At 37.6% G+C, this 1,153,433-nt stretch overlaps 5 protein-coding genes across 7 annotated transcripts; 4 read left to right on the forward strand and 1 right to left on the reverse strand.

The window, feature by feature from the left end:
* Window positions 1-30,671: 30,671 nt before the first annotated feature.
* LOC150081704 (voltage-dependent anion-selective channel-like) lies at window positions 30,672-211,227 on the reverse strand. The gene is made up of 9 exons (XM_090379569.1): window positions 211,038-211,227; window positions 182,140-182,212; window positions 148,237-148,371; window positions 144,034-144,154; window positions 138,018-138,128; window positions 99,728-99,844; window positions 82,618-82,768; window positions 43,499-43,556; window positions 30,672-31,133 (listed from the first exon to the last, which is right to left on the reverse strand). Exons 2-9 carry the CDS (start codon window positions 182,201-182,203, stop codon window positions 31,042-31,044), a joined length of 849 nt encoding a protein of 282 aa, XP_090235695.1. The 5' UTR covers window positions 182,204-182,212; window positions 211,038-211,227; the 3' UTR covers window positions 30,672-31,041.
* Window positions 211,228-226,511: 15,284 nt separating this feature from the next.
* LOC150081705 (tachykinin-like peptides receptor 86C) lies at window positions 226,512-372,634 on the forward strand. Of its 3 annotated transcripts, none has more exons than XM_090379572.1 (5): window positions 226,512-226,738; window positions 364,477-364,692; window positions 365,109-365,259; window positions 370,120-370,316; window positions 372,420-372,634. In XM_090379572.1, the coding sequence occupies exons 2-5, from the start codon at window positions 364,511-364,513 to the stop codon at window positions 372,616-372,618; spliced, it is 729 nt and encodes a 242-aa protein (XP_090235698.1). In that variant the 5' UTR covers window positions 226,512-226,738; window positions 364,477-364,510; the 3' UTR covers window positions 372,619-372,634. The 3 variants fall into 3 exon arrangements, with proteins under 3 accessions (XP_090235698.1, XP_090235696.1, XP_090235697.1); XM_090379570.1 differs by lacking the exon at window positions 226,512-226,738 and adding an exon at window positions 307,192-307,351; XM_090379571.1 differs by lacking the exon at window positions 226,512-226,738 and adding an exon at window positions 363,786-363,838.
* Window positions 372,635-376,019: 3,385 nt separating this feature from the next.
* Window positions 376,020-458,098, forward strand: LOC150081706 (zinc finger BED domain-containing protein 5-like). The gene is made up of 2 exons (XM_090380291.1): window positions 376,020-376,080; window positions 457,371-458,098. The coding sequence occupies exons 1-2, from the start codon at window positions 376,020-376,022 to the stop codon at window positions 458,096-458,098; spliced, it is 789 nt and encodes a 262-aa protein (XP_090236417.1).
* A 3,636-nt stretch (window positions 458,099-461,734) lies between these two features.
* Window positions 461,735-899,897, forward strand: LOC150081707 (protein strawberry notch homolog 1-like). The gene is made up of 30 exons (XM_090378817.1): window positions 461,735-461,896; window positions 529,475-529,625; window positions 537,358-537,621; window positions 567,904-567,997; window positions 581,413-581,622; window positions 598,518-598,602; window positions 630,966-631,056; window positions 637,105-637,266; window positions 637,448-637,583; window positions 641,141-641,286; window positions 653,338-653,451; window positions 677,361-677,543; window positions 682,515-682,612; window positions 697,410-697,561; window positions 712,663-712,884; window positions 730,189-730,269; window positions 761,865-762,022; window positions 768,449-768,580; window positions 783,572-783,707; window positions 796,627-796,739; window positions 813,269-813,340; window positions 835,182-835,281; window positions 839,956-840,030; window positions 852,736-852,882; window positions 864,852-864,940; window positions 877,487-877,579; window positions 878,344-878,505; window positions 879,441-879,517; window positions 895,732-895,928; window positions 899,649-899,897. Exons 1-30 carry the CDS (start codon window positions 461,856-461,858, stop codon window positions 899,732-899,734), a joined length of 3,867 nt encoding a protein of 1,288 aa, XP_090234943.1. The 5' UTR covers window positions 461,735-461,855; the 3' UTR covers window positions 899,735-899,897.
* Window positions 899,898-972,548: 72,651 nt separating this feature from the next.
* LOC150081708 (tachykinin-like peptides receptor 86C) lies at window positions 972,549-1,147,367 on the forward strand. The gene is made up of 5 exons (XM_090379573.1): window positions 972,549-973,379; window positions 1,115,164-1,115,370; window positions 1,134,398-1,134,548; window positions 1,135,836-1,136,032; window positions 1,146,974-1,147,367. Exons 1-5 carry the CDS (start codon window positions 972,865-972,867, stop codon window positions 1,147,215-1,147,217), a joined length of 1,314 nt encoding a protein of 437 aa, XP_090235699.1. The 5' UTR covers window positions 972,549-972,864; the 3' UTR covers window positions 1,147,218-1,147,367.
* Window positions 1,147,368-1,153,433: the final 6,066 nt, after the last annotated feature.

Here is a 1,153,433-nt window from a genome sequence, read left to right on the forward strand (position 1 = left end):
TTTAAAATGCTTCAGTCAAACATACAGTATAATTCAATACGTTATATTTCTTTGAAAATGTTCGCCACTGAAAAGTTTTTTTTTTTTTCCTTCATAAGAAACCAAGCAGCAATCTCCCATCATGGCAGTATGTCAGCGACCGTGGTACCGCTTTTCCATTGTGGATATGGTCAGATAAAAGCTTTCTCCTTACTCATCATTTCATCCCACAAATTCTGAGGATAAAAATTGAGATGAGAATGGAGAAAACGAATTTTCAAAGGTATTCGGTAGCCAATATCTTCTTAACATTGGCGTAAGGATCACACGAGATTCATAATTATCTTCTATCATTCTTCCAAAAAATCAGTGCACAACTGCTTTAAACGATCGCCAAGCTGATAGTTTAGTCCAGTGGTTTTCAACTGGGGTGCCGACACAACATTCCAGGGGTGCCACGTAATTTGGGTTTAAGTTACTTAAACTTATTATTATTTTTTAATTTATATGTTTATTTCATTATGAAAAGGTGTACAGTATCTTTTTAATTTTGTGGTGATCTATTGACGTTTACTTACTACTTCTAGGTAAAGAATAAAATTATACACTGTAATATATAATTTGTATTATAAAATGTAATTTTTATAATTATATTATTGTAATAAATATCATATAACATATATATTTTTTAATATTTTATATATATATATATATATATATATACAGAGAGAGAGAGAGAGAGAGAGAGAGAGAGAGACAGAGAGAGAGAGAGAATCGGATCAAACAGGCAGAAAATTGAGTAGGGGTGCCGCAAAATAAAATAAATTACTTAGGGGTACCGTTATTAAAAAAAGGTTGAAAACCACTGGTTTAGTCCTTACAAAACTAAAATGATGTTATTTAAAACAGCTTTGGATATAAATCGACCTTCTCAGATCAAGTTGAATGGTGTACAGCTCCTATGGTCCCTGATACCATATACCTAGGAATTATTGTGGACAGTAAGTTATCATTTCACCAGCACTTATTATATTTAAGCAATAAAATCAGGAAATTTTCTGGTGCTATCATTAGAATTTCAAAGTCTGACTGGGGCCTATCACATAAAACACTGTTTCTGTATTACAAGGCAGTATTCCTTCCTATAACTACGTACGCTGCAGGAGCCTGGTTCCATAGAGTTAAAATAGCTACGTTTCGAGCTAAACTAAATTCCACACAGCGCATCATGCTTCTTGGTATTCTAAGAGTGTGCAGAACGGTGTCCACTGCCGCGATGCAGGTGTTGGCCGGAGAGCTACCCTTGGATCTACATTTGTTGTATCGTGGTTTTTGCTGCCGTATTAAGAGGGAAATTCGTACAGAATTTTTTGGTATCGAAATCAATATTCGCTCTGACTGTAGAAGAGAAAAGATGTATGAATGAAGTAATCAATTTATGGCAGATAAGATGGGATACCATACCTACTGGAAGAGTGACCAACTTTTTTTATTCCGAACGTGACTTTTCTCAATTATAAAAAAAAAAAAAGTTCCCAATTGGTTTACACCTAGTTTACAGTCGCCATTTTTGTTAACACGGCACGGGTCAATGAATGAGAAATTATATGCATTAGGACTAAGTTTGTTTGTTATTTGGTTATTTTAGGAGCATTAGCAACTAAGGCCATATTTTTCCGGGGATATGCGGTCATTCTCTGACCTTTCCGCATCCTCCGTATTTGGAGGGCACGGGCTCGAACCCCGGTCTAATCAAGAAGCGTGTGCTACGCACTGCTGCTCCTGCCCACCTGTCTACGGAGGCGCCATTAGGACCAAGTAACACGGACCTTTGTTTTTGCGGGACCATGGAAGGCTGGCAGCACACATACTATATGATTGTCGAATATATGACAATGCCAGGACAGCGATACGTGAAATTCTTGAGAGTATAGCTCCAGGAGAAGAAGCTATATTTTTAAGAGGCCGTAGTAAGTTTCAGATGCTCCAGGTATTTGCTAAAGAAGTGTTTGAACTAAGAAAAAGTAGATTCCAGTGATACGAGGTTGATCAAATCCATCTGGCTGATGCTGCCGTTCTAATGGTTGCACAGCTGGAAGATCTCTTTTCTTTATCTCTCTCTCTTTTTTTTTCTCTTTTTTCCTTTCGGTTTCTTTCGGTTTTTATTATATATATATATATATATTTTTTTTTTATCTTAGTTATTTATTTATTTTTATTCTTTTCTTTCTCCTCCTTTCGGGGTTCCCCCCCCCTCTGGAGTGGGCCCCCAGAGAAGGAATTATTCTTTTTTTTTCTCATATTCTGAGACCATAGGTGTCCCACCTACTGGAACTGGCCTACTTTCCCGTGGTGTGGACGAGTACCCAGAATCATCTGTCCAGGTGACTGATGCTTCTGGGTAGCCAAGCAGCCAGAAAATTACAATAGAACACACACATAATACATACAAACCTAGGTCACACACATATCTGGCCTATTTGTAGTGATATTGTTCTTCACAGAGATACGAGGCGGAGTTGAACTGACGTTCTAGGAGCTGCCCCTTACATAAATACATGATAGTTCAGTATCTGTCTCCTACTTCAACAAACAAAGACTTGGCTGGTTCTTCTCTAATTTACATACTACCTTTCTTCTGACAAGACATGGGTCATACAAAAAGTCTTCAGGACTTTGGGCTTGTAAACGATGTCCATTGTGTATGTAGAGAACTGGCACCACGTAATGCACTCGTGTAACATCTACCTGGATCTAATCAACTGTTACTGGATCTAAATTTAACCACACTTAGTCCGGAGAGCAACCTGTTAAAATCAAAAAGAAAATAGCTTTTAGCAGTTATGACTCAGCAGTCTTCAAGAGGCGGTATTCAAGAGATGGTATCATCTCTCCATGTCTGATCCCACAACACAGACATCCAGACTAGACGTTCCTGAAACCGCTATGATCTCTCCTCGTACGTGCTCTTCCATCATCACCAGCCACAATCAGAACTGAATGAACTTGGAATGACGGCACTGAACTGAAAGCAATCAAATTCACACACTTCCCATTGCACCTACCCAAATTTGCAGACCTCCCTTGTTCTGCAAGATGCCTTCGGTGGGCTCCCAGACCAGGGGTGATTCCTACTTCTCCCTGCCCACCTCTTATTTCAGCTGGAGGATGCCTTCTTTCCTCATCCTCCTCCTTTTGCCTCCTTTGACCCCACTACTTGTACTATTTCCCCACTTCTTCTCCCCCTCTTTTTATTTGGTTTCCGTCCAGAAAGTTCAGGCGACCTTGACGGAGATCAGCCAGATGAGGACAGCCTGGCTCATCTCCCAGTGGTAGAGGCGAGCAACGTAGGGTCCCACTAGGGGCCCTGCGGTCAAGTAGCCAGACACAACAACAGGACATAACACAACACTTCATAAATCAGACACTACATTTTTTTCTGACTTATGCAGTAGTTCTGCATTCCACTGCAGAGTACATACGGCGCAGATGTGGGACACCACAGGTGGCGCCTAACCCTAAGTACTATGCCACTATGTTAGTTCAGTATCCTGTGGCTTTGTTTCAAATACATTATCTTTAAGATATTTCTTTATTCGAGGAGCAATGAAAATTCCTTCAGTTTTGCATCTGTTAAATTGGAAACCCTTCCCTTGATATGTTTCTAAGGTAGTAGGCTCCACGCCCTTCTTTATCAAGAGCCTTGACATAATTATTCATTAATCCAAGCTTTATATATCGAGGTGGAAGGAGAACCTTTTTTGGTTTAACTGATGGGAGGTATTTTAAAGTTATTTCTCCCATTTTTTTTTCCTCTCTTTTTTTTCCTCTCTTTTTTTCCCATTGCTGCGCAATATATTTTTCAGTTGCACGACTGTCCAACTGAAACAGCGCATAATCGAATTTGGTGCCAAATTATAAAACTCACTAAATCGAACTTTTGTTCCGTTTTCTTTCAGTTCGGAAGAGACAATGTTTTCGCGTTGACTATCATAATGTTGAGTCGATTTCGTTCACAATCTTCGATCCATATAGATAAAATCTAGGCGTGACGTAGCCGAGTGGTCAGGAGCAAGAATGCATAACATGCGTTTCTTGAGTGGACCGGCGTTCAAGCCCGCGACTACAAAATACGATAAAATATTTGTCATAGCCAAGCAAAGTCATAGTACTCTTGTCTAGTGCATAGTTTTTCAAACTATGCTCCGCGGAGGTCTTGGGCTCCGCCGTAGTTATTTGGGGGCTCCACGAGGAAATTTTAGAATGTTAATATTTTTTTATAAAATTTTAAATTAATAAAATAATAGGAGTTTACCTCAATATAGTGCGTAGAACACTTCCGTATGATACCCTCCAGAAATTAAAACGGAAAAAAACGAAAAAATGTTTTCGTTTTTTCCGTTTTAATTTCTGGAGGGTATCATACGGAAGTGTTCTACGCACTATATTGAGGTAAACTCCTCTTATTATTTTACTAATATTATTATCAACGTAGAACATATTGAGTAGTACAACTCTGATTCATACTATCTAAATAAAATTTTAAAATAGAATCAGAATACGCTGTGCATAAAAGTAAAAAGTAAATCTGGCATTTTCTGAGTGACCGTCACCTTGGGCTATCAATGTCAGTGTTATACAGTATATGTAAAGAACGCACGCGTGCTTGCTACATGTGACCTTGAAAAATATACCTCATTTTTCAAGGATTTCATACTCTTTTAACGTTAAAATAAAGGCTTATTGGTGTATAATACACCAATAAGCCTTTATTTTAGCAATAAATACACCGTGTATATACAGTGAAATAAAACAATTTAGATCACGAGATAAAATACCGAAGCTTTCAGAGGCGTCCGCCACCTTAATCACAACAGCTGCTTGGAAGAAAAGTAACGCCGAGAGTGAAAGAGAAAACCAAGTTTTTTAGATGCAGAGGAAGCAATATTTGTAATATGCTTTTGCCAAGAGAGATTAGAAGTCAGGGTAATCCCCAAAAGAGATATATCATTTTGCCTAGAAATCGGAGTGTCACCAAAGATAAGCATAGGAGCAGATGAATCCTTTTTGCGAGATATAAGACAAGACTGAGTTTTAGGATTGAAATCAACTAAGTTATCTTTGCCCCACTGGAGAATTACCTCGAGATCGGCATTTAAGGAATTGGTAGCGGATATTCGAGAGGTTAAAGCTGATTGGGCAGGGCAAGGTTTCTCAAAATGGAAGGTTTTTTTTTTTGATTTTTTTTTTTTTTTTTTTTTTTTTGATTTGGTAGTTGTTGGCGCATCGGCTTCTGTGGCCATATTGCACCTCCCAAGGTTTTTGCAGTACTTTGATCCAAGCCCGAGGCGGGAATCGAACCCGCGACCTTTGGGTTGCCGGGCAGGTACTTTACCCACTCGGCTAGCCCGGTCGGCCCAAAATGGAAGGTGGAATGCAATGTGCTATCATCGGCAAAACTATGGATAGGATTTCCAGTCAATGGAAGAAGTTCATTAATATAAAAGAGGAAAATAGTGGGGAAAAGAAGTGAACCTTGGGGGACACCAACATTAGTAGAAGACAGAGAGCCATCTAACATCACCCTCAGTGAGCGATCAGAGAGAAAACTGTATAACCAATTACAAAAAACAGTTGGTAAACCATAAGATGGAAGCTTGAGATGTCAAGAGCAACTGCTTGTGTTTCCCAGAACTTTTCCATTGAATTTATCCATAAATGGGTAACATAAGCCAGAATATCACCAGTGGATCGATACTGACGGATTGCATACTGGCGATCATTGATCAGACGGAAGGTTTCTAGGTAGTTTAAGAGTTGGCAGTTAATTGATTTCTTCATTACTTTAGAAAGAGTAGAAGTAATTGCAATGGGACGATAATTGGGTGCGAGGGATTTGTCACCCTTTTTAGGAACTGGCTGGATATTAGCAAATTTCCAAGCAGAAGGAAAAACACCTTTGAAATAAGAAAGTGAAAAAAGGCGGCAAAGAACAGAAGTAAGTTCAGGAGCACAGGTTTTGAGAACAAGTGGAGAAATACCATCAGGACCCGGAGCTTTCTTAGCATCAAGATTTGTCAAAATCCTTCTGACATCCTTTTGATGGAAGACCATAGGAGGCATTGAATGGAGCATGTTGGGAATGGTGGGAGGTGTTTTACCAAGATCATTAATACAGGAGGTGGAAGAAAAATGGGATGCTAGCAGGTCAGCTTTATCCTTGGCTGAAGTGATAACAGAACCATCTGGTTTGGACAGAGGTGGGGGTAGAAATGGGCAAAAGTTGCGGCCAATAGCTTTGGCAAGAGACCAGAATTCTCGGCTACCATTAGGGCAAGAAGCAAGTTTTCTACTCTTAGCCTGTTCAAAATCTAGTTTGGACTGATTATAATTGCTTTACAATTGTTGCGAGCTTTGGTGTATGCAGAAAATGAAACTGAATATTTGCAAACAAGCCAATTACGATATGCAATGTTCTTCTCTTGAACCGCCTTAGCACATTTATTGGAAAACCAAGGTTTAGATAAAGGACGAGATTTTAAAATGCAGTGTGGAATAAAGGATTCCATTCCTACAAGAATAATTTCGCTGACACAATCTGAGCAAACATCGACATCAAAAGTTTTGAAACAGTAATCCGATCAAGGAAAAGAAGAAAAGAAATCTAGCAGGTGATCCCATTTTGCATTCTTGTAATGCCAAACAATACGAGGTTGGGAAATGCCATAAGATAATGGCTCCATTGGAGAAGAGACAATCACCAAGTTGTAATCTGAGGTGTTTAACGGACCACACACTTCGACCGTGTACTTAGAATGGTTGTTTGTGAGAAAAAGATCAAGCGTGTTGGCTGCATGGTTAGGATTGTCCGGTATTCTTGTAGGTAAATGAACAATCTGTGCAAGGTCATTAGTAATTGCAAAAGCCTCAGCATCTCGACCAGCTGGGTCGGTGTTACAAGAAAACGGAAACCAGCTGGAGTTGTGAACATTAAAATCACCAAGGAAAATTACCTCACTGTTAGGAAAGTTGGACTGGAGAAAGTCAAGTTCCAAAGAGAAGAAGTCAAAAGCTCCAAGTGATTAGTGAAGTCGGGAGAACGGTAGAGACAACAGATGAATTTGACACAATGAGGTAGAGAGATTTTAAGTCAGAGACGATCGAAAAGAGGAGATTCCAAATTCCCAAGTTCCGACAGGGAATATCGGAACGGAGATATGCGGAAGTACCACCTTTGAGACGAAAGGAATCATACAGAGAATAATTTGGGAAACTGAGATGAGCAGTGGTTGAATCAACTGATAACTGAGATTCTGTCAGAAAAAGTACATGGGGTTTGGCAAACTGCAAGTGGAAATGGACATCGTTGAGATTAGAATTGCGACCACGTATATTTGTGAAATGGACTAGGAATTGTTTGGGAGGTTTAGAGCTTTTCGCCGATAAGCTTACTCTATTAGTTTCACAATTCATGGTGTAATATTGTCTTGACGCTTATATTGTTTGAGGAGAAATTATGAAAAGAAGAAGAAGACATCTTTATTGTACAGTAAAGGTACAAAAATGTGCCCGCCACAGGGGCTTGACAAGGTTATGGGGTAATATAAAAACATGTACAGTATTACATAGATAACATGACATGAAATATATGTCATGTTATCTATGTAATACTAGATAACATGACATAACATGACATGAAATTAAATTAAAAACGTGGCATTAAACCATTCTATAGACATATCCAGATATATAGCTAAGAGTATATATATAGTTCTGAGGCAGACAGTACGCCAAGATATATATACACGTTCATATGTACAAAGCACATACTTCGACAGTATGAACCAGAGTTATAATGCTCAGTACGTTCTACGTTGATATCAATATTTGTAAAAGAATAAGAGAAGTTTACCTCAATATGATACGTAGAACACTTCCTTATGATACTCTCCAGAAATTAAAACGAAAACAATTAAAAAATCGAAAATCTTATATTATAGCTTGAAAAGGCTTTGCTACCCACAATCACTCAACAAATCCTCCAGACGAAACCACCTGAAATCCACTATGCCATCGCAGGAAAATCATCAATCACTAACTTGGCAGCCACCACTGAACGCATTCTCTGAGCATTCGAACAAAGAGCTGAGCTAGCAACCACGTATCTAGACATAAGCGCAGCCTTTGATGCCGTGTCAATCCCGGCTTTGCTCCTCCTACTTAAGGAGAAATTTCACATTCGAGGTGATATGCTGTGCTTTTTGGAATCTCTTCTCTGTCACAGGGTACTTATTCTCCATCGGCAACAACACACCTTATCCTGCGACATTACTGCTGGAGTACCGCAGGGGGGTGTCCTATCCGGTGTCCTGTTCACAGCTATCATCGTGCCCATTATTGCCTCAACGAATGGTCTCCTATGCTATGCCGATGACCTTAAACTGCTGACTCAAATTAACCCTGGCGACAATCCCGTTCATCTCAGCAACAAGATCAATTCCCAACTTAAGGATCTAGAATTGTACCTGGCAAACTTCAATCTAAAAATCAATCCAGTGAAGTGCCCACGTTATATTCTCCCGTAAATCCATGCCGACAGTACTCAACGTTTCACTCGCAGGGGTACGAATACCAAATGTACCCTCGCACACAGACTTTGGCGTTTTGTTTGACCAAAAGTTGTCCTTTCTCAACCAGATCAACAAAATCAGTACCAAATTCTCTCGTCTACGGTGGACCTCAAAGCAGCAGCTGCTACACGTCCGACATCCTGTCACTGTTAAAAGGTTCATCATCTCCACCGTCTACCCCGCCATTCTCTACGGTGCAGAAATATGGGCCTCTGCTGCACCTACAAACCTTAAGCGGGTGTACACCGCCGAATACTGGTTACTGAAATGGGCCAATAACAAGCTTCGTCTACCTCCCGCTACCACAACCACCATGATGGCACAAGCACTCGACATCCCGAGGTTGAAGTTCCTGATCGTGGAAAAGAGGCTGGTCTTCACAGCCAAACTCATCACAGACTAGATATCATCTCCAAATATTTGGAATGCTTGCTCTTGGAGGATTCCACAGCTAAGTCTGAGGTCGGTACCAGCACTCGTGGCTCACCACAACAGGCTTGCACTCACTGAGAGATTTCTCTCCAAGCAGATGCCCCCCCCCCCCGCCCTCAACCGTGTAGACGCCGACATCGACAGCATAATAAGTAAGAAGGACAGACACAACTTTATCAAAGCCCTTGAACCCTGATGTATTGTAAAGTTGTATTTACTTCTGTATCTAGCTCTGTGTTTTTATGCTCTATTTGTATTTCTTTTGCATTTGTGATCGGTATTTTGTAGCCTTTTTGTACGAGTTCGCTGTATTTTGTAGCTATTTGTATTTGTACGCCGTACTTATCTTATTTATATGTGAACCCCTGGCGCTTGTCGCCGTGATGGGATATTGTGCTGTAACTCTACTTCACAATAAAGATTTATTTATTTAAGAAATAATTGACAATAATTAAAAATCGAATGAACACATTAAATATCAATTTTACTTAATAATGAAAATACCAATAAGAGCTTAATTAACGGTACTCACCTCAATTGATCTGCTTAGTTACATGGTATGGAAGGGGAAATGAAGTTTAAAATAAGTTAAACTAAATAAATGCGGAATTGTTAAAACCTATAATTAAAATTTGCTCAAGGAAGAAGAAGTGCACTACCACGTCCCTGGTTATTATTTATAAAATATTAATATGAGAACAAGGTGAAGCCAAATTAAAATATTAATATTTTATAAATGACAACCAGGGACAATGTAGTGCACTTCTTCCGTGAGCAAATTTTAATTACAGGTTTTAACAATTCCGCATTTATTTATTTTAACTTATTTTTTAAACTTCATTTCCTCTTCCATACCATACAACTAAGCAGATAAATTGAGAGTACAGTACCGTCAATTAAGCTTATTGCTATTTTCATTATTAGGTCGATTACATAACGGTACATTAAGAAGCTCTATAAATCATCTAAATATCAATTTTACGGATCTATAAATCATCTAAATATCAATTTTACGGAATTAAAAATTAAGTAAAAAATTAATTTAACGAAAAAATTTTTATTGCAAAACGATTTTCCTTTCTGAAGCTGACAATGCTTTTCGACCGTATTTCGTGATCACAGGAATGAAAATTATCGAAAAGGGGTGAGCGTGGAACTTAAATAGGGATTTGTCTTCGCACATGCCCGTAACGGACCACGAGTCGGAGATTAGATATGGCCGGCGTATAATTACGTTGGACACTTAAGTATTTTGGCCTATGTTTTTCTCTAGCAGCATGAAAGGCTAATTCTGACGCTACTGAACGAGAAACACGAACTGAGGCCGCGTGTTGGTTAACACGAAAATTCAGAAGAAACCGTGTAGAACCCTGATGAGACGAGTCGCAATCACCGCAAGAAATGTTGTATACTAGGTAATTTATTTGTGTTCCGAACGAGGAAAGGACTGAGCGATTGTTCAGTATAGTGTATAATTTCCGTATTGGCCTGGCTACAATTTTAAATTCGGTATCTTTAATAAGAAGCTTCGTATAATTAATCGGTATCGAGTTATTATTTAACATATTCCAAAAAAACATGTAATGTGTATTCAACGTTTATATTCGTATATAACGGGGTAACATCTAGTGAGAATAAATTATTATTACCGCCAAGTCTACAGTCCTTGAGGTTAATTAAATAGTGTATCGTAGTTCTTAATCCCAAATTGTATCTCCTATCTAAAGTGTTTTATAATGCTATATGCATTTGTGGCCAAGGATGAAAATGCCGAATTTCTGTAGGAAACAATAGGCCGAATAGGAAATCCGGTCTTATGTACTTTTACCTGACCGAAAAGTGCAGGAATATTGCATGTTATGGCCTTCAATTGAGCCATAATAATGTAGTCGTTTTTTTCCGTACGCGGTTAACGTTTTATTGTATTGATTGACCAAATTGGTAAATAGTGCTGGGTCTACTTCAAGATAAGTGGAGGTATCCGATACAACTGACTATAACTTATTAATATAATCAGATTTATTGAGTATTACCACTGTATCTCCTTTATTAGCTCTCCGAATAATAATGTCTTTATTTTCCCGAAGTTCACGTAAAGCTGAACTGTCATGAGTATTCAATTTAGGAAGTCGCGTTTGTTTTATGTTATTCACCACCTGGTTTACTTGTTGAATAAATAAATCTTTTTGTGGAACATTACGAAGTCCAAATTCAATATCAATTACGCACTGTTTTTTAGGTAGTTTTCGAGGTGGTAAATTGTAATTTAATCCTTTGGATAAAAGTGAAATCTGCTCCTGCGATAGCGTATACGAGGAAAGATTTGTAACGTTGATACGTCGGTTCGTTAAATGTTGGGCGAGTGTTCGCGAACTAGTAATCTGCGGTAGACCGTTGTGCGTATGTGGTGGTGAGGGGGGGGGGTCGCCACACAACTCGTATGCATTTGGTCGCGAGCTCGCGACAATGTGTTGGAACTCGTATGAACGTGTCTTGACCCTCCCGATGATGTATTCAATTTGTGAACGTGCCTTTTTTTTTTTTTCTGAGGCCTGTGCTTCACGTCGCAAATCTATGGAGGTATTCAATACAAACCAATCGTTAGGATGCAAATATTTTTTAATTTGTCGCGAAGTTTCCTAACTTGGGAAAGATATTTTTGTTTATTAGAATACCGAATCTTAAGGCACACTTATAACTACATTACGCGATGTGGCAAGTGCTAGTTGCTTAACGCCCGAAATTTTATGATTTAAATTGACCCTGCCAAACTTCGGAACAATGTTGTTTTGAAGGCAATACTTTAGAAAAGAAATATGGTAACTTTAGGCCGAGTATCTTAGTGTTAATCTAATGTAATTTTGCACAAAGGTATTCAAAAAATCCCCCATACTTGTATGTATCGATAAGTTATATATGGAGAAAAAAAGAAGTGAATGAAATAGTCAATAGGGGTTACCCACTTGCTAAATAGACAGAATTAGGGTATAAGCTAAGGATAGAATACAAAAAAAAAAAAAAAAAAAAATACACAAACCAACAATAGTAATATAAAAAAATACTTTATTTGTCCCATATGTTGAACAGTGGCACAAACAGCTTAACAGATTCTTTAAGGAAATTTTTCATTTAATTAAACTCTTAGTTGAAGCCAACTATAAACTATATCACCTTTCAAGACAAAGTATACAAACAAATTTTTGGTTGGCCAATGGGATTAAGCCTAAGCGGCCTAATATCGAAGATCTATCTCTCAACGATTGAACGTATACATTTGATGCCTTTTCTACCCCGTATCACACTATGGGAGGTATTGAAATGATGTTCTAGTCATTACCGATAGTAGCACTATCCAAGACATTTTACATTCGTTTAATAATATTCATTCTAGACTCAAATTTACATTGGAAGGGGAGAATACGGATACTAAATCATTAAATTTTCTAAATTTCACGCTTAATCTGGACGCGAATAAAATCCAATTTAACGTCTATCATAAACCCTACAAACACCGGTATGCTTCTGCATTGACAGCTATCATCCGCACCCGTTCACCTACAAAAGATCGATTATCGTTAATCAATTTCTCAATGCTTACAAATATTCAACGACGGAATCTGCTTTGGGCTCAGAAATACAAATATTAACCAGCAGATTCTTAAACAGGGGTTACCCATTTGCTACAACAAACAGAATTAGGGTACAAGCTAAGGATAGAATACAAAAAAATACACCAACCAACAATAGTAATGTCAAAAAATACTTTATTTCTGTCCCATATGTTGAACAGTGGCACAAACAACTTAACAGATTCTTTAAAGATACCGAATTTAAAATTGTAGCCAGGCCAATACGGAAATTACACACTATACTGAATAATCGCTCAGTCCTTTCCTCGTTCGCAACATAAATAAATGACCTAGTATGCAACATTTCTTGCGGTGATTGCGACTCGTCTCATCAGGGTTCTACGCGGTTTCTTCTGAATTTTCGTGTTAATCAACACGCGACCTCAGTTCGTGCTTCTCGTTCAACAGCGTCAGAATTAGCCTTTCATGCTGTTGAAGAAAAACATACTTTTTTATTTAACGAGGCCAAAATACTTAGAGTGTCCAATATATACTAGACTATTAATTACATGAGAATTCTGTTAATGTTCGCCGGCCATATCTAATCTCCGACTCGTGGTCCTTTACGCGCATGCGCGAAGACAAATAATCTCTATTCAAGTTCCATGCTCTCCCCTATTCGGTAATTTTCATTCTTGTGATCACGACATACGAAAAAAAGCATTGTCAGCAACAGGAAGGCAAATCGTTTTGCAATTTTTTTCGTTAAATTAATTTTTTACTTAATTTTTAATTGCGTAAATTTGATTTTTAATTATTGTTAATTATTTCTTACTGTAATGTAAGATTTTCGATTTTTTAATTGTTTTCGTTTTAATTTCTGTAGAATATCATAAGGAATATCATAATTTATGCTGCTGCAACAGGATCTGGAAAGGTAGAGCAGATGGGCTGAGAGGTGGCAAATGAAGTTTAACATTGACAAATGTAAAGTACTACACATGGAAAACAGCAACCCCAGAGCAACGTATCAACTCTGTGGTACAACACTGACAGTGGTAGAGAATGAAAGGGACTTGGGGGTGGTTGTGCAGGCAGATATGAAGTTCTCTGAGCAGTGCAGACGGGCTGCAAGATTAGCTCATGGAGTATTGTCAATGATATACAGGAATTTTTCCAGCAGGGATAAGGAGGTGATTATTCCATTGTATAAGGCGATGGTCAGGCCACACCTAGAGTACTGTATACAGGTCTGGAGGCCTCATTTCAAGAAGGATGTAGAGCTGCTGGAACGAGTACAGAGAAGGGCAACAAGATTAGTGAATGGAACAAAGGGGTGCTCTTACGAAGAAAGGCTTAAGTTTTGCAAAATACAGTGTCTGGAGACTAGGCACCAGCGAGGTGATCTGATAGAGGTGTATAAAGCCTTGAATGGTTTAAGCATGCTCAATGCTGATGGGATTCTTCCTCTAGCTCAGAAAAATCACCTGAGAGGGCATAAATTCAAATTGAGGAAAGACAGATGTAGGATAGACGTGCGGAAATTTGCCTTTAGCCAGCGGGTGGTTGGTTGGTGGAACAGACTTCCATCCCTTGTGGTGGAGGTTGATAGCCTAAATAAGTTTAAGGCTCAGCTGGACAGGTATTTTGAACGAACAGAGGGGTGAAGTGGAAGTGGTTTTTTTTTTTTTTTTTGGCTGATGCTGCATAAGCTTGCTTTCTTGCATCAAATGCCTCTACTAATGCTAATGCTAATGCTAATCACAACGCAACGCCGTTACAGAAATATGGAAGTGTTCTACGTATCATATTGAGGTAAACTTCTCTTATTCTTTCACAAAGCACACTGTATATGCTTCTAAGTCAGAATATTTCACAGGCGTGTATTAAGTTGTTCCGTATACAGTTTTGCATTTTCTTGTGAAACCATTCGTCGGTGTACTTGCGAGGTGCCGTTCTGTGCATCATAGCAGATGGGGATATGAGTATGAGTCGACATCAGCGGCCATACAATAGCGGAACAAGTTCGGCCAGCGAGCACATGTAATTGCGATCCGAAGCGAATTTCTGGGGGTCTAGTCCGATCATTAGTAGGGCTTGTTTTGTAGGAAGTACTTGTTCAGGTAGAAATCTGTCACTGATCTTCAGCCTGTTCGGCTGTAGCTGAAGAAGAGGGGTGGCTCTTAGGGAAGGAAGTGGAACATGCCACTGACATATATCCTAGAAATCAGGGGGAGTTGATCTTGCCAACCAGCATTTTAATAGTGGTCACAGTTCTCCTCATGCGGATTATTTGAGGCAGCCGTGGGATTTGAAGTTGGTCGGCCATGCTGGTGGTCCTCTGGGTAGGAGGGGGGCAGGGGGTTGCCCACTTTAGTATCCAGTATTCGCTGGCGAGGATGGGCTTCATGAGAAAAGGTACCACGGAGGCCCATATTTCAGAGGCATACAGAAAAGTAGAATACACAACTGTTTGCATATATCTAATTGTAGTTCTCGCATCTGTGTTATGAAGAGGATGTTGACGGGCAATCCAGAGCATTCGGCTGATCTTGCGTAGACCACATTCGATGTGATAGTTGAACTTAAGGTTTGGGTCGAAGGTTACACCGTGATCTTTGTGTTTAGTTACACTTGGAATAATTGCACCCTCCAGTAAGGGTTGTATGAGAAGACGTTTGCAACCGAGAAATTTATTGGTGAGGTGGAAATGAGGCCTGCCTTGTACAACACAGCATTAAAAGGATTACCCCAGACGATTAACAAAGGGTTTTACTGAAATTTATTATATGCGAGGGAAAGTAGTAAATAATATAAAAAATCTATTGATTGCTACATACATTTAATTGAAATTCGTTGTACATAAGTTTATTTTTCAGAATTTTAATTTTCTACTAAATACTAATATTTATTTTAAAAAAATAGAATAAATTTTATTGTAATTATATTCTAGTATTTTGCCATGAAAAGGGGACGACACCGTTGAAATATGTAGAAAAGGAATCCCTTATTGACACGCCTGAAGATCACTCTCCAACTGCCATCGTTTCCATTCCCTCTTCAAAAACATATCCATTCCTTCATACAAAACAATGCATGCAACAATTTTTTATTACGTCGATAGCAAAATGAGGATTCAGTAATATGCTAGAGTGAAAAACGCGCAACTTATTGCTCAGTATTCCGAACGTGCATTCTACAAGTCGCCTTGATCGAGTTAATCTATAACTGAAAATTCTTTGCTCACTGCTCAAATTTTCAGTCAGTCCAAATGCTTTGTCCCTTACCAAAACAAATCTGTACCAGGAAGAGCTGTATTTAAAGGCCAATTAAGTTGTTTCATTAGATCTTCTTCCAAAATTTGAATTTTTAAAAATGTTCGAATCTCCATCGCGTCCATAAGCACTAATGTCTATTGCAGTGAAACAGTAGTTTGTATTGATTTCCACATCACGATATCAAAATTTGCGATTTTTCACTAATTAACATTAGAAGTTTATCAAAACTCTATAGAGAGAAAAAAAAAACAAAAAAAAAAAAAAAACCTTCTCCGGAAACTTCCTATGTGTTTCAAACATAATATAAAACTGTCCTGTTTTTTTAATCTATTTGAATTTGCTGGATGAATCCACCATCGTCGTTTTCTCTTTTTACTCGCTATCAACTGTATACGTAAATGCCCAATACATCCAACTTGAACAACATTCATCTTGCAACTGAAAAGGTGAGTATTCAATGAAACGTTAAAAACGCCCCTTCTAGTGTAAAACGATCAGACGTTAGAAATGCTAAGTGTACTTCGCTGTTTAGAAGGCGTTTACAAAGGCAGCCAACGCCGGCGCTTTAAGCGCCCGTCTAGTATAGCCCTGGGGTTGGAGGAATATGTTGAAACTGAAGATATCGAGCGACTGCCGCGTCCTGCACCATAATTAGACTTAAAACCGATCGAACATGAGTGGGACGCCTTCGGACTTCGCATTGCACGCCAACAGCCAACTCCTCGGTTACTTGATGAGCTAAGGTCTGCGCTGGTGGAAGAATGGGATTTGTTGCAACAGAATTTTATAGACCCTCTTATGTCGAGCATGGTTCACTGCTGTCAGGCTTGTTTAGCTGTTGGAAGGTATCATACGCCATACTGATGTCATGTGACCATATTTCGAGCATCTTGTATCGACATCTGTAATGTGACCTTTTTGGTAATTCTTATATACCTATATACGTCCCTTATACCAGTCCGGAGTTATTATTAGTATTATTAATAGCCATATGGTGCAAGAAAGCCTGAGGCTTATGCTGCACCAGGAAAAAAAAAAGTTCCCGAGTTACCCTGAGAGAGAGAGAGAGAGAGAGAGAGACAAAAGTAGAAGGGAATCACCAAGAAAGAGAAGAATGATGATACCCAGCTCGGGATATCATCATTCTTCTCTCTCCTTACTTCCTAATTTCAGCGTTATTCTATGGTACACAAACATACCAAATTTTGTGTAGCTTCATCGCAAGCTGTTACACCACGTTTTCCACTCGTTCTGTTTTTGTCGAGCAGTGTATTACTATTCCGGAACAAAATAACCACTGAGAAATAGACCCTTTGCTTTTCGTAAGTCGTCCAATACGTAATCTTGTTATTAAAATTAAATATTAATTTAAATTATTAAATTAAAATGTAACTGGCACAGACGGCAATCTTCTTTTTTTACCAGGGCACTTATACTTTTGTTCCGCCCTTCTGTATCCATATTCACAAATTAAGAAACAAAGTTCCACAGCACTAAGAAATTATGGTAGTGTTAAAAAAAAACGTTTGACCTTCAGTAAAGTCAATTAACCGTATTTTTATCTGCTCGGGTAGACGATATATGCAGACGATAAATAGCTACAAAGTGATAAGCTTCAACGAATATAATTTCCGCTTTCACAGAATATTGCAAATACGTACATATTTTCACTTTCGCCTGAGTTATATAAGTTTAGCCGACGTCTAAAGCAATATTGCATAAAAGGGCATTAAAACTGTAAAAATCAAACCTTTACTTTTTAATTTACCGCCTGTTTTCCAAAATTTCTAGTTTATCTGATATACTACATCAACATACAAATGCCATTGCAGCATTTAATTAAGAGAGAATCTACTACTATTATAACATACTAAATCAATAAAGTCGAGCTTACCAAAACTGTATATATATATATATATATATTTTTTTTTTTTTTCATCTTAGCTGAAACAAAAAGCAAACACCTGTGCACTTTGAAACTGAAGAAGCTCGCTACTTGAACACCAAAATACCGAATATCTGCGTTTTCCAACTGTGAGGTGAGCGCCACCTTAGGAGTCGAAAGTTATAATTTAGTAGGAGGGACTGTTTACAATAAAAATAATTTTTAATTGCACTTTTTACTGCAAATCACATTATTTCGAAAGCACAGTATTTTATATCAAAATTAAACGAAATTATTTTCATATACCTCCGAATTAACTGTACATAATAAATATGGTGGTGGAATTTATAAAATAGATTAATTTGGATAAGTTGAGACAGAAGTTTAATAAAGCTGATCTTGTGCATTACTTTCAGGAATAAAAAATCAAATGATAAGAAATATTCCAGTGATCTGAGTCCACTGACCTCCTCCTGTTTGACCAGTGGTTTAATACACGAGTAACTGCGAGGGAAATTTCCTTGCTTGAACATAGGGACTGTTCCCAAATTACATAATTTTTTAAAAAAATGTTTTCAACTGAACAGCAGCATTCATCAAGTGGTTCAATTAATGCAGCATACAATTCATCCACATCCAATGGCGAATCTGAGTTGTGAAAACCATTTAGTAAAAAATAAGGATTCCATGTTCTGTACAGAATACCAAGTCCATAGTTTGCATTAAAGTCTGGAGGAAAAACAAATTGTGGCTCAAGTTCATTCACTTGACTTCCCACTTTGTACTAATTCCACAAAGAGAAGGCCTAGTGAGTGATCTTGAACTGCTGTTGTGTATCTGCTATAGCATAGAATGGTGGATGAATTTGTGAATGCATAAAAAATTGGCAATTTATTTTTAAAATAACCATTTTTATTTATTAAAATAATAGAAAAGTAGCATGTATTATAAATTATAGACTATTAACAGTGTATTAACACTTTGTTCGGTACACCTGCCCTTTCAATGAAATGGAGCAATTCTTCTGCAACAGCATCACATATTCGTACGATGCGACATAAAGCAGGTGGACAGTTTCTTTTACGCCGACAAATAATCATGTTGTTTCGCGAAAGTGTGTTATCCACATTTTTCCAATCTCTGTTTACACGATCACAGTACCTGAATATCCGAATGACACCGACATTTTGGACAGTTTCAAAAAAAAAAAAAAAAAGAAAAGGAAAAAAAAAAAAAATCAAATTTAAGAACTAGTGAAAATACCGATGTCGAAAGAAGGAAAAGAGGACTATGAAGGTATTAATTCTTCTAAACATGAATTGTTGGCATTTGGTGAAAGTGAAGTTAGACAATTGTCAATTAGGTTACACTTAAATGAAAGAGATGCAATTCGTTTGTTGGTTTGGTTTTTATGACCATTAGCCATATAACCATATTGTTCTGGGGGGGGGGGGAGATGCGGTGGTCATTCCCTGACCTTTCCGCATCCTCCGTATTTGGTCACGGGCTCGAACCCGGTCTAATCAAGAAGCGTGTGCTACGCACTGCTGCTCCTGCCCACCTGGCTACGGAGGCACCCATGCAATTCGTGGATACCTAATCGATAAGAAGGTTTCAGAAGAATTGAAGCATTTGATGAACTCTGAGTACGATACCAATTTCATCGAGTGAATGTTAACGATTTTCACAAATGAATCTGATCGGCAACCCAACCAGCGCTTCGTTGATGACAAAAACAGTTTCTTCACTACTGTTTCTTAAAATTGTAGGCCCACGGCTGACCCGCTTCGATCCAGCAAAATACAATAGACTTGATTTTCCAGGATAGGTGGTAAAAAACAAATCCCGGATAATCGATTTCCCGGTTAATCCAAAAGTCCCCAACATACGTAAGAGATACGTTCCAGGACTCCTTACTTCGTTGAGTTTTACGTAACTCGGGAATGATTGATAACATATTGCTACTATATTATTATTGACAAATCTGAATTCCGCGCGATACTTGTTAATGTTTGGCCATTTCGATACATCCTTATTATAATGATTCCTTAGAGATATAAGATTCACCGCTTTCAAACTTTTGAATAATTTCAAGTTTTTTTTAACTGAAAACGCAACTCTTTTGCGTTTACCCATCATTTTCATGATTTCTAAACAAAAAAAAAAAAAATACTATAAAAAAAATTCCGACATCCCTGACATAAATAACGAAACAAAATTTGTCCTTTTGCGCTACACCGGAACACAGCAATCGACGTGACGCACTAAAACAAACTGAACATTTGGTCTCTCTTTTTTTTTTTTTAGTGGCGGGTGTGTGGCGGGTTGCAAGATAATAGGTACACTAATCTCCCTATGACGACTTATAATTCCGCTTGTCGTTTATTTACGACTTTCAAAATCTGTTTATACATATTCTATCATTGATTCCTGGACAAACTTTTCTCGACCAGACGTGACACATCTCATCAAGAAGAGGCCTAGCATCGATCCCTGGACTTGACCATTAATCTTGGACTCCCGGTTTTGACCACCCCCACTGTTCGTTCTGATGGACTACTGGACCAGCCTTCAGTCTGGATGCGACAAAGACTCACCAAATGGAGTCCCAATGACGGCACCTGAACTAGACCTTACTGAACATGACCCATCCACCATAGCAGCACTCACACTGCTGGATTTCCAGCAAGTTGTCGGCTCCAACTGACTGGCCGTGCTAGCTGTACCTACCCTGAACTTGCGGGGTATATCTCTCTCTCATTTTTTTTTTTCCGGCTTTCTTCTGTTTCCTGCCATCCGTTCTTTACTCCCCCCCCCCCCTATTTTTCTCTTACAGAATGATTTTTTTTTTTTTTTTTTTATTTATTATTATTATTTTTTATTTTTATTATTTTTTTTTTTTTGTGGGGAGGTGGTTTTCGTCCACCCGCCACCCCACTCTTCTCTCTGGTGAGGCGTTGGGCATGCCACACTGTCATCAGGGGCCATCTTCCCTATTGGCCCCTTTCTTCTGTTTCCTACCCTCCAGTCTTTTTGCCTTCCTCCCTTACTTTTCTCTTGCACAACGTTTTTTTTTTTTTTTTTTTTTAGTTTATATATATATATATATTTGTGTGTGGGTGTGTGTGTATATATATTTTTATATACACACACACTCATGCCCCCACAGGTCTAAATCTAAAAACATCAAAATTACTGCCCGACCTATTTGGCCCTAGAACAAGTTATCAGCGAACAACCCTACGCTCTTAAAATTACAACCGTTGCTCAAGAAACAGCGATCATCTCATTCTTAAATCTGGTCCTAGCCACTGAAATCCCAGGAAAGTAGGTGGCAGGACCCGCCAGAGTACTCTAGCTACAGTGGTACACCCGGTCAGCCTCCCCGTGGCATGGTGTGGTAACGTCGGGTCCCACTAGGGGCTCGGCGGCTAATAGACCGGAGGAACAAAGGGCACAACACAATATACAGCACATGACCCCCACACACTTCAAATCTCTGGCCCCGATACAATGTACACCCGCGGAGATGGGAGAAATCCCAGGAGCCGTTAGACACTAACATACCTTATACATATTCTAGTTATTACTTGAATTTTTTGATTTCTGGTTGATTTTTTTTTTTTTTTTTTTTAATTTGGAGTCTTGAAGTGTCCCGGTTAATCGAGTCTGCTGTATGTCGATTCGTGGCTGCTTCGGAAACGTCATTCAGCAACCGACATACAAAGAGGAAGAAAAGAAGTCGTCACAGGACAGGAGGAAGGCCTCCATAGCCGAGTGGTCAGCAGCGGGAGTGCAGTAGCACACGCTCTTTGAGTAGACCGGGGTTCAAGCCCCTGACTGCTGAATACAGTCGATCTGCCAACCCGCACTGGACCAGCATGGCAGATTATGGTCCATTTCCCTCAGCACGAATTGTTGAGGAGGCTTCCATCCTGCAGTGGGTTGATAATGGCTGCACTTTACTTTTTTTTTTTTTTTTTTTTAACCATAGGACAGGAGTCGGCAACCTGCGGAATGCAGCTCTTTTAACATGTAGCTTCGGTTCTTTAACTTTACAGCTCACATGACGCACAATTTGAAATGGAGTTAGAGAACTTAAAAATCAAGATGTGGAGTGCAATGCCTTAAAACTGAAATTGGGGATTTGGAGGCAAAAGGGCTGCCTTGCAATTCTACACAAATGGATGGCGATAGATGAGTTTAAAATGCAGACCAAATTGTGTTCGATGCGTAGAGTAGCTTACTGGACCCATATATAAATTTGAAAATATTTGCGTTTCGACTTCTCTGTTTTTGGTTCGACGTATTTCTGCCAGCAAATATTTTTGAACATTAACTATATTAAAAATAAATCAAGAAACCGTCGTCTGAACAATGCGAGCATGTTTAAAATTACAACATACTCGCATGATGTTCAGAGACTAGCTCAAGAAGTTCATCAGCAAAAGTCACATTAATCTGTACCTAATTGGATGTTTGTTACGTTTTTTCAGTATTAATAAATATTTCAAAAAGAAAAAAAAAAAAAAAAAAAAAAAAATATATATATATATATATTTTTTTTTTAATAAACACCTTCCCACTCTATTCCATTTCTTAAAAACTTTTGCCTTCCCCTCCTCCTCCCAGCTTGAGCTGAGGTGTGGCTCTTCGGATTCTCTCTTTTTTTTTTTTTTTTTTTTAATTAGATCAAAAATGGCTCTTCACTCAAAAAAGGTTGCCAGCCTCTGGCATAGGGTGTCGATGAGAACATAAAATATTCCACAAAAGCTTTTATTATGAAATTATTTTTACTTATGTTATTATTTTTTACTTATTTTATTCACATTATACTTATTTTTTTATATACTTAATTTGTTGTTCTTATTCTAAAAACATTACTACTAAAGTAACAATATCAGGAGAAAAAAAAATTTAGAGTACTTTTCATATCTTTTTAATTTTCAATTTTTACTCATAGCAAAGAATGAGTACTGGCACCTTTTTTTTTTACAAAAAAAGCACTGGTTATTACATATTATATAAGATTAGAATATTAGACTAATAGCTACTTATATACACTGAGTAATCACTGAATTATGACCACCTACGTAATACAGGCAGTTCTCGCTTTAGGAGTTCCCAGGCTTACGAGTTTTTTTTTCTTTTTTTATTTTATTCACAAAAAAAGTATCAAATATCAACAAAATCGAAAATATGAACATTAATTGCAAAAAATGAATGTTAAACATTCATAAATATCGCATTTCAAACCACGCACGTAGCTATACAATACAGTGTACCCAGCTTTACGATATTAATCTCTTCCTAAGACACCATCGTATCATGATGGTAATTCATTCTAAGACCTTGGAAGTTGAAATTTACGCTATATAACTGTTTGTTTGTTTGTTATTTGGTTTTTAGGAGCATTAGCAACTAAGGCCATATTGCTCCGGGATATGCGGTGGTCATTCCTTGACCTTTCGGCATACTCCGTATTTGGTGGTGACGGGCTCGAACCCCGGTCTAATCAAGAAGCATGTGCTACGCACTGCTGCTCCTTCCCACCTGGCTACGGAGGCGCCCGCTATATAACTCTCTAAAAGGTCGTTTTTATAGTGTAAATTGTATTAGTTACCAATTCAAATCACTAAAATGCACTACACTTTCATCGTTATCATATGTTCTGTTATAAGACCCAATTTTGAATGTCTTTGTGACATTTTTCTAAAGCACATTTCTGGAAGTCACAACCATAAACAATAAAAATAATTTGCACTTTCCTATTGGGCTTTTCTAATTATAAACGGGTAGTAAACTCGATGTTATACATTTGCAAAAACACCAATAGCTGGAATTGTGTTTTTTTGCGTTATTATGGTGAAATGTTTTCCCCTTTACTGAAATCTGATATCATATAAAAAACATAAATAAAATTTCAGAATCTTCTCTTCTTTCGTTTTTTTAAGCTTCGTAAACTTCTTACCTTGCACAAATCGTGTTAGTTGCAAATTGTGCATTCCGTTAAAAAATGATTATGCACCTATTGAAACTTATAAAGAAAATAGAAGATTATTTTGGAAACAAATGCCTCTTGAAGCACTTTTGAAGACGACTTCTTGCGCAAAAAACCAATGAGTGCCGAGCCAATAATAAGTGATCGACAAGTGTGCATTTAGTCGATGATGAATAAATATTCTTTAAAATTTGTAAGTCATAAATAATTTCTTTATTATAATTTGCTTGATTTTACAGGCTACGTTTTAATTTCTTTGTATAAATCAATCATTGTTTAACCAAACTAATTAGCTAATTTCATTGTTGAGATCATAACTCCTATTTTTAACATTATGTATATGGGATTTAATTCACGCTTTACGAGCGTGCGCTACGAACAAATTAACTCAAGAACTACCTGTACTTTGTAGGTCCTCCTTTTGCCCTCAGTACAGAAGATATCCGATATGGCACTGATTCAACAAGATGTAAGAAACGTTCGGGAGGTATGACCAACCAAGCTGTGTAATGCGACTAGCAATGCAGGTATAGAGGTGATTGGTGTATCCAGACGCCTGATATGCCTTTCCACAGTGTTCCACAAGCACTCTATGGGATTGAGATCAGAGGGCAATCAATATGCTGGAAGTCAGAACTGTGTTCCTCAAACCATTCCTGCACATCAAGTGCCCGAAGGTTGTCATTGTCCACTGTCATCTTGGAAGACACCATCGCCTTCGGACAAAAGTGTAACATAGCAGGGTGTGCACAGTCAGCAAGCAGTTGACGATAGCGGAGACCAGTGATACGTTGTTACACATGCACTAGGGGTCCAAGTTCCTGCCAGTGAAACATGCCTCTCCAACTTTTGATACCGTGCATGATGGATCAAGAGCCTCATGTTGTTGACACAAAATCCGTACATGATCATCCACAGTGTGGAGTAAATAACGTGACTCACCCGACCAGCACACCTTCCAGTCTTCTAACATCCAACTTGCATGCTCTTTGCACAAGGCATCTTTTACACCGATGAACCCTGGTCAGGAGAGGATGCCATAGGGGTCATCTGCTGGTATAGCCCATAAGTGCGACACATGGTCATGCCAGATATTGTTCCATGTTGTATTGGGTAGTCAACTCTTCAATGGTGCTGCACCTGTTCACTTGTACGAGTCGTTGGTGGTTATTTGGTTTTTAGGAGCATTAGCAACTAAGGCCATATTGCTCCGGGGATATGCAGTGGTCATTCCCTGACCTCTCCGCATCCTACGCATTTGGTGGGCACGGGCTCAAACGCCGGTCTAATCAAGAAGCGTGTGCTATGCACTGCTACTCCTGCCCACCTGGCTACGGAGGCGCCACGAGTCGTTGGATCCGGCGCTCACCTCTAACATCAACCTTTCACTGACCTTTGTAGTTTTGCCGTTGGGTCATTGTTTGACCATTTTGATGCCAGTCCTGGTACACTTTAACAACGGCGGCTCTCTAACACCCCACCAGTTCAGCCGTTTGGGAAATCGAGGCACCAGCTCGTCGAGCTCTCACAAACTGTCCTTTATGAAAGTCCGATAAATCCTTCCTTTTACCCATCACGCTTGGAATTTTACTACCCTAAACCCACTGACACCTTCCATTCAACTTCCGAGGTCTTGGAACGAATAACTAAAAAACAATGTTATTAGGTTCACATTACGATACGATGGTGTCTCTGGAACGTATTAATATTGTATAGCCATATTGTATTGCTATGCGTGTGGTTTGAAATGTGGTATTTATGAATGTTTGGCATTCATTTTTTTGCAATTAATGTTAATTTTTTGATTTTGTTGATACTTGAAAAAAAAAAAAAAATCTCGTAAACCTGAGAACTCGTAAAGCGGAAACTGCCTGTAATGATGAACAAGCATCCCACAGAAAGAGATAGAGTCATTGAAGGAGCAGACAAATCTTGGACAAATCATTAGCTTTACAGTTAATGACTTGTCCAAGAAGTGAAACTTCGGCACTCACCAAAAGAAGAGAAGCTGAAAACTAAGCAGTGATGAATGGAACGAATTATATTAGGAATCAAAACTGTTGGAGAAGAGAAAACTCTTGTAATTTGAATGTATGCTCCCTAGTTCTGGAATCCTTTATAACAGTGAAAATTCTGCCTTCATTAATTTTATTAACCCTTCTCAGAGCCTTATAAACCTCAATCAGTTCACCTCTAAGGTGCCTCTTGCTAAATATGCTCCAACAATAACATCTTTCTGAAAATCAGAAAGATCAATGTTCACTTGTCTCCCCATAATCAGATTGATTAAGAAGTTTCAGGAAAGTATAAGAGTATTTATCCAGTACCTTGGAACTTGTAATCATATAATGTGACAATTTACATACCATACTTAATTATCTGTTAATGCCCATTGCCAATGGTTTGTAATGTTTCAGCCAGTGAGGGTTTATGATATAAAATATCATTTTCATGTTTCTAGCAGTTTTTCTTTCCTCTCAAAAAAAAAAAAAAAAAAAACCCCTTGTAAGGAAGGTTTTCTGATAAGGTGCAATTTTTTGGCTTCAGCTTAAAGCAAATAGTATTAAAATAAATATTTTTGTCTCCCCCCCCCCAGGTAAAGAATAGCTTGATCTCTAAGAATTTGAATACCTCATATTTACAATAATTATTTTTAATGGAAGTTTTAAATTAACAATAGTAATAGCCATATAGCACAAAGAAACCATAGGCTTTTGCTGCACTGACCAAAAAAAAAAAGAAAAAAAGTAGATAAGAAAATACAAATTATTTGCATCTCTCAAAGGTCAACTATTCAAAGGTTGGTCCCAACTGCCTGCAAAGGAAAACATGTTCTAGCAATCAACAACTTGCAGGGTACTGAAACTTCCTACAATCTCGTCTAAACCTCTTCCCTTGTAATTTGAATGTATGCTCCCTAGTTCTGGAATCCTTTATAACAGTGAAAATTCCACCTTCATTAATTTTCTTAATCCCTCTCAGAGCCTTAGAAACCTCAATCAGTTCACCTCCAAGGTGCCCAGTTGACAAGCTCTACAGCCCACATAATCGAAGTCTTTCCTTGTATGGTTGCCCTTTTGCTGATCTCACCATGCAAATTGCCTGTCTTTGGACCCTTTCAAAAAGCTCAATATCTTTTTTCAAATGAGGTCTCCATATGAACACAGTATTCCAGATGGGGGTCTTACAATTGCCTCATACAGTGAGACTATGAACTCTATCTCTACAGCATAATGTTTGACAAATCATTGATAGGATACCACAGGCTTTCCTGGCTGCTTGATTACACTGCTCAGAAAACTTCATATCTTCCCATATTATAATTCCTAGATCCTTTTCTTGCTCTACTGTTTTTAATTCAATCCCACCAAGTGTATAATTTATTTTGGTGTTGCTATTCCCCAAGTATAAACCCTTGCATTTTGCTGCATTAAAACATAGCTGCCACTTCTCTGGCCATTTTTGAATCCTGTTCAATTCATCCTGCTTGGTACTGATCATTAACTACTCTATCAATCTTTATATTTTCTGCAAATTTTGGCATTACGCCTTCTATCCCTTCATTGTTGTCGTTTATGAAAATCAGAAATAGTGGTCCATGAATAGATCCATGGGGTATCCCACTTCTGACTTTACACAAATCTGAAGAAGATTCATCAATAACAACCCATCTTAGAATTTTTCTAATAATCCCAAAATTTTCCAGCTTATACAGTAACCTCTCATGAGGGACTGAGTCAAATTCCTTGCTAAAATCCAAATAAACTGTCAAAATTGTTCCCTACATCCAGCTTATGAGTCACTGTCAAAACAGCCTATTAAGTTAGTTAAACATAATTTTCTCTTAACAAAACCGTGTTCTGTGTTATTCAGAAAGCCATAATTAATGTATCTGGATTGCACCCTTAATCACTGTTTCTAAGATTTTCCCTTACCACTGAAGTCAGACTAACCAGTCTGTAGATACCGACTACACTCTTAGTACTGCCTTTATGTATTCGTGAATCTTTTCCGAGTCCAAAAATGCTCTCATAATTAACTTCAATGTTTCAATACTCTCCCTGAAAATTACTGGGTATATGCCATCAGTTCCAGGAGCCTTCCTTGCCTTTATGCTTATAAGTTTTTCTAACAAACAGTCATCTGTAATTTGGAAATCATTAATTTTATATGACTCAGCCTCACTTGCACAGCATCTTCTCAGTATGAAGTCTTTCTTCAGTAAAGACAGATGCAAATTACCTGTTCAATTCATCTGCAATATCAGCTGGGTTGTCTAAGACATACATGAAAATTGTCTTGTCCCCATCCTTTGCTCTCTTAACCAGTGCTTTCTCATGTGAAGCCTGAACCTCTCTACCCTTATCTGTGGTACTATTACAAACCAACTTGTAGCTGTTGTAGGTTTCAGTACTTTTCATTGCTAAAACTATCCCATGATATCTTTATTTGACTGGCCAACTCTGCATTCATCCATTTTGGCATCCTCCTCCTGTAATATTTTCTTAATTTTATGCATTTTTGGCCTTTGTGATTTTTTCTTTAAAGGTATTCTATAATTCAAGTGTATTCACCCTCACCCTCACTCTGCAATTCACCCAATTCATCCACTTGCCTACCCCTAACAGGTACCATATAGCATCTAAACTGTCCAAATCCCCTCTTCTGAATTAAAAAATCGTGCCTTTACCTTTTAACTGCTGCAACATCTTTCTTCATCTTCCAACTGACAGCTGCATGATCACTACCTGCCAATGGTCCTCATATTTTAACCCCTGTAATATCATCTAATTTGTGAGAAATTATGAGGTCAAGAATATTCTTACCCCTAGTATTTTCTCTAATACACTGGTACAAATAATAATCATCTAGTTTACTTAAATTGTTTTCTCCAAGGTGAGTTCCCCTCCCATTTATTTCAATCAATATGGGGCAGATTTAAGTGACCCATAATAAGATATTTGTGCTTGTGGTTGCCCATTCCACTTGCATGTGGGGAGACTCATCATACCCTTCATAATCTTCTGGGTTTCATGCTGGGCTTGTCACAATTTGTATTACTGGCTTCTGAAAAATTGTGGGATTAACAAGATAATGGCTTCTTTCAAAGCAACCAGGACTTATCAAAACAGTGTGTTGATTATTTCTGACTACATTTTGCTGCATAGTGACAGAAGATATGATGGCACTCTTAAGAAAAAAGTTTAATATAATTTATTTGAGTTTATCAGCAAGTTAGGAATATTCTTTCTCTGTTTTCAAAATGCTCTGAATAGCATTGGAGAGACCATTTCTCTAGGTGCCTAATTGATGGTTAAAGGAAACTATATAATCAACTGATAAGGTCAAAAGGAAATATTTTGATTTAATTTACCTTGACAGAATAAAAAAAAAAAAAAAAAAAAAATAGTCCTGTCATTTGTGGAAGCAACCATGGTAAACTTATTCTGAGGCAACATTTAGTTCATACGTTACATTCTGAATGAGTGAGGCATATGATTTTTTAGGATATGTTTGAGTCAAGAATGGACAAAAAAATAATCACTTAATACAACCAAAACTGTCTTCACATTTCAGCTCATCTCATAATTTCCAAGCATTCTATAGTCAAAGTGATGAAAGGATCTTAGACAGATAAAGTGAAGAATCCAAGTCATCAACTATGGCAACATTCAACAGAAAGTTAGCATTTGCTGCATGAATAATGTGTAACTGAGATAGTGTGACATTCCTTCTGTTCCTAAGCAAGATCCCGCAGGAATTCTGCTAACACTTGCCTACCCCTAAAACCTTTAGTCAAAACCACCATATGGCACAGGCAACAAATTTCCACTACAAATCATTAGTCTGCCATACAAATAACTACTCCCTAGCTTACGTAATACTTGATACGGAAATTCGACTTTACATAAGTTTTTGCCAGCCTGTCCAAACTTAACAAAAATTTTCAGAATCTTCTCTTCATTCTACCCAGGGTCCTGAGCTGGATATCACCATTCTTTTTCTTGGTGATTCCCTTCTACTTCTCTTTGTCTCTCTCTCTTTCTCAGGGTAACTCAGAATTTTTTTTTTTTTTTTTGGCTGGTGCAGCAAATGCTTCCTTGCACCATATGGCTAATATAATAGTAATAAAAATAATTTACTCTTTATAATGGTGAAGGGAAGGGGACAAAATAAAGATGATTAAAATTTTGTGCACTTTCGTAATTTTTCCTGTGCATGAGATAAAAAAATTTAATAAATAATTCTATTTACATGTTCGTCAAACATTTCTTTTTTGCTTCAATTAAATTCGCGAGTGCTGCATAAGCATTTAGAGAAATTCCAGCTTACATAGAGTTCCACGGAACGCAACCCTTAAGTAAGTCAGGGAATGGCTGTACTTTCTCACAGTGAGCCTAGACAGCTGTAGCATAAATAATCATTGGTGAAAGTTGGGTATTTGAACCAAGCAACCCACAGAAATGTTTTAATGTTTTTCAAATGGCTGAGACATCTTTGTCCCCAAATACAGTTCTGAATACTTCAAAAGTTTCTGATTCTGTCTTGTCAAGTATTGTAAACAATTCATTGCACATATGATGCCTTTAATGATACATTTTAACAGAAGAATAAACATGCCTATACAAAGCAGTGTCATTCAGGATTGAAACAAACAGTGGCATCATATAAAGAATATAATGTCTCTAATTGTTGCTAACCATGGCTGCTGTTCAGTATCCTTGTAGTAAACCAGATTTTGCTACGGTACATTTAGTCCTCAAATTTAATTAATAAACATTCATTATTTTGTTTTTTACTCTTAGATTTTATACAATTGAATGTTTTTACATTTAGCAGCATAAAATAAAAAATTGTGTACATACCGTTACTACATAATAACAAGCAAACACAAAATAAATTTGCCTCTCTCTCATAAGATACAGTTATTTAATTAACACCTGAGTAGTACATTTTGTCCACTTCATGATTGGCTTTATTAAGCCTACAACCTCTTATCATGGAAAAAAATAATAAATAAAATAAAAAGGAAGAATGCACTTGATCACCAGAATAAAAATATAAAGCAGCATTAAAATATCCAGCCTACAAAAAAATTCTATCTTCCAATCATGATAATAAATATATAACTTCCCATTCTCATATTACTAAAGGAGCACAATGTGAACTAATGAAATACTAATATCTCAAATGTTTCTGTACATTTTTTCAAAAGCTAAAATTATATTAGTGCTTAAATATTTCAATCTATGATCTTTGTTCTGGGCTAGGCTTCAATTTCTAGTCCAACCCCTACTTTATGTCCACCTTGGTTAAAGTTTTTGCCATCAATAAGGTAAGATAAGGTCATCTGGATACCTAGAAAAGAAAAAAATAATGTATTTTCAAAATTCAGTCCAGTGAAAAAAGCTATGAAAGTTGTTGATGTGCATGTCAGGCATAGCCTGTTCATATTTATATGCAAAATGGGTTTGCTACTGAGTGCATTGACCTCAATATGGTGGAGATACTTCACCACAAGTTGATTTGGTATTGCACTACTCCAAAGGAATGGAGAAGTATACTGCTTTTTATTTAAAGTGCATGACACTACCCACACCTGGGTTTTAACTGTGACTGAAGTCTTGTAGATGTGCAGGTAAGTACTGTGAAGAACACTGCTCTGCCCATCATGTACAATGACTTTATGCATCTCTCGTAGCTTGAGGCTTTTTCCTTAGACTCATCAACACTGTATGTATTAAATAGGGTAGTAACCAATTGTGCAAAAATAATAGTTGTACCTTTATTTCTGCATACCCAGCGGTGATTTTCAAGACTACATTAAATGCATATCATGCAGAATACATGTAAAGTTCTCATAACATTGATTTGAATTGTTTTACTGTATGATACAGTTAAAAAAAAAAAAAAATTCACAAACAAAGGAGAGTTGAAGTCATTATTAACATTGCCATAAATTTCATTCTTAATTCTATAAAAAGAAGAAAAAAAAAAATTATGCACCAAGTCCATAATGAGTTGCTGCTGCTCTACTCTGAGATTGATGGCATCACAGCGGCAGCCGTTAAAAACATGTTTACTACAGGAACTCATTATGAAACTGGTACAGTAAAATAAAACATTATGAAACTGTTACAGTAAAATAAATAAAAAAAAGTATTGCTGCATTATTTTTATTGAAAAAATAATTTCAGTATAATGAAATACAATGAATGAAATTTTTCACTGTACTAGTGTAAATTGAAATAATTCACATAAAATATATATTGTAATAACACTAAAATAATTGGTTTATGGTAACTAAAATAAGATATATATTTTTGACACTCAAATGATTTTCATCTCCGAGTGAATACTCCATCGACTGTCGTTCCATTACGTGTAGTATTTACTAAAGTATTTGACTTAATATCTAAATTAAAAACATCTTTCATAAATTTACAAAACTTCTTTCCAGCCTCAGAATTTAATTCTAGATTGAAATCACCAGCGAGAACTATAGGTATACAATCCAGTGGTTCTTCCAATAATTTTGCAACTTCAATGAAATATGGCATTGAATTCTTGTTTATGAATTTTTTAATTATATCTAATGACATCCCTGGAGTGATGTCATTAGATATAATTTCATCGTTGTGTATATGGCAACGATGAAAATAGATTCACTACTGAATTTGCACAAAGATCCACAGATGTCTCCAATTTCATCTGATACCGCTGTCGCATTGCTGCTATTATGTTGTGTAAAGATATGTGTGTATTGATGATAGTTGAACCTTCACATTGATATATCACAACACCACAACTACGGACATCTTACCTTTTAAATTGAGTCACACATTGGAATGGTTTAAGTAATATATGTTCAATATTTTGGATTGCTGTACGATTGTGTTCGTTTCGATATCTCGAACATCGGATCGTAAACTTTGTACATTCATTGACGATATAGATATACCACTTTGTATGAAATCTTGCACTTCATCCTGTAGAGATGGTAGCTCATTATTTTTCAAGCGATCTAGTTCAGCACGAAATCGTTGTGGGGATTTGTAATATATAAACCTTGCAATGAGGTCACTCGAGATAATGCAATGTATACAAGTTGCTGTTGATGATCTTTTTCGTAATTATATACAACTTTGTTGAAGGTCCCTCCTTAAGATTTATGTATAATCAAAGCACAAGCACGGAAATTGTGCACGTCTACATGTTAATTTCCTATTGTTCTTGAATGGAATCGTAGTTGATCATTTTATAATAGGTACGGATTGACTAGGTAAATGTTTATCTTTCACATATTGTTTATAATGAGACTGAAGGTTATGTCCTTTTTTCGACTCAAGGAATTTCATCCATACTCATTTAACTGTTTCATCGTCCTAAAATTCGAAATATACTAAAGTAACGATTGCACAGTTTACCAATCCATCGACCAGATCTACATTTGTAGTAATCATGTACGGTTTTCTTTTCAATAATGGTAGAATGTATGGAAGTCCTGCAGTTTCAGTCACTGACATTTCATGAATTTTATTTCGCATACTTGCTAATTGTTCTTCAGAATGATATCCGTGGTATAAATCTTGTGCAACCATTTAATGGGTTTCATCTGCAACTATAGCATTTGTATTATAGGCATTTACATTGCTATTTCTTAAAAATAATTGAATCCCTTGCAGACATAAATTAGTAGCATCTTCTTTGGTAACAAATTGATTCTATAATTTTAAGTTGTTATGTTGTTGTTATTTGGTTTTTAGGAGCATTAGCAACTAAGGCCATATTGTTCCTGGGGGGGGGGGGTATGCGGTGGTCATTCCCTGACCTTTCCGCATCCTCCGTATTTGGTGATCACGGGCTCAAACCCTGGTCTAATCAAGAAGCGTGTGCTATGCACTGCCGCTCCTGCCCACCTGGCTATGGAGGATACTTCACCACTAATTTTAAGTTCATCTGGCAATAACACTTCTCTGTTGCCTATTTTTGTAACAATTTCAGAAAACGTACTATCGGACTGTTGAACAACTTGTACTAATTCATGAAGTTGTAGTGAATGTCATAATTCTGAAGCAATCAATGAGTTCTTCAGGCGTTTATATATAGGTGTAGCATGCACTGGAGGCAATTGCCGTAAATTTCCAATGAAGTATATATTCATACATCCAAATGGTATTTTCCTGGTGCACTATAACCTTGCTGTTTTTGCACCACAAAAATCAAAATCAAATCAATCCAAATGGTATTTCATGTATACTAGTTATCTGCTTTAAACGCATATCTATAATCGATAATAGTTCTGCACTAATCATACTAACTTCATCGATTATAATAGTATGTACATGTTGAAATGCAATTCTATATTGTTGAAGAATTTCGTTACTGAGATGAAGATTATTTGATAGACATACGGAAAGCAGAATGCACTGTTGTACCATCGATTGCCACAGCAGCATTGCCTGTGGAGACACAAGTAACATATGCGTTGTGAATATTTGATACATTACAAAAGCAATTATACATTTCCATCAATAATTCAAAAGTAAATGTCTTTTCACATCAGCAGGTCCAGTGAGAAATACTTGTATCGGTTCATGTATCTGATTATCAATTTGACGATAGATAGCTTCAAGTAATAATGCGCATTGTTCTTTATTAGTACTACTCATCAAACGACAGTATTCTTCAGATCGTAAGACATTCTCTCGCTTCCTAATGACAGATGATAATTTATCCATCATTGCCATTTTCATCTCTTCATCAATAGTTTTCTTGTCGTTAAAGAAATCATCATTAATTTCTTTTGATTTAAGAAATACTTCATTTTTTCCCACTGCCAGTCCATTTTCATCATTCTCATCAAGTTCGATACAAAGTTGCCCACAAATTGCTAGCGTCTTTTCAATATGAACATCAGATTCAAACTCTTTTCTTCTCAAGGTAATTATCTCTTTGTTGGTTTCATAAAGTTCAAATATTTATTTTCATTCTCCTCACTGATAAATGGTATGTGTAAAGTTACCATTTCGTGTATATGTTCATGAAGACATGTTGTATTATAATTCCGATACTGAATTGTTTTAGGTAATTGTCTTTCACCCATCTCCCATTTCCTTTTCGATAATGAGCAGTAAATTGTGCAAGAATCTTTTAATGTTTCGCCCCATTTTTCATATTTATCAAAAATACTATCTTTCGATATATCCAAAGACTCACTATCAAATTGTTGTTCATCCAATTCAGCTTTTCATTTATGTAATTTCTGATGCTCATATGGCCATACCGTCGGCACGTATTCAATTGCTCTTGAAGACACGGACATTGGGTATCATAATAAATACCAAGCTGCTTCTTGTGAACTCATCTCCACAGAATTCAATACATCTACACTTAATGGCTGTGTTAGATCAGTTATACCAATATCGGGATATTCTTCTTGTAGCTCTATAATTTTCCTTTGCAGGTTGCTTATTCCTCTGTTAGTTTTATTCACACATTTAACTACATATGCTGCACACGAATATTCTTCTACGATAAATTGCAAATCCGAATTAGACTTGAGCACTTCTAAAATCCAAGAATTGTAATTATTCATAAATTTCTCTTCTATCTTGCATTTAAGAAATATGCACGGTTGTTTGATCAGCCCTCAAAATATTTAGATATTCTTCTTCTGATTGGCATTGATTTGGTTTAAGGAATTCTTTGAAATTAACATGATTATCCAATTCTAATGAGTCATGCATTTTACGATATTTTTTGCAATAAGTTAATCTTCTATTGTCATCTGTGGCCATCGGTACCAATATACGAGTTTGCGATATTGGTCAAAAAGGTGCTTCAAGTCAACATCCGTGTCAGTTTGCATTATTATTTTTATAATAGGTAAAAGTATGTTTATGTTGCTGTAAATCTGAATAATCTTAAGTTTTCTCTATAGAACATAATGCATCTATCATTTGGATAGCTTCTTCCATCCCACCTTCTTTTTCTTCTAATGGTGCAGAGGGTGCATTGTTCATCCATAATAATATAAGTGCATGTGGACTTCCTCGAAGTTGAAATTCAATGCATTTAAAGAAATTCACAACATAATATTTCTCAAAAGGACTATACAGTAATACCCCGACTTACGCTACCCCGACTTACGCGAACTCGGAGTTACGCGGTTCTTGATTTTTTCGTTTGGCAATGCTGCCGCCCACTATCTTCAAGGTCGTTTTTCATATGTTATCGATATACGGTGCGACGGCGGAGAATGAGAGCGAAAGATGAACAAAATTCAGCTTTGCTGCTTTTATGTTTTTTTTTTCAGTGAAGGGGAAACACATTTCACCATAATAACGTAAAAACCAACACAATTCCAGCTATCGGTATAATCGCAAATGCAATTAGATCGAGTTTACTACCAGTTTATAACAGATTTCACTAGCAGAAACGCAACTGGATTTTTATTGTTTTATGGTAGTAACCCCTAGAAATGTGAGGTGTTAATAGTGTATCTCTGCCTTTATGGTGTTGTTTATTCAGTTGCTACATGCGCGCAGCTTTGTTTATGCGTATCAAGCGTGCCTCCTCGTTTTGTAATTGCGCTTTATTCCCTAAAAATGAGTAAAATACTTAATTAAAAGGTGTGAAAAGGAAGCGTCCTGGTGAAGACACTGCAGATTCAGAGAGAAAAAGAAAAGCAATTATCTATGAACAGAGGCGGACTGGGTCAAAAATTCTTACCCGGGAAAATTTATAGTGGCCTCATACTACGGTTTATGGCCAAAATCACACTGGCCCACCTGGGTTACACTGGCCCCGGTAAGGCTTATGGCCAGTCCGCCTCTGTCGATAGAGAAAAAAATATGAAATTGTGAAACGCTTTGAGCGAAAAGAAACACCATGTGATATTGCACGTGCTACAGGCCTAAATGAAGCAACGGCAAAAAGCACATGACAATTGCAAACTTGAGAGGTTGAAAATTGAAAAGGGCTCAATTGTAAAGGGCTTAAAAATTTTAGAAAACATAGACTCCAACGAAGAACGCGTTATAGCTACAAAGCAAGGAATAAAAAAATTATTAGCTTGCTACGAAGAAATTCTGCGTGAAAAAAAGAAGGCGCTGTGTAGTCAGACGAATTTGTTAGATTTTATGAAGCCATCGACATCGAAATAACTTTTTAACGTAAGTGATTTGTTTTTTTAATACATATTTTGTATTAATATGTATAAAGAACTGCAATTTTATTAATATTTTTCTTCTAAACTAGTGTTTTTGTTAGTCCTTGGTCCCAATTAAGCAAAATTTATATGTATTTATATGCAAAGTTGTACCCCGACTTACGCGATTTTCGTCGGACCCACCTATCGCGTAACTTCGGGGTATTACTGTAGTTTTTAGATTTTAAAATTTTGAGTATACTCTCAACAATTTTATTAAAATATATGGCACAAATTCTTCGGTCTTCATTTATTAATGTAGCTCTTTCAATGTAAGGTAGATCCATAACTTTATTAGTTGTAATTTCTCTTTTATATCTGAATTTGTATAACATACATAGTAATATGGGCCATGTTGGTTCGCATGCACCCAACTCAAGGACATTGTAGGTTTTCCTAACTGACGAATCATGGCAAAAACATCTCGTATGTTGACTCCAATAATATGCTGAATTGGGAATTGATTTTAGAAATGCCAAGTTAGACTCTAATGACTTGTTTATAAACTCTTTCAATTCCAATATAGAACGAGTAATGTTAGCTGTTATTCCTACTGATTTAAACTTAATTTGCAAATTTTCTGCAGTACACATTCGCATAATATTCATTGCCATATATAGCAAATGTTGGGGAGTTACTCCACAACGATTAAATCTATGAATTTCACTAGATGCCATCATAAAGGGAGTAATTTTCAATCCATTTTTAAATTTTCATGCATGTCCCAAATATATAGCTGGAAAAGAAAGTTCGGCATGTATATCAAATATGAAACTTGTTGGAGATGATTTCTGACCTGGTGCTATACATAAACATTTATCTTCAGACCATGATAATGTTTGTTATTGAATTAACAATAGCTCATCATCATTGTTGACAGGTTCCACAATTTCATCTGAATGTTTGTGTTCACTATCATCATTTGTCCCCAAGAAATCGGCACTCACTTTTATGCCGTAGAATTTATACAAAGGTGAATTTATCAAATACCGTAACCATATTTTCACTATTTTCTTCTGCACACATCCTTATAAATATGATGATTTATGTACAAGTCTTCATTTTATATGTACATTAATGGCATAATTGTCATCTAATTCTCTAGGTAATTGATGAACTATCGTATTTATGTTAATTGGTACATTCATTACTTGTCCATGTTCATAACGTAAATGACAAATTTGCATAAAGGGTAATTGTGGTGGTATCAAATGCTCAGTTACAACATCTGGTGGAAGCAAATGAGTAGGATATGTTGGATACATAAATCCATTTGACGTGGCCATAGTTGTTATCCGTCCCTCTTTTAATGAAGTACGACATGTATTACACATCATGAAAGTACTCACTTCTTGTAAATGAAATTCATTTTGAAGTAATTCATATGAAGTTGTTGGAAATGGTTTCAAATCTAATTGAAACCATAAACGATCACAAACATTATAGCTAAATCCAAATGGGTTTTTGTATATTAGTTTTACAACTCACTGTCAGTTCATATAGACACTATAGGGATGAAATCAGGAATCTCATTATTAGCCTTTTCTAATTTCGCTTTTTTTCATGCACAATATTCCTTCGTTCTGCTGGAGGTTTAGATTCCTGATAAGTATCAGGCATAGTAGAACTCTGTGGCTGAATTTCATTATTATTCAGAATAGTTTTAATTTCTAATTTCCTTTTCTTCCATTCACGATTTTCTTCATTATTTCAGTTCGAGTTTTTTTGGGTGCTGTTTGAGAACTCCCAGACATAATGAAACACTCTTGTTGAATTTCATCTGGATTAACATTTCTGTCCAACTTCCCTTTCTTTCTTTCTTTCTTTCATGATATTCTTTCGAACTCTGGGCTGTAGATTTTGGCACAGTCACTCGTGTATTAATCATTATGGTGATATAACGGTATAACATAGCGTGTCACTGCTCAATTGTACTTGTTGTGGCACTGCAGCAACAAGTACAGCGCATGTGCATCGGGTTTCGTGACGATTTCTAGGTAACGTAATGCTCTTTCCCAAATAACACCGGTAAAAATATTTTTAATGTAAATACATCTCTCATATTAGGTGGAGGGGGATAAATCACCTGAAAAACTGTTGACTTTCTGTTAGAAAAGATTATAATGAAAAAGAACAGAACGGTGTAGCCATCTGTAACATTCAGATGCAAGATACCACACTGACTGTTTATTCTATTATTGTTTGATCGCAACAAAGATTAATACTATAATAGATGGAAATCAGATGTGAAATATACTATCAATTTCTGTTACTAAAAGAAATGCTGTTTTAAGAAAATTTTCACTATTATGGAAATATTTCTAGTTTACAACAAGAGAAATGTTTCACAAAAAAAACAATAAATAAATAAATAATAAATAAATAAAATAAATTTAAAAAATGATGAGTGATTACAAATTTTATTATTTGTAGAATTTTTTATTTTGTAAATTTTTAAAATATAATGAAACAAGTCTTCTTTTTCAGTGATTTTAAACTATTCTGCTTACATGTCTTGTAAGCAGCTCACTTGATGGGTAAAAAAGAAAAAAAAAAAAAAAAAGAAGGTATCAGAAGTAGTAATTTAATTCAACATGGTGCTTATTGAATTGCATATTTTCAATTGCACTAAAGCTGGATTTCCATAATAATGTGGGGATAAAAGTTTTCAAAATTAAAAGCAAAATCTGATGTACCGCATTTCCATATCAATGTGACATTTCTTATAAATAAATTTGCATCTATATTGTTCGATGATACTTTCTGGGTAGGGGAGTGAACAATTTGCATTTCTAATAATGTGTATTTTGTCATTTTATTTATTTATTATTGATTTTAACTTGGCAGTGATGATGGGGCACCTCACAGGTGTTGCATTTACTGTTAATTAATAATTAAAATTCTGCAATTTTTCTACTTTCCTAAATATAGTCAAACTTTTATGCAAGTTTCTGAAGTGCTTTTCTTAGTTTTCATATAGAAATTTGGCAAGAGACCATGTCGGGTGCCTCTCCACTGTTTTTGTAACTATTTGGATTTTGCTTGAATAATGGCAAGTTACCAGACAAGCACTAACATTGTGTTTGTTTAAAGTTTCAGGTTACTTGTTTTTCCTCTTCCACTAGATCAATAAAAAACACAATAAACATCTAGTATCTTGCCCTAGCTCAGGGGTGGCAAACCCATGGTATGCGTACCCAAAGTGCCACACACAAATTTTTTGGGCACGTGGAATTCAGTGTCTCAAAAAAATTTCAAACTTCGAAACAACATCACTACAAGAATCCATGCCGACCAGGCTAGCCGGGTAAAGTACTGCAAAAACCTTGGGAGGTGCATTATGGCCACAGAAGCCTATGTGCCAACAACTACCAAAAAAAAAAAAAAAACAAGAATCCACCTTGAATCACGACCTGTGCACTCCGTTCTCTCTGCCAGGCATGTAGTGAAGCCACAAAATTTATTAAATAGCTGTATTCATGCAGTTACTTGTTGAAGTTGGAGTGGTGACATATACTGACAAAACTGTGAAAAAATTGAGTGATCAAATGCCTTGAATATTGCCTTCCGAAAGGCACGTGAGGTAGTTTTTTTAAAAGATTTATCCTATTTTGGCACCCATGCTTAAAAAGGTTTGCCACCCCTGCCCTAGTTATTCTTGAAAGATTCATTGTTTTCACAGCATAAATACAATAATACAAAGAGATTATTTACAATAATATAAAATAATATATAAATTTATTTACAATACAAAGAGATTAAATCAGGTTTTCTCTCAAAATGGCTACTACTCTTCAGAAAGCAATATGCATAATTTCAAATTTCACATGCTGCGAGGGGAAACAAATTTGAAGTAAATGTTGAAATAGGCCTGAAAATGGAAGTAACTAACAGTATTGAATATACAGTAGACTCTCAATTTTCAGGGATAGATAGTAAAAAACAAATCCCGGATAATCGATTTCCCGGTTAATCCAAAAATACAAAAGTCCCCGACATACATAAGATACGTTCCAGGACTTCTTACTTCGTCAAGTTTTACATAACTCGGGAATGACTAATAACATATTGCTGCTATATCATTATTGACAAATCTGAATTCCACACGATACTTGTTAATGTTTGGCCATTTTCATACATCCTTATTAGTTTAATTTTCTGAACCAAATTGATGGCTTTCCTTTTGTTGGTAGATTTACTAGCTGTCACTTATTCTCTTAGTCGGCACCATGATAACGGTCAAAATGAAATTTTCTGAAAAGAACTTCACAGGGTTAAGGGGCAAACACACTATTATCACCTTACGCGAACTCACATTTTACTAAAGCACATTTCTGGAGGTCACTGCCATTAAACAATTTGCACCTTCCGGGTTACTGGGCTTTTCTGTTCGGGCATCTAATTATAAATGGATAGTAAACTCAATCTTATTGCATTTGCGATAATACTGATAGCTGGAATTGTGTAGGCTTCACATTATTATGGTGAAATGTGTCCCCTTCACTGAAATCTTCAGTCATATATATATATATAAAAAAAAAAAAAAAAAAACATAAATAAATTGTAAGAATCTTCTCTTCTTTCCTATTTTCCCCCCATTGTCATTATTGATTGCTTATTTTATTTATTTATTATTTTTCTTTTAAATTTTACAATCCTAAAAAAAAAAAAAAAAAAATTGGGTAAATACTTGCGTAAGTCGGGGACAGTAAGTCGTCTTACTGTATCCGTAAGTTGGATACAGTAAGTATCAAAAAATGTTCAGCAACCTATGTAAAAAACATGACAATGGATGAAAAAAGAAAAAATTTACCACGCAATACTCGCGTATCCAATACGATGTGTCCCTTTATTTTTTGGGATGTCGATTTTAAGTCTAATAACGTTCCTATATTTTTTTTACGATGTCGATTTTATTCTAATTATATGTCGATTTATATCTAATTTTATATCTAATAGCTTCCTTTTATTTTTTACGATGTTGCATATTGTTTGGTCACCAACATCATAATGGTTTTTTAGAGATTTAACGGATGCACAGTTTTCAAACTTTTGAATAATTTCAAGTCTTTGTTTAACTGAAAACGCAACTCTTTTGCGTTTACCCATCATTTTCAAGATTTCTAAACAAAAAAAAAAAAAAAAAAAAAAAATACTATAAAAAAAATTCTGACATCCCTGACATAAATAACGGAACAAAATTTGTCTTCTTGTGCTGCAACGGAACACAACAATCGACGCAACGCACTAAAAACAAACTAAACATTTGGTCTCTTTTTTTTTGAGCGGAGGGAATTGCAAGATAATAGGTACACTAATCTCCCAATGACGACTTATAATGTCACTTATTTATGACTTGCAAAATATCTGTTTATACCTATTCTAGTTATTACTTGAATTTTTTGATTTCTGGTTGATTTATTTTTTTAATTGGAGTCTTCAAGTGTCCCGGTTAATCCGATCCTGGTTAATTGAGAGTCTGCTGTACATGTTTTAATCTTTCAACAATATTTACATATAATAATAAGCAGAAATATATGTGCATGTGGAGTTTGAAATTTGACATACTTTTAAATTGGAAAATGAAAGAGACTGTGAGGTTGATGTTTCTATTTTATGTCTATGTTTTTTTCTAATTTTTGCAAAATTAATATATATGTAGCCAGGGCATAAATTTAAATCCAGTTTTAATCTTTGACTGCTGGCATTACTAAAATTTGAAATTTATGTTAGTTAATGTAAAGGCCAGACGTGGTGTTCTGAATATATATACATTCCCACAAATGAAAAAAATAAAATAAATAAAAGAGTTGATTCCTTGAAGCATGTTTATCTTAGTGTGGTTTAATAGTTTTAGTTTAGCAATAGCTTTACTAGAAGCATATGATGCAAGAAAGCAAACTTATATAGCATGTCAAAAAAAAAAAAAAAAAAAAAACACACCTTCCCGTTTATATATTTTAGTTCATTTTCTTATCTTGTTGTTGTTATTATTTGGTTTTTAGGAGCATTAGCAACTAAGGCCATATTGCTCCGGGGATATGCGGTGGTCATTCCCTGACCTTTCCGCATCCTCCGTATTTGGTGGTCACGGGCTCGAAGCCCTGTCTAAGCAAGAAGAATGTGCTTCGCACTGCTGCTCCTGCTCACCTGGCTACGGAGGCGCCTCTTATCTTGTAAATGCAGTTTCATCAACATATTCTGATTTTAATTTTCATAAATAATCCTGAAGTGGAACCATTTTAGCCTTTTCTAGACAGTATATTTGTGATACTTATCCAATGTTATTAACTTATTTAAATAATAAAGCTATGGGCTAATTTTCCAATTATTGTAAAGCCTTATCATCATTAATTAATAAAGTTATATTAAAATTATAAAAAAGAGAATCCATTAACTGCATAAAACCTCAAAAAAACTATTTCAATATTTTAAAAAATAATTATCCCACCTAATATTAAATTTCTTCCTTTCATTTTTTTATATTCAATATGACATATTTGATTCTTACCTTGTCGAATTCTATGACTAAAGGAAAGGCCTATCTGGCTGGAATTGTTTATTTTTGCCTACAAAAAAAAGTTATGTTAGGAAGTTATAAAATGACTAGGAGTTCATATGCAAAAAATGCAACTCAGTATTCTCAAAGGACATTGAAGTAATATGGAAGAAAAGCTATTCATAAATAAGAATGTACAATAAATTAGGAGAGAAATGAAATAAGCTAGCATAGAAATGAAGATAATCAAATAATCAATGATGATATAAGTAAGCAAATTATAAACAAGTAGGGCATTCTACAAAACAGGATAGTTTTTTTAAAAGTAAGTAGCAGAGCAATTAAGGCCATGAAAAATCAGTATACTGTTATGTATTATATGCTTTGAACATACTGATGAATTACTGGATAATTATTATTAGCCATATGGTGCAAGGAAGCCTGAGGCTTATGCTGCACCAGCCAAAAAAAATTCCCCGAGTTACCCTGGGAGGGAGGGAGGGAGGGAGGGAGGGAGGGAGGGAGGGAGGGAGGGAGAGAGAGAGAGAGAGAGAGAGAGAGAGAGAGAGAGAGGGCGGGGGGAGGGGATCATCAAGAAAGAGAAGAATGATGATATCCAGCTCAGGACCCTCCTCTGGTCTCTGGGTGGATATTGAACTCAAATCATATATAGGAAGGGACATTTCAAAAAAAAACTTCATGGAAATTACGGGTAAGAAAAGATGACCAAAAGGAGAAAAGCTACAAAATGGTAGAAAATATATTACTTTTGCAGCACAAGGGAAGGGATAATTTGATATGTCATTATTCAATCACATCACATCCCATCTTCTAACCAGAAAGGATTTTGATTCACTATTATAACCTCAGGGGCTCACATGTGGTGAGTATGGACTTGGCACACCCAGGGTTCCGAGCTGGATATCATCATTCTTCTCTTTTACATTTGACTCTCTCTCTCTCTCTCTCTCTCTCTCTCTCTCTCTCAGGAATTTTTTTGGCTGATGCAGCATAAGCCTCAGGCTTCCTTGTACCATCCAGCTAATAATAATATTAAATAATAAAATTACCTTGAAATTTATATAAAGTTATACAGGTTTCTTTCTTTTTTTTTTTTTTAAGTGTGCTAAACAGATTGCTCATGTTTAGCACACTAAAAAAAAAAAAAAAAATCAATGTAAACTGATGAATATTCTTTGAAACTTCAATTTAAAAACTGTACATTATAATTATTTCAATAACAAGAATAGAATTTAAACTGGGTGCTGCTATCCCTGAACTAATATTAATATTGAAGTCCCCCAGGGTTCATTATATACCCCTACTATTTTAAATATTTATCAGCAATACTGACAACTGCACATCAAGCTTAATGTGAATTCTTGCAGAGGATATGAAGGTTGGCAGTGTGGTTATGATAGAAATCAAGGCATGCTACTGAAACAGACCCATAAAAACTGAGTTTTAAAATTCATAAATCAGGGTGCTACTTATGAATAGCAGTAATCCCAGAATAACATACCAACTGTGTGGTACCACACACAAAAAAAGATCAAAGTTAATTGGATAGTCAAACATGAAGTTCTGTGAGAGGTGCAGACAAGCTGCTAGGATGGCTCACGGGGTTCTATCAATGATATACAAGAATTCTGCCAGAAGGGCAAAGAGGCAGTTATAATATTATATAAGGCAATGGTTATGCAGCATCTTGAGTGCTGAAAACCTCATTTTAAGAAGATGTGGATCTACTGGAAACAGATGCAGAGAGGAGCAATAAGACGGCAGGATCACAAAATAAGATTAAATAAGAGTTATGGATCAAAGACAGTACCTCTTACTGAAAAAGAGGTACTGTCTTTGATTTTCAATTTTGCAAATTTCAGTGCCTGGAAACTAGGCACCTGCAAGAACTGATTGCTTAAGGTTTTAAATGGATTGATTCTAAAGGCTGATAGAACCTTAATGCTTTCTTGAACAATACATATAATGGGACAAAAATTTAAATAGAAAATACTGGTTGCAGGCCAGATCTGTTAACATATGTTTTCAGCCAGACAGTAACTGATTGTTGGAATAAACCTCATCTTGTGTTGTGGCTTGAATAAACCACATTTTTGCTGATGCCATCAAGGAAGTAATAAGGGTTTGGGGGAACTGCTTGTTTGAGGTGGGGAAATCAGGAAAGGGCTGACTCAGGTCAATGGCATGGGAACAAATGATACTTACATCTTACATGGGAGTATGACCAGTATGACCTTAAATTACCCTAACCACTATGACCTTAAATTACCCTAACCACTGATCAATCCTCATAGGTCTACAGTTGCTCATCACATCCTTCCTACTTCCTCCATGGATTGGAGATATATTAGCACCTCTGTAGTCCAAGTGGAATTGTCCACGCATCTAATGATGTTCTCATTAGCATCCCAAACAAGATGATGCACTCACATGAAGCATTTATTTTAGTTCAACAGGATGTATACAAACAACTCTGCAAACCTTACCTTTGTTCAAAGAATATATTGTTGAAACATGCCTATTCAACTGTAAAGATTGTTGCAATATAGTTATTCAACTCATCAGTCAATTTTGTTGTGCTTTCTATGATTCTTCTACTGCAATCAAGTAGGAAGACTAAGAGGACTCTGATTGACTCCTTTTTGTATTGATGTATAAAAATAACTTTTTTAAAAATAATATAATAATATTTTGCAAAAAAAAAATATTCTTTTTGCAATTTTTTTTTATAAATTGAAAGTTTAAAATCGCCAGACAAAGTTCACATGAACAAGAACAATCTGAGCCAATCAGTGATTAGCACATCCGTATCACAGCCAATCAGAGACAAGAAAACTTCCAGCCCTCAAAGTAGCCACTGTGGATGCGGCTTGTTGTTGTTCAGTTGGTTGTTGCTTATGCCATTTACAAGTGTTTGGAAATTTATTATGCTAACATTTTTATTAATTGTGCTATTAATAAATTAAATAACAATGATAGCCATGTACAGTTTTTGTCAATTGTGTTATTAAGTTTTTAATTTAATAGAATAAAGAGATGCCATGTCTGGTAAAAGAAGTTCAATGAATCCTAGTGCAAATGAAAGAGTGAAAAAGGCCAGTCAATCTTTCACATTGGAAAATAAGATGGAAGTTATTAGGAGGATGGAAGCTGGTGAAAGTGGCCCTAATGTGTGTAGGGCTACGAATATGCCTCCATCAACTATTACTACAATTATGAAGAATGCTGATAAAATAAAATCAATGCAGTGCTACCAGAGTAAGTATTACACAAGCTAGTTACGGCAGAAGTAAGCTTTTAGAAAAAGGGAGCAATTGCTGACACTTTGGATCGATGATTTGAACAAAAAAAAAAAAAAAAAAAAAAAAAAAAACATCCCCTTCACTGCAATAACTGAAAAGGCTAAGTCAATTTTTGAAGACTTAAAGATGAAGGAGGGAGGTCAGTGCAATGAAATATTTTTGGCTAGCAAGGGTGGGCTCATGAGATTTAAAGCAAGAACCAAATGCAGTTGTTGTTGGAGTGGGGTTTAATGGCGCAAGAGCTACTATGGCCAAATTGCGCCTGTTATTTTGGTCTAGAACTGACTGTATAGGTTATAAGAAATAGGCCTAGAAGTGACTGTAAATGTTGATCTTTTTCAGGTAAGTAAAAAGTTCTGAGAAATTGCTATCATCTCCAAGTATATGGGTCAGTTGCAGAGGTTTTGTAAGTTAAGCTGTGATTTTAAACATGCTATTCTAACTGAATGATAATGTGCACTCTCAAATTAGAATGCTTAATGGTAAGTAGGGAGCCACAGTGTAAGCAAAGTGGAGGATCTTCTCCTAGCAGTAAAAAGAGAAGCGTTAGATGCGTATGGCCAATTTTGCTCTTGCAAGCACGACTTCTTTGTGCCTGTTTAATCTGAAACTGGATCTCCACAACTGTGAATTGTTTTATCTCAAGAAGCTTGTTTCCTGTTTGGGTATGCCACATTTCAGACCACATCTCAGTACATATTTGTTGTATGAGTGGTTTGAAATCAGAGTAAGGAACTGATATGAAGTCAAAGCAAGCAGGGCACTTTGCTGCTTTGTCTGCACGCTCATTTAGTGGAATTCCAACGTGGCTGAGTATCCAGAAGAATTTGACAGTCAGCTTCTTTTCATCGAGGTTCCATAACTGTGATCTCATTTGTGTGAGAAGTGGATGGGAGTTTTGTGATTTATTCTGTAAGGCACTCACTGTACTTAAAGAGTTTGTATATATTATGACTTGAGTATTTAATAGGTCATTAAGGCGATTCAAAGCCACTTTTATAGCATAGAGTTCAGTTGTAAAAACACTGCATTCAATTGGTAACTGGACAGAGACAGTGCATGTAGGAAGGATTAGTGCAGCTCCTATGGATATATCAGTTTTTGAGCCATCTGTACATATATGAAAGCTATGAGCATTGCCCAATGCATAAGCCTCATGTAACTGTCTAAGATTTTGATTTGATAGGGAGTATTTTCTCCACCAAAGAAAGGAGTTATCACATAGAGGTATATACATTGCCCATGGTGCTTGTGCTGCATCTTCAGCATGAGATATATTTCCAAGATAGATGTTGCAGCATTGCATTAGCTCCTGTAGCTGGATGCCAGCAGGTTTGTTTTCATTGGGTTTATTTTTTTTTTTAAGTTTGCCCATTGAGGTTCAAAGAGATATGTCCAGATGGAGTGAGAAGGGATACTATGTAATTTGGCTGCATAGCTAAGAAGCAATACTTTTCTTCCAAGATGTAGTGGAGGTTCATTGGCATCTATATACAGACTTTGCACTGAGGATGTCTTAAAGGCTCCTAAAACAATCTTGAGAGCACTATGTTGCACTGGATTGAGCCAAGCCAACGCTGTCTTCAGTGCGGAATCATAAACTGGGGTCCATAATTTTGCATTTGCATTATATGCACCAGAAAATTAAGTTTAGTGTTGAGTACTAGGCCCAAGAACCAGATATTTTTGCTAAGTGCTATTGGTTGAGTTCCTAACCTTAGCTCAGGATCTGGGTGGAGCTGATGTTTTTTGCAAAAGTGGATAGCAGTTGTTGCAGAGAGGCAATAGCCATTGTGGGATGCCCATGATTCTATTTTATTTATTGAGAGCTGCAATTGATGTTCGATAGAGCACATATTTTGTGAGTGGCAGGATATTGTAAGGTCGTCTGCATATAGATAAGTGTTGACATTAGACGGAATATTGTCTGTAGCACTGTTTAGCCTAACTTCAAAGAGTGTTGCACTAAGAACTGATCCTTGTGGGACCCCTCCTTCTTGGACAACTGTTTGGGATAGTGAATTGCAGTAACGCACCTGAAAGGTTCTATTTTGGAGAAAGCTCAGTATGATTAATGGCAACTGACCTCGTAATCCTGTGGCATAGAGATTTTTAAGAATGCCATAGTGCCAGGTTGTATCAAAGGCTTTTTCAATGTCCAGGCAGTTCTTTATGGATAAAGGCATTCTGTTATTTGTAATTTTTTTTTAGGAGTATTAGCAACTAAGGCCATATTGCTCGGGGGATATGCGGTGGTCATTCCCTGACCTTTCTGCATCCTCCGTATTTGGTGGTCATGGGCTCGAACCCTGGTCTAATCAAGAAGCGTATGCTACGCACTACTGCTCCTGCCCACCTGGCTACAGAGGCGCCAAGACATTTCGTATGTTGGATTCTGCCTTGATCTAGAGTTCACCGATTTTTTCTAAAGCTGTACTGGTTCATTACCGAATGAGATTCTAGGTACCATACTAATTGAGCATGAATAATTTTTTCCAATGTCTTACCAAGGCAACTGCTAAAAGATATTGGCTGATAGTTTCGTGGATGTGACTGATCCGTTTCGGGTTTAGGAAAGGCTAGGACTATTGAGTGGTACCAAGAACGAGGGAAGTAACAGAGAATATCCGGTTGAAAAATATCAGTAGTGAATTCAGTGCTTTCTTGTTTAGGTTTTTAAGCATCATATAGTATATTCCATCAGGCCCGTTTGTCCGAGTAAAGGAGAACCACAACATAAGTTGACAGGGGCTATTATCCGTGTCGGAATCTTCTTAATCCTCTGACTGACTATGGAAAGCATATTGACTAGTGCGACTTCTTGGTATGTGACCGCGTAGATTTTACGAACACCACTAACATTGTGAAACGGTAATCCCTCTCACCCTTAATTCGCACTTTCTAATTATCTAAATTGCCTAAAGGCCAGAGGTGAGAACAATGCATACAAAGTTGTCTCTCCTAATCCGTTCGTTACATGGAAATTTTCTTCATTCAACAGAAACTATTTTAAATGTAATTACCAAGGGGGAATAAAAAAAATTCGCTATAAAGAAGTTCGTTAAACAGAAGTCCGACTAATTAAATAAAAAATGCAGCAATTTTAAAATGCTGGGAATGGGCCTCCCTCGCCCCACCGTAGTTTCGGCTCTGGATATTCGATAATTGCATTCAGGATTTCATTTGTAAAATAAATGATTATCTCAACAATGGGCTCGCAAATTTAAAAAAAAATAACAATGGGCTCTCGCGAGCCCACTATAGCTCACCACTGCCTCCTTGTGTTGAGTTACCATTGTTTCTGTCTTGTTGATAACACTACAGTTTTTAATCACTGGAGTCACCTGTGGAGTTAGATTGGTTTCCTGCAGGCAGAAGCTTATTGGACTGTACTGTTCGATTAGGTCATAAATATCAAAAAGTTGCTTCGTAGAACTCTACAGTTCCATTGTAAAATGTTTTGCATTATTTAGATTTAGATTTAGCAGTTGTGTATGGTTCTGTCTGTTTTTTGTATCCAGCCTGTTTGTATCTATCTAGGTTCGACCTTCCTTTTTTTTGAAAAGGTAGGTTATTCAATGTCCATGTCATCTTCTACATGTAAATCTAATATAGGCTCATCCTGTAGGATATCAGCATCGGTATCCATATTTGCTGAGCATGGTTTATCTTCAATGTTTGGGGCTGATGCTTTTAGTTTTACAGTTTCTTGCCGAGTATCAGAAGCAGTTGGTGGGACTGTTAGAGGAGAATTGCTAGTGCAAGTTACTTTGAGTTGTTCTGTAGGCGATTTCTGTGGGGATGATAACACTGTTGAGTCCAGTCGGCTATTGAGATGGATGGGGACAGTGTGATTGCTCCCGCAGCATAAATAACTAATGGCATGGTGAGCGTAACTTGCTTCCTAGCTTCCTGGTAGGTAACCTTTTGTTTGACTTTGTATTTTTGAATCTTTTTTTCTATCCTCCAGAGTTTGTTTGCATGCTTTTGAATATGCTGGATGTTGGCCTTTAAAATGTGGGCATCGTGGCATTTCTGTGGTGCAGTCTGTTTGTGTATGGACTTTAGAGCCGCAGTTCAGGCAGACAGTGTCTCCTCGACATACTGTTTGCGAGTGTCCAAATTTAGGTATCCAGCTTCGACACACGATGGTTAGGTTGGTGTGTCAAATGTTAGAATAATACTTCTAGTGGGAACAAGTTCACCATCTTTTTTAATCATTATTCGTTTTGCTTGGACGACTTTTTGCTCTTTTAGTTCTTCAACTAGCTCATCTTCAGTGACATTCATCAGGTTCCACTCTGCGATTACTCCTTTCGAACTATTTAACGTAGCATATTGGGTGACCTGTATAGGTATTTCGCTAAAAGTTGATATTTTCAAAAGGGCCTGAGAATGCTGATGCTTAACTATTTCAACTAGCACAGCTAAAGATAGGAGTTTTTTCACCATTTTTGGTGAACCAGCCACACTTTCTAAACATTTCTGAATTATAAACAGTGAAAGTGCACTCATAGATTTTGTTGAAAGAGAATGGAGTATAAGGAATGTTGGATATTCCTGCTAATTCTCATTTTTACGTAGTCTCTTGGATTGTGATATGTCATGACCGGTTTCATTCAAGTGATGAGATGAGCATCTGGGCTTAAGAGCTGAGCATTTGTCAATATCCATGGTTGCTCCTTTTAGCCCCGGAGGATAACTTTTCCCCCATTTTACCAGCCCTGCCACGTGGAGGCAGTAGCAGCACCACCAGTGACCAAGCGATAAGAGGTTAGTGTGTTATGTAGATTTGTTCTACAAACAAGAACAAAGATATCTTTCCTTTCTTTTGGAAATCTCGCTTCTTTATTCAGAAGAGCAGAAAAGAAATAATTTTTGCAAATAAAGACTTGAAAATTCTCAGTAATCTGCTGATTCCAGAGAACCATGTTGCCTGTGTACTGGAAATCAAACAAGAAGACTTGGGGGAATCAGGACGTCTTCTTGGATTGGTATATGCCAACTATTTTTGCCCAACTGTTCTCAAATTCAGCAATGACAAAAATTTATCAACCAAGGCTATTCTTCTTTTGGACATCCAACAAATTTGAGTGAAGTCAGAATGCCTCTTAAAGTTAATGTTGTCTACATGCCTCCTAATACAACATCAGTTTTGCAACCCATGGACTAGGGGACACCTTTAAAGCTTATTACCTATGGCAAACATTTACAGAAATGGTAAAAGCTTTGAACATTAGTAGTGGCATATGATGCAAGAAAGCAATCTTATACAGCATCAGCCAAAAAAAAAAAAAAAAAAAACCCTTCCCATTTCATCCATCCATTCAGTCCAAATGTCTGACTTGAATTTATTTAAGCTGTCCACTTCTACGACAGATGGAAGTTTGTTCCAGAAATCAACCACCTGCTGGCTAAAGGCAAATTTCTGCACATCTATTCTACAAATGACTTTCCTAAATTTGAATTTATGTCCCCTCAGACAATTAATCTGGGCAAGAGGAAGAATCCCATCAGCACTGAGCTTGCTCAAACCATTCAAGGCCTTATACATCTCAATCAGATCACCTCACAGGTGCCTAGTCTTCAGACACTGTAATTTGCATAACTTAAGCCTTTCTTTGTAAGAGCAACCCTTTGTTCCATTCTCTATACTCATTCCAGCAGTTCTACATCCTGGTGCCTCCGTGGCCAGAAGCAGCAGTACATGGCACACGCTTCTTGGTCAGACCGGGGTTCGAGCCCGTGACCACCAAATACGGAGGATGCGGAAAGGTAAGGGAATGACCACCGCATATCCCCGGAGCAATATGGCCTTAACTGCTAAAGCTCATAAAAAATAAAAAAATAAAAAAAAATTTCTACACCCTTCCTAAAATGAGGTCCCCATATCTGTATACAGTACTCAAGGTGTGGCCTGACCATTGCCTTATACAAGGGGATAATCATCTTCTTATCCCTGCTAGAAAAATTCTTGTATATCATTGACAAGACACCATGAGCGACTCTTCAGACCATCTGCACTGCTCAGAAAACTTCATATCTGACTGCACATTACCCCCAAGTCTTTTTCATCCTCTATCACTCTGAGTGTAGTACCACACAGTTGATATGTTACTCTGGGATTACTGCTACCCATATGAGTACTTTACATTTGTCAATAATATAAAATTCAGTTACCACCTCTCAGCCCATCTGCTCAACTTTTCTAGATCCTGTTTCAGTAGCGTACTGTCATTAGTGTCATTAACAACCCTGCCAACCTTTGTATCATCTGCAAACTTAAGGCTGCTACACACGTTCAGGTAAACCTGTCAGTTATGCCTGCACAGGCACGCTACAGGTCTACCAGATGCCCATAATGCATCCACATGCCATTCATTCGGTCAGCTGACCATGGCAGTGCACTTGCCACATCGCTACACATGCTCCGGTCTGCCTGCAGTTGTTACTCTGTTCAGGTAAATCGAATGATTTTTCATATTTCCTCTGGTCGCCTGTACAGGTCAAAATAACTGTGCAGTTTTATAATCCACACACTCCGGTAGACCTGTACAGGCAACTGGAGCATGTGGATAACTGACAGGTTTACCTGAACGTGTGTAATGGCCTTTAGACATTAAACCTGATATACCTTCATCAATATCATTTATAAATACAGAAAACAACAATGGACCCAACACTGAGCACTGGGGGATTCCACTATTAACATTAGTCCATGAAGAGGACTAATGTCCTTTTTACTTCTTTAACCAGTGACTCCATTATTTTCCATGGAACAGAAGTTAATCTAACAAGTCTGTAATTACTCATGTCACTCTTTGATCTCTCCTGTAAGAATTGGGGTCACATTTGCACATCTGCAGCCCATGGGTACCTCCCCTGAGTCCAACAAAGCACTCATAATTATGGCTAAGAGTTTGTTTACTTCCTTTGCTGCTTCCTTTAATATAACTGGATAGATCCCATCCACTCCAGGTGCCTTTCTTATGTTTATCTTCAACAGTTTCTGCTCCACTTTGCTCTAGCACTCTGTGTAAATGTGGATGCAAAATACTCATTCAGTTTGGTAGCTACCTGAACAGGATCATCAACGGATGAACCATCAATATCAAGTGTACCAATCTGATTTATCCCCTTCCTTCTAGAGTTTAGATAAGTAAAGAACTCTTTGCTGATTTTATTTGAATCCTTTGCCAAAGATTTCTTGTAATCTGCCTTTGCCTGGCATGTCCAACCATCAGAGAATATTGGCAGTTGTTTGATGTCTTAAAGGGCATCAATCACATTAACACAGTCTGGCAAGAAGTGATTGTCAATTGTCTAAATGGGGTGTGGTGTAAACTTCTCCCAGATTTCATGCATGACTTTAGAGGATTCGAGCCACAACAGAATGTTGTAGAAGACATCAGCAGGCTGGCACATGAGGCAGGGTTAGAAGAAGTTATAGCTGAAGATGTAAGCTCTTGAAGTCATGCAGAACTTCTTTCAAATGAAGACTAAGCTGCAGAACTTAGCCGATGACAGCAGGAGGAAGAGAAAAAAGAAGTCTCTCCTCTAAAAATTATGGAGACCAGAGTTCTAACAACAGATTCTTGCAAGTGTAGGGTCCCTCACTAATGAGCTATGTGACAATGACCACGACTGGGAGAGGAGCGCCACAGTTACAAGGGGTGTCATATCAACCTTGAGCCCTTATTTTGAAATTCTTAAAGAAGGAGGAAGAAATCCTGGCAATCAACACTTGATCCTTTCTTCAAAAAACAGGAAATCTTCTCAACTAGGACTGTCAACAGAAGATCCTCAACCAGAACCTTCAAAAGCCAACTAAAACTTTAGCATTATGCCACTGTCAAAATGTTTCATGTATGTATTAATTTATTTTTTATTTACATGCACATACTATTATATTTATGTAAGTTAAAAATAAACACTTTTTTAATTAAAAAAAGTTTATTTCTGAGCTTTAAATACTCCAGTATTGAAAAGGGTAGGTAAAATTTTTCGTGCCCGGAACCTAACCATGTGAATTCCCATTGACCCCATGGTATAAACTGTGTTCCATTTGCACCTGTCCCCCCCCCCCAGGAAACTAATCCTGCTGTAATTCAATGGCTACTTTTACTTACTTTTTCCATTGACCACAGTTTTGGACAATGTTCATTTTATGACAATATGGTCACTACCCGTTATTGGTTTCTGCACTTTTTTTTTATATATATATATATTCCGGTTATTTGGGCCACCGGTTAATCGGGTCAGCCGTTTATTTGGGGCAAATCTTAAAAAACAGAATCCAATCGAGAAAATAGCCAGGTTTTATTTTGTTTAATTCAGACAACATGCCGCTTAATTGGGGCAAGAAACTGCAGCACTGGAGATTAAGCTACAATTGTCTGTGACCGTACCACATAGTTCAATCGGATTTCTGGAGATCACAACCATAAAACAATTAGCAGTCACCTGTTTATTGGGCTTTTCTGTTAGTGCAATCTATCATAAACGGGTGGTAAACTCGATCTTATTGAATTTGCAATAATACCGACAGCTGGAATTATGTGGGTTATTATGGTGAAATGTGCTTACACTTCCATGGAACCTTCAATCATATAAAAAAATTTATTTTCATAATCTTCTCTTCATTTCTATATTTATAGCTTCACAACTTGTTACTCCATTCTCACTTGCACGTATCATGTTACTTGCAATTTGTGTGTGCCGTGTTCTTTGTTATTGATTGCTTATCTTTTTACTGTTTTAAATTTTAACCCCCACCAACAAATGTCAGTGAACAGAAATGTCAACTAGTTAGTATGTACATATTAATTATTCCAATTATCACGTATATTCTTCCGATTTTCACATATCATTTAATTTTTTAATTGGTGAGGTAATAAAGGGTAAATTTGTGATTAATATATCTTTACTTTTATAGCCTGTGGATAATATTCCTCCTATTTTCACTCATTAGAATCGCTGTTTAATAGAATTAAAATTAAATTCACAAACCTGATCACAATGACTGGCGCTTACTACACACGTCGTATAGTGAACCAATTGTAAAGCAGGGGTCCATTGTATTTTTAACTATTTATGTGAAACTTCGGATAATTGGGGCAGCTGCTTAATCAGGCCAAAACGCACTAGTCCCGATGTGTCCCAAATAACCAGAATCGACTGTTTTTATTATACTAGGCATTTCCTGCCAAAAACTGGCATCCTCGCCAATCATACAATACCATACTTAGAGACATAGATATATGAATCCACTTATACAATATACATAAATACATATATTTAAAACACAGATCTAATTAGTCCAGTCCAGTAAAAGATGCTCAGGAACTACAACCCCACTAGATAGGAAGCTCATTAAAATGCCATCAGTCCATCAATTATAAAAAGTGCACACTGATGAATTTCAGACTTAACGAAGATGCCACCACAAAGAAGAATCCATGTTAGCTGACTTAAGTCTAAAAGAAGTAATGGGTTCAACAAATGGGTTCTTGTGCTTTCCACAAGAGATACATCTTGGCAGACTGTAAACACTGCTCTTGCACTGTCAAATTCTGGATGCAGCATGGATCCTTGGCTATTAGAGACCCTTGTACTTTCTCTAGCATACGTAGAAACAGTTTTCAGCCGTGGCAATCAACACTTGGCTGCTCATTCAAGTTGCCTAAAGAGATTTTTGTCACAATCCTCACAATATCTGGCTTGTAACATACCCCGGCTATCATTTTCCCTTTACTGTAAGTCATCTTCCACCATGCAAACTCAACATCCATCTGAACTTCATTTGGCTTTGGTGAGAGTCTGGTTCAGTCTCATTGCTTTCAGATATATTTTGATAAGAAGCATGACTCCTTTCCCCTGCAACCCTCTCTATCTCTCTCCTGAACATGCATTGCTCATCATAATGAAACCCTTTACCCCTCATCTCTGGATGGTGCCACATCTCCATTATTCCCAATATATCAGCAATGGGCGACCTAATCAAAATGATCATGTTTGTTTTTTATTTACTCTTGGCACTACAAAAAATAGATATTAAATTTTGCATTTTTTGGCTTTTTAAAACTGATGGATTGGATTCCTTTATCTCTTCAAGGATTGAGTGGGTTAGTAAATATGAGTAAATAATGGTTCTTGAAATCACTCATCTCATTATGAGTGATTTCAAGAACCATTTCCAGCATTTCAGAGAGAGAGAGAGAGAGAGAGAGAGCAAGGGCCCCTAATATCCTAGATCTTGGTTTTCACTGAGGAGCCTAACTATATCAAAACCTTGATAGTGGTGGGTACTAATAGTGGGCAGTGATCACAACCAAAAACTGGGTCATGTGTTAGAAGCCTACACGGGAAAAGGCAAAAGTTTCAATTTCTAAAGAGGGACCTATTCTGTGGTTTGATTAGTTAAGGAGAGACTATTGTATGCTGTTGGATAAGAAATTTATCTTTGAAGACACAAAAGTACTTGTTCCAGTAATAAAATTCTGTAAAACATAAGATGTCAAAATGCATGACAGGTGAGGTTAACAGTTTAATTGAGCAAAATAAAGAAGCATGGACCAATCACAGACTTTGCATAATTCCAATTTATATTATGCATTATAAGAGAACATGTAACAAAACCACTGATGGGTTAAAATGGGTGAAAGCTAATTACAAGAAAGAAACTAGCAACGATAGTTTAGTGGGGATTTAAAGAGAAGCTTACAACAGAGTGGACATTTATGAATATTTCCAATTAATTTATTTTTTACAGTATACTGGTTTTATAGTCTATACTTTATGATGCCAGTATTTCAGCTTATGCTTACACTGACTATAAAACTACACCAATCCAAACTCCCTGTAAGAATTAATATAAAATAGAATATATGAATGAAAAAGTGATTTAATCTTCACTTAGTTCAAATAAAGAGCTTCTTAATTTCCACGAAACAAATGGCCCTCAGTCCCCAGCAGCTTTCACTCTCCCTCTTATGGCAGTGAGAGGATCAGAGTGGAAGCAGAGGGTGCTAAGAATCTCTGGGTACGACCAGGCTCCCATACACGGAAACTGAACTTGGCCTGTTATAACGTAAGATCACTCATCGGTGAAGACAGGATATTAGAGCTGGAAAAGGAATTAGAAAATATGAATTGGAATATCATTGGTTTGGCTGAAACAAGAAAAAGAAATGAAACACTTATAAGTTTATCAAGTGGAAATCTGCTGTACACCAATGGAAACAGTGAAAGGAGTGAAGGTGGAGTTGGGTTTCTGGTCCATAAAGATTTTAAAAACAACATTTTGGAATTCAAAAGTACATCACAAGGGTGTCAAGACTAATACTCAAGATTTCTAAGAGGTACAAGCTAAAGATTATAATGATTTATGCACCAACATCGAGCCATGATGATGAAGAGGTTGAAGAAATGTACATCGAAATTGAGAGTCTTCTAGATGAGCAGAAAACCCACTATACTATTATTATGGGAGACTTCAATGCTAAGGCTGGAAAAAGACAAAACGGCACAGAAAGGGGAACTATAGGAAATTTTGGAATTGGTGAAAGACTTGTGGAATTTGCAGAGTCAGTAATGAACACTTTTTTCAAGAAAAGGGTGAACAGAAAGTGGACATGGAAGAGTCCAAATGGATTAACTACTAATGAAATCGACTTCATCCTCACTAACAGAAGATATATTGTGAATGATGTTACCGTCCTAAATAAGGTAAATGTTGGAAGTGATCACAGAATGGTAAGATGTACACTTGATATAGATGTAGGAAAGGAAAAAACTGACTCGAGTAAATAATACAAAGGCCTTTGAGATAACAGAAGAGGAGAAAAAGCAGTATGTACAGGAACTTAAGAACAAGTTTGAGCTTCTGCAGACTGCTCAGGACCAAGATATCGACGAGGAATATTACAACTTTTTGAAAGTGATAAAGCCCAGGAAACCTATAGGGAAAAAGAAATCCAAAGAAGAAAAAATTAGTCAAGAAACACTTGTCGTGATGAACCGAAGACAACAAATGAAAAGCAAGAAAAACACTGACAGGGAGAAAATTGAGTATACTGAGTTATGCAAAGCCATTAGAAAGAGACTCAGAGAGGACATAAGAAGATTTAACACAAGAAAAGTAGAACAAGCATTAAGGGAAAACAAAGGATTTAAATCAGCAGGCATGAGCAGTAATACAGAAAGACAAATGATACTGAAACTGAAGAATAGCGATGGTGTACTTATAAACAGCAGAGAAGGCATAATTCAAATAGCAGAAGACTACTATTGAGAATTATACAAGGAGCAGGGGAATGATGCCAGCAGTGGGGAAGATGGATTGCAAAATAGCAACATATACAACATACCCGATATTCTTCCTGATGAGGTAGAACATGCATTGAAGAAAATGAAGAATCAGAAAGCCCCGGTGGAAGATGAAGTTACTGTAGAGTTGTTAAAATTGGGAGGAAGAGACATAACACAAAAACTGGCAAGGCTCTTCACAAAGTGCATTAGAAAAGGTGACGCCTAAGCAGTGGAATAATGCAATCATAGTTTTGCTGCATAAGAAAGGAGATAAATCAGAAATTGGAAATTATAGACCAATTAGCTTGTTATCACACATCTACGAGTTGTTCACAAGGGTCATTACTAACAGATTAGAAAGAATACTTGATGAGAATCAACCGAAAGAGCAAGCTGGCTTTAGGACAGGATTCTCAACTATGGATCACCTTCACGTAATATCACAGCTAATGGAGAAAGCAAATGAATATAAAACACCATTATGCCTGGCGTTTGTGGATTATGAAAAGGCATTTGACTCCATACAGCATAAGGCAATGTTTCGGGCACTGGAAAGACAAAGCATGATACCCCATATATTATGATTTTGAAGAAAATATATGAGAGTGCTGCCTCCTTTATTAGACTAGACAAAGACAGTAGGAAATTTAAAATTGACAAAGGAGTTCGACAAGGAGACACAATATCTCCGAAGCTGTTTACTGCTGCCCTTGAGGAAGCTTTCAGAAGATTAGACTGGTCGCAGAAAGGAGTCAATGTGAATGGAGAGTACTTAAACCATTTACGATTTGCAGATGACATTGTGGTCATAAGCCACGATCCCAAAGAATTAGAGGAAAATCTTAATGAGTTATGCACAGCTAGTAAGGATTTTGGACTAAAGATGAATATGGCTAAAGCAAAAGTAATGATGAACAAGTATGCCACAGAAAAGGATATAGTAATTGAAGGAGCAGTAATTGAAAAGGTGGAATCATATACTTATCTGGGACAAGTTATTAGCTGCAATAATGATAAATGGCTGGAAGTCAAGAGAAGAATAAATTTTGGATGGATAGAATTCAGGAAATATAGTCACATACTGAAGAGCAATATCCCAGTTTGTCTGAAACGTAAAATAATGAACCAGTGTATACTCCCCACCACGACTTATAGAAGTGAAACTTGAGCACTCACCAAAAGAATGGAAGAGAAGCTGAGAACTACACAGGGAAGAATGGAACGAATCATATTGGGAATCAGACTGTTAGATAACAAGAGAAACACATGGATTAGGCAGCAAACTCAAGTAAAGGACATTCTTATCAAAACTAAAGAACTAAAATGGTCTTGGGCAGGACACATAGCTCGAAGACATGATGACATATGGACTAAGAAAATAACAGAATGGTATCCAAGAGGAGCTAGAAGAAAACCTGGAAGATAAAGGCGGAGATGAATAGATGAAATTCATGAGTTTGTGGATAGTAAATAGATGGCCAGTGCTCAGAACAGAAGGAACTGGAAAGTTGCTGGAGAGGCCTTCATCCTGCAGTGGATTGAAAATGGCTGATGATGATGATGATGATGATGAATTTCCATTTTGTAAAGTAGAAATGCTCAAATATAAAACTTTATGTCACTCATTCACTGGATATCAAAATCAAATCTGTCAAAAATTTTCTTTCTTGCATCTATTTTAGAAGCAATAATACATATGGCTAAGTGCATTTGATTAGAGTAAGGATTATTAGTGCAGATTGCCAAAGTAAAACTTGTTACAATAGCAATAAGAGAAGTGTACGGTATGCATTCAGTATGCAACATCTACATAATCATGATACATATACACTACAGTTCATTTCAAAATCACATCCCCATACCAGTCTGTATAAGTAATGTCAAGATTAACATCCCTTGCAACCAATATACAGATATAAGATTGATACTTTCCATAATTTCCTGAAAACATTCAGAGTCAAACAGCTGTGTAACAGAATCATTTTTAGGTATGGGCACAAAATAATCATATGCTGATAAATTTGAGGAGGTCTTTAAAATGACATGGTATATTCCTTGATAATTAACATGTGGTCCAGGAGAGTATAACCTTCAAACTTTCAATTGTTGCAGAGAGGCACTTGGTAGCAAAATGGTTACCATTCAAAACATAGGGAACCCACTTTACAGATTGTCTTACTCAACTTTTCCCACAGGTACACAATATGCATTGCTAAGAAATGTCAACTTTATAAACAACAAATGTGCAAGATCATTTGTTAGATTTTGGAGCATTGTCATCAACTCTGATCAATACACTTTCAAGAATCCTATTGTTGATAATAAGATCCTCAGTTTTTAAAAATAAAAAACTTTTTTAAATTATTAAAAAAGCTTCTCAAAGGTCAGCAGAGTTACTTATACATTAGCATTAGTTGAGGCACATGATGAAAGAAAGCAAGAAATATAGCATCAGCCAAAAAAAAAAAAAAAAACACTTTTCTATTTCACCCACACGATCACATTTTTGTCTAATTCAGCCTTAAATTTATTTAAGGCTATCAACTTCCACAACAATAGATGGAAGTCTGTTCCACCAATCAACTACCTGCTGGCTAAAGGCAAACTTCTGTACATCTATTCTACAACTGTCTTTCCTCAATTTGAATCTATGCCCCCCCCCCCCAGGTTCTTAATCTGAACAAGCGGAAGTATCCCATCAGCGTTGAGCTAGCTCGAACCATTCAACACCTTACACACCTCAATCAGATCACCTTGCAGGTGCCTAGTCTCCAGATGCTGCAACTTGCAGAATTTAAGCCACTCTTGGTAAGAACACCCCTTTGTTCATCTCACAAATCTTGTTGCCCTTTTCTGTACTCGTTCTAGCAACTCTACTTCCTTTCTAAAATGAGGCCTCCAGACCTGTATACAGTATTCAAGGTATGGCCTGACCACTGCCTTATACTAGGGGATAATCACCTCCTTGTATCTACTAGCAAAATCCCTATACATCATTGACAAAACTCCATGACCTTCTCTGGCAGTCCATCTGCACTGCTCAGAGAACTTCACATCTGACTGCATCAGACTACATTCAAGGAGGTGGAGAATGAAAAAGACCCCAGGTCTTTTTCATTCTCCACCTCCTTGAATGTAGTACCACACAGTTGGTACATTTCTGTTGGGTAATTGCTACCCATATGCAGTACTTTGCCAATGTTAAACTTTAGTTGCCACTTCTCAGCCCATCAGCCTAATTCTAGATCTGTTGTAGTAGTAGCATACTACACCTTTACTGTCATTAACAACCCTGCCAACATTTGTATCATCTGAAAACTTGGACATCAAGCCTGATATACCTTCATCGATATCCTTGATAAATACACAAAACAACAATGGGCCCAGCACCAAATCCTGGGGGACTCCACTAATAACATTAGTCCACATACGGCAGTGTCCATTTATTACCACTCTCTGCCGTGTCCCACTCAACTACCCCCTTATCCATTGTAGCAACTTACCCTTAATGCCATATTGATCCAACCTGTAAAGCAGTCTTCCATGTGCAACAGCATCAGAATTATTTTTTGCATCCAGTTCCTTTGTGACCACATTGTAGTATCCAATCAAATTGGTCAGACAAGACTTCTCCTTTACAAACCCATGCTGTTTCTGAACTATTACTGCAGTCTTGTCTAGGTGATCCTGCATCACTTCTTTAACCAGTGATTCTTATTTTCCCCAGAACAGAAGTTAAACTAACAGGTCTATAATTATTTGTGTCACCCTTTGAACCCCATTTGTGAATTTGGGATACATTTTCACATCTCCAGTCCATGGGGACCATCGCTGAATTTAAGGATGCTCTCATAAGTATGGCTAAGGGTTTGCTAACTCCCCTCGCTGCCTCCTTCAATATAACTGGATAGATTCCATCTGCCTTTTTTATGTTTATCTTCAATAATTTCCCCTTCACTTTGCTCTCAGTTATTACAAAATCATTTAGCTCCCTGTTAGTTAGAGTTTAGTAAACTTCTGTCCTCCCCCTTCCTTACAGAATTCCTCATGTGTGCATGTAGATGCAAAATACTCATTGTTTGCTAGCTACCTAGCAGGATCATCAATAGCCGAACCACCAACATCATAAAGAAGCCTTTGTTGTTTTTCTTTGCATCCTTTGACAAAAATTTCTCATAATCAGCCTTCACTTGCCTAACCTCCTTTGTGACTTGATTACAGACCAGCATATATCTGCCATAGGCTTCTGTGTCACCTGATAATTTATATGCATCTCACACATTTTTATTCTCTGCCACGTGCCTCATTAGTTCATCTGACATCCATTTAGGTGTAAATCTTGAACAGCATTTCTTAGTTGGTATGAAAGCCTAGTAAGCTTCTAAGATTAATTCCTTGAAGGCTTCCCATTTAGAATTTGCTGTTTCAAACATCATCAGTTGTCCCACTGTATAGAATTTAAAAACTGTCTGAGACCATTGTAGTCACCTTTACAAAAACAAAAACCCTTCCCTTTACCCTTGATGGTAGTTACATCTTTAAGTAAATCCCACATCAGTACACTGTGATCAAGGTTCCCTAGTGGTACCTTTATCTGCAAATTCTTAATGCATGAATAATCACTGCTGATAATCAGTTCAAGAGTATTACTTCCTCTGGTTGCATCTAGAACATGTTGCTTTAGAAAAAAATCCTCCAATAAATCCACAAAAGTTTTGCTAGCATGTGTGAATGACCAACTCAGAAGTTCCAGTCAATATCTGGAAAGCTGAAATGTCTTGTAACAAACATTCTAATTTACCGGCCCACTATTTCTCTGCACAATTGTTCATTGTACTCATCAGAGTCATTAGGCCTATAACACACTCCTGCTCTCATTTTCCCTTTCCCAGTGCTTATGTCACACCAAACAGACTCAATATTTCACTGTCCATCCATATCAACTGGATGCACTCTCTTAGATTTTATGTGTTTCTTAACTAACAGCATAACCCCTCCCCAAATTCCAATTCTGCACTACTTATATCTGTGTGACACCATGTCTCTGATATCCCAACAATATCTGCCTTTGAAGTCTTGATCAGCACTTCAAATTTATTTACTATACTTCTGCATGCAATATATATGCACCTGTTCTTACTCTTAGTTACCCTAACACAGCCCATGTATTTACTTGTTCCATGATGACTCCCAGCAGCTCTTGAAATTCCCAGCAATCTACTCTCTAGGCTGCTGCTCTTTACAATAGAAGCAGTGCAAGAATCACTTTCGCCTCTGCCTCTGGCTACCGTTAATCTTTTAGTCTGTAAATCCCCCCTCAAGCTAGCAGTTTTCTGACCCACCTAAGACTGCCTCAATAACATAAGGAAATATTCTTGCACCCTTTCTATTTAAGTGTATCCCATCCCTGTAGAAGCAGTCTCTCCTGTCAGCAAGCACAGACCACGCTGAAAAAAATTCTACCCTACGAGCCTTGCACAATCTCTCCAGGGTCAAATTGATTGACAAGGCTTTCATCATATAATACTCCCTCCTTTGGTGTCTGGGCAGAATTTCAGACACTTTCAAATTTAACCCTAACTCGTGACTTTTTTTCAACATTGACGTGTACTTGTTAAGTAAATCTGCAGATCTCTTAACCTTAAGGTCATTAGAGTCAAAGTGTACAACAATATCACCTTTTGCCTCTGGCAGACATACCCTGGTCCTGTAGCATTTAACTCAGCAGCTCAGTAGCAGCAAGGCTTTACAAGTCCATGTGACATATCTGTTGCACATAGTGGCGCATACTCTAACTAGTTTTTTAAATATATAGTTTTACATGAGTTGTTTTGGAAATAATGTGTTGTTTACTTGGTTATTCAGCAAAAATTTCAAAACATAAAGGTGTGTGTGTGTGCGCACACGCATGTGTGCACGCAACATCTGTTTGTTTGAATTCTTTTCATTTTTAATGGTCTTATGAACTTAAAAATGGACACGACTAATAGCTTCATTTTTATATTTTAAGTTTATATCTTTCCCTAACAGAATTAATAAAAATTATTTAATAAAGTATTTCAATTCATTAGGAAAAAGTCAAGCAGTAAAGCAAAGTTTTATAAAAACAAAAATCTTTTTTTTTTTTTTTTTTGCTGATATCCAATGAGCAATATAGAGGTAACTGACTCTGGAAAACAGTGAAAACAGCGAAGTTCGAGTTGGCTTTCTGGTCCATAAAGATATGCAAAACAGTGTTTTGGAATTCAAAAGTACATCACCAAGGTTGTCAAGACTACTACTCAGGATTTCTAAGAAGTACACACTAAAGGTTATAATGATATATGCACCAAAATTGAGAGACTTCTAGATGAACAGAAAACTCACTACACCATTATTATGGGGGACTTCAATGCTAAGGTTGGAAAAAGACAAAACAGTGCAGAAAGGGAAACTACAGGAAATTTTTGAATTGGTGAAAGAAATGAGAGGTGAAAGACTTGTCAAAACATATGAAATGATTTTTGCAACAAAAAAAAAAAAAGAAGCGTTTTCTGAAGAAAAAAAAAAGGAACAAAAAATCTTCATATGCTGCTGTTATACACATTTTGAAAGTTGTATTTTTAAAAGTTCTTTTAACTACTGTAGATATAAATACAATCCATTATACATTATCAAAACTGTTCCTGAAAATACACCAATAAGCCAAAACATTATGACCAGCAAGTCGTTATGCAAATTGAAGCAACTGCATGTGAACTACGGTGTGTGTGTGCGCGCGCAGGTCGGGACACGGTATAAAAAAACAAGTGATACTGAGCTCCGTTAATCAGTGTAACTCTTGTTCTTCAGATGGGAAAGGCCGCAGACTTAAAACTGTTCCTGAAAATACACCAATAAGCCAAAACATTATGACCAGCAAGTCGTTATGCAAATTGAAGCAACTGCATGTGAACTACGGTGTGTGTGTGTGCGCGCAGGTCGGGACACGGTATAAAAAAACAAGTGATACTGAGCTCCGTTAATCAGTGTAACTCTTGTTCTTCAGATGGGAAAGGCCGCAGACTTAAGCAAGTTTGACAAAGGCGAAATTGTAATGGCCAGACGACTGGATCAGAGCATATCCAAAATGGCACAGCTCGTGGGATGCTCACGGTCAGCCGTGGTTAGACCTTATTGAAAGTGGTCCGAGGAGGGGAACCCACAAACCGCCAGTGAGGTGTTGGATGACCACGGCCCATTGATGCTTAAGGTGGGCAAAGGCTCTCCCAGATGGTACATAGCAACAGAAGGGCCACTGTGGCACAACTTGCCAGTAATTTGAATGCTGGTGATGGCAGTAAAAAAAAAACAAAAAACACAGTACATCAAATACTGCTGAAAATGGGGCTACACAGCTCCGTTTTCAGCAGTATTTGATGTACTGTGTGTTGTGAGTGCCCATGCTAACCACGGTGCGACAGTGCCTACAATGGGCACGCGAGCATTGAAACTGGACCTTGAGTGATTGGAAGAAGGTTGTTTGGTCTGATGAGTCGTTGTTTGTTATTTGGTTTTTAGGAGCATTAGCAACTAAGGCCATATTGCTCCGGGGATATGCGGTGGTCATTCCCTGACCTTTCCGCATCCTCCGTATTCGGTGGTCACGGCTCGAACCCCGGTCTAATCAAGAAGCGTGTGCTACGCACTGCTGCTCCTTCCCACCTGGCTACGGAGGCGCCTTCTGATGAGTCACGTTTCCTGTTGCGCCATGTGGACGGCCAGGTACATGTGCGCTGTTTACCTGGGGAAGTGATGACGCCTGGATGCACCATGAGACGAAAACAAGCTTTGCCGATGTTCTGCTGGGATACCCTAGGTCCAGTCATCCATGTGTGGGCACTCTAACGTCTACCACCTACCTAAACATCACTGCTGACCAGGTACACCCTTTCATGGCAACGGTCTTCCCCTCTGATGGTGTGCCGTCTTTCAGCAGGATAATGTGCCAATCCACACTGCCCAGATTGTTTGAGACTGGTTCGCGGAACAAGAGAAAGACTTCCAGGTATTGCCCTGGCCTCCAAATTTCCAGAACATCAATCCCATTGAGCATCTGTGGTTTGTGTTGGAACAGCAACTCCGATTTGCAGCATTTCAACCATGGACCTTACTGGAGTTAAAGGATCTGCTGGTTACATGTTGGTACCAGATACCACAAGACACATTTAGAAATCTTGTAGCATCCATGCCTCGCCGGGTAAGAGCTGTTTTGGCTGCACGTGGAGGACCAACATCATATTAGGTAGGTGGTCATAATGCTTTGGCTCATCGGTGTATGTTTCTCCACTATCTCACCAAAGCTTTCTATTCAAATCATATATCATTCAGAAAGTTCTTGATAAGGAATCAAGTTTATGATAATAATTAAAAAAAAAAAACTTCATTATAAAATTATACAATTAAATGAGATGTATAAAATGCTCTGGAATGGCAATAAGAGTTCTGCAAGTTAGCTGAGTATTATGGCATGGAAATGTATAGCAATAAGCAGTGCTTTTTTGAGATGGTATGCAATGGTACGGTGTACTGGCACCTTTATTAACAGTGACTTGTGACATTTGGATGCTGTACACTTCGAGATTTGTAATATTCCGTAAATTTTTTCGCATGTTTATCTACTTCTCAAATAAGCTTAAAGTTATTTAACTAGATTTGCATCTCACTGTCTACTGTTAAGATAAAACTTTATAACCATTTTTAGAATTCTAAATTACTCAGTCGGACCTCTGTTTAACAAGCTCCTTTTAGAGCAATTTTTTTTTGAATCCCCTTGGAAATTACATTTAAAAGTTTCAATTGAGTGAAGAAAATTTTCATATAACGAACGGCTTAGGAGAGACTTAACTGCATATACACTGTTCGCACTTTTGGCCTTCAGGCAATTTAGGAAATTAATGCTGCTGCTAAGCAAGAATTGAGAGAGCTAAAGGGATTACCATTCTACAACTTAGTGGTACCTAGTAACTTCTGAGTGATAAAAAGAAAAATTAGTGTGTCATATTTTTTTCCATATCTTGTTACATGTAAAAGGAAGTTTCTGTTTTCATGTTACCGTTTTTTATTTTCAGGCTATATATAAAAAATGCAAATTCCCAATCCTTTTATGTGTAATAAATCTATGTCACTAATTTATTTTTTAGATTTTATTAAAATTATAAAAATATGACTTTCTTTTGTTTTTCAAAAAAAAAAATACCTTACTTTTGCCTTTAAATGCTCACTTAATGAGAATTTTTTGATAATTAGCAAAATTTAAAATGCTGTTTTAATTCATTTTCTGCATGGGCCATAGGTTGGACACTGCTGGGAATCAACTGTAAGCGCCCCGTTCGAGAATTAGGAGGGAGTGATTTTCTTTTACCTCGACAAATAATCATCTGTTGTTTCGCAGAAGTGCGTTACCCACATTTTTCCGTAAATTTTCTCTATCTCTGTTTACATGACCACAGTAGCTAAATATCCAAATGACACCGACATTTTGGACAGTTTCAAAAAAAAAAAAATTCAAATTTAAGAACTAGTGACAATATCGATGACAAGATAAGGAAAATTAGGACAACAAAGGTATTAAACCTTCTAAACATGAAATGTTTGCATTTGGTGAGAATGAATTTAGAAAATTGTCAATTAGGATTAAGTTAAATGAAAGAGATACAATTCGTCCATTTTGGGAATACCTAATCAAAAATACGGTTTTTGGAAAAATTTAAGAGCATTTGATGAACGCTGAGTACAATACCAATTTCATCGAGTGAATGTAAATGAGGATTTTCACAAATGAATCTGCTCGTCAGCCCAACCAGAGCTTCATTGATGACAAAAACAGTTTCTTCACTACTGTTTCTTAAAATTGTGGCCACCGCTGATACGCTTCGATCCAGCAAAATATGTCGATTCATGGCTGCTTCAGAAATGTCATTCAGCAACAGACAAACAGTAAGAAGTCGGCATAGTGTGTTGGATGAGAATGCAATAAAATTTTGCAATATTCTATAAAAACTATTATGAAATTATTTTTATTTATTTTTTAAACATTTACTTATTTTTTATTTACTTGAATAATAAATTTATGCTTAATAAATTGTGTGTTAATATACTTAATTTGTTGTTCTTATTCCAAAAAACATTACTACTAAGTAACAATATCAGGAAATTTTCAATTTTTCCTGATAGCAAAGAATGAATACCAGCCAGTGGCGTAGCTACAATGTAGGCAGGAAAGGTAATTGCCTCCAGGCCTGGACCCTGGCACCTCTGTAGCCAGGTGGATAGGAGCAGCAGTGCATAGCATGCTTCTTGATTAAACCGGGGTTTGAGCCCGTGACCACCAAATACGGAGGATGCGGAAAGGTCAGGGAATGACCACTGCATATCCCCGGAGCAATATGACCCTAGCTGCTAATGCTCCCAAAAACCAAACAAAGAGCCTGGACCCTTTAGGGGCACAGTGTCTTTGACTGTCTCCTGTTTTTGCAATTTTAATTAATTCAGTAGGGGCCCGAACATGTTCTTTGCCCAAGGGCCCGGAATAGAGTAGCTACGCTTGTGGTACCGGCACCTATTTTTTTATTTAAAAAAAGCACTGGAAATAAGTATTTTAACCAGTTTAGTAGCATCTCCTGTTGTGTATATTAATGAGTGTAGTGCTCTTTATTGACAGACTGGATGATATCCATCTATGAATGCATTCCCCCTCCTGAAATGACTTTTTTTACAAATAAATTATGCACACAATACATAAAAATGATAGGCTGAATTTACATCTGAAAGTCCTAGAACTGCCCTCCCAGTAATAAATGTTGTTTGCTGAGTATTGCAAGATGGTAGCTGATGTTGGTTGGTTACGTCCAGGCAGATGCCACATCCTTTGACCTTATCAGCAGCCACAGAGTGGTGTATAGCCGTGTTGTTTGCAAATGAAGTTGCCATAAAGTACATTTATCATTCCTAAAACTGCCCTCCCAGTAATGAATGCTGTTTGCTGAGTATTACAAGATGGTAGCTACGTGTAGTGGCACTGCATGTAGTGGCTGTGTTAAAATGTACTCTCAATTATATTAAAATTTGGTGGTTGAAGTATAAAAAATTAAAATATATCTTACCATACAGAAGAAGAGGTACAACAGATTCATTAGACATTTATTTCATATCTGTGTGGTAAATATTAAAATAACAGTTTAACGGATAGTGCATTCGAAGAATACAGAAGATTACGCAGCAGTTAATGCCATACGAAAGGAGTGTAAATTTGAAATACAGGAACGAATATTTTAAAACGTAAGAAATGTATTCATTGGGGGTTAAGACTGTGCGAATCAGCATGTAAATATGTTTATGGTAAGGAATGTTGCATTCTTTATGATTTTGGAGAAAATTATTTTAAAATATATTCAACATAATTAATTATAAATATTGGACATTAATTGGACATCGAAGAAGGAAGAAGAGGGTATAATAGCGTCACCTTATGAATAAATTCATTGACTGTATATAATAACTACTGGTGCAAATCTAATGAATAATATATATCTGTTTATATACATAGACGACCTCTGGAAACCAGACGAAAACCAGTTGTAATCAGCCTTCTGCACTAAGTGGGGCTCTGCTGTAGTCACCTTTCCTCTTCAAGAGCATCTTGTGGGATGCATGATGACTCTTCCTATGATTAAAGCCGGCCCCTTTCAAAATCGGCCATGTGGTAGGCAATGGCATACCACCACATTATCTGATGCCACAAAGACCATAACAAAACCAACTCCAAAAGCTGCTGTTAAAGACCTGCAACTAGGTGGAAGGATGGGATCAGTGAACTTTTGGGTGTGACATTTTGCAATGCCGCTTGTATAGCATATGATTGATGCAGTTGGAGGGTTTTGTTGGTGGCCACAACAGCTCCTCAGGTGATTATGTGACTGGAAGAAGAAAGCTGAAATTGCCTGTTTCAAAGGAAATGACTGATGTCATTGCCTAGTGTATAAAGAAGTGTTGTGTGATTTGTTATGTTGTAATGTAGAAGTGTGATGTAAAAGTGTTGTAAGGTTTAATATTGTTGTTACTTAAATGGATGCACAATGTGCATGGGCAATGCTAGTATTATAAATTCTCCAAGATTCTTTACTCTGTTCTTTATCAATAGAAAAAAAAAATTCGACAAGAAATATTTTTCACTGCTGTGCTACTGATTTTTAATTCTGAGGTATCAAAATTTCCCAAAACACCAACCTGGTCAGGATACTGTATTATCAAATGCAAAATAGCTAATAATAATGATGAAATATATTAGTAATGAAATAAATAAATAATAGTAATGAAAATGATATTTAACCATTAGATTCATGAGTATCAGTGGCCAATTATCCTGATGCAGTAAATGCAGCTGTTATTTCTGTAGCATAAACTACTACATTTTCAGTCAATATCTGTTGAGATATAATGGGTAGGATGGACATTATCTCCACAACATGTGATTATTCTTGGATCCATTTGCCTATATAGTAAAACATCATATGCTGATTTTTTCTGAGATGAGACAAGTTCAAAACTGTACATCTCACCAGGGCCAATGCTAGAATTTCTGGCACCTGAGGCTAAACCTTGTCACGGCACGTAATTCATATTGTATCTTAACATGCATATATATGCAGTAGCGCATCTAGTAGCATCTATGCAAGTGCCTCACTTGCGCACCCCTAGCACGAATCCTTTGTCTCACTTTGAAGAGTTAAGGCCCAGAAGGAAGGAAGAAATATTGTTTGGTATATCTGCAATATTACTTTAAAGCTATTGTTTACTAAATGATACATTTAGAGCTCATAATAGTTGCTTAACTTGTATTTTAAATGGGCAGAGAACATGGGGATGGCTAAATCACATTTTAAGTTTTCAAGTACAGCCATTAAGCGTACAGGCCAGTTTGGAGATTCAGCTACAAACAAATTTTTCAAATATATCTTTCTGGGGTGTAATAGTGTACCTAGAATTCATCTCCAGTTGCTGTGCATTCTAAGAACACAGACTGGAGATGAATGCATCCTAAGTGCATTATTACACCTCAGAAACAAGAGGTACATGATCAGAGTGGCCCCAGACAGACTCATCATGACTGAAGAAACACCAAAGTGTATTTCTGAATCATAAAGGAGTGATTCTGGAACATCTGGAGGGAGGGAGGGAGGGAGAGAGAGAGAGAGAAATAGTGATAAGTGAAAAATGCTGTGACATGCTTCTGAACTATTTAAAACCAGAAATTCAAACAAAAGAAATGTAGTTTTCTGTCCTCAGATGTGTGGACAGCAAACTAGGAGACCTGTATGCCTACAGCAAGACAACACCTATTCTCACCACATACATTCAGGAAAACAGATATAGGATATGAAGTTAGAGGTATTACCCCAGCCTCCACATTCATCAGGCTTCATGTGATCAGGGCTGCTGTGACCCTATATGTCGCCAGTAAACAAAATCAAATTTGCCACACCAAAATATTTGGATTAAAAAATAAAATAAGGCGTAAATTATTATTAATTTATTGAAAAAGAAAAGAATTACAACATATTTCATATATAATATAATGAAACAACAAACAAAAATAACAAAATCGTTCTGAAATTCTGGAAATAAACTTAAAATTCTAAATCATGATAATTGTACTCACAATAATAAAATAAAAGGAAAATTATAATGTTAAAAAAAGTATACAAATTTATATTTCCTAGCTTTAAGATGTGCAAATTTATTAATTATTTAATTTATATTTATTCGTTCAAAATGATCATTTTCAACTGAAATTATTGTGAATTTAGAGACTCGTTGCTGAGACATTGTCGATCATAAATAATTTTTGATTAATTTTAATTTTGAGAAACTCCGTTCACCTGAGGCAACTGAAACTGGTAAAGTTAGAAAAAAATTCTTAATGCAACTGCTATGCTTGGAAAAGTATCTGTAAAATCATTTTTAAAAATATACTGTAAAACTTCAAATGGAGTAATATTGTCTTTAATATAAATTTGAAGTACTCTTAAGTTCTTCAGATAATGCTAAACCATCAATATCGGACTCATTATGATCAATGTCACTTAACTTAATATGTAAATATTTGCAATGATTTCACAAATCATCATCTGACCATTTTTTTAATTCAGAAATATTATAAAACATTTTAAATATTTCTACATGTTCTTTCATATTTGTAAACCTTTCAGTTAACAAGAAAATTGTTGTGTCCATAATTTGAAATAAAAAATTAATTTTGAAATTTTGTTGAGGATCCTGAATAGCTTCATCTCTACTTTCATATTCGAAATGATGTTTTTTCAATGCCAATAATAGTAGCCATATTATTAGCCAAATCGAGAATTTTTTGGGACTGCTTTCTCTGTTCTATTTTCTTTAAAATATTCTGTGATATTTTATAAACATTCAAGAGCTTCACCTATTTCAGAATTCTTCTTCTTCTTTTTTTTTTGGAGTATGTTACTTACCAGATTAATTTTATTTCAAATATCATGCCAAATTATAACTGAACAAAGAAACTTATAAGATATTATTTTTAAGGCTATTGATTTAGCATGATTCCTTGTATCCATATCTTTGTTTTTGTCATCAGTGATTATAGCAAAATCACAGCGAAATATTTAGCTTCCCTAGTCATTTCCAGTATTTTATCTGTAATATTTTGTTAAATTATTTCAATAATTTAATTTTGTATTTGATCACCCAAATAATGCACGATACTTTTTGATTCAGATTTCTGAATACGGCAAATATGTTCGGCCTTAACTGAATCAAATTTAGCAATTGTTTCAGCAAGTTTTAAAAAGTTATCATTGTCATTTTCATATAAACTTTTTGAACATCCCCTGAACGCTATACATTGCCTTGCTAAAAATAGTATCATATATATTATTCTGGCTGAACTCTAGAACATGGGTATCTCCACTGCAGGAATGGCCGTAGAATAGAGGATTGTCCAGTCGAGTTCTGTGATTGGCTGAATATTGGGAATGTGTAATTACCTCATTTATTTGATTGGATACAAATTCACTTCTGATTTTACCAGCAAATGTGAAAGTATCATGCTGTCATTTAGTCGATGTCTCAGCTGTCCTCAGTTATTGTTATTCCATTTGAAAAAGGATAGATGTAAGACTGTAATAGAATGGTGTACGAGGTGAATTTGATAGCTTCAGAATACAAGTGTTTTCAGTTGGGATGCTTGATGAAGTTTATCAGCCGGCATGGAAGGACTGATGAGCCGTTTTTTTTTTTTTTTTCAAGTTTCTCTTCAATCTGATGTTTTTTGCAGTAATTGTGCGAGTCATTAGTATCAGGTTCTCTTTATATCATTTCTGTGCTGTGGGCTGCTGCCCCACAGGATGTGGGGCAGCAGCCCACAGCACAGAAAAAAAAAAAGAAAAGAAAAGAAGTATTTCTGTTGATGTGCACAAGCAATTCTCATTATTAATGCATGTGAAGCCATCTAGTAATGCAGTCAGGCAAGAAGAATCAGTGGATGTATGTGGTGTTAATTTTTGTAGGCTGTTTAAAAAAAAAACAAAATTACTGTTTATTTTTCTTCATTTCAGCTCCAACATATCATGATGTCACATGAAATCCCCCACTAACATGCAGGCGAGGAGGAGAGGGGGAAAAGCAGTGAGTGGAAGGTGCCTTCACATCCTATCACTGCCTTATTCCTCTCTTTCTTGCCAAAGTAAGGGGTTGTACTCATGTTCTGGAGTAAAACCCTGCAAAATATAAATATAACACAGGGATCCAGATAATAAGCAAATTAACATAAGCCTGCAATTTGATGTACTGTATTTATTTCAAATGAATTATTTGCCTGCCGTGTTGAATACTGGTAAACGTTTAACCAATCAGATGACCAGCGCGGCTTCTGAGTATGTGGGACAGGCAACTGGATAGGTTTGTTTGTTTGTTTGTATTGAGGTTTAATGGCGCATGGACTACGGGGGTCATAATGCGCCAGTTCATACGGTGTGATGTGTTTCAAGGGTGTTTACTTTCGATTTCAACTGTTCATTTTAACCTGATTTATACGTTCTTGTGTTAGTCTGTTGCTTATATTCACTTCCTTAGAGGAGGTGGTATAAATTGATAGCTTTAAGAAAGTTGAAAACATCTGTGCAGTCATGTTTATTTTTCAAGAGATCTGTTAGTGTAATGGCGTCATGTGTCTCATAAATATCTTTGAAGACTTGTTTACGTTCATTTGTATATGTAGGACAGTCTATTAATATGTGTTTTACTGATTGAACGGTGTGACAAGTCTGGCATCGTGGTGGTTGCTCTGCTCGCAACAAAAATGAGTGCGTAAGATGGGTATGGCCGATTCTTAGCCTGGTGAGTGCTGTTTCTTCTTTTCTCGACCTTCGACTGCTAGAAATCCAGTTTTCAATATTCGGCTTTATTTGGTATAATTTGTTTGCAGTTTGCTGATTCCAGGTTTCTTGCCATTTCAACTGGCAAATACGCCATATCGCAGGCTTGTAATCGGAATACGGGACTGATATATCCTCTCCGATCTGTAGCACGGCTTCTTTGGCTGACTTGTCTGCTGCTTCGTTTCCCGCAATCCCTGTGTGTCCTGGGATCCAGCAGAAAAAAATATCCTGTTCATTTTTGGCGCAGTTAGTTAATATTTGCCGTATGTGCCAAAGGATTGGGTGTTTGGATGTACCTATGTTTTGCATGGATTGTAAGGAACTCAAGGAATCTGTATATATTACACTTCTCGTGTAATGTTTATCTAATACATGAGTTAAGGCTATTTTTATTGCGTATAATTCTGCTGTGTATACACTGCACTCTTTCGGTAGCTGTTGTGTTAAAGTTATATCTGGGAATACCGCTGCTGCTCCCGCTAAAGTGTCTGTTTTTGAACCATCTGTGTATATTGGAATATAGCCAGGAAATTGAATTCTGTGCTCTGCATGTAACTGTTGGAAGATTGTTGACGGTATCGCTTTTTTATTCCATTTCTGAAAGGAGAAGTCGCATATCGGGATATGCGAATCCCATGGTGGTGGGATATGAACTGGCATGTGTGCTATTTTGTCTATATTAAGGTTATGTACTGCCAGAAAGTCTTGCATTCTAATTCCCAGGGGTCGGTTTGCTTGTTGGCGATTCTGATATATGTTTCTGCATCGTGGATCAAAGAGGGTCTCCCAAGTAGGGTGTCCATGCATAGATTTTATTTTAAATGTATAATACAATGCGAGTTGCTGTCGCCTAAGAGTTAAAGGTGGTTCGTTGGCTTCAGCATAGAGACTATATATGGGAGAGGTACGATAAGCGCCAGTAGCTATACGCAGTGCATTGTGATGAATTGGATCGAGCCATTTCAGAGCTGTTTTCCGTGCTGAATCGTAAACTGGGGCTCCATAGTCCAATTTTGATCTAATTAGTGCTTTGTATAGGTTTAGTAAGGAATATCTGTCTGCTCCCCATGCTGTTGACGAAAGGATTTTAAGTATGTTCATGTGTTTTGTACAGCTTTTACGCAGCTCTCGGATATGCTCCACGAATGTGAGTTTCTTATCTAAGATTAGTCCGAGAAATTTTGCCTTCGGCTGCGTTGGTATATTTTTGCCTTCTAATTTTAGTTCGGGATCAGGATGGAGATTTCTTTTGCGACAAAAATGTACACATATTGTTTTTTGTGTTGACAGTCTGAAACCGTTATCTAGTGCCCACTTACTTATATTGTTGATTGCGCATTGCAATTGTCTCTCGATAGTTCTCATGTTCTGTGCCTGACTAGAGATACTAAAGTCATCAACGTAAAGTGCATGTGAAACCAAAGGAGGGAGTTGATTTGTGATCGAATTAATCTTTATGGCAAACAAAGTGGCACTCAAGACTGAGCCCTGTGGAACACCTTCTTCTTGTTGGTAGATTTTAGAGAAAGAAGTTTGTACTTTGACTTGGAAGGTTCTGTTCATAAGGAAGTTCTGGATAAACACAGGGAGATTGCCTCTCAGTCCAGCATGGTGCATATCTCGCAGGATCCCATATCTCCAAGTGGTATCGTAAGCTTTTTCGATGTCAAAAAATACTGTAACCATATGTTGTGATCTGATAAATGCATTTCTGATGTTGGCTTCTATTCTGACTAGGTGGTCCAGAGTAGATCTATGATGTCTAAAACCACATTGCGTGTTTGTGTAGATGTTATTTTCCTCTAGATACCAAATCAGTCTTTTGTTTATCATTTTTTCTAATAGTTTTCCTAAACAGCTGGTGAGGGCTATTGGTCGATAGTTGCATGGATTTGTCAGGTCTTTGTCAGGTTTCGGGAAAGCTAGTACTATTGCATGGCACCATGTGTTTGGAAATACATTTTCTTGGAATATTCTGTTATACAGTTTCAATAAATTTTCTAATTCAGTCTTGTTAAGGTGCTTGATCATGTCGTAATGTATATCGTCTGGGCCTACTGCACTTGGCCTGGCTGTGAACAAAACTTCGTGTAGTTCGTTTATTGTGAATGGTTGATTGTAGGGTTCATTACCTTTTGATTTAAATTTGATCTTATGCTTTTCTGCTTTTTCTTTTTGGATCAGAAATTCCGGATGGTATGAATCTTTCGCTGATACTTTGGCGAAGGTCTCGCCTAATGTGTTTGCAATAACGGTAGGTTCAGTCAAACTATTTCCATTGCAGATCAGTATTGGTGATGGCCTATTTCTATATTTACCTGTCATTTTTCTTATCTTATTCCAGACTATATGTGCATTTGTTTTTTTGTTTATTGTAGATGTGAATTTTATCCATGCTGCTTTTCGACTCTGCTTCCTGGTAAATTGCGCTATAGCACGCATTCTTTTGAACTGAATCAGATTTTCTGTTGTGGGATACCTGCGAAAACGGTTCCATGCCCTATTCTGTTGTTTTCTTGTTTCAGTGCAGTCATCATTCCACCATGTTTTCGGACAGTTTGGAAAACGTGATGAAGTCTTAGGGATTGTTAGCTTGCCTGCGTTTTGTATGGTTTCTGTGACATGTGCTAGTGCAACAGCTACTGTTTCCTGCTCAATGATATTGGTGTTGAAAACTGCTTTCCTCCTGAATGCTTCCCAATTAGCTTTTTCTATTTTCCAACGAGGAGTCCTGCTGGTATGATATGGATATTCACTGACCAGTGTGGAAATTACTGGATAATGATCACTCCCAAGAGGATCCTCAAAAACTTCCCAATTAAATGCTATGTAAAGTGTAGGGGTACATATGGTAAGATCTATAGCTGTGGTGGTCCGAGTTGGAAAATGGAAGTAGGTGTGGTTACCCCTGTTAAGAAGTAAGAGGTTATGATTATCTAGCAGTTGTTCAATGATGCGTCCTCTTCTGTTGTAGTCGGAGCATCCCCACAAAGGGTTATGTCCATTCATATCTCCCATCAGACAAATTGGGGGTGGTAGTTGTTGTAGTAATGCGTCTAGGTCTTCATAAGAGACATCATCTCCTGGTGGAATGTATAATGAACGTATGGTTAATAGGGACCTTGCTATTGTACGAATTGCTACCGCTTCTAATGGGCTATTTAAATGCACCTGTTGTGTTGGTATTCTGTCATTTACTAATATAGCAACTCCTCCATGTGTTATACTTTGAGTTATTCGGTCTCTTCTGTACATTGAGTAGTTCCTGATATTCAGGGTATCTTGTTGTTTGAGGTACGTTTCCTGGAGACATATACAGATTGGTGTGTAATGGGTGATCAGATACAGTACGTCATCAAAATTAGTACGTAATCCACGACAGTTCCACTGGATAATTTTATCCATTATTTATATTTGCTCAGCCCCTCAAGCTGTTTTCGTTGGGTGACTGTCTTTTGTTTTTCTGTCCTTACTCTGTCTCTTTTGGGAAATATCGGTTTTCCGGTATCCATATCTTCTTCTGATTCTTCGGCATGGATTTCCAACGTATGGATTTCCCGTTTTCTCAAATTCCATAAATTCTGAGTTAGGTTCGTGATTTTGTGGTCTGCTATTACTCTTACACTGTTGCAAGGTTGGAGAATCTGAGGGGATTGAGATGGGTGTGTTTACTGTTTTCTCTTGTTTATCTTGTTGCTTTGCTTGGAGTAAGTGTTTGACTTGTGGAGAAAAAGATTCATTTGGAGGAACTGAGATTTCAGTTTGACATTCCACTGATTTAAATTTAGTTGTTACTTGTGCGTACGTTGGTCTATTGGTTATGGTTGGCTGGACCATTTTTCTTGCTTCTTGGTATGTAATATTGTGCTCTGTTTTGTATGTCTGTATTTCTTTTTCTTTTTTCCATCTATCACATGCTCTGGCGTATGCGGGATGTTCTCCTTTACAATTTGGACACTTTGGGGCTGTGGCTGGGCACTCGTCAATCTGATGTTCTTTGGATCCACATTTAGCGCATGTCGGTGTGTTTCTACATGCTGTTTGCGAGTGTCCAAATTGTTGACACTTGAAACAGCGCAAAGGATTTGGAATATATACTTTTACTTGGCAGTTCAAATATCCTGCTTTTACAGTGCATGGGATTTTTGGTGTGTTAAATGTCAAGATTAAGGTTTTGGTAGGTATTACATTTCCATCTCTCCGAATAGAAATCCGTCTTACATTTGTCACTCCTTGATTTTGGAGTTCTTTGCTGATTTCCTCTTCAGTAACGTGTAAGAGGTCCCATTCGGAGATTACTCCCCGCGAAGAGTTTAAAGTGTTATGGGGGGTGACCACTACTGGTATACCTCCAAAGTTTGATACATTCAGCAGCTTTTCTGAATGTCTAGTACTAGACGTTTCGACTAATAAATCCCCAGATCGGAGTCGCCTGACCGTTTTTGGTGTTCCGGCTAGTCCTTCCAAGACTTTTTGGATGAAAAATGGGGATTTCTTTCCTAGTGTCTCCTCTCCAGTGGAGTGGATGATTAGGAACAAAGGAATCGGTGATGGTTTGGAGATGTCTGTTCTTTGCCTTTTGGCAGTATTTTCTGGTTCTTCATCAAGCCGATTTGGTGGGATCTTTTCTGAAGTCCCTTGGGAAGTAGTGACTTTACTACTCATGATTTGCTCTTTTAGCCCTGGGAGCGTACCTTCCAACTCCCAGGTTTCCAGCCCCGCCACGAGGAGGCAAGAGCAGTGCCACCAAGTGACCAAGCAGCTGCTATAAGTTAGTAGGGTTGGTGGTTAGTTTGAGATAAGAGAAAAAAGAAAGGTGACTTTCCTTTCTGTTAGTTTGCTAGATCCTTTTAGCAAAACTTACTTATGGAGCACTAAAAAATTAAGATCGCTATAAATATAGTAAACTAAGTATAATTGAGAAGCGCACTCTAGAATCACTTTAAATCACTTGATCACTTGGAAAACGCTTGGCACTCGGGGCCCTGGATAGGTTTTATGATTAACAATAAGTTGCAGAATGGTAATCCCTTTGACTCTTAATTCATGCCTAGTAGCAAGCATTAATTGCCTGAAAGCCAGAGGTGTGAACAATGTATTCCCAGTTAAGCCTCTCACAATCCGTTCGTTATATGGAAATTTTCTTTATTCTATGGAAACTATTTTAAATGTAATTACCAAGGGGAATTCAAAAAATATCACTAAATAGAAAAGTTTGCTATAAAGATGTTCATTAAAGAAAGGTCCAACTTGTATAGGTCAAAAATTTATTTGCTGCCCTCCTAAACTGCCATCTGTAAGAGACGCTTACCTTGACTACGCGCTTGCAGCCGCCCTGCATGTGATTATCACCTTTTGTTGCCACTTTGTTTTGTTATTGATGTGACCAAGAGAATTTAAGAAATCCCTTGGGAAGTAGTGACTTTACTACTCATGATTTGCTCTTTTAGCCCTGGGAGCGTACCTTCCAACTCCCAGGTTTCCAGCCCCGCCACGAGGAGGCAGGAGCAGTGCCACCAATTTAAGAGAATTGCAGAATGGTAATCCCTTTGACTCTTAATTCATGCCTAGTAGCACGCATTAATTGCCTGAAAGCCAGAGGTGTGAACAATGTATTCCCAGTTAAGCCTCTCACAATCCGTTCGTTATATGGAAATTTTCTTTATTCTATGGAAACTATTTTAAATGTAATTACCAAGGGGAATTCAAAAAATATCACTAAATAGAAAAGTTTGCTATAAAGATGCTTTTCTGAATGTCTAGTACTAGACGTTTCGACTAATAAATCCCCAGATCGGAGTCGCCTGACCGTTTTTGGTGTTCCGGCTAGTCCTTCCAAGACTTTTTGGATGAAAAATGGGGATTTCTTTCCTAGTGTCTCCTCTCCAGTGGAGTGGATGATTAGGAACAAAGGAATCGGTGATGGTTTGGAGCCGTCTGTTCTTTGCCTTTTGGCAGTATTTTCTGGTTCTTCATCAAGCCGATTTGGTGGGATCTTTTCTGAAGTCCCTTGGGAAGTAGTGACTTTACTACTCATGATTTGCTCTTTTAGCCCTGGGAGCGTACCTTCCAACTCCCAGGTTTCCAGCCCCGCCACGAGGAGGCAAGAGCAGTGCCATCAAGTGACCAAGCAGCTGCTATAAGTTAGTAGGGTTGGTGGTTAGTTTGAGATAAGAGAAAAAAGAAAGGTGACTTTCCTTTCTGTTAGTTTGCTAGATCCTTTTAGCAAAACTTACTTATGGAGCACTAAAAAATTAAGATCGCTATAAATATAGTAAACTAAGTATAATTGAGAAGCGCACTCTAGAATCACTTTAAATCACTTGATCACTTGGAAAACGCTTGGCACTCGGGGCCCTGGATAGGTTTTATGATTAACAATAAGTTGCAGAATGGTAATCCCTTTGACTCTTAATTCATGCCTAGTAGCAAGCATTAATTGCCTGAAAGCCAGAGGTGTGAACAATGTATTCCCAGTTAAGCCTCTCACAATCCGTTCGTTATATGGAAATTTTCTTTATTCTATGGAAACTATTTTAAATGTAATTACCAAGGGGAATTCAAAAAATATCACTAAATAGAAAAGTTTGCTATAAAGATGTTCATTAAAGAAAGGTCCAACTTGTATAGGTCAAAAATTTATTTGCTGCCCTCCTAAACTGCCATCTGTAAGAGACGCTTACCTTGACTACGCGCTTGCAGCCGCCCTGCATGTGATTATCACCTTTTGTTGCCACTTTGTTTTGTTATTGATGTGACCAAGAGAATTTAAGAATTACATTATTACCCATCAGCTAATGAAGTCAAGACAGCGGTGCACAAATGGCTTCAACATAAACCACAAAACTTCTCTTGAGGAAGTGTTTCTTTGTTCTTTGTGAAATACAACTTTTATTTACATTTAGCCGTTTTATTTTGAAATAATCTTGTACATAAAAAAAAGACAATCAATTACAAATCAGAAAATTTAATACATTCTAAAAATCTAAATAGCATGCTCTAGAAAGTTTTCTCACAGAAAATTTTTAATTCTAAGTGAAACTATGATTCCATTAAAGTTACTTACTCTGACAAATGTGTCATCATCCCATTTATATACACACCCCATACCAATTCTTGTAGTATTGGAACCTGCAGCCCATGACAACAAAACTCCAGTTTCCAGTCGGTCATTAACTTGCTGGTAGAATGATCCTCCAAATTCTTGTCCATCATTGCTAGAAAGATATTAAAATTGCAAGCATTTATTATTACTGACACATAATAACCAACTTATCTGTATTCAATAAATATATATTTGTTGCTTACAAACACTATTTTCAAGATAAATGAAATAATTAGAATTACAAACTCAAATGTGCATACAGTAATCCTGTTCAGCTGGGCCCTGATTGGCAGCAATTTATTATAAAGTAATGTTTGTTTTTTTTTTCGAGGTTTATTTATTCTATTTTTTAATGATGACAAAAATCAAAAACATTAAAACAAGTGCAAAAAACTGCACTGTATCTTGAACCATCCTCAGAATGGCTAATTGTCCAGGGAATAACAGAAGAACAGAGGGTTGAAGAAATAAACCTAGTGTTGTGAAGTGAGTAGTTTGAATAAATTTAAAGGAGGATTAAACAAACTGTCAGAATTTATGAAAAGTAGTGGGTAACCTTAGGCTTTTATTTTTGCTTAGCTGATGTATCATTTGGCGTGTGTGTGGTATGGGTGTTTATTGGCGCATCAGCTGCTATGGCTATAGTGCGCCTATTCGTAGTTATATCAGAAAATAATAAAGAACGTAACAATTCAAATTCATTTCAGTTCTGAGAGCTATTCATAAAAGATTATACACTCTAATTTGTTTCAGAAAGCAGAAAAGTTCCTTAATATTTGCCTCCTCTCCTATGATATGATGTAGTGTCAGCGGTTCTTGAAGATTAGCCAGATTTTGAAGTGTTGAAGTACGATGTGGTTGATAGTGTGGACAGTCAATCAAAATATGTTTGACTGTTAGATGTTCAGAGCAGTGTGAACACTGCGGAGGATCATTGCCGGTGAGTAAATGGAGGTGAGTCAGATGGGTGTGCCCTATTCTTATCCGTGAGAGTACCACTTCTTCTCGCCGAACTTTCTGGGTGCATGAGTGCCATAATTTTGGGTCCTGTTTCAATTGAAAGAGTTTGTTATTTGTTTCTTTATGCCATAGCGCTGTCCACTGTGCATGGTATGCTGTTTGAATTATGATATTATAATCAGATGCTGGAATGAAGGCAGAGGTTAAGTCTAAGGTTGATGGATTTTTAGCAGATATATCAGCTATTTCATTTCCTTTTATGCCTGAATGTGCCGGAATCCAGCAAAACTTCACTAGTTGTTGACGGTGGTCAATTTGCAAAAGCAAACTCCTGATTTTAACTAAAATATGGTGATTCTTTTGAGAGGGATTCTGCAGTGCTCTGATTGAGCTGAGAGAGTCAGTGTAAACTATATATTTTGCAGATGGGTGTAGAGTCAAATTTTCTAGAGCTAATTGTATTGCATACAGTTCTGCTGAAAAGTTGGTATACTCAGGTGGAAGAGAAGCTGATATGATAGCAGAGGGAAACACTGCTGCTGCTCCAACAGTTGAAAGAGATTTGGAACCATCCGTATATACCGGCAAGAAGTCAGCACAGCTTTGAAGATGGCTAGCATGGAGTTGTTGCACATTCAGTGTCGGTAGGCGATTCTTTCCCCATTGGAGAAAATAAGTATCACAAGTTAGTTGAGGAAACGGGGTCCACGGAGGATGAGAGTAATTCTCTATCTGTTGCCTATTGTGGAGAGGAACATTCCAGTTCTGTGATATTTCAAGAAGCCGTAGGCCAGCTGGTCGGATTTTACCTGGTTTATTTCTATAGAGATTAACTAGTGGTTGATTAAAAAGGTATGGCTGAATAGGATGCAAAGAGCAAGTCTGTATTTTGGCTGCATATTTAAGTAACAGCATTTTTCTGCGGAGATGCAGAGGGGGCTCATGAGCTTCAATGTATAGGCTATGAGTTGGAGATGTCCTATGCGCACCAATTGCAATCCGCAGTGCATTATGTTGAATAGGATCCAGCCAGCGTAGTACACTCCTTCGGGCAGAATCATAAACTGGAGCACCATAATCTAAACGGGATCTGATCAATGCTCTATATAAGAGCAGCAAAGTTGTACGGTCTGCTCCCCAAGAATGGGCAGATAAAGCTCTTAGCATGTTGATCTTTTTGAGACAGGTAGTACGTAATAATTTAACATGCTCAAAGAAGTTCAGCTTACTGTCCAGGATTAGTCCCAAGAATCTGATATTGCTGGCAATCGGAATGGTTGTATTTGATATCCGAAGTTCAGGATCCGTATGCAGTTTGCGTTGATTGCAAAAGTGGATTGCAACTGTTTTTTGTTGGGAAAGACGATATCCATTGCGCTCAGCCCACTTTTGTACTTTATTGAGAGACATCTGCAATTGCCTTTCAATAGATCTCATATTCTGTGAATGGCAAGAAAGAGAGAGATCGTCAGCGTAAAGGTACGCCTCTACAGTATTTGGAAGTTCTTTTGTGATAGAATCAATTCTGAGGGCAAACAGGGTTGCACTCAAAACTGACCCTTGTGGTACTCCTTCTTCTTGCAAGAATGTAGTAGAAAGGGAATTTTGATATCGCACCTGGAAAGATCTGCTCTTGAGGAAGTTCTTAATGAATATAGGCAGGTTGCCACGGAGACCATGATTATGGAGGTCACGGAGAATTCCATAACGCCAGGTAGTATCGAATGCCTTCTCTATATCTATGGAGACCATAACTAGGTGTTCGTTTTTAACAAAGGCATTGCGAATTTCGGATTCAGCCTTGATCATCAGATCAAAGGAGGACCTGTTTTGGCAAAAGCCATGCTGACTATTAGTAGATGTTCGCTTTCAATGATCCAAGTGAGTCGACTGTGGATCATTTTTTCAAGAATTTTACCGAGGCAACTGGATAGAGATATTGGTCTGTAACTATTAGGATTGGAGGGGTCTTTCCCAGGTTTCAAAAAGGCCAAAACTGTAGCATGGTGCCAAGAAGTGGAATAAACATTTCCCAGGAAGATTCGGTTAAAAAAGGCTAGCAGCATTTGTAAGTTTTCCTCATCAAGGTGCTGTAACATAACATAATATATCCCATCTGGCCCAGCGGCACTGTTGCGTGTTGTTCTGATGGCTTGCATAAGTTCACATTTTTGGAGTGGCTGGTTATATGGAAGTAGCAGTGAAGTTCGAAAGTTGATGTGTCTCTGTTCTGTGGTGCTCTTGGTTTTCTGAAATTCCGGAGAGTAGGTGGAAACAGCTGAGACGTGAGCAAAAGTTTTGCCTAAGGCATTTGCTATATCCAGAGGAGCAGAGACGTCTAGACCACTGCAGGAGAGAATTGGGGAAGGAACAGTTGGAAACTTCCCGGAAAGCTGCCTAATTTTCTTCCATATTAATCGTGGGTTCGTGTTTCTATTGATAGTCGATGCAAACCGAATCCAAGAATCTTTCTTCGCTTGTCTTTGAATGAGACGAGCTTTTGCCTTTAGTTTCTTGTATTTAATAAGATTAACTGTAGTTGGAGTTCGACGAAATAAATTCCATGCTTTATTTTGTTTTTTTTTAGCTTTTGTGCATTCCTCATTCCACCAACAGTTGAAATGGCATCGAATCTTGGAATTTGATATTGGAATTGAGCTTTTAGCTGCAAATAAAAGGCAGGAAGTGATATAGTCGGTAACTTCATCTATGGGATGTAGTTGTATAATTTTTTTGTCCAGTGTGATTGCTGACTGAAATTTGTCTCAATTAGCTTTAGAGAATTTCCATTTCCTGCAGGGTTCATCTAATGGTGGTTGAGTAGTCATCAGATTACAAACAATTGGAAAATGATCGCTGCCAATGGGATTATCCAGAGCGGACCATTGCATGACTGGAAACAGTATCGGGGAGCAAATCGATAGGTCAATGGCAGAAGTCTGTCCATTTGGTAACTGTATATGGGTGTGCGAACCACTGTTAAGAAGAGTGAGGTTTTGTTTTTCCAGTAAAGTTTCGATCAGTCGGCCGCGTCTGTCTAATTTAGTTGATCCCCATAAAGGGTGGTGGCCATTGAAATCCCCTAGCAGGCAGATAGGGGAGGGTAGCTGTAATAATAGTTCCTTAAGATCATTATAAGAGTAATGATCTTAAGGAACCATGGGGGATGTCTTTGTGTGTGCGGGATGCAAGGAGTGTATCGATATCAGGCAACAACTCGGCGTTCTTGTGGGCCTCTATGAGAGCTTGAAGGACAGGGTGGATGCCCTCGAAGAAACTAAATTGAGGGGCCCATCAAGCTCTCAGCTGCCCACATCAATGCCAGAGCTTGCACTTGGGCATTGCGTGACACAGAGGCAACCCCCAAGGCAGAATGCGCTGGTCCCGAAGGAACTAGTAGTTGTTGGTGACTCTATTGTCAGGGAAACGGGGAACATACTTTGTAAAAAAGATAGGTGGAACAGGACCAGGGTATGTCTGCCAGGGGCAAAGGTTGATGACGTTGTAGAGCGAATATCATCTTTTAAGGGCACAAAAGGTGATATAGTTGTACACGTTGGCACTAATAATATTAAGAGTAGGAGACCGGCAAAATTACTTAAAAGTACAGGTCACTGCTGAACAAAAGCCGAGAATTAGGGTTGAATTTGAAAGTGTCTACAATTCTGCCCAGACACGATAGGAGGGAGTATATGATGAGAGCCTTGTCGATCAATTCGGCCCTGGAAAGATTGTGCAAGGCTCAAGGGGTAGAATTTTTTTCAGCCTGGACTGTACTTGTTAACAGGAGAGATTGCTTCTACAGGGATGGGATACACTTAAATAGAAAGGGTGCAAGAATATTTGCTGATGCTATCGAGGCAGTGTTAAGTGGGTCGGAAAACTGCTAGCTTGGGGGGAGACAAAGACCAATAGATTGACAGTAGCCACTGGCAGAGGTGAAAGAGATTCTTGCACTGCTTCTATTAGAATGAGCAGAAGCCTGAAAAACAAGATGCATGGTATTTCAGAGACTGCTGGGAGCCATTGCGGTACAAGTAAACACATGGGTTGTGTTAGGGTAGCTAAGAATAGAAACAGGTTAGGTTAGGTGCAGGTATACTTGTGTGTACACCAATGCTAGGAGTTTAGTAAATAAATTTGATGAATTTGAGGTATTGCTCAAAACATCAAAGGCAGATATTGTTGGGATATCAGAGACGTGGTGTCACACAGATATAAGGGATGCAGAACCGCAATTTGGGGAGTACAACGTCTACAGAAAGGATAGACAGGATAGGAAGGGGGGAGGGGTTATGCTATTAGTTAAGAAACTCATAAAAACCAAGGAAGTGAAGCCAGTCGACATCGCTGGACAGTGCAGTGTTGAGTCAGTTTGGTGTGACATAAGCATTGGGAGATCAAAATTGAGAGTAGGAGTGTGCTATAGGCCTAATGACTCTGATGAGTATAATAAGGAACTGTACAGAGAAATAGAGTGGGCCAGTAAATCAGAGAGTCTTATAATGGGAGATTTTAATTTCCCATATATTGACTGGAATTTGGGGGCTGGTTACTCACGCACTAGCAGGGCTTTTGTGGATTTATTGGATGATTGTTTTCTACATCAGCATGTTCGGGATGCAACTAGAGGGAGTAATACTCTTGATTTGATTATCAGCAGTGATTCTTCATCCATTAAGAATCTGCAGATAAATGAACCACTAGGTGGCAGTGATCACAGTGTGCTGAAGTGGGATTTACTCAAAGAGGTAACTACCATTAGGGGTAAAGGGAAGGGTTATTGCTTCCGTAAAGGTGACTACGATGGACTGAGACAGTATTTAAATTCTATACAGTGGGACCAACTGATGATGTTACCAACAGCAAATTCAAAATGGGAAGCATTCAAAGAACTTATCTTGGAAGCTACTAGGCTTTACATACCAACTAAGAAATATTCTTCAAGGTTTAGGCCAAAATGGATGTCAGATGAACTAATGAGGCATATGGCAGAGAAGAAAAATGCATGGGATACTTACAAATTAACACATGACACAGAAGCCTATGATAGATACAAGTTGATATGCAACCAAGTTACAAAGGAGGTTAGGCAGGCAAAGGCAGATTACGAGAAATCCTTGGCAAAGGGATGCAAAGAAAAACAGCAAAGAGTTCTTTACTTATGTAAACTCTAGAAGGAAGGGGATGAATCAGATTGGTCCACTTGATATTGATGGGTCAACTGTTGATGATCCTGCTCAGGTAGCTAACAAACTAAATGAATATTTTGCATCGACATTCACACATGAGGAGTTATTCAGCGAGGGGAATGCCAGAGGTGTATTCAACTCTAGCAGTAAGCTACAGAATCTGCAAGAAGGATCTTTAAAATTATGCCGCTGCTGATTTTAGCGGCATAATTTAGGAGAAGAATTTGTCGCTCAGCACTGGGGAACTCCCTCTTCTTGAACATATGTTCCAGAAAGTAACGAGTGGTAGAGGACTTGGAAGAATCTGTTAGATAGGAAGTTCTGAATAAATTTCGGGAGATGACCCCGAAGACCAGATTTACGTAAGTCCTGAAGAATCCCATAACACCAAGTTGTATCAAATGCTTTCTCGATGTCAACACATATCATAACAAAAGTGTTCATTTCTTAGAAAGGTGTTAAGAATATTTGCTTCTGCTTTGATAATGAGATCAAGCGTCGATCTACTTCTCCGAAAACCATACTGGCTTGGACTCAGAATATTTTGAGTCTCCAAATACCACGCTAGTCAGGTGTTAAGTATTTTTTCCATTGTTTTTCCCAAGCAACTTGTTAGGGAGGTAGGTCGATAGTTTAATATAGTTTACCTCAATATAGTGCGTAGAACCCTTCCGTATGATACCCTCCAGAAATTAAAACGGAAAAAACGAAAAAATCAACAACTTACCGGTACATTAGAGTAAAATATAAATAATTAAATAATCAATTTAACACAATTCAAATCAATTTAAAACTCAAAAATCAAATTAACGCAATTAAAAGAATCTAACGAAAATATTCAAAACGATTTTCCTTCCTGAAGCCGACAACGCTTTTCGACCGTATGTTGTGATGACAGGAATGAAAATTACCGAATCAGGTTTAACCTGATACTTAAATAGAGATTATTTGTCTTTGCGCATGCACGTAAAGGTCTATGCATCGGAGATCAAATATGGCCACCGAACATTAACAGAATTCTCGTGTAATTTAATTTCAACGGTTTCTGCAATTAATAGTCGCGTATAATTACGTTGAACATTAAGTATTTTGGCCTCGTTAAATAAAAAAAGTATGTTTTACGTTAATGGCACGAAAGGCTAATTCTGACGCTGCTGAATGAGAAGCACGAACTGAGGCTTCATGTTGATTTACACGAATATTAAGAGAAAATCGGGTCGAACCTTGATAAGACGAGTCGCAACCACCGCAAGAAATGTTGTATACCGGATCCTTAATTTGTGTTGCGAATGCTGAAAGAACCGAGCGATTGTTCAGTATAGTGTGTAACTTCCGTATTGGCCTAGCTACAATTTTAAATTCAGTATCTTTAAAGAATCTGTTAAGCTGTTTGCACCACTGTTCAACATATGGGACAGAAATAAAGTATTTTTTGATATTACTATTGTTGATTGGTGTAGTATTTTGTATCTTATCCTTAGCTTGTACCCTAATTCGGTTTATTGTGGTAATGGAATAACCCCTGTTTAAGAATCTGCTAGTTAATATTTGTATTTCTGAGTCCAAAGCAGAATCAGTCGTTGAATATTTATAGGCATTAAGAAATTGATTAAAGATAATCGATCTTTTGTAGGTGAACGGGTGATAGCTATTATAATGTAGAAGCATACCGGTGTTTGTAGGTTTTCGATAGATGCTAAATTGTATTTTATTCGAGTCCCGGGTAAGCGTGAAATTTAGAAAGTTTAATGACTTTGTATCTGTATCCTCCCTTTCCAATGTAAATTTGAGTCTAGAATGAATATTATTAAACGAATGCAAAATGTCTTGGATAGTATTACTATCGGTAATAACTAGAACATCATCTAAATACATCCCATAGTATGTGATACGGGTTCGAAAAGGTGTCAAATGTATCTGCTCAATCGTTGAGAGATAGATCTCTGACATTAAGCCACTCAGGCTCAAACCCATTGGTAATCCAAAAATTTGTTTGTACACCTTGTCTTGAAAGGTAATGTAATTAGCCTCAACTAACAGTTTAATTAAGTGAAAAATTTCCTTAATAGGTAGCTTCGTATAATTAATCAGTGTCGAGTTTTTATTTAACATATCCCAAATAATATCTAATGTGTATTCAATGTTTACATTCGTATGTAATGAGGTAACATCTAGTGGGAATAAACTGTCATTGTCGCCGAGTCTACAGTCTTTAAGCTTATTAAATAATGTATCGTAGTTCTTAATCCCAACTTGTATTACCTGTCTAAAGGGTTTTATAATGTTATATACATGTGTGGCTAAGGATGAAAATGCCGAGTTCCTGTAGGAAACAATAGGTCGAATAGGAAACCCAGTCTTGTGTAATTTTACCTGACCGAAAAGTGCAGGAATATTGTATGTTCTGGACTTCAATTCCTTTAACTGAACCATAGTAATGTAGTTGTTTTTTCGATAAGTGGTTAACATTTTATTGTATTGATTGACCAAATTGGTAAACAGTGCCGGGTCTACTTCACGATAAGTGGAGGTATCTGACAACTGAATCTAACTTATTAATATAATCATGTTTATCTAGTTTAGATATTTTCATTAGATTCTTTTAATTGCGTTAATTTGATTTTTAATTGTTTTAAATTGATTATTTAATTATTTATATTTTACTCTAATGTACCGGTAAGTTGTCGATTTTTTCGTTTTTTCCATTTTAATTTCTGGAGGGTATCATACGGAAGGGTTCTACGCACTATATTGAAAACTCCTCTTATTATTTTACTAATATTATTATCAACGTAGAACATATTGAGCAGTACAGCTCTGATTCATACTATCTACTTTTCTGTACTGCATTTTAGCATCTGAAAGGCTGGTTCATAGGTGGAAACGGCTGGGAGTGATTCAAAATACGAGCCGAATGCATTAGCAAGTTCCTCAGATTCAGAAATTTCCTTTCCTTTCAGAAATAGAATCAGAGAAGTAGCAAGTGAGTATTTGCCATTGATACGTTTGATTTTTTTCCAGACTGTAGCAGTATCTGGGAATCTGTTTATTGTGGCAGCATAGCATGCCCATGCTTCTTTTTTACTCATTCGTCTTACATGACGAGCCTTAGCCCTTGCTCTTTTAAACTGTAGAAAGTTGGCTGTGGTTGGATGTTTTCTAAACTGATTCCAGGATTTATTTCTTTCTCTTTTAACAATGCTACATGCTTCATTCCACCACATTTTTGGATGGAGTTGGATTTTAAATGATGATTTCGGGATAGTGGATTCAGCTGCTGTCATTATTCGTTGTGTAATATAGCTTACTGCAGAATCATTGTCAGTTGCAATGAAAGTGGAATCTAAATGAGCTATTTCTTGATATTTAGCACAGTTGGCCTTGTCAAATTTCCAAATTGTTCTAATTCTGTTGAGCGGAGGAGAACTACAGAATTTACAGATGATCGGAAAGTGATCACTACCAAGAGGGTTGTCAGTAACTGTCCAGTCTATGAGAGGAAATATTGTTGGAGAACATACTGTTAGATCAATGGCAGAGCTTGAGCCAGATGGTACATGAACATATGTGTGATCACCGGTGTTTAAAATAGTTAGATTGTGTTTATCCAAGAATTTCTCAAATAGTTGTCCTCTGCAGTCAAGTTGTTGAGAACCCCATAGGGGGTTATGGCCATTCCAGTCACCCAGAATACAGAAAGGAGAGGGTATTTGTCCTACTAGGTCATCTAAATCAGCAAGGGTGTAAGCGTGGTTTGGTGACAGATACAATGAGACTAATGTTATCGTTATGCCAATGGTGGTACGGGCTGCAACTGCCCCCAATGATGTTTGCAAGGGAACAGGTCTGGAGGGAATTGAAGAGTTTACTAACAGTGCTACTCCTCTGTGTGCTGCATTAGAGCAGTTTCTATCTTTTCTATACATGGTGAAGTGTTTAATTGTTATAGATACTGCATTCGTCTGGTTTGTTTCTTGTACAAAGGGTACTAGGAAAGTTTTGCAATATGACGCAACAATGAATCACAGGAAGCTGCTTGTTGCTGCATGTTGAGACATGTTCATATGTGCATAGTAGCCGCCGCGCCAAGTCGATGGGCTCAGTTATTCATTAGTAGTGAGAGTGTAAAGTGCTTGCGATGGCATCGTGGTCACGAAATGAGATAAGGACAGTTTTGCGGTATAATTTAGTGCGTGGTTTAACCATAGACCAGTGCTTACAAGAAATGACTCTTGCACTAGATGATGATTGTCCACATCGTACAACGATATTCAGGTGGTATAGAGAATTCCAAAGGGGAAATTTCACTCTGGAGGATTCTGAGAGGCCGGGAAGGCCACGAACATCAGTTACGGAAAAAAACGTTACTGCTGTGAGGAAAATGCTTGACGAAAACAGGCGAGTGACCTACCAACAGATAGAGGATACTTTGGGCCTAAATGCACCAGCAATTCGTTCAATTCTGCAAGATCATTTGCACGTGAAGAAACTTTGTTCTCTCTGGGTGCCGCATCAACTGACTGAAGAGCAGATGACACAACGTGTGACTTGGTGCCGGGAGATGTTAAAAAAGTTTGATAAGGGACAATCTCGGTATGTGAACAACATCGTGACAGGTGATGAGACTTGGCTGTACTATTACGATCTGCCGACCAAGGCTCAAAACAAAGTTTGGGTCTTTGATGATGACGACACACCCGTAATTGTCAGAAAATCCCGATCTGTAAAGAAGAAAACGATAGCTGTATTTTTCAAATCGAGTGGAATTGTGGAACGTGTCATTTTGGACACGCAGAAGACAGTCACAGCTAAGTGGTATACTGAACAATGTCTGCCTAAAGTCATTGGATCTATAAAGAACCTGCGGCCAAAGTCAAGAATGGACACCTGGTACCTCCATCACGATAATGCTGCAGCTCACCGCACCAAAGCCTGCACCGAATATTTGACCACGACAGGACTGAAACTTCTCGAGCACCCTCCCTACAGTCCAGACCTTGCTCCCTGTGACTTTGCACTGTTCCCGCATGTGAAAATGAAGCTAAAAGGGAGGCGGTTTTCCAGTGATGAGGACCTTCTACGGGCTTGGGACAACGAGTGTGCTTTACTCCCTAGCGAAACTTGGCAGAACTGGTTTAAAGATTGGTTTCGGAGGATGGAGAGGTGTATTGAATGTAGAGGAAATTACTTTGAAAAAATTAAATAAACAAAGCTGTACTGCAAAACTTTCCTAGTACCCTTTGTATGCATGCTGCGACAGGCTTATATTCACTTAGGAGATCGTAGAGGTCATCTAAATTTGCACAAAATCCGCGACAATTCCATTGAATCACTGTGTGCATTGTTTGGTTTTTTACGGCGGATTTTTTTGTTTGTGCTTGTCTACTTTTGCTTTTTCTTTTTTCGGGAAGATTGGCCTACCTGTGTCAATGTCATTCTCTGGATGAATCTCAAGAATTGAATCATCTTCATCTATCTTTTCATCAATATCCATGGTATCAGATATAAATTTAGTAGTGTTGCTTCTTTCAGGGGTCTTGGCTCGTTCATTTGGTTTCTCATTAGGCTTCTTATCCGGAGGTATTGTTAAAGGAGTATTTGCTTCTCGAGCAGCATATTTAGGAATAGGTTTTTTCTTTGATGAGGAGAGAAGTGATTTAGCCCAACCAGATATAGAGATATTTGGAGAGACTGAGCAGTCTGTCTGAATTTCTACTGAGCATAGCCGTTGGGTAACTGAAGCATATGTAGGTGACTTAGCAGGTACTGCAAAATGTTTTTAGCTTCTTGATAGGATACTTTCTGCTCAATCTTATATTTTTGAATATTCTTTTCTCTTTTCCATTGAGGGCATTCCTTAGAGAAGGCAGAGTGGTTACCATGGCAGTTAGGACAAATTTGAATTTCAGTGTTACAGTTTGTGTGTGTATGCTCTTTTGATCTGCAGTTGGCACAAGTGGCTACACCTCTGCAGACAGCTTGGGAATGACCAAATTTTTGGCACTTAAAGCACCGGACTGGATTTGGAATGTATGGTCTTACTTGGCATCAAAGATAACCAGCTTTAATAGAAGTAGGTAGATTTGGTGTTTTGAATGTTAGTATCACCGTCCGTGTGGGGGGCAGGCTCTCCATCTCTTTTAATAACAATTCTTTTGGTTTGTACCACATTTTGATCTCTTAGTTCATGCACAAGCTCATCTTCTGTTACGTTTAATAGATTCCACTCTGATATTATCCCTTTAGAGGAGTTTAAGGTGGCATGTGGGGTAACCTTCGTGGGAATTCCACCAAAAGTGGATACATTCAATAGCCTCTCAGCATATGTTCGGTCATTTCGATTAATAAATCTCCGGATCTTAAACACTGAACCATTTTTGGAGGGCCAGCCACATTTTCGAGACATTTCTGTATCAAAAATTGGGACAGCTTACTCAATGGTTGGTCTGTGGAGGAGTGTAGTATTAAAAAGAGAGGGGTGGTCTTATCCGTTCCTTCTTTTTTTTGTCTCTTAGCACGGGATACATTTGTGTCGTCATGATCTGGATTATGCTTGTCTAATTCTGAATCATAAGATCCACACGAGGACTGTTTATTTTTGTCCATCGTTGCTCCTTTTTGCCCTTGGAGGATGTCTTTCTTCTCCCAGGTTTCCAGCCCCACCATGTGGAGGCAGGAGCAGTGCCACCAGTGACCAAGCGATAAAGTAAGGTTATTTGTTAGTGCATTAGTAAGTTAGTCCTATGTACAAGAAGAAAGGTGTCTTTCCTTTCTGTTAGGTACGCTAGCTTCTTTACTTTAGAAGACAAAATTAAATAACTCTGTAAAAAATGAAAAATAATATTATAAGTATCTGCTGCTCTTTACGAAAAACGCTATAATCACTCGCTTGGCACCCGGGGCCAGTAGTAGTAGTAATGGCAAATGATGCAAGAAAGCAAGCTTATATAGCATCAGCAAAAAAAAAAAAAAAAAAAAAACCTACACAGTTCACCCATCCATACCTTCCAAGATTTGTCTAGTTCATCCTTGAATTTATTCAATCCATCCACTTCCACAACAGATGGAAGCATGTTCTAACAATCAACCACCTGCTGGCTGAAGGCAAACTTCCACACATCTATTCTACGACTATCCTTCCTCAACTTCAATTTATGCTCCCTCATCTGTGTAGTCTCAGCAAGTGGAAGAATGCCATTAACATTCAGGTCACTCAATCCATTCAAGGCTTTGAGCACCTCAATCAGATCTTCGTGCAGGTGCCTAGTCTCGAGACATTGTAATTTGCAGAAATGAAGCTTTTCTAGGCAAGATCACCCTTTTGTTCCCTTTACTAGCCCTTCTATGCACTCGTTTGAGCAGATCTACATCCTTCCTAAAGTGAGGCCTCCAGATCTGTATACAGTACTTAAGATGTGGCCTAACCATTCCCTTATACAAAGGGATAATCACCCCCTTATCCCTACTATATATCAATGACAAGACCCAGTGAGCTGTCCTGGAAGCATGTCTGCACTGCCCAGAGAATTTCATATCTGACTGCACAATTATCTCCAGGTCTTTTTCATTCTCCACTTACCTGAGAGTAGTATAGTACCACACAGTTGATAAGTTACTCTGGAGTTACTGCTATCCATTTGCAGTAACTTGGATTTGTCAATGTTAAACTTCAACTGCCATTTTTCATCCCATCAACCCAATTTTCCTAGATCTTGTTGCAGTAGCTCACCCTGATGACTGTCGTTAACCACCCTTTATATTGGCATATGGGTTAGTGCAATTTGTATCATGTTTATATGTGTAGGTATAAAATAACCTACCCAGGTAGATGAATTGGCATAATTTTAATTATATCTCACATTGTAAACACCTTCACAAGTTGCCATGGTATTTCATTAACTCGAATAAGTAACGCTTCACCAATGGACAATGGCAACCCAGTTACGAAATATAACTGGGTTGCCATTGTCCTTCATAATAGTTTGGTTGCCCTTCTCTGCACCCATTCCAGCAGATCTACATCCTTCCTAAAGTGAGGCCTCCAGATCTGTATACAGTACCATTTCAAGACAACCCAGTTATATTTCATAACTCGGCTGTCACTTTTGCAACACCAGGTACCTGTCCACCCACTGAAGGGAGGCCAAAAAGCCTTGAAACAGTGCAGTCTGGGTGGTGATATCCACTGAGAATAAGTAACTATATGAGATATAATTAAATTATGCCAATTCATCTACCTGGGCAGATGATCATTTTACACCTACATGTATAGAAATGATGCAAAATACGCTAACCCATATGTCAGTAAGCTCTCCTTAGCAGTCTAGAAAAAATATCCTTTAGGCACCCTTTGTATCACCTGCAATATTAGACATTACCTGCAATATTAGACATTAAGCCTGATATACAGTCAGTTCTACTATAACTTGGTACATGTGTTCCTAAAAATCTCCACGTTATGGTATTTTGAGCATTAAAACAACAGGGCTTATGGGAAAAATAGGGATAGGTACAGAGCAGTCAAAAAAAAAAAAAGAAATAAAAAAAAAAGAAAGAAAAAAAAAAGTTCCGTGTGGTAACATTGTAATATATGCATACTACTTGATATTTCTGTTCACTGACTTTTTTTTTTTTATTGTAAAATTTAAAACACTAAAAAAGATAAGCAATCAATAACGACAAACATGGCATGCACAAGTTGCACCAGTGAGATACAGAATAACAAGTTTACGAAGCATAAAAATAGGAACGAAAAGATGATTCTGAAAATTTATTTAAGTATTTTTATATGACTGAAGATTTTATTGAAGGGGAAACACCATAATAACGTAGAAACCCACAGAATTCTAGCTATCGGTATTATTGCAAATGCAATAAGATTGAGTTTACTACCCATTTATAATAGATTGCCCTAACAGAAAAGCCCAATAAACCGAGAACTGAAAATTGTTTTTATTATTTTATGATAGTGACCTCCAGAAATGTGCTCCTCTGCTCACACCTCACAAAGTTTCTTTCGAAGAGAAAAATGTGAGCTCTTGAAAACACAAGTCGGCCTACAATATAACCTGTTATCTTGTGAATACAGTGAATGACAACAGTGTGTCTCTGACCAACACAACTACAGTAAATGGAAAATATAGCTCTCAAACATTTGACATTTTTAAAGCTTCATAAGCTTGTATATATTGCTGTGCAAGTCACTATGTTAAGCTTGGTGTTACTTGCAGATGAAATCCTGCATGAGGCAATGTGAAAATTGCGTTATACTTGCATTGTTCCCTAATATATCAAGTTGCATTGGAGCAAATTCACATTGCCAAAATGCACTTTATAGCAGAACTAACTGTACTTTCATCAATATCATTGATAAATACTGAAAACAACAATGGGCCCAGCAATACTAAACCTTGGGAAACTCCACTAATAATATTAGTCCACAAAGAGCAGTGCCCATTGATAACTACTCTGTCTTCTTCCACTTAACCATCCCTTTAACCATAGCAGTAACTTCCCTTAATGCCACACTGCTCCAGTTTGCACAGCAGGCTTATGTGTAATGGTATCAAAGGCTTTCCTGAAATCCAAGTATTTGATTCAAAATTATTTTCTGCATCCAGTTCCTTGGTCACTGCATCACAGTGACCTATCAGGTTGGTTAGACAAGGCCACCCCTTAACGAATCCATGCTGTGATTGCAGTATAGTTGCATGACTGTCCACCAGATGGTCCTGCATTACTTCTTTAACCAGTGATTCCATTATTTTCCTGGAACAGACATTAAACTGACAGGTCTGTAATTACTTGCGTCACCTTTTGATCCCTCTTTATGGATTGGGAATACAATCGCACATCTCCAGTCCAGTAATGTGCTATACTGCATTACATTTCAGGCCCGTTCAATTTTTTTCTTAAATTAAATGATTTTTACCATTTTCTCTGATAAATAGAAATGAAAAGTAAATATATTTATCTCTTTATCAATTAATTACAAAGATAATAATTTTATAGAACACTTAGTAAAACTTTACAGCTTTTGAAGGTTTTACATTCTCTAAAGTTAGGCATTTAATTTAATTTCAATTGTATAATATTTATTACTCTCCTCCTCCATTTTTTTTAAGTCTCTTTTCTCTTTGTATATATGTATCTTTTCACAAGCACTGTCACATTTATGAGGTTTGTATTTATTTCATTAAAACTACATTTAATCTATGAATTAAATGTAGAAATACAAACACCGTACAAACTCTATGAAAAAAAAATAATTGTCAGATTTCTATTTGTTCAATTTTAATGTAATTTAGTTTGGAAAATATTTTTAACAAGCCAAAATACAAAATTTCCGTCTACTGAAAGTCCCTCTGTTACACCTGGTTGTTGTTATTTGGTTTTTAGGAGCATTAGCAACTAAGGCCATATTGCTCGGGGGATATGCGGTGGTCATTCCCTGACCTTTCTGCATCCTCCATATTTGGTGGCTCACGGGCTCGAACCCCGGTCTAATCAAGAAGTGTGTGCTACGCACTGCTGCTCCTACCCACCTGGCTATGGAGGTGCCTGTTACACCTGGATGGATGGACCAATGGACATGGCGAAGACAATAAGCACTTAGCATACATACTTGTGAACGTGCTTAAAAAGAGAGAAAAAAAAAAATGGATACCCTGAAATTTGTATTAAATGCCACATCCCTCTTATGTTATCTCAATAAGTGGGAATAATGTAAGCATTTTAATGATGTTACTTTTCTTCTGAATGATCTAATAAGAGCAAAATTATTACTTTTCTGCAATGTATACTTTCAGTACCATAGAGTAAAGGCATTTATTAAAGAACTTGGACAATTCATAATAGTATATATGGAATATACAGAATATTAAGTAATACAGTATGTGATTCAATGAATTAAAACTTACACAGTTGCAGTAGCAATAAAATCATGTTGCTGGAATCCAACAGCAAAATTTGATTTGGAAATTTTTTTGTTATTTGTATCAAATGAAAGCTGGGCACCTGCTAGCCATCCTTCATAACTGAAAAAGAAGTTATTAATTTAACTTGTATCTGAGACATCAAGTTTGTAATATATAACAGTTTTTATATAACAAAAATTCTTTTACATTTTTTTTGAAATACAATAAAATATAAACTAGTAATGAGCTTTAAGTATCATTCCTAGTTCATATTTTAATATCTTTTTATCAAAAAAAATTAATATATTTTATCTTATTTAATAAAATAAGATTATTTTATTTCATTAGTATATCTTAACTTCCAAAATATGTTAACAAATCCAGTGAAGTGTAACTGTAGAATAAATGAACATAAAATCAGAAGTAGAGTGAACTGAGAGAATAAAATTAAGCACAATATATTGTAAAATAAGCAGCTTACACTGCATTAGAAGGACAGTATTCATACAAAAGTGCGATATGTTTATTTTACAAATTATTCAGCCTTGTCTCGTTATTGATCTTTTAGCTGTTTCATACCGAATAAACAGAATACTTATAAATTAAAAAACAACATAAGTACATCATTAAGAGTGCAAATTACTAGTAATGCTAAATAGGAGATAAAATTTTTCAAAGCTAATGTTTGGAAAGAAATGCCTTGGAAAATGCAAAAAAATAAAATAAAATAAAATAAAAAATACTAATGAAGGGGTATTGTGATTTTTCACAGTGGATTTTCATCTAAGGCCATAATACAAGTTTATTATGGCCTACAACAAAGTGTGTATCCATGACATGATTTGCATATTGTGTGGTCAGAAAAACCTGGAATGGCTAACTACAGCCCCATTTTTATAGGCCATAGAATTCCTCCTGTCTCTGATAGGATACAAACCTGGATCTCTTAAAACAAGTGATGACACCACTATACCATTACGGAGGATGCTACAGAAAGAAAATTATCTTAATAAAGTTGGAAAATGGAAATTCCTGTTAGAGAACAATAATGATATTAATGTGTGAATTAGATTTAAAGAGATATCACTTGAATCTGCTCAATAAAATCCATACAGAAGGCAAGTTATATACTGAATCTACATCCAATCAAAATATAAAGCTAAGATTTTTTTTTTTTTTTTTAATGAAAACTACAAGCATAAAGGGTATTAGAACCTATACTACTTAGTACCATGTGCGACTTGAAGGCTGAGAAGATGAAAGAAGATATTTGTTGACATTAGACATGAATTTCTTTAGTTTGTAATTTTAAAGAAATACACATAAAGGGAAGCTGTTTCAGAAAATGGAAGTTGAAGGAATAAATGAGGAAGAAGAAAAGCAGGTTCTGTGAGTGTGAAGTTGGACAGTAAAAGGATGCTGACAGGTTGTGGCACATGTTCAGACTGGTTTGGAAGAGAGAGCAGGAATTTTAGAAGCCAATTTGTAAAAACAGTGCCCATGGAAGTATCTATAGAAAAGGCAGCAGAAACAATGTCTACAAGACAAAGAGTGGAGAGACTTTGTTAGAGATGGGTCATTAATTAACCTAATTGCCCTCTTTCGAATAGTCTATAAGCCTGAGAGTATTTTGGGGATACCAGCCCAGGTGTGGGAATGATACTCCATAGTAGAGTGGATTTCAGATGTGTACTGAGAAAGCAGCTGTTTGGAAGAAAAGTAATGTCAAGGGCGAAAGATAAAACTCATTTTTTTAGATACAGGGGAAGCAATATTTGTGATGTGCTTATGCCAGGAGAGATTAGAAGTGTAATCCCTAATAGAAATATGCGATCTTGTCTAGAAATCTGAGTGTCATCAAAGATAAGCGTAAGAGCAGACGAATCCTTTTTGTGAAATATAAGACAGGACTGAGTTTTTGAAGGATTGATATCATCAGCATTAGTAGCGGCAAATGATCCAAGAAAGCAGACTTATACAACATCAGCAAAAAAAAAAAAAAAAACCTCCCATTTCACCCATTCATTCCTTCCAATAGTTTGTCTAGTCCTTCCTTGAATTTCACAACAGTAGATGGAAGTTTGTCTCAGCAATTAACCACCTGCTGGCTAAAGACGCATTTCCGAATATCTAATCTGCAACCATCCTTCCTCGAATTGAATTTATGGCACCTCATGTGTGTAGTCTGAACAAGAGGAAGCATCCCATCAGCACTGAACTTCATTAATCCATTTAAAGCCATAAACACCTCAATCAGAATACCTTGCAGGAGCCTAGTCTCCAGATGTTGCAATTTGCAGAACTGAAGCCTTTCTTGGTAATAGTATTCCTCTGTTCCCTGCACCTATCTCATTGCCTTTCTCTGTACTTCTAGCAGCTCTACATCCTTCCTAAAATGATGCCTCCAGACCTGTATATAGTTAGTATTAGCAATAGCCACATGGTGCAAGGAAGCCTATGCCATATGCTGCACCAGCCAAAAAAAAAAAATAATAATAATAATAATAAAAATAAAATAATAATAATGATAAAAAATAATAAGAGAAAAGGAAATTGACAACCTATGCATTTCCCTCCTCCCATAGGTAATTATCCAGCCAACCTTTGAATTTCCCCAAACTGTCAGCCTCTACCACACATGTAGGTAACTTATTCCAGTAATTTATAACTCGCTAGCTAAAATAAAACTTCCTGCAATCCAATCTAAATATCTTCCTCCACCTCAGTAACTTGAAATTATGGCCCCTAGTTCTAGAATCATTTATAACTATGAAAATGTCATCCTCATTCACTTTACTCATGCCTCTCAAGTCTTAAGCAATTCAATCAAGTCTCCTCTAAGGTACCTAAGTTTCCAAGCTCTGCAACCCACATATTCAAAGTCTTTCCTCATATGGATGCCCTTCTGCTCATCTCACCAGGTGAGTTACCTGTCTTTGGACTGTTTCAAGAAGCACAATGTCTTTCTTTAGGTGCAGTCTCCATACTTAAACACAGTATTCCAAGTGTGGTCTAACATTATATACTGGGATTATGACGTCCTTATCTCTACTAGCAATTGTTCGATAAATCATCGACAGGCCACCATGGGCCTTCCTTGCAACCTGTCTACAATTCTCTGAGAACTTAAATGTCTGACTGTATCGTAACACACAAGTCCTTTCCTCCACTACTCATGCCCACACAACTCCACCAAAAGTGTATAAGTTATTTTGAGGTTACTGTTCCCCAGGTGTAATACCTTACACTTTTCTGGATTAAAGCATAGTTGCCATTTTTCTGACCATCCCTGAAGTCTATCTAGGTCACTCTGAAGAAGATCTACTTGGTGGTGATCATTAACTACGCTACCAATCTTTACGTCATTTGCAAATTTAGACACCACGCCCTCTATCCCTTCATCGATGTCATTTATGAAAATCAAAAACAACAGTGGCCCTAATACTGATTCTTGGGGAACCCCACTTCTTACATCAACCCAATCTGAGGAATAACCATTTATTACAACCCTCTGCCTCCTGCCCTGAAGCCATCCAGCAAGGAGTTTCCCTGTGATTCCAACCTTTTCTAGCTTATAAAGAAACCACTCGTGTGGGACTGAGTTGAATGGTTTGCTGAAATCCAAATAAACAATGTCGAAATTATTCCCTAAGCTCTTGAGTGACCCTCTCAAAATAGCTAACCAGATTAGTTAAACATGATTTTCCCTTTACAAAATCATGCTGAGTATCCTTTAGAATTCCATTTCTACCTAAATGATCCTGAATTCCACCCTTGATTATTGTCTCCATGATTTTCCCTACTACTGAAGTTAGACTGACTGGCTGGTAATTTGCCATTTCACTCTTAGAACCACCCTTATGTATTGGAGATACACTGGTGCACTTTTCCAATCCAACAGCATCACTCCTGAGCCAGTGATGCTCTCATAATTAGCCACAATGGTTCAATGCACTCACTTGCCGCCTCCCTTAAGATTATACTCAAGATGTGACTTGATCCGTGCCTTGTACAACAGCATAATCACCTCCTTATCTATGCTAGTAAAATTCCTGTATTTAATTGACAAAACTCCAAGTGCTGACCTGGCAGCCAGTCTGCGCTGCTCAGAGAACTTCATATCTGCACAATTATATCAGGTCTTTTCATTATACAGTTTTATTATACATTATACTTTTCATAATGCCACACAGTTGGTACATTAATCTGGAATTACTGCTACCCATGTGCAGTGCTTTGGATTAGTCAATGTTAAACTTCAGTTGCCATTTCTCAGCCCAACTGCCTAATTTTTCTAGATATTGTTATTGTAGAATACTGCCATTATTGTAATTAACCATGCTGCCAAGTTCAGTCATCTGCAGACTTAGACATTAAGACCGATATACCTTCATCAATATCATAAATAAATACAGAAAACAAGAATGGGCCCAGCACTGAAACTTGGGGTACTAGACTGATAATTTTAGTTCACGAAGAACAGTTCCATTGATAACACCCCTCTATCTTCTCCAACTCAACCATCCCTTTATCCACAGCAGAAAGTTGCCCTCGATACCACACTACTCCAGTTTGTATAGCAGTCCATTGCACACAAAAAGTATCAAAAGCTTTCCTGAAATCCAAGTACAGTCCATTCCGGTTATTTGGGACACATCGGGACTAGTGCATTTTGGCCCAATTAAGCGGCTGCCCCAGTTATCCGAAGTTTCACGTAAATAGTTAAAAATACAATGTACTCCCCTTTACAATTGATCCACTGTACAATCAAATCACATTACGAAGAACTCGCCATAGTAAAGTACCGTTCACTATACGATGTGAGGGTAAGCGCCGGTCATTGTGATCATGTTTGTGAATTGCTTAACTTAACAAGTACAGGTCACTGTTGAAAAAAAGCCGTGAATTAGGGTTGAATTTGAAAGTGTCTGCAATTCTGCTCAGACACGATAGGAGGGAGTATATGATGAGAGCCCTGTCGATCAATTCGGCCCTGGAAAGATTGTGCAAGGCTCAAGGGGGGAGGTAGAATTTTTTTCAGCCTGGTCTGTACTTGTTAACAGGAGAGACTGCTTCTACAGGGATGGGATACACTTAAATAGAAAGGGTGCAAAAATGTTTGCTGATGCTATCAAGGCATTGTTAGGTGGGTCGGAAAACTGCTAGATTTGGGGGAGACAAGGACTAATAGATTAACAGTAGCCACTGGCAGAGGTGAAAGTGATTCTTGCACTGCTTCCATTGGAATGAGCTGCAGCCTGGAAAATAAGATGCAGGATATTTCAAAGACTGCTGGGAATCATTGGGGTACAAGTAAACACATGGGTTGTGTTAGGATAGCTAAAAAAAAGAACAGGTGCATGTATACTTGCGTGTACACCAATGCTAGGAGTTTAGTAAATAAATTTGGTGAATTTGAGGTATTGCTCAAAACATCAAAGGCAGATAGTGTGAGGATTTCAGAGATGTAGTGTCACACAGATATAAGGAATGCAGAACTGGAATTTGGGGAGTACAATGTCTACAGAAGGGATAGACAGGATAGGAAGGGAGGAAGGGATATGCTATTAGTTAAGAAATACATAAAATCCAAGGAAGTGAAGCCAGTCGACATTGCTGGACAGTGCAGTGTCGAGTCAGTTTGGTGTGACATTAGCATTGGGATATCAAAATTGAGAGTAGGAGTGTGCTATAGGCCTAATGACTCTGATGAGTATAATAAGAAATTGTACAGGGAAATAGAGTGGGCCAGTAAATCAGAGAGTCTTATAATGGGGGATTTTGATTTCCCAGATATTGACTGGAGATTGGGAGCTGGTCACTCACACACTAGCAAGGCTTTTGTGGATTTATTGGATGATTGTTTTCTACATCAGCATCTTCGGGAGGCAACTAGATGGAGAAATACTCTTGATTTGATTATCAGTAGTGATTCTTCATGCATTAAGAATCTGCAGGTAAATGAACCACTAGGTGGCAGTGATCACAGTGTGCTGAAGTGGGATTTACTCAAAGAGGTAACTACCATTAGGGGTAAAGGGAAGGGTTATTGCTTTCGTAAAGGCAACTACGATGGACTGAGACAGTATTTAAATTCTATACAGTGGGGCCAACTCATGATGTTACCAACAGCAAATTCAAAATGGGAAGCATTCAAAGAACTTAGCTTGGATGCTACTAGGCTTTACATACCAACTAAGAAATATTGTTCAAGGTTTAGGCCTAAGTGGATGTCAGATGAACTAATGAGACATATGGCAGAGAAGAAAAATGCATGGGATACATACAAATTAAATGTGACACAGCAGCCTACGATAGATACAAGTTGATCTGTAACCAAGTTACAAAGGAAGTTAGGCAGACGAAGGCAGATTATGAGAAATCTTTGGCAAGGGATGCAAAGAGTTCTTTACTTATGTAAACTCTAGAAGGAAGGGGATGAATCAGATTGGTCCACTTGATATCGGTGGATCAACTGTTGATGATCCTGCTCAGGCAGCTAACAAACTAAATGAATATTTTGCATCGACATTCACACATGAGGAGTTATTCAGCGAGGGGAATGCCAGAGGTGTATTCAACTCTGGCAGTAAGCTAGAGAATCTTGTAATAATTGAGAGTAAAGTGGAGGAGAAATTGTTGAAGATAAATACAAGAAAGGCACCTGGGGTGGATGGGATCTACCCAGTTATATTAAAGGAGGCAGCAAAGGAAGTAAGCAAACCCTTAGCCATAATTACGAGAGCTTCCTTGGACTCAGGGGAAGTACCCATGGACTGGAGATGTGCAAATGTGACCCCAATTCACAAAGGAGGATCAAAGGGCGACACAAGTAATTATAGACCTGTTAGTTTAACTTCTGTTCCTGGATAATTAATGGAGGTACTGGTTAAAGAAGCACTGCAGGATCATCTAGACAAGACTTCAGTTATAGCTCAGACACAGGCAAAACTTCCCCTGAACAAAACCATGGTTTTGTTCAGGGGAAGTCTTGCCTGACCAACTTGATTGGATACTATGATGCAGTCACAAAAGAACTGGATGCAGGGAATAACTTTGATATTATATACTTGGATCTTAGAAAGGCTTTTGATACTATTGCACATGGAAGACTGGTGCACAAATTGGAGCAGTGTGGCATTGGAGGCAAATTGCTGCTATGGATAAAGGGGTGGTTGAGGGGGAGAAGACAGAGAGTGGTAATCAATGGACACTGCTCATCGTGGACTAATGTTATTAGTGGAGTCCCTTAGGGTTCAGTATTGTGTCCATTATTGTTTTCTGTATTTATAAATGATATTGATGATGGTATATCAAGCTTAATGTCCAAGTTTGCAGACGATATGAAGGTTGGCAGGGTTGTCAAGGACACTACTGACACTATGCTACTGCAACAGGATCTGGAAAGGTTGAGCAGATGGGCTGTGAGGTGGCAAATGAAGTTTAACATTGACAAATGTAAAGTACTACATATGGGGCCGACCGGGCTAGCCGAGTGGGTAAAGTACCTGCCCGGCAACCCAAAGGTCGCGGGTTCGATTCCCGCCTCGGGCTTGGATCAAAGTACTGCAAAAACCTTGGGAGGTGCAATATGGCCACAGAAGCCGATGCGCCAACAACTACCAAATCAAAAAAAAAAAAAAAACTACATATGGGAAACAGCAACCAAAGAGCAACGTATGTTTGTTTGTTATTTGGTTTTTAGGAGCATTAGCAACTAAGGCCATATTGCTCCGGGAATATGGCGGTGGTCATTCCCTGACCTTTCCGTATTTGGTGGTGACGGGCTCGAACCCCGGTCTAATCAAGAAGCGTGTGCTATGCACTGCTGCTCCTTCCCACCTGGCTACGGAGGCGCCTACAGAGCAACGTATCATCTCTGTGGTACTACACTGACAGTGGTAGAGAATGAAAGGGACCTGAGTGTGTTTGTGCAGGCAGATATGAAGTTTTCTGAGCAGTGCAGATGGGCTGCAAGAGTAGCTCATGGTGTATTGTCGATGGTATATAGGAATTTTTCTAGCAGGAATAAGGAGGTGATTATTCCCTTGTATAAGGCAATGGTCAGGCCACACCTAGAGTACTGTATACAGGTCTGGAGGCCTCATTTCAAGAAGGATGTAGAGATGCTGGAATGAGTGCAGAGAAGGGCAACAAGGTTGGTGAATGGAACAAATGGGTGCTCTTACGAAGAAAGGCTTAAGTTTTGCAAATTACAGTGTCTGGAGACTAGGCACCGGCGAGGTGATCCGATAGAGGTGTATAAAGCCTTGAATGGTTTGAGCATGCTCAGTGCTGATGGGTTTGTTGTTATTTGGTTTTTAGGAACATTAGCAACTAAGGCCATATTGCTCCGGGAATATGCGGTGGTCATTCCCTGACCTTTCCGCATCCTCCGAATTTGGTGGTGACGGGCTCGAACCCGGGTCTAATCAAGAAGCGTGTGCTACGCACTGCTGCTCCTTCCCACCTGGCTACGGAGGCGCCAGTGCTGATGGGATTCTTCCTCTTGCTCAGAATAATCACCTGAGAGGGCATAAATTCAAATTGAGGAAAGACATGAGGAAATTTGCCTTTAGCCAGCGGGTGGTTGGTTGATGGAACAAACTTCCATCCCTTGTCGTGGAAGTTGATAGCCTAAATAAGTTTAAGGCTCAGCTGGACAGGTATTTCGAATGAACAGAGGGGTGAAGTGGAAGTGGTTTTTTTTTATTTATTTATTATTTTTTTTTGGCTGATGCTGCATAAGCTTGCTTTCTTGCATCAAATGCCTCTACTAATGCTAATGCTAATTGAATTTTAATTCTAATTAGCAAAAATAGGAGGAATATTATCCACAGGCTATAAAAACAAAAATATATTAAGCACAAATTTACCCTTTATTACCTTACAAATTAAAAATTTAAATGATATGTGAAAATCGGAAGAATATACGTGATAATCAGAATAATTAATATGTACTGTAATATGTACATACTAACTAGTTGACATTTCTGTTCACTTGACAGTTGTGGGTGGGGGTTAAAATTTAAAACAGTAAAAAGATAAGAAATCAATAACAAAGAACACGGCACACACAAATTGCAAGTAACACGATATGCGCAAGTGAGAACGGAGTAACGAGTTACAAAGCTTTAAAAATAGGAATGAAGAGAAGATCTGAAAATTAATTTTTTTATATGATTGAAGATTTCATGGAAGTGGAAACACATTTCACCATAATAACCCACAGAATTCCAGCTGTCGGTATTATCGCAAATTCAGTAAGATCGAGTTTACTGTCCATTTATGATAGATTTTACTAACAGAAAAGCCCAATAAACAGGTGACTGCTAATCGTTTTTATTGTTTTATGGTTTTGACCTAAAGAATTTCAACTGAACCACGTGGTACCGTCAGAGACAATCATAGGGTAATCTCCAGTGCTGTGGTCTCCTGCCCCAATTAAACAGCATGCTATCCCAATTAAGCGAAGTAATTTTCTCGATTGGGTTCTGATTTTTAAGATTTGCCACATATAAACGGCTGCCCCAATTAACCGATGGCCCAAATAACCGGAATCCACTGTATACAATATCAAAATTATTTTTTGCATCCAGTTCCTTTGTTACTGCATCATAGTATCCAATCAAATTACTCAGACAAGACTGCCCCTTAACAAATCTGTGCTGTGACTGAAATATATAGCTGCGCTCCTGCCTAGATGGTCCTGCATTACTTCTTTATTAACCAGTGACTCCATTATTTTCCATGGAACAAAAGTTAATCTAACAAGTCTGTAATTACTCATGTCATTCTTTCATCTCTCCTTTGTGAATATGAGATTCATTTGCACATCTGCAGTTCATGGGACTTCCCCTGAATCCAAGAATGTTCTCATAAATATGGCTAAGAGTTTGCTTATCTCATAGGCTACCCTCCCTTAATATAATTGGATTAATCCCATCCTCCCTGGGTGCCTTTCCTACATTTAGCTTTCAGAAATTGTCTCCCACACTTTACTCTCAGTTATTACAAAAACATTTAGCTTCCTGATAGAGTTTTATATAACTTCTTGCATCTCTTCCGCTAAAGAAAATTAACTGCAGGGGCTCATATCTGGTGAGTATGGGCTTAGCACACCCAGGGTCCTGAGCTGGATATCATCATTCTTCTCTTTCTTGGTGATTCTGTTCTACTTCTGACTCTTGTTCTCTCTCTCTCTCTCTCTCTCTCTCTCTCTCTCTCTCTCAAGGTAACTAAAATTCTTTTTTGGCTAGTGCAGCAAAAGCCTTGGGCTTCCTTTGCACCATATAGCTATTAATAACAATAATAATTCCTTGTATGAATATAGATGCAAAATACTTATCCAGCTTGTCAGCAACCCGAGTACAACTGTCAACAGCTGAACCATCGACAAAGTAGATCTATGTGATTCATCCCCTTTCTTCTAGTGTTTACATGAGAAAAGTGTTTGCTATTCTTCTTTGAATCCTTTGCCAAAGATTTCTCATACTGAGCCTTAGCTTGCCTAATCTCCTTTGTGACTTGACTGCAGCCTAGTTTCCATCTACCATAAGTTTCTATATCATTTGACAATTTATACGCATTCCATACATTTTTCTTCTCTGCAACAAGGCTCATCATTTCATCTGAAATCCATTTAGGTGTAAGCTTTGAACAGTATTTCTCAGTTGGTATGAAAAGGTAAGTAACCTCTATGATTATTTCATTGAATGCTTCCCATTCAGAATCTGCTGATGGAACATCATCAGTTGGTCTCATTGTATAAAATATAAAAACTGTCCAAGTCCCTGTAGTCAACTTCATGAAAGCAAAAAACCTTACCCTTCATGATAGTTACCTCTTTATGTAAATCCCACATCAATACACTGTGATCACTGCCACTTAGTGGTTCTTTTATACAACTGCAGATTCTTAATGCATGAATAATCACTTCCGATAATCAGATCAAGAGTCCACTTTTTTTTTTTTTTTTTTTGGTAGTTGTTGGCGCACTGGCTTCTGTGGCCATAATGCACCTTCCAAGGTTTTTGCAGTACTTTGATCCAAGCCCGAGGCGGGATTCGAACCCGCGACCTTTCAGTTGCCAGGCAGGCACTTTACCCACCTGGCTAGCCCGGTCGGCCAAGAGTCCACAAAAGCCTTACTAGTGTGTGAGTGACCAAACCACAAGTTCTAGTCAATATTTGGAAAAATAAAATTCTCTGTTATAAGACATTCTGATTTACTGGCCCACTCTTATTTCTCTGTACAGTTGATTGTTGTACTCATCAGAGTCATTAGGCATATAAACACACTCCTACTTTCATTTTTGCTCTCTCACCAAACTGACTAACATTGCACTGGCCTCTCATATTAACTGGATGCACTGCCTTAGATTTTTATGTGTTTCTTAATTAAGAGCATAACCGCCCCCCCCTTTCTGTCCTCTCTGTATACGTTGTACTCCCCTTATTCAAACTTGGCATTCCTTATATCTGAGTAACACTATGCCTCTGATATCCCAACAATGTATGCATTGTTGACCAGCAATTCAAATTCATCCAGTTTACTAACAATGCTCCTTACACTAGTGTACATGTAAATATACATGCACCTCTTCTTACTCTTAGTTACCTTAACACAGCCCATGTATTTACCTGTTCCATGATGACCCACAGAAGGCCCTGAAATCTCCAGCACCTTACTTTCCAGGCTGCTGCACATGCCAATAGAAACACTGTAAGAATCACTCTGAACTCTGTCTGTGGCTATTGTTAATCTATTAGTCCGTATATTCTCCCAAGCTAACATCTTTTCTGTCAACATGTATTGAAGATAATATCTGATGCAGAATTCAGTTAAGTTAAATATTATATAAAAGAGAGAGAGAGATTAGCCTATATGATGATCTGAAGAAAAATCATCTAAAAAAAAAAAAAAGTGGAACCATTTAAAACTAGTAAGGGCTGGTTGAATAGATTTAAAATCCAGGGAGAAGCCGCAAGTCCAGATCAAGAAACCGAAACTTTCAAAAAATAACTTGTTAAAATTATTGAAGAGGGGTATTATGTGTTATACCTCTCAACAAGTTTTTAACATGGATGAAGCAGGACTTTTTTTGGGAAACGAATGCCTAAAAGAAGTTTCATATTGAAAGAAGAAAAAAAACACGCCAGGTTTCAAAGCGGCGAAGGAGCGGTTGACTTTATTGTTGGGTGGTAATGCTGCAGAGATTTAAAATTAAAACTCCTTTTAGTTTACCAGGAAGAGGGCCAAAGTATAACCCAAAATCGACACATTTTTCATGTTTAAATTCATCAATTCAATCCATGATTTTCATTGGAATTTTAAGTCCAATTTTGATATGTAAGTAGTTACCACATAATTATATACGTATATAATGCAGAATATTTTATATGTACAAATATTTGAATATTAAATATTTTAACCGACATTTGTACATCTTTTCACTAACATTTATTATTGATTAGGAAATATCCTATGGCACTGACTGCAACTCATAAATACATATGTTACCTTATAGGAATGCGGCGCTCACTTAGCACGGATTCATTTAGTGCTCTGTGTTTCCGGAACAAATCATCAGCGTTAAGCAGAGTCCACCTGTACTTGGATTTCAGGAAAGCTTTCGATACTGTTGCACATGGAAGACTGCTGAACAAATTGGAGAGGTATGGCATTAAGGGTAAGTTGCTAAAATGGATAAAGGGATGGTTGAGTGGGAGACGACAGAGTGGTAATCAATGGACACTGCTCTTCATGGAGAAATGTTACTAGTGGAGTTCTCCAGGGTTTGGTGCTGGGCCCATTGTTGTTTTGTATATTTATCAATGATATTGATGAAGGTATATCAGGACTTAATGTCCAAGTTTGCAGATGATACAAAGGTTGGCAGGGTTGTTAACGACAGTAAAGATAGTATGCGGCTGCAAAAGGATCGGGAATAGTTGGGTAAATGGGCTGAGAAATGGAAACTGAAGTTTAACATTGACAAATGCAAAGAACTGCACATGGGCAGCAATAACCCAAGAGAAACATACCAACTGTGTGGTACTATACTTAGGGAAGTGGAAAGTGAAAAAGACCCGGGGGTAATTGTGCAGTCAAATATGAAGTTCGCTGAGCAGTGCAGATGGGCTGCCAGGGCAGAGGTCATGGAGTCTTGTCAATAATATATAGGAATTTTGCTAGCAGGGACAGGGAGGTGGTTATCCCGTTATACAAGGTAATGGTCAGGCCACACCTAGAGTACTGTGTACAGGTCTGGAGGTTTCATTTTAGGAAGGATGTAGAGTTGCTAGAACAAGTACAAAGAAGGGCAACAAGACTGATGAGGGGAACAAAGGGAGGAACATAAGCCTTACCAAGAAAGGCTTAAGTTCTGCAAATTGCAGTGCCTGGAGAGTAGGCACTTGCAAGGTGATCTGATTGAGATGTATAAGGCCTTGATTGGGATGAGCAAGCTGAATACTGATGGGATTCTTCCTCTTGCTCAGATTAAGAACCTGAGGGGGCATAGATTAAAATTGAGGAAAGATAAATGTAGAATAGATGTACGGAAATTTGCTTTTAGCCAGCGGATAGTTAATTGGTGGAACAGACTTTCATCTTGTCTAACAAATTTTATTCGATACTATGATGTGGTTACAAAGGAACTGGATGCAAAAAATAATTTTGATATCATATAATTGGATTTCAGGAAAGCTTTTTATACTATACTATACTGTTGCATGTGGAAGACTGCTGTACAAATTGGAGAGTAGGGCAAGTTGCTACAATGGATAAATGGGTGATTGAGTGGGAGAAGACAGAGAGTTGTAATCAATGGATGCTGCTCTTTGTGGACTAATGTTAGTGGAGTCCCCAGGGTTTGGTGTTGGGCCCACTGTTGTTTTGTATATTTATTAATCATTGATGACGATATATTCGGCTTTATATCCAAGTTCGCAGATGATACTAAGGTTGGCAGGGTTATTAATGACATAATGGTAGTGTGCTGGTGCAACCGGATGTAGAAAAGTTGGGCAGATGAGCTGAGAAGTGGCAACTGAGGTTTAACACTGATTTTTTTTTTTTTTTTTGATTTGGTAGTTGTTGGCGCATCGGCTTCTGTGGCCATATTGCACCTCCCAAGGTTTTTGCAGTACTTTGATCCAAGCCCGAGGCGGGAATCGAACCCGCGACCTTTGGGCTGCCGGGCAGGTACATTACCCACTCGGCTAGCCCGGTCAGCGTTTAACACTGACAAAAGCAGAGTACTGCATATGGGTAGAAGTAACCCCAGAGAAAGGTACCAACTATGTGGTACTACACTTAGCGTGGTAGAAAGTGAAAAAGAACTGGGAGTAATTGCGCAGTCGGATGTCAAGTTTTCTGAGCAGTGCAGACGGGCTGCAAGAATAGCTCATGGCATCTTGTCAATGACATACAGGAATTTTGCTAGTAGAGAAAATGAGGTGATTATTATCCCATTGTATAAGGAAATGGTCAAGCCACACCTTGAGTACTGTGTACAGGTTTGGAGGCCTGATTTTAGGAAAGATGTAGAGTTGCTTGAGAGAATACAGAGAAGGGCAACAAGATTGATGAGGCGGAACGAAGGGGTCCTCTTACCAAGATGTTATTTTTCGTTATTTTCGTTTTTAGGAGTATTAGCAACTAAGGCCATATTGCTCCGGGGATATACGGTGGTCATTCCCTGACCTTTCCGCATCCTCCGTATTTGGTGGTTACGGGCTCGAACCCCGGTCTAATCAAGAAGCGCGTGCACACACTGCTGCTCCTGTCCACCTGGCAACGGAAGCGCCCTCTTACCAAGAAAAGCCTAAGTTCTGAAAATTGCAGCATCTGGAGACTAGGCACCTGCGAGATGATCTGATTGAAGTGTATAAGGCTTTGAATGGGTTGGGCAGGCTCAATTCTGATGGGATTCTCCCTCTTGCTCAGATTACAAAACTGACGGGGCATAAATTCAAATTGAGGAAAGACAATTGTAGAACAGGTGTGTGGAAATTTGCCTTTAGCCAGCAGGTAGTTGATTGCTGGAACAAACTTCCATCTGTCGTTGCAGAAGTTAATAGCTTAAATAAATTCAAGGAGGAACTGGACAAACTTTTAGAGGGAATGGATGTGTGAAATGTGTTTTTATTTTATTTTTTGGCTGATGACACATAAGCTTGCTTTCTTATATCAAATGCCTTTACTACTACTTGCGGTGCCTCCATAGCCAGGTGGGAAGAAGCAGCAGTGTGTAGCACACGCTTCTTGATTAGACGGGGGGTTCGAGCCCGTCACCACCAAATACGGGGAATGCGGAAAGGTCAGGGAATGACCACCACATATTCCCGGAGCAATATGGTCTTAATTGCTAATGCTTCTAAAAAAACCAAATAACCTTAATGATAACTACTACTTGCCTGTTTTGTTATCTTTACAGTAACTGAGAAGGTATTACAGGAGTCACCACAAAACATCTGACAAATATAATCATTTTAATTCTGTAAAGGTAGAGGCCCTTCATTGTCCTAAGGATTAGAGTCAAGTTATTATCTGCAAAACGGTTGTTTAAGGTGGCTTCATTGTCTTGAAAACTTGTATTTTAGCTGTGTGCTAGAAGATCTACTCTTTCTAGTTCCAAACTGTTCATTTCTTTCTATTGATGAAAACAGCAAAGCAGATAACAAGGACAATCAATTTTGAAGTGATTTATGAGTTGCCTGTCCATTTGATGGATTCTTGTAAGATTGTTCTTAAAATAGTCTCTGTATGATGTTATGCTTGGTATTTATTGGCTTATCCTGAATTAAAAGATTCAGCAGCTTTGGGTTCTTTGGAAAAAAGAGAGAGGGAGGGAAGGATAAGATGAGCTGACTTGTTAATGTAGATAAAGATTTCAGGTTTGTAGATACTGACTAAGTTGGCAATGGGACTGTTTGATGGAGATGAAGATTATGTCATCTGCATAAGTGATATTTTGCTGCACTAGAGGGGAAAAAAATAAAATAAAATAAAATAGATAGGAAAACAAATTATAAGCTTCCCTCCAGTGACCTTCAAATTTATTCAAACTGTCAGCCTCAACTACCTGCAAGGGCAACTTGTTCTAGCAATCAATGACTCACTGGCCAAAAAAACTTCCTACAATCTAATCTAAAAATTAACCCCTGATTGATTTATGGCCCCTAGTTCTGGAATTCTTTATAACAGTGAAAATTCTACTTTCAATCATTTTACTACAGCTTGAGTGATGCCAAGAATATTGTGCCAGATAGTACACCAGTGGAAGTTGATACTTGGAGATATGTTGAAAATGTTAGAGAGACCAATATTCTTTTATTATGGTTATATGAAATTAAAGGCAGATTTTTCTTTATGTAGGCTGAAATACTCAATTTTCTCACTTATCTCCATTTCATTTTACTGTAAAAACTTTTTTACCATTAAAAAAACAACTGAGATATGTGTATTCAGTTTAAACCATTCTTAATTGGTCTCTGGTAGAGAGTAGGTGACAGTTGCATTTCTTTAAAACAGGCAGATTTGGCCCTAGACTGTGCATGATTCACATGATACAATATTTACCAGCAATGGGCTGTGCTGTTAATATAATGGAATGTTTTTTACAGGGACTGGACACACTCAAATAGAAGAGTGTGTAAGGAATATTTGTGGATCATGTCAAGGTGGTGTAAGGTGGGTCAGATAACTGCTAATTTGGGGTGGATGTTACACAGCCTAACATTTTAGTAGCAGCTGCAAGCAGAAGCAAAAAAAAAAAAAAAAGCAAAGTGAAGGGTTATTACAAGGCATGGCGGGGAGTGGGTCCTAATGGGATAAGCAATTATATGGGCTGTGTCAAATTACTAAGAGCACAAATAGGGTGCACATTTACTTGCTTAGACATTTATTGCTAAGAGCATAGTAAATAAATTTGATGAATTTTAATAACCAGTTAAGTCATCAAATGCAGATATTATAATAATATCAGAAACAGCAGTACCACTGTGACATAGGGATGCAGCGTATAAATAGTCAGTACAACATATACAGAAAGGTCAGGCAGGATGGAGTTCGGGGAAGCAGATTATGCAATAGTACACACAATTAACATGGATGCCAGTGTAATTTTGAGTCTGTGCGGTGATATAAACACAGGGAAAACAAATATAAAAGCAGGAGTATGTTATAAGGCCAAATAGCTATGACAAGTATAATATAATGAACAACTGTACAGACAAACAATATTGGTAAGGAATTCAGAACGTCTTATACCAGGAGTTTTAACTTTTCAGATATCAAAAGGAACTCAACAATTAGTCACTCACTAAGTAGCAGAACATGTGCTGAATTTACTGGAGCTGTTTTCTATGCTAGATGCAACAAGAGAAAGCAATGCCCTTAATATGATTATCAGCAGTGATTCTTCATGTATTAAGAATCGTCAGGTAAAGGAACCACTAAGTGGTAGCAACCATAATGAATTGGTGTGGGTTTATATAAAAATTACTGCTATCAAAGGTAAAAAGAAGAAATTTTGCTTTTGAAAAGGTAAGAGCATTTGAATTTGTTAACAAATGCAAAGGGTTCAGGGAAGTAATCAATCAATATCTATTTACTCTCTAAAAGGGTGACACAAAACAATTAGTCACATTACAGTCTCAAAGCCAGAAGCACAGATCAGACAACAGCAGTCTTGCCAAAGTGTGCCTAAAAGCAGAGAGAGATAATGAAACTAAAGTGACAAACTACAAACAAAAGATAAGCATGCAAGCCTTGATACAGCCACAGAATAGCAATAGGAGCTAACAAAGGTGCAAGTGGAATTGGAAAAAAAAGAGAAAGGACTAGTAATGATAGTAATAAATAACGAAATAAACAACACACCAAATTATAAACAAACAAATATGAAACAATATGAATAAAAATGTACTAGCAATCTAAACAAAAATGATTATACATAAACACTTAAATGAAATTTAAGTGTTTATGTATAACAATATACAGTACTCGCACATCATTTGCCAGTACTGCTACTACTACTAATAATAACTAGCTGTACCCATTGCAAAAATTTTGCAACTGGTAGCAGAGTTTTTCTCTAGCTGTCCAAAAGAAATGCAGTCGGTGTTTTGTCATGAGCAGGTAAGCCAGTATGCGTCGAATTCTTTCTCATTCCTTGTATCTGAGGAAACAAATTTTCTTTCGTTTCACCATCATTCCGATTATTCAAAATGTGCACGCTGCGTAACAATTTCACACATACAAAATGTAGTGTCTCTATGATCTGAGACATTGCTACATACAATTGGCTGTGACTAAATACAGGGTTAGTAAGTGAAATTTCCACTCTATCAAGCATTTGTCCTTGACTTTTATTTAAAGCCAACCAAATAGGAAACTGCTGTGTCTTAGCATTAGCATTTAGCATTAGTAGAGGCATTTGATGCAAGAAAGCAAGCTTATGCAGCATCAGCCAAAAAAAAAAAAAAAAAAAAAAAACCCACTTCCATTTCACCCCTCTGTTCGTTCAAAATACCTGTCCAGCTGAGCCTTAAACTTATTTAGGCTATCAACCTCCACGACAAGGGATGGAAGTCTGTTCCACCAACCAACCACCTGCTGGCTAAAGGCAAATTTCCGCATGTCTATCCTACATCTGTCTTTCCTCAATTTGAATTTATGCCCTCTCAGGTGATTTTTCTGAGCTAGAGGAAGAATCCCATCAGCATTGAGCATGCTTAAACCATTCAAGGCTTTATACACCTCTATCAGATCACCTCGCTGGTGCCTAGTCTCCAGACACTGTAATTTGCAAAACTTAAGCCTTTCTTCGTAAGAGCACCCCTTTGTTCCATTCACTAATCTTGTTGCCCTTCTCTGTACTCGTTCCAGCAGCTCTACATCCTTCTTGAAATGAGGCCTCCAGACCTGTATACAGTACTCTAGGTGTGGCCTGACCATTGCCTTATACAATGGAATAATCACCTCCTTATCCCTGCTGGAAAAATTCCTGTATATCATTGACAATACTCCATGAGCTACTCTTGCAGCCCGTCTGCACTGCTCAGAGAACTTCATGTCTGCCTGCACAACCACACCCAAGTCCCTTTCACTCTCTACCACTGTCAGTGTAGTACCACAGAGTTGATACGTTGCTCTGGGGTTGCTGTTTCCCATGTGTAGTACTTTACATTTGTCAATGTTAAACTTCATTTGCCACCTCTCAGCCCATCTGCTCAACCTTTCCAGATCCTGTTGCAGCAGCATAGTGTCAGCAGTGTCCTTGACAACCCTGCCAACCTTTGTATCGTCTGCAAACTTGGACATTAAGCTTGAAATACCATCATCAATATCATTTATAAATACAGAAAACAATAATGGACCCAGCCCTGAGGGACTCCACTAATAACATTAGTCCACGATGAGCAGTGTCCATTGATTACCACTCTCTGTCTTCTCCCCCTCAACCACCCCTTTATCCATAGCAGCAATTTGCCTCCAATGTCACACTGCTCCAATTTGTGTAGCAGTCTTCCATGTGCAACAGTATCAAAAGCCTTTCTAAGATCCAAGTATATAATATCAAAGTTATTCCCTGCATCCAGTTCTTTTGTGACTGCATCATAATATCCAATCAAGTTGGTCAGGCAAGACTTCCCCTTAACAAAACCATGCTGTGTCTGAGCTATAACTGAAGTCTTGTCTAAATGATCCTGCAGTGCTTCTTTAACCAGTGCCTCCATTAATTTTCCTGGAACAGAAGTTAAGCTCACAGGTCTATAATTACTTGTGTCAGCCTTTGATCCTCCTTTATGAATTGGGGTCACATTTGCACATTTCCAGTCTATGGGTACCTCCCCTGAGTCCAAGGAAGCTCTCATAATTATGGCTAAGGGTTTGCTTACTTCCTTTGCTGCCTCCTTTAATATAACTGGATAGATCCCATCCACCCCGGGTGCCTTTCTTGTGTTTATCTTCAACAGTTTCTCCTCCACTTTACTCCCAGTTATTTCAAGATTCTGTAGCTTACTGTTAGAGTTGAATACACCTCTGGCATTCCCCTTGCTGAATAACTCCTCATGTGTGAATGTCGATTCAAAATATTCATTTAGTTTGTTAGCTACCTGAGCAGGATCATCAACAGTTGACCCACCAATATCAAGTGGACCAATCTGATTCATCCCCTTCCTTCTAGAGTTTACATAAGTAAAGAACTCTTTGCTGTTTTTCTTTGCATCCCTTGCCAAGGATTTCTCGTAATCTGCCTTCGCCTGCCTAACCTCCTTTGTAACTTGGTTGCATATCAACTTGTATCTATCATAGGCTTCTGTGTCATGTGTTAATTTGTAAGTATCCCATGCATTTTTCTTCTCTGCCATATGCCTCATTAGTTCATCTGACATCCATTTTGGCCTAAACCTTGAACAATATTTCTTAGTTGGTATGTAAAGCCTAGTAGCTTCCAAGATAAGTTCTTTGAATGCTTCCCATTTTGAATTTGCTGTTGGTAACATCATCAGTTGGTCCCACTGTATAGAATTTAAATACTGTCTCAGTCCATCGTAGTCACCTTTACGGAAGCAATAACCCTTCCCTTTACCCCTAATGGTAGTTACCTCTTTGAGTAACTCCCACTTCAGCACACTGTGATCACTGCCACCTAGTGGTTCATTTACCTGCAGATTCTTAATGCATGAAGAATCACTGCTGATAATCAAATCAAGAATATTACTCCCTCTAGTTGCCTCCCGAACATGCTGATGTAGAAAACAATCATCCAATAAATCCACAAAAGCCCTGCTAGTGCGTGAGTAACCAGCCCCCAAATTCCAGTCAATATCTGGGAAATTAAAATCTCCCATTATAAGACTCTCTGATTTCCTGGCCCACTCTATTTCCCTGTACAGTTCCTTATTATACTCATCAGAGTCATTAGGCCTATAGCACACTCCTACTCTCAATTTTGATCTCCCAGTGCTTATGTCACACCAAACTGACTCAACACTGCACTGTCCAGCGATGTCGACTGGCTTCACTTCCTTGGTTTTTATGTGTTTCTTAACTAATAGCATAACCCCTCCCCCCTTCCTATCCTGTCTATCCTTTCTGTAGACGTTGTACTCCCCAAATTGCAGTTCCGCATCCCTTATATCTGTGTGACACCACGTCTCTGATATCCCAACAATATCTGCCTTTGATGTTTTGAGCAATACCTCAAATTCATCAAATTTATTTACTAAACTCCTAGCATTGGTGTACACACAAGTATACCTGCACCTGTTTCTATTCTTAGCTACCCTAACACAACCCATGTGTTTACTTGTACCGCAATGGCTCCCAGCAGTCTCTGAAATACCATGCATCTTGTTTTTCAGGCTTCTGCTCATTCTAATAGAAGCAGTGCAAGAATCTTAAATGAGAATGGCAAAGTCAAATCTACACGCAGTACGAGTACCCATTTTTGTATAGCTTCTCCTGTTATTATTTCAAGATCCAAACAATTCTGATTCATAACTTTGACTACAAGTCTCGTACCACTGATCAATCCTTCTGAAATTGCCATATTCTGCAGTAAAATAAAATGATCCCCGATTTTTCCACACTTAAAATGTAAGGCTTGATAATGAATACACCTTTCACTAAGAAAGCCAATACTATGACATATTAAATCTTTCGAATCCTTAAATGCACATTTCAGACCAATCCTGGATGCATTTGCAGGATCACGAAAACGTGTTTCTTCTTTGCCACAAAGTACGTTCAACACAACCATTGTCTTAGACATTGCGGGAGAAAAACAGTCACAGAGGTGGCTAAAGAATACAGTGTGACATTTGAGAAGTTTGTTAATGACAATAATTTTATGGCTAATCAAATATACAATGCTGACAAAACCGGTCTCTACTGGAAATGTTTGCTATGAAAAACACTGGCAGGTTGCAAAAGAGAAAAAAAAAAAAGTGCAAGTGGTTTTAAAAAAATAAAGGAAGAATGACAGTTCTTACTATATGCAAATGCATCAGACCAACACAGAATTAAACCTTTAGAATTGGTAAATATATCATCGTCCACTAGTCTTGAAGGGAATTATGCATTTGCAAGTGACTTTGGCCCAAAAAATTATTATTATTATTATTAATATCCATATGATGCAAGGAAGCCTGAGGCTTATGCTGCACCAGGAAAGAAAAAAGTTCCCGAGTAACCCAGAGAGAGAGAGAGAGAGAGAGAGAGAGAGAGTCAAAAGTAGAAGGGAATCACCAAGAAAGAGAAGAATGATGATATCCAGCTCAGGACCCTGGGTGTGCCAAGCCCATACTCACCAGATGTGAGCCCCCGGGGTCAATGCTTGGGTGGATAAGCAAATTTTTCAAGATTGATTCACTCCAGAATTCGTTCCCAGAAGTTCGAAAGAATTTATGTGATATGGGGAAGAGTCCATATGACTCTTCCCCATATCACGACCATTGTAGTCACAAGAGTCCATGTGACTACGATGGTCTTAGAGAGTTTTAAAATCTATTCAGCATGACCAACTGGTGTTGTTACGAACAGCAAATTCTAAAGTAATCATAGAAGCTAATAGGGTTTTGTCCAATTAAGAGATACTGTTCAAGGTTTAGACCTAAATGGATGTTGGATGAAATGATGAAACTAATGGCAGAGTACAAAAATGCATGAGATGCTCATAAATTATCAGGAAATACAAAAATCTACAACAACAGATATAAACTAGTCTACAATCAAGTCAAGAAGTGCACAGGAAGCTAAGAAAGATTATGAGAAATCTCTAGCAAATAATGTGGACTTTTTAATTATGAGATGAGATGAATCTCATTGGCACAATAGACATGAATGGTATAACTGTTGATGATCCTGCTCAGGTTGCTTTCAAACTGAGGCATTTTTCATCTTCATTTAGACCCAGGGAATTTTTTAGGAATGGGGATGCAGCAGTAATGTAACAGTACCACAGAAAAGGTTAGGCTGACAAAGGCAAATGAGAAATTTCTGACTCAGAAAGAGAAAAGAGCAGGTATAAGGCATTTTTAACATATGTGAATACAAAGACACAAACATAAGAATGAATCAGATTGGATCCTTTGTGTAATAGGTGTGGAAAATTCTTGGATAATTGGCTGACATTGTGGATGAAATGAACAGGTATTCTGTATCGATATTTACAGATGGAAAGCCCTTTGTGGTATGGAGAAACTGTGAGAGTAAAACTGTAAAAAAAGCATGAAATTAACAATATGGAAATTTCAGAAGATTATTTATTAGAGAAACATTTGAGCCTAATGGTGAGTATTGCCTCCTGGAATTAGTATTAGTATTAGTAATGGCCTCATGGTGCAAGGAAGCATATGGCTTATGCTACACCAGCCAAAAAATAAATAAAATAAAATAAAATAATAAGAATAAAAATGCTGCACCAACCAAAAAAATAAAAAATAAATAAATAAACAAAAAATAATAAAAATAAAAACATATGAAGTGTTTTTAATATAAAATAATAAGAATAAAAACAAATTAATAAAATAAAAAGAATAAAAAACAGATTAATAATTAGAGTTGATGGCATACACCCAGTAAATCTGAAGTAAATGACAAGAGCATGCATTGAATCATTAAGGGCATCACTGGACTTGAGAAACATTCCCTTATATAGGAGAAGTGCCAATTTATTGCTAATAAATCAAGGAGTTCTAAGGGTGAAGTGGGTAACTACTGACTGGTCAATCTGACTTACGTACTACACAAAATCATGCAGAATATGATCGAGCTTGCATTACAGGATCATTTACACATAAATGAAATTTTGACAGAAACAGCATGGTTTTATGAAGTTATGTTTAACCAACCTGATTAGATATTTTGGCATAGTTATGCTGGAAATCATTTCAGCCTTGCTTATTTGGATTTCAGCAAAGCTTTCACTCAGTCCCACAGGTCAAAGCTTTTTTTAATCCAGCAGTAGTGCCAGGTCACCTGACATGTAATAATCTTCAAATATAATGTTTCTGCATTAATTGTTAATTAGCATTAGTAGAGGCATTTGATGCAAGAAAGCAAGCTTATGCAGCATCAGCCAAAAAAAAAAAAAAAAAAAAACAATAAATAAATAAAAAATAAACACTTCCACTTCTTCACCCCTCTGTTCGTTCGAAATACCTGTCCAGCTGAGCCTTAAACTTATTTAGGCTATCAACTTCCACGACAAGGGATGGAAGTCTATTCCACCAACCAACCACCTGCTGGCTAAAGGCAAATTTCCTCATGTCTATCCTACATCTATCTTTTCTCAATTTGAATTTATGCCCTCTCAGGTGATTATTCTGAGCAAGAGGAAGAATCCCATCAGCACTGAGCATGCTCAAACCATTCAAGGCTTTATACACCTCTGTCGGATCACCTCGCCGGTGCCTAGTCTCCAGACACTGTAATTTGCAAAACTTAAGCCTTTCTTCGTAAGAGCACCCCTTTGTTCCATTCACTAATCTTGTTGCCCTTCTCTGTACTCGTTCCAGCATCTCTACATCCTTCTTGAAATGAGGCCTCCAGACCTGTATACAGTACTCTAGGTGTGGTCTGACCATTGCCTTATACAATGGAATAATCACCTCCTTATCCCTGCTAGAAAAATTCCTATATATCATCGACAATACACCATGAGCTACTCTTGCAGCCCGTCTGCACTGCTCGATCTGTCTGCACTGCACTGTCTGCACTTTAATCGATGATTAAAATCTCAAGTTTTTCCTATCTTTCTAAATATAGTTGAGCTTTTACTGCAATAGTTTCTGAAGGTTTTTTTTTTTTTTTCACAATTTTCATACAGAAATTGAGTATAAGAAGCTGTCAAGGGATTTGTCCTGCTGTTATCTTTGCAACTACAGCTACTCCCCGACTTTATGTAAATTTTTACTTTGTAAAATAATAAGAGAAGTTTACCTCAATATAATACATAGAAAACGTATGATACTCTCCAGAAATTTAAAACAAAAAAATCGAAAATCTTACATAACAGTAAAAAATAATTAAAAATCAATCTAACACAATTAAAAATTAAATAGATTAATTACAAAATATATAATGAAAAAAAAAATGCAAAACGATTTTCCTTCCAGAAGCTGACAACGCTTTTCGACCGTATGTCTTGATCACAGGAACGAAAATTACCGAATAGGGGTGAGCACGAAACTTAAATAGGGATTATTTGACTTCGTGCACCCGCGTAAAAGGCCATGAATTGGAGATTAAAAATGGCCAGCAAATATTAAGAGAATTCTTGTGTAATGTAATTTCGCAGTTTCTTTAATTAATAAAAAAAAAAAAAAAAAAAACCTGCAGCCATTATCAACCCACTGCAGGATGGAAACCTCCTCAACAATTCATTAATAGTCTGGTATAATTACATTGGACACTAAGTATTTTGGCCTCATTAAATAAAAAAGTGTTTTTCATTAACGGCATTAAAAGCTAATTCTGACACTGTTGAACGAGCAGCACAAACTGAGGCCGCGTGTTGATTAACACAAAAATTCAGACGAAAATGCGTAGCACCTTGTATGACGAGTTGCAATCACCATAAGAAATGTTGTATACCAGGTCATTTATTTGTGTTGCAAATGAGGAAAGGACTGAGTGATTTTTTAGACTGAGTGACTTTAAAGATACCGAATTTTAAATTCGATATCTTTCAAGAATCTGTTAAGTTGCTTGTGCCACTGTTCAACATATGGGACAGAAATAAAGTATTTTTTAATATTACGATTGTTGATTGAAGTATTATTTTGTATCCTATCCCTAGTTTGTACCCGAATTCGGTTTATTGTAGCAAGGGGATAACCCCTGTTTAAGAATCTGCTGGTTAATATTTGTAGGTTTACGACAGATGCTAAATGGATTTTATTCGAGTCCAGAGTAAGTGTGAAATTTAGAAAGTTTAATGACTTTGTATCAGTACCCTCCTTTTCCAATGTAAATTTGAGTCAAGAGTGAATATTATTAAACAAATGTAAAATGTCTTGGATAGTACTACTATCAGTAATAACTAGAATATCATCTAAATACATCAAATAGTAAGTGATATGGGGTAGAAAAGGTGTCAAATGTATATGCTCAATCATTGACAGATATAACTCCGATATTAAGCCGCTCAAGCTCAATCCCATTGGCACACCAAAAATTTGCTTGTATACTTTGTCTTGAAAGGTAATATAGTTGGCCCCAACTAAGAGTTTAATTAAGTGAAAAATTTCTTTAATAGGAAGCTTCATATAATTAATCGGTATAGAATTATTATTTAACATATCCCAAATAATATCTAATGAGTATTCAACGTTTACATTCGTATATATATATTTTTTTTTCTTGTTAGTTGTTGGCGCATCAGCTTCTATGACTATAATGCACCTCCCAAAGTTTTTGCATTTTACTGTGATCCAAGCCCGAGGCGGGAATCGAACCCACGACCTTTGGTTTTCCAGGCATGCACTTTACCTACCTGCCTAGCCTGGTCGGCCCACATTCGTATATAATGAGGTAACATCTAGTGAGAATAAATTATCATTATCGTCAAGTCTACAGTCCTTAAGGTTATTAAATAATGTATCGTAGTTCTTAATCCCAAATTGTATAGCCTGTCTAAAGGCTTTTATAATGCTATATACATCTGCGGCCAAGGATGAAAATGCCGAGTTTCTGTAGGAAACAATAGGCTGTATAGGAAATCGGGTCTTGTGTAATTTTACCTGACTGAAAAGTGCAGGAATATTGTATGTTCTGGCCTTCAATTCCTTTAAATGAGCCTTAGTAATGTAGTCAATTTTTCGATACGTTGTTAATGCTTTATTGTACTGATTGACCAAATTGGTAAATAGTGCCAGGTCTACTTCAAGATAAGTGGAGGTATCTGAAACAACTGAATCTAACTTATTAATATAATCATGTTTAGTGAGTATTACAACTGTAACTACTTTATCTGCCCTCTGTATAATAATGTCTTTATTTTCACGAAGTTCACGTAAAGCTGAACTGTCATGTGTATTCAATTTAGGAAGTCGCATTTCTTTTATGTTATTCGCCATCTGTTTAACTTGTTGAATAAATAAATCTTTTTGTGGAACATTACGAAGTCCAAATTCAATATCTATTATGCACTGTTTTTTAGGTAGTTTTCGAGGCGGTAAATTATAATTTAATCCTTTGGCTAAAAGTGAAATCTAGTCCTGCGATATCGTAGACGAGGAAAGATTTGTAATCTGTTGATATATTGGTTCATTCAATGTTGGGCAGGGGGTGTTCGCTAACTAGCTGGTGTATTCTGTGGTAGCATGTTGTGTGTATGCAGGGGGGGCATCCAACTCATATGTACTTGGTCACAAGCCTGCGACAATGTGTTAGAATTTGCATGAACGTGTTTTGACCCTCCTGATAATGTATTAAATTTTTTAACATCTGTTTTTTTTTTACTTCTGAGGCCTGTGCTTCCCATTGCAAATCTAAGGAGGTCTTCAATACCGACCAATCACTAGGATGTAGATAATTTTTTTTATTTGTTGCCAAGTTTTCTAACCTGGGAAAGGTATTTTCATTTATTAGAATAACAAGATCTTAAGGCAAGTTTAACTACATTACGCGATGTGGCAAGTGCTAATTGCTTTATGCTGGAAATTTTATGATTTAAATTGACCTGACAAACTTTGGAACGATGTTGTTTTGAAGACAATATTTTAGAAAAGAAATATGGTAACTTTGGACCGATTATCTTAGTGTCAATCTAATGTAATTTTGCACCAAGCTGTTCAAAAAACACCCCATAATTGTGTGCATCGATAGGTTATAAATGGAGAGAAAGGAAGTGAATGAAATAGTCAACCACATATGACCCCCCTGCGCATACACACAACATGCTACCACCCAACCTTCTACCACATTGAACGTCAGCTAGTTTGCGAACACCCTCTCACCCAACATTGAACGAACTGACATATTAACAGGTTACAAATCTTTCCTCGTATATGCTATCACAGGACCAGATTTCACTTTTAGCCTTTCCTAGTTTGCAACACAAATAAATCACCTAGTATACATAATTTCTTGCTAACTCATCGCACCTTGGTATGATGAGTTGCTAACTGAAATTTTCGTGTTAATCAAGATGCAGCCTCAGTTCGTGCTTCTCATTCAACAGCGTCAGAATATGATGAATATGAATACAACTCTGGTCCATACTAGTAAATTTTTACTGGCCAGTGCAAACTTAAAAAAAATCATGGAAATATATTTTGCTTCCCATAGGAAATAAATCGAGGAACTGGCTAGGACAGCAAAAATATGTAGACAGCATAACTTCATTGTGCGTATATTCATTGTGTGTATATTGTAATTCATCTCTGTTTTAAACGAAATGCTGAATACGCTCCATATGATACTCCTGTCCTGTCAGCAGTTCACCAGTAGTTGGTGCCTCTTGGTGCCGATAATGAATTAGTCGAATGAATGCTTACTTTACTACTGTTTTGGATTGGAGACCTGCCTTTGTGCCATCAGTGTTCTTTTTATTCCCATATACTATATGGCATCCCAAAGGATCTCACTAAAGATGACATTCTAAATACCTTTACCATAAGAACCTCCCTGCATGACTATGGTTACAGTTTTTAAGAAGTAAAGAATGCTATTAACCTGAGATTCCACACACGATCAAAGGCAAACTCCACCAACTGGTTATAAGCATCTCAGCCAAATTAATAAAACACATAATAATAATAAATAAATTTTCTGTTTATACTCCAGGACGACCAAACGGTCAGAGGAGTTCACAAGATAGATAGAATACAAGAAACAGCACCGTATTCAGTAGTCACGGGCTTGAACCCTGGTCACTCAAGGTACGTGTACTTATGCACCCACGTGCCTGACCACTAGGCTACGGCTTCCTACATCTTGGAAGGGGACAGAATCTATCTGGAATACTCAGCTCACAAGTTCTGCAAATTCACCATAGTGAACAAATGCTTTCGGTGCCTTGGGTATGGACATTCATCCCATACCCATATCTACACCGATTGCCCCAACAAGCAAACAGCCCCAAATGCATCGACTGTAAGAGATGCAATAAAGACCACAATCACTCTGCCCGGGATTCCCACCTGTCCGGAATACCTGAGAGCATTGGACCAGGCAAGAACAAGGACCATCAATGAATAACTCACCAAATCCTTCAATGACCTCTGCCCATGCCAAGGTCATCACAACTGCTGCTGATCTTTCTGTTCTACAAATGAATGCTCAGTGCTCCAGAGCAGTTACCAACAAGGCCAGAGTTATCATCAACGAACACTCCTACGACATTTTATGTCTACAGGAGCCTTATTTCTCCAGACAAATCCATGGATGAAATTCAAAGACCATGGTATTTCCAATTTCCTCAATATTCATACATTTAGCACAGGGTCTTCCAAAAACAGCCATCGTTGTCTTCAATGATTCTCTCGATGTTACTGCAATATCCTCCCTATGCACCCAGAATGCTACATGTGTTCACATTTCATCCACTTCCCATACCTTCTATATAATCTCTCTCTACTGCCCACCATCTGATGACATTGAAAATTCCCTGAACTATCTAGAACTTGCCTTTGATAAACTCTGCTGTCTCAAATAGTAATCGCAACAGATCTGAACGCCAAATCTCCACTATGGAACAGCAAAACCTATGATCCCCGTGGGTGTAAACTGGAAGAATTTATCCTTACTCGCAACCTGCACATCCTGAATCAACCCAACCAACGAAGCACCTTCTTTACCATTCTAGGCGAGTCAAACATTGACCTGACAATCTGTACACCAGGATTAACCAACAAGATTTCAGACTGGACTGGACTGGACTGTTCATGAAGATTACAGGTGTAGTGACCACAGGGCCATCTCTTTCAAAGTTTCTGCCAACCAGCCTGCCAGGATTCCACTTCCTCAAGAATTAAGATTTTCCATTAAACACAAAATGGACATCTTTCAGAAACTCCATAAAACACGATTTCCATGAAGAACTGATTGACTCCTTAAATCAACTAAATACAGAAGAGTACGCATTTTACGTACAAGCAGCACTAATAAGGGCCACAGCCAACTCAACCAAACACAATACACCAAGGAATACATATGTCCCCTGATAGAATTCTTACCTGACAGAGCTGAGAAAAAGAGTACATCAAGCTAGAAAACTCTACCAATGTAGACATTCCTGGCCTCAAGCTGAAGTTGACAGATATAGGAATGACTACTGTACCTTGAAACATCAATGCAATGCAGAAATCACCCAGCAAAAAGCACCATGAAGCACCACTTCGCAGACTTTTGTTTCTTCTGTTGGTAACTCACATCTCTGGGGCCTTCTCTATAAAATTAGTAAAGACAAACTATCCACCAATGAAATCTACAATTCCATTGAGGACAACAACACTGAAAGGACACAGTCAATACAATCCTGGAAAAACTGTTTCTTGCTAAACCTATTCAATAAATGTCTAATCAATGGCAATTTACCCCGCCTATGGAAAAAAGTCCTTGTAAAACTAATAAAGAAGCCGAACAAACCACTACCAGATCCAAAAGCTTTTAGACCCATATCCCTTCTTCCCAACTTGGGAAAACTTTTTGAAAGTTTGTTATAAGTCAGAATTATGGACCTCTTCCAAAATCAGAACCTACTCTCATTGCAGCAGTTTGGTTTTGTCAAAGGCAAGTCATGTGAGAATGTTCTTCTTACATTCAGAAATCATGTCCAAGACTCTAAAACTAATATGAACTGGCTATTTTTATAGACTTCGAGGATGCCTTTGACTCCCTCTGGTGGGAGATCGTTCTTGATAGCCTCCGCTGTACCAACTCCCCCCAGCTATACCAAGTAGTTTGTGAATACTTCAGACAAAGATATATACAGGTCCTAACAAAGAACCACAGCATCGCCCAATCCATCTCAAGAGTGTGCCCCCAAGTATCTGTATTGGGACCCCTCTTCTGGAAAATCGTACTGAACTCCTGGCTGTCCAAAAAAATTGAATATACCTATCCTATAGCATATGTGGATGATTTGGTTCTCATATTTCCTGGGAACTCAGGATCCCAATTAGAAGTAAGAGCTTCTTCAGTACTTGGAAACTTTATAGAATGGGCAATCAACAATAAGTTAAAATTATCAACTGCCAAAACGCAAATGATGACCTTTAAGGGACAACTCAATCTACAGCATCCCCCACTCATGAAAATTTACAGAAAACAAATTCCCTACGTCAAGAACACTAAATACCTGGGCCTGATGTTAGACAACAAAATGAACTTCATGCTCCACATAACCCACCTAACAGATAAAATTAAAAAGTTCACCATGGCCATCATTAGAATTACAAAAACCGACTGGGGACTAGGGCGCAAAACCCTTATGCTCTACTATAAGGCAGTCGCTATCCCCACAGCAATCTACGCTGCCTCAGTACGACAGAACTAAAAATACAAAAATTCAATCTAAACTCCTCTCGCTTCAACGAATGACAATCCTAACCATGCTTAGATCCTTCAGAACTGTCTCAACCGATGCCCTACAGGCCATCGCAGGGGTCATGCCTCTAGACCTCCATCTAGCATTCTGTGCATTTTGCTATTCTATCAAGCATGCGAAACCCATGACTTTCAGAGGAATAACAATTAACACTCTTGCAGATATAAAATCTGAGAAGACCCGAGTCTGGACAGAATTGATGAAACAAGGGCAAACATGCTGGAACATATCAACCAAAGGCAGAATGACTTTCAACTTCATCCCAGAAGTCTCTTTCACTGCAAACCAAAGAACATTCTCCTGGTTCACTACTACTAACATCTACACATCATTTCTCCTCACTGGCCATGGATCAATGAACTCAAAACTGTATCAGTTTAGATTAGCTAACACTGATTCCTGCATATGTCAACAAACAGAAGATTGGATCCACATCCTATACCACTGCACCCTCTACACAGAAATTAGAAACATTGTGAGGGCACAAATTGCCAGCCTTTCTCCAGGGAACGAGACATTCTTAGTAGAATCCATCACCAATTTCAAAGCCTTCCAGCAGTTCTCAACTGAGCTATTTTCTAGAAGAAAACGACTTCTGGCAAACCAACCAGTCACAAATTCAAATCAAGATGCCCAGAATAACAGAGACCCTTTCTACCACTGTTTGCTATGAAGAATCTAAACTATGGACCTTTAAGAACCTTTTGCCTTCAATTCATAGGGGATCTCATTTCTCTAAAACACGAAGATTGTCACTCTGTGGAAGACAGAGTCAGAAAAGTGAGGTGGGAAGACTTCCATCTTCCCACCTCACTTTTCTTTTTTTTTTCAAGCATATATATATATTATTTTTTTTTATTATTATTATTAATTATTTGCATTTATTTTTCCCCTTTTTGTTTTATTTTTTTAATTTTAATTATTATTTATTTATTTATTATTAGTAGTATTTTATTTTATTTTTTTTATTTATTTTTTAATTATTTTTTTATTTGCTTTTTTATTTTTCCCCCTTTTTTGTTTTATTTATTTATTTATTTATTATTATTATTTTTTTATTATTATTTATTTTTATTTGCTGGTACCCTCAGCTTGGGCAGCTGTGAGTATAAGATTTTGCTGGCACCCACTGGTCCACTACCTCCAATGGGTGTGGGACTTTGCCCTTCCTAGGGCAGACCAAGATTGCAATGAGCAACCTCCATGGGACGAGGGACATACATAGTTGTCCCTAGTCCCATGGATGGGCACCGGGTAGGCTCTCCAGGAGATCTGGCTATCCTGGTGGCAAAGTGGCCAGAAACAACTGAACAACATAACACACAGACTAACAAACATAACACTACACACGTTTCTGGCCATTCTTGTATCTTCACAGAACACAATGGCGGAGCTGAACTAATGTTCCAGAGCCACTGTACAGAAGATATTATACATGTTTACATTCCCATGTACTTATTAAAATGAAGGGAAAGTGACCAAAGGAAAGTGAAATTGCTAGGAAACAAAAAAAAAAAGTGATTTAGAAATGCAGATAAAATGATTAAGAAGTATGAAGCAGGACAAAGTTGGTCATTTACTGCATGGGAATTAGGTCTCGCTGCTTCAACAGTGAATATTTAAAGGACAGAGTGTGTATAAAAGAACATGTTAAAGGATCAACACATTTAAGATCAACAATAATTTTTCAATAATTCAAATTCAGCATGCATAGTTGCGAGTGCTGCATAACCATTTAGGGAAATTCAAACTTATGTAAAATTCGACTCGTGTAAAGTTCTGTGGAAAGGCTGTACAGTCAGTCCTTGTATAACACGTGTTTACACTACACGAATTCGATCATACACGATTTATAAATAGGGGAATGATATCGTATATAACACGAACCGAATTCGCTTATGCATAATTCGTCTTTGTGTTTACAAGAAATGACAGCCAAACGCGGAATCACCCGAACTGAACGCAACACAATAGGAATGAAGAGAAGATTCTGAAAATGTATTTATGTTTTTTTATATCAGTGAAAGAGAAACACATTTCCCCATAATAAGGTAAAAACCCACACATTTCCAGCTATCGGTACTATCGCAAATGCCATTAGATCGAGTTTACTACCAGTTTATAACAGATTCCACTAGCAGAAACGCAACTGGAAATTGTTTTTATTGTTTTATGGTAGTAACCACCAGAAATGTGCTTTAGTAAAATGTATCTCTGCCTTTACAGTGTTGTTTATTCAGTTGCTACACGCATGCAGCTTTGTTTATGTGTATCAAGCATGCCTTCTCATTTTGTAATTGTGCTTTATTCCCTAAAAATTAGTAAAATACTTAAAAGGCGTGAAAAGGAAGCATCCTGGTGAAGACACTACAGATGCAGAGAGAAAAAGAAAAGCAATATCGATAAACAGAGGTGGACTGGGTCAAAAATTCTTACCTGGGAAAATTTGTAGTGCCCTCATACTATGGTTTATGGCCAAAATCACACTGGCCTCTGGTCCACTGGGATTTTCACGGTAGGGCTTATGGCCAGTCCGTCTCTGTCGATAGAAAAAAAATATGAAATTGTGAAATGCTTTGAGTGAAATGAAAGACCATGCGATATTGCACATGCTACAGGCCTAAATGAGGCATCGCTGAGAATTAGAAAGAATGTGCAGAGAAAATAAAAACAACTTTCATAGGAGGAACAACTCAAATCTAATTAAAATCCATTGGATCAAGACACAAAGAATTGGAAGAGATGGAACAGCTGTCATCTGTTTGGATAGAAAATCAAACAAAAAATAAGTTTGCTTACGGTAGAAGCAAAAGTATTAGCAATATTTTATTACGTAATAGTCGTAATAAAAGACAAGTATTTTATTACGATTATTTATTGTGTTTGTTAATGTTTTGGTTACAAATGTGTATTCAATCTTGGGTGGTCGGCACCTAACCCTATTTTTCCCATAGGGCCTGTTTATATTGCACAAGGGTTTCCAGGAACACAACTATCGTGCTATACGAGGACTGACTGTATTTGGCTTTTTGCTAAAAGCAAATGACAATACTGTTCATTTAAGGTTTCAGGTTACTTGTTTTTCTTCTCCACTAGTTCAATAAACACCTCTTACTTTAGTTGTTTTTGAAAGATTTATTATTGTTTTCACAGAATAAAGAGAATAATACAAAATCTGATATTTTCTCTAGATGGCTGCTAGCTGCAGGAAGCAAGATACATAGTTTCAAACTTTGAAATAAATCTGAAGGCATAAGTAACTAACAGTATCAAATATATATAATATACATTTTTTTATGTTTTTAGTAACATCTGTATACAAAATAAGCAGAAATATGTGCATGTGCACATTTAAAAATTTTTGCACACTTAATGGTCTTTTAAACTGGAAAATGGAAGAGAATGAGAGATTGATGTTTCTATTTTATATCTAATATGTTCTTTTGCAATTTTCAGCAGAATTATTTTATTTTATTTTATTTTTTTGAAAAGAAAAGCACAAAACATACAGCTGATTCATTAAAACTTAACTGCAATCCATTAAGAAAATATGAAATACTGCCATATTTAAGCAAAATTCAAAACCCAGAATACTTTCCAAAAATTAAAAAGAAAGTTGGGCCACCACTGGGTTAAATAACATTGATGAAGGAACAGAGTGAATGTATGATATCAAAATTCACAGATGATGTAAAGATTGGTAGAGTAGTTAATGATCAGTGCCAAGCAGAGCTTCTTCAGGAATGACCAGAAAAGTGGCAGCCATGTTTTAACACAGCAAAAATGCAAGATCTTAAATTTAGGGAATAAACAACTTCATAGTAACTTATACACCTGCAGAGTTGAACTGAAAACAACAGCTGAAGAAAAAGATTTGAATTTAGACACAATATGACACATTGTGTCTAAATATCAAAAAGAATATGATATTTAGACACAATGTTCTCCAAGTAGTGTAGACAGATGGCAAGGAAGGGCAGTGGTGTTCTACTGATGATTTATTGAATATTTACTTGTAGAGATGGGGAGGTTATAATCCAATTGTATAAGGCAATTGTAAGACCAAGCTCAGTTATGGTGACTGCACTTAAAAAAAATCATTGCAGTTCTTAAGAGGTCTAAAGAAGAAACACGCTTGATAGGATAGGCAAAAAGCTGTCCATATGAAGAAAGACTTCAAATAAATATATTCAAAGAAAGACTTCAGCTTTGCAAACCACACCTCTTAAAGTATTTTTTGTATGGACAGAGCTTGGAAACTAGGCACCTCAGAGGAGACTTGACTGAGATGTAAAGCTCTGAAAAGTGAAAGTAAAATGAATGAGAAATGAAATTTTTACCATTATAAGTAATTCCAGAGCTATGGACCATAAATTTCAAATTACACAAGATGGTTAGACTGGATTGCAGGAAGTTTTCTTTTCGCCAGTGAGTTGTTAATAACTATAATAAATTGCCTCTGTGGGTGGTTGAGGTTGATACATTGGGGAAATTCAAAGGTCGGCAAAACAGATACTTACATGAGGAGAGAGTCAAATAGGTAGTTTATTTTATTTTATTATTTTTTTTTAATTAACTAACTTATTATTTTTAATTCTTTTGTTTCTGGCTAGTGCAGCAAAATCTAATGATGTCTATGCTGATGTCTCTAGATACCATGACAAAATTTTCAGTTCACTTATGGATTACAGCATATTGTTTGTACTTGCTATTGTATGCACAAGCGATATGCTAAACTTGAGTTGATAGCAATTAATTTCTATACTTGATGCACAAAATATGACAACATGAAATAAAAAAGCCTGTGTACCATTAGAAAAGACTCAGTTTTCCGAGAAATGAGCTGATGCTCTAGTTACATCTAACTGGGGCCCTCAACGGACTTAGATGTCTAATTTCACATTTCATAATGATACAAGCCTGAACCCCAAGAGTGGATATCAATCACTGCAAAATAACCTGGTTCTGCAAGAAAATCATTTAGAGATTCAACTGTAACAGAAATAGGAATATATGCTGCAATAAGGGTAAATGGATGGCATCTCTTAGATGTCAGTTGCAAGCTTTGCAAACCACACCTCTTAAAGCACTTTTTTGTACGGACAGCATTTAACATTTCTTAGCAATCTGGACACTCTTCCTTGACCCCTCTAGAAGTTACATCATTTTTGGTGTGCAATCCAGACCCGAATATGTACAATATTCCAAGGATAGTCTCACCATTGTCATATACAGAGGAATAATAACGTAGTTCTCCCTACTTGCACAGGTCTAATAAATCATTAATAGGACACAATGTTCTTGCTTGCCACCTGTTTATGCTGCAAGGAAAACATCATGGAAAAGACCCTTCAGAATGGCAATTCTGTTCTTTCTCTGCACATCATAATCACCATCTTCAAATTCTGCATCTCTAATGTTGGAATTACACCACAGTAAAAACATGCCTATTTGCATTGTAATCTATTAAGTCCTCATCCTGAACTATTTTCACCCCTCCCCATTCTACAGGTTATTTTTAGGTTTTGTTCCCTGGGTACAGGACTACATTTAGTACCACTAAACTTTAGCTGCTGTCATTCAGACCATTCACTTTGAGGACTATCAACACATGCTGAAGGCATCTCCGTAGCCAGGTAAGCAGGAGCAACAGTGCGTAGTACACGCTTCTTGATTAGAACGGGGTTCGAGCCCGTGACCACCAAATACGGAGGATGCGGAAAGGTCAGGGAATGACCACCGCATATCCCGGAGCAATATGGCCTTAGTTGCTAATGCTCCTAAAAACCAAATAACAAACAAACACATGCTGAGTTCCAACAAAGAAGAGACAAATATTGCGTGTTCAAAAACAATTATCCAGAACAAAGATTAACCAGTTACACCAACAGCCCATTCTACATCCATAGGTTGAAGAGTACCTAAAATTATAATAACTGTCAAAGTGAATAACTACTCAGAATCTTGTGATCTAAAATAGTTAGGGAGAACTCCCATGCTCAATACAGACATGATAAAAGAATTTTAATAGGATAAACAGGCCATCCATTATATACATGTATTGATGATCAACACACATGATATATAGAATGAAAAGCAAACAGATTAAGTGAAAAAAAAAAAAAAAGAAAGAAAAGAAAAAGACTAGTAAATTCTTGCAAAAACAGGTAGACAAAAAGGGACAGCTTATCCAAGAGAGAGCACAATAACCTCCAAACTCAATGCTTCCTAATTTTGCCATCCTGTTTGTTTTTAATCCATTTTCAGTAAATATACATAATAGAAAAACCACAGCAGAATCAGCCCAAAATGTCTTATAGTTTGTTCTGCTCTGTAAACCTACATACAGAAATACACCTATCTTCTTTTAGATAAATCTATAAAACAGAATAAGTTTTTTTTAGATTTATCCATATCTCATATATTTTAAGGAAAATAAGAAATCTGTTTACTTGCCAAAATAGGAGAGAGAGTACAAAATGCTTATAATTTGCATCTCAATCTAGAAATTGATTGAACTTCATTTCATAGTGAGATTATCCAATTTTTAATATATCATATGAACCTATACAATATATTGAAATTAAACTTCCCCATATGTAAACTAAATCAAGCAGAATTCATATGAAATGTATAAGAATTTCCACAATAATTCACTGACCATGACATATAGAAAGATCCTTTTAATATATTTTTTTTATATATAAAAGAGTAACTTACTGAAGAACTGCTGCATTGTGGATGACTGGCTTAATATCCTCGAAATCAAAGTCACTGTTAAAATGAACATTATCACTCTTCAAAGCTAATTTCAGTGCACCTGTCTTTTTCCTGAAAGAGAGAGAGAGAAGCATATTGTCAGTCTTAAAGACTGCTTTTAATGCTCCAGTAAGTTTCCTGAAAATATAAAGTATATTTTATATGAATTACAAAATTAAGTTTGTTTCAGCAAGAACTAAAATGTGTAATATGTGTAAACTGTGTGAATTTGTTTCCCTTGAAATTTATGTTTTAAATTTCAGAATAATATTTAATTAGCGTGACATTTACCAGGAAAATGTCACAGTTAAGTGAAAGAAAGTAATATCATCAAAAATTAATACTTATTTTTCCACATAGTCTCCTCTAATATCAGTACACTTTTTTATAGTGATTTTTCAGCACTGTTATCCCTTGTTTGCAGAAAGCCACAGCTTGGGTCACAGAGTTCCACAGACTGATGACATCATCATCACTTTCAAAATTTTGCACCTGGAACTAATTCCATTCCTTTCAAAAATTTTTCATTAATATGAACAAAAAAAAAAGTCAGAGTGCTAAATCCAGTAAATGGGAGAGGGGGGGGGGAAGTTGCTAAAATTCAAAGCCATGATCAATGATAAGTCACTGCCAATGTGTGACAGATTCTAAATGTCCTAATAAAACAGAATATTTTTCAAAAGTGCTTTCAACTTCACTTTTTCGACTGTTAAAAAAGAGGGGGGGGGAAATTCTTTTCTCTTGAAATTTTGTAAACATATTTAAAAGGAGGCTATTTAATTACAAAAACCATATGACAGACATCATTATTTCACACTTAGACCATCCCTTATATTTTTAATTAACCCACTGGAAGTTCCATACAAGTAACATAAGCTAAATAATAAATTTATGAGTACCACAGTTCTAAGTTTTACCACCATTTTAGATGTAACTTTTAAAACTGAAACATGAAATTGCATGAAGTTTTAGGTACATTTTAGTTCAAAAATAAAGTTTAATTTTTTGGTAAAATACATATTGAAGAAAGGTTATGTATTAACAATGTTTTTAAAAACTTGTTTAATTATGTAGTAAATGACAATAGAAAAGTTGTGTTCTGCTCATGTGCAAAACTCTTAAAATAGACCCTTGTGCTCTCTACTGCTGCAATAACAAGGAGAAAAAACTCAGAAAAGCAATGAGATAAAGAACATGAAATGACTTCAGAGGTAATGAAACATGGAAATAGTCTCTAAGCATGTAATTTGTCAAATAAAAATTTAAGCAAATAAGAAAATCATTATTAAATATTGGTTACAGGCACTAGCAGTTTATCTCTTCCAGCAGATGAATGCTGGAAATGTGGATATTGGCGAGCAATTCAAAAAAGTCAAATGGATGGAATGACAGACTCAAGAAGCAAAATAATATTACCTACAAGGTGTATAGAGAGATTAGAAATTTTATCCAGGGAACTACTGACTGCTGAAAAGAATAATTGTCTTGCTTCCTGCAAAGATAATCCAATGAGCATTGTAAACAAATGAAAATGACTTGTTATATAGTCTGTTAAACAAGACAAAACCAAAAGTATAAAAAAATTTATCATGACAGGGTGCCAAGACAAGTAAAGAATCACTAGTTCAGCAAGGAAGGTGCACAACATTTGAAATCAAGGATTAATTTCTGCACCACCCTACTTTATTTTATGGCAAAAATTTGGGGACAGAAGGTAATTTTGAGCCTGCTTACACAATTATTCCTATGAGCAGTCTCCTTTCTGCCCAACTACTATAAACAGCAAACAAAGACTCATAGTCTAACTTCCCCACAAATTCCAATGGAAATGAAAAAAGTTAAAACCGTACCTGCTAACTTTTGACTTTTGAAAAGCTGGAGATTAGGTAATCGTAGGCAGGAAGAAAACAGGAGATTTTTTTGGAGAGAGGCAAGTTTTTAAAATCCAGATTTTGGACACGAAATTAAATTTCACTGACAACATACATTTTATATTAAAATATAACCTTAAGGTTGTTTACCAGTAAACTATGCTTTCCATCAGTAGCTTACCTGGGATGTTTCTGTCTGTGGATTTTTGCTTGGATTGCATATTAGACATCAACTGATTATGATTGCTTTAAGAAAGATACTGTTGCAGATGTTATTCTCTTCAGAAATGCTAAATCAAAGTTTTCTTTTAACAATGGTCCTGATTTCTAGACCTGGCTGTCAAGAGCATTTCAAAGCTTTACTAAAAAGAGAATTCAGTGTTTGTTTTTCTCACCTGGCTGAACATCCTCTTACACTCAGCACTGTTATAAGGAATTGTTAAAAATGCCAAGTACAATTTGGGAAAGTTTTGTATTTCTTTCATAACAGCATCTTCTAGGTTCTCTCATGAAACTGGCAGAATTGATACTGCAAATATCTATTACTTCACATATTTATCTTCAATAATACTGAGAGGTACTGGAATCTTCCCCACAAAAATAGTTTAAATTTGAAAATGATGCATTATCAATCAATGAAATTTGTGCTACCTCTCCATTTATAAGAACATCATTTTTCAATGGGAACTTGTGAACCATAGTCACATGCAACAACAAATTCAACAACAAGGGAAGAAAATTCATGACAGAATTTTCTTCCCTTGTTTTAGTCCTTCCACAACCTTGGCAGAAGAAATGTCTATGACTAAGATTCCTTCACCTTGTGGGGTACCATAGGCTGCTATGGCAATCCACTTCAAAATGGAAGTGGAATATTTAATACCTACTGGCATAACAAATTTGCACATAATATTCTTCAACACATTTAAGATGTACATGGATGATGTGAGATATACTGAATTGAAGAGCTGTGTTCAGATTTCCAAACTTTGGCATACCATTTAAAAGAAAGTAGCAAATTGCTTTATTCAAGCCAAAAGAGAGAAATATGAACAGACTTTCTAAACAAGTGAGGATAACAAGCTTGGCTAGGTTAAGAGCATTCCAAGAAGATTGTGACTCAGAAATTCTTTTTCTTGATTTCATCAATTTGTCTTCTTTCAGATCTTTTTGGATCACAAAATGGATTCAGACATGAGTTGAGCCACTCACTAGTGATCACTTGTTTTACTTTTCAATTTGGTAACTCTGAAAAGTGTTCATATGGCTTTTCAAAAATTGCATTATTCTGGTCTAGTTATAAATTTAACTAGAGACAGCCAACCAACACACACACACTTCAAAATCTTTTTTACTTCACTGGCATGCATCAGTCAAAATTGTTTAAATCTATTTTTACTTTTAGCACTTCTTTCTCAATAGTAGTAAATGAGCAGAAAATATTCATTCACTTTTGCTGGAAGGCATGCAGCTTCCTTTTAAGCAAAAAAAATAATAAGATGACAATGATAGCCTAGTACTACCAAGTGATAATCTCCACTTTTAATACCTTTGCTACTCCAATTTTTAAACCTACCATAACAGTGCATTATTATTTTTATTCTTCCACAGTTTTTTGAGGGAGTCCTACATGCTTAAAGGTTTCAAGAGAAGATGCCATTGGGCATTTTCTCTTGCAATTTATCAATTATAGATCTGCACCTGCCCCAGAGTACTTTTATAGAACAGCAAGAGTGTTGTTCAATCGTGATCGTGCATGGTCACATTGTGAATACTTTACTGACAGGGTGGCTGAGATTGCCAAATCAGGATGGATCTGTGTTGTTATTTGGTTTTTAGGAGCATTAGCAACTAAGGCCATATTGCTCCGGGGATATGCGATGGTCATTCCCTGACCTTTTCGCATCCTCCATATTTGGTGGTCACGGGCTTGAACCCCGGTCTAATCAAGAAGCATGTGCTATGCACTGCTGCTCCTGCCCACCTGGCTACGGAGGTGCTGGATGGATCTTTCCAGATACAGCTACTCTCCCCATCCCATTCTGGATAGATTTCAATTATATGATAATGGAGCTGGTTCTCATTCTAGTCAGGGCAATGCATTTATTGTTACAGCTTATATGCCTCATCATCCAGGGTGTTGCACCATCACATGACTGTACTGGTTGTGTTCAGCTCCCTGGTAGGAGTTACAGTTGATGCTGTCTAAAGTTAAACCAACTGTTCCATTATTATGTTATGCAAATGTGGTTTATTGTGTTACTTGTCAGGATTGTAAGGTTAATTTCATTGGTGAGTCTGAATGTAGACCCTGTGATCGTGTTTCTGAGCCAGGCTGATTTTGCCTGCTCAGCCCATTGCAGAGCATTATTAGTGTGGGCAGCATGTCAATTACAATCCATGACCCAATGTTGAAATATTAGATTGTGCCCGTGATTCTCACCATCTCTCATGGCTGGAGGCACTCCATATAGCTGTGGCGGGTTCCACCATTAATCACAATGCTGGAACCCACATAGATCCTATTATGGAAGCCATTATCTTGCAACTTGATGAGGATGGCAAGTGAACAATATGGCTAATGTACACTGCACTGTTTCTGTAGCCTGACAATTGTCTTCATCTTTCTTTCCTTTTACCTCCTCCCCTTCCCATTTTTATTTTTGATGTCCACGATCTGCACCTGGTTAGGCTTTGCCTCTGCATAATATAATGACTTGGTGTTGTATATCTTGTTGACAGAGGCACACCGCCTCAAAAGCTACTTGATGTATTTTAACGATTTAATTTTCTCGGTGCATTTATTTATTGCTTTTATTCTTTCTTTGTATAAATAGGTTATCATTTTTGTCTATTGATTTTAGTATATTAATTTTTCAGTTTTAATTGTATTTTAAATGTTCCATTGGTTGTTGCATTATTTATTTTAACATGATTATTGCTAAAATCAAGGCCTTTTTTTAATATTATTGATTAATTATTAAGCTTATAATAATTAATCATTACATTAATGATTTAATTAACTCCACAAATATGCAAAAGGGTTCAGTTAAACAGTTCAATGACAAAAAAAAAAATAAAAAAGTTTAATAAAAGGCTGTTTTGATGGGAGCTAATCACAAAAATATCAAGTTAACAACAACTGCATTTCAAGTTATCACCAAGTCTAGTTCAAGTTAATGAGAATTTTAAAGCATTATTCATGAGATTTAAAAGGGATTGTTGGATTTCAAGATAGATAAATTCGACATATCAATGTCCAAATTATTGAGGGTCTACTCTATACCCAGGTTGCCCCTAGGTGTTGCCTGCCAGTATTCATGTATACTCATGAACTTCCACCATATGTAGCCTTGAATATAACCAGTGGAAAAATGCTTCATGGACAAGACTCTTGTGTATTTCACATTCAAACTTGAAATTGAAATCAATGACTCAAAAGCAGGACTAGGTGAGTGCAGCTCTTGAACTTGCCTAGAGTTAATCCTGAAAATCAGATATCACAATGTGCCCTTGAAAAAAGGTTATAAGTGGTGTTCATGAAAACAGGCACAAAGTTAATATGGTACTCTGCATTATTGGTAAAGCTCTATTTACCTTTTGGGAAGTATAGTAATTCCTTGGCAGCACATCTGGAATATCCATCTGAAAGAAATGAGAAAACAATTCCATTTACGAAACAGGTTGCATAATATGAACAGGCTTGAGAGAGCAGATGAGATATGCAGCCATTTGCAGGAGTGTTGTTGGTGTTGACACTGCTGTGCTCGATAATGAAGTATGCAATCAACAGGCTTTGGTTAGTGAAAGAGCAGTTTCACAAAAACTCAACGTTCTATGATCCCCTGCTCATTTGAAGTGCTATGAAAATGCTTACAGAGATCTGAATATATACTGTTAGAAAATATTGTTGTTGTTGTGAAACAAATGTAATGTTTTAAACAGGGTTAGCTCTACTGATATATATGAAAGGAAGTTGAATCATTTCACTTTCATGGTCATGCACCAGAAATAGTGAATGTTTTCGCAGCCATTTTATGGTGACAAATTGATGCTTTAAAGTTCAAAATCTATGCTGGGTCATATAAGTTATCTACATAACATACCCAGTTTGAGGAATGAAACTCGAATCCAGAGTCAGCTTCAAGCCCTTAAGTAACTGGTCTTCAATAGTTAGCTGAGTAGCCAGAGTATTGTCAGTGTTCCACTTTTCCTTTAAAGTTAATCCTTAATTAAAAAAAAAAGTTAAATATCAGAAAATAATTTAGCAAATACAACAAATATAAACCCTCAATTTTATGGACTTATAAGGGGTTCAGTAAAATCAAAAGTATTTTTCAAAACCAAAAATAATTGAAAATTTAAGCAGTTACTCCGTATATATATATATATATATATATATATATATACAAATTAGAAATAAATTTAAACAGTAAAATAGTAACAGAAATTAAGCTTTTATTTGTTGATACATAGTACATAGAAGATGATTTAACATAACCATGATTAGAAAAGCTTTATTCAGTCAGATCTAAGAAGCTAAAGTTGAGATACTGGTGAATCTACAGTCAGACTACTTAAGTTTGGCCTTGTTTTTTTACAATATCTGACACTGGTTTTTCAAATAATATTCCTCACAGACTGTGAGGTGTACTGTGAGGTTATAATAAAGAAATAGGGCATAAAGAAATAAACAATATGCTACTGAGCATATCTATAAACCAACTGGATGCTGGCTGTTTATCATGACACATGAGCTCTGTTTTCTCTGTCAACCGAACACACTCAAAATACACACTCCGGTGGCAGTCAAATTTTTTTAGTCAGTTGGATCCAAAGTCCATAAAATCAAGGGTTTACTGTAACTTGAAAGAATCATGTATTTATTAAATTAAATAGAGAATATGATGTTTAACTGTTACCTATGCTGACCATAGCAGCAATTGTGACTACGTGATGGAAAACTAAAATTTTAAACAGGACGTGAATAAAACTATAATACTAGATGCAAAAAAACAAATGGCTGTAAAAATAAAATAAAATCTGCTGGATTATATCTTAGAAATTATGAAAATGAAAGATTATGTATGCAACATTCAGAAAAATTCAAAATTAGGGATGAGCCAGGAACCACAATTTGAACTGCAGATAACTTTTGTGCCATTAGCTCTAATTCTTTTATCTTTCTTTCATGTTTGCATCTTTGTTTCTAGTTTTGGATGTTTTAATTGTGATGAAATACTTGGTACTTACTAGAAAGAAATAAAATTCTATTGTACTGTGGATACTCAATGCAGCGCTGGCTGTGGTCCTATTACCCCAAGACCACAGCCAGTATTGTACGTTTACTGCTATTTTTCAGAACTAAATTTATCCATCTTGATTACTATGCCATTAAGCCTGATGTTTGCTAATAATATCATTAGCAAACATCAGAATCAACAAAGACTGCAGCACTGCTCCAAGTTAAAACATCAAGCACATTATCATCATCGTATAAAATCTGCCCGAGCGTACAGGACTCTGGTAGATGTTCAAAGTGGTAAAACATGAACAGTGGCCACTGATAAAATGCTGACAATCAATAAGTAAATGTTGAATAGTTAAAGGTTGCACAATATTCAAAAGAAGGGGAAAATCGGTAACCCTAAACAAAAAAGGAATGATTATGCCCAATACAAAGTCGGGCTAGAACAACCTCTTTTTAGGTGTATTAGCATATGCACATGGATAGAATCTCCAGTGGACAGATTTCATGAAATTTTATAGGCTTCTTAGAAATACCTGTTGGGCAATCCCAAATTTCATTAAAATTGGACTAATATGGCATTTTTTTTTTTTTCCTGAGATATCACATTGGCTATCCACATACTATTATGTAATAAAATTTAATCTCAACATTGTTTATTTTTTATATATAGATAAGTTTTTTAACCTATGACAATATTATTATTTACTTTTGTGCCTGTTGTTTGATATCTAAGAAGGAACTGTCTTATACGATTAAAAAAAAACAAGGAAAATATAGACTGTTTGCACACTGGACAATGTGAGAGATGAACAGAAACAATATTTCCTTGGTTCACACACAAATGTCATTGCTGCTTTTTTTATATATTTTGCCCTTAAAAGCAGTACTGCTCCAATCTGTCAGTTTTTTATGTACAATAGTATCAAAAGCTTTCTTGAAGTCCAAATATATGATGACAAAATTATTTTTTGCACTCAGTTCCTTTGTTACTGCATCAGAGTATCCAATCAGACTGGTTAGACAAGGTCATCGCTTAACAAATCCATGCTGTAACTGCAGTATAATTACATTACAGGGTCTGTAATTACTCACGTCACCATTTCAATCCCCCTCTATAAATTGGAGATACAATTGTGCGTCTCCAATTCATAGGGACCTTCCCGAATCCAAAGATGCTCTCACAATTATGGTTAAGGGTTTGCTTAACTCCTCTGCTGCTTCTCCTAATATAATTGGACAGATCCCATTCATTTCAAATGCCTTTTATGTGTTTAGCTTCAATCTCTTCCACTTTCCTCTCAGTTATCAAAAAATCATTTAGCATCCTTTGAGTTTGATAAACTTCTGGCATCCACTTCTATAAAGAATTCCTCACATGTGAATGTAAATGCAAAATACCTATTCAGTTTATCAGCAACCTGACAAACAGAAGAGCTGGATCACCAACATCAAGTGGATCAATATGATTCAACTCCTTCCTTCTACTGTTAATATAAGTAAAGAAACCTTTGCTGCTTTTCTTTGCATTCTTTGCCAGAAACTATTTGTAAGTGTCCTTAGCTTGCCTAACCTTCTTTGTTGTTGATTACAGCCTAGTTTATATCTACTATAGGCGTCTGTATCATGTGATGATTTATATGCATCCCATGCATTTTTATTTTCAGCTACAAGCCTTATCAGTTCATCTGACAACCATTTAGGTCAAGCTAGTCCTGCACTACTTCTTTAACTGCTCCGAACAGCATTTCTTAGTCGGTATGAAAAGCCTAGTAGCTTCTACAATTTCTTCCCTGGATGCTTCCCATTTACAATTTGCTGTTGATAACATCATCAGTTGGTGCCACTGTGTAGAATTTAAAAACTGTATGACACCACTGTAGTCACCTTTACAAAGGCAAAAGCCCTTACCTTTATCCTTGACAGCAGTTGTCTTTAAGTAAATTCCACATCAGTATAATGTGATCACTGCCATCCAGTGCAAGAACAACAATATCAAAAAAGGGGCTCACATCTGGTGAGTATGGGTTTGGCACACCCAGGGTCCTGAGCTGGATATCATCATTCTTCTCTTTCTTGGTGATTCCCTTCTACTTCTGACTCTCTCTCTCTCTCACTCAGGGTAATTCAGAATTTTTTTTTTTTTTGGCTGGTGCGGCATAAGCCTGAGGCTTCCTTGCACCATATGGCTAATAATAATTATAATAATAATAATTCAGGATGGTCTGCAGATAATGCTATAATCTCTAGTAAGCCAAAGCCAAACGCTTGATGACTGAAAGTCTGTGTCCTTCACTTGAGTGACTAAAGCATTCAAAGACAGAAACTGAATGCAGAGATGCATGCAATTTTAAAATTTAGTGTATGCACTGAAATATAACATGTAACCCTTGTTACTGTACTGTATAGAGAAGGGTTAATTTTTTCTCTATGCAGTACAGAGAAAATTAGTGGTTAATTAAAATTAGCCCAGCATTAAGGATTAAAGATACATATATTTCTTATAACTTTCATTACCCATTTATTTGGAAGTTTAATTTCAATAACAGCTTGTGTTGAATCTATGCTCACAGATTCAATACATTATTGAAGTTTCATGAGAAATTTGCTATTAGCAACCACCTTCATTACAGATGGTCACTAACAGAGATCACCTATATGAGAGACCAGCAAGATCTGCTACAGTCACATCCATTCCCACTTCTTAAAATTGAATATCCAATAGCACTACACATCTCAATGTCATGTATCAGTTTATGTTTATATTCTGGAGCCCGGATTGTTCTATGTCACCAGTGGCGTAAAACATAAAAATTACAAGTTAAATAAATAGCCACCATGAAGTGTGCTGGGAGATTTTCTCTTCATCATGTAATTTTTAACTGAAATATAAATAAATGAAACAAAGGTGGGATAACTGTTATCCATCTTGCTATCCAGATTATTAACAGAACAAAAATTAGTAAAAAATATAAACGATTATTTAACAATGTTTATATTTAACTATAAGTTAAATGACTTTAAATTTAACTATAAGTTAAATTTTAAAAAATTCACTTACCATATTCACTACATTTATACTTAGATTCCAAGGAACCTGTCACTTTTCCAGTGTCATTGTTAGAAATTCCAACAGCATTCAGTTCTACACCAGTACTAGTTTTGGACTTGCAATCAAGTTTCAGCAGTGAATAAACTAAAAATTGAATGAAATTATCTAGTTATAGACTAAATAAAAAAAGAACTTAATGAAGCAGAAACATTAGGTATGGAAAAAGTAATACAATTATTTTTATTATTTTTTATTAATCTGGAACTCTATTCTTTTTATTTTTAATTTTTATGGATGGTTATATGGACCCTTATAGTAAGTCCATTCAATAATGTTCTGTCATGGAATTCTACACTAAAGATGGCTCAGTACCACTGTACCATACACAGTTTTAAAAGAATACTTCATTTATTGAGATGCACAATTATCTGAAAAACGATTCTTTTCTGTACCTACTGAATGAATGTGCCAAACAGTCCAAAGAAACTGACAAGAAAATGTTTGATATTTTGATTGTCAAAAAGATCTTTTGTCTTGAAAAATGACAAATTGTTTTATGTATAAAATTCAGTTAGTTCAGAAGTTGTAACCTACTGATAATGACAGATAAGTATATGTTTCATGGAATTTACTAGAACTTCATGTTATGCATGCTAATGAGTGATGGTTACTTTAAACCTTAATGATTACATGAGTAAACAAGGTTACTTGCTGTAAAAATCCCAGATTACATCCTTTGCATCTACAAAGATGTAACTGTTTGGTAAAGGATTTCAGCTAATTGGATCTTGCTGTTTTTTGAAAGCAACAGCAACAATTCGTATGTAAATAGAGAAAGTTAAGAAACACAGAACTTCCTAGGTTTAACTCTCAAGGATAAAGGCCTACAGAATTCTTAGTTTCGGCAGAATCATGCCACTTAGCATATATGAAATCCATGATACAGATATTGGAAAGTAATTCTGAATTTAGCCATAATTATGAAAGCTTCCTTGGACCCAGGGGAGGTCCCCGTGGAATTACCCGTGTCAAAGGGTGACAAACGTAATTACAGACCTGTTAGTCTAACTTTTGTTCCAGGGAAAATAATGGAGTCACTAGTTAAGGAAGCGATGCAGGATCACCTAGGCAAGATTGCAGTTATAGTTCAAACACAGCATGGGTTTGTTAAGGGGAAGTCTTGTCTGACAAATTTGACTGGATACTATGATGTGGTCACAAAGGAATTGGATGCAAAGAATAATTTTGATACCATATACTTGGATTTTAGAAAAGCTTTTGATACTGTGGCACATGGAAGACTACTGTACAAATTGGAGGAGTATGGCGTTAAGGGCAAGTTGCTACAATGGATAAAAGGATGGTTGAGTGGGAGAATTATCAATGGACTAATGTTATTATTGGAGTCCCCTGTATTGAGCCCATTGTTGTTTTCGGTATTTATCAATGATATTGATGAAGGTATATCAGAGTTAATGTCTAAGTTTTCAAATGATATGAAGGTTGGCAGGGTTGTTAATGACAGTAATGATAGAATGCTATTGCAAAAGGATCTGAAAAAGTTGAGCAGATGGGCTGAGAAGTGGCAACTGAATATTACTGCATATGGGTAGGAGTAACCCCAGAATAAAGTATCAACTGGATTATACTAAAGTCAAGGTAGAGGAGAATGTAAAGGAACTGGGGGTAACTGTGCAGTCAGATATGGGACGCCTCCGGAGCCAGATGGGCAGGAGCAGCAGTGCGTAGCACATGCTTCTTGATTAGACTGGGATTCGAGCCTGTGACTACCAAATACAGAGGATGCGGAAGGGTCATGGAATGACCACCACATATCCCCAGAGCAATATGGCCTTGGTTGCTAATGCTCCTAAAAACCAAATAACAACAACAACAACAACAGTCAAATATGAAGTTTTCTAAGCAGTGCAAAAAAGGCTGCAAGAGTAGCTCATGGTGTCTTGTCAATGATAAACAGGAATAAGGGGGTTATTGTCCCCTTGTATAAGGCAATGGTCAGGCTGCACCTTGAGTACTGTCTGGAGACCTCACTTTAGGAAAAATTTAGAGCTGCTGGAATGAGTACAGAGAAGGGCAACAAGATTGGTGAGTGGAACAAAGGGTTGGTGTTAACAAGAAAGGCTTAAGTTCTACAAATTGCAGCTTCTGGAGACTAGGCACCTGTGAGGTGATCTTATTGAGGTGTATAAGGCTTTGAATGGATTGAGCAAGCTCAATGGTAATGGGATTCTTCCTCTTGCTCAGATTACTCACCTGAGGGGACATATATACAAATTGAGGAAAGACGATTGTAGAATAGACGTGTGGAAATTCACCTTTAGCCAGTGGATGGTTGATAGTTATAACAAACTTCCATCTGTTGTAGTGGGGGTCAGCAACTTAAATAAGTTCAAGGCAGAACTAAACAAACATTTGGAGTGAATGGATGGGTGAAATGGGAAGGGTGTGTTTTTTTTTTTGACTGATGCTATATAAGCTTGTTTTCTTGCACCATATGCCCCCGCTAATGCTAACTAAGTGATTTCCCATCATGTAGACAAATGAGCCAGCAAGGTCAATGTCACATGACTTCTGACTGTTGACTGCTTTTAAAATTTCTAAAGAAAAGAAGTTAACCAACCAAAATGCACTTAGGCAATATAGAGGAAGAAATGTAAAGTAATAATCAAGACACATGATTGGACGTAATGTAAAAAGTTCAAGATGTTGCAAATACTAAAGGTGAGAAGATTTAATGAAGAACTTAGTACATATATATATAATTTTTTTAAAAAGAAACCAATGAAGTTCACCTATTTTCTTGATTTATCCTTGATTTTCTTTCAGATATTATTATATAAATTTCAAAGCACCATTCTGTCAGTGAAAGTATGTCCTATGAGAACTGTAGTTCTGTGAGCAGTTGCTCTCTTTGGCTATAGACCTGAAGTGCCAAAAAAAAAAAAAAAAAAAAACTGTGGAAATCTCTGGGCTTTTCTGCTTTGTGCAGGAACTTGCTGGGCTGTTATGTGTTGGTTGGTTTGCTTGCTGAAAAGGCCTGGAGCTAGAGTTCTATATCAGTATGAATATCCGTAGTGGAGGTTATTTTGGTTATTTTTTTATTTTTTTTTTTTAAGGAGCATTAGCAACTAAGGCCATATTGCTCTGGGGATATGCAGTGGTCATTCTCACCTTTCCGAATCCTCCGTATTTGGTGGTCACGGGCTCAAACCCCGGTCTAATCAAGAAGCATGTGCTACGCACTGCTGCTCCTGCCCGCAGAGGTGCCCAGAAGTGGAGAATCATTTGCCCTTATTTTTATTGATACAGTGACCTCTTACTTTATCTGTGTTTAAATTACACAAATTTAAAATAACACACAGAACCATTAATCATATTTACAGAAAGTGCCACGAGAGGGGGGGGGGAGTACATACTCAAACACATATTCAACCTCGACGAAACAGGTTTATATTGAAAAAAGAAAAAAAAGAAAGAAAAAAGCCTGATTGCACATTTCTTTTGCTGAAAATACTGCGCCTGGCAGAAGATCAGCTAATACTTCTGTTTGGTGCTAATATGGAGGGTCATAAACTGAAACCTGTGTGCATTTACCGCTATCAAAACCCTTGTGCCCTTAAAGGTTATGACAGGTCATACATGCCCGTGTACTGGTACTCAAACTCTAAAGGGTGGATGACTGCTGTTATTTACTGAAGTTATCTTGGATCTTAATTATGGCCAGAATTGTATTGCAAGGCAGAAGTATATTGCAAGGCAGAAGGAATTCCATTCAACATCTTACTTATTCTTGATAATGCCACAAGCCATCCACTCAGTATTGCTGATGACTGTTCTAATATAAAGACTGTTTTTTTTTTTTTTGACAAATGCAACCTCAATACTCCAGCATATGGACCAACATGGATTTAAATCTTTTAAGACTCTTATTTAAAGCACATCCTGGCTGATCTAATTGACAAGACCGACCATGAACAGATTGTGCAACAATATTGGCAAGCCTTCAATATAAAAGATGCTTTAAAATTCATTGATGCTGCATGATGTGAAGTTCCACATAAATGTATTCAAAGTTCGTGGCATAAGTCATGTCCAGATCTTAGCAATTCTGTCAAAGGCTCTGTTACCAATGAAGATTATGCACAAACTAATGACCTTTCAAATTATCTTGATATATTTAAATTGATTCTACATTTTTTTAGCAAAAAAAATAAAATAAATAAAGAACCATTTTTTATGTTAACATCGGCATAATTATACAGATAACTGCATAATGGCATCATGTTTTGGACTTCTGCCAGTCCCTTGATCCTATGAGCAATTCCCAATGATCAGAATGACCAGGAAAAAAAGATGAGGGAGATGTGAACCGACTCTTCCCTGATCGGTCATTTAGAGCATAGTTTGAAAAACTAGGCTCTAAATTTTAAAATTTCCTCCACAGATTAACATTCTAAAAAAATATTAACGTTTCTAAAATTTAGTCCACGGAGCTCTTGGGAATTTTAGAATGTTAATATTTTTTTCTAAAACTATAAAATTGAATCAGAATACGCTGTGCACAAAAGTAAAAATTGCCTTTTCTGAGTAACCCTGGACTGTTAATGTGCGTTTTATATATGCAAAGATCACGCACATGCTTGGTACACGTGACCTTGAACCAAAACACCTCATTTTTCAAGGATTTCATACTCTTTTTAATGTTGAAATAGAGGCTTATTGGTATATTTATTGCTAAATTTCATATAAATATTGGTCACATATTTTCAGGTGTTCGTGAAAATACTTTCAAAAGTATATTCACGGCAGTTTTGCTCAAGTATTTGCACTAATGGGGCTGCAACTATGATTGAAAAAATTTCAGGTGCAGTGGCACGCATAAAAAAGAAAAACCCAGAAATCGAAAGTAACCAATGCTATCTTCATCGTCATGCACTTGCAATGAAACGAATGTCAGAAGACTTGAGGTAATGGGTAATGTCATAAAAATAGTTAATTTTATAAAATCAAGACCACGCAATGCGAGAATCTTCAGGAGAATCTTCAGTTTACTCTGTGAGGATATGGGAAGTTTGCATAAAAATTTGCTGCTTCATACTGAAGTCTTGTTTTTCACCGAGTTTTACGAACTGCATGAAGAGATAGGTTTCTTTTTATCTGAATGCCATTTTGAATTTGCATACAAATTAAGGGACAAATGCTGGATACAGAAAGTGGCTTACCTTTCAGATGTCTTTGCCTATTTAAATGAAGTGAATGCTACAATGCGGGATACCAGGGTAATGCACTTCGAAGCTCAGAGTAAAATGGAAGCGCTTCAACATAAGCTAAAACTTTGGGGTGAATGTATACTTAGGGAAGAACTTGATTGCTTTGAAAATTTCAGTGATTTTTACTTATGAATGAAATTTCCTTAAGTGAAGATACAAAAGTTTGTCTTGCAGCACATATCTGATTTGTGTACAACTATTGGGGAGTACTTCGCTCCTCATTTAGAAAAATTACTGTAGATTCAAAATCCCTTTGTTGACTCTGCAAATAACAATGATTTGCCTTTGAAAGAGAAAGAACAGCTTATAGAAATTTCAACTGATTACACTGATATAAATTTTGCAAGCCGAAATTTTTGAACAAGAAGCAAAATTTTTCTTTAAATATTGATATTTTTAATGAATTTTTATTCTAAAAGTTTGATGTAACCTTTATCTGGTGCTAGTGACCAACTATTTCCGTTTTTAGTGTATTTTTTTTTATTAAGGCGCCAGAATGTTTTTTCTTTCTGATGTGGGGCTCCACATGTCTAAAAAGTTTGGGAACCCTTGATTTAGAGGAACCTGATAACCGGCACCCTCGCCTCAAAAGATTCCATTGTATTTATATACGTAGATTTTAATCCCTAAACAAACAAACAAACAAAGATTTTATTTTATAAATTATATTCTGTTGCCAAATAGATATACCCATAATGCCTCTATATCCCTATATTTTTTAGTCCTATTTAAAATTTAAAGTCCTATCTTTAAATTTTTTTATATACAGGCAACCCCCATATAACATGGTACTTCTACAACACAGTTTCACTCTAACACGATTGATAAATTGCAGCAATCCTCACACAAAACAATACTTCTACAAGGTTTCGCTCTAACAAGGTTTGAGAATTGCTGGAAACCTCGCATAACATGGTATTTTTGAGCTTTTGTGCTGGGGAAAACCCTGTTATTATGTTAGACGTAATTTTCAACATTTTCATTCCTTTTTTTGTGAATCGCTGCTGTTGACTTGCTAGTTGTTATCGCCTTTGTGATATTTTTCTAAAGCACATTTCTGGAGGTTGCTACCATAAAACAATACAAACAATTTGCAGTTTCTGGTTTATTGGTCTTTTCTGTTAGTGTAATCAATTATAAACAGGTAGTAAACTCGATCTTCTTGCATTTGTGATAGTACCGATAGCTGGAATTCTGTGGGTTTTCACGTTATTATGATGATATGTATTTCTCCCTTGCATGAAATATTCAATCAATCATACAAAAAACAAATAAATTTTCAGAAACTCATTACTCCATATCGTATTTGTTGCAACTTGTGCATGCCATGTTCTTTGTTATTAATTGCTTATCATTACTGTTTTAAATTTTAAAACCAAAAAAAAAAAAAAAAGTCAGTGAACAGAAATATCAATTAGTATATACATTATTACAGTACGTATTAATTACGCTATGTATGTAAGCGTAAATTTATTTTTATTTTCCTACCTGGAAAATTCTTCAGATTTTCACATATTATTTAAAGTGGGGGTCCACTGTATTTTGTTGGTAGATCCCTGCATTAGGTTCTGTGCTATTGAGCTTGTTTGAGACCATAAAAAATTGTGACTTCGAAGAGTGCAGTTTGTAACTTTTAAAGAGAGCAGAAGGTACACGAAATCTAGATGCTGCAGAAGAGATATGCTTAGCAGTGATGAGGAGGAATAAAATTAAATGAATGTAGATTATCTCACATATAAGTATCACAGTTTGTAAGGCAAGATATTTGTTCAGTTGTTACTATTTAAGTTATTACTACTATAAAAATTACGTTTCCGATAGTTATAAAAAAATGGCTTATTTTTGTTAGCTGCTGGAACGTAACCCCCCCCCCTTTTGTACTGGTTCTTAGTCCCGTATAACACGGTTTCACATTACATGAGATTTTGTAGGAACAAAACTACCATGTTATACCTGTATAGTAGCTTCTTTTAACTTTTATTCTGATAAAATTCCTTTCCTCCCATTTTTAAATTAATTATACTGGAGAATTCTTAGGCATTTCTCATTTCAAATAACCTCCCTCTCTCACTGAGATACATTTTCCTGCACCTTCATGTGTTTTTATATATAATACATCTTTCCTTAGTTGGGGGAATCGTGTCACATAAGATATTGCTCATTTTGTTTATTTGTTTGAAACCACAGTCTGTATTTGTTACAAATTCTTAGCTTTCTCCCCCTTCCCTTTTAGTCTGTTTTTTTTTTTTTTTTTTTTGTCTGTCTCTGTCCTACACTTTTTTTTTTTTCCCCTGAAGAAAATTATGAGAATACCATAATTTTCCTCTTATTTGTATATGATTTTGTTGACCATTCCCCATGGAAACCCACTGTTAGTAAGGATTTTGAGGTTGTTTAACTTCATCCTTTAATTTTTCCAAATTGCAAAATTTATTATTGCCCTGCATGTTAGCATTTTAAATTAAATTAAATTTGTCTATTGTTCATGTTTTCAAAAAAAATTGTTTTGTGATTTCCCATGCACCCATGTCAAAAAAATATTATCCACATATCTGATCTATATGGAGGGTCTTGTAGTGACCAAAGTAATGGCTCCTCCTTAAAAATATTCTACAAAGATATCCAACAATGAGTGGGTTCCCCATACTGAACCTGTACGTCTGTGTGCAAATTTTACCTTCAAATTTGAAATATCCAGGTTCTAAAGCTAATTGTAATTAATTATCATAGTGTTAGAGAGAGTACTTCATTAATTTGTGAAATTCTAACCTCCCACCCTCTTATTTTTACTATCTCTATTGTTTCTCTCACTGGGACATTCAAAAACATGTATTCTACATGGAGTTTTGTTGATGATATACAGAAACTTTGTTAGCAGAGATAAGGAGGTGTTATCCCTTTGTACAAGGACATGGTTAGGCAGCAATTTGAGTACTGTATACAGGTCTGGAGGCTTCATTTTAGGAAAGATGTAGATCTGCTTGGAACAGGTGCAGAGAAGGACAACTAGACTGGTGAAGAGAACAAAAGGCCACTTTTACCTAGAAAGGCTTCAGTTGTGCAAATTACAGCTTCTGAAGACTAGGCACCTGCAGGGTGATCTGATTGAGGTGTTTGTGGCCTTGAATGGACTGAATAAGTTAAATGTTAATGGCATTCTTCTCCTTGCTGAGACTACACAAGAGGGGACATAATGGCTTAAGTTGCTTCAATATTGATTATAGGACAGATGTGCTGAAGTTTGCCTTCAGCCAGACAGTAGTTGATTGTTGGAACAGACTTCCACCTGTTGTTGTCGAAGTGGATGGCTTAAATAAATTCAAGCGAGAATTAGACAAATTCTTGGTGGGTGTGGATGGGTGAAGTGTGTAGCGATTTTTTAAAATTTTTTTTTACTGATGCTATATAAGCTTGCTTTCTTGCATCAGTCGCCACTACTACACCCGTACTTGCCATGACAGTGTTATTAAATTTCTTTCTCAATAATGTTAATGAAGTCAAATGAATTTTTTAAGTGATTATCTTTGAGTGTGTTCAAAATGGAAACTAACCCCAGGGACTTACATCTGGCGAATATGGACTTGGGACACACAGGGTCCTGAGCTGGATATCATCATTCTTCTCTTTCTTGGCAATTCCTTTCTACTTCTGACTCTTGTTCTCTCTCTCTCTCTCTCTCTCTCTCTCTCTCTCTCTCTCTCTCTCTCTCAGGGTAATGCAAAAAAATTTTTTTTGGCTGGTGCAGCATAAGCCTCAGGCTTCCTCGCACCATATGGCCAATAATAATAATAATAATAATCTGCCTAAATTTGTGCTGGGCTGTATTTATTGCTAATGATGGGCCTAATGAACTTTCTTTGGGAATTTTTATGTTAACAGTGCTTCAATATTAGTAGGTCCGATAAAATTGCATGTTCTTTCATTAATGATCCTGTTGTTTGGTAACTGTTTTGTAGCCTTTGCAACTTTACTTTCTCTACTAACAGTTGGATCTTTCTTAATTTATGATTAATAAAGTTACTAAGCTTGTTGTCAATTTGTCAAATATAATAATTGTTATTTAAAACCAGCACTGTATTGCCTTTATCTGCTTTTATAACAGTGATGTTTCTATTTAATTTCAATTTATTAACAAATTTTGTTTATTAGCAGTTAAGTTTGGCTTATACAATTCAGAATGGTTATAATTTTTAAGTGCTGCACTCATCTCTAATATAACATTAGCTGTGTCTTTAGCCATATCGCACTCACATTGTGTTCACATTAAAGTTTAACTGTAACGCTAAAATATTATTTTCAGAAGCTGCCTATCACTCAAATTAACTATAGAATCAATCACTCACTCACTCTCACTCTCTCTCTCTCTCTCTCTCTATGCACAAGAATAAACTGTTTAGACAGGCTGCCACTCCATAACTGAAAAGAGTTTCTTCTCAAGTGATTAAGATTCAGCAATTTTCTTCTTAATCCTGTCCAGGTATATCCTACATATCTGTAGCCACATCATCACATTTCCTACCTGTGAAATCATTCTTAAAAATTTATGTCCTTCCCAATATTGTTTATGGTAAATTCTAATATCGTTCTTTTTTGCATTATTAACCCAGTAATGACTGTGCTGACATACATAAAATGCGAAAAAAAAAAAAGAAAATTTAAATTGCCATCAAAGTGAGGTAACTGTGGATTTTAATATTTCTGTAGTACAGTTTGACTTTCAAATTGCATCCCTGATTTTGTTAGAATTTGAGAAGTATGTCGATAAAAAAACAAAATCTGAATATTAAGCATTCCACACATGCCTATGCACCAGATCATATAACAATGGGCATAAGCATTTATTGAGAATTCCATGTTTGTAATAAAAATTATTTCTATAGGGATGTAAATGTCTATTAATTTATTTTTGGTTTTGATTTCATATTTTACATGTCACTGTTTCAGTCTGAAGTATGTTAATTGGATTTAATTTTCTGGTGGATAATGCAATCCCAATTACACGTGTTTGATCAACTGTTGTTAGTGGACTTCATATTCTCTGCAGCTGATCTTTATTTTTATGCCTTCTTGTGATTTTTGCTGATTTGTTTCTTGCTGATTTTTGTCTTCTTGCCATTTTTTTAGCATGCTAGCCAGGACTGTGCCCAGCCAATTTAGTACCTGAGGCAAGAATGAAAAATTGTGCCCTCCCCTAAAAAAAAAAAAAAAATATATATATATATATATATATATATATATATATATAAAAAAAAAAAAAAATTAATTTAAAAAAATATGACTTATTTAAAATACATTTTTGGTACACGTTTTAAAAAAATAAATGGATGACAAAAAAAATAAAATAAAAACTTATTTTTTTAAAATCGAAAACATTGGCAATTATTTAATCTTTCTTTTGGCACCCCTTTCAGCTTTTAACCTGACGCAAGAGCTTCATTTGTCTCACCCTCGGCGTGGCTCTTGTGCTAGCATTTGCCTAGCACAGCTTTCACGCAAAATACAGATGTCACTAATGGGTTGCTGATGAGACATGAAATTTCCAAATGCATTAGCATTTCAATTCCGCATGAAGCTGTCATTATTGTCCACAATACTAAAAAATAAAATTATTTTGTTACTACCTCATCATACAATATTATCGGTATCATTTGCAGATTCATTATCAACTTTTATTTGCAATATGATACACATACCATATGTACTTGATTGCGGAAATTCAATCAAGTGCAGGAAAGTGGAGACTAGGTACTCGCAGATTCCAACTCTGAAATGCTGTATTTTTAAAAAAATAATTTTTTAAAATATTTCATGAAATTTCCAAATGCATTAGCACTTCAATTCTGCATGAGGCTGTCACTACTGTCCACAATACTAAAAATAAAATAGTAAACTTTTATTATTACATTAACATAAAATATTATCAATTTCATTTGTAGATTTATTATCAATTTCATTTGCAATATTATTCATATATGTGCTTGACTTGCAGAAATTTAGTCAAGTGCAGGAAAGTGGCAGATGCAAATATGCCTAGCTCTAAATTCTTTATTTTTTAAAAAAGATTTACATTTAAAAAAATTAAAACAAAGTTTATAAGCCTTTTAAAATTTTTATTCTTAAAGTTTAATTTAAAACTTTTAAAAAAGTATTTTTGTCATATATATATATATATATATATACACTTAAATGATAATATTCCACAGGATATCCTTTGTGCATTTATATGCTTATGAAGTTATCTACTAGCTATTACAATGGTTTTTATTCTTGGTTTAGTGTTAATTTAAAAAAAATAATTTAAATAATTATATATTATTTTTTCTTACATCTACTATACTGTTAAGATAATAAATACATTAAGTGCCCAATTTTTATTCATTTACTGCTTTTATTACAAACATCTCCATGGTATCCTGGAGGTCTCACATGCACCAACTAGAGATTTAATCTCCTAATGAGTTCAAGTTCTGCACTTTTTAATATGCAATTTGATTTGTTCTTTGACAGGGTTTTCTTCAACATTTGGGAGTGAGTTTTCTGTCTCTACCCGCTTTAAAAAATTCTACTTGAAGATAACCCTTAACATCCTTCTCACCAAGCCTATCTTCTTCTATAAAAGTTCACACTGTTCTGTTCATACATTTTCCTAACTATATAACATTAAAAAAGTATATCCTTCACAGGTTGTTTCCATTAAGAGTTTACTAATTAAGGCACTGCTGCACCATGATTATCATTATTTTTTAAGGGCATCACGTTCCAGAACTTCTGCCAGTAATCATATGCACAATACCCCTATCGTTTATCACCCTGGTTTAAATTTTCACGTACATATAGATTTCTTTACCTTTTCATAATTTTGAATTTTTTACAATAAAAGTGCAGGAGCATTCATACACATATTCTGCTACTGTCAATTTCATTGTATTTCCCTTTTCTGCATGTTCACAATGTTCGGCAATTCTCATTTAAAATAACCTCCTTATCAAGTCAACATACATTTTCCTGCACCCAGTTTTCACGTGAATTCCACAAACAGAACATTCCATAATGCTATGATAATTATATTATTACAACTGGCTTTAAAACCCAGGAATTGCAAATTTAAAGGGAAAATTTACATACAGGTTTTGACTTTGATTTCATATCTTGCATGTCACTATTTCAGTTCAGTCTGAAGTATGTTAGTTGGATTTAATTTTCTGGTGGATAATGCAATTCCAATTGCAAGTGTTTGGTCAACTGTTGTTAGTGGACTACATTCTCCACAGCTGATCTTTATTTTTATGTCTTGTGATTTTTGCTGATTTATATGGGAACCTACTCTCACCACTCATGACTGATATCTTTATGGAAGATTTAAGAGAGAGAGAGAGAGACTAGTTTAATCACTACAGGTCATAAAATATTACCGATCACCCACGTGGATAATTTTTTTTTTGACACAGAAACACAGGAAACCAATTAAAACGATTCTTTTGAGGATATTAACAAAATTAAGCTCAAAATGGAACTTGAAGATGGGGAAAACTGCCATTTCTTGGATGCCTTAGTGGAGATGGGACAAAATTATATCATTATAATAATAATAAGATCCTTTATTAACATAAATTGTATACAATAATAATTCCTTACACAGAAAGCCAGAGGAATCTTACAATTCGTTGTTTATATAAGTGATTTTATTTTATAATAGAAAAAAAAAAAAAAAAAGAAACAAAATAAAATAATAATTAATAGATAAAAACAAAGATGATAATCAAAATGCAAAAATTAAGTAGTAATTACAGCGAAAAAGAAATACAAGTTGAGCAGAACGTGAAATGACATCGGCTAACTAAGATCGGCACTTAAATGTTCTTTACAAACAGCAAGATAGGACAAGATGCCATCGCGATATGCCTTGTCTATAGTCCACAGGTCGATGTTGAGCAAGTTGAGTGTCAAGAGTCACATTAGGGAAGTGTCTCTTGAAATTCTGTAACCGTTGGAGCCTTGAGCACAAGGAGGGGGTACTACGGAGATGTCTGCCTGGCAAACACCAACCAACTGTGTTCGTGATCCTGCTTAGCTGAGCACAGATGAAGGAATGACTATTTTTAGCACATGGGCTCTGTGAACCATGGGCATATATTGCAGGTTGCAGCAGAGAGTAGATCTGGTGCGACCACAAGTTGGCCCACTTCAGCACCCAGAATTCGAGGCCCCACAGTTTCCTGAGGCTAGTGGGTGGTGCCGCCAACCAAACTTCCACGGCATAGGAGAGCACACTATAGAAGTAAGTTGTAAGGTATTTCTTGATTATTTGCTTATTGTGCGTTTTGCACAGATCAATTTTCATTCCCCAGAACGCTCTCAGGGTAGGCGCCTCTGTAGCCAGGTGGGAAGAAGCAGCAGTGCGTAGCACACGCTTCTTGATTAAACCGGGGTTCGAGCCCGTCATCACCAAATACGGAGGATGCGGAAAAGTCAGGGAATGGCCACCGCATATCCCAGAGCAATATGGCCTTAGTTGCTAATGCTCCTGAAAAAAAACAAAAAAAAATCAAAAAAAAAAAAAAAAAAAGCTCTCAGGGCTTTGGAATACTGAGCTTGGATTTGTTTTTTATAGGTGGTTGGCATCAAGGATTACTCCTCGGAATTTGACACTGTCTGTGGGAGTCAGAACATTTCCTGTCAATTCCGGAAGTAGAGAAGATGCAGTATCAGCAGAAGTCATCTGACTTGGCGTAAAGATGAGATAGTTTGACTTCTCTGGATTGACTGACAGGCCAAAAAATTTGGCATACTTACAGAATGTATTTAGGTAGCTGTTTACAGATTCAGAGGAGGTTTGTCTTTCTTGTGAATCACCAACATGGCGTTTGCATGGCAAGCATACAATATCATCAGCATACGATAGGAAAGCTGGAATCTGATCCATTAGTGGAACGAATATTGCTGCAAATAGCAAGGCTGAGAGAGAACCACCTTGTGGGATCCCTACTACGACACTTTTAGTGACTGTAATGCCATCGCCTTTGAAGTGAAGCATTCTCCTAGATAGCAAATTACTGAGGATCTCAAGCATATTTCCGGATATCCCGTAGAATCTCTCAAGTAAGCAAGAAGGAGTGTTATTTGGACTGAGTCAAAAGCAGATTTCATGTCCAGAAAAATGGTGTGAAGATCTTCGTTGTCATTCCAGGCATAAAGTATTTTCTGTGATAAGGACTGTATTTTCTGTGATAAGGACTGTAGGCACGTTACAGTAGATCTATTAGGCATGGCATAATTGGTATGTTCTGGCCTATGCGCAAAGATTGTGAGTGCTACATCATTATAGATGCACTTCTCGAGGCATTTCAGGAAGGGAGAGGCAATTGATATTGGCTTGAAGTCAGCTGGTCTATTCGCACGAGGCTTCTTCGGAACTGCCACTACTCTGTATGATAACCAGCTTGAAGGCACCTGTGCAACTTTGAGTACTTTGCTATAGAGTTGAGTGAGCTCTTTGCTGATGAAATAAGAAGCAATTTTTAGACTAAAAAGAGGTATTGTGTCAATTCCTATGGCAGACTTGTCAGGTAGTGAATTTATTATTTTTATTAGCTGTTCTTCGGAATTTTTTTTTACTAGCAGGTGAAGAAACGTTAAATGATATGCTTCACACGGTGATCTCGCTTAAAATGCAGCACGTGCTCACACCATTCCTGGACATCTAAAGATAGAGGGGTGCAAGTATGACTTGTGGACCACACACGTTTTCCCCTGGATAGCCGGCCGTTCATGAAATTGTCAATAGCAAATTGTTTACTCTTCTGGAAATCCATCCTTGCTTTGGCAAATTTGGTGTATGACTCTCGTGAAGGCAACTTCTTGTAGGAGGCAAGGGCTGCCTGTTTTTCCCTAAAGGCCTTAGTCAGGAGATCATTCCACCATGGCTTTGAGTGGGGACTAAGGATGCAAGTTTTGGACATTGCAGACCTTGCAATGAATTCCATCCATCTCGAAAGCCAGTAGTTGATGTATTTTGGATTGTACACTCTCCTGACAGTGTTTGTAGTTGGTACTTGTGTACGTTCATTCTTAGGTGCCTGCAGAGATATCATAGCAGCAATCGGAACGTGATCGGATGGGAGGAAGTTCTCAGTTATGGTCAGGGTTTACTTTACTAAACAGTTTGAGAAGATGCGCTGCAGGGTGGCATCGCCATGTGATGGAGGAACATGAATAAGACCAATGCCCGGCCGACCGGGCTAGCCGAGTGGGTAAAGTACCTACCCGGCAACCCAAAGGTCGCAGGTTCGATTCCCGTCTCGGGCTTGGATCAAAGTACTGCAAAAACCTTGGGAGGTGCAATATGGCCACAGAAGCCGATGCGCCAACAACTACCAAATCAATAAAAAAAAAAACCAATGCCCATTTCCGACATGTTCAATGAAAGTGTATCTAGGAGCTTCTTTGTGGCTGGTAGTTGAAGGTTAGTCCCTAAGGATGATGAGTGTTTGCCGATGATTGATTGTGGATGACAGCCATGCTGTCAGATTCCTCAGAAACTGGTGGAGGGAAATAAACGGCACACACAGGGATCGAAAAACCAGCAATTCGGTAGATTCCAAGAAGAGCTTCTATGTCACCTCCTGCATAAGTGGATGCCTTAATCAGGGGGAATGAACTCCTTTGAAAGATTGCTACACCACCACCTCGTCTCTCCCAATTCTATTAGCAGCCAGCATGTGATAGCCAAGATTTGAGGCGAAGGCGGCAATTTCCATTTCATCTCTAAACCAGGTTTCAATCAGAATGACGAAGTCGTACTCTGCACAGGAAAGCAAATCAAGTAGGCCATCTAGTTTGTTTTTGACATTGCTGATATTTTGTAGGAAACATTGAATATTTACTTCGATAGAAGGTTGTACTATGATGAGATTACTCTCGGAATAGTATTTGCTTTTCATATAATGATCTGAAATCTCGTCCCAGGATTGATGTTGCGTTCGATGTGCCCTCTTACTGGATATTCTAACTGGAATGCGACCGGTCAGATTTTCGCTCGTCATCTCCACGTTAGACATCCACAAATTGCACCTGCTCTTGGATATAATTTGGGAGACTCCGCTAGAGAGGACAGGTAGCTATGCTGGCATAGTTATGCATTGTTGTGGAATGGGGTTCAGGCTTGATAAGTTCTTGGCCTTTAGTGTTCCACAGTATGGCATTACCAACAGACCTCTGGGCCAGGTTTGGTTTTTTTTTTTTTTTTTTAGGAGCATTAGCAACTAAGGCCATATTGCTCCGGGATATGCGGTGGTCATTCCCTGACCTTTCCGCATTTTTCGTATTTGGTGGTGACGGGCTCGAACCCCGGTCTAATCAAGAAGGTGTGCTACGCACTACTGCTCCTGCCCACCTGGCTACGGAGGCGCCCCTCTGGGCCAGTATTCGGCATTGAGGTATTGTTGGTAATTAGGCCCATCAATCTGAATCCTGAAGGAAGCATAAGATGGATGCTGAATTATCTAGATGTATATGAAAAAATGTTCTGGACATTAAAAAGAACAGGAAAAAAACAAGGTAGTTCTTATTGCTTGCAATACACGATCAGCTGCACAGAATGTAAAGTTGACTAACATGAGTTGACCAAACACTCGTAATTTTCTGTCAAAATTTTTTATTACAAGTAAAAAAATGAATGGAGAGTCAATGTCAAAGTCTGTTATACTGAAATTTCCATTACATTGAAATCAGTTTTACTGAATTATTATAAATATTTGATAGAGCACTGGGAAAAAATTCATTATACTGGAAATTTTGTTACAACAGTATTTGTTATACCAGCCAAGATTTCACATATATATTTTTTGTTGGTTTCGTACAATAACCAAGGGGAAGAAACAACATTTAAGCATCATGGTTTGGCTAATTTTTCAATAACTATGGCCTAGCTTTTCAGTTCTCTTAATATTACAACAAAATAACAGTTAACCATTTCTTAGAACTGTTTCCTCCTCTGTACCTATTTCCTTTAACAGCAAAAGTGAATGAAACTAATAAAACATGCTCATGTCATCAGTGGGCATGTCACAGGTGCACCTCGAAAATAATGTTGATGCATTAACTGTTAATCGATGATTAAAAATTATCGATTAACAGTTAATTTTTTTCTACCTTCCTAAACGCAGTCAAACTTTTACTGCAATAGTTTCTGAAATGACTTAGAGTTTTCTTGTAGAAATTGGGTATGAGAACCTGTCAGGTGCCATGGCACCATTTTTGAAACTATTTGGATTTTGCTTGAAGAATGGAATCGTACAGGATAAGTGATGATGCTGTGTTTGTTTGATTTTTGATTTGTTTTTTGTTACTTGTGTTTCCTCTCCCACTAGGTTAATAAAAGTCTACCATCCTACCCTAGTTGTTTTTGAAATATTTATCATTGTTTTCAACATAAAGATAACAACACAGAATCTAGCATTCTTTCACTACTCTGCAGGAAGCAACAAAATGTAATTTCATATAAGCCTGAAAATGGAAGTAACTAATAGATCTGAATATGCAAAATATATTTTTTTTAATTTGTAATAATATTTATGTATATAAAAAAGAGAAATGTGTGCATGTGCAGTTTGAAATTTCATGCATTTAATTAATGGTCTTTTAAATTGGAAAATGGAAGAGCCAAGACTGATGCTTCTATTTTGTCTAATAATTTTTTAGTAAAATTATTTTTACTTCATTTTTTTTTTTTTTTAAATCAGGAGTAAAACATGCTGCTTATTTAAAAATTTTTAAAAGTTACATACAATAAGCATTGCATTGTATGTCACTTTAAGAAAAGTTGATATATTGGCACTGTTCAAGCAGAATAAAAAAAAATAAAAACATGAAAAACAATTTTCAAAAATTAAAAAGAAAATGGGCACTCACTGTTTAGTTCCCCTGTTTTTGATACAAATAAGATGCTACCACTGCCAGGTTAAAATTGTTGTCGTTATAATTAGCTACTAACTTTTTTTATTTCTCCTGCTCTCCGTTCATACCCTGCTCTGTGGAGCATTATTTTCTTCTCCACAGACAGCCATGATGTGGAGAAGAAAGATTGATTGTGAAATCTTAAGTCAGTCAATGTTTCCTTGGAAATTATCACATCCAAGCAATCTTGTTAGATTCACTGATTTTTTTTCAGACAACAGAAGTATTACTTGCTAAAACATCTTGCAACTAAGAAACAATAATCATGTCTACATCACACATTGGACTATGAATTTTTATTCATTTTGTCCCATGACAGCATCTTTTATTTTGCCTTTAATTTTGTAACAATCTGAAAAGACTGTATATAATGTTGAAGAAGGAATTCTAAACTCTTGTAACTTTACAATTTTCTTAATAGAATCTACCCCCAAATTCCCAACCAAACCATTCCAAAAAGTTGTAGGACACTCCTTTCTTTTCTCCATACAGTATACTATTATGTAGCAATGTTTTAATTATGTCCAAAACAAAAATAAACTGGCTGACTTAAAATTACAGTACAGTATAGTAGAGAATTTAAAGAAACCCAACATAACATCAACAATCCAAATGAACTCAGGAGTTTATTAAAAGTCTGTCAATTGATCAGAGTGAGCAAGTTTGTCTATGCAGCATTATTCCTCTCCCAAAATTTTTCATTACAGGTAAAACAGTTAATGGAGGCCTAATGCCAAAGTTCATAATAGTTAGTTTTCTGTTATAATGAACTGATTATATTGAAATCGATTTTACAGAATTCTTATATTTGATTGAGTACTGAGAAAAAACTTATTATACTGAAAATTTTGTTATAACAGTATTTGTTATACCAAGATTTCTGCTGTATAATATCTGTTACCTGTATGGAAAAAGCTGTATGTCATGTTTGTGGCAGCAATACAGGTAACCCTCTTATAACACGGCAGTTAGGTGCCTTCAAAATATTGTGTAGTGCGAAACCGTGTTATATGGCACTAAGGACCAGTACAAAAGGTAGGGGGATTACATTCCAAAAGCTAACAAAAATACACCATTTTTTTTTATAACTATCAGATACATAATTTTTATTAAAATAGTAATAATTGAACAAACGTCTGACAAACTGTGATACATATATATGTCAGATAATGTATATTCATTTAATTTTCTTCCTCTTCATCGCTGCTAAACAATCAAACAACAACGTTTTCTCTGTTGCAGAATGTTCACCTTCTGAACTTTCTTCTGTGGCATCTAGATTTCATGTATCTTTTGCTCTCTTTAAAAAATCAGTAATCTGGATTTGTTTGGTTTTGCTTGATAAATCTTTGGAAATTTCATGATAAGGAGCTAAACATGTTTGAAGCTCCCTTTTGAACTTTGTTCTCCTTTCAGTTGAAGGATCTGCATTCAAAAAATAAGATTCTAATTGCTCGCCTAAGTTTATGCTTTCCCATATGCTTTTTAGTGTAAAATTTGGAACTTCAGAATTTTCATCTGTGCTATCATCCTCTGAATTGATCTAGTTTACCTCTGATGCCATTTCCACCTAATCCGCTTTGCCAGCCCCTTTTTCTACCAGTAATTCTTGAACATCTTCAGTAATCACATCATCAAAACCTTCTCCTACCGACTTAGCAAGTTGTACTATTGCACCAATTCAGTTTTCTGCCAGTTCGACCATATTCCCTGAATGAACTGGCTCTGGCCATACATTTTTCCAACATTCAGTTAATGTTGACGGTTGGTTTTACTTCTTTGAGTGATAAAGCTATGATTCCGATACAGTCCACAACTGAAAAATGTTTCAGTGCCTCCAACACTTCAATAGATTCGGAATCAATTTTTTCCAAAATCCATTGTAATGATTTTCCGTTTTTATTTACACCTTTCATTACACAAGGAGTAGAGCATCTATAAATTAACATAGGAGTTATCATGCAATCGTCTGATGTGTTACTGCATATGAGTACCATTACACGATCTTTTGATGCCTTTAAACCTGGTACGGTTTTCTCTCTTTTTGAAATATGAAATAAACGATTTTTTGGGCATTTCCACCAAACGCCTGTATCATCAGCATTGAAAACTTGATGTGGTGTGTGTCTGTGCTTTTCAATAATTTTTTGAAATTCCTCTACATGCTTCTTGGCAGCTTCATTATCAGACGATGCACTTTCCCCTTGAATTCTTATTTAACGAGAAGGGGTTTTTAATGCCCTCATCGGTAGGATGGTTGGTAGGATCGCCGTTTTGAGTTCGAGTCCTGTTGATGATGGGAGGAATTTTTATGGGCCTTTTTCACAATGTGGCTGAGTTAGTTAGTCTCAGGCAAGGATAGTGGTTTTTATCCCAGAAACTTGGGTTTTTCGTCCAGCAAACAGAAAATCGACCTCAGAACACATGCAATTTATAGATACACGGACAATATACACGGAGCAACATGGCCATAGTCGCTGATGCTCCTAAAGCCCAATAACAACAACAGCAGTTTTTAATTCACCTTTTCTCCTTTTTTAAGACTATCCAAAATTGGTATCTTTGATTCTAGAGAAATAAAGTTTCTTTTGAGCAGTGCATTTTTACTTTCCTTAGGCATAATTTAGGGCTGGAATTTAATTCACAACAAAGAAATTATTCAAAATGCGGTTCTTGACAAAGTTCAGTAATACATACCTGGAAAACTTTATAAACGATCAAATAAAAACCAAAATAATCTTATAAAAACCTTACAAGTCACAAACTGCATGTTTCAAAGTAACAATTTTTTAAGGTGTCAAACAAGCACAAGTTCAATATCACAGAACCTAACACCGGGATTTCCCAACAAAATAAAATATGAGGATTCACAAAAAAAAAAAAAAAAAGTTGAAAAATTACATCCAACATAACAGTTTTACTCGCACAAAAGCTCAAAAATACTGTGTTATGCAAAGTTTGCCACAATTTTCTAACCATGATAGACCGAAACTGTTATATAATTACCGTGTTGTGCAAGGACTTCCGCAATTTATCAATCATGTTAGAGCGAAACCGTATTGTAGAAGTATCATGTTATATGGGAGGTTGCCTGTATATTATTCCGGTTAGCAAAGTAGTTAAGGATATGAGGCATCCATATATAATATAACCTATATTAGTGGGCTGCATTGGCCCAATGAAGCAAATTGGTAAAGAAATGGACTACTATTTCATTGCAGGTGGCAAAATAATGATACTCTGCATTATGTTTTCCTATCTTTACTCTAGGGACACTACTGTACGTCTAGTGAAACAGCTTGGGATAGCACTCACTTTAAAAATAATTGCATTTATCCACAAATCAGCTATGAATATCATTTTTAATCAAATAACAATGCCAAGAAACAACAAACAGCTATTGTACAAAGGTACTAGGGAAAGTTTTGCAATACAGCTTTGTTTATTTAATTTTTTCAAAGTAATTTCCTCTACATTCAATACACCTCTCCATCCTCCGAAACCAATCTTTAAACCAGTTCTGCCAAGTTTCACTAGGGAGTAAAGCACACTCGTTGTCCCAAGCCCGTAGAAGGTCCTCATCACTGGAAAACCGCCTCCCTTTTAGCTTCATTTTCACATGTGGGAACAGTGCAAAGTCGCAGGGAGCAAAGTCTGGACTGTAGGGAGGGTGCTCGAGAAGTTTCAGTCCTGTCGTGGTCAAATATTCAGTGCGGGCTTTGGCGCGGTGAGCTGCAGCATTATCGTGATGGAGGTACCAGGTGTCCATTCTTGACTTTGGCCGCAGGTTCTTCATAGATCCAATGACTTTAGGCAGGCATTGTTCAGTATACCACTTAGCTGTGACTGTCTTCTGCGTGTCCAAAACGACACGTTCCACAATTCCACTCGATTTGAAAAATACAGCGATCATTTTCTTCTTTACAGATCGGGATTTTCTGACAATTACGGGTGTGTCGTCATCATCAAAGACCCAAACTTTGTTTTGAGCCAAGATTGTCCCTTATCAAACTTTTTTAACATCTCCCGGCACCAAGTCACACGTTGTGTCATCTGCTCTTCAGTCAGTTGATGCGGCACCCAGAGAGAACAAAGTTTCTTCACGTGCAAATGATCTTGCAGAATCGAATGAATTGCTGGTGCATTTAGGCCCAAAGTACCCTCTATCTGTTGGTAGGTCACTCGCCTGTTTTCGTCAAGCATTTTCCTCACAGCAGTAACGTTTTCCTCCGTAACTGACGTTCGTGGCCTTCCCGGCCTCTCAGAATCCTCCAGAGTGAAATTTCCCCTTTGGAATTCTCTATACCACCTGAATATCGTTGTACGATGTGGACAATCATCATCTAGTGCAAGAGTCATTTCTTGTAAGCACTGGTCTATGGTTAAACCACGCACGAAATTATACCGCAAAACTGTCCTTATCTCATTTCGTGACCACGATGCCATCGCAAGCACTTTACACTCTCACTACTAATGAATAACTGAGCCCATCGACTTGGCGCGGCGGCTACTATGCACGTATGAACATGTCTCAACATGCAGCAACAAGCAGCTTCCTGTGATTCATTGTTGCGTCATATTGCAAAACTTTCCTAGTACCCTTTGTACTATATAGAAGAACCGTGCATTGAAGACCCTAGCTTCGAAGAAATTCGAAAAGTTATTAAGTGCTTAAAACTTTACAGCACAGGGAGCTGATGGAATAACTGCAGAGTTGCTCAAGAACGGTGGAGTGACACTATGGGGAAGAATACATAATCTGATACTATAAATCTAAGAGCAACAACAGCTTAATATATTTTTATTCATATTTGAAAAATTACAAAAGAGTTACCTCAATATTTCTTCATAGGGTGACTTCTATGCTCAACTCTCCAGCACCGATTTTAAAAAGATTTAAAATATATAAAAAACTTCTTTAAAATTATTAAATGCGTTCAATAGTCAAAAGCCTTAACCCGATCCATCAAACCCTCCGAGAAATCTCAAGTGACTGAAGACATTAATGTCAGCTATTTAAAAATAGACGCTGATAAAATATATCACGTAATAAACTGCTACATAAAAAACATGATGAAAATAAATTACGAAATAATTTCCAAAACTTTCGTTCCTTAATCGGACCAAGCTTTGACTTCCATCACGTTCACAGGTCAGAATACTAATGTGCGATATGCATGCATACATACAATACGATTATATTAATTAACTGATGCAGCATGGTTTTTATGAGCCATGGTGTCAGAACTGTCTTTCCATGCCATAAATGAGAATCATACTTTCCTGTTCAATGAGGCTAAGGTTTTAAACATACAACACAATTATACAAAATTACTAATTGCAGAAACCTTAGAAATGAGAATACAAAATAACTCAATTAACATATGATGTCCATTTCTTATCTCGGATTCATGGGCTTTTACACGCATGCATATTATCGAGTGATCTCCCATAAATATTATGGGGAACGTGCACATATCACCCATTAGTATTCCAACCTGTGAACATGACAGAAGTCGAAACATTTGGTCCCCTTAAGGAAGGAAAGTTTTGGAAATTATTTCGTAATTTATTTTCGTCATGTTTTGTATGTAGCAGTTTATTACGTGATATATTTTATCAGCAACTATTTTTAAATATCTGACATAATGTCTTCAGTCACTCTAGGTTTCGTGGATGGTTTGATGGCTCTGGGGTCGGACTGGGGCTTTCAACTATGATCCTGGGGCATAGGATCAATTGTGTATTAAGAGTATTAAACACATTTGATAATTTTAAAGAAGTTTTTTATGCATTTTAAATATTTTAAAAATCGGTGCTGGAGAGTTGAGCATAGAAGTCACCCTATGAAGAAATATTGAGGTAACGTTTTTGTAATTTTCATAATCTGATACTATTAATATGGTCTGAGAAAAAAATCCCAGATGAATGGACACTTAGAATCATACAGCCGATTTACAAGAAGGGTGATAAACTGCTTTGCTGAGCGTTACTTACAAGGTTTTGTCGGGAGTTATTTAAAACAGACTAGCAGCATATTCAGAAAAAATCACTGGAAAATATCAGTGTGGTTTCAGACCCAATCGCTCAACTGACCAGATTTTCATCTTGAGGCAGATACAGGAAAAAAGCATTTAAGTACAATATACACTTATTTAACCTACATTTCAAACAAGCTTTTGATTTCCTCAATGGAGGGGAAATGATAAATGATCTCCTTCTCTTAGGCATACCCACAAAGATTGTTAGGCTCATCAAACAACCCTGGCTGGTTCTAAAGCAGTGGTGAGAATTGACGAGTTGACGACTCCCTTTGACATTAACGCTGATGTTAAACAAGGCAATATTTATCAAAGGTATTGATAAAGTTATATCAGGCTTAAGGTCCAAGTTTGCAGATGATACAAAGGTTGTCGGGGTTGTTAATGATGGTACGCTATTGCAACAGGATCTAGAAAAGTTGGGCAGATGCACTGAGAGGTGGCAACTGAAGTTTAACATTGACAAATGCAAACTACAGGTAACCCTCAATTTACGTTGGAGTTAGGTTCCTGGGGGGGGGGGGGGGGCAGGTGCAAATGGAACCCTTTATATAATGGAGTCTACTGGAAATCATAGGGTTAGATTCCGGGCACCAAAAATTTTACCTACTATTTTGCATCGATTGTTTTATTTTATTAGCATTCTTCATAGTTGTAGTAACAGTCGATGGAGGCGTATTCATAGTCCTACACACAAAGGGTGACTCATCAGATTCTATCCTCCGAATATTGCACTAGGATTCAATTACTTTTACCAGACACGGCGTGTCTTTATTCTATTAAATTAAAGACTTTATAACACGATTATAAAAAACTGCACACAGCTATCACTATTATTATTATTTAATTTATTAATAGCACAATTAATAAAAAAAATGTTAGCGTAATAAATTTCCAACACGTGTAAATAGTGTAAACAACAACCAGCTGAATGCTTCACTGCATGGACCTTTACTACCCACATCCACAAGTGGTTACTTTGAGGGTGGGAATCTTTCTCGTCTCTGATATGTCTCTGTCCTAAATCACATGAACTGTGAGTGCACGATACATAGCACAGTATGATGCCGATAAATTTTGCCTGACGATTTTAAACTTTCAATTTATAAAAAAATTGCAAAAATAAATAAATAAAAATGGCACTGTGGTTAGTGATCGGCACAAATCGGACCAGTGCAAAACAAGGGCTACCTGTACTGTATATGGGTAGCACAGAGTTACCAGACACCCCTTTTTCAGCCACTGATCCCACTGTTCCAAGATAACGTAAACGGGACACCAAATGTCCCATTTTTTTAAAAACGCATCTCATATTTCTTTTCTTTCTTCTCCACACAAACGTTGAAGTTTGTGTGTAGCATGTCCGACAAATAGACATGTGAGAATAAATTCTATTATTTTCTGTGGTGTTTTTCAAAGTATTGATGTGTTGGTGATAATGTAAACTCTGTAACATTATTTGAAGGGTCTAGTAATTAATTATAAATTCGATTTGTTGACAGTAGGTTGTGAGATGCTCAAGTGAAAGTGTAGTTTCACAGACACATTTAAACAAAAATTCCCTTTCCTAACTGAAAGTCAATGTTTAATGGTAAAGTTTTACACAATGTTTGTACAGCTGAATTTTCTGTTGAACATGATAGTGATTCAGATATTACACAGCAACACAGCACACTGCTAATTAGAAGCACAAGGAAGCAGTTGCAGCAAAAAGTGCAAGCCGTAAACTAACCTCTTTCATGACAAAACAACAAGATGTAAATGGTGAATGGAAATGTCTTGCTGCACAAGGATTGCTACCTTTCCAAAGTATCAGGTATAACCATTTGTTTAGATCAGTAGATTGAACATCTACCATCATACGAAACTACTCTCAAAAAGATTCTCATGTGCAAGAACAAAATGTGGAAATATAGTTGTGAATGTGCTGGCTCCTTTTGCATTTCGAGAATTGATATGTGACTTACACGAGGCAAAATATGTATCTGTTATGGTAGAGTCATCAGATCACTCAAGCCTGAAGTTGGTCCCAGTTTTGGTGAGGTATTTTATACCTATGAAAGGAATACAAGTGAAATTGTTGGAATTCCAAAATCGTATAGGAAAAATGTCTGAGATATTAGTGGATCACATTCTGCCATATTGGAGAAATATAAATTAACCAACAAGATAATAGCATTTTGTGGTGACAGCTGCAACACCAACTTTGGTGGCATTGCGAGAAAAGGCAATAATGTCTTTCATAAGTTAAGCAAGAACATGAACACCTTAGGAGTAGGCTGAGCTGTACAAATCATGCATAACACTTTGCAAACAAGTGCAGATAGGTTGCCAATTGATGTGGAATCAATTATTAACAAAGTGTTTCAACATTTTCATGTTTTCACTATTAGAGTTGAGGCACTGAAATCCTTCTGCAATTTTGTTGAAGTGGAATACAAGCAACTTTTAGGAAGTGTGAAGAAGAGATGGCTTTCCTTGCTACCTGCAGTGGAAAGAATGATTGAAATGTTTGATGGTCTCAAGTCATATTTTCTATCACAAGAGATTTGAGATTGCTGTAGTCACACCTTTATAAAAGCAAAAGTCCTTTCCCTTCCTTTTCACAGTAGCTAAATTTATTGACTTAGCCTCAAAGGAGTTCTTGTTCATAAAGGAAACAAGTAAGCTTCCATTCCTGTAGCCCATTCAGCACACTTTAAAAAAAAAAAACATTAAAATGTTAAGCTTCTTTTGTAAAAAATTCAGTACAAAAATCATGGTTGGTTATTGTGCAGAGATTTTAAAGTTATTGGTCTGCTACTTCACCAACAATTTTATTACACGAAACAGCCTTGCTTTCTGTGATTCGGATAGTCACGAAAGAAGTGAACATTGGGAAAGGAAAGTGTGATCACCACCACAACATTCTCTAACTCCAGATTCAAAGAATACTAAAGACAAGCCACTAGTAGATAAAAACAAAGTACTGTTGTCTCCTCTGAATCTAAAGCTAGGTTTAATGAACCTAGTTCTTCCAAGCCGTGAATAAAGAAGGAAATTGAAGTGTGTTTGCACTAAACTCCCATTGTATACATATTAAAAAATTAAAGCAGGAATTTTTGTTGGACATAAAATCCACAAGCTACTGCTAGATTCTTCACAGAATCCATGAATGAAACTGAAAGAGATGCTTGGACTGGTTTTAAAAATGTAGTATACAATTTTTTGGGAAACAATATACATCCAGATTTTGAAAAGATTGAAGTGATATGATGGAGTTCAGAAAACTAGGCTGCAACATAAGTGTTAAAGTACACTTCTTGCACTCTCATCTGAACTATTTCCCAGAAAATATAAGTACAGGTGGTCCCTGGTATCTGAGTCCCCACAGTTACGGGGATTGATTTCTGAAACTGATACAAGCAATGAAAATAACGTGGAGGATTTTTGGAAAAGTTTTAATAATATTCTGCACATTATAGAAATGATTGGAGAAGCTTAGAAAGAAATGTAGATTAATGAATAGCTCGCAGAAGCAGTTATATCTTAATGCTGTTCGTGAATATGAAGAATGTAATGTGACCAGGTTACAAAATGAAATTGTAAGTCTTGCAAAAGAAGCAGGATTCCATGAAGTTGTTGAAGGGGATATTGCACAATTGCTTGAATGTTGATATGATGGCTGACTACTAATGGGTACTAAGAAGATGCACAGCCACCAAAACTAGCTGCATCGAGAAACTCTAGAATATAAGAGATCCAGTTTGCAGGCATCTATGCTTGACAGGAGAAAGTTGGGTTTGATATTTCAGTTTTTATGTTTTTTTTTTAATATAAAAATAGCCTATTTGTAAAATATAAAAATAGAAAATAAACCAGAAGCACTCCACCAATATTTGAGAATTTTTAACCAAAAAGAAAACTGGAGATCTTTCTGTGCACTATTTTATGAAATGTTTGTTGTTGTTTGTTATTTGGCTTTTAGGAGCATTGGCAACTAAGGCCATATTGCTCCGGGGATATGTGGTGGTCATTCGCTGACTTTTCTGCATCTTCCATATTTGGTGGTCACGGGCTCGAACCCCGGTCTAATCAAGAAGCGTGTGCTATGCACTGCCGCTCCTGCCCACCTGGCTACGGAGGCACCATTTTACGAAATATTAGCATTGCAAACATCAGATTGTCCTACCAAGGATGATCCAGAAAATACAAAGTAGTAAAAATTACACACCTGTGCTTTTTTAGATAGATCCAAAAAATGTCTCTTCTTCAAAGTGCATTTTGTCCTGATTTTTTAATCAAAAGAATTCATTTTGTCCTGATTTTCATCCCTGAAGATCTAGTCACCCTATCTATGGTCGCCAGACAACTTAATATTATTGTCTGTAAACCTGGAAAAATAAATTTAACCCATGACCTGCAATTCAGTATTAAAATATTGTTTTCAACAGCAGCTGAGTAAATATCTGTTAAAAAAATAAAAAAATTGGCTGACACACCTAGGCCAACCAGGAACCCAAAAATCTGTTTAAATGTTTGAACCACATTTGAAACATTTAGCTAATAACAGGAAAGAAGTGTAAGGTATTAGTAGTGACAAATGAAGCAAGAAAGCAAACCTACAGCATCGCCAAAAAAAACCAAAAAGAAAAAAAAAAAAACCTCCCACATCACCTGACAATCCTCTCCAAAAATATGCCTAATTGTTCCTCGAATTTATTGAAACTACTCACTTGTATAAACTGCATTGTATATAATATACATTAGATAATTTACAGTGGTAATTTATAATATATTAACTGAAATACTGTGACTATAGTGAATACAATTTTATGAAATTTTATTAAAAATAATACAATATAAAACCATAGTAAAATAAAGTAATTATAAAAGTAGAATTATAAAACATGTTCACAATAAAATTAGATAGCAGGGGAGGAGCAGCACAATTGTGAATGTTGATTGCATTGAGATTCTGGGCATCTCACAACTTCTCCCACAGATGTTTGTCAGGAAACTCTATACAACCACTCCCTGACTTATGTAAGGGTTGCATTTTGCAGAAATCTACATGTCGAAATTTCCCTAAATGCTTATGCAGCACTCGCAAATTTCATTGAATTTGATTGAAGTAAAAAAGAAATGTTCAACAAACATGTAAGAATTATTTATTAAATTTTTTTTATCTCATGGCAGGAAAAATTACAAAAAGAGAGAGGAGACAGGCATAACATCAGCAAGTTTTACCTTTTTAGCATTGTTGCCAGAATTAACTCCCCAGCTCATAAGCACGCTGCTGTGGAAGTTGAGGGCTGTGGAGATTTAGAAGGGGTTTTCTCAACACATCACAAAATTTCTCTGCAGCTGCAGAATCAGCACTGGTGACTTCACTGCATACTTTAATGTTATGGAAACCAGCACAATGCTCAAACCTATTAAATCACCCATTGCTTGCCACGAACTTGGCTTGGGGTTCACCGTACTTATCCTTAATATCTTCCTAAACACTTCTTGCTTTTGCTTGAATAGCCATTGGACTTGGAGCACTTGCTTGTGAATCTGATTTTCCATCCATATTATTAATAGCTTTTCCATCTTGGACAAATCACTGTTGATCATTTAACATGCTTTTTTATATGTGTACTGTCCCTTAATATAGTATTCACTGTTGAAGCAGCAAGATCTAATTCTGTGCAATAGATGACAAACTTTGTCCTGCTTCGTACTTATTAATTAATCTTAATTTCTAAATCAATTTTATTTTGTTTCCTAGCACTTGCACTTTCTGTTGAAGATTTCAGTGAAGGCAACACATTCCAGTTATCCGTATTATCGCAAATACAATAAAATCGAGTTTACTACCTGTTTATAATAGATTGCGCTAACAGAAAAGCTGAATAAATCGGAAAGTGCAAATAATTTTTATTGTTTTAGGTAGTGACCTCCAGAAATGTGTTTTAGAAAAATATCGCAAAGGCGTTCAAAATTGATTCTTACAACGGGAACATATGATAATGATGAACGTGTAGTGCAATTTCCATTATAAAAATGACCTTTTAGAGAGATAAATAGTTTAGTTATGTAGTGAAAATTTCAACTTCCAAGGTGTTGGAATGAATTACCCAAAAAAAAAAAAAAAAAACACAATGTGTTATTGGGTTCACATTAAGATATTTTCATGATACTTCCATTTGTTCCTACGGGATGCACAATACGTTTCCACGATGTTTTTTTTTAAGTTTGCACCGGCCAGCAAAAACTTACGTAAAGTTGAATTTCCTTAAGTCAAGTATTATGTAAGGTAGGGAGTGGCTGTATTTGAGAATCATACCCAATATCATCAGTCCCATTCAAGGATTGTGCATTCATCCTGTGTTGAAATAACTGATTATGCAAAAGGATCCACGTTGACCTAGATTCCACAGTATTACTCATTCCAGTCTGAGTTTGTTAACCATAATGTTGGCTGCCTGTGTTCTTTCGTTTTTTTTTTTTTTTCTCTTTCCTTTTCTTCCTTTGCTTCTTGCATGCATGTCACTTCACATGGTTTGTTTCTATATAACTACCACCATCACTTTAAAGTTTCACATATTCAGTGTTTACAGCATTTTATTTAATACACATTTTAGTCTTTTTAGTAATTTTATATTTAATTGAAACGATTTTAATTCAGAATAATTATAGTGATAACTATATAGAGTGCCACCACAATTACTTCCACTAAAATTTTTGGCAATAACTACTTTAAAAGAAATAAAAACAGTTGTTTATAACAAAATTTATTAACTGATATACTAGCAAACAAAATTCAAAAATTACTTGAAATGGCCACCCTAACCATTTCAACTCTAATTGCTGAATTCTTTACATAGTGCTTCTTCAACTTACCATCTTAATCATCTATTGCAGTATATACACTATCCAATGAAATACTGCCATCTACTCTCACTAGTCAGAGTATACTGGCATGTACTTCCAACTAGTGATTATTTCAGTCTGTAAATATTAGGATAATGTCTTTTGCAGCATGTCATGGTCTACAATTATGGTAAAAATGTGTAACCTGGTGGGTTCAGATCAGGGTTCCCTAAAGATCATTCTGAAGACAAGCAAACCTGGACATGGTTAAAAAGCCACACCTGTGATATCTTGGCCTTATCAGCAGCAGCTCAATTCTTGCTGAAAGGATCAGTGGAATATGGTATGGTTAAGAGCAGGACATGAAATGGAAAATGTTATGAAATAAAATGCCTGTCAGGATGACAGAACTGAAGACAGTTAAGCATATACTTGACATTACCAATGCTTGACAAATCAGAAGAGCATCCTGGTTTGTCATATGCATTGGCATATTCCCATCCATTCCAATTCTTAGTTAAAAGCCTTTACAACCTTCTTTGAAATGTTTCCAAGGTACACTTTTGCAAAAGTTATAACTCTTTGTAGATGCACGACCATACTTTAACTCAGACACGACCATACCATCAATGATACAGATTGATTACCATTCTTCACCTTATGCATAATTCCAACAACATATCTCTCTCAAAAAACTTCATTTTTATCATTACATTTATTTCTGTCTTTAAAAATTTGTTAGAGAGGATCATACCATGTTTTTGCACAATACTACAGTAATTATTAGTAAACTCTGGTTGTTATTATTTCTTTAGAATAGAAGTTCATATCTACTTTTCCCCTTTTGGAAGGGCACATCCCTAGAGTTATTTTATTATGTCTTTGAGTAATAACAGCTTTTTTGGTTGTTAACAGCTTTGACCACATTTGGAGTTCTGGATCTGTTTGAACAAACAGATCTATACTCTATTCAGAGAATGGACATTACACAAAAGTAGGTGAACATCTAAGAAAATCATGTTACAATAAAGGCATTTTCTCTAAAATTCGAACATCTTATGGTCTTCAACAAGTGATCAATATTAATTGTGCACTGTTGTTTATATACAGCTATGGCCTTCTTTCCAAGAGTTAATCAAAGAATAGTAGTTATTATCTGATTATCATGTCTGAATAATGCTTAACAGCTGGACCGATTTGAAAAGATATTTTGTGCGTTTATAGCTACTCTTTTTTTTTTTTTTTTTTTTTTTTACCCCACTCCGTATTAATGTATACAATACGTGGCCAACATAATTAGTACTAGTTATTTTGATATGCATCACACAAAGAATATTCTACATATTCCATAAGTTTAATTTTGTTTAGGTAAGTAACAGCACATACATATACGTGTGTGTATATATATATATATATATATATATATATATATATATATGTGCGGGCCAAAAGTAGGTATACAGTACTGATCACGTCATGGTATTTTTATTTTTCATTATTATTTCTTTTTAGTTTACAGGTAATATAAGAAGGATATTTTATTTTTATTTTTCATTATGATTTCTTTCATTTTACAGGTATTGAGAACAATGGCAGGGAGTCTGGGTGAAGAACAAAGAAAGTGGATTCTGAAGCAGTACTGGAAGACTGAAAATGTTGAAAAGGTGCGCAGAGCATGGCAAGAGACATTCGACACTGCTCCACCAACATGTCTGACAATTTATCGTATCAGAGATAAATTTGATGCAATGGGTTCAGTGGTTAATGTACTGAAATCTGGACATTCTCGGACATCTGTGACAGAGGAGAATGAGATGAGAGTCGTCCTGACATTCGTGAACAGTCCGAAAAAGTCCACACGATGTGCGTCTCAGGAACTATCCATACCGAGAATGCCCTTGCAACATTTAATGTGTAAACTGAAATTGAAGTCGTACCATCCAAGACTCTTACATGGCCTTTTGGAGGACGATTCACATCATCCGTTGCAATTCTGTGAGATAATGTGTAACCAAATTTCTGACCAACCAGACCTTGATAAGATCATCTGGTCAGATGAAGCCTGTTTCAAGTTGTCAGGACACATGAACAGGCATAACTCTGTGTACTGGGCAGATGAAAATCCTCATGTGACTATAACAACTGAACTGAACCAGCCAGGCATCACTGTATGGGGTGGACTGTCCAGCGATGGTATCATGGGTCTGGTTTTTTTCAATAAAACTGTGGATGGTAACAATTACCTAAACATGTTGCGCAATGTGGTGGTGCCACAACTCGCAACCAGGGCTGACTTCGCCGAACTGTTCTTTCAACAAGATGGGGCCCTCCTCATTTTGCTTTGATGGTATGGAGCTACCTTGACACAACCTTCCCACAATGTTGGATTGGGCGATGTGGCAGCATTGAATGGCCACCACGTTCACCCGACTTGACACCTATGGACTTCTTTTTTTGGGGCGTAATTGAAGGAGTTCATCTTTCAAGCATTTATCGACATTGGTGCTAACCAGAATTTGTGTTACTGTGTGTCACAGTGTTGAGTACAGGTTCCAGGAATGTTGCAACGTTGATGGAGGACATTTTGAGCACCTAAGAGATTAAACATGACCTGTTCAGTACTGTATACCTACTTTTGCCACCCTGTATATATGAATATATGAGAGAGAGAGAGAGAGAGAGAGAGAGAGAGAGAGAGAGAGAGAGAGAGAGAGAGAGAATATTCTCTTTCCTGTATCTCACTTTCATTTTATATTTTTGCAAAAACATATTTAATGCCTACTTACAATAGTTTTTATTAAATATGTCTCGTGCTTGTTTACCAAGGTCTGCAAAACATGGTGGAGCCATAATAAGAATCTGAAATGAAAAATTTTTTGATGAAAAATTTAATATGTTTACAACTTCTAATAACTAATGCAGTACAGAAATCACTGGATTATGCTGACTGAATAAAAGGTTTAATTTACTAGATTTAATTTACAAAAAACAAACTAATGAAAATTTCTTATCTGCATTAGAAATAGAAAGGGCTTAATTTGCAATCTAACTAATAATGAACTCTCTATTTAATCAATAATAAAATATTGCAAGAGTGGGTTATTTGAGCTTTTAACATTAACAAAGTTAACAACACTTACACATCCAGTTTTCCAACTGTTTCCTTTTCATCTTTCCAAATTTACTATGAAGAAACTCTGCTTCCTTCCTATTATTATGTTATCACAGATTACAAAAGCAACTAAGTAATGAAGCAACTCTTCATGAAGAATAAATATAACATTTCTAAACTTCCTTTAGCCAGATAAATTTCACATTGCAATTGCTCAACTGTAATACAGAAATTCCAAATAAAACTGTGAAATACAGCCCCTGTGTATATGTATTTAATTAACACCAACAATAACAATGTAAAGTACTTTATTAAGAAATTGAGTTCTTGCTATTTATAAAACTTGCTCACAAAGTTTTATGAAAAACAGTAAGTACACAGTATATTAGTAATTTTAAGTCATAAAATACTTTAATATTAAAGTATTTTGTGTTAATATTAAAGTACTTTAAGTTCTCACAAAGTTTATAAATGTTTTTGTTCAAACCCTTAATTGAATATGAAACTTGCAAATCTACTTACTGAACCAAGTCCAACAAGCAAATTTGCAAGATACAGTTGTTTCAATACATAACGAATTTATTTTTGTGTCATCATATATAATAATTACAAAGTTAAGTTTGCATATGGCATTGCATATCTCCCTCTCTCTCATCCTTTATATTTGTTCAATTCAGTTAATGTTAATTGGATATTTGTGTCTCAAGGTTTTTTTTTCCCCCCCTTATTTCTCATCATCTATAATGCATTCTTGCCATGGATTCCATTTCATTTCTGAAAATTCAAATTTTGGATCAATCCCTTCATTTCCTGCCTCTCAGCTCCACTTATTAAAACAGGCATTAAAATATAAATATGTTTTATAAATAGCTAATTTTGCCTTTTTGATAATACCTCTTTTGTTCCACATGAATCTATTTAAATGACTTTTGACATATTCTGATTCATTTAGTCTATTGTTTATTTTCATGTCTAGCCTTCCATATTTAAAGACTTTCCTGTATACAAAAAATTACTAACTTGTTCCAATTTTTGGGTATTTATGGATAAACTGTGGGTAAAATCTACACTAAATTTTCTATGTCTTTCCCAACTTTCATAACTTTTTGTGTAACTAAATTTTCATGGCAAATTCCTCTATCTAATTTATAGTCTTGAAGCTCTTGCAAGCAACTATTTAACAGACAATATCATTCACATCTAAATTTTGAAAATTCCTGCACTAAATTATGTCAAATTATAAAGAAAAGTGATGAGATGCATGTGTACCAAAAGAGATTTATCATTTTTTCCCCCTTTAAAAGATTATCCTTCACAGAACTGTAAATTAAAGTGGACAAAAGGGATACTTGCCTTGACTATCAAAACCGGGGTGTAGTACTAAAAATAATACATATGTTACTATAAAAGCCTGAAATCCAATAAACCTTAGGATTTACTAACCTGCTTTGGTAAAATCCCAAAATTTTTCCTTGGTAAAAAAAAAAATGTCCTTATTCAAAAATTAAAAAAAGTGAATGAACCAAGAATTTATCATTGCTTCCCTTCACATTTACGCACCATCTCATTATCACTTTTCTGATTTTTAAACATGGGCACTGGGAGTGTATATTCCCTATCCCAAAAGATCGTTGGTAATAGTACAGAAAGGGAAGCAATGATAATTTCCTAATAAATAAATAATTTACATAAATAATTAAATAATTTACATAAATAATTAAATAATTTACATAAATAATTAAATAATTTACATAAATAATTAAATAATTTACATTCATAAATAATGAATAATATTCATAAATATATATAGAATCACATATATAAAATCACATATAATTTTAAAAGATTACAAAAGATCACAATCTAATTTGATGCAGAAATACAAGACAAAACGAAATTAATGTACAAAGTGGTATTCATCAAATCAACAGTATTTTTCAGCAGGAAAAAATGTACTTGAATATTTTTCATTATTGAGGTGTATCTTGGTTTCATATTTTGGAACACAGATACCCGAAGATCTGGTTCCAAGTAAAGTTTATTTCTAAACATGGTTTTAATAATAGTCATTGCAGAGAAAGTCACCTCATATAGGTACGTTGATCCAAATGGAAGGATTGCATCGCTCACCCTGCTTACCAAATCACCTCATGGATTATCCGCGCACCCCCATGGATCATCTCGTGCACCCCGCTTTGGAGACCACTGACCTAGATAACTCTGGAGGGATAGCAGATATATCCCTACATGCCCTTGCTTAAAAATCAGAAAAGTGAATGAAGCACTGATATTGAACATTCTTTGATATTTAAGTCTTGAAACTGCAGACTTTTACCAAAACAAATTGTAAAAGTAAAAATAATTTTTCATTATTTTTCCATCATTTTCAAGATGAAAAAAAATCTAAAATATGGGTTCTTGCTACTATAATTACAATGATTTTTTTAAGTGAAGGTATCCGGTGTTGTGAAGTGAGTAGTTTGAATAAATTTAAGGAAGGATTAGCTAAATTATTAGAGAAGATGAACAGGTGATGTGGGAGGTTCTTTTTTTTTTTTTTTTTTTTGGAAGTTGCTGCATGAGTTTACTACTTCCTTGAATTATCTTCCACAACTAATGCTAACAATATTTGATCCAGGCACCTGATTTCTCCTCCAGTGCTTTTTCACTTATCATGAATTCATTTAATGCTGAATAATAGTTAAACTATATGAATTCTCTTCACCCCTTGAAAAGTACATTGTGCATGAATACAGATGCAAAGAACTTGTTCAACTCACCAGCCAACTGTTTGATGTTATTTACACTGATTCCACTACTATAGTATCTGATAGCACAGTTTATTTCTTTCTGTTAAGTGATTGCACATGAAAACATTCTGTATTAACTTACATGAACCTCTTTGCCAACACCTTTTCATAATCTGCTCTAGCCTGTCTCAGCCTCTCCCAAGTAATCTGATTACAACCTGCTTTTATGTATTACACAATGAACAGGTTATCTTCATAGCTTCATTAAATATCTGAAGTGACCTTTTTTTTTTTTTACTAATACCACTTTCATCAATTCTTCAGTGGTGCTACATCATTTTAAAAAGATATGAAACGGTATGTAGCATTACATTATCCTTTTAACATGTATATCACAGGAATTTTGGCCGCTCGTAATGTTTCCAACTTCACACTTTTTTTTTTTTTTTTTTTTCTGCCTCTTTCCACTGAAAATTATTTAAGGAGGGGGGAAGACAGAGGGGACACATTTTTTCCCTCTTAAAATTCTAAAAGAAATGCATAAACCACAGCCAACAATTTAGCAATTCAAAATATCCCCTGCAAGCTGTGTCTGGATCCATCACTGTTATTGAGCTACTTTACTCAATAGCAGTGTTACTGGAAAACAATAAGGTAAATTTGGAACAGAAGACACTTCCTTGAAAATACAAACATCAAGGCGCCTCCGTAGCCAAGTGGGCAGGAGCAACAGTGCATAGCACACGCTTCTTGATTAGACCGAGGTGCGAGCCTATGACCACCAAATACGGAGGATGCGGAAAGGTCAGGGAATGACCACCGCATATCCACGGAGCAATATGGCCTTAGTTGCTAATGCTCCTAAAAACCAAATAACAACAACAAACATCAGAACTTTAAGAAAAATGTTGATTTAAGAACAAACTTTTAAGAAATCAATATTTTCAAAAATATAATAAAACATTCATTTTCAACAAAGTAAAACTAACAAAGCCCCTCTAGATATATACAATAATTTAAAACTATTTTTTCCACTTATGTTACATGACGTACTGGAAAGAAGTAAAAAAGATCCATTTGAAATAGCAAAAATTTTTTTTATCACATCCTTCCTAAAATCCATCATTTTAGAAAGGATATGTATCTGTCAGAATAGGTGCAAACAAGAGTAGTGAGGGGAACAAAAGGGGTACTCTTAACAAGAAAGATTTCTGTTCTGTAAATTGCCACATCTGGAGACTACACATCTGCGAGGAAATCTCATTGAATTGTTTAAGGCTTTGAATGGATCAAGTAAAATCAATGCTGATGGCATCCCTCCTCTTGCTCAGACCACATATGAGAAGACAAATTTAAATCAAGGAAGAATAGTTGCAGGACAGATGTGCAGAAACTTGCCTTCAGCCAGCCTAGTAGTTAGTTTTTGGAGCAAACTTCCATCTTAGCATTAGCATGGCATATGATGCAAGAAAGCAAGCTTATATCTTCTTGTGGAAGTGGGTAGTTTGAATAAATTCAAGAGCTAGACAAACTGTTGGAGGAGATGAACAGGTGATGTGGGAAGGTTTTTTTTTTTATTTTTTTTTATTTACTGCTGCTGCATAAGCTTGATTTCTTGCATCATTTTGCCACTACTAAGATAATAAACAATAATTACATTTTTGTCTACAACTTTCTTAAAAGCCATAGTTTTTTTTCTATCTTTGGGAAATCTCACCATAACGTATAACATACTAATTACCATTTCTCATCCAAAATGTATGACACATAAAATACATAAAAACTGCAAAACTATTAAAAATAAGTTCAGTTAAAGGTATAAATTGAACCTTGGCATTTCAGTTGAAAGCCAAACAGTTGACAAAATTGCTGCTCCCATGGAATAAGTTTCAAATAAAGTCCAAGACTAACATACTTCCTTTTAAGAAAATTAGAGCTTTTAACCTTAATAACAGTAATTTCCTTGAATACTTATCATATCATTCTAGTATGGTAAGTATCCAAGGAAATGTCTTGTATGTTCTATACACTGAAAGAACAGAATTCATGGGATATCTGGCTCCTGGGGAACGTGACGCTGTCACCCCCTCTTGCTATTGGACGAACCCACCATTTGGCAGGTATATAAGTACATTGCATCACTGCATTCACGCAGACGGTAATTCAATGTCAATACGGATAAATGTTGTGAGTTAACCAACTTTGAAAGAGGAATGGCAATGTGTACCCAATGCATGAGTCACTATCGCAGAGGTGGTACAGAAATTGCACTATCTGTATTGTATCAAGAGTGTATTAGGAATATGCCATTTCTGGGATAACATCTCATCGTAGACAACACTGTGGGTGGAGAACATGGTGGATGAACTTTGCCGTTGATATCAGTCTCGCATTGTTTCAGCCAACCAGAGAGCGACAGCGGCACAAATCACCACCCACTTCAATAAGGGAAGTGCCAGAAACGTCTCCACCAAGACCATCAGGTGATCATTAGCTGCAATAGGTTATGGGAGCTGCCGACCCACCAGAGTCCCATTGGCAACATCACAACACAGGACTCTACGTCTCAACTGGGCAAAAGAACATCAGCACTGTACCTTGGATGATTGGATACGGGTCTCCAAGTCCGATGAGTCCCGTTTCCAGTTATTTCAAGCAGAAGGGAGGGTGCATGTCTGGTGGAAACTGCACAAAGCTATGCACCTGTCATGTCAACAAAAAACTGTTCACACAGGTGGATGGTTGGTATGGTCTGGGGCATGTTCAACTGACATGTGTTGGAACCACAGTCTAGATGCATCTCTGAACGGTCCAGGTTATGTGTCCATCCTTGCAGACCATCTGCATCTCTGCACCCACTGGGCAATGGACTCTTCCAGCAGGACAATGCACCTCCCCACAGAGCCATGGTGACTAGAACATGGTTTGAAGAGCATTCTGCAGATTTTACCACCATGGAATGACCTCCAAGTTCACCAGACATGCACCCTGTGGAGCATCTTTGCAATGCTGTAGAAATGTCTGCTCGTGTTTTGGACCCTCCACACAGGAATGCGACGGAATTATGGACAGCGGTGCAGCAAACATTGATGGAAATACCTGTGGAACGCTTTCGTGAACTAGAGGACTCAATGCCTCGCCATGTGACTGCCCTTATCCAGGCAAAGGGTGGACCTACCTGCTACTAGGTAGGTATCCCATGATTTCTGCCCACTCAGTGTATAAAAGTCCCAACAGTGTCCAAACAGTTGAAGCTCACCCCCAACCACCAATAATAAGGGGTCATGATTTGCTTGCCCATTTACACAAAGAGCTAATCATCACATTCAACAAGTTTACACATAGCATACTTCTATTCTCAGTTTTATCATTCCACTCTATATCCCAGACTGATATGATGTTAATTTGATGTCCAGTCCATTCCCTATCTATTGAATAAACGCTTCTTGAATCTATAAGCTTTATGAATAGAACATAAGCCCTTTTCTACTGACCACATTCTTATATTGTATTTGTTTGGTACAGGAATTTCAGTGTATGTGCCCGAGTAATTTTTTTTATCAACTACTGTATTTCGTCAGTATATTCTAAAACTGATATAATGACATTATTTTTTACATTGGTTTCAACACACAGTTTATATATGGATTAAGCAATTCACCTATTGCATTCCGTCAGAATAAATAAATAAGGCAGTTGACCAAAACACAAGATAACATTTTCTCAGTTGTGTGTTGGCCACACCTTTTTCCCATTTCTCTTTGAAGAGATTTTAGTATTTTATCAGACTCTTCATAGTTTGGAAATTAATTGGATTCATTCATTGATGTTTTATTGTTTTCTAAGTATCATTTTGTCACTTCAGTGGAAACATGGTTGCCTGCTCACAGAATGGAGTCTAATTTTCAATTCAGTTGGTCAATTGAATAGACAGTAGAGAGGAGAGGAGGTACTTTGAATTTAACTAGGAAGAATATGAGAGTGATGACTGTTTTTAAGAAATAGCTCTTTTTAATTGGTAACGTTTGTGTTTTTTTTCTGTTGCACGAGTGCAATAACTGCTGCTTGTTTTGATGATCTTACAAATTGGTAGTTGTCATTAATTTCATCTTCTGATGTCTTTTTAATGTTGTGGGGATTTTGAATTTTGGATGTAATCCCTCTTCTAAGATTGAGCATTTTGGATTACAATTTTCGGTTATTAACAAGGTAGCAATTTTCCTCCTATGACTTGTAATAAGGTATGGCCAACATATTCAAATTACAGTGATTCTTGTGTGAAGTTAAATGCTGGTTCAATTTGATTAATGGAGAATGATGAATGAAATTTACAAAGTTGATCATTCAATTCCATAAATTTCGGAGGTTGAATTTTTGTTATATTCAATTAGGATATCAGATTCTAGGAAGTCTGTTTGGAAGAAATTCTAGACTTTAAAAAAAAATACATTAATGCAAGGGGTTGTACATTTTACGTTTGATTTTTACACTTGGAATATTTGTTTGACTTTGCTTCTACACAGTGCTTGATATTGGATGATTTATTGGCTTAGATTTATTTCCAAACTGGTTATGTACCAAATGTTCAATATTAGCATTAGCATTAGTAGAGGCATTTGATGCAAGAAAGCAAGCTTATGCAGCATCAGCCAAAAAAAAAAATAAATAAATAAATAAAAAACAACCACTTCCACTTCACCCCTCTGTTCGTTCGAAATACCTGTCCAGCTGAGCCGTAAACTTATTTAGGCTATCAACTTCCACGACAAGGGATTGAAGTCTATTCCACCAACCAACCACCCGCTGGCTAAAGGCAAATTTCCTCACGTCTATCCTACATCTGTCTTTTCTCAAATTGAATTTATGCCCTCTCAGGTGATTATTCTGAGCAAGGGGAAGAATCCCATCAGCATTGAGCATGCTCAAACCATTCAAGGCTTTATACACCTCTATCAGATCACCTCGCTGGTGCCTAGTCCCAGACACTGTAATTTGCAAAACTTAGGTCCTTTCTTTGTAAGAGCACCCCTTTGTTCCATTCACTAATCTTGTTGCCCTTCTCTGTAGTCATTCCAGCATCTCTACATCCTTCTTGAAATGAGGTTTCCAGACCTGTATACAGTACTCTAGGTGTGGTCTGACCATTGCCTTATACAAGGGAATAATCACCTCCTTATCCCTGCTAGAAAAATTCCTATATATCATTAACAATACACCATGAGCTACTCTTGCAGCCTGTCTGCACTGCTCAGAAAACTTCATATCTGCCTGCACAACCATCCCCAGGTCCCTTTCGTTCTCTACCACTGTCAGTGTAGTACCACAGAGTTGATACGTTGCTCTGGGGTTGCTGTTTCCCATATGTAGTACTTTACATTTGTCAATGTTAAACTTCATTTGCCACCTCTCAGCCCATCTGCTCAACCTTTCCAGATCCTGTTGCAGTAGCATAGTGTCAGTAGTGTCCTTGACAACCCTGCCAACCTTCGTATCGTCTGCAAACTTGGACATTAAGCTTGATATACCATCATCAATATCATTTATAAATACAGAAAACAATAATGGACCCAAAACTGAACCCTGAGGGACTCCACTAATAACATTAGTCCACGATGAGTAGTGTCCATTGATTACCACTCTCTGTCTTCTTCCCCTCAACCACCCCTTTATCCATAGCAGCAATTTGCCTCCAATGCCACACTGCTCCAATTTGTGCAGCAGGCTTCCATGTGCAACAGTATCAAAAGCCTTTCTAAGATCCAAGTATATAATATCAAAGTTATTCCCTGCATCCAGTTCTTTTGTGACTACATCATAGTATCCAATCAAATTGGTCAGGCAAGACTTCCCCTTAACAAAACCATGCTGTGTCTGAGCTATAACCGAAGTCTTGTCTAGATGATCCTGCAGTGCTTCTTTAACCAGTGCCTCCATTAATTTTTCAGGAACAGAAGTTAAACTAACAGGTCTATAATTACTTGTGTCGCTCTTTGATCCTCCTTTGTGAATTGGGGTCACATTTGCACATCTCCAGTCCATGGGTACTTCCCCTGAGTCCAAGGAAGCTCTCATAATTATGGCTAAGGGTTTGCTTACTTCCTTTGCTGCCTCCTTTAATATAACTGGATAGATCCCATCCACCCCAGGTGCCTTTCTTGTATTTATCTTCAACAATTTCTCCTCCACTTTACTCTCAGTTATTACAAGATTCTCTAGCTTACTGCCAGAGTTGGATACACCTCTGGCATTCCCCTCGCTGAATAACTCCTCATGTGTGAATGTTGATGCAAAATATTCATTCAGTTTGTTAGCTACCTGGGCAGGATCATGAACAGTTGACCCATCGATATCAAGTGGACCAATCTGATTCATCCCCTTCCTTCTAGAGTTTACATAAGTAAAGAACTCTTTGCTGTTTTTCTTTGCATCCCTTGCCAAAGATTTCTTGTAATCTGCCTTCGCCTGCCTAACCTCCTTTGTAACTTGGTTACAGATCAACTTGTATCTATCATAGGCTTCTGTGTCACGTGGTAATTTGTATGTATCCCATGCATTTTTCTTCTCTGCCATATGTCTCATTAGTTCATCTGACATCCACTCAGGCCTACTATGTAAGCCTAGTAGCTTCCAAGATAAGTTCTTTGAATGCTTCCCATTTTGAATTTGCTGTTGGTAACATCATCAGTTGGTCCCACTGTATAGAATTTAAATACTGTCTCAGTCCATCGTAGTCGCCTTTACGAAAGCAATAACCCTTCCCTTTAACCCTAATGGTAGTTACCTCTTTGAGTAAATCCCACTTCAGCACACTGTGATCACTGCCACCTAGTGGTTCATTTACCTGCAGATGACTTTGCTTCTACACAGTGCTTGATATTGGATGATTTATTGGCTTAGATTTATTTCCAAACTGGTTATACTATAAATATACATACACACTTTTGAAGTGAATATGTCATTGTTTTTATGGAGTTATACTGTTATAAGTGAAAAGGGCCTGACAGATCAGGCACCACCATTATACAGCTTTGACAAATTTTGCAACAACAGCCTTCAAGAGAAGGATGTCACTCCTCCAAGGTCATAAGTGTAGAGAACTGTGGAAGAAAACTAGTGCCAAGACACAGTAATGCAAGAACAGAGTAGGTTACTAGCAAAGGAAGAAAAGAAAAGACAACATGCACAAAAAAGGAAGAAATGAAATCACTGACTGCAAAACTTGCATCTGCACATAAAAGGCAACAAGAAAGTAACCCTAACTGAGGAACAGAGACAAGAATTGAGATTAAATACAAGGGCTTAAACAGATGGAGGAAGAAAGAAACAAACAGGCCAGACATAACATACAGTCCTATGATAAGTAATACAGTATAATGCTGCAGCCACAAAAGATGTCAAACTCATGACAAAAAACAAAGACAACAGGTAAGAAAAGTAAATGAAAAGAAGCAGAAGTGATACATTACTCATCACTGTGAGAAATCACTATTTTAGCACAAAACAAAGACATCACAATCAAGAAAACTAAGTTTAGACAGAAAGCAAGAAACTAAATTTCAAGGGAAGATATAGCACCATCAAAACCAAAGACAAAAGAAGAAACTGTGACCCCAGGAAATTAATAGGAAGCAAGACCATCTGCTGTGCACTTACATCACAGTAAGCGCACAGCAGATGGCCCGCCTTCTTGCGGAAAGACAGGTGCTCAGTGAGTAATCATCTGGTCATCCAGGTGATTTCCTCCCCCCCCACAATGGCTAAAAGTCACTGGGAGGGCAGCCAGTCCACAACAGGACATGACACTACACAGACTACTATTGACACCACATCTGGCTTTGCCTTAAGGATGGACCATAGGAATCATGCTGCATCCTTAAGACAAAGGGAGTCAATGGGGTAACCCTGTGTACACATGCAATTTACATGTCCTCAGTTTAGTCTAAAAATATCATCGGTGTACTTCTGAGGAAAGGAAACCAATTTTATTTGAAGAAGAAAAAAAACAGAAAATACAACAGCTGTAGCATGAGAAGGTGTGATACAACTGTACTTTTACAGCCAGCAATCTGTTCTACCCAGCTAAACATTCCTCCACCTCCCCCAAATTAAAGAACACATACGACCATTTCAAAAGTATACTGGTGACATTTTTAGACTAAATAGACCAACTTTAGCACTAAACTCAAAAAATTTAGCCCAAATATGAAAAAAATATACAGAAAACCTAGAGCCGCAATCTAAAAATAAGTGAGATAGACCCCAGTGCCTTTAAACTGAAACACCTCATATACAGACTGAAACAAGTATATAAACAAAATTATTTTTTACATTTTTACTCTGAAACAACCACACAGTCAGAGGAGTATCCAAGACAGATAGCTTGATAGATATGAGGGAGAGTAGTCTCACACCACAGTCACTCAAAGCATATGTATTTATGTGCCCTGGAACCTGACCACTTGGCTATAAAGAGATACTGATTACACAAATTATGAGCATATGCCAATTAAGTAGATTTTGAAAATTACAACCAACGCAATGGTCAATAATATGATAGAATTTCACTTTTAATCATTAACCTTTTCGATGGTACAAATGCAGAACTACATTTTCCATTTATAGGCTCTGGGGAGCATATATAATCAAACTTGATTAAAACAACATTGAAAAAAAAAAAAATTATAACCAACTATAACATCACAAACAAGTCGGTTAGGAAAAATCTCCATATAAATTGTACTATTTTACGTTGGTTACAGCATCATTTCAAAATTGCAGACCCTGGCTGTAACGTTAACTGCCCAGCAATATGTATTCGTTATACAAGTTGATTCACTTTTCTGATCACCTTTCACATCTTACATAGTGGTGTGTATTACAGTAAAATGGTATTTTATCATTATTATTATTATTATTATGTATTACAGTAAAATGGTATTTTATCATTATTATTATTATGTATTACAATAAAATGGTATTTTATCATTATTATTATTATGTATTACAATAAAATGGTATTTTATCATTATTATTATTATGTATTACAGTAAAATGCTATTTTATCATTATTATGTATTACAGTAAAATGGTATTTTATCATTATTATTATTAGTGGTGGTAGTGGTGGTAAATGAGGCAAGAAAGCAAGTTTATATTATATAGAATCAGCCAAAAAAAAAAAAATAATAATAATAATAAATAAATAAATAAATAAACCCCTCCTATTTCACCTATTTATTCCCTCCAACAGCTTGCCTAGTTCTTCCTTGAATTTATTTAAAATATCAACTTCCACAACAAAAGATGTAAGTTTGTTCTAACAATCAACCACCTATGGACTAAAGGCAAACTTCTGCATCCTGCAACCATCTTTCCTCAATTTGAATTTATGCCTCCTTATCCCTGCTGGCAAAGATTCTGTATATCATTCACTGTCCCTGTGGGCTGTCCTGACAGCATGTCTGCACTGCTCAGACAATTTCATATCTGACTGCAAAATTACCCCCAGGTCTTTTTCTTTTTCCACTACCCTGAGTGTGCACCACACAGTTGATAAGTTACTCTGGAATTACTGCCACCCATATGCAGTACTGTGCACTTGTCAATGTTAAATTTCAACTACCATTTTTCAGCACATCAACCTAATTTTTCTAGATCTTCTTGCATTAGTATACCACCGTTAACCACTCTACCAACCTTTGTATCACTGCAAACTTAGACATTAAAGCCTGATATGCCTTCATCACAATAACATTAATAAATAGCAAATAAATAGTAAATAAATAATAAACAATATTAGCCAGATGCAGGGATACTTTTGATAAACCAGCTAAAAAATAAACGCAAATAAAAAAAAATAATAAAATAAATGTGCAATAAGAATTATAATTTTTGATGAAATTATTTCTGCTTTCTTTTAAAAATTTACATTGATATTTAATTACAGTGCACAGTCAACTGTGAAGGAAGCAGTTACAAGTACACATTACATGTATTTTCTTGCATAGAAGGTCATGAAACCAAAACCTACAGATGAAGATGTAACTGTTCTTACTGATGTTACTGTTTACACAGGAGGCTTTATCACATAACCAATCCATCCCTTGTGGCCCATTTAGTAATATACTGCAAACTGGTTTCTCTCTAAACAATGTCTTATTATGGCTTCCATAAAGAGGCTCTGCTACACTGAGGCATATTTGCTATAAGAAATTGATCGTTTGAAAGTTTACTTTAAGGGTAAATTTTCAGATATTCAGTTTCAACTACATGCATAATTAACCAGAGGGTAACCTCTGGTCAAGAATTATTTTCATTTTGATTTCCAGTTCATTGGCACCATTCTGTTGCAAAGATTAATAAGTGGTTTTCACAGCATACAGTTTGGTACTTTTACAATGCACAGTAAGTAAAAGGTTAAGTGCTGAGGATAAAATGAAACTTATCAGAGCAGAGGTTCCCAAAATGTAAGCAGTAGGCTACTGCTTACATTTGGGGCACACTTGTTTTCATGAAGCACTTTTTTAATTAAACATGTCATCCCACTAATCCAGGTACAAAGTGTTTTTGTATTTATTTCTATTATTTACATTTTTGAGATTAAATGTATTGAAGAATATATTAATTTATAAAAAATACGTATATTCATAGCTAAATTATGTCAATTCTGTTTATTTGCTCTTGTTCTGGAACTTGAGAGGCACGTGAAATTTATGAAAACTTTTAAGGCTAAGGTATAAAAGTTTGGGAACCTCTGTATTGGTGAAATAGAAGTGATGCTGCTCAAGAATTTAACTTATTGAACAACAGTGCACCGAATTTAGAATTCAAAACAAAAAAATGAGTCATTTTAAAAGAAATGTATCAAAATGAAATGCATACATAAGCTAATACATTAAAGTCAAACATTTTGCCATATCATTTGGAACTGAAAACTTTGTGTGTTCCACTGGTTGTTGGATAGATCAATAGTTTTGATCTATCCAACAACTCTTTGTTGTTTTTCTTTGCATCCTTTGCCAAAGATAGATAGTTTTTCACATGGAATAGTATCAGAAGCTTTTGATACTATTGAAACAGTATTAAATATTTTCTGAAATTGAACTACATGATGTCAAATTTATTTTTTTTTTTTGCATCCAGTTCCTTTGTTATAGCATCCAATCAGATTGGTACAACAAGAATTCCCCTCAACAAATCCATGCTGTGATGCCATATAACTGCATTCCTGTCTGAATGGTCCTGCATTACTTCTTTAGCCAGTGACTCCATAATTTTCTTTGAAAAATAAGAAAAGCTTACAGGTCTGTAATTACTCTTATCACCCATCTGATAAGATGGACTGGAGATCCAGTTGTACATCTCCATATGGACCACCCCTGAATGGAAATAATGCAAGGAGATAATGCAAAAATTTACTGTTTTCGTGGATGAATTTCAGTGCTTAAGGCAAAGAGTTGATATCCTTGAAGGAATTAAAACAGGACCCATCAAGTGCTTAGATGCCCAACTCAATGCCAGTGCATACATTTGTTAATCAAGCAGCACAGCAGAATCTTCAAGGGTAGAGAGCACTGGTCTTATAGACAGTAACTATTCTTGATGATTCTATTGTCGGGGAAATATGCCTTAGAAAGAGAATAGGTGGAATAACAACAGAGAACATTAACTTTTGCCAGAGGCAAAAGTTAATGACACTGTACAATAGTTATCATCTAGGGCACAAAAGGTTGTATAACATTAGTATACATTAGTAATGCCGTATATTACTGTTAGTAATAATAATACTAAGCATAGGTTTGTTATTCGTTTTTAGGAGCATTAGCAACTAAGGCCATATTGCTCCGGGGATATGTGGTGGTCATTCCCTGACCTTTCTGCATCCTCCATATTTGGTGGTCACGGGCTCGAACCCCGGTCTAATCAAGAAGCATGTGCTATGCACTGCTGCTCCTGTCCACCTTGCTACGGAGGCGCCCTAAGCAAAGGTGATCTAAGGACTTAATTAGCAGGTATAAGGCAGTGCTAAGAAAAAGGCATGATTTAAGGTTAAATGTGAAGGTGTCTGGAATTTTTCCAAACACAATAGGAGGAAGACATGATGAGAGCCTTGTCAATCAATTTGACCCCAGAGAGGTTGTGCAAAACTCACGAAGAAGAATTTTTCTCAACATAGATCTGTTTTTTATTAAATGGAGGGACTGTTTTTTTCAGAAATGGCATACACTTAAATAAAAGGGATTTTTTTTTTTTGTTTTTTTTGTTAGTTATTGGCACATCAGCTTCTGTGGCCATAATGCACCTCCCAAAGTTTTTGCATTTTGTACTCTGATCCAAGCCCGAGGCGGGAATCGAACCCGCGACCTCTGGGTTGCCAGGCAGGCACTTTACCCACCTAGCTAGCCCAGTCGGTTAAAAGGAATGTAAGAATATCTGTTTACGCTATCAAAGCAGTTAGGGGTATGTGTCAGGGACTGCCTCAATATCATTTGCTGATACTACCAAGGTAGTCTGCATATCCCCTTCCCCACAAACTAGCAGGAGATATGCAAAAATTCAGTGTTTTCATGGATGAATTTCAGTGCTTAAGGCAAAGAGTTGATGTCCTTAAAGGAATTAAAATGGAACCCATCAGGTGTTCAGCTACCTGGCTCAATGCTAGGGCTTTTTTTTTTTTTTATGTAAACCTCAAACATGAGAGGTATTAGAACCTATAGTACTTAGTACCATGCTTGGGTTGGAGGTTGAGAAGACGATGTTTTGTTTGTTTGTTTTTTATTGGCACATTAGCTACTAAGGCTATAATGTGCTTGAAAAGATGAAAGAAGATATTTGTTGACATTGAACTTGTGTAGACTGTAATTTTCAGGAAATACGTATGAAGGAAGGTTGTTCCAGAAAACGGCAGTTGAATGAACAAACGAAGAAGATGAAAAGTTGGTTCTGTGAGTTTGAAGTTGGACAGCAAATGGATGTTGGCTGGTGGCAGCACGTGTTCGGACTGTTTTGAAAGAGAGAGCGGGAATTATAGAAGCCAATTCAGAAGAACGGTGCCCATGGAAGTATCTGTAGAAGAAGCATGCAGCAGAAACAGTACGTCTATGAGACAGCGAGTGAAGAGACTCTGTTAGAGATGAATCATTAATTAACCTAACTGCCCTCTTCTGAATGGAATCAAGAAGCCTGAGAGAGGTTTTGGGGGCACCACCCTAGATGTGGGAACAATATTCCATGACAGGGCAGATTTGCAATTTATACAGAGTGAGCAGCTGTTTGCAAGAAAAGTAAAGGCGAGAGCGAAACAGAAAACCACGTTTTTTAGAAGCAGAGGAAGCAATATTTCTAATGTGCGTGTGCCAAGAGAGATTAGAAGCCAGGGTAATCCCCAAAAGAGATATATCATTTTGCCTAGAAATCGGAGTGTCACCAAAGATAAGCATAGGAGCAGAAAAATCCTTTTTGCGAGATTTTAGAAGGGTTGAAATCAACTAGGTTGTCTTTGCCCCACTGGTGAATTACCTGAAGATCGGCATTTAAGGAATTGGTAGCAGATTTTCGAGAGGTTGAAGCTGATTGAGCAGGGCAAGGTTCCTCAAAATGGAAAATGGAATGCAATGTGCTATCATCAGCAAAACTATGGATAGAATTTCCAGTCAATGGAAGAAGGTCATTAATATACAAGAGGAAAAGAGTGGGGGAAAGAACTGAACCTTGGGGGACACCAGCATTAATGGAGAAGTTAGAAGACACAGAGCCATCAACCATCACCCTCAGTGAGCGATCAGAGAGAAAACTGGATAACCAATTACTAAAAACAGTTGGCAAACCATAAGATGGAAGCTTGTTTAGAAGACCTTTATGCCAAACATGATCGAAAGCCTTTGAGATGTCAAGAGCAACTACTTGTGTTTCACCGAACCTTTCCATTGAATTAGTCCATAAATGGGTAACGTAAGCCAGAATATCACCAGTGGATCGACACTGACTGAATCCATACTGGTGATCGTTGATCAGACGGAAGGTTTCTAGGTAGTTTAAGAGTTGGCGGTTAATTGATTTCTTCATTACTTTAGAAATGAGTAGAAGTAATTGCAATGGGACGATAATTGGATGGGAGGGATTTGTCACCCTTTTTAGGAACTGGCTGGATATGAGGAAATTTCCAAGCAGAAGGAACAACACCTTTGGAATAAGAAAGTGAAAAAAGGCGGCAAAGAATAGGAGTAAGTACAGAAGCACAGGTTTTGAGAACAAGTGGAGAAATACCATCGGGACCTGGAGCTTTCTTAGCATCAAGATTCGTCAAAATCCTTCTGACATCCTTTTGACGGAAAAAACCACAGGAGGCATTGAATGGAGTGTGTTGGAAATGGTGGGAGGTGTTTTACCAAGATCATTACTACAGGAGGTGGAAGAAAAATAGGATGCTAGCAAGTCAGCTTTATCCTTCGCTGAAGTGACAACAGAACCATCTGGTTTGGACAGAGGTGGGAGAAGAGATGGGCAAAAGTTGCGGCCGGCCAATAGCTTTGGAAAGAGACCAGAATGCTCGGCTACCATTAGGGCAAGACGCAAGTTTTCTACTCTTAGCCTGTTCAAACTCTAGTTTGGACTGATTAATAACTGCTTTACAATTGTTGCGAGCTTTGGTGTAGGCAGAAAATGAAATTGAAGAATCAGAAACAAGCTAATTACGATATCCAACATTCTTCTCTTGAACAGCCTTAGCACATTTATTGGAAAACCAAGGTTTAGATAAACGATGAGATTTTAAAGTGGAGTGTGGGATAAAGGATTCCGTTCCTGCAAGAATAATTTCACTGACACGATCTGAGCAAACGTTGACATCAGAAGTCTTGAAACAGTAATCCGACCAAGGAAAAGAAGAAAAGAAGTCTCGCAAGTCATCCCATTTTGCATTCTTGTAATGCCAAACAACACGAGGTTGGGAATAGCCATGAGATAAAGGTTTCATTGGAGAAGAGACAATCACCAAGTTGTGATCTGAAGTGCCTAAAGGACATCTCACTTCGACCGTGTACTTAGAAGGGTTGTTTGTGAGAAAAAGATCAAGCGTGTTGGCTGTATGATTAGGATTGTCCGGTATTCTTGTAGGCAAATAAACAATCTGTGCAAGGTCATTAGTAATTGCAAAATCCTCAGCATCTCGACCAGCTGGGTCGGTGTGCCTAGAAAACGGAAGCCAGCTGGAGTTGTGAACGTTAAAATCAACAAGGAAAATTACCTCACTGTTAGGAAAGTTGGACTGGAGAAAGTTAAGTTGCAAAGAGAGGAAGTCAAAGAGCTCCAAATAATTAGTGGAGTTCGGAGAATGGTACAGACAACAGATGAATTTGACACAATGAGTTAGAGAGATTTTAAGCCAGAGAAGATCGAAAAGAGGAGATTCCAAATTAATAAGTCTCTAACAGGAAATATCGGAACGGACATATGCACAAGTACCACCATTGAGGCGAAAGGAATCACACAGCGAATAATTGGGCAACTGAGATTAGCAGTAGTTTAATCAACCGATAACTGCGATTCTGTCAAGAAAAGTACATGGGGTTTGGCAGACTGCAAGTGGAAATAGACATTGTTGAGATTAGAATTGAGACCACGTATATTTGTGAAATGAATTAGGAAGTGCTTGGGAGGTTTAGATATTTTCGCAGATAAGCTTGCTCTATTGGTTTGACAATTCATGGTGTATTCAATAGTAAGAAAAAGTGGGTGGGACATGCTGTACAAAGTAATGAAATTTTTGGATATGGCGTACACGTGGTAACAATATGCCCAGATCCTTGTCAAAGCATAGCCTCGACAATGCTCCCCACATACACACTACTCGGATTCCCTCCGGTCACTATCTGGCAGAGTAGAGGTAGCAAGATTATACACTAGCTGATCCGGAAGCCTCCTAGAGAGTTTTTTTTTTTTTTTTTTATTTGGTAGTTGTTGGCACATCGGCTTCTGTGGCCATATTGCACCTCCCAAGGTTTTTGCAGTACTTTGATCCAAGCCCGAGGCGGGAATCGAACCCGCGACCTTTGGGTTGCCGGGCAGGTACTTTACCCACTCGGCTAGCCCGGTCGGCTTCCTAGAGAGTTACCAATAGGTTCGGCCAGGTGTACTAACTAGTGGCCGGCCTGCAAACACCGTTTTAGAGCTGTACCCTCGAAATGTAAGGAATATTGGATCTCGCCACGATGTTCATCATAACCTCATAAGTCATCAATCATACTGCATGATGGAAGAGATAGCGAAGGGTTGACCGGAACTTAGCTCTAGAGACTAAACATGGGTTCCCCCACTTCAAGCCTCCAATAAGCAAAGTGGTATTGCACCGGTTGATGAGAGTTATCTACCACCTAGTACTGCCTGGTAACAGAGGGGCGGCATTCCTCCATGTGGTGTGGGCACCACACCTCGACCCCTGCTTACGTTGGTTCACACCTGGGTGGTCACCCACCATGTACTTGTGCATGGAGGTTATACCCAGGATTACTAACAGTCCCACCATCGTGAAGGTGTAAGCAGAGGGTTTGGCTGTCACAGACTGTCCGGACTTCGCCGAAATTGGGTCCACTTGACTTGAGTGTCACCCGAATATCAGTTCCATCAGCGTTTTAGACTCCCAGGTAGCAAGTACAGCTTCTCTAGCATATCTGAGAGAATGTCTGTGACAACCTCAAGGCCTACACTTGTGCATCAATGAACAAATGCCAGAGGCAAATGTTAATGACTCTGTACAATAGTCATCATCTAGGGCAGCAGTTCCCAACCTTTTTTGACTTGCAAACCCCTTTCAACATAATATTTTTATCGTGAACCACTAAGCCTATATTCTCTGAAGTCATAATAGTTCTGAATTTTTAATATAAAATATTTAAGTACTACATTGTTATAAGCAATATTGATACTTATGCTATATTGCACGCATAAATAAAAATTATAAATAAAAATAACTGAATAATAAACTGTCACTATTTGAATACAATTAATTGCACCTCATAGGCTACTAGTGTAAAGAATGGTGTTATTTTTTCATCTGACAGAGTCCATTACATTTGGGAATGATTGTAGACAACTGAACTCTCATGTCAGGTTCACGACATCCAGTCTGGAACGATATTTAGAATTTGTTTAAAAAAATAAGTAAAATTCAAGCCATTACAGGAATTATCCATGGATCCCCTGGGAACCACTGATCTAGGGCACAAAAGGTTGTATAACATTAGTATACATTAATAATATACATTACTGTTACTAATAATGTATATTACTAATAGTAATATAGTATAATATAATACATGTATAGTATATTACTAATAGTAATATTAATAATAGTAATAGCAGTGTGGAAAACAAGGTAACACAAACCATATCTTTGCTTGCCTTTATGGGATAAGCAAATATATGGCTATGTTAGGATTACTATGAGCAAAAACAAGTATGTATACTGTACATGGCTTTACACTAATACTAGGAGTATAGTAAATACTATACTCCTACAATAAATAGTACAATATTTACTATATGTATTAGTGCACAAGGTGTACAATATTTCTTATGCTTCTACTATTAGTGTAGAAGTATGCATATTAAGAGCACAGTTAGTAAATTTCATCAATTTGGTGTACTGGTTATGTCATCAAATGCACACATCGGAAACACATCAGTATCACTCAGACATGCAGGGGGGACATATGAATATGGTGAGTACATATATAGAAAGGATAAAAGGGGAGGGGGAGTTTATGATCTTAACAGAGAAGCACAGATTCCAAGACAGTTGTTGTTGTTATTTGGTTTTTAGGAGCATTAGCAACTAAGGCCATATTGCTACGGGAATATGAGGTGGTCATTCCCTGACCTTTACGCATCCTCTGTATTTGGTGGTGCCGGGCTTGAACCCCGATCTAATCAAGAAGCATGTGCTACGCACTGCTGCTCCTTCCCACCAGGCTATGGAGGCACCTGTTTTTCTTTGCATCCTTTGCCAAAGATTTCTCGTAATCTGCATAACCTCCTTTGTAACTTGGTTACAGACCAGCTTATATCTATCATAGGCTTCTGTGTCACATGTTAATTTATATGTATCCGATGCATTTTTCTTCTCTGTCACATGTCTAATTAGTTCATCTGACATCCATTTAGGCCTAAATCTTGAACAATATTTCTCTGTTGGTATGAAAAGCCCAGTAGCTTCCAAGATTAATTCTATAAATGCTTCCCATTTTGAATTTGCTGTTGGTAACATCATCAGTTGGTTCTGCCGTATAGAATTTAAATACTGTCTCAGACCACCGTAGACACCTTTACGAAAACAAAAACCCTTCCCTTTACCCTTGACGGTAGTGGGATTTACCTCTTTGAGTAAATCCCACTTCAGCACACTGTGATCACTGCCACCTAGTGGTTCCTTTATCTGCAGATTCTCGATGCAGAAAGAATCACTACTGATAATCAGATCAAGAGTATTACTCCCTCTAGTTGCCTCCCAAACATGCTGCTGTAGAAAACAATCATCCAATAAATCCACAAAAGCCTTGCTAGTGTGTGAGTGACCAACCCACAAATTCCAGTCAATACCCAGGAAATTAAAATCCCCCATTATAAGACACACTAATTTACTGGCTCACTATTTCTCTGCACAATTGCTCATTATACTCAAAAGATTCATTAGGCCTATAACACACACCTACTCTCATTTTTCCTTTCCCAGTTCTTATGTCACACCAAACAGACTCAACATTGCATTGCCCACCCACATCAACTGGATGCACTTCCTTAGATTTTATGTGTTTCTTAACTAACAGCATAACCCCTCCTCCCTTCCTGTCCTGTCTATCCTTTCTGTACACATTGTACTCCCCAAATTCCAGTTCCGCATCCCTTATCTCTGTGTGACACCATGTCTCTGATATCCAAACAATATTGCCTTTGATCTCTTGACTAGCACTTCAAGCTCATTGAATTTATTAACTATACTCCAAGCATTGGTGTGCATGCAAGTATACATGCACCTGTTTCTACTCTTAGTTACCCTAACACAGCCCATGTATTTACTTGTTCCACTATGACTCCCAGCAGTCCTAGAAATTCCCACTGCCTTGCTCTCCAGGCTGCTGCTCAATTGCATTTCAATAGAAGTAGTGCAAGAATCACTTTTACCTCTGCCAGCAGCTACTGTTAATCTATTAGTCCATGTATCCCCCCAAACTAGCAGTTTTCCAACCCACCAACTCTGCCTCGATAGCATCAGCAAATATTCTTGCACCCTTTCCATTTAAATGTATCCCATCCCTCTAGAAGCAGTCTCTTCTGTTAACAAGCACAGACCAGGCTGAGAAAAATTCTACCCCTTGAGCCTTGCACAATTTCTCCAAGGCCGAATTGATCAACAAGGCTCTCATTGTATACTCCCTCCTATCGTGTCTGGGCAGAATTACAGACACTTTCAAATTCAACCCTAACTCACGACTTTTTTTCAGCATTGTCTTGTACTTGTTAAGTAATTCTGCTAGTCTCCTACTCTTAATATCATTAGTGCCAACGTGTACAACAATATCACCCTTTGTGCCCTTAAAGAATGATATCTGCCCTACGTCATCAACCTTTGCCCCTGGCAGACATACCCTGGTCCTGTTACATCTATCCTTTTTGTACAATATGTTCCCCGTTTCCCTGACAATAGAGTCACCTACAACAACTAGTTTCTTTGGGACCAGCTGATTCTGCCTTGGGGATTTCCACTGTGTTGCGTGATGTTCAAGTGCAAGCTCTGGCATTGATGTGGGCAGCTGAGAACTTGATGGGCCCTTCAATTTAAATCCTTCGAGGGCATCCATCCTGTCCTTCAAGTAAGCCCATAACAATGCCGAGTTGGTGTCTGATTTCCTAGCACTCCTTACATCGTGTGCACACACACACACACACAAAGACATTTCCCCTGGCAATATCATGTCCCGTTCCTGATTGCTCCACAAACATCAAACAAGCAGTGCATTTCACTAGACTGTGATTCAGAGGACAACCCCCCCCAGTTCTCCCCTGAGCCACAGCACTTCCACTAGTTTGAGCCTTTTGTTTGCTGCTGTGGTCTGAGTCATGATTTCTATTGAAGTTCAATAAAATTCCAATACAAAATATAACCCTAAACCTATATCTCAATGCAGTTTTAACACTATATATATATATATATATGTGCATTTCGGTATCGAATATTATCTCCGAATTACGTTATATGACTTTCTTATCCCCTTATATGTATTAATTTGAACCCAACTACTTTATAATATGATCATGAGACATCCAGAAAGTATAAAACAATGCAGGTATATAAAAACATGATTCCTTCACAAAATATACAAATTCAATGAGAGGTGTGAGCCTGTTTTTGTTGGATAACCTCATTTATATTAGGTCTAATTTGAGACAAACAAACTCATCAACACAAATAAGCCATTATCTTTTCTGGTCTTTAATATTTGTCAGAGCTGAAAATCACTGTTCCCAACAATATGTCATAGAGAACTGTAGAAGAATGCATAATGCTCTTGAAGAGATGCGTGGATACTGTGTGCAATCACTAGAAATGCGGGCCATTCCCTACTCCTCATTTAATCTGGTACAGTTTCTTTGTGATTTGGTTTTTAGGAGCATTAGCAACTAAGGCCATACTGCTCCGGGAATATGCAGTGGTCATTCCCTGACCTTTCCGCATCCTCCGTATTTGGTGGTGACGGGCTCGAACCCCGGTCTAATCAAGAAGCGTGAATCTGGTACAGCATAAGCCATATACTTCCTTGCACCACATTGCCATTACTAATTCTAATGTCAGATCTGAATGGTCGGAATTCACAAAGGGATCTCTAACCCAGTCAAATTTTTCTGTACACAACAATGGGAAGTACTGATCAATCTTTTCTACCAGTGTTGCAAGATATGACTGTACAATTCATTGCTCGTTTTAAAACTTTTACCAGTAGGAACATTGAGGTTATGTTGCATCGGTCTTTCGAGCCAGAGCTGAAGTTTTTTTTTTAATGCAGTTAGTTTGTCTGTAGTCATGAGGATATTGTCATCGTGGCCTTGCATACTGGCATTGAGCACATTCAACTGGGAAAAGTTATTGGCCAAATATGCCAGCTTTGCACACCAATCAATCTCTTCCAAATGGCAGTACAATGGGTTCCCTTCTTGTTCCAAAAACGCTCAACTCTTTCTTCAGTTCCAAAACCCGACAAAACTTTTCCCAGTGACAGCTAGCAAATCTCTGTGTGCAGAATTAGGCATTAGTGTTCTGATTCCATGTCTTTGCAGAGTTGGGCAAATAAACAAACCTTTAGTGGTTTTGCTTTGATGAAGTTCACAATGTGCACAGTCTGATCTAGAACCAACTTCAAATCAGCTACAAGGGTCTTGCTGACTAATGCCTCTCTGTGTAAAAAACAGTGAGTTTATATTATACTGGATTTTTCTGTCTGATGAGTGATACCAAGCCTCTCACATTCCTTATCACAGATGGGACTCCATCTGTACAAATTCCAATACAAGAATCCCATGAAATCTCAACCTTTTCCAAATATTCAGACAAGGTTTGGAAAATATCTTGTCCTCTGGTATGTTTTTCAAGTTCCTTGCAGCATAAAAACTGTGATTATTTCATCATTGTGAATGAATCTGATATAGGCAAGCAACTGCTTTTCCACTAATGTTGCCTGATTCATAACTTGAATGGAAATTTTAGAATTCTTTATACTTTCAGAAACACACATTTTAATATTAGCTGACACATCAACTATTCTTCTGCAAATTGAATTATCAGACAAAGGAATTTTCATAACTTCTCGCTCAGCATCATTACCAAAGTTTTCACAACCAAGTGCATCTGGCAGGCAGAATCAATTTTTCAGCTATTGTACAATGTGGTTTTGTCTGTTGAGCAATCAATTCAGCCACTTCGTAAGATACAATCTGCGTCTTATCTGAGACTGACATTCATGTTTCAAAATATGATCGTTGGAATATCTGCTGTTCCAAAATTCTTTCAAAAATAGTGAACATCCTTGTTTGTCTGATTTTTATGTTTTAACAACAGATGTCTTTTCATCTTGCTTGGCTGAGGTATGTTTTTATCTCCAGTCCATGTGAAACTGAGACAGACTCAACTATTCATATATTGTCGACAAACTTTCTTTTCTGGAGGTTTGCTTGGGCCTGCTACTGGCATCGAATTCAACGAGTCTCCTTCAGTGCTCTGTTCAACCTGCTGGTAAAGTTTTAAAGACAACGATTCTGGCTCACAACATGGGCTCGAATCATTCTCATCCTCACTTAATGCTGTTGCTCTCACTTTGGAAAAATATTTATCCATGATCTGCTAATAAAAAATTGTTGTTTTATTCTTAATTCTAAATATAAATATTACAAATAAATGCAAAAATAACACACTATATTTAACACTGCACTTAACACAGAGGGAGATGACACCTTTGCACTGAATTAGTGCAAATTAGTGATTTAATAAATAAATTACTAATTCTCACCTTAATTTAATCACTTTTACACCACACTAATTATAATACTTGACATTAGATTAATTATATAATTTTACATATAATTTTAATATATTCATGAAATGCGTAGAAATTTCTAGAAAAGATCGGCAAATTCTCTTTTTTAAAAAGGTTAAAAACATTTTAAATAGTATATTTATAATTTACATTATTTTTAACTATTTTTTATTATTATTAAAATGTATAAATTAATTATATTATTAAATAAAATCTCGAAACTCATGGAAAATTCTACAGGTTTCTATACATATATTTACCATATTATATCACATGTAACAAAATAAATAAGAAAATTACTTTCTGAGTTATAGGGAACAAATGGGTCATAAGGCTCTGTCAATGATATACAGGAATTTTGCCAGCATTGACAAGGTGATTATCCCATCACATAAGGTGCAAGCTCAATGCTGATGGGATTCTTCCTCTTACTCAGACTACATACGTAAAGGGGCACAAGTTCAAATTGAGGAAGGACGGTTGCGGAATAAATGTGCTGAAGTTTGCCTTCGTTGGAACAAGATTCCATCTGTTGTTGTGGAAGTTGACAGTTAAATAGAAGAAAGAACTAAACAAACTGTTAGATGAACTGGGACGTGTAGGTTTTTTTTAGGCTGATGCTGTATGAGCTTGCTTTCCTGCATCATTTGCCACTGCTAATGCAGAATTAAAGATGTCACATTTTGAATACTGCAAAGAGACTTGGAAGCCTAATTTTCAAAAAAGGACACATCTGTTGGAACAGTTGCAGAAAAGAACAAGACTAGTCAGGGGCATGGAATTTACGGCACACAGTAGGGGACATAAACAGGGTACAAAGTGGAAAAGGATTATATGATAAATGTGTGGAAATTTGTTTTCAACAAAAGAGAGTTATTGATTGTAAGAAGAAACTTTTGTAAGATTGTAAGATTGATTGTAAGAAGAAACATGGTCTTGTGGAAGTGGGTAGTTTGAATAAATTTTAAAGGATTTAAAAAAAAATTATTAGAATAAATGGGTAAGAGATGTGAGGTGTATTATTTTCCCTTGCTTCTTTGCATAATTTTGCCACTACTAATACAAACCTCAACACAGATCTGTACAGATACTGCAACCTTGCCATAATCAATACCTGGCTAGTATAATAACTTCGTGCAGGCCACCAGCATCTGCCAAAAATGAAACATGCCTAGGGCAGATGCTACTTCATCCTTTTTAATGGTGTCTGGTAGGCAGTTTACATATCTTTTTTTCATTCTTTATTCATTATTTAATATATAAATAGTAACAAATTTATACTGATATTAAATATGAACTCTGTATAGTATCATTATTCAGTGCTTAACTACTAGCCATGATGGGCTATTGTAAACCTGTTTTTGGTGATGATAAAGTATTTATTTATTAACAAAGCCCCAAATTAGCATCCCTGATGGAATGTGTTCTGCCTCCTCATTATAATGTGGCAAATTCAGAAATAAACCTTCCTGTTCCAGGTGCTCTGATAAAATGAAAAGAAATATCTACAATGTTGTGAAGAAATTTTGAAAATGCTGCAATTCTGTTTTCCATGTCTTCATCACTTAGCTCTGATGAACACAAGCTTGAAGAAGTTTGAAAATCATGTGTACATGTTTTTGAAGAATTGAACTGAATTAAAGAATTATGAAGGTCATGTCCATTGGGGTTTTCTGAAATACATAGTGGCATTTTTGAGGGGATCTGGGCACTAATGCTCCCATTGGTAAACACACTGGTTTCCTGTCAAACTTACTCTTATTCAAGTTCTTTATTACTGTCATTTATGTAGGGATTGTTTGTTAAACCTTAGAATAGTGCTGTTTCACATCTTTCACACTTTTAGTGTGATGTCTACGAGCCCGTACCCCCACAATGATCTATTCTTCCACCTTATAGGAGCTCATGTTGGCCATCTGAAACAAAGAAGAATCTATTACTGTCCACACTTCCGATAACATACTATTTCAAAGAAATATGAGGGGCAACAAGACTTGCTGACCACCCTGCACACAAACAGGAATAGATTTTCATAAACATCACTGGCTACTAAAAGTAGTTTGGATCATTTCTACTCAGCTCTAATCATAAACACAAGTCTCTTCTCAGTAGCACTCTTCTGTCTATACATGAATCATGGTATATACACTTACCTCTAATGTCAACTTGTTCACTCACATTAACTATTACCACTACATCTCTCATCAAAGATTACTATGACCTCTGCAAGAAGTTCTGTTTGTTAACATTCAACATATGTAAGCAAAAACATGCACTGTGATTTACCTACAGCGCGATTCATTTTAAGTAGATTCACTATCTGAGCTTCACTTTCTTGTAACCCATTTTTCTGTCCACTGGCCCTGCTGTTGTAGTTATTCCTTACAGTACTATAAATTTATTTCATTACAACCCCATTGGATCCCTACAGAGACTAATCATTTGCATTCATTTAAACAGTTTTGCCATGTTCTCTCATTAACCCCAGGGGCTTGCATCTGGTATGGGATTGGCACACCCAGGGAGCTGGATATCATCATTCTTCTCTTTCTTGGCGATTCCCTTCTACTTCTGACTCTTGTTCCTCTCTCTCAGGGTAATTCAGAAATTTTTTTTTGGCTGATGCAGCATAAGCCTCAGGCTTCCTTGTGGCTAATAACAATAATAATTTCATCAGTAAAGCTGATGATGAAATTGTTGGTTAATGGATAGCTGATATGCTACTCAAATCCATTCTGCAATGTATAATCTTTTATGTTATTCTCACCCTGATCATTATTTACTATATGTGTATTGTACTATTTTTTCTTGGTATACTTAATCATGTATATAAACCGTATATCATGTATATCTCTTACTTTATATGGACTGCAATTGCAGGTTATTGCTACACTGTATGTTACAATCTAATTCTTTAGAACGCGTGAGGTCTTATTTGCCATCTCCTTCGACTAATGAAATGTGTTTTCTTCTGGGAGAACCAAAATTAAAAACATTTTTAAAAAATAAAGGGGGGAAAAATACAAAATTCTGGAGCTTCTCTATATAATTCAACAAAATCAGGTTTTTGCCCTTAAATTTATATGTTCGCTTTAAAACATAAGAATGACTTAAAACTATAGAAAGACATTTTGCATAATACTATATTTTTTTGAGATCTTTTTTCAAAAATTTGGTGTATGTAAATATATAAAGGGTACGTAATATATGAAAAAGTTTAAAATTAATCAATGCTTTTTTACCTAGTCTGAAAAACGGTTACTTCCTATTTACCCGCGATAAAAGAGAAACCAGTGCACACACCAGGAAGCACACACGCAAAAATCCAAAAACACGCGAACCTTATTCCACTTTTTCACCCCTAAGCAAAGTAGAATAACCTGGCCACTCCCACACCGAAAACGTGATATCGGATATAAAATTCAGAAGTAAGCCATTGTAAAAACCTGAAATACATAAATTAAAAAGTACTCACAAATTAGTAAATACTCCAACGCAAGAAACGTGTATTATATTATATCACGTACTTGTTTGAAATGAAATATGAAAGAGAAAAATATATATAATTTTTAATGAAAATCCCAAAAGGTACTAGAACCTATAAGTACGGCGTACTCAGCTTCGATTATTTATGGTTGAGAAGTGAGAAAGCACTTCATATTAGACTTCAATTTCTCTAGACTGTAATTTTCAGAAATTACATATCAAAGGTTGCTATATAGAACAAAGGAAGAAGGAATAGATAAGGAAAAAGGAAAGTTAGTTCTGTGAGCTTGAATTTGGGCAGTTAATGGTTGCTTGCTGGTTAAGGGGGGGGGGGGTTGGTCGAGGTGCCTTCAGTCAGCGGTGCAATTACAGATGTTAATTCAGACGAACAGTGACCATGCAAGTACACTTCATTCACAGGTTAAAGATGTAATGCAGAACCATCTGGACAGGCATGCAACCTGCGCGTGTAGCACAGTGGTATCGTCACTGTCCTCCCCATGCCGGGTGGAAAAGGCACGGGTTCGAATCCCGTCGATGACGCAAGGAACGTTAATGGGCTTTTTTCACTCCGTGGCTGAGTTAGTCGGTCTCAGACGTAGATAGCAAGGTTTTCTCGCCCAGCAAAACAGGCAGATAGACAAGAGAAAACACGCAATTTACAGACAAAATTTAAAGTGGATGTAAATATATAATATACGGGTAGATGTATTCATTTACGGGAGACCCTAATATCATAATTTTGTTTTGTTTTTTTTGCAATTATACTGCAATCACAGCATGAATTTGTTAATTGACCATCTTGTCTAACCAATGTCATAGGTTACTATGATGCAGTGACCAAGGAACTGAATGCAAAAAATAATTTTGTCATCATATAGTTGGATTTCAGGAAGGCCTTCAATATTGTTGCACACAAAAGACTGCTCTACAAAATGGAGCAATGTGGCATGAATAGCAGGATACTGCTATTGATAAAGGGATGGGTAAGTGGAAGAAGACAGAAGATTATCAATGGGTGCTGCTCATCTAGACTAAAGTTATTAGTGGAAATCCCCAGGGTTCGGTAATGGACCGATTGTTGTTTTTAGTATACCTGATATACCCTCATCAATGATATTGATGAGGGTATATCAGGCTTAATATCCAAGTTTGCAGATGATACAAAGATTGGCAGGATAGTTACCATCAACAGTCATCAGGGTGAGCTACTGAAACAAGATCTAGAAAAACTGGATCGATGGGCTGAGAAATGGTAGTTGAAGTTTAATATTGACAAATTCAAAGTACTGCATATGGGGAGCAGTAACCACACAGTAACTTATCAACTGTCTGGTACTATACTCAGGACAGTGGAGAATGAAAAACAACTAGGGGTAATTGTTCAATCAGGCATAAAATTCTCTGAGCAGTGCAGACATGCAGCCAGGACAGCTCAAGGGGTTTTGTCAATGATATAAACTATAAACTTTGCTAGCAGGGATAATAATGTAATTATTCCTTTCTTTAAGGCCATGGTTACGCCTTATCTTGGGTACAGTATACAGGTATGGAGGCCTTATTTTAAGAGGATGGAGATCTGCTGGAACGGGGGCAGAGAATGATAACCAGACTGGTGAAGGGAACAAAATGATGCTCTTGCCTAGAAAGGTCTCAGTCTGCAAATTGCAGCGTCTCGAGACTAGGAACCTGCAGGGAGATCTGACTGAAGTAAAGGAAAATTAATGGAGGCACTGGTTAAAGAAGCACTGCAGGATCATTTAGACAAGACTTCAGTTATAGCTCGGACACAGCATGGTTTTGTTAAGGGGAAGTCTTGCCTGACCAATTTGATTGGATACTATGATGCAGTCACAAAAGAACTGGATGCAGGGAATAGCTTTGATAGTATACTTGGACCTTAGAAAGGCTTTTGATACTGTTGCACATGGAAGACTGCTACACAAATTGGAGCAGTGTGACATTGGAGGCAAATTGCTGCTATGGATAAAGGGGTGGTTGAGGGGGAAGAAGACAGAGAGTGTTAATCAATGGACACTGCTCATCGTGGACTAATGTTATTAGTGGAGTCCCTCAGGGTTCAGTATTGGGTCCATTATTGTTTTCTGTATTTATAAATGATATTGATGATAGTATATCAAGCTTAATGTCGAAGTTTGCAGACGATACAAAAGTAGGCAGGGTTGTCAAGGACACTACTGATACTATGCTACTGCAACAGGATCTGGAAAGGTTGAGCAGATGGGCTTCGAGGTGGCAAATGAAGTTTAACATTGACAAATGTAAAGTACTACATATGGGAAACAGCAACCCCAGAGCAACGTATCAACTCTGTCGTACTACACTGACAATGGTAGAGAATGAAAGGGACTTGGGGGTGGTTGTGCAGGCAGATATGAAGTTCTCTGAGCAGTGCAGACGGGCTGCAAGAGTAGCTCATGGAGTATTGTCAATGATATACAGGAATTTTTCTGGCAGGGATAAGGAGGTGATTATTCCCTTGTATAAGGCAATGGTCAGGCCACACCTACAGTACTGTATACAGGTCTGGAGGCGCCATTTCAAAAAGGATGTAGAGATGCTGGAACGAGTACAGAGAAGGGCAACAAGATTAGTGAATGGAACAAAGGGGTGCTCTTAAGAAGAAAGGCTTCAGTTTTGCAAATTACAGTGTCTGGAGACTAGGCACCGGCGAGGTGATCTGATAGAGGCGTATAAAGCCTTGAATGGTTTGAGCATGCTCAATGCTGATGGGATTCTTCCTCTTGCTCAGAATAATCACCTGAGAGGGCATTAATTCAAATTGAGAAAAGACAGATGTAGGATAGACGTGAGGAAATTGCCTTTTGCCAGCGGGTGGTTGGTTGGTGGAATAAACTTCCATCCCTTGTCGTGGAAGTTGATAGCCTAAATAAGTTTAAGGCTCAGCTGGACAGGTATTTCGAACGAACAGAGGGGTGAAGTGGAAGTGGTTATTTTTTATTTATTCATTTTTTATTTTTTTTGGCTGATGCTGCATAAGCTTACTTTCTTGCATCAAATGCCTCTACTAATGCTAATGCTAATGCTAATAGCAAATAGAATATCACACTGTACCAGGAGTCCTGGAGAACTTCGGAACACATGGTGATTACCCTCTCCTTGACTCGATCTGTCGAACGCACAGTCCCAATACCAAGAGATATAATTCTTTACAACACAAAAAAAGACAGCGGATTGGCAGCGGTTCTAAGCAGAACGATCCTAAAGACTTCCTGAGGATGACACAAAATTCTTGCCTGACGCCTGTGTGCGAGACCTCACCAGGATTACCCGAGAACCATGTGATCTTGCAATCCCACGCATGAGGCCATACAAGTATGTAATCCCATGGTGGAACCCAATCCTCGGAGACCTACGAAAACAGGTACACCAAGCTAGGAAGTTGTTCCAATGGGCGAGAGCTAATCTTCCACCGTGCGAAATAGCCCTTGATAGGGAGGAATACTGGGTGATTAGAAACTTATAGACTAATGTAATCAGAAAATGTAAGAAGGAATCTTGGCAAGCATTGGTCGCCCTTGCAGAACTTATGGCCCTCACACAAGAACAGTAAAAAATTGTTGATGATAACCAAGCTTACGAAAAACATACCATTGAAGTAGCTTTCACTGCAACAGAAATGAATCTGGCATTTCCTAAAACAAAAGAAGGCAAAACCCCAGGAGCAGGCCTCCTTAAATTCGATGTCGTCAAGAGATTGACCGAGTGTCAACCTACAACCCTGCGAGGCACATGTTAAGTAGGCTTATAACAGGTGCCTTGCTTCTGGAACATTTCCAATACCCTGAAAAAAACAGCCAAGCTAAAACTAATACTAAAAAACTACAGAAAGCCACCCTAAATCCCTTCTTCATATAGGCCAATTGCCCTACTCTCAGTGTTGGCAAAAGTGCTGGAACGTCTGGTGCTGTTTCGACTCACCGCGCAATACGCAGAGGAGCAAATGGCATCTCCATGTTAGTTTGGTTTAGAAGCCGGTCATAGTACTGATAACGCCATTCACAGCCTGATATCATAAGCTACCAGCTGAACAGAAAATTACTTCCTAGCAGTTATGATCGATTTTGCGGTTGCATTTGACCACTTGGTGGCCCAGCGTCCTACGAAGGCTCCGATTAGCAAAAGTCACAATGAATCTGTATAATATTTTAAAATCATACCTCCAAGACTGGAAGATACAGATAGTGAATAAATTCCAGATCATCTCCAGGCATGTTCAAAGGGGCTGGGTCCTGGGCTCTGTTTTGGGATCCTTCCTTCGGTCGATCATTCTTGACGAGTTTCTGGGTATGGACCTGGAGCCTTCAAAAATGACCTCGTCCTTACAGTGGAGGCAGACGCCATAGTGCTACCCTGGTGCAGAAAGCAAAAACCACCCTAGGCAAACTGCATGGGTGGGCAGCCACTCATAACCTAAGTTTATCTGGAGAAAAGACCAAATCCATACTCCTAAAGGGAAAATTACAGATCAGAAGACCCCCAACCATCAAGCTCAACAATATTCCATTATGAAATACCTAGGAATTCATATAGACTCGGGACTCACCTTTCACCCTCATCTAAAGTACCTGTCTACCAAAGTACAAAAATAGGCAGCAATTATCAGACAAGTCAGCAGAGAGGATCGGGGCCTTAAACATAAAGCCCTACTTATTTATAAGTCAGTATTCTTATCAATTGTCTGCTACGGAGGAAGGATACTGGGTGATTAGAAACTTATACACTAATGTAATCAGAAAATGTTAAAAGGAATCTTGGCAAGTATTGGTCGCCCCTGCTGGAAACATGCTTGACCCTGTAGAACTTATGGCCCTCACACAAAAGCAGTAGAAAATTGAAACCAATCAAAAACCAAAATCCAATTCTTACCAATTGTCTGCTACTGCTCATCCGTGTGGTATATTAAGGCGATGATGGCAATGAATATGCAGAAGTTGGGTACCTACAGAGATTTATGCTGCTGTCCATAAGTAGGGCGTGTCGAATGGTCAGCACTCTGGCCTAACAAATTATCACAGGATGCATCCCAATACACCTCGAGGTTGTTAAAAGAGGACTGTTCTCCCGACTGAAGTGAGGCATACCAACGTAACTATGTGACCTGCAACCTGACTTAACAAAAGACATAAGACAAGAGAAAAGAATTACTAACCACCTTAGTTTATGACAACAGGCATGAGGAAACAGCCCCAAAGAGCAAAATCACAAGGCGCTTCCTTCCTCATATAGGTATGATGCATTCAACAACCCCTCCCTGGGACTGCATGTTACCTATATAATTATAGGATATGGACTATTAAGACAGAAACTTGCAGCCTTGAGGATAGAAGAAGATCCACACTGCCACTGTAAAGAACTAGAATCATGGGTGCACGGCATGTGCGAGTGCTCTACATATGAGGACAACAGGCCAAATTCTTCACATCAATACAAAGTAACCCTCGAAATCAGGAATACTTTCTCCTTCATGAAGGAAGTACGTAGAAAGCCCCACGTGGTCTTCACAACCAGAAAAAATAATTCGGCTCAAGGGACTGACAACGAAAGGTCCCTTAACTTGATAACTCAACTAGAATAGGAGCAATCATGATGCGATTGGCATGACCTGAACAAGGGTTTAAACTGTCTGCACCGTCTTAATGCACCATTGCTAGCTCTCTGTGGACTGTTCTACAGACAAGCAGGATACATGCAAAACTGTAGGGGTAGGATAATGCTGGCACCGATATGATGCGAGATAACTGGCTATCTGTGGTCTCCCTGCAGACAGCGGGATTCAGTGCGAACCAACAAGGGTACGATTCTGCCGACCCCGTCACTGCCTCGATATTGCTAGCCCTCAAGACTCCTCTGGAGGGCGGATGCTACGCTAATCCGTCTGGGTAAGATTCTGCTGGCACCTTCTTGTGAAGGAGGCTGGCGCTCCTCGGTGAGTGGGATTACAGGGTGCCATTGGCATCTGCGCGTTTAGCACAGTGGTATCGTCACCATCCTCCCCACACTGGGTGAAAAGACCGGGGTTGGAATCCCGTGGATGACGCGAGGAAGTTTAATGGGTTTTTTTCACTCCATGGCTGAGTTAGTCGGTCTCAGGCGTAGATACAAGGTTTTTTTTCTCCCGGCAACTCAGGTTTGTTGTCCAACAAAACAGGCAAATTGACCATAGAACGCACGCAATTTACGGGCCGTAGCCTAGTGGTCAGGCGCGCGGGTGCGTAAGTACACGTGCCTTGAGTGACTGGGGTTCAAGCCTGTGACTGCTGAATACGGTGCTGTTTCTTGTATTCTGTGTGTCTTGTAAGCTCCTCTGATCGTTTGGTCGTCCCGGAGTATAAGCAGAAAAATTTATTTATTTAATACACAATGCATGGCAGATGAATTTAATTATTCGGGTGACATAAATATAATAGTTTTTTTCTAGGGTGCCATTGGCCCCATAAACAGTTTAAATTACATATATAACAGTTTAAATTCTTAGCTAACCAACAGAAAAGTACGAGTTACTAACAAATATCAGACAGTTACCAGATTCACCAAATGGGGCTATGAGTGCAGGGCTCTGTGCTTTGCCAGTTCCTCTGTATTGTCCTGGGCTTGGATCTGGGGGGGGGGGGAAGGGGCTGAGCTCTTGGCCTTCAAGGACGACCTTGTCCTGCTGGTGCGTGCATAAATTAGGGCATCCCTGGAAACAATTGCAAATGGAGCGCTTGTGAAGCTCCAGATCTGGCAGCCTTGCAGAACCTTACGATCTCTGGAGAAAAAACAAAATCCATTCTCCTCATAGGCAGACTAAAAATTAAAAGACCACCTACAATGAAAGTAAACTGCACTTCCATCTCCGACTGCACACAGAAGTTAAATTCTTAGGTATTTACATTGACCTGGGTCTTACTTTCCATAACCACCTGAAATATCTAGCCAGCAAAATCCGGAAGTACACCACCACAATCAGGAGGGTGAGCAGGGGAGACTGGGCCTGCAGCACAAAGCTCTGGCCCTCATCAAATCAAATCAAATCAAATTATTATATTAGGGCCACCCATTATTTCTAATATATACCCATATATGTATTTTGTCGGTAACTTGCGTATGTTCTCTGGTCGATTTGCCTGTTTTGCTGGACGAATAACCCTAGTTTCTGGAGAAAAAACCTTGCTATATACGCCTGACACCAATAAACTCAGATATGGAGTGAAAAAAAAAGCGCATTAAAGTTCCTCGGGTCATCGACTGGAGTCGACCCTCCCTTTTCCACCCGGTGTGAAGAGGATGGTGATGATACCACTGTGCTACACGTACAGACGCTCTGACCCTCATATACAAAAACGGTCTATGTCCTAATGATTTGCTATGGTGCCTCCATTTGGTACAGACAAGGCACACTAGCATGAAACAAATGGAAGCGAGATACAATTCAAAGGTTCATGCCGCTATGGTGCTAATTGATAGCACAACCCGCTATCAATTAGCAGGCCGTGCTGCACTGTTAGCACCTCTGCCTTGCAAGTTCTTAGGAAAGGAACACCGGAAATACTAAATCTACAGCTTGTTCTTGCAAATTACCCCAAGGTAGAGATGATGTGAATCACCCAACACCTACAAGCAATATCACAACAGAGCTGGGAAACTGCGCAGAAAGGGGACATGACGAGACGATTCTTCCCAACTATAAAGGAAATACACCAAGAGTCCCCTCCCTGGTTCTCGCCTGGTTTTGCAGGTGACATTTATCATCGTGGGACACAGCCCCTTCCGTCAGAAACTTACTGCTATGGGGATTGAAAGAGATGCGCGGTGCCATTGTGGAGAAGAAGAGTCCTGGGGGAATTTGGAACAATCTGCAGCTTGTTCTTGCAAATTACTCCAAGATAGAGACGATGTGAATCACCCAACACCTACAAGCAATATGACAACAGAGCTGGGGAATTGCACAGAAAGGGGATATAACAAGACGATTCTTCCCAACTATAAAGGAAATACACCCAGAGTACCCTCCCTGGTTCTTGCCTGGGTTTTGCAGGTGACATTTATCATCGCCGTACACAGCGCTTTCCGTCAGAAACTTACTGCTATGGGGATTGAAAGAGATGCGATGTGCCATTGTGGAGAAGAAGAGTCCTGGGGGGGGGGGGGATCTCGTGTATGAGTTTCCTGCCTATGACAACAGCAGGCTCAAATTCTTTGCTACAATTGAAAGGAACCACGTAACCAACAGCCCTTGCTAGCGCTAGTGCTGGTGCTGCTGCTTGATGAAAACACCTACAAGGACCTAATCATGTATGTGCAGGAAATCTCACTGAGGCGAGCAGAGATTTCTGAAATCAGAACAACGTTGGACTATGCTCCCCAAGTCCTGAATCAGCCAGACGACTCTGACCTGACAACTTGCTACCCTTTAAGGATAGGAACATTACTGGCAGCGTTCTGGTGTTGGATGCTGGCACTACAGAGAACTCCTGAATGGGGATTTAGACTCCAACCCACAAGGGTTGGATACTGCTGGCGCTGTACAAGTTCAGGATACAGAATCCACTGACCTCTGTTTATCATGCAGGGGCACCCATCCCCTGCAACTTTAACTTCCACCCCAGATCCCTATTTTAGCGTCATAAAGGGCGGATTCCTCCTCAGCTTTCAGTTCGACCTCCTTTCCTCTCTTTCTGTCCCGTCTTACCTATACCCTTCTGTTCTACCTTTCTCTTTGCTTTCTTTTTTTTTTTTTAATTTGGTATCTGTCAGGAAGCTCAGGTGATCCTGGTGGAGGCCAGCTAGAGTATCATGGGCAACCTGCTTCACCTCGCAGTGGTGCAGATGGACAATGCAGAGTCCCACTAGAGGCCATGCGGCAAGTAACTAGAAGCACAACAACAGAATATAAGAGTATTTATTCTGACACAAACCAGCCATTACACTTTTCTGACTTTTACAGAGATTCTGTACTTCTTTGCAAAGTACTCTGGTGCAGATGTGGGAAACCACCGGTGGCACCTTACCCAAAAGACTATGCCACAATGTAACAGCTCGACGCCAAGTGGACAGAGTTTCGTTACGTTTTATATTTGGGCCTTTTAGAAATATTTACTGAATCATTCCACAATGCATTAAAATTGGACAAAGAGAAATCCTGCAATTATTATTATTATTGTTCCACATAATTTAGCATTAGCGTTAACAGAGGCATATGATGCAAGAAAGCAAGCTTATACAGCATCAGCCAAAAAAAGAAAAAAAAAACTTCCCATTTCACCCATCCATTCACTCCAAAATTTTATCCATTTTTTCCTTGAATTCATTTAAGCATTATCAACTTCCACAACGACAGATGGAAGTTTGTTCCACTAATCAACTACCCACTGGCTAAAGACAAATTTCCGTAAATCTATTCGACAACTACCTTTCCTCAATTTCAGTTTATGCCCTTTCAGGTTTGCAATCTGAGCAAGAGGAAGAATCCCTTCAGGATTGAGCCTGCTCAATCCATTTAAAGCCTTATACACCTCAATCAGTTCACTTCGCAGGTGCCTAGTCTCCAGACGCTGTAATTTGCAGAACAATCTTCGTAAGAGTACCCCTTTTTGCCCCTCACGAGTGTTGCCCTTCTCGGCACTCGTTCCAGCAATCGTTGCCCTTCTCGGCACTCGTTCCAGCAATCGTTGCCCTTCTCGGTACTCTTCCTAAAATGACGCTTCCAGACCTGTATGCAGTACTCAAGGTGTGGCCTGACCATTGCCTTATACAAGGGATAATCACTTCCTTATCCCTGCTAGCAAAATTCCTGTATATCATTGACAAGACCCAATGACCTACTCTGGCACCCTGTCTGGCTGAACAATCCCCCTCCCCCCAGGTCTTTTTCATTCTTCACTACCCTGAGTATAGTATGCACAATACGTTGATTTTTCTTTTCTTCGTAACTTAAACAAGTTGGTACATTTCTCTGTGGTAACTGCTACCCATATGCAGTACCTTGCATTTGTCAATGTTAAACATCAATTGCCACTTCTGAGCCTATCTGCCCAACTTTTCTAGATTCTATTGTAGTAGCATATTATCATTATTGTCATTAACAACCCTGCCAACCTTTTTTCATCTGCAAATTACAATAATAAGCATGGTATGTTTAACTTTATCAAAACATTTGTTAGCAACTTGCCCTTAATAATATACTGCTCCAATTTGTACATTGGTCTTCCGTGCGCAACAATATCAAAAGCTTTCCTGAAATCCAAGGTGTATGATATCAAAATTATTTTTTGCATCCAGCTACTTTGTGACCACATCATACTAGCCAATCAAATTGGACAGACAAGGTTTCCTCTTAACAAATCCGTGCTGTGTCTAAATTATTACTGCAATGTTGTCTAGATGATCCTGCAATGCTTCTTTAACCAGTGACTCCCTTATTTTCCTCAGAAGAGAAGTTAAACTAAGAGATCTGTAATTACTCTGTCACCTTTTGATCCCCCTTTGCGAATTGGGGATACATTTGCGCATCTACAGTCCATGGGGACCTCCCGTGGGTCCAAGGATGCTCTCATAATCATGGTTGTGGATTTTGATTACTTCCTTTGCTGCCTTCTTTAATATAACTGGATAAATCCCATACACCCTAGGTGCCTTTCTTATGTTTAACTTCAACAATTTCTCCTCCACTTTGCTCTCAGCTATTACAAAATCATTAAGCTCCCTGTTAGAGTTTAATTAGCTTCTGTCCTTCACTTCCCCAAAGAATTCCTCATGTGTGAATGTAGGTGGAAAATACTTATTCAGTTTCTCAGCTGTCTGAGCAGGATCGTCAAAGCTTCAACCATTGATATCAAGTGGACCAATCCGATTCATCCCTTCCTTCTAGAGTTGATATAACTAAAGAAGTCTTTGCTGTTTTTCTTTGCATTCGTTGTCAAAGATTTCTCGTAATCTGTCTTCGCTTGCCTAACCTCCTTTGTGACTTGATTACAGACCAGATTATGTCTACCATAGGCTTCTGTGTTGCCTGATAATTTATAAGCATCCCATGCATTTTTCGTCTCTACCACAAGCCTCATTAGTTCATCTGACATCCATCTGGGACTGACCCTGAACAGTATTTAGTTCGTAAGAAAAGCCTAGTAGCTTCCAAGATTAATTCCTTGAATGCGTCCCACGTAGAATTTGCTGTTGGTAACATCATCGTTTGGTCCCACTGTATAGAATTTAAGAACTATTTGAGACTACTGTATCCACCTTTAGGAAAGCAAAATCCGTTCCCTTTACCCCTAATGTTAGTTACCTCTTTAAATAAATATCAGATCAGTACACTGTAATCACTGCCATCTAGCGGTTCCTTTATCCGCAAATTCTTAATGCATGTATAATCACTGCTGATAATCAAATGAAGAGTAGTATTCCCTCTGGCTGCCTCTCAAACATGCTGCTGTAGAAAACAATCATCCAAGAAATCCACAAAAGTCTTGCTAGTGTGCGAGTGACCAAACCGCAAGTTCCAGTCAATATCTAGGAAGTTAAAATGCTCCATTATAAGATATTCTGATTTACTGGCCCACTCTATTTCTCTGTATAATTATTCATTGTACTCATCAGAGTCATTAGGCCTATAACACACTCCTACATTCGTTTTTGCTTTCCCAGTGCTTATGGCACACCAAACTGATGCAACATTGCACTGTCCACCAATGTTAATTGGATGCCTAAGATTTTATATGTTTCTTAACTATCATCATAATCCCTCTTTCCTTCATGTCCTATCTATCCTTTCTGCACACATTGTACTCCCCAAATTCCAATTCTGTGTTCCTTATATCTGTGTCACACCACGTCTCTGATATCTCAACAATATCCACCTTTGATGTCTTGACCAGCACTTCAAATTCACGAAATATATTTACTAAACTCCTAAAATTGGTGTACATGCAAGCATATTTCCACCTGTCCTTACTCTTAGTTACTCTACCTAACACAGCGCATATACAGTATTTACTTTTTTTTTTTTGCTGATGACTTCTACCAGTCCTTGAAATCCCCAGTAACTTTCTTTCCAGGCTACTGCTCAGTCCAATAGAAGCAGTGCAAGAATCACTTCCATCTCTGCCTGCGGTTAACTGTTAGTCTATTGTCTGTGAATCCCCCAAGCTAGCAGTTTTCCGACCCACCTAACACTGCTTCGATAGAATCAGCAAATATTCTTGCACCCTTTCTATTTAAGTGTATCCCATCCCTGTAGAAGCAGTCTCTCATGTTAACAAGCACAGGCTATTTGTATGTAAAAACGAAATTCGTAGATTGAATGCAGTTTTATTTCAGAATTGTTAGATTTAGACAGTCTGTGCACGCTTCCCGTGTATTGTTATGTAAGGCTGGTGAACGCGGTGTCGCTTGTGAACAGATATACACTGGTATTAAAAGAAAGTGCATCACCTAGGAATTTCACATTTCTAACCCTTTTTCGCGATGGTATGTTACATTAATGACTATCATCACAAATAGAAATATAAACAAAAGATATTTAATCAAAACAAAAGAAAATAAAAGATAGTTAAGGTAAAGCTCAGCAATATTTGACAGGTGCTCTCAAATCCCAGGGGCTCACATCTGGTGAGTATGGGCTTGGCACACCCAGGGTCCTGAGCTGGATATCACCATTCTTCTTCTTCTCTTTCTTGGTGATTCACTTTTGACTCTGACTCTCTCTCTCTCTCTCTCTCTCTCTCTCTCTCTCTCTCTCTCTCTCTCTCTCTCTCTCTCTCTCTCTCTCTCAGGGTAACTCCGGAATTTTTTTTTTTTTTTTGGATGGTGCAGCATAAGCCTCAGGCTTCCTTGCACCATATAGCTAATAATAATAATAATAATAATAATAATAATAATAATAATAATAATAAATATTTAAAAATGAGCATTTTCAACCTTTATACAACAGTTTTGGTAAACACGACAATTATGGCTGAAATGTTATCAGAAGCCCTCAGTTTGCTTCAGTTTATCATTTTAAATAAACAAAATGAAAAGTTCACCAGGTGCAAACTAATATTAATTAAACCTCTTCTGGCCCTGATGACAGCAGCACACCGTCGAGGCATTGACAAGATCATATTCTGAAGATAATTAACTGATAGTTCGTGGTTCCAAACACGAATTATGGCTTCCTGAAGGTCACAAAGGGTCGTTGGTTTCTTTCTGGCAAATACTGATTCCACACGATGCCAACAGTTCTCTATAGGATTCAGGTCCACGCTGTTTCCTGGCCAGCTATCAGTTGTAATGGACCGTTCTTCCAACTATTTTTTCACCTGTAACAAATGTAAGCACATTACTGTCGAACGTCTAATGCAGAAATGAAGCTAAAGTAACTACAGAAGTGCCTACGGGAAGAACATTCTTCCTCACGTGAAGCAACAATAGCACTCTCTCTTCGTGGCGACAACTGCACGTAACTCGCCATCCTGACACAAGCAAGGAATGACTGCAACTCATGCACTTTTCGCCTGATGACAAGGAGCAGAGTCGTCCTGAAAGATGCAGTTGCTTGGAAGGTTGAAATGGTCTTTAATGGTTGGCAGCAATTTGCCTTCCAATATAGCCAGGTATCCATTGGCATTTACGGAACCTTTTATAAACTGCAGGTGACCAACTCCGCCATAGATACGGCATGCACCTCCCCATATCATTTGGCTGGTAGGCAATTTCGCTGGAGACACCATACAGTCTGAATGCTATTCTTCACCATGTCTATGGAGAATCGTAGACATGGTGAAGAATACCATGTCTACGGAGAATCGTTTGTCTCCCATCAGAGCCATGCAGGTTGAATTTCTTCTCATCCGAGAAAATAACTGACTTCCACTGCTCGAGGGTCCATTTGACATGCTCCTTACATCAAATTAATCGGGCCTTTTCAATTTTTTGTGTGAGGAGGGGCTTCTTCTTAGGACGACGGGCTATAAGTCCATTTTTGAAGAGGTGTCTTTTGAATGTTACTACACTTGCTACCACTCCTGTATGTTCTTCCCATTCTCTTTTCAGCTCAGACGAAGAAACTTTACGGTTTTTAAGACATAAGCGCTTCAAAACGCGGTCCTGTTTCTGCCTAGAGACTCGTTTGCATCCGGTTCCTTTTTCCTATCAGCAGAACCAGTATTCTTGAGTTTGGACAGAAATCTACTCACTGTCGTCTGATTACAAGACACTCTATGAGCAATATGACGGGAAGAACATCCTTCCTCACGTAAAGCAACAATAGCACTCTCTCTTCGTGGCGACAACTGCACGTAACTCGCCATCCTCACACAAACAAGGAATGACTGCAACTCATGCACAGCGTGCTTATATAGCTGAAAGTAACAGCTGATGCAATATTACGTTATCACCTACGCGTGTAAATCTTATCTAATACAATCTGTAAGAAATATTGCCATATGCTTATGTTATTCGGACGACAATTATAATTTTAAGCGGTGATGCACTTTCTTTAAACACCAGTGTATATAAATATAAAGTAACTTTGATAAAGAGCATACGGGAGCAAGAGGGGCTCACATCTGGTGAGTATGGGCAAACCCATGGCGCTAGATATCATCATTCTTCTCTTTCTTGGTGATTCCTTTATACTTCTAACTCTCTCTCTCTCTGTTTCTCTCTCTCAGGGTAACTCGGGAATTTTTTTTGGCTGGTGCAGCATAAGCCTCAGGCTTCCTTGCACTATATGGCTATTAATAATAATAATAATAATTATAATATGCTGGACAAATGTCTACTTTGTCCCGAAAGTATTCTTGTCTTTAAAACCTTTACTGTTAATAATGAATATTTATTTTTCTGTAACTCAAGGAGAGGGAGGGTGGGCTTTAAATTTTTCAGTTATCCTCTATTGATTAATTATAGCCAATTGTGTACAATAAAATTATTTATTTGTGTTTAAAAAGAATCATAACCCGCTAGGGACACTGATCACGAATGTCATATGATTTTTTTGTTTCGCCAATCTAGCTAGCGTAAAGCGTGAGTATTCTAAAATTTTCGTTGGGCTGATGATAAGTAATGTTACCAACATTGAAGCGTAAATTCGAGGGTAGAACTATCTGTTCGCTTAACTTAGTATTAACCTCTAGCATGAGAAATAAAAGTGTGAACTGATTATACGAGTGGAGGCTAAATCGAACTACTCTCAATTGATGGTAGTAACCTGATATTTCTGTGGGGTGTAAAGATAGTTCTCCTCAGCGCGGTGCATTCTGGATAACGCTAAATGAACTAGTCCAATCTGGCAGCCAAATAATCCTAGTGATCTCCTGGTTACGTATACGCTAGTTATTTAATTTTGTGTGTACTATACAAGCCATACGATAAATAAATGTGACTTGACTTCTTGTGAAGCGATAGAAATTAGTGCGACCTTGCATGAATGATATCGCTCAAATAACAGGTATTATTTATATTTATATTGGATTTGCGTTTATATTTTTATTTGATTTTTTTAATAAAATTATTATTTTACTCAGAACTCGTATTGGAATATAGCGATAATTTGTAACAAAATAATAATAAATAATAATATTAAGATAAATATAATTTTTGTCAAAAGTTTATCCGACTCATGCAAACTTTATTCGCTAATTCTATTTGTAAGTTACAACATTTGGGCATCCAGTTAAAAATAAACCGAACCTCTAACTGATAATGACTCTAGAATTTTTTCGAACACTTAATCAAATATATATATACAACAAAATAAATTTATCAACCTGAGACCGACCATTTCGAGCACTGATCCCATTATTATTTTATTTTCGGAAATTTCGGTCATTCCCCCACTAGGTTTTTTACCTCCAGCGTTCCGCTACTGAACTGTACGACTACAGCGATGTCCGTAATGCATTCCGGAAGTATACTTGGCAGGTAAGGATTCGATCTGTACTACTACTGTCCTTTCAAGCATTGATTTGCCAAAGAAATTCCGAGTTTTCCCCCAGATTGCGTCAATGCCTTTTGACAAATAACTTAATAATAAGTAATGCGGATGTGAGATTCCTAACGGATCGGCAACATTATGGAGAAAAAATATATTAATTGGGATGATATTAAGTGTGAGTTAACAATATAGTTTGTATAGAATCCATTTTTGTCATTTGTATTTTCAAATCGTTTGAAAGAAAAATTTTTAAAAGAAAAATGTTTAAAAGAAAAATTAGAAAAACCATTGATTTTTTTTATAGGCATAAGTTACGTTCATTAACCCCAGGGGTTCACATCTGGTGAGTATGGACTTGGCACACCCAGGGTCCTGAGCTACATCATTCTTTCTTTTTTGGTGATTCCTTTTTACTTCTGACTCCTCTCTCTCTCTCTCTCTCTCTCTCTCTCTCTCTCTCTCTCTCTCTCAGGGTAATTCAGACTCTTTTTTTATTTTTAAACTGGTGCAGCGTAAGCCTCAGGCTTCCTAGCACCATATGGATAATAATAATAATAATCAAAGGTAGCCTAAGTTATATTAATAATCAAATCTTACGCTGATTATTGTTGTGGTTTTAGAAATGCTTTCTTTTTAATTTTTGTGTTACGATGAGATAATTATCGTCTGATGAAAATATTTTATATTTTCATCAAAGTCTTTGAAGATGTTGCACGAAATTCAAATACATGTACTTGTGGTTTATTATTTTATGCCCCTCCTCATTCCGTTTCTCTGCGATTTCTATTCTCGTTGTTCATCATCTAAATCTTACTGTTCAGTGATCAAAATACAGCTGAATTTCGAAAAAAATATTTCTGGATGGACGCCATATATTTAGAATACATTAAAATATATTTTTTTTCGTTTTTTATTTATTTACACAATATACAGGGTGTCTCAAAAATATTGGTACAAACGTTTAGGGGAGGTAGGTAACATTTAAAGGAATGTGAATCGCATAGGAACCCATAACCGGAAACGTCACCGTAAGTCGGTAGACGGCGCTGTTCATCAGTTCGCGAGAGAGAAAATTTCTGGTTTACTCATTTAAGCAGTAGTCGCCGCACGAAGAGCATGCATCGATATACGAACTGTGAGTTGGCAGACATGCACCTAGTGTATGGATTAGCAGAGTGCAATGGACGAGCCGCGCAACGAATTTATGGAGAACGCTTCCCAGACAGACAGACAGACATGTACCGGACCACTGTTTGTTTGCACGTGTGCATCAAAATTTGTGCGATTATGGGTCATTTAGAGGTAACAGGAGTAGTGCGGGCAGACCACATTCGACCCGAACTCCCGCCATGGAAGAACGTGTGTTGAATGCCGTCCAGTATAATCCTACTACCAGCACACGTGCAGTTGCCTCTGCCTTAGCAGTGTCTCGTTGCAGTGCACAGTGTGTCTAGCACGACGATTCCTTACACCCCTTTCATCTCCAAAGAGTTCAATTACTGTTCCCCCAAGATCATCCTGCACGTGTGGCTTTTGCGCAGTGGTTTCTCCAAGAAAGTGTTCAAGACTTGAATTTTCCAGCCTATGTTTTGTTCACGGATGAGGCTTATTTCACTCGGGAAGGCTTATTCGATCAGCACAATGCTCATGTGTGGGCTCACGACAACCCACACGATGTGCGCCCACATGGGGCACAACATCGCTTCGCAATAAATGTGTGGGCAGGTATGGTCGGTGACTGCTTAGTCGGCCCATACCTGTTACCATCCCGCATGAACTCCGCTAAATATCGGATCTTTCTTGAACAAGTTCTACCAGGGTTACTTGACGCTGTTCCAGCAAATGTGAGACGCAACATTTGGTTTCAACATGACGGGGCGCCTGCCCATTATGGAAGGTGTGTTCGTGACCATTTGAACAGGCGTCGATGGATTGGCCGTGGTGGACCAGTTGCCTGGACCCCACTCACCTGATTTATCGAGCTTTGATTTCTGTCTGTTGGGGCCCTCAAATCTATAGTGTATGAATCGCCTGTGGAGACGGAAATGGATCTCGTGGCGAGACTCGTCTGCGCTGCTGCTACTGTCAAAGAAACTCCAGGTGTGTTCGACCGTGACCGCCAATTCATGCTGCATCGGTGTCACGCATGCATCGCGTCTCATGGTGGAACCTTCGAGCATCTGTTGTAACATCATGAAATGCATCCATCTCGTACCGCATTGTTAATACAAATTATGTCAAATAAATGTTTGCCACTAATTACTGTCTTGTGTCATTTCTGCTTCTTGTGCCTCTGCTACTACTTTCCCGTGACGTTTCCGGTTATGGGTTCCTATGCGATTCACATTCCTTTAGATGTTACCTACCTCCCCAAAACGTTTGTACCAATATTTTTGAGACACCCTGTGTATTTCAGATTGCTCCAACAAATTGCGTGTTATAGAGACAGGATGTGATGGTGATAACCGACCATGAATGACAACATCTGCAGAGCTCCTTTTCTGGTTCGCTACTCTAATGTTGCTGTGCCCCTAAAACCCTGGTAAGTTCTTAAAAGCAAGAACATTTATTTATCTTCATATTGTTTGCATTACTCTTATTATTCTACAATTATTTATTGTTGTTTGAAATAGGTTAATTGTATATATTTTAAGCTATTCACGCTGCTTAAATTTTGTATTCTTAAGAATTTTACAATGAAGAGAATTTTTTCTGTTTTCCATAATACAGATTCTAGGGTTTGTATTAAGGAAAATAGAATATCGTAGACAAAAAAACATATAATAATCATTATGACAGTACTTTACCCAGCAATTTTTACTACAACAGCCAAAAAGTAATAGTGAAAAGGGTAGAGAGATGAAGAATATTAAATTAAAAAGAGAGTATAAATCCCTTTGAAGTGACGTTGTTTTTGTGTATCAAGTATTTAGACAATATTGCACCGTATTATACAGGGTGTTTCAGTTAAACGTTTCAGAACTTCTAAGAGGGGTAGGGTACATCCTGACAACTCGAAATCATATAGCAATGTGGGGTCGGAAATGCTTTCCTGAAGCGGTGTTGTACACAGAAGCACCATAAAAAGAAAAGAGACCGTAAGTGAGAAATCGTTTTAATAATACATGAAAAGAAGCAAAAGGTACATGGATTAAAGTAAGTGTTCGAAGTTTCTTCCACGGGCTACAATGCACGCCTCACATCTCCGACGCATGGACATCCGAACATTCTGGAATACTCCAGGCGAATTTCGAATTTCTTCGGCAGCTACTGCGATTCTTGCAACCAGCTCCTCAGCATTGTTAACAGGGGTGTCATAAACTAGCGATTTCATATGACCCCAGAAATAAAAATCAAGACATGATAGGTCGGGTGACCGAGCAGGCCAACGCACGGGACCACCACGTCCGATCCACTGTTGACCAAATGTGACATCCAGGTAGTTACGAACATCTCCGCTATAATGGGCAGGAGCTCCATCGTGTTGGAACCACATTGTCTGTTGCGTCGATGCAGAAATCTGTTCATCTCTCAAAAGTTGTGGCAATACTTGCTGCAGAAAGATCAAGTAGATAGGTCCGGTTAGACGACACGGTAACAGGTAAGGTCCGATGAGGTGATCTCCCATAATACCGGCCCATACATTGACCGAAAATCGAATCTGTGCTGCACGACGTCGTATTGCATGCGGGTTCTCGACCGCCCAGATATGGTCGTTATGCGTGTTGAAAATTCCTTCCCTTCTGAAGGAATTTTCACGGTCATATGAAATCGCTAGTTTATGACACCCCTGTTGACAATGCTGAGGAGCTGGTTGCAAGAATCGCAGTAGCTGCCGAAGAAATTCGAAATTCGCCTGGAGTATTCCAGAATGTTCGGATGTCCATGCGTCGGAGATGTGAGGCGTGCATTGTAGCCCGTGGAAGAAACTTCGAACACTTACTTTAATCCATGTACCTTTTGCTTCTTTTCATGTATTATTAAAACGATTTCTCACTTACGGTCTCTTTTCTTTTTATGGTGCTTCTGTGTACAACACCGCTTCAGGAAAGCATTTCCGACCCCACATTGCTATATGATTTCGAGTTGTCAGGATGTACCCTACCCTTCTTAGAAGTTCTGAAACGTTTAACTGAAACACCCTGTATATCATGCCGTATGCATTTACGAAACTTCTCTTGTTGTAGAGCTTGTGAGCTCGTTAAAAACTGAAATAGTGAGTTCAATTAATGGCAAATTTATTATTATGGCAAGTTTAATTAATGGTAAGATAGAAACTAAATTAAAACAGAAAAAATTCCAGGGCCATGCAAACTTATCTCAAGGATCACGCGTGCTCGGCGGACACGAGTCGCTATAAGAAACCATTCATATTAATTACAGTAATCAATTAATTCAAGTAATCCTTGTTTTTTTTTTTTTTTTGAAAACCCACAACATGACAGGTATTAGAACCTATAGTACTTAGTACCGTGCATGGGCCGAAGTTTGAGAAGATGAAAGAAGATACTTGTTGACTTGAATTCCTGTAGACTGTAATTTTCAGGACATACGTACGAAGGAAGGTTGTTCCAGAAAATGGAAGTTGAATAAATAACTGAGGAAGAAGAAAAGTTGGTTCTGTGAGTTTGAAGTTGGACAGTAAATGGTGTTGACCGGTTGCGGCACACGTGTTTGGACTGCTTTGGAAGAGAGAGAGAGAGCGGAAATTGCAGAAGCCAATTCAGAAGAACAGTGTCCATGGAAGTATCTATATAAAAGCCACGCAGCAGAAACAGAAAGTCTATGAGACGGAGAGTGGAGGGACGCTGTTAGACATGAGTCATTAATTAACCTAACTACCCTCTTTTGAATGGAATCTAGAAGCCTGAGAGAGATTTTGGGGGCACCTTCCCAGATGTGGGAACAATATTTCATGGTAAGGCGGATTTGAGATTTGCATAATGTGAACAGCAGTTTGGAAGAAAAGTAACGCCGAGAGCGAAAGAGAAAACCTAGTTTTTTAGATTCAGAGGAAGCAACATTTGTAATGTGTTTATGAGAATACAGATTAGAAGTGAGGGTAATCCCCAGTAGAGATCTTTGATCTTGCCTGGAAACCAGAGTGCCATTGAAGATAAGCATAGGAGCAGAAGAACCCTTTTTGATAGTATAGGAGACTACGTTTTAGAAAGATTGAAATCAACTAAGTTATCTTTGTCCCACTGGAGAATTACCTGGAGATCAGCATTTAAGGAATTGGTAGCAGATATTTGAGAAGTTGAAGCTGTTTGTGCAGGGCAAACTGGAAGGCGGAATACAATGTGCTACCACCAGCAAAACTATGGATATGATTTATGGTCAATGAAGTAGGTCATTAATATACAAAGGGAAAAGAAGGAGAAAGAATTGAACCTTGGAGAACACCAGCATTAGTGGAGAAGTTAGAAGACAGAGCGTTATCTACTGTCACCCGCAGTGAGCGATCAGAGAGAAAACTGGATAACCAATACATACAAAAAAAAAAGTTGTTAACCATAAGATGGAAGCTTATTTAGAAGGCCATTATGCCAAACACGATCAAAAGCCTTTGAAATGTCAATAGCAACTGCTTGAGTTTCACCAAACTTTTCCATATAAGGATAATTCAGATTTCTTATATGAATTAATCCTTGATATAAGTAATTTTACAGCAAAAATACCTTAAAGAATGGGTTTTTTTCACAATGTCTTTGCGTTTACATTCGTAGAGGATATAAAGATTTAAGTTTAGGATACCTCTCATTACTGCTGTATTGTCTTTCACGAAATTCAAAAGAGTGCTTATTTGTTTTATGACTTCAGTTCAGCCTTTAAGCTCGTATAAACATACAGAGACACACAACTGTAAGTGAAGAGAATATTATGGTCCAATTGCGAATCATGTAATTCTCCCGCTCTGTTTGTGTTTATTACCCAGTGGAATGCAATACATCCTCTGTAGGAGTGACAAAGTAAAAGTACGTTCGAACAACCTAGGCGATACTCTTGAGTTCCATTCGTTGATGTCGTCTGGAGAAAGACATTAATTTCTGTAATTACATGCTCTCTTTTGGAGGAGAAAGTATTTGCGTGTAAGCAAGTGTTTGTCCCTTTTGGCGATCAACCACGTCACGACAACATCGGCATTCTCCCATGTGCCTTGTATTACTCTGAATATAGCAAATGAGTATTGAGACAGATAGAAATCCCACTTGGTTTTCAAAAGTACACTATCAATACGCACAAAGTACAGAGAATTACAGAATTACCCTTACATGTATTCATAACATTTTCGAAAACATTAATATTAATACAAATTGTGTATTTCATACATGCAGTACCGTATATGTATATTAAATTTAAAAAAAAAAAAACTTAATTAAAAATCTATGAAACAAAGTACGTGATGATTATTCAATGAATCAATTCATGATCATTCAATGGTTTTCAACCAGCTATCAATGTTTTTTGTTTTTTTTTCCCCCAAAGCTAACGGGGACTTTCTAAGTACATAATATACATTTTAGCATATTTTACCGAGTTTTGTGTGCTGCAAGAAATCAGACTATCTCGGTTCTGCATTCACACTAGGAACACGTGTAATAATTTTTATATTTTTATCTAATATTTTTAATTTTCTTTTTATTTTGAACAAATGCCAGTTTTTCATCTTATGCTAAGCATGAGATGGAAAAACTAGCGCAATGTTTGAATATACTCGTATTTTATTCGTGGTGGAGCAGATTATTTTTGTTTTATTTTTTCTTTTATCTTCTGAATCTGTCCAAATATCCGCGTTTTTCTCTTTTTAAGCTTTAGCTAGTATATATGGAAATTGGCCGAATTTATTCACAATATACAAATTATGTGATGTTGAAGCAGTTTTTTTTTATTTTTTTAATATTACTACTCGGAAGAATTCCATGCTGATGGGATTCTTCTTCTTTGCTCAGACTTAACCTGAGGGGGCACAGCTTTTCAAATTGAAGAAAAATAGTTGTAGAATTGATGTGCGTTAATTTGCCTTTAGCCAGCGTGTAGTTGATTGGTGGAACAGACTTCCGTCTTTTGTTGTGGAAGTTGATAGCCTAAATAAATTTAAAGCTGAGCCGGACAGGCATTTGGAATGAATGGAGGGGTGAAATGGGAGGTGTCTTTTTCTTTTTTTTTTTTTTTTGGCTGATGCTACATAAGCTTGCTTTCTTGCATCGTATGCCTCCACTAATGCTAAGTCGAACTTGCTATGCAGGTTGAATTTTCACGGGACAGATATCATACCTACTCAATTAATCATTTCGTTGAAGCTATAATTTCGTGTCCCGAGTTCTTCTATCCTCCCCCCAAGACTAGATTTAGTGAGGTAGAGTGGTACACTCGCTCCAAGATCGCAGGGATCCAGGAAAAGTCCTAGTGCTTCAGGACCCTCTAATCTAAATTTTAGAGCCTCTAAGAATGTGTACGCTAGGGCTCCACACTTAAATCACTCCCCTTCCCATATGCACAAACACACATTGGTTATTCGAGAAAGCGCTTGGGTTTTTAGTATAACCTTAAAATTGGTATTACCCATAAAGCCTTGATTTCCGTTCTAGTCGACGTTAGATAGATCTTACTCCCGAGCCCATAAAACCATTACATTTTATGAAGGTTGCATTAATCAACACTTAAGTATTTCCCAATGATGTATACCAAATTTCGTCACTCCTCTATTATACAAATAATGATATGCACACGTTGCAATCATGCAAATTGTTTATAAATAAATATTTAATAAATTCTACTTACTTGAAACGTTCATCACTTTGCAGTTTTATTTCATGATTTTTTTAAACATCCGGATTGTGGTAACTTTCATTTTACTTAAAGATTAATAAATTTATTTTTCTGTACTTATAATTCGCTAAATCAGGAACATAACTCGCCTTCATCATGAAACAGGAAATGGCAAAGGACACGGGATCTAGCGGACTACCAGCTGTATAAAATTGGGCACGCTTCTTACGCATTCGGAGGATGGCACAGAACGACTGGATTGCACACAGAATGAAACTTGGGGAAAAGAAGCTACACCAATAAGAACCAACAGTCCCCCATGACCACTGACATCTTGCTCGCGTGGGCTAACTCGCTCGAAACTAAGCCCCTGCCTGCCCCAATCCCTTTATTCGGGTTAATCCACCAGCTAACCAAACATCACTGGATAAAGTAACCATCACAAAGGAAAGCCTTACTGAGGTCATCAACAGTCTTCCCAACAAGTCTACCACTGGCCCGGATGGATTCCCTGTTTTCATGATTAAACTATGTAGTGTATGTCAGGAGGTTTATTACAGACCTCCTGCTTGACGCATTCAACTCCATCCTCGAAACAGGAGTTTACCCTACCATCTGGAACACATTTTTCTCCCTTTCCAAAAAAGTCTAACCCAAAATCGCCTAACTACAAACTACAGACCAATTTCCGTAGGATGCATCTCCCTCAAAATCTTGGGAAAAGCCATACTCCCTGCTCTCACCGATCACATGTTCGGCCACAAACCTCCATACCTTCATAGTGTACTACCTAGACGATCCACGATCACCAACCTCGTGGACACAGTGTTCAGAATTGAAGGTACATTAAGCAACAAAGAGCAACTGGATTATTGTGTTCCTCGACATTAAGGTGGCCTTTGACAATCTGTCCACCCATGCAGTATGTGCCATACTCTGCAACTACTTCAAAATCTCTGGCCACATTCTAGTTCTTAGGAAACTACTTCAGTCCAGGACCCTATGCATCAGAAATAAGAACCATAATCACCGCATTCTCTGCTCCAGAGGGCCCCGCAAGGGAGTGTTCTCTCTTCCGCCCTCTTCGCCGCATTTTTAGAACCCTTCCTAGCAAATCATGCTAATTTTACCACTTATGCAGATGATACTAAGTTCTTCATCATCATCACAAAATGCCCCCAGTCTCTCCAGTCTATTACTGTGAGCTCCAACCGACAGCTACATGAACTGGAAAATTACCTTCATGCGATTGGGCTCTCCATTAACAAAGAGAAAATTTCACAATTCTCTATCACTAAGAATAAAAATACCAACAATGTGAACATCATTATAGCGAACTCTCCAGTTAAAAAAAGTCACCCAAAATAAGGATTTGGGTGTCGCCTGGACAAATACCTCACCTTCTTGCCTGACTTTAATGCCGAATGAAAACGTATTCGGCTTTATGGGCAGTAAAACAGGAGATCTCTAACTTCCATAACCTGCACCTTATCATCAAATACACATTCTTCAATGCATAATCCCAATTCCTTTATATGCCTCAACTATATGGTCCTCAGTACCCTTTTCATACTAAGCCAGGTTCCTTTCCCTGGAATACTGGATTTTGAAATGGCTAAATAGGGTCGCCGGGCTAACACATACAATCTCAAAATCTGTTCTGGCCACCAATCTTAATACGCTTCCTTGGAGGTATCAAATCATCTCTAGGAACCTCCTTACCCTCTCTCAGCTTCCATCCAGAAAACTGAGCTCACCTGATATATGGGATATCGCCAGACAGGAAAAGATGGCAGACCAACACATCCCCATACAGATAGAAGCTGCGTAGCATGTCCTTCCTGGACAACATGTTTCCACATAACTCCTTCCAAATATTGAATAGATTAGCCATAGACGTTGAGAAGCTCTGCAAGGACAGAACCTATAGATCATCCATTCTTGCAGACATGTATGCCCTCGTCATGCTCTAGGTGGACTCTCTGAGATGCCGCGTTATCCTCGCTCTGTTGTATATGTATGTACTTTTATATGTGGTATCTTTATGTTTATGTATCTTCACCAGAGGCTGTTTAAGGCCGTGTATTGTATCTGGACTCTGTACACAATGCATTTGTCTGTCATTTATATTTAATCTCTGTATGTAACTCGTGTCCTCTAGCTGCATAGCTGTAAACGGACATTTCTTCGGAAATAAATTGATATTAATAATAATAATAGAAGCGAAATCGTCCTCCCCACACCGAGCTTTTTCCACCCGCTGTGGGTAGGATGGCGATTATAACCATTGCTGCACGCGAGGACGATTCCTCGATGACGCTAGCAAAAAGTCTTGCATCCCCTGTTCAAATGAATTCATCTTGACAAAAAAAAATTGCTTCAATTAACTAGGGCAGACCGCGCTGTGAAAAATTTTCTTCTTCTATAAGGTCCGTCAAGTTTACGGTTAATCCACAAGGATTTCACCACATTTATTGCCTCTCTTCGTGTCTAGGCAGAATTGCAAAGAAGAACATTTTTCCAGTGTGACACCAAATGTTTCTTAACCAAGCCATCAGTTCGTTTATGTTCTAAGTCATTAGAATCCATATGCATCACTATTCACCCTTTATTATCCTTACAAGGATAATAAAGGGTGAATTTACACTTTGGTTCCACCAAAGTGTCCTGTACTGAAAGATTCAGCCCTGGATCCCGACTCAGGATAGTGCCATTCCGTATAGAGTCAGACACTTGGGTCCTTGTAAGTCCTCCAGCTCGTGAGGGCTGATGACCCTCCTATGTGCGAGCAATGCGACACCGTTTTATCTGTCCAACACATTTTATGCGATTGTTTTATAAATGCTCGTTTTATAAATGCTCCAGTTTTATAAATGCCAGTTTTATAAATGTTTTATAAATGCTCGTTTTAGCGCTTTTACCCATCTGACTGAGCCGTATACACTCAGTCAGATTTTAAATGACAACGACAATGTGTCAGCAGTTTTTAAATTTTTAAAATCGATCAATATGTATACACTCATATGAATTATACAATTTGCTTTTATGTATTGATATGTCTGTATATGTATATATACACATGCAACTTTAGACGGAGTAACCTTTTTTTAAAACTAACAAGTCTAATCTTTTTTGAATTTTATTCTTTCCATGGCGCACTATAATAATAATATAGTGCGCCATGGAAATTCTTTATTCTTTCCATGGCGCACTATAATAATAATATAGTGCGCCTTGCTGTTTTTGCGCCACAAAAATCAAAATCAAATCCTCCAGCTCGAATTTTCACTATGGCATTATCTCGTGTTTTCGGAGAGTCGGTCGTACCTAACAGTGCATACAGTTCTAATTTAAGGTCGTAGCGCTTTCTGTAAGCACACAGAAAGGAATCGCCATCAACTAAAGGAAGTTCTGCCTATGTGCGAGTGCGACAGTAAGTACGAAGAAAAAGGTACGCAATTCACTGACGGTGGAACAGTCAGTGACGATTTCCCCTTCAGTCATGACATCCTGTGGCATGTTATGTTTTTAAATCATAATTTAAGTAAAAACAATAAAAATTCAAATAATAAATATATCAAAATAAACACCTTTTGAAAAGTTCCTCCTTAAAAATTAAATTAAAATTACTAAAATTATCACAATATACTAATTGATAGAATCCGTCTAATAATATTTGAGTAAACTGAATGGTAATTGGTATTCTTCCATTTGCTGAGACTACACACATGAGGGGACATAAATTCGAGTTAAGGAAGAACGGTTGCAGAATAGATGTTTGGAAGTCTGCCTTCAGCCAGCGGGTGGTTGATTATTGGAAAAGGCTTCCATCTGTTGTGGAAGTGGACGGGTTGAATAACTTCAAGGATGAACTAGAAAAAATCTTGAAGGGCACGGATGGGTGAGCGAACTTTTTTTTTTTTGCTAATGCTTGCTTGCTTTCTTGCATCATTTGCCATTATTACTACTTATAATAATAATAATAGTCACAATAGTCACACTAATAATAATAGTGTGTTGGTATATGGCGTCAACCAATGCAGAAAAAACGTGCGAATTTTCGAAAAAATATGAAAAATTTAGTATTCCTCAAGTATGGAACCCCCATCACAATTTGAATAATAAATTATTTTTTCAGTGGAGAAGTATAACCATAAATTCTTTAATTTTTTGCAGTAAAAATTCAGGCTTATTAAATGATAGGGTTTATTTTTGTATGGAGCTGTCAGCTATTGATGTTTTGTATGTTTATGTATCTTCACCAGAGGCTGTTTAAGGCCGTGTATTGTATCTGGACTCTGTACACAATGCATTTGTCTGTCATTTATATTTAATCTCTGTATGTAACTCGTGTCCTCTAGCTGCATAGCTGTAAACGGACATTTCTTCGGAAATAAATTGATATTAATAATAATAATAGAAGCGAAATCGTCCTCCCCACACCGAGCTTTTGGTCGAGAAGTGACCAAGAACTACATTAAGACAGTTAAGGTAAATAATTTTTTTGGATAATAATTAAATTTTTTAAAGTTTCTCATTTTCAGTTATTTTTTGTCGTTTATTACAAACACCTGAGTGGTAAATTCTGTACACCAATGAACCGCAGCTGTGACTCTAAAAACGCACCCGGAAAATGTTTTAAAAGCAGCAGCAAATGAGGTAAGCGAACATCCAACCACAACTATGAGAGCATCCTTGCATTTAGAGGACGCCATTAGAGATCTCAGACGGAGCATCTCTCACCCACAAGGGGGTGATTGATCAAAGCGAGCAACCGCAAACCATAAAGCTTGACAACCCCGGCTGTTAAAAATAACTGAGTCAGTAGTCAAACAGGCACTCAGCAATCAACAACATGGATTAGCTAAGGGAAGGCCCTGCACGACCAATCGAATCAGACACCACGAGACAGGCTCAATAATGCTTATTAAAAAATATTCCAAATGAAAGATCTTGAGCACATGGATATAATCTCTCTCTCTCTCTCTCTCTCTCTCTCTCTCTCTCTCTCTCTCTCTCTCTCTCTCTCTCTCTCCCCATCCTCTCTAACAGAGATTGCTACTATGCCTCCGGTATGCGCGTGTGAAGGTCCAGGCTTCGTACAGTCGGATTCAAGATAAAATAACGATAGGCCCAAATGTTATAGGACAATAAAGGTTAGAACTGTCAGCATATATCACAGAACGAGAGGTACTTCAAGAGATGTTATGGAACCAATCAAGAGCTGGCCTGCGTCGACTATCATGTGAGATATAACTTCGCTCCAGACACCCAAAATTTATCATCGTTTCTTGGATCAACATGCAACTAAGGGGAGGTTTTGAAGGATGCGGGTGACACTCCCTGGTGACTTGATAATATAGCACTGGTAATATCAAGGAAGGTAATACAGTAGAAAAAAAAGAAAGGAAAAAGGACAGCAGTAAACCATGCAGTAATATTACCTGCATTCAGCAATGACAGATTTTACCGGCGTAGATAAGAGACTTCGATTAGTTTACTTTTTTGCTTCATCTTTGTGGCAATCCATAGAACCAATTTTTTAAATAGTATATATATATTTTTATTATTCTTATTATTAACAGAAACATAGGGAACAAGTCGCCTTTGAATTAGGGGAAAATAAAATTAAAAATAGGGCTTTCATGCAATGGATAACTGTACCTTTTCATTATTGACTATTACAATTTATCAAATGTTTTTCTTTCCACTGCAGAAGGTGTCCGCAAATCGCCTTTACAAAATTTAATTAAAGTAATTGCGTGAATTGGGCATATGATAAAAACATGTAACCACTTCCAGTTACTAGAGAATATCTTCAAGTTTTTATTCATCAACGGAAAATGTGAGCGCTGCAGTAGATTGTGACATAATCGCAAAACTGTAACCACGGCCGAATTTTTCGACAAAATTCCAACCTCTTAGTTTTGTCGTAGATGGACAGCTTCTGCAGGAGTAACTTGAATGGTTTCTTCCTCAGACGGCGGTGTAACACAAATCTGTTGACCTGGGCGTGTTAAGCTTACGACTAGCACATCGTATGGATTTACTTGGCTTTCGAGTAAAACTTCTTAGAACCAGTTCCACTGCTCCGTCACTGACTTTTGTTAGGCCACCAACCATGACCGGGATGATTGCCCAAAAAAGAATCCTTTATGAATATTCTGCACCATTGCAGAATTGTAGGTCTACTCGGTGGCTTTCTTTTGAACCGTGTTAAAATAAATAAATAAATAAAATATATATATAAATGTCACACTAAGCCACCAGAAATATTAATTCAACTACCCAAGTTTATTATATATTCGTGAATTACGTGTGTTCTCGAGTCGATTTGCTATATGAAAAACCCGAGTTTCCGAGGAAGGGAAGGAAGGAACCTTGCTATCTACGCCTGGGACCGACTAACTCAGCCACGGAACGAAAAAAACCCATAAAAATTTCTCGCATCATTGACCGGATTCAATCCCGGTCCTTTTCCACCTGGTGGGAGAAGGACAGTGACGACTCACTTAGCTACCTGCGCAGACCTTTAAACCCTGTTCTAAATTTGCTCAGGCTATTCGCTTACTTTAACAAATTTGTTGCTGATGTCTTTTAGAGGAGGATCAGACTGAGGCTAGTTAGTTAATACCAACCAAAGCCTAATTCCTCTGGAAGGGATTAAGTGGTGATGTTCCTCCTAAATTGTGTTAACAGTTAAAGTGTAAAGTGTGTTAGTTGTCTGACAGCACCAGGGATTTCCCCCATCTACGCATCGTATTCTTTGTACGTGTGACACAGAACTCTGTGGAGGCCAGAGATTTTAAAAGTGTGTGGGGAGTGGTTTGTTGTGTAGTGTTATGTTCTGTTGTTTCTCTGACCATTTAGCCGTTTTGGCCCTATTGGGACGGACCCACCGTTGCCCACACTTTTCCACGAGGAGGCAGGTCAGGCACCCAGTAGATTATTTAAGTACTCTGGCAGGCCCAGCCACCTAATTTCCGAGGATTTCAGTGGCAATGTCTGAGTTGTGTTATGAGTTGTATTAATTTTAACTAACAAATGTTTTATACACGGCATAGTATAATTTAAGCTTGTGTTGCAAACTACGTATAAGCTTCGACTTAGACAGTGGGGCAGCATGAGGTATCTTGAATGAATGTGCTTTCTCGGGGTTGGGAAATCCCGCCATCTACTGTAGCGTTCACATTTTCCGGTAGGTGAATAAATCCTTGAAATTATCCCTATCATCTGGAAGATATCCTTTTCGCCCTGTTTACAGAATAAAGTTTTAATTTTGTAAAAGATATTTGTGGACGCCGTGTACTTTTAAAATGAGAAATATTGATTTTAAATATAAATGTTCTTTTAAAATGAGAAATATTGATTTTAAACGTGGTCATAAACTAACAACGTCTTCAGAAATTTCATAGCCACTATAATGTTGCTAATTTGCTTTATCCCCTTTTGTTTCTAATTTGAAACGTAACCTATCCTATCCGTCACTGATATTGGGAACCAGTAGGCAAAGGAAGATTTTTTTTTTTTTTTTTGGAACTGGCCGTGCCAATAGGCAAAATAGCATGAAAGGTAGTGAATGTGGTAAGGCTGATGATGGTAAACTGATATTCAGACAATTTCCATAGGTATGTAATACAATTTCTACTCAGAACAATGTCCAAGGGTAATTTTTTAGCAAAGGGCTTGCTCGAGAAGAATTTCAGCTAAGGGTCATCCTCGGTTAAAATAATCTGTTAAATTTTATTCAAACTTTTTTTTTTTAAAGGACCCGGATAATTCAAAACCCCCTCCAGCATACAAGCCCCCTCCAGCACACTCACCCCTGATAATTTCCTTATCTCCTGGTAACTTGGATGACCTCCCTATTTATGAGTCGATATGCCATTCAACCTATCTTTTTTTTTCCAAATTCGGTACGGTAGCTATTATTAAAATCGATGCTAGCCTTCTTTATTGATTTTTCAGTAATATTTAGCCTTTATTTGGAATTTTGTAAGCTATAATACAAAACACAAACTCGAAAAGATTATTTTACAATAAATTATGCTCGGAATTTGTGAGGATTCTGCGGCCCATGTACTTATTTTCACTTTAGGAGTTTAGACTGTCAGAGCTCAGAATTGCTGTCATTCAAGGATGTGAAATGTCATTGAGGTTTCAGTTTGTTCAATTAATTTAAATTTGTTTTTATTTGTTGTTCACCTACTTCAGTAACTTAATGCTGTGCGTTGACAGTCCATCTGAAGTCATTCTGCGCTCACAGAAACCCCGACGAATGGCATACCATCCTCCCCTTCCGTTCTACAACACATGTCCATCAATCGGTTATATTCAAAAATCGGTTTCAACAATTCAATATAATCTGTTATATTCAATTACGTTGCACAGTCTAACCTTCGAGAACTTCTAACCTCTGACAAACTTGTAACTTTCTTGCCGGTCTTGAAGTTTTGCGGATTTCGGGTGGTCTATCATAATTAAAAAGGAAAAAAAAATTATTTTGGTGCAGAGTATGTGTTAATGAGATCAGTCTATCCAATGACTGAACGTATTCTATTAACATCACTCTCTCGACCTCGTTGTAGGTTCTGGGTTTGGCTACTACTCGTTTAAATATTCTTGGAGGAGAAAATTTACAGCGAACAAGTATTTTCTTACATGTTTTCCATCCGCACGGAATGAATACTAGAATGAATACACGGGTATGAATACTAGAATATGCTGTAAGACTATTGCTTTTCAACATAAACTTATTTTATTTATTAGACTTTAAGTAGACTATGCAATAAGATGTACAAAAATTTCAATGAAACACCGACTGATCAATATCACGCATGCAAATGTGAATTTAACAGGTTTTTTTTTTTTTCAATCTTGAGCATAAACTATTTACAATTCTTTGCTTTAATATCTTCCTAATTCTGTACTTACTAGTAATGATAATTGTGTATGCTGGACTTACCGAGGAAGGACAAATTGCGCTTTAGCTGTAGTACAAGTTATTAACAATTATGCCACCCACCATAATTTAAAAAAAAATTGATTGCACTCAATTTACCGGCTGAACAATGCATTGTCACACCTTGGCCTGAGTTTTTGAAGCATCGTTTCATCTCTTTCGCTTGAAGTTTGTAAATTTCCAAATTTTACTTTAGAGAAACTACTTAAGACTTTCTCACCGTCATTCTTTTTGATTTAACTTTCTCAAAATATCGACAGTGAAGAGTAAGTACACCTCAGCAGCAACTAATGATAAGGCTTTCCCTTATCAAAACGTGCAAACCTAAAAACGTTGTGGCGTTATAGTTTTTGCTATCCGGTATTGAACGTTATTAATCTTTGCTACCGAAGGGTCTCCCCTCTTCCCAACAAACGAAACTAACCGAGACCACGCGATGTTGCATCTATTTCTTTATTAAGGCACACCCTCATTTTGCACTCCAAAATATGCTATAGAAACTTCCATCGTGGATCTCCTTCCTTGATAAATGTTCTACTTGGATGCTTTCATTGCTGATCACAGTGACTGCCACTTTTTTGTTGGTGATGGTTTTGGAATGGGAAAATTGACTAAGAATTGAGCTGATGAAAGTATTTCTTGAATACAAAAAGAAGTTTGTTCTGTGCTTTGAAAAGATATCTCTTTTCAAGGAACGATTCTAATATTCATTAACGTGTACAATAGTTCATCACCTTTACCAGCCTTTTTTCTATATCCCCAACTAATAAAAAAATTAAAATAAAAAGAAGTCAGGTAACAATTGGTAATTACGGTAATGTTCACGTCACTCTCTGATCAACCAGTCAACGACGTTATAAGAAGATTGGTCAGCTGTACTCAATTAACACTTTCTTTATACTCAAATTACGCATGGTAAATTCGTCTTGACTTTCTAGTTTTCATGGAGCAGACATTGTTTACCCCTTAACATTTTTATTCCTCTGCTTTCCTATTCTCTTTTAACTCTTGCAGACCTAATTCGAAAACAGGAGGCTGTCGCTGGCAGCACAGCAGTTATAAGCACCCTCTCCCCACATCGGATAGAAAAGAACTACGTTCGAATTCTGTCAATGATGCGAGGAATTTTTATGGTCTTTTTTTCTCAGCGTGGCTGAATTAATTGGCCTCAGGCAAGGATCGCATTTATTCTACTAAATTCGGGTTTATTGATCGGCAAGTTGACCATACTTTTTTATTTCAAGTAGCCTCTTAGGCACATTAACGATTTAGACCATATGCGCAGTACATATTATGTCCGTAAAACCTGCGCGAGTTCTGCCTGTTTTCTAAAAGAGTGACTTGATTAGCCACGTTTTGGAGAAGGCCCATAAAAATTCCTCCGTCATAGACGGGATTCGAATTCGAATCTTTTCCATCTGGTAGTGTTGGGAAGGACTGGCAAAGAGACCAAAGAATACACGTAGTTACAGGCAAGATATACTAATGCCTCAGAGCCTTAGTTGCTTTGGTTGCATCTAACACGCATCTTACTCTTAACTTAACCAAAACAGATAGAGGAGGGGGACCGATTGCAGCCGAAAGAATCATCCCAAGGTTTTGGAATGCCTTCTACGAACACCGACGACTGCGACATCCATTATGGTCTTAACTGTCAAACACAGTTAAGAACATAGATTATTATTATTATTATTATTATTGCTCTTATATTATTTTTCCTTGATTGGGGGATTCCACTCCTTAATGGGTACTGCTACTAAGTACACAGGGTGGTTGTAATGTCTGGTGTTACTGTTGGTCAAGGAACTCTCTGACTATCCTACAGGTGTTCAGGATTGCGACTTTCTGGAGTTCCTTGTAGGTGTTCTCTGGGAGATCTATTGCTGCTAGGCTGCTATGTAGAGTCTTTGGCACCATACCGATGGTTGACACAATGATCGGCATGATCGTTACTTCTTGCATATGCCACATCTCCTTGACATCATGTCTTAGGTTAGTGTACTTCCTAATTTTTTCCTCATGGGTTTTCTGGACATTGCTAGTGTTGGGCACCGCTATGTCAATCAGGTACGTAGCCTTTTCTATCTTGTCCACAAGGATTATGTCCGGTCTGTTGTGCGGGATGGTCTTATCCGTTATTATGGCACGGTCTCAGTACAGCTTGTGGGTTCGGGTCTCTAGTACTGCCTGGGGTTCGTACTTGTAGTATGGTACATTTTCTTTCGTCAACTAGTATTTCCTCGCTAGCTTCTGATGTATTATCCTGGCTACCTGGTCGTGTCTATGAGTGTACTCAGTCTGGGTGATCACATTGCACCCCGCGGTGATGTGTTGGATCGTTTCAGAAGCTAGGTGGCATCGTCGACATGTGTTATCTGACACTCCCTGCTCCTTGGCGATATATTTTCTGTAATTTATGGTGCTGATTACCTGGTCTTGGTTGGCGAGCATGAATCCTTCGGCCTCGGGAAAGAGTGCTCCACTTGTGAGACATGCTTTGAAAGCAATTTCAGCTATGTAATCTTGATGGAGGTCATTATAGTGTCTGCCTGGAGTGTCTTCTTTGCCCATCTTTCTAGCTTCGTTTGTGCTGGCTGGGTAGGAGGGCACTCCTCGCTTAGGTTGAGTGGGGTATACCGCTTGTCTATCTTCCTGTTGGAAGATAGACAAGCGGTATACCCCACTCAACGTAAAAGTGCTGCTGTATGTTTCTGGAAGTATTATTACATTAGAACTTCGATTATCCATCACCCTATTTAAGGTCAGTCTCTGTTAACCGTCACTTAACCCCACTACACTGTAATGCATTGTTATATTGGTGCCATGTGTCACTTAGTCTTTGTTTACAACTCACTGTATACGGTTGTACTTTAGCTTCTTGTTTCATATTTTAATAATTTTTCTTTTGTAAACCCATTGAAATGACAGAGAAATGTAAGTGGCCAAAGTTGCTGATGAACCTAAAAAATTCCTACAACTACCCTAATTATCCGTGTAAGAACTGCGGCAGTCACAAGTCAGATTTACCGATGGGATTTTTAATTGAGATTGTTAGGAGATGGGGCGGTTTTCTAAGAAGATTTTAGAGCTTGCCTACTTGGCGAATTTTGAGTTTCTTAGATGTCTTGCTATTTTCACTATTCTCGAAGTCTGTCTATGCGATGATTATAGATAGTTGGGTTCTTTAGCTTTACTTCCTTCATGCACTATACCCCCGTGCTCTACTATAATTATTATTTTTTAAAAAATATATATATATTATTTTTATTATTTATTTATTTTTTTATTTATCTATTTTTTATTTTTATTTATTTTTTATTATTTTTTTATTCTATTATCATCATTTATTTTATTTATTTATTTTTTTTTCACTTCGTTTCCGCTCAGGAAGCTCAGGTAACCCTGACGGAGACTAGCCAGAGAAAAATGGGAATCCTGGGTACCTCCTAGTGGTGTGTGTGTGCTGGCAACGTAGGGTCCAACTAGGAACCATCCGGCCAAATGCCAGGACACACAACAGAACCCAACACAAAACTACACATTCATCAACACACACCTTTCTGGCATTTACAGGAGTACTGTATCTCTTCACAGCGTACATATGGCGCAGATGTGGGAAACCACAGGTGGCGCCTGACCCTAGCAATATGCACACTATGCACTAGTCAAGAGGGAATGACTAGAAAGATGTGAATCCTCTTATCATTATAGATTTTATGGTATTTTCATAATTGTATTAATAATATTATGGGGATATTGTTTATTTCTAAACGAGTTTTGATGTATTTTTGTTTATCCTGTTTGCCGTCTACTCTAAATAACAAAGAGTGCATTTCAGAATGCACTCCTCGCCCTACCCTATGACGGCACATCGCAGCCGACGATCGAACCGGGTTCCAGTCCTGCCAGTCGAGAAAAAAACAAAACAAAAAAAAAAAAAAACAAGAAAAGATGGTTACAGTGAGCTGAGGAACATCAACACTGGACACTTGAAGCTTCGAAACACGTTAATCGATCTGACGAATCCCGACTTCTGTTGTTTCATGCCGATGGGAGGCGTAGAATATGGGAAGCGAAAACAACATGAGTCCATGGATCCAGCCTGCCAGGTGTCAAAAATGCAGTGGTGGCAGCATATGGTGTGGGGAGTGTTTTCGTGAGCTCCACTGGTGTAATTAAGCAACAGTTAGATGCCACAGGTTATCTGGAAATTGTTTCCCACCAGTCAGATCCCTTCATGGCTGCAGTGTGTCCTTCTGTTCTTTCAACAGAATAAATCTCACAAAGTCATAATTGTAAAGAACTGATTCTAAGAACATGAGAGCGAATCCAGCCCAGTCAAATGATCGAAATTTAATTGAGAGCCCATGAGTTGAGGTGGCACTAGATGTTTGGAGTAGGAACTGCGACCAACCAATTTCCAACAGCTAAGGGCGAAAGGTTGAGCCAACATGGAGCAGCATGTCCGTGGCACCGCTTCGGCACCTAGTTGAACCCATGCTTGCTATTATGTACCTAATAATGTGGCCACTCAGTGTTTAAATCGAACAGTATCTGCTTACGTTGCTTTCATTAACTTACGTTATTTAATTTTTCTTTTAAGTCCAGACTGAAATTGTGATATCAGTAAAATAAGTTAATACAACTAACATTAATTTATAAATACATCTGGTATTTAATAAATGCTTTCTTCTTCGTTGTTATTATTCGTACGGGCTTAATTACATTTGTTTTGGTAGTACGATAGCATTTCTAACGGTTTTGACGAGTTTGTAAATGAAAACGGGAGCGTCTAATCATAGATAGCGACAGTGTTGTGTAAACCAGCAGCTTTCAATAACAACAGCATTAATTAGTGTAATTTAGAATGAAGATTTCGCTATTACCTGGTTAGTTGGTGTTCTGTACTAGTGATTGTTAGGGAAGTTGTTAACCTTTGATTTTCTGGCAATCAATTTTACTTAGATGTCACCTTGGAGCGGCTCTTTCGACTTCCTTTTCTCTAACCAGGAGATAATTTAATATCAGGGTAGAAAATGTTTAAAGTTTTGGGTTTCATTCTAAGTAAACATACAATAACCTATCACTGCCGCACTGGGAGGCCAGAGATTCTCTTGTAATAATGCTTCCATTAAGGCACTCTCTGAAAGGAGGCTCATTGATGAAGTGTAAAAGGTTTTTGATCTTGGCTCCACTGTTGGTTCAGAAGTCATTCAGGACATTTGAATATGCTCTGCAAAGATGGAATAATGCTTAAGCCCTTTAGTATCTACATAATCATTAAAAACCTCATCTTCAAAGAAGTTTCTCATATTGAGAAGCATTCAACACGAGTTGTTTCAGTTTTACTCCATCACTGCTCTTCAAGAAGAAGAATGTTGCTTTTAGCGTAATAACAATAAACTGAGATTATTACCCATTAACTATCAGAAAACCTTGCAAACCAAGGTTTTCGAACAGTTAATTATATAATGAGGTGCTTAAACACTATACTTAGGCACCTCGTTATATAACCAATAGTTGTTTATATAAGTGCAAACTATAAGTTTGCATTTATATAAGCCTGAAAATATTCCGGTATGTACTACTTAGATTTTAGAGTTAAACACGTTTCGGCATCCTTAATATCGTGCAAATCGAGTTTGTCAGGTCTTACAATAATGATATCTATTAGTGCCGTTTATTTGTGCTGTAATGAATGAGGCGAGTCGTGGTGAGCATGCCACAATATGACAAAGTGATTTTAGTTTCATTTCTTGAAAGCTGAGGCTTATTAATAGCTAAGTGCTGTATGAATGTATAAGTGCTTAAGCAGTCTAGTTATAAAATAAACAGTAGTCAGAAGTTATTAAACTTTGAACTACTTAGGCTTTAGTGTAGTTCTCTAACTTGGTTGTTTTTAATTATATGATGTTTGTACAGAGCTTTCCAGCAGTAAGTTCTGTTATTACTTACAGTTGTTGAAAGCGTAAAAGCAATCTTCACGTAACTTGACCTTCTACTTCACATGAATATTCTGTTGTGTTCGGAGAGTCTTACACGCTCGGCAATATCCCTTACCGTGTCCTTAAGTCATTAATATCGAGTAGACTACTTTATAGTAAGTGGCAATACAGTAATCGCTAATGCAGCAAAACCGATGTTAAGGATCTCTTCTCATTTTTGAGTAATACTCCAAATTCCAAGAAAATCTGTTGTATATACTCAAGGGTGCGCTCTGACAAATATTCCATCTACCAAAATCACTAAACAAGACTCACTGTATATTGGTAAGTCGTATAAAAAGGTGTTTTTTTTCTCCAGAATGCAATTATGCGCAACTTTGTAGCCTTTCTTGTTTGCTAAGCCAAGGTTTACATTAAATGTTGTCAACTTCAACTTTAGATAATTTAGATAATAACAAGGAGCAAAAAACCATTATTTTTTTTGCTCCTTGTTAAAATTCAGGGTAGTTCTTGTAGATTTGACGTTGCTGAATTCAACCATATTGCTGTAACGCCCACCAATTTTGAAGGAGAATTGATTAAAATCAAAAACTAAGTTTCTAGTAAAAATGATTTCGTCTATTTTAAGAAAACGTTACGTACAGTATTAAATATTGTAAAATGGGTCTATTAACTTTATTCTATTTACAAAAATGTTTATCTGATAATAAAACATTTATTTTTTTATTTAATGCCTTGTATAATCGTCCATTGATGTCTGCCGTACGAGATTCCAAACAGTAGTTGTTTGCCAAAATATTTGGACTCCATTTTCCCTGCTATCTTTTTTTCCATTTTAGAAATATCTTGGTGAAGCCTTTCACCGTGTTCATCGGAGACCGCTTCCAAGTTTTCAAGAAAAAAGTCTAAATGAGAATGTAGGAATGAAGCTTTAACGACAGGCCTTGTTTTTTTTGGCATTAACTTAAGATTTTTGAAAACTGAGGACGGTGAGAACTTTTTAAGCACATATCTGAGTTGAACATATTTCCTACTATAATCTGTCGAAATTATTTCAGGGAGGAAATTGATGCCGACCATAATTCATCATTTCTTATGACGCTCCGCGCTCTAGCAGTTCTTAATGAAAGTAGAAGATAGCTAGAGAACTTCCTTCGATTTATTGGCTATGGATATTAAGAAACAATCTGATCGGGCAAATTTCACTGAAATGGGGATTAAGATTTATATCAGAGTTTTTTAAGAATGCGAAATTAGAAGGATAATATCCTAACACTGATCTGGGACCTAATATGGGCTGAGAATTTCGCGAAAAAAGCGAAACGATTGGGTATTCACATTCTGATTTGGCATTCACAAACCAGACACAAACATAGACTTAGCGTTCATGAATATCTCTCAATATTAAGAGAGAAAATACATTCATTTCTTATATTCCTTCGTGGGTATTTCAATTTTCTAACCGATGATGTAAACGAGGTGCAAAAGTTGTGCATTGGTTCACTTGGATCCGCGTTTAATTCCTTCAGAGGATTGAGATAATGATCCTAGGAAAAGTACCCTGTAGCTGGGGAAAGTTTTCCGACCCATGTTCCAGGCGGTCATCAAATGTCACACATTTATTTAAGTTCTCTCCTTAAGTGATCGAATGTAACTAGAATATCCTGCCGATCTAAACATATCATTTCAACCAGTAATATTAATTTTAGTTATTTAAACTACACTGAATTCTATCTTATTAATTTTAGATATTAGCAGAAGGAAGGTAATAGATGATGCATTTCGAAATCGCGAAGGAAAAGTTACAAAAATAAATGGGCAACAGAATCTGTGTTAAACAGCAAGAACTAAAAATTTCGAATTATCAGCATAAGAGAAGAAATATTTCAAATCCAATCAGGAAGAAATTTTTTTTTTTTTAATAAAAAAAAATTAAATTTCCTTGTTAACCCACAGATAATTCTGCTTTAATAATGCTAAATAAAGATAATTATTAGCCATGATAATATATATGCGCTACTTAATTCTGATCTATACATCAGTAGCGCACCGATTGGACTAGATGAAAGTAGTCGTTAAGTCTCGCGCTTTGTACCTAAGAGATGAATCGCTGAGAACTTATTTCAATAGAATTTCCACTTTTTACTTTTTAAAGTCCGGTCTCAGAATTTTCTTTAAAACAATATACAGTAGAATCTCCGGTTTTCGAAACAGTTGGGACCGAGTGTAGTCAATTTTTTTGGATAATCGATTTTAAATGCACAATTGAAAGGGAAGCAGGAAAAAAAATGAATAAAAATAAATAGCCAAAGAAAATTAAAGAACTTGAGTTACTTAAAAAGAAGCTCTTGTTATTTTAAATAGTACTATACGAAAAACCCAGGTTTCCAGGATCAAAAACCATGCTACCCTCCCTTGAGACCGACTAACTCAGCTACATTGTGAAAAAAGACCCATAAAACTTCCCATAAAGGCGTCATTGATGGGATTCGAACTAATTCTTTTCCACCCGGTGCGCGAAGGACGGTGATTATACCAAATGCCTCGGCATGCTCACTAGGGCATGGGTTTTCGTTTCCATAGTGTATATTCTATTGTTGGTATCCGTTGTATCATTGAAGCTATAATGTTACAGATTTGATCATACTTTTCATCTTAAGAATACGCACATTGAATGGCTACTTTATTAGGTACACATACCCAGTAGGGAGCAGATGCCCTTTTTGTCGTAAGAACAGCCAGGATTCGTCGTGGCACGGACTAAACGAAGGGATGCTGGTCCATATTGATTCAATTGCTTCCCACTTTCAGTTGCTTTGTTGTTGCAAATTTGATGGTTGCGAGTCTCTCTTCCAAAGAGCTCGTTCCACCTCATCTCAAGAGCTCAAATGAAATGAGATCTGGTGACTACGGCAACTACCTCTGTAGACTGAATCACTCTCTCATTTTCGTGTAACTGCCCCCGTGGGTAGTACGATTGGTATAATCACCGTCCTCCCCCCCCCCACCGGGTGGAAAATACCTGAGTTTGAATCCCATCAATGAAGCGAGAAATTTTTATGGGTTTTTTTCACATCGTGGCTGAGTTAGTCGGACTCAGGCGAGGGTAGCATAGATTTTTCTCCCGGAAACTTTTTTTTTTTTTTTTTTCAAGCAAACATCAAATCGACTACAGAACACACGCAATTTACAGACATAATATGTATGGTGCAATTTGACCTAAGTTACCGAAGCGCCTAAAAGTCTACAAAAACCAACCAACCGACCAACTAACTAACCAACCAACCAGCGTTCCTGTAACTTGTTGTGTTCAGTTCTGTCCTTGTGACATGAAGCATTATTGTTGGAATAACCCATTCGCAGATGAAAAGAAGCACCTGGTCGGAAACAATGTACAGGTAACCTGTGGCATCCAGATGTTTCTCCATTCGTATAAAGTGGACCCAATTTTGGTCTTCGCATCAGCTTGAAACAGCAGGGATCCGTCAGATTACGCTACCTTTTTTTACATTCTGAAATCGCCACTGTCGATGTTCTGGAACATACTGTAGTTGTACCTTCTTGGTCTTTGCTGATAGAAGTGGAACCTTGATATGATATCCGTGATATGATATGATATCCGTGATATTATAAGAGTAGTTGTGCCTTCTGAAATGTCTCTTTAGTTAACACTTTTGTAGTGAGTTATTTGATTGTAGTTTTTGCGAGTGGCACACTGGTTATAATCACCATCCTTCCCACACTGTGTGGGAAAGGTCTAAGTTGAAATCTTATTAATGATTTCTTTAAAATCTCTGCTTAGAGTATTAAGAAAAAGTAATGATATCGGTAAGGAGAAACATTAAAACAGCGAACTTTTTCGGCTGTCTGCCAAAAATAAGTTGAAATTAAAATACAGTATAACAATTTTCTTGTTCCACAGGAAACAATGGCTAAAATTAATAAATACTCTTTATTGATAATACCATACAGTATTTGAAAGTTTCTAACGAGAGTTTTATTGTTGTATAATTGTGTGTAAGCTAAGCTAAAATTGTGTGTAGACCATAAAACAGATGCATAAAACTTATTAAAAAATATATAAAATCAATTTTCTGTTTATACTCCGGGATAACCATACGATCAGAGGAGTTCACAAGATAAAGAGAATACAAGAAATAGCACCGTATTTAACGGGCTTGAACCCTGGTCACTCAAGGCATGTGTACTTATGCATCCTTGCACTTGACCACTCGACTGCAGCGGCCATAGGGGTGGATGCGTGCCACCCATATGGCCGCTCCCTTGTGTGGGACCTCGCCGAGCCCTCCCGACTGAGAGAGCAGGCTCTCTAGCAGGCGTCCTTCAGTGACCGTGCAAAACGTTCAACCTGCCATTGGTCATCATCGCCGTCCTAAAAATAGAACGAAACCGATATAGAAAGAAAAACAGAAAAAAGGATAATCTAAAAAAATACACACACACTCGTGTGTGTGTGTGTGTGTGTGGTATGGATTCCGGTAGGTGTATAAAGGAGTCTTGCTGCAGATTTGACCATTCTTCCATCAGGATATGTGTCAGTTGCGGTATAGAACTTATAGCTTGTAGAGAACCACTACGCCGAATTTCCCTTCTAATATATCTCGGACATTCTCAATTGAATTTTGATCTGGAGAATTAGGTGGCTAGAATAGATGTTGGAAATCTTAAAAATATTCCTCGAAACATTCAAATACAGTTTTAGCACGGTGAATAGTTGCGTTGTTGTCTTGAGATAATTCATCGTAATTGGTGTACAAATGAAAAAAAAATGAAGCATTGCAGGGTGAAGTTGGTCCGACACGACACAAAGATATTCATTACGGGTAACACGACCTTCCAACGGTATGAGCAGACCCAATTCGTACCTACAGAACATACCATGGTATCCAGCCGTTTGAGTGGTAGATATGAGACAGTTTGGATGCATGACTTCATGAGATTCACACCACACTTTCAACTTACCATTGGCGAAAGAAAAATGTAAATAGAAACTCGTCAGACCACATGGTCTTTTTCACTGTTCACAGTCCCCTCTTAATATTAGTGGCACCATTTCATTTCAGTCGAATCTTTTCGATTTTTTACGCAAAGAAGTGGTTTTTTTGTATAGGCACTCAACTACCTCAGGTTCTTCAATTCATTGCTGCATTGTTCTATTGGAAATAGGTTTTTCTTTGCCAAAAGTGAAGTTTCAGTCATTTAATATTAGCGATATAGTGCAAGACAGCTACAGGCTTTTGTTGCACTGACAAAAAAAAAAAAAAAAAAAATAGATAAGAAAAACAAATTATCAGCTTCCCTCCTCACGTAGGTAACTGTCCAGTTGACATTTGAATTTCTTCAAATTGTTAGCCTCAACTACCTGCGGAGGCAACTTTTTCCAGTAATCAACAACTCGCTGACTAAAAGAAAACTTTTTTACAATCTAGTCAAAACCTCTTTCCACCGTAATTTGAATTTATGGCTGCTAGTTCTGGAATCCTTTATAACAGTGAAAATTCGCTTTCATTCATTTTACTATCCTCTCTTACCTTCTTATAGATCTCAATTAGGTCCCCTCTAAAGTGCCTCGTTGCCAAACTCTGTAGTTCACACAATCGAAGTCTTTCCTTGTATGGTCATCCTTTTGTCAATCTCACTATGCGAGTTGCCATTTTTGGACCCTTTAAAGAAGCTCAATGTCTTTTTTAGATGAAGTCTCCATACTTCAACACAGCATTTCAAGTGCGGTCTTCCATGGGCTTTCCTGGCCACCTGTTTACACTGCTCAGAACACTTCATATCTGCCCATAGTGTAACTCCCTGATCCATTTCTTCTTATATATTCAGTGTATAAATTATTTCGGATTTGCTATTTTCCAAATGTAATATCTTGCAGTTTGCTGCATTAAGACCTAGCTGCAATTTTTCTGGCCATTCTTTGAAGCCCGTTCAAGCCAACTTGAAGCGCTGATTCGCACCATTCATTAACGATTCTCCCAATCTTTTCGTCGTCTGCAAATTTTAAATCACGCCCTCTATCCCTTCTTCCATACTGTTTATGAAAATCAGAAACAACAGTGGTCCAAAAACCGATCCTTGGGCAACCTCACTCCTGACGTTACACCAATCTGAAAAATATCCATTAATCACAACCCTCTGCCTTCTGCTTTCAACTACCCTGCGATACATTTTAGAATCTTTCCAGTAATTACAACATATAGCAACCTCTCACGAGGCACTGAGTAAAATGCCTTGCTGAAATCCAAATAAACTGTCGAAATTTATTCGAAATCCCTACATTCAGCTCATGAAGAACTGTGTCAAGATACCTTACCAAATTAGTTAAACATGATTTATCCTTAACAAAATCATAACATGTATCCTTCAGAATGCCATTTATATCTATTTGCTGCACAGTCGACTACCTATTCTGACGCACAATTCGTTTTAAAATCCTGAGGTCTCGTCCTTTTTGAGTGTCGAATTTCTTCGTTTTTGAGCTGCAGTTTCCTTTCCTCTTCCAATCGTTGTACACTTTTGAGATGGTTGCTTTCAACACGCCAATGAATTCCTTTGTTTTGTAATTTTTTTCTCCTGCTAAACGTTTGATTTGATTTGATTTGATTTGGGTTTTATTGGCGCATCAGCAACTAAGGCTATAATGCGCCAAACCTGCTAAACGTGTATCAACAACAACAACAACAGCTTTCTAAAAATTGGAAAGGTCACCTGTCATCCCCATGACGGGATCGGCTAAGAAGTCCAAAGAAAGTGTTCAGTATTTATCTGATACTAAGGAACTTTTGATATACTATTGACAACTTTAATTTTCTTACTGCGCGTTTAATCATCTGTTGAAGCCAATTCCAAAAGATTTGTAATTGTTTGGTCACTAAGTGACCAAAAAAGTCACTTGTTACGAAGGCTAGAAAACTAATAAAACAACAATTCAGAATGAAATTCTGCCTTAATGAACACAGGAACTAAGCAAGTTGAGACCAACGACCCCATAATGAAATCAAATCAAATGTTTAAAAGGAATGTTCAAACTGAGCAGTACATGTAATGGATAGCAGAGAAGTGAAGCACAATCAGCTAACCTCAGTCTCGTCCTCTCTTACCATAATTGATTATTAAGCTGGTGCCGCATTCTCGCAATATATTACCAATTTTCTCAGTAACGCCCGGGTACAATGATGCATGGACTATGTTTAGTGGTGGTTATTATCAAGTTTCGCTTTCCTGTCACTATCTGCATATATCCTACAGAGACCTGGTACTCTTGTTTGACGACCACCTCTGAACAAACCCTCTCAATTTCTAATTCCTTTTCGTCGCAGACGCTACGTGTGCTGGTGCGTGCACTTTTATACAGTTTTATACAGTAATCAGTAAACTAACTGGCGCGCTTTTAGTTTAGGTTAACCCGAGCAACAAAACTTTCACTGTATATCTGGTTTTTTTTATACAGCACCGTGTACAGAAACATCCTTTCCATTAATCATTTCGTCCATAAACCCCAGGATGAACTAAATATATGCAAACTATTCAAAGATATTGTATTCTTGTTATTTTTAAGAATACCTTGAAGAATACTAACTGTAGCTATAATGCACTAGTTTCTATGCAACGCCAGGTTATGTAGTTTAATAATCGGAATAACTGAAAGGGGGGGGGGGAACTTGTTCTCTTTGCCCAAGATCTGTTAACTACAATCCTAATTGAAAAGGCCTTTAAAAGTTCTTTTAGTCATAGACACAGAATTAGAACCCAACTAAAAGGAAAAAAAAGGTCTGTTTTGACTCTCCTGCACGGCTACCAGGTCAGAGGAGTTTATAATTAATTATTTCAACAATGAATATAATCGTTAACCGTATTTAGGAGTATATAGGCTTGAACCACGGTTTCCCACACTCCTATTTTTTTCCACATTAGACTAGGTCGGGACAGTATCCGTCAGTTTAGCATTGACGTTATTGTCGTTCACTTTTATAGCGCGTCAGTCCTTCCTTTGACGGACCGCTGCAAATACTTCATTCTCCTGGATAGGCTTTTCATAATGAACGATAGACTGCTGGAGGTACAGTCCTCCATCTTTCCTGCAGAATAGTGACCAATTGAGCTGCTGAAGGGGCATTATCTTGTGGAAAAATAACACGAGTCTAAATAAAGAACTACCATATTGTAGGGAGCACGGAATTGTCCGTAATATTAGGGTAGCCGTCAGTGTTCATGGTTCCTCACACAACCATTAAAAGTCCTGGACCACACCATGAGAAAGAGCCCTATACCGCACCGAACTTCATTATTAATGCAATACACTTCAGCAGTAGATGTTCTACAAGCATCTTGCACATCCACACGTCACTTCTGCTCATCTGATTGGCAGAGAGTGCAGATAGATTCGTCATTCCACAGAACGGATTTCCATTGATCTATGGACTAATTACGGCGTTCTTTACACCATGCATGTCAAGACCTCCGGTTGTTGGTGTTTGACTAATGCGCTGCCGCTTTCCCATGAAAACCGAGGACGTGGAACTCCGTACATAGTGTTTTCGTGAAGACGCACTAAGTACAACTCCTGTTGACAACTTCAACACCAGGTTGATATTTTGCAGGTATGTCTGACGAGATGGTCCAACTACTCTTACGAATACCCTTTGGTCATGTGGAGTGAGTTTCTGTGGTCTTCCTGTGCGTTTCTGTATGGTAGTGGACTGTCATGCTTTTATTTCATAATAACATCATTGATGGTTGAACCTGGATGATTTTGGCTATCAGAAATTTCACATATCGACAAGCCAGCAATGTAACAACGTAACATATAAGGCACATTTTGGCCTAAGTTGCCCTTGTGCCGATAAACATTTCCACCACCACCACGTAACATATAATACATCGTCCGCATTTTATGAATAAATAGCATTAGTAGAGGCATATGATGCAAGAAAGTAAACTTATGCAGCATCAGCCAAAAAAAAAAAAAAAAAACGCTCCCATTTCACCCCTCCGTTCGTTCCAAATACCTGTCCTCCTCAGCCTTCAATTTATTTAGGCTATCAACTTCCGCACATCTATCCTACATCTGTCTTTCCTCAATTTGAATTTATGCACTCTCTTCCTCTGAGCAACAGGAAGAGTCCCATCAGCATTGAGCATGCTCAAACCATTCAAGGCTTTATACACCTCAATCAGATCTCCTCACAGATGCCTAGTCTCCAGATACTGTAATTTGTAAAACTTAAGCCTTTCTTTGTAAGAGCAACCCTTTGTTCCATTCACTAATCTTGTTGCCCTTCTCTGTACTCGTTCCAACAGCTCTACATCCTTCTTAAAACGAGGCCTCCAGACTTGTATACAGTACGCAAAGTATGGCCTGACCATTGCCTTATATAATCACCTCCTTATCCCTGCTAGAAAAATTCCAGTATATCATTGACAAGACACCATGAGCTACTCTTACAGACCGTCTGCACTACTCAGAAAACTTCATATCTGCCTGCACAATTAACCCCAGGTCCTTTTCATTCTCTACCACTGTCAGTGTAGTACCACAGAGTTGATACGTTACGTTACTCTGGGGTTATTGCTTCCCATATGTAGTACTTTACATTACATTTGTCAATGTTAAACTTCATTTGCCACCTCTCGTCCCATCTGCTCAACTTTTCTAGATCCTGTTGCAGCAGCGTACTGTCATTAGTGTCCTTAACAACCCTGCCAACCTTCGTATCATCTGAAAACTTGGACATTAAGCTTGATATACCATCATAAATATCATTTATAAATACAGAAAACAACAATGGACCCAACACTGAACCCTGAGGGACTCCATTAATAACATTAGTCCACGAAGAGCAGTGTCCATTGATTACCACTCTCTGTCTTCTCCAACTCAACCATCGCTTTATCCATAGCAGCAATTTGCCTCCAATGCCACACTGCTCCAATTTGTGCAGCAGTCTTCCATGTGCAACAGTATCAAAAACCTTTCTAAGATCCAAATATATAATATCAAAGTTATTCCCTCCATCCAGTTCCTTTGTGACCACATCATAGTATCCAGTCAAATTGGTCAGGCAAGACTTTCCCTTAACAAAACCATGCTGTGTCCGAGCTATAACTAAAGTCTTGTCTAGATGATCCTGCAGTGCTTCTTTAACCAGTGCCTCCATTAATGTTCCTGGAACAGAAGTTAAACTCACAGGTCTATAATTACTTGTGTCGCCGTTTGATTCTCCTTTGTGAATTTGGGTCACATTTGCACATCTCCAATCCATGGGTACCTCCCCTGAGCCCAAAGAAGCTCTCATAATTATGGCTAAGGGTTTGCTTTCTTTCTTTGCTGCCTCCTTTAATATAACTGGATAGATCCCATCCACCCCGGGTGCCTTTTTTATGTTTATCCTCAACAATTTCTCCTCCACTTTTCTCTCAGTTATTAAAAAATCATCTAGCTCACTGCTAGAATTTACTTCACCACTGGGATTCTCTTCCCTGAATAACTCCTCATGGGTGAATGTAGATGCAAAATGCTCATTTAGTTTGTTAGTCACCTGAGCAGGATCATCAACAGTTGAACCATCAATATCAAGTGTACCAATCTGATTCATCCCTTTCCTTCTAGAGTTTAGATAGGTAAAGAACTCTTTGCTGTTTTTCTTTGCATTCTTTGCCAAAGATTTCTCATAATCTGCCTTTGGCTGCCTAATCTCCTTTGTGACTTGGTAACAGACCAGCTTATATCTATCATAGGCTTCTGTGTCACGTGTCAATTTGTATGTATCCCATGCATTTTTTGTATCCCATGTATTATGTATCCCATGCATTATGTATAGCATGCATAAATAAACAGATAATAATATCATCTAACAATAATACTCCCTCGAAATTAGTCAGCTCGACTTTATGTAGAATGATAAGAACGAATAACGCGAGTGGCTGATGCTCGTTCCGCATATGTACTGATCACAGCATTTATTTGGCTTTTCTCAAGGAACTATGAAAGTAGATAAGATATGGACCTGAAAAAAGGGGGTCGCATAGGGGGGGGGATCCGTGGAGATTGAACCAAGGGACCAGGTCTGTAGGATTCCCAGACATGGTGGGAAGAGTGCCTCATCATCAACTTCAATTGACTATGTTTAATAAAGTTGCTCGTGCAAATCTTTAGGCAAATTTTTTAAGGTGGTTTGAGTTTTATCATTTTCAGTAACAGAACATTATTTTTTTACAAGCAAAGGAAAGAGGAGAAAAGTGCGTAAACCATTTACTACCTGGCATTTCTTTCAAACACATTCAAATTTAGTTGTGGGTTCGCGAGAGCTACCTTACCTTAGGGTGCTTACACGTAGAACGCAAGTGGCCGCTTACCGGAAACCAGCAGCGACATAAAGCGAAAACTTCTCATTGGCTATGGACACATAGAAAGCAGTTGACCACCGCAACTTCTCGGTATGAAATGGGGTAAAATTTTGCATTGGTGAACTGCTTTCCATTGTGTTCATAGCCAGTGAGAAGCTTCACCTGCATGTCGCCGCTGGTTCCAGGTAAGTGGCTACCTGCGTTCTACGCGTAAGTACCCTAGGGTGCTTACACGTAGAAGTTGCATTGACCAACTGCTTTCTATGTGTTCATACCGAGAAGTTGTACTGGTCAACTGCTTTCTGTGTGTTCATAGCCAGTGGGAAGCTTCCACTTTATGTCGCTGCTGGTTTCCTTTAAGCGGCTACCTGCGTTCTTCCTGCGGCATCCTCAGTGAACGCCCTTACTGAGGATGCCGCAGGAAGCAAATTAGTCCCTATACATGCTATTACTGCTAGTACAATGGTTGTTATCGCTGTATTTTCACATCCCTTGTACAAGCCTGGATTGGAGCCTCATATTAGATGGGAGAAACTTTTTTTTTTCCGGCTTTTTTCACACCAAAGCGGAATCAGTCGGTCTCCGGCGAGAAGGTTATGCTTTTCTCTTTCTCCCAGAAATTTATGGTTTTTGATCCTACAAAACAAACTGACAATGGAATTATCAGGAGTCATATACTGACACCCCGACTTCAGTTGGCTTGCGGAAATGTAAAAAACGATCAAACAAGAAAAAAATAGCTCTATCGACAAAACGTAGTATTATTATCACAATTTACAGCAATAAAAGTAATAATACGGGTGAGGTAAGAAATGAGTTGTTTCTTTAGACTTTGCCCAGAGACAATTAAGGCCATGAGTACATCTTGTTTGTTAATGAATCCATGTATTCCATGATCAGTTCACCAGTTTGCTGTATAAAAAACTAGAATTTCCTGGAAAAAAAACCAACCATCCTCCCCTGAGGCGCACAGTAGGACAGCGGAGAATGGAAATCATATCAATCAAACAGTGGAACTGGACTCAGCAACCATTTTCCTTCTGAGTGCTATTTTTTTTTTTTTTTTTTTCATTTCATTGCCTGACACTTGGACAGGTGTATCCGAAATAGAGAAATGCCTATTTTAAGGCTATTTGAGCATTCAAGAACACAAACAGTAAGCAATTCGATATACAAGTATTGATATTGTAGTAAAATAGTACTTTCTTGGTTGTAAATTAATAAAATGTGTTATTTATTGTAAAACAGGTGAGAAAGTAAGTGTTGTAATAAACAACAAAGAGCACCATACGCTGTGCAGTGAATCCACCTCACCAAGATGGTTTCCGGTAAGCGTTGCACGTGTGAGCGCCCTTACTGAAAAGGCCTGGGTTCGAATCCTGTCAATAACGCGAGGAATTTTTATGGTCTTTTTTTCACAACGTATCTGAATTAGTCAGTCCAGTCTCAGGCGAGGGTTGTACCATGGGTTTTCTTCCGGAATCTCTGGTTTCTCGATTGCCAGCAAACAGGCATATCAACCACAGAATGCACCCAATTTACAAACAATGTCCGATGCCTCCATAGCCTTAGTTTCTTTGACAGGTAACACACACAAACGTGCTTAAGACAATAAATGAAAGAATAATAAATAAATGAGAAATCTGATTAGAAAAAAGAAAATTATGACATTAAGCATGGACTTTAAGCAAGTGCCATAAGATTTAAGTTTCAAGGCTCTGCAATATCTATGAATCGTGCAATGGATATTGTCGTTAGAAATTACAAGTGCATATTACATAAATTATGTAATTATAAAAGCTATAAAAGTAATTAAAGGATTAACGGGGAGAATATATTCACAAGGCAACCTTCTTGTCATTGTGAAGATCACGAATTCCTTGAAAATATTAAGGATATTTTGAATACTAATATTATCGCGATCTCTATATTTTTGCTGGAAGTATTTTTGACAACGGTTCGGGAAGTAATAGATGGGTTTTTATAGGCAAGGATCGTATATCAGTTACGAAAGCAGCAGCTGGTTTCCAAGGGATTCTTAAACCCATTTCGCTGACGAGAATTATCCAATTTACGAGGACATTTGAGCTTCTTTCATTATTGGGAAACGATGCTGTACAAGCGTTATATGAGAAAGCTCATTCAATCATAGTCCTAACTGTCTGCAAAAAAAGTTGCAAACAGTAGAACGTTACATTATATAGGATTATTTTTATAGATAAAGTGTACTTGGCTTCAGTAAGGGATAAATTTATTATTAATTTAATCTTAATATTTTATATTATTTCATTATGTTAATTTTTCATTAAAAAGAACAAAAAATTATTGAGGCGAACAGTATTAGTTCGTATTTCTGCACTATACAATACACGCAATTTACAGATACGTCTGACGCCTCTTAGCCTTAGTTGCTTTGGCGTTTAAAGCGCACACGCTGGTATTCGTGTGTGTTGATAAAAAGCAACAAAAATAACTGGTAAATTTAACTGCTAGTTTTGAATGAAAGAACACACGGAAGGTTAGGTGGGGACTCTCGATGGGGAATTCAGATTTTAGATTTGATTTATTTTTATTTTTGAATTTATAAGAAATTTTAATCGGTACACACAAATTTTATTACGATATTCCAATTTCTATTAAGACTTATTATAAAATTTTACTATTAATTTAATCAAATTAACAAAACATTCTGAGGATAAAGTCGGAAAATAATTGTGTGCTCAATATCTGTTTTATTTTGGATCACCGAGAATCAATGACAGTTTGATATATTCGATCGTATGTTGCCATTATCTGTTTCATATCAGGGAGCCTTCTCGACGAAATTCCTTACCCCTTCTTCCGAAATATCACGCTTGTCACATCGATGTGGGAGTACTAATATCCCTGCAGCGTAAAATCCTTTAGGGAGGAGGGTCGTACCACTTGGAGAAGAGACTTCCACTGGCGCCCTGCTGTCAAACTCTTCACTCCGAAATATTCTTAACACTGAAGCAATGGAAATCTGAAGGCGACGTGTTGGAGGCGAGTACATCGTCTTTACTCATACTGATGAGTGTTGCGATGGTCTTATCGCATTTCTATAACTTTTATTCATATTAGTACTGGTTGCAGTAAATAACTATTATTTGTTATCAGCGCTACTATCATGACCTTTCTTTGTAAGAAGGCAGAAATAATACTGGGAATTTATTAGTTCTTTGTGCTCACATTTGAACTAACGGTGATTGTAATCACTATGCTGGCGGTTGCGATCACCGCCCTTCAACACTGCATGGAAAAGGGTGGGTTCAAGTCGCGTCTCAAGTGGGGGGTGGATAACTTTTATCGGCTCTTTTCACACATAGCTCAGGTTTATGTGTGTTTTTCTGTGTTATGAAAAGTCGATCTTGAGGAGGGTCGCATGATTATGCCTTCTATAAACTCTTTTGTCCAGCAAACAGGCAAAATCAAGCGAAGAATATACGATATTATAGTTACAATAAAGTAACGCCTTGCAGCCTGAGTTGCCTTGGCGCTTAACATACACCCGCTTTGTTGTTTGTGTTTGCAACACAGGCTATGAGGACTCAGTGTATTGTATCTGAGAATACTGTCTATCTGTGGGCAATATGCAGCTTTGTTGGATGAAAACCCGAATTCCGGAGGCAGGGGGGGGGCAGCGTTCAACCTTGCTCAAACCGATTTACAAGGGGGCTGAGAAAAAAAGTCCACTAAAATTGCTAATTCCTTCCATCTTGATGACATTCGAATCCAGGACTTCTCCGCACTCAATAGAGCACTGTTCCACCTGCGCGGTGCATTTATTGAGACACAATACTTCTGATACTTTAGGTTTCCATAAATCCATCGACAAGTTCGCTCAAACCAGACTGATGAATTCTGGTTTTTTTTTTTTTTTTTTTGTTTTTTTTCATATTTCATTTTTCCCCAATTATACAGCTCAAGCTGAGATATATCTTAATCGTGTTATATCTCTTCTCTTCACTTCCAAAATTTTCGCTATATCTCGTCTTCTGAATTCTCTACAGCTTTAATTCTTTAATTAACTACGTTGGGTTTCTCATCTACTTCGGACTCTTCGGCATCTTCAACAAGTGCTAATCTGGATTAAACAGTTTGTGATAAATCAGATGGCTGGTGGTTTTCCGTCACTGTCGACGTTTAGTGCTGAACTTTTCAATGCGTAAGGATTCGACTAGTCAGGCTGCATTGGAATCTGCTTCCTATTCCACTGATAATTGCCTTTCTCTCACTCATTCACGCTTAAATTTACACTTCATTGAAAAACACGCTTTTCCTAATAGAAAATGACAACGAGTGAACTGATTAGTGATGAATATTTCAAACTTCTGGTTCTCTGTTATCTTCTAATCCTACTGCGTCGATCGACTTGGAATTAAGTGACACCAACTTAGAAAAGCAAAGATCGTTTGTTGAAGTAATAAAAGCTTCTAAGCCTTCTAAATCCCTTGATTAGAAACATCAACTTGCAGATTTATTTTTATTTTATTTAATTAAGAATTCCGAGACTACTTCAAAAATATAATTTTGTTCAATCTTTGTAAAGCATACATATACTGGTGAGCAAAAGTTATGGTATAAATAACAGAACTACAATAATTTGCAAAATATCTGATTCGGGTCAATGAAATTTGGAGTATTTATAAAAAAAAAAAAAAAAAAAAAACAGTTCACTCATCTGTACCCTCCAAGAATTTGTCTAGTTCTCCCTTGAATTTATTCATTTATTCAGCCCATCCGCTTCCAGAACAACAGATGTAAGCCTCTTACAACAATCAACCACCCGCTGGCTGAAGGCAAAAGACATCTATCCTGCAACCACCCTTCCTCAATTTGAATTTATGCCCCCTCATCATGTGTGTAGTCTGAGTAAGTGGAAGAATATCTTTAACATTCAGCACACTCAATCCATTCCAGGCTTTAAACACCTCAATCAGATTAGAGTAGATCATAGTTTTAATGATCTCCTTCGCTCCAATAGGATCAGAATCTCTCCAATATGTGGTTTTTCATATTTAGTACCTAGTAATATCAAATGATGCAAGAGAACACAGTCGACAGAACTGGGATAGGTACAGGACTGACTAACTACCACTTACACCAACAATGAAGTTCTATAGTGATGGTGTGATGGTATGGGAATACTTTACGCAGTTTGCATCTGGCTCACTGTTGTCATCGGTGAAACCATAAATTCAGCTACGTGTTGTAACATTCTGAACAGTTATGCGTTACCTGCATTGTGGTGATGATTTAGAGATAGGCCGTATATGTATTGGCATGAAAATGCTCCGATTCACAAAGCTGGGCCAGTGAAATGGTAGTTTCAGGAGAATAAGTTGGCGAACTTACTATTTCCCATTCACAGCCCAGATCCGAATCCCATTGAACATCTTTGGGATGGTTTGTAACTGAGAGCTAGAAAAAGACATCCTAATCGAAGTAGAGAACTAGTCGCTGATTTACAGAAGGAGGGGAGCAAGTTCCCAGCCTCCACGTTCCAAAAACTTGTAGAAAATGTTCCTCAGATGGTTATTGGTAAAACCCGTGGTGGTGACATCTTTTTAAAAATTTCATATTCCTGATCAGTTACTTTTTCAGTTAGCATCCAATTGCATATTGGAGTGAGATAACCATGTAAATATTTTAGAATTGTTGACGTTACATGAAGACACGCTGCTGTCTTCAGTATTTGCAGTCATTTTGTTACTCTTTACTATAACGTACACTATTTTCTATTAAGATAATTTTTTAACAGTTTGTAATGTATTACAAACTGTTAAAAAAGTAACAGCACAGGGACTTTTCAATGGTATTTGCTGCCGGTGTGACAGTAAAATTTTGCCGCCCCTTGTACCAATTAAACTCTAAATAAAAAACCAAAGGAAAGTCGAAATTTTTGCCACCCGGGTACTGCGTGTACTCCCTGTACCCTCTGGTCCAAAAATCCCTGAGTCAGCACTATTTAAGTGCTGACTCAGGGGCGTTTGTATTTTTTTTTATAAAATAATAAGTTCCAAAACAATTCAACAGCCTAACTCAGAATTTCGTAATTATTTGACACCAAGTGTCAAATAATTACAATGGTAAATGCGATGATACGCAACTTCCTTTGTTTCTGGTCAAAAATGTGACAAAAATATCAAAAAAAGATTGAGACAGGGAGAAGAAGTGTGGTACTAATTTAATTATTATTATTAAAATCAGTTTATTTCCCAAGAAACTTTGGGTCACCCCGGGATGGCTCTGTGCCAGAAGGGTGATCTTAACCAAAGCCATCTAAAAATCGACTACGTCAGTTATTAACAGAAAGAATGTGCCCAGATCTGCAGAGCACGAAGCGCGTGAACAAATAAATGTAAAATTTTAACGTATTAATTAATAATTGTATTTTAAACAGTCTAATACGCCAATATATGCAGTGAAAGTAAAACATTGCTCATATAAAAACAATCTTTTGAGACTAAAATAATACGACGCCACCACCACTTAATATGGAAAGTTCTGGTTTATAACTTCGTTGTAATTTTAATATTAAAAATAGCAAGAGCTTCTTTTTAATATTAAATTAGTAGGACGCAGTAACTAGCAGCCATTGGACTATACTTAATATCAATATTAACTCTGCTGTAATTAAAGTATCAGCGCCAACATGAACCGTGACGTATTTCGATGTTTACATGTATACGATACGTAACACATTAAACGTACATTATGTACGCTCTACTGATTTTCACTAGGCCAAAGATTCCAAATAAAGGGTTAATTGAAGCATTTCCAACCTTGACATTACTTTATAAGCTGTAGATAGCTTCGAAGCAATGGAAATTGTCCGTGAAATCTTGCTAAAATACACGTAGCTGGTGGTTAACTACTTCAGGAATATCCCAGATTTTACTGAAAGGTCCGCAAACTAATTAACTGGACAGCGTCTTTTGAAATCAAATCTAATTAAAACGATAGTTATGTTCCTTTAGGTAAACGTAATTTCCTGTGTTTGCGGAATAACAGATAACTCGTACTTGAGAAATGAATCCTCGCTTTCGGAGACTCTTTGACTACGTGCTTTAAATTGGTTGTCCTTTGTACAGACACGAGCACTATGTTTAAATTTCGTTGTTTGCTTCGTTCAAAGGCAAACAGCAACCACGGAAAGGATTTTAATGCATATTCGATACACTTTGATGCTGTTAGCTGTAATGGTTTGGCATTGGTAAAAGAATGCTGTTGGTTTTGGAAAGAATTTTCCAGAATATACGAAGGACAGTGAAAGTATGTGGCTGTTGGATAAATACCGGAAAACAGGATTCGATAAATGTCAAAAAGAGCCTTGTAATATAACGGGGGAAATATCTACCTAAATATACTATACCGTATACCAAAAAACTGAATATACATGAAACATATTTTACGTTTCATGAGCTGAAACAAGCTTTTACATGTTTCTGAGCGGCTGTGGTAAAAGCTTGGTAGTAACGTTGGTCTCTTATCAAAACGTGATCTGTATCTTGTGGAAAGTCGTGTATTTCTGTGATTAGTTGGCTACGATGGTCCTCAGGTCCTCGTAGCGAGGGCAGATGTAGACTAAATGATGTCAGTTTTCTGTCTGGCCGCAGTGACCGTAGGATCTGCAGTAACGCCCAGAGATGTTAGTTTTCAGTTGATGGGACCGTGTCCTCTTAATAGGAAGGTAGTGTATAGACCCGGAGAGAACCATATTGGAGGCTTGTGATGGACAATTGTGCTATTTCTGGAATGAAGAACCCATCCTTCTCTATGATGGGTCTCTTGGTAGAATTGGTCCATCGTGCTTGCCAGATTTAGTTCAGTTTGCTAAAGAGAATCTACATTTCTTGTTTGATAGTATTTGAAGTGTTGATGGTGTGGTCATAGATGGTTGTGGGAATATCACGAGGAGGGACGGAAGTGAACTCCTCGACGGATAACCTCTAGGTCTAGGGGAAGAACTCCAGCAAGAATTTGGAGAGCTGGGATAGTCACTGTGCAGCACGCCAGGCTCTAGCGATTTCCAGCAGGATACACCTTTGGATGGTTACTAGATTTTTACGGTTTCTGAGAAGAGTAGTCTTGGGGAGCCAAATGGGTTTGGGGAACGACATTTAGGCTCATTCTCTCCTGCTAATAAGAGATATCATAGACGTGTAATTTCTTACTTTAGTATGCAGATAGGCTAGATGAGGATGGAAACATATGTATTTGTATGTATTTATTTGTCTTGGGCGGCACCTGGAACGTTAGTTCATCTCCGCCTCGTTAACTTATACAAATATACAAAGATTAAAAACTGTACAAAAGAAAACCTCAACAGATTGAGGTAAACACAGATAATTTCAAAGTAAACAATGAAAGTAATCTCATGCATATTAACCTAAAAAAAAAAAAAAAAAACAAGTTCAAAGAAAATAATTAAGGATAACAGTACCCATTCAACCGACAAAACTTTGCACAAGCCCAGAAGTCTTAAACAAACCTTAAAAACAGTTGAGGTTAAATCCAGTAAGTCCTGCAGTCATTAGTAGCAAGTCACAGTTAATCACCAATAACAAAGTCACAGTCAGTTAACAGCCATCCGAACAAAGGAGCACAGGAATTTTCATCGCCAAATTGAGTTTCAGTTGTAGGACACTTGTAGAGTTTCAAAAAAAAAAAAAAAAAAAAAAAAAAAAACACAACACACACACAGAGCACAAGTCCAGAGCGGTAGATCTTGTTGAGAAAATGGACGTCATTGCAGTGAAGGTGAAGAGTCTTGAGCTGAATTTGAAACATTCGCATGTGTAGTCATTGCAGAAAGAATTGCGAGCCTTTTATTGAAGGTTGCCTTAGCAAAATCCTGAAGAGCGCGGTAACTCGTGGCATTTGATACAAAATTAGGTTCCAATCCTGATGAAAAGTTGGGAATTGCATTCTGCAGAATTACTCGAAATTCATTGTATGAGGGACAAGAGTACAACACGTGCTGCCAATCTTCCACACCGCCACAATGGCAGAGTTCCGTAGGAGACAAGCGAAATTTAAACAGTTTCTTATTTAATGATCCGTGTCCTGATATCAAATAGGAGGTAAACAAGTCAAGGCTAAACCAGACTGTAGATTTTTTATCCGTAAGAGAGTCAACTTCAGGAAAAAACTTACGCGTTACACTGCCCAGTGTTGTGCCATCCCACCCACTCTGCCACAAGTTGATCAACTCTTGCCAAATTCTTTGTCGTTCGGCTTTAACATCGACTTGAGTGTTAATAGAAATACCAAGGATCTCAGTGGGAATCTGACGTTTCAGGCGATAACATAAGCCTCTGAAAATTACGTAGAGATCGAGTGGTAACGTCCCGGCTAAAACCTGTAAAGCAGGTGTTGAAACTGTTCGACAAATCTTCAAAATACAAAGTAACATTGTACGCTGGATTGTCATCAATTTTGATTGAAATTGTACAGTCCGCACCCTATGGAACCAAGCGCCAGCAGCATAGGTAACCATAGGGAGAAACACAGAGTTATAGTAGATTCTTAAACATCTTCTAGAAAGACCCCACTCAGTTCTAGAAACTCTGACAAGAGCGCCGGTGAAATTTCTGATCTTAATTCGCAGATTGGATATATGAGGGAGAAAGTTTAACTTGCTGTCAATAGTTATTCCCAAAAGTTTAATTTCCGTTATTAGAGGTATTTGTCTGTTGTTTATTTTAACTCTTGGTGGTCGACGAACATCCAATTTAGAGCCAAGGATCATAATTTTTGTCTTGGTAGAACTAATTTTTAACTTATTTTCAACTGTCCATTGTTGAAGATCAGATAGAACTTTCTCAGCGGATATTTCAATAGAAGACCTTGAATTTCCACCAACAAGGACTGTCAAATCATCCGCATATGCCATGATCTTCACGTTGTCAAAAGTTCGGGTAATCCAACCTTGCAGGACAAAGTTCCAGAAAAGTGGTCCCAAAATGGAGCCTTGAGGACACCCTCGATAGACCTGACGCAAAATTTATCTGTACTTAGATCTGGCGGTGATAAATCTGTTAGAGAAATAGCTCTTAATTAGAAGATAAAGTTGCTGGGAACATTCGGCATGACGTAAACGTTCGAGGGCACTTTCCCACCAAAGGGAATCAAAAGCACCCTCGAAGTCAATAAAGATAGCAAGAGTATACTTGAAACTGGAGTGTTCAACAGAAGAAATGAAGTCTACAAGGGCGTCCTCGCAGGACCTTCCAGGAGTGAATCCGTATTGATTAGGCGCAATTAATCCCCGTTCCAATAACAAGTTGTTTAATCGCAGGGTAATTAAACGTTCTAATAGCTTACCAAGGTTGGCCAATAAAGCTATAGGCCGATAAGACCTCGGTTCCTGGGGGGGCTTGTCAGGTTTCCTAATCAGCTTGATAAGGGCTGTCTTCCACAGATCTGGGAAAGTCCCAGCATCTAAACATTTGTTGAAAAGTTGTAGAAGTATACTGGGCTTAATCTTGGCGAGCCGTACTATAAAGGTACTCTCCAGCATGTCCATCCCTGGGCATTTCTTAACTTTCACTTGTTTGACAGCTGTGTCCAACTCGATGGCACTAAAAGCCTCAGTCTTAATTGAAGAAACGTACAGAGAGTTGGCAGAACGAATATTAGTGTGAAAATCAGAGTCGGAGCTCACATTGTCCTGTAGAAAAAGATTATCTAGAATAATATTTACAGAATCCGTCCAGTTAGTGGTCTCCAGACCATTGTATATGATCGATCCATACACTTCTTGTGTAAATAATTTATTTCTTACAATTTTATAAAGTAGCCCCCACGGGTCTGCAATACCAGAGTTGTGCACAAATTCTGTCCAAGTTTGCTTCTTCCTGGTAGCAATTGCCTTCACATAACGTTTCTTGAGATCAACGTAATTATTATAAAAGATGCGAACATCAGCCTGAGATAAATGACGATTGCGCTGATAGGTGCGTCGAGCGTGGTGGACCTGTTTCCGAAGCAAAGATAATTCTGACGACCACCAGGAACAAGTTCTGGAATTGACACGTTTTTTCCTTGATGATTTATATGATGCATTAATCAAAATTTTTTGAATCTATATCGCAGCTTCAGACACAGACATGGCGTCCAAATGAGAGTTAGTCAGTTTGGAGAAATCAGCATTTACAGAATGTTCAAATATGTCCCAATTAATGTTATTAATTGAGAAGCGAACGTACTCAGGCACACAGATACTCGAATCTGAGGGAGGAGAAGGTATGGAGACCGAGAAAGAAATTGCTCGATGGTCACTTGTTGTCCAGTTAGGTTGTACAGTCCAATCGTTGATAGCTAGATTACAGAAGGAATTTGAGAAGGTGATATCAATATTTGATTCTCCGGAGAAGCTGAAGAACGTAGTGAACTGTTGAGGTCTGTTAAAAATCTTCATATTATTATTAATAATAAATTCTTCCAGTAATTGCCCTCGAGCATCAGAGCGTGCACTAAACCAAAACTTAGACTTGGCGTTTACATCCGCTGAAATAAGGACATTATGAGGACCCAGAAAATTCAATGTGGATTCTAAATAATTTAATGAGTTATTTAAGTCTTCAGATGGAGGGCAGTATATTGAGATGATATAAAAGGTCATGGTAGAATATGTGACAAGGATACAAGTTGCAGTTTGGTGACAGAGACCGTTAATGACAGTTACATCAATTTTGTCGTTTAATACAACAATACAAGTCTTCGGTTGCTGGTGAGCAGGTTGGATTACTCGGGTGGAAAGAGAATAACCTGTGATCTTTGAACAATCTCCCATTCGCCCTTTAGCAAAATATGGCTCTTGAATAGTGATGATGTCGATTGAGTTTTGTTCTGCTGTTAATCTAATCTCGTCCGAAACAACTCTAGAATGATGCCCGTTGATCTGCATAAATTTCAGATTAATAGACTGAACACTAGGCAAGTTCGTACTATTAACATCACCAGCAGGGGAATTATTTACACTATATACACTGGAATTGGGTGTGTTACTCATCGGCAATCCTCAGTCGTGCTGTTTCCAAGGCCTTTTTGTAGACTGGACAGTTGCTATCTCTCACCGAATGGTGAAAGTCACGTTTTCCTCTCTTACAATTGGTACACGATGGCTCTTCGTTTTTATTAGGACACTCGTTAAACACATGACCACCCTGCGCACAGTGACTGCAAGACGGGGACTCGCGCGTGCAGTACTGAGCGGTGTGACCGTATCCCAAGCAGTGAAAGCATTTCGTCACAACAGTATAAGGTCTGTGTCTATGGGAACTCCAGACAAGAAATATGCGCTCCAGAGTAATTATATGTTTGTAAATCTTGGGAGAAAAACTAACAGCCCAGTTTACAAATAAATTTGACCTTGCTTTAGTTGAGAAACGAAAGAAAGTTCCGTTCTTAACCTCCTCAAATGTAAAATCCGAATCGCCAAGATTTTTGTTATATAAATGTTCAAGTATCTCGTCACGTGTCAGTTCCTTTGGGACATCATAAATCAGTACAGTGGGGTTTCCCTTTCGAGGAACACCTGAGCTGATACCTGCAGATGTAAAAGACTCCGAGGAGGACAAACACTCCAGATCTGCTTTAGAGGCCGTTTCCAGCAAGACTCCTTTGTTCCTCACTAGCCTAAGAGACTTGATCTTAACATTTTTTAAATCTGATTTAAGACTTTTAGCCACCAATGTCTTAACGTCAGCACCTGACTTACAATCACTGTTTTCAGAAGCTCTAAGAATTAAGACATTGTCAGGTTTCACTTTAGGAACATTTGCAGCGGAACTGACAGCATCAGCAAAGGTCCTGACAATAGAAGTGTCAGTAGCAGTGTCTTCCTGCAAAGTTGAATCATCCGTGACAATCGGGGAAGGGGATGCATCATGTCTTAATGTAGGTCTGTCTGTAGAGGAACTGTCACTAACAGATTGTTTGGCCAAACAAGCCTTATTTGTTGTTGTTATACCGGAAAATGTATTTATAACTCTTTCCAAAAGATTGGTACGTGTATTATGGAAACATATAAACTCAAACTGGAAAAAAATTAAAATGGAAATAGAATAAAAAAGAAAACCATAATGCTGCTTACACGAGTCTTAAAAAGACTCGCCGTTTGTAGGCGCATTAGCTAAAGCGTTTATTGCCTTCACCATGTCCGTTTGTATACTCATCTGTCTGTCCATCCGCATAAGTCGACTCACATTCTTGGATCATCAGTGGATAATTTTCATGAAAGTTTATATTTAGCGCTTTTAGAATGATTTGTAGAGCCTTCCCAAATTGATTAAAATTGGACCAGCAGAAATCCTAATTTTTTTTTTCATACGTATCATATTAATTATCCATATACTGTATATTGTAGCTGAAGTAGTAGATAGATCTCTTTAAGCAGTTCAGTGTGTGTGTGTGTGTATACAACAAACTCAAACTTTCATTATCTGATAAGATGGGTATTTCGTAGCAGTGAAGACCTGCATTTTACGTACACTTCTCTTCGTCCGTTCTGGTTCTGTTTCATTATAAAGTTAGATTTGGATTGTTTAGGATATTCATTGAGGCATCTAAGGCCAAGGTGTGTCACTATATCACATGTAAATTTCATATGGGCGGTTTTTCCCTTTTTTGCAGGAAGAACGACCCGATTACGGTCGACAATGTTAATTGAACCCCGAGGCCTTTTCCACCACTTGATTTAAAAGAGCAGCGATGTTATTTCTGCACAACTTGCAAGGATCGTTTCAGATGCTGAAAGCACATTGAAATAAGTCATAGTATGAAGAAAAACAGCACCAGTTTCGGAATCGGTCGAGGACACACAAGTTAAAAATGAAGATTGGTCTTGGAGCTGTAAATGTGATTGATCTGCCTGCATCTTTCCTATTTTATAGCAATAATTATCCTCGATGTTACTGCACGCGTTACTACTCAAGTTTAATTGATCAATTAAGTTCTCGCATGAGTTCATGCAACCTTGTAAATAAAATTTATGCTTAGTTTGTTTTTATTTTCTTTTAGAATCTAAAAATTCGCAGTGTAGTGGAAAGGGCACGGAAATGTTTGTCTCGCTTTGCCCTTGCAGGTTGAGTAATGTGTCCCGTTTTGTGCATGCCCACCGTTTGTGCGCTTCTTAAGACAAAACACCTCCCATTGTTTTGTCCGAAGGAAAGCACAAACTCGGGGCATTTAGAGGGGGAGGGAACTAACAGTACCTAACCTGGAAGGGGAGAATGAGTTTTTTCTGGAATTCGGATACAAGCAGCTTATACCTTCAACTGAATTCCTGGAAATTCTCAGGAATTTCCCGGTATTCAAATTAAATTATTATGAGTTAAAGAGAAACATTTCAGAATTAAAATTATCCACCATAACGTAGCTAATTTTAAGTAATATGCTTAAAACATATTATTCATATTTATAGTTTCGCTTCTGAAACCATACACAGTAGAGATTATCATGAAAAATAATAAAACATTGGCAATTTTCCTCCAAGGTATGAAACACTTAAAGAATAAATCCTTTAACGGAGCAATTTTTCTTTTAAATATGAATTATTTAGAGAATAAATTGTTACTGTCGATTCATATTACGCGGAAGAAGATTTTTGGGGTTTGTTCAAGATTTTTGGGATTTATTCGAGTTCCCATAAATGGGGTCATCTCTTTATAGAAATATAACTATTATTTCCTTTTGTTAGAAAGTAATTATTTTTATATATGAAGCAGCATGAATGTAGTTCTTCTTTTTTTTCCCGATGGCGCCATTTTCCTTTTTCCAAAGTTTTTGCAAAAGTTTATTTGCGTTTAATATTCATCTCCTGACCTTCTTCTTCCCACTTCACAAGTAACACAATACAGCCAGTGTACTATTATTCATGTGTTGCTTTTACTTTTTTTTTCTTTTTCTTTAATGTTTCATAATTTTAACTTTTTCTCTCTCGCAGACCGCTCCATCCATTGTAGTTGGTTCTGGTCTCTTCATAAACATTTCACTCTTTATGTTTAAGGCCAAGACGTTCTAGCAGATTGTTTGATGCTTTTTGATTTTCTTCTTAAGTGTTTTAAATTCTTAAGTATTCAGAAATTACGTTTTTAGTTGTTTTTTTTTAACTTTTAACTTTGCATCGAACGAAACTGTTCTCTCAGGAATACTTTATCTTTTCCAGCACATTAGACTGAGCCGCAGATGCATGAAGGAATTTCACGCCACTCTTTCTTCAAAGAGCTCTCCACGAATATCACGCACCATCAAGAAATAAACAAATAAAAAAGGAAAACGCTCTGATCACGACACTGTGTGACTCCAGTGAGCTGTGAAACATGCCGGTCACCTCTAGATCCTGGTGGAAATGCCTTAAGTTTGCAACAGCAGTAGCGATACGGATTCAGCTACATTTTTTTTTTGCTTATCTTTGCCTTGTCGGTTCTCTCATTTGATGTTGTTGTTCTTGGTGATCTCATATACGAAGAACTTTATTGAGTCTGTCTCTATTTAAGAAAGTTTATTATGCAAATCACATTTATAAGTAGAACACTCCTTAGAATTAAATGAGTTTCATATATCATAAAAAAAATTCTGTTTATAGTCCGGGATGACCACATAAGGTCAAAGGAGTTCACAATATAGAACAAGAACCTTATTGTATTTAGTAGTCACGCGAGTGTGAACCAGCATCACTCACAGCACGTGTACTTTTGTGTCCTCGCATCTCTGGGGCGACCACACGGTCAGAAGAGTTCAAAAGATAGAGAATACAAGAAGCAACACATTATTTAGCAGTCATGCAGCTAGAACCACGGTGTTCTTGAAATTATGCGCCCTCACGCTTGACCACTCAGCTACGGATTAGATTGCACACTGCAAAATAGAATCATCAAGGCAGCTGAGATCATGAAGCTTCAGTGTATTCTATGGTTGATTTGCCTGTTTTTGACAACAAACCCGAGTTTCCGAGAGAAAATGCCAGTAAAGGAACTTCTTTATAAGAAACCTTCCTTCCTAATAACGATAACTTTACCATATACGTTGACGACTTGAAATACTGTGTAGTCACGAAAGACCATTTCTCTAACATCTTTTCCATCCTGCAGTGTGTAACCAACAGCACAAGATCTCGAAGATTGTTTTTATGCTAATGGGCCCTCGATAAACAAAGAGATAAGCGCTCAGATTATTTTTACCAGGTAGAGAAACATCAGTGACATTAACAATTATAATGAGAAACTATCCGATCTAACAATTCATTCAACATAATGATTTAGGCATCATCTGCAACAAAGATCCAATCTTCTTGCACAGCGGTGTAGCGCACCGATGAAATGATCTTGGTCTCCAGTCAAAGGGGATATCTAACGCCCTTGACATTCTTATATTGAATCGATAAAATTAACGATAGGTGCATCAGAATCAAATTTTGAATTGCGGCCTCACAAGAGCCGCTGCTCTTGTCCCACTTTTTTTTTTTATGAAAATCCCAAACATGAGAGGTATTAGAACCTATAGTACTTAGTACCGTGCATGGTTGGAGGTTGAGAAGACGAAAGAAGACACTTAATTATAGCCAATGGAACTCACCAGAAAACAACCTATGAAACGAGGGGTGTACCTCAAGGTGGGGTGATGTCGACAACCCTCTTTGCAATCCTACTTGAACCATTCCTCGCAAAAAATCCAAATTTTAGTTCCTTCGCTGATGATCTAAAATTCTTTATCAATTCAAAAGACCCCAAACAGATACAAGAAATTAATAATGACACCTCCAAGCAAATTCAACAGTTAATTGACTTTTTACAGCGAGCTGGACTCCAACTAAACAATGCCAAGTCAGCCCACATGATAATCACGAAGAGGAAGGTCAGGAATGACATTCGAGTTACAGTTAATGGTGAGACAGTCCCCAAATTTTCATCTCATACTGACCTGGGACTAACGTGGGATGAGGACTTAAATTTCAAGGAACACTTCCTAAAGGCAAAGAAGAAGACCTATGCTTTTTTCTGGGCTATCCGCCAGGAGCTCGCAGGCTGTCACAACATCAAACTGATCGGACAATACATGAATAGCTGTCTCACACCTATACCACTATATACTTCAGAAATCTGGTCTTCTGCATCTACCTCTCGATGTAACAAAACAATTTTCTGTCAATGGAAAATTGAATTCTGCGGTGGCTGAACCGTTTGGGAGGGAACTCGTTCACCATCTCGAAAGCCATTCTCCTAGTCAACCTAGGCATGACCTCCTGGAAGTTCACTATGCTCAAAAAAAATTTGTCAACACTCACCAAGCTGCTAACTCGCCAGATTGATGGCCCATCGGTAGAAGATATCGCCGACCGGGCTAGCCAGGTGGGTAAAGTGCCTGCCTGGCAACCCAAAGGTCGCGGGTTCGAATCCCGCCTCGGGCTTGGATCAAAGTACTGCAAAAACCTTGGGAGGTGCATTATGGCCACAGAAGCCGATGCGCCAACAACTACCAAAAAAAAAAAAAAAATTAGAAGATATCATCGCACTAACAAGAGGAAGAAATAGCAGGCAACGTGGTTTAAAAAATACTGGGCTTTTATTTGGCTGATTGTAGCCTTTCTGTTACCCTGCGCGAAGCCTTGTCAACCTCCGTTGACCTCTCGCACCAATGATCTATTTGCGAGGGCGGGATCGCGGCTGGATAGATGTTTCCTGAGAGTGATCCTCACAATTCCAGAGAAACAAGAGAATGAACTTGGTTCGTATCGCCGTATCGTTTACTTCTTGTTCTTTGAAAGATACGCGTATATGAAAGACCTTTAATTAAAAGGTTGATGAATAGAAATAATGTTAGAGGATTAAGTTCCGAATTTTGGTGTTCGGTTTCAAGAAAGGGAGATCTGACGAGAACTGTGCTAAGTCAAGTAGAAATGAATGATGAGCTATATAGCTGGGTTTGTTCATCGATTTTAAAGGAGTTTTTGATAGCCTGTATCAAACTTTCCTGCGAATTTATACTAATTTATAAGTGATTACTTTTCTTTGTTAGGACCTGTTTTATGGAAGAAGCCCTGAGAGCTGAAACCAAATCTTGCAGTAGAACCGAACCCTACAGACAGGATTCTGTTCTCGGGCCCACTATTTGGAGTATAATTCTTGACGAGTTTCTGGAGTTAAGTATCTAGAGCTTAGATGTAATAACATATGCAGATGACCAAGTTCTGTCATCTATGGTAATCCCAGAAAAAAAAATTTAAGGCAGATTAAATGCTGTTATGAATGGTTTGGAAGACTGGCAATTTTACTCAAAAACAAGTTCAGTTTTACCAGATCTCCAGGAGTTTAATTCAGGGATACCTCAGTTAAGTATGTCTAACTTGTGAGGTGCCTCTGCGTACGTCTAGAGGAGCGACTGTACTTCACAGACAGAATATGTTAAGTACTTGAAGAGTGGAGTTTGGAATGAAACTCTGCCCGTTAAATCTACGAATGTGTAATTGTGCCTATTAGCACCTATGCCTCCGGAACTTGGTGAACAGAGCTGTTATAGTCCAGACCTTTATTATCATCACAACCTTTCGCTCATTTAGTTGTTATCCTGACGTATAGAACAGTCGACTACTACACTGCAGACTTTTGCAGATAAGATGCCTGCTGAACTTCTTGTGGTTCGGTCAGAGTTATGCTATAAACTAAAGAAGAATATTCTTTATGAGGTACTAGGAGTGCGGTTGTGTCCGATTGTTGAATGTCGCCAGAAGATGCTAACATTAAAGTTGAAAGGGAGAGAAAGCATGATGAAAGTGAAATTATGACAAATAAAGTGGAACAATTCTGATCTGAAAAGAGAACTACCTTCTCTTTTCTTCCTCATGGAACAACAGTCGATTTTAAGAAGCCGTGGTTGCAGTTTAATTTGGCTGTTTGCTTCCTCCTGATCGGACATGGCTTAAGCCTCAGGTTGTGGGAACTGGGTCTGTTTCTTACTGATCTATGTGTATGTGTTAAAACCGAAAGCTGGCCTTCACATCATGGGTCCAAATTATATGGATCTAAGGGCACGACTTGAGCAGGAGATGAGGCAAATTTATAATTTAAAAAAATTTTTAACAATATATTTAAAGACTTAAGGACAGCTCTGCTATCATAATTATGTAACTTCGAGGTTGTTTTATTTGTGGGGCTTTGCCTTTGAATTTTGTTTTTTCTATAATTAATCCATTATCACTAAAATTAAAATAAAATAACAACTAGTACAACGCTGACTACCTAGATTAGGCACGAATAGGTTTAAGAGGAAAGCCAACTCTTTTGGCTTCTGCATTTCTTTAATTTTATAATTGAATTCGCCCAACTGTTCGTTTATACATCTATTTCTGTAAGAATTCGCCATTGCACAATTTTTTGAAATAGGCGGCGCAACTCTACAAGCTCTCAGATTGCGTTTAGTTCTTGGGATATTTGGTCCATTTTTAAGTTTAGATTTTTTTTATACGTAAGTGTGATTATTTTGAAACCCTCATAAAAATGCAATTGATTATTCGAGCTGCAGCCCAATTACTCGTAAGTTCGTTAAGCTTTTATTTGATATTCAAGTTATACCAAATTTAATTTTTCTTTCTGTTAAAGTAGTGTGCTTCGTTACTATGATTGTATAATTTCATTTTTAAGGTCTCATAAATTATTAATAATAAGAACGTCTGTTTGTTGGTTTTGTAATTTATCCATCGACGAATCTTTATAAACCCCATTCATACACATGAATATGCATTATGTAACGACCCAATGATTCATTCTCGAATCACTGGGTTGATTCATTTCGAAGACGTTCCCCACACTTATTTCACTTGCAAATTATTTTTAATGAGTTGAAAGAGCTCAAAGAAAGACAGACCTAGATTTAGATACCTTTTTTACATAACGTATTTTTCTGTGTTATAAATAGGACGAAATAGTCTGAAAAGTATTCTGTAATGTTAAGTCATCCAAGTCTTTTTATAAAATCGAAATATTCATTGGAAAATCTTTTAAATGTAATTTATAATTGTTGTAATGACACATATTGTAAGTAGGGTTAAGACCATTTTATCAGCGTTAATAAAAATATCTTCTAGCCTCCTCCACTTGAGGATGAAGACGAATATGAGTAAACTTTGTCCATTGAGAGTTAATTTGACATACGAAGTGGGTTGCCTTTTCATTTCTTGCTCATGATATTAAGATTCTTGTGGTACACTATTTAAATTAAATGATTTGTATTCTTGTCAAGGAGAAAAGGGAATTCGTTGGAAGAGATACGGCTTATTTGAATAGAAGTCAATGTTTAATTGCTTCTATTAATTAAGCACATTTCATTTCATCTTTAATGCTTCATTATGACGCTTTGTTCCTGCAGTCGCAGGCCTGAAAAATCATCCAATATGTTAGCGTTTTCTTTGAGAAAGGGAAGTCCACGCTCCTGTCAAAATATTCAAGGCTGCAGTGCTGATATCTGGTTTATTGATTAACATTTCACGCCTCATTAATGAAATAACATTTAACATTCTGCTACGTACTTTCTCAACTTACTGAATGATTGAAAAGCTAGAAAAGCAAATTTATTGTAGCGATATCAGTTTACACTGCTGAAATGGTGCCGTAATTTAAAACTGGAATAAATTACATCGTTTGGAAGAATTCGAGTCTGCATTAGGGGTTGTACAGTTTCGGGAAATGTGCGTTGGTAAATCGTATTTTACTAACACGTCCAGTTTGCCATCTCTTCGGTTTTATTTTAGGACAACCAGTCAACTTTATTTTTACGTGTTTAAAAAGATACTGAGATTACAGTTGTTTGAATGTAACAGCTTGCACTTTCTATAATTGTTATATGAGCATCGAACCAGAATTGAACGAGGGAAGAAAATAATATTGTTGGTCAGAGTTAAGCTGAACTATAACCGAAAAAAAATCTGCATCAAAAACAATACTGAAAACGTTTATTTTATTTATTCAGCTGTGTGATGGTTCAAGATTACAAAAACGTTCCATGGGGCTAATCATTACTTTATTATGCGCGTAGCATATATGCATAACAAGCCTATTGTCTTTACCATGACCGTTCGTCCGTTTGCATGTAATAAATCAACTCTCGGTGGGTTGGTGGATGGATTTTCGTGAACTTTTATATTTCGATCTGTTAGAACGATTTGTCGAGCGTTTTCGAATTTTTTAAAATCCCACCAATAGAAAGCCGGAAATTAATAGGAAGGCTCTCCAGCTACTGCATATTATTGCCATGCGCTGATTGGAGGAATAAATGAGCAGAAACAAAATGTTCTTAGTTCGCGCATAAGTCGTTGCACTTTGCTTTTTTTTTTTTGTTATAAATCATCAATTATTACTTTTTGCTAACGCACCTGAAATGTAACGCATTAAGTAGCTCGTTGAGAATTGCATTCACCAAGTGTTTGTCTTTTACTGTGGAAGCTAAAGCTGTAACATGATCTATGACGCTATGAAGCCCAGAAAATATGATCGCATTACAGAGCTTATGAGAGTTTGTATGTTGTGTCATATGAGCCAAATTTAAAATAGCGGCCATCTTTTGATTTAAGTGATGCCATTATTGTTGCAGTAAATGGTCAAAGACACTCGGAATTCCAATTTCGGGTATGTGAAATCCAAGAATTTTCTGTGGTGTTTATAAAGTTCAGGATGCATTTTAGGAGAGTGCACTTTCGGCACTCTCCTTGTTGATAAATTACTCTAAATGCAAGCGAGCAGCATTCGTTCAAGGTGAAAGTTTCCTGATTTTTTTCCCCCTGTGAATTTCTTTCCGTTAAAATTGCACAAAAAATGTCTCCAAGCAATTCTCATGGGAAAAAAAAAAAAGTTGAATGATGTGAACTTTAATGGATCAAAGAATTTATCTTGGAAATTCAGATCGAATTTTAAAGAATTTCGTCGATTGAAGGATCATTATTTCAAATCTATGGTAATAAACCATCATTTGTAGAATTGGTAGATATCCTAAAGTATTAATCAGTTCCTGGCTTCATCAGAAATAGAAATCGCGTTGGCCCACGTGCGATCTGTTGATGTGAGAGTAATAAAATGATTTAAGAAACCTCTGAAATAAAGTGGTGCCATTTCTGTCTCAGGAATGGATTGTTATTCAGATTTTCTTTTTATCAAAATTTAATGAGGTACTTCATTAACTCAGAGATCGTTTTTCAGGGAAAACTAGTTATACAAAAAAGAATAAAATAAAGTGAACTGCAGCGTGATAGTTGGCTACGATGCTGAAAAAAAAAAAAAAAGAATGAAAAATTGAAAAGTAAGGCGAATATTTCTTACCTAAGAGTAATTGGTTATGGCCATAATCCAAACCAGTGTTTTTCAACCTTTTTTTTAATTATCGCCCCCCCCCCAAAGGGCTTTTTTTTTTTAGACAATTTTTTTCCTAATCGTCCCCCATGAAATTTTACACAAGAACACTCTCTATACGTACTCTTTTTATTCAATGGGATCCATGAGACTGATGCTCAGCTAAAAGTTCAGTGTGATGTTAGTAAGTTTAATTCCAACGTCTCCTCTTGAACATATATATCATTTCTGTTTCTTTCCTTTGTTAATATTTTATTTACTGAACTAAAACCACTTTCAACCATGTAAGACGTTGGAAAACAAAGAAGTACATTGGCCATATCAGACCACATTGTTGGATAAAGAAGTTTATTTGTTTTTGATCCCCACAACTCAGAAATTCTACCTTTTTTCGAATTAATATTTACAATCTTCGGTACATTTTAATTCAATGAGTTCTTGAATTTCTTCACTAGCAGACCCGGCATCGCATCCAGTTGGATCTAGCATCCATGGCTTCACTTCAAAAGAAAATAAATCTGAAAATCTATTTTTCATTTCACCTTTTAAAGAACACAAATGATCTGAACAACTTTTAAGATCATTCTCGGCCAGAGATTCATTGATTTCAGCTAACTCTTGCGCATACCATGAAATTTTCTCATTAAACTGCTTTCAAATATTTTAAATTTTTTACTGGAGGCTTTTAATACGCGTTTGTAGTGTATCACCGTAATTAATTTTCCTTGACGTTGAAGTGATACTTTATTAAGTTTTCAAAAAAATCCACGCTATATAGTATATGTTGTTTTTGTGTTTTGTATCTCCTTCGCTTTCTAAAAAACTAATTAACCTATCAAAAAGATTTACGAATCTTGTTACAGTTTCCTTTAGAAAGCCATCTGCCTTCTGTATGTAAAAGAAGCCTCGCATACTGTTCTCCATTATCAAAACAAAAATTCTGAGAAGGCGATCATATCTGCTATGTGGCTTTATTTTATTGATGGTTTTAATAACTATACTGAGAGATTGATGAACTGGACTAATATTTTTTGCAGCCAGATGATGTCCGTGCACAATGCGGTGTATTGCAAGAACTTCGAGACATACTTCCTTTCGGTGGGCTCTAAAACCATTGTCTTCCATCCATGGAGGTAGCACCATCAGTGGCACAGGATACTAAATTTTCCAATGGTACTTGTTTTTTATCAAACCATGTTTTTACAGCAGCAAAAATGGATGCTCCAGTACAGTCAGTTTCTATAGATTTTGCAATCTCTTCTTGCAATTTGCAATCATCATCGAAATAACGAACGTAGGTCATTAGAAGGATCTTATTATCAGTAACTGTGGATCCATCAATCTGAATAGAAAATTTTCTCGTTTTTAGTTTGTCAATTAGCTGCTCTTCAATGTTAACTGAAATCTCATCGACTTATTTTCGAATTGAATCGTTGCTCAATGGCAATGCTTTTAAAATACTGGAAACATTTTGATGCATCACTGTTGAATTTACAGTCTCTAATGCAGGTCTCAGCAACTGTATGAGCACTACCAAGTTTTGCGATGATTTCTGAAATTTTATAAAACGCAATCATTCCATCGTCATTTGTTTGTGTGTTCTTCTTAAAAAAGGAAGTAAGTGTTACGTTGCTCAAAATTCATTTTTAAATATTCGACATGTTTACCAACTTTATTAGGATGTTTCCTTTTCAAGTGCTCTAAAAGCCTTGATGGTTTCATAGCCTCATTTGAAAAAAAAAAAAAAAAAAAAACCTATTACACATAAGACACGTGGGCTGTCTTGAATAGAATGGGCTTTCAATAAAACCATAAGCTAGATATTCATCCAGGTACTGTTGACACTTTTTCTTTCCAGCACTTGACATGGTTGATGTTGGGTTGAATAACTACAAAGAATTAAATAATAAAATATAAACTATTTTTATTTAACTCTCATAGCCCACGTCACTCACAAAAGCCCTGTGAATCAAAAATAAACAACTTCCACAACGAAACAATAAATCAATACTAATTGTCCCTTAGAAAGTAGAAACAATATTATTGTTATTATTATTATTATTATTATTGATGCTCTTATGTTATTTCTCCCTGATTGGGGGATTCCACTCCGTGACGACTACTGCCATCAAGTACACAGGGTGGTTGTAATGTCTGGTGTTACTTTTTGGTTGAGGAAATCTCTGACTATCCTACAGGTGTTCAGGATTGCGATTTTCTGTAGTTCCTTGTAGGTGTACTCTGGGAGACCTATTGCTGCTAGGCTGCTATGTAGAGTCTTGGGTACCATATCAGTGGTTGACACGATGATCGGGATGATTGATACTACTTGCATATGCCACATCTCCTTTATCCATGTCTCAGGTTCGTGTACTTCCTAATTTTTTCCTCATGGGTTTTCTGGACATTGCTAGTGTTGGGCATTGCTATGTCAATCAGGTAGGTAGCCTTTTCCATCTTGTCCACAAGGGTTATGTCCGGTCTGTTGTGCGGGATGGTCTTATCCATTATTATGGCGCGGTCCCAGTACAGTTTGTGAGTTCGGGTCTCTAGTACTGCCTGGGGTTTAGTATGGTACATTTTCTTTGGTTAACTGATATTTCCTAGCTAGCTTCTGATGTATTATCCTGGCTACCTGGTCGTGTCTATGGATGTACTCAGTCTGGGTGATCATCTTGCACCCCGCAGTGATGTGTTGGATCGTTTCTGAGGCCAGGTGACAACGTCGACATGTGTCATCTGACATTCCGGGCTCCTTTGCGATGTATTTTCTGTAGTTTCTGGTGTTTATTACCTAGTCTTGGATGGCCAGCATGAATCCTTCAATCTCGTGGAACAGCGTCCGGCTTGTGAGCAACGCATTGGAAGCAATGTTATCGATGTGATCTTGATGGAGGTCATCGTAGTGTCTGCCATGGCGTGTCTTCTTTGCCCATCTTTCTAACTTCGTTTCTTGTACCGCCTGGGCGGGAGGAGGTTCCTCGCTTAAATTGAGTGGGGTATACCACTTATCTATCTTCCTTATGGCCTGGTGGAGTGGTGCTGTGTTGTTCTCGAAGTAATCCTTCAGGTTAACTATTACTGTTTTCTGTTGCTCTATCAGGCCCCTTCCTCCCTCCCTCTTTCCGAGCTATTCTTAGTCTATCTACTGCTGACTTCGGGTGGCGTTGGCGACTCTTGGTCATCATTGTCCTTGTCTTTCGCATGATATCTTCTAGCTCGGTGTTAGTCCAATTTATGACCCCGAAAGTGTATGTTAGTACTGGAACTGCATAGGTGTGTATGACTTTAACTGCGTTCCCTCCGTTCAATTTTGATTTCAGCAGGCTTCTGAGTCGCCGATGATATTTTTCGGTCAGGCACTTCTTGATTTCCTTGTGTTCTAACTGCTCAGTCTGTATCATCCCTAGGTATTTGTAGGTCTCTCCTTCTGCCATAGCTTCGATCTCTTTACCAGTCAGAAGCTGGTAGTTTTGGCCAACTAATTTTCCCTGGTGTAGTATGTTGGTCTTGCATTTTTCTAGACCACATTCCATCCTGATGTTCTTGTTGAATTCTTCGGTGATCCGGAGTAGTTGTTGGAGTTGCTTCTCGGTTGTTGCGTAGAGATTGATGTCATCCGTGTACATCAGGTGGGTCAGGGTGTACAGGTTCTTTCTTCCTTCTTTGAGGTTATATCCATACTTGCTGCCGTTAAGCATGGTGGAGAGCGGGTTGAGTGCTAGACAGAACCATAGTGGGCTCAGAGCATCTCTCTGAAAGATTCCTCTTCTAATGGGGATTGGCCTGGTTGTGATATTCTCGACCTTAATGGTGGTACAGTGCTCCATTTCTCCATTGTTGCTCCTAGGAGGTTTGTCACTATCGGATTGACCTTGTAGATCTTCAGGGTCTCTATTAGCCAGCTATGAGGTACGGAGTCGAAGGCCTTGCGGTAATCGATGTAGGCCGTGCTTCTTGCGGTGCTTCTTAAAGGTTTGCTCCATAACTGCGGCATCTATAGTTAATTGATCCTTGCATCCTTTGCTCCTCCGCTTGCATCCTTTCTGCTGTTCGGCCATTATGCTCTGACTCTCTAAGTGGTCTGATATCTTCTTGGTTATGCAGCTGGTCAGGATCTTGTACATCGTTGGGAGGCATGTGATTGGCCTGTATTTTGCCAGGTTTCTTGTATCTTCATCTTTAGGCTTCAGTGAGAAACTTCGGAATTGTCTCCAGGTGTCTTATCATTCGAGTGAACTGCTCTGCTAGGAGCTTGTGTGTGCAGGTGAGCTTCTTGTACCAGTAGTTGTGGATGTTATTAAATTCCCGGAGTTCGCCAGTTGTGGGTGTTCCTGATCGATTGTTTTACTTCTTCTCGAATCTCCCACTCTCTCATCTCTTGTATGTCCTTCGTTTTCTTCCGTTCTACTTTTATCCAGGGTGCTCCGCTGTTATGTCTTACTTCACTGCTCCAGGTATTTCCACAGAACTCTTCGATCGTCTTCTTCTCGGATAGTCCGTTTCCTGCTTTCTCATCTTCACCCAGTACCTGTAGTAGGCTCTTAGGTCCTCATCAAAGATTCTGTTTATTTTCCTTTGGGAGCTCTCTTTGTATCGGTGTAGTCTCTTGCTGAGTGCGAGGAGGTTCTGCTTCAGTGTGTCCAAGTATGCTGTGATGGGCTTGCTGTAGTTGCAATAAATGAAAATTTATTATTTATTTATTTATTATTCTCTGATTTCTGGTCTCATGTTTGCCGTGGACGCTGTTATTATTATGATATTAGGGTTACCGTAATTGATTACATCAACCCGTATTTGTGTCTGTAAATTGCGTGTGTTCTCTGGTCGATTTGCCTGTTTTGGGTAGAAACAGACTGAAACATTTCCTCGTCCCATCCATGCTTCATATATTCCCAAGAAACAAAAGAATAAATAAATAAACCACGCCACACCCCTGCCAAGGTCGCAGCTGTCGGAAAGGTGCAAACGTGAAAGATTGCTGAGACATTGTCTGAAAGCACTTAGGCATTTAATGCCTAAGCAAAGGTGGTTGAATTTAATCACGCCCACTATCTTCGTTTTACAAAAATTCTCACTTACTCCTAATATACTTACCTAAATGTTAAAAATCAGTTGTCTCAGGAGAGAAAAAAATCCAATGAGAGAAATTAAATATTAAGGAATAAAATGTCGTTGGGTAGGGTTGAACTTTGGAGGACCACAAACCATTGTAATACCCATGATTTTTTTCTCCCTCATGTGGGGACAATATCGCTCCCATTGAGAATCCCTGATCGAAACTAAAACTCCCCAATATCGATGGCTTCCAGTTTCTCTTCTCTTCTCTTCTCTTCTCTTCTCTTTTGTATCGTCACATTCTGCAAGCAATCAGTTCGAAAATTACTTTTATTCCTTGGCTGTCAATATATTTCACGAATATGCCTATTGCAAAATATATGTATTTTTTATATATTTTTTCGCTGTTTCTATTAAACATTTTCCTGCCTTGTATACATGATGTTTTTTACCTCTTAGTGACCTAAATTCGCCGAGATTGACGATCTTTTACTGACAGCCTAACGCCGTTGCATAGCTTCTTTTGTAGTTTCTATTGAAACTAGAAAAAAGGTTGATTTATGTGTTTTTAATTGTTTCGTATTGAAAATAAAACGCACGATAAATACATAATCATAAAATTTGCCTAAGAATCCCCCACTCCTTCGAAAAGGGATTACTTTAGTCCATTTTTTAAAAAAAATTTTCTCTCTCAGAAGAATGAATTGGTTCGTTCATTCTCAGAAGAATGAATAATTCGCTTAGTTGTATGGTGTTTAACACCATACAACTAACCCGATTATTTTGAGGTGAGTACCGTCAGTTTTTAAGCTTTGATATTATTTTTATTAAGTTGAATTTCAAAAGAACGGTACATTAAGTACGGTACAACGGTACAACCAGTAAGGCTCCTGGAGTTGATGGAATATACCCTATAATCTTAAGAGAGGCGGCAAGCGAGTGCATTGAACCATTGAGGCTAATTATGCGAGCATCACTAGACTTTGGGGAGATTCCATTGGATTGGAAAAGTGCAAATGTATCTCCCATACATAAGGGTGGCTCTAAAAGTGAAGTTGGAAATTATCGACCTGTCAGTCTGACTTCAGTAGTAGGGAAAATCATGGAGGCAATGATCAAGGGTGGAATTCAGGATCATTTGGATCGAATTGAAATTCTCAAGGATACTCAGCATGGTTTTGTAAAGGGAAAATCATGTTTAACAAATCTGGTTCGCTATTTCGAAAGGGTCACTGACGAGCTGGATTTAGGGAATAATTTCGACATTGTTTATTTAGATTTCAGCATAGCTTTTGACTCAGTCCCACACGAGCGGTTGCTTTATAAGCTGGAACAGGTTGGAATCACTGGGAAAATCCTTAGATGGATAGAAGGATGGCTTCAGGGCAGGAGGCAGAGGGTTGTGATAAATGGCTATTCCTCAGATTGGGTTGATGTAAGAAGTGGGGTTCCCCAAGGATCAGTATTAGGACCACTGTTGTTTTTAATTTTCATAAACGACATTGATGAGGGATAGAGGGCGTGATGTCTAAATTTGCAGATGACGTTAAAATTGGTAGAGTAGTTAATGATCACTGTCAAGCTGAGCTGCTTCAGAGAGACCTAGATAGACTTCAAGAATGGTCAGAAAAATGGCAGCTGTGCTTTAATCCAACAAAGTGTAAGGTATTACACCTGGGAAACAGTAATCCCAAAAAAACTTATTCACTTGGTGGAGTTCAACTAAACCCAGTACTGGAGGAAAGGGACTTGGGTGTTACGATACGGTCAGACATGAAATCCTCTGAGCATTGTAAACAGGTTGCAAGGAAGGCCCATGGTGTCCTATCGATGATCTATTGAATTTTTGCAAGTAGAGATAGGGACGTGATAATCCCATTATATAAGGCTTATGTTAGACCACACTTGGAATACTGTGTTCAAGTATGGAGACCGCACCTAAAGAAAGACATCGAGCTTCTTGAAAGGGTGCAAAGATGGGTAACTCGCCTGGTGAGATCGGCAAAAGGGCGTCCTTATGAAGAAAGACTTCGAATATGTGGGTTGCAGAGTTTGGAAACTAGACACCTTAGAGGAGATTTGATTGAGGTGTTTAAGGCTCTGAGAGGCATCAGTAAAATGAATGAGGACAAAATTTTCAAGATTATAAATGATGCTAGAACTAGGGGACATAAATTCAAGTTACGGGGGAAATGTTTAGATTGGACTGCAGGAAGTTTTATTTTAGCCAGCGAGTTATAAATTACTGGAATAAGTTGCCTTCATGGGTGATAGAGGCTGACAGTTTGGGGAAATTCAAAGGGCATCTGGATAGTACTTTCGGCTAAGGGAAGCGCATAGGATGATAGGTTTAATTTCCTTTTTATTTTATTTTATTTTATTTATATATATATATATTTTTTTTTTATTTATTAATTATTATTATTTAGTTATTTATTTTATTTATTTATTTATTTTTTGTTTTTATTATTGTTTTGTTCGGATTTTTTTTTTTTTTTTTTTGGCTGGTGCAGCATAAGCCATAGGCTTTCTTGCACCATGCGGCCGTTACTAATACTAATTAAGAAGTTTTATCAATTAATTAACTGTTTAAAAATTACATATTCCAAATGACCTCCGGAGCAGTCTATACATCGTTGCAGTCTTCTCATAAAACTATGCATTACTCGCTGTAACAAATTTAAAGTAATTCTTCCAGTTTCTTCTGTAATCCGATCTTTTAGTTCTTGAATTGAGAGTGGTTTTGTTTCGTAAAATTTCGCCTTTAGATATCACCAAAGAAAATAGTCGGTGGCGGTCAAGTCGGGAGATCTTGACGGCCAGTAGATGTCGCTAAACCTTGAAACAAAGTGTCAAGGAAAGATTCTCCTCAAAATGGCCATCCTTGTTTTGAAGTGTGCGGTGTTGCTCCGTCTTGTTTGAACCAGACATTGTTTTATCTGAACTTGTATACTTCCTCAACTAAAAACGTTTTCTAACATCGTATTGGACGTATTGTATTGATTAGCAGTCACTGTTACAGCCTGATTGTTCTTTTCAAAAAAGTATGGCCCGATTACTCCAAAAGCAGATACAACCCACCAGACGGTTACCTTCTCACCATGTAGGAACTTTTTTGTGGAGTTCCATTAGGTTATTCCCCGACCAATAGCGAAAGTTCTGCTTGTTAACAAATCCGGAAAGGTGAAAATGGCATCGTTTGACATAATCAAAACATTTGCATCATTTTCCAAAATTTGCAGAAATTTTCTTCAGAATTATACTCGAGCAATGATATCCTGATTTTTCTACCTCATGTGCAGGTGCCTCCGTGGCCAGGTGGGAAGGAGCAGCAGTGCGTAGCACACGCTTCTTGATTAGACCGGGGTTCGAGCCTGTGACCAGCAAATACGGAGAATGCGGAAAGGTCAGGGAATGACCACCGCATATCCCTGGAGCAATATGGCCTTAGTTGCTAATGCTCCTAAAAACCAAATAACAACAACAACCTCATGTGCGACTTGAATTTTGTATGGATGAAACTGAAGATCATTGTGCAAAATTCGTCTTAGACCTCTGTTTGACATTCCTAAGGGAATCGCTTGTCTCCTCTCTCTGAGAAACTCAAGGTGGCGCTTGAGAGTGACAGTTATGCTTGTTTGAATTCTGGCTTTAAAGGTAAATTTATAGAGTAAAATGGTGTTAAAAGTTAAAACAAGTATATGGATCTAATTCTTGAAGAGGAATAATATCTACGATGATATTTTGTATATTGAAATTGGTATTTTTATAGCCAGTATAACAATGACGACATTATAGTCAAAGTAGCTTATGCGCCATCAAACCCCCATAATAACAACAACAATATCAAAGATGGTTGGAAAGTTCTAAATAATCTTGTGTTAACGGCTGCCTATGCTATAGCATAGGACGTCCGTTGGGCTACATTTTTGCTCATATAATTTGAAAGTGGGAGACTTAAGCATTTGGGGAGATAATTTCTCTTAAGGAGTTACTGGTAGCAGTTATGAGGTTTTCAGTTTCCATAGGTATATGGAGAGTTTGAATTCATTTTAGAAATCAATACAGTTTGCTCATATAGAACATGAGTAACCATAACAGTATTTAAACGGTAGCAGTTAGTAAGAAGCTAGCGCCGCCTCAGCTACTAGCGACGCTGGAATACTGTGTTCAAGTATGGAGACCTCATCTGAAAAGAGACATTGAGCTTTTCGAAAGGGTCCAAAGACGGGTAATTCAAGTGGTGAGATCGGCAAAAGGACAACCGTAGGAGGAAACACTGATTATGTGGGCTACAGAGCTTGGCAACCAGGCACCTCAGAAATGACCTGATTGAGGCTTATAAGGTTCTGAGAGCGATTAGTAAAAATGAAGGTGGAATTCTCACTGTTATAAAGAAGTCCAGAATTAGGGGTCATAAATTCGATTTATGGGTTGTGGTTTAGTTTAGATTGTAGGAAGTTTTCTTTTGGGCTGCGAGTCGTTGATTGCTGGAACAAGTTGCCCTATTAGGTAGTTGAGGCTGACAGTTTGAATAAATTCAAAGGTCAAGTGGATTTATCTGTGTGAGGAGGGAGATGGCCGCCAGGTGGCGTCTAGTTATATACCTTGTGAATTTCGTGCTCCTAATTAAAGGTGATTTATGTGAATTACAGTGAATGCTCGACCGTTCAAGTGATACAGAGGTCATCAGTGAGTACCTGTCTACTGGTGCATGAAATTTCAGCTGCGTTGCTCCAGCCAAAGATAAGTATTTTAAAATTTTCCTTTTTTGGCCTGCGACAATGAATTTTTCCAAGATGGACGATATCTTGTCATTTCTTATACAGTATAGCACGATGGCAGTTAGTGGACACTAGCACAACTGACCAACAGTGTTTTCCCTCGCTCTCGCCCTCTCCGTGTCACCTCCCTGCCTGCGGCAATCACTGTACAGCAGGAGGTCCCTTTCACATTTGGGGAGAGCCTCGTTTTTGCAGCAGTGACTAACGGGATTATGTTGAGTGCGCGCGCCATATACTGTACGTAGTTCCCACTCTCATTCATACCGTTCTCTATGGAAGGGGAGACTCGACCGAAAAATGCAGACAACTGCAAATTATGTAAAAAAGAGGTTAATAAAGACTGCAAAGGAGTCTACATCAAATGTTCGAAGTGCAAATGCCAAATTTGCCAAAGCTGCTCAGGTCTGTCCCAGATAAGCCTGAAAAAATTATCAAGCGCAGCCCGCGCGAAATTCGTTGCTTACTGCTGTCGGAAAAAGCCGACGAATGGACAAGGGAGCCCTTTCCAATCAGTACCGGATTCCTCCCCCCCGAAATTGCTGCTCGACTCCAACCTGGCGTCGCCCTGCCCACTGCAGCATAGTAGAAGGCGGCACGTCAGTGACAGCCAGGTGTATTTCACCCAACTTGATCAACACGGCCGCGCTGAAGCTGTTTCTGTTCAAGGAGAGCGAACAGACCACGAAAATGGAAGTTCACACCAAAACGTACACACTAATCCGGAAGATACAAAGTCTAAAAATACAGTACAGAAAGATACTGGCACAGTTGGTGACAAAACTGAACCAACAAATCCAGAAAATACTGAAAATATTAGCCCCTCCCAGACAACAGGGGTTCAAAGCACGTCTTTCACCGATACCTTGGATCTTGGAGCTTCTTTGGATCCAACTATTGTACACGCCACAGTTATAAAAATAAAGAAGGCGCTCGGAGATTTTATGTCAGCAGATACCAGTATGGTAACGAAAATTGCATCAAACTTCATTCACAGCCTTTGGGCTGACATGGAGGCACTAACAATGTCTCTAATAATAGATAATGAGAGGCTGAAGGCCAAGACGACCAGCACAGAATGTCGGGCAGATATTTTTGATCAACATATACTCTCCCCAGGAGGTTCCCATGGAGGAAATCAATCGTTGATGAAAACGACTTTTGCAGAGGCTGCAAAATCAAATTGGGGCCGACTTGATCCTGAGCGATCCCATCCATTGGAGAAAGTTAATTCCGGAAGACGGGGCGAAAAGCCTAGACAACTATCAACAGAAATGTCAAATGAACCACAGAAGGTGGCCCATTCAGAGCCTGCCAAAACCCCCTGGATCTCTCGACCTGGTGATCCACGCAATATACTAATCCTAAGACCCACTGCTAACTCAGTGATACAGTCCAGTCAAGACATTAGGAATGCGGTGACAAACACACTCAAAACCGAGTATAAAGAAATGAAAGTTAAGAACATCAGACTCCTCCGGAACAAGGGTTTGTTAGTAGAGACTACAAACTCATCTGATGCCACCAAAATCTGTACTTTGCCTGCACTCAAGAATGCAGGACTTTCAATAGAAAAGCCAAAAATGTCAAACCCAACAATTCTAGTCTATGGAGTTCCAAAAGATTATAGTAAGACAGATATCTTGGACGACCTGTATCATAAAAATTTAAAAGATTATTCCTTCTCACAACAGGAGGTAAACGAGGGTACAACATTTAGGTTCAGCTCAGGTTCTGGAAACAGTATTACTAACTGGGTGATTGGATTCAATCCTCAACTTCTCCACTGTTTACTTCAAAACAATCGAATATATTTAGGCTTTACATCGCATAAGTTCAGAAAATTCACCGTAGTTAACAAATGTTTCAGGTGCCTGGCCTACGGGCACTCTGCACAAAATTGCTCTCATAAAACCGTGTCATGTAGTCACTGTGCCAATGGGGGTCACATCTTCGCAGAGTGCCCCAACAGAGAAGAATCACCAAAATGCATAAACTGTAAACGCAAGAACAAGGACTCCAATCACTCAGTCAGGGATGGAAAGTGCCCCGAGTTTTTAAAAGCGATGGAACTAGCAAATAAGCGTATCGTTGATGGATAATACAACTACAAGCAGAAATAACTTTGGCTACTCTCAAAATACAGATACAATTAGAATTTTACAGATAAACGCACAGCGCTCTCGAGCCGCAGCTGATGAGATCAGAAATGTAGCCATAGAACATAATTATGATATTGTCTGTCTACAGGAACCATATTATTCATCCCAAGTAGGTGGAACAGCGCATAAAATCATGGGCTACCCCAATTCCACTAGAATCATAGCAACTTGTGATCCTCCACCCAAAACTGCAATTGTTGTGTTTAATAACGAACTAGTTATTACTGCGATTACAGGAGAATGCTCAGCGAATGCTACCTGTATCCTCGTATCTTCTAGTTCCATCTCTTTCTACCTAACTTCACTATACTGTCCCCCCTCAGAAGATGTGCATATAGCATTGCACCTACTGGACAAGATCTGTGATAAATTCGCAAATAATAACTTGGTGGTGGCGGCGGACCTGAACGCCAAATCGACGTTCTGGAACAGTGGCTTCACTGATCCTCGGGGAGCCCAATTTGAAAATTTAATTATGGCTCACAGCCTTTGTATTAAAAATGTACAAAATAAACCATTTACTTTCTCCACTACCAACGGAGAATCAAACATTGACGTCACACTTACTTCCATAAGGATGGATGACAAAACTGGAAACTGGGACGTAAAACCCTCCTTGGTGAACAGCGATCACAGGGCTATCACGTTCAACATATCAAAGAACTCCCAACACAATGACTTGACTGTCCATGACTTAAGAAGATACCGTACGGATAAAGTCAACTGGAAAAAATTCGAGGATTATCTGCGTACAGTATTTAATGGAGAGGATGCTGAAACATTAAACCAACTATCGGCTTCAGAATATGTAGACACTGTTCAGCAACATCTATATATAGCTATGTCAAACTCAAGTAAAAGGAAACATATAAGAAAGCCTTCAGTGCCATGGTGGAACGCTCAGCTTTCTGATTTGAGGCTTCAAACTCAACAAGCCAGACGCTTATATCAGCGTAGTAGACATCTTTCTAACGAGGACGTTGAAAGGCTGAAAAACAGTTATAGAGAGAAAAGAAAATTATTCCATCGAGCCATATCTGAAAGTAAGAGGACCTGCTGGCAAAACTTGGTCAAAGATGTTGGGAATACCAACCCCTGGGGGATCATATATAAAATAATGAGGAATAAACTGATAAGTGGAGATATCTATCAGACTGTAATTAGTAATAACCTAGAAACAACAGACTGGCACTCTACTGTCGGAACGATCGTTGATAATTTGTTTCCAAAGGATCTACCTCACTGTGATACTCCAGAACAGGCAGAGATCAGGAGAAAAAACCAGAATTATGTTGGATCTACCGATGTTTGCCTTTTCACTCTCGTGGAACTAGGAGCTGCTACTGCTAAACTCAATAAGAAAAAATGCCCTGGCATTGACTTGCTAGAGAATTTGGTAATTGTGAAATTTTTTAAACTGTTTCCCAATATACTACTGAATATGTACAATAAATGCTTCCTCGAAGGACTTTTTCCCAAACCCTGGAAACTAGCTCTACTGAAAATTTTATATAAACCTGGAAAAGTCAAAACAAACCCAAGGGCGTACAGACCAATATCCCTCCTGGCTAACTTAGGGAAACTATTTGAGAGATTAATTTCTCCCAGAATTGCAAGCATGTTATCGGACCAGCAATTGTGCTCAGATCATCAACACGGATTCAAAAAGGGTCACTCGACCGAAGATGCTATAATTTCTCTTCTGAAATACATCCAGGATTCTCACAGCAAGTATGTCTTGGTGGTGTTCGTGGACTTCGAGGGCGCATTCGACTCCCTCTGGTGGGAGAGCGCCCTCGGGTCGCTACGATCAGCCATGTGTGATAATCATATCTACCAAATTATGAGATCATACTTTCAAGACAGACAGATCAAGGTTTGTGCCAAACACCTGACTTACAGCACGACTGCTTCCAGAGGGTGTCCGCAGGGTTCAGTCCTGGGGCCTCTCCTCTGGAATGCAGTCTTAGACCAATGGCTGACAAAGAAAAATGGAGATTGCAAAAAAATTGCATATGCAGACGACTTGGCGGTTGGCGTTACTGGAATGTCGAGAACAATCTTAGAACAAAAGATCCAAACAATATTGGATGATTTATCCAACTGGGCCAATCTAAATAAGCTCAAAATTTCCCCTACAAAAACTAATTTCATGGTTTTCCGAAAGCAATTCAATTATGGCAGACCTCCCAGAGTTATCCTAAATGGCTCACAAATCCCCTACGTATCCAGCACCAAGTACTTGGGACTTACAATCGATGACAAACTAAACTTTCATACTCACGTATCCAAAATTTCTGAGAAAATTAAAAACTTCACGGCTGGAATTGCAAGGATTTCCAGAAAAGAATGGGGCCTCTGCAAAAAGACGTTGTCTTTATACTATAAGACTATCTTCCTACCAATTGCTGCGTACGCAGCAGGTGTTTGGTTCTGGAGGGTCTCAAAAACTAAGACCAGGACTAAACTTCTTTCATTACAGCGTTCGGTGTTGCTCACACTTCTACAAGCTCCTCGGACGGTGTCGAATAATGCTCTACAAGTTCTAGCAGGAACCCTGCCTCTGGATCTTTATATCTCCTACAGGGGTATGATCTACAATCTCAAAAAAGGAATTTCTGTAAATATTTTTAACATTGTAACAGACCCTACGAACAGAATAAAAGAGGAAAAACGAAGACTCTGGAAGGAACTCACCGCTGTTTGGCAGCAAAGATGGGCTGAAAGTGAACACGGTGAGGTTACACGAAGATACATTTCAAATGTTGAATTCGCATCATTACCCACAGTCTCAAAATGGTTTGTGCCTAGCATGACTACATCATATCTAATGACTGGCCACGGATCGCTCAGGGCTAAACTTTTCGAAAGGAGCCTTGAGCCTGATCCTTTCTGTCACTGCGGAGAATCTGAGACATGGCAGCACGTTCTCTTTGAATGTAATGATTATTCGAATGAAAGACAGGTACTGCTGAGTAAAATAAATAATCTCTCAGAAAATAATGTACATTTGCTCATCGAAAATTCTGATGTCTTCACTACATTTCAACAGTTCTCTGCGGCAGTTTTCAAGAAAAGAATTGCGGCTAGAAACTCTACTGTGGTGTCATAATGATCCGGATTAACTCACTTTTGGGAAGAACATATAGGAAGATAGCCATCAACGCAACAGGAAATAGCAGGTAGACCCCTTTCTCCTCTAAGTGATGCTGGATGGGATTCCAAGAAGCTTTGTGTATAAACGGGCCTAAATTATTAGGAAGCTAACCTCGAAGAATTGTAAATAATTGCTTAACGTACAGTTAAGAATACCCATACTTCTGCGCACCCCAACACGCTTCTCTCTCATGAAATCTTATTTAAAAAGGGGGGGAAAAATAAATAAAATAAGATCTTCTCCCCATAGGATGAATCCTGCAATAATCTGAAATGCCATCAAGCCAATTGAACACAAAAAACTCCAATTTCTGCTCTCTGACTGATGTAATGCTACACGTATAGAAAAACCTTCTGCAAGGACGCTAGTGTTACTCCGAGTGCTTTAATGCATGCTGGGAACTTCCTCTCCTGCCTCAAGCTCAGGAGTACTATGTGAACTATCTACATGGAAATCGCCTTGAGGAACTTCTATAGCCCTACTCTACAAGCTCAGATTCTACCGGGGAAGAAATTAAATGAGACTATATTTCCTGAACAGTTGAACTACTGGACAGTCTTTACAATTGTATAAAACAGAAATAACTATTGGTAAGTAACAACTAATGTTGCTGTAAAAACGACTGTAAATAATTCTCAAATTCTGTTGCTAGAACTGTCAAACAGAGAGAGAGAGTGGTAAATCTCACTGTAATGTAAATAGTGAACAATGTTAACAGTTTATTTCCTTGTTAATGCTAAACTTAATAGGATAACTGATATATAATGCTATTGAAAATTGCAGTTCTTTAAAAATGTTTGTCTTGGCTGTGTGACTTCAATGGGTTTTTGGAGCTCCAGCCTTGTTTTTTTTTTTTTTTTTTTTTTTGCGGGCTCTAGGCCTGGGCAGCCTGTGAGCGGGATAGCGGGCACCCACTGGTATTGCACTACCTCCAGTGGGTGCGGGATTTCGTGCACTTTGGCATGTAAAAGGTTTAAAAAAAAAAAAAAAAAAGCCTGGCTACTCGCGCCTGGGGACAGGCACCAGACAGCAGCTGCCCAGGTGGTGGCTGCTCCTTTGCAGAGGTCCTACATTCAATACAGATCCACTAGGTGGAGATGGGCTATGCCTAGGGGCCACCCTTGATACCAGGACACACACACACACACGTGTTTTGTACTGTGTTTCCTCAACTGTATTGTGAACAAAATATATATATGCTAGGGTAATTATATATATGAGAATGAAAATGTACATAAAATTGTATATAGATTATTGTTTATGTTTCTTGAAATTGTACATAATATTTGAGTGTGTAAATAAATGAAAAAAAAAAAAAAAAAATGTGTGAGGAGGGAAGCACATACGTTTTATTTTCTAATCTATTTGGGTTGTTTTTTGGGGTTTTTTTTTTGCCAATTCAGCAAAAGCCTGTGGCTTCCTTGCACTATATGGCGAATACTATTACTGGAGATAAAAAAAAAAAAGTTTTACCTATTTATCGATAGTATAACATATTGTGTGTATACTATTTCATTGCTAATATAAGAATTTTACAACTAATTACGTCTCACGTATAGAAGTAGCCATGTTGCATTTTTGTACAACATGGCGACTCAAGGTAAACCAAAGCCACATCAGGAGAGGGATTGTTCTGTTGAACGCCACAGCGTTGATGATCTTCCATTAACTCAGGACACCAGTAATGACACGGTAACGAAGAAAAAAGAATCTGAGGAAGAGAGAGAGAGAAAGTCAAGGTGAAAACTAGGGATGACAACAAAAGTAAGACCCCAACCGACAGAATGAGGTTATTGTGGCTGATTAAATACCCCCTTCAGGTAAGGATTGGGAAGACATTGTTTCCTGGGTAGCATTAGAGGACAGCCCTCTGTGTATATACGAAAAGATCAAGGAGGATAAAATGTAGAGAACTATAACAATGAAAGGAAATGACGGAGTTGAGTTGGATGGCGATAGTGTTGTCGGTACTCCAGATGAGCACGTTATCGAGAGATGTGAATCTCAGTGTGGTGCGTAATGCTGGAAGTGTGACTAGTAGAAAACTCTGTCATTCGCAGGATGAGGGGTCTGATCTAGAGTGGATTGCTGGAACCGTTGAAATGGATTTGGCACTATTGGAGAGTGGTCAATGTATTGATCGACCAGATGCGGTTAGTTAAAGTGGGGTTGGCGATTCTGAACCCGTACAACGACCCTCGTCTCCAGTGGAGGAAGTTAATGCCAAATTTGAGCCAAACTTAGAACCAGAGAAGACCCAGGTGATGATCACAGTCCTACAGGTAGTGGAGACGGCTGTGACAAGACATCTCTGTATGTACTGCGACAGAGATTACTGCTATGCTGATCTAGCATAGCAGTAATCTGATATGAGATCTAACATCCAGGTTTTCCTCTTTTATCAAATAAATGCCGTGAGTATAAAGGCGATGAAAGGAATTTTTCACGTTGGGGGCTTTTGAAAGTGCGTCTAATCAACTGGCTGTCCAGAATGAAAATTTGAAGGAGAAAATCTCTTGTTTTGATAGCGTGGTCAAAACTTATCAGGCTGAAATAAGTGATTTGCGGAATTTGACTTTCAAAAGACAGTCAGATATGAATGACAAGCAGGATGGAAAAAAGCTGCACAGTGATACAGAGACAGGTATAAGACCCGCAGAGTCATTGACGGGCAATAAAAATATTAATGATGGGAATCATTGCATTGTTATCAAAGCCACAAATAATTCGACTTTGAACAGTAGTAAGGATGTGAAGAACGCAGTGGGAAAAGGAATGCTGAAAGTGGCAGAGTAAGAAAAGTGCAACAGATTGCTGAGAGAGGGATTGTTCTGGAAATAGACTGAGAACGGCATAGAAGAAGTGAAATATCGAAGTCATACAGTATATTATGTCCTGACGGTGGAAAAAGGGAGAAATGATTAGTGAGATATACAGTATGCTAGAAACCTTAGTCACATGGGTATAAGTAGGCTGGTGGTGTAGAGCGAGGTTTTACTCCGGTTCGAAAGTATTAACAAGTCAAAGAAGGGGAGAAACTGGATATTTGAGATCTCCGGCCACATCTACAGATATCTACTGAACCAGAGCAGGGCTTTTATGGGCTTGATGTCCTACAGGTTTAGCGCTTTCCATTTAGTTAATATCTGAAAAAGGCTGTTTAAGCATGGATAATGCATCTCCATCATTTCTACTACCCAGGTAGTAGAAATGATGGAGATGCATTATCTCTATCTATTATATGAGTACCTCAGGAAGGGCTGTGTAAAGACAGTTTCAACATTGCCAGCCTTGGAACCTGGATATGAGGAACAACTTATGGCCATTAAACAATTTCAAGGCCTTTCAGTGTTCTCTATTAGGATTTTAATAGATGGCGTGTGCTATTAGAGTTGGAGCAGCACTTGTGAGAGTATTATGGCACATCCACATAACAACTGTATTACTACGGAAATAATGATTAGTGACTCTCAAAGGTAGCAACGCATCTGTTTATATTACAGTCTTGGCTGTTTAGGAGTATGTGCGTTAAATGTCTGACTTTGTCTTCTTCTCTTTTGTGTCCTTGTCAAAATTGATCAATTGTGTGATTTATATATAGGAGCTTTATGCCTGACTGGCATAAGTTAAAGTTACTGAAAGTAGAATGGCCACCATGGATATGCATCTCCTAGTAGTGCATATGACCTGATTTTTCCCACATGATCCACGATCGCTGCCACTGAGTCTCTTTGTGGCGCAATGGGATGCATATCCTAATGGTTCGTTACTTCCAACTATTCAAAGGTCATCCTTGTGGTGCATGATCACTCTTACCCCTGTGTCTCCTTGTGGCGCAGTGGACTTTTATCTTCTCAAACCTACTGGGGCATCACATCTATCTTCTCTCATGATCACTGATCACGAGAGAAGTAATTCATCCCTTAGAGTATTCTCTAAGGGATTAATTACCACTATCTTAGTGTTCTTTGTTGCACCTCCTTGTGGTGCATTGGACTGTCACTCTTTTACTTACATCTGAACAGCAGCCGGATGGACAGGTTCTGTGATTCAGAATTGCATTCTACGGCTATATGTGTGTAGGGTGCAATTCGTCTTTGGGTATGCAGATATGTCTGAAAACTGTACTGTATTGTAAATAGGTGGTGGTGGGATGCCAGAAAAACTGGCTTGGATCGCCTGGTTTAAAATATAAAAAAAGAAAAAAATGTCTTGCTGACTGGGATGAACTTCATAACACTGCATCTCTCTCTACGTTCTCAGGTGTGTGAACTGTATAGGCAGTCTCGACAAATCGATTGTTTACACACCACTAGCCGAAGAAAAGCTTCAACCCACATTAATATTGTGTTACTAGAGGGAATTCGGCCATGTGTCGGTAATTAAACTGAAGTTGAAACCTTCTTTGTGTCTGCACACTAGATTTTGTTGTAAAAAAAGTTTCTACTGCAAACATGCGATGGTTCACTGGCCAATTAACGATGTTTACTGAACTGCATGGATACACAACTCTAGTCACGTAGCTACTACCGCAACGCCCCCTCTGCAGTGCACTAAAGGCATCCAATCCTATTGCCCCACCCTATATATGCAATTTGTGAAATACTGCGGTAATGTTCATATAAAGTAGGTAGTGGCAACCGAAATCTCCAGTGGACCACTTTTTGAAAGATAAATGTTTTCAAGGGGCACTAGAAAAGTTTCTGCAACAACCAACTTCATTTAAATTTAATCAAAATTAAATTAAGTTTAGTAAAGTTTCTTCAAATAAAGCTTTTAAAATCACAGGAGGGTCTTGTGGGCACACCAATGTGGCAGTACTGAACGAATTTACAAAATATTTTAGCATATTGACCTTTCTACGAGCGTGCTCGATTTTCTGACTAGAAAGATTTCAACAATTACGCATTTTATTGAAATGGTATCGAATCTTTGGTTTCGCTCAAATCGACGACAAGCGCAAACCAATCAAAGAAGACCGCAATTACAGACACAATATATTGACGCCTTATAGCTTTAGTTCTTTGTTGCTTAACACACACACAAGCACACACCTAACAACAGCCCGCTACCAATTGCATGATTGAATCTGAAAAGAAAGAAAAAACAATACATGTCTTCGGCATAAGTCGTATTTGGACCTTAGAAAAGGAAACGATATTACTTCAGAAAATAACAAATAAAGAAAGAACACACCACCCTGAGGAAGTTCTAGACTAGTACATCGAATGACACTTTCAGACTTATTAAGAGGAACTTTGTTCTATGATAAAAAAAAATGAAGCAGTTTGAACAAGAAACCTTCGATTGCAAGGACATGATGAAATAAAGACTCAAAGACCATTCTATCAACGTATCCACAGTATCAAGAAATATAATGTGCAGATTTTCCCTTGAATTCCTGACCGAATAAACTTCAGTTAATAATAAGATTCAGTTGAATGAGACGCAGTATCATAGCAAACAGATTTACTTGAGGGAAAAGGAGGTAATTATCCCTCTGTATAAGGCAATGGTCAGGCCACGCCTTGAGTACTGCGTACAGGTCTTGAGTACAGGTCTGGAGGCCTCATTTTAGGAAGGATGTAGATTTACTTGAGCGTGTACAGAGAAGGGCAACAAGATTGGTGAGGGGAATGAAGGGATCCTCTTACCAAGAGAGGCTTAAGTTCTGCAAATTGCAGTGGCTGGAGACTAGGCACCTGCGCGGTGATCTGATTGAGGTGTATAAGGCCTTGAATGGGTTGATCACGCTGAATTCTGATGGGATTCTTCCACTTGTTCAGATTACGAACCTAAGGGGGCATAAATTCAAATTAAGAAAAGACAGATGTAGATTAGATGTGCGGAAATTTGCCTTTAGCCAGCGGGTGGTTAATTGCTGGAACAAACTTCCATCTGTCGTTGTGGAAGTTGATAAGTTGAATAAATTTAAGGAGGAACTGGACAGGCATTTGGAGGGAATGGTGTGATTTTTTTTTTTTTTTTTTTTTTTGGCTGATGCTGCATAAGCTCATACACTTGCTTTCTTGCATCAAATTCCACTGCTGCTACTACTACTACGGCTTCACATGAAAGAAATACGAAGACAGCACATTTCACTAGAAAGTCATTGGAAATATCGAGGTAGATCGAAAATCTGTGAGCAGCCAGGCTGGTTTCTCTTAGGTTTGAGCCGAATATAATTCCTCTGTAACACTTTAAAGAATCCTGGAACACGCCAGTTGTGGTGTCCAGCACAGAAAACTTGCCAATTTTAGTAGAAGCTGGACACCATCTCATTATCAATGGTGGAAAATATTCTTTAAGGAGTCACAATATCTTTAAACTGTTTCTGAAAATTAAAACCTGATTCAGCTGATCAGAGGATAAGCCTGTCTAAAAAATACCGGTAAGAAGGTGGACTGAGTTGGATTAAACCATCACTTGTTGTACTCAATGTTCCAGTCCGCAAAATGGAGTCCCTTGCGAGCTCTATTGAATGTATTCATCGATCACTGTTAAGTGGTACTTAATAAGGGTTGTTAGGAATAGCGGTACTAGTTGTCCCCCCCCCCCTTTAAGTATTATTATTTGACTGGTATGACCGCACTTCGTTGGGTGATACGTACGGTCATCGCCAATTACTATCGCCTTTTTTCTACATCGTGTGGAAAGGGTTGGGTTCGAATCACGTGGAGATCAGAGGAACTTTTATAGGATTTTTTTGCATGCTGAATTAGTCAGCCTATGGCAAAGGTTGCACGGTTTTATCTCCCGGAAATGGATTTTTCAGGAGGCAAACAGACCAAATAATATATACAGTTACAGGAAATACACTGACGCCTCATTGCCTTTATTGCTTTGGTGCCTAACACGCGATTTCGAATCGAATGCGATACTACAGAATGTTTAGTGTGATATCTTATAAGAGTTGTCTCGTAAACTTTTCTCCTCCTTTGCTGTCCTAAAGTACAAACAAAAGATTTCTTTTATTTATATCGCTATGAAACTGTAAAAGTTGCCAATACCTGAGTTACGTGTGCTTTCGAGACTCGCTGAACTGGATGTTGGCCTTCAAAGAGCAGTTCGAATGTTGTCCAACACATACTCGTACTTCAGGTAATATTAATCGCTAGATTAACATAAAAAAACTGAGCTACTATAAAACTACTAGCCGTTACTTTAATAATTTGGAGCATCCACATAAGAGAAATCTGCTTGTGGTGGTTCACAAAAACTTGAACAATAATTTGTGAATATGCATTAAAATATTTATTTTTAAAGTGTGATTTTATACAGCACCACACTTATTATTTTGGTTCAGTTTCGGTTCAAATTAACGCGTTATTATAACGACAAGAAAGTCCGATCAGTCCAACCCCCAAATACACGTAATTCACCAATTCCTTTGAGCAGTTCAGAAAACATGTAAAAGTATTTCCATCAGAAAACCACTTACGTTGCAGTTCTGTGCAAGCTGTTAGCAAATTATTCATGGTGATTTGGCACTAATTAGTCTCTCCATTAACTCAAGGGATAAATCTGTGTAAAACAACCTTCACTGTTTTACACGGGATAGTTTTCTTTTTTAAAAGACCATCTCCAGTGGTTTAAGGGTCCGTATCGCGCTACGATAACCAACATTCCAATCAAAAGCATGACGTACAGGCGCGCGACACACGAGGAAGGGAACTGCGCGTGCGGGCGCCGTTCACTCGCGTTACACCGGCGAACTGGCTAAGTTCTTACACCGCTTGAGAAGACGTTTGTTGCTGAGTATCGGGGATACTACGACCATCGCTTCCGTCAGCCCTTGTGGAGTGTTGCTGATGGTTGGATATGGCACTTGTAACTTTTAACGGAACTGGAAGACCAGAATTGCTGTCGAAGTACACGCGGCGTTGTTGGGCTCGAAGTTCTCTAAGAAGATAAAGAGTTATTTCAACGTTTGGGACTGCTAGTGATGTCTTAAATTAGAGCGCGTAGGTTTCTTGTTATCAAAACGAGCAGGTGGAAATTGGACACATTTTTGATTGACTTCTTTGACGCTAAGCCATGGATAATTACGATTTTTACTCCAACGGACTGCTTTCCGCAGACAGTAACTACACGAATGGAACGATTCGCCTTCTCACGACAGCAGATTGTTTGGCCATGGTGGAGAACTCGGGCATAACCCCCAGCGCTTTCAATATGAACGAAAACATAACGTATTGTGTGCGACATCTTCAAAACCTGCGACTTCTCAGCCGACCTTACGTTCTGCCTTGGTGGCAAAAGTTGAGTTGGACTATCGCTTTTGGAGCCATGGTTACGGTGGCAGTGGGAGGAAATGCCATTTTCATCTGGATCATAATATCTCACCGGCGTATGCGAACCGTGACTAATTATTTTTTACTGAATCTCTCCATGGCTGACTTACTTACTGCAACGTTTAATGCAATTTTTAATTTTGTTTTCATGTTAGATAGTCATTGGCCTTTTGGCGGGGAATATTGCGTCTTCAGCAACTTCGTAGCCAATCTCACCGTGGCTTCTTCTGTGTTCACGATGTCTGCCATGAGCGTGGACAGGTAAGTCAAAATTGTGCGCTGTTTCCTTTCCTCTAGAAAGTTCAGAAAATGAGTTTCTTAAAAGGAGCCCCATTTAGAAGCACTTGTAATTCGAGTAGTCAGGCTTAAGCCATAATCTTACCATCATAAGTTTCTTAAATGATTCGTTCTGCCTTGTGTCTTTGACTACTACGAATATGCAGCTATTATAATTATCATAGTATTATATTAGTATATAACTTTCTGCTGAATTTTTGTGATGGTGAACTGCCATCTGAGTTGGTATTATTATGTCGGAGAAACCGAAACTCAACGAGGAGAAACTCAGTTGCCAACCGAGGCCGAGTAAATTCCACAACAAGCGAAGGGAGAATTGATGTAGGTATTCGTATTACGCACCTGTTGACGTATGACTTGTGTTATAATGATGTATGTTATTACTCTTTGATCCGTTGTTGTTATTGGGTTTTAGGAGCATTAGAAACTAAGGCCATGTGTATACTGTCTGTAAATTGCGTGTGTTCTGAGGTCGATTTTCTGTTTGCTGGACAAAAAACGTTCCGGGAGAAAACCATGCAACCCTTGCCTGAGACAAACTCAGCCACGTTGTGGAAAAGAGCCATAAAAATTCCTCTCGTCATCGACGGTACTCGAACCCAGGTCTTTTCCAACCGGTGTGGGGAAGACAACGATTCTATCAACTGTGCTACCCACAAGATTTCGATCAAAAGAGAATGTAAAGCTTGGTCAGTAAGCTTTTTTAACAAATGATATGCTTTTTCACTAGGCCTTTGCGTTAACCTAGTAGTTATGACTGCTGCTCTTTCTCACGGGGGGTGGAAAATTCCTGGGTTCGATTTCTGTTACGAGGAGATGCGCTGTTATCTTTTCGTTATTTTTTCATTAACTTGCTTAGTTAACCCTGTGGTCAAGTTAACTAAGCAAGATTTCCTTGTCTTTTTCCCCCCTCTTTGGGATCCGTGCTTTTTATCCCGCTAACAGGAAAACTAGCCATAGAATACATGGAAAATGCACAATACGTCTAGCTCAATATCGTATTAGTTGCCTGGGAACGTGTTTACATCTTTTTTTTTTTTTATATTCCAAGAGTTGTCCAAATTAGACAGACGCTTTTGGATAAAAATAAGGACTGCGTTCGGACATTTAGTCCCATCGTCACTAGGCGAGACACATCTTCATAAAACATCACCAGCCGCTTCACTTCACTGTTCGAATGAAAGTGACGACCTCTCAGCTTTCTTCGGTGAGGAGGAAGTGATGAAGTAGTTGCAGGGCGACAGGTCAGGACTGTAGGCTGTATATTGCAGCACTTCTTCCTTCCACACCGAGTAATACCAGGCGTATCAAGTTTCTGCCTGGCCGCTTTGCTTTTATGGCAACTGCGGCTGCTCCATAGTTTGTCTGTAGCGATGGGCATTGACTGTGGCAACATCGGGAAGCTAGGCTATCAATAGTGGTCCGGTGTGAGGAGGACAGTGATTACTATTACTGGAATACAGTGATTGTAATCACTATCCTCCTCACACCGGGTGGAAAAGTATCGGATTCGAATCCCGTCAATGACACCAGAACGTTTATGGAATTTTTTTCACTCCTCGAGTTAGTGAATTGGAAAACATGTTTTTTTTTCCCTCCCAGAAACCCGGGTTCCTCCAGCAAAGAAGGCAAACTGACAAGAGAACATCCACCCATGTGTATTTTGGACATAATAATCGAGTAACCCAAAGCTGGCAAGTTCTTATTTATCAATAGCGGTTTCGTGTGGATTAAAAAGGATGTCAACACAACCTTCCTTACTATAAGTATGAGAAAAACTGTTTTTCCATGAGTGAGTGTGTTCGAGGTGAGGGGGAATTGGAATGCTCATTTTCTGGCTCATGCGTTTGGTCTCTATGTCATAATATTGGCACGAAGAAATTCAATCCTGGAAATGTTCACGGGATTTCAACATTCACTTAAGAATGGTGTGGATTGAGTGTGCTGGCCATCTGTAGCACATCTGTAGCTTGGACTTATCCTTTATTATTACTAAATAATATGTAAATAATTATCTTTAATAACTTTCAAGCTGAGTACATTGTATCAGTTGGTAGACTGCAGAACAGAAGAGCCCAACGAGGCTTTTACACAAAGGCAAAGTTGAAATTAATAGTTATAATCGGTAACAGAATTTACAATTCACAGTTGAATCCTTTTTTTTTTTTAATGAATCAATTTGTATTCTTGGTGCTTTGGCGTAGAGTTCGAAGACACTGATTAGTGTCTTCGTCTTCATCAGATTTCAGTTGCCTATTCGGGTCTGAAGCTAACTTTGTGAATTTTAAGCAGTCTTGTGGAATTCTAACAACCAGTGAAATCGTCAACGTGATGTGCTCCTCCTATCGATTGCTTCATCAGAAATTTACTTATTTAAAAAGTTTTCTTATATATGAAGCAGTTCACCGGGAACGGAGTACTTTAAATTCCTCAAGCAGTTGGAATCTGAGTGGAGTGTTAGGAAACAGAACAGGTTTCCAAGATAATTTAAAGATGCAGGGTTCTGTAGTGAATACGCGAATTCCAGAAAATAAATAAATATTTACGTATTTTAAAATAGTCTTCATACTTTAATCATTACTCCATCTAACTTCACGATCCAGAAGCTCTTTAGTAATCTTTTTCTAAGATTCTTTTAACAAATTAATGAAGTTTAGTATTATTATGCAGGGCATCATAAAAGTCCGTACTCATAGGGTATATTGTGTTATTACTGATGTCATTAATAAACTCACAGAATTCCAATCAACAGACGGTTGGAATTCTGGGAGTGGGAATTACACACCTATCGTGTGCACCCCACTTTGCTATCAAATATTATGTTCAGTGATGAGGCCTGCTTTTACTTGAATGGTTCTGTTAATCGGCATAATTATTGATATTGGAATGATACTACCCCAACTGGATGGTCGAAGGCCACCACAAACTAATCCTAGGGTTGTAGATTGGTACGCCATCTATGACTGCAAGTTTGGATGACCTTTCTTTTTTGAAGGAAATGTTACAGGTGAAACGTTACTTGCATATGCTCAAACAAGTTTTAGACTCCTATGCTGATGATTTTCCTCTAGAAAAACGCAGGCGCAGACTATGGCACCGAACAACCACCAATCTACGCAAGCGGATAGATCTATGTATGAATATACAAGGGATTCATATTGAATATCTCAATAATTAAGAATAGAAGTCAGTGTGGAGTTTAGTGCCTTATAATGACAGCAATTTGTGGAAATGGGCAACATGAAGAGGACATCGTCGGCGTATGAGATAAATCCATGGTATTTATTTAAAAAAAAAGTACAAAAGTGACAGTCAAGATCTGAGCTAATAAGTAATTACTTCGTTAAATCCCTGAGCGTCTCTAGTTAATTGATCCATAAATATGAAATGAAGTACTTTAATGTAGCAAACTCAATGAAGGATTACACGGGACTTCTGATGATAAAGGATTATTAATTCTTTAGGGAAATTAATGGAAACTGAGTCAAAAGCAACAACTTTCAGGGCAAATATTGCTATCAGTCAGACTAGATACATAAACGAGTGAAAGAGTTCCTTTAATTACAAATCCTTATAAATAAGGGTAATTTTTACAAGAACATGAATAATTTGTAGTATCGTGTGATTTCACACATGTAGCGTAAGTTACTCTATACAGTAATTATTTACAGTAATTATGCAGACCATTTCCCTAAACTTGGTTGTTTTAAACAGAGATATCGTGAAATGTATATTGTATGAAATATCAAATGGTTTTACGTTGTCCCTTTTTATACTGTTAAATTTCGAGCATATTGTTTTTTCTACATTATTACTTTTGATATGTCATGTAATGTGATCTTTTATTGGAGTGAACATCCTTTAATGTACGTTGGTTGTTAAATAAATATTCTAATCTGGCACATCGAGAGTGATTGTAAATCTCTGAAAAGGATAAAACCAAAAAGTGCTTTCTCTAATACGTAGACCTATATATTTTATATTTTATGCAAGCCGGGGGAGATCTTTGTTTACTGGGGATGCCACCAAACGGCTCCTTGAATTCAGCGCTGCCTGCGGGCTGTTGATTATGGCTTGTGCTACGTTTCGGAAAGTGAGTCGAAGTACAAACGTGCAGCTAGCCTTGCTGTTGTTTCAGCATAGAACTCGATGGAAGATTCTTTACTGTAGTAATGGATTCTAAAATCCTGACAATAAAATATGGGAAAATTTATAAAAGTGGAACATATTCATACATTAAATCATGAAAAAGAACACCCTGGAGTTGCAGAATATGCTGCTGGATGGGAAAGAAGTCGTATCGAATTTTAAAGTCAGAATAAGAATAAAGGTTAATAGGGGTATAAACAAAATACAGCCCACTGGAACTGATGAAATTGAAAACGATGTGTATATTGTTTTTAAATCAGTTGAGGAGGGTTTAACCAAGCAGGCAGCGAGAATAATAATTTTAGTTGGGTTAAGGTGAAGAGAGCCGCAGCATGAGTGCCAATTTTAGAAATATTTAAAAGCATTGATTTTCAAGATTATGAAGTGCGATTCTGGCAGAATATTTTTATTTCTGGTGTTCATTTTTAAGATTATCGCAGCTGGCAAGGTAATTATGATCACGTGTTCTAGGCTATGCACATGTCTTCTCCGTAGTACAGTGGTTATAATCACCGTTCTCTCCCATAACGGGAGAAAAAGGGCCGGGTTCGAATCCCGTCAATGACGCGAAGAACTTTCATGGGCTTTATTATTCATTCCATGACAGAGTCAGTCGGTCTCATTCGAGGATAGTGTCCCCCCCCCCGGAAACTCTGGTTTTAAGTTCAGCAAAACCGACCAGAGAATGCATGCAATTTATACATCATACACACAGGTAGAGGAAGTAATCCTCTGCCCCCCCCCGTGTATGATGATTTAATGATGATAATAGGATTTAAAATCAGATACACTCACCAGTTCACGTAGTTAATTGTGTCAGTTCAAGTGTGCGTATGCCTGTTCATGAAACACCCATAAAAGGTTTTCCCCATTTTGACGGAATTTGAACCTAAGCCTTTTTTGCTCTGCGTGAAGGAAAGGCCTGTGTTGTTACTATTAACCCAGTGATAATACACAATGACACAATAGTAATTATTGTGCTACATGTTAGGGAGGCCTTTAAGAATTGCTGGTTTCCGACAGGATATGAACGAATAACAAATAGCGATCCACCACAAGGTCACAGTTTTAGGTCTTCGGTGAATAAAATTTAATCGTTTTCCAGTGCGCGACTCAGAAACTTGTCATTTTATTCCTGCCCAGAATGAAATAATTGAACCGTACATCCACGCACTCCTCGTGCTCGAATAAGCATCGCGTGACAAATGTTCCAAAGACAAAAAATAAATTGAATTGATCAATCGGTTGTGGTATACATTACCACACATTGCTCATTCTAATACATTATTCATTCTCTATGGCCGCTACTTCGTAGACTATCTCATCATTCCCTATTTGTTTTTCACTTTTTTTTTATAAGGAGAAGACACTTCTACAGCTAGTCTGCCGATTAAAATTCACGACTACGTTTTTTTCTCTTCCTCTTCATTCACACCAATCCGACCTCTGAACGACCATACCTTTTAAGCGTAGGAACTGACTTTGTCAACATCGCCGTTCCAAATAAGATCGTCTTGCCATAAAAACTGTTTTAAATGTGTATTTTTTTTTTTACTTTTTTGTCAGCTGTATCTGCAGATATCTGATCTCGTGCGCACTTGTCTCAATGTTAAGCTTTCGGTCTCTTCTTTCTGTCCAATAGAATCGGTTTAGTACAGATTTCAACGGCTTTGTGAGTGGATTTGTACTCTCGGTATAAATCCTCCTAATAAATATGAATGAGATTTTTAAAATAAGATTTTGGGCTAAATATAATAGTCAAAGTTTTCTGTATCTAAACATTTTTGCCATCTTTCTGCTAACTTCGAATTGCCTTTCTAGAGAAGCATTGCAGTTGTTGTTGGAACCACGGTGGTACAACTTCAAAGACTTCCTCATTATTTAGAATTTTTTTTATACCTAAGCACTCTTTTAAAGTCTGAAAAAATACAATCACAAAGTGCTTACGTGTACAGAAATTACTTGCTGTTAGTTTGCAAAAAAATGGACGCACCTCGAGTGTATAATAAAACAGGCAAACCGACTAGAGGATACACGCGATTTACGAACATAATGCACATGGGCGGATGAATTTGTCCTCGATTAACCCTAATACGAAGTATTTACTTATTACCTTCCAATCATTTCTAATACGAATCCCCGTTGACCTCTGCGTTTATTCTTCAATCGTTTGAAATATTAATCTGCGTTGAAATTACTGAAAATTACACCTTTTTCTTTCCATCAAACACTGAGTTCGTTTGCTACATTATAATATTCACTGAAAGCTTTACAATAATAATTACGCACTTGCAGTTGTCAAAAGCACTGGTCGCCATATTGTTCAAGTCCAGTAAAAATTTCTCTCGGTTTTTGTGTTTCGGTTTGAAAGAAACTTTATAACAATTCGCTGGGTTTCAGAATCTGGCACTTTTAGTCAAGACTCCGAGAGTTAATTAAACTTGCCTTGCACACTGGCTATAATTATATTTCATAATAAACTGTAATGTTAAAAAAGAAGCTCATATTTGAATCACACCGTTGAATTTCGTTTAATTTAAAATTTTCCAAAAGTGGCACTGCTGTTTCGAATAAATTCAGTGATATTATATTAAGCTAAATATAATTCAGCCAAGGAGTTTGGTGTTGTTATCAAGCCCGTATATTTGGTTGAAGAAGCGTTATTTAAAATTTTAAAAAAATCAAAAAGAAATCATGGAATGCTTAGAGGATCTCGATATCAAAGCCCATCAAATACCATTGAATTGCCAAGAGCAGCTGACATTTCAGTGACAGGCGTTGTACCCCAAAAACGAGAGGAAAGATATAGAAATTGGCAGTTCAGTGATGGTCTCTCAGTATTCTGATTCAGACAAAAATAGTGAATAAAAAGCGAAAGGCGGTCACAAATATAAATAATGAAATTAATGCAATTATTAACATTTCTGTATAATATGGCATTCGAGATAATTGAGATTTATTATAGAAATTACAATTAACCAGTTATCTTACCTTTAGCCTGAATATTTAATTATTAAAAAGGCAGGCAAATGGATGAAATAAGAATGCAAAGTAGACTCTGAAAGCTCAGAAAACATATCGATCGTTCATGTATGAAAATATTGTTAAATACACGAAATATTGTTACCACATTCTTAATCAATGTGCAGAAGCAAATAATTATATTACACATATCAACATTTTATTAAAATTTTGAAAATTGAAACATTTTTACTTCTATCAGAGAAGGCATGGTTCGTGAGAGGGATGCACGTTCTTTCTATTTCAACTGGGGTGACTGCAGAATACTTAAAATGTGCTACATTTGCGAAATTCAAGCGGATTCAACAGAATAATCTTTAAAATCTTGCAAATGTTCTTTTTCTTTCTAGGCTTTGTTTATCAGAACACACTGCACGTTTTTAACATATCAACATTACCCTTATCACATGGGACACAACTAATTTCAATCGCTATCAGTGATCATTTTGCAAAGATTTCACCGAAATCTCGCGTCCCCTTTGAGTGTCCTGATGGTATCTGGTAAATCTGAAAATTCAGCAACAGTAGATAAAAAGTCCATTGCGGATTGACTTCTTCAGCAGCAGTTATTTCATGATACGTATTGAAATCACATCCTCTACAGGCTTCTGGTAACACGAGTCCAGGTTCCATTTCCTTGAACACCTGAAGAGATGGAGTTTTTACAAAAATCTTTGGAAATAAGATTTTACACAATTGGACACCGGTTGGTAGAGGTCAGGTTCTTCTTCAACTCTAAAGTGTGCACGCGTTAAATAAGTCGCGTGAAGCAATCAGGAAGAAGAGAATTTAAGGTCTGTTGCCTATTTATTTATGGAACTGTGTAAGGAAACAGCAGGACGTTATTATGATTAATTCCCCGTCCATTTCTAAAGAGTTGAGCTCTTTTTAAATACTTTCGGGATTCACTTGTCATTTGAAAAATATGATCGTAACAAATGTCCTAGTCATTTTCTTAACATATACTTACACTGAAAGTGTTCCTTTTGCGTAATTATCAAAAACGTACAAAAAGAAACTTTCAAGGTGGTGTTTTCAAATTACAACAAAGGAATGCCGACATCAGCAAAAACTCCGTTTTCTTTTGATTTATTCTTGGCATAAATCAAACCGCTGCTGGAATTTATGCGTATAAACATGCGAGTTAATTATCATATGATAAATGTCTCGTACAAATGAATGCCTTAAAATTCCGTTGGAGGGAAGGAATTCGTAAAGTTCTCTTCAGTCGGGCTGCAGTTAGCCATACTGAGAGAAAGGAGTAAGTTTTTTCTACTGAGTTACTCTTTTCAGATCGCACAACATTTAAATCTACGAAGAACGCGTTTGTACTGGCATAATACACAATAATGATCATGATTTTGGATATATTCCTTGTGGGTGGCACAGTTGGTAGAATCTCCATCCTCCCCACACCGGCTGGAAAAGACCTGAGTTCGAACCCCGTTGATGACGTGAGGAATTTTTATGGAACTTTTTCACAACCTGGCTGAGGTAGTCGGTCTCGGGCGAGGGTTGCATAGTTTTTTCTCAGAAAATCGACCACAGAACACACGCAATTTACAGATAGTACAAAGAGCAATATGGCCTTATTCGATGATGCTCCTAAAACCCTGCTTAACATATAGTAATCCTCCTCGACCGTCAATTTAAGATAAGGTTTTATATTTGTATCGGAAAATTTTATATTCTTTTTAGATCACTGAGATGAGTCCAGTGGATGATGCACAGGTGGGGGGATAGAGTTTGTTTACACTCTGCCGCAGCGACTCAACTTTTGTCACTCGAATTAGACATTGAGTTAAAGATGGTATATTCCCGGCACACCTAAAGAGTGATTGCCATTAAAGTCAATGGTTTTATCTTAGACTCGCGGCACATTTTAAGAAAGTCCCAGGATACAGTTTGAGAACTACTGCAACTATCCTCTCAATGATGTACTTACTAATATCACATATACAATATTGCGCGTGGAAATGTCGCTGCTTCTCTAGATTTTCGTGTTTTTGACTAACATTTATGTTTTGTATTATATTTTACATTTGCTTTCGTAATTCCATAAAGATTGCCGTATCAGAGAAGCACGACCAGGAGAATTTGTTCCATAACCATTTCCCTTACTGTATTGTCATTTATATCATTGTGCTAATGTTGGTTAAATTGAAAGCGAAATTTACTGTGTTTTTTTTTTTTTTTTTGTTTTTCATACATTTTATCGGCACGTTGAGCGAGAGAGTTTGACTACGATTACGTTAAGCCCACCAGGGCGGGTATGCTAAGGGCTTACAAGATATATTGAAAAATAAATAAACATGTACATTGGGCTTTCTTGGATATAATCTAAAAAATGATAAATAAAGCAAGATAATTTTTATAAGCTAATCACCATAAGATATAGAGGATTACTTGACGTTATTAAATTAAATGAGGTTTAAATTTACAATCTTCAGGAATTACACATTTATTAGGACCTGATCAATGTGGGCAGTTCGTTGAGAGGCACCACAGAATCAGCTGCGTTTCACTTGGAGTTTTTTTCGGTTGTCCATTAAACTAGACTCCAAGGGTACGTGATTAACCATTATTAACATGGAGTTCGGAGAGCCTCTTTCTTCCGTTGGAGTAGTGGTGGGTCCAGGTGTTAATAAACTTTCTGTAATTGCGGTCACAGGCAAACTTGATGGGCTCGAAGTCGAGGCTTTGAAAAATATTCAGCATTTATCATGGGATGAACTGGTCTGTAAAGTTTACATCGATTGCGATAATTTCTAGTATGGGAATTATTGTAGGCGTGGAGAGCGGATCTTACAGCACCACGTTACTCATATTGAGGGTGATATGAGATCTGTCTGATGATCATCTACATTGCAACGGAGAGTTGCTTTGTCTTTCAGCTAAGGCGTCCGATTAATATTTGATCCCATATTTGTAGGTGTCTCCAATACCTCTCTGTCTTCCAGACTCTATTCAAAAGCAGGCAGTCAGATTAATTAATGGTCCTGCAAAGCCACTCCACTGAGTTAGTCTGTATTACCTCCACTATCCTCCAAACCAGTCGGCATCCATTCATTGTCCAACTTCACACTCACAGTACCAATTTTTCTTCATTTATCCCTTGTACTTCTGTTTTCTGGATAAACCTTCCTTCACATGTATTACCCAAAAATTAGACTTATTGTCAAAAATAATTGGAATTTTCAATGTCAACAAATATTTTATTTTTCTATTTTCTCAGCTATGTAGTTCACCGTTCATGGCTATGAACGGCGCTAAATTGGCTGTTCTTTACCAATGGTGCCATTATAAAGGTAAACAGCAATCCAGTTATCACTCCAACTTGAAGGATACCCGTAGCCTCTACTCTCTCCCATATCCAACCTGGGGTTTGGAGTCGGCTTATTTGATTTCGAAAGAGAGATGATATAAAGTTCAAAATATTTCCACTGAAGCTGTAATGCAATTTCAGAAGTTGTAGGAGCATTGGTACTTGGACTGTAGCGACAGATTGTGTATCTAGATATGTTGTCACAAGTTCTTTTACCTAGAAAGCAGACAATATCCTATAGATGGTAATGAGTAAATTTGTAATAGTTGAGCGTGGAGCTCTGGGGTTCTGGTCTTCAAATAGCTGTCAAATAAGGACAGTCAGCAGTGTTTTCTTTAATAACTTTAGCATGCTCGATCGAAAGTTTTTAATATCAACCGAATTTTGAACTTTCGAATGAGTTGTTGTGTAGTATTCCATTCTGTAGGAAAAATTTTATTTTTCAGGACGTTATTAAAGTTGAAAAGGAGCGGTTCGGTTACATACGGTGACGCTTAAATTTTTCCTACTCCATCACGTAATTGGTGGCAGTTAATGTCTTCGGCTGTATTAACTGTTGTCTTTAAATTATGTAAATATTGAGAATTTCATTTTATTCAACGTGTGGTGCTATTATTATCACTTTTCTTCTATTCTATTATTTTCTATGTGACATTAGTCTTGCCAAACGCACGCCCTTGGGTTGCACAGTTGGTATAATCACCGTCCTGCCCACACCGGGTGGAAAAGGCCTGAGTTCGAATCCCATCAGTGACGCGAGGAATTTTCACAAATGTGGCTGAGTTAGTCGGTCTCAGGCGAGGGTAGCATGGTTTTTTCTCCTGGAAACTCTGATTTTGTCCAGCAAACCGCAAATCGACCACAGAACACGTGCAATTGGCCAGCATTATAAAACCCTACAACAACCAACCAAACGATGTTTTCAGGAACTTATCGGCGAGAACGTCCACTTCAGGGAAGGAAGGTCAGGCCAATTCCCATCAGTGTAACGTCTAGCTGCTGAGTCACGATTTCATTCTCAAGATGAGAGATGCAAAATAGTGCATACGTTAAATAGAGAAATTAACTATTTACGATCTGAATGTTTTAAAACTAATTGAAATAAATAAATGAAAAGTTTATAAAGAATTTGGGACTGTACATTGCAAAGAGTATTATATTTCTCTTCGGAGAACTGTTATTTGTATGTGGTGCTAATGCCATGGATACTTGTAGCGATAGCATCGTATCTTTAAAACTCAACCTGTTAACTGGATGTGTCCTTTTCTTAGTGAATTTATTAATCTGGCATTTCACTCATTATTACAGAACTGCTGAAGTCCTGAACTCGTTAATCTATAAGGGACAACTGAAGTTGTTGTTGTAGTAGGGTTTTAGGAGCATCAGCGACTAACGCCATGTATACTGTCTGTAAATTGTGTGTATGTTCCGTGGTCGATTTTCTGTTTGCTGGACAAAAAACCGGAGTTTCTGGGAGAAAAAACCATGCTGCTGAACGACTAACTCAGCCACTTTGTGAAAAAGTGCCCATAAAAAAATTCTGATATCACCAACGGGACTCGAACTCGGGTCTTTTCACCCGGTGGGGGGGAGGATGGCGATTCTACCAACTGTGCTACCTACCCACGTGGGCACAACTGAAGAAACTGAGTTTTATGTATCATCAATTGGTTAACTAAAAAGAGTGAGTAGTTCATCTACTCTAGCAGCGTGCTTGCGTATTGAAATTTTCGGTTGAATTCTTTTAGCCTAATATCGCAGCCTGCAGTTAAATTTATGTAGCCCGTGTTACAAATTGGGATAGCACATTACAAATAGTATTGGTTTGTCAATCGTTTCGTGTAAAGTGTGGGCGCAGAAAGTTGGAATTATCTAGAAACTAAATCATTATGATTATCGCGATTGGTTGTGGATATAAAGTTTCTGGAAAGCATTTTCTCTCATATGCATCCTGGTAAATTCCTATTTATTTTTGCTTTCAGTGTTAGCGCTAGCCTTTGTGATATTCCTTTTATAACAGTTTTAAAAACAAATAGTGTTATTCTTTGTTTTATAAATAAATAAAAATAAACTTTTTTCCGTTTCATCACAAGCAAGTTCACTGAAGATGTTTTTCAAGATTCTTTATTGTTTGTTTCGAAATCTTTTGGAAGTTTTTCGTTTTCAGGTAAGTAGTTTCAAGTATTCTCAAGTCGAGAACTCCCTTTTCGCTTTTATGTCATTGTATAGAATGAAACAGCTGGGAGATGGTATTTCACGAGCAACATGTTCCCCATGGGAATGAACTGTGCGCATCAAGCCATTGACATGAAATATCCTAAAGCTCGCTTGAATTTATTCGGTGTGTGTGTGCATGTGTGGATAAACGGCAATAAAATGAACGAAGTCTTGAACAGGGATTGGTAGCCATTTCAAATAAAGACTTTGACTTCATTTTGGTATTTTAAACACGTCCATTGCCCATCTACCACATCAAATTAAAAATCAAATTTTGATAAAATCAGGCTCAGTAGATGTAAATTTAATGCTGCATTGGTACTACAATAGGTTCACGTTTAAATGCCTCTTAATGCTGCAATTGTTTGATGCTATGTCTGGTTGATATAATCTGTCTGCTTTCAGATGTGTAGTGAACAGTCGAATCTCTCTCTCTCTGCTACTTGTAAACGATTTGTTTCTTTGATCAGAATATGGCTGACTGCACAGAATTTCTCAACCATACTCATGCAAAAGTTCCCAAAGCATGTCATCCATAAAAAGGATTCGAAGACCAATTGCAACTCGAAAGAGTCACGTTCACCTGCATGATCTTCTCTGTGCCGCCTTGCAGGCAAGGTTCCTTCCTCGACGATATGGATGATTGCGTGGCTCTTAAAGGCGATGCGTCCTCGTCACCATCAAAACTGCCCTTTATTCCACATGTTGGATAGCTGATTTAACAAAATCGAGAGGCACTATTGGGATTCTATTCTGCTCAGAGAATGGAACTTGACTCTGTTGTTTAGGATCTCAATTTTGTTGCTTCTACTCTGTGATAAACGGGGTCTCTTCTGTAATTGGGTTAGAGAATGCAACCCGCTAGTTTCTGGTGTAGTCGCCTTCCTCACTTTTTAAGCTCTAGGTACGGTATAAAGCTTAAAATAGCATGACTGCGGCCGATGAGTAATCCAATGTAAGTTTAAATGCAAACGTTTTTCTGTCGCGTTTGGCAGGAGAAAAATTAGTCGAGTTTCGATTTGTCGTTCGTGGTTGCTTTTACCCTTACTGTAGTTGCACTTACCTCTCTCCTGAAATTCTACCGTCGTGAGCTGACACTTTCAAATACACCGAAAAAACCCCCGGCTCCATCTGCCAATAAGAACATCACAGCACTCTGGATCAACAGAACCTGGACATCTTCTTCCTCATCAGTGCCGAAATGGCCTTCAGATTGTCACCTCTTCGGACCGTTAAGGTTTTCTGGGAAGACAGAAGTTTTGATAGCAACGTGCTGCAGTGCATTGTGTTCTATAGCGGCTAAGAAACTGTGCTTATTTAGTAACCCTGCAGCATAGGAATTCTATGCTGCAGGGTTACTAGCATATATCAAGAGGTAAATCGATTTGTTCACTCCCTGTGATCAAAATTCCGATTCAGGTTTGAATCCCTCCCGATTGTAGATACTCTTCAAAACACCACCGTTCTCTATACCGTTATGATTATCTAGTGAGTAAAAACGAATCATCGCCATTTTACACATCCCTGGACTGAAAGATTTTCTGATCTAAGGCCAGTTTATTTAGGCTGTGGAGAGAAATCTCTACAAATTCCTTTAGATAACGGATGCCTCGGAGAGTGGAAAAGAAACTACGATATTCTTTATAAGGAAAAATGATACAACCTTCTGATATTAGTTCTTAACGACATTACCAAGGAAGTTGCAACCAACTTAAGATAGCTTACTGTGTTGGATGCACAATTATTTTAATACATTGAAATTTCAAGATTTATAATGCAAATTCTCTTCGCCTAAATGGAACTGCAATTTCAGTCGGGTTTTTATGATAACCACAAACACGAAAGTTATAAAAACCTGTAATACTTTAGTACTGGGTATGAGGTGTAAGGAAGATGCTGGTTGACATTATCTTGAATTTTTGTGGATTGTGATTTACCCGTGAAGGAAAGTCGTTTGAAAGAGATAAATGAGGAAGAGAAAAATTTGGTCCTGTGAGTTTGAGGTTTGTCACTGAATGGATGTTGATTAGTTGTGGCACGTGATCTTAATGGTTTGGAAAAGAACATTGGAGTTTCAAGAGCCATGCCAGGAAACCAGTTCCCATAAAAGCAACTACAGGAAAGACAGAAGCTGGGTGTCTATATCCAGAGAGCAGATAGAGTTCGTAAGAGAAGACTCGTTAATTGACTTGACTGCCTTCTTTGGGATAATCTCGCGGATTAAGAGAGCTTTGGGGGGAACCAGCTCAGACGTGGTAAAAATATTCCACAGTAGGGTTGGTGGATTTGATATTTATTCAGAGATATCAGCTGTTTATAAGGAACCTAACGCCGAGAGGGAAAATTTGAGGCAATATTTGTGATGTGCTTATGCCAAGAGAAAGATCAGAAGTCAGGGTAATCCCTAATAGAAATATGTGATCTTATCTAGAAATCTGAGTGTTATCGAAGATGAACATGAGAAAACGGGTTCTTGTTTTTGATAAAAAATAAATAAAAAAACACGAGACTGAATTTTGATGTAAGTTAACTAAGATTTCTTAACCCCGAATTACCTGGAGATGAGCATTTAAGAAATTTACAATTTATATTGGGGAAGTTGAATATACTCTTCTGAACAGGTTTCTCAAACTGGAAAGTGGAATGTCACATTCTGTCTTCTGAAAAACTATGGGTAATTGGAGAAAGCGCCATCTATCCTTGCCCGCAGTGGCCTATCAGAGAGAATTCCAGCAATTTGTACAAAGCAGAAAGCAAAAAAGATGGAAGCTTGTTTAGAAGGCTTTTATTGATAATTTATTTATCCCTATTTTGTGTTACAATTGTTGGGAGATAACAGCAAGAAGGGAGGGAGAACACATAAGCCAGAGGCTTTTTAGGGGGTGTCCCCTTTGAAAAAGATAACAATAAAAACATATCTGAAATTACAGAGGTGTTATTTAACAGATACATCAATTAATGAATCGGACATGTTTCTACATTCCATTACAGGGACTTCGTAAACCAACCACACATGTCGCGTGGTTAACAACAGTACTTAAAATTTCATTGTGAGTACTTTTACAATAAGAAGTATGAAAGAAAAAAATTATGAAATAATTGCGTAGAGTGTTACAAACTTTTGACAATTATTCCTTCAACTTGTTTACGCAATTTCCAAACTGGTATGCATTGTGGAAAGTTCAGGAGTTGAGTGGAAGGTGATTTAGATCAGACATCCCTGGCGATGTGTTCAGTTAGGAGCTTCTTGAACCTGTTTAGTGAAATGGCATTTTTGATATTTTCAGGAAGATTATTCCAGGTTTTTGCGCCTCAATGTATTTTATATTTTTCTGACCTATGCCTTTTCTAAAAAGAGGAACCTTCAGGTTCGCTTCATTTCTTACATTATATGTTATTTCTTCTTCTATTGTTATAAAAAGGATCTAAAGAGTGGAGGAAAGTTTGGTGTTTTCAAAGAATTGTATACAAAGACCGCCTCAGCTTTTTGTATCAGTTGGTAGATGCTTAAGTCTCGCTTCCTTATATCTCGAAGTCACCGATGCATTCCAGGGAAGGCCTAAAATTGAACGAACACATCTTCACTGATGAATTCCATCGATTGACAATTGAATTGATTCTCGCAAGGTTATCTTGACTGGTCGTACTCCATGAGATGATTCCACATGTGAGGTGAGGCTGTATTAAGGAAAGTAATACTAGTCTGAGAAGGGAAGGAGGTACCCAGGCAGAAGCTCGAGCGAGTATTCCTGCTAGTGACGAAATCTTCTTTCGTAAGGTGACCATTTGTTTATCCAAACTCAGTTTATCATCTAGCCAGATTCCTAGAAACTTGGTATCATTCACCCTTTCGAGTTGTTTTCCTTTGTATGTTATTTCAAAATCAATATTTAATGGTTTATTTTTCGTCCTAAACACCATATATTTGGCTTTTTCTGGGTTTAGTATAAGTTAATTCTTTTGAAGCCGACTATGCATTTCAGAGAGTAGAGCGGAGATCTTGCGTTGAAGCTGATTAGGGTCTTTATCAGTGATTAGAATGGAAATGTCATCGGCATACGCTACTAGGTGGGAAGATGGAAGAAGAGAGAGAAATTCATTAATAAGATCTGTTAAGTCCAAAATTTTCTGTAGTAAAATATAATTTATTTCGCGAAGTTGGGCGTTTTCTGACCTGATTTTTTTTGTTTCATCAAGAAGAGAGGCCATCATGGATTTTTGAGTGTCCAGGATTTGAAAAATTATTTTCGTGGTCATCTCAGTTGGCTTTTCAACTTGTGAGACTTCGTGGTTAAAAAGATGAGAGAAGAAGCAATTTGTCTGCTCTGATACCACGTCTTGAGGTATGTCCTCAGATAGCCCACTCTGTTGAGTGCCATTTGACGATGAGTGGAAGCACTGAGATTCACCGTCGGAAAGTCTTAAAAAATTCGTTGGGCTTGATCCTGAGTTATTTTCATTTTTCTTTTGCTTTTTCTTCGTCTGCCTGTAATTTATGCAACATGGACCCTTCTACGAGTCGATAGCTGCCTGTGACATCTTTTTCCAGTTTACCGTTGAAAAATTTATGCATTTTATACAAAACACTTTCAAAATCCTTATAAATGTCAAGAGCAACTGCTTGAAGTTTTCCATCGAATTTATCCAAAGATAAGTAACATTGACGGAATCTGTATTAGCAATGGTTATTAGATGGAACTGTTCGAAATAGATTAAAGAGTCAGCGGTTGTTGGATTTCTCCATCCTACTTTGGAAAGAAGTGTAGTTAAATGCAATAAGGTGATACCTGATGAATAATGGATTGCTATATTTGAAAGGTTCAACTTCATCCCGTAATTAAATATCTAATGTGTCCAACAACGATTTTATAAACCGGTTCTTTAATACATATAAAGAAAGAAATAAAATCGGTTATGATCATACGCATTATTTAAAGAAATAGCACATCGTTTAAGAAACTGTTCGGCATACTCATATTTTGAGTATGCCCCGGAATTTAAAAGAAATTAGAATGTAGTAACTGCTGTTAATGAGGAAAACTTGAATCAGTGCGCCCGAAAATTAAACTTGTCAAGGTTTTCTATGAAAAATGATTCTTTTGGAAACAAGACCGTAGGTTCGCACGATAAGATGCTTTGACACGCCATCTAGATAATAAGACAGTCTTTCATTTCAGAGTTTCACATATACGCGTACATCATAACTTAAACTTATCATAAAAGAGAGAGAGAGGTTCTGGGAAACACATGTTTAAAGTGTGGTGATAACATCTGTGACCATAGATATATGGAGTAACTGATTTACTGCTCTTCTCCCAACAGGGTGGGAATCTCACTCTTGAGCAGGATTTATTGGCTCTCAGAGACTGAAGGAGTAGAGTTTTCTCTCCCAGTTATCCTTGCTCGTGATGGTTGAGTGGATATGCTTTAAAGTATTGAAAATGTAATTTTTGTGGATTGTCCTAGAGGGAGCCTTTCGTTGCTGTGTTCTTTGCTCTCTTTGCGGTTTTCTACGGACAAAGTTACAAATGAATTTTTTGTGGATTCCTTTGGTTTACTTTTTTCTCCATCCATTAAGTTTTCTTTGTTATAGTATTTCAGTATCAAGTTTCAGTCAAAATTAACCATGTTATTTATAGATTATTACTTAACTTTTCATATTCCTTGTGTTGGAGGCAGTCTAAGGCCAGACGAAGACAATCCCGCTGTGTGTTTTCCATTTTTTTATTTCATTTTTACTTTCCAGAAACGCACAAGTTTACGATATTGTTTCTAACTGAATATTTCTTATTAATAGCACAGTATGTTTTTCATAATAAAAGTTGATCATCCTTCTCTTCATTCCCAGTCACGCAATGACCAGTGATGAATTAATTCTGGTATTAAAGTCCTTGTTTTAATATCATAAAGAAATATTAGAAGTAACTTAATACTTCACTCTCTTTTGTGCAAGGGCCAGTGCAGCCAGGATGTGCTTTCGTAGAATATACAAGGGTATCAAAAAGTTCGTATTCTTACCTATACAATAATAGCCCTAGAAAGGTGAAACTTCACAGGAACTTTAATCCTTTTCTATGTACTCTTCTTGTATAGTAACAATTTCTCCCATCAATAGATCAGCTGTTTAATGCCTTGATCATAGAAGTCCGCACTTTTGCCTGAAACCACGATTCCACTTCACTGATGACTTCCTGAGACGCTTTGACATGTTTTTAGTCTCCGGATCATACTGGTACACCCAGAATTCGTCATTTTTCACCAACCGATCAAATTCTCAACATCCGCATTACACAAATACAACAGTTGGCGAGAACGTTGCATTCGACATTGCTTCTGCAAAGGCGTCAGCAATCTTGAAACCCATCGTGAAAGATACCTTAGACATGTGCAGATGGTAATGTAAAATGCTGTGGGCAGACCCCATAACTAATTCCCACTGCATTTACGATGAAATGAATTGTCACACGTCTGTCACTCAGCACCAGCTGCTCAACCTTTGCAACCGTCTCACTGTCTGTGGATGTTGGTGGCCTTCCTTCTCTTAGCTCGTCAAAGACACTTGTACGACCGCACTGGAACTCTCGTTTCCACTCTTATAAAGTGTCATAGGATGGACAATTCTGCCCATACACGGCTTTCATTTCTTCGTCAATTTCCTGAGCTCTCTTGCTCCGCAAATTCAGCAACTTGATCACTGCTGGATACTCCACTTTGTTAACCATAGCGTCCTTCCTCAGATTCCGGGCTCCACTCTGGTGTACGATCACCTACGGGAATGAAAAATGACATGTTATTTATTGAATATGTAGACAACGTATATTAAAAACGGCTGATGTTTTATCCAGGTCAGGGTACAAACTTTCTGATACTCCTCGTATATTACAGTTTATATATGAAGTTACAGTCTTACATAGTTTTTGACTTTAATATATAGAAAGTTTTGGAGTAGGTTCTTGAATTGATTACCGTCGGTTTCACACATGATCTGAGAAAGAGAGCTCTACATCAGTTTACCTGGAGTCTGTGAGGCTGTGCTATTGCAGTCTGCATTTATTGCCAAAGAATTCACTTCGCCGCACTTCTTTGGCATGCACAGAGCCCTTCCATCTATAGACAGCTTATTTACAAAATTATATATAGTTCGACCTGCTTTGCTACATATAAAGTAGAATTTCATTCGCGACTGGAAATAAAAATACATGCACGTTTCTTGAGTCAAGGACAGCCCACGTACATGTTGATTAATTTAAATGTTTAAGAAAGCACAATTTGCAGGCTATTGAACCTTTTGAATTGCCTTGATTATTATAATCGTGGCAATTTAAATGTATAACAAACTTAAATGTATAACAGAGTGTATATCCGGCTGATATGATACGCTCTACTGAATTTTAAACTATTTGAAAAATTAAGTTATCACTCTTGCTTTCCCTTCTCTCTTGTTGGTGAATTCCAAATGTATGCAGACAAAGGATTTCATTTCCGAAACTCAAAGCGAGTTGCATTCATAATAATGTTTCTTGGTGTAAAGGCGGCTTTCCTGTAAAGCTCTTATGTTTGCAGGGAAGTATCCTTTACAGTATAAAATTATTCGAAAGCTATTTTTTGCACAAGCAAATCACATTGCGGTCAGATGTGTCATGAGGGCCACAACATGGAAATCTTAAATTTAGAGGGCTGCACTCTGAAATGTAAGTGTGAATAATGCTTGGTTACTGTCCTCACTTTCTAAATTAAGAAAATTTAATATTACAAACTATGTTGTGCTTATTTAAGCGTGATACTGATATTAATAATAATAAGAACAGAAAGATAATTATCGCAGTAACAAGTAGTTTTCCAAATACTGATACTCATCGTAGTAGTAAAATACTTCCTCCAACTACTGACTCTCCCCTATTATCTTTGGACTCGTCTCTACCTTCCGCTACTCTTAAATATCGATAATTATTAGTACAGTATAATGTTGCTATGCCAAAAAAAGTTTTTATATGAAGATTGGAACCTACTGCGAAATAATGAAAATTATCTGGTTCAACCTTTAATATTATGTTTGTATATTACATTTTTATTTTTCATTGTTTTGGGAAGGAAGGATATGTGAAACGTTAGAAGAAAGATTAGGCTTAGTTTAAGGGGAAGCAGTCAGCGGAGCCCTCGTTACTTTTTTCCAGAAAAGGAAGAAAATTAGTTTATTTCTGGTTGTTGAGGGAATGCTGTCGATAGAGAACGCGTAACAGGGACGACTTAAAGGGGGAAAGAAAATAAGTACTTTGGGAGTAAACTGCGGCGTACGTAGTAAACACGAGAATTATAATCGTTGGGCCAAAGAGTACCAAGTGAGGATATTCAAGCAAGGAAATGGGAGGGAGTATTGGAAAAACGAGATGAAAGAGACCGAGCAATTCCGGATCATAACGTAAACACGCAAAAACCCTACTGCACTATGAGAGAGTGGAAATCTGGTACAGGCCTCCAGTGGGGGGAGGGCTTTGTTCTATAGTTGTGGAAGGACAGTATGACGCGTCTCAATGGCGGATGTAAGGTGCCGCTGACGAGTTCGCCCAGCAGGTGGCGCAGATAGAAAACACCCGGTATTTCCTTGGGAAAAGGGTTCCGGAAAGAGAGGGTAATGTGCGAATTAAAAAAAAAAAAGGCCTAGGAAAGAAAAGAAAATAAATAAATAAATTGTAAGAATATTCTATTGGCAAGGGATGAGTTATGGAAAGGAACAGAGTTTCCAGTGAAAAAAAGAAAGAGGTAAAAAGGTGATGTGAGGCTGGGAGTCGAGATGGTCAAGTTAGGTTGCAGTGCAGTATAAAGTGATGGAGAGAATAAAAAGAGTAAAGTTTTAGTGAAAGCTCGCACGAGCCGCTAGTGCTCGCTGTACGCTGAAGAAGGGAGAAATAAAGTCCGTCAAGAAAACTTGGCGCAAGATGGACGAGATGAGCGCAGTGACAGAGTAGTCATAAGAATATGACAAGCATGAGTATGATACGCGCGAGTTGTATGGAAGCATAGCTGGCGCAGAAGAGTGCCCGGAAATCTTTCGCAGAGTGACGACGTTTCAGAGGAGCACATATCATGAACACCAGCAGAAGTCAAACAGACCAGAAAAATGGAAGTAGCCTTGTGTGAGTACGCCGACTACGCCGCATCCAATACGTTACGGAAGCTAGATACTTTTCTTGGAATAGTACACATTCTCGGAGAGTTCCAGCTAAGAGAGAAAGAAAGAAGATTGTCTTCAATGACCGTGAGAAGAACCAGAGGAATAGAAAGAGAGGCTTTCGGCGGAATCAGCTATGCCGTTCGACTGGATAAAAGTAAATCTCTAAGTAGAGGAGCTGATTAACTTATCATTCCCAATGATAACTTATAATAAAGAACTTCTAATAAAATAAAGAACTTCTAAAGAACACTTCCTGCAGGAGTTGTATGAAAGAAATCTAGAAGATTGTGGGATTTCGCAGACTCAAAAGTGTAGTGAAGTGGTTGTATTGCACTGGCTTTAACTTTATTGTTGAAACTTCAGGTTCTATCAGAAGGCTTCTGGTGGCCCGAGAAAGAGTTTGTTAACTGGTCTTCGCACAGGGTGAGGGACCTTGTGATGCCGACACAGTGCTACAAATGTATGAATTACGGCCATGTGGCGAGGTACTGTGTGGCTAATGTTTCCTGTGGTTACTATGGTGAGGGTGACCATTCCTTCAGGAGCGCAGAAGAAAAGATGAACCGCCAAAGTGTGTTAATTGTGACGGGATGAATGTCATTCTGGGCATTCCGCAGTGGCCAAGAAGTGTCCTGACTATCTTAGAGCTATTGACATCATTAGACGTAGAACGGACTATGATGCCCTGGTAGATCCTTCAGATTTGGCTGGTTTGATGAATATCGTGTGTACTTCGGCACGGCTGAGGGATGACTGCTCTGCCCAGTACCCATATGTATGTATGTTCCCTGTTTATGGCGGCCCGTAGGCATGTACCTATCTTCACCTAATGTTTCTCTGAAGAGAGAATCTCTGTACAACGGGCCTGACACAGTATTAACACACACTACAATACTGCAGTATGTGTTATCCGTGTCAGGCCACTTTGCCACCAGGGAGCAGCTGCCTTCTGGACAGCCGATTCCTGTTGCCCGTTTGGCGGCATGTGGAGCCGGGCCTGTTCCAATAGTCTGTGCTATAGCACAAAGTCCCGCATCCACCGGTGGGTGTGTGTACTAGTACTCAGGGTGCCCAATCCTGAGTACTAGCAAATATATATATATATAATAAATAAATAAATTTAAATTAATTAAAAAATAAAATGATAATATTAAAAATAACTAAAATTAAAATAAAATCCCAAATTATGGGTTAAAAAACCCCCCAAACTATGGGTACGAGAAAAAAAAATAGAAGAAGAGAAAAAAAAAAAAGGAGTGAGTATTACTGAGTGGCTTGCAGAAATTGTCTTCTTTTCCTAAAGACACTAAGACAAAATGTTGAAAAGCATTAAATCTCTCTCTATCTGAGACAAACAAGCGTAAATCAATATCATTACGTAAACTGTTTGAAACAACAGAGATCTTTCTTCAGTAAACAGATTACAATCTAATAATGCGTGTTTCCAATCTTCTTCAATCCCACAAATACAAAAACTATCTGTCGCTATACACAACTGAAACAGTTTTGCGTTTAATGATCCATGCCCTGTCAGTATAAAAGAAGCCGTCATAGCTGGAAAAAACCAATCTAATTTTTTGTTTAATGACAAATAGCGAACATCTGGCAAAAAGCATTTGGTGACTAGACTAGTCGTACTGTCGTTCCAACTACATTGCCATATATTAAATAATTCATTTAAAATTCTTTTTGTCTCAATTTTCACATTAACAGATGTATTAGAAGTTATTCCCATAAAGCTAACTTCCCTACCCTTCTTTAAATGATACACCATCCCTTTATATATCACATGCAAATCCAGGGCTATCACCTGAAGGGCATTCTTCGAAACCATCCTACATGCTTGATTCGTTGCTAATAACATCACTCTCTGTATAGAATTTAATTTATTTTTTATTCTAAGCAATATTTTCCCTCCTATACCAAATACCAGCAGTATATGAAACAATTGGCAGGAATACAGCCTTATAATATAATCTATGTTATATTATAAGGCTGTTTCTGTTCTCGTTATCCTAATCATAGCAGCACTAAAAGTTCTTACTTTATTAGCTAAATTTTCTACATGTTCTGTAAACTTATCATCTATAGTTATTCCTAAATACTTACTGGTTTTAACATACACTATTTGTTTATTATAAATACGTGCAGTAGGTGGACGATCATAATTGAAAGCCCCTTTAAAAACCATCAGCTTAATTTTTGTTATAGGGGTATTCAACTTACGTAATGTAATCCATTGGGTCAGATCCTCCAAGATTTTCCCAATTCTTGTCTCCAAGACCAATCTTGAAGACCCTGGAACACAAATTACCACATCTGCGTATGCTATAGAATGACAGTGTTCAAGACTCCGAGAGAGCCACTGATCTAATACAGGATTCCAACACACAGGCCACAATACGGAGCCTTGGGGACATCCGCGGTATACCAGTGTGTCGTAAACTAAATGACGTGCCCTTACTGATTTGTAGAATAATTTCTTATTACTTTGTATAATTGATACGAACTCATCTTTACTAACACATTTAATACACCATCCCACCACAGTGAATCAAACGCCACCTCGAAGTCTATGAACGCTGCCATAACATATTTATCTTCCTAGTCTTCCCTAGGTTGGCCAATATAGATATTGGCCGGTATGCTCTAGGCTCCGAAGGATTCTTCCCTGGTTTCAGGATCATCTTTAAAATGCGAACTTCCATATTTCTGGAAAAACTGATTCTAAAAGGCATTTGTTAAACATATTTAACAATATTTCAGGATAAATTTCAAACATCTTAACGATTACTGTATTTTCTACTAAATCCCAACCAGGACATTAATTAAACCTAACCTGTTTCATAACTGATTGTAACTCAGTCATATTAAATAGCTCAGTTTCAATAGGCGTATTATATAAACTGTTTTCCATTCTTATTCTAAGCTGATCAGCAGTGTCTTGTCTGATATCATCACACTTATAAAGGCTGTTCACAGTTCCTTGACAAACTTGGCGCACATAATATGGTTCTTGCTTACATATTATATCATACTGACTAAGAAAAGGAAAGAAATCTTTATTGTACAGTAAAGATACACTCTCATTCATAACCACTTTGACTTCATCCATTACTATTTGAGAACGTTGACAATTTATCTGCATAATTTTCAATGTACCCATCTGCTCAGAAATCCTCCCACCATCTTCCCTGTAATTTAGATTACTCATTGTTAATATTCAGATTACATATTTCAACAGCCCTCTGGTACTCTGGACAGTTCTTGTCCCGTACCGAATGATTGCAATCGACACAGACTTATGTTGACAGTGGCATTTAACCCAAATATCCAATTTGTAGTTTTTGCTTTAATTCCTGACTGAAAAGTAGTCTGTAACTTAAGCTGTGTCGTGTGTCGGGGGCCCCTTGCTTGTGGTGTGATCACTATGAGGTGCCCTCCATGTTGGAGGATGAAATGGTTATTATTCATCTTGTTGATTAAGTCGCTTAGTTGTTATCAAATTGTGGTAACTGAGAAATTAAAGGGAAGCGAGACTCCCCTTCCACTTCCCCGAGTGGGCTTCGGGTTTGTGGAATGGGGTTTGTTCCACAGGTCAACGTGGTATGAGGTATGAGGTATTGAGGGTCTAGCGGCTCCTGGGATTCCTCCCATCTCCGCGAATGTTCTATGTATCGGTGACAGTACCCTGTCAAAGCCAGAGATTTAGAAGTGTGTGGGTCATGAGTAGTGTTATATGTTGTGCCCATTGTTTATCCGGCTTATTGGCCGCCAGGCCCCTAATGGGACCAGACGTTGCCCATACCTCGCCACGTGGAGGCTAGCCGGGTGTTACCATTGAGTCAATTGTACTCTGGCAGGTCCTGCCACTTACTTTCCTGGGATTTTAGTGGCTAGGACCTAAAATAAAATTGGAACGACCGCGGTTGATTTTAAATCACTTACATTAAAGCACTGATATGGGGTTTGACGCTGAAAGCCTGTTACGTTTTGTTGATCAACGGATTGTTGATTATAGCATAAAATTTCCTGGATGGGGTGACCTACCTCCTCGTGGTAGGGGCGGAGACGCCGTCCCAGCCGCGAGGCCAAAGTTCATTGCTTCCAAAAGTTTATTTGTGTTATTTTGTTTGAATTCAGAATAGCCAATAACGGTTATGATGCAGTTAAAGCTGAGCAACATTGGCATATGGGCGAGAGCTCAGGTGGCCAATTGACAAAGTTCATTCAAATGACAAGTCTATAGAGCAGGGCTCTACCATAAGGAAAAAGGGTTGATTGATTGATTTAGTTTAAATAAAGTTAGGGATAAGTTTACTTGCGAGTGAATGGGAGAGATGAAAGAGCAGAAAGAGAAGTTCTGTGAGGTACAGGCATCGGTATTAGATATGGTTTTGATATACTGTAGTAGTTAACCGTAATTCTGATTTTCTAAACAAAAATAAGAAAATTATTGTAATTGGAAAGGGAATTAATTTTTTCCTGAATATCAGTTGCAGATTCTCAGATTGTTTAGATCCACTTATACATAAACTATGATGATTTGTAGAATTCCTCCGGAAAGGAGATTAGAGAAATACTGTTAATCTATAGTTGGGTTAAGAGTCTGTATGATATTGTGATTAATTCTGAGGATTGAGAGGATTGTTTTCTTGTGAAAAACACTGTGATGAAAATGTTTCATGAGGAAGATTCTGTATTTAACACATATGGGTAGATGTGTGTATATTTAGAATTGAGGATTTCACGAGAGAGAGTATATAAGGAAGTGGTAAATATAATCGTGATAGTTGGAAATAATCAGGATTACGCTGTGGTAATTAGATTATGTGGAAATTTCAAAAGAAAGTGTTCTGTTCATTTTTCATATTATTTGTGTTATTCATGTAGATAGTGTTTGTATTGAATAAATAAATTTAAAATTAATACTGATACTGTCCTGTTCAAGATAACGTACGCTCCCTCTTTTGAGAACTTAGGTAGACCCTCGGGGTAAAAGAAAATAATCTTCCTTATCTGGAATTCTGAAAGTAATTGATAACTGCAGTAAAAGAATTCTGATAGTAACTGCAGTCAGATGACTGAGAAGTGGGCCTTGGAGACTCTTAATAAATAATAAATCTTGTTAGAAATTAACTAATAATTAACTTATATATAAATATGATTGTTTTTCCCTTCATGGATCTTTTGTGATTCAATAAAATAAACAAATAGCAACACCTACCCTAGATATTAGTATGCAGTCAACATTTTTGTAATGTGCTTTATTTATTTCCTCTTGAATTTTAATAACATTTGAAAGAGAACACTTATTTTAGTTTTTGCTATGATTAATATAAGAAAATGGTAATAATTCACGCTTTATATGTTTAGTAAACAAAAAAGGAACTCCAAGTTTCATATGCGCGAAGAATGTATGAAATTCATTTTATGCGCATCCCACCATATTGGCTATTCATTTCTTCCAATCGGCGCACAGCAACAAGCATAATGTCCAGTGCTTCAGCTATAATATATAGTATATAAGCAGAACAAGTGTGATGTGTATGATTAAAAAAATCTGAATTTCTATTGGCTTGATTTTAATGAAATTTGGGATTGGTTCGTCAACTCTTTCTAAGAGATCAGTTCGCCGTTTTTTACTCATTTCGAAAGGTCTACGTTCCACTGAGGAGTTTAGAAATCTCGAGAAAAGAGCGTTGTCGGTCGATTGGTTTTTCTAAGGCTAGAACATTGCATGCGCTCTACGGAATCAAGAACACATTAGATTTCCATGGAGAGGGCGATTTAAAAGTTGAGACGAGTTTTTATTTGTTTGATTGAAGGATAAGTTGAAAGATAGCGAAAGGACACGCAAGTAATAAAATCGGAAAAAGTTGAGCACAATGCAGTGTGCCATCGATGTTCGAGAAAGAATCCGTCTCTAATAACGTATTAGCGTGTTAGTGGTCAGAAGCTAATCTTTCCAAAGAGGGCACGATACGTCTGAGAGAATTATCCCCAAGCCACAGAGTTTCTGAATCTCGTCGAGAAGATTAAGAACAATTTCATAAATTTTGAATTACAATTCGTTTCTTGATGAAATTTCCTTGACCTTGAAACATATTCGCCATCTGATGAGGCACAATCTTTTCCACCAAAAAAGAGAGTTAAAGGCAGATTCACTAAATATTTCGTTCTGGTTGCATTTTACTTTGAAAGACGTGCGTAATTTCGATGGTGACCAGTCTCATTTCATTGGAGAGAAAGAATATAAACTAGCAGAATAGAACAGGCGATGTGGTATTAGTATTCCTTGCTACGAAGTCTCTTGGGACCATTTGGTTACTTCCAGGCTAATATATCTGTTACTAACTCTTCAGGCGCTTAATTGCTACTACAAGAAGTTTCTGTCGCACAAAAAATCCTGGACAGCCTTTCTTTTACCGTAACATAATCTTGTCCGTGACGGTAGCAGTTCCTCTTCTGTATTCAATATACTATAATCGCTACCACTCTGCTCCCCGAAAAGATTTTTTCTTATCGCTGTTATTATTATTGTTTTAAAATTTAAAATGATGTCTACCCAATCTCTGACATGAAAATGACAAACAGTCTGTGCTGCAAATTTAATTTATTATATTATACCTGACAGACTGTTGCCAATTATTCAGATGTAGGCCCTCATCTGTCAGGTCTGTATTTTGTTTTGTGAAATCCCTGGCGTACTGCAGGCGTATTTATTATCTCTTCAATAAAGAGTATTCATTTGAACATAGTAATATCAATTGTTCATATTTATCCATTTCTGGCGAGACAGGAAGCAGTCCAAGATCTTATGTGATTTTCTCTTTGAATTTTTTAAGTTGTGTATTGGAACGCGAATTTTAATTTCCTGTTGAGTTCCGCTCAGGTTTTTCTGTAAACGTTTTTGTAGCGTGAGTGTTTATTTAGGTGCCGTTTGTGGCGATTACGTTTTAAACTGGTTATCTGTTTGTATCATTTAAGAATACGTCTACTCCTAATTTCCGATTTATATAATGAGATTACATCTATACCAAAATTAAAATAAGCTCATGAAAATTGTTATTAAAGCGCTAACGACGTAATCGTTTTGTTCAGATTACAAGCGTTGTGGAGAAAGTTATTCAGCATACATCAGTGTCTGAAACTTAAGAAAAGAACAAGAATTTAAATAAATTAAAAAGCTTTTATTAGATGCACAGACTGGACAAATTTCGATTTGAAATTACAATTATCCTTATGTAAACGAAATATGCCCTAATAAGGCGTGTAATTTCCGGGACTAGGGACTAGAAGTACAGTTGCGAATTGGCTTCTCTTCTTGAGAACGAGGCTTTGTGCTAGAGGTGACAATTCTTGTCGGTTCTTGGCAATTCTCCTGACTATAATATCCTGCCCATTTTGGATTAAGGTCTACGAATCTAGTCGGCCGTTCGATATGAGCTGCACTTTTCTTATGGAGTTACTGGTCCTCCAGGAGAGCTCTGTGAGGACATGATTCCATGACCCGGAAAATTTTCCATTCCCTGAAAAGTTGCATTGTTCATTCCTTCAGACAATGAAAACTGATTTATAAAAGAAAGTCTGGAAAAAGTCTCGCTCATACCTTACAGATGCGAAGGGTTCTTACTGGAAAACATGGAAATCTGTACACTACTGGGAGTGATTCAAATCTACGCTATTAAACGACCACCGCCAAACGCCTTCCTTCATGCGATGTTATTGAGATGGAATTATTTCTCCGTTCCTTCCAGTTGAAGGCGCTTAGAGAATTTGATCGAAAGCTGCATCTTTTCAACGAAGATCCACACGGCCCATTGCTCCTCGGTCCACTCGACATGCTGTTGCTAAAACTGACTGTTTCTAATGACACTGAGTGGCCACTTAATTTGATACACCTGCCTAATAGCAAGTGACGTGATTTTGAAGGCTAAATTAGATTAATATATAAGTAAGCTCGCAGAACAGTTTGGATTCGTTGTAGAATGGACTTAGCGAAGTATCGAAAGCATGCCACAGAAATACTGGTCCATGTCGATTCACTTTCACTCCGAAGTTGTTGCAAACTGAATGGTTACGGATCTCTGCACCGAAGAGCTAGTTCTACTGTTGTGCTCCTTCCACACCGAATCGTACTGAGTATCCCGTAGGTGCTCAATTCGATTCAGATCGGGTGACTGGTGGGAGGCTACTGTAGTACGCTGAATTCACTTACATGTTACTGAAACCAGTTCTGACTTTGTGTTGTCCTGTTGGAAGAACACATCGGCAGTTACACTCCAGCCATAACTGGATGCGTATGGAAGGAAACCATTTTCAGATAACCTGCCTATGGCATCCATTGCTCCATTGGAGTCAAGCGGCGTAGTGTGCACAGCGAAAAAACTCGTCTCACAATTATACGCCACCACCAGCTTCATTGTTGACATCTGGCGGAATGGGTCCGTTGAGTCTTCTTCATATTCCGGTCTTCTTATCACCGCGAAACAAGAGAATCTGGAATTCATCAGATCAGGTAACGTTTTTCTAATCCTTCATTGTTCAACATTGATGTTCCTAAAAGCATTGTAACTGTACCCTTCTTGCTTTTTGCTAACAGGAGTGTTTCAGTCATCCGCTGTGATACCCCATCCATGACAATGTGTGGGTAGCAAGTTGTGCTTTCAGAAATGTCTCTATGGTTACCATTGTAGTCGTTGTTGTTATTTGCATAAACCTCATTGTCTTCTGACATAAATTAGCTGTTTCCTGCCATAGGATCGCTATTGGCCGGATGTTATTTTGTAATTGTGTGTATGTGTTAGACGGTGGCAGTGGTTCCTCAGAAAACTACTAATAATCGGACTAATCTCGGCACACCCGAGACCCAGTCATGCATGAAAACTCCAGAAGGATTGTACTTTTCGAGATACTCATACCGGTGCTCTGATGCCAACTACCATTCCACGTTCAAAGTCAATTAAGTCTTTCGTCTCGCCCATTCTCGCACAGATTTGCACCCATGCATCATCCCTACATCTGCCCATCTGCTTTATATCGCATGACACAGACATTTGATGCTGTTACTAAAGATGCGTTCCATTTCATAAAAGAGTAGGTGTACCTAACGAAGTGGCCACCCAGTTTATAGGAAGTAGAGTAATAGAGGCAGCTGGTTATTGTGCATAAAGACGTACTCCTCTCGTACGGCCTGTTAAATATGCCCGCAATACAAGTCTTCTTGTACATCAAGCATGAAGCGAATTGATTTGCTATACTGAAGTCTTTACGACACCTTGCAATCAAGGTCAGATAACGGTCATCCTTGGTTGAGATGATAAGTGAACGGCCTTGGGCAGGTTTTCAAGAAAGTTCGCATTTTTTGGAAGTGATTCCACAGTCTGTTGCAGCGCTGTTGGTGGCAGTCAACTAACCACTTGACAAATTTCGTCGATGACGCGAGCGATTTTTATAGGCTTCTTTTCACGTTTACACCATGACGCTGATAAGAGTTCAGGAGCTGCAGACATTGTTTTTCCGATTTTTCTTTCTTGGATGGCTTAGTCAGTCTCCCGCCAAAAAGTTGTACGGTCCCCCCCACGCCCCCGAAACGTGTTCTTTCAGCAAACGGGCAAATCAACCACAGAATAAACGCAATTTACAGATACAATGTACTGACCTTTTATAGCCGGCTTTGGCACTTAACACGTAATATTTTGACTTAAATCCTCCATATTGCTTTCTACCCCAAAAAGTGGACTTATAATAATAAGTTCACTTTTGTCTCACTCCCAGTGGACGGATTTGCATGAATTTGAATTTGGATGATATTTGGATTATACGCTTATGAAGGGATATATATATATATATATGAGAGAGAGAGAGAGAGAGAGAGAGAGAGAAAATAGACAAAAAATCAAAAAATGAGTAGTTGTTAAATAACGAATCTTTCAGGAAAGCTATTTGAATGATTTGAAATGCCAAATCATTTTAGGATTCATGAAGAAAGCGAAAAAATATTCTAAAATCCTTGCTTTAAACAAATGCCCAAATGGTTTAATCGATTCCTCATTGGATAAAACGGCACTTCTGCTAAGGCATTTTATAGTCTAAAGATTCTGTCATCACAATCATTGTATTTGATTATCATTTGCAAGAATGATTCTTTAAGGACTCCATATTTTCAGAAAAGGGTAGACATTTATTTTTTCAAGAAATGCAAGAGGATTTTAGTTCCTGTTTTAACAATTTTTTTTCCTGAGCTTCGCCTAGTCTCTAGCCTTTGCAACTAAAGGTTACAAGCATGATCCCAATCTTTAAAGAAAAAGGCGAGAGACTTCTACAGCTACCGAATGAGTTAAGTAACATCGACAGCTTCGAATTTAATCATTAATGCATCGTGTGCTATGGGACCTACTTGCTGGTAAGTAAGAGTTTAGCCCCTCGTATCTTGGCCTTGATAGGAATTTGAAATTGTTTCTTTCCGAAGAAAATAAAAGGTGCTTTTATCTATGTCAAGTTCCTTTGATCGGGTCAATAGTTCATTTATAAATTACGGACTTACAATGTACTCCCGCCCTTTTCAAATTAGATTTCTAATTGTTTAGCGAATACAAGTTTGGTTTCCTTACTTGATGGAAGAAATGTCATGTCCATTTGCCAGGCCCACGAGAGCTGAACGCGAGCGACTATATTTAGTCCCAGTTCTGTGTACGAATCAAGTGGAATGGAATTGTTTGCTGCCTTTTGGTACGAAGCACTGTCTACCATCGAAGTTTGCAAGAAACTTTATTTGTATGTGGAAAACATCTTCCATATAGCGTAATTGAATTTTATTTCCTCCAATATCTTAATTAATGTGTCTTTACAGCGATGAAGTTGCAAATCGCTGCGTTTTGGGGTTTATATAGTGTCTCTTTTTTTAGTAACTTTTCGTTCTGTTTTCATCGCCGGTTGAAGGATTTATACTTGTCTGCCACAAAAAAACCCTATTATATATCAGAGTCACCTGATAATTTCTTACATATACCCATCTATGTATTATGTCTGGAAATTGCGTGTTTTCTGGTCGATTTGCCTGTTTTGCTGGACGAAAAACTCCGGTTTCTGGGGGGAAGAACCTTGCTATCTACGCCTGAGACCGACTAACTCAGCCACGGAGTGAAAAAAAGTCCACTGAAGTTCTTTGCGTCATCGACGTGATTCGAACCCGGACCTTTTCCACTTGGTATGGGGAGGACGGTGATGATATCACTGCCACGCAGACACTCCTCCGCTACAGCAAGAGTTTCTAATGGGTTGCTTTGAACTCGGTCTATTTAGTCAATCTCATCAGATAGGAGTGTGGGATCACGATTCCTCACACGCAAACTCTCGTTTTTTATCTGGGAAACAGGCAAACACGCCAAGAGAACACTATGAAACAAGAGAAAGAATTATAAACACCACTGCTGTGGTATTTTATGATTAACGTGATATTAAAGACAAATACTAAGTCAATGTTAGAAATAAAAGCAGACTGTGAAACATCCAAACTGCCTATCTCTTGAAGAGCTTAAAATAGCCGTTCTCGTATTACCCCACGGAAGACCGTTGTCTGGCCCTTAATGGAAAGTGTTATAGAAACTTAATAGCATGGAAACTTGCTTCGGATCTAGCTGGACCTACAGGAGGGCTTGTGAAAAGGCATGCCATCTGTTGACGGTGCTTTATGAGAAGAGTGTTTATGTACGACAACCACTGCTGTAAATGTGTTGTTCCCTTAACCGCTATGCATAAGATCCATTGCGTCCTGATGTACTGTATATACGAACTGTATCTCTGCTCATCACTGAAGAGCAGAGATACAATTCTATTCTCGATGTATTTTTACTCGGAAGAAGAAGATAGAACCAGATTTAATTCCCACTAATATCGTTGCAAAAGGCACATTTTGAGATGATAATTTAATGGTGTGGCGTAGGATGGATTCACTATCAGTGGCCATATGATCTTCATGGGTTCGGAAAGTAACTATCGCAGCTGTAAAGTGTCCAATGAGATCCTTGAACTTTATTTTTGCTGGAGTAATTGGTCCAGACTTTCCTTTAATGGACGATAATTCATATCCTCGCGGAACTCTCCTGATGAACTGCCTTCAGAGGGAGAGTATAACTTATATGGATTGATCAGCCATATCCCTACATCCCAATTCAGTAGAGTATGAATATGCCTAGGATGCACTAGCCCGTAAGATTGTTAGTCGCAGTTCCCCCACACCCTGCAACTTGATTGACGATTGACCTTGCGTTGGTTCCTACCTTAGAATGGGAACAGATACCTCTAGCACTGAAAAATAATCTCGTTTACACTATGAGGATTCGATATCACGCCAGTATTTCTACCCGAAGGATTGCTCGCGTTATCGGGAGGGGGGGGGGGGGTTCGTGAATTATCCGACGCGCCCATTTTTGGCCGTTGTTGAACTTATCCACATAGTTTCAGATTGAATATCGTCCGGTATGCACGTTATAACCAATGTCTTACTAATCTAATAAAAGATTTTTGGTCTATTTATGCTGTTAGAATTGCCTCTTATCATCTGAGCACCAGTGTATATAATAAAGTATCTTGTCTTATCTCATCATAATATTAATCGATCCTCTATGGAGAAGCGGTTGATCTTGTTCTTATTTTTTGGCGGATAAAGGCCGGATGTTATCCTCTAAAGCATTCATTGATCCTTGACCATTTCCTGGTTGTTGCTACCGATCCAGTACATAAAAATCACGCCTCTTATAACAAGCAGTCTCTGCGGTCCCTTAGATCTTCTCACGAACTAAATTGAGCTTCCATACTGAAGAACTGCGCAAGACTTTTTCTGCTTAAAACATTTAAAATGCCAACGCTATCGCTTTTGTTTTTTTTAGATCGGTGATTGAATAATTTAACAGTGATATTCTCACGCGCGCCCACTTTAATTCAGAAATTTTCGTGGTTTTAAAGAATATCCTTTGTTTTTGCTCTTCCTCACGATTATAAGTAACTTTGTTTCTCCAATTAGATTACTTAGGTGAAAAGGCATGTTTGGTTACTCATTAATGGTACACATTTCTTAAGCCGATAGTGATGGCCGATTCCACTAGAAATCCTTATTATCACATCGCACCTTCTGTTCTTCATCCAAGTCAATGTTTACATCCTTGTTAAAAGGGAAATTAAATTAGCATACGAGCGTGCGAGCGCTCTTATTTTTCTACGTGATTGGAATTGAAACTATTTTCTATGGGGTATAGCCAGTATGTAACGATGTTAGGGGGGGTGTTACACGGATTTTGTAGCTAGTAATGCGCGTTTGATAATCGTCTGGAACATTCACTGATCTTAAGATGTGGTTGATAATCCATTTTGAGGATCACTGGAAAACATTAACCTACGTCAGTGCCGTCTCGCCGCTGATATTTGAATTTGAAAATGCACGAGGGAAAGAATGGTAAACAAGAGCAGCGAGAGGAGTGGGTAAATGTTAATTACTTTCATTGCGGTTTCGAGGTGAGAAGGAAATAGGAAAATATATTCGGCAAAGGTTTAAGCAACACAATCTAATAGCCTACCGCGAGAGGTCCCGTACGTTTGAGGCACTTGTTCTTCTTATATTCGACGCAAAATTTTATAAATAAAAGGAAATGCTTTATAATTTCCTATAGTCTCTTTATTACTTAAGCCTTTTCTTTAATGAACATTTTAAACGTTTCATATTAAATAGGGGAAAAAATAAGACTTAAAATGACTTAAGGTGGTGTTTGAAAACGTGAGAACTGCAATTGAATTCTGTGTTGAATCCAAAGGATTGCTAAGAGTCGTATTTCGTTGTACAAAGATGAAAAATGACTGTTAGCAGTTCTTTTCTTTTTGAAATCCTATTCTTAAATTTCTGCCGAATGTCTATTCACACCAGAAACATTTCTCGATGTATTGCTGAAGGAATCATTGGATCCGCCTATTAAGGTTTTCCAATTAAGTGGCTTCCAGCTCGCACAAATGCATCCCAGATTAAGATCATCAGGCCCCTTTCCACGAAACGTGCTTGTTGGTAATAGAAAGGAGACTCAACATTTGTGCTAACCGCGAGGGAGAGCGACTCCTTTTAGGAGGAATCTCCCCACAAACAAATAGACCAATAATGAATAATACCATGAATATGCATCGCACAGCGACTCTCTCTCCAAAGCCTGATCAACAAAGATTTACCATATTTTGCATGGATCGACGAAAACATAAGGGCTTAGGAATCGCGCTTAACACGAAGCTGCATTTTCATTATCTTATTGATATGTTGCCTAAGAGATTTTAAAGGACCCACTAAATTGCGATACGATTTATACAAACTATTCGCATATTATATTACAAAAAAAGATTATATAATATACAGAGCATGGAACATTCACTGAAGTCCTGTGGTATCTTCTAGTGAGGTGGCAAGTTATCGACAGCAGAAGGACATCAGTGCGGCGGTTTCCCTAAGGAAAGGAGTTATGGATGACCTTCATGGTTGGTGCACTTTGGCCTCAGTTGCCATTGCGCCATTAAATGTCAAATTTTCATGGTTGAGTTCATCGATGATCCTTTTCCGATACTTTAGCTCTTTGGAGAATCTGATGGAATCACAGTTCAGTTGCTGGGCCAGCCTCAGCAGCTGAGTTGGGAATTCACGAGAAAATTCTGATCGGGAGGGGAAGTTTCAACAGAAAAAATTGGTAATGGCATCTTTTTGAATTTTTGGTTCTACAGTTCTTACTATTATTTTATTTTTCTTCTAATTCATTTAAATATTTGCTAAAGGAAAATGAATGTTATCATTTTCTGAAGAAACAAAGTTATATGTCTCATGGCTGATCCCTTCAACCAAGATTTGAGAGAGATTAAGCTCGTTTCAGATACCAAATATGAAAATAACTGGTACTGTACTCGGTTTCTAAATTAAAGTTTATACTTTTTGACATTTAAGGACAGGCTTATCCCATTAAAATAAAGCCAACGAAATATTATTAAAATTTAAAAACAATAACTGTTCAACTTGCTTGCGTAACACGTGTAATCGATGAACTCTACGAAAAATACGTTCGTCTATATTTTGCTTCTGTCTTACTTGGTATCTTTGGCCTGATTTGGATATTGGATTACTGAATGTCTCTCGTCATTGCAAAAATATTTCAATGTAAGGTAATGTTCCAAAATAAACAAATTCTTCTCGAGAAGCACGTTACAGTGTTCCTCAATTACCACTGCTGTTACCAGGAAATTGCCTTCTGTCACTTGCCTTAAAATATCCCTCTCCTTATCCAGTGGCATCATATGCTCCGTTCCCATAGTTACCTCGGTGCACACCGTTGACCATTGCTTTACACGATTAAATGGATAGCACCGTATAGTTTTGTTTGACACACATTGGTGTTGATCGAAAACTGGCGGTGTTAGGAAGACGCTACCGAAATGAATATTCCTTGCGTAGACCTTGAGTGCGCGTTACAAATTCGCCAGAAGATGATTGTAAATCAAACGTGAATTGAATTTGGTGAAGTAACAAAAAAAAGCATGGACCTTTAAGAAAAAAAAGTGATTATTCTTATTTTATTATTTACTGGGTACAAAGACCACTTTCAACCCTGGTGTTGTTATCCACGGAGAGGTATTTATAAACGGCATCACGAAAGCTTTTCTTCTCTTCATTTAAGAAACTAAACTGAATTTAGTGTAAAAAGAAAATTTGGCAGATATTTCAGCTGATTTTGGGTTGGAAATGTCATTCAAGACTAAATCTCCAATGAAGTTTTGCTTGTGTTGGAAGCAACGTAGGTGAAAATTCCTCAAAAACTTGATACTGAATCAAGCTTGAACTTGATTCTGACTTGAGTCAGAATTAAGATGTGTTTGCTGCTCAGCTGAACTTCGTAGCTGTACTTTAAAAATGATCTAGGAGTTCCATTAGCTTTAGTTTAATATTTGTTTTAATTATATATATTTTTTTCAATTTATTTTTAGTCTTAACCCAGTTACAACACGAAATGATGGAAATATCATAATTCACATTGTGTTATAATTTTTTTATATTTTTGGACACATATGTTCAAAAAGTTTATTTTAAAATTCTATTCGCTATTAAAAGAGATCTCGTGCAAAAACTATCACTCAATGGGTTCGTGAAGAGCAAAACAGGTTTATAACCACCGTTTTCTAAGTAATATTCTTGGCATAATACAACACGCTACGCAAGATGTGGTCCATTGCAGCTCGCAAATTCGGAAAAGGCCTGGGTTCAAGTCTCATCTGGACAGGGCGAAGGTTTCATGGATTTTTCAAATTTCTGGCCGAGTTAGTCAGCCTCAGTCGACGGCTAGAATTTTTTTTATCTCAGGAACTAAGGTACTACCCCTTCGTTCCCTTAATCGCCTTGGAGCAGAATTAACCTGCCAACCAGCTAGTATTGTATACTGTTAAGGAGGACTGCGGTCCTCCTTAACAGTATAGTGGTTTCGCCACTTGGGATTCGTTTGGAGAAGTCTGGGTGAGTTGGATTTCCATAGTTTACTGGAGGAATATTTAAAGTTCTCTCCAATAGAGACAATAGTTAGCCAATCTCAGGTGCACGATTGTACTACTGAAATACTTTTTCTCCAAAAACTATACTTAAATTCTTTATTAAATAAAAGATTTAATAAACATTTATCCAAATATTAAATCAATTTGTTAAAATAAACGGATTTAATAGCAATTTCAATTAACTTCCGAAATCAGCAAAAACCCGAACGGTCTTGTTTGTTTTTTATGCATCTGTTTATGAAAAATAAGAAGGAACTTTGCTATCTATAAATTATAATATGCTTCTCAAAACATTAAGCGCTAATTGCGAGAGAAAACTGTGCAAATTAGTAATTTCAGAAATTACTAAGGGCTAATCTGAAATATGATAATTTTCCGTTCTTAATTCTAAGCAATTCAAAGAATATGTTGTGTAACTGTCTGTAGTGCAGATACTATAGCAGGAGGATGAGATAAGCGCAGAAAATTTATTAATAAGCAGAGAATGACAGTTCTTAACGATGCTATCAGTGCGTCCAGTCCACTGAACTCATAACACCACTGCACTTCGTAATTGCGCACGAATTTAGAGAAATGCCTTATTTGATTACCTGTAAGTTATATTGGATTTGAAACACGTCGACGTGTCTTGAAGTTTATATAAAATTATAGCTCAACAGTTAATTGCTTTATGCACGAAATCATTACCCATTAATAATGCGGAATTACTTTGGTATTAATAATTTATCTCGCTGTCATTCAAGCCTGTTATTTATTTAAATAAGAACATTCTTCACTCATTAGACTAACCTAATAGCAAATCTAATGGTTTATCTGCGCGTTTTGGTTTATAGGCTTTTGTAGAGTCTCCGTATTTCGTCATATAATGGACGCATCATGGCCCTTGGTACCTCCATTATATGAGCCTTTCAAAATTCAATTACTATGCCCTTTCGAAACCAAAATATTTAAAACTATGCGACACTGGATATTTATCCGTTAAATTTAACATTCATTACATTTTAAGTGGGAAAAAATGCCAGGTCACTTTGGTTCATTTGCCGGGATGGTAATATATCTTTATGTCCTTATTACAATGTCTTATGTGATTAAACAGTTAACTTATAACGGGTTACGTTTCAACAAGTTGCCTCACTATTGCGCCGCTCTGAATTAATGAGATGGGAATGCAGATCAGATAAAATGTCAGCATCCGGGCACGAAAAATTGTTCATGAGATGGGGACGGCGTGTAAATCTGTTGTTTTTGATGTGTTACAGTGGAATGGGGAATCAGAAAGTTACGAGTGAAAGTGTGTGAAAGTCTTTAATTTAAATTAAAAAAATTCCATAATTTTCTAACTGAAAACAAGGTTCCGTTGTACCCAAATCAAACACTAAACGAAATTTGAATTCAGTTTTCGTTCAGAGTTTGATTATGTAACTTTGAGACCAGTTAGTGCTGTTATTTTGTATTCGTGCGTGGAACTGAGCTGATATAGATTACTGCTTTAAAATTTTCAGTACTCATTCATTCTTTGCCCCAAAGTTAACCCGAAACGTATTGAGAAGTTTAAAAATTGAGTATAACAGATATATATTTTCATGAGTTAAATTTCTTAACGTGTACAACGTCTCTTAGTAATGATATTTGCTGTTATTTGTCTTCATTTGTTTGAGAAAACATAATCGAGATTGTGTTCTCTACAATTTTAGATGATTTTTTTTTGTTTTATATTAAGCAATTTAAAAAAAGTAGAAATATCTCTTTTTCCGAGGCCATTTTGTACCTTAGAATGCGCAGATAATGCAATTATCTTTTGTTTTGTAGTAAAATAAAAGATAATTGCATTATCTCTTCATTTATTTTAATGAAAAATTATATTATCCAAGTTTAGTTTTCTTCGTGTCACCGGAGACGAATTTCCGGCAACGAGAAAATACTTAACTTAAACTTAATACTTGACTTAACTAAAAAGTAATCCAATAATATAGTTTTCGTCGTGTTACAGATATTCTATAAATCATTGAAGCACTACTTGTAACAGATAAACCAATTTAACTTTGAAAATCGAGGGGGCAGATACTGGCTGCCTATTTGCTTATTTTGTTCTTTTAAATCATTAATTTCGAGCTACTCGTTCGCCACTGTATAAAAATCCTATAACAACACGAGGTAGAGGCCAAAATACTTTAGTGCCAGCAGCATTTCTCTTTCCAGTACTTCACCGCAATGTGCGTGCTGTTATATAAATTCCTCTCCTATCACCATTACAACCATTTCTCTCGTCTTTTTTGGTTTGTTATCCGTGGAGTGCACCCGACATTCTGTACAAAATCTGTGTTAAGGTGATGTTAAGTTGCCGTCTATAAGAATCCTCTTGAACCGTAATAATGTTTAACAGAAAGAAAAAGCGCCAGGAATTAAATTCCATTCGAAACAAAGTCGTACTGCTGATGGTAGTTAAGCTGGAAAATATTAGGTGGCCGGCGAAGGTGATACTCTTAGTTAATTTTATCTATTTCAGAGCCACATTATTTTGTTTAAACTGGTGTCACGTACTTGTACCGAACCTAGGCAGCAGTTGCTTAAGAATTGTGCGCAACAGTAATGAACCATTGCTTAATTAATAAATACAAAGTAGTCATGAGATCGTATAATTCCTGAACAATTTAAGAAACGAAATTAGCGGCTGCTGTTGAATTCAATTTCTCTATTTAGGCTCTAAGCAGCTTTCGCCAAGTATAATTATTAGAAGAATCGCACCAAGTACTAACTTTATTTTATAGCCAACTGCAAAATAACGGTTCATAATTTTTAATATCACTCTTGTACTGTTAAGTATAGCGAATGTAAATGCGAAAGTCAGTATTACAACATTGAGCTCTGCATGAAAATGTTCCCATCCCTACCAATGGCATATTAATGAGGTCGATTCTCTATTTCAGCACAAAGAGACGAGCTGGACCCCACCGACAGCATTACGCGGTGACGCGGAAGATTACAAATTAGATATGAGAGAAGTTGAAACGTTTAGGGAGATTGAGGCAGTGGTTGGGAGGATTGAGGCACTCGCCTTCAGAATACAACCTCGGGCAGTCCTGACCTTCCAAGAGAATATGCATCATATCTTTCCTAATTATAACTTTAAAAGAGTCTTTTCCCTCGCTTGATATTTCCGTCAACACTATTAAACCGCGATTATTACTTTCTTTTTTTAATAGCATTAAATTCTGGAACTTCTTCCAGGTCGCATTCACTCAATGGTCAGAATATCCTCAATCTGATCAGTGGACTATCTTGTAATGATTACGCTATTGTTCGGAAAACTTTATTTCTCCTATATTTTCTCTTCTTAATTTAAGAAATTTATATTGATGTTCTGTCATTCGTAAAAATCTTTTCACTTACGTTTTTCGACTGTCCAGACACGATTTCGTTTATTTAGAAGCCCTGTGGTATTTCTAAACAGTTATGACACGATCTCTGCCTCAACAGTTCGTCCTCTGAAAAAAGCTGAAGCGTTATTCAGCGGACGAACATTATATTGCAATATCCAATAAAGACTAGTACCTATTCCTGTGCCCACACTTATGTTGTTATTGTACATGGATGATGTGATCCCTCGAGGTGGGAAAGGTGAACTTTTAACAAGAAGATAAACGTCTCATTTCAATGCATGATTAAAGTAAAATGAACCTCCACCATATTTTAATAGTTCTTTGGGGATATCTAATTATTTACCTCTTAGACTTAAGTGGTATCGCCTTGCCTTTAAGGAGTTTCAGGAGGATTAGCTCGTAAATTCGAATAGAAAGTCGATAGTCTACTATCACGGCGCTGATGAACAGGACATGGTCATACTTTAGTGTCTCGAAGGATAAGTGTGTGGAAAAGAAGATAATGTCGGATCTTCGAGTGCATGGCTTCCCTCGGGGGGGGTGGATATTGGGGAGGTGAAAAAGAGGGCTGAGGTTAGGGGAAGTGGTTATTGAGGTTTGTGCTTGGATTTGGCCAAGGTGATAACTCTGATAACCCTTTTGATATTTGAAACCTCTCGACGTTTTGAGAAGGTTAGCCTTTTAGGTGTCGGTGTTTTGAGGTAGTTGGAATTCTGAACTGATATTATTCCACCTATGTACGCTACTGTCATTATCTAGATTCGATCTTTTGAACGGTATTTTGAATTTCGGTGCTTTGACCTATGGCGTTTTTACTTTCAAGTATTTTGATTGTCGGTAATTTTAACCACACCCGTTTCACTTATTCCTGTAGAATATTTATTGTGTTGCGATAAAACATTCTTATCCTAATAAAAAAAAGTCTTAGGCTTTGAAAAGCTCCGGAATTTTTCATTATTTTTAGTTTACGTTATCTCTTTTATAAGTTTTGCTGCTTCTAAATTATACTGTTTTATTAAAGTGCCATTTTAATTTTATGCTGGGTGTTTTTTTTACTTTTTATATTTACTCATATTAGCATACTCCGATGCTAATGTCAGTTTCTTTAATGACTGCGTTTTAGAATATCGTTAACACGTGAATTCCTCCATAAAGAACATGTACTCCATAGAAACCAGGCTGTAAATTCCATAGGTACATTAATCTTGAAGCATCGAGAGATGTCAAGACGGTATTATGAAAGCATCCAATTCAGTGGTGGTGATGATATTGAACCTATTTTCGCAGTGTGCTCCTTGTCCAGTTACTAGTGGGATACGTGTGCTAAATGACAAATACAGTACTTTGTAAAGTAATCGATAAATGCCAGTTAATTTTGCTGTGGAAGTACGTTATATGATGAAGCAGCAGTACCGTATATAAATTTATGGTTAAATCGCAAATTAGCCCATGTGCTTCCAGCACAGGAGGTTGTAGATCTTAATCTGGGATGTGATTACCCCCCAACAGCAAAGCAACCCTTGCAAAAGGTCCCTTGCTGTTAATGGGAGTGTACAAGAATCCTGTTGACGATGAAGCGCGCTCTATTAGGAGAGTATTGCTAACTGATGTAAGGGTTTGGGAGGGAAGGGGGAGTTGACAATTCGAAATTTTCTCCGCAGAGTATCCCACACACGCACAGTGGGATTCGCGTTTGGGAAACTTTAGGGGGCACTCCATTCGAGAAATATCTTCGCTGTGAAGAAAATTCTCCACCAGCTTCGCCATTACATCTCACGGCAACCAATTTTCTCTCTCAGAATTCGTTCGATGTTTTTCGTGCTCGCTTCTTCCGTAGCTGACCCTTTCCCCTGATATTTACTGGTTGGTTTTGGAGTTAGACATGAATGCATAATCAAACCGTAGTAGTTTCCAGATAAACCCTTTGAAGACCCCCACCGGGTTCCTTGTTTTCAGAAGCTTTATGAAACTAAACATCTCTGCTTAGGAGGATGGTTGGTTAGATTTCAGTATGATATTATATTTGAATTTTCACCATATCTTATTTGTTAGTATTATCTGTATGTTATATATCCGTATTATTTGATGTATATATTTGTATTTATATATATGATTTGTATATTTATTATTTACTGCAACGTGCAAATGTTTATAGTCACCCCACCCGCAGCTTAAATATGGCTCTTCTCAGAGCCATATTTAATCCAATATCCAAAATATCTTACGAGCTACCAGCAGCTAATGAAACTGCTAACTATTCATCCATCCTTTGCCCTTGTATTTGTTGAAGAGACCGCATTTGAGAAAAGGCTGCGTTGTTCCATTCAGAATAATGTAATGAATTTAAGAAAGCTAAAAAACTTGACAAGTTAGAAGATTACAGAAATTGGCCGCCGAATTACTTTTAGACTCGAACACACGCAGTCATTGAAAAGTGACAGCGCGTGGGTGGGGGAAAAGTTAGACGAGAAGCAAGAGCACTCAGTCAATATTGATAATCGTACACAACTCGAATGCTGCACTCGAGCGGATATATTCGCTGATGGATAGCGGAGAGAAGACAATCTAAGGAAGCGCTTTGCCTTATTCTTATAATAAGACAAAGCTCTTCTTTACATTAGCAATAGTATTCTCTAGTGATTTCTTTGGTAACTTTCCTAAAAAGAAAAATTGCTTAGAAATGGGAACATGGTGTTCAGTTTAATGGATTTATTATTACAAGCGGATTAAGAGATAAATATACCGACATGCTCTCCGAGTGAACGAAGGGAACCGGCATTAATATTAAAGTATGAGCAAAGCATTAGTTGGCAAAAATAGCTCTTGGTACAGAATCGTTCAGGGCTGGAAACAAAGCTCAGTCCTTCCTTCTGTTTCGCGGATCTGAAAAGCTGCCTTTTGACCGCGCACAAAAAGTTGAGACAGAAAATCTTTATTGCAACCAGATGAATACAATGTAGATAACTGTAAGTAAAGTAGCAACTGTCCCGGCATGCCCAAAGGCTGCTAAGACTTCTTTTCTATAGGTTTTATTGGTGAAAAACTTATTCAAGTCAGCATCGAGGTGCTGTACTTCCTTTGAGTAGAGCTTTGAGCTCTACTGCTCTGCTCAGACTGATACGACCAGCAAGAAAGGCTGCTGCCACTGTCTAAAATATCTTGTAAAATTCGTGAAGTTTTGAATTCTGTTTTGAATGTTTTCAGTCCTTGGTTAGTGATGGTTCTGTCATCATTTTGAATGAACACTAAATTCATTTTATAATTCTCTAATAGTTTATTGGCGCCTTTGTTTTTTCAGTAATACATTGAACATTAACTGCATTGAAGATGAAATCCAAAAATCATTACAAATATTGATTGATTTCAATGATTTAAAATATTCTTTTTTCATGGTATTCTTTACTGGGTGGGAAGGATGATGTCACTGCATAAGGGCTACGGTGACATCTGATTTGTCCCCTGTCGTCTGACAAAAAAAGGTTGTCACTGGCCAAACAGTGCTCCGTATTTACCACAACATATTTATTCAGCTGACTCCATCGATCGCATATGTGTCTTTCTCCTCTTCATTGGTGGCTCTCCTAACTGAAAGCTTGTGAACCCTTTGTTCTATCCCGAACGGCGAGAATGTGATCGTCGCTGCTGACGCATGTCATGGTGTCCACTGCAGGCAGCAATAAGTGCCAACGGAACTACAAAGAATGCTGCTGGAAAGTGTTTCTTAGAGTGCAAGAGGAATTAAGGGAGGATTGAGTGCCTTGCTTGAAAGTGTTAGACTATGGTTAGAGATGAGTAATTTATCTAAGAACGGTTGACAATCCCTTGATATCGTTTTTCTGTAAATAAAATTACAATTCCACTACAGCACTGTATTTATTTCTTTCGCACACCGATAATTATACCTTCCTTATTTAACTTTCGCAGGTTTTCAGTCTAAAAGAATGCAACTTCAGCTAATTAAATTACTTTTGTTAGGCAGGCTGGCTAAACTGTCGGATATTTGTAGATAAATTAGCGTTGCAATAATATCAAATTGCGTTAATTAGTTAGCAGAGCAAACAGATTACTGTGCAGCTTAAATGTAATGAAAAATTGAGTAAATTCTCGAAGGGTAGTTGTTTGAAACGTGTTTCAATATTTTAACTACCCTATTGTTTCTAGACTACCTTCATCTGTAAACAATTCTGAACACGAATTGTTTCTAGATGAAGTCTAAAATGCCGATACGATGCGTGCTTTAAAAATAACAGGGCCGGATTGGCATGCTTCGACCCCGGCAACTCAAAAAGATGTTTAATCCTATCTGAATCCCTTATTTTATGAATATTAATCGATGACTTAAATTTGCTGTTTGCTCAAGCCGCGATCGCTGCCTGGCCCAGTTCATAACCCCTTGAAGACGAGGTAGTAGTAGCAGCGTGTTTTCCATCTTCACAAATACACGCTGTCAATGACTGCGTGTGTTCGAGTCTAAAAGTAATTCAGCGGCAAATTTCTATAATCAAGGGTCAACCGCTAAAATTGAGAGGAGATAAATTACAATAAGAGGGTGTCTGTTTCTGCGATAAACTATATTCTGTATAGCCAGCAGTTTGCATAACGCTATATCAAGAAGAATTAGTCCAACCTAAATATTAAGGAATATGTATATATTATTTATAATTTAAAATTTTAAATGCATGCATACTAATTATCGTGTGTGTGTGTGAGAGTGAGTGAGTTTAATGAGGATTAAAGGATCCACTTGCTGAATATTTTCAATTAAAATATATAGCAAGTGGAGTATCAGACTACGTTTCCCCATAGTTTGTTAGATACTTTAATAATGTTTTTATTTCTATAATTTAGAATTTCAGTGTAATAATGATATATTCACGCAATAACTCATTATTACCCCCGTTTTTAATTTCTCATTTAATTAAACTCAATGCAATTTAACTTATTACTGTAAAACCCGGATAAGAAATTGCCGCATAAGAAGTTTTCCCCTGTAGTAGGGTTGGTTTCTTAATTCCCAATTTAGAAATTTCTACTCTATATATTGTAATGTATTATTTTTCCGCGTATGAAGTTAAAAAGCTTTCCCGCATAAAAGTACGTGATAAAGAATACACAGAGTATTATTATAATGACGTTTCCCACTTTTTTCAAATATAAAAATTCTTTATTTTTGTATTTGATAGTATGAACCAGAGCTATAATGCCACATTGAGGTAAACTTCCATTATTCTTTTACAAATTTATTTTCATATTTAAAAAAATAAAACAATATAAACATTTTGGTAATCGAACGAGTTAGTGCCAAGCATCATTTTAGTTTGTAGTAAACCACCGAAGTACGTGAAATGGCATCGTTTTTTACATCTCAAATTAGAAGAAATCTTTATTGTACAGCAGAGATACAATAATGTGCCCGCCACAGCCAGGAGGCCAGGGGCTTGACAATGATATATGGGGGGAAGTCGATGTTTGCGGGTTGCCCACTTCAATATCTAGTATTCTCTGGCGAGGATGGGCTTCATGAGAGAAGGTGCCGCGGAGGCCCATATTTCAGAGGCATACAGAAAGGTAGGATACACAACGGTTTGCAGATATCTGATTGTGGTTCTTGCGTCTGAGTTATGAAGATGATGTTGACGGGCAATCCAGTGCATTCGACTGATCTTGCGTAGACCATATTCGATGTGACAGTTGAACCTAAGGTTTGGGTCGAAGGTTACACCGAGATATTTGTGTTTAGTTACACTTGGAATAAGTGAGGGTTGTATGAATGTGGGACACTTCTTCAGAGAGAAAACCATAACGGATTTTTGTGGGTTCAATTTAAGGCCGAAATGGTTGAGATGGCTAGAGAAAGCTGTGATCTTATTACAGATTTCCCATGTGATCACTCCTCTATCGGCTGATGGTGGTATTTCAGTTAGGAACTTTATATTGTCGGCGTAACTAATAACATCATCTCTGTTACACACAAACGGAATAAGGAGGGCGGTGAAAAATAGCCCCGATTAAACGCTACCTTGCGGCACACCTGCATTGATGGATCGGGTATAGGAGAAGTTGCGATGAGTGAGGTACAGTATTCTATTCCAGAGGAGTGAGTAAGAAATCCGAAAGAAATTGGTTAGGAGATTCAAAAGGGCTGTGATGTTGAGGCTATCAAAGCAGCTTCGATATCAGCATAAACAACCGCCATTTCTGATATGGCCTCAAATGCATTTAGAATTGCCGTTTGGACTGCCAGAAGGTTAGAGACAGTTGATCTATTAGGGAGAACATAATGGAGTTGCTTTGGTGGTTGTGGAAAAAGATGGCGTGTTATATACGGAAGGACTTTTTCCAATAGCTTTAGGAGCGTGGATGCAGTGGATATCGGTAGGTAGTGGGAGCATATTTGCTCCAGAATGCAAGAAACACTCTGTGAGAGAGGATGGAGTTGAACAAGTAGAGCAGAGGATCAAGGATATATGGACTGAGGCACTTTACGATGAAATGCGGGACTTTATCGACGCCAGCGGTGCATGACGGACGCAGCGAGTTGATGGCTTGAAGGAGCTGCTGTCGATCGATTTGAATGGAAAACAGCTCATAATCTGAACCAGAAATGGGGTCTGGTTGGTAATCATATGGTTGTGTGGTGTCTTGGAATCTGGCTACATAGTTGATCCATTCAACTGGATTGAAGTTGGAATCTGGTTCAGAGTTACGGGTAGAGTATGGCACTTTGCCTTTGGATAAGGTCTTGTCAGGATATTTTTTTAATGGCTTGAGACTTCAGTCTGTTAAACAGTGCTCTAGCCTTGGAATACTGAATTCGGTCATATGTTGTACCAGACTGTTTCCATTGTTTATAGAGGGACTGTTTGCAATTGAAACTGTAATTTAGCTCCGAAGACCACCAAGCATTAGTTCTAGCAGAGATAGCGACCTGTTTAGCTGCTGAGAACATGGTTTAATGTCGGAGTTATAGGAAACAGACGATAATGAGATCGAGGCGATGAAGACCTCTAGTTGGGCCTTCATTTATGATCCTGAGGCCGCTAGGTGCAATCTTAGTCATAAGTGACTCATGAAGATTTTGGAGACTTGGTGGTTAGTTAAAATCTCCGCAGATGAGATGGATGGCAGATGTGTGGAGCGTATTTATTATCCAGGACGCAATATCATTGATTGTCTAAGCATCGGGCGTTGGGGATATATATAGTGCACCGAGATCTAATAAGCAGGAGTTGATCTTGACCGTTACAATCAATGCTTCGAAAACAGATTGGAATGATATGAATGCCTTTGTTATGCATATGCGCCTGCTAGCACCAAATTGGTACATGACTGCTAGAACCAAACATCTGTTTAGCGTGAGACCATTTTATATTGCATTTTCCTTCCTTATACTTTCATTTCTTCTCCATGTGATGTGGGTTATTCTGGCACCTATAAGATTTGCGCTACCGCATGTGGGTGTGCTAGTTTTTTTTGTTTTTTTTTTTGACCATTTTGGAAGTACGTGTATAGGTGGCCTACCTCCTTGTAGTGTGGATGTGTACCGAGAAGCAGCCTTCCTGGTGATCGCTGCTCCCGGGTAGCAACGTGTCCAGAAAAAAAGACACACCCACAAACATAGACCTATACTGATTTCTGGCCTTTACAAAGTTCTGTATCATCACAAAAAAAAAAACTAAACTATTATTTTTAGGCCACCTGAATAATTAAATTCATCTGCTATGCATTGTCTATTAGGTCCGTAAATTGCGTCTGTTCTATGGTCGATTTGCCTGTTTTGCTGGACGAAAAACAAGAGTTGCCGGGGGGACCTTGCTATCTACGCCTGAGACCGACAAACTCGGCCAAAGAGTGAAAAAAAAAACCCATTAAAGTTCCTGGCGTCATCGACGGGTTTCGAACCTGGGATTTTTCCACCCCGTGTGTGGGGAGGGCGGTGACAATTCTGTATCAACACAGAGTAACATGGCGAGTGGAACTAGTTAAAGAGTCGCCCTACATAAGATACACCACATGTTCACATTCACTCACTATCCATCGCTGTTAGAAGGTATAAATCTCAACTTATGCTGTTACTTAATCCACTTAAACCGATTTCCACTGAGGAGCTTTAAACCTCACTCTAGCGAAACGGTGTCTTTGCTCATTATCTTTATTTTCCTTAAGCACAGATATAATGGATATTTCGGTGCTAGTTTATTTGCTTCTGACTTTAATGTTTCAGCGCCACTCGCTCGTGGCTGTCTTGGTGTATTGTTTCGACTTCTAATAGGCGCCGCTGCCTTATGCTATCTTTTGTTCTAAAAGGCTTAATTCACTCGATCGATTAGACTAAGTATGCTGTCCCAAAATATTAACAGAATTACAGTCGTTTTCAATAACAATACTTCCAGCTCTCGATACAACCCGGCCATCTGAACATTTACAAAGAATTTCCTTCAGCACCACTGCTAAACACTGCTCGACAAAATTAACAGAACACGTAGAAACCGTGCAGCTTGAGAAGTGCGACAAAATTTGATATAGTGGTGTACCTAGAATAACAATGAAATGAGGAGACATCGAGAAACTTCGGACAGGTATAAGGAATTGCCACATTTTTTGTAAAAGAATTACAAAAAATGTGGCATTAGAGAAGTCCATGACAAGACGCTCGAAAATATGGTCACATGACATTAGTACAGGGTATGATCCCTCTAACGGTGAACAGGCCCAACAGAGGTGAACAATGCTCAGTGTCCATAAGATTCTGTGGCAACAAATCCCTTTCTTCCACCAGCGCAGACTTTAGCTCACCAAGTGACCGAGGAGTTGGCTGTCGGCCTGCAATGCGATTGTGATTTCCAAGGGCATACCACAAGTCTGCTAATCGTGCTGGCCACGGCACTCATTAGACATCTTCACTTTCAAGATATTCCTCCACCACTTGAGCTCCGTGTGTAGGGGCGTTCTCGTGCATGAAAAGAAAATCTGGGCCAACTGCACCCCTAAAGAAGTCGCACGTAGGGTTCGAGAATCTGTTCTTGGTACCTCTACGCAGTTACGGTACCCCTAACAAAAACACGAAGAGGAGTGCGGTCGTTGATCATTATTCCGCCTCACATGAGAACACCGCCTCTACCGTAGGTGCTGTTACACCGTAAGTGTCCTTTTCTTCTATGTTGTAGGGATGGTACCACATTTCTTGTTGTGTTGTCTCCAGATGAAATAGCGTCTAGAATCTGTTTGTAGGCTAGAAGACCCATCAGAGAACAGAACTGTACCCCATTTGTCAGGGCTCCAAATCACATGTTCGTGGCTTCAGTTTCGATAAGCACTGTGGTGGTGGTTTGGGATTAAAAGAATTCGAACCACTGGCTTCCTTGTGTAGAGTCCACTTGAACTGAGCCTTCTTAACACAGAACGGTTGTAAATGTTTTTCACCTGTGGGCGCAGCAACCAAGAGACAGTTGATGACAGGACATTGTAGGGTTCCGTCTTGCTGTCAGAACTAGACAGCGGTCTGTTCTGGTTGACGTAGTCCTCGAGCCACCTTTGACTAGCTCTTGTAATGGTTCTTGTCTCCTGAAAGGGCTTCCATAGTGCCGAGAAGACACTGCGTGAGACTGCCTGAGACTGCCCGGCTTCAAGTCGTTCATCGACCTGCCATCTCGAAGAATCATCTAAACGACGATGACTTGCAATCATGAATACTGGAGATGTAGCTATCCCACTGAGCAAGCAAAAAAAACGGCAATTAAGTGATTTTGTCGCAACCTGTGTTTTTATAGGCATGAGTAATTTGCATAATGTGCGGCTCTGTAAGTGGTAGATCGATTTGTGTTGGATACTCGGAATTTACATGGCGGGATGCCTAATATATCAAATATTCACCTTCGACGACGTTGTTCACAATAAAATATTCATGAAAAACATTTTACATTTTGTTCTTTTAATTTTGTCGAGCAGTGCATTTCAGATAGTTTCAGTCGTAAGGAACTTCTACATATATTGTCTCTGAACATAACCTGGTACCCAAATGACATTTTAAAGTAGTTTTCAATAACGCCATGAAACCATTCATTCAATGAGTTGTTGAATTTGAAAAATATGTAAATAGTCACGTAGCAAAAAAACTATCGTATAGTCGTCAACTGATATGTCCTCTATTTCTAAAGAGGCTATATTTTTTTGGTCAATGCGTGTATTAACCAAAAACATATGGCCTCTTTAGAAATAGAGGACATATTTTTTGTGTGACATTCAAGTCAAGTGGACCCAATTTCTCGAAGTCCGAACGGTCTGTGACAGCCAAATCCTCTGCTAGCACCTTCACGATTGTGGGACCGTTAGTAATCCTGGATATAACCTCCATGCACAAGCACACTGTGGGTGACCACCCAGGTGTGAACCAACGTAAGCAGGAGTCGAGGTGAGGTGCCCACAACACATAGAGAAATGCCACCCCTCTGTGTTAACAGGCACTACTAGGTTATTTGGTTATTTGTTATTTGGTTTTTAGGAGCATTAGCAACTAAGGCCATATTGCTCTGCGATATGCGGTGGTCATTCCCTGACCTTTCCGCATCCTCCGTATTTGGTGGTGACGGGCTCGAACCCCGGTCTAATCAAGAAGCGTGTTCTACGCACTGCTGCTCCTTCCCACCTGGCTACGGAGGCGCCCACACTACTAGGTGGTAGAAGACTCGTCAAACGGTGCAATACCACCACTTTACTTATTGGAGGCTTGAAGTGGTGGAACCCATGTTTAGTCTCCAGAACTAAGTTCTGATCAACCCTTCCCCATCTCTTACATCATGCAGTATGATTAATGACTTTTGAGGTTATCATGAACAGCATGGCGAGATCCAATCTTCCTTATATTTCGAGGGTACAGCTCTAAAACGGTGTTCGCAGGGCGGCCGCTAGTTAGTACACCGGACCGAACCTATTGGTAACTCTTTAGGAAGCTTCTGGATCAGCTAGCGTATAATCTTGCTACATCTACTCTGCCAGATAGCGATGGAGGTAGTCCGAGTAGTGTGTGTATGCGGGGGGGGTCATTGTCGATGTCACGTTATGTCAAGGATCTGGGTATATTCTTACCATGTGTACGCCATATCCAAAAATTTCATTAGTTCATACAACTCGTCTCCCCCCAACTTTTTCTTACTAATGAATACGCCGTGAATTGTCAAACTAATAGAGTAAGCTTATCTGCAAAAAGATCTCAAGCTTCCAAACACTTCCTAATTCATTTCACAAATATACGTGGTCTCAATTCTAATCCCAACGAAGTCCATTTCCACTTGCAGTCTGCCAAACCCCATGTACTTTTTCTGACAGAATCTCAGTTATCAGTTGATTCAAATACTGCTCATCTCTAGCAGGTCAGCTAGCATCCCATTTCCGGTATTCCCTGTCAGAGATTTGGTAATTTGGAATCGCCTCATTCTGTCAAATTCATCTGTTGTTTCTACCGTTCTCCCAACTTCGCTAATCACCTGGAGCTCTTTGACTTCCTCTCTTTACAACTTGACTTTCTCCAGTCCAACGTTCCTAACAGTGAGGTAATTTTCCTTGATGATTTTAATGTTCACGACTCCAGAGAGAAAATGAAGAGATATTTCATTTACCTACAAGAATACCGGACAATCCTATCCATACAACCAACACCCTTGATCTTTTTCTCACAAACGACCCTTCTAAGTACACGGTCGAAGTGAGTGGTCCTTTAGGCACCTCAGATTACAACTTGGTGATTGTCTCTCCTACAATGGAGCCTTTATCTCATGGCTATTCCCAACCTCGTTGTTTGGCATTACAAGAATGCAAAATGAGATGACCTGCGAGACTTCTTTTCTTCTTTTCCTTGGTCGGATTACTGTTTCAAAACTTCTGATGTCAACGTTTGCTCAGATCACGTCAGTGAAATTATTCTTGTAGGGATGGAATCCTTTATTCCATACTCCACTTTAAAATCTCTTCCTTTATCTAAACCTTGGTTTTCCAATAAATGTGCGAAGGCTGTTCAACAGACGAACGTTGCATATCGTAATTGGCTTGTTTCCAATTCTTCAGTTTCATTTTCTGCCTACACCAAAGCTCGAAACAATTGTAAAGCAGTTATTAATCAGTCCAAACTAGATTTTGAACAGGCTAAGAGTAGTAAACTGGCTTCTTGCCCTAATGGTAGCCGAGCATTCTGGTCTCTTGCCAAAGCTATTGGCCGCAACATTTGGCCATCTCTGCTCCCACCTCTGTCAAAACCAGATGGTTTTGTTGTCACTTCAGCCAAGGATAAAGCTGACCTGCTAGCATCCCATTTTTCTTCCAACCCATGTGTTAATGATCTTGGTAAAACACCTCCCACCATTCTCAACACACTCCATTTAATGCCTCCTGTGGTCTTCCGTCAAAAGGATGTCAGAAGGATTTTGACGAATCTTGATGCTAAGAAAGCTCTGTGAAAGGTTCGGAAAAGTTCGGTGAAACACAATCAGTTGCTCTTGACATCTCAAAGGCTTTCGATCGTGTTTGGCATAAAGGTCTTCTAAACAAGCTTGCATCTTATGATTTGCGAACTGTTTTTTGTATTTGGTTATCCAATTTTCTCTCTGATCGCTCACTGAGGATGATGGTAGATGGCTCTGTCTTCTCTCTTTTCCACTAATGCTGGTGTCCCCCAAGGTTCAGTTCTTTCCCCCACTCTTTTCCTCTTGTATATTAATGACCTTCTTCCATTGATTGGAAATCCTATCCATGTTTGTTTGTTTGTTTGTTATTTGGTTTTTAGGAGCAACTAAGGCCGTATTGCTCCGGGGATATGCGGTGGTCATTCCCTGACCTTTCTGCATCCTCCGTATTTGGTGGTCACAGGCTCGAACCCCGGTCTAATCAAGAAGCGTGTGCTATGCACTGCCACTCCTGCCCACCTGGCTACGGAGGCGCCTTCTATCCATAGTTTTGCCGATGATAGCACATTGCATTCCACTTTCCATTTTGAGAAACCTTGCCCTGCTCAATCAGATTTAACTTCTCGAATATCCGCTACCAATTTCTTAAATGCCGATCTCCAGGTAATTCTCCAGTGGGTCAAAGACAACTTAGTTGATTTCAACCCTTCTAAAACTCAGTCTTGTCTTATATCTCGCAAAAAGGATTCTTCTGCTGTTATGCTTATCTTTGGTGACACTCCGATTTCTAGGCAAAATGATATATCTCTTTTGGGGATTACCCTGACTTCTAATCTCTCTTGGCACAAGCACATTACAAATATTGCTTCCTCTGCATCTAAAAAACTTGGTTTTCTCTTTCGCTCTCAGCGTTACTTTTCTTCCAAACAGCTGCTCACTCTGTATAAATCACAAATCCGCCCTGCCATGGAATATTGTTCCCACATGTGGGATGGTGCCCCCAAAACCTCTCTCAGGCTTCTTGATTCCATTCAGAAGAGGGGAGTTAGGTTAATTAATGATTCATCTCTAACAGAGTCTCTCCACTCGCTTTCTCATAGACGCACTGTTTCTTCTGCATGCCTCTTCTACAGATACTTCCATGGGCACTGTTCTTCTGAATTGGCTTCTATAATTCCCTCTCTCTCTCTCTCTCTCTCTTTCAAAACAGTCCGAACACGTGCCGCCCCCAGCCAACATCCATTTACTTTCCAACTTCAAACTCATAGAACCAACTTTTCATCTTCCTCATTTATTCATTCAACTGCCGTTTTCTGGAACAACCTTCCTTCATACGTATTTCCTGAATATTAAAATCTACAGAAGTTCAAGTCCAATGTCAACAAATATCTTCTTTCGTCTTCTCATCCTCCAACCCAAGCACGGTACTAAGTACTATAGGTTCTAATACCTCTCGTGTTTGGGGTTCACATAAAAAAAAACGTAAAAAAAATTGATCTGGATATGGACTAATGAACAGGCTTGAAAAGAAATGAAATGACCAAAGCCATTTTAATTTAAAAGATTAAATAAATCAAATTTTATTTATTATTAATTAATAAATAGCTATAAGGTATTCTGCCTAAAATTAAAGTGAAGTAGAGTACGCTTATTTTTCTATTGTCTGTGATAGTTATCATAATTTAGCCGCCACGTATTGCGAAAAGCATTTTCCAATGCACACTCTTCTGAACTTAAATTTCAAGAACAAATAACGAACTCGCATTTCGTGCCTCTGACACCCCCAAGGGATGCAATAACAAGCTTAGCAAACAGTGAAATGAAATGAAAGGGGAGAGAAAGTTTGTCCTCCTTGCTTTGATCTGTTATTTGTTTCCCTCTCTGGCAGTGCCGCGTCTACAAAATGAAACATTCCACAAGATTGCTCCATTGATTAAAAGCATTTCTTAATTTATAACGGATAAAACTTTGTCTTGCTTATGAAGGAAGTATTTTAACATCCTATTCTATTCTAGCCTCAGTTTTCAATAGCATTATTTAAACTGTATTGTAGTATGCTCAAAATTAATGCTCTGTATCTAAAACAAGATCTAAAACCACTCCTGTTTCTGGTGGTAAAGTTGTGCATAAAATCGCTAATGGCAAATAGCGTATTCAGATATTGTTTAAGTTAGCCAAAACATTAATTTTTTTCTATAACGTCAGTGCACATGCTCGGAATTAACAATTGTAAGAATTGTGATATGTTTATATTTAATGTATTTTTACAATATTTCCATAGCCATTTTATGATAGGTTATACACTAGTTTGGTAAACTTAAAATAAAAATAAAATATCTCAAGTATTCTCTGATTTATTCAAATATAAAGTATTTTGATGGCTTTAGAAAAGAAACGTTGTTAAAAGGGTTGATTTTTCTACAAGCTATTTTAGGTTATTATTTGCTCACTTTTGTGTCCATTTAATCTTAATAATATTTGCTTAAAATATTGTCATGGGCCTGGAGGAACGGGTCCCTAGATCCCCAGATTTAAATCCATCAGACTTTAATTTCTGGGACGTCGTCAGTTATTGATAAATACAGTTCATCTTCAAAATCGAATTAGTCTGGATCCGTCAACGTAGAGAAGTGGAAAAAACACGCTTTTTCTCCTGCGAACACGTTCAAGTATAAGTGGTGGACATTCTGAACACTTACTTAAATAGAGCTTTAAATATATGAACGTAATATTGCAAAATATGATTTTCCACATTTTTGTAAAATAAGTCAATTCCTTCATCTACCAAAGATTAACGCTATTGATAACTGGTAGAGTAATTTACTGAATTATAGTGGTGTATAGTTTTCAATTAATTGTTTCAATAGGTACATTGCTGTGGTGTGTCCTTTGAAACCTCGCATGCCCAGGAAAACTGCTTTGCTAGTGATCGGATGGATATGGTTATGTGGAGCAGCATTGGCCTTTCCCACCTTGCTGTATTCCACAACGGAAGAATATATCTACCCCGACGGTGGAAAACGAACTCTGTGTTACCTTATTTGGCCAGATGGACAGTCTTGGTCGTCTAAATCAGATTACATGTAAGTATTTTGTTGATTGTTCCTTAGAATGGATATCATGAGATTTATCTCGGAAGGTGGGAAGAAAAATTTGGTATCTGCTGTATTTTTTGGAGATTGCAGATACCTACGCGTCAGTTACATAAACAAATTACAATGATTTAACTTTGATTAGCGTGTAGGCTTTCTTCATGTTGCGGCCAAGTTAAACGATATCAAGAGGGCTGCTTTTTACAATACTTGGAACAGTTAAAGTATGACCCTTGAGGTTAGTGATTTGCTTATAGTATGAACAGAATGCCTTTAAGTTTTTACTGGTAACTGCATTAGATCTTTTCTGAATTTATAATATTTCAGGAAAAATAGTTTGAGATTTCTATGAGTTTTATTCCATTGAACCATCTAATTTCTAAATACTGTACTCCTTTTATTTGCAGATACAACATCATATTTTTGCTCATGACTTATGTAGTCCCGATGATTTTCATGGCTGTTACCTACACGTGGATGGGCCGCGTACTGTGGGGAAGTAAAGGCATTGGCGAGTTAACAGATCATCAACTGGAAGCAGTCAAATCCAAGCAGAGGGTAAGAAAATACCCAGTTAGCTAATAAACTAACTGTATTTCAAATCGTTCCATTCATATGGAAAAATGTCTCGTATTTTCATGAACGCAAAGAAATGAGATGGTGTTTTCCAAATAATAAATGCATACGTCACATCATAATGTCGTACTATAAACCAACTGTTTTCAACTAAAATACATATCATTAATCGTATCAAAAACAAACAAATTGGTGTCAGGAGAATTTTTCTTCCTTTCTTTGCTATATTTTAAGTTAAGTAACACGCATGCGTTACTTTTCAAGTTCGATTTATTTTTTTGAAATTACTTTTAATTTTTCCTTTTAGAATATTCTTAACAGACACGTTATGAAACTTAATGGAAATATGTATTAAACATGTTGCGATGTTGTAAGCATTAATTTACATTTCGGATGCGTTCGATTATCAAATTACGTATCTCATGGGTTCAAGAGTTGTTGAAGGTGTGAAGTTGTGAGGTGGAATAACTGTAGAAATACTTCTTAAGAGGAAGTGGGTGCGTCAGAACAACTAAGGCTATGAGGCGTCAGCATATTGCACGTTTGATGGACGAAAAGTCAGCTTCCTGGAGAAAACCGTCCAACCCTCTTCTAAGATAGACCAACTTACCAAGTTGTGAAAAAAATATCCATAAAAGTTCTTCGTGTCATTTATAATCATTGGAGGACCGTTGTTATAACCACATGTTACCCACGAGGGACTTAAGAGGCCGGTACACAAGGGGAAAATGGTTTAACCTAACCATATGAAATTTGGTACACAATTCCAGAATAATATTCTGAAAAATCCTAAAATTTTTAAACTATCGGAACCATCATTCAAAATTGATAGCGATGTTTCAGTAGGAATTATGAGGGGTGGAGGGGGAGAATTGGAGTGACCTGTGGAATCGGAATCAAACATAAAATCGGGTACGACTTTATTTTCTTTTCCTTTCCGTCTGACCTTCTTGAATAATGCCTGAACATATTTTGATACTTGGAGGAAATAGGCATATACCTTCTCAGGAAACAAAAAAATAATAATAAAAAAAGCATAAGGTGAAAATTTTGTGTCAGTCGAATTTTTTCTCTTCGCTTGAACATCGAAAAGTAGTGTCATTTGTTTATGCTCATTTATATTGGGGCATACTGAAGTAGAGACCACGGAATTGATTCTAAAATCTTCCACACATCAGAAAAATACATCTACTTTGAAAATTTGATATCGATCAGACTCTACATGACCCTACTTTCCCATGTCGAATAATGTCCGAGCATACTGAAACATGTATGCATATACAGGGTTGTTAAAATTAAAGTATCCCTGTGCAGAGGGCTCTGGAGCGAGTTCTAAGGCTCATACTGAAGAGAAATTTGGACAACAGGTACAATGAAGAATGCGCTCGCCATTTATTGGAAAAAAAAATAGTTACACAATTTGTCACTATATATGGCGCTGTGGCAATAAAAATCACTTGAACAGCGCTACATTGTTCATTGTGTCCTCCATTTTGGTCAACAACAGTTTCTATTCGAAGAACAGCATTTTCTACAGCAGAACGTAACATGTCAACTGGAATAGCCAGCACATGACGTATAATGCTGTCCTTCAGATCTGCCAGAGTTTGACATCCTTCCCGATACACCTGGTTCTTCAAAAAACCCCACAACCAGAAGTCGCATGGGGTGAGGTCCGGTGATCGGGGTGGCCAAGATGTCTGGAAACAACGGCTGATGACCCGTTCGTCTGTAAAGTGTTGCCTTAGCAATCTTTGGACATAACGGTGGATGTGGGGTGGCGCACCATCTTGCATGAATATGGTATCCTGAAGGCACCCATGTTGTTGCAGCTTTGCGAAATTTGCCAACATTTCATAATATCGCTGTCCAGTGACGGAACAGGTGCGGGGTCGGGTCGGTGTTACCAGCTCAAAAAAATATGGCCCAATCATGAATGTGGCCGTAAATCCACACCACACTGTCGCTTTTGGAGAATGCAACGGAACCTCTTGGATAACTCGAGGGTTTTCTGTTTCCAAAATGCGACAGTTGTGCGTATTCACTTGTCCATTTAAGCAGAAGTGGGCTTCATCGCTCCAAAGGATGTTCCATGGCCAAGTGATATCCACTGTCATTCGCGCCAGAAACTGAAGTGCCTATGTGAAACGAATATCTGCATCACCATGCTTTAGCTGCTGTAGCTTGTTTGTTTGGGGATTTTTTTTGGCGCATGGGCGTCTATGGCCATAATGCGCCATACATAGGTTAGTATTTATGCTGTTTCTTTATGGATCGAGAGTCAGGAAACTGATTGTTGACTAGCTAAAGGAGGTGGTATACATTGATTGATTGCTTTGAGAAAGGTAAAAATCTTTGAGACATCTGTTTTATTGCCCAAAAGTGAACTAAGCGTTAGTGGGTCTTTAGTTGTGGCTGGATTGAAGTGATTCTGGCGTTCTATTGCAAATTTTGTGCATTCCACAAGGATATGTTTCACTGAAAGCACTGTTTTACAGTGATCACACTGGGGGTGAATCTCCCCTCTTAAAAGGTAACCATGAGTAATATTAGTGTGACCTATACGGAGACGAGCTAGTATTACCTCCTGTTGTCGAATTGCACTGAGACTTGAAGGCCATTGCTCAAGATTTGGCTTGATACTTCGAAGCTTATTTTCAAGTTGGTTTTGTCATGTTGATTGCCACTGGTACATGCATTTTTCCTGTATTATTCGTCTATAATCTTGATGTGGAACTCTCCACTGTACATCAGGTGGTAAGTCGGCCGCTTTTGCGGCATTGTCCGCTAATTCATTTCCTGGAATTCCCATATGTCCTGGGACCCAACAGAAATGTATGGTTCTTCCAAGCTCAGATAAGGTATATAAAGAGTTTGTTATTTCTTTTACGACTGGGTGGGTGATGTTCATGGTGTTTTCCAGGGCTTGAAGTGCACTTAGAGAATCAGAGAAAATTATACTGTTTTCAATATTGGAGGTCTCGATATGCTTCAGTGCAACCTGAATTGCCAATAATTCGGCAGAAAATATACTGAACTCGTGTGGCAGTTGGTAGGCCAATGTTATGTTCGGGAAAACTGTGGCGATTCCAACGTGGGTGTCATTCTTTGACCCATCTGTATGAACTACAACAAAGTTTGGAAACTGCTCCACCACTGCAAGGTACAATTGCAAGAAATTTTCTTTATGTAGTGCAGATTTATCCCATTTATTAAGGTATTTATCACATAAAGGTGGAGTAATTCTCCACGGAGCAAGGAATAGTGGAGGGGTATTTGAGATATTATCAAAACTCAGATTAAATTCTTCTAGAAGATGTCTTATTCTTATACCTAACGGTCGGTTAGCAGTAGGGCGGTTATGGTATAACCTGCTGTGTTGGGGGTGAAAAGTAATTCCCAATTTGAGTGTTCAGGCATAGATCTTATTTTATATGCATAGCGTAATATAAGTTGTTGCCTTCTGATAGAGAGAGGGGGTTCGTGAGCTTCGGCATATAGACTATGTATTGGAGACGTGCGATATGCTCCTAGAGCAATGCGTATTGCACTATGATGGAGAGGATCAAGCCAGCGAAGGATACTAGGCCTTGCTGAGCTATACACTGGTGCCCCATAGTCAAGTTTTGATCTTATTAAAGATCTGTATAGCCGTAATAAGGTAAGGCGATCAGCTCCCCACTTTGTTGCTGAGAGAACCCGGATGATATTTAATTTTTGTTGGCAGGATGTTCTTAATCTTTTAATATGTTCCAGGAAGCTGCTGTAGCATGTGCATCTTGTAAGGATAGTACCGCAACACCTGACGCATTACAGTACTAGCCTTACAGTGGAATATGGCATGTCCACTTCACGAGAAACACTTGCGCTGCCACATGGACATTGACTTGATAAATCTACGACGGCCACAGCCACATCTTCAACACGAGAGGAGTCCACTCGTTTTCGACCTCTACCTGGTTGAATACCAAGATATTCTGTCGCTTCAAATTTCGCAATCATTTTGTGGACAGCACAAACAGTCATAGGTTCACGTGGGCCTTATGTGCCTCTGACGCCGGAATTCTCTGATAGCCGCAGCTGCATTGTTGCTGTTTTGATAGTACAGCTTCACTAATAGCGCCTTTTCCTGTAACGTTGCTTCTGACACGAATTCCCTGATAGCCGCAGCTGCACTGTTGCTGTTCTGATAGTACAGCTTCACTAATAGCGCCTTTTCCTGCAACATTGTTAACATTGCTGTTGTAGTGCAGGCAAAAATCTACAGTACTGTATGCTTTTGAAGAGATTGCTTTAAGATTGCAAGGTTTTTACTTCCGAGAACTCGGGCGTTTCGTCCAGCAAGACAAGCAAACCGACCAGTGAACACGTGCAATTTATGGCCATAATATACTTGGGTGGATGAGGTTGTTCTGGGGTAACAATCCTAATATGTCAATTTTTTTACTTATAGATCTGTAACTTTCACGAAATCTGTATCTTTTCTCCAAACTATTCTCAAGAATAGAAGTAGAAGGAATAACGAAGAAACACAAAAAGTTAGTTCCGCGAGTTTGAAGTTGAGCTGTACATGGTTGTTGAATAGTTGAGGCACGTGTTAAGACTGGCTTGTAAGGTGGAATTATATATTGTAATATTTAAGGTCGATGGCATATCTTTTTTTGTTCTTTATTAGTTGATGTTTTGCAAAAATGCATTTTATCTTAAAAGATGTTAAAACCACACATTTATCGCAGTATTTAATGTTTATAAATGATATATCCTTTGAGACCCATCTCATCTATGCTTATAATTACCGATCTTTCATTATGATTATTTGAAGCACTTTCTCTTCTCTTTCAGGTTGTCCGCATGCTAATATCAGTCGTCTTGATATTCGCTATCTGCTGGCTTCCTTACCACGTTTACTTTTTGTACACGTACCATGATACAGAATTCGTGAATTCAGACTACGTGCAGCACGTGTATCTTGCGATGTACTGGCTCGCGATGTCTAACTCTATGTACAATCCTCTTATCTATTTTTGGATGAATGGAAGGTAGGTACAAATTCAGAAACTATTAGCACAGTTACTATCATTCCAACAGTTTGTAAAACTTCATAAGGAATTCTAATAATTATTCGATCGTGAAATTTTACTGTACTGTTTGTCATTTGTATTCCTCAAGAGGAACAAAAACAGAAACAACCAGAAAATAAGATGTTTAATGATCCCTCTCCAACCACAAAAATTGATTTACGACAAACTTTGTAGCGCAAGGATTTTATTGTCAAGTTGTTTCCAGAGGAATTGACCATAAAAATACCACTTTCCTTTCGAAGTACTACGTTCGAGAGAAATCCTATAAGCGCTTCAAGGCCACTCATTCTACAACGTACTCTTCCAGCGACCTCTTCTTGTCATAATTCAGTGTGTGGTGTGTCAAAATGTATAGATCGAACATTTTGTTCTGAAACAAATACAAAAGCAGCAGAGGAGCGTAGTGACAACGTTAGACCTTTCCAGTCCAAGGAAAAATCTCACACGAGCAGTATGTTACAGAATTCGTCGTACAGTTCAGAAATTTTATGATCGCGGATTATATACCACAAGGTGGCTACATCCAAATATTCCCAGTGATGCAATTTTAAGAATTATGTGAAGAATAAATTGTGAAGTTTATTTATATTGTGTATATATAATTTACAGAATTATGTTGCACTTTAACAATCCATAATTTGTGAATATGATAATAAATTATATTTTCTTTTATTTAACAGCTGAACTACGTGTTTGGCTTGTATTTAAAAGAAAAAAAACTCATTTAAGATGTTCAAAATGCCCTCTGGCACGCATGCATAAAAGATATCTTTTTCCAAAACTCCTACATACTGTGCACAAGTCAGTTGAAATTTTGAGTGTTTCTTGTTGTATCGTCTTCCACAAAATCTTCAATGTTTTTGAGAGTACACCTTAACTTTCAGGTATCCCCATGCAAAAGAATCTAACGGACTAGGGTCTGGAGGCCTTGGAGGGTATTCAAAAGCACTCCCCCTGCGATCTGTCCATTATTTATAAAATATAAAGTTATGCATTTAAGGAAGACAAATCATGGAATTTCTCAGTGTTATGATTCAATCTGACATGAAACTTTCCATGCGATGTAAAACAGGCGGCCAGAAAGGGAAGTGGTATCCTGTCCATGATTTGTAGGACCTTTGCCAAGTAGAGAGAAGGGTGTCGTTATCCCTCTGTACAAGTCGATGGTTAGATCGCATTTGGGATATTCTATTCAGGTCTGAAGACTGCACCTAAAAAAGACACTGATCTTCGGGAAAAGGTCGACCAGATTAGTGATGACTGTAAATCGATGAACAACGACTTAGGTGTAGACTGCACAGTTCGACGAGAGAACTGATTGAGTTGTATAAGGCGTTGAAATGGTTGAGTAAAATGAATGAGCAAGGTCGGACTTTTTCCCTCGAAAGCGAAACAAGAACCAGTGGGGCACAAATATAAAATCGCAGGAAGATTGGATCTTATTATGCTCATAGGCAGCGGACTCTTGAACACTTGAATAAGTTCTCTTCCAACGTGCCAGAGGCATTGAATTACCGTGTAGGAATGCTAATAGTATGAATATTTGGAATTTTTTTTCCTTTGGCAGATGCAGAAATAGCCTACTTCTTTTAGCTATTTTTTTACTAATACTTAAAATCCGATTGAGAAAAGCCTTTACAGAAAATTTCGCCGAATGTAATCAAGTACGAATGTGCTTCTACTTTTAGTCTGAAAAAGAAGAAAGAAAAACGTTTAGTAGTTAAATTCAAAAAGTAGTAAGATATCCAAAATTGATTTACATTATAAGTGTAACTTCAAATAGTAGTTTATTCTAGAACTGGATTACAATTAACAAAATAAGGTCTCTGTATCAAATTTCCTATTTCGGTTGATAACATTGGCCAACAAAAAAATCAATAAATAATATTTTTCGTATTTCTGGAGATTAAAAAGGAAACTGATCCGCTGATTCCAAAAATGACAGAATTATGTCTTGATCACGTCTCCATTGAAAGATATACTGAAATCATACTAACGTGATAATATAATTTAAAAAGCCACAGGCTGTTACTTGTAATTGTTTTGTTTTTTCTTGAACAGGTTCAGAGCTTATCTGAAAGCCCTTCTGTGCTGTTGTATTCTTTCCTCCGATCGTCAGCTCTCCCAATCATCACTTAACAACAAATCGCAACCGTACAGCACGCGTTTGACCACGAAGACAAAATCCTCTTCAGTGAATGGGGTCCGGTATCGTGATCAAAAGGTGACAAACGGAGAACAAGCAGTTCACTGTGTGTAATGAAGTACCACGATTGTACGAGGTCAGCAGATTGTATGTTTAAACTTTTACCTTTTGTCACTTTCTGAGGATGTAAATGTAAAGTATTTGGTAATTAGATCAACAATTGGAACATACTTACACCTAAAAACTGTACTTGAAAAAAATTAAAACGTTTTGTTCTTAACGTAGTCCTTACTGACAGTTCAACATCGTGGAGAACCAGATTCACAATCTCTAAAATAAAAGAATTAGGTTTTATTGTCGAAAAGATGAATCTTTTGTATGCCTCAGTATTGGATCGGCTACACGATTTTCCTAAAGTTTCATAAAGTAAAATTACGGCCCCTAGGCAGTTAGTTGCCTAGGCCAAAATCCGCCCCTGACTTAGTGAACTACGCCTTGGTTCACATTTGAATTAAAGTTTTTTTTTTTTTTTTTTTTTTTGGTTAAGATTTAGAGACGGGTGCACCTCCAAAATGGCGGCGAGGAGAAGGGCTATTTTAAAACAGTGGGAAGAGGAGGATAAATACCCTAAGACTGAGGCAGTCTGGACGGTACACACCTAAGTAAATTTCAGCCGGTTTTTTTTTTAAAGGTAATATATTTAACTTCATTTTATGCATAAACGTTTTCTCCTCAAATTTAATATATAAATTATAATTCTGTTTTCCAATATTTGCTGTCTGACTGTAGACAGCAAATACTGGAAACGTACAATTCTTTGGCAGTAAATTATTATTTTATATGTTTGTATTAACTTCCTAATAGCTTTTCTTTTTTGACTATAATTGATCAGACAAGCTTAAAACGGCCAGCAAAGAAATAAAGCGTACATCAACTTAGAGTATAGTTTGTTCGCCACTTCTCATTCCACTGGAGAGGTCTGGGTTCAAGTCCCTTTGGAGACTGGGAAAATCCTTAACAGCTTCTTAAATCGAGGTTGTAATTCGATGCTTTCAGGTAGAAGAGTAGCCTCTTGAATATTTTTGGGTTTTTCAACCCGAACTTGGTGCAAATCGATTCGCAAGCACTCGTATAAGATAATACACAACGAAAGACAGAATATCATATGAATTTGATCGTAGTTGATCTTTTAAGGAAATAACAACCATTCAGCTACTGGAAGAAAATGCGTCATACTGTAGCTTTTGGTTAAATTCAACACCCAGATGAAGCTAACTATTTAAAATAAAATTCAGGAAACCCTCGTCGAGTGTATGCAGCCCTCAAGAGTTCAGCTAGAACGATTCATGTTGGGAGAATTGGACCGTAATGGACCAGGATAGAAGCCTCCTCAGCAATTCATGTTGAGGAGGACCATAATCTGCACGCTGGACCAGTGCGGGTTGGCAGATCGACCGTATTTAGCAGTCAGGGGCTTGAACCCAGGTCTAACTCAACGAGCTAGAATATTAACTTGGTTTTAAATTTGAACAGCTATTTTTATAACATTTATTGAGTAAAATATTCTTAAAGAATAAACATATGTCCAGGCAGACCTCTCTAACATTTTCTTTGTGAACATTATTACAGTGGAAAAGTGATGCACGAGTATTATTTTATCCAATATGTTTGAATGAATATATGTTTTCTGTTGTCTCGATGCTCTTTAGTTTTTTACGGCTGAAATTCAGTATACGGTACCACTGGGAGTGGCAAACGAGCAGTCGAAGTGGAGGATATGATTGATTCTGTCGAAGTGAATGAAGTGATTGCTAGCCAGTTGCGTGGTCTACGAACTGAAGGACGAGAAGTGATTGCGCCTCCCTTACGCGTGATATGTGAGGAATTACAGGGAAAGATTGCGTGGTGAACAGAAACGTGTGTACACGTTTGTGTGTTCACGTCTTTCACGTGAAAGACGTGAACTGAGAATAATAGTTGGAATTAGAAGATAATAAAACAGTTATAGGAAGGGTCATGTTTTGGACTTTCATTTTTATTTAGTGAAAAAAGGTTATGTTTTTGCACGACTTTGGGACGGATTCAAGCAAAAGAGGTGTCAGTTTTTTTAATAGATTTTCATTTTATTTAAAAAAAGGATTTGTTAGTGTATGGCACTAATTCGGAACGGATTCAAGCAAAAATCGATCGTTGGCCACGGCCAGGGGTACCGGATACTAAAATTGTATCGTTTGGAATATTATAAGGAATCCGTTGGAAAAAGTTGTTTTTTTTTTTTTTTTTTTATTTGGTTATTGTTTTTTTTTTTAGTTTGTTTGTAATTGTAACGGTTTTTTGTTAGTTTAGTTGTGTCACGTGATATGTTTTTCGCCATGATTTTTTGTGTGACTTGTCACGTGAAAGGAGGGGGAGAAGCTATCGTTTTATTCATTTCGACTATTCGTTGGCCACGCCCAGAGTTACTGCACTCTGAATTTTTACCTTTTTTTTTCTCCCAAACTTCATCCATTAATCAATTAAATTGAGTTCAATATGATAAGCCCTCCAATGATAAAATCAGATATTGCGCACAACTTGTTTGGCCCTTGTTATCATACTGCGTTGCAAAATTAGAGACCACATTAAATTCAGGGCTACCTTTAGTCTTATCCAAAAGTGATATTCGACTCTTCGGATCGTGTTTCTAGGAAATAAATTCTTCCCTATGTCACCAGTAAATGATCGATGATAGATGGATCTCGTACGCTCGTCAGAAACAGTAATGAATGTCTTCTGGTGCTGTGAGACTCCGATACTTCTTCTTTAAGACCGTCGAACACTGATACGAGCTATTATTTCAAGATGCACCCTGCCAGAAGTGTATGGCATAGCTGTGTTTCGATTCCTAATGCTTTGGAAAACCTAATTTGTCTACTTTAATGCTACCAAAAGCACCCGTGTTTGGTGATATGCTGCTATCTGCTGGTGCGCTGCAAATTCTGCTTTCAGAAATGGTACTCAAATTACAGAATGAAAAGGAAGTTCGCGTTTTTCACAAAAGATTTTTAATAGTACATTATCCTTCGATAAGTAATAAACTGAACTAAAAACTCGTCATAACTGTTGGTTTTATCACCTGGAAAATGACTGCGGGAAACATAATACGTTAACTTTAGAATATTTTAAACTACAGCGAATAGTTTGTTGGACACACACACACTATGATAAAATGCTACTGTGAATTGCCTTGAATAGTGAACTTTTAAGTTGTTGAAAGATAATCGATGAAATTGGAGTTTCTTGAGTTTCCTCTTTGTAGTTTTTAAATGCAGAACGAATAAAACAACATCAAAGCTCCACGTCAAAGTGAAGCAGAGTTTGCTACTGAGCTTTAGCCACTCGACTCCGGCTAACAACCCTCGAAATAAGAAAGATCACGTTAAGTAGACTGAGAATCGCAACAACTCTAGTTTTGCAGCCATCTTATGGCACGTAAATAGGTATGGCCATCAGACGAAAGCTGGTTATAACTTATTATGACGATGAGTAAGACACCCCAGCCGACTATGAGAAGTGATAACGGTGACGTCTCAGAAAGTAAGTGGTATAGCAACGGTAAGAAGCGAAGTGGCACCTTCACCTTGAGCTGCCCACAACAGAGATTCGTTTGCTGCGTGTAGTGCGCATGCTTTAAGAACTTATATACTGAACAGCAGTCAGCACGGTTTATATCACTTAATCTTCAATGTATTAGCATATTTCACGAATCTGAGGTTGGAGGAGGGAGCGACAGCTTGGCTAGGAATCTTTCCTTCATCATCCTTTGTCCTATTTTTTTCCGACTGCGTAGCAGACAACCATACAACATAAAGAAACAAAAAAGGTGTGCGCGGATTATTGGCCAATGATATCTTGGCATAACATCCCTCACCAAAAGGGTGGGGTACCTAAATTGTCATCCCGAATTCAAGCACCATTGGCTAAGTTTCTCCATTAGCCCATTATGTAATATCGGCCCATGGTACTTCAACTGAAATTGTGTTAGTTTCCATTATTTTTGTAGGTAGTGTAGGTTTAATAGGTAGCAGCACAATTGGTACTTATTAACACTGAAAACAGCATCACTAAGTCTAATAGTTTTCGCATATATTAGGGTATTACTGATTGAAGAATCGTTTGAATTTTGACGGTGAGAGAAAGGAATAAAATGTTTTCTACTCTAAGAGCAGGTGCACGTAGTTTCGTTCTTATTTATGTACTCAAGAAGACATGTTACGTTCTTTCTAGGCATTAACGATTTGTTTTATTTTCCAGATTAGATGCGAAAGATTCATTTTGTGTATCAACGAGAATTGCTTTAATAAGAAAGTTTGCATGATGGTATTGATGAAAAATTGTAAGATTTATGTTGGATGTTTTTTGATTTTCTTAGATTTGATTTTCTTAGATCTTTCCTGAAGATAAGAGTAGGTCTTCGGGAATGTTTCATAAGTTTTATGCGAAGGTCGAGGCTGTGTTGTAGTATCGATTTGATCCCCGGTGCAATAAACCATTGTTTCTGTAGGGACAGTATTTTTTCCTCATTCTTTCGCTCTAGTGGAACCGGTGAAATGCGTGTGTTAGCTTCTAAGATGAGCCCGTGAACTCGCATCTTAAAATTCAGATTGCCGTTATTTTTAGTTCGTCATCCAAATGACTGTACTTCTTTACCAATGTCAAGTAAAGTAATTTGTAAACTAAATAAATATTCGTATATAGCCTGCAAAACCGGAAAAAAAATTCCTAGTTCTGAAAGACAAGGCAAAGTGAAAATGCATTTATCGTACAAGAGGGCTTTTTATTTAGTATGTAGTTCTAAAAGGTTTTTATTTTAACAGTGTACGTTTTACTGTAAAGTGCAATTGCAGCCACTAATATTTGCTCAACTAATTTTTTCTATTTTTTTTCAATTAAAAGCGTTTTTACTGGCATTATTCCAAAAATTTTGTAACGAAAAACCGTCATGCGAAAAGCGTGACGGAAGTGACGTTATCTTCAGCTTCCGCCAGAAGCGAATTATTGTAACTTCTATTGTTGCAATCACAGTTGTATGATGGCCACAATAATTTATCTTCTACTAGACTAAATTTAATGACATTTTGCACGGAGCTTCATCCTAACTTGAATGTGATTTTTTTTTCTTTACAATTAAAATCTGAGGCTGGAAAAAGAGTTCTGCACATTTATGAAAACATTCTTCCAATTGGACATGTCATCGGATCTTTCAATAAATACTACACGTAAGGGAACAACTATAGATGGCGTATTTATTCGTGAACTTTTCAATATAAAAATTATATACCCTAATTTTGTCATCACAGATATCCTACTTTAATATCAATTATTAATATCCTAATTAATATTAATATCCTACTTTAGTCATCACATTACTTTCAGTAACCGATATGTAATTATTATTAATAAAATAAAAACATCGCTATATTATTATCCATAAATTTTATTAATATCTGAAAATTAAAACGTTTCTAATTATTTTAAGAGCGTTCTTTTCTGCAATACCCTTTATCTTGATACTTCCCCCCCCCCACTCTTCCCTTTTTGTTTCGTTCTATTATGTATGGTTAGGTTCATTTTTACTTTCGCTCTACTGGCACTTATTTTATTTATTTTTTATCTTAATTTATTATAAGCAGCACGCGGTGGATTATATATTAATACCGCCACTAACGTTTGCGGTACTATTTTCTTTTTATCATAATTAGTTAAAGTTTTCAATTTATTTATATATATATATACACGAACGCCTATTAATGCAGGATGTTTATTACTCTTTCGTGCCAATTGCAGTCCAATTAGCTCATGAGTCAGTTGATTCTGTTAGCTGTGCATGGTTAATTGGTTTGATTCCAGAATAGGATACGTAACAGGTAATTAAATATGGTTTATTGTTTAGAGAAATTCAGAGGGTATTTAGCATTATCAGTAAGGTATAATGAGAATGGTTGTGTGAGTTAAGTACGAATGATCGATTTAATTAATCCTCTTATATTGTCGAATAACTTGGTTACTATGTGCAATTAGAACTGCAGTTTTCAAGGCGGGGGGAATACTCTAAAATTTAATTCTGGTAATCGTTGTTTGATAAACAGTTTGAGTAGTTTCCTTTCCATCATCAATGCCAATGTTAGAGCGTTGCATTTTGTTCCAATCCCTTTCAATTACTCAGGAATTAGATTTCTCAATGAAGAACAAATGCAATCTTAGTGGAATTTATTGAAGATGATAACTTGTAATGATTAGTAATCAGACATTATTATCTATGACTGCGCCAGCATTGACACCACAGGTCATTAATAAAAATGGAGATTTAAATAGGGTCGAGGAATCCTCGGGATCTCTACTTTGAAGAGAAAATTCTCTGTAGTGGTCGTTCTAGTATTATCCTGAGGAAATAGCACGCTATGAAAACCGCTCTAACAAGATCGACGAAGATTCGGTCAACTTGCTTTCCCCCTCCCCCTTTCTGTTGTGATATGAGAAGTAACGTTGTCAGAATACATAGAAAAATTTTGATCCAACTTTGATGCTCCTTAAATTACCTCAACCAGCAAGTTACCTCAGGTACTGCACATTTGGTAACCAAGGGTTCATGCGCTGCATCTCAACTTGCCCTCGCGTTGTAGCACAGTTGATATAACCGCCGTCCTACACCGGGTGGGAAAGATCTGAATTCGAATCCCTTCAATCAGGCCGGTAATTTTTATGGGCCTTTTTCACAATGTGGCTGATTTAGTCGATCTCAGGCGAGAGTAGCATGGATTTTTCTCCCCGAAACTCTGTTTTTCGTCCAGCAAACAGCAAATTGACCACAGAAAACACAATTTACAGACATATTCTCCAGGGTGCAATATGGTCTACGTTGCTGATGCGCCTAAAACCTGCAACAACTACATCTTAACGTAGAAATTTATGGCGTGCGGCTGTCTACCATCTGCGGAAAGCCCTTATAGGACTACCTGTGGCGCCTTGCTTCTCCAAAATGAGGATTTTGAATCGTTCGGTTTGTTTCTTCACTGCGTTGTACATTGAAAACAATTAAATTGGGGATGTAAATCCTTGCGCAATAGTACGCATTGATATTTATCTAATACGAAACGAGCTATTACTCCCCCCCCACCGTCTGAAAGTCCATTAACTCTTTCGTGGAAATATTCAAAGCAGTTGCACGACGCAGATAGCTTTTTTGAGCAACTGTTTTGCATATTTCTGTCCAATTCACTTTCTTCCAATCAGATGGGTGTTCCTTTGCATTAACGAAGTGCCATCTGTCGCCTGGGTAACGAACAAATAGCAGTATAAGCCTACTTTTCCTTTGTGAACAGCGTATATTAATAGAGTAAAACTGTCATTTTGAATTGGTGTATTTTGTTGCTTGTAGCGAACATTTGTCTTTCTTGGTAGTGTACAGACCCATACAATTGTTCTAATAATATAAACAGGTTAGTATATTATATATAAATAGTTTTTTATATACATTTTAATAGATGAACGGACTGACATTGACCTTCATAAAGCAACGTGTCTTCCCCTTTTGCACAAACTTCGCTGATATTTTAAATTTTCATTCTAATTGGAAATTTTCAATTTATGCTTTGGTTTTTACTTTCTCTCGAGAAAAATTTGTTGATGCCCATATCTACCAGGTTAAATATCACAAATAATGCTGTGGGTACTGTAGCCCTGTCTACAACAAAGTGTTGAAAATGGATGCGGCCACTGTCTTCTGCTCCAGACAGGACTCGGTTGAATGACCTGGAAAAATCTAAAACATCCCCGAGCTAGAAATGACTTGTGTGTCTGGCTTCGTTGGCTACAGTGATTAGTGAGTTTGCATTGTAACAAGCCTATGGTTATACAATAAGCTTTTCGCATATTTCTTTAAAAAAAGAAAGTTGCGCATGCCTGTTTGGTATTGATTTTTTTTTTCTTTCTTAATTAACCAGTGAGGTCTGCCCTTATGTCTTACAGAAGGTTGTTAAATCAACTACGTTCAGAATAAAATAAATGTATATGGATTGAAAAATAACGAGTTAATAATGGATTAAAATAATCATTGCGCAATATACTAATGAAAAGATATGAAAATTACTTCAGGGTATATTACTGCGTAATAAAATGTTTATAATAATGTTAAATGTTATTATGTAATAAGACTTTTAAATTATGAGCCTAAAATACATATATTATTTTACGCAAAACTTTAGCATTCAAAGCTATCTGTTGGTCTAGCTGTTGGTCTACCTAGTTAAACAGGCAGATAACAAATAGAAACAGATAGCCTTGATAATTACTGATTGGATATATTGAATGGTGCTGGCCCTTGAAAAAGTGCCATTCAAGGTTTCTCAATAATTAGCCTCATAAGCATTATTTTATTTTATTTTATTCTATTTTATATTCTTTACTTTATTGCTAATTATATGTTTATTTTTAAGGTATAGTGAAGTTAACCAGCACATGCCATCTTTGTTTTTAGGGGTTCTTTTTGCCTAATGGCCTGCATATTATTTTTATGCTAAAGTTTTATCATATGATACAATTTATACTCTTACAGTAATATTAGATTGCAAACTGATGTAATGTTTAATCTATAATTGATGGCATTAATCTGATCTGAAACACATTTTAACACTCTTACTTTCATTCCATAATTTCATAATATATTATATGTTATATATATCCATGCGTGCATTTTTAAATTTTTAGCCATTTTAATTTATTGGACTTATGTCACTAGTGAACATCCAGAATTTACGAGTATAATTATATTGAATATAGCGAGCAGATTTATAAATTCTTTGAAACGTAACTCAGATAAACATTTAAATGGATTAAAATTGAATTCGGCTGAACTCCAGATTATGGGTACACTTTGTCATCACGTTGCGGGCATGGTCAAATTCGGGACGGATTCAAGCAAGAAAAGTGTGTTTTTTAATAGACTTTCAGTTTTGGCTAGTGAAAAAAGTTAGGTTAGTTTACGCCAGTAATTCGGAATGGATTCAAGCAAAATAAGCCACTTCCTCCGGAGGTGTATCCATTATCAGTAACCTTCAATTTTTTATTTCATCTTTTAGAGAAAATGCACACAATGTTAAGTATTTTAAATAAATTAATTAAAAAGTATACGATTTCAATAAGAAATGTGTTTATTGTTGTATTCATATTGAGTGAGAATTAAAGGTGGCATAAAAATGTGAACAATGTTGAATTATTTCTTGATGATTTTTAAGATTATAAATAGATTAATTTTTTTGAGTGCGCCAGTGAACCCTGAAAAATATTAACGCTTCCGTTGGAGGGTTACAACCTTTTACAGTGATCTACAGCACGCTGCACTTTACCTTTTAAATGAGAACAAATGTTAGTAATATAGTACAACTCAAGGAATACAAACTAATTAATGACACGTGAAATGGCTAATACATAATATTGCAGATTTTAACATTGCTGATGCAATCAATGTAGTTCATGAGCACAAAAAGTCGGATTTACATAGTATAAGGAGTCAATTGCTGTTCTTGAGTCAGACGACAAGATCATTTGTTCATTGCTGTAGCATTATGGTCTTTGAAGTAGATGATTCCAGTAATTCTTATTCCGCCTTAAGACTGTAGATTTGAATTTGAGATTTTCCTTCAGCAATACGCAATGTTGGTTCTCTGGAGAAGAGCTTTCGCAGAGTGGTTGACAGTTTGCGAGTCAGCAGAGTCTGGCTCGGCAAGATTTGTCAGAAGAACGCTAGGCTTAGAAGTTTTAGGATGAGCATTCCTTTATATTTCAAAACAGTACTTATATTATTTCGCCGTCGACTTACAGGGTTAAATTGAGATTTGAGCAGTCAGATTAGGAAGTCACTTGTAAGGAATATTGGATCAGATATACTCATAAATACCCAAATACTGCTTTTACAACGAAACTGAGACTACTCAGTGGTTTACTCGTAAAAATATTATTTATAATATACATTTTACGTAATATTCAACAAATGCAATAAATCAAAATAAAAAAATTAATATAAATTTATTATAAGATCCATTTAAAACTGGTTCTTTTATTATTTTTAATTTACAAAATGACCTTTCAACACTTGTCGCCATGAAATTATGTATGTTGCTCTCTATTATATAATAATATATTATTAATAATAATAATTTATTATTATTTGGTTAGTAAACGATTTGCCCTTCTGATTCAAACAATTACGCATTGCGAGTTGCTTATTATACTATTAAAAACGAACCAAAAAGGATATGAAATACTAGTTGAAGCGTATTTAACAGAATTATTATTTAGGAAGCGAAGTGAGGAATGAAGCATTTCAAACGATACATCGATGAAAAAAAAAACCCATAAATACATAAACAACCTGGATGCAATTTCCTTTTACCACGCAAAATATGCAGTTCACGTTTCTCAACTTTTTAGCAGCTTTTCACAAACACATTAAATTACTTTTTCCTGCTGAAAAACTTTAATTTTCTTCCGCAGTTAAGTTTACAGCGGCATTAGTAGAAAATCGATAAATGTCTCATGCAACTGTTGTAATATCTTGTTAACAGTGCGAAGGTAGAACTATATGAGGAGTGTGCTATGTAGAAATTTCATCGGAAGGCCTTAGGATTGCAGTCAGCCTTTTCCACTCAGTTACAGAAGGAAAAAAGTGGGAGTAAATGTGAATTCCTACAGAACATAAGGAAATAAAAGCGTAAAACTATGCAAGGTCATTATGAAGCAATAAAAGGAATGCAAAACCGTAGTTCTCAGCGGCCTGAGGGTGAAACTACGTAGCACCTCACGAACCTTGTGTGAGACTAGAAGGACGTGTCACATGGGCGTATTTCTAACTGATAAAATTGTGAAAAGAGTTCTTCGCTATGATAGCAGGATTTAAACTGCCTAATACATCGCAGACAGTAAAAGAAACTTTGCTTCACAACGATTTGCCCCGCTGCTGTCTTACTACTGGATAAATGGAATCGTCAAAAGGTTAAACTGGCATTTCTTTAAAAGAGATCACCTGTTGTCTGAAGAGGGCCCAGCAAATACTGAAATAGGCTATCATAGAGGTGTCTCATCCTTTAAATAAATAGCAAATTAGCCATTTGTTTGAAAATAACACAATTCCAAGACAACTCGTTGCAAAACTAAACTTTTTTAAGTATATCAGCAATTAGGCAATATTGAACCATGTTGTTATTGTAGGGTTATTAGGAGCATGAGCGACTAAGGCCGTATTGTTCCGTATATAAACAGTATATGCTACATTCGCCTGAGATCGACTAACTCAGCCACTTTGTGAAAAAGCCCCTTAAATTCCTCACGTCATCGACGGGACTCGAGGTTGGGTCTTTTCCACCCGGTGTGAGGATGCCGGCGATTCTACCGACACACACCTTACAAGTGTGTGTGTGTGTGTGTGTTCATGGGCCTATCTGCATGTTGTGCTTGCCTAAAAACTCACGGGGAGAACCCCAAATCCTCTGGCTGAAATCGGCTAATCACAACTTCGATTGAAGAAGGGTTGGTTCTCAATTGTTCAATGTGTTTGAGGAGGGTCAGTTTATGAAACATACCAGTCCCTACTACGAACTAAAAAATCGAATGTTTTTGTTGCCACGTATTGGTATTCGTTGACCATTCAGTTTCGAGATTTGGATACTGCGAGCGATAAAACCGTTGCATTAAGTAGGCAATTTAAATCTTGTTGACCACAGAAACAAACGAAAGGAGAAGAGAGTCCTCCAAACTTCACGTAAGTCCAATAAGGTCAAATCACATTAGCTGCCTTATAATTTCACTTTGCATAGTTAATTTTAAAATAATAGTGAACTTTCTATACCTTTATAGTTTTTTTTTTATTTTATTCAATAAAATAATATCTAGATTAAATCTAAACTAAATAACATACAGAAAGACAAATACTAAAAATTTTGGGTTGCTTAAATAAATTTTTATCAAATATTCTAAATAGTTTAGCAACATTCGGCTGATAAGATAAGAAACCCTTTTGACCTAGATGTAACCAATACTTTTTCTTCTTAGTGCAGTTATGGGATTTTTAGCTCTCTTAGTTCTGAATAAGCTTAACTTGTTCGTCTAGTGGTATTATCTGACAACATTCCTCTCTTATATTCGTTTAGTGGTATAGTAAGACAACAATCTCGTACACCCTCAGCATAGAAAAGGAAAACTTCACCCCCTCTGTACTGCAGTTTGGATTTCACGCGTTGTGATTAACATGGAAGGCATTAGGTTTTGTGGCCTCCCATGCCGCAGTAACTTCTTTAATTACATTTTAACACTAACTATGTTGCTTTCTGGGTGACTGAGAGTTTTTGGCAGAGAGAGAAACATCTTAAAACACAACATCATTTATTAACAGGAAGAACAAACATACTCCACATTTTCACCATACATGATTTACCATAAACAAAATAACATTTATGAGAGTAAGATATCAGAGTAATCTATAATAATAATCTTTAGCTTGTGTCTATACTATACTACTCCCTTCCAAAATAATTTAATTCGTTTTTATCCTTGCCCGAAACTCTAGGTTATTAATAGGTGATATTTTGAAGGTATCCGGGGTGATAAGGATATGGTAATTTCAGTCATTACTTTACGGTAATCAGGTTGAAGGAAGGGGGCCAAAATTTTAACTATAACAATATCGAATTCTCTTGATATTCAAATTGCAGGCTTAAAAGTGATATACGCTGAGGAAATTGAGAAAAATCTGCTGTATAGCCACTCTTAATATCCATTAATTATAAGAAAAAGTATTCTTTGTCACGCTCTTCAAAAGTTTCAACTCTCCAATGAACGTATACACGATTACGTTATCAAAAAAAATCGATCGCCAACTTTTCTGCCATCAACCTTTCATTCCTATTCTCATCATCTCTAGACGTACAGAAACAGACTTGTGTTTCAAAAATAACTTATTGTGCCTGCCGAGATGCGAAAGCGCAATATTTGAGGACAATCTAAACTTAAAAGTTCTTTAAAGAATTTGGAAAGGCTTTAGTAAGTCTGCTTCTTAGTCCCTCTTTTCGAAATATGCGGATGTCTCGATGAAAGAACCACAAAAACACTGCGGTCGATAAGTATTGAAGTGGACGATGTTTTTAAAATTCCCAGTCTTTTCACGTAACAAAAGACGTAAACGAAATATATATCCTTTTGATTAAAATTTCGGTTTCTAGGATTCCGTCTGCGTGTGCACCGTCTTTTTATTAACTCGAATTTAGTGCGATAAAAAAAAACAAAACAAACAAACTTACAATGCCATATTATATATCAGCAACACCTGTTATCCAGCTGCAGCTTCTGGTAGTACGTCGTTGGTGTATGGAACGTGAAGATGAAAACACTTGGCAAACAGTTAAGTCAATATCGACTGGTGTTTCCTGGTAAGTGAAGGCGACAAGTGAAAAATAAAGTGTCGTTTCGTGCTGACACGCGACGAATTGAAAAAACGCTTTAATGGATGGCAGGATTTTGGAAAGACTCAAGGAAGGAAGAGGAACGTTTTCGAAGATAACGTTGGCAGAATCGTTTACACTTGAAATATTTCAAGTTAAGTTGTTTTACGTTACTGCGCAATCGTATCATTTTACATTCACAGTCAATTTTCGCTCACTTTTTATTTATTGCCTATTTTAAATTTGCTTACATTAGTCTAGACGCAGAAATAACTCAAAGTGAATTAAAATCATCCCAGAACAAAGGATAGTCACGTTCTTTTCATCTTGTCCCTCCGCATGTAACAACTGGACTTTCAGAAGACGGATTTTTGCTAAATTTTATATTTGGATACCCGAGGAAGATTTTATGGACTGGTCTCCAAAAATTGGATTAATCGAAATGCGTATTTTTTTTTTCAGATTGGGCATTACTCGCTAAGTAAAAATGGATCAACAATAAATTTCCAGTGTATGTCGTGTCCCTGGAAGAACCTAAGATAAAATCCTACTTCCAGCGTATGTCGTGTCCCTGGAAGAACCTACTTCATGTCTGTGCTCCTACAGAAATCTGTAAAGTATGTTTCAAAAATAATAAAAAAATTTCCTATAAACATATGTTTCGAAACCGGGAAATTATAGCGAATTAAATGCGTTGTTAAAGCAAATGAGAGATAAAAGCCATTAATTATTCGCAGTAGTACATCTATCAATCAGCGAGAAGCTGTGGACAGAGATTCACGTGCTCATCACTCCTTGTCGCACAGATCCATGGGCAAGCACCATAAGTTTCATTTCTTCCTGGAAGCTTTTAAGTCTAATTGTAATTACATAGCTCCCGTTTCTTTCCGCCCTCGGATTTTGTTGGTCCCTGAGATTTTAAGTTCCACCATTCCAGAGTTTCCTCCCAAAAGCAATATTGCTATAAATACAGAACAGCAGCAACCATGGCCTTTATCAAAATGTCAAGACTTATTCAGAGCATTCTTAGAGACCGTTGTACTAAATTTCATGCCGATAAGTTAATCTATTTCCCCCCTGTTCGATGTCCTTAGAAAATTTAATTAAGATAAGTCATGTATTGAAAAAGTGTAAATTGTATAAAAACCTTTTTAAAAATTTAAGTTTAAAGTTAAAAATTCACGATTTGTTTACCATTCCTTAATAAACAAATTTGTCAAATTTATTTGATATAATGCGTACATCGATAATCAATAAATAGAATTTTTACTGAGATACGCGACACTGTTTACAACTACTACTCCTTATTAGACTTTATAGAATCAGCCCAAATTACCCACGAAACATCAACCATGCCATGGTTAATTAATTTCATAGCATAAAATACTCGATCATAGAAGACCAGTTCGTTTAAAGAGGCAAGGCAAACGTAGATTTAAGACGAGAATTTGCACCGAGAAATGCTATGAAATAAGATTTAGAAGAAGAGGAGAAACAATAAAATTGTGGACTAAATTGTAAATAAAATAGCGGTCGGAAACTGAACGAAATTAAATGAAAACCAACGCACAGCGTATTGTAATCTCTACGATGGAACTTTATGCATTCCCTTGAAACAGAAGAAACAAATAAATTTGATTCGAATTCGTTAAAGCTTTAGGAACAACGGTATTTATATTAACGAATGAGTGAAGATCGTGTTGCAATAGCAACGCCAACATCTTTGAAGTGATCAACTCTGTTCCTAAGCAACGTAATAACCCCTATGTATTAAAGGCCTTGGTCGACGTCTGTCGGAAATACAAAGGACAAGCCGACATAGCTTGCACTTATTTCACAACTTGTTTCCAAAGCGCCAATATGAAATGAAGCCAACTGCGTTTTAAAAGATGAACCCCGGAGATTGAGTCAATAACTTGTAAATTAAGATCATTGGTATACAGTTGTCATTTGACACGGACGTTGACGCGCTAGTGTGAGATCCCTGAAGTGTACGGTGAGCAGTAGCGGGCCCAGAGGAGAATGCTGAGGCACTCCGCAAGGCAAAAAAAAAAAAGTGAAAGATGAATCCTCTCCGAGAAAAGCATTTGCTGTATTGGCATTTAACGACTTAATTATACAGTCGGATAAAGGATGTGGCACTCCGTAGCATATTTAACCCCAGGGGCTCACATCTGGTGAGTATGAGCTTGGCACACCCAGGGTCCTGAGCTGGATATCATCATTCTTCTCTTGCTTGTGATTCCCTTCTATTTCTGACTCTTTTTCTCTCTCCCTCTCAGGGTAATTCAGAATTTTTGTGTTTGCCTGGTGCAGCATAAGGCTAATAATAACTTAGAATGAAACACTTCTCGTGATTTAAGTCAATATCTAAGGCTGTTTTTTCATCCCTTCTTGAGTAAACGACGGTTTGGAATGAGTGAGAAATTGGTAGAAGACCAAATAAAAAATACCGTATTTTATTCATTCACTTATAGTTAAATGAAAAAACAAACAAAAAAAATACACCACTGTCTTCAAAACTAGAAAGAAAATAATGAAATTAATTGCATCACGAGAATTTGTTTTTAAGTGTAGATAACCTCGGTGATCACTGAACTGTAACCACCTACTAAGACAGTGTTAGGCAACCGTTCGCACGGATAACAGCTGCTATTCGGCTAGGCAATTGACTCCACTACATGTCTGAGACGTCATAGGGATGTGCTACCTGCAAAACTTTAACACATAACGGTTGCGTGTCCCCACGCCTCAGTTCCCACTCCAAAACAGGTGTTCAACTGGATTGAGGTCAAGCGAATTTGGAGGCCAATCAAGATGGGTGATATCTTCACGGTGTTCCTTGAATCACTCGTGCACAGTGCGGGCCCCGTGACAGGGTGCGTTATCATCTTGGAAGATTTCGTTTCTCTCTGGAAAAAATGCAACATGGCTGGCAGGGTGTACATGGTCTTTAAGATCTATCCCTGATTAAACTATGCGGTGACTGAATGAATGTATTGTGATTTGAGATAAAAAAAAAAGTGCAACTGTCAAAGAACTGTTCATTTAGGTGGCAACTGCGTCCCGTTTATGAGCATCTAGATCAAGGCTCTCAACTTTTTGGAGTCGCGAACCCTTAATGAAATCCTTTATATTTCATCGACTCCCAACCATTTAATAATAAAAATAACAATGTTTTATGGACTGTTTCTGAGTTTAATCGCAGTGAAGAAGATGTGTTCCTTAATTTATATCGAAAAATTCTGGAAACATTTAATGTTTCCCCCATTTTATGGGGGTCTGATTTGATGTATATATCATTTAAAATTAAAATATTTCAAATATTTTTTACGTATTTTAATATAAAAATCTACTCTGGAAGTATTTGTTATTGTTTTTTTAATTTATTCCGCTTTTTTCTGAATTCTTCTGTAAAACAAAACATTAAAATAAATTAACATATTCTTTACTGAATTTTATATAAGAAGAACTTTTTATTGCATACAAAAGGCACACGTGGTACACAATACCCTTCACAGCTACAAGCCAGGGATTTTTTAATAAGTTCTTTAATTTGTGAGTTTTTATCTTAACTGACCACGCTCTTCCAAGTTTAGTCGGTTCCTCCCTTTTGTAAAATGCCATTTATATGATTAAAACCGGCTTCGACCATGCAAGTGCTGGGAAACGCAAGTAAAACTCCCTCAACGGTTGCATAAGGTTTGGGATATTTTGTTGTAATGTTTATATTTTTCCAATAATCGCTGATACTTTTATTATTAAATAAAGATTTAGCTTCTCTGTCAACACACATATCAATAAATTCATTGTTCAAGTTATCTGGTTCAACTCCATTTTCGATATTTATATCAAATGACGTAATGATCCAATCAGGTACATTCATTTCCTCCAGGTCTTTGAAACGGATTTTAAAACTTCCTTTTCAAGATGCTCTATGATCAGTGGGTCCAACCTACGGCCCGCGAATAATTTTTATAAGACCCGCGCGGAAAGTGAACTAAAACAGCATTGATCTCCACTGTGTGTACAGGGATGCAAGTGTCCAGCTCGACTGTATCAAACAGGTACATGTGGTTCAGTACAGTCTACGCTAAATACAGTTATGTATTTTGATATAGCTTGTTCATTGCATTGAATTAATTATTAATCTGTACTGAATTTAAAAAAATCATTCTTAAAAATGTTCTAAAAAAGGAAAATCGATTTGGAGTTTCGTGTTTTTGATTCAAGGTGGACTGAAGACTATTTCTTCATTGATTACGACGAAAAAGCAGCGTGTTTGGTGTGTCAGGAGACTGTGTGAGTTTTTAAAGAATATAACACTGATTCCAATCATAAATCTTATGATCAACATAAAGGACAGCCGAACTCCTCATCTTCATACTTGGAATTAATGATAATTTTGTACCAGTTGAAGATTTTGCTGATCTACAGAGTATGCGCGGAACAACTACAGGTGAAAATCTTTTGGAAAATTTTTGCCAATCTATCGAAAAGTTAGGATTAAATATTAAAATCCTGGTAGGAGTCACAACTAGCGGTGAAACAAATAAGATTGGTAAAAACATTGGGCTTATGGGTAGAATAACCAAGAAAATGATAGATATCGGAGCTGAAACTCCGATTGGAATTCATTGCATTGTGCATCAAGAAGCTCTTTATGGAAACGTATTGGATCTCCAAGACGTTACGAATGTGGTTATTTCAGCTATAAATTTTACAAGATCACATGACCTTAATGTGGCTGTTAAAACATCACGGAATGTTTCAACAGAGAAAAAGGGAAACCAATAAAACAACTATCAAATATGGAGTGTCTGTTTGATCTTGCGATTCATACATACATTTCTAGTTATTTAAATGCTCTTAATTTAAAACTACAAGGGAAAGAAAAATTGGTCTGATTTGTTTGGTGACATCAAATCATTTCAGAATAAGTTGTTATTATTTAAATCCCAGTTGAGCAAGACAATTTAGTTCACTTTGAACGTTGTACTGAGCTAAAGGAGAAACATTTCCAAAGAATAGTTGCCTTTCGTTATTACAATTACTTTTTGACAAGTTTGAAAGTCGATTTTCTGATATAAAATTCCATTAAAAAACATAAGCTTTTGTTTGAAAACCCATTTACTTCTATGGCTGAAAACTACAATCCCAGATTGCAACTTGACATTATTGATCTTCAAGCCAAAATATGATTCAAAAATAAGTATATAGACTGCAAAAATAAACTATTTGAATTCTACGAGGCTTTCCCATCTGAAGATTTTCCTCTAATAAAAGAAAATGCCATGAAAATGGCTACTTTGTTCCGATCAACGTACGTTTGCAAGCAGATTTTTTTCACTCGTAAAATCAAATAAATATTGAAAAAGAAACAGAATAACAGATGAGCATTTTTTTTAATGAAAACCCCAAACACGAGAGGTATTAGAACCTATAGTACTTAGTACCGTGCTTGGGTTGGAGGTTGAGAAGACCAAAGAAGATATTTGTTGACATTGGACTTGAACTTCTGTAGATTGTAATTTTCAGGAAATACTGAAGGAAGGTTGTTCCAGAAAACGGCAGTTGAATGAATAAATGAGGAAGATGAAAAGTTGGTTCTGTGAGTTTGAAGTTGGACAGTAAATGGATATTGGCTGGTGGCAGCACGTGTTCGGACTGTTTTGAAAGAGAGAGCGGGAATTATAGAAGCCAATTCAGAAGAACAGTGCCCATGGAAGTATCTGTAGAAAAGGCAAGGCGGATCTATCTGTCGGATATATTCACAAAATTGAATGATGTCTTTCAAGGGAAAAATGTAAATATTTTCAACACAAAAGATAAATTACGATTAACTATTACGAAAGTTACAATACTGGATCATGGCTGTTGAAAAAAATAATATGGATCCATTTCCAAATTTAAATGACTTTTTACAGGAATCCAACTGTGAAATTGGCGAGGAAATTCGAAAATAAATTATTTCTCATCTAAAATCAATAACTGTGGCATTAAATGAATTCTTTCCTCTTCTAAAAGATGACATTTGACTATTGGGTTTTCAATCCTTTCAATATTAAAGAAAACCAGAGGAACTATCTACTTCACAATATGAAAATCTCATCAAACAGCCAAATAAAAGTTAAATTTAATGAAGTTTCATTAAACGAGTTTTGGTGTGTCCAAATTTATTCGAAAAGGCAATTCGTTGTTTGTTGCCGTTTAGTACCACATATTTGTGTGAAAGCGGATTTTCGCTCAACACTGCGACAAAAACGAAATACAGAAGTACGTTGGATGCTACTCCTGATTTTAGAATTCAGCTGTCCACAATTAAACCAAATTTTGAAAGAAAAGAAGACGTTTAATCCTTCGCATTAATTACCAGTTTGAAATAATATTTGCTCTTCCATTATTAAGCTGTTTTTTTTTGATTTGTTGTTTTATTTATAATCAGTAAAAATTGTCCAAAATTTTTTATCAAGGTGAAAAGGATTCGGCGATTAAAATAAGTTGGGAACCGCTGCCCTAGATAATGGTAAGAACGCTGAAAATTACAGAGAATCAATACAAATCTAGTATTAAAATATATACAAATTTTGGATCAACAAAGCAGAGTGAAGAGCAATTTCTTATACATAGACTAAGTTAAGTGTAAAATCAATATTGTGGTTATTCAACACCTGAAGGAAACGGAAAAAAAGTAGGTGTTGAGTAAGATGGACAGGCAGGGAAAATTAATTTTATAACGAGAATTCAAGCGGGATATAGTGAAAGGTATGTGTTCAAGACGAGATGAAGAATCGATAATAGAGTTTATGATATTGTAGACAAAAAGACCATTACAGTTGTTCGTCTGGAGTGAAGAGGAACGATTCTTTAGCAACGACAAAGAACTCCATAGTTTCGACGATGAAAGCATAAGAATTTAATGAACTTAATTTGAATTCTATCAAGTCTGTGAGAAAGATATCCCTGTTGTGGGGACCAAGTAATATGACAATGATCAAAAATGGGAGGTTTAAGTTGCTTGTAGAGAAGAATTATGACTTTGTTACTCTTGAAAATAGAAGAAGAACGTTAGATTAATCCAAGAAGTTTGAAGGGGTCGCAGAAGAGAACAGTCGGTGCATTTTTGGCTGCTGTAAAGGGATAAGTATTTTTAATTTTTACCGTATTCTTCCTTAAATAACATTGTGTTTTACAGAGATATTAAATAGGTTTAGTAGCGTTCGTTAGCTTCTTATTTTGAATTTAACTAGTGATTTTTGGAGGTTATGACTCCCGGTGTTGGCGCAATATTGCTCAACTAGCCGCCATATTGTAGTCGATAAGAAATAGCTTAAGGTATATATGTTTGGTTGCCTTTGTGTGTGCTAGGTGTCTAGAGTGTCAAGAAATTAGGCGCCAACTGAGCGTTCTGATGGGAGTCTATGAGAGTTTGAGGCGTAGGGTAGATGCCCTCGAAGAAATTAATATGAAGGGCCCATCAAGTTCTCAGCTGCCCAGCTCACCGACAGAGCTCACTCCTGTGCATGAGGCAAAACAGAGGCAATCTCCAAGGTAGAATGCGCTGGTCCCAAAGGAACTAGTTATTGTTGGTGATTCTATTGTCAGGGAGACGGGGAGAAGGATAGGTGGAACAGGACCAGGGTATGTCTGCCAGGGGCAAAGGTTGATGACATTGTAGAGCAGATATCTTTTAAGGGCACAAAAGGTAATATTGTTGTACACTTTGGAACTAATTACATTAAGAGTAAGAGATCTATAGATTTACTCAACAAGTACAGATCAATGTTGAAAAAAAGTCGCGAATTAGGGTTGAATGTGGAAGTGTGTGCAATTCTGCCCATCACGATAGGAGGCAGTATATGATGAGAGCCTTGTCGATCAATTCGGCCCTGGAGAGATTGTGCAAGGCTCAAGGGTAGAATTTTTTTCAGCCTGGTCTGTGCTTGTTGACAGGAGAGACTGCTTCTACAGGGATGGGGTACACTTAAATAGAAAGGGTGCAAGAATATTTGCTGATGCTATAGAGGCAGTGTTAGGTGGATCGGAAAACTGCTAGCTTGGGGGCATACATAGACTAAAAGGTTAACAGTGGCCGCAGGCAGAGGTGAAAGTGATTCTTGCACTGCTTCGATTAGAATAAGCAGCAGCCTAGAAGGCAAGGTGATGGAGATTTCCAGAACTATTAGGAGTCATAGTGGAACAAGTAAATACATGGGCTATCTTAGGGTAACCAAGAGTAGGAACAGGTACATGTATACTTGCATGTACACCAATGCTAGGAGTATACTTAATAAATTTGATGAGCTTGAAGAGCTAGTCAAGACATCAAAGGCAGATATTGTTTGGATATCAGAGACGTGGTGTCACACAGATATAAGCAGTGCAGAATTGGAATTTGGGGAGTACAATGTGTACAAAAAGGATAGACAGGACAGGAAGGTACGAGGGGTTATGCTGTTAGTTAAGAAACGCATAAAATATAAGGAAGTGCACCCAATTGATGTCGGTGGACAATGCAGTGTTGAGTCTGTTTGGTGTGAAATAAGCACTGGCAAAGGAAAAATGAGAGTAGGTGTGTATTATAGGCCTAATGAATCTGATGCGTATAGTGAGCAATTGTGCAGAGAAACAGAGTGGCCAGTAAATCAATGTCTATAATGGGGGATTTTAACTTTCCAGATATTGACTAGAACTTGTGGATTGGTCACTCGCACACTAGCAAGACCTCTGTGGATTTATTTGATGACTGTTTCTACAGCAACATGTTCGATAGGCAACCAGAGGGAGTAATACTCTTGACCTGATTATCAACAGTGATTATTCATGCATTAAGAATTTGCAGATAAAAGAACCACTGGATACCAGTGATTACAATGTACTGATGTGGGAATTACTTAAGGATGTAACTACCATCAAGACTAAAGGGGGAAGGGGTTTTGCTTTCGTAAAGGTGACTACAGAGGTCTCAGACAGTTTTTAAATTCTGTACAGTCGGATCAACTGATGATGTTACCAACCTTGAATTCTAAATGGGAAGCTTTCCGGGACCTAATTTTGGGAGCTACTAGGCTTTTCATTCCAACTAAGAAATACTGTTCAAGGTTTAGGCCTAAATGGATGTCAGATGAATTAATAATGCTTGTGGCAGAAAAGAAGAAGGAAGGGGATGAATCAGATTGGTCTACTGGATATCGATGGTTCAACTGTTGATGATCCTGCTCAGGTAGCTAATAAAGTGAATGAGTATTTTACATCTACATTCACACATGAGGAGTTATTCAATGAGGAGAGTGCCAGAAGTTTATCAAAGTTTATCAAATCAGATGAAAGGTTGAAAAGCAGAAGATCGATGTATACAGAATCGAATGCCTGTGAAATATCAAAGAAAGGTGAATCAATTTCCATCGTTCAAATTAGTTTGTAGGAAATGAGGAAATAATGCCAGATTTGAAACTGATTATTATTGATAAAAGGGTAAAGGCAGGAACTAAGATATTTACAAAGTAGGAGTTCAAAAATTTAGGCAATTGTATTCAGTATAGTAATAGGTCGGTAGTCATTAGGCATAGCTTTCTCCACCCTGTTTTTTTTTTTTTTTTTTTTTTGTATTGTTATAATGATAATTGCTAATCCAGATTAAAACGACTGAAGTGAGGGAAAAAAAAAGAAAGTCAAATTGGATCAGCTTGTTCTGCTGGGCATAAATTCGCATTGAAAATCATTACTATTAATATGGGCGTACCCCAGGGACTCACATCTGGTGAGTATGGCTTGGCACACCCAGGGTCCTGAGCTGGATATCATCATTCTTCTCTTTCTTGGTGATTTCCTTTGTACTTCTCTTTCTCTCTCAGGATAAGTCGGGAATTTTTTTTTTTTTTTTTTTTTTGGCTGATGCAGCATAAACCTCGGGCTTCCTCGCACCATATGGCTAATAATAATAATAATGTTCTCAGATTCCTGAAGATAGCAGTTTAAAAGATCGTACTAAAAGCTGATAACCGAGACGGGTTGCTAATTTGAATAACCATAACACTAAAGTACAGAACGGATTGATACCAGGACATGCGCCCATTTTCTCTAATAGCCTTGGTTCCAGAATGCGAGAGAATCGAAATGAGGCTCTCCAAGTGTTTGTTATCATTGCTTCGCTATGACTTGCCTTGACAATACATTCGGAATAAAGGGTACGTACTTTACTTTCCCGAAGTGTTATTACTTTATTTTGAACGGGAAGCTACCTCTTAAGAAGTAGAATGCAATGTTTTCAGACTCACCTTTTTGTGGTATTGTGGCGTGAATATGTTGCAAGTTTCTGAACTTGCTTTGTCGTAGTTATACAATTTGCTGCAAACGATTGTGTTGAAATTAAATCAAGGTCTCTTCACCTGTTTTCGATGGTAAGGTTTTCAAATATAACAACAAATAAACTATCTAAATACTAACATTAACCTAACAAATATACCACCTAAAATGTTACAAAATCTAAAACGGAGTCTTCAACCTGCTGACACTGTAGCTATTATGTGAGGCCAATATTAGGACTAGGTTTATAACGAACATTGTGAGGTTAAGCTTAAATAGTGTCTGTAATAAGCTAGAAACATTACGGCGTTAACTGCGCTAACGTAAAGCGAAGCTGGATGTGCGCATCCGTTATGTTAGTGATAGATCCTTTAATTATTATAGAACAGAATCTTTAAGTGCAGTAAGACGTTACACAATTAATCTCATCGGCGCATGGTAGACTGTACATGTTACGCATGCGTCCCTCTCGAGCTGCATAGGGGTTAGCAATCCCGCTCTCCCGTCCCTAGTCATTTCTCTGTCATGTGTATTATTTGTTATTAGTATTTATTTAAAAACCACTTTGAATACGTGGTTTCGCTCATGATAGAAATGGGCTGGAACTAGGACATTTCAAGAAATCGATAATTCAAATTTCCGAGACAGTCGTTTAACTGGCACTCATTAGAGATGCGGGTAGCAGTGATCATCACTTGCTCAAATTGCGCCCAACAAATGGCGTTACTGCCATTTGTTGTAAATACCACACATGAAAATAATTTCGAAAGCTTCTTAGAAAAACAGCATTCAGAATACCTCGCCTCAATTTTTTGATACTTTGGAAGTTTCGTTGATCAGTGAATCCATTTCCAAGCCATCACATCTGAAATCACACATTGAAGTTCATTAGGGTCTTCCAGTGTGTTCTAGATCTCTGTTATCTTTTGTTATCATTTCCACTTTATGGAAAAGTATTGGATCTCCAAGACGTTACGAATGTGATTATTTCAGCTATAAATTTTACAAGATTACATGACCTTAATGTGGCTGTTAAAACATCACGGAATGTTTCAACACAGAAAAAGGGAAACCAATAAAACAACTATCAAATATGGAGTGTCTGTTTGATCTTGCGATTCATACATACATTTCTAGTTATTTAAATGCTCTTAATTTAAAACTACAAGGGAAAGAAAAATTGGTCTGATTTGGTTGGTGACATCAAATCATTTCAGAATAAGTTGTTATTATTTAAATCCCAGTTGAGCGAGACAATTTAGTTCACTTTCCCCTTTGAACAAAGAATCGTTGCCTTTCGTTATTACAGTTACTTTTTGACAAGTTTGAAAGTCAATTTTCTGATGTAAAATTCCATTAAAAATCATAAGCTTTTGTATGAGAACCCATTTACTTCTATGGCTGAAAACTACAATCCCAGATTGCAACTTGAAATTATTGATCTTCAAGCCAAAATATGATTCAAAAATAAGTATATAGACTGCAAAAATAAACTATTTGAATTCTACGAGGCTTTCCCATCTGAAGATTTTCCTCTAATAAAAGAAAATGCCATGAAAATGGCTACTTTGTTCGGATCAACGTATGTTTGCAAGCAGATTTTTTTCACTCGTAAAATCAAATAAATATTTAAAAAGAAACAGAATAACAGATGAGCATTTTTTTAATGAAAACCCAAACACGAGAGGTATTAGAACCTAGAGTACCGTGCTTGGGTTGGAGATTGAGAAGACGAAAGAAGATATTTGTTGACATTGGACTTCAACTTCTGTAGACTAATTTTGAGGAAATACGTATGCAGGAAGGATGTTCCAGAAAACAGCAGTTGAATGAATGAACGAAGAAGATGAAAAGTTGGTTCTGTGAGTTTGAAGTTGAATAGTAAATGGATGTTGGCTGGTGGCAGCACATGTTCGGGCTGTTTTGAAACAGAGAGCGGGAATTATATAGTAGAAGCCAATTCAGAAGAACAGTGCCCGTGGAAGTATCTGTAGAAGAGGCAAGGCAGATCTGTCTGTCGGATATATTCACAAAATTGAATGATGTCTCTCTCTCCCTTCAAGGAAAAAATGTAAATATTTTCAACACAAAAGATAAATTACGATCATTACCTACTACGAAAGTTACAATACTGGATCATGGCTGTTGAAAAAAATAATATGGATCCATTTTCAAAATTTAAATGACTTTTTACAGGAATCCAACTGTGAAATTGGCGAGGAAATTCGAAAAGAAATTATTTCTCATCTAAAATTAATAACTGTGGCATTAAATGAATTCTTTCCTCTACTAAAAGACGACATTTGACTATTGGGTTTTCAATCCTTTCAATATTAAAGAAAACCAGAGGAACTATCTACTTCACAATATGAAAATCTCATCAAACAGCCAAATAAAAGTTAAATTTAATGAAGTTTCATTAAACGAGTTTTGGTGTGTCCAAATTTATTCGAAAAGGCAATTCGTTGTTTGTTGCCGTTTAGTACCACATATTTGTGTGAAAGCGGATTTTCGCTCGACACTGCGACAAAAACAAAATACAGAAGTAAGTTGGATGCCACTCCTGATTTTAGAATTCAGCTGTCCACAATTAAACCCAATTTTGAAAGAAAAGAAGACGTTTAATCCTTCGCATTAATTACCAGTTTGAATTAATATTTGCTCTTCCATTATTAAGCTGGGTTTTTTTTGATTTGTTGTTTTATTTATAATCAGTAAAAATTGTCCAAAATTTTTTATCAAGGTGAAAAGGATTCGGCGATTAAAATAAGTTGGGAACCGCTCTCCTAGATAATGGTAAGAACGCTGAAAATTACAGAGAATCAATACAAATCTAGTATTAAAATATATACAAATTTTGGATCAACAAAGCAGAGTGAAGAGCAATTTCTTATACATAGACTAAGTTAAGTGTAAAATCAATATTGTGGTTATTCAACACCTGAAGGAAACGGAACAAACGTAAGTGTTGAGTAAGAGGGACAGGCAGTGAGAATTAGTTTAATAACGAGAATTCAAGCGGGATATAGTGAAAGGTATGTGTTCAAGACGAGATGAAGAATCGATAATAGAGTTTATGATATTGTAGACAAAAAGACCATTACAGTTGTTCGTCTGGAGTGAAGAGGAACGATTCTTTAGCAACGACAAAGAACTCCATAGTTTCGACGATGAAAGCATAAAAGAATTTAATGAACTTAATTTGAATTCTATCAAGTCTGTGAGAAAGATATCCCTGTTGTGGGGACCAAGTAATATGACAATGATCAAAACTGGGAGGTTTAAGTTGCTTGTAGAGAAGAATTATGACTTTGTTACTCTTGAAAATAGAAGAAGAACGTTAGATTAATCCAAGAAGTTTGAAGGGGTCGCAGAAGAGAACAGTCGGTGCATTTTTGGCTGCTGTAAAGGGATAAGTATTTTTAATTTTTACCGTATTCTTCGTTAAATAACATAGTGTTTTACAGAGATATTAAATAGGTTTAGTAGCATTTTTCATTCATTCATTCATTTATTAATTACACACAATATAGTCTCAACATTATGTACATAAAAGTATATACATGATTTATATACAAGATATATTTACATATAATTATATGCTCTTACAAACATTAAACTCTCATGTGTGTGTGCAAGTGTGTTCTTATTCAGGGTAGCTCCCAGGCATAAGCCCAAATCTACCTTGAGAACTTGGGAATATATAGTCTTTACAAAGCAGTCCTTAAAAAGTATGTTAAATTACTTGAGTCTGATTTTACTGTAGCGCTATTCGCACTTGAAATCCCGCACCCACTGGAGGTAGTGCAATACCAGTGAGTGCCAGCAATCCCGCGCCCCGGGTTGGCCATACCAGGGAGCCAGCAGGGAAAAAAAAAATAATAATAAAAAATATATATATATATATAATAAAACAACAATAATATTCAATAGTCTGGATGGCACAACTATAAACTCCAAAAATCACAGTTCAATTGAATATTTCCTCAGCTGCTGTTTCACATGCACTGGAACCTCCAAAACCAATAACGGTACTATACAGCAATCTCCAACTGTACGCCATGGATAATAGACGCTTTAGACCACCAGACCCGACGCAATGAATCTGATCCAGCACGGCAGAATCCAGAATGGAGTATTCATGATTGCAGCACAAAGACAACCAACCAGAGCACCAGACCCAACACCATGAATCAGGTCCAGCACCCCAGCCGCCAGCCAGATGCAGAAACCAATAGTGAAACTCCATGAAGACAATTAAGACACGACACTAGGTTTGCCTCTGAAGAAAGGCTCTGAGAACAGTTCTTCTTGCAAAAACAGCAGCTGAAAACTCCTGAAATAAATTAAAACAGTCACGATTTGCAATAAGCAAATGCACTGTATCAAATGATAAGTCAGGAATATGCGCAATCAAAATCCGCCTTTGGTCTTTATACTCCCGACATAAAAAAATTACATGCATCCAAGTCTCCTGCTCGCCACATGTACAGAAAGGATCTGTCTCCAACCCTCTCTCATATAATTTGGCCCTAAGTGAGCCGTGTCCTGTTAACAAATAAGAAGTGTACATAGAAGGCGTAAACCAAGATGCCACGGTTTTTGCCAATGCATAGTTCACCTGGGGAATATATTTCCTCGTCACAGCTCCAACATCACCACTTTCCCATCTGGTCTGCCATAAATCCATTAATTTGTTCCATATTCGTTGTTTTTCTTCTTTAACTTTATTCTCCAAATCAATTGTAATATCCAAAAACGTTACTGATGTACCCTTTTTCAATTTGTACAAAAACCCTCTGTAGACAATAAATAAATCCAATGGCATGGTACCAGCAATTACCTGTAGGGCGTTTGTAGACGCTGTTCTAGGTACTTTCAATAAAGTTAATAACATAGAGCGCTGAAGCGATAAAAGTTTCGATCGAATCCTAGTTTTAGTTACCACAGAAAACCAAACAACAGCCGCATATGCCACTATCTGGAGAAAAATAGTCTTATAATACAATGACAACACTCTCTTATTCAATCCCCACTCCTTACGAGAAATCCTAGCAATGGAGCCTGTAAAGTGTCTTACTTTTACATTTAGGTGTGAAACATGTGGGAAAAAGGAAAGTTTGTCATCTATGATTAATCCCAAATACTTAGTTTCAGCAACATAAGGAATTTGAACACCACCTAAAAGAACTCTTGGAGGCCTGCCGTAATCAAATTGTTTCTTAAAAACCATAAAACAGGTCTTACTTGCAGAGATCTTCAATTTGTTCAAATTGGCCCACTCCATTAAATCATCTAAATCTGACTGTATTTTTCTTTCCAATATAAGTCTGGAGCGCCCAGAAACTCCAATCACAAGGTCATCAACATAAGCTATCTTACCAACCTCTGTACTCTACTTAACAAGCCACTGCGTTCGTTATCTTCTTATTTTGAATTTAACTAGTGATTTTTGGAGGTTACGACTCCCGGTGTTGGCGCAATATTGTTGAACTAGCCGCCATATTGTAGTCGATAAGAAATAGCTTAAGGTATATGTCTGGTTGCCTTTGTGTGTGTGCTAGGTGTCTAGAGTGTCAAGAAATTAGGCGCCAACTCAGCGTTCTGATGGGAGTCTATGAGAGCTTGAGATGTAGGGTAAATGCCCTCGAAGAAATTAATATGAAGGGCCCATCAAGCTCTCAGCTGCCCAGCTCAACGACAGAGCTCACTCCTGTGCATGAGGCAAAACAGAGGCAATCTCCAAGGTAGAATGCGCTGGTCCCAAAGGAACTAGTTATTGTTGGTGACTCTATTGTCAGGGAGACGGGGAGAAGGATAGGTGGAACAGGACCAGGGTATGTCTGCCAGGGGAAAAAGTTGATGACATTGTAGAGCATATATCTTTTAAGGGCACAAAAGGTAATATTATTGTACACTTTGGAACTAATGACATTAAGAGTAAGAGATCTGCAGATCTACTCAACAAGTTCAGGTCAATGTTGAAAAAAAGTGGCGAATTAGGGTTGAATGTGAAAGTGTGTGCAATTCTGCCCAGACACGATAGGAGCGAGTATATGATGAGAGCCTTGTCAATCAATTCGGCCCTGGAGAGATTGTGCAAGGCTCAAGGGGTAGAATTTTTTTCAGCCTGGTCTGTGCTTGTTAACAGGAGAGACTGCTTCTACAGGGATGGGGGTACATTAAAATAGAAAGGGTGCAAGAATATTTGCTGATGCTATCGAGGCAGTGTTAGGTGGATCGGAAAACTGCTAACTTGAGGGATACATAGACTAAAAGGTTAACAGTGGCCGCAGGCAGAGGTGAAAGTGATTCTTGCACCGCTTCCATTAGAATGAGCAGCAGTCTAGAAGGCAAGGTGATGGAGATTTCCAGAACTATTAGGAGTCATAGTTGAACAAGTAAATACATGGGCTTTCTTAGGGTAACCAAGAGTAGGAACAGGTACATGTATACTTGCATGTACACCAATGCTAGGAGTATACTTAATAAATTTGATGAGCTTGAAGTGCTAGTCAAGACATCAAAGGCAGATATTGTTTGGATATCAGAGACGTGGTGTCACACAGATATAAGCAGTGCAGAATTGGAATTTGGGGAGAACAATGTGTACAGAAAGGATAGAGAGGACAAGAAGGTAGGAGGGGTTATTCTGTTAGTTAAGAAACGCATAAAATATAAGGAAGTGCCCCCAATTGATGTCGGTGGACAATGCAGTGTTGAGTCTGTTTGGTGTGAAATAAGCACTGGCAAAGGAAAAATGAGAGTAGGTGTGTGTTATAGGCCTAATGAATCTGATGCGTATAGTGAGCAATTGTGCAGAGAAACAGAGTGGGCCAGTAAATCAATGTCTATAATGGGGGATTTTAACTTTCCAGATATTGACTAGAACTTGTGGATTGGTCACTCGCACACTAGCAAGACCTCTGTGGATTTATTTGATGACTGTTTCTACAGCAACATGTTCGAGAGGCAACCAGAGGGAGTAATACTCTTGACCTGATTATCAACAGTGATTATTCATGCATTAAGAATTTGCAGATAAAAGAACCACTAGATACAAGTGATCACAATGTACTGATGTGGAATTATTTAAGGATGTAACTACCATCAAGGCTAAAGGGAAGGTCTTTTGCTTTCGTAAAGGTGACTACAGAGGTCTCAGACAATTTTTAAATTCTGTACAGTGGGATCAACTGATGATGTTACCAACGTTGAATTCTAAATGGGAAGCCTTCCGGGACCTAATTTTGGGAGCTACTAGGCTTTTCATTCCAACTAAGAAATACTGTTCAAGATTTAGACCTAAATGGATGTCAAATGAACTAATGAGACATGTGGCAGAGAAGAAAAATACATGGGATACATATAAATTAACAGGTGACACAGAAGCCTATGGCAGGTATAAACTAGTCTGTAATTAAGTCACGAAGTAGGTTAGGCAGGCAAAGGCAGATTACGAGAAATCTTTAGCAAAGGATGCAAAGAAAAACAGCAAAGAGTTCTTTACTTATGTAAACTGTAGAAGGAAGGGGATGAATCAGATTGGTCTACTGGATATCGATGGTTCAACTGTTGATGATCTTGCTCAGGTAGCTAATAAACTGAATGAGTATTTTACGTCTACATTCACACATGAGGAGTTATTCAATGAGGAGAGTGCCAGAAGTTTATCAAATCAGATGAAAGATTGAAAAGCAGAAGATCGATGTGACAGAATCAAATGCCTGTGAAATATCAAAGAAAGGCGAATCAATTTCCATCGTTCAAATTAGTTTGTAGGAAATGAGGAAACAATGCCAGATTTGAAACTGATTATTATTGATAAAAGGGTAAAGGCAGGAACTAAGATATTTACAAAGTAGGAGTTCAAAAATTTAGGCAATTGTATTCAGTATAGTAATAGGTCGGTAGTCATTAGGCATAGCTGTCTCACCCTGTTTTTTTTTTTTTGTATTGTTATAATGATAATTGCTAATCCAGATTAATACGACTGAAGTACGGGAGGAAAAAAAGAAAGTCAAATTGGATCAGCTTGTTCTGCTGGGCATAAATTCACATTGAAAATCATTACTATTAATATGGGCGTACCCCAGGGACTCACATCTGGTGAGTATGGGCTTAGCACACCCAGGGTCCTGAGCTGGATACCATCATTCTTCTCTTTCTTGGTGATTCCTTTGGACTTCTCTCTTTCTCTCAGGATAAGTCGGGAATTTTTTTTTTTTTTTTTTTTTTGGCTGGTGCAGCATAAACCTCGGGCTTCCTCGCACCATATGGCTAATAATAATAATAATGTTCTCAGATTCCTGAAGATAGCAGTTTAAAAGATCGTACTAAAAGCTGATAACCGAGACGGGTTGCTAATTTGAATAACCATAACACTAAAGTACAGAACGGATTGATACCAGGACATGCGCCCATTTTCTCTAATAGCCTTGGTTCCAGAATGCGAGAGAATCGAAATGAGGCTCTCCAAGTGTTTGTTATCGTTGCTTCGCTATGACTTGCCTTGACAATGCACTCGGAATAAAGGGTACGTACTTTACTTTCCCGAAGTGTTATTACTTTATTTTGAACGGGAAGCTACCTCTTAAGAAGTAGAATGCAATGTTTTCAGACTCACCTTTTTGTGGTATTGTGGCGTGAATATGTTGCAAGTTTCTGAACTTGCTTTGTCGTAGTTATACAATTTGCTGCAAACGATTGTGTTGAAATTAAATCAAGGTCTCTTCACCTGTTTTCGATGGTAAGGTTTTCAAATATAACAACAAATAAACTATCTAAATACTAACATTAACCTAACAAATATACCACCTAAAATGTTACAAAATCTAAAACGGAGTCTTCAACCTGCTGACACTGTATCTATTAAGTGAGGTCAGTATTAGGACTAGGTTTATAACGAACATTGTGAGGTTAAGCGTAAATAGTGTCTGTAATAAGCTAGAAATATTACGGCGGTAACTGCGCATCCGTTATGTTAGTGATAGATCCTTTAATTATTATAGAACAGAATCTTTAAGTGCAGTAAGACGTTACACAATTAATCTCATCGGCGCTTGGTAGACTGTACATGTTACGCATGCGTCCCTCTCGAGCTGCATAGGGGTTAGCAATCCCGCTCTCCCGTCCCTAGTCATTTCTCTGTCACGTGTATTATTTGTTATTAGTATTTATTTAAAAACCACTTTGAATACGTGGTTTCTCTCATGATAGAAATGGGCTGGAACTAGGACATTTCAAGAAATCGATATTTCAAATTTCCGAGACAGTCGTTTAACAGTTTGAAGAAACTGATTCACTTACAACGCTGATATAAACTATTTTACATTTCAATTCGCTTGTGGTGTCTTCGGAATAGAAGCAAATATTCCAGAATTTATAGGCTGGTTGATATGAACAAGAACTGCATTCCAGGGCTGAAGATGTTTATATTTCGGAAATATTTATTTTATACCGCCCTAAAATGATCAACAGATAAAACTTTTCTTTGATAAATTTTAAATAACGGGAGAGTAACAGTTATTGTATAACTGGCACTCATTAGAGATGCGGGTAGCAGTGATCGTCAGTTGCTCAAATTGCGCCCAACAAATGGACTGCTGCAAAGAAGGTATGATTTAAAAGTGTACCACCTTAAGCTTTCAAATAAATACCACACATGAAAATAATTTCTAAAGCTTCTTAGAAAAACAGCATTCAGAATACCTCGCCTCAATTTTTTGACACTTTGGAAGTTTCGTTGATCAGTGAATCCATTTCCAAGCCATCACATCTGAAATCACACATTGAAGTTCATTAGCGTCTTCCTATGTGTTCTGGATCACTCTTATCTTTTGTTTTCCTCCACCAATAACAGAGGGAAAACTAAAAATGAGCTATCTTTTAGTTCATTGAATTCTCTTTGTGGGTTGCACAGTTTTTCCGTTCGTCACCGAGTGAAAAAGACCTGAATTCGAATCCCATCAATGAAGCGAGGAATTTTTATGGGTCTTTTACCAACTTGGCTGAGTTAGTCGGTTTCAAGCGAGAGTAGCATGTTTTTTTTCTATCCTGGAATTTCGGGTTTTTCATTAACAGCAAGTCGCTGATGCGCCTAAAACCCCACAACGACCAACCAATCCAATTCCTTGAATAAATGTGAATTCTTAAAGGTTCCTTGGACAATTTGTTTCACAATAAGTAATTGAAATGGACCTTGAAACGAATTCTGTCCCCAGTTTGTTATGCCATTCATCAATATCAGCATGCATTATGATGATATTGATGATAATGGAATAAAATACTTTGGAAAAGTCGACAGTATTTAAAGATATTTAATAATATGTATGATAAATATTAAAATTAGTATTATAAGTTTAAGTGGTGCATTGGGTTGTGTGATGGACTTGCACTGATCTGTTAGTAAAATGATCTTGTAATACCTGAGCTAAAATGAGCAGTCGGACAATCTGGCCCTGACCAAACCAAAAAACCATCAGAAATGGTCAGATGCACTTGGAAAGTCTGTAAATAACCAATAACACGTCTGTTTCCTTTATGCTGTATTTCATTCAGACAAACAAATTGTTTAAATACAATTTTTTGCTTTCATTCTGACAGCAGTGATATTTCAGGAGATTAGTACAGTGAGTAAATTGGTTTTTCCAGAGGAAAAACTTGTTTATTCTGGAATATTACCTTGCATCCAGATAATCTTTTTTTTTCAGCGATAAATATCCAAACAGGCCTGAAACAAATAAGACAGCAGCAAAACATTAGAAGCGCATTAATGCCATTGACGAATGAATACATAGTTCTTGAGATTGCGTAATAAAAACCACCTAAACAAAAAGAGTGAACGCGACCTACAAGCAAGGTACACACTTCCGGCACATTCTGCAACAGTTTTAATTAAATTCTGTATTTTTTTTAACTAATTTTTGTTATACCGCAAGCTCGGCTGCATTTTAATTATTATTTTTTTTTTAAAACCCATCAGGAGGAAATAAGTGAAAGGTGAGTGAATTCAGGTACGGCGTTTCGGTGAATGAAAAAAAAATTACCTTTTATACATTATTAGTTCTTTGATCAGTAATTTATTAATTGGTGAAATGTTAATTAGTTATTTACTCTATACCTCTATTAATTACAGAAAATGGAAAAATTCAATTTAGTTGAGAAAAAATTGAATACTTCTGAAGCGTAATGCAGTGCTTATTATTTAACCTCACTAATGGTTTCTAATGTGTAAAATTCATAATTTATAGAACTTTTCTAATGCAGAATTCCATACAATATTGAAACTGTTAATAAATTCACTTTTCTTGTCTGCACTTTCGCAATTAAATCGCACCACTGAAATAAGTTTACCGAATGCTACAATTCACATACTTCGTATTTATGGTGATCTCAAACGCGAATGGTTGCTGAAACATAAGAAGCTTTAGTTGGATTGAGTATTGGGCCGCAGACAGGAAAATATGGCTTCAATTTCTGCAAATTTCTGATCATTTTCAGGAAATGCACATGAAGGAAGAGTGTTCCAGATTAATATTTCTGAATATTTTCTAGTTGTATCCCTTAACATTTGTTAAACCCTGTTAAAAGTACTGGAGAAAGCTCTATTGCCAAAGTTGTTGAATCAGATACTGGCTGGGCAGCCTCAACAAATTCATTATTCAATAACTGCAAGATCAACAATTACTAACCTCCTCGCAGTTTAAGCCGCGATACTAAATGCTTTCCAAGCCAGAAAGGAAATTGCAATAATTTATGCCGATATAAAAACAGCCTTCGATAGTCTGGATGTACATGCCTTACTTCATCTGCTCCAACACGCCTTCCAAATAAAAGGAAATTTGCTGAAGTTCCTACAGGCCCTACTTACTTGTCGGTCCATTTATTACCGCATAGATAGTCAGATCCTCCAACGCCAACTCCATGCAGGAGTTCCACAGGGTGGAGTCTTATCTAGACTCTTCTTTACCGCCACGATGATCCCGTTCTGCAAGGGTAGGTATGATGTATGCACTTATGCAGACGATATTAAGATCCTAACACCCATCTAACCATCCATGACCAATAGTGCATTGTGTGAACAGATTAATTATAAGCATCTGAACTTATTCGTGTACTTAGACAAATTTGGCTTGGCCCTAAATCCGCAGAAGACTGTAATCATGGCGTACTCGCTCAAAAAATCGCCTACGCTCGTACACCCGAAACTTAATGGCAAACCTATCCCAGTTGTTGAGACGCATAGAGATCTGGGAGTAACATTTTATACTAAAGAAAATGAACTACTTACGTTGGGCAACAAAACAGCACCTCTTGCACGTGAAACAGACTACAACAACCGCACGATATTTAAGAACCACAGTGTATTCGGCCATTTTGTATGGCGCCGAATTGTGGGCGTCAGCCACCCCTACCCATATTAGGAGAATATATGCGAGTGAATTCTGGCTGCTGAAGTGGGCAAACCATAAGCACCATCTCCCTCAACAGTTAAGGACCACGCAGCTCTCTGAACAGCTTAAACTGCAGCGTTTACCAGACATCATTGCCTGGAAACGATTAATAATCACAACCAAAATGATGACTGGCATGATATCATCACCACCATGCTTCTGGCAGCTTTGTGAGTGGCATATCCCGCCATCTGCATTAAGAAGCACAAAATCCTTGAGAATGAAGACCAACAGACTGAAGATGGCCGACATGTTTATACCCGCCAGTGCGTTAGAATCAATTCAGTGCCCAACACATATCGGAACTGACCTATTAAGGCTCATAGAAGATCCGAAATATAGGAAACAAACCGCAGTGTGGCTCGCTGAGACTACTGTTGCCTAGTAGTTGTGTGAATTTCTGTCAAGAACTGTGTGTACGCAAATTGAATAGTGTATATCTCGCACAAGTTGATCAGTGGATGTGATGTTAAGATGAATGAACTTTTGTATTACAAGTGCCAGGACTCTAGACAGAAATGTAGTGATGAGTAATTCAGTTTAAATGTCATATTTTCGTGTATATTTAACCTTTCGTGTATATTTTAGACATTCTTTTATTCACATTTTATGGTAATCTCCTGGCATTTTCTGCCTTGAAGGGAATTTGTCACTTACCAATGTACACCTATATTTTAAATTTGGTAGGACAAATAAAGATTTATTTATTTATTTTCTTATCGATTTCTATGTACCTTAAGTAATCCAGTTTTTTAGCATACCCTTCCAAGAGTATGCGTACCCTAAATGGGGTACACATACTGTAGGGGTTACGTACCCTAGAAGAGAAACCTTGTTTGCCGAGTTTGCAGTTGAATCCAGAGTGGATACTAGAAATTTGACTTAGATGCTTTCTAAATCCTACACTTGATCCTTATTTTTACCTAAATAAATTACACTCCTTTGGGACTACCTTGTCCATACTGTATTAGAATATGCTAATTTCATTTTCGTTGCTTTTTGGCCTATCTCTTTTCTTCTACTTCTATGGACAAATATAGAAACGCAGTTCTTGATACATGGTCAGGTGTAGTCCCCTGATGAAATACCTGATCATGTATCAATATTTATTTATTTTAGCTGACATCAGATCAAGCATATTTGCCTTACCTATATTCGACCATTTTCTAAATATGTTTCCCCCCATATCTGATGACAGCTATAAAACTATCATTTTTTATTTTCTATTTATTTATTTGCATTTTTATTTTTATTTTATTAGTATTTTGATGTACAGTACTAATTTTACTTTACAGTTCTCCCACTTTCTATCGGCTTGGTAATTCAGCTCATAATTCACTTAATTTATCATAACTTTCAGAATATTAACATTCTTTCACCTTTCACAAATCTACTACATTTCTTTTTCTACTTTTCTCACCCTTCGAATTACTGGCACTTTCTGTAACTTTCGCGTCCATTTATGTATACTTTATTCAATATATTAATAAAAACTTACTGTATGTATACTCTTGCATCCTTTAATGCTGCTTTGCGCTTTTAGGTGCATCTGTCATACCTGATTTATTAATCTTTTATTTATTATTAATCAGTCAAGATGACTGGCTTCTAATTCCATCGATGGAAAATCCTCTCTCCTGACTCTGAAGCCCCTCTCTCTTAGTTCAACTTTAGTTCAACTTTAGGAGAGAAGATGCAAGGATGCAATGCTTATATCTCTGTTTGCATCTGCCTTACCACATCGTATATGATTTCAGGAGAGATTACAATAAAAGTAAAAAAGAATAGTAATTGACAAGTTCAAACAGAATGTTGGTATGTAACTTGTCTTCAATTTACATAGCAAATGGTTGCATTCGTATGAAAATAATTATATTCTAATACAATCCGAATAAATTACCCCGGAAAAAGTCAGTGAAATTGGACACTGTATAATAAGTAACCTAATGAGATGCCCCAGGAAAATCTACTTAAATTTCAGACTTCTGTGATGGCTATATTATTACGGTTTCCATGCATAATTTATAATCTTGGGATTTTCATTAGCGACATAGCGTAAGACCAATAAGTTCCAACGCACCTTAATCGTTCAGTCTCATTTTATGGCCACTTAAACTGCTAATGTATTTCAGTTAGTTAAGTAGCCGGCGTTTTGTTTCTCATGACTACTTTAGTTCATGTTCAGTGGAAATTTCCAGTTCGCTAACAGATTCACTAATTATCTTGCAAATTTGGTGACTTGCCCACTAATTACAGGGCTCAAGAAATCAATTGATTTCGCCAAAAACAACAGTTAATGATTACGTGTAAAACTGTGCTGTATATGCTTTACAACTAATGAGCAACATTTTAATTTAAATGTACATTAATTTAACTAAGCACACACACATGCTAGAAGCAAATTGATCAACCAAATACAGCAGAAGGGTTGAAGCGTCGATCTTAGAAATTTTCAACGGCGAGTCATCATTGGACGCCATATCTGCAATCACTGTTTGAGCCATTGGAACAAAATGAGCCACGGTATATGCTTTACAAATAATGCGAAACATTTTAATTTAAATGTACACTAATTAACTAAACGCACACATGCTAGAAGCAAACAGAGATCAACGAAGTACACTAGAAAGGTTGAAACGTTGATCTTAGAAATTTTGAACGGCGAGTCATCGTTGGATGGTATATCTGCAATCAATCTGTTTGGACCACTGTAACAAAATCCTAAATTAGGCAAGTCCAACCATTTTGACTATGGATCAGAACAGATAAAATGTTGAAGGTCGCGGCCCGGGAGGACAGCGAACTGCACTAATTATGCATTCTTCAAAATAGAATTTAATTTTTGTTACTAATCACCTATTTACATTTTATTATAGTCAGTTCATTTTTTTTTTTCGTTTGTTTTTTGTTTTCTAATTATCAGGAACTTTTTCCAATAAATTCCCAGCAGTGGTCTGCAAGTATACTAGTTTCGACCTTTTCGTAACGTTTCTTCATAGTAGCAATATCTTGATGAAAAATGTTCACCGTGTTCATTACCAATGTCCAAGGTTATCTTGGAAAAGTCTCAATGGGAATGGAGGAAGTGTATTTTAAAGACATATTGCAACCGATATTTTTGTAGTTTCTTTTTAATAAATTCTCAATCAAGATAAAGTCTGCCGTTTGTTTCTCAAAAAATGTCCACAAACTTTCTTAAAGGATTTTCAGGCTTTCAGTTCCAAAGGGTTTAACCCTCTTTCGAAATGTTAATTTTTCAATAAACGAATGCACTATCTTTGATTTTTCAGTGCAATTATATGACACACAACGTTCTTTTTTTTTTGTGGTTATAATAATATTGTTGAGTACTGGTACTGATGAGTATCAGTGATGGGTGTTAAGGCGTAAAGGAACTGGGGCTATGAGGTGTCAGTATATTGTCTGTAAATTGCATGCATTACGTGAATCAATCAATATTTATTTGTCCTACCAGGATAAATAAGTGTTACAATTCCCTTCACGGCAGTATATGTCAGGGGATTTACGAATAATACAATATAAAGGAATAAAAACATGTAAATATTGATCAGATTTACATATAATACAATATAAAGGAACATAACAAGACCACCACTGAATACACTATATACGTGATACACTTGTTCACATAAGCACAACTGTTAGGAGACAGTAGGCTGAGCGAACCACATCGCGGTTTGTTTCCTGTACTTCGGATCTTATATTAGCCTTTCGAGGTCAATTCCAATTTGAGACAAGCTGTGGATTGATTCCAATGCCTTGGCTGGTATGAACCTATCGGCCATCTTCAGCTCATTAGCTTTCATCCTCAGGGATTTGGTGCCTCTTAAGCCAGATAGCGGGATGTATCACTCACAAAACTGCCAGAAGCACGATGATGTTTTATCACTCCAGTCATCATCTTGATTGTGGTTATCAGGCTTTTCCAGGCAATAATGCCTTGTAAACGCTGTATTTTCAGGATTTCAGCAAGCTGCGTGGTCCTTAACTTGGGGGAGATGGTGTTTATTGTTGGCCCACTCCAGCAACCAGAATTCAGTCGCACATATTCTCCTAATATGGGTAGAGGCTGACACCGACAATTCAGCACCATACAATATGGCCGAATACACTGTTGTTCTTATATATCTTATGGTCGTCGCAGTTTGTTTCACGTGCAAGAGGCGTTGTTTGGTTACCCAATGTAGATAGTTTAATCTCTTTACAAGCACGTCAACATGGGCAGTGAACATAAGTTTGGTGTCAAATATTATTCCCAGATCTCTATGAGTTGTGACAATTGGGACAGGTGTCCCGTTTAGATGCATCAGTTCCATAATCTTATGATTGATCTGGTCACACACTGAACTGTTAGAAAAGGCCGTTGGATGGTCGACAGTATCTTAATACACTGGCATGAAAAACTTAAGGACCAACAGGGTTTCTAATGATTACAACCACAAAATCAAACGAAACAGCCTGTGACGATTTGCATAACTGTGGCCGTTCAGTAGAAAGCTGGTGCACCTGCAAAAATTTGAATCATGATGAGAGGGCTCACATAAACAGATAAAAGCAGTAGTTATGTGCGAATTACCGAATGGGAGCACGATTGTTACAGACTTTGGATTGGTTTCATACAGCGCTACAGACAACGAAATGGCCAGTAGACAAGACATACAGATATTAACGCAATTAACCTGTTAATTTCCCAACAGAAATTTCAAATTTTCTTACCTATAGATATATTAGATCCAAATATATCTATAGGTGTAGATATATTTGGATATAATGGCTAAAATATGATGTTTGGGTAGTTGGTAGACGTCGGAGTACCTAGCACATGGATGACTGGACCCAGTATATCCCAGAAAAACATCGCCCAAAGCATGACACCGCCGCAACCGGCTTATTTTTGTCCCACCGCGCATCCAGGCGCCATCACTTCCCCAGGTAAACGACGCACACGTAGCCGCCCGTCCACATGGTGCGACAGAAAACGTGATTCATCGGACTAGACGACCTTCTTTCAATCACTCAAGGTCCAGTTTCGATGCTCGCGTGCCCACTGTAGGCGCTGTCGCCGGTGAACCGTGGTTAGCATGAGCACTCGGAGCGGCCAGCGGCTACGCAGCCCCATTTTCAGCGGGGTTCGAGGTACTGTGTGTGTGTGTGTGTTGTGACACATTACTCCCGTCACCAACATTCCAATTACCGGTGAGTTGCGCCACATACCATCCGGGAGAGCCTTCTCTTATCCTCGAGCATTGATAAGCCGTGGTCGTCCAACACCTGGCCAGCGGTTCGTGGGTTTCCCCTCTTCGGACAACTTTCGGTAGGTACTAACCACGGCTGACCGTCAGCATCCCACCAGCCGTGCCATTTCGGATATGCCCTGACCCAGTTGTCTGGCCATTACAATTTGGCCTTTGTCAAACTCTCTTAAATCCGCTGCCTTTCCCATCTGAAGGACAAGAGAAACGCTGATTAACGGAAATCAGTATCAGGTGTTTTTTATACCGTGTACCGACCCGCGCACATGCCGTAGTTCACCTGCAGTTTGTTCGATTTGAATAACGACTCTCTAGTTATAATGTTTTGGCTCATCGGTGTAGGCCTATAGTGCTCCATGAGGTTAGGGTTTGAAATTTTTGGCATAGGGATGACGGCATGCTTATTCCAGTTTTCAGGGAAAATTCTATTAACAAGTATAGAGTTATAAATAGCTTGCAGCGGTTCAATAAGGTATGGCCTGAGACACTTTACCATGAAGTGAGCAACCCGATCGACTCCAACTATCTTAGTGGCCCTGAGGGAGTTAATGCTCTGTATCAGCATTTCTTTTGTGATAATAACAGACTCCAGCTCATTATCAACCAACGAACCCACTTAATCTCCATGATCTGCGACTAATGATGTATATTGGAGAATCTACTGATGTGGTCCATCCAAGCTTCACCGTAAATTCGCTGATATGTGTCATTCCTACACCGAGGTAGCTTTCCCTCGTCAAATATGTACCTTCATGTCGCAGTTGATTGCTTTAGATTTTTTCCTATTAAATTTTTTAAACAGGACAGTTAGGCTCGTGTTGCACCAATCTCTCGATCTTGATGAGATCCTTACAAGTTTGGAAGCCGCAAATTCTTCAACAGAGTTGATCCAGCGGGTTAGGAGAGATGTTACGAGTAAGGCGTCACATGTGAGTAGGCGATTCCATGGGATACAGCTAGCAGCATATAGGCATTTATTCGGGTCCAGAAAGGCTGGCGAAGTCACAAGCTGGCTCTTGCATTTTTCGTTAACATTGAAGTCAATGTAGGGTAACATTAATAGGACAGCGACTGCAGTGTGATCGGATAAAAAAAACGTTTCTGGAAGTACATCAATTAGACATTTACCAGAAGACATAATCAGGTCTAGCCTATTTTCACCTCTTGTAGGTTGGTCATTGATAAGAGAAATGTAGCATGGCTGCTGCAGCCTATTTAACATGGTGTCCAGCAGGTTATTGAGTTGTGGTGGAAGATTGAAATCTCCACATATTATATGGGTGGCTGACACATGTAGTTTGTTGAGGAGCCAGTCTACTACGTTATTTATCACTTGTAGATTAGGGACAGGAGGGATGTAGACGACTGCTATATCCACGAATGCAGTGTGAACTTTTAATGTGACAAGTACAGCCTCATAAAGCTCTGAATCCGAGTAGGGAGCAGAGATCATCTGAAACCCGTTGTCACGTACAAACAGGGCTACTCCTCCACCCTTCGTACTAATCCTCTATTAAAAGTAGATGTGACTGTAGTTGATGTGACTGTAGCCAGGTCTTGGTGAGACAGACAACACCCGCAGAACACAAGAGTATTTGTTCTAATGTGTCTAACTTGTTCCGAATGTTTCTAATATTTTGATAGAAAACTTCCCCATGGCCGCTGGTTTTATATGTACCCTGGTAGGTCTTCTAAGGGGTATAGTCTTGAGATGTATCATATATCGTGTTGTGACTATTGTCGGAATTTTACTGACAATCAGACAGAGGCTGATCATCCTTCATAACTGACAGAGCATAGATATTCTGTGATGGCTCAGTTTCATGCCTGTGGTCATTCTTGCGAGTTTATGGTGGATTTACTGGGAAATACATAGCGTGATGGTTTAATTCCTGGTGGGGGGGGAGTGTGATTAAATGGCCTGATGAGAGATTCCTCCGTCCAGAAGGAGGGGGCGGCGGCGGCAAAATTATTAATATCTTTTGCATCACAAATAATTTTGAAGGACGCGTATGTGGATGCCCTCTTCAGTAGGGTGACTCTTATATTCATGAGTCGCAGACATTCTGACCTAATTTCTTCTGGAGTCGTCTGAGGGTTGATTTGGGATTCAAATATGGCTTTAGTTATCCGGATGGGTCTTGAGATCATTGGCTTTATTCGAGAGGCGACGATGCGCCTGACATCCTACTGCAGCTCCTGTTGGTAGGGTGTTGGTTATTGGTTGTAGAGGCTTTTCTCTCTTCGCTAGATGAAAAGGGAGGCACGGCATATCCTTTGCTCACATGGTGTGTGGTCGATTTGCCAGTTTTCCGAACGAAAAACCCAAGTTTCGGAGGAATGGGGGTGGGGGAATCATGCTCATGCTGAGTTAGTCGGTCTCAGATGAGGGTTATACGGATTTTTTTTATTTTTTTTATTTCAGAAAATCAGGGTTCTGGTCCAGAAACAGCAAACTAATCGAAGAATACACGCAATTACAGACGCAAACATTGATGATTAATTGTTTTGGTGCTTAACACACATAAAAACGTTTTACAAGAAGGTTTTATAAAATGAATAGTTTGGTGACGATGAATATTTCATTCATTTTTTTGAAAACGAAAAACAAAAAACTTGTATTGTGTTATTATTTAATTCCCCTCCGACTTTTCCAGTGATATAAATATGGTAATTCCTCAGTTTCTGCCCAGAAAAATGTCTTCTTCCGAAAGCGCATTGAATTATTTGCTCAATACCTATATAGTACTGTTTATTGACGCAAAACAGAAACAAACTAAAAAAAAAATGTTTTTTGTTGGCTGACGGTTGCATCCAACAAAACCCAGGTTCTTCTGCATTCGTATTTCAGAAAACATCGGTTGGCATGCGGGAAAGTCACGTGCGGTAATCGTCCGCATGTCACTCCCCTTGTTTGGATACTTCTGACAAGTTATTGACCGACTCTTCCGGAGCATTAGTTCATCTAACCCCCCCCCCCAGGGGCTCACATATGGTGAGTATGGGCTTGGTTGGCACACCCAGGGTCCTGAGCTGGATATCATCTTTCTTCTCTTTCTTGGTGATTCCCTTCTATTTTTGACTCTCTCTCTCTCTCTCTCTCTCTCTCTCTGGGTAATTCAGAATTTCTTTTTGGTTGGTGCAGCATAAGCCTCAGGCTTTCTTGCACCATTTGGCTAATAATAATAATAATAATAATAATTTCACTTGCCGATGTAACCGTAGCCTTAATTCCCGCTGTCCAAGGGGTTTGAATTTCATTCTGTCCTCTGTGAATATCAAGAATAAAGCTAATTTCATTCTTCCCTTTTGAAATTCATCACTACAGGCCTTCCTTTTCGTTTATTTTAATGAAAATTCTTAAAATTATATATCAAGCATACTTTTTGGAAGCATCGACACGCATGCGACATTTAAAGGTCTATATTTTTCGAAGCCCGTTTAACTCAAGTAAAGAGAGAATAAATTCCACCTAAACATCGATTCAAATCATGTTTCCTGGCTTTTATAAACCATGCTGTTTCTTCTTCTTCTTCTTTCCATAAATTTGGGAGCATATAATATTTTATAAATAATAAATAAACGATTGATTAATTATAATAATGAAAATAATAGTTGATTAATTGCAAAATTAAGTATGCAATTTTGAATAATGTTCCATGAAAGTCGACACCACCTGTGACTGCAAGAAACTGCGCATGTGTGACTATGAAATATGCAAATATTTTTGCCTATAAAGTGATCAGGTGATTAGTGGAGAATTCATTTCGAACGATTGTGCTAAACGAAGTGGATAAGGAAAGAGATAAAAGAGTTGCGCAGAGTACAAACGAATACCATCGATTGCAAAGTACGAAACACGCTGACCAGGACTAGATGATTGAAAATCGGTCTTCTGGAGCGACTAGTCAATACACGCTCTTTCAATCTGATGGAGGTTTTTGGTGCTCACTACCTACTCGTAAGTGTGTTGTCTTAACTGAGTATTTGAGAGGAGGACATATCGTGGTCTGAGGGAGTTTCTTGTGATATAGCCTAGGTTCGCTGGTCAAAGTTTGTGTGGAATAACGAATACTGCGTCGTTTTCTAGATAATCGCGTGTGGCAATTTTGTCAACACGACAACGCTCTATGTCTCAAAAAAGCAAGGACTTTGAACGCGTGGTTTGAAGAGAATACCATGGGAACATTGCAGTGGCCAGCACAGAACTCGACATTAGCTCAATTAGATCAATCTAAGTTAAATTGAACAAATCTGAAGCTGATGCGAAATACAGACGGTCAATCGGCACATATTTCCCCCAAGCGTGAAACATTCAGCAAAGGACTGAGTCAGCAAATCGTAAATGAGAAAAATTAGAATATAAATGAATTTACAAATTGTTCAGAATGTGACACGAAATGTCGTAAACCAGCTAGTGTGCCTTGTGACTTCGTCAGTGATGTGATGACATGGCAAAAATTATCTTTATATTATCCTACTTGTAATTATGACTTTCCTCTAAGTTAGGGATGTGTGTGTGTGTGTGTGTGTGTTAAGCGCGAAAACAAGGCATCAAGTACTGGTACATTATGTCTGTGTGCTGAAGGAAAAGTCTGAGTTTCCGGGAGAAAAAAATCATGCAACCCTTGCCTGAGAAATTAAGGTATAATGATTATAATCTACTGCATTCTTTATATGATTCGACTTTAGTTGATTAAACATACTATTTGTGTTCAAAGCTATAATAATCTCCATATCGAACCCTTGGCAGGAAGGTATCATGTTTTTCTATAACTATACAGTGTCTCAAAAATATTGGTAAAAACGTTTAAGGGAGGTAGGTGACATCTAAAGGAATGTGAATCGCATAGGAACTCATAACAGGAAACGTCACGGGAAAGTAGTAGCAGAGGCAGAAGAAGCAGAAATGACACAATACAGTAATTAGTGGCAAACATTTATTTGACATAATATTAACAATGCGGTACGAGATGGATGCATTTCATGATGGTACAACAGATGCTCGAAGGTTCCACCATGAGACGCGATGCATGCGTGACACCGACGCAGCATGGATTTGCGGACACAGTCGAACACACCTGGAGTTTCTTTGACAGTAGCAGCAGCGCAGACGAGTCTCGCCACGAGATCCATTTCCGTCTCCACAGGCGATTCATACACGATAGATTTGAGGGCCCCCCACAGAAAGAAATCAAGGCTCGATAAATCAGGTGAGCGTGGGGGACAGGCAACTTGTCCACCACGGCCAATCCATCGACGCCCAAAACGCCTGTTCAAATGGTCACAAACACACCTTCCATAATGGGCAGGCGCCCAGTCATGTTAAAACCAAATGTTGCGTCTCACATTTGCTGGAACATTGTCAAGTAACCCTGGTAGAACTTGTTCAAGAAAGATCCGATATTCAGCTGAGTTCATGCGGGATAGTAACAGGTATGGGCCGACTAAGCAGTCACCGGCCATACCTGCCCACACATTTATTGCAAAGCGATGTTGTGCCGCATGGGGGCGCACACCGTGTGGGTTGTCGTGAGCCCGCACATGAGCATTATGCTGATTGAATAAGCCTTCCCGAGTGAAATAAGCCTCATCCGTGAACAAAACATAGGCTGGAAAATTCAAGTCTTGATCACTTTCTTGGAGAAACCACTGCGCAAAAGCCACACGTGCAACCACACGATCTTGGGGGAGCAGTAACTGAACCGTTTGGAGATGAAAGGGGTTTAAGGAATCGTTGTGTCAGACACGCTGTACACTGCAACGAGGCACTCCTAAGGCAGAGGCAATTGCACGTGTGCTGGTAGTAGGATTATTCTGGATGGCATTCAACACACTTTCTTCCATGGCGGGAGTTCGCGTCGAACGTCGTCTGCCCGCACTACTCCTGTTACCTGTAAATGACCCATAATCGCACAAATTATGATGCACACGCGCAAACAAACGGTGGTCCGGTACATGTCTGTCTGTCTGGGAAGCGTTCTCCATAAATTCGTTGAGCGACTTGTCCATTGCTCTCTGCTAAATCCATACACTAGGTGCATGTCTGCCAGCTCACAGTTCGTATGTCGATGCATGCTCTTCGTGCTGCGACTACTGCTTGAATGAGTAAACCAGAAATTTTCCCTCTCGCGAACTGATGAACAGCGCCGTGTACTGACTTACGGTGACGTTTCCGGTTATGGGTTCCTATGCGATTCACATTCCTTTAGATGTTATCTACCTCCCCTAAACGTTTGTACCAATATTTTTGAGACACCCTGTATATCAGTTACAACTTGTGGAACCTTTTCTAGGAATGCAACCTTCTGAATTATATCCATGGATATAATAATGATATGACATGGATATAACGCAGGAATCCTCGATCGTTAAAGATAGAATTCGAGTTCGCCTACCTAATTTCCCCCCTCCCACACACACATTTATGAGATTATCAAGCTGGCTTCCGATATGCTCTAATATTTTTTTTTAACACGGGGCAAGAATCGCCATAGTCACTCATATTTCGAGAACATTTCAGTATCATTTTGTTTTTTCCACAATAAAGTTTTGTCTTCGCAAGTTCAGCATACCGAAATAGAGTTTATCAGTCTGCTACGAACAATGAAACGTCATACAAGTAATTGGTTGTCGAATATACTCAGTTATTCATTTCTATTTGTCTCTTATTTTCCTGTTACTAAAAATTGCGTTTCCAGTTTGGGTCCCTTCTGGAATGACTTGCATAAATTTCTAGAGAACCTACAAATGAAGAGAGTGAAAGTTAAATTAAGAAATGACAGCGCTGCTGAATATCGGTATGATAATCACGAAACATATTTGCAATACTATAATCTTTATATACTTCAGTACATATTTCATAAATGGGCTTCATCTCGTGCGTGGGACCTTGCACAACGGTATTTTAAATGGGCATTTATTACATTGCACTGAGGAGCCAATTTATTAGGTATACCTACCTAACAGCCTGGGCCTCCTTTAGCCCTTAGAAGAGCCTGAATTCTTAGTGGAATAAACTGAATTAAGTGTCGAAAAATGTGCGACAGGGATGCTGGTCCGTGTGGTGCGGATTTCTACTTGGAAAAGTTCGTTCCACCTCATCCCGCAGGTGCTATTTTAATTGAGATCTTTTGAATGGGGAGGCGAACGCAGTAGTCCGAGTTCACTCTTAAGTTCCTAGAACGAGTTCTATACAATTCTGTCCTTGTTGGTTGATTTGTTGTGTAATGGCACAATGGTCTGTTCTTGTGACATGGGCATTATCCTGTTGGAAGGACCCATACACATATGGACACACTGCATCTATAAAGGATGCGCCTAATCCATCTCGATGCGCACGAGATACATCGCACGTGTAAACCACAGCAGAGTCTGAGCTACTCATACTGGCACGTTTGAAGTCGCGTTTCGTCTCGCCCAGCCTCGCACTAAATTGCGTACATTCACCGTCCCTTCTTATCTTCCCACCTGCTTTAAATTGCACGGTACAAACACGGGAGGGTGTTATTAAATGAGCTACGTACACTACCCTTTTCATGAAAATGGTAGGTGTATCTAAGTACATCTACTTAGTGGGTACTCGATGTATTTTACTTCATATATTCCGAAACTATACAAGAACAAAAGATATTTCTATTACTGTTGCTGACAGTTAAGGACAGACAGATCCTGTGTACAAAGTTTTAAATAATTTGATAACACGATACTGATATTATATTTTGCAGTGATTTGCGCTCAGTTGCATATATCGTTGTTAATTTTATTTCGGTTTTAAAAGTTTAAATTATTTTATTGTTATCATTTATTTCTTAAGTCTTCCGAGGAAGGCGGGGTTTACTCCATATAATTCATACATATACTAACTTTTGCGTTAATTGTTTTACTTTTAGACCATAAGATGAGTTTGCAACGTTCACTTTCAAAGATTTAAGAAATATTGTATTGTTACTATTATTTTGGTTAATGTGAATATGATTTATTAATTCGAAGTTAGTATTAGTATTAGTAACGGCCGCATGGTGCAAGAAAGCCTATGGCTTATGCTGCACCAGCCAAAAAAAAAAAAAAAAAAAATCCGAACAAAACAATGATAAAAACAAAAAATAAATAAATAAATAAAATAAATAACTAAATAATAATAATTAATAAAAATATATATATAAATAAATAAATAAATAAAAAGGAAATTAAACCTATCATCCTATACGCTTCCCTTACCCGAAAGTACTATCCAGATGACCTTTGAATTTCCCCAAACTGTCGGCCTCTACCACCCATGAAGGCAACTTATTCCAGTAATTTATAACTCGCTGGCTAAAATAGAACTTCCTGCAATCCAATCTAAACATTTCCCCCCGTAACTTGAATTTATGTCCCCTAGTTCTAGCATCATTTATAATCTTGAAAATTTTGTCCTCATTCATTTTACTGATGCCTCTCAGAGCCTTAAACACCTCAATCAAATCTCCTCTAAGGTGTCTAGTTTCCAAACTCTGCAACCCACATATTCGAAGTCTTTCTTCATAAGGACGCCCTTTTGCTGATCTCACCAGGCGAGTTACCCTTCTTTGCACCCTTTCAAGAAGCTCGATGTCTTTCTTCAGGTGCGGTCTCCATACTTGAACACAGTATTCCAAGTGTGGTCTAACATAAGCCTTATATAATGGGATTATCACGTCCCTATCTCTACTTGCAAAAGTTCGATAGATCATCGATAGGACACCATGGGCCTTCCTTGCAACCTGTTTACAATGCTCAGAGAATTTCATGTCTGACCGTATCGTAACACCCAAGTCCCTTTCCTCCAGTACTGGGTTTAGTTAAACTCCACCAAGTGAATAAGTTATTTTGGGATTACTGTTTCCCAGGTGTAATACCTTACACTTTGTTGGATTAAAGCACAGCTGCCATTTTTCTGACCATTCTTGAAGTCTGTCTAGGTCTCTCTGAAGAAGCTCAGCTTGACAGTGATCATTAACTGCTCTACCAATTTTAACATCATCTGCAAATTTAGACATCACGCCCCCTATCCCTTCATCAATGTCGTTTATGAAAATCGAAAACAACAGTGGTCCTAATACTGATGCTTGGGGAACCCCACTTCTTACATCAACCCAATCTGAGGAATAGCCATTTATCACAACCCTCTGCCTCCTGCCCTGAAGCCATCCTGCTGTCTATCTAAGGATTTTCCCAGTGATTCCAACCTGTTCCAGCTTATAAAGCAACCGCTCATGTGGGACTGAGTCAAAAGCTTTGCTGAAATCTAAATAAACAATGTCGAAATTATTCCCTAAATCCAGCTCGTGAGTGACCCTTTCGAAATAGCGAACCAGATTTGTTAAACATGATTTTCCCTTTACAAAACCATGCTGAGTATCCTTGAGAATTTCGATTCAATCCAAATGATCCTGAATTCCACCCTTGATCATTGCCTCCATGATTTTCCCTACTACTGAAAGTCAGACTGACAGGTCGATAATTTCCAACTTCACTTGGTATGGGAGATACATTTGCACTTTTCCAATCCAAGGGAATCTCCCCAGAGTCTAGTGATGCTCGCATAATTAGCCTCAATGGTTCAATGCACTCGCTTGCCGCCTCTCTTAAGATTATAGGGTATAAGTTATATTAAATAAGTTATCATTAATTAATCAATTGATGATAACTGCCAATTAATAAATCATATTCACATTATCTCTGTGCAGCTACCACATTAAGTTAGCTGCACAGAGGTTCCCAAACTTTCTCGGTTCACGGCGCCCTTAGTGTCCTCAGTAATTTTGTTCACGGCGCCCCTGGGCAAAAAGAATTACCTACCACAGTGGTTTTCGAACTTTTAATAATCCGATTCACTCTGTGTATATGTATAATATTAAAAAAATACGTTATGTGATAGTTATTATAATGATATAATTATAAACAAAATTACAATTCATAATACAAATTATATATAATAATTTCATTATGTACATAGGGGTAAACCTCCTCACAATGGAATGTAACGGAAGTTTAGCAGTGACGTCACACTACCCACGCAACTGTTGAGAAATGTGATTTGAAATAGTAAAATTAAAGTGATAGCATACTGGGCCACGGTAGCCTTGTGGCAACGTTGCCGGCTTGCTGAATAGCTGATCGAGGTTCGATTTCAACCGCTACCCTTATGGGAATTTTCCCAGGGGCATTCAGCATTGAGTTTGGCGGTCTCAAACCGTGGTCGTGAGGTTTCTCACGGATTGACTCCTGTTTTCCTCTTACAACAGACAAACCATCCTTCGCGTTGAGGGGGTACACGAAAATTTGATAGGGCTAGGACCACGCGTAGACTGAACTGCGCAGCATACTTTTTTTCACTGCGGTTTTTACTCTTGAGGGAAGGGTGTTAGTGGGGGAAGCCGCTCTACCACTATAGGGTGGGTTGCGGGCAGTCTATTTAACAGACATTCTGCTCCTTACTTAAAAGAATGAACTACATGCACTAGCTTCTGCTGTTCAGCAAAAATCGATTGCTGGGGTGTGCACCTGCTGAAAAATATAAGTTCATTACAAAAGAAAAAAAAAAAAGGTTAATGTGCGCAGAGCATTTCATTTCAGGAGCGTTAGCGCATAAATAGTTCGCACTATTTATGCGCGAAAGTGAAAATTTCGTTTCTGCGCATGGCAACAAGCATAATATACAGTGCTTCAGCTACAGTATATGGATAGCCCATGTGATATATATTCCAAAAAAAAGAAAATAATTGCTAGAATTCTATTAGCGTGATTGAGAAATGTTATTACATGCGGACGGACAATAGAAATAATAATTATAGCATTGAGAGAAGGTTAAGTGGTAAACCAGTAACAATTTAATTCCAAATAGATAGAGGATAACTTTGAATATAAACAGATACTGTAGCTTTCGAGACAAATCGTGTCTCTTTTTCAATAAAATTTGAACTAACGGATAGTTACGCAAGCAGTGAGGCGTGTGAAGGCATGTTATTCAGTCATTAAACTGGCGTTTATTGTTGCTGCACGGACATGCGCAGTTCTTTTCCAGCGCTTGTCGAGGCATAAAATGGTTGTCTCTAAGAGGGAGGGTGCAATTTCATGCTTTTGCAACGGTTCATGGCTCTCGAATTGCTCAATATATTGAGTGACACTTTAACCATAGGCGGTGGCGAAAGTGCCGGGAGTGGTCTGTTATTTCATAGTCTCGCTTGGGATTGAGGTCGTGGTGGGTAGCCCAGAAGTGCTCTGCGATTGCGGACTGGTCGGTCTCAGCAAGGCGGATTGCTCTGTCGTGTTCTGCAAGACGGTCTTGAAGGCGTCTTGACGTGTCTCCTATGTAGCAGCTGTTACAGTCTCTACAGGTTATGCAGTATATTACGCTGCTGCGTAAGGAAGGGGTGACAGGGGTCTTTACATTGGAGACCAGGGAACGTAAGCTTCTGCCAGACAACTGTACGCATTTTATGCGGTATTCTCTGAGGATTTTTGAGATCCGCCCTGACACGCCTGGACAGTAGGGAACGAAGGCAGTAGGTATATTTTCCTAGGTTGGTGGTCTCGGGTGGACTGTGAGCTCCTGTGCTTGCAATAGGCACTTGTCTAGTACGTGCGTTGGGTAGCCACAATTGATTAAGTCTGTCCTCACACGAGAAATCTCACTGCGCCTGCCTGCATCTGTGCTGGAATGGCTCCAAGCTCTGGAGAATAGAGTGCAGGCAGTGCTGTTGAGATGACTGGGGGCATGGCCGGATCTGTAGTTTGTGAACTGTCCGCATCACATAGGCTTACGGTACAGGTATAAGGTATAAGGTATGTTCGTGTCAGACGGCACCTGGGATTTCTCCCATCTCCGCGTGTGTTTCACTGTATCGAGGACAGTACACTGTCAAGCCAGAGACTTGAAGTGTGTGGGTCGTGTCTGTGCAGTGTGATATGTTGTGCCCATTGTTTATCCGGCTTATTGGCCGCCAGGCCCCTAGTGGGGCCCGACGTTGCCCATACCCTGCCACGTGGAGGCTAGCCGGGTGTATCCAGTATCACAACAATTTGCTCTGGCAGGTCCTGCCACCTAGTTTCCTGGGATTTCAGTGGCTAGGGCCTATTTAAAAAAAAAAAAAAAAAAACAATTTTATGCATTTGACATTAATGCTTAATGGGATTGCTGTTAGGAAATCGCTGGTTAGGGTTGAACACTAAAGAGATGTGTTATAGGCCAAATAGGTCGGGCAAAATTTTGATGTTATTAAATTTAGACATGTAACGTTAGATAAAAGCTGATAGTGTTAGATATCTTAGAGATTTGCACAAAACCGGTAGAATTTAGACGTTGGTTATAATTTGGCGGCATTGTTAGGGGGTGTACTAGGTCGATTTAGTGAGAGAGAGAGAGAGAGGGGGGGGAGATTGAAGACTGGGGAGGAAACAGATAGAAGAATAGGGACGGATAGAGTAGGCATCCCCAAAGAGGTCAGTGGAGACGAGCCCCACCAGGCGAAATATGGGGGGTAGGCAGGGAGGAGAGGAGACAGAGATCCGTCTCCTCCATTCCCTGCCTGGGGATGGGGTTTTAAAGGGAACCAGGTTAGAGTACCCAGTTCGGATCGCCAGTGGCGTGTTGGCAGCAAAGCCGCAGAATGTCTTCGTCGGTGTCATGTCCAAGGAGTGTCGAATCCGGTATGAAGGTCCAGCTGCCCATCCCGCTCTGGGGGTGGGATATGTTAGCTGGCAGTGGGGAACCTACCAGGCTTACGGTACACTGAGGTTTCCAGATGTGGGCCCACGCGGTTTACTAGGACATCTAGGAATGAGAGTGACCCGTTAACCTCTAACTCTAGAGTGAACTGGATGAACCCAAACAGGGAATTGAGATATTCTGGTAATGTTGCTTCAGAGCCACGTGGGATGACTGTGAAGAGTGTGTCCTAGTAAAACGTGTGCCCACATCTGGAAACCTCAGTGTACCGTAAGCCTATGTGGTGCGGACAGTTCACAAACTACAGATCCGGCCATGCCCCCCAGTCAACTCAACAGCACTGTCTGCACTCTATTCTCCAGAGCTACCCACCACGACCTCAGTCCCAAGCGAGACTGAAATAATAGACCACTCCTGGCACTTTCGTCACCCCCTGTGGTTAGAGTCACTCAATATATTGGCAAATTCGAGAGCCATAAACCGTTGCAAAGGCATGAGATTGCACCCCTCTTACAGACAACCATTTTATGCCTCGACAAGCGCTGGAAAAGAACTGCGCATGTCCGTGCAGCAACAATAAACGCCAGTTTAATGACTGAATAACGTTCCTTCACACGCCTCACTGCATGCGTAACTATCCGTTAGTTCAAATTTTATTGAAAAAGAGACACGATTTGTCTCGAAAGCTACAGTATCTGTTTATATTCAAAGTTATCCTCTATCTATTTGGAATTAAATTGTTACTGGTTTACCACTTAACCTTCTCTCAATATGGACCCCAGTACAACAGGCCCATTTACTTTCAATTATAGCATTTCTATTAGTTCGTTTTTAATGATATTTGGGATGCTCAACAAATCTTTCTAAAAGGTCCAAATATAAATTTCATAAAAATCCGTCCCGAGAGTTGAGTCGTTACATGCTAGGGGGCAGCAGGCGTGGTGAATGCAATAGGCGCATGTATGCTAACTTTCTTAAAAAGGGGACTATATTTTACAAATCGGGCAGTTAATTGCATGGTACGTGCTTACTTTTATTTATTGATATGAAAGCACCTATAGCGACACCTATCAATGGAATGTAACGTTGTGGACACATATTTGTATTCTTGCAATCATACTTCGAGCAGTAGTAACTGCAGGAAGTATGATTGTGACGTCATACTATTATACAAATGCATTTCGCTAACCTCTTCCAAGCCAAGGACGTTTTCACAATAAACACCTTTCGTGAGTACAGGATACACACGCTTTAATTTTTTTTAAGTGTGATATTTTATTTTATAAGTTTAGTTCAAAGAAGTATTTAATTTATACTTTGTACGTGAATATTTTTTTATAAATAAAAATAAGGATCTGGTCGCTTTACATTAAGCTTTTTGGCACGAAGAATCCACTTTTTTTTTATATTTTTGTAACAATTCTAAATTGGGATTTGTATTTTACACAGAAAGTTTTATTTCAATGTTTATTGAAACGAAACATTGGGCGAAGAAGGCTCAAATTAATGCAGAAGATGAAAAGGCAGTTCCATCAAATAAAAGAATAGAAAGGGGGCGCGAGTTTACATGCTACTGTTCTATTGGACAGCAATTTGCAAAATCTGGTGAGTGAAAATGGTAACAATTGTGCGAGACTGTTGACCTACAGGATTAATCATGTTGTCGAAGTGCAGAAAAATTAATTTGGCGAAATGAAGTGCATATTTATTTCATATTAAAATGTTATCGAAGAACTTGTTGCTCCACTTTTTAATTATTGGGCAGTTTTAAATGTGTGACAGTTATGAATTTTGTGGTGAGTAGATTTATTCTAGAGTATTGCTTTCAACCTAAAGTATAAAAATAATTTTTGATTAACGTATCTTCTGATTTATGCTATTTAGTTAATAAAACGTAAGATTTTTAACTATTTTTTCTTACGCACATTTTTAACTGTAACTTCTTTGGTGTTTTGAATCGGTTGGCTTAGGAAAGTGCCCCTACCTGTGAAATATCTCGTGGTTCATACTGTATTCGCTTTCAAACAAAAATTTGGAAGAGAAAGTGTGTTTAAAGAAAGTTTCGCACTCAAGAGTTTTTAGAAAAGCTTCCTTTTTCTAAGATTACATCTGCGGTCTCTTACCAGGCAATTAACTAACAGAGGTCTCACTTTGTAATTATCCACAGGTCGTTAACTGTGACTAACAGCTTATTATCCGGTTAATTAGTTTAACAGCAAGCTTAGCAGACCATCCGAAAATCTAACGATAGGCCTCAGGGGCGCAGTCTGTTCAATGGCAGCATCCCCTCCCCCCGATTTCACCGAATTGTTAACATTCTCATAGCGTGCTTCATATTCAAAATGGGAGGGCCAAAATTAATTTGAGGGTAGCTGACGAGTGTTTGATATTATCTTTAGTCCGTTTCTGTCAAGGGTGAACATTAATATTATTATTTTTTGCTTTATTTTATTTTATTTATTTTTATTCAGACATCTGAAAGAAGCATGTATTCATTACTCATGAATAGCTGACGTTAATTACATTTCTAAGTAACTGATTGATCATTTAGTTATTGAGTAGATTTTCCATTAATTCTCTGTCATTTTAATTAGGGATTTTCGTTTCTTTTCAAGTTATTTGTGTTTCTGGATCGGTAAGGTAACACTACAAAATCAAGTAGAAACCCTCTTTGAATTAATGAAAAAACATTTCCGTAATGTGCATTTCAAATTTTGGGGTCACCAGTGTGATCATCCGGGACTAAGAACCAATATAGTCTCCTATTAGAACTTCATTCCACCTTTCTTCTCTTTTCCATTGACTGTATACCGAGGTGGAATATCTTACTCGTGCTGTTCATTAATATCACCCAGATATGGTGTGAGGTCCTTGTGTATAATCACCGTCCTCCTCACACTGGCTGTAAAACGACCGATCGATGACGTGAGGAATTTTTATGGGCCTTCTTCGCAGTGTGACTGGTTTCAGGCGAGGGTAGCATGATTTTTCTCCCGGAAGCTCGGGTTTTTCGTCCAGCAAACAGACAATCCGCCACAGAACCCACGCATTTTTTTACAGACAGTATACATGAAGCAATGGCCTTAGTTGCCTATGCTCCTAAAACCCTACTACCAAAAAAGCCATTCAAAATGCGAAAGACTGCTAGGCATTTTACTCGGCATCAGTCACTTTGCTTTCCAGTTCTTTTGAAGTCAATATCTCCGTATTTTGTGGACAGATAACTATGCCCCCTTTCACTTTCCCGTAGGACAGCTTTGGAAGCAAATATTAAATATATAAAAATACTAGGGGGATTCGTCCCTGCTCCCTTTGCTCGCCCCCCCACTTTTATATGTAAAATGTAGAGGTATGACGGAGTAAGTCAAATCTTTTCTACATAAAAGACACGCATGTCGAAACGCATTGATGTTTCTTCCTCCCCTTTTTACTCCCATCCTTCAGCTATCTCCCTCACTCATACTTTTTTTTTTCTTTTGTTCTCATCAGGAAGCTCAGGCGACCCCTAATGGAGAGCAGCCAGAGTACTGTGAACAGCCTGGCTCACCTCTCAGTGGTGGTAACGGGGAGTCCCACTAGGGGCCCTGAGGTGAGGCCAAGAAGCCAGCACAAACAACAGAACCCAACACGAACTGTGCATGCAACACACACAGACACACACACACAACACTTTTCTGGCTTTTACAGAGGTTCTGTATTCATCACAAGATGGCACAGATGTGGGAAACCACAAGTGGCGCCTTACCAAACACTATGCCATTATGATCGATATCTAATCGGGAAATGATCTATGTAATTATTTACCTGTGCATTTGTAGTGATGTAATTGCCCTGCCCACTGTACTACGTAACCCTCAACCCTCTTCTCCCATTGGCTATCCCACCATGCGGCATTCTCAAGATGTAATTATTTACTGGCATTAGGAAAAGGCCTTTTGCTTCGGGTACCATAATGCATATGATGGCAAAGTGTGGGCAACGGTGGGGCCCGATAGGGGCCCAACAACTAAATGGTCAAAGAAACAACAGAACATAACGCTACACAACAATACATACGCCACTCTACACACACTTTTTAAATCTCTGGCCTCCACAGAGTTCTGTGGAGGCCAGAGTTCACAAAGAATATAACGCGGAGATGGAGGAAACCCCTGGTGCCGTCAGACAACTAACACACTTTGCACTTATCATAATACATGAGGAATATTGTTGCATCCAAAAGAACAGGACTAAAATATTTACAAACTATACAAATATGAAAAATTTATAGTAGACCTTAAAGTACAGTATTAATTACTCAGATCAATAATATAGCAATGGTTTAATTTATCAGTACTCACCGCAAGACCTTCAAGTACTGTATTAATTACTGGTAAATTAAGCCATTACTATATTATTCATTTGATTATACAAATATTTAAAATACAAAATGCTAAACTATTTACAAATATACAAACTATATCGGGTCCCTTCATCAGCTGACATTACAATGGAACATCAAATGATGCCGTGCGTTGTCATGTATTACAAAGTGAAGCACGTGCACGAGGTTGGTGAACGTTATGGAGGCAGTTGTCTTTCAATGGAAGACAATGTAATTATTTACCTGGGCATTTGTAGTGACGAATTTGTCCCACCCTCATCTCCCATTTGGCTCAAATAAATATCAGTAGGAGGAAAACCTTTTTTTAATGTATAGAGAGACTTATATAAATAAGTGATATAGCTGTCCGAGAAGATCTCCTTGGACTAAGGAGACGTTAATGACATCTCCAATGTACAAAGAAGGTGCGAAAGACCCAATGGGCAACTATAGGAGTTATTGGGTTTTGGGAACATCAGCGACTAAGGCCATGTTGCACCGTGTATTATTGGCTGTAAATTGCGTATGTTCTGAGGTGGATTTTCTGTTTTCTGGACGAAAAACCCGAGTTCCCGGGAGAAAAAAACCATGCTACCCTCACTTGAGACCAGAGGCGGACTGGGTCAAAAAATCTTACCGGAGAAAACTTGCAGCAGCCTCGGAATGTATCGGAGGTCCAAGTGTGATATTGAAAATCACATCGGTCTCCGGCCCACCGGGGTTTCCCTGGTAAGTCTTATGGCCAGTCCCCTCTGCCTGAGACCGAATAACTCAGCCACGTTATGAAAAAGACATAAAAAATTCCTCCTGTCATCGACGGGATTCGAACTCGAGCCTTTTCCACCCGGCGTGGGGAGGACGGTGATCCTACCAACTGTTCTACCCGCGAAGGCACAACTATAGAGAAACAAAAAGGTACTCTTACAAAGAAAGGCTTCAGTTCTGCAAATTGCAGCGTTTGGAAGCACCTGCTAAATCTGGTTGAGTTTTTAAATTGGAACAAAATTCCATCTGTTGTTGTGGAAGTGGGTGGTTTGAATAAATTCAAGGAAGAACTAGACAAACTATTGGAGGTGATATGGGAAGTTTTTATTTTGTTGTCGATGCTGTACAAGCTTGCTATCATGCATCATTTGCCATTAGTAATGTTAATATACAAATCAGGTTGACTTATATCTTTAATCAATCGCAGCATAGATTTGAAAAGGGGAAACCTTTCCTGGTGAATTTTGTTAATTTTGACGAAATCATAAAAAAAATTGTACACAAAAATATAACTTTGACCTTGACTTCTGTAAACCTCATAATAGTCTGTTATATAAATTGGAGAAAATTGGGATTGCCAGTAAATCTTTCGTCGGATCAGGATTACCTAAAAGATAGAAGACGGAGGGTAGTCATAAGTGAACATTTTTCAAGTTGGACCAGTAAAGCAAATGGAGTCCCTTCCAAGGATCAGTTTTGTCGCCCTTCCTCTTTCTGATCTTCCTTAATGACACTGATGGAGTAGACGGGAAGCTCTCAAAGTTGTCTGATGATTTGAGGGTGGTAAGAGTAATTACTGGAACTAAGCCATGTTTGCTTCCAAATGACTTGGTTCGGTTGCACGAAAGGTCGCAAAATGGCAACTGATATTTAATGTTTCTAAATGTAAAGTTTTGCAAGTACGAAACAAATTTAGGAGCTATTTTTGTACGAGGATGTGGAAGTTAAGAGTTATTCACGATGAAAGAGACTTCCTGTTATAAAACGATCAGATATGAAATTTACCATACAATTAAAGTGTAAACGGGCGGTCTGAAAGACACATATGGTCGTTTCTGTGATTTATGGGACCTCTGCAAGTTGGGAGAAGGATTATCATTGTCCTTCTGTATAACACGATTGTCAGTTCACATTTCAGATTTTGTATTGAGGTCTGGAAGCCACTCCTGGAGAAAAACAACTACTAGAAAAGGTCAAAAAATCTTACCGGGGAAAACTTGCAGCAGCCTCGGAATGTATCGGAGATCCAAGTGTAATATTGAAAATCACATATGCAATAAAGAGTTCTTCTTGAAATGTTGGTAATCAGATTGACTCGTGCTAATCGATGTCTGTATGAAGAATGGCTTAGAACGTACGGACCGCAAAGCTTAGCAACTACATTTTTGTTGGGGTGTCTGATTGAAGTACATAACACCTGAATGGGATCAGGTGTTATGTACTTTGGAATTATTGAACTCTGTAGTGTCTTAACCAGACACTACAGAGTTCAATTTGCAGCATATCTGGGGCTTAAAATTGTTGGGGAAGTGTCTGTTGAAACTAGTCAGCCTTTTCAGGCTTGAACACAGTGTGGGAATATTGTGGATGTCAAAAGCTGGGATTTGCCGTTCTGCGGTGCTCCATATGTGATCATATCTCGTTGTACGTAGGTTGAGAAAAGCTTTTATTTCCCTTGACATGAGTTCTGTACGCAATGAGCATGTAGTTCAGATTTGCACATAGTGCTGGCTTAGAAGTAGTATAAGGAGCTTGGCTCATCTATTTGCCCATTTAAGAACCCAGAATTCAAGGCTCTGAATTTTCCTTATAGTGCGCGATTATATCTCCACTTCATAGCACAGTAAGAGAAGATATACTTCTTCTGTGATGCGTTTTTGCTCAAGTCCAGTTCGATTCCCCAAGAATGCCTTTAGTGCTTGTAAATCGTGGAATCTAAAATCACGTCTAGGAATTTAACTTTGGTGGTTGGTTGTAGCTCTTGTCTCGCTTGACACGGGCTTAACGAATGAGCGGTGTCCAGCAGTAAATTCTTCTAATCTGGATTGAGGGAGAGAGAAAGCGGGCGAAATAGTTGGATATTCAGTGCCAGAGCATCGCTTGGCTTGTGTGTCAATATTTGGCAATGTGCAGAAAATGCAAGGATGATAAGGAATCTTCTTAAAGAATTTCCACTTCATCTTCCCAACTGATAGTTTTATTATTAAAGTGTAAGTGCCTATTCGTATGTTTGAAACTTGGAACAGTTCAGAGAATTATTCAAACTGTGGCCTGTATATGCTAAGTTTTCTCAACTGCAGTTGTTATTCTTCAACAAACCCAATTAAAAAAAAAAATAGAAAAGAACGATACATAGTTCTAAAGAAAAAAAAATTACTTTCTTTTTTATTTACTTTAATTTGGCATTTTTCATTCCGCGAGAATTAATTAATTATTCTGCAAATAACTTCTTGCAAAAATGACTACTGTATTTTCGAAATTTTTGATGCACTTTAAAAAACAAAACTATACTTTTAAGTTGATTTATTTTGGCTTTAACCATGTCTTTAAACGAGACTTTTTATATTTTTTTTGCCAGTGATATCTATCGACATTCCGATTACAAACCCAATACCCCTTTCGTGTTCACATGGACAATCCCCTTAAACCGGTTTTTTAGTCCAACATACGCAAATCGGCCACAGAACACGTGTAATTTACAAACATAATCCGCAATATGACCTGAGTTGCTGATGCGCCTGCATCTCACCAACGTGCACAATCAGTAAGAACAAGGAGTATAAAATTTGCCTTTCTCAAATTGCTGACGTCATGTCGTAAGAGGTGTCTCTAATTCAGTACTGTATCCATCTACCCCCCCCCCCCCCACACACACCCCAACTCCATTGTGCTGGGATGCAGTAGGCTGTGACCGCTAGACGCTGGTTTAGAGACGCCTCTTACAACATGAACATGACGTCAGTAGTTAGAGAAAGACAAATTTGTACTCTGTTTTTATTAATTATGCATTTGAACAAGAACCTGGTAAATGGTTTGTAATGTGGTGCCCGTTTATTAAATATTTGTCGTGGTGTATCGAGTGTTGGATTGATTTATTTCTTGTTGAATTATTGAAGTGTATCAGGTCAATAATTTTCACTTAAAGTGTATGAACGAAATAAAGCTTATATAGATTTTGTGCCTCAAATACAAAACGGTATATCGTGTTCCCCAATATTTTACTCATTTCAAAGTGTTCCATTATTCAAGCACGGTTTAAAAACACCGGGCTAGGATATATTGTACCTAGAATAATATTGTAAAAACATTTCTTCATATTACACGAGATGGCAGCACCACACTGCTAAGTGGCACACAGTATCAAAATAATCTTCAGAAAAACTAATGCATTTGTTCTTATTTTTAAGTCTTCTGAAAGTTCATATAATCTATGAATTGATTAAACATTTAACTTTAATGCTTTGACTAAAATAGAAAAATTTCAGGTCATTCCTAGTGTATATCTTTATGCAATTTGGTTATATATATAATTGATGCCAAGTATCAGAGAGAATTTCCCCAATAGGCCACAAGATGGCAGCATCATGTTATTAAATTCTTAAACTTCGATTAGTTGGTTTAAAATACTGTACTGTATTTCCTTTTCTCTTCGATTCCGGCCCCGGATTAATTGTATAGAGTGGCGCGCAAACTTATTTCCCTCGCGACCTTTATAAATGAAAAATTGACGCGCCCCCTCAATGTAAAACCCGAAGTAGGATGATCAGATTTTTAACAAGCAAGAAAAAATAGCTTTTATAAATTATGTAGTACAAAATTTTATTCGACTGCTGAGAAAAAAAATGTTTCCATTTTAATTTACACATTAAGATAATTGTTTAATATTTTAATTAAATGTAGCAAAAACAACAAATCAAATTCTTATAAGCTTCTTTTTTAAAGCTTTTATTTTATTACTGAGTATTAATTTTATTTATTTATTTTAATATTCAATAAGTCCCTGTTCCCTTGTCCCTGAAGACTTATATTTAAATCATTAAGTTTTTCAAATATATCAACAGGGTAACTAAGTTCTCCAAGCCATTTTTGATTTATAAACAGTTGAGCAAGATTCTGATTTTTATCCGATAAGAACAATAAAACTTCATGTTTGGGGTCAAAAAGATGTCGCAACACTTTACCACTGGACAACCCCATCTCGTATATAAAAGAAGCGTTTCATAAGCGGATCCCATTTCGTTGCGAAGTATAGTGAAAAGTCTGCTATTTAAGCTTCTACTTTTAATAAAGCTGATCACACTTACTGCATCTTTCAAAACTTTGCAGGGAGAAAAAGAGATTCATATTTCTTCATGAAACATTTCAGATCTTGTGGCGTCGTCGCGTCTTTTGAAAAAGGATTCAGTTTTTTCCAATTCAGCGTGCTCAACCCATTCAAGGCCTTATAGACCTCAATCAGATCACCGCGCAGGTGCCTAGTCTCCAGCCACTGCAATTTGCAGAACTTAAGCCTCTCTTGGTAAGAGAAGCCCTTCATTCCCCTCATCAATCTTGTTGCCCTTCTCTGTACATGCTCAAGTAAATCTACATCCTTCCTAAAATGAGGCCTCCAGACCTGAACGCAGTACTCAAGGCGTGGCCTGACCATTGCCTTATACAGAGGGACAATCACCTCCTTTTCTCTGCTAGCAAAATTCCTATATATCATTGACAAAACCCCATGACCTGCCCTGGCAGCCTGTCTGCATTGCTCAGAAAACTTCATATCTGACTGCACAATTACTCCCAGGTCTTTTTCATTTTCTACCACCTTAAGTGTAGTACCACGCAGTTGGTACGTTTCTCTGGGGTTATTTCTACCCATATGCAGTACTTTGCATTTGTCAAGGTTAAACTTCAGTTGCCACTTCTTAGCCCATCTGCCCAAATTATCTAGATCCTGTTGCAGTAGCACACTGCCATTACTGTCATTAACAACCCTGCCAACCTTTGTATCATCTGCAAACTTTGACATTAAGCCTGATATACCTTCATCAATATCATTGATAAATATACAAAACAACAGTGGACCTAACACCGAACCCTGTGGGACTCCACTAATAACATTAGTCCACGGAGAGCAGCACCCATTGATTACTACCCTCTGTCTTCTCCCACTCAACCATCCTTTTATCTATTGTAGCAACTTACCCTTAATACCATTCTGCTCCAATTTGTACAATAGTCTTCCATGCGCAACAGTGTCAAAAGCTTTCCTGAAATCCAAATATATGATATCAAAATTATTTTTTGCATCCAGTTCCTTTGTAACCACATCATAATATCCTATAAAATTTGTCAGACAAGACTTTCCCTTAACAAACTCATGATGTGTCTGAATTATTTGTCTGAACTGTGTCTGAACAAACCCATGCTGTGCCTGACGTTAAACTTCTGGAACAGAAGTTTAACTTCTGTTCCAGGAAATATAATGGAGTCACTGCTTAAAGAAACATTGCAGGATCATCTAGACAAGACTTCAGTTATAGCTCAGACGCAGTATGGGTTTGTTAAGAGGAAGTCTTGTCTGACCAGTTTGATTGGATACTCTGATGTGGTCACAAAGGAACTGGATGCAAAGAATAATTTTAATATCATACATTTGGATTTTATAAAGGCTTTTGATACTGTTGGACATGGAAAACTGCTGTACAAATTGGAGCAGTATGGATTTGGAGCCAAATTGCTGCTATGGATAAAGGGATGGTGGAGTGGGAGAACACAGAGTGGTAATCAATGGGCATTGCTCTTCGTGGATTAATGTTATTAGTGGAGTCCCCCAGGGTTCAGTGTTGGGTCCATTGTTGTTTTCTGTATTTATTGATGATGGATGATATGTCAGGCTTAATGTCTAATTTTGCAGACGATACGAAGGTCGGCAAGGTTGTTAATGACGCGAATGAAGTTTAACATTACAAATGTAAAGTACTGCATGTGGGAAGCAGTAACCCCAGAGTAACGTATCAACTGTGTGGTACTACAGTGATAGAGAAGGAAAAGGGTTTTTGGGGTTAATTGTCAGTCAGAGGTGAAGTTTTCTGCGCAATGAAGATGATCTGTAAGTGTAGCTCATGGTGTCTTGTCAATGACATACAGAAATTTTTCTAGAGGGATAAGGATTATCCCTTTGTATAAAGCAATGGTCAGGCCACACCTCGAGTTGCTGTATACAGGTCTGGAGGCCTCATTTTAAAAAGGATGGAGAGCTGCTGGAGCGAGTATAGGAAAGGTCAACAAGATTATTGATTGGAACAAAGGGTTGCTCTTACGAAGAAAGGCGTATGGTTTGCAAATTACAGTGTCTGAAGACTAGGCATCTGCGAGGTTATCTGATTGAGGTGTATTAGGCCTCGAATGCTTTGAGCATGCTCAATGCTGATGGGTTTCTTCCTCTTGCTCAGAATAATCGCCTGAGAGAGAGAGCATAAATTCAAATTGAGGAAAGACAGTTGTAGGATTGATGCGCGGAAGTTTGCCTTTAGCCAGGGGTTGGTTGATTGCTGGAATAACCTTTCATCTGTCGTTGTAGAAGTTGATATTTTAAATAGATTCAAGGCTGAACTACACAATCATTTGGAGCGAGTGGATGGGTGAAATGAGATCGGGTGGTCTTTTTTTTTTTTTTTTTTTTTTTTTTTGGCTGATGCTGCATAAGCTTGCTTTCTTGCATCATATGCCCTTACTAATGCTAATGACCACGTATAGCCGTTTGAAGACGTTCTATGATTATTACTGGAACTTTTTTTTTTTCTTTTCCCCGTCGGCGTAGTGTACATGTAGCGAATTGGAGCAAGACGCTAGGACTTTCTACCCCTCGAACACAGACAAAAGTGCGAACTGTACCATTCCCAGAGCTTTCAAAAGCCCTTATTTCTTTAAAAACGTGCCTTAAACGAGGTTCGGCGACTTACCACAACGAGTTTTTTTTTTTTTTTTTTCTAATATTATATTTCTGTTTTCTGTAAGAACGTGCTTGGAACCCTCACAGGTAGCGCGATTATATCTATGATATAATAGCGATTATATCATAGATATAATCACTATTTTCCCCACACCTGATGGAAAATGCCCCTGTTCGAATTCCGTCAATGACGAGGAATTTTGTGGCATGTTTTTTTCACAATGTGCTGAATTAGTCTGTCTCAAGCGAGGGTTACAAGGTTTTATTCTCCCTGAATTTTTTTTTTTCTTTATCCAGCAAACAGCAAAATGGAGCACAAAATACACACAACATGTACACGCGTTCTTGAAAATCCATTATAATCTTTTCATAGACAACAAAAAAACTTATTTATTTTTAGGCCACCCGAATAATTAAATTCATCTGCCTTGCAGTGTGTCTTATTCCCGTTAATTGCGTGTGTTCTATGGTCGATTTTTCTGTTTTGCTGGACGAAAAGCCTCAGAGACTGGCGGGGAAAACCTTGCTATTTACGCCTGAGACCGACTAACTCAGCCACGGCGTGAAAAAAAGCCCATTGAAGTTCCTCGCATCATCGACAGGATTCGAACCCCTGGCTTTTTCCACCCGGTGTGGGGAGGACGGTGGCGATACCACTGTGCTTCTCGCGCAGACAGTTTCATAGACTACAAGATGAAAAATAGTATTTTCTTTAAGACCAGACAAAAGGTGTGCTACAAAGTTTCCTTTGACAGTCTAAATAATGGTCATGAATCCCTGCACCAAAATCCAGTTTTGTACTGGGACTCTACAAAAGCTTGACACGATACGGTATACCTCTCACCTCATGTCAGAGTGAATTATATTTGTATCAAGTAGAACTATCACACTGGTTTTCTCCCATTCGTTATGTCATGGCTACTAGTAGAGGGGGAAAAACAACCAACTAGAAAAGTTAAATCCTTTAGTGTAATATGAGACACCAGTTTATCATTCACTTGAAAGTACTGAAGGTGTTCAGGGCAGTCAAACTGGATCATGTAAAATTCAGTTATACGAGGCCATAGGAAATACATTCTCTCTTTATTCGGTATCCTGCTTCTGTTCCGTAGAACACACCAAGAAAACTTTCGTGGTCTTCAGTTCTGCCTGCGTAAATAGAAAAATATATGAGCTCACCTTGCACTATACCATATTTTCTTTCGTTAAAAGCCAAAGCAGCTACGGCTGGGTATATTGTCTCTAAATTGCGTGTATTCTGCATTCGATTTGCCTGTTCGTTGGATGAAACCTTCGCCTGAAACCGACTTACTCTGAATTAAGTATGATAGTTCTACTTGATACAAATATACTTAGTCCGACTTACTTACTTTTTGAAGTCTATAACAGCTACAAATTGATCTGTAATAGTGCCACTGAAAAGGTTAGGCTGGCAAAAGCAGATTATGAGAAATCGCTGGCAAAGAGGAGGGATAAGGAATTCTTCACATATATAAATGCAAAGAAGAGAAGGACAAATCTGATCGGACCCTTATGTAATGGACGTGGGACAGTATTAGATACCCCAGCTGATGTTGCAGATGAACTCAACAGTTACTTTACATCGATATTTACAGAAGAAAAATCCTTAACGTCAATGAAAAAAATGTAATTAATGATGTTGAAATTTCCCACGTTTATTTAATGAAAAAACTTACGAGCCTGGAGGCAAGTAAGGCTCCTGGGGTTGATAGAATTTACCCTATAATCTTAAGGGAGGCTGCAAGTGAGTGCATTGAACTATTGAGGCTAATTATGAGAGCATCACTGGACTCGGGAGTGATTCCGTTGAATTGGAAAAGTGCCAATGTATCTCCATTACATAAGGGAAGTTCTAAGAAATTACCGGCCGGTTAGTCTAACTTCAGTGGTATGGGAAATCATGGATACTATGATCAACGGTGGAATTCAGGATCACTTAGATAGAAATGGAATTCTGAAGGATACTAAGCATGGTTTTGTAAAGGGAAAAATCATGTTTAACTAATCTGGTTAGCTATTTTGACTGGATCACTGGTGAGCTGGATTTAGGAAATAAGTCAACATTGTTTTATTTAGATTTCAGCAAAGCATTTGATCCAGTCCCACATGAACGGTTACTTTATAAGCTGGAACAGGTTGGAATCACAGGGAAAATCCTTAGATGAATAGCAGGATGGCATCAGGCAGAAGGTTGTGATAAATGGCTATTCCTCAGATTGAGTTGATGTAAGAAATGGTCCTAATACTTAACCATTGGGGATCAGTATTAGGACCATTGTTGTTTTTGATTTTCATAAATGACGTCTATGAAGGGATAGAGGGCGTGATGTCTAAATTTGCAGATGATGTAAAGATTGATAGAGTAGTTAATGATTGCTGCCAAGCAGACTTCTTCTGAATGACCTAGAGAGACTTCAGAGATGGTCAGAAAAATGGCAGCTATGATTTAATCCAGCAAAGTGTATGGTATTGCACCTGGGGAATTTAACCAAAAAATAACTTATGCTCTTGGTGGAGTTGAACTAAAGCCGGTAGTGGAGGAAAGGGACTTGGGTATTACGATACGGTCAGATATGAAGTTCTCCGAGCATTGTAGACTGGTTGCAAGGAGGGCCCATGGTGTCCTATTGATGATTTATCCAACAATCGCTAGTACAGATAAGGACGTCATAATCCCATGTATAAGGCTATTGTTAGACCACTTGAAATACTGTGCTCAAGTATGGAGACCGCACCTAAAGAAGGACATCGTTCTTCTTGAAAGGGTACAAAGACGGGTAACTCGCCTGATGAGATCGGCAAAAGGGCGTCCATATGAGAAAAGACTTTGAATATGTGTTGCAGAGCTTGGAAACTAGACACCTTAGAGGAGACTTGATTGAGGTGTTTAAGACTCTGAGAGGCATAATCAAAATGAATAAGGACGAAATTTTCATGGTTATAAATGATTCTAGAATTAGGGGCCATAATTTCAAGTTATGGGGGGAGTTATTTAGATTGGAATGGATTTCAGGACGTTTTATTTTAGCGAGCGAGTTATAAATTACTGGAATAAGTTGCCTACATGGGTGGTAGAGGCTGACAGTGGGAAAATTCAAAGGTCAGCTGGATAATTACCTAAGGGAGGAGGGAAATGCATAGGTTGTCCATTTCCTTTTCTCTTATTAATTATTATTATTTTTTTTATAATTCTTATTTTATTTTGTATTTTTTATTTTATTTATTTATTATTATTACTTTTTTTTTTTTGGCTGGTGCAGCATAATTCATAGGCTTCCTTGCACCATGTGCTCATTACTAATATTCTGGTACGTTGAAAAACAAAGGAAAAACTGGAAAAAAAAAGTCTTACGTCACTGATTCAAACCTAGTGTAAGGAGGACAACGATTATATTCACTGTGCTACATGTGAAAGACTATACTACCTATGCAGCACTAAGTGTGTATCTCTTGTCACAATAGAATGAGAGTTTCTTGACCTATGCACAGCAAGACATGATCACTTGAACATCTGAACCTCCGAAATTCCCTGGCATTGTGTTCTAGCCTTAAGTGGCCGTCTACACATTTCCCAAGTGCAGTACTTCATATACCTAACCCAGAGAAATTAGGCAAATAGGCTGACAATTGTCAACTGAGGTTTAATATTCATAAATGCAAGGTTCTGCATATAGGTAGCAATAATTTCAGAATAACATACCAATTGGATGGCACCACACTCAAATTAGTGAAGAAAGAAAAAGACCTAGGAGTAATTGTAAAGAATGAGATGTATTTCTCTGAGCAGCACAGACAGCCTGGTAAAATAGCTGCAGTATTCTGCCAATAATTCTCTCATGGGTAGCACAGAGTTCGAGTCCCGTCGATGATGTGAGGAATTATAAGCCTTTTTCACAACCTGGTTGAGTTAGTCAGTCTCAGGCGAGATTAGCATGCTTTTTATTCTGGAAACTCGGGTTTTTCGTCCAGCAAACAGAAAAGCGTACAGAACACAAGCAATTTATAGACAGTATGTACGGATCAATATGGCCTTAGTCACTGATGCTCCTAAAACTCTGCAACAACAACTACTGTCAATAATAATAATATACAGATAATATACACATTCATATGATATTCAGATAATAGTACACAATGAGAAATGTAAAATTAATTTCCATTCAAATCTCTTTTCACCGTAACCGGCCGTTTGGGATATCAGGACTAAAACAGTTCATAGACAAATCTCGCAATTGTACAGTTGATCCGGACGGAATTTTCAACTCAATGCTACGACACATCAATGAAGAAAATGTAGAAAGAAATTACTAGAAAACTGCTACAACTGTACTTCTCTGAAAAATGTTTATGCGATGTTTTGGTGCAATTCAATAATCGTAGCCTTTTTAAAAACAGGGAAAGACCCTTTAAATCCTCTGAATTGATCCCCGATATTGCATTCCAGCTGTCTTGCGAAAACTCTTGAAAGAATGATTCATTGAAAGATGATCAAAATAGAATCTAACATTCGCAATGCATTCATTAAAAAAAAACATGGTTATGGGTGAGTCTGGATATAGAAAAAGCATTTCGCACTACTTGGCGTTATGGTATTCTGTAGGATCTTTATAAGCCAGGACTTCGAGGCACCCTTCCCCTCTTTATTCAAACTTTCTTCAAAATTGATCCTTCCAAGTACGATATCAAAATACTCTTCCTAAGCATTATACACAGGAAGTAGTATCCCACGAATCGGTACGAAGCCCCCTCTTTTTGCTCTAAGACTTAACTAATTAATGACCTTCCGAATTCAGCGCAAACATCTTTTTGTACACGACCTATCAATATCATGTCACTCTCTAGATATGGCATATGTAGAAAGACGACAGCAAATGACAATCAATGGAATCAATGCATGGGCAGACTGCAATGGCTATCGTCTATCAAAACAAAAGAACAGGAGCCTTACATTTCTGTAAAAAACAATCTACATAATGGCCCTCATTATATTCACATGATCATATCATCACATTCACTAGTATCATGCGTTTCATTAGATTAATACGGTTCCAATTTGTACTCCTATTTTAATACTGCTGCTCCAGTCCTTCGTGCGAAAACAGTAATCAAAAGGTTTATTACTGAAATCTAAGAATATGATCTCAAGATTATTTTTTTATATCGAGTTCCTTTGTTACTGTATCACAATAACTAATCAGATTGATCAGACTTGATATCTGTTGCCAAATCTGTGCTGAGTGTCATATAATTGCATTAACCATTGACTCCATTCTTCCTGACATAGAAATTAAGCACATAGTCTGTAATTATCCACACCGCACTTTGACCCCCCCATCTCCTGAACAAGAAACACATTTGCACATCTCCAGCATGTGGAGAACTTCCCTGGCTACAAGGATGCTTTCTGCATTATAAATGTTAAATCTCAATGTTCAACATAATTGTTGGTAAAGGTGTGCTTTCGTCTTTTAATATATTTGTATTCATTTCATCATCCTCAGGTGGCTTTATAATTTTACGTCTACAATTTCTTTCCTCTTGGATATCGTCAAATCGTTCATCTTCAACATAAAATACTTCTGTGTGTTCCTATCCCTTAAAAATTTTGAGCTTTCATGTAGATGCAAAATATATTTATTCAGTTGTCGGACCTCTATACAAGGTTATCAATAGTTATGCCATTCATATCCAATGGGTCCTCGTTGGTAGCACTATCCTACCACAGAAAGTGGAAAATGCCCGGGTTCGAAATCCAATGACGCGAGCTTTTTTTTTTTTTTTTTTTTCTCCCCACAACGTAGCCGAGTCAGTCGGTCTCAGGCGAGGGTTGAATCGCTTTCAGCTGGAAACTCGGATTTTTCTTCAGAAAACATAAATTGACTAGTAATTTACAGATATAATACATATGGCTCAATATAGTGTAATTCTCTGATGCGCCTATAACCCAACAACAAAAAATTTTCTGTGTCCTCTGATTAACCATAAGCATCCCATGTGATTTTCTTCTTTTACAGTGGCGGACAAAAAACTGCATCACTTGTGAATTTTGCAAATACAGTAATGTGTTTTGCGTTGCGTTGTGGGTTGCAGAAATGTTCGAAATCTGGGCCGTTTTAACGCATGGGCGCACCCGCGAATGCGACTAAGAGAGACCCAGAAAAAATTAAAATTTTAAACTGAATAGGGGCCACATTTGGAAATTCGCCTGGGGGGCCCGAGAGTTCTTAAAACGGCCCTGTTTGAAATGCATTCTTTAGATGGGATATATATATATATATATATATATATGTATATGTGAGGAAATCCAATAAAAATACTCCACCTGATATACCTAATTGCCATAAATATCTTCTCAAAGGGTAAAATGCGTAATGAATGGAAATATGAGACATCATGCAAATGGCAATCATGACAACCAAACATTACGTGGACAAACTGAAATGAAAATTTAACATAACAGTATTGTGTACTGTAAATCAGCAAAATAAGTCCAAAATGAAACAACAACGAGGAGGAACAACAACATCAATATGTTCTTATTCCTCCTAGAGCTGCAATTACAGCCTTGCAACGATCTGCCGTAGAGTTAATCAACTTCTGGATATACGGTTGCCCAATTTCGTGGTCCACACCCTTACAATGCTTTCCTGCAGCTGAATCTTACTTGTTGGCTTCTTCTGAGCAATTTTAGACGACGTTATTTACCAGCAATTTTCAATATGGTTCAAATCTGCACTGTTGCTGGGCCAGTTCAACATTTCTGAGGTATGAGTGCACCTTAGGGGAGAAAAATGAGGGAAAACATTGGTGTAAGTATGTTTTAAGCCTTGTGAGACAAGAAGACAATCTCATCATTAAACCTAAATAGCATAAAACTTACTAATTTTGCTGTGTGGTCAGGTGCTGAATCCTGTTGAAAAATGCAGTTTTGGACTTCTGTGTGGTGATCCCTAATAACGGGTTTCAGGCACTCCTCCAAGATAGCAGTTTAGGTTTCTGCATTTACCGTTTCGTTAATAAACTTAATTCGTCCCAGACCATCTGACCAGCGGGGAACTTTGCAGTCGTTGTTATGCACTAAGGATGATATGCCTCCAATTTTCGTCTTCTGACATATCGCTTCCCATTTGAGCCATGCAGGTTGAATTTTGGCAACCTATCGGGTCTGCCGTGCAGTCTCCACAGCTGCAATCCAAATAATGTCAGGCATCCTTCCATTAGACTTATACATAATCTATAGAGGTCTTTGCTACCGACTCGGGAAAGGCATTCCTGCCTTTATTCTTGACATAGAACTCTCCTTAAAAACAAATGTTAAAAGAGAGAAGGCTCGATGCTTAAATGAGTTTATTAATGTGAGGCAGACCAGACTGGACACCTCCGCCGTGGGGGTGGTGACCAGAAATTTTCTCCTGGATGTGACCTTTGTGATGCTCAAAATGAATAGACTCTGGTTTCCCTCAGTCTCGAATCCTCATTCCTTATAACTGGACATGGATCACTTAATGAAAAACTTCAGCAATTTGGGCTTATAAATACTAACTTATGCTTCTATGGACCGAGCGAAAATTGACACCACTTAATATTTGAATGTGTCCAGTATCAAGAATACAGAGATTGCCTCAAGAGCAAAGTTACACCGGAGTTCGAGCCCGTACCCACCAAATACGGAAGATGCGGAAAGGTCAGGGAATGACCACCGGATGATCCCCGGAGCAATATGGCCTTAGTTGCTAATGCTCCTAAAAACTAGATAACAACAACAACAAGAGCATGATCCCTGACTTCTCCCCAGACCAAGTCCATCAGCTTATCTTATCAGCACCTCAACTAATTTCGCTGCTTTCCAAGCCTTCACCGCCGACATCTTTGCCCGGCAGAAGTCACTGATTGCAAACCATCAACAAACTAACTCCAACTAAACCTCTCTTTCTTTGTTTGTTTCTTTTTTTATATACAGGGTGATTCACTACCAGTGGGACAAACTTGCAGGAGGTGTAGGGGGCACAAAGACGAATCGGAATCACATAGCATTGCAGGATCCGAAATGCCTTCGTCATGCGGTAGAGGACGTTGAACGGGAGGTCGCGTGAACAGCGATCCCGCTGGAAGTCAGCGGGATCGCTGGAACACATTTGCGAACCGGTTCCCGAGGCAGTAGGATGGACGAGTATTCAAAAGTTTAACTGGCCGACATGCACCTCGCGTATGGAGCTGCGGACTGTAACGGGTGCGCCGCTCTGCGCTTGTACCAGGAACGTTTCCCGCACAGGCGTGCTCCTCATCATACGATTTTCGCCCGTGTGCACAGAAGGTTACGTGAGACTGGTTGTTTCACGAGAGGTACCATGAATCGAGAGCGAACGACGAGGACGCCAGACAATGAGGAGAATGTCCTACGTCTTGCAGAAGGCAGTACGAGTACTCGAGCGATAGGCCAACGATTGGGTATTTCCCAATCCACTGTATGGAGGATACTGTCAACAAACCAAATGAGTTCATACCATCTGCAATGCGTCCAATCATTGGAGCCTGCGGATTATCCACTCCGGAGGACTTTTGCTACTTGGTTTCTTCAACAGAAACGGTTCGCAAATGCTGACTTTCAGCGGGATCGCTGTTCACGCGACCTCCCGTTCAACGTCCTCTACCGCATGACGAAGGCATTTCGGACCCTGCCATGCTATGTGATTCCGATTCGTCTTTGTGCCCCCTACACCTCCTGCAAGTTTGTCGCACTGATAGTGAATCACCCTGTATATAAACGCACAATGAGAACAATTTTCCCTTTTCTTCTCTTTTTTATTATTTTTTTTCCCTCTTTTTCCTTCATCTTTGTTTTTCCTTTTCCCTTTTTTTTTGTTTCGTTTTTTTTTTCTCTTCATCTTTTTTTTTCTCACTTTTAATACACCACGAGAACTTATTTTTATTATAAATACACCACAGGAACTTTTTTTATTTATTTTCTCCTGTGGAGTGGGCCCCTGGAGGAATCTGCCCACCTTTTGGCAACATCAGGTGGGTCAGAGTCTCGAATTGAGACGCTACGAGCACAATTTGGACTGGTCCACCTTCCCGTGGTGTGGACGAGTACCCAGAATCATTTCTCCAGGTGATTGATGCTTGTGGGTGGCCAAGTGACTAGACACAACAGAGCACGCAAATAATACACACAAACCTACGTCACACATAACTGGCCCATCTGTAGTGATACTGTTCTTCACAGAGATATGAGGCAGAGTTGAACCGACGTTCTAGGAGCCGCCCTTTACAAAAATACATGTCCACATGCAGGTTGAGTTTCGATTCGTCAGAAAAGATGACGGTGTCCCGTTGCTCCTTTGTCCATGAAACGTGCGTTTTAGCCCAAACAAGTTGCTTCTTCCTCATTTATTGGGTCAACAAAAGCTTCTTGGACCGATAGGCACGCAGACCACATTCCGAAAGCTGTCTTTCGATAGTTCGTGCATTTGCTTCACAGGCCATCTCAAAGTCCAGTTTTAGATCAGGAGCACTAGCATGGCGATTACGAAAGCATAGCCGTTTCAAATATCAATCTTGGGAAGGCGTAGTCACTCTCTTACTGCGTGATCTAGGTCTTCTCTTCACATCACCGGTTTCACGCTTTAATTTCAGCACCGGGGATACTGTTGACTGGTGGCAGCCTACTTTATCAGCGATAGCACGTGTAGAAAATCCTTCCTGAGACAGAGCAACAGCTACACTTTTTTTTTCTTGGTGTCAACTGAATATATGAAGCCATGCTTACACATCCGCAAAACAGGATACTAATGAGCGTGTATTCCCTTCCAACGCCGCATTTATAGAAATTGCTGATGCAATACCTTGCAATTACTGTCTGATGCAATAGAAGCATTATCTGACGCAATACCTTTGCTTTGCGACAAACAAAATGACTGTAATCAAACAATATCTTATACGTTTCACTACAAATGTTACTTTTTTTTTAAGGTGATGCAGTTTTTTTGTCTGCCACTGTAGATAGTCTCATCAATTTATTTGGCATCCATTTGGGTCTAAGCCTTTAAAAATGTGTATGTGTTTGTAGATATCTTCTTTCGTCTTTTCAACCTCCAACCCATGCCCGGTACTAAGTACTATAGGTTTTTACCTTGTGTTTGGGGTTTTATGTTTGTTATTTGGTTTTTAGGAGCATTAGCAACTAAGGCCATATTGCTCCGGGGATATGCGGTCGTCATTCCCTGACCTTTTCCGCATCCTCCGTATTTGGTGGTGATGGACTCGAACCCCGGTCTAATCAAGAAGCGTGTGCTACGCACTGCTGCTCCTGCCCACCTGGCTAAGGAGGTGCCAATGGGTTTTCATAAGAAATAAAATGAGGCCAGATAGGTTGGTCTGTCCTAACTATGCGTTCTGCAGAAGAATTATTATTATTCATATGGTGCAAGGAAGCCTGAGGCTTATGTTGCACCCGACAAAAAAAAAAAAATGTGAGTTACCCCGAGAGTGACAGAAGTAGAAGGGAATCACCAAGAAAGAGAAGAATGATGATATCCAGCTCAGGACCCTGGATGTGCCAAGCTCCAACTCACCAGATGTGAGCCCTTGGGGTAATTAGATATATCAAATTTTAATTAGATTATTGACGAATTCGTTAAGGAGCGAGTGATTGCTTTTTTTTTTTTTTTTTTTAAAGTAAGTAAGTTTCAAAAAGTGTTTTATTTTTCATTATTTGATATTCCATAATTAGCGAAAAAACTAAAGTTGAAAAACTCGAAACGCAAGTTGCAACCCCCATTTCTTATCCAACATCTGTCACTGGTTTTGACTAGTTTCCGTATCACTGCGTTTTGTCATCTGTACAAATATTTAATATGAACGAGAAAAATCATTTACATTTACACAAAAGTGTTATTTGTAGGAGTTAATGATCTAACTTAATTTTTATTTAGTACATGTATTAGTAATGGCTATATGGTGCAAGGAAGCCCAAGGCATATGCTGGCAAAATAATAATAAAATTAGAACTAAAATAAATAATTAATAAAGAAAATAAAATAAAATAGACAACCTATGCATTTCCTAAACAGGTGTTAAGACCTTGCATTTTGCTGAATTAAAGCATAGCTGTCACTTTTCTGACCATCCCTGAAGTCAGTCTAGGTCACTCTGAAGAAGCTCTGCTTGGCGGTGATCATTAACTACTCCACCGAGCTTTACATCATCTGCAGCCCCTGTGAGTAGCACAGTTTGTAAAATCGCCGTCCTTCCCATGGCTACCAACACAGGGTAAAATCTCAGAATTCATCAGGTTCTCCCTCAAGAAGGTGGACTGGCAGCTCTTTGACAGATCCACAGATCCATTAAGGAGGATTTCCCGGAACGCGAGGATTAACCCCCTCCCAGTGTTCACTCCTGAAGAGTTAGGAACAAATATTCAAGACGCAATTATCAAAATATCCTATAGATCAGCCAGAAGGAGAAAATTTTCCCCAAAAATCTGTGCTTGGTGGAACGTTGAGTTCACAAACCTGCGTCGAGAGGTTCACAGAGCCAGAAAGCAATACCAAAGCCATCGGGACTGCCCCCCCCCGATGTTGAGGCGCTGCACGCAGATTATATCCGCAAGAAAAATCAGTTTACCAAAGCCATAGCCACCAGGAAAAGAGAAACTTGGAGGAAGTTCGTCCAGGAATCAGGCAGTGCCAACCCATGGGGACTACTCTACAAAATAGCAAGAAACCAGATCTACTCCACGGAGGTATACAGCTCAATCCAATCAGACCAAGGAGAGACAAAAAGCTGGAAAGACTCAATAAACACTATCCTGGACAAGGTCTTCCCTCCAGATGACCCAACCGAGGACCAAGTGGGGCACAGGATAATCAGGAAGAGAAATGCAACCTACAACCCACTGCACCAGGCAGAACCTTTTACGCTACAGGAACTCGAAGGCGTGATGAAGAAAATCAACGTCAAGAAGTGTCCAGGAATGGATCTGGTTGAAAGTGAATTCACAACAGGTTTTTTAAACTAAGACCAAAAATCCTACTGACGTTCTATAACAAATGCTTAAGGCATTCCACATTCCTCAAAGCTTAAATTGCCCCGATCCGTTTGATACCTAAACCAAATAAGTTGCCAACTGATCCTAAATCTGTAAGACCCATTGCCCTTGCCCTGCTAGCCAACATGGCCAAAATATTTGAGAGGCTGCTTGCCCTTAGTTTCAGCCCTGTTCCAGATGGAGGACATGATTTCTCTATCACAGTATTTACACCGGGGCGGTCCTGTCAGATCTGATCTTGCGTATCAAATCATCCGCTTCTAAATACTAACTGGCAATTTACATACATCGACTTTGAGCGGGCCTTTGATCGAGTGTGGTGGGAGAGCACACTGGAGTGCCTCCGAGTTGCTGACTGCCCAGCCAATCTCTACTGGTTCCTCAGAGACTACTTCGCAGATAGGCATATCACAGTCAAATCTAAACACCAATCAACCAATAGACTCCACCAGGGGGGTCTTCAAGGATCTATACTGGGACCCATAATATGGAATATTGCACTGCAGGACTAGTTGAAAACTCATTCCACAATTCTAAAATCATAGCTTTTGCTGACCATCTAGCACAGAGAATCCTTGATAACCTAACAGATTGGACAAAGAAGAACAAACTCCAGATCAATCCCTTGAAAACAAATTTGATGATCTTTAAGTCGAGCCTCGACCTCAGAAGGCCCCCCCAGATCAAAATTGCTGGGATCCGGCTGCCGTTGGTAACACAAACCAGAGTCCTTGGAGTCATTATCGACCATAAGCTCTCATTCCTCCAACATCTTCAACACCTGTCTGCAAAAATCAAAACATTTTCAGCTTCCATCGTCAGAATTTCTCGGAACGACTGGGGATTATCCAGACGAACAATATTCCTCTATTATAAAGCGCTTTTTCTCCCCATTGTTACCTTTGCAGCCGGGGTCTAGTTCCACAGGGCGACAAAAAAGCCAGAGAGAAACTAAATTCATTACAGAGATCCATGCTGCTGTCCACCCACCGAATCTGCAGATCTGTCTCAACAGTTCTGCAGTTGCAGCCTTACAGGTAATTGCGGGGGCACTGCCCCTTGACCTGTACCTCATTTTTCGAGGAATTTCCTACGGAATTAAGAAGAGAATACCTACCATAATGCTAGAGAAAAGGATTGACCTGGACGCTGACACTAAGAAAGAAAGAAAGAATTCGCTGCTACACAGAGCTAATCAAGAGATGGCAAGAGCGATGGGATGCGTCAACGACAGGAGTTGTGGCGCGAAGGTTCCTCCCTGATGTGAAATTCACAACAACCAGAACAGTGAACTCTTGGTTTTCACTGTTCCTTGAAGCTTCATTTTTAGTGACAGGACATGGATTAATAAACGCAAAACTTCATCAACTTGGTTTACTTAACACAGATCAATGTTTCTGCGGGGGTCGCGAGGACTGGCAGCATATAATCTTCACATGCTCAGAATATTGTGATCATAGAGAACGGCTGTTTAGAGAGTTTCCCAATCCCACCCCGGCCACACTTGGCAACTACTTCTAACTCCACAAACCCTTGAAGCATTCCAGACTTTTGCTAAAGATTTCTTCACGAAAAGAAAAATGCTCTACCTCGCAGCGAATATCAATAACCAATAAGACACCAATCACTAAAGCAGAAGTAGTCGCAGCAGATTATATCACTGTTATGGCTCTCTTGCCATACTAAACACTCTTTTTCTTTCATTTTTTTTTTTTTTTTTTTTTTTGCGCTCTGCCGCGAACTGGGGCTCCCCAGTTCTGGACAGCCACATTCTCTCTCTCTCTCTCTCTCTCTCTCTCTCTCTCTCTCGCACTACACCCTGGTACGGGACCCTCTGAGAGGTTCCCTCCTCTCTCATCCTACCCCTTTTTTCCCCAGTAAGTAATTCCACCCTGGGGAATTCTTCTCTGGGGGGAGCTAGTTGCAGGGGAGGCCTTGCTTTCCCACGGCTAGGGACGATTTCCTGGAAGTGGATGTCCTGGTGATTGCACTTCCAGGTAGCAAAAAGGCCGGAACACACCATTATACTACAGAACACACACACACATAAGCTCACTAACAAAATTCTTTTCTATCCTATCACTTTCTCCCGAGTGAGGATAAAAATCTTTTTTTCCCTCCTCTATTTCCCCCCCCCGTTCTCCTCTTATTTTTTTCCCCCACTACACATACATTTGGCCTAGCCTTAACGAAGTCTATAAAAATGAACAGTGGAACAAGGCGGATATGAACTTTGTTCTAGGAGCCGCCTTTATATAAAACATATACAATACATACCAAAACACTTGAGTTCGAGTCCCGTCGAATTTTTATGGGCCCTTTTCGCAACGTGGCTGAGTTATTCGATCTCAGAGAAGGGTAACAGACTTTTTTTTTTTTTTTTTGCCGGAAAATATCGTCTAAACAAAAAATCGACCTCGGGATACGCGCAATTTACAGACAATATACACGGAGCAATATGGCCTTAGTCGCTAATGCTTCTAAAAACGCTACAACAACAACATCATTACATGCAAATTTAGACAGCATGCCTTCTATCCCTTCATCGATGTCATTTAAGAATATCAAAAACAACAGTGGTCCCTATACTGATCCTTGGGAACTCCACTTCTTACTTTAACCCATCTGAAGAATAACCATTTATTCCAACCCCCTGTCTCCTGCCCTGAAGCCATCCTGCTATTCATCTAAGGATATCCTCTGTGATTATAACCTGTTCCAGCTTAAATAATCGCTTATGTGGGACTAAGTCAAATGCTTTGCTGAAATCTAAATAAACGATGTCGAATTAATTCCCTAAATCTAGCTCATGAGTGACTCTGCCAAAATAGTTAAAATGATTTTCCCTTTACAAAACCAAGCTGTGTATCCTTCAGAATTCCATTTTTATCTAAACGATCTTGAATTCCACCCTAGATCATTGCCTCAGTAGCAGATTTTTCCTGCTACTGAAATTCTACCGACTTCAGTAGTAGGAAACTACTATCGACTGACCGGTCGGTAATTTCCCACTACATTCGTAGAACCGCCTTTATGTATTGGCGATATACTGGCACTTTTCCAATCCAACAGAATCTCTCCTGAGTCCAGTGATGCTCTCATAATTAGCATTAATGGTTCAATGCACTCACTTGTCGCCTTCCTTAAAATTATAGGGTATATGCCATCAACCCCAGGTTGATGGCATATACCCTATAATTTTAAGGTTTACTTATAACTATAATTTTATAATTTAAGGTTTACCTATAACTATACCCTATAATTTTAAGGCTCGATTGTACGCTCTAAAGTTTTTTCATGAAATAATCATGTGAAATTTCAATATTATTAATTACATATTTTTCAACTTCACTCTCATAATTTCTCATTGACATAAAGGGATTTTCTTTTTTAAATACCGATGCAAAGTAACTGTTGAGTTCATCTGCAACATCAGCTGGGGTATCTAATACTATCCCACGTCCATTACATAAGGAACCGATCTGATTTGTCCTTCTCTTCTTTGCATTTATATATGTGAATCATTCCTTAACCTACACTTTGCTCTCTTTGCAACGATTTCCCATAATGTGCTTTTGCCAGCCTAACTTTTTCTGTGGCACTAAAAGTAAAGTGCAGCCATTATCAACCCACTGCAGGATGGAAACCTCCTCAACAATTCATGCTGAGGGAAATGGACCATAATCTGCCACGCTGGTCCAGTGCGGGTTGGCAGATCGACCGTATTCAGCAGTCAGGGGCTTGAACCCCGGTCTACTCAAGGAGCGTGTGCTACTGCATTCTCACTCCTGCCCACTCGGCTACGGAGTCTGTGGCACTATTACAGATCAATTTGTAGCTTTTGTAGGCTTCAGTACTCTTTATTGCTCTAACTTTTCCATGCTACCTTTTTCTCCTCAAGTAATCTGGCAACATACAACCTGAAATCCTCCTCGTGGAGTAAAAATTTAATGGTATATACGGATTCAAGGCTTCTGTAATTAATATTTTAAAGGTACAACATAATTTCATTGTATTCGTTCTCTGTGAGATATCTACCCAGTTAATAGAGGCCATGTAGCACCTTAAGCTGTCGTAATTTCCTTTCCTGAAATTATAACCTATTCCTTTGCTTTTAAGTACTGCTACCTCTCTTCATCGTCCACCATAGAACTCTTCCTGCAACTGGTTCCTGGGCGCCTCCGTAGCCAGGTGGGAAGGAGCAGTAGTGCGTATCACATGCTTCTTGATTAGACCGGGGTTCGAGCCCGTCACCACCAAATACAGAAGAATCAGAAAGACCGTCACCACCAAATACAGAAGAATCAGGGAATGACCACCGCATATCCCGGAGCAATATGGCCTTAGTTGCTAATACGCCTAAAAACCAAAACAACAACAGCAACTGGTTCCTGTATGTCAGCCCTATTATGTCATCTGGTTCATGAGTGATGATCAGGTCTAGAATATTATTTTCCGTAGTACTTTCCCTGACATGATATAAATAATCATCTAGTTGATTTAAAAATTCGTCCCCATGTATAGTTTCCTTCCCATATGTTCCAATCAATTAGAGGCAAATTAAAATCACCCATAATAAGACATTTACGCTTACTTGCCAGTTCCATTTGAACTAGAGGCTCTCATCATAATCTTAACTAGTTAATACAGCATCACCTAAAAAAAGATAACGCTGCACATATCCATCCCGTCTAACATTTTGTCTAGTTATTCACTGAATTTATTCAAGCTATTCACTTTTGCAACACCAGATAGAAGTGTGTTCTAACGATCCACACAAACCGCTGGGTGAAAGCAAATCTGCACATCTGTGCTGCAACCATCCTTCCTCAATTTGAATTTATGCACCGTTGTGAGCAAGAGGAATGGTGCTATCAGCATTTAGCTTACTCAACCCATTAAAAGCCTTAAACACCTTAATCAGATCCCTCGCAAGTGCCTAGTCTCCAAACACTGCAGTTTGCAACTGAGCCATTCTTGGTAAAAGCACCCCTTTTTTCCCCTCCTCACTAATCTCGTTACTCTTTTTGTTCACTCTTTCCAACAGATTTACAACTCTCCTAAAATGAGGCTTAAAGACCTGTATGCAGAACTCACGATATGGCCTAACCGCTGCCATAAACAACGGGATAATCTTCGCCTTATCCCATCTGCAAAATCCCTGTATATCATTGATAAATCCCAGGAGCTGACCTGGTAGCCCGTCTGCAGTTAATGTCATTCATTGGTAGTGAAACTACTCTCTAAAGCCTAGATTCCCAACCTGTGGGTCGCGAAGTGTTTTCTGGGGGATCGCCGCGGTTATTTTTAGTTGCTATTATTTTTATAGGAAATTTCACCACTTATTTATTTCAATACGACATATGGCTACACTGCAATTCTAATAGTGGTAGTAACAGGGATTTTTGATAAATGAAAGGAAGTGACTTAAGGTCCACCTCAGCGGATACTTAAAAAATATTAAAAGCCCGCCGTGTTCATACATATTAAACATTTTATATTATTTTAATTATTTGCTATGGCAGGCCTTAAATATTTTTTCAAATTTTCGCCGCGGCAGACCTTGATTTACTTTGTAAAAATAAAATGTACAAATACAGTATTATCATTCGAATAAAATTCTGTTACAGATAGCAAACGGGAAAAAAATATTCGCTATAATGCAAAATTCAATATTAAAATTCATTTTTAATCGGTGTCTCGATGTGTGAATAACAGACCGTCGAATAAAGATGGGTTGCTCTCTTAACGCACTTGAAGATCACCCCGTAAGTTTTGCTGACGCCACCATATTTGCAATGATATAATTTAATAATGTCAGCGATGGGAAAATGCAAACTGGCGCGAACTTAATTCGCCAATAGTCAACCACCTTTAGTTGGCGCCATGATAGAAACCAGCCACTCGCTGTCGAGCGCGGGTTAGCTACTGCTTACACTTTCTAAAATCTAAAGAGCGTCAGTAGGTCGTCATCAGTCCGTGCTAAATCGGTACCCATGGAGAAAAAACGTAAATATTCAGAAAACTATCTAAAATTTGGTTTTACTATCTTGATCAGTAATGGCATAGGGAAGCCACAATGCGTTTGGTGCAATGTCGTTCTCAGTGCTGAATCTATAAAACCTTCAAAACTGAAACGTCACTTAAAGACAAAGCATTCAGAACATACAATACTAAAAAAGGATTTTGAGTTCTTTCGGCCCCATGAAACTGGTCTCAGATGTCAGAGACGTGATCCTACAGGACGTTTCCAGCAACAGAGCACAGCAGCAGTGCAAGCGTCATATGAAGTCGCATTGGAAATTTCCAAACAAAAAAACCCTTACACGATTGGAGAAACGGTCATCAAACCCTGCATATTGAAGATGGAAGTCCCCAGATGTGAAGTTAATTCTTCGGGAAGCCAGCGAGATAAAGATGCGACAAATATCTCTGTCCAATAACACTATTCAGAGGCGCATTTCAGATATGTCTGCAGATGTGAAAGAGCAGGTTTTGAATGAAATCAAAGTTTCTCCATTGTTTTCTTTTCAAGTTGATGAAACGGACGTAAGTTCATGTTCCCAGTTGCTTGTCTTAGTGAAATATCTTCATTCAGATGATATCAAAGAAGAGTTCCTGTTTTGTAGTGCACTTGAAACTACTACAAAAGGTGAAGATATTATGGATAAGATAAATACCTTTTTTGAAGGTGGACTACACTGGGAAAACGTCTGTGGGGTTTGTACAGATGAAGCACCAGCTATGTTAGGGTCAAAGGCCGGGTTTCAGACAAATGTGAACGAACTTGCTCCCCAAGCAAAAGGCATTCACTGCATGACTTACCGATATGCTCTTGCCAGTAATACTCTCCCAGCTAATCTGCAAGAGGTACTTGATTCTCTGATCAAAATTGTGAATTGCATCAAGTCTGGAGCTCTCAACACCCGTTTGTTTAAAGAACTCAGTAAAGATGTGAATTCTGATCACAAGGTTCTTCTTTTCTATACTGCTGTACGCTGGTTGTCGAAAGGAAATGTTGTCAATCGTGTCTTTGAGTTGAAAGATGAAATTGAGTTGTTCCTGGAAGTGCAAGGGAAACATGACCTTGTGGCTTACTTTAATGATGAAGCTTGGAAGAAAAGAGTTGCTTACTTATCAGACATTTTAGACCAGCTAAATAAGCTGAACCTGAAACTTCAGGGAAAGGAAAACACGTTATCCAATTTCAAGATAATCTTCAGGCATTTGTATCCAAGCTGCAAAACTGGCATCGGAAAGTAAATCTTGAATACATTGCCATGTTTGAAAAACTCCGCAGTGTGGTAGGAGGAATCGGAAGGTGAACTGGATGAGAATCCGAAGGAGGAGATTACTAGGCACCTTGAATCCCTTGAAAAGGAATTTCAGCGGTACTTCCCTGAGCGTACAGAAGAAGCTGCTGCACTGGTACGAAACCCATTCTCTGCTTCCCTGAATGTAGGCAGCATTCCCGATGAAGTGCAGGATGAATTCTTGGATCTGCGGAACGATTCCTCGACACGTGATTTGTTTTATGGAAACTTGGTGATTCATTTGTGGTGTGCTATAAGTCATATCCAAATGTCACCATGCTTGCCTTTCGAGTTTTACATCTATTTGCCTCTACACATCTCTGCGAGAGTGGATTTTCAACGCTTCTTCATATCTAAACAAAGGCAAGAAACAGACAATGTTGAGGATGACATGAGGTTGGCTTTAACAAACACTCGGCCGCGAATTTTGAAGCTGGTTGCCTAGATGCAAGTACAAACATCGCATTAAATATTAGGTTAATTAATATCAAGCTAGAATTATATTCTGAAAAATCTATTTTTAATGTGTTTTCTTTACCATATTAAAATGCCTTTTTATGCAAATGTAGCGGTGGTCGCAGGTTAAATGGCTATTATAAAAGGGGGCGACTCGAAAAACTGCTCTAAATCCTTTGGGAAAATAAGCCAAAAATAAGGTTGGAAAAAACAAATGAAAATAAAATAATGAGAGGCGCACACATTAATTTAAATTAATATATCTAGAAAATTTTCCAGCATGCGACAATTTCATTTATTATTTTTTGATAAATGTTCTTTAAAAAACTTGAATAAGCTTCGTGAAAGAGAGCCTACTCCTGCCTCCTGCTCAAATACCTGTAGTTCGGAATCCGGGTCTGGATTCCGAACTACAGGTATTTATTTCCAACGCGAGTTGAAAAGTGGGCGCATTTACTCTAGCTGGATAGAAAATGCAGGGCTGTAGTGGAAAAAAAACGGGATTGTGTCGGATAATAGGAAGAAATATTATCTTATTGCTCTTTAAAAAAACCAAAATAAATCTGGTTGGCTTGTTGACAGTACCATGGCAGTACTGAAGGGGAAATTTGGGAATTTAACCAACTATCCTTCTTCTCAAACTTTTGACTATGCAAAAAAACTGATAGATATTTCATACTGTTTCAAATGCGGAGAGATATTTTGTGAGACAAAGCAATTTTAAGTTTCATCAATAGACCAGACATGGGTGTCAAGGCACAGTAAGCTGTTCCCAGCTCCGTGCTGACGCTCGACATTGTTGACTTTAAGAGTAATCAAACGCGAGGGTACAGACATACACCCGCGCTTGAATGATTGGTTCACGCCCACGTGGCTACAAAATATACGGCGCTGTTCTTGTATTCAGCTTATTTTGTGAACTTCTCTAGTCTTATGTGGTGGCGCCAGAGTATAACAGAAAATTTATTAATTTTTATATATCTCAATACTCTAGGATGATGTGTTTTTCTTGCGGTTGATATAGTGTGCATAGTATTAGGGTCAGGCGCCACCTGTGGTTTCCCACATCTGCGCTATATGTTCGCTGTGGAGGAATACAGTACTACTGTAAATGCCAGAAAAGTGTTGTGTGTTGTATATGACATATTGCGTAAGGTTCTGTTGTATGTCCTGGCATTTGGCCGCAGGGCCCCTGGTGGGACTCCACGTTGCCTGCACACCCCACTAGGAGGTAGCCAGGCTGCCCATTATTCTCTGGCTTGTCTCCGCCAGAGATATAGTGAGGTTGTGTTCTTCAAGTCAAACTGTGAATTGTTAATATTTATTATTTAAAACCATTATGGTATAGTTTAGGGCTAAAGCCTCAGGTTACGTAAATAGTTTAACTAATGTACAAGTTAGTGCATTTGCATCATTTCTGTACATAGCCAACTACACAAGTAATAAATTGGGATTATTAAGTATATCTTATATTGTGAATACCTTCACAACGATTTGCCATGGTATTGCACTACCTCAAATAAGTAACGCTTCACCATAGGAGAAGACTATTTTTACTTATTGTTGCTTATATTTAATGATGCCAATTTATAACTACTTATGTAGTTGGCTATGCACAGAAATATGCAAATGCACTAACTTGTACATTAGTTAAAACCATTATTTATTTAAAATAAAAACTGCTGCATAGTTTTTATTACTTTTTAAGTAATCAGGTATACTACTGCAAAAAGATCAAGACAAATTAGGTAAATGGGCTCAGAAGTGGCAATTGAAGTTTTACATTGACAAATGCAATTTGTCAATAAGATTAAGGAAGTGATTATCCAGCTTGATAAAGCAATGGTTGGACCATATCTTGATTACTGTATACAGGCATGGAAGCTTCATTTGAGGAATGAGTGTTAACTTGAAACATGTGCAGAGAAGAACAATAAGATTAGTGGGAGGAACAAAAGGGATCCTCTTACCAGAAAAGATTTCCGTACCTCTTGCTCGGACTACACTCAAAATTTAAATTGAGGAAGGATGGTTGCAAGATAGATATGCGGTTTGCCTTCGGCTAGCGGGTAGGTGGGTGTCGGAAAACAAACTTCCATCTGTGTTGTACAGATGCGTATTTTGATAAATGAAAGGGAGAGCTAGACAAACTCTTAAAGGAGATGGATAGATAATATGGGAAGTGATTTTTTTTTTTTTTTTTTTTTTTTTGCTGATGTTAATTGGGAACATCTTTTGAAAACCTCGCTACTGGCCAAAACTAATTAATTGTAAACTACATGTGTATTTGAATTTTTTATTTTCTTTTTTTTTTTTTTTGCGGAAAAACTTCAATAAAACAAATAACTGATTCCAAAAACACTTTTAATAATGTAAAAAAAAAAAAAATCTTGTTTTTAAAAATGAAATATTATTTTTAAAATTAAACATTGAGTCAGCAGCAGGATTTTTTTTTAAATTAATATATGGCCCTTATGCCATATTGCAGTGGGATACTTTTCAAATAATTGGTCGATTATATTTGATGATTGCTGTTGTTTTCCTTAGAAATTTATGGCGCAAAAGCAACAAAGACTATATTGTGCCTGTAATGAAGAATGCGTTAAATTGATTTTGTTTACAGTGATATATTCTGCAGTGTCTTCTAAGTTTCAATGATACTTTAATAACCAAAAGTTAAACAACAAAACAAAAAAAAAAAAAAAAAAAAAACAGGCTATAGTTTTAATTAATATCCCGAAAACAGCATTTTGAAGTCATTTTCAGATCTGCACGCACAGTTGCATGTGTTATTTACTTCGGTTTTTTTTTGAGATTATATATATATAAAAGCAATCAAGCAAATACAGTACTTCTTATTTTGGTTCACGATTTTAACATTTTAATTTTTTTAAAAATTACATTCATTATTTTGGGCATTAATCGATATGCTTATTGATTAATAATGTAGCATTTAACACTGTCTGATTGCATTTAATTTTATTTTTGCATTAAAGTGATGATTATGTGAAATCTGTATATGATTTTGTAACGAAAACCATTATTCTCCTTCCTTCTGCACAGTTAGACCAAACCGCACTGGAACTAAGCGAACATCTTGAGGCTAGCATAGACGCATTATGGGATAGCAGAGTTTTGATTTTTGCCTGATGTTGCTGTCGCTCGCTTGTACTCATTTCTGTCGAAAGAGTGTGCAGGCTCTGTAGCAGACGTGTGTCATTTTTTGAGCGAAAAGTGACTTTCGTAACAATATGAAAAAAAATACCCGAAGAAAGGATTCTCATAACCGCAGGTAATACCACAATTACTTGTAGTAAAATATTTGACGTAGTGTCATTATATATGCATACTGTTTGTGTCTGTGTGTTTATATATATACATCTATATCTATGTGTGTGTGTGTATATATATGTATTCACACATGATATAAAAAGAGATGTATATATTGACTATTTCTTGTTAAGTAATTCGAAAGCTTATTACCATATATTGGGAAAGTTAAATGTGTAATTCGGTAGCACCCATTTAAAATCTGTATTGCATTTTGTAAACTATCGTTTACCTTATTGCTGGGGATTGATCGTGTTAGCTGTAAAACTTCCAGCCACGGGAAAGCAAAGGAAAATATTTTCATTACTGTGTAGATCGTCATAAAATGTTTATCAATGAATGATATAATTCAGTGTTAATTAAAATTTAATATTCTTCCATTTGTGAAATATACATATCACTCCAAGTAAAGAAATAAAATTTTTAAAATGAAAAAAAAAAAAAAAAATGTCATTGTACTGGTGTCGTGTTTGTGTATAAGAAACGTCCTGCATCATTCATGCACGTGCCGGCGATTTGGAAAAAGTGTGTCAAAATATTACCATGAGGGAAAATTATCTACCTTGGATTTTCGAAATATATCTTAACACAAATATTTCATTTGATCTAAAAGCTATGTACAAGTAGGTCTATAAAGGGAGATTGAAAGAAGACAGAAATGAAGACAAAATACGGGTATTAAATATAATTTTTCTATGTCACGTTTCAACCCCCCCTTCATTTCACATATGGGCATGGGGACTTCTCACCCCATAATATTTGGGAAAAACTGAAGGATTATTAGGTGATTATTGTACATAGTAATATTTCCTGTAATAATTACCCAGCCATCGCTTGCTTAAACCGGTTAATCGGTATTGAAATAAAAGTAAGTTTTCACCGATAATGCGTTTTTATTTTTTATTCGGAACAATTAACATTATATAAAATTATATTTTAATGATTTTTTTTTTTAAATTAAGGATACTGTAGTAGTTGTAATTAAGTTCAGAATCAGCACAGTGATTAGTCTGAAATTTACTATGCAAAAATGTACCATAAATTAATGATGAAAACTTGGAAAGATGAGACAAAAATTACATGCTTTTTGTGTGTGTACTTAAATACAGTGGTGGTCCTAGAATTTTCCAAAGGGAGCTAAATCAGTGTTTGGAGAATCATTAAGCTTTAACCATTATGAAGCAGAAAAAATCCACATTATTTTGACAGGGGAGTGCTTAGATGTATCTAACCTCTTGATGAATTAAGAATAAACTTTTTTTAAAGTTTCGTCTTTTTATTTTATTAGTTGTGCATACTTGGGATCACCACTATTAAAATATAATTATAATCCCAAGTGGTAAGGTTCTTTTTAAGGGTTATCTAGAACTGCACATTTTTGTGGATGTATGTGTTAAAAAGAACCTTGTCAGAGGGGTAGAGCTTATCTCCATGGATTGTTTATGCTTCTGCACACACATACATATACTCTCTCTCTCTCTCTCTCTCTCTCTCTCTCTCTCTCTCTCTCTCTCTCCATTCCTTATATTTCAGCTTGTATTTATTGTTTTGGTTTATAATAAATGTTTGGGTACTGTAATAGGTTGTTAAATTAAAGTTTAACAATGTTATGTATGAAATGGAGTCATTGAGAGATGTAGAATTACTGCAAAATATTTAAATTGGCTAAAATTCAAATTTATATGCATATATTATTTTTTTTGTTTCAGATATTCCCTTCAGTGTTTTTGAGTTTAGAGTAAATCAAGAATTCTGCTATTGATTGCATAATTGAGTATGTGTATCTGGGGTAGTATGTTATGGTATTCTCTGAGAAAGAAACAGTAGGGCGATTTTCATTGCTTTCTCTGTATCTGTAAGGTATGTGTTCATAGGCAGGTTTGCCTCTTGGCAATATAAACAAACGTTCAGTCATCTTGAGCAAATGCTGGGCCCCACTTTAGACAGCAGAAAACCAAATCCAGTATGTAAAAGCAATTAGAAATTTTGGTCAATGATTATGATTTAATGTAGATCTTTCCAAATGGTGGCAGTTGAAATAGATATTACGGTTGCAAAGAAATAGACTGCCAAAATTTATTTCACTGGCTGGTTCTACTTTTTTTTTTTTTTCTGCTTTCATCATGTTTGATTGATGTTCTTAATACTGAATATGAAGCTTTTAATTTTTTTCTATCCACCTAAATGCATGATGTGAAGCTCTAAATTGGAATATAAAGGAAAATTTGGGATTTATTCTTTTTATACAGGATAGAAAATGTATGAAAAGCTTTTACAACAGCTGAAATTAATCATCTAATGAGCATGATGTTGAAAATCATATGCCAAGAACAGAAAAACTGAGTAAGGGTTTGAACAAAAAGTGTGAATTTTAGTATTCCTGAAAAGTAACCACTCTCTCACATCTTTTAATTTTTTATAGTTTTGGGTGCTATTACATTCTGCCCATTTCGTTAAACCCCACGATTTGAATATAAGATAGTTGGAATCAGTTTTTGGATAACAAGACTTTCTGAAGACAATTTTTAATCTTTTATCCATTATAGTGTCAGAATTAAGAATAAACTTTTTTAAAGTTTCATCTTTTTCTTGCCTTTTATCTCCAAGGTATAGATTGTAATAAAAGGCAAGGAATTTTTTTTTTTTTGTTGGACTTGTTACAGTTAAATTTCAAGCTTGACTTGCACTATCAATATTAGATGCAATAATGCTACAATTTTATTAACTTGATATTTATGCTTACTTGTATTATGCTGTATATTAAACCTGCAGAAATAAAATGATATTTTGATTAGGTTTAGTTTGCTGAAATGGATAAAAATTATGCAATTTAATTTTTTTTTCTTTTTTTTTTCACAGAGTGATTTCCTTAACATGTCTAGGCCCCAGCCTAGACATGTTAAGGAAATCACTCTGTGAAAAAAAGCATGTTAAGGAAACTTGTTAGGTAGATTCTATGGAGTAAGTTTCTTCAAGAAATTTTGAAATTCATAAATATGAAAACATTCTACATAATAGCGTTTGAATATTAATTTGTTCTTATTTTGACTCTGTTGCCCAGTGTAAGAGTGAAATTAATTCAAAAATCAAATCAGAATTAAAAAAAAAAAAAAAAAAAAAAAACATAGAAAACACATAATTACTTTTTTTTTTATTTTTGATATAATACCATCTACATCTGTTTATATATCATCCAGAGCTAGTATACACTACATTCCAAAAAAAAAAAAAAAAAATATGTGGACCCCAGGACATATTGAATGGGCGCACTACCCGTGAATTTAACCGATCACATGGGTAAAATTTAATTGCTTCTCGGGGTTATCGTATGTTCTCACTGTTCTTGATTAATATTAATTCGAACGTATAATGTTAAATTATGCAATTAATTTTTGCTCTGGATTGCTTAAGTCACATTTAAAAATAACAGAAAATTTTATAATATTGCAGAGTATTACAATTCCCGCCCGGCTACATCATAATGCCATCTGGCTGGCAAATGTTTCTGGGGAGAACACTGTGTTGGCTTGTCTTGGATAAACAATTGATTCAAACTGTGTGTGTGTGTGGTTATGGGAGTTGAATAGTGCACAAGTTGCTGTGGCTATAATGCTCCTTTGATTCAAACTGATGTATGAGGAAAGCATTATGAGCCATATAAGTTAAATGTCCTTATCATGCTAGTGTAGAGGCTGGGCTGGCTAATTTCCAGAGTGGTTTTATTGTCAGATGTCGTATTGCTGGCTTGTCTATTCACACAATTGCTGACAGGCTACAAAGTCAAATTAAAAAAAAAAAAAAAAAAACTTGACCTACCAAATTTCAAAGAGTGCATCAAACAGTAGCCCCTCAACCTCCAAGAGCAAGGCCTTGAAAACAGTACACGGTTGAGAGAAGTTTATCAAGATTAGCGGTGGTAATAGCAATAATTGACTGAAGCAAATTAGCGAGTGTGCATTCTGTTATCCTAAACCAATTTTGAAAATCAGAACTGCTTGTGGGACATCAAACAGTTCTTGAGGAGGATAGTGGGCCACAGTAGTGTGCACATAACACATCAGTAGCATTCCTGAGATAAATATTAAATGTTTTCATATGTATTTATCCTTGTACAAAAATGCACAATCTCATGACCATCAACATTAATGAAGATTCATGTAAGTTATGAATTTTATTTAAATTTTATACAGTAGACTTTCAGAATAATGGCGCCTTCGGGGATTCAAGGTGCTGTTATTTAGATTTTTCCATTATCTAGAAAGTTTTATTTTTAATGTATATAATGCAGAAATAATAAAGTCAAATAAGAGATTAAGAATGCAACTTTAACTGCACATAAAAAAAACATAAGCATGTTGACGATCCAGTGTTATATTCTGCAAATACACTTCTGCTTATGCCCCATTCTATTTTCTTTCTTATACCAAGTTTAGTCTGCTCAGGTAGCACAGTGGTATCATCACCGTCCTCCCCACACCGGGTGGAAAAGGCCCAGCTTCGAATCCCGTCGATGACGCGAGGAACTTTTATAGGCTTTTTTCACTCCGTGACTGTGTTAGTGGGTTTCAGGCGCAGATAGTAAGGTTCCCCCCCCTCCCCCCAGAAACTGGGGTTTTTCGTCCATCAAAATAGGCAAAATATGAATTAACATTCTAGGTGACCCTAATGTAATAGTTTGGATTATACCAAGTTTGTCACTAAGCTTTAATGTTGTTTTTCTTTTCTTCCCTCTATAAGGTTTATTAACGTTAGGAGCCATAGTGAGAGGTTTTTAATTTAAAATAAATGTAAAACAGTAGTATAATCAGTGATATCAGTACAGAATTCACTTTGAAAATGGTGAGTGTAAACAAATACAGTAATTATGTGACTTGCCATTTTCTTTTCTTGGCACCACAAAACGCTGTGCTGGATGTATACATCCGATCTCATTGTGCCATTATTTCGACAGTCTACTGTATTAGTGTACAGTATTCCTTTGCATATCGAGTATCCCTATGTACTTTAATATAGGTTTAACACTAACCTGTGAAATTTGATAACACTTAGGGCCACATAACAAATGTCTGAGAGTTGCAAGTGGTCCACAAATCACCAAACGATCACACAATTTCTGGTAGGTTCCGGTCAGCTGCAAAATTAATACAATGCACCAAGAAATGTTACTTTAACCATCTGTTCATTTGACTGCTCCAGAAATAAACAAATGAATTGATAATCATATCATCTTGCTCATTAATAATGTACAGATATTTAGACACACACACACGTGTTTTTTTTTTTTTTTTTTTTGCCTCCATTGAATGATTTCATTCACTGCATAGAATCATTCATTTACATAAAAGTACTTAATTTCCCTTGGCCAGGTTGTGTATTGAATCTCTTGGACATTCAAGGATTCAGATCAGTGATTCAGTTAAATTCCTCACCAATTGGTTACTGCTCTTCTGAATAATTTATTTCGAAGTGACTCAAGTAACTATTCTGTAATGACTCAAATGAACAAAATCAGCTAAGTGAGTTATTTTTCTCATCACTAGTAGCATGATTAATTAAGAGGAGTGGTGTGTGTATATATATATATATATATATATACATTATATATACACACCACATTATATTGTATATATATACAATTGAATATATATACATTAAATTTCTATAAATTATAACATGGAGATCTACTTAAAGTGTTTAAGGCATTAAAAGGGCTTGACAAATTAAATGCCAATGATACCTTACTCTTTTTTAAGTAACACGCACGCACAGATCTAAGTTGAAAAGGACATGCTGAACTTTGTAGGGACAAAGTCAGAAATTAATTGATTGTCAGGATAAATTTCCACAGTCTTGTGGATATTGGGAACAACTATTAGAAAGAATGGACAAATGAAAATAGGTAAAAGCTTTTACTTTTTTTTTTTTTTTCTTTAGTACTAATACCCAGTAGAATGAGTGTAAAAAGGAAACAAAAGAAGTAGTAATTCTGGAGCATAGATTTTAAGGAAGTGGAGAAAATGCCATCAGGAAGTGGTACTGAGAAATGTACCAACTGTGTGGTACTACACCACTCAGGGAGGTGGAGAGGGAAAAAGACCTGAGGATAATTGTGCAGTCAGATATGAAGTTCTCTGATCAGTGCTGATGGGCTGCCAGGTCATGGAGTTTTGTCAGTGATATGTAGGAATTTTGCTAGCAGAGACAAGGTGATTATCCTTTTGTATAAGGCAATGGTCAGGCCACACCTTGAGTACTGCATACAGGTCTGGGGGCCTCATTTTAGGAAGGATGTAGAGTTGCTAGAATGAGTACAGAGAAGGATAACAAGGTTGGTGAGAGGAACAAAGGGGTGTTCTTACCAAGAGAGGCTTAAGTTCTGCAAGTTGCAGCATCTGGAGACTAGGCACCTGTGAGGTGATCTGATAGTGTATAAGGCCTTGAATGGTTTAAGTAGGCTCACTGCTGATGGGATACATCCCCTTGCTCAGATTAAGAACCCGAGGGGGCATAAATTCAAATTGAGGAAAGATAGTTGTAGAATAGACATATGGAAGTTTGCCTTTAGCCAACGGGTAGTTGATTGCTGGAACAGACTTCCATCTGTTGAAGTTGATAGCTTAAATAAATTTAAGGCTGAACTAGACAAACATTTGGAGTGAATGGATGGGTGAAATGGGAAGGGTTACTTTTTTTTTGGCTGATTCTATGTAAGCTTTCTTTCTTGCATCATATGCCTCAACTAATGCCGATGCTGTGAACTAGTAGTTTCTATTTTGCAGTGTCTGTTGAACAAACTGATATATTTAATCCCAGGGGCTCACATCTGGTGATTATGGGCTTGGCACACCCAGGGTCCTCAGCTGGATATCATCATTCTTTTATGTATTTCCTGAAAATTACAATCTACAGAAGTTGAAGTCAACGAATATCTTCTTTCATCTTCTCAACCTCCAACCCAAGCACAGTATTAAGTACTATAGGTTCTAATACCTCTCGTGTTTGGGGTTTTCATAAAAATAATAAAAAGTAAAATAAAATGTGCAATCAGTACATGGAATGCACAATGGTTGTTTTCTACAGAAGGAAAAAGGGTGCATAATCCAGTGGTGAGCTGCCACACGACCTTGGGCTCAGGAACATCGTAGAATGAAATGAAGAGATTTTGCTGGTCAATAACACTTTATAGAACAAGTTCGTGATTATATGCTATTTTGGTCGGAATAATATCAGATTATTCATAATGCTATATTAAAAGTTCACATGATGTTAACTCATCCTGTCCTCATCTGTTAGCGTATCCTTTGATTTTCCTGCAAGTCTGGCAACTCTCCTTGTGCATTAGCCAGCAATGCAGCAATCTTCAAGTCAGAATGTGCTATTCCCACAGGAGCTAGTTATTGTCAGTTTCTCAATTGTCAGGAAAATAGGAAATATATTGCGCAAAAATGATAGGTGGAATAGGACCAGTGTATGTAATCCCTGGGCAAAAGTTGATTATGTTTTACATCAGATATCATCTTTTAAGGGCACAAAAGGTGATATTGTTGTACAGATTGGCATGAGTGACATTAAGAGTAAAAGATCCGCAGACTTAACAAGTATACATCAATGTTGAAAAAATGTTGCTAGTTGGGGTTAAATTTGAAAGTGTCTGCGATTCTGCCCAGACACGATAGGCGGAAATATATGATGAGTTTACAACAGTATCACCTTTTTTGCCCCTAAAAGATGATATATGCTCTACAATGTCATCCATCTTTGCTTCTGGCAGAAATACAGTGGTGGTATTTCACCTATCCTTCTTGCACAACATATTTCCCTGACAAGAGAGTTGTCAACAATAACTAGCTGCTGTGGGACTAATGCATTCTGTCTTGAAGATTGCCACTGTGTTGTCTAATGCACAAGAGTAAGCTCTGCATTGAGTTGGGCAGCTGAGAGCTGGATGGGCCCCTATTTTTATTTCTTCGATGGCATCTACCCTACTCTTCAAACTATCATAAATGCCCATCAGAATGCTGAGTTGGTCACTCAGCATTCTAATTTCATCACACTCTTTGCACCTTACACACACACACACAAGGACAACCTCCTTGCATGGATCATGTCCTCTTCCAGAAAGTCTGCGAACATTTCAGAAATTGCACATTTTTTTTTTTTTTTTTTTTGTAGACTGTCATCCATTGAGAATCTCCCACTTTTGGTTCTGCCCCAAGCCATAGCACTCCTGCTATTTGTGCCTGTTTTTTTACTGTTATTACGCTATCTAGTTTTACATTATACCTTACACTATCAAGTTGAAGATATACATTACGCTATACCAGCATTTCCCAAATATGGTTCTGTGGAACCCTGGGGTTCTGTGAGGTAAAATTAAGGGTTCTGTGAAAAAATAAATTTTACACATTAAAAGTTAAAAATATTGTAGGTACGTTTATACCTGGCAGACAAGACGATATTTGTGTTAGGTCGCTTTTACTGCACAGCTTGTGTACTAAACTGACTTTACTGACTTTGTAATTGTAATCCAGAACTTGCACATTACATTGACTGTATACTACCGCACCTACCTACCTAAATACTAGGAAACAACTCACAACCGGCTGTGATTGGTTATGCTCAGTGTTTTGGATCCGCATTTCACATGGTGGGAAACCGTCCTCAGTGTCAGTATATGTAGTAGTCGCAATGTGGTTACACGCGCTGTAAGCACACTTGTATAAACCTGTTCGATATTTTTATCAATCTGTGCATTTCAATCATCCGCTTTGTAAAAAAGTTCAACGTTATACACAAATTTTAAATTATTAATGACATTTATATTCATCATGAATTTGGACATTTGGTTAAAAGAAGGTACTTAAAATCAAGGAATCAGGGCCAAAGCAGTTGAATCTGCTGTTCCTGAATTTGCAGAGAAAAGGGACAAGTTGAAGAAAAAGCGAGAAGCACCCAGTTCTACCCGATCTTCTTCTCAAACTAAGAAACAAAAATATGATGACAGCTATTTTTCATATGGATTCACAAGCGTCGGAAATGAACATTGTCCTGAAGCATAATGCCTACTTTGCAAGAAAATATTGCCAAACAGTTCGTTAGCACCCGCTAAATTAAGTCATAATTTTTAGCAAAACCACTTGGAGTACCAAGATAAAGCTTGAGGAATATGACAAGGCTAAATGATTCGTGACAAAAAAATTTAAAACTGAAAAAAAAAAATGCCACAGAGGCTTCTTACAGAGTGAGTTATCGCGTAGCACTCACCAGAGAAGCATACACAATTGGGGAATTGCTAATAAAACCATGTGCAAACGATATAGTATCGTGTATGTTAACTGAGGAGTCGTGTAAAAAAGTTGAAGCTGTGCCACTTTCCAAAAACACAGTTTTGTATCGTATTCGTGATCTTGCTGATGACATCCAGACAGAACTCATTTCTTGGCTGTATCAATGTGATGGGTACTCACTGCAATTAGACGAGTTCACTGATGTTGTAGGTCTTGCAAATTTGCTGGTTTTTATAAGATATGATTTTGACAAAGGGATTGAAGAAGACTTGCTTTTATGCAAAAGTTTAAAAACTTATACCACTGGTGAGAACATCTTGAACTGTATCCATAATTTTATGAACACACACAGTATATGTTGGGACAAATGTGTTGATGTGTGCAGTGATGGTGCCAAAGCAATGGTCAGAAAAGTGGCAGGCACTGTGACACGAATAAAAAATGTAGCAAAAAACTGCACCAATAGTCACTGTGTTCTTCACAGACATTCACTGTTAGCTAAAAATATTTCAATCACACTTAAAACTGTGCTAGACGAAGCGGTCCAAATTATTAATTTTATTAAAATTCAACCATTACAGTTAAGATTATTTAAAATTATATTTGAAAATATGGGTAATCACCACTCGGCCCTGCTTTTTCATTCAGAAGTTTGGTGGCCATCACGAGGTAAAGTCCTCGTTAGAATGTTTGAATTGCGGCAAGAGCTGTTGGCATATTTTCTGGATATAAGAAAAATTTGCCAAAAAAAGAAAATATTACTCTGCTCATTAAAATGTATGTTGACGTTTTTTGTATTTTTTTGTATACTAATAATAATAAACAAAATCTGATACCTTAATTATCATTTAATTAAGAGTAAAACCTTATTTTTTTCCCTGACAGGCACGTATACAGGGTGCTGCACTTATTAATGGGATATGAAAGAGGACAAAACATGCAGTTGCCTTCCCCCTGGAAAAATGTAATTTTCAATTTAAAGGTATTTGACCTTAAACCAAGAAAATTTTTCGACTGCGACGCATTTATTTATTTTTATGTGCTAGAGAGCAAGTTGCTGGGGATTTCAAGAGCTACTGGAAGTTATCATGGAACAAGTAAATACATGGGCTGTATTAGGGTAACTTAGAGTAAGAACAGGTGCATGTATACCAATGCTAGAAGTATAGTAAATAAATTTGATGAATTTGAAGTGCTGGTAAAGGCATCAAAGGCAGATATTGTTGGGATATCAGAGACATGGTGTCACACAGATATAAGCAGTGCAAAATCGGAATTTGGGGAGTACAACGTGTACAGAAAGGATAGACAGGGTTGGAAGGGAGGAGGGGTTATGCTGTTAGTTAAAAAATACATAAAATATAAGGAAGTGCATCTGGTTGACATGGGTGGACAGTACAATGTTCAGTCAGTTTGATGTGACATAAACACTGAAAGGGAAAATGAGAGTAGGAGTGTGTATAGGCCTAATGACTCTGATGAGTATAATGAACAGTTGTGCTGAGAAATAGTGGGCTAGTAAATTAAGAATGTCTTGCAATGGGGGATTTTAACTTTCCAGATATGGGTTGGTCACTTGCATGCTAGCAAGTCTTTTGCGGATTTATTGAAGGATTGTTTTCTACAATCCTTCAATACTACAATTTTCAAATTGGAGTAGTATGGCGTTAAGGACAAGTTGCTGCATTGGAACGACCAGAGGGAATGTTTGCGGAACAACCAGAGGGAGTAATACTCTTGATCTGATTATCAGCAGTGATGATTCATGCATTAGGAATTTGCAGATAAAGGAATCACTAGGCGACAGTGATCACAGTCTACTGATGTAGGATTTACTTAAAGATGTAACTACCATCAAGGATAAAGGGAAGGGTTTTTGTTTTTGTAAAGGTGACTACAGTGGTCTCAGGCAGTTTATATATAGTAGTATCAACTGATGATGTTAAAAAAAGTGAATTCTTAATGGGAAGCATTCAAGGAAATAATGTTGGAAGCTATTAGACTTTTCATACCAACTAAGAAATACTGTTCAAGATTTAGACCTAAATGGATGCCAGCTGAACTAATGAGGCTCATGGAAGAGAAAAAAAAAAAAAAAAATGCGTGGGATGCATATAAATTATCAAGTGACACAGAAGCCTATAGCAGATATAAGCTAGTCTGTAATCAATTCACAAAGGAGGTGTAGACTGATTTCGAGAAATCCTTGGCAAGGGATGCAAAGAAAAACAAAGTCTTCTTTACTTATTTAAGCTCTAGAAGGAAGGGAATGAATTAGATTGATCCACTTGATGTTGGTGGTTTGACTGTTGATGATCCTGCTCAGATATCTGACAAAGTGAATGAGTATTTTGCATTTACATTCACATATAAGGAATTCTGTAAGGCAGGGGAGGACAGATGTTTACTAAACACTAACAGGGAGCTAAATGATTTTGTAATAACAGAGAGCAAAGTGGAGGAGAAATTATTGAAGTTAAACATAACAAAGGCACCTGGAGCAGATGGAATCAATCTAGTTATATATTGAAAGAAGCAGCGAGGGGAAAAGGCAAACCCTTAGCCATAATTATGAGAGTATCCTTAGATTCAGGGAAGGTTCCCATGGACTGGAGATGTGCAAATGTGATCTTAATTTATAAAGGAGGATCAAAGGGTGACACAAGTAATTACAGACCTGTTAGTTTAACTTCTGTTCCATGGAAAATATTGGAGTCACTGGTTAAAGAAGTGATGCAGGATCACCTAGACAAGACTGCAGTAATAGGTCAGACAAAGCATGGGTTTGTCTTAACAAACCCATCTTTTCTGACCAGTTTGATCGGACACTACGAGTGGTCACAAAGGAACTGGATGAAAAAATTAATTTTGCTATCATATATTTGAATTTCAGGAAAGCTTTTGATACTGTTGCACATTGAGGACTGCTGTTCAAATTGGAGTAGTATGGCGTTAAGGGCAAGTTGCTGCATTGGATAAAGGGATGGTTGAGTGGGAGACGGCAGAGAGTGGTAATAAATGGACACTGCTCTATATGGACTAATATTAGTGGAGACCCCCAGAGTTCCTTGCTGGGCCCATTGTTGTTTTGTGTATTTATTAATGATTTCGATGAAGGTATATCAGACTTAATGCCCAAGTTTGCAGTTGATACAATATACAAAGGTTGGCAAGGTTTTTAATGATATTAAAGACAGTATGCTAATGCAAGAGGAGCTAGAAAAGTTAGGTAGATGGCCTGAGAAGTGGCAACTGAAGTTTAATATTGACAAATGCAAAGTTCTGCATATGGGTAGCCGTAACCAAGGGAAATGTACCAACTACGTGGTACTACGCTCAGGGAGGTGGAGAATGAAAAATAACTGGGGGTAATTGTGCAATTGGATATGAAGTTCTCTGTGTGGTGCAGATGGGCTGCCAGAGCAGGTCATGGAGTTTTGTCAATGATATATAGGAATTTTTCTAGCAGAGACAAGGAGATGATTATCCTTTTGTATAAGGCAATGGTCAGGCCACACCTTGAGTACTGCGTACAGGGTCTGGGGGCCTCATTTTAGGAAGGATGTAGAGTTGCTAGAAGAGTACAGAGAATGGCAACAAGATTGGTGAGAGGAACAAAAGGGTTCTCTTATCTAGAGAGGCTTTAATTCTGGAAGTTGCAGAATCTGGAGACTAGGTACCTGCAAGGTGATCTAATTGAGGTTTGCAATGCCTTGAATGGTTTGAGCAAGCTCAATGCTGATGGGATACTTCTGCTTGCTCAAATTAAGAACCTGAGAGGGCATAGATTCAAATTGAGGAAAGACAGTTGTAGAATAGATGCGTGGAGGTTTGCCTTTAGCCAGCTGGTAGTTGATTGCTGGGAGAGACTTCCAGCTGTTGTGGAAGTTGTTAGCTTAAATAAATTTAAGGCTGAACTAGACAAACATTTGGATAGACCAAATGGGTGAAATGAGTTTTTTTTTTTTTTTTTTTTGGCTGATGCTCTATAAGCTTGCTTTCTTGCACCATATGCCTCAAGTAATGCTAAAGAACAAGAGCTTGTAATTGAGAAAGAAGATGATCAAGATTCAACAGATGAAGAACCAATAAAGTCGCTGACTGCAAAAGGTCTTAGTAAAGCCTTCAAACACTTTGAAAAAATATGTGATTATTTCTGGGAGAATGATCCTGGAAAAGAGTTCCAAGGTAATAAGAAACTACGATAAGAATTACCATGGAACCGAAGTTCCAAGGTAATAAGAAATTTAAAGAAAGAAATGAATCCCTATACGATTTTGTACAATGAGAGGAAGAGGACAAAGTTACCCTTCCTCTTGTTGTACAAAATCTTTCACTTTGTACAATCCAAAATCGACACATTTTTCAATCCATATATACGAAAACGCGACAGCTCAAGGCCATCTGATTAATAAATTCATGATTTTAAGTTTAATTTTGATACGTAATGTAGTTTATTACCACATAATTATACATGTATGTAATATAGAATATTTTATATGTACAAATTTTTGTATATTAAATATTTTGACCAACATTTGTGCATCTTTTCACTACTATTTATTATTGATTAGGAAATATCCTATGGCATAGTAGACTGCAACTCACAAATACATATGTTACCTTATCGGAATATGCCGCTCGCTGAGCACCAATTCACTTAGCACTGTTTTTCTGGAACAAATTATCAGTGTTATTAATCATCCATATTTTGAAATCATCAAAATATGGATGATTAATAAAGGTATGTTATAAAAAAAAATTGATCATTCATTTTTGAACAGCCTTCATATGATGCAGTGAGAAAGGAACTGGATGCAAAAAATTGATATCATATACTTAATTTCAAGAATTATTTTGATACTGTTGTGCATAAAAGACTGCTATTCAAATTGGAGCAGTGTGGCACAAAGCGTGGTTATCAGTGGACTCTGCTCTTTGTGGACTAATGTTATTACGAATAACATGCTGTGCTGGGCCCATTGTTGCTTTTGTATTTATTAATGATATTGATGGTGTATCAGGTTTAATTTCTAAGTTTGTAGATAATATGAAGGTTGGTAGAGTGGTTAATGACAGTAATGAACATATGCTACTGCTACTTTATCTAGAAAAATTAGGCAGGTCAGCTGAGAAATAACAATTGAAGTTTAATGTTGACAAATACAAGATTACTGCATGAAGGTATCAGTAATCCCATAGTAATGTACAAACTGTGTGGTACTGCACTCAGGTACTGGAAAATGAAAATGACCTAGAGGCAACTATGCAGTTCCGAGCAGTACAGACACACTGCCAGGACAGCTCATGGGGTTTTGTCAGTGATATACAGGAACAAATAATTATCCCATTGTATAAGGTAATGATCAGGCCACATCTTGAGTACTGCATTACAGGTCTGGAGGCGTCGATTTTTTTTTTTTTTTTTTTTGAGACAGGCTTCAGCTGTGCAAATTGTAGCATCTTCAGACTAGGCACCTGTGAGATGATCTGATGGAGGTGTTTTAGGCTTTGAATGTTTTGATGTTCAGTGCTGATGGGATTCTTCCTCTTGCTCAGATTACGCACTTTGAGGAGGCATAAATTCAAATTGAGAAATGACAGTTGTAGAACAGATGTGTGAAAATTTGCCTTTGGCCAGTGGTCAGTTGATTGCTGGAACAAACTTCCATCAGTTGTTGTGGAAGTTGATTGCTTAAATAAATTCAAGGAAGAACCGGACAAACTTTTGGAGCAAATGAGGGGGTAAATTGCAAAGGTTTTTGATTTTTTTTGCTAACTCACAGGAAAACAATAGCTCAATTAACATGACCAGAAGCTCAAGTTAATTGAGGCATCAACAAGAGTAAAGGTGTGTCAAGGGTCAACAGTGTGTATAAAAGTACATTTTGTATACACTGGCTGTCTTTTTGTAAATCTTAAAAACTAGAATGGGAGAAGAGCACCAGCCTTTGAGAAATCTATTTAAAGAAGAAACTGTGAAAAAAAGCCACATGAGTATTCCTTATACAGTAAACCCCCACTATTCGTGAGGGTTACGTTCCTGAGAAATTCCGCAAATACTGAGTTATGGCTCCCATAGTAATAAAGGGGTTCCTTTCCAAAGTATGAAATGCTGTATATAAGAAAAACTAGTCTAAAATTTTGTCTATGTATGTATTATATGTACCTTCATAATATGACTATGTACATAGACAGTACATAGTGAAATGCAAGCATATGTCATCGAAATGAAAATAAGAAACAGTTTAATATTAAATGTAATATTTATTAGAAATTTCAAACCAGCACCTTTGCTAGCTAAAAAAAACTTATCCTGCCAGGGCTATCACCAGTTTCGGTAAAGTGTTGTAAAGGAGTTTTGCCTTTTCACGAATGATGAGTGAACTTAACGGAATTTTATTTTGAGTTCGGTCTTCTATCCACAGATTTAAAGCTTTTCCATTTTTTCTAATTTAACATCACGAGTTATAGAGCAAATTTTTGAAGCAATTAGCGTGTTTTCACGGACACTATGGCGGATTTTTTCTTCCGATTTCTTGATTGATCGTACTGTTGACTCATTGATTTTATAATGTTTTGCCACTGAGAAGACACTTTCACCATTAGAAATTTTGTCTAATAACTCAATTTTATTCGCTAATGTCATCACCTTCTTTGATAATTTCACATTCACATTTCCCTTATTATTCGTAGCCATATTTTTGTATGGGTTAGAAAAAATTTGTCCAAATAAAGTCACTTTCTTCCGTTAACACATTCGAAAAAGTCTGTTTTACACTTCAAAACGGTAGATTTATCAATTTTGTAAACATATCAATTTATAAATTGATAAATTTATTCAAATTTAAAAGCATATAAATTAAAAACAAACAACGAAACCTTCCATGGCAAGCGCATAACACATACCGAACAAGGATTAGCGAGAAACATCCACGCTAGCGATTTTGTCACCCATCTCCCTCCACCCACTGACCGCTGTTTTGACTGGGAAAGATAATTTTAGCCACTCCCATGTTTTTTTTTATGGCGGAAAATGTTCACGGCGCTTTAAAATTCACATTTTTTTAGGTTTCATTTTATGTTAAATCAGCGACCGCGAATACGTGAAACTGCAAATACAGATAGCGGGAGTTTACTGTATTTATCAAGTTGAAAAGCTTATCTCTTCTGCTGTCTCCCTTAATATAATTGGATAGATCCCATCCATCTGAGCTGCCTTTTTTATGTTTACTTTCAATAATTTCTTCTCCACCTTACCCTCACTTATCACAAAATCATTAAGTTCCCTGTTAGAATTTTACACAATTCTGGCACCATTCTCATCCCTAAAAAATTACTTGTGTGTGAATATAGATGCAAAGTGCTCATTCAGTTTGTCAGCAACCTGAATAGGATCATCATCAGTGAACTATCCATATATTGTGGACCAATGTGATTCACCCCTTCCTTCTAGTGTTTACATAAGTAAAGAAGTCTGCATTCTTTACCAGAAATTCTCATAATCTGCTTTAGCTTACCTGACCTTTGTGAATTGATTGCAGACTATTTTATATCTGCTCTAGGCCTCTGCATCACCTGATAATTTGTATGTATCCCATGCATATTTCTTTTCTGCCACAATTCTCCTCAGTTCATCTGACATCCATTTAGGTTTAAGCCATGAACAATATCTCTTAGTCTTTATAAAATGCCTAGTAGCATCTACAGTTGCATCCCCAAATATTTTCCATTTAAAATTTCCATTGGTAACTTCATTAGTTGGTGTCCCACTGCAGAGAATTTAAGAATTGTCTGAGACCATTGTAGTCACCTTTACGAAAACAAAAGTTTCTCCCTTTGCAATTGACAGTAGTTACTTGTTTAGGTAAATTCCACATCAGTATGCTGTGGTCACTGTAACAGAGTGTCTTTGATCTGCAGATTCTTAATGAGCCAGCAATGATCCTATATACATTAAGAGTAAGATCAAAATTCAGATCAAGAATATTTGTTTTCTCTTGTTGTCTCTAACTTGCTAGTGTAGAAAACAGTAATAAATCCATGTCTTGCTACTATGTGAGTGACCAATCCCCAAGGTCCATTCAATAACTAGAGAGTTGAAGTCCCCCATTATAAGACATTTTGATTTACTGGCTATATGACTGTACAATTGTTATACTCATTACAGTCATTAGGCTGATAATACACTCCTACTCTCATTTTTATTTTTCCAGTGATTATGTCCACTGGGTTGCCCATGTCCACTGAATGCACTGCCCTTGATTCTGTGTGCTTCTTAACTAAGAGCATAACCCCTATCCTCTCCTTTCCCGCTTTTATGTTTTTTACACATTGTACTCCCCATATTCAAATTCTGAATCCCTTATTAAGAGTTGGAGATTAGAATATTAAGATTAGGAGACCGGTGGAATTATATAACGAGTACAGGTCAATGTTGAAAAAAAGCTGTGAGTTAGGGTTGAATTTGAAATTGTCTGCAATTCTGCCCAGACACAATAGGAGGGAGTATATGATGAAAGCCTTGTCAATCAATTTGTCCCTGGAGAGATTGTGCAAGGCTCAAGGGGTAGAATTTTTCTCAGCCTGGTCTGTGCTTGTTAACAGGGGAGACTGTTTCTACAGAGATGGGATACACTTAAATAGAAAGGGTGCAATAAAATTTGCTGATGCTATTTGAGGCAGTGTTAGGTGGGTCGGAAAACTGCTAGCTTGGGGTATACACGAACTAATAGATTAACAACCACTGGCAAGGTGAAAATGATTCTTGCACTGCTTCTATTTGAATGAGCAGCAGCCTGGAAAACAAGGTGCAGGGGATTTCAGGAACTGCTGGGAGTCATTGCAGAACAAGTAAATACATGGGCTGTGTTAGAGTAGCTAAGAATAGGAACAGGTGCATGTATACTTGTGCGTAGGAGTTTGGTAAATAAATTTGATGAATTTGAGGTGTTGGTCAAAACATCAAAGGCAGATGATGTTTGGATTGCTGCTTACAATACTGGTCAAAATCTTAATACCGGTATTTCGGTATTTTTAATTTATGAAACCGGAATACTGGAATTCCAAAAACAAGCATTTTTCTCAATAAATATTGATGACAATTAGGTACAATAAAGTGTGGGGGGGAAAAAAAAAAAAAAAAACTGTAATTACTTGAATTGATGTTTATTTAAAACTTTTATTACAATAATAAATATGCTGAAAAAAATTATTAAAAATGCAGTTAATCTAAAAACAAAAAAAAAAATACATATAGATACTACAAAGTTTAGTTATGTTTAAGCATCCATACTACTTGTCCAAATAAAGTGAGCTCTTAAGAAACATAAGCAGTCAATAGTGTTATCGTTTAAACTGGATCTAATTTTGGTACATATTTGATTAGCGCAGAAAACGTTATATCGGGTTCTATGATGGATGATGCTATTGTACTGAGATAGTCGTAGACGATCTTAGTCCATATTTTCTAGACTTTGAACTTTTTTTAGCAGGAATAGTTAAAAGTATTTCATTCATTGCCGATTCAGTTTATCTTTTAAAATCTCGTTAGAATCAAGCAATTTCTTATTTTTGGAAAGAATTTGCAGAATGCTGACGTTCTGTTTCATGTTGGTCTTCCAAGGTTGAATTCTGTTCATTTTTTGAAGCAGAAAGATGTTTTATATTAAGCGAAGTATAATTTTCACTATACTATCTTTACTGAGTCTGGGAGAGAGCAAAGAGTGGGGATAAGAAATAAAGAAAAGAGCAAAGAGTGGGGATAAGAAATAATGAAAAGAGCAAAGAGTGGGGATAAGGAATTCTTCACATATATAAATGCAAAGAAGAGAAGGGCAAATCAGGTCGGATCCATATGTGTGGGATTTTATTAGATACCACAACTGATGTTGCAGATGAACTGAACAGTTACTTTGCATCCATATTTACAGAAGAAAAACCCTTTGTCAATGATCACATGGGAAGAAGTGGAAAAATATGTAATTAATGATATTGAAATTTCACATGATTATTTAATGAAAAAATCTTCGAGCCTATAGGCGAGTTAGGCTCCTGAGATTGATGGCATATACCCTATAATCTTAAGAGTGGCAGCAAGTGAGTATTGAACCATTAAGGCTATTAATGAGAGCATCACTGGACATGGAGAGATTCTATTGGATTGGAAAACTGCCAATGTATCTTCAATACATAAAGATGGTATGAAGAGTGCAATGTGAAATTACCGACCAGCCAGTCCACCTTCAGTAGTAGAGAAAATCATGGAGGCAATGATCAAGGGTGGAATTCAGGATCATTTAGATAGAAATGGAATTCTGAAGGATACACAGCATAGTTTTTTAAAGGGAAAATCATGTTTAGCAAATCTGGATAGCAATTTTGACAGGGTCACTCGTGAGCTGGATTTAGGAAATAATTTCAACATTGCTTATTTAGATTTCAGCAAAGAATTTGACCCAGTCCCACATGAACGGTTACTTTATAAGCTGGAACAGGTCGGAATCACAGGGAAAATCATTAGATGGATAGCAGGATGGCATCAGGCAGAGGGTTCTGATAAATGGTTATTCCTCAGATTGGGTTAATGTAAGAAGTGGGGTTCCCTAAGGATCAGTATTAGGACCAGTGTTGATTTTGATTTTCTTAAATGACATCGATGAAGAGATACAGGCGTGTTGTTTAAATATGCAGATGATGTAAAGATCGGTAGAGACATGAAGTTCTCTGAGCATTGTAGACAGATTGCAAGGAAAGTCTATGGTGTCTTATCAATGATTTATCGAACATTTGCTAGTAGAGATAGGGACATCATAATCTCATTATATAAGGCAACTGTTAGACCACACTTAGAGTAGTGTTCAAGTATGGAGACCACACCGAGAGGAAAAAAAAAAAAAAAAAAAAAGACATCAAGCTTCTTGGAAGGTCCAAAGGACTGGTAACTCTCCTGATGAGATCGGGAAAAGGAGTACCAGATGAGGAAAGACTTCAGTTATGTGGGTTGATGAGTTTGGAAACGAGGCAACTTAGAGGAGACTTGATTGAGGTATTAAGTCTCGGGCCAGCAAAACTGAAGTGAATGAGGATGAAATTTTCACGGTTATAAACGATTCTAGAACTAGGGGCCATAAATTCAAGTTACGGGGGGGGGGGGGAAGAGTTTTTAGAATGGATTGCAGGAAGTTTAATGTAACCAGAGTTATAAATTATTGGAATAGGTTATCTACATCAGTGGTTGAGGCTGACAGTTTGGGGAAATTCAAAAGTCAGCTGGATAGTTACCTACAGGAGGAGGGACATGCATAGGTTGTCTGTTTGATTTTCTTTCATTGTTTATTAATTATTTCTTTTATTTAATTTTATTATTATTTTACTCTTTTTTTTCTTTTTTTTTTTTAATTGTTTGCGCAGCATAAGCCCTTAGGCTTCCTTGCACCGTATATGGCTGTTACTAATACAAAATAATTTGTTATCACATTGTGTCCCACTTCACAAATACTGAAGAACCTGTGATAGATGTGTATGCCTCTGTGAAATACCGAATTTAAATGCTGTATCCAATTCTCTTGGCAATCAGAATTTTGATTGCCAAGAGTTTCATCATAAACTTTATGTTAGTGTCTGCAGTTAAAAGATTTGCTTCTTTGCAGCATAGCACATATACCGCTAACTTTGTAGGCGTTAATGTAGATATAACTGCAGATAATAAATTAAATTCATCCTTACAAAAATAAATACGTGAATCTAAATCAATTAAAGCTTTCTGCACACAATATCTCAACGCAAAAATGCTTTCAAGCATGGATAATAAACTGTTCCAATGAGCTTTGGAATCTAATTGCATGAGAGTTTATTTGCAAAATTCTGCTGCAGTATACTTTTGTAAATATTGATCATTTTTGTTTAGTGGTTTTAAAATCACCTTTATGAGGTTAAATCATAAACAATTATTTTTTAAATTAGTATTGAAAAATTGGTATTTTTGTATCAATACCGGTATTTGAATACAGAAAAATAAATTTACTGGGGTCCCAGGATCTTGGTTTTGTAAGCCCGAGTTGGGATATCAGACACATGGTGTCACAAAGATATAAGGAATGCAGAACTGACTCAAAACAGAGCAGTTTTGAGTCAGTTTATTGTCACAAAAAAACACTGGGAAAGCAAAATTGAGAATAGGTTATAGACCTAATGACTCTGATGAATATAATAAACAAATGTACAGAGAATTAGTGTGCCAGTAAATCGGAGTGTGCTATAAAGGCGGATTTTAATTTCACAGATATTGACTGGAATTTGTGGGTTTTGTGGATTTATTGGATGATTGTTTTCTACAGCAGCATGTTCGGGAGTAATATTCTTGATCGGATTATCACTAATGATTCTTCATGCTTTAAGAATCTGCTGATAAAGGAACCACTAGGTGGCAATGATCACAATGTGATGAAGTGGGATTTACTCAAAGAGGTAACCACCATCAGGGGTAAAGGGAAAGATTTTTACTTTCGTAAAGGTGAATACAGTGGTCTGAGACAGTATTTAAATTCTATACGGTGGGACCAACTGATGATGTTACCAACAGCAAATTCAAAATGGGAAGCATTCAAAGAATTAACCTGGAAGCTACTAGGCTTTTCATACCAACTAAGAAATATTGTCCACATCAATGCCAGAACTTGCACTTGGTCATCGCCCAACACAGCGGCAACCCCCAAGGCAGAATGCGCTGGTCCCAAAGGAAGTAGTAGTTGTTCGTGACTCTATTGTCAGGGAAACGGGGAACATGCTTTGTAAAAAGGATAGGTGGACCAGGACCAGGGGATGTCTGCCAGGGGCAAAGGTTGATGACGTTGTAGAGCAGATATCATCTTTTAAGGGCACAAAAGGTGATATAGTTGTACACGTTGGAACTAATGATATCAAGAGTAGGAGACCGGCAGAATTGCTTAACAAGTACAGGTCACTGTTGAAAAAAAGCCGTGAAATAGGGTTGAATTTGAAAGTGTCTGCAATTCTGCCCAGACACGATAGGAGGGAGTATATGATGAGAGCCTTGTCGATCAATTCGGCCCTGGAAAGATTGTGCAAGGCTCAAGGGGTAGAATTTTTTTCAGCCTGGACTGTACTTGTTAACAGGAGAGATTGCTTCTACAGGGATGGGATACACGTAAATAGAAAGGGTGCAAGAATATTTGCTGATGCAATCGAGGCAGTGTTAGGTGGGTAGGAAAACTGCTAGCTTGAGGGGAGACAAAGACGAATAGATTAACAGTAGCCACTGGCAGAGGTGAAAGAGATTCTTGCACTGCTTCTATTGGAATGAGCAGCAGATTGGAAAATAAGATGCAGGATATTTCAGAGACTGCTGGGAGTCATTGCGGTACAAGTAAACACATGGGTTGTGTTAGGGTAGCTAAGAATAGAAATAGGTGCATGTATACTTGCGTGTACACCAGTGCTAGGAGTTTAGTAAATAAATTTGATGAATTTGAGGTATTGCTCAAAACATCAAAGGCAGATATTGTTGGGATATCAGAGACGTGGTGTCACACAGATATAAGGAATGCAGAACTGGAATTTGGGGAGTACAACGTCTATAGAAAGGATAGACTGGATAGGAAGGGAGGAGAGGTTATGCTATTAGTTAAGAAATACATAAAATCCCAGGAAGTGAAGCCAAGTGGACATCGCTGGACAGTGCAGTGTCGAGTCAGTTTGGTGTGACATAAGCATTGGGAAATCAAAATTGAGAGTAGGAGTGTGCTATAGGCCTAATGACTCTGATGAGTACAATAAGAAACTGTACAGGGAAATAGAGTGGGCCAGTAAATCAGAGAGTCTTGTAATGGGAGATTTTAATTTCCCAGATATTGACTGGAATTTGGGGGCTAGTCACTCGCACACTAGCAAGGCTTTTGTGGATTTATTGGATGATTGTTTTCTACATCAGCATGTTCGGGAGGCAACTAGAGGGAGGAATACTCTTGATTTGATTATCAGCAGTGATTCTTCATGCATTAAGAATCTGCAGATAAATGAACCACTAGGTGGCAGTGATCACAGTGTGCTGAAGTGGGATTTACTCAAAGAGGTAACTACCATTAGGGGTAAAGGGAAGGGTTATTGCTTTCGTAAAGGCGACTACGATGGACTGAGACAGTATTTAAATTCTATACAGTGGGACCAACTGATGATGTTACCAACAGCAAATGCAAAATGGGAAGTATTCAAAGAACTTATCTTGGAAGCTACTAGGCTTTACATACCAACTAAGAAATATTGTTCAAGGTTAAGGCCTAAATGGATGTCAGATGAACTGATGAGGCATATGGCAGAGAAGAAACATGCATGGGATACATACAAATTAACACATGACACAGAAGCCTATGATAGATACAAGTTGATCTGTAACCAAGTTACAAAGGAGGTTAGGCAGGCGAAGGCAGATTACAAGAAATCTTTGGCAAGGGATGCAAAGAAAAACAGCAAAGAGTTCTTTACTTATTAAACTCTAGAAGGAAGGGGATGAATCAGATTGGTCCACTTGATATCGATGGGTCAACTGTTGATGATCCTGCTCAGGTAGCTAACAAACTAAATGAATATTTTGCATCGACATTCACACATGAGGAGTTATTTAGTGAGGGGAAAGCCAGAGGTGTATTCAACTCTAGCAGTAAGCTAGAGAATCTTGTAATAACTGAGGGTAAAGTGGAGGAGAAATTGTTGAAGATAAACACAAGAAAGGCACCCGGGGTGGATGGGATCTATCCAGTTATATTAAAGAAGGCACCAGAGGAAGTAAGCAAACCCTTAGCCATAATTATGAGAGCTTCCTTGGACTCAGGGGAGGTACCCACAGACTGGAGATGTGCAGATGTGACCCCAATTCACAAAGGAGGATCAAAGGCTGACACAAGTAATTATAGACCTGTAAGTTTAACTTCTGTTCCAGGAAAATTAATGGAGGCACTAGTTAAAGAAGCACTGCAGGATCATTTAGACAAGACTTCAGTTATAGCTCGGACACAGCATGGTTTTGTTAAAGGGAAGTCTTGCCTGACCAATTTGATTGGATACTATGATGCAGTCACAAAGGAACTGGATGCAGGGAATAACTTTGATATTGTATACTTGGATCTTAGAAAGGCTTTTGATACTGTTGCACATGGAAGGCTGCTGCACAAATTGGAGCAGTGTGACATTGGAGGCAAATTGCTGCTGTGGATAATGGGGTGGCTGAGGGGGAGAAGACAGAAAGTGGTAATCAATGGACACTGCTCGTCGTGGACTAATGTTATTAGTGGAGTCCCTCAGGGCTCAGTGTTGGGTCCATTATTGTTTTCTGTATTCATAAATGATATTGATGATGGTATATCAAGCTTAATGTCGAAGTTTGCAGACGATACAAAGGTAGGCAGGGTTGTCAAGGTCACTACTGACACTATGCTGCTGCATTAGGATCTGGAAAGGTTGAGCAGATGGGCTGAGAGGTGGCAAATGAAGTTTAACATTGACAAATGTAAAGTAGTACACATGGGATGACACCAGAGTAAAGTAGTACACATGGGATGACACCAGAGTAAAGTAGTACACATGGGTAGTACACCAGAGCAACGTATCAACTCTGTGGTACTACACTGACAGTGGTAGAGAATGAAAGGGACCTTGGGGGGCGGTTGCGCAGGCAGATATGAAGTTCTCTGAGCAGTGCAGACGGGCTGCAAGAGTAGCCCATGGTGTATTGTCAATGATATATAGGAATTTTTCTAGCAGGGATAAGGAGGTGATTATTCCCTTGTATAAGGGCAATGGTCAGGCCACACCTAGAGTACTGTATACAGGTCTGGAGGCCTCATTTCAAGAAGGATGTAGAGCTGCTGGAACGAGTGCAGAGAAGGGCAACACGATTAGTGAATGGAACAAAGGGGTGCTCTTACGAAGAAAGGCTTAAGTTTTGCAAATTACAGTGTCTGGAAACTAGGCACTAGCGAGGTGATCTGATAGAGGTGTACAAAGCCTTGAATGGTTTGAGCATGCTCAATGCTGATGGGATTCTTCCTCTTGCTCAGAATAATCACCTGAGAGGGCATAAATTCAAATTGAGGAAAGACAGATGTAGGATAGATGTGCAGAAATTTGCCTTTAGCCAGCGGGTGGTTGGTAGGTGGAACAGACTTCCATCCCTTGTCGTGGAAGTTGATAGCCCAAATAAGTTTAAGGCTCAGCTGGACAGGTATTTTGAACGAACAGAGGGGTGAAGTGGTTTTTTTTTGGTTTTTTTTGGCTTATGCTGCATAAGCTTGCTTTCTTGCATCAAATGCCTCTACTAATGCTAATGCTAATGTTTAGGCCTAAATGGATGTCAGATTAACTAATGAGACATGTGGCAGAGAAGAAAAATGCATGGGATACATATAAATTATCAGGTGACACGGAAGCTTACGATAGATATAAGCTGGTCTGTAATCAAGTCACAAAGGAGGTTAGACAGGCAAAGGCAAATTACAAGAAATCTTTTGCAAAGGATGCAAAGAAAAACAGCAAAAAGTTCTTTACTTATGTAAACTCTAGAAGGAAGGGTATGAATCAGATTGGTCCACTTGATATCGATGCTTCAACTGTTGATGATTCTGCTCAGGTAGCTAACAAACTGAGTATTTTACATCAACATTCACACATGAGGAGTTATTCAGGGAGGGGAGTACCACAGGTGAATTAAATTCCGGCAGTGAGCTAGATAATCTTGTAATAACTGAAAGTAAAGTGGAGGAGAAATTAAGATAAGCACAAGAAAGGCACCCGGGGTGGACGGAATCTATCCAGTTATATTAAACAGGGCGGCGAAGGAAGTAAGCAAACCCTAACCATAATTATGAGAGCTTTCCTGGACTCAGGGGAGGTACCCACGCACTGGAGATGTGCAAATGTGACCCCAATCCACAAAGGAGGATTCAAAGGGGGAGACAGAAAATTACAGAACTGTTAGTTTAACTTCTGTTCCAGGGAAATTAATGGAGGCAATGATTAAAGAAGCATTGCAGAATCATCTAGACAAGACTTCAATTATAGCTCGGACACAGCATGGGTTTGTTAAGGGGAAGTCTTGTCTGACTAATTTGATTGGATACTATGATGTAGTCACAAAGGAACTGAATGCAAAGAATAACTTTGATGTCATATATTTGGATTTTAGAAAAGCCTTTGATACTGTTGCACATAGAGGACTGCTGCACAAATTGGAGCAGTGTGGCATTGAAGGCAAATTGCTGCTATGGATAAAGGGATGGTTGAGTGGGAGAAGACAGTGGTAATCAATGGACACTGCTCTTCATGGACTAATGTTATTAGTGGAGTCCCTCGGGGTTCAGTGTTGGGTCCACTGTTGTTTTCTGTATTTATAAATGATACTGATGATGGTATATCAGGCTTAATGTCCAGGTTTGCAGACGATACGAAGGTTGGCAGGGTTGTTAATGACAGTACACTGCTGCAACAGGATCTTGATAAGTTGATTAGATGGGCTGAGAGGTGGCAACTGAAGTTTAACATTGACAAATATAAAGTACTGCATATGGGTAGCAGTAACCCCACAATAACATATCAACTACTGGTATTTCCCCATGTATAAGACTCACCTTAATTTTGGGGCCTGAAATTTGAAAAAAAATGTATTACATCAAGTTATTGAACTCGTGTTTTATTCATTATAAAATTCATACAACTCCTCATCACTGTCAAAACTCCCATCCATTAGCTTGTCCTCATCTGTGTCTGATGACGAATCACTGTCTTCATATATTGCCTCGTCCTCAGTTCCATCTATGGCATTTGAAATGCCACACTTCTTAAATGACTTGACAACGATCTCAATCTTGATATTATCCCAGAATCTTTTCACCCAGGTACAAACTTCTCCTATACTTGGTTTCTTCACTCTTCCTGCTGGTGTCAGATTGTCCCCAGAAGACTTCATCTATTGGTTTTCATGGCAGCTTTGAAGGGTTTGTTAATGCTGACATCAAGTGGTTGGAGCTGGGATGTCAAGCCTCCAGTTATGACGGCAAGTTTTGTTTTTTGCTCTGCAGCAATCTTTTTTGTTATGTGTGTCCTGAACTGATCAAGCACCAATAGGGCAGGTTTGCGTAAGACACACCTGGTCTCCTGCTCCAAACTTTCTCAAACAAGATCTTCATCCCATCCTGATCCATCCACCCCTTGTCATGAACGTGGGCAATCACTCCTCGAGAAGTGTCTTCTTTTGGCATTGTTTTGCGATTGAAAATCAGCATAGGAGACAGCTTCCGTCAGCACAACAAGCTAGAACAACTGTATAATGGCACTTTTCATGTCCACTTGTCTTCAGTTACAGTTTTCACCCCCTTCTTATCAACAGTTCTGTTTCTTGGGACATCAAATTGAAGGGGGACTTCATCCATATTTGCAATCTGTCCCAAACTGATATGTCTTCCGACATTGAATGACAAAACAATGAAATTCAAGGACCTCCTGCTCATAGCTTTCAGGCATCTTTTGGGCAAGTCTGGTGTATGTACACATTCTTAGTCCATTCCATTTCATGAACCTGAAGTACCAATTGTGTCCTCCTTTGAAATCAGTAACTTCATTTTCATCAGCAATTTCTCTTGCCTCATGCTGAACCATCTTTGTGGACACAGGAATTCCAATTACCCTTTGCTCTTTAATCCATATCTTCAATTGCCTCTCTAAATCAGGCCATTTTGCTGACTTACCTCTCATGGCATTCTTCTGCCGTGGCATTTTCAGTAGGGTTTCTTCCTGTAGCCAGTCTTGGATTGTTTTCTCAGTTGGAGGAGGACCAAACTTACGTTCAGCAGCACAATTTCCATTCACTTTTGCAAACTGGATCACTTTTAACTTGAATTCAGCACTGTACGAAAAGCTTTTCTGAACCATGTCTGAGCAGAACATGGCTAAAGATAACCTAATATACTTGTAACAAGTGCAAAACAATGAGCGCAAAGACAACAAGTGGGAAATGCAAGTAAAAAAAATCTACAACCACTGTATAAGACGCACCCAGTTTTTAGACCCCAAATTTTTTGAAAAAGGGTGCATCTTATACATGGGGAAATGTGGTATGTGGTACTACGCTCAGGGAGTTGGAGAATGAAAAAGACCTGTGGGTAATTGTGCAGCCAGATATGAAGTTTTCTGAGCAGTGCAGATGGTCTTCAAGCGTAGCTCATGGTGTCTTGTCAGTGATATACAGGAATTTTTCTAGCAAGGATAAGGAAGTGATTATCCCCTTGTATAAGGCAGTAGTCAGGCCACACCTTGAGTAATGTATACAGGTGTGGAGGCCTCATTTTAAGAAGAATGTAGAGCTGCTTGAATGAGTACAGAGAAGGACAACGAGATTAGTGAATGGAACAAAGATTTGCTCTTACGAAGAAAGGCTTAAGTTTTGCAAATTAGTTTCTGGAGATTAGGCACCTGCAAGGTGATCTGATTGAGGCGTATAAGGTCTTGAATGGTTTGAGCATGCTCAATGCTGATGGGATTCTTCCTATTGCTCAGAATAATTACCTGAGAGGGCATAAGTTGAAATTGAGGAAAGACAGTTGTAGGATAGATGTGCAGGAGTTTGCCTTTAGCCAGTGGGTGGTTGATTGCTTCCATCTGTTGTTGTAGTTGATAGCTTAAATAGATTCAAGGTAGAACTGGACAAACATTTGGAGTGATTGGATGGGTGAAACCAGAAGGTTTTTTTTTTTTGGCTGATGCTGTTTAAGCTTGCTTTCTTGCATCACATGCCTTTGCTAATATTAATGTCACACCAAACTGACTTGGCATTGCACTGATTGCCCATGTCCACTGGGTGCAATGCCTTTGATTCTGTGTGCTTCTTAACTAAGGGCATAACCTCTACCCTCTCCTGTCTTTTATTTTTACACACATTGTACTCCCCACATTCAAATTCTGAATCACTTATATATGAGTAACACCATTGCTAACCTCACAATATCTGCACTTGATAACCTGATCAGTACTTCAAATTCATTGGTATCTTGTATTTCTTGGTGTTGTTAAAGATAAAGAAATGAATGAAGAACTAGATGTTATGCAGTTATTAATTCTGTCAATTTCATTATGTGACCCTGCCAGATGTTATTTTGAAAGAAAAAGGAAGTTGAAGGAAGCTTGTAATACATTAAATTATCCCAAACCTTGTTTGACATTTTAACAATTCCTCATAGCAATGCTGTATGTGAGAGGATGTTCAGCCAGGTGAAAAACACAAATATTGACTAGTTCAGATATTCTCTTTCTGCTGAAGCTTTGGAAATGTTCTTGTTAGTCAAGCTATACCGTCTGGCCAAAAAAGAAAAAAATTAGACATATGGGCAGAGAAATGGCAGCTGAAGTGTGGTACTACACTCAGAGTAGTGAAAAATGAAAATGACATGGGGATAATTGTGCAGTCAGATATGAAGTTCTCCAAGCACTGTAGAGGGGTTGCCAGGACAGCTTATGGGATTTTGTCAGTGATGTACAGCATTGCTAGCAGGGTTAAGTAGTGATTATACCATTGTATAAGGCAGTGGTTCCCAGACTACTGATATCTATGGACCCCTTCAAAAATGAAAAAAAGTTTATGGACCCCCCTTAAAAAATGAAAAAAAAAAAAAAGTTCACTAATCCCTTATATACAGGGTGTCCCAGGAGGAAAGGTCATTATTCCAGGAGGTGAAAGGATAGGTCATTTTAAGCAAAAAGGTTGATATATACATGTGCCCTATCCCGAATGGTTTCCGAGATAGAGCTACTTTAATGTACATTTGTTTTGAAATTGGTGTGCACTATTTTCCTTCCCTTCCATCAGACTGTGCCATTTGATTGTCAGTTGACAGTTATTAGTTGATTGTTGTGACTGTAGAAGTGAATCAGACTGCGAGTGAATCAGTGAGTAGCGTCAGTTGTCAGTTCTAATTGTAGAAGTGTTTGCTAAAAATGCCGCACATTTTACTAATGCCGAATATGCAGATATGCTGTATGTTTATGGCTTTTGCGATGGTAGTGCCCTTTCTGCTGTTGAACAATACCATCGGCGCTTTCCTACACATTGAATTCCGGATCGTAGAGTGTTTTCAACACATTGCATGAAAGTGGTATGCTTCCCAGTGCTCACGTTTCATCTGAACAAGGACATCAAGAATATGTGCAGGAATGGGAACACATTCTGAACGTGGTTCAGCGTAGTCCTACAATTAGTACGTGAAGACTTTTACGGTCTCGGTGTTGTATGGCGAACACTACATAAAGAAAGCTTGTACCCTTTTCACCCACAGCATGTGCAAAATTTTCACATAGGTGATAGTGCCACGAGTCTTGAATTTTGTCATTGGTTAAATGCCAATCGTGAAGTGCTTCCATCAATACTATTTACTGATGAAGCCACGTTTACCTGGAATGGAATCAACAACAACACACGTAACACTCATCGATGGTCATACGAGAATCTACATGGTACAGTAGAAACAAATTTCCAAGTTTGTTTCTCAATCAATGTGTGGTGCAGTATGATCGATAACCTGTTGATAAGTCCCGTTATTTTAGAACATCAAATGACAGGACACAATTACCTTCAATTTTTGCAAAATACATTAGGTGAACAACTAGAGGATGTTCCTCTGGCCACATGGTGTGCTATGTACTTTCAGTATGACGGGGCCCCTTCCCATTCTACCAGACGTGTGAAGCAACATCTGGACCAAATTTTCACTAATTGGTGGATTGGTCGTGGTGGTGGTGCCATTAACTGACCACCAAGATCTCCCGACCTAACACCATTAGATTTTTGTTTATGGGGTTGGATGAAGAGTGAAGTGTACAGAAGAAAGGTGGATACAAGAGATGATCTGCTAGCTCGCATAATGGATGCTGTTGCCCATATAAAGGAACATGAAGATACACTTAGACAAGCAACCATGTTCTCATGAGAGTAGAAAAGTGCATTGAAGTTGGTGGCATTTTTGAAAATTTATTATAAACTATTCCAAATTTGTCACTTGAAAAATAAATATTCAAATGCTTCTATCTCGGAAACCATTCGGGATAGGGCACATGTTTATATGAACTTTTTTGCTTAAAATGACCTATCCTTTCACCTCCTGGAATATTGACCTTTCCTCCTGGGACACCTGTTTATATGCATGTGTGTGCATGTGAGGGAGTACCGAAAAGTTCATACCCTGACCTAGATAAAACATCAGTAAGAAGATGCTGTTTTTAATATAAGTTGTCTACATATTCAGGTGAAATTTCATTCCCATTGGTGATTATACACCAGAGGTGGAGCCCGGAATCTGAGGAAGGACGCTATGGTTGATGAAGTGGAGTATCGAGCAGTGAACAAGTTCCTATATTTAGTGTAAATGCAGGAACTTGATCACTGCTCAATACTCCACTTCATCACTGCAAGAAAGCTCAGGAAATTGAGGAAGAAATGAAAGCTGTGTGTGGGCAGAATTGTCCATCCTATGACACTGTGAAAAAGTGGAAACAGGAGTTCCAGTGTGGTTGTACAAGTGTCTTTGATGAGCCAAGAGAAGGAAGGCTATCAACATCCACAGACAGTGAGATGGTTGCAAAGGTTGAGCAGCTGGTGCTGTGACAGACATGTGACAATTCATTTCATCGCAAATGCAGTGGGAATTAGTTATAGGTCTGCCCACAGCATTTTACATGACCATCTGCACGTGTCTAAAGTCTCCACATGATGGGTTCCAAGATTTCTGACACCTTTGCAGAAGTAATGTTGAATGCAATGTTCTCGCCAACTGTTAGATTTGTGTAATGCGGATGTTGAAAACTTTTGACAAATTAGCATTAGCATTAGTAGAGGCATATGTTGCAAGAAAGCAAGCTTATTCAGCATCAGCCAAAAAAAAAAAAAAAAAAAAACACGCCACTCCCATTTCACCCCTCCGTTCGTTCGAAATACCTGTCCAGTTGAGCTTTAAATTTGTTTAGGCTATCAACTTCAACAACAAGTGATGGAAGTCGGTTCCACCAACCAACCACCTGCTGGCCAAAGGCAAATTTCCGCACATCTATCCGACATCCGTCCTTCCTCAATTTGAATTTATGCCCTCTGAGGTGATTATTCTGAGCAAGATGAGAATCCCATTGGCATTGAGCATGCTCAAACCATTCAAAGCCTTATACACCTCTATCAAATCACCTCGCCAGTGCCTAGTCTCCAGACTGTAATTTGCAAAACATAAGCCTTTCTTCGTAAGAGCAACCCTTTGTTCCATTCACTAATCTTGTTGCCCTTCTCTGTACCCGTTCCAGCAGCTCTACATCCTTCTTGAAATGAGGCCTCCAGACCTGTATACAGTACTCAAGATGTGGCCTAACCATTGCCTTATACAAGGGAATAATCACCTCCTTATCCCTGCTAGAAAAATTTCTGTATATCATTGACAAGACACCATGAGCTACTCTTGCAGCTCGTCTGCACTGCTCAGAGAACTTCATATCTGCCTGCACAATTACCCCCAGGTCCTTTTCATTCTCCAAATGATGAATGCTGGGTGACCAGTATGATCCGGAAACGAAAGACATGTCAAAGCAATAGAAGCACACCTCCCAAAAAGGTAAAGACCACTCCCTCTGTGAAGGTAATTTTGTCTGTGTTTTGGGACAGAAAAGGGGTTATCCTGACATGTTACCTATCTTGTGGTTTCACACTTATCAGAGAATACTACAGAAATCTTTTGAGAAAGTTATGTGATGCTTTGAAGGTGAAAAGGCGTGGAATATTAACCAAAAGTGTCGGTCTTCTGTCAGACAATGCACCAGCTCACACGGCCATTGTCACCACCAACATTGTTGCCCAATGCAATTTCGAACTAATGCAGCAATTCTCCTGACCTAGCACCACCAGATTTCTTGTTTTGCAAAATGAAGAAACCATTGGGTGGATGCCATTTTGATTTGTCTCAAAGTCAGGAATGAAGTGGAATCGTGGTTTCAGACAAAAAGTATGGACTTCTATGATCAAAGCATTAAACAACTGATCCATAGATGGAAGAAATGTGTTATTATACATGTAGAGTACATTTTTGTTAGTATACATTGAGAGTACATTGAAAAGGATTAAATTTCCTGTGAAGTTTCACCTTTCTATGGCTATTATTTCTTGTTAAGGGTACAAACTTTTTGATATCCCCTGCTATATGTATGAACACTGGCTATTTTGAAAAGAAAATTCAAATTTTTACATTTAAAAAAACAACTTTATTCTAATTTTTACATAAATATATAATAATAACTTTATTTATCATGAAATTGCTATACATAGAACAAATAATTTGACCAGTTCCAGAGGGTTGTTTCGTGACCCCCCCCCCAGAACTGGTAAACGGACCCCCAGGGGTCTGTGAACCACAGTTTGGGAACTGCTGGTATAGGGCATGGTAAGGCTGCAACCTTGCTAATTGCATACAGGCCTAAGGTCTTGTTTTAGGAAAGATATAGAACTGCTGGAATGGGTGCAAAGAAGGGCAACAATATTGGGGAAGTGAATGAAAGGGTGGTCTTGCCAAGACAGACTTCAGTTCTTCAAATTGCATCTGGAGACTAGGCACTTGCAAGGTGATCTCATTGAAGTGTTCGTGGCTTTGAAGAGATTGAGCAAGCTCAGTGCTGATGGCATTCTTGTTGTTTGGACTACACAGATGAGAGGGCATAAATTAAAATTGAGAAAAGTGCTGATGGCATTCTTGTTGTTTGGACTACACAGATGAGAGGGCATAAATTAAAATTGAGAAAGGATTGTTGCGGGATAGATGAGCAGAGGTCTGCCTTTGACCAGTGGGTGGTTGATTGTTGGAACAAATTTTTCTGTTGTTGTGGAAGTGGGCAGTTTAAATAAATTCTAGGAAGAAGTAGACAAATTATTGGAGGGGCGGATGGGTGACATGGTAGGTTTTTTTTTTTTTTTTTTGGATGTTACTTTTATAAGTTTGCTTTCTTGCATCATGTGCCACTACTAATAATAACAATAAAAAAAAAAAAAAAAACAGGCCATTATTATTAAAAATACTTTTGACTCATTTCTGAAGAAAGCAAAGAAAGTCTGCATCTTGAAGCAATCATAATCAGTTGATATATCACACAAAATAAACAGAAATCCACAGAGACAAAAATCCTAAGTAAGCTAATGTTTAAAGCACATATGGGCAACCTTGGGCCGACCGGGCTAGCCGAGTGGGTAAAGTACCTGTCTGGCAACCCAAAGGTCGCGGGTTCGATTCCCGCCTCGGGCTTGGATCGAAGTACTGCAAAAACCTTGGGAGGTGCAATATGGCCACAGAAGCCGATGCGCCAACAACTACCAAATCAAAAAAAAAAAAAAAAAAAAAGGGCAACCTTGGGCCCATGGGCCTCATCTGGCCTGCATCAACCTTTCATGTGGCTCACAGCCAATACAGACAATATATTTAATATACCATCATGCGTAAATTCTGCTATGAAAGATAATTTTGTAGAAGTATAATTGTTTGGTTAAATAAAATAAATAATATAATAATGTTAATTCATATATATGCCTAAAATGAAATAAAATTAAGTTAGCTATTTAGACAAAATTGACTCCGTTCTACTTGATGCAATTTTAACATTTACAAGTCCAAATTGTTGTTTTAGATAAGTTTACCCTCATATCCTTTCTCTCAGCCATTTTTCTCTTATTTCCATTAAACAGCTGACATGTTTTCTACTTTTCTCCTGACAACTCATTCAGTTGGGCCGGAAAAGTCTTACTTTGTTCATATTTTCACCTTTTTTTTTTTACCTAAAATTTTTGCAAAATGCAAAGGTCTTTGCTCTGAGCTATTTTTAAGTAATTAACTTAATTAACTAGCATTACAGGAATGTTTCACTTTTGTGGATGGTAGTTTGTGGCATTTCATGTTTTCTTGCAAACTGTAACTAATCTGCAACTGGGGTAAATGTATTTAGACTGGCAACTGCAGTCCTGTTGACTCCTGGAGTCATAATATTTTTGTTTGTGGTACCTAGTTCTTACTTCATTGATTTTTGATGAACAATAACCCTTACAATGTCTTTGTCAAACAAAAGAAAGCTATCCTATGAGAGAGTATTTCAAGAAAGAATGGTGGACAAATGATTATTTTTTTTTATTGAATCAAAAAACAAACCAGTGTGCTTATTCTGATCTGAAACTGTTTCTGTCTTCAAGGAATACAGTATTAAGCATCATTACAATGCGAAATACAGTGAATATCATAAACTTCAAGGAGAAATTAGAAAGATGAAACTAGAAAAATTGATGAAACAGACTAAGAGCCTGGCTACATTCTTTTTGAAAAAGCAGAAATTTTCCGACAACATTTTGCTTGCAAGTTATATTGTATCAGAGAATTTCCAAGCACTCAAAAAGTTACTCTGATGGTGAATTTGTCAAGGAATGCTTAACCTCGGTTGTTAATAATCTTTCAACATGTTTCTGTATTGGAAATCTATGCCTCTCTTCCATTAGATTGTGTTCCAGGGATGATAAAATTTGCTAGAAAACATGCCACAATTTTTGGCTGTACTACCTATAAATGTGAACAGCTATTTTCAAGAATGAAATTCAGCAAATCTAAAGCAAGATCAAGATTGACAAACACTCATTTAGCAAGCAAGTTGAGAGTAGCAACAACTTCTATTCCCGCTAACCTTGAAAATTTGGTAAAAGATTTTCAAGCACAAGTATCTCACTAACTGTAAATAAATTGGTTAAATTTTTTTCCTAATAAACTTTGTTTCTGTAATTATACAATTATCATAATTACAATACAGTATATATTTTTGAAAGTTGATGAATAGCAATTAGATGTATGAAAATATTATTGCTTCAACTGTATCATTTCTTAATATTTCTTAATTCATAATTTTTATGATTTATTTATAATAAATAGTTGCAATTTTATTATTTTATGTTACAAGTTACGACTATTAGGTAAATTTGCCCTTCTTTTAGTAGTGTGACCCAAATCAGGATAGACTTGCCTGTTGAACAAAAAAGGTTGCCCATGCCTGGTTTAAAGCATCCTCTGCTGGTAAACAGTCCTATGGCTGTATTTTAATATAAAGAGCATGTGTTGTCAGTGTAACTTAATTTTAGCCCTGAAGTCTGTATGTGAAGAAATCTCCCACTGTTTTTTGTTTTCCCCAAAAATTTGCTATCATTTGACTTTTGAAAGTCAGACATTTGAAGGTGCATTATTGATGTAGGAGGGATGACCTGATTGAGCTCAACTTTAGTTCTTATGGTTTTTATATACTACACCATAATATTTTTTGTATTTCATACTATTTATAGTATTACTGTTATTGTTCATACTTTTGCATGCTGTATATTTGACTGTCTCTTCTTCTTTGCCTGCCCCTCTAATCATCTCTTTTTACCCTGCCTGACAGGTGTATTAGCATTAGTAGTGGTATATGGCGTCTCCGTAGCCAGGTGGGCAGGAGCAGCAGTGCATAGCACACGCTTCTTAATTAGACCAGGGTTCGAGCCCGTGACCACCAAATGTGGAGGATGCGGAAAGGTCAGGGAATGACCACCGCATATCCCCGGAGCAATATGGCCTTAGTTGCTAATGCTTCTAAAAAACCAAATAAACAAACAATAGTGGTATATGATGCAAAAAAAAAAAACAAGCTTATATAGCCTCAGCACAAAAAAAAAAAACCCCACCTCATTTCACATATCCGTCTTTTCTGGTAGTTTGTCTAGTTCTTCCTTGAATTTATTTAAACTATCAATTTCCAAAACAACAGATGGAAGTTTCTTCCAACAATCAACCTCCCTAGCTAAAGGCAAACTTCTGCACATCTATTCTGTAACTGCCCTTTGTCAATTTAAATTTATGCTCCCCTCGTGTGTGGTCTGAGCAAGAGGAAGAATCATATAATCATTGAGCTTGCATAATCCATTCAAAACCTCAAACATGTCAATCAGATCATCCTACAGGTGCCTAGTCTCTAGATGCTGCAATTTATAGTACTGAAGCTCTTTTCTTGGTAAGAGCACTCCTTTGTTCCCCTCACCAATCTTGTTGCCCTTCTCTGTAGTTGTTCCAGCATCTCTACATTTTTCCTAAGGTGAGGCTTCCAGACTTGTATGCAGTACTCCAGATGTGGCCTTATGCAATGGGATATTGCATAAGTCCACATCAGCAGTCTTTTATGTGTAGTAGTAGTATACACAAATGATGCTAGAAAGCAAGCTTATATAGCATCGGCCAAAAAAAAAATAAAAAAAAAACCAGTTCACCCATCTGTCCCCCTCCAAGAATTTGTCTAGTTCTCCCTTGAATTTATTCAGCCCATCCACTTCCACAACAACAGATTGTAGCATATTATTATTATTATAATTAGCCATATTGTGCAAGGAAGCCTAAGGCTTTTGCTGCACCAGCCAAAAAAATCCTGAGTTACCTCCTCTGTGTGAGAGAGAGAGAGAGAGAGAGAGAGAGAGAGAGAGAGAGAAATAGAAGGAAATCACCAAGAAAGAGAAGAATGATATCCAGCTTGGGATCCTGGGCGTGCCAAGCCCATACTTACCAGGTGTGAGCCCCTGAGGTTATTCCAACAAACAACCACCCATTTGCTGAAGACAAACTTCCACACATCTATCATGAAACCATCCTTCCTTGACTTGAATTTTTGCCCCCTCGTGTGTAGTCTCAGCAAGTGGAAGAATACCATTAACATTCAGCTTACTCAATCCATTCAAGGCTTTAAACACCTCAATCAGATCCTGTAATGCCTAATCTCGAGACACTGCAGTTTGCAGAAAGCCTTTCTATGTAAAAACACCCTTTTGTTCCTTTCACCAGTCTGGTTGCCCTTCTCTGCACATGTTCCAGAAGATCTACATCCTTCCTAAAGAGAGGCTTTCGGACCTGTATACAGTACTCAAGATGTGGCTTAACCAAGACTTTATACAAAGGGATAATCACCTCCTTATTCCTGCTAGCATAGTTTCTATATATTATTGATGAAACACTGTGAGCTGTCCTGGTAGCATGTCGGCACTTCTCAGAGAATTTTGTCTGACTGCACAGTTATCCCCAGATCTTTTTCATTCTCCACTGCCCTGAGTGTAGTACCACACAGTTGATAAGTTACTCAGGGATAAGTAATCCCAGAGTAACTTATCAACTGTACACTTATCAAGAGTACTGCTAACCATGTGCAGTACCTTGCATTTGTCAATGTTAAATTTCAGTTGCCCCTTCTCAACCCATCTGCCTAACTTTTCTAGATCCTGTTGCAGTAGCATGCTGTCATTACTGCCATTAACAGCCTTGCCAACCTTTGTATCATCTGGACATTAAGCCTCATATACCTTCGTCCATATTATCGGTAAATAGAAAATAGCATTGGGCTCGATGCTGAACCCTCAAAGACTCCATTAAGAAAATCAGTCCACGAAAAGCAGTGTATAATGATTACTACTCTCTCTTCTCCCACTCAACTATTCCATTTTCCATAAGAGCATCTTGCTCTTAATGCTACCCTGCTCCTGTTTGCACAGCAGTCTTTTATGTGCAACAGTATCAAAAGCCATCCTGAAATCCAAGTATATGTTGTTAAAATAATTTTTTTGCATCCAGTTCCTTGGTCACTGCATCATACTAACCTATCAGATTAGTTAGACAAGGCCGCCCGTTGACAAATCCGTGTTGTGATTGCTGTTTAATTGCATGCCTGTCCAGATGGTCCTGCATTACTTCTCTAAGTAGTGATTCCATTATTTTCCCCAGAACAGATGTTAAGCTAACAGGCTGTAATTACTCATGTCGCCTTGTGATCCCCTTTATGAATTTGGGATATATTCACACTTCGGTCCATAGGGACCTCCACTGAATTCAGGGATGCTCTCATAATTATGGCTAACAGTTTGCTTACCTTCTTTGCTGCTTGCCTTAATATAATTCAATAGATTCCATCTGCCCCAGGTGCCTTTTTTATATCCATCTTCACAAATTTCTCCTCCACTTTCCTTTAAGTTATTACAAAGTCATTTAGCTCCTTGTTAGAGTTTGAAAATCTTCTGGCATCCACCACCCTCAAGAATTCCTTGTGTGTGAATGTAGATGAGAATACCTATTCAATTTGTCTGCAACCTGAGCAGGGTCATCAACAGTTAACCCATAAACATCAAGTGGCTCAATGTGATTCAACCTCTTCCTTTTACTGTTAATATAAGCATAGATGTCTTTGCTGTTTTTCTTTGCATTCTCTTCCAGAGACCTCGTAATCTGCTTTAGCTTGTCTAACCTCCTTTGTGACTTTATTACAGACTAATTTGTATCTACCATAGACTTCTGTATCACCTGATAATTTATATGAATCCCATGAACTTTTCCTCTCTGCCACGTGTCTCAATAGTTAAAATGACATCCATTTAGGTCTATGCCGAGAACAGTATTTCTTTGTTGGTATGAAAAGCCCCATAGCTTCTTTGACTACTTCCCTGAATACTTTCCATTTAGAATTTTCCGTTGGTAACATCATCAGTTGGTTCCACTGCACGCAATTTACAAACGCTGAGACTGTGTGTTCATCACAATCATAGGCCTCTAACACACTCTTAATCTCAATTTTGTTTTCCCAGTTCTTATATCACACCAAACTGACTCAACGTTGCACTTGTCACCCAAGTCAACTGGATGCACTGCTTTAGATTTAATATTCTTAACTAAGAGCATAAACCCTCCACCTCTCCTGTCCTTTCTGTATACATTGTACTTCTCATCTCAAATTCGGCATCACTTATATATGAGTGACACCCATGTCTCCACTATTCCTATGTCTGCATTCAATGACTTAGTCAATAATTCGAATTTGTCAAATTTATTTGCAGTGCTCCTGGCATTAGTGTACATGCAAGACTACATGCACATTTTCTTACTCTTAGTTCCCCTAATGCAGACCAGGTATTCATTTGTTTCATGATGACCCACAACTGTGCCTGAAATACCAGACACCTTGCTTTCCAGGCTACTGCACATACAAATGGTAGCAATGCAAGAATCACATTCATCTTTTCCCGCAGTTCTAGTTAAACTGTTAGTCTATCAAAAGCTTTCAGAAATCCAAGCGTATGGTATCAAAATTATTTTTTTTTGCATCCAGTTCCTTTATTATTGCATTATAATATCCTATAATATTGGTCAGATAAGATCACCCCTTAAACTCATGTTGTGTCTGAAGTATAACTGACTGAAAGTCTTGTCTAGATGATTCTGCATTACTTCTTTAACTAGTTAACCCGTTATTTTTCCTGGAACAGAAGTTAAACTGATAGGTCTGTAATTACTTGTGTCGTGTCAATCTTTGATTCCCCCCTTTTTGAATTTGGGATACATTCGCACATCTGCAGTCCCTGGGGACCTTCCCTGAATCCAAGGATGTTCTCATGATTATGGCTAAGGGTTTGCTTAATATAATTTGATAGATCCCATCCACCCCAGGTGCCTTTATTATAAATAAGATCTTTATTGTAAGGTTCACCGGTACATGCAGGTGGCCCCAGGGGCTAATCTTGGGGACTTGACTAAGTGACTTATCAGAAGTGTAATTAGTGAAGTTTGATTTAAATTTCTTTATTGATTTGTTACGTTTCAAGTTTTCTGTTGCACGAAGTGCATAGATTAGCTGCCCTACGTTCTCGACGTCTGGGGTGAGCGGTTAGGGGTTCATCCCCCTAACCGGCTAAACGGGTATTGAGTTGGTGGGGCAGAGTGAATTTGGTTAAAATTGTATTTTGTATTGTAAAGTTAAAGTTGTAAATAGTTGGCAATTACAGCCTTTTAATATGTTCGGTAAAAAGTCGAGCGCTGACTCTCTTTCCAAGAGAAAAGCACATATTGAGAGGAAAGTGGATAGTGATTCAGAAGATTCAGAGAGTGGAAACTCTGAAGTTCAGGAAGAAGTGGAAGAAATAGTTCCTGAAAGGACACCACAGGATACAGCTTCTAAAAAGGGAAAGCAGGAGAATTGGACACCAGAAAAGAAATTAGAAATGATACACAGTATGAAGAAGTTGTTGAACTCTATGATAAAAAGTTCAGGACAAGGACCAGTAGTAACTAGTTTAGAAAAAATAGTGGAGGCACGAGAGAGATTAAGGACTCTCCTATTACAAAGAGAACATCGAGTAACGGGCAATGTAGCAACCAAGATCATGGAAATATGGGATGATCTAGAAATGGTCATAGTAAAGTTGGATATAGACCTACAAGTGAGTAGGGTTGAAAAGAAAGATACTCAAGAACAAAATAAAAAGGAATATGCTACGGTGGTAAAAGAAAAGTGTGTTGCAAAACCCAGGGTAGCAATTATTACTACCAAGAACAGTAAACATAAATGTAGTGAAGATATTAAAAAAGATCTAATTAGAAATGTGAGACCTGAACTACAGAATGTTAAAGTCCAAAATCTAAGAACTGTTCTGGATAATAAGATCGTCCTTGAAGTAGAGTCAGAAAAAGATATAGATATGCTCGCTGATTGTCCAAAGTTTAAAGAACTAAAATTATGTGTAGAAAAGGTACCGAAGCGAAATCCTAAAGTTTTGATTTACGATGTGGAACTAGATGTGAATAAAGATGAATTGAAAGAACAATTATGGATTAAGAACTTAAAAGATTATGGAGTAAACCAAGAAGTATTCCAAGAAAGTTTCAACGTGATATCTGTGAACAAAGCAAAGAGCAAGAATTTGAATAACTGGATAGTGCAGATAGCAGGTCCTGTCCATAAACAGTTGATCAGAAAAGGAAAAGTGTTCGTTAATTGGTCTGCCTGTCGGGTCCGTGACATTGTCACGGTAACCCAGTGTTACAGATGCATGACTTTTGGCCATATCGCAAAGTCCTGTAAAATGAAAGCGTTCTGCGGACATTGTTCCACCGAACGACATTCCTATAAAGATTGTGTGAACAAGGAAAAGCCACCTTGTTGTATAAACTGCAAATGTAAAAAACAGACAGCAGAACATAATGCTGTAGACCATACTTGTCCCGAGTATGAAAAGGCAATGTCCTTAAATCGAAGAAGAACAGATTATGATTAGAGATAGTGCTGTGCTTGGAGAGAGACTCAGTGTGAGACTACAATTTTTTCATGATTAAAAATTTTTTAACCGCCGTACGAGTAGAGGTCTTCCTCCACGAGGAAGGGGCGGTAACTGTGGTCACACGGGATATTTGCTTATCTCTGTGACCACAGGCTAAAGACCGATATAATGACCTGTTTAATCAACAGAAATGTTTAGAATAATTTTGGCCTAATAACTATTGCAGTGATGGTAAATCACACAAATAAATTTGTAATAAAAACAAAAGATTAAGACTTTTGCGCAGATCGGCAAATTGCCTGGGTGGCGCACTGAAGGTTCCGTTGTTGAACTCTATGATAAAAAGTTCAGGACAAGGACCTATGGTAACTGGTTTAGAAAAAATAGTGGAGGCACGAGAGAGACTAAGGGCTCTCCTATTACAAAGAGAACATCGAGTAACGGGCAATGTAGCAACCAAGATTATGGAAATATGGGATGATCTAGAAATGGTCATAGTAAAGTTGGAGATAGACCTACAAGTGAGTAGGGCTGAAAAGAAAGATACTCAAGAACAAAATAAAAAGGAATATGCTACGGTGGTAAAAGAAAAGTGTGTTGCAAAACCCAGGGTAGCAATTATTACTACCAAGAACAGTAAACATAAATGTAGTGAAGATATTAAAAAAGATTTAATTAGAAATGTGAGACCTGAACTACAGAATGTTAAAGTCCAAAATTTAAGAACTGTTCTGGATAAGAAGATCGTCCTTGAAGTAGAGTCAGAAAAAGATATAGATATGCTAGCTGATTGTCCAAAGTTTAAAGAACTAAAATTGTGTGTAGAAAAGGTAAAGAAGCGAAATACTAAAGTTTTGATTTATGATGTGGAACTAGATGTGAATAAAGATGAATTGAAAGAACAGTTATGGATTAAGAACTTGAAAGATTATGGAGTAAACCAAGAAGTATTCCAAGAAAGTTTCAATGTGATATCTGTGAACAAAGCAAAGAGCAAGAATTTGAATAACTGGATAGTGCAGATAGCAGGTCCGGTCCATAAACAGTTGATCAGAAAAGGAAAAGTGTTTGTCAATTGGTCTGCCTGTCGGGTCCGCGACATTGCCACGGTGACCCAGTGTTACAGATGCATGGCTTTTGGCCATATTGCAAAGTCCTGTAAAATGAAAGCGTTCTGCGGATATTGTTCCACCAAAGGACATTCCTATAAAGATTGTGTGAACAAGGAAAAGCCACCTTGTTGTATAAATTGCAAACGTAGAAAACAGACAGCAGAACATAATGCTGTAGACCAGTGTTTCCCAACCTTTTTTTTACCATGCCCCACCTAAGTCTTTCTAAAATTCTGATGCCCCCTATGTAACGTTGGGAAACACCGATATACATATTTTTTATATTCAAAAATTGAATTATTCCCTAAATGAAGCCTAATTACAACTTGTTCAGGACACAAAACTTAGGTTTTAGGAAGAAATCATTAGGAAATTATTAAGAAAAAAACTAAGTAAATTTTCAAAACATATAATGGACAACTAAAATTCAAGTACAAAATAATTTATATGAAAGATTTTTTTATAATATTTTAATTTTTAGTAATTATTATTTAATTGTTTAATAATTTCAACATTCCATGTGAAGTCACTTCTAGATGAGTGCACTAAATTTAGTGAGACCCTTGTGCTTGATGCTTGCCGCAGAGAGATTTTATATTGGGCTCCAATTTAGTCAGCTTCAGTCTCAAGTCTCCCCGTTTTGTGATATCCAGTCGATTTCTTTTCTTTAGGAACAAATCATTTATGGCACTAAATCCACATTCAGCTAAATATGAAGATGGAAACGGTAACAATAGCTCTCTTGCAAAGTTGGTTGAATTTGGGTATTTAATTTCTGTTTCATCACAAAGCCATGCCATCGCTCCTTTTATATTGAATAAAGTTTTAACTGACTCATCATTTTGCATTTCTGAGAGTTCTTCTTGGTACTGCATTGATACATCAGACAAATCCACTAACATTGGTTGCATCATCCAGGTTGGAAAATCAATTTGTTTTAAATCAGAAAACCTTTCTTTTAAATCAGCGGACAGAATTTTCAGATGATCGACAATAACAAGTACAGCGGTATCAGTCACTTCACATTTTTGCAGCCAACGAAACTGTTCAAAATTTTTGTTACAAATATATTTTTGACATAATTCAATAAATGTAATGAAACCAAATATCTTCGCTTTTGCATCGACGAGAGTTTTATTTGTTCCTTGAAGTTGTTTATTTAATATATTTAGTTTTTCAAAGATATCGGCTAAATAACTCACAAATGCTTTACCATCGACCGTTAACAGATGCTTCATTTCAGGTTTGTCACTTAAAAAGTCACTAATAGTATCAAATAGTTCCATGAATCTTTTCAAGCAGTTCCCTTTCGAGAGCCACCTTACTTCAGTGTGAAGTAAAAGTCTCACATGGTCTCCATTTTGTTCTTCACAAAAAAGCTTGAAGAGACGCTCACATTTGGCATTAGCTTTAATAGCATTGACACATTTTATAACTGATTTTAGTACTTCATGAAGAACAGGCGAAATATTTTTAGCTACCAAGTTTTCCCTATGAATAACACAATGCACAAGAAGCATTTCTGGATTCTCATCTTTCATCAATTTTAAGCAGCCATTTTTCTTGCCCATCATATTAGGAGCACCATCTGAAGCGCAAGATGTTATATTTTTCATTGGTATATTATTGTCATCTAAGTAATTTTTTAGCTTATTATATATATCTTTGGAGGTAGTGGTGCTCTCTAATGATTTACAGAATAACATTTCTTCAGCAAAATTACCTTTATCAATATATCTCACATAAGTTATCAGTACGGCTTCACTGTCTCTCAAAGTTGATTCATCCATTTGCACTGAGAATTTTCTTGTTTTCAGCTTTCCAACAAGTTGTATTTCAATATCTTCACTCATTTCATCTATTCTTCTGCTAACAGTATTGTTATTGAGTGGCATAGCTTTCACGTCTTTGTCATCTTTTTCCAGAACTGTTTTAAGAAATGCTGATATTGATGGTTTGATTAAATTCTCTCCTATAGTATGATTTTTCCCAGATTTAGCAATGAGTAAAGAAATTTCATAACTAGCCTCAAGAGTACGATTGACAGTTGCAGTATGGGCAATAAACAGAGACTTTAATGTTGCTCTTTTTTCAAAATTCTTCTTTAAAGTTTGAAAGTAATCTAAATCTGAATTTACATGAGCATTATGTTTCGCCTTCAAATGCGCCTCAAGACGACCTCGCTTCATTGATTCGTTGGTCAAGCATTGTTGGCATAAAAGACAAAAAGGTGACCTTTGATCGTGGATAGCGGGTATGAAACCAAATTTTAAGTATTCCTCTGAATACTGACGAACTTTTTTTTTACTTGCACTACTCATTTTACTGCGCAACTGAAAGAAATAAATATAAGATAAATCAAAAACTAAAAATAAACTATGCATTAAAGTTAATTTAATTTTATTTTAATATATCAAAATTAATTATTAGTACGCTTTTTGAATGAATAAATCACACGAATTACTGAATTCGGGCTATTAAATCTGTGGTCTCTGTGAACAAGCAGATAAGTCTAATTTGTCAAAAATGAGATAAGTGCACTATAATAAAGTATTTATTATTTACTATTATGTGACACGCAGCTATCTTCGTTATTGTAGTTTTAGCGTGAGTAATAAATATTTGTATATTCGAATATATGCGTGTTTATATGAGAGTGTGAAGTTTATTTTTCCTCTCCTGCAAATTCGAGTTTTTGGACTTATTTGCTTATTTACTGAGACCACAGAAATACATATATGACAAATACATACCATTGTATATCACGGTTCTTCATTAATAATAATTCTGTGCGTGGACAAAGTAATTTTTATTTTAATCTGAGATCGTCAAACCTATCCAAATGTACAGTCACGATGCCCAAACGAGCGTTTGTATGAAAGGAATTACCTATTTCATATAACATGCTGAGTTTGCGGTAGGCTACAGTAGACAACCACTTTGCTTGCACATTGCATATGCCATAAGCAATCGTCCAATACAGTATGTACTATTCCTTCACTAGGCATAGTAAGCAATACTCTCCGAGCAAACTGTAGTTGATATTACTCCAAACTTTCAAGTGCAGCTCTATAGAAAGTACAACATTTAACGAATGCTTATTTAAAATTGAGATACCAACAATTCTTCTTTTGTACAAGTTAAATCATAGTAGGCGGTTGTTTTAAACTCTAGACGAGCAATTTTTGAATTGCCCCCTTGAACAATCAAATTGCCCCCATGTGGGGCGTGGGACCCACGTTGGGAAACACTGCTGTAGACCATACTTGTCCCGAGTATGAAAAGGCAATGGCCTTAAATCGAAGAAGAACAGATTATGATTAGAGATAGTGCTGTGCTTGGAAGGAGACTCAGTGTGAGACTACAATTTTAATATGGTTTAAAATTTTTAACCGCCGTACGAGTAGAGGTCTTCCTCCACGAGAAAGGGGCGGTAACTGCGGTCACACGGGATATTTGCTTATCTCTGTGTGACCGCAGGCTAAAGACCGATATAACGAACTGTTTAATCAACAGAAATGTTTAGAATAAGTTTGGCCTGATAACTATTGCAGTGATGATAAATCACACAAATAAAATTGTAATAAAACAAAAGATTAAGACCTTTGCGCAGATAGGCAAATTGCCTGGGGGGGGGCGCACTGGAGGTTCTGTTGCTTAAATGGTACATGCAGGTACCACGACTCTACAATACCCTTCATGGCATCATGCCAGGGGTTAACAAGCAGCAGAGATAACCTCGCCGGGAGTGTAAAGGTTAAATTATAGCCAGATTATATATATATAAAGTTCTTATAGCAGATAATATTGACTTGGAAGGAAAACTAATACAAATTATAAATAACTAAAATAATACAAATTGCGATAACAAAAGAGTTTCCTTGAGTACGGTTTTCTGTGAGATTCTTGCCCAGCCATAATGATCTGAGATCAGTTGGTAGTTCTGGAGACCACATGCAGATCTAGGATAAGCTGTCTATACTTTTTATCATCTATTATTTTAAACAAATCAGCATCCAGGGATTGGATTAGATGGAGCTTCTGATAAGGGAGGAACCAGTCTTTAAAATCTAACCTTGAAGGAAGAGCAAGAAGCTTAGGAGTGAAGCGGAGAGCTGGTTAGGGGATCTGCCAGCACACAGTGTCCCAAATGTTGGGCACTGAGACTCTTCCTGTGATCATTTTTACAGTGAAGGTGAGTCTTGTCTTGTTCATTAATGCTGAAAACCTGGTTAAATTCAGCGCTTTGACCATCGGTGTTGTGTGCTGCTGTGGTGGGAGATGGCACTTCCAGATTGCCCACTTCAGGAGCCAGTATTCTGTGGCTTTCGATGGTTTAATTGTGGTGTTTGCAGCCGAGCCCCACAACTCTCCATACACTACACCTCCGAAAATCATCCCGATGTACATTTTTATCAGGTTTATGTTTTGAATGTGTAGCAAGTGCTGCTTGGCAACCCACTGTTTCTTGTTGAATTTAGCATAGAATTCTTCTATATAATGATGGAATCTTAATTTTTTGTCGAAGATCACACCCAGACCTCTTTGCTTTTCGACGTAGGGGATCAGGACTCCATCAATCGTAGGCTGAATTATGGTTGGTATGGGTTTAAGTGAGAATACCATGATGGCAGATTTCCCAGGATTCACTTGCAGGTCAAATTTCGTGAGGTACTGCTGTACTTCTGATAACATTGTGTTGATGGTTACTGTGGTGTCTTTTGCTTCATCGGTTGAATTTATTTTTGTTAAGATCTTTAAATCATCTGCATATCATATCATATCTGTTCTATTGTGTGTTAGTGCGTAGATTATATTTAACTTCAACAATTTCTCTTCCACTTTCCTCTCAGTTATCACAAAATCATTTAGCTCTCTGTTAGAATTTGATAAACTTCTGGCTTCCACTTCACTAAAGAATTCTTTATGTGTGAATGTATATGCAAAATACTCATTCAGTTTGTCAGCAACTTGAGTAGAATCATCAACAGTTGAACTATCAATATCACATGGACCAATTTGATTCATCCCTTCCTTCTAGTGTTTACATAAGTGAAGAAGCCTTTGCTGTTTTTCTTTGCATTCTTTTCTGAAGATTTCTCATAATCTGCCTTATTTGCCTAGCCTCCTTTGACTTGATTGCAGACTAATTTATCTATACCACAGGTTTCTGTGTTGCATGATAATTTATATGCCTGATAATTCATATTTTTTGTGTTGAAACTTTGGTTACATCTAACTATATTGCTTGAGGAGTGAGCTCATTTCTTTTTCCACATTTTCTCTATATTACCTATTATATTGTATATTATAAGATAAGACATGTTGTTGGATATTGTGTATGGAGCCCTTAGGTTCATAGTCATCACTATTACTTTATTATTATGCTTTATAATAGTTTTTTGATTTTTTTCTCATGGATGTAATGAACACTATTTGCTTTGCATTGCTTATACTGTCCTGTATAATGAGTTTATTTTCTGTTACCTACTTCATTTCTCTCTCTTTGGCGGCAGCCTGGTAGCCATGAGCATTCCTGTTTTTCAATTACTGCATTAGGGTCCCCATGATGTGATATTATTGATTTGGCAGGCTCGAATTTGAGTGAATGTCTGTTTCAGTAATTTGCATTACATTAGCATTAGTAGAGGCATTTGATGCAAGAAAGCAAGCTTATGCAGCATCAGCCAAAAAAAAAAAAAAAAAAGTAACATAAATAAATAAAAATAACCACTTCCACTTCACCCCTCTGTTCGTTCGAAATACCTGTCCAGCTGAGCCTTAAACTTATTTAGGCTATCAACTTCCACGACAAGGGATGGAAGTCTGTTCCACCTACCAACCACCCGCTGGCTAAAGGCAAATTTCCGCACATCTATCCTACATCTGTCTTTCCTCAATTTGAATTTATGCCCTCTCAGGTGATTATTCTGAGCAAGAGGAAGAATCTCATCAGCATTGAGCATGCTCAAACCATTCAAGGCTTTGTACACCTCTATCAGATCACCTCGCTGGTGCCTAGTTTCCAGACACTGTAATTCGCAAAACTTAAGCCTTTCTTCGTAAGAGCACCCCTTTATCCCATTCACCAATCTAGTTGCCCTTCTCTGTACTCGTTCCAGCAGCTCTACATCCTTCTTGAAATGAGGCCTCCAGGCCTGTATACAGTACTCTAGGTGTGGCCTGACCATTGCCTTATACAAGGGAATAATCACCTCCTTATCCCTGCTAGAAAAATTCCTATATATCATTGACAATACACCATGAGCTACTCTTGCAGCCCGTCTGCACTGCTCAGAGAACTTCATATCTGCCTGCACAACCACCCCCAGGTCCCTTTCACTCTCTACCACTGTCAGTGTAGTACCACACAGTTGATACGTTGCTCTGGGGTTGCTGTTTCCCATATGTAGTACTTTACATTTGTCAATGTTAAACAACTTCATTTGCCACCTCGAAGCCCATCTGCTCAACCTTTCCAAATCCTGTTGCAGCAGCATAGTGTCAGTAGTGTCCTTGACAACCCTGCCAACCTTCGTATCGTCTGCAAACTTGACATTAAGCCTGATATACCATCATCAATATCATTTATAAATACAGAAAACAATAAAGGACCCAACACCTGAGGGACTCCACTAATAACATTAGTCCACAATGAGCAGTGTCCATTGATTACCACTCTCTGTCTTCTCCCCCTCAACCATCCCTTTATCCATAGCAGCAATTTGCTTCCAATGCCACACTGCTCCAATTTGTGCAGCAGTCTTCCATGTGCAACAGTATCAAAAGCCTTTCTCAGATCCAAGTATATAATATCAAAGTTATTCCCTGCATCCAGTTCTTTTGTGACTGCATCATAGTATCCAATCAAATTGGTCAGGCAAGACTTACCCTTAACAAAACCATGCTGTGTCCTAGCTATAACTGAAGTCTTGTCTAGATGATCCTGCAGCGCTTCTTTAACCAGTGCCTCCATTAATTTTCCGGGAACAGAAGTTAAGCTCACAGGTCTATAATTACTTGTGCCAGCCTTTGATCCCCCTTTGTGAATTGGGGTCACATTTGCACATCTCCAGTCCATGGGTACCTCCCCTGAGTCCAAGGAAGCTCTCATAATTATGGCTAAGGGTTTGCTTACTTCCTTTGCTGCCTCCTTTAATATAACTGGATAGATCCCATCCACCCCAGGTGCCTTTCTTGTATTTATCTTCAATAATTTCTCCTCCACTTTACTCTCAGTTATTACAAGATTCTCTAGCTTACTGCCAGAGTTGGATACACCTCTGGCATTCCACTCGCTGAATAACTCCTCACGTGTGAATGTCGATGCAAAATAGTCATTCAGTTTGATAGCTACCTGGGCAGGATCATGAACAGTTGACCCATCGATATCAAGTGGACCAATCTGATTCATCCCCTTCCTTCTAGAGTTTACATAAGTAAAGAACTCTTTGCTGTTTTTCTTCGCATCCCTTGCCAAGGATCTCTCGTAATCTGCCTTCGCCTGCCTAACCTCCTTTTGTAACTTGGTTACAGATCAACTTGTATCTATCATAGGCGTCTGTGTCACGTGTTAATTTGTATGTATCCCATGCATTTTTCTTCTCTGCCATATGCCTCATTAGTTCATCTGACATCCATTTAGGCCTAAACCTTGAACAATATTTCTTAGTTGGTATGTAAAGCCTAGTAGCTTCCAAGATAAGTTCTTTGAATGCTTCCCATTTTGAATTTGCTGTTGGCAATATCATCAGTTGATCCCACTGTATAGAATTTAAATACTGTCTCAGTCCATTGTAGTCGCCTTTACGAAAGCAATACCCCTTCCCTTTACCCCTAATGGTAGTTACCTCTTTGAGTAACTCCCACTTCAGCACACTGTGATCACTGCCACCTAGTGGTTCATTTATCTGCAGATTCTTAATGCATAAAGAATCACTACTGATAATCAAATCAAGAGTATTACTCCCTCTAGTTGCCTCCCGAACATGCTGATGTAGAAAACAATCATCCAATAAATCCACAAAAGCCTTGCTAGTGTGCGATTGACCAATCCACAAATTCCAGTCAATATCTGGGAAATTAAAATCCCCCATTATAAGACTCTCTGATTTACTGGCCCACTCTATTTCTCCGAACAGTTTCTTATTATGCTCATCAGAGTCATTAGGCCTATAGCACACTCCTACTCTCAATTTTGATCTCCCAATGCTTATGTCACACCAAACTGACTCGACACTGCACTGTCCAGCGATGTCGACTGGCTTCACTTCCTTGGATTTTATGTGTTTTTTAACTCATAGCATAACCCCTCCTCCCTTCCTATCCTGTCTATCCTTTCTGTAGACATTGTACTCCCCAAATTCCAGTTCTGCATTCCTTATATCTGTGTGACACCACGTCTCTGAAATCCCCACAATATCTGCTTTTGATGTTTTGAGCAATACCTCAAATTCATCAAATTTATTTACTAAACTCCTAGCATTGATGTACACACAAGTATACATGCACCTGTTCTTTTTCTTAGCTACCCTAACACAACCCATGTGTTTACTTGTACCCCAATGATTCCCAGCAGTCTCTGAAATATCCTGCATCTTATTTTCCAGGCTGCGGCTCATTCCAATAGAAGCAGTGCAAGAATCACTTTCACCTCTGCCAGTGGCTACTGTTAATCTATTATTCCTTGTATCCCCCCAATCTAGCAGTTTTCCGACCCACCTAACACTGCCTCGATAGCATCAGCAAACATTCTTGCACCCTTTCTATTTAAGTGTATCCATCCCTGTAGAAGCAGTCTCTCCTGTTAACAAGTACAGACCAGGCTGAAAAAAATTCTACCCCTTGAGCCCTGCACAATCTTTCCAGGGCCGAATTGATTGACAGGGCTCTCATCATATACTCTCTCCTATCGTGTCTGGGCAGAATTGCAGACACTTTCAATTTCAACCCTAATTCACGGCTGTTTTTTTCATCAATGACCTGTACTTGTCAAGTAATTCCGCCGGTCTCCTACTCTTAATATCATTAGTGCCAACTTGTACTACTATATCACCTTTTGTGCCCTTAAAAGATGATATCCGCTCTACAACGTCATCAACCTTTGCCCCTGGCAGACATACCCTGGTCCTGTTCCACCTATCCTTTTTACAAAGCATGTTCCCCGTTTCCCCGACAATAGAGTCGCCAACAACTACTAGTTCCTTTGGGACCAGCGCATTCTGCCTTGGGGGTTGCCGCTGTGTTGCACGATGACCAGGTGCAAGCTCTGGCATTGGTGTGGGCAGCTGAGAGCTTGATGGGCCCCTCACTTGTAATCCTTTGAGGGCATCCACCCTGTCCTTCCAGCTCTCATATAGGTCCATAACAACGCTGAGTTGTCGCCTTATCTCCTTACACTCCTTGCATCGCACACATACAAAGACATCCCCCATGGCAGTATCATGTCCCATACTTGACTGCTCCGCAAACATCAGGCAAATAGTGCATCTTAAAAGGCTGTGATTCAGAGGACAACTGCCCCCCCTCAGTTCTCCCCTGGGCCACAGCATTCCCATTAGCTTGAGCCTTTTGCTTTGCTGCTCTGGTTTGAGTCATGATTTAGATTTACTTTCAATAAAATTTCAAATTCTGTACAAAATTAAATCCTGTGAATATTACTGCATTACATTCGAAATGCAGTAATATTCACAGCTGTTGTCCAGGGCCTGCTGATGAGATTGGATACAGTGGTCATTTAATATTTGTTCCTTGCTTTGTTTGTCCTGTTTCTGTCTTTATTTCGTAGTTTGTATCATATTTGTGATATTTCACATTTTTTGGCCTCTGTGCTGTTGGGTGGCAACAGCCTAAATTTATTTTTTATGGGCTTGTAATTTTGGTTCTATTTGCCTTACATTTAATATTTTCAAAATTTTTTAGATATGTATTCCTTCCACTTTCCTTCCTTTATCTACTTCCATCCTTAGTTATTTGGTTTTTTTTGCTCTGTTTTCTGCACTTTTTGGCACCTCCGTAGCCAGGTGGGAAGGAGCAGCAGTGCGTAGCACACGCTTCTTGATTAGACCGGGGTTCGAGCCCGTCACCACCAAATACAGAGGATGCGGAAAGGTCAGTGAATGACCACCACATATCCCGGAGCAATGTGGCCTTAGTTGCTAATGCTCCTAAAAACCACATAACATAACCGTAGCCAGGTGGGCAGGAGCAGCATGCGTAGCACATAGCTTCTTGATTAGACCGGGGATCGAGCCTGTGATCGCCAAATATAGAGGATGCGGAAAGGTCAGGGAATGACCACTGCATATCCCTGGAGCAATATGGCCTTAGTTGCTAATGCTCCTAAAAACCAAATAACATAACATAACTGCACTTTTTCCATATTGTCTCTATATTACATATTATAATTGTAAAAGAATAAGAGAAGTTTACCTCAATATGATATGTAGAACACTTCTGTATGGTACTCCCCAGAATTTAAAACAAAAACAATTCAAAAATCAAAAATCTTACATTACAGTAAGAAATAATTAACAATAATTAAAAATCAAATGAACACAATTAAAAATTCATTTAACGAAAAAAATTGCAAAATGATTTTCCTTCCTGAAGGAAATTAATGAATTAATTTTTTACTTAATTTTTAATTGCGTTCATTTGATTTTTAATTATTGTTAATTATTTCTTACCGTATTGTACGTTATCATTAGTAGAGGCATATGATGCAACAAAGCAAGCTTATACAGCATTAGCCAAAAAAAAAAAAAACCTTCCTGGTTCACCCATCCATTCACTCCAAACATTTGTCTAGTTCAGCCTTGAATTTATTTAAGCTGTCAACTTCCACGACAGATGGAAGTTTGTTCCAGCAATCAGCCACCAGCTGGCTCAGGGCTGTCTGAGACCACTGTAGTCACCTTTACAAAAGCAAAAACCCTGATGGTAGTTACATCTTTGAGTAAATTCTACATCAGTACACTGTGATCAATGCAACCTAGTGGTTCCTTTATCTGCAGATTCTTAATTCATGAATATTCACTGCTGATAATCAGATCAAGAGTATTACTTCCTATGGTTGCCTCTCAAACATGCTGCTCTTGAAAACAGTCATCCAGGAAATCCACAAAAGTCTTGCTAGTGTGCACGTGACCAAACCACAAGTTTCAGTCAATATCTGTAAAGTTAAAATCCCCATTATAAGACAGTCTGATTTACTGGACCACTTTATTTCTCAGTATAGTTGTTCGTCGTACTCATCAGTCATTAGACCTATAACACACTCCTACTCTCAGCTTGGTTTTCCAGTGCTTATGTCACACCAAACTGACTCAACACTGCACTGTCCATCTATGTCAACTGGATGCACTTCATTAGATTTTGTGTTTCTTAACTAACAGCATTACCCCTCCTCTCTATTCTTTCTGTATGCATTGTACTCCTCCAATTCTACATACCTAATATCTGTGTGACAACACTTCTCTTATATCCCAAGAATATCTGCCTTTGAGGCCATGCACCTCAAATTCATCAAATTAATTTTCTATACTCCTAGCAAGAACTATGTACTTTAGTCAAGGCTTACTAAAATGACACTCACCTCAATGTTCCGTAGTAGTTACATGAATTGTGAAGGGGTATAGAAAGTCTCTAATTAAAAACTAAGATCAGAAATTAAGAATCATGAACTAAAATTGTGGATAGAAATTAAAAATGTAAATTAGAAAATTAAGCTTAGAGGAGGGAGAGGTGCACCATGTCATCCTCTAGTTGTCAATTATAATACTGTGAAAGTTATGATATATTAAAAATGGGGATAAGGCCAATAGTTGTGAATGAAGGACTTTTGCTAAGATCATCTTCAGTTGGCACAGGGGGAAAGATGAAGACAGTGTTGCTGTAAATTTTAAGTACCAGAAATGGCTTGCTAAACATGTATTTTTAATCGTGCGAGATTCCAAATAGGGGAAAAGGAGACTGGAAGTTTGGTGTTTAGGACATAGAGGTTGGTGTTAAGACAGCACCATTCTGTTATGAGGGTTTCATATTGAAGGAGCTTATAGCTTAAATTTAATTTAATAATAGTAATTTCAGCATCAACTGAAGGGTTATGGTTGTAAGTATATATGTGCTGAGAGAGCTGAGTGTTTCCTTGATGTGTTCAAAAACTGTTAACATGATAGTATGCATGCATATTTACAGTGGTGGATAATCCAAATTTGTTGGTAGTGCTCCCGATGTAACATGCGTTGCAATCAGACTGGCATTTAATTAAATAAACTATGTTATTAATATCTTTCATGTCATATATGTGGGTTTCTTTGTATTTATTAAAGGGGTTTCCTAATTTGTTATAAGTAGAGAAAATTAAGGAAATATCTGTATTAGTGAAGATTGGACGTAGCCGTCTGGTGATCTGACAATGGTAAGGAAGGACAACATGAATATTTGAAAAATTAGATTTTTTTTATAACAGGATTGTTTAGAATATTAATCTTGTCCTTGGCTATTGAAATAGCGTGTTGAATTAATTTGATGGGATACTTCCTGGCTGTAAATTTTTCTGTAAGATATTTAATCAAAGGCCAAATTATTTTGTGAATAATTTGGTATTTTAAAGCACTGAAAACTTGATTATAGAGGACAGATTTTTTTACACTAAGGGGGCAAAGCGAATAAAAGTGTAGATATTTACCTGTGTTTGTTTTGTTCCTGTAGATTTTCGTACCTAGCCTGTTATTTAGCTTATACAGTGCATTCCGGTTAATTGGGGCACCGGTTAATCGGGGCAGCTGCTTATTTGGGGCAAATTATGAAGAACAGAAACAAAATAAATATTTAGCCTGAATTTGTTCTGCTTATTTGGGCCAACTTGCTGCTTAATTGGGGCAACGAAGGTCATGATTGAACAATAAACTATATTTAGATGGCGCACACAAACATCTAAATATATTTTATTGGACAATAAAGTAATTTAGATGGTTCGTAACAAAGATATCATGCGGGCAGCAGCCGAGTCGGTTATTGCGAAGTTGTGCTGTATAGTAGTTGTTTTACGTTTGTTGTGTGTCGTGGTAATCGGATTCTGAAGAAATTTTGCTTGCAGTTGTTTACGATCCCACTAGGTACGTATGTATACATCTTGTGGGTTAGAATAGATTAAAAACTGTACCAACAGTTCACAGATTTTGGTTTCTCCCTCCCCTTTTTTTCAGTACATTTAGGACCCCTGTCAAGATGCCACGTAAAGATTTGTCGCTTTCAGAAAAAATTACTATTCTTGACAAGATAAAAAGTCACCCTTCTAACATCAGTCATCGTCAGCTAGTGGAGATAATAAAGGTGCCAAAATCTACAATTTCACGATGCTACAGCAACAAGAAAAACTTAGAAGAGTGGATTTAAAGCCACATTGCATGTGGATTTAAAGAAAACATCTCATAAGCGAAAGAGGGAAGGCAAAGATCCAGATGTCAAAGATGCTTTGAATCAATGGTTTTCCACTGTATCTAAATGAGGAGTGCATGTAAGCGGCCCTATGCTAAAAATCAAGTCAGAAGAATTGGCCAAAAAGCTAGGTCACGTAAATTTCAAAGCGACGGATGGTTGGTTGTCTCGATGGAAGTGTAGACATGACATTAGTTACAAAAAAGCACATGGCGAGAAGGACAGTGCTGAGCAATGGAAATCTGAAAAACTGCTAGTGCTGCTGAAAAAATTTAGTGGGGATGACATTTACAACGCCAATGAACAGGTCTGTATTATCATGCTACACCGGATGGTTCCCTCAGGTATCAACACATAACACTGTCCGGTTCAAAGAAAGCAATGGATCATGTAACAGTGTTGTGCTGCTCAAACATGTCAGGAAATGATAAACTCAAACTTTTGGTTATTGGTAAAAGTACCAAACCTCGTTGTTTTAAGGGGCTTACAATAGGCAGTTTGCCAGTTTCGTATTATGCCAATAAGAAGGCGTGGATGACCACATATATTTTTATGTAATGGCTAAAGAACTGGGATGCGGAACCACAACGGAAGGCCAGAAAAATTCTGTTGATATTGGACAACTGCACCGCACACTCTATGTAGCTGGTTTAAAAAATATTGAACTGGAATTTTTACCCCCTAACACCACATCCCTGATGCAGCCTATGGACGTGGGAATTATAAAAAAAATTGAAGACCTATTATCGCGGAAAGCTGGTTAATCACATCCTTGAAGCAATTGAGAAAAATCTGCTGCCATCATCTTCGAAATCAATAAAGGTTAGTGCAAAAGTTTCAATGTTAAAAGCTGTACAATTTATCGCTGATAGCTGGCGAGGAATAAGCAGCAAAACAATTCGGAACTGTTTTGCTAAATGTGGCTTCATGAGTAATTGTGATTCAGACACAGTAAGCTGTACAGAAAATGAAATGGCTTTGGAACTGCAACAGGTCCAAAATTGCGAAGAATTTTTAACGATTGACAATAACCTTTGATGCCACGATGAAGATTATGAGGAAACAATTATTGAACAAGTTGCAGCAAAACACTCAGAGACACCAAAAGACCAAGAAAATGATGACGATAATATACCTAAGCGAGTGGCTAACCAGGATGCCAGGAAATGTATCGCTGAATTGAGATGCTATTTCATGCAGGAAGGCAATGAAGGCAGTCCTTTATCAGCATTAGATACCTGCGCCGACTTTGTTCAGTTGCAGTCCATAAAGAGAACAAGTCAGGGTACACTTCATAATTTTTTTCAAATTAAGAACCCTTAAGTAATGTGTAACCTTTGCTTGACACGGACATTATTCTGTACTGTATCTTCATTTTACATATGTACATTTTATGTACATACGTACATTTTATTTGCTTTTATCTTTAGTTATTTTTAAATAAATGTTTGTACCAATATAATTTAAATACAGTGTGCTTTCTTTAAATACCACATTCCCTTTATTTTATTCAAACCTTTTTGCCTCCGTTAGAATGTGCTTTACAGCTCATTAAAATTTTGCTTGATTGGGGCAGCCGCTTAATTGGGCCAAAATGATCTGTCCCGATGTGTTCCAATTAATCGGAATCTACTGTACAGTATATGGATAGGTTAAGAAAATTAATTGTGTTATTTTTCTAGTTCCAAGGTGTATTTTAATCTGGGGTGTATTGAATTGAACTTAGTAAAGAGATTGATGATGGCAATCTTATTTCCGATTATTAGAACATCGTCAGCATAACAGATATAAAGTTTAATACCTGCTGGGAATGGTTGAAGGGTTTGATGTTCTACAGTAGCCAGGTATATTTCAGATAGGGAGTTCGAAAATTTGTTCATACACCTGATCTTGAAAATAGAAATGCTGTCTCTAATTAACACAGTGATGAGTTCTAAAATACTATCAATGTTAAGTGAAGTGCAGCTGATTAAAGTATTGTCCAACTTTTATCACGTAAGGCTTGTGAAGTGTAATCTAAGTCAACATTAGTATGTAGGAACACTACATCGAAGGAAGCCAACAAAACATTTTCAGAGATCATAATGGGGTTTATACATTTAAAAGCTTGACATGTTATAAACTCGAAATTTAGAAAATTTCATAAGGGGAGAAATGATTTTTACTAGGAAGCAAGATAAATTTGCAGAAGTAGATTTGCTATAGGAAATAATCGGACATAAAGGGTGGTCTGGTTTTTAAGTTTGATAATGGCAAACGTATGGAGCAAGATGTTATTACGAATACCTATTTGTTGTAAGGTGTGTGAGTTTATTTCATGATTTGCTCTTAGCTTCCTGGGTATGGTCAGAGCCGGCCCAAGGGGGGTGCGAGCGCACAAGGGCCCCGCGCCGCTGACTGATTTTGCAAAATAAAAATGGTTTCTTTTTTTTGTTTTAATACTGTCGCAAAATCTAGCGACATCCCCATAAAATGGCCATATTTTTAATATACATAAGAAATAAAATGTCAATAATCATGTTATTAACATTATCTAAAAGCCCGCCAAAAATTCTCCAAAGAACACGGAAAAATATATTTAAAATATCTCTCCTTACAAGTCACTCAGACGTACGATTATATGTTGCCAGCGTTTGCATAGTTATCGTACTCTAAAGGCTATATATACCACCGACTAGGTTTTCTCGGCCCTTTTTCGCTTTCTACCTTTGAGAGATCGAGTGAATTTGAAATTATTCAAAAAGTCGACTTAAATTTTCTTCTGAGAAAATTTTAAGTTAATAATACTGGTTTGACCAAAGCACTTATCCTGCAAAAGAATTCCAAAGCACAGTATATGCCCTGCTGAAGTCATAATTTGAATTTAGTTCTTGGAGACATTTCAAAATTATCTTCTCTTGCAAATTCATTTTGTGGGACTTTACAAAGCATATATAATATTTTTGCAAGTTCTGTGATACGCTGGGATATATTAAAAGAGCATGCCAAACATCTTACTCCAAAACCACTGTCAGCAACGAGGTGGGAACGTCACCTCGAAAGTGTGAAATGTGTGAGATACCAAGTACCACAATTTTCTCTAGCTTTGAAATACCTTTATGAACATACCAATGACATGAAAACGAAATCCAATCAATCGAAAATAAACTTACTTCATTTGAATTTTTATTAAGTTTGGTCATTTGGTATGACATACTGAATGAAGTAAATATTGTGAGCAAGATATTTCAAAATTCAAATATAGATGTCGGTACTGCAAATTCACATTTAAAAGGCCTTTTAATTTTTTTTGAACAGTATCGTGAATCGGGATTCAAATCTCTTTAATAACTGCAAAGGAAATAGCTGAAGAATTACAAGTGATATCTGAATTTAAGAATCAAAGAACTGGACGAAAAACAAAGCAATTTTGTTATGAAGGAACCGATCAGCCTATTTCATCAGGCGAAGAATATTTCAGAATTCAATATTTTCTAGTCATAATCGATAGTGCGATTATTTCTTTTAAGAAAAGATTCGAAATTTATAATGAACATGAGACATCATATGGTTTTTTATATAATTCGGATAATATTCAAAAACTGACTGAAAACGATCTTCTTAAATGTTGCAAAGACTTAAATGCTACCTTGCAAGACGATATTGATTGCATTGATTTATTTAATGAAATCAAAATTTGTCGTCGTGTTTTGCCTTCCAGGATCACAATATTACAATATTTACTAAAAAATAATTTATTTGAATTGTATCCAAATTTTGTTACTGTTCTGAAAATTATATTAACCTTATCAATTACCGTCGCATCTGCAGAAAGATCCTTCTCAAGATTGAAAATAATAAAAAATTACTTGATCTAGCATTAGTCAAGAACGATTTACCTCCTTAGCCATTTTATCTATCGAATCCGAAATAGCCAAAAAACTAAATTATGATGATATTATCAACAAATTTGCTATAAAACATGTAAGAAAATGAAACAAAAATCACATATTGTGACCTTATTCGATTAAGTCGCATACCAAATTGTATTTTGTAAGTATATGAAGCAATTATTTTTCTTATTTGATTTATTAAAGATTTTTTGCGATTGAAATATTAAGTTTATTAAAATAATTTAATTATTTATAATTTTCATGTAATCCTTACTAAACCAATTTGTGCAATGTAATAAATATCAAAATGCAATAAATTATTTTGTTGTATGAATTTATATCAAGCCCCGCAAGTCAACTTTGCACTGGGCCCCGCTTTTGTTCGGGCCGGCCCTGGGTAGGGTATCTAATTTATTTTTTAACTTTGAACTAGTATAATTGTCAATTTTATAGGTTTGGGTGTTGGAGAGAATTTGTATGTTTTTTTATGTAAACCTGTTTATCTAGAATAACAATAGTGTCGCCTTTATCGGCTTCTTGAATAATGATGTTATGGTTGTTTTTTAATTTACATATATTAATTTGTTGTTGTTTAGGTATGTTGGATCGAGATGTGAGACGAGAGTTTATGATGGCATTAGTTACTTGAAAAATGCGATTTTTTTTAAAATCTAGGTGGTGTCCAAGTTTGGTCTGTAGTTCTATAATTATTAAATTAAATCCAATTACTATTATTAAATTAAATTCAAGCTATAAGCCCCTTCAATATGAAACCCTCATCAACTAGAGGATGATGTGGTGCACCTTTCCCTCTAAGCTTAATTTTCTAATTTACATTTTTAATTTTAATTTCTATCCACATTTTTAGTTCACGATTCTTAATTTCTGATCTTAGTTTTTAATTAGAGACTTTCTGTACCCCTTCACAATTCATGTAACTACTACAGATCATTGAGGTGAGTGCTGTTTTATTAAGCCTTGACTAAAGTACATATTTTTCGTCATAATTCTTGGCATTTTAAGCTCTTGCTAATTTAAATCAACATCATATACTCCTAGCATTGGTGTACACGCAAGTACAATTCATGTGTTAATGATCTTGGTAAATCACCTCCAACCATTCCCAACACGCTCCATTAAATGCCTCCTGTGGCTTCCGTGAAAAGGATGTCAGAAGGATTTTGACAGGTAGTTCCCGACTTTACGAGTTAATTCGTTCCTGGCACGCACTCGTAAAGCGGGAATTTATTTCCCATAGACTATAATGCTAAAAATAGGAGTTACATTATCAACAATGAAATCAGTTAACTAATTAGTTTATGTTTAAACAATGATTGATTTATCCAAAGAAATGAAATGTAGCCTGTAAAATCAAGCAAATTATAATGATAGAGAAATTAATTATGACTTACAAATGTTAAAGAATGTTTATTCTTCAACATCATCATTGACTAAATGCACACTTGTTGATCACTCATTATTGGCTCGGCACTTATTGGTTTGTTGAACAAGGAGTCATCTTCAGAAATTCTTCGAGGCGTTTATTTTCAAGATAATTGTCTCTTTTCTTTTTAAATTTCAATAGCATGCATAAGCACTTTTTAACGGAAAGTACAAATTGCAACTAACACAATTTGCACAGAGTAACAAGTTTACGAAGATTTAAAAAAAAAAAAAAAAAGCAATGGTGAGAAGATTCTGAAAATTTATTTGTTTTTTATACAATTGAAGATTTCAGTAAAGGGGGAAACACATTTCACCATAATAGCTTAAAAAACCACACAATTCCAGCTATCGGTATTTTTGCAAATGTAATAACATCGAGTTTACTACCCATTTATAATTGATTGCACTAACAGAAAAGCCCAATAAACCGGAAAGTCCAAATTGTTTGTATTGTTTTATGGTCGTTACCTCCAGAAATGTGATTTAGAAAAATATCACAAAGCCATTCAAAATTGGTTCTTATAACAGAACATACACTGAATGATCACTGAATTATGACCACCTACCTAATACTTCATAGGTCCTCCTTTTGCCCTCAGTACAGCAGCTATCCGACGTGGCATTGATTCAATAAGATGTCTGAAGCGTTCGGGAGGTATGGCCAGCCAAGCTGTGTGTAATTCAGTCAGTAATGCAGGTATGGAGTGATTTGTCCAGACGCCTGATATGCCTTTCCATAGTGTCCCACAAGTGCTATATGTGATTGATATCGGGGTGGTTAAGAGGCCAACCGATATGCTAGAAGTCAGAACTGTGTTCTCAAACTATTCCTACACAACAAGTGCCTGATGGCTTGGCACATCTTGGAAGACACCATCACCATTTGGGAAAAAGTGTAAAATAGTGGGGTGTACACAGTCAGCAAGCAGTTGATGATAGCGGAGACAACTGATATGTTGTTCCACATGCACTAGGGGTCCACGTTCCTGCCAGTGAAACATACCCCACACTAAACAACTGCCTCCACCGGCCTGCAATTTTGATACCATGCATGATGAAACAAGAGCCTCATGTTGTTGATGCCAAATCCGTACACAACCATTCATTGTGTGGAGTAAATAATGTGACTCATCTGACCAGCACACCTTCTTCCAGTCTTCTAACGTCCAACTTGCATGATCTTTGCACCAGGCAAGTCTTTTACGCTGATGAACCTTGATTAGGAGAGGATGCCATAGGGGTCGTTTGCTGGTATAGCCCATACGTGCGAGCAAGTGACACATGGTCATGCCAGATATTGTTTCAGGTTGGCCTATGTTGTATTGGGTAGTCACCTCTTCAACAATGCTGTGCCTGTTTGCCTGTACAAGACTTCAGACCCAGTGCTCACCTCCAACATCAACCTTTCACTGACTTTTGCAGTTTTGCCGTCGGGTTGTTGTTTGACCATTTTGACGTCAGTCCTGGTACACTTTAACAACGGTGGCTCTCAAACCCCCCACTAGTTCAGCTGTTTGGGAAATCGAGGCACCAGCTCGTCGAGCACCCACAATCTGTCCTTTATCAAAGTCCAATAAATCCTTCCTTTTACCCATCACATTCGGAATTTTACTACCTACTGAACCACTGACACCTTATCTATGGTATATAGGTCGACTAACTCTGCACTCTTGTACCTCACGTGGTCAATGGGTTCATTCGGTTTTCATAGGGGTGGTCATAATTCAGTGATCACTCAGTGTATGATAACGATGAAAGTGTAGTGCATTTTAATGATTTGAATTGGTAACTAATACAATTTGCACTATAAAAATGACCTTTTAGAGTTATATAGCAAAAATTTCAACTTCCGAGGTCGTTGAATTACCTTAAAACATGTTATTGGGTTCACATTACGATACTTTCACAATACAAGTGTCTCTGTAACGGATGAATATCATAAAGTGGGGGTATATAGCTACGCATGTGGTTTGAAATGCAATATTTATGAATGTTAAACATTCATTTTTTGCAAATAATGTTCATATTTTCGATTTTTTTGATACTTGAAAAAAAAAAAAAAAAAACTCTCAAACCCGGGAACTCGTAAAGCGGGAACTACCTATATACATGTACCTATTCTTACTCTTAGTTAACCTAATACAGCACATGTATCTACTTGTTCCATGATTGACTCCCAGCAGTCCTTGAAATCCCCAGCATCTCACTTTCCAGGCTGCTGCTCATTCCAACAGAAGCAGTGCAAGAATCACTTTCAGCTCTGCCTATGGCTACTCTTAATCTATTAGTCTCTGAATCCCCCCCTTAGCTAGCAGCTTTTTGACCCACCTAACGCTGTCGCGATGGCATCAGCAACTATTGTTGCGCCCATTCTGCTTAAGGGTATCCCATCCCTGTAGAAATAATCTCTCCTGTTAACAAGCACAGACTACATCGGGAAAAATTCTATCCCATGAGCATTGCACAATCTCTCCAGCACCGAATTCTTTCACAAGGCTCTGATCATATACTCTTTCTATCGTGTCTAGGCAGAATTGCACACACTTTCAAATTTAACCCCAACTCACGACTTTTTTTTTTTTTTCAACATCAATCTGTACTTGTTAAGTAAGTTCGCAGATGTCCTACTCTTAATGTCATTTAGTGCCAATATATATAACAGTAATCACCCTTTGTGCCCTTAAAAGATGATATCTGCTGTAAAATGTCATCAACTTTTACCTCCGGCAGACATTCCCTGGTTCTATTGCACAATATATTTACCGTCTCCCTGACAATAGTCACTGACAATAACTAGCTCCTGTGGGACCAGCACATTCTGCCCTGAAGATTTCCGCTGTGTTGCCGGATGCACAAGAGTGAGCTGTGGTATTGAGTTGGGCAGCTGAAAGCATGATGGGCTTTTCATTTTAATTCCTTTGACGGCATATATCCTACTCATCAAACTTTCACAGATGCCCATCAGAACGCTGAGTTGGTGCTGAATTTCTTAACACTCTGCACACCTAGCACACACACAAAGACACTCGATCACATCCTGTTCCAGAAAAGTCTGCAAACATTTCACAAGTTCCGCCTTATTTTATGCTGTGATGTGTTGGAGAATTGCCTCTTCAGTTCTCCCCTGAGCCATAACACTCTCGCTACTTTGTGCATGTTGCTTTGCTGCTCTAGTCTGGGGCGTGATCTTATGGTTTAATTAATTAACAATGAAAATTAATTAATTAATTAATTAAAATAAATAAATTTAATTGATTAATTGACTATATTATACTGTACTTGACTATACTAAGCTAATGCAGTGATACACTATCAAGTTTTCTATACCATAATGGTCACAATGTTAAATTAGTTATATCCTTAGCTAAATACAAAGGATATGTGCCCAAAATGTGATTGAAACCTTCAAACTACTTATTTATTATAATTAAAACCGTACATTCTTCTGCACTGTTGGTTATGTGCCATGATATTTGTGCCAAAACACCAATACGGTAGTGAGTCGTAACTTACAAAATCCCCAGCTAAATTTTAAAAAAATAAGCTAATGAATACCACTAAGCCTATTTAATCTATTTGTAAAGCATAAATTAATATGTTAATTAATCAAAAATACAATAAAATTTCTAAGAAAACTTATCCGTTTGCAGGGACTCAAGAAGTCTACGTATTTGCACCTATATTATGCAACATGTTGTTGGATATTGCATATGCAGCAACTTGCATTTGCAGTCATCTCTTTATTTTTACTCTTCATAATAGTTTTACAGTATGTTTATATATATATAAACAATGAACAATAGTTGGAAACAGATAATGAAGAAAATTTAAAATAAAAATATATATATAAAGCATTCATCAGGGGCAGCATAATGCAAATTCCCCAACACGATGCCTAAAATATAATTAATGTGAATTTTAACTAAAAAATAATATCAAATACATGCCAGTAGCATGGAAAAACAGTAGGAACCAAAATATCAAATTAATCTAATAAAAAACCAGGAAGGGAAGAGAAAAGGTAACAAGACAAAACCTATTGTAGCTGAAACCCTCCTAACTAATTTAGAAATTAAAATTACAATTATAAAATAATAAAACAGGCCAATTATGTAAAAAAAATTAGCGGCACCCACCTGACGGGTGCCAAGTCCAAATTGTGTGAAATATCACAAATAGATATGTATTCTGACTATAATAAAACAAATTAACCAAAAATACTGACCATTATGCCCCATATCTTCGGAGGACCACAAGGCAATAATGGTCAGGGAATCACTGCATTTCGGTCACTAGTCAAATCGCGCAACGGTCAATCGATCAAAGGCTCAGCCCCACACCGATCGAACCGCCGATGCAGAGGATTTGAATAGCAGTGGTTCTTATGCAGTGAAAAATAAATAGAATGGACAAGCACTCCAAAGTAAGGCCATACCACTGACTTGCCCATCAGTGGGGTGCCCCTAAATTTTTACATAATTGTCCTGTAGAGTTTATAATTGTAATTTTAATTTCTAAATTAGTTAGGAGAGTTTCAGCTACAATAGGTTTTGCCTTGTTACCTTTTCTCTTCCCTTTCCGGTTTTTTATTAGATTAATTTGATATTTTGGCACTGCTGTTTTGCCATGCTACTGGCATGTATTTGATATTATTTTTTAGTTAAAATTCACATTAATTTTATATATTTTTATATATATATAAACAATTTCTTTAATTTATTAAATCATAGTGTGAAATTAGTGTTGCATTTCAGTTTTTATTAAAATCCAGAATGAAATAAGTGAAGTAAAGTACATTGCAAAAAAAAGTGAAGTGAATATTATGTTGAGGTATATGTAATGAAATGAACGAAAATTACATTTATATATTATTAAATTACTTAGTAATTAACCGGCAATAAGTTAATTATATACTTTTCACTTCTGTTAATTACAGAAAATACTCAGTTAAAAAAAAAAAAAAAAAATCAGTGCACGTGATAGGTTGTGTGCGGTGCAAACATTACTTGTTCCTGTTTTAATACTTCACCATAATGAATGTTTTGCCACATGCTTTCCACTCGCTATCTCAGCTGCCACTTAGAGCAGTATTAGTTAGAGAGGAATTTTATTTTATAATGTGTAGAGAAATAGTATTGCATTTAAATTGGAAAAAATATATATATATTTATACATTATGTGCAACTTATTCTTAAGATTGATTAGTAGTTATTACTTTTGTAGGTCTTCGAAAGCAGCAGCAGCAGCGGTAGAAGCAACACCAGTAGAAGAGGTGCCAGATTTATTGTCAGCAGCTCTGGATGAATCTGGTATAAAACCAGATGAAATTACTGCAAACCCTGAAGGAAATAATTTCTCTATTCAGAATGAACAAGTAAGTTTTAAAAGAGGTTCTGTGTGTGGGAAGGGATATCATATGTAAGAAAAATATTTGTTTACCACATGGAGATTTCTTTGTATAAGTTTAGTTAGTTTATTACACTTTAGTAGTAATTACACCTGCAAGTCCCACTAAAATTGTAAACTGGTGACATATCAGGATTCTTACCAGAGTCTATCTTCAGACCACAAAGGGTTCCTTTAAAACCTGCATACAGCTACTATTCTCACCAGTTGTGGAAGTAGAAGAACAGCAGTGTTACATGAATGACAAAACAGCAAGTACATAGTAAGTTGGAAAATACAGAAAGGTAATATTTAACAGTACAAATAGGAAGAATTTGTAATATAAGATATACAGTGTGCAAATACTGTAAATTCTAAACTTACCAGTAAGCCAAAGAAGACATTCAATGCAGAATTCACGTTAAACAACTGCAAAACAGTGAACACTTGCCCAAATTTTATCTTAGTCAATTTTGATAAAGCAAATATTTGATTTGTTAGCATCATATTTATATGGAAATGAGGAAGCACTATTTAATTTACATACTATTTAATTTAATTTACATATAGTGAAATTACTGTAATCCAAACTAATTAATGCAAGGTGCTTACATTTTTAATTACAGAAATATTTGGATTAGCAGGATTAATATGTCAGTTTATTGGTATGAAGAAATGTTACAAAAGACGCACTTTAAGCACACACATTATGTATGGTCGAAGGGGATTCATGTGATCATATATGACATGTCATTTCCAAAATAAATTTGATTGCACAGGTTGATTTGATTAACATAAAGCAAAGTTACATTTAGTACTGAACACATATATTTAATAAACAATAAACACATTTCATTATGGTAATACAACACTAGAGGGAAGCCATGAAGAGAGAAATGAGTTTTTATGCACTGTGTGGCCACTGAAAAGTGAGGTTTTTCAATATTTAAACTTTGAATAAACTTTGAAAGTTCATAAAAATGAAAACTTTGTACATAAATGCTTTAAATATTAATTTGCTTTTATTTTGGCTTGGCTGCTCAATATCGAAGTGAAATTAATTCTTTCAAAAATCAAATCGATTTAAAAATTGTAAAAAGAATTTGAAAAATTCAAAAAAACTAATTGTTACTTCTTTTTTAGTGTAATACAGTAGAACCTGGATAAGAAGTTTTCCAAGGGACTGGAGGTTTGGAACTTCTTACATGGGAAAACTTCTTAGAAGGGAAAATGACCTAAGGGTATGATATATTAATTACACAAATCAAAATGAAAAGATACACATACATAAGATAAAGATGATTTTTAAGTACTATTTCAGAATTTATAAATATTTTACTCTATCTATAGGAAACATTTTTAAACTAAGGATTTCTAATTGCTTAACATTCTGTTCATTAAACTCATTACCAAGTTGGAAGTATCAGCTCCTTTGGAGTTTCAACATACCTTAAAAGGTCACAATTATAATAAGACAGAGAACAATCCACCAAGTAATTCAGAAATGTTCAGAAAAATTAGAACTTAACAGCAAATACTTCACTGTGCTTCACGTCGTCAAATCTGTTGAATAATGTATATCAATGAAAACAATTGCAATATGTCACTTCTATTATATCCAAATTTTTATACTAAAAAGGTTTTAACACTGGAAGCCTCTGACTGTGGGAAATTCACTAACCCGCACAAGTTAGTGCCAAGCATCAGTTTAATTCGTAGAAAACCACAAAAGTAGGTGAAATGGCATCGTTTTTTATATCTCATATTGTGAATGCCTTCACAAGTTACCCTGATATTGAACTACCTAGAATAAGCAACGTTTCGACACTGGATTGATTCTCAAATAGGAAACACTTCGCCAATGGATTCTCGGCAGATACCACCACTCAGGGGTGTTGGTATCGGCTGAGAATAAGTAACATTAGTCTTCTCATTGTGAAGCATTGCTTATTGGAAAAAATGCAATATCAAGCAACTCTTCATGAAGGTATTCACAATATGAGATGTAAAAAATTATGCCATCTCACCTACTTCGGTGGTTTACTACGAACTAAAATAATGCTTGGCAATAACTTGTTCAATTACCAAATGTTTATATTGTTTAATATTAAAAATAAAGAATTTCTGTATTTAAAAACATTAAGTGGGAAAACATCATTATAATAATACACTGTGTATTCTTTATCACAAATTATTTATGCAGGAAAACTTCTTATGCGGGAAAATAATACATTACAATATACAGAGGTGAAATTGGGACTTACGAAACCAAACCTAGTATAGGGGAAAACTTCTTATGCTGGAATTTCTTATCTGGGTTCTACTGTACTTCTTCATCTATTTATGTATCACTTGATTCAGTTTCATCAGATTTTGGTTCTGTATTCTAGACAATTTTGGTTGTCATATACCAGAATTGGACAATAGTGGTTGATGGGTGCAACTCCACCTCTAATTTTAAAGTTTACTTTAAAAATAATGCCATCTGTTATTAACTATGTGAGCAACATAGATAAGAGAAGAGATGGAAGCACCTTCTAGAAGATTTGTAACATTATTTGGCATGACCTTGAAAAATGTATGCATATGTGTGATACTCCTCGGAGTCTGTACACATAAAATGTGTAATAAAATGCATAAAATGTGTAAATAAAATGTAAATGCTCAAGGCATCATATATTGTGAGTTTAAAATACACTATAAAATATCAGTGTAAATACACCATAGTGAGCTCATAAGGAAAAACTACCTAAGTAGTGTAAAGGCATCGATTTGATTGTATCTAATATTGTGACTACCTTCACAATGAGTTAGCATGTTAGCATTGCACTACTTCGAATAAGTAATGCATCATTAATAGAGAAGACTATTGTTACTTATTTTCAGTGGGAACCACCACCCAGACTGTGCTGCTTCAAGGCTGGTTGGCCTATTTGGTGGGTGGGCAGGTACTCTGGTGTCACACACACACTGTGTGTGTGTGTGTGTGTGTGTGTGTGTGTGTGTGTGTGTGTGTGTGTGTGTGTGTGTGTGTGTGTGTGTGTGTGTGAGAGAGAGAGAGAGAGAGAGAGATAGGTAAAATAATGGGTTGAAAAGTGAAGTGGTAATGAAGAGATAAAGATGATATGACAAATGTGCATCTGAGTGCACAAAGCAGCAATAAAGGATACATAAGTTTATATAGTTTATATTTGTGAGATAAATTGCTAAGTCTGTTAAAATGTGCTAAGATGGATGTGTAAATTACACAAAATGCCATAACTAATAGGAGAAGGATAGCAGAAATTAGAGATATTGTACTTTTTCAACCTACATTATCTCCAATTTCTGCTATCCTTTTCCTTTTAGTTATATCATTTTGTGTAATTTATGTATCCATCTTAGCTTTTTAACAGACTTGTCAATTCTAACACACACACACACACACACACACACTTTTTCTCTCTCTCTCTCAGGAAAAGGTTAAAAGTGTGTGGATTGCCAAATAGAAAAATTTTATAAAATAATTTATTTTGCCTAAGGAAAGTTTTTTTTTTTTTTTTTTTATAATTTAATTTTTAACTGATTAATCAGTTGCAAATTAAATTTAAAAAATTTAGAATGAAAACAGAAGTTTACGTCAAGGAATGCACCTAAACCTTTAAGTTAAGACATCAGTGGAAGAATTTTAAACAAATTTTTTTTTTTTTTTTTTTTAAATATAAAACACATTTTATGTCAATTTACACATTTATTATGCAGAACATATTAAATAATTGAGTATTCACTTTTTAATAGGCACCTTGGTGGGCAGGAGCAGCAGTGCATAGCACTCACTTCTTGATTAGACCAGGGTTCAAGCCCATAACTACCAATTACGGAGAATGCGTAAAGGTCAGGGAATGACCACCGCATATCCCTGGGGCAATATGGCCTTAGTTGCTAATGCTCCTAAATAACAACAACAACTTTTTAATATATACCTTTAGTCATCTTTGCTGCATAAAAACCAAAATCAACTTGAACTTTTTAATAATAAAATTACAGATTTTTATCTGTTTTAGTTTGCTTAGAGTCTCAATTGAAAGTACATATGTAGAGTTGACATAAAAGCAGGATATGGTTAGTGGTATTTCATTATCTGTAGCTTATTCAGTATATGTGCAAAATCATAAAACAGCATCTTCATGTTTTATCAGATTTATTTGAATGTCTTCTATATTTTCCATTTTCAATTTATCTGAAATTCAGAATAATTTTCATTGTTGTTGTTAATCCAATATCTTTTTGATTTATTTTGGCTTATCAGGTCAACAACTGATATCAGTTCTTTGATTCCCTTAACTTAATTTTGGAAAATCACCACATTTCGGCTATAATTTTTTTCACTAAGAGTGTTACAGAGAGTTACAGATGCTGCAATGGAATTTATTTCCGACTATTTCCCCGTTAGAGTTTGGTGCTATGACCATCACCATATGCCCACCCACTCGCCTTCCTCTTGTTTATCAGATATTAAAGAAACAAGTGCTTTCACTTAAATTTGCTTTTTCAAGATCTGGTGGTTTGGTTTAGGTATACTTTCTGGTCTGTCTTATCCTTCCTGCCTCAGATGCCTTGTTCTGGCTTACTTATTGGCACTGCTTTTATAACCCTCAATAAAACCCATCATTATCTAAGCTGTTCAAACCTACCATAAATCTTACTTAGGTGTTTCTGTCCATACCTGGTACAGTCACCATAGCCAAACTAATTTACATCTTCAATGTAAGCTCAATTTGTGCATAGCTATGTCTGTATGCATTGCTCTAAACTTAGAAAACATTCCTCTTGATCACCAATGTAATGGACTTATAAATAATGGACAGCATTCATACTTGTGAGGATTTGCCATCATTTAAAATATTTTGCAATAAAAGAGTGCCAGAGAGTCAGAATTTTGCCCACCATTACCTTACATAAGCCTGCTGAGTGGGTTAGAGATCACTAGGGAATCATCCGAACTCCACTAGTGAGGGTACTAGAGTTCAGACTCTGAATCAGAATAGTCAGAATTTACACTGCTATTGATGTAACATGGCAAAGTTTTGAGGTTTTCTGCTCCAAACAACTGGTAAGTGCAATAAAATGTAGTATTACAACATTTAATGTTTTTATTTCACAATACAGCCTTTTTGTTTTACTGTGAAATAAAAAATAAAAGTATTCTTTATACATTGCATGCTTTGTTGTTTCTTATGCATTCATACACATTTCTTTCAAGTAAACAGACAATCTGATTTAAGGATTGGTCTTTCCCCCACCTCCTCCCCCATATAGTCTGTTAAATCTAGATTTTACTATAATTCCTTGTTGGGGGTAAGCAAATTTTGAAGGAAGTAAAATGTTGTACAATATCAGCATTTATAGACTTTGAATGCAAAAAGGTGTATTGCATTTTCTCTGTTCAAACCAGTCTACCATTTTATAATGTAGATCTCGAACTACATGCAGGTTATGTCATGATGAGATGTAACTGTTGACCTTTGCATTTATATCCCCCTACTTGACTACATGCACAACAGCAACAAGTTAAATACTTCTAATTTATGTGTTGTGCGAAGGTATATTACACATGCTGGTATCATAACCCTGAAGGGATAATTGCAGGTGCATTTCACATAACACAATCAACCAACTCAGAAAAAGAAAAACTTAATTTGATGTGAATTTAAGGCTTAAAAAATTTATATATGGATAACAAGACTGTTTTCAAAGATGTTTTTAAAACTTATGGTCCAGTATATCATTAGAATTCATAAAATTTATTTTAAAGCTCCCCATTTTGAAAAATTTAAAAACCTGACCGGCAAGGTTTGCTGCTGTAACTCTTGATAGGCCTGCCAGATGGTTAAGAATGGTTGCTTTGGTGTGGAAATACTGTGTCCCATCATTCTACATGTTATTGTAATTGATTTATGGCATATTGGAGTTTTTTAGAAGGCCATGAGATTGTTCTGTTCATTACCAAGATTAGCAACTCATTGATAAATTAGCATGCAAAGTAGAGTTTCTTAGTTCTCTAGTTATTACCTAAAGCACTAGTCTGATATAGTGCATTTACAGAATATGCTAAGCTGTTGTTTTCGTAAACAGTAGTATCATTTGCCAGTAGAAATCAACAATGTAGATTACCATTTTTCTACAGCAACTTTAATTCATTTCTCTTTGGCCAGGGGAAAAAAAATCACTGATTGTTCATTCAGGGCAGCATTACATAAACTACACAATTTGGATCGTTGTAAACACTTTGTACTAACATTGGTTGAAGCAGTGTTTCCTAGCAGGGACAGCATCACCCCCTGGTGATGATTTTTAAGATTGAGGGGATGGTGAAACATAAGAGGACTTGAGTAATGTTGAGAAAAATATAGTGTTTAAATCTAATATTTGGAAGTGGCACTATCCACTGAAAATAGCAACCCTGCTAACTTTTCAAATCATATTTAAAGTCATGTGAGCCAGTCAGATTTTCATTGCAGCCTTGTTTAATAAATTTTAACCAGTATTTAGTATTAATAATATTTAATAAACTAAATAAATAACATTGCAAAACTACATTCCCATGATCCATAAAAGCTCAAGAATCTTATGCTTTCAAATGCTGGGAAGGGTAGCACATTTTAGATGTTTTGCTTAAGTCTCAAATCTTCAAGAGTTATGTTAAGCTTTCAGTCTCTTTCTTCAAAATTATAATAGATATGAACTTATTAATTGATTTATAGATCAGGACTTGTGAAGAAATTGATTAAGATTGTAATAAAAATTATAATTATTACTAAAATAGTGGATGCTTGTAATAATTATTGTTAACATTTGGAGAAGATTTGGATAAGCACGTTTTGTCTCCTAGTGGGTTTTTACCAAATATTTCTCCTTATATTTGTACTCATAATTCTCTAATAGCCCATAATATATTAAAAATTAATGTTTACCAACTAAAATAAGTTTTCCCTCTGCTTGTTATAAGGGGTTCTTTATGTATTATAAGGAGTTATTCATAATTCCTTACTATCTTAATGCTTTTAATATTTTAAAAATGACTCTCCATGAAAACAAAAACCAGATAAAAACAAGAAATCAAATTGTTAGTTTAGCTTTTCCAACATCATACATAATCAAAAAAAGAGTGTAGTACAGTTGTACAGCTGTTACTAAGTAACTTAACAGACTGAAAATTACTGGTGGAGTAATTCAAGGCTGTTTTTCAAATGTGGAACTAAACATAAATTAGCATGTTGTCAAATTCACTGTTTCAGGGATTCTTCAGAATTCATGCCCATTGTTAAGATTATTCAAAGGGGAAGAATATGTTACTGCTGCAGAATGGTTGGGAACCACTGGGTCAGAAGGACTGTCCTGTTTGTCAGCTTGTATATATTTTGTAACTGAGACAAATTTATATATTTTTAATATATCTCTTATTTACAGATGGTACTGTAGTGGGAAATATAAAAGGATCTCATACTGTTTGGTTAATAAAAACAATGTGAAGCAGTGCAGCTAAATTAATGTAATTAATTATTTTCCAATAAAATGAAAACAAGCAATTTTTTTAATTATCAACTTTTTTTTTTTTTTTTTTTTTTTTTTTGAGCAGTTAATGTGAAACTGATTACTTTATTTGTGCTGTTTATACTTATATATTAGTTCAGAAATATTTTAATGATTACCTTTTTGATAAAGTTTTTATTTTTATTTAGAGATATATGCACCCTTCCATGGGTCCCTATTCCCATATACCATGGGGTGCGTATGGCTTTCCTCCAATGGGATCAGTGCCATTTCCATATTTTGACAAATCAATTGCCAATTTGATGAACTCAGCAGAGTTTCTTGCTCAAATGGGAATGGCATATCAACAATTTGCCAATGGAACGGGAGGTCAGATGCCACCAATGTTTCCTCCAAAAGATTTTGCAAATTTTTTAATGAATGGAGATAGTATATACAGAGGTGTCAATCCAGTAAGTATTTCATTTTTTAAATTTTAAATCATTAAGTGTGCAGAGAAGACGTAATTTTTCAAAAAAAAAATTTTTTTTTTTTTTAAATTTCAGAATAATAATTTACAGACTACTTAATTAAATCGATACATTATTAGCTATTAAACACAATGTGATTGTTTTTTGTAGTACATTTTGCCATTCAGAACTGTAGTGTATTATTTTGAATAAACAGAAACATCATCTGCTAGTGATCTTAAGAGGAGATTAAATTTGTTTTCAAATGTCTTTCATTTGTGTTAATTAAATTTAAAGGACTATAAAAATATTTTAGTAAAATTTTTAGTAGCTTGGGACAAATTTGCTCTATAGGCTTATAATTTGCCTTCCTGTTCTTGAAGCTTTATTTTTGTATTTGATGAGTAATAATTAAAAAAATAATTTACACAATTACATCACTTGCTTTCTCTCTTCCTCTCATCAAAACCCTCTTGTGACCACTCTTTACTCCATTTAATTTAGAAGTCATTTAGCATATCCCTCTCTAATTAAAGGTAAAAAAATTTATTCTTAAATTTACTTGTAATATCTTGATGATATGTTTTCAAGGATGGCATGTAATCTGTTAAATTAAAAATAAGAAAAAACATATTTCAGTTGTAAAGGTAGCAATTGAGGCATTCCCTTCCCACATCGACTTGCCTTGCTAATTAGAATTTCAGATGCCTGACTTCTCCCTTCCTCTCTCCCCCATGGGTGAAAAACCTAACGATATGGAATTTTACTGCTGGGTTGCAACATAATATTTTAATACAAACTTAGCAATTTGGTGTGAATTTAAGGCTCAAAAAATTTATATATGAATACAGACTATTTTTAAAGATTTTTTTCAAACTTATTGTCCAATATATCATTAGGATTAATAAAATTTTAAAACTTTCCATTTTGAAAAAAAACTGAAAACTGATTAGCAAATTATATACACCAATGTTTTTGCTGTAACTCTTTTGATCAGCCTGCTAGTTGGTTATGAATGGTTGGTTTTGATATGGAAATACCTTGTTCTGTCTTTGTATATGTTAAGGTAATTAATTGATTTATGGCATTGAGGATCTTTTTAGAAGGCCATGAGATTGTTGCTGTTCATTGGCAAGATTAGCAAATCATTCATAAATTAGCATGCACACTTGAGATTCTCAGTCCTCTGTTTATTACATAAAGCACTAGCCTGACATATTGTATTTAGCGAATATGCTGTGTCAGTTGTTTTTGTAAACAGCAGTGCCATTTGTCAGTACAAACCAGCAAAGTTGGTTCCTCTGAATTGATTTTAAAATTTGTTTCTATTTTCTGAGGATGCATGTCTGTACAGTGATGGTAACTAAAATTCATCTATCAAAGCTTGGGTTACTGCTAACACTACAAATGACTCTGTTATTTACAATTCAGTATATGCTGCTATTATCTTTTATTAGTAGATCTATTATAAGATATATTTATTATAAATCTTATGTTAGTAGCAGTAGTGGCATATGATGCAAAAAAAAAAAAAAAAACAAGCTTATAAAGCATTGTTCAAAAAAAACCACAACCACTTCTTACATCCCCTCCAAGAATTTGTTTAGTTCTTCCAGGTGGAAGTTTGTTCCAACAATCAACCACCTGCTGGCTGAGGACAAATCCCTTCACGTCTATCCTGTAACCATTCCTTCTCAGTTTCAATTTATTGTCCCCTGATGTGTAGTTGGAGCAAAAGGAAGAATTCCATCGGCATTGAGCTTACTCAATCCATTCAAATCCTTAAATACCTCATTTGGATCACTTTGCAGAACTGAAGAGCACCTTTCGTTTCCTTCACCAATCTCGTGGCCCATCTCTGCAGTCATTCCAGCAGATCTACATCCATCCTAAAATGAGGCCTCCAGACCTCTATGCAGTACTCAAGATGTGGCCTAACCATTGCCTTGTACAATGGGATAATCACCTCTTTGTCCTTGCTAGCAAAATTCCTGTATATTATTGACAAAATCCCATGAGTTTCCTGGAAGGTTGTTGGCATTGCTCAGAGAATTTCATATTTGACTCCACAGTTACCCCAGATCTTTTTCATTTTCCACTTGCTCTGAATATAGTATCATGCAGTTAGTACATTAATATGGGATTAATGTACCATGGAAGCGCCCAATGCACAAGCTCACACAGCCATGCCCTTTTGAAACTCAATGATATCTTTACTACATCCCATAACTGCTACCTTATCACTTTGATTTGCATAATCAGATGCAAATTGCCACTGCTGTAGCATATGCTGTTCATATTTTTATACTGTGAGCTATGAGGCATAGTCCATTATGGATGGGATGGTAACAATTCAGTGATCACTATGTGTATTTCTGCTATTATGTATATAAATATTTTTAAAATTTTAAAATCATAATTATATATATTCAGGACCATTAGTTATTTCCATTTTAGCATTAGCATTAGTAGAGGCATATGATGCAAGAAAGCAAGCTTATATAGCATCAGCCAAAAAAAAAAAAAAAAAAAAAACCTTCCTGTTTCACCCAACCATTCACTCTAAAACTCTGTCTAGTTCTTTCTTCCTGGAGAATACCCGGTTTCATGTTATTGTCTTTAAGCTGTGAAAGCAATAAATATTTCAAAAACAACTTAGGCCAAAAATGGCAGATGTGCATTGACCTAGTGGGACAAGAAAAACACAGCATGGGCACTTGTATGGTACTATGCCATTCTTCTAGCAAAATCCAAATATTTTCAAAAATGGTGGTGGGGGACCTGGCAGGTTTTCCTGTCCAATTTCTGTAAGGAAACCTAAGAAAATTATTTAGTATTAGTATTAGCTTCACAGATGAGTTTAGTATTAGCAATAGCCATATGGTGCAAGGAAGTCTATGGCTTATGCTGCACCAGCCAAAAAAATAAAAAATAATAAAATAAAATAAAAATAAGAAGAAAATTTAAAAAAATAATAATTAATAAGAGAAAAGGAAATGGACAACATATGCATTTCCTTCCTCCTGTAGGTGTTTAATTATCCAGCTGACCTTTGAATTTCCTCAAACTGTCAGCCTCTACTACTCATTAGGTAACTTATTCCAGTAATTTATAACTCGCTGGCTAAATTAAAATTTCCTGCAATCTAGTCAAAACATCTCCCCCCCCCCGTAACTTGAAATTATGGCCCCCACTTCTAGAATAATTTATAACCTTGAAAATTTCGTCCTCATTCACTTTACTTATGCCTCTCAGAGCCTTAAACACCTCAGCTAAGTCTCCTCTAAGTTGCCTAGTTTCCACTCTCTGCATCCCACATATTCGAAGTCTTTCCTCATATGGACACCCTTTTGCCAAACTCACCAGGTGAATTACCCGTCTTTGGACCCTTTCAAGAAGCCTAATGTCTCCATACTTGAACACAGTATTCCAGGTGTGGTCCAACAATAGCCTTATGTAACATAATTATGATGTCCTTATCTCTACTAGCAACTGTTCGATAAATCATTGATAGGACACCATGGGCCTTCCTTGCAACCTGTCTATAATGCTTGGAGAACTTCATGCCTGACCATATCATAACACCAAAGTCCCTTTTTATCAATTTTCATAAATGAAATTGATAAAAGGATAGAGGGTGTGATGTCTAATCTTTACATAGTCTGCAAATTTAGACATCACGCCCTCTATCCTTTTATCGATTTCATTTATGAAAATCAAAAACAACAGCAGTCTTAATACTGATCTTTGGGAAACCCCACTTCTTACATCAATCCAATCTGAGGAATAACCATTTATCACAATTCTCTGCCTCCTGCACCTAAGCCATCCAGCTATCCATCTAAGGATTTTCCCTGTGATTCCAACCTCTTCCAGCTTATAATGTAACTGCTCATGTGGGACTGAGTCAAATGCTTTGCTGAAATCCAAATAAACTACGTTGAAATTATTCCCTATGTCCAGCTCTTGAGTGACCCTGTCAAAATAGCTAACCAGATTAGTTAAACATGATTTCTCCTTTACAAAACCATGCTGAGTATCCTTCAGAATTCCATTTCTATCTGAATGATCCTGAATTCCATGACCACGTAACTTGATCATTGTATCTATGATTTTCCCCGGTTGGTAATTTCCCACTTCACTCTTAGAACTGCCCTTATGTATTGGAGGTACATTGTCACCCTTCCAATGCAAAGGAATAACTTCCGGGTCCAGTGATGCTCTCATAATTAGCCTCAATGGTTTAATGCACTCACTTGTCGCCACCCTTTAAATTATAAGGTATATGCCATCAACCCCAGGAGCCTTACTGGCCTGTAGGCTCAAAAGTTTTTTTTCATTAAATAAACATGTGAAATTTCAACATCATTAATTACATATTTTTCAGTTTCACTCCATTAATTTCTCATTGACACAAAGGGTTTTTCTTCTGTAAATATAGATGCAAAGTAACTGTTGAGTTCATCTGCAACTTCATCTGGAGTATCTAACACTATCCCATGTCCATTACATAAGGGTCCAATCTGGTTTGTTCTTCTCTTCTTTGCATTTATATATGTGAAGAATTCCTTATCCCTCCTCTTTGCTCTTTTTGCCAGTGATTTCTCATCTGCCTTTGCCAGCCTAACCTTTTCTGTGGCACTATTGCAGATAAATTTGTAGCTGTTAGTTAAAGGCTTTAGTACTTTTTATAACTCTGTAACTTTTCCATTCCTTCTTTTTCTGCTCAAGTATTCTGGCAACTTCCTTATTCATCCAAATTGGAATCTTCTTCTTGCAGTATTATTTTAATGGTATAATAGGGAGCTTAACCCGCTTACTTCTTTTGATAAAATAAAATACTTACAGAAGCTTTTGACACTGTGTGTGTTTTTTCCTGAGCTATGAATACATAAATACATTAATTAAATATGGATATAAAGAATGGTACCGTGTGGTCATGCTAAATAAACAAAGCATGTGCACGAGGTTTATCTAGCATGACCACTTAACAGAAGCTTGTTTTACTATGGTAAAGCTTCTGTTACGTATTTTAGTATTTGTTATGTATTACCATGTAACCCACATCCCTCTTCTCCCATTGACTGAATAAATATCACTAGGAGTAAAATTATTTTAATGTATAGAAAGATAAGCATGGAGTATTTTTTTTTTTTAATGATATATATGCATTGAAGGCTACTGTGATTAATGTTTTAAAGATGTACCATAATTCAATTGGATTCGCTCTCTGTGAGATATCTACCCAGTTAATAGAGGCCATGTAGCATCTTAAGCCTTCGTAATTTCTTTTCCAGAAATTATAACCCATTCCTTTGCCTTTAACTACTGCTACCTCTCTCTTCATCATCCACTGTAGAACTCAGTGATTACTTCCTGCTGCTGGTTCCTGTACTCTTAGTCCTATTGTGTACTGTATACAGTACACAGTACAGTACACAATAGGACACAATACTATATACAGGTCTGGAGGCCTCATTTCAAGAAGGATGTAGAGCTGCTGGAACGAGTACAGAGAAGGGCAACAAGATTAGTGAATGGAACAAAGGGTTGCTCTTATGAAGAAAGGCTTAAGTTTTGCAAATTACAGTGTCTGCAGACTAGGCACCAGTGAGGTGATCTGATAGGGGTGTATAAAGCCTTGAATGGTTTGAGCATGCTCAAAGCCGATGGGACTCTTCTTCTTGCTCAGAATAATCACCTGAGAGGGTATAAATTCAGATTGAGGAAAGACAGATGTAGGATAGATGTGCGGAAATTTGCCTTTAGCCAGCGGGTGGTTGGTAGGTGGAACAGACTTCCATCCCTTGTTGTGGAAGTTGATAGCCTAAATAAATTTAAGGCTCAGCTGGACAGGTATTTCGAACGAAGAGAGGGGTGAAGTGAAAGTGGTTATTTTTTATTTATTTATTTTACTTTTTTTTTTTTTTTTTTTTGGCTGACGCTGCATAAGCTTGCTTTCTTACATCAAATGCCTCTACTAATATCACAAAATGGAAGCGGTTTTTTTTTTTTTTTTTTTTTGGCTGATGCTGCATAAGTTTGCTTTCTTGCATCATATGCCTCTACTAATGCTAATGTCATCTGGTTCATGGGTGATGATGAGATCTAGAATATTCTTTTCTCTTTACTTTCCATGACATGTTGATACAAATAACGATCATCTAGTTGATTTAAAAATTTTGTCCCCCCATGTGGAGTTTCCTTCCCATTTGCTCTAATTAATTAGAGGCAAATTAAAATGACATATAATAAGACATTGATGCTTACTTGCCCATTCCATTTGCATGTAGAGGCTCTCATCATAATCTTCACAGTTATGTGGCCTGTAGATTACTCCCACTCTTATTATAATACCCTTGCTTACCAACTATCTCGCACCATACAAATTCTATACTAGCATGCGAAACATCTGAATCCAGGAAAGCTTTCATTGCACTCAGACTGCTTTTGATAAGAAGCACGACCCCAGCACCCCTTCTATTTTCTCTGTTCTTCCTAAATACATTATACATACTGTACTGAAACTCATTATCGCCTCTCTCTGGGTGGCATCACATTTCCGTAAGCCCTATTATGTGAGCGTTACCTGTTCTAACTGGCAGTAAGAATTCACTCATTTTATTGACTACACTTCTGAAATTACTGTATAAACAATTAAAACTTAGTTTTATTGTAGCTGACTGGGCTAGCCGGTTGGGTAAAGTTCCTGCCTGGCAACCCAAAGGTTGCGGTTTCGAATCCCGCCTCGGGCTTGGATCAGAGTACTGCAAAAACCTTGGAAGGTGCATTATGGCCACAGAAGCCGATGCGCCAACAACTAACTAAAAACAGAAAAAACAGAAACAGTGTTATTGTATAGTTAACTACTGTGACACACTCCTTAAAGTTATTTAAACTGTCTTCTCTGGCGTTTGAAACCCACTCGTTTGAAATGTTTCTGCACTCAGAACATCTTGCTAATATGTTCTGTTGCAGTAACAAACAAGAACTCTTGAGGTATGTGCAAGCGTTACTTTGACCAATATTATCAGATAAACACGTATTTACAGTGAAACTTCTAACGGACACCTCTCTTTAACGGACATCTCTCTACAACGGACATTTTCAAATTCCCCAAATCTCCTCTATTGGTTTTAACGTGTTTTCAGCTTCTGTCTAGCAGACATTCTCTGTAACGGACACGGACAGGCAATCTGCACTGTTTTGTTTAGATTAGCACTTAATTTGATCTCCCCATAACGGACAGCGGGTGAGCTCACGGCCCTTTTTCTAGGAACGTTACTTCTACATATTGCCTCAATCGTGTGTTTATTTTCTATTTCCGATTCTCTGAATTTTATCAAGGTTTACGTTGCGGTTCTAAACCCTTTTTCAAGAATTTTAAGGCATGTGTAAAACTTCTGATGAATTCGGTGTGTGCAGGGGGGGGGGATTTGTCGGCCTTTCGTCTTTTGAGTTTCAGTTTTGTTCAGTGTCGTGTGAAGTGCACAATTGCCTTCTCTTAAACATTTAACTTTAAAAGATAAAGTCGAACTCGTTAATGCGTATGATCGGCAAAAAAATAGTGTTCGCGATCTCGCTGCAAAATTCAAAATCGGGAAGACGCAGGTAAGCGACATCCTGAAGAAAAAAAATGAACTGCTCAAACAATTTTGGCAACACGGAAATGATCAGGTTCAAAAATCATTCTCGTAAACTGTTGGACTCCAAATTGACAATGTTACGTATGAGTGGTTTTGTCGCGCACGTGCTAAAAAAATTCCCATTAATGGGCCTATTATTAGGGAAAAGGCTTTGGAGGTTGCAAAATCTATGGGTTCAAAGCTTCTGTGGGATGGCTAGACAAGTTCAAAACTCGGCATAAAATTTCTTGGAAAACCGTAAGTGGTGAAGGTGGATCTGTTGATACTGGGGTTGTAACAGAGTGGACCATCAAATTGGAAGATTTATGTCGTGATTTTGAAGCTAAGGATATTTACAACTGTGACGAAACAGGGTTGTTTTTTAAAGCTCTTCCGGAAAAAACAATGAGTCTAAAAAATAAAAAGTGCCAGGGCGGAAAAATTTCTAAGGAATACTTGACTGTACTATTGTGTACAAATATGCTGGGAGACTTTGAACAACCTCTTGTTATAGGAAAACCACAAAATCCTCGTTGTTTCAAGGGCATAAAATTGAATCTTTTGAATGTTGACTGGAAGTCTAATAAAAAAGCGTGGATGACACGAGATATCATGAGCGAATGGATAAGTCACTTTAACCAAAACATGATTCGTCAAAACAGAAAAATTATTCTTTTCATGGATAATGCTGCATCTCACCTGCACATTGAATTGTATTATTCAAATCGTTTTTCTGCCAAATTATTCAAATCGTTTTTCTGCCACCAAACACATCTGCAGAGTGTCAGCCCTTGGATCAAGGGATAATAAAAAAATTTTAAACTTCACTACAGAAAACGTGTTTTAAGACATCTCATTGTAAACATGAACGATGTAACATGTGCGAGTAACCTTGCAAAGAAACTCAGCATCCTAGATGCGATTCAGTGGATTTCCTCTTCAGTAAACGCAATTAGAAAACAAACTGTCGTGAACTGTTTTGTAAAGTCTGGCTTCTCAAACGCAAAAATTGAAGTTGTGAACATCAATGTGGAGCACCAAAAAGAACAAGAACTTCAACATCTATTGATAATGTACGATACTTCCGCTACAAGTGACCCTGGCTACAAAGATATAGACTCGAACCTCACTACAGAAGATGGTGGTCTAGATATCAACGACATTATCATCGATATTTTTCAAGAAGTTCCTCATAAGGATGAAGAAATGGAAGGAGGTCATTCTGTCGAAGAACACATTAACGACGAACCACCGATGAAAATAGAAGAAGCGCTCATACAAATCAATTGTTTAAAAATGTTTTTTGCCGCTGAAGAAGATACTGAAGGACTTTTGATGGTTTCTTCACTCCAAACAAATGTTGAAAACAAAATTATCAGCAGGAAGAAGGTGCAGAAGAAAATAAGTGATTACTGTATGTATTTTTCTTAAGATAAAGTCATATGCATAGCACAATTGTATGTATATTATTTACAAAAATATTGTGCAAAATCTGTATATAATTTAATTTAATTTTACATTAAATGTTTAACGATTTTTCTTTATATCTTGTATATGTAATTGTATATTATTTACAAAAATATTGTTCAAAATCTGTATATATTTTAATTTAATTTTACATTAAACGTTTAACGATTTTTCTTTCTTTCTTTTTTTTTTTCTCCCTCAGACTTCTTGTTAGCGGACACTTCTCTCTAACGGACACGTTCTCGTTCCCCATGGCTGTCCGTTGAAGAGAAGTTTCACTGTATATTATCCTTGTCCCCCCCAAAGTAGCAGTTTCCCCCTGAACCTTTAATGTATCCTCAATAATACTGGCAAAAACTCTTTCACCACCTTTGTTTAAATGTATCCCATCTCTACAAAACAGATTCCTTCTCAGTGTTCTCCCCGAAAAATTTTGCCAGCCTGGTAGCATTATGAAGTAGCCAGGTGAGGAAGTGTAATACTTCACAATATTATAAAATTTTCTGTTATTTATAACTGTGACTTAAGTGACCCAAAGAGAAAATTAACTGCATAATTTAACTTTATATACTGCTGTCACATTGACCTCGATCACATAGTATGTTCAAATTAATATCGATAGAGATCAGTGAGCAGTACCATACGGTACCGCGAGAATCGCTTAAATTTTAGCTGGGCGGGCGGTGTGTTCATTCAATAGGTCCTGGGGAGAAAACTGCTTCTACCTACAAGTGCGGGCCAAACTGAGAAATTTCTCCCCAAAAGCCTTGCAGAATTCAAGTTTTGAGTTAATCCACATAAAGCATATAATCTCCCCTATCATGCCTGGGCAGAATTGCAGACACATGGACATTGTGACCTAACTCATGGCATTTCTTAAGCATGGTCCTATATTTGTCTAACAAATCATCAGATTGTGTATGCTTAATGTCCTTAGTCCCCACATGAATAATAATAATATTCTTTTAAAATTTGACAGCCTGTTGGTGACATCATTAATAGTTGCTCCCAGCAGACATGCCTGGTTCTGGTCCACCTATCCTTATTACAAAAAATGTTTCCCTGACAATGGGAGTCTCCTAATAGAACTAAGTCCTTTGGAACTAGAGTAGTTTGAGTTTGCACTTGGTTATTCTGTTCTGGGGCCTTAATCAGGAGTGCATCAGTTGGTAGATTACTAGAGTTTTTGAGTCCCTGACAAGCTCGCAGTTACATTATTCTCGAGGGCAAGCACCCATTTTTTTCAGTGACTCATTGTTCTAGCAATGCACCAAATTTTAACTTAAGATCGGTACACTCCTTACAATGGTGACAAAGAAAAGAATCTTCAGGTGAGCTATGATTAACTAGGTTGATCTTGGAATACATGCCACAGGTTCTGCAAAGGATAAAATCATGACTCACCCAGAAATCGCCATTGGCTATTTCCGTATGAGTCATGGTACCCTCTGACGAAGTGTTCAAGATGGATTTTGTGATAACCATTGTAAAATTTACTAAATATTAATGGCCCGGGTGCCAAGTGAATCTTGAGGCCAAGCAATCTTCCCTGCAACTTCTACTACGATTATATTAGAGAGATAAGTTTATCCCTTTGAGTTCACACGTTTTTTTCTTCTGTTATTCAAATATATAATAAGAATTTTCTTAAAGCATAAGGAAGGAGTTTCAGAAAGGAAAGTAACCTTTCTTAATTTTTCTGTGTACTAACCTTCTATTTTACTCGCTTGGTCACTTGGTGGCACTACTCCTGCCTCCCCATGGCGGGACTGGACCTGGGTGAAAAGACACCACCCAGGACTAAAAGGAGTTTAAAATGGACCAAAAAACTAACAACACAAGATTGGAGAAAGTTAACTTCAACAAATCTGATGACATACAACTGAACATATCTCAGGCTAAGAGAATAAAAATCAGCAGCTCTCAGCCTAATGTTCCTTTCTTTTTTGGTTATACATTTGTTATCAACACAACCTGTTGGGAAATTATCCTCATTCTTGGTCCAGAAGACTATAGAGTCCATGGTTGGATCACTAAAAATGATGAAACGATTACAATCAGGTGATCTCTTAGTAGAAACCTCACTAAGTCATCAATCTGAGAAATTGCTAAAAACAAAAACCTTTGCAGGATTGCCAGTTGAAATTACCCCACATAATTCCCTGAATACATCGAAAGGTTTTATTACCAAATGGGACCTTTTGACTGTTTCAGAGGAAGAGTTACTGCGCGAGCTAACAAGTGATACAAGTTAGGAGGATAATGATGAAGAAAGAGGGCATTCTCGCTCCTACCCGATCAGTTATTCTCACCTTTAACAATCCTTCTCTTCCCCACTCAGTTAAAGCAGGATATTTAAATTGCAAAATCTGACCGTATATACCGAATCCAATAAGGTGTTACAACTGTCAGCGATACGGACACTCTCAAGCAACATGTTGCAGTGATCCCATCTGTCTGCTCTGTGTATCGAAAGAACATAATCAAGCAAACTGCACCTCCTCTACATCACTCTGTCCAAATTGTCACGGAAATCATCCTGCTTTTTCGAAGACATGCAAAATGTGGATATTGGGAAAACGAATACAAAAATACAAAGTAGAAAATAAAGTGTCTTATCTGGAAGCAAGAAAAGATACTTGCAACCAAACCTTCATGTTCCTATGCTTCAGCAGTTAAATGACAGCAAATATAGCCACTCAAATGGAGGTGGTAATACCTATAAATCAAATTATAGACTGAAGTAAAGTAATATTAATGACAAAAACAGCTTCACAAGAAACATCCAGTGCTAACGAGCAGGATACTTCCATGCCTGGAAAGCAGAAATCAGAAGTAACATCTTCAAAAACAAAGCAAACAACATCAACAAACCGTGTGAACAGCAACAAACAAACATAGACGAAATGGATACTGATGAACAGAGAGAAAACGTACTAGAACTACACCCTGCGGAAGATGTTGATACATCCTGTCCTAATTTTCCCAAGAAAGACAGACCCAAATACGATAAACGAAAAAACTCAAAAGTGCAGTCAGATTCAACAAATAGTTTTGAGACCTAGATAATGCAGTATATTATTATACAATGGAACTGTCGTGGTTTACATGAAAATTGGATGAAATAAAAGATATTATTCAGCAGTTTAAACCAGTCTGAATTTGCCTTTGGGAGACCCATCTAACACCTCAATCTTCACCCACATTTCAAAACTATACACTTTTCCGGAGAGACAGAAATAACAGAACTGCCAAAGGAGGAGTGGCAATTTTGATGAATACTAATATACCAGCTAAGCAAACAACATTAAAAACCAACTTAGAAGCAGTAGTAGTGAGAATAGCCATCGGAATTTCTATCACAATCTTATCCCTTTATCTTCCACCAAATATTCCTCTCTCCAGATTGGAATTAAACAATCTTACTATGCAGCTTCAACCTCCCTATTGCCTTATGGGAGATATGAATGTCCATCATCATCTGTGGGGATGTTCTCACACAGACAGTAGAGGTAACTTAATCGAAACTTTCCTAGACGATCAACGACGAATTTACTGAATACGGGATCTCACACTTATATCAGTTTTGCTACAAGTATCACTTCTGAAATAGACTTGTTCAATATGTTCTCCATCAATTTATCCCAGTATGGAATGGTTCATATTAAATGATTCTTACAACAGTGATCATTTTCCTATAGTATGTTCCATACAGACACAATTGACTCTTGCAGAAGAAACCAGAACAATATGGAATTTTAAAAAAAGCTAATTGGAGTAAATACATGCAATTAATCAAGCTGGATGAGCAATTAATAGAAACCCTGCCAATAAATGATGCTATTATATATATATATCAACGACCAACTGCTAGAAGCTTCGAAAGTTACAATACCTCAAATAAGTAAGGCAAGGCAGGCACGGTACAACTCTTCGTGGAATGCAGAATGTGCGACGGCAAAAACAAAACAAAATCTTGCATGGAATAGATTCCAGAAATATCCAACTACCCTCAATTTGATTGCATATAAAAACCAAAGCTGAAGCGAGGAGAATGCAGAAAAAGGCAAAGAAAAATTCTTGGATCATGTTTGCTTCCACACTTACTAGGAACTAGAGTCCTGGTTTGGTGTGGAAAAAAATTCGGATTTTAAGTGGAAGATATCCAAGCATAGAATCTCCAATCTTCCATTGGAAAGGGCAGGACGTTTCTACAACAGACAAGATATCAGAAATTCTGGCTGAATCTTTTGTTTCTACATCAGCAGTTATAAGCTACAGCACTGACTTTCAAAAATATAAAGAGCAAGCTAAATGGAGTAAGTTGAATTTCTCTATGAAGACATCTCATTCCTATAATCTACCATTCCTAAAAGAGGAATTACTTAAAACCATTACAAAATTGCCTAATAGCGCACCAGGTCCCGATGGCATTTATTATACTGATACAACACCTAAACTCTGATTGTCTGGATATCCTACTAGCTGAACAACCTGTATCTGTCCATATGGGGGCATGCAATTGTCCTTGCATTTCCCAAACCTGGAAAAGATCCTTCCTAAACATAATTATCGCCCTATTTCACTTCCCAGCTGCTTAGGGAAAATCCTTGAATGAATGGGTGCACAATAGACTTACATGGTTGCTGGAAAAAGAGAATGTTTTATCACCCCACCAATTTGGATTTAGGAAAAATAGATCAACACTTGATCTACATGTCAATGTTGTAACAAATATTAGAAACTCATTTATAAGAGGCACCTCCATAGCCAGGTGAGCAGGAGCAGTAGTGCCTAGCACATGCTTCTTAATTAGACCGGGGTTCGAGCCCATGACCACCAAATACGGAAGATGTGGAAAGGTCAGGGAATGACTACTGCATATCCCCAGAGCAATATGGCCTTAGTTGATAATGCTCCTAAAAACCAAACAACAACATTTATAAGAAAGCAGCATATGGTGATGGTAAATCTAGATCTTGAAAAGGCTTTTGACACAACATGGAGATTCGGAATCCTAAGAGATCTATTTCAGTTAGAATACAGAGGACAACTCCCACAATTTATAGAAAAATTCCTTACTGACAGAACATTCCAGGTACAATATAAATGCTGTTTATCTACAATATATATACAACAGGAAGGGGTCCCCCAGGGCTCAGTATTAAGTGTAACCCTGTTTGTGCTGTGGGTGAACAATATCACAAAGGTTATACCACCTTCAGTGGAAATATATATATATATATATATATATTTGAACAACAGCTCCAATTATACATAAACAAAATAGAAGCATGGACTGAATATAATGGATGTAGAATATCTGAGAAAAAATCAGCTGTTATACACTTCTGTAAAACGTGTGGTCTTCATCCTGAATCGGTATTATACTTAAATAAAATTGCTCTACCTGTTGTTCAAAATTTCTCCTTCTTAGGCTTAACATTAGATAGAAAACTATACTTTCATGAACATATACTAAGACTTTGAACTAGTTGCCTCTCAAAACTTAACATCTTGCGCACAGTATCCTTAATGGCCTGGGGAGCCGACTGGTACACATTACTACAATTATATAAAACTTTGATTAGATCTTGTTTGGATTGTGGATCTCCTATATATGCTTCAACAAGAAGGAGCATGTTACATTGCCTAGATACCATTCACAAAAATGCTCTCTGTATAGCCCTAGGAGCATTTAGAACTTCACCGATTTACAGCCTGTATGCAGATGCATCGGAACCCCCGCTGCACCTTCGATGAGATTATCTACTGTGCATGTATATGGCAAAAATATAGTCAGCCCTCACATCCAAATTAGTCCATTATTCACGATCCATTATGGACGAGTAATTATGATTGCAGTTTTCAGTGCCAAATGAAAATAAACCAGTAGGACTGCGTCTCAGACACTTAGCTCGAGTTTGGAAAATACATTTCTGTAGTAGATATAAACTCAGACCCTCCTTGGATTCCAACTGTGCCTTTGTCCATATCACTTCTTACAAACAGGAATAAAAAAGAGATCTCTCTAATCGTTATACAGAAGCTCTATGCATTGCACAGTTTTGAAAATAGAAACAGTCATCAGATTTACATGGATGGATCAAAATCAAACTCAGTAGGTGCCGCAGTAGTTTTACAGGAATATACTATATCTGTCTCCTTGCCTCATGTTTGCAGTATTTTCACAGCAGAATTATATGCTATTAAACCACTGGATGATATTACTGAGCACCAAATTCTATCTGCTCTAATCTATATTGACTCCCTTATTGCAGTAGCAGCTGTACAGAATAGCAAATATTCCTTGATTCAGCATCTCAACAAACAACTCAGAGTTTTGCATAAAGCAAGAAAACAAGTGTCTATCTGTTGGATTCCCAGCCATGTTGGAATCCCAGCAAATAATCATGCAGACCAAGCCACAAAAAATCCAGATCTTAATATACAAGGTAACTTTCAGTTTGTACCATTTACAGATTATAGCGATGTATTTTGTACCAAATATACTTCATTTGGAAACAACTTTGGAGGGACCAACTGTGCAATAAACTCCACAGAATAAAAAAAAAAGATCTATGTTCATGGCGTTCTAGCTCACGTACAAATAGAAAGGAGGAAGTTATATTGACAAGACTGCTCATTGGGCATACCTTCCTCACTCACAAACATTTACTTCTAAGAGAAGATCCCCCACTCTGCTCTGTCTGTCAGATACAACTTACAGTAAGGCACATCCTGACTGATTGTCCATCCTATTCAGCCATTCGAACCACTTCCTTCCAATCATTAGCAAACTTACAAGCTTCTATAACCCTCTTTCATGTACTTGGATACAAAGCAAACCTAAGTGAGCTCTTTATATATATTAAACATCTTGGAATAATAAATACACTTTGATATACCCATAAATCATTAAAATGAACATAGTGACTCTGACAGACACATATTGACCATAGTTGCCCTTGTGTCGTGAAATTTGCATAACAACAATAACCAAATATTAATAAAAGAAACTTTCAAAAAATTATATTTATAATATTAAAAAAAATCAAACTATTACAGAAAAAAAAAACTTATCAAAATAAACTTTACTATATACTGAATAACTGCTTTGGGCGCCTCCGTAGCCAGGTGGGAAGGAGCAGCAGTGCGTAGCACACGCTTCTTGATTAGACTGGGGTTCGAGCCCGTCACCACCAAATACGGAGGATACGGAAAGGTCAGGAATGACCACCACATATCCCGGAGCAATATGGCCTTAGTTGCTAATGCTCCTAAAAACCAAATAACAAATAACATAACTGCTTTAATCCTGCTCTAATCCCCTCTTATCTATACTTCTTTGCTATTGCTTTGAACAGTTCCCCAACACACCTCTACTCACCACGAATGCCAACAGTCGAATTTATCATCAGTATTTTCAGAAACTATTGCAGTAAAAGTTTGACTGTATGTTGGAAGGTGTTTTCTGTGACAGTATAGTGGTTTTGCTGCTTGTCACTTGTTTGGATGAGTGTGGGTTCAAGTTCCATTGATGATGGGTGGGGGAATTTTTGAAGTCCTCTTCAACGAAGGCTGTAGTTAGTCAGTCTCATGTGAAGGGATTAAGCTTTTCATTTTGAGTTAATTTATGTTTTTCATCCCATTTATGTCAAGGATTGTTAAAATAATATAATAATAACATCACTCTGCATGGTTTACAACGTTTTAAACTAATAGCTGTTTTTAACTGTTTTTTTACGCTGATTTCAGAAATGTTATTCCTTTTTTTCCATGTCATGTACCATTTTTTCACAAATCACTTAATTTGATATTATGAGTTCTATTATTGAATACAGCAAAGCCTCAATTAGTACGAATTTGAATAATATGAAATTCGATTTAGTATGAATTATAAAATGATACCAGACTTATTTAAATGAGTCAAAATTTGGCTAGTAAGAGTTTTTATTCCAAATGGAGCAAAAATTACACATTGGTTATCAGTAACTCACGCTGTGTTGCTCCACCACTCACTCGTCAGTCCACCTCTGCCTATTGTTGTTTGCAGATGTGCTGTTATTCTATATAGGTGTACAGTACTTCACATTTATATTACATTTATTGTATAAAGCAGTACCTGCAAAAGCTTTTGCAACACCGCTAGTCACTTTAGAGAATTTATGTGTACAGTACTGTATTAATATATTTTAAAATTTGATAAACTGCCCCTAGCAAATATGGAGAAATGGAAGAAAATTTGTAGTGCAAACAATTAAAGCACAAAATTACCCCTACCACTTTGGGAGGGCTTCAATCTCCCCTGGGATTCAACTTCTACTCTACTCTAGACCAATAACACCCACCACCTGTTTACCGAGCGAGCAACAATACAAATGCCGTTATGGCAAAGTACTTTTACCGGTAAATTTCATTGAACTTTTGTTGTGCTTCTCGTGCAGGCTTTCTTTACCTTAGCCGAATATAGTTGAAAATATGTTGGCAAACTTCAATAAGCTGGGCTGCAACATGAGTGTCAAGGTATATTTTTTGCACTCCCACATAGACTACTTCCCAGAAAATCTAGGATCAGTTATACTGAACAACAGGCTGAGAAGTTTCACCAGGACGTTAAAGACATGGAGGTGAGGTAGGATGTCAGTACGATGGCTAACTATTGCTGGATGCTGAAGAACTGTAAAGTAGAAGGATCTGCAAGAAATTCAAAGAAACAAAAATTTAACCCATCGTAGATCAGTTTTTAAAATGAAAGGTGAGTGTTTGGTGGACTTTTTACCACACTGCTCTTTTTAATAGTGTTTTCAACACTTATTTAAATATAAAAGTCTGGTAATTTGTTATAATTTCAGTGCACAAATTCTGCCAAAATTAATAAAGAATTGTGCAAAATCAATTTCATTATTTTTAACCTCTGACGGGATGGAAACATACAGAAGTCATATTTGAAATCAACATTAGAAAATGATTCCAAAATGCCCTTTTCTGAGAAAACATCAGTGAATTTTTTTCAAAATGCAGAGTAGTGCAATTATTATTATATATTTAGGAAGGTAGAAAAAATTTGAGGGCACTGACTCTATTTAAAAGTTACAGCTGACAGTTACAGGCTCCGCAAAAACGATAAGTGTTTGCCTTTTATTTCCATGATTGTTGTTTTATATTGTACTTAATACGTAGTCATATAGTTATAGTTACGCTGGTTATTTTTTATTTTAATTTAGATAAAGAGTTTTGTGGATTTTACTTACGATAGGTAAAACCGTTATTTTTGTTCGATTTTTGTAGCCATTGTTTTTGTATATAGGGAATTCAAAGTTTTTGTAGGGAATTCAAATTTTTTAATTGAGGTAGCTCTAACGCATAATTATATAGTAATACGCTTCACTGTTTCTATTTCATAGTTTCTATTCAAATACTACTGACATTTAATTTATTGATTTTATTAATTTAAACTACCATGCCCCGAACTAGAGCAGCAAAGCAACGGGCACAAAGTGGCAGGAGTGTTGTGACTCGGGGGAGAACTGAGGGGGGGCGATTCTCCAACGCGTCACAGCCTAAAAAAATGTGCAACTTGTGAAATGTTTGCCGAACTCTCTGGAACGGAACATGATATTGCCATGGGGGATGTCTTTGTGTGTGCGCGATGTAAGGAGTGTAAGGAAATCAGGCGACAACTCAGCGTTGTTATGGGCCTACATGAGAGTTTGAAGGACAGGGTGGATGCCCTCGAAGGAAATAAATTGAGGGGCCCATCAAGCTCTCAGCTGCCCACATCAACGCCAGAGCTTGCACTTGGTCATCATGCAACACAGCGGCAACCCCCAAGGCAGAATGCGCTGGTCCCACAGGAACTATTAGTTGTTGGTGACTCTATTGTCAGGGAAACGGGGAACATGCTATGTAAAAAGGATAGGTGGAACAGGACCAAGGTATGTCTGCCAGGGGCAAAGGTTGATGACGTTGTAGAGCGGATATCATCTTTCAAGGGCACAAAAGGTGATATAGTTGTACACGTTGGCACTAATGATATTAAGAGTAGGAGACCGGCAGAATTACTCAACAAGTACAGGTCACTGTTGAAAAAAAGCCGAGAATTAGGGTTGAATTTGAAAGTGTCTGCAATTCTGCCCAGACACGATAGGAGGGAGTATATGATGAGAGCCTTGTCGATCAATTCGGCCCTGGAAAGATTGTGCAAGGCTCAAGGGGTAGAATTTTTTTCAGCCTGGACTGTACTTGTTAACAGGAGAGATTGCTTCTACAGGGATGGGATACATTTAAATAGAAAGGGTGCAAGAATATTTGCTGATGCTATCGAGGCAGTGTTAGGTGGGTCGGAAAACTGCTAGCTTGGGGGGATACAAAGACTAATAGTTTAACAGTAACCGCAGGCAGAGGTGAAGGTGATTCTTGCACAACTTCTATTAGAATAAGAAGCGACCTGGAGCGAGGGGTGTTGGGGGTTTCAGGGACGGATGGCAGTCATCCTGGAATAGTTGGGTATATGGGATGTGTTAGGGTAACAAGGAATAGGCATAGGAGCATGTATGCTTGCATGTATACCAATGCTAGAAGTATAGTAAATAAATTTGATGAATTTGAAGTGTTGGTCAAGACATCAAAGGCGGATATTGTTGGGAGAGCAGAGACGTGGTGTCACAAAGATATAAGGAATGCAGAACTGGAATTTGGGGAGTACAATGTGTACAGAAAGGATAGACAGGACAGAAAGGGAGGAGGTGTTATGCTGTTAATTAAGAAAAACATAAAATCAAAAGAAGTGCATCCAGTTGATATAGATGGACAGTGCACTGTTGAGTCAGTTTGGTGTGACATAAGCACTGCAAAAGCAAAGATAAGAGTAGGAGTGTGTTATAGGCCTAATGACTCGAATGAGTACAATGAACAATTGTACAGAGAAATAGAGTGGGCCAGTAAATCAGAATGTCTTATAATGGGGGATTTTAACTTCCCAGATATTGACTGGAACTTGTGGGTTGGTCACTCACACACTAGTCAGACTTTTGTGGATTTATTGGATGATTGTTTTCTGCAGCAGCATGTTCGAGAGGCAACCAGAGAAAGTAATACTCTTGATCTGGTTATCAGCAGTGATCATTCGTGTATTAAGAATTTGCAGATAAAGGAACCACTAGGTGGCAGTGATCACAGTGTGCTGAAGTGGGATTTACTCAAAGAGGTAACTACCGTCAGGGGTAAAGGAAAGGGTTTTTGCTTCCGTAAAGGGGAGTACAGTGGTCTCAGACAGTTTTTAAATTCTGTACAGTGGGATCGACTGACGATGTTACAAACAGTAAATTCTAAGTGGGAAGCATTCAAGGAATTAATCGTGGAAGCTACTAGACTTTTCATACCGATGAAGAAATATTGTTCAAGGTTTAGGCCTAAATGGTTATCAAATGAACTAATGAGACTCGTGACAGAGAAGAAAAATGCATGGGATGCATATAAATTATCAGGCGACGCAGAAGCCTGTAGCAGATATAAGCTAGTCTGTAATCAGGTCACAAAGGAGGTTCGGCAGGCAAAGGCGGATTACGAGAAATCTTTGGCAAAAGATGCTAAGAAAAACAGCAAGGATTTCTTTACTTATATAAACTCTAAAAGGAAGGGGCTGAATATGATTGGTCCACTTGACATCGATGGTTCGACTGTTGATGATCCTGCTCAGATAGCAAACAAACTGAATGAGTATTTTGCATCTACATTCACACGTGAGGAATCATTACAGTTTGAAAATGGAAGAAGGTTATCAAATTGTAGCAGTGTGCTTAATGATTTTGTAATAACTGAGAGCAAAGTGGAGGAGAAATTGTTGAAGTTAAACATAAGAAAGGCACCTGGGGCGGATGGCATCTATCCAGTTATATTAAAGGAGGCGGCAAAGCAACTAAGCAAACCCTTAGCCATAATTATGAGAGCATCCTTGGATTCAGGGGAGGTTCCCACGGACTGGAGATGTGCAAATGTATCCCCAATTCACAAAGGAGGTTCGAAGGGTGACACGAATAATTACAGACCAGTTAGTTTAACTTCTGTTCCGGGTAAAATAATGGAGTCACTGGTTAAAGATGCATTGCAGGATCATCTAGACAAGACTGCAGCAATAATTCAGACACAGCATGGGTTTGTTAAGGGAAAGTCTTGTCTGACAAATTTGATTGGTTATTATGATGTGGTCACAAAGGAACTGGATGCAAAAAATAATTTTGATATCATATACTTGGATTTCAGGAAAGCTTTTGACACTGTTGCGCATGGAAGACTACTGTACAAATTGGAGCAGAATAGTATTAAGGGTAAGTTGCTACAATGGATAAAAGGATGGTTAAGTGGGAGAAGACAGAGGGTGGTAATCAATGGGTGCTGCTCTTCGTGGACTAATGTTATTAGTGGAGTCCCACAGGGTTCGGTGTTGGGTCCACTGTTGTTTTGTATATTTATCAATGATATTGATGAAGGTATATCAGGCTTAATGTCGAAGTTTGCAGATGACACGAAGGTTGGCAGGGTTGTTAATGACAGTAATGGCAGTGTGCTACTGCAACAGGATCTAAATAATTTGGGCAGATGGGCTAAGAAGTGGCAACTGAAGTTTAACCTTGACAAATGCAAAGTACTGCATATGGGTAGAAGTAACCCCAGAAAAACGTACCAACTGTGTGGTACTACACTTAAGGTGGTAGAAAATGAAAAAGACCTGGGAGTAATTGTGCAGTCAGATATGAAGTTTTCTGAGCAAGTAGACAGGCTGCTAGGGCAGGTCATGGGGTTTTGTCAATGATATATAGGAATTTTGCTAGCAGGGAAAAGGAGGTGATTGTCCCTCTGTATAAGGCAATGGTCAGGCCACGCCTTGAGTACTGCGTACAGGTCTGGAGGCCTCATTTTAGGAAGGATGTAGATTTGCTTGAGCGTGTACAGAGAAGAGCAACATGATTGGTGAGGGGAATGAAGGGATCCTCTTACCAAGAGAGGCTTAAGTTCTGCAAATTGCAGTGGCTGGAGACTAGGTACCTGCGCGGTGATCTGATTGAGGTCTATAAGGCCTTGAATGGGTTGAGCACGCTGAATTCTGATGGGATCCTCCCACTTGTTCAGAATACGAACCTACGGGGACATAAGTTCAAATTAAGAAAGGATAGATGTAGAATAGATGTGCGGAAATTTGCCTTTAGCCAGCGGGTGGTTAATTGCTGGAACAAACTTCCATCTGTCGTTGTGGAAGTTGATAGGTTAAATAAATTTAAGGAGGAACTGGACAGGCAATTGGAGGGTATGGTGTGATTTTTTTTTTTTGGCTGATGCTGCATAAGCTCCTACACTTGCTTTCTTGCATCAAGTGCCACTACTACTACTACTACTACTATTTCAGATTTTAATCATTGATTAATGGTTCACATGGGAAATTTGTTTTCAAGGGACACCTGTGAGGTGTTCCACTTCTGCTGGGTTAATGAGTTACTGAAATGATGCTAGAAGTAGTACTTATGCCAATGCTTTGCAATTAGACATTACTCGTCATGTATAATACATATTTGTGTTTTAATTTAATGGAAAAATTTTGATAGCCTAAATACTTTTAATATATTTTAATATTAATCTGTAGCACAGCTGAGAAGTTTCACCAGGACATCGAAGAAGCTTTGTATTGTCTATGAACATAGAATTTTCTAAACGCAAAGTTATTATTAAATAGGAAAAAAGAAAGCAAAGCCTATGAATTTTAATCATTCCACCCTCTTCCATTACCATATCTTTGGTGCTTTTTACCACATTTTTGGGGTCCTTTGATTGGATTAATATTCAATCAAAATGAATAATATTTCATGTATATATGTGCATTTCTGTTAAACTTATTCGGTTTTACAAAGTTATATTCTTTAATACATATAATTTTATAAATGAATGTTTAGTTGTTGATTTTGTATGTGCATTATAATGCCGAACAGCCAAATTATATTTCACTTCTACATTACATTTACAGTTTGAATTATTTGCCATACTCCTATTACAGTGAATAATTGAAGCAGTTCATTTTCATTTGGTCCTGCTGGAGTGAAGGTCGAAAGGTATTAGCATTAGTTGAGGCATATGATGCAAGAAAGCAAGCTTATACAGTATCAACCAAAAAAAAAAAAAAAAAATCCCTTCCCATTTCACCAATCCGGTCACTCCAAATGTTTGTCTAGTTCAACCTTTATTTAGCTTAAATATATATAAATACAATAGCTCTATGCCCCCCACAGATTCTTAAACTGAGCAAGCAGAAATATCCCCTCAGCATTGAGCCTGCTAAAACCATTCAAGGCCTTGTACACCTTGCTCAGACCACCTTGCAGGTGCCTGGTCTCCAGATGCTGCAACTTGCAGAATTTAAGCCTCTCTAGGTAAGAAAACCCTTTTGTTTCTCTCACCAATCTTGTTGCCCTTCTCTGTACTCTTTCTAGCAACTCTACATCCTTCCTAAAATGAGGCCCCCAAACCATGTACACAGTATTCAAGTGTGGCCTGACCATTGCCTTATACAAAGGGATAATCACCTCCATGTCTCTGCACAAGAGACATGGAGGTGATTATCCGGTCTAATCAAGAAGCGTGTGTAGCACACGCTTCTTGATTAGACCGGGGTTCGAGCCATCACCACCAAATACGGAGGATGCGGAAAGGTCAGGGAATGACCACCGCATATCCCAGAGCAATATGGCCTTAGTTGCTAATGCTCCTAAAAACCAAAATAACATCCATGTCTCTGCTAGCAAAATTCCTATATATCATTCACAAAACTCCAAGACCTGCTCTGGCAGCCCATCTGCACTGCTCAGAGAACTTCATATCCGACTGCACAATTATCCCCAGGTCTTTTTCATTCTCCACACTCCCTGAGTGTAGTACCACCCAGTTGATACATTTCTCTTGGGTTACTGCTACCCATATGGAGTACTTTGCATTTGTCAATGTTAAACTTCAGTTGCCACTTCTCAGCCCATCTGCCTAACTTTTCTAGATCCTGTTGCAGTAGCATACTGTTTTTACTGTCATTAATAAATCTGCCAACCTTTGTATCAACTGCAAACTTGGACATTAAGCCTGATATACCTTCATTGATATCATTGATAAATACACAAAACAACAATGGGCCCAGCACCGAACCCTGGATGACTCCACTAATAACATTAGTCCGTGTAGAGCAGTGTCCATTTATTACCACTCTCTGCGGTCTCCCACTCAATCATCCCTTTATCCATTGCAGTAACTTGCCCTTAATGCCATACTGCTCCAATTTGTACAGCAGTCTTCCATGTGCAACAGTATCAAAAACTTTCCTGAAATCTAATTATATAATATCAAAATTATTTTTTCCATCCAGTTCCTTTGTGACCACATCACAATATCCAATCAAATTGGTCAGACAGGACTTCCCCTTAACAGACCAATGCTGTGTCTGAACTATTACTGCTGTGTTGTCTAGGTGATCATGTATCACCTATTTAACCAGTGACTCCATTATTTTCCATGGAACAGAAGTTAAACTAACAGTTCTATAATTATTTGTGTTAGATGTGCAGATGTATCTCCTTTGTGAATTGGGGATACATTTGCACATATCCGGTCCATGGGGACCTCCCTTGACTCTAAGGATGCTCTCATAATTATAGCTAAGGGTTTGCTTACTTCCCTTGCTACCTCCTTCATTATAACTGAATAGATTCTATCTTCCCCACGTGCCTTTTTTTTTTATGTTTAACTTCAACAGTTTCTCCTCCACTTTGCTCTCAGTTATTACAAAATGAGTTAGCTCCCTGTTAGAGTTTGACAAACTTCTGGAATATTCCCCTTCTTGAATAATTCCTCACATGTGAATGTAGATGCAAAATACTCATTCGGTTTATCAGCTACTTGAGCAGGATCATCGATAGTCGAACCATCTATGTTAAGTTGACCAATCTGATTCATCCCCATCCTTCTAGAGTTTACATAAGTAAAGAACTATTTGCTGTTTTTCTCTGCATTCTTTGCCAAAGATTTCTCATAATCTGCCTTCGCCTGTGTAACCTCCTTTTTGACTTGATTCCAGGCTAGTTTATATCTGCCATTGGCTTCTGTGTCACCTGATAATTTATATGCATCCCATGAATTTTTCTTCTCTGCCACGAGCCTCATTAATTCATCCGACATCCATTTAGGCCTGAACCTTGAACAGTATTTCTTAGTTGGTTTAAAAAGCCTAGTAGCCTCCAAGATTAAGTCCCTGAAGGCTTCCCATTTAGAATTCATTGTTGGTAACGTCATCATTTGATCCCACTGTATAGGATTTGAAACTGACCGAGACCACTGTAGTTACCTTTATGAAAATAAAAACCCTTTCCTTTACCCTTGATGGTAGTTATATTTTAAGTAAATCCCACATCAGTACACTGTGATCACTGTCACCTAGTGGTTCCTTTATGTGCACATTATTAATGCACGAATAATCACTGCTGATAATCAGATCAAGGGTATTACTCCCTTTTTGTTGCCTCTCGAACATGTTGCTGTAGAATGCGGCGAAGGTAAAGAAAGCCTGCACTAGAAGCACGTAGAAGTTCGATGGAATTTACTAGTAAAAGTACTTTGCCGTAACAGTATTTGTATTGTTGCTCGCTCAGTAAACATACAGTGGGTGTTATCGGTCAGGAGTAGAAATTGAATCCCATGGGAGATTGAAACCTTGCTGAAGTGGAGAGGGTGACCTGACCTTTTTTCTTTAGAATCACTGGTGGACTAATGCAGTGATGTGCAAACGTATTTCGCTTGAGACCCCCTTTATTAAATATAGAATTGACGTGACCCCCCCCCCCCCCATGTAAATACAGAGGTGGGATGACCAGATTTTTAGAGAAAGAATAGCGTTTTATAAATTATAGAGTAGACAATTTTATTCGAGTACCGAGAAAGGAATAAAACATTTCTTTCTTTTTAATTTACACATTAAAATAATTGTTTAATTGAATACAGTAAAAACAACAAATCAAATTCTTATTCTTCAATTAAAATTACAAACCAATAAAAATTAACAATTACAAAACAAAATAAAAAAATGAATAATAGCAAAACAAAAAAAAATTAACAATAAGAAAACAAAACAATTAATGAGAAGGATGAGCCTGAATAATCGATAATATTTGGTCCCTATTTGGCTCAATATTTGAAATTGCTAATCTCATGTCATCTTCTGGATCAAGTCTGGAACGCTGTTTTGTTTTTATAGCTGTTAATTTTGAGAAACCAACCTCACATAAATATGTAGACCCGAAAGATACCAATATTTGTATCGCCGTTTTTGATAATTCTGGATACTCGTCTCGAAGAGAAAGCCAAAATTTTTCACAAGTTGTAATGTTGAAACGAGCACGTAATGCTTCGTCACACGACTGGTCAATAAGATCTTCCTTTTGCTCAATGGTAATTTCGGGGCATGAAGAAATATCAAAAGCAAAGGAATCACAAATCCAATACAACTTTTTTTCTGGAGAAACATGAAATCGTTTGGAAAAATTCTGAATTTGCATTGTCAGGTGGGTAGCAGCGATATCTCTAAATTGTAAAATGTCAATATTACTGCTATTAACAAAATCAGAAAAACGTGGGAACATTTCAATGTTATTACGCTCAAATTCAGTTTTCCAAAGATTAAGCTTCTTTTTGGGAGCTTCTATTTTATCACTGAGTATTAATATATTTGTTCCCCGTCCTTAATGACTTAAATTTAAATCATTAAGTTTTTCAAATATATCAACAATGTAACTAAGTTTTCCAAGCCATTTTTGATTTGTAAACAATTGGTCAATGTTGTGATTTGTATCTGATAAAAACAAAACTTAATGTTTTGAGGTCAAAAAGACGTCGCAACACGTTACCACTGGACAACCACCTCATTTTCGTATGTAAAAGAAGTGTTTCATAAGCAGATCCCATTTCATTACAAAGTATAGTGAAAAGGCTGCTATTTAAGCTTCTACTTTTAATAAAGTTGATCACACTTACTGCATATTTCAAAACTTCGTACAAATCAGTTTGCATTTCCTTCGCTACTAATGCTTCCCTATGTATAATACAATGATTAAAAACTGTATTTGGAGCAACTTCCTTTACTTTGCCCTTTAAACCTTTATTTTCTCCTGTTAATGCAGCTGCACCATCAGCACAAATCGCAACACAATTCTTTCCCATCAGATTATTTGTTTGAAAGAAAATATTTATAACATCAGAAATATTCTCACCCGTCATTCTTCCTTCCAAAGCTTTGCAAAATAGAAAATCCTCCAAAATATCTCTCTCGTAGCAGTATCTGACTAATATAATTAGTTGAACTAGGTTTGAAGTATCTGTGGATTCATCTAACTGCATTGCAAAAATTGGACTTTCTCTCAATCTATTTAATAAATTGAATTTTATGTTGTCCGCGATAACTGGCAATATGCCGCGAGACTGTCTCTGGACAGAGGAATGGTTTTTAAATCGTTGATGTACTTTTCTTCGTGCATAATTGAAATCATTTTTATTGCAGCAGGGAGAACAAGGGATTCAGCAATAGTATGTGATTTCAAATTTTTTCCTATTAAATACGAAACTTCTAATGATGCTCTTAAAGCTTTACAAGGAACTGCCATATGTTTCTTCATGAAAGATTTCTGACCTTGTATGGCATTGGCACGGCTTTTGAAAAAGGATTCAGTTTTTTTTATTAGCTCTGGATGTTTCGTATGGAAGTGTCTTTTTAATTTAACAGGTTTCATGCTTTCATTAGCCAGTTTTTTCGTAGTATATTACGCACAAAGGACGTTGCTCATCATCAACAACAATGTAGGTGAAGCCGTACTTCATAAATTCCTCTTGATATTTTCTATTCTTTTTCGTTCCTTTTGATTTGGAATATGATGGCTCTCTACCAGAAATTGGTGGTTGCACTTCACTTGAAATAACGTTAGTGTCCAAATTTTCACATGATATGATATTTCTTACCTTCGGAAGTACCTGTAGCAATATTATTGTTGTCACTCCTCGGCCTTTTTGTTCTGATTAGCCAGTTGTCCCTGGTAAAATATATATTTTTTTTCTTCTTAAAAACAACGATAATAATAATGAAACATGCGATAGAAAAAGTAGCAGAAGAATGAAAAACATCCAAGTTATATGAAGGCACAGAATTATGAAGCAGAATAAAGCCCGTGCGCAACATTAGCAAATAAATATATATAGCAAGTATATACACTTGCTATATATATTTACTGCTACTGCATATTTGCACCCCTGGCCTTTAGGCAATTTGAGAATTTGTGCTGTAGCATAGCAAGCATGAATTAAAAGCCAAAGGGATTACAGTATTTACTTCTCGATACTACTCGTTGCTGAGTTGTACTGAGAAGCTGCATCAGTCAGCCACTTTTTGTGTCCATGGTCAGTGAGCAAATTAAGGCAAATTGCAAAAGCAATAGGGTTCATTCGTATCTCAGTCTTAGTTCCAGTAGTAAGATTTCTACGCGTAAGTACTGAAAAAGTAATTTTAACAACAGGTTTAGTAACAACAATAGCTTCTATATGCACAAAAAAATAAATTTATTTAAAAATTTCCACAACCCCTTTCATTTATCCAGCGACCACTCTAGGGGTTGCACCCCACAGTTTGTGCACCACTGGACTAGTGGATAAATTGTTTATTAAGAAAAACAAAAAAAAAAAAAAAGGCAAAGGAAGCCCACATGAGAAGCACAGCAAACTTCGAAAAAGTTTACCGGTGAAACTATGTTACAAACATTTTTTACGACACCAGAACTTCCAATATGACTCTGTCGTGATTCAGTTAGTTAATACAATTAGTGATTCTAAAGAAAAAAGGTCAGGTTAACCCTCACCCCACTTCGGGAGGGTTTCAATCTCCCGTGGGATTCAACTTCTACTCCAGACCGATAACACCCACCGCCTGTTTACTGAGCGAGCAACAATACAAATGCCGTTACGGCAAAGTACTTTTACTGGTAAATCTCATCGAACTTTTGCATGCTTCTCGTGCAGGCTTTCTTTACCTTAGCCTAGAATGCAATCCTCCAATAAATTCACAAAGGTCTTGCTAGCGTGTGAGTGACCAATCTACAAGTTCCAGTCAGTATCTGGAAAGTTAAAAGCCCCCATTACAAGACATTCTGATTTACTGGCCCATTCTATTTCTCTGCACAACTGTTCATTTTACTGATCAGAGTCATTAGGCCTATAACTTACTCCTACTCTGATTTTCCCTTTCCCAGTGTTTGTGACACCAAACAGACACGACATTACACTGCCCACCGACATCTGTTGGATGCACTTCCTTAGATTTTGTGTTTCTTAACTAATAGCATAACCCCCTCCTCCCTTCCTACCCTGTCTATCCTTTGTGTACACATTGTACTTTCCAAATTCTAATTCTGCACTTCTTATATCTGTGTTACACCATGTCTCAGATATCCCAACAAAATCTGCCTTTGATATCCTGATCCACACTTCATCAAGACATCAAAGGCAGATAGGAAAGCAAAAAAACCCTTGGAGGATTATTTTCTGCAGCAGCATATTCGAGGGGCAACCAGAGGGAGTAATACCTTTGATCTGATTATATTCAGTGATTACTGATTAACTAAAAATTAAATTTAATTACCATGAGGTAATTAAATTTAATTTTTAGTTAATTTAGAATGATTAGTTATGAGGATGCATGGAAATAAAAGTGAAGAATAATTCGGCTGTTTGGCATTATTATGTATTTTTTCTTTATTTTTTTAAACTATGATGATTATGAATACTTCATTTTAAAAAAAAAAAAATTAGGTATGATGTACCCTGTATTCATAGCCAAGACCAGGGTTGCATTTAAGAGGTGTCTTTATACACAAGGCTAGAAGGGGCCCAATAGCAAAAGGATATAGTGGATAAGTCCATATGATTTAGAGAGGAGGGAATACATTTCAGAATAGCTACCTCACCATGGAATTACCCCCTCCTGTATCTGCAAGTATCTTCTACACAATGTGATTACACTTTAGATAGGCTTTCTGCTTTTCCCCATGTTAATGTATTACTGGCTGTAATGATTATATGTTTCTTTGATACAATTTCACATTTGTTACATTGCAATTAATATTTTCAGCCTAATTTAGCACCAACTCCTGTAGAAGAGCCAGAGGAGGAGGAAGAAGAATTAGGTCATGCAGAGACTTATGCTGAGTATATGCCTTCGAAGTGTAAGCTAGAAATTTTTCATTATAATTATATAGTTGAATCTCATTAATACAAAGTTCAAGGAACCTAAATTTTCATGCTTTGTAATAATAAGGCTTGTAGTAACGAGGTCCCCCAAAAGTGTCAAAATTTTACCATTGGTTGGTTTTTTTTTTTTTTTTTTTGATACATTAGCATTAGCATTAGTAGAGGCATATGATGCAAGAAAGCAAGCTTATTCAGCATCAGCCAAAAAAAAAAAAAAAAAAAAACCCTCTCCCGTTTCACCCCTCCGTTCGTTCGAAATACCTGTCCAGTTGAGCTTTAAATTTGTTTAGGCTATCAACTTCAACAACAAGTGATGGAAGTCGGTTCCACCAACCAACCACCCGCTGGCCAAAGGCAAATTTCCGCACATCTATCCGACATCCGTCCTTCCTCAATTTGAATTTATGCCCTCTGAGGTGATTATTCTGAGAAAGATGAAGAATCCCATTGGCATTGAGCATGCTCAAACCATTCAAAGCCTTATACACCTCTATCAGATCACCTCGCCGGTGCCTAGTCTCCAGACTCTGTAATTTGCAAAACTTAAGCCTTTCTTCGTAAGAGCAACCCTTTGTTCCATTTACTAATCTTGTTGCCCTTCTCTGTACCCGTTCCAGCAGCTCTACATCCTTCTTGAAATGAGGCCTCCAGACCTGTATACAGTACTCAAGATGTGGCCTAACCATTGCCTTATACAAGGGAATAATCACCTCCTTATCCCTGCTAGAAAAATTCCTGTATATCATTGACAAGACACCATGAGCTACTCTTGCAGCTCGTCTGCACTGCTCAGAGAACTTCATATCTGCCTGCACAATTACCCCCAGGTCCTTTTCATTCTCCACCACTGTCAGTGTAGTACCGCAGAGTTGATACATTGCTCTGTGGTTACTGTTACCCATATGTAGTACTTTACATTTGTCAATGTTAAACTTCATTTGCCACCTCTCAGCCCATCTGTTCAACCTTTCCAGATCCTGTTGCAGCAGCATAGCGTCAGTAGTGTCCTTAACGACCCTGCTAACCTTTGTATCATCTGCAAACTTAGACATTAAACTTGATATCCCATCATCAATATCATTCATAAACACCGAAAACAACAATGGACCCAACACTGAACCTTGAGGAACTCCACTAATAACATTAGTCCACGTTGAGCAGTGTCCATTGATTACCACTCTCTGTCTTCTGCCACTCAACCATCCCCTTATCCATAGCAGCAATTTGCCTCCAATGCCACACTGCTCCAATTTGTGCAGCAGTCTTCCATGTGCAACAGTATCAAAAGCCTTTCTAAGATCCAAATATATAATATCAAAGTTATTCCCTGCATCCAGTTCTTTTGTGACTACATCATAGTATCCAATCAAATTGGTCAGGCAAGACCTGCCCTTAACAAAACCATGCTGCGTCTGAGCTATAACTGAATTCTTGTCTAGATGATCCTGCAGTGCTTCTTTAACCAGTGCCTCCATTAATTTACCTGGAACAGAAGTTAAACTAACAGGTCTATAATTACTTGTGTCAGCCTTTGATCCTCCTTTGTGAATTGGAGTTACATTTGCACATCTCCAGTCTATGGGTACCTCCCCTGAGTCCAAAGAAGCTCTCATAATTATGGCTAGGGGTTTGCATACTTCCTTTGCTGCCTCCTTTAATATAACTGGATAGATCCCATCCATCCCAGGTGCCTTTTTTATGTTTATCCTCAACAATCTCTCCTCCACTTTCCTCTCAGTTATTACAAAATCATCCAGCTCACTGCCAATGTTTACTTTACCTACATCATTCTCCTTCCTGAATAACTCCTCATGCGTGAATGTAGATGCAAAATACTCGTTTAGATTGTTAGCCACCTGAGCAGGATCCTCAACTGTTGAACCATCAATATCCAGTGGACCAATCTGATTCATCCCTTTCCTTCTCGAGTTCAAGTATGTAAAGAACTCCTTTCTGTTTTTCTTTGCATCCTTTGCCAAGGATTTTTCGTAGTCTGCCTTTGCCTGCCTAATCTCCTTTGTGACTTGGTTACAGACCAACTTATATCTATCATAGGCTTCCATGTCACCCATTAATTTGTATGTATCCCATGCATTTTTCTTCTCTGCCACATGTCTCATTAGTCCATCTGACAACCATTTAGGCCTAAACCTTGAACAATATTTCTTAGTTGGTATGTAAAGCCTGGTAGCCACCAAGATTAGTTCCTTGAATGCTTCCCATTTTGAGTTTGCTGTTGGTAACATCATCAGTTGGTCCCACTGTATAGAATTTAAATACTGTCTCAGACCATCATAGTCGCCTTTACGAAAACAAAAACCCTTCCCTTTACCTCTGATGGTAGTTACCTCCTGGAGTAAATCCCACTTCAACACACTGTGATCACTGCCACCTAGTGGTTCATTTATCTGCAGGTTCTTAATGCATGAAGAATCACTACTGATAATCAGATCAAGAGTAATGCTCCCTCTTGTTGCCTCACGAACATGCTGATGTAGAAAACAATCATCCAATAAATCCACAAAAGCCTTGCTAGTGTGCGAGTGACCAACCCACAAATTCCAGTCAATATCTGGGAAATTAAAATCCCCCATTATAAGACTCTCTGATTTACTGGCCCACTCTATTTCCCTGTACAATATATTATTATACTCATCAGAGTCATTAGGCCTATAGCACACTCCTACTCTCAATTTTGATTTCCCTATGCTTATGTCACACCAAACTGACTCGACACTGCCCTGTCCATCGATGTCAACTGGCTTCACTTCCTTTGACTTTATGTGTTTCTTAATTAATAGCATAACCCCTCCTCCCCTCCTGTCCTGTCTATCCTTTCTATATACATTGTATTCCCCAAATTCCAGTTCCGCATTACTTATATCTGTGTGACACCACGTCTCTGATATCCCAACAATATCTGCCTTTGATGTTTTGAGCAATACCTCAAATTCATCAAATTTACATACTATATATCTGAGAATAATATCAAAAATAAATGAAAAAATAAATTAATAAAATAAAATAATAAAAAAACCAAAAATAAATAAAAAAATGACAACAAAAGCCTTGTTGTAATAGTAATAGGAATTACACAATTTTTAAAGATTTTATTTTATTTGTAAGATAAACTAAGAGAAAGCAATTAACGGAAATGAAAATATTGTACAGTATATATTTTGATATATACAATATTTTAGTATCATAGTAAAAAGAATTACAATCTTGATATAAAAGGAGTCATACAAACCATTAACTTTTTAATAAATTAATCTAATTTAAAGAAAGAATCCAATGTTGTTTGAACAGTTTTATTCTATATGCATTTTTAATTACAACACAGACATTATCAAATGCAATAGTTGTTTCTTTATCAAACTACTACAGGCCAATATTCTCTATTATGCTCAGTGCCTTTTGGGCATCTTTTTTTTTATTTATTTTATTTTTAGGTGGCAATGTATGTGCTTCTTCTCTTTCATTGGTAAACATAATTATCATTGTTTTGCTTGGTGCTCAGCAGCTCTTATGGTATTGGCAAACTCTTAAAATTCGCCAACAAAATCTGTATGCTCTTTCAAATTCCCCCATTCCTCAATATTGCTATAACATTCATCTGCTGGACCATGTTTTTCGATGATATTCTTTCCAAAGCCACTATTTCTGAAGCAAGTTGATTATTACACTTGATGCAATACTGTCCCAAGCAATAACAAGATTACGGATAACATCCAAGACATTCCAATTTGTTTGCAAATTGTTCCCTCCTATATTGCGGATAAAGTACCTTTATCAGGCAGGCTCTATATGCTCTCTTGGGGTTATAAATAAAGCCTTGATCCAATGGCTGCATAACACTGATGATATTGGAGGCAAAAACAGCAGCCGTATATTTGTCAACTTAAGTGTCTCGGTTTTTGGTTTTTTTTTTAGGAGCATTAGCAGCTAAGGCCATATTGCTCCGTGGATATGCGGTGGTCATTCCCTGACCTTTCCGCATCCTCCGTATTTGGTGGGCATGGGCTCGAACCCAGGTCTAGTCAAGAAGCGTGTGCTACGCACTGCTGCTCCTGCCCACCTGGATACGGAGGCGCCAAGTGTCTCGGCAGAATGTGATGTATAACGATCTAGAATCATCAAAATGTTCCTTTTTTTCTGAAGCCATTCATCTGTCCACTTTTGATAACCAAACTGAAAAATTGACTGTAAGCCAAGCACTTCTATTCGCCTAATAATCACAGGGAAGTTGGTTAATTTCTTTAAAACATCTTGGCTTGGAAAACTTACCAATCACAAGTGGGTGTAGTTTTGTATTGCCAATTGAATTGCAGCACAAAGAACAGTGAGTACGTTTGTGTACTTAATTTTCCACCATGACAAGACAAGACCCGCTATCGGACAGCAAATGTTTTGTTTGATAGCAAATTATAAAATAAACCTGTCTCATCAAGATTAAAAATATTTTTTGGCCTCATATTTTTCAAGAATGGACCGTACAGAGCACAACCAGCAGAGGAGACAGACAAAGACGCTGGGGCCCTTTAGAGCCCCAGCATCTTTGGCTGTCTCCTCTTTTTTGCAATTTTCATTAATTAAGTAGGGTCCCAAACATGTTCTTTGCCGCCAGCCCGAAAGTGGGTAGCTACGCTACTGACAACCAGTCTCTAGCCATTTCTTTGTCAACCAATTCAGACTCGCTACAAACATTGCGCAAAACAAAGTTATTCCTATATAATTTTTAGCAACGACCAATGAACTGGTTTAAGTTAAACTTTATTAAAATAAATAAATACATAAATAAAATACTGAAGCAGATATAAAATAAAAGAGTAAATGCATTAAAATAAAAGTTAAAAATATTTATATAAATAAAAATAAAAAGCAATAAAAAAAAAAAAATATATATATATAAGTGGGTATTCAATGTAACTATAAAGGTAATGTTTAAAGAGTTACATATGAAAAAGGTATACAGTTGATGAAATGGTTTCAGTGAATGCAAAATTAAGAAATAGGTAGGTATGACAGATGCACCTAAAAATGCAAAGCAGCATTAAAGGATGCAAGAGTAAATATAAGTAGTATTAAAAAGTTGTATTAATATATTGAATTAAATATGCATAAATGGATGTGATAGTTATACAAAGTGCAAGCAACTAGCAGGGTGAGGAAAATAGAAAAAGAAGTGTAGTAGATTTATGGAAGTTGTAGAATGTTAAAATCCTAGAGGTTATGATAAATTAAGAAAAATTATGGGCTGAATTACCAAGCCAATATAAGATGGGGGAACTGTGAAGGAAAATTAGTACATTAAAATAATAAAATGCAAATAAAATGGAAATGGAAATAAAAAAAAAATTAACATGAAAATGTTATAGCTGTTGTCAGATGTGCGGGGAACATATTTAGAAAATGTCGAATATAGGTAATGCAAATATGCATGATCTGCTGTCATCAGAAATAATTATTGATACGTGATCAGGTATTTCATCAGGGGACTACACCTGACCATGTATCAGGAACTGCGTTTCTATACTTGTCCATAGTAGTAGAAGAAAGGTGGATGGTCAAAACAAGTCATGATAAAGAAATTAGCACTTTCTAATGCAGTATGGACAAGGTAGTCCCAACACTGTGTAATTTATTGAAGTATAAATAATTTAGTTAAAATAGAAAAACGTTAAAATGAATATGTATTTTAACAGTCATTATTTGTATTTTATGTATTCAGAATATGTATTTATTTTAATAATCAGGTGTAAATTAACTGTGGCAAGAAGGTGAATGAGACCAAGAAAAATATATATGTATGTGTGTGTGTGTATATATATATATATATAACATAAAAACTGATTCTTTTTCTTGGTCTCATTCAAATTCTTTCCACAGTTAATTCACACCCGATGCTTCCTGTGGTTTCTTCTAGTTTTAAATGTTTCCATGGAATTACTATGTATTCTCGGTTTTTTTTTTATTTCCATTTCCATGTTATTTATATCCCTGGAATTTATATCACTTCAAAACTGGATTCTTAACTACTACCATTGGATATAATGTCTACTGATTTTCTTTCCTTGGTTGCATTTACTTATATTTCCACAGAAAATCACACCTAATACTACCTGTGGATGTGTGTATTTTATATACACTGAATTATTATTTTCTATACTTTAAATGTTTCCTTGGAATCGTTTCATTACTCATGGGCTTATTGCATGTTCTTTTAATATTAGATCCTTTACTACACCATATTAGGATCTCAAGTCACCATGTTACTTTTCCATGGACTTAAACCAGTTATTTTTCCTTGGATGTATCTGCATGCAAATTTGAATGGATTATCAATTTATTTATATCTTTAAATATTTACAATTTGTATTTTCTTTCTCTGATACGTTTAATATTCAGCTTATTACAAAGTAACCCAATCTTTTGGTCTACTTGTATATGGTTTTTGACATAACATTCACAGTAATGTTTAATCGTGTATGACTTTATTACATTTAAAGCTGTACTATTCCAATCGCATCTCTCACTTTTTCCAAAGCTTATTATAAATTATCTCCATGCACTTGTATTCTAAATACAACAATAGAAGTCACTACATTCCCGCCTTTTTTAAATTTCCATGCTGCTTACTATTAAGTCCGCTTTGCTGCTATAAATTGCTCTAATATGTAAATATATTGTTCACTTGGTTGAAACCTGCTTGCATTCAGCTACTCTACTGAATTGATGCACTTCATCTCTCTGCCTTTTTCCCCACCAGACTGGTTTTCACTTCGCACTACTTGAAATGTTCCAGGTATCGTACACGTTTGCTTTCTTATTTTACTTTCGGTTTCGTTTTAGATTTGTTTTATCAACATGTTTAACACATATATTTCTATACAAGCTTTTGGTATTAGCTCCCTTTTATACTAACACTTACAAATACTTAACTTGTTGACAGGAGAGACTGCCTCTACAGGGATGGGGTACACTTAAATAGATAGGGTGCAAGAATATTTGCTGATGCTGTCGAGGCAGTGTTATGTGGGTCAGAAAACTGCTGTCTTGGGGAAATACACAGACTAATAGATTAACATTGGCCACAGGCATAGGCAAAAATGATTCTTGCACTGATTCTATTAGAATGAGCAGTAGCCTGGAAAGCAAGGCAATGGAGATTTCCAGGACTGCTGGGAGTCATAGTGAAACAAATAAATACATGGGCTGTGTTAGGTGTTATGTTGTTGTTGTTATTTGGTTTTTAGGAGCATTAGCAACTAAGGCCATATTGCTCTGGGAATATGCGGTGGTCATTCCCTGACCTTTCCACATCCTCCGTATTTGGTGGTGACAGGCTCGAACCCCGGTCTAAATCAAGAAGCGTGTGCTACCCACTGCTGCTCCTTCCCACCTGGCTACGGAGGCGCCCAGGCTATGTTAGAGTAACTATACTCCTAGTATTGTACTCCAATGCCAGGAGTATAGTTAATAAATTTGATGAGTTTGAAGTGCTAGTCAAGACATCAAAGCCATCTATTGTTGTGATATCAGGGACGTGGTGTCACACAGACATAAGCAGTGCAGAATTGGAATTTTCAGGACAGAAAGGGAGGAGGGATTATGCTGCGTTAGTTAAGAAACACATAAAATCTAAGGAAGTGCGTCCAATTGACATTGGTGGACAATGCAATGTTCAGTCTGTTTCATGTGACATAAGCACTGGGAAAGGAAAAATGAGAATAGGTGTGTGTTATAGGCCTAATGAATCTAATGAGTATAATGAGCAATTGTGCAGAGAAATAAAATAGGCCAGTAAATCACAATGTCCTATGGCGCCTCCGTAGCCAGTGGGAAGGAGCAGCAGCGCGTAGCACACGCTTCTTGATTAGACCGGAGTTCGAGCCTGTCACCACCAAATACGGAGCATGCGGAAAGGTCAGGGAATGACCACCGCACCGGAGCAATATGGCCTTAGTTGCTAATGCTCCTAAAAACCAAACAACAACAACAACAACCAAATACGGAGGATGTGGAAAGGTCAGGGAATGACCACTGCATATCCCGGAGCAATATGGCCTTAGTTGCTAATGCTCCTAAAAACCAAATAACAAACAATGTCCTATGATGGGGATTTTAACTTTACAGATATTGACTGGAACTTGTGGATTGGTCACACGCACACTAGTAAGACTTTTGTGGATTTATTGGATGACTGTTTTCTACAGCAACATGTTTGAGAGGCAACCAGAGGGAGTAATACTCTTGATCTGATTATCAGCAGTGATTATTCATGCATTTAAGAATTTGCAGATAAAGGAACCACAGGGTGGTAGTGATCACATGTGGGAATTTTCTGATGTGGGAATTACTTAAGGATGTAACTACAATTAAGGCTAAAGGGAAGGGCTTTTGCTTTCATAAAGGTGACTACTGGGTCTCAGATAGTTTTTAAATCTGTACGCCAGGTGGGAAGGAGCAGCAGTGCATAGCACACGCTTCTTGATTAGACCGGGGTTCGAGCCCGTCACCACCAAATACGGAGGATACGGAAAATCAGGCAATGACCAACGCATATCCTGGAGCAATATGGCCTTAGTTGCTAATGCTCCTAAAAAAAACCAAACAAACAAACAAACAAACTAAATCTGTACAGTGGGATCAACTGGTGAAGTTACCAACGTGAATTCTAAATGGGAAGCCTTCAGGGACTTAATTTTGGAGGCTACTAGGCTTTTCATTCCAACTGAAAAATACTGTTCAAGGTTTAGGCCTAAATGGATGTCAGATGAACTACTGAGGCTCCTGGCAGAGAAGAAAAATGTATGGGATGCATATAAAGTATCAGGTGACTCAAAAGCCTATGGCAGATATAAACTAATCTGTAATCAGGTCACAAAGGAGGTTAGGCAGGCGAAGGCAGATTACGAGAAATCCTTGGCAAAGGATGCAAAGAAAAACAGCAAAGAGTTCTTTACTTATGTAAACTCTAAATGGAAAGGGATAAATCAGATTGGACCACTTAACATAGATGGGTTGACTATTGATCACGCTCAGGTAGCTGATAAATTGAATGAGTATTTTGCATCTTCATTCACACATTAAGGAGTTATTCAATGAGGGGAATGCCAAAATCACTTGGATATTAAACCTGATATAGGTATATCAGGTTTAATGTCCAAGTGATTTTGTAATAACTGAGAGCAAAGTGGAGGAGAAGTTAAACATAAAAAAAGGCACCTGGGATGGATGAGGTCTATCCAGTTATATTAAAGGAGGCAGCAAAGGAAGTAAGAAAACCTTTGATTTGATACTATTATGTGGTCACAAAGGAACTGAATGCCAAAAATAATTTTGATATATAAATTTATAAATGATATTGATGATGGTATATCAAGCTGTTGTTATTTGGTTTTTAGGAGCATTAACAACTAAGGCCGTGTTGCTCCAGAGATATGTGGTGGTCATTCCCTGACCTTTCCGCATCCTCCGTATTTGGTGGTCACGGGCTTGAACCCTGGTCTAATCAAGAAGCGTGTGCTATGCACTGCTGCTCCTGCCCACCTGGCTACGGAGGCGCCGGTATATCAAGCTTAATGTCTAAGTTTGCAGATGATACAAAGGTTGGCAGGGTTGTTAAGGACACTGCTGACAGTATGCTGCTGCAACAGGATCTGGAAAGGTTGAGCAGATGGGCTGAGAGGTGGCAAATGAAGTTTAAAATTGACAAATGTAAAGCGCTACATATGGGAAACAGTAACCCCCCAGAGTAACGTATCAACTCTTTGGTACTACACTGACAGTGGTAGAGAATGAAAGGGATGTGGGGGTAATTGTGCAGGCAGATATAAAGTTTTCTGAGCAGTGCAGATGGGCTGCAAGGGTAGCTCATGGTGTCTTGTCAGTAATATACAGGAATTTTTTTAGCAGGAATAAGGAGATTATTATTCCCTTGTATAATGCAATGGTCAGGCCATACCTTAAGTACTGTATATAGGTCTGGAGGCCTCATTTCAAGAAGGATGTAGAGCTGCTGGAATGAGTACAGAGAATAGCAACAAGATTAGTGAATGGAACAAAGGGTTGTCTTATGAAGAAAGGCTTAAGTTTTGCAAATTACAGTTTCTGGAGACTAGGCACCAGCGAGGTGATCTGATAGAGGTGTATAAAGCCTTGAATGGTTTGAGCATGCTCAATGCTGATGGGATTCTTCTTCTTGCTCAGAATAATCACCTGAGAGGGCATAAATTCAAAATGAGGAAAGACAGATGTAGGATAGTTGTGCGGAAATTTGCCTTTAGGCAGTGGGTAGTTGGTTGGTGGAACAGATTTCCATCCCTTGTTGTGGAAGTTGATAGCCTAAATAAATTTAAGGCTCAGCTGGACAGGTATTTTGAACAAACGAACGGGTGAAATGGGAGTGGTTTTTTTGGCTGCTGCTGCTTAAGCTTACTTTCTTGCATCGTATGCCTCTACTAATGCTAAATGCCAAAGCCCAAATGGTTGGGCCTCAGAACCCCAGCAAACTCTTTTAATTACTTTTTCTATGCTTTTTATCTTTCTGCTGTCTATTTGTAATTTATTTCCGTTTGTTGAACTATTAGTGCAATAAGAGGGTGAAACGAACGTTCTACTAATCTACTTCTATTGCTATTTTTCTTCTTTATTTATTTAAAAAACTCCTTTTTCCCTTCCCCTTGCTCAGTTTAATACCTCACCCTTATAACATTTGCTTGTTCTAAATTGATTTCTTATCTACACAAAATTAAATCCTACAATAAATTATACATATTCATTTTAACATTTTTCTATTTTAGCTAAATTATTTGTACCTCAATAAATTAGTGTTGGGACTACCTTGTCCATACTGTATTAGAAAGTGCTAAATTTCTTTATCATGACTTGTTTTGGCCATTCACTTTTCTTCTACTACTATGGACAAGTATAGAAACGCAGTTCCTGATACATGGTCAAGTGTAGTTCCTGACGAAATACCTGATCACATATCAATAATTATTTCTGCTGACATCAGATCATGCATATTTGCATTTCCTATATTCGACATTTTCTAAATATGTTCCCCACATATCTGACGACAGCTATAACATTTTCATGTTAATTTTTATTTTTATTTCCATTTTATTTGCATTTTATTATTTTGATGTACTAATTTTCCTTCACAGTTCCCCACCTTATATTGGCTTGGTAATTCAGCCAATAATTTTTCTTAATTTATCATAACCTCTATGATTTTAACATTCGTCACCTTTCATAAATTTACTACACTTCTTTTTCTATTTTCCTCACCCTGCTAGTTGCTGGCCCTTTGTATACCTAGCACATCCATTTATGCATATTTATTGATATATATATATATTTTTATTTTATTTATGTATTTATTTATTTTAATAAAATTTAACCATCTGAGAATAAGTAACATTAGTCTTCTCCTCAGGTGAAGCGTTACTTATTCAAAGTAGTGCAATATCATGGCAACTCGTTGTGAAGGTATTCACAATATGAGATATAACTTAAAACGATGCCGCTTTGCTAATATTCTGTTCATTCAGATTTGGCTATGTATTATTGATGCTTTCGCACTATACTTATACATAAAATTTAACTTAAACCAGTTTGTCAGTCATTACTAGAGATTATATAGTGATATGGCCTGATGGTGAAGGCCTGTTTTCCAAGTTATTCCTGTCTTTAAAGCCAGCCACTGCTGCATATGAAGTTGCTAATTCCATGTTGCTGAGCTAGATAATTTGCCTTTGCTTACAAAATCCGATCTGATATTGGCAAATTAGATACAGGCATTTGTTGGTACCACTCAAAGTTTTGTTTCAAGCTCTTTGTGTTTTGCACCAAGAATTCATTTCCTGTTTTTTGTCGCTGCTCTAGTAGTTTTTTTCGGGTTTTCAGTATTGTAGATAATGTAGATAAAGGAATGTTGTATTTTCCTTTGAAATGTCCGTTTTGCTTTGTTCCATCCTATCAGCATCTTGTGTAATTTTCAGTTTAATTCTGTCCATTTACATTTTGTCGTCATACCAGTGCTAGATGAGATTTAATATAAACAAACTTTAAATTAATTTAAAGGCACAAGTTCCAAAAAAGACATCAGCTCAGATAAAATGTCATGAAAATTAGATTATACTGTAATGTAGCAAAACTCTCTTTGAACTGGTGTAAATATTGCAACAGGCCTTAATCCTGTGGTGAGTGAGGGAGTCTACATAAACAACTTAGAAAAACTGTTTTTATTCTTTTGTTAATTTATCAGCTAATCTTTCACAATGTGTTTCAGAGTGCACTTACATTTTAGCTACCCTACACCAGTTTTGTATTACACAAAAGTAAATTCTAACAAGTCAGTGCTATCCTTTGGGAAGCAGAGAACTGGGTGGCCAGAAGCAATAATCAGACAACTGTGCCAAGATTTGTATTAAACAATCAAAATGACAATATTTATTTCTCACAGGGTGAAAACAAACTTTGTAATACATATTAACTAAATTTTGTAATAAATGAATATATTTACATATCATAGGGGAATGGTTTATACACGTACTTTGTATAAACAGAGTTTGTACAGGATGGGTCTCGGTAAATAGTATAATAACAAGTGGCCCTGCAGATCGGAAAGTGTGGTGGTGCCACTTGTCTTGTCCAACTGGAACACAAAAGTATTCCAGTTACCACGAATCATTGGCTTGTGCAGGTGCATATTCAGGCTGTGGAGGCCTACGTGCATGAGAAGAGTGTTATGGCCGTGCAACATGAATTGTGCCATGGAAGCGACCGCTATTTCTGTGTTCCTGACCGAAGGACGATATCAAGGTGGGTGAAACAGTGGCGACAAATGGGTTCAGTCACCGATAAGAAGCGTGAAGGTTCTCAAAAGACAGTGCATACACCTGACAATGTCCAGCGAGTCCGTGAGGCTCTGCAGCAAAGTTCCCAACAATATTGCTAGTTTAGTTTTCAAGAACTCAAAGTAAATTTAAAAGCATCACATTCAACTAAATTCATGAATTGTTTTTGTCTGATGAAGAAGGTGATTAAATTCTTCGATTTTGAAAGGTAAACAGCAGTGTATATTTGTATGAAACTGTGTCATAAATTGTTAATATATTGATATTAATTCATGTTTTTCTAACCATATGCACATGATCTTAATTAAAGTTTAGGATTTTAAATTTGGCATGTAAGTCAACTTTGAAATTTTAGATGATTTTTAGTGCTTTAAAGGTAAACTTATATGCAGAAATATATGGTAAGTCAAAATTACAAATCATATATACTTTCTGTTGAATTACTATGCAGCTGCTGAAGATATTCCAGTTATTATTTCCCTGATTTCTTAACATTTTTTTCTATATGCTTTTTATTTATCTAGTAAACATTGGACAGCGGCATCCCGATCCAGTAGTAGAAACTAGTTCCCTCTCCAGTGTTCCTCCACCAGATGTATGGTACAAACTTTCAATTCCTGAAGAAGTTATAGATTGCAAGTTGCTTTCGGCCTTGCAGTTGGAGGCTGTTGTGTATGCTTCTCAGCAGCATGAAACTCTATTGCCGGATGGATCCAGAGCAGGATTTCTGATTGGTAATTTTAAAATATTTTTACTTATAAATAGAATTGAAAGTAGGCTCACTGAAAGCATTCTTTTGTCTAAAAACATAAGAGTGGAGTACAAAACGCTTACACATATAAATGTTTCATAAGTAACTCAGTAATTGTTACAAACTATGAATTTTTATGCTTACATATTTGGAAAACATTCTTATTTTACCACATGCTCAATATATCAACTATATTGACAAACAAGCCTCTGAAGGCATACACCAATATCTGTAATGATGTTGATTACATGTCTTCATATTTCACATCAGAATGAAGGATCATGGTTCTCAAGTCCTTAAGTTGTCAGAGTTTTGGTGGAACAATTTTGGTTCCAGAAATCCCACAAGAAAAAGTCATGCTGGATCAAGTTTGGATTTAGAGGTGGACAGAAATACCTACAGTTGTTATGCTCATGATAACGATTTTACACTATGCATGGACCAAAACCAGTGTACAAAAAAAAGGTTTGAATGATCTGTCATGGTTTAATTAAACCATGACTTGACAGGGCTACCCACACAGTTACTTTCCTTCCATGGCTAGTTTTCCCATGAGGTTGGCAGGCATGTTCTATTGTCCATCACATATGTTCTGCTGGTTTGCCAATGAAAATAAACTTCATTTGAAAAATACTACCTATGTGGTTTTCTGATGTGGAATACGGCATTTCTGCTTTCTGCCCATATGGGGATTTGCACTATTCTCTGCTTATCCTTTTTGGAATAGAACATTGAGATAAAGTTACATTAATTGAACAGAACATTGAGATATTCCTAGGTGTTTTTCTTTTCAACTTTCTTGGACTGTGCCACTTTTCAACTTGGATTGTTTCACTATTTTCAGAACAAACACTGGCTGTGTGAAGTAGTTTTTATTCTTTACTTAGCCTTTTAAAAAACTGCTTGGATAAACAAATTATGTTCTAAAAAATATTTCTTGGCTAAATGCCTAAGAGTACGAAGGAGTTTATTTATTCATGGGTAATGCACACACATCATTTCTACTACCAAGGTAGTTTTAATGCAACACCTATGGAGAAGACTATTGTCACTTATTCTGGCGGATACCTCTACCCAGACGGCACAGTTTAAAGGCTTTTTTGCTCCTCCTCGGTGGATGAATGTTGGTGTGTAGGTACCCAGTTTTGCAAAAGTGACAACCCAGTTATTGAAGTATAACTCCACAACATGAGAGATGCCTGATGGTGTATGAGGTTTAATCTAAAAGATATTTCTTGGCTAAATGCCTACGAGTATGAAGGAGTTTATTAGGCATTTGGCCAAGAAATATCTTTTAGATTAAACCTTTGAATGCTTCCAATTTAGAATTTGCTGTTGGTAACATCATCAGTTGGTCCCACTGTATTTTAAAAAAAATCTCTGAGACCACTGTAGTCACTTTTACGAAAACAAAAACCCTTCCCTTTAACCCTGATAGTAGTTACATCTTTAAGTAAATAAATCCCACATCAGTAGGCTTCTGTGTCACCTGACAATTTATATGCATCCCGTGCATTTTTCTTCTTGCCACGAGTCTCATTAGTTCATCTGACATCCATTTGGGCCTAAACCTAGAACACTATTTCTTAGTTGGAACAAAAAGCCTAATAGCTTCTGAAATTACTCCCTTGAATGCTTCCCATTTAGAATTTTATGTTGGTAACATCATCAGTTGGCCCCACAATATGGAATTTAAATACTGTCTCAGACCAAGGTAGTCACCTTTAAGAAAGCAAAAACCCTTCCCTTCCCTTTATCCCTGATGGTAGTTACCTCTTTGAGTAAATCTCACATCAGTACACTGTGATCACTGCCACCTAATGGTTCCTTTATCTGTAAATTCTGAATGCACGAATAATCACTGCTAATTATCAGATAAAGATTGTTACTCCCTCTTGTTGCCTATCTAATATGCTGATATAGAAAACAGTCATCCAATGAATCGACAAAGGTCTTGCTACTGTGCAAGTGACTAACCCACAAGTTCCAGTATATATCTGGGAAGTTAAAATCCCCCATTATAAGACTATGATTTACTGGCCCTCTCTATATTTCTGTATAATTGTTTATTGTACTCATCAGAGTCATTAGGCCTATAACAAACTCCTACCCTCATTTTTGTTTTCCCTGTGTGTTTATGTCACACCAAACTGACTCAGCATTGCACTGTTCATCTGTGCACTTCCTTAGATTTTATGTGTTTCTTAACTAACAGCTTAACCCCTTCTCCCTTCCTATCCTGCTATCCTTTCTGTACACATTGTACTCCCCAAATTACAATTCTGCATTACTTGTACATGTGTCACACCATGTTTCTGATATCCAAACAATATCTGTCTTGGATGTCTTAACCAGCACTTCAAATTCATCAAATTTATTTACTATAATCCTGTCAGTGGTATGCATGCAAGTATACATGCACCTGTTCTTATTCTTAGTTACTCTAACACAGCCCATGTATTTACTTGTTTCATGACTCCTAGCGGTTCCAGAAATCCCCATCAAATTGCTTTCCTGGCTGCTGCTCATTCCAATAGAAGCAGTGCAAGAATCACTTCCACCTCTGCCTGCAGCTGCTGTTAATCTATTAGTCTGTGAATCCCCCTCAAGCTAGCAGTTTTCCGACCCTTCTAACATTGCCTCGATAGCATCAGCAAATATTCTTGCATCCTTTCTATTTCAGTGTATCCCATCCTCGACAAAGGCTCACATCGTGTACTTCCACCTATTGTGTCTGGGCAGGATTGCAGACACTCAAATTTAACCCTAACTCGCAACTTTTTTTTTTTCAACATTGACCTGTACTTGTTAAGTATATCTGCTGATCTCCTACACTTAATGTCATTAGAGTCAACGTGTACAACGATATCACCTTTTGTATGAGGAAGGTAGAAACTAGACAGCAAGAACAGTGATTGTACAGTTCTCGGATGAATAGAGAAATTCAAATTAATATCACCCTACCTGAAGCACAGATTTAAATAGTTCTTTACTACCAAAAATCCTAGGTTAGAACTTCATCCTGCAATTTGAGACTAGGATGATGCCATTGCAGAAGAGATTATCTTATTTGCCGTGATTTAAACCAACTCAGTTTGAGAATGGGTTCAAGCTTCAGTAATTTCTGCCATGGAAATTTACAGGTGATTATGGTTGTGATTTAAAAATTGATACTTTCAGGAATTGTTGAGAAAGACTTTGAGAGCCAGGGTTCAGTACTCTTTAGGCGACCAAAGGTAAACCTGTATTTTTCTATCACTTATAAGACTGCTTTGATGGAGTTTTACGGCAATGGGCAAAACCTTAAATGAATACCAACAAAATGCTCTTCATAAACTAGACACAAGAAGAGTCTGTGTTCACAAACTAGATACAAGAAGAATTTGTCTTCCCAAACTCTTAAATGTGAATACCTTCACTTCACCATGGGATAGTCCATTCACTGTTATAGAAAAGGAAAATTATGTGTGCTTTGTTCTTGATCACAGAGTTATCAGAAAAGTTGTTGTTTCTTTCATCTTCCCTCTTAATAGTTTGGAAAACCTTTTAATGTCTCTACAGGGTCCCATCATTTTCTTAAGTTGGATTTAAATTTGGGTTGTTTTCAGGTACCACTTCATCTCCGAAATTGTAAATAATTTGCTTTTTTACTTATTCAGCATCAGCCAAAAAAAAAAAAAAAAAAAAACCACACCACTCCCATTTCACCCCTCCGTTCGTTCGAAATACTGTCCAGTTGAGCCTTAAATTTGTTTAGGCTATGAACTTCAACAACAAGTGACGGAAGTCGGTTCCACCAACCAACCACCCGCTGGCCAAAGGCAAATTTCCGCACATCTATCCGACATCCGTCCTTCCTCAATTTGAATTTATGCCCTCTGAGGTGATTATTTTGAGCAAGATGAAGAATCCCATTGGCATTGAGCATGCTCAAACCATTCAAAGCCTTATACACCTCTATCAGATCACCTCGCCGGTGCCTAGTCTCCAGACTCTGTAATTTGCAAAACTTAAGCCTTTCTTCGTAAGAGCAACCCTTTGTTCCATTCACTAATCTTGTTGCCCTTCTCTGTACCCGTTCCAGCAGCTCTACATCCTTCTTGAAATGAGGCCTACAGACCTGTATACAGTATTCAAGATGTGGCCTAACCATTGCCTTATACAAGGGAATAATCACCTCCTTATCCCTGCTAGAAAAATTCCTGTATATCATTGACAAGACACCATGAGCTACTCTTGCAGCTCGTCTGCACTGCTCAGAGAACTTCATATCTGCCTGCACAATTACCCCCAGGTCCTTTTCATTCTCTACCACTGTCAGTGTAGTACCGCAGAGTTGATATGTTGCTCTGGGGTTACTGTTTCCCATATGTAGTACTTTACATTTGTCAATGTTAAACTTCATTTGCCACCTCTCAGCCCATCTGTTCAACCTTTCCAGATCCTGTTGCAGCAGCGTAGCGTCAGTAGTGTCCTTAACAACCCTGCCAACCTTTGTATCATCTGCAAACTTGGACATTAAACTTGATATCCCATCATCAATATCATTCATAAACACCGAAAACAACAACGGACCCAACACTGAACCCTGAGGAATTCCACTAATAACATTAGTCCACGTTGAGCAGCCACTCTCTGTCTTCTGCCACTCAACCATCCCCTTATCCATAGCAGCAATTTGCCTCCAATGCCACACTGCTCCAATTTGTGCAGCAGTCTTCCATGTGCAACAGTTTCAAAAGCCTTTCTAACATCCAAATATATAATATCAAAGTTATTCCCTGCATCCAGTTCTTTTGTGACTACATCATAGTATCCAATCAAATTGGTCAGGCAAGACCTGCCCTTAACAAAACCATGCTGCGTCTGAGCTATAACTGAATTCTTGTCTAGATGATCCTGCAGTGCTTCTTTAACCAGTGCCTCCATTAATTTACCTGGAACAGAAGTTAAACTAACAGGTCTATAATTACTTGTGTCAGCCTTTGATCCTCCTTTGTGAATTGGGGTTACATTTGCACATCTCCAGTCTATGGGTACCTCCCCTGAGTCCAAAGAAGCTCTCATAATTATGGCTAGGGGTTTGCTTACTTGCTTTGCTGCCTCCTTTAATATAACTGGATAGATCCCATCCACCCCAGGTGCCTTTTTTATGTTTATCCTCAACAACCTCTCCTCCACTTTCCTCTCAGTTATTACAAAATCATCCAGCTCACTGCTAATGTTTACTTTACCTACATCATTCTCCTTCCTGAATAACTCCTCATGTGTGAATGTAGATGCAAAATACTCGTTTAGTTTGTTAGCCACCTGAGCAGGATCCTCAACTGTTGAACCATCAATATCCAGTGGACCAATCTGATTCATCCCTTTCCTTCTTGAGTTTAAATAGGTAAAGAACTCTTTCCTGTTTTTCTTTGCCAAGGATTTTTCGTAGTCTGCCTTTGCCTGCCTAATCTCCTTTGTGACTTGGTTACAGACCAACTTATATCTATCATAGGCTTCCATGTCACCCATTAATTTGTGTGTATCCCATGCATTTTTCTTCTCTGCCACGTGTCTCATTAGTTCATCTGACAACCATTTAGGCCTAAACCTTGAACAATATTTCTTAGTTGGTATGTAAAGCCTGGTAGCCTCCAAGATTAGTTCCTTGAATGCTTCCCATTTTGAGTTTGCTGTTGGTAACATCATCAGTTGGTCCCACTGTATAGAATTTAAATACTGTCTCAGACCATCATAGTCGCCTTTACGGAAACAAAAACCCTTCCCTTTACCTCTGATGGTAGTTACTTCCTTGAGTAAATCCCACTACAACACACTGTGATCACTGCCACCTAGTGGTTCATTTATCTGCAGATTCTTAATGCATGAAGAATCACTACTGATTCTTCATGCATTAAGAATCAAGAGTATTAGGGATCAAGAGTATTGCTCCCTCTTGTTGCCTCACGAACATGCTGATGTAGAAAACAATCATCCAATAAATCCACAAAAGCCTTGCTAGTGTGCGAGTGACCAATCCACAAATTCCAGTCAATATCTGGGAAATTAAAATCCCCCATTATAAGACTCTCTGATTTACTGGCCCACTCTATTTCCCTGTACAATATCTTATTATACTCATCAGAGTCATTAGGCCTATAGCACACTCCTACTCTCAATTTTGATTTCCCTATGCTTATGTCACACCAAACTGACTCGACACTGCCCTGTCCATCGATGTTGACTGGCTTCACTTCCTTGGACTTTGTGTTTCTTAACTAATAGCATAACTCCTCCTCTCCCCTCCCCTCCCCTCCCCTCCTGTCCTGTCTATACACATTGTATTCCCCAAATTCCAGTTCCGCATTCCTTATATCTGTGTGACACCACGTCTCTGATATCCCAACAATATCTGCCTTTGATGTTTTGAGCAATACCTCAAATTCATCAAATTTATTTACCAAACTCCTAGCATTGGTGTACACGCAGGTATACATGCACCTGTTTCTATTCTTAGCCATCCTAACACAACCCATGTGTTTACTTGTACCGCAATGACTACCAGCCGTCTCTGAAATATCCTGCATCTTGTTTTTCAGGCTTCTGCTCATTTCAATAGAAGCAGTGCAAGAATCACTTCCACCTCTGCCAGTGGCTACTGTTAATCTATTAGTCCTTGTATCCTCCCCCAACTAGCAGTTTTCCAACCCACCTAACACTGCCTCGACAGCATCAGCAAAAATTCTTGCACCCTTTCTATTTAAGTGTATCCCATCCCTGTAGAAGCAATCTCTCCTGTTAACAAGTACAGTCCAGGCTGAAAAAAATTCTACCCCTTGAGCCTTTCACAATCCCTCCAGGGCCGAATTGATCGACAAGGCTCTCATTATATACTCCCTCCTATCGTGTCTGGGCAGAATTGCAGACACTTTCAAATTCAACCCTAATTCACGGCTTTTTTTCAACAGTGACCTGTACTTGCTAAGTAATTCCGCTGGTCTTCTACTCTTAATATCATTAGTGCCAACGTGTACAACTATATCACCTTTTGTGCCCTTAAAAGATGATATCCGCTCTACAATGTCATCAACCTTTGCCCCTGGCAGACATACCCTGGTCCTATTCCACCTATCCTTTTTACAAAGCATGTTCCCCGTTTCCCTGACAATAGAGTCACCAACAACTACTAGTTCCTGTGGGACCAGCGCATTCTGCCTAGGGGGCTGCCTCTGTGTTGCCTGATGACCAAGTGCAAGCTCTGGCGTTGATGTGGGCAGCTGAGAGCTTGATGGGCCCCTCAATTTATTTCCTTCGAGGGCATCCACCCTGTCCTTCAAGCTCTCATAAAGGCCCATAACAACGCTGAGCTGTCGACTGATTTCCTTGCACTCCTTACATCGTGCACACACAAAGACATCCCCCTTGGCAGTATCATGTCCCGTACCCGACTGCTCCGCAAACATCAAGCAAACAGTGCATTTTAAAAGACTGTGATTCAGAGGGCAACTGCCCCCCTCAGTTCTCCCCTGAACCACAGAACTCCCATTAGCTTGAGCCTTTTGCTTTGCTGTTCTGGTCTGAGTCATGATTCCGATTTATTCAATAAAATTTCAAAACAAAATTAATTCCTTAAGTTATATCCCAAAACAGTTATAACGTATATTTATTTTTTCAGTATCTAGTGTTTTCTACGAGTTCCCTTTATACAACTTCCGTATCACGTGTACCACTATAGTTATATATTAATTATTTGTTACGACCAAGTTGTTATACATATATATATACAAAGGGTACTAGGAAAGTTTTGCAATACAGCTTTGTTTATTTAATTTTTTCAAAGTAATTTCCTCTACATTCAATACACCTCTCCATCCTCCGAAACCAATCTTTAAACCAGTTCTGCCAAGTTTCACTAGGGAGTAAAGCACACTCGTTGTCCCAAGTCCGTAGAAGGTCCTCATCACTGGAAAACCGCCTCCCTTTTAGCTTCATTTTCACATGCGGGAACAGTGCAAAGTCGCAGGGAGCAAGGTCTGGACTGTAGGGAGGGTGCTCGAGAAGTTTCAGTCCTGTCGTGGCCAAATATTCGGTGCAGGCTTTGGCGCGGTAAGCTGGAGCATTATCGTGATGGAGGTACCAGGTGTCCATTCTTGACTTTGGTCGCAGGTTCTTCATAGATCCAATGACTTTAGGCAGGCATTGTTCAGTATACCACTTAGCTGTGACTGTCTTCTGTGTGTCCAAAACGACACGTTCCACAATTCCACTCGATTTGAAAAATACAGCTATCATTTTGTTCTTTACAGATCGGGATTTTCTGACAATTACGGGTGTGTCGTCATCATCAAAGACCCAAACTTTGTTTTGAGCCTTGGTCGGCAGATCGTAATAGTACAGCCAAGTCTCGTCACCTGTCACGATGTTGTTCACATACTGAGATTGTCCCTTATCAAACTTTTTTAACATCTCCCGGCACCAAGTCACACGTTGTGTCATCTGCTCTTCAGTCAGTTGATGCGGCACCTAGAGAGAACAAAGTTTCTTCACGTGCAAATGATCTTGCAGAATCGAACGAATTGCTGGTGCATTTAGGCCCAAAGTATCCTCTATCTGTTGGTAGGTCACTCGCCTGTTTTCGTCAAGCATTTTCCTCACAGCAGTAACGTTTTCCTCCGTAACTGACGTTCGTGGCCTTCCTGGCCTCTCAGAATCCTCCAGAGTGAAATTTCCCCTTTGGAATTCTCTATACCACCTGAATATCGTTGTACGATGTGGACAATCATCATCTAGTGCAAGAGTCATTTCTTCTAAGCACTGGTCTATGGTTAAACCACGCGCGAAATTATACCGCAAAACTGTCCTTATCTCATTTCGTGACCACGATGCCATCGCAAGCACTTTACACTCTCACTACTAATGAATAACTGAGCCCATCGACTTGGCGCGGCGGCTACTATGCACGTATGAACATGTCTCAACATGCAGCAACAAGCAGCTTCCTGTGATTCATTGTTGCGTCATATTGCAAAACTTTCCTAGTACCCTTTGTATATATAGTTAAAAGTACAATTTAATTGACAATAAAGTTTATCAAGATTAATAGATTTACTGATTAATTGATTGACAATATTATATTATGCACTATACTACACTAAGCTTATGCTATCGTGTAAAAATGGCGGGAATTCACGAACGGTACTTCTACGGACTCGTAAGTATTGATTAGCTTCCAAATCTCACTATCTCAATTTAGAATAAACTAAGGATCCTGACTAGGTCTATAATCTACTTATAGAAGATAATTTGATATAACAATTGGTTAATCTCATAAAGGTTAATAAATCGACTAAATTTGGTTTAAAAAAAAAAAAAAAGACCTCTCGTTCAATTTGTAACACGTGGATTTGATACCGTTACCGATACCTACAAAATCTCTGTCTAAGTTAAACTTTAAACTAAGTATCGTAACTAGGAATATAAAGCTACTCTAGAAAATAAGTTAATATGACAATTTAAGCTAATAAATCAGGAAAAACTTCTCTGTTCCAAGAGCGTTGAAGAGCTTCGTCCGCACAGGCTAACCTCGTACCCAGGACGATTTGAGTGGTATCCCAAAAGTGCCAAGAACTCTGCCACTTGCAGTTTATAGTGAATGCGACAGTGGCTGAGTTTGTGTTAGTAGTAGCAAATGGTGTTAGCAAGCAAGCTCATCCAACATCAGCAAAAACACTAATAATTTCTTTTTTTTTTTGTAGCCGATGTATCAGTTTGCTTCTTTGCATCATTTTCTGCTACAATTACCAGTACTAGATGGGAAATTTGTTCCAACAATTAATTGCTCTCTGGCTAAAAGCAAATTGATGCACATCTATCTTGCAACCATCCTTTTTTTTTTTTCCATTCTAAAATTGTGCCCTTTATGTATGTTGTCCAAGAAAGTAAAGATGCTATTAGCATTTTGTTTACTCCATCCATTTAGAGCTTTAAACACATCAGCGATATCCTCACGTGTGTGTGTGTGTGTGTGTGTGTGTGTGTGAGAGAGAGAGAGAGAGAGAGAGAGAGAGAGAGAGAGAGAGAGAGAGAGAGAATATATCTTTATTGTAAACCTAAACAAATTGAGCAGTGTTACAAAGACCAGGGTTGCAGACACTGCAATTTGAAAAACTGAAGCCTTTTTTGGAAAGAGTATTCTTTTGCGTCCCTGACTATCCTTGTTGCTCTTCTCTGCACCTATTCCAACAGAGTCATATCTTTCCTGAAATCAGCCATTCAAGACCTATGCAATATTCAAGATGTGGATATTATGCAATGGGATAATCATCTCCTTGTCCCTGCTGACAAAATTTCTCTTTATCATTGGGAGAACCCCATGGGCTGTCTTAGCAACCTCTTTGCTCAGAGAACTTCATATTGGACTTTTAAGAATAGTAGCAACTTGTCCCTAATGACACACTGCTTCAATTTGATCACCCATAAGTTTAAAATTTCTTTCATTCCCCACCACCTTGAGTGTGGTACCACCCAATCGGTATGTTTTAGAATTACTCTTACCCATATGCAGTACCTTCCATTTATCAGTAAACTCTAATTACTTATACTCAGCCCATATTCTAGATTTTTCTGGGTCTTGCTGCAATAGTATGCCATGCTTCCTGTCATTAACCATTCTGCTAACCTTTATATCATCTGCAAACTTAAAATAAACTTGTTATGGTCTCAGCAATATTGTTAATAAATACTGAAAACAGTAAGAGCCCAGCACTAAACCATTAGGAATGCCACTAATAACATTAGTCCAAGAAGTGCCCATTAATAACCAACTTCTGTGCTCTGCCACTTGGCCATCCCTTTATCCATAGTAGCAACTTGTCCCTAATAACACACTGCTTCAATTTGTACAGCAATCTCCCCTGCAGAACAGTGTCAAACGCTTTGCTGAAATCTAAATTATATGGTCAGAATTATTTTTTCCATCATCATTTGTTACTGTATCATAGTAGTTAATCAGATTTGTCATACATGATCCTCCCCTTAACAATTACATGTTGTGATTTCTGTATAACTGCATTCCTATCAAGATGATCCCATAGTACTTCTTTAACCACTGACTCCTTTTTTTCTTCTTCTTTCCCCTTCTCCCTGGATAGAACTCAAGCTTACGGGTTTGTAATTACTCACTTTGCCCTTTGATTCAACTTTGTAAATAGGAAAAATATTTTTATCTCACCAATCCGTAAATATCTTCTCCGAATCCAAGAATGCTCTCATAATTATAGCCAAACATTTACTTACCTCTTTTGCTGCTTTTTTAAATATAATTTGATATATTTCATCAACCTGAGCTGTTTTAATTACTTAGTTTCTGCAATTTCTTTTCGACTTTCTTTTCAGTTATCACAAAATCATTTAGCTCTCACTTATAACTTTGTATGCTTCTAGTATTCCCATCCCGAAAGGCTTCTTCACATGAATATAGATGCAGAATGTTAATTCAGCTTGTCAGCAAATTGAACAGGATCATCAGTACTTTTGCCTTTCATATTCAGTGGGCCAGAGTGTTTCTTCCCTGTTCTTCTAGTGTTTACCATAAGTAAAGAATTCTTTGCTAGTTTTCTTATCCAGAGTCTTCTCAAAATCTGCTTATCAAAAGCTTTAATGACTTGGTTGTAGACTAGTTTTTACTTACTGTAGGTTTCTGTATCCCACAATAATTTGTACGCATTCCATGTATTTTCTTTTAGCATTGGCATTAGCAAAGGCATATGATGCAAGGAAGCAAGCTTATATAGCATCAGCCAAAAAAAAAATCCATCCCCTCTCATTTCACCCATCCACTCGCTCCAAATGGTTGTCTAGTTCTGCCTTGGCGCGTCCATAGCAAGTGGGCAGGAGCAGCAGTGCGTAGCACACGCTTCTTGATTAGACCGGGGTTCAATCCCGTGACCACCAAATATGGAGGATGCGGAAAGGTCAGGGAATGACCACTGCATAACCCTGGAGCAATATGGCCTTAGTTGGTAGTGCTCCTAAAAACCAAATAAACAGTTTTGCCTTGAATCTGTTTAAGCTGTCAACTTCTACAATGACAGATGGAAGCAATCAACCACCTGCTGGCTACAGGCAAACTTATTGCGCATCTATCCTACAACTGTCTTTCCTCAATTTGAACTTATGCCCTCTCAGGCGATTATTCTGAGCAAGAGGAAGAATTCCATTAGCATTAAGCATGCTCAAACGATTCGAGGCTTTATACACCTCAGTCAGATCACCTCGCAGGTGCCTAGTCTCCAGACACTGTAATTTGCAAAACTTAAGCCTTTCTTCATAAGCGAAACCCCTTGTTGCCTTTCTCTGTACTCATTCCAGCACAAAGGGATAATCACCTCCTTATCCCTGCTAGAAAAATTCCTGTATATCATTGACAAGACACCATGAGCTACTCTTGCAAACTGTCTGTACTGCTCAGAAAACTTCATATCTGCCTGCACAATTACCCCCAGGTCCTTTTCATTCTCTACCACTGTCAGTTACTCTGCAGTTACTGCTTCCCTTATGCAGTATTTTACATTTGTCAATGTTAAACTTCAGTTGCCACCTTGAATGGGTTGAGCACGCTGAATTCTGATGAGATCCTTCCACTTGTTCAGATTACGAACCTATGGGGGCATAAATTCAAATTAAGAAAAGACAGATGTAGAATAGATGTGCGGAAATTTGCCTTTAGCCAGCGGGTGGTTAATTGCTGGAACAAACTTCTATCTGTTGTTGTGGGAGTTGATAGGTTAAATAAATTTAAGGAGGATCTGGACTGGCATTTGGAGGGAATGGTGTTTTTTTTTTTTTTTTTTGGCTGATGCTGCATAAGCTCATACATTTTCTTTCTTGCATCACATGCCACTACTACTACTACCTCTCAGCCCATCTGCTCAACTTTTCTAGATCCTGTTGCAGCAGCGTACTGTCATTAAAAACCCTGCTGACCTTCATATCGTCTGCAAACTTAGACATTGAACCTGATATACCATCATCAATATCATTAATAAATACAGAAAACAACAATGGACCCAACACTGAACCATGGGGGACTCCACTAATAATATTAGTCCATGAAGAGCAGTGTCCATTGATTACCACTCTTTCTTCTCCCAATCAACCATCCCTTTATGCATAGCAGCAATTTGCCACCAATGCCACACTGCTCCAATTTGTGCAGCAGTCTTCCATGTGCGTCAGTATCAGAAGCCTTTCTAAGATCCAGATATTCTTTGCATCCAGTTCCTTTGTGACCACATCATAGTATCCAATCAAATTGGTCAGACAAGATTTCCCCTTAACAAACCCATGCTTGTGTCCGAGCTATAACTGAAGTCTTGTTTAAATGATCCTGCAGTGCTTCTTTAACCAGTGCCTCCATTAATTTCCCTGGAAAAGAAGTTAAACTAACAGGTCTGTAATTACTTGTGTCGCCCTTTAATCCTCCTTTGTGAATTGGGGTCACATTTGCACATCTCCAGTCCATGGATACCTCCCTGAACCTAAGAAAGCTCTGATAATTATGGCTTCAGGTTTGCTTACTTCATTTGATGCCTCCTTTAATATAACTGGATAGATCTCATCCACCCCCAGGTACCTTTCTGATGTTTATCTTCAACAATTTCCCCTCCACTTTGCTCTCAGTTATTACAAAATCATCTAGCTCACTGCCAGAGTTTAATTCACTTCTGGCACTCCCCTCCCTGAATAACTCTCGTGTGGCAAAATACTCATTTAGTTTGTTAGCAACCTGAGCAGGATCATCAACGGTTGAACCATCGATATCAAGTGGGCCAATCTGATTCATCCCCTTCCTACATAGGTAAAGAACTCTTTGCTGATTTTCTTTGCATCCTTTGCCAAAAATTTCTCGCAATCTGCCTTTGCATGCCTAACCTTCTTTGTGACTTGGTTACAGACCAGCTTATATCTATCATACGTTTCTGCGTCACATGTTAATTTATATGTATCCCATGCATTTTTTTTTTTCCCCTGCCGCATATCTCAGTAGTTCATCTGATATTTTTTGCAATTATCTCTATCTGACAGGAAATAGCATAAATTCTTACCATGTGTATGACACACTATGGCCATAGTTGCCGATGTGCCTAAGAAATCTCTAAAACCAACTAACCAAGTTCATCTGATATCCATTTAGGCCTAAACTTTGAACAATATTTCTTAGTTGGTATGAATGCTTCTTAATTCTTTGAATGCTTCCCATTTTGAATTTGCTGTTGGTAACATCATTAGTTGGTCCCACCATATAGAATTTAAATACTGTCTCAGACCACTGTAGTCACCTTTACGTAAGCAAAAACCCTTCCCTTTACCCCTGATGGTAGTTACCTCTTTGAGTAAATCCCACTTCAGCACATTGTGATCACTGTCACCTAGTGGTTTCTTTATCAGCAGATTCTTAATGCATGAAGAATCACTACTGATAATCAAATCAAGAGTATTACTCCCTCTAGTTGCCTCCTGAACATGCTGCTATAGAAAACAATCATTCAATAAATACACAAAAGTCTTGCTAGTGTGCTAGTGATTAACCCACATTTTCTGCTACTAGTTTCAATTTTGGTGTGAACTCCAAAAAATATCTTTTAGTTGTTATAAGAACCTGAGCTTCCCATTTCAAGTTTGCAATGGAACCAACTAATGATAATATCATCAGTTAGTTCCACTTTTCAGGGGAACCATCTGATGACGTCGTCTATTTACAATCTGTGTATTTAAAATCCGCCTAAGACCACTGTAATCGCTATTATAAAAGCAAAATTTCTTCCCTTTACCATTGATAATAGTTATATCTTTAAGTAAATCCCACATCAGTATATTATGATCACTTCCACATAGTGGTTCCTTTATCTGGTAATTATTAATGCATGAAGAGTTGCTGCTGAGTTTAAGTATATATGACTCAAGTTATCGGATATTCTCATTAACTTATACATTTGCAATATATTTGTAAATATCATCTTTAAGCATTCTTTAATGATGAAAAAATTTAAATAAAAATGTTATAATATTTATTTGACAGTAATTTTACGCCAATAAGCAAACTGGACTATGGTTACTTAAATTTTTTTCTAATATAGACTGTAAAGAAAACTAAATGATCACCCAGGTTCTAAGATATATTCACTTAACATTAGCACATTATTAACATTTCTATTCCATAGTTTCAATTTTCATTCTTTATCTCAGAGACATTCTATTTCCACTATATGCCTTTTCTGTAGATGCGTACATGGGCACTGTTCTACTAAATTGGCATCTTTAATTCCCCCACTGTATTCCAAACCAGTCAGTATTCATTTACTGTCCAACTTCAGACTCACAGAATAAACCTTTCTTCTTCATTTTTCCCTTCAAGTTCTATTTTCTGGAGCAACCTTCTTTCATGTGTGTTTCCTGAAAACTACAGAAATTCAAGTCCAGTGTTGACAAGTGTCTTTGGTCTACTCAATCTTCAACTTATGCATGGTACTAAGTGCTATAGTTTCTAATACCTTTTGTGTTTGGGGTTTTCATATATATTATAAAAGTTTCCATTAAGAGTTTGCTGTTTGCTTGGTATATATTTAAAAAGTTTGGCACTGATGGCAAAAAAAAAAAAAAAAAGACAAAATTGTCTTGAGCAGGTTTGTTGAATATGCTGTTTATGTATGCCATACATCTTTAAAAACTTTATGCACCTTTTGCTGAGTAAACACAGACAAACCACATGGTCTCAACACGTTCAACCTTCAGGTGCTTTCTAAAATCCGTAATATGGAATGCAATATAATGTATATACTTTAGATTATATTGTTGTTCATTGAATTACATTTAAGTGCTTCATATGGTTGTTTCCTGTACTGTGAGTATATTTTGTAACTTTGCAGATATTTTGCTTGACAATACAGTAGCAACTGCTTTTGATTTTTTAACAGAATTTTTTAAAATCTTGCTTTTAACCTTGCTTTGCAGTCAAGACTATTTTTAATTCTTTAAGAATTTCTTAAAATGCTTTTAAAAGAGCACTGCCATATTTCTTGTGAAGTGCAATAAAATATCATTTTGTATTACTTCTTTTCTATGTTAGCTAAATTAAGCAAATCAAGCAAATTTGTTTAAATCTTTTACTCTTTATGTTCATGTTTCATTTTTATTTGCATGGTGGGTAGAAACCTGTTTTAAACATAGGGATAAAAAAAAAAGTTCACTATTTTTAATACAATCAAACAACCATTACATAATTTCAAATAATTAACTGGTTCAACTGTGCAGAAAACAAATTGCCATAGTCATATACATATAAATTAGAAGCTTGATATTATTTAATAATTTTTGAGGTAGGTGGCACATGTCTACTTGATTGCTCATCACAACCACTCCTTGCAACATGGAGAATTCAGATTGCCAAATCTCTTTATTCTCTCCATCCTGCGAGCAAGACAAAAGTCTAAAAAAGTCAACTCATGTTTGTAATCCTAAAGCTACTGAGAATAATGCTGAAATAAGTCCCATAGTGGTTAGCTGACTAATTGTTAACTTTTCGAGATTCTGATTAAATTTTATGCTGGCCCAGAGTGTAATGTATTGTTTTCATTCCTCATAGTTTTAGTCATCAGGAATTAAAAGCAACTAGAGGTAGGGCAAAATATTTAAATCAAGAAAACAAAGAGGTAGTTCTGATTTGTCCCAAAAATTTTTTTGTTTTATTATTATTAACAAATCTGTGTTTGAGTAAATGTGTAACTATAAATTGTTGATAAGGATTCTGAAATTATTAATGAGTTTTTTGATGGAATTTAATAGATGAAGACTAATAAATATTTTATTATTATTATTATTGCTGTTTTTTTTTAGGTGATGGTGCCGGAGTAGGGAAAGGTAGAACTTTGGCTGGTATTATTTATGAAAATTATCTACTTGGAAGAAAAAGAGCTATATGGTATGAAAAATAATCAAATACAGTCATCCCTCGATTTGTGCAGTTTTTTATTGCGCGGTTAGTTTTGCTACCTGCACAATTTTTGTTTACGAAGCTTCGAAAATAGGAATGAAGAGCAGATTTTGAAAATTTGAATTTGAATTTCACCAAAATAATGTAGAATCCCACAGAATTCCAGCTGTTGTTTGTTTGTTATTTGGTTTTTAGGAGCATTAGCAACTAAGGCCATATTGCTCCAGGGATATGCGGTGGTCATTCCCTGACCTTGCCGCATCCTCCTTATTTGTTGGTCATGGGATTGAACCCCGGTCTAATCAAGAAGTGTGTGCTATGCACTGCTGCTCCTGCCTGACTACGGAGGCGCCCACCAGCTGTTGGTATTATTGCATATACAATAAGATTGAGTTTACTTCTCAATTATAATTAGATTGTACTAACATAAAAGCCCAATAAACCGGAAAGTGCAAATTGTTTTATGGTCATGACCTCCAGAAATGTGTTTTAGAAAAATATATCACAAAGGCGTTCAAAACCGATTCTTATAACCAAACATAGCAATAAACAGTGGTATGTTTGTCCGGTTATTTTTGAAACAACTTGCTCATTCAGGAACCCTCTTCATCAGTTATCCTACGTTAGCTGCTCAGATGGACTATTTTTCTGGTTCGCGCAACGTAAAGTGTTTTAATCGGTAAGCATTGCTTTTGCTGATTTAATATTTCTTGTCTGTATAAATTGTGTGCTTAATTAGTCCTAAAATGAAGAAAGTTACAACAAAAAAATTTTTAATTTAGAGGAAAAATTAAAAATCGTTAAGGAGTTAGAAAATGGCAAAAATGTTGTGACATTGGCTAAGAAATACAGCATAAATGAATCTAGCATTCAACGAATTAGGGAAAATGCTGAAAAAATTAAAAGTTCAGTTATCTGTTCCACATCATTGGCTGCAAAATTGCACTACAAAAGTGAGAAATCCATTAATAGAGACAATTGAAAAATTACTTTTCTTTCTGTATAAAGGATCTTAATCAAAAGAGAATGCCTCTTAGTTCAGATATTATTTGCACCAAAGCTCTGCAAGTTATTAATCGCTTACAAGAAGAAGAAGCCGGTCCAACCAATGCAGACATCTTTCAGGCTGGTAGGGTTGGTTTGAAAATTTAAAAAACATCAAATTCTTCACAATATAAAATTAACGGGTGAAGCAGCCAGTGCACATATGGCAGTTGCTTCTTTGTATCTGAAAAATTTCAAGGATGTTATTGCGACCGAGGGCTATCTAGCAAGTCAAGTGTTTAATGCTGATGAGACTGGCTTATTTTGGGAGCGTATGCCAAGCTGAACATTCATTTCAAAAGAAGAGAAAACCACCCCAGCTTTCAAAGCTGCAAAAGATAGATTAACGTTTTTGTTATGTGGCAATACAGAGGGTGACTTTAAATGTAAACTTCTACTAATTTATATGTCAGAAAATCCTCGTGCTTTTAAAGGAATATCAAAAGCTCCTTACCAGTTCATTGGAAATCAAGTAAAAAAACCTGGATGACAGCTAAAATTTTCAAGGATTGGGTTTTAAATTCTTTTGCATGGAAACAAAAAGATATTGCCTGAAGAAGAACATAGCATTCAAAATCTTGCTCATTCTTGACAATGCACCCAGTCATCCTGCATATTTGTCTGATCTGCACCCAAATGTGAAAGTTACCTTTCTTACAGTGAATAAAAGTTCATTAATTCAGCTGATAGACCAAGGTGTTATAGCTTCCTTTAAACTGTATTACCTAAGAAGATCTTTTTTACAATTGGTAGAAGCTACTGATGGAATAGGCAGTTTTTCAATTCTAGATTATTGGTGAAATTATAACACTATTGATGCTGTAAAAAATATTGAATTCACGTGGGGTGAAGTTAAGAACTCAACAATGAATGCAGTGTAGAAAAAGCTGTGGCCACAAAGCTGCACTAAAAAAGCCACAGTCAAAATGCTAGAGGAAGTTGAAATTGTGAGAATTGGCAAAATGATTAGCAGAGAGGGATTTGAAGAACCGGAACCAGCAGATATCACAGAAGTCCTTGAATCTCATAGAGAACAAATATCAGTGGACAATATTTTTTCACAATGTGAAGAAGATGACAACAATGATAAAAACGAAAAGATGCACACAAAAATTTGACTGTGAAGAGACTAGTTGAGTTTTTAAGACTTGCAAATCAGCTTAGCCAAGAAGCTCTGGATATGGATCCTCATTTGGAGAAGAGTTTAAATTTTTGTAGAGGTTTATCATTAGCTTTAGTTCCTTATGCAGAAATTTATAGAGAAAAAAGTTTTTTTTTTTTTTTTTTTTTTTTCTTTTTTATGTAAACCCCAAACATAAGAACCTATAGTACGTGCTTGGGTTGGAGGTTGAGAAGACTAAAGAAGATATTTGTTGACATTGGACTTGAACTTCTGTAGGCTGTAATTTTCAAAAAATACGTATGAAGGAAGGTTGTTCCAGAAAACGGCAATTGAATGAATAAACGAGGAAGATGAAAAGTTGGTTCTGTGAGTTTGAAGTTGGACAGTAAATGGATGTTGGCTGGTGGCTGCACGTGTTCGGACTGTTTTGAAAGAGAGAGCGGCAATTTTAGAAGCCAATTCAGAAGAACAGTGCCCATGGAAGTATCTGTAGAAGAGGCATGCAGCAGAAACAGTATGTCTATGAGACAGCAAGTGGAGAGACTCTGTTAGAGATGAATCAAAAATTAACCTAACTGCCCTCTTCTGAATGGAATCAAGAAGCCTTAGAGAGGTTTTGGGAGCACCACCCCAAATGTGGGAACAATATTCCATGGTAGGGCGGATTTGTGATTTATACAGAGTGAGCAGCTGTTTGGAAGAAAAGTAACGCCGAGAGCAAAAGAGAAACCCAAGTTTTTTAGATGCAGAGCAATATTTGTAATGTGCTTGTTCCAAGAGAGAGATTAGAAGTCAGGGTAATCCCCAAAAGAGATATATTATTTTGCCTAGAAATCAGAGTGTCACCAAAGATAAGCATAGGAGCAGAAGAATCCTTTTTGCTAGATATAAGAGAAGATTGAGCAGGGCAAGGTTTCTCAAAGTGGAAAGTGGAATGCAATGTGCTATCATTGGCAAAACTATGGATAGGATTTCTAGTCAATGGAAGAAGGTCATTAATATACAAGAGGAAAAGTGTGGGGGAAAGAACTGAACTTTGGGGGACACTGGCATTAGTGTAGAAGTTAGAAGACAGATAGCCATCTACCATCACCCTCAGTGAGTGATCAGAGAGAAAACAGGATAACCAATTACAAAAAAACAGTTGGCAGACCATAAGATGGAAGCTTGTTTAGAAGACCTTTATGCCAGACACGATCGAAAGCCTTTGAGATGTCAAGAGCAACTACTTGTATTTCACCGAACCTTTCATTGAATTAGTCCATAAAAGGGTAACATAAGCCAGAATATCACCAGTGGATCGACACTGACGGAATCCATACTGGCGATCGTTGATCAGACAGAAGGTTTCTAGGTAGGTTATAAGAGTTGGTGGTTAATTGATTTCGCCATTACTTTAGAAAGAGTAGAAGTAATTGCAATGGGACAATAATTGGATGGGAGAGATTTTCACCCTTTTTAGGAACTGGCTGGATATGAACAAATTTCCAAGCAGAAGGAAAAATAACTTTGGAATAAGAAAGTGAAAAAAGGTGGCAAAGAATAGGAGTAAATTCAGAAGCACAGGTTTTGAGAACAAGTGGAGAAATGCCATTGGGACCTGGAGCTTTCTTAGCATCAAGATTCGTCAAAATCCTTCTGACCTCCTATTGACGGAAGATCACAGAATGGAGCGTGTTGGGAATGGTGGGAGGTGTTTTACCAAGATCGTTATTACATGAGTTGGGAAAAAAATGGGATGCTAGCAGGTCAGCTTTATCCTTGGCTGAAGTGACAACAGAACCATCTGCTTTTGATAGAGGTGGGAGCAGAGATGGGCAAAAGTCGCAGCCAATAGCTTTGGCAAGAGACCAGAATGCTCGGCTACCATTAGGGTAAGAAGCAAGTTTTATACTCTTAGCCTGCTCAAAATCTAGTTTGGACTGATTAATAACTGCTTTACAATTGTTGCGAGCTTTGGTGTAGGCAGAAAATGAAACTGAAGAATTAGAAACAAGCTAATTACAATATGCAACATTGTTCTCTTGAACAGCCTTAGCACATTTATTGGAAAACCAAGGTTTAAATAAAGGACGAGATTTTAAAGTGGAGTGTGGGATAAAGGATTCCATTCCTGCAAGGATAATTTCGCGGAAACAATCTGAGCAAGTGTTGACATCAGAAGTTTTGAAACACTAATCCGACCAAGGAAAAGAAGAAAAGAAATCTCGCATGTCATCCCATTTTGCATTCTTGTAATGCCAAACAACACGAGGTTGGGAATAGATATGAGATAAAGGCTCCATTGGAGAAGAGACAATCACCAAGTTGTGATCTGAAGTGCCTAAAGGACCTCTTACTTCGACCGTGTACTTAGAAGGGTTGTTTGTGAGAAAAAGATCGTGTTGACTGTATGATTAGGATTGTCCGGTATTCTTGTAGGTAAATGAACAATCTGTGCAAGGTCATTAGTAATTGCAAAAGACTCAGCATCTCGACCATCTGGGTTGGTGTGACTAGAAAATGGAAGCCAGCTGGAGTTGTGAACATTAAAATCACCAAGGAAAATTACCTCACTGTTAGGAAAGTTGGACTGGAAAAAGTCAAGTTGCAAAGAGAGGAAGTCAAAGAGCTCCAAGTGATTAGTGGAGTTGGGAGAACAGATGAATTTGACACAATGAGGTAGAGAGATTTTAAGCCAGAGAAGATCAAATAGAAGAGATTCCAAATTGCCAAGTCTCTGACAGGGAATATCAGAACGGACATATGCACAGGTACCACTTTTGAGGCGAAAGGAATCCTACACCAAATAATCTGGGCATCTGAGGTGAGCAGTAGATGAATCAACCATTAACTGAGATTCTGTCAAAAAAAGTACATGGGGTTTGGCTGACTGCAAGTGGAAATGGACATCGTTGAGATTAGAATTGAGACCACATATATTTGTGAAATGAATTAGGAAGTATTTGGGAGGTTTAGATCTTTTCGCAGATAAGCTTGCTCTATTAGCTTGACAATTAACGGTGTATTCCATGGTAAGAAAAAGTGGGTGGGACATGCTGTATGAAGTAATGAAATTTTTGGATATGGCATACACATGGTAAGAATATACCCAGATCCTTGGCATAACGTGGCCTTGACAATAACCCCCCCCCCATACACACTACCCAGACTCCCTTCAGTCACTCTCTGGCCACATAGAGGTAGCAAGATTATACACTAGCTGATCCGAAAGCCTCCTAGAGAGTTACCAATAGGTTTGGTCTGGTATACAAACTAGTGGCCGGCCTGCGAACACCGTTTTAGAGCTGTAACCTCGATGTAAGGAATATTGGATCTCACCACGATGATCATCATACCCTCAAAAGTCATCAATCATAATGCATGGAATAATGGAAGAGATGGGGGAGAGTTGACCGGAACTTAGCTGTAGAGACTAAACATGGGTTTCGCCACTTCAAGCCTCAAATAAGCAAAGTGGTGGTATTGCACCAGTTGATGAAAGTCATCTACCACCTAGTACTGCCTGGTAACATAGAGGGGCGCCATTCCTCCATGTGGTGTTGGCTCCACACCTCAACCCCTGCTTATGTTGGTTCACACCTGGGTGGTCACCCACCATGTACTTGTGCATGGAGGTTATACCCAGGATTACTAACAGTCTCACCATTGCGAATGTGCAAGCAGAGGATTTGGCTGTCAGACCGTCTGAACTTTGCTGAAATTGGGTCCACTTGACTTGAGTGTCACCCGAATATCAGTTCCATCAGCATTTTAGACTCCCAGGTAGCAAGTACAGTTTGTCTGGCATATCTGAGAGAATGTCTGTGACAACCTCAAAAAGTGCCAGGTACTGTTGCAAGTTTATCACAGGAAAACAGCGACGAAGAAGCAATTAATTTAGATAAAAAATATATAGGTAAGTATTAGCAAGATTAATCTTATGGACATGTTTCCAATTATTTTCTTTTTTTTTTTTCTTTCCGAATGAAGAAAATTTTTTTCAATTTAATTATTTTTTATTTATTTTTTTTTTTCATTTTTTTTTGTGTACAGGTACAGACCCCTGATTATGTCATATAAACTATATTTCGCATTGTGCGGATTTGGACTGCGTGGTGGTTTCCTGGAACGTAACCCCCTCACAAATCGAGGGATGACTGTATATATTTTTGTCACATATTTAAAGTTTTATATATAATTTTACTGATTGTAAAGTAACTTAGGTATATAAGATTAATTTTCTTTTTAATTTAGACTATTAATTTAGTGATTGTTTTGAATTATTAAAGGGTAACAAATGTATGTACTACCATCCAGAAAAGGGCCTGAGGGTAATTGTGCAGTTTGATGTGAAGTTCTCTGAGCAGTGCAGACAGGCTGCCAGGACAGCTCATGGGGTCTTGTACGATATACAGGAATTTTGCTAGCAGGGATAAGAAAGTGATTATCACATTGTATAAGGCAATGGTCAGGCCACATCTTGAGTTCTGCATACAGGTTCGGAGGCCTCATTGTAGGAAGGATGTAGAGCTGCTGTAGTGGGTACAGAGAAGGGCAGTGAGATTGGTGAAGGGAATGAAAAGATGGACTTACTAAGAAAAGCTTCAGTTCTGCAAATTGTGGCATCTGGAGACTTAGGTGTTTAAAGTTTTGAATAGCACTGAGTAAACTCAATCCTGATGAGATTCTTCCTCTTGCTCAGACTGCACATGAGGGGACATAAATTCAAATTAAGGAAGGGTGATTGCAGAATAGATGTGCAGAAGTTTGCCATCTGGCAACAGGTGGTCAATTTCTGGAGCAAGCTTCCATCCATTGTTGTGGAAGTAGATAGTTTGAATAAATTCAAGGAAGAACTAGACAAACTACTGGAAGGAGATGGATAGATGAAATGGGGATTTTTTTTTTTTTTGCTGATGCTATATAAGTTTCCTTTCTTTTATCATTTGCCACTATTAATACTACTACTACTAGTAAACCAGATGATTTCTGCTTTTTTGAGATGGAGATAAACAATCTTATTGTAAGTGATGCATGGAAGATAAGAGTTCTTCAAAAGCTTTGATAATTCAGTAGATAGATATAGGCTAATATAAAGAGCCAGTGAGGTGTAATCCTAATGAGTTTGAAATAATAAAATTAATTAATGCTGTGTAGTTGACATGTGATATACTGTAACCTGAAAATGTCAGTAAACTCTGTAAAACCAGTACTTTAATCTGGAATGCTTTAAATTTGTTACATTTTATAGGAAATGAAACATTTGCAAACCAGAAATATTCTAATGATCACATTTGTCTTTTAAAAATTAATTTTGTTGTTTTTATGGCCAGCAGAGTTAAAAAAAATGTCGAAAATGCAATGATCTTAATTCTCACAGCAGAACAAATTGCCTTTGCAACAAACTGCTTTGGTATTGCAACTACTTTCTAACAGGTGGTTCACTGATAGGTTAATTGACTATTTATTTAAAAGTTGGGACTGCTATAACAGACTGTTTCAGATGTAACTGGTCTTTCATCAGATGGCAGATGACCTCTAGTAAAAACAAGTAAGACAAAACAATTGTAAAGAAATTTTGATGTGAGCTACGAATTCAGAGTTATGGTTGAAAGTAGTGTGATACTAGTGCAATTCATTACAACAAGTATGTTCTGCTGTGAGAATTAAGACCAGTTCATTATCTGTGCAGTTTAAATCCTTCTGTCTGCATAAGTTGTTTGTGTTTAATATTTATTGAAATGAGCGACTCCTCTAAACTGCTAGGTATACTTCTCTAAAATGTATAAAATTTTAAAATCCAACACCTCTCAATCCCTGAGGCTGTCAGATTTTAAAGTTTACTTTAATGTTAAAGTAAATTTTAATTGAGACATTAGATTAGGATAGAATTTGATAACTTTTTTGTTTAAAACATGTATTATTCTGTACAAGTTGGGAGTATAATATTAACTCTAGTGTATTAAATTATTTTCCTGTTTAAAGTTCACTTAAAATTCTCTCAGTAATTAAAAAAAAATTTTTTTTTGTATATATTTTTCTGTTATCATACAATTTATTTCTGTGCGTATCTCTCTGTCCCTGTTCGCTGCTCTGGGTGCCAAGTATTTCCATCCAATTTCAGTATAGTTCCTAAAGTGTTTGCACATTTTCTTAATTGAGGTAAATTGCTTTTTGTTTTTAAATACAGTTTTCATAATATAGGGTAGCTCTTTTTTCACTACAAGAAATAGACAAAAAGGAAATTCTCCTTAGTGTTTATTTTTTGATAGTCCTAACACAATAACTCAGCCACCTAGTCACTTTGTAGCCTTGCACTTGCCTCTCTATGGTGAGACAAGAAACCAAGAAGGAAAAGTTGGTTCTGTGAGTTGTAAATTGAACAGTAAATGGATGCCAACTATTTTCAGCATGTGTTTGGACTAGTTTGGCTAAGCAAACTGGATGTCAAATGATTCAGTGCAATTTGTATGGTGTTCTAGAAAAGTGATAAAAGTTCTTAGGTTTTTATATTGTTTTTCTCTTAAAGAGTCTTTCATTTAAGTAGTTCTATATTTGAAAAGACAATTTAGAACACAGAAAATTTACCTTCTTTTATTTGTATTTATATTACAAACCAATAATTATTTCATCTGCTTGGCCTCCTAGTGGCACTACTCCTGTCTCCCTGTGGTGGGGCTGGAAACCTGGAAACCACAGGTATATGACAACTATCCTCCACTTGAGCAGTCTAGGCGCTCATCATGCACTGCCAACGAAATTGACCATGACACATCAGAGTCAAAAAAGGCTATGTACAGATGCACAGCAGCAGGAATGCCCATCATTCTTTATCTTGCATTCACTGTCAGACAGACCTAGAGTTCTCTATCTTCATGTCTTATATGGAAATGCTTAGAAAATTAAGCAGCTTCCTCTAAAACGGTGAGAAGATTCAGATCTAGAGATGTACTAGTGGAAACTGTAAGTCATAAACATTTGGAGACTCTGCTGAAGTTATTAACCATTGATAGTATACCCCCCCCCCCACATGCAATGTTAAATATCTCTAAAGGGGTAATTGTAGAGTGGGACCTAATGAATGTCACAGAAGATGAACTGATCTTGGAACTGCAAAACCAAAAAGTCATACAAGATAAATGCATCATGTGTTCGGAAAAGATGGTGTTCCTTACTTCCACATTCAAAATCATCCTAACATTCCGTATGTCTAAGTTATCAGCCATTGTTAAAGCTGGCTCTCTCAGTTTTAGGATATAACCTTACATACCAAATACAATCAGATGATACAAGTGTCAAAAATACGGGCACTCCCAAATGGCTTGTTGCGAACATATAATCTGTCCAAATTGCACATGTGCAAACAGACTACAATCCCAAAATACTGCACTGTCCAAATTGCAAAGGCCAACATCCAGCCTATGCTGAATTCTGCAAACTAAGGGAAAAATTCAAAAGTATAGGGTAGAGAGGAAAGTTACCTACCAAGAGGCAAAGTAGCAAATTATGCTCAACACTTAAACATAAATATGCAGCAGCAACTCAAAAATATCAGCCAACTTTAACACAAACTTGTCTCACAATGCTGTAATGCTTTTATCATTCTCAGAACAGTCATACAAAGAACAGAAAGTGACAGACTGAGCCAACCATACTCTGGTTACAGTTCTGCTAACTACATCTCTCTCTCTCATACACGAACACACCGTGCGCACACATACACATTTTAAAACTGAAAACGTCAGTTCCAGCTTGGGAGGCAAACAATAATACACTAATGAACATGGATATCAATAACAGTGCCAACTTAGATGAACCAGTCCTAGATCTTCATGCAGAAGATGAAATGGACACTGGATATCCAACCTTTCCAAGAAAGGGGAAGCTGAAGCTTGATTGTCATACATAATGTGGTCTTAAGACAGACTCATCCTCATTTAGTAAAACTGATTAATGAACCACATCTATAGAGGCTTTAGCAGCAATATTGATGACATCCACAAGTTAATCAATCATTACCATCCTTTGGACATCTACCCATAAGAGATTAATTTAACACCTAATTATCTCCGTCAGTAGGAATTATATTTTATTTCGCCAAGACAGCTCTTTAACAAATACTGCTCATGAAGAGGTACTCTTATATTCCAGTATTCCTTATGAATGCATTACTCTTTAAAACCTTAAAAGCCTTTGCAACATGTATAGTGATTGGTACTATCTTAACACATTTCAATTTACCTTTCACTCAACCATCCATGTAAAATTCAGGAATTATTAGCATTAGTAGAGGCATTTGATGCAAGAAAGCAAGCTTATGCAGCATCAGCCAAAAAAAAAAAAACACTTCCACTTCACCCCTTTGTTTGTTCAAAATATCTGTCCAGCTGAGCTTTAAACTTATTTAGGCTATCAACTTCCACGACAAGGGATGGAAGTCTGTTCCATCAACCAACCAACCACCTGCTGGCTAAAGGCAAATTTCCGCACGTCTATCCTACATCTGTCTTACCTCGATTTGAATTTATGCCCTCTCAGGTGATTATTCTGAGCGAGAGGAAGAATCCCATCAGCATTGAGCATGCTCAAACCATTCAAGGCTTTATACACCTCTATCAGATCACCTCGCTGGTGCCTAGTCTCCAGACACTGTAATTTGCAAAACTTAAGCCTTTCTTCATAAGAGCACCCCTTTGTTCCATTCACTAATCTTGTTGCCCTTCTCTGTACTCGTTCCAGCAGCTCTACATCCTTCTTGAAATGAGGCCTCCAGACCTGTATACAGTACTCTAGGTGTGGCCTGACCATTGCCTTATACAAGGGAATAATCACCTCCTTATCCCTGCTAGAAAAATTCCTAAATATCATTGACAATACACCATGAGCTACTCTTGCAGCCCGTCTGCACTGCTCAGAGAACTTCATATTTGCCTGCACAACCACCCCCAGGTCCCTTTCATTCTCTACCACTGTCAGTGTAGTACCACAGAGTTGATATGTTGCTCTGGGGTTGCTGTTTCCCATGTGTAGTACTTTACATTTGTCAATGTTAAACTTCATTTGCCACCTCTCAGCCCATCTGCTCAACCTTTCCAGATCCTGTTGCAGCAGCATAGTGTCAGTAGTGTCCTTGACAACCCTGCCTACCTTTGTATCGTCTGCAAACTTCGACATTAAGCTTGATATACCCTCATCAGTATCATTTATGAATACAGAAAACAATAATGGACCCAACACCGACCCCTGAGGGACTCCACTAATAACATTAGTCCACGACGAGCAGTGTCCATTGATTACCACTCTCTGTCTTCTCCCCCTCAGCCACCCCTTTATCCACAGCAGCAATTTGCCTCCAATGCCACACTGCTCCAATTTGTGCAGCAGTCTTCCATGTGCAACAGTATCAAAAGCCTTTCTAAGATCCAAGTATACAATATCAAAGTTATTCCCTGCATCCAGTTGTTTTGTGACTGCATCATAGTATCCAATCAAATTGGTCAGGCAAGACTTCCCCTTAACAAAATCATGCTGTGTCCGAGCTATAGCTGAAGTCTTGTCTAAATAATCCTGCAGTGCTTCTTTAACTAGTGCCTCCATTAATTTTCCTGGAACAGAAGTTAAAGTCACAGGTCTATAATTACTTGTGTCAGCCTTTGATCCTCCTTTGTGAATTGGGGTGACATTTGCATATCTCCAGTCTGTGGGTACCTCCCCTGAGTCCAAGGAAGCTCTCATGATTATGGCTAAGGGTTTGCTTACTTCCTTTGCTGCCTCCTTTAATATAACTGGATAGATCCCATCCACCCCGGGTGCCTTTCTTGTGTTTATCTTCAACAATTTCTCCTCCACTTTACTCTCAGTTATTACAAGATTCTCTAGCTTACTGCTAGAGTTGAATACACCTCTGGCTTTCCCCTTGCTAAATAACTCCTCATGTGTGAATGTCGATGCAAAATATTCATTTAGTTTGTTAGCTACCTGAGCAGGATCATCAACAGTTGACCCATCGATATCAAGTGGACCAATCTGATTCATCCCCTTCCTTCTAGAGTTTACATAAGTAAAGAACTCTTTGCTGTTTTTCTTTGCATCCCTTGCCAAAGATTTCTCGTAATCTGCCTTTGCCTGCCTAACCTCCTTTGTAACTTGGTTACAGATCAACTTGTATCTATCATAGGCTTCTGTGTCATGTGTTAATTTGTATGTATCCCATGCATGTTTCTTCTCTGCCATATGCCTCATCAGTTCATCTGACATCCATTTAGGCCTAAACCTTGAACAATATTTCTTAGTTGGTATGTATAGCCTAGTAGCTTCCAAGATAAGTTCTTTGAATGCTTCCCATTTTGCATTTGCTGTTGGTAACATCATCAATTGGTCCCACTGTATAGAATTTAAATACTGTCTCAGTCCATCGTAGACATTTAAATACTGTCTCAGTCCATCTCAGTCGCCTTTACGAAAGCAATAACCCTTCCCTTTACCCCTAATGGTAGTTACCTCTTTGAGTAAATCCCACTTCAGCACACTGTGATCACTGCCACCTAGTTGTTCATTTATCTGCAGATTCTTAATACATGAAGAATCACTGCTGATAATCAAATCAAGAGTATTCTTCCCTCTAGTTGTCTCCTGAACATGCTGATGTAGAAAACAATCATCCAATAAATCCACAAAAGCCTTGCTAGTGTGTGAGTGACCAACCCCCAAATTCCAGTCAATATCTGGGAAATTAAAATCTTCCATTATAAGACTCTCTGATTTACTGGCCCACTCTATTTCCCTGTACAGTATCTTATTATACTCATCAGAGTCATTAGGCCTATAGCACACTCCTACTCTCAATTTTGATTTCCCAATGCTTATGTCACACCAAACTGACTCGACACTGCACTGTCCAGCGATGTCCACTGCTTCACTTCCTTGGATTTTATGTATTTCTTAACTAATAGCACAACCCCTCCTCCCTTCCTATCCAGTCTATCCTTTCTGTAGACGTACTCCCCAAATTCCAGTTCTGCATTCCTTATATCTGTGTGACACCACGTCTCTGATAGCCCAACAATATCTGCCTTTGATGTTTTGAGCAATACCTCAAATACATCAATTTTATTTACTAAACTCCTAGCATTGGTGTGCACGCAAGTATACATGCACCTATTTCTATTCTTAGCTACCCTAACACAACCCATGTGTTTACTTGTACCACAATGACTCCTGGCAGTCTCTGAAATATCCTGCATCTTGTTTTTCAGGCTTCTGCTCATTCCAATAGAAGCAGTGCAAGAATCTCTTTCACCTCTGCCAGTGGCTACTGTTAATCTATTCGTCTTTGTCTCCCCCCAAGCTAGCAGTTTTCCGACCCACCTAACACTGCCTCGATAGCATCAGCAAATACTCTTGCACCCTTTCTATTTAAGTGTATCCCATCCCTGTAGAAGCAATCTCTCCTGTTAACAAGTACAGTCCAGGCTGAAAAAAATTCTACCCCTTGAGCCTTGCACAATCTTTCCAGGGCCGAATTGATCGACAAGGCTCTCATCATATACTCCCTCCTATCGTGTCTGGGCAGAATTGCAGACACTTACAAAATCAACCCTATTTCACGGCTTTTTTTCAACAGTGACCTGTACTTGTTAAGCAATTCTGCTGGTCTCCTACTCTTGATATCATTAGTGCGAACGTATACAACTATATCACCTTTTGTGCCCTTAAAAGATGATATCTGCTCTACGTCATCAACCTTTGCCCCTGGCAGACATACCCTTTTCCTGTTCCAGGGTATGGAACAGGACCTGGTCCTGTTCCATATTATATTACCTTCTGCATTTCCAATCTAATTTCTGTTTATTAGAAGACTTTAATGGACTTTTGAATACTGAATTTTGAATTTGAATGACTCACCAGCTTACATTTTCCTACAGGGTCTACATCTGCCAACAGAAATCTGAATAAAATGGATATTTACCAAAGCAGATTAGAAAAAATCTGCTAATCATGTCTCTTTGATGATCAATCATCAAATCCTATCCTATTGATGCAGTCACCAACTGTCAGTGTGATCTGGAAATAGATAAAGGCATTAAATGCCAAATATCCTATATTTGACAATTAACGGCTTTATTCCTGTATTCTTCAAATTTGTCTGCCTCTGTTATAAAAGCACAAAAGACATTAGCTGATACATCTCCATGAACATCAGCATATAGTTATATTCTGTTGAATGCCACGACACCACACTAGAATTTCAGGAAATGATCGTGCAGATCACGCTGCAAAACATCCCTCCAGCACAATCTCAGTGAATGTTCTAGTCCCACGTACTTGATCACAAATGGAATATACTGAGAATATGCAAGAAACAGTGTACATTTCAAAGGAAAATGCAAACAGATCTATACTACAATTATGGACTTGTAGGCACCTCCGTAACCAGGAGCAGCAGTGCATAGCACACGCTTCTTGATTACACTGGGGGTCGAGCCCGTGACCACCAAATACGGAGGATGCTGAAAGGTCAGGGAATGACCACCGCATATCCCCAGAGCAATATGGACTTCTAGCTTCCATAAAAATATAAAAAAGGAAGTAATCCTAGCAAGTATTCGAATTTCAATCCTTCTAAAAACTGTTTATATCTTTCAAAAAAGGAGTCTCCTGCTCCTATACTTATATTTGATGACACTTGGATCTCTAGAAATGATGACATATCTCTATTAGGGATTGGTTTTTTTTTAGGAGCATTAGCAACTAAGGCCATATTGCTCCGTGAATATGCGGTGATCATTCCCTGACCATTCTGCATCCTCCATATTTGGTGGTCACAGCAAGCTACAAGCTGCTCGTCGTAGTCCGAACACACAACCAATTTTTATAGTTTCCACTTCAAGTTCTTTAGCAATAATCCTTAATTTGAGCTGGTTTTTGGGAGTTTGGTGATATAATGCATACAGTTGTTTTTTTTTTTTTTTTTTAATTATTGCCTATATGCCATTATATTTTAGAACATTTTCTACACAGTGAAAGCTTCAAGTTCATATAATATCTTAGTTACCTCAAACCCTATGTTGCTACTGTCAATAGTTCTTTGAATACAGTGCAAAATGTCAGAATCACTCGGATATTAAGCTACTGTGACCATGTAAACGTAGACAGGGAAATTTACTGGAAGGCGTAAATCACTCGCTTCTCCAAAAAACATATGCCCATTTGTTGGAGTAAAGGGGAACCACAACACAGGCTATTATCTGCGTCGGGAATCTTCTTAATCTGACTGGCTATGGAAAGCAGATTGACAAGCGCTACTTCTCGGTATATGACTGCAGGTTTTAGGGACACCACTAACATTGTAAAACAGTAAACCCTTCCACCCTTAATTCGCGCTTTCTAATTACCTAAATTGCCTAAAGGGCAGAGGTGAGAACAATGTGCACAAAGTTGTCTCATAATCCGTTTGTTACACGGAAATTTTCTTCATTCAACTGAAACTACAGGGGCTTACATCTGATGAGTATGGGCACACCCAGGGTCCTGAGCTGGATATCATCATTCTTCTCTTGGTGATTTCGTTCTACTCTCTCTCTCTCTCTCTCTCTCTCTCTCTCTCTCTTTCTCTCTCTCTCTCAGGGTAACTTGGGAATTTTTTTTTTTGGCTGGTGCAGCATAAGCCTCAGGCTTCCTTGCACCATACGGCTAATAATAATAATAATAATAATAATAATAATAAAACCCCGGTCTAATCAAGAAGCATGTGCACTGCTGCTCCTGCCCACCTGGCTACGGAGGTGCCCTATTAGGGATTACCTTGACTTCTAATATCCCATGGCTAAGGCACATAACAAGCATTGCTTCCTGTGCATCTAAAAACTGGGTTTTTTTATCTTTTGCTCTCAGTGTTACTCTTTTTTCTAAACTACTCACCCTGTACAAACCTCAGATCTGCCCTACTATGGACTATTGTGGAAATAATATTCCATGGTAGGACAGATTTGGGAATTAGAGGTGTCAATTCAGAAGAACAGTATCCATAAAAGTATTTATACATAAGGCATATCACAGAAACAGAATGTTCATGAGACAGAGAGTAAAGCGACTTTGTAAGAGATGTCTCTCAGGCTAAAAGCCCGAGACAGGTTTTGGAGGGTACCATCCCAGGTGTGGGAACAGTATTCCATGATAGGGCACATTTGAGATTGGTATAGAGTGAGTAGTTGTTTAGAGGAAAAGTAATGCTGAGAGCAAAAGAGAAAACTCAGTTTTTTAGATGCAGAGGAAGCAATGTTTGTGATGTGCTCATGCCAAGAGAGATTAGAAGCCAGGGTAATATCTAATAGAGGCATGTTGTCTTGTCTAGAAATCTGAGTGTCCATTCTGAATATGTCAAGAGGTTGCATCACATAATGGGACCTCATTAACTTGTCCAATGAGGAATTAAAGCAGAACTATGGGAATAAGAAGTTTTAAATATCAGATGAATGTTGAGAAAGAAAGATGGTGCATTAATCTCTACAGGATATAATCCATACATTTGACCTAGGCAACTTGTAAAAATCAAAGTGGACTGCCTAAATTGTCATATTTAGCCATCAAACCCTCAGATGCCGAAGTGCCCTAACTATGTTCTTGAATATGGGGTTGAATTTGGGGTCTTTAGGGTTGAATTTGAAAGTGTCTGCAATTCTGCCCAGACACGATAGGAGGGAGTATATGATGAGAGCCTTGTTGATCAATTCGGCCCTGGAAAGGTTGTGCAAGGCTCAAGGGGTAGAATTTTTTTCAGCCTGGACTGTACTTGTTAACAGGAGAGACTGCTTCTACAGGGATGGGATACACTTAAATAGAAAGGGTGCAGAATATTTGCTGATGCTATCGAGGCAGTGTTAAGTGGGTCGGAAAACTGCTAGCTTGTGGGGATACAAAGACATAGATTAACAGTAGCCACTGGCAGAGGTGAAAGTGATTCTTGCACTGCTTCTATTGGAATGAGCAGAAGCCTGAAAAACAAGATGCAGGATATTTCAGAGACTGCTGGGAGTCATTGCGGTACAAGTAAACACATGGGTTGTGTTAGGGTAGCTAAGAATAGAAACAGGTGCACGTATACTTGCGTGTATACCAATGCTAGGAGTTCAGTAAATAAATTTGATGAATTTGAGGTATTGCTCAAAACGTCAAAGGCAGATATTGCTGGGATATCAGAGACGTGGTGTCACACAGATATAAGGAATGCAGAACTGGAATTTGGGGAGTACAACATCTACAGAAAGGATAGACAGGATAGGAAGGGAGGAGGGGTTATGCTATTAATTAAGAAACACACAAAATCCAAGCAAGTTGAAGCCAGTCGACATCGCTGGACAGTGCAGTGTTCCCCCCACCCCACCACTGGTTCTGTATAAGCTTTGCTTCCTTGCATATGTTGCTAATGTGAATAAAAATCGGTCACATTCAGAAGGTGTCTTGTAGTGACTGCTTGCATTAATATAAACTGTATTCTGGGAGATTCCAATAATCACTATTCCCTTTGGGGATATTATAACAAAGACAAATGAGTACAATAGAAAATTAATGCTCATGCATGCAGGATCAAATTCATACAGGTTCATTTCTTTCAGTTCTCTAGTTCTGCAACTAATATAAAAATGAAATAAAAATAAAACAGCCTTTTCAAAATTAAGAGTTTCTGAAGGAATAACTTCCCCTGATTATATTGTTTGGAAACTACAAAATAAAATACAAAGTAATTCAGTGGCGTAAATCATTGAATGCTGTAGCTTTCAACCGCCCAAGTGGTCTTCTTTAGTAGAAACTTTAGATAAACTAATACAGCTTAATAATTGTTCAAAATACTATTCCTCTACCCACTTTCTGTCACCATATCCATCCATCACAACTTCCCTTCCTTTCGCTCAATCAACTTGACTTCTAATGTTCAATAAATGTCAATATCATAGTATTTTGGAAGCCCATTCTATTTATGGCGAATTCTGTTCCAATAATCTTTATTTGATCCCCAGTAATCGTTGGGATCAAATAAAGTAACTCCTCCCAATAATATGCTGCAGCAGGACACAGAACTGGCCTATCACATTATAATGCTCCTTTATCCTATCCTATAGATATCTCAACTCACTAATATAATGCCATGACAGGTTGCTAGAATTCTAGCAACACTCCGGACATGCCTGAACAGATGTATGTTTTATTTTTCTGTTCGGTGTTAGATTGTTTCAGTGAGCTAGTTAATTTGGTAGCAACCTGTTCTGTATAATGCCTTTATAAAGAACAGGTAATCACACATCATTAAGTCTATCATAATTAGTTGCTTTTGCCTTTCCTCATTGTCCTGGAGCCAGACACACACATATACAGTGTGTACATGCTCTATCTACAAGAAAGTGCATTTACATTTGGAAGCATGGGCTACATTCAAATTGGTGATCCCTGAAGTGCACATTAATTTCTGATACACCACTATGCTAATGGAATTTTTTTTTTTTTTTTACTTTTTAAAAATTTTGATTTCTTTTGCTTATATTTTCTGTACAAAAGTTTATTTTATTTTTGATCAATAATCTTTTTCTACTGTTTTAGATAAAAAGTCAAAATATTAAAAAAAAATAATATTCAAAAACACTTAACTTTTAGTTTTTTTCATTTTGTATAAACTTCTAAATTTTTTAAAAAACTCACCTGAACCAGCTTACACATCCTGTCAAATTAGCATTAGTAGAGGCATATGATACAAGTAAGCTTATACAGCATCATCAGCCAAAAAAAAAAAAAAAAAAAAAAAAAACCTCCTTCCCATTTCACTGAACCATTCTTTCTAAATGTTTGTCTAGTTTTGCCTTGAATTTATTTAAACTTTCAACTTCACAACAACAGATGGAAGTTTGTTCCAGCAATCAAATCAAAAGGCAAATTTTTGTACATCTGTTCTACAACTGTCTTTCCTCAGTTTGAAACTATGCCCCCCTCATGTTTGTAATCTGAGCCTTATACACCTCAGTCAGATTGCCTTGCAGGTTGCCTAGTCTCCAGAAGCTGCAATTTGCAGAACTCAAGCCTTTTTTCTTAAGAGCACCCCTTTGTTCCGCTCACCAGTCTTGTTGCCCTTCTTGTACTCATTCTAGCAACTCTGCATCCTTATTAAAATGAGGCTTCCAGACCTGTGTGCAGTACTCAAGGTGTGGCCTGACCACACCTTGAGTTACTGCCTTATACAAGGGGAAATCACTTCCTTTTTCCTGCTCACAAAATTGCTGTATATCATTCACAAGACCCCCATGACCTACTCTGGCAGTCTGTCTGCAATGCTCAGAAAACTTTGAATCTGACTGCACAATTACCCCCAGGTCACTTTCATTCTCCACTACCCTGAGTGTAACACCACCCAGTTGGTACATTTCACTGGGATTACTGCTAGCCATATGCAGTACTTTGCATTTGTTAATGTTAAACTTCAGTTGCCACTTCTCAGCCCATCTGCCCAACTTTTCCAGATCCTTTTGTAGCATTATACTGTTATTAACAACCCTGCCAACCTTAGTATCATTTGCAAACTTTGAAATTAAGCTTGATATACCTTCATCGATATCATTGATAAATATACAAAACAACAATGGGTCCAACACCAAACCCTGAGGGACACACTAATAACATTAGTCCACATAGAGCAGTGTCCATTTATTACTACTCTCTGTCTTCTCCCACTCAACCATCCTTTTATCCATTGTAGCAACTTGACCTTAATGCCATACTGCTCCAATTTGTACAGTAGTCTTCCCTGTGCAACAGTATCAAAAGCTTTCCTAAAATCCGAAGTATATGATATCAAAATTATTTTTTGCATCCAGTTCCTTTGTGACCACGTCATAGTATCCAATAAAATTGGTCAGACAAGACTTCCCCCATAACAAACTCATTCTGTGTCTGAATTATTACTGCTGCCTTGTCTAGATGATCCTGCAATGCTATTTTAATCAGTGACTCCATTATTTTCCCTGGTACAGAAGTCAAACTAACAGGTCTGTAATAACCCGTGTCAACCTTTGCGAATTGGAGATACATTTGCACATCTCCAGTCCATGTGGACTTCCCCTAACTCCAAGGATGCTCTTATAATTATGACTAAGGGTTTGCTTACTTCCTTTGCCACCTCTAATATAACTGGATAGGTTCCAGGTGCCTTTCTTATGTTTAACTTCAACAATTTCTCCTCTAATTTGCTCTCATTTATTACAAAATCATTTAAATCATCTAATTGTTAGAGTATGATAAACATCTGGGCCTCTCCTCCTTTAATAACTCATGTGTGAATGTAGATGCAAAATACTCATTTAGTTTCGCAGCTATCTCAGAATGATCATCTTCAGTCAAACCATTGATATCAAGTGGACCAATCTGATTCATCCCCTTCCATTTAGAGTTTATATACATAAAGTAGTCTTTGGATCCTTTGCCAAAGATTTCTCATAATCTGCCTTCCCTTGCCTAACCTCCTTTGTGACTTGATTACAGACTATCTTTTGTCTCCCATAGGCTTCTGTGTCACATGACAATTTATATGCACCCCATGCATTTTTCTTCTTTGCCATGAGTCTCATTAATTCATCTGACATCCATTTGGGCCTAAACCTATAACAGTATTTCTTAGGTGGAACAAAAAGCCTAGTAGCTTCTAAAATTACTTCCTTGAATGCTTCCCATTTAGAATTTGATATTGGTAACATCGTCAGTTGGTCCCACTGTATAGAACATAAAAAAATCTCTGAGACCACTATAGTCACTCTTATGAAAAGAAAAATAATTCCCTTTCCCCCTGATGGTAGTTACATCTTTAAGTAAATCCCACGTCAGTACACTGTGATCACTGCCACCTAGTGGTTCCTTTATCTGTAAATTCTTAAATCACGAATAATCACTGCTGATTATCAGATCAAGAGTCTCTCTCTCTAATATGCTGCTATAGAAAACAATCATCCAGTAAATCTACAAAGGCCTGGCTAGTGTGCGAGTGGCCAATCCACAAACTCCAGTCTATATCTGAGAAGTTGAAATCCCGCATTATAAGACATTCTGATTTACTGGCCCACTCTATTTCTCTGTATAATTGTTCATTCTACTCATCAGAGTCATTAGGTCTATAACAAACTCCTACCCTAATTTTTGCTTTCATGGTGTCTATAACAAACATTAGGTCTATAACAAACTCCTACCCTAATTTTTGCTTTCACCCCAAACTGACTCAACATTGCGCTGTCTATCTATGTCAACTGGATGCACTTCCTTAGATTTTGTGTTTCTTATTTAACAGCATAACCCCTCCTCTCTTCCTTTCCTGTCTATACTTTCTGTACACATTGCACTCCCCAAATTCCAATGGCGCCTCTGTAGACAGGTGCAGCAGTGCGTAGCACACTCTTCTTGATTATGCCGGGCTTCGAGCCCGTGATCACCAAATACAGAGGATTGCGGAAAGGTCAGGGAATGATCACCGCATATCCCCAGACCAATATGACCTTAGTTGCTAATGCTCCTAAAATTCAAATAACAACAACCACCAAATTCCAGTTCTGCACTGCTTATATCTGTGTGACACCATGTCTCTGGTATCCCAACAATATCTGCTTTTGATGCCTTTATCAGCACTTCAGATTCATCAAATTTGTTTACTGTACTCCTAGCATTGGTGTACATGAAAGTATACATGCACTTATTCTTACTCTTAGTTACTGTAACACAGCCAATTTATTTATTTGTTTCATGACTCTCAGCTGTTCCTGAAATCCCTAGCAACTTGCTTTCCTGGCTGCTCATTCCAATAGAATCAGTGCAAGAATCATTTCCTCCTCTGCCTGCGGCTACTATTATTGTATTAGCCTGTGAATCCCCCCCAAGCTAGCAGTTTTCCGACCCACCTACAATTGCCTTCATAGCATCGGCAAATATTCTTGCATCCTTTCTATTTAAGTGTATCCCATCCCTGTAGAAGTAATCTCTCCTGTTAACAAGCACACACCATGCTGAAAATAATTCTACTCCATTAGCCCTGCAGAATCTCTCCAGGGATGAATTGATTGACAAGGCTCTTATCATATACTCACTCCTATCATGTCTGGGCAGGATTGCAGAAAATTTCAAATTTAATTCTAACCCTCGACTATCTTTCAACCTGTATTGACCTGTAATTAGCATTAGCATTAGTAGAGGCATATGATGCAAGAAAGCAAGCTTATGCAACATCAGCCAAAAAAAAAAAAAAAAAAACCCCTTCCACTTCACCCCTCCGTTCGTTCCAGCTGAGCCTTAAATTTATTTAGGCTATCAACTTCCACAACAAGGGATGGAAGTCTGTTCCACCAACCAACTACCTGCTGGCTAAAGGCAAATTTCTGCACATCTACTCTACATCTGTCTTTCCTCAATTTGAATTTATGCCCTCTCAGGTGATTATTCTGAGCAAGAGGCAGTATTCCATCAGCATTGAGCATGCTCAAACCATTCAAAGCTTTGTACACCTCTATCAGATCACCTCGCCAGTGCCTAGTCTCCAGACACAGTAATTTGCAAAACTTAAGCCTTTCAGAGAAGGGCAACTAACCTTGTTGCCCTTCTCTGTACTCGTTCCACCAGCTCTACATCCTTCTTGAAATGAGGCTTCCAGACCTGTATACATACCCAAGGGAATAATCACCTCCCTATCCCTGCTAGAAAAATTCCTGTATATCATTGATAAGACACCATGAGCTACTCTTGCAGCCCATCTGCACTGCTCAGAGAACTTCATATCTGCCTGCACAATTACCCCCAGATACTTTTCATTCTCTACCACTGTCAGTGTAGTACCACAGAGTTCATACGTTGCTCTGGGATTGCTGTTTCCCATATGTAGTACTTTACATATTTGTCAATATTAAACTTCATTTGCCACCTCTCAGCCCATCTGCTCAACTTTTCCAGATCCTGTTGCAGCAGCATAACATCAGTAGCGTCCTTAACAACCCTGCCAACCTTTGTATCGTCTGCAAACTTGAACATTAAGCTTGATATACCATCATCAATATTATTTATAAATACAGAAAACAACAATGGACCCAACACTCTACCCTGAGGGACTCCACTAATATCATTAATTACCACTCTCTGTCTTCTGCCACTCAACCATCCCTTTATCCATAGCAACAATTTGTCACCAGTGCCACACTGCTCCAATTTGTGCAGCAGTCATCCATGTGCAACAGTATCAAAAGCCTTTCTAAGATCCAAATATATAATATCAAAGTTATTCCCTGCATCCAATTATTTTGTGACTACATCATAGTATCCAATCAAATTGGTCAGGCAAGACCTTCCCTTAACAAAACCATGCTGTGTCTGAGGTATAACTGAATTCTTGTCAAGATGATCCTGCAGTGCTTCTGTAACAAGTGCTGTCATTAATTTTCCTGGAACAGAAGTTAAACTCACAGGTCTATAATTACTTGTGTCAGCCTTTGATCCTCCTTTGTGAATTGGGGTTACATTTGCACATCTCCAGTCTGTGGGTACCTCCCCTGAGTCCAAGGAAGCTCTCATAATTATGGCTAATGGATTGCTTACTTCCCTTGCTGCTTCCTTTAATATAACTGGATAGATCCCATCCACCCCAGGTGCCTTTCTTGTATTTATCTTCAACAATTTCTCCTCCACTTTACTCTCAATTATTACAAGATCATCTGGCTCACTGCCAGTGTTTACTTCATCTATGGCATTCCCCTTCCTGAATAACTCCTCATGTTTGAATGTAGACGCAAAATATTGATTTAGTTTGTTAGCTACCTGAGCAGGATCATGAACAGTTGAACCATCAATATCAAGTGGACCAATCTGATTCATCCCCTTCCTTCTAGAGTTTACATATGTAAAGAACTCCTTGCTGTTTTTCTTTGCATCCCTTGCCAAAGATTTCTCATAATCTGCCTTTGCCTGCCTAACCTCCTTTTGTAACTTGTACAGATCAGCTTGTATCTATCATAGGCTTCTGTGTCACATGTTAATTTATATGTATCCCATGCATTTTTCTTCTCTGCCATATGTCTCATTAGTTCATCTGACATCCATTTAGGCCTGAACCTTGAGCAATATTTCTTAGTTGGTATTTCTTAGTTGCTTTCCATTTTGAGTTTGCTGTTGGTAACATCATCAGTTGGTCCCACTGTATAGAATTTAAATACTGTCTCAGACCATCGTAGTCGCCTTTACGAAAGCAATAACCCTTCCCTTTACCCCTGATGGTAGTTACCTCCTTGAGTAAATCCCACTTCAGCACACTGTGATCACTGCCACCTAGTGGTTCCTGTGTCTGCAGATTCTTAAGAATCATGAAGAATCACTACTGATTATCAAATCAAGAGTATGACTCACTCTAGTTGCCTCCTGAACATGCTGATGTAGAAAACAATCATCCAATAAATCCACAAAAGCCTTGCTAGTGTGTGAGTGACCAACCCACAAATTCCAGTCAATATCTGGGAAATTAAAATCCCCCATTATAAGACTCTGATTTACTGGCCCACTCGATTTCCCTGTGCAGTTTCTTATTATACTCATCAGAGTCATTAGGCCTATAGCACACTCCTACTCTCAATTTTGATCTCCCAATGCTTATGGCACACACCAATCTGACTCGACACTGTACTGTCCAGCAATGTCGACTGGCTTCACTTCCTTGGATTTTATGTATTTCTTAACTAAAGCATAACCCCTCCTCCCTTCCTACCCTGTCTATCCTTTCTGTAGACATTGTACTCCCCAAATTCCAGTTCTGCATTCCTTATATCTGTGTGACACCACGTCTCTGAAATCCCCACAATATCTGCCTTTGATGTTTTGAGCAATACCTCAAATTCATCAAATTTATTTACTAAACTCCTAGCATTGGTGTACACACAAGTATACATGCACCTGTTGTTTTTCTTAGCTAGCCTAACACAATGTATGTGTTTATTTGTACCCCAATGATTCCCAGCAGTCTCTGAAATATCCTGCATCTTATTTTCCAATCTGCTGCTCATTCCAATAGAAGCAGTGCAAGAATCACTTTCACCTCTGCCAGTGGCTACTGTTATTCTATTAGTCCTTGTATCCCCCTAATCTAGCAGTTTTCTCGACCCACCTAACACTGCCTCGATAGCATCAGCAAATATTCTTGCACCCTTTCTATTTAAGTGTATCCCATCCCTGTAGAAGCAGTCTCTCTCTCCTGTTAACAAGTACAGACCAGGCTGAAAAAAATTCTACCCCTTGAGCCTTGCACAGTCTTTCCAGGGCTGAATTGATTGACAGGGCTCTCATCATATACTCCTTCCTATCATGTCTGGGCAGAATTGCAGACACAAATTCAACCCTAATTCACAGCTTTTTTTCAACAGTGACCTGTACTTGTTAAGTAATTCCGCTGGTCTCCTACTCTTAATATCATTAGTGCCAACGTGTACAACTATATCACCTTTTGTGCCCTTAAAAGATGATATCCGCTCTACAACGTCATCAACCTTTTCCCCTGGCAGACATACCCTGGTCCTGTTCCACCTATCCTTTTTACAAAGCATGTTTATAGTTTCCTTGACAATAGAGTCACCAACAACTACTAGTTCCTTTGGGACCAGCGCATTCTGCCTTGAGGGTTGCCGCTGTGTTGCGTGATGCCCAAGTGCAAGCTCTGGCGTTGGTGTGGGCAGCTGAGAGCTTGATGGGTCCCTCACTTTTAATCCTTCAAGGGCATCCAGCCTGTCCTTCATGCTCTCATATAGGCCCATAACAATGCTGAGTTGTCGCCTGATTTCATTGCATCGCGCACATACAAAGACATCCCTCATGGCAGTATCATGTCCCGTACCTGACTGCTCTACAAACATCAAGCAAATAGTGCATTTTAAAAGGCTGTGATTCAGAGGGCAACTTCTCCCCTCAGTTCTCCTCTGAGCCACAGCACTCCCATTAGCTTGAGCCTTTTGCTTTGCTGCTCTGGTCTGTCATGATTTAGATTTAATTTCAATTTCAGTACAAAATTAAAACCCTAAACTTGTATCCCAACACAGTTATAACACTATATTTATGTGTAACAGTTATAACACTATTTTCAGTATCAACTGTTATCTACGAAATCCCTTTTATATAACTTCTGTATCAAGTTAAGTATTAATTATTTATTTTTTCTAATTATTTATGTTACGTAATCTAAGTCGTTATATGTATATAGTTAAAAGTACAATTTAATTGACAATGAAGTTCAACAAGACTAATAGATTTACTGATTAATTGACAATATTATATTATGTACTATACTATACTAAGCTTATGTCTAGTTCAAGATATTTTGTATCGCGTAACAATGGCAGCAATTTACGAACGGTAAATCTATGGACACTTAAGTATCGATTAACTTCCAAATCTCGCTGTCTCAATTCAGAATAAACTAAGGATCCTGACTAGCTACTTACAGAAAATAATTTGATATAACAATTGGTTAATAAATCGGCTAAATATGGTTAAAAAAAAGCTCTCGTTCAATGGAGCTGCAACTTGTAACACGTGAATTTGATACCCTTACCGATACTAAGTAATACCTACAAAATCTCTAAGTTAAACTTTAAACTAAGTATCATAACTAGGAATATAAAGCTACTCTAGAAAATAAGTTAATATGCCAATTTAAGCTAATAAAACAGAAAATAAATCAGAAAACACTTCAATAAGCTACGTCCGCACAGGCTACTCTCCCGCACAGGCTACTTGCTAAGTAAATCCATAGATCTCCTACACTTAATTTCATTAGTGCCAACATGTACAACAATATCACCTTTTGTGCTCTTAAAAGATGATATCTGCTCTACAACATCATCAACGTTTGCCCCTGGCACACATACCTGGTCCTATTCCATTTATCCTTTTTTCCCAATATATTATTGTTGGTGACAGATGAGTCACCGACAATAACTAGCTCCTGCGGGACTAGCGCATTCTGCCCTGAAGGTTGCTGCTGTGTTGCCTAGTGCAGAAGACTGAGATCTGGCGTTGAGTTGGGCAGCTGAGAGCTTGATGAACCCCCCCCATTTTAAATCTTCGAGGGTATGTACCTGTCTCTTCTAGATCTCATAAACGCCCATCAGAATGCTGAGTTGGCGCCTAATTTCTTCATGTTCTCTGCACCAAACACACAGACATTCTCCATGTCTAGATCATGTCCTGTCCGCGTGAGATCTGCAAACATGTCGCAATTTGCACTTTTTTTTAGACTGTGATGTGTTGGAGAATCGCCCCTTCCGTTCACTTTCGAACCACACCACTTTAGCTGCTTTGCAGACGTTGCTTTGCTGCTCTGGTCTGGGACATGATTTCCATTTAAATACAATTTAATTAACTATAAAAATTAAAAGGATTTATAAATTTAATTAATTTATTTATTTTTTTTATGAAAACTCCAAACATGAGAGGTATTAGTACCTGCTGTACTTAGTACTGTGCATGGGCTGGAGGTTGACAAGATGAAAGAAGATATTAGTTGACATTAAACTTGAATTTGTGTAGGCTGTAAATTTCAAGAAATATGTATGAACTAAGGTTCTTCCAGAAAACGGCAGTTGAATGAATAAACGAGGAAGATGAAAGTTTGGTTCTGTGAGTTTAAAATTGTACAGTAAATGGATGTTGGCTGGGTGTGGCACGTGTTAAGACTATTTTGAAAGAGAGAGTGGGAATTATCGAAGCCAATTCAGAAGAACAGTGCCCATGGAAGTATCTGTAGAAAAGGCATGCAGCAGAAATAGTACATCTATGAGACAGAGAGCGGAGAGACTCTGTTAGAGACGAGTCATTAATTAACCTAACTGCCCTCTTCTGAATGGAACCTAGAAGCCTGAGAGAGAGGTTTTGGGGATAACGCCCCCAGATGTGGGAAAAATATTCCATGGTAGGGCAGATTTGCGATTTGTACAGAGTGAACAGCTGTTCGGAAGAAAAGTAACACCGAGAGCAAAAGAGAAAATCAAGTTTTTTAGGTGCAGAGGAAGCGATATTTGTAATGTGCTTGTGCCAAGGTGTATTAGAAGTAAGGGTAATCCCCAAAAGAGATATATCATCTTGCCTAGAAATCAGAGTGTCAGCAAAGATAAGCATAGCAGCAGAAGAATCCTTTTTGCGAGATAAGACAAGACTGAGTTTTAGAAGGATTAGAAGGATTTAAAGCGACTAAGTTGTCTTTTCCCCACAGGAGTAATTGGTAGCATCTTTGTCCCACTGGAGAATTACTCCAGTGGAGCAAAGATGCTACCAATTCTTTAAATGCCGATTTCTATTGGAGATCGGCATTTAAGGAATTGGTAGCGGATATCTGAGAATTTGATGCTGATTGAGCAGGGCAAGGTTTCTCAAACTGGAAAGTGGAGTGCAATGTGCTGTCATCAGCAAAACTATGGATAGAATATCTGGTCAGTGGAAGGTCATTAATATACAAGAGGAAAAGAGTGGGGGAAAGAACTGAACCTTGAGGGACACCAGCATTAGTGAAGTAGTTAGAAGACAGAGTGCCATCTTCTATCACCCTAATTGAGCTGTCAGAGAGAAAACTGGATAACCAATTACAAAAAACAGTTGGCAAACAATAAGATAGTAGCTTGTTTAGAAAATCTTATGCCAAACATGATCAAAAGCCTTTGAGATGTCAAGAGCAACTGCTTGTGTTTCACCGAACTTTTCCGTGGGATGCTAGCAGTTCAGCTTTATCCTTGGCTGAAGTGACAATAGAACCAACTGGTTTTGACAGAGGTGGGAGCAGAGATGGGCAAAAGTTGTGCCAATAGCTTTTGCAAGAAACCAGAATGCTCGGCTACCATTAGGGCAAGAAGCAAGTTTTCTACTCTTAGTCTGTTCAAAATCTAGTTTTGAGCTCCCAACAATTGTTGCGAGCTCTGGTGTAGGCAGAAAATGAAACTGAAGAATTGGAAACAAGTCAGTTACGATATGCAACATTCTTCTCATGAACAGCCTTAGCACATTTGTTGGAAAACCAAGATTTAGATAAAGGATGAGATTTTAAGATGGAATGTGGAATAATTTCACTGACATGATCTGAGCAAACGTTGACATCAGAAGTATTGAAACAATAATCCAACCAAGGAAAAGAAGGAATTGCCTAAAGGACCACTTGTTTTTATTGTGTACTTAGAAGGGTTGTTTGTGAGAAAAAGATCAAGCATATTGGCTGTTTGGGTAGGATTGTCTTGGTATTCTGGTAGGTAAATGAACAATCTGTGTGAGGTCATTAGTAATTGTAAAAGCCTCAGCATCTCAACCTGCTGGGTCTGTGTGACTAGAAAATGGAAGCCAGCTTGAGTTGTGAAGATTAAAATCACCAAACAAAATTACCTCACTGTTTAGGAAAGTTGAACTGGTGAAAGTCAAGTTGCAAAGAGAGGAAGTCAGAGTTCCAAGTGATAATGGAATTGGGAGAATGGTAAAGACAAACAGATGAATTTGACAGAATGAGGTAGATTAATTTTAAGCCTGAGAAGATCGAAAAGAGGATATTCCAAATTACCAAGTCTCTGACAGGGAATATCGGAATGGACATATCCACAAGTACCACCTTTGAGGTAAAAGGACATACAGCAAATAATTTGGGCAACTGAGATGAGCAGTAGTTGAATCAACCGATAACTGAGATTCTGTCAGAAAAAGTACATGGGGTTTGGCTGACTGTAAGTGGAAATAGACATCATTGAGATTAAAACTGAGACCATGTATATTTGTGAAATGAACTAGAAAATGTTCGGGAGGGTTAGATCTTTTTGTAGATAAGTTTGCTCTGTTTGTTTGACATTTCATGGTGTATTCAAAAGTAAGAAAAAGTGGGGGGGGGCATGCTGTATGGAGTAATGAAATTTTTGGATATGGCATACACATAGTAAGAATATACCCAGATCCTTGACATAATGTGGCCTCGACAATGTCCCTCGCCATCATACACATTACTCGGACTCCTCCAGTCACTATCTCACAGAGTAGAAGCAGCAAAATTATAAATTAACCTTATCTGGAAGCCTCCTAGAGAGATATGAATAGGTTCTGTCTGTTGTACTTACTAGCAGCCAGCCTGCAAACACTGTTTTAGAGCTGTACCCTCGAAATGTAAGGAAGTTTGGATCTCACCATGGCGTTCATCATAACCTCAAAAGACATCAGTCATACTGCAAGATGGAAGAGATGGGGAAGGTTTGACCGGAACTTAGCTCTGGAGACTAAACATGGGTACCACCACTTCACGCCTCCAATAAGCAAAGTGGTGGTGGTTTTGCGCAGGTTGATGAGAGTCATTAACACCTAATCATCTACTTCTTAGTAATTGATTAATTGCCACTATACTAAGCTAATAGATTCCTACTACAGTGCTACATATTACGCTATCTTGTTTTACATTAAACCTTTTGCTATCTTGTTTTACATTAAACCTTTTGCTATCTTGTTTTACATTAAACCTTTTGCTATCTTGTTTTACTCTATACCTTTTGCTATCTTGTTTTACGTTATACCTTTTGCTATCTTGTTTTATGTTATACCTTTTGCTATCTTGTTGTACGTTATACCTTATGCTGCCAAGTTTGAGATATACGTTACACTATTCTGTATCAATACTACACAGTTGCAGCAAGTTTCAAATGGTACAAGTTTTACTGATACTAAGTAATAACATACAAAATCTCTATCTAAGTTCAAAATAAACTAAGTATCGTAACTAGGAATATAAATCTATTTATAAAAAATAAATTAACATGCCAATTAAGTCAATAAAATGGTAAAAAATTTAATATTCATTCATAAAAGTGTTAAGAATCATGTCTACTTCTTAATTCAGTTATTTCTGCTGTTTCATTTAGAATGGCAATATTTTATTACAATTATTTTATTACAATTAATTATTTTATTACAATATTTTACATGGCAACATTTTATTACACTTGCATGGTAAATCATAAAGAAAACAATAAGTATATATAGTATGCCCTTGTGTAGATGATCACAAAACCTCCAGGCAGATGTGACAGAGTAACATTGCTGTTATTGATGCTGTATGTGTATGTGGGAGGCTTTGATTATGTAACTGAGCCATTCCTTGGTGCCCGCTTAATACTGTACTGCAAGTTGTTTCCTTGTAAATCCTCATTGTGGAAATGTTTGTTATAAGAAATTGAGTCTTGGAATTTACTTTAAAGACCTTGAAAAGTAAACTTTATAACTCTTCATGAATTCCACAAACTATTTCCATCTGATGAAGTAGATGAACAAATTCACAGCTTTCAAAAAGGTAAGCAACAATGTGCATATGCTGAAAATAAAAAACAAATATATATGAAATAAATCGTAAATTTATTGTTATTAATTCTGTCTTTTTAACCCTAAATGTTCCCTTAATTCAGTTTTAGGATTTTATATTAAACCTATACTTTGACCTTAAAATTTTTAGTTTTTTGATTCTTCAAAAGTTGACTTTTATGCTGGAGTATGCTGTAATAGCTAGTTAAAATATAATATAAAGATCCTACAGATTTGCAGAAAAATTTTGTATTAACTGAAGACTGGGGGTAAGTATGTTTAGTTAAATATCCAGTAATCCAGAATGTCTAACAATCTGCAGTTCCATAGATGTCAGTGTATATAAAGTTCTAGTGGGAAAATTATAAAATTTATTACAAAAAAATTAAAATATCATTTCTTTTTTTGAAAGTACCATATTGACAATATTTACACAACAAATTCAGCACTGTATTAGTTTTCATGCAAGAGGTGTTTGAGCCCATGTAGTCTATTATGGAAATATCCTTGGGGATCCACAACAGAATGCTGGGGGTAGTTGAGTGGGTCATATAGTGTGAGGATAATTCTGTGTCATTCAAAGTACTGAAGAATTATTAACCACAAAACAGCAGTTGTTATAGGTGGAGCTTTATGATCATTACTGTAGAAGCAATCTTATTAAGGTAATTAAAGGGACTGAAATGTTCATAAAGTGTGCAGAAAAGATTCAAAATGTGCAGAATCTTGTAATAATGACTGGAATATTTACTCAAACGTTTGTTGTTGATTTTGCCTTGTTGTTGCTAAACCTTTATTTATTTATATATTTATTTTTTAAAAATAATAATGTTCATATTTTCCATTTTAGGCTTAGTGTTTCCAATGACTTAAAATACGACTCTGAACGAGATCTGAAAGATATAGGAGCTGGAAAAATAGAAGTTAATTCTCTAAATAAAGTAAGCTAATTCATAGCATAATTGTCAAATGAGCCTTTTTTTTAAATATATTATTATTACAATTAGGTGAGTGCACTGTTTAAAAATTATGAGAAAAGATGTTTTTTTTTTTTTTTTCATGAAAATTTCCAAACGAGAGGTATTAGAACCTATAGTACTTAGTACTGTTCATGGGTTGGAGGTTGAGTAGTGATTCAGATAGTAAAATATCAAAACAGTATAATGCATTAAATGTGATCATTCAAATCACAGATATCAATATTTTTGTTTAAGCCAAATTTATGTATGCCTCTCAATTAAATAAGTAAATTTTCTGTTTATGCTCCAGGATGGCCACAGTAGGTCAGAAGAGTTTGAGAGAAAGAGAGAGAGAATATAATAAAATCACTGCATTTAGGTTGTGCAAGCTTTAACCGTGATCACTCTTAAGCATGCACGGATGTGCATGCTTAAGAGTGATCACGAGAGTACTTGACTGCCCATTTGGCAAGGTGATCTTCTGTGCTTGAATAACCTTAAATTTGGAATATCGTTCCTACACAGATTATTACTTTGCATCATAGTATCATTATATCCTTTTACACTAATTTAAAAGAGCATAGTGAAATAATATTGTTTTCCTCCTTGAATTTGTTGTGGAAATTATCTATGATATTGGGTAATTCAATTGACTTAAATTTCTGTTTATTAGATTTTTTGCCTCTAATAAAGTAGCTGCATTAATATTTTTGCATAACAGCTACCTCTGTGGATTTATGACTGTCTTTTTTACTCAATTTACCATTCTCCATTTGGCACTTGCAATGTAGTTCATGACGAGTTTCTTTGTGTTTGTTGCAAGAACTGTTTTTCTCCAACTTTTTCTTTTCACACACAAAAAAAATATAATAAATAAAACTGCATTAAAATCAGATTTTTAAAAAAAAAAGTTTTATGAATTTCTGCTTATTTTTTAAATGAACTTGCTGTCACATGTACTGTTGCAGTTGGCAATGCAGAATAGAAATGTGCAGCATTGTTCTCTGTTATGTACAGCATTTCTTAATGCTTGTGTAGTGAAAAGCTGATTGCCAATGTCTTTCGGTAAAATGCCAGAGAAATAAGATGTAAAATTTAAGAACATGTATAAACAAAATTTTCTTATATAATATTGGTGTAAAAACACCATAGACAACTCTTAAAGAAAAACTACAATAGTAGTGTAATGAGCATCATTTCAACTGTATCTCATATTGTGCTCATCCTTTACAATGAGTTACCATGTATTGCACTGCCTTGAATAAGTAACACTTCACTAATAGAGAAGACTATTGTTACTTATTCTCAGTGGACACCACCCAGGTGGCACCATTTCAAGGCTTGTTGGCCTTTCATCGGTGGGTGGGCAAGCACCTTGGTACCAGGGTGCTTGCCCACAGTTAAAATGATGCCCATTACACTACTATCTAGTTTTTCTTTAAGAGTTGTCTATGGTGTTTTTATACCAATATTATATAGATAAATATAACCCTTAAAAATATTATTCCCAGCTGCATTTGTCTTACTTAAACATTATCACGTACACCTGTTGGCATCTCTGATATTGTGGGATTATCTTCACAACTGGGTTGTCATGTTTGCAGTACCAGGGTGCCTGCCCACCCTGGTAATAGTCTTCTCTATTAGTGAAGCGTTACTTATTCAAGTCAGTGCAATACTGCATTCTGTCATGGTAGCTCATTGTGAAGGATGAGCACAATATGAGATACAGTTGAAAAGAGTTGTCTATGGTGTTTTTACACCAATATCATAATATTTTTAATAACTCTTAAAAATATTATGCCCAGTTGCATTTAGTCTTAATTAAACAAAATTTTCCATGTAATGTAAAATTGAAAAAAAAAAAGTAATGTTTGCTAAAAATAAATGCAAACAAATAAGCAACAGCATGCAGTGCATAGAAGGAAATGCAAAAACAGATATTACATTTCATGGCGACAGTGATATACATGCTGAATGTTTATTTGCATCTTCCTCTAAGTTGTAGTGATTATACAGGTGTCTTATTCAGAAATATTTTCTAATATAATGGTGTTCAGATTGCTGACAAACTGAATAAACATTCTGCATCGTCATTCGCATCTAAAGAAGCTTTGAGGGATGGGAATACCAGAATATACAAGAAGGAATAGTAGAAGTTATGACTGGAAACTAAATGATTTTGTGATAACTGAGAAGAAAGTGGAAGAGAAATTATTGAAGGTGAGAAGTAAATAAGGCACCAGGGGGATGGAATTTATCCAGTTATAGTAGAATCAGAAAAAGAGTTAAGCAAACTTTTGGCCATAATTATAAGTGCGTACTTTGATTCAGGCGAGATACTTATGGATTGGAGATTTGCAAATGTTTCTCCTATTCACAAAGGTTGATTAAGGGGCAAAGTGCATAATTGCAGACTTGCCAGCTTAACTTCTGTTCCAGAGGAAAAATAGTGTCAGTGGTTAAAGATGTATTGCAGGATCACTGACAGGAATGCAGTTATATAAAAATCACAGCATAGAATTTTTAAGGGGAGATTGTGTTTGGCAAATCTTATTAGCTACTATGATGCAGTAAGAAATGACCTGGATGTAAAAAAATTATTCTGACATATTTCAGCAAAGCTTTTGAACACAGGAAAGATTGCTGTGCAAATTGAAGCATTGTGTGTTATAAAGGACACGTTACCACTATGGATAAAGGGATAATCAAGTGGCCGAACACAGAGGATAGTTATTAATGAGCACTGAGGGTTCAATGCTGGGCCCCTTACTCTTTTCAAGATTTAATATAGATATTGTTGAAGCCATACGAAGATTAACTTTGCAGCTGATACAATGGTTGGTATAGTTTTTAATGACAGGAAACAAGGCGTTCTACTGCAGCAAGACCAAGAAAAATCTGGAGATGGGCTGAGAAGTGGTAATTAAAGTTTAGCATTGATAAATGGAAGATGCCACATATGGATAGCAGTAATCCCAGAATAACATACTAATTGGATGGTACTGCAGTCAAGGTGGTGAAGAATGAAAGAGACTTAGAGTACAGTTCAACATTAAGCTCACTGAGCAGTACAAACATGCTGCTAGGACAGCTCAGTGAGGTTCAAATGGGGGGGTGATTATTCCATTTTATAAAGCAATGATTAGGTTGAATCTTGAATGCTGCATTTTGGAATACAGTTTTGGAAGCATCATTTTAGGAAGGATGTGAATGTGTGCTGAGAAGAGCAACAAGATTAGCCTGACACAAAAGAGTATTTCTGCTACTGAAAGAATTCAGTACTGAAAATTAAATGCATTAAATGAATTAATTTAATGTATCATCAGTTTAATAATGAGCCTTATGACATTGATTTTGTAAGCACAAATATTTATTGGTTAACCTATATTAACTTTATTTTATAAACATAAAATTGTTACATTTTTTTATGATGAATGCCTAGCCTATACAGAAATTCCTTTATGTAGTTAACAAAAATATTGGGTGGTGCAGATCAATAGTGGGTGTGTTATTGATTCTGGTAGCTTATGGATATATCCCTACATGACATGCAACATACTTTCAACATGTGTGGCATGCTGTAGGAAAAAAAATTCGCCATTCCTGGTTATTGTTAACTCCTGATTAATAAGGTGATTCCTCACTCGCATATGCTTAGCATATGTAGAGTGGTTTTAAACATTTTACTAGAACACCCCTCCTTTAATTTCACAACACACACACAATTTCCTTCTAGAAACCTTTTTTTCTTGAAAGGATTACAGGGAATTGTGTAGCTGTGCCTTACCTTCAGTATATGAGACAGAACCATTCCACTTGCTTTTCGCCACTGACATTTGCAAGTGCGAACAGTGTGATCAGTCCAAATTACCAGTATTAGTAATCATTTGATTCCCACTTATCCTTGACTTTCAAGAATCAATATGACACCATTATGGGGGGAGATCTCTTTAGTTAGCTCATGCTTTTGTGTTTCATGCAGTAGTCTTAACTTGTATAAATTTGTAGTGCTGATGAAATGAGTATAAGGCAGAAGAGGTTTTTCTTGCACTGTTTACTTTAAATTGAAGGTGTTAAATGCCAAAGAACATGGAAACAGGGAGGCTGAAAGATAGTTCAGTCCTTCTCCAGTTGAGAAAATTATGCGTTTACATGTGAATTTGTATTTCGATTATATGGATAGATAAGAATATGCTTCAAAATTCTCCTAAAATCTGGGTTGTCTTATGGCCTGGCACATCTTATCATCTGGCAATTATAGTATATTTTCCAGTATCTTCCATTGCTAATCAAATTTTACACCATGTGTGGAAATTTTTGTGAAGCAGTCAGTAATAGAATTTTTAAAAACATTTTAGAGGTGCTCTGTTAAGTGAATACCAGTTGCCAAGAATGCTTATCATGATACCAGATGTTTCTTAACATCTTGGTATCATAGCAAGCACATCTGGTATTGTTTTTTAGGATGTGTTTATTCCCCTACTGCCAACATTTTTCTTGGCACCTAAAACATTCAGAGACTTATCTGGTGACCTTTTAAATTTTATGGTATCTTATATTTTTTTAGGTCCATTCATGTGCGTGCGTGTGTGCATGTGCATAAGAAAACCTGTTGTTTTCACAATGTTAGTTCATCCATCCATATGTAACAACTTGACTCCCAGTGGATAGATTTTCATAAAATTTTATATTCGGGCCCCTTAAAAATATTTGCCAAACAATTCCAAATTTATTAAAGTTGGACAAATAGAAATCCAGCAGTTATTATCTTTTTTTTTTATACAATTTGTATGGAAAAAGAAAAAAAATGAAGAAGATTAACTGTAGTTTTAATACAGTGCTGCTAGTTTTAGGCACATTTCACTTTTATTAATTACAGAAAAGAAAATAAAACTAATTTTTCTAAGAAGAAAATTGAACGTGTCTGAAATTTAATTACTGCATACATTAACTAATTTGTTTATTTTAGCCAACACCTATGCTGAAATTTTTTTTTTTGTATACTAAGTATAAAAGAATGAGCTACTCTACATGAATTATAGATAAATTTATTAAATGGCAATTGCTGCTGTTGAAGATCATGATCCTTTGGCCATAATATACAGTAATCTCCCTCCACACATACTTTTTTCTGTTTCTATTTTGGGTTGTTAATAAATCATTTTTATTTCATGCAGGGTACTGTTCTAACTTTGGTCCATAGTAGATCATGTAACTTGCTTGTGAAAGAATGTTTAACTTTTGTATTATGATTAAGTTTTTTTTTTTTTTTTTTTAAGGAATAAAGTTAATTTATTCATATATATTATTCCTTGTCAATTGCCAGTGTCAGCAGCATCACATTGCCTGTCATTAGGTGATATTGGCAGTGGCCAGAGATTGACATCTCGTATCAAATACTTCAATATCATAATTGTGCTACTAGATTACATAATCAGTGCATCAGTTTATAAATGTGATTTATTCCCTGAGCTTCCATCAGTTTAAAATTTACACTCCAAACTTATCGATATGTGTTTAAATAGCTTTAATTTGACCAGGCACAGCAGAGGTATGCCTGACTTCAAGCAGCATAATTAAATTGGGTATTATTTTGCACTTAAATATATATTGCTGAGTTTGATTATCAACAAATGGCCAAGTAATATGCTATGAGTTGGCATTGCATGAAGTTAATGTTAACAGGCAAGCAAGTAGTATATATACAGCTTATGATTGACTCTTGAATTTTGTATGGATTGACCGCACAAAATTTGTTTATCTATTATTTTTTTTAATCTGTCACTTAATTTTTGTATTTGGTGCCTAGATCAGGCATTAAATTTCTGAGACCTTGACTAAGAGGAAAGCTTTAATTGTTTTGTCATTATGCAAACAGAATTGGCTAAATCATAACAAATTACATAATGCCTTTATTACTTTATGGAAAATCCTTTCATATGCTTTATTCTTGTACAAGTTATATATCTATTATATGAAGAGATATAAACTAAGCTTTTTACTAATATTATTAATAAATTTTTTCAGTTTAAATATGCAAAAATATCAAGTAAAGTGAATGGAAGTGTTAAGAAAGGAGTGATATTTGCCACATATTCTTCTCTTATTGGTGAAAGTCAGTCAGGAGGTAAATACAGAACTCGATTAAAACAATTGTTACATTGGTGTGGAGAAGACTTTGATGGAGTTGTATCCTTTTTTCAAACGTTTTTTAATTACTCTGCTTCATTTTTAGTCATTAATCGAGATTGCATGAAAGAATTGTTTTGAAATGCAGTTTATTTTTATTATAGCTTTATTTATCCTGTAGTAAGTTCTTTTCAACAAAATATGCAATATATTTGAGATTTATCTTTAATATAATTAATAGATTGTTTTTGATGAATGCCATAAAGCAAAAAATCTTTGTCCTGTTGGCTCCACTAAGCCAACCAAAACAGGCCTTACAGTTCTCGAATTACAGAATCAACTACCAAAAGCCCGTGTTGTGTATGCAAGTGCTACAGGTTAGTTTTAATTTTTTTTGTTATTTATTCATTTCTTTTTTCTTCTTTCCCTTTGAATATGATTTCTGCTGATTTATTGATTAGTGTTACCCCAGTGTTTTCCAGCCTGCATTCCATGACACAACAAAACATTTTTTTTTTTTCTTTTTTTTCAATAAACACCAGTCCCATTAACAGTGATGGGAGATACTGTTATGCCTATAACAAATGTATACTACATATATTAAGCACAAGGTACATACCATTGTATTTAAAAAAATAGTTGTATTTACTTATAATTTAAATTTATAGTTTTGAATAAATTTAATTTTAAAAAAATTGGCATTTATAGTTTAATATTTTTTGTGGTTCGTAGTCTCTACCTCACATATAAAAGTGTTTCATAGCTGAAAAAAATATTACAAAACATTTTGTTCCCCACCAATAGGATGAATAGGGCCTTAAATCCATTACATTGGTTTAAATCAGGAGTTCTCAACCAGGGGGGAATTTCCTGCCGGGGGAATTTTAGGGTTTCTGGGGAGGGCTCAAACTGTTGGAATATTGATCATTCTACAGATTGTACAAAATCTACAGGACATCATACTTTATTGGATTTACTGGAAAGGGGGAATAACATTCTGTCATATGGTGAAAAGGGCACATGGGGCAAAAAAGGTTGAGAACCACTGGCCTAAACCATATGCCTTAAAGCTGGATGCTTTCGTCAACCTTTTTTGCCCCATGTGCCCTTTTCACCATATGACAGAATGTTATTCCCCCTTTCCAGAAAGCCTGATGTCAAAAATTTCCACTGAAAAAAAATTTATACTTCAACAAACCATATACCTTCCAACCGGTTGGAAGGTATATGGTTTAGGCCAATGAGTGGAGTTAAGGTCCTTTCACCAGTTCTTATGAACTTTCAGGGAAAGCATGTTGTAGGTGTTCTCTGAAATTTTTACTGAGAGAGAGAGATGATTTTATAATTTGTCATACTTGTTTTTGTTTTTTAATGAATGAAGTCGGATAACAAGGGAAAAATTCTAGGATGAGGGTGTTGAGACTGTCTAGGGTATTAGTTCTCAAAGTGGGCTCACCAAGAGGATGGATGTATTATTCTTTTTGATTTCTAAGGATTATGTGGAAAGTTTAAATTTAGGGGGAAAAAAAAAAAATTGTGTGTGTGTCGAGCACGCAATAGCGGTAGTTAAGTGAAACTTTTTTGGAATCTTTCAAAACATTTATTATTTCAATGTTACAGTGGTTTAATATTTTACAATTGTTTTACAAGTTTATTACAAAGTTTTTATAGATCTCTCATTTGTACTCAGTGGAGGTGGTTTCGGTGGTTGCATTGCACATATACGTGCTCTAATATGCCTTAGAACGCTCCCTATTAGTCCTCGGCATGTTGAAGTATAAATTTTTTTTCAGTGGAAATTTTTGACATCAGGCTTTCTGGAAAGGGGGAATAACATTCTGTCATATGGTGAAAAGGGCACATGGGGCAAAAAAGGTTGACGAAAGAAATATTTTGGTTTTTAAAATTTTTAAATCAGACTGCTAGAAGCTGCGATATAGTGATTTAAAATGTAAACGTGACGCGTGCAAGTTACACCATGGCTGCACTGTAGGGTAGGGCTATTGATTGTATCATGTGTCGCTGCTACATATGGTGCAGCATCACTCATGCCTAGTACAGAGTGGTACAATGGTGGGAGGGGTGTTGAATCATTTCATGTCACATTTTCGTGGGGATTTTTGACGCAAATTACTCCCATGTGAAAACTGCCTGGGGCGTACCTAAAGAAGTTTCACTTCAAAAAAAGTTTGCTAAACTAATTTACTGGCCAAAAATTGAAAGGCTGGTTGTGATGACTCAACTCTTTCAGAGCAAGATAGATCTTTCATTGGATACTTTAAGATCTGCCTTTTAGGGGCAGCTGTCATAAAAGCATGCAGTGAAGTGCACAAAATGTGATAAATGCTTGATACCCCATCATCCCCCACATTGATGCCCCCCCCACATTGATGCCCCCCACATTGATGCCCCCCACATCCCAGATATAGTTTCCAATGTAGGGTGATTTTAGTTCATATATGTTATAGCTGAAAATGCTTGCATATTTTGCTGGTTTGCACATTTATAGCCTTGAATGAAAACAGTTGGAAAATGTTCAAACTGTTTATTCTTGTTTTATGAGAATTTTTGGCACATCAGCTACTTAGACCATAGTCCACCAGTTCTTATGATATTTAATTTGTGCTGTTGTGTTGGGTGTCATATTTGTACAGAGTAGAATGTCTGAAATCTGACTGTGCTTCTGATGGAAAAAAACCCTTATCAATAACTCAAATGCAGGTGTTTCTACATTTGAACGGCATTGTAAGTTCTGCGCAAAGGTGTACGATTTGCAAGATCTTTTTCTGACTTGGGAGTGGCATATTTTCAAATTCCAAGTGGTTCTTCAAGTTCAGTTATATTAAACAAATTAAACAATATTTAATTTAACACTTTCAAAAACTCCATTAGTAGTTTGTATCTATACATGCACCCTACCATTAATATCCAGACACATGCAGATAACCTTTATTTACAGGAAAACTAATAATGTTTTCTGAAACCTTTAGCCTTTATGATAGCCTGACAGTCTGCTGCACTCTCTGCCAGTTTTTTTTTTGTAAACGTTTGCTGATATTTTATGCCATTCAGCCTACAAAGTAGTGACCAGTTCAGTTCTGTTTTTTTGGGCAATCTCTCCTCAAATGTACCAAATGATCCAATTCATCCCAGAGGTTCTCTGTAGAATTAAGGTCAGGGCTCTGTGCTGACCAGACTAACTTTTTGATGCTCATGTCCTCAAACAAGTTTGTCACAATGCAAGCAGCAACACAGTTTGTCTTGCTATTACGGGTACGGCCCTCTCCAACGCATGCTGCTACAAACATAGGTGATCTACATCCTTCCGAAAATGAGGTCTCCAGACCTGTACGCAGTACTCAAGGCGTGGCCTGACCATTGCCTTATACAGAGGGACAAAACCCCATGACCTGCCCTTTTATTTTATTTTTATTTATTTTATTTTATTTTATAGATGATATTTATGGATATCATCTATAAAAGTTTTTCGAGGTAAGATCCGGTTTACTTTGGCATGGAAAAAAAGCTCATTATACCAATGTAGAATTGTCATCATTACAAGAGAGCCTACAGTGAAATAACTTCTAGTAAACTACTTCCATGGGTTAAAACTTTCATTTGTAATTTAATACTTAATAAGATTTCTTTCAATTTTTCCCTCGTATTTTTTGTTTTTTAACAGTGCTCAGCACACACAATTATCAAGACTTGATCATTGCCCAGTAGTTACCATATAGAACAGGTTATTTCACATGACATATGTTTGAATTTTCATTTAAAAATGTATTACTAATAATATATTAATTATTTATTCCAGAAATGTTTGAAATTCTATACTTTAGTGAAATTTTACTGATTTTAAACACAACATGAGTTAGCAGTAAACTATTCTATTCTGTTTTTATATAAATTTTATTTGTTTATATTTTTTCAGGTGCCTCGGAACCAAGGAACATGGCTTACATGACAAGACTTGGGCTTTGGGGTGAAGGAACAACATTTCGTGAATTTACTGATTTCATTTCTGTGGTGGAAAAGAGAGGAGTTGGCGCAATGGAACTGGTAGCTATGGACATGAAGGTGAGTTATTCATCTATATTTATTTGATCCCCCCCTTCTTATACACCAATGAGCCAAAACATTATGACCACCTACCTAATGTGATGTTGGTCCTTCACATGCAGCAAAACCCAGGCTCACATCTGATGAATATAGGCTTGGTACACCCAGAATTCTGAGCTGGATATCATCATTTTTCTCTTTTTTGGTGATTCCCTTCTACTTCTAACTCTCTCTCTCTCTCTCTCTCTCTCTCTCTCTCTCTCTCTCTCTCTCTCTCTCTCTCTCTCAGGGTAACTCGGAATTTTTTTTTTTGGTTGGTGCAGCATAAGCCTCAGGCTTCCTTGTACTATGTGGCTAGTAATAATAATAAATAGCTCAAACCTTGCGATGCATGGACTCTACAAGATTTCTAAATGCGTCTTGTTGTATCTGGTAAACACATAACCAGCAAATCCTTTAACTCCTGTAAGGTTCGTGGTTGAGACAACAGATCGGAGTTACTGTTCCAACACAAACAACAGATGCTCTATGGGATTGATGTCTGTGGAATTTGGAGGCCAGGGCAATACCTGGAAGTCTTCCTCATGTTCCGCGAATTAGTCTCGAACAATCCTGGCGGTGTGGCATGGTGTATTATCCTGCTGAAAGAAGGCACTACCAGAGGGGAAGACCGCTGCCATGAAAGGTTGTACCTGGTCGGCAATGATGTTTATGTAGGTGGTGTAGACATCAGAGTGCCCAGCACATGGATGACTGGCCCCAGGGTATCCCAGCAGAACATCGTCCAAAGCATGACACCACAGGCTTGTTTTCATCCCATGGTCCATCCAGGTGCCATCACTTCCCCAGCTAAACGGCGCACACATACCCAGCCATCCACATGGTACAACAGGAAACATGATTCATCGGACCAGACGACTTTCTTCCAATCACTCAATGTCCAGTTTCGATGCTCGTGTGCCCATTGTAGGTGCTGTCGCCAATGAACGTGGTTAGCATGGGCACTCTGAGTGGCCTGTAGCTACGCAGCCCCATTTTTAGCAGGGTTCGACGTACTATGTGTTGTGACACGTTACTCCTGCCACCAGCATTTCAATTACCGGTTAGTTGCGCCACAGTCGCCTTTCTGTTGCCACGTACCATCCGGGAGAGCCTTCACTCACCTCAAGCATCAGTGAGCCGTGGTCACCGATGCCTCACTGGTGGTTCGTGGGTTTCCCCTCCTCGGACCACTTTCAGTAGGTACTAACGATGGCTGACCGTGAGCATCCCACCAGCTGTGCCATTTCGGTTACGCTCTGACCCAGTTGTCTGGCCATTACAATTTGGCCTTTGTCGAACTTGCTTAAGTCTGCGACCTTTCCCATCTGAAGAACAAGAGTAATACTGATTAATGGAGCTTAGTATCAGGTGTTTTTTATACATTGTCCCGACCTGCGCCGCGGCATAGTTCACCTGCAGTTGCTTCAATTTGCATAAAAACGTTATGTCATAATGTTTTGGATCATCGGTTTATTTATGGTGCTAAAATTTAAGGAGTGGTAGGATCTTGATATTCTTTATGTACAATTTTTTACGTATTTTTACTTTATGGGATATTCTTATGTACTTCTTTATTACAAGAAAATCTTAATTTATGAAATTGTAATGTTGTGTAAAATATGAGATGTGTGTTCCATATTCATTGTATTTTTTCCATGTTCAGCAGTGTACCCTCTGGTATTTCTCTTTGATTAGAAACATCTGAGAGGATGCTGCACTCTGTGTCCTTGCAGATGTTTACATTTACTCTCCCTGTCCTGATCACAGTTATCCTTGAATTATAACAGCAAACCTTTAGAAGCTGCTTGAATATTTCAAGTTTATGTGCCACCAAAATTAAAATAAAAATCTCAATACCATGCTGTTACTGGTCAATGTTGAAGCATCATCATGGTATTATGTTAACTACCTAAATCTCACATTGTAACAATCATCAGAATAGTACCTGAGGAGTACATTGTTTGTTTCTCTAAAATGTGTTCTTGTAAAATAGTGATTCTTACATTCAGTAGATAGTATTTTCCTTCAGGATGGCATTCATTCCTTCCTGTCATTCATTACTTTACCAACTTGTGTTGATCTCAACAGATAATAACTGTGATAGCAATGAATTGTTTGGAGATTACACATATTATTTAGTAAAATACTACATTACAAATGGTATTTAAAAGTCAATAACCCTCATATATACTTCTACAAAACTCTGTAGTAAATATCTCTTTAAAAAAATTTCTAAAAAAAATTCCAAAATAAACTACGGAAGAAAATGTAGAAATTCAGTGTAGTGTTAATTGTTTGGGATTCTAGTAGGTAAATGAAAAACAAGTTATAAGATAATTACTAATACAAAAGTACTATTACTAATAGTTCAGTATTGCATAGGAACCATACAAGTAGGAAAAATGAAAGCCCGTTTAGAATCACCAAGGAAATTTATAAATATGATCTTTATTGTAAGGTGCAAAAGTAACAAACCCTTCAAGGCACTAAGCCAGGGGTTACTCATTGAAAAGTCAGATTGGAAAAAGTACAATTTCAAGGGGAAAAAAAAAAAAAAAAAAAGACAGTGATGGAGTAGAATTTGAAAGAAAAAATATCAAAAATCTCAATGATGACAAATTAATTTGACAGTTTAAAGCAAAAAGAACCACCTTTAAAGCAGAAAGAACTGTAGAAGAAATTGTTAGGCAAAGTGATGAGCAGTGGACAAGGAAATTGTCAGTTTTGGATTCTGTCAATAAAATTAAATGAACATAGCAGATTAGAACTGGGACCATGTGAAATGAATTAGTTCATTTTACAGATTGGGCAGAGATTTAAATAGCAAGGTAGTAGATTATAATTACCTCTATGAGACACAAGGATCTTTTGAAAGGTTTGTGGCTTGAGTATGAAGGGTTTATTTGAGGAGTCTGGTAACATGTTATTTTTTACCATAGTCCCCTTTGGAGTCAATACACTTTTGCCACCAGTGCTGCAATGTTTTGATTCCAGCTGTGAAGAGCATTTCTCTTGAACCTCCAGGAATGCATCAGTTGCAGTAGTGATGTCACTGTCGGTAGGAAAATGGATGCTAGCTGGGTATTTTTATTTTTCAAATTAGGAAATAGGTGAAAGTGCGATGGTGCTAGATCTAGTAAATATTGGGTGATGGTTGAAGATCTTAAAGCTGCACTGCAGCTTATTGTCATTGCTAGGGATGTGCTGCTACAACGCAGCACATCCCTAGCAATGACAGGGTACATTGTTCTAGTGGAACATATCTTCTTTGCTGAGTTTTCCTCACCATATTTCCTTGATATTCTCACACAACTGCCTCACAAGGTCGGCGTAATATGTCCCTATGACGGCCTGGCCTTTCTGAAGGAATCTAGTAGAAACATTCCATCAGTATTCCAAAAAAAACTGATGCCATCACCTTGAAAGCAGAAGGAATTGACTTGGCTTTCTTTGGAGGAGGAGAAGGAGAAGGGCTGTGTTTCGATTGTTTGGATTGCTCCTTTGTCTCTGGCTAAAAGTGAGACCCACGTCTCATTCATGGTCACAATCTTTGCAAGGAAATTGCTGGATCTACTTGAAAACGATGCAAATGTTCACTTGACTTGACAATTCTTGGATGTTTTTGGTCTGCTGTCAACAACGTTTGGATCCAAAGTTGTTGATGGCACCTTTTCATTAGCAAGAACTTCTGTATTATGTGGTGCACACATTTGGATGAGATGCCTATAATGCTGGTAATGTACTGAACTGTCACTCATTGATCACTCCTCACCAAACCATGCACATTATCAACAACTTCTGGAGTGATGGACATTGCAGATCTTCTGCAGCATGTTTAAATTCTGCTGCCCACTTCTTAACCATGGAATGGGAAGCAGCATTCTCCTCCAGTGTTATAACCATATCCTTGTGAATTGCCTTTGGCATTAATCCCTTTTTTTTCCCCCCTCAAATAGTGACCGATTTTCTCCATCTTTCCTCATTCACACAACTTTGATGACTTCAGGACCTGTAACTAAAAAAAAAATATATATATATATTGAAGCCGCATGAAACATGGTGGGTTATTATTTGAAGTGCTATACATTAAGGACAGAAATTTTTAACACTGTGCCACTACTCTTTTATACTCAGGCCACAAACTTTTCAAACCCCCTCATATTGTAGCAAAATCTGAATAGGAATGTACACCTAACAGCAATGGTAAAAGGCTACTAGAATTTTGTACAAACCATGCACTCCTAATTACAAACGCAAGGGTAAACTTGACTGTCTTTGTTGAAACAAAATTTTAGAAAAAAGGTCAGAGGTAGTAGTAGTAGTGGCATGTGATGCAAGAAAGCATGTGTATGAGCTTATGCAGCATCAGCCAAAAAAAAAAAAAAAAAAAAACGCACCATTCCCTCCAAATGCCTGTCCAGTTCCTCCTTAAATTTATTCAACCTATCAACTTCCACAACAACAGATGGAAGTTTGTTCCAGCAATTAACCACCCGCTGGCTAAAGGCAAATTTCCGCACATCTATTCTACATCCGTCTTTTCTTAATTTGAATTTATGCCCCCTTAGGTTCGTAATCTGAACAAGTGGAAGGATCCCATTAGAATTCAGCGTGCTCAACCCATTCAAGGCCTTATAAGGTTTACATGTTAGGAGCATAATAGAAACAAGAAAAGCATATTTAATTGTAGAATTGTACAAAAGGATCCTAAATACCTAGGTTGAAGATACATTGAGGATTTGAGATTGGAAATGACTATCTTGGATTGGGCAAACAAAATATGATAATTAGTACCAAAAATGGACAAAAATCAAAAATATCTCAGATTTGTCAAAACTATTAAATATAGAAATCTGCTCGAAAGTGAAATGGAATTCCTCAGTCTAACATGATTTTAGATGAAGAATGTTAAAAATTTAAGAGAGGTACGTTGGAGAGACAGGAAATACAGAATTCTTTAGTGATACCAATAATGTGCAGTCACTTAGGAAAAATAAAAAAAATATTTTGGGGAATGAAACTAATAAATCTTTAATTGAATATAAAGAAAAGAAGTGCAAGCAGGCTAAAATATGTGCAAAAGAGGCTAAAGATTTTGGGAAAAATATAGAAAACAACAATCAGGAAGGTGAAAAATCATAACTAATGTAATCAAAAATGATTAGTATATGAAGTTACTAAAATAGGAGAAAAGGATATTTTAGATTTCATTGATTTATTAAATGAAGAAGAAAAGATTGTAATAAGAGAAATTTTGATACTGTCTGTTATCAAGAAAGCATGTGTATATGAAATGCTACCTGAAATTCCAAACTCTGGAGGGAAAAATAGTGTCACAGTGGTCATATTACATTAGGAGTGTTTTCTGAAGGATAGATTCCAAAAGACTGGAGCAAGGCATTAATTTTACCAACATGTAAAAAGGAAAATTTAGGAAAAGTCAGATTTAGCTAAATTACAGAGTCAGTTCTTAGCATGCCAAGTAAAATATATGCAAGTGTCATGAATATTGTAGAATGTAAACCACAAGGAAGAACAATTTGGTTTCTGGTTTTTGGCCAAAAAGGGGATGCCAGGATCAAATATTTGCACTAAGGCATATTATATAAAATTCATTGGATCATAAGAACTTTTTAGTATTTATTGGTCTTTAAAGAGCATAAAACAAAATATATAGATGCACTTTTAAACTTTAGATAAATATGGAATCAAGAATAATCTTTTAAGGGGAATAAAAAAAAAAAAATTTATAAAAATAGTAACTCTGCATTGAGAATAAAAAAAGCATTAGAAAATGGTTTAAAGTTAAATTATGAGCAAAGCAGAGCTGTAGCTTATTGCCACTTCTTTTTATAATTTTCATGGACCATTCAACAAAAGAATGTAAGTTATTGAAAATTTATTGTGGAAGATGTAAAAATTATTGTATGTAGATGATACTCTGTAGTTAAATAAATATTAGTATGCAAGATCAACAATTTATGGATAAATTAGATCAGTAGTTCCCAAACTACTGATATCTATGGACCCTTTCAAAAATCAAAAAAAAAAAAAAAACGTTCAAGGGCTCTTTCAAAAAAAAAAAAAAAAAGTTTGCAGGCCCCTATATATATATATATATATATATATAGGGGCCTGCAAACTTTTTTTTTATAAGTTTATATGTTTAATAATATATATATATATATATATATATATATATATAACCTTAATTTTTTTTGTAAATATGATACCAACTTGATAAATTGGAGAATTTAGAATATAAGTATTAGGGGTGAAAACTATACCCATTAGGTCAAATGGCCAAGTATTTTGGTAACCTGAGTTGGACTTCTTTGTTGTACCCTATAAATAAACACATAGAATATAATAAAAAATAAAATAAAATAGTAAAAATTAAAATGATGTAGCTAATTATAGATATATGGATACATTGAATATAACGTTAACTAGGGCTAGCTCCACTCAATATATCCAATCAATAATTAGCTGAGGCTTATCTGTTTCTGTTTGCCAGTTTTTTCTATGTTCAAATATACTGTGAATTTACTGCGAATATATTATTATTATCAATTTAGTTGAATTACTTTAATATACATTAAATTTATCAGAAAACTGGCAGAATAACCGCTAGCCCAACAGATAGCAGTGAAAATTAATAAAAATAATGGAAGCGAATCAAGAATAATAAATGTGAGTACCAACTATTTAATTTTGTAGTGAAAAGGAAAGGCTTATGCCTAAAATTAAGGCAAAGAGAAATAAGGATAGTAATAGACCTCAATCTCCCTCGTATTGCTCTAATAGATTTGAGGTTTAAAAATTTAGAGTTAGCAAGCAGAAAGCAAAAGCATAGAAACAGCATATTATATAGATACTTGGGATTTACCGGGAGCGTAAATCCCAAGTATCTATAGATTGACGTGATTTGATTGTACAGTGAACCAATTGTAGGGGGGGTGCACATTGTATTTTTAACTATTTACGTGAAACTTCGGATAATTGGGGCAGCCGCTTAATCTGACCAAAATGCACTAGTCCCGATGTGTCCCAAATAACCGGAATCGACTGTGTATATATATATATACACAAATTCAATAGTTATAGTATAAGATGGTATCTATCACGACAGTCAAAAATTCAAAAACAAAATTGGTAGTGAATATCTGCAACATACAAAGGACCCAATCAGCCTCTATATAAAGCAAAGCTAATAATAATCATAATAATTCCATATGTACAAAATCTAAAATACCAAATTTTACCAGTTATTATCGAATAAGGCTTACATTGAAAGGCACGTCATCATGGGGCTAATGCCTCTCAATATATGCCATCAATAACAACCAGAACTATCTGTTTATGCTAGTTATATGCCAGCCTAACCTATTTATGTTATACTAAATAATGTATAAATCATAAGTTAAGTTGAAATTTGAGTTGATATAAGTTAACTGAAATTACGTTACGTCTGGAATTATTATGATTATTATTAGCTTTGCTTTATATAGAGACTGATTGGGTCCTTTGTATGTTGCAGATATTCACTGCCAATTTTGTTTTTGAATTTTAAACTGTTGTGAGATAGGTACCATTTTCTGTTATATCTATTGAATTTGTCTATTCTCAGGCAATTTTAATGTCTAATCATTTCTGATGTCATTGATCAAGGCCAATAATGGTCAGGGAATCGCCGCAAAGGCGAGTCGATCGAAAGATCAGTCTGCCACCCAATCGAAATGCAGCGATTCCCTGACCATTATTGGCCTTGTGGTCCTCTTTGAGATGGGGCGTAATGGTCAGCCTATTTTTGGTTTATATTTGTTTTATTTTATTGTAGTGGTTTACATCTCTGTTAGCGATATATCACGTAAATTTGGACCTGGTACCCATCAGAGGGGGCACCGTTAAATTTATTTAATTGGCTTTCGAAATTTAATCAATTTTATTATCCTTACATTTAGATGTTCTAAATTATCTTAGAGAGTTTCTGCTGCAATATTTATTCTTGTTACCCCCCCTTCCCGTGGTTTATCATTATGTTTAATTTTGGTTATTTTTGCTCTTGTCTTGCCATGCTGCTGGCATTATTTTTAATTCCTATTCTAATTTATTTCTATGGTTATATTTCAAGCATCATGTAGAGGAATATGCTTTTTGCTGCCTCTGATGTTTACCATACCTTTTTATTTTTATTATGAAAGATTCAGTTTCCAGTTATTTTAAACGTTATTCAAACACACACACACACACACACACACACACACTGGTGTTCAAAGAAAGTACATCACCCCTTAAAATTGTGATTGTCGTCTGAATAACATAAGTATATGGCAATATTTCTTATAGATTGCATTAGAAAGACGTGTAGGTGATGACGTAATATTGCATCAGCTGTTACTTTCAGCTATATAAGCACACTCTGCAAGGGTTGCAGTCATTCCTTGCTTGTGCCAGGATGGCGAGTTACATGCAGTTGACCCCACGAAGAAAGAGTGCTAGTGTTGCTTTACGTGAGGAAGGATGTTCTTCCTGTCATATTGCTTACAGTGTCTTGTAATCAGTCGACGGTGAGTAGATTTCTTTCCAAACTCAAGAATACTGGTTCTGCTGGTGGGAAAAAAAGAAACCGGATGCAAACGAGTCTCTATGCCAAAACAGGACCGCATTTTGAAGTGCTTGTGCCTTAAAAACCATAAAGCTTCTTCATCTGAGCTGAAAAGAGAATGGGAAGAACAAGCAGAAGTGGTAGCAAGTGCAGTAACAGTCAGAAGATGCCTCTTCAAAAATGGACTTATAGCCCGTCGTCCTAAGCCCCTCCTCACACAAAAAATGAAAAGGGCTAGATTAATTTGGTGTAAGCAGCATGTCAAATGGATCCCTGAGCAGTGGAAGTCAGTTATTATTTTCTCGAATGAGAAGAAATTCAACCAGCATAGCTCTGATGGGAGGCAAACGATTTGCCATAGACGTAGTGAAGAATACCATCCAAACTGTATGGTGTGTACAGTGAAATTCCCTACCAGCCAAATGATATGGGGATGCATTTTGTATTACGTAGTAGGTCACCTGCAGTTTAGAAAAGGTTCCATAAATGCCAATGGATACCTGGCTATATTGGAAGGAAAATTTCTGCCAACCATTAGAGACCGTTTCAACCTGCCAAGTAACTGCATCTTTTAGGATGCTCTGCTCCTTTTCATCGGGAAAAAAGTGTAAGTAGGCACTTTTGTAGTTACCTTAGCTTCATTTCTGCATTAGAGGTTCGACAGTAATGTGTTTACATTTTGTTATGGGTTAAAAAATGGTTGGAAAAATGGTCCATTACAACTGATAGCTGGCCAGGAAACAGCTTGGACCTGAATCCTATAGAGAACTGTTGGCATCGTGTGGAATCTGGAGTGGCCAGAAAGAAACCAAAAACCCTTCAGGAAGCCATAATTTGTGTGTGGGACCATGAACTATCAGTTGATTATCTTCAGAAATTGATCTCGTCAATGCCTTGACGGTGTGCTGCTGTCATCAATGCCAGAGGTGGTTCAACTAAATATTAGTTTGCACCTGGTGAACTTTTCGTTTTGTCTTCCATTTCAAATGATAAACTGAAGCAAACTGAGGGCTTCTGATAACATTTCAGCCATAATTGTCGTGTTTACCGAAACTGTTGTATAAAGGTTGCAAATGCTCATTTTGGAATACAGGCATACCTCGAATAACGAATAGGATGCGTTCCACGAAATTACTTCGTTAAGCGAAACTTCGTTTTCAGAGGTAAAAATACTATGGCCAAAATAGGGATACGTTCCTATGTAAAGAAAATGAAAAGCTTTTTTTTCGAACAAAGAAAAGTTTTATTAAATAAACAGTCAACTTACATACAAAGTGAAATCACATTTTAAAATATGAGTCTAAAGTTGATTGCTTATGCTTTTTTTCTCTTTCATTTAACAATTGCCTATAGGAGTTATTGCATTTAACACTGATCGCTTAACAATAACACTTCTTCCTAAATCAGGATCATTTTCACTAAAAAAATTTAAAACGTTTTCAATGTCATTTAAGCACCTTTTTAAATCTTTGGTTGTTAACACTTTTTCGGCAGGAACTTCTTTAACTTCGTCTTCATTATCTTTGTCTTCGTTGCTAACAAGGTTTTCTAAATCTTCCACTGAAAAACCATCATTTTCTGCATTCAATAAATTTCTAACATCCTCTTCATCGACATTTTCGAAACCTATTGATTGAGCCATCTGGATAACTTCATTTCTAATTTCTTGAGGTTGGATGTTATTTTCTTCTTCTAGTACAACTTCTGGCCATATTTTGCGCCAAACTTCATTTAAGCATTTCTTAGTGACTTCTTTCCAAGAACTATCAATGTTTTCAATTGCGTTTTTAATGGTGTAGTTTTTCCAAAAAGTTTTAACTGTCATTTCCTCTTTATCCTCTAGTTCAGTTAAACTGCTTAATGTTCGACGCAGATAATAAGCTTTAAATGATGCTATTACTCCCCGATCCAATGGTTGAATCAGGGAAGTTGTTTTTTCTGGAAGAAACACAACTTTGACAGGAATGCATGTGTCCAACGTGTTAAGATCAGTAGGATGTCCCGGAGCATTGTCTAACAACAAAAGAGCTTTTTCTTCAAAGTTGTTTTTTTTTGACAATACCGTTTTACTTCAGGACAAAAGTGGTTAACAAACCAATCAGTAAATAACTCCTTGGTAACCCACGCTTTTCTATTTGCTTTCCATATTACAGGTAAATTCATTTTTATGTTACCTTTTAAAGCCCTCTGATTTTCTGAATGGTAAACTAATAACAATTTTAATTTATAATCGCCAGAAGCATTTGATCCAAAGAGTAACGTTAAACGGTCTTTGGCTGCTTTGAACCCAGCAGCTGATTTTTCTTCAGTAGAAATGAAGCTTTTTGTTGGTAGCCGTTTCCAGAACAAACCGCTTTCGTCAACATTGAACACCAAATTTGGAAAATTTTCACGTTCAATTATTTCCTTTAGTTTTTCTGGAAACTTATTTGCAGCTTCTCCTGTTAAAGCGCCTCCGTAGCCAGGTGGGAAGGAGCAGCAGTGCATATCATATGCTTCTTGATTAGACCAGGGTTCGAGCCCGTCACCACCAAATACGGCAGATGCGGAAAGGTCAGGGAATGACCACCGCATATCCCGGAGCAATATGGCCTTAGTTGCTAATGCTCCTAAAAACCAATTAACAACAACAACAACATCTCCTGTTAATGTTACACTATGAATTCTGGCCCGTTTTTTAAATTTCTCGAACCAACCACGAGAAGCCCCAAAGGTTTCCGTAATTTCTTGAGTTTGTTTAGATTTCAGGTGATTAAACTGGAGTATTTTTTTTATGTTAAATGGGGCTTGAAATTGCCGACTTCGTTATATCGAAGCTTCGTTATCAGAGGTAACGTTAACCGAGGTATGCCTGTATTTTGAGAGCACCTGTCAAACAAGTACCTAGTTTTGCCTTACTGTTAATAAATATCTTTTGTTTATATTTCTATTTGTGATGCTAGTCATTAATGTAATATACCATTGCGAAAAAAGATTAGAAATGTGAAATTCCTATGTGATGCACTTACAATTTCAATTTCATCTTGTCATATGGAATTACAAGAATATGAAATGGGTCAAATTGCATAATTTCTGTTTCTGTTTTCCCTTGTGCTTATTATTATTTTAAACCTTCCATCTTCTTTGCTAAGATCATGCCTGTGAAATTATTCTTGTGGGGATGAAATCCTTATTGAACACCAGTGTAGAAGGGGGATGGACAGGTGAAATGGTAAGTGTTGGGTTTTTTTTTTTTTTTTTTTTGCTGATGCTGTATTAAGCTTGCTTGCATCATTTACCACTAATAATAAATAATAATACTTGTTTTCTTTCTTCAGAAGCCTTTTAATATTACTATTTGTTGCTGATTCTGTTTTACTTTTTTTCAGTATTTTGAAATTTTATTGGATTTTAATATCTAATGATTTTTTCCCCCTCAGTTACGTGGCTTATACATGGCTAGGCAACTAAGTTTTGCAGGCGTAAGTTTTAAAGTTGAAGAAATTCCATTAGAAAAAAGTTTCATTGACATGTATGATGACTCTGTCAGACTGGTAAGATAATAAAATCATTTAGTCTAATCAAAGTGTGAAAACAATATTTTATTTAGAATAAATTAGTTTCTTTTGTTAAGACATGGTGAGAATTATCTAAAAAATCTGTTGTTTTTAAATGATTCATTACTTTTATTTAATCAATTCCATAGTTAATAATTTGAATGCTATTGTTTACATGATTGGATAGAGAATATTGTTATGTATACAGACCTGTTAATTCCCAGTTGAGGAAGGAGGGTTTTAATTAATTTTTTTTTTGTTCTCTTTTTCTTCAGAACCTTAATTCTCATCATTTCTGTAAGAATTTTCTAAGAAATCAGTTGTTTTTTTTTTTTTTTAAATGAGTTTACTTTTAAATAATGATTTCTCCTGTCAGTAATGTGAACCCTATTTTGACATTATTGATTAGGGAACATTATTATGATGAATAACATAGACCTGCTAACTATCACTTAGGAAGGAAGATTCTGTTTTTATTTGCTCTGTTTCTCTTGAAGTGGTGAAAACCATGTTTTCTCTCCAGGGCAATGCCAGAGTACCTCTCCATCTCTTTTATCATGCAAAATTGTTTGTTTCTTTGAGGTTATGATGGGCATAATTGTGAGAGCCACTATTTCTTACTTAAGATTACAGCTTTAAAGCAGTTTCTGCAAGCTAGCTGCTGGAACAAACCCACTAGTAATTTCTCTCTAGGAGAAATCCACATCGGATAGTATATAATATTGCTTACTCTACTCTACTCTACTCTACTCTATCAGCTTGTGACTGGAGAAAATGTAGTCATGTTAGGTATGCCTTTGCCATGCCTATGCCATAACCAGAAATTTTATCATTTTGTATGTGTCTTCTCTCAATTCTTAATTCTTTTACATTAGTTCATAATGAATAGTCAGACTAATGGAACAAACTTATCTGTAAAAAGATCTAAATTGCCCAGAAACTTCATAATTTCATTTCACAAATATATCAGGCTTAATGTCCAAGTTTGCAGATGATACAAAGGTTGGCAAAGGTTGTTAATGACAGTCAAGTATGCTATTGCTACAGTATGCTACAGTATGCTATTGCCTCAGTAAGACAGTATGCTACTGCCTCAGTAAGACAGTATGCTACTGCAACAGGATCTAGAAAAGTTAGGCAGATGGGCTGAGAAGTGACAACTGAAGTTTAATATTGACAAATGCAAAATACTGCATATGGGTAGCAATAACCCAAGAGAAACGTACCAGCTGTGTGGTACCACACTCAGGGAGGTGGAGAATGAAAAAGACTTTGGGGAGTAATTGTGCAGTCAGATATGAAGTTTTCTGAGCAGTGCAGATGGCTGTCAGAGCAGGTCATGGATTTTTGTCAATGATATATAGGAATTTTGCTAGCAGAGACAAGGAGGTGATTATCCCTTTGAATAAGGCAATGGCCAGGCCACACTTTGAATACTGCATACAGGTCTGGAGGACTCATTTTAGGAAAGATGTAGAGTTGCTAGAACAAGTACAGAGACGGGCAACAAGATTAGTGAGAGGAACAAAGGGGTTAAGTTGTGCAAGTTGCAGCACCTGCAAGGTTTTTTTTTTTTTTTTTTTGGTTAGTTGTTGGCACATTGGCTTCTGTGGCCATAATGCACCTCCCAATGTTTTTGCATTTTACTCTGATCCAAGCCCAAGGTGGGATTCGAACCTGCGACCTTTGGGTTGCCAGGCAGGCACTTTATCCACTTGGCTAGCCCAGTCGGCACCTGCAAGGCGATCTGATTGAAGTGTATAAGGCCTTGAATGGTTTGAGCAGGCTGAATGCTGATGGGATACTTCTGCTTGCTCAGATGAAGAACCTGAGGGGGAATGGATTCAAATTGAGGAAAGACAGTTGTAGAATAGATGTGTGGAAGTTTGCCTTTAGCCAGCAGGTAGTTGATTACTGGAATATCTGTTGTTGTGGAAGTTGATAGCTTAAATAAACTTAAAGCTGAACTAGACAAACATTTGGAGTGACTGGATGGGTGAAATGGGAAGGTTTTTCTTTTTTTTTTTTTTTTTGGCTGATGGTGTTATAAGCTTGCTTTTTTGTATAATATGCCCTTGCTAATATGTGGTTTCAGTTTCTGCAATGTCCATTTTCACTTACAATCTGCCAAGCTCCACTTACTTTTCTTAACAGAATCTCAGTTATTGGTTGTTTTAGCCTCCACAAATCTCATTTCTCCTAATATTTGCTCTGATTTTTTTTTTTTTACACTAAAGGTGTTATTTGTGTGCAGTGTCCACTCTGACATTCCTTGCTAGAGGCTTCCTGATCTGAAATCTGTTTTCTCTTCAATTCTCTTTACCCCATTCTCTCAAATTCATTGGTTGCCTATACCATTTCCCCTCACTCTACAAGTTACTCAGGCGCCTCCATAGCCAGGTGGGCAGGAGCAGCAGTGCGTAGCACATGCTTCGAGCCCGTGACCACCAAATATGGAGGATGTGGAAAGGTCAGGGAATGACCACCGCATATCCCCGGAGCAATATGGCTTTAGTTGCTAATGCTCCTAAAAAATCAAATAACAACAACTTACTCAAAAATTTTTGAATTTCTTTAAGCTCTATTTTCTCCAGTTTTTTTTTTTTTTTTTTTTTTAACACTGAAGTAATCTTTCATCTGATGATTTCAATATTCATAATTCCAGCTGCTTTTGATTTTATAGTTTGCACAACTGGTAGAGATACTAAGGGTTTTGCTTACTGATGACCTTACACAACTTGCTCATTTACTTAGTAGAATTTTAGTCAGTCCTATCCACACATCCAGCACTCTATCTTTTCCTCAAGAACAAGCTTTATAAATAATTTTTACCTATACACCATTAACAGTTAAGGTTAATTTTGTCTAGGTACATCCAGTCATTACTTTGTGTTAGGCTCTTCCTCCAGTGGAGCCTTTCTGTCTCATGGCCATTCTCAGCATCTTGTCATATGGAATTACAAGAATATGAAATGGGTCAAATTGCATAATTTCTGTTTCTGTTTTCCCTTGTGCTTATTATTATTTTAAACCTTCCATCTTCTTTGCTAAGATCATGCCTGTGAAATTATTCTTGTGGGGATGAAATCCTTATTCCTCATTCCACCTTAAAGTCTCATCTAAACTCTTACCTAAACCTTGGTTTTCCAATAAGCTGTTTAAGATAAGAATGCAACATATCAAATCTCTAGTTTCATTTTGTGCTCACACTAAAACTTGCAACAGTTTTAAAAAGCTATTGATCAATCCAAACTTTATTTTGAACAAACTCTGGGTAGGAAACTTACTTTTTTGCTCAAATGATAGTTGTGCCTTCTGGTATCTGGATGAAGTTATTGGCAGAACTTCTGTCTGTTCAAGCTTCAGTCTCTGATAATCTTTTATGATGCTATTGCATCCTAAATCTGAAGATAAATCCCTCAAACACATTCATACCTGCCAACCCTTCCAGTTTAATCAGAAGTTTCAAAATAATTGTGTATACTGTCTGATTAGTTTGGTTTTTCTTTCCAACAAAAAAAAAAAAAAAAAACATTTCTGCTCACTTGAAAAATAAACTTGACAAAAAGCAGATATGGTTTTATATGTATGTTTTTAATCTTTTATGAAATATAAGAATAGATGTAAAATGTATATCAGATCAGATTAATGCCATATAATTAGATGGATCTAAATCCATAATTAAAACCGTAATTAATATTTTAAAAGTGTAAAATGTTAATTATGCGTTAGACATTTCATCTGTGTTTGAAAATTATGCAGATAATTTTGGTTCCAGAAAATGGTGCTGCTGCTGCTGCCATATTAGCCTATAGCTAAAGATGGTTGAATTTTTAATTGTAGGTGTAGATGTATCCTACATCATCATGTTGTGGAGTTTTCGACCTAATTTGTTACCCCTGAATTTTATTCTTTGTGGATATTGAAAGCAGATCCTTTATCATTGATAATAAACCAATTGAAAGATAACACAACAACAGGATTCTGAATAAAAATTAGTAAAGAATGAATGAATAGCCACAAGTAAAAGATAATAAGGGCAGTTAATGTTATCATGGGTATAAATTGTAAATCAGGTTTTCTGTGGCAGTAGATTATAGTAACAGTCATTGCAAAGTGAGACAAAATTATCTATAATCAATTTCATATGCTGCAACTCAGAGTTTATTTGGTAAACATGAACCAAAAATGGTTTTAGATACATTCATACTCCCAACTTTCTGGCTTTATGATAGTCCATCTTTTTTACTTGATTTGAACCCTTTTCTGTCTCACTGTTATAATATAATCAATGACAAAGAGTTTTTCTGTCTTTTTACAAAACTCTGTTTTCTCCGTTCACAAAAAAAAAAAAAAACTTATTGGAATAAAAAAAAAAAATTGTGAGGTTCTGTTTATTTTATAAAAATTGACTGTCAGGTGTCTATATTGCAAATTAGAGACATGGAATAATAGCATAATCCTATTATCTGCAATTATTTGGGTAGTACTTCTGTCTTGCAAAGCTAATTAATGTCTTTCAAAAGACATATGCACAATATTTTGCATATATTGTAAAATCTGAAAAAGGTAATACCTTGTGTACTATGCGCAGATATGGTTTTTCAATTTCAAGTAGTGGGAAATGTAATATAATGCAATATTCGCAAACAAATAAGTATAAGAACAACATATAGAAATGCAAAAATGGATACATTTCATAGTGGTTATGATGTCAATATGAAATGTATGTGCCAAATGTTTATTTGTATTTTTTTTTTTTTTTTTTTTTTCCCCCGCTGAGTTCTGCTGATCATACAGGTACATTAATCAGAAATAGGTTTCCTGATAGTAAAATAACAAAAAAATACAGTTGGGAAAGAGTAAAGGTAGCAGGCATTATTTGTGAAAGGCATGGATAGGGAAAGAACAGGCAATGATGGCTCTGATTATGGACAATTTGATTGTTACTAGTGACAGTCATCAAAGTGATTCCAAGCTGTACCCCACTGTGTGACTGTTTGTAATAATAAATAAAAATAAACCCTTAAAATCTAAAGCAATTTGATTTCAGTGCTAGCATTGGAAGGTAACTCTAATGCACCTTTTATGATAGACCTAAAATCTGGAGTAGCAAAGGTATTAATAGAGGAGATTTGAGTACTTGGTTAATAGGCTGTCCCCATCATATTATTAATTTGTGTGCTGAAAAAGGGTTCTGCATGCTTTCCTGTAAAAGTAGATGAATATTTTACAGACATTTGCTACTATGTAGAGACAAGTGAGAGAAAAGGAAAGATAGATTTAAACAATTTCAACTGATTGTGCCATTTTAAAAAAGATTTTGAAGAATGTGTACGCATGTTTGTTGTGTTTGGCAAATATGGCAGTTTTTTTTTTTTTTTTTTATGAAAACCCCAAACACGAGAGAAGACAAAAGAAGATATTTGTAGATGCAGAGGAAGCAATATTTATAATGTGCTTGTGCCAAGAGAGATTAGAAGTCAGGGTAATCCCCAAAAGAGATATATCCTTGGGAGGTTTAGATCTTTTCGCAGATAAGCTTGCTCTATTAGTTTGACAGTTCATGGTGTATTCAATTAAATTCAAACAAAATTCAATTCAAACAAAATTCTGGTAATATGTAATACATATTAACCGAATTTTGTAATAAACAAATATATTTACATAGAAAAGTCTATTCTTTTGCAGGGGAATGGTATGTGCTTCATATAAACGAGTACTTTGTATTAACAAGATTTTACTGTATAACTAATTGTATCCTGTAGTATAATTTTATAATAATCTTATACTTTTAGCTAACTGGCTGTTGAAATTGTTTGTTTGTTATTTTGGTTTTTTTAGGAGCATTAGCAACTAAGGCCATATTGCTCCGGGATATGTGGTGGTCATTCCCTGACCTTTCTGCATCCTCCGTATTTGGTGGTGATGGGCTCGAACCCCGGTCTAATCAAGAAGCATATGCTATGCACTGCTGCTCCTTCCCACCTGGCTACAGAGGCGCCATATATATGTGAAATGGAATCTCTTCGGGATGCCACCCCATTTCACTATTTCAGTATAATATACAGTATACTGAGATGGTCCATATATGCAGCCTATAATGTTTCAATAATTTTCTGCACATATACCCTTGCATTTTAGTAAATAAAATCTAAATATCAATTTGGGATGAATTTTTATGGGTTTTATGTACAGGTAACTGTGGCATGTACATTGTTATCTTTGAATTTATATAAAGATAATGAGTAATATTAGCTAATCCCTTTTTAATTTGCCAGTTTTAACTAAAAAGTTAAGTAAAGATTATAAATAATATTAAATAATCACAAATTAATTTACCAATTATTAATTTAAAAGTTATGTGAGGGTTATAAGTAGTATATCATATCAGTAAAGGAATAGTGCAGGAACTTGCCATGCCGCATGTTGTCGTTTGAACTGAGAAATGATTGAGTTACTTTTTTTTTTTGCAGTCCTCTGGCGGGTCTTAAGGGATGACCTCTTACAAGAAAGTGTTAATGCGATATAATTCGGGAAAGTATGCAAGAAAGCACAAAAAAAAAAAAAAAAAAAAAAAAAAAATGCTAAAGCAAATAAAAAATATATAAAAATAAAGAACGTATCCCACATTTATGCAAGGAACTCTCTTAACTAATTCGATATACGTCCTATATACCTATAGGCCTCAGTAGCCGAGTGGTCAGGAGTGGGAGTGCAGTAGCACACGCTCTTTGAGTAGACCCGGATTCAAGCCCTGCTGAATACAGTCGATCTGCCAACCTGCACTGGACCAGCGTGGCAGATTATGGTCCGTTTCCCACAGCATGAATTGTTGAGGAGGCTTCCATCCTGCAGTGGGTTGATAATGGCTGCACTTTACCTTTTTTACATGTATACCTAATTACATTATATTAAACTAAGCCTAAAGTACATTGAATTAATTTAAACTATCTCCTTCACAAATCTCCCCCGTCCGCAGAGGATATTCTCTTTGCATGCTACAGGGCATGGATTAGTCATTAATGAAAAATAGAAACCAGGTTCAAATAGATTGATAGCCAGATTGCAAGTAGCAAGACTGCCATTTTGTAAATATATTGATTTGGCCTTCACAAGCTAATCCATATCCTGTAGCAAGTAAAGAGAATGCCCTCTGGGAGGGGGGGGGGACAGCTTTGTGAAGGAGATAGTTTAGATTAATTCAATGTACTTTAGTTTACTATAATGCAATTAGATGTGGCCTCTTAACCCCTGTAATTACTATAATTACTATAATGCAATTAGATGTGGCCTCTTAACCCCTGTCAGAAAGCTGCCAAAAATGTAAATCAATCATTTCTCAGTTCACCTGACAACTTACAGCATGGTAAGTTCCTGTTCTGTCCGTTCATTAATATGATTAACTAATACTAATGTGATTAACAATTATTACTTATAACTCTTACTTAACTTTTAAATCAGCAATTGGCAAATTGCTGATTTAAAAGTTAAGCGGGATTAACAAGGGATTAGCTAATACTAACATTATATAAATTCAAAAGTAATATAGACTCCACAACTAACTCTACATAAAACCCATAAAAATACATCCCAAATTAGCATTTAGATTTTATATATTTGCTAATATACAAGGGTATATGTGCAGAAAACAAAACTATTTAAATATTATAGGTTGCATATGTGGACTATCTTATTATATGTTATACTTGTAGAGCAAAGATCAAATGCCACCCTCATGCAACTGCAGGAGTGGGCACAAATGCACATGCTCAGGATATCACCTGAAAAAACTAAATCCATACTTTGGAAAGGAAACCCAAGGGAGACCCCCCCCCCCAAATTAAAATTAATGGAAAAGGCATAAAAATGGTATCAAAACTAAGATACCTAGGGTTTGTTTTTGCCTCAAAATTAACTTTTTATCCCCATTTGGCATACTTGACAAAAAAGTGAGAAACTACACAGCCATGATTGCCAGGATTATTTGGGCTGACTGGAGGCTCAAAAGAGCGAACTTGGCAATCATATAGCATCAAGTAGTGTTCTTGCCTGTCATCACCTATGAAGCTGGTGCATGGTTTACTTGCACGGCCATAGGCAGAAACAGGAACAAATTAGAGACAATTCAGAGAACAATACTCACTATCACCAGAGCATGTTACACTGTGAGCACCAGCCGGCACTTCTGGTGCCAGCTGGTGCTCTCCCACTTTACTTGGAAATAGCTAAAAGAGGCTTGTATTACAGACTTCAAGAGGGTATACCCACAGAATTTCTGGGGATAACCTTTAACACAGCCAACAACATCAAGGCTGAAAGAAAGTGAATAGCCACCAAGCTCCACAAAGCAAACAAATTGGGAACAGTAAACCAGAGGTTTGGTTACTAAAAGGTTTCTGCCATAGGTGGCAATGGTTAGTCATTGCTAACCGATGGCAGTGAAAAGTCTGGGGACAAACCACTTTGGTTTGCCCCTGGACTTATCACAACATTTATACTGACAGGTCACGGCTCCCTAAAGGCGAAATTAACCTCCTTAGGGTTGACTAATGACCCAAACTGTACCTGTTATGACGAAAGTGAAGACTAGGCACACATTCTCTATGAATGTACAATTTATGATATACTGAGAACCCAACTATAGCAAAAATTGGTTGCCTACCCAGGGAAGAAGAAGAACACCTATTTATAATAGAAAAAAATAATTATAAAGCCACAGACTGCACACAAAACTATTTGAAATGTGTAGAGACATTCAGAGGCTGGCCTTACAGCCCCCAAAGCAAAACAACAATCCATAACCAAAATGTCCATGTCTCTCAACATGTCTAGACGAATTTAAACTGACAAGGTTGCTGTATCAGCTCCCTGACAGATACTCAAATTTGACTAAATTGGATTGACTAGCCCCCCCCCCAACAGGTTTATCTTGCCCCTATTGGGGATCTTTGACACTGATGGCATTTCTAGGCTATCTCAACAGCAAATCACTTTTTTAAAATTCATGATTGAAACCAAGAAGGACCAGGCCCTTCCATTTTTAGACGTGTGGTTAAAAAGAGAAGGTTCACAGGTCACAACGTCAGTATATCAGAAATCCGCATGTGCTGGACAATACACCAACTACCATTCCTGTCACTCCAACTCACAATGTCATAGCATCACCCAGTCACTAATGAACAGGGCTTTGACACATTGCTCCAACGCTACCGGCACACCCGAAGAAATACATATGGTCAAGTCCGGACCTCAGAAAATGCGGCTACCTTAAGCAGACCCTCAACTACTGGGAACAGACATCACGGCACTGGACACTCCTCATCAGATGCCCGACAACCTGACACTTCTGATTTGACAGGTGTCGCCCCATGTCCCATTTTACCCTGCTCTAGTGCATGGCATAGGCAGAATCCCTCGCAGCTACATCTGCACCGTTCAAACACCCGAAACGAAACTCCAATCAACATACCCTCCCCCCTGAAAACACTGATTTCCCCCTCTGAAGCAGAGCGGGATCATTTACCGCATACCATGCTGGGACTGTGATGCAAGCTACATCGGGGAGGCCATCCATTGTTTGGAAGACCAGCTGAGGAACCACCAGACCGCTGTCACTAAAGCTGGCTTCACCCATTCAGTGCTAGCTGCTCACTATTGGCAGGAGAGCCATGATATCACACCAAAGGATGCAAAAATCATAGGCTTCTCTCGCAATTTCAAGATCCGCCATTGGCTGAAATCGGCACACATCAGTGTCACCTGGAATACGATAAACAGGAGGGACCACGGCACTCTCCCCTCCTCCGTGACCTTGCGTGCTTAAGTACTTGAAGGTCAGCTACAGCACATAAAAACAACCACTTGCCAGTGCTCAATTAGTTGAAAAAGGCAACATACAGTAGCCGAAAGCTTCTATATTTGTTCTGTATTTTCTAAATTTAATATATGTTATCTCCTAAATATCTATGCCTTTGTGTCAGTTTTTTATGTATTACTGTGTTTACTCTCTCACGTACTAATTAAATTCTTTTCACTTGGTCGGTGCAGCCAAGAAATCACTATGCATTATTACTTTATATTCCAAGTCAAAAAACATAAAACATTTTTGATCTCTTAGTTTACATTTTTATCAAGGAATTATTATTCACAATATAAATATAAAAACCTGTGTAGTACAATATTTGTATCTATATGTATGTGTGAAATATATATATATATATATTGCACACACACACATATATATACATTGTGAAAAACACTGCAATGTAGCCTTTTCATTTCTTATTTTAATTTCTTATCAACTATCTGTTCCTTTTTCCCCTCTTACCTGGTTATCCTATCATATATCACTACACGCCTTATCCATTTCGTAGAATTCACTTCTGGTGTATACTGTAGATTCATTATGATTAAACAAAACCTTCTTTACACTTTAGTAGGAATATATAACAGTTAATAAGCAGAAAAAGAGAAATAACAGAAGTTATGGTATATCTAATGCTCCAAAACGTGCAGTGCAGCAGTAGAGGAAGCAAAAGGATATAAATAATGTATGGTTTGTAGAATAAATAAAGTGTCTGTGGAAATGAAAAGTACACAAGGTGCCAGAACTAAGAGAAGTTTAAGGGATAGTGGAAGTGAAGTAGGGGTAAAACAGGTGAAAGAATTTGAAAAACCTAGTGTAAAAATGAACCGGGACTGAGGGGGGAAAAATATACAAGTAAATAAATAAATAACACTATATTCAGATATGGGATGGAAATTTTAGCAAGAGGTCAAATCAGGAGATGGCAAATATGCAGAATCTGAATATAGATGAAAATATGATATACATCCAGGAAATTCATCAGAGGACTACTCCTGACCACGTATCACACACTGTGTTTCCAAACTTGTCTGTAATATTAGAAAAAGGGGGGGCAAATATGCGGCCTTTTATCGTAATACTAGTAGACAAAGTAGTCAATACGTAGTGTAAAAAATATAAATTAAAATAAATACAAATTAACAAAAGTGTAATGTGGAATTATAATACAAATGTTTGTGAAGCACATGAAAAACATATATGCTTCGCATACATTTGTATTATAATTCCACATTACACTTTTGTTAATTTGTATATATTTGTATTTATTTTAATTTAGATTTTTTACACTACGTAGGAACTACTTTGTCTACTAGTATTACGATAAAAGGCCGCATATTTGCCCCCCTTTTTCTAATACTACAGACAAGTTTGGAAACACAGTGCCTGATACATGGTCAGGAGTAGTCCCCTGATGAATTTCCTGGCTATGTATCATATTTGCCATCGCCTAATTTGACCCGTTGCTAAAATTGTCCTCCCATATCTGAATATAGCGTTATTTATTTACTTGTATATACAGTAATACCCCGAAGTTACGCGATAGGTGGGTCCGACGAAAATCGCTTAAGTCGAATTCGTGTAAGTCGGGGTACAACTTTGCATATAAATACATATAGATTTTGTTTAATTGGGACCAAGGAACAAAAACACTAGCTTAAAAGAAAAATATTTAATAAAATTGCAGTTATTTATATATATTAATACAAATTATGTATTAAAAAATAAATGAGTTACGTAAAAAAGTTATTTCAATGTCGATGGCTTCATAAAATCTAACAAATTCGTCTGATGACAGCGCCTTCTTTTTTCACGCAGAATTTCTTCGTAGCAAGCTAATAATTTTTTATTCCTTTCTTTGTAGCTATAACGCGTTCTTCGTTGGAGTCTGTTTTCTAAAATTTTTAAGCCCTTTTCAATTGAGCTGAGACCTTCTGTCAAGCTTCCAATTGTCATGTGCTTTTCTGGTGGAACTGGGTCTGGGTGTCGGATAATTCAGTGATGTTTTGCTCACGCATCTCTGTGAGCTCATTCATTGTCAGCTCCTCACTATGTGAATCCAACAACTCGTTGACATCATCACCATTGACTTTCAAATCTAATTGCCTGGCAAGATTAACAACTTCTTCTATCATATGAGCGACATGATCAGTTTCTGGCGTTGTTTTCGTCTCGTTTTTGAAAAAAAATGGACAAAGTTTATTTCAGACACCATTCAATGTTCTTTTGTGAATTTCATCCCAAGATTCTTCAATGATTCTTATGGCATCTAAAACATTGAATTGTTTCCAGAAGTCTTTAACAGATATCTCACTATTTTGTCGCATAGCTTCATTCAGACGTGCAAACGAATGCCTCGTGTAGTAGGCCTTGAATGTTTTGATGACTCCCTGGTCCATCGGTTGAAACAAGCTGGTTGTGTTTGGAGGCAAAAACACAACTTTCACACGTCGGTCGAAATTAATTAGGGTGGCAGGAGGGTGACCGGATGCATTGTTAATAAGAACGATCAATTTAAATGGAATCTGTTTAGACTTGCAATAACGTTCGACTTGGGGTATGAAGTGGTGACCAAACCAGTCCTCAAAAACGGAAGCTGTCACCCAAGCTTTATGATTTGACTTCCAAATCACTGGTAAGCTAATTTTAGATATATTTTTGAAAACTCTTGGGTTTTCAGAGCGATAAATTAAGAGAGGTTTTAACTTGTAGTCACCAGCTGCATTCCCGCTGACCATCATTGTCAATCGGTCTTTGGAAACCTTAAAGCCTGGAAAGTTTTTTTTATTCGTGAAAACGATGTAATTTCTGATGGGCGGTGTGTACGAAGGGCAGGGACGTAATCAACACGAGCTTATGACTCGTGCTTACTGGGAATTCCTCGTTCAAGGGGAACAATTACAAGCCCCTATCCCCATCACGAAGGAGGTTGATGGGGTTACGCAGTCCTTCCTGACAGCGATGAGCAGGCTGATTCCTTCAGTGTAGTGCGCGTGCGGCCCCGGACAAAGGTTGAGCACGAATTCGAACGCACACATATAAATATGACAGTTGGAATGCAAATTCTTGTATATGTGTGCAGCTCATGCGGCAGCAAAGTTGAATTTTGTTCACCTTGAAGATATTGGGCGGCAGTGTTGCCAAACGAAAAAATCAAGAACCGCGTAACTCCGAGTTCGTAAGTCGGGGTAGCGTAAATCAAGGTATTACTGTATATATTTTTTCCCCCCTCAGTTCCAGTTCATTTTTACACTAGGTTTTTCAAATTCTTTCACCTGTTTTACCCCTACTTCACTTCCACTTACTACTATCCCTTAAACTTTTTTTAGTTCTGGCACCTTGTGTACTTTTACATTTTCACAGACACTTTATTTATTCTACAAACCACACACACACACACACACACACACACATATATATATATATATATATATATAGTTATTATAGTAAAAGCACAATAAGTACTTTATATTTCTTCAGTCTATAATCTAGTTATTATCATAAAGGCACAATAAGTACTATACAGAAGATGAACATGTATATGAACACAACAGTATACAGCTTGCAATAGACCATAAAGTCAAATTAACTTATAAAAATAAAGTAGCCCATGCAGGCATACATGGCCGAACCCTGGAAGTAAACATATAATTAGTAATAAAATATAAATATATAATACAATGAAGATTATGTAGTTAACTATTGGTGTAGAGATACATTGAAAGGGACTTTTTCAAGGGCTAACCCTCTCAATGTGTCCCACCAATAATTAACAGAGCTGTCTGTTTCTGACTGCCATCTGCCTGTTTAACAGTGTCCAAAACTTAAACTTGATTATGTTATAATTTAGTAGCAAATCAGAAACAGATAGCTCTGTTAATTATTGGTGGGACACAAAGAGAGGGTTAGCCCTTGAAAAAGTCCCTTTCAATGTATCTCTACACCAATAGTTAACAACATAATCAGCATTGTATTATATACAGTAAACCCCCGCTATTCGCGGTTTCACGTATTTGCGGTCACTGATTTAATATAAAATGAAACCTAAAAAAAATGTGAATTTTAAAGCGCCGTGAACATTTTCCGCCATAAAAAAACATGGGCGTGGCTAAAATTATCTTTCCAGGTCAAAACAGTGCTCGGCGGGTGGGGGGAGAGGGGTGACAAAATCGCGAGCATGGATGTTTCTCGCTAATCCTTGTTCAGTATGTGTTATGCGCTTGTCATGGAAGGTTTCGTCGTTTGCTTTTAATTTAGATGCTTATAAATTGAATAAATTTATAAATTGATATGCTTACAAAAGTGAAAAATCTACCGTTTTGCAGTGTGTTCGTGTAAACAGACTTTTTCGAGTGTGTTAACGGAAGAAAGTGACTTTATTTGGACAAGTTCTTTCTAACCCGTACAAAAATATGGCTACGAATAACAAGGGAAATGTGAAAAGATCAAAGAACTTGATGACATTATTGAATAAAATTAAGTTATTAGACAAAATTTCTAATGGTGAAAGCGTCTCCTCAGTGGCAAAACATAAAATCAATAAGTCAACGGTACGATCAATCAAAAAATCGGAAGTAAAAATCTGCCATAGTGTCCGTGAAAACGCGCTAATTGCTTCAAAAATTTGCTCTGTAACTCGTGATGTTAAATTAGAAAAAACGGGAAAAGCTTTAAATCTGTGGATAGAAGACCGAACTCAAAATAAAATTCCGTTCAGTTCACTCAACATTCGTGAAAAGGCAAAACTCCTTTATCAACACTTTAGCAAAACAGGTGATAGCACTGACGGGATAAGTTTTTTTAGTTAGCAAAGGTGCTGGTTTGAAAGATTTGTTTGAAATTTCTAATAAATATTACATTTAATATTAAATTGTTTTTTATTTTCATTTCGATGCCATATGCTTGCATTTCACTATGTACTGTCTATGTACATAGTCATATTATGAAGGTACATGTAATACATGTTATGTTGTTATGTTATTTGGTTTTTAGGAGCATTAGCAACTAAGGCCATATTGCTCTGTGGATATGCGGTGGTCACGGGCTCGAACCCCGCACTAATCAAGAAGCATGTGCTACGCATTGCTGCTCCTGCCCACCTGGCTACGGAGGTGCCATATAATACATACATAGACAAAATTTTAGACTAGTTTTTCTTATATATTTCATACTTTGGAACTGAACCCCTTTATTACTATGGGAGCTATAACTCAGTATTTGTGTTTTCAGTATTCGCGACATTTCTTGGGAACGTACCCCCGCGAATAGCGGGGGTTTACTGTATTTATATTTTATTACTAATTATGTTTACTTCCATGGTTCAGCCATGTATGCCTGCATGGGCTACTTTATTTTTATAAGTTAATTTGACCTTATGGCCTATTGCAAGCTGTATACTGTTGTGTTCATATACATGTTCAGCTTCTGTATAGTACTTATTGTGCTTTTACTATAATAACTAGATTACAGACTGATGTAATGTACAATCTGTTTTTTTGATGGCATTAATCTGATCTGGATAATAAATTTTATATATTTATATATTCATCCCTATTGTTGATATACATATATATATATAATTTTTGCTCTACAGTTTTGCCATACTATGAGCATTTGTATTAATTTTTCAATACGTAATTTCAGTAATATATATATGTATATACAGAGTGTCTCAAAAATATTGGTACAAACGTTTAGGGGAGGTAGGTAACATCTAAAGGAATGTGAATTGCATAGGAACCTATAACCGGAAATGTCACAGGAAAGTAGTAGCAGAGGCACAAGAAGCAGAAATGACACAAGACAGTAATTAGTGGCAAACATTTATTTGACATAATATTAACAATGGAGTAAGAGATGGATACATTTCATGATGTTACAACAGATGCTTGAAGGTTCCACCATGAGACGTGATGCATGCGTGACATCTACGCAGCATGGATTGGCGGACACGGTCGAACACACCTGGAGTTTCTTTGACAGTGGCAGCAGTGCAGACGAGTCTCACCACAAGATCCATTTTCCATCTCCACAGGCGATTCATTGAGGTTGTCTGTGACAACCCCAATGGTCCTTGAGGTTGTCAGAGACATTCTCTCAGATATGCCAGACAAGCTGTACTTGCTACCCGGGAGTCTAAAACGCTGATGGAACTGATATTCGGGTGACACTCAAGTCAAGTGGACCCAATTTCGGCGAACTCCGGACGGTCTGTGACAGCCAAATCCTCTGCTTGCACCTTCACGATGGGACTGTTAGTAATCCTGGGTATAACCCCCATGCACAAGTACATGGTGGGTGACCACCCAGGTGTGAACCAACGTAAGCAGGGGTCGAGGTGTGGCGCCCACACCACATGGAGGAACGCCGCCCCTCTATGTTACCAGGCAGTACTAGGTGGAAGATGACTCTCATCAACCGGTGAAATACCACCACTTTGCTTATTGGAGGCTTGAAGTGGTGGAACCCATGTTTAGTCTCTAGAGCTAAGTTCCGGTCAACCCTTCCCTATCTCTTTCATCATGCAGTATGATTGATGACTTTTGAGGTTATGATGAACGTCGTGGCGAGATCCAATATTCCTTACATTTCGAGGGTACAGCTCTAAAACGGTTTTCGCAGGCTGGCCGCTAGTTAGTACATCGGACCGGACCTATTGGTAACTCTCTAGGAGGCTTCCGGATCAGCTAGTGTATAATCTTGCTACCTCTACTCTGCCAGATAGTGACTGGAGGGAGTCCGAGTAGTGTGTTGCGGGGAGCATTGTCGAGGCCACGTTATGTCAAGGATCTGGGTATATTCTTACCACATGTACGCCATATCCAAAAATTTCATTACTTCATACAGCATGTCCCACCCACTTTTTCTTACTATTGAATACACCATGAATTGTCAAACTAATAGAGCAAGCTTATCTGCGAGAAGATCTAAACCTCCCAAGGACTTTGGCGCCTCCGTAGCCAGGTGGGAAGGAGCAGCAGTGCGTAGCACATGCTTCTTGATTAGACCGGGGTTCGAGCCCGTCACCACTAAATACGGAGGATGCGGAAAGGTCAGGGAATGACCATCGCAGAGCAATATGGCCTTAATTGCTAATGCTCCTAAAAACCAAATAACAAATCCCAAGGACTTCCTAATTCATTTCACAAATATACGTGGTCTCAATTCTAATCTCAACGATGTCCATTTCCACTTGCAGTCTGCCAAACCTCATGTACTTTTTCTGACAGAATCTCAGTTATCGGTTGATTCAACTACTGCTCATCTCAGATGCCCAAATTATTCGCTGTATGATTCCTTTCGCCTCAAAGGTGGTACTTGTGCATATGTCCGTTCTGATATTCCCTGTCAGAGACTTGGCAATTTGGAATCTCCTCTCTTTGATCTTCTCTGGCTTAAAATCTCTCTACCTCATTGTGTCAAATTCATCTGTTGTCTCTACCGTTCTCCCAACTCGACTAATCACTTGGAGCTCTTTGACTTCCTCTCGTTGCAACTTGACTTTCTCCAGTCCAACTCTCCTAACAGTGAGGTAATTTTCCTTGGTGATTTTAATGTTCACAACCCCAGCTGGCTTCCGTTTTCTAGTCACACCGACCCAGCAGGTCGAGATGCTGAGGCTTTTGCAAATACTAATGACCTAGCACAGATTGTTCATTTACCTACATGAATACCAGACAATCCTAATCATACAGCCAATACGCTTGATCTTTTTCTCACAAACAACCCTTCTAAGTACACGGTAGAAGTGAGAGGTCCTTTAGGCACTTCAGATCACAACTTGGTGATTGTCTCTTCTCCAATGGAACCCTTATCTCATGGCTATTCCCAACCTCGTGTTGTTTGGCATTACAAGAATGCAAAATGGGATGACCTGCGAGACTTCTTTTCTTCTTTACCTTGGTCGGATTACTGTTTCAAATGTTCTGATGTCAACGTTTGCTCAGATCGTGTCAGTGAAATTATTCTTGCAGGAATGGAATCCTTTATCCCACACTCCACTTTAAAATCTCGTACTTTATCTAAACCTTGGTTTTCCAATAAATGAGCTAAGGCTGTCCAAGAGAAGAATGTTGCATATTGTAATTGGCTTGTTTCTAATTCTTCAGTTTCATTTTCTGCCTACACCAAAGCTCGCAACATTTGTAAAGCAGTTATTAATCAGTCCAAACTAGAGTTTGAACAGGCTAAGAGTAGAAAACTTGCTTCTTGCCCTAATGGTAGCCGAGCATTCTGGTCTCTTGCCAAAGCTATTGGCCGCAACGTTTGCCCATCTCTGCTCCCACCTCTGTCCAAACCAGATGGTTCTGTTGTCACTTCAGCCAAGGATAAAGCTGACCTGCTAACATCCCATTTTTCTTCCAGCTCATGTATTAATGATCTTGGTAAAACACCTCCCACCATTCCCAACACACTCCATTCAATGCCTCCTGTGGTCTTCTGTCAAAAGGATATCAGAAGGATTTTGATGAATCTCGATGCTGAGAAAGCTCCAGGTCCCGATGGTATTTCTCCACTTGTTCTCAAAACCTGTGCTCCTGAACTTACTCCTATTCTTTGCCGCCTTTTTTCACTTTCTTATTCTAAAGGTGTTTTTCCTTCTGCTTGGAAATTTGTTCATATCCAGCCAGTTCCTAAAAAGGGTGACAAATCCCTCCCATCCAATTATCGTCCCATTGCAATTACTTCTACTCTTTCTAAAGTAATGGAGAAATCAATTAACCACCAACTCTTAAACTACCTAGAAACCTTCCGTCTGATCAACGATCACCAGTATGGATTCCGTCAGTGTCGATGCACTGGTGATATTCTGGCTTATGTTACCCATTTATGGACTAATTCAAAGGAAAGGTTCGGTGAAACACAAGTAGTTGCTCTTGACATCTCAAAGGCTTTTGATCATGTTTGGCATAAAGGTCTTCTAAACAAGCTTCCATCTTATGGTTTGCCAACTGTTTTTAGTAATTGGTTATCCGGTTTTCTCTCTGATCGCTCACTGAGGGTGATGGTTGATGGCTTTCTGTCTTCTAACTTCTCCACTAATGCCGGTGTCCCCCAAGGTTCAGTTCTTTCCCCCACTCTTTTCCTCTTGTATATCAATGACCTTCTTCCATTGACTGGAAATCCTATCCATAGTTTTGCCGATGATAGCACATTGCATTCAACTTTCCATTTTGAGAAACCTTGTCTTGCTCAATCAGCTTCAACTTCTCGAAAATCGGCTACCAATTCCTTAAATGCTGATCTTCAGGTAATTCTCCAGTGGGGCAAAGACAACTTAGTTGATTTCAACCCTTGTAAAACTCAGTCTTGTCTTATATCTCGCAAAAAGGATTCTTCTGCTCTATGCTTATCTTTAGTGACACTCCAATTTCTAGGCAAAAGGATATATCTCTTTTGGGGATTACCCTGACTTCTAATCTCTCTTGGCAAAGCACATTACAAATATTGCTTCCTCTGCATCTAAAAAACTTGGTTTTCTCTTTCACTCTCGGCGTTACTTTTCTTCCAAACAGCTGCTCACTCTGTATAAATCGCAAATCCGCCCTGCCATGGAATATTGTTCCCACATCTGGGGTGGTGCCCCCAAAACCTCTCTCAGGCTTCTTGATTCCATTCAGAAGAGGGCAGTTAGGTTAATTAATGATTCATCTCTAACAGAGTCTCTCCACTCGCTGTCTCATAGACGCACTGTTTCTGCTGCATGCTCTTCTACAGATACTTCCATGGGCACTGTTCTTCTGAATTAGCTTCTATAATTCCCACTCTCTTTCAAAACAGTCCGAACACGTGCCACCAACATCCATTTACTGTCCAACTTCAAACCCACAGAACCAACTTTTCATCTTCCTCATTTATTCATTCAACTGCCATTTTCTGGAACAACCTTCCTTCATACTTATTTCCTGAAAATTACAATCTGCAGAAGTTCAAGTCCAATGTCAACAAATATCTTCTTTTGTCTTCTCAATCTCCAACCCAAGCACGGTACTAAGTACTATAGGTTCTAATACCTCTCGTGTTTGGGGTTCACATAAAAAAAAAAAAAAAAAAATACACGATAAATTTGAGGCCCCATCCACAGAAAGAAATCAAGGCCCGATAAATGAGGTGAGTGTGGGGGCCAGGCAACGGGTCCATCACGGCCAATCCATTGATGCCCAAAACGCCTGTTCAAAAGGTCACAAACACATCTTCCATGATGGGCAGGTGCCCCGTCATGTTGAAACCAAATGTTGCGTCTCACATTTGCTGGAACATCGTCAAGTAACCCTGATAGAACTTGTTCAAGAAAGATCCGATATTTAGCGGAGTTCATGCGGGATAGTAACATGTATGGGCCAACTAAGCAGTCACCGACCATACCTGCCCACACGTTTATTGCGAAGCAATGTTTTGCCGCATGGGGGGGTGCTCACCGTGTGGGCCCTCTGCTAATCCATACACTAGGTGCATGTCTGCCAGCTCAGAGTTCGTATATTGATGCATGCCCTTCGTGCGGCGACTACTGCTTGAATGAGTAAACCAAAAATTTTCCCTCTCGCGAACTGATGAACAGCGCCGTGTACCAACTTACGGTAACGTTTCCGGTTATGGGTTCCTATGCAATTCACATTCCTTTAGATGTTACCTACCTCCCCTAAGCGTTTGTACCAATATTTTTGAGACGTCCTGTATAATATGTCCGGGGCCTCTTTCATCTGTAATCTGGCCCTGTTTAACACTATATGTTATACTGAAACAGTGAAATTGGGCGGATCCTGAAGAAATTCTGTTTTACGTATATCAGCCAGTTATCTATAAATATAAGATTATTATAAAATTATACTACAGGATAAGATTAGTACAGTCAGTCCTCGTATAACACGTGTTTACACTACATGAATTCGATCATACACGATTTATAAAAAGGGGAACGATATCTTATATAACATGAACCGAATTCGCTTATACACGATTCGCCTTTGTGTTTACAAGAAATGGTAGTCGAATGCAGAATCACCCCAACTGAATGCAACACGATAGGAATGAAGAGAAGATTATGAAAATGTATTTGTTTTTTTATTTCAGTGAAGGGGAAACACATTTCACCATAATAACGTAAAAACCAACACAATTCCAGCTATCGGTATAATCGCAAATGCAATTAGATCGAGTTTACTACCAGTTTATAACAGAGTCCACTAGCAGAAACGCAACTGGAAAGTGTTTTAATTGTTTTATGGTAGTAACCCCCAGAAATGTGATTTAGTAAAATGTGAGGTGTTAATAGTGTATCTCTGCCTTTACAGTGTTGTTTATTCAGTTGCTACACGCGCACAGCTTTGTTTATGTATATCAAGCGTGCCTTCTCGTTTTGTAATTGTGCTTTATTCCCTAAAAATGAGTAAAATACTTAAAAGGTGTGAAAAAGCGTCCTGGGCACTGCGGATTCAGAGAGAAAAAGAAAAACAATATCGATAAACAGAGGCGGACTGGGTGAAAAATTCTTACCTGGGAAAATTTATAGTGGCCTCATACTAGCGTTTATGGCCAAAATCACACCGGCCTCTGGCCCACCGGGGTTTTGCTGGTAAGGCTTATGGCCAGTCTGCCTCTGTCGATAGAGAAAAAATATGAAGTGAAACGCTTTAGGCGAAATGAAAGACCATGTGATATTGCACGTTCTACAGACCTAAATGAGGCAACACCGAGAATTACAAAGAATGCAGAGAAAATAAAAACAATTTTCATACCAGGAACAACTCAAAGTGTAATTAAAATCCATTAGATTAAGACACAAAGAATGGAAGAGATGGAACAGCTGTCATCTGTTTGGTTAGAAAATCAAACAAAATACAAGTTTGCTTACGATAGAAGCAAAAGCATTAGCAATATTTTATTACGTAATAGTCGTAATAAAATATGTAAGTATTTTATTACGATTATTTATGTTTGGTAATGTTTTGGTTACAAATGTGTGTTCAATCGTGGGTGGCCGGCACCTAACCCTATCTTTCCCATAGGGCCTGTTGTTTATATTGCACAATTTTGCATTGCACGAGGGTTTCTAGGAACACAACTGTCGTGCTATACGAGGACTGACTGTATTAGGATATTTTGTAAATCATAATAAGATTGTTATTAGAATATATTAAGTAAAAGGTTGTTATTAGAATATATTATTAAGTATAAAATTATTATACATTTGTATACATGCAACTTCTTACTGGTACCTATATCTACAATATCCAGGGCCATTACTAGCATGGATGGGGAATGTGCTCCCATATAACCCGAGCACTGCACTGCACTGACTTTATATTTTTCATTCGTATACTGTAAACTTTCCTCCAACTAATTTTTTCCACACCCTGGACTATTAGTTTATACGAGGGCAGGAATGTCTATTTCTATCCTATTTTCTTACCTAACTCTGCCTCCTGTTAGCTAAACTACTGTCTTTACAGCCACTCACAAGATAGGCGAGTAGATATACCCTATTACAGAAACCATGTATACAGAAAAATCTCATAAATAATATGTATATATATTGGGGGAAAAAAAAAAGACTGCAACCAGCATGTACATATGAATAGCATTATTTCACAAGAGCTTGACATGTGGTAGTAGTATACATTAACCCCAGGGGCTTACATCTGGTGAGTATGGGCTTGGCACACCCAGGGTCCTGAGCTGGATATCATCATTCTTCTCTTTCTTGGTGATTCCCTTCTACTTCTCTCTCTCTTAGGGTAATGAGGAATTTTTTTTTTTTTTTTTTTTGCTGGTGCAGCATAAGCCTCAGCTTCCTTGCACCATATAGCTAATAATAATAATGTCACCATACTTTTGTGTCATCACCCATTAAGGTTTATGTGGTTTAGGTGTATACACAGTATCTTTTGAGCTGTGTGTTTTTAAATAATTCTGATATCCTGTATATTTTATATATATATATATATATATATATATATAAAACAAAAAAAAAAAAAAAACCACTTCCACTTCGATTTTTAATGTGTTGTCCTTTCTACGAGAGTGAACAGCACCATTCTTCATCTATTGAGCTATTGAGTCTTCAGCTATTGAGATCTGTACTGTTCCACTCATCTAGTCACATGCTGCAGCAGTAGTACTAAGGACTCATTTGGGAAGACAAAGTTCACACATAGAAAATCCAAGTTGTATTACTGACTCCCTGGAGATCCATAACAGCCTACTGCCAACTGCTATTCAGTCTAATGTGGCGGCCTCTTTTTTTCAAGTGTTCATTTGTGAAGAATCCTTTGTATTGTTGTTAGCTCTCTTTTTCAGTCTTCTCACATTCTTCCTTAGCATGTCTAAATCCCTGAGTAACTTTATTGCAGATTCATTTATATTTATCATAGCATTGAGATTCTCCTAGTAATTTTAGGTTATTTCCAAGCTCGTAATCAGTAACAGAAAGGAGAAACCTAGTAATTTTAGGTTATTTCTCCTTTCTGTTACTGATTACGTTATTTCCAAGCTCGTAATCAGTAACAGAAAGGAGAAACCTAGTAATTTTAGGTTATTTCTCCTTTCTGTTACTGATTACGTGAATTTCTTTTCCATTCATTTTGTATTGTAACATTAAAAGCTATTGCTTTTAATGATATTTAAAAAAGTGTTTTACAGTTAACAGTCCTTGACTGTTCCTTTGCTTCTGTTATAGCTTGCAAAATAAGATGTCTTTTTAAGTGTGATCTTATTTCTTTCTTCTTTTTGCATGTGCAATCTTTTCAGAAAGTTGTTCTACTACTTATATAATAATATTTTATATAATAATTAGCACTAAGTATTTCTATTCATGGTATCTTTATTGGGAACCAGGAATTAAAAAAAAAAAAAAAAAACTTAACAAAAAAAAATTAAGGGGCATAATATTTATTCATTCATTTTATTATGATACACTGAAATTATTCTGGATCCTACATCTGATAGAAATAGCTATTTTATTGCCATATCATATTTTGCTTTTTGACATTAACTGAACTTCAACATTCACATATATCAGTAATATTTTAATTTGTTGTAGTGGGTAGAAGCACGTGCCAAATTTCAAGAAGCAGCAGAATTGATGGAAGGAGATCCTCGAACCAAAAAAACTATGTGGGGCCAGTTTTGGGCAGCTCATCAACGTTTCTTCAAGTATCTTTGTATAGCTTCAAAGGTAAAGCATGCAGTTGCCCTTACCAGAGAATCAATAAAAGATGGAAAGGTAATAAATTAATCAGTTTTGCAACTTTTTTTGACATGGATATTATATCATGTGCTATTAGGGCAGCAATATATATATATATAATATGAACTGCTTACAGGATGAAAAAAATTAACCTAATTAATTAATTCATATATAATATAAGCATCAGCATATTATTACTCTAACAGCATCAAAGATTGTAAGAGTTCTTTATGGCCTCTTCAGTCCTGGCTATAGTTAGGTGACTTCTGATGGAGGTAGTAGGGTTTCTCTTTGAGCTATTCTAATTTTTTCAGCCTAATAAATAATTCTAATATATCCTGCCATATATGGCAAGAAATATAGTATGTGTTTTAAGACACCTATAATTGTGTTTAAGATGCACTATTAATTTATCAGATTATTTAGGAAAAAAATTTTTGAGGAGCTTATTTATTTCATTGCCCATATCACATTACTTCCAATACTTTTTAAACAAAAGTATTTTATTACACATATGACTTTTTATAATACCTTACATACTAAGGTGAACCCAAAATATTTTAATCATCTCAAAATTCATATACAAAAATATTCTAATTCATCATTAAAGAACAATTAGAAGATGAGGCAATAAAAGAAAAAAGCAAATTTTTATTCATCTTAAAGCTGGAAATCCATCACTTCTGTTATCCTCACCATAATGATCATCATCACACTCATCCTCATGGTTAATGTTGCTATCTGATACTGAATTGTCATTCTTATCAAATAGAATATCACCTTTCTGAGCTGACCACATTTGACCATATTACTGGTGCCACATTTCTTAAATGACTTCACAACTGTCTTGGTCTTTACTGCATCCCAAGAATTTTTTTATCCATTGGCACACCTGAGAAATTGTTGGTTTCTTCTTACAACCAGTAGGTGTTAAGTTGTGGTGTAGTGCCTTTGTCCATTTAGTCCATTCTTCTTCCATGAAAGCTTTAAAAGGCTTGTTAATAGAAACCAGTGTGTGTGCAGTTGACCATTAAATCCACCTGAAATGGCAGAAAGTTGTTTTAAACTTTACCACCCTCTCTTTATGGCCTCTGTTTTATGTGCACAAACAACTCTGTTTTATGTGCACAAAGTAGTGTCCCATACCAGTAGGGCTGGTTTCTTGAGGGGTACACCAGGATGCTGTGACCACACTTTTTCCAACCAAAATTTGACTCTATCCATCCACCACTTAGGGTGAACATGGACAAAATACCTGGTGGAATTTTTTTTAACTTTGGTAAAATTTTTCTTTTTAATATGAGGAGAAGTGGAAGTTTTGTTCCATCAGCACAAGCAGCTAAAAAAAAAACAGCACCACAATATGCCTTTTCTTGTAGTAGTAGTAGTGGAGGCATGTGATGCAAAAAAGCAAGCGTATGAGCTTATGTAGCATAAGCCAAAAAAAATTTCACGCAACCATTCCCTCTAAAAATGTCAAATTCCTCCTTAAATTTATTTAAGCTATCAATTTCCACAACGGCAGATGGAAGTTTGTTCTGACAATTAACCACCCGCTGGCTAAAGGCAAATTTCTGCACATCTATTCTACAACTGTTTCCTCAATTTGAATTTATGCCCACTCAGGTTTGTAACTGAGCAAGTGGAAGAATCCCATCAGAATTCAGTTTGCTCAACCCATTCAAAGCCTTATACACCTCAATCAGATCACCTCGCAGAATATGAAAAATCTTTGGCAAAGGATGCAAAGACTTCATTACTTATATAAACTCTGAAAGGAAGGGGGATGAATCGGATTGGCCCACTTGATATCAGTGGTTTGACTGTAGATAATCATTCTCAGATAGCTGTTGAACTAAATGAGTATTTTGCTTCTACATTCACACATGAGGAGTTATTCAAGGAGGAGAGGCCCAGATGTTTATCAAACCCTAACAGGGAGTTAAATGATTTTGTAATAACTGAAACAAAGTGGGAGAGAAATTGTTGTAGTTAAACATAAGAAAGGCACCTTGGGTAGATAGGATCTATTCAGTTATATTAAAGGACGTGGCAAAGGAAGTAAGCAAACACTTAGCCATAATTAATTGAGAGCATCCTTGGACTCAGGGGAAGTCCCCATGGACTGGAGATGTGCAAATGTATTTTAATGGAAATATTAGAATTCCAGTTAAAATAAAAATAGTGTCATGCAAAGCAGTAGACAGCTAAATTGTAAGTTAATAATAAAGTTTAGATTTTTAAATTTAAAGTAATACCATATAATAATGCAAAAATGAGGATAAAAGCATTTAGTTATAGCATAAAGGCTAATGGCAAATGTACCTAAGTGCTCAAAGCAGCAACAAAGGATACAAAAGTATATAAGCAAAGTTGTAATAATTAAGCAAGAGAAGGAGCTGACAGATGGAAATGCAAAGAGCACAAGGTGCCAAATTAGTAGGAAAAGGATAGAAACAAAGTGAAATATTAAGGGTGGATGATGGGGAAAGAAGGCAAAAAAAACCTAAATGATACATTGAATTATAAGAAATTAAAAGCTGAATTAGAAAGTCAATTAGATAGCATGAATCTGCAAAGAAAAAGTAAAAATAAATGATTAATATTAATGATTACAATAAAATAGCATGCACCAAATAAGGGGGTGGAAGGAAATCTAATGATGTGAGAAAGTAAAGACCAATAAAATAATCAAGTTTTTTGATGCATGCTATAAATAATTTATACATAAATAGGTAATTCTTCAGGCAATTACACCTGATTATGCATTAATAAACTGCATTTCTATGCCTATATATAGCTATGGAAGAAAAAATATTAAAAATGATACTCAGGTATAATGAAAATAATATGCAAAAAGAAAGCATTAAAATTTTTTTATATAATAAGGAGGGTAAAAGCAGCAAATTCTTCCATAAAGATAGGAAGAGTAGTCCCAATGTAGTTTTCATGACAAAATTAAGGTAAAATTAAATATGCAGTATAATAAAATTAAAATAATAATAATAAGTGGATTTTAAGAGATATTAAAAATGAATATGGGAATCTGAAAGTTGGTAAATTAGAACAGGCTTTGTATATGATATAACTAATGAGTTGAAGTAAAGATGAAGTAAGAAAATGGTTTAAAAAAATGGATAAGTACAGATGAACAGAAGTAAGTAAAGACAAATGGTATTGGAAAAGGAAAATAAAGTGCAGTAAAGGTGTACTTTAAACTTAAAAATCTAAACTATATATATACAGTCATTCCTCGTATAACATGTGTTTACATTACACGAATTCGATCATACACGATTTATAAATAGGGGAACGATATTGTATGTAACACGAACCGAATTCGCTTATGCACGATTCGCCTTTGTGTTTACAAGAAATGGCAGTTGGATGCGGAATCACCCCAACTGAATGCAACACGATAGGAATGAAGAGAAGATTCTGAAAATGTATTTATGTTTTTTATATCAGTGAAGGGGAAACACATCACCATAATAACGTAAAATTCCAGCTATCGGTATTATCACAAATGCAATTAGATCGAGTTTATAACAGATTCCACTAGCAGGAAAGCAACTGGAAATTGTTTTTATTGTTTTATGGTAGTAACCCCAGAAACGTGCTTTAGAAAAATGTGAGCTAGTGAGGTGTTCATAGTGTCTCTGCGTTTACAGTGTTGTTTGCTGCATGCGTGCAGCTTTGTTTGTGTATCAAGCATGCCTCCTCATTTTGTAATTGTGCTTTATTCCCTAAAAATGAGTAAAATACTTAAAAGGTGTGAAAAGGAAGTGTCCTGGTGAAGACACTACAGATTCAGAGAGAAAAAGAAAAGCAATATCGATAAACAGAGGCGGACTAGGTCAAAAATTCTTAACCGGGAAAATTTGTAGTGGCCTTATACTAGCATTCACAGAGAAGTAAGATATGTTACTACTCTGTTCTAGCGTTTATGGCCAAAATCACACTGGCCTCCGACCCACCGTGGTTTCCCTGGTGATGCTTATGGCCAGTCCGCCTCTGTCGATAGAGAAAATAATATGAAATTGTGAAACACTTTGAGCAAAATTAAAGACCATGTGATATTGCACGTGCTACAGGCCAAAATGAGGCAATGCTGAGAATTACAAAGAATGCAGATAAAATAAAATCTTTCATAGCAGGAACTACTCAAAGTGTAATTAAAATCCATTAGATTAAGACAAAGAATTGGAAGAGATGGAATGGCTGTCATCTGTTTGGATAGAAAATCAAACAAAAACAAGTTTGCTTATGATAGAAGCAAAAGCATTAGCAATATTTTATTACGATTATTTATTTTGTTTGGTAATGTTTTGGTTACAAATGTGTGTTCAATCTTATGTGGTCGGCACCTAACCCTGTTTTCCCATAGGGCCTGTTGTTTATATTGAACGATTTTGCATTGCACAAGAGTTTCTAGGAACACAACTATCGTGCTATATGAGGACTGACTGTATATATTTCCTTGCACTCCTTGCATCATGCACACAAAGACATCCCCCATGGCAGTATCATGTCCCGTACCCGATTGCAACTATTGTGCTATATGAGGACTGACTGACTGTATATATAAAATGTGTGTGTAAATGAAGTTAAAAAAAAGAAAGAAATGCAGTCTTGGAACTTTTGGGATGTACCTTGCATATAATATAATATTACTGATTTTTCTGTTGTACAAATGAGAACATTAGTATTAAGAGTTTAATACATGAATAAATGTAATATCAGTAATATGCAAAATTATTGATATATGGTTATAGTGCTTTGGTTAGAAAAGAAAACCTTTATGTACTATTTGTGAAAAGAACTTTTTTTATGCTGATTGAAGTGAATCAACAACCAGTACAGATTAGTTTTAAAACTTTTGTTTTCTTTGATAATGTAAAACAGTTCCCAAGTGAGAAAAAAACCTTTATATAATGAGTTACATGAAGTATTGTTGAAACCGGAAGATTTTGAATGAATGTAATAATTTTTTCTTAAATTTTTCAGTGTGTGGTTATCGGTTTGCAGTCAACAGGTGAAGCACGTACATTAGAGCAGATAGAAGACTCTGGAGGGGAATTAACAGATTTTGTTTCAACTGCAAAGTAAGTCTTCCTGATGAGATCTTCCTCCATATTTCAGTTTTTTTTCTTCATTATAGCAACTTTTTCAAATTGAGCTAAAGTCATTTGTATGCTGAAGTGTACCACTAATAATAAAGAAGGAAAAATCTGTAAAAAAAAAAAAAAAAAAACCAACACTGAATGAAAAGATATCTGAGTAGAAAAATTAAATTTTAATGCATTTTTAATCCACACTGACTTTAATAATCAAGCAACCTTTAGGAGAAAACTTTCTGTATGGGGAGACTGAAACCTTGTTGCCCTCCTTTAGGGCTACATCAAGTTTTCTGCATGAACTAGGATACCTTGTTCTGGCTCTCAGTTGATGTTTTAGAAATCCCAATGGTATTTACTTTGGTCAGATTATTCTCCTTATTCTGCCATTGTACTATGTTAACACTGAGTATTGTCATATTGATACAAATATGGCTTCCTTGCCAAAAAAATCCCCGCAATGTAGGTAAGGCAGAATTGTTCAAAGTATCACAATAGACAGTTGCATTCATTATCTTATTGATTACAACCCGTGGACCAAATCCAAACCACATAAAAGAGGCCCATGCCACCATACTAACACCACCGAACTTAATTTTCATTGCAATACACTCTGGGTGAAATTGTTCTTTTGGCATTTTCCATCATTTTGGTATGTCCTTCACTTCAGCATTGTGCCCTGCGACTGCTGTAATGTCCAAGCCTTTAATTTTCTGCCCCAGGATAGGAAATGACATGTACTGTAGAGGGGAAACCTTTTCATTATGAGCAGTTGTATAACTATGATAATCTATTCTGTGAAGTGTTTTTCTGATCAGACATTTATCCCACTTCTTTCAACTGTCTTTAGGGTCAGCTTAAGATTACCTTGGCAATTTCTTCTCGCTGTCCATTTGAGCTCTCACATGCTCGGGTGTCATTGACTCCATGCAGGCCAGCTCTAACAATAAAAAAAATAAAAAAAAATTGAAATATGATGTTCCAAAATTATTTATTTTTGTGTTTACATGAACTAATATATAAAACAGCATGACAGAACATTTTAAAAGCACTAATGCAATATTTCTAACTGGAAGAAAATATTCATAAAAATTTCCAGGTAATCAAAACTATTTTTTTTTCCTTTAGAACACTTACTTTGAATTTCTTTTGTGGGTGGGTAGAGATGTAACATCCCAAATATATGCAGAACTCTCTTCCTCCTAAATACATGTTTGAAAATTTTAATTCTATATATCTATTCTTCAGACATCTCTATTCTTCAGTATTTCTTTGTCAGTTTTTTTTTTTTTTTAAGTCCTATGTTGATAATAATAATTCCAAAAAACTCGTTAAGTTTATTCAGCAAAACTGAAACCTAGTTACACCACAGTCAGAAACTATCTTATTTGCAAGAGTTTTATTTTTTTCAACCAGAAAAGCCTTTACAAGACATTGATGGTATGTCTAAATACTTCACTCTTACACAGAGTACAAGTTATTCTGTAAACTTCTACACTGAAAAAACCAGTGCTCCCTGTCATTAACAATCGAATATCAACAAACATTGATTTAATTTTTCAGATTGTTTATATAAATGGGTGTCATTACAGTGGGACAAACAAATTTTATAATTGGAAATTCTGACAGATGTGCTATTTTCCACATCAGACTTCAGGAGGGGAAAACAACGCTGCCTGCCATTTTAAAATCAAATATAAACATTGACTTAGTTTTTCAGATTGTTTATATGAAGTATAAATGGATGGCATTACACTAGTTTGTCCAGCATGCTGAGAAAACAAATTTCCTAATTGGAAATGCCAACATTTGTGACACCATAACATAAGGCTGAAAGAGGACTGAATGGGGGTGGGGAGACACTGCTGGCTGCAGTTACCAATTGAATATAAATATCAATAAACACCAGTTTAGCTTTTCAGATTGTTTATGTGAATTGCACCGTACAGCAGGAAAACAAATTTCATAATTGGAAATAATAATATGTGTGCTGGTCATGACATTGAACTGCAAAGGGTTAATGGTGGTCACCTGGGTTTGTAGTAGACAACCATCACTCCACGAAGCCAGGTGGATCACCCTCCTTCTGCTATCTGGTGAATGGACATGCTATTATTTTTATATATTTATTATTAATTTTTTGGTAAGCATTTTTGTGAATTGATGATTAATATGTTAATTTAGTTGGTATGAGAAAATCAGTCGGTTTCTTACACATAATAACAAAGATCTCTTAGTTTTGTTTTTGTTGCCATTATAACTGGTCATGGAGCTCCCTGTGCCAATGAGCCATATGTAAGAATAGTGAGAAGTTATTTGTTATGGATAATTGTACATGTCTGTCTGAGAGTAAGAATGCATGCATCCATGTCTTGGGGATATTATTTGCCATTCAATACTTTCATTGTATACTGAAAAAGGGTAACATTTCTCTCTTTCAGCACTGTTGCTTACTTAATAAATTACCATGAAATTCCCTTGCCAGTTATAGTTACTTGACTGATTGTATAATGCTTTGCATGAACTGATTTGACATCACTTTATAACAGCTGAGAATAAATAAAAGAAAGTGCTCAATGTCAGTACAGTTGGAGAAAAATTTGATTAACATTATGAAATTTTACCTTAATTATGTTGAATTAAACTTTTTTTTTTTTTTTTTTTTTTGTAAGTGCATACATATAAATCCCCATCATTGAAATCCAGCACCCTCAGGACCTAACCATTGTTAGAATTTTCTGGATTTTGGGTAGTCATATCATAATCATAAAAAAAAAAAAAAAAAACATGAAAAATGTTGCATTTTGCAGAAACTTATTGATCTTAGCACTGTGTATGTGATTTTTTTTTTTTTTTTGTTTGTTTGTTTTTTTAAAAAAAAAATGAAGGATAAAAAGGTGAAGTACAGTAAACATACAATTTGGTAAAATAATTATTAGCATTAGCATTAATAGACGCATATGATGCAAGAAAGCAAGCTTATTCAGCATCAGCCAAAGGGGAAAAAAAAAAAACACAACCACTACTCCCATTTCACCCCTCCGTTCGTTCGAAATACCTGTCCAGCTGAGCTTTAAATTTGTTTAGGCTATCAACTTCAACAACAGGTGATGGAAGTCTATTCCACAAACCAAATGCCCGCTGGCTAAAGGCAAATTTCCGCATATCTATCCGACATCCGTCCTTCCTCAATTTCAATTTATGCCCTCTCAGGTGATTATTCTGAGCAAGAGGAAGAATCCCATCGGCATTGAGCATGCTCAAGCCATTCAAAGCCTTATACACCTCTATCAGATCACCTCGCCGATGCCTAGTCTCAAGACGCTGTAATTTGCAAAACTTAAGCCTTTCTTCATAAAAGCAACCCTTTGTTCCATTCACTAATCTTGTTGCCCTTCTCTGTACTTGTTCCAGCAGCTCTACATCCTTCTTGAAATGAGGCCTCCAGACCTGTATACAGTACTCAAGGTGTGGCCTGACCAATACCTTAAACAAGGGAATAATCACATCCCTATCCCTGCTAGAAAAATTCCTGTATATCACTGACAAGACACCATGAGCTACTCTTGCAGCTCGTCTGCACTGCTCAGAGAACTTCATATCTGCCTGCACGATTACCCCCAGGTCCTTTTCATTCTCTACCACTGTCAGCGTAGTACCACAGAGTTGATACGTTGACTGGGGTTACTGTTTCCCATATGTAGTACTTTACATTTGTCAATGTTAAACTTCATTTGCCACCTCTCAGCCCATCTGCTCAGCCTTTCCAGATTCTGTTGCAGTAGCATAGCATCAGTAGTGTCCTTAACAACCCTGCCAACATTTGTATCGTCTGCAAACTTGGACATTAAGCTTGATATACCATCATCAATATCATTTATAAATACAGAAAACAACAATGGACCCAACACTGAACCCTGAGGAACTCCACTAATAACATTAGTCCGCGTTGAGCAGTGTCCATTGATTACCACTCTGTCTTCTGCCACTCAACCATCCCTTTATCCATAGCAGCAATTTGCCTCCAATGCCACACTGCTCCAATTTGTGCAGCAGTCTCCCATGCGCAACAGTATCAAAAGCCTTTCTAAGATCCAAATATATAATATCAAAGTTATTTCCTGCATCCTGTTCTTTTGTGACTACATCGTAGTATCCAATCAAATTGGTCAGACAAGACCTGCCCTTAACAAAACCATGCTGTGTCTGAGCTATAACTGAAGTCTTGTCTAGATGATCCTGCAGTGCTTCTTTAACCAGTGCCCCCATTAATTTTCCTGGAACCGAAGTTAAACTAACAGGTCTATAATTACTTGTGTCAGCCTTTGATCCTCCTTTGTGAATTGGGGTTACATTTGCACATCTCCAGTCTATGGGTACCTCCCCTGAGTCCAAAGAAGCTCTCATAATTATGGCTAGGGGTTTGCTTACTTTCTTTGCTGCCTTTTTTAATATAACTGGATAGATCCCATCCACCGCGGGTGCCTTTTTGATGTTTATCCTCAACAATTTCTCCTCCACTTAGTTAATAGAAAATCATCTAGCTCACTGCCAATGTTTACTTCACCTACGACATTCCCCTTCCTCAATAACTCCTCATGTGTGAATGTAGATGCAGAATACTTGTTTAGATTGTTAGCCACCTGAGCAGGATCCTCAACTGTTGAACCATCAACATCCAGTGGACCAATCTGATTCATCCCTTTCCTTCTTAAGTTTAAATAGGTAAAGAACTCTTTTTGTTTTTCTTTGCATCCTTTGCCAAGGATTTCTCATAATCTGCCTTTGCCTGCCTAATCTCCTTTGTGACTTGGTTACAGACCAACTTATATCTATCATAGGCTTCTATGTCACCCATTAATTTGTATATATCCCATGCATTTTTCTTCTCTGCCATATGTCTCATTAGTTCATCTAACCTTGAACAATATTTCTTGGTTGGTATGTAAAGCCTGGTAGCTTCCAAGATTAGTTCCTTGAATGCTTCCCATTTTGAATTTGCTGTTGGTAACATCATCAGTTGGTCCCACTGTATAGAATTTAAATACTGTCTCAGACCATCATAGTCGCCTTTACTAAAGCAAAAACCCTTCCCTTTACCTCTGATGGTAGTTACCTCCTTGAGTAAATCCCACTTCAGCACACTGATCACTGCCACCTAGTGGTTCCTTTATCTGCAGATTCTTAATGCATGAAGAATCACTACTGATAATCAGATCAAGAGTATTACTCGCTCTAGTTGCCTCCCGAACATGCTGGTGTAGAAAACAATCATCCAATAAATCCACAAAAGCCTTGCTAGTGTGCGAGTGACCAACCCACAAATTCCAGACAATATCTGGGAAATTAAAATCCCCTATTATAAGACTCTCTGATTTACTGGCCCATTCTATTTCCCTGTACAGTATTTTATTATACCCATCAGAGTCATTAGGCCTATAGCACACTCCTACTCTCAATTTTGATTTACCTATGCTTATGTCACACCAAACTGACTCGACACTGCCCTGTCCATCGATGTCGACTGGCTTCACTTCCTTGGATTTTATGTGTTTCTTAACTAATAGCAAAACCCCTCCTCCCTTCCTATCCTGCCTATCCTTTCTGTAGACGTTGTACTCCCCAAATTCCAGTTCTGCATTCCTTATATCTGTGTGACACCACGTCTCTGATATCCCAACAATATCTGCCTTTGGTGTTTTGAGCAATACCTCAAATTCATCAAATTTATTTACTAAACTCCTAGCTTTGGTGTACACGCAAGTATACATGCACCTGTTTCTATTCTTAGCTACCCTAACACAACCTATGTGTTTACTTGTACCGCAATGACTTCCAGCAGCCTCTGAAATATCCTGCATCTTGTTTTTCAGGCTTCTGCTCATTCCAATAGAAGCAGTGCAAGAATCTCTTTCACCTCTGCCAGTGGCTACTGTTAATCTATTAGTCTTTGTCTCCCCCCAAGCTAGCAGTAGTCTGACCTACCTAACACTGCCTCGATAGCATCAGCATATATTCTTGCACCCTTTCTATTTAAGTGTATCCCATCCCTGTAGAAGCAATCTCTCCTGTTAACAAGTACAGTCCAGGCTGAAAAAAAATTCTACCCCTTGAGCCTTGCACAATCTTTCCAGGGCCGAATTGATTGACAAGGCTCTCATCATATACTCGCTCCTATCGTGTCTGGGCAGAATTGCAGACACTTTCAAATTCAACCCTACTTCATGGCTTTTTTTCAACAGTGACCTGTACTTGTTAAGTAATTCCGCTGGTCTCCTACTCTTAATATCATTAGTGCCAACATGTACAACTATATCACCTTTTGTGCCCTTAAAAGATGATATCTGCACTACAACGTCATCAACCTTTCCCCTGGCAGACATACCCTGGTCCTGTTCCACCTATCCTTTTTACAAAGCATGTTCCCCGTTTCCCCGACAATAGAGTCACCAACAACTACTAGTTCCTGTGGGATCAGCGCATTCTGCCTTGGGGGCTGCCTCTGTGTTGCAAGATGACCAAGTGCAAGCTCTGGCGTTGATGTGGGCAGCTGAGAGCTTGATGGGCCCCTCGATTTATTTCCTTTGAGGGCATCCACCCTGTCCTTCATGGTCTCATATAGGCCCAGAACAACGCTGAGTTGTTGCCTAATTTCCTTGCACTCCTTGCATCATGCACACAAAGACATCCCCCATGGCAGTATCATGTCCCGTACCCGATTGCTCCGCAAACATCAAGCAAACAGTGCATCTTAAAAGGCTATGATTCAGAGGGCAACTGCCCCCCTCAGCCACAGCACTCCCATTAGCTTGAGCCTTTTGCTTTGCTAGATAGTGGTAATCAATGGACACTGCTCATCGTGGACTAATGTTATTAGTGGAGTCCCACTGTTGTTTTCTGTATTTATAAATGATATTGATGATGGTATATCAAGTCACTGGTTAAAGATGTATTGCAGGATCATCTAGACAAGACTGCAGAAATAATTCAGACACCGCATGGGTTTGTTAAGGGTAAGTCTTGTCTGACAAATTTGATTGGTTATTATGATGTGGTTACAAAGGAACTGGATGCAAAAAATAATTTTGATATCATATACTTGGATTTCAGGAAAGCTTTTGACACTGTTGCGCATGGAAGACTAGTGTACAAATTGGAGCAGAATGGTATTAAGGGTAAGTTGCTAAAATTTATAAAAGGATGATTGAGTGGGAGAAGACAGAGGGTGGTAATCAATGGGTGCTGCTCTTCGTGGACTAATGTTATTAGTGGAGTCGCACAGGGTTCGGGTATTGGGTCCACTGTTGTTTTCTGTATTTATAAATGATATTGATGATGGTATATCAAGCTTAATGTCCAAGTTTGCAGAAAATACAAAGGTTGGCAGGGTTGTCAACCAATAATTGAAAACTGAATCTTACATAAATTTTTTTAAATTTTTTAATTATTATTCTCACTTAAGTTTGTATCTCAAGCGTCATGTAGAGGAAAATGCTTCTTGCTACCTCTGTATGCGTTACCCCTTTTTTATGTATGATTCAGTTTTCAATTATTTTAAACATTATTCAAATATAAGTATATATACAGGGTGTCTCAAAACTATTGGTACAAACGTTTAGGGGAGGTAGGTAACATCTAAAGGAATGTGAATCACATAGGAACCCATAACCGGAAATGTCACCGTAAGTCAGTACACGGCGCTGTGCATCAGTTTGCGAGAGGGAAAATTTCTGGTTTACTCATTCAAGCAGTAGTCGCCTCACGAAGAGCATGCATTGATATATGAACTGTGATCGGGCAGACATGCACCTAGTGTATGGATTAGCAGAGGGCAATGGAAGAGCCGCTCAACGAATTTATGGAGAACACTTCCCCAGACAGACATGTACCGGATCACCATTTGTTTGGGCGTGTGCATAAAAATTTGTGCGATTATGGGTCATTTAGCGATAACAGGAGTAGTGTGGGCAGACCACGTTTGATGCAAACTCCCGCCATGGAAGAAAGTGTGTTGAATGCCTTCCAGAATAATCCTACTACCAGCACACGTGCTGTTGCCTCTGCCTTAGGAGTGTCTCGTTGCAGTGTACAGTGTGTCTGACACAACAATTCCTTACACCCCTTTCATCTCCAGAGGATTCAGTTACTGCTCCCCCAAGATCATCCTGCATGTGTGGCTTTTGCGCAGTGGTTTTTCCAAGAAAGTGTTCAAGAGTTGAATTTTCCAGCCTATGTTTTGTTCACGGATGAGGCTTATTTCACTCGGGAAGAAATAATTCAATCAGCACAATGCTCATGTGTGGGCTCACAACAACCCACACGGTGTGCACTCCCATGCAGCACAACATCGCTTCGCAATAAATGTGTGGGCAGGTATGGTCGGCCCATACCTGTTACCATCCCACATGAACTCCGCTAAATATCGGATCTTTCCTGAACAAGTTCTACCAGGGTTACTTGACAATGTTCCAGCAAATGTGAGACGCAGCATTTGGTTTCAACATGCGCCTGCCCATTATGGAAGGTGTGTTCATGATCATTTGAACAGGTGTTTTGGGTGTCGATGAATTGCCTGGCCCCCATGCTCACCTGATTTATTGAGCCTTGATTTCATTCTGTGGGGGCCCTCAAATCTATCGCGTGTGAATCGCCTGTGGAGATGGAAATGGATCTCTTGGCGAGACTCGTCGCTGCTGCTGCTGCTACTACTGTCAAAGAAACTCCAGGTGTGTTCGACCATGTCCGCCAATCCATGCTGCGTCGGTGTCACGCATGCATCGCGTCTCATGGTGGAACCTTCGAGCATCTGTTGTAACATCATGAAATGCATCCATCTCATACTCCATTGTTAATATTATGTCAAATAAATGTTTGCCACTAATTACTGTATTGTGTCATTTCTGCTTCTTGTGCCTCTGCTACTACTTTCCCCGTGACGTTTCCAGTTATAGGTTCCTATGCGATTCACATTCCTTTAGTTGTTACCTACCTCCCCTTAACGTTTGTACCAATATTTTAGAGACCCTGTGTAATATATATATATATATGTATAGAGAGAGAGAGAGAGAAGCTTTATTGCAACACAGAAATGATGATTTACATAATGGTGTGGTTCAACCTGCCCGACAAGGTTGCCTGAATAAATAAAAAAAAAAAAAATACAAGAATAATAAATAAGTTAAAGCATTAGAAAAAATAAATATGTGAATTAAGTATACTAAACATTAAGTGTGTGTACAGACCATTAGTTACAAAATACATAAAAGAATATACATTGAATTGCATAATTATATACATCATCAAAAGAGGAAGCAGAACTCCTTGTTCTAGGTTACACCAGAGGAAGTTACTTGAACCAGGAACTAAATTATAGTGTATCAGAAACATCTTAAAGCGTTTTCTGAATATTTCGCTATGGAAGATGGTATGCGTTTCTGTAAAGATAGTAGTCTTCTGAATGAACTACTAGGCATTGAACATAATTCTAATGAATGTCATATATTTATTGATGCTTCAAAATTAAGTTTTAAGAGTAGGTTTGCCGCATAATGGAACTGCATTCCCATCAGTTCTTTAACTTCATACTGCTGGCTTGAAAGAAACACGTTTATCCTGAGTGCAATAAAGTACCTGAATTTGCTTTGAATGTCTTTGAATGATCTTAAGGTAATTGGATAGCTCACCAGTCAACAGGGAAGTTTTACAAAATATTGTTGTTTTCTATGTTTGTGGGACAGTCATGCAGCAGAAAAACATTATATCCTGGAGCAGTGCGAAAAGAGGAATGAATATTTTTACCAGGAAAAAAGTAATATAAAATATGTTCCACTTCATATATATAAATGCAAAGAAGAGAAGGACAAACCAAATCAGACCTTTATTAATAGATACAATAGTATTAGATACTCCAGCTGATGTTGCAGATGAACTCAGCATTTACTTTGCATATACATTTACAGAATAAAATCCCTTTATGTCAAAGAGAAATTATGGGAGTGAAGGTACAGTACAGTACAGTAACCACTAGCATAAAGGCTGTTCTTCCATATCTGTATATTAAGTTTGGATTAATGAAGTTTGTTGTGGCTCTGGATAGAGAATAAAGCAGACTTTGCTACCTAAGAAGTGATTCCCAATTTAACAGATGCAAAACGGAAAGAAGGAATTTTCATTGGGTCTCAAACAAAGGAACTTCTCAAAGATGATGTATTTGAAACATAGCTATAGGATACTGAACTAGCAGCTTTGCAATTGTTTAAAGAAGTTGCACATCAATTTCTTAGAAGAAAAGAAGATAATTAGGAATCTCTAGTATCAACTAGTTCAAAAGGACTTAGTTTTGTTAGGAGACTCCATTGTTAGTGAAATGGGAAATATTTTTGTAATAAGGATAGGTGGACTAGAAGGTGCCTCCCTGGCCAGGTGGGAAGGAGCAGCAGTGCGTAGCACATGCTTCTTGATTAGACCGGGGTTCGAGCCCATCACCACCAAATACGGAGGATGCGGAAAGGTAAGGAAATGACCACTGCATATCCTGGAGCAATATGGCCTTAGTTGCTAATGCTCCTAAAAACCAAATAACAAACAAACAAACAAAACAAGTGGACTAGAACCAGGTACATCCGTCTGGAACAACAATTAATGATGTTACCAACAAATTGTCAGATTTTAAGGGGGTTAAAGAGAATATTATTCATGTGGGGACTAATGATATTAAGCACACTATCTGGCGATTTGTGAGACAAATATGGGACCCTGCTGCGAGTTGTCACAATTTCTATGTGTCTGCATTTCTTCCCAGACACAATAGGAGGGATTATATGCTGAAAGCCTTGTGGATTAACTCAAGACTTGACTCTGCATGGCTTTTGGGGGGAAATATTTATCAGCTTGGCCCGCACTTGTAGGTAGAAGGAATCTGTTTTGTAGAGACTGGATACATTAAAAAAAAAAAAATGTGGTGCAAGGGTTTTTGCCAGTATTATTGGGGATATCTTAAAGGTTCAGGGAAACTGCTAGTTTGGGTGGGGGGCAACAAAGGTAATATAGATATGCATTTTATCTGTAATATTGGTCAAAGTAATGCTTACACACTTCAAGAGTTCGTGTTTGTTACCGCAATAGAACATATTAGCAAGACGTTCTGAGGGCAGAAATGTTTCAAATGAGCAGGTAGCTAATGCCAGGGAAGTGAGCTTAAATAACTTTAAGGAGTGTGTCAGAGTAGTTAACTATACAAAAACACTTAAGTCTTAATTGTTTATACAGTAATGTCAGAAGTGTCGTCAATAAAACGAGTGAATTCGAACTGCCAGTTAGGACAAGTAACGCTGACATAATAGGGCTTACAGAAACGTGGTGCCACCCGGAGATAAGAGATGATGAGTTTCAATATGGTATGTACAATGTATTTAGAAAGGTAGAGAAGATAGAAGGGGTGATGCTTCTTATCAAAAGGAGCCTGAGCACAATGAAAGCTTTCCCAGGTTCAGATGTTTTGTATGCTAGTATAGAATCTGTATGGTGTGAGATAGTTGGAAGCAAAGATATAACGAGAGTGGTAATAATCTAGAGGCCACCTGATTGTGAAGATTACGATCGTAGCCTCTACATTCAAAAGAAATGGTCAAGTGAGCGTGAATTCTTATTATGAGAGATTTTAATTTGCCTCTAATTGATTGGAGCAAATGGGAAGGAAACTCTACATGGGTGACAAAATTTTTAAATCAGCTAGATGATTTTTATTTGTACCAACATGTCAGGGAAAGTACTAGGGAAAAGAATATTCTAGACCTTATCATCACCCATGAACCAGATGACATAATAGAGCTGACAGTACAGTAACCAGTAGCAGGAGGTGATCACGGAGTTCTAGGGTGGATGATAAAGAGAGAGGCAGCAGTAGTTAAAGGCAAAGGAATGGGTTATAATTTCAGAAAAGGAATTTAAAATGCCTTAAGGTACTACAGAGCCTCTATTAACTGGGTAGATATTGCACAGAGAGTGAATACAATTGAATTATGGTATACTTTTAAAACATTAATCACAGAAGCCTTCAATGCATGTATATCATTAAAAAAAAATACTCCATGAAGAGGATTCCAAGTTGGATGAATAATGAAGTTTCCAGATTACTTGAGCAGAAAAAGATGGCATGGAAAACTTACAGAGCAAGAAAAAGTATTGAAGCCTATAACAGCTGCAAAGTGATCTGTAATAGTGCTGCAGAAAAGGTTAGGCTGGCAAAGGCAGATTATAAGAAATCTCTTGAAAAGAGTGGGGATAAGGAATTCTTCACATATATAAATGCAAAGAAGAGAAGGACAAACCTAATCAGACCCTTACGTAATAGATGAGATAGTATTAGATACTCCAGCTGATATTGCAGACAAACTTAACATTTACTTTGCACATATATTTACAGAATAAAATTCCTTTATGTCAAAGAGAAATTGTGAGAGTGAAGTTGAAAAATATGTAATTAATGATATTGAAATTTCACATGATTATTTAATGAAAAAACATTCAGTAAGGCTCCTGAGGTTGAGTGCATTGAGCCATTGAGGCTAATTATGAGAGCATCACTGGACTTGGGAGTGATTACGTGATTGAAAATTTTTTAAAATATTTCCGGTAGATCATTTATATCCAGCAACCTCAAATTACTACCCAGTTGATGAGCCTAAGGTCTTCAAGCCCATTATAGCCTTCCCTCCTTAAAATTGAGTTCTTTCCTTGAACATTAGCCATTTTATAACATTGTGGTTGCAGTTCCTAAGCTTAAATTTTTAATAATATTTTGGAGCCTTTAACTGTTCTATGTGATATGTAGGAACAGAGACATTTTGCTTTTATGATGATTATCCATTATTAATATTTTATATGGATATTGTTGGTATATATGCTTTACCAGATTATTTTTTGTATTTGTTGTTTGAAAAAAAAAAAAAAAAAAACCAATGAATCGTTATTATGATGCAATTGTATATATTATTACTGCTGAAGTTTGATACTGTTGCTGTAGCTATTTTTAAATATTTGTTGCTGTCTTACTATGAGAATTTCATATTACACGTGTAATATCAAAATCCAGCAACTTCAGAACCTAGAGATTGCTGATTTTTAGATTTTTCAGGCTTTTGAATAATAAACCTAACTGAATATGAAATTTCCAATTTGGCAGAGATGAAGAGAGAGAATACATTGGCAGCACATCTGCATCTACTTTCCGATCGTTTTTATACCGGATTAACTTATTTTTATTAGCAACATTATTTTATTATTATATTTTTTTATCCCTTTGGGTATTGATCAAAATTTGAAACAAGAAACTGCACCATGAAGTTACTGAAATTATCAGCTACAAAGTCACTCCAGTAATATTCCTTAAAGAAGTAATGAATAAAATAATGGAGGGAAAAATAAATAGACAAAATAATGCATGAGATTTTTTTTTTTTTTAGCTGGTCAAAGATGGAATAGATTGGGTTTTATTTTTTATTATTATTTATTATTATTATTATTTTTTTTTTTTTTTGAGGATTAGATCTCCCCATCCTCTGCAATCAACACAACCATTTCCCACTGCTTTGGTGGGCATGGGAAAGTGCCACTATGAGGAAAACTTGAAATAAATACAAAAAAAGTCACTTCAGAGAAGAAATGCAGATTCTTGGATGATTGGTTGATAATCTTCTAGTGTGAGATGTACATGCCAATTTTATCTGTCAAACTTGAGATAAGAGGCCAGCGAGTTTCCCAAGTTTTTCTGAACAATATACCTCTACCTTGTGGTATCATATGACTGTACTCGTGAACATTAGACAAAGTGGAAATTGTAAATAAAATTCTCTGTAGCTGTAATCAGATACCTTTAATACAGTACAGGACATGCATGCCTGTTTTACTTACTAAAATATTAAACAGCTATATGTCATGTAATCAGAAAGGAAAGAGTAATGAATATGGTTCCAGTCTAAACTTGTAAGAAAAACTTGCTATAAGCTATCAAGCAAGTTTTGTTCTGCAGGTTTTTTATTTCCATGTAATGCAAACAATGTCCCAGAAATGCTACTCTATCTCGTTTTAGAAATCAGTAAAAATTTAACTGATATAAAGATTAATTTTGGAAACAAATAAGTGAACAGAATGACAACTCTAACTTGTTGCCAATAGATTTGAAGTTAAAAAAATTAACTAAAACACTGTCCTCCCTTATTAACAATTTAGTAAAGGCTGCATTCTCTGTCAACAGCACTTATTAAAGACCAGTGAGAGAGGAGCACAGGGAAACATCATGAAAATGTCACTTGATAGATGACAAACTCATTGTAGCATAACATCTCACACTAAGTATTTTTAAGTAAAGTGAAGGTATGGCCATACCTTCACTTCAAATTTACAAAAAAAAAAATTAATTAATTTGATAATTTTGGATTTTGTTTATCAGCTAGCAGACTTTCTATTGTAAGGCCATAGCATGTTTACTTATGGCATTTAAGAGTACTGGTTGTTGAAAATAAATTATAGATTCAAAGTTAGAAATGAACTTCTAGGAATATTGTTTAATATAATTGAATTTGGAGAACAAGTTCATCAGCATCAAATTGAAATGGGCCAATTTTGCAAAATAAAAGAACATACAACTTGATTTTGGATGTTCTACCTGTATCATAAATTTTTATTTCTAAAAATATTAGGAACTATGATTGACTATTTGTATTAAGCTTTCATTAATTTTAGTTCCTTATGAATTTTTAAAACAAATCATTTATTTCTATTTTAGAGGTGTATTTCAGAGTGTAATTGAGAAACATTTCCCAGCCTCAAATAGGAAAAAAACTTTAAAACTTCTTGGCCTTAATAGCGCATTACCAGAACACAGTCCAGACAGTTCTCCAACTCCAACAACATCAAGTGGTGGGAAGCGCAAACCACGTAAGTCAATATCTGTTGTCATAGTACTTCAGTAATGTGTCCCGAATTCAGATTTTGTTTCAGATCAGTTGTTACTGTAAGCCCACTAAAAAAATTTTGTTTATCAGATAAAATTTACAAAAAAGAAATATAGGAGTGGTTTGGGAATGCTAGAATTTCCATTGAAAATGATAGACATTTCCTATCAAGAGTGTGTCAGAGATCCTGAGGCCATATGCTTAAATTCTACAGGAATGTGTCCACTGCAATAAAAGCATCACTGTCAGTGAGAAAATTGATGCCATCCAGATAATTTTTCAAATTAGGAAATACAGTCTATTCCAGTTATTTGGGACACATTGGGACTAGTGCATCTTGGCCCGATTAAGCGGCTACCCCAATTATCTGAAGTTCATGTAAATAGTTAAAAATACAATGGACCCCCGTTTTACAATTGGTTCACTGTACAATCAAATCACGTTACGATGGAGTCACCATAGTAAAGTACCGTTCACTATATGATGTGTAGCCGACCGGGCTAGCCAGGTGGGTAAAGTGCCTGCCTGGCAACCTAAAGGTCGCCTGTTCGAATCCCACCTCGGGCTTGGATCAAAGTACTGCAAAAATCTTGGGAGGTGCATTATGGCCACAGAAGCCGATGCGGCAACAACTACAAAAAAAAAAAAAGAAAAAGAAAAAAAAAAAATGTGTAGTAAGCGCCGGTCATTGTGACCACGTTTGTGAATTGAATTTTAATTCTATTAAACAGCGATTCTAATTAGCGAAAATAGGAGGAATATTACCCACAGGCTATAAAAGTCAAGTTAAGCACAAATTCACCCTTTATTACCTTACCAATTAAAAAAATTAAATGATACGTGAAAATCAGAATAATTAATACTTACTGTAATATGTGCGCATACTAACTAGTTGACATTTCTGTTCGCTGACATTTGTGGGTGGGGGTTAAAATTTAAAACAGTAAAAAGATAAGCAATCAATAACAAAGAACACAGCACACACAAATTGCAAGTAACATGATACGCACAAGTGAGAACAGAGTAATACGTTATGAAGCTTTAAAAATAGGAATGAAGAGAAGATTCTGAAAATTTATTTTTTTATATGATTGAAGATTCTATGGAAGTGTAAACTCATTTCACCATAATAACCCACAGAATTCCAGCTGTCGGTATTATCGCAAAGTCAGCAAGATCCAGTTTACTATCCATTTATGATGTATTGCACTAACAGAAAAGCCCAATAAACAGGTGACTGCTAATTGTTTTTATTGTTTTATGGTTGTGACCGCCAGAAATCAGAAAAGAGTTCTTTACTTATGTAAACTCTAGAAGGAAAGGGATGAATCAGATTGGTCCACTTGATATCGATGGGTCAACTGTTGATGATCCTGCTCAGGCAGCTAACAAACTAAATGAATATTTTGCATCGACATTACACATGAGGAGTTATTCAGCGAGGGGAATGCCAGAGGTGTATTCAACTCTGGGGAAGTACCCATGGACTGGAGATGTGCAAATGTGTGACCCCAATTCACAAAGGAGGATCAAAGGGCGACACAAGTAATTATAGACCTGTTAGTTTAACTTCTGTTCCTGTAAAATTAATGAAGGCACTGGTTAAAGAAGCACTGCAGGATCATCTAGACAAGACTTCAGTTATAGCTCAGACACAGCATGGTTTTGTTAAGTCTTGCCTGACCAATTTGATTGGCTACTATGATGCAGTCACAAAAGAACTGGATGCAGGGAATAACTTTGATATTATATACTTGGATCTTAGAAAGGCTTTTGATATTGTTGCACATGGAAGACTGCTGCACAAATTGGAGCAGTGTAGCATTGCTGCTATGGATAAAGGGGTGGTTGAGGGGGAGAAGACAGAGAGTGGTAATCAATGGCCACTGCTCAACGTGGACTAATGTTATTAGTGGAGTTCCTCAGGGTTCAGTGTTGGGTCCATTATTCTTTTCTATATTTATAAATGATATTGATGATGGTATATCAGGCTTATGTCCAAGTTTGCAGACGATACGAAGGTTGGCAAGGTTGTCAAGGACACTACTGACACTATGCTACTGCAACAGGTCCTGGAAAGGTTGAGCAGATGGGCTGAGAGGTGGCAAATGAAGTTTAACATTGACAAATGTAAATTTGTCAATGTCAATTTTACATATGGGAAACAGCAACCCTAGAGCAACGTATCAACTCTGTGGTACTACACTGACAGTGGTAAAGAATGAAAGGGACCTGGGGGTGGTTGTGCAGATAGATATAAAGTTTTCTGAGCAGTGCAGACAGGCTGCAAGAGTAGCTCATGGTGTATTGTCGATGATATATAGGAATTTTTCTATCAGGGATAAGGAGGTGATTATTCCCTTGTATAAGGCAATGGTCAGACCGCACCTAGAGTACTGTATACAGGTCTGGAGGCCTCATTTCAAGAAGGATGTAGAGATGCTGGAACGAGTACAGAGAAGGGCAACTAGATTGGTGAATGGGATAAAGGGGTGCTCTTACGAAGAAAGGCTTAAGTTTTGCGAATTACAGTGTCTGGAAACTAGGCACCAGCGAGGTGATCTGATAGAGGTGTACAAAGCCTTGAATGGTTTGAGCATGCTCAATGCTGATGAGATTCTTCCTCTTGCTCAGAATAATCACCTGAGAGGGCATAAATTCAAATTGAGGGCAGACAGATGTAGGATAGACGTGAGGAAATTTGCCTTTAGCCAGCGGGTGGTTGGTTGCTGGAATAGACTTCCATCCCTTGTCGTGGAAGTTGATAGCCTAAATAAGTTTAAGGCTCAGCTGGACAGGTATTTCGAACGAACAGTGGGGTGAAGTGGAAGTGGTTATTATTTATTTATTTATTTATTTGTTTTTTTTTTTTTTTTTTGGCTGATGCTACATAAGCTTGCTTTCTTGCATCAAATGCCTCTACTAATGCTAATGCTAAATCCGACCAAACCACGTGGTATGGTCAGAAACAATCGTAGGGTATTCTCCAGTGCTGCGGTCTCCTGCCCCTATTAAATGGCATGTTGTCCCAATTAAGTGGAGTAGACCCTGGCTATTTTCTCAATTGCATTCTGTTTTTTAAGATTTGATCCAAATAAATGGCTGCCCCGATTAATTGGTGATCCAAATAACCTGAATCCACTGTAGACGAAAGTGTGATGATGCTAGATCTGGTGAATGTGGGAAGTGCTCCAAGATTCTGAGCAGGCACATTGTCCTGTTGAAATAAGACTTTTTCTGAGTTTTCCTTTGTCTTTGATGTTTTCACATAAATGCCTCACAAGGTCTGCGTAATATGACCTGTGACTTCCAGGCCTTTCTGAATCCACTAGCAGCACTCCATCAGCATCCCAAAAAACTGATGTCAGCAGTTTCTGAGAAAGTCAAGGTAACTGATGTTACCTTGTCAGCAGAAGAAATTGACTTAGGTTTCTTTGGAGAGGAGTTGTGTTTTCACTGTTTGGGCTGCTCCTTTGTATCTGGCTGAAAGTGATAGACAAATGTTTCATCCATGAACACAGACCTTGCAAAGAAATTTGCTGGATCTGCTTGAAAATTATGCAGATACTCACTTGACAAAAACACACAACTCTTGTGTGTTTTTGATCTGCTGTCAACAACTTTGGGACCATTGTACTGGCAACATACTGAACTGTCACTTGTTGATCACTTATTGCCAGATTATGCACTGTCAACAACAACAACACACACACACACACACACACACACACACACACACACACACACACACACACACACACACACACACACACACACACACACACACAGCTGCCAAGACAGCTGATGTGATTTTGTCAATGATATACAGGAACAAGAATAAAGAGGTGATTATTCCATTGTATAAGACAATGATTTAAGCCACACCTTGAGTACCACATACAATGTCTGGAGGCCTCATTTTAGGAAAGATATAGATCTGTTGGAACAGGTGCAGAGAAGATCAACAAGATTGTTGAAGGAACCAAGAAAAGCTCCATTTCTGCAAATTGCAGCATCTGGAGATTAAGCATGTGAGGTGATCTGATTGAGGTGTTTGATGCTTGTATTAAATGGAAGTAAGCTCAGTGCTGATAGTATTCTTCCTCTCCCTCACACTATACACACGGGACATAAATTCAAACTGAGGAAGGATGGTTGCAGGATAGATGTATGGAAGTTTTCCTTCAGCCAGCAGGTAGTTAATTTTGTTGGAACAAATGTCCATCTGTTGTGAAAGTTCCCTGATGCTTTATAAGCTTGCTTTCTTGCATTATATGTCACTACTACTGATGATAATAACTTCTAGAATGATGGACATTGCAGTTCTTCTACAGCATGGCTCATCTTCCAAGCTCTCCCTCTTTCAGTTAAATTCTGCTGCCACTTCTTAACCATGGAATAGGAAGGGCCATCCTTCCCCAAATGTTGTAACCATATCCTCATGAATTGTCTCACATTAGTTCCCCCCCCCCCCCCATTTTTTTTCTTCACAAATATGGGTTGACTGCACAGTGGTTGATTTTGTCCATCTATCCTCAATCACACAAATTTTGTTGACTTCAGGACCTGTAATTAAAAAAAAAGATTTTATTGAAACTGCATTCAACTTGGTCAGTTACTATTTGAAGTGTTATACTTTATAAGCAAAAATGTTTAATACTGTACCACTTCCCTGTCATAATCAGGGCCATAAACTTTTCATACCCTCCTCAGTGATGGCATAAATGCAACATTTGTTAATAATAGGAACATGGAAATGTATATTTTAAAATTGTCAGGATTAGCATTGTGCGATGCCATGAAGACTTTTAGCCATTATTATGATATTTAATTATAGGAGGTTCTTTCTGGCTTCCTTTCATCATGAAAAATCTGCCAAGTTAACCACAGAAGTGTATGTATCTAATAAGCGTATCATATAGGTAGCCTTTATACAATGTATAATTTGGCATAGGGACAGGGAAATGGATTCACATATTACGTGAAGTATTCATGTGGGTATTTACAAAAATGATGCCATACATTCATTTCCAGATGAGTAATTTCTGGTAGTTCCTTTATGTAGAAACTGAAGCTAATGTCTTTGGCTTGAAAAATCATTATTTGTTTACTGTACAAAGGATCTTGGATGTGCATAGGCTTAAATTCACATGCCACTTTATTTTCATTTGTGGATCACCACCAAGGGAAAGGCATGTCCTCTCCATGGATGGACATTGTGTGTATTTTTATACATATGTAACCATGATGACTTCAGAGCTCATAGTTACAATGTCCATCCAGTTCATATTTTCTAAGGTTGCAACAGCCCCTTTCTGCTGTGCAAGAAGAAGCCAAAAGTTTCAAACATTTCTTGGAGTACTAGCATATAAGTTTGTAACTACTTAGCATCATGTTTATACATAGCCAACTACTAAGTTGGCTATATAAAAACATGATGCTAAGTAGTTACAAAATTGGCATCATTTAAGTATATCTCATATTGCGAATGCCTTCACAACGAGTTGCCATGGTATTGCACTATCTCAAATAAGTAGCACTTCTCTAACAGCGAAGACTATTGTGACTTATTATTTGTGGATACCATCACCCAGATGGCACCGTTTTGAAATATGGTATGGGATAAAGTTCTCGGTTATCCTCATACTATCCTAATTAGAAAAGAGATAAAGATGTAGTAAGGTGATATTAGGAGAGGTAGAGGAAGGAAATGCTGTAGAAAGAAGAAAGGGACAATTGCTCCTTCAACTTGCACTCAAAGCTCATATATTCCTCGAATAGGCAACGCTTCCCCAGTAGAGAAGATTGTTGTTACCTATTCGAGGAAACTCAGTGGCCATCAGGCCCCCCAGACGGCACCGTTTCAGAACTTACTAGCTCCTCATCGGTGGGTGGGCAGGTACCCTGTTGTTGCAATGATGACAACAGCCTCAGTTTAAGTAGAAGTTAACTAATGTATAAACATGATACATTAGTATAATGTTTATATATTAATCTCTAATAGTAATGCTTCTCTATTAAAGAAGCATTACTTATTCATGGTAGTGCAATACTATGGCAACTTGTGAAGGTATTCACAATATGAGATATACTTAAATGATGCCAATTTTGTAACTGCTTAGTAGTTGGCTACATATAAACATGATGCTATAGCACAAACCTATACGGTTAACTCCTTCGTAACCTGAGGCTCTAAACAAATTATGTAATTTTCAATTATATATCATTGTTGAAACCAAGTGTGATAAATACTCAGAACAGCTCCTCTGAATCACCTCTATTGGGGAATGTCAATTATGGTAACATCCCATGGACACTCACCTCATTCATTTCACAAATTCATTCTTCATTACCAAACAGGTTCACCATTGCCAATCTCCTTGCCACCACCCACAGCATCCTTGCTAAGGGTGGTAACAAGGAGAACTCCTCATAACCTACCTCGACATTGAAACAGCATTTGATGCCGTTCAAGTAACTGCTCGAAGACTACTACTCCATAGACAAGGATGCACTGCACTTCCTCTCTTCACTCCTCAACTGTACTATTGCACTCCATTATTCTAAAAAAACTATACCAAGCAAATATACCCTTCTTTATCCAGAAAGGATTAGAAGGGTCGACAGGATCACCTAAATCTGTAAAACAACTGCGTTCTGGCGACCTTTTGGTCACAGCTTCAAACGTGAAACAGGCAGAAAAAATCCTGAAGGCCACATCATTTGGTGGAATACCTATCACCGTAAATCCCCCACAAAACTCTGCACTCTTCATGATGTGTCATAGAGTGGAACTTCATGTCTCTGAAGAAGAGATCTGCTCTGAATTGAATGAACAAGAAGTGATGGCTGTCAAAGGGTGGGAATCTTGTCCCTACCCGAGTGCTCATCCTAACATTTAACACCCCATAACCTCCAAGTTCCATCAAGGCAGGGTACTTAAACTGCCCAGTGAGGATTTACATTATAAACCCACCGAGGTGTTTTAAATGTCATGGTCATTCACAAACAGCTTGTCATGGTAACCCTGCCTGGGCTCGAAGTGGTGCGAAAGACAACAAGAGCAAGGAATGTTCAGCTTCCAAACTGATCTGCATAAATTGCCAAGGAGAGCACCCTGCCTACTCCAGAACATGCCAGCGGTGGAAGGATGAAAAAAAAATCCAAAAACAAAAAAACAGAGCTAAATATCTCCTACCCAGAGGCTAGAAAATGCATCCAACCAATAAATAGTGGGAAGCCTTCATATGCTCAGAAGGTTTCTGCAAAGTGCGCTATCGGCACACAAACTGAGATGACTATACCATTAAGAGAGTCAATAAATAGCATGCACTCCGATTGCATGCTATTTATTGAATTCCCAAAAGCCCACCCAAAAAACACAGTCAGCTGCCACTCCTATATCCGTACCTCCTAGCATTCCACCACCACTAAAACCAGGCGCCTCCGTAGCCAAGTGGGAAGGAGCAGCAGTGCGTAGCACATGCTTCTTGATTAGACCGGGGTTCGAGCCCGTCACCACCAAATACGGAGGATGCAGAAAGGTCAGGGAATGACCACCGCATATTCAAGGAGCAATATGGCCTTAGTTGCTAATGCTCCTAAAAACCAAATAACAAAACAAACAAACAAAAACAAACTAAAACTAAATGGTAAAGAAAAGCCAAAAAGATTGGAAGAGCCACCCATAATACTAGAACCAATGGATGTAGAGGATAAGGAGGTACTGGACGAATCAGTCTTGGAACTTTTTGCGGAGAAAGAAATGGACATGGGACAGTGTCCATACTTCCCCAAAAAAGATAAATCCAAGACTGACAAAAGTAAGCCCTCAGCACCTTGGAAACCACCCACCAAGCCAAAATAATGGCTAAATTCCTACAATGTAAATGTTGTGGATTCCGGCAAAATACTGATGACATCAAGGCCCTCCTGCAAAAGCACGAGCCAGTTTGCTTTTGCTTGCGGGAGGCTTACCTAAAGGCAAATGATGACCCCCACCATGCATAACATCATAATTTTTCGTAAGGATAGAATTGTGGATGGTCCTGCTCATGGAGGGAGTGGCTATCCTTGTGGGCAACCAGACCCCAGTTCAGCCCTTGCTACTTACAACCAGCATAGAGGCTGTTGCAATTCGCCTTACAGTGGGATTTTTATTAACCGTCTGTTCTATTTATTTGCCACCTGGGACTGACATCTCCCAGAAAGACCTTGACGATCTTGTAATGCAGTTACCTTCCCTTTTCTTACTTCTTGGGGATTTTAATGGACATAACATCTTGTGGGATAGTGCTAGCATCAATGGAAGGGGACGAGTCATAGATCATATGCTAAATGACAATGATCTCTCCCTTCTAAACGTTGGAACAAACACCTTCTTCCACATACCTACCCTTACGTTTTCTGCCATTGATCTATTTATTTTCAAACATCTCGGGGATATCTTCCTATTCCCCAGAGTTTCTGGTCCTGAAATATAAAAGAAAAACAGGCACTAAATTTCACATTAAAGGGCCTTTGTCCCTACAACGAACCATTCACTATGCAGGAATTAAAAAGAGCTCTCTCACTTTCTAAAGCAAGAGCTGTTGGACCAGATTGGCATCCATTATGAAATGATTAAACACCTTTCATCAACATCTGTGGATCACCAGCCCATTTTATATAACAAAATCTATATTGAAGAGTAGTTTCCAGATGCCCGGTGCATGGCAATTGTTTTTGCCTTTGTGAAGCCCGGAAAGGATCCTAAAATCCCTACTAATTATCATCCTATCGCTCTGACCAGCTGTCTGTGCAAAATCCTAGAGAGAATGGTTAATTTTCATTTAATGTGGTATTTAGAATCAAACCACCTCTCCAACATTCAGTGCAGCTTCCGCAGAAACAGGATGGACCATCTTATTAGATTGGAAACATCCATCTGGGATGCTTTCCTAAAACGCGAACATTTAGTGTCAGTATTCTTTGACATGGAGAAAGCGTATGACACAACTTGGAGATTTGGCATCTTAAAGATTTGTATGACCTCAGTCGTAGAGGGCATCTCCCCATTTTTATTAAAAACTTTTTAGCCAAGTGGTCCTTCCAAGTTCGTGTAGGATCCTCACTTTCTCGGCCATTTTGCCAAGAGGAGATAGTACCGCAAGGATCAGTATTAAATATCACTCTTTTCTCCAACTGTAAACAGTGTCTTCTATGTTGATGACGTTAGCATATTTTGTCAGTCATGCAACATGGAGGTTATTGAAAGACAACTGCAACAAGCCATTAAGCGCCTTAATTCCCGGACCCTTGCTAATGGATTCAGGTTCTCACCGCAGAAGACCTTTTGCGTACACTTTTGTCATAAGCGTAATCTTCATCCTGAACCTGAATTAAAGCTTGGACAAAATCTATTCCAGTACTGTCAGACACAAAATTCTTGGGACTCATATTTGATAAAAAGCTGACCTTTCTAGATCACATCCATCAACTTCGTATAAAGTGCACAAGAAGTCTTAGTATTCTTCACTCTCTGGCCTCTACATATTGGAGTGCAGACCAATGCACCATACTGTGCATTTACCGTGCACTTGCACGTTCCAGACTAGATTATGGGTCCCAGGTATACAATTCAGCCAGGGACAGTGTACTTCGATGGCTGGACCCTATTCATCATCAGGCTATCCGTATCGCTACTGGAGCATATCAAACATCTCCTGTCCAGAGCCTATATGTTGAAGCAAATGAACCACCATTATCTCTTCGACATAAGCAGGTGTCTCTTCAATATGCTTTAAAACTGAAATATCTGCCAGACCATCCTATGTGGCCAACCGTTTTTGAGCCATGATGGGAAAGTTTGTACAACGCCCATCAGACTGCCAATTGTCCTTTTGGTATTTGTTTCCAAGAGCTACATAAAGAACTTAAAATCAAGGTAGACAAGGTTGCCCAAACACCAAAGCACCCTCTTCTACCCTGACATTCTCACATTACAGCATGTGACTTTTCCCTTAAAAAGGGGGGAAAGTCAGACACTCCATTGTCTGTCTACCTGCAGCTTTATTCAGCATGCACAGCTGAACATTCTGACTTCGCACCAGTTTACACAGATGGCTCGAAGTCAGAATTATATGTAGGATCTGCTGCTGTCTTTACAGACACCACTATATCAGAGAATATTCTCCCTGAATGCAGCAGATTCACTGAAGAGCTGCACGCTAGCCTTGGATCATATTAGTAAATGCCAGCACCAACAGTTCTTTTTATATTCGGATTCTTTGAACATCTTGCAGACTTTATTATCAGTGATATATAATCCTCACTCTCTCCATGAACGTGAATACGATATCTGCTTCTGATGGATTCCCGGCCACATTGGATTAGGGAAAATGATTTTGCTGATGCTGCAGCCAAATCAGCAATTCCTTCTAATAATTGTTGCCTGTCAGTCCCCTATACAGACTACAGGCAAATAATACACAAAAAGATTCACATCCAGTGGCAAAATTCATGGAATAGAAAGGTGTGAAAAGGAAGCGTCCTGGCGACTGCAGATTCAGAGAGAGAGAAAAAAAAAAAAAAGCAATATCGATAAAAAGAGGTGGACTGGGTCAAAAATTCTTATCCGGAAAAATTTATAGTGGCTTCATACTATGGTTTATGGCCAAAATCACACCGACCTCCAGTCTGCCACTGTCGATAGATAAAAAATATGAAACTGTGAAACGCTCTGAGCGAAATGAAAGACCATGTGATATTGCACGTGCTACAGACCTAAATGAGGCAACGCCGAGAATTACAAAGAATGCAGAGAAAATAAAAACAACTTTCATAGCAGGAACAACTCAAAGTGTAATTAAAATCCATTAGATTAAGACACAAAGAATTGGTAGAGATACAACGGCTCTTTTTTGTTTGATTTTCTATCCAACTGTTTGGATAGAAAATCAAACAAAAAACAAGTTTGCTTACGATAGAAGCAAAAGCATTAGCAATATTTTGTTACGTAATAGTCGTAATAAAATACTTATGTATTTTATTACGATTATTTATTGTGTTTGTTAATGTTTTGGGTGGTCGGCACCTAACCCTATTTTTCCCATAGGGCCTGTTGTTTGTATTGCACGATTTTGCATTGCACGAGGTTTTCTAGGAGCACAACTATCGTGCTATACGAGGACTGACTGTACTTGCGTTAAATACTCCAAATTTACTAAATACTGTTAAAGCTGGTTATCTAAATTGCCATATCTGCCCCTATATACCAAATCCATTACAGTGTTATAAGTGTCAGAAGTTCGGACACTCTCAGACAACATGTCGAGGAAACACAATACCCCCAAAATGTGGAACCCAAGATCACACTCAGATTGTACTGCAACATATCCCGTTTGCCCTAATTGCAAGGAAGCTCATCCTGCATATTCTAAAAATTGTGAGTCGTGGATACATGGAAAAAAAAATACAGAAATATAAAGTTGAACACAAAGTGACCTATCAGGAAGTGAGACGACAAATACTGAAAGATAGTCCTGCACGCAAATATGCAGATGTTACAAAGAAATATCATTTGGTTGCTACACAAACCAGTGACTCAGTTCCACCTAACATATCACTTGCTGTGAATGGACTAGGGCTCAGCTTTCAGTTCCTCAAAAAAAACAGAGACCAGACTTGTAATACCCCAATTTCCATCCCCTCTACTAGTGGCATAAAGTCACAAAGTGAGACCAGGATGGGGAAAGCTCAATCTTCTACTAAGAGCCAAATTAATACTGCGGAAATGGATATAGATGGCAAAACTCAAGAACCTTTATTAGAAATTTATGCTGAAGAAGGTATAGACACTGGACAGCCTAACTTTCCTAAAAAAGATAAAATTAAATAGATCACTATAAGCCTACTGCCTCAAAAAAAGCAACCGGATCATCCTATCACTAAAACTAAATAATGCAGTGCAATTTATAATGGAATTGTCGAGGATTACGTACTAGTACAGATGAACTTTACGACCTAATTCGAGATTTCAAAATTTGTTTACAGGAAACATTTTTAACTCCACAAGTGATCCCCCCCCCCACCTCAATAAAGAAATATACTTTGTACAGGCATGACAGGAATACAGCAACTGCAGCCCATTGAGGTATAGCAGTTTTGGTATCTGTTACTAATCTGTCTAGACAAATCCCCTTAAAAACTAATTTGAAGTTGTTGCTGTAAGAATAGAATTTGGAATAGTTTTATCTCTTGTTTCTATTTATCTTTCACTGAACCAAATGTATGTATTCCTGAGACTTTGATGAGCTTCTTGCACAGATACCACCTCCTCAGCCATCTTTGATGAGGAGGTGGCACAGATACCACCTCCTCAGCAAAAAAAACAAGAGACCAGACTTGTAATACCTCAATTTCCATCCCCTCTACTAGTGGCATAAAGTCAAAGTGAGACCAGGATGGCAAAAGCTGGATAGGCAGAAAGCTGTTTGATAGGTGATTCTAATGGACACCACCCATTATGGAGAAGTCTACATATGGATAAAAGAGGGCAGTGTGTGTCCAGTAATAGAAACATTACTGGACACACGTAATCTAACTGCTGAACACCGGTGCACTCATGTGCATTTTCCCACTGGAAATACTTCTGCCATAGATCAATCTATCTGCAGGTCATATAGACATCAAAGGAAATGAATATGCAGATCAAGATCAAGCCACTAAACATCCAATCACTGCAAGCTTTTCTAACTACCAAGTGCCATATATAGACTACAAATCATTCATAAAAAGCATGTGAAGAGCAATGGTTCAAATCTGGCAGGCTCGGGGTGGCAATAAGCTGCTTCGATTTAAACAGGAACCTAAGTTATGTATATTAAGCATGGGATCAAATAGACATGATCCGGGATAGGACGCGTATGGGCATATGCATCTAACCCATATTTATCTACTTATGGGAGAAGATCCACCTATTTGTACATTTTATCAGTCTACACTTATGGCGAAGCATATTCTAATAAATTGCAACCATTATAATAATTATCAAAACACAGTTTTTACATCTGCAAGAACCTTTGACATTGCCTCATCTGATTGAAGACAATGCAAATCTAGTCGAGTTCTTTGTTTTCTTAAAGCAGACAGGATTATTTAACAGATTTTAACTGGTAATTGCACTACAGAATAGAATCAGGTATAATATGGCTTTAGCAGCCCTTGTGTCATTAAACAACGTATCAGCCAACCATAATTCACATTATCCTCTGGAATTTTCTACCGTGAAGGGAATTTATCTCATATACCAGGGTAGTACTATATTTATATTTGGTAGGAGAAATAAAGATTCTTTCTTTCTTTCTTTGTGTTATTGATAATGTATACATTCCACATTCCTCAAATTTATTACACATATGGGTTATTGTTAGACGAGTAGGTGCCCTTGTCCTATATTCTTTTCCGCTCACTCTGAACCTCTACAACATTTTCAAATTTCCAGTTGCATTTAAGAATCACCTTTCTCTTATCAGAACTTAATTGTATGTTCTCTGTAATTTCTGTGGATTTCAGCCACTCTGAAAAAAAAAAAAATAAAATAATAATACAAATTGGTTATTTAATTCACGAACTATGGATTATATGAAGTATGTTTATATAACTTTGACATGTGTTATATATACAGAAACGGATAGCTCGTTAATTATGGTTGATACATTGTAAGGGTTAGCCCTCGAAAAAGTCCCTTTCAATGTATCTTATTGCCATAACTAACATTTTAATGGTATTTTTATATATGTTTATAATTTATTGCTTATGTCATGGCATAGATTGATTTTTTTCCAGGTCACGTTGGGTACCCGCCATGGTTTATGGTTTACCTGATAAGCTAGTATATCATATTTTACCTTTAAAAAACTCTTACCACTATTAACTTAACTCGTATTCATATATATATATATATATATATATATATTTGATGGTAACATATTTCTAGGTTTCCTATCACTTGTTAAGTGTCTTAAACTTAGATTTGTCATATTATGGCCTACAATGCCAATATATTATCTACATTCAGTATGAATTTGAATTTTGTTGTGGCCCTTTTACCTCTCATCTTAGGCTTTTTAATGGAGACTTTTAGAATGAGAGGCAGAATGTAATTATTATTATTAGCTATATGGTGCAAGGAAGCCTGAGGCTTATGCTGCACCAGCCAAAAAAAAAATTCCTGAGTTACCCCTGAGAGAGAGAGAGAGAGAGAGAGAGAGAGAGAGAGAGAGGGGGTAGAAGGGAATTAACAAGAAAGAGAAGAATGATGATATTCGGCTCCGGATCCTGGGTGTGCCAAGCTCATACTCACCAGATTTGAGCTCCTGGGGCCAGTCAAACTGAATGAAAAGTTAAGTAAGGAGGATTTAAAATAGGACACTTTTTCCATGTGAAGTATTTTAATTTGTTTATTGATATGAAAAGGACATTTAGTACAATTAGATCCCCTAAACAACTAAATAAAATTGGTATGTTTTGGATTTCAATATCAAAATTTGTCCTCAAGCCTATGTTTTTGGGTTTGAGAGGAGTTCTGAACTCCTCTCACACAGTTTAGTAACTCCAAAACTGGAGTTACTCGGGAACTCTGTTTCTTATCCAGAGTTCCTCAGTCTGTTTGATAAAATGTCTTGATATCTTTCTTACTTGGCATAATGCCCCACTTGAATTTAATTATGAGTGATGAATTACCATAATAAAAACAGGATACAACCTGACTTAGATGAAATTAAAGGTGTAGATATATAGGGAACTTCAAGACAGATAATTTTTGGTCTCCTCTTGAAAAGTCATCTTTCTCATCCATCAAAACAGGCAAGTCAACCAATTGCATACATAGAATTTTTGGACACAATTCACTGACACTTCCTAGCCTTGGTTGGTTTGGTGAAAAACAGACAGATGCCAAGTTTTATCTTTGTTTTTCATTTTTTAAATATTAATTATAGCTTAAATAGCAAAAAAATATATTAAAAGATCATTATGTATTTCATCTAGATTGTATTATTCATTTTAGTATTTTTACATTATTTTTATTTTTTTATCCTACAGTTCGTCGAGCTAGACAGGGTGTTAAAAGATATAAAGAAGATAAGTTGTCTGATGAAAGTAGCTCAGAAGAATATCACGATGACAACAATGGAAGTGATTTTGATCCATCAGATATGGAATCTGTTGAAGAAGAAGAAGAAGGAAGTGATGAAGACTTTAACCCTTCAGAGTCCGAGGGTGATAGCGATTTTAATCCTTTTGGAGAAGACTCAGATAGTGATGGTACGTAGATATTGATGAATGTAAACTACAGCTTAATTCATGTGAGTGTTCAATAAATGTTGTTGTTGGGTTTGTTGGTGCATCAGCAACTGTGGCTATAATGCACATTCAATAAATGCTTGAAGCATAGTTATCCTATATTATAATGAATTACACTCAGTGATTGCAGATATGTGACCGTCTACTTAATACCATGTTAGACCACTGTTTGCATGGATAATAGCTGCTATTCACCTAGGCATTGACTTCACTAGATGTCCGAAGATGTCCATAGGATTCTGCAGCCATGCTGCCAGCAAGTATTTCCATAGTGTCAGAATAAATGACAGTTGCACGTCCATGTACCTCACTTCCCATACCAAAACATCCCACAGACGTTCAATTGGATTGAGGTCAGGAGAATTGGGAGGCCAAACAAGATGTTATATCTTCACCATGTTCCTCGAACCACTTGTGCACAGTGCAGACCCAATGACGCGCCGGATAGTAGACACCATGCAAAATGGGGGTAGACTTGTGTTGATTATACCATACATGAAAGCTTCTGCTGATGTGTTGTATCAGGTATTTGGAATAATTCGACCACCACACTCATTTTCAGTCCTCAGTGTCTAACCAGCATGTTGTTGGCACCACAGCATTCGCCCTCAGTGATGATCAGCATTAAGAAGAGGGTGTCTCTTGTGTCATCTGCTGTGGAATCCCATACATCTGAGTGTGCAGCTCATCCTCATTTGGGATACCATTCTTGTATTCTCCACATTGTATTGTAATGTCAACTGTCGCACAGTGACCTGTCATTCAGCCTGTACAACATGCTGCACCCTTTGATCACCACAAATATCCACCTTGCTTAATCCTTTACAGTTCTGTTGGCAGGATGTGGTTTGACCCATTCAATACCGTTCTTTGTATATCTTAACCACAATGGCCATGAGCAACCAACTAGATGTGCCATTTCTGATATGGAAGCACCTGATGCATGAGCACCCACAATCATTCCCTTTTGACACTCCAATATCTTTACGAGGTCCCATAACCACTACATTATCACTTTGACTTGCACAACCAGATGCAAATATTATCTCTAGCATTCAGCCTTTTATACTGCAAATTATGTGACAAAGTCCATTGCAGATGGGATGGTCACAATTCGGTGATCACTAAGTGTATATTCCTAGATCATTTGGTTTCAAATTGTGTTTGTTATGTTAGGTTTTTTATTGTCTCTGTAGAAATTTCTATTCTTGTGCTTCCAAGTAAATCACTATTTGTGTTTAATTGTAGTGTGTGTGTGTGTGTGTGTGAGATAAAAGCCATTAAAAGGTATTTAAGCCTAATTGTGCAATTGTATAAATAGTTCCATCCATGTGTAGACCTGACCCTCTGTTAAATTTAAAAATCAAACTGTTGCTAGAGGGTTTTGTGAAACTTTACAATCAAGTGTAAAATACATTGTATTTTAAATAGATAATAACGTGTTTTTGCAATTTTTAGTATTAGCATATATACATAAGCATATGCAGGGTCCAGTCACATTATTATTATGACCACCTACCTAGTATCCAGAATACATGCACTTTTGCAGCATGCACCGCAGCCAGCGGTGCATGCTGCGAAAGGCACTAGGTTCCTTGGTGGAGGATCCATCCATCTGATGTGTCGATCAAGGTAGTCCCATAGATTTTCAATTGGGTTAAGACCCGAAGAATTTGGTGGCCAAGGGAGTATCTTGAAGTCTTCATCGACCCCCTCAAACCATTCGTGGACAATTCTGCAACATGGCATGGCGCATTTTCTTGCTAATAGATACCATCGCCCCCCAGAGAACACGGTCAATATGTACAGGTGTACCTGATCATAGGTAACCATTTGTGAACAGAGTGCCCTCCAGAGGTATCAGTGGACACAAGCCATGCCATGAAAACATTCCACAGACCATAACGCCGCCCCCCACCAGCCTGCCTTCTGCCAATAATCATGTCCAGTGTCTGTTCTTGAAGGTTTCAGTCCTAATATGCCACCATCCATCCGCTCGGTGGAGCAGAAACCATGACTCATCAGAGAAGGCCACCCGTTCCCACTCTCAATGGTCCAGTGTCTGTATTGCTGGGCAAACCGACACCGTTGTTTGCGATGAACAGCTGTCAACATGGGTGCTGTAGTAGTTAGTAGTAGTAGTGGCATGTGATGCAAGAAAGCAAGCATATGAGCTTATGTAGCATCAGATAAAAAAAAAAAAAAAAAAAATTACAAAACAATCCCCTCTAAATATTTGTCCAGTTCCTCCTTAAATTTATTTAACCTATCAACTTCCATAACGGCATATGGAAGTTTGTTCCAGCAATTAACCACCCACTGGCTAAAGTCAAATTTCCGCACATCTATTCTACATCTGTCGTTCCTCAATTTCAATTTATGCTCCCTTAGGTTCGTAAACTAAACAAGTGGAAGAATCCCATCAGAATTCACCGTGCTCAACCCATTCAAGGTCTTATACACCTCTATCAGATCACCTTGCAGGTGCCTAGTCTCCAGCTGCTGCAATTTGTAGAACTTAAAAGCCTCTCCTGGTAAGAGGATCCCTTCATTCCCCTCACCAATCTTGTTGCCCTTCTCTGTACATGCTCAAGCAAATCTATATCCTTCCTAAAATGAGGCCTTCAGACCTGCACGCAGTACACAAAGCGTGACCTGACCATTGCCTTATACACAGGGACAATCACCTCTGTTTCCCTGGTAACAAAATTCCTATATGACATTGACAAAACCCCATGACCTGCCCTGGCAGCCTGCCTGCCTTGCTCAGAAAACTTCATATCTGACTGCACAATTACTCACAGGTCTTTTTCATTTTCTACATCCTTAAGTGTAGTACCACACAGATGGTACGTTTCTCTGGGGTTACTTCTACCCATATGCAGTACTTTGCATTTTTCAATGTTAAACTTCAGTTGCCACTTCTCAGCCCATCTGCCCAAATTTTCTAGATACTGTTGCAGTAACACACTGCCATTACTGTTGTTAACAACCCTGCCAACCTTTGTATCATCTGCAAACTTCGATACTAAGCCTAATATACCTTCATCAATATCATTGATAAATATACAAAACAACAGTGGACCCAACACCCGAACCCTGTGGGACTCCACTAATAACATTAGTCCACGAAGAGCAGCACCCATTGATTACCACCTTAATACCATTCTGCTCCAATTTGTACAGTAGTCTTCCATGCGCAACAGTGTCAAAAGCTTTCCTGAACTCCAAGTATATGATATCAAAATTATTTTTTGCATCCAGTTCCTTTGTAACCACATCATAATAACCAATCAAATTTTTCAGACAAGACTTACCCTTAACAAACCCATGCTTTGTCTGAATTATTGCTGCAGTCTTGTCTAGATGATACTGCTATGCATCTTTAACCAGTGACTTCATTATTTTATCCAGAACAGAAATTAAACTGGTCTGTAATTACTCGTGTCACCCTCAATTCCCCCTTTGTGAATTGGGGAAACATTTGCACATCTCCAGTCCGTGGGGACCTCCCCTGAGTCCAAGGATGCTCTTGTAATTATGGTTAAGGGTTTGCTTACTGTCACCAAGCATTAGTAGAGGCATTTGATGCAAGAAAGCAAGCTTATGCAGCATCAGCCAAAAAAAAAAAAAAAAAAAAAAAAACCACTTCCACTTCACCCCTCTGTTCGTTCAAAATACCTGTCCAGCTGAGCCTTAAACTTATTTAGGCTATCAACTTCCACGACAAGGCATGGAAGTCTGTTCCACCACCCAACCACTCGCTGGCTAAAGGCAAATTTCCGCACGTCTATCCTACATCTGTCTTTCCTCAATTTGAATTTATGCCCTCTCAGGCGATTATTCTGAGCGAGAGGAAGAATCCCATCAGCATTGAGCATGCTCAAACCATTCAATGCTTTATACACCTCTATCAGATCACCTCGCTGGTGCCTAGTCTCCAGACACTGTAATTTGCAAAACTTAAGCCTTTCTTCGTAAGAGCACCCCTTTGTTCCATTCACTAATCGTATTGCCCTTCTCTGCACTCGTTCCAGCAGCTCTACATCCTTCTTGAAATGAGGCCTCCAGACCTGTATACAGTACTCTAGGTGTGGCCTGACCATTGCCTTATACAAGGGAATAATCACCTCCTTATCCCTGCTAGAAAAATTCCTATATATCATTGACAATACACCATGAGCTACTCTTGCAGCCCTTCTGCACTGCTCAGAGAACTTCATATCTGCCTGCACAACCACCCCCAGGTCCCTTTCATTCTTTACCACTGTCAGTGTAGTACCACAGAGTTGATACATTGCTCTGGGGTTGGTTGCTGTTTCCTATGTGTAGTACTTTACATTTGTCAATGTTAAACTTCATTTGCCACCTCTCAGCAAATCTGCTCAACCTTTCCAGATCCTGTTGCAGCAGCATAGTGTCAGTAGTGTCCTTGACAACCCTGCCTACCTTTGTATCATCTGCAGACTTCGATATTAAGCTTGATATACCATCATCAATATCATTTATGAATACAGAAAACAATAATGGACCCAACACTGCGCCCTGAGGGACTCCACTAATAACATTAGTCCACGACGAGCAGTGTCCATTGATTACCACTCTCTGTCTTCTCCCCCTCAGCCACCCCTTTATCCACAGCAGCAATTTGCCTCCAATGTCACACTGCTCCAATTTGTGCAGCAGTCTTCCATGTGCAACAGTATCAAAAGCCGTTCTAAGATCCAAGTATATAATATCAAAGTTATTCCCTGCATCCAGTTCCTTTGTGACTGCATCATAGTATCCAGTCAAATTGATCAGGCAAGACTTCCCCTTAACAAAACCATGCTGTGTCCTAGCTATAACTGAAGTCTTGTCTAAATGATCCTGCAGTGCTTCTTTAACTAGTGCCTCCATTAATTTTCCTGGAACAGAAGTTAAACTCACAGGTCTATAATTGCTTGTGTCAGCCTTTGATCCCCCTTTGTGAATTGGGGTCACATTTGCACATCTCCAGTCTGTGGGTACCTCCCCTGAGTCCAAGGAAGCTCTCATAATTATGGCTAAGGGTTTGCTTACTTCCTCTGCTGCCTCCTTTAATATAACTGGGTAGATCCCATCCACCCCGGGTGCCTTTCTTATGTTTATCTTCAACAATTTCTCCTCCACTTTACTCTCAGTTATTACAAGATTGTCTAGCTTACTGCTAGAGTTGAATACACCTCTGGCTTTCCCCTCGCTAAATAACTCCTCATGTGTGAATGTCGATGCAAAATATTCATTTAGTTTGTTAGCTACCTGAGCAGGATCATCAACAGTTGACCCATCGATATCAAGTGGACCAATCTGATTCATCCCCTTCCTTCTAGAGTTTACATAAGTAAAGAACTCTTTGCTGTTTTTATTTGCCTCCCTTGCCAAAGATTTCTCGTAATCTGCCTTCGCCTGCCTAACCTCCTTTGTAACTTGGTTACAGATCAACTTGTATCTATCATAGGCTTCTGTGTCATGTGTTAATTTGTATGTATCCCATGCATGTTTCTTCTCTGCCATATGACTCATCAGTTCATCTGACATCCATTTAAGCCTAAACCATGAACAATAATTCTTAGTTGGCATGTAAAGCCTAGTAGCTTCCAAGATAAGTTCTTTAAAGGCTTCCCATTTTGTATTTGCTGTTGGTAACATCATCAGTTGGTCCCACTATATAGAATTTAAATACTGTCTCAGTCCATCGTAGTCGCCTTTACGAAAGCAATAACCCTTCCCTTTACCCCTAATGGTAGTTACCTCTTTGAGTAAATCCCACTTCAGCACACTGTGATCACTGCCACCAAGTGGTTCATTTATCTGCAGATTCTTAATGCATGAAGAATCACTGCTGATAATCAAATCAAGAGTATTCCTCCCTCTAGTTTCCTCCTGAACATGCTGATGTAGAAAACAATCATCCAATAAATCCACAAAAGCCTTGCTAGTGTGTGAGTGACCAGCCCCCAAATTCCAGTCAATATCTGGGAAATTAAAATCTCCCATTATAAGACTCTCTGATTTACTGGCTCACTGTATTTCCCTGGACAGTTTCTTATTATACTCATCAGAGTCATTAGGCCTATAGCACACTCCTACTCTCAATTTTGATCTCCCAGTGCTTATGTCTCACCAAACTGACTCGACACTGCACTGTCCAGCGATGTCCACTGGCTTCACTTCCTTGGATTTTATGTATTTCCTAACTAATAGCATAACCCCTCCTCCCTTCCTATCCAGTATCTTTTCTATAGATGTTGTACTCCCCAATTCCAGTTCTGCATTCCTTATATCTTTGTGACACCAAGTCTCTGATATCCCAACAATATCTGCCTTTCATGTTTTGAGCAATACCTCAAATTCATCAAATTTATTTACTAAACTCCTAGCATTGGTGTACACGCAAGTATACATGCACCTGTTTCTATTCTTAGCTACCCTAACACAACCCATGTGTTTACTTGTACCGCAATGACTCCCAGCAGTCTCTGAAATATCCTGAATCTTGTTTTTCAGACTTCTGCTCATTCCAATAGAAGCAGTGCAAGAATCTCTTTCACCTCTGCCAGTGGCTACTGTTAATCTATTCATCTTTGTCTCCCCCCAAGCTAGCAGTTTTCCGACCCACCTAACACTGCCTCGATAGCATCAGCAAATATTCTTGCACCCTTTCTATTTAAGTGTATCTCATCCCTGTAGATGCAGTCTCTCCTGTTAACAAGTACAGACCAGGCTGAAAAAAATTCTACCCCTTGAGCCTTGCACAATCTTTCCAGGGCTGAATTGATCAACAAGGCTGTCATCATGTACTCCTTCCTATCGTGTCTGGGCAGAACTGCAGACACTTTTAAATTCAACCCTAATTCACGGCTTCTTTTTCAACAGTGACCTGTACGTGTTAAGCTTGATATGCCTTGTCAATATCATTCACAAATATAGAAAATGACAGTGGGCCCCGCACTGAATCTCTGTGCTCTCTGGCTTCTCCCACTCGACTATTCCATTATGTATAGCAGTAACTTACCCTTAATGCCACACTGCTCTAATTTGTACAGCAGACTTTACTGTGCAATGGTATGTGCAAAGACTAGTTTTCTGCTCACAGTGAGGAGTTAGCTATGTTCAAGAGTCCTAAAAGAGTTTGTCCACAAATGTAAAAAATTGTAACTCTCAAACCGGCTAAGGTAAAGAAAGCCCACACAAGAATCATGCAAAAGTTCAATGAAATTTACTGGTAAAAGTACTTTGCCGTAACGGCATTTGTATTGTTGCTTGCTCAGGAAACAGATGGTGGGTGTTATCGGTCTGGAGTAGAAGTTGAATCTCAGGTAGCTTGAAACCCTCCCGAAGTGGAGAGGGGGGGGGGTAACCTGACTTTTTTTTCTTTAGAATCATTAATTGAATCATGAACAGAGTCACATTGGAAGTTCTGGCGTCGTAAAAAATGTTTGTAATGTAGTGTCACCGGTAAACTTTTTCGAAGTTTGCCATGCTTCTCGTGTGAGCTTCCTTAAACTTTGCCTTTTTTTTTTTATTAATAAAGAATTTATTCACTAGTCCACCAGTGATTCTAAAGAAAAAAGGTCAGGTTACCTCCTCCACTTCGGGAGGATATCAATCTCCCATGGGATTCAATTTCTACTCCTGACGTAGGTGTTAGATGACTTTCATCAACCGGTGAAATACCACCACTTTGCTTATTGGAGGCTTGAAGTGGCAAAACCCATGTTTAGTCTCTAGAGCAAAGTTTTCGGCATTCCCCTCCCCCCCATACTTCTCCTTCCCATGCACGGTACTAAGTACTATAGGTTTTGATACCTTTCGTGTTTGGGGTTTTCATAAAAAAATAAAAAATAAAATAATAACACTCACTGTATGTTTACTAAGCGAGCAACAATACAAATGCCATTATGGCAAAGTACATTTACCCATAACTTTATCGAACTTTTGCATGCTTCTCGTGTGGGGTTTCTTTACCTTCACCCTCACACCTAACTACATAGAGAAGGACAGATTTGCTAGCCAATTTTCAAATCCTTAACTCAGATATTTTTAGGTTACTTATTGAACGCCTCTTGTATAAAGAAATTTTGACTTAAGAAGTTTTTCTGTAGTGTAGTGTATTATATAAAGTAACCTACTGCTATTACTGGCTATTATTAGTCTGACATTATTGTTATCTTTTTCTCCCTTTGTGGGATTTTTTTCTGCCCCATGACAGGTACTGGTATCAAATGCACGTAGTAGTTGGTTGTGTCTGGTTACTATTATTGTTACAGTTGGCCGAGGAACTCTCTTACTATCCTACAGTTGTTCAGGATTGCAGCTTTCTGGAGTTCCATTTAAGTGTTTTCTGGAAGTACCTATTGCTAGGTACTAATGGAGGCTCTTTGGCACCATGCTAATGGTTAACACGATGATCAGGATGGTCTTTACTTGTTCCATATGCCACGTATCTTTGATTACCTGTCTTATGTCTGAGTACTTTCTGATTTTACCTCTTTTTTTTTTTTTTTTTTTCTTTTTTTCTGGAGGGTGCTGGTTTTGGGCACTGCTACCTCAATCAGGTAGGTATCCATTTCCTTCTTGTTAATTAGGTTTATGTCTGGTCTTGTTGTGTGGGATCATCTTGTCCATTACGATGGCATAGACCTAGTATAATCTGTGAGCAGTAATCTCTAGTATGACCTGAGGCTCATACTTGTAATACTGTGAACTTTTTTTTTGATCAGCTGGTATTTTTGCACTAGCTTCTGATGTATTATCCTGGCCCTATGGTCATGTCTGTGAGGGTACTTCGTTTGGGTGATCACCCTGCATTCTGTGGTGATGTGCTGGATTGTTTCTGGGGCCAGGTGTCATCTGTTACTCCAGGATCCTTGGTGATGTATTTCCTAGTGTTGATTACCTGGGCTGGGATAGCGAGCGTGAATCCTTCATTCTTGGGGAAGAGCCTGTCGTTCATAAGCTAAGTGGTGGAAGCCATGTTATCTTTGTAGTCTTGATGGAGGTCATTGTAGTGCCTGCCATGAAATGTCTTCTTTTCCCATCTTTCTGTCTGTGTGAGTGTAGTCCCCTTGTTGAGGTTGGGTTATATGCCATTTGTCTATCTTATGACGTGGTAGAGTGAACGTGTAGAGTGGTTCTCTTCAAGACGCCTGGTCAGCGTGAAGAGGAAAAGACCAAACCCTCCAGCAATGAGAGCACAACAATACAAATGGCCCTCAGTCTCCAGCAGCTTTCACTCTCCCTCTTACGGCAGCGAGAGGATCAGAGTGGAAGCAGAGGGTGCTAAGAATCTCTGGGTACGACCAGGCTGCCATGCACGGAAATTGAACTTGGCCTGTTATAACGTACAATCACTCATCGGTGAAGACAGGATATTAGAGCTGGAAAAGGAATTAGAAAATGTGAATTGGAATATCATCGGTTTGGCTGAAACAAGAAGAAGAAATGAATCACTTATAAGTTTATCAAGTGGAAATCTGCTGTACACCAATGGAAACAGTGAAAGGAGTGAAGGTGGAGTTGGGTTTCTGGTCCATAAAGATTTTAAAAACAACATTTTGGAATTCAAAAGTACATCACCAAGGGTGTCAAGACTAATACTCAAGATTTCTAAGAGGTACAAGCTAAAGATTATAATGATTTATGCACCAACATCGAGCTATGATGATGAAGAGGTTGAAGAAATGTACACTGAAATTGAGAGTCTTCTAGATCAGCAGAAAACCCACTACACTATTATTATGGGGGACTTCAATGCTAAGGTTGGAAAAAGGCAAAACAGCGCAGAAAGAGGAACTATAGGAAATTTTGGAATTGGTGAAAGAAATAAAAGAGGCGAAAGACTTGTGGAATTTGCAAAATCTCAAGGAATGTCAGTAATGAACACTTTTTTCAAGAAAAGGGTGAACAGAAAGTGGACATGGAAGAGTCCAAATGGATTAACAACTAATGAAATAGACTTCATCCTCACTAACAGAAGATATATTCTGAATGATGTTACCGTCCTGAATAAGGTAAATGTTGGAAGTGATCACAGAATGGTAAGATGTACACTTGATATAGATGTAGGAAAGGAAAGGAAAAAAACTGACTCGAGTAAATAATACAAAGGTCTTTGAAATAACAGAGGAGGAGAAAAAGCAGTATGCACTGGAACTTAAGAACAAGTTTGAGCTTCTGCAGACTGCTCAGGACCAAGATATCGATGAGGAATATTACAACTTTCTGAAAGTGATAAAGCCCAAGAAACCTATAGGGAAACCGAAATCCAAAGAAGAAAAAATTAGTCAAGAAACACTTGTCATGATGAACCAAAGACGACAAATGAAGAGCAAGAAAAACACTGACAGGGAGAAAATTGAGTATACTGAGTTATGCAAAGCCATTAGAAAGAGACTCAGAGAGGACATAAGAAGATTTAACACAAGAAAAGTAGAACAAGCATTAAGGGAAAACAAAGGATTTAAATCAGCAGCCATGAGCAGTAATACAGAAAGACAAATGATACTGAAACTGAAGGATAGCGATGGTGTACTTATAAACAGCAGAGAAGGCATAATTCAAATAGCAGAAGACTACTATAGAGAATTATACAAGGAGCGAGGGAATGATACCAGCAGTGGGGAAGATGGATTGCAAAGTAGCAACACATACGACATACCCGATATTCTTCCTGATGAGGTAGAACATGCATTGAAGAAAATGAAGAATCGGAAAGCCCCTGGGGAAGATGAAGTTACTGTAGAGTTGTTAAAATTGGGAGGAAGAGACATAACACAAAAACTGGCAAGGCTCTTCACAAAATGCATTAGAAAAGGTGTGATGCCTAAGCAGTGGAATAATGCAATCATAGTTTTGCTGCATAAGAAAGGAGATAAATCAGAAATTGGAAATCATAGACCAATTAGCTTGTTATCCCATATCTGCAAGTTGTTCACAAGGGTCATTACTAACAGATTAGAAAGAATACTTGATGAGAATCAACCGAAAGAGCAAGCTGGCTTTAGGACAGGATTCTCAACTATGGATCACCTTCACGTAATATCACAGCTAATGGAGAAAGCAAATGAATATAAAACACCATTATGCCTGGCATGTGTGGATTATGAAAAGGCATTTGACTCCATACAGCATAAGGCAATGTTTCGGGCACTGGAAAGACAAGGCATAGATACTCCATATATTATGATTTTGAAGAAAATATATGAGAGTGCTACCTCCTTTATTAGACTAGACAAAGACAGTAGCAAATTTAAAATCGAGAAAGGAGTCCGACAAGGAGACACAATATCTCCGAAGCTGTTTACTGCTGCCCTTGAGGAAGCTTTCAGAAGATTAGACTGGTCGCAGAAAGGAGTCAATGTGAACGGAGAGTACCTAAACCATTTACGATTTGCAGATGACATTGTGGTCATAAGCCACGATCCCAAAGAATTAGAGGAAAATCTTAATCAGTTATGCACAGTTAGTAAGGATTTTGGACTAAAGATGAATATGGCTAAAACAAAAGTAATGATGAACAAGTATGCCACGGAAAGGGAAATAATGATTGAAGTATCAGTAATTGAAAAGGTGGAGTCATATACTTATCTGGGACAAGTTATTAGCTGTAATAATGATAAATGGCTGGAAGTCAAGAGAAGAATAAATTTTGGATGGATAGCATTCAGGAAATATAGTCACATACTGAAGAGCAATATCCCAGTTTGTCTGAAACGTAAAATAATGAATCAATGTATACTCCCACCATGACTTATGGAAGTGAAACTTGGGCACTCACCAAAAGAATGGAAGAGAAGCTGAGAACTACACAGCGAAGAATGGAACGAATCATATTGGGAATCAGACTGTTAGATAAGAAGAGAAACACATGGATTAGGCAGCAAACTCAAGTAAAGGACATTCTTATCAAAACTAAAGAACTAAAATGGTCTTGGGCAGGACACATAGCTCGAAGACATGATGACAGATGGACTAAGAAAATAACAGAATGGTACCCAAGAGGAGCTAGAAGAAAACCTGGAAGACAAAGGCGGAGATAGATAGATGAAATTCATGAGTTTTCGAGTAGTAAATGGATGGCCAGTGCTCAAAACAGAAGGAACTGGAAAGTTGCTGGAGAGGCCTTCATCCTGCAGTGGATTGAAAATGGCTGATGATGATGACGTGGTAGATTGGTGTTGTTTTTTCCAGTAATCTCACAGGTTCTTATTCACCTTCTCTTGTTCAATGAGGTCAGTCAATCCTCTCTCCTTTATGGGCAATGGTCACTTTAGCTGACTTTGGGTAGTGTTAGCACCTCTTAGCCATCATTACGTTGTAGAGCGGACATCATCTTTTAAGGGCACAAAAGGTGATATAGTTGTACATGTTGGCACTAATCATATTAACAGTAGGAGACCAGTGGAATTACTTAACAAGTACAGGTCACTGTTGAAAAAAAGCCGGGAATTAGGGTTGAATTTGTAAGTGTCTGCAATTCTGCCCAGACACGTTAGGAGGGAGTATATGATGAGAGCCCTGTCGATCAATTCGGCCCTGGAAAGATTGTGCAAGGCTCAAGGGGTAGAATTTTTTTCAGCCTGGTCTGTACTTGTTAACAGGAGAGATTGCTTTAACAGGGATGGGATATACTTAAATAGAAAGGGTGAAAGAATGTTTGCTGATGCTATCGAGGCAGTGTTAGGTGGGTCGGAAAACTGCTGGTTTGGGGGGGGTACAAGGAATAATAGATTAACAGTAGCCACTGGCAGAGGTGAAAGTGATTCTTGCACTGCTTCTATTGGAATGAGCAGCAGCTTGGAAAATAAGATGCAGGATATTTCAGAGACTGCTGGGAGTCGTTGGGGTACAAGTAAACACATGGGTTGTGTTAGGGTAGCTAAGAAAAAGAACAGGTGCATGTATACTTGCGTGTACACCAATGCTAAGAGTTTGTTAAATAAATTTGATGAATTTGAGGTATTGCTCAAAGCATCAATGGTGAATATTGTTGGGATATCAAAGACGTGGTGTCACACAGATATAAGTAATGCAGAACTGGAATTTGGGGAGTACAATGTCTACAGAAAGGATAGACAGGATAGGAAGGGAGGAGGGGTTATGTTATTAGTTAAGAAACACATAAAATCCGAGGAAGTGAAACCAGTCGACATCGCTGGACAGTGCAGTGTCGAGTCAGTTTGGTGTGACATAAGCATTGGGAGATCAAAATGGAAAGTAGGAGTGTGCTATAGGCCTAATGACTGTGATGAGTATAATAAGAAACTGTACAAGGAAATAGTGGGCCAGTAAATCAGTCTTATAATGGGGGATTTTAATTTCCCAGATATTGACTGGAATTTGTGGGCAGGTCACTCACACACTAGCAAGGCTTTTGTGGATTTATTGGATGATTGTTTTCTACATCAGCATGTTCGAGAGGCAACAAGAGGGAGCATACTCTTGATTTGATTATCAGTAGTGATTCTTCATGCACTAAGAATCTGCAGAAAAATGAACCACTAGGTGGCAGTGATCGCAGTGTGCTGAAGTGGGATTTATTCAAGGAGGTAACTACCATCAGGGGTAAAGGGAAGAGTTATTGCTTTCGTAATGGCGACTACAAGGGTCTGAGACAATATTTAAATTCTATACAGTGGGACCAACTGATGATGTTATCAAGAGCAAACTCAAAATGGGAAGCATTCAAAGAACTTATCTTGGAAGCTACTAGGCTTTACATACCAACTAAGAATTATTGTTCAAGGTTTAGGCCTAAATGGATGTCAGATGAACTAATGAGACATATGGCAGAGAAGAAAAATGCATGGGATACATTCAAATTAATGGGTGACATTGAAGCCTATGATAGATATAAGCTGGTCTGTAACCAAGTCACAAAGAAGATTAGGCAGGCAAAGGCAGATTATGAGAAATCCTTGGCAAAGGATGCAAAGAAAAATAGAAAAGAGTTCTTTACCTATTTAAACTCAAGAAGGAAAGGGATAAATCAGATTGGTCCACTGGATATTGATGGTTCAACAGTTGAGGATCCTGATCAGGTGGCTAACAAACTAAACAAGTATTTTGCATATCACACATGAGGAATTATTCAGGAAGGGGAATGTTGTAGGTGAAGTAAACATTGGCAGTGAGCTAGATGATTTTGTAATAACTGAGAGGAAAGTGGAGGAGAAATTGTTGAGGATAAACATAAAAAAGGCACCTAGGGTGGATGGGATCTATCCAGTTATATTAAAGGAGGCAGCAAAGGAAGTAAGCAAACCCTTAACCATAATTATGAGAGCTTCTTTGGACTCAGGGGAGGTACCATGGACTGGAGATGTGCAAATGTAACCCCAATTCCCAAAGGAGGATCAAAGCCTGACACAAGTAATTGTAGACCTGTTAGTTTAACTTCTGTTCCAGGAAAATTAATGGAGGCACTGGTTAAAGAAGCACTGCAGGATCATATAGACAAGAATTCAGTTATAGCTCAGACACAGCATGGTTTTGTTAAGGGAAGGTCTTGCCTGACCAATTTGATTGGATACTACGATGTAGTCACAAAGGAACTGGATGCAGGGAATAACTTTGATATTATATATTTGGATCTTAGAAAGGCTTTTGATACTGTTGCACATGGAAGACTGCTGCAAAAATTGGAGCAGTTTGTCTCATTGGAGGCAAATTGCTGCTATGGATAAAGGGATGGTTGAGTGGCAGAAGACAGAGAGTGGTAATCAATGGACACTGCTCAACGTGGACTAATGTTATTAGTGGAGTTCCTCAGGGTTCAGTGTTGGGTCCGTTGTTGTTTTCTGTATTTATAAATGATATTGATGATGGTATTTCAAGCTTAATGTCCAAGTTTGCAGACGATACAAAGGTTGGCAGGGTTGTTAAGGACACTACTGATGCTATGCTGCTGCAACAGGATCTGGAAAGGTTGAGCAGATGGGCTGAGAGGTGGCAAATTAAGTTTAACATTGACAAATGTAAAGCACTACATATGGGAAACAGTAACCCCAGAGCAACATATCAACTCTGCGGTACTACACTGACAGCGGTAGAGAATGAAAAGGACCCGGAGGTAATTATGCAGGGAGATATGAAGTTTTCTGAGCAGTGCAGACGAGCAGCAAGAGTAGCTCGTGGTGTCTTGTGAATCATATACATGAATTTTTCTAGCAGGGATAGGGAGGTGATTATTCCCTTGTATAAGGCAATGGTCAGGCCACACCTTGAGTACTGTATATAGGTCTGGAGGCCTCATTTCAAGAAGGATGTAGAGCTGCTGGAACGAGTGCAGAGAAGGGCAACAAGATTAGTGAAGAGAAGGGTTGCTTTTACGAAGGAAGGCTTAAGTTTTGCAAATTACAGAGTCTGGAGACTAGGCACTGGCGAGGTGATCTGATAGAGGTGTATATGGCCTTGAATGGTTTGAACATGCTCAATGCCGATGGGATTCTTCCTCTTGCTCAGAATAATCACCTGAGAGGGCATAAATTCAAATTGAGGAAAGACATGTTGGAAAGATGTGCGGAAATTTGCCTTTAGACAGCGGGTGGTTGGTTGGTGCAACAGACTTCCATCACTTGTTGTTGAAGTTGATAGCCTAAACAAATTGAAGGCTCAGCTGGACAGGTATTTCGAACGAATGGGGGGGTGAAATGGGAGTGGTGTTTTTTTTTTTTTTTTTTTTTTTTTTGGCTGATGCTGAATAAGCTTGCTTTCTTGCATCATATGCCTCTACTAATGCTAATCATCCCCAAACATTTGTATGTTTCTCCATCTGTCTTGGCTTCAATCTCTTCACCGGTTGTCAGCTTTTAGTTTTGTCCAACTGGATGACCTTGATGCAACCACAGGTCTTGCATTTGTCTAAATGCATCCTAATGTCAGTGCTAAACTCTTCAGTTATTTGGAATAGCTGTTGGAACTGATTCTCAGTTGCGGCATAGCATTTGATGTCATCTGTGTACATCAAGTGAGAGAGGGTGTACAGGTTCTTTCTCCCTTCTTTTAGGGTATATCCATACTTGCTGTTATTGATCTTGGTAGACAGTGGTTGAGTGCTAGACAGAACCTTAGTGGGCACAGAGCATCTCCCTGGAAGATTACTCTTCCGATGGGTATCAGTCTGGTTGCGATGTTCTTGATCCTCCACTTTGCCATGGTTGCTTCTAGGAAATGTCTTTCCATATTCACTTTGTAGATCTTCAGTGTCTATCAGCTAGCTATGGAGAACAGGATCAAAGGCCTTGCAGTAGTTGATGTTGGCAGTGGACAGATTGCAGGGCTTCTTGTAGGCTTGCTGCATAACTGAAGTGTCAATGGTCAGTTGTGCTTTGCATCCTCTGTTTATCTACTTACCTCCCTTCTACTACTTGGCCATGATGATCTGGCTCTCCAAGTGGTCTGATATCTTCTCAGTTATACAGCTGGTCAGGATCTTATACATTGTTGGAAGACAGGTGATTGGTATGTACATTGCTGGATTTGTGATGTCTTTGTTCATATCCTTCAAATAGGTGATTCCTTGAGTCAAAGACTGGGATTGTGTCAGGGTGCATTTCATCTGGGTGAAGTGTGTGTGTTGTTGTTGAGATAATACCAGATTATCTCAACAATGACAAAGTAACACTAGACACCATCCACATAGCCATTTACTGTGCTGCTGTAGTAGCCACCACAATAAATGGAAGGGAAATCAGAAACAAACATAACACAAAATGCAAAAGATAAGTAACTACCAGCCTGGGAAAGAAGAGATAAGGGTGAAGATTAACCAACTTACCCAATACCAATGAGGTAACAGAAGTAAGAAGCTGATCAGAAGAGGATGGCCTTTACTTTTCTGATCAGCTTCTTACTTCTGTTACCTCATTGGTATTGGGTAAGTTGGTTAATCTTCACCCTTATCTCTTCTTTCCCAGGCTGGTAGTTCCTTATCTTTGCATTTTGTGTTATGTTGGTTTCTGATCTCCCTTCCATTTATTGTGGTGGCCACTACAGCAGCACAGTAAATGGCTGTGTGGATGTTGTCTAGTGTTACTTTGTCATTGTTGAGATAATCTGGTATTGTTTGCTTATTGAAGTAGTCTGTGTCTTGTCACAGGATTCTTTGTGGGGTCCATTCCCTCAAATGGATCCCACAAAGAAATGTTGACTTAAGAAGTTTTTTTACAGTGTAATGTATTATGTAAAATAACCTGTTATTGTTGGCCATTATTAGTCTTATATTATTATTATTCATTTCAGACCCATGGTTAAGTAGAAAGTCTAAATCAAAAGGAGGCAAAAAGAAGAAAAGTTCAAGCAAAAGACATCATGGTTCTAAAAGTAAGATTTCAGTTTATATTTGTATGTATATCAAATTAAATTTAAAGAATGAAAAAAAGAAATGAAAACTAAGAAATATTAATCCTAAATATTTTTGTCAGATGCTGCCTTGCTCTTTAAAATGACATCAAATGATAACATACACCAATGAAGTGGAGGCATTTGTTCTTCCTAATTGTACTTTTTAATGTAAATTATTTTTATATCAGTATTTCCTAACAGTGTATGGCTTACAGCAGCAATTCCCAACCTTTTTTGATTCACGAACCCCTTTCAGCATGATATTTTTATTGCAAACCACTAATCAATAAAATTCTCTGAAATCTTATAATAGTTCTGAATATTTTTTATGAAATATTTCCAGTACTACATTTTAATATAAGCGATATTGCGTAATAATTTAAAATTATTATTAAGCAGGTCAAACTAATAGAGTAAAATTATCTGCGAAAAGATCTAAATCTCCTAGTTCATTTCACAAATATATGTGGTCTCAATTCTAATATCAACGATGTCCATTTCCACTTGCAGTCTGCCAAACCCCATGTACTTTTTCCTGACAGAATCTCAGTTATCGGTTGATTCAACTACTGCTCATCTCAGTTGTCCAAATTATTCTGTTTCCGATATTCCCTGTCAGAGACTTGGTAATTTGGAATCTCCTCTTTTTGATCTTCTCTGGCTTAAAATCTCTTTACATCATTGTGTCAAATTCATCTGTTGTTTCTACTGTTCTCCTAACTCCACTAATCACTTGGAGCTCTTGGACTTCCTCTCTTTGCAACTTGACTTTCTCCAGTCCAACTTTCCTAACAGTGAGGTAATTTTCCTAGGTGATTTTAATGTTCACAACTCCAGCTGGCTTCCGTTTTCTGGTCACATCAACCCAGCTGGTCGAGAAGTTGAGGCTTTTGCTATTACTAATGACCTTGCACAGATTGTTCATTTACCTACAAGAATACCAGACAATCCTAACCGTACAGCCAACATGCGTGATCTTTTTCTCACAAACAATCCTTCTAAGTACACCGTCGAAGTGAGTGGTCCTTTAGGCACCACTCACTTCGACACTTCAGATCACAACTTGGTGATTGTCTCTTCTCCAATGGAGCCTTTATCTCATGGCTATTCCCAACCTCATATTGTTTGGCATTACAAGAATGCAAAATGGAATGACCTGCGAGATTTCTTTTCCTTGGTCGGATTACTGTGTGAAAACTTCTGATGTCAACATTTGCTCAGATCGTGTCAGTGAAGTTATTCTTGTAGGAATGGTTATCTTTTATTCCACACTCCACTTTAAATGCTCGTCCTTTATCTAAACCTTGGTTTTCCAATAATGTGCTAAGCCTCTTCAAGAGAAGAATATTGCATATCGTAATTGGCTTGTTTCCAATTCTTCAGTTTCATTTTTTGCCTACACGAAAGCAATTGTAAAGCAGTTATTAATCAGTCCAAACTAGATTTTGAGCAGGCTAAGAGTAGAAAACTTGCTTCTTGCCCTAATGGTAGCCGAGCATTCTGGTCTCTTGCCAAAGCTATTGGCCACAACTTTTGCCCATCTCTGTCAAAACCAGATAATTCTGTTGTCACTTCAGCCAAGGATTTGGCTGAAGTGACAACAGCATCCCATTGACTGCTAGCATCCCATTTTTCTACCAACTCATGTATTAATGATCTTGGTAAAACCTCCCACCATTCCCAATACACTCCATTCAATGCCTCCTGTGGTCTTCCATCAGAAGGATTTTGACGAATCTTTATGCTAAGAAAGCACCAGGTCCTGATGGTATATCTTCACTTATTCTCAAAACATGTGCACCTGAACTCACTCCTATTCTTTGCCGCCTTTTTTTCATTTTCTTATTCCAAAGGTGTTTTTCTTTCTGCTTGGAAATTTGCTCATATCCAGCCAGTTCCTAAAAAAGGTGACAAATCACTCTGATCCAATTATTGTCCCATTGCAATTACTTCTACTCTTTCTAAAGTAATGGAGAAATCAATTAACCCCCAACTCTTAAACTACCTAGAAACCTTCCATCTGATCAGTGATCGCCAGTATGGATTCTGTCAGTGTCGATCCACTTGTGATATTCTGGCTTATGTTGTTACCCATTTATGGGAAAATTCAATGGAAAAGTTCGGTGACACACAAGCACTTGCGCTTGACATCTCAAAGGCTTTCAATCGTGTTTGGTGTAAAGGTCTTCTAAACAAGCTTCCATATTATGGTTTGCCAACTGTTTTTTGTAATTGGTTATCCAGTTTACTCTCTGATTGCTCAATGAGTGTGATGATAGATGGCTCTCTATCTTCTAACTTCTCCCCTAATGCTGGTGTCCCCCAAGTTTCAGTTCTTTCCCTCTTGTATATTAATGACCTTTTTCCATTGACATGGATCCATAGTTCTGCCGATCATAGCACATTGCATTCCACTTTCCATTTTGAGAAACCTTGCCCTGCTCAATCAGCTTTAAATTCTCGAATATCCGCTAACAATTCCTTAAATGCTGATCTCCAGGTAATTCTCCATTGGGGCAAAGACAACTTAGTTGATTTCAATCCTTATAAAACTCAGTCATGTCTTATATCTCGCAAAAAGGATTCTTCTGCTCCTATGCTTATCTTTTGTGACACTCCGTTTTCTAGCAAAATGATATATATCTTTTGGGGATTACCCTGACTTCTAATCTCTCTTGGCACAAGCACATTACAAATATTGCTTCCTTTGCATCTAAAAAACTTGGTTTTGTCTTTTGCTCTCGGCGTTACTTTTCTTCCAAACAGCTGTTTACTCTGTACAAATCGGAAATCCACCCTACCATGGAATATTGTTCCCACATCTGGGGTGGTGTCCCCAAAATCCCACTCAGGCTTCTTGATCCCATTCAGAAGAGGGCAGTTAGGTTAATTAATGACTCCTCTCTAACAGAGTCTCTCCACTCGCTGTCTCATAGACGTACTGTTTCTGCTGCATGTCTTTTCTACAGATATTTCCATGGGCACTGTTCTTCTGAATTGGCTTCAATAATTCCCGCGCTTTCTTTCTGAACAGTCCGAACAAGTACCGCCACCAGCCAACATCCATTTACTGTCCAACTTCAAACTCAAAAACCAACTTTTCATCTTCCTTGTTTATTCATTCAGCTGCCATTTTCTTAAACAACCTTCCTTCGTATGTATTTCCTGAAAATTACAGTCTACAGAAGTTCAAGTCTGATGTCAACAAATATCTTCTTTTGTCTTTTCAACCTCCAACCCAAGCACGGTACCAAGTACTGTAGGTTCTAATACCTCTCGTGTTTGGGGTTTTCATAAAAAGAAAAAAAAAGTTAATATCTTTGCAGTCACCGAAGAGATGGTAAGAAATTACCACAAAACGTTTACCCCATTATGTGCATATTTCCAATTTGGAAATAATAATACTAACTTAGATTTTGACTTCTTTATTATATTCAAACAACGATCTCAGTTCTGTCAGGAGTGTTTCTTGGAATTTTCAATTTGTTGCCTGGATCTGATTATGAAAAATTGGAGGAGGTCAAGCAGTGACTTATCCATAGTGACAGATCATACAGGGCATAATGATGGAATGTTTTGAACTGGCATTCTGCTGAGTACAGATTGTTGATGGTGGTTATGAACTACATTGTTATGATAAAAGATCTTATGGACTGTTTTGCCCTGATCAAGTCTAGGTAAATAGAACAGAGAAAATAAATTATTGTACAGAGTAGAAGTGGACTTGGATACATAACTCAGATGGTGGATCAACAACTGTCAGTTTGTTTCAGTCATGTTCTTCACCTAGTTTCTTGAGTTGAAGAGAATAAGCAGAAATGTGGCAATGAATGATTTTACTTTGATAGTTCCTTGTGCTGGCATGTTGTTGTTGTTGTTATCTAGTTTTTAGGAGCATTAGCAACTAAGGCCATATTGCTCTGGGGATATGCGGTGGTCATTCCCTGACCTTTCCGCATCCTCCGTATTTGGTGGTCACGGGCTCGAACCCCGGTCTAATCAAGAAGCGTGTGCTACGCACTGCCGCTTCTGCCCATCTGACTACGAAGGTGCCTTGTGCTGGTATGTAAGGATAATGTCTGCTCCTTAGGCAGACCTGCACTGATAACATTTGAACTTCAGAAATGATTTGGTCTCTGTTCCTTGTGTAGATATGGTGAGTTTCTGCCATCTCATTGTGCTGGTGCAGTTTTGGGAAACCACCAGTGGCATTCCCTCCTCAAACACTATGTACACTATTTGCTGGTGGTTCCAGGACTTTCTGCCCATTCACACAGTGGGTCTGGTCTTCAAAAGAAACTTCTCAATTAGAAGATCAAGAAGTTCCTTTTAAAGGCCTGACCCACCAGTGCACCTATTGCTAGCACCCACTGATCATATGGTTAAAGCTCTTTAATTTTGAACTTCAGCTCATTGTGCTTGGTTGTTTCATGCTTACATGGAAAGTTTTCATACTAGTGATTGAAGAATAATTTATCTAGAGATCAGCTTAGTAATGGATGTTGAAAAACTGGAAACTTCAAACTTGATTGTACTTGCAAACTCAAACTTTACATCGATTAAAACTTGATTGAACTTGTAAACTTTAACTATATTTGCTACCTGAATTCCTCCAAGCATTAGAATACTTGGAATTATTATTTTATTTATTTTTAACCCACCATTGTATTTGGGAAGTTACAGGTTGGAGGGTTAAAGATAGAGCAAGAAGATGAAGACCGTGATGCTAAGATAGTATGGGGTGGAGGGGGTTCAAAAAAGATTTGTATTCACCTAGAAGTTGTTGTGACAGAAGGTTTAAGCAAACACAATATATTACACTTTTTCAACATACAAGGGGGGGTTCAAAAAATATTTTTATTCACCCAGAAGTAGCTGTGATTGAAAGATGGAATTATTATTATTTTTTTTTTGATACCTTGAAATCTCTATAGCAAGCACACAAATTTTGGTTTTGATTTGACAGTTCATTTTTTTATTCTTTGTAGCACTGAATAAAATGAAATGTCACAGTGGAAAAATTGGGATACAGATCAGTGATTCGGTTCCTTTTACTGCAAGGGAAAATGCCCAAAACAATTGAAAAGAATGTTGCAAAAATTGATTGAACCATTAATCCTGGAAGATTGGCATATTACCATCAAAGAACTAGCTGCAGAGCTTCAAATTAGTGTTAGGATCTGTGGAAATCAACATCCATAAACAGTTTCATATGAGTCAAGTGTCTGCTAGATGGGTTCCAGACTTCTGATCCCCTTACCAGAAGAAAGAAAGGGCATAATGTGCACATGAAATGTTGTCAATTGGCCAGAAATAGCAAAAGGAGTTTTTTTTTTTTTTCTCAGTTAGTCATCATAGATGAAACTTGGATCCATCACTGTCATCCCAAAACTAAACAAATGTCATAACACTCTGGAAGCCTGCAGAATCACTACCCCACCTAAAAAGGCGAAGATGCAATCAAGTGCTGGCAAGGTGATGCAGTCAGCATCACCTTGCGGTTTAATACAAGATGTTTGTTTCAACTTCTATCACAACTACTCCTGGGTGAATACAAATCTTTGTTGAACCCCCTTCCCTTGTAGTCTCCAGACAAAAATGACATATTTTTGCCACCTCTGAAAACAGTTTTGCATGCCATCCTTATAGAATTCCTCTAACTCTCCTTTAAACCTTGACGTGGTAGCAGCAGTCGCCTCATCATCAGCATCAAAGTGTTTTCCACGAAGGAAGGACTTCAGGGTAGGAAAGAGGAAGAAATCTGATAGTGTAAGGTTGGGGTAATAAGCAGGATGTGGCAATATTTCAAACCCACGTTTATGGGCACACCTCACTGCAGCATGCATGGAATGTACAGGGGCATTGTGGACCAAGTGCACAGCTTTTCACAGTTTCCCTTTTTTTTTTTGTCTTTTATAGCAGCACGTAACTTTATGAGAAAGTTGGAATAATACTGTGCCATCGCAGTACAGCCCTTTTAATCTGTTATTGTTATACAATGCTGATCCCAAAAAACTGACAGTATCACCATGCCAACACTTGGTTGCACTTTTGCTTTTTTAGGGAGGGAGTGTGATTTGGCAGGCTTCCATTGTTTTAACATTTGTTTAGTTTCGGGATTATAATGATGGATCCAATTTTCATTATGATCCTATTTCCACAACTAGTCACCATAGTGACTAGTTGTGGTAAAAACACCTCTTGCTTTTCCTGGTACATTGACAACATTTTGTGTGCACATTGTGTCCTTTCCTTTTTGTAAGACATCAGAAGTCTGGGAACCCATTTAGCAGATACTTTACTAGTGTGCAACTGTTGATGGATGATATTCTCCACAGACCCTATACATATTTGGAGCACTGCAGCTAGTTCTTTGATTCTAATATGGCGATCTTCCAGGACTAATGCCTCAATTTTTGCAACACCCTCTTCTATTAGAGCAGTTGCTGGGTGTGTGGAATTTCTTCATCATGCACTGGGGTTCTTCATCATTTGAATTGTTTGTGCCAATGTGCAACAACACTGTAACCTGGGCAGTATTCACCATAAACAGTGACCATTTCTTTATGGATTGTTTTGGGTGTTTTCCTTGCAGAAAGAGGAACCAAATCACTGATCTGTATTCCGCTTTATTCATTATAATAGTTCACTTGGTCCTTGAGGTTGTCACAGACATTCTCTCAGATATGCCAGACAAGCTGTACTTGCTACCCGGGAATCTAAAACGCTGATGGAACTGATATTCGGGTGACACTCAAGTCAAGTGGACCCAATTTCGGCGAAGTCCGGACGGTCTGTGACAGCCAAATCCTCTGCTTGCACCTTCACGATGGTGGGACTGTTAGTAATCCTGAGTATAACCCCCATGCACAAGTACATGGTGGGTGACCACCCAGGTGTGAACCAACATAAGCAGGGGTCGAGGTGTGGCGCCCACACCACATGGAGGAACACCACCCCTCTATGTTACCAGGCAGTACTAGGTGGAAGATGACTCTCATCAACCGGTGAAATACCACCACTTTTCTTATTGGAGGCTTGAAGTGGTGGAACCCATGTTTAGTCTCTAGAGCTAAGTTCCGGTCAACCCTTCCCTATCTCTTCCATCATGCAGTATGATTGATGACTTTTGAGGTTATGATGAACGTCGTGGCGAGATCCAATATTCCTTACATTTCGAGGGTACAGCTCTAAAACGGTTTTCGCAGGCCGGCCGCTAGTTAGTACACCGGACCGGACCTATTGGTAACTCTCTAGGAGGCTTCCGGATCAGCTAGTGTATAATCTTGCTACCTCTACTCTGCCAGATAGTGACTGGAGGGAGTCCGAGTAGTGTGTATGCGGGGAGCATTGTCGAGGCCACGTTATGTCAAGGATCTGGGTATATTCTTACCACATATACGCCATATCCAAAAATTTCATTACTTCATACAGCATGTCCCACCCACTTTTTCTTACTATTGAATACACCATTTGGTCCTTGAGGTTGTCACAGACATTCTCTCAGATATGCCAGACAAGCTGTTCTTGCTACCTGGGAGTCTAAAACGCTGATGGAACTGATATTCGGGTGACACTCAAGTCAAAGTGGACCCAATTTCGGCGAAGTCCGGACGGTCTATGACAGCCAAATCCTCTGCTTGCACCTTCACGATGGTGGGACTGTTAGTAATCCTGGGTATAACCTTCATGCACAAGTACATGGTGGGTGACCACCCAGGTGTGAACCAACGTAAGCAGGGGTCGAGGTGTGGCGCCCAAACCACATGGAGGAACGCCGCCCCTCTATGTTACCAGGCAGTACTAGGTGATAGATGACTCTCATCAACCGGTGAAATACCACCACTTTGCTTATTGGAGGCTTGAAGTGGTGGAACCCATGTTTAGTCTCTAGAGCTAAGTTCCGGCCAACCCTTCCCCATCTCTTCCATCATGCAGTATGATTGATGATTTTTGAGGTTATGATGAATGTCGTGGCGAGATCCAATATTCCTTACATTTCGAGGGTACAGCTCTAAAACGGTGTTCGCAGGCGGCCGCTAGTTAGTACACCGGACTGAACCTATTGGTAACTCTCTAGGAAGCTTCCGGATCAGCTAGTGTATAATCTTGCTACCTCTACTCTGCCAGATAGTGACTGGAGGGAGTCCGAGTAGTGTGTATGCGGGGAGCATTGTCGAGGCCACGTTATGTCAAGGATCTGGGTATATTCTTACCACATGTACGCCATATCCAAAAATTTCATTACTTCATACAGCATGTCCCACCCACTTTTTCTTACTATTGAATACACCATGAATTGTCAAAATAATAGAGCAAGCTTACCTGCGAAAAGATCTAAACCTCTCAAGGACTTCCTAATTCATTTCACAAATATACGTGGTCTCAATTCTAATCTCAACGATGTCCATTTCCACTTGCAGTCTGCCAAACCCCATGTACTTTTTCTGACTGAATCTCAGTTATCAGTTGATTCAACTACTGCTCATCTCAGATGTCCAAATTATTTGCTGTATGATTCCTTTCGCCTCAAAGGTGGTACTTGTGCATATGTCCGTTCTGATATTCCCTGTCAGAGACTTGGCAATTTGGAATCTCCTCTCTTTGATCTTCTCTGGCTTAAACTCTCTCTACCTCATTGTGTAAAATTCATCTGTTGTCTCTACCGTTCTCCCAACTCCACTAATCACTTGGAGCTCTTTGACTTCCTCTCTTTGCAACTTGACTTTCTCCAGTCCAACTTTCCTAACAGTGAGGTAATTTTCCTTGGTGATTTTAACGTTCACAACTCCAGCTGGCTTCCGTTTTCTAGTCACACCGACCCAGCAGGTCGAGATGCTGAGGCTTTTGCAATTACTAATGACCTAGCACAGATTGTTCATTTACCTACAAGAATACCGGACAATCCTAATCATACAGCCAATACGCTTGATCTTTTTCTCACAAACAACCCTTCTAAGTACAAGGTTGAAGTGAGAGGTCCTTTAGGCACTTCAGATCACAACTTGGTGATTGTCTCTTTTCCAATGGAACCTTTATCTCATGGCTATTCCCAACCTCGTATTGTTTGGCATTACAAGAATGCAAAATGGGATGACCTGCGAGACTTCTTTTCTTCTTTTCCTTGGTCTGATTACTGTTTCAAAACTTCTGATGTCAACGTTTGCTCAGATCGTGTCAGTGAAATTATTCTTGCAGGAATGGAATCCTTTATCCCACACTCCACTCTAAAATCTCGTCCTTTATCTAAACCTTGGTTTTCCAATAAATGTGCTAAGGCTGTCTAAGAGAAGAACGTTGCATATCGTAATTGGCTTGTTTCTAATTCTTCAGTTTCATTTTCTGCCTACACCAAAGCTCGCAACAATTGTAAAGCAGTTATTAATCAGTCCAAACTAGAGTTTGAACAGGCTAAGAGTAGAAAACTTGCTTCTTGCCCTAATGGTAGCCGAGCATTCTGGTCTCTTGCCAAAGCTATTGGCCGCAACTTTTGCCCATCTCTGCTCCCACCTCTGTCCAAACCAGATGGTTCTGTTGTCACTTCAGCCAAGGATAAAGCTGACCTGCTAGCATCCCATTTTTCTTCGAGCTCATGTATTAATGATCTTGGTAAAACACCTCCCACAATTCCTAACACGCTCCATTCAATGCCTCCTGTGGTCTTCCGTCAAAAGGATATCAGAAGGATTTTGATGAATCTTGATGTTAAGAAAGCTCCAGGTCCTGATGGTATTTCTCCACTTGTTCTCAAAACCTGTGCTCCTGAACTTACTCCTATTCTTTGTCGCCTTTTTTCACTTTCTTATTCCAAAGGTGTTTTTCCTTCTGCTTGGAAATTTGCTCATATCCAGCCAGTTCCTAAAAAGGGTGACAAATCCCTCCCATCCAATTATCGTCCCATTGCAATTACTTCTACTCTTTCTAAAGTAATGGAGAAATCAATTAACCGCCAACTCTTAAACTACCTAGAAACCTTCCGTCTGATCAACGATCGCCAGTATGGATTCCGTCAGTGTCGATCCACTGGTGATATTCTGGCTTATGTTACCCATTTATGGACTAATTCAATGGAAAGGTTCGGTGAAACACAAGTAGTTGCTCTTGACATCTCAAAGGCTTTTGATCGTGTTTGGCATAAAGGTCTTCTAAACAAGCTTCCATCTTATGGTTTGCCAACTGTTTTTAGTAATTGGTTATCCAGTTTTCTCTCTGATCGCTCACTGAGGGTGATGGTAGATGGCTCTCTGTCTTCTAACTTCTCCACTAATGCTGGTGTCCCCCAAGGTTCAGTTCTTTCCCCCACTCTTTTTCTCTTGTATATCAATGACCTTCTTCCATTGACTGGAAATCCTATCCATAGTTTTGCCGATGATAGCACATTGCATTCAACTTTCCATTTTGAGAAACCTTGTCCAGCTCAATCAGCTTCAAGTTCTCGAAAATCTGCTACCAATTCCTTAAATGCCGATCTTCAGGTAATTCTCCAGTGGGGCAAAGACAACTTAGTTGATTTCAACCCTTCTAAAACTCAATCTTGTCTTATATCTCGCAAAAAGGATTCTTCTGCTCCTATGCTTATCTTTAGTGACACTCCGATTTCTAGGCAAAATGATATATCTCTTTTGGGGATTACCCTGACTTCTAATCTCTCTTGGCACAAGCACATTACAAATATTGCTTCCTCTGCATCTAAAAAACTTGGTTTTCTCTTTCGCTCTCGGCGTTACTTTTCTCCCAAACAGCTGCTCACTCTGTATAAATCGCAAATCCGCCCTGCCATGGAATATTGTTCCCACATCTGGGGTGGTGCCCCCAAAACCTCTCTCAGGCTTCTTGATTCCATTCAGAAGAGGGCAGTTAGGTTAATTAATGATTCATCTCTAACAGTCTCTCCACTCGCTTTCTCATAGACGCACTGTTTCTGCTGCATGCCTCTTCTACAGATACTTCCATGGGCACTGTTCTTCTGAATTGGCTTCTATAATTCCCGCTCTCTCTTTCAAAATGGAATATTGTTCCCACATCTGGGGTGGTGCCCCCAAACCCTCTCTCAGGCTTCTTGATTCCATTCAGAAGAGGGCAGTTAGGTTAATTAATGATTCATCTCTAACAGTCTCTCCACTCGCTTTCTCATAGACGCACTGTTTCTGCTGCATGCCTCTTCTACAGATACTTCCATGGGCACTGTTCTTCTGAATTGGCTTCTATAATTCCCGCTCTCTCTTTCAAAACAGTCCGAACACGTGCCGCCACCAGCCAACATCCATTTACTGTCCAACTTCAAACCCACAGAACCAACTTTTCATCTTCCTCATTTATTCATTCAACTGCCGTTTTCTGGAACAACCTTCCTACATACGTATTTCCTGTAAATTACAATCTACAGAAGTTCAAGTCCAAAATCAACAAATATCTTCTTTCGTCTTCTCAACCTCCAACCCAAGCACGGTACTAAGTACTATAGGTTATAATACCTCTCGTGTTTGGGGTTCTCATAAAAAAAAAAAAAAAAAAAAAAAAACCATGAATTGTCAAACTCACAGAGCAAGCTTTGCGAAAAGATCTAAACCTCCAAGGACTTCCTAATTCATTTCACAAATATACGTGGTCTCAATTCTAATCTCAACGATGTCCATTTCCACTTGTAGTCTGCCAAACCTCGTGTACCTTTTCTGACAGAATCTCAGTTATCGGTTGATTCAACTACTGCTCATCACAGATGCCCAAATTATTCGCTGTATGATTCTTTCGCCTCAAAGGTGGTACTTGTGCATATGTCCGTTCTGATATTCCCTGTCAGAGACTTGGCAATTTGGAATCTCCTCTCTTTGATCTTCTCTGGCTTAAAATCTCTCTACCTCATTGTGTCATATTCATCTGTTGTCTCTACCGTTCTCCCAACTCGACTAATCACTTGGAGCTTTTTGACTTCCTCTCGTTACAACTTGACATTCTCCAGTCCAACTCTCCTAACAGTGAGGTAATTTTCCTTGGTGATTTTAATGTTCGCAACCCCAGCTGGCTTCCGTTTTCTAGTCACACCGACCCAGCAGGTCGAGATGCTGAGGCTTTTGCAATTACTAATGACCTAGCACAGATTGTTCATTTACCTACAAGAATACCGGACAATCCTAATCATACAGCCAATACGCTTGATCTTTTTCTCACAAACAACCCTTCTAAGTACATGGTCGAAGTGAGAGCTCCTTTAGGCACTTCAGATCACAACTTGGTGATTGTCTCTTCTCCAATGGAACCTTTATCTCATGGCTATTCCCAACCTCGTGTTGTTTGGCATTACAAGAATGCAAAATGGGATGACCTGCGAGACTTCTTTTCTTCTTTTCCTTGGTCGGATTAGTGTTTCAAAACTTCTGATGTCAATACTTGCTCAGATTGTTTCCGCGAAATTATTCTTGCAGGAATGGAATCCTTTATCCCACACTCCACTTTAAAATCTCGTCCTTTATCTAAACCTTGGTTTTCCAATAAATGTGCTAAGGCTGTCCAAGAGAAGAATGTTGCATATCGTAATTGGCTTGTTTCTAATTCTTCAGTTTCATTTTCTGCCTACACCAAAGCTCGCAACAATTGTAAAGCAGTTATTAATCAGTCCAAATTAGAGTTTGTACAGGCTAAGAGTAGAAAACTTGCTTCTTGCCCTAATGGTAGCCGAGCATTCTGGTCTCTTGCCAAAGCTATTGGCCGCAACTTTTGCCCATCTCTGCTCCCACCTCTGTCCAAACCAGATGGTTCTGTTGTCACTTCAGCCAAGGATAAAGCTGACCTGCTAGCATCCCATTTTTCTTCGAGCTCATGTATTAATGATCTTGGTAAAACGCCTCCCACCATTCCCAACACACTCCATTCAATGTCTCCTGTGGTCTTCCGTCAAAAGGATATCAGAAGGATTTTGATGAATCTCGATGCTAAGAAAGCTCCAGGTCCCGATGGTATTTCTCCACTTGTTCTCAAAACCTGTGCTCCTGAACTTACTCCTATTCTTTGCTGCTTTTTTCACTTTCTTATTCTAAAGGTGTTTTTCCTTCTGCTTTGAAATTTGCTCATATCCAGCCAGTTCCTAAAAAGGGTGACAAATCCCTCCCATCCAATTATCGTCCCATTGCAATTACTTCTACTCTTTCTAAAGTAATGGAGAAATCAATCAACTGCCCACTCTTAAACTACCTAGAACCCTTCCATCTGATCAACGATCACCAGTATGGATTCCGTCAGTGTCGATACACTGGTGATATTCTGGCTTATGTTACCCATTTATGGACTAATTCAATGGAAAGGTTCGGTGAAACACAAGTAATTGCTCTTGACATCTCAAAGGCTTTTGATCGTGTTTGGCATAAAGGTCTTCTAAACAAGCTTCCATCTTATGGTTTGCCAACTGTTTTTAGTAATTGGTTATCCAGTTTTCTCTCTGATCGCTCACTGAGGGTGATGGTTGATGGCTCTCTGTCTTCTAACTTCTCCACTAATGCCGGTGTCCCCCAAGGTTCAGTTCTTTCCCCCACTCTTTTCCTCTTGTATATCAATGACCTTCTTCCATTGACTGGAAATCCTATCCATAGTTTTGCCGATGATAGCACATTGCATTCAACTTTCTATTTTGAGAAATCTTGTCCTGCTCAATCAGCTTCAACTTCTCGAAAATCTGCTACCAATTCCTTAAATGCCGATCTTCAGGTAATTTTCCAGTGGGGCAAAGACAACTTAGTTGATTTAAACCCTTCTAAAAGTCAGTCTTGTCTTATATCTCGCAAAAAGGATTCTTCTGCTCCTATGCTTATCTTTAGTGACACTCCAATTTCTAGGATATATCTCTTTTGGGGATTACCCTGACTTCTAATCTCTCTTGGCACAAGCACATTACAAATATTGCTTCCTCTGCATCTAAAAAACTTGGTTTTCTCTTTCGCTCTCGGCGTTACTTTTCTTCCAAACAGCTGCTCACTCTGTATAAATCGCAAATCCTCCCTGCCATGGAATATTGTTCCCACATCTGGGGTGGTGCCCCCAAAACCTCTCTCAGGCTTCTTGATTCCATTCAGAAGAGGGCGGTTAGGTTAATTAATGATTCATCTCTAACAGAGTCTCTCCACTCGCTGTCTCATAGACGCACTGTTTCTGCTGCATGCCTCTTCTACAGATACTTCCATAGGCACTGTTCTTCTGAATTAGCTTCTATAATTCCTGCTCTCTCTTTCAAAACAGTCCGAACACGTGCCGCCACCAGCCAACATCCATTTACTGTCCAACTTCAAACCCACAGAACCAACTTTTCATCTTCCTCATTTATTCATTCAACTGCTGTTTTCTGGAACAACCTTCCTTCATACGTATTTCCTGAAAATTACAATCTACAGAAGTTCAAGTCCAATGTCAACAAATATCTTCTTTCGTGTTCTCAATCTCCAACCCAAGCATGGTACTAAGTACTATAGGTTCTAATACCTCTCGTGTTTGGGGTTCACATAAAAAAAAAAAAAAAACTTTATTCAGTGCTGCAAAGAAAAAAAAAATGAATTGTCTGATCAAAACCAAAATTTGTATGGTTAATATAGAGATTTCAAGGTAACAAACAAAAAAAAAAAAAAAAAATTTCATATTTTTATCAAAGCTACTTCTGGTGATGAATGCAAATCTTTTTTGAATTCTCTTAGTACCCAACCTGACTCTACATGCCAGAGATAGTAATCAGTTGTGGGGAAACTTAGCTAAGTTGCCAGTCATACAATTTTGCTAGTACCAGGCTGCTGCTAGTGCAGAACAGTGACTGCCAAAGCAGCATTCATATAGGGCACCCTCTCCCTATGACTGCCTCTGTCATCCCCATATTAGGGGAACTTGCCCAGCTGGAATCCTGCTGTCTCCTATTTCTAATTCTCCTGGTGGATGCTTTTTTCTCCTCTGATCCACCACTATATTCTACACCGGTACCCTCCAAGTCTAAATTAATCCCCCTGCACACTCTTTCAATAAAAAAAAATAAAAATAATTTTTTTTTTTTTTTTTTTTCTTTTTCTGGCCCTTCCCAGAAAGCTCAAGTGATTCTGAGGTTGGCCTGGCTCACCTTGCCAATGGACTGTAACTCTAAGGGTCAGTGCTGTTTCATGGGCCCCTAGAATGGCCGTGTGAATGACATATCAGAGTAACCCTGCACCACACACACAAATATATACATATATACAGAATCTGGCCTTCACAGAATAGCACAAGCTTATGCAGCATTTGCCAAAAAAAAAAAAAAAAAAACCTTCCCATTTTACGGATCTATTCACTCCAAATGCTTGTCCCGCTCAGGCTTAAATTTATTTAAGCTATTAACTTCCACAATAAGAGATAGAAGTCTGTTCCAGAAATTAACTACCCACTGGCTAAAGGCAAATTTCTGCACATCTGTATTTCCTGAATTTGAATCTGTACTCCATCAGTTTCTTAATCTGAGCAAGAGGAAAAATCTCAACAGCATTGAGCTTGCTGAACCCGTTCAAGGCCTTATACACCTCAATCAGATCACCTTTCATGTGCTTAGTCTCTAGATGCTGCAATTTGCAGAACTTAAGATTATCTTGGTGAGAATACACCTTTGTTCCTCTCACCAATCTTGTTGCCCTTCTCTGTACTCAGTCTAGCAACTCTACATCCTTTCTAAAATGAGGCCCCAGACATGTATACAGTATTCAAGGTGTGGCCTGACCATTGCCTTGTACAATTGGATAATCACTTCCTTGTCCCTGCTAGCAAAATTTCTATATATCAGGGGTGGCCAACTTAATTTATGATGCAATCTACTTTTTTTCTTCAAAATGTGCCACGATCTACCATTTCAAGAATTTCATTGCACATGGTTAAAAAAGTTAATCAACAAATTGAAAAATGTTGTTTATAAATTTTAAAATTAAATACAATTCAGAATTCTTATTTTAAATTCATACGTATTTTTAATTTATGTGAAATTTGTGTCTTCATGTCATCTGCCAAGCTTTCAAAATCGGGGATATACTGTGATTAGGCCAACCGTAAAGAATCTTCTGTATGCAAGTCCGTAAGAGTAGTACGATTCTCCGTCTTTGTTTGTTTCAAATACGAAAAGGCCGATTCACATAGATATGTGGAACCAAAACAGAAATTTAAAAGTTCACTGCATTTTTTTCACATTTGAGTACTTTTCTTGGCAAACATATTTCCAAAAGTCTTTTTCCGATGATTTGGCTTTTAGGAAGATATTGTTTTGCAATGTAATAATTTCATTTTCAAGTATTTTATTATTTTTTTTCTCCATGTGAAAAATCTCAGCGATTCTTTTTCTGCAATTTGTTTCGTATCTAAGTCAATATTAAATGGATAAGAAATATATTGAACAATGTCTTCAATTGTTTTAAAATCACTGAATCTGGTTTCAAAATCATCCACAACTTTCTCAAATTCAGAAACGTATTTCTCACTATTTAATTCAAAAATAGGATATTTTTTTTTCTTTGAGATCTTTGGCAATGGCTAAGGAAGCCATTGCCAAAATTTGATGCCAAAAAATACTATTAATCATGTCACCCACATTAATTTTTCCTTGTAATTCCAAATTCAGATCACTTAATTTACTGGTAAAATCCAGATCACACAACCACTCCGAATCTTGTAGCTAGTGATGTCATCTCCCCTTTGATCAACAATTTTTTTTTAATTTCAACAAATTTTTGAAATCTCTGTAGAAACTTACTCTGACTCAGCCACTTCACATCTGTGTATAATATCAGATCTGGTTCATTTTAATAAAGTTGTGTTTTGTAAAGTCCCTTTGAAGAGATTGTCCTCTGATGGAATTCATGATTTTGAAAGCTGTGTCCATAACACTTTTAGTATTTAATCTTTTGCTGGCTAACACATGTTGGTGGATGTATCAGTGGTAACTCAAAAAATCTGGGAATTCATCATCCTTTTGGCACACACAATGCGATGAATCCACTAAGATGCCCCGTCATTACCTTAGCTCCATCTGTTGTTATTGAGACGAGCTTAAATAGTGGTAATTTAATTTTTTCTAAAATTTTTGAATGCGTTAAGTACATCAAAACCTCTAGTTCATTCTTTTAATGAAACCATACCTATCAGTTCTTCTCTAGTGGCAGAATCATCGAAAACCATACGAATAAAAATGAGCAATTGAGCTGTATGTCCGTAACACTTTTAGTATTTAAAGAGACTATGTTCTTTCTAAAAATGCCTCTTTGATGAATTGATCATCAGAAAATAGTTTGCATTTTTTGCAAGATGACCACTTCAAATGATGCTACAGTTACTGCTTTAGATTGTAAATTGGGTGTCATGAAGAAATTTTGTTGTGCGAATAGTCTGGATTTAAGTTCTTTTAATTTATTTTTTCTAAGGTCACTATTAGGCGGAAAATCCGATTGGTATTTACCATGGAGTGTGTTGAAGTGCCTTTCTAATTTTCATAGCTGAAATTTAGAAAGTATTTTGGGTATAGCCACGGAAACATTGCAAATCAAACAACAACATTTTTCTTTTATCATTACAAAAAAGTATTCTCATTATTCTCAGTATAAAAAGTAGTTTTCACCCTTGATGAAAATTATGCAGTTTACTCTTTTTCGTAGTATTCGTTTTAAATCAAAGGTATTAAATTACAGTATAAGTACTGTCCAGTTATTAATATTAAGTAATCTAAATAAGAATTCGACACATACATTATGCTCTTCACAACGTAACTGCGTAAATTTTCACTAGACATAACAATAATAACATTTAAATTTTGACTAATCTATTTTTATATATATACAGTCAATCCTCATATAACAAGTGTTTACAATACACGAATTCGATCATACACAATTTATAAATAGGGGAACGATATCTTATATAACACAAACCGAATTCGCTTATGCACGATTTGCCTTTGTGTTTACAAGAAATGGCAGTCGAATGCGGAATCACCCCAAATTTTAAGGTGGTAGATGACTTTCATCAACCGGTGAAATTTGCTTATTGGAGGCTTGAAGTGGTGAAACCCATGTTTAGTCTCTAGAGCAGAGTTTCCGGCATCCCCCTCCCCCCAATACTTCTCCTTCAACCCATGCACGGTACTAAGTATAGGTTTTGATACCTTTCGTGTTTGGGGTTTTCATAAAAAAAAAAAAAAAAACTGAACACAACACGATAGGAATGAAGAGAAGGTTCTGAAAATGTATTTGTGTTTTTTATATCGGTGAAGGGGAAACACATTTCACCATAATAGCATAAAAACCCACACAATTCCAGCTATCGGTATTATCGCAAATGCAATTAGATTGAGTTTACTACCAGTTTATAACAGATTCCACTCAGAAATGCAACTGGAAATTGTTTTATGGTGGTAATTAGATCAAGTTTACTACCAGTTTATAACAGATTCCACTAGCAGAAACGCAACTGGAAATTGTTTTTATTGTTTTATGGTGGTAACCCCCAGAAATGAGCTTTAGTAAAATGTGAGCTAGTGAGGTGTTCATAGTGTGTCTCTGCCTTCAGTGTTGTTTATTCAGTTGCTACACGCGCACAGCTTTGTTTATGTACATCAAGTGTGCCTCCTCATTTTGTAATTGTGCTTTATTTCCTAAAAATGAGTAAAATGCTTAAAAGGTGTGAAAAGGAAGCGTCCTGGTGAAGACACTACAGATTCAGAGAGAAAAAGAAAAGCAATATCGAAAAACAGAGGCAGACTGGGTCAAAAATTCTTACCCGGGAAAATTTGTAGTGGCCTCATACTAGTGTTTATGGCCAAAATCACACCGGCCTCCGGCCCGCTGAGGTTTCCCCAGTAAGGCTTATAGCTAGTCCGCCTCTGTCTATAGAGAAAAAATATGAAATTGTGAAATGCTTTGAGCGAAATGAAAGACCATGTGATATTACACGTGCTACAGGCCTAAATGAGGCAACGCCGAGAATTACAAAGAATGCAGAGAAAATAAAAACAACTTTCATAGCAGGAACAACTCAAAGTGTAATTAAAATCCATTAGATTAAGACACAAAGACTTGAAAGAGATGGAATGGCTATCTGTTTGGATAGAAAATCAAACAAAAAACAAGTTTTCTTATGATAGAAGCAAAAGCATTAACAATATTTTATTACGTAATAGTCGTAATAAAATATGTGAGTATTTTATTACAATAATTTATTGTGTTTGGTAATGTTTTGATTACAAATGTGTGTTCAATCTTGGGTGGTCGGCACTTAACCCTATTTTTCCCATAGGGCCTTTTGTTTATATTGCACGATTTTGCATTGCACGAGAGTTTCTAGGAACACAACTATCATGCTATACGAGGACTGACTATATTTAAAATTTGTCATGATCGACCAAAATTAAAGCTGCAATCGACTGATAGATCGCGATTGACTTGTTGGCCACCCCTACTATATATCATTGACAAGACTCCATGACCTACTCTGGCAGCCCGTCTGCACTGCTTATCTGACTGTACAATTATCCCAGGTCTTTTTCACTCTCCACTTCCCTGAGTTAGTACCTTTCTTGCCACACAGTTGGTACTTTTCTCTTGGGTTACTGCTACCCTTAAGCAGTACTTTGCATTTGTCAATGTTAAACTCTAGTTGCCACTTCTCAACTCATTTGCCCAACTTGTCTAGATCCAGTTGCAGTAGCATACAGCCTTTACTGTCGCTAACAACCCTGCCAACCTTTGTATCATCTCTAAACTTAGACATTAAGCCTGGTATACCTTCATCGATATCATTGATAAATACACAAAACAACAATGGGCCCAGCACCAAACCTTGGGACTCCACTAATAACATTAGTCCACTTAGAGCAGTGTCCATTTATTAATGCTCTCTGCCATCTCCCACTCAACCATCCCTATATTCATTGCAGCAACTTGTCCTTAATGCCATACTGCTTCAGTTTGTATAGCAGTCTTCCATTTGCAACAGTGTCAAAAGCTTTCCTTAAATCCAAGTATATGATATCAGAATTATTTTTGCATCCGGTTCCTTTGTGACCACATCATAGTAACCAATCAAATTGGTCAGATAAGACTTTTCCTTAACAAAACCATGCTGTGTCGGAACTATTACTACAGTCTTGTCTAGGTGATCCTGTATCACCTCTTTAACCAGTGACTCCATTCTTTTCCCGTGAAAAAAAGTTAAACTAACAGATCTATAATTATTTGTGTCACTCTTTGCACCCCCTTTGTGAATTGGGGATACCTTTGCACATTTCCAGTCAGTGGGAATCTCCCTTAACTCTAAGGATGCTGCCATAATTATGGCATAGTATCCAATCAAATTGGTCAGACAAGGCCTTCCTTTAACAGACCCATGCTGTGTCCTAACTATTACTGCAGTCTTGTCTAGATGATCCTGCTATGCTTCTTTCACCAGTGACTCCATTATTTTTTTCAGAATGCAAGTTAAATTAAGAGGTTTATAGTTACTTGTGTTCACCTTTTGAGCCCCCTTTGTGAATTAGGGATACATTTGCACATCTGCAGTCCAAGGAAACTCATAATTATGGCTAAGGGTTTGCTTACTTCCCTCGCTGTTTCCTTTAACATTACTGGATAGATTCCATCCATCCCAGGTGCCTTTCTTATGTTCAATTTCAACTATATTTCCTCCACCTTGCTTTCAGTTATTACAAACCCATCAGCATTAGCAAAGGCACATGATGCAAGAAAGCAAGCTTATATAGCATCAGCCAACCCCCCCCCCTTATTTAACCCATCCACTCGCTCCAAATGTTTGTCAAGTTCTGCCTTGAATCTATTTAAGCTATCAATTTCTACAACAGCAGATGGAAGTTTGTTCCACCAATCAGCCACCCCCTAGTTAAAGGCAAACTTCCGCGCATCTATACTACAACTGTCTTTCCTCAATTTGAATTTATGCCTTCTCAGGCGATTATTCTGAGCAAGAGAAAGAATCCCATCCGCATTGAGCATGCTCAAACCATTCACGGCTTTATACACTTCAATCAGATCACCTCGCAGGTGCCTAGTCTCCAGACACTGTAATTTGCAAAACTTAAGCCTTTTCGTAAGAGCAACCCTTTGTTCCATTCACTAATCTCGTTGCCCTTCTCTGTACTTGTTCCAACAGCTCTACACCCTTCTTAAAATGAGGCCTCCAGAACTGTATACAGTACTCTAGGTGTGGCCTGACCATTGCCTTATACAAAGGGATAACCACCACCTTATCCCTGCTAGAAAAATTCCTGTATATCATTGACAAGACACCACGAGCTACTCTTGCAGCCCGTCTGCACTGCTCAGAAAACTTCATATCTGCCTGCACAATTACCCCAGGTCCTTTTTATTCTCTACCACTGTTGGTGTGGTACCACAGAGTTGATACGTTACTCTGGGATTACTGCTTCCCATATGTAGTACTTTACATTTGTCAATGTTAAACTTCATTTGCCACCTCTCAGCCCATCTGCTCAACTTTTCTACATCCTGTTGCAGCAGTGTACTGTCATTAGTGTCATTAACCACCCTGCCAACCTTTGTATCGTCTGCAAACTTGGACATTAAGCTTGATATACCATCATTATTATTATTTATAAATACAGAAAACAACAACGGACCCAACACCGAATCCTGAGGGACTCCACTAATAACATTAGTTCACGAAGAGCAGTGCCCATTGATTACCACTCTGTCTTCTCTCACTCAACCATCCCTTTATCTATAGCAGCAATTTGCCTCCAATGCCACACTGCTCCAACTTGTGCAGCAGTCTTCCATGTGCAGTAGTATCAAAGGCTTTTCTAAAATCCAAATATATGATATCAAAGTTATTCTTTGCATCCAGTTCCTTTGTGACTACATAATAGTATCCAATCAAATTAGTCAGACAAGTCTTTCCCCTTAACAAACCCATGCTGTGTCCGAGCTATAATTGAAATCTTGTCTAGATGATGCTGCAATGCTTCTTTAACCAGTGCCTCCATTAATTTTCCTGGAACAGAAGTTAAACTAACAGGTTACTTTAACAGAAGTTTAATCCTCCTTTGTGGATTGGGATCACATTTGCACATCTCCAGTCCATGGGTACCTCCACTGAGTCCAGGGAAGCTTTCATAATTATGGCTAAGGGTTTGCTTACTTCCTTTGCCGCGTCCTTTAATATAACTGAATAGGCCGACCGGGCTAGCCAGGTGGGTAAAGTGCCTGCCTGGCAACCCAAAGGTGGCGGGTTCGAATCCTGCCTCGGGCTTGGATCAAAGTACTGCAAAAAAAACCTTGGGAGGTGCATTATGGCCACAGAAGCCGATGCGCCAACAACTACCAAAAAAATAAATAAATAAATAACTGGATAGATTCCATCCACCCCACGTGCCTTTCTTGTGTTTATCTTAAACAATTTCTCCTCCACTTTACTTTCAGTTATTACAAGATTATCTAGCTTACTGCCAGAGTTGAATACACCTCTGGCATTCCCCTCCCTGAATAACTCCTAATGTGTGAATGTCGATGCAAAATATTCATTTAGTATAAATGAATATTTATACTAAATATTCATACCCTCACAGTTGAATATTTATACTAAATATTCATTCATACCCTCACAGTTGAACCATCGATATCAAGTGGACCAATCTGATTCATCCCCTTCCTTCTAGAGTTTACTTAAGTAAAGAACTCTTTGCTGTTTTTTCTACATCCTTCTTAAAATGATGCTTCCAGACTTGTATACAGTACTCAAGGTGTGGCTTGACCATTGCATTATACAAGGGGATAACCACCTCCTTATTCCTGCTAGAAAAATTCCTGTATATCATTGACAAGACACCATGACGCAACTATTTCTTCTCCACCTTGCTTTCAGTTATTACAAACCCATTTAGCTCCCTGCCAGAGTTTGATATACGTTTCTGGCCTCCACTTCTCTACAGCCTTCCTCATGTGTGAATGGAGATGCAAAATACTCATTCAGTTTGCCAGCTGCCTCAGAAGATTCATCAACAATCGAACCATCAATGTCAAGTGGACCGACTTGTATTCATCCCTTTCCTTCTAGAGGTTTTTATAAGTAAAGACCTCTTTCCTGTTTTTCTTTTCATCCTTTGCCAAAGATTTCTCATAATCTGCCTTCGCATGCCTAACCTCCTTTGTGACTTAAGTCTTCTGTGTCGCCTGAAAATTTATATGCATCCCATTCCTTTTTTTTTTTTTTTTTTTCTGCCATGAGCCTCATTAACTCATCTTACATCTATTTTGGCCTAAACCTTGAACAGTATTTCTTAGTTGGTATGAACAGCCTAGGAGCGTCCAAGATTAAGTCCCTAAAGGCTTCCCATTTAGAATTCAACATTGGTAACATCATCAGTTGATCCCACTGCATAGAATTTAAAAACTGTCTGAGACCACTGTAGTCACCTTTACAAAACCAAAATTCCTCTCCTTTACCCTTGATGGTAGTTATATCTTTAAGTAAATCCCACATCACTGCACTGTGATCACTACCACCTAGTGGTTACTTTGCCTGCAGATTCTTAACACATGAATAATCACTGCTAATTATCAGATCAAGAGTATTACTCCCTCTGGTTGCCTCTCGAACATGTTGCTATAGAAAATAGTCATTGAAAAAATCCAAAAAAGTCTTGCTAGAGTGTGAGTGACCAACCCACAAGTTCCAAACAATATCTGGAAAGTTAAAATCCCTCATTATAAGACATTCTAATTTACTGGCCCACTCTATTTCCCTGCACAATTGCTCATTATTCTCATCAGATTCATTGTGCTTATAACACACCCACACACACACACACACACACACCTATTTTCATTTTCTCTTTCCCAGTGCTTATGTCACACCACACTGACTCAACATTGCATTGTCCACCATATATAATTGCATGCACTTCCTTAGATTTTGTGTGTTTCTTAATTAACAGCATAATTCCCCCTTCCTGTCCTGTTATCCTTTCAGTAGAGATTATACTCCTCAAATTCCAATTCTTTACTGCTTATATCTGTGTGACACCATGTCTCTAATATCCCGACAATATCGGCCTCTGATGTCTTGACCAGCACTTCAAACTCATCAAATTTATTAACTATACTTCTAACATAAAACACAGCTCATGTAGTTATTTGTTCCGCTATGACTACCAGCATTCCTGGAACTCCCCAGCACCTTGATTTCCAGGCTGATGCTCATTCTAGTGTATATATATATCATAGAGAAACTATTGCAGAGTTGAGGGGGGGGGGTATTCCTGGTGCCTCTAGCCAATGTAAACTATGTACACGGGGGAATCCCCAGTACCCGAGTATTCATTATCCGAGTCCCCGCAGTTATGGGATTGCAAATAATACATAAAAAAATACGATAACAGAAAAAATATAATTGTATCTATGTACTTTGTTTTGCCTTACATTGAAGGACCCCACTATACACTTGACTATTTCTGTCCCGCTCTTCCTCCAAGTGTCCTGTTGACTCAACTCCCTCTACCTACAGGCAATTTCTCATTTACTGTTGCTTGTAGTAGACTCATCTGATATTTTTGATAATTTTTACATTAAGTGAATTCTTAGTTTTCTTATTTTTATTAATCATGCATTCAAAGTGAAGTGCTGATGATAAAACATCATTTAAAAATAATAATAAAAGATTTAGATGTTAAATTAGAAGTTATACATTGTAAAAGAAATGGAGAACAAGTAATCTGAAAAATTTGCCCCCACTTTAAGTGGAATTTTCTGGAACCAATTATCCTCGGATAACGAAGACCCCCCCCCTGTACTTTCACTCAGTCCTCCATGACAGTATAGTGGTTTCACCACTTGTCAACTCATTTGGAGAGGTCTGGGATCGAGTCCCATTCAATGACTGGAGGAATTTCTGAAGTCCTTTTCAATTGAGGCTGTAGTTTAGCCAATTTCAGATAGAGGGAATAGTTTCCAGTCTGCACCATATGCAAATCAGCCCATAGACTTCTATAGACACAATGTACACACTATATACAGATGATTTGGGTAATGCCCAGGGGCCATTAAAATAAAATGTACTTTTAACTCACATTTTTCTTCCAAATCAGTTCAGTCTTAAGAACTTTCTCAGTCACCAGTAATATCCCTTTGGTAATATTAAAATTCTTGCTCCTACTCTTGACTGCTAGAATTTCATTTGTCATTGTCTTCTTTAGGACTCTGTAGTCACTTTCCGATAATGGTTCCTGTACCATTGTATTTATGATGTTACTTGAATCACTGATAATGACTAGATCAAGAATGCCCTGCACCTCTTACTCTTTGTGACATGATGAAACAAATTGCAGTCATCAAGTTGATTCAGGAAATTTACTCCACAGGTCAAGTTTCCAGTCCAGGACTTCCAGTCAGTGAGTGGTAAGTTGAATTCCTCCATAACATGGCACTCACTCACTTGCTCATTCTAGTTGTATTTGGAAACTCATAGCCATAATACTGATAGTTGTAGTGCTGCCTATATAATTCTGTGGGCAAAGTTATATAACATAGCATTAGTAAATCTCATTGAATGCCAAGATGGATGTCCACAGAAATATATAAGCAGTGCTCTCAGTTATGAGGGGGGGGGACGAGATATACAACCACCTTTATAGTTTTACTTCTGATTGTGTGGCATTCAAGTTGTTCAGTGTACATGTCAAAGCTGCAAATTACATCCCAAGAAGTGGACAGAGTATAATTCTTAAACTTCCTTCCACATAAAATTTACAAGGCCTTGGCCACAAGGATTTTTCAATTTCATAACATTTCCTTTATTAACACATTTGAAGGACACCAAATGCATCAAGCAGAGCAGATGTGTTAAACACAAGATTACCATTAGACATCAGAAACATTTACCATGAATCACATTAATTTTCAAAACATTTCTTGTTTAAGAAATTTTAAACAATAGATTGCGTTAATAACCTAACTTGTAATTTTTTTTGATATAATTCACTGAGTGTTTCCACAAAGTCTCATTTTCACTCCTGTGTCAGCAGATGACAGCCACCAGCTAAAAACTGAATGTTCAATACACAACGCTTTTATCTCTTTGATGGGTGCACCCTCAGATAAATAAGCCATTTTTTATATTGGAAACATCTTTAAATCATTTTTTAAAAATCTCTCTCTGATACTTCAGACTTTAGAGCAATTGCTCTTGTTCTATGCCACCTCTATTTGTGCATACCTTCACTACTGGGGGAAAAAGAATGCACCCTTATGGCTAATATTGCTGCATGTAGAAGCAAACGTCACTCTGAAAGTGAAAACCTTGTGTACTTCAAGAACTGAATGTTAGCCAGACATGGCAATAGAATATGAAGCTGGTATATCAGTAATTGGAGATTGTGCTATAAAATATGAAGCAAGTGCACTTCAACAATTAGATGCAAGAAAGAGACCTATAATTACTGAGAAAAGGTCTAAAGTGAATCTGTTACTTTATTTTTTTTATGGCTAAGTTTGTTCAGTAACAAAAAAAAGGATGCAGTTTGAAAGGAAATAACAATAATTGAGGAGTAATAAAATTGACATTCATGTTACTCTTATTTTAGCCGGGTGGGTAAAGTACCTGCCTAGCAACCCAAAGGTTGCGGGTTCGAATCCCGCCTCGGGCTTGGATCAAAGTACTGCAAAAACCTTGAGAGGTGCATTATGGCCACAGAAGCCGATGCACCAACAACTACCAAAAAAAAAAAAAAAAAAAAAAAAAAACTTATTTTATCATTTTTTAAATTTAAATATTTTATCAAAATACACTCATTTGTGAGTTAATTCTGTGGGTTAATTATAAATTGTGGAAACAAACCAGTGTAAAAGGGCAGTTTTGCTTTTGGAGATATTTCTATTCTTAATAAATTTCAGCTTGGTATTTATGTTTTTTTTTTTTCTTGATCAAATTATGTATTGAAGAATACATCTCTGAAATAGCCCCATGTGGTTTTATGCAGGTGAGTATTTATATATGATCCATACATATTATCATCTTATCATCCATTTTAATAGTTAATTTCTTTTCATCCCTTTCCCCATCATACCATTAGTCTTATCAAAATTTATTTTCATTCTGTATTCTTTACAACTTTGTTAAAGGTTTCAAAATAAAATCTGTACCATCAGTCTGTACTCCCTATCTTTACATCTTCCTTCTGTTTCCCCTTCCTTTTTTGTGGTACACTATAACCTTACTGTTTTTGTGCCATAAAAATCGATCAATGAATTTCCCTTCCATTTCATTGAAGTGCATGCAGTGAATTTCAAGCTCCAAGAAATCATAAGTTTTTTGCCATTTTATTTACTTAATTGTCATATTATATCATACTTTATAAGTGGCTTTATACTCATAGTTACGCCGTTGTTTTTATTTTTAGTTTGGATAGGGATTTTGTAGGTTACTACTTAATATACTTAAAACCGTTGTTTCGTTCTAGTCTTGCCACCATTGTTATAGTATAGAATGACTGGTAGGGAATTCAAATTTTTAATTGTGGTAAATAGGTAGCTCTAGTGTAACTAGATAGTGTAATTAATACATATCATTGCATTTAGGAATCTATTAGATAGTGTAGTTGATAATTAATTAAATAAATTTGATTAATTAATTAATTAGCCAGCGGGTAGTTGAATGCTGGAACAAACTTCCATCTGTCGCTGTGGAAGTTGTTGATAACTTAAATAAATTCAAGGAGGAACCTGGACAAACATTTAGGGGGGAATGGATGTGTGAAATGGTGGGTGGTGGTTTTTTTTTTTGGCTGATGCTATGTAAGCTTGCTTTCTTGTATCATGTGTGTCTCTCTCTTTCTCTCTCTCCCTGTATTTTTTTTCTCTTCTCTTATATGTAGCAGTATAACACAGCAAAGTTTCATTTTGTGTTATGAAACCAAATTCCTCGATCCATGTCAATTGGAAAAAAAAAACCCAGATGTCATTTTCTTGTCTTTTTTGAATTTTTAGCTGCTAAAATTTTTTCCCTTAATATAAGGAAAGAGAGCTGTCAATTTACTTTGTTTAGTTTATTAAACATATCTACAGTAGACTGTCAAAATAGCTGCACATTCGAGCTAATGGCACATTGAGATCGGATGTTTACATACAGCGCAGATGTCTTGCACTGGCAAAAAAAAAAAGAAAACAGCAAGTCATGTGATTACTGCATTGTTTACATTTGCCATTTTGAAAATGAATTCTGTACTGATATCACGGATTATATCGCTGTTTTAAATTTATTTTAAATTAAAAACCCCTCACTATGGCTCCTAAAGTTAATAAACCTCATACAGAAAAGAAAAGAAGAACAACATTAAAGCTTAGTGACAGACTTGATATAATCCAAACTATTACATTAGGATCACCCGAAAGTTAATTCATATACCCATGTGTATTGTGTCTGTAAATTGCATGTGTTCTTTGCCTGTTTTGCTGGACGAAAAACCCCAGTTTCTGGGGAAAAAACATGGCTATCCAATGCCTTATACCAACTAACACAGCCACATAGTGAAAAAGGCCCATAAAAATTCCTCGTGTCATCGACGGGATTCGAACCTGGGCCTTGTCCACCCAGTTTGGGGAGGACGGTGACAATACCATTGTGCTACTATGCAAGCTAGATTTCATTAATAAAGAAAATAGAACGGGGCATAAGCAGCAGTGTATTAATTTTAGAACATAACATTGAATCATCAATATGTTTGTTTTTTATGTGCAGTTAATATAATTGCATTCTTAATCTCTATTTGTTATTTAGCCTCATTATTTCTGCATTAAATATATTAAAAATAAAACTTTCTAGATAACGGAAAATTGAATAGCGGCATCTTGAATCCTTGAAGGTGCCGTTATTCTGAAAGTCTACTGTATTAGAGTAAATATGTTTAGTCATTAAAGGATAATTCAGAATTTAATTTTAAAACTTTAATTTAAAACTGTCAACTATAGAAGTAGGTTCATGTCATGTATTGTCATCCTTTGTTAACTTCTCTTGGTACATAATTTTATAGAATCCTAAAATTCTGATCCACAGACAGACAGCCAGTAAACTAATTAAAATTACTTCACATGTAAAAAGTGTTTTATCAAATTATTCCTACTTAATATTTTATTAATACAGGTAGCTCTCGACTTTGAGTTAATTTGTTCCTAGCGCGCGCTTGTAAAGCAGGAATTTATTTCCCATAGACATAATGTTAAAAATACGGGTTACGTTATTAACAATGAAATTAGTTAGCTAATTAGTTTATGTTTAAACAATGATTGATTTGTCCAAATAATAAATAAGCAAATTATAATAATAGAGAAATTATTTATGACTTAAAAATGTTAAAGAATGTTTATTCTTCATCATTGACTAAATGCACACTCGTTGATCACTCATTATTGGCTTGGCACTCATTTGTTTGTTGTACAAGGAGTCATCTTCTTCCGAAATGCTTCAAGAGGCTCTTGTTTCCAAGATACTCTTCTCTTTTCTTTATAAATTTCAATAACATGCATAAGCATTTTTTAACGAAACATGCAAATTGCAACTAACAAACAATTTTCACGGAGTAACAAGTTGACAAAGCTTTAAAAAAAAAAAAGGAATGAAGAGAAGATTCTGAAAATTTATGTTTTTTATACGATTTAAGATTTCAGTAAAGGGGAAACACATTTCACCAAAATAACGTAAGAAAACCACACAATTCCAGCTATTGGTATTTTTGCAAATGCAATAACATGGAGTTTACTACCCGTTTATAATTGCTTGCAGTAACAGAAAAGTCCAATAAACCAGAAAGTGCGAATTGTTTTATTGTCGTGACCTCCAGAAACGTGCTTTAGAAAAATGTCACAAAGCCATTCAAAATTGGTTCTTATAACAGAACATGTGATAATAATGAAAGTGTAGTGTGTTTAATGATTTGAATTGGTAACTAATACAATTTACACTATAAAAACGACCTTTTAGAGAGTTATATAGCGAAAATTTCAACTTCCGAGGTCGTGGAATGAATTACCAAAAAACAATGTGTTATTAGGTTCACATTACGATATTTTTGCGATACGATGGTGCCGGATTAATATCGTAAAGCAGAGGTACACAGTATAACATAGCGCAGCGCGTGGTTTGAAATGCAGTATTTATGAATGTTTAATATTCATTTTTTGCAATTTTTGTTGATACTTGATAAAAAAAAAATAAAAAAAAACTTCGTAAAGTGGGAACAACCTGTATATAAAAGTTTGCTCTCCTTTAAAGCATAAGCATAATGAATCGATGTATACTCTTGTGTCTTACATAAAAAAAAAAAAAAAAATACAAAATTTTTTTCTAGTAAACTTGGTAATGCCCACCCTATATGGTAAACTAAAAGGCCATAGGTTATTGGGGGAAGGGGCACTCATTGATTTACCAGAAAAAATGAAATGTCTGTAAGTCCAATCCATTTAGTTGCTAGAACTTCATGAAGTTGTTTAGACCAATAACCTTTTCATTTAAAATGCTTCGAAATATTGTTCTTTCCTATTCATAATTAAAATGAAATTATTGTTAAAAAAATCCTATTTTTTATTTTAATGAAATAATATCCCCTATATGCATTATTTGATTTTGTGTCAATAACTTTTGGATCAGAATTTCCTGATTTTCAACTTGTATAAGTCTGTATAATCTCAAATCTTGTTGAAAGGTTATACCCCTATGCTGATTTCCAAAATTTAATAGATGGCAACATGTTCCTGTATAGTTTCAAGACAGTCCACACTTTAAGATATAATTTGATGATACTGCATGAATACAATCTTCAAAGCACGCACACACACACACTTATTTCACAGGAGCCACAAAAATTTGTATCTATAGTAACTGTTGCAAAAGGATTAGGCTGTAGAGATTGACCCAAAATGAATTGATTTAAATGTTCAGAGTAAAAAAAAAAGTAATTTTAAAAACAAATTCACTTGAATGGTGTTGCGACTTAGTATATACATGGCTTATTTTACTTGTGCTGTTGTTATTAATAGATCTTATATTTCTCAAAAATTCAACTGTATATTTTTATTATTATTATTTTTTATCCATCGTTGTTTGATGGGTTACAAAGTTACAAGTTTTCAGTGTGTTACTTTTGGTACTGTGCTACATTGCAGTATGAAATGTAGCACAGTACCAAAAGTAACACACTACATTGGAGTACGAATCCTAAGAATAAGATTGGGGTCAAATAAAATATTCTGATGTGTTATTCTAATTGGGGAAACTGCATGAAACTGGAAAGCATGGTGAAAGTTGACTTTAAAGTGTTATAGAGGGAAATAGGGGCTCAAAAAAGTTAGTTGCATTACGTAATGAATGCCCCCCTTAAAATCAATTTTTTTTTTTTTAATATTAATATGTATTAAAAAGTAAGCTGAATAACAGATATGACTGACTGTGAGATAGAATAACTTTTCAGCTACAAGCTGTTATTTTTATACACTTTTTGTCATTATTTTATGTAGGCTTATTCATAGTAAATAATACAAAATAATTAAAATTTTAGTTAACTCAAACTTCTGTGGTTCTTGTAGATAAAGATTTTAAGCCACCACCTCTTCATGTGGTTGAGAAAGCTGCTGCAAAAAAGGATGAGCTTATGAAAAAACTAGAACAGCTAAGTGAGAAACTTCCTCCTAATACTTTAGACCAGTTAATTGATGATTTGGGTGGACCAGAAAATGTAGCTGAGGTTAGTACTCTGTTCATAATTTAATATATTGATCTTAATTACACTGACCAAAAAAATATTTTTTTTTGTACCTGTGGAGCAAAAGTTTCAGTTTATAAAGGAAATTGTTTTGCTGGTTCCAAAAATACCAAAAATTAAGCCCATATCATACCTTCATTGAAAGATTACTGAAATTTTGGTATTAGTAGTGGGAAACAATATTCCATATCACATGTACATTCCCTCTAAAAGTTTATCCAGTTCTTCCTTGAATTCATTCAAACTATCTGCTGGCTGAAGGTAAATTTCCACATATTTTTCCTACAACCATCCTTCCTCAATTTGAATTTATGTTCCTTTGTGTTTATTCTGAGCAAGAAGGAAAGAAGCGAACAGCATTGAGATTACTCAATCCTTCATAGCCTTAAACTTCTCGATCTAACACGTTCCTAGTCTCCAGATGCTACAATTTGCAAAATTGAAGCATTTCTTGGTATGAACACCCTCTTTTTCCCCTCAGTAATCTTGTTGCTCTTCTCTGTATCTATTTCTACAGATCAACATCCCTCCTAAAATAAGGATTACAGACCTGTATGTAGTACTCAAGATGTGGCCTAACCATTGCCTTAATATAATGGAAAATGGCATCCTTATCCCTGCTGGCAAATTCACTTTGTATATCAGCAAAAACAAAAAAAACCCATGATCACTTTGATTCCCTTTGTGAATTTTGGATATGTTCACACATATTTAGTCCATGGGGAACTCCCCTAAATCCAAGGATGACCTCATAATTATGTCTAAAGGTTTGTCTACCTCTTTTGCTACCTCCCTTTATAATTGGGTAGATCCCATCTAACTCCTGCCGTATTTTCTTTTAAGTAGTCTGTGTACACACTGCTTGGAGAATTTCATATCTGACTGCACAGTTATCCCAGGTCTTTTTATTATTCTAATACCTGGGTGGTACCACACAGGTAGTATGTTTCTTTGGGATTACAGTTACCCATATGCAGTACCTCTTAATTGTCAATGTTAAACGTCAATTGCCATTTCCCAGCTCATCTGCTTAGTGTTATTTTCTAAATTTTCTAAATCTTGTTGTGGCATACGTTGTTTAGTGTTATTAACCACTCATCCATCCTTCTTGTCATATACAAACTTAGACATTAAGTGTGATATCCCTTAATCAGTATCATTAATAAATATTGAAAACAATAATAGTCCCAGGACTGAACCACTGTTTTTTCCCACTCAACCATCCCTTTATCCATAGCATTAACTTGCTCCTAATGCCAACAACTTTTATGTGCAACAGTATCAAAAGCTTTTCTGAAATCTAAGTTCATGAGTTAAAAATTATTTTTTGCATCCAGTTTCTTTGTTACTGCATCATAGTATCCAATCAGATTTGTCAGAGAAGAATGCCCCTTAAAAATCCTGCTGTGATTACTATAAACTGTGTTCCTATCTAGACACTCCTGCATTACTTCTTTTTATAGTGAATCTTTGAAACAGAAGTCATACTAACAGGTCTGTCCTATGAAGGACAGACCTGTCAGCATGCTTAGGTTATGAAAAGCAGCATATTACTGCGATATCATGCATAACTGCCAATGGCTGAAAGTTGCTGCCATATATAATTTTAAACTGCAAACCAATACAAAAGAATGAGATCTTCTCCAAAGATGTTATTGTGCCTGGACAAAAAAATGGATGGATGATTGCTGAGCTGATGGATGACTGGCTAAAATTACTGATATCACACATCGATCCTCCTTTGCAAATTGGGGATACATTCATGCATTTTCAGTCCATAAGTCCCTGAATCCAAGGATGATCTCATAATTATATTTAAAGGTTTGTTTACTTCTTTTGCTACCCCCTACTCCCTTTATATAATTGGGTAGATCTCATCTACTCCTGATGTCTTTTCTTTTACTTTTATTTTCATCTCAGTTATTACAAAATCATTTAGCTCCTTATTAGAATTTGATAAAATTCTGGCAATCTGATCCCTAAAAATTTTTTGTGAATGTAAATGCTAATTACCTATTCAGATGTTTGCCAGAAAGCTGAACAGGATTGTCAACCATAAACAGTGTAAGCTTCTCCTTCCCACCTGGCTACAGGTGGGAAGGAGAAGCAGTGCATAGCACACACTTCTTGATTAGACCGGGGTTCAAGCCTGTGACCACCAAATACAGAGGATGCAGAAAGGTAAAGGGAATGACTACCGCATATTCCCAGAGCAATATGGCCTTAGTTGCTAATGCTTCTAAAAACCAAATAACAATAACACATTTTTTTACATTTTAATGTCTCTGAAATTGGGGTGTGTCCTACAGTCAATGGCATTTTACAATCGCTGTCAAAATAAAGTTGCAGGAGGGATGGTCATTGGTGGGAGGGAGGTCACAAGGCATGTGGGAGTGCCTGTGCAAGTGCATGCATATCTGTTCATCCTGTTGTCACTTCAGTTACGTTATGTTCATTGGTGCTATTACATGTGTAACTAAAATTTTGGCCCATAATGGCCATTTAAAATGTCTTCAAACAGATTTCACTATGATGCTATCTTGAAACAAAAAACTTTGTATAGGCAGCAAAAGCACAGAAACAGAACACCAGGGTGTAAATTTCATATTAGTGAAACAAGTATTCATTTTTGGAGAAATGACTGCATCTCCATACTTTCTTGCAAAACAACAACCAAGTGCTTTATGGGACCTAAGAAAGGAAAATACCCACAAATAGATGAAGCTGTATTATGCTTTGTTACCAAGATACACACAAAAAAGGATTGCATGCCACACAATGCAACTGAAGGCAGGAGAAATTGCCAAATCCCTCAGAATAGATGAAAAAATTTAAAGGCAACAAGATGCTGGTGTGATTGATTGATGCGTCGTGCAGGACTGTCATTAAGGCGTTGATTTGTCAAAAGCTTCCTGATGACTTTCGACAGAAGCTGCTTAACTTCCGGTAACATGTAATTCAGTTAAGGAGAAAATGAAACTATTATTTTAGCCAAGTAGGAAATGTTGACAAAACCTCAGTATTCTTCAATATTTCTCAAAATTATACTGTCAATGCTAAAGAAATCAAGATTATGAAAAGCAGCATTATTACTGCAATGCCATGCATAACTGCCAATGGCTGATGGTTGCCGCCATGTATAATTTTAAACTGCAAAACAATACAAAAGAATGAGATCTTCTCCAAAGATGTTATTGTGCCTGGACAAAAAAATGGATGGATGATTGCTGAGCTGATGGATGACTGGATAAAAGTCCATCTAAAATATCTGGGTGCTCTACATAACCCACCTAGTATGTTAGTTCTCGATGCATTTTGTAGACATTTATCTGAACAACAAATCATTTAAGGATTATTTGAAGAAGGAATATGGGTCCTGGTTATTGACCGCAAATCTTTCATTGTTACCTTCAGGTAAAATAAATAAAGTGCCAGCATCAAAATTTACAGAATGGGTGTCAGTGGATTGGAAGAAAATGCCAGAGACAATAGTGGAACACTAATTTTAAAAACATACAGTAATGATTATAGAAGTTAGTTGAATCTGGAATTCAATAGAGAGGTAGGTGCTGGACCTAACGATAGAGAATGAGAAATTGAAAGCAAGGATAGAGGAGAAAAACTCACCTATGATTGACCAGGCACCTAGCTTTGCTAGTGTGACTGCCTCTAAAATAGGCACACAGGTCTTGGATGATAAAGGGGTAATGCCAAAGCATATAGTGATTTTAAGAGTGGGATAGAATGGTACCTACAAAACAAGCGAAGTGATGAGACAGAAAGTCTCAAAACACTTTAAATATGAGATTAAACAGTTAATAATAAGATCGGTGAGAAAGGTTTGTGAAAAAGGTATATTGATAGAAAGTGTGTCACAGAATGATCTTGGCGCATTATGACCTGCGTAGTCCATGCGCCATTAAACCTCAATACAAACAAACAAACAAACAAACAAACAGAATGATCTAGATAAGCTTAAAAGCTGTAATAAATTTAAAGAATTAGATTTATCTGTTGACCTACCAAAGAAACTCAATCCTACGTTAATAATTTATGACATTGATAAAGATGACTCTGACTTATTAGATGATCTTTATGACAAAAACTTGTCTGATCATGGAATTACAGTAGAAGAATTTAAGCACACAGTAAAATTAGATTTAAAATCAGGTCACAGAATAAAAATAATCTACGCTGGATTATAGAAACAGCTGGTATTATTAAAAAAATTCTCATGGGTTTGTGTGCTAAGATGTACTTAGGCTGGTCCGTGCATGGTGCCAAAGATTCTTTAATCGCTTCAGAATGTTTTAAGTGCTTAAACTATGGACATTTGTCCATAGAATTGTCATCAGGAACAAAGTACCTGCGGGAATTGTGGCAACCAGGGTCACCAGATTGGAGAGTACCCAAACAAGGCATCTACAGTCGTTTGTCCAAACTGCAAGTTGCGAAATCGTAAGTCTGACCATTCTTAAGAGGTATTAAGTGCCCAGAATTTATAAGAGCTCAGAAAGCCACTAAAGTTAGAACTGACTATGCTTAGTACACCAGTTAATAGAAATAATATTAGTGAAAACATCAAAAAATTGCAATGAATTGTCAGTGTGCAATTGCAGTTATGGGTGATTTGTCAAAGCTCGTTGTTGAGCATAATATCAAACTTCTTGGTTTACAGGAGATATACACGTAAGGGGATTGTGAAAGGCTTACCTTTTCGTTGTAGAATGATTCCATCAGTTGCAGAAACTACTAGAGGAGTTGGGGGTAATGCTACTACTAGAGTTTGGACTTCTTTGGTGGTGGCAGATCCCGGGTATACTGTCACTAGGATTGATAGTCCTGCATTACTCATTCTGCTTGTGCCTGTTTGGATGGCCCATTTGGACAGATTTCCTATGGGCCATCCTACTTTGTTTCCATGTATGCACAGTGAAGTCAACACCATCAGGCTATAGAACCTTTTCTCAACTATATTGAAAACCTTTTAAACTGTCTGGCAAAAGAGTGCTTATTATGATGGATGCTAATGCTTCTTCCACTCTTTGGAATAGTCTGGAGACTGATCCAAAGGGAAAACTATTGGAAGAATTACTTAGAACTAATAATCTAACATTGTGGAACTCTCATGGTCAACCACCCACTTTTGTTTCACCACAGGGCCAGTCTAGATTACAATCTAGATTACAATTTCAAACCGAACGTTTGGGCAGTGTGTTAATAACTGGATGGTTCACGCTTTGTGGGCTTGCAGTGACCATAATGCCATAACTTTTGACATTGTAACTTGTGTTTCTTGATGTTCTTTTGATTAGGCTGTTTCAAATGGTTATTTATATTTTAAACATATCTTGGGTTGTTTGTAGAATAATTATTAAGTTTTATAATTTGTGAAATGTTGTAATTTTTGTTTATGCTAAGAAGCCAAAATACATAACTGTTAATAAACTCAGTGAAATATCTGATTGGGAAGAAGACAGGCTTATATATACTTACATTGTTATTAGTATTCATTTATAATTATTGCTTGTCTGACTGACACTGAAAAAGTGATCATTGCTTATTTGACACATGATATCACATGGCATTAGAGTAGGGAGGAGAATTACAGTAAAACTTGAAGAGAATATTATTAATATGTTGAGTTAAATGAATAAATATAAAAATGTGTTAAATTACTATTGTTGAAATTATAAAAAAAATCTTTCGGCATCTGCATATAAAAGTAAAGATGTACAGCCTGTTTATAAGCAAAGGCAAGAAAAGTAACTTAAATGTTAATTACATACTTTAAAATAAGGATATTTAAACAACAATACATACAAGTGTTTTATCTATTAAAGAGAATAACATTAAACGTCTAAATGTTAAGGATACGATTTCTTGAACATTAGCCGACCGGGCTAGCCGAGTGGGTAAAGTACCTGCCCGGCAACCAAGGTCGCGGGTTCGATTCCCGCCTCGGGCTTGGATCAAAGTACTGCAAAAACCTTGGGAGGTGCAATATGGCCACAGAAGCCGATGCGCCAACAACTACCAAATCAAAAAAAAAAAAAAAAAAATCTTGAACATTTCAGAATTAATGAGTTTTTATTTAAATTTTGATAGAAAGGAAACTTAGTAATCAATGGTAAAAAATGTTAAATATTTCCTGCATAAAAGAAATGATAATTTAGTTTGTTAATGAAACAAATAACATGGTACATTTCTTAATCTCATAGTTAATGCATAACAGCAGCATTAAAATTTCACAGTGTATTTATTTAGAATTCTACATAAAATAATTAATTTGAAATTTACTGAAATGTAGTGCAATTAATACATTATCTAACTTGTTAATGAATCAGATTTAAACATTTATATGCTTTCTGTGAAAATATTAAATGTTTCTTACTCATTGTCTTCTAGATGACAGGTAGAAAAGGAAGAGTAGTGAGCACAGATAATGGAACTGTTCAGTATGAATCTCGATCTGAAGTCGATGTGCCTTTAGAAACTCTAAATATGACAGAAAAGCAAAGATTCATGGATGGACAAAAGGTATTTTGTACTTGAAAGATAATTCAAATTTTAATTTCTTAATTCTTATTATAAACTAAATTAGCTTTGCATTAGCAGCATTCCCTTATGTAGAAATAGACTGGTTTGCGATGCTGGTGAAGGCTCAAAGTTGGGAACAGCTGATATAAGGTTGTAGGTTGTACAAATGCCAATCAGTTTTTGAATGCCTGTGAGAAAGAATAGGTCTCTTGGAGATCTCTCTGACTTCAAACATAGAATCATTGTTTGGGCAAGGTGTGCAGGTGCCAGTATCTTGATAACAGCCAACATGGTTAAGTGTCACAAGTCTACCATTACTGGCTCAAAAGCAGTTGAACAACCAGCCAAAGGTCACACACGAGACAGCCACTTGTGGTTGACACCAATCATGAGCAGTGTTTCATCTAACACAGCAGTGATGCAGCACATTGGCCCAGCTAACTATTCAGTACAACACTGAAATAGCAAGACCAATATCCACATGGACTATGCACCAAACATTATCTCATTTAGGCTATGGCAGTTATCACTGCTCATGCACACTGTGAGGGCACCTCCGTAGCCAGGTGGGCAGGAGCAGCAGTGCGTAGCACACGCTTCTGATTAGACCAGGGTTCAAGCCCATGACCACCAAATACAGAGGATGCGGAAAGGTCAGGGAATGACCACTGTATATCCCCGGAGCAATATGGCCTTAGTTGCTATTGCTCCTAAAAAACCAAATAACAACAGCACACTGTGAGATACACGATACTGTTCTTTGCATGTGCACATCAGCACTAACACCAAACCACCAACATATGCAAATCTGTAACATAGTCTGATGAATTCCATTTTTAACTCTATCATGCTGAAGGACTGATCCACATTTGGAGAAAGCAACATAAGAGTTATTTGGCATGCTGGGGACTGTTTTCGTTGCATACCCTGTTCCTCTGATTACAGTTAATCATTGACTCAATGGGGACATCTACCTTTCTATTGTTGCCAACAAAGTACAGTCCTTCATGATGACAGAGTATCCAGACAACTCTGGCATCTATCAACAAGGCAGTGTGACATTCCTCAAGTCTCAGCAGGTTGCTAACTGGTTTTGGGAATATAACAATGATTTCTCCATCCTCTCATGACTACCCAATTCATCCAATCTCAATCCAGCTGAGCATGTTTGGAATGTACTGGAAAAGGATATTTGATGCTATGACCTGATAATGTGCAGGCAATACAGGACATGCTGTGCAATGCCTTGTGGAGTCCATGCAGAGGCGTAGAATGTATTGAGCATCACAGCTCTGGTTTATACTATCAAATTCATTTTTTAAACTCTTATTAACTATTTCATTCACTTCCTTTCTTTCCAATTATAACCTATCGATACACACAATTATGGGGGATTTTTTGAACAGCTTGGTGCAAAATTACATTAGATTAACACTAAGATACTTGGCCCAAAGTTACCATATTTCTTTTCTAAAATATTGTCTTCAAAACAACATCATTCCGAAGTTTGCCAAGGTCAATTTAAATCATAAAATTCGGGCATAAAGCAACTAGCACTTGCCACATCATGTAATATAGTTAAACTTGCTTTGAGATCTCAGTATTCTAATAAACAAAAATACCTTTCCCAGGTTAGGAGACTTCGCAACAAATTAAAAAATTATCTACATCCTAACAAGTGGTCTGTATTGAAGACCTCCATAGATTTGCAACAAGGAGCACAGCCCTTAGAAATAAAAAAACAGACACATTAACAAATTGAATACATTATTATCGGGTGTCAAGACACGTCCATACGAGTTCAAATACAGTCGTGAGTGTGCGACCCAGTGCATAATAGTTCGGTAATGACCCCCCCCCTTTCCCCACATACATATGTGCTACCACAGAATACTTCAGCTAGTTCACGAACACCCCTCACCCAATGTTCAGAAAACTGACATATCACCAGGTTACAAATCTTTCAAATATATGCTATCACAGGATCAGATTTCCCTTTTATCCAAAGGATTAAATTATAATTTACCACCTCCCAACTACCTAAAGAACAGTGCATAACTGATATTGAATTTGGACTTCATAATGTTCCACAAAAAGATTAATTTATTCGACAAGTTAACCACGTGGTGAATAAAATAAAAGAAACATGACTTCCTAAATTGAATAGACATGACATTCAGCTTTACATGCACTTCCGGAAAATAAAGACATTATTATTCAGAGAGCAGATAAAGGAGATATAGTTGTAATACTCGATAAACCTGATTATACAAAGAAGTTAGATTCAATTGTATCAGATACCTCCACTTGTCTTGAAGTAGACCTGGTGCTATTTGCCAATTTGTTCAATCAATACAATAAACTATAATATACTATATACTATACTATACAATATATACTAATATACTATACAATAAACTATAATATAATACAATAAAATAAATCAATACATTAACCCCGTATTGAAAAAATGACTACATTACTATGGCTCAGTTAAAGGAATTCAAGGCCAGAATATACAACATTACCGCTTTTCAGTCAGATAAAATTGCATAAGGCCAGTTTTCCTATTTGGCCCATTGCTTCCTACAGAAACTTGGCATTTTCATCCTTGTCCACACATGTCTATAGCATTATAAAACCCTTTAGACAGGCAATACAGTTTGGGATAAAAAAAACTATGATATATTATTTAATAACCTTAAGGGCTGTAGACTTGTCAATAATGATAATTTATTCTTACTAGATGTTACCTCATTATATACGAATGTAAACGTTGAATACACATTAGATATTCTTTGGGATATGCTAAATAACAACTCTATACCAATTAATTATACAAAGCTTCCTATTAAAGAAGTTTTTCACTTAATTAAACTTTTAGTTGAAGCCAACTATATTAGCATTCGAGACAAAGTATATAAACAAATTTTTGGTTTGCCAATGGGATTGAGCCTGAGCAGCTTAATATCTGACGCCTTTTCTATCCCATATCACATACTATGGGAGGTATTTAGATGGTGTTCTTGTTTATTACTGATAGTAGCATTGTCCAAGATATTTTACATTTGTTTCATAATATGCATTCTAGACTCAATTTTACATTGGAAAGGGAGAATGTGGATACTAAGTCATTACATTTTCTAAATATCATGCTTTCTCTGGACTCGAATAAAATCCAATTTAGTATCTATTGTAAACCTACAAACACCGGCATGCTTCTGCATTATAACTGCTATCACCTGTTCACCTACAAAATATCTATTATCTTAATTAATTTCTCAATGTCTATAAATATTCAATGACAGAATCTGCTTTGGGCTCAGAAATACAAATATTAACCAGCAGATTCTTAAACAGGGGCTACCCTCTTGCTATAGTAAACCAAATTAGGGTACAAGCTAAGGATAGGATACAAAAAAACTACACTAACCAACAATAGTAACATCAAAAAATACTTTATTTCTGTCCCATATAACAGTGGCACAAACAGCTTAACAGATTCTTTAAAGATGCTGAATTTAAAATTGTGGCCAGACCAATACGGAAATTACACACTATACTGAACAATTGCTCAGTCCTTTCCTCGTTTGCAACAAAAAAAATGACCTTTATATGAGAGTATTAATTGCAAAAATCGTCAAAATTAAATTACACGAGAATTCTGTTAATGTTTGCCAGCCATATATAATCTCCGATTTGCTATACGTAAAAGTGCATGCACAAAGACAAACCCCTATTTAACAGAATTCTCGTGAAAAATCAATTAAATTCTTTTAATTGATTTTTAATTGTTTTCAATTTATTTTTTACGGTAATGTAATATTTTCGATTTTTTAATCTAATTTTTACTGTAATGTTATTAGTTTTAATTTCTGGAGAGTGTCATACGGAAGTATTCTACGTATCATATTGAGGTAAACTTCCCTTATTCTTTTACAAATATTGAAATCAACGTAGAATGTATTGAGCATCACAGCTCTGGTTTATACTATCAAATTATGGTTTAGATATATTGAATGTTGGTAATCCCTGATAATGTTTCATTCAATTATTCTAGCTATAATTGGTAGTAGTATTTTTTCCTTGTTTGTATATAAATGCTTTTATTTTTCTCCTTACAACAGAAGCACTTGTGTTTCACTCATGCTATACCATGGCCGTATGGCTTTTTAGCCAAAGTGGCATATGGCTATCTCATAATTCCATCTTAAATAAACATACACACTATTGAGTTAGCTTTGCATTAGCAATACCTAATACCTTATGGGGCCATCTTTTGCTTATAATACAGCCTGTATATATCTCAGCATGGACTCCATAAGGTGTTGCAGGATGTCCTGTTGTAGTTCTACCCATCCATTACACAGCATTGCCAGGAATGCCTGCCTGCATATTATAGGTAAATGGTCATGGCATCAAATGTCCTTTTCCAGTAGGATGCAAACATGCTCAGTTGGGTTGAGATTAAGTGAATTGGGCAGCCATGACAGATGGAGAATTCATTGTCATGATCCTTAAACCTGCTGAGCCTTGTGGCATGTGACATTGTATCGTTGATCAGCCAGAGTTGTCTGCATACCCTGTCATCATGAATGGGATATACTTCGTTGGCAACGATAAAAAGATGGGAGTTCCCATCGAGCCATTGATTAACGGTGATGAGAGGACCAGGGCATGCTGCGAAAACAGTCCCCAGCCTACCATGTAGCAACAGTGCCATGGCCTTCTGTTGCTTTCTCCAAATTTGGATATTCCCATCAGCATGATAGTTGGGAATGGGATTCATTGGACATGTGACAGATTTACACAGGGCAGGGTACTTGTGTCTCATAGTATGCATGAAACATCATCAAAAGTGCAAAACTATCCAGGAGCTGATATCGGTTCAGACCACTGCCAACTAATAGGGAAGCTTGTTATAAAATTAAAGGCAATAAAGGACTAAAGAAGCCTGGGACAAAGAAAACCCTAGCCAGCCTGCATATGGGAGAAATTTCACAAGTATAACAGAAGAGCGAATGGAAAATAGTAATTTTGTTCTGCTAGATAGAGACCCAGAATTGGAGTGGATCCAGTTCAAGAAGATAATAACAGATGCTGCAAATACAACTTTTGGATGAGTGTAAAGGAAAGCCAAACAGCAATGGATGACAAGTGAGATACTATAGCTAATGGGGCACAGGAAAAACTTTAAGAACAAAGATGAGAAAAAATATAAGATTATGACAGTTTGATTAGAATGGAAATAAGAAGGCAAAACAGATATGGATGGAGGAGAGATGCAAAAGAATTGAATATCTGCAAAGTGAACATAAGGAATTACTAGTCCACAAAGAAGTGAAGAAAACTATGCAACATCAGTAAAAACCATGCAAGAGGTCACATTCTAAATAAAAACAACAAAAAAGGACAAATGGCAAGATTATCTGAGGGAACTATGCTGCGATGAGGAAGAGAACTAAGAAATGACAACACCCAAACAGATGATGGACATGAAGACTTTCTGATGGAAGAACTGGAGCAAGTAATGAAGTCAATGAACAAAAACAAAGCAACTGGCATTGACAGCATCCCAGCCGAAATGCTCGGGAACAAGAGGAAAACAACAGCTCCTCAATATTTTCAATGATATCCTCAATGGAGGAAACCTTCTGCTTAGCTTTCTGAGATCTATCTTTATTCCCATACCAAAAAATACAGGAGCAGCAAAATGTGCAGACCACTGCATAATAAGCCTCATAGCCATACCAGAGTTCTCTTGAAGATGATTCTATGCAGAATTGAAGGCAAGATACAAGAGCAAATTGGAAAAGACCAGATGGGTTTTAAAAACGGGGTTGGTACAAGAAAAGCAATATTTGCTCTGAATATACTGGCAGAAAGAGCAATTGAACACCAGCATAATCTATTCATCTGCTTCATTGGCTTTGACAAATCATTCGACTGCTTGAGAGATGATATCCTATTCCAGCTCTTGAACAAACTAAACATTGATCCCAAGGAACTAAGGATACTATGGCTATATGGATACTATATCTTGAGCAAGAAGCAGCAATGGCTGTAGAGGAAAAAAATGTAGACTGGGTATAAATCCAGAAAGGGGTGAGGCAAGGTTGTTTGTTGTCTCCTATTCTGTACAATCTCTATGCCGAAATCATTATAGACATAAAACAAAAGCCTAAAGAAGCAATTACTGTTAATGGTTCAGTTATCAGTAGTCTGCGATACTGCCCTCGTTGCAACATCAGAGGGAAAGTTACAAATGCTCCTCAACAAAGTTGTAACAGCCAGCAAACAGGATAGGCTTAACAAGTAATGCCAAAAAGACCAAAACTATGATCATAAGCAAAAACACCTCACCTAGGATCAAATTGCTGTGGCAACTCCCCCATTGAACAAGTTTATAGCTTTAAATATCTAGGGAAGATCGTCACAAATAATAATGACTAGGGCACAAAAATTAAAGCAGAATTAGTATGACCAAAGAGGTATTTAAGAATTTCCTCTGCAATACAACTGGAGTTTCAGAAAAGATATCGAATGGCCAACACATGCGAACTTTCCTATATGGATGCGAGACCTGGGTCATGAAGAAATCAGGAAACTGAAAGCCTTCAGGATGTGGACACTCAGAAGAATACTCAAAATTCCATGGACAGATCGGGTCACCAATGAGTGGGTCCTTAAGATGTCAAAAACCACAAGAACACCTAACTACAATTGCAAGGAGGAAGACTGCCTACCTTGGGCATATTTTAAGAGCCCCTCAGTATGACCTGCAGAGACTAATCCTGCAAGGGAAGATTAAGGGCAAAAGAGCAAAAGGAAATCAAAAAAAATGGCTTGATAACATCAAAGAATGGACAAGGGGGGGTCTTTCAGCACAAGAACTATATCACAAGGCAAGGCAAGGGATAGAGTTGGCTAGAAAATGTTGGTCTCCAATGTTCAAACTGAACATAGAACCTGAAGAAGAAGAAAGTCTGCATGGATACCTGTAATGGCCATTGACTGCCATAAGCTGTATGATCAAACCACTCAGTACAACAGAGGAATAGCAAGACCAGTATCCATATGGAACTGAATGGTTAGCTGTGCCACCCACTGTACTACTATGTTATGATATGAGACACAATGCTTACGGTGGGCATTGACCAAACATGGCTGTCCTTGTGGCCTTTGGCTGGTTGTTTGCTTTTGAACCAGTCAGTTGGCTGATGTCTAGATACTGGCACTTGCATATCCCACTCCCACAATCATTCCATATTTAAAGTTGGAAAGATCTCAATGCCTAATCTATTCGTCATCATAGACACTCAAAAACTAATCGCCATGTGTGCAAATTATAATCTTGTATCGCCTGTTCCCAACTTTTAGCTTTCGCTAGCATCATAGACCAGTCCATTCCTACAGAAGGGAGTGTTGCTAATGAAAAGCCAACTCGGTGTGTATATGTATATGGAAAAATTAAATAAGTATTTTAAGGCTAAAGCCTCATGTTGCGCCTGATAACTAGTCACTAAGGCGATTAATTTGCTCTAGTTACACACCATCAGGTATCTCTCATATTGTGGAGTTATACTTCATAACTGGGTTGTCATTGTTGAAACACCAGGGTACCTGCTCACCCACCGATGAGAATAAGTAACAATAGTCTTCTCCATCAGTGAAGTTTTACTTATTCGAGGTATTAGCATTAGTAGAGGCATATGACGCAAGAAAGGAAGCCTATGCAGCATCAGCCAAAAAAACCCACTTCCACTTCACCCCTCCGTTCGTTCGAAATACCTGTCCAGCTGAGCCTTAAATTTATTTAGGCTATCAACTTCCACGACAAGGGATGGAAGCCGGTTCCACCAACCAAGTACCCGCTGGCTAAAGGCAAATTTCCGCACATCTATCCTACTACATCTGTCTTTCCTCAATTTGAATTTATGCCCTCTCAGGTGATTATTCTGAGCAAGAGGAAGAATCCCATCAGCATTGAGCATGCTCAAACCATTCAAAGGTTTATATACCTTTATCAAATCACCTCGCTGGTGCCTAGTCTCCAGACACTGTAATTTGTAAAACTTAAGCCTTTTTTCGTAAGAGCACCCCTTTATTCCATTCACTAATCTTGTTGCCCTTCTCTGTGCTCATTCCAGCAGCTCTACATCCTTCTTGAAATGAGGCCTCCAGACCTGTACACAGTACTCAAGATGTGTCCTGACCATTGCCTTATACAAGGGAATAATCACCTCCTTATCCCTGCTAGAAAAATTCCTGTATATCATGGACAAGACACCATGAGCTACTCTTGTAGCCCGTCTGCACTGCTCAGAGAACTTTATATCTGCCTGCACAAATACCCCCAGATACTTTTCATTCTCTACCACTGTCAGTGTAGTACCACAGTGTTGATACGTTGCTCTGGGGTTGCTGTTTCCCATATGTAGTACTTTACATTTGTGAAGGTTAAACTTCATTTGCCACCTCTCAGCCCATCGGCTCAACCTTTCCAGATCCTGTTGCAGCAGCATAGTGTCAGTAGTGTCCTTGACAACCTTGCCAACCTTTGTATCATCTGCAAACTTGGACATTAAGCTTGATATACCATCATCAATATCATTTATAAATATAGAAAACAACAATGGACCCAACACTGAACCCTGAGGGACTCCACTAATAACATTAGTCCACGATGAGCAGTGTCCATTGATTACCACTCTCTGTCTTCTCCCCCTCAACCACCCCTTTATCCATAGCAGCAATTTGCCTCCAATGCCACACTGCTCCATTTTGTGCAGCAGTATCAAAAGTCCTTCTAAGATCCAAGTATATAATATCAAAGGTATTCCCTGCATCCAGTTCTTTTGTGACTGCATCATAGTATCCAATCAAATTGGTCAGGCAAGACTTTCCCTTAACAAAACCATGCTGTGTCCGAGCTATAACTGAAGTCTTGTCTAGATCCTGCAGTGCTTCTTTAACCAGTGCCTCCATTAATTTTCCTGGAACAGAAGTTAAACTCACAGGTCTATAATTACTTGTGTCAGCCTTTGATCACCTCCTTTGTGAATTGGGGTCACATTTGCACATCTCCAGTCTGTGGGTACCTCTCCCGAGTTAGTTAGTTACAGTAATACCCCGAAGTTACACGATAGGTGGGTCCGACGAAAATCGCTTAAGTCGAATTCGCGTAAGTCGGGGTACACTTTGCATATAAATACACATAAATTTTGTTTAATTGGGACCAAGGACTAACAAAAACACTAGTTTAGAAGAAAAATATTAATAAAATTGCAGTTCTTTATACATATTAATACAAAATATGTATTAAAAAAATAAATGACTTACGTAAAAAAAAGTTATTTTGATGTCGATGGCTTCATAAAATCTAACAAATTAGTCTGACGACACAGCGCTTTCTTTTTTTCACACAGAATTTCATCGTAGCAAGCTAATCATTTTTTTATTCCTTGCTTTGTAGCTATAACGCGTTCTTTGTTGGAGTCTATGTTTTCTAAAATTTTTAAGCCCTTTACAATTGAGCCCTTTTCAATTTTCAACCTGTCAAGTTTGCTATTGTCATGTGCTTTTCGCCGTTGCTTCATTTAGGCCAGTAGCACGTGCAATATCACATGGTCTTTCATTTCCGTCAAAGCGTTTCACAATTTCATATTTTTTCTCTGTCGACAGAGGCGGACTGGCCATAAGCTTTACAGGGGAAACCCCGGTGGGCTGGTGTGATTTCGGCCATAAACCATAGTATGAGGCCACTATAAATTTTCCCGGGTAGGAATTTTTGACCCAGTCCGCCTCTGTTTATCGATAATTGCTTTTCTTTTTCTCTCTGAATCTGCAGTGTCTTCACCAGGACGCTTCCTTTTCACACCTTTTAAGTATTTTACTCATTTGTAGGGAATAAAGCAGAATTACAAAACGAGGAGGCGCGTTGCTACACATGTTGCACGTGTGTAGCAACTGAATAAACAACACCATAAAGGCAGAGATACACTATTAACACATTTCTAGGGGTTACTACATAAAACAATAAAAATCCAGTTGCGTTTCTGCTAGTGGAATCTGTTATAAACTGGTAGTAAACTCGATCTATTTGCATACCGATAGCTGGAATTGTGTTGGTTTTTACGTTATTATGGTGAAATGTGTTTCCCCTTCACTGATGCAAAAAACATAAATACATTTTCTGAATCTTCTCTTCATTCCTATCGTGTTGCGTTCGGTTGGGGTGATTCTGCATTCGACTGCCATTTCTTGTAAACACAAAGGTGAATCGTGCATAAGCTAATTCGGTTCATGTTATATTATAAGATATCGTTACCGTATTTATAAATAGTGTATGATTGAATTCGTGTAGTGTAAACACGTGTTATACGAGGACTGACTGTATACGGCTCGACTGACGCAATCCATTTCTCTCGTGAAAACGATGTAATTTCTGACAAAGGTTGAGCACGAATTCAAACGCACACATATAAATACGATAGTTGGAATACAAATTCTTGTGTATGTGTGCAGCTCATGCGCAGCAAAGTTGAATTTTGTTCATCTGTCGCTCTCATTCTCCGCCGTCGCACCGTATATCGATAACATATAAAAAACGACCTTGAAGATAGTGGGCGGCAGTGTTGCCAAACGAAAAAATCAAGAACCGCGTAACTCCGAGTTCGCGTAAGTCGGGGTATTACTGTATTTCGTTTTTAGGAGCATTAGCAACTAAGGCCATATTGCTCCGGGAAATGCAGTGGTCATTCCCTGACCTTTCCGCATCCTCCATATTTGGTGATGATGGTCTCGAACCCTGGTCTAATCAAGAAGCTTATGCTACACACTGCTGCTCCTTCCCACCTGGCTACGGAGGTGCCTCCCCTGAGTCCAAGGAAGTTCTCATAATTATGGCTAAGGGTTTGCTTACTTCCTTTGCTGCCTGCTTTAATATAACTGGATAGATCACATCCATCCCAGGTGCCTTTCTTGTGTTTATCTTCAACAATTTCTCCTCCACTTTACTCCCAGTTATTACAAGATTTTTCTAGCTTACTGCCAGAGTTGAATACACCTTTGGCATTCCCCTCGCTGAATAACCCATGTGTGAATGTCGATGCAAAATATTCATTTAGTTTGTTAGTTACTTGAGCAGGATCATCAACAGTTGGCCCATCGATATCAAGTGGACCAATCTGATTCATCCCCTTCCTTCTAGAGTTTACATAAGTAAAGAACTCTTTGCTGTTTTTCTTTGCATTCCTTGCCAAAGATTTCTCGTAATCTGCCTTCGCCTGCCTAACCTCTTTTGTAACTTGGTTACAGATCAACTTGTATCTGTCATAGGCTTCTGTGTCACGTGTTAATTTGTATGTATCCCATGCATTTTTCTTCTCTGCCATATGTCTCATTAGTTCATCTGACATCCATTTAGGCCTAAACCTTGAACAATATTTCTTAGTTGGTATGTAAAGCCTAGTAGCTTCCAAGTTAAGTTCTTTGAATGCTTCCCATTTTGAATTTGCTGTTGGTAACATCATCAGTTGGTCCCACTGTATAGAATTTAAATACTGTTTCAGACCATCGTAGTCGCCTTTATGAAAGCAATAACCCTTCCCTTTACTCCTGATGGTAGTTACCTCTTTAAATCCCGCTTCAGCACATTGTGATCACTTCCACCTAGTGATTCCTTTATCTGCAGATTCTAAATTCATGAAGAATCACTACTGATAATCAAATCAAGAGTATTACTCTCTCTAGTTGCCTCCCATACATGCTGATGTAGAAAACAATCATCCAATAAATCCACAAAAGCCTTGCTAGTGTGTGAGTGACCAACCCACAAATTCCAGTCAATATCTGGGAAATTAAAATCTCCCATTATAAGACTCTCTGATGTATGGCCCACTCTATTTCCCTGTACAGTTTCTTATTATACTCATCAGAGTCATTAGACCTATAGGTAGTGTAATATCATGGCAACTAGTTGCGAAGGTATTCACAATATGAGATATACTTAAATTATGCCACTTTTTAACTACTTTAGTAGGTTGCTGCATACTAAAATGATGCATTTGCACTAACTTGTATGTCATTAAATTTGTAATATAAAAGGAAGAATGCACAAAAAGATGGAAAGACAAAACCGCTGGTGGCTACAAAGAATTTCTGACTATCGTAGTGATATTTCACATAGTTTGGCTTTGATGCTGTGAAAAGGATGCTAGTAAAATTATTTTAATAAATTTAGGGAACCTGCAGTGGTGGCACCTTATGTTGTAACAAAGTCAGTGGTGGAGAACTTGACATGTGAGAACTTTCTTTTTAATTTCTGGAAACAGTTATTCCAGAAATTAAAAGGGTTTTTGATTTCTACTTGGAACATGCCAATATTTCATCTTTTCTTAATGGATTTCAATACTTACTATATGTAATTTTTAGTATTAAATGTTCAAAGAATGCTGTCTTTTTACACCTTTTTATTACAAAAAAAAAAAAATAATAAAAATTACTTTTTCCTTGAAATTAAAAAAAAGTCATTAGTATAAAATATAAAGATAATACCATTAGCCTGTTCCATTTTTAAGTTTTTTAAAATTAAAAAACTTAAAATTAATGAAATTTCAAATGCACGCATGTGCTGTACATTTCTGCTTATGTGTATAAATATATATATATATATATATATATATATATATATATATATTTTTTTTTTTTTTTTTTTTAATTTAGCTAGGAGGAAAACTTTTTTTTGATGTATAGAGAGATGTGTATAGGTTACTAATCGGTTTAATTTTCAAATTTTTTCAAAATTTATTTCAAATTTGCCCTATCATGAAACATGTAAAATGTGACTATTACACTTATTGCTAATGCTCTATTGTGATGAATATTGCCTTCTGTGTTTGAATAATAATGAATCTTTCAAACAAATTTTTTAAAAATAAGCCAGAGCAAAGAAAGCCAACACGGGAAACTTTTACTGGCCAATTGCATTTCCCTTAAGTACTGCAGCTTTTCTCTTCATTCTCGGTAAACAGTTGGTGCATGGTATTGGTAGTGACAGTAGAAGTCGATAACAATGTATTGATTAGTTTTTTCTTATTATTAAAAGCAGATTATCGGAGTTCATGAGTGGACTGAAATTTACTTATGGGTATACCCTCCAGACTACCTCAGTCTTAGGGTGTTTATCCCCCTTTCCCACTGTTTTAACCCGATACGAAAGTGACTTCTACAGACAGTGTGTGTTATTGGTAGTTGCAGTAGAAGTCGTTTTCCTATCAGATTAAAACAGCGGGAAGGGGGATAAACACTCTAAGACTGAGGCAGTCTGGAAGGTGTACCCATAAGAAAATTTCACCCGCATTACACTCACGAACTCCAATAATCTGCTTTTAATAATGAGAAAAAAAACTAATCAATATCCAGATATCGACTTCTACTGCCACTACCGATAACATGCACCATCTGTTTATTGAGAATGCAGGGAGAAGCTGCGGTGCCAGGAAACACATTTGACTACTAAAAGTTTCCCATGGTTCTTGTTGTTGGCTTTCTTTACCTTCGCCGAAAAATACTTTGTGTAAAATATTAAACCATTGACATATCCATTATGCTATTACATTGATGGTTGTTCCTGTGGGAGAATTCTATAAATAACTTGAATTAGAAATAAACGCATACTGTAATTCCAAGCTTTATATCTGCAGTACCTATCAGGTTCTCACACTAGCATTACTACAACTTTAAATTAGAATGAATGTGGCACACATCCAGATAGGTTCTCTCATGCAGTAACTCTGAGAAAATGATGAAAAAAAAAAATACAAAAGCCATAGTAAGTAAAAATTTCTTTATATTTATGAATGTACAGTGAATCATAGATTTTTATTTTCAAATTTAGTTGGCCACAACCATTACAATTCTCTTGATAGTGGGGAACTAACTCTAGGTATATTAATGGTTTTCTTTCTATTCACTTAATTTGACATTCTGATGTATTAGTGCAACTTAATTGCATCCTTAATTTACAAATTTCAGTTTGATATATTCTGATGCATGCAGTTGAAAATACTTTTTTAGCATTAAAGTTTCTGATACTCTCTTTTTTTGTGCTTTTCTTTTGTATGTTATGTGGTGGCAATGGGCTGAGATGCAAATGCGCAGTCCATGTTGCCATTTTTATCCTTGTTTCTTATGTGCCTCCGTAGCCATGTGGGAAGGAGCAGCAGTGATTAGACCGGGATTCGAGCCCGTCATCACCAAATACGGAGGATGCGGAAAGGTCAGGGAATGACCACCACATATCCAGAGCAATATGGCCTTAGTTGCTAATGCTCCTAAAAACCAAATAACAAACAAACAAACCTTGTTTCTTATATTCATTTTATTTCTTATTTAACTTTGTTCTTCCTTAACAGTTTGGAATTTTCTTCTTACATCTGCATATTGGTATATTTTAATTTCTCACTGCATAAGACCACTCAAGTCTATTTCATAGGATTCACACTGATTAGTTTAACAGTAAATTGCGGCAATGCATTGATTTGTTTTAACATTTGAAATGCAGTAATCCCGTAGCCATTGTTGCATTGTGACCTTCTGATGAGATGGAACTCCATGATCAGTGTGCTTTAATTTATTTTTGCTTCATAGTGATGGTCACAATTTTGTAGTAGGTTTCCATTTTCATCTTCAGAGTGAAATTTCAAATACTTAATGTGATCAGGGGAGTGCTGCTGAATTTATTCTAATTAGTCGCTATTATTTTAAATTATTTAGCAATGTATCCCTTTTAAAACATGCTTATTAATTTAGTCGTCTCCCTCCTCTTTTGCTGCTATAGGTATGGCACTTTTTTTCATTCTAATTCCTTAATTTGGTTTGTCATTCTGCTAACATATTTTTAACATAAATTTATTCTTAATGTACATATTTCAGTTTAGATATTTATGTATGTAAGTATTTATTTGTGTGTTTATTTGTTTTATTTAGCATATTGCTATTATTTCTGAGGCAGCAAGTTCTGGTATCTCACTTCAGTCAGATCGTAGAGTCAAAAATCAAGCTAGACGAGTTCATTTAACACTGGAATTACCATGGAGTGCTGATAGAGCTGTTCAGCAATTTGGTATGTACAAAATAATGAAAATTTTGTAGTTTCTAAAATGAGAAGATTACTTACAATTTCTCTCTTTCCTAGTGAATTCCCTTTGCCAGTGTCTCATGTCATGCTGATTTACCTGGAAAGATTATTACCCCAGCTCAGAGCATTTATCTTTACATTAATTACAAGTAACTGCTTTAATTTATTTAATTATCAAATAAACAACTTACTTGGAAACGTAATGTCACCTAGTTTCAATTTTTAGAGATGGAAATAGTTTATCTAATGTGAAACAGGAAGGATGTGCTTTTCATATGGTATTGCAGTTGAGCTACACTTGATTAAAAGGAAAGTTTATAGGATTTTGGAATTCTGCATGGAGAATACCACAGTTTAGGATAGTAGAGAATGAAAAGACCTCTGGGTAATTATGCAGTCAGATATGAAGTTTTCTGAGCAGTGCAGACGGGCTGCAAGAGTAGCTAATGAGGTCTTGACAATGATATATAGAAATTTTGCTAACAGGGATAAGGAGGTGATTAGTCCCCTGTAGAAGGCAATGGTCAGGCTACATGTTGATATGCCTCATTTTAGGAAAGATGTTGAGCTACTAGAACGAGTACAGAGATGGGCAATGAGATTAGTGAGTGGAACACAGTGTTCCTATTACCAAGATAGGCTTTAGTTCTGCAAATCACAGCTTTTGGAGACTAGGCACCTGCGAGGTGATCTGATTGAGGTGTATGAGGCCTTGAATGGTTTGAGCAAGCTTAGTGCTGACAGGATTCTTCCTCTTGCTCAGATTACTCACTTGAGGGGACATAAATTCAAATTAAGGAAAGACAGTTGTAGAATAGATGTGCAGAAATTTGACTTTAGCCAGTGGGGTGGTTGATTGCTGGAACAAACTTCCATCTGTAGTTGTGGAAGTTGACAGCTTAAATAAATTCACAGCTGAACTAGAGAAACTTTTGGAGGAAATGGATGGGTGAAATGGGGAGGTTTTTTTTTTTTTTTGGATGATGCTATATAAGCTTATAAGCTTGCTTTCTTGCATCATATGCCTCTACTTTTATTTCCCAGGGAGGAAATGAAAATAAGTGCAAAGCGAAGAGGATGAAGGAGAAGAGAGGAAGAGGACTCCCCAGGCCCAGGGGAGCCCCAATCTGGGATAATTGTTAAAGAGGGAAAAAAATATATTAATAATAAATAAATGAGAGAGAGAGAGAGTTTGCTGGCCTGGGGAGCCCCAGCTCAGGGCAGAGCGCGAGAGAGAGAGAGAAAAAAAAAAAAAAAAAAATTTTTTTTTTTTTTTTTTGATCCAGCACCCTAGCTGGGAACAGAAAAGGACTGATGATCAAAGGTGCCAGCAGCAGAGTGTTTAAAAAAAAAAGTTGTTTCTATCCTGCACAAAGGCACCATACCCTGCAATGGACAGAGAAGAAAAGATAGCAGTAGGGTGCTATTGCTGCCCAGGCTCCAGGGGTTGTCCTGGAGCCAAGGCAGAGTGCAGAAAATTGGAGGGTGAAGTCTTTCAGTGACTAAATGTAGAATGTCCAACAGTACAAGGATTCTGTCATTTGGTTGGCATTAGTCGACAATTGAAGCCACGGGGTCTGGTAGTTTTGATGGTTAGCATAGGTTTTCCTCTTCTAAAATACTTCTGCGGCAGAGACCTGGAATGCCTTCAGTTTGTGTGGGGTGTCTATTAATTGGTGTAGTTGTTCCTTGTTGTAGGTGGGGATTTCCCTCTTTAGGTTGTTTCTTTGTTCTTGGTAGAGGGCACAGTTGAGAAGCACATGCCTCCAATTTTCTTCTTGTCCACAGTGACAGCGTTCTGTGTCAAGGAGTCCTAGCTGGTGCAGTTTGCTATTTAGTGACCCATGCCCAGTGAGAATGAAAGAGGACTGGAGGGTTGGGGAGAACCACTTATTGGTTGCTTTGGAATACCCTGGTTACAGTGCCCGCCGGTGAGTTGTCTCAACTATCTGCCACAGTTTTACCATTTCATTATAACAGCGTGTTTTTTCTTGTTTAACTTCTAGTTTAGGTGGATCTCTACTCCTGCTATTGCTGTTGGGATGCGTTTCTTGATTCTGTAGGATAACCCCCCCCCCCCCCCCCCGAAGATAATATGTAGGTCTAGTGGTAGGGTGCCAGCCAATACTTGTAATGCAGCCATGGAGACTGCGTGGCAAACCCGATGGGAGGCCAGCAGCATTGACATTTACTGTGCCCAGTGGAACCAGGCCCTGCTGCATATGAAACAATGGGCAGAAAAACACCTTATAATAGAGGGTCAGGGTGCGCCTTGAGAAACCCACTTGTTTCTTGACATTCTAACTATGGAGGCAGGGAATTTCTTTGCTTTGTTGTTGTGGGCATGCTGCAGGTGCAGGAGAGTCGATGGTCAATTATTACGCCGAGAACTCTAGTTTGTTCAGCGATGGGGAGTCGAATTCTGTTAATTTTGACCTGAGGAGGCCTTCTCAGATCTAATCTGGTTTTAAACACCGTCATGCTGGATTTCATTAGGCTGATCTTCAGTTTATTCAGTGTGGTCCTTGATGTGAAGACTGTTTGGGCTGCTTGTTCTATTGCCATGCGTGATTTTCCAGAGACAACGATGGTCAGATTGGCCTGACGTAGCCCAGTGGTCAGGAGCGAGAGTGCATAGCACGCGTTCCTTGAGTGGACCGGGATTCAAGCCCGTGACTACTAAATACGATAAATATTGTATTGACGATTTATTGTAAACTCTACTGACTTGGTTGTCATGCTGGAGTATAAACAGAAAATTTATTTATTGTCAGCAAGCGCTATATATTTTTTTTTATTTTTTTTTTTTCCCCTCCCAAAGGTTTTCTTAGCCAGTCTTAGAGAACCAGGTTCCAAATCAGAGGCCCCAGCACAGAGCCCTGGGGGAACCCCCCCCCCATGGATGGCCTTTTGGACTTGGAGGTGTTTTGATCTAATTACAATTTCTCTGTTTGCAAAGTAGCTTCCTAATAGCCAGTAGAGATTTTTTGGGCACTCTGCTTTTCGAAGGCAGTCCAGAACACTCTCCCACCAGACATTATCAAAAGTCCCCTCGAAGTCAATAAATAGTGCTAACTCGTAATTAGCCTGAGACATCTCCAGGTGGAGAACTAAATCTGCTGATGATCTTACCATATCCTGTTATTCCCAGAACATGAACCGCATTGTGCAAATCTCAATAAACAACATTGACACAGAATGGATGACACAGAATGGATACAAATTACCTCATCAGAAATCTACAGCCATAAATTTCTGGAACAAGCACAAAATACATTCCGAACCTGAACTATGATTAGTCATCCATCCTTTGCCAATAGTAAACAGTATTTATTCATCTCCTTGGGTTAATATTTGACAACAAGCTAAACTTCCAAGAGCCTGTTAAACATCCACAGAAAATGAATATACTCCAGGTCATTTCTAGTATATGTGGGGTACAAATTGCTAAACCATATATTCCAGCTTATATAGTCTCCTAGTTAGATCCCATCTAGACTGTGGAGCACATGTGTATGATTCTGCTAGAGAAAGTACCTTGGCATGTCTTGCCACTATCCAGCATTGTGCACTTAGAATTGCCCTAGGTGCATTCAGAACATCTCTAGCTCAAAGTTTGTATATTAAAGCATGTGAGACTCCAACGCGTATCAGAAGAAAGAAGTTTCTACTTAACTATGCAGCTAAATTAAAAGCCATCCCATCCTATTTGACCACTAATGCAGAACCCACAGTGGGTTTCCAGAGCAAATCATCCTAGTGGGGTCAGATTACAGATAGTAATGGAATAATGGAATGTTCACTTCCATAAAATCTCAGAGATCTTGCAGACCCAGACCACCTTCACACTTCCTTGTAACGATTACTTTTAGAAATGGGTTAAAGATGCTCTAATAAATGTTAACATCTGACAACTACATTTTTGTTCACACAGAAAATTATTCCCACTTTACTAAGATCTGCAATGATGATTCATTGGTGCAGCTGCTGTCTTCCGTCATATAACTGTTTCTGTTTGACTTCAGAAAGCAGCAGTTATACTGCAAGTTATATGCCTAGAAAATATTTCACGTCTTTAAATCAACAAAAGCATAATAATACTAATTCAGAGTGCTCTCTTAGCTTTGAAAAACAACTCCTCGCCTAACAATCCTTTATTAAAGCACATAAGATGTGAGTTGTTACATCTCCATGTAAATCAGAAGATAATTATCAGCGAAGGTAAAGAAAGCCCACACGAGACGCACGCAAAAGTTCGATAAAATTACCGGTAAAAGTACTTTGCCGTAACGGCATTTGTATTGTTGCTCACTCAGTAAACATATGGTGGGTGTTATCGGTCAGGAGTAGAAATTGAATCCCATGGGAGATTTAAACCATCCTGAAGTGGAGGGTAACCTGACCTTTTTTCTTTAGAATCACTGGTGATCTAGTGGATAAATTGTTTATTAAGAAAAAAAAAAAAGGGCCAAAGTAAAGGAAGCCCACACAAGAAGTATGGCAAACTTCGAAAAAGTTTACCGCTGAAACTACGTTACGAACATTTTTTATGATGCCAAAAATTGCAAAATGACTTTGTTCGTGATTCAATTAGTTAATTCACTTAGTGATTCTAAAGAAAAAAGGTCAGGTTACCCCCCCCAACACACACTTCCGGAGGGTTTCGAAAATGGGATTCAACTTCTACTCCAGACCGATAACACCCACTGTTTACCGAGTGAGCAACAATACAAATGCCGTTACGGCAAAGTACTTTTACCGGTAATTTTATCGAACTTTTGCGTGCGTCTCGTGTGGGCTTTCTTTACCTTCGCTGATAATTATCTTCTGATTTACATGGAGATGTAACAACTCACATCTTATGTGCTTTAATAAAGGATTGTTAGGTGAGGAGTTGTTTTTCAAAGCTAAGAGACACTCTGAATTAGTATTATTATGCTTTTGTTGATTAAAGATGTGAAATATTTTCTAGGCATATAACTTGCAGTATAACTGCTGCTTTCTGAAGTCAAACAGAAACAGTTATATGACGGAAGACATCAGCTGCACCCAATTCATTGCTAGATTTTGAATCATCATTGCAGATCTTAGTAAAGTGGGAATAATTTTCTGTGTGAACAAAGTACTTTTACCGGTAAATTTATCGAACTTTTGCGTGCTTCTCGTGTGGGCTTTCTTTACCTTAGCCTAATTATCTTTAGCATTAGCATTAGTAGAGGCATATGATGCAAGAAAGCCAGCTTATGCAACATCAGCCAAAAAAAAAAAAAAAAAAAAAAATTCCATTTCACCCCTCGTTCTTCGAAATACTTGTCCCCACTAATAACATTAGTCCACAATGAGCAGTGTCCATTGATTACCACTCTCTGTCTTCTCCCCCTCAACCATCCCTTTATCCATAGCAGCAATTTGCCTCCAATGCCACATTGCTCCAATTTGTGCAGCAGTCTTCCATGTGCAACAGTATCAAAAGCCTTTCTAAGATTTAAATATATAATATCAAAGTTATTCCCTGCATCCAGTTCTTTTGTGACTGCATCATAGTATCCAATCAAATTGGTCAGGCAAGACTTTTCCTTAACAAAACCATGCTGTGTCCAAGCTATAACTGAAGTCTTGTCTAGATGATCTTGCAGTGCTTCTTTAACCAGTTCCTCCATTAATTTTCCTGGAACAGAAGTTAAACTCACAGGTCTATAATGACTTGTGTCAGCCTTTGATCCTTCTTTGTGAATTGGGGTCACATTTTCACATCTCCAGTCTATGGGTACCTCCCCTGAGTCCAAGGAAACTCTCATAATTATGGCTAAGGGTTTGCTTACTTCCTTTGCTGCTTCTTTTATTATAACTGGATAGATCCCATCCACCCCAGGTGCCTTTCTTGTGTTTATCTTCAACAATTTCTCCTCCACTTTGCTCTCAGTTATTACAAGATTATTTAGCTTACTGCCAGAGTTGAATACACCTCTGGCATTCCCCTCTCTGAATAACTCCTTGTGTGAATGTCAATGCAAAATATTTATTTAGTTTGTTAGCTACCTGAGCAGGATCATGAACAGTTGAACCATCGATATCAAGTGGACCAATCTGATTCATCCCCTTCCTTCTAAAGTTTACATAAGTAAAGAACTCTTTGTTGTTTTTCTTTGCATCCTTTGCTAAAGAATTCTTGTAATCTGCCTTTGCCTGCCTAACCTCCTTTGTAACTTGGTTACAGATCAGCTTATAATAGGCTTCTGTGTCACATGTTAATTTATATGTATCCCATGCATTTTTCTTCTCTGCCATATGTCTCATTAGTTCATCTGACATCCATTTAGACCTAAACCTTGATCAATATTTCTTAGTTCTGTTGGATCCCCGAACACACTGAGATTCCAGAAAATGAATGTGTAGGTCATGCTGCAAACATCACTCTGTACAACTCTAATGAATGTTCAAGTTCCATATACTGATTATAGATGCAATGTACAAAGATTATGCATGGAATGATGGGCACTTCTATGGAAAATGCAAAATTTAAAACATGAACCACAATTTTGGACCTCTAGCTTCTGTAAAAATAGAAAAGAAGAAATTAATTCAAGCAAGAACTTTAAATAGGTCATGCTCACCTTACTCATCTGTTTCTTCTAACAGGATCCTCCACAGCATATGCCCTGTTTGATATCACACACACACAGTAAAGCATATTAGTATTAGTAGTGGCAAATGATGTAAGAAAGCAAGCTTATACAGTAGCAAGAAAAAAACTTCCCATTTTACCTATTTATTCCCTCCAGTAGTTTGCCTAGTTCTTCCTTGAATTTATTTAAACTACCAACTTCCATAACAACAGATGGAAGTTTGTTGCAGCAATTGACCACCCGTTGGCTAAAGGTGAACTTGTGCACATTTATTCTGCAACCATCCTTCCTCAGTTTGAATTTATACCCCTCCCTTGTGCGTAGTCTGTGCAAGGGGAAGAATACCATCAACATTGAGCTTGCTCTATCCATTTAAAGCCTTAAACACCTCCAAATCCCCTCACAGGTGCTTAGTAAGGTGCCTGGTCTCTAGATGCTGAAATTTGCAGAACTTGGTCAGGGAGCACCCCTTTGTTTCCATACAATCTCATTGCCTTTTTCTGAATTCGTTCAAGCAGCTCTTCATCCATCCTAAAATGAGGCCTCCCCCCAAACCTGTATGCAGTACTCGAGATGTTGTCTGAACAATGCCTTATCCAATGGAAGAATCACCTCCTTATCCCTGCTAGCAAAATTCCTGTATATCAATGACAAAACTCCATGAGATGTTGCAGAAGCCTATCTGCACTGTTCAGAAAACTTCATATTTGACTGGACAATTACCCCCAGTCTCTTTCATTCTCCACTACCCTGAGTGTAACACCACCCAGTTGGTACATTTCTCTGAAATACTTTGCATCTGTCAACGTTAAACTTCAATTTCCATTTCTCAGCCCATCTGCCTAATTTTTTAGATCTTGTTGCAGTAGCATACCTTGATTACTGTCATTAACCATTCTGCCAACCTTTGCATCATCTGCAAACTTAGATATTAAATTTGATATGCCTTCATAAATAAATATAGAAAACAACAGTGGGCCTCAACACTTAACTTGGGGGACTCCACTAATAACACTAGTCTGAAGAGCAGTTCGCCTTTATGGTAATCCCATTGATTACCACTCTTTCTTCTGTATACTTAATGGAACATTCACATCCACTCTGTGAATGTTTTTCAATGATGCTGAGAAACACTAGAACCTGGTTATGTGTGTTTTTGCAAAATGGGCTATATACTTATTGAACATGCCTTGTTCAACAACACCCGATGCTCTGCATTCAGTTTCCTCTCAAATCTAATGGAACCTTTGTCACTCTTCCTTATCATGGATAATGGCATGAATGTTTCTGAATTTTTTTCTTTTCTAAAACAAATTTAACACAACTACTTCTGACTTTCCCTTGCAGTTGTCAAAAGTAGTCCCAATTAGGCTGGGAGGTGCAGTATGGCCTACGTAGACCTTTTGCCAGAAAACATAACAAAAACCACTTTAACAGTTTGGCATATTTTAATTGAATGTGTAAGTCTTTTAGTAATGAATGCTGTTTGTGTTACCCCTCTGAGCCTTATACATTCAGGTAGATTTTATCGGACAATGGCAACGTATCAGTTTTATGTCAGAATATTTTGTCTTATAATTATATATTGGTTTTTAATAATTATATTTTAATACTTTTGACTTGGTGCATTGTAGCCTTAGATGCTGATGCACCATAAAACTCATAAACAACCAACCTCTCAATTTAGAAATCAATAAAAGAACTTAAAAGTTCATTTAAAACTAATATCATTAAAGATTTATTTTCAAAGAAAATAAATATGCAGGATGTGTTTTCCTATAAGAAACTAAATCCTTTTATGTGGATCCATTATAACAACTCTTTAGGGTTGTTATAATGGATCCACAGCCTGTAACATAATGACTGAAAAGGGACTGGGGTTGGACAGTATGTTGACACCAATGATATTGTAACTCCTTATATTAAGTCATCTGATTTTGAAATTGAATTCTGTTGAAGTGATGTGGATTCTGATTCATCTCATTCAAATGCATCTGCTGACGTTTGGGACACTACAAACAGCAGATGTGGGGTTACTTCAAGTGATGAAATCTCTTCCATTTACTGAAAAGTACTGCCTACTTGTTCCAGCACACCAGTTCACACAGAAAGCACCCTTCCAAATGTAAGTGGCAGGAAACATGTTAATGGATAAAAAACTGATCACTAGTATGCCATAATGTTCATGACAAACTTTAATGAGTTTTATATATAATGTAAAAAAAAAAAAAAAAACTTTATTGCATTTCCACCATTGAGATTATATGTGTACTAATAAGATCCAGCAAATTGTAATACAGCTTTAAATATTTAATACACCCATAGCAGAAGGTCGCCTGCTGCCTTTCTGTCACAAATTTTTCAGTTCTTCTTTCATTATTATGAAAGAATTGCAAAATATTTGGTCTTTCGTTGGGGGAACTAAAAAAGTGCACAAGGAAACCCAAAATATAACGAAATACCTAAAATTGTGCTTGGCATTTTAATAGTTTGTCATAGTAATGCTGAGTTTGAGAGAATATTCTACCAGGTGAAAAAAAAAATCTGAGTTCAGATCTTTTTGGAGATCCTTGAGAAATGCTCTCAATAGCAAAGTCTAAACAACAGCAGCACCATTGTTATAAAGAAAACCTCTTACTCATTTCTGAAGAGGGCTAAGTCTGTATCATTATCTTTCTTGAAACAATCATAATAGATTGATGCATAACAAACAGTAAAACAAAAATCCACAGCCAGACATATCCTAAATAAGCTAACATTTGAAAGTATACTGTACTGTTGTATCAGTAAGTTATACTTGTCAGTTGATGTAACAAACAATCCAAACAAAAAATCTGCAGCCAGCCAAATCCTAGGTAAGCTAATGTTTGAAAGTATACTGTACTGGATAAACAGTCCTATGTAATTTAATATATAGTTCAGTGTAGACTTTAAAAACTTAACTTTTTCCCGGAAACTTTTTCTTTTGTTTGATTAGGCAAAAAAAAAAAAAGGTTTTCTCCTGCTCACAGTCACCTGATTGTCAGCTTTTCAGAAGTCAGTAGCTTTTGGAAACTAAATCAGAATAGCCTTTGAAATAATGGTTCCATTTACAGCTGAAACAATTTCATTAAAAAAATAATATATAGATTAGTAAAGCATTGGGATGCATGTCAGAATTCTAAAGGGAGCTTTTGTCTTTGGGTAAAAACTTTCTATTGTTGTATTTATCAACAAATGTTTTATGGATAAAAGTGATATTGATCATAATCAAAGGCTTCTTTTCAAGATAGTTGACTAATTACTTGTTTTTTAGAGTTTATTTAGAGACAGCAAATATCCTTGATAATTAAATTAATCCAAGACAATATTTTTAACAAAATTTATTCAAACCTGTCCTGGAAGCTCAGGTTTGAAACAAATAAAAAATACGATAATATTAAAAATTATGATTTCTATAATATGAAAATTTAAAAAATAACATTAAAAACATGAGTAGCAGTAGATCCCATCCTGGTTATTGACTCCCAGTCAGTCTTGGAGGAAAGCAGTAAGCAACTTATCCATGAATATTTTGCATGTTGCCACTAATGAATGGCCTGTTCATTTTAAAGATTGCATAAAAAGTCAAGCAGCATTTTGAGGGGACCTTTGGATATTTGTTTCTGGTTATGTTAGGGAACTTACTGTCATTTGATAAAATTTGTTTTTCATTCTTTTATAATTACTAAAACCTGCAGTATATATAGCAAAACAATTCAGAATCTAGGTTCAAAAAACCTATCAAAAACTGGAGGTGGAATCTAAAGTTTATTGGTTAACTATGCTCTTGACTGAAGAGACTAAAGGCCTCTTCAATCAGAAGCAGTTAACTGTTTACAGTTAAAAGAAATTCCTCGTGGGGGGGGGGGAGAATCATTTAAGACTGGAGGAATTCTTAACAGCCTCTCCTGTCAAGTTGTAGGTTTTTCATCCCACAAAATAAATTGGCCTATGAACAGAAGTGATATGTTGTAAACCAGGGGGGTGGCACCCTGCAGCTCGTGAGCCGCATGTGGCTCTTTGAACATGTAACTGCAGCTTTCTAACTTTTAGCCCACATGTACGACAAGAGTGGCGCACAGCAGGCGCTGACAGAAAATATGTTGACAAAAAATATGTCGACAGAAAAAAAATATTTTTTAATAAAATACCTTTCCACTCTATTATTCCATTTCTTAAAAAACAACCCCCCCGTCCCCCGCTTGAGCTGAGGTGCGGCTCTTCGGATTTATTTTTATTTATTATTATTATTTATTTATTTTTTTTTTCAATTAGATCAAAATTTGCTCTTCACTCAAAAAAAAAGGTTGCCGACCACTGTTGTAAACCATATGAACTAACATACTATGGCCAAAATAGCCAATATGCATATTTATAGTTTCCATATTTGTGCTACACTGTACTTCCAAAAGTGTTTGGATATCAGCAGTTTTCAAGAAACGTGATTTCAGGAAATTGATAATACATAGAACTGATGTTCTGTTAATATGTTGTGCATTCAAAAAAATCAGATATTCATAAATTACTGGGTTACTGAACGATCTGAGAGTATCTAACTAGGAAGGAACCTACGTCTTCTAGACTAGGTTTGTGGGGGAATAGACTGGTATCCAGACCCAATTACTGCTGCTTACATTTGATGCAAACCATTAATAGGGAATCAGCTACATGGCTATTGAATGAATGAGACTGGACTGATTAAGCTGATTATGTGGAATAACTTAAAGCTGAAACTTATCACTGTAGGACAAAGCAATAAATTTTCTGTTTATATTCTGGGATAACTGCATAAGGTTTGAGGAGTTCATAGGATAGAGGATACAAGAGCATATAATGATGTGTGTATAAGCCAGCATCAGGTTTCTGTTTTCACACTTAGCTGAAGTATAAAAACTGCATGCCAATATACTGTATGTTTACAAATTAGATGCAAAAAAAATCTAGACTTGTATATCATATGTTTTGACAGGTAAGTTGCCACATTTGATTTTTATAATAAAGATTTAATGCTTGCCTGCATTTTTTTTCTGAAAATTGTGTAAATGACTTAAGTTTAGCACACCATCATTGATACTGGTTATTAGGCAATTTGCTCTTAGTTGTGTTTACTATTAAAAGAATATTAGGTTAGTTTAAATGTGTAATTTTGTTCTTTTTAAAATAATTTGTGGCAGAAAATTGGGTTACTTTGAATTTATTGAGTGTGTTGTGGTAGTTCATTAATGTAAGTTGGCATGGCACACTAGCAAACCTCAGATAAGTTATGAAACAATGATTTTGCATTAGAAAATACAAAGTAATTTAACCGAATGAAATAAATAAAAGCAAAGAAATTTCAAATGTTATTTTATTGCATTTCATGATATGTGTAATTTGTCTGCTGTAGTGTAAGACATGCATTAATTAGTTATCATTAATTTGGCTCTCCATCAATCCAGATGCATAACAAGGAGCCAGTCTAACAGGCTAAACTGTTTAAATGTTTCTATTGGGGTATATATTCAGTTAAATTATAACATTTTCAATAAAACAACTTAGTCTTTATAATGGTGTATTAGTGTCACTCATTATAGTTCATTCCATTTAAAAGTGATTGTTTTGTGATTTATGATAGTATCGGGCAGAGTTGGACATTTTTATCTGAAATTGCCACCTTATGCTACTCAAGGACCAAGTAAATTGTAGTACCAGGTTTTATTATCCTTAATTTGGACATCTTTTCCTGTGATGAAAAGGAGGGCATTTCATTAATGACACCTATCATTTATCAAATAAGTCACTCTTTAAAGTATGCATAGCAGGATTAATTGGCACCTTATCCTGTGCCATCCGTAAGCACACTCTAGTTGGAAGTGTAAGTAGCATATTTGTGAGGGGGTTCACATCTGGTGAATATGGGCTTGGCATGATGATATCCAGCTCAAGGTCCTGAGCTGGATATCATCATTCTTCTCTTTCTTGGTGATTCCTTTCTCTCTCTCTCTCTCTCTCTCTCTCTCAGGGTAACTCAGGAATTTTTTTTTGGCTGGTGCAGCATAAGCCTCAGGCTTCCTTGCACCATATGGCTAATAATAATAATAGGAGGACTCTACATCTGCATGTTACAATCAAGCCACATGGTGGACTCATTTGGAGGGGTGTGTGTGTGTGTGTGTGTGTGTGTGTGTGTGTGTGTGTGTGTGTGTGTGTGTGTGTGTGTGTGTGTGAGGAGATAGAGTTTTTATAGAATATAACAATAAACATCATTACTATTTTAGGACGTACACACAGATCCAATCAAGTGACTGCTCCAGAATATTACTTCCTTATTTCTAATCTAGCTGGAGAGAGGAGGTTTGCTTCTATCGTTGCAAAGAGGCTGGAAAGTTTAGTGAGTTGCCTCTGTTTTTCTCTTTAATTTATTACATTTGATTAATAATTTACATTCTTTTGTTCCTTTTTTTACTCCCCCCCCCATTTCCATTAAATGTTCTCATGTGAATCAGGTAAGAAATTTAAGTAAATCAAAAGTAGTTGAAGTATCGAATACTTTTGAATTCAATAAAGCTTATATTGAATAAATTCAATGAAGCCTTTATTATACTACTGAGGACAAATAGTTAATGAAATGGATAGAAATAGTTTACACTGCTTTTGTATTTTGATTAAAAAAAAGAGAGAGTGAGTGAGTTATACCAAGGTTTAAATTAATTCAGGTATTATCAACCAGTGATGTTTAAATTGTATGAAGATTGCTGCTACCTGTAACCAAGCAGTTAAAATAACAAAATTTTAAAGAAACTATGACACTGCAAAATAAAAATGAAACCATAATTAACAAGTACTTGTGCAAGAAAGCATAGTTGCATTGGATTCTGAAAAAATAAGATGCTACTGCTGCTTGAAACAACTTAAATGCCCACAGTGCATCATCCATAAGCAAACACTAACATATACTAAGTAAAAAAAATAACAAAAGTTTTGAGGAACTACAAGTGACTGCTCCATTTTGTCTTTCAGAAATTTTTTAAAATGCTTTCATTTCTGCCATGGCTTGTTTGTCAGTAGTAATGGCCATAGCCGAATGACTTCCATAATTGAATCATTAGTAATTAAGAAATTTTGATAACTGAAATAATCAGTAATGCAGTGTAGTGTTATTGGATAAGCAAAAACAGTAACAATTATTTGACTTTGCCATCGTGTCTGTAATTACAGGAAAGGTAATTTGCTGAACTGACCGTTCAGGTTAAAATTTTGTTAGGAGATCATATATCAGTCCTTTTGTTGAACTGGCTAACATCTTAATTCATCCAATTTATTCTTGATCTTTCTAGTTGTTTTGTATTTTTAATCTAATTCATGGATTTTAGGATTCTCAGAAGGTATATTGTTGAGTCTTTGAAAATATTTAGTTTTTTGTTTATTCTTGAAAGCTTGAAATATAACAAATTATCTCAACTCATACTTGGCATTTTAATTTCTCTTAGCAATTCTGAGTGTAAGGATTTTCAGTCAAGTGAAGAAAACAAAAATGCATTTCAGATTTTCTTTACGACGAGGCTTCAGAAATGCCCTTGACAGCAAAGTTTAGTTAGCAGGTCCATTATTATAAAAAAGTACCCGAACTTAACATTTCTGAAAACAGCAAAATTTTAACGATTATTTTCCCTGAAGTAGTCAGTTGGTCTTAACACACAATACAAACAGAAATCCACTGAGAACAATTCTAAGTAAGCTAATGTTTGAATACATACCATACTGGTAATGTTCTTATGGTATTCAACCATTAGCTTACCATACAGCATATATGGGGCCATATTTTAATATAAAATGCATATATTGGCAGTGAAATTTAATATCAAGTCCATAGCCTGAACTTTAAAAAACCTCCTGCTTTTTACAAGAAAGCTGTTGTTTTCACTAAAAAATCTCCTGTCTAAATAAACATACCCTTACTTGTTTGTTTTTCTCCTGCTTACAGTTTCCCCATCTCCATCTTTTCAAAAGTCAGAACTTTGCAGTTATTCGTAATAGATGTTATGAGTAATTCACCAAACAATTAATTAATTGGATACATATATAAATAGATAAGAAATTATCTTTTAAAAACTCTATGGCTAAAGTACTTTTTAAATTTCATTCCTCAAATAATTGACAACATAAAGACAAACAGTCTGATTCTAGCTTGTTACGAGCTATGCCTATCAATTCGTAGTTCACTTTAACAGAAAGGGACATCACATAAAGCCAGTGTGAATTTGAGGTTCAGGTTAAATCAGGCTAGGATCAGCTTCATATACGATATATATTATAGATGCCTCTGTCTTGAGCTACAGGACCCCAAGAAGAAGGGTCTGGAGGGAACAGCTGCTCACTCAAGGTTAAAGTGTGCAGTAGCCTACCTTTGTGTAACCAAGAAATTAACCAATGAGAAGCCCATTCCTCATAAGGCCTGCACTGCGTACAACCCCAAATGAGATTGCTTAAATTCTATAAAACAAGGATTCTACCTAGCTATGAAAAATGAACCAAAAATGCACTGACACAAATATAAATACCTATAAGCAGCACCTCTATGAGGACAAACATATAATAATTACATTACAATAAAATCTTTAAATAGTAAAGGACCAAAATATAAATTGACTAAAATGATTTTAAAATAAAGAATGTAGAACCAAAACATCCTCGCTCCATTAGGTAGACTATTTTATATTTAATAATATAGTAACTACTTGGCAATTTTTTTAAAGTTTGAAAAAGAACAATTATCCTTGTTTATAGGTATTTAATATTTGTGTCCACGTGTTTTTTTTTTTTTTTTTTTTTTTTCCCCCAAGGGGAATGTCTTTGTGTGTGCACGCGATGTAAGGAATGTGAGGAAATCAGGTAACAACTCAGCGTTCTTATGGGCCTATATGAGAGCTTAAAGGACAGGATGGATGCCCTCGAAGGATCTAAATTGAGGGGCCCCTTCAAGCTCTCAGCTACCCACATCAACGCCAGAGCTTGCACTTGATCATCATGCAACACAGCGGCAACTCCCAAGGCAGAATGTGTTGGTCCCACAGAGTCACCAACAACTAGTAGTTGTTGGTGACTCTGTTGTCAGAGAAACAGGGAACATATTGTGTAAAAAGGATAAGTGGAACAGGATCAAGGTATGTCTGCCAGGGACAAAGGTTGATGACGTTGTAGAGCAGATATCATCTTTTAAGGGCACAAAAAGTAATATTGTACACGTTGGTACTAATGATATTAAGAGTAGGAGACTGTAGGAATTACTTAACAAGTACAGGTCACTGTTGAAAAAAAAGCCATGAATTAGGGTTGAATTTGAAAGTGTCTGCAATTCTGCCCAGACACGATAGGAGCGAGTATATGATGAGAGCTTTGTTGATCAGTTCGACCCTGGAAAGATTGTGCAAGGCTCAAGGGGTAGAATTTTTCTCAGCCTGATCTGTGCTTGCTTATGGGAGAGACTGTTTCTACAAGGATGGGATACCCTTAAATAGAAAGGGTGCAAGAATATTTGCTAATGCTATCAAGACAGTGTTAGGTGGGTCAGAAAACTGCTAGCTTGGGGGGGGGATACGTGAACTAATAGATTAACAGTAGCTGCTGGCAGAGGTGAAAGTGATCCTTGCACTGCTGCTATTGGAATGAGCAGCAGCCTGGAAAACAAGATGCAGGGTATTTCAGAGACTGCTGGGAGTCATTGCAGGACAAGAAACACATCGCTTCTGTTAAGGTAGCTAAGAATAGGAACAGGTGCATGTATACTTGCATGTACACCAATGCTAGGAGTTTGTTAAATAAATTTGATGAATTGGAGGTGTTGGTCAAAACATCAAAGACAGATATTGTTGGGATATCAGAGACGTGGTTTCATACAGATAAAAGGAATGTAGAACTGGAATTTGGGGAGTACAATGTGTACAGGAAGGATAGAAAGGGAGGAGGGGGTTATACTATTAGTTAAGAAACACACAAAATCCAAGGAAGTGCAGCCAGTCGACATCTCTGGACAGTGCAGTGTCGAGTCAGTTTGGTGTGACATAAACATTGGGAGATCAAAATTGAGAGTAGGAGTGTGTTATAGGCCTAATGACTCTGATGAGTATAATAAAAAAACTGTACAAGGAAATAGAGTGGGCCAGTACATCAGAGAGTCTTATAATGGGGAATTTTAATTTCCCAGATATTGACTGGAATATATGGGTTGGTCACTCGCACACTAGCAAGGATTTTGTAGATTTATTGAATGATTGTTTTCTACATCAGCATGTAGTGAGGCAACTAGAGGGAGTAATATGCTTGATCTGATTATCAGTAGTGATTCTTCATGCATTAAGAATCTGCAGATAAAGGAACCACTAGGTGGCTGATCACAGTGTGCTGAAGTGGGATTTACTCAAAGAGGTGACTACCATCAGGGGTAAATGGAAGGGTTTTTGCTTTCTTAAAGGCAACTACAGTGGTCTGAGACAGTATTTAAATTCTATATGGTGGGACCAACTGATGATGTTACCAACAGCAAATTCAAAATGGGAAGCATTCAAAGAATTAATCTTGGAAGCTACTAGGCTTTACATACCAACTAAGAAATATTGTTCAAGGTTTATGCCTAAATGAATGTCAGATGAACTAATGAGACATGTGGCAGATAAAAAAAATTCATGGGACCCATGTAAATTAATGGGTGACATGGAAGCCTATGATAGATATAAGCTGGTCTGTAACCAAGTCTCAAAGGAGATTAGGCAGGCAAAAGTAGATTATGAGAAATCCTTGGCAAAGGATGCAAAGAAAAACAGAAAAGAGTTCTTTACCTATGTAAACTCTAGAAGGTAAAGAATTTATCAGATTGGTCCACTGGATATTGATGGTTCAACAGCTGAGGATCCTACTCAGGTGGCTAACAAACTAAACAAGTATTTTGCATCTACATTCACACATGAGGAGTTATTCAGGAAGGGGAATGCCAGAGGTGAAGTAAACTCTGGCAGTGAGCTAGATGATTTTGTAATAAATGAAAGGAAAGTGGAGGAGAAGTTGAGGATAAACATAAAAAAGGCACCCGGGGTGGATGGGATTCTATCCAGTTATACTAAAAGAGGCAGCAAAAGAAGTAAGCAAACCCTTAGCCATAATTATGAGGGCTTCCCTGGACTCAGGGAGGTACTCATGGACTGGAGATGTGCAAATGTGACCCCAATCCACAAAGGAGGATCAAAGGGGGGAGACAGGTAATTACAGACCTGTTAGTTTAACTTCTGTTCTAGGGAAATTAATGGAGGCACTGGTTAAAGAAGCATTGCAGGATCTTCTAGACAAGACTTCAGTTACAGCTCGGACACATCATGGTTTTGTTAAGGGGAAGTCTTGTCTGACCAATTTGATTGGATACTATGATGTGATCACAAAGGAATTGGATGCAGCAAATAACTTTGATATCATATACTTGGATTTCAGGAAAGCTTTTGATACTGTTGCACATGGAAGACAACTGTACAAATTGGAGCAGTATGGCATTAATGGCAAGTTGCTACAATTGGTAAAAGGATGGTTGAGTGAAAGAAGACAGAGAGTGGTAATCAATGGACACTGCTCTTCATGGACTAATGTTATTAGTGGTGTCCCTCAGGGTTCAGTGTTGAGTCCATTGTTGTTTTGTATATTTATCAATGATATTGATTAAGGTATATCAAGCTTAATTTCCAAGTTTGCAGATGATACAAATGTTGGCATGATTGTTAAAAATAGTAATCACAGTATGCCACTGCAACAGTATTTGGAAAATTTATGCAGATGGGCTGAGAAGTGGTAACTGAATTTTGACATTGACAAACGCAAAGTACTACATATGGGTAGCAGTAATCCCAGAGAAATGTATCAACTGGGTGGTGTTACACTAGATATTGGAGAATGAAGGAGACCTGGGGGTAATTGTGCAGTCAGATATGAAGTTTTCTGACAGTGCAGCACTGTCAGTGCAGACAGGCTGCCAGAGTATGTCATGGGGTTTTGTCAATGATAGACAGGAATTTTGCTTGCAGGAATAAGGAGGTGATTATTCCCCTGTATATGGCAATGGTCAGGCCACACCTTGGGTATTGCATACAGGTCTGGGAGCCTCATTTTAGCAAGGATATTGAGTTGCTAGAATTCAGTACAGAGCAGGCCAATAAGACTGCTGATGGGAACAAAGGGGTCTTCTTCCAAAGGAAGGCATGACTTATGAAAATCGCAGCGTCTATTTTGGAGACTAGGGACGTGCAAGGTGATCTGATTGAATTGTATAAGCCTTCAATGGATTGAGTAGGCTCAATGCTGATGGGATTCTTCCTCTTGCTCAGATTACAAACCTAAAGGGACATAAATTCAAATTGGGGAAAGACAGTTGTCGAATAGATGTGTGGAAATTTGCCTTAACTAGCGATGGTTGATTGCCGGAACAAACTTCCATTTGTCGTTGTGGAAGTTGATAGCTTAAATGAATTCAAGGAAGAAGAGGACAAACATTTGAAGCGAATGGATGGGTGAAATTGGATTTTTTTTTTTTTTTCCATTTTTGGCTGATGCTGTATAAGTTTGGTTCCTTGCATCACATGCCTATGCTAATGGTAAAAGTCAACTAACCAATAAGAAACATAACTTTTATTTAAAGGACATTATCTTTTAAAAAATTTGTACCAGAATGTATTATTTTATTGCAAAACCTTCACATTATGGGCTTTTATCAAGCAATAACTTACTAAGCATAAACTAAAAAAATTACCATATGTCATTATTGAAATATCTTCAGATGTTAAGGATAAAAAATGGATTAATTGGGAACTTGGGAAGATGGTGCCAAGTAGGACAAAATTTATGATTGGGGGCATTCGCTCATCTCTGGCTTCGTCCCCGGTTTCTGCCATTCTTCGAAAACATGGTAGAAGACATTTTTTGCACTTGAGAATGAACTCTGTAGTAGTAGTAGTATGTGATGCAAGAAAGCAAATGTATGAGCTTATGCAGCATCAGCCAAAAAAAAAAAAAATCACACCATTCCCTCCAAATGCCTGTCCAGTTCCTCCTTAAATTTATTCAACCTATCAACTTCCACAACAACAGATGGAAGTTTGTTCCAGCAATTAACCACCCGCTGGCTAAAGGCAAATTTCCGCACATCTATTCTACATCTGTCTTTTCTTAATTTGAATTTATGCCCCCTTAGGTTCGAAATCTGAACAAATGGAAGGATCCCATCAGAATTCAGCGTGCTCAACCCATTCAAGGCCTTATATACCTCAATCAGATCAATGCGCAGGTGCCTAGTCTCCAGCCACTGCAATTTGCAGAACTTAAGCCTCTCTTGGTAAGAGGATCCATCCCTTCATTCCCCTCACCAATCTTGTTGCCCTTCTCTGTACACGCTCAAGTAAATCTACATCCTTCCTAAAATCAGGCTTCCAGACCTGTATGCAGTACTCAAGGCGTGGCCTGACCATTGCCTTATACAGAGGGATAATCACCTCCTTTTCCCTGCTAGCAAAATTCCTATATATCATTGACAAAACCCCATGACCTGCCCTGGTAGCCTGTCTGCATTGCTCAGAGAACTTCATATCTGCCTGCACAATTACTCCCAGGTCTTTTTCATTTTCTACCACCTTAAGTGTAGTACCACACAGTTGGTACGTTTCTCTGGGGTTACTTCTACCCATATGCGGTACTTTGCATTTGTCAAGGTTAAACTTCAGTTGCCACTTCTTAGCCCATCTGCCCAAATTATCTAGATCCTGTTGCAGTAGCACACTGCCATTACTGTCATTAACAACCCTGCCAATCTTTGTATCATCTGCAAACTTGGAAATTAAGCCTGATATACCTTCATCAATATCATTGATAAATATACAAAACAACAGTGGACCTAACTCTGTGGGACTCCAACAATAACATTAGTCCAAGAAGAGTAGCACCCATTGATTACCACCCTCTGTATTCTCGCACTTAACCATCCTTTTATCCATTGTAGCAACTTACCCTTAATACCATTCTGCTCCAATTTGTACAATACTCTTCCATGCGCAACAGTGTCAAAAGCTTTCCTGAAATCAAAATTGTTTTTTGCATCCAGTTCCTTTGTAACCACATCATAATATCCTATCAAATTTGTCAGACAAGACTTTCCCTTAACGAACCCATGCTGGGTCTGAATTATTGCTGCAGTCTTGTCTAGATGATCCTGCAATGCATCTTTAACCAGCGACTCCATTATTTTACCCTGAACAGAAGTTAAACTAACTGGTCTGTAATTACTCGTGTCACCCTTCGATCCCCCTTTGTGAATTGGGGATACATTTGCACATCTCCAGTCCGTGGGAAACTCCTCTGAGTCCAAGGATGCTCTCATAATTATGGCTAAGTGTTTGCTTAGTTGCTTTGCCGCCGCCTTTAATATAACTGGATAGATCCCATCCACCCCAGGTGCTTTTCTTACTTTTAACTTCAACAATTTATCTTCCACTTTGCTCTCAGTTATTACAAAATCATTAAGTATCTTGCTACAATTTGATAACCTTCTGCCATTTTCAAACCTTAATAATTCCCCACGTGTGAATGTAGATGCAAAATACTCATTCAGTTTGTTTGCTATCTGAGCAGGATCATCAACAGTCGAACCATCAATGTCAAGTTGACTAATCAGATTCATCCCCTTCCTTTTAGAGTTTATATAAGTAAAGAAAACCTTGCTGTTTTTCTTAGCATCTTTTGCCAAGGATTTCTCGTAATCTGCCTGCCAAACCTCCTTTGTGACCTGATTACAGATTAACTTATATCTGCCATAGGCTTCTGAGTCGCTTGATAATTTATATGCATCGCAAGCATTTTTCTTCTCTGTTACGAGTCTCATTAGTTCATTTGACAAACATTTAGGCCTAAACCTTGAAAAATATTTCTTAATAGGTATGAAACTTTTAGTAGCTTCCACGATTAATTCCCTGAATGCTTCCCACTTAGAATTTACTGTTGGTAACCTCGTCAGTTGATCTCACTGTACAGAATTTAAAAACTGTCGGAGACCACTGTACTCGCCTTTACAGAAGCAAAAGCCCTTTCCTTTACCCCTGATGGTAATTAAATCTTTAAGTAAATCCCACGTCAGTACACTGTGATCACTGCCACCTAGTGGTTCCTTTATCTGCAAATTCCTAATACATGAATGATCACTGCTGATAACCAGATAACTAGTGTGTGAGTGCCCAAACCACAAGTTCCAGTGACTATCTGGGAAGTTAAAATCCCCCATTATAAGATATTCCGATTTACTAGCCCACTCTATTTCTCTGTACAATTGTTCATTGTACTCATTCAAGTCATTAGGCCTATAACACACTCCTACTCTAATTTTTGCTTTTGCAGTGCTTATGTCACACCAAACTGACTGAACAGTGCACTGTTCATCTATATCAACTGGATGCACTTCTTTTGATTTTATGTTTTTCTTTATTAACAGCATAACACCTCCTCCCTTCCTCTCCTGTCTATCCTTTCTGTACACATTGTACTCCCCAAATTCCAGTTCAGCATTCCTTCTTAATTAATTCTTTGAATGCTTCCCATTTTGAATTTGCTGTTGGTAACATCATCAGTTGGTCCCACCATATAGAATTTAAATACTGTCTCAGACCACTGTAGTTGCCTTTAAGAAAGCAAAAACCCTTCCATTTACCCCTGATAATAGTCGCCTCTTTGAGTAAATCCCACTTCAGCACACTGTGATCAGCCACCTAGTGATTCCTTTATCTGCAGATTCTTAATGCATGAAGAATCACTACTGATAATCAGATCAAGCATATTACTCCCTCTAGTTGCCTCCCTACATGCTGATGTAGAAAACAATCATTCAATAAATCTACAAAATCCTTGCTAGTGTGCGAGTGACCAACCCATATATTCCAGTCAATATCTGGGAAATTAAAATTCCCCATTATAAGACTCTCTGATGTACTGGCCCACTCTATTTCCTTGTACAGTTTTTTTATTATACTCATCAGAGTCATTAGGCCTATAACACACTCCTACTCTCAATTTTGATCTCCCAATGTTTATGTCACACCAAACTGACTCGACACTGCACTGTCCAGAGATGTCGACTGGCTGCACTTCCTTGGATTTTGTGTGTTTCTTAACTAATAGTATAACCCCCTCCTCCCTTTCTATCCTTCCTGTACACATTGTACTCCCCAAATTCCAGTTCTACATTCCTTTTATCTGTATGAAACCACGTCTCTGATATCCGAACAATATCCACTTTTGATGTCTTGACCAACACATCAAATTCATCAAATTTATTTACTATACTTCTAGCATTGGTATACATGCACCTATTCTTATTCTTAGTTACTCTAACACATCCCATATACCCACCTGTTTCACGATGACTGCCATCCCCTGAAACCCCCAACACCTCTCGCTCCAGGTCGCTACTTATTCTAATAGAAGTTGTGCAAGAATCTCTTTCACCTCTGCCAGTGGCTACTGTCAATCTATTGGTCTTTGTCTCCCCCCAAGCTAGCAGTTTTCCGACCCACCTAACACTGCCTCGATAGCATCAGCAAATATTCTTGCACCCTTTCTATTTAAGTGTATCCCATCCCTGTAGAAGCAGTCTCTCCTGTTAACAAGTACAGTCCAGGCTGAAAAAAATTCTATCCCTTGAGCCTTGCACAATCTTTCCAGGGCCAAATTGATCGACAAGGCTCGCATCATATACTCCCTCCTATCGTGTCTTGGCAGAATTGCAGACACTTTCAAATTCAACCCTAATTCACGGCTTTTTTTCATCAGTGACCTGTACCTGTTAAGTAATTCTGCCGGTCTCCTACTTTTAATATCATTAGTGCCAACGTGTACAACTATATCACCTTTTGTGCCCCTAAAAGATGATATCTGCTCTACAACGTCATCAACCTTTGCCCCTGGCAGACATACCCTGGTCCTGTTCCACCTATCCTTTTTACAAAGGATGTTTCCTGTTTCCCTGACAATAGTCACCAACAACTACTAGTTCCTTTGGGACTAGCGCAATCTGCCTTGGGGGTTGCCACTGTGTTGCGTGATGACCAAGTGCAAACTCTGGCGTTGATGTGGGCAGCTGAGAGCCTGATGGGTCCCTCAATTTACATCTTTCGAGGGCATCCACCCTGTCCTTTAAACTCTCATATAGGCCCAAAACAACGCTGACAACCATGTCCCAGCGTAATTAGAACTATAAGACTACGTATTGAGTACAATATAAAATAACAATTATGTAAATAAAAAGCAAACACGTATCGTTTTTTTCGGAGCCTGTAACTCGCAGCTGTATTTTCTAAAGAGAGTCAGCGCCCTCTCCAATTTCTTCTGATGACTGGAAATGTTTTGTTTACAGCTTCTTTAACTTGAGAAATACAAAAATCGCAGTGTGCTAGGGTGGATGAGGATCACATTTGACATTAATGTTGGCTAAGTACTCGATGACAGTGTGAGCAATGTGAGATCTCATTTTGTTGTGACACAGCATTCACCTGCCTGCATGCAGTTGTGGTCATTTGCAATGAATGTGATCCCACAAAGTGTGCCATACAGTTCTGTAGTAAGATCCTGTAATAGTTGTATGGCATTGCACAACATTCTAGTAATCCATTCTTTGAATTTCAAAAAAAAAAAAAAAAAAAACCACAACCTTTCCTGCAGGTCAACTTTTTTTGCCTTTTTCGGTGTTAGCAATAATGTAGACTGCCAAACAGAGCTTTGTTGCTTACTCTCTGAATGATGAAGCCATGTCCCATCTGCCATTATCACCTTGTGCAGAACCTCACCATCCTCAGTAACCATCAGTTGCAGCTCCTGACAAACATCCATGCAAACTTGCTTTTGCTCAGGTGTGAGTAGTCTTTGGAACCCAGTGTGCACAAACGTGGCATATGCAAATGGTCATGGAGAATACCACGTGTGCTTCCTACTGATATTCTCAACATCTCTCAAGTTGCTTCTCTCCAATTTTTGTTATTGAATCGCACCCGTTTTTAAACATCTAAACCATGTGCAAACTGTGCTGCATGGAAGCATAGATTCACCATTACTTCTTTTAACATTTCATATGCTTCAGCTAATGTTTTCTTAAGATGAAAACAAAATATGACAGTAGTATACTGTTCCTTGTACATTACGTCCATTTTTAGGTAAGCAAAGCTGAACGGGCATAAACTTGACCAGCCACCATGCACATGAGTTCATCTGTGCAGTTGCAATGTGATGCAGATTGGTTTGGTCTTAAATTCTGCAGCTCAGCTAGAAATAGCAAGCAGTATAGTTGTTAATGAAAAATTATTCTCATTCTTTATTGAGCAGCTCTTGTATTATCATTTACTAATTACTTACATTTTCAATAAATATTATGTCATCCAATCTTGAAACTTTTCTATAAGACCCCTGGCCTTGAAGCCATGAATTGCTATACATGTATTAGTATACAAGCAGTAAAGACTCTCTCTCACTCTCTCAAATTAGATTTACATTCCTGAAAAACAACAATATGCTCTAACAAAGATAATGGTAAGTGCAAAAGAGGAGAGTATTGCATCAAGCTAAGTGTAATCTAAAAATACTGTTGTACACCAATATAAAACAGTTCCTCTTAATTTTAAAAAGAAAAACAACACAGCCACTATTTAGTGAAACATTAAGGGAAAGATGCTGTTCAGTCAAAATATTAAGACCACACCCCATGTTTTAGAAATCGGACATTTCTTCCACCTGGCAGGAGGGAATGTGGATGACGTTCATGTTGCAGTGAGAACTGGTAAATGTGACACTGCAGGTTCATGTCATGCAGTCCATGATCTGATGGACTTCAAAAAGGGATGAATGTTGGGTACCAGTTCAGGGATTGGCAGTATTATGGAAATTGCAAATCTTGTGGGTTGTTCACAGACAGCCATAATTAGGGTGCTTCAAGAGTAGACCAATAGCAGGCCATTCCATGCCTCGTCGATGTCGTGGTGGATATCGACAGAACGGTGGGCATGGACTTTAACGAGGGGACGACCAGCAGTCCAAGACCATGATCCAATAACACCTGAAGTTTGCATAATTGGACTCAGTGATGCAAACAATGAAGAATAGCATCATTGGACCACTGATAACTGGAAAAAGTTGCCTTTTCCATTCATTGGAAATGAATCGTGTTTCCTGCTGTGCAATGTGGACAGTAGATGGCTGGTATGGCAACAAACTACATAGAGGAATCACTCCGATATCCCAGTCCAACAAAAATAGGCATGTGAGAAAAGTGTTTTGTTATGGAGAGGGATGTTTTCCTGGGAACTTCTTGGAGCTCTCATTCCCCTAGACCAGGGGTCATCAAACTATGGCCCGCGGGCCAGATCCAGCCCGCGTAGTCTGTTCATCCGGTCTGCCCTGTGCTACAAATTATCAAGATTTCTAAAATATATTGTAATTATTTATATGGAAATATAATAAATAGTGAATCAATGAAATACTACTGTTTCATACTACTGTGACAGCTTGTGAGCGGAGCTTATACCTTGGCAACGGCAAGCTGTGCCGCACGTGACATCACAAAAGGGTGCTTTGTCAGGAACACCCACCATTCGTTAACGTAGTCGTATCTACCACCCATCTCCGTCGATCATGGTTATGGGATATGATCGCTAGGGTGTTCAGGGGATAGATGTTAGGAAGGGTCCTGTAGGGAAGATTAGAACTAAGTTATATCTTCAACTTCCGGGTGCTTTGTTTATACACTGCATTATATATCAACAAGTACTATGTGGCAAAGACTTAGATATTTCTTGCATACTGAAACCAGTCATCTCTGCGGTGAACTTTATTCAGGGCCATGCACTTAATCACCGCCAGTTCCAGGCTTTTCTTGAGGAAATTGACTCTGAATTTTGTGACTTACCTTATCACACAGCAGTGAGGTGGCTTAGCTGCGGTAAAGTCCTGTTTCGTTTTTATAAGCTACGAAAAGAAACAGATATTTTCCTCACAAAAAAAGGATAGAGCTGATACACTTCTATGAGATCCTACCTGGCTATCAAAATTGTCATTTTTGGTTGACATAACATCTCACATGAATGAATTGAATTTAAAACTTCAAGGAAAAGAAAACTTTATCTGTGACCTTTACCAAATCATTAAAGGATTTCGAAGAAAGCTATTACTTTTTGAAGCACAACTAGAAAGAGGAAATTTCTCTCATTTTCAGTATTTCACTTTCAAAGCATTTCTTGCTGAAATCAGAGAAGTATCAATCTCGAGTTTCCAAAGAAAATTATTAATGACTTAAAAAAGCATTTTTTGGAAAGATTTTCAGACCGCGACAGAATTGAGAGTGATATTCTTTTGTTTCAAAATCCATTTCATTGTAACGTTGATGACGTGCCAGTCAAACTACAGTTAGAGATCATTGATTTACAAGCAAATGACCTATTGAAAGAGAAACACAGAGAAGGAAATCTTGTAGAATTTTATCACTGCTTATCAGATAATGAGTTTTCAAAATAAAAGAAATTTGCCTCTGGTATGGCATCAGTGTTCGGTACAACTTATGTCTGTGAGCAAGCATTTTCAAGACTGAAATATGCAAAGTCCACATATCGAACAAGGCTGAGTGATGAACATTTAAAGGCAATTCTCTTGGTTGGGTGTAGCAATTCAAAAGCAAACATTGATGATATTTTAAAAGCTAAACACCCAGTTCCATAAATCACATTAATCTTTTCTGCTTATCTTATTCCTAATGTTTCATTCCTTGATAAGTTTTTGATAAATAAATATATTTGTTATCTTTATTTTTCTATATATTCTTTATTTTTGCATATTTTGTGTATTGGTAAATAAATATATTCGTTTTCTTCATTTTTGTTGTATTTACTGAATTACATATTGAACAAAATGATTATACGGCCCGCGCTCGTCAATCTCTCGGTTATCTGGCCCGTCGTGAAAAAAGTTTGGTGATCCCCTGCCTAGACCACACTCTGAATGGTAAAAACTATCCAATATGGCTGGATAGTTTTTACCATTCAAAAAATTATCCAGTTCTTTCCAGATAGTAAAGGTGTGTTCCATCAGGGTAATGTGCCCTGCCATGCTGCCAATATTGTACAGGAATGGTTTGCCAAACACGAAAGTCACTTCCAAGGTGCTACCTTGGCTACCAGATTTGCCAGATATGAATCCCATAGATCATCTCTGGTATTTCTTGGATCTAGCGTTTGGATTTTCACCATGGACTACCACAGATCTATGGGTAAAATCCTGACAGTATGGTACGGCATACCTACTGCAATGTTCAGATACCTTATAAAGTCCATACCTTACCATGTGGCAGGAGTACTGGTGGCAAGAAAAGGACATACAGTTAGTCCTCGTATATGATGTGTTTACACTACATGAATTCGATCATACACGATTTATAAATAGTGGAACAATATCGCATATAACATGAACCGAATTCACTTACAATAGAAGCAAAAGCATTAGCAATATTTTATTACGTAATAATCCTAATAAAATACGTATTTGATTACGATTATTTATTGTGTTTGGTAATGTTTTGGTTACAAATGTGTGTTCAATCTTGGGTGTTCAGCACCTAACCCTATTTTTCCCATAGGGCCTGTTATTTATATTGCACGATTTTGCATTGCATGAGGGTTTCTAGGAACACAACTATCATGCTATACGAGGACTGACTGTACCTGCTCTTACATTGATGGTCATAATGTTTTGACTGGACAGTGTATATGTGTTTAACTGACTGATTTGTACCCTGTAAACTGATGAAAACCCACATCTTAAAGTTCTTACCTAAAACACCTCTATTTTAGGTAAGATCATTAAGTTAGCATGTAATGTTTTTCATAAAGTCTTAAGCAATCCACTAGAGTGTATGTATCTGTCTGAAACTTGGCTGACTTATCATTCTATACAAAAAATATCCAAAACAGAACTAAAGTGAAAATCATTGAAGCAATCAAGTTAATAGAGACTTTGTAAAACCTGTTAAATATTATTTTTGGTCAGATAAAGATATTTTTGACATTTTAGCATAAATCTAAATTGGTTTCATGTTTTGATGTTAGAGTTTTACATTACTGCTACCACTACAGAAGCATATTGTATCAGTATGCTTTGTGGTAATAGGCCTAAGCTAAAAGTACAATATACACTAATGAAAAACAGTTCAGAGTTTCTCTTAATTTTAAAAACAAAAATGGCAGAGCTGGCTATTTAGGGAGGCATTAAAGGCTGTTGTGTGTGTGTGTGTGTGTGTGTGTGTGTGTGTGTGTGTGTGTGTGTGTGTGTGTGTGTGTGTGTGTGTGTGTGTGTGTGTGTGTGTGTGTGTGAGTGATAATCTGGTATTGAGGCACCTTTTAGCATTAGGCAATTGGCACCTTTTTTTGTGAATGTACCTTTGACAAAAAAAGGTAGTTTACAGTGCATATCACTGTAAACTGATGAAAACTGCATTTGTGGCTGACAGAAATCATAGTGGAAGACTTGTATTTCAGATAAGAACAAAAGGTAGTAATACATACAGATAAGAACATAAGGTAAGAAATATGTTGAAACATATTTCTTACCTTACAACACAGAAATAAAGTGAAAACCATTAAATTGACCCTGATCATTAAAATGTAGTACTTTGATCCAAGCCCGAGGTGGGAATCAAACCCGCGACCTTTGGGTTGCCAGGCAGGCACTTTACCCACCCGGCTAGCCCGGTTGGCTTGTCAAGTAGTGTTTTATTTTTAGAAAAAAAAATATTAAAAATCATATAATGACATTTTCTTGCTAGAAAGGCCTAATTATGTTTCTGTTTGTAATATGGTACTTTTTTTTACTTTAAAGGGTGCATTAACACATGGTGATAGGCGAGCTTCAGAAAGTAGGGATCTTAGCCGCTTTAACATTGATAATAAGGTGAGTTATTATCTATAAATGTAATTTTGAAGTTTGTTATCTTAGTGTTATTGTTATATCATTTTCTGCATGGCATACAGGAAATGGAATAGCAGAATTTCCTTTTAACACATTTTTGAAAGTCGTTGCATTAATATAAGTGATAAAACCAAAAAATACTTTGGATTTTGAGAAAATGGATTCTCCATTAAATTGGTAGGGCAGTATATATTTAATCAACACTAAAGAATAATGGCTTTGAATAGCACTATCAGTAAAATAAAACAAGCCCACAATCTTGTTTTATATTAAATGTTTTGCTGTGTTTGATTTTCCATCAGTTTTGAAGGTTTCTGAAAAGGCATTATAGTTATTTTAGTTTTAAAATTGCCCAGCCAGGATCATATCATTATTACTGTGTGAGAATAGTTCAAGTAATTCTCAGTGAATATGTAAATTCTAATTTAAACTTTAGTATTATATGCTAAGAAGTCAGTTAGTCAGTGGCCAAATGATGAAAGGAAGATAGACTTTTGCTGTATCTGGCCAAAAAAGGAAGGGGGGGACTTGCTGTTAAACTCTACCTGGCACAAGTAAGTTCTCCAATTCCTCTTAGAACTCTCAACTTTAGCATTAGTAAAGGCATATGATGCAAGAAAGCAAGCTTATGCAGCATCACCCAGGAAAAAAAAAAAAAAAAAAAAAAAACTTTCCACTTCACCCCCTCCGTTCGTTCGAAATACCTGTCCAGCTGAGCCTTAAATTTATTTAGGCTATCAACTTCCACAACAAGGGATGGAAGTCTGTTCCACCGACCAACTACCCGCTGGCTAAAGGCAAATTTCCGCACATCTGTCTTTCCTCAATTTGAATTTATGCCCTCTCAGGTGATTATTCTGAGCAAGAGGCAGAATCCCATCAGCATCGAGCATGCTTAAACCATTCAAGGCTTTATACTCCTCTATCAGATCACCTCGCCGGTGCCTAGTCTCCAGACACTGTAATTTGCAAAACTTAAGCCTTTCTTAGTAAGAGCAACCCTTTGTCCCTTCACTAACCTTGTTGCCCTTCTCTGTACTCGTTTCAGCAGCTCTACATCCTTCTTGAAATGAGGCCTCCAGACCTATATACAGTAATTAAGGTATGGCCTGACCATTGCATTATACAAGGGAATAATCACCTCCTTATTCCTGCTAGAAAAATTCCTGTATATCATTGATAAGACACCATGAGCTACTCTTGCAGCCCGTCTGCACTGCTCAAAGAACTTCATATCTGCCTGCACAATTACCCCCAGATCCTTTTCATTCTCTACAACTGTCAGTGTAGTACCACAGAGTTGATACTTTGCTCTGGGGTTGCTGTTTCCCATACGTAGTACTTTACATTTGTCAATGTAACCATCGATATCAAGTGGACCAATCTGATTCATCCCCTTCCTTCTAAAGTTTACATAAGTAAAGAACTCTTTACTCTTTTTCTTTGCATCCTTTGCCAAAGAATTCTCGTAATCTGCCTTCGCCTTCCTAACCTCCTTTGTAACTTGGTTACAGATCAGCTTATATCTATCATGGGCTTCTGTGTCACATGTTAATTTATATCTATCCCATGCATTTTTCTTCTTTGCCATATGTCTCATTAGTTCATCTAACATCTATTTAGGCTTGAACTAAACCTTGAACAATATTTCTTAGTTGGTATGTAAAGCCTAGTAGCTTCCAAAATAAGTTCTTTGAATGCTTCCCATTTTGAATTTGCTGTTGGTAACATCATCGTTTGGTCCCACTGTATAGAATTTAAATACTGTCTCAGCCCATCATAGAAATCGTAGTTGCCTTTACGAAAGCAATAACCCTTCCCTTTACTGGTAGTTACCTCTTTGAGTAAATCCCACTTCAGCACACTGTGATCACTGCCACCTAATGGTTCCTCTATCTGCAGATTCTTAATGCATGAAGAATCGCTACTGATAATCAAATCAAGAGTATTACTCCCTCTAGTTGCCTCCCAAACATGCTGATGTAGAAAACAATCATCCAATAAATCCACAAAAGCCTTGCTAGTGTGTGAGTGACCAGCCCCCAAATTCCAGTCAATATCTGGGAAATTAAAATCCCCCATTATAAGACTCTCTGATTTACTGGCCCACTCTATTTCTCTGTACAGTTTCTTATTATACTCATCAGAGTCGTTAGGCCTATAGCACACTCCTACTCTCAATTTTGATCTCCCAATGCTTATGTCACACGAAACTGACTCGACACTGCACTGTCCAGCGATGTCGACTGGCTTCACTTCCTTGGATTTTATGTGTTTCTTAACTAATAGCATAACCCCTCCTCCCTTCCTAACCTGTCTGTAGACATACTCCCCAAATTCCAGTTCTGCATTCCTTATATCTGTGTGACACCACGTCTTTGATATCCCAACAATATCCACCTTTGATGCTTTGAGCAATACCTCAAATTCATCAAATTTATTTACCAAACTTCTAGCATTGGTGTACACGCAAGTATACATGTACCTGTTCTTTTTCTTAGCTACCCTAACACAACCCATGTGTTTACTTGTACTGCAATGACACCTAGCAGTCTCTGAAATATCCTGCATCTTGTTTTCCAGGCTTCTGCTCATTCCAATAGAAGCAGTGCAAGAATCACTTTCACCTCTGTCAATGGCTACTGTTAATTTATTAGTCCTTGTATCCCCCCAAGCTAGCAGTTTTCCAACCCACCTAACACTGCCTTGAAGTTCTCAGTAACTCTGGCAGGTAATTAATTCTCTTGGTGAACTTTATGTTGATAAATAGTAGTAATGGTCAATGATGCTAAAAAAAAAAAAAAAAGCCAGCTTATATAGCATCAGCCAAAAAAATAAAAATGAAAAAAATAATAATTCATTCATACCCTCTAAGAATTTGTCTAGTTCTCCCTTGAATTTATTCAACCCATTCACTTCCACAACAACAGATAGAAACCTGTTCCACAACCATCCTTCCTTAACTTGAATTCATGCCACCTCAGCAAGTGTAAGAATACTATTAACAATCAGCTTAGCTCAATCCAGTCAAGTTTTTAAACACGTCAATCTCCCTGCAGGTGCCTGGTCACGAGATGCTGCAATTTGCAGAGTGGAAGCCTTTCTAGGTAAGAACATCCTTTTGTTCCCTTCACCAATCTGGTTGCCCTTCTCTGCACCCATTCCAGCAGCTCTACATCCTTCCTAAAGTGAGGCCTCCAGACCTGTATACAGTACTGTAGATGCAGCCTGACACTACCATCACCTAACCATTGCCTTATAGCAAGTGAAAATCACCTCGTTATCCTTGCTAGCATGGTTTCTGTATATCACTGACAAAACCCCCATGAGCTGTTCTGGTAGCATCCCTGAACTACTCAGAGAATTTCGTGTCGGGCTGCACAATTACACCTAGCTCTTTTTCATTATCCACTTACGTGAGTGTAGTACCCACAATTGAGTTACTCTGGGGTTACTGCTACCCATATGCAGTATCTCGCATTTGTAAATGTTAAACTTCAACTGCCATTTCTCAGCCCATTGAACCAATTTTCCTAGATCTTGTTGCGATAACTTACCCTGATGACTGTTGTTAACTACCTTGCCAACCTTTGTACTATCTGTAAACTTAGACATTAAGCTTAATATACCTTCATTGAAGGTATACCACGAAGAGCAGTGCCCATTGATACCCACTCTCTGTCTTCTACTTAATCATCCCTTTATCTGTAGCAGTAACTTGTCACATTGCTCCAGTTTGTACAGTATTCTTTTATGTGCAAAATATCAAAAGCCTTCCTGAAATCAAAATATGTGATGTGCAAATTATTTTTTTCATCCAGTTTCGTGGTCACTGCATCATAGTAACCTATCAGATTGGTTAGACAAGACTACCCTTGACAAATCCATGCTGTGATTGCTGTATAAATGCATGCCTGTTGAAATGGTCCTGCAGTACTTCTTTAACCAGTGATTCAATTATTTTTTTCTGTAACAGACATTAAGATAACAGGTCTGTAATTACTCCTGTAGCCTTTTGATCCCCCTGTATGAATTGGGGAGGCGCCTCCGTAGCTAGGTGGGAAGGAGCAGCAGTGCATAGCACACGCTTCTTGATTAGACCGGGGTTCGAGCCCGTCACCACCAAATACGGAGGATTCGGAAAGGTCAGGGATTGACCACCGCATATCCCGGAGCAATATGGCCTTAGTTGCTAATGCTCCTAAAAACCAAATAACAACAACAATGAATTGGGGATATATTTACACTTCTCCAGTCCATAGGGACCTCCCCTGAATCCAAGGATCTGTTCATAATTATGGCTAAGGGTTTGCTTCCTCACTTAATATAATTGGATAGATTCTATTTGCCCCAGGTGCCTTTTTTATGCCCATCCTGAACATATACACCAATGCTAGGAGTATAGTTGATGAGTTTGAAGTGCTGGTCAAGACCTCAAACGCTTATTGTTTGGATATCAGAGACATGGTATCACACAGATATTATCAGTGCAGAATTGGAATTTGGGGAGTGCAATCTGTACAGAAAGGATAGACAGGACGGGAAGGTTATGCTATTAGTTAAGAAAAACATAAAATCCAAAGAAGAAATGTTGGTGAACAATGCAATGCTGAGTCAGTTTGGTGGAATATAAGCACTGGGAAAGGGAAAATGAGAGTATATGTGTGTTATATGCCTAATGAATCTGATGAGTATAATGAGCAGTTGTGCAGAGAAATAGTGAGCCAGTAAATCAGAATGTCTTATAATGGGGGATTTTAACTTTCCAGATATTGATTGGAAATTGTTGATTGGTCACTCGCACACTATCAAAACTTTTGTGGATTTATTGAATGACTGTTTTCTATAGCAATATGTTCGAGAGGCAACCAGAGGGAGTAATACTCTTGATCTGATATCGGCAGTGATTATTCATTCATTCAGAATTTGCAGTAGATAAAGGAACCACTGGCTGACAGTGATCACAATGTACTGATATGGGATTTACTCAAAGATGTACCATCAAGGATAAAGGGAAGGGCTTTTGCTTTCATAAAGGTGACTAAAGGGTCTCAGACAGTTTTTAAATTCTAAATGGGAAGGCTACTAGGCTTTTCATTCCAACTAAGAAATACTGTTCAAGGTTCAGGCCTAAATGGATGTTAGATGAATTAATGAGGCTCGTGGCAGAGAAGAAAAATGGATGGGATGCATATAAAGTATCAGATGACACAGAAGCCTGTGGCAGTTATAAGCTTGTCTGTAATCAAGTCACAAAGCAGGTTAGGCAGGCAAAGGCAGATTAAGAGAAATCTTTGGCAAAGGATGCAAAGAAAAACAGCAAAGAGTTCTTTATTTATATGAACTCTAGAAGGAAAAGGATGAATCAGATTGGACCAATTAACATAGATGGGTTGACTATTGATGATCATGCTCAGGTAGCTGATAAACTGAATGAATATTTTTCATCTATATTCACTCATGAGGAGTTATTCACAGATTGGAATGCCAGAAATTTATCAAACTCTAACTGGGAACTAAGTGATTGTGTAATAACTGAGAGAAAAGTGGAGGAGTTGGTTGGATGGGATATATCCAGTTATATTAAAGGAGGAAGCAGAGGAAGTAAGCAAATCCTTAGCCATAATTATGAGAGCTTCCTTGGACTTAGGGTAGGTTCTCATGCACTGGAGAGAGGTGGCGCCTCCGTAGCCAGGTGGGAAGGAGCAGCAGTGCGTAGCACACGCTTCTTGATTAGACCGGGGTTCGAGCCCGTCACCACCAAATACGGAGGATGCGGAAAGGTCAGGGAATGACCACCGCATATCCCGGAGCAATATGGCCTTAGTTGCTAATGCTCCTAAAAACCAAATAACAACAACATGCACTGGAGATGTGCAAAGGTATCACCAATTCACAAAGGAGGTTCGATGGGTGACACAAATAACTATAGACCTGTTAGTTTAACTTGTGATCCAGGAAAATTAATGGAGGCACTGGTTAAAGAAGCACTGCAGGATCATCTAGACAAGATGCAGTAGTTAAGACACAGTATGGGTTTGTTAAAGGGAGGTCTTGTCTGACCAATTTGATTGGATACTATGATGTGGTCGCAAAGGAACTGGATGCAGAAAATAATTTTGATATCATATACTTGGATTTCAGGAAAGCTTTTGATACTGTTGCACATGAAAGACTGCTGTACAAATTGGAGTGGTATAGCATTATGGGTAAGTTGCTACAATGGATAAAGGGATGGTTGAGTGAGAGACGACAGAGTGGTAATCAATGGACACTGCTCTTCATGGACGAATTTTATTAGTGGAGTTCCCCAAGGTTCGGTGTTGGGCCCATTGTTGTTTTTTGTATTCATCAGTGATATTGATGAAGGTATATCAGGCTTAATGTCCAAGTTTGCAGATGATACAAAGGTTGGTAGAGTTGTTAACGGCAGTAAAGAGACTATGCTACTCGAACTGGATCTAGATAAGTTGGGTAACTTGGGTTGAGAAGTCGCAACTGATGTTTACCATTGACAAATGCAAAGTACTGCATATGGGTAGCAATAACCCAAGAGAAACGTAGCAACTGTATGGTACTACACTGAGGGAAGTGGAAAGTGAAAAAAAGACCTGGGGAGTAATTGTGCAGTCAGATATGAAGTTCGCTGAACAGTGCAGACATGCTGCCTGGGCAGGGAAGTTATTATCCCGTTATACAAGGTAATGGTCAGACCACACCTTGAGTACTGTGTACAGGTTTGGAGGCCTTATTTTAGGAAGAAATAGGGTTGCTAGAATAAGTACAAAGAAGGACAACAAGATTGGTGATGGGAACAGAGGGTTGCTCTTACTAAGAAAAGCTTAAGTTCTGCAAATTGCAGCATCTGGCGAGTAGGCACATGCAAGGTGATCTGATTGAGGTGTATAAGACCTTGAATAGGTTGAGCAATCTGAATTGCTGATGGGATTCTTCTTGCTCAGATTAAGAACCTGAGGGGGCATATATTCAAATTGAGGAAAGACCGTTGTAGAATAGAAGTGCGGAAATTTGCCTTAAGCAAGCGGGTAGTTGATTACTGGAACAGACTTCTATCTTTTTTTGCGGAAGTTGATAGCTCCTGCATCACCTGATAATTTATATGTATCCAGCACATTTTTCTTCTCTGCCACGAGCCTCATTAGTTCATCTGACATCCATTTAGGTCTAAATCTTCTACAGTATTTCTTAGTTGATTTGAAAAGTAGTAACTTCCAAGATTAATTCCTTACCAGAGGATTCTAAGATTAATTCCTTAGACTTACCATTTAGAATTCACTGTTTTTAACATCATCAGTTGATCCCACTGTGTAGAATTTAAAAACAACCTGAGACCATTGTAGTCACCTTTACGAAAACAAAAACCCTTCTCTTTTAGTTATCTCTAAGTAAATCACACATCATTAGACTGGGATCACTGTCACTCAGTGGTTCCTTTATCTGCAAATTACTGCTGCATGAGTCATCATTGCTGATAATCGAATCAAGTGTATTACCCCCTGTGGTTGCCCTTCAAACATATTGCTGTAGAAAACAATCCTCCAATAAATCCACAAAATCTTGCTAGCATGCAAGTGATGAACCAACAAGTTCTAGTCAATATCTGGAAAGTTAAAATCCCCCATTATTAGACACTCTGATTTACTGGCCCACTCTATTATTCTGCACAATTGTTCGTTGTATTCATCAGTGTCATTAGTCCTATAACACACTCCTACGATCATTTTCCCTTTCCCAGTATTTGTCACACCAAACGGGCTCAACATTGCGCTGTCCACCCACGTCAACTGGATGCCCTTCCTTAGATTTTGTTTCTTAACTGACAGCATAACCCCTCCCCCCTTCCTAACCTGTCAATCCTTTCTGTACACATTGTACTCCTCAAATTCTAATTCTGCACTGCTTATATCTGTGTGACACCATGTTTCTGATATCCGAACAATATCTGCCTTTGATGCCTTTATCAGCACTTCAGATTCATCAAATTTATTTATTATACTTCTAGTATCGGTGTACATGCACCTGTTCTTACTCTTAGTTACCCTAACTCTGCCCATGTATTTACTTTGTCCATGATGCCTCTCAGCAGCTCTTGAAATCCCCCACATCCTGCTCTCTAGGCATCTGCTCATTACAATAGAAGCAGTGCAAGAATCGCTTTTGCCTCTGCCTGCGGCTACTGTTAATCTTTTAGTCTGTGAATTCCCCCCAAGCTAACAGTTTTTCCGACCCAACTAACACTGCCTCGATAGCATCAGTAAATATTTTTGCACCCTGTCTATTTAAGTGTATTCCATCCCTGTAGAAGCAGTCTCTACTGTTAGCAAGCACAGACCACACTGAAAAAAATTGTACCCCATGAGCTTTGCACAGGCTTTCCAGGGCCGAATTGATCGACAAGGTTGTCATCATATACTCCCTCCTATTGTGTCTGGGCAGAATTGCTGACACTTTCAAATTCAACCCTAGCTCGTGACTTTTTTTTCCAACATTGACCTGTACTTGTTAATTAAATCTTTAGATCTCTTACTGTTAAGGTCATTAGTACCAAGTGTACAACAATATTCCCATTCGTGCCCTTAAAAGATTATATCTGCTCTACAACGTCATCAACTTTTGCTCCTGGCAGACATACGCTGGTCCTGTGGGACCAGTGCATTCTGCTTTGGAGATTGCCGCTGTCTGATGCACAGGAGTGAACTCTGGTGTTGAGAGGTTGATGGGCCCCTCATATTAATTTCCTCGAGGGCATCTACCCTACACCTCAAACTCTCATAGATGCCCAGAACTCTTTAACAAGTAGTGAAAATACGATTCATAAATTGAACAAGCTTTGCTTCTCTTTCATGGAACAAATTATCTCTACAGTTAATCATTGTTTCAATAAGAAATGAGAAACCAAAGTTATATAATCACCATGTGAGAAAAAATTAACAAAAAACATTGAGCATCCCAGAAGTTGGGGATGGGGGAGAGGATATCCAGATTAAGCAATATTCCGGATTAGTGAAGCAAAAGATATCCCTAAAAGAAGAAGAAAAAAACAAAAAAAACAACTTAGAACAAAAATAACTGGAAAATTTAATGACATACAGTGGCGGACAAAAAAACTGCATCACCATAAAAGCCATTTCTATAAATACGGCATTGGAAGGGTATACACGCTCGTTAGTGTCTTGTTTTGCGGAGGTGTAAGCATAGTTCCATACGTTCAGTTGACACCAAGAAAAAAAAAAAGTGTAGTTGTTGCTCTGTCCCAAGAAGGGCTTTCTACATGTGCTATCACTGATAAAATAGGCTGCCACCAGTCAACTGTATTCCAGGTGCTGAAATCAAAGCGTGAAACCGGTGATGTGAAGAGAAAACCTGGATCAGGCCGTAACTGAATGACTATGCCTTTCCAAGATCAATATTTGAAATGGCTGTGCCTTCGTAATCGCCATGCTAGTGCTCCTGATCTAAAACTGGATTTTGAGATGGCCTCTGGTGTTTAAACAAGTGCATGAACTATCCAAAGATGGCTTTCGGAATGTGGTCTGCATGCCTATCGGCCCAGTAAGAAGCCTTTGTTGACCCAACAAATGAGAAAGAAGCAACTTGCTTATGCTAAAATGCATGTTTCATGGACAAAAAACAACGGGACACTGTCATCTTTTCTGACAAATCAATTGAAACTGCATGGCTCGGATGGGAAGCAATACGTCAGAAGACGAAAATCGAAGGCATACCATCCTACTTCATAACACTGACTGTAAAGTTCCCCGGCAGTCAGATGGTCTGGGAATGTATAACAAGCAAAGGGGTGGGGCAAATTAAGTTTATAAACAGAACGGTGAAGAGGCACCTCTGTAGCCAGGTGGGCAGGAGCAGCAGTGTGTAGCACACGCTTCTTGATTAGGCCGGGGTTCGAGCCCATGCCCATCAAATACAGAGGATGCGGAAAGGTCAGGGAGTGACCACTGCATATCCCTGGAGCAATATGGCCTTAGTTGCTGATGCTCCTAAAAAAAACAAAGGAACAGTGAATGCAGAAACCTACACTGCTATCTTGGAGGAATGCCTGAAACCTATTATAATGGCATTACAGTGTTGGTCTGGCCCGGCAACACAACAGATTTGAACCCTATTGAAAATTGTCGGTACATAATGTCGTCTAAAATTGCTCAGAAGAAACCAACAAGTAAGATTCAGCTGCAGGAAAGCATTGTAAGGGTGTGGTACCACGAAACTGGGTAATTGTATATGCAGAAGTTGATTAACTCTATGCCAGATCGTTCCAGGGCTGTAATTGCAGCTCAAGGAGGAACAACAAAATATTGAGGACTTATTTTGCTGATTTACAGTACATAGTACTATTATGTCAACTTGTCATTTCAGTTTGTACCCATAAATGCGATAAAATGTATGTTTGGTTGTCATGATTGCCACTTGCATGATTTCTCTTATTTTCATTAATTGCGCATTTTACCCTTGGGAAGATATTTATGGCAATTAGGTACATCAGGTGGAGTCTTTATTATATTTCATTCACAAAGATATATATCCCATCTAACAAATGCATTTCGAACATTTCTGCAACCCACAGTGCAGCGCAACACACAATATTTGCAAAATTCACAAGTGATGCAGGTTTTGGTCCGGCACTGTAGATAGTACTGATGAAAATAAATAAAAAAAAATCACTCTAGAGCATTTATTTAAAAACTATAAAAAGTCAATACATTTATCCATTTATAGAAACTCAGAAGTTGTACTTGTCTTAGGACATAATAATGCAGGTTTGAAAAAACTGCCAAATTTTGTCTGAACTGACCTCTGATGCTGTTCTTTAATTAGGATCTCCCTCATAGTTTATAGGTGTTCATAATAATCCCTGCAATTTTTGATTTGTTAAAGAGTCCACAGAATTGATTACTGCATCAATACCATCTCTTGCAAAACTAAGAATTTCTTCTCAATTGTAGATTCTTGTAGTTCATTATCTGATTCTTCTTCTTCCATAGTAGAAACCTTAACATCTGTAGCAATTTTTTTTCCTCTGTCAGAAGCTGAAATCCAGGATTTCCTTCTTCCAGTTCAAGCTAATCTTGGATATTTTCTTGTATTATTTCAGTCTCTCCAGCTACCCTCAACACAGTCTGATTAGAGTCCTCTGGCTCTAATTCCTTAAAGTCAATATCACCAACTGTATTTTGCAAGGGTTTTTTTCCAGCCATTCACTAAAGTTTCCTTTTTAGTGTCCCTCCATGTACTAAAGGATAGTAGACTTGATATTGTACTATTTTATATTTTCCAGCATTCTTCTCCCTCTTGTGTCATTATCTTCATCCATTCTGTCTTCCAACACTACTATCATGAAAGAACTTGCACTTGTAGATCCTCTTACAGGCCATAATGATGCCTTAGGCTGTATTAAGGCAGGCGGCAAAGCCAAGCACTTTATTTTACCATCATTATTGGACATATTTTCAATATCTGGATGTGCAGGGATTATCTGGATATCTGGATATTTCAATATCTGGATATCAAGGATTAGAAGTGCTTTAATCTGGTAATCTGAAAATTTTAACACTTCTTTCTGGCACTGCTTGACTTCAAGTACGAAGTGGTTATGGAATCAATTCTTTGTAATTTCTGTGAACCAAGCATTTTGCAAGTTGTAGTAGACAACAGGCAATATGTGCATACAGTCTTTTAATGCCCTTGGATTCTTAACCTTTCTGACTGCAACAGACTTTAGCCAATGAGTTCCATCTGCATTGGTACAAAGAGGTGCTGAGCTGAATATTTCTTGTCTTTTTCTGCCCTGGTGTTGACTGCTCTGTAAGAGAGGCTTGTGTGTTTTCTGGTAGACCATGCCAAAATAATCCCATCCCTTCTCATCAGTATTATATATTTGAGAATAAAAAAGACCTGATTGTATTATTACTTAATTTAATTTTTATCTAAATGGCTCACCTCCAACATTGCCACTTAGGTCTTCATCACAAATTTTTCTATTAGTGATATTGTGCCTTTGTCTGAATTGCCACAGACATCCTGAACTGCAAGTAAAATTGTTTAACATCAATTTTACTTGCGGTTCATCAATTAACATCAAATGTATTGCAAACTATTATGATGCTGCCTTCAGCTCAACACCATGCACACCAATTCCACTTGATCGTTGCTGTTAATACCACTTAAATAAATCTTCTTCCAGCAACACTTCTTTTGGTTTTTTTTTTTATGTCTGTCTATTTGATACACTATTTTTATCACTCCCCACATTAAATTTTAAAACAACTTTATAGATTCTTTTTGTTTTTTGATATCTGACACAGTGTTGGCCAAAACCAAATTCTTCAGCTATTTTATTTTCCAGGAACACCATTTTGAAGTTGTTCTATCACTTTCAGCTTGTTAATGATAGTTAAAGTAGCTTTTCTTTTTATTCCACTTTTCAGTCCTTTAGAACCCATTATTATATAAAATGTTAACTTATTAGCATTAGGATTAGTAGAGTCATATGATGCAAGAAAGCAAGCTTAGGCAGCATCAGCCAAAAAAAAAAAAAAAAACCCTCCCATTTCACCCATCCATTCATACCAAATGCCTGTCCAGCTCAGCCTTAAATTTATTTAGGCTATCAACTTCCACAACAAAAGATGGAAGTCTTTTCCACCAATCAACCACTCGCTGGCCAAAGGCAAACTTCTGCACATCCATTCTGCAACTGTCTTTCCTCAGGTTCTTAATCACAGCAAGAGGAAGAATCCCATCAGCATACAACTTTCTCAATCCATTCAAGGCCTTATACACCTCAATCAGATCACCTTGCAGGTACCTACTCTCCAGGTGCTGCAATTTTCAGAACTTAAGCCTTTCTTTGTAAGAGCACCCCTTTTTTCCCCTCACCAATCTTTTTGCCCTTCTTTGTACTCGTTCTAGCAACTATATATCCTTCCTAAAATTGAGGCCTCTAGACCTGTACACAGTACTCTGGATGTGGCCTGACCATCGTCTTGTACAACAGGATAAACACATCCCTGTCCTTGCTAGCAAAATTCCTATATATCCATGACCTGCCTTGGCAGACTGTCTGCACTGTTCAGCAAACTTCATATTTGACTGCACAATTACCCCCCAGGTTTTATTCACTTTCCACTTCCCTGAGTGTAGTACCACACAGTTGGTAAATTTCTCTTGGGTTATTGCTACCCATATGCAGTACTTTGCATTTGTCAATGTTAACTTTCAGTTGCCACTTCTTAGCCCAATTGCCCAACTTATCTAGTTCCAGATGGAGTAGCATACTGTATTTACTGTCATTAACAACCCTACCAACCTTTGTATCATCTGCAAACTTGGATATTAATCCTGATATACCTTCATCAGTAACATTGTTGAATACACAGAACAACAATAGGCCCAGCACCAAAACCTGGGGTACTCCACTAATAACATTTGTCAATGAAGAGCAGTGTCCATCGATTACCGCCCTCTGTCATCTCCCACTCAACCATCCCTTTATCCCTTATAGCAACTTACCCTTAATGCCATACCTCTCCAGTTTGTACAGCAGTCTTCCATGTGCAACAGTATCAAATCCAAGTAAGCAAGTGTATGAGCTCATGCAGCATCAGCAAAAAAAAAAAAAAAATTACACAACCATTCCCTCTAAATGTTTGTCCAGTCCTTCCTTAAATTTATTTAGCCTATCAACTCCCACAACGACAGATGGTAGATTGTTCCAGAAATTAACCACCAACTGCCTAAGGCAAATTTTTGCACATATATTCATTTATGTCTCCTTAGGTTCGTAATCTGAACAGGTGGAACAATCCCATCAGAATTCAGCAAGCTCAACCCATTCAAGGCCTTATACACCTCAGTCAGATCACTGCCCAGGTGCCTAGTCTCCAACCATTGCAATTTGCAGAAATTAAGCCTCTCTTGGTAAGAGGATCCCTTCATTCCCCTCACCAATCTTGTTGCCCTTCTCTGTACACACTCAAGCAAATCTACATCCTTCCTAAAATGAGGCCTTCACACCTGTACACAGTACTCAAGGCGTGGCCTGACCATTGCCTTATACAGAGGGACAATCACCTCCTTTTCCCTGTTAGCAAAATTCCTATATATCTATTCTACATCTGTCTTTCCTTAATTTGAATTTATGTCCCCTTAGGTTCGTAATCTGAACAAATGGAAGAATCCCATCAGAATTCAGCGAGCTCAACCCACTCAAGTCCTTATACACCTCAATCAGATCACTGCACATTGACAAAACCCCATGACCTGCCCTGGCAGCCTGTCTGCATTGCTCAGAAAACTTCATATCTGACTGCACAATTGCTCCCAGGTCTTTTTCATTTTCTACCACCTTAAGTGTAGTACCACACATTTGGTACGCTTTTATGGGGATACTTCTACCCATATGTGGGAATTTGCATTTGTCAAGGTTAAACTTCAGTTGCCACTTCTCAGCCCATCTGCCAAAATTTTCAAGATCCTGTTGCAGCAGCATACTGTCATTACTGTCATTGACAACCCTGCCAAGTATCATCTGCAAACTTCGACACTAAGCCTGATATACCTTCATCAATATCATTGATAAATATACAAAACAACAGTGGACCCAACACCGAACCCTGTGGGACTCCACTAATAACATTAGTCCACGAAGAGCAGCACCTATTGATTACCACCCTCTGTCCTCTCCCACTCAACCATCCTTTTATCCACTGTAGCAGCTTACCCTTAATACCATTCTGCTCCAATTTGTACAGTAGTCTTCCATGTATAACAGTGTCAAAAGCTTTTCTGAAATCCAAGTATATGATATCAAAATTATTTTTTGCATCCAGTTCCTTTGTAACCACATCATAATACCCAAATCAAATTTGTCAGACAAGACTTTCCCTTAACAAACCCATGCTGTGTCTGAATTATTGCTGTAGTCTAGATGATCCTGCAATGCATCTTTAACCAGTGACTCCGTTATTTTACCCTTAAACTAACAGAAGTTAAACTAACTGGTCTGTAATTACTCGTGTCACCCTTCGATCCCCCTTTGTCAATTGGGGATTCATTTCACATCTCCAGTCCGTGGGGACCTCCCGTGTGTCCAAGGATGCTCTCATAATTATGGCTAAGGGTTTGCTTACTTCCTTTCCCACCTCATTTAATATAAGTGGATAGATCCCATCAACCCCAGGTGCCTTTCTTATGTTTAACTTCAACAATTTCTTCTCCACTTTGCTCTCAGATATTACAAAATCATCAAGCACCCTGCTACAACTTGATAACCTTCTGGGATTGTTAAACCTTAACTTCTCATGTGTGAATGTAGATGCAAAATACTCATTCAGTTTGTTTGCTATCCGAGCAGGATCATCAACAGTCGAACCATCAATATCAAGAGGACCAATCAGATTCATCCCCTTCCTTTTAGAGTTTATATAAGTAAAGAAATCCTTGCTGTTTTTCTTAGCATCCTTTGCCAAAGATTTCTCATAATCTGCCTTCACCTGTCTAACCTCCTTTGTGACTTGATTACAGACTAGCTTATATCTGCCATAGGCTTCTGTGTCACCAGATAATTTATATGCATCCCATCCATTTTTCTTCTCTGTCAAGAGTCTCATTAGTTCATTTGATAACCATTTAGGCCTAAACCTTGAACAATATTTTTTAATAGGTATGAAACTTTTAGTAGCTTCCACTTAATTCCTTGAATGCTTTCCACCTAGAATTTGCTGTTGGTAACATCATCAGTTGATCCCAATGTACAGAATTTAAAAACTGTCTGAGACCACTGTACTCACCTTTACGGATGCAAAAACCCTTTTCTTCACCCCTCATGGTAATTATATCTTTAAGTAAATTCCACATCAGTACACTGTGATCACTGCCACCTACTGGTTCTTTTATCTGCAAATTCTTAATACACGAATGATCACTGCTGATAACCAGATCAAGAGTTTTACCCTCTCGTACATGCTGCTGCAGAAAACAATCATCCAATAAATCCACAAAAGACTTACTAGTGCAAGTGACCAACACACAAGTTCCAGTCTGGGAAGTTAAAATACTCCATTATAAGACATTCTGATTTTCTAGCCCAATCTATTTCTCTGTACAATTGTTCATTGTAGTCATTAGGCCTATAACACACTCCTACTCTTATAGTGCTTATGTCACACAAAACTGACTGAACAGTGCACTCTTCATCTATATCAACTGGATGCACTTCTTTTGATTTTATGTTTTTCTTAATTAACAGCATAACACCTCCTCCCTTCCTATCCTTTCTGTACACATTGTACTCCCGTAATTCCAGTTTTGCATTCCTAATATCTGTGTGACACCACGTCTCTAATATCCCAACAATATCCACCTTTGATGTCTTGACAAACACTTCAAATTCATCAAATTTATTTACTATACTTCTAGCATTGGTATACATGCACCTATTGTTATTCTTAGTTACCCAATGCATCCCATATACCCATGTTTCACGATCACTGCCACAGTCCGTGAAACTCCGACGACCCCTTGCTCCAGGCCGCTGCTTATTCTAATAGAAGTAGTACAAGAATCACCTTCACCAATGCCTGCGGCTACTGTTAACCTTTTAATCTGTGAATCCCCACAAGCTAGCAGTTTTCCGACCCACCTAACACTGCCTCGATAGCATCAGCAAATATTCTTGCACTCTTTCTATTTAAGTGTATCCCATCCCTGCAGAAGCAGTCTCTACTGTTAACAAGCACAGACCACGCTGAAAAAGATTCTACCCCTTGAGCCTTGCACAATCCCTCCAGGGCCGAATTGATTGACAAGGCTCTCATTATGTACTCTCTCCTATCGTGTCTGGGCAGAATTGCAGACACTTTCAAATTTAACCCTAACTCACAACTATTTTTGCAACATTGCCCTGTACTTATTAAGCAAATCTGCAGACCTCCTACTCTTAACGTCATTGGTGCCAGCATGTACAACAGCATCACCTTTTGTGCCCTTAAAAGATGATATATGCTTTACAACATCATCAACTTTTGCCCCTGGCAGACATACCCTGGTTCTCTTCCATCTATCCTTTTTACACATTATATTCCCTGTTTCCCTGACATTAGAGTCACCAACAATAACTAACCATGTGGGACTTGCGCATTCCGCCTTGGAGATTGCCGCTGTGTTGCCTGATGCCCAGGAGTGAGCTCTGGCATTGAGTTGGGCAACTGAGGGCTTGTTGGACCCCTCATTAATTTCTTCGAGGGCATCTACCCTACACCTTAAGCTGTCATAGGATGAGAATGCGTTAGAATGCTGAGTTGACGCCTGATTTCTAGACACTCTCTGCACCTAGCATACACAAAGACATCCTCCTTGGCTAGACTGGCGCCTCCGTAGCCAGGTGGAAAGGAGCAGCAGTGCGTAGCACACGCTTCTTGATTAGACCGGGGTTCGAGCCCGTCACCACCAAATACGGAGGATACGGAAAGGTCATTCAGGGAATGACCACCGCATATCCCGGAGCAATATGGCCTTAGTTGCTAATGCTCCTAAAAACCAAATAATAACAATAACATCCTTGGCTAGATCATGTTCTGTTCCAGAGAGTTCGGCAAACATTTCACAAGTTGCACATTTTTTTAGGCTGTGATGCGTTGGAGAATCGCCCCTCTCAGTTCTCCCCCGAGTCACAGCACTCCTGCCACTTTGTGCTCGTTGTTTTGCTGCTTTAGTCTGGGGCATGATATTTTAAATTAATAAGATCAATAAATTTAATTAATTAATTTAATTTACATTATCTAATAAAATCCTGAATGCAGTGATGCGTATTACGCTATATAATTTTACGTTAGAGCTACCTAGTTAACACAATTAAAAATTTGAATTCCCTACCACTCTATACAAAAACAATGGCTGCAAAATTCAAACGAAACAACGGTTTTACGTATATTAATTATAATCTACAAAAACTCTTATCTAAAATAAAAATAACCAACGTAACTAGAAATATAAGACTACATATAAAGTACAATATAAAATAACAATTAGAGCTCTAATTATATCAAAAATTAAGCTGTAATTTTTAATATCATAAGTATATGATATCAAAATTATTTATGACATTCAGTTTCTTTGTGACCACATCATAGTATCCAATCAAATTGGTCAGACAAGACCTCCCTTTAACAAACCCATGCTGTGTCTTAACTATTCCCATGCAGTCTTGTCTAGATAATCCTGGAATGCTTCTTTAACCAGTGACTCCATTATTTTCTCTTGAAACAAGTTAAACTAACAAGTCTATAGTTACTTATCACCTTTTTAACCCCGTTTTTGAATTGGTGACACATTTGCACACCTACAGGTGTTTTACCAGGATCATTAATACATGAGTTGGAGGAAAAATGGGATGCTAGCAGGTCCGCTTTATCCTTGGCTCAAGTGACAACAGAATCATCTGGTTTGGACAGAGGTGGGAGCAGAGATATGCAAGAGACCAGAATGCTCGGCTACCGTTACGGAAAGAAGCAAGTTTTCTACTCCTAGCCTGTTAAAACTCTAGTTTGGACTGATTAATAAGTGCTTTACAATTGTTGCGAGCTTTGGTGTAGGCAGAAAATAAAACTGAAGAATTAGAAACAAGCCAATTACGATATGCAACGTTCTTCTCTTGAACAGCCTTAGCACATTTATTGGAAAACCAAGGTTTAGATAAAGGATGACATTTTAAAGTGGAGTGTGGGATAAAGGATTCCATTCCTGCAAGAATAATTTCACTGACACGATTTGAGCAAAAATTGACATCAGAAGTTTTGAAATGGTAATCCAAACAAGGAAAAGAAGAAAAGAAATCTCGCAGGTCATCCCATTTTGCATTCTTGTAATGCCAAACAATATGAGGTTGGGAATAGCTTGAGATAAAGGCTCCACTGGAGAAGAGATAATCACCAAGTTGTGATCTGAGGTGCCTAATGGACCTCTCAATTCGACTGTGTACTTAGAAGTGTACATGACAACCCAGTTGTGAAGATAATCACACAATATGAGAGAAGCCAAAAGGTTTATATGATAATATTTAATTATGAATCAACAGGGATTACCTTTATTTTAGATATAGGAAGCTTCTTTTCCAACTCTCCTAGTCCAAGATATAGGAAAAGAAGCTTCCATATCTAAAATAAAGGTAATCCCTGTTGATTCATAATATAATAGAATATAAGAATTATCGAGCACTTAATAGCTCTCTATTATCAAAAGATAATATTTAAAAATAACTAAATGCAAAAAGGCATTTAGTTATAAAGACCACACTACCATCGTAGTTTCTTAAGGTTGTCATATCTGCAATACCAGGGTACCTGCCCACCCACTGATGATAGGCCAAAGCTTTGAAACGGTGCCAACAGGGTGGTGGTACTCACTGAGAATAAGTAACAATAGTCTTGTAACAATAGTGAAGCATTACTTATTCGAGGTAGTGCAATACCGTGGCAACTCGTTGTGAAGGAAGAGCACAATATTGAGATGCAGAGAAAATGATGCCTTCCATCATAGTTTCTTAAGAGTTATCTATAGTGTATCTACACCGATATTATATAGATATTAAACTCTTACTCTTAACATATTATGCCTTGTTCCATTTAGTTATTTTTAAAAGTTATAAAAAGGTGTACGGTATCTTTTTAATTTTGTGGTGATCTACAAAGGGTACTAGGAAAGTTTTGCAATACAGCTTTGTTTATTTAATTTTTTCAAAGTAATTTCCTCTACATTCAATACACCTCTCCATCCTCCGAAACCAATCTTTAAACCAGTTCTGCCAAGTTTCACTAGGGAGTAAATCACACTCGTTGTCCCAAGCCCGTAGAAGGTCCTCATCACTGGAAAACCGCCTCCCTTTTAGCTTCATTTTCACATGCGGGAACAGTGCAAAGTCGCAGGGAGCAAGGTCTGGACTGTAGGGAGGGTGCTCGAGAAGTTTCAGTCCTGTCGTGGTCAAATATTCGGTGCAGGCTTTGGCGCGGTGAGCTGCAGCATTATCGTGATGGAGGTACCAGGTGTCCATTCTTGACTTTGGCCGCAGGTTCTTCATAGATCCAATGACTTTAGGCAGGCATTGTTCAGTATACCACTTAGCTGTGACTGTCTTCTGCGTGTCCAAAACGACACGTTCCACAATTCCACTCGATTTGAAAAATACAGCTATCGTTTTCTTCTTTACAGATCGGGATTTTCTGACAATTACGGGTGTGTCGTCATCATCAAAGACCCAAACTTTGTTTTGAGCCTTGGTCGGCAGATCGTAGTAGTACAGCCAAGTCTCGTCATCTGTCACGATGTTGTTCACATACCGAGATTGTCCCTTATCAAACTTTTTTAACATCTCCCGGCACCAAGTCACACGTCGTGTCATCTGCTCTTCAGTCAGTTGATGCGGCACCCAGAGAGAACAAAGTTTCTTCACGTGCAAATGATCTTGCAGAATTGAACGAATTGCTGGTGCATTTAAGCCCAAAGTATCCTCTATCTGTTGGTAGGTCACTCGCCTGTTTTCGTCAAGCATTTTCCTCACAGCAGTAACGTTTTCCTCCGTAACTGACGTTCGTGGCCTTGCCGGCCTCTCAGAATCCTCCAGAGTGAAATTTCCCCTTTCTCTATACCACCTGAATATCGTTGTACAATGTGGACAATCATCATCTAGTGCAAGAGTCATTTCTTCTAAGCACTGGTCTATGGTTAAACCACGCACGAAATTATACTGCAAAACTGTCCTTATCTCATTTCGTGACCACGATGCCATCGCAAGCACTTTACACTCTCACTACTAATGAATAACTGAGCCCATCGACTTGGCGCGGCGGCTACTATGCACGTATGAACATGTCTCAACATGGAGCAACAAGCAGCTTCCTGTGATTCATTGTTGCGTCATATTGCAAAACTTTCCTAGTACCCTTTGTATAATTGATGTTTACTTAGTACCTCTATATAAAGAATAAAATTATTATATATACAGAATAAAATTATTATATATACAGAATAAAATTATTATATATATATGAATTGTAATTTTGTTAATAGTTATATTATTGTAATAACTATCATATAACATATCTTTTTAATATTACACACACACGCACACAAACACACACACACGCGCGCACACAGAGGGAATTGGATCTAACAGGCAGAGAATTGAAGAGAGGTGCTGTTACTAAAAAAAGGTCAAAAAACACTACCTTAAAGTGTTCTGGTTTACTATTTTATCGAAGGTTTCTGAAATTTTATAAAAATTGCATTTAGAAATTGAGATTTTCCTTCCTTACATTTCCTGTTACATTAATAATTGCTTATCATTGTGAATAAAACGACCCATGTTGGATTATTGATAATGCTTTGCTTGATAAAATAGATTATTTTTTGTATGTAGATGGCAACCAATTAATAAATTAGAATTTGCTGTGTGAACTTGCATATATCTAGATTTTTCAAATCCTAGATATATGCAACAGATTTATATCTTTTGCCTTTGCCTCTTCTATTATTATTTTTTTTTTTCTCTCTCACATCTATATAATAAATCACTTTTATTTCCGTGCGCCTCCGTAGCCAGGTGGGAAGGAGCAGCAGTGCGTAGCACATGCTTCTTGATTAGACCGGGGTTCGAGCCCGTCACCACCAAATACGGAGTATGCGGAAAGGTCAAGGAATGACCACCGCATATCCCAGAGCAATATGGCCTTAGTTGCTAATGCTCCTAAAAAAAAAAAAAAAAAAAACCAAATAACTTTTATTTCCTTAATAGTATGGACGTTCTGCACTTGAAAGTGTAATGCGAGCAGTAATGTTAATGGAAGCTCCCCTGGTGCAGCCTCCCAGTGATTACAAAGGAGATTTCTTTGCAGGTAAATAAATTTTTATCACATGATAATAAATAGAATGTTATACATATTAAGTTTTTGTTCATTTAGCAGTGAACTTTTTTTAATCTATCTATAATTAGTTATATACACTGGTGGTTAAAAATTTTGTTTATAAAAGTAAATTTGACGGTGAAAGTATTAGCAGTAGCAGATTCATACAATGCAAGAAAGCAAGCTTATGCAACATCAGCCAAAAAAAAAAAAAAAAATGCTCCCATTTCACCCCCTACGTTCATTCCAAATACCTGTCCTGCTCAGCCTTAAATTTATTTAGGCTAACTTCCACAACAAAAGATGGAAGTTTGTTCAGCAATAAACCACCCGCTCGCTAAAGACAAACTTCCGCAGATCTATCCTACAACTGTTTCCTCGATTTGAATTTATGCCCTCTCAGGTGATTATTCTGAGCAAGAGGAAGAATCACATCAGCACTGGGCATGCTCAAACCATTCAAGGCTTTATACACCTCAGTCAGATCACTTTGCAGGTGCCTAGTCTTCAGACACTGTAATCTGCAAAAGTTAAGCCTTTCTTTGTAAGAGCAACCCTTCATTCCATTCATTAATCTTGTTGCCCTTCTCTGTACTCGTTCCAACAGCTCTACATCCTTCTTGAAATGAGGCCTCCAGACCAGTATACAGTACTCAAGGTGTGGCCTGACCATTGCCTTATACAAGGGAATAATCACCTCCTTATCCCTGCTAGAAAAATTCCTGTATATCATTGACAAGACACCATGAGCTACTCTTGCAGACCATCTGCACTGCCCAGAAAACTTCATATCTGCCTGCACAATTACCCCCAGGTCCTTTTCATTCTCTACAACTTTCTGTCTAGTACCACAGAGTTGTTACGATACTCTGGGGTTACTGCTTCCCATATGTAGTACTTTACATTTGTCAATATTAAACTTCATTTGCCACCTCTCAGCCCATCTGCTCAACTTTTCTAGATCCTGTTGCAGCAGTGTATTGTCACTAGTGTCCTTAACAACCCTGCAAATTTGGACATTAAGCCTGATATACCATCATCAATATCATTTATAAATACAGAAAACAACAATGGACCCAACACTGAACCCTGAAGGACTCCACTAATAACATTAATCCACGAAGAGCAGTGTCCATTGATTACCACACTCTCTCTTTTCCCTCTCAACCATCCCTTTATCCATAGCAGCAGTTTGCCTCCAATGCCAAACTGCTCCAATTTGTGCACCAGTCTTCGATGTGCAATAGTATCAAAAGCCTTTCTAAGATCCAAATAAATAATATCAAAGTTATTCCTTGCATCCAGTTCCTTTGTGACTGTGTCATAGTATCCAATCAAATTGGTCAAGCAAGACTTTCCCTTAACAAAAACATGCTGTGTCCGAGCTATAACTGAAGTCTTGTCTAGATGATCGTGTAATGCCGCTTTAACCAGTGCCTCCATTAATTTTCCTGGAACAGAAGTTAAACTCACAGGTCTATAATTACTTGTGTCAGCCTTTGATCCTTCTTTGTGAATTGGGGTCACATTTGCACATCTCAAGTCTATGGGTACCTCCCCTGAGTCCAAAGAAGCTCTCATAATTATGGCCAAGGGTTTGCTTACTTCCTTTGCTGCCTTCTTTAATATAACTGGATAGCTCCCATCCACCCCAGGTGCCTTTTTTAAGTTTAACTTCAACGATTTCTCCTCCACTTTCCTCTCAGTTATTACAAAATCATCTAGCTCACTGCCAGAGTTTAATTCACCTCTAGCATCTAGCATTTCCCTCCCTGTATAACTCCTCATGTGTGAATGTAGATGCAAAATACTCATTTAGTTTGTTAGCCACCTGAGCAGGATCATCAACAGTTGAACCATCAATATCCAGTGGACCAATTCATCCCTTTCCTTCTAGAGTTTACATAGGTAAAGAACTCTTTGCTGGTTTTCTTTGCATCCTTTGTCAAAGATTTCTCATAATCTGCCTTTGCCTGCCTAATCTTCTTTGTGACTTGGTTACAGACCAGCTTATATCTATCATAGACTGTCATGTCACCCATTAATTTATATGTATCCCATGCATTTTTCTTCTCTGCCACGTCTCATTAGTTCATCTGACATCCATTTAGGCCTAAACCTTGAACTATATTTCTTAGTTGGTATGTAAAGCCTAGTAGCTTCCAAGATTAAATCTTCGAATGCTTCCCATTTTGAATTTGCTGTTGATAACATCAGTTGGTCCCAGCATATAGAATTTAAATACTGTCTCAGACCACTGTAGTTGCCTTTAAGAAAGCAAAAGCCCTACCATTTACCCCTGATGGTAGTCATCTCTTTGAGTAAATCCCACTTCAGCACACTGTGATCACTGCCACCTAGTGGTTCATTTATCTGCAGATTCTTAATGCATGAAGAATCACTGCTGATAATCAGATCAAGCATATTACTCCCTCTAGTCTCCCTACATGCTGATGAAGAAAACAATCATTCGATAAATCCACAAAATCCTTGCTAGTGTGTGAGTGACCAACCCACAAATTCCAGTCAATATCTGGGAAATTAAAAGCACCCGTTATAAGACTCTCTGATTTACTGGCCCACTCTATTTCCCTGTACAGTTTTTATTATACTCATCAGAGTCATTAGGCCTCTAACACACTCCTACTCTCAATTTTGATCTCCCAGTGCTTATGTCACACCAAACTGACTTGACACTGCACTGTCCAGTGATGTCGATTGGCTGCACTTCCTTGGATTTTGTTTCTTAACTAATAGCATAACCCCTCCTCCTTTTCTATCCTTCCTGTACACATCGTACTCCCCAAATTCCAGTTCTGCATTCCTTATATCTGTGTGACACCCCGTCTCTGATATCTCAATATCTGTCTTTGATGTTTTGACTAAAATCTCGAATTCATCAAATTTATTTACCAAGCTGCTAGCATTGGTGTATATGCAAGTATACATGCACCTATTCCTATTCTTAGCTACCCTAACACAACCCATGTGTTTACTTGTACTGCAATGACTCCCAGCAGTCTCTGAAATACCCTGTATCTTGTTTTCCAGGCTGCTGCTCATTCCAATAGTAGTACAAGAATCAATTTCACCTCTGCCAGCGGCTACTATTAATCTATTACTCGATGTATCCCCCCCCCAAGCTATATATAATTTTACATGAAAATTACTGAAGTCTGTAAAAAGGTGGATGACACCAAACTAATATCATTTTGGGACAATTAATTGCAATCACATTAAATGATTGCATTTAATGTGATTGCTAGCCTGTTTAGAATACTACTTACAGTGTAGAACTGTAGGAAGACTTGAATGGTAATATAATGATATAGCTGCTATAGGCCAGAGGGATGAACAGGAAATACTGCTGTATTTTTGTAGTATGAAGAGGAATTGAACTCTGTGATGCATCTGACCACTCAGCTATAATCATGTCAAAATTGGAATCAACAGTAGTTTCTTATTCTTGATATCACCTTTGACATGAAAGTTAAAATGGTTAATTTTATGTAACATTTCAAACATCACAAAAGTGTTCATCGATACACACTGTGTTCTCTAAGAAAAGTGCAAAAGAAAATCCTTTGGTAAAACTCACTGTTTAATCTTCCACCATAAGCATGATGCACTATAGTCATAGTTGCTCGTTGTGCCAGAAATATTCTATCAAATAAGATGGGATGTGGAAGATATGAAACTTTGAAGGAGCATATGCATTTTGTTGGAGAATTTAGGGAGTTTAAGGTGGTTCATAACGTTGCTTCTATAGTAATGCAAACATCAAAAGATCTACTGACCATGGAGCAAAATGAGTTTTTGTTACCAGTGATGTAAATGAAAGTTAAAATATGTCTGTGATGTAATTAATAATGTATGAAAGACATAAACCACACAAATGAAATTGGATTCTTACTTTAAATTAATTAAGATTTAATTGGTTTTTCATGTTTAATATTAAACTGTCTTTACGTGAGTAGAAACTTACGTAAGTTTATATTAAACTTACTTTATGTGATGCTAATTATATATTTAAATTTCAATATTTCTTTTCTCGTGGATTCTCTTATAAATAAAAGAAAATCTAAACAAAATATTATTATTGTTATACAAAGCTTAAGTTAATATTAATAGATAAGTACTGTTGAAAATGACCAAGGTTTGACATTTTTGGTGGATCCTGTTATTATAAAACCTGAAAAATAGGTCTCTTGAACTTTATGCTAATGAGGTTCTATTGTGTAACCATGTTTTCTCCAGAACTTCTGGAGATTGTTCGAAGACAAGCAGGCAACCAGATCACAAATCTAAAATCTTAGGACATAGAAGACTGGATCTTATGAAGTTAAGTGAATAAATTACCTTCCATGGTGGCATCACTTTTTGATGTGAAAAACTGTTTCCTTGCATCATATGGCATTCTAATACTAGTACTAAACACTTCAGTTGACAAGATATTTACATTCGTGTACTTATTATTTTTTAAGGAAGTTTATAATGTAATTTCACTTAAAAATGTTGGTGCATACTTGCAAATTACCTTAAATACTGAGAAACCAAGAGTTAAATTAGACTAAGTTGTATAAAGATTCAAAGATTTACCATTCATATTTTATTATTTAAAATTTTCTTTTAATGAAGTTTAATCATGATTTAATTTCTTGACAGATGTCAGAAAATCCCTAATTGGAGTAGGTCTTATAAATGAGGAAGAGAAGACTGGTATGCAGTTCCTAGATAAAGGTAAGTTTTCTTTTAATGTTATTTCTAGTAAAGCATAAAATCATTATTGAAATACTAATATTTTTTTTTTTTTCTCATATGTTGGGGTTTCTTGTACTTTTGTTTAAAAGTACGAGAAACGCCTTGACTTGACTTAACTGATATGCAGTACTAATTAGATTTAATTAAATCTGAAAGTTATTTAGATTTGCCAACAGCTATCAAATATAAAATTCTTCTTGATAAAAAGTTAAATGTCATTCCTGATGTTAGCATTACTTTAGATGAAGAATGGCAAAAGAGGTATGTAGTGGCAAGGGTCTGTAAAGACAGAAAATTCAGAGTGCTGTATTGAACATAAGTTAAAGGAGTAGTTGGAGAAAAGAAAAAATATAAAATTTTTTGCCAAATAAATTTTTATTGCACTATATGCAAAAGGGGGCTACAAATATGTGAGAGTAAAGTGTCAAAAGCTTTCCTGAAATCCAAGTATATGATAACAAAATTATTTTTTGCATCTAGTTCCTTTGTAACCACATCATAGTATCCAATCAAATTTGTCAGACAAGACTTTCCCTTAACAAACACATGTCGTGTCTGAATTATTCCACAGTCTTGTCTAGATGATCCTGCAATGCATCTTTAACTGGTGACTCCATTATTTGACCCAGAACAGAAATTGAACGAACTGGTCTGTAATTACCCGTGTCACCCTTAGATTCCCCCTTTGTGAATTGGGGATACATTTACATCTCCAGTCCGTGGGGGACTTCCCCTGAATCCAAGGATGCTTGCATAATTATGACTAAAGGTTTGCTTTTTCTTTGCCACCTCCTTTAATATAACTGGATAGATCCCATCAACCCCAGGTGCCTGGGGTTGTGGGATCTATCAAGAATTTCTCTTCCGCTTTGCTCTCAGTTATTACAAAATCATTAAGAAACCTGTTACAGTTTGATAAACTTCTGGTATTTTCATTTAAGAACACCTCATGTGTGAACGTAGATGCAAAATACTCATTGTTTGTGAGCTATTTGAGCAGGATCATCAACAGTCAAACCATCAATATCAAGGGAACAAATCTGATTCATCCTCTTCCTTTTAGAGTTTATATAAGTAAAGAAGTCCTTGCTGCTTTTCTTAGTATCCTTTGTCAAAGATTTTTTGTAATCTGCCTTTGCAACTTGATTACAGACTAGCATATATCTTCTGTAGGTTTCTGTGTCACCTCATAACTTATATGCATCCCATATAAGTTATATGCACCTCATAACTTATATGCATCCCATGCATTTTTCTTCTCTGCCATGAGTCTCATTAGTTCATGTGACATCCATTTAGGCCTAAACCTTGAACAATATTTCTTAGTTGGTACGAAAAGTCTAGTGGCTTCCACGATTAATTCCCTGAATGCTTCCCACTTAGAATTTGCTGTTGGTAACATCGTCAGTTGGTTCCACTATACAGAATTTGAAAACTGACCACTGTAGTCACCTTTACAGAAGCTAAAACCCTTCCCTTTACCCCAATGGTATTTATATCTTTAAGTAAATCCCACATCAGTACACTGAGATCACTGCCACCTAGTGGTTCCTTTATCTGCAAATTCTTAATACACGAATAATCACTACTGATAACTAGATCAAGAACCCTCTCTGGTTGCCTCTCGAACATGCTGTTTCAGAAAACATTCATCCAATAAATCCACAAACGTCTTGCTAGTGTGCAAGTGACCAATCCACAAGTTCTAGTCAATATCCAGGAAGTTAAAATCCCCCATTATAAGACATTCTGATTTACTGACCCACTTTTTCAGTACAGTTGTTCATTGTATGCATTAGAGTCATTAGGCCTATAACATACTCATACTTTTATTTTTGCTTTCCCAGTGCTTATGTCACACCAAACTGACTCAACATTGTACTTCCTCAAATTTTGTTTTTCTTAATTAACAACATAACCCCTCCTCCCGTTCTGTACACATTGTACTCCCCAAATTCCAATTCTGCATTCCTTATATCTGTGTGACACCATGTCTCTGATATCCCAACAGTATCCGCCGTTGATGTCTTGACCAGCACTTCAAATTCGTCAAATTTATTTACTATACTTCTAGCATTGGTGTACATGCAGCTATTCTTATTCTTAGTTACCCTAACGCAGCCCATATATTTATTCGTTTCATGATGATTGCCATCAGTCCCTGAAACCCCCCAGCACTCTGCCCTCCAGGTTGCAAGAATTATCTTCACCTGTGGCTGCTTTTAACCTTTTAGTCTGTGAATTCCCCCAAGCTAGCAGTTTTTTGACTCACTAACGCTGCCTCAATAGCATCAGCACTCTTGCACCCCTTCTATTTAAATGTATTCCATCCCTGTAGACGCAGGCTCTCTTGCTAACAAGCACAGACCATGCTGAGAAAAATTCTACCCCATCAGCCTTGCACAATCCCTCCAGGGCCGAATTTATTGACAAGGCTCTCATCATATACTCCATCCTGTCATGTCTGGGCAGAATTGTAGACACTTTTAAATTTATCCCTAACTCACAACTTTTTTTTCGACATTGACCTTTACTTGTTAAGTACTGTATTTCCCCATGTATAAGACGCACCCTTTTTCAAAAAATTTGGGGTCTAAAAACTGAGTGCGTCTTATACAGCAGGCCCCCGTTATAACGCGGTTCGCTTTACGCTGATTCGCTATAACGCTGTTCTTATATTATAACCCGTATCTGACTATAACGCTGTCACAGATCACTATAACGCTCTTTTACAGATTACATTTTTGACATATTTAACGAAATCGGTTCATTTGATGGAGTCGATAGCTTGAAAATGAATAGCAAAACAGCATTAAAACGTTTCTCACGCCGACTTGAGAAATTTTCCCACGCTTAGTAAAATTTTCTCGCACGCTAATTTAGTTTCAGTACAGTGACTTGTTACGTAGTTCCGCGATCAACATTTTAAAAAATGATCAAGTACAAATTGCTTGTAATATTTGCGTTATATGCATTTATCCGAAGTCTAGTCATCACTCAGTAGAGTATTAGACATCGTGCGTAACGGAAAGTTTACTTGAACATTGTATCGTAATTAATTCAACCAACGCAGTTACATTTTCGAAGAGCTAAAAATGACTGATAGGAATGAAAAAGCAACAACGTCTGGGCGCAGTACGAAGACTATAAATGTAAGAAAAAGACTGAATTTGAAAAGTAAATTAGACGTTTTGAAGCGAATCGATTCCGGTCAACGACAAACGGATGTGTGCCATAATTTAGGACTTGCAACTTTAACTGTAAGAACAATTATAAAAAAATAAAGAATTAATTTTTGCAGCGGGAAAGATAGCTGTTCCACTGCAAGCAACTAGGACTAGGCCGGCTATTAGGATTGAAATGGAAAGACTTTAATTTTATTGAAGATAATATTCCAATGCAGAATTCAGTTGAGTTAAATATTAAAAAGAGAGACAGAAAGAGATTAGTCAATATGATGATCTGAAGAAAACTCGCCTAAAAAAAAAAAATGTGGAACCATTTAAAACTGGTAAGGGCTGGTTGAATAGATTTAAAATCCAGGGTGCAGCCGCAAGTGCAGATCAAGGAGCCGAAACTTTCAAAAAAGAACTTTTGTTAAAATTATTGAAGAGGGGTATTATGTGTTATACTTCTCAACAAGTTTTTAACATAGCTGAAGCAGGACTTTTGTGGAAACGAATGCCTAAAAGAAGTTTCATATTGAAAGAAGAAAAAAACATGCCAGGTTTCAAAGCAGTGAAGGATCGGTTAACTTTATTGTTGGTTGTAACGCTGTGGGGGATTTAAAATTAATACCCCTTTTAGTTTATTTGGAAGAGGGCCAAAGTTCAACTCAAAATCCACACATTTTTCATGATTAAATTCATCAATTAAATTAAATTCATTATTTTAATTGGAATTTTAAATTTACTTTTGATACGCAAGTAGTTACCACATAATTATACGTATGCAATGCAGAATATTTTATATGTGCAAATATTTGAATATTAAATATTTTGACTGACATTTGTGCATCTTTTCATTACTGTTTATTATTCATTAGGAAATATCCTATGGCACTGACCGCAGCTCATAAATACATGTTACCTTATGGGAAAGCGGCGCTCGCTTAGCGCGGATTCACTTAGTGCTCTGTTTTTCCGGAACTAATGATCAGCGTTAAGCGGGGGTCACCTGTACAGTGGTTGTAGATTTTTTTCTTGCATTTCCCGCTTTTTCACGCTTGTTGTCTTTGCGCTCATTGTTTCGCACTTTTTACCAGTATATTAGGTTACGTTTTTTCACGTTCTGCCCAGAAATGGTTCAGAAAAGATTTTCGTACAGTGCTGAATTCAAGTTAAAAGTGATCCAGTTTGCAAAAAGTGAATGGAAATCGTGCTGCTGAACATAAGTTTGGTCCTCCTCCAACTGAGAAAACAATCTGAGACTTTTTTTTTTTTTTTTATGAAAACCCCAAACACGAAAGGTATCAAAACCTATAGTACATGGTACTGTGCACAGGTTGAAGGAGAAGTGTGGGGGGGGAATGCCGGAAACTTTGCTCTAGAGACTGAACATGGGTTTCACCTCTTCAAGTCTCCAATAAGCAAAGTGGTGGTATTTCACCGGTTGATGAAAGTCATCTACCAGACTGGCTACGGGAAGAAGAAACCCTACTGAAAACGCCACGGCAGAAGAAGGCCATGAGAGGCAAGTCAGCAAAATGGCCTGATTTCGAGAGGGAATTGAAGAGCAAAGGGCAATTGGAATTCCTGTGTCCACAAAGATGGTTCAGCATGATGCAAGAAGAATTGCTGATGAAAAAGAAGTTACTGATTTCAAAGAAGGATACAATTGGTGCTTCAGGTTCATGAAACAGAATGGACTAAGCAAGCGTACATGCACCAGACTTGCCCAAAAGATGCCTGAAAGCTATGAGCAGAAGGTCCTTGAATTTCTTCGTTTTGTCATTCAATGTCGGAAGACACATCAGTTTGAGTTGGGACAGATTGCAAATATGGATGAAGTCCCCCTTCAATTTGATGTCCCAAGTAACAGAACTGTTGATAAGAAGGGGATGAAAACTGTAATTGTGAAGACAAGTGGACATGAAAAGAGCCATTATACAGTTGTTCTAGCTTGTTGTGCCGACGGAACCAAGCTGCTTCCTATGCTGATTTTCAAATGCAAAATAATGCTAATAGAAGACATTCCTCAAGGAGTGATCGTCCACGTTCGTGACAAGGGTTGCATGGATCAGGATGGGATGAAGATCTGGTTTGAGAAAGTTTGGAGCAGGAGACCAGGTGGGCTCTTACGCAAACCTGCCCTATTGGTGCTTGATCAGTTCAGGGCACACACAACAAAAAACACAAAGAAGATTGCTGCAGAGCAAAAAACAAAACTTGCCGTCATACCTGGAGGCTTGACATCCCAGCTCCAACCACTTGATGTCAGCATTAACAAACCCTTCAAAGCTGCCATGAGAGACAAATGGAACCAATGGATGAAGTCTTCTGGGGACAATTTGACACCAGCAGGAAGAGTGAAGAAACCAACTATAGGAGAAGTTTGTACCTGGGTGAAAAGATCCAGGGATAATATTGAGATCGTTGTCAAGTCATTTAAGAAGTGTGGCATTTCAAATGCCATAGATGGACCTGAGGACGAGGCAATATATGAAGACAGTGGTTCGTCATCAGACACAGATGAGGGCAAGTTAATGGATGGGAGTTTTGACAGTGATGAGGAGTTGTATGAATTTTATGATGAATAAAACTTGAGTTCAATAACTTTATGTAATACATTTTTTTTTTTTTTTTTTTCAAATTTCGTCCCCCAAAATTAAGGTGCGTCTTATACATGGGGAAATCTGAAGCTCTCCTACTCTTAATGTCATTAGTGTGTAAAACATTATCACCCTTTGTGTTCTTATAAGATGATATCTGCTCTACAATGTCATCAACTTTTGCCCCTGGCAGACATACCATGGAGCTATTCCATCTATCGTTTTTTACACAATATATTAGCCATCCCCTTGACAATAGTCACCAACAATAACCAACTCCTGTGGGACCAGCGCATTCTGCTTTGAAGATTGCTGCTGTGTTGCCTGATGCACAAGAGTGAGCTCTGGCGAGTTGGGCAGCTGACAGCTTGATGGGTCCCTCATATTAATTTCTTCAAGGGCATCTACCTTATACCTCAAGCTCTCATAGACACCCAACGTTGAGTTGTTGCCTAATTTTCTAGACGCTCTTTGGACCTAGCACACACACAGAGAAATCCTCTTCAGCTACATCATGTTCTGTTCCAGAGAGTTTGGCAAACATTTCACAAGTTCCACATTTTTTTAGGTAGTGATGCATTGGAGAATTGCCCCACTCAGTTCTCCCCGGAGTCGCAGCACTCCTGCTCTAGTCTGGGGCATGATATCAAAAATCAATAAATTTAATTAATTAATTAATTATCAATACTACACTATCTAATAGAATCCTAAATACAGTGATATGTATTATGCTATCTAATTTTACGTTAGAGCTACCTATTTACCACAATTAAAAATTTGAATTCTCTATACGAAAACAATGGCTGCAAGATTCGAGTGAAACAATGGTTTTACGTATATTAATCAGTAACCTGCAAAAACTATCTAAAATAAAAAATAACCAGCATAATTAGAATTATAAGGCTACTTTAAAGTGCAATATAAAACAGATGGAACAGGCTTCCATCTGTTTTTTTGGAAGTGGTGGTTTGAATAAATTCAAGGATGGACTAGACTAATATTTGCTTTCTTGCACCATTTGCCAATACCACCACTACTACTACTATTTAAAAAAATATATGGAAAACTTGTCAGGAAGTTGGAAAAACATATTGCTGTTTATTTAAAAAATTTTAGGATAGAAAATCCATAAATAATTTTAAAATTATATGGAAGAACTTAAAACAGAATAAAAAGATATTTTGATTTGCTAAATGAAGGAGCTAAAGAGAATGTTGAAAGCATAGAAATAAAAAAAAATAAAAAAAATTGGATATGCTTTCTGTTAACTAAAAATAAAGTATAGAAAGGAAATATAGATGACATCAGACCGAACATTCTGAAAGCCAGGGGAAAGATAACATCACATTTTTCAGTGGTTGTTTTTTGAAGGACAAGTTAGAGAAGATTAGAACAAGGTAGTAATTGTACCAATATATAAAAAGAAAAATAATGTTGAATGTGGAAATTACAGAGGAATATCTTTATTATATATCACAACAATACACCTAATGCTTGCTTGCCTTACATCTGGTTGATGTACATTCAGCGATGATATGTACAACCAATTCTGATACTGTTTATCTGATATATGTGTATATATATCCGCAGGTATAAAATAGCAACAGCATTTTGTGTGGCAACATCCATAGGTGAAGCAGGATAGAATGAAAAGTTAAATTACACATTCAAATATTTTTTACTCTGTAAGACAGTGCAATTGAACAGTACCTTTTCTCAACAATAATTCATTTTTTCTTCAAGCAATATGAGTTAAAAAGGGACCACCCACTTCTGATTAAATTTGAAGTTTATTATTTAAAAATCACGATTATTAGGTTCTGGCTGACTTGAGTTGTTTTAGCTGATCTATTGGGAAGTTCCATATAGTCTGGTTGAAGAACCTGCGTAATACTTATACTCAAATCTGAGGTTGACTAGACAGTTTCTCTAAGCCTAATAAGTTTTGGCTTGTCTTTAATTTAGTGCTCTCTTATAAATATCCAGATCTGCGAGTTTTGAGAGTTGCATTGTACCCTTTATTTTTCGTATTTTAATTTGTGGAGTTTACTGCACCCTATTCTGACTGAAGATAATTTTTAGACCTTCTTTTCAAGAGAAACCTCATCAACTTCTGAAATAGGTATCCATCACAAACATTTTAGTCCTTAAAGAGAGGGATGGGGAGTGTATTATTTTGAATTTTGCCATTCTAAAAATAATATTTTTTGTATTTTTAGCACCAGAATGCCTCTTAGCACAGGAATTTAGTTACTCTAATTCTTAATAAAGTAGTTTTTAATAAATACACACCATTCAGCAATTTTCTTCAGTCCCAGTTATTTAATTATTGTATAAATGAATTTATTAAGAAACTAAACTTGTTCTTTTGATTTTGAGTTAGAAAGCATTAGTTACTTCAACACTTTTCCAGGCCTGATTTCTGCACTATTTTGTATGAAAAGTAGAAAAATACTTGTTGAAAAATATTTAATGGATTTTAATCCTCAGCAGTATATGTGTGGTCATCCCTCTCATATTATGGATTCTCATCTTCAGATTAATGTTCCTTTCCTCCAAAACAGTGCTTCCCTACTCCACTCTGTGGATCAAGGGGTCATTTTTGCATTTAAGCAGTATTATTTGAGAAGAACCATGACTCTGTCTGTTACCAATGGAAAGTACTGTTAACAATGATGCAATAAAAAAAGATATCGAGAAATCCACTATGGTGGGTTGTTGTAGAAAGCTTTGCCCGTGCCCACTGAAGATTTCCAAGACACAGGAAATTTAGACATAGAAAAACACCTTACCTTTCTTCTGGAAGTGTATACTGAAGGTGTGGATGAATTTCTCTAAGAGCTTAGAGAAGACCTCACAATTAAAAATTTGATTAAGTTTCAGGTAAAAATGCAAATTAAAGAAAAGGGATCATAAGTGATAAGCTCCAGTACATCTGTAAAGAGCCTGAACCTCAAACATTTAAGAGAGAGGTCACATATGATCCCTGATCCCTTTTTTTTAGGAGACAATAGGAATGATAGAAGATTCCAATTCATTGTTGAAAGAAGTGGTAATGTTGCCAAAAACCTTTGTGATGATACCATTTTCTGTAAGATTCTTTTTGATGAAAAGATTGCCTTTTTTCATCATAAAGAATCTTCAAAATTTTTAAACCAGATTAATTAATCAGAGATGTATGTAGTAACTGTATTTATTCTTATTTCATTTTTTAAAAATCTAGTTACTTGCAGTGTATCGTGGTAACTTACATGTGTTTAATTTCTCATATAATGTTTGGTTACATACTATTTTCCAAGAACATGTATACTTTAGGGTGTATATTATTTTTCATTAAGAATATATAACTAAAATCTGTTTTAGAGAAAAAGGATTTGAAATAGTGTTGAATGTAATCTTGGGGAAGCAGTTTTAAGTTTTAGGCCAGTGAATGTAAAGATCAAATATTCACAATAAAACTTATGGAACAGTAACAAAGTTCTTTATAGGATTTGTTAATATTGAAAAAGCATTATAAAGTGCCTAGAAATCCACTCTTTCAAATTTTAGAAAAATATAGCATCAAAGATAATTTTCTAAGTGGAATAAAAAGTTTGTAAATCTGCAGTAAGAATTGAAAGAAACATTGGAAAATGGCTTAAGGGTAAACTTGGAGTGAGGAGGACTGTCTTATCACTACTTCTTTTTATAATTTTTGTGGGCCTAGATATTACGGCTTTTAAAATTTATGATACAGAAATGCTCTCCATCAATTAAAACAAATATATTGATGTACCATAAAACTGAACATGCATGTATTCTTATATTTTGTTAATAACTATTCTTTTCTGTCCATTTATTAATGTCTTGTCAGTTTTATGTATTTATAGTATTGCTTTAGAAATCTTAATGTGTTAATTTAAATTTTGTAAACAATGTCTCCTAAAAAAAAAAAAAACCACTAATTAAAAATTGGCCACAAATGGTTTATTCTTGTACTTTCATTTAAGGAAAACAACTTCCTCAAGAAACGTTGTCCATTTTATTTGAGGTCCTAGAGAAAGTACCGAGGAACTGATAATCTACTTACTATTTAGTCATTTCATATCGAATGTGCAATGGTAGTAGATTACTAGAGAGCTGAGCCAATTGTAGTGACCAAGGACCCAGGTGCTAAAACTAAAGTTTAGTTCCATCCAGTTTTCCTTTCTGAACAGCCCCAATTCCCCAAGAATAGCCTTGCTGGAGGGAAGTTTTCAAAAGCACTGCACAAGAGGCTTCAACCAGTGGTGAAAAGAAGCACACAGCTTGTACCTTCTTGTTCATAAAGATTGTTAGAGGGGTAAACATTGAAAGAGGCTAATTTTGACAGCACCAGGCAGATTGCTATCTTGAGTGTAAATAACATGACATAAAATTGCTTCAGATAGTACACATTTGCCACTTTTAATATTCTTTAGGAATAAAATTATTTTTTTATTCCCACAAAGTTTCGTTTTTTATAGACTAGTAAATTTTACAAGCAGTAGTATTAATATCCATTCATTTATTGATAGTTTCTAGGGTTAATAAAAAAAATGAAATTTACTATGAAATCTGCTGGAAACGTGTGGGAGATGCAAAAATTGGGTCATTATTATTTATATGCAGATGATTTATGCTGTAAACCAAATAAAAGTTAAGAATCTTCCATGAAATTAGTCATATAAAAATTGGGAGCAAACTTAAATGGTATAGGCATGTAGAAAGGATGGGAAAAAGGAGATTAGCTAAACAGAATGGTTTGTGGACCTAAAAGAAAAAGAAAGAGTGGCTTACTCTAGCTAAGGCTAAAAATCTAATAGGAAATGGGATAGTTTGAAAGAATGAAAGTTGATAGTCCAGAAGAACTGACTTGTGCAGCCACTGGGATATAACAGATTCAAAGGATGAAGATGTTCTACAGGCACCAAACGGTCTTAAGAAAGGCAAGAAAATAGAAAAACTGAAAATTCAAAATAGGCTTTATTAAAAGAGAGAGCTAGTTTGTTTAATTTGTTTCTCTAACTGTGTTAACAAAAGAAATTATTTCAGACCTACAGCTTGTATATTTCTGGTATCCTGTTATCGAAAATCAGTTTTAAATAGAGCAAAACTTAGTTTTCTTATTATACAGCATCTACCCAGATTTTATGATAATTAAAAATAATTAGTACAGCAGACTCTCGATTAACCGGGAAGCAGATTAACCGGGACACTTCAAGATTCCAAATAAAAAAAATCAACCAGAAATCATAAAATTCAAGTAATAACTAGAATAGGTATAAACAGGTGTTTTGCAAGTCGTAAATAAGCCACAAGCGACATTATAAGTTGTCATTAGAAGATTAGTGTACCTATTATCTTGAAACCCCCTCTGTCTTCACACCCGCTGCTCAAAAAAATAAATTAAAAAAAAAAAAAAAAAAAGAGAGACCAAATGTTTAGTTTTTTTTTTTGGTGCGTTGCGTCGATTATTGTATTCTGTCGCACTGCAAAAAGACAAATTTTGTTTAGTTATTTATATCAGGGATGTCAATTTTTTTTTTTTTTTTTTTAGTTTTTTTTTTTTTTTTTTTTTTTGTTTAGAAATAGCAAAAATGATGGGTAAACACAAAAGAATTGTGCTTTTAGTTTAAACAAAAACTTGAAATTATACAAAAGTTCGAAAATGGTGCATCCGTTAAATCTGTAAGGAACCATTATAATGTTGGTGACCAAACCATACGCAACATTGTAAATAATAGAGGAAAGCTATAGACTTAAAATCAACATCACAAAAAAAAAAAAAAAAAAGAAAGAAAGCATTGTACTGGACACGCAAGTAGTGCGTGGTAAGTTTTTTTTTTTTTTTTTTCTCGTTTTTTTATCTATCTCCATATTTTTTTATGTAGGTTAATGAACATTTTTCGATACAGTAAGTCCCCAACTTACGCAATGACAGATTTTTTCAAAAAAAAAAATTTTTTTTTTGTTTTTTTGTTTTAGGATTGTAAAATTTAAAACAAAAAAAAAAATAAATAAATAAAATAAGCAATCAATGACGACGATCACGGCATGCACAAATTGTACAAGTGAGATACGGAGTAACAAGCAACAAAATAGGAAAGAAGAGAAGATTCTTACAATTCATTTATGGGGCTTTTTTTTTTTTTTTTTTTTCCTTTTTTATATGACTGAAGATTTCAGTGAAGAGGACACACATTTCACCATAATAACGTAAAAACCCACAGAATTCCAGCTATCGGTATTTTTGCAAAAGCAATAAGATCAAGTTTGCTACCCATTTATAATTAGATGCGCTAACAGAAAAGCCCGATAAACCGGAAAGTGCAAATTGTTTTTGTTTTATGGTAGTGACCTCCAGAAATGTGCTTTAGCAAAATGTGAGCTCATGCTGGGTGAAAATAGTGAGTTTTCGCCTAAACCCTGTGAAGTTCTCTTTACTGAAAATGAAATTTTCAGTAAAGAACTTCACAGTTATCATGATGCCGACTAAGAAAATAAGTGACAGCGCTACAAGTAAATCTACCAACCAAAGGAAAGCGATTGAGTTGGATCAGAAAATTCAGATAATAAGAATGTATGAAAATGGTCAAACATTAACAATTATCGCGCTGAATTCAGATTTGTCAATAATAATATAGTAGTAATATGTTATTAATCATTCCCGAGTTATGTAAAACTCGACGAAGTAAGAAGTCCTGGAACGTATCTCTTACGTATGTCTGGGACTTCTGTATTTTTGGATTAACTGGGAAATCGATTATCCGAGACTTGTTTTTTACCATCTATCCTGGAAAATCGAGAGTCTACTGTATTATGTAAATTATTTGTAATTGCATACTAATAACAGTTCTAATTTATATTAAAAATATATATGCCAAATCTTATTAACATGGTTTTTTTGTTTTTAGATTTTAATAACATGAGTAAATTCCTTAATCGAATACTTGGAATAGAAGTTGATCTACAAAATAGATTATTTCAGTATTTTACTGATACTTTAGATGCAATCATTCAGCATGCGAAGAAGACTGGTCGCTGGGATATGGGGATCTTGGGTATGTCTTTTATTATTATTATTATTATTATTATTTTGCTTAACTTCAAACTTTTGAAAAGTATGTTATGCTATTTCAAATAGGTCATATCCATGGTATGCCCTGATACTTCCTGTTTTTTTCTTTTTTTCATGTTGGATTACTGCAAAATTTATCAATTTTATTTTCTGTCTGGTTTTTAAAAATCTGCATAAACCTGGGATCTGTAACAGTTATCATCTATAGGTTAGTCAACAAAAAAACATTAAAAATCAAATAATATCTTCATTAAACAAAATGTATATGCGTGAGTGCAGGCCAGCCATATGTCAGTTTACTGAGAAGAGAGTTACTAAAAACAGTTTGAATAATTCATTTAAATGTTATTAACATCATATAAAATATAATAAAGTAGGGAGGAAGGAAAATCGTTTTGCAATTTTTTTCGTTAAATTGATTTTTAATTATTGTTAAGTGTTTCTTACTGTAGTGTAAGATTTTCAATTTTTTAATTGTTTTCGTTTTAATTTCTGGAGGGTATCATATGGAAGTGTTCTACGTATCATATTGAGGTAACCTTCTCTTATTCTTTTACAAATAATAAAGTAACATAATAATGAAATTGGTTTTAATATTTAAATTGTGCAAATTATTTTTCCTGAAAATGACACATAACCCACACTATATATACATGCAATTTTTTTTTTTTTTTTGTATTTGAAATATACAGATATTGGATTAACTGATAACATGAAAATTAAACAGTGAAGTTGTGTGTATCACAAATGTATCTTTGCATATCTGCGGTCTTTTGGACAGATTTTCCAAAAAAGTGATACAGTTCTTGAGATTCCCTTCAGTACAGAATAAATCTTAGGCTGTCTTGATTACAAAAACCAAGTTCAGTGCAGCTAATGACCAAACCATTATAGGGGAAACTCCTCCCTCCACCATTTCTGTTGTAAAGTTATAGGAGAGTTTTCTTTTCCATTGATTTAAGGCAAATTATCAAGGAACAAGTGCTTCAAATGCAATCATGAAATTTAACAAATGTAATAAAAGAAACATTGCATGTAAATTTTGTTGAACAGTTCTCACAAGAGTGTTAATCATTTATGAAAGTAAATATATTTTAACCCTCCATTACTCATGTAGCATCTGATTGGTGCCATGTGAGTGCTGGAAGGTTAAGTTAACCTTTTTGGTGATAGCAAGCTGCATTCATAACATGGAATGCACAGCTTCCTGATTTTAAAAAGGTTCTTGGGTATATTTGTTAATATTTTATTTTGATCTAGAACTTAACTTTATGGAAGAAATGTAAGTAACCATCACAACTAATGCTTACATGGTAACTGAAAAATAATAAGCTAGTTCTATAAGGAAAGATAGTGAGCTGTGTAAGTTATCCTCTGCAAGGAGCCGAAGAAACTAAAAAATTTTTTACCCCCAAAAGAAAACAGATAATATTTGTGTGTTTTAAAAATAAAAGTTGGAGTTGTAAAGATAATTTGAAATTTCTTAAAGACTATAATTAAATTATTGATCCTGCCTCTAATAGATAAGGCCATTGTGTAGAAGAATTACTTTCACATAGATTGCATCTGTAGTTGTACCACTTCCACACAATGTGATAACCTGCTGTTCTCGAGTTCCCTGTTTACTAGCATAGCATACTATGCTGATTGCAGTGGAGAAGGGAAATACTGGGCAGGTTTATTGTGGTAAGTCTCTCTTTAGAAGGTAAGGCATTTTCAAAAATTCAGCAAGACTATTAAACAAACAAATAAAATAAACTTTGTTAAAACTTCATTGGGCAGGATATGTATGTGGAATATTAAAGGTTTGTGTGTGTGTGTGTGTGTGCTGTAAAATTAGGAAACTTTTATTTCTCTTAATTAGTGTTGAAAAGCATGTAAATAATTTATAAATATGCATTTTCATTTAAACTGGCTGATTGTGGTTTTCTACACCCTTAATACCATATTATATACAGTATAATTTAACCTAAGAGCAGTAATATTTTTTTCCCTCATGCCACAATCCATTGTTGATTTTACTGCATTACAGTTGTAGTTTTGCTAATCCATTGAGCTATAGGCTGATTTGCTACAAATGTCCCTCGATCTGGGCACCTGTAAATGATGGGAGGGGGGGCGGGTTTCCCAGTGATGCTATTGGTCCTCCATATTAGCATCGCTGGGATCCAACACTCACAGCCTATCATCAGAGCTACGATACCATATTTGGAGGGAATTCTTTGAAGCATTTCTTATCAAATCAAACCAAGGTCTGAACATCAACAAAAGGAGATTTGTTGATGTTATTACTGAACTGCACAACCAAGATCCAAAGCCAGTTGACCCATCCTAATTGGTCAGTACTTAATGATCCACTGGCAACTCAGCCTGCTGGTATTAGGTTAAAGGAATTAGCAGAAAATTAAAATACACACTTCAATAAAGTCCTACAAGATCCTGTAGATCCCAACCCTCCATGGTCTCATCATGCCATCTTGTGACAATTATTTTCATCAATAGGGAAAACTAACAGACATCGCTCATACACTATGTTATCAGCAGACCTGCACACTATAGAGTTAATCTTGGACCACATTAAAACTTGTCAATACTGAAGATCTAATATATTCTGATTTTTTAGGTGTATTACAGGCTTCATTATTTTTGAGATACAATTCCCATCCAGATCTTTCTCGGGTTCAGAAGACAAATTTGATATTTGCTTCTGCTGGATTTCTAGCCACATTGGGATTAGGGGAAATCATTTGGCTTACAGCCAAATGATTTCCCCTTTGCAGCCAAATCAGCAACTTCCACTAATAATCATTGCCTGTCAGTCTCCCATACTGTCTACAGGCAAATAGTACATAAGATATACTCCGAATGGCAAGAATTATGGCAGAGACAGACAACAAATAAATTATATCAGATAAAGCCTGGAATTGAAACATGGCAGTCTACAAGAATCGTAGTGAGCAAGTTGTTCTTGCTTGACTCTGTTGAGGGCAGATGACCCTCCTATATGCAAGTCTTGTGACACCATTTTATCTATAAAACATATTTTAATTGATCGTATTAATTTTACTTATGCTCAAAATATGTGTTTTACTGCTTTTACTCATTCAGTCAGATTTTATCAATGACAATGTGTCAGGTGTTTTTAAATTTCTGCAAATTATTCATAGTCTGGGTGAACCATAATTTATTTTATTTTACGTGTGTGTGTGTGCGTGTGCGTGTGCGTGCGCGCGCCTTCCAGGAGCAAAAGTTGATGATTTAGAGCAGTATCATCTTGTAAGGGTACAAAAGGTGATATTGTTTTGCACGTTGGCACTAATGACATTAAGAGTATGAGATCTACAGACTTACCTAACGAGTACAGGGCAGTGTTAAAAAAAAATTTGCACAACATAGGGTTAAATTTGAAAGTCTGCAATTTTGCCCAGACACAATAGGAGAGAATATATGTGGAGAGATTATGCAAGGCTCAGAGGGCAGAATTTTCTCAGCGTAGTCTGTTGTTAACAGGAGAAACTGCTTCTACAGGGATGGGATACATTTAAATACAGCCACTCCTCGACTTACGTAAAGGTCGTGTTCCATGGAACTCTACGTAAGTCGAATTTTACATATATCGGAAGATCCTTAAATGCTTATGCAGCACTCGCAACTATGTGCACTGAATTTGATTGATGCAAAAAATAAATGTTTGCCGAACATGTAAATAGAATTATTTATTCAATTTTTTTTATCTCATGCGCAGGAAAAATTACAAAAGTGTACAAAATTACAAAAATTTCAAAATTATAGAATTACAAAACGAGAGATGAGACAGGCAAGTTTTACCTTTCAAGCATCATTGCCAGAATTAACTCTCCAGCTGATAAGCATGCCACTGCAGAAGTTGAGGGCCATGGAGATTTAGAAGGGGTTTTTCCCAACACATAATTTCTCTGCAGCTGCAGAATTGGCACTGGAGACTTCACCACATACTTTAATGTTTTGGAAACCAGCGCGATGCTTAAACCTATTAAATTATCCGTTGCTTGCCACAAACTTGACTTGGGATTCACCGTACTTATCCTTAATATCTTCATAAATATTTCTTGCTTTTGCTTGGATGGCCATTGGTCACAGGGGCACTAGCTTCTGAATCTGATTTTCCATTCAAATTATTAATAGCTTTTCCATCTTTGATATAAACACCTGAATGCTGTTTTGTGATCACTGTTGATCTTAAATGCATTGATCCTTTAACATGTTCTTTTATACATGCGCTGTCCCTTAAAATAGTATTCACTGTTGAAGCAGCGATACCTAATTCCAGTGCAATAGATAACAAACTTTGTCCTGCTGCATACTTCTTAATCACTTTCATCTTCATTTCTAAATCAATTTTGTTTGGTTTCCTAGCACTGCTACTACTTGCACTTTCCATTGGCCCCTTTCCCTTCACCATTATAATAAGTAAATAGGAATGAAGAGAAGATTCTGAAAATTTATGTTTTTTTATATGATTGAAGATTTCAGTGAAGGGGAACTCATTTCACCATAATACCATAATGTAAACCCCACAAAATTCCAGTTATCAGTATTATTGCAAATGCAATAAGATCAAGTTTACTAACCGTTTATAATTAGATGTGCTAACTGAAGAGCCTAATAAACTGGAAAGTGCAAATTGTTTTTATTGTTTTATGGTAGTGACCTCCAGAAATGTATTTTATAAAAATATTACAAAGGCTTTCAAAATTGATTCTTATAAACGAACATATGATAACAATGAAAGTGTAGTGCAATTTCCATTATAAAAATAACCTTTTAGAGAGATAAACAGCTTAGTTATATAGCGAAAATTTCAACTTCCAAAGTCTTAGAATGAATTACGGGAAAAAAAAAAAAAAAAAAAACACAATGTGTTATTGGGTTCACGTTACAATATTTTCATGATACCTCCATTTATTCCTAGGATGCAAAATACGTTTCCACGTTGTTGTTTTTTTAAGTTTGCACTGGCAGGCAATAACTTACATAAAGTTGAATTTCTGTAAGTCGAGTATTATGTAAGCAGGGGAGTGCCTGTAGAAAGGGTGCAAGAATATTTGCTGATGCTATTGAGGCAGTGTTAGTTAGGTCAGAAAACTGCTAGCTTGGGGTTATACATGGACTAATAGATTAGCCACAGGCAAAGGTGAAAGTGATTCTTGAACTGCTTCTATTGAAATGAGCAGCAAGGTGCTGGGAATTTCAAGAACTGCAGAGAGGCAGCATGAAACAAGTAAATACAAGGACTGTGTTAGGGAAACTAAGAGTAAAAAAGGTGCATAAATACTGCATATACACCAATGCTAGGAATATAGTAAATGAATTTAAAGTGCTCGTCAAGACATCAAATGCAAAATTTGAATATGGGGAGTACAGTGTACACAGAAGGGACAGGGGATAGGATGGGAGAGGGGTTATGCTCTTAGTTAAGAGGGGTTATGCTCTTAGTTAAGAAGGGCAGTGCTGAGTCAGTTTAGTGTGACATAAGCACTGGGAAAGCAAAAATGAGAGTAGGAGTGTGTTATATGCCTAATGACTGATGAGCGCAATGAACAGCTGTGAAGAAAAACACAGTGGGCCAGTAAATCAATGCCTTATAATGGGGGTTTTTTATCTTTCCACTGGAACTTGTGGGTTTGTCACTCACAGACTAGCAGCAAGACATTTATTGGATGACTGTTTTTTTACAGCAGCATGTTAGAGAGGCAACAAGAGGGAGTAAAACTCTTGATTATCAGTAGTGATTATTCATGCACTAAGCATCTGGTGATAATAGAACCACTAGGCGGCAGTGATCACAATGTATTGATTTGGGATTTACTGAAATATGTAACTACCATCAAGGGTAAAGGGAGAGATTTTTGCTTTCTTAAAGGTGACTACAGCAGGACCAACTGAAGATGTTACCATAAGCCAAATTCTAGATCTGAACTAATCAGAGAAGCTACTAGGCTTTTCATACCAACTAAGAAATACTCTTCAAGGTATAGGCCTAAATAGATATCAGATGAACTCATAAGATGCGTGGTAGAGAACAAAAAAAAAAGTAAATGGGATGTATAAATTATCAGGCGACACAGAAGCCAGTGGTACATATAAACTAGTCTGTAATCAAGCCACAAAGGCTGTTAGGCAAGTAAATGCAGATTATGAGAAATCCTTCGAGAAAAGTGCAAAGAAAAACAGCAAAGACTTCTTTACTTGTGTAAACATTAGAAAGGAGGGGATGAATCAGATTGATCCACTTGATATCGATGGGTGGACTGTTGATGATCCTGCCCAGGTTGCAGACAAACTGAATGAGTATTTTGCATCTACATTCACACATGAGGAATTCTTTAGGGAAGTCTATTTGGGAAAAATTATTCAGCTCCCAAACTCTAATTGGGAGCTGAATAATTTTGTAATGACTTAGAAGAAAGTGGAAGAGAAGCTGTTGAAGTTAAATGTAAGAAATGCACATGGAGTGGATGGGATCTATACAATTAAATTAAAGGAGGCAGCAAAGGAATTAAAAAACCTTTAGCCACATGTGTGCAAGCATCCTTGGATTCGGGGAAGTCCCTGCATACTGGAGATATGTGAATGTATCCCCAATTCACAAAGAAGAATCAAATGTGGCACGAGTAATTACAGACCTGTTAATTTAACTTTTGTTCCAGGAAAAATAATGGAGTCACTGATTAAAAAAATAATGCAGTATCACTTAGACATCAAACACAGCATGGGTTTGTGTTTTTCTTTGCATCCAATTCCAACGAAGGAACTGGATGCAAAGAATAATTTTAATAACATATACAGTCTGTTCCGGTTATTTGGGACACATCTGGACTAGTGCATTTTGGCCGATTGAGCGGCTGCCCCACCAAAGTTTCACGTAAATAGTTAAAAATACTATTTACCCCCCCCTCCCTTACAATTGGTTCATTGTACAATCAAATCATGTTATGATGGAGTCACCATAGTAAAGTACCGTTCACTATACCATGTACAGTAAGCGCCAGTCATTGTGATCACGTTTGCGAATTGAATTTTAATTCTATTAAACAGAAATTCTAATTAGCGAAAATAGAAGGAATATTATCCACAGGCTATAAAAGCAAAGATATATTAAGCACAAATTTACCCTTTATTACCTTACCAATTAAAAAATTAAATGATACGTATAAATCGGAAGAATATACGTGATAATTGGAATAATTAATGTGTACTGTAATATGTACATACAAACTAGTTGACATTTCTGTTCACTGACATTTGTGGGTGGGAGTTAAAATTTAAAACACTAAAAAGATAAGCAATCAATAACAAAGAACACGGCACACACAAATTGCAAGTAGGCGCCTCTGTAGCCAGGTGGGAAGGAGCTGCAGTGCATAGCACACGCTTCTTGATTAGACCGGGGTTCGAGCCCGTCACCACCAAATACGGAAGATGCGGAAAGGTCAGGGAATGACCACCGCATATCCCGGAGCAATATGGCCTTAGTTGCTAATGTTCCTAAAAATCAAATAACAAACAACAAACAAATTGCAAGTAAGAATGGAGTAAAGAGGTACAAAGCTTTAAAAATAGGAATGAAGAGAAGATCTGAAAATTAATTTTTTTATATGATTGAAGATTTCATGTAAACTGTAAACACATTTCACATTAATAACCACCCACAGAATTCCAGCTGTTGGTATTATCGCAAATTCAGTAAGATTGAGTTTACTGTCCGTTTATGATAGATTTCACTAACAGAAAAGCCCAATAAACAGGTGACTGCTAATTGTTTTATGGTTGTGGCATCCAGAATTTCGACTGAACCACATGGTACAGTTGGAGACAATCGTAGGGTAATCTTCAGTGCTGCGGTCTCCTGCCCCGATTAAACGGCATGCTGTCCCAATTAAGCAAAGCAAACCCTGGCTATTTTCTTGATTGGTTTCTGTTTTTTAAGATTTGCCCCAAATAAACGGCTGCCCTGATTAACCGGTGGCCCAAATAACAGGAATCCACTGTACTTGGATTTCAGAAAAGCTTTTGACAGTGTTGCACATAAAAGACTGCTGTACAAATTGGAGCAGTGTGGCATTAAGAGCAAGTTGCTACTATGGATAAAGTGATGGTTGAGTGGGAGAAGACAAAGAGTGGAGTTCTCCAGAGTTTGGGGTTGTTGTTTTCTATATTTATCAGTGATATTGATGAAGGCATATCAAGCTTAATATCCAAGTTTACAGATGATACAAAGGTTGGCAGGGTGGTTAATATCAATAATGACTGTATGCTACTGTAACAGGATCTAAGTTAGGCAGATGGGCTGAGAAATGGCGATTGAAGTTTCACAAATGCAAAGTATTGCATATGGATAGCGGTAATCCCAGAGTAATTACGAACCAGCTGTGAGGTACTACTCTCAGGGTAGTGGAAAATGAAAAAGACTTGGGGGTAATTGTGCAGTCAGATATGAAGTTCTCTGAGCAGTGCAGACAGGCAGCCAGGACAACTCATGTGGTTTTAACAATATGTGGAAATTTTTCTTGCAGGGATAAGGAGGAGATTATCCCATTGTAGAAGGCAATACCAGGCCTCATTTTAGGAAGGATGTAGATCTGCTGGAACGAACACAGAGAAAAGCAATGACATTGAGTGGAACAAAGGGATACTCTTACCCAGAAAGGTTCTGCAAATTGCAGCATCTGGAGATTAGGTTCCGTGAGGTGATCTAATTGAGGTATTTAAAGCTTTAAATAGATTGAACAAGCTCATTACTGATGGTATTAGCATTAGTTGAAACATGTGATGCAAGGAAGCAAGCTTATACAGCATCAGCCAAAAAAAAAAAAAAAAAAACCTTTCCATTTCACCTGTCCAGTCACTCCAAAGTTTGTCTAGTTCAGCCTTAAATTTATTTAAGCTATCAACTTCCACAACAACAGATGGAACTCTATTCCAGCAATCAACTACCCACTATCTAAAGACAAACTTCTGCACATCTATTCTACAACTGTCTTTCCTCAATTTCAATATCTGCCCCCTCAGGTTCTTAATCTGAACAAGCGAAAGTATCCCATCAGCATTGAACCTGCTGAAACCATTAAAGGCCTTATACACCTCAATCATATCACCTTGCAGATGCCTAGTCTCCAAATTCTGCAACTTGCAGACTTAAGCCTTTCTTGCTAACAGCAGATCTTTGTTCCTCTCACCAATCTTGTTGCCCTTCTCTGTACTCGTTCTAGCAATTCTACATCCTTTGTAAAATGAGGTCTCCAGACCTGTATGCAAGGTGTGGCCTGACCATTCCTTATACAAAGGGATAATCACCACCTTATCTCTGCTAGCAAAATTCCCATATATCTTTGACAAAACTGTAACTATTCTAGCAGCCCATCTGCAGTGCTCAGAAAACTTCATATCTGACTGCACAATTACTCCCAGGTATTTTTCATTCTCCACCTCCTTGAGTGTAGTACCACACATTTGGTACGTTTATCTTGGGTTACTGCTATCCATATGCGGTACTTTGCATTTGTCAATGTTAAACTTCAGTTGCCACTTCTCAGCCCATCTACCTAACTTTTCTAGATTCTGTTCCAGTAGCATACTGTCTTTACTATCATTTGCAATCCTGCCAACCTTTGTAGCATACTGTCTTTACTGTCATTTGCAACCCTGCCAACCTTTGTATCATCTGCAAAATTGGACATTAAGCCTGATGTACCTTCATCAATATAATTGATGAATACACAAAACAACAATGGGCCGAGCACCAAACCCTGAAGAACTCCACTAATAACATTAGTCCACGAAGAGCAGTGTCCATTGATTACCACTCTCTGTTGTCTTCCACTCAACCATCTCTTTATCCATTGTAGCAACTTGCCCTTAATGCCATAAGCTCTAATTCGTACAGCAGTCTTCCATGTGCAACAGTATGAAAAGCTTTCCTGAAATCCAAGAGATATCAATATTATTTTTTGCATCCAGTTCCTTTGTGACCACATCATAGTATCCAATTAAATTGGTCAGACAAGACTTCCACTTAACAAACCCATGCTGTGTCTGAACTATTACTGAAATCTTATTTTCAGTGTCTAGGTGATCCTGCATCACTTCTTTAACCAGTGACTTCATTAATTTACCCGTAACAGAAGTTAAACTAACGGGTCTGTAATTACTCGTCACCCATTGATCCCCCCCCACCCCCAGTGAATTGGGGATACATAATTTCCTCTTCTTCCTTGTGCTCAGACTATGCACATGAGAGGACACAAATTCAAAGTGGGGAAGGATGGTTGCAGAATAGATGTACAGAAGTTTACCTTTAGCTAGCAGGTGGTTGATTGCTGTAACAAACTTCCATCTGTTGTTGTGGAAGTTAATAGCTTCAATAAGTTGAAAGAAGAATTGAAAAAAACTATTGGAGCTAATGAATAGGTGAAGTGGAATTTTTTTTTGGCCTATGCTATTTAAGCTTGCTTTCTTGCATCACTTGCCACTACTAATCCAACAACTACAGAAGATTGCGGGCAGCCAAGATCACTTCAACCATCAGACAGGAAAACCAGGCACTGTCAGAAGCATTTTATTAAGAGAAAACTTAGTCAAAGAGATCTAGTCCAACCTTGGTACATACAAATTGAGGATTGGTGGTTGCAAGATAGATGTACAGAAGTTTACCCTTGGTGAGCAGGTGGTTTATTGTTGGAATAAACTTCCATCTGTTGTGGAAGTGTGTAATTTGAATAAATTCTTGGAGGGGTGAGACAGGTGAGGTGGATGTTTTTTGTGTGATGCTCTATATGCTTGCTTTCTTGCATTATTTGACACTACTGCTACACATACCAAGCCTGAGATCTAATCGATTAAAGAAGTTTAATAACAACTTTCATAAATAAAGCTGTTTGTTTGTTTGTTATTTGGTTTTTAGGAGCATTAGCAACTAAGGCCATGTTGCTCTGGGAATATGCGGTGGTCATTCCCTAACCTTTCCGCATCCTCCCTATTTGGTGGCGATGGGCTCGAACCCTGGTCTAATCAAGAAGCGTGTGCTATGCACTGCTGCTGCTCCTTCCCACCTGGCTACGGAGATGCCCATAAATAAAGCACCAGATTAAGCCCTAAATAACTTGTTCAGACAATCCTTAATTGGATATTTCCTCAAACCTCAGCAGTGGGAATAATAAAAACTGAAAATTATTACATTAAAATTAAAAATATTATTATACCTTTTAAGCAGAGGATATAGCTTCCCTAATACTTTTTTTTTTTTTTTTTAAATCAGAGAAGGGAATAAACCATTAATGTGGGGCATTTTTGAAATTGTCATATCAATGGTTTTATATCAGCATCACTTAACAATGTGTGTATGAAAATATATTGTTTTACACAGTCTCCACAATCTATATGTCAGTATCTTGATGACAAGAAAGTCTAAATCAGTGTGCTATATTGGTTTATTCTTTTTCTGGTTTCTTACACTTAAACCTTGTCTTTACTAATTTGCAAATAAAGATTCAGGGTTTGTTTCAGTACAAACTGCATAAGATATTTTTACTGGTATAATTGATTTTAAATAAATTTCATTTGCTTAATTTTTTATAGCATTTCTAGATAATTTAAAATGTAAAATCCATAATCTTCAGGTTGAGAAAAAATTGTCAAAGACTTTACTTTTACATTGTAAATATGATCTATTAAAAACTAAGCAGCACTAAAACGAACACCATTAAATGTCTCTGTATCTGTCTGTTTTCTCCAACTGATCTAATTGTTGATTTCATTCAGAGAGAACAATAACTATTACTTTATATGTGGATAAACCGAATATTACTGTTTGCTTCAAATTAATACTGTATTTTCATATCAAATCACTTTTAAATTGTGTAATGTGCATTACACATTAAATCCAATATAATAACAGACAGTATTTTTTAATAGATCTTGGAGGAAATCAAGTAAAGAGAGTAAAATGCAATTGTTATATTAGGCCACATGCCACAGGCACTGCTAAAACTGAGCTTCATACAGTAAGTATGTACTTAATTACACATAAATGTAAGTAAATTAGAGTACCTCACATTTTTTAATCAAAAGTTGAATGACATGTTTATACTTAGGTTTGCCCAAAAAGTATCAGGTTATGCTTGAGACAATGGAATGCACTGGAACAAGATAATGTTTCATCCTTAACTCCATGCATTCACTCTTAAAGCAGCCTGTTATTGTCAGTTTTGAAATGTATCATAACTGGAGATGAAACATGGGTTTACAGGTATAATCCCTAAACTAACAAGGAGTTTTTACAGCTAGTCACATCTCAAAATGTATCAGTAGTAGCAAATGATGAAGGAAAACAATCTTCAAAACCATTAGCCAAAAAATACATCTCCCTCATGTATAGTCTGAGCAAAAGGAAGGATGCCGTCAGCCCTTAGCTTGCCCAATCCATTCAAAGCCTTAAACACCTCAATCATATCTCCTCGCAGGTGCCCATTCTCCAGACTCTGCAACTTGTAGAACTGAAGACATTCTTGGTAAGAGCACCCTTTTGTACCCTCACTAATCTCATTGCTCTTCTCTGAACCTGTTCCAACAGACCCATATCTTTCCTAAAATTAGGCCACACCTTGGGTGTGGCCTAACCATTGCCATGTGAGAATGCATTGAAGAACATGTGAAGTTTTTCTTTAAAATTAGAAATCCAGCAGGTGAAACATTTGACCTTCTTAAAATAGCATATGATAATTGCAATGTTTTCAATTAACACCATCATTTCAAAGAGGGTGGGGAATTTGTCAAAAGCGATCTGTAATCTGGACGGCTCTCATCTTTCAAATGAAGTTGTGTTTCAAGTGCAAACATTGGTATGAAATGATTGAAGTTCAACTATTTGTAAAATCATTGAATAAACTTGTATCTCCATCAGATTTTACTTATTTTTTTATAATATTAATAATACGTTCCATTTTAACGAAACTGTGAACACATGCCACAGCTGTTAAGAGGGACACTTTAATGGATAATTCCAGCAAGTTAAGTTAATTCTCATTTGTTTGAATGTGCAACTAATAATGAAGCATTTTTGAAATGTATCATAACTGGAGATGAAACATGGGTTTACAGGTATAATCTCTAAACCAAACAGTGGACCCCCCTCCCCCCCCAAAAAAAAACAACACCAAAAAGCATGGCAAGTGCACAGTGAACAAAGACTATGTTGCTACCATTTTTTACACTGCAGTGGATGAAATAGTTAGAGTTCTACATTTTCAGAGAAAAAAAAATAGTGAAATGCTACATGGTTTCTTCACCATGATAGCGTGCTGTCACATTCATCACTACTTGTACAGAGTTTTTTGGGCAAACATGGAATTGCCTGAGTCCAGCAAACCTCTGTATTCACTACATGCTACTCCATGTGACTTTTTATTTTTTTTTATGGCAAGAACTGACCGTATAAATTATTGCTATTTCCACATGACTTTTTATTTTTTTTTATGGCAAGAACTGACCATATAAATTATTGCTATTTCCACATGACTTTATCTCTTGTGTGTATGTATGTGTTATTTGATCTGCACGATGAGAACTTACTAAAAGCCACCTGAAAGGTAGATTTTGAAAGAAGAATCGAATGATTAATGGGTAGCTGTTAGGTAGTAAGATTTGGGTAGTAGTACTCCTTTAGGGCACACACACTACGAGTGTGTGTGGGTGGGGAATGTAGGTTAACCTATCAACATAAAAAAGTAACATTTCTGTTGGGGGGGGGGTGACTTAGCAAGCTGTGTAATTGGGCCTGAAACTTTACCAGAGACTATGTAGGAAAATCTATGTAGATTTCTGGAGTGGGAGGGACTTGGAGAGATACAGAATTAGAATTTATGCTAAACCTTCCTTGGTGTTGACCTGACTTTTTCTTAGCAGCCAGTGCTCAAACATCCAAAACATATTTCCATTTGTATACTTATAAATTTTATGGAAAAATTAAAAAGTTTTGTTTGTTTGGTTTTTTTTTTTGAAATTTGGGATGATTCTCCAAGTCATTTCTAAATGATCCAGATTTAAACATGTCATCTGATAATTGTGTTTACAAGTAATAGTAGCCATTATTTATGTTAATTTTGAAATGGGCATGGGAGGATTCAAGTCTATTTTGTGTGCAAGCTGAATTTGAAGAAATTGTCCAGAATTCAGTTCTATGAAGTTGATGAAATTATCAGATAGTACAGCCACTCCTTGGCTTACGTAAGGGTTGTGTTCTATGGAACTCTACGTAAGTCAAAATTTCCCTAAATGCTTATGCATCGCTCGCAACTATGAGTGCTGAATTTGATTGAATCAAAAAAAGATTTTTTCAATGAACATGTAAATAGAATTATTTATTAAATTTTTTTTATCTCATGTGCAGAAAAAATTACAAAAGTGTGCAATTACAAAAAGAGAAGGAGACAGGCATTATGTCAGCAAGTTTTACCTTTTGAGAATCGTTGCCAGAATTAACTCTCCAGCTGATAAGCATGCCGCTGTGATGATTTAGAAGGGGTTTTTTCCAACACATCACAATTTCTCTGTAGCTGCAAAATTGGCACTGGCAACTTCACTGCATACTTGGGTTTCGCCATACTTATCCTTCATATCTTCATAAATACCTCTTGCTTTTGTTTGAGTGGCCATTGGACTCAGGAGCAGTAGTTTCTGAATATGATTCTCCATCCATATATATATTATTAATAGCTTTTCCATCTTCGATATAGCACCTGAACGCTGTTTTATGATCACTGTTGGTCTTCAATGTGGTGATCCTTTAACATGTTCCTTAAAATAGTATTTATTGTTGAAGCAGCGAGACCTAATTCCCGTGCAATGGATGTCAAACTTTGTCCTGCTTTGTACTTCTTAATTAATCAATTAATCATCTTCATTTCTAAATAAATTTTGTTTCGTTTCCTAGCACTGCCAGCACTTTCTGTTGGTTCCTTTTCCTTCACCATTGTAATAAGTAAATAGGAATGAAGAGAAGAGTCTAAAAATTTATTTATGTTTTTTATATGATTGAAGATTTCAGTGAAGGGGAACTCATTTCACCATAATACCGTAATGTAAAAATGTTATCGGTATTATCGCAAATGCAACAAACTCGTTTATAATAGATTGCACTAACAGAAAAGCCCAGTAAACTGGAAAGTGCAAATTGCTTTTATTGTTTCCTGAAAGAGGCCTCTGAGGTCTGGAAAATTTATGTCTGGGAAATAAGTGAACTCATACACCGACCATTAAACAAGATTTACTGTAACTAAAATTTTACAAATAAATAACAAATTATATAATTTACAATAAACTGGTATATAACAGAATGCTAAAACTATAATGAATAAAATAAAATAAAATAAAATCATTTACTATAAAATATGCTAAAATATAAAGATTAAAAGCGCTAAAAAAACCTGAAGCTTTCGAGAGCGTCAGCTCTCTTCCTCAACAGTGATAAGACTTCCTGCAACATCTCCTTATATAACAGGCTCACGGTACCTCCACACGTGTTACTCCTCCACGTGGTCCCCTCAGCGCATGGGCAGGACTGGAATCGGAAATGTCTTGGGTATGTGGCAAACAAAATCGTTCATCCGTACTGTGGACAACTGCTTCAAAAATAGGATGTATACGCATACCTCTGTCTCTATTCATGGCATTCTTACTGGATGAGCCAATCCGTAAACCCTCTAGCCACTTACGCTCCCAGTACCCATGCGCATGGTCCACGATGATCGCGTCCTCTGGAGAGAGAGATTTGATGCTGCTTCTCCCAAAAATGTTCAGCCACAGCAGACTTATAATCGGTGGTTCTTATAGCATTTAAATGCTCCCCCAGACGATCTCTGAGCCGTTGTTTTGTTTCCCCCACATAACACTCCCCACAATCCGGGCATTCTATTCTGAATACAACTCCACTACTGGAGTTGTATACAGAATATAATGCCGTATTCCAGTGAAAGACTGGAATACGGTCTTTCACCTGGTATACAGCTGTGCACAGCCTCCGCCCGGGAAGCTGTACACAGCATGTGTTATAACCCCATAAAATTCTCGTTAGATGCTCAGTAAGGCCCTGATAGTAGGGGATGTATGCGGTGGCCATCGGAACGAATGGCTCCCTACATTCAGACACTCCTCTGCTGTATCTGTCCAGGATCCTCTGGGGGTATCCGCATATACTAAGGTCTGCCGTGACACGATTAATTTCCTTTTCTTTATCCTCAGAGGTGGTGCAATGTGATCCTGCTCTATCAAATAAAGCTTTTACTACACTGTTCTTATATTGTCCAGCTTGTGCTGAGTTGTAGTGGGTGTATTGGCCCCTACACATGGGTTTCCTAAACACTGATGTCTTAAGTCTGGAACCCATCCTAGAGACCAATACATCCAAAAATGACAGGGTACCACCCATTTCCACCTCTGAGGTAAATTATATAAATTGGGAGAAGCTATTAAGCCAGCAAACTGCATCATCCTCCCTCCCCTTCTGGACCAGGGCAAAAGTATCGTCAACATATCTCTTCCAATTTCTAATAGGAAACGAAAACCCATTAAAAATCCTACCTTCTAACTCCTCCATGGCCAAATTGGCCATAGTGGCACTAATGGGCGAACCCATGGCCGTACCGTGAACCTGTTTGTACCTAGTTCCTTGAAATAACATGGTAGTGCTAGCCAGACATAATTCCACCCTGGCAAAATATCTTCTATACCAAGCAATGACCTGTTACCAAGTGAGACATCCTTAGTCAATGCCATTTTTACACAATGTATTCCATGTTTAATAGGAATACATGTGAATAAAGATACAACATCAAAAGAGATCATACTCTCATTATCATTTATAGTCAAATTCCCCACAAGACAGAATAGAATGCCTGGATTATGGGGAGTGTTATGTGGAGGAAACAAAACGACGGCTCAGGGATCGTCTGGGAGAGCATTTAAATGCTATAAGAACCGCCGATTATAAGTCTGCTGTGGCCGAACATTTTTGGGAGAAGCAGCATCAAATCTCCCCAGAGGACATGATCATTGTGGACCATGCGCATGGGTACTGGGAGCGTAAGTGGCTAGAGGGTTTGCGGATTGGCTCATCCAGTAAAAATACCATGAATAGAGACAGACGTATGCGCATACATCCTATTTTTGAAGCAGTTGTCCGCAGTACGGATGAACGATTTTGTTTGCCACATACCCGAGACATTTCTGCTTCTGGTCCTGCCCATGCGCTGAGGGAACCATGTGGAGGAATAATACGTGTGGAGGTACCGTGAGCCTGTTATATAAGGAGATGTTGCAGGAAGTCTTATCACTGTTGAGGAAGAGAGCTGATGCTCTCGAAAACTTCAGGTTTTTTAGCTATTTTAATCTTTATATTTTAGCATATTTTATAGTAAGTGATTTTATTATTTTATTTAATTTATGTTCATTATAGTTTTAGAATTCCGTAATATACAGCTACCAGTTTATTGTAAATTATATAATTTGTTATTTATTTGTAAAATTTTAGTTACAGTAAAACTTGCTTAATGGTCGGTGTATGAGTTCACTTGCATTAGTAGAGGCATTTGATGCAAGAAAGCAAGCTTATGCAGCATCAGCCAAAAAAAAAAAATAATAATAAAAAATAACCACTTCCACTTCACCCCTCTGTTCGTTCGAAATACCTGTCCAGCTAAGCCTTAAACTTATTTAGGCTATCAACTTCCACGACAAAGGATGGAAGTCTATTCCAGCAACCAACCACCTGCTGGCTAAAGGCAAATTTCCTCACGTCTATCCTACATCTGTCTTTCCTCAATTTGAATTTATGCCCTCTCAGGTGATTATTCTGAGCAAGAGGAAGAATCCCATCAGCATTGAGCATGCTAAAACCATTCAAGGCTTTATACACCTCTATCAGATCACCTCGCCAGTGCCTAGTCTCCAGACACTGTAATTTGCAAAACGTAAGCCTTCGTAAGAGCACCCCTTTGTTCCATTCACTAATCTTGTTGCCCTTCTCTGTACTCATTCCAGCATCTCTACATCCTTCTTGAAATGAGGCCTCCAAACCTGTATACAGTACTCTAGGTGCAGTCTGACCATTGCCTTATACAAGGGAATAATCACCTCCTTATCCCTGCTAGAAAAATTCCTATATATCATCGACAATACACCATGAGCTACTCTTGCAGTCCATCTGCACTGCTCAGAAAACTTCATATCTGCCTGCACAACCACCCCCAGGTCCCTTTCATTCTCTACTACTGTCAGTGTAGTACCACAGAGTTGATACGTTGCTCTGGGGTTGCTGTTTCCCATATGTAGTACTTTACATTTGTCAATGTTCAACTTCATTTGCCACCTCTCAGCCCATCTGCTCAACCTTTCCAGATCCTGTTGCAGTAGCATAGTGTCAGTAGTGTCCTTGACAACCCTGCCAACCTTCGTATCATCTGCAAACTTGGACATTAAGCTTGACATACCATCATCAATATCAATTATTTAAAAATACAGAAAACAATAATGGACCCAATACTGAACCCTGAGGGACTCCACTAATAACATTAGTCCACGATGAGCAGTGTCCATTGATTACCACTCTCTGTCTTCTCCCCCTCAACCACCCCTTTATCCATAGCAGCAGTCTTCCACGTGCAACAGTATCAAAAGCATTTCTAAGATCCAAGTATATAATATCAAAGTTATTCCCTGCATCCAGTTCTTTTGTGACTGCATCATAGTATCCAATCAAATTGGTCAGGCAAGACTTTCCCTTAACAAAACCATGCTGTGTCCGAGCTAGAACTGAAATCTTGTCTAGATGATCCTGCAGTGCTTCTTTAATCAGTGCCTCCATTAATTTTCCAGGAACAGAAGTTAAACTAACAGGTCTATAATTACTTGTGTCGCCCTTTGATCCTCCTTTGTGAATTGGGGTCACATTTGCACATCTCCAGTCCATGGGTACTTCCCCTGAGTCAAAGGAAGCTCTCATAATTATGGCTAAGGGCTTGCTTACTTCTTTTGCTGCTTCCTTTAATATAACTGGATAGATCCCATCCACACCAGGTGCCTTTCTTGTATTTATCTTCAACAATTTCTCCTCCACTTTACTCTCAGTTATTACAAGATTCTCTAGCTTACTGCCAGAGTTGAATACACCTCTGGCATTCCCCTCGCTGAATAACTCATGTGTGAATGTCGATGCAAAATATTCATTCAGTTTGTTAGCTACCTGAGCAGGATCATCAACAGTTGACCCAGCAATATCAAGTGGACCAATCTGATTCATCCCCTTCCTTCTAGAGTTTACATAAGTAAAGACCTCTTTGCTGTTTTTCTTTGCATCCCTTGCCAAAGATTTCTCGTACTCTGCCTTCGCCTGCCTAACCTCCTTTGTAACTTGGTTACAGATCAACTTGTATCTATGATAGGCTTCTGTGTCATGTGTTAATTTGTTGTATCCCATGCATTTTTCTTCTCTGCCATATGTCTCATTAGTTCATCTGACATCCACTTAGGCCTAAACCTTGAACAATATTTCTTAGTTGGTATGTAAAGCCTAGTAGCTTCCAAGATAAGTTCTTTGAATGCTTCCCATTTTGAATTTGCTGTTGGTAACATCATCAGTTGATCCCACTGTATAGAATTTAAATACTCCATTGTAGTATGTCACCTTTGAGAAAGCAATAACCCTTCCCTTTACCCCTAATGGTAGTTACCTCTTTGAGTAAATCCCACTTCAGCACACTGTGATCACTGCCACCTAGTGGTTCATTTACCTGCAGATTCTTAATGCATGAAGAATCACCACTGATAATCAAATCAAGAGTATTACTCCCTCTAGTTGCCTTCTGAACATGCTGATGTAGAAAACAATCATCCAATAAATCCACAAAAGCCTTGCTAGTGTGTGAGTGACCTGCCCCCAAATTCCAATCAATATCTGGGAAATTAAAATCCCCCATTATAAGACTCTGATTTACTGGCCCACTCTATTTCCCTGTACAGTTTCTTATTATACTCAGCAGAGTCATTATTCCTATAGCACACTCCTACTCTCAATTTTGATCTCCCAATGCTTATGTCACGCCAAACTGACTCGACACTGCACTGTCCAGCAATGTCGACTGGCTTCACTTCCTTGGATTTTATGTATTTCTTAACTAATAGCATAAACCCTCCTCCCTTCCTATCCTGTCTATCCTTTCTGTAGACATTGTACTCCCCAAATTCCAGTTCTGCATTCCTTATATCTGTGTGACACCACATCTCTGAAATCCCCACAATATCTGCCTTTGATGTTTTGAGCAATACCTCAAATTCATCAAATTTATTTACTAAACTCCTAGCATTGGTGTACACACAAGTATACATGCACCTGTTGTTTTTCTTAGCTAGCCTAACACAACGTATGTGTTTATTTGTACCCCAATGATTCCCAGCAGTCTCTGAAATATCCTGCATCTTATTTTCCAGGCTGCGGCTCATTCCTATAGAAGCAGTGCAAGAATCACTTTCACCTCTGCCAGTGGCTACTGTTAATCTATTAGTCCTTGTATCCCCCCAATCTAGCAGTTTTCCGACCCACCTAACACTGCCTCAATAGCGTCAGCAAATATTCTTGCACCCTTTCTATTTAAGTGTATCCCATCCCTGTAGAAGCAGTCTCTCCTGTTAACAAGTACAGACCAGGCTGTGTTTTAGGGCTATCTTTTGCTTCACTAATCCATTTATCGCTCAATCCCGATGATTTCTCCCCCAATTAATCTAGTGAGGGTTTACTGTATTTCTAAAATTCTGCTGTGCCCCTTTTAACTTAAAAGCTTCAAAAAGTTATTTCTTTTAAATAACTTTTGCCAGTTGTGGCGAGTGTTTGGTTTCTGTCTTCTATTAAACACAGGTTTAATAGAAGTCACCTAAGTGAGTTTTGATTCAATTGCCTCTGTAACTAAAAAAAAAAAAAAAAAAAAAGCCTTGTTGAAAAATAAATAAATAAACTAGTATGAGTGTATTTTTTTTTTTCATACATAGTTTGTACATACATGGAATGCATAAATGGTATGTGAAGGTCATTATGTGTTTCATGTACATGTTGGCAGGTGTGTGTGTGAGAGAGAAGGGGTTTTTATTCCACTTGGAGAAGTCATCTGACTTTATGAACCAGTTTCTTCCGAGTTGACAGAAGAAAAATTGGATATTTTTGTCAAGAAACCTTCACCAGTGGCTGATTAATTCAGCCATAGTGGGAAGAAAGCCAAAAAATGTCTCTATCTCCTCCTCAATCCCATAATTTTTGAATTTGGTTCATAAAAGTTATAAGTTAAGCCAGCGGTGAAGGTAACAGTGCCTTTGCATCAAGGCCTTCCCACTGAATGCCTTGATGAAAAGTTTCAAATGCTACCAACATTTGTTTGGAAGGTTTAATATTGCCCTCATTTTCATCCGGCTGATCATCGATATTGTCATTAGTTCTTTAAATACGCTCCAAAAGGTTGGGAATCACTCGGATTTCAGCTACTATGACATTATTATCAACTCCTATAAATTCATCAAGAACAATTTCTCCACTGATCAAACCTCTCTTGAAACTCTTCCGAAGATTGATCAATGTCTTCTAGCAGTTTATCCCTCTCATATCTGTTAATTAGCATTTTAGAAAACCTGCTTTTGCTAAAACTAAAACGATTAAAAATTAATCGTTGTTTCCATCACATCTTCACTTCACACTTTCACCAACTCTGATATGCACATCCACAAATCTATAATAGAATCTATAGGTTGGTTAGTTTCTATTCTCAGTATGCACCTTCAGTAGTGCATTTTCAAATTTTTGATAATGCCTTGGTCCATTGGCTGCAGTTAAGACGAATTATTCAGAAGGAAGAAAACAAGCTTCACACTTGTAAGTTTCGAAATTACCGAGTGAAGGTGGACAGGCAGGGCAGTTGTCGACAATCGATGCGATTTTTCTGTTTTCTTTCATCATCTTTCTATCGAAATTTAAAATCCACTGCTCAGAAAGTTCACTTGTCATTCAAGGTTTTTTGCTGTATGTAGTTGTAATCCAACTCTTAAGACTATTCCTTTGAAACATCGGGGTTATTTACTTTTGCCTATTACCAAAAGCTTCAATTTTTCATTACCAGCCATATTCGCAACCAAGAGTGGAATTCTCTCCTTACTATTTTTTTCACATAAACATTTATCACCTTTAAAAGTCAGTGTCTTGTTCGGCAAGCATTTAAAAAATAGACATGTTTCTTCAATGTTGACTGTGTCTTTGGGCTCGTGGGCCTCCGTAATTTTTTTCAAATTGTTTCTTTCCAATGGGTACAGTCTTCTTCCATTACAACTCCACTTTCACCAGAAATAACTTTTTCGAGTAAGCCATGGCACTCATTAAATTTGTCCAGCCAACCAGAACTGGCTTGGAATGTTGTATACCAGAAAATATGCGTACTCCATAGCCTTTTCTTTTATTAATAGCCCTGATATTGGCATGTGTTGGTCTCGAATCAACTTCATCTACTTAAAAACTATTTCATCTACATCTTCCCAAGGGCATAATTTCGCACGCTTCCGACTGGGTCCAGTTTCCTCAAGCAGTTTGAGGATAGAAACAGGGTTTTTCAGAATGGTTGACACATTCTGGCAGGGACATCAAATTTTAAGGCTGCAATCTACACTATTAAGCACTTCCACTTTTTCACACTACACTCAAGGATTTCCTCTTAGACACTGTATGGTTACTTTCAAAGCAGTTAAAACAAAACTGAAATTAGGACCCACTTGTAGCTACCACGTAAACAGAGAAAGGTGAAATTTAGTGAAAGTGTGGATGACTCATTTCTTCCAAACAACAGATGAATTTCTGAGATAAAGGAAAATCACTCTCTCCTAATTCTCTTAATAGGATGCTTACGGTAGAAAATAGGTTGACCAGTGCCAATGCCCGCATCGGGAATATGCTTTAATCTTTGCCAATGGCTGTGGACAGATGAACAGCGAGACTTCTCAGCATAGTAAAGTATAAGTTGTATAGGTTTTACTTCTTTTTAGGCATTGCTGACCCACTGCCGCGCAAAGGCCTCTTTCAAACTTCCATCTTTTTCTATCCCACGCCGTGGTTGGCCAGTTTCCTCCTACAGGGTTTTACAGGCACCATTAAATTGTAAAATGTTTTAGCTCTTACTTTGTGATTTCTACAGCAGCAGCTTTGTTGCTATAAAGGCCAGAGGTGCGAACAATGCATACCCAGGTCTCTCGAAATCAGTTCGTTATACGGAAACTATTTTCAATGTAATGACCAAGGGGGAATAAAAAAAAGTTTGCTACATAGAAAATTTCGCTATATGGAAGTATGTTAAAGAGAGATCCGACTGTATTTTATTTCGTTTAACTTGTGTTAATTAAGAACTCCTGACAATAACAGAGTTATTCTCTAAGATTAAAATTAGAGAATAACTGTTTTAAGTTTTACAATTAATGATAAAAGAAAATGTTTCGTGGATTGTTGAGGTTGGAAGATTAGACATTAATATTAAAATTTTGTAATATGTCTGTGAAAGTTAGTTTCAAGACTTCATTTTTTTTTCTCTGGGTGAAAGTTGACAATTCTGTGTTTGATATCAACATCTGTCAACACCTTTTAAAAAAAGCATAGTTTTCACTGTTATTCATATATCTTCTGAATAACCACTGAAATCTATACAAATTCCAGGTGTCTTAAAATATTTTACATGTGGAAATGCTCTCATAAAGTGTTACTAAAAAGTAAGACTATAAATTCCTCTATTGAAATTTGCAGCAGACTAGTTTGAATGCAATGTTTTTGCATTGTTTACAGCATCTATTCAGATTCTTTCATTGATTGAGGGAATGTGTCTGCTTTCTTTTTATTCTATAAACTATTTTTCATCATGCAAAGCAGACGAACTTCCTGCAGACAAAACATATCAGGACATAATTGATTCAAAGCACCTTTTTACTAATTTAAGCAACCCTGACTGAACTCTAGTTTTACTAGCTCTTCATTGGTAGGTTTGCCATTAAAAAAAAAAAAAATTGCACTACACACTTTAAGGTACTACTTAATAATATTCATTTTGTCAACATCATTCCATCAACCAGCATAGAAATGATTCCTTGAAAGTCCATGAACTACTATAAAACTTGATTAATGTCATAAACATCGTGTCTCCCTTTTTTGTATTCATAACCTTTTAATTTCTGTAGGCTCTTTATTCCATATGTGCAAAAATGGGGCAATATTAATGAAAGAAATATTTTATTCAAAAGATGTCGCATGAATTATAACCAGCTTGAGAATTATGCTAGTATATGTGACAAGTTCCTGATTTGGGAAAAACTTATCTGCTGGGGTAATTTTATTTTACAAAAAAATGGCAGTTGCTTGAAGTGATTGTGTGATTTATAATGTTGACTAGGATTATAATGAACACTGTCATAATTAGTAATTTGAAAGCTTTGGATTAATTTCTTAACTTATAACAGTGTTTTTCAATATCTAAATTATGTTATTGCAGGTGAGAGTTGAGCGTGGAATGTCCTGGGAAACTGCTTCTGGCCTTTCTGCTGAACTTACTGGTACAGATGAAGGTTTCTATTTATCAACACAGGTAATAATCATTAATGTCTGTACATAATGCGATTGTCAGATATACTCTTTCTGAAAGTGTCTATAAGAGGTATGGATAATATACCACAATTATCATTAGGTTAGGTTAGGTTAGCTGATTACAATTTGATTGCAGTATTTCATTCAGAACAAAATGTGTTAATTATGCCTGTTTGTTGTTATAAAAAGTACTGAAGTTATCAGACTAATTTATCAAAACTAATAATGATAGATTGATGTAAAGTATTGTGAAGCACATTGGCAATAATTACTGTTCATTTAACATGATTTATTAAGAATTAGCAGCAGTTACTTCAGAATTCTTAATGCATCCTCAAAGGGCCTACTTTTAATATAAGACATATTTCAATAATTTTTTGTGTTGGAACCTGAAATTTGTACTGATGGTGGAAAGGATCTAATGTAGTTGGAAAGAAGTTTTGTTGAAGGGTGCTCATCAGGAATTGGAACTTTACATGTACCTTCGTAATTCTCCTTTTCGGAATATGATGTCTTATGTTTTTGTCAAAGAGGCTAAATAAAATTAAATAAACTGGACACTCATATGATTGGAATCAAACTATCCTATAATCCTAAGAGAAGGCAGCAAAGGAGCTGCATGTGTCAGCGAATATAAGATCACTTGCAAATAATTTTATAACTTTACATGTCCATAAAAAAATAATAATAATAAATAACTAAATGTAGTCAGTATTTGTTTATAATATTTTGTTGGCATGATTTTTTCCCTTTCATTTTTTTTAGAGTCGCAACAATAGAAAAACTGCAATCCTTGCAGTGTCAGACTCGGCCAGAAGAAACAAAGAAAAAAATGATAAGGATCAGCTTTTCCGTGTTTATCGTCCAAATACAGGACTTCAAGCAAAGCAAGAATCCCTGGGAGAGTTAAAGTCAAAATACAAAAAAGTATGCCATTTGCTGATTTTTTTTTTTTTTTTTTTTTTATCTTACTCTGTAGAGGGAGAGGCAGTACACAGAAAATCAATAACATTATTCAAAGGTGTTAAAGGGGCTGTATATTTTAAAACAAAGGATTTATACATTATAGGAAATATATTTTACTTATGTTGTCCTGTTTTTAAACAGAGTTGCAAGTGCAACAAAAAAATATAAAATGATGAAGGGACAGATAATTGTTCCGCATGAAAAAGTTTTTTTTGTACAGTTAATATTTAATATAAACAAATATAATTTAATTAACTTTCTAAGAAAATATAAGACAACAAACTTTCCAGATACAGATAAGCACAACTTCACACCATCAAGACAGATGATGTGAGGTTGTGCTTAGAAGACTGATGATATCACCATATAATATTTTTAAATAAATTGTGGTTACAAGGTTAACATAGAATGAATGTAGAAAAATATGACACTGCCCTTCATATTCCTTGGTTTGGGAACACATGGGATTTTGACAGTGCAATCTCCACTCTTTTTACTTTAGGCAGTAAACAGAAGCATTTATTCTTCAGTAAATGTGAATCAGTCATCACTGACAGGAAGAACAGGCTTCAGTTCAACAGGAAATATTACCCTTTGTTTAAAGAAAAATTTCCTTCCCAGTTCATAACTTGGTAATCATTCAACAGAAAAATGATGATATATGATAATTTTGAGAGCATATAAATCCATATCATTCATGATATGGATTTATATGCTCTCATCCTAAATTTGTAACAATAAGAGATGTATTTTTCAAATGAAAATAAATCTCAATCATCCATTCACTTAGATATATCTCTGTGTGGTCAGTTTAGTTATTAAGGGATTTCCATAAAGCTGAATGTTTTTTGAGGTAGTGGTTGCCATAAATTTGTTTCAATTAAAAATTTTTATAGGTTTCATCAGAAGAAATTGAGTCTCACTGGAAGGAAAATTTCACTGCTTCTGAAGATGTTTGTAGTCATATTTATTGGTAAGTTTATCACACAAAATTCTTCATTCTGATTAGTATCTAGATAGATACCATCTTATGCAGTTCTGTTTTTACATTTAACTGAAATAACCAGCACATCGGATTTTAATGAAATTACTATACTTTTGTTTAGTCGGCTTCCATAAATAAATAAATTGCAATACCACCGTCCTACATAATTCTGTATTTGATTTAAGATTTTCATTGATAATTCTCAGATTTCAATAAAATTATTTATTCCAGGATACAGTCCTTTTGAAGCAAAAAGTAATGTCAATTACAGGGAAAAATATTTACTATTAAAGTTGTCAAAGCATGGCATATTAATAATAAACAGTGATACATAACACTGTATAATAAATTTTTTAAATTTTATTTTTTATTTTATTTTTTTTTTGCATTCTTGTATTTTCAAAAAGAAAAAAAAAAAAAAAGTAAATATGCTATACCTGTGTTTATTATCAACATTTAACTTACAAAAATGCATCCCTTTGTTGAGGGAAGTCCATGCATTATTTCAGTACAGTTACTGCCAAAGAAGAAAACTAGGACATTAGACAAGAATGAACACACATTCTATGGAGACATTACCATGCTCTTCACCCACATTATTTAAGCATTAATGGAAATAGTACAGTATTAGAGATATTTTGCACTTGCCTTTTGTACTGTTCACTTAAAATTTTCAACCAGCTCTTTTTAGTTTACCTTCTTATTTTTATTTAGAAACTCATGCACTAAAACCATGTCAGACATTCTTTCCAGCAATAGTTATTTTGTTGTTCAGCTCTTTACCTTTCACTTTGCTTCACAGTTTTGGGGATATTAAGCATATATGCTTGAAGGCATTGCTTTGACAAATTGCTTCACTACCCCTAGTTTATTGTGAAGTATTAGTATCAATCCTACACCTTGTCTCTTTGAATCAAGAGTTCTGTCTGCTCATTGACAGACAAGCACAACAAGCCTTTGGAATTGGCAATGAACAGATGCCCTCTGCTGGTTTGTAATCAGTGTCAAAATTCAGATGCAAATATGCTAATCCCCACTGAGTAGGAAAACTTGGAGATTTACTTCAGAACACTTTGTTGGCACCTCCGTAGCCAGGTGGGCAGGAGCAGCAGTACGTAGCACACGCTTCTTGATTAGACCGGAGTTCGAGCCCATGACCACCAAATATGGAGGATGTGGAAAGGTCAGGGAATGACCACCGCACATCCCTAAGGCTAATGCTCCTTAAAAAAAAAAAAATAATAACAAACCACTTTGTTCAAATCATAATCATTGTGTTCTCAGCTACTGCTTACTCTTTTCCTCTGAAGGAAACTGGACTGACAAGTCTTGATATACTCTGAGTTCTAAGAACGAATTTTACAGATACCAATTTTCTCTGGCCAGTCAGCTATATCTGAGCCTCTCCAGTTACTGAAACATATTCACTGGGATTTTCACCTGAAAACGAAGGAACTAATGATCCTAGATTACTTAAAATTTACCTAGATTACAAAAATAAACCTATTCCATGTTAGAAAACTTACTGTATTTCTATCTGTTGTTATAGGGCTGAGAGATGGCAAATGAAGTTTAACATTGACAAGTGTAAAGTACTACATATGGAAAACAGTAACGTATCAACTCTGTGGTACTACACTGACAGTGGTAGAGAATGAAAAGGACCTGGGGGTAATTGTGCAGGCAGATATGAAGTTTTCTGACAGTGCAGACGGGCTGCAAGAGTAGCTCATGGTGCCTTGTCAATGATATACAGAAATTTTTCTAGCAGGGATAAGGAGGTGATTATTCCCTTGTATAAGGCAATGGTCAGGCCACACCTTGAGTACTGTATACAGGTCTGGAGGCCTCATTTCAAGAAGGATGTAGAGCTGCTGGAACAAGTACAGAGAAGGGCAACAAGATTGGTGAGGGGAATGAAGGGATCCTCTTACCAAGAGAGGTTTAAGTTCTGCAAATTGCAGTGGCTGGAGACTAGGTACCTGCACGGTGATCTGATTGAGGTTTATAAGTCCTTGAATGGGTTGATCACGCTGAGTTCTGATGGGATCCTTTCACTTGTTCAGATTACGAACCTAAGGGGGCATAAATTCAAATTAAGAAAAGACAGATGTAGACTAGATGTGTGGAAATTTGCCTTTAGCCAGCGGGTGGTTAATTGCTGGAACAAACAAACTTCCATCTGTCGTTGTGGAAGTTGGTAGGTTAAATAAATTTAAGGAGGATCTGGACAGGCATTTGGAGAGAATAGTGTGATTTTTTTTTTTTTTTTTTTTTGGCTGATGCTGCATAAGCTCATACACTTGCTTTCTTGCATCACATGCCACTACCACTACTACTATAATTTCTGTTCTGGCTTAGAAATGAGGGTAAGCATGTTTGTCTGCACTTGTTTCCTCTTCAGAAATCTTGATGCCAGAAGTTTCTTGGCATTTAAAGAAGTCAACAACCAGCATTATAAGCTTCATTGCACTTTCACCAAATTCTCGCTTATACACATACATGTAAACTTCACTCTCTTGTCCATAATTATTCTCCTACAAATGGGCATATGTTGCTGTTTCATATCCCATCAGATTGTTAAAGTTTTTCCATTCTTGTTACTATGGTTTCACCCATGGAAGTAACATTTTGCAGTACACTTCTAAATACTTTTGCTATTTTTTGAAAATAGATCGTTGTAGTTTGTGTCATCGATAAATTTTACATGGTATCTACCACATTCAGTGGCTTCAGACCTGTGAATAATGTTCAACTTTTGCTCCAATATAATATTTTTATTCTTAGCTTGCACAAAACTATCACTTGATGTTGTTTAGAGGTTATTTAGATTTTGTAATTAAATGGGGTATGATTTTCACATTTACATAAACTAACTCAATAAAAATAGAAAGCACAACTGATTTAACAGTGATATGACACAATGTGAGCTTGCACAGAGCATGGTATGCATGTAATAGGTACAACTGCGGTAGGGAATACTGGGCTCTGCACACCTCTGTTTGCGTGCTCTGAGTGTCACCAAAGTAGTAAACAACAGCGAGTACATATTGTACATGTGATTGTATAGGCCCAAGAAAGGTTAGAAATCAGAGTTATTCCAGATTACACAGACATCTGAGTTATAAGCATAGGTGAAAGACTCCACACTGAAAAATTATCTGGAGATAGGCAATTAAGTGGTGAACATCCAAAAATTTGCAGCTGTTTGCAAAAGCAGGAATTGATAAAATGGAAAGTGAAAAATAGTTTACTATCATTGGTTGGATTATGGTTGTTGGAAGAAGATCATTTATATACATGAAAAAAGAGTGGGTGAAGGAACATGGCATTGGTTGAGAAATTAGAAAACAAACATCTGCCATCATGGGAGCAATCAGATATCAGAACTGGGTAAATGGGTAAAGGTAAAATGGAAGTTTGTTTAGAAAACTCTTATGCTAAACCCAATTGACAGCCTTAGAAATTTCAAAAGTAACCACTTCAGTTTCTCCAAACTTTTCCTTCAATTTGGCTACAGTTAAGTAACATGAGATATCATCAGTGGATTTACACAGATGGAAAGTTTCAAGACACAACATAGAGTTGGTAGTTGATAGATTTTTCCATTATTTTGGAAAGGCTTCACATAATCTATAAAAAAAAAATTTATATATATATAGTATATAGATAATAATAATTGTAAGGGAGAAATTTGACACCCATTTTAGGTATTGGCTTGATATGGACAAATTTTCATGCAGAAGGGAAAAAGTACCATAGTGTAAAAAAAAAAAAAAAAAAAAAAAGATACAATACAGAAGTTAACTCTAGTGACAAGTTTTCAAAACAAGTGCAGAAATACCATTAACATGTGAAGAGTTCTTGGATTGAATAATGTTAAGAACATGAATCGGAGCTTGCTCACAGGTAGTAGTAGTAGTAGTGGCATGTGATGCAAGAAAGCAAATGTATGAGCTTATGCAGCATCAGCCAAAAAAAAAAAAAAAAAATCACACCATTCCCTCCAAATGCCTGTTCAGTTCTTCCTTAAATTTATTCAAGCTATCAACTTCCACCCGCTGGCTAAAGGCAAATTTCCGCACATCTATTCTACATCTGTCTTTTCTTAATTTGAATTTATGCCCCCTTGGGTTCGTAATCTGAACAAGTGGAAGGATCCCATCAGAATTCAGCGTGCTCAATCCATTCGAGGCCTTATATACCTCAATCAGATCACCGCGCAGGTGCCTAGTCTCCAGCCACTGCAATTTGCAGAACTTAAGCCTCTCTTGGTAAGAGGATCCCTTCATTCCCCTCACCAATCTTGTTGCCCTTCTCTGTACCCGCTCAAGTAAATCTACATCCTTCCTAAAATGAGGTCTCCAGACCTGTACGCAGTACTCAAGGTGTGGCCTGACCATTGCCTTATACTCACCTCCTTTTCCCTGCTAGCAAAATTCCTATATATCATTGACAAAACCCCATGACCTGCCCTGGCAGCCTGTCTGCATTGCTCAGAGAACTTCATATCTGACTGCACAATTACTCTCAGGTCTTTTTCATTTTCTACCACCTTAAGTGTAGTACTACACAGTTGGTACGTTTCTCTGGGGTTATTTCTACCCATATGCAGTACTTTGCATTTGTCAAGGTTAAACTTCAGTTGCCACTTCTTAGCCCATCTGCTCAACCTTTCCAGATCCTGTTGCAGCAGCATAGTGTCAGTAGTGGCCTTGACAACCCTGCCAACCTTTGTATCATCTGCAAACTTCGACATTAAGTCTGATATACCTTCATCAATATCATTGATAAATATACAAAACAACAGTGGAGCTAACACCGAACCCTGTGGGACTCCACTAATAACATTAGTCCAAGAAGAGCAGCACCCATTGATTACCACCCTCTGTCTTCTCGCACTTAACCATCCTTTTATCCATTGTAGCAACTTACCCTTAATACCATTCTGCTCCAATTTGTACAATACTCTTCCATGCGCAACAGTGTCAAAAGCTTTCCTGAAATCAAAATTGTTTTTTGCATCCAGTTCCTTTGTAACCACATCATAATATCCTATCAAATTTGTCAGACAAGACTTTCCCTTAACAAACCCATGCTGTGTCTGAATTATTGCTGCAGTCTTGTCTAGATGATCCTGCAGTGCATCTTTAACCAGCGACTCCATTATTTTACCCGGAACAGAAGTTAAACTAACTGGTCTGTAATTACTCGTGTCACCCTTCGATCCCCCTTTGTGAATTGGGGATACATTTGCACATCTCCAGTCCGTGGGACCCTCCCCTGAGTCCAAGGATGCTCTCATAATTATGGCTAAGGGTTTGCTTAGTTGCCTGCCGCCTCCTTTAATATAACTGGATAGATCCCATCCACCCCAGGTGCTTTTCTTACGTTTAACTTCAACAATTTCTCTTCCACTTTGCTCTCAGTTATTACAAGATCATTAAGCACCCTGCTACAATTTGATAACCTTCTGCCATTTTCAAACCTTAATAATTCCTCACGTGTGAATGTAGATGCAAAATACTCATTCAGTTTGTTTGCTATCTGAGCAGGATCATCAACAGTCGAACCATCGATGTCAAGTGGACCAATCAGATTCCTTTTAGAGTTTATATAAGTAAAGAAATCCTTGCTGTTTTTCTTAGCATCTTTTGCCAAGGATTTCTCGTAATCTGCCTTCGCCTGCCGAACCTCCTTTGTGACCTGATTACAGATTAACTTATATCTGCCATAGGCTTCTGAGTCGCTTGATAATTTATATGCATCCCATGCATTTTTCTTCTCTGTTACGAGTCTCATTAGTTCATTTGACAACCATTTAGGCCTAAACCTTGAACAATATTTCTTAATAGGTATGAAACTTTTAGTAGCTTCCACGATTAATTCCTTGAATGCTTCCCACTTAGCATTTACTGTTGGTATCCTTTGCTTTGGCCTCCCCATCCCATTCATATAAGCTGAAAAAGGTTTAAATAACAAAATATAATTTAATAAATAATTAGCATTGATTATTACATACTCATTGAAATTTTGGCTGTGACTTTCTCCGTCCTTAACAGCTGCAGATCTTTGGATCATATCATCCAGGTATAAAGCATTGGCAATGGCTTATTCAATTGATAAGGTTGCCAGCCCATTCAACTAATCTTGTGTCATTGTGAAATGAAGATATGTTTTGAAAAGCTCCATTCTGCAATAGATGGAAATGTTACAAGAATTCTTGGCACCACAAAAAGATTTGCCATTGATGCCAGAGATGTCTTTCTTATCACCATCTGTATGCAGAATATCCAAATCTGTAAAATTGTTATGCAACTAATAACAATTTCTGTGGCATAATTCAAATTGCATAGAAATTGAAATTAACCATTATGCTGTGCAATCAACTCAAACCTGTCTTTCAGTAACTAGATTGCATTGTCTAAAATGTAGAAAAGTGGACCCTAAAATTTTCTTCTCTGTCACATCACAACTTCTTATCATTTTTTTTTTAAGGCGATTTCTCAAGTTCAGGTTTAGTTACCAACATTTTTGCAGCCCAGAAGGCATTTAAAATGTTTTGCAATTTTTAACGTATTTTATTGTTTTTGAAAGCAGCGAGACAGTGATATATTCAAAATTACCTCTTTCGAGGGCTTTGCTTGGGATGTTTATTTGGCTTAAAATGTCATACCAAACAATCAAGTATCAGGTAAATTTGCTTTAAAAAAAAAAAACATTAAAATCAGAAATTCACACTCTATACAGAATTCCTTTTTCATATATATCAATTTTCATCATCCTGAGAAAGTGGCATGTTGGCTGGCTGGCCATCCCTGAATGGAATGCTTGTTAGTAAACTATCTTAATCATTAAAAATAAAGCGTATACATGACCAATATGTATAATTAACTGGACATTGTTCTGGTTTGCTGCTGTTCATTCTAAGCCCTGTTTAAGGGTTCTTCTCTGGAAACCAAAAGTGGCATTCAGTTCATTATGGTAGAAAGGATTTACCAATCTCACCAGCATTAAAAGAAAAATTAGATACTTTTAAATCAGCTTTATCAGATAAAGGTCCAATAGAGCTACATTAATCTAACTGAGGTGGAAGTATGTATGGACAGAATTTGTGGCCAGAAGGCTTGACTTACCATTTGGACAAGAGGTAAGTTCCTACTGGTGGACATTTTAAAATAGTTTGATTTGGTCAATAAGTTGCTTACAGCTGTTGCAAGTTTTGGTGTAGAAAGAAAAAGAATTTTGACACAACCAATTATGACATGCTTTGTTGTTATTCTGAATCACCTTAGCTTTTTTCTTTGAGAAACATGGTTTAAATAAAAGTTAAATTTTAGGCTGGAATGGGGTATAGAGGATTTCAACCCTACAAGAATAATTTAACTGGCACAATCAGAGAAATTATTAGAATAAGAAGGTTTAACCCTTTGCACCTCTTCGAACCAGTCTTTGCACCAGTCCCATTCATCTGTTGATGTTATCTATGAGATTTTCCATCAGCCAACTTTTATTTTCCCCTTCAGAATCACCTGTAATAACTCATACTTCCTTCCTCTTGTGATATGTCCTAGGTATTTTATCTTCCATCTTTCATGATGCTCCTCAGTTGGGTGCCTCCGTAGCCAGGTGGGCAGGAGCAGTAGTGTGTAGCACACGCTTCTTGATTAGACTGGGGTTCAAGCCCGTGACCACCAAATATGGAGGATGCAGAAAGGTCAGGGAATGACCACCACATATCCCCGGAGCAATATAGCTTTAGTTGCTAATGCTCCTAAAAAACCAAATAACAACAACAATAGCTCCTCAGTTGCTGATTATGTCCTATAATTTGTAACACTCATTCATTTGTCATCGGCTTCATCCAGGGGATCCCCAGCATTCTTCTATATACCCACATCTCAAAGGACTTCACCGCTGAAGCCCTGAGTGTCCAAGTTTACACTCCATACAGAAGTAGCTGCCACACATAGCACTGAGATCTCAGTTCTGATCTTGATCTCTTCATCAGGGTCTAAACTTTCATTTCGCCAACAGTTGAAGGACACCTTTTAACTCTTTCAATACTCTAGCCATTTAAAACATGATTTGTCCTGTCAACTCCTGTCCTACTGATGGTCATTAATTTTGTTTTTTTGTATGTTGATATGCAAGCCCTGATACTCATTCTAACATTCCTTGCAGTTCTTTGTTGCTACTTGCTATTAATGCCATATCGTCAGCATAACGAATGTTGTTTATTACATGGCCGTTTACTTTTATACCCTTTTTAACAGCTTCTAAAGCTTCCCTGAAAATATATTCGGAGTATATGTGGAAAAGTAGTGGTGAGAGTATACAGCCTGCCTGACTCTTCTACTGATCTCAGTGTCCTCCACTCTGACTACTGCTCTCTGTTTCCAATAAAGATTCTTCATAATACATATGTCCTTACCATCAAGTCCAATCTGTTGTAACGTGTTGTAAATGGTCAAAAGGCTTTCAAAACCAGTGAAACATACATAATCATCTTGTCCTAAGTCTCTGCATGCAGAAAAGTGCATCTCTGGTTCCAAGGCCGTTGCAGAATCTGAATTGCATATCACCAATCATATATTCAAATTTAGCAAATATGCAGTTTTGAATCTCCTTAATAAAATTTTCAGCTCGTGACTGATTGGTGGGAAATCACCGCAAGACTTAGGATTGCATTTCTTAGGGAGTGCCATGAAAGCTGATTTAAGCCAATCATCTGGGATATGTCCTGTTTGATATTCCTTATTAAATAGGTCAGTAAGCTTTTCTATGCTATTATCATCATCATCGATAAGTTTGAGCATCCCAGTTGCAACCTCATCTGGACTGGGAGCTTTTACAGTCAATGCCTGCTGGATGGCCTAGTGCACCTCTGATTGTAATATCTTTGGCCCTTCCATGTCAGTTCCATCTCTCATCGCATCCAATCGACCCACATCACTGAATAAATCTCTAACATATTCCTTCCAGGCCTTGACCTTTTTGTCTTAGTGCATCAGCAGTCCATTCTCAGTATTTCTCATGGAGGTCAGTACTCTCTTTCTGAAAATTCTTGCAGTTTCCTTTAACTTTCTGTGCAAATTTCGTTCATGTTTTTGCTGTAAAATCTCAATTTCTTCACATCTTTCTTCCATCCATTCCTCCTTTGCCATTTTAATCAATTTCTGAATTCTATCACAATCAAAACAGTTGTTCTTGACTGCTCTTCAGTGATCCATCAGACTCAAAATCTCCTCCATCAACCATTTCTTTTGCATCATTTTTGACTTTGTTCCCAGAATCTCTTCACTAGTCTTGACAATTCTGCTTTTAATCTTTCCCAAATTTTAGGTTACATGAGCTAATTGGGCTGAATTGATGGTCTAGCCCAGGTTCTGTTGCAATTAATTGCATTAACTTTATAAATTAGAAATGTGTAGGCAGTTTCATCAGAGAGGTGCCTCTGTAGCCAGGTGGGCAGGAGCAGCAGTGCGTAGCACATGCTTCTTGATTAGACCGGGTTTCGATCCCGTGACCACCAAATATGGAGGATGCAAAAAGATCAGGGAATGACCACCGCATATCCTCGGAGCAATGTGGCCTTAGTTACTAATGCTCCTAAAAAAAAAAAAAAAACAGCAGTTTCATCAGAACATAGTTCATGCTACAACTATTACACTGTTCTGAATAGAAAGTGGACCCAAATTAGTGTTTAGAAAATAATAACTTCATCGGATATTTTTTCTGAGATGCATGTATGGCTATATTGTCTAGGGCACACAAATTTATAAATGTACCTCTGTGAGTTAATATATAAAACAGTTGGTAAAAACATCTGAAAAGAATGCAAGTTCAGTTTTTAGAATAATCCTTGCTTTATCAGACCAAAATCACAGTTTGAAGCAGTAAATGGGAAATAATGTTCCCTCGATATTTGCTGGGGATGCATTCCAAGACTTACCGTGAATTATCAATGTCCCCCCCTCCTCAGAAAAACTTTTTTTTTTTTTTTGTTAAGTAAATGTACACCCAATGTGCCAGTGTTCTATAGCGGTTCAGTGGCTCATTTCTTCCGCACTCTTCTTTAAGGGATATTTTCCTTCTTGTAAATGCTAATAAAATAAAAATAAGAAAAATCAGTTTATTGTTATATTTGTCGACGCATTTAAATCTTTGGCCCTTCCAAAGGGCCAAAGATTTAAATAAAAACTAAAGAAAAATTATTTTTAATTATCCTATATATATGAACACACATATCTTATTGGTTAACATACAGGAAATCAATCTTTTTTTATGAAAAACCAGTGTTATAGGGAGCTGCTTCTTTTTTTGCTTCATTTCACTGTACAGCATGGTGTATTGCACAAATGCCTGTTTCAATTCTCGTACTCCTTTTCATTGAAGGATCTAATTCACGGATTTTGTGCTTTAAATTTCTAAAGTCCCTAAATAGATCTGCAAAAGACTCTAGCATCCATTTGTTCACATTCATTTTCTCTACATCAGTTAAACTTTGTATAAGCTCATCAAGATCCTCTTGTGTAAACTTATAATTAGGTTCTTGTAAAAGTTCTACCTCCTCAGGTACCATGTCAGACAATCCCTCTCCTTCAATACAATTTTCCATGTTAAGAATTTCTTGGTCAGCAGAAGGAATTTTTGTGGGATTTTTATGGAATTTTTCACAGCTTCCCACCATAAATTTTTCTAGCATGCATTGGCCACGTCCTGTTTTAGTTCCTTCAGTTCTGCTTTAACTGTGACAATGAAATCTGCAAAATTGAATTTTTTCCAGCTCTGCATAACTCCAACATTTTAATTTTCTTCCATTGCATTGAAAATTTGACGAAAAGACAATTTTGTGTAATGAGCTTTGAACATCCGAATTATACCTTGATCTAACGGTTGAATGAGAGAAGTCATGTTAGTTGGCAGAAAGACTACTTTTAGATGTTTTGATTCCTGTGGATGTCCTGGCGCATTGTCCAGTATAACCATAACTTTGAACGAAAGATTTTTCAGCCGCAAGTACAAAGCAATGCTTAAACAAATCCAGGCACAATTCTTGTGTTACCCATGCTTTTTTGTTACTTTGCCAGTAGACAGGGAGTTCATTTTTGTTTTTTCTCTTTAAAGCACAACAGGTTTGATCATATCGCCTGCTGCATTTGTACAAAATAAAAGCATTGTCCTATTTTTACTTGCTTTAAATCCTGGCATCCGTTATTCCTCTTGGGTAACATAGGACCTGTTAAGCATTCTCTTCCAGTAAGGCTCAGACTTATCTGCATTAAAGATTTGTTCCGGCATGTACCCCGCGTCTCCTCAATTACTATTTTGTGAAATTCTTCAGGGAAAACTGCTGCTGCTTCTTGGTCAGCAGAAGCTGCATCGCCAAACACCTTTAAATTTCTTAAATAAAATCTTCTTTTAAATCCTTTAAACCAACCTTAATGGCAGTGAAAGTATTTGTAGAACTGTCAGATGATCCTTCTCTACCTTGTTCCTTGTGATAATGGTTATAAAAAGATTTTGCTTTTTCTCTTAAAATTGTTGAATCGATTGGAAATCCATTTTTTATATTGTTTTCCATCCACACACTGAGCGCTCTTTCCATTTTATGTATAAAAATGTAAATGTATAATTTACATTTTGTTAAAAATCTAAATGTAAATTATACATTTACATTTTATGATTTTGCTACTCACTTGAAATATAACCCTCCCATTCCTGCAATCAGTGAAGGACTTTTTTTTTTTTTTTTTTTTTTTTTTTTTTTTTTTTTTTACTACAAAGTGTCCTCAAAATATTTTCCAAGCCTCTTGTAACTACCAATCTGCCTCTGCTGTCTGGTATTCTAGGTCTTGAAGAAATTGCATAACATTATTACTTTTAGTAAAAGCTAAACATCTCTACCAGTTGAATCTATAAAATTCAAGCCACCCCGAGTTGTGAAGTCAGAATAAAAAAATAAGAAGGTTGGGTCACGGTTGATGTTTTTTCCAAGTGGAGGAATGAGAAAAATTTCATATACATGAAACAGAATTGACTGGAAAATAAAATAGATTTATATTCCAATGCAATTTTATCTCATTGTAATGCATGATTTCATAAGTTAAGTAAAAAAAAAAAAAAAAGTGGAAGGATAGCATTTCTCCTGTTCCCCTTAGGAAACTTGTGTCAAAATGAAATGCAATTTTTGTGCATTAATGAAAATATGCCTCCATTCAAATTTCGTCAATAAATGAATGATATCAGCATACTAATTCAACCATAGGCTATCACATTACGGCTGGGATTTTGCTTAGCATTACACTATCTAGAGAGTGTTATAAAAGCTGTGTACTTGGTTCACAGTTTCATATTTTTTTTATGTAAACCCCAAACATGAGAGGTATTAAAACCTATAGTATTTAGTACCGTGCTTGGGTTGGAGGTTGAGAAGACGAAAGAAGATATTTGTTGACATTGGACTTGAACTTCTGTAGACTGTAATTTTCAGGAAATACGTATGAAGGAAGGTTGTACCAGAAAACGGCAGTTGAATGAATAAACGAGGAAGATGAAAAGTTGGTTCTGCAAGTTTGAAGTTGGACAGTAAATGGATGTTGGCTGGTGGCAGCACATGTTCGGACTGTTTTGAAAGAGAGCGGGAATTATAGAAGCTAATTCAGAAGAACAGTGCCCATGGAAGTATCTGTAGAAGAGGCATGCAGCAGAAACAGTACGTCTATGAGACAGCAAATGGAGAGACTCTATTAGAGATGAATCATTAATTAACTTAACTGCCTCTCTTCTGAATGGAATCAAGAAACCTGAGAGAGGTTTTGGGGGCACCACCCCAGATGTGGGAACAATATTCCATGGCAGGGCAGATTTGCAATTTATACAGAGTGAGCAGCTGTTTGGAAGAAAAGTAACGGCAGGAGCGAAAGAGAAAACCAAGTTTTTTTAGATGCAGAGGAAGCAATATTTGTAATGTACTTGTGCCAAGAGAGATTAGAAGTCAGGGTAATCCCCAAAAGAGATGTCATTTTGCCTAGAAATCGGAGTGTCACTAAAGATAAGCATAGGAGCAGAAGAATTTTTTTGCGAGATATAAGGCAAGAATGAGTTTTAGAAGGATTGAAATCAACTAAGTTGTCTTTGCCCCACTGGAGAATTACCTGAAGATCAGCATTTAAGGAATTGGAAGCAGATTTTCGAGAAGTTGAAGCTGATTAAGCAGGGCAAGGTTTCTCAAAATGGAAAGTAGAATGCAGTGTGCTATCATTGACAAAACTACGGATAGGATTTCTAGTCAACGGAAGAAGGTCATTAATATACAAGAGGAAAAGAGTGGGGGAAAGAACTGAACCTTGGAGGACACCGGCATTAGTGGAGAAGTTAGAAGACAGAGAGCCATCTACCATCACCCTCAGTGAGCGATCAGAGAGAAAACTGGATAACCAATTACTAAAAGCAGTTGGCAAACCATAAGATGGAAGCTTGTTTAGAAGACCTTTATGCCAAACATGATCAAAAGCCTTTGAGATGTCAAGAGAAACTACTTTTGTTTCACCAAACCTTTCCATTGAATTAGTCCATAAATGGGTAAGATAAGCCAGAATATCACCGGTGGATCCATACTGGCGATTGTTGATCAGACGGAAAGTTTTTAGGTAGTTAAGAGTTGGCGGTTAATTGATTTCTCCATTAATTTAGAAAGAGTAGAAGTAACTGCAGTGGGATGATAATTGGATGGGAGGGATTTGTCACCCTTTTTAGAGCAGAGGAATAAGAAAGTGAAAAAAGGCGGCAAAGAATAGGAGTTCAGGAGCACAGGTTTTGAGAACAAGTGGAGAAATACCATCGGGACCTGGAACTTTCTTAGCATCAAGATTCGTCAAAATCCTTTTGACATCCTTTTGACGGAAGACCACAGGAAGCATTGAATGGAGCGTGTTAGGAATGGTGGAAGGTGTTTTACCAAGATCATTAATACATAAGTTGGAAGAAAAATGGGATGCTAGCAGGCTAGCTTTATCCTTGGCTGAAGTGACAACAGAACCATCTGGTTTGGACAGAGGTGGGAGCAGAGATGGGTAAAAGTTGCAGCCAATAGCTTTGGCAAGATATCAGAATGCTCGGCTACAATTAGGGCAAGAAGCAAGTTTTCTACTCTTAGCCTGTTCAAACTCTAGTTTGGACTGATTAATAACTGCTTTACAATTGTTGCGAGCTTTGGTGTAGGCAGAAAATGAAACTGAAGAATTAGAAACAAGCCAATTACAATATGCAACATTCTTCTCTTGAACAGCCTTAGCACATTTATTGGAAAACCAAGGTTTAGATAAAGGACGAGATTTTAAAGTGGAGTGTGGGATAAAGGATTCCATTCCTGCAAGAATAATTTCACTGACACGATCTGAGCAAACGTTGACATCAGAAGTTTTGAAACAGTAATCCGACCAAGGAAAAGAAGAAAAGAAATCTCGCAGGTCATCCCATTTTGCATTCTTGTAATGCCAAACAACACGAGTTTATATGTTCTTTACTTAAGTTATTTTATCTCATTTAGCTTTTTCCATGAGAAGAAATGGTAAAATTTCTTCTAAAGGGTTGTTATAATGGAATCACAGCCTGGAGCAGGGATGGGCAGTATGTTAAAGCTGATGAGACATTGAATCAGCTCTTTTTAATATGAATTCTATTCAAGTGATGCAGATTCTGAATCTCATTCAGATGAATCTGTTGGTGTTAGGATGCTGAATCACTTTCAGTGATAATTCTTCATAGATGAAATCCATTTACTAAGCACTGCCTACTTGTTCCAGTACCCAGAGGCACAAATAAATGACCCTTGCAGATATAAGCAGCAGCAACTGTGTTAATCTATATAGGGTTATCCTATCCAACTCAGCACAGATATATTTTAAGAATGTGTCTATGAAGAGGCCGCCACTGCCAGATTAATATTAGCAATTTACCTTAGTATCTCAGAAGTTAAAATAGTTGACCATTTCCAAAGAGAGAGAGAGAGAGAGTGTACACAAATTTCAAATGTTTCAGTTTATGTATGAATTGTCTTAACACCTTCCAATAAATGCTGCTAACTCTTATCTGTATTTCCAAGTAACTGTAGACAGTTTATAACAGTGGGCAACTCAAAACTGGAGGAGATCCCACCAGTTTTGGTGATTTGGAATTCAGATCTAGAAGTTGAAAACTGAATCAAATGATACATATATAGATGTCAATTTTTTTTTTTTTTTTTATTACAATTTCATTTTAATTTTGGGCAGTCAAGTCTAAATATTAATTTATTTTTATTTTAAGGCATTTATGTATAGTGTTTTATTTTTACAAATTTTCAAAACTCCATAAGGAAACTTGCTCTGGGTTAATATTTTAACTGCTGACTAAATTTATAAGAGTGTCTTATTTAAATGGTACTTCCCAGATGGTACAATTTCATTCTAATTTTTACAGTAAAATATCCTCAGTTTTGTTAGCAAGTATAATCTTTTGTTTGGTGAAAATGCAAAATGATGGGTTTTAATTTAGTAGTTGATGGAAAAGTTTTGTGCAAAGGGATAATCACCTCCTTATCCCTGCTAGCAAAGTTTCTGTATATCATTGACAAAACCTAATGGGCTCTCCTTGAAGCATGTCTGCACTGCTCAGAGAATTTCCTATCTGACTACAAAATTACATCCCCCCATTAGGCCTTTTTCCTTACCCTGAGTGTACTACCATGTATAAGTTAATCCCAAGTACCATGATAAGTTACTCTCAGATTACTGCTACCCATATGCAATATGGGTAGCAGTAATCCCAGCTGCCATACTTCAACTGCCATTTCTCAGCTCATTGACCTAATTTTATTATGTTTTTTTTATATTAAAAAAAAAAAAAAAATATTGCTATGCAGATTCTTCAAGATCTGGTTGCTGACTAATACTCTTTTACCTTGATTGTAAAGCAGTAACCAAAAAAAAAAAAAAAAAAAAAAAAGTTTTGATTTGAATTTTAAAATTCATTGAAGATTTCAGAACATGAAAAGAGGTTCTCTAAATCACTTATATGGTGTTAAAATTGAAAATAGCAAGCTTGGTGAATGTAAGTTTTATGATTTATATAGTCAATTTTTATTTCACAGAATTTAAAAAGCTTTTTGAAGATCCTGATTCATATAGCTGCTTATTTTGAATTATGTTGCTTTTCAGGTATGGTCACTGTAGGAGAGTGGCAGCACAAATGTCTTGTGAAATAGGTTTGCGACAAAGGACATATTATGTCCTTAGTGGGTCTGTGCTTTCTGTGTGGACAAAGGTTGAAGCTGTACTGTCATCTGTACAAGGGTCACATAATGCAAAGCTGCAAGTGGTGCGTCTACGTACTGAAGATGGGACGCGGATTGTAGGTGAGCTTTTTGTGTATGTCAGAACTGTTATCTAGGCACCGTGAAGTCAAATGCATCTGTTTTTTTCAGAGGTTTTACCTCTCTTGTTCATTTATTTACATACATACAGTGTATCAGAAAATTTCCACACGTGATGTTTCCTGTTTTTACTGACTGGTAATGCTATGAATGCATTCATTGTCTGTATAGTTAGCATAATATATTTTTAAAAACTTACAGCAATATACTATATCAGCTTTGTATTTGGAACAATAAGAAATAAAAATGAGGATGTTTCATTGCAATTCTTATTAACTTCAAGAAATGCATTGTCTCGAAACTTGAGTAGTCGAGACCCACTAATTTTCGTAAAATCGGACAAATGCTAATAATTTGTCATTTTTCCTTGTAGAGGATCTGCCATCTCTTTGTGGATTTTTTTTGAAAAGGGTAGTATAGGCTATTTTTGGAAATTTTAAAGAAATATTATATTACATATTTTATTTTAAGGCAGAAGAATACTCTTACCTGGGGTTTTCTTCAGGAACGGATGCATCCGGGTGAGGTGTAATTCAGAAGGTGTTGAAATTGCAATTATATGGAAGGAGGACGAAGGAAAAAGCCAGCTTTTGAAACACTTGTTGTGATGAACCGAAGACGACAAATGAAGAGCAAAATAAACAGACAAGGACAAAATTGAGTATACTGAGTTATGCAAAGCCATTCAAAAGAGACTCAGGGAGGACATAAGAAAAGTAGAAGCATTAAGGGAAAACAAAGGACTTAAACGAGCAATGATACTGAATCTGAAGAATAGTGATGGTGTACTTATAAATAGCAGAAGAGTACTATAAAGTATTATATAAGGAGCGAGGGGAAGTGATCCAATTTCCACACTGCCAACAATGAGGAAGGTGGATCACAAATTAGAAACACATACAACATACCCGATATCCTTCCTGATGAGTTAGAACATGCATTGAAGAAGATAAAGTTACTGTAGAGTTGTTAAAATTAGGAGGAGGAGACAAAACATAGAAACTAGCAAGACTCTTTAGGAAATGCACGATGCCTAAGGCAATCATATAATGCAATCATAATTTTGCTGCGTAAGAAAAAATTATAGGCCAATTAACTTGTCCCACATCTACAAGTTGTTCACAAGGGTCATTACTAACAGATTATAAAAAATAATTGATGGGAATCAGCCAAAAGAGCAAGCTAGTTTTAGGACAGGAAAATCAATGATTGATCACCTTCATGTAATATCACAGCGAATGAATATAAAATGCCATTATGCCTGGCATTTGTGGATTATGAAAAGACAAGACATAGACACCCCATGCAAAAAGTTGGATTCATATATTTATCTTGGACAAATCATTGGCTGGAAGTCAAGAGAAGAATAAATTTCGGATGGATATCATTCAGGAAATATAGTCACATACTGAGGAGCAGTGAACCAATGAACAAATATCATCAGTATTTAATTTACACAAACCATGCTAAAATTCACAGAACTGGTCTTTCTTAGTAAGAATACTGTTTTGTGCCTACATCTAATCTTGTTGCTCTTCTCTGCAGCTCTATATTCCCAAACTTAATAAAGAAGAGTTCAAGATTGGAAATTTTATTTATATGATAGTTTGACATAATATTGTATATATATATTTTTAATAAATTAATCATAACTATTGTATCTAATAAGATTCCTTTAAAAAACTTCCTGACATTTATTGTTGTTATAGTGGGCCTGATGATTGGAGCAACAAGGATATTTAAAAGAGGAGATTGAACACTTGATGGTATAAATATGTGTGCTAAAAGGAAAGATAGATTTAAATATCTTTGATTAATGTATGCCACTGAAGTGAATAAAGATTTTGAAGCATTTGTTTACACACTGGGTTAATGTTTAACTAGACTGGTAGCATAGCATCAATATCTGACAAGTCTGTTTAAAGAAGCAGTGAAAAAGCTGTGCGACTGTTTTTAGAATTGAATGTACAGGTGACCACTAGTAAGAGCCACATGTCCAAAAGTAGTTTGAAAGAAGGAAAAATTAACGAACTTCTGGTAAAGCAATCCTAAATAAGCCAAGCAAACTTCTAACTCTGACTGAACCTTCACTTGTATGGAAAGTATCTCCATGTTCCTCATGTAAGGCTTAAATAAAGCAGCTTGTTTCTTTGAAATGTTATGCCAACATTTCAAAATCCATAGATCCCACATTTGTGTAACTGAAGTCATCCTAGATATGCCGAAGAAAGTTATGCAAATTTGTTATACCAACAGTTTTTAAATCTTCCACTTGCATTTGGAAATTGATTACCATAGCAGCCTAAGTCAGAAGGATAATTCTGATTTAGCCATGGACAGTCAGTCTAAAATAAGAGAAGATTTTTGTTCATTGACGATGTAATGTACTTTACTGCTGCACATGACTACATAATTTGCGTCAGTTCTATCAGTTTTATTGTGAGAACCTACCAGATGCTATTATAAAACAAGATTGAATCATCCTTTATTGGGGATTGACAGGTGTACAAGTCAGTGCAATTACATCATTTCAGTACATAGCCAACTAAGTAGTTATAAATTGGCATCATTAAGTATATCTCATATTGTGAATACCTTCACAACACATTGCCATGATATTGCACTACCTCGAATAAGTAACACTTCACCATAGGAGAAGACTTGCTACTTATTCTCAGCAGGTACCCTGGTGTTGCAATGATGACAACCCAGTTGCGAAGTATAAATCCACAATATGAGAGATGCCGGATGGTGTGGAGTAATATAGATTACGATATAGTTTAAGGCTAAAGCCTCGGGTTATGTAAAGAGTTAACTAATGTACAAGTTAGTGCAATTGCATCATTTCAGTACATCGTTAAGTATATCTCACATTGTGAATACCTTCACAACAAGTTGCCATGATATTGCACTACCTCGAATATGTATGGTCTATGGTTTTATTTCTTACATAGGGGAAGACTATTGTTACTTATTCTCAGCACTGTTTCGAAGCTTATTGGCTCCTCATCAAGGTATTCACAATATGAGATATACTTAATGATGCCAATTTATAACTACTTAAGTAGTTGGCTATGTTCTGAAATGATGCAATTGCACTAACTTGTACATTAGTTAACTCTTTACATAACCTGAGGCTTTAACCCTAAACTATATCGTAATTGGAAGCTTGAAATATAACAAATTATTCTACACCATGCTTGGCATTATAAAAATTCCTCGTAGTAATGTTAAAAGTGTGAAATGGTATTCAGTCTGGTTCAAAACTTTGGAATGCTCATGATTGCAAACTATAGACTAGTGTTTCTCAGATGTTTTTTATGGTCTATGGTTTTATTTCTTACATAAAACTGTACGTGCATATATATTAATAACAGTGATATTTAGTTTGTTATGAAGCATACCTGCATTTCCCATCACTGTTTATAGGATTTTTGCCTACCACAAGAAAAGTCTCCCCCCCCCCATTGTCAAGTCCTGGGAAACACTAGTCTAGACAAGGCCATTGTTATAAACACACCTTTGACTTAAATTTCTGAAGAGCATCTAGTCATAATCAGTTGTTATCTACCAGATAAGTTATGTTAACAATCCTTTGACTGTATGTTTAAAGTCAGATTTTTTTTTGGCACGGGAAAGTTTGTGTTTTGTAAGTTTAATTAATGTTATCGTTTTTTTTTTTTTTTTTTTTTTTTAATTCAGGGGGTCTCGTTCCAAGTAACTGTGTTGAACCATTGGATACTGTTCTCGCTCAAGATGCAACAAAAACCTTTGTTGAAGAATTTTAAATTTCTGTGCATGGAGAACTTGTAGAAATGTAATATGCTGGAGAAGTGCCCAACTGTGGTATGAAAATAAGAGGTAGTAGTGTGATATATTGAAAGGCAGACTGCTGCTGCTTTTTAAACATTGTCTATGTACAGGGTAATGTCTTTTTCAATACGTCTTATAAATATGGACCTGTATTTATTTTCTATGTATTTTTTTTTTTTTTTTTTTTTTTTCCAGGACAAAAATTTTAGAACAACATGTGTTTCCTTGAATGTACAGGTAATCATTGACGTAATTTGATTTTAAGAATAATGTATTAATTACATAATTTTGTGAGTATCGTTAGAACCATGTACCATTGCAGAAAAAGTCATGTAAATTAATTTGCGAATTTAATAAGAATTTTAACTTATATGTTTTGTTTATATTGTCACATTCCATCAGTGATTCTTTTGGAGTTAAAATACATACATTGCAAATCCTAATTAATACTACTGTGTATACTTCCATGTTATTTATGTGATATAGTTTCCTAATTCTGGATGAAAAGAAAGTGCACCTTCAAGATGTTTGAAATTACTTATTACTAAATTTTTGAGTGCACTATGAAAAAGGTCAATTATGTGGTTATATGTTGTGATATATAATTTTCTTTCACTGCCTTTATCTTCAATGTACATGGTTTCTAGCATGCTTCAGGCATAAAATTATTTTTTTATGAGTGCTGTTTCGTGACATTTGCTTAAAAATCAGCCAGATTTGTAAAAATGGGGGGAACAAATTAGCATAAACATGCTGAGTAACATCATTTCACTTTGTAGATGTAAGTGTTATATAGAAGCATTTAAATCATAGATTATCATGACCATTTTGCATGTATTAACACATTTGTATTGAATTAAATACCGTGATAAATAGTTTTCTTTTATTTAAAATTAAAATAATTTGTCTGTCTCTGCTTATTGAATATTTGTATGTCAAGATAAAACTAAACTACACATGATATTTGTATTAGTGCAGATCAGATATAACTTTGTAATACTATAGTTCTCTTCATCCTCAGTTAATCTAGATATCAACAAATACCTTATTTCACTGTAACCACATCAAAAATATATAGTTTAAAAACATAATCACTTTTTAACAAGTTTTTACTTCTGATCAGAATACCAAAATAAGATTTAGAACACTGAGTTGTTTACACATCCATATTCAAGACGGGCACCTAAGTTCTCATACAGTATATCCTTCTTAATGCGCTTTGTATTTCAAAGGCTCTATAACATAGGGTTTTAGTGTGGATGATTTAAAGTCTACATTGGGTCTCAGCCAATATGTGTCTTTTAAAATTAACATTCTACTCCCTCCAGAAATGCAACTGGAAATTCAAGTACTTCTAACTTGCACTGCATGTATATTCTCAATACAAGAGAAAATATACTTTTGCATTAGAAGTTGGATTTAACAATGAGGTAGGTGCAGTCTTTCAATTCCTGACACATAACAGTGATCATTCGTTTAATTTTTGCTGTTCATTAAATATAATTATACATCTTTTCTAAAGAGAGAGAGAGAGAGAGAATATACATAATCTTGATATGTTCTTTACTTGTAATCCATGCAAAGAAAGGGTGACATTTCTCTATCACTATTTCTTATTTGATTAACTTGGTACAAATTACAGCTACATACGCAGATCATAGAATGCTTGCATGAACATGTAACATTACTTTAGAACAGCTGTGGATGAAAAGAGATAGAAAATGGCCACTGTAAAGTTGCAACTGGAAAACTGATTACAGTTGTAGTATTTTACCTTTATTGTGTGTGTGTGTGTGTGTGTGTGTAAATTAAGTCACTATTTACAGAAAAGATTAATCATGGAAGCTAGAGGTTAGGCACCTGCAAGGTGTCTAACCTCTAGATGCTGCAGTTTGCAGAATTGAAACCGTTCTTGGTAAGACCACCCTTCCTTGTACTCATTCCAGTAGATCTGCATCCTTCCTAAAATGTGATATAACCATTGCCTTGTACAGTGGGATAATTACCTCCTTATTCCTGTGTATCATTGACAAAACCCCATGCTGCATGCTCAGAGAACTTCATATCTGAGTGTAGTACCACACATTTGGTAAGTTAACCTGGGATTACTCCTACCTTGAATTTGTCAATGTTAAACCTCAACTGCCATTTCTCTAGATCCTTGATCCTTTTGCAGTAGCATAATTTAATGATATAAAAATATATTAACCTATATTATAAATTTGTTGACTGTGTAATATAATATCAATGATTCTATACTGAGGGTAGCAAACTATAATTTGTTTAAAAATAATGAGATATTTCATACTGCCCTTCCACTGTTTGTGTATTGCAGTTAAAACCTTGCTGTAAATGACAGTTACACAAAATAGAATTCATCATCAGCCTGCCCAGTGAGTCATCTAAAAATTCAGTCAAGTTACTATCCATGAATGAGATTTTTTTACTCTGAATAAGATTTTTATATGATACAGCAAAATTATTTCAAGCTCATCTGCTCTGCACAATAAATGCCATAAAATACAATATCACAGCATTTAACATTTTAATTTCAGTTTAGTAGACAGGCTTACTCCCATTTAGTTCATTAAATCAAGGTTTGTGTGTTTACAAAGCTAATCCTAAATAGCAATTTCATTACAAATGCTATCATTTTGTAGCATGAATCAGTTGAAAGGAATCACTTCAAAACAATAATGGAGCAGATTGCTCCATTAATTTGCTGTTCCATCCATTGCTGTTCATTTATTAGCTAACAATGGATTGTGTTCAAATTATAAGAGCTTTGTTATCTAAATTAGCATCATGCCCTGTACAGAAATTTTTTTTGAAAGTGTCAAAAAACTTTCTATATAGGGCATGATCATGTCCTTCCCAGACTAAGTTTGCTGTACACCCCTGCACTAGGAGTGTTGCCAAATTATTTTTAACTTATAATAAAGTTTAAATGAAATTGAAACTGGCCTTTTGCACAAAACAATATAAGTATAGATGATATGAAGTCTATGCTGAAAAATAAATTTTTACAAGTATTGTCTGTATAAATATGAATGAGATCTTAGTTCATTTTTATGCTAATGTAATATATATGTTTTTTTTTTTCTGGTGACCCACAGTCTATTGAAGATTGGGAAACGTCACCATTATGCATGTTTCATGCCCTAGATCAGCGATTTCCAAACTGGGAGGCACGGGCTAGTGCAAAAGGAGGCACGAAAAGTTTAACAGAAATGTAATTTTCATAACATAACATATATAAATAAAAAAATATATACATATAAATAAACTTTCATAACATAACATTAAATTTTATAACCTATTTTTTAAAGCATTTACCGCCACCTATCTCACTCTAACTTCGATATAAACATTTGGAAAAAAAATTATATTTTGCTGAAATGGATTGATGAATTAAGATGTAATGTAATATATATAATTTAGTGCGTACTATGTATGACATATATAGGTAGATTGCATAGTATAGCATTAGCTGCATGGTTGAAAATATGGTTTCAGCAGTGTGCAATTGTGTTTTTTTATTGTTTTTGGCGTGATTACTTACTGATAATAATCGTTAGTAATTTAGAAGTTGTAGTTCTAAATTAAGTTAGTAATTTAGAACTACAGAACTTTAGAAGTAATTTACTACTTTAGAATCTAAATTACTAAATTACGTTAGTAATTTAGAACTACAGATGCTTATTATTTCACGTAGTATTAATAATTATTGTATTAACATATTAAAAATAAGAAATTGCACAATTATAGATGCTTTACTTCAAGGGAGGTACCGGGAAAATTTTACAGGTCAAGGGAGGCGTGGGCTCAGAAAGTTTGAGAAGCGCTATCCTAGATAATTCCTTGATCTAGTAGCTATATGAATTTTCCTAATCCTAGGCCTTCAGAGTTGCGTGCAACATCTGCAGGGTATTTTTAGGCATGTTCACTTATGCATTATCATTATTGTGAATCACGTCGTGAGTTATAAATAACACTCCTCCCAAAGGAGAAATATATTGATAGTTATTCTGAGTAGTGTGCTAATGGCTCCATTTCAGAGATTGTCTCCTCATCGTTAAGATTTAATTCATATAAACAATGGTGCTGTTAAGCTCAATGTTATGAGAGGTGTACAGTACACCTGTCATTACAAGTGCAAGAAGCTCCAAGCTTGGAGCTTGAATTTCAAGCTCCAAGAAATCATATGGGGTTTTTTTTTTTGCCATTTTATTTACTTAATTGTCATATTATTATATCGTACTTTATAGTACTAGTTATGCTTGTTATTTTTATTCTTAATTTAGATAGAGATTTTGTAGGTTGCTACTTAATATATTTAAAACCGTTGTTTCATTCGAACCGAAGAGGGAGATTCTCCAATGTATCACAGCCTAAAAAAATGGAAGACTTGTGAAATGTTTGCAGATCTTTTTGGAACAGGAAATGACCTCATTGTGTGTGCTGGGTGCAGAGTGTGTCAAGAATTTAGGCACCATCTCAGCGTTCTGATGGCCACCTATGAGAGTTTGAAAAGTTGGGTAAATGCCCTCGAAGGTATCAAAGTGGGGGACCCGTCAAGCTCTCAGCTGCCAGCTTCAAATTGTTGAAGTTAAACATAAGAAAGACACCTGGGATGGATGGGACCTATCCAGTTATACTAAAGGAGGCAGCAAAGGAAGTAAGCAAACCTTAGCCATAATTATGAGAGCATCCTTAGACTCATGGGAAGTCCCCACTTCACAAAGGGTGACACAAGTAATTACAGACCTGTTAGTTTAACTTCTATATCAGGGAAAATAATGGAGTCACTGGTTAAAGAAGCATTGCAGGATCATCTAGACAAGACTGCAGTAATAATTCAGACAGCATGAGTTTGTTAAGGGAAAGTCTTTTCTAACAAATTTGGTTAGATGCAAAAAATAATTTTGATATCATATACTTGGATTTCAAGGAATCTTTTGATACTGTTGCACATAGAAGACTACCGTACAAATTAGAGCAGTATGGTATTAAGGGCAAGTTGCTACAATGAATAAAAGGGTGATTGAGTGAGAGAAAACTGAGTGTGGTAATCAATGGATGCTGCTCTTTGTGGACTAATGTTATTAGTGGAGTCCCCACTGTTGTTTTGTATATCAGACTTAATGTCCAAGTTTGCAGATGATACAAAGGTTGGCAGGGTTGTTAATGGCAGTGTGCTACTGCAACAGGATCTAGAAAATTTGGGCAGATGGGCTGAGAAATGGCAACTGAAGTTTAGCATTGACAAATGCAAATTACTGCAGATGGGTAGAAGTAACCCCAGAGAAACTTACTGACTGTATGGTTCTACACTTAGGGTGGTAGAAAATGAAAAGGACCTTTGGGTATTTGTGCAGTCAGGCTGCAGGTCACGGGGTATTGTTAATGATATACAGGAATTTTGCTAGGAGGTAATTATCCCTTTGTATAAGGCAATGATTGGGCCAAGCCTTGAGTACTACATACAGGTCTGCAGGCCTCAATTTAGGAAGGATATAGAGTTGCTTGAGCAAGTACAGAGATGGGGAATGAAAGGCAAATTCTGCAAGGCAGATTGTTATGCAAACTAGGCACCTGCAAGGTGTCTGATTGAGGTGGCATAAATTCAAATTGGGGAAAGACAGTTACAGAATAGATGTGCTGAAATTTGCCTTTAGCCACTGGGTAGTTGAGGAAGTTGACAGCTTAAATAAATTCAAGGAGGAACTGGACAAAATTTTAGAGGGAACAGATATGTGAAATTGTTGTTTTTTTTTTTTTTTTTTGGCTGATGCTACATCGGCTTGCTTTCTTGCATCACATGCTTCTACTATTTATTTGAGGTTTCAAAGTTGGAAATTAGTTGTGCAGTGAAGCTTAATTGGCTCTAAAATCTACATGGATTAAACATTTCAGGAATACAAGTATACTACATTACAAAATGTAGTATACTTCTATTCCTGTCTAGATGGTCCTGCCTTACTTCTTTAACCAGTGACCCCATTATTATCCCTGGAACAGATGTTAAGCTAACAAGTCTGTAATTACTCATATCACCTTTTGATTCCCCTTTGTGAACTGGGGATTCAATCACACATCTCCAGTCCATAGCGACCTCCCCTGAATCCAAGGATGCTCTCGTAATTATGGCTCAGGGTTATCATAACTTGTAGTGTAGTTAATTTCAGTGTTTTAAATTGTAATAATAAAAAAAAAAAATTGTTTATACTTCAACATGACCACCAGATTGAAGAGTTATGCTAAATCATGACTATACCTAGCTAAGCATTTACCAAGTCAATCACATAGTACAAATTACCATTGCTGTACTGTTATCTCTTAGTTTGTATGGTATTTTTAAAGTAAATTTAGACTAAAATCATGCAGCAAAGCAATGGGAATGCTTTGGTTCAAGAGAGAAACATCAATGGTGGTCCTCTGTAAATCAGAGCTGCAGAGAGTGTGAAGAGAATAAGCACTAATCCAGTGTTCTGACGGGTTTGCGGGACCCAACACAACAGTAGCTATTTTCAGGGAAACAAATTTTGTAAAACAGATAGAATAAGACCAGGGTATATCTGTCAGGGGCAAATGTTAATTCAATAGAGCAGCAATCATCTTTTAAGACTACAAAAGGTAATATTGTTGTACACATTTGTTACTAGTGATATTAAGAGCAATAGATCTGAGAATTTACTTAACAAAATCAGGGCAGTATTGGGAAAAAAAAAAAAAAAAAAGTCAAGTTACGACAAAATTTGAAAATGTTTGCAATTTAGCTCTCAAGAGACTATAAAGTTCATAGGATAGAATTTTTCGTGGTCTGTGCTTATTTTCAGAAGATACTTTTTAAGGCTGGGATATACAAAGAGAAGAGAATGCAAGAATAGTTTCTGATGATATCAAGACACCATCACCATTAGGCAAGTTGAACAACTGCTAATTGTTTGACCCACATGCACAGACTAATAGTTTAGCAGCAGCGTGGAGAGCAAGGTATAAAGGATTACGTGGCTTTTTTGAACATAACATGAAATCTAGAGTTACTTTGAATGTTTTTGACGTATACTGAATGTAACTTAGCTTCAACCACATTGCAAGGTACTTATATTTCAGAAGTAAAACTATAAATTAAGATATGGCAGTATGGTGGTGTGACCAGTATAGTTTACGATATGCAGTTGGTTATCAAATGAACACAAGACTGTTTTGATGCATAAAAATAACAGTTCTGCTACAAATGGTTATCCAAAATAAATTTTTAATATTGTAGAACAATGCATAGTTTGTTGCCAACTTTTGACTTTCAAAAAGCTAGAGATACCAAAGATTTGTAAACAAAAGGTTTCTGGGGCAGAACACGTTGGGCAGGGGGTAATCTACACAGACTATTAGATTAGCAACAGCATTTTTGAAGTCCACACTGCACTAGAAATTAAATTTCACTAACAAAATAAACATTGTATATTAATACAATGTTTATTTGTATAATAATTGTTTATTTGTATAATTATTATACAAATAATAATTGTATAATAATTTTACACATTTTTTCTGTTGCAGACTTTGCCCTCTTCAGAAATGTTGAATTAAAATTATGTTCATAACTATTGCTTTGCCAGAAAGAAAAGATCTGAATATACTCTCTTGCTCAGCATATGCTATGAGGGCCTCTTAAAGTGCCAGGCATGATTTGGATAATTTCTTTCAAACTTCCTTGTGCACTTGTCAGTTCTCCAACCAAGAACTACCATACATCAATTCATACAAATACCATACAAATTGACAGAACCAATGCTGAAAAACATCTTTATCTTTAACATCATCAAGAAGTACAGAAAACTTGTATACAAAAAAAAATTTATAAGAACTTTTAAAATTTATAAAATTTTATAAGAACATTATTTTTCAATGGGAACTTGTGCAGCCATAATGTACTTCCTCACTCAGCAAAAGAACAAAATATTCTGTTGTTTTAGACTTTCCACAACCTTGGCTTACATCCAAGAGTCTAAAACAACAGAAATTACCTATGACTAATCAGAATTGTACTTTTGGTTTAGTTTGTGATGGTAATCAATTTTCAAAATAGAAGATTTGAAAACTGTTGGTAAAATTAAATTTTCACATTTAAAGAGTTACAGTTGCTTTATTCAAGTTAGAAGAGAGAAACATCAACAGACTTTCTAGAATTATCAGCTTGCTTGACATGTTTAGGATGGCTTTTCCTTCTTTAAAAACTTTGGATCATGAACTGGAGTTTACTCAATTTGAGGCACTCACTAGTAATCTCCACTAATGTTATTAGTGGAGTCCCTCAGGGTTCAGTATTGGGTCCATTATTGTTTTCTGTATTCATAAATGATATTGATGATGGTATATCAAGCTTAATGTCGAAGTTTGCAGATGATACAAAGGTAGGCAGGGTTGTCAAGGACACTACTGACACTATGCTGCTGCAACAGGATCTGGAAAGGTTGAGCAGATGGGCTGAGGGGTGGCAAATGAAGTTTAACATTGACAAATGTAAAGTACTACACATGGGAAACAGCAACCCCAGAGCAACGTATCAACTCTGTGGTACTACATGAAAGGGACCTGAGGGTAGTTGTGCAGGCAGATATGAAATTCTCTGAGCAGTGCAGACGGGCTGTAAGAGTAGCTCATGGTGTATTGTCAATGATATATAGGAATTTTTCTAGCAGCGATAAGGAGGTGATTATTCCCTTGTATAAGGCAATGGTGAGGCCACACCTACAGTACTGTATACAGGTCTGGAGGCCTCATTTCAAGAAGGATGTAGAGCTGCTGAAACGAGTACAGAGAAGGGCAACAAGGTTAGTGAACGGAACGAAGGGTTGCTCTTAAGAAGAAAGGCTTAAGTTTTGCAAATTACAGTGTCTGGAGACTAGGCACTGCCGAGGTGATCTAATAGAGGTGTACAAAGCCTTGAATGGTTTGAGCATGCTCAATGCTGATGGAATACTGCCTCTTGCTCAGAATAATCACCTGAGAGGGCATAAATTCAAATTGAGGAAAGACATGTAGGATAGATGTGCGGAAATTTGCCTTTAGACAGCGGGCGGTTGGTTGGTGGAACAGACTTCCATCATTTGTTGTTGAAGTTGATAGCCTAAACAAATATAAGGCTCAGCTGGGCAGGTATTTCGAACGAACAGAGGGGTGAAGTGGAAGTGGTTATTTTTTATTTATTTATTTTTTTTTTTTGGCTGATGCTGCATAAGCTTGCATTAAATGCCTCTACTAATGCTAATCTCTAAACAAACTCACTAGTGATTACCAGTGAGTTTATGGCACTCACTAGTAATCTCTTATACTTTTCAATTTGGTAGCTCTGAAAAGTGCTTGTGACTTTTCTAGCACCTTCTTTAAACAGATTTCTAGACTGGTAGAACAGTAGCAGACTTCCAAAGTTGACACTGTTCTACTAGTCTAGTTACACATTTAACCAAAGGTAGTGAATGTCTGCCAAATATTCCTTCAGAAGAGCCATGCAGATCCATTTTCAGCATACAAAAATAATATGTTAAAGACAGCCTATTACCACTAAGTGCTGAACTTCTGTTTTGCCTTGCTGTTCCAGTTTTTTGAAGGAATCGCACATGCTTAATTTGTTCAGAACAAGATGTGTAATGTTGTTCCCTGTAGAGTCAACTTCTAATTGTGGCACTAACAGCAAGCTGCTTTCAAGTTGATTTTTTTTTATTATTATCACAAGAGGTTATCATAGTGGGATATAACTTGGATTCACTTTGATTACTGCCTTCAACTAACAATGTCTGTTTTTATTTTTCCACAACTGTATTTTTCTGAACAATACCTGCATGGTCAGCACAATTCAGGAAGATGTAAAAACACATTTAGCACATATGTTTCTACATTCCCTGCCACTTAAAATTGAAAAATCACAACTACATGTGGTACACAGGGAGAACATGTTATTGCAGCTATTATTAATTAGCTTCACTAAATAACTGCAAATAGCACTAAGCAGTCTCTTTTGCAACATAGGCTACCATAGCATACCTGCCGACCAATTTGTTTACCTAACAATTTTTTTAAAAAAATCCAGTTTAAACATATTTTTTGTGAAAAGAAGATGAAGAAACTTTGTCACAACCCACATTATGGCAGAGAAGGCCTCAAATTGAGTAAAAAGAAGATTGTTATAAATCTTATACATTTTGGTACTGTTACTAGCCAAATTGAGTAAAAAGAAGATTGTTATAAATCTTACACATTTTGGTACTGTTACTAGCTAAAAATCTTAATTATGAAATAATAGTGGTTGTGTGTGTGTGTGTGTAATAAACCAATCTATTAAACAAGATATGTGCGATGACTGTATAGCAAGCAATATGAAATAGTTATCAGTGTTGAAAAAACTTCTACATAATGTTCACATTCCCTAAAAAGAAAAAGAACTGATTAATTTTCTCTAGATCAAAATATCCTCTCTGTCTGTGTGTGTGTGTGTGTGTGTGTGTGTGTGTGTGTGTGTGTGTGTGTGTGTGTGTGTGTGTGTGTGTGTGTGTGTGTGTGTGTGTGTGTGTGTGTGTGTGTGTGTGTGTGTGAAAACCACACTTGCAATTTATGACTAAGATTACTTCTATTCATTACCTTGGTTTTAACATAGAAACAACAATCCTTGAGGCTGTCTCTAAGATATGCCAGACAAGCTGTACTTGCTACCTAGGGGTCTAAAACACCTCCTATTGTGAAAAGGAAAACAAATCCCTGATATTCAGATGACATTCAAGTCAAGTGGACCAATTTCGGCAATGTCCGGACAGTCTGTGACAGCCAAATCCTCTGCTTGCACCTTCACGATGGTGAGACCGTTAGTAATCCTGTGTATAACCTCCATGCACAAGCACACTGTGGGTGACCACCCAGGTGTGAACCAACGTAAGCGCCCACACAACCTGGAGGAATTCCTCCCCTCTGTGGTACCAGGCAGTACTAGGTGGTAGGTGACTCTCATCAACCGGTGCAATACCACCACTTTGCTTATTGGAGTCTTGAAGTGGTGGAACCCATGTTTAGTCTCCAGAGCTAAGTTCCGGTCAATCCTTCCCCATCTCTTCCACCATGCAGTATGACTGACGACTCAAAGGCCGGCTGCTAGTTAGTACACCCGACTGAACCTATTGGTAACTCTTTACGAGGCTTCTGGTTCAGCTAGCGTATAATGTAAAAAGGATAGGTGGAACATGCTGTGGAATATGTCTGCCAGGGGCAAAGGTTGATGACGTTGTACAGCAGATATCATCTTTTAAGGGCACAAAAGGTGATATAGTTGTACACGTTGGCACTAATGATATCAAGAGTAGGAGACCGGCAGAATTGCTTAACAAGTACAGGTCACTGTTGAAAAAAAGCGGTGAAATAGGGTTGAATTTGAAAGATTTGACAACCCTGCCTACCTTTGTATCGTCTGCAAACTTCGACATTAAGCTTGATATACCATCATCAATATCATTTATGAATACAGAAAACAATAATGGATCCAACACTGAGCCCTGAGGGACTCCACTAATAACATTAGTTCACGATGAGCAGTGTCCATTGTTACCACTCTCTGTCTTCTCCCCCTCAGCCACCCCTTTATCCACAGCAGCAATTTGCCTCCAGTGTCACACTGCTCCAATTTGTGCAGCAGTCTTCCATGTGCAACAGTATCAAAAGCCTTTCTAAGATCCAAGTATATAATATCAAAGTTATTCCCTGCATCCAGTTCGTTTGTGACTGCATTATAGTATCCAATCAAATTGGTCAGGCAAGACTTCCCCTTAACAAAACCATGCTGTGTCCGAGCTATAACTGAAGTCTTGTCTAAATGATCCTGCAGTGCTTCTTTAACTAGTGCCTCCATTAATTTTCCTGGAACAGAAGTTAAACTCACAGGTCTATAATTGCTTGTGTCAGCCTTTGATCCTCCTTTATGAATTGGGGTCACATTTGCACATCTCGAGTCTGCGGGTACCTCTCATAATTATGGCTAAGGGTTTGCTTACTTCCTCTGCTGCCTCTTTTAATATAACTGGATAGATCCCATCCACCCCAGTGCCTTTCTTGTGTTTATCTTCAACAATTTCTCCTCCACTTTACTCTCAGTTATTACAAGATTCTCTAGCTTACTGCTAGAGTTGAATACACCCCTGGCTTTCCCTTGCTAAATAACTCCTCATGTGCGAATGTCGATGCAAAATATTCATTTAGTTTGTTAGCTACCTGAGCAGGATAATCAACAGTTGACCCATCGATGTCACGTGGACCAATCTGATTCATCCCCTTCCTTCTAGAGTTTACATAAGTAAAGAGTTTACATAAGTAAAGAACTCTTTGCTGTTTTTCTTTGCATCCCTTGCCAAAGATTTCTCGTACTCTGCCTTCGCCTGCCTAACCTCCTTTGTAACTTGGTTACAGATCAACTTGTATCTATCATAGGCTTCTGTGTCATGTGTTAATTTGTATGTATCCCATGCATGTTTCTTCTCTGCCATATGCCTCATCAGTTCATCTGACATCCATTTAGGCCTAAACCTTAAACAATATTTCTTAGTTTCAGTATTTCTTAGATAAGTTCTTTGAATGCTTCCCATTTTGCATTTGCTGTTGGTAACATCATCAGTTGGTCCCGCTGTATAGAATTTAAATACTGTCTCAGTTCATCGTAGTCGCCTTTACGAAAGCAATAACCCTTCCCTTTACCCCTAATAGTAGTTACCTCTTTGAGTAAATCCCACTTCAGCACACTGTGATCACTGCCACCTAGTGGTTCATTTATCTGCAGATTCTTAATGCATGAAGAATCACTGCTGATTATCAAATCAAGAGTATTACTCCCTCTAGTTGCCTCCCAAACATGCTGATGTAGAAAACAACCATCCAATAAATCCACAAAAGCCTTGCTAGTGTGTGAGTGACCAGCCCCATCAGAGAGTCTTATAATCTCCCATTATAAGACTCTCTGATTTACTGGCCCACTCGATTTCCCTGTACAGTTTCTTATTATACTCATCAGAGTCATTAGGCCTATAGCAACACTCCTACTCTCAATTTTGATCTCCCAATGCTTATGTCACACCAAACTGACTCGACACTGCACTGTCCAGCGATGTCTACTGGCTTCACTTCCTTGGATTTTGTGTTTCTTAACTAACAGCATAACCCCTCCTCCCTTCCTATCCAGTCTATCCTTTCTGTAGACGTTGTACTCCCCAAATTCCAGTTCGGCATTCCTTATATCTGTGTGACACCAAATCTCTGATATCCCAACAATATCTGCCTTTGATGTTTTGAGCAATTCATCAAATTTATTTACTAAACTCCTAGCATTGGTGTACATGCAAGTATACATGCACCTATTTCTATTCTTAGCTAACCTAACACAACCCATGTGTTTACTTGTACCGCAATGACTCCCAGCAGTCTCTGAAATATCCTGAATCTTGTTTTTCAGGCTTCTGCTCATTCCAATAGAAGCAGTGCAAGAATCTCTTTCACCTCTGCCAGTGGCTACTCTTAATCTATTCGTCTTTGTATCCCCCCAAGCTAGCAGTTTTCCGACCCGCCTAACACTTCCTCGATAGCATCAGCAAATATTCTTGCACCCTTTCTATTTAAGTGTATCCCATCCCTGTAGAAGCAATCTCTCCTGTTAACAAGTACAGTCCAGGCTGAAAAAAATTTTACCCTTGAGCCTTGGTTGGTTGGTTGGTGGAACAGACTTCTATCCCTTGTCGTGGAAGTTGATAGCCTAAATAAGTTTAAGGCTCAGCTGGACAGGTATTTTGAACAAACAGAGGGGTGAAGTGGGTTTTTTTTTTTTTTTTTTGGTGATGCTGCATAAGCTTGCTTTCTTGCATCAAATGCCTCTACTAATGCTAATGCTAATAATCTTGCTACCTCTGCTCTGCCAGATAGTGACCGTGGGGAGTCTGAGTGGTGTGTGTATGCATGTGGGGCATTCTAGAGGCCACGTTATGTCAGGGAGCTGGGTATATTTTTACCATGTGTACACCATATCCAAAAATTGCATTACTTCATATGGCATGTACCCCCCCACACTTTTTCTTACTATTGAATACACCATGAATTGTCACTCTAATAGAGTAAGCTTATCTGCGAAAAGATCTAAACCTTCCAAACACTTCCTAGTTCATTTCACAAATATACGTGGTCTCAACGATGTCCATTTCCACTTGCAGTCTGCCAAGCCCCATGTACTTTTTCTGACAGAATCTCAGTTATCGGTTGATTCAACGACTGCTCATCTCAGTTGCCAAAATTATTTGCTATATGATTCCTTTTGCCTCAAAGGTGGTACTTGTGCATATGTCCATTCCAATATTCCCTGTCAGAGGCTTGGTAATTTGGAATCTTCTCTGGCTTAAAATCTCTCTACCTCATTGTGTGAAATTCATCTGTTGTCTCTACCATTCTCACAACTCCACTAATCACTTGGAGCTCTTTGACTTTCTCCAGTCCAACTTTCCTAACAGTGAGATAATTTTAATGTTCACAACTCCAGCTGACTTCCATTTTCTAGTCACACCGGCCCAGCTGGTCGAGATGCTGAGGCTTTTGCAATTAAAAATGACCTTGCACACATTATTCATTTACCTATAAGAATACCAGACAATCGTAACCATACAGCCAACACGCTTGATCTTTTTCTCAATAACAACCCTTCTAAGTACACAGTCGAAGTGAGTGGTCCTTGCCACCTCAGATCACAAGTTCGTGATTGTCTCTTCTCCAATAGAGCCTTTACCTCGTGGCTATTCCCAACCTCGTATTGTTTGGTAATGCAAAATGGTATGACCTGCGAGATTTCTTTTCTTTCCTGGTCTGATTACTTTTTCAAAACTTATGTCAACATTTGCTCAGATCGTGTCAGTGAAATTATTCTTGTAGGAATGGAATCCTTTATCCCATACTCCAATTTAAAATCTAAACCTTGGTTTTCCAATAAATGTGCTAAGGCTGTTCAAGAGAAGAGCATTGCATATTGTAATTTGCTTGTTTCCAAATCTTCAGTTTCATTTTCTACCTACATCAAAGCTCGCAACAATTGTAAAGCAGTTATTAATCAGTACAGACTAAGAGTAGAAAACTCGCTTCTTGCCCTAATAATATCCGAGCATTCTAGTCTCCTGCCAAAGCTAATGGCCCCAACTTTTGCCCATCTCTGCTCCCACCTCTGTCAAAACCAGATGGTTCTATTGTCGCTTCAGCCAAGGATAAAGCTGACCTGCTAGGATCCTATATTTATTCCAACTCGTGTATTAATGATCTAAGCAAAACACCTCCCACCATTCCCAACACGCTCCATTCAGTGCCTCCTGTCATCTTCCGTCAAAAGAATGTCAGAAGGATTTTGACGAATCTTGATGCTATTTCTCCATTTGTTCTCAAAACCTGTGCTCCTGAACTTACTCCTGTTCTTTGCCTCCTTTTTTTTCACTTGCTTATTCTAAAGGTGTTTTTCCTTCTGCTTTGAAATTTGCTCATATACAGCCAGTTCCTAAAAAGAGTGACAAATCCGTCCCATCCAATTATCGTCCCATTGCAATTACTTCTACTCTTTCTAAAGTAATGGAGAAATCAATTAACCGCCAACACTTAAACTATCTAGAAACCTTCCGTTTGATCAACGATCGCCAGTGTTGATCCACTGGTGATATTCTGACTTACATTGTCCATTTATGGACAAATATAATGGAAAAGTTTGGTGAAACACAAGCAGATGCTTTTGACATCTCAAAGGCTTTTGATCATGTTTTACATAAAGGTCTTCTAAACAAGCTTCATCTTATGGTTTGCTAACTGTTTTTTGTAATTTGTTATCCAGTTTTCTCTCTGATCACTCTGATCAGGTTGATGGTAGATGGCTCTCTGGCTTCTAACTTCTCCACTAATACTGGTGTCCCCCCCCCCCAAGGTTCTTCTTCCATTTACTGGAAACCCTATCCATAGTTTTGCCAATATAGCACATTGCATTCTTTCCATTTTGAGAAATCTTGCCCTGCTCAATCAGCTTCAATTTCTCAAATATCCGCTACCAATTCCTTAAATGCCAATCTCCAGGTAATTCTCCATTGGAGCAAAGACAACTTAGTTGATTTCAATCCTTCTAAAACTCAGTCTTGTCTTATATCTCGCAAAAAGGATTCTTCTGCTTCTAGGCGAGATGATATCTCTTTTTGGGATTACCCTGACTTCTAATCTCTCTTGGCACAAGCACATTACAAATATTGCTATCCTTGCATCTAAAAAACTTCATTTTTCTCTTTCACTCTCAATGTTACTTTTCTTCAAAACAACCATTCACTCTGTACAAATCGCAAATCCGCCCTACCATGGAATATTGTTCCCACATCTGGGTTGGTGCCTCCAAAACCTCTCTCAGGCTTCTAGATTTCATTCAGAAGGGGGCAATTATGTTAATTAATGACTCCTCTCTAACAGAGTCTCTCCACTTGCTGTCTCATAGACGTACTGTTTCTGCTGCATGCCTTTTCTACAGGTACTTCCATGGGCACTGTTCTTCTGATTTGCCTTCTATAATTCCTGCTCTCTCTTTCAAAACAGTCCAAACACGTGGCGCCACCAGCCAACATCCATTTACTGTCCAACTTCAAATTCACAGAACCAACTTTTCATCTTCCTTGTTTATTCATTCAACTGCTATTTTCTGGAACAACCTCCCTTCTTAAGTATTTCCTGCAAATTACAGTCTACAGCAGTTCAAGTCTAATGTCAACAAATATCTTCTTTCATCTTCTAAACCTCCACCCCCAGCACGGTACTATGTACTATAGGTTCAAATACCTCTCGTGTTTGGGGTTTTTGTAAAAAAAAAAGAAAACTCATCCCCACACTGTAGTCGTAGTAATGCAAATGATGGGAGCTTATACAGCATCGGGCAAACTTCTGCACATTGATCCTGCAACCATCCTTCCTCGACTTGAATTCATCCACCTTCATGTATGGGGTAGCTGCAAGTAGAAGAATGCCATTAACATTCAGCTTACTGAACCCATTCAGGGCTTTAAACACCTCAATCAGATCTGCCCACAGGTGCCTGGTGATGAAAGCTGCAATTTGCAGAATTGAAGCCTTTCTAAAGTGAGACTGACAGCCCTGTATATAGCATTCAGGTGCAGCCTAACTGTGGCCTTATACAAAGGGTTAATCACCTCCTTATCGTGAGCTGTCTTGGCAGCATATTTGACTGCACAGTTATCCCCAGGTCTTTTTCATTCTCCACTACCCTGAGTGCAATACCATGCATTCGTCAATGTTAAACTTCAATTGCCATTTCTGAGCCCATCAGTTCAGTTTTCCTAGATCTTGTTGCAGTAGCTGACCCTAAGCTACTGCATCATTTTCAAACTTAGACGTTAACCTGATATACCTTCATCAATATCACTGATAAATATTGAAAACAACAATGAACCATGGGGAAACACCACTAATAACAGTAACAAAAGCCTTCCTGAAATCCAAGTATATGATGTCAAAATTATTTTTTGCATCGTAGTAAGCTATCAGATTGTGATGAGAAAGAAATGAATACTCCCAACCAGACAATTGTTAGGTCAGTATCCTTAAATTCTACTTTTCGTGATGCCTCCATGCTCTCATACCATAGCAGGAAATTTTTTTTTTTTTTTTTTTTTTGTGTGGGACGAAACTATGTCACTGGACATCCAATATAAGTTTGAGATAATTCTAATTGATTTGAACTGGTATTCACACAATGTATACAGAGGGCATAGAGTGAATTTTATCATTATCTTAAAGTGAGACAGGTAGTTTTGATTATGACACACCAAAATCTTTCTCCCTAGCATTTCTTACCATTAAAAAAAATAGAGTACTTTCTGCTCCCCATGATGACCAGTAAACATCTTCATGCTACCAACCTTTCCCAGAACAGGAGCAACAAGAATAACTTACATGAAAGCTCAGAACAAATTTCCAACTAACTTTGGTGGTGATGCAAGAAAGCAAGGTTATACAGCATCAGCCAAAAAAAAAAAAAAAAAAAAAAAACCTTCCCATTTCGCTGATCCATTCATTCCAAATGTTTGTCTAGTTCTGCCTTCAATTTATTTAATCTCTCAACTTCCACAACAACAAATGGAAGTTTGTTCCATCAATCAACTACCTGCTGGCTAAAGGCAAACTCCCGCACATCTATTCTACAACTGTCTTTCCTCAGTTTCAATCTATATCCCCTCGGATTTGTAATCTGAGCTAGAGGAAGAATTCCAGCAGCATTGAGCCTGCTCAATCCATTCAAAGCCTTATACTCCTCAATCAGATCGCCTCACAGGTGACTAATCTCCAGAAGCTGCAATTTGCAGAACTTAAGCCTTTCTTCACAAGAGCACCCCTTTTTCCCTTTCTCTGTACTCGTTATAGCAACTCTGTATCCTTCCTAAAATGAGGCTTCCAGGCCTGTATGCAGTACTCAAGGTGTGGCCTGACCATTGCCTAAAAAAAAAAAAAGAAATAATCACCTCCTTTCCTGTATATCATTGACAAGACCCCATGACCTACTCTAGCAGCCTGTCTGCACTGCTCAGAAACTTCATATCTGACTGCACGATTACCCCAGGTCTCTTTCATTTTCCACTACCCTGAGTATAACACCACATAGGTGGTACATTTCTCTGGAATTATGCTATCCATAGGCATTACTTTGCAATTGTCAATGTTAAACTCCGGTTGCCACTTCTCTCCTGTTGCAGCAGTACACTGTTATTAACAACCCTGCTAACCTTTGTATCATCTGCAAACTTTGACATTAAGCTTGATATCCTTCATCAATATCATTGATAAATACACCGATGAACCAAAACATTATGACCATCCACCTAATATGATGTTGGTCCTCCACGTGTAACCATAACAGCTCATACCCGGCAAGGCATGGACGCTACAAGATTTCTAAATGTGTCTTGTGGTATCTGTTACCATCACGTAACCAGCAGATCCTTTAACTCCTGTAAGGTCCGTGGTTGAGATGCTGCAGATCGGAGTTGCTGTTCCAACACAAACCACAGATGCTCGATGGGAATGATGTCAGGGGAATTTGGAGGCCAGGGCAATACCTGGAAGTCTTCCTCATGTTCCACGAACCAGTCTTGAACAATCCAGGTGGTGTGGCATGGTGCATTATCCTGCTGAAACACTGCACCGCCAGAGGGGAAGACCGTTGACAAGCATGAAACTGCCCCCACCAGCGTGTTTTTGTTCCATTGTGCATCCAGGGACCATCACTTGCCCAGGCAAACGACAGACATGTACAAGGCCATCCATATGGTGCAACAGGAAATTTGATTCATCGGACCAGACGACCTTCTTCCAATCACTCAATGTCCAGTTTTGATGCTTGTGTGCCCATTGTAGGTGCTGTTGCCGGTGAACTGTGGTTAGCATGGGCACTCGGAGCGGCCTGCAGCTACGCAGCTCTATTTTCAGCGGGATTCGATGTACTATGTGTTGTGACACATTACTCCTGTCACCAGCATTTCAATTACCAGCGAGTTGCACCACAATCGTCCTTCTGTTGCCACATACCATCCGGAAGAGCCTTCAATCACCTCGAGCATCGATGAGCCATGGTCATCCAACACCTCACCGATGGTTTGTGGGTTTCCCTTCCTCAGACCATTTTCGGTAGGTACTAACCACGGCTGACCATAAGCACACACCAGTCGTGCCGTTTCGGATAGGCTCTTAGCCAGTCATCTGGCCATTACAATTTGGCTTTTGTCAAACTCATTTAAGTCCGCTGCCTTTCCCATCTGAAGAACAAGAGTAACTCTGATTAACGGAGCTTGGTATCAGGTGCTTTTTATACTGTGTCCCGATATCAAAAGCTTTCCTGAAATCCAAGTATATGATATCAAAATTATTTTTGGCATTTAGTTTCTTTGTGACCTCATCATAGTATCCAATCAAATTGGTCAGACGACTTTCCCTGTGCACACACCATAGTTCACCTGCAGTTGCTTCAATTTTCATAACGACTTGCTGGTCATAATGTTTTGGCTCATCAGTGTCTTAATGGTCAATGTTTTGGCTCATCATACAAAACAACAATGAGCCCAACACTAATAACATTAGTCACTGTAGAGCAGTACCCATTTATCACCACTCTGTTTTCTCCAAATCAACTATCCTTTTTATCCATTGTAGCAACTTGCCCTTAATGCCATACTGCTCTGATTTTTACAGTAGTATCAAAAGCTTTCCTGAAATCCAAGTATATGATATCAAAATTATTTTTGGCATTTAGTTTCTTTGTGACCTCATCATAGTGTCCAATCAAATTGGTCAGATGACTTTCCCTTGACAAACCTGTCTGAATTATTACTGCTGTCTTGTCTAAATGATCATGCAATGCTTCTTTAACCAAGTGACTCCATTATTTTCCCTTGAACAGAATTCAAACTAACAGGTCTGTAACTACTCTTTTTTTTTTTTTTTTTTTTTTTTTTTATGAAAACCCCAAACATGAGAGGTATTAGAACCTATAGTACTTAGTACCATGCTTTGGTTGGAGGTGGAAAACTAAAGAAGAAAAGAAATCTCGCAGGTCATCCCATTTTGCATTCTTGTAATGCCAAACAATACGAGGTTAGGAATAGCCATGAGATAAAGGCTCCACTGGAGAAGAGACTATCACCAAGTTGTGATCTGAGGTGCAAAAAGGACCATACGGACAAGTACCACCTTTAAGGAAAAAGTAATCATACAGCGAATAATTTGGGCAACTGAGATGAGCAGTAGTTGAATCAACCGATAACTGAGATTCTGTCAGAAAATGTACATGGGGTTTGTCAGACTGCAAGTGGAAATGGACATTGTTGAGATTAGAATTGAGACCATGTATATTTGTGAAATGAACTAGGAAGTGTTTGGAAGGTTTAGATCTTTTTGCAGATAAGCTTACTCTATTAGTTTGATAATTCATGGTGTATTCCATAGTAATAAAAAGTGGGGAGGATATATGCTATATGAAGTAATGAAATTTTTAGATTGGCGTACACAGGGTAAGAATATACCCAGATCCTTGACATAACGTGGCCTCGATAATGCCCCCTGCATACACACTACTTGGACTCCCTCCAGTCACTATATGGCAAAGCAGAGGTAGCAAGATTATACACTAGTTGATCCAGAAGCCTCCTAAAGAGTGGCCAGCCTGCGAACACCATTTTAGAGCTGTACCCTCAAAATGTAAGGAAAATTGGATCTTGCCATGATGTCCATCATAACCTTAAAAGTCATCAGTCATACTGCATGATGGAGGAGATGGGGAAGGGTTGACTCAAACTTAGGTCTAGAGACTAAACATGAGTTCCACCACTTCAAGCCTCCAATAAGCAAAATGGTGGTATTGCACCTGTTGATGAGAGTCATCTACCACCTAGTATTGCCTAGTAACACAGAGTAGCACATTCTTCCATGCGGTGTGGGCACAACACCTCGGCCCCTGTTTATGTTGGTTCACACCTGAGTGGTCAACCACAGTGTGCTTGTGCATGGGGGTTATACCCAGGATTACTAACAGTCACACCGTCGTGAAGGTGCAAGCAGAGAATTTGGCTGAAATTGGGTCCACTTGACTTAAATGTGACCCAAATATTAGTTCCATCAGCATTTTAAACTTCCAGGTAGCAATTACAGCTTGTCTGGCATATCTGAGAGAATGTCTGTGACAACCTCAAGAACCGAGACTTGAGTCACTACTCGTGTCAACCTTTGATCCCCCTTTTGTGAATTAGAGATACATTTGAACATCTCAAGTCCACGGGGCATTTCCCCCCAAGTCCAAGGATGCTCTCATAATTATGGGTAAGGGTTTGCTTACTTCCCTTGCTGCCTGCTTTAATATAACTGGATAGATTCCATTCACCCCAAGTGCTTTTTTTTTTTTTTTTTTGTGTTTAGCTTCGACAATTTCTCCTCCACTTTGCTCTCAGTTATTAGAAAATCATTTAACTGATGATATTTTAAGGAGTGCTTATGTGCTGTGACGTAATGACTGTATCATAGATATCATTTATATATATAGCTTAGCTTCATTTTTCAGCACTCACCTCATAGTAATCCGCTTAGTTTGTTGAAAGTTTTGCCACGTGCATAGTGGTTAAGAGATTCTAATAACTTACGGGAATTATATATTTAAAAACTAAGTTATGGGCTTTAAGAATTTTTCTAAAAAAGGAAAGTGCACCTTCCATTCTATGGTTGTCTAATTAAATTAAATTAAGTGAGATAAAAGCTAATAGCCGCGCACGAGCGACTTTCGAAATCATCTTCAGTTAGCTATAATGGGGAGGGGAGAGCATGTGAGTGTGTTATATACAGGTTGAGTTCCCGAAATGCATTTCAGTGCACATGGAAACTTTATACGTGCTAAATTCCAAATAGGGGAGAAGTTGGCAAGAATCTTTTTTGTTTAATATGTTAAGTGATGTGTGGCACTTAAACCACTCAATGACGAGGGCTTCGTTTTGAAGGATTTTATAACTATTGTAATAACTGAATCGTGGGTTACGATTATAAGATTGAACATGTTGTGTTAGTTCTGTACTTGCTAAATTAGATTTGAATTTATTAAAGTGGTAGTATGCACGCATGTTAGAAATTTTTGATGTCTCGAATTTTGCTGTTGTACTGCCTATGTAATATGCTTGACAATCTGATTGGCATCTAATCAAATATATAATAATATTATGACCTTGTGTCCCATACTCGTATGTTGTTTTGTATGAATTGAATTTAGAACATAATTTGTTATAAGATGTAAATATTAATTTGATATCTGTATTTTTTTAATATTAATATTAATTTGATATCTGTACCTATAGACTGGAGATGTGCAAATGTGACTCCAATTCACAAAGGAGGATAAAATGCTGTAATTATAGACCTGTGAGTTTAACTTCTGTTCCAGGAAAATTAATGGAGGCACTGGTTAAAGAAGCACTGCAAGATCATCTAGACAAGACTTCAGTTATAGCTCGGACACAGCATGGGTTTGTTAAGGGGAAGTCTTGTCTGACCAATTTGACTGGATACTATGATGCAGTCACAAAAGAACTGGATGCAGGGAATAACTTTGAAATTATATATTTGGATCTTAGAAAGGCTTTTGATACTGTTGCACATGGAAGACTGCTGCACAAATTGGAGCAGTGTGACATTGGAGGCAAATGCCGCTATGGATAAAGGGGTGGTTGAGGGGGAGAAGACAGAGTGGTAATCAATGGACACTGCTCATCTTGGACTAATGTTATTAGTGGAGTCCCTCAGGGTTCAGTGTTGGGTCCATTGTGTTTTCTGTATTTATAAATGATATTGAGATGGTATATCAAGCTTAATGTCCAAGTTTGCAGATGATACAAAGGTTGGCAGGGGTTGTTAAGGACACTACTGACAGTATGCTGCTGCAACAGGATCTGTAAAGGTTGAGCAGATGGGCTGAGAGGTGGCAAATGAAGTTTAACATTGACAAATGTAAAGTACTACATATGGGAAACAGTAACCCCAGAGTAATGTATCAACTCTCTCGTATTACACTGACAGTGGTAGAGAATGAAAAGGACCTGGGGGTAATTGTGCAGGCAGATATGAAGTTTTCTGAGCAGTGCAGATTGACTGCAAGAATAGCTCATGGAGTCTTCTCAATGATATACAGGAATTTTTCTAGCAGGGATAAGGAGGTGATTATTCCCTTGTATAAGGCAATGGTCAGGCCACACCTTGAGTAGTGTATACAGGTCTGGAGGCCTCATTTCAAGAAGGATGTAGAGCTGCTAGAACGAGTACAGAGAAGGGCAACAAGATTAGTGAATGGAACAAAGGGTTGCTCTTATGAAAAAAGGTTTAAGTTTTGCAAATTAGTGTCTGGAGACTAGGCACTGGCGAGGTGATCTGATAGAGGTGTTTAAAGCCTTGAATGGTTTGAGCATGCTCAATGCTGATGAGATTCTTCCTCTTGCTCAGAATAATCACCTGAGAGGAGATAAGACAGATGTAGGATAGATGTGCGGAAATTTGCCTTTAGCCAGAGGGTAGTTGGTTAGTGGAACAGACTTCCATCCCTTGTTGTGGAAGTTGATAGTCTAAATAAATTTAAGGCTCAGCTGGATAGGTATTTCAAACGAACGGAGGGGCGAAATGGGAGTGGGTTTTTTTTTTTTTTCGCTGATGCTGCATAAGCTTGCTTTCTTGCATCATATGCCTCTACTAATGCTAATGCTAACCTCTCCTACTTCCATTCAGAAGTAGAAGCTAGAGAACACCATGATTTCTGTCCTTGGGGCATTGCTGTTTCAATTAATCTGTCAAAGTGAAGCCCCCCCCCCCACTTTTTTTTAAATATGAGGTAAAATAATGCTTAATTAAAGCATTATTTTACAGCAATGCCCCAAAATAAAAAAAAAATAATTGCAGATTTTCCATTACTCACCTAGGTGAGTAATGGAAAATTAAGCCTTTGCTATTTTTCGAATTTAGGTAAAATAATGCTTAATAAGCACAGTTTCAAATGAGAGAAAACCAGTATCCCTGATTTATACAGGGTAATCATTTTAAATGAAAATGCAAATGACTTCAAGTAAAAGAGTGCCTATAGATATGATATTCTTGATCACAATATAACTTTCTTTAAATTATTATTGCAGGCAGAGATCACCTTGCCCTTTTATTCCAAGTTTCAGTCATCCTGGATCCGTTTGCCATCAAATTCTTCCATTATATTTTCCCAGTCATGCAACAAGCCATTGATAGCAATGGCCAGTGATTTGACATTCTCACCAGAGAAGATTGCTTTTATTTTTATTGCTAGTGGAGACAAGATTCTTGGACTCACACACAAAAGTGCATGAGAGGATTGAACATTCTCCATGCTCTCTCTTCTACTTCTTCAGATAGATGCACTTACGTGATGAAAATTGGATTATGGGTGTCCGGGTATATGCATCAGTCAGAAATAGTGTCTTTCAGTGGCCTCCGAACTCCCTGATAGACATCCCACATGGACATCTGTTTTTGAGCTGCAATAGGAAAATCTTTATAATAGTCAGACTGCCAAACGTCCATTCGTGTCCAGAGAACTCAATATCATAGTAAACAAGGTTGCGCGATCACCAATGCAAGCCCTTCAACCCTAGCATGTGACCTCTCCCTTAAGAATTGCGTGAATTCTGGCATCTGTCTAGCTTTAGCTCTATTCAGAACATTCATTTCTTGCAAATTTACACACAACGCTCGAGCCGACCGGGTGGGTAAAGTGCCTGCTTAGCAACCCAAAGGTCGCGGGTTCGAATCCCGCCTCGGGCTTGGATCAAAGTACTGCAAAAACCTTGGGAGGTACATTATGGCCACAGAAGCCGATGCGCCAACAACTACCAAATAAAAAAAAAAAAAAAAAAAACAACGCTCGAATATGTTGCTATCTTTCAAGACAATACTATAATATCTCTTTCATAAAAGAAATTCAAAATTTAAGTTTGTTTATTCTTTAAACAATTAGTTTAGATATCCCTTGCTAACCTCAGTTGGAAAGACTAAAGGTGGCCCTACATGCAAACACTTAAGTTCAAGGCAGGAAACACTTTTCTTCTGCTGAAGGAATGACGGAATGTCCGTCGTTGTTTCATTAGCAGAAAAGTGTTAACTTCTGTCGGATTGGAATTTTCCATCCCATCTGGAAATGAGAGATTTGGAGCTTTTGTTTTGTTACTCTAGAAAAAGGAAACTTTCAAAACAGAGAAGCATTTGTTACTTGAATAAACGAAAATAGTTGTTTATTATCGTAATCTTTTGTATCTCCATTAATAAAGAAAAAAAAAAAAGACACTAATGAGAGGCCATCTTGCCTCACGAACGTTTGACTTCAACATTCCGACACTTAGCTACAGGCAGAGGCTACAAAGAGCTGAAGTTTTCGGCAGTGATATCTCCCCAGATATTTTGCTCAGTATATTCTAGTGAAGTTCCACCCAAATTGGTGTCAAGAGGTTTGAGGCTGGTAAAACAATAATAAAACGCAATTGTGATTTTCCACTTCTTTACTGGTGCCGGTTTTGATAAAAGAACTGACATTCTTTTTATCATAAAGATTAAACAGACTTCTTTGGTGGGAAATCAACTTATTCGGGGAATTGGTGTCTTAGTGGATGGTGATAAGAATTTCATTAATATCATGGACCCACACAGGATTATTGCTAATATAATGAAACATTAATTTGTTATCCTGTTAAATTGTACCGATTTAAATACAGAATACCATATTAATTTTTCATTATAGCAATACACACCTGTGGGTTTGGGTACATGATATTAATGAAATTCTTATATCGTACTTTTTACGAGGGCAATTTAAAAAATAAGTTATACTTGACTATTGTAGTCCAAGAGACATTTATTGAGGTATGTAACATGCAATAGAAAGCACATATCTTGCACTACTTTTCCACATAGTCACCGACTTAGTCTAAACACTTCTCGGAACGTGTGACTAAATGTTCGATTCCCTGATGATAGAAATCCACTCTTTGGTCATTCAGCCACCATCGAACTGCTGTTTGCAAATCGTCCCCCTTGATGTAATAGTCACAAGGCGAAAGATCGCAACTGTACAGCGGATGTTGTCATACCTCCCATCCAAAACTTTGGAGCAAGTGCCGTGTTGTGCATGCATTGTGTGGCGTGGCATTGTCCTGAATGAGAACAACACCTTTGCTTATCTTTCCAGGCCTCTTGTTTTTCATGGCCGTTTGCAAAGACAGTGATGTTTAGCAGCATTAACTGTTGTGCCTTTTGCTATAAATTCCGTGTAAACAACTCCTTCACAGTCGAAAAACACAGTGGCCATGACCTTTTCTGCTGATGGTGCAAATTTGAATTTCTTACGCACAGGCGATCTGTGTCTCCATTCCATAGATGCTCTCTTCGTTTCTGTGGTGAAATGGTGCACCCACGTTTCACCGCCAGTGATGATGAAATAGTATACAGCTGGCCCCGTTATAACGCTGTTCTTATATTATAACCCCTATCTGACTATAACGCTCTTTTACAGATTGCATTTTTGGCATATTTAAAACGAAAGCGTTTCATTTGATGGAGTCCATAGCTTGAAAATGAATATAAAAATACGGTTAAAGCGTTTCCCACGCCGACTTGAGAAATATTCCCACGCTCAGTGAAATTCTCTCGCGCGCTAATTTAATTGCAGTACAGTGACTTGTTACATAGTTCCGAGATCAACATTTTAAAAAATAATCAAGTATATTGCTTGTAATATTTGCGTTATATGCATTTATCCGAAGTCTAATCATCACTCAGTACAGTATTAGACATCGTGCGTAACGGACAGTTTACTGGAACATTGTATCATAATTAATGCAACCAACGCAGTTACATTTTCGAAGAATTAATAATGGCCAATAAGAATGAAAAAGCAACAACGTCTGGGCGCAGTACGAAGACTATAAATGTAAGAAAAATACTACTGAATTTGAAAATTAAATTAGACGTTTTGAAGCGAATCGATCCGGTCAAAGACAAGCGGATGTGTGCCATAATTTAGGACTTACAAGTTTAACTGTAAGAACAATTATAAAAAAATAAAGAATTAATTTTAGCAGCGGGAAAGATAGCTGTTCCACTGCAAGCAACTAGGACAAGGCCGGCTATTAGGATTGAAGACTAACTAATTTTATTGAAGATAATATCCAATGCAGAATTCAGTTAAGTTAAATATTATAAATAATAAAAGAGAGAGAGAGATTAGCCTATATGATGATCTGAAGAAAACTCACCTAAAAAAAAATGTGGAACCATTCAAACTGGTAACGGCTGGTTGAATAGATTTAAAATCTAGGGAGAAGCCGCAAGTGCAGATCAAGGAGCCGAAACTTTCAAAAAAGAACTTGTTAAAATTATTGAAGAGGGGTATTGTGTGTTATACTTCTCAACAAGTTTATAACATAGATGAAGCAGGACTTTTGTGGAAACGAATGCCTAAAAGAAGTTTCATATTGAAAGAAACAAAAAACATGCCAGGTTTCAAAGCGGCGAAGGATCGGGTGACTTTATTGTTGGGTGGTAATTAAACTGCGGGGGATTTAAAATTAATACCCCTTTTAGTTTATTTGGAAGAAGGCCAAAGTTCAACCCAAAATCGACACACTGTTCATAATTAAATTCATCAATTAAATTAAATCAATTTAGATCAATTAAATTTATGATTTTAATTGGAATGATTTTTACAAGTTTAATTTTGATACGTAAGTAGTTACCATATAATTATATACGTATGTAATGCAGAATATTTTATATGTACAAATATTTTGACCGACATTTGTGCATCTTTTCACTACCGTTTATTATTGATTAGGAAATATCCTATGGCACCGACCGCAACTCACAAATACATATGTTGCCTTATGGGAATGTGGCGCTCGCTTAGCACGGATTCACTTAGCGCTCTGTTTTTCCGGAACGCATTATCAGCGTTAAGCGGGGGTCACCTGTAGTATTAAAGGAAGGCTAGAGAAGACAAAAAATGTTGACCTTGGTGTTCATCTGTCAGTGAACGAGGACCTCCATCATGCACACAATTTAGATAGTCAAGATGTTCACGGAAGATGGAATGGACACTGCCTATCGAAATATCCAACTCCTTTTCCATTTCTGCGACTGTCAGTCTTCGATTGTTGCGAATCATTTCATTGGCCTGCATCACATTGTCTGCAGTGGTCAACGTTGATGGCCTTCCTTTTCGATCAACGGACCACTTCAGTATGCCTGGACGCGACACTGCATTTTCCCCATACACTGCCGTTATTTCACGATGAATCTCAGAACAATTCAGAAGTTTCTCCCACAAAAATCGTACTGCTCTGCGTACCTCGAACTTGGAGTAAAATTCTAGCTGACACGCCATCATGAATGCTTGCTCCTACACAACTGCTATCGCTACATCAAAGTAACTCACCTACCATGGGCGCACGATATGAACTCCATTCCGCACAGGTGCCACATTTGTTGCGCAATTATGCCAAGAGATGGCGGCAGGTGTAACTTATTTTTTGAATACCTTTCATATCATCCACTAAGACAACCTGGACAGCACAATAAATAAATTTGCAGTATATCGATTTATATATATATATTTTTTTTGCCATCCCTACCTTCCAACTACTGGAATCAAAATTTCACCTTCAGAGCTCACTTAAATATTTAGTCTTGCCCATACAATATTTTCATGTATCTGCTCTATATCATAAGGTAAGAACATTTGATGCTATTACTTTTCACCATTCTTTGACTTTGGACTGGAGATGTATTATTAGGTATTATTATTAGCCATATGATGCAAGGAAGCCTGAGGCTTTTGCTGCACCAGCCAAAAAAAAATTCCTGAGCTACCCTGTGTGTGTGTGTGTGTGAGAGAGAGAGAGAGAGAGAGAGAGAGAGAGAGAGAGAGAGAGAGAGAGTCAGAAATAGAAGGGAATCACCAAGAAAGAGAAGAATGGTGATATCCAGCTCAGGACCCTGGGTGTGCCAAGCCCATACCAGATGTGAGCCCCTGAGGTGTTCAACTGCATGGGCAACTACAGACCACTGAGTTTGACTTCAATGGTAGGTAAGATTGAGGAGTTTCTGATTAAAGATAGATACAGTATACAGAACCATCTTGGTAGGAATCAGTGGCGTAGCTACCATGTAGGCAGGTAGGACAATTGCCTCCGGGGCCCGGCGTCTTTGGCTAATTTTATTTAATTGTTTTCATATTAATTTGTGACCTCCTTAGTTATGTGTTTGTGTGTGGAAAACAAAGAAAGGTTAGCAGAAAATCAAGTAAATTCATCTACTGGAAGCCACACTGGAAACGGGAAAAAATGGTGTAAAACTGATAACACTGCAATGCCCATTTGATAAAAAAAAAAAAAAGGTTTGCTTTATTGTAATAGTTTTTAGGGAATAATATCGGAACAGCAGTTTCCTTGGATGTATATTTGGTCTTCTAACTAAATTTCAAGAAAATATTTCTATTTATAGCTGCGTTATAAACTTCGAAAACTGGTGTGCAAAAGAAGAAAAAAAAAATCCGCTATGAATAACGGATTGTTTCTTGAAATGTATCTTCTTCAAAATACTGCAAGATTTCTAACGGTACAAAGCTAACAGATTGCGAATCACTGGCTGCTCAAAAAGTATTGTTAGAAGATATTTGCTTGTTACGCTTTGATGTCATCGCAAAGGGAGAGTTTTAGTACAGAAGCCGCATAAATCCACGGTCATATGCTGTTCTGAGCTGCAATAAGAAGAAAAACCCCTCTGAAAAATAAATTTTCTCCCCATCACTTCTCTTGTTTTACTGTGGTTTTTGGCAGATTGTGTAATTTCACACAATCAATCCGTGACTGCTAAATTTACACGGTGCGGTTTCTTATATTCTCTCTCTATTTTGGGATCTCCTCTGACCAGGGTCTTCCCGGAGTATAAACAGAAAATTTGTTTGTCGGAATGCTGCCCACCAATGGAACCAATTATCAACTCTTTTACTGTCCTTCTAATTTACATTGTCTTCAGATGATCCACTTTGCGAAAATTCGAAAGTGCTACATCAATTAGGAGCAAAAACCGTTTCCCCCAACAAAACGCATAACTTTAGTACAATAATGCACTATTACAAATGATTTTACTGGAAGAAAGTATCCACAATAAAACGTGGTCACTCAAATTTGCACCAGACCAAAATCGGACTTATTAGTACTTCCGCATCCTAGGATAAACTGACTAATTAGAACTTCAGCATCTGTGATGAAACGTCCTGCACACCGACATTGTTGGCTACAGCAATTACGTAAAGCAACAAAGCAAAACATTGTAACAGAGCAATAATGTAAAATATTGTTCCCTGAAATAATTACAGAAAAGCAAAGTGGATTTTTTTTCTCAAATTCGCACTGGACCAAATTAGAACGTCAGCTTCCTAGGATGAAGCTGACTTAGAGCTATAATGCTAGTTTTTTATTATTTTTTTTATTTGTGTTTTTGTATGGGCGCCTCCTAAAACAAAAGTTCGTCTCCGCTTCGCTGCTCTGTCCAGTTTTTACAGACTCTGTCAAGGTAAGGCCAGTGTGTGTCGTGTAAAATGTCGTGGTAGAATTTTTTTCAGCCTGGACTGTACTTGTTAACAGGAGAGATTGCTTCTACAGGGATGGGATACACTTAAATAGAAAGGGTGCAAGAATATTTGCTGATGCTATCGAGGCAGTGTTAGGTGGGTCGGAAAACTACTAGCTTGGGGGGAGACAAAGACCAATAGATTGACAGTAGCCACTGGCAGAGGTGAAAGAGATTCTTGCACTGCTTCTATTAGAATGAGCAGAAGCCTGAAGAACAAGATGCAGGGTATTTCAGAGACTGCTGGGAGCCATTGCGGTACAAGTAAAAACATGGGTTGTGTTAGGGTAGCTAAGAATAGAAACAGGTGCAGGTATACTTGCGTGTACACCAATGCTAGGAGTTTAGTAAATAAATTTGATGAATTTGAGGTATTGCTCAAAACATCAAAGGCAGATATTGTTGGGATATCAGAGACATGGTGTCACACAGATATAAGGGATGCAGAACTGCAATTTGGGGAGTACAACGTCTACAGAAAGGATAGACAGGATAGGAAGGGGGGAGGGGTTATGCTATTAGTTAAGAAACACACAAAAACCAAGGAAGTGAAGCCAGTCGACATCGCTGGACAGTGCAGTGTTGAGTCAGTTTGGTGTGACATAAGCATTGGGAGATCAAAATTGAGAGTAGGAGTGTGCTATAGGCCTAATGACTCTGATGAGTATAATAAGGAACTGTACAGGGAAATAGAGTGGGCCAGTAAATCAGAGAGTCTTATAATGGGAGATTTTGATTTCCCAGATATTGACTGAAAATTGGGGGCTGGTTACTCACACACTAGCAGGGCTTTTGTGGATTTATTGGATGATTGTTTTCTACATCAGCATGTTCGGGAGGCAACTAGAGGGAGGAATACTCTTGATTTGATTATCAGCAGTGATCACAGTGTGCTGAAGTGGGATTTACTCAAAGAGGTAACTACTATTAGGGGTAAAGGGAAGGGTTATTGCTTCCGTAAAGGCGACTACGATGGACTGAGACAGTATTTAAATTCTATACAGTGGGACCAACTGATGATGTTACCAACAGCAAATTCAAAATGGGAAGCATTCAAAGAACTTATCTTGGAAGCTACTAGGCTTTACATACCAACTAAGAAATATTGTTCAAGGTTTAGGCCAAAATGGATGTCAGATGAACTAATGAGGCATATGGCAGAGAAGAAAAATGCATGGGATACTTACAAATTAACACATGACACAGAAGCCTATGATAGATACAAGTTGATCTGTAACCAAGTTACAAAGGAGGTTAGGCAGGCGAAGGCAGATTACGAGAAATCTTTGGCAAGGGATGCAAAGAAAAACAGCAAAGAGTTCTTTACTTATGTAAACTCTAGAGAAGGAAGGGGATGAATCAGATTGGTCCACTTGATATTGATGGGTCAACTGTTGATGATCCTGCTCAGGTAGCTAACAAACTAAATGAATATTTTGCATCGACATTCACACATGAGGAGTTATTCAGCAAGGGGAATGCCAGAGGTGTATTCAACTCTAGCAGTAAGCTACAGAATCTTGAAATAACTGGGAGTAAAGTGGAGGAGAAACTGTTGAAGATAAACACAAGAAAGGCACCCGGGGTGGATGGGATCTATCCAGTTATATTAAAGGAGGCAGCAAAGGAAGTAAGCAAACCCTTAGCCATAATTATGAGAGCTTCCTTGGACTCAGGGGAGGTACCCATAGACTGGAAATGTGCCAATGTGACCCCAATTCACAAAGGAGGATCAAAGGCTGACACAAGTAATTATAGACCTGTGAGCTTAACTTCTGTTCCAGGAAAATTAATGGAGGCACTGGTTAAAGAAGCACTGCAGGATCATTTAGACAAGACTTCAGTTATAGCTCAGACACAGCATGGTTTTGTTAAGGGGAAGTCTTGCCTGACCAACTTGATTGGATACTATGATGCAGTCACAAAAGAACTGGATGCAGGGAATAACTTTGATATTATATAATTGGATCTTAGAAAGGCTTTTGATACTGTTGCACATGGAAGACTGCTACACAAATTGGAACAGACATTGGAGGCAAATTGCTGCTATGGATAAAGGGGTGGTTGAGGTGGAGAAGACAGAGTGGTAATCAATGGACACTGCTCATTGTGGACTAAAGTTATTAGTGGAGTCCCTCAGGGCTCAGTGGTGGGTCCATTATTGTTTTCTGTATTTATAAATGATATTGATGATGGTATATCAAGCTTAATGTCCAAGTTTGCAGATGATACAAAGGTTGGCAGGGTTGTCAAGGACACTACTGACACTATGCTGCTGCAACAGGATCTGGAAAGGTTGAGCAGAAGGGCTGAGAGGTGGCAAATGAAGTTTAACACTGACAAATGTAAAGTACTACACATGGGAAACAGCAACCCCAGAGCAACGTATCAACTCTGTGGTACTACACTGACAGTGGTAGAGAATGAAAGGGACTTGGGGGTGGTTGTGCAGGCAGATATGAAATTCTCTGAGCAGTGCAGACGGGCTGCAAGAGTAGCTCATGGAGTATTGTCAATGATATACAGGAATTTTTCCAGCAGGGATAAGGAGGTGATTATTCCATTGTATAAGGCAATGGTCAGGCCACACCTAGAGTACTGTATACAGGTCTGGAGGCCTCATTTCAAGAAGGATGTAGAGCTGCTGGAACGAGTACAGAGAAGGGCAACAAGATTAGTGAATGGAACAAAGGGGTTCTCTTACGAAGAAAGGCTTAAGTTTTGCAAATTACAGTGTCTGGAGACTAGGCACCAGCGAGGTGATCTGATAGAGGTGTATAAAGCCTTCAATGGTTTAAGCATGCTCAATGCTGATGGGATTCTTCCTCTAGCTCAGAAAAATCACCTGAGAGGGCATAAATTCAAATTGAGGAAAGACATGTGTAGAATAGACGTGCGGAAATTTGCCTTTAGCCAGCGGGTGGTTGGTTGGTGGAACAGACTCCCATCCCTTGTGGTGGAGGTTGATAGCCTAAATAAGTTTAAGGCTCAGCTGGACAGGTATTTTGAACGAACAGAGGGGTGAAGTGGAAGTGGGTTTTTTTTTTTTTTTTTTTTTTTTGGCTGATGCTGCATAAGCTTGCTTTCTTGCATCAAATGCCTCTACTAATGCTAATGCTAAAATAAAAAAAAATTCATTCGACATAGCACATGGGAATATCCCATGCCGGATGAAGACAGACAAAAAGGAAGGCAAGAGTGAGAGAGAAAAAAATTGTCTCGCACTGGAGAAAGTGACAGGAAAGAAAAACTGTGTGTGTGTTTTGACTACCTGGGGAACGAGTTTCCCAGGGAGGAAAGAAAAACTTGTATAAGATGAAGAGAGGAAAGGAGAAAAGAGGACTATCCCGGCCCAGAGAAGCTCCAATCCAAGATGGATTGCTAGAACAACAGAAGCAAAAAACAAATAAATAAAATAATAATCAATAAAATAGATGGAAAAAAAAATAGGGTGAGAGAGGGGTTGGCTTGTTCTGGGGAGCTGCAGCCTAATGCTAGGATGAAGCTGACTTATTATAACTTTTAGCATCTGTTGTAAAACTGAATGCAATAAAGAAATAGACATTAGAACTTCCACATCTGCGATGAAAGTAACTTATTAGAACTTCAGTATCGCCTCCTGGCCATCTCCCCACCAAAAGGGTATTTTTATTTCTTTCCCCCCCATAAGGTCTGACTATAAAGGTCAAACTCCCTCCCCTAAGGAGTTTTTTCCCCCCAAGTGAATGAAAGGAACTGGAAATTTCAGGAAAATGAACCTGTTTTCCTTCATTCGGCAAATAGCTACTTTGTCAGCGCAAGAGAAGTGAAAATACATTTGCAGCTCAGAATGAAATTCAGGCATCCAAACATGACACTTTATGGTGATAATGAAAATTCTATTTTTCTTTTGAAATTTTTTGATTGTATCAAATACATATCAAGGAAATATCGAAGTATTCAGGTCTTTTTTGTCTATAATTGAGCTTCTATCAAACTGATAACATATTAAAAGAAAAATTATTTCAAAACGTAATTACCGGTCAACATATCTGAGTCCAAACTATTCAAAATGAAATTATTTGTCTTTTATCTGAGAAAGTCAAAAATGTTATTACTGATAAAATAAAGTCTGCGCCGTTTTTCTCTGTAATCATGGACACTATCCTGGATGTCACAAAAACTGATCAGATGAGTCAAATATTTCGTTATATCACTGTAAAAACAGAAAATGATATACCATCAGAAATCATTATAAATGAGCGATTTTTGGAATTTTATACTATAAAGTATAAAAAATCAATCAGCTAGCAAAATTGAAAGTGACATTATTTACTGTATACAATCCAAAGGGCTAGATTTACAGAACTGCCGAGGTCAAGGATATGATGGTGCCGCAACAATGAGTGGGGCATATAGCGCTGTGCAATCAAGAACATTACAAAAAGTTCCAAATGCCTACTATGTTCATTGCGCGGCGCATAACTTAAACTAGTAATTAATGATGCTGTGAAAAAAAGTAGCTGACGTGTCTTTATTTTATGACATAAATTGAAAATATTTACTCATTTTTTACGGATGGTATTGTACGATGGGATCTATTGAATCAGAAACAGAACGTAGATGCCAATGATAGCGCTATATCAGCAATTACTCTAAAGAAATTGTGTCCAACGCGTTGGTCATCAAGATTTGTTTACTAGCATTGCGCTATAGATTTACAGATGTCCTGAAAACGTTAGCAAAAATAATATTAGTGTCAAAAAAACGAGACGAAATATGCCAAGCAATTGGTTTGCAAAAAAAAAAATGGAAACGTTACAATTTGTTTCCTTTTGGTATTAAATTTCAAAATATTGGAATCAATTAATTTAACTTCAAAGTTACTGCAACAAAAAAATCTAGATCTCGGTCAGGCAATGTGTCATTTAAATTCTGTGGTTTTGCTAAGAGATAATTATCAAGAAAGTAAAAGTTTTGCGTTTTCCTTAGCAAGATCTTGGGGGATAAATTTAAATTTTAGTAACAAACGCAATAGGAAAGTTAAAAAAATGTTTGAAGATTTAGCCCAAGACGAACGGCTTCAAGATTCTATAAAAAAATAGGGTTTGATATAAAGTCGATATTTATTTTTTAATACACCATATATACCTTCAAAATTATATTCATTACAGTGTCTACAGAGGCGGAATTATGATGGTTTCAATTTTTTAAAATCTTCTCGTGTTTATATTTTTTTACTCCTGTTTTTGCAATTTTTCATTATTTAAGTAGGGGCCTGAACGTGTTCTTTGCCTCCGGGCCCGAAAAAGGGTAGCTACGCCACTGATAGGAATGGTATCCTCAATGGGTTTGTGACGGGTAAGTCTAGTTAATTATTACGATGAAATCATAAAACAGTTGGATGCAAGAAACTTTCATATTATTTACCTTGATTTAGGCAAAGCTTCTGTACACCACTAAACACTTTTTCCACTAAATTAAGAACGACCAACTCATTAAAATTCTGTGCAGCCTAGATGTAAGTTTACTTTCTTCTGTACGCATCCTAATATCTTAGCAACTTTTTTTGGCATTGTAAAAGCCCTATTAGACATACTATTGTAGACTAAAAGAGGCCTTTTTTTTCCTGTCTCTCCCCACCTGATTGAATGCACTTATTTCACCGAAGGCGTTTGCATTTTTCTTTATATCCTCAACATCCAGAAATCTTTCCTTTTCATCTTGAGGAAGAAGTCCGCTGGTGCTGGATGAGCTTAGTGTGGATGATTGATTTGTACAATGCTATGTTGTATCAGAAATGTCCTCGCTACAAGAACCAGCTGCCTTTTTCTCGAAATTGCAGCATTGACTCTCTCCTTCAGAACAAATTCTTTGAGAATCACGCCCTGTTTGTCAATAAACATGATCAGCATTGTCTTGATCCTGGACACCTGTAAACGAAACTTTTTGGACCTTGCTGATAATTCTGAAGTCTACTGCATGCTCTGCCACTTCATCTGTCTTGTACTGAAACACCCAATACAATAGTCTGGATAGTTTTTGTTGCTTCTTCTCATCCGTGAAGCTGTGCAGCACAAATTCTGCGCATACCCCTTTGCCTAAATTTTCATGCAGAATTTGATGATTCACATTCAACCATCATTCTAAGATTCAAAGGATCTCTTTCCACAATTTTCCGAACTTTTGCAACTGTCTTCAATTTCGATAGTTTGACGGGTTTCCGTCAAACTATCGAAATGAAGTTGGATCATCACGAACATTCCCACATTCGTCTTTGAACTGCTTATACCATTCAAATACGCTGGTACAGAGTTTCCCAGCGTTAAGCAAAATCATGACACAACATTAACGCTACTGACAAAGCTGGTTGTTACTTGCAACCTGTCAGCCTGCTGGAAACAATATCTGTAGCAGCATCTATTGCAATAAGTGTGTCTAGTGCGGCAGAAGATTTATCACTAGGTGGTAGAATGTGGCCCACAAAACTCGTAACTAAAAGCATATAGTTGTAGGCAGACAAGAGAACATGCATTGAAGGAGCCTCACAAAGCTGCGAGTGCAGGAAACTTCAATCAGCTTGGCCAGCCTCTACCTCAGTGTTATATACAAAAAAAAAAAAAAGCCTTTGTCAAATGGAATCAGGTTCCCACAGTCTAATATTGACTGTGTCGGCAAATTTTACACATAAATTGAGGAAGAATTGGAATTTTGGGATCAAAATATATCACAAGGAAAATTGTCAGGGTGTAAGCAGAGAATCTGGGGCTTCTGTTTCCAGAGATACGGGTGAAAAAAAAAAAAAATAATGGGAGGAAGTTCTCTCGGGTAATGCTGTCATTTGGCAGAATTGCAGAGGGTGATGAGGGTACTTCACTTTTGACACCCGTAGATCATCTGAATATCCCATAAAACATGGCACCAAAGGTGGAAACGCTTCATTGTGCAGTACGTCTCCTGTTTTTAGAAGAAGCAATGAGAATGATTCGGATAAAGAATTAAGTAAAGTTAAGAGAAATGTTCGGGGTGATATGGATTTGGCTGAGGAAAATAAAATTTCTTCAGTGAAAATGGAGACAGAAAATGGCACTGAAGCAAGTATTTTGTCGTCATCTTCAAAGGGAATTAGAAGCAAAAACATGAAATTTAATCCTCATGTCCACAAATATGACACGACAGTTCACGTAAATGAAGTGTTACCATTGTTTTGGGTTGCTGGATCTAGCGATCCAGCAACCCAAAGCAATGAAATGATCCATATACCCGAGATCATTTTAAATCTACTCAACTGCTGTTTGCAAGCTGAAATATTCCCAAGCAACTGGAAAATAGCCAACTTGAAACTTATCCTTAAGAACCCCACCACAACACCTCCAGAGTTACCAGAATCCTGCTGCCCAGTTGCACTTCTTTCAGTTTTTATTAAACTATTTGACAGCACTACAAAAGTGTCTGTCAAATTGCACTACAAAAGTGTCTGTCAAATTGCACTACAAAAGTGTCTGTCACTTCTTGATTATTGCCATCGACTTCGCAGAGCTTCCATCCCTAAAAACCTTTGAGACCATCAAATCATATCTCTCCAACAGATCCATCGTGGTTAACTGTCCATATCACAAAGTCTCCAGAAACATCTGCGGCTGCCCACAGTTTTCAGTCCTGGGATCTTTATTATGGAATATTGTTTTGGACAACTTCTTCAACATTGACTGGGAGAGGTCAAATTTTAGCATATGCTGATGATCTTAACATCACTGTGGCTGAAAACTTCAGGGCCGGACTTGAGGTCTTTGCATTCTCCAAAGCTGGGCAAAAGGGAATTACCTTCAAATATCTCCATACGTAAAGAGTAGAAAGGCAACCTAAATACTGGAAGACCACCCCAAATAAAAATAGATGGAAAGACCATTAAATTATCAAAGCAAATGAAGTACCTTGGAGTAATGCTTGATACAAACCTCTCATTCCAGCCACATCTGAAATACCGCAGGAACTATGCTGCTCTTGTTGCCATTGTTTCACGCCAAGACTGGGGCCTTAGGTGAAGAACCCTCTCATTATTATATAAGGCTGTTTTTATACCTATCATCACATGCTTCAGGAATCTGGTTCACCAAAGCTGTTATGGCTTCTAACAGGAAAAAAATACAAGATACCATTCAGTGGCCCATTCTGCTTGTTACTACCCATGACTTCTATACGGTCAAAACCCACACCCTTCAGATTCTGGCAGGTGGTCAGAAGGGGGATTGCTATACCACCTCTCAAATACCAAGACGGCTAATGGATATAAGGAAGAAGCGCAATGCCTACTTGGCGTTGCTTTTCTTCTTTAATGGATCCATTAAAGCCAAGTTACCATCACCGGGCATCATTAAAGATTGTGCTTGTGGAAAGCTGGCACCATCATATGATTTTTCCCCTGTACGAGGACCTCGTTCTATATTAATCACCAAAATCATGAATTCCACCTACTGAACAGCATACAGGAAATAATCCTAACATGCATGCCAAAGAGCAATCACTGAATATACATATACTCCAACTGACGCATACCTGGACATGACTAAGCCACTTGAGGGGTCTTGTTCTCCCAATCATGACCTTCACATCTTCAATTGTGACAGTTACTGGGTCATGACTGAACCAAAGAAAAGGATCTTGCTTCTCGATTACTAAAAAAACTATTATATTAGGCCACCCATAATTTCTTATATATGTATTATGCCTGTTTTTCTGGATAAAAATACCTTGCTATTTACACATAAGACCGACTAAGCCACAGAGTGAAAAAAAAGCCCATTAAAGTTTCATCGACTCTATTCGAACCCGGACCTTTTCCACCCAGTGAGGGGAGGACGGTGACGATACTGCTGTGCTACCCACATAGACCTCTCGACTAGATGGACGTGACTAAACCACAGAAAAGGTTGTTATGTTGTTGTTTGGTTTTTAGGAGCATTAGCAACTAAGGCCATATTGCTCCTGGGATATGCGGTGGTCATTCCCTGACCTTTCCGCATCCTATGTATTTGGTGGATCACGGGCTCGAACCCCGGTCTAATCAAGAAGCGTGTGCTACGCACTGCTGCTCCTGCCCACCTGGCTACGGAGGCGCCCTGCATCTGGTGTCTGCTGATACTGAATTACACAAAGAATCGGGCGATGTTCAGCTGATTTCGATGTAATATAGCTTACATCGAAATGAAGTGTGTTCCTCAAACCATTCCTGCACGTGTGCAGGAATGGTTTGATGACAATCCATTGTCATCTTCGAAGACACCATCGCCATACAGGAAAAAGTGTAACATAGTAGCAGGATGTACACAGTCAGCAAGCAGTTGACGATAGCAGAGACCACTGACATTTTATTCCACATACCATACACCGGCCTGCACTTTTGATACCATGCATGATGGATCAAGAGCCTCACGTTTTTGACGCCAAATCCGTACAAGACCACGGTGTGGAGTAAATAACGTGACTCTTCCGACCAGCACACATTCTTCCAGTCTTCTAACGTACATGCTCTTTGCTTCGATGAACCTTGGTTAGGGATCTGCTGGTATAGCCCATACGTGTGACGCATGGTCATGCCAGATATTGTTCTGGGTTGGACCATGTATTGAGTAGTCAACTCTTCGACAATGGTGTGCCTATTCACCTGTATGAGTCATTGGGATGGCGCTCACCTCTAACATTAACCTTTGCAGTTTTTTGACCATTTTGACACCAGTCCTGGTATACTTTAACTACGGCAGCTCTCGAACACCCCACCAGTTCAGCCGTTTGGGAAATCGAGGCACCAGCTAGTCGAGCACCCACAATCTGTCCTTTATCAAAGTCTGATAAATCCTTCTTTTTGCCCATCATGCTCGGAATTTTACTGCCTACTGAACCACTGACACCTTATCTATGCTACATAGGTCGACTAATTCCGCACTCTCGTACCTCACATGGTCAGAGGGTCGCATTCAGTTTTTATAGGTGTGGTCATAATTCAGTGATCACTCAGTATATGTCCCAACAAGGAAACACAGATGTATTTTTAAAACATCTATGACAAATACAAAACACCCTAATGGAGTTAAGTGAAGAAAATGCAAATAAGACTGTACGTGGTCTGTGAAGTAAGCACCCATATCTGATACTGAAAACAAACTAAGTGCCATTAAGACATAGCACAAATAAAGCCTTTACGACATCAACATAAGCCGAGCATAATCACTCTAAAATGCTAGCTTAAACCCAGAAAACGTATAAAAACAACCACACCCAAATGGACGTTTAATAAAAATAACTCAGCAAGGAAACACTTTGACCATCCGATAAGAACATTCTTTAATTGGACAAGTCGCCTGCAAGGTATGTCATCCCACATTCTGGTCTTTGATTGGCAGGTATTTTCAGTTACTGTTAAGAGCCCAGTCATCTGTCAAACAAGTTATAGGAGAGGAGGGCCTATGCATGTAGCACAGTAGATAGGTCGTGAATCCTATCTACTGTGGTCGAATTAAAATAGTTTCTGTAGAACAAACGGATTTCGAGAGACCTGGGTATGCATTGTTTGCACCTCTAGCCTATAGGCAATATAGCTGCTGTGCAATAGAGAATGCACGAATTAAAAATAAAGGGACATTCCACAATTTAGTGGTGTCCGTAACACATTTACAACTGACTCCTACATACTGTACCACGATATTGCACTGGTCAACTGCTTTCTTGTGTTCACAGCCAGTGGAAAAGATTAAGGCATATTCCCGACGCATATAATACGCTATGATCAACCTGTGTTCTACTGTTACACCCTATTAGAGAATTAGAAGAGAGTGGTTTCCCTTTATTCTGGAAATCTGTTCTTCCGCAGAAATGAGTCATCCACACTTTCAGTAAATTTCACCTGTCTCTGTTTACAAGTGGGCCCTAGTTTATTTTAGATCAGGGAATTAAGAAATCACTTTTTAAGCTTTTGGCTGGTTGGTTTGGTGTTTAATGGCACATTGTCAACTGACGCCATAATGCACCAAGTCAAAATTAAAGTCGATAAAAAAAAATTTTGGTAACCTGTAAACTGGCTACTACGTCAAGAAGGTAAACATCATATACTACTGTATAAAGGTAAATAAGAAATATAAACTTAAATCTTTGTATATAAATTGACTGAGTGTAAATGGTTCGACCAGATTATTCAAATCCTTGAAAAATAAACGTCGTAGTTCTATAAAAACGTGACAAACTGTTAAAACAGTTACACATCTCACATATAGGTAGGTCATCCCTTCAGCAAAAAGGAATGGGTTAGATGACTGACCTGTGCGGAGCAGAGCAAGAACAACTTCTCTTCAGACCCTGCGTAGACAGGACTGCCATTGCGCATTGCGTGATTACAGGCATAATGTGATATAGTTTATTTGTGGCCTGTCCGTTCCAGGAATCTTGCCATTGGGAATATAATTTAGAGCGTATTATTTGCCTGTAGTCTGTATAGGGGTCTGAAAGGCAATGATTATCAAGATTACAGAGGCTATGCAAAGCCCAAGATGCACCTGTCCATAAGTACAGCCCTGTCGCAAAGAGTGACTAATTTGATGTATTGTTCTGGCAGGCCATGCTGACACCGACTACAGCTGGTGTGGAAATACACATAGGGCACCCTGACCCTATGCTTTTATTCTCCTACCACCAAAAACCCTTCACTTCTCTTGACAGTCCCACCTCTCCCCCATGGAGGATGGCCTTCTTCCACAGGGATACCCTTCTATCCCTTGCTATCGCCCACCTTAATCTTCTTGCTCTGTTTCATCTCCTTCCCTGTCACTCCTTTTCACGTCTTCCTCCTCTAGCTTATTTTTTCCCCTTAACTGGAACCCTAGCTGGCTGCCTCACTGAGGCAATGGATGGAAATGCGCGGTCCCACTAAGGGCCATCGCTCATAAATGCCAGAGGAATAGCAGACCAACATTAAAAATCGCAAACTTACACTCTTTTGTATTGTGTCACAGTATACATCGCGGTTTATAGTGGGAGAACCCCTGGTGCCGCATTTTACAATAAACACTATACCTCTCAATCTAAATGGTAAGCAACCTTGCTCAATACCAGAATTCTAAATAAGCAAATTCAATAGAATTTGCTTATTTAGATACTAATTCTTGACCACTAATATGTATAGCCATTTCTCAGTATTCTTTAAAGATATCTTCATTGTTAAATATACGAATGGCATGCATAAACCTGTGTATGTATGTCTTAATCTGGCTTTAGTGTCAGCTTTTCTTATTTTCATGCCATTTTGCCCTGAAGCCTCAAACATGAACTGTTTGTATGAGAGTGACTAACATACTTTATTTTCTCAATCTTAGCGATCACTATTCTTTATGAAATGGGCCAACCTAGAACCCTGCTTATGCAGAGATATTACCAGTATCTGTACTACTCCTTCGTTCACTAGACGACATCATGGCTCATATCTACAAGATTACGGTGCCACTCATGACTGAATTAACTGCTAATACTTTTCATCCCCTTCCCAACCAGCCAGCGATATTCTAGTGATGTGATGTAATCCAGACTCGCGAGATCCTTCATTGAATCAAAGGATGGCTAAAAGGAGACAGAAAGTAGTAATAAATGGACATATCTTAGAATAGAACAGTGTACTAAGTGGAGCCAGTTCTGTTTCTTATCTTCCTTAATGACATTGATGAGGGAGTGCACGGGAAGTTGTCAATGTCTGTTGATTATTTAAAGGTGGTTAACAACCAAATCAGGCCATTTTGTTTCAAAATGACTTAGATCTGTTGCCTGAATAATAGCAACTGAAGTTTAACTTTCATAGAAATGCAGGCTTGCATTAATGGGGGGGGGGGAGTTAAAAGTGTTCCAGGCTGAAAAAAGACTTAGTGGATTACGATTCAGTCAGACATTAAATTTCTCTTGAAGTGTAAAGTGAAGGCTAAGATCTGTATTCCTCCAACTGAAGTTGGGATAGCGTGTCTTGTCTATGATATGTAGGACCTTCTCAAGTAGGGAAAAGGATGTCATTATCCCTTTATATAAGATTATGGTGTGGTGAAACCTCATTTAATTATTTTGTGTTTAGTTCTGTAAGGGCACTGATCAATTTCCCTATGGAGAAGGGTTTAGAAGGCGCAGACCAAAGTTTGGAAAATAGATATTTAAAGGAAAACTTGAGATATATCAGGGGAGAAACAGACGGCTGGATGAGCTTATTTTCGTGTTGCGTGCTGTAGATAATTTGAATGAATTGCCTGCAACGGTGGTCGAGTTTGATAGTTTGTTAAAGTTCAGTGGGAAAGCATGAATGGTAGTGCGTGGGGTTTTTTGAAAGATACAAAAAAGCCTGCTTCTCCGCATTATTTAGCTCTTATAATACTAATACAAGCAATTTACAGACCTTATAACTATAGGCGAACATCACAAAATAATTCCATTCGTATTATTCTGTCCCAGTAGAATGTTAAAATTACATACGCATCATCCATCTCCTGATATTAAGTCGTTCCTAAAACAGCAACTTTTATTGGTTATGTGGAATAAATTTATTTCCACAAATAATAAACATATTCTAAGAACCGAAAGCTTCCATTCGGAAGTGGATACCAGCAGAGGTATTCTGTCCAGTCGTATTAAAAGACTAAAATAAAACACCAGTAGGTAGCTCTTGAAGTATCTAACAATGACATGGAGCGCAGGTGGCTGGCAAGCATCCACAATTAGCGTGTGATGAACAGAAGTAGTCGAACATTGTCTAAGTTCATTACTCCAGCTTTTCAAAGGGACTACATTACTAACGACAGGGAAAGTCAGTTGCCATACAGAAATTCCATCAGGTGCACAGAAAGGCTATATTTAGTAGAGTAGACGAGGGGTTGTAATACTTACGGAGTCATTTTAGAATTATCATTAATCTCCGTTAAAACACCCAGTACTGATGAACGCATAGGTCCACGTTGAAATATCAACACGTCAACCCTGAAGTTTAACGTAATTCCCTTTCTAACAGCTAACTTACTTAATGATGGCTCGCCACCGCGAAGGGAAACAGAATGGCGAAATTGTGAGACGAATGCAATTTTTGTTAAGTGGGAATTACTAGGGATTAAACTGAGCAAGTATTTCTATTGCTTAACACTTGTATACAGTAAACATATGGCCGGACGGACTTCTCTAAGAGCAGTTTACATCTATAATGAACATTTCATTGTCATTTAATGCAAAGATGTCCAGAGACTTCGCAATGTAAACAGGACAGCGGCAAGCTTCATTAAACTTGGAGAAGTCTACAACAAAAGCATGTTAAGTGGGTTCACGTATTAACATGACATTTGGTACGAGAGGATCGGAGTATCATCCAAATATATCCCAAAGTTTCTGTGTATGTGTGGAAGGGGGGACTTTTCCTTCTCAGGTAATGCTCACATATCTATACAGACTAATAGGACACGCCGAATTTCGTTTAAACCACAAATCTTTCTAAAAGACCCAATTATGAAAACCCGTTCACTGGGAGCCAGGTTGTTACATGAGGATGGAAACATGTTTCTATTCTTTTAGGCGCTTTCCAAATGTTACAGAGATTGTCAATCCTAGCTTATTTTTAAACAATTTCAAATGGAGACTATTTTGTGGTATTGATTTCCTAACTGACATCTACACAATGGTCTTTTGACAATTAAACCCAGAAATGCGTATTAATTATGTTTTAATATCTTCACTAGCCAGATTTTCGAGGGTTAATTGACAGCACTCAACAACGGAAGGTTTATACGCTTTAAGTCTCACCAGAATACGAAAATACATTTGTTGACAACGCAGATGAAACTTAAAACAGAAAAAGGGCCAAACCCACTTAGTTGCATAAATAAATGTTATTTATATTCAAATATGATTACAACAGGCGGCTTAAGGTCAATCCATTTGACGTCCCACTGCGTACTACCGCTATGTAGGAGAAGGCCTTGACAAGGGTCTTTTTAACTATGTAGGGCCTCTTCCTTAGGACACTAGTTTCTCTAACTTTACCATATCATAGCTGACAACTAGACTACGACTACAGCAAGTATTCAGAAATAGATGTTATTCTCATATAGGAAGTTAACGCATTTCACAGACAGCTTCTAGCCAAGTAACTTCTTCGCTGTGCACTCTATGACAAATTATGCTGCCTATTTCACGTAGCCACTGGAAGACCAGGTGAACTACACCTCAGTTGTCCGTGAACCAATCGATATTAAAAGAAGTTCTATATAGCAAGCTGAGAAGTATAGAAAAGAACTGAAATTTTAAATTTCTATTAAAGCTAAACCAGAGGAACATTTTATCTTCATGATCCATTCTTAAAATATGTATGTATAGCCCAAATACAATGTTACCATTTTTGTTAAATCCTCTGTACATAAAGACTGGACAGAAGCGAGCAACGCAATATTACCCACACATATAGAATTTATAAATAAATTGCAACTCTTGTACATATTAGAACGAAACTGAATTCTTGAGTATGATATCGTCTGTCAACTGGAAACGAGAAATAAAATACAATATTATTATTATGCGTTGGAGTATTAATAATATTTATTTTATTTCTCGTTTCATGTAGATTTAGTACATTAATATAAACATCTGTATTGTGCCAATTTAATAAATAATATAACTAAATCGTAGCGAGTTGTTTCATACAAGACTCAGGACATCCAGAAGACTAGCCTTAAGGTTTAAAAATCCACTTTACAGTGAAATTGTCCAAAATGAAACTTACTGCAAATTTAATGGCTAGTCTTCTGAATGTCCTGAGTGTTATGTTTTCTCCTGTCATTCGAATTATCTTTAAAAATTAAATATATACATATATATACTGTAACTTACCTAGTATTCTCTGCCACAACCGTTGAAAATTTCCAGACCTTCTGCTTTGCGTTTTTCTTCCGAATCTCTGAAATGTCAACAGGTCTATGAATTTAAATTGGAAAACAATAGTTTCGGAATAAATAAATTTTATATTTATACTTTGGGCTGACTGCATAAAGTCAGAATAAGAACATTTTCTGTACAAGCTTAATTAACTTCTTTTTTTTCTCGCTCTCCTGCGTAACTAAGTAATTAGAATAATTGAATCAGTTGCTTTATTTTATCGTTAAATTCGTACTTTTTATTGGTCACAACTAAAAATGAAACAGTTTTTATTAAAGTTAATGCTAGAAAAATGCCGCTCTCATTAAATTTCTTTAAGAAAAATAGTAGTATAATCAATAATATGCCTATTGCGAATGGATGTGTGAAATGGTTTTTTTTTTTTTTTTTTTGATGATGCTGTATAAGCTTGCTTTCTTGTATCGTATGCCTCTAGTAATGCTAATGAATTATAAAAAAAATAATAAAATAGATTTGTCATAAAATGTCTTTATCTCTTCCATATGAGTTGCATGCATTTGATCCAATTATCTTTCTTTTTAGTAATAAAATAGGTCCCTAATGTTCTTCGAACGTCTAATACGTCTTATTTATGTTGAGCGCTGGAAAATCAGCAGAAGTGAACGTTAATAGATTTTGATTAGAATATGACGGTGACTGATAATGCATTTTAGAGTGTGAACAGGATGGCATTAGTTTCGTGATATATATAACGTTCCTTTTTCCAATATGAGATGTAACAAAAATGATGCTTTCTAGTAAATTTCCCGTAGTGTGAGGCTTTCAGCCCTAAACACCCCCCCCCCCCCTTTTTTTAAAAACCGATACCCACTGCTGGCATAATTCAAAAATATAGTTCCGCCTGGCATACTGTAATTTTGCTATCTATCTTTATGATTTCGCAGATCATGCATTTGCTTCTTGATAAAAACTAACTGTTGGATCGAAGTGCTTGTGTGGTATGGCTTGGCAAACAGAATTATTACATCATTTCACGTGCATCGAGCACTATGACCACAATTTTACTAGCTAGCTAACATTTCAACTCAACGTGAACTGATACAAATGCACTAGTTATCGTTAAATCGACGATCTGACACAATGGAACAACAACCAATACCCTCTGCATCTCTTCCGCATTCGCCATTTTAGATAACCTTTTTATTTAATTGTAGCTAATGACAGTATTTTCATCTAGCACCGGCCTCTCGAATAGCACAGTGGGTACGATCTCTTGAGTTTAGATGCTTTGAGCGAGGGTTCCACGAGTCTTTCATCTATCAAAGCATACCTTCCGAAGACGCCTTAGTTGCTTTGGCCAAAAACAAAACAGCGAAAACTCTATAAAGAAAGGAAGTTTTTAGAATAATTAAAAGTTTGTTCTGAAAATTCGATCGCATAATTCTGTGCAGTAAATGTTCATTTATCAGTGAGAATTCGCCTGTTCCCCATCTCATTTCTTAAAATAAACAAGTTTTTTCGTAGTTAATTTGAAGGTCTCCTGTATAACTTATCCATTATGATAGCTGCTCTTCCTTTCCTCCATAAGTCAGACTGTGATAATCATTAACAATGCCTAGGGAGGGGGGATTAGAGTTCTTTTTAAACTGCATTTTTTTTTTTTTTTTTTTTTTTGAACACAGAGTTAAGTCATTAAGTACAAGGTGAAGCAAAAGTCACATATGTTTGCCGACAACTTGTCTGCAACAGCGAAGTGACGTTGGGAATGACCTATATTTACCGCAGAGGCACCACCAATTCAAGGATCAAAGGTTAACAGAGTTCGTTCTTAATTAGTTTTAACAAAGGTTATTTAGCACCGTTTAAATTGCTACTAAAGCTGACACGAAGTAGATTCTTATCAATAATTTGAAATATTTCTGCAGTGCGACTACAGAAATGGTTTGTTATTTTGCATAACAAAACAGTAATTTATTAGTACCGCTTGTTAAAACTTTAATTTTTTTTCAGCAATTAAAAACAAAGCAACAACATAAGAAACAATGCTGCTATACCAGAAACCAATTAGCAAGCTGGCCAAAAGAAAACTTTCTAAAATCACTTATAATGGTAAAAATTTCCTCTGAGACGAAATTAGAAGAAGCAATAGCAGTTGAGATTATAATTTACAGAAAAAACAGAATATTCAAACTGGATGTTTAAGATTTTGCGCGTATTAATATAGTGAATGGAGGTTTCATAAATAAGGTCAAATGATGCGGACTATTTTTTGCGTCAGCCAAAAAAAAATAATAATATTTTAATCCCGCTTTGACTTGGTCATACTTGGGAGACAAATTAGTCCAGTGTTCTATTTTTCTCCTGAGATTTTATATTTGTGTCTCACCTACAAGGGGAGAAAAGACTTTCCTCAATATCTAATTGTCAAACCTTACAGTCCACAACTAAGCGGTTCTTCGTGTGTACAGCGTTTAGATCCCTTCTTGGAACTCTTTCTCAAAGTGCGTTCGGTAAAGGCCTCAAACAAAACAGGTAATTATTAAAGTGTATTCCAATCCGAAATTACAACTGTCGTGTTAATTTCTCTTCACTAAAAACCACCATCAAGTGTCAGGCAGTGTTAGCTCAATATGTGATTAATATACGTCGCAGGCCTGCCCTTCGTCTCGGCACACGACTTTCTTAAAAGTTTGGTTCCTACGGAGTTGAAAGACAAGTGAGTGATTCAGCTTTCATATACATTAAATTAAATAAATCTTTATTTGTCCTACCAAATTTAAAATATTGGTAAGTGACAAATTCCCTTCACGGCAGACAATGCCAGGGGATTATCATAAAATGCGAATAAAAGAATGTCTAAAATATACACGAAAGGTTAAATATACACGAAAAGATGACATTTAAACTACATTACTCTTCACTACATTTCTATCTAGAGTCCTGGCAATTGTAATATAAAAGTTCATCTTAACATCACATCCACTGATCAACTTGTGCGAGATATACATTATTCAATTGCGTACACACAGTTGTTGACAGAAATTCACACAACTACTAGGCAACAGTAGCCTCAGCGAGCCACACTGCGGTTTGTTTCCTATATTTCGGATCTTCTATGAGCCTTAGTAGGTCAATTCCGATATGTGTTAGGCACTGAATTGATTCTAACGCACTGGCGGGTATAAACCTGTCGGCCATCTTCAGTCTGTTGGTCTTCATTCTCAAGAATTTTGTGCCTCTCAATGCAGATGGCGGGATGTGCCACTCACAAAGCTGCCAGAAGCATGGTGATGATATCGTGCCAGTCATCCTTTTGATTGTAGTTATTAATCGTTTCCAGGAAATGATGTCTGGTAAACGCTGCAGTTTAAGCTGTTCAGAGAGCTGCGTGGTCCTTAACTGTTGAGGGAGTCTGCCAAGGACGCTTGGCCACCAGAGAGAGGTGGTGCTTATGGTTTGCCCACTTCAGCAGCCAGAATTCACTCGCATATATTCTCCTAATGTGGGTAGGGGTGGCTGACACCCACAATTCAGCGCCATACAAAATGGCTGAATACACTGTGGTTCTTAAATATCGTGCGGTTGTTGCAGTCTGTTTCACGTGCAAGAGGTGCTGTTTTGTTGCCCAACGTAAGTAGTTCATTTTCTTTACAATCAGGTCAATATGAGAGTTGAACGTAAGTTTCGTATCAAATGTTACTCCGAAATCTCTATGCGTCTCAACAACTGGGATAGGTTTGCCATTAAGTTTCGGGTGTACGAGCGTAGGCGATTTTTTGAGCGAGTACACCATGATTACAGTCTTCTGCGGATTTAGGGCCAAGCCAAATTTGTCCAAGTACATGAATAAGTTCAGAAGCTTATAATTAATCTGCTCACACAATGCCCTGTTGTTCATGGACGGTTGGATGGGTGTTAGGATCTTAATATCATCTGCATAAGTGCATACATCATCCCTACCGTTGCAGAACGGGATCATCATGGCGGTAAAGAGGAGTCCTGATAAAACTCCACCCTGTAGAACTCCTGCATGGAGTTGGCGTTGGAGGATCTGACTATCTGTGCGGTTATAAATGGACCGACAAGTAAGTAGGGCCTGTAGGAACTTCAGCAAATTTCCTTTTTGGAAGGCGTGTTGGAGCAGATGAAGTAAGGCATGTACATCCAGACTATCGAAGGAACTACCACTGTGCCATCTACGAGTCGAATTGTATTATACAAAATATCTTTCATTGCGCTATTAGCTATTCCTGAACTAGCCAATATGGTTACAGTTTAGTTTCTAAGATATTTATAACCGATGTGTAATCAGAGAGAACGAATGAAAAGTTAGCTAAATGTGTGTGTGCAGGGGAGAAGGGAATTAGAACAAATAAAAGTTGTCGGATGTGGGAAAATCCGATGCCACGGCCCCCAAGACTACCTAAATCTGGCATTGCTAAAAGCCATAAGAAAAACCGGATTGGACGTGTACTGGGTGAAGAGAGTTCATCAAGAGAGATATAGACGAAGGAGAACCCGAGGTTACTAGTATTGAGAATATAAATGCTTGGATAATTGCTACAGCATGTCAAGAATTAGAATTGGGGAAAATTGAATGCCTGATGATTTAGTAGAAGCTGAGAGAGGGGAAATACGTTAGTGTGGCTGAGAGCTTGTGATGGTGAGTTCGCTACAAGAACTACATTAAAAAAGTTCGGTTCTTCTTTGCATGGAAGATCCCAAAAGCAGACCTGGTACAATATTTGTTTGAACTCTACTATTGATTTCCCTTAACTGCAATATGAATATGCAACAAGATGTGTTCCAATTTAAAATCTTGCATCTTTCCTTCAGAGAAAGATATTACATTATTTTTCTACTGCGGAAAAGAAATGACCATATTCGTTTGGTGGTCGCTGTTATATGGTTCTTCTGAATAGATCGATATTCCTCTACTTTGAAACCTATCACAATGGAGGATCCCACAACGTCTACTTAGGGCTTCCTATGTGAGCACAAATGATATCGTTACAGAGGCATCCAGCTATAAATCATACCGAATCTGCAGTTCTAAGAATCTTCTTCAACTTCTGGCACCAAATGCTGGAAAAGATCCTTCAGTTTGAGGGTGATATAAAACAAAAATTGTTAATGTGTCCAAGTGTAGGAGATCTAATGCTTGGCTGAATGCTAGGTACTGCACATGTACTTCTATACCAGACTTGATAACCATAAACTTTATTATTACATGTAGTCACTTATTTATTCATGTCTAGTCTATCTTCGCAATGTTAATTCTGACTTGAGCGCCGAATCGCGAATTATTGCAAAAGATTTGCTTATTTGTCAGTTTCGATAAAAAAAAAAGCTTTAATATTGGGGAGAAGCAAACATTATTTATCAATTAGTATATGTTTAAGCATATCCTGAGTTGCCGTTTCTACAGATTCAAACACTGTTCATGCAATAAAAGTTATTCACATTCAAGAACGTTTACAGCTGATGTATTTCCTCAGTTAGTTTGGAAAGAGTTGAGGCAAGCGCAATAAGTGGATAATTGGAAGAGAGCGGTTTACACCCAGCAAATTCCCCAAATGGGGAATTTGCTGGGTGTGAACATATTCCCATGAAGAAGCGAGATAAGGGAGTGTAAAGCGGCTGCGCAAAACACGAGTGAAGAAATACAATCAGAGACTTCAAATTAATTAATTGAAAAGACCTTGATAACTACTTGTACGAGAAGGAATTCGATTTATTTGTTACACTTTGTGAAGCTAAGTATTCAATAAACACTTAGCATAATCGAATTATGAAAAAAACAGGTTGGCTATTTTAGGAGTCAGAGAATCTTTACGACTGTCTGGAAATTTTAAAGTGTTGGGTACTGAAATAAGTTCTCATATAAACTGAACTTAATTATGGAGTGTGTATTTTCAGTTATTTATTTGTTAAATCTTAACATTATCCATTCGCTAATTGCTGTACTTGCTCTTTTTCGTCATGTCGATATGCATAAGTTGCTGCGCAGATTGTAATAAAAGTCAAAAATAAAACTGCCTATTATGGGTGTCCCCATGGCAACGTTCAGTATGGCTGACGAGAACAATGCTATTCACTAGCAAATCTCAAAAAGAAAAACTTATTGGAGCACATCTGGCTTAGAGTGTACTTCAATTTCCTGATGCAAGAGTTTTTTACGAACTGTACCTAGATTTTCAGCCATCATTCAGTATTGCACTACTCTTCTGTAAATTCCCTGACAGCCGTGGAGAGATATCACATAAACGAGTATATACTGAATGAAAGCATCAGGTTGTACGTAACAAAGTCACGAGATACTCCTCCGATCGCAGAAAATTTTCTGTAACTACGAAATATTCTGCTCTTGTGCAAATAATGTTATCATCCCTTTGTATAGGATGGCGAGAATGCATTTAGAATACTGTGTTCAGGTCTGGAAGCCACACTCGAAGAAAGAATTTTGTCATTCTTCATACCACCACCAGCTTAAAAAGGTGCGGATTACAAAGCCTGTCAACTAGACATCTTATGGGGAGGGGGTGATAGAGGTATATTTTATTATTATTAGGCTTATGCTACACCAGCGAGAAAAAAAAATTCTGAATTACCCTGAGATAGAGAGAAGAATAATGATATCCATCTCAGGACCCCTGGGTGTGCCAAGCCCAAACTCACCAGATGTGAACCCCTGTGGTTGTATTTTCAAGTTTGGTTGAGTTCAAAGCAGAACTGGAGGCGACAGGGAAGATGTGAATGATAAAGAATTTTTTAGCATGCAGAAAAAATTCGGCTTCTTTGCAGTATATTAAGGCAGTCAATTGAACACTTAGATGTTCCGATATCATTCAATTTGTTTGAAAGAACTACAAGGTGGTACGGCCGCTCTTCCAAACTACAGAAGCATCCCAAGATGAACTATCCCTGTTGTGACTATCTTGCAAATTCATCATTAAATTTTTAATTGTGTTGCTTAATCTTGTAAAATCCCTAGTGCTCGCTGTGAATTGTTTGTAAGATACATATCTTATATGATGTATTTTATTAACTTTTTGAAGAAATTTAAATTTTTGTTTGTTGTGAATGAATACATTCTGGAAATAAAACTTTGGGCAAAGAGAGTGATCACGTCGAAAGGTGCTTAGCGGGGCTCGTTTGATGAAGGGGCGCATTCATCTTTGTTAAGAGAGAGGCTACAGAGGTAAACAAAGAATGACTAACTGCGAGGGGGCTGGACAGCTTACCCGAAGAAGAGCAGGCGCTGCACTTCAGGTAATTAAAGAAAGTGACCATTTCAGAAATGTAGAGTGGTTATGGCTGTTAGAGAGGCTTTAAAAGTGATGAATAAAGAGGCCGATGTTAAAGTGCACCCTTATAAATTTTAAGAGCGGACACTTCTAAAAAGTGTGACGAAAGTGGTAAGATTGCGAGCAGGAATGTTCTAGAAGTCTCTGAATCTAAAACTGTCCTCCGCTATGAACACAGGTGCCCGACCAACCAGAACGGTGCCGAGACAACGAAAAGAGAATTGGAGGATGCTGGAAGTGAAACTCACAGAGTAGTAAACATAATTACTTCTCTGTGGTGAAACTGATGGTGATTGCTCAGAAAAGGAGGGAGAGGGAAAAACAAAAAGGAGAAGTGGAGTTTGGTTGGAAGAAAGTCCGGGTCCAGTTCGTGAAGGTGTGGAAAGAAAGAGGGAGAAGAGAAAAAGTTATGAAAACATACAGTAGTTTTTGGTAAAGGAGTGTGGGAAGTGAAATGTATTTTGTGGGGAACTGCGGAAAGTCTGCGAAGGTAAAAGAATACATAAGGAAATAGAGTGAGACGAAGAGGAGCATGAAATATCTTCTATATGCAAGGAGGAGCTGCACATAGATCGGGACCTCTTTTTTGGTAGCTGTGTAGGAAGAAGAAAGCCATGTCTGTGCTACGCAGAAGTCCATAAGGAAGACAACAGATTGAAGGAATCCGGGAGGAAGGAAGAGAAAGCGAGTAGGAAAAATAAAAGTAAGTCCTCTTAAATTTGTTCATTAGTCTTAAAAGTAATATGCAGGACTGATATTTCAATTTGTGTAAATTAATATAGAAAGGGAGCAGCCGTAGTGAGAGAAAGAGAGAGAAAATGTCACCATTCTGTGACAAAGAGGCAGGTGTAGCGCTATAAGTTTGAAGGTTCTGCTAATAATCTATAGGAATCGGTGGACCAAAGAAAGTCATGTATCGAAGTTAGTGTACAAGGATATATGGAGAAAGAGCGATTATAATGTAATTTTATGAGTACATATAGTTATATGAAAGGGTTAAAATTTTATAGATTAGGAGGAAGAAGCAGGTGATTATATGTTTATGGTATTGATTGTATATTATGGATTGTAATATTCATGAGATGTATGTTGTGTAATAAAATTATTTTTATAATATAAAAAATGTGTCTGATCATTACGTAAAATACATACAGCTCTATAGAAGCTACTTTAATATCTTGGAAGAAAAAAGGAATAAGGAATGCTCATGAACCCGACTTTTCTGTAAAAAGGATGGTAGCTTGTGGGTCTTGGAGAGAGTAAGGATCCCAGTGTTGAATCCAAACTTAACAACAACTACCCAATTGTTGTTCCAATAAGCTGGGGTATTAGAAAGCAATAAAATTATATAGTAAAGAAATTAAAACAAGTATAAAAAAATAAGAAAGACCCAGTTCCCACAGGTTCTGGCACTTGGCCTTTGTACGATAAATATTTATTAATTTAAATGAAAATCCAGAGGTGACACTACGTCCAAGCAACCGCTGTGCCTTGACACGGCAAGTTATCTTATCTCGCTGTCAGATACTTGCAGGTTTTACAGCGCACTTTTGATAACAAATGCACATCGTCGATTGTCATGGTATAAGGCACACGGAACCTGGACTGCATGTCTGTGGAAACCGGCCATGTGTAACAACGATACATGCTCTATCGATCTAATGGACGAATACATAGAGAACATGTACTACTTCAATACGCTGTCTCAACTTTGAACTTGGAGAAGAAAGATTCTGCATCCTATATTGATGTTCTTGACAATTCCATGTGCGGAATTATCAAGGAATTTTATGTAAGCAACCTTTACACCTTCCAACACCATGTCACAAGCAGGGATCGTGAACTTGGGGTTCGAAGGGAATAATAGCGAAACATTGCAGTAGACAGCGCAGAGCTCATGGCCAACCCAACTGAACGTTTTCGAATGAAGAATTAGAACAAGACTGCAAGACACTCCACCTTTCTATCAGAAATTAGTATAACGTCTTCCACTAAGCATGGCAACAGTTTTTGTCACCAAAACGCTTTAATATCTTTGAACAAATGCATATTTTGCTCATAAACTACAAATATCTATAACTTTTGGAGGACATTTACACATATTACGACCCAACCATCTTTTTTAAATGTAATTTAATGTGATGAATACGATTTAAAGTCAAGAGAGAAGGCAGGCTATAGAAATGAATATTGCAATTGCACCACTCTTATTAAGTTTTAGTCTGATGGAAGGACAATCGGAAGTGGACGTTTCTAGAACTTTGGTCTTGTTGACTAAGATTTACATCACCCCAGGATAACCGCCACCTGTCCTTAACCGTGTGATTCACCAAAGTAATCAGTAGCGCTGCGACACTGTGCCGCTAGTAGGCGAAATAAAATCTGCCGTCTTAAATGTTGAATACTAATGAACGTTAACCAATCAGAAAACAATGTCAAAAAAAATTTTGGGGCCTCCTGAACGCCCGTGGGCAGCGGCTGCCCTAATAAAGATATACAACGACCAGTCAATCAACTCTCTCTCTCTCTCTCGTTAATTATTTGCTACTACGGGAACAACAGTTTCCAAAAAGAGGCTTGTGTTCACACTTCCATAAAAAAAATTCGCATAACTTGGTGCACACAACACAATCTTTATGGAGCCAAGACTAATGGAACAGATTCACTTTACGAGACAGTCTATATCAAAGTTAAAATTGATTACTGATGCCTTTTTCTTCTCTGGAAGAAAAGGAAGAAACATGAAACACGCTCCCATCATTCTAACAGCAGGAAAAGGGAAAACTATCGTGATGATTATGATCTGAGGTGTTCTGGTTAAAAGCCATGCTCAAAAATAAAAGAATGAAACCCTTTAGCTCAATGTGAGGTTTTTCAGAGGTTCCATAGACTTAATTCATTTTCAAATCCGATAATTTAGGATCTCCATAGGATTCAGTAGTCAACGGATTCCTTGAAAAGGACAATGGGGTGGCTACACTGGACATTTGGGAATAGAGAAATTAGGAAACATCGAATTTGGTCCATGCTCCAAAACCTACTCTTGTAGATAAATGATACCACAAGGACTCGCTGTTTGTCTATCAGGGCTGATCCCATACTCCCTATTAAACGCCTGAATGATTCTTCCCCCCTCACTTTTGTGGTGTTATGAGTCACGAAAACAGAGGCATATTTCAAACTCACTATAACTGGTATAAAATTCTTCCACAAAAGATACGAGCAACAGAATTTTATGGTAGGTAGCTATTTTTGTTAATCTCTTAATCTTTACGATTTTAACTCAACTACTGGATACCACTGTTATACACTTCGCATTCAACGGTCTTGCGGTGCTCGGTAATGATTCACTGTGACAGGTACAAAAATATTCGCGAGTCAAGCTGACGCAACTGGAGTACTCGAACTGCCTTTATTGTGACGCGGAATTACCTTGAAGTTTTCCTTGTAGTTTGGAAAAGTCACTAATTTTGCGCATCAAGGCTGAAGAAATGTAAGCAAAACAAGAATTCCTTTTCACAATCAATTTTTTTTTTTTTTTTGTATCAGTGTCTGATCTACTTCCTTTTTCATTTTTTTTAAAATGGAAAACCCATTTGACCCTGTGAAAAAGGGCCTAGCAACTCTGATATTCACAAGAAACAGATACCGTGTATAGGGATAAGTGAGTACTTAAAAAGTCGAAATTTTTCTTGAATCCAAGTGATTAAGACCCACTGCTTCGGATATAATTTATACATTGCGTTAGTAAAAATCTGTAAATCGTGTTATTAATTAATGCCATATTTCACCAAGATTAATTCAAATTCCCTACACTCTTCATACCGCCAAGAATTTGATTTAAATCCCTGTGGAAAACTCGTTTAAAGTGATAATTCCTGATTTTTTCTCGCGGCGCTTAAATCCATGAAACAAGCAACTGCGTGCGTGCAGTCCTTTCAAAGAAGATTAAAGGCAAATAAGGCCTACAGAAACGGTAAACTACTTTATTTCGTGAATCAACAAATCTCTTTTTCTAGGCAATTGGTTCCAAGAAAAGAACAGAAAACCAGCATCCAATTGGCCACCGTAATATCCAAATACAGGCAAATGAACTTTACTTACGTGACCGAGATAGCAACTGAATACAGTTAACATTTTGGGAAAATCAATCCTACAAGAGTAATAATATTTGCGATCTCTTATTCAACGTAACAAACGCCAAACCTGATGCTCGTGAAAAGATTGTGAACCACACGCGCACTTATTCGTTATGAAATCACTGCGAGCTACATAAATTCGATATATCTTATTAATATACACGTTTTCCCGATTCACTGAAGGCAAAAAAAGTAATCAGAAACACAGATATTCAAGCGGCTTTGCATACTCTAATTTTAAAAAAATAATCGCAAACAACAACTCTTTTTAAACTTCAGATTCGATAGGGGGGGGGGGATAGCTTTGACGTAAAGAATTTTGAAAACATAGTTCAGCATTAAACTGTAATAATTATTACACAAACGAAATTATTATAGTTTTAAAATAAATCGTAAATTCAGCTATCATGGTCTGTTCTTTAATTTACCATATCCTAGTTACGCAACTGACTTTCATACTAGTGAGGCCGTATCAATAGTAAGCGAATATGTTGTGTTAATCATTTAGAGAAATATTGTTTTTTCCAGAGGTACATTGTAAATAACCATTATGGCTCCGATTTTTACAATGTGTCCTTGGAAAGGTAACTCACATGAACTGAAATTTATCACGTTCTTGAGATTATTCCCTTTCCATTCCGGTTTTTACAATGTTCTCTCTGGAAGAGACATCTACAAACATTACACAAAGTCTTCTAATTACGCGACTTCACAAAATCCTGCCAAATCAGAGGTAATAGAGGCATGTGATGCACGAAAGCAAGCGAATGAGCTTATGTAGCATCAGCCAAAAAAAAAAAAAAAATTCACACACCCATTCCCTCTAAATGTTTGTCCAGTTCCTCCTTGAATTTATTTAAGCTATCAAATTCCACAACGATAGATGGAAGTTTGTTCCAGCAATTAACCATCCGCTGGCTAAAGGCAAATTTCTGCACATCTATTCTACAACTGTCTTTCCCCAATTTGAATTTATGCCCCATTAAGTTCGTAATCTGAACGTGGAAGAATCCCATCAGAATTCAGCATGCTCAACCCATTCAAGGCCTTATACATCTCAATCAGATCACCGCGCAGGTGGAAAGGGAACTCCCCTATGCTATCCTTTTTCGTACTTGGGTTATTGAGCTCTGTGAAAGGCCCGATGTCTAAGTTTGATATAAAATGCTACCCTGGAAGATGTAACTTTATTTCTCGAATAGATAATTCACATTTCTCCACATTCATTAGGATTACTGTGTGAAAAAATACTAAGCCAAATGTAATTTGAGAAGTGATCTCATGACGTGAATCGAAACATTTTTTTTTTTTTTTTTTCCATTTTAGGCATTGGAATAAACATTGGATTAGTGATCAACCATAGATTAAAAACACTCTTTATTCGTGCGTGAATTATTCATGTATAATTCAATTCACACCGGTCTGCATTTTAAGAAAAGTTCTCTGAACTAAAAATTTTAATGGAAATTTCGAAAGTTACTAGAAATATGCTCCATCGCGTCAGAAGTTTTTGCAAATAAAAATATATATTGGTGGAAGTGCTTCTGGGTTATTTTATATTTTACAACTAGGTTATTTTTATGTAAAAACAGAAATATCAAAGGTTATATCCTTCTGTCAAGCATAGGTGACCTCCAACTGGATTTCTTATACATGTGACTGGGTTAAACTTGCACCTTTTTGACTTCTTCAGGCAGTTAGCCAGTTTCGATGGCTGTTCCTCTTTTTTTAGCATCCATAAGTTTCACTACACTCAGCTTTATATGTGGAGGAGGTAACAATACTTTTCTTCGATGTACTAGTGACGCGTCTTAATGTTCAGAGAACATTGTATCAAAGACAGTGTTGGTGGCCACACTTTCCTTCCCCATATTCACTTCTTACTCGACCACCCCACTCACACAGAACTCAATGCATTTTTGAGTAACCAAGTTGTTGGTCGAGTAGCAAAACAATAACTTTAAAATCTCTACACATTAGTCATGTACTGATTTTTTTTTCCGAAGGAAACTTAACATTTTCCTGGTTTTCTTTTTTCAATAAATAGTCTCCACTCTGTTAGTTGGTAGAAATTCCGGTCCAGGAATGCTATTGCAATACATATCACTGAGCCTATATAAAAAAAATGGGGAATCAATTCTTTTTAGTTATGTTCATACCATTAAAAGACTATTCCTGGATTTTACTTTGATCCTAAAGCTCTGAGGACTCTTTGGATAGATTTCAGTCTCTCACGTCGAGCTCACTTCGGGTTATGCTTTTGCCTCCAAACACAACTTCACCATTACAGTCAGCTTAGAAGATGGCTACCTTGGAAGTACAAAAATTCATCTACAATACGCAAATTATGAACAGATCATAATCATATCTCAATGGAATGCATCCACTGTTTATTCCAATGCCTGAAATGAAACAATGTTTCGATTCACGTCATGAGAAAAACTTTTAAGTTTTAGGAACCATTAGCGATTTAGATCATACTGCGCTATTGTTTATCGTATGTGTTCACGGGATGAAAAAGCCCAGTCCTCTTCCGGTGGTCGAACCAAGACCTCTCCAAACGAGTAACAAATGGCAAACCAAGTTAAGATAACTATACACACAGGGTCTGTTGTATTAACTGACAAGGTACTTTCGCAAGAACCGTACTAATAAATCACAAAGAAGTGTTTCAACAACAGAATTTTCGCATACTATGAAAATACCATTATATATAACTAAAACAGAAAGGAATTTCATATTGTACGAATATTTCGCTTCAAGAAGACAACTTTGTCTCTAGAAGATTTACAGGTAATACACTAAACGCTAACCGGTATTCTTTATTAAAATTTATAGGGGAATATTCTCCTTTACCGAGGGATACAAAAACCTCTTCTAGTCAGGTTGGAGTGGGCAGTGGCACTGCCCACTCCAACCTGATGTTTGCTTACATTACGTTAAAGGCAGAACCGAAAGCGATGACCCTTGACTCTCCAAAGTACTCTTCGCATCTTCTGAAGGCGCCACTGGTCACGTCTGAGCTCTTCACGTTTGATTACCGATATGAATCTCGTGTAGGGCCCGCAAAAAAAAACAACGGAGCAGATAGTACAGTCTCTCTTTCGCCTGAGTGTTCGCACACCGTGTACCAAAAAGAATGTTACTTCGCATCACAGATAAAAGTAACATGCTATGTGTATCAAAGGCATCCGCTAAAACTGACCAGGTTTATTTGTAAGCTTAAATCCCCTCTTCCATCTCAAAACAACTCAACAAGAATAAAACTAACTCACAACACCATAGAAACAGGAAATGGCAAACTGGTAACTTTTACTAATAATAATGGTATTCTGTTAAAAATACAGTAATTTACAAACTGGTCACATTCTTCAAATATCGTGATAAATCTTAATTTTTTTTTTTTTTTACACACGCAGACACTACAGAATACCGAGTGTCTGTAGTGTGAACAGTTTTGTAAATCAGAGCTTTTGAACTTAGTAAAGCATTCCAACCACTGAATGAAAGACGTGGGTCTTCAAGTTTTATTTATTTGGGGACTGGTGATTATCAGTTTCGCCAGTAGTTAGAAAAACACTCTCCCACCAATTGAAGTTGTTCTTTGAAGAAAACGGAATTTTGTTCGAAATACTAAAATATCAACGATGAGACATTATCGTCATGAATAAAATCCTCAGCTTTCATTGCAGTGTTAGCATGTGTCACTAACTTTGCCACTTCGCAAACCGCAATAACCCAACTTGTATGACCTTTAATTTGATACACATTTTAAACTTTAAGATGCGTATCAAACGATATCGAAAAAATAACTACAATCCGAATTCAAATAGTACAATAACCAATGCTATTCTACTAGAGGTAGTTTTACAACTCTTCGTTATTTACATTAACTGGAATACCAAAGTTCCATTATAAATGCTTTCATTTTCGCACACCTATAGGCGTTTGTATAATTGCTTTTAAAAATAATTATTCTTACTCACCCTTGCATTCGCCATTAATTTTAGATACCTTATTTAATCTAGTATCAATTCAGACGTTTCACGCTGCCGCCTTGTATTTTGTTATCGTCAAGAAACAGCTGCTGCTAAATTTACTCCCAAATGTTTGCTGTAAACTGGCATAGCAATTAACGATGATACTAGATAATCAATATCTAGTATAGCTTGGAACAAAAGTAGTTAACTTCAGAATAAACTACAGTACGTAATTCAGTTTTAATTGTGAATATAATGAACAGCGGATTCTAATTTTAATGACGATAGAATTAGGCCAATCTAAAATTGGATTTAAATAAAGAATTAGACAAAAGGTGGAAATAGAACTAAATATTTGTAATCTATTAAACAAAAAGTCGTGGCTACAACTGAAAATCTGTACATAATAAATAAATAAAACCTTTATTGTTGCAGATGGAGAGTAATAAATAGTGAAGGTAAGACAAGGACCAGCTAAATGCGACTCGCAGCGTTTTAAAATAGATTACGATGATCTGTGAGTGGTCTTCCACGTATCCGTTTTCTGGATTTACACGAGGACTTATATCCAAGCATACCATCTACAGAAGGATTTCAGTCGAGGCTGTAGTTAGCCTATCTCAGGCGGGGGGGGGGGGATAAAGTTCAGCCAGAAATAACTCATGGGACATACTTATATTTATAAGTTACGCTTGGGAGCTGTTAACACATTGTAAAAGGATTGGTAAGAAGAGTCTTTTTACTCAAGAAGATCAGCTCTCTGTGTTCCTAGGAGGCCGTTTTGGTGCCGACAGCATGTCCAGGGAACAACGGGCCATGGTTCTCTTCATTAATGAATAAAGAACAATTTAACATCAACGAAAGATACATATTTCGAAGTAATGGTTCAGTTGTGGGGACTTAAATCACTGCCAATGGCTATAGGGATCGCAGTGAGAACTCGTTGGCTGTAAGATATTGAGATGAGATCCTTGCAGGAACTATTGGTCCAGAATTTCTTTTAATGAACGGTAATGCATGACTTCACAAAATTCTCATGGATCAATGTATGGAATGACTAGGATCCTGAGACCATAAATGAACAGAAATACCTGAGATTCTCTAGGCAGGAGGGTTTCCAGTGAAATATTATAGCCCTCTCCCAGAATGGCTGAGCTTGCATTCACGTTAACGCTACGAATGCGAACTGACCATTTCATATCCCTCCGATACTAAGGGATCACACACTTCGATACGCCATTTTTTAGGAATTTATTTGCATAAACTAATTTTTCCAGTCTTTTTGCATCATCAAGCCATATTATTATTATTATTAACAGCAATCAAACATGCCTGAGGGTGCAGCTCCAAAGCAGAAGCTTGGAATATAAATTTCTAATGTGTGCCAAGCCCATCTGCTGAGTATGGGCTTGGCACACCCAAGGTCCTGAGCTGGATATCATCATTCTTCTCTTTCTTGGTGATTCCCTTCTCTCTCTCTCTCAGGGTAACTAGGGAATTTTTTTTTTTTTTTTTTTTTTTGGCTGTTGCAGCATAAGCCTCAGGCTTCCTTGCACCTATAGCTAATAATAATAATAATAATAATAAAAGTAAATGTACATAAAAAGAACACAAAACAGTAAATTGAAATCTACAGATAAAAGGACGAATCAGTAAAACTGAAGTGAACAGGAAGGAGAAAGGTTGAACAATGGTATTTCTTCACAATACAGAATCAGTCTTAGAACTGGTAAAAAGAGTCAATTTTAAAGTTCAGATAACGGATATGGTTAGCAGTTTCAGTTGTTTCTTGAAGTGTCCAGGGGTACCAAATATCTCCAGATTTTCTTTGTTGAGTGATCTTGCAGTCCTGTTGTAGTATCCATAATTAGTTCTTGCATAGGATGGTTACTTTAAGCTCTTGTAGGTGCACTGAAGTTTATTTGTGAGACTTGATGAGAGCAATTTATGGTACCATTTAACAGCTGGTTAAAAGGGAGTAAGTCGGCTTTATATCTTCTTTCTTCCAGCGTTTCAAGTCCAAAGAATACACACCACTCTTGGTTAAGATTTCTCATTGTATTCAAGACTACTTTTAAAACAAACGTACTGTATTGCTCTTTTTTGAATATTTTCAATTTCTAATTTTTGGTAAGCTGCATGTGGGGACCAGATCTGTGAGGCAAATTCTAGGGCTGGCCTAACATAGATTTTGTAGAGAAAGATGAAAAGCGCCAATTGATTAAAGTCGCGGTTAATTCTTTTCTACCTTCACAATATTTCAGACATGAACATCAAAGGTAAGTGTTTCTTTAATAAAGATACCTAAATTTTTTGGTGTACTAACCTTTTTGATCTCCTTGTTTTTGGCAGAACTCATCAGCTCACACTTATTTTCATTGACTACCATTTTGTTCTCCTTCAGCCATTGAATAACTCGTTGAAAAGCTTCGTTTAGGATGATGCAGTAACTGGTATTGCGAATTGCTTTATAAATGTTTATGTTAATTTTGATTTGCTAGTCTCCAAGGGTACTTGGCAGGTTTGGATGAGCCCTGCGGAACACCAATGTCAGGTTTAAAATGATATGAGATTTTACCTTTAAATGTCACCGACATTTCTCTACCTTCCAAGCAGTTTGAAATCGAGATTAGTGCCTATCCGCTGAGACCATAATGATCCAGTTTATTAATTAGTCTTTGCTGAACTACCTTGCCAAAGACAGTTCAGTTTATTAATTAAGTCAAGGAAGATGGAGTCGACTTGTTCTCCTTCGTCAAGCGCCTGGAATATATTCAAGACAAACGAAATCATATCTGTGCAGGTGAAACGAACCTTGACAAATCTGTGAGAATATTCCGACAGATTAAGTTTCATAAATTTGAAGAACTGCTTCATTACAATGGATTCAATTATCTTTGAGAGTGTATTCAATTAACAAACTGGTCTATAGTTGCTGGGTGAGGATGGGTCTCCTTTTTTTTATAAAGAGGAGTAACAAAAGCCTTTTTTAGTTGAGCTGGATAGATTCTACTCCCAAAGAACTATTTTATTAAGTGAAGTAATAGCTTTACCGGTGTGGTTCCACATTTTTTCCACGATCGTGAGACTACCGGCCTTTCTTATCCAGTCTTATTACGCTTTTGATTTAGCCCTACTAACAAGATGACACGTTTAAAATAAATAAAATTAATGTTTATTTGAAAATGCGATGTTGGCTCCTCCTGTACATATTTACATCGTTTTCGCTTGGACTGCTTTCTTCTATCTTTTGCTATTTGCAGTGGAATCAATAACCCCAAATATGGATGCCTGTATTTCGAATTTAGGAGTCTGCCTATTATCAACTGTAACCCATAAAAAAAAGAAAATCCAGTGTCAATGAAGATTTCTGGACTTAACGCACTTTCTTTTAACTAGAATCAAGAAAACTGGATGGTGAAATATCGGTTTCGATGATTTAATTTTGTATCTGTAAAGGTGAGTATAAAATGAAATTACTGAGAATGGTTACGCTACAATTAATTTTTAACTAAATAAATGAAGGAAAGTTGACGAGAACAATATTTTCATTATGTAAATATATTGAGCTGCATTTTGAAAGTAATTCGTATATTTTTATTTTAGCCATCTCCAATGACGCAATGTGACAATCTAAGCATACGCTTTTTGAGTACATTTAGGTGATAAAAGATAAATTGACGACAAAGCTGATCTTTGTACTACACTTAAAGAATTCACTTCATGAATTACAAGTCGAGTTTTACAGACATCCTCTCCTGTGTAATATCATTATCTTAGTTTTATGTACATTTTCTTCAGATTTATCTACTCCAGATTTGTTCCAAGACCTGATAATACTTCTTAAATTGAATTTTGAGTCGACTTACATTAGGTTAAGACGGGGATTCTAAAACTTTGCGATAATGTGATCCCTTAAATTGATAAATGAATTTGCGTCAGAGGTGAATGGGCAAGAAATAAACATACTTCTCATTTTTTAATATTTGAATTTATGTACATATAAAATAAAACCATTGGATTGGAAGAAATAATCACATTTAAATCTTAAGGCATTATATACATATGTTTTTAATTTTGCGAATCTTTGGGTTAAGACGCGCAAAATTCTCTCAATTCTTTCTTTTAAAACTTAGGGATAGTTTTCAATTATTAAATACATTGCACGTAATTACTGATTTTGTTGCGAACTCATCGACTGCACTTCTTGGTGTACGGGTAACTTTAAGAAGTTTAATATCTTCGTATCAAGGAAATATTTCACGATGACTGCAATTAAACATTATATCTTGTTTCTGTTCTCGTGAAAAACGGGAGTGGTTTGTCATCAATAACAGTACATTTAGAATTTTAGCAATATAAAACGCATTAATGTTAAGATATGTGGCTGTTGAAGAATCGATTACAGTGAAAAATACATCGTTTCTCACGAAGCCTTGTCTTTCGCTCTCGTATTGACAAAGTAATTAAAACCGTGTCAGATGGTCAGTTTCAAAAAGTAACTTTCTAGAAGTGGGAACATGGTGCTAATGCTTTCAGTTATTTTTAATTTACGTAGATGTTATGTGGCGATTCCTTAGAGCCCACCTACAGGAGATAAGGTTCCGCTACTTTAGGAGATCATGACTTAACCGCCATTCACGGGAGGGGAGAATCTATCCATCAATAACGGGAGAGTTACAGGAAATTTTGCACTCGTCGGAAGACGCTGAACTTAGGGAACCGCGCATCATGATCAAAATAGTCGGTTGCGAGTGGTCATTCGACAGGGTGTATAAATACACGTTCCTCAAGGCAGTGACTGCTAAATACGGTGCTGTTTCTTGTATTCTCTATATTGTGAGCTCCTGACAATGTGGTCGTCCCGGAGTATAAACAAAAAAGTTTAGTTTGTGTTTAAGATCACATCAAATAAAACCACTTCCTTTCTGACACTAAGGATTATACCGTTTATAGAATAGTATGTTAAGAAATAATAAAAATGTGCTTCTCACAATGAATATTTTTTTCCTAATAAAAACATTACTTTGAATTATGATATCCTAAACCAGGAAAAAAGCATGTTTTATTTTACGAGGGACGAAGCTCTTTCAACTTCAGATTTATCCCACTACCCATCTGTCTAGTGAAAAATATACTTCGACCCACTAAAGATGCTTATAATTGCTTGATCTCTTCAATAACATCTTAAACTAATTTGATTCTATTTAAAACCGAAAGATGACACAGCTCTCCCCACTGCATGACTAACTATTTGGGAAACTGCACTAGTGTCTCTCGACTGTCGAAAACCAGCGCACCACATGTCCAGCTCCAATCACTTTCTTGCCCCAGCTACTGCTTATAAAAATACCGATGTGGCACCACATAACCCTGCTTTTCAATCACTTTCAATTAACAGTATAATTTCCACGAGGCCTAATCTGTTGAGGTGTTCAAAAGCATCTACAAATAGATCAGCACTTATAAAAATTCCCTTTCAACTCACCCTTAGAGTTTTCTACCAAAATGTCCGGATCCTCCGAAATAAGCTTGAAACTCTCGAACAACTCATGTTGCCCAACAGCATGGATGTAATTTATCTATCAGAAACATGGCTTGAACCTGACCAGGAGTCAATAGCCCAGGAGTCAATATGCTCCGGCCGCTGGATTTTCATCGTTCTTCACATCAAGATCTCAATCCAGAGTAGGCGGTGTTGCCATTTTCGTCAAAGATTCCAACTTAAAATTTGTGCACATCACATCTAGCAACTCCTTATTTTATGAAGCAATACTCGTGACTGTGAAGTTTAATGCCTGTTTAATCGATTTAGCGGCAATCTACATACCCCCAGCTCCAGATATTGCAACAACTGACGATGCTACCGACTGGATAATGAGTAAGTTACACCCTTCTGCTACGCACATTCTCTGCGGCGATTTTAACCTTCCACCCCACCTGAGCCTTCTCCTTCAACGACTAATGAACAATCTCTCTCCATTAAAGTTTACGATTATCAACGAGGAGCCAACGAGAGGCACCAATCGCCTTGACTTGATTCTATGTTCTGTTGTTATTTGGTTTTTAGGAGCATTAGCAACTAAAGCCATATTGCTCCGGGATATGCGGTGGTCATTCCCTGACCTTTCCGTATTTGGTGATGACGGGCTCGAACCCCGGTCTAATCAAGAAGCGTGTGCTACGCACTGCTGCTCCTTCCTACCTGGCTACGGAGGCGCCTATTATATGTTCTGGAATTTGCAGAGTCGACATTCCACCAGAAACGTCCTTCAATTCAGATCACGACCCAATTGCATTACTTCTTGTTCTGCCTATGCCCAGCTTCAATTGCCATAATACTTTTGAAAAGAAAATCATATTCTCTCCGAATTTTCTGGATTCAAAAAAGTGCCCCGAGGCAGCGCAGTCTATTCCATGACATGTGCTTGATGGATGTGACCCAATCCTCGAAGTTGATCTAATCACAAGATGGATAAATACAGTCACCCTCTATGCGTCAGCCAAAACCGTACACATTTCGCCAAGAACTAGAGCTTGGTGGACCAAAGATCTAGCGCTCAGTTTCCACAACAAGCAGTACATTCACAGGCAGTGGAAAATCTCTAGCACAACCCAAGATCGAATCCTATACTCCAGAGCAAGAGCTATGTTCAACAGACTCAAGGCATCAGTAATAAAGAGATACACCGATGCTATCTTGTCTAAAGAAAAAGTGCCATACTCATCAAGACAGTCGCATTAATTCAAATCTTGGTCTAGATAACTGGATGGACTACATTTCAAGATTCAAAACCAATTCCGCTTCTGCTGAAATTCCTCTCCAAAACTCTCAATTTGCTCCTACTGATGACCTTTCCATAATTTCCATCACAAGACAACAACTGATATATGCTATTAACTCCCTGCGTCCATGTAGTACCGCAGGCCGTGATAAGATACTTCATTTCATAATTAAATGCCTCAGCCCCTATATCCTAGATGCATTACTCTCAATCTACAACTCTGTTCTTTCCACACGAGTTTTCCCTGCTCAATGGAATGAATACTCTGTGAGGCCACTGCCTAAGGTTAAAGCGCCAACAAACCTAAAAGATTTCAGACCAATCTCAACTTCTTCCACCCTCCACAAACTTCTAGAAAAGGTACTCCTTCCAGCATTAAACAAACAGCTGACGCCACAGAAGCTGAAACAGTTCCATTTCGCAGTCGAAAATAGATCCACCATAACAAACCTCATGGCCGTACAGACATCAATTCTTCAAGCCTTCGAAACTAAATCGGGATTAGCTATAGCGTATAATGACATATCTTTTGACAGCCTAGACGTTACAACCCTTCTCAGGCTTCTGCAATTCTTCTTCAGGATTAATGGAGACCTACTAGCCTTCCTCACCGCCTTATTGAGGAATAGAAGTGTCCACCTCACTTTGAAGAAGACCCACTTTACAAGAAAAATCAATGCATGTAGGAGTCCCACAAGGTGGTGTCCTGTCTGGCCTTCTCTTCTCAGCCATTCTGATTCCTTTCATGAGTCCTCGTGATGATGCTCTAATATATGCCGACGATATAAAGTTTCTTACCTTAATCCCACCGTCGGCAAACCCAATGGCAATTACGTCGTCCATCACAGAGAACTTGACCGCCCTTTCAACTTACTTGAAGATGTCTGGATTAAACCTTAACCCTTCAAAACGCCCCAAACATCTGGGATTTTTGTCAGTGGCACAATCCTCCGCCATCCTTGAGGTCAGAGCCCACACTAATCTTCAAATACAACCGGTTGAAACTGTGTAGTCGGTTCCTACCTGCCCAGGCACTCCCCAAAATTCAGGCACTGCTCCGTCATGGAGTCGACCTTCAGAAATTGCCTACCGACTACAAATACCATCACACGCTCCTCGAGTGGATTACATCTGTGGAACTGGGATAATTTCCTCCATATGACGTTCAGTCTCATATTTTCATTATTATAATTTCATTTTTACATGTTTAATTATGTAAACTCAATTTCCCATGTAACTGTAATTTTATTATTATTTTTTTCCCAATTAATCTCAATATAATGTAAAACTCCTGGCCATGTCGCCGTGATGAGTATTATTGTCTCTAGTACATGTTCTGTACTTATTAGCAATAAAGAATTTATATAAAAATATGAATGCGGCCCAAGAAGATATACTAGACGTGCTTTACGAACGAGGTACGCTTCGGTTCCACTCAAAAACGGTCGGTGGAGAGTCTAGATATTAACTGGTAAATAATCAATGACCTCCTGTACATCAACAACGTATGCAGACGTCTCGAAGATCCTGATATACTCAGAATAACAGACGAAAACCAAATCATTAATCAAAAAGAGTGCCGTGACAGAATCATCTCAAACAACTTATTCAACGTGTATAACACGGGAAATTGTCCGCAAGTCCGAAATAAAAACTTGTTTTTCTTTCAATACATTACTTTCTGAAATTCTCTTCCCAAAAATAGCTTGCATTTTATGGTATTCGGAAAATTTGTTTGTAAAATAGAGAAATAAAACGTACATTTAACCTTTTAGTTTTGTTGTGTATCGCCAGAGGCCTCTGTCTCTTGCTAACTTTTCTGCCTCGAAATCCCCCCCCCCCTAAAAAACGCTTTTAGTTTCTATAGGTGAGGGAGCTGGGAGTAATCATTATTATTCAATGCTTTCGTAAATTTTTCATATCGAGCCAGGTGGAAACTGCATCTAGGTAAGCATTTTATTCTAAGCAGCATGCGCAGAATTTTCAGGTCTCCACAATACACGAGCTTGAGCACCATTCTTATCACATCATATATATCCAGATGCCTTATTCCCACTGTATTGTATGCTGCTGTGCTTTGATCCTCAGCTTCTAGAATTCACTTGTCAATGGAGTAGAGTAGTTGATGCTGAGTTCATTGAAAAGGGTCCTACCAGCACAGAACTGCCACACTTGCTAAACCCATCATGAAGCAAATTGTTCTCCGGATATCGCAAAGAACTCTGTCACTGCAGAATAATGAAATCGGGGAACAGTGGAGATAATTTTATTTTTTTCTAAAGCTTCAGTCTCTATGGAACGTGCATCCTGCAATCATTGAGGTAAAGTACTTATTTTTCATCATCTAATGCGATAGCAGCGCCATCAAAACAGCTGTCAGGGTGGTGATACCTAACCTTACTGAAACTAACAATAATATTCATTAACAGAGTAATTGCTTATTTATAGTGCAGTACCGAGACTACTCATTCTTAAGGTTTCGTGAGGAGATCCAACGTTATCAGATATATATATATATGCATATATGTAATTATTATTATTTTTTTTTTTTATGTAAAGGCTGTATATAATGTTCATTAAAGGTTTGTAAATAAATGTGTGTCTTTAATGTTCTGCTAACACCCGACATACCCTAGAATCTAGAATTTTCTGGGAATTGCAGTCATTTGCGTTTGTGGGGGTGGAAATCAAAACAAATTAAAACACAACAAAAACAAGACAAGTAATAACATTTTTATCCCCCCCCCCGCAATATCAAGCATTCTGCAGACTGTTACTGTTATTACTATCTGAAAAAATTACGTTCTTATTGTGCGCGTCCGTTTCCTAACACTCCTTAGCATTTTATAAAGCACAAAACTGGAAAGGCCTTTCCTGGATATAAAAATAAACATTCTAGTGGTGCTGATTAAATTACAACAGTACAACATATTATAAAGCATGTTGTAATGCACAAAGAGTAATTGCTGCATCGAATTTACCACAAAAAATTGCTATTTAACTTAAAAAGAACCAAAATCATCAATATACTGTATGTATTTTCCTCTAAACAGAAATGTAAGGGAACGAATTAATTTTTTAGAAGGCAGCCAAAATCTTTTCCTTGATTTCATGCATCTTTAATCAGATCACTAAAGGTCAGGTGTACAAAAAAACATTACAGAAGTTCTTCTCCCGAAATGTTCATTCTATTCACACAAGCTTTTCGTCTTCACAACAAAACGAATACTGTCTGAGAACGTTCATTAACTGATTACAAGCGCTTCGAAAACTTTCTTCCAACTTCCAAACACGAGATTGCACGCTTTGTAAACAGTTATGACGCAACCAAGATACGCGCGATACCTATGCGAGAACGTGTTGCTTCTGCGCGGAACTTTCATTGAGCAGTAGCTAGAAGGTGAGTTTGGATGTAGAAACTAAGTACAGTACGAGGGAGCACCTCCAGCTGATATGTTAGTTCACCGCGACGGCGGGAAGCACGATGGTGTCCCTACATCCCACTTCTTTCGGTTAGATTTCGAAGTTCGTTTTTTCGGCACATTTATCAATGAAGTACGAAAGCTTCGTGAACGGGGAATAGATCGAATCGAATTTAATGCGCAGAAGTTAAATGTTAAGACTTTTTTTTTAACGCTGGATCTCTTAAAGATATCGAGTTAGAAGCGGAAGAAATGCTCTTCCCTCTGAAGAGATGCCAAGTGCTTAAGGAGCGTTTAAATCACACATATGCTGGATAAATAAACGACTGAGGGGACAGAATCATGGACGACTACCAGTATTACCAATCCGTGTACAATGGATCGACGAACGGGTCTGTTTCACAGAATCTATCGGTGGCCGAATGCTTTTCCGTACTTGACAACGCATCCACGTGGGGCGACAACACCCCACCTGAGATCCTGCACATTATGAGCGACTGCAAGCAGTATCTTCAGAGTCGGCGTCTCTTTGAACTTCCCTACACGTTGCCCTGGTGGCAACAGTTGAGTTGGGGTCTCGCCTTCGGATTACTTGTGGTGGTGGCAACCGTCGGAAACGCCATCGTCATATGGATCGTCATTTCGCACACGCGAATGCGAACAGTCACCAATTATTTCTTACTCAATCTTTCCATCGCTGACTTTGTGACGGCGACTTTTAACGTCGTCTTTAACTTCGTATACATGCTGGATAGTCACTGGCCGTTTGGAGAAGAGTACTGCGTGTTTAATAACTTTGTGTCGTTTCTAACGGTTGCATCTTCGGTGTTCACGATTTCTGCAATGAGCGTGGACAGGTAAGTTAATTTATGGTACTCTTTCGACATTGGACTGTCGCAATTTCAACTGTTTTGTTTTTCCTGATCTTCAAAAAGACGCTGAAGATTGGGATAAGGTGAGAGACGGGAGGTTACTGATTAATGTAATCTTTTTTGGACATTATTATTTGAGATTTTTATGGATCCTAATTGCAAATTCCGAGCTTGGAGTTCTTTTAATGCTAACAATTATCAATACTTTGATACATCCACGAAAAGTTATGAAACCAAGTGCCTATTGTTCTTCGTACTTAACAGCGTGTCCACGTGGGCTAACGCCAAAACCACCGTCTGAAATTCTGAGCAATGCGCCCTACTGCATATATTTAATGCCCGTCATCAAAACGACTGCAATATTCGACACAACACCTGATTTTCTGGGTGGGTTCAGCGTTTAGAAAATACAAAGAGAAGGGTGTTCCAATTCATGGGAGCACAGGAGAAGAACAAATAGGTGGGGAGAAAAAAAACACATACAACTGTCGCCTAACTAGGCCACGGCGTGAATAAGTCAATAAAAGTTCTTGGCAATGGGAAGTATATTTCATTTCAGACGGGGACAGAAATAAAATACAGGCTTTCTCCGCACAGTAGGAACGAGCGGAGAAGGTCCATTGTGCAGCTAACAAGAACAACTCCGAATGGATGGAAAGTGATAGGTGTAGAGGACAATGGCGGAATTACAAATGTTACTTTGAACAATGTCTAATTGAGTATCAATAGAAAAGACAGAGGAGGAACAATTTCTTTGTGACAGGGAATGGATGATGAAAAGATGGGGTTACTTTTGAAAAGATGATGAAAAGATGGGGTTTAATGTAATCACGCTTTTGATCTTAAAGGCCCCATCCCAGGCGGTCGGAAAATCGAGGGACTTCCCGAAAATTGATCGTAGGGCCTTAGGAAAGAAATGTATCTTCTCATCATTAAACGGAACCTGTTATGTTTCGCAGTACAATTACACGACCGGACTCCATGATGGGCTTCGGGATCCTTTGTCGACTGTCGAATTTCAAATTCACAATATCTCGTCAGCTACTACATGTAGTTACAGAGATGGCTGTTGTCTAGCTGCCAACGACTGGTGCCCTAGGCGAACTAAGGAACCACAACCGCCCTTCCCCTAAGGAGCCCTCATGGGTAGCACAGTTATAATCGCCTACCTCACCGGGTGAAAAAGATCTCAATTAGAGTCTCCCCGATGACTTGAGGAATTTTAATGGGCCTTTTTCACAACGTGGCTGAGTCAGTGGGTCTCAGGCAAGGCTAGCATGGTTTTTTCTCCCGGACACTCGGGTTCTTCATCAAAAAAACAGAAAATCGACCACAGAACACATGCAATTTACAGACAATATATATAGAACTATATGGCCTTAGTCGCTGATGCTCCTAAAACCCTATTACAAAAATACAACTGAAATCTACCACAGATTATTTCATTTTAAGAAGGTTTAATAGATTTAAGGAAATCCAAAACAGTCAGTCAGTACTTGAAATGACTCTGGGGAACCCATCTCTATTGACGATGCCGTACAACCATTTATACTGTAAGGTCCACAAAACAGACAAATTTCTCCAATACTGTATAATAACAAGAATTTTATTTGCAAGATATATTTTCTTACATAGCAGTTTTTTTTTTAATAATGATCATATTCAGATACTTGTACTTTAAGAGGCAGCAAATATTTATTTATATCCCCTCCTTTGAATTTTATTTTAACCTCATAATAAATCAAATTTTTTTCACCGCGTAAACTTCGTGATGTACTCGTACATCCATTTCTTAAAACAAGAATTCCTGACAAAGCTAGATAACATCGGAAAAACAGATCATTAATATTATCCAACAGAGTGTGTTTCTTATCGAGAAACACAAGAAAAATGGGATGCAGTAATGAAAGCTCATAATCTCTTTAACTCACGCCGGCTTGGCTGAGGTGTTTTTAACCAAGATAATTAGTGCTGCATTGATCTCCAGAAGCAGTCCCTTGTTAGCTCTCAAATAGAAAAATTTCATGTCGTAACTAATGTGGGAGTTACAAAAGATCCACTTGTACTTAATTGCAATTCTCGTTAACTTATAATCCGCTTTTATTTGTGAAGTTTAACACTGCAGAATTAAACGTCTCGTTTTCCAACTGTAACAAAAATTCGCGTCTGAGACTCTCCTAATACATATTTCAATTTAATCATAAACGTATGCATCTTGGAAAGCGCTACAGGGATTCTTTCTTCACTTGATTCCATTTTACTCGTATTCTTGGTTAATTTAATGGATTCAAAAAAAGAACTGGAATGACATATCTTTTGATTCAAAACTCGAGGATAAGTTCGGGACTAAACTATGTTCAAGAATGACTGCGATGAAGCCTGGTAATTTAACTTTAATAATATAATTAGACAGGCGTTGCAGCAGTATTTACCTAAGTTTATTAATAATTACATAAAAGTCTATAATTTGCAAGGTTGAGCAGTCTCAGTGAATGATTCTTTCCAAGACTGGTGTGGAAAAGAATGCTTTTTGAAAGGGTTAGTTTGGTGTTTAATGGGGCATTGGCAACTGACGCCATAATGAGCCAAGTTTTAAACGGATCCGTAGGTCTCAGTAGTTTGAGAACCACTGGTTTAGAGTACCGAACCGATCATTCTGTATATGAGTTCCCACAGCGAGGCAAATTATCACCAATGCCTCAGAGAAACAAGTTCCCTGGGGCCAATGTCGTAAATTAATCAGTTAGAAAGTACTCAACTCGTCATCTAGGTAAGACGTACTAAATGTAAATCACACTATGCTTAATTTATTCTAAAATATCACGTTAAGGTTTGATATAAATCGTTGTAATCAGTGCAAACAAATGACAATCCATTCTGCGGAAATTAATCCTAAACGTCTATTTACACAGAACCAAATCTTGCACTCTCCCTAATACCTCCAAACCCACACATGTCCTAACCTAAATACGTCACTTTATTCGTCAGTCCACATGACGCCTCTCCATTATTCGAAACAGCAATTTTGACATTTCGGGAATCACTGTAGGTGACACGTTACATTGCCTCGCAATTAAACGTTTGTTGGCAGCTGCTCGAACAAGAAGCCATCATCTTGCATTTCCCGTGGAATGATTGGTTTGTTTATATACTCGCATAACAGGACCAACGTCAGGAATATATAAAAATAATTAGAAAAGAGAACTGGATAGAATGATGTTGCCAAAATCGTAATATCGAAGGGATATTTATTTATTTATTTATTTATTTATATATTTTTATTTTTTGTGGATTGCAGTCGATGGAATTCTAGGGAACGAAACATCCCTCAAGTCTCCCACGTTTAAGCCAACGGTTAATACGACATCCACCCACTATAAAAGTGCAAACGAATAGCTATTCATCTATGATAACGTTCTGCATAGGCTAAGAACAGTGGCGAAACTACCATGCCGCAGTGAAGGGGGGAGAGCAGTGCTGATTTGGTACAGATTACTTTGGAGCCGTTCGCCAAATTGGCGACGGGAGGAGGCAGAATTTATAGTTTCGCCCACTGGCTAATAACAATGATAAAATGCATCCTCAGAACTGCATGATTTGGAACGAAGAAATTTTGGAAAAGATGAAAAATTCTGGTGGACCATCTTTTCTCATATATTTTTTTTTTTTTTTTTTTTTTTTATGAGAACCCCAAACACGAAAGGTATCAAAACCTATAGTACTTAGTACCGTGCATGGGTTAAAGGAGAAGTATGGGGGGGAGGGGGATGCCGGAAACTTTGCTCTAGAGACTAAACATGGGTTTCACCACTTCAAGCCTCCAATAAGCAAAGTGGTGGTATTTCACCGGTTGATGAAAGTCATCTACCACATATATTCACGGAACACGTAATAGAAAAGGAAAGCAAAAAACAGACGCTGTTTGTTTGATTTGCACGACCTTTATCAGAGGATTCTGAAGGATTTTCAGGGACCAATTATCGGATTAACACAGCCCCATCTTCTTCTTTTTAGCTAACCCAGTGTAACTTCCTGGAGAAGTGACGTCATCCTGGAGGCTTAGGCATGGACTCACAGCTAGCGCCATTGCACGAACGGCCACATTTTTGCCACGTGATTTTGCTAAACTGCTATGTGATATTTACATCCTAGTTCCCGAATAAAATCTCTGATGTATGAAGATGCAAGTGGAAATATTTCCGCTTTTCATCACCCTCAAAAATGATGATGGGAGAACTGCATTCTCAGTAAAAATGTTCTTGTTAAACTCCGGCACGACCACCAGGTCAGTGGAGTTTATAATAAATCATCAATACAAACGTTAATCGCATTTTGTAGTCACGGGCTTGAACCCCGGTCCACTCAAAGAGCGTGGACTACTGAGCGTGGTCCACTCGGCTACGTCAGGTTTTGATCTCGCCATGGTATTCATCATAACAGCAAAAGACATCGATCATATACTGCAAGATGGAAGAGATGAGGGGGAGGGTTGACTGGAACTTAGCTCTGGAGACTAAACATGGATTCCTCCAATAAGCAAAGTGGCATAACAATAACGAAATTTACCAGAAATCACTTCCATTCATCGTAAGGATTATAAAGATGAAATTTGTAATGCGCATCACAAATTCAAAGCGGAAAAAGGTCCTGAAAAAACTCCACAAAGCGAAGCGTTTGTTCAACATTAATATGTATTAGCTTTTTTGTGCAACTTATTTCTAAGGAACATGAATATTTATTTCTGAAATGTATTAAGTAACGTCCAATTAAACAGCATTTATCTGAGCTCGGCTTAATTAAAAACTAAAATGTTCCACGAGTTTTGTTTTGGAAAAAAATTGTACTGTCGAATGTTCGTCTTTAACAGTGATATCAAAATTCTGCGTCCATGCCAGTCAGTATAAGGGTACTTTACATATCCCTAACGAGTTTGATCTCTGTGCTTTCTAATTCTCCTACCTGCCCTTCTGCAAATCTGTTAACCTAAGTACGCTGTGTGTATTTGCGGCTGTCTTGTAAATAGAACCGTTCGTCAGAAGGATGGGGGTTCATTGATTACTCCCTCTTGGTAAAGAAACTAAGACTGTGGAAGGATCTTCACGTGAGTCAAAGTCGTTACAAGTGTGAGGGGATCCCTAATGTCTGCTTTGACCCTGTAAGAATTTTTTCTATCTTGTTTATAATGACTGTCAGGATGGAGTTGCACGGGTTTGTGTGGAATAGTTGAGATTTTACATCTTCAAGTACTGTCTCATAAAAGAATATGCCAAGATTTCTCCCCGTTCTCACTGCAAGAAACAATAGAATAAATCCAAACAATCCCGAATCCCCTTTTATATTTCGCGGTATCAAAGTTCAGGAAGCCCTGTTGCCCGTGTTGAGAGATTGCCCGTGGAGTACTATAACAAATTACAATATCATACCAAAAGTCATGGCACACTTCGCCATTATGTCCCATGCCTTTAAGGGTTAGATGATACAATATCATTCAGAACACACAATATCCTAGGAAAGCATGGATGTGGACTTCGTGTTCACCACGAAGTCGGCAACACTAGCTTGGCAAAAAAAAAATCCCCTGCTCACAAGAAGAATATAACATACTCTGAGCCATATGCGAGTCTGACAAGACCTGGAAACTTTCTTCTATCCATGCACTATATTTTAATGTGTAGTCATCAGTGTATAATATTGTCATCTTAAGCTATTTTTAGCCTGGTTTCTGAGAGGGATAAATAGGCACTCCTCCTCATATCGAGGGCCATATTATACACAGCTAACCATGGAAACAAATCATGTTTCATTTTATTGGGTACACGCGTAGACAGCAGATCGCCCACTTGCTGGCAACCTGTCGATAGCTACATGTGTTTCTCGTGGTGTTCTGGCCACATGCGCTGGTTACCGAAAGCGATAAAAATCCTGCGATATATTTTAAAATTTTTTGCGATTCTCTTTATCTACGTGCAATGGTTCCTACGACTTTCTTGTATTACTTCTTTGATGCATTAAAATAAATAAATAGCTACAAATATATTTAAATATTTTTAAATGCCACATTTAAAACTGAAGCAATTGACCACGAAACTTAGTTTTAATTTCGGATAGGAATATTTATCGAATCTTTTTCACCGTAACAGTAGAACGGTCAAGAATAAAACAGAAGTTCCTTGCTGCTGTTTTCGTCACGTGATGAGATTCTTTGTAAGTTAATTGTGAATAATTAAAAGTAATTTTACTTTTAATTATTCACAATTAACTTAAATAGTTTGTAAACGCAAAGCGAGCAGTGTCCTAATTACCATTTACTAAAGGTCAAACATGCGTAAAGGTTATCGGAAAGTTTAAAATTACGGAGTCACAACACAGCTGTACGTTAGAAAAGGCTCCGAATAAAACGCCGTTCCGATTCATCGTATGCATGGGTATTAACACGCATGCGCGTTAACTCTTTTCTGTTCTGTAAAATTTTCGAGTTAAAGGAATTTGTTTATTAAAAATAACATTTATTCATTTGTATGAACGAAAGAAGGAAATTTATTTGATGTTTTAGAAATATTCTGTATTGGTTTAAATTATATACGAATGGGAACACTAAAAAACAGTGTTCCCAGAGCCCAAATGGGTTAGAAACGTTGTTTTAGATCATTTAAACCTTTAATCTTATTGTTCAACATTTATTGCAGCGAAGTGTTATTCTATAATCGTAACTCCCTGGTACAGTATATGCATTTCACTGAACGAAATTTAGCTTAAGAATGGGAGGGGGAAAATGTTAATGGAACATCGTAAAAATTATTTCAGTCACTCACTGAAAAAGAAATTATAATTTACGAAGGTAACAAAACACGTGCAGATTCGCACTTGGTAATTATACGGAAACTTGCAGAAATCGCTAACTATAAGAGAATAAAATCTGATTATTATTCAACACTGGCATGGTCCATGGTAGATTAAGCGTCAGCGCGCTTGCTCACGGAGTGAAAGGCTCTGGGTTCGAATCCCACAAGTAGCATTTCGGAAGTTTTCCGGCTCTATTCCATCAACCGTGTTGAGTTAGTCGATCTCAGGCCGCGGACGTGAAGGGCTCTCCCCCCGAAAACCGACCCTTTTAAACAATATTTCAATTGTAGGTGACAGAAAAATTTTAAATGCAGCAGTATTAAAAGAAGGTTTATATTATGAAGCAAACCAGAAAGAAAATGTAATAGAAATTTAAAAGCAGCGTAGCATTTCAGAAAGGTCAGTCCTTTTGGACTGATTCTTCACAACTTAAAATTAACTTTCTGAAATGCTGCAGTGCTTTTAAAAATACATTTTCTTTTCAGTTTGCTTCGTGAAATAAGGTAATAAATATAACTACTAAATTTCTTACATTTATAAAAATTCATTTAATTCAAAATTAAACGTAAAAAGTATTTAAATACTAATGCTAAGATCCAGGATCTTAGCATTAATATTTAAATGCCTCAAGGCTATGAACTACGCGTGCAATTGCGTATTTATATTTCACAACATTTAATTATTACTATTTTGAGTTATTAAATTATTATTAGAATTCCTTAATTTTAAAATCAATATTACCAATTCGTCTCGTCCTCACTGAAGTTCAAAAATCTTGATATTGCATTTACCTTATGGTTACCCTTAAAACGCAGGGCCACGTGTAAACAAAAACTCAGTAAGAAAATCTAAACGTGCATATTCTTTGTACTTCGATTTCAAGATTGGTAATCAGGACAAAAAAACCTTGGGTTCCGCATATGTGCTGTTTTACCTGCACCACAAATCTGAGGATGCAGCTAATTGGAAAAATATCTCTTTTGATTCATGTGGTGTCACAAGAACTGCGGCAACCACATTCACGATTGCTGTTTCTGCATGACATAAAATCAGGGATGACCAGAAAAGGCAAGCACAGTAACAAGTATCCTAATATATCATATGCAATAAGGCCTGTTTCACACAACGAACAACTGCCGATACCGGTTCCCCCCCCCCCACCACCAAATTCATGGAATACAAGAAGCAATGTTGAATATAGAGAGAATTTATGTGTTGCAGACTTTGCTAGGCCGTACACTTCAACAGAGTTAGACTCTCAACCAGAAAATTATAACGTGCGACACTTAAAGTAGGCAAGAAGAGCTGGATTTAAAACAAAAGAAGTTACTTGAAGCGGGACTAAAAGTACAGTGGCATCAAAAATGAGCCAAAGTATTTTCAAAATATCTCGGTATGTGTTTCTGTAAAGATATTAGTGGTCATTTGAACAGATTGGGCATTGAACACAATCCAAGTGAATGGTATATATTTAGTGATGCCTCGGTATTAAGTTTAAAAGTAGTTCTGCCGCACAATGGAATTCATTCCCATCAGTTCCTCTACTTTATACTGTTGGCTTGAAAAGAAACATACGTATGAAAGTATATATCCAAGACCGTGGGTAGAATCAAGTACCATAACTGTGCTTGAATCGTCTGCGGCGATCTTAAGATAACTGGGTTAATCACTGGTCTACAGGCAGGTTTCATAAAATACTATTGTTTTCTATGTTTTTTGTGGCAATCGTACAACAGAAAAATATTGTATTGTGCAGCAGCAGAAAAGAAGGAATTTTTGCAATGGAGAAGTAATATGAAGTATGTTCCACTGATTGAACCAAGAAAGATTCATCTTCCTCATTAATAAAGCATATAAAGCTTGATTCATGAAGAATTTTGTTAAGGCTATGGATAAAGATGTTTCGAGAGCTCATAGTATACCTTCTCAACCAATTATTAAAATTTCTTCTGCCATATAACTTGAAGAAAGTAAAACTGTGCATCTAAGAAGTTACTAAGCATAAAACATAGAATTATTAAAAGAATTCACTACCTGCGTCCTGTACAAAATAAATAAATAAATAAATATCTATGGTACCTAACTGAAAAGGGTTTGTGTAAATGTACAATATCATTAAGTACTAGAATGAATTGGACATTGAAACCTGAGCACCTAACTGAAATGGAAGTTTATTCATAATTAGCAGTAATATTTGAAAACAGGAAACGGCATTCACCCATAAACTAGTAAAGATTCTAATAGTTTACTTTATATATGTAATAATAGTCGGTGAAGAAGAACCGATTATTACTGTCTTTGCAGAATGGGGTTCTCCTCCAACATTCTGGAAATAGTTATATCAACCATCGAGAACAAAGTTTCTATAGATTTTCTGCACTCTGTGAAATTGTGACAGCTATAGAAGTTGTCACACTCAGCAGGGATGACCTTAATGCATTTTCGGGTAAACTGTGGATGACGGCTGGGGTAAATAAAGTTGTTCTTGGCTAAACAATGGAAACGAATGCATTACAGTTCCGGGCGACCGCCATTTTGATTCAAAATGGGGGATGGAATTGATACTTGGTTGGTCGGCTAATAAACGATAATTATGGCACGGCTATTAAAATGCAGTATAATTTTTAAGTAATAAGTTCGTTGTCTCTCTCTATAAAATTTTTTCCCCAAGGAGGGGAAATATGCTCATTTGTTCCTATCCTGCACACACCATATCTGTGATCTGACTATTACATTTCTGTATTTCCTTTCGCAGTAGCATTTCTTTTCTTACCAGTGCGAATGCATCGTTTTGTGGTAAGCAGTTCAATTTAGCGAGTGAGTGCCGGAATGCTGTACTATTTTATTTATTCAATAGCATCATCACCATTTACAAACTCGATTTCCTTTTATTGTGCGCGTTAATATCTTTCTCAGTTCCTGTCCCGACACTTGGCATCGAACTACATTTAGCATTCGTCTCTTGTTGAAGATAAAAGTCCAGTCCAATTTGAAAGAAATCAATCTCTCCGATATCGACTTTTAGATAGGAGCAATGTTAAGAAACTGCTACTTTTACTATTTTTAGAGACTTTTTATATTTTATTAAGTTTCGCGCTTTTTATAACAGTTTTATTTGTCTCAGTTTTATGAGTACAGTTTTATTTGTCCCAGTCTTTTTCGATCTTGTTTTGTCGACTGCTGCTTCACATCGCACAACCACCCTCATTTTTCATCTATCAACTTTATATGAATTCACTTGATACTGTCGGGAACATAAAGTTGGATAAAAGCCCATACCAATCTAAGACTGGTAAAATGGCATCCATTGTCGTTTACTGCTGCATAGCAGAACACCAGAGAAGCCTTTCTTATCATGAAAATTAGATTAAAAAATAATCTATTGCTGTAAAATTTTGAATGTTTGATTTTTAACGGTATGGTTTTTAATATCGTTTATTAATTTAACCATAATTTAAAGTAACAATTATTTATTAAAAATTTATTATTATTTTTAAAACTTGTCTCATCAATTATAATCAGCAAAAACTGTTCGAAATGTATACAATTTTAATTCGGTATCTCAAACAATACAAGTAAACTTTTCAGCCATCGGAAATTAATAAAGGCTGATATGTCCACTCCGAATTTGAATAAAAATTAAATGGTGAAAGAATATGAGAAAAGTGATCATGATGCAGAAGAAGAAAAGGTTGATTGGAGTTAAATAACTTCTATCTAAGGCCGTAATTTTCCACAAGGACTTTGCCACTTCGGTGCAGAAGAAAAAGATGGTAATCAGACATTCACCGTTTTCATCTACATCCTTATTTTTCTTTTTGTATGTTCCTTAACACATAAATAAAGGGAAACGCGGCTAGTTTCACGCCCATACATTTGCCCTTGAGAGGTAGTAATATAACCTTATTTTAGAGGAAACATTGGAGGAAAATGCCTGAAAATAATTACAGGAAAATCTACAAGAGAATGTGCAAATGAAATAAGAAATTTCAACGAAGTAAATGATAGTGGTTAACATTTCATCAACATTAATTTATCTCAGCAACAGAAGCTTGATTAGGGACTCGGACAGTGAAATTATTTTTAGATAATTAAAACGTGTCATATAATTGCCCTAATGGATACTTGGTTGACACATTACATTGACTTCATGGAAGAAATAAGAACAGGAGATTAGAGTTATTTCAACGATTAAAGTTATTTCATCTGGAAGAAGCATAAGGTTAAATACTCCAAACTCCACGTCCGAAGTCCTACAACAATTATAGACAAAATCTCAATTGGATGCCACCACTATTAACATTATTTTAAATTTAAAAAACTCCGAATGACAAAAGCACAGTGAGATGTTCTCTTCCTAAATGTGAAGTCAGCTTTCAACAACACTATCATCCCCACAATTCTTTACATCATGAAAAAGGACTTCATAATCTCTGGGGGCCTGCTAATCATCCTAAATAAATCTCTCATTAAACTGCATGCTCCTTATGAGCACTACCACCAGATACAATAGAAATAGAAAGTATAGCTTTGAATTTGAAGAACGTTCAAGAAAATCTAGCGGTTTTGATTGACGAAAACCAAATAATTAGAGCGCAAAATACAGAAATCTCTCAAGAGCTATTCACCCTCAAGCAATTCATCATGAATCTTCATATCAGACCATACACTGAGACCTGAAAGTACAGCATACGACAAGTACAAACAAAGGGATAAATATCACGATTCAGACGCGATCTCAACAGAAACCCGACAACTGGTCACTGATAGAAATGTCACCCTAGAACCAGAGAGAATCCCAGTATCTACATTTAGCAAACAGTTCCCACTGATGATCTCATCAACAAGTGGACACATACCGCAAGCTGAAGAATGTTTTGTCACCTTCGAACATGAAAAAATCGCTAGGCATCCGCATAACAGTACAACCGTTTCTTCTCAGAGATGCATCGCTACGCATAATAACCCCTCATCTGAAATTCATACACTAAAAAAGACAGAGGATACACTTGCTGGTATTAGTATTAGTAATGGCGCAAGAAAGCCTATGGCTTATGCTGCACCAGCAAAAAAAAAAAAAAAACTGATACAGTCAATGAAGTTGTCGGCTGCAGCTTAAACCCGCCACAACAAAAACAATTGTTTTGGCGGTCTTATGCCGACGTTACCGCTATCAGCCCAACTGGCGTCCGATCCAAGGGTAGAGACAACCAAAACAGCACCCATGAAGAGAACCAACCTTCATGGGGCTTAATCCCAGCGCTGTGTCTTATTTCCCTCCAGCTCTAAAAAACATCAATTAAAAGGGTATCATAAGACATCGTCCGAAATCCAATCAACAAACGACTTGCCCAGCAAATAACTACAATATAACGGCTGTACTGACTCAAGACCAAATCTTTGTGTGAAGATTAAATCCAAAAACCACTATTCAGGCAATCGCAGAAATGTATTGGAAGGAATACTCCATCAAAGTAGATGCTAGATAACTACGTACCAGACACGCATGTTATGCCTCTTTCATTGTCTCAGAGCCAGCCGATCCCTGCCAACCGCTAATCAGCTTGGACCCATGGCCACCAAATACCACACTCAAACCTTTTGAAGACAGAAAAACGCGCATGCTCCAGAGAGGACATAATAATACTCAAGCATAGCAACTACAGAATGTCCCATCCACACCCGCATCTGTAACTATCAGATGCTACATTCATAACAAAAGAGGCATAAGTTGCAAACTCCATTCACTTCAGTCAATTCTCCTTATGCAGAGTACGATATTATTTGTTTAATGGAGATCTGGCTGAACCACAATAGATCTATTGACACCCTTCGCCTCTTTTTGAACTATGCTGCTCAAGCTAATGGACGGGCCATTCGCCGTGGACAGACGTTTGGTGGAGTGGCAATCATCTATAAAAATTCCTTTTCTCGACATAGGACCAACTCAAGTAGTTCCGAAAACTTTGAAGCCATCTCTGTAATCCTTGACTTCGATGAAATTAGAATACAGGTCTGCACTGTCTACCTTCCTCCAGAACACACCCTAGAATGTTAGAACGGAACTAGGAGCCTGGATTAGTACCAACCTCTAACCCAACGTTCCTACTATTCTGGTAGGGAACTTCAACGTGGTCCTGCCGAGGTACTCAATGGCTCGGTCTTCTCTGGAAAACATGTTACATATGCTCGACCTTCATCCTCTTCAAACTTCCCCAACTCGGGGAAATCAGCAGCTCGACCTCATTTTTCACAACATTCCTCATGCAGAACTTATCAAATCAACCTTCTTTAAATCATATCATGAACCGTTGGATTGTGAATTTTAAGTGGGTATAAAATCGTTTGAAGGTATGTGGCCCGCTGCATACGAGAAGAGTATTTTCAAACAAGTTCATAAAGCAAGAAATAATCCTCCATCGCCTCACTACGTACAAATAGAACTGCCTTTTAGAAAAGTTAGGGCATGAAGCCGCTTCCATCCTGGCTGAAGAATTATTTCAAATAGCTTGTGTTGGTGCGTCTAAGGAGATTCGGATTCCACATCGGTCTAACTGGTGGTTTAACAACAATATCAAGGTAATGTTTGTAGGAAAACAAAAGGCTTACAGAAATGGCAGAAAACTAAAACCGCTGAAGACTACATCGCTTACAAAAAAGAACGGGCCTGTTTCTTAAAGCACAAAATCCAAGAGTACAACTTTGCCATTTCAAAAAAGCTTAAACAGTCTAAAAGAATCAATAACAACAAGAATACCAACTTCACCATGGACGAAACCTTATTTAGGGAATGGACGAACAGTACCTTTGGAATCTTATTAAAAGTCATCGTTTCCATTCTCAAACAAAGGCATTTGAGGGCTGAAAATAGGACCTTCCAATCGAACCACGGCATCTATTTATAAATATCTTTATTCTGTTTATAAATATCTTTATTGCAGGCAGTGATTGGTTACACGATTGCCTGATGCAATAATACCCACAACAGAGACAATGCTAGGGCATCTACAGAGGAGTCCAAAAGGGTGGCGTCCTTTCTGCACTATTTTTTGCTCTCCAGATCATAATTTAAAGTATCTCTCTCTTGTACCAGACAATACCAGTTGGCTGGTAAATTATATGAACAACATGACTCCACCTGGATCCAATCTTGATATCAGACCTCTACTAACAGAAATCACCATAACCAAAGAAAATGTAATTCAGGCATTAAATAGTCTCCCATATAACTCCACTTCTGGTCCCGATATGTCCCCCCTCTTCATCATGAAAGTAAGCAGTCCATTTATCACTGAGGTCTTGCTACACATATTTAGAGAAATCCTACACACTTAATTATCCCTGAAATATGGAAACATTATATTGTAAAACCCGTGCCTAAAGTCAAACATCTGAAAGACAAAAAAGATTTTCGTCCTATCTCTATAAGTTGCAATTTATTAAAATTGTTCGAGAAGACTCTGCTGCCAATTTTTGTCATGCATTTTTTCCAGAAAGACTTCCATATTTACACACTGTGATTACAAAGAGATCGACTGTGACGAATTGAATGGACACCCTATTTCGGATCCAATCGACTCTGAACACCAAAGAACAGATTGATATAATCTTTTAGATATTACAGCTGCTTTCGATAATGTCCCAATCAATACCTTGATGACAATACTTGAAAAGCATTTCACAATACAGGGAGGCTTATTAAAAGTCATCGTTTCCATTCTCAAACAAAGGCATTTGAGGGCTGAACATAGGACCTTCCAATCGAACCACCTCATCTACAGAGGAGTCCAAAAGGGTGGCGTCCTTTCTGCACTATTTTTTGCTGCCGCTTTGGACCCCTTCCTCTCTTCGCATCCTGACTGCAGCTCTTACGCATATGATATAAAACTCTTCATCTCGTCGAAACAAGGTGACAAATCTGACGCAATCAACGCCCATGTCGCTGCCCTAATAGAAGAATTTGACCATTATCTTGAGAATATTGTTGGCGTATCCATAAACCCGACCAAGTTAGCACAAACGTCTTTCCCCAACCTGAAGAAGAAAATCTACATCAATGGTATTAGGATCCAAAAGGTCTCGCATCACGCTGATCTAGGGCTTAAATGGGATGAAGGCCTGACCTTTCAACAGCACTTCGCCAGCACTAAGACAAAAACAATGTCAGCAATGTGGTCAATAAGACAGGAAATTACTGGAGTAAACAACCACAAACTTGCCACTCACTACATACAAACATGTCTTGTTCCGATTCGCATGTATGCCTCGACGAACTGGTCCACTGCTTCCCTCACTAACATCAAAAAAATTCATGGGTATCGAGTACTGGATTTTAAGGTGGTTGAACCGTGTTAATGGCCACCCTTTCACCATCTCGAGATCAATCATGTATGCTAACCTTGGTTGCACCCCTTGGAATCAGTTGCTCATTGCAGGAAATCTGCGCAACCTCTGTCAAACTGCTCACCGATCTTCTTGATGCCCCAAATGTCCACAATCTTGTTGTAGACCCTAGGCTTTCCGCGTCCTTTGCAATGACGCATGGATTCCCCTAAGAAGCTTATTACAGAATTTAACTATGCTTAGAAGCCTTTTTTCCGTCTAACATCTCCTCCAAACGTATAAAACCCTGAAGATTGATCCCCGCAAGTTCTGTGATGAAAAAGCGTACAGGTCTGAGAAGATACAGGATATGTACTATCACATACAGTTGTAGAAGTTTCATGATTATCTCCTTCAGGATAGAATCTCCGTTGAACTCTACTTTCATGAAGAATTAATTTGTTTTAAATTATTATTTGTTTGTATGTATATGTGTTAGTTATATATATTACGATACGTATGCATTATATGTCTCTACCTTTTGCTTATGTCACTGTATATATGTGTACGTGCTTTATTTGTTCGTATTGGATGTTATTTGTATTATTTTATAGAAAATAATGTTTATATATGCGTAATTTATGTACGACTTCTATGTCTGCTGTCTAAGTTATAATGTACAAATGTATATACGCACCCTCCTAGCTGAAGGCTGTTCAGGGGTGAAGCATATGCAATAAATTGAATAATAATAATATACTACGTCTGTAGAGGAGTAACTCAAGGGTTATGTTTTCTATTACCATTTTTGCTATAGCAATGGAACCGTTCCTTCTTGGAAATATTTTTACCAAGGCAAATGACAAAGCTGTTCATTCATTCCAGTGATCCAAGTGACTCAAGATACATCTCTTAACTCACTTCTGAATAAGTCCAGCACTTGATCGGCTACCTTCATATGCTGGGACTTGAAATTAATATTTCTAAAATAGCACAGATTACGTACACAAAAAACGTTGTGAAAGATATTCCAACTGCCATCAACGAGACCTTGGTGGGAAGGTTAATCTGACAAGAATTTATGCGTCATTTGGGACGAGACCTTTGTTTTGCTCCCCAGGTGGTGAACCTATAAATTTCATATGGGCTGGGGGGTGGTCGTGCGTTCCACATTGATATCTTGATGAATTCAGTCAGGCGTGGGCCAGGATTTAGCGTTCTGAGAAAAAACATTTTAAGATAAGTGTTCATGATAAACAAATTTTTTTTTTAAGTCCTAGCCACTGAAATCTCAGGAAATTAGGTGGCAGGACCTGCCAGAGTGAACTATATACTAGTGAGTACCTGGTCTGCCTCCATGGGGCGAAAGTGGGACAACGTCGGGCCTCAGTAGGGGTCTGGCGGTTAAATGACCAGATGAACAACGGTACAAGGCAATCACACATATACAAAGTCCATACACTTTTGAATCTCTGGCTTTTCCAGTCAACTGGTTCACCCACAATGTAAACTACGCGGAGATGGGGGAAACCCCTGGTGCCGCTTGACCCTAAACACACTTTACACTTTATTACCAGGCTCGTACAAAGCAGGATAGAAACGTAACACATGCAAACACTGTTATGGTAATCATTTTCCATACAGATTGAAAAGAGGTCGCCCCTGCTTATCAATAAATTCTAATACTCGTACTCAGTGAGGAACCTTGCAAGTAATTAAGCTGTAGAAACGGAAAGGTTGCATCAAAGATAACTTTCTATTACAGCACACGTGTTCCACTGTATTAGTCACGAATTTATACTCAGAATAACGTCTGCTCAGGAAGCGGTAAAGATCTTTGAAATCCAATAACTACTTTCAAAGAGCACTCCTTTCCTTTAGCTTCTATTGAAATTTACAAATATTGTAAATGTGATTTGCATATGGAGCTTAAATACAGAATGAAGCTAAAAGTTTTAAAATGCATTAAGAGAATTTATAGGCAGATGAATTCGTAGATGAAAGGATGGCCATTAATTCCCTACTGGGTGCTTCTACAAGTATATAATTGAATATGAAAGCTATGATTGATTTCCAAAAATTTCCGGGATAAATTAAGATTGCAGAAACGATACAAAAGAATCTTCTTAAAATTAGCAGCGAGCTTTAGAAATCTATTGCATCTGACGATTGCGAAATAATCCACATCCATTTTATATCTTTTGATAACTGGTGTGCGTCTATAGTTAGCCTGTTATTAGGTTACATTTAATATTTAAATGTAACCTAATAACAGGTAACATTCAACAATTCTAATGTTCTAGAATTGTTGAATGTTACCTGAATTTTAAGTCTAATTTACTGTACAGATTTCACATGGCAAGGAACAAAGGCCCAATGAAACCATATAGGACTACACCAACGATGTGTCCGCAGCTGGCTGAGTGCATGGATACACTCAGAGACGAAACTATAAATTCTGGACTCCCCCACCAGACTGGCGAACAGTCTCCACGTGATTTTTCTAAATCGTGTTAGCACTCGTTTTAACTTCTATCGCGTGTTTCTTTAATCTTATATATATACAAAAATTTGTATTTATTGCATCAGTGAATATAAAAATACAATGGATTACATAAGGGGACTAACGCAATATCTTTAAACCCCTAGCATCAGCAATAATACTAGGGGTTTAACATATCATTATATGAAAAGATAATTACAAATAATAATTATTTACAGTGGATTGTTTATTTACATGTTTTTTTTTTAACGGTGATGGTCATCACACAATGTCATGCATGCTTAGTATCGACGGGGTCGTCTAGCCATTGCTGAATCACTGCTCTTATAACTGCATATGCAACCACTCAGCGTATGATAAGAATTGTTCCCTGAATACACGTCTTGTCTAGGATTCGTCTTCAATAAACTTATGGCGGTCAGCATCAATCTTGAACGTTTTTGGAGTATTTCTATGGGCAGGAACCTGTCAACTTTCCTAGACCTGCATGATGTCACATTTGTCATAGCCATTGGCTTTGTTGTCCCTCGGGCTTTCGCCCATATGCAACTTATACCCTAAACTGGGATTGTATCATAACCTTGTCTGGTTAGTATGTTACTCAACATATATCAACACAACCCAACTAGGTCAACAAATTATCAAACAACAAAATGTCACAGACTAGGAGACAAAATGCCACAGACTGAAGAGATGGGAGGGCTCTTAAGGATAGCTTTTTTTTTGGGGGGGGGATATATTTTTTATATTTTAAGATTTTGATATTTTGGTACAGTGCCGGGTCCAGGATTTTCTAAAGGAGAGAGCGAAAGCTGAGTTCCGAAATCATTAAGCTTTAATGATCATGTATCAATTAAAAAAAAAAAAAAAAAAAATTACTTTGTTATAGTCCCTTGGGCCCCTACCTGGGACCTCGCCTCTCTTGGCATAACTATCAAACTTTTCGTTACGGCGATACGTACATAGTATCGAATTAAAAACCAATTTATTATTGACGTACCAACAGCAAACTACAAAAGGAGAAAAAAAAAAAAATCGAAAATTGAGGAAATCAACGGCTGAACTACACGAGAGTAACGGATTTGACACTTTTTTTTATATCAGATTTTATGTGCCAGTCAGCATTTCGTCCAGTTGACTGAGATTCGATTACCCAGCTGGAGGCGGCTTTTTTTATCTGATAAAATAAAATTTGAGTGCAATGAAATACCGTTCTATTTTCGAGCAAAACTTTTCCTTGGAAGTTTCATGGGTTTTCGGTATTAATTACCTTAATGATTAATAATAAACCTGCACTTTTAAGATGGGAAGCAATGACCTCCGTATTATTAACTGTAAAATCCGTTACACTTTAATAAATGCTGCTATCTACTTTTTAAAAAAAAGTTCTAGGAAGTGTGTTTACTAATTCCTATGCATTTTTTTTTTATTTCAGACTAATTCTATCCACGATAAACTTTTTTGTAGTTAATATTAATTTGATTTTTGTTGGGCGGTTCCCACTCAGATGAGGTATCCCATTTGATGCTTGACGTTATTTGTGAATGTTCGTTTATTTGAATGGATCTCATATTTATTTTCTGCATGCATGCAGTGTAACTAGCCCTTCTGTCCTCCACTATAACGACGAAAAAATTATTTATGATTTATTTATAACAGAACTCGTATTATTCGGATTTCAAATATCTGAAGTAAAGCAGCCGCCAGATTCAGGTGGCGCTGCACTACTTTTGTTTACATCAGTTGTCAATACGTTTTAAATTGAAATGTTGCTGCAACCTTTGCCAAAAGTAGCTTGCACGCTTTCGACACACGTACCAAGACTTCACAATCCGTTTTATCATCCTCAAGCTAGGAGTTCGAAAATTCTCAAACATAACCCTTTTGTTCAAGAACATATTTAAAATCGTCTACGCATTTCAAGTTCAACACAAATCTGTAATCGCTTCCCTACAGTTCTGTTTCCTCAGCGAAATTTCTGATAAATTTGTATCATTTTCAGCTGTTCTAAATATTATCACTATGTAACACTTGTGTACAGTATAAAGTACTATTTTATTCTAAATGTATTTAACACATTCTTCTTTAATTTAGGTCACAATTTGGAACTGCATATGCTGTCTAGGACATTTTTAAATGAATTTTTAGAATTGCCACAATTACAAGAGGTGGGCTGTGTTTATAAATCAATCACTGTTTACTGCAGTACTCCTCCACAATATTAATAATTTCTGTTAATCTACCGCGAGCCAACCTCGAGATACAGCGCGGAAACAATGTCTAACAGCTACAAGTGGGCGGGGCTGCTCAAAGGAAATGGTTCGTTCGCAAGGAACAAATAAACTGCATTCAAAATAATTGCCAATATTAATTAAATTTAATACAATATTTTAATTACGTAATATATTATTAATATTTGTAATTATAAAATAATTGATAATCACAAGGCAGTCCCTGTGATTCTTATCAATACATTCATCATTATGGGATCGTGCATAAAATTTACGCTTCCGTTGAAAACGGTTAAGAGACATAAGGGTGACCTTAGGGTGTCTTCTAACCGCTCACTTTTATTCATATACTTTATAATTATCTGGGAGAGTTTGAAACAGTCCACGCCATCGATGATTGATCAATCGTTTATACGTATCCACGTTAGTATACCAGATACTGATTCTTCTCTTCAGTTGACAGCTGTATACTGGAAATAAAATGTTTCTACTCTGGAGTACAGAGCAGTCTGCAACTAAGCAGGAATTTGCGAATACAGTATAAAAAAGCCTGTTAATTGCGTATTTCTCGGTAGAAACATTGTAAACTGTTCGCTACAGTCACTTATGAAGTTCCGCGATGTTAAGATTCTAGGAGATTATCGCCTAGAATGCATTTTTTGGCTTTTACTATTACAACGGAGCAGCTAATTAAAGTCATTACCAGTATAAAGCGTTTAAGGCGTAAGCCTCAAGCTATAGAAAAGTCTAGACTATGTATAAGTATAGTGCGAAAGCATCAATAATACATAGCCAAATCTGAATGAACGGAATATTAGCAAAGCGGCATCGTTTTAAGTTATATCTCATATTGTGAATACCTTCACAACGAGTTGCCATGATATTACACTACTTCGAATAAGTAACGCTTCACCTGAGGAGAAGACTAATGTTACTTATTCTCAGATGGATACCACCACCCAGACGACACCGTTTCAGGGCTATCTGGCCCTTCTTCTATATCATACATCATCAGGCATCTCTCATATTGTGGAGTTATACTTCATAACTGTTTTGCCATCATTCCATCACTCGGGTGGGTACCTTCCCACCCACCGAAGAAGGGCCAAATAGCCCTGAAACGGTGCCTACATAACAGCCTAACAGCAATAGGTCTCCCAGCGAACACCTACAAAAGGAACTCCAGAAAGTCGCAATCCTGAACACCTGTAGAATAGTAAGAGAGTTCCTCGACCAACACCAATAAAAACAATAATAATAGTAACTAGACACAACCAACCACACCATGAATTTGGTGCCAGTACCCGTCAAGGGACGGGAAAAAAATCCCATAAAGGAGAAAGGGTTTTTATAATAATATTATTATTATTAAAAAGCGGAAGGCTGTAACAGCAAAAAAAGTAATCGTTTTCAACGTCTAAGCAGAATCGGCCAATATGAATGGTCGTCTTCAACCATCTTATATCTTAACACGAAAATTAAGTCATGCAATAGTTTTCTTTCTTTAATGACTAATGAGTTTAATGCTAATAGGGATATTAATGACTTTAATTAAAGGAACTCTAATGCCTAATGAGGATAGTAGTCATTACTAAAGTAATGACTAATATCCTCAACATTTTATAACAAATACGAAGGATATCTCACGAACAACATTGCCTAAAGGCAGATCACTTGCTAAGGGCGAAAATCAGTGTCTCGAAGAGCGGATTACGTTCCTAATCAGATTATCGGACGTTTCTTTAGGGGTAAACTTTATACTAATATTTTATAGCTATTTTAAGTTATAATTGGGATTTGTCTACTGACCAACTGTCATAGATCCTAATTGCAATTTAAACTTTTCATAACACATTAATATGAAGTCTACCTCTAATTACGAGTCCAATAATCTTGATTCAGAACGAAAATGACCCTTTAGTAATTATTTTCTATGGAATAATGATTTTCGATATACGCGTTTTCGGCCTTACGCCACGATTTCCAGGAATGCATTAATCGCATGGTTCAAGGGATTCTCGCATAATCCCAGTTAACCTGCGTCTGGACAACATCGTTAGTGAGATACCGCCGATGAACTATTGACGTATTAACTTTTCGTGTATCAAATTAGAGAACAAACATCGTCGACAAAACGTTAGCATTTGTACCCTTTGACCTTTCCGTATTTGAGAACGCAATTTCCATCGATTGCGGACAGGAGTATACGCTTCACGAAACAATGCATGCCTTAAAGTAGTACCAGCATTGATTCATTTTGAGTGTGGTGCGCAAAAGCAAGCTATAAAATTGAAGAAATGCGCAAGTAATACATCAGAAAAAAATAAATAATAATAATAGCGAACCGCGTTCATCCATACTGTTGGATGTCATTAGTTTTGTAGTTGTTTCTCTGTAAAGAGATCAGCGACCGAATAATTAACTGGATATTAGATATCGCCCAATTATCTAACAGCGTAGGTCGTATATCCTATGACCGAGGGAAACGAGTTTGGGAGTAAACAACACTACTTAGCAGAGATGCAGTAGACATTTACAATATGAATCCATTCCCCCATTCAAAAAAAAATAAAATAATAAAATAAATAAATATAACATGGTGGATGAGTTCTTAAAAGTTATTTCATTTTTTATCTCCTCACTATTTTCAATATTTTACCCCATTCTAACTTCTCGGGAGAAAAAATAAAAATAAATAATGTGGAATTTTCTTGCAACTATTGTTCTTACCAAATTCATTCAATATCCTTAATCCAAAAAAAAATATTAATTAACAGTGTTTGTTGTAACCATCTCTGGAATTGATATATCAATTTATTCTTCTGGGCTTGACATTTTAATAATTATCACATAATTAAAAACAGCGTGGAGTTTGATATAACCAGTTCTTACAATCACCTTATTCTTTCCTTCCTCTAGACTTGGCAATAATATCCACAAAGATTTCGAAACGTCGCCAAAATCAGCCTTTAAACGGTTTGGTTATTGGAATGTTTCTATAAAGCTTTCTTTCCACCTTATTTCAAATGTACTCGATCTTCCTCCCCACCATAAAAATTTACGCGGAGTTCAGTACTGTTTAACCTGCTATTAGAATTAGATTACTATTAGATTTCAACAATCTAATATATCAATAATCGAATGATGTCAACAATCTAATATTTCAATAATCGAATGATGTCAACAATCTAATATTTCAATAATCGAATGATGTCAACAATCTAATATTTCAATAATCGAATGATTGTCACATAATAGATTTCAACAATCTAATATATCAATAATCGAATGATGTCAACAATCTAATATTTCAATAATCGAATGATGTCAACAATCTAATATTTCAATAATCGAATGATTGTCACATAATAGATTTCAACAATCTAATATATCAATAATCGAATGATGTCAACAATCTAATATTTCAATAATCGAATGATTGTCACATAATAGATTATTTATTATTGATATAGTCGATTATGGAATTTAAAAAAAAAAAAAAAGTTAAAAATTGCTGGCGAACTGATGTTATCCAAAGTACATGACTGATCTCTCTTTCTCTCTCTCTGCGTATGTCCCCTCTCCCACATTACCACAATTACATCTTTCCATTCGAATATCAAAGTTCCATGATCGATTATGCTATCACTAATGTTCTTCGAGAAAGAGAGAAGCAGTGTTGCCAACTCTTAATAATATTTCCCGCTAGCCGCATACTCAAAATCCGCTATTTTTAGCACTTGACCAGCCAAATTTTTTAAATTTTCATTTGTTTTGTACTTTGTAGTGAATAAAAACAAAACAAACAAATAGTATATATAAATAGTTATTTATTTTTCTGTTTTTAATATAAAATCAATATCTAAAAATCTAAATTAATTTCGAAATTCAATACCTCCTCATCATATGCTTCTTGTGTACCTATTTTGCGAAGCACTTCTTCAGGTAAAACATAATTTTTACAACACTTTTCAACTCTTTTGAGCCCGTATCGTACTGATAAGATTGCATTAACCGTGCCAACACTCATTCTGTTGCGTGTTTTGTTTTTTACTAGATTTAAATTGCTGAATATTCTTTCCACATCTGCATTGGATGATGGCAAAATTAAAATACCCAATGCAAATTCGCTAATTTCTTTAAATGGATTTTTACCGCTTGCATCTCGATATTTCGAAACTTCTGACCAAAACTTCATTGTATTGTTGATGTTTTCCCATTTAACGAGAGTAATGTTTATATACTGTTGCTCAATTTTTTCAATTTCTACTTCAGACAATTTGAAATTTTGTAATAAATTTATCAGTGGTTCTTTTTGTTGCTTTAATATATTGTTAACTGAGATTAATGACATTTTTTCTAATTCTTTTATGTTGTCCGGAAGGCGTTGTTTTAATTGTTGATACAAATCAATCAAGAAATTACGGCATCTCTCTCTCTCTCTCTCTTATTGCCATTTCATCTGTTGTTGTTGTGATAAGTTTATTCATTATTAATTCATTTATTTTTCTTTCAAATTGGTAACCTAAATATGGCTTAGGGTCTAAATAATTATTAATGTCCTCTTCTATCCTTTCAATATATGTATTTGGTAAAAACATTTTATTGGCAATCATCGACAATAGCATGTTTAAATCATGTAGTAATAATGTAGGATCGGCAGTATTTGATTCAAAAGATTTATTTACTCTTTGTACTTCAGATAAGATAGGTTTTAAAATAAAAGATATGCTAAATTACTTTCATCTTTGAACATTGAATAAAAAAGTTCTGCAGTATAACATTTGTCAGTCAAACGAGTTATTTCAAAATGGGCTTTTAATTCAATATACTGTTCTAAAATTCTTGTTATAGCAACTTCAATGGATAACCACCTTGTTTGATACGAATGAACTATCTTTTTCGGATCTGCACCATCGTTTATGGCACTGTATAAATATTTGAATTGATTTTGTCGGCTGGTGGATTTACTAAACGCACGATTTTGCATTGCACGGGGGTTTCTAGGAATACAACTATCGTGCTATACGAGGACTGACTATACTAAGATATTATTATACTGTGGTTATTAGAAATAATTATTACTTATTACTGTTATTACTTATTGCTCTGTAGTTATTAGAAACGTTGAAAGAGATGTCGGTAATTCGGATCGCATTTCTTGGAAGCCAAACAAATACGACGAAGAAAAATTATCCAATGCCATTCCTTCACTGTTTCAAAAAAAGGCGTCATTAGAATTTTTTCCACATTTTTAGATTTGATCCAACAATTTAAAGCCATGACCCAATGATCAGGTCGTTTGACCGCGAGCGTAACTACGTAAAATTGTTGGGGTTCTCCTCAGGGAAATCCAGAATAATATAAAACCGATTCTTCGCTTTATAAAAAAAAAACTATGAAATATGATATCCCTACTATTTCAATTATGAATTAAATAATTAATTGAACAATTAATTTAATATTTCTTAATATAAATGTTACATTGCCAAAATCCATAAAATGCTAAACATTTATACTCTTCCCGCTAAAAAATCCGCTATCCGCTATTTCATATTTTTATCCGCTAAACCTGAAGCAATTCCGCTAAATCTAGCGGGAAAACCGCTAAAATGGCAACACTGGAGAGAAGGTGCAATGATACAGGAACTCCTGAAAAACGACAGAATTGGTAGATCCTCCTGATGAAACAAAGAAACTAACATGCAGAATGCTTTTTAGCTTAAAATGAGGAATTGTGATAGATAAAACCTTCGGAAATCCCGACGAACTTGATTCTATTTAAGTCTTCTGTCAAGGGCGAGATATTTTTAGATCATTTGTCAGCTGGGGAAAACTAAAAACTGCAAAAGACTGTGGAAAGCGTTATTTCTCGCCCGATATTCGAGCCACAAATACTTAAGCAATTAAGTGTCCCTGATACATTTAGGGTCGAGTAGCACATTACCGTAAATATTTCAGACAAGGATGGAAATAGCAGGCTTGCTATAAATACTTGTAAATTTTTGGAAAAGAGGGAAACTTCCAGAATAACGGACAAACAGGGAGGAGAAAACGAAAATGAAAGGTTCGGTAGAATAACCAAGGGATGCCAGAAAACGAGGAGTTGAGAATCAGCTATAATGGATGAGCCTTCTGATTACATCTCGCTGGTTTAGCTCTCAATGAACTTTGTAACGCGCATTTAGAAGCAGAGCATCATTAGAAATAAATTTGTGACTGGAAAAAAAACTATCTGAATAAGCTCTTCTGCGAGAACTTGGGCTAACCAAATAAATCATTATCACGTTAGTCTACGATGTGTTCTGAGAATGACTGTGACAAATTGAGGAAATGTGTTAGGGAGATTTCTAAGATGAAGAAGGCATTCTTGACAGTATCAAGCTAAGTTGTCAAAATAAATTATAGGACCAGTTTGTTGCCCCACGACACCGACAGAGGAAACTGCAAATCATCATCTGGTATGTATATATAGAGACTAGGTGAATGTGGCATCCAACAGCCGCACGCGAAGAGATCAGTGACTTCGATGATATGGTCCAAATGCCTGACTCTCATCAGACTCTTCTGTGACGAAAACGGATAAGGTCGCGACTGCTTCGTTAGGGCTGGAGGTTTATTTGGAAATCCCTGATCAACGCGAGCCTCCTATGGCACTTAAAAAAAATAAGTAAAATTACAAAGACCTAAAATGGGTTTTGTGGTCGCAGACTAAAAAGCCTTGAATATGATCAATACTAAATTATCCTCCGCTTTGGAAGTTCGTAACTTCCAAAACGGAGAAAGCACATGAAAAAATGCAACAAGCACAAACTATAAGATTGTCTGTATATATTGTGTTTGTGTATGTATTTGGGGATGAAAAATCTGAGGATTTTTCATCCCCAAACCGGCGTCAAGCACAGATGCAACAAACTTGCATCTGTGCTTCAGCCTGACTAATTCAGTCTCTCTTTAAAAGGACTCCAAGTTCCTGATATCATTGACGTGGGGGAAGGGGGAGAAGGGACAAACGCGTTTCGGAAGGAACTGCTTTTTGAAGGCGATCGGCCTGACAAGGATGGGCTTTATCGGTTAAACAACGTAACAGATCAGATCTCAGTTATTGATACAACATGCCGAACTTAATCTGGAACGAAGCCAGGGAGGATAACAGCAGACGAACTGTGTGCGGAGTATAACGTCACTTGTTGTGTTGAAAACAACTACGCACAGAAAGCGGCACAGGTAATTGGAGACGATGACATCAGTTTCGCACAAACTCCGTTACATTTCTAACGATAATCGAGGCCCACTGACTCCCCGTAGTCGGTCGGTAATGAGGTATGTCTGCCATGTGAAAAGGTCAGAGTTAGAATTTCGGCGCACCGAAATGGTTTCTAAACATTTTCATTCGGAGTTGAATTAGTTGTCTCAGTAGAAATGGAAGAATCTTGTTAAACATTTTATTCCATACACAGTTCAAAAATACCTTTTTGACACAAGGGAAAGGGGTAATCGAGGGCACTAACAGCCAAAATAATGTAATAATGCCCCGAAACAAAAGTCGGTGTAATGTTAAAAGGCTGATGATGATCATGTTTAGCCTCGCTCTACTGGATAAAAAGGGCAAAGCTCAAGACCAGGAATTCTCCAAGGAGCATGTGAGTTAGAATAGTTGATGGTAAAATAATTATAAGTGAGTAAAGTTTGGCTGGATGCCGATCCCTGAAGATGTCTACAGCTATACTTTAATACTGATTACCAAGTTTGAGCAAAAAATGTTCTTTAATCTGAGCTACGTTTCTGAAGAACCATCCCTAACCTTCGGGTTTGAGTAACAACATACATCAAGCACATAAACCATTTTAAGAACAAATTAAACACACTTATAATCAGTTAAGTCTAAAAACAACTGATTTTCCGCCACGTATTTTGTAGTTCCAACGAAATACGTAGTTTTATTTTTATTACTTAAGTAAGTAATAAGCGGGTAACTTAAGTCCTTCAGAAAGTTAATCCGTAGACAGATTAGACTTTCGATAATGGCTACTTTGGATAATTACAATAAAAACGTTTTACTTTTTTATATTTAAGAAAAAGTTAATACTATCAAGTGAGAGAATGAATGTGCAGTCGTGCGCATCGTAGTAGTCGTGGTTAATTTGCAACGAAACGGAGTAGGAATTTTATGCATTTCTGTCGTACTTATTTTGTATCATTTTCTATTCTTTTTTCCGTCAACGAACAGATAATTTCGCAAAATGGTCTGTCACCTGCTATTATCAAGATTACTTTATTTATATATATATGTTTATAATAAATAAATTTTCTGTTTATGCTCCCAGACGACCCCATAGGTTCAAAGGAGTTTGGCGATCCCAATTCCGAAAGGTATTGGAATCTACGGTACTTTGGTACGCTGGGTTGAAGGTTGAGAGGTGAGATTGGTTTTGTTTGCGTTGAATTTGAACAGTGTGTATTTTAATTTTAAGGAAATGAATATGATGGTGGAAATTGATTTTCAGCAACACCATCTTAGATTATAATGCCTTATTTATGGTGCCAGAGTATGCTCTCAGGCTGATTTGCATGTTCTGTGGGTTGGAAAACCCTACTCCCTCCTTTAAGATCGGCTAATTATTCCTGATTGAGGAGATCTTTAAGAATTTCTCCAGTCACCGTTGGGATTCGAACCCAAGCTCTTCAAATAAATGACAAGTGGCGAAAACACATACGGCGACGGTTGTTCGAAGGAACAGAAGAAATAAATATTCAACAAGTTAATATCCATTCCAGTTCAGTGCCCAGGGAAATCTGCTGCAGAAACTTAACATGTGTATGAAAAGAAGTGGAGTGAGTTTGTAGGGAACATCAATTGGTATATATCATCCTTTTGGACAGAGTCTAGGACAGTTTGAAAGGTTTTGGTGGCGAAAAAAAGGAACAATATTCCGTGTCAGGGTTGGATTTGTGATTTGAACTTTTTGAAATATTCATTTTATATTATATCTTAGTTCCATAACTAAATTAAGTAGATCTTAGAACAATTTTACTACATTGTAAACATAAACTAAGCTATTATCAGATTGAAATAACTGTAATTTTGTTTCATTACCTAACCATACATCCCCAAATCTTGATGGGGGAAGTATGCTAAATTATGGATAACGCCGTTAAAGACCATTGTAGAATCTTATTGAGTTGTTTAGAAGTAAATTAATGCTAAGGTGCAAAGGAGAAATGCTAGTTTTCTAGAGGCAGATGAAGCAATTTTTGCTTAAGCCAAGAAAGGTTAGAAATCAGGGTTATCTGTAGTGAAGGTAAGTGATCTTATCTGTAAATATGAATGTTGTTGAAGATGAGCATGGCGTGAATTGCAGAAGCTGTTAAGAGACAAAAGAACAGAATTTGGTATCCGAAGGGCTGAAGTTTACTAAGATTTATTCTTCCTCACTGGAGGATCACACGAAATCTACATCTAACGAACTGGTGATTTATGTTTCAGAAATAGCTGTCTGAGTAAAGCAGCGGTTGTCGAAATGGAAAGTAGAATGTAGTGCACTATCATAGACGAACCTACGGATAAGATTTTCAGTCAGTGCAAGAAGAAAAGAGTGGATGAAAGAAAAGAACCATGGTGAACTCCAGCATTAGTCGAGAAGTTAAAAGACCGAGCCTTCCATCTTCGGACAATGAACATTCGAAGATGCACAGAGAGAAAAACGGTTGCCAAATTGCAAAAATCAGGAAGACCGTAAGATGGTAGTTTGCTTAAAAGGCCTTTGCGTCAAACACAACTGAAAGCCTTCGAAAAGGTTAGGGCAACTACTTTACGCAACAGAAATCGGATAAAAAAGATGGACACTTCGAAAGAATGATTAAAATTCCGCTGAGAACTAGAATGATCTGCAGTAACAGTTTGAAAAACTGTTTTGCCCGCTTCTAAGTAGATTCCTTACTTTATAAAAAAGTAGAGAGGAAAATATGAACTCATTGGGCTGCCACTATTTTTGATTATATAGTACTTTTTTTGTTTCCTCCTACTACTGCAGCTACCGGAGGGGGAAAGGAGTCAACGGAAGTTTAAATTTCAGTAGGAATCCGGAGAAATGTGATACAGAGATTACTGCCAGGCAAAAGAAAAATGAAGTCCTGATTTCTGTAAACTCCTTCTTCTAACAAGCACAGTAGATTGAGTGAGTAACTTGACAAGCGCGTGAATGACGCTTGTTGCCATAAAATCATGTAAGCGGTGTCAGTATAAATTTGGAAGAGATTATTTATGGAAAACGACCCTGGCGTTATTTCCAGCTGTCGTCGAAAACTGTTAAACTCTGTTGACGACACCATTTTAAAAGTCAGAAGTACCAACGACACACGGCGTTTCTTCCCGTACTTCTGACCTTTAAAAAAAACTTATAAGACTCAACTTTTTCAGCTCCATTTACTTCTCTTATTCAATGAGGAAGTCGATCAAGCTTTGAATCTACGTCCCTTTTCGTAATTAAATTAACCGAATCGTGTCACCCTTGAGCATGAATAAGTTTCTAAAGCATATCAAAGTACAGTACTTTATTAGAAGTGAACGAGCAAGCTGAATGGGCAATTCGAGACCTCACGACTGCAAGGTAATCATAAAATCTAAATGTGTCCACCATTGGACAATTCAACCATTTTCATTTCTTTTCGATTCTTTTATAGACCAATAAATCGAAGTTCAACTGATTATTGAGAATAAATAAAATGCCAGTAGAGTTCATTCTCTCTCTAAGCTAATACAACGGCTAGAAATAACAAACGTAATAAATTAACACGGCAGTTGTCGCTACTGTTCATCATCGGATTAAATACTATTTAAATCTTTGGCAAACTTTCCTCTGGCACTGTTCATTTAAAGCACGCCTTAGAAGACGCTAAAAAATTAATCATCTCTCCTAGAAATTTTATGCAATAAATCTGGATAATACTCTGTAATCTAATATAATCCCAGTACTGTGGTAATATACAGGAAACTACTTTATTTCTATTTATATTAAATGCTGATTAATCTCAGTTCGCTCATAGAAGTGTTCCTGTTCTCCCAAGAACTAACTTCTCTTTCTCTATGCAGTAGCATGTTCCAATAAAACTGAATTTAGTTCAGAAACCCATTAGAGGCAAAACATATTTAGATACTTTTAAAGTTTGCACAAAGTGAATTTCTGATAGTAAAATATTAAAGAATATCTTTTAAAGCATACATTGAGGCCCGTTCTCCATCGGAAGTTTTAAACGAATGGATAATTGGAGGTTAGGGCTGAACACATTCAAAAGAAGACTCTCAAGAGTCTTTAAGTGAAGAAATAGGGAAAGCAGCATAGAATCAAGTGATGGATAAAGTATATCTGCACGATCTCGGTTGCAACCGGATGTACAAAAGAAACGTCGCAGAAAGGGCTGAAAGGAAGTTTTAGGCCAATAATTCATATAAAATTGATCGCATCCGAGATCTACGCGCATGCTTCACTTAATTCCTGCAGCAAACTATACCCGTTTTATTCAAATTTTAAGAGGTCAAGAATATTCGTAAAAACTAGGCTTAACCGAATTCAGTAGCCCTCTGGGTTTTTAGACTGTGGCCCAATCAATACACAGTTTGATTAGGCGACTTTCTTTTAGAAAATAGAAGTATAATTTCTAAACGTGAGTTAACCGAACAAATGCACAGTCACGTTAACCGTAAAAACTACTGTTTTGGGGTTCTTGTAAAAAATGGAGGATCCCATTTTGTCAAAAAAGGCTGGTTCCATTCTGTTACCTATCATATACTTTTCAACAAATTTAATCTCAGCAGGCAGGTGACTGCCTCACTGTAGCAACCTAAACTTCTAAAGGCACTTTCCTTCTGCAAGACAGAGTTCCAACATCGTATTTCCAAGGTCCCAAAAAGAAACTTGACAAATAAAATGCTTACCAAAGAGAATGTCCCAAACCGGATAAGCTGAGAATACAACTTGGAACGTTCTTTAGTAAGTTGTCACTTAGATAGTCTATAGGGATGAGGGAGATTTCAAAAATGCTGCATAAAGCCTCTTTCCTCCCATACTCAGAAGGTTCTTCAAGAGTCCTCTAATGAATTTCTGTAAATCTGTGAATTTAGTCTTTCCGCTTTATTTCTCTTTTTCTCCAATGTCCGAACGCAGAGTTCATTACAGTAACTCATCCTCTGTCCTGTAACCGACATATGCAGTTCATTTATATTCGCAGTACTCCACTCCCAATTTAATTATATCCATGACAAGTCCTAGCTTCTGTTGCTTTGATTTCATTAATGGTTTGATATAAGGCGTGGTAAGCAGTTGCTTTAAAACACAGCAAATGCGTCATATCACGTGTAATGAATGGCAAGCAATAACCAACTGAGGTTGCTCGAGAACACCAGGGTAGAGCAGACATCGTGAATGGCAGCGATGGAAGATTCAGAAATTAATATAGTCAGAAGTGATGACGGAGTAAGGAAAGATGCAAGTTCTTTCGGAAGGATTAATGATCGTCAGAGAAGTCAGGGTAGGGTTGGGGGAGGGGTAAATCTTCCACTTCGGCAGATGGAGTTTGAAACCTTGGTATTTTGTAAACAGTGAATTTGGAATATTGAAATCTAATCTAAACATTGTCCCCTGTAATTTGAATTTATGGCCCCTAGTTCTGAAATTCTTTAGAACAGTGAAAATTCCTCCTTCATTCATTTTACTGACCTCTCTCAGAGCCTTATAAACCTCAGTCAGGTCACTTCTAAGATGCCTGGTTGCCAAGCTCTGCAGCCAACATAGTAGTAGTCTTTCCTTATACGGTCGTCATTCTGCCGATCTCACCATTCGAGTTGCCGTTGCCCGTCTTTGGACCATTTCAAGAAGCCCAGTGTCTTTGTTCAGATGAGGTTTCCATACTTGAACGCAGTATTCTAAATGTGGTCTTACAATTGCCTTATACAGTGGGATTATGACCTCCGTATCTCTACAGAATGAAGTTCAATAAATCATCGAAAGGACACTATGGGCTTTCCTGGATGCCTGTTTACATTGCCAAGAAAACTTCATATCTGACCATATCATAAACACCCAGATCCCTTTCCTCCTCCACTGATTTTAATTAAATCCCACCAAGTATATAATTTATTTTGGGACTACTATTCCCTGCGTGTAAGGCCACGCATTTTGTTGCATTAAAACATAGCTGCCACTTCTCTGACCGTTTTTGAAGTCTTGTTCAAGTCATCCTGAAGGGATGACTTGAACAAGACTTCAAAAACGCTGCTTGGTACTGATGATCATTAACTACTATATCAATCTTTACGTCGTCTGCAAATCTCGACATAAAACCTTCTGTCCCATCATCAATATCGTTTATGAAAATCAGAAACAACAATATTCCAGACGGCTGTTTCTAATGAAACAGTCGTCTGTAATTACGAAATCACTAATTTCATATACCTCACCCTCTTCTCAGAATGAGGCGTCTTTCGTCAGTAAATACTGATGCAAACTTCCTATTTAATATACCCGCAACGTCAGCTGTGTTATCTAAGACACCTCCCTCCCCACAATCAGTGCACAAGGGTCCGATCTGATTAGCTTTCTTGTTCATTGTATTCACATGCATGAAAAGTCCCCAATTAACCAATGCTTTCTCATACGCAGCCCCTTGGCCTTCCTAACCTTATTTGTGGTACTATATAGATCAACTTGTAACCTGTTGAATGCTTCAATACTTTTCCTCGCTCTGTAGCTGTCCCATGCTCTCTTTTTCTGCTCTATTTGACCGGCCAGCCTCCTGCAATATTTTTAATGGTATGTATTCGTTCATGGTTTCTGTGATTTTTGCTTTCAAAGTATTCTCCCTCACTCCGCCCAATTAATTGCCATATAGCGTCTTAAACTGCCAAAGTTCCCACTTCTGAAGTTAAAATATATCTAATTCCATTGCATGATCGGAATTTTTTCTGTATTATTTTTATAACATGGGGTTTGAAGCCTTAACACTGTACAAGAACAAGACTCCTTTGCGATTCATTGTTCGTTTTGCAATTAACATGTGATTTAAACAAGAACTGTCCAACTACTGACTCCAGTTATGAAAAAAATACATCTTTTTTTTAAATCAACGTCGGACTGCTTGCTATGATGGCTCTGATTGTTCAGTTGCAAGCTTCTTAACTGAGGATAGCAAAAAAGCTAGAAGCTTACCACTGAATATCATTTCATGTTTGAACTGCCGACTGCGTTCAACAACAGATTTTATCAAGATTACAAACACTCGCATGATCTGTAACTGGAAGGAAAGTGTGCAGTTGGTAACTATTGTTAATATTTCTGATGGAAGAATGAATTTTTAAATGATCAGCTTATGATATAGTGATATAGTTGATTTTGCATTAGCAACAACTACCTAAATACCTCGCCCGTAATACAGCCCACACACGTATTGGCATGGACTCCATAAGGTGTTGCAGTGTGTCCTGAGGTAGTGCTACCAATGATTTGCACAATTTATCCAGTAATGCAATAAGCGAGCATGAACAATGGGTCTATCCCCGCACACTGTTAGATGGATAGTCGAATGTCCTTTTCCAGGAGGTCCAAAACATGCTCAACTCAACTGGGTTTAAATGGGATGATTTGGGAGGCCATGGGAGGGTGGGAAGAATTCATTGTCGTGTTTCTGAAACCAGTTGGCAACCTGACAAGCCATGCAGCATGGAGTGTTGCCTTGCCTATCAGCAAGGCAACACTCCAGGGCTGTCTGGATACACTGTCATCATGAAGAGATGCACTTGGTCGGTGACGATAGGAAAGGCAGGCGTTCCCAACGGAACCGTTCATTAACGGTGATCAGATCATTCAGGGCACTCAACGAAAACAGTCCCTACACCATAACATCACTACCTCTCCCGAACATCAACTGTGCATCCACGTGCCACGAGTTCATGTTGCTTTCTCCAAATGCGAATACGCCTATCAGCATAATATATTAGTGGAAGCGGGATTCACCGGACTAGGTGACAGATTTCTACATGTTGTTGGTTCAGCGTTGGTGCTGACGTGCCCAAGCAAGGCACAGTTTCTTGTGTCACTCAGTGAGCATGGGTACTCGCAACGCCCGTCAACTACAGCCTATAGGAACTAATGTTCAGCGCATAATCCACGTGAATATTGGACTTGCTATTCCTAAGTCGTATTGGGTAGTAAGCTGGACCACTGTGCTGTGTTACACGAAGAGACTCACGACGCTTACCACGGGTATCGACCACACTTGGGTGTTCCACGCATGACCTTTGGCTGGTTGTTCGACTGCTGTTGAGCCAGTAACGATAGACTCGTGACAGCACAGAACGGGAGCATTAAACCATGCTGGCGGTTGTAGAGATACTAGTACCTGCACGCCTTGCCCTCACAATCATTCCACGTCTGAAGTCGGAATGATCTCGAAGCCGACCCATTCTTCCTTGCATTACACTCAAAATATGATCGCTGCGTTGCGAAATACAATCTTATACCAGCCGTTCTCTACTCGGAACCTTCACCTGCGACACAGACCAGTCCATTCCCACATGAAGGGGTATTGCTAATGTAAAACCAAAGCAGTGAGGTCAGACAGGACAGAAGACAGGCCTGCAAATACCGACCCATCTTCGACAAAATTGAAACAATCTTTTTAAGTCAATAATCAAGTAAGTCAAATCTTGCGAATTTGTTTAAAACAATCTTAAAAAATCGTGGGAGAAATAGTACACTTAATATCGCCTAATCTCGATAAACTCTTCTCATTATAGCCAAGTTTCGAACCCATATCTGAGCAAAAAAAAAAAAGAGATCCAATGAAGAGATGATGAATGAATGAATGATGGTATGTTATTGGGCCAATTAACGGAGGGTTTATTCTCATTATAATAAATAATATTTAAAATTGCGAAACGAGAAAATCATGCTTTTCTTTGATGATGAAGAACATTTTCTAAATATCGATAATGGAAAACCAAATGCAGCAAGCATGGAAGAACCATAAACTATATAAGGAGCTACATAAAGAGTGATCATTAAATTAAGAGAGCAAGACGGACCTTAAGTGATAACACAGACAATAACAGTCATAAAAAAGACGGAGTATAAAAGTTCTCTTTCGCTATATTTTGCAAAAAAAAAAAAAAAAGTAGGGAAATAAGCCAACACCAGAAGGCTCTCCCATTCAATCAATATTTGCATTTTAATCTCCATACGCATTACAATTCGATTTTAGAAAAAAAGTTGGGAAAGAATCACAAAGAAATTGTAATAACAGATGGATGGTATTCTAAACTTGGGAAATGGGATAGAAAAGTATTAGTTGAATATTAGCGAGTGTTTAAAAACTAAAAAAAATTAAAATGAAGGCATTTCTCGATGTTTGTGCTGGGTTAATTCGGAAATGGAAATGTCGAAGGCAAAACGTTGAGAATGTTCTACCCACTATTTGCGATTTCTACAATTTTGTTTTGCTAAGTTAAAGAGAACGCTTGCACACATGCGGGTGAAAATAATTAGAGAAAATTTTGGCCCCAATTTTTGAGTCCGTCAGTGAAATTGCTCGCTGAAAAAGAGTAGTGAAAAACGTTGGAAGAATTTAAGGAATTGCGCACACCACTCTCTTTCTCAATCCATTTTTTCGACTGGAAGGATCTCTTGAAACCTTAGACGGCATAAATGTAACAGCTAAGCAAACATTTCTCTCGATGAATGGAAACCCTCCTTTCATGAGTTCTACATGTGGATCATTAATATTCTCTTAAATTCGTATCATTTTTTAGGCGCACGAGGAAACACAACTAGTTATTGTTTTTCGTCTCTGTTGACACAATAATCTGTCTTGCAGTCTGTGAAACTGCTCCGTCTGGAAACTTAGAAGGAAGAATGGGAAGGGAAAAGTTCTCAAGGTTAAATGCACTCGCTTTCTCAGATTGTACGTTATCATTCTACTGTAGTATTCTGATTAGCGATCATATTAATTATCGTTTTGTTGTACACTGCATATTAATACATGATCACCTTGTGTCAATTATAATACGAAAGGGTACGAATGATCTTGAGGAAGCGCTGAAAAATATGCAACTTCCTTCAAGTAGACACTATTTCAAAAGTAAAGGAAAAGCCTTCTAGTTCTAAATATTAGAACATTTAACTAAAACCTCCCAGAAGCATATACAAGCTGAAATCGTAAGCTGTCAGTAATTTCCCACGAAACAAATTGGGGTTAACAGAATTAGGGATAAAACGCATCATCCTGCTAACATAAAGGATGATTCAGAACTCTAATGGGATTAACAAGTGAAACAGTTCTTATGAACATGGATGCTAAAACTCCTTGCTGAGTTAAACCTTGAAATTTTGTTAAATCAGTTTTTATAGCAGTGACCTAAGGAGTTAAGCAACCAAAAAAACTGACGGCCACAAATTGCATCCTCTTAAAGTTCAATATTTCCTTAACTCCCTCTATAGGTAAAATTATGTCGATCCCAAGACACTATAACATCATCCTTTAAAATTAGTGTGGTATTTCATCACCATTCAGTAATATGAGTGGTTTTGCATCATCTTGTTTATAAAAGCATCCACCGACTGCTACCTGGTTTTACTTCCTATTCAGCAAAGTAAGTTAACTCCAAGAAAATCGAAATTACTGCTCTTGAAAAGAAGGGCTTTTGTAGTCAACATTCGAGAATAGCTGCAAAAGTTGGCTGTAACCAGTCTACAGTGTCAAGGTTACTTAAAAAGAAACGTGGGACCGGCAGCGCTGCAATACAGAAGTGTCTATGCTTCAGTGATAGCTTTGCAAATTACACAGACCTAAACTCCATGATGAGTGGTCTGAAAGAAAGCATATCGACCTCGTAATAAGCCTTATTGAAAAAATCCATGAGTTAAAAACAAGTAACCTGGACTAGGAACATGCTAATTGGACAACTGAGCAATAGCAATCAATGGCATTCTTTGATGAATCCAAATTTAACCTCCACGTATAGGACAGTAAACGTTAACTTCGGCGTAAATCTAACGAAGTTTATCACCCTGACTGTATTGAGTCAAGAGAAGAATTTCCATTGGGCCAGATGGTTTGGGGATGCATAACTAGCAAAGGAATGGGCAGAATACATTTTATAAATGGTACTGTTAATGGTGACTACCAGACAAAAATTTTAAAAGACTCTTTCAAAGAACAGGAAATTGTTTTCCAACGTGATTCTGCAGATGGACGCACTGCATGTAAGGTTAGTATAACATTACACAATAATTTAGTACAAATTAGTATGCTTATTTTAACTTGTTTGAAACACTGTTTTATTATTATTATTTTTTATCTTTAGGTGAAGAAGTTCATGCAGGACCCTAGTGTCCGATCCTTATCATGACCGTGAAATAATACCGATTTGAACCAGACTGAAAACTGCTGGAGTGTTTTGGGACTGATAAATGGTAAAAAGCCATCATTCATGTCTAGTATACAGCAATTATGCCAAGAATCTGATACTCCATTCCAGACAGGTGCAATACAGTAATTAAAGCTCGCAGTGGGCCAACAAAATACTAATAACTGTTAAATAAGACCTAATGGTATCACAACCGTATTTGTTTGCTGCTATATTTTTTCCATCTTATTACATAATGTTAATTTCAACGGTCATAATGAAAAGGCAACGGCAATCTAAAACATCTTTAATATTCCTTTTAATTTCTTTGATAGGGCTGCAGTGTATATTTGTAATTATTTGAAAATAAATGTCTAAATAGATTTTTATTTAATTTATTTTCTTATCAATAAAATGCATAATCATTTTACGTCAGTATATAACAAAAACTGAGGCAAAAGGGACAATTACTTCAATTGTAATGTTTTTTTGAGAGAGAAAATCTTTCAATCGTTTTCCTTGCAAGGAACGGCTTAAAAGGTGAGAATTGCATAGCTTGATATCTTAAGTGGGACCTGATTGAGATGTATAAATGGAGGAGTAAAATGAAAGAGAAGTATATTTTCCCTAGTATGTAACAAGATGAGCCCAGCAATAGAAGGCTGGATCTTATGAAATTCACCTTTTAGGAGGCGTGTTGCAGATCACTGGAATAAGTAAGCTCCCCCCCCCCGCCCTCTTTCCAATGTGGCTGAAGTAAAAAAAATTGTGCGTGCCGAGCAAGCATAGCGGAAGTTAAGTGAAACTTCTTTAGAATCTTTTGAAACATTTATTATTTCAATGTTACAGGGGTTTAATATTTTACAATTGTTTTACAAGTTTATTACCAAGTACTAAAATACTGTGACTCCAGAGTACAGCTTTCCATTGGTCTACGGTCCAAGAACGGTGGACCTTACACCAAACTATACGGAATCTGGCATTAGTCGGGATGAATGATGTGTACGGCTGTGGTAACCGCACTCAAGCCAATAATTATGCAGCGTAGCGCGCACTGTACTGGTGCCGACATGTATCCCAATCGTATCAATGAAGGATTGTGTGCTGCAACAACGTCGACCTACATTCCAAGCGGACGATTCTTTGCAGATGTCTCCTTTCACTTTGCGTCAGCTTCGGAGATCTTCCGAATTGTTTCAGCACCAATCCGCTTCCATTTGAAGATCGTGATACTTGGGTAGAACGTGAAAACTATCAACGAAAGGGTTTACGAATATTAATGGTAAGGCAGTGTATATAAAACTCTTTTGATGTCTTCGCTTCTTATCCTGTACACGAAGATCTCGCTTCTCTTTGTGTAAATATATTTCTATCGCTCGCTTCCGAACAATTCTTTACCTGTAGACGGGAGTTCTCAGAGATTTTCGGTATGCTTTACTTGTGTATACACTTTAAGGCCTTTTCAAAGCCTATATTAAGATTATTAAAATAAAGTGATGAGAGAAATCTATCAAGGCTACCCAGCAATCCTGATGGATATTTGTTCAGATATATCATTTCGCCTATGATCCCCGTAGGGCCAGGAAATCTATTCAATTCTCCGCGCATCTAATCTCTCCGTGAATAGCAGAGCTGACGTCAGGGTATGGTTATTCCGATTTACCTCCAAACGGTTATTTTCAGATTGCAGTATAACAAAGCTCTCGAGATAGTAAACGGTTTGGTAGATATCCTATTACCCACCGAGCCCATGAAAGGCCCTTATGCTACATTCCGGGCAAGAGAACCAAATCTCTGAGATAACATCAATTCCTTTTGCAGGAATATTATACTCGCACTACTTCGTTAAGTTGAGAGTTGCTTTTCATATTAGTTCACAAGGATTCTCGTTACAATTATCTGGTACTTCTTATTTGCCAAGAAGTACCAAATAAGAAATACTGAAGCAATAATACTTCAGTAATTATTTGGTTAGCAGACATTCAAAGGAATTTTAATTCATCACGATGCAATTTCGACCTCACGCTCATAAGATCACTTTATTAGATTCCCCAGAAATTTCCAAGTTTCGCAGGAGGGTTCTGAATCACTCTGTACGTGCATCATTGCGTTCATCAGGAGAACTACATCTGCTTCCATAGAGCTTGTTTGTTGGTTGGTGTTGGGTTATTCGTAAATCAGCGACTTAGACCATTGTGTACAAGTGTGTAAAAAAATCGGAATAATTCACAGGTGGGAACCATACGCCATGCGTCTGAGATCGGCTTACTACAGCCTCCGATTGAAGGAGCATTTAGAAATTCCTCCATTCCACTCCAGGACCGGAAAGCAAACCTTTCCAAACGGACGTCAAGTAGCCAAACTAATATACTATCGCGGAGGACCTCACCAAGATGGCAATAGCTGTAAAGAAGTTGAAACCCTTTATAACGAAAGAAAATACTATTCTTAAAACTGTCCAGTTGTCGTGTCTATTAAGTACCAAGGCAACTAGAACCATGAGACTTCAATGCTTCAAGAAAAACCGGTATTTCTGGAAGATAGACCTTGTAACCCTTGCCCCAAACCGAATAAAGTAGACAGTTTGATAAAAGCCAATAAAATTCTTCCCATCTTGAACTCGCACCTTTTCCGTATGGAAAAACTACAGTCATTTCTACTACACTACACGTGAGGGCGTCTCATCTTTGAATAAAAAATATTCTTGCACTTCACGCAAAAAAAAAATTGATAGAACTAAAACTATACAAACATCTTATTCATAGCTGTAATATAAATTACGTCATAAACGCCATTTTGAATAAATTATCATAAATTTACATAGCGGATATCGCTTCAATTGTTAAACTTAAATTAATAGCTAAGATCCTGTACATGTCTTTAACAGCTGAGGCAGACAGATATCATGGACAGCTTTAACTGCTGTTTGGGTGAAGATAATTGGATTTTGTCTGAATTACAATTCCATAAATTCCTGTTAACTTCGATTTTTTATTTATCGACAGGGAAAAAAAAGCCGCAGATTACAGAACGTACGTACGTATTTCATTAGATAAAAATGACAATGACAGATAAAAATTACTTAAAATAGCCAATTAAAATTGTATTAGGGTCAAAGACGGCTTCGTGAAGGAAATTGATGGTTTACGATAATTTTAGTGTGGTCCAATATCTGGTAATAATAAATGGTAGCCCAGTCCAGGTCCAATAAATGGTAGCCCATGATAATGTTAAAAGTACATAATCGTATTATAACTAATACTGTATTGAATACATTACATTGTGGTAGTACCTTTGTAATTTTTACCTTTAAAATTGGTTAATATGAAAGCAAGTAAGGGTGGTTAAATACAGGATTTAATGGATGTGTTAGACGGCAAATTTCCCAATGAGTCAGGAGTTACGTGTTTATCATGTGGTACATATTCTAAGGCCAATTCTTGTATATAATCTTAGTTCAGTTGGTGATAATCTCTCAATCCCAGTTGTAAGGAGTATGGCAAACGGAAATTACATTTTGGTGTACTGGATGAGATAAAATAGCTAATAAATCAAATTAAAGACCTAGAGTAAAAGGAATTGGAAACACAACAGGGCTTACTCTATTATAAGGAGAAAATTAACAACTTTCTCGATTAACTACAATGGTCTGCGTGGGTTGAAAACTGATGATGTAGCAAACAGATTGCAAGTTTTTAAAGTGAATTCATAATAACAGTTCCATGGATTTCGTGGATAAGCAGAGGTGCATATCAAAAAAATGCTGCTAGTTCGGTAAGAATCTATTTGAAATTCTGTTGTTGATTTTGGGTTGATGTCATTAACAGGCCTTAAAGATTTTTGATGCTGCTGGACTGGGGGAAGAACAGAGGAAATGCAAATATGCGTTTATTTATAGCATGGATCAAAGTAACCCTTTAACACATTCCGGGGCTTGTCTGAGGTCGCAGAAGCCAATGAATCTTCTAACGTTAGAAGGATGTGCGGAGAATACGTGACTCAGATGAACAAGAAGTTAAAACCAGGGAAGAAAGCTTAAAATAAATTTAAGGAACATTTTAGAGTAATAAAGAATACTTCATATAAACTGTTTTTATGGCAATGTTGGGAGTGTTTCTAATAAAATAAGTGAATATCAACTTTTGGTTAGACTAGCGGAAACCAAGTATCCCCCAGAAAACAGGGATGATTACTTTCGCTACTTCAGAATATAAAGCCCTCAAGACAAGAGATGTAATCATGTTACTTATCAAAATTAGCCTCTGCTCGACAAGAGCATTCCAAGATTAGGCAGTAACGCATGCAAACATTGAGTCTGCGTGGTGAGAGAGCAGGAAGCAATGGAAAAATGAGATTGATGATGCACTACAGACCGAAGACTGGAGAGAACCTAATGAAAGCCTCCACACGTAGAGGCGTTCATCAACTAATGTAAACAGTTATTCTTCATACCAGGAAACCTCGGATCTGGCGGAAAACAACTAATTTAGCCAATGAGTGAGTAAAATCGGAAAAGTATTTCTATGGGAAACGAAGAAATACTTTTGCGGGTTAAGTTATATACAACCGGCAATTTTTCATTTACAATACAGTACTTGATTACAGGCACAATGGCTGTCTTCCTAAGATTCTCACACGTAAATATCCTGCACAGTCTTTAATCAGACGTGTTCCACTGAAGAGTCAGAAATAATATTCCGTATATAGGCAGTAAAAACTTTGTAATCACTAGGCATGCCTATTGGAAAAAGACGACCCTGGGAAAGCCATCACAAACTGGGGAATTTCGAGTAAGGAATCAAAAACTGGACAGAAATCTGTGAAGCCAAATTTAGGACCAAAAACGAAAGAAAAACAGAAGAAAAACGGGTCAGTAAGTCAAGAAAGTCATCAAACTGAGGAAAATCAGGAGTGAAGAAAAGTGGAGATTCTGGTTAATGAACACTGCATTACACTTCAAGGACATTAGCAAATAGTAATAATTCATCATTTTAACAACAACAAAAAAAAAAACGATAAAAAAGCAACTAACGTTCATGCGCGAACCGATAACATTTCGTTTCTGCGTATTCATCATAATGTCCATTCATTCTTCCATCTAGCACGCAGCAACAAACTTAATATCCAGCTTCAGCTGCTTCGTGAAAAAAATAATAATAACTGCCGGATTTCTATTTGCCCGATTTTAATGAAATTTGGGAAAGCTGGACAAATCGTTTTAAAAGAGAGTAACAAAATTTCATGAAAATTCATCAACTGAAAGTAGAGTCGTGAGGACGGACAAAAAATAATAACTGCTGGATTTCTATTGGTCTGATTTTAATTAAATTTGGGATGGCTCGACAAATCTTTCTAAAATTGCCAAATATAAAATTTTATGAAAATCCATCTGCTAGGAGTCGAGTTGTTACATGAGGACAGACAGACGGATATGAATACAAAGGAGCTTTATGCATATATGCGCCAACGGGTCTGAAAAACGGAGAAACCGCCTCAGTCGAGTTGATAAAAGGGCAAGGATGTCTTGAGTAACTACAGAAATCTATCAAGTCAAATTTTAAGCTAAATTTTAATTCAGCAAAGTATCAAATTTCCTAAGATTTCAGAAAAGAAGGAAAAAAACAGTCAAGAAATTCAGCAGAGCATCATATTTCTCCAGATTTCCTCCGGAGGATGGGAAGTTAGATAATATTATCTAGTGAGTGGATCTGCCGCACCGGCAAATAATAACGGGTGTGGCAAATCACTGGAAAATAACTTTCGAGAAATCTAAAAAATACTAAGAAAAACAGCAAGGATTTCTTTACTTATATAAACTCTAAAAGGAAGGGATGAATCAGATTGGTCCACTTGACATCGATGGTTCGACTGTTGATGATCCTGAGCAGATAGCAAACAAACTGAATGAGTATTTTGCATCTACATTCACACATGAGGAGTTATTAAGGATTGAAAATGCCAGAAGGTTATCAAATTGTAACAGGGTGCTTAATGATTTGGTAATAACTGAGAGCAAAGTGAAGAAGAAATTGTTGAAGTTAAACACAAAAAATGCACCTGGGGTGGATGGGATCTATCCAGTTATATTAAAGGAGGCGGCAAAGGAAATAAGCAAACCATAATTATGAAAGCATCCTTGGTCTCAGGAAAAGTTCCCAATTCACAAAGGGGGATCGAAGGGTGACACGAGTAATTACAGACCAGTTAGTTTAATTTCTGTTCCGTGTAAAATAATGGAATCACTGGTTAAAGATGCATTGCAGGATCATCTGGACAAGACTGCAGCAATAATTCAGACACAGCACGGGTTTGTTAAGGGAATGTCTTGTCTGACAAATTTGATTGGATACTATGATGTGGTTACGAAGGTACTGGAAGCAAAAATAATTTTGATATCATATATTTGGATTTCAGGAAAGGTACAAATTGGAGCAGAATGGTATTCAGTGTAAGTTGCTACAATCGATAAAAGGGTGGTTGAGTGGGAGAAGATAGAGAGTGATAATCAATGGGCTCTGTTCTTCGTGGACTAATGTTATTAGTGGAGTCCCACAGGGTTCGGTGTTGGGTCCACTGTTGTTTTGTATATTTATCAATGATATTAATGAAGGTATATCAGGCGTAATGTCGAAGTTTGCAGATGATACAAAGGTTGGCAGGGTTGTTAATGACAGTAATGGCAGTGTGCTACTGCAACAGGATCTAGAAAATTTGGGAAGATGGGCTGACAAGTGGAAGAAGTTTAACGTTGACAAATGCAAAGTACTGCATATGGGCAGAAGTAACTCCAGAGGAACATAAAAGGCCGCCGTAGCCTAGTGCTCAGGCGCGCGGGTGCATAAGTACACGTGCCTTGAGTGACCGGGGTTCAAGCTCGTGACTGCTGAATATGGTGCTGTTTCTTGTATTCTGTCTATCTTGTGAACTCCTCTGACCATTTTGTCGTCCCGGAGTATAAACAGAAAATTTATTTATTTTATTTATTTACCAACTGTGAGGTACTGAACTTAGGGTGGTGGAAAATGAAAAGGACCTGGGAGTAATTGTGCAGTCAGATATGAAGTTTTCTGAGCAATGCAGACAGGCTGCAAGAGCAGGTCATGGGGTTTTGTCAATGATATACAGGAATTTTGCTAGCAGGGAAAAGGAGGTGATTATTCATTTGTATAACGCAATGTTCTGGCCACGCCTTCAGTACTGCGTACAGGTCTGGAGGCCTCATTTTAGGAAGGATGTAGATTTGCTTGAGTGTGTATAGTGAAGGGCAACAAGATTGGCGAGGGAATGAAGAGAGGCTTAAGTTCTGCAAATTGCAGCGGTTGGAGGCTACGCACCTGCGAGGTGATATGACTGAGGTGTATAAGGCCTTGAATGGTTTGAGCAAGCTCAATGCTGATGGGATTCTTCCGCTTGCTCAGATTATGAACCTGAGGGGGCATAAATTCAAACTGAGGAAAGACAGTTATAGGATAGATGTGCGGAAGTTTGCCTTTAGTCAGCAGTTGGTTAATTGCTGGAATAAACTTCCATCTGTGATTGTGGAAGTTGACGGCTTAAATAAATTCAAGGAAGAACTGAATAAACTTTTAACAGGAATGGTTGCGATTTTTTTTTTTTTTTTTTGTATGAAGCTACATAAGCTCACAAGCTTGCTTTCTTCCATCACATTCCTCTATTACTATCTCTTTAGATTATCTTCCCCATCTCTTCCATCATGCATTATGGAGATTCAATCTTCCTTATATTTCGAGGGTACAGCTGTAAAACGGTGTTCGCAGGTCGGTCGCTAGTTAGTACACAGGACCGAACCAATTAGTGACTCTTTAGGAGGCTTCCGAATCAGCATGCCTCCCCCCCCCCCCCAACACTCATTCTTACTATTCAATACATCATGAATTGTCAAACTAATAGATCTAAACCTCCCAAACAAACACTTCCTAGTTCATTTCACAAATATAGGTCGTCTCAATTCTAAACTCAACGATGTCCATTTTCACTTGCAATCTGTCAAAATCCACGTACTTTTTCTGACAGAATCTCAGTTATCGGTTTATTCAACTACTGCTCATCTCAGTTGCCCAAATTATTCGCTGTATGATTCCTTTCGCCTCAAACATGGTACTTGTGCATATATCTGTTCCGATATTCCTGTCAGAGACTTGGTAATTTGGAATCTCCTCTTTTCGATCTTCTCTGGCTTAAAATCTCCCTACCTCATTCTGTCAAATTCATCTGTTGTCTCTACCGTTCTCCCAACTCCACTAATCACTTGGAGCTCTTTGACTTCCTTTCTTTGTAGCTTGACTTTCTCCAGTCCAACTTTCCTAACAATGAGGTAATTTTCCTTGGTGATTTTAATGTTCACAACTCCAGCTGGATTCCTTTTTCTAGTCACACTGACCCAGCTGGTCGAGATGCTGAGTCTTTTGCAATTACTAATGATCTTGCACAGACTGTTCATTTACGTACAAGAATACCGGACAATCCTAACCATACAACCAGCATGCTTGATCTTATTCTGACAAACAACCCTTCTAAGTACATGGTCGAAGTGAGAGGTCCTTTAGGCATTTCAGATCACAACTTGGTGATTTTTCTTCTCCAATGGAGCCTTTATCTCATGGCTATTCCCAACCTTGTGTTGTTTGGCATTACAAGAATGCAAAATTGGATGACCTGCGAGATTTCTTTTCTTCTTTTCCTTGGTTGGATTACTGTTTCAAAACTTCTGATGTCAACGTTTGCTCAGATCGTGTCATTGAAATTATTCTTGTAGGAATGGAATCCTTTATTCCACACTGCACTTTAAAATCTCGTCCTTTTTCTAAACTTTGGTTTTCCAATAAATGTGCTAAGGGTGTTCATCAAGAGGTGTTGCATATCGTTATTGGCTTGATTCCAATTCTTCAGTTTCATTTTCTGCCTGCAATAATTGTAAAGCAGTTATTAATCGATTCAAACTAGATTTTGAACAGGCCAAGAGTAGAAAACTTGCTTCTTGCCGTAATGATAGCCGAGCATTCTGGTCTCTTGCCAAAGCTATTGGCCGCAACTTCTGCATCCCCCTCCGTCAAAACCAGATGGTTCTTTTGTCACTTCAGCGAAGGATAAAGCTGACCTGCTAGTATCCCATTTTTCTTCTAACTCATGTATTAATGATCTTGGTAAAACACCTCCCACCATTCCCAACACGTTCCATTCAATTCTGCCTGTAGTCTTCCGTTAAAGAACGTCAGAAGGATTTTGAAGAATTCTGATACTAAGAAAGTTCCAGGTCCCGATGGTATTTCTCCTCTTGTCCTCAAAACCTGTGCTCCTGAACTTACTCCTATTCTTTGCCGCCTTTTTTCACTTTCTTATTCCAAAGGTGTTTTTCCTTCTGCTTGGAAATTTGCTCATATTGAGCCAGTTCCTAAAAAGGGTGACAAATTGCTCCCATCAAATTATCGTTCCATTGCAATTACTTCTACTCTTTCTAAAGTAATGGAGAAATCAATTAACCGCCAACTCTTAAACTACCTAGAAACCTTCCGTCTGATCAACAATCGCCAGTATGGATTCCGTAAGTATCGATCCACTGGTGATATTCTGGCTTATATTACACATTTATTGGAAATTCAATGGAAAAGTTCCGTGAAACACAAGCAGTTGTTCTTGACATCTCAAAGGCTTTCGATTGTGTTTAGCATAAAGGTCTTCTAAACAAGCTTTCACCTTATGGTTTGCCAACTGTTTTTTGTAATTGGTTATTCAGTTTTCTCTCCGATCGCTCACTGAGGGTGATGATAGATGGCTTTCTATCTTCTCCACTAATGCTGGTGTCCCCCAAGGTTCCGTTCTTTCCCCCACTCTTTTCCTCTTGTGTATTAATGACCTTCTTCCATTTACTGGAAGTCCTATCCATAGTTTTGCCGATGATAGCACATTGCATTCCACTTTCCATTTTGAAAAACCTTGCCCTGCTCAGTCAGCATAAACTTCTCGAATATCCGCTAGGATATTCGAGAAGTTGATGCTGATCTCCAGGTAATTCTGCAGTGGGGCAAAGTCAACTTAGTTGATTCAGTCCTTCTAAAACTCAGTCTTGTCTGATCTCTCGCAAGAGGAGATTCTTCTGCTTCTATGCTTATTTTTGGTGACACTCCTCCGATTTCTAGGCAAGTTGATATATCTCTTTTGGGGATTACCCTGACTTCTAATCTCTCTTGGCACAAGCACATTACAAATATTGCTTCCTCTGCATCTAAAAAACTTGGTTTTCTCTTTCGCTCTCGGCGTTACTTTTCTTCCAAACAGCTGCTCACTCTGTATAAATCGCAAATCCGCCCCGCCTTGGAATATTGTTCCCACATCTGGGGTGGTGCTCCCAAAACCTCTCTCAGGCTTCTTGATTCCATTCAACAGGGGGCAGTTAGGTTAACTAATGATTCATCTCTAACAGAGTCTCTCCACTCGCTGTCTCATAGACGTACTGTTTCTGCTGCATGCCTCTTCTACAGATACTTCCATGGGCACTGTTCTTCTGAATTGGCTTCTGTAATTCCCGCTCTCTCTTTCAAAACAGTCCGAACACGTGCCGCCACCAGCCAACATCCATTTACTGTCCAACTTCAAACTCACAGAACCAACTTTTCACCTTCCTCGTTTATTCAATCAAGTGCCGTTTTCTGGAACAACCTTCCTTCATACGTATTTCCTGAAAATTACAATCTATAGAAGTTCAAGTCTAATGTCAACAACCTTGTCTTCTCAACCTTGTATCCAAGCACAGTACTAAGTACTATAGGTTTTAATACCTCTCGTGTTTGGGGTTTTCATATATATAAACACATACAATAAACCTCCAATGAAAATCGTAGCAGTTTGAAAGAATTTTTTTTTTTTTTTTTTCATGTAATGGAGGATATGCGGTGAAAAGAAATTTGAAAACTCCACTACCTTAGATAGACAGTAAACACTGATTTAATTAAATAATCGATCAAAGCGATGCGGCGTGACGTCATATATGGCCATTATAGTTTTGCATGGGAGGCTTAATGCATCCAAATAATTGAAAAAAGGCAATCTTTCGCTGAAAGGTTTTTAAAACATTCGATTAGTAGAAAGTACAAAAGGTTCCTATATTTCATCTGCTTTAAGAGAATGGAAACGTTGCATTAAGAATTCTTTATCAAGTTGAAACAAGTAATGCAAATAAGTCTTTTTAATCAAAATTTTGTGCTGAGTGTAAAAATTCATGAGAATCAGGATATCTTTGAAACAGCGGATAAGTTAATTACGCCCACATTAATTAATGAAGGCTTTTCTCACGTGCGGGGCAACGAAATACATCAATGTTTCCTGGATTAGAGTTTTCTATAAAGAGATAAGATGCCAATCAATTGAAGGATTATTTCAGGGTGAGTTACTGGCAGATAAAGCATGTAAGTCCATGCTATATGTTATGTGTGAATTTAGGGAGGTCAGCATCTCGGGACTGAACCAGTTGGGGCGAACCAACAAATGCTGCTTGAGAGAGAGAGAGAGAGAGAAATCGAATTGGAAAGATCTGGGTAGGGGTATCCTCTAACTCCTAAATATTAGTCGCAGAGATACCGCCAGTGATCATTTAGATTATGAAAATGGGCTCTTTCACAAATGATGGTTATAAATATTAATCTTAATTCTGCTCAAAGGTCATGCTAAACAAAAAAAAAAAAAAACCTATTTACATTTCGATATTAGGGGCCAAAGCTTTGCGTCAACATGCTGAATTAATTACAGTTGCTGTGGTTTAAATGAGAGGTGGATTTTTCTAGGTTAACTTGTTGATCAGATTTCTTTAAGAACTACATTATTTGATAAAATATTGTTGATGGTTTCAGTTCTACCTTATAGGATGAATTGGTTTTGTTTGTTTATAAAACAGCGACTCATTTCGGCTAAAAAAAAATGGATGTTTGTTTATTTGTCTAGTATAAAAGGTTTAATTTTTCTATGGAAAGGTGGGATGTTCTTTTGTCCAGAAGTAAATTCCATCCCTCTGTCTCCATTTTCTTATCAAATGAGTCAAGGATGGTATTGGTAACCATAAGCAAATTACTGATGATTGATATGTCGTGTAAGGTGGAATGAGTTTTCTGATGCCTGTGGGAGTATATTTTTGGTTGGTCAGTGTCTTCAGCAGTATTTCTAAGTTTCAGTAAACATGAAGAGGTAGAGTCAGTTCTAAAACACTTGCCTTCAGTGGACCGAGTAATTCTTGGGAGTGGCCCAAGAGGAATACGTATTTCAGACAGGAGGGAAAATCCTCCTTTCAACCTATTATTGGAAATAACGAGGAGATCAATCAGACGTGGACTGAGGAATTTACTGATAAACTGCAAAACTTTGCCTACCTCTGCATTACCTGCATAAGGTAGTGTTTTGAGTTGTGAATAGTTTTAACTGCTAGGAAGACTTTCTAACAAGTTCTTCCTGTTGACGTTGTCGAATTCGAATCCATACCTCTAAACCAAACAGAGATATTTTTATTCAACAACACATAATTCGCTTTTTATTCAAAAACACATAATTAATATTTCTTTGTATTAAAATTTGTATTAAAATCATTTTTCTATAATTAATAGTTCTAGTAACATTCATTATAGTATTAAAATCTTGAATATTTTAAAGATATTTTGTACGATTATTAACAAATTTATAAAGTGCTATTTTCTAAATTTCAACCATCAATTGGAATAGCCTGTTTCTACCTGATTTCTGTGAGAGCGATTCCGTTTTTACAGTATCACAGTGGTCTGCGCGATTCAGCTATCTTCCTTTCTAGTCTGTGGTCCGTACCATCTTTCTGCTTTTAGAGCATTTGACATTATTATTAGCCATATGGTGCAAGGAAGCCTGAGGCTTATGCTGCACCAGCCAAAAAAAAATTCCCGAGTTATCCTGAGAGAGAATCAGAAGTAAAAAGGAATCACCAAGAAAGAGAAGAATGATGATATCCAGCTCAGGACCCTAGGTGTGCCAAGCCCATACTCACTGGATGTGAGCCCCGGGGTTATATGGGATGTGTGTTCTTTGGCATCCCGTTTTTGAACCTTTCATTACCACCCCATTCATAAAAATAACGGGACATTTAAAATATCACAAAGAAAAAAACGTAAATGAACTAACCTTTCTTAAACATTTTCACACACAACTCCTTTTAGACTGTTAGACTTTTGTGGTGACTAAAGATTACCGAGGCTTTCCCTTTTCAGCTAAATTTCTAAAGCTTGATACCTGTAACATCAAAATATAAATGAAAATCTGTCTGTCAACATAAAAAAACAGCAGCATTAAAAATATGATATTGTGATTCTCGTATATTTAGAAATCGTAATCATTTTTTCATTACTTAAGAACGGCCATTTCTTGAGAATAGTTACTGTGTGGTAAATACGGCCAAGACAAGGGGACAGACAGATGTTAATTTTAATATAAACGATGGCGCATACTTGTAATGCGTACTTATGACAAGTTAAGTCAAGTTACACTAAAGGTACGCTGGAAATGTTTTTAATTAATTGAAATTTTGCATTTTCTGTAATTAACAGAAGTGAAGAGTAATTTATATCATATAAATTAATTATACAATAATAATTCTTTTCACTTCACTGAATATTCCTCAATGTAATATGCAGTCAAATTTTTGTAATGTAAGTTACTTATACCCTCTTGGATTTCAATATAATCTGAAATAAAAGTATTTCACGGATCATCGTCATTAATAAAAAAAAAAAATACATAGCAACAATTCATTATTTATATATTTAGTAAATTGATAACAAAAATAACGCAACACCTTTCGTATATGTAGTCTTTAGCATATCCACCGTGTTGTCATTTGTTTCTCCAATCAATGCACTGCACCAAACAATATTCAGTGCTTCAGCGACAAAATATAATATTATAAACTTATATGTTATATATTAAAAAGAAATAGCAATAGCGGATTTCTGTTTGGCTGATTTTATTGAAATTTGGGATGGCTAGACAATTTTTTCTAAGACAGGGAAATATGAAATTTCATGAAAGTCTGTTCACTGGAAGCCTAGTTGTTCTTGCAACGTATGCGCGAGCGGACAGAGTGTACGCAATATGCACTTTACGCATATACACCACCTAAAAATAGAATTTCTTTGGAACCATTTGACCAAAAGATTCTCGATCCATATATAAAGGATGTAGCGATCTTTGCCCAAATAACCTGATGAAATAATAATACACAAAATTGAAGCCTAAAATGTTCGCAGGTGTCCCTCCACTGTTTAATGCGAGAGAGGGAGGGAGGGAGAAAGACACGTGCACACAGTGCGTAAAACTTAGGAAGCCGCTGCCAGATCTCTTTAGCTTTATTTATTATTATTTCAAGGAAAGTCTTGGGAGATGCTGCACACTATTACATTCCGGCTAGGATATTGATCGTAGCAATACGGCATTTTTGTGATCAGTTGAATGACGACGTCTTGTGCCAACGTTGTTTGTTTCCTTCAGTAATACAGCGACCTTCGAATTTACGAACATCACGCGTTACTGAAAAGTTGTTCGTAAATCGGTGATTTTCCCCAAACATACGATATTGTTGGCCGATCAGTGTAAAAAACAAATTTTCATGTTTCTGTATATATATTGCGTGGCCAGTTTATTAGGTAGATTCCCATCATCCAAGGAATCGGTGGCTTCAAAACAATAATGATCTGTAGAACTCTATAAAAGGTAGGTTGCCAGATACGGAGAGACGATGAGTGAGAGTGGGCGCGCGAGCATGAAATTCAGCGAGAGGAGTCACCAAAACCACGACCTCACTGATTTTGAGGGCGGTATTCAACGCCAGATGTTATGTTCTAATACAAGTAGCACGGGCACTAGTGCTCTGTTAGAGTGTTCACTCACTAGTATTTAGACAGTACCAAGAACAGGCCAACTACCAGAGAACATCCAGTCAAAGGCAGACCTGTGGCAGTAGACAGCTTGTTTAATGTGAAAGGACGACAGAGGCTGGAAAGAATCACGCAGCCTAATAGATGGGCCACAATCGGTCGAAAGACAGTGCGGTACAATAGTGGTATGCAAAGTAATGGAATGCACAATATCCTGTTACAGATCGGGTATAACAGTAGACGACCAATACCAAGCTCTACTCTTGTCAGCTAAGAATAAGCAAGTGCAGTGGGCAGATAAACACTGTCACCAGACATCTCAGGAGTAGCAAAAGGACTCATGGTCGGACAAAACTCTGTTCCAAGTTTATGGAAGGACCAAGGTATGGTGTCAGTTGCATGAATCAATAGATACATCGTGCCAGGTTCAACACCGCAGGCTGCTGGTGAAAGTGTTTTTTGTGGCGTGCGTTAGGTCACCTAATACTGGTGGGTCAACGTTCCAATATTACAGCCTACTTGAAAATTGTTCCATTTACGGTTCACAAGTTATCTATCTGGAAATTATTTCCAGAAGAATAATGTACCATTTCAAATTGCAAGGATCTTTCGGGAGTGGCTCACTAACATAAGCATCTCAGCCGGATAGCAACCCCATTGAGTATTTGTAGGATAAGATGGAATGGCCTGTTCGCGGCAGGGATCCGCCGCCTTCCGATATGAGGTAACTGCGGGATATAGTTCGGTCTCAATGAACCAGCATCCATGTAAAACACTTTCGGCACCATGCCCGTACGAATCGAGGCTGCTCTGACTAAAGGAGGCTACTTCGCCAGAGTCACTAAAGAATACTAAACCAGCAGCAACAACTATCGTCATTCGAATCGGATAAAAATGAAATTAAAATTCCGAAAATAAAAATAAGTTTACTTTTATAAATTTATAACGAAAATACTGTATAACAAAAAATATTAAAAATACTGTACGTTAAGTAGCGCATACGCAGTGCCATCTACTGACGAATGTGCCAACTACAATATTGCATTTGGTACATTGAAAAACAAAAAAAAAAAAAAAAAAAATATATAGTTTAGTGGCTTCCTTACTTTCCATCCTCTCAGGAATATCCCACCCATTCTCAAATATATTATCACATCCCCCTATCTACTCTTATCAATTACACCTCTGTTTGTTTATTGCTATAAAAATAATAAAGCGCATGCTTGAAGGAACTTTTTAAAATAAAATGGCCAATTGCAAGTTAATCTGGCGAGATCGAATTGTGAAAAATATTGTAACAAACAAAAGAACTATTTTGACTGACATCACTGGACTTGGAATACATAAAATGTATATATTAATTAATATGAAAATGCAATTAAAACGCAAAGAAGAAAATTATTATTTTTTATTTTCAAAAAATTCGATGAACAACAAATATTTGTTGTTTTAGTCAGTCATTTTCATTCGCATAATTCCCTGAACAACAATGTTTAATATTTTAGAGTTGCCACGAAATTCTTGTGTGTGGTATTTAGAAGAAAAAGAAAAATTTAAAGCCCGAAATTTAGCCATTAAAATGTTTTCTTTCTGATAAAAAATATCACCGCCAATAGACTCACTGCCAGAAGCCTTTCATTTAGAAACACTTATTTCAGATGACGTTTCGTGATTGGACAAATTTATGGCAAGCAATCTTCACTACACCCATTACCGTCCGAAATTTCACTATCTTCTGCAGATATTTCCTTGTTTTATTCATCTGTCATATATCTCAGAAATACTTTTTATTTCAACAAAAAGCACTTCAACCATAAAATATTCCGTACCACTTATTAAACTTTAATCGCTTGCACTGACATGTACAGGTACAGTACCGAGTTTCTCGATTTTGCCGAACTTGGTCACTTTATAGAAATCATTCCGAGTAATGGAAGTTATTACAATTTTTATTACATGTGATATATCTACTAGGAGACATGTGATCCCAACAATATTTCAGTGCAACGATTTTATTTTATTTTATTTTTTGGAGTATTCACATCGAGCTATGCATTTATAGAACTGTCAACAGAAATCCATTGGATATAACAAAATAAAAGAAACAAATGTTAAAAAAAATAATAATAAATAAACTGCCTGGAATCATACTGACCTCTGAGTACACTTGGAGATGTACAAGTCCATGCATGTAGCTACGCTAGCCGAAATAATGCTACTTTTTTGGGGGGTTGAGATAGCCAAGCAGAAGCCAGATTTAAGAGCGATCTGTTGGACAGCCATAGAAGAAGTAGAAAGGAATCTGGGGGTTAATTTACGGCAGGATATGAAGTTATTTTGAAGAAAAGACAAGCGGAAAACAACTCACGATGTCCTATCGAGAATTTATTGAACATTTGCTTGTGAGATAGGGATGTATGAGCGCCCTTTTGTAGATCTCACCAAGCGGATTAGCTTCTTTGGATCCTTTCAAGAAGCTCGATGACTTTTTTTTTTTTTTTTTGAACAGCGCTCATAATCCCGATGTAATTGTAAGACTGCACTTGGAGCGATGTTCAAAAAAAGACATCGAACTTCTTGAAAGGATCCAAAGAGGAGTAATCCGCTTGGTGAGATCTACAAAAGGGCGCTCATACATGGAAAGACTAGAAATATGTGCTTAGTGATTAGGCGTCTTGGCCCTGATTTCCGTAGGTAGCTGGAAAACGATGGTTAAGGGGACTATCCCGGTCATTATAACACAATTAATAAAAAAAGCCAGATTTTCAGTTTATGCTCTGGGATGGCCAGATAGAGCCGGAGGAGTTTATAAGAGAGAGACATTACAACAGTATTAGCACGTTTTGTGGGATTACATCCTGGTTTTTGAACTCTGACACTGATGACTCGGTTAATCATTTTTTGGACTATTCTGATCTGTTTAAAAATGTTCTTTTTGATTTTTTATTAATAATTAGAAAAAGAGAAGAGACCAAAGAATCGTCCACTGAGAGCAAAACTGTAATCACTCTCACTGGCGATGGCTCTTGTATATTCAAATGCTATCTCGATTAAAAGTACGTTAAGAATGTGTAATCAGATATTCTTTTGGCATTTCACTATACAGTATTTAGTGGTTAGCAGACATCACAGAAGCGAAACTGAGAAAGCTTTGGGTTTATTGCTGAAATTACGACGATCCATCACAATACAAAAGGTAATCATCACCTCAATCGCCGTGTTATTATTTGTGTTGGGTAAGAACGAAAAACAGAGCCGCTTGAGCCAGTTCTCATAAGTCAACATCTGCTTTCAGTCAGTGCTGTTATTGATAACCTTCGGGGCTCTATATCATCGTAATAAGTACGTCGAAAACTCAATGTCAGCTTCTATCAAATACCTACTATGACCTCTTACCTATATGAAATTCCAGCAGCATAATTAGGGTAGAATTCTAAACACATAGTCCTATTATATATTTGTTACATCTGAAGCATGAATTTAATCCGCCATTTTCTCTTGAATGTTTCAATTACCTTTTTACAATTAACTGATTTGTGAGGAAACACAGAATTACTGGATGTTTATGCTACAATGGCAGTGAAGTCCGATTACTCATAAAAATATATCTTTTTATTGTTTTTCACTTTTTTCCAAGAATACTTTCTAAAAATGGATACCAATTGATAAAATCACATGCCTTCACGAACAACTTTTGTGCACTTCAATTAAAGCCTAATAAGATGACATCCACTAATCTTATTAGTATCACCTGCTCAAAACTTGTATTTATTATTATTATTATTATTATTATTATTAGTGAGGTTTTTTTTTTGCGGATTTTAGGGTTCCCCCCGACTCGCCGCTTTGTCATCTTGTGGTGAGGTAAGTGCCATCGCCGGCCGTTAGCGTGTAGTGCTGGAATATGTGAAGGTGTGATGTCTTTTTTTTTTTTTTTGTGTTGAGTGGTCGGCGTCAGGCGATTTAGCAACCAGGGGAAGACAAACACAAACGCGAGTTTGATTACCTACTGTCTCACATCTCTAGCTGCGCAGAGGCAGGCCAGATTCATCTTTTAGTTCTAGCTGGGCGTCCCCAGAACTGATGGTCTGAGGAAGCCCGTGGAAATATAGGAAAGGAGAGTGGATATATAGCAGGGAGAAGATGGGGAAGGAGGAATATAGTGATGGAAATGATAGTTAGAGGTATCCCCATAGAAGTAGGAGTTGTTAGTTAAAGTGACAGAGTAGAGCGCTGGACAGTACGTCCAGGAATCCCCTCAGTCAGCAATGAAGATCCCACCCCCAAGTGGGGGTCAGTAGTAAAAATCCCACCCCCTCAGTATGGGTCAGCAGGGAGCAAAGATTCTAGCCCAGGTAGGGGGCCAGCAGGCAGCGAAGATCCCACCCCCTCAGTAGGGGATGGGATTTTAGCAGGCAGCAAGCTTCCACCCCAGGTAGGGGTTAGCAGCGAAGATCCCACCCCTCTCTAGGGGTCAGCATGCAGCATAGATCCCACCTCAATTGAGGGTCAGCAGCATATCCTGCCCCAGGCAGTGGTCAGCAAAGAAGATCCCATCATCGGAAGATCAGGGTCTGCAGTGTTTTCTGCCAAGATGTGGTTCTGTGGACCAAAAGTGAAGTGTCCATCACTGGATATCACTCTGAATTAAGTTAGAAAAGCCACAATCGAAGGATTGATCCATTAATGTGTCAGATCAATCTGATCATGTTAGAGTTTACAAGTCAGGATGCCGTTGGCGCTGTTCTTGAGTAATAGTTGTCCTACGCTTGAAGAGAACATTAGCATACCTACAGAAGGATGCACAGTAAGCCTGAGATGCAATTAATTCCGGTGCTTCATCTTGGGTATAGCAGCCAGTCTCAATTTCAAGTTGTGTCCGGATGTCCACATACAGGTGACAATCATACATCAGGTGGCCCCAAGATTCCCCATTTCCGCAGGTGCAATCTGAGCTGTCTGTGAAGCCCATGCTGTGCAGTTTTTTATTGAAGCTACCATGGTCCGTTAATAAGAATAGTACATGGAGCCCAGGAGTGAACCATTTAGTGTGGTTTTTGCTGTTCTCAGCTACCTCTGGTAGGAATTTACGGGTGATTGCTCCATGCTGTGTGTTCTTCCATTTCTTCTGCCGCCTGGAGACTAACAGCATTCTTATTCTATTCAGATCTTGTTTAGCAGGAATGGTGAGATTTATCTGGATGTTGTGAGCATTGTCCTGTATGTTCCTTTTTTCATTGCTAGGAGGGTAGCCCTTTGGGCCTGTAGTAGTTTTCCCACAGTCTGTATGTTGACTGTGTGTCCCCATGCTCCTGCTCTATATGTTATTATTGGAAGCACAATACAATTGTAGTAGTATAGATTTAGGGTTCGGGGTTTAAGGCTCCACTCCTTAGTAATATTAATAATCCTTCTTATATATGTCTTGACTTTTTCTTTGACATACTTGACATGTTGGAGAAAAGAGTCTGCAATCAAAGATTACTCCAAGGTACTTTGTGCTGGCCACGCTTTTAATAGATTGGCCATTGTACCTAACAGTGGGTGGCCTTTCCGGGACTAATTTCCTCTTGAGAAGCATCTGTACTGTCTTGTGTGTGGGGGAGATCTGTAACGTATGTTGAGTAGTCCAGTCTCGGAGATCTGTCATGATTGTATTGATCTGCGTACGCCAGGAATGTGGTGTCTGGGTATTCTTTTCTCAGCCAGGTATCAAATACCATTGTTCAACACAGGGACCCCAGGATGGACCCCTGCAGGCAGCCTCTGGCGACAGGCCTATGAACTTCCAGTTGGTTAGATCTGATAAGAGGGAATTGCCTTCCTAGCTTGTTTGAGGATTTCTACCTCAATTCCATCAATACCAGGCCATTTGCCAGCCTTGCTTGACATAGAGCCTCTTCAGTCTTTACTCAGGTAAAAGGATCTTCTTCAGTTATACCTCTGTGAGTGAGATGGTTGATTCTCATGGTTGTTTGCATTGTTGTCTCCTGGCTGGTAAAATTTGTATTTACAGTTCGATTCAAACCGAATTTATAATACACGTCCAGTGCTTGCAGAGCTCGTGATCTTGACCGGCTCTGGAAACAAAATGGCCGCCGTCCAATTGATAAACAATATGCAGTATAGCCATCTTATTTTAGATTTTCGCTCCAAATCTAATTACAGAATATAAGAGGAAATCCTGTTATATATCCGGTCTTGTTTGAACTGGGGTGTAAGAAAAAATATCTCAGCGAAGCAGACGTAATCAAAGATTTCATTTCGTTGAAAAGCATCAAATGATCAACATTTCAGGCAGTTTTATTTTCCTTCAAATTCTGTTTTAAGCAAGCATAAACCAGTCAGCCCCTTATCCTGGACGCTCTGCTGATATGAGAAATGATCTGGATTTAGATGGGATTAGCAACGTAGTCCGCTTATTTCTGCATTCGTCAGAATAACATTCTCGGCAGATCATTTCCGAAGGCTGAATTTATTGGCCGCTTCTCATCTTTATATGTCTGCCTGAGGTAAGGTTCTAAGAAAAGAGTTTTCAAAGAAAACTTTTACTATTCCCATTTTTAAATTACGTATTCATTAGCGTGCAGAATTTAGAAGACATTTCGAAAACGATAAACAAAAATCGTATATTGAAATTGAAACTGAATTATAAAACATTTTATTAAAATATCATGGCTGGCCATGCCTTTCTATTGTAATGGAGTGTCTTAAGCAATCATAAGCGCTAACGTAGCTAAGTTGTTAAGTACTGTACTTAGTAGCACACGCTTTGAGTTGACGGTAGTATATATTGAGCAGAGAACTGGTGTTGGTCACACACTGTGATGCGCATAGCATTCGCGATGCGCCAGAAACACAACTGAAAACACAACAGAAACACAACTGAAAACACAACAGAAATACACAACTGACCGTAGAAACGCCAAAAGCAATACTACAAGTTAAGTGCAATTTGCTAATTCTTGTGAAGAATTTTACGAAGAAATAGCAAATAAGAATGAATTATTTAGAAAAATTCACTCAGCGGAAAAATACATTTAATTATATTATTTAATTTCTCTTGTTTTTATTATTAAATGTATTATTATTATTTCACAAAAAAAATCTAACCTTTTTTTCACTACGCAAAAATGAAAATCGATTTAAAACATGACCCCCTCTAATAAGTGTTTTTTTTTTTTTTTTCCTTTCCCTAATTACAACTATTTTTCTCAGTTCACGTCCTTCACGCAACCTTCTGTTCGTTTACGTAGCGTAACACGGGGGTACCGTATACGGAATTGCAGTCTTTCTATGAGGATAAAAAAAAAAAAAAGGAAAACCCAAATATAGGCTATAATATATTTTTTTAAGTAGTGTGATATTTTATTTCATAAGTTTAGTTCAAAGAAGTATATATATTTAATTTATATTTTGTATGTCAATATTTTTCATATATAAAATATTTTAAAAAATGTGTATATTGTTACTAGGGGAGAATTTAACCCTCCCCCCCCCCAGATGTCCCGCATTGGAATACTAAGGATCTGGTCACATTAACATTAACCGTAATAGCAATTCAAAGAAATAGACACAAAGGGTCTAGTCCTACTTCGGAAGTCGGACTAGGCTGCATATTTGCCCCCTTTTTCTAATACTACAGACAAGTTCGGAAACTCAGTGCCTGATACATGTTCAGGAGTAGTCCCCTGATGAATTTCCTGGCTATGTATCATATTTTCATTACTATATTCAGATTATGCATATTTGCCATCTCCTGATTCGATCTCTTGCTAAAATTGCCCTCCCATATCTGAATATAGTGTTATTTATTTATTTACTTGTATATTCCTTTTTTTTGTCCCTCAGTCCCAGTTCATTTTTGCACTAGGTTTTTAATATTCTTTCACCTGTTTAACCACTACTTTACTTCCACTTTCTACTATCTCTTAAACTTCTCTTAGTTCCGGCACCTTGTGGACTTTTCATTTCCATTTTCACAGACACTATTTATTCTACAAACCACACATTTTATATATATATATATGTACTGTATATACAGTGTGTGTGTGTGTGTGTGTGTGTGTGTGTGTGTGTGTGTGTGTGTGTGTATTGCCTTCACCATATCCGTCCGCATGTAACAGAAGGTGTCACAGTGGATAGGTGTTCTTGAAATTTTAAATTTGAGCCTTTTAAAAATATTTATCGATAATTCCAAATTTAATTAAAATCGAACCAATAGAAATCCGGCAATTAATATTTCTTTTTTCGATACAAACTGTATGGAAAAAAGAAATTCATAGATTAAATGTAGTTTTAATCCTGTGTTGTCAGCTTCTGCCAGTCCGTGCACACTTCGCGTGTACTGTTATTATAAGACTCGTGAATGTGGTGTCGCTTGTGAAACATATATAAAGAAAATTATACAGTTGAAATGAAAAATGAACCTGCTAAGTTTAGAGAATGTACAACTACGGAGTTATTACGAGTGAGTATTCAATAAAGTTATAATCTTAGTTATTAGATAAGGAAATAAATATATTTGCTTTTCATTTCTATTAATAAACAGAAAAATAATAATAAAAAAAATAAATAAAAAATCGAACTAGCCTGAAATGTAATGCATTGTGTGCATAAATTTGTTTTTAACTGAATCACAAAGGTACATTCATTTAGATTTTGTGCAGCATCAAATTTAAACAAAAATTATCGCAACAGTGAGCATAAATAGAAGAATCCTCAGCAAAAATGCTGAACAAAACGTGGTGTCCTGACGAATCATATTTTGTTCTCTATAACCATATACAGTATTTTTGTCAAGATTATATACACACATGAAGTAGGCAGAAGTGGATCGTATTATTGAAAAGGTTGAGCAATGCTGTTTTCAATGTTGAGCAATGCCTGTTTTTTATCTACAAAAATGAAATCGTATTTCGAGGATCTTCAACGCTAACAACATGTGAGCGGAATCGAATAATCGAGATACTTGCCAACCACAAAACACAAACAGATGACTGAGATGAAGAAGAAAAGAATATAAATATATAAGAATATTAGGGTCTGTTACGTATAGTAAATCCATTTTAAAGTTCGCATATAATTCCTATAAGGGTAGTTATGCGAGGAGAGAAAGATAATTTGGTATTCCAACAAAACCTGGAAACCTAAGCAGCCTTTCATGAGTTTGAACCGATATGATAGAAAGCGAAAAGGCAGCAGATATCTTTATTGATCGAAAGGCCAAATAAACTCCAGTGAACGTTAGACATTTAAATGGCATTATCAGAAGCTTGCTACAAATAAAAAGACGAAACTGTAGAAATAATGTTATCATTCTAGAAGGAAAACAGGGTTTTTTAAAAAAATAAAAATAATAAATAAATAAATAACTGCTAATAATTGATGCACCAATTAACAAGTAGTTATTTCCAGTATGTTAGGATTTTCACCTCATGTCCAAAAGAAACTAAAATGTATTAGCACTTGAACACTTCCTGGTCAGTATGAAAATTAATAATTAGTGCATCAATTCCGCGATTGATAAAAATTACTATAAATACAATATTCAACTGAGAACTAGCCTCGTAAGCTTGATTAATTCTGGCCCTAAAAAAAAAAAAAAAAAATTAAACACGAAAATTAAAACGGTGTTTCATTAGGTAGTGTTACCCATTTATTACACAACCCATTGGTCAACTATATGTGCGGAAGTAATAACTATGGCAACAGAGCAGGATGTTATTAGATATGGAGTCTGGTAATTTTAGACAGGTGAAGGTAGTTTCATCATGGCAGCAGTTGTACCTGACAGGTAAGTACAACATTTAGTGCGGTACATTTTTTTTCTTTCCCCGAGATGATGTTTATTTTGGAACATTACGTTACATCCAAATTATTTTTACCATGTCAAGAGACATTTAGTAATAATATTTAATGACATTGAGAACTGCACGGATGGATATACATCGCAGAGATGCGCAAAATTATACTACAAAGAGTGAATGCGTTTCTACACCAGCAAGGTGGACTACAAGATCATTTCAAAGTTTTAATTAAATTCTGTTTTCGTTTTTGAACTTCTATCCTATAATCCATGGGTTTATTCCTCACAAATTTTTGTACCACAGAAGCATCACTGAACGACGATCTCTTGCAACACTTCTCGAAATTTTGCAACTCATTTCGTGAGGTTCGACATTGACAGACGCTCCCACTTCTTGGGTCATCGCAAACATCCTCAGGTCCGTCTTTGAACTGCTGCCATTCAAACATACTGGTACGACTTAACATCTCACACGTTTCTGTTGAAGAGTTTCCTAGTTCAAAACAAAATGTGATATTCGTTTGTTGCTCCATTTTAAAATCTGAGACGGAACATTAACTCTACCAACGAAACTGGTAACTGGGTTACCTGCAACCTGTCAGATTAATGGACAATCTCCATACCAATTTTGCTTATATTTAAACTCATCGAACATGACTAGAACAGCGCCAGTCCGGAACTTTAATGCCACACCTCGTGTGTGTGTGTGTGTGTGTGTATATATATATATATATATATATATATAGTATATATATATATATATATACAGTATATATATATATATATATATATATATACAGTATATATATATATTTAGAGAGAGAGAGAGAGAGAGAGTAAAGAGGCTTAAAAAAGTTACGGGAGGAGAGTAATACATATTGTACATAATTGTAATTAAGCTGAACAGCTAAGTTTGGAGAACTTAAAACTATAGAGCTTTATTAATTGTTCTATGAAGTTATAATTAAAGTTATAATCTTTAATTAATTGATAAGGAGATAACTATATTTACTTTCCACTTCTATTAATCACAGAAATTGAGAAAAAAAATTAATTTAAGAAAAAAAAAAAAAAATGAACGCACCTGAACCTCAACGCACTGAGTATAGATTAATTTAGTAATTAGTAATATCCAGAGGGAGAATTTAAAAATAGATTTTTTTATATTGCATGTAACTCCAGCAATAGCACTATTATTTTGGAGCTCTTTTCAGGGCTTTCATTTGGTATATCACTTGATAGGTTAATGTCACTTTTAGATTTAAGGTCGATTTGGATTTTAAAAATTCGAAAGACCCGTAATTTTTAAAATATGAAAAACAAAAAACATACTCTATTCTACTCAGCGACGCGTTATGACTTCATGGGGCCCCGGGCAAATTTTAATTTGGGGGGCCCATGTATAGTGTTGAATTTTTCTTTGAGGGGAAATCCCACGCCTCCGGTATACTCTTACTCATGCATAAAGCTAAATAATAATAATTGTAGATATAATTTTATTAAAAATAAAACAAAATTACATGTATGACATTTATAAAGAACTTTTATACTGTATATAGATTAAGTATAATCCACAAGAAAAAGTCATAAATGAACTCAATTAGTACTTTTATTGCATTAAATAATAAACTAGATTAATTAAACGAGAATTAGAATAATATATATTTAATATAACGAAACAAACTTTCTATAAATTAAAAATAAAAACAATTCTTAACGGAACATAACAAATTACCTAATAAAAGTCGTAATTAGAATGAAAATTTTAAGAACATTATTATATGTTCACTTTCCGTGCTTTTTGAGCTGCAAAATTATCAATCAGCTCATTATAATCAACCCCACTAGTAATGTCATTTTCAATGCATAATATTAACAAATTGCATAATTTTTCTTGGCCTAAAGAATTTCTAATGTAATTTTTAATTCTTTTAAGTACATTGAAAGAACGTTCTGCCGATGCGTTAGAAACAGGTGTGATTAAATATATTCTTAAAATTATGTCCACAAACGTAGAAACTAGTCCTTCTTGAATCGCTTTATACATTAATAAAGGAGAATTTAAATTTTAATTTTTTGCAAAATGTACAATGTGGCTAAGTTCTTCCTTAAAAATACTAACGTCGATGTCGTTTGAATACGTATTTATTAAATTTAAAATACATTCATCGTACTCATTTCTTTTAAGTTGATATTTATTAATATGGCAAAATAATTTAAAATATTTTGATAAGCCTCAACACGTCTTTGAATGTCTGATACCAACTGATCGCGAATAACATTCAAACAATTCACTATAAATCGTTGCTTGCCTGCCAATTGCACATCCTCATCTCCATCCCTTTTCTCATCAAAATGTACAGTAATTTTCTTTTGCGTTTTCTCCCTTTGTCTGACTCATAATTTGTATTGTTTGTTAATGCAAAACGTTCTGTGCTATAGTATCAAAAATTCGTTGTTGTTTCGAATGTCTTCTGATATGTACAAAGATAACGATTTTAAAAGATTTACGGCATTATGTAAATCAGAATTTTTATTTTGAAAACTAGTTGCATTCAATCTTTGTAGAATTGCATTCCTTATGAAAAGTAAAAGTATTTTTTCAATATCTTCAAAGTTTTCACATAGCTTTTTTTGCTTCTAATTTTGTTACAGGTTTTTCATTATAATCTTCAAAAATTTTAAATAAAAGATTCTTTTATGGCCAAAAAATTCATCTTAACAGCTAAAATTGCATCTGCTCTTGAGGACCATCTTGTAGAACAGATTTCTTTTATTGTTACATTTCCTTTTGTAGTCGCTTTCATTAAAATATCCCATCTCTTTGTAGAGGAAGAGAAAAATGCAAATACATTTTGAATAAAAATCGAAGAAATGGAGTGCTTTTGGACAAGCTTCTGCAGCAGAATTTCCCACTAAATTTAGGCTATGAGCCGCACAGAGGACATAAAATGCAGTTTTACTATAGCTCTTAACCTTCGTTTGTAATCCGTTGTATATCCCGGACATGTCGGCTGAATTGTCGTAAGATTGTCCTCGACAGTTTTGGATATCTAAACCATATTCCGTTAATTTTGAAGTTATAATATTTTCTAAGTAGCTAGCATCGTGCTTTTCAATATGTAGGAAAGACAAGAAACGTTCCTGAATTTTATTTTCTTTATCTAAATATCGATCGTATAATAAATGATAATTGATCTATGTGACTTATGTCGGGAGTAGAGTCAACAATAAGTGAAAAGTATTTAGCCTGTTTGATTTCATTAATAATTGTATTTCTTATGTTAGCGACCATTAAATGTATAATTCGTCACACGTAGTATTAGAAAGATAATTCACCTGTCCTTTACCATAAGTTTCTAAGTGGGTTTTCAAAAACATATCAAAATTAGCTAAGTATTCTAAGCAACTCATAATATTTCCTACATTACTATGATGCCCTCGAAATCCCAACCCTAATGAAGCTAACAGTTTCACAGTCGCAACAACTCTTTTTAGAACCTCACGCCAATAATTTGTGTGGTTTTCATAAGCTTTTTATCAACTCTAAATCAATTCTTCCTACACTTTTCAAGCGCTTTACCTATTTTCTTTATGTTCTCTAGACTCATCGTGCCTTTTTTAAAATATGAACAATATGTTTCCGATCATTACATGCAGTAACTAATAATTTTTTTTGGATTTAACCGAAAACAATTTGCAAATAAAACAGTACACAGATTTTGTGGTTTCTGAAAATATTAACCACTCTTTTTTCTGTGGTACCATTAGCTCTACTTAAATAGAAATGTGATTCGTTTAATTTTCTAGTAATGATTTTTCCAACACAATTAAAATTTCGATTTTAATTTTTAATGTTTCCAAAATTTTGCGATTTTTCGCTAAGGCAAAACTCAATAAAATCATTTGTGATGGGGTTTGGCCATAAAGCAACATTTTTAGTGTATGTTTTATGTTTGACATTATTTGTATGTATTGCATTCGTATTTTTATCATTATTATCATTGATATTGTTTGTATTAATATTTTGATCCTTATTATCATTGATATTGTTTGTATTAATATTTTGATCCTTATTATCATTGATATTTGTATTAATATTTTTATCATTGTTATCATTAATATTGTACACAGTTGCGTTGTTGGTATTGTTTTCAATTTGATCAATAATAACGCCGGCTGATACTGTAAAGTTGGAAGGTTCATTTCTATCCTATTTTCTTGCCATACACCTGCAATCTAGGTATGGAACCCCCCCCCCCCAGATATGGGACCAAAATTTAATTTCCGATTTTTTTACTACAAAAATGAGTTTATAGAATATTGATTTGGGGACTTTGGGCCCCCCCTGTTGGTGGGGGCCCTAGGCAATTGCCCTTTTTGCCCATAGGATAACGCGCCGCTGATTCTACTGCATTTCCTGAAAGTTCCAATTTTGGGATCGGAATGTAATCAATGTTTACATTTACGAATGACTCCTAATTTTTAAGTAAACTTGCATATCTGGCTCAAAATGTTGATATGTGAGCCAGACATGCAAGTTTACTTAAAATTTTGAAAGTACTGACTTCAATGTGTGAACATTGCTCCACGATCAGTAAAGATTGAAATGAAAAGATTAAAACAAAAAATGAAACATTGAAAAGATTCTTCGATATGGACTTTTATCATCACAAACCAGGCTCAAAGCCTTATGTGGTGAAATTTATAATTTAATTGTAACCTTACTGCGCTCTACAATCATAACTTTCTTGTTTAATACTGTAGTACATATTATAAATAAGATTATATTATATTATATTAGTAGCACTACATTAAATTTTCAAGCTTTTACTTGTTTTGTTGCTGATTTTATGAATAATCGCTAAAACGTCTTTCCGATATATAGCAAGCGTTTTTCTCATTCCCCTAAGGCAGCGGTTTTAAACCATTTTTTAATAAGGTTGTTTTAATATATATATATATATATATATATATATTAAAATATATTAATATTAAAATATATGTTATATGATATTTATTTCAATAATAATTATAAAAATTGCATTTCATAATACAAATTATGTATAATTTATAGAGGTACTAAATAAACATCAATTATAGATCGCCACAAAATTAAAAAGATACTGTACACCTTTTTATAAGGAAATAAACATATAAATTAAAAAATAATAATAAGTTTAAGGAACTTAAACCCAAATTACGGGCACCCCTGGAATGTTGTTGCGGCGCCCCGGTTGAAAAGCACTGCGGCCTAAGGGTTCGTTATATAGACCTTCGACTATATTATAATTGTATGGTCAAATACTGAAGAAGATACACAGTAAGAAAGAAATACAAAAAATCGTCCAACATTATTAAAAACGGATATTTTCAAAAGTCAGTATGAAACTATAATTCTTGACACGCTAGTTTTAAACTGCATGGTGGGGAGAGCGAACATTTAGGACTGCCTACATGGCCTCCGTAGCCGAGTAGTCAGGAGCAGGAGTGCAGTAGCACACGCTCTTTGAGTAGACCGGGCTTCAAGCCCCTGACTGATAAATATTGTCGATCTGCCAACCCGCACTGGACCAGCGTGGCAGATTATGGTCCATTTCCCACAGCATGAATTGTTGAGGAGGCTTCCATCCTGTAGTGGGTTGATAATGGCTGCACTTAACTTTAACATGGCTGCACAGGATCAAAGAATGTACCGCGGTTGGGCACTACTCCACATCTAAGTTATAATTTTTGTATTGGGTCACATAACAGGACCACTGAATCCCGTTATGTGACCCAATAACAAAAATTATAACTTTCAAGGAAATATGATCCAATAACCATATACTAACTGAACTTTTACGTACTCTAAAATTCGCTGGCGATATGCATATTACGAGACTGGAAAAGAACACAACAAAAAAGGCCTTCACATTGTTTACAACGTATTGTGAAATTAACGTGAGGTAATTAAATCGTATTGTAAAAGTCAGGATAAATATGCCTTAAATTCTTTTTTCTCTGAATGTATTGGCGCATTTCGTCTGTGTGTTTCTTAAGTCTCAAATGGAAAATTGGTTGGAGAAGACCAATTTCGTGATACCTGGTAGGTAACACGCGTCCTTGCATGTAATCCCAGTGAATTCATTTCTGTCGTTTTCTTTAGATACTAATGGAAAGTGTTGTTCTTAAAGAGCACATTTTCTAGAGATTACTTTTTTATTCTGGACAGAACTCGCTTAAGGAGATGGTCAAAGCAGGGAACTCCTTTAGTATTCATGACCTTCCGGCCATAACAGTGGCGTGGGAATGATATTAAAAAAAAAAAAAAAAGAAAGAAAAAACTGCATTCTCTTTGTAACATTACAGAATAAGAGAACGAGAGTAATTCTGTCCCTTCTACATGTACAAATACTAAGAATACGTATGAGCATCAGCGATAATACAGGAATTACAAACACTGCTGAACTGTGCGATTTCGCAAAGAATGAAACCCTAATTTAAAATTATTTTTAGTTGTAGAGAGATGGAAACATCACTTTCATATGTTTACGAAGTAAATTGAAATATCTGTGCATTATTTTCAGAAGCGAATAGCTATAACAAAGTTTGCTTTACGTGCTCCACAAAAATGCGTATAGTTTGGCGAAACTTTGTCAAGGCTTGAGGGATCTTTTATATGAGGCGTTTTATCTGCCATTAACTCCTTCTTCCTCCTCAATAAATTGAGAAGATAAAAAAAAAGGTAAAACCGATTTGTGCCCTTAGGGATCTTGTCTAATTAAAAGATAGTTTTTTTCCTTCTATAAAGACACCCAAGATCATCAATCTTCAGAATTAACTGGAGAAATTCCAGGATAACCAAAGACAAATAAGAAGTATTTGCTGTAATAGATTAGTTTGATGATGAGTTGAGAAGGACATATGTAAACCTCAGATAAATATCTTCAATAAATGATATCGAGATCAAAGGATGTACCGCGATCAATAGTATGCCATTTTGTAATATTTTTTCTGAAGACATCACTGAACTGTGGAACTGTTTATATCTAGAATCTACAGCACTGAATAAAGATAGTGAACTTTTCATTTTAATGGAAATTAATCAAACTTCATTTTCAAAATTCAAACACGACGAGCTTTAAAAAAGAATTTCAGCCAAACCAATTCTGTGATGCCTTGAGGCAAGAAGCTTCAACTCCAAAGAAAGATACCGTCCAGCAAAGAGCTTTGTTTTTTTGATCAGAGCTGGTGGCCACCTCTTTGGTTGCTCCCATCTTGACAAGGCCCGTGTTAGGTCAAAGTATCAGCACTTAAAAGTAATCCGCTGTGATGTGTACAATCACAGTGAAATGAACAATGCGATTCTATCTCTGCATGAAAATCTTGTTTGTAATTTATCGCTGGTGAAAAGTGAAAGCACTTAAACAGAAACTTCCATGTTCTTCTTCCGAGAACAAACTATCCTTTCACAACGTAGGCAAGGGTGGCTTTTGTTGCTTGATGTGGACAACTACGGCACTCCTACAAGACATAGATAAGGCAAGTCTTTTCCGTCATCTTAGTTAATGATTTAATTTATAGGAAGTCATTTATCGGAATTAAAACCGGTTTCTTTGATAATTTTGAGGAAGGTACAAAGGATCACCAATTATTGAACATACTGGCCACTCCAGGCAAAATATACTAAAAGAGATTGTTAATTATACCTTAACTTCCTACGAGGATGATATCCCTCAGATACACAGCGAAACCTCGTTAATCGAGAGAGTAAAAATTTTCACTCTTGGCGACACACATCAAAAGCAGACTTTAGCTACAAGATTCATTTGCGATGTTATACTCCTGTACAGCGTGAATCTTGCAAATTCATGCCGCAGTATAATTTATGATGTATATGCTTGACGTATTACTAGATTAATTCTGCAAGAAACAAAGTTTTCAGCGAACTTTTGTAAGAAAAACACGTAGATTGTTTTTTAATTCATAAATATTGTTTATAAATAGAACTTCTGTTTTTTTCATTTTTTTATTTTATTAGTTGTCACAGTTGAGGAAATATTATTTTAGTATAAGTCTTTAGGTCTTCTCAGTTATTCATATCCAAAACGCTTCGCGCCCATTTAATTTGAATTCACGAACATCTGTGATGGCCTTTTCCTAAGGCAGAACTCCTCTTTTCAACTTATACTCGAAGCACCGTTTACAGAGTTCCCTCGTAATCATCGGGGGGGGGGGGGTGTCTTCATCACGAGCTAACTTTTCATGATTACATGGCCATCTGCATATGAGTATGTCTATAATCAGATGGAAAACAAACAGACCCGCTTAAGTCTGAATTGAATCGGCTGGCTTGTCCACCCCCACACTGCATTCATCCACCGGATCTCTGCAGATTAATTTTGACTTCGAAAGTGGACTGACGATGAACAATGGACTCCTTCACAGTCGCAAACATTTCAGCTAGCAGCCTTTGGCTAAAACAACAGATTAAAAGGAAAAATTAATATTCATGGTTGACAGCAGCAAATGAAATGCTCCTTGGAGATCTGAATTACCCCTACTATGTTTGAGAAGCTACTAAATTCAGGGCGTAGCGAAAGCAGTTCTAAACAAAACCTGCTCTCTACCACAACAAGCAACTGCTTTAATTGCCGCGGAGTTTTCTTCCTATACAAATTCTTACTCGGAAAGGTGCTTTTACCCCTTACGAGACAGATTTCTAAGGGATAAAGGCGTTCGTTCGATGACCTGGAAACGTTAAATGAAACTTGCCCCTACATCTGTAAATTAATTATCACAGAACTACGGCCATTAATTCAAATTACGGGAAAAAAGATTAAGAAGACTGGATTTTGGGAAGATTTCTTTGAGCCAGCGATTTCTTAATTAGTGGAATCTTAAGTAGTTGAGACGACATCTTGGGGAAATTCAATGGTCAGCTCAACAGCCATCTACGTGCTGAGAGAAACATGTATGTAAAGTGTGTTAATTGTCTGACGGCACCAGGGGTTACCCCCATATCCGAGTTGTATACGCTGTTTTTGTGACACAGACCTCTGTGGAGGCCAGAGATTTAAAAAGTGTGAGGGGAGTGGAATGTCGTGTAGTGTTATGTGCTATTGTTTCTCTGACCATTTAGTCTTTGGTCCCCTATTGAGACCCACCACTGCCCACACTTTGCCACGAGGAGGCACCCAGTAGATTAATCTAAGTACTCTGGCACCCAGTAGATTAATCTAAGTCAGGCACCCAGTAGATTAATCTAAGTACTCTGGTAGGCCCTGCCACCTAATTTCCAAGGATTTCAGTGGTAAGGCTTATTCATAAAAAAAAAAAAAAAAAAATGGGGGGATACGAATTTAGAAGCCAAAAGAGATTTTCGAGACAGCGGTTAAATTTAGATGTTGATTAGAATTTGGCGTCATTGTTAAAGGGGCGTACTCGGTAAGTTTAGTTAGAGTTGGTGGGAGACTGAAGATTGGGGGTAAACAGGTAGAAGGATGGGTACGATAGAGTAGGCATCCTCAAAGAGGTCAGTGGGGACGAGCCCCACCAGGCAAAGTATGGGGGAGGCGACAGAGACCCGTCTCCCCCCCTGCCTGGGAATGGGGTTTTAAAGGGAACTGGGTTTGAGTACCCAGTTCAGATCACCAAATGGTATGTTGTGTCGATTCCAGTAGGATGGTCAAGCCCATCCTGCTCCGGGGGTAGGATATGTTCGCTGACAATGGGGAATGGGAGAGACAGACATTTACTTCATTCATAATCTGTATGGCATGTAGTTTATTTTCCTTTTTATATATTTATTTTTTATTTTTATTATTTATTTTATTGGTTAGTGCCGCAAAATCCGGTGGCCCTTTTGATTTGTGCACAGACTTAAGCTCATTATGTTTAGCAACCTGCCTTCCTTATGGCGGGTGTAGATGGCCACCACTACTACTATTAGCAGCCAAACCCACATCTCAATGCTGGCCTCTCAGCCTCCTACCTCTTCAACCTAATTTTCTTATTTACTTTATTTGTCCTTTTCTTGATTTTTTCCTATTCTCTTTTTTTAAATTAAAAAATATAATAAAACATTACTTTTATTTATTTTTTTTACTAATTATTTGAATGACTTGGTTTATTAGAGTGACTTGGTCACCTTATATTTCCATGCCGAAAGCGGATAGAGGTGGTTAGCTTTGTATTACAGCGGGAAAAAAATTCTATAGACTGTTGAATGTCATTCGTTAGCCGTGCTAACGAATGACCTTCAACCTTCTCTCTCGTTCCATATACCTTTCACTAACATAATTCGTGGCACTGAATTATGGCACATAATTCGGTGCGTTTCTAAAACCAACAGACAGTTTCTTTAAGAGAAGGGATGAAATTATATATACAAATGATGCATTGCGGAATTGCTAGTGAATACTGATCCGCCTAGAGATTTTCTCTCTACTATAACCGTTAAGAGAGTTAAGGTTGTAATACCCATGCAAACACTCAACTGTGACAGACGTCAAATGTATTTTATAAAACAGCTGAAGCTTTTTTGAGATGGAAATTCTTACTCGTTGCACGAAAAGGAATATCCGCTTTTCAGAATGAAGAATTGCTGTGCTTTGTTCGCTTCGGTATCCGTGAGTGTCCTTACAAGCAAACGAAACGATCTGAGACAAACCATCTCTATTGAAACAACCAGATGTCTCTTTTCTACCGACTTCACGCATCCGTCAGTTCATAAGTATTCCTCCTTAGTCCTAAAGCTTACCCATCCGACATAACCTCAAGGGACGTAACGCGTATTCTGGCCCTCGGCCTTACTTCGTTACAGAATATGATGTTAGATCAGGTCAATTGGTTTCTCTTCACTTTCATTTAAAGCAACGTTTGCTAAGTAAGCCCGCTTTAACAGTCATTTTTTTTTTAATTTTTTTAATTTGTTCCATTCTAAGGATATTTCTGAATTCACACGGCATGACCTGTTTCATATGTGTCGAGTGTTTGGATTTTATTACGCGCCCATATTTTACATCTGATGTATTCTTTTAACACCCGCCATAACACTGTTTTTAAGAATTCGCCTATATAAATCTTTTGGATATTCATAATTAATTTCGTAAACTGTTATTCCTCGTATTACCCTTCCCTCTAAATTTGTTTTATGTTCATTTTAGTTTAAATTGTATGCACTGTAGGTTAAATCCCTTTACAGTAAACAGGCACAAATGAGTTATTGGGTGGTAGTTAAGTGTTATGTCCACGGGATTGACATAAATCCCACATAAAGCTTCATCTTGTGCATTACTTTTGCATAATAAATTATAATATGTTCTATATTGGAGTAGTGCGTAAATTTATCTATATACTTGATGGATATAACCAGCGAAGAAGACAGTTAAAGAGCAAGATTAATGCTTATGCCTTAACAAAATTTGACAGGTCAAGAAGTTTGATTGATTATGACGCTTTCTGCTCCGTCCTGTGGGATTGCAGACTACTAATCCATTCCCTTCTCTCTCTCCTACATCAAACTCAGTTCGTTCTAATCTGTTGCAGGGAACTACCTCAGATCTTTCTGAAACGTTGTTTACAACAAACAACTCCCCAGAATTCTTTCTGTTCTATACAAGCGATTAGACAAGAGTTCATGAAGCAATGGGCCAATCTGAGCTGTTTGACCTAATCTTAAAACTAGGACTTCCAAAACTATCCTTCGAAAGTATTACTCTGAGTCTACACTGTCACTTTGTCTCAAAACAATATAATTAAAATTATGAAAGAATTTTTATCCCCAGTATTGATGGAATTATTCTATTATTTATGAATTGCAGAATAAACTTGTTCAGCCACTTCATTTGCCTTATAATTAGTCGCTTGAATCTATCTAAGAAATTCGCCGAACCATTACAAAACATATAAAAAAAAAAACAAAAACACGAAGTTATATCGTTCCCAAAAGGGTGACCAAACCAAACATAACATTTTATTTCATCCGAGTTTCGAATAATGAAAACTGAATCTCGATGAGTTTGAAATTGAACTATTTATATATTAACCTTCTAAATGTTTTTAACAGCTTGTACCAATTCGTCAACTGCAATATCGGTAATTCTAATATCAATTAGGGCAAACGTACATGAACTTTTATCAACTGTTAAATTCACAGGTTCGATAACTGATATTATTTACTGGTGTTTAATATGCATCATATTTATATCGGTCACACCACTTGTATTATACACGAGGCTCAATATTTCCTGGTGACTTATGAAAAGTGTTAAGTTTACATACTACCGCTAAATATCAGTTATCGAACCTGGAATTCAAATGTTAATTTTTAAATGGCGATGGATGGAATCTTGGGCGAATTGTAATTATATGCTCTAATTATGCAAATAATTTAATGTATTCTGGCAGTGTTTTAGCAGAAAATAAATAAACACAGTTTTACAGGGATAAAGAAGAAAACGGTGCTGCAGTACGAATTGGAATATCGTTTTATTTCTCCACTTGTTTATTATTAAAAATGAAGGGTACTTTTGATGCCATTTCTTGAAAGGAGGATTCCATTGCAGCTGGCACTAAAAAGAATAAAAAAAACTATCCTACTCCTCTGTTATACAGTACACGAAGAAAAATAACGAAATCTAAGCTCAGGGAGAAGTTCTGCGTGCGGAGGGAGACAGACTTAATTAATCACGTCATTCCAGACTGATTAGCTAAGTTCACTTCAATTTTGTGCGTGGCTTAGGAAGCTAATATATGTTATTTAAGCAAAAGCATTACACGAGTAAGCAAAGCACTACTGTGATTTAAGAAGTCAATACGCTCTTTGTTAGAATAGTGGCATAAATACTCCATTTACTGCAATATTTTTAGAAACTGCACTTACATTTTTACTGTTTCTAGAAAACAGAACTCGCAGTGACAACAGTCGTCCATTTTCCTTTCTGTAAATAATGAAGTTCATTCATCTTTCTCTCTATAAACTGTAATAATAAATTAAACGCAAGCTGAATCCTGCTGTCTGAACTGTCACTGATTAATTACGACAGGTAAAATTCGCAAAACCAGTTCTTGTAATTTTCTGAAGCCCAGTTAACAAAACATAAGGCAGTGCATGTTGCGCGACCATCACGCGAGGGGATATTAATTTCGCTTTAAAAGGTCGTTAAGTCAATGAACCGTTGAAGACGGCTGGGCAGAATTTCATTCATCAATAACCTTTTGTGCGTCTCTCGTAAACAGTGCCAACAGAATTTGTCCCTTGAGGTGAATGTAGAGCGAGAGTAAATGGAAAAGTTGTTAAAAACTTTTGTGTTGGAGGAAGAAGGTTTAAAAAAAACCTTAAAGGTTTAAAAATTGTTGGTCGCTGTTTTTTCCATGGGTGTGTGTGTGTTGGCGTGCTGTACAATGGTTTAGATGTCCAGAAATACTTTCAAATTCTAGTTTTACCATGCTTACTTTAGAATAACGTCACAGAAACGTTTTACTTAACTCATCACCTAGACCATCCCACGATATCCAAAAGTTATGAGAATGTATTTCGAAAACAAAGATTCCTTTAACTTACTTACGTCCGTGGATTATGCCACTCCCTTGGGACTTAATACACGACGTCAAGCGATTCTGCCATCGTTGGAAGAATGACTGGAATTCCTTTTTTTCGTAAAGCTCTACAAGTAGCTCTTGCAATGTCTATGGATATCAAATCATCCTTAAATCTCTCCTCTCCCTCCTTTGATATTCAATCTCATATCAGGAAATAAGGCTCGTAGAGAGATGCAGCTAGAGAGTACTGAAAATGGGGTCCACAGAGATCTGGTGCTTGGCAGAAACTACAGGGCACACAAGGAGGTATAGGCGAGCTGAAATCGCTTCGACACTCGTATACACTTTATCAATAAGTATCATCTTCAGGAATTTTGTTTCCAGGGATTCCCCATAATCCTCAAGTTTCCTACGATATTTTATTATGTGTTATGTCTGTACAAATGTGTTCATAGGCTGGCCGATGTGCATGTCGTGCACACTAAAAAAAAAAAAAACATACAGTCAAAGTGATTTACGAATTCATCGCATCACTGTATTTATATTCGCAGTAGTTTATATTCGTAATGTAGGATTCCTGACCTAACTCCTTGACTTACAGTAGCCAACATATGCTGCAAGAAGTCCAGAACCTTAAAGTTGATTACCATCGTTTTATTTTGGCCAATAACTATCGTTGATGCAATGAATTTCCTTAACTTTATTAATTTTTTCTAACTCAAGACTACCAGTCTATACTGACATAATTGATTTCAACCTCACTCCACAGCTCACAAGAAGATCCTTGTTGACTACCTGAAGTCAGCAAATATGCATCTAATCGATCACTGTCCTACTAGAGGAGAAAATCATCTTGACTTGCTATTTTCCTCCTTAGCATGCATGACTGAAGAACCACCTGAGACGCACTACAATTCGGATCACCAACATATCTACGCAGAATTAATTATTCCTACTCGGGGACCACCAGCCCGAAAACGTTCAAACCACCGTCATCATCAGCCCCAAGCTCCTTAACATTCAAAAACGCCTGCAAGCTGCCACCCTTATGCCTGGCATGTCCTTGAAACATGTGACGTCTCGCTTGCTGTAACACTTAACAAACTGGGTAAACAACATTGCACAACATTCTGCATCAAAGAAGATAAGGATCTCATCCCACTCCAAAGTCTGGTGGAATCCAAATGTACACATGGCTTTCCTATTAAAGCAGTAGCAGCTACACCAGATCTGGAAAAGTACTCAACAGGTTTCCGACAGGATATCCTATTCAGGAGCACGAGCGCAATTTAACAGGGCGAAATCAAGAGCAATAACAGCACACCTGGGCGCCCAACTTAAAAAAGGGAAAATCCCATACTACCTCAGATCCCATAGCTTTCCTAGTCAGCTGGACCCAGCTCAATTGCTAGATCATATCAGATTCAATACGCTCGCAGGTCAACTAAACCCTCTTTTATGTCCCGACGATGAATTACAACAAGACATCTTGCATTCCATCACCATCTCTACACACCAGCTGACAGCAGCGATAAACTGCCTTCCAGAGACAGCAACCGCGGGGGCCTACAAAGTGCCACAATTCATGGTAAAATGCCTCAGTCCATTCATCCTCCAACCGCTCAGATCTATCTTAAACGGAATTCTAACCACAAGAATCTTTCCTAAAGCCTGGAATAACTACCTTGTCAGACCACATCCAAAAGTTCGAAACACCACTCTACCTATGCACTTTCGGCCGATATCTAATCCCTCAATGCTCCTTTAAATAATTATGCTGCCCACCTTAATGAATTAGATTCTTGGAGATAAGCCGCCACAGATCCACTACACCATCCGAAACCGATCCACAGTGACGAACCTCCTTGCAACCATATGTAATATATTGTCCACCTTTGAACATCATGAGGAACTCGCAATCACGTACCTGGATAATGAAGCTGCATTTGACACCATCAACGGGTCGGCGCTCTTCTGCTTACTGGAAGACCACTATCTAATCCAAGGTAATATCCTCTGGTTCATAGCATCACTCCTCCATGATAGGGTTCTACAGATTGATGCCTATGACAATCGCACAAGAAGGCGATCTCTGCTGGTGTTCCACAAGGAGGAGTCCTATCTGGTTTATTATTTACAGCCATCATTGCACCTCTGGTCCGTAACAATGAGAAAATCATCACGTATGCAGATGATATAAAAATTCTAACGCCTACTGCTTCCAACAATCACCTTGAGGCCACAGCACGTATCAATAATCAACGTTGTCTCATCAACGTTGCCTCTTACCTCAAATAGTATGGACTCTCAATCAACGCACAAAAAACAAAACTAATGGTGTTCTCTCTCTCCCTACAATAATAGCCCCAACACTTGATGGAATTGTAATATCTGCCACTCCCACCCATGCAGATTTGGGAATAGTATTTGACCCAAAACTTCGGTTTCACGCTCATGTAGACAAGCTCACGTCCAGAACAGCCTCTCTCCAATGGGCAGCTAAACAACTAATTTATATTAAGGAGCCTCATATAATTAAGAAATTTATCAGAACAGTAATTTATTCTCCACCCCTCTATGCTGCTGAAGTGTGGGCATCAGCAGCTACTACAACGAAGAAACCAATCCTCGCTGCAGAATTCTGGCTACTTAAATGGGCTAACCGGAAAGCTTGTCTCCCACCACAGAACAGAACTACAAGCCTTAGCTACTTCACTGGGGATGCAGCGACTGCCTGATATCATTAAAATACAACGACTGATAGCTACAGTTAAAATGATCACGAGTCAGATCTCAACACCGTCCATTTGGGATTCTTGTTACTGGAGAATATCCAAGCCAGAACTTCGGCCAACCCCGATGCTCTACTCGAAGCATTGGAGGCTTCATATCGCAGACCGCTTCCTCCCATACCAAATGATACCAGAAGTACAGCACCTTGACGCTGACTTTCATAGGCTTTGCAGCAATAAAACCTATAGGAAAGAAGGGTTAGCAGCTAGCTCCAATCCCAGAATCCATGTTGATGGATTCTGGGATTCTGATGTGAGCCCCTGGCCGTGACGGGACAATTGCAACTTCACTTACAGCTATGTACGTACATTGTATTCATTTAGTTGCAATAAAGATTTTCTCTCTCTCATATCTACCACTTTTATAAGTGTCGCCCAACGACTGGAAATCTTGATATGGTTAATCTCAAGCTTCGGTGAGACTACAGTCAAGGTTGACCAAATGGTAGTGAAGTTGTTAAACAGCATGGGGACAGTTTGCAAATCTATAAGGGAGGGAAGATTTGTGGCTCTGCTACTAATGACCAAACATCATTTTTATTCTAATCTTTTTGCGTATATGCATGCTTGGACTCTGGCGTTGAAGGCTCTTGTTATATAAGTAACAAATGCTGCTTAACTATAGCAAGAGTTAAGCAACAGTACTTATTACTTTTTCTTCTTTGCCAACGATGCTAGCAAGTTACTCCACATTTCATTATAACTGGTGATTAGTTATGACTGTTTATCAAAATCTGTTCATCGGTAGTATAATATGAATTCCATATGATATTTTTCGTTTTGTGTATCAATTATGTGCACAATTAACCTGTTACTCAGTGAGGCCCTCAGTTTCAGTCTTAATTTCTGCGATATTTTTCGAATGAAGTAGCCTATAAGATCTCCAAATCTGATACAGACTGCGCATATCTGGGAAACTTAGAGGGATATAACAATCACCTGCCAGAACTCTGAATGCGATAAAATGCGCTCTTGATAAAAAATAAACATATATTTATGGCAACACAAAAATTTTATCATGAAGAATTAGCTTAATAAAGAATCTTATTATTATAATTCACAGCTTAGTTTTGGGCATTATTCCATCTTTACATTTCATGAAAATAGAAGCGTACTTCTTTTCGAACTCAATATAATCCCGTCCTTGACATTATTCTTCCACACAAGATTTGGCACAATTCCAACTGCTATATATTTTATTGTGGTAATTTAACTTTTGGACGCTTTTGTAACATTAATGCAAGAATTATTTTGAATAGTGTACTGGTCGACCCCCCTATTCAAGTGTACCTTGAATAGGGGGGGGGGGTTGACTTATGAGGCGAATATATGATTAAGCACTAATTTTCAGGTCAAATAGTAGAAGTCGGAATATACGATATACACTGCAAGTCGTGATTTCCATAAGTATTTTATTCTGCCTAATAAAGCAACTTGTTGTCACTAACTCTGTCATTATCTTCGCAATTTTTCGCTGACTACAGTATAATGCTAAGAAAGCTGAGGCATACTTAATCTCTAAGTCTATATTACTATTTGGTCAATAAAGCAGCTAAATGCCTAAGTCAAGTGGCTAATCGGCGATTAGCCACTTGAATGGTGCAGATTCATTAAAAAAGTTTCAAAGGTTCTAACCATAATTGGAAAAATTTCTGGATTTCTCGCCCAGAAAGCAATCCAGTACTGTGCCAACAGCATTATTATTACAAATGAATTGATTAGTGTAATCTATGTAACTTGGAAACTGCGTACAACCTGTTACAGGATCGATAAAGGGAAGAATTAAGTATAATTGTTTCAGGAAAAGTAATAAAAAAGTTGTTGGGCAGAAAAGAGACTAAAAAAGCGGGTTCACGGTATTATTTATGAGTACTATACTAAATTAATATTTCTATTGTTCCATGGAAACGTATTTTCCTTCTCTTAAATGGGCTGGCCTAGGGCAATATCAATAAGGAAGATGTAAAAGAAATTCGCTCAATTAACAATTCTCAAGGACATATGAAGGTATCATTACAATTGCGCTTAAATGTAGGTATATAGTCATGAAGCCAGTATTGCTTTGCGACATCAAAGAAGTAATGGTTGCTCTGTTTTTCTAACTGCTTTCCTTCAATTACAGAACACCTTCCCCTAAAGTTATTTCTCCTGCCTCCAATTACGAACAATCATCATTAACCTTCACCGGTCTTGTGAAGGTTATAATAATTATAACAACACTATAATTTTTCTAACTTTCTTGAGATGAAATGCGTCCTCAAAATAATTGAATATGTATATGTTTTGCCATTCCGAAAGCGCCTAATACATTATCAAATTTCAGTTTCCTTCATTCCTCGAATAGTTATAACCATCTCCAGCATTATCTTATTTATCTCCGGTTTTCCTTGGACAGAAATTGAATATTTTTCAAACTGGAAGCATTTCGACTGCACACAAAAGAGACATCCTTCTTTTCTGTGCAAAGATTTCAAATTACTCTTTACTTCTTGTCCGAGAACAGACACAAAGAAGTAGCTTCTCATGTTTCTATATTCGATGATATAACGGAATTGGTGATATTCTCGTCAATTCATCTTCAAATAGGCAAGTCAGTCCGTAAAAGATGTCGCACAGCCTTCTCTTTATCCAGTTCATAGTGTAATAGGCTGCTTCTGAAATAGAGCTCGGTTGGAAATTATTTTTCTTCTTTGAACTTTTTCTCCCTGTTTATTCCGGCGTTTCAAGATAACATGCGATGTGAGTAAAAAAAGCAAGGAACTATAACCAAAAGGAGAGCAGCAGGCACAATTCACCTTTTTGTTCACTTGCATAATAATGAAAACTGACGTACACGAAAAGATTTTTCAGGCGTTACAAATGCTAAACACGTATGTCTTTTCCAGAACGCCATGATGCAGTGCTTTTCAAACTTTTATTCCGTCGACACGCACTAAACACCAACAAAAATAATTCCATTCCCCAACCCCAGAACTTTGTAATTATTCAACCCCCCTTTTCCTTCCTTATCTTTAAGTTGCGACGATACGCAACTTCCTTTGTTTCGAGCCGAAAACATCATAAAGACGTGAGTGAGAGAGAGAGGTAGGTATGCAGTGCTAAATATTAACCACTCATCTCAGTTTGGCGGAAGGGTAACTTTTTTCTTACAACAGTTCTCCCCCCCCCGCCCTGCAGGTATATTCTAGGCAAAGAGAGGTCGAGACTGCTTACAGTATGGAAGTTATCTTTTGAAAGTAAACGACCTGGAAACACCTCTTACAAGAGCTTCAAGTTTCTTCCCCTTCATAGGCTGTAGCCCCATCTTGCTGCAGGATATATTTAGCAAAGAAGTCAATACCTATACTTTCATTGAAAATTTCCAAGTTACCTGGCAGTAAGTGATCGTTTTTCCTTTGTCAAACTCGATGACGACGACAACAACAGCTGCCAAAACTGACTTTATAAGGATGCAGTGGTCCTATTCAAATTTCTCAGAATGTTTTTTAACGCATATTTTGCTTACTGGCATATCTGAATTAGTTCACGACTTTCGTCTAACCATCATCATTTTAAGATAGTTGGCATTCTCCTAAATATTAGTCAGTGCACGTATACAAAAAGGGAACCGAAGTACTTTGGTTTCACCCTTTGAGGAAGTTGTATACGATATGAAAATGCTGCAGTTTCCTCCAGAATTCGCTGCAGGACATTGCAGCAAATTCTTCTGATAAATAAAGTTCATTTTTTCTATGGTACCTTTTCAAACACCCTGCCTACGTGGATATATGTTCTAATTGCCTTTTTTTATGATACTACATGTTCTACAGTGCTTATCTTCCTAAATACACAGTGCTTATCTTCCTAAAGATGTCTAGTCACAGCCAAATGGTTTTATTCCATAGTGGCTTCTGGAGTTGATTCTTAAATTGTGTTTTATGCTTTGCAATAGTTATTCAATTCCATCAGTACCACAGCTTCTAAAGAAGGGCTCCGTCGTCATAGTTTCTTCACCTGTCGGATATCGTAACATTTCTGACCATCCACATGTGAACAAACAAGATCATTGTTGTCTGTACAAGATTTCTGTAAAGAAGAACTTCATTCGCAGTGAGTTAGCCCATTTAGCTTTTCCTAGACCACCCTGTATAAAATGAGAGATTAATTAAAAAATACAAGGATAATTAAAAAAAAACTTAAAAATTCGGGAATAAAAATCTCACAGCACATGTAAAAAAAAAAAAGATGATTGTCAATGTTATTAGCATTAGTGGCATATGATGCAACAAAGAAAGTTTACATAGCTTTAACCGAAGGGGGAAAAATTACCCAAATCATTTATCCATCCGCTCTAATAATTTGTCTAATCGTTTCTTAAATTTATTCAAACTACCCACTTCTACAAAATCAGTTGAAAGTTTATTCCAACAACTATTCTTTTTTAATATAAATTCATGTCCCCTTATGTACTGTGATCCAGGAAAAAGTAAGGATTCGGTTCAACATTTCGTTTACTCAATCCATTTAAAGCCATAAATGCTCCCAATCAGGTCTTCTTGCAGGCGCCTAGTTTCCAAGTGCTATAAGTTGCAGAAATGAAGTATTTCTTAGTAAGAATGTTCTTTTGTGTCTTTGACTAGTCTTGTTCTTTGATGCACCCGTCACAACAGATAAACATTCTTCCTAAAATGAAGTTTTAAGACCTGTATGCAGTACTGAAGATGTAGCCTTATACAACGGTACAATCATCGAATTATCCCTGTTAGCAAAATTCCTGTATATCATTGACAACCCCCCCCCCCTGGGCTGTCTGCACTTCTCAGAGAACGTCATGTCGGGCAGTACCAGTTACCCCTAGGTCTCTTTCACTCTTCACCACCTTGAATATGGTACTATCCAGTTGATTTATTTTGGAATTACTGTACTGCTATCCATATGCAGGGCGTTGCATTTTTTAATGTTTAAACCTCAACTGCCTGCCACTTTTCTGCCCATCTAATTTCTCTAGATGAAGTACATCTTGAGCCCTGCCAACTTTTGCATCATCAGCACACTTAAACATTATTTTAATTAATTCACGAACGTTGTTTGCAGGTAGTTATGATGTAGCTAAAAATGCTAAGAGAATTAATGCGCTTATTTAGTTCCACGAAATATTCTGGACTAAAACCATTTTTTCAAGGTAATAAAGCTTCCATAAAAAGGTAACAAAGTAAGAATATACTCGTATATATACAGAAGATATATGAGATTAATCTAGATGCACGTATTACCGTCCGTCCATTTGAAGTACAGACAAATAGAGAGTAGTGGTTGAATACACAAAAGATGGCGCCAACAGCTGTGCTTTAATAACTGTGGAAGTGAATCTCCTAGAACTGCAGTTCCGTAAAGTCTGTCACTGATCAGCGCAAGTTTGAAGGGTAAATTAAAAAATTGATTTAGGGTAAGTTCACTGTAAAAGATTCATCGAAAGTCAATCGACGAAACAGTTGATCATAACAACATTTATCGAAAATCAATTGATAACGCTAACAATTATTAAATTACCGACCATAAAATTTATTGTAAAATTGCATACTTAAAACCAAAAACGGGGAATGATGCTATCAGAATCTCAGATATGTACGAAAGGGTTAGGCTAAACCCATGTTTGGTCCACGTTAACTGGAGTATTGTAGCCTTCGTGAATACGTTCCAACTTCTCGACTCCTTTCTTCAACGTAAAACACTGCACTGAACCTCTCAAATACTGTATACTCAAATACAGCAACACTCCATTTTCTGGCCATCTTTAAGAATATGGACAAATCAGGCAAACCATCTGAGAATCAACAATTTTATAAACGTTATTTTTCTCTTGGGGTAGAACACACTTGTACTGTACTGTGTACAATAAATTTCAGTATGAAAATGCAGCATATTTATTTCTTCTTCTTATTATTATTATGTGACTATTACACGACCGTGAAATCTGAATTTTTCAAGATCTAATAATGATCAAGTACCAGGGTTTGGAAGAATGAAATGTATAGTTTAGCTTATTGGCAGGTTTTCCGGATGAAAAACCATGCAGCAGCCGTACGAAATAGCTAATTGGACCAAAGTATAGCGGCAAAAAGTCATAAAAGCTTCTTCGGACTCCCAACAAAAAGTAATCTTGACCAGTGATTAAAAATTGACCGCGTGCGGTAGCAAAAGGGCAATCCGGTTGACGATTTTTTATTTCATAGAATTTTTTTAGCCTGTTAAAAAATAGAAAGTGAGCGTATGTGATTACAACAACTGCTTGTTATTCTCGCCCAATGAATTTGTGTCAGCCAGATTCGAATCAAATTCACAGAACGTGCGAAGGAAGTCCTGGGACATCCTGACGGTGGCATTCTTGGTTATTTGTCACCTTGAAACGAGACAAAACAGGTTCCATTAATCATCATGTTGAAAGAAGTGGAGGGCAGACTCCATCAGTTCCACTTGGAGTTGTTCTTGGTTTGTATTACGACTCACATTATAACTTATATTACAAAGAAGTCAAGACTGATACTTTCATATGGCAGTTTCTTTACTTTTGTAATGCTAATTAGGTACTGTTTTATACGTAAAAAGAAGGATTGTAGTTTTTTTTGTGTATGCAGCAATAATAAACGGATTTAATAATAAGTATGTTTCCTTGTACCATTTAGCCTACAATACTAAAATAAATACATTAACAAATAACTATTACATAAATAGTAATTTAAATATTAAAAAATCAAATTGTTTTAAAATTTATGTCACCTATCTAAGAATATCGCTCAGGTGTCCAGCAGATACATTAATACTTAGATTTCACGTACTCCATTGTGGAGGATGTTTTCTCGAAATATTAGCATTAGTAGAGGCATTTGATGCAAGAAAGCAAGCTTATTATTGTGACCAACAGAAAAATAATGTATAATACAAGCAGTTCTTTCAAGTTTTATTAATTTTTCCTAAATTTCTCATGGGCAAGTAAAAAGAACGTCAATACTTAGCGACCACTGCTGAATGGCATGTCAATTAGTAATAAAATGAGAGAAATTTACCTCTATGTTATAAGGTATGTTAGTGTCTAACGGCTCCTGGGATTTCTCCCATCTCCGCGGGTGTACATTGTATCGGGGCCAGAGATTTGAAGTGTGTGGGGGTCATGTGCTGTATATTGTGTTGTGCCCTTTGTTCCTCCGGTCTATTAGCCGCCGAGCCCCTAGTGGGACCCGACGTTACCACACCATGCCACGGGGAGGCTGACCGGGTGTACCACTGTAGCTAGAGTACTCTGGCGGGTCCTGCCACCTACTTTCCTGGGATTTCAGTGGCTAGGGCCAGATTTAAGAATGAGATGATCGCTGTTTCTTGAGCAACGGTTGTAATTTTAACAGAGCGTAGGGTTGTTCGCTGATAACTTGTTCTAGGGCCAAATAGGTCGGGCAGTAATTTTGATGTTTTTAGATTTAGACCTGTGGGGGCATGAGTGTGTGTGTATATAAAAATATATATACACACACACCCACACACAAATATATATATAAACTAAAAAAAAAAAAAAAAAACGTTGTGCAAGAGAAAAGTAAGGGAGGAAGGCAAAAAGACTGGAGGGTAGGAAACAGAAGAAAGGGGCCAATAGGGAAGATGGCCCCTGATGACAGTGTGGCATGCCCAACGCCTCACCAGAGAGAAGAGTGGGGTTGCGGGTGGACGAAAACCACCTCCCCACAAAAAAAAAAATAAATAAAAATAAAAAATAATAATAATAAATAAAAAAAAAAAAATCATTCTGTAAGAGAAAAATAGGAGGGGGGGAGTAAAGAACGGATGGCAGGAAACAGAAGAAAGCCGGAAAAAAAAAAAAAAATGAGAGAGAGATATACCCCGCAAGTTCAGGGTAGGTACAGCTAGCACGGCCAGTCAGTTGGAGCCGACAACTTGCTGGAAATCCAGCAGTGTGAGTGCTGCTATGGTGGATGGGTCATGTTCAGTAAGGTCTAGTTCAGGTGCCGTCATTGGGACTCCATTTGGTGAGTCTTTGTCGCATCCAGACTGAAGGCTGGTCCAGTAGTCCATCAGAACGAACAGTGGGGGTGGTCAAAACCGGGAGTCCAAGATTAATGGTCAAGTCCAGGGATCGATGCTAGGCCTCTTCTTGATGAGATGTGTCACGTCTGGTCGAGAAAAGTTTGTCCAGGAATCAATGATGAGGAATTTGTCAAAGTATGTGTGGACCCTGTCTTTGATTGCACTGCTGGTCAAGTCTTGTGCAAGTTGGTCCAAGGCATTAGCATTCATGGCTCAATGATGAATAGCAACAATTGGCAGTCATGGTTGTTATGACCTATTGATTCGGATACTAAGGTGGTGGTAGTGCTTTCTGCCTGGTAAATAAGTCCATTGCAAATTGAGTCAGAGCTCGGTAAGTTTCTTCATTCTGTAGGGTGAGGTGTTCTTGATTTTGGTAGTTGAAGCGTAGTTTTGTTATTAGGATCCTCCTGAAGTCCTCGTAGATTTCACAGCTGTGGGCAAGGTGCTCCCACGTCTGATCCTCTCCACAGTGGCAGCGGGGTGAGTCTGAAATTCTGAAGTCATGTAGTTTTTTCTGGAAGGAGCCATGTCCAGTGAGGAGGTAGGTAGCATAGAGTCCTGGTGAAAACCAGACAGGTGTGAGGGGATAGAAGGCCCTGACATCAGGGAGGAATCTTTTGGTGACAGCGCCTTTAGTTGATGTCTGCCATCTTTCTTGCCAGGTGTCTGTTAGATGTTCATTAAGTCTCATCTTTTCAGCGTTTCTATTATTTGCTGGGTCAGTGGTGAAACCTGCACAAGTAACTGCTCTTCCTTTGGCTATTTGGTAGAGCAACCCATGACGAACAATCTCCAGGTCCAGTGGAAGAGATCCAGTGAGGACCTGTAGCGCATGGGTGCTGACAGTGCGACAAGCACGCGAGGACAGAAGGAGAAGAGAGCGCTGGATAATTCCTAGGCGCGATCTGTTTACTACGGTATTGGCCTTCTTGTACCAGACTCCAGAAGCATAGGTGATAACCGGGATGAAAACTGCCTTATAGAAGAGTGACAGCGTTCTCTTCTTTAAGCCCCAGTCCTTCCGGGCAACTCTTGAGACTTGGGCAGCATACTTCCTGATCTTAATCCTGAGTTGGTCTAGATGAGGAGTGAAGGAAAGGTTTTTGTCTAAGATCAAACCTAGATATTTAAGCTCTGTTTTTAGTTTTACTGTAACACTATTGACCTTGATTTGGGGTGGTCTTCTCAAATCAAGGGTGCCTTTTAGTAGGATCGAATTGGTTTTCTCTGGGGAGATCTTTAGGTTGTTATGCTCTGCCCAAGCTTGAAGGGTGGAGATGGCCTGGTTGGCAGTTGCTTCTAGTTGGGTTCTGTTATTGGCAGAAAAGAGCATGACCAGGTCATCTGCATAGGCCTGGGTTTGTACATTGTTGAGTTTGGTGTTCAGGAAATCATCCAGCACCAGATTCCAGAGGAGAGGCCCCAGGACAGATCCCTGAGGGCATCCCCTGAAGACTGGTCTGGAGACACTGCAGTGGGGAGCAGACACGACAACTCGCCGGTCCTGGAGATAGGTCTTGATGCATCTATATAAGTTTTCTGGGACATGCGCTCTTCGGAGTCTGCCCAGGACGCTGGGCCACCAGAGGGAATCGAAGGCACCAGCAAAGTCAAAGGAGATTAGTAGAAAGTATTTGGAGTTGCAGTTGGTAGCAGCTTCAATGATTGTTTCCAGTGCATCAATCGTGGAGCGTCCTTTCCGGAAACCGTACTGCTTAGGTGAGGAGAGACCAGCGTCATTGTAGTGGGCTTCTATTCTATGGGAGATCATCCTTTCGAGAAGTTTGCTGAAGACTGGCAGCAGTGCAATGGGCCGGTAAGATTGTGGCAGATCATGTGGTTTGGTTGCATTCTTCAATATAAGTCTAAGGATTGCAGTCCTCCATTGTGTGGGGAAGAATCCTTGGTGGAGACAGTGGTTTAACAGGTTGAGTATTGTAGTGGGAATAAGTTCAATGGCCTTCTGGGCGATTTCTGGATCGAGCATGTCTCTGCCCGGAGCCTTCTTGTTTCTGATTCTAGATGCAGCTAAGTTGAGCTCGGTTGTGGTGAAGGGTTCTTCAATTGCAGTTGTGTGATATGTTTCATTTTCCATGCAGAGCTGTAGCTGTTCCGGTGTGTGTGGGTCAGCAGGCTGCTGAAATGTAGCGTCTAAAATATTATTGATAGTATCTTGCCACGATCTGGTATACAGTCCGTTCGGTAATTTTGTGGTTGATACGACCTCGCCTCTGGGAAGCTTGTTAGTAGTCACTTTGTACACAATCCCCCAGGGATCGGCGTTCCCTTCAGTGCTTACCAGGGCTTCCCATGAGCGCCTTTTGCGCTGTTTTATTGTTGTGGTATACTGGTTCCTGGTCACTCGATATTGCTGCAGTAAAGCCTCTGTTTCTTCTGGAGGCCATGTTCTTCTTGCACGTTGATAGCGTTTTCGTCGGTAAATGACTTCGCGTCTAAGAGCCTGGAGTTCAGGTGACCACCAGGGGACAGCACCAGGTGTGAATCTCTTCTTTTTGATAGCCTTGTTTGCAGCATTACTGACGAGCTGTGTAATTGCACATTGATGCTGGTCTGGGCTGAGGCCGCTAGGATTGAAGCAGCTGGCTGCACTGGTCAATTCCTCCTTAAGAAGGTTCCAGTCAGCCTTATTCAGGGCATATCTTCTTTGTTGAGTTCGGTTGGTTGTGTGACTAGTGAACGGTGTAGTTGGAAGGTTAGTACCCTGTGGTCAGAGGTGGTCCAGTCCTCACGGACTGTCCAGGAAGCAAGGTGCTGAGCAATGGAGCTTGAGGCTAAGGTGATATCTATTGTAGCTTCCCACAGGGTACTGGAGAAAGTTGGCAGGCAGTTAGGTTTGTTTAGAATGACCAGGTTGCTGTTAGACAAGTAGTCCTCAAGACGTTGGCCATTTCTATTTCCTCTGTGATTTCGAGTTCGGCTGTGCCAGGCTGGGGACCTGCAGTTAACATCAGCCCCTATAATTAGTTTAGCATTTGGCATTTGTAGCTGGATGGTCTGTAGATATGGGGTGGCAGGAAGAATATCTTCCCCCGGTCGACAGTATATCGAAACTAAGTAGAATTGCCCCAGTGGTGAAATTACATGGGCGCACACAGCCCAGCTAGTACACAGATCAGTGATTTTGGTGACAGTCAGTTCGGGATTGCGAACGACGATCGCGGCCCAGGGTGTGTCACCATCAACCTGGACCACTTTAAATCTTAAGGGGTAGCCTTTTACCTCCTTGTTATGAGTGTATGGCTCCTGAAGCAGCAGCACATCTAAGTTCTCTTCATCTGCCTTTTTGACCAGTTGTGCAGCAACAGCCTTGGCCCTCTGAGCGTTATGTTGTGCTATTTTCACAGTGTGGGTATTTAGGTTTGGTCTGTTACTCCCCATATTCTATTCTTGATTGTTGAGCACTTCTGGCTTTGAGATAAACTGGGCAACTGCTGTCACGGAGCGAATGGTTGGCTGGCACTTTTAGGGCCTTGCAATTGGCACATGTGGGAGGTTGAGACTTTTTGGGACATGTAGCGTATTCATGCCCCATTTCGGCACAGTGGCCACAGGTGGGAAGATTTTGCCTGCACGTGTGCGTGGTGTGGCCGAAACGGCAGCACCTGAAACATTTGGGGACGGCTACATGCTCCCTAAAGCGGTGGCTGCCCCAGTTGATGTAAATTCTTGTTTGTTGGGAGAGGATCTTCCAGGCCTTGGGTGATAGCTCAAAGACCCAGTTAATGGTGTGCCCAGCTCTGGGTTTTGTTTGGAATTTAGGGATTGTGTGAGAAGTTGGTTCTTCATCTGGGAGTTCCTGTTTCAAGTTTCTGTGGAAAATTTCGCTTTGCAATTCCTCTGGAAGGAGATCCTTGTCCACATCTAGTACCAGTATGCAAGGGCCCTTTTGTCTAGGGGGCTCGGCCAGGAGTCCCAGAGATGGTAATTTAGGATTCTTAACAATCAGTTCAGCATCCTCTTTTGTGGCTGTTTCTATAATTACTCCTGTATTTCGCGTTTTGCGAATTGACTTGATTTTAGTGTTCTTTAAGTCATCTGTCAAGGAATCCATGATGGTCTTCTTGACCTCCTCACTGGACATACGACCTTCATTGGTAAGGGGTTTAAGTACCACAAAGTTAGGTCTGGGTGATAGCGTTTTCTTCAGTGTAGTCCGTAGGTTGGTACCTGAATTGTTTGTCTCGTAGCTCAGTTCCTGAGATTCGGGAATAAAGTCCGGTGGTGACTTCCTCAGCGTCTGGGCATATGTGGAGTCGCGCTGTCGCATTTGTTTTACTCCACAGTCAGTGTAGGCTTCCAATTTTGCAGTTGCCTTTTCGCTTTCCAGGTGAGTCTGGATAAGCAGCGATTCTAGCTTATTCCATAGGGTGACGATTTCTGCTCTAAGAAGTGTTGTAATTCTGTTAGTTGGCTCTTTGAGCACGTTCTCCAGTGCTACTTTGAGTTGTAGCGATTGTTGGATAACTGTCCCCTCAGGCATGCTGGGGTCAAGGGGGAGGTCAGGTTGTCTCATATCTGTGTACTCGGTTTGGGAGAGGGGGGGTTCCATGGTCCCTCTGTTTTGAGATTTTGACCTGGTTTTTCGATCAAATTTGGTACCGATTGATTTTTTGTTCTTAATGGGGGGTTCAGTTTGAGATCCCTCATGTTCTTCGTGTTGCTCTGCTATTTTAGGGTTGTCGGTCACTGGCAGGGTTGTGTTTACAGCCGATTTCCTCGATTTACCCTCCATTTTGAGCAGATACGAATTGGCGAGTTCACTCCGGATGAGCGAGTGGCGAGACAGTCTCACAGAAGGAGCTCAGAAAATGAGCTCCTTCTGGCGAGACAGTCTCACAGAAGAAGCTCAGAAAATGAGTGCAGATGATACCCACTGCAAGTTAGTAGGTGAATCAACTTAAGAAGTGCTACACAAGAACAGTTACCACCAATAGGATTTACGTGCTGTTAAGTCACGTGCTATTTGCCCTGGGATGACATCCATATGGTCATTATAATGGTATTAAGTTACACCAGTGCTTGCAATATTATTTATATCAAGTGGCACAATTATAATTTCTGCCGAAATTGCCAAAATCAGCCGTTCACATCCAGTATCAGCGCCCTAATTTAAATAGCCGACTGGGCTAGGTGAGTAAAGTGCCTGCCTGGCAACCCAAAGGTCGCGGCTCAAATCCCTCCTCGGGCTTGGATCAGAGTACTGCAAAAACCTTGGGAGGTGTATTATAGCCACAGAAGCCGATGCGCCAACAACTAACTAGGGTTAAACGAGGCAGTCAGCGATTCCTGAGTTAGGCCTAACAATATTACAAAGGTAATAAACTAATATTAACAGTTTACAAAATCTATTAAAATTTATATCCAGTTAGGGAAAAACTTACTGACAATTTCTGCACAACAACTGAATTAAATAAAACACAATGAATACATTAGGATATTAAATGAAATGCAGCATACTAAAACGTCAACCGTACTAACAACGACACTAGCGACCTCCTTACCTCTATGTTGTCTGCAAAACGCTCCCAAGCACCTCTCTCCAAATTTAAAACTAATTTAAATGAATTCTTACATCCAAAAAAAAACAATGATCCGCAACATCTGGAATCGAAGTAATGGAGCTTAAGGAAGGAAAGTAAACTTTAAATTAGAGGAAGTAAAAAAAAAATTAATTTTTTATATAATTTTCGTAATCGTTTCACTCAGTTTTATAAATTGACAAAATTTCTCCTGCCGCTCAGTTATTTGGTGGTTTGATGTCGGGTTGGAGCTCCGTTACCTCGATTCCGGATGCGTAGGATCAATAATGTTTCATTGGGTGTAAGAATTCATTTAAATTAGTTTTATATTCGTTTCAAAGTTGGAGAGTAATGCTTGGAAGCAACGTGCAGACAAAATTTAGAGGTAAATTTCTCTCATTTTATTACTAATTATCATGCTTCATGTGGATAACAGTAAAGTTCTCACCACCATCCCGCCCAGAGCAGATCTACAAGCATACGCATCAACTATTAACCACAAAATGCATCATCTCGCAGAATACCTTCAGTAGCTACGGTACCGCTTTAATCAGCGAAAACTCAAATTCGCACCAACAGTGATACAGCCATAGGGTATCAAGTTCATAGAATGCACATCCCGGTGGTCAAGAAACGAAAACCATGAATTACATTTGACAGAAACAGCTTTCACTATCACACTGACAAAAAATTTTTCTCCTGCATGTAGAAGATGTGAAAATAGTAATTTACCTGGTGATACTGTAGGAACCGCTGCAGGCCTGACCCCAGTGAAGAAAATATTCTCGGAGAAACACTGGCTGGTCACACTGCTACCTACAACCATCATCTTCCAACACATGTTCGAACAACTTGACTGTACAGATAGAACATGGGGCTTCCCAAACTAACAATCAACAGTCAAAGATTACTAACAGCAATAAAATTCTTCACAGGCTCTTCTTCCTCGTTATCTCCCAGTTTCTATAACTTAACTCCACGAAATGCTCAAAACAGCTTTCGAAGAAAATGTCAGGTGACGTTCGAAAGCTGCACATCTGTCGAAAATAATCCTCGCTCTGCCTTCAACTTCGAAAACCAACAATTCAATCGCTCGTATTCGTGATCTGATCGGGAGCGATCAATATTTAATTATCTACGAAACTGCTAGTGAAAATGTCATTTCTTATGAAACATGTCAATTTTAAGGGCACGATTTGAAATGCGACGCGTTTCAGCCAAGTTTGTGCCTTACATTACATCCACTCGCAGAGAGAGAGAGAGAGAGAGAGAGAGAGAGAGTGAGAGTGAGAGAGAGAGAGAGCGCGACGAATTCTCTCATAGTTTGTATGTCAGGATCTTCATTAACATGAAGCTGCTGATCCAAGCTTTGTTTCTTCCGTCATTACTGGTGACGAACCGTGGGTTTCCCGGGCTATGCCCGGGAAACCCACGGTTCGTCACCAGTAATGACGTCACCAGAGAGGACTGAGCTTTGGTTTCCCGGGCTATGCCCGGGAAACCAAAGCTCAGTCCTCTCAATGGATTGCGCTCTCTTCGTTTAATCCAAGGTCCAGAAGAGCAGCACAATCTCGATCAAATATGACAATCGTGCTTCCATATTTTTTGAGTAGTGAAGTATTGATAATTATGAATTTGTTCCATATGATCAAGTAGCGAACCAGAAAATAAAACAAAAGTTCTACGATGATTGCAGAAATCTGTTTGGAGAAAACGGCTGAAAAAAGTTAGCATGGAAGAATGGTGCAACTTTTGCAAAGTAAATAAATAAATAAATAAATAAATATTCATTTATTGCAAATACAGCAAGCCCATTACAGCACATGGCTAGGGGCAGATAAGAATACAAAGGAATGATATAAAGTATATGTACATAGCAAGTTTTATATAGATATTAACAATGGTTAGAAATTTTAGTTATGAATTTAAAAATTGCAGAACAGGGCATTTAGCTTTCAGCTGACATTACTGGTTGGGTTATTTTTCTTCATTTCATCGGAGATCTGACTCCTGTAGGCTGCAGAGTTGATTAACCTGTTGCAATCAATGTTGTGATGATTTATGAGGTGAAGAAATGCATTGGGGAACATTCTGTCCATTTGTTTGAGCCTGGAGAGGCTGGATTTGAATCGCTGGTTTCTTGTATTTTCCCTGTTGGGGGCAGCTATTATATTGCCTAAATTTGGTGAATCGGATGCAGAGGTGATTATCTTTGCAAGAAGCATGACTCCAGACTCGTTGATCATCTGTTGCAGAGGCTTTGTTTTTAGGTTTTTATAAAGCTGTTGCCTCGATATTGTATGGGGAAAGCGAAGCTTCCTATTGAGCCATCTAAGAACCCAATATTCCAGGGCAAGGAATTTCTTGACGGTTACTTGGGGAGCACCAGACCAGATTTCGGAAGCATAGGACAGAATGGGAAAGATGCATCTTTGAACATGCTTAATGACTGTTTTTCTGTCTTGAATCGCTGCTGTTTCTTGTTTGATTAACCATTTTGCTTTTTGAATTTTTTGAGCAACATATAAATAGTGGGCATTAAAGGAGAGATTTTTATCAAAAACAACTCCAAGGTCTTTGTGAGCGTAAACATTTGGGATTGGGACATCTGCAATTTTTATTTCTATGTGGTTGGGTTGTTTCTGAAGGGAATAAGTAATTTGAGCAGATTTGCTTGCATTTATATTCAGATTGAGATCTTTCAGGTACTTGATGATTTCACAAATCTGTGAGTTCGCATCATTGATAACTTTGCGAATATCATCACTGGCTTTGGAGGTTATAAATAATTTTAAATCATCGGCATATGCCAGTAGATTTGGATTTTCTTGTAGAAGTGGTTGAAGAGATGCTGAAAATATTGTACTGGAGAGAACGGCTCCTTGGGGAATGCCTGTTGAGGTTGTGACGAGAATATCGTCAGTATTAGTGGGGAAGAGGAGAAGTCTGCGATTTAGGCTGTATTGAAGATAGGAAATAATCATTGCGTCAACGAGAAAGTGATTTTTTAGTATTTGAAAAGCTTTTTCGAGATCTATGTTGTCGAAAGCACCTTTGATGTCAAAATAAAATACGTCGCATTGTGCCTTGTCTTGAAATGCAGTTTGGATGCGTACAATGGTGTCAGCTAGGCTTGTTGTTGTGGAGCGCCCTCTGGGACCAAAATGCATATTGACAGGTGCTTTGGCGAAGATTGCATGTTGAAGATATGGGAGCATGATTTTTTCAATAATTTTAGTGATTATTGACGAAACAGCAATTGGTCGATGGCCGGAATGGTTATTTCTGCAAGCTTTTTTAGGAATCAGCGTAATCCTGAAAGTTTTCCACTGTCTTGGAAGGAATGGCTGGCAGATGCACCTGGAAATGATATGCACTAACGAATCAATGATGTATACGCTGGACAATCTAATAATAAAACCAGGGATGCCGTCAGGGCCTTCACTACTATCAGGGCGTATTTGGTTAACTGCATGCTGAACTGTATTTTTGTTCACAAGTTGGCTAACTAGCAGGGCTTGATCCGGAGACACATGTTGCACTTTGTCTGCTTGTTCATAGGAATTAAATGCTATAAATCTGTTTTGTATACCTTCAGTGAAAATGTCAGATCTGCTTGTTTTCATATTGCATCTTATCCATTCAACAACTAGATCATGCTGTAAGGTAGCTGTTGTTTTTGTAGAAAGTGCTCTTTTATTGTGCTTTAGCGTGGACATAACATAATTTTTGTATGACTGAATTTTTTTGAGTTGAAACAAAGCTCTGCTCTTTTTATATTTTATGTGTGCTGATGAAGTGCCGTATTTCTTCCACTGCCTGTGGTATTTTTGCTTACTTTTAAAGTATGGTTTCAGGTGGGATTGGAACCAAGGTTTGGAGTGAGAAGATATTCTAACAAGTTTGGATGCCGACTCTGTTTTCAGTTGATTCAGCCATTTTATAAGAAGAAAGGTGGCGTCCTGTATAGGAATATTTTTGAGAGAATCCCATGGGTAGTATTTTAAGAGCTGCAAAAACTTTTCTTTCTGAAGGAATTTAATTGATGATATTCTTTTAGTGATTTCCAGAAGGGGGCGAGGATTCCTGCAGCAAATTGTTGCTTGCAGTTCTATACTTTTGTGGTCAGATTGAAATGTAATGTTCGTACTAAGTTTTTCATGCAGTGGAAAGTTAGAGTATACAAGATCAAGCGCTTGATTACCTCTTGTAACAGGGACATTGATTTTGTTTGCTCCTAGAACTAAAAATGAGTCAGACAGCAGCTTCATTTGTAGATTATATTTGGGCAGGGGAAGGTTAAAGTCGCCCATTATAATGATGTTAGTTTGAGGCTTAAGAACAGTGGTGATCCAGGTTATTACTTCATTAATGATGTCATCAGTAGGTCCAGGCGGAATATAAATATTATAAATTTGAAGCAGAGATTCCTTAACTTGAATTAGTAGGGAAATTCCTTCAAAGTTGAAAGTATTAGAGTTGTATGTGTTCAAAACTTTAAATTTGGATTTTAAAATTATTGCTGCCCCACCACCTCTACGATTAATTCTTGATGTCATGAATGGCGTGTAGCTGAGATTCTTCGGCAGTAGGAAGACATCTTGTAAAGATTCCTGCATCCACGTTTCAACTAAACATATGATGTCATGCGATTCTTCAACCATTAATGAAATAAGCGTAGATAGTTTATTTTTTATGCTTCTTACATTTTGAAGAAAAATGCTGAGATGGATATTTGTGTTAGAAGGATGTTTGCAAACAGATGTATTGGATGGCAAGTTAAATGATGGATTAAGATGAGAATTAGGAATATTATTCTCTAGCTATGCAGAGAATTCAGCAGATTGAGAATTAGTTGGTAACTTTTCACTAGGGTTGTTGACCGATCCTCCAATAGCTCCATAAAATGGCATGATGAGTAGACCATTTGGCCAGATATCAGGATTTAGATATTGTTGTATGTCACAATCCTTTAGCTCAATTCTAAATGATGAATATGTGGGATGTTTCGTTCTTATTTTGAACGCTCTACCTGGAATTTCTAACTCTAATAGTAGTTGGTCCATCTGCTGGGAAGTAGTATTCGGGTCTAGCCTGCTAATAAAAATGTTATTATTTCTAAGCGTCGAACTATTTCTGTTTCTAATTTTAATACAAGACTGCACATTTCTTGTTCCTATTATGCTTGCATTTCTGTTGTTTTTGCGAGGAAACTTAAAACCTGGGGAGTTTGTAAGCAAGCCATTATGGGAAGGCACTTCAGGATATTGCTCAGTGCGATAATTTTGATAGTGCACGTACAAATTGCTTGGTTTTTGTTGATTACTAATAGAGGTGGATATAGGTTGTCTTCCTGTGTCAACACGTTGCGAGGAAACACGATTGTGTTCTCGGACAGAAAGAGAGCTAGAGCTTGATTTTTGGTATCGCGGAGCTGTTTTTTCTGGAACGAATTCTTCAGCATCTGGGCTGAGGGCTGGAACTGCAGAGGTCTGATGAAAAGAAGGGTGAGGCACCGGATGGCTTTCGACCATAGCCTTTAGTTCGAGAAGCAAGTGGTAGAATTTACATTGCTGATCTTCAATACGAAAAAGATGTTGTTTAATATCTTCATTTTCTCTAAATTGTTTCCTCAGCATATGTTCCAGAGAGGCAGATGAGCGATCATTGTTTGGGGCTGTTGAAGGCAGGGGGGACAGAGAGGAAGCGTCATCCGTTTGGGCGGAGGCATCTTTAGTTGACTTCCTTGTATGGTCTGAGGGCTTAGGAGATTGTACTATTTTGACGGGGGAAGACGAGGGATGGTCAACGTTGCTAAGGAGATCAGCATCTGTTGGGGTATCTTGGGAATTCAGCTTATGCTGATTAGGAGACTGTAAGTTTGCATTCCCCTTGTTAGTACTTTTGCATGAAGGGCATCTGAAATTGTTTTTTAAATTACTGGATTTAGAAAAGTTCTTTATTAATGAACATGCATCACAAAAAACCATACTGCAAATTCCCTTGCAGATAACCCAATTCCGTACTGTTTTTTGACAGACATTGCATGAAACCGCTTCTTTGGGTGGCATGTTGAAGAGTTGAGAATGGCTTTAAATATTAGCAAAAAGAATGTAACAAATAAGCAGGTGAGCTGTTATTGACACAGCAGGGGATCGAAGAGAAGAGTATTAAGCCTGAAGAAATAACAAAACAGTTCGGACGTGGGAGTGGCGGACTGCAAAATTGCTAGAGGGCTGCAGGACTTTAAGCAGGAACACTGTCAAGGTCACGAACAGCTTTGTGTCAAGGTAGGAATTTCAGGTCAAAAGTCAATAACGTTGCTGTTTGTAGCTATGCTAAACAAAGGCTCAGATACTAACGTTGCAGACTAAAAGTTTAAGCTTAAATAAATAGTACTTATCTTGATGAAGACTTCATAAAAACCATCTGAGTTGCTTGATAGTCATCTATGGAACATGCCAATACATAGATTTTATAAAGATGCCATTTAAAAACTACTTAAAATCACTATAAAGCAGGAGCTGAATCACACACGTCTAACACCTAGGCCACCTGGCGGTTGGTTCAAGTAGTTATAGCTTCGCAGTTGATATCACAGTAACGTATTTTGCTAAGTATGTGCTATGATTTTTCCTATACATCGTCACATCACACGATTTATCTGGAATGATATTTAACTTATTCAAATATGTTTATCGGAAATACTCTGTTATACTATGCTTGTAGAGAATGCTGCGTACGTATGTGCCTATCCGAGGATGGAACAATTTTCATCACCTTCTATAAATGTTTGTTCAGATAAATGCACAAAGTAACCACAAATCAAATTTCAGGTTCATACGTCTATTCATCTGTAATTTATAAATTTCACGTTCACATGTGGCACCACCGCTAAGAAGCCTACCCCTCCTGAGCATGGTACCAAGATGTATCATGTTTCACTTATTTTCTGCTACTCCTCTGAAGAATATTAGGTCCTGAGGAAAGGACTCCATCCACTCTGTTCGATGTCAATTCCCTGCCGTCTCCCCATTTTGCCGATGTTGCCTACTTTGTGATATTCTTGCCTTCTCTTCGTAAACCAGTAATAATAAATAAATTTTTTGTTTATACACCGGGACGACCAAATGATCAGAGGAGTTCACAAGATAGACAGAATACAAGAAACAGCACCGTATTCAGCAGTCACGGGCTTGAACCCCGGTCACTCAAGGCACGTGTACTTATGCGCCCGCGCGCCTGACCACTAGGCTACGGCGGCTTTCAGTACACGACTAAGTCAATCAAATGTTTCTCTTTATTTAATTTATAATCCTTACTGATGCATCTTTCAAACCTTTCTTTGTAATCAACTTTCACTTCTGGTTACCATTTACAAATCGCAGATTTTTTACAGTTTGCAGAGATATGCTTCTTCCTAAATAAGGCAGCCACTACTGTTTCACATTTCGTAGAGAGAGACCGTTTTTTTTTTTTTTTTTTTTCAAATAGTTTGTTTTTCTTTTCTTCAATAATCGTTTAGATCTCTAAGATAGTTTTAGTTTTGACTGCGCACAGCTTTTTCCTTTTATTCTTATCCCGACATCCCCTGTCTCTCTTCCTTTTGCGAATGAACCTCGTAAACTATTTATTTGTTATTCGATACAAATCCTTTCCTCTTCAATTTTTTTTAAATCCGTTTTTTTTAAACTCCATTTATGGGTTTAGTTTCGGTGAGTCAACAATTTTAATTCTAAATCTGGGACCGTATACTACAAAAGTAAACCATCAATAAAAATCAAAGTCTTCAAAGCCTCCCAAATTGCAAATGACCGCTTTGTCCTTTGCTGATTGCCTTCCCTGTCACATGGTCTAATGCAGGAAAACAAAATACTGTAAGTCAAATATCCTCGAGGCCAACCGGAAATAGCTCTGTGATACAGTGGATAACACGGTATTTAGTATTCCATATTGTTGTGCTATATCAAATGACAATAAATATTTATTATTTCAAATGACTTAATTTCCTGCACATTCAATCCGACAGATATAGCAGTTCTGCAATTCCTTATTGGCTACTTAAAGAGGAAGCCAATAAAATTTCATAATTTTTCTGATGTTCGCTATCCTAATAACGCTTTTTCAAAAGCCACAAACGTCATGTACAAAAGATGCTGGTACCACTAGGAATTATTCTAGATAAAAATTTTGGCGATTGCTGATAATAACGTTATAACCTCTCCATTTATTTCAATCCATTAAATTACCTTTCTTAGATTATTTCGCTAATATTCTTTACCTAGAATTCTTTTTTGTCATTCGAAGTTCATTCAATAACAGAAGGTCTAAAACAAACCTCAGCACCGGTTGCAGGCCTGTTTTAAATATTATTTACAATTTCTGTCTCTGTTAGGTGCCTTACTATTTATTCATTCGTTCAATACCAAATCGTTTCCTCTATAATAACCAATTTCCCTTCTAATTTTTTATTGGTTTGTCCCGAGAGTTCCTATCAGCTATTTGCAGTTAATTATTTGAAGATTCGACCTAACCGCTTGGTATAATTGCTCACCATTCTCCTTCCTTTATTTATTACTCTCCAAGGTCATTAATTATTTTTCTTTTGCCTTCCCTTAACACTTCTCACAGTTTTAATCCATTATTTTCTCATTACCTTTCACGAGGCTGGAGAGCCTCGCGAGAAAAATGATACTGTGTTAAAACTGTCATTATCATCAAATTACATCGCTAGATCATATTTTATTGATATCAATAACTGATCGAAATACGAAAACTGCGGATTTAGTATCTATTGTACATTATAAATTTTCTGTATATTTTTTGGGATAGAAATATACGAGATAAACTTCAAGTATTAGCCCCAGGGGCTCACCTGGTGAGTATGAGCTTGGCACACCCAGGGTCCTAAGCCGGATATCATCATCATTCTCTTGTTTGATGATTTCTTTCTTCTCTCTCTCTGGGCAACTCGGAAATTTTATTTTTTGGCCAGTGCAGCTCAGGCTTTGGCCCCAGATTTCCTTGCACCATATGGCTAATAATAATTATTATTATTATAACTAGGGGGGCTTCGCCCCCTGCTCGCTTTGCTCGCCCACCCCCGCGCACGTGTTTCTACGTAAAATGTAGAGGTATACGGAGTAAGTCAAATCTTTTCTACGTAAAAGACACCTGTCGAAACGCACTGGTCGATATCTAATCATGGTAAAATCCAGAACAGTGTACACCCTCCAACATGGCGGCAAGCAAAACAGTGGAAAAACAGTGACTGACAAGTGACGGACAGGAACAAATCAGTGACTGGCAGATGCCACTGCTTTCCCCGCCCATCCTAGATTGATATACCTACAGTGTTATTCCTCACATTTGCTGCTGTTTTTAAGTCGGGAACTCGTTTTCCCATTTTAAAACAAAGGGATGGGGGGATAAACACCCTCCTCGACGACACAAAACAATCAGAAAAGGGAATTGCCTTCACCTGTCAATTATCGCCGTCTTCCTCGCTTTCATCGAAGTACCTGTCGGTGTATACTATACTGGACTTCAGTCAATATCACTATGTAATTATTTACCTGCGTTTACATAGGTCACTTAGGAAAAGGCTTTTGCTTCGGATTCCATAATACATGAGGGATATTGTTGCATCCGAAAGAGCAGGGCTAAATATTTCACTGAAATATTTACAAATTACACAAATATTTAAAATATTTACAAAATACTAAACCACAGTATTTAAAAATAAACAATATTCATTAATATACAAAAACCGTTACAATGGAACATCAGATGTTAGATACAGAATCACGTGCACGAGGTTGGTGAACGTTTTGGAGGCAGTTGTCAATAATTAATTGCATTTGTAGTGACTTAATTGCCTCGCCCTCTTCTCCCACTGGCTCGAATAAGTATTACTAGGAGGAAAACTTTTTTAATATATACATAGGTAATATTACCGTATTTCTCAGTCACGTAGATTCGTTCAAGCGGATCTCCCACGGAAAGTTGTTGAACTACAAGGCAATACAGACAGACGGGTAGGAGGAGGAGGAGCGTGTAAAACGTGTCGGTAGAACGACAGGTAAATTATATGAGCGGTTTCTAGTAATCTAATCAATCTTGTCTGAACATCAGAAATGGACAAAATCGGTCTATCGTGTACGCTGCGTTTATTTAATTAAAAAAAAAAATCAAAAAGGCACCTCCGTTGATGGGTTCATCCCATCTTATCGATCACGCTGACAACAAGTGTTTTTCTTTCTTCTGTCGATAAGTCATCCCAGTTTCCATACATGGCTTGCGAAATTTCTCTGCACAAAACTGCCTTCACACCCCTATTACTCTATTCTTTTGATCTTGTATCGTACAGAGCTGGATGTTTTTCATCTTCACTGATACCGTTTTCAATGGCAAACATATTAATCAATTTTAAAAAGGAAAAAAATAATAATAGGTAATCCCAACGAGTACCGGAGGAAAACTGATGTCAGCCAACCGCTTGTGTAGTCTGTCTCGTGTATCTTTAAAACAAATAGACAAGGGTAAAACGAGCCCAGTTGCATTATGTCCGCCCCACCCATTTTTTCATTAATTTATTAATATTAATTTATTAATTATACACAATATACATCAAAAGATTATGTACATAAAAGTAGATACATCATGATTTATATACAATATATATTTACATATAATCAGATGCTCCGTACATATCATTAAACACTCGGGGGGGGGGGGTTCTTTAATCAGGGTCACTCCCAGGCATAAGCTTAACTCTACCTTGAGAACTTGTGAATATGTAGTCTTTACAAAGCAGGCCTGGAAAAGTATGTTGAATTACCTGGGTCTGATGTTGCTGTAGCGCAATTCGCACATGAAATCCCACACCCACTGGAGGTAGTACAATACCAGTGAGTGCCAGCAATCCCACTCCCCGGGTTGCCCATACCAGGGAGCCAGAAGGAAAAATAAACAACACAAATAATCAATAGTCTGGATGACACAACTATAAACTTCAAAAATCACAATTCGACTGAATATTTCTTCATTTGCTGTTCCACATGCACTGGAACCTCCAAACCCAATGAAGGTACTGTCCAGCAAATGTCCAACTATACGCCATGGATAATAGAACCATTAGAGCACCAGAACCACTACCATGAATCAGGTCCAGCACTCCAGCTGCTAGCCAGAGGTAGAAACCAATAGTTGAACGCAACGTTCTCCAAAATCTTATTGGACCCGATTCTTTCCGACACAAGGAATCGGGTCCAGCAAGAAACTTCATGAAGACAATCCAGTCACCAAGTTTGCCTCTCAAAGAAATGTTCTAAGAATCGTTCTTTCAAAAACAGCAGCTGAAACCTCCTGAAATGAATTAAAACAGTCACGATTTGCAATAAGTAAATGTACTGTATCAAACGATAAGCCAGGAATATGTGCCATCAAAGTCTGCCTTTGGTCTTCATACTCCCGACATAAAAAATTACAAGTTTGTCATATATGATTAACCCCAATTACTTAGTTTTAACCAGCGCAGCAGCTCCCAGCTTGAAAGACGCTCGTTTAGTTTAACTTAATTCAACCACTGTGTTAACACAGAGGTTGCGTTACCAGAGTTGTACACAAATTCTGTCCAAGTTTCCTTCTTCCTGGTAGCAATTGCCTTCGCATAAACGTTTCTTGAAATCAACGTAACAATTATAAAAGATGCGAACATCAGCCTGAGACAAATGACGATTTCGCTGATAGTTGCGTCGAGCGTGGTGGACCTGTTTCCGAAGCGAGGATAATTCTGACAACCACCAGGAACAAGTTCTGGAATTGACACGTTTTTTTTCCTTGATGATTCATATGATGCATTAATCAAAATTTTTTGAATCTGTGTCGCAGCTTCAGACACAGCGTCAAAATGAGAGTTAGTCAGTTTGGAGAAATCAGCATTTACAGAGTATTCAAATATGTCCCAATTAATATTATTAATTGAGAAGCGAACGTACTCAGGCACACAGATACTCGAATCTGAGGGATGAGAAGGAATGGAGACCGAGAAAGAAATTGCCCGACGGTCACCAGTTGTCCAGTTAGGCTGTACAGTCCAATCGTTGATAGCTAGATTACAGAAGGAATTTGAAAAAGTGATATCAACGTTTGATTCTCCGGAGAAGCTGGAGAATGTAGTGAACTGTTGAGGTCTGTTAAAAAAAAATCTTCATATTATTATTAATAATAAATTCTTCCAGTAACTGTCCTCGAGCATCAGAGCGTGCACAAAACCAAAACTTAGACTTGGCGTTTGCATCCGCTGAAATAAGGACATTATGAGGACCCAGAAAATTCAATGTGGATTCTAAATAATTTAATGAATTATTTAAGTCTTTAGATGGAGGGCAGTATATTGGGATGACATAAAAGGTCATGGTAGAATAGTGGCGAATATATTGAATGGTGAATATGTGACTAGGATACAAGTTGCAGTTTGGTGACAGAGACCATTAATGACAGTTACATCAATTTTGTCGTTTAATACAACAATACAAGTCTTCGGTTGCTGGTAAGCAGGTTGGATTATTCGGGTGGAAAGAGAATAACCTGTGATCTTTGAACAATCTCCCATTCGCCCTTTAGCAAAATATGGCTCTCTTGAATAGTGATGATGTCGATTGAGTTTTGTTCTGCTGTTAATCTAATCTCGTTCGAAACAACTCTAGAATGATGCCCGTTGATCTGCATAAATTTCAGATTAATAGACTGAACACTATTAATATCACCAGCAGGGGAATTATTTACACTATATACACTGGAATTGGATGTGTTACTGATCAGCAATCCTCAGTCGTGCTGTTTCCAAGGCCTTTTTGTAGACAGGACAGTTGCTATCTCTCTCTCTCACCGAATGGTGACAGTCACGTTTTCCTCTCTTACAATTGATACACGATGGCTCTTCGTTTTTATTAGGACACTCGTTAAACACATGACCACCATGCGCACAGTAACTACAAGACGGGGACTCGTGCGTGCAGTACTGAGCGGTGTGACCATATCCCAAGCAGTTAAAGCATTTCGTCACAACAGACAGGAATTAGTTAAGTGCGCAAACAATAAAGCACCATCTCCCCCAATTATAAAACCGGGCATAACTGCCTAGAAACGATTGTATGTTTGTATATATGTATTTGCCTTGGGCGGTACCTGGAACGTTAGTTCATCTCCGCCTCGTTTCACTTTTAAATTAGAGGGTTCTGAAGAAATGGCCAAAAGTGAACTGGCTGTTTGGCTACCCGGAGTCAGCAGGTCGGAAACAGACAGGAATTACCAGTCTGTTTCCGAAAGGTAATTCCTGTCTGTCTCTTCTGTCGGCAACAGAAGAGAGGGACGCCAAGAGCCCAACAAAGTACAAGCCAAAAATAGTAAAAAAAAAGATCGGGCCCTGACTGCTAAATACGGTCGATCTGCCAACCCGCACTGGACCAGCGTGGCAGATTACGGTCTGTTTCCCTCAACATGAATTGTTGAGGAGGCTTCCATCTTGCAGTGGATTAATAATGGCTGCTGCTTACCTTATCTTTTAACATGCCCTTTTTTTAAAAATCGGAGAAGCGAATGAATTGCTAATCTGATGCTGGATAGCAAACAGCATCTCGTGTAAGCAAAACAGATCACAATGAGTGCATAAGTATTGCGGTCTAACCAACATACTGTATGGAGCAGAACTTTGGGCATCAGTACGACCACCCACTTATAGAAAATATTTGCAAAGGAATTATTTAAGTGGGCAAACAATAAACCACCATCTCTCCCAATTATCAAACCGGGCATAACTGCCTAGAAACGATTGGTAACAACCGTAAAGGCCTATAACAACTTCTGGAAGATCCGAGTAGCACATCCAACCTTCAGCCTTACGGAGTGCTAAATCACCGCGATGAAAACAAACAAGTAGAGGATGGCAGATAGATTCCTACCAGCTGAGGCACTAGAGTCAATTCATGGCTTACTCATCCTAAGCCTGTGGATTCACGCCACGATTGCCTAACCACACTTGAGAAGCGCTTGTCAACGTTCCGCCTTTAATTCCTAACATGACCAGTGCAGATTTACACTCTTATGATACACAGCCTTCCAGGGGTGGTCAGCATTTCGTCGACAAATAATAATAATAATCAGTGACTGTGCAAATTCGGCAAGAAAACCACACGAAGCTCTCGCATCACACCTGAATATGATAGTTCAGGAATAGCAGTGATATACAGTGAAAGTCCCAAAGAGTGCGAATTCTATGCAGAAGAATAACTGTGCGCGCGCACGTAGCCCTTGATAAATTCTGGCTGACAGAGTGCTGTTAGGTCTGAACCTGAATTTCTGAAGTATATATGTGAACACTGTGATCACTAGGTGGTGTTACAATGAAGTTTTATATCATAAATCAGGACTTCAGCATGTTGCTTAAGTGTAAATCTATATTTATTTTAATTTTTAATTATTTATTTCCTTTTTCTTATATATATACTGCATATATATATATATTTTTTTTTACATTATCTATCCCTTGACATTGTACTGCCCTTAAAGGAATATTTTAAAGATTATTTATTTTCCTTTTAACCAATAAGAGACGAACATCATACAGAAAGATTGAAAAGCAATCGACTTATATGGAAGGTACCAAAAAAGTTCCCTGTACAGTTAAGAGTCGTTTAGTTTACATTTGCCTTCTAAAAACGTTGCAGTACGAAGACCTATGCTATCATAAAAGACTTAGTACGTGCAAGTTCAAGAAAATGTGAAAATGGGGCGAATATCAAAAGATTTAGACTCATTTTTTCTTTACCAGCTCAGGATCGAATCAACTCTTGGTGGACTTCCAACTCCAACACACTGAAAATTGATTAAATATTGAAGATTCCGTTACGCTCAGTTTTCAGTGGCAAGCTAAAATGTTTTGAAGAAAATATCTTTGTTCGAGTAAGAAGAAGATATGAAGTGATAACTCCCACGCAGGAAACGTCACAGAAGATGCGCCAGAATTAAGATGCACGTTTCCATGAAAACCTCATCTGATGAATATCCGCTCGCCGGGTGTGCATTATAAATTTCACTTCTGGTTTTATTGTAAAACGAAATAAAAGAACGTTTCCCTTATAAAGCGGCATACTTTTATAAGTACAATATCGTTTTGAGTTGCTACACAAGGCAACGGTAATTCCTTTGTATCTGCAGTTTCGCCCTCCTTCAAAAACTGAATATTGCATCGTGAGTGTTTTTCCTTCCTTCCTTTCGCGGTGTTATTCGTCTCCAACGGAGATGAATGAACGTCTAAAAATCATTTCGCTGCCACATTCTTCGCACCAGGTCGTACCTTTAACTTTACGGTACAAAAGCGTGGCACGTAGCCAGGGCGAATGGACCGGGCGTGTGCCTCGCATCGTTGAAAGCGGAGCAAAGTTAGAATGTACAGTATTCGGGCGATCGTGCATGCAATATTTATCCACCGAAGCCACTAAGTTGCACGCAACGCATGCTTTAGAAATAAGGCGGAGGGGAAATGTAATCCCGTGACAAGACACAATACGCGGCAAGGAGAAAACAAAACCCAGAAGGCAGGTTGCCATTACTCTACTAAGCGACTCGGTCGGAAGTCGCGTAGTGATCAATTGTGGCACTTTCCGATGTGGAGCTTTTGAGCGCTAAATCAAGCTGGAGTCATATTTGTCCTCCTACTTATTGTGTTTAGTGCAAATAGTGAAAGGTACTGAGGGCTAAGTACACAATATCGAGCAACAGAATCCCTTACTCACGCTACGCAAGTGCACGGCTGTATCACAGTCCACATATCACTTTTCCAGGGATTTATTGGCAGGAACAGAAGTCAAACAAGTTTATGAAGCTCGGGGATTATAACTCAGCTGCAAGCTCTGCAGCCGTTATCTTGTTAAATGAAGTTAGCTCGAGAGTTTTAATTCATTAGACACATTAATGTCCAATTCGTTCTAAAGTAAAGGCAGAAAGCAAAATTGCTAACCTCTTAAAAGTGATTCTTCGTTCCACTTCCTATCTTCTTTAAGTTGGTGGCTAGAAGAAGGCCAGTTTTAGCCATGACAGTGCAAGAACCAAGTGGTAACGACGCAACACTGTCTTGTAAACTGTACATCGACAAGTAAAGCGATATTTACAATAATAATGAGTTTGTTTCTGTTATGTTTTAATAATAAAGTTATCAGACATTTTATAAATATATCAGTTACCTGGAATTGACAGCCATGCTTGTCAGTGGGCTTATGAGGCAATAATATAATTTAGAATCGTCAGCATTTGTACATAGACTGACTTAGCACGCTATATTATTATGCGAATAACTTTAATAAACTTCCATATTTCTTTAACGTTCTAAAATTCAGGGGTGATGACCCCTTTAAGGCACCGTGCGACATATTATATTGGAAATGCATTATTCGCCATCTAGAAGCAGATCCATAAAAAACCAGAATCTGATTCTTGCCTATCGCCACCAAACGTTTTTGTTAAATACATCAAGGAATTATGTTAATCGCTTGTAATTAAAACAATTTTACATTTATAAAATAAATTTAATATCTAATTAATGCAGCCTCATTAATGCCAATAGCGCTAGGCAGTAAATATGAACCTTAGATTTACCCTTCAGGTTGAAACCAAGGTCACAATTTCAGGAAATAAAATGGAATTTAAACTACTTGTGTTTAGCTTCATTCCGGATTTTCAAATCTGTTGCATACTTTTTAATTTATTTATTTTACCGAATCGGGACGTACGTCATAAACAAGAGTTTTGAATTCCATTGGTGGGTTGGTTATATCTATTCTAAATAATCCTTCTACCACGTAATGTTAGCAACTATATGAAGGCTGAATGAGCATTTAAACTACAAGTGAACCTCGCGAGTTTCTCTTTGAAAATTGACCTGGACATTGATCTTCAACGCTAAATCCACAACATATTATTACAGTTGAATTTATGTAACGTGCGTGGTCATTAGACGAGAACAATAGATTGATTATATAGGTTCCGTTAATTGTATTAATAATTATTTTTTCGATATTCAGTGTTTCTCTTTTGTACTACAGTATACCCCTTCCTTCGCCCAAAGCGAATCTATCTTTTAAACCCCGATTCAAATAACACGACCATTTTCGACAAACGTGAGTTCTTGGAGCACCCTTGGCAACATACGTGACACTTCGTTGTGTGTACGTATTTTGAATGACTGAGAATCGTGCTCCCTCCATGCTCTGTGGAATCACACTACGGGAAACACATACACGGACAGTTTCATTTGTTTTTTTTTTTTTTTCTTACAGACGTATTTTCCTCGTTAATATCTATTCGAATTTTTGCTAATAATGCTTCCACGTAAATACTAATTATTAAAATATTGTTTTAATAAAAACAAGAGATTTAAAGCTTTGGTAGTCTGCATAAAATTTCTTCTTTTGAGGTGAGTAGCGTCAAAAATATTAAGAATCTTTGCTTAAGACTCATTAATGATTAAGAACCTGCACGACCAGTTTTTGACTCTGCAAGGAAGAATGGGTCGGTGTCGAGATCCACGGCCGACTTCGAACATGGAATGATTGTGAAGAAATGACGTGCAGCTGCCAGTGTCTTGACAACAGTCAATATGATTAAGTGCTTCCTTTCTGTGACGTCAAGAGCCCACCGTGACTGAATCAACAGCAGTCGAACAACCAGCCAAAGGTCACATGGGAAAGCCACGTATAATCGACGCCCGGTGTGAGCGTTGCCTCTCTCTTCAACACAGCAGCCCAGCTTAGTAGGCCTTAAGAACAGCAAGAGACCAATGTCCACATGGACCATGTGCTGCACATTATCTCCTATAGGCTATGGCAGCCTTCACTGGTACCCATGCTCACTGTGAGGCACAATAAACTACACCTTTCATGGGTACGTCAGTACCAACAGTGGTCCACCGACATATGGAAACCTGTCGCCTGGTCTGATGAATCCTATTTCCAACCCCATCATGCTGATGAGCATATCTTCATTTGGAGAAAGCAACATAAGGCAATGGCACCTGGATGCACTGTTGGTGTTCGGCAAGCTGGAGGCAGTGGTGTTATGGTTTGGGGCCTGTTTTTGTGACATATCATGAATCTTCTGGTCGCCGCTAATCAATGGTCGATGGGAACTGCTACCTTTCTGTCGTTGCCGGTGTACCAGGCAAGGGTGTAGCAGGTACACCCTTGCCTGATGAAAGTGTATCGACAACTTCGGCACATATTAAAAAGACAAAGCGCCATGCCACAAGGATCTAGCAGAAAACTGGTTTTAGGGGCATAACGTTGAATTCTCCGCCCTCCCATGGCCGCTCAACTATATATATATATATATATATATATGTGATCTCAACCCGATCGAGAATGTTTGGAACCTACTGGAAAAAGACATTCGATGCTATGACCGTCCACTTTAAAATGTGCGGGCCTTATCGGACACACTGTGCAATGCATGGGCAGCACTACCACGAGACGCTCTACAATACCTTGTGAAATTCATTCCAAGACATGTACGGGCTGTATTACGGCCAAAATGTGGCCACAGAGTTATTCGGTAGGTGTTGCTAATTCAAAGCCAACTCAGTGTATACAGTATTAGTATTATAAGCTGATCCATGATCTTGATGTGAGCTCGCTAATTCTCTAATTTTATGCAAAACCGATACCGTAGAGGGTATTCGTCGCTTACTGTATTTCACTTCTTGCAAATATTTACGAACAAAGATATTTATTTGAATTTATAAGTTCGTTTTCTGAAATATTCGGTAAATACGAATTCCACAAATATAGGACTACATACCAAGTGTAATGTGCTTGTTCGGCTTTATGCTACTGTTTACTCTCTTTCTCGGTTTGATTCATTTCATATCTAATTACAATCATGTCTGTCAACCATGAGCGATGACTAATAAAACAGTAATAGGACTATAAATGAGATAGTTAGGGATGATATACTGCTCATATATTATAGGCACAATGCTCAAATCTGACAGCTTCGATGCTAATTCAGATGGTGAACCTCGATATGTGGTTTTAACCGATTGCCATTTATTCGGGAAGATACGAATTCTCAGGCTGAAAATATGGCATTTCTACGTATCAAAAACAAACGTCCGAAAATTTTAAAAATATAAAAGATTACAGAACCAATTTCTGAAGGCACCAGGAATGGAGAGTGGAGGAGAGGACTAAAATGATCTGCTTTATGATTAAACCAGCGTCTACCTGTAAAAATTAAAACATTTCGAAATGTCCACGAGTATTAAGATACTCGTGGACATTTCGAACTTCTTCGTCAGATGATAAGATGGTTGTAATTTGAAACTAATGAATCTCAGTTTTGGGGGCGGTATGCCACTATGCACGAAATATGGATGCACCACTTCGACCCTGAAACAAAAGAACGATCGAAAGTGGAAGCATCCCTCCTCTCCCCCCCCTCCTAAAAATTTTCGAGTGTAGAAGGTCGGCTAGGAAAGATAGTATTCTCTTTTAGGATGCAGATGGAGTGATAATTATTGATTTCCTGGAACTAGATGCGACTATCAACGCTGATTTAAATTACTGAGAAGTTTCGGCGAGAAATTGAAACTCAACATGAGTGGAAATTGGCTAAAGGAGTTTATTTTGCATGAGGTCAATGACCCCGCGCACACAGCGTTTGTGACTCAGGCAACACTGCGCTGGTTCGAGCTATTACAGCATCAGCCCTACTCATCGAATTTGGCTCCACTGGACTATTTTCAATTCTCAAAAAGAACTCGAAAGGACAGAAATTCGACAGTGACAATGTTGTGATGGATGCATAAATCAGTGTCAGAAAGTGTGATAATTAAGATGGGCCATGCTGAACGGGTTTTCACAACTTTCCTGCATTACTTCTAAGAGAAACTAGAAACGTTTTAATTAACGCTTATTAAATCATTGTACCCTGTAAATGGACAATAATTTAATAAGTATTATTTTATTTCATTATTTAATTATGAATTAAATATAAATGCCTTTTAATGATATTTCCATGTGTGCCTTATTGACTGAAGCAATTAGCAAAGAAATTTATCATGGGAAACGAACTCTTTAAATCGACTACATGATTATTACTACATTCGCATGCTAAGTAAACCTGACCTGATCATCAGCCGTGGTCCACAGCATTCAGGGTAGCAGTACCGAACGATCGTGGCTGCGAGTGATCATGAAGTGCTAAGGTGGATGATGCCGAGTGACATATCGGTTGTAAAGATAATGGAAAGGGGGGGTTTAATTATTACGAAAGGGAACTATGGCATCTAAGACTCTAAGCTATCGGTGGACAAGGAAGAGAGAGTGAGGAGACCATATAAAAAATTATGGAATAACTTGGCAGCCGCATCATGAAAGCCATGAACCAAAAGTTATGGAATATTTGTAATTATGAACACAACGTCTATTTATTCAAAGAAATTAAAAACCTTTAATGTCTTTGAATAAATAGACCTTTATCCGTAATAACCACTTAAATGCGTCGTGAAAGCCTTTCTCTTAATTTATAGAAAGCTGTGTTATTGTCTTGACCTAATCTCAGGGCTCAAAGTGGAAAATTTTACGAAATGGAAGCTCTTTAAACGGTTTCTTGTAGAGCCAGGGATTATAATTCTACAGAAGGCAAATGCCGGGTGCACTTAAAATCTCTGTGGAGACCACAACTAAAAATGAAAAGCTTTTTGATGAACAATGCGCCTGGTGAGATTGGCAAATGGTGCCCATACGTGGAGAGACTTGGAATGTATGGACTTTAGAGCTTGGTAATCAAGTACATTAAAACATTGGTTAAGTTCATAAGCCTCTGGGATAGCGATATTAAACGATGCTTGAAGTTTTATGTTAGCAAAGAAGTTGTTAATCATGAAACCGTTGCCTCCACGGGTAAATGAGGCTCATTGTAAAGAAATACAGAGGCGTGCTGGATCGATAACTACGGGAAGAGTGTTGGCTGATGGGACAAAGGCTAAACTTCTTTGCGCCGTATGGCCAATAATTATCGTAATAAATTAAGACAAATGAAACACCAAACCAAATACAGAAAATTCCTGGTGCTTTTTAAGGTGCGATTCTGCCCTTATGTACGAAGCCAACATAAAAATAAATGAAATAAACTGAAATAAGTGGGGAACACCGATCCACCAAAGAATGAGCACCACTTTTTTTTATAAATAATTAAAAATAGAAAGAACTAGGAACACACAAACACCACCTCTTCAACGGGATATCAGCGTCTTGTACACTCAACAAACAAAAAAAAAAAAAAAATCATGTATCCATCGACCGCTGTTCAGCAAACTGTCAACTGATATCCTTATACGATCCAAACAGATAATAAATGTAGATAGTAGCCGGTTAAATCACAAACATCTGTAAATCTATACAGGAATGCATTTATACTGCGTTCACAGCGTGGATTTGGGGGAGATTACCTAGTCTTACCAATCTGAAAGGAAACCATGATGCAGTAACAACGAAATTAAAAGCAAAAAATAATTTTGACATCATAGATTTCGGAAAAGTTATTGACAGTTCCACATGAAAAACTGTTGTACAAGTTAGATTGTGGCATTAAGAGGAAGTTGCTACTAAAGATAAAGGGATGGTTGAGCGAGAGAAGATAGCGACTATCAATGGGCAATGTTGGACTACCGTTAGCAGTGGAGTTCTCCAGGGTTTAGTGTTTTGTGCTTATTAACGATGTTGATGAAGGCATATCAGGCTAAGCAAAAAGACCTATAAAAATTAGGCAGATGAGCTGGGAAATGGCAATTGAAATTTAACATTGACAAATGCAAAGTACTGCATATGGGAGCAGTAATCCGAGAGTAACGTAACAACTGTGCGGTACTACACTCAAGGTAGTGAAAATTATAAACATCTGGAGGGTAGTGTCTGAGCAATGCATACAGGCTGCCAGGGCAGCTCGTGGGGTTTTGTCAATGATATACAAGAATTTTGCCTTTTCATTGTACAAGGAAATGGTCAGGCCACATCTTGAGTACTGCATACAGGTCTGGAGGCATTGTTTTAGGAATGATGTAGAGCTGCTGGAACGAGTAGTGAAGGGCAACGAGACTGGAGAGGGGAACAGAGGGGTGCTCTTACCAAATGAAGCCTTCGGTTCTGCAAACTGCAGTATATGAGACTAGGCACCTGCGGGGAGGATTATATGGATTATAAGTTGCAAAGTGCTTTTTACCGTGTTGTTCAGAGAGTCAAGAGAAATAAACAAAGCGAAGGTGCCCGTAGAATTAGTGGGATGGTGAAAAGAAAGTTTATGTATCAAGGGGCCATTTTCGCCTTTAAGCAGCTTTATTTGAGAGCGATGTCTCAGACTACTACAACTATTGAATGGAAGAAAGCAACAACTCTGTTGAAGTTTTGGAAGGGGTACAGTATCCTTATGACAGTGAGGAACAATGCTATAGGCTGGAATGATATCAAGCAATCCACTATGATCAACTGTTGTTGAAAGACCTCATTTTGTCCATTACTGTGAAGGTTTCGAAGAATCACAAGATAAGATCACAGAGGTAATTTTGGACAAGGCGAAACACCTTAACCTGGTGGCGGATACTGAAAATGTGAATGAGTTGCAGGAGTCTCCTAAGCAAGACTTCACGACCATCGATTTGAGTGAATTTCAGGCACAAATACAAACTGAAAAAGACGATGATTGCTTTGAGGAAATCTCCAGTACCTCTTCAAAGTGTCTGAATTTTAAAAGTTTAAGAGAAATCGTGAAAACGGTGGAAGAGACAATAGGAGTCACTCAGGGTTCCGATTCGAACGTTGAAAAAGCAGTAATGTTGTCTTCTTTAATTAAAAAGAAGAAGTTTCTTTTTAATGAAAGAAGGCAACTCGCCAGCTTTCTTGAATGAATTTTTCAAACAGTATTAGTTTATCGGATGTGTACAGTACAGTAAGTAAAAAAAACAAAATAATTCACAGATCTTCGGGAATATACCTCGAAAAGTTACGTGAATTTTTATCGGAATTCAACGTTCGGTTAATGCACGTTTTTGTAAGAACGCATTGCATACGTTAACCGAATGCTAGGTGTACAGTACTTTTAAATAAGAGGCTAATATTTTGGAGAAATACGCAAAGCCTGGTGCTGTACTTTAAATTGTTTCCTTTTTCTTGCATGACTAAACATACACTGTAAATAAATTGTATACAATTTCTTTTATCTAGCAAAAAATTGCTGGATAAAATATGCGAAAATTGCTTACCTGGAATAATCTGGCATGATTTTTACATCATTACGTTTACACACGTCTAATGATTTCACTTTATTTCAGCTGGAATTGTGTTGTTTTCTAGATAAATGAAAAATAATACCGTAAATGAAAATCTTTTATATCTTTTGACATTTCTTTATTTACGAGTAGAATTTAAAAAAAAAAAAAAAAAAAAAAACAGCAGTCAAATACAGTAAAGAAACCTTGTTGAAAAAAAATTGTTTGAAAAACAAACAACGCATTTATAAATAATAGCATTAATAAATTAATATTTATAAATTCTAATTCTAGCACACGCACTGTAGACTCAATGTAAATTTATTTTATAAATACAAATAAAAAAGTTAATTTTGAACATCCCTTTTATTAATAGCGAGCTGTGATATAGCTGCTGACATTTAGTTATATAATTATATGCTTGTCTCCTTGGTGTCACGTTCAAAAACATTTAAACCTTTATGTCGTCACTGGCACAGTGATAATCTTCTTCATTTCTGTTCCTTTCACTTGGTTTCTGCACCCGCAGTTTTCTTCTAGCTTCCCAACCCTCAACCAATTCATGCTCCTGGAAAACAATTCATGCAACCTGCCTATGAGAAGGATCGGCGTGAATACTTTTATACAAAATAAATGAATAAAATATATATTTTTTCCTAAATTTCTACATTCCTCCCTTCTAAGTCCCCAAAATTTCTGTTGTTTCCTAAGACTTCACTAATTTTGTTAATTCCTAATCTCTGTATGGTACACCGAATTGTCGTAGCCACCAATTATCTTTCACTGAATTGTCGCATGCACCGAATCGATGTCTATCCTATCACACGGTTGCTCAGGTCTTCACAATGTCTACCTACCCACCGATGAGGCTCCCAATCAATCGAAACGAGGGTATGGGTGTGCACACACTTTAAATAAAAGCAATATACCTCTCCATTGGAGCAGTGCCTTTTATTTAGGATAACGCAACACCAAAGAAACTCTTGGCGAAGTGCTGCACAATATGAGATCAATGCACTAGACTAACAACCTCAGTTTGCTCATAGCTATGTACAGAGAATCACTTCTTGGCATTCTGGCTTAGATCGTATTGTAGCTATGTACAGAGCGGCTGTACTCGGAATGTACAATAGCTGGAGTCCTTTGCCCTAGACTTAACTATGATCTATTTTAATCGAAAATAATTTAAAACCAGAAGGAAATACCTTAAGTACAATCAGCGAATGAATTCAACTAAATTAAGATATTCCAAACGATAACTTAACCAATATAAAATTAAACTAAAACCCTTTCGTAAAGAATACATATGAATATTATTTATGGATATTTACAACAGTTTCATTGGATTACTACGGTAGATAATATAGTAAGACTCGAATAGAACTGTTGGGCACTTTATATGTGCATGTATAATTTAAGAAGTCTGATAAATTTCGACGTTGGTGCAAAGATGGAAGTGAAAAATACACAAAGGCACTGTGTATTTTTCACTTCCATCTTTGCACCTACATCAAAATTTATAGACTTATTAAATCCTATATACAGGGTGTCTCAAAAATTTTGATACAAATGTTTAGGGGAGGTACGTAATATCTAAAGGAATGTGAATCGCATAGGAATCCATAACCGGAAACGCCACGGGAAAGTAGTAACAGAGGCACAAGAAGCAGAAATGACAAGACAGTAATTAGTGGCAAACATTTATTTGACATAATATTAACAATGCAGTACGAGATGGATGCATTTCATGATGTTACAACAGATGCTCCAAGGTTCCACCATGAGACGCGATGCATGCGTGACACCAACGCAGCATGGATTGGCGGACACAGTCGAACACACCTGGAGTTTCTTTGACAGTAGCAGCAGCGCAGACGAGTCTCCACAGGCGATTCATACACGATAGAATTGAGGGCCCCCCCCCACAGAAAGAAATCAAGGCTCGATAAATCAGGTGAACGTGGGGGCCAGGCAACGGGTCCACCACGGCCAATCCATCGACGCCCAAAATGCCTGTTCAAATGGTCACGAACACACCTTCCATAATGCGCAGGCGCCCCGTCATGTTGAAACCAAACTAGGGCTTGCATAAAACCGAGAAATTTCAAAACCGAGTTTAACCGAAGTTTACTCTTAAAACCGATTTTAAAACCGATTTTCTCAGACTTAGAGAAAATAATTAAAAGCTTATAACACAGGTATTTATTTTATCTTGGGTAGATTGTACAAATCGTAATCAAATCTTTTAAACAAAATCTATCCCCTCTTATAGTAAAAAAAATTTAAAAAATTAAAATGCTCCAAAAAAGTAACCAGCTTGAGATTATACAAAATTACAAATTGTATTCAAATCCTTTGAATAAAAACTATCTTCTCGTATAGTAAACAAAAAAATAATAAGCCCTATAATAATAATAATAAATAAATAAAAATAATGTGAAAAAAAACAGCTTGGGGAAATTACTTTACTATTTATTACTCAGCTTTTTTCTGAAAATGATCCTTTAAAAAAACACAGTATATTAAGCATTTTTCCTGATAGACTTGACTTTATTTTTGTGTTAAAGAAACCAGTGATCGAAAACCCTCTCTCAGATTGGACACTTGTTGGTTTAATGGTCAGCAGTGCTATATAAACTTTCTCCAGCTTTTCACTTCTACTGCTAGTTGCCTCCAAAATTTTTAATTCTTTGCTGATTTCCAATTCACTCGAATATTTTGAAGGCTCTTCAGTTAATCTCTTTATTACACTATCATACTCTCGCATGAGTGTATCTCCAACATCGGAACTAGACGAGTCTTTGTTTTCTTCTAAAAGAACAGTTCGTTTATTTTCAGTTTCTTCATTCAACGCTAAGACTCCTTCAGAATGTTTTGCAAATAATCTCTGATAAATCTCTTCCGCATGCTTTCTCAAAACTTGCTTACTTGGAAAATCAAAAGTTCTTGAACCTCAATCTTCTTTCCTAAGCTTTTTGGGGGTTGTGTAGATAGCTCAGCAAAGCCACAGTTTGGCAATTTCGTCTTGCATTGTAACGCTGCAAAAGGCTTTAGTGAAACTTTAAAGTAAATGGGTTTTCTGCTGTATTAGCAAGCAGAAATTCTATTGAAGACTCTGCTTTAAGTAAGTCTGTATCTTCTGAGGTTATAACCTTGAGAATCATTTCAACTGGTCGCAAAGTTTCACGTAGCAATTCAAGTGTTTTCCAGTCATCATCAGACACAGCTTCAGTTGACAGTACTGCACATAAAGCATTTGGAATGCAATTTTTCAATTTCAAAAATCTCTCAATCATATAGAATGTGCTATCCCATCTAGTCTTGCAATCTAATATAAGTTTATATTCTTTCCCATTAAATTTTGCTTTAACAAAATTTTTTAATATGTCATTTTTGGTAGGCGATTTTCGGAAAAGCTTGCAAATTTTTCTGACTTTGTTAATAGTTTGTGCAATATTGGCCATTGGATTGAAGAAATAAATGAGTTCATCGGTAAAGTCGGTTTGATAAAGCATGCCTTGCTGTCTTTCTTCAACTTCTTCATCATCACTACTTTCTTCATTATTTTCATTTTCTTCATATTCTTTGGGAGACTCAGAGACTGTGGCACCATAATTGATTGCATTTTCATAAAGTACATCTATAACTGACAGATGTATACAATGGGCTATACATTGTTGATGATTAGGCGTAATTTGCTTGACAAACTTAATCATCATTACTGCTCCATCGGTGGTGCAGGCAACGATATCCTCATCCAAGTTCAAACCAAATTCCTTCAAGTGTCCGTTCATAATTTGCTCAGTTCTTCTGCTATCAAGGTGAACCATTAATCTCAATAAGACCAACGATTGTCTTTTGAATGCACATTTATATTCATATACCTTTTATTTTGTATAGACGTATATTCGTCTAGAGTCAATGAATACCGGGCACCCAGAACCAATGAATTTTTGAAATGCTGAATGAGTTCTTTCTTAGTTTTATAATAATTCAGAACCATATTTTTAATTCCATTCACTGAGGTTGGTGGTAATTTATCGTATTTATTTCTCTGAAGGTGAAGGCTTGATTGTATAAACTCCCTCTTGGCAATTGAATTAAAAGAAAATCCATCAAAAGCAGCTAATTTTGAAATCTCTTCTTCCATAGATTTTTTAACGATAAAGTTTTCTAATGTTCTTACCATTTTTACGGGAGGTTCACTGTTATCTTGTTTAATGTCAATCTGATGCATTTTCTTTAAATGCAACATCAAAGATGATGTAGATCCTCCAGATGACTTCATTATCTTCTGACATTTCGAACATTGTGCTTCATCTTTGCTTTTCGAGCAAAATAATTCCATACATTTGATTTCATCTTAGACATATTAAGAGTAATAAATATTAATTAGTAGGAATTTATATCACCGACAATTTTAAATAAAAATATTGAAGATAACAAAGGCACAATACTATGCGTCACTCCCGCAAGCACTGAATGAAGAGTCTAAACGAGGCAAGTTTCAAAATTTTTACTAAAGAAATTTTTTATTTATTTACTCGCAATTTTTTTTCTCCCAATTAAATCTATTGTATTTTCGAAATTACATAAAAGTTTTTTGGTGAAGCTGCTTTTTTGGAGAACATTTGATCGCAAATTTAATAGGAATAAAGAAACAAAAAACTTTCTACGATTGAAATTTGAAGCAATATTCAGCGAATCTGTTTCTAGTGGGTAACCATCAATAAGGCGCATTCAATAACTTGCCTGGTGAACAAGATAGATGAAACGGAGAAATGTTGAGCATTTTCTTTTACGCTATCGCTCCGACTCACTCAGTCGTAAATGAGTACTTCCTGCATCGTGCCATGATACAGGTGGGAAGATAAAAGGTACCCCTCCTCTAGATTTGGGCCACTTGCCCATGAGATTCGTACCTAAACATAAAATAAAATAAAATAAAAAACATGTTTAAAACATAAAGCAGTTGAACGATCCAGACAAACGAACAAACAAAAGAAAATGTGCGTAACAAAAAACTATATTCGAGGGCTGACTAAGAAAATATTCGAATCCGGTTTTAACAACTCAATATGAAAACCGATTTAACCGGTTTTATAAAACCGGTTTGCAAGCCCTAAACCAAACCAAATGTTGCGTCTCACATTTGCTGGAACATCGTCAAGTAACCCTGCTAGAATTTGTTCAAGAAAGATCCGATATTTAGTTGAGTTAATGCGGGATGGTAACAGGTATGGGACGACTAAGCAGTCACCGACCATACCTGCCCACACATTTATTGCGTGGGCAGTATGGGGCGCACACCATGTGGGTTGTCATGAGCCCACACATGAGCATTGTGCTGATTGAATAAGCCTTCCCGAGTGAAATAAGCCTTATCCGTGAACAAAACATAGGCTGGAAAATTCAAGTCTTCGAACACTTTCTTGCTTGGAGAAACCACTGCGCAAAAGCCACACGTGCAGGATGATCTTGGGGGAGCAGTAACTGAACCCTTTGGAGATGAAAGGGGTGTAAGGAATCGTCGTGCAAGACACGCTGTACACTGCAACGAGACACTCCTGAGGCAGAGGCAACGGCACGTGTGCTGGTAGTAGGATTATTCTGGACGGCATTCAACACACTTTCTTCCATGGCGAGAGTTCGCGTCCAACGTGGTCTGCCCGCACTACTCCTGTTACCTCTAAATGACCCATAATCGCACAAATTTTGATGCACACGCGCAAACGAACGGTGGTTCGTAACATTATTATTATTATCTTTATTTTCTCCTAAGAGATGTCTGTCTGGGAAGCGTTCTCCATAAATTCGTTGAGCGGCTCGTCCATTGCCCTCTGCTAATCCATACACTAGGTGCATGTCTGCCAGCTCACAGTTCCTATATCGATGCATGCTCTTCGTGCGGCGACTACCGCGCCGCCTACCGACATACGGTGACGTTTCCGGTTATGGGTTCCTATGCGATTCACATTCCTTTAGATATTACTTACCTCCCCTAAACGTTTGTACCAATATTTTTGAGACACCCTGTGTATATATATATATATATATATACACACACACACACTACAGATAGCTTATCCAGTTCTATTTCACTCAAAAACGCGGCATAAAACTTATAACTCTTTCGAATGAAAAGAAATGCCAATTAGAAGCAATATAATTTAAAAAATGTATTAATTCAATTTACGCAAATAGCTTATTTTACAGCCCACTTTAGGTTAATAGCCATAACCTTTAGATGTTCATTTCTGATTTTATATTATAGAAAACAGAAAAATTTTAGTTAACTTTAACTGACACAGAGAAAGCGATCAATGGAACTAACTGCATTTTTATAGCATGTGGTGTCATTACGAGTAATGACGCCACACACGTGCACGTTCTGGCCTGCAGTTAGGAGATCTCGTGGAGTATGAAAGAATGGCAGTTCTTTCTATTGATTGCTTTCTCTGCGTCAGTTAAAAATATCTAAAGTTGTCTGTAGGCTGGATAAAAAACTCCAAGCTTGCCTGAGGCAGAATAAACAATGCGCCTCCCAAGACCGACTAATTTATAATTTTTGTTTCCAGAAAATAAAAACTGCATATACTGGAACCATAAGCCAACAGAAGAATTAGTGGAAGCTCTCAATTTGTCACGATAATGAGAATTTAAACCTTCAGATATTTTGTTTTAGACTTTCATTTTCAGAGTCATAAACAGAGAAATAATCGAAGATATTACAGTTGCTATTTTTTTAAAGTAATTTTTTACTACGTGAAGTTCACGTCAATAAAAGTATCGCTGCCACTTTCACTAAGCGCGCTTCTTTTTTTTTTTAAATAAAAATGACAAGTTAATTACGGATTATCTCTGAATTAACAATAACGACCATGTCTGTTTTCTTTTCCTTATTGTAATGACTAGATATCTTCACCCTTAGTTACTGGTTACTAGAAATCTGAAATCGATAATGCAGTTTAAGACAAACCGAAACTTACAAAGACTGTTCTTGCTCTGTATTCGCATTACACTTATTGTTCTGTTCATATATTTTCATGCCATGAACGAAAATATATCACTTCATTGCGTTATGCTACGCAGAAATAATGCGAATATACACACCGTTTGTTTATAGTGGCAAGTTCAAACAATAAATGCAATAGAACAACGTACTATTCATTTCTTTCGTTATTGTTTGCGCTTGCGCATTAGAAGCACTGCGTCTTCCCATTCTGAGATTCGAAATGACATTTTATTATTTGCGTTTGCACATCATAAATATCAGCCTGTATATGGACAGCCTTCATTTTGTATGAATAATGCGTGCATTCATATGATAATAAAAGGAATAATTCGGTGATAAAAAACGTTTATTCAAAATTAAGTTTTGTTTATAGTGGGCAATGCACCTTAAATATATTCAAACTACCCACTTCCACAATACCAGATGGCAGTTTGTTCAAAAAACAACTGCCCACTGACTGAAAACAAATTCCCATACATCTATCTTGCAAACATTCTTTCAGAATTGAAATGTATGCCTCCTCATGCGTAGTCTGAGCAAGAGGAAACATTCCATCAGAATTGAGCCTCCTCTCCATTCAGATCCTTAAATGCTCCAATCAAATCTCCTTGTAGGTACCAAGTTTCCAGACGCTGCTGCAATTTGCAGAAATGGAGTCTTTCTTCTAAGAGTACCTTTTGGATTTCCTTCACTAAGTCTGTTGCTCTTCTCTGCACCCGCTCCAACAGTACATGCCACATTTTGAACACCATATGTACGCAGTACTAAAGATGTGGCATAACCCAACAAAAATTCCGTAAGCTGTCCTAGCAGCCTTTCTGTTCCGCTCAGAGAACTTCATGGGTTCCCCTACATACGCCAACGTTAAACTTCAATTGCCAAGTCTCAGGCCCATCTACCCAATTTTTCTAAGTCTTGCAGCATTTCAATACCCTGATTAATGTCATTAACCATCCAACCTCTGTAAACTGAGTCATTAAACCTGATATGCCTTCTTCAATATCATTTATAAATACAGAAAACAAAAATGGACTCAGCACTGAAGCATGCCGGACTACACTAACAAAATTAGTCCAGAAGAATAGTGTCCATTAATAATCACTCAATTATTGTTACTTATTCTCAGCGTGGAGTTATACTCCATAACTTAGCCGTCACGATTGTAACATCGGGGTACCTGCCCACCAACGAAGAGAGGCCATAAAGCCTTGAAAGGGTACCTTCTGGGTGGTGGTATCCAGCGAGAATAAGTAACAATAGTCTTCTCCATTGGTGAAGCGTTACTTATTCGAGGTAGTGCAATATCATGGCAACTCGTTGTGAAGGCATTTACAATATGAAATATAATTATATAAAAATGATGTGATTGCACTAACTCATATGTCAGCGATTCATTATTTTCCTTGAAGCAGAATTCAAGTTTATAATTATCCACTTCACCCTTTGTGAACTGGGGAGACATTTGCGAATCTCTAATCCATAAGGAACGTCCCTGAATTCAAGGATACTCTGTAATTATGGCTGAAAGTTGACTCTCTTAACTGGATAGATCTCATCCACCCCAGGCACTTTTTTTATGTTTAACTTCAACAATTTATCTTCCACTTTCCTCTCAATTATCACAAAATCGTTTAGCTCACCGTTAGTTTGATAAACTTCTTGCATCCCCCTTCCCTTAAAGAATTCTTTACGTGTGAATGAAAATGCAAAATATATATTCAGTCTGTCAGCAACCTGAACAGGTTCCTCAACAGTTAAAACATCTACATCAAGTTAACCACTGTGATTCAACCCCTTCCTTCTACTGTGAATATATGTAAATAAATAAGTCTTCTGTTTTTCTTTGCCTGAGACTTTTAGCAATCCGCCTTAGCCTGCACAACTCGCATCGTGACTTGATTGCAGACTAGTTTATACTGACTAAGTTTCTGTATCTCCTGATAATTTATGCGTATCCCATGCGTTTTCCTTCTCTGCCACAAGTCTTATCAGTTCTTTTGACATCCATTTAGGTCTGTCTTGAACTCTTAGTTGGTATTAAAAAACTTAGTTTCTATGATTACTTTCCTGAAGGCCTCCCCTCCCCTCCCCCACCATTTAGCAAATGCTGCTGGCAACATTATCAGTTAGTCTCACTGAATAGATTTTAAACTGTCTAAGACCATGTAGTCGCCTTGAAAGCAAAATAAATTCTTTCCCTTTATCCTTGTCAGTAGTCATATCTTTCAGTTGATCTAACATAATATATTATGCCCAGTGCCATCTAGTGGTTCTTTATGTGGAGATTCGTAGAGTCACTGGTGATAACCAGATTTCTATCTATTGTTTTCTCTCGTTGCCCCTGTCTATGGAAAAGATTTGCCGATTTTTAAAGGGAGTTGCGCTAGTGAAATTTTATATGAAATATCCATTAAAAGAACTAAGAAAAAAAACAGATTAAAGAACTAAAATCAAAGTTAACAAAAAAGTCGATATTTATTTGTCCTTCGCAAAAGAAAACAACATTCGACTCTGGAAATATTTTAAGGTTACGCATCAGTGACAGGTATTTGAAAATGTTTTTGACTTACCACAAAGAATCAAGCAATCGGAAGATAAATCCACTTTTAAGGCTACACTTTTTCTATGCCCCTTATATAATCCCCACTGGTTTGGTACCTTAATCACTCCCACAGCTAAAAGTATCATTGTAGCAGCGATATTGGAGAAATATCGTCGCTTCGGCTGGGTATGACAACATTCATAACCTTAATCGCTGAATGCGAACGTTGCTGGGTATGTGAATATACGCAACAATTTTAATAATTATTAAATATTATTTTATAATTATTTGTGACCCAAGAAGTGATTATCCGTCAACTTCTCAAAATGACAACATAGTTGGAAAATTTCAGAAATTGTGGCAAAAGATGGTAGGCTAACCCTCAGGATGATGGCTGAAGAGTTGTATATGAATAAGGAGACGATTCATCAAATTCTACATGAAGATGTAGGGGAAAGGAAGGTCTGTACAAAATTTGTGTCTCACGAATGAGCAAAAGTAACGAAGGGTGCCATCATGAGAAGGACTTCGTCCAGATAATCCTAATTTCCTCGACTGTATTGTCACTGGAAATATATGTTTCAATACGACCCAGAGATGAAGCGTCGGAGCATGCAGTCGACTTCAAAATAATCAGCAGGGGCCCAAAAAGTTTCGTTTACAGAAGTCTAGGATCAAGACGATGCTGGTCATGTTTTTCAACAAACGGTGTGATACAAGGAACTTAGACCTGAAGAGAGAAAGTGCGTTCTATGTACTGATGCTTCAAAGACTATTTTACTGTATTTCCTGGGTGAGGCAGCAATTTCGAGAGAAAGCGAGCTATTTCTTGTTGCATGACAATTCCTCCGCCCATTCCGCACTTGTTACGAATACATTTCTGACGAACATCGCACTGTGCAGATCGATCATCCCCACCCTACTCACTCGATCTAGCACCAGCGAAATTCTTAGACAGAGATTTCAGGGTGTTGAGAACATAAAGAAAAACGTAACTGCAGACCCAAACATCATATCTTTGGACATCTTCGTTGACTCGTTTCAAGAACTCTTAGAAGGATGCAATAGGCGCATTCAATCGGGTGGTGATCACTTTGAATAAAAACGAAACAAAATAAAACCATTTTTGAGCTCCTTCACACTTTTTGTTCTTTTTATTGCACCACTCCGGGAACTTTATCTCCTGTTGTCTTCACCATGTAACAACTCAACTCCCAATGGCTGAATTTTCATGAAATTTAATATTTGGGCTTTTTAAAGATGTCATTAAAATCGGACAAACAGAAAACCGGCAATTATTTCTTTTTTTTCATGCAATTTGTGTGTAAAAATAGCCATAGTTTAAATGTAGTTTTAATGCAAATTTTAATGCATTACGAGATGAAGATTAAATTCTCACTGAGAGAGGCATATTACTCATGAATAAACGAGTAGGAATTGTTTTAAGTAACTGAAGCTTTGTGTTCTTCGCAAATTAAGTAAAACAATAAATTAACCTGGAAAACTGACGCACAGATAAAATATAAAATGGAAATTTCTATGTATTTTTAAGTGCTGTAGCTGTCACCTTAAATCATACTGTTATGGTAACTGTACGATAAAGGCTCCTTCTAAGAATCATAAATAATGGACGTATGATATAATTTTAGCCAAAGGTACAGAAATGATGGCTGGTTTAGTGTTTTCTGGCGCAGAGGCATCGGAATGAAAAATCTTGGTCGACTCAACAACAACCTTTAAAACGGTCGCTGGAAAACTGAACACACACTTGGTTGAAATCACCCAATAGACAGCAGAAATAGTTGCAATGCTATACACGGATGATTGTAAATGCTTGTAATAAAATATTCTCCAGCATCCTAACCGTAATAGTTAACGTATAATCATATTCTATAAGTTGTGAGCAAATGTATAGGCCCACACAAAACTAACAAATTCATAAATAAGTTAATAATGGAAAGGGACTGTATAACACTAGGAAGGGTCACTGATGGTTTTTCATGCTAATACATAAAGAAGGAAGAGGAATTAAAAAACCAACAGTGCAAAGTAGCAGGAAGGGGAATTCCACTTTTAATTATTTTTTTTTTATTCGGGAGACTAATCTCAACGTACATACAACGTACAAGGCACCATCTTGGCTAACATCGGTAATGTACACAGCATCGCTATTGCTTCACCTATCACCTCTGTGGTGGCAAAACTCACCCAAATACTCCAACTCCGATTATGTTTTCGCCACTATAACCAAAGACCGTTTACTACCGAATCTGATCTCGTTTTTGGATGTGTGTGTGTGAGAGAGAGAGAGAGAGGTCTGAACAAATACTGAGCACTTCTGCGCACAGGAAATCCATGTGTGCCAGACAATACACATTTACGACTCTGCTCATGCCATCATTCACAACACAAACATTGCTAGGACTCCTATAGAGAAAACAGTCACATTGTAGTAATACGTTGCACGGAACGATAAAATCATCGTGTCCATTCCGATCCATCTAGATGTGGTGGGTTCCATACACGTTCGACAAGAATCCCCATAGACCTCGCTCTACTAACTCCTGCTGGCATTGGTTATGTACTAATTCTATCCTGGGATACTCTAGCCAATTTCCAGAATGTTGTTGTAGGCGCAACATATGATATACACTTGACTGGCAAAAAGACAGTTAGCCACCTACCCCACCATGGCCGTCCTTCTGAAACACTGCTAGATGTAGGGTTGTCTATTGTGTAGAAAGCAGATTGTGGTGCTGATTACACTAAAAAGACACACTAGTAGATTCATCCAGATGCAGAATTTCTGAACAATACAAGGCCATTTGTATCTGAGTCTGGAAATGATCCAACATTTCTGAAGTCGAACCCAATACTGTACAAATTATTGACAGTTCGCATAAGTTACTCCACAGACAGGCCCTCTGCTCCACATCAACCGGGACTACAACACTTCATCTTCGAATTCCCATTTTCGAATATCTTTTTACTTCCATTGGCGACTTCCTTCCCGACAAGGAACCCTGTAGAGCCATCGAAAGTCGACCAATTTTGGAAAGTGGATTTTCTCTTTCTCAATTGGAAATTTTATATATTAATATGATTAAACAATAACTCCTACTTCCTATATGATTTCGTTCATTTAGTCACCGTTAACTTATATATTTTGCACCTATTCAATGCAGAAATACTGTCGTAGATTTGTGAACAGACACATTTGCTCATAACTTATAATAGAATATGGCTGCTGTGTAGGAACGAACTCTTGAGGGTATAACGTTGATAATATATTATTATAATCATTATAGAGCATGCGTGTATATCGTATAATAGCTATTTCTGCCATCCATTGGACGGTCCCAACATGTATATTAAATTTAATTTTCCAAGAGTCCAGCAGCCGTTATTATTGCTGAGTCGCCAAAGAATTCCGCTTGCCTTCTTTGTCGACTCAGCAGTGCTTCAAAAGCTCCACGTTTGCCACTTTGCTATTAATATGTATATTACGTAATTGCACAGTTAAATATACACTTTGTTTAATAAATGTGTTAAATGTGATATTTTAAAACTTTCTAAGCCAGGAGGTTACTTGGTTGTAGTTTAGGTTGGATGCCAACTCATCAAACGTAGACTTCTTGGAAACAGTCTCTATCAGAGAACATGCCAGTTATCCATCTGCAGTGTAGCCAGTGGCCAATCCTAGTCGTATTCCATTATTTATTTAATTTTAAGTATTTCTTTTTCTTCGTTGAGCGACTAACTTACATATTTTCAAACTCAGACACTCTGAAATTAACGGCTTAGCTAATTACTGGGAAGGGTCATTTTGATACAAGATGCTGCTCAAGGGCAACAGCTGTAAATCCATATTCCTGCAGTTACCGAGGTAGAAGAAGTAGCGAAATGAAATTTTGGTAAGTCTTTGGCTGGCCAAATTACATATTAACGGCTGAAAGCCCCTGTGATAAAACTTTATATACAGTGTATTAAATTTGTAAGTTTATTAATCTTGGGACAACGTGTTAAGGCTAATGGACAAGATAAAGCCTTTAGGAACAAATTTTGCCAGGTGACAAAGCAGGAATGTCTGATGAAAGTACACACAATAAGCCTACGATTAATAGGGAACTGGAGAACTATTTTGTTTCAGAAGCAGCGTGGTTACCAATACTCGGTCTGTTTTCAGTTACAAAATAAAGTACAAGGCAGCCATTTACATTTTTCTAATCCTTATGGGGAGGGTTGGAAATGAGGGCAGACGCTGCCACCCTAGTTCCACAGCTGTTGTGAGGTTTTTTAGGCGCATCAGCGACTCAGACCATATTGCGCTGTTGTATATTATGTCTGAACAAGCGTGTTCATGGACCAATTTACATCTTGTGCGAGATTAAAAACCTAGAACAACACACAAATACCCCTGAGATCCACTAAGTACAGCCTCGACTGAAAAAGAGATTTAGAAATTCCCCCAGTCATAGACGGAAATATAACCTACACCTGTCTAAACGAGTGAAAAGTGGCGAAACCACTATACTATCGTAGAGAACTTGAGCTTTTGTGACAACAATAAATAAATTTTCTGCTTATACTCTGAGACGACCACATGAAATCAGAGGTGTTGGTTGGGTCTATCTTTCTAGAACTTAACGTAAATCAAATTTCCATCTAGTTCTGAAAGTTCATTTCCACCACTGCTTACGTAAATATTCAGATCAACTCTGTCATTCACGAGAAATACATTTCCAATAGTAACGCTCGATTTTTGTAACGCAATAAAACAAATTGTGAGAGTGATAGTGATCTATTTTTATTTTTATTATGAAGTATATGTGTTAACATTATGTTTTAAAAATTATATCAGATAAATGTCCGCCGCGGCTTTGTCTGGTTTGGTTAATCCTGGATACCCAATTGGTGATGACGTTATCGCATAAAAGTGGCTCAATTTCAGCAATAACGCGCCTAATGTTGGCCTTTAAGGCGGCAACCGTCCGTGGTTTGTTAGCATAGACTTTGGATTTTAGAAAGCCCCAGAGAAAAAAAATCCAGTGGCGTTAGGTCGCAGGATCTGGGCGGCCAATTAACGTCACCATTTCGCGATATAACGGAACCTTCAAATTTCTCATGCAATAGTGTTACTGTATCACGTGCCGTATGGCACGTAGCACCGTCTTGTTGAAACCAAATGTTTGTTAGATCGATTCCATCCACTGCAGGCCAAAAAAAATCTCTTATCATAGCCCTGTATCGCTCACCGTTGACCGTAAGTGCCACTACTTCTTCGTTTTCGAAAAAATACGGACCGATTATTCCGCCGGACCAAAGTGTACACCATACCGTAACTTTTTCGGAATGTAGTGGGACCTCATGAATCTCCCGTGGGTTTTCGTCGCTCCAAATTCGGCAATTTTGCTTGTTAACAAAGCCACTTAACCAGAAATGAGCCTCGTCACTAAACATTATTTTTCGCCCAAAATCAGGATCGACCTCCAACTGCTCTAGCGCCCAATCAGCGAATGCACGCCGCTGCGCATGATCGTTGGGCTTTAGTTGTTGGGTTAATTGCACTTTATAAGGGTGAAGCCCTAAGTTCTTATGCAGGATTCGCCAAGTTGTCGTCGAAGACAGGCCAAGTTCTTGAGCCCGACGCGGAATGGACTGTTGCGGATTCTCACGCACACTTTCCCGGACTGCAGCAATATTTTCAACGGATCTTGCGTTTCGCTGACGTACAGGCACTTTCAGATTTGCCACAGACCCAGTTGCTTCGAATTTGTTTATTAAACGGCGAATTGTGGATTCTGAAGGACGTTCGTCGACACCATAAACTGCACGGAGTGCACGAAACGTTTGACGAATAGAACATTGGTTTTGATAATAATTTTTTACAATTTCGACTCGTTGCTCAGTCGTGTAACGCTCCATAATAAAATGCAGAGACTAACTGAATACGGCTACCAAAGATACCACCTGTGTGACTGTCGACTTCGTCATGCGCTGTTGCCAAACATCGAGAGTTACTATTGGAAAACCCTTTACAACAGAAGTCTCGATCAGAATTACTAACAGATCACATATGTAATTCACAGAAATCTCTTCAAAATATCAATAAAATTAATTAAACAAAATTTAACCTGACCTTACAGCAAAGCAAAAAAAAAAATAAAAAAAAAATAAATACTCAGCTGGATGGAATGAAAAGAAACTAACCAAAAAAAAATTACAACAAAATTCAATTGATATTACAAAATGTTTAAAGTGGAACCTTCTAATTTTGTATGATCATTTTGTCGTTTTTCTGATATCCGTTTCATTGACAGCTTCTTCAACAGACAATGATGGTTCACGTGTCAATCGATCGACCAGAATTTCGGGCTGGACAAGTCAACGATGGTGTATCGGGAAACACTGCTTCTGAAAAGGTAAAGTGAGTTTCCCACCACTTTACCTTCTTAACGTTAGCCGATTAGGTCAACGTTAAACATATTAAAGAAATGCTCAACATGTCATCTAAGCTCAAACATGGATGGATTCCTCACGTCGATAAACAACTGATTGCCGAGTAACCGGACGAGTAGGTGACGCAAATCAACTACGTTGAAACAACTCGTCCTCAGTCCAGTGTACGAGTCGTTCTATATATCTGCGATCCCCATTATTTGAACAAACATTTTGCCTTCCACAATGCAAGATATCCCATCGTGTTGGTTCTTCTCTAACAGTAGGTAGTAAGTCTTAAGAATGAAAGCGCGTTCCTAAATAACTCAGCATATATATCAGCATTCAGTCGACGAAGTATTACAAACAAATCAGGAAAGCTTTTAACTCAGTAATGTGTTCTATTTTCGGATCCGTTATAACGAACTTTTTCTTTTATTATTGATTTTCCAAAGACTTTCCCGAAGTTTGTATTAGATGCAGTGCAAGGAAGTGACAGGCTTTTGCGGCACCAGCCAAAAATAAATAATAATAATAAAAATAAAACATACACGGTGTTTCAAAAATGATGGTCAATAGTTTAAAGGTGAAAAGTACAAACTAAAATAAGCAAAAAGTCACAGTGAACATCGGGCCGCAAATGAACCGTTTTCGAGATAATGCACATTTTCTGTTAAGATCCACCACTGACTATGGGAGCACTCTGGGAGGGTAGTCTGTATTGCTGAGACCTCGTACACGCTGGATATGGTAGGGGGTACAAGTAACTGGCAATGTATAATTCGCCACACACTGCTATGACCCAGTACAGCTCTTGCAGAGCAACCCTCCTTGTCGAAATTCCTGGATTTTGTTCTGTTCTTTCTAACACCCTTTCTTCAACATCAGGTGTTACGCTTCTGGGCCTACCTGCTCGTACTGCATGTGCGAAGTGCCCATGTTCTCTAAGGCGTTGATGTTCCCTGATGAATGTAGGCCTGTTGGGCTGCCTTCGGCAGGGAAATTCTTCTTGGTACAAACGTGCAGCCTCGAGTGCACTGCCGTTGGCTTTACCATACATGAAGTGCATGTCCGCATATTCTTCGTTGCTGTAACCTCTTTCCATGTTGACTATCCTTTGACAAGCACTTATGCCTGTTACGTCTCAGAGAATTGAGAGAGAGGGGAAAGGGAGAGAATGAGCATAACCTAACCTAAACAAACAAGTCAGTGGTGGATCCCAACTCTGTACAGCTCACCTTGTCAGTGGTGGATCCCAACTAGAAATGTGCGATATCTCGGAAACGATTCACTTAAGAACCCATGTTTACTAGGCCTTTTTTGCATATTGTAGTCTGTACAGTTAACCTTATATTATTGACCTTCACTTTTGAAACACCCTGTATAAAAAATAAAAACTACCTAGGTATTTCCCTCCTCATGTAACTGCCCAACTGACCCTTGAATTAACAAATCTGTCAGTCTCAACTACTGAGTTCGGTAGCGCACATGTTCGAAGTCTTTCCTCATATGAACGCCGTTCTCATCAGGTGAGTTGTCTGCCTTCGGACCCTTTCAAGAAGTTTGAAGTCTTTTTTTTTTTAGGTGCCGTTTCCATACAGTATTCTCAGTCTGGCCTTACAGTTGTCTTATACAGGGGGATTATGACTTCCTCTCGCTACATAATCGACAGGACACTATGGGCCATGGTTGCCGCCTATCTACACAGGTCGGAGAATTCCCAAACCAAATTCCTTTCTTCCTCTATGTTTAGTTCAACTCCACAAGTGTATGAGTTGCTATTATCTTAGTGTAAGCCCTACATTAAAACAAGCTGCCACTTTTATGCCCATCCTTGATGTCTGTCCAAATCATCCTGAAGGATGATGGTGGTACTTGGCGAGCATCGTTAACCACTCTCCCAGTCCTCAAATTTTGACAATGCCCTCCATCGATGTCATTTATGAAATTCGGAAACAGTGGTCTCAGAACTGTTCCTTCGGAGACTCCACTTCGAATTTTAGCCCAATCTGAAAAGTAACCATTAATCACAACCCTCTGCCTGCTACCCTGCAATCTATCTTCGAACCTTACCACGATCCCAAATCATGTCCCACAAGTTTCGCAGGTCATTTCTGAAATAATTGTGTGCAACCCACATGAAGGTCTCTGATAATAAAGCTATTTGGATTGAACTCCAGATTATGGGTACACCTGGTCACCGCGTTGCGAGCATGGCCAAATTCTGGACGAATTCAAGCAAAAGAAGTGTGGATTTTTTAATTGACTTTCATTTTTAGCCAGTAAAAAAAAGTTGGGTTAGTTTACGCCAGTAATTCGGGACGGGTTCAAGCAAAAGAAGCCACTTCCTTCAGAGGTATACCCATAATCTGGAGTATAACCGTAATTTTTTATTAACAAACATTAAGGAAAGGGGGAGCTATTCGTTCCTTATATTTATGTTAGCGACTATGATTATTTGACGTGGAGTGTATTATTCAAAAAATATAAAAAACAATCCTAGTTTGTTAAACAGACGCAGTTATAATGATGTCAGTTATAGATAAGACAAATAACTAATTATACCACGTTCATTTCAATACTTCATCTTCTTTGCAACTTCCTTAAGCCCTTTAGGGATGTTTGGATTTAGTTCAGTCATTAAAATTTGTGAAAACTTAATGAAATGCATTCTTGTTGGAAGGAGTCCCTGTAGATTTATTTCACCCAAGCTTAGAATTCAGTTTGCATTTTTGAAGAAATGTTTTCAAGCGAGTGCTTAATGAAGCCAACTGTTTCGCAATCAAAAATAGAACAGCAGGTGGGAGATATTTCGCATATTTAAAGAAATTAAGTGGTAACAATACAGTGGTTCATTATATTGCAGATTTGAATTAAAAATGCATTCTACTCGACTTCCCCTACAAAACGCTATGCAGGATTTTTCGCATATTTAATAATTTTTTAACACTGATGCAAGTTCTGTAAGTCGAAATTTACATAATGGTGTGCATTCTATGTTAATCATCGTGATGATTATTTTTGGGGTGGTGAGGTAGCCTTGCCGAAACTAAAGAGCACGAAATAACCTTAGCGGTCTAATTCGTTGCATTCAGTTTATTTCTTAATTTTATGCAAATGATTTGTGTAACGCTTAAGAATGCTATGTCCTGTATAATTAAAAGAGTTTATCAAGCGTGTAAGTGAGAGAGAAGAGTGAGAAAATAATGTTCAATTTAAAATATCTACTACAATTATTATTTAAGAATTTTACATATAGCAGAGAAGGCTAACAACAAATAAAAAATATGCGTAGTAAGTTAACTTGGGATAACGTAATCTTCTATACCTAACAAATATGCTACCCGAGATTAACAACTTAAAGAATGATTGCTTCTATTTTATCCTACTGAAGTACGTGGGTGCATTTCTTCCAATTTATTCAAATATACAGATGATAGAACTAAGCGAATTCTATTCAAAGTTGGATTACCGTAAATGAAATAAATTGGCATAATATTTTAAGATTATCTATATAATATCGGTGTAGATAACCATAGACAACACTTAAAGAAAAAAATACGATGGATGGGCATCATTTCATATGTATCTCATATTGTGCTCATCCTTTATAACGAGTTGCCATGTATTGCACTACCTCGAATAAGTAACGTTTCACTAATAGAGAAGACTATTGTCACTTATTCTCGGTGGGCAGCCATTTACCGAATATTTCATGTAACAGAATGCAACAGCTACGCATATCACTCTTACTGACCGTGCTTTATTTGAATATGCAAGTAGCTTGGCATAAGAATGAAATATGCCATGTATAAATCCGACATTTTGAACTATTTTTATAATTAACGACATTTTATTTCGATTGTTATGCTAATATAAACTGTGAAACAGCAAGCTTAGTTTCTTTTGAAAATTAAACCACACTTTATTGAATTAACGAGAAATATTCACGTTGCACCGTACGTCGGAGTGGAGGGGTGTTGGGTATTACTGTGAACAAATCGTGAATGAAATCGAACAATGCGCGTTGGAAGTTTAATTAAAATCAGAATATAATTGAAATTAGAATATCGATCGTAAAATGCATACAAAACTAAATGCTGAAATGCAAAAAAAAAAATTCAAAACTAAATTTTCTTACGCTAGTTTTGTATTTGTTTTTATAAATGTCTGACCACAGCATTTTTTAATGACGTAAGACGTTAAAAAAACTTGAAAAGAAAGTGTAAAAGGCGAAATTACTTACGATTAAAATAAATAATGCAGGAACACTGGTTTCTATGGGAAAAAAAGAAATTGCCAGTTTGAAAGCAGAAAAGCATAACGCACCAAACGAACGAAGCAAGACATCCAACTTTCCCCCTAACGGCATTAACTGAATTAATTAAAACACGTGACAAAAAATAAAACTAGTAGTTTTATTTTTTGTCATTTAGCTTGATGCTGGCAGTGAAGTAGAGCTCAATCGTATTTCATGTCAAAAAGGACCACGATTTTCGCTCTGAAACAAAACAAGGAGGCCATAATTCTCTCTCTACAGCCTCTATAACAATGATACAGGATGGAAGAAATATTCCAAAGTCAGAAACGTGACCAAAAAAAAAAAAAATTCGAGAAGGCGAAGAAAAGGGCAGGAAAAATGAGACGGCTCTCTCAGTGATCAAAGAGGTTTTATTCACTCCGAAACTTTTTTTGCAGCCGAGTAACCTGGATAAAAAAAAAAGTAAACAAGACAACAAACGGAAACCAAGTAATGAAAATTAAGTATTTCTGACCAGCGTTGGAGAATTTTTCATCAAAAAGATTCTTTGCTGATGTCTATTCACATTTATTTACTAATTTCAAACAAAACACAATGTTCATAAGTTTGTGACATGAGTGGAAAGAAGTTTAGAAAACCATTCTGTCATAGTTAAAAACATGCCACTTTCAGTCACTCAATTCTTGAAGCCAGTCACTCAATTCTTCACTATCTCAAGCTCCATTTCATCTACTACTTCGGCATCTTTTGAGATGCCTTCTTTGTATAAGTGGTAAAATAAAAGCCTACAGCAAGTGAGTTCCACCTTTTTTCAGCTGCGGACACATAAAATTCTGAACGTCGCTGGCCACATGAATTCTCACTTGAAGTGGGCTGCAAATCGAAACTATTGCTGGATTTAGGTATGTGTTGGAAAATAATGTATAATAAGTAACAGAAATTTTAGGGTTCCCCTGTTGGAGTAGATACTTTTATAATTTCGCCAGACAGCTCATTGTACAGCTCAAAACTAATCGGAAGTTTCCTATAAGGAAGCTTGGAAACACCAGATAGTTAATTATGAACGTTGTGTTGCTGAACCTAACAGTGTATTTGAATCAATAAATATATGTCGAATGCAATATTTAAGAATTCGTTATGATATGAGAAGTGTTCGGTTAGTAAGGCGGTTAATAAAAGTTAGTAACAAAACAACACAAAACAACACCTGGTTATGACTACTGTACTTATTACACTGTGTGGTAAAGAACTGGTTCAAATCCAGTCGAGACAGGATTTGAACACAATGTGAAAATTCTGCTTTCGTGGATTTTTTTACTGGCATAGCCGTTTTCGTCAATTTTGGTGGAGGACTGGATGATATTTTTTCCCAAAACCTCAGATTTTTCATCTCTAAAAACAGACTTTTTCACATACAGTACCTCACAAAATCTGATCGTTAAACTATCTTAAAAAGACTTTTGAGAGTAACTAATTAAAGTGTTATATTCCATTTAACTCGTAACCCATTCTTTAGTTGCTGTTGTTCCATATTGCTCCGTGTATATTGTCTATAAATTGCGGGCGTTCTCTGGTCAACTTTCTGTTTGCTGGACGAAAAACCTGAGTTTCCGGGAGAAAAAACCATGCTACCCTCGCCTGAGACGGCTAACTCAGCATTGTTGTGAAAAAAGGCTCGTAAACTTTTCTCGCATCATCAACGGGAATGGAACTCCGGTCTTTATCACCCAGTGTAGGAAGGACGGCGATTTTACTAACTGTGCTATCCACGAGGGCCATCCTTTAGCATGAATCATTTCATGAATTCCTAGTTGGTATGGATTCAACTACACTGGTGTACAAAACTTAAGGACCAGTCAGGTTTTCACCTGTAGCTTTTCATAGGAGTGGTCTGGATATGGGAAATGTATACCAAAGGAACCACGTGAGGTACAGAAATGATGAAGGAAACAACACCGACACAGCAACGGAAACAAAACGGAACAGAGGGACTTTATTCAAAAATGGCAACATAGCACTGGCTGCCAGTGCTACGTTGCCGTATGATGCATCTCTATCACTGTTAGTGATGCAGATGCATCACTGCCAAAGATGGAACAAAGGGAAGAGGTGGTCCTTAGTAGGAGATATGCCCACCCCTAATGTCGATGCAGGTTTTGCACTGCCTGTCTATATTTAGAACAACGTTGTTGATAAGTTCTTGCGGTAACATCGTCCATTCCTCTGTCAGCGCCATCTTCAGCTGGTGAACATATTCTGTTGGGTGTGGACATGCCGCTAGGCGTCTCCCCAGAGCATCCCATATGTGTTCGATGGGATTTAGATTGGTTGAACGGGCAGGCCAATCCATACGAACAATGTCCTCACTTTCAAAAGCATATCAACAGCTGCAGTGCGATAGAGTGTGGCGTTATCATCCATAAACACGAATTCGGAGCCAATGGCACCTCGGAACAGACGCACATGGGGAAGGATTACCTCAGTACAGTAGCGTTCACCGGTTACAGTACCGCCTTCCAGTATCTGAATTATGTACGTCCATCCTAGATAACGCCTCTCCAGACGAGAACACCTCGACCGCCATATCGATCCCTTTCAGTGATGTTTGCGGGGTAATACCGTGTGCCAGATTAGCTGACGTCCAGAATTGCTGCTGAGACTGAATCTATTCTCATCAGTAAAGAGTACTTTACCTCATTGCGCTGCTGTCCAGTCTTTGTGTTCGATGCACCACTGTAAACGGAGTCTCCGATGAGCAGGTGTTAAAGGGACACAGCAAACTGGCCGTCGGACAAACAGTCTACCTTTGTGGAGTTGCCTGGCCACAGTAAACCTCGATATCCTGCGTCATGTGCAGCTGGTTTGCAATGGATACCGCTGTCTGGTGTCGGTCCCTCTTGGCCTGTAGGAGTATATAGCGGTCATCATTGGGCGTTGTTTTTCGTGAATGCCCACCACTGGTCTTTTGAACAGCTTTCTGAAGGCCGACTACGCACGTGAGACGATGGTAAGGGCGATACCGAATTCTGCAGCCACACTCCTCGCACTTCGAGCTTCCCAATTATTCGACCCCGGGTAAAGTCATCCAGATGTTGTGTACTGTCCATTTCGTTGTCCGTATCACTGTATGAAACAAATCGAACGTCTGTAACAATCGTGCTCACCATTCGGTAATTTGCACATAACTGCTGAACTGCTGCTTTTATCTGTTTATGTGAGCCCTCTCATCACGATTCAAATTTTTGCATGTGCACCAGCTTTCTACTGAACGGCCACAGTTATGAAATCGCCACATGCTGTTTCCTTTGATTTTGTGGTTGTAACCTTTAGAAATAGTGTTGGTCCTGCGTGGGTAGCACAGTGGCATCGTCACCGCCCTCCCCATACCGAGTGGAAAAGGCCTGCGTTCGAATCCCGTCGATGACGCGAGAAACTTTAATGGGCTTTTTTCGCTCCGTGGCTGAGTTAGTTGGTCTCAGGCGTAGATAGCAAGGTTTTTCTCCCCAGTAACTGGGATTTTTTCGTCCAACAAAACAGGCAAATCAACCATAGAACATACGCAATTTACAGACACAAATACGGGTTAATGTATTTAATTACGGGCAACCCTAAAATAATAATAATAATAATACCAGTGTAGTAAATTGTTTATCAATATTAGGATATTCTGAAAACAACCGAACCCGTAATTCATTCAGATTACGTGGATATTGTTGTTGTTGTGTTTTCGTTTTCCGTTAAAGGTAGTCCGATACGTTCTCTATAAGATCAAAATCTGGTGACCTGTGGGCCAATTTAAATACACTAACGTTCTCTAGTGCCACTTTAAACCCAAAAAAGACCCTTTGAACCGAACAGCCGTAACCCTGAAATATAAGAGTATCGAAATCACCAAATCCTTAAAATGCTCAGCAAAAGGCACAACTTGGTATTCGTACAACCAGCCTGTTCATCCTGGTTAGTATTCAAGTAGGGAACCCAGTTCATAATAGTTAAAACATCTCCAAAGCATCACTGACTCAACACCACTTTGCATAACGCCTTGCGTACAGTCTGGATAAAAGCTCTCCTGTTCAATTTTGTTTCGTCAGATCATATCAGAGCTGTCCAGCCATGAACAGTCTAGCTTTTATGCCTTTTAACCCGTATTAACAGGCGGGCTATTTTATGCACAGCTGTTAACATCGGTCGTTTTCGGGGGACTCTACTCCACACATATATATCAAAGTTATGCAATTCTCTTTGCAATATTCTCTCAGAAATCGACTGACTGACTTGACTAATTGTTTGCAACACAAATTTCAAATGCTATCACTCCTTTTTGCCTCTCACTAACATCTTTTCTACACTCCATCTTTCGTGGTAGAAACCCTTGCTTTTTCAGTTACCGCTAGTTTACCTATAAATAAAGAAAACGGATCTCTAATTTCAGTTCTGGAAAAGCCTACGCATAAAAGATAAAAGTGCTCAATCCGTTATATGCCCGAATACCAAATAGCTAATTTTCTTTTGTCCGGTATCTGTACCAGATTTAGAATAAATGCACTTTACAGTTATATTACTCTTGGCCTTTCTTTTCCTCGGAAAAAAGCAGCCTACCAACCTGCGAGACACAACGTAGTTATCTGGAAGGGATTCCAAGCTGTAGATGGTTATTGCAAGATGTGGCAGGACAGTCACAGCAGATTTGGGCAGAACCTTAAATTTCTTCTGGTGGGCAAGCATTAGGGTAAAGCCCTAATTACGCCCTCGTCGGTAGCAGAGTTGGTATAATTACCATCCTCCCCATACTGGGTAGAAAAGACCTAAGTTCGAATCTCGTCGATGACGAGGGAATTTTTATGGGTCTTTTTTCACACCGTGGCTAAGTTTTTAAAATTTTAATTATTATAAATTAAAATTATTTTATTGCTTTCACTTGACTGATCCTCGTTGATATAATATAGTTAGGACTATTTCTCTCATTAGCAGGTTTTATTTCATAAATTCACAATGACATGCGCTTAGATTTTATTAGAATGTACTACGTAGCGGTTTACCCAAGGGCCGGCTGTAAGTGGACAAAAAGATGAGTTGCTTTCGGTTCTTTGTTTGTGATATCATCGCAGTTGCGATGACTGCCAGACTGTAATTATTTTATACTTGATCCCACAAACCGTAGGGTCACTTTAGTGCCGATCCCCGAGAATTATTGAATTACTCCATTCCGAAACTGCACTTTTAAGAGGGCAACTAATACTTTAATATTTCATTTTAGGTACGTTGCTGTTGTATGCCCATTGAAACCACGCATGACCCGAAGAACAGCTTTACTGGTGATAGTAGGAATCTGGTTGTGTGCTGGGGTTCTTGCGCTCCCTGCCCTTCTCTATTCTCAAGTGAGAGATTACAGGTATTACGAAGGAAATCGAATTCTGTGCTTTCTTGTGTGGCCGGATGGTCTTGGAGGAATCTCAGATTACATGTAAGTCAACGAAGTAAACCTGATGGAGTGTAATTTTTAATTGTTCATATAAGAATCCTTTGCTATCAGTAGATAACTTGATTAAGTCAGAAGAGAGTTTGAATCTATTCTATCAAACAAAACAAGATCAGAACTGAAGTTTACGCCAAGGGGGAAGAAGTTAAAAAAAAATAAATAATAAATAAATAAATATATATATACGTATATAATATTTTTAATAAATATAAATATAATCACACAGATTAAAGAAAAGAATAAGTAATTAAAAGGAACAATAGCTAGCATCAGGTGGGTAAATTTGGTTATAGATCAAAAAGGGAAAAGGCAAATATGCAAATAAATCTGATATCGGCAAAATAAAATCTGATACATGATCAGATATTTCATCAGGGGACTACACCTGATCATGCATCAAAGGACTGAGTTTCTATACTTGTCCATAACTTTGGAAGAGAAAATTAAAAAAAATAATAAATAGGATCGAATTAGGAAAGCAATAAAATAGCTGATCATGTATCAACTTTTAGTTTGCTGATATCAGATTTATTTGCATATTTGCCTTTTCCCTTTTTGATCTATAGCCAAATTTACCCACCCTTATCTGATGCTAGCTACCGTTCCTTTTAATTACTTATTCTTTTCTTTAATCTGTGTAACCTACATTCCCATCATTATATTTATATTTACTAAAAATATTATATATATGTACATTTACATCCTTTGCTGCTGCTTTGGTGTATTTGCCATATCCTATTTATTTATTTTTATCTCCTCACCTTTCCTGTGAGGAGACTCATAATTATCGTAATATATCTTATATTATATATGCGTATATATATATATGTTAGGTGTTATATATATGTAGTTAGGTGTTTAAAAAAATGGACTTTTCCATTTTGATTCATCTCTTTATCATTTAAACAGTACAGACTTATATTTACTGGAACTAATTCTTATATGAACGTATCGTTCTTATATGTATTTATTCTTCTTTGTCTTATTTCTTGTGTATATACATTCTTATACTTACGGGAAATGTTTCTCATTCTTTTTGGTAATATTTCTTATCTAAATTTGGCTATATAATGATTAATTAAATGAAGTTGTAAATAGTGACCAGATGTTTAAACTATGTGGTTACTATTTAAAACAGCAATATTATTTGCTTATTTGAAATGATGTTAAAATAACGATATGAGTATTAAATTATACATTTTCAGATTACAGAATAGTTAACGGCACATTTTCAGATTACAGAATAGTTAACGGCTACGGAATAGTTTATGGGTAAAGAGTTAACTAGCGTACGTTAGTGCAATTGCATCATTTCTGTTTGTAAGCAACTACTTTAGTAGTCATTAATTGGCATCATTAAGTATATCTCATATTGTGAATACCTTCACAACGAGTTGCCATGATATTGCACTACTTCGAATAAGTAACGCTTCACCGAGAAGACTTACTTAACGATGCGAATTAATGACTACTAAAGTAGTTGGCTACGAACAGAAATGATGCAATTGCACTAGCTTGTATGTTAGTTAACTCATTACCTAAGCTGAGACTTTAGCCCTAAACTATTCTGTGATCTAATTTACTCCACACCATCAGGCGTCTCTCATATTGTGGAGTTATACTTCGCAACTGGGTTATCATCATTGTAATGCCAGGGCACCTGCTCTTCTCCACTGAAAATAAGTAACAAATAGTCTTCTTCTAGCGTTACAATTATATAATCTATTTCTTAAAGAAAGTGAATGAAATTTTATTAGTCTAAAATACCATTTTTCACTATTTAATTATACACTTATAAGAAATTTGTTGAGACAGGTTAACTAAAGAAATTGGTTTCGTATACAACAGCGAAACTTCTTACGTTCATCACAAAAGGGTGTTTTAGTCCAAGCCCTTGTGGATAGCACGCTTGGTAGGATCGCCATCTTCCCCACACCGAGCACAGCTACAAACCTAAGAATACTTGATTTCATACATAGAATCATGCAACTCGCGCCTGCAGCACAGTGAGCACACACGCCTTGCAAGTCATCGCTGGAACCCTCCCCTTGGACCTAGAGGTGGTGAGGAGAGGCATACTCCACGAGCTCGCTAAAGGCAATGTTTGTACACACCTTGACTTCAACGGAGATCCAGGAAATAACCGCATTGCGGAAAAAAGAAGACTCCAGACCCACTTGTGGCAGGCACGATGGGATGTCTCCATCAAAGGTCGGATAACAAAGAAGTTCTTTCCAAATGTAAATAGATTCCAACCAAAATGACCAACCTGGTACGCACCTGGTCTGTTTGTGACATACCTACTCACAGGACATGGTGCCTTAAACGCCAAACTAACAACTCTGGGAATAATTGAAAATCCAAATTGTACTTGTGGCGATCCAGAAACTTGGTCGCACCTAATGTGTGACTGCCACCAATACAACGACATCCGCTGCCAGCTGGTGACAAGACTACAACATTCACTGAAGGACCAGGAGCAATTCATCCTGGACGATAAAGAACCATATATGGCATTCACTGAATTTGCGAAGAAACTGTTTGACAGATGCCGAGACACACTGACCCAACAAGCGAATAACAACACAACTGGAAACTAAATGGAGTGACAAATGCAGAAAGACCCGCAGACCAAAATGGTAGAGGAGGAACAAGTAACAAAAGGCAACTAAGAATGGACAAGCAACATAACGACAATATAAAATGGAACAAGCTACTATTCCCACAACAAATTCCACACCTCCAACGAGAATAAAAGGACATACTCTACAACTCTATTACTGACTCCAACCTGGAACCTGCAAAAGGGACACACGGACCTGAACCCTGCAGTTTCGCTGCCATCAAGCCTCGTTGGCGATCAGAATCGAGCACCTGACTCAATTCCTTTCCAACCCTACCACGGCGGAGTTGGAAAGGAATTGAGGGGGTTCGGAGGGGAGAGGAGACACCTTGTCTCCTCCCCCTTTCCTCTCTGGTGCCTCACTGATCAACTACTTTTCATCCAGCAAACAGAAAATCGACCATAGAACACATTTATAGACAGTATACACAGATGGCTGTGTATACTGTCTATAAATGTCTTAGTCGCTGTATGGTCTTAGTCTTGTCTGATGCTCCTAAAACCGTACAACAACAACAACAGTACTCCTAAGTCTTTCTTGAATCGATTTCAGGAGCTTATAGCGAGAAGAAAGGCCTGGATTCGAGTCCCCTTAAAAATAGAGAAATTCGATTTAATGGGCAGTATTATGTCTTGGTTGAGTTAGTTGATTTCAGGGGAAGTTTGCAAACACGTAGTTAATAAACAGTATATTGACACCTCACATCCTTGGTTGCTTTGGCGATGAAACAAACACAGAAACTTTCATTAGCTGTGAAAGAAAAGTAGATTTCTCGTTTTGTTTCTTTGAAAGATTTTGTTGAGCAATACTTTTCACGAATATAGAAGCTCATTCTGAGGTTATTTAGGCGATCTGTAATGTGAAAGGAAAAGAAGGTAGCTTCATAAGTTTTGTCCTTAAGCAATGAGACCTTTCGACCTATCGCTTTCATTTTCATTTATTTATTTTTTTGTGCTCGGTGCATAATCCTGTTTACAAAAATTTAAGAGTCTGTATAGTACCTGGTAATTACCACTGGGAGCTTAAAGTTAAGCTTCTTGTAATGAGATTCTGCCAAGTGAAACAAGCTCGTGAAGATCTTAAAGCGCTTTACTACTGTAAAGTGTTACTTACAAGGAGCTACTGACATTTCTTGTTCATTAAAGAAATGTCATTTCAAAGCAGTACACTGAGGTCCATGTAAATTCTGTATATGAAACACGCGATGATAGTGCTCGGTTTAATGCAACTAAAAGAAATTATCTCACCCTTAATACGAATTTAACAAGTTAGATAATGCATGCATTACGGTACACCCCAAATGCATTCGATTTTTTTCTTTTTTTTTTATGATTTAAGCTGGTTTTTAGTTTAACTGAATTGACTACAAGATTTCTTTAACACACTGTGTGAGGAGGAAGGTGATTATAAAAATTGTGCAACCGCGTGGGCGTACAGAAGGGACAGACAGGACGGGGGGTGAGGGAAGATATGCTCTTAGTTAAGAAGTACGTAAAATATAAGGCAGTGCATCCAGTGGACATGGGTGGCCAGTGCAATATTGAGTAAATCTGTTGTGACATAAGCACTGAGAAAACAAATATGAGGTAAACAGTAGAAGGAAGGGATTGAATCACTAGATATGAATAGATTAACTATTAAAGATCCTGCGTAGGTCGCGAAAAAATGGACGGGCATTTTGCATCCACATTCACAACTGAGGAATATTTTAGAGATGAGGATTCCAGAAGTGAGTCAAATTATGATAGGGAACTAATTGATTTTGTGATAACTGAGAGGAAAGTGGAGGAGAAATTGTTGAAGCTAAGCATAAAAAGCTCCTGACGTGGTTGGGATCGCTCCAGTTAAAGGAAGCAGCAAAGGAAGTAAGTAAATCCTTAGCCATAATTATGAGAGCATCCTTGAATTCAGGAGAGGTCCTCGTGGATTGGAGAAGTGCAAATGTATCCCCAATTCACAAAAGGTGCTCAATTAGAGATATGACTAATACAATCCCGTTAGCTTAACTTCTGTTCCAGAGAAAATAATGGAGTCGCTGGTTAAAGAAGTAATATACAGGACTACCTGGAGAGGAATGCAGTTATGCTGCGGTCACAGCATGGATTTGTTAAGGACCGATCTTCTCTGACCAATTTATGAGGCAGTAACAAAGGAACTGGATGAAAAACAACATTATATACTGATATTTCAGAAAATCTTCTGATACTGTTGCACATAAAAAGACTGCTATACAAGTTGGAGCAGCGTGGCATTAAGGGCAGGTTTCTGTTAAGGATAAAGCAATGATTGAACAGGAAAGGACAGAATGGTTATCAGCTGGCACTACTAGTGGCTGAAAAATGGCACTTGTTTAACATTGACGAATATAAGATACTTCACATGGGGAGCAATAATCCCGGATTAACGTAGCAGCTGAGTGGTGCAATACTCAAGTGCAGCTCATGTTGTTTTGTTAAAGATATATAGGAATTTTGCCAGCAGGGATACAGCTGAATATAGGTCTAGTAGCCTCATTATAGGAAGGATGTGAATCTGTGGAAACGGGTGCAGAGAAATGCATCAAGATTGGTGAGGGAAGCAAAACGATGCTCTTACCAGGAAAGACTTATTTTGCAAATTTTAACGTCTGGAGACTTGGCACTTTTGAGTAGATATGATTGAAGTATTTAAGGCTTTGATTGGATTGAGTAAGCTCAACGTTGGTGAAATCTTGCTCAGACTACACACAGGGTGGTTGATCGTTGGGATTTTAATGTATAACCACATTTTTTTCTTAACGTCAGATCTTCACCATAGAACTAAGCAAACAACCACCCAATAAGCACAGAATAACAGCGTTATTGCTTCCAACTAACTCATCAGATCTCGCTTGGAGCCGACATTTTACATCTGTAAAGAAGCTCAAGATTTCATAGATATTTTGACAAGTTTAAAACTGGTATTCGAAAGATTAGAATGAGAAGAACGTTAACCTCCTTTTTCTTCTTGTCTTTTGAATTGCTGAGTTCTCTTTACGAGTATGCTTGATTATTTATTTGTCGATGACGCATGAACTTTGCTGATTTGAAACTTTTATCACTTCCGCTTCGGAGAAAATGACACTTCACAGCAGTGAAGTGTCATTCACATTTTCTCCGAAATTGTTTTTCATTTTTGATCGTATGGCGCACGAAATGGGACTTATGAAGAAACTTAAAAGTCCATTTAAAACTAACAGCAAGAGAAAACTTGGTATTTGTTAGTACTATTAGTTTTAATAAATCTTCCATGATATAAATCATCAACAGGATATCGAAACTAATGCACAGTTACGAGTGTCACCGCTTGGTTCTACGACAGTAGAGATAGTTCAGTCCGTTGGGGTTACTGCTGATGTGTAGCACGCATTAACGTACCTTGCCCATCTGTCATTTTCTCAGGAATCCTGTGCATGGGATCAATTTTTCCTAACAAATAGGCCTCGCGGGTGGCGTAGTGGATAACTTTGCTCCTATCCCTTATGGAATGGCTGGCTCGGTTGCATTTCCGGCAACGGCCAAAGTTGAGAAACACTTCCAGGTCAAGGCGGAAGGAAGGAAGTTTTTCACAGCGGATCAAGTTATGAAACAAGTTAGTTTTTGGAAGAAAAACTTGGTTTTCCAAGATTTCCTTGAGAAATTTAGAGAAAATCGAAGAGTGATTTAAATACGGTAATAAAAAAAAAGGTAAATTTCCCTAGGCCATACAGTTTTTCACAGGCATATACTGTATTTGTATTTTGGGATTTGGAATTTTCAAAATGACTTGTTATTGTTATCGTTGGGTGATTATATAGCGCCGTATATAATATGTATAAACATTGCATATGTTTTGTGGTCGATTTGCTGTTTGCTGGACGAAAAACCCGAGTTTCCGAAAGAAAAAAACCATGCTACCTCGCCTGAGACCAACTAACTCAGCCACTTTTTTTTCTCTTCTATCTCATCCTTGTTTATTACATTGTATTAGCCTTTACTGTAAACCCCTGGCTTGTAGCCGTGAAGGGTATTGTGTACGTGTCCCTTTTGCATGCAATGAAGAGTTCTTCTTCTTCTTCACGTTGTGAAAAAGATCGAAAACTTCCTGGCGTCATTGACGGGATTCGACTTCGAGTCTTTCCACCGGGTGTAGGGAGGATTATAAATAAATTTTCTGATATCAGCTGTGCTACCCATTGATGGCTCAAAATGACTTAATTCAATGCTCTAATCCTGTCTGTAGATTTCCATTTTATGTATAAAAAGGAATTACGTCCATTTTTTATAAACGCAAGAAGAAAACAGACGTAAAATCAAGTGAAAGACTGATCTCTAAAATATACTAGGTATTGTACATTAGGTACTAGACTGCTCGACAAAATTAATAGAACACGTAGTATAATCGGTGCAGCTTGCAATAAAGTGGGACAAATTTTGGCATAGTGGTGTGCCAGAAAATAACAATGAAATGAGGAGACATCGAGAAACTTCGAGCAAGTATAAGGAACATTTACAGGGGTTGTATAAGAATTACCAAAATGGTCACATTACAAGAGTCTATACAAGATGCTCGAAAATATGACATCAGTACGGCGTATGATCACCTCCCACGGCTAAACTCGCCTGACAGCGGCGAACCATTATCGATATAAGGGTATCTATAAGATTCTGTGGCAACAAATCCCATTCTTCCATCAGTGCAGAGCTTAGCTCACGAAGAGCGAGGAGATCTGAACAGATCGAACATGTGTGGTGCAGTGCGACACCTAAGGGTGTCGCACTGCACCACACATGTTCGATCGGATTTAAGCCTGGTGATCGTGCTGGCCACAGCAGTCGTTGGATATTTTCAGTTTCAAGATATTCCTCTATCACTTGAGCTCTATATGCAGTGGCGTTAAATCTGGGCTAACCGCACCGCTAAAAAGTCGCACATAGGGTTTGATGATCTGTTCTCGGTACTTTCTGCGCAGTTACGGTATCCCTATATCAAAAACCTGAAGAGGGTGTCTTCGATAAAGTGGGACAAAATTTGGTACAGTGGTGTGCCAAAGAATAACAATGAAATGAGGAGACAGCGAGAAACTTCAAACAAATATAAGAGACATTTATAGGGGTTGTATAAGAATTTATTGGTCATTATTTCTCCCCAAACGACACCACTTCCACCTTATGTGTCCCTTTCTTTGTTGTTGGAGAGATGGTACCTCCTTGTCTCGAGATGAAATAACGTCTATTTGTAGGCTAAAACGTAACTCGGCAGAGAACAGAACTGTATTCCATTTGTCAGGACTCCAAGGCACATGTTTGGCACCCGTTTCGACGACTTTGCGGTGGTTTGGGGTTATTTGGATAAAAAAAAACAGTGGCTTCTCTGCATAGCGTCCGCTTGAATTGAGCCTTCTTAACGCAGTCCGATTGGAAATGTTTTCACCTGTGGCCACAGCAATCTTAAGAGACAGTTGATGACAAAACATCAAAACATCGAGTCCTTCATTAAAATCTTTTGTATCTCAGATTAAAGCGAATTCAGCGGTCCAAACAAATGATAGTCCGAAGAGGCGAGGTTAGAATTGTATGGCGAGTGACTGAGAATAAAAATGTCTAATTAAATAACAGTTAGGATCACTAGAACCTTGATTATCTTCTTAATATGAACCTTCTTCAGATAAAGAACTCATCAAAAGAACCGAAAGATAAGAAATTTACTATATACTATCTCAGAACTGATTATCGCTGCTTACCTTAGCAGAAGGTGGCTCATGAGAAACGAATTACACTGCGTACGTTCTTGAGTTCAGGTGAAACAGATAGAAGCTTCTTCGCCATTTCCTACGAAGCAAAATATAAAAAAAGGAGATCAAATTAGCACAAAATATCTTGCCCCATCTTAGTTTCCAGCATCCACTAGCAATAGATATATTTTTTAAAAATTTCCTTTTGTGACAACAAAAGAAATTAAAACCTGCATAATTCATAAAAAGTTACAGCCTAGGGAATCTTATCCTTTGACCACCACTCGTAAACATTTATTCTGTGTAATTTTTAAAGGAAAGGTGAAAGTGCACAAGGGCAGCCTTCATTATACGCATTACCTTCACTTGCAATGAAAGAAAATACCAGACTTCTCTGCGAGCACACTCACTCTTATGAATTTTTTTTCACTTGCTACACTGTCTCGTATATTCATTAAATAGAATGAAAAATGGGCATCTTCTTAAGGGATGCTTAAGCTTTTACTACGATTAGGAATATGCGATTCGGTTCCCACGCAATCCGCTGTGATTCAATCATCTAACATCGAATCCCCTCCTTCCAAGAAGATATTGTGTTTCCAGTGACGCATTGAAAATGTTCTATCTCTCCCGGGAATTTTACCCAAACATTATTGCACAATTCATTAAATTTTTGAAATGGAACTGCAAAAAATTTTCAGAATAACCGTTTTACCTTCCAAGAAGACGACCATAGAAGACAGCAAGGAATAAATCTTGTTTACCTGTGGGATAATTCTATGTTCTTTTTTGTAAAAATTTACGAATGAAGATGGCGAAAATGTTAGATGCACAATAGAAATTTAAAAGCGAACATGTTCATTTTTCTCACAAGTATAACTAAATGTATATCTAATTCATTAGCAGCGTTGTTATTTTTAGTTTTTGGTTCGGAAGTTCCAGTTTTTCATCCCGAAAACAAATAACTAGACCACGGAATGCACTCAAGAGAAATAATACACAATGTTCTTGTTTATACTCCGGCAGGACCGCCAGATCAGTGGAGTTTACAATAAATTATCAATACAAACATTAATCGTATTTAGCAGTCACGGGCTTGAACCCCTGTCCACTCATATACTGCCCTTGTGGGTAGCACAGTTGGTAGGATCGTCGCCCTCTCCACATCAGATGGAAAAGACCTGAGTTCGAGCCCCATCGATGATATGAGGAATTTTTATGGGCCTCTTTCACAATACGCCTGAGCTAGTCGGTCTCAGGCGAGAGTAGCATGGTTTTTTCTTCCGGAAACTCGTTTTTTTCGTTCAGCATACAGAAAATCGACCACAGAACACATGCAGTTTTACAGACAATACACACACGGAGTAATATGGCCTTAGTCACTAATGCTCCTAAAACCCTACAACAACACAATATACTGATGTTTCATGGCCTCAATTTCCTTGGAGCAAAATCAAAAATAGATATTTCTATCTAATGTAGCGAAAAAATGGCAATATTATTGGATTTGAGGACATCAACGACTTAGACCATATTGAGCCACTGTGTGTTATGTCTAAAAATGTATGCTCGCTGGCCGATTTACACTGTAGGCTGAAAACCCTACTTCCTTCTCCTGAGATCGGCTAATTAGAGCCCCGACTGAAGAAACCATTCGAAGGACAATTATTATGAAAAGACAACCTCTATAAGTAGGATAAAAGGGACTATTTTCATTATGCGGATACAATGAATAGATACTTCGTGAGGCAAACTCTATACATATTACATACACTACGAAATAATGAAAAGTATTGGGACAATACTAACGAATATTTTATTCGCACTGCTGGTTAGTGGTGCACAGCGAAGCCTTCCAATACTACATTTGGACAATGTCTAGTGCTGAATGGTGTAAAAATCCAGTCTGCTGAAAACGAAAAGCAAAAGCATGAGCAGAAAGTTTAACCTGATTAATGGGGCTGCCTAATAACAACCGCTGAGCTGATAACTACGCAGCGAAAGTCATGTAACCTTTGTGTTAGAAATCTTTTAATGGATTTTACTTGTTCCCGAAAGGACTTGGTCTTACTTTCTATTTTTCCCTCTAAGTTATGTACAGGAATCTCTCGATTAACGTAGACTCCTTTAACAAAATTTCGAAGTTACGATAGAGAAATTAGTGGAGAAAAATTTGATATTTAATGAATAAACTCGAATTTAAACAAATTCAACGAAAACTGAGAATCTGGTACACAAAATAGCATATATAGTCACTAGCCAAAAAATTAGAAACCTTTATTCTAATATCTAATAGGGCCACCTTTTGCCCGAATTACAGCTAATACACCCCTTGGCATGTATGGAATTTGGTGTCTGAGGGAATCTAGCTTCAGATTTGACTATTCTTCCATCAGGATTTTTGTCAACTGATTTTCTGTGGTCAGTAGAGAACTGCAAGCCGAACTGTCCTTTCCAACATATCCCAGACAGTCTCAACCAGATTTATATCTACAGAATTTCCAGATAGTACAGTGGTAACGATCGCTGTCTTTGCTCACCGTGTGGAAAGAGCCTGGATTCCATTTCAATCTAGACAGAATAAATTTTTATGAGCTTTGGGAACATGGCAGAGTTGAGCCGGTCTCTGGTTATTTTGCACGGTTTTTCATCCTAAAAAACAGAATGAAAAGCGTGCAGAGAATACACGCAATTTATACTGCTGAGAGTATATTGTTGAGATACAAAATGGCTGTTGGGATATAAGTTTAAAAAAGAACGATGAGCAGTCTGTGACTTTTGATTTTGCGCATTTCTTAGTGATACAATTGACTACACTATAGTACTGCTTTACTACTTTTGATGCTTGATAATTATAAACAACCTAAACCAATAAAACAAACTAAGGAGATTGTGTTTGTTTTATTAATGCGATTTAATACGTTATGCTACATTTTAGGTAATTTTTCGATTTTTATCATAAAACTTATTTTTTAGAAAGAAGATATACTCCAATCCTACCCCAGGACGAGTGTTAACAACTCGTCTTGGGGTAGTTCCATACGTGCGTGTTCGGTTAAGAACGTAAATAAGTAAATAAATGTTTATTGTATTAGTAAAATATACTATAAAATTATCCACCAGAGCCTAATCGGTGTGAGGTTATTACAGTAGACAGTGAAAACAAAACATTGAAGTCCAGAGGACTAAATACTATAAACATGTAGATTTCTAGGAAAAAAAGTGACGTTATAATGCTTAAAAGACATGGTAATTTATAACAAATTGCAATAAAGTACAAATATTTGTCAAGTATTATCCATAAAGTTGAAAAATGAAGAATAACCTTAATGTAAAAACAAATACAGCTCGATTATGTAATAAGAACCGATAACCAACTCCAACAATTACTTCTGATCACCAAAGAGTTCGCACTGACCTCAGGATGCAATTTAGCCTAGACAAATGCAAAACCCATGAATTTCATGAGGGAAATCCAGTCAGCCGAAACAGATGATGACCGATGAACAAAAATCAAATTATTATATTAGAGTTACCCGTAATTGATTACATAAACCGGTATTTGTGTCTGTAAATTGCGTGTATTCTCAGGTCGATTTGCCTGTTTTGCTGGACAAAAAAACCTTGCTATCTACGCCTGAGACGACTTACTCAGCTACGGAGTGAAAAAAGCCCATTAAAGTTACTCGCGTCATCGACGGGATCCGAACCCGGGCATTTTTCACCCGGTGTGGGGAGGAAAAGGCCCGGAGGACGGTGACGATACCACTATGCTACATGCGCTGGATGGCCGGTGAACAGATTGAAGCTATGATAGAATGAAAGGCCTACATATATCTAGGAATGATGCAGGCTCAAGGAAAACACGATCAAGGTCCGCCTCACTGAGAAACACCATCAGAGATCGAGGAGCCTGTTAAAATCAATGTCGAAGGGTGGGAACATGGTCAGAGTCATAAAAATCTTTGCAGTCGCAATGCTAACGTACTCATTCGTGATCATAGACTGGATAACACTAAGCTGGAGGAGATTGTGAGATCGACTAGGACAGTAATGACCAGGGGACGGAGAGACTGGCCATATCCGGAAAGAAGGAAGAAGGGGATTGACTGAACTCACTGAACAAGAGAAGAAGAAGGCGATTAAGAACCAGCGCCAATCTACCAAGCCATTAGAAAGATAGACAAATGGCCTCCTCTCTATAACTCTGAAGAAACTACAGACAAACAAGGAGACCCACATATAGAAGAAACAAACCCAGAACTTTAGGCGAAGAAGGTACCTCATGGCAGACATTACAATGACATTCATCAAGACTACATATATAAGATGGCTTCCAACACATTGGCCCACGAGCAAAAGGCTCTTCCTCAGGACTATAGGATTCATGCTCGCCATCCACGACTAGGTAATCGACAACATGAACTACAGAAAATAAGTCTCCACAACAGACCAGACATTACCCTCATCGACAAGAAGGAAAGGACTACTTACCTGATCGACATAGCAGTGTCCAAAACACCAGCAACCTCCAGAAAACATATGGGGAAAATATCAGGAAGTACTTAGACTTAAGACAAGAAGTCAAAAATAAGTGACATATGGAACAAGTAATGACCATCCCAATCGTCGTGTCAACCACCAGTAGTTCCAAAGAGCCTCCATAACGAACCTAGAAACAGTAGGCCTCCCAGAGAACATATACATGGAACTCCAGAAAGCCGCTTTTCCACCCTGAGCACTTGTAGGATAGTAAGAGTTTCTCGACCAACAGTTACAATAATAATAGTAACCACAACCAACCAACCACCTCATGCATGCACTTGGTACAAGTATCCGTCAAGGGGCAGAAAAAAATCCCAGAGAAAGGGTTTTTAATAATCATAATAATAATCCCAAAGTACGAGCTACGGCTACGGCTACGGCTCACAACTGCTTGCAACCGCAAAGAAGTGTGTAATACTGTACATTCGAAGTTAGTTTTCTGTAACACGGAAATGAATATGTATGAATCATTAATCTGCTGCGCTTTCTGTGAAAAAGAGGCTGATCAAGCAGCTCATCACAAGTAAATCTTGTGATGCTCGCACTTGAGAATTTTGTTCTCTCTCTCTCTCTATAACTCTGAAGAAACTACAGAGAAAAGTAAGAAATCATTCAAATGTTGTTTCTGCAGATAGAAGAGTCCAGCGAAGGAGAAGGACCGTGATACCAGTAATACTCTCTCTCTCTCTCTCTCTCTCTCTCTCTCTCTCTCTCTCTCTCTCTCTCTCTCTCTCTCTCTCTCCGCTCTTCCTAAGTTTCCTGGAGGATAATAAAAGATAGCTTAGAACATCTTAAAGCATTAGTCAACCTCTTCAAACGGCTGTATTAAAACTCTCTGATCAGCTTAAGCATTTTAACGAGGCTTAGAAGAGTAAACAGATGAATTAGCCGCTATGCTAGAGGGCGTAATACGATTGGAAAGAAATGCTGGAAACTAGATAACATCCTACACAATTAATGCTACCCAAAATAGTACTCAGCTTCTGGAATCAAAAACCGACCGTAGTGTAATCACAAGGAATAACTTTAAGCATCCTGCTCCTTCTCCAAATATGTACTCGCCAAATGGACTGTGGAAACCAAACCTTAAAAGCACTATTGCTAGATCTGAAAGATTATGCTAAAATCCTACATAAAGGATATAAAATGATAGAAGTTATCCTTCTGGATACATCTGTGTGGTTGTGGAAGTTGAGAGCTTAAATAAAAGGGTTTTAGAAGCATCAGCGACTATGGCCATATTGCTCCTTGTATCTTGTCGGTAATTATTTACTCGAGGTATTTTCTGTTTGCTAGACGAAAAACCCGGGAGGGAAAAAACCATATTACCCTCGCCTAGGACCGACTAACTCAGCCGCGTTGTGAAAAAGGCCCATAAAATTCCCCCCGTCATCGACGGAATTCGAATTGAGGTCTCGAATTTCCATCCGGTGTGGGGAGGACGTCGATTCTTCCCACAAGGGAAGTGTGGATGAGGTCACCATCTAAAACACTTCTGGAAATAGATGTTTGGTTCTTTTGCTGATAATATAAGGTGCTCAAGAGTTCAGAAATATCTGTATTATTCGGATAGGTATTATAAGAGATGCAGCAAAATCTTGAGAATAAAATATGAACGAATATTAAACGAACAGATGTTGCTTTAACTAACAAAAAACAAATTTATCCACTCCTTTATTATAACTTTCACAAAATAAAAATCTATTATACTTTTCTTATATCTTTCTTATAATCTTTCTTATATCTTTCTTTTCTTATAATTGTATCTCACTAATTTATTTTTTAGATGGAAGTTTTTCGCGTTCTCCATCCCCGAATCTGTATTTGTATCTTCTTGATGCATGGATGTGGCCTTGAATAAATGAATCTTTTCTAAATATAGAAATATCAAAAGCGACACTTAAGTGCTGACAGGTCCCTTTTGAAAAGAAAAGAACAGCTGACTTAGCAACTACTTCGCTTTTCTATCCGATAAGGTGTTTCGGCATCCAGCCCTTAACACTTAATTTTAACTTCATCTGATATCAAAATACCGGAGAAACAAGAAATAAATATGGAATACCTCAACTTAACCTATTCAGAACGTATTTGATTAAATGTGGAAATTAGTAAACAAAGCGTGATTCATTTGGTTAATAATTATTAAATAGGAGCCTAATAATTTCCTTTCAGAGAATATTTGAAAGGTGAATCTATAAAAACGGATTTCTTTCAACAGCTTGTCGTACAAAAGTCTACTTAAAAGAGTCAAAGAAAAATAAAGGCTTCTAGCATCGAACTGATGTGGTTGCATAAAAGAAACTGAATATTTTTGGACCAATATTAAGACCAAAAAGTCATTAAAAATTAACTTCATGTTTAGATTAATAGAAAAATCACAAAAAATTACCTCCAGTAATTACCTCCAAAAAATTTCACTTTTTTGTGATTAAGATGAACTCTGATCACGCTGAAGTCCAAGGGAAAAGTTGCAACAACAAAATCTGAATTACCAAGACAATATAGGGATTACTTGTTGGAATTCTACGTAATCTTTTGTGGAAGCGTACCACTATAAGACTCAATTAAATGACGATGTCATGCTGTAAGAGTTAGATAGCCGACATCCAAAGACGTTGCAACTGTTGGCTTTCGAGATATTGTCTTCTGATTTGATGTTATAACTTTTAAATTTCCTGTACTGATAAATTTAATTTTAAGGTTCCGATTTAGCTGGTTTAAACAGGGTCGTGTGCCCAAATGCAAACAAGAAATTGCTGTCTGTACCCCACTATAAGAAAAGGGAGTATTAATGGGAATGTGTGGTGCTCTCATTAATACTCTTACAATATCTCCGCACCTTTTATCATTGATACGCCAAGAGAGATGCAGTAACATGATGCAAGATGCAAGAGAGATACAGAGAGATGCAGATCCCAGGTTAAAAAAAAAAACTCGAAACTTCGGATTGGAAACCTACGATTTGCAAGATTCTTCCTCTTCTCCTTCTTTCACTTTTTTGTCAAATAACGGACTTCTCCATAGGAGAAGTCCGTTATTTGTTTGATGTCCTTGTTCAATTTTGAAGGTTCCAACTGAATTCTTCTGTTTACACAAATTATTTCTTATAAAATACTGTACAATAGGAACAATGCTCTTATATTACTTAATAAATTAAATTTAGGTTTGTTCTATTTCAAATATTGTAAATATTCAATATTAAGTGACTAATATTTCGTATAAATCCTAGTTATTATTGTACCTCTTATGCATACTTTTTTGTTGCTAATATACATCTGAGTTCTACGTTACTCATACATTTTTTCTAAATAAATAAACCTGTCTAAATAGACCTTGCACTTGGCTTTGTTAGAGAATTTAGCATGTCTACATCCGTCTTTCGCACGCGAACTTGCGAGAATAGGGTCATATGAAAGTCGTTGAATAGATTAGTAGGAAGTATACTTTTGAAGAGATTTTGAGAATCCATCGTGAAGCTTTCCTCATTCAACAGTCACTGCCAAGAAATCCATAATACACGTACCACGGATTTAAGCTGAAGGATTTTCACTATACTCATGAGAGGTGGGCACAACCGAGCAGCTGATGTTATACAGCTGTTGGTACTTTTTAAGCTAGCTGTTCCTGTAGATTGAATTGTTCTTGGTGTTCCAAAGAAATGGTAAGGATTCAAGGAGACCCAACAATTGAGCCCGCAATTCATTCAGGTTTCGTGGATGCTGCTGTTGTGTTTTCACTCTCCATGCAAGATATTCCTTATACTTTCGATATAGAATTTAAATCTGATGACTTATCTGCCCAGTTAATTCCCCTATCTGGCTCCATAATTCCCTTAGTGTTCGTCATGACTGCAAATTAAACAGTTGTCATCCTGAAATAGAGAACTATCGAAATCACTAGTCTCCTCCAAGGTTCAGAAAAACGCACAACCTGATCATCCAGAATATTTTGTATAGTCAGCCTGATCCAACCTGGTTGATATTTCAAGTGGGGAACTCATTTCATAATAGTTAAAACACCCACAAAGCTTGCTTCTCCTGTGAACACAGTACCTGTCATTATTAGAGTATACGCAAAATTTGGATTCGTCAGACCCCCATTAGAGCTTTCCAATCCAATCATCGACAGTCCAGTTTTTATGCCTTTTGTCTCCTATTAGTCGGACGGGCTTTTTATGTCCAGCTGTCTTTTTCAGGAGATCCTACTCCAGGTATCTTATGCAATTCTCTCTTTTTTTATTTTGTTTAAATCATTTCGAGTATACACCTCACCTCAGAAACGTTCTACATTGCCAGTGGGTTTCTTTTTTTAACAGAAGACACAGAGAAGTTTACATTACCTTAGTTGTATAACAGATTTAGCCAAAAATAAATAATGAACAACAATAGCATTAATTATAATTAAATAAATGCACATGTTTATTTAAGAGATAACACGTTTCTTTGTGGCCAATGTCAATGTAGGGGATAAAGAAAAGGGAAAGCCTTTTCTTTGCAATATGGTTCATCGTCTATGTCGAGGATGAGGAACTTGCCAACAGGGTTGGAAGGGAACATTCTATCAAGGCTCTTTATCCTGTCCCTGAGTGGCTGTAAAGTGGCTTAATTATGGTGACTGGGTCTGTTGGTGGTTGGGTGGTGCAGGACAATCTCAGCTGGACAATCTCTACAACAACAACTATCTCAGCCAGACTTGAGACTTCGCAATGTTCTCTCAGAAATCGGCCTACTGATTTGGCTAAATGTTTGTAGCAGTTTTTATCTTGTTTTAAATCGTTTTTCAATTACCATGCGCGGTATTCTTCGCTGATCGTCGATCGGGTCATTGTCGATTTCAGTGCTATAAGCGTGGAAGATAAACGTATTTAATATCTTATAAGCGTTAAATACCACAGGTTTTTTTGTATGTTCTAGGACAAGTCTTTCATTGTGAGATTTTCAATGAGAGAGAGAGAGACAGAGGTGATTTTAGACGTTAAAAATAAAGTTTGGGATATGCCGCTGTTTTATTTATGTATTAGCAATATTTTAATACAGATTAGGAAATATCAAGATTCTAATAACATTATTATCATTGTTCGGATGAAACAGAATTTTTTTTCCAAAGTGCTTCAATTAATATTTTAGTTGTTGTTTTTGTTGTTGTTGTTGCAGTAGGATTTTAGGAGCATCAGCATCTAAGACCATATTGCTCTGTATATATTGTCTGCAAATTGCGTGTGTTCTGTGGTTGATTTTCTGTTTACTGTACAAAACAAACTGAGTTTCCGGGAGGAAAAACCATGCTACCCTCGCCTGAGACGGACAAAATCAGCCACGCTGTGGAAAAGACCCATAAAAGTTCCTCACGTCATCGACGGGACTCGAACTCAGGTCTTTTCCACCAGGTGTGGGAAAGACAGTCTACCAACTGTGCTAACCATGAGGGTGCCGCAACTTGAATCTCCAACAATAGTTCAACAGCTAATAGCATTATTATCACTTGAAAATTTCTTTCTTTTATTCATAATAAGTTTTCATTATTCTGAACAAAATAAATCTGACAATACTACATCTGGGGAATGAGATTGGGAGGGGAGGGGAGGGGGAAATGGAGAAATTCAAAGCCACGATCTGTGATTATGTGCCTGGCTTGTGAAATGGTCCACTGTTCGAATGAAACAGATCGGTTTTCACCCAGCGTTCTTCACTTCACTTTTTTCTATTATTCTGATTTTAAATTTTCTCATGACATTTAAAATTTGCTTAGATATTTGTAAAAGATTATATTAATAACTATAGGTCTGTAATAGATGAAAATGGTGAATGTTTTGTAAATAAACACGATTGGAAAAGAATAAAGAATACTAGTGTAGAATGTAGAAATTCGCTTAGCAAGGCAGGCGAATGTTACGAGAAAACAGATGGGAAATATTGTCTGAAAGTGAACAGAAGCAGCTTTGCCTATACTTACTTTGTTCCTAGTATCACGTAGATGCAAAATTCTAGCTGTCATCGTTTTCTTACAGTCTTAATCTAAATACTTTTGCTTATTCAGTCATTAAAAAAGTATTTTGATGATTGAATAAACAACTGGATTACTTGAATATGAATACTAATTATTACTTTTCCAGATATAACGTGATATTTCTCTTGCTGACCTACGTTGTTCCAATGATATTCATGGCAGTCACCTATACTTGGATGGGTAGAGTACTCTGGGGAAGCAAAGGAATTGGAGAACGGACCGAACATCAGGTGGAAGCAATAAAATCAAAACAAAGGGTAATGATCATTACCTTTTCAGTGTAGTAATTTAAAAATGGGTGAATCCCTTTTATTTATGTTCAAATAAATATGCCGAAAACAATTTTCCTGTTGTAATTGTTGAAACCACACAAACAGCGTTATACTTTCTGGTTTCTTGCTAAAGCGACCGAGCTCATTATCAAAATTATTGATATTTTTCTTTAATACATTAATGCCCTTTTATTCACTATAAATCCTATTCATACTTTTGCTGATAGTAGTATACTGCATTCTTCTTTTCAACTTGAAAAACTTCGCTGTTGTTGTCTTGGGATTTTTCGTGTCCTCTGCTGTACTATACAAAACCACAATTACTCGAATATCCACTGATAGCGCGTTATGCTGCCTCCAGATTATTTCCCAATTAGGTGGTTGGCGTATGAAATATGATGATCTTTTAATCTGCATAAAATGACCATGAAAAAATATGTACAAAAGATGGTGGTTGATTATTGGTCAAGAATGAAGTCTAGATGGAACAACTATTGCTGGTGAATTGACGCTTGTTTCTTCCCTTCTGCGATTGTAGTAGATGATTCATGCTGCTGTTGATAACATTATCAAGGAGCCCATTCAGTGGCAAGGATTCCCAGCAGCCTACGAGGGCACAAGCTACTGGAGAGATTGTGTAGGCGTTTACGGGTAGCAATACGTCTCCCAAAAGAAACCAGAACGTGCTCTACATGCATTTTGAACCTTTTCTTTTTTTTTTTTTTTTTTTCTTGCCTGTCCTGAGAGGATCAAGAATTTAATGTCCAACTTAACGTCCAGTTTGTACCGGAATGTACACAGTCGAAGAGAACAGATGTACCTCTTGGGTAGTACAATTGGTATAATCACCATTCTCCTCAGGCCGGAAAAAGACCTGAGTTCGAATCCCGTACATAACGAGAGGAGTTTTCATGTGTTTTCCACAACGTGACTGACTTAGTCGGTCTCAGACGAGAGTAGAATGTTTGTTTTTTCTCCCGGAATCTTAGGATTTTCATCCAGAAAACATGCAAAATCAATCACAGAACACATACAATTTACAGACAATATATACGACGCAATATGGCCTAAATTGCTGATGCGCCTACAACAACAACAACAACAACAACAAGGGAGCATGTTGTTTGTTCAAGCACAGCCCAATCGCAATTTGTTATGTCACAGTATATACAAGAGCACAGTAGAAAAGTTCACTTATTTTCTTCCCTTATTTGTTTTAGAATAAATGTATAATATAGGAACTTTAACAAAGACTTTCTATTTTCATTGCAGGTAGTACGCATGCTCATTGCAGTTGTGTTGATCTTCGCAGTGTGCTGGTTGCCATATCACATCTATTTTCTATACACATATCACGACACACAGTTTGTATATGCAGACTACGCTCAGCATGTTTACTTGGCAATATACTGGCTCGCGATGTCAAACTCGATGTATAATCCAATTATTTACTGCTGGATGAATGGAAGGTAGGCCATATTATACGGGCATTATTTGATATTCATTCATTCTTATTAGTTTTTAATAAATTCTGTACGGGTTTAGTTATTAAGAAGGAACCAGTTCGAGAGAAGGACTAGATATTAAGTATTCGACTATTTAATAATCAAAATATTGTTGGTATATAACCAACGATGTATTTATTATAGAATAAAAGTTTGAAAGTTTACGTACAATTTCAACAGGCAATAAAGGCTGTCTTCCTAACAACAGTTGACAATATGTCAGAAAGATCTGTGCCGTCTGAAAATGCTGTCAAGTAACAGAACTGCACATTTTTACCTGTCTAGAGAAATAAAACCAGCAAGTGTCAGATTAAAGAAAACGTATCATAGTGCCATTAGTTTAAGCAAATAGAATTATAGAACTTACTGTGATAAGAGACGAAGAACGAATTTTCTATTCTTATAAAAATCAAAGCCACAAAATATTTCAAAGGTAGTGAAAACAAATATAAGATTTTGATTCAAGGGTTTCGCTTAAGCATATACAAGGCAGTAAGAAGGAAATCTCCAGAACTCGTGGTTCTAGGTTAAGAATGACATTTGTATATAAAAAAGGTTCTGCATGCTGTTGGATAGACTGGATTGCAATATTGATCTTGGAAGGTGCCAGCACTAATTCTCACTATGATGGATCACTCAAAAAAGTCGATTGTAAAGTTGGAGGGCGTTAATAGTTTCGCTGAAATCCACAAAACACATCTGGAATTTTTTCTTGCCCCATCCCGTTTTTTATGCCTTTTATTTTACTGTTTATCATAAATAGTTACTGTATAGATGTAGCCGACTTGTCAGCGCGAAAATGCAGTAGCATAAGAGTTTCGGTTGACCGCGGTTTGAGCCCGAATTCTTTTCAAAATGATTTATGTAGCAGTGCCAGAATCTGAACAGAACAAATGCTATTTTGTACATATACGGCAAAGGTGCGTATATGTACCGAGAATGTGTCCAAAAGCGTACCTTGTATGTTATTCTGTGAACACTAACAGCCTTAGTATTTAGAAATTGAACAGTGGATAATACAAGTTCAAAAATACCATAACTGCGAAAAAATTTTATTTTGTTGCACAGAGCATTAAACTACAATACATAAATAAGCTTTCGGCTGGGTGGCAGCCTTCATCGGATTAAAATACTTGAATGGCATTTGGAATAGAGATGCACTGCCAGGATGGTGCGTGAGGCGCGTGGTTAATTGTTTGTTGATGTTTGTGGCTGTGACGTATGGTGGTGACGTGGCCAGCGTTTGTCTATGGATAGAATTACTGACTCTGTGATGGGATTAACTTGACAACCACTGTTCCTGTTTAAAGAGGTGGTCGTGAGACTCCAGAAAGATTTTATCTTCATAGCCCGTAGCAGACAACACCTGAGGTTTGCACATAGATGCAAAGCTAACAGGATTATACCGAATGGGTTTCGCTACAAACAACCGTTTCCTAATGAGCGTATGGGACGTGCCTGTCGGAACTTCGGCTTCAGAACTCTACGCATATGGATCGGCTGCCTCCATCATGACATACAGCGTACTTCAGCGAGCAAAGCAGCCGTACTAGCCGACCTTAAGGCTCTGATTCCGGATCCTATTTACACCAAGGTAATCAATACTTTATGTTACCAGGCCGTCAGAGAATCAGATTGTTATTGTGCCGGACAGAAACGTAAGTTCAATACTTTAATTAATGAATCCCATCAATTTCGTCGCCAGCGTAATGCCCCTCTCACAAATTGCACGGATTTCGTATTGAACCTAAGCAGCAAGCAGTTATCTGCAGAACAAATAAACTTATTGACCCTTGGCATGACATTTGCCGTTCTTCCAAAGCACCCACCGATCACCGACATCGCCTTGGGTGTGGAAGCAAGCTTATCACGCTTCCCAGAAGATGTAGCCAACACAATCCGCTTAAAGACTGCAGCAGTTCTACACCATGCTCGCCCCGTCTCTTCAAACCTCAGCCGTATACAGATTTCTACCCTCAAGGCACTGAAACAGGATTCGTCCATCGTCATTCTACCGGCGGACAAAGGCCGTCGTATGGTTGTAATGAACCACACTGATTACATGGCGAAAGCCTTACTGCTCTTACGAGACGCTACCGTCTACAAACCCTTAACCGTCAACCCCAACAGGGCTTTGGAACGATGGGAGTCAGAGGTGAATATCCTCATCAACACTTGGCTGAAACAAGAGAAAATCACACAGTCAACCCGTAATCACCTCCGTGCCTCCGGTTGTCAGATCCCACGGTTTTACGGCCTGCCGAAGGTGCATAAAGAAGACACACCACTAAGACCTATTGTATCCTACTGTGGATCACCGACTTACGAGCTGTCTAAATTTGTCTCGAGACTTCTCTCTCCTCTAGTTGGCAAGACCACCTACACCGTCTCCAACAGTGTTGAGTTCATAGAAAGGATCCGCACTATATCCATCTCGCAAGATCAAGTCATGGCATCGTTCGATGTCGTATCACTCTTTACCTCCATCCCAGTGGAACTTGCCATCTCTTGTGCAAAACAACTCTTGGACAATGATGGAACCCTTAGCGACAGAATTAGACTGACGCCTGATGACATTTCCGCCGCCCTCAGACTGTGCTTAACAGGGGGTGCAATCATGTTTAATGACTCAATTTACCAGCAGATACATGGCACAGCCATGGGTTCCCCTGTCAGCTCGGTCACAGCAAACATCGTGATGGAGGAGTTAGAGGGACGTGCGTTTACACACGCACCAGATCACATCGCCTTTTGGTGTCGCTATGTAGACGATGTGTTCGTAGTCATCCCTAGAGACTCAGGTCAGCGACTCCTAACCCACCTCAACTCACTATCGCCCTTCATAAAATTCACGATTGAGCTGGAGTCGAACAACTCTATACCATACCTAGATACACTTGTCCGGCGCGAAGACACATGCTTGAAGACGACAGTTTATCGTAAGGCTATGTGTGCTGGCCAATTTACCAATTTCCGGTCAGCACACGCACGGGGCCACCTCCTCTCCACTGCCCGAACCTTGCTAACTCGCGCCTGGACACACTCCAGCTCCGCAGATGAAAGACGCAAAGAGGTCACCAGAGTCAAAGCAGACCTTACGAGGTGTGACTACCCTATCGACGTCCTTGACAGGTGTGATCTACAAGCACGCGACAACGTGACGACCAACAGCAACGCCAACAGTGACGAGTCATCCACGAGGGCATTCATCCCATACTACCCCAACCTGTCACAACAGATCGGTAGAATCCTAAAATCACATGGGATAAAGTGCATCCAACTCCCAGGCAAGAAACTGCGTTCTCTCATTTCCAACATAAAAGCACCTGTCCCCACCCTTCTACAGAGCGGTTTGGTCTATCGCATCTCTTGCCGTGACTGCACGAGCTGCTACTTTGGAGAGACTGGACGTCGACTCGAGAAACGCCTCTCAGAACATAAAAGGGCGATCCGTTTGGCAGATGTGGAACACTCAGCTATCGCCGAGCATGTCTGGACAACCCACCACGACATCGACCCACACCGCGATGTCGTGGTTGTGGACAGGTCCCACCATTACCTAAGGCGTACCTGGTTGGAATCGTTAAATATAAAATGCTCGGATACCTCTTTAAACAGGAACAGTGGTTGTCAAGTTAATCCCATCACAGAGTCAGTAATTCTATCCATAGACAAACGCTGGCCACGTCACTACCATACGTCACAGCCACAAACATCAACAAACAATTAACCACGCGCCTCACGCACCATCCTGGCAGTGCATCTCTATTCCAAATTCCAAATGCCTATTCTTAATGCTCTGTGCAACAAAATAAAATTTTTTCGCATTATGAATCCGGAGCACGTAGGCCTCTTTTATTAAATACCATAACTGTTTTACCACGCACTTCAGCTATGGATTTCTCTTGGCTCGTGAGTGAAGTCCTAAATTATCTTGTTGTAACTCTAGTGATTACTGGTTTTTACTAGACTGCCAGTTGAATTATACGAAATGGGATTGCCGATTTTGCAACTGATTTCCTGCGCTCTCTAACATACCGTAATTACAGAATTAGTGCTAATAACTTCCAGGACACCACAAAGGCGCATAATTCACAGGGCATTTCTTGTATTCAACCGTCACTTCTACAAGGAGATTTCCTCTTGGATAGGGAGGAACTCGACTTGCTACTACGCTTTATACTCCAAAAGCAACTTTCTTATTTATTTTTATCATACCTGAGCTAGTACAAGGTTTACGAATTAAGTTCAAGGAAATTTAAACCAGATTTTTCAAGATATGACACCTTACCTTCAGCAAAAACACATTTGTGGCTTGCGCAATTGCCCTTTGAAAATACACTCTTGTGAGATTGATCATGAACTCTTAGAGACATTTTTAAACACATGATTGCCACCCAATTCCTTTTTATCACATTTCTTTCAGTGTCCATTACACCGTCAAATCATTGCCCTGCCAGGGTGTATTTGATTTTGGGGAACAAATAGTAATCCGAGGAAGATAAAATAGGGGTTAAAGGAGGGGAGACGGTGGTTCGGTGAATTCTTTTAACCAAACAATACCAAATGTATGAACAGCATCCCCTTATTCGCCACATTTCCTGAAATAACAAATTTCTTACGAATCGAAGAGAGTGATCAAAAAGTTCGTTTCTGAAAACAAAATATTTTATATCTCGGAGAATATGTTGAATGCTATTCTATGCTTTATCTGTTTGTGGTCGTATTCAAGGCAGTACAACTTGTCACTGTTACAATCGACGCGCTTTACGAGTCTGAGCAGCTTTTGTTCATCAATCAGATAGTGCGGGCGTAGATTCTGTTTTCCCAAATCTTCTGTGAGAATTGCACGAATTGTTTCTCCGTTAACGTGATGTTCTTCCTTCATTCGAAGAATTGTTCGATTCCCAGCCGCAATAACTATATGAACTTTCTCGAACGGAGAAATTTGTGGGGTGTGAAGCGTTGTTGGACGTCCGCAGCACGTGTCATCTTCCAGATCTTTATAGATAACCCAAAACCTTGTAAACTAGTTAAAAGACTTATACATAGAGCATCGGTATCATACGCATGTTTTACCAATTCGTAGATTTCAGTGGCATTTCTTATCAACTGATTTCCATAACCCGTCAGAGCTAAGGATTTTACTCTTTAAAATCCCTAATCTTTGTCAAAATAATAAAACGAAACAATATGATTGAAAGTGAAATGAAAGTAAAGCAAATGAGAAAGTGAATTAAAATTAAACATGGAAAGTTAAAAGCAAGGCGTACTCGAAATATCTGGCCTTGCCGAAATTCAGTGATGGACTAAGTAAGCATTATACACTAAATGTCAGACAGTTTCAACAACGTGAAACTTGGGCCAATCAAGGTCTGATTGGAAGAGTGACGGCTCTCTCATCTGTCATTTTAAGTCACCTGGTTTTGGGCTATGAGCATTTCTCTCTCTCTCTCTCTCGTGTAGACTCTGTTCCTAGCAACTAGCAATATCTATAAAAGTCGTAGTTCGAGAACTTGGACGGCAGGTAGCATTTGTGTTGGGAGAAAACTTCTCAAGAGTTGAAGATATTGCTTGATAGCTCGGAGGACGAGTTTCGACCGAAGAGCTGGTTGAAGTATCCTTCATTCAGTGATTCCCCAAGAATCAGGAGGATTCAGATCACCAATGAGCATTTTAATACACTACTCGACAAAATTAACAGAACAAAATGCTTATCATGAATATTTTATCGGGACAGTGTCGCTGAAGGAGAAAATTTGATATAATAGGCATGCAAATTGCTCATATCCAATAGAAATCTATCTACCACCTTACAGAGCCATTATGTTATGCAAATTATTCTTACATTATGCAAATTATTCATGCCTATAAAAACACGCGTTGCAATCACATCACTTCATTACCGTATTTTGGCTTTTTCAGTGAGACAGCCACATTTGTAGTACTCAGGATGATTCTTTGAGATGGTGGACCGTTAGATCATTTAAAGCCAGGCAGTCGCAGGAGGAGGTGACACGTTGGCTTAGTGTGTCACGCAGTGTCGTCTCGACACTATGGAAGCAGTTTTAGGAGACTGGAACCATTACAAGAAGAGCTGGCCAAAGTGACCCGAGAGCTACGTCAACCAGAACAGACCACTATCTGGTTCTAACAGCAAGACGGAACCCTACGATGTCCTCTCATCAACGGCCTCTTGAGATTGCTGTGGCCACAGGTTAAAGCATTTCCAACTGGATGTGTTAAGAAGGCTCAATTCAAATGGGCTCTACGCAAGGAAGCCAGTGGTTTGAATTCCATTAACCCCAAACCACCGCAGAGCTCGTCGAAACTGGTGCCATGAACATGTGACTTGGAGACCTGACAAATGTGGTACAGTTCTGTTCTCTGATGATATCCCGTTTTAGCCTACAAACACTCGTGTGGGGACGGAATAATGATCAACGGCCGCATCCCTCTTCATGTTTTTGATAGGGGTACCATATCTGCGCAGAGGTATCGAGAACAGATCCTCGAACACTATGGGCGAGTTTTTAGGGGCGCGGCCAGATTTTCTTTTCAGGTATGACTATGCCACTTCACATAGAGCTCAAGAGGTGGAGGAATATCTTGATAATGAAGATATCCAGCGCCTGCCGTGGTCAGCACGATCTTCAAATTTAAATTCAATCGAATATGTATGGGATAGCCTTGAGCGTCGCATTGCACGCCGACAGTGAACTCCTCGGTCACTTGGTGAGCCGAATGGGATTTGGTGCTACAGCATCTTATAGACACCCTTATATCGAGCATGATTCACCGCTCTCAGGCGTGTTTAACCCTTGGAGATGATCAAACGCCGTATTAGTGTCATGTGGCCATATTTTCAAGCAACTTGTATCGATTTCTGTAATGCGACATCTTTAGTGATTTTTATACAACCCCTATAAATGTTCCTCGAAGTTTCTCCCTGTCTCTATTTTCATCTTTATTCTATGGTACACCGCCATACCTAATTTTGTTTCCGTTTATCGCAAGCTGCACGAATTACAGCACAATTTTATACATGTTCTGCTAATTTTTTCCAGCAGTGTAGCTGATGTAGTATCTGTGTTGGTCAGGAAAATCTCTGTTGTATAGTTCAGCTGTCCTGGAGGGCGACATTCTCTTCGCTGTGATATCTGTTCGATTTATGTCTGCCATCAGGAGTTTATTTGCTTGTTTGTTTAATTTGGCACTCCCTTGTTAACAAGCTGTACAAAAATACAAACACTATAACACAATTTTCCGTTCTACAGAATGAACATGACATTCAGTCGAGCCAATTTTTTTTTTTTTTTTTTGTATTTCGTTATTAAATTCTTTACTTCGTTTCACCCTATTTGTTGTGCTCAATTTATGCGTGATAGAACTTCTCTGGTGAGCGAATGTAGCAACCGATCGCTTTCGAGATAAACATTTCGCCCCTCGAGCGCTTCAAATTCCCTACTTGTCGCATACGACTGCTTTGGAGACGAAGATTTCTCGCATTTTAGCATCTCCTCGTGCGCATTTCGCTCAAGATTTCTTTCTAATGGCTTACAATGCATATCAGTGGTCTCATTTGATTTAATCAAGCGCACCTTTTATAGCAGACTTTTATCCTAGACTGGACCTCTTTGGGAAGCATTACTGAAGCCAAGTACACCATAAAGTCGGATCCCGTGAAAACGGAGGGCTATCATTGTTAAAACATTTATTCAAAAATAAAAAAAAGGAACCACTGTAAAATGGGAAAATTTAACAATCATCAAAAGTAGAATGTGGAAGGGGGGAGGTGGAACAATCGCGTAAAACGGCGACAACCTAAAGTACACAATAACATGGATTAGGTTAATGATTCAGTGAAAACTTCTCATTGAACTCAAAAGCATATAACATGACGTCGTATTCACATATTTATTTGTGTTGAAGAGTTTAGTGTACGTATTCGGTGGTCGGTTTGTTTATTTTGTGGGAGAAAAACAAATGTCACCCGAATATGCCCACAAATAACGTGAAAACCTAACTCTCCACTGACTCTCTACTCCTGATACCTTACCAACTAACAGACACGGAGTGAAAAAGCCCATAAAAGTTCCTGGACCCAATGACGGCATTCTAAATAAATCTTGAATTTCTGAAATGTCTAGAACTGTTGTTCCAATTTTAAGCAACGTTTTTCTATGGGGAACTATGGGGCCAAGGACTCTGAATTGAAACTAAAACCTCTCAGGTACCTAAACAATATTATCCTAAAAATCTGATATGTCTGCAGTTTATTTATGTCCATATGGCGAATATATATTCGTTTCTTTTTATATCAGTTAACTTATTTAAATAAAACAAATTTTAACTTCGAGTAGGATGGCTGCAGTTGGTAATCTCTGATGAGCAAATCAAACACTTCTTTAAAAAAGATGTAATGTTCTTCTCTGCATACGTAAACAGTTCGGAACTATAAAAAGAAGAGTATACTGTACATATCTTGAGAAGAATAAGGCCATAAACTGCTGAAAATGATGAGTAAAGTTGAAAATAATTTGCTCATCTGCCAGAATTCCTTAAGTTACATAGTTTTGCTTTTCAATAAGAATGGCGGTTACCTTAGGTATGTGTTAAGTTCCAAAGTGACTAAGGAACTAAAGACATATTGATTCTTCGGTCGGTTTTCGGGGGAAAATGCGAGTTTCAGTGAGGAAAACCATACAACCCCTCGCTTGACACCGATTAACTCCCACTTGCTGATGGATGCCATCAAGGCAGCGATAGGTTGGTCGTAAAACTGCTAGCTTGGGGGGGAGGGGAGTATACACAGGCTAATAGCTTGACTAGGGCCGCAGGCAGAAGTGAAAGTGATTCTTGCACTGCCTCTAATGGAACATGCATCAACCTGGAATGCAAGGCTTTGTGGATCATGCCCCTGCTGTGTGTTATCATGGAACAAGTAACTACGTGGGCTAACAAAGATTAAGAATACGCGCATGTATACTTGCATGTACACTAATGCTAGGAGCATTGTAAATAAATTTGATTATTTGAAATACTGATTAAGTCATCAAATGCAGACATTGTAGGAATAGCGGAGACGTGGTGTCTGAGTGACACCACGAATTGAATTTGAATATGAGGAATAAAATGTATACAGAAAGGACAGGTGAGGTAGAGGGGGTTATGTTCTTGGTTAAGAAGCATATTAAATCTAAGGCAGTGCATCCAGTCGACATGGGTGACGCATGTGGGGCGATGGAGAACGAGCTCTTCGGAGTGGAGATCCGCAATAATTCAATTTGCGGCAACTGTGGGAATTAACATCCCTAAGACACGCTTTCGACATCGCACTGAGTTCACGCCACGACGAACAGCTAGGATTCGTCGTAGCGTGAACTCAGCGCCACTGCGATTCTTGGCCGTTCTGAAGTCTAAAAGGGAACATATTGCTATTAGGTGGCTGTACCCGACAAACTTGCTATTCACCATACATAAAATTATGGAAATTCGTTGTTGTTCTCCTTTGTTTTGTTTTGTTTTTTCTTCTTCGTTCAGATGGACTGTTTTTGCTTTTTTGTCAACTATAGGAAATAGATTTTAAGGCAATTTTAAGACAAAAAAAAAAAAAAATTGAGTCATTTAGATGTGAAACGGTAATGTCAGTCTTTGAAATTCTATAAAATAAGTCATGTCTGCCTGCAGTTTCTGTTACTGTTATCATACAGTAGAAACTGTAAATATAATCTATATAACTTACCGTAATTTATTGATAATGTAAAGAAGCGTACAGAATTTTTTTTTCTTTTTGTTATAGGACAGGAAGTTTTATCTCCTTAAGAACCTTAATTGCAATTTTAATTTTACAGTATTTTAATATTTCTTTAATTTTAATTTAATTTTTAATTTTACGGTATTTTAATATTTCTTTAATTTTAATATTAATATTTAATTTTAATATTAACATTTAATATTTTAGTATTTAATTTTAATATTTTAGTGTTTAATTTTAATATTAATATATATATTTTTTAATATTAATATATATTTTTTTAATTTTAATATCAATATATATATATATTTAATTTTAATATTTAATATTTTAGTATTTAATTTTAATGTTAATAATTTTAATTTACGGTATTTTAATAAAAATTTTAATATTATGGTAATTTTAAGTACCAAGTCTGATTTTAAATAAAATATTGTGCCAGAACTATCCTCATTTCGTGTTTACCATGACTTATTTTTAAAATAAACTTATGCCTCACAGTAATATTAAATGGCATGTTTTACTATTGAAGCTTATTCCTTTTATCTTTATTATTAGTGGAATCCCCAGATGGAAATATGTATTTTGCCAGCCTTTATGTCCTCGCAGCTGTCACAGTGATTACAATTGCTGTTGCTTCTACACCGCGTGTAAAATTCCTTGGTTCACATTCCTTCCAGACGAGAGGAGTTTTTATGGACTATTTTCCACTGTAGCAAAATTAGTCAGTCTTTGGTGATAATTTTTCATTAAGAAAAACAGGCAAATCGACAACACAATGAATGCAATTTACAGACCCAATACATGACACCTCATGGCCTTTACTTTCCACGGCCTAAGTACTAATCAATACACAATACCTATCATGGTATCAAAAGAAAGAACAAAATCTTTAAAGGCGTGATTTTTAATGGTGTAATTTTTCAACACCATTAAGAACGGCAATGTTAAGTGGGACCTCCCTGCGTTATTGGATTAATTAGACAATAATTTTCTTAATAATTAGCTTGAATATAATATAATTAATATTATATTTTACGCAACCTAAGCAATTTATACAGTCACTGAATTAAAAGTTCGTTGAGATTTTTATTCTATTCTAAAAATTGTTTTAATTTATTTGCGTTAATAATTTTGTACATTTTCAGATTTCGGGACTACTTTCGTTCAGTACTGTGTCTCTGCAGAGAACCATCCACAAGTTCTCGTTCTCCAAGTGGAACCTTGTGGTCATCAGGAGGAAGATCACTGCGTCTCAGTACCAAGAGAAGCTTACAAATCCAGTCGTCTTATTTGTCCACAAAGAAGATAGAGGCACCACTACTGAACGGCTCTGGTTCTTCGACCAGTCAGAATAATGGAACAGTGCATGTGGATGTGCACAGAGTGTAGAATAACATAATGTGCACTTGTCACCCAAAAGTTGTGTTGTAAAATACATTCAGGTTCCAATACAAGGACACAGATCACGTTCCAGCAAAATCTGGCGGCGAGCCAGATTTTGTTAGATTGTGATTTGATGTCTGTATATGACATCAGATATGATATACTGGGTACCCTAGAAGTTCCGTCCTTCTTTTGGATTTAAATTAAATTCCTAGATAAATTTCGCATTTAAATCCATACATATACTAGTATGCTATAAACCATAACTCAATCATTCAGCCAATCATATTGATCTGCATTCTTATTGTGATTCAGACAAGCGTCACTGAGGAACATCAAAATCCTTATGATAATCATCGGATTATGAGGTTTGGTAGTGGATAAGTATACCTTATGTGTCAGTTAAAATGGCCGTTCCTGTAGAACACTGTCTCATCAGGAAAAATCATTCATATGGCAGCCCAAACCCAATTCCAGAAATGAGGTCTCCGATGGTCTTCTTCTTTCGATATGTGTACGTGGAATATTTTATAGGGTGTAATTCCGTTTATAGTAAGATCCAATTTGCAGTTGATTTCGAGATCCCAGTCTCACATTCCATTTCAGTTACCGAATTTCACAGAGTTCGGTGATTGGCTTCCTGAACAGCTCATGCTATTGAGGATCAGTTCTTGCTCGGGATCTCGCTTTCATTGTTATCTTCTAAAATTCTTTCGAATCAATTTCTGACTCACTAAGAGGCATCCGGATGAGGACTTTTATTTATCTACTCAAGGTATCATGAATAGTTCAAACTAATAGAACAAATTTATCTTCGAAAAGATAATAATCTACAAAAAATACTATCATTAATTTCGCAAATATAGCTGATTTAAGTTACAGTCTCGAGTATGTCCATTTCCACCTATAACCTGAGAGGTGTCTCTACGTTTTTCGGACAGAATCTCAATTATTGGTTGCTTCAACCACTTACTCATCTCAGTTTCCCTAATTATTCGCTCTATAATCTCTCGCTTCAAAGGTGGTACTTGTGGCTATGGTCGCTCCGATATTCTGTGTCAGAGACTTCCAAATCTGTAATCTTCTCTTTTCGATCTCTTCATGCTTAAAATCTCTTTACTCCACTTTGTCAAATTCGGCTGTGACCTCTGTATTTTTCGTAACTCTACAAATCACCCAGAACATTCTCCAGTTTCATAATCACACGAAAGCGATTATTAATAACATTACACAACTTGTTCATTTGCCTACAGAATACCATATAATCCTAATCACACACACCCACACACTTTATCTTTTTCTCGCCGACAACCCTTCAAAGTAAGTAGTCAATGGTCCTCTAGCCAAATCAGATCAAAACACCTGATTATGGTCTTTTCTCCAACGGAGCCTCTCTCTCTCTCTCTCTCATGGCCATTATTAGCCTTGTGTCGTTGGGAATTACAAAATGGAATGACTTGAGTAACTTTTATTGCTCTTTTCCCCTTTTCGATCCTAATCCTTGCTCAGATAGTGTCAGTGAAATAATTCTTTTACGGGTGAAATCGGCATTAAATCCTAAACTTTCGTCCTTGATTTTAACTTGGGTTTTCCAATAAATATGCTAAGTTTAAAATTAGAATGCAACATATCACAATTAGCTTGTATCCATCTTTAGTCTTATTTTCTGCCTACACAACGATTGCAAAACAATTATTTATCAATCCACACTCGATTTTAAAATGCTAACATTCGAAAATTTCGTCTTGTCTAAATGGTAGTCGAGCATTATGATCTCTTTCCAAAGCGAATGGCTGCAACTTTTGAGCATCTATACTTTCAACCTTATTATAACTGATGATTTCATTGCGTTTTCGCCTCACGGCAAGGCAAATTTACTAGCGTCCTACTTTTCTTCTAATTCTTGTATCGACGATCTTGGTAAATCACCTCTGACCATACCAAATACATTTCACTCAATGCCTCCCATGGCCTTCCGACAAAAGGGCGTTAGATGAATATTAAACAAAAAACTAAGTGCTGATGGCATGTCTTCTCTTGCTCTCAAAACCTGTTTGTTTGTGTTGCCTTTTTTACACTTTCTTATTCCATCGGTTATTCTTCCTTCTTCATGGAAATTTAATTCACATCCAGCCAATTCCTAAAAAAAGATGACAAACCTTTATCTTCCGATCATCATCCCATTGCGCATACCTCTACGCTCTCCAAAGTAATGAAGAAATCCATAAACTACCAACTCTTAAACTATCTTGAAGCCTTCTACCTAATCGATAATTTCCAATATGGATTCTGTCACTGTCCATCCACTGGAGATATATTGGCTTATGTTACTCATCTTCAGACAAATTCCATGCGTAAATCTGAAGAAACTGAAACAGTTTCTCTCGATATTTCTAATGCTTTTGGTCGTGTTTAGCATAAAGATCTTCTAAACAAGTTCTCATCTTATGGCCTGTTGACTGTTTTTTTGCAACGGAGCATCCGATTTTGTCTCTGAATGCTCAGTGCGGGTGGTTGTAGATGGCTCCTAATCACTAATAACTTCACCACTAATAACTTCACCACTAATAATTTCATTATAGTGGTGAAGTCTTATAACTTCACCACTAATAATTTCATTATAGTGGTGAAGTCTTATAACTTCACCACTAATACTGGTTTTTCCCATTATTGAGTTCTTCTTCCCACTCTTTTCCTCTTGGATATTAATGACCTCTTTCACTGACTCGAAATCCCATCAGTTTTGCTGATAATAGCACAGTACATCGTTCAATCTGAGAAAATTTGCCCTGCGGAAACAGCCTCAACTTTTTGAATATCCACCACCAATTCCTAAAATGCTGATCTCCAGGTAATTCTGCAACGTAGCAAAGAAATCTCAGTTAAATTAAAGCCGCCTAAAACTCTCCTTAGTTCTCCTAAGAAAAACAAACGAATCTGCTGCTACTAGGCTCATTTTGGGGACAGCATTCCACGTGTGGGGTGGTGCCCCAAAAACTTCTCTCAAGCATCTTGACTCAATTCAAAAGAAGGTAGTCGGTTAATTAATGAGCCATCGCTTACAAAAAATCTCCACTGTCTGTCTTATTGACGTTCAATCTGTGCAACTCCAGAACCAACTTTTTCGCTTCCTCATTTATCCCTTCTGTTTCTGGTTTCTGCTTTCTGGAACAACCTTCCTTCTCATGTATTTCTCGAAACTTAAAATCTACAGAAATTAAAATGTAATGGCAAGAAGTAGCTTCTGTCTTTTTAGCCTTAAACTCACGCAAGGTATTAAGTACTATTATGATGATTATAATAATACCTTATGATGCTTATAATGCCTTTCATGCTTGTGGTGTCCGTAAAAAAAGAAACTTTTTCTCCTTGATTCAATTGTTTTATTAGGGTTGTTCAAAAAAAGTAATGGCAACACAGCCATTACTAAAAATCGAGCTTTATTTACAAGTATTTGACTGTCACATTTTCTCAGAGTAATCTCAGGCGTTCTGTATAAATCGATCAAAAAAACAAAGGCTTAATTTTTAATTTTAAGAGTCGCGAATGAGCGATCTAGTGTTCTCAGTCTACGAGTGTTTTCCAAAAGTATTTACTTCTAAGTAAATACTTTTGTAAATAAATCAAAGTCTGATATCCAGAGAAAGGGGTTCAAGAATTTCTGGGTGCAACCGCTGCAGTAGTGCCCTCACAGAATCAGCCACCTGACACTTTGCACTCACTTGCAAGCTCTCGCTGCTCGCACAGGAGGACAGTGTCACGTGTCTTATGAATACCGTTTTTCTACATGTCGAAAAAAAAGGACATGATTCAAATCCCATCGAGATGGGTGGAATTTTTACGGGCGTTTTTCACGCTCGAAACGATCGAAAAATACACGCAATTACAAACACAATATACTAATAACTTGGTGCTTAACAAACGTTGTCGTGCAAAATTATTGGTAGCATCTCAGGAAATGCTGGCAGAAATGCTTCTTCAGAAAGGAGCAGAATCATTTACAATATTAATTTACATCGCATAATATTATCCTTGTAGTAAGCAATAATCAAGGAGTTGTCAGCATCAGGGACTAAGGCCACATTGCTCCGTATATGCTGTCTGGTAAATTTCGTTTGTTCTGTGGTCGATTTGTGTTTACTGGACAAAAAAACCCAAGTTTCCGGGAGAAAAAACCATGCTCCCGTCGCCCGAGAAATGCTCTAACTCATCCACGTTGTGAAAAAGGAGAATAAAAATTCCTCAACTTATCGACGGGATTTTAACTAAGGTTTTTTTCCACCCGGAGTGAGGAGGACAGCAATCTTACCAACAGTACTACCAACGAGAGCCAATGAAGGAGATTTTGGCTGATGTCGAGGCATTGCTGCAACTCCTTCAGCATTCTCCACCCTTCAGATATGAGTCTTTATGACTAATTTGTTCCGCAAGATGAAAGAGCCACTCAGAGGCCAATGCTTTTGGACATCACAAGACATACTACGAGCAGCAAATCGCTGCTCTCTATTCTTCAACAAAATCCTGCCGTTTTATGATAACAGATGTCTCTCGCGTGTTTGGGAATGCAATCATCAAATACTCGTACACGCAAATATAATTTTTTTTCGTAACACACTTCATATGATCAGTGAGGTTGTTATCACATGAAGATCTCTCACTCTGAACTTCATCCTTCACAAACAAGATCTCAGCCTGACAAATAGACATAATTAGGCTTTAATATATTAAATTAAAAATCTCTAAGGTATAAAATCAAACGAATATACCAAATTTGTGGCGGAACTTCAAGGGAGCTGAATATGTGTAACATTTAAGTGAAAATTGGAGTTTTAAGTGCCTAAGATTACAGACTTCTGTTGCAAATATAATCAAAATTCATTTATAACTCAGTCTTCAATTCCTGTATCTTCAATTCTTCTATCTTTTCATAAAAAAATTCTCTGTAAACGGAATTTATAATAGTTTCACGTTCAACGAAAGAATTATTTACTATGGCTATTTAAATATAATCCTGTCGCATGTATGGATAAGCATTAAAAATATGTTCCATTAATGGATTTTTCGTTTTCACGACTTTTCTTCACAAAGGTTATACTTAATGTTAATATATTCATATATTAAATTGAAATTGATATCTTTGAATCTTTGAAACCCACTTGCTGAATACTCTAGGTCTGGTGCCTGCATTACTGTCCTAATATTTAACTGAAAATTGATGTTCTAAGTTCTTCCTGCTTAAGATTGCAGACTTCCGTTGAAACCCAATCAATTTCTTTTTAAGACCACCCTCCTGCATACCTATACACATTATTTGCCATCATCTCTTAAGAATTCTTCATAATTCTACAGAAAGTGAAAATGGGGACTACTTTTACAGCTTTTTGATCGTTTCTATCTCTTCCTTTCCCTAATATGTCTTGCCCATCGGAATCAATTTTTCCCTCGCTCTTTCGAAGTTATTTGCTTTATGCACCACCTTACATTTTCATTTCTGGGACTTTTCTTTCCTTGTCCATCAAATTTTTTATTTGATCTCTCGCGCTTATATAAATATTTTTCTTTCCTAACTATTTTTAATAAACAGTTAGGAAAGAAGATGGAACTCTATAAATAAGAAAAAAAATCTCTAATTGCAATATATGAGAAACAAATTCAAAATAGAACAGATTATTTAATCGGATAAATGAAAAATAAGCTTATATATGAGATTAATATAAGATTAAGTATAATAAATTATTTTATTCATTATATATTAATAAAAGTATTTTCAAATCTAATAATATTCATATTATAAGTATATAATAATAAAAAAGAGTTTAAATAATTCAAATTTAACATAATTTGTTCGAAGATCATTTGTCATTCATAAGTTCCTCGTACGTTGCACGTTTATCGTTCAACACCGAAGAGATTTTGGACATTTTTTTTTAAAATGTCATATCCATCGGCTAACTTATGGCTTTCTTACTGCCTGCCGTACATTAATATTCATCACTGTTTAGTAGGTTTCTGGCAAGAGCGAACTGGCCCAGGCGAACAAGCTGCGATCACCGGGGGGCCAAAAGCAAATTTGGGTAATCGACTGATATATTAAAAAGATGTGATAAATGATTCAGATGGAGACAAAATGGTTGAGATCCTCCGGCCAAAACCTGCCAGACCCTGCTGCAGAAACCGTCAACTATTTAATTTTGCGCATGATGTCTCGAAAGTGTATAAATA

This window comes from Mastigoproctus giganteus, chromosome 8 (assembly GCF_048544385.1).
Source record: "Mastigoproctus giganteus isolate SK-2022 chromosome 8, ASM4854438v1, whole genome shotgun sequence".
NCBI lineage: Eukaryota > Metazoa > Arthropoda > Arachnida > Uropygi > Thelyphonidae > Mastigoproctus > Mastigoproctus giganteus.

Excerpts from the sequence above, each read along its gene's own strand:
- LOC150081706 (XM_090380291.1), top strand. The coding sequence starts at position 376,020 with ATGACGATGAGTAAGACACCCCAGCCGACTATGAGAAGTGATAACGGT. Across the intron at positions 376,081-457,370 it reads TAACGGTGACGTCTCAGAAA|TTGATGAAACGGACGTAAGT; the intron begins GTAAGTGGTATA and ends TTTCTTTTCAAG.
- LOC150081707 (XM_090378817.1), top strand. The coding sequence starts at position 461,856 with ATGAAAAAAAATACCCGAAGAAAGGATTCTCATAACCGCAG. Across the intron at positions 637,267-637,447 it reads GAGAAGACTTTGATGGAGTT|ATTGTTTTTGATGAATGCCA; the intron begins GTATCCTTTTTT and ends TATAATTAATAG. Across the intron at positions 641,287-653,337 it reads TGGTAGCTATGGACATGAAG|TTACGTGGCTTATACATGGC; the intron begins GTGAGTTATTCA and ends TTTCCCCCTCAG.
- LOC150081705 (XM_090379570.1), top strand. The coding sequence starts at position 307,239 with ATGTTAGATAGTCATTGGCCTTTTGGCGGGGAATATTGCGTCTTCAGC. Across the intron at positions 307,352-364,476 it reads TCTGCCATGAGCGTGGACAG|GTACATTGCTGTGGTGTGTC; the intron begins GTAAGTCAAAAT and ends TTGTTTCAATAG. Across the intron at positions 370,317-372,419 it reads TATTTTTGGATGAATGGAAG|GTTCAGAGCTTATCTGAAAG; the intron begins GTAGGTACAAAT and ends TTTCTTGAACAG.
- LOC150081708 (XM_090379573.1), top strand. The coding sequence starts at position 972,865 with ATGGACGACTACCAGTATTACCAATCCGTGTACAATGGATCGACGAAC. Across the intron at positions 1,134,549-1,135,835 it reads CAATAAAATCAAAACAAAGG|GTAGTACGCATGCTCATTGC; the intron begins GTAATGATCATT and ends TTTTCATTGCAG. Across the intron at positions 1,136,033-1,146,973 it reads TACTGCTGGATGAATGGAAG|ATTTCGGGACTACTTTCGTT; the intron begins GTAGGCCATATT and ends GTACATTTTCAG.
- LOC150081704 (XM_090379569.1), bottom strand. The coding sequence starts at position 182,203 with ATGGCTCCACCATGTTTTGCAGACCTTGGTAAACAAGCACGAGACATA. Across the intron at positions 144,155-148,236 it reads GTATAAATGTAGTGAATATG|GATTAACTTTAAAGGAAAAG; the intron begins GTAAGTGAATTT and ends TTTTTAATTAAG. Across the intron at positions 43,557-82,617 it reads ATGATGACACATTTGTCAGA|GCAAAAATAAACAATTCCAG; the intron begins GTAAGTAACTTT and ends TTTTTTTTGTAG.